Source organism: Podarcis muralis, chromosome 1 (assembly GCF_964188315.1).
Source record: "Podarcis muralis chromosome 1, rPodMur119.hap1.1, whole genome shotgun sequence".
Classification (NCBI taxonomy): Eukaryota; Metazoa; Chordata; class Lepidosauria; order Squamata; family Lacertidae; genus Podarcis; species Podarcis muralis.
The window spans coordinates 53603714-54757146 of NC_135655.1; the positions used below are offsets into that span (position 1 = coordinate 53603714).

The 1153433-nt window shown below is 41.7% G+C and overlaps 1 protein-coding gene and 1 pseudogene across 3 annotated transcripts; one reads left to right on the top strand and one right to left on the bottom strand.

Annotated features, from left to right (window-relative positions):
* Nucleotides 1-189596: 189596 nt before the first annotated feature.
* LOC144325719 (U2 spliceosomal RNA) lies at nt 189597-189738 on the bottom strand (annotated as a pseudogene).
* Nucleotides 189739-218984: 29246 nt separating this feature from the next.
* Nucleotides 218985-812278, top strand: LRRC4C (leucine rich repeat containing 4C). Of its 3 annotated transcripts, XM_028727775.2 has the most exons (6): nt 218985-219716; nt 446242-446331; nt 523196-523366; nt 661162-661248; nt 719310-719482; nt 809611-812278. In XM_028727775.2, exon 6 carries the CDS (start codon nt 809653-809655, stop codon nt 811561-811563), a length of 1911 nt encoding a protein of 636 aa, XP_028583608.1. In that variant the 5' UTR covers nt 218985-219716; nt 446242-446331; nt 523196-523366; nt 661162-661248; nt 719310-719482; nt 809611-809652; the 3' UTR covers nt 811564-812278. The 3 variants fall into 3 exon arrangements, with proteins under 3 accessions (XP_028583608.1, XP_028583598.1, XP_028583625.1); XM_028727765.2 differs by lacking the exons at nt 218985-219716; nt 446242-446331; nt 523196-523366; nt 661162-661248 and adding an exon at nt 678119-680253; XM_028727792.2 differs by lacking the exons at nt 218985-219716; nt 446242-446331; nt 523196-523366; nt 661162-661248; nt 719310-719482 and adding an exon at nt 678119-680253.
* The last annotated feature ends 341155 nt before the right edge of the window (nt 812279-1153433 follow it).

The window sequence follows — 1153433 nt, forward strand, 5'->3', positions numbered from 1 at the left end:
GTTATAAAGCTCACTGTATAACCTTGGGCCACTTGCTGTCTCTTAGCTTAACCTACTTCACACAGATGTTTTGAGCTCCTAGGAGCTCCTTGGAGAATACATGGATTAAAAAAATGTAATCATAAGTTTTATCAGCTTTACTATAGTAAAGAACTTGGGATGAATTCCACAGAACTAGAAGGTTACCCAATCACACTCTTTATTGCTGTAAGAAAGCTGGGTCCTCCCCAAGGTACAAACAATACAAACATGTAATAAATTGTGGGTTGAATGCCAACTTTGCTGCCACTCAAGGGATGCTCCTACTGTCCGAAGAGGTGAAATGACTTTTACCAATGCCACCTTCCCCCTCCAACATCTTGTGCCTCTCCAAATCTCAGTGTAAGTTTGGAGGACCTTCCCGGTGGAGGTGGGAATTGGCCACAGTCACCTCCCCACTTCCAGCAGCAGGATCCTCTAACGCAGCCTTTCTCAATGTTGGGTCCACAGATGTTGTTGAACTACAACTCCCATCATCCCTAGCTAGCAAGGCCAGAGCTCAGGGATGATGGGAGTTGTAGCCCAACAACATCTGGGGACCCAAGGTTGAGAAACACTGCTCTAATGGATCAAAAGCCTTTCATGGGCAGAAGAAGCTCTTCTGTTCTGGATCTGATGTTTGGTTACTCTGAATATCTAAGTGAAAATTGGTGGTTATGTATGAAATTGGGGTTAATTGTCATGGACTGGTTGGATGCAGAAGAATGGTGGGAGCAACCTGCTGGGGAATCACCAAGGGAAGAAGGCTCAAGGCCTGGGGAGTGGTGGTGGGACAATAATGAATGGTCACAGAAGGAAGAGGGAGCAGACCAGGAAGAGGAAGTGTTGGAAGAGTCTGTGGCAGAGAGAAGTCAAGAATCAGAGGCAAGCGAGTAGGACAAGGGAGGTCAAGAGGAAGAGATGAGTCAGGCTGATGAAGAATCATGAGTGTCTCCCAACAAGTTTCCATCCCCCTGACTCCCAGAACAAGAAGAAGCCTGAAATGGGAGGAACAAAGACAGGTGGCACACAGGAGTAGTCTCTGGTTGCTTGGAAGAAGCCCTGGAGAGGAGACATAGATGGCCATAGGGAGGTGGGGACCTTTAGTTTAAGCAACAGATTTCATGGAGTAAGCCCGTCAGGGAATGAACTGCTGTGCTCATGAGGCCTGAAACGCTGTGAGTTAACTCCAACTTTGAACCGTGTGATTTGCTGACTGGCTAACTCTGTGACATTATTGAGATGTCAGTTGTTTTATAATGTGGCTGGGTGGTGGATCTTCAAATACAGTGCCCGCAAGGAAAAAAAAAACAGAGGTTGTTTTTAGAGTGCTTCATTTGAGTCTAAAGAAACTATCTAACCTGGAATCACTGCAGAGGAAGAAGGAAGTGAAAGAACAGCATCTATTTAATTATTTATTTATACAGATCTGTAGACCGCTTAATGATTAAAACCTTGATGCAGTTTACAAAGAACATAAAATATACCTGAAAATTATCAACAGAAGGCAGAAGTTAAAAACAAGTTGACCTAAAAAAGCATGCCAAATGTAGATATCTGGGTAGGCTTGTCTAAAGTTATTTAGCAGGTGCCAATATCTATACAGTGAAGGTGCTTGCCTAATGTCCATAGACAGGGATTTCCAGAGTGTAGGAGTTGCTTCACTGAAAGATGGATTCCTTACCAGTGTGCAGTGGACATTATGTGTCACTTGCAAAATTACTAGTTCTGCAATACATTTACAATACAGCTGAGCATTACCAACTGGGATAAAATGCATAATGAACCAGTTTGGTTTTTCCTGTTTTTCTCTGAAATTTAGTCAATTTCCCATGAAAACATTGGTAGGCACAGAAAGTCCCAACCAAATGAACCATCAGTACTGTGGAAGCCTAAAGCCAGCTCTAAGTTTGCTATAATCACCGTAAGCATCACAATATCTGCACACCTATATTAAGTATCTGGCTTCTGCTTATTGAACTGGAAGTTCTGGAATGCTCGACTGCCACATTTGATTGGGAGATGAACACTTAAAAATAGTCATTCAGTGTGAAATGAATTGGGCTTGAGCTTGTCCTTGATAAACATACAACTGCTGAGAATACCCAGTGGGCAAAGGGAGGAGAAGAAAGAAAAGAAAGACATTTTTATTTTAAGATGGAAACTCATCAGTGTATCCATCAGTGCACTTGCATGCCTTTTGAGTATTTGCATAAATTATTTGGTAATTAGTAGCTTTAATTGCTTTCTGACACTAAAAATTAGTTTGGCTGCCCTGCTATGCATTCTCAGTCAGAACCATTACCATTCATGTCACTGGAGTTTAATTCAAGGCTATGTTTATCATTTGATTTCTCTTTCATTAAGTAGATTCAGATGATATACAGCACCACAGGACAGTGGCCTGCATTCTGAATGGCAGCCCCTCCCACAAGTGGAACCAGTTGTCTGATCACGTGGCATCACCTTCCACCCACCCTTTTCAGTCCAGTACTGAATGTGTAATTAACTCATTTGAAACAGTGCATTGCTATTCTTGACCCGTGATGGCCATTCACACATTCAAGTCATTATGTGATGTTGTTGTCTTCCAATAATGATTACACATGTATTGACCAGCCCAACTTTATTTCACTATCGTCATGAAAGGACAGATGGGGCTTGTCAACCTGGGAAGAGAACCCATCTAGGAGATGGAAAATTCTTATCCGAAACCTCCACTGCCTTGTGGGATATCTACAGGACAAGAAAATCCTAAGGAGTAAATCCTACAGAAATCCAGAGTGGTGTCCCTAAATGGTTGGATAGCACCTTATATGTCTACTTTGAGTGACTCCTGCAGCCAAGCTGGTGTCAGACATATTGCTCTGCTTTCCGTTGGACCACATCAGTGAGATGGGCAGCCCAGGACCTCCATACAGACTGCCAAGGTTTGCACCCCATGGAGGTTACTTCAGTGCTGCTAACAGTGGTTTGACTTCACCCCTGGAGGTACACTCCATTGTCTATCAAGACAGACGAATGCCAACAAATCATGAAACCAACTGAGCAGTGATCTCTCAATTACCATCTCCCCTGTGCTTCCCATGGTGATTGACCCCATGCTTCTATTAAGCTTTTCCCCATGGGATGGGAAGGGATTTCTGTCAAAATGGGGAGAGGGGTGGTTTAAAACTTTCCTCTCCCTGCAATCCCCTGACTGGGGAACATCTGAGAGTGGTGAAAAAGAGGCTGGACTACAGAAGGAAATTGATCTTCATTTTGAGTTTCCATCATTCTCCCCTGCTGCTTGGCTAATCAATGGGAGGGTATGCTATGGGTCATGAACTATTAGACAGTGAGCCACTAACGGTTCAGAAGCACAGATTGCAGACTTCTGAACAAGAAATAGAAAAAATGCATGTTTCTTGGAGTCTATGCATAATGACTGGAGAATGTAGAAAATTCAGTCGATATATGCATGTTAAAGGTAAAGGGACCCCTGACCATTAGGTCCAGTCGTGACCGACTCTGGGGTTGCGGTGCTCATCTCACTTTACTAGCTGAGGGAGCCGGCATACAGCTTCCGGGTCATGTGGCCAGCATGACTAAGCAGCACACAGAAATGCTGTTTACCTTCCCACCGGAGCGGTACCTATTTATCTACTTGCACTTCATGCTTTCGAACTGCTAGGTTGGCAGGAGCAAGGACCGAGCAACGGGAGCTCACCCCGTCACGGGGATTCAAACCACTGACCTTCTGATCGGCAAGCCCTGGGCTCTGTGGTTTAACCCACAGAGCCACCCGTGTTACACAACATTTATTGTGTATTACACATAATGGTTGGGAAATTACATAATGGTTGGAGAATGTACATAATTCAGCCCAGATATGCACATTCCATAAAGCCTGTTGGGGATTATACATAGTGGCCAAAGAATGTACAAAATTCAGTCAGTATATGGACTTTCCCCAAGGCCAGTTGGGGATTATATATATTGACTGGGGAATGTACGCAATTCATGGCAATCGTATGTTCACATTTTCCTTGAGGCCTGATGAATATGCATAATGGCTGGTTGTTAGGCACATTAACTGCTAAACTTATATCCCCTTAACACAGATAACTTAATTGTGCAGGTATAGAGATAAATTTGATGTAACAGCTTGAGTGCTATTAACAAAGCATTTTGACTTTGTTCTCCTGAGTTTATAATGCCATCAGAGCTGTGAGATACAATTGCAACGTTTTTTTTTTAAAAAAAATGTTCAATTGGCCGCATCATTCTCTTTGTTATTATTCTGATTGTTGTTATTATTATTCATGTCCCATTAGCTTCTTCACCTTGAACTAATATGACATTTCACTGCTATGGGAAATCAATGGGGCAAAAATTTCTCATGCTTCCACAAACAATTACTGTTGATTTAAGTACAAAGACTAAATACCACATAGACAATATAGATAAAGAGATTAGAAAGGGTAAGGAGAAGCCATCCATTATTGGGCAAGTTATTTTTAAAATGTGTGTCTTGTGCAGAAAAGAAAAGAAAAAGTTTCATTATTGAACGACCGTAACTTGACAGAAAGTTGCTTTCAACATAATTTGGTAAGGCCTTGCTCCTGGTAATGGTTGCAAACTTCAGATTTAATTAGAGAGTAATTGCTCTTTTAAATTATCCCAGTTTGCTGTCTCTGCACATTCTTCCCAATCTCTTTTTGAATTTATTTGTACAGAAACAATTATTTTCAATATAGATCTTAAGTCATTTACCCCCCCCCTCAATGTATGATGATTTACAAAATTGTATGATTTTACACTGATTGTCCAGAGTGTCTGTGACTAATTTGCAGCAGACACTTCAGCAGCTCTTGAATGATCATTGGGTTGGCCATGCTTTAGTTCCATTGAAATCAATGGTAATGAAGTTAGTCGTGACAAATTGTCCCCTTGATTTCAACAGGTGTAGAGCATGGATAAGAGGAGACTGAGAGGAGATATGATAGCCATCTTCAAAGTTGGGTGACCATTTTCCTTGGATTCTTTAGTTGAGATTCCCACATTGCAAGAAATTGGACTAGATGACCCTCCAGGGTACCTTCCAATTCTATTATTGTATGACCAACAGTCTGAAACCAAGCTACTGCATTCTGCACAACATTCTGCCTCAGCCTCCCTCAACCTGGTGCCCTCCCACCAGCTGCTCATTGGGCAGGCAGGCTGGGGCTGATGTGGATTGTAGTCCAAAACATCTGGAGAGCACTAGGTTGGGGAAGGCTGCTCAACACCAAATAGACCACCAAACATGTAATACGCTAATTAGGAGCAGATGTATCTATCAATTTTGCTTTCTCTCCGTTTTCCAGTCTTAAGTTCAGTTCTCCATATTTCAACATGAAAATGTCCACATGAAAATGTATCAGCGTTTTAGTGTGACATTTCTCCTAATATACAGATTTTTTTTTGGTATGCAGTTTTCTCTAATGAACACATTTTTACAAAGCACTTTAATGCATTTTTGCATGCTATTGGCACTGATATATGCATTTTAATGCGCACTTCAATGTCTCGTCATCCTTGGCCATTGTCTGGGCTCACTTGAGCTGGAGCTGATGGGAGTTGGAATCCAACAACATATGGAGAGCCACAGATTTCCTATCAGGGCAGATTTAGAGCTGTGTGAGCAGTGTGCTAGAATTCCTGCTCCATGATTGCATGCATGGGATTGCTGTCTTTCACATGACGGTGTATGTTTTGACTCCACAGAGTGGGAAGTAACAGAGACAGGATGTTTGTGTTACTGTGTTCCGTGAAGTGGGACTATTGTCCTTTGTTCTTTCTTTTTGCTGTCTGATGCTAGAGAGGGAACCATGTTGCAGTGCTCCGTGTGTGTTTATATGTAAATAAAGTAGATTAGCCAAAATGCTGAGTTGCTGAGGTCTGTTACGCAAGCTGCGAAGACTCTGCGGATCCCTAAGTGTGCTGATGTCTGTTGGCATCGGTCGCTGTGATGTTTGGGAAGAAGAAAGCTTTTGAAGCTCCTGAACGATCAACCAAGAGGGAGGGAACATGCCAGTTGGGCATGTGTCTCTGCCAGGGTCCTACTTGAGAGTGTTGGGTGTTGAGCTGAGGGGGCGCCATCACAAAGCCAGGTAAGTGAGTGAGTCGCTAGGCTTTGGGAAGGAGGCGTGAGGCTCTAACAGGGTCCTAGAGTCCTCCATCCTCCTTTCCAAAGCCTAGTTAGCACTTCCCCAGATTTGGGAAGAAGGAGGGAAGGCTCTATGATCCTGCCAGAGCCCTTGTGCCCCCTTCCCAAAGCCAGGCACCTCCTTACCCACCTTTGGGACGGCAGCCTGAAGACTGGTGGGGGAGGTGCTAAATTTTGGCCTCACACAAGGCACCATAAAACCCAAGTCTGTCACTGTTCCTATCCTTGTCTTAGATCAGGCATCCCCAACCTGCGGCCCTCCAGATATTTTGGCCTACAACTCCCATGATCCCTAGCTAACAGGACCAGTGGTCAGGGATGATGGGAATTGTAGTCCAAAACATCTGGAGGGCCGAAGGTTGGGGGTGCCTGCCTTAGATGTACAGGGCAGTCTTGTGTGTGCAAACAGGCTCACCCCTTGGTTGTGTGTGATAACTCTATCTCTTCCACAGCTATGTGGGCGGGCATTCACTATGGAAGAGAAAAGAATGAGCTGGATAAAGAGTTTCAGAGCTGTGCCCTAAGCACCAGCTGCTCATGAAAGGCAGGAGCTTTGTGATCTCTGGCTCAAATTAACCCCCAGATAGTAAGGCCCACTCTTTCTTCTGCAAAGTAATATTTCCAAATTGCTTTAAAGCCTGGCCGCATGTAGGATTAAGGGAGCAGGGCCAGATCTGTCAGTTTGTTTGTGGCTTGCTTTGGAACGCTGCTATTTCTTGAAGGGGAAAATACTTTGTGGCTTTTATAGCCCCCAGAGAAGCAGGCGAGATTCTGTCACCTTTTGATTTATAGAGTGCCTTTTGACTAAGTAATCAAAAAGGGCAAGAGATGTGTATCATGGGATAACAAGATTTATGAAACATGAAATCCGCCCGCCCCCTTTTTTTGTTGATCGTATCAGACTGAGCATTCAGGTGAGGAGGGAGACAGAAGAGCTGGAGGTGGGAATTAAAAGCCGGAACATGATTTACAACTTATCGGGGCTGAATACAGATGTATGTGTGCACAACTCTTTTGCTCTTAATATTGGAGACCTATCTGAGAGCCTGCTGGGAATGTCAGTAATTACCAGCTGGGAGTCTGACATACTGCAGATCTGCAATTACATGCACTGGAGACCAATAGGAGGTTCAAAACAATTAAATATTAAAGGGAAATGAAGGACAGCAAAGGAGGAGGCTGCAGGCTATTTTCATAGACCCTGCAGCTTTAATAAGGTAGATATTTAAATTGGGAAGCCGTCCCCAGGGTAGCAAGGGTGCTTTTCTGTCTCCTAGCTCTGTAAAAGTTTTGGGGAAAGCATTCGTCTTCAGAAATGCAACTTGACATATTTATTTCGAGCTGTTGACACCGTGGATTTCCAATCCTCCATCCCTGCATTTGAAAGTGAACCACTGGGTGATTGTGTTAGAATGTCTGTGTGCCTTATTTTAGAGAGGCCAGTTCTCTGTTTGAAGGTGCCCTCTGTTTGAGTAGGGCATGCTTAAGTACATTTCATGGAGATTAGCTCAGTGATTTAAAAAGATAATAATTAAAAAAAATAGGGGTAAAGTAGCCCAGTCCCTCCAGCTCAATGAGATCTTATCGTGTATGTGAAGAAACCCAGTGCAGTTGTAACATTGGAAGAGAAACAGGAGTAAATTGCCAACTGAAACAAGAATGAGGTAGTTGAAATATATACAAAAAATAAAAAAAATTGTCCAATAGCAGCTTAGAGACCAACTAAGTTTGTTCTTGGGATAAGTTTTCGTGCGCAGATCAGAAGAAGTGTGCATGCACACGAAAGCTCATCCCAAGAACAAACTTAGTTGGTCTCTAAGGTGCTACTGGACATTTTTTTTAAAAAAATTATATATATTTTGACTGCGTCAGACCAACATGACTACCTACCTGAATCAAGAATGAGGTAATTTTTGATCACTGAAAAAGCCAGTCTGCCAGTCAGAAAGATCATTGATGAAGAGAAATGAGAGAGTCCTGGGCTGGCTTATTTAGGGGTAAATCTTTGGGCTTATTTTACACTTCCTCCATACGTTCCAGGCATGACCTGCACTTTAAAGCTCCGTGTCCAAACATCCTTTTCTTTACCCCCTAACATTATTTGTCTCCTTAGTCTGGGATTTTTTTTTTTTATTTTTTTTTGCCTTTCCCTCAGTGACATAAAGCTGAAATTTGTTGGGCTTACGTATATTGGTGGAAATGGCATTGGGCAGGATCAATACAGTCAGTGATTTTTTTCTTAGAAAACTGTTTATGGGTACTCTCATTTTGACTCAAGAAAATCACCATTTTATAGTTCAAATCAGGAAAAATAAATATAGTAAATAGACAAAAGTACAAAAAACATGCATTACACCAGGAAAGGAGATGAAGCCGCCATCGGAGGTCATAACAATGAAACTGACCAGTCACCGTACTAGATTCCAACTGCTACTTCACACATTAAATGTCGTCTGAGACTCAGGAAACATCGTGACAGGAAATGGGGCTTCCATCAGGGGTAGCAACAGAACTGATGATTCACTGTGCTAGAGAAGAAACTATTCTTTTTTTTTTTAAAAAAAAGGTTCTTCTCTTGTTAGATTCACAAAACGTTTAGGGATATGCATACACCTGCGAATCCTGACAAAAAAAGCACTGAATATAGTAACCCCCCCAAAGGGGCCTAAGGGAGAATGATTGGCCATGGCATGCCCTAAGCTTATGCTAGGGGCCCTGCATAGCTGGAATATTTCACCCTGGTCAACTGTAAGACCAAGCTTGCCTGGCTTGCACCATGCTGGGGCACCATGCTGGGTGATTCCCATGGAGGGAGTTGTGGTGTTTCCAACACTAACAAAGGACCCTTCCATCAGCAAGGGCTGGTGAAAAGTAGAATGGGATCCTGGCCCTACTGCTATGTCAACCCCACTTCCTACTGTGGTCAATAAAGATTTGGCCTGATTTTACCCAACCCTGACTCCTGTCTAGTTATTTCACCACTGTCACAGGGACCCAATTTTTGCCTGCCAGGACAACGTCCACAGCCAAAAATATGGTGTGTTTGTGTGTCAGCAGAGAGTGCTCAGCTGCCCCTTTCAAATAAGCATAAGGGGCAGAAAAGAGAGGGAGGGAGAAAGGCAAAAGGGGGGGCAGTATTTCTCAAGTAACATTATAGTCACAACCAGTCTTAGAACGAGAACACTTGTCTATGGTTATAGAAATGATTTTGGTGCAAATAACACCAACTTTCCAGAGGGGCAAAAAAGCTGCTGTAAATATGTCCTAAGAAAATCAGTTTCAGTTAGCTTAGTATGTAAAGCCAGAAGTTCTAACCAGTTAATTGGTATGATTAATTCATTAATCAGATATCAAAAATATGGTATTTTAATTAGATTTTAATTGTAGCTGGCCCATGAGAGCAGGTTTCAGTGGTTATGATGATGTTCTGCATAATGCAATACTGGTGTCATGTAGATGAAATAACCATTTCTTAATTAAATATCTTCTTGGTTTCATCTGTGTTCAGATCATCCAAAGTATTTTTTACTCGCCTACGTAATCAGTTAAATGTACAATAGTTAAACAAAAACATTTAACCGGAAGCCTAATCCTTTAAAAAACCAACCCCAAAACATTTAGAGCAGCAGCCTAATTCAGACACAACCTCTCCTTCAGGCATCACTCCTAAGGAAAATAGTTATTGTAATTCCCCCCCCCCCCAAAATAACTAATCTTTGCACATTGCATAGAATAACAGTGCAATCCTAACTCAGAATCCCTCCGATTTCAATGGGGCTTACTCCCAGCAGGTAAGTGAGGTCAGGATTGCAGCCTAAGATTGTAGAATTATATATATCTGCAGGTGAGGAGGAAGATGTGGTTGCTCCCCCATGTAAAAATGCAAAACCATGTTATAAATTGGGGATGAGGTACCTGTGGCTCTGCAGAGCTGGTCCAACTACTACTTCCATCAGCCCTAGCTAACATAGCCAGTGGGAAGGGATGATGTGAGCATTAATCCAACATTATCAGAAGGGTATTAATGGGCTGATGAAGTGCAATAGATAACATCTCTTACTCAAATGTCAGCCTCACCTGCTGTCCACACCAGACTCAATATATGCTGTTTACACACACAAGGCTCTGACGACTGAAGTGCAGCAGGATAATAGCCCCATAACGATGTTGCTTGTAAAGAGCAAATTAGCAGCCCCATAAAGCTTCTTTGAAGTGCTGCATCACATCATGTTTTAAAATGTAAGAGAGGGCTACCTTTTATTTTTCTATGTGGGGGGAAATTCCACACTATCACCTCTCGCTCTCACCTACAGGCTGCTGCACTGCTATGTAGAGCTCAATCATCCAGTGCTACATAATGTGCAGATCAAGGGTATAAATGTCTCTGCAATGGACTCAAAAGGAAAGCGTAAGTGCTCAGCCCCATGGAAAATGAGTCTGCAATTGCACTGCTATATAAATGTGGAGAAATGCAGTTCCTCATTTCGCAGGGAATAGATGCTAGAAGCAATTTCAGGTCCTTCTTTTCTTGTGTCCTTTTAGCATTGTCCTTTCACTGATGTCACAATAATCACAGAGGCTCTGGAAACACTGAAAGGATGCATTGTTTTTCTTCACATTGCCTTCACGGCAAAGGAAATTTGTAACAACAGAAAGAGAGACCTTGTAAGGGAATTCCCCGATCCGCTCATTCCATGGCAGTGAAAGTTGCCCAAAGTGATATGAAGTAGCATCCGACTCCATTTTTGTGTGTGTGTGTGTTCTCAAACCTACTGCTCAAGCTGCAAATCTGAGCCATTCACTGCCATCCTAAGGGTACCCAATGGCAACACATCACTAAGGTGACATCTCTTAAATGGTGGCAGGTACAGTTGGAAGGCAAATAGTAAATGAGAGCTTTTAAAAAAATTATTGCTCTCTACAAGTAACATCATTGTGGGGCTATTTGATCCAGGAGCAAGTTGGTGCTTTGTCATGCAGCAGCACTCATCCAAAACATTCTTTAGTCCTGTGCTTTTGGAAGAGAAGCACATAAATGGGAGAAAGTATCGACTCGCTGCATCAGACCAAAGGCCCATTCTCTTTTAAGAGGTGCCAAGCAATATGTCAATAAACCCTGGAATTCACTGCTGCAAAATGTGGTGGCAGCAACCAACTGAGATTGGGTGTGTGTGTTAGATAAATTCATGGCAATTGGTAGCTACTAGTTATGATGAGTATACACTACCTCCAGGTTCAGAGGCAGCATTCTTCAGATTATCCATTGCTGAACCCTTTAAAAGTTCAGAGTCAGAGATGGTATGCCTCTGAATACCACTTGCCAGAAACTGCAGGAGATGAGAGTGCTCTTGTGCTCAGGTCCTGCCTCTGGGCTTCCCGTAGGCTTCTGGTTGGCCATTGTAAGAACAGGTTGCTGAACTAGATAGGCCACTGGTTCTTCTTTGGTTTGTAGAAATGGAATTTTCAGCAGGTACAGCTGTGCTTGTTGAAATCCCCTTTTCTCCACAGCTATTGGAACTCTGTACCCCTTTTGACCTGGCCACTCTACTAGCATGCAGTTACGATCTGTTCGTTGTGATTCCTCTCTCTAGGTCTCCTTAGGCATTCAGGGGGAAACATGTTTGGACTTAAAGTGGGAAGGGGAAGGAGATGTGCACGCAAATTGCATCCCAATGCTCCCATCAAGCTTGCTTCTCTCTCAAACCTTATGCATTCAGAACAGAGGAAATCCTGCACAATCCAAGGGATGATTCAAATTGTTTTCAGCAGAACATGGTAAGAAACTCCCTGAGTAACTTTGCACTGAACACATGGAAGTTGGGAGAGAAGGGATGTTGCATGCATGGTGATATTGGAAGTGTGGGGAGTGTGCACACTGTTGGGATACTGCCAGGGAGACAAAGGCCATCATGCCTCCACGTCGATTCCGGACGATCCATCGATCTCCCGTAGATACAGTATCAGTCAATTAGCGACACAAGCCTCAGAAATAGCTTGCCACATTCCAGGGCTTGTGCACGCTCTTTCAGCAGAGTTCGTACAACGAAAGATGCACTCAGCAGAGCATTATTTACAACTTTATTCAGCGTTGGTCAGAACAAAGAAAAAACATGACTGCCTGCTTCAATGTCCAGGTGCAGAGAGAGAAAACAGCTATAGACAAAACAGAAACATCCTGTGAACAGGAAATATGCAGGCTGCGACACAACAACCTGCTCCCTTCTTAAGGTGGAACGGAAATATCCTAACACACATCCCCTCTATGCCAAGAGTGGTGAACCTTTGGCCCTCCAAATGTTGCTGAACTACAGCTCGTAGCAGCCCCAGCTGGAATAGCCAGTGGCCGAGGATGATGCGAGTTGTAGTTCCACAATATCTGGAGAGACCAAAGTTCCATGCACCAGTTCTGTGCATGTCAAGCCCTGGTGTGTACTTTTGAATGCTTGAAGAAAGCTTCTAATTGATCATGAATTAGCATTCATTGTTGGAAGCACAATGTGCTACATGTGTGGTTGTATGTATGACAGAGACATCATAATTTTCTCCCCTTGTAAAATATAACTGTAGGAAATTACCAAAGAGAGCAGGATATCACTTGTCCTCATAACACTTATAGGTTAGAAGGATCCTATTAATGTCTGATTTTAAATAACTTTGCCCTGAGCTTCCTAGCCAAGCAGAGATTTATACCAGAAAGATCTGTAGACACTCCTTTGGGGTTGGCCGCTATGCTAAGGAGATTGATTAATGCTAGTGGATTTAAGCAAATAGATAAGGTATTTGACAGCATGGCTAATTCCAGGTAGCAGTGAAGAATGGGAATCTCGTCTAGGAGACACTTTCATGGAGATGAGAAATCCCTTAACCTGCTGTGCATCTATCTTAGTGATCAATTCCTTCCCTATATCCTGTCATGATCCCTGAAAGCCCTGTTTATGTTATCTGTGTGAAGAATTTGTTAGGGATATGCGGAGGCTAGAGAGACAAGCAGCAGCAGCAGCTAATTCACACTTACAGAATTCGTTGCTTCTGTAGGTTTGTGTTGGTTTCTGCTTTCCTTCACTGTGCAGCGAAAGGGCTTGTCACGAGACAGGTGTTTACATTCCACAGTCTGTACTGTTGGAGTTTCTCACGGGAAAGGGAGACTGGATGTGACGTACACTGGTTTCCTGTTTTTCACTGTTCTTTGCAGTTTCACTTGGTGATTCTCTCCGAGCTGTCGAGGAGAGAGGATGCATTTTCTGCTCCGGCAGAGGCAAGATGTCTTTCAGTAATATACCAGCTTTGAACTATAAATAAAGCAATATAGAGTATGCAGCACGTACTCCTCATCCTTCTGCTGGGCACGGGACTCTGCTTTACACCAACACGATGGTTATGGGCTCCAGAAGTCGAATCGGAGTGCCGGCAAAGGATCAGAATGCAGAGGGACAGATCGGATCGGAATCTGCTCTGCGCGTAAAGGTGATTGATGAGGTATGTGCTACTGCTCCGGGCAGCCTGCCAGCTTCTAGTTAATGGCTTTATGGCTGGACTTTGAACTTTTAAAGCCGTTTTGCCGGGAATAGGCAAAAGGCTCCCAGGCACAAGTTACTATGCTGGGGAAATCGAAAGTAACTTTTAAGTGCACTTTTGGAATAAGGCAGCTGCAGCAGTGACGCAGCAAGATTTAAAGCAGCATATATGACGCTGAAGGCTAATGCCAGAGTCATGATGGCCCTTCAGGATGCTTGTGGGATTCCTAAGCTCAACAAGAAAAATTATGTGGACTGGGTTCTGTATGCAGAGGCAATTCTGCGGAAAGAGGGTTTGTTTGAGGTGATTACAGAAACCCCCCCAGCTCCAGTTACAGATGCATGGGAAGCTAAGGATTCCAAAGCAAGGGGAACTCTTACATTGATAGTATCCCCGGAAGAGCTCTGTCTATTGCGTGATAAGACCTCAGCCAGAGAAATTTGGGACGCTTTGAGAGAGGCTCACTTAAGGACAGAAGCTGGATCCACTATGTTTTACTTTAACAAGCTGCATAATATGGCTCTTGCTGAAGGTGGAGATGTGCGTTTACATCTGATGGAGATGCAAAATCTGAGACATGAGCTGCAACAGAGAGGACTCAACTTTCCAGAGGCTGTGTATTCTTTCATGATACTACAATCTTTGGGTTCAGGTTGGGAGTCTGTTGCAACCCAGATTGCTGTGCAGCCAACTGCTCAGCTGACAGTGGACTATGTTACTGCCGTGATTTTAAATGAAGCAGATCGCCGGGGTGCTAGCTGCATGGGCAAGGGGGAGTCTTCACAGACGTCGTCCCATAGTGCAGTGGAACCACCAGATGGCGCCAAAGCTTTGAAGGCAGTGAAATGCTACTCGTGTGGACGTCTAGGCCATATGAAGAGGGAATGCAGATATCCCAGGGCCAAGACAGAGCAGCGCAGTGAAAGCTCATCGCGCGGAAAAGGCCGAGGCAAAGGCAAAGGTCCGGTGTCTAGGACAACGCAGCACAAGGCTATGGTTTCACGCTTCACTCCAAAGGTTGCAGAGGTCCAGAAGACGTCTAGATCTTTCTTCGTTGTTGATTCAGCGGCGACCCACCACATGTGCAACGACAAGAGACTGTTTGTGTCTTTTACACCGCAGGAAGGTGCGATTCACCAGGCGGATGACCACACTATTCCCAGTAAAGGCTACGGAACTGTTGTTCTTCACAGTTTGGACTTATCGATACAGAATGTGCTTTACGTGCCAGACGCCAAACATAATCTGCTCAGCGTTGGACAGCTGAATGAGCGGAACATTGACGTTTCCTTCAAGAACAGGAAGTGCATCATCACAAAGAAAAATGATTATGTATTGCATGCTGAATATGTTGATCGTTTGTTTGTTTTGTATTATGATGATGTTGTGCAGGATGACACTTGTTGCATTGCAGGTTCTAACAAAAGTTTGCATGCAGAATGTATTCACGATTTTCATAGAAAATTTGGTCATTTGCATTTTGAGGCAGTATCTAAAATGCCTGCCTTGGTTGAAGGTATGACTATTAAACCCTGCAGGTACCACATGAAGTGCAAAGCATGCGCAGCAAACAAGGTGAAAATGGCTGCGAAAGGTAAGGTGTCTAGTAGGCAAGCTACGGAACCATACCAGTTGTTCATGCAGATTTGGTTGGACCACTAGCGCCCTCTTTGGGTGGAAATAGGTACTTCATGGTTCTCGTTGATGCATTTTCCAGATATATTTTTGTCTACAATCTCAAGCAGAAATCAGAGGCTTTTCCTAGGTTCAAGGAATTCTGTGCTTGGTTGGAAAATGTGCATGGTAAGAAGATAAAGACTCTTTTCACTGATCGCGGGGGAGAATTCACTTCTCAGCAGTTTGAAGCTTTTCTGACTGAGAAAGGAATTCAACACGATTTGTCTAGTCCTCGCTCGCCATGGCAGAATGGACTTGCGGAACGGGCAAATCAAACATTGCTTCAAGGGTTAAAAACCTTGCTGCATGATGCCAATCTTCCAGAGAGTTATTGGGCCGAATCTCTCTCGTGTTTTGTTTACAGTTACAATCGCAGGTTATCTTCAGCAATTGGTTGTACCCCCTATGAGAAGATGTTTGGCAAGAAGCCATACATCAAACACATGAAAATTTTTGGTTCTGACATGTGGGTTCACTCACCACAAAATTCCAAGTTAGACAAGCGTGGATTGCATGGTATCTTTCTAGGTTATCAGAAAGGGTCTTACAGAATAATGACGACTGACTCTAAGACAATTAAGCTCACGAGAAGTGTTGAGTACAATGCAAAGTGGGGGGAGAATGTGGGAATTTTCCAATGTTATCCTGATGACGGTGATGAGACTGAGGATAGTCAAAAGCAACCACAACAACCCACACCCACTGATGAAGGTTCTGAGTCTGAATCTGAAACTGAATCGGGTGATTCAGAGGATTTCAAGAGTGCGAAAGCCTCTGTGCGACCCTCTGAAAGCTCTGATCAAGAATTGGAGGAACCATTGTTCACAGTAGGTCGTTTTTCTCCTAAGAAGGAAGAGGAGAGTGTTGAAGACTTAAGGCTAATTCGTAGGTCACAGAGAGCCACAAAAGGCAGACCTCCAAAGAGATTTGCTGATGAGTTTGCTACGATAGCAGTAACAGCTGTTAAAAGCTCCAAGAAGGTATTTGAACCTTCAAGTTTCCAAGAAATCCAGGGTTTGGATTCAAAGGAAGCTGAGCCATGGTTAAATGCCATGAAGGCTGAGCTTGATTCCTTAGAAAGGAACAAAACATGGGAGCTAGTTCCAGTAGTTCAAGGAATGAAACTGCTTGGAAGCAAATGGGTCTTCAAAGCGAAGACAGATCAAAATGGCAAGATAGTCAGACACAAAGCCAGATTGGTAGCCAGAGGTTTTGCACAGGTACCAGGTGAAGACTATCACGAGACCTACTCACCCACAGTGAGGTATGAAAGCATTAGGCTTATGCTCAAGCTAGCTGCAGAGGAAAATCTACACATTAGTCACCATGATATTAATACAGCTTTTCTGTACGGATCTCTAGATGAATCACTTTATATGCTTCCACCTGATGGCGTACAGGTAAAACAGGGATTTGTTTGTGCTCTGAAGAAATCCCTTTATGGTCTCAAACAAAGTGCACGGTGTTGGCACACAAAACTCACTGAAGTATTGTTTACTCTAGGTTTTCAGCAAGGGAAAGCTGATCCATGTGTATTTGTCAAAGAGGAGGAGCAAAAGAAACTGTACTGTTTGTTTTATGTTGATGATTTATTATTCTTTTGGAAAGATGTCGCAATGTACAATAACGCCCTAGCTCAACTGAAAGAGCACTTTGACATGAAAGATCTTGGCGAGGTAAACAACTACCTATCTCTGGAAATAGAGAGAGATCAAGATGGTAACATTCTAGTACACCAGTCACGGAAAATTGCTGATGTGTTAAGCAAACTAAATCTGATGGATGCTAACCCTGTAGACACACCGATGACAACAGGTTATCAGGTAGATGACACTGAAGAAGCATTTTCTGACACTACACTGTACAGAAGTGTGCTAGGCAAGCTAAACTTCATTGCCAGATGTTCAAGACCAGACATTGCTGTTAGCTGTAATTTGCTAAGCAGACAAGTCAACAATCCTAGTGTCAAGGATTGGAAAGCTCTGAAACGCATAGCGCGGTATTTGAAAGGCACTATGCATTACAGACTGAGATTTAACAATCAGAAGTCTGGTGGTCTTGAGATATTTGCAGATGCAAGTTTTGGAAGTGACACTACAGACAGGAAAAGTACGTCTGGAGTTTGCTACATGTACAATCAGGGTCTGTTTGATTGGTCATGCAAGAAGCAAACAACAGTTAGCTTAAGTACTTGTGAAGCCGAACTGAATGCACTGTCTTATTCACTTAAGGATTGTGAATAGTTGGTACAATTGTGCAAAGATATGAAAATTCCTGTCAAATGGCCAATCCAGGTTTACCAGGACAACAAAGCATGTTTGGCTTTGCTGAAGTCTGAAGGTTGTAAGCAAAGCACGAAGCACTTGCAATTAAAGTTGCAGCATGCTAGGGAATGTATTCAGAAGGGACTCGTAACGGTGTCCTATATGCCAGGTAATGAAATTCCTGCTGATGTATTGTCCAAGATTGTATCAAGGGATCAACACTGTACCTATGTGCAGAAGTTGGGTTTGTACTAATATTGTATGAACACGCTGCCCAGTGATGTTCACAGAAAGGGGGAGGATGTTGGTTTCTGCTTTCCTTCACTGTGCAGCGAAAGGGCTTGTCACGAGACAGGTGTTTACATTCCACAGTCTGTACTGTTGGAGTTTCTCACGGGAAAGGGAGACTGGATGTGACGTACACTGGTTTCCTGTTTTTCACTGTTCTTTGCAGTTTCACTTGGTGATTCTCTCCGAGCTGTCGAGGAGAGAGGATGCATTTTCTGCTCCGGCAGAGGCAAGATGTCTTTCAGTAATATACCAGCTTTGAACTATAAATAAAGCAATATAGAGTATGCAGCACGTACTCCTCATCCTTCTGCTGGGCACGGGACTCTGCTTTAAACTAACAGTTTGCTAGTATTCTAGCTTGAACATATTTCAAAGATGTTGGACCAATGATGTGACTTAGCACAATGCAGCTCTCTATGCTTTCTATTTGGGGTAGCCTTTGCTTCTCAGAGCATTTATTTATTTATTATTCTACAGTTAATTAAAATATTATGTCTGTGATGTAGCAACTATTGTGAGCCTTCAATGAAAGCAGGATGTTCAGAACATATTTTTGAATTCAATTATATAGCTTTAATTTCTGCCAAAAAAAGAAAGAATATTAATTAGAGGCAAATATAGGGAATATATTTCCTGGAACAACTTTCCCTCCACCAGAGGGTGTGTGTGTGTGTGTGTGTGTGTGTGTGTGTGTGTGTGTAAAATGATGCTACATGATGACTGAGGGTGGTTCTCAAGGAATAACATGATGGCTGCCCTTACATTTTTGAAACTCATCTCCATTTCAAAACTCATTTTGCCAAGAGGTGCTGCTGTTCAAGACAAGCAAGCCCCACTCGAATCCATAGAACTAGTTCCCCAGCAATTTGGAAACTTGCTATTTTCCTCCAGTACGGACATATCTTGCTAAAAACTAAATGTCTATTTTCTTTTACATTCCCTGTTTCACTCAGGCTTCAGCGACATGCTGAGAAGAAGGGAAACAGCTAGATTAGAAGAGTAGTATTAAAGTACTAAGGGACGCGGGTGGCGCTGTGGGTAAAAGCCTCAGCACCTAGGGCTTGCCGATCGAAAGGTCGGCGGTTCGAATCCCCGCGGCGGGGTGCGCTCCCGTTGCTCGGTCCCAGCGCCTGCCAACCTAGCAGTTCGAAAGCACCTCCGGGTGCAAGTAGATAAATAGGGGCCGCTTACTGGCGGGAAGGTAAACGGCGTTTCCGTGTGCTGCGCTGGCTCGCCAGATGCGGCTTTGTCACGCTGGCCATGTGACCCGGAAGTGTCTCCGGACAGAGCTGGCCCCCAGCCTCTTAAGTGAGATGGGCGCACAACCCTAGAGTCTGTCAAGACTGGCCTGTAACGGGCAGGGGTACCTTTACCTTTTATTAAAGTACTATCTTGACTCTTGGGAGGCTAAGGACATGCAGTGCAATTGTAGGTGGGCAGAACTAAGCCACAATGAATTCAATGGGAATCCCTCCCTGGTAAGTGTGTATAGGATTGCAGTCACAGGACTATATCAAGGTGTCTTCTATCATGTTAGATCATTGGCTCATATAACTCAGCATTACCTACACTGACTGACAGAAGTTCTCTGGGGTTTCCATCAGCAGTCTGTTCGAGTCATTATCGTGCAAAGGATGTGTTCTGCAGCTGAGCTACTCCCCTTCAAGTATCTTCTCATCACATTTGCATTGACTGAATACTGTCAACAGCCAAGCTGGGATATGTAGCAACAAAATTACAATTGCAACAAGCGACAGCAATGAATTTCGAAAACACCTTACAAATTAATTTAAAACATTTTTTTTTATAATAATATTTTATTAGAAATTCCAAAGAGTTAACAACCAAACAGAAAAAACCACAAAAAAGAACAGACAAACCTCAAAAATCCAAACAATAAATCATCAAAAAAAGGAAAAAATACCAAAAAGAATACAGAAAAAAGTATAGCATAAAAAAAAAACACTCTTTCATTTTGATAACTTTCAGAACCTTATTCTCTTTACTTCCACCCGCCTTCCCTTCTTGTATTCTATTTTAAAAATTAATTCAGCAAGATCATTAGTTATTCATTTTTAAGCCTTTGTCCATCTCTTTACAGTCTATTTAACTTAATCGCTAAAACCCCTTCATTTCATTTTCAGGGCCCTTAGCATTCATAAATTTTACAATATTTTTGAATTTAAAACATTTTATAGCAACAAGTGACAACTATAAAATAGGAACACATGTAGTAGTTTGTAGTATGTAGTATGTAGTAATAAAATTACAATTGCAACAAGCGATAGCAATGAATTTTGAAAACACCTTACAGATTAATTTAAAACATTTTATAGCAACAAGTAACAACTATAAAATAGGAACACAAGAGCCCTGCTGGACCAGCCCAATGGCTCACCTAGTCCAGCACATTGTTTTTACAGTAGCCAACCAGATGCCTATGGGACCTGAGCACAAGAGCACTCTCCCCTCTTGCAGCTAGTATTCTGACTGTGGAGGCAAAGCACAGGCTTCATGACTGCTTCCAAGGCTGGAGGCAGTGTGCTTCAGAATACCAGTTGCTGAAAATTTGCTATACGAATTTGTAAAGTGTTGGTGAGATTCTTCTTTAAAAAATACACGCCAACATGGCTGTTGATAGTCTGTGGTTTTTGTTGTTCAGTTTGATTTCCTTCTGGTTTTCTGCTAAATACTCATACCATGCCGTGTCTGAAATCCGTTCTGGATTAAATCCAGCCCAGCAAGAGACCTTTTCAAGGCCAATTTAGAAGCATGATTTGCTTGTTATCGATCTTATCTAAGCCACTCTCTGAGCCCTTTTTAGATAAAGAGCTGGCTTGAAATACTTTAAAAGAAATAATGCGTATTAGTTCTGCAACCCTATGGTCTTTGGCTGTGTCCCATGGACCAGTGGAAGCATTGGGTCTCTTTCTCTGAAAAAGAAAGGGTGATCCAATGTCAGATGCCCCTTTGCTGCCACCATGGAAACATTAGAATGGAAAAGAATGGGTGAAGCTGTGTCTGTGAAGGAATGCTTCTTTGCAGCTGTGGCCTGAATTTGGTACTGTATGATTTTGACACTTTGTCCTGTTGTGCCACTTTTGGCAAGGTTTGGATACCCGAGGGAGCAATCAGCAGTTCCCAAGTGCATCTGATTCCTGCCAAAAAATGGTGCAACAGGGAAAGGTGCCAAATATATGCATCACCAAATATTAAGCTGGGATTGCAAAGTAACCATTTCGTCACTGTTGGATCTGGCCCAGCAGCTGATAGTGATTGCCCAGTCCTGATCTAGGCCATCTTTGCCACCAGCCAAGCATTAGTCTGCTGCACATTTCCTATATTGTTACTGATTAATACATTTGGCAGTACTGCTGCAAAATCTCCCTGTCTGGTATGGGCAAGTGCTATGAAGAGGGACAAAAAAATTCAATGGCAGAGAACACACTTTGCATGCATAATTTCCTGGTTTCATCATCTGAATCCCTAATTAAAGAATATACGGTACATAGACAAAGAGAAATGTTTCATTGCTTATCTTGACGCTAGTACTGAAGTCACCCAATGGAAATGATCAGCAGTAGGTTCAGGAGAGTCAAAGAAAGTACTTATTCACACAACACATAATGAAATTCAGTGCCACAAGCTGAGGTTATGATCACTAGCTTAAGTGTTTTTTTTTTAAAAAAGTCAACTTCATAGCAAGTAGACTTATTATCAGCTATTAGCTTTGAAAGCTAAACAGGAACCTCAATGTTTTAGATGTATATAGAATATCAGATACTGGGCTTTGTGGAGGCATTTGGAAATAGAACTTTGGTTTGGTCCTAGCTGGGAGCTTCTTACATAGCAGTGAAAGGAAAGACCTCACTCTAAGACTTTGCCATGTTTTTCTCAATTAGGCAATATTGGGTTTGTTGCTCCAGCCAGTCTATCAAAGAGTAACATGGCAAGGAGAATGTGGATAGAGAATCTCTCCAGTGTTCTTACAACCCAACTCAAAGGCACACTGGCTATCTTTATTTCACAAACAGAAAATGGACAGTTGCCTTTGAAAAGGTAGCAACTGCAATAGCGCCGACATCGGACATATCTTAAAAAAAATATTGTAGACGTGCCAGAACGTCAGACCTACTTAATACCCCAATTCGCCTGGAGACACGGATACAAAAAAGTCCTGACAAAACTGCCTGAGCCTGATGTAAATGTTGCTGAGCCGTCCTGATCCTCACATGCCTGGAGGCTGCATTTGACAATAATCGGCTCGATGCTACGCATTAATGTCTGCACTCCATGAACCTGCCGTTGAAAGTGTTGAAAATCTTTGGGATCTGTATTATAGCACAGAAGGCTGTAATTTTCTGAGTTGGAGAATCTGGATCCTCGGGTGTCATTTCAAATAAGTCCAGCTGCAGCAATGCTGGTTTAAGCCCAGAAGAGAGATGCAGCTGGCTGTGAGGGATGAGCAATGTGAACCGTAAGTATTGCCCTACCGATGATGCCCAGGGGCGCTCTTCACATGATTCAGCCAGTCTTGCAGGTATAGCAAGGGCTTAGAGAAATCCCCTTCTTGGGTCCATTATGTACAAAGATTATCCTATCATTTCAGGCAATGCTTCCTTAGGTTGTACAGTGCACCCAAAGCTGGACTGAGATGATTATAGTCAGAGCAGGGAATGCAAGCAGCAGCACTAGTGGCATAACAAGGGAATGGGGGGGGGACCCCACATTTCATCATTATCTGTAATGCTAGGGACAGCTTTGTCTTTCTCCAGTTTGCTTTCAGTATGACTGGAATGATCAGAGTGAGAGAATTTTTGCAGCACCTAGCAGATGATTCTGCTAACCATTGAATCATTACTGTGAGGGAGGAGGGAGGGTTTGCAAAGAAATGTCATTTTAAATACTTGACTTTCCAAACGTTAGCCCATACTTTCTCTGGGAAGACTTGTTTGAGCCGGCATAAAGTGGTATAATAATAATAAAGTGGTGGCTTCCAACAAAATATTAAAATACAGTATTCCATCAAACATTAAAAGCTTCCCTAAACAGGGCTTCCTTCAGATGTTTTCTTAAAGTCTGGTAGTTGCTGTTCTCTTTGACATCTGGTGGGAGGGCGTTCCACAGGGTGGGTGCCACTACTGAGAAGGCCCTCTGCCTGGTTCCCTGTAACCTCACTTCTCACAATGAGGGAACCGCCAGAAGGCCCTCGGTGTCTGGGTGGAACCATGGGGGTGGAGACACTCCTTCAGGTATACTGGGCCGAGGCCGTTTAGGGCTTTAAAGTTCAGCACCAACACTTTGAATTGTGCTCAGAAACGTACTGGGATACAGTGTTCTACAAATCCACTCAGGAAGAAGGGTTCGTTTAGCATGGGTGGGGGTGATTTTGCTTAAGGAAAACAGTGATTCTGTCAAGAGCAACCACAGCAGAAAGAAAAAGAACAGCCAAAATGTTCAAGGGGATGGAGCAAGCCCACTTTGAGGAGAAGTTTCATCTTACACAACTTTTTAGTCTAGAGAAAAGGTGAGTTAGAGGGGATGTGATAGACGTCAGTAAATTTATGTGTGACGTGGAGAAAATGGAGAGAAAAGTTATTCTCCCTTATAACACTAGAACTCATGGGCATTCATTGAAGCGGGATAGTTGAAGATCCAGGAGAGGAAAAAATAAAGGACTCTTCATACAGCACACAGTTAAAGTAGGGAACATGCTCTTACAGAGACCACCAACTTGGCTTTAAAAGAGGATTAGACAAATTCACAAAGGATAAAGCTATCAGTGACTACTGTGCTCTTCCTCCATGGCATCAGTTCCAGGCCTAAAGGTGGCAGTCCTCTCAACATTACAATCTTGCCACCTGTGTAGATTCCTTCCATCTGTTGTGGCCTATCCCTTTTCATTCTTTTGTGATGATGCCTGGCTGCACACTGATTCAGTCAAAAGCTGTTCCATGTTGGTGTGGCTTGGGGTCACCAAGGCATCACTAGTTTCCACTTTCTGAGGGCTCTACCCAAGACAGATGCATTAGTGGTTGTGAATAACATCACACCAGCATGGCTGTTTTGTCAGCACAATCACTCCTGCTTGCCAAAAGAACAATCTTCCCTCCCTCATATGCTCTTTTGGGGGGTTCACCTGACTGCACAGAACCTATCTGGATGTGTTTGGGGAAGGAGAGGGGGAAAACTCCATTGAAATAGTGGCACTTACTGTGGTGGCTGCCACTAGCATACTGTTTAGTTGAATCCTGGTCTAGATCTGGAATGTTTTGGTTATGAAAGAGAAGGATTGTGTTGTGCTGTGTAGCCTCACAAGTTCCACCTTACCACTGTAAATCCTGAGCAAGATTTTGCCAGTATCTTCAGTAGGTGCTGAACTCGGAGTCATCCCTCTGAGGTTATCATTGTTGAGCGATGTAGAAAACACCTACATTACAGAGATGATACACCACTTTCACTAAATACACACCAGAAGCTAGCGTTATTGCTGGGTTTGATAGAATTCCTTTCAACTGTTGGTTTTCAAACAACTGATTAGGAAAGACATTTACTATTGCTGAAGGCTTTCCAACTGCTTCTATAAAGGTTAGTAGTAAAGCCATAATATTACTCCTGGCACTTGGGGGAAAAGGTCTTTTGGGGGACTATCGCAAGTATATAAATGTTTCATTCGGCTTGCATAAAGCATTATTATCTTGGTACACAAGACTTATTTATAGGGAAGAACTTGACAGCTGAATGCCCCCACCTCCTCATATTTCCCTGTGGCTATAAACTTTCAATACTTTGACAGTCACAGAATGTTTTTATCATATCCTTAACTGGTGTTTTCCCCCTCTCAGTTAGAGCAATTTCCCAGACTCTCCTTCAATAAAACCAGCCACAACCAAACAATTTTGCTTAGTTTTGAGGATGGGATGAAAGGTGGGGGTTGCTTTTCTGAGTCCATATAGCCTCAGAAAAGCCTTGTTACCCAGTGTGAGAGACATGGGTGTGCCAAGAAAATCAATGTGCCCTGTATAATCTCCCGGAAGCACCCTACAACAAACCAGGTTGATGCAGTTCCTCCCTCCGCTGTCTGTAATGTTCTGGTGGCTGCTAATAAGGTTCTTTCTAGTGCTGAAGGTGAGAGCACAGACACTGCGGTACTGCGTGCACTTAGAGGTGCTCAGCTGGAAGTCAATCTACTTGCTCTTCCGTCCTTGCTTCCCTCTGTTTCTCTGATGCTTACAGAAAACAAGCACTTAACAAGACCCTTCAGAGACTCTCAGCCTCTGACACGGTTAGAAGAGAGACTTTGAGAGTTCCTGCAGGAGGCCTCAAGCCCTGCCCTCTTCACCCCTGCTTCCCTCTGGGTCTGTCACGTACAGAAGGAAATAAAAACTTATTCTCTCTTATGATTCATTTCTGGAGTCTTTCAACTGTTTAGGAACTTTGTGATTGGTTATAAGTTGAATATGGAAGGCCATACTCTGTTTACTTTTTTTAAAAAAATCTTACTTTTCTTCTCAGATCAAGGTGGCTTGCAAAAACCAAGTAATGAATACACATCACATGCAAAAAGAAACCCCATCACACATGCATAATTAGAAGCAGTGCAAAAAAATTAGCCCATCTCCTTTTTTTTACGACTGGGCGGCAACTACCAGCAAGGTCATTGACTGTAAAGGGTAAAGGCAAAGATTAGCTGTTTCAACCACATAGATCATAGAGGTATATTTATCAGACAGCTTCTAAGAAAGCCAGTGGTGGTGTAGTGGTTGCAGTATCAGGCTAGGACCTGGGAGACCAGGGTTCAAACCCCCACTCGGCCATGAAGCTCCCTGGGTCACGTTGGGCCAGTCACTGCCTCTCAACCTAACCTACCTCACAGGGTTGTTGTGGGGATTAAATGAGGAGGGAAAGAACCATGTGTGCCACCTTGAGCTCCTCAGAGACGCTGATAGTCTTAGTGATAGCCAGAGTGGCTGAGGATCCTCACAGAGGATACTCAGTTAGGCTCCTCACAATCCCTAGTGCAATGGGTGATATCTCTCTTGGATTCCAGAAGCTATTTATGCCTAATATGTTGTACTTAGGGTTGCCAACCCCCCAGGACTGACCTGGTATCTAGGTTTGCCTGCTCCCTCCCTCCAGGTGGCAGGGAGGGGAATTGAAAGAGAGTACTACTCTTACTTAGGCTATCTAAGCAGAGGCAAAGGAATTATCTCCTCATTTCAGCTGGACCTGAGAACATCCCCTTTAGCTAATATTTCTATATTAATATCCAACCAATGATACATTTGGTCATTTGTTAGACACCTGACTGTATTTTCTTACAAGTTCCTGCAATTTTCACTAGCAATTTATCAAAGCATATTTTTCTTGCTGCACTTTGCTTTTTTTGATGAAAGATGGTCATGACTAGAAAAGGTTTTGAAACCAACATTCCAGTTTCCAAACTAACTGTAAATGGGCTGTTGACTATTATTATGCACACATTATGCTCAACATATGCTCAGCATATAGTCAAACATAATGCTGTTAATTGTTTCCTATCCAATACCAAATGTAGGTTGCCCTGTGTCTATTTTGATTTGGCAGCAAAACTGCCAAAAATACCTCAAAAATAACATAGTAGTTTCCGGGTACTAGGGAGTTAGTGCGTTACGAGAACAATAATTTTCAAAGAAAGGTTCAACCTACGAGGACTTATGGGATGTTAGATTCAATTAGCTAGAGAATACCGGTGATATCAGTGTTCATTTTTTTGAAGAAAGGAGAATGGTAATATGGAGGAGAGGTATTAAGCCCATGCAAATGCATTTTGTAAGGTTAAAAATCTCATGCTTACACACACTCACACACACACACACACACACTCAGACGGTGTTTTTTTCCTGAAAAAATGTTTAGGGGTACTCCAATTTTGACTCAAGAAAATCACCATTTTATAGTTAAAAGCGGGGAAAATAAAATGGACAAAAGAAAAAAGATTCACAAAATGTTTAGGGGTATGCGTACCCCTGTGTATCCCAAGAAAAAAACACTGTGTGTGTGTTTGTGTGTATCTATATCTATATCTATATCCACTTTTTCAGCAATTCATAGGAGCTATGTAAAACAGTGCCCAAATGTTTGTGGGGTGATGGGAAAAATTTATCTGAAATTCTCAAAGTGGAATGTTGCCTTTAAGATAAGTCTATGAGCTGGGTGGCAATTGTCCACTTTTTCTGCACTTAAAAAGAGTTGCATTTCTCTCCTTTACTTCTCAGAACCACCACATATTGGTGGGAACAAGTCTTTGTCAAAACTCTTCCTTCTGTGCAGTATACAGGGAGGTTTCAGGAGAAATGTAGATGAATGTTGGAAGATTCCGGACAGATAAAAAGTAGGGCTTCTTCACACAATGCAGAGTTAAACGATGCAATTCGCTCCCACCGAAGTCAGTAATGGCCACCAATTTGGATGGCTTTAAAGATAACTGGACAAATTCATGGAGACTAAGGTTATCAATGGCTACTAGCTATGATGACCAAGATCTGCATCCATGGTTAGAGGCAAACCAGGTGCTGCAAACCACAGGAAGGAAGAGTGCTCTTGTGCTCATTCCTGCTTGTGGACTTCCCATGGGTATTTGGTTGGCCACTGTGAGAACAGGATGCTAGACCAGGTGGCCTGTGGGCTTGATCCAGCAGGATGTTCTTATGAGAGGGGGAAAGGCAAATTCTCCTTTACCTTTTCTTGTTCTTCAGAAATCCCATAGGTACATTTGGCGCACATTTGGCCATAGGGTTGCTGATATCCCCAAACCTGAGACCTTTCCTCCACCCTCCTGAAGCCACACACACACACACACACACACACACACACACACACACACACACACACCTGTGTGCCACAAAGAGCAATACATATGTCTAATTCCATTCTTTTGGAACCCTAAAAGCAGACGGTTGTGATTTTCTACTTACTTTTATTAAAAGTAGCATACCACCTGATATTTTCAGGTGCCTTTCGGGATCCAGGAGAAAAAGAAAAGAAACCCCAGAAACCTCTCAGATAAAGGGTTTATATACTTAAGTCTCTCTCATGCATCTGCTCACATGGTTGCCCATCTTCCTGTTAAGTGAACACCACAACAGACTCCAAGAAAACAGCAGAGCAGTTGATTAATTGAACAGAGGATAAACAGGACTAGCTCTGAGGCCAGCTTACACAGATCTGAACTGATAGAGGGCTGAAGCACACACGTAAGCAAGCACACACATACACACAAAAATCAATCCTGCCCATTGAGTCATAGCAGAAGCAATTGTTGCTGTTCATTTTAACTATTTATATATCATATACCACAAAGGGGGACATGATACTTGAGTGTGGAGAGTTTGCAACCTTCTCTCCTTTGCTAAGGTCATAAAAGACTTTAGGTTTGTACTCCCCTATTAATAGCACACAGACATTACTCAAGGAGTCCTTTTTCATCACAATACCCTCTCCAAGATAGATAGTGCTTAATGAAAATGTATTGCACCTTTTAATGCAGCCTACATCTCAACAGAGAGTCACAAATTTTAATCATTTAAGGATGTCATTTAAATATTATCTATTCTCTATGAATATTTGATGTTCATGAAATATTCCTCAGAAAAGTAAAAATAACACTTGCATTTGCTAAGAGATTCAACAGTAGGAGTATCCAAAAGGTTATTTCACCTCTAGCGACGGAGTCCATTTCTTCTCTCTGCCCAATAAATTGCATTAGGCAGAAAGGAACAGTTGGTTGTAGAGATCAGATCCATTTTCCTTTAATTCTGTGCTGTGCTGCTTTTGTGTACTACACACAGGGCACAGAACTATAGAGTTCTTTGGGGATCCATTTCTATTTAGCGTTTCTGTGTCTTCATGCAGGAACATGTTGCTATTCATTGAGATGGATTTTCTAATGATTCTACCTATTCTAGATCTTACTTTTAATAGCTTGACATTAAATGGAGAACACTACTTACAACTGTGGGGAATGGCTTTGGGCAATCACAAGCTCCATCTTATACAAATCTATTAATGGGGAAACATGAAAATGGCATCCTGAAACAGCCCATTAGGTGGACCTACACTGATGATAGCTTTGTGATCTGTGGCTATCCAAAGAAAAGCTTTGGATAATTAACAGAGCAATCCACCAGCCCACATTTGCACACTGGAGGTGGGGTTGCATGGGGCAATGGTGACCCTCCATTTAGACCTGCCTGGCCTTGCTAACCACACCCATTGGGGAAGATCTGCCAGCGAGGAGTACTCTAATGCGCTTGCCACAATGACAGGCAGGTGAAAGAATCTGCTGGGAACATTCCTGGCAGTGGTAGCCAGCAGAATCCTTCAAAGCATGGCATTGTGGGGGATGCCACAAGTTGCACAGTTGCTGCTGCATCCAATCCTCTCCCCAGGTCCACTGTTCCAAATCCCACATGTCCAGCAAGGAGACAGGTGTTTTCTTTCTACTGCAGCCTCTGCACTACTAGAAGTAGGCTTTGGTGTTTGCCTGCAGCTCAAGGGTGAGCTTGCAAACCATCCAAAGGCAAGAGCTGGCTTAGAGAACCCAGCTCTCCTCATTCCCTTATTGGCCCAAATGGCCTCAAGTGTTCCTGTCACCCCATCCCCCCAGGATTGGCAAACTCTCCAGTCCTTCTTCTGAAGGGTGAGAGGGAAACACACACTCACTTTAAAGGTGGGAGTGATAGAATCATAACCCCGATACCTTCACCCAAATAAAAATAGATCAGCCAGTTGCAAAGCATTTCAATTCAGATAATCACAGCCTCTCTGATTTATCAGTCATTGCAACTGAGATGACATTTAATTCAGTGACCTACTGGAAACAAGAGAAAACATCTGGGTCTGTTGACTCAACAGCTTACAAATGCATGGCCTCAACCTTAGAGGAAGTATCTGAATTACTCAGCTGCAGCAAATGCAACACATCCGAATATTCCATCCTTGGTGTCATATAACTTCCACTGTGATGACACAATCCTTTAATTCACAGCTGAAGAAGGTGGAAGCTGAAAGGTTTTGTTTAAGACTTTAATATCTCAATTTTGTTAGTCACGGTAATACAGTGATTAACTACACCGTTCTAGGATCCAGAGCAAATTTGTCTGAAATGCTGTTTTTGAGAGACTGAAAGTGTGTGAGAGAGTTATAGAACAGCCCTGTGAATGTGTATCTCACAATACAAATGCAACCTGTGTGGGCTGCACATAAAGAGAGAGTCCCAATTACCTGCCAAGACACACTGTACTTGGGTGCTGCTTTGCAATTAGTTTGGTGGATCGTTATAAGCTATACAAACCTGCTATAGTAGAAGCAAAAAATAAAAATAAAAAATAAGTATGACTTGAACATCCTATATTGAAAGGCAGGATATTTAAATGCATGTAATAAATAAATAGAAATAATTAAGTTTTACTAGGTAAGCAAGTTTTAGCAGAGGTTCCAGTTCAGATTTCTGGTGGAGTATTGGGATTTGGGTGAGGTGGCAAAATTCACACACCTGTTCTTGGCCATATTGTCCAAAGATATTGTAATTCCCAGACCATGCTTTAATATCTCCTGCTGAAACCCTTTAATGGGTATTGTGCTTATTAGAGTTGAGTCAAAGCCTGTTCTACAAATTCTCAAAACTTCACTTGCAAAATAGGCTTCCATTTGACTGCCTCTTTCGTGGGACATTTTAGGATTCTGTTTTGTAACTGAGGGTGTGGGACTGAGCTTCTTTTATAATTGTGAGGGGTGTGTGTGTTTCTTTCTTCCCATCAAAATTTTATCCAGTGCTCTTCAGCCTTTCAGGGTGCCTGTGCTTCATGAACTGGAAAAGCCACATGGGATGAGTTATCTCATGATGTCTTCTCCTGGGCTTTAAATAAGTGCAAGAAACTGGGAAGGGCAGCTACCAAGCACCTTAGGTGACTGCAATTGGCAATTTTGTTTAAGAGAAAGCCTTCCTTTCTTTAAAAGTAAAAAAAGAAGCTTCATTTAAAACAACAACAATATCCTCAGGTAATTAGTTGAGAGGAGGAGAGTATCTAATGTATTGTTTTGTTATAGGAAGGCTAATCAGGATTCCAGTCCAGATTCACCCAGACTGCAGTTCTCCATTAGCTCAAGTGGCTCATTGATCTCAACTGAACTTACATATAGACTGCTATATAGAAGCTTGCTCCCACATGTCACTTATAGCAGGGATGGGGCTGATGGGAGTTTGGAGTCCGGCAACTTTTGGAGGGCCACAGGTTCGCCATTCATCCCTTAAAGTTTCAGCTGCCTATGTAGCTGTGAGGGAACAACAAAACACTACTTTTCAAGGGTTTCAATATGACCATGTTCAAAGGCATGTCTGAATTTGATGGTGATTTGTGGCAATTTATTAGATTTATCACTTGCTCTTCCTCCTAAAAGAGATTGATGAATTTGATTGACCAAGTAGTTGGTTTTTTAATTTATTTTTTACTGAAATAAATCAAACAAATCAGGAGAAAAAATAGAAGTACATATGATTGACCAAATAGGAATGTGCTTATATGTATTGGTTTAGTCCTTCAACACTGTCACATTAAAAAACAAGCAAGCAAGCAAAAATCAAACCTGCTTTTTAGCCATTCCTAACTCCACTCCACTAAACCCTTGGCCTCAGCCATATAGCACTGAGAATACTGTCAGAGCCATGGATTAATTTTGTCATAAAAAAATAATAATCTCCCTGAGTCACTCTTTTTTACTAGCTCTGTTTCCCCCCTGCATTGCTATAAAAGAGAATGGATAGGGACACAGTTTTTAAAAAAACTTCTCTTTGCTGTGTTGTTCACCCACCTCCCTTTGCCCACATCTAAAGATAAAAACCAGAAAGATAAGTCAGGCATTGGCTGTACAGCTTGCTAAGCTTTGTTTGCAGGTTTTTGCTTTGAAAATTGATAGCTGGTATAAGCCTAGTGGTCGATTGTAAGAGGTGAGCCAGGAAGTTAGCAGCTCATCACCAATTCTTTATGGGTTGTACCCAACACTGAGTGAGTGCCATCCCTCTCATTTCTTGTCCTTGCCCCGTGTAGGTCCCAAATCTGCTCCATGTCTCCCCACCCACCCTCTGGATCAAATTTTAAGGTTGTACAGGGAGTGTGTTGGATAGTAAGATGAAGTTCCATTGTACGGTGGAAGTCTGTTGTACAAGCAAAATAGCAGTGCTTGTAATTCTGTATGTTTGTCTATTTAATTTCTCTTTTTAAAAAAGTTTTATTTTTTATTTACACTTATCTTTGTAGTGTAAGTTATGGTTATTGTACACAGAAAAGTGAGGTATTATTATTATTATTATTATTATTATTATTATTATTATTATTATTATTATTATAGCTAAATAGGGTTAGAATCCTATTCACGTTACCTAGGAGTAAGTTCCACTGAAGTTGATGGGACTTGCTTCTCAGCAGACATGTATAGGGCTGCAATGTTAGTTTGCTCCACATTTTAGCAAACCTTCCATCAAACAAACAATTTGGGGGAAATCTGGAGACAGTATTGGCACTATAGGAATTTGGATATGGCACCGGGCACAAGGCCTATGAGATACAATTCCAGTTGCCCCCTAAAGCAGCCTGCGAGAAGTGAGGTTACAGGGAACCAGCAGAGGGCCTTCTCAGTAGTGGTGCCCGCCCTGTGGAACGCCCTCCCAGAAGATGTCAAGGCAATAAACAACTATCTGACTTTTAGAAGACATCTGAATGCAGCCCTGTTTAGGGAAGTTTTTAATGTTTTAATATTTGGTGCCCTGCAGATATTTTGGACTGCAGAGCTCATTAGTCCCAATCTGTGCAGCCATGCTGGCTGGGGCTGATATGAATTGTAGTGCCAAGTGCCAGAAGGACACCAGGTAGATAGATGAAAGCTGCCCTAAATGATGCAGATTGCCTAGCAAAAATACCTGGAGGTTCAAAAGGATTGAGTGATTAGGTATGTCTTAAGTAAATGGCAAATCTGAACTACTGACAATGCATGATGCACCTCCAGAGGTAGGGAGATGCATACACACAAAGGTTGCTACAACCATGAAGGCCCTGTTTGGGTCACTGTCCATTGGGCATTGCCTAACAGTCAAGCCACCAGAAAAGCCCCCTCTGCAGATCTCAGTAGCCGGGTTGGTACATACTGGGAGGGCTACTTCTTCCAAAAAAAAGGGCCATATAAGTCAGCACCAACCCCTTGATTTAAGCTCAATGCAACTAGGCCATCAGTACAGGTTACAAAGAACTCTGATTTAGTGTATAACTCAATAACTGAGCATTCTGCATTGATCATTCTGATGGTCATTGGTAAGAGGATATATTAATTACATTTCACCCTCTACAGACCCACATGTGTGAGTTAACTAACAGGTGAAAACACACACACACACACACACACACACACACACACACACACTTCGTTTATCCTATTTGGATGAAACATATTGCTGTACTTTAGGCTGGGGTCTAGACCGTGGTTTAGTTTCATTTCAGTCCTCAGGGCGCAAGTGATGATTCTACCATTTTTTTCTTGGTTTTCTGGTGACTCTGGAAGTATACTAGTTCCAGTCTCACCATGTCCTATCATTATTTATTTATTCAATCATTTTCTGTTCCACCCTTCATCATAAATATCATCAGGGCCATTTATACAAGGTTACTGTCCAATCAAGCTGCAGCTTCCAACCTTGCTTGTGTGTTCTGAGTGGGATTAGTACTGACATGTGGGATCTGCAATGAAATGTTGCAGTGCATCCCCCATCCAAAAGGAGGGCTCCTGTTCAGAGTTCCAGTCAGTGATTCTCTTTAATAAGGGGTTTCTATTTCTACGTCCCCCTTACCACCAAGTTCAAACTTTTATGTTACATTTTACAATACTCACTCAGCATTCCCCGACCACCAAATAATCCTTACTGGGTTATGTTTGGGTGGAGGTTGCTCCTTCCCTCTTTTATTTCTTTTTGTAAAGATTTTACTATTGCAGGATCCCCAAGAATGCTGATTCTTCCTGCTTTTCTACTGACCATAATTCTGACAGCATTTGAGACTTGAATTTGCTTGTAGAAAGAGTGGGGTAGTCAATACAGAGAGAGTTTATGCTGCTATGCTTCCTTCTTCGAGCTATTTTACCCCTTCAATAAATCAAAGTACTCTTCTGTTTGGGGCTACAGACCAACCCTTAATTTATGTTAAATTAAATGAAGAATATTCTATCTGCCAATAATTGCTAGCCATGAAGTTAAGAGCATTACCTCAAGGCCATCTCCAAACGACTTTTGAGTGTTAGTAAGATGGGAGTTCAGGACACAGTCGTAACAATAACAGAATTTGAAAACATTAACCCACAGCCAATAACAGACTGTCACTGCAACTCCGTTAAAGGCAATAATTGATAGGAGATCTCTGGTGCCTCAAAGCAAAGTATAAATATTTCAGGAAGCTCTTTGACTGGCTTGTAATGAGAGCCCTCCAGATTTAAAAGTAAAACAAGGGACAATGTGAGGATATATCTTTCTCAACAAGGACAAACATCTTAGAGGATCTACAGTATATCTTAAGGAATCTTTGTGGAGGGGGTAATTAAAAGAAATGAGAAACGGGACTAAAATATATGGAATAAAGATGAACTCAAACTAGAAAAAGGAAGGAAGTTTTATGAGTTTCAGTATAGACATTTCAAGAGTTTTAGTAAGAAAACAACAACTAAGAGAAGCACATTTTTAGGAATGAGTTAGGGATGATTTAAATGCTTGTAATGCACCCTTGACATCTCCCACCCCCACTCCTTGGGGGAAAAGGGGTAAGGGGAGGGGTAATATGAAGTGGCGAAGCAGCTTAAACCTTTCCAACCTTCTCATTCCAAAAGTCAAAATCAAACTTTTCCTCCCAGTCACAGGCAGGATTCCAAATGGTTACTATAGTGAACTAAGGGGCATTTCATACTGAAACATTTTTTTCTGCAATAACAATGTCTACACTATCATAAACATTACAGATTCTTACTAGGGAAATTGCCCTCAAATGTATCAGCCCTTCACAAGTACTATTCATTCCTCCTCCTCCTATATACTTTTCATCGTAACAACTGAGTTCCTATTCCAATCTTTGCTGTTGCCATCCCTCTGTCTCAAGAAACAATGGAGTGTTCTTCCAGAAATGAAGTCAAATCGCTGGAAAATCACAGTGCCTGCTGTGGCTGCAGAGAGCAGTAGCTTGTAACTGCTGCCTCCCATGTGTGTTAGTGGCACTGATATTAGCTCTGTGGCACACAAACCTGGATAATGTGTTTGGAGGTCCTGGACAGTGCAGATGACAGGACCCCACCCCCTCAGCCTCACTGGTATGGTCCAAAGGAAAGCAGAGCAATACATTTGGCCCCAGCTTGGCTGCAGGAGTTGATGGACGGAGGTGTACAAGATGTCATCTAACCATCTTAGGGACTCCACTCTGGATTTGTGTAGGGTTTACTCCTTAGCCTTTTCTTCTCCAAAGATATCGCACATGGCAGGTTTACTCCCAAAGCTTTTCTCATGAATGGGTATAGCTGCAAGGCAGCAGAGGTTTTGGTTCAGAGTTTTCCTTCTCCTAGATGGGCTACCTTCCCAAGTTGACGAGTCCTATCTGCCCCTCACTTCCCTCTGCAGCGCATGCAGAAACTGCTGTCTTCACCGTTGGATCCACTATCGGTCTTGTCTGCTCAATCCACTGGAGTTTGCCTTCACATGCAAGGGAAGTATTTAAGTCACTGAGGGTTTGAGATCCATCGGCTAATCTCACCTGATTTAGCTAACCAGATAAAGCCATTTCCTGGGGTGTGGCTGCTGTCACAAGCTTCTAGGAACCAGAGGTGAGCGCTGAGTGCAGAGTGGAGACCAAAGGTGGGCAAACTACTCCAGAAGCAGCACAACATGGGCCTACCAGAGGTACTACCCCTCCCCTAACATTCCGTACTCCCAAGTCTTTGTACACTCTATAACAGGCATAGACAAACTCCAACCCTCCAGATGTTTGGAACTACAATTCTCATCATCCCTGACCACTGGTCCTGTTAGCTAGGGATGATGGGAGTTGTAGTCCCAAACATCTGGAGGGCCAGAGTTTGCCTATGCCTGCTCTATAATTAAGCGCACAGACACCAATAGAGCAAGGAGAGGAAGATGGGAGCAAGATTAAACCATGGAAGTATATACATTTTGCTAAGTTACATGTATTTAGGCTTATTTTCAATAGGAGATTAAGACTGGTGTTTCATTAAAAAGCCAGGTTTTGATAAGGAATTTGAAGGGAAAGAGAGGCAGAGTCTTGGTCTTGTCTGACACAGGACATCTCTCCTACTGCCCACCCAAATTCACTAATAATTTAATTGATTTCTATACATTACATAAATGAAGCCGATCTCAGATGTCATTTGCTTGGGTATCTTTAAGATAGGCAGGGCTAAAAAGGGCATGCAGAAGAAAAATGACACTTCTGCCATCGCTCTCGGGAGCAAGGAGGGAGAAGTCACCGGTGCATTATTCCATCGTTTGTGATAAATTAACCCTGACATGCCGCCAAACTTATGTGTATTAATAAGTTTCTCCTACTGATCCCCAGTGGCAGTCAGATGGGTTCATTGGTAGATTGTGGTGGACACTTAAATGTCTGAGCTGGGCAAGTGGAGATGAGCTGTCATAAATTATTAGCTCTGCTGAAGGAACAGTGCCAGGAAGTATCTGGCTGATGACTTAAGAGACACCTAGTAAGCAAAATCAAAGCCCTGCTTGCTTGGCAAATTGTGGAGCCATGCTAAGAAGTGTCTAAACATGGGGAGTGACCGGTGTAAGATGCTACAGGATCTCTGCAACTGGGGATTAAAAAGCTCTTCATCATTAATGACTTTAGATTAAAGCTCATAAACAAGATGCTTCCAAATTACAAGACGAACATATTTCCTTCCAGGCAAGTGTGTGTGTGCCCCTCAAGGTAATTGACAGAGCTGATTAACTTCTGGTGGCTGTGAGAAAGACTTCATGATGCTGGCAACCTGCATCTCTTTCAACTGCTGTGTATCTCGGTTTAAAGGGAGGATTTCTATTGACAATCATCCAGTCCACTGCTTAACTGCTAAGGGACAGAGTGGAATGGGTGTAAGAAGAGACATTGAAGTGGAATGGGGCAATTGATTGATTGCTTTTGCATCTGAGCCCTCTGTTGCACACACAGAGTAATCAGCAGGGTGTTACCCTTGATCTGCCAGTAAATGGTAACAGAGGTGCTCTTGGTTCCACAAGGCCGTACTCCTTGTGTCTTAGGTCCCATCAGCACTATACATTTAAAGCAGTATTGTACTACTTTAAACAGTCACAGCTTCCCCCCAAGGAGTCCTGGGAACTGTAGTCTGTTAAGAGTACTGAGAATTGTTAGGAGACCTCTGTTCCCCTATTTCCAGAGAGGTTCAAAAATCAATCCTGCATCCCAGAAAATTCTTGTAGGGTAAACTGATATAGGAAGAGTATACTTATGTGCTAAGGAAAAGACACTAAGAGGGCAGCATGAAAAGGACACCATGAGTCCTTCAATCCCAACTTTGCCCTCCCTGAGCAGATTTGCCAGGCTGGAATCTGATCAGATCCCAGCTTCGCAAAGCAGCTAGGGATTGGTGTTGCTTCGGTAGCATTGGTGGCAAGGGCTGGGTTGACACGCGGTGGGCTCCTTTTGCCCTCTTCATCCTATGCCCCGCCCCAGCACATGTGCGCCCCATGCACCATGGGCATATGCTCTGCCACTGCTGTACAGTGAGGACTCAGGGCTTTCCTGATAATAGTAATAATAACAGCAACAGCAACAACAACTACAATGATAAAAAATAGTTTCAGTTTGATCACAACTATTTATTCCCGATCAGCCTTATGAAATTAAATAAGACTGTTTCAGAGGAAAGCACTTAAGCAATGCAGCCTTTCATTATGGAAAGTATTTTGTATGACAGTAGGCTGGGCATTTGGGAACAACTAAGTAATTTTGTTTTGATGTGTATGTTAATGTTTCTGCTTAAAATCAATAATTGCTTAGCACACTTTCTGGCTAAGATTTCCAAAATTGATTTCCAAGGTAAATTTGCATTTCATAATAAATGTGACGCTTTCCCTAACACTATCAGTCATTCTTTTCCCCGGGGGACATCCTACCTACAGTGCAAAGATCCTTTTGCTATTCTTGATGAGTGAAAGCTTAAATCATCAGTGCTTGGTATGTTGAATTGCTGGTGCATATATTTACAAAATATCAAAATAAGCTGCTGATAGTTTGTGCAGTTCTTGGTTAATATTATACTAGGCAAGTTCAACTAATGTTTTATAATGGCATGCAACGTAGCTGATTCCTAAACACATTTTACTGAGAAGTCAATTTTGTGACAGTGCATGACTGATACTGTACGTGACTGAGGTTTGCTCATAATTCCTTCTGTCCATGATCAATGAGTGTCTCTTTGTATGTGTTTGGGAGCGGGAGACTCTGAAGTAATTTCTGTCATTCTCATAGCCATTTCCAGTGTAAAACAGTTAAAGGACACTTCAAAACTTACATTCTTGTAAGAATCTAAGCATATAAAGTTTGAATATGACAAGTATGTTTGTAAACACTTGTCTCATGAAAATTCACATATCAGAGAGCTGGGGTTTGCTGCTAGCCCTTGAGGTGTGTAGACTCTGAGGCAATAGCAAACCTGATGTTTGGAATATGATCCCATGAATATGTACTTGCCCTTTATGCCTTGCATCCTGATCTTAAACATGTTTCTTCCATGGAAGCCCCAGCTGTGATTTATTGTTTTTACTATTGGTTATTTATTGTTTTTACTGCTCTTATTTTCTTGCTTAGAAATCACCTTTCTCTTCATATCCCCAAATAAATGTCTATAGTCACTAAACACACGCAGAGCATATTGAAAAGAGCTGGACAAATTGTAAGGCTGTGGTTGGCATCATAATTTTGTGTAGGCTCATCAGAGATTTTCCTTTCTTCCCTCTCTGCTTGAATTTAAATTCACACTGAATGTGCTTCCCTCTTTCTCTTTGACATGGGCTCTGCCAATGGTGAATTATGACTAAATACCAAAGCATTATTTAATGCAGCCTAGAAAGAAAGTAGTGAATGATAGCCTATTACCACTTTACACCAAAGATCATTCTCTAAGTTCCAAGGCTGTTCTCTTAGCCATGCCAGGAAAAAATTACACAGGCACTACTAGTTTTTATAACCCCCTTCGGCAATGTGGGAGCTATAAACATGATGGGAATGAAGTCTCACCATGTGTATCTAATAACACCAAGGAGAGGAACTAGAGTCAGTGCTGACACAGCGTTCGACTTGTATTAAAGATTTAACATATTACCTCCCTATCTTTTGGTGCGTCTTCTGTGGCCTTTATAAAGGAGAAGGAGACATGGCTAAACCAAGACACGTGTGTTCGTCTGTGCCTGGTTTTATCATGCATAACACAAACAGCATATTCATATCTTCCCACCACTACCATCTCAAAAGAATCAGAAGCAGGCAAAATAGTGGGGGGGAAACCAGAACGACAAAGAGAATTTGTAGAAGCTAAAAGTTAAGAAGTGTGTTTTCTGACTGAAGGTGGGGCATTGGGCTAAAAATGAGGCTACCATATTCTCCACAAATGTGTACTACTGCAGAAAACTCTAGCTCTCAGTTTGCCTCCAATTTGAAACACATTTGTTGTGCAAGGAAAAAAATAAATGGTTTAAGGACCAGTTTCTAAACCCTCCAACATTCCTTGGATGAAAATAGGGACATTTCTCACCCCCACAACTGATTCTCTTTGACACCCCTCCCCTGCAGACCATTTCCTATCAAAAGAAGAGCGAGCGCCACTCCCCCACTACAGGACACAACACACACACCCTCCACTGTCCTGAGAAAACCCCTCAATCCAAACTTTATTTTATTCTTTGGTAGATTTACAAAAAAAAGAAAAACACACACCAATAAATAAATTTTAGAAAGGGGAAAGATTAGATGTGGAAGGAAAAAGCATTTTAAATTTTATTTTATTTTTTTAAATCAAGAATCCTTGCACTCCACTCCCCCCTTTCTTCCCACCCAGGATGGCCCTGCCCTCTGCCTGCCTCTCAGAGCCAATGCATCTTGCAGGGCTGGGCTGAGCCTCAGTGGTAGCAGACTCTTCTCTTCCTCCTCACCCGCACTCCAGCAGCTGCTATGAGCTGCTCAAGGGAGGAGGCTGGCAGCAGCGGCCATGGAGAGGCCATGGAGAGGCAACAGGGGGCTCCCTCGCCACTGCTGCTTGGCAAGTGCCAGGTCCTCCTCCTCCCCCGAGCTTGGCAGCGGAAGTACTGTTGGGGAAAAGAGGGACATTCTGGGATCAAATCAGAAGCTGGGGTGGCTTTTGTGATTCTGGGACTGTCCCTGGAAAATCGAGACACTTGGAGCCTATGGGTTTCTGCTGTGTATGCCTGTAGCTGAATGCCATTTCCCTAGACAGAACATATATCCATATAGGAAAACTGTCTTGTGTGAAGAGGTCATTAGAGAGCAAGTTATGGGATTGTTGTTTCTTTATCAAACCTTCATAGATTGATATTTTATTTACTCTTCTAGGTATCTGAAACACTAAAGACAACTTAAAAGTGAGCTCTTATTTCCCTCCCATAATAGGCACCAAAAGAATATGTTCCTCAGATGCCTGAGCACATGATTTTATGCCTAATTTGAATGTTCAGTGACTGAAAATAAGTTGATCATATAATTACAAGTGAAAATGGTCCATTACCCTCATAATTTTCCATTATGGAAGCATACCGGCATGACTTGTCTGTACTGTTGGAGCAGCTTTTCAAACATAGTATGGCCACTCAGGCAGTTTTGAGAGGCTGAAATACACAAATGGATGCATACCACAAAACTCTGAAGTTCTTATTTATCATCATCAACAACAACAACAACAACAACAACAACAACAAAATAAACTAGCTGGTGCAAACTGTACCCCTTTGAAATCAATGCTGGAAAATGGCTATTGATTTCTGTGGATATGGAATTGATCCACTATTAACTTTTGTTTCAGCAATCAAGTTCTAGAGTAAATTCATTGATTTGTCATGTTTGTATTCTGGTCCTCCTCTCATCTCAGGTAGCATAGGTGCAGCTTTCTCATTTTATGTTCACAATAAACCTATTGTTGAGAGAGAGAGAAACAGACAAGATAAGACACTTGAAACACAAAAGAATTTAATGGATGAATGGAGCTTTGAGCCCACATTCTCCTACCTAGCAATCTAATGGTCTGACTCTATGCATGTTTTATGCATAAAGACATTCACAATGGGTGCCCTATTGGTCTATGGCACCAGCCCAATGCACAATCTTAACCAGTAGGGTACACAATGGCCCTAGTAAAGAGCAACAAGACATGGATGAATCTATCAATTGTTGTTACTCTTGTTTCTCATTTTTCCAATCTTTCCAAGTTCAACCACCTACAAATCCACCTAATAGTTACCCCATCAAGCCCACATTTTACAAGCTTATCTACAAGAATTTCATGGGGGACTTTGTCAAAAGCCACCTAACAGTTATCTCGTCCAGTCCTTCATTATACCAGAGTTGTGGACACTTTGCACCAACCTACCTGGAGGTGCAGTGTTTGCTAAACGGGTTCCTAGTAAGGACTGGGGAGACATGTGCTCACATTTTAATGCAAACATACCTGATACATACTTCCTGGATGCAGTTATACTTTAGAATGCATATAGCTCCAAATTTTGTAATGAGGTTCTCATACCAAAAATGTGCATATTAGAGGAAAGTTTGCACAAAATGCATATATTACTGAAAATGATGTAGAATGCATTATATTAAGGGAGATTGCTTGAACAATGTGTGTATTGAACAAAATGTGTTTTAAGTGTATCTATTGGGATAAATTAGTAAAAAGATAGGTATGAATTTTCATATGGACATCTTTAAAAATATAAACTGATGCAGAAATGGATCATTGTCGCTGAAGAGAGAATCAAGATTCAGTCACCACAATTTAAGGAGGATATTGACAAGCTATGTGTGCAAGGAATGTGTGAGAACAGGGCAACCAAGATGATCAAGGGTTTAGAAAGAAAGCCTTATGGGGAACAGTGAAACGGTTCAGGGAATTTGGCATGCTTAACCTAGTAAAGAGGAGCCTGCGAGGAGATATGATAGCCACCTTCAAATATCTAAAGGGCTGTCACATGGAGCAAGCTTGTTTTTTCTGCTCCAGAGGATAGGACCCAAAGCAATAGATTCAAGTTGCAAGAAAGGCAATGGAACGGACTCCCATGAGAGGTGATGGACTCTCCTTCCTTGGAAGCTTTTAAGCAGAGGTTGAATGGCCATCTGTCATGGATGCTTTAGTTGAGATTCCTGCATTGAAGGGAGCTCTGAAGGAGATGTGAAAGATGCATGGCATCCTCAACCCTCCTCTTGTCCTCCTAGGTTCTTTCAGCCTACTCCCACACAGGATGCAGTAGGGCAATGGTAATGCTGACTAAGTAGACTTCTAAATCATAGATGAGACGCTTTCTGTTGTTTTCTTTGAGACAACCTGCATTCCAAACTTAGCTTGTTCTATATTAATGGTAGTATATTAATTAGGTTGTTATCCAGTCAGCAAACTGAATCACCCTGCTATGAAATCTTAATTCCATGTAGTTGTTGTCTGTATTTATTAAGCCTCACTGCAAAGGGAAAAGAGCATGGGGAAATCAGTTTTACTGGTGACATGCTGCACCAAAAAGAGTCAAAGCTTGTAACCCGCTTCACATTCAGAATTACTGCAGGCTGCCTTATATTGTCAGTTCTTTCATCTATCTAGCTCAATGTTGCTGTGAGTGGCTGGCCAGGGTTTCAGAGGATAGTGTCTCTCTCTTGGCTCTCCCTGGAGCTTCTGGAGATCAACCCTGGGGCCTTGGGCACACAAAACATGTGTTCTCCACCTGAGTTATGGACCAATATCTGGATTTCATTGCAGTGGCGTAGCGTGGGGGGTGCAGGGGGGGCCGGCTGCACCGGGCGCAACATCTGGGGTTAGGGCAAATCCACAGGTTAGGGGGCGCAAATCCACCGGTTAGGGGGCGCAAATCCACGGGTTAGGGGGCGCAAATTACTTGCCTTGCCCCGGGTGCTGACAACCCACGCTACGCCACTGTTTCATTGTTCCACTTGTGGATTTGGTGAGGAAATTGAACTGAAACTCAGTGGTATGCTTTTGTTTTGGCAAGACTTGTACAACAATCTCTTGTACAACATCCAGGATGTAAAATGCACAACCTCTTGCATAAGACCTCATGAAATACCTTGCACATCTCAAGATTTGTGCTAACACAAGAGCTCAATATACTTGCTTGCACTAAGTCCCATTTTCTGTTGGATCTTCCAATAGCTCCTATTCAACAGTCTGTAGAACAGCACTATCAACAGAATTTCTTCCACTACCATATCACTGGTACCCACCCATAGTCTAGTTAACTGCCCAAAGTTTCCTAGATTGTATATCAATATTTTCCTGCTTAACAATCTTCCTCTTCATTGTTCTGTCAAGTCCATAGAGACCACAGTTTGTTCCCTCACTCTGGTCCTACTTGAAGTTGTCCAGGGTGGACTGGATGGACAATTTCTTCCCTTTAGCTGTCCTCAGCCATCAGAAGTAAAGCTGGGTAGGACCAGAAACTGGCCTTTTCAGTAGTGGCACCCTGTCTCTAAAGCTTCCCCCCTAGAGAGATTCCCCTGCTGCCGTCATGGTTCTCTGTTTGTTGCTCTTGGCTGTGAGTCCTGGAAGACCTGCTTCCTGCCTTGCAGGCCTTTTTCTACCTTGCCTGGGAGGCTGGGTCCCTGACTGACTCCAGCTACAAAAACTGAGGCTGCTGAACAGAATCTTGGGCTGAGGTATTGTGGGTTGTTATTTTTTGGTGGGCGGGTTGTTGCTGTTAATTTTTTGTACAGTGGTACCTCAAGTTACATACGCTTCAGGATACAGATGCTTCAGGTTACAGACTCTGCAAACCCAGAAATAGTACCTCAGGCTAAGAATTTTGCTTCATGAGAACAGAAATCGCATGGCAGCGGCGTGGCGGCAGTGGGAGGCCCCATTAGCTAAAGTGGTACCTCAGGTTAAGAACAGTTTCAGGTTAAGAACGGACCTCCAGAACAAATTAAGTTCTTAACCCGAGGTTCCACTGTATCTTCATTTTAGGTTTTATGATTTATGTGGATTTGTTCATTTTGGTTGTGCACTTTTTGATTTTTAGTTTACTGTTTATGACTACTTTTGTAATGTTTGTAGTTATGTAATTTTTTATATGTTGTAAGCCACCTTGAGCATGGTTTTAACTTGGGAGAGGTGGCATATAAATAAAATGAATGAATGAAAGAATGAAAGAAAGAAAGAAAAACTTTTGAATTTCTCCTCTTAGATCCATCTGTTTTAAATGAATTAAACTCTGAAATTTTTATCTACTCTATTGTGTCATATTTTAAATTTTAAACTATTGTGAGCATCCTTTGGAACCCTGTTGATGGAAAGTCAGGGTGTTATCTTGCAGACAGGAAGGAAAGAATCCCCACTCCACATGTTCAATGTGCAATGCAAGAATCTTGTGCCCAAAATGGGGCTCAAACCCATGACTCTGAAATTAAGAGTCTCATGCTCTATCAACTGAGCTATTATCAGATGCACTTCTTTCTAGTGCTGATTTCAGTTTTAATGGCAGAAACAGCAACCTTGTATTTTTAAGCCCTGAGAACGATTTACCACCATTCATATAGATACAGTAGATCATACATCAAGGAGAAAGGTTATATAAGTGACAATGTGCAATTTTCTATAACAATAATATACCTTAATGTATAAAAGGCAAGTAAACAGTAAAAACTCTCATTTCCCATAAGCTGAAACAAGTACAAAGGGGTTAATGTGTGGGTGTGTATGTGTGTGTTTGCACACACAGACATGTGCATGTGTTTATCCTGATGTGCCTGGAGACAATTTTTCAGTGTATTCATGTCAACTGTGCTTCAAGCAGAATCACTGATCAAAACCATCCATCTTGGGTCTTAATTAAATAGCCCTAGAGAATGGAGTACCACAGGGGGCAAAGTCATGGTGAAAACTGTAATTATTTCCTGGAGATATTGATTTTCCACTAATGATTTTAAATGGTGCATAGTTCTGCATCTAATCATCTTGCCTGGGATGTCAGGTGGTGATTTGAAACTTCTGGTCCAAGTGAGACAGGCCTGTTTGAACAATTTCCCATGTATATATTTCACCTATTAAAAAGTTCAGGGAAAAGTGGTCATCTTGTATTGAATAAAAAAGTTTGAATCCTCTTGGGTATCTTAAATGAGGAACCAAAGAAGCCACTCGGTGTGATTTCAGCTATTTTACTGGGGGAGGAATATTTGTACGGTGAATAGCACATTTGGCGCTAAATAAATCAGAGCCTTGATGCATTCATAACCCTCAACTGCCCCACATTTGCCAGGACCACTACAGAAACAATTAACCTATCACAGATTCTTCCTTTGCCCTGAGATATCCCAATTTAAGCTGTTCTAAAAGGGGTAATGGGCTTGTTGCTAGTTTGCAGTTTTAGCCTAGCTGCAATTTTGCCCATTGCCCCTTTAAGAATCACTTGGCTACCTGTCTTCTGTCCTCATCCATGGATAGATTATGCAGAAGGGAAGTCCCCAGGTGTTTGGAGCCTGCAACATCCAGTAGGATGCTGGGAGGCTGAAAGTATTGGTGCTTTCTTCCCTTCCCTCCCCTACATCTCCCCTACTCTCTCCAAATTCACCTCTTTCTGCTTTTTGTACCCAAACAATAAATAATAATAATAATAATAATAATAATAATAATAATAATAATAATAATAATAATAATAAACAGCTCCCCTCCCTTCCTAAACAATTCCCACTCACCACCAATTCAAAGCTGATGTCATATTTTCACAGGAATCATATAACAATGGGGATGAGAAACACTGAGATGTGTAAAACTTGGAGTAACATTTTCCTCAGGAACTTTTAGGAAGAAGAGAGAGAGAGAGCAATTAAAAATCCGCTTTATTGAACTTCTCCAGCCCTATGGAACAGGTCCCCATTTTAGCATGGTGGTTTGGAATTGGCATTCTGGTGGAACATGAACTTCCTCAGGAAATAGAAACATATTCTATTACTAACTCCATCTCTGCTGCCTAGTTACTAAAGAAAATTCCTATCTCATTATCAATCAATCTTTATTACGGTCCAGAGACCCAACAAATCGTTACAAAGCAATACACAATTCATAGAGCCTACCTCCAGGTTAAACAAGCATTTTGTTCAGAATATAGGGATCATTGGTTCTTGCAACCACCGATAGAAACTTTGCCACTGCTAATGTTCTAGCGTTTGTCCGGTCTTCCAATAGGAACCTGACATAGTGAGCCTCTGATTTTCCCGGGAAAGGTACCAGCAAGGGTAATATCAGTTCAGCCCTGGCTTGCTCATATTTTGCACAGTGCAACAAAATATGTTTTATGGAATTGATGTCTTGAGCACACGAGCAAAGTCTGTCCTGGTGGGGAACTCCTCTCAACCTGCCATCTAATACTGCGGAAGGAAGGATGTGAGGGCGATCTGGCTGTGACATCTGTCACCCCATTGATCGCCAGGGTTGATTTGGCTGATCTGGCTGGCTAGGCGAGTGTCCCTTCCTCCCTCACCGCTCCATGTGCGTCCCTCCCAAAGCTGTGCGGTCGGTGGAAGAGGACGACCATCCAAGATAGAAGGAGTGTACCATTCTTTGGTCAAGGGTATACGATAGCTACGCTCCCCTGCTAGAACCTCCAAATCAGCTCAAGGTCCATTTGTAGGAGAACGTAGGGTAGTCAAGCTATCTCATTATTTTCTCTGGATATTAGAAATAAGAAATTTTTCCATGTTCAGCTCAGATTCCTTGGAATTTCATTCTCTTTCTGTCTCTTGCTTCTCTCTCTCTTTTCCCCTGAAACTCTCTGCATTTAGCTCAAGTTAACACTCCTCTGCCATTCTCAGTAATCATCACTACAGATTACTAATGGCACAGCCTCCCTTTGTGCTTTGCCCTTTGTGGCTCGTTACTTTTAATTTTACCTGGAACATCTGCAAAAAAATGGCCAGTGGCAATTTCACTGCAAACTCGTGTTTCCTCACTTAGAAATGAACCTGATGCCTGTAAAGGTTCTTAAAAAGATGGGAAATGCAGTCAAATCTCAGGATCTGAATCCAAAGATTCTGAGTACATTTGGGTATCACACTGAATGGGTATATTGTTGCAGCAAAAACACAATGTATCTACTAGTTTATATGGTGCCAGAAGATTCCTTGGTTGCTCATAGATTATCTGTTTATTGAGCATTTACCCTGATTTGAAGTTTGTGGGTAGGTTGGAGGAACACAGAGAAAAGTGGATTTCCTTCTGTTCATGTGTTAGACGCCCCCCCCCCCCCCCACTGCAGCATGGCCTCTTACTGTGAAAGCTATTTGCCTTAGTTCTCTACAAGGAGTGTTGTTGATTTCTAACATAGACACATTATACATAAATAGAGACATATATTGCTTTACAATATGTACATTTACATATTTAATGCTGTATGAATAGAAGCACCTCTTCCCTTTTCTTGTTTCTGGAGTGTTGTATCTCTTTTGCTACCTGTGAATTTTATCTTTCATCCTTAACGTACTAATCTTTTTGTCAAATGAGAACCATCTGGATTTGACTGCCCATTTTTGATCACTCAAAACCCTCATTTAAAAGGGGGAAATTCCTAACCTTCCTTCACAAAAAAAAAGTTTCTTTGACTTATAGCTAAACTGTCCCTCCCTGAGTGAGGGACCTGAGACAGGATAACAAAGTTTTTAATGAATTGAGAAAACAATGTATCCAGAGGGGCAGCAACCCCGCTTGTTGTTGTTGTTTAGTCGTTTAGTCGTGTCCGACTCTTCATGACCCCATGGACCAGAGCACGCCCGGCACTTCTGTCCTCCACTGCCTCCCGCAGTTTGGTCAAACTCATGCTGGTAGCTTCGAGAACACCATCCAACCATCTCGTCCTCTGTCGTCCCCTTCTCCTTGTGCCCTCCATCTTTCCCAACATCAGGGTCTTTTCCAGGGAGTCTTGGGACTCTCAAGAGTCTCCTCCAGCACCATAATTCAAAAGCATCAATTCTTCAGCGATCAGCCTTCTTTATGGTCCAGCTCTCACTTCCATACAACACTACTGGGAAAACCATAGCTTTAACTATACAGACCTTTGTTGGCAAGGTGATGTCTCTGCTTTTTAAGATGCTGTCTAGGTTTGTCATTGCTTTTCTCCCTAGAAGCAGGCGACTTTTAATTTCGTGGCTGCTGTCACCATCTGCAGTGATCATGGAGCCCAATAAATTAAAACCTCTCACTGCCTCCATTTCTTCCCCTTCTATTTGCCAGGAGGTGATGGGCCCAGTGGCCATGATCTTCGTTTTTTTGATGTTGAGCTTCAGACCATATTTTGTGCTCTTCTCTTTCACCCTCAATAAAAGGTTCTTTAATTCCTCCTCACTTTCTGCCATCAAGGTTGTGTCATCTGCATATCTGAGGTTGTTGATATTTCTTCCGGCAATCTTAATTCCAGCTTGGAATTCATCCAGCCCAGCCTTTCACATGATGAATTCTGCATATAATTTAAATAAGCAGGGAGACAATATACAGCCTTGCCGTACTCCTTTCCCAATTTTGAACCAATCAGTTGTTCCATATCCACAACCCCGCTTACCTTGGAGCAAACCCCATTGAATTCAGTGGGATTTACTTCTGAGTATACATGGTTAGAGTTGCAACCATACATGTTTTTTTAATGGGCCACTAGCTACTTAATTTTGAAAGAGAACACAAAGAGAAGGTATCACAGAGAAGAGCTACAGGAGACATGAGGCTGAAAAGGAGTCCTCCAGCTGTGGTAAAGAAGGAGAAAAAACAACAACAGAGAAAAAGAGTGAGCATCAAGATCCAGACTCTGCAGTGAAGTCTGGGAAAAGTCATTAATGTGTATATGTGTATTTGGGGTGGCGCTGTGGTCTAAACCACAGAGCCTAGGGCTTGCCGATCAGAAGGTTGGAGGTTCAAATCCCCATGACGGGATGAGCTCCCATTGCTCAATCCCTGCTCCTGCCAACCTAGCAGCTTGAAAGCACATCAAAGTGTAAGTAGATAAATAGGTACCGCTCCAGCGGGAAGGTAAACAGCATTTCCATGCACTGCTCTGGTTCGCCAGGAGCAGCCTAGTCATGCTGGCCACATGACCCAGAAGCTGTCTGTGGAGAAACCCCAGCGCCCTCAGCCAGTAAAGCGAGATGAGTGCTGCAACCCCAGAGTCGTCTGCGACTCAACTTAACAGTCAGGGGTTCCTTTACCTTTACCTTACTCTTTGCTATATCCTAAGGAAATATAAAGAGTTCTCCTGGACCAGACCAAAGACCCATCTAGTCCAGCATCCTCTTTTCACAGTGGCCAACCTGATGCTTTTGGGGAAGCCCACAAACAGGACCAGAATGCTCACCCTGCTTGTGATTCCCAGTACTGGTATTCAGAGACTTGCTGCCTCTGACTAGTAATCACTAATAGTCTATCTTCCATGAATTTGTAAGTCGGTTGTTCCCCAGGTTGACATGACCAGGAGCCTGTGGGCTACTGACGCCATGTTCTGGCACTCCTGTGGCCTTAAACACAACATGCACTTGTTTTAATATTTGTGAATCCAATTTGATACTAGTAGCACACTGAAAAGTATTTCTAAGCATCCCATCCCAGAAATACCAATTTTGTCAACTGTCTTTTTTAAAAAGATTTCTGCTTGGGCTAACGTTTTTTTTTCCTTTGTCCAAGCTAGGGAATTGAAAGTTCTGAGGTGGGTCAAAAGAGATTGCACATATGAAAGGCAACATCATAGACCCCAAGGGCTAATTGTGCATGACACACAAAAGATAATTTCTTCTTTTCCTACTGTTAATGTTTTGAGCTTGTGCATGCGTGGCAGTTTCCTTTAAAAAACTAAAATCTCAGTAGACGCATATGAGACACTTCAATATTTCATGGACCATTAACCTTCTCTGTAGTTGCTGGCATAAAGCTGCTAAATACGAATTAGGATCACTGTGGTTTTAACCCATGAATTATTGATTCAAGCAACTCTGGGAGTTTTTGAACATTTAGAATGTAAGATACTCTGTGTGGATTGTAAGAGCACATCATACAACTATTTCAGTCTGTATAACTTGAATATATATATATAGTGTGTGTGTGTGTGTGTGTCTCAGTGTTGTTTGATGGAAGGAGTCTTCTTGTGATAGAACAAGTATTCGTCTGATCAAGGAAACCAAGAGAAGGAGTCTTCCTGCTTAAAAATTTGATAGATCAGCATGAGGTTATTCTTTGCTGTGCATTGATCTTCATAATCCTTGCAACAGTGGTAGTGAACTTGTATTACTAAGCTCTATAAGCCTGACGCAAGGTTTCTAAAGAACACAACTACAGCAGAACTCAAGGAGCTTCCTGTGGGGACATTACAGCAGCCTACGTAGCCTTGCCAACGTTTAGGAATTTTAAATTGCTTTTAAATGGCACAATAAGCTCTCTCAAACTTGAGCACTATTGTGGTGAAGTTCTCATCTTTACAGAAATGTAAAACCAAAATAATGTTAAGAGGATCATAAAAGGGTGATGTGGGGGCTTGAGCTGTGTTCCTCCCCAAAAGTGAAATTGCATACACTATCCGATAGTTTGGGGCCATCAAACTTTTTGCTCCCTTGGTCACATTTGCCAACTTGAGAAACTGTCATAGGCACCACGACATCACACAATGCAACCTAGTCTATTGGCTACAGTAGAATCCTCCATACAAGCCTAATTTCAGTGGGAGTCATGGTTCCTGTGGACATCAGAGAAGCTTCTGTGGATACATGGGCACTATCAGGGCCTTTCTTCTAGGAAAAAAAGGTGTCATGAAGTTGTTACAGTAAGTGCCAAACTTTTAGCTAGTGCTTTTCTGCAGAGCAGTTTATAAACATGAGGCCATTTCAGGTACCCTCAAATCTGACCTGGGGTACCCTCAAATCTGACCTGGGGAGAACCCAAAGGACAGATTTGGGAGGCACATGGTGGGAGAAAAGGTTATATGGTACAAGCAGAAGTCCTTGTGAGAATGAGACAACTTCATTGGCTATGCCGCATGATGAATAAATAAGACAACTGCCCATAGGAGAAGAAGAAACAGCAACGGAAAGTAGAACAGCCCCCAAAATCCTTGTGCAGAAGGGAAGCCTTAGCGAGCTGCTTTGAATGTCTTTTTACATTTATGCTCCAGCAGTTTAGTTCAGGAAGGTGATAGCTGACAGGAGTTCAATATCTCACAGTAATAGACAGACTATCCTATATTGAATGGATCAATGCCTTGATTAAATGCTGTAGATGCAAGCCAGTTGGGCTGATCAAACCTGTTTGCTACTATTGATGTTCTTCTGCAACCTGCTGAACCATTTGGTCAACAAAACAGAGTGGTGTGTTACAGCGCGACAATTACAGGCAGCTCATTTGGTAATAGATTCACCCAGAGAAGCTGGTGTTGCTGTTTTCAAACAGCACAATTGGAACGCTCCACTCCAGTGGCTTCACAGAATCACTTAGGGACTTCAGGACAATTTGGCTTAACATCTAACAGAAGAGACACATTTTCGAGCGCATCCACTTGACTGGTCTTGAAACAGCTTAGATGGAAAATCTGTAGCTTGGATTTTGAATTCTGGTGGGTTTTTTTTCCTTCCCCTATCAAAGCCCATGCAAGGGATTGAGATATAAGCTTTTTGCAGGGTGGGGTGGGGTGGGGTGGGGTGATTGAAGAAATGAGCCTTCAGTGAAATCCTAAAGAAGGCCTACTCAGAAGTAACCCTTATAGAGTAGGCGTCTAGAGAAGCATACATACGATTCCAGCCTTAGTCTCTCTGATCAGAGACGCACCCCCTCTTTAAAACAAACATTTTTGTTCTATCCATAAAACGGGTTGGCCTTAATGTTGTATTGGTTGTTTGGCCTTCTTTAACATTGAATTTAAAAGCAGGGAAGGTGCCAGGCATATCAGTGAGTTTTCACTCTTATCTAAACTGATCATTTCTTAAAATTGCTTTTCATTCCCATTTCCCCCTGCCCACTCCTATTTCAAAACACATTGGGTTGCTCAATACAGGCTGTCTGAAGCTGGTTGCAAAAGCGAAACATCATCTACATAGTTAGGAACAGCCAGATTAGCAGGCTGTGAGCATATTACCCCATCTTCAAACAGCAACTTTGGTTTCCCTTGTCTTCTGGGCTCAATGTTTAACATCATGAACTTTGATGATGCCTCTTGCTTGCCTGAATGAAACAGTGCGAGAGAGAGATTGTGTGAGAGAGAAACAGAAACCTCAGAATTTTGCATGACTGGAATGAAGTCTACTATACAAAAGGTCAGACCACACCTCTTTGGCCCTGCCAACCCCTGGCCCTTGGAAGGCTGCTGACAGGGGGATATGGCCTTTGGGTTGAAGAAAGTTCCTCATCCCTGATCTAGAGTGCTATTTGGTTTAGGCCCTCTATGTGAAGTCCCACTTTTGTTCAATTCTATCCTTCAAAAGAGAGAGATATTTTTTTTTTATTTTTTTAAAATGGGTTTAGGATGACCAAGTGAAAAAAAATGACCACCTCTTTCTGGAAAAAGAGGTGTCATAACTCACCATGAACACCTCCCTCGTTCTCTTAGAAGGGCAATGCTGCCCACCTGAGAGGTGCCAGAATTCAGTTCCAGCGAGTTCCAGCTGAACAGAAGCCCTGGGCTCCATTAATAGTTTGTATAGAAGAGAGGATTCCAGCAGCTTTTATTTTCATGACAAGTATTCAGCACAACTATATTAAGGGTGTTGGGATCCCTGTCCCCTTTTTCACCAAGGGTCCTTAACTGGGTTGCTGTTCACTTGGACCTCCAAATGGAGCCCTTGCTTCTCATAGTATGTTAAGGGCACGATGGAGGTGAAGTGCACATGGCTGCTTCTCTGCCATGTGAGTCGGTAAGGATCAGTGGTATTTAACTTAATTCTTATGCAAAGTAGGCCCACTGAAATTAATGAGCAAGACTTAGTTAAATCTATTAATTTCAATAGGTCTACTTTGAGTAAAGTTAGTTGAATAGCACCCTGTGTGTTGGATTCAACTAATGGAGTAAGTACAAGTGTTCCTGCTGGAAGAATGGGGCTTTCCCCTCCCTCTCCAGCCCCCTGCCAACTTGCTCCCCCAGAACAGCACCTAGTAACTTCAGCAATTCATTTTTAAACCTCGTTCTGGAATTCTGAGTTAGTTGTTGACAGAACTTTAGACAGCTTCACTGGCCTCCAAGTCAGAAACTGGCACCTCCTCCTTTCTCCAAACACTGTTGCTCATTTGTTCCAGGCTTCTGATTTCAGATCTAAATCCTAATTTGGACATCAAATTTTCAGATGACACTGAACTGGGAGAGGTAGCTAGCGCCTCAGAAGACAGAATCACGATTTAAGATGACCTTAACAGATTGGAGAAAAGGGCTAAAACTAACAAAACAAATTTCAATAGAGACAAATGTAAAGTTCTGCATTTAGGCAGGAAGAATCAAATGTAAGATGGAGATAACCGGCTTGCCTGTAGTACATGTGAAAAGGATCTAAAGGTCTTGGTGAACCACAAGGTTAACATGAGTCAACAATGTGATGAAGCAGCAAAAAAGGCTAATGCAGCATATACTTCTATGCAGTATATACTTCTAGGCTGCAGCAACAGAAGTATATACAGGAAGAACTTTCTGATGGTAACAGTGGAATGGACCACTTTGGAAGGTGGTGAACTCTTCTTACCTGGAGGTTTTTAAGCAGAGGTTGGACGACCACCTGTCATGGATGATTTAGTTGAAACCCCTGGATTGTAGAGGGTTGGGCTAGAGGACCCCTGGGGTCCCTTCCAATTCGCTGTGGGTTAAACCAAGGAGCCTAGGACTTGCCGATCAGGTCGGCGGTTCGAATCCCCGCGACGGGGTGAGCTGCCGTTGCTTGGTCCCTGCTCCTGCCAACCTAGCAGTTCGAAAGCACATCAAAGTGTAAGTAGATAAATAGGTACCACTCCGGTGGGAAGGTAAACGGTGTTTCCGTGCGCTGCTCTGGTTCGCCAGAAGTGGCTTAGTCATGCTGGCCACATGACCCGGAAGCTGTACGCCGGCTCCCTCGGCCAATAAAGCGAGATGAGCGCCACAACCCCAGAGTCAGCCACGACTGGACCTAATGGTCAGGGGTCCCTTTACCTTTACCTTATGATTCTATTGTTGCATTGTGGGATGCATAGTGAACCTTTGGAAACAAGCAAGGCAAAAAAAAAAAAAAAAAAGATCAAATATTTTTTCAAGATGTAGTGAGAAGATACTAAAATGGAAGGTTTTTTTAAAATATATATATATATATATATATATATATATTTACAGCACATTCCTATACAAGTTTAGGTAGAAATAAGTCCTATTACGTTCCCCCTTAGGAAGAGGGTTTAAGATTTTCATCAGAACGTTACTTGGAACTGAATTTTTAGATGTAAACCTGATCAAAGAGGCCAGCTGCTTCTTTAATTAAAAATATTGAAAGAAGTTTCATTCCATAAAACTCAAGAACTTGAGATTTGTTCTCATTTTTAAAATATAAAAATAAGAGAACAAATATGCTATTACATGGTTCATATCTCCATAGCTATAGGGATTGCATCCAGTCCTTCTGTTTTAACACAATTAATTAACTTCATTGCACATCTTTAGCTGTGAAGAACCATATCACAAATTAAATTGCTATAGGCAAATGTTTTTGTTTTGCATGTGGGAAGTTTTGTAAAGCATAAATTATTTGTTAAAAGGATCTTCCTCATTTTTTTAAAAAAAAACATTCTCAAGGTTTTCTTTTGTCTGCTGCTACAACAGTGAGTGGGTGATTGGTCCCCCCCCCCCCAACTGACAAAAAGCTTAAGAGGATTCTTCAGTCTTTGGGGGCAAATGGTTTAATCACTCTGTGTGACCACAGGTCCAAGGGAGCAGAGTCAACATGTTTTGTACAGCATTTTTATAACTCCATAGCTCTAGGCAACAAATGGCACTGAAGGAGCAGGTCAAGTCTATGAATCTTGTGAAAGCAGCTCTCAGGGACTATGAAACAAAAATAGAGAAGTCACTTATCTGACACAGATATTTTTTAAAGATCTCCACCAATTCCTGCAGTGTAAGGCTCGCTAACTTTCTCAAAAGACAAAAAGGAAGTGTCACCCCCCCACACCTAGTTTCCATACTGATAGATGTAAAAAAAAAAGCTTTGTGCGTCATAAACAAACACTTAAAATGGGGGGCCGGGCTTGTGTCAGGCACTTCTCTAAAGTAATTGGAAATAGCTAGTTAATTAAGAAGGGAATACACTTCATATCCTCATTACAGAAATCTGTAACTTCATAAAAATGAAGATTTCTCATTCCAATGTGACCTACACAGAACAAATGCCAGCGAAGAAATTTTTGTAGCTGCTATTCTCTTTCTTTTAGGGTTTTAATAGCACATATACAGTTTAGTGTATGGTAATTCCAATTTTTGATCCCACCCAAGTTTATTTCATGATGTCATCCTCTGCTAAATGTATTTCCATACCTTAACAAATGTCAAATAACTCGTTGGACTAACGTTGCCAAAGGATGTTGTAATGGCCATTATCATAATTGGCTTTAGAAAAATATTATATAAATTTGTCACAGGCTACTCTGATTATGAAAGAATCAAGCATTCCATATTTGGAGACTGCATACCTCTGCTTTCTGAATACTGGAAAGGAAGATCAGGGGATGCTTTCTGGCTTATGGTCCTTCCTGAGAACCTAGGAAATTGTGTTTCATAGAGGTAAATGCTATCTCTTCTATGGTTTGTTTTTCCCTTAAGAATATTCAAAGGTTATCAAAGGTAAGGTTAGAAGCATGCTCTTGAGGCAATAACTGGGGTAATAACTGGGGTATTTCGAATATCGTAGATAATAATCTCTGTTCAGCTGACAAATCAGTTCTTATCCTCTAAAACAAGAAATATCCAGACACAGTCTAGTTGACAAATTTAATTTTAAAGCATAGGAAGACAAAACTCAAATATGGTCAAATTCTCATACTCTTTATTTATGCTGAGAGCTCTTTGCTAAATGGGACTTTTCAGGAGGAAGAGGAAGAATTTATTCACCATGCCACCATTGCCCCATCAATCTTACCTCCTCTTGGGAAACAATCAATGAAGCAGTCATGTTGATTGTAAAAATGTATGTATAAACACATGCCCACTGGGAAGTATTAATTTGTTTGATGATAAGTCAGAAGCTAGACTGTCATTACATATACTTATCTTGGCTGCCATACCAAAGAGTGCTGGAATGTATTGAACATCAGTTACACACCATTGAGGTGTGAAGTTTTAAAAGGAATAAAGAAGCAATTCCATAAAACTGCAAAATGAAAGCTATAGGGTTAAACAAAGCAGTATTTACAATTTATTATTCATATATACCATGTCACAAGTGAAAACTCAGTACTGGCTCCAACATATGTCTATCATGATTACTAATAAGTCAATCACTTACGTAGTGCTTCACTACTGACAGCAGACTATGTGAGCAACTTTCATTGAAAAATATTGTGTTTCAAGGCAGGGGTGGAGAACTTGCAGCTCTTTGGATCTTGTTGGACTCCAGCTCTCAGAATCTCTGACCATTGTCGTGCTGGCTGGGGCTAATGGGACTGGGAGCCCAAAAGCATCTGGAGAGTCACAGATCTCTCCTCCCTGGTGTAAGGTGACATTGGACAATGTCTGTGATGAGATCTACAATGGCTTATTCACATATACAAGTCATGAGATGAACAAATTATGTGTAAATCAGTCCCAGTACAGTGGTACTTTGGGTTACAGACGCTTCAGGTTACAGACTCTGCTAACCCAGAAATAGTACCTCGGGTTAAGAACTTTACTTCAGAATGAGAACAGAAATTGCGTGGCGGCGGCAGCAGCAGCAGGAGACCCCATTAGCTAAAGTGATACCTCAGGTTAAGAACAGTTTCAGGTTAAGAACAAGCCTCCAGAATGAATTAAGTTCTTAACCCGAGGTACCACTGTACTAGCAACATGCTATGCAGTGCTGGTAACTGCTTCTTGGTAACTCATAGCTCGATTACTACACTTGCTTCTCTTGCGTCAGTGTCTTTGGTTTGTTTGGCAGGTCTCTCGGTGTGTACTGCTTTCCTTGGTGGTCATTGCATCTTTCTCCCTTGTCTGGAACCCTTTGATACCTCTTTGAAAATCTGTCAGCCCTTAGTCCTGCTCTTGGAATCTTTTGCTGAGTAATGCTTTCTCTCCCACTACTCCATAGCTGCCTACTGTTACATCAACTATGGGATACCTTTGGCCCTCCAGGTGTTTAGTTCCCATCAGGTTCTTACAGCATGGCCAATGACTAGGAGAAAGGGAGTTGTGGTTCAGCAACATCAGCACCATCAATCTGTACCTGCTTACAAGGGAGCAAGCACCATTGAATTCACTTGACCTTACTTCTGAGTTAAAATGGTGAGGATTGCAGCCTCAGTCATTAAGCTGGACAGATGAAAGGATGCTTCAGAGAATGAGAGAACAAGCAAATAAAAGACAGTGATAAAGGGACTTTTTAAAATAAAAAAGTCAATCAGAGGATAACAAAGGGACCAGAATATACAGGATCAGATGCTCCAAGTGTCCCTATTTTCCAGGGGCAGTCCTGGATTTACCTAAGTCACCCCAGTTTCTTATTTGATTCTATAATATTCTGCTTTTCCTTAGGTTGTCCCCATTTTCATTGGAAAAATGATGGAGAGTATGGAGTTATGCGTCTCCCGAGCCTAGGAGATAAGTAGCTATACAACCTTTAGAAGGCATCTGAAGGCAGCCCTGTATAGGCAAGAGTGACTGGGGAAACCCAGCCAGATGGGCAGGGTAGAAATACATTATTATTATTATTATTATTATTATTATTATTATTATTATTAATTTTACTTTGTTTTTATATATGTTGGAAGCCACCCAGAATGGCTGGGGCAACCCAGTCAGATGGGTGGGGTATAAATAAAAAAGTTGTTATTGTTATTGAATAGGATATCCCTATTTTCACTGGAGAAATGTTGGAGGGTATGCAGGATATACCTGCGAAGTAGGGGGAAATTAATATAATTGTTACTAGGTCTGACGTTACAATCGCTTCAGGTTATAAACTAACCTGAAAGAGTTACCTCAAGTTGAGAACTTTGCCTCAGGATGAGAATGGAAATCGTGTGCTGGTGGCGCAGTGGCAGCAAGAGGCCCCATTAGCAAAAGCATGCCTCTAGTTAAGAACAGTCTCAGGTTAAGAACGGACCTCCGGAATGAATTAAGTTTGTAACTAGAGGTACCACTGTACCAACATAGTTCGCCAAAAATGAAGATTTCTGGGGAGAAGATGGGCAAATATCCTGAGCCATTACAGAGTTTTAGAAACGTGGACTTTGGCTTTGTTGTGCTTTCTTCACGGTGTAAAGGAGTAATGCCCAGCAAATAACTTTATCAGAGGAAGTGTACGGGGTCTGGTTTTACTCTTTGTACTATTCAGGGAGCTGAAGGAATGATGTCCTGTTTACTATCAACCCAGCCTATGTTGTAATACAGACATGTGGAAATGTAAGTAGGATATGCCTCTGCAATTGGAGTTCCCAATGAAAGAAACAGATTTACAGGTTAATGTTCAGTGCAGCAGAGAATCAGGAGAATAGCACAGAAAAAGAGGTTAGGTCAGGCAATCAATGGTTGTATTGATTGTGTTGTGATTTAAAGGATTATAGAAATTTCACCTAATAGCCCATTCAGGCTATGTTTGAAAAGTTTTACAGCAAGTGCAGGATTATGTATCACACCATAATTACTTCCAGTTTTGCCTGTTTTGATTATAACCCCTTCTTAGTTCTTTGAGTAATTGTGTTTGCGTGAAATGAGGCAGAGACAAAGAAAGGATCAAGAAGACCAAGAAATTGTCACCAGTCAATCACAATGAGGGTACAACCTGAGGCAAAGTGTTAAGATCCTAATAGATAGCCAAGTTTATGAAAAGAGTATGTAGATACTTTGTGATAAAGCATATAATCAATGCCTTTCTTAAAGGGCCAAGAAAACTTTAATGCAATTCTAATCCTGTTTATTCAGAAGTAAGTTCTATTTAATTCAATAAGGATTACACCCAGGGGTTATGATTATAGTGGGGTTAAGATTACAGTTAAGGCAATCTTGAAGAAATTGCAATAGAAGGAGCCCAATATTTAAGAGCCAGGCAGCATTATAACTGAGTGTAAATTTACTATGTGAGGGTACAATGGGGACCAGCAGGCTAGCCTACTTGTGTAGGGTGACCTTGTGGAGCAGGGAGCCTCCTGCACTCATAGGGACCTCCTAAGTGCAGAAGTATAGAGGAGGAGCACTTTAGACAATTGCCTTCCATGAGTTGAAGGCTGCCTGGAATGGCAAAAGCAGGGTAGAGCTAACACACGTGTCCCCATTGTAGTTACCACTACTTCATGTGGTAACTTGACTGTAGCACCACAACAGATGAACAGGTTTGACAGTCAAGCAAGGAGGTCAAGGCACTCCATCCCTTCTTTCCTTGACCCATTAACCCAAACTCTTAATAAAGAAACTCAATAAACTACTTAAAGAAGTATGTAGGTAGAATGAAAGCAGGGATGTGGGGGCTTTCCAATGTTTTACACTGTCTGTCACAAGGACACAACTGAGACCAGGAGAAAAACTTAAATTAGGGCAACAAATAAATCAGGAGGAGGGTCTGTGTGATCTGTGTTCAGTGCTCTGACTTCCAAGTTTGATTTTCCATGGCCTAAACAGTCTCTCTGGCATTATATCAGGCCAGCTTAAGGAAACACAGCCATGTCCTTGTGGTCTTATGATCCAACCTGCATACAGCAAAGGTGAAATACTGACAGTAGAAATGAGAAAAGCTATCTGTTAAAGAGCAAAAAAAAAAAAAAAAAAAAAGAAAAGAAAAGAAAAGAAAAGAAAAGAAAAGAAAAGAAAAGAAAAAAGAAAAAAAGAAGTTCCCTGTTCACCAATCAAAGCCAGAATGTTTCTGCCACAGAAGGAGCTCTGTCAGGCGAGTTTCTAGGACATAGCTGCAATAAAACATAGCATCCTAGGTTTTCATCTTGAGTTGAGAATGATAAAGAATCCTATATAGAGTCATAAATCCTCAGCTTCTAGTCTCCATTTAATCTTCAGCAAGGACCTTTGTCTGACAGTGCAAAGAAAATTGAGTTGCCTAAGCACATATTGGTCAATAGTTTCTCACTCAAGAGCCTCATACTTCCCATTAGCAGATTCATTAAGCTGTAGTGTCATCAAAATGTTGGACATTAATTCTCACAGGGACAGGACAAGGAAATTATTGTTAGATCAGTTATGTCCTAAGGAAAGGGGAGCTTTCCACCTCCCTCTGTGTTCTCTTATCCCCAAATATAATCAGCAATATGGAGGAAAATCTAGTATATGCTGCAATGATGCCAGGAATCACAAAATAGGCTTTTGTAGCAAGTTGTGGCTGACCTACACAGACAAACCAATTGTGTTCACAAGCAATGGTCAAACCATGAAAATGAGTGACCAGTAAATGTGGCGTATTTGATTATGTGCATACTTAGGGGCATGCCCAGCATAACTTATTATGTATGGTGTTCCATCAAGCCCCTTTTAAGCCTCCAGATGTTGCTGCCTGATTGGCACTGCAAACAGCGGGAAGATTCTTATCATCCAGAATATCACTATCTTTTCAACCTATTTTAATTTTTATTTGTTTGCCAATTAAATGATTGTCTTGCTTTAAAGGAGCCCACTTCTTAGTTCAATTGAGGGCCATAGAGAAAGGCTGTCAAATTCCATGCCACTTTCAGTCTCCTTTTTGAGTTCTAGTGCTTCAGCCACTGAGAAAAGACATTGTGTTCTTTACTTAGGGCTCAAACATCATTGAGAGGGTAGGCAGAAAATGGAATGCTAGTAAACTTCAGACACTTTGAAGACTTTTATCAGTAAGGGACTTACATTTTTAGAAGTTAGAGTGGTGCTAGATCTCTGTTACCTAACAATGTAGCTTCCTTAATCAGCCATCTACCTGAAATCTGGTATATCATGCTCAATTTCTTTCTTTTTTGCTATGAAATGTCCCTTTCAGGTATCTATACTAAGTGCTTGTATCTGACCCCTGCTTTGTCTTTGGTTTGGGTTTTTTTTTTAAATGTGTCCTATACTTGGATTGCTGTTCTCCAAGTTTCAGTTTCCTCCTGAGTTTTGAGAAATTAAGCCCCTGAGAGGGAAAGTAGGAGATGCAGGATTGATTCTGCAGGAAGACTCTGCCTCCCTGCTTCATCTGGTAACACCCCCTCCCCCCAGCCATTCATAGATGCCAAATTGATTTTAATGTTTCTGCTTTAACTTACAGAATTATCAAACTCTCCAGAAAGCATTTTTAGTATTCTAGTCTGTGTATTTTAAACTTGCAGATTTTTACCTGTGTCCTAAACCCCAGTTACTTGGAAGCATTTTCTATTGATCTCAGTGTAAATTAATTCTAAAGGAAGTGTGATGTTAAGGTTGTGCCTTTTATAGCATATTTGCTGAAATCAATGCAACTTCAGCCAGGATCAGATGAGGTCTGCCCACCCACTAACCCACCCACATTAGCTGGATGCATCTGCTACAGTGATCAGCACTGACGCATGTAACAAGGCTAGTAAAATTTCAATAAGAAGCTGTTTTCATACCCCCTCTAAAACTGAGGCAGAAAAGTTGATAGAACTTTTTGGATTGTTGGATTTTTTTTGTTTTATTATTGATACAGAGATAATGATGCATCCTTGCCACATGACCCAGAAAGCTGTCTGTGTACAAACATCAGCTCCGTCGGCCTGAAAGTGAGATGAGTGCCACACCTCATAGTCACCTTTGATTGGACTTAACCACCCAGGGGTCCTTTACCTTTATCTTTTTACCTCAGCTAGCAGAGTGAACTTGGGAACTGTCCATGGTGCTGACTGCTAAACCATCCATGGTTCTTATTGCTGCTCACATGAACCTGCTGTGACACAGGCTGGATCTAGACACATCAAAGAAGCATTTCAGTTAAACACGTTGTAAACTTTGTAGGAGAAACTCCACAGCGCCATCTGGTGCCACACTGTTACAGTGCATATACAACACATATAAAGTACCTTTTCTTTGCCAATGTGGCTGAGCCCACAGTGTGACATAGCTGGTGGGGAATTGATTTGCCTTGGGCTGATGTCATGCCTAAACTACCTCAGCTTGACTGTCTTTCATATGACCTACTTAAATGAGCCTGATCTGCTTCCACCTGGATTTACCTAAATTGGCTGCTTCTTCACTTGCAGGCCCCAATTCCTCTCAAAATAGTGGCAGCCTTAAAGGTGGTGGCAGGTAACTTTGCGATGTGATGACATCACATCATAGTCCCCCCCCCCCATAGTACTATTATGTAAAGGAGAGGAGATGAGGGATTTCAACATCCAACCATCCTTTTTAGTTGCATACTGGAGGAAATATATGGATGTAATTAAGGGAACTCATGTAGGCAGGAAGCTGGAATTTGAGGTGGGATTCCTTCTTCTCTTTTCTAAATTCATATTTGATTCATACTCAATGAGTGGTAAAGTCACTAATATGAACCCCTATGAAAAATAGTGAGAATCAATAAGCATGATAAAATACTTCTAATTATTTGATTAATTACTATGGGGTTTCTTCCCTGCCCTTCCACTTTAAAAACTAAGTATTGAGGGTGGCTAACTTAAATTTATAAACTATCAGTTGGAGAAAGAGCAGTCATAAGGGATGTATTTAAATGGCTATGACACCACTCATGTAGATCATCACATTTTTGCCACATGGGATACCATGTAATTTTGCTTTAGCATCATGCGTGTGATTTTCAAGACACAAAAGAAAGATCCAGTGTTGATCCAGCTGTAATTGGTAGAACAAACGACTATTCAATACCTGATTTGCTTCATTCTTGATAAAGAAAGTGAGTTGTGATAAGGCAACTAGAAAATTGGCAAGAAGAATTGGCAAGAAGAAAGGGCACAGGTCAGGGTAATAAAGGAGTCTGCCAAGGAATACTTGGCAATGTGAACAAATTCAGGGCATCGGGGTCTACTCACATTCACTTGTGGATCCCAAAGGAACTGGCTGAGCAAATCTCAGAAACATTAACTGTAATATAGGCACACTCATGGAAAATTTAAGTGATCCCAGAAGGCTAGGAATGAGCAATTCTAGTGCCTACATTTTTTTTTTTTTTAAAAAGAACGCAGCATTCTTAAGTACACTTGCTTGGAAGTAAAAATTCTACTGAAATCAGTGGTACTTGTTTCCAAGATCTGCTGGCTGATTCTGGGTTGTTCATTTAAATAGGTGGACCAAAAGAAATTCTCATACATCCTTTGTCCAGACTTTAGATTGGACATTATTTAAAATGGACTTGTAAGATTCAGCCACATACCATTTCAAAATTCATACCCCTCGGTCAAGCTCCACACAATTACTGTTTTAAAACAAAAGTAAAAAGGACAGGTCTGCGCCCTGAGGCACTTACAACCAATTTCTACAATTGGGTAACAACAAAAGGAGAGAAGAAGAAGCAAGAATAAACAATGGATTGATGTGAGTAAATGAAGTTACTTGCATTTAAGCACTGCTCCAGTTGGGAGCGAGACTGATAGAACCTAACTGTTGAAAGAACCTAACCTGAAAATGTTTTGACCTAACACCAAATAGAGAGGTCACATGGTGAGCAAGATGGAAGTGTTATGGACCACAACAATCCCCACAACCCTCCAATCTGTGCTGATGGTGCACTGAGGACCTGGGCAGGCATAGCTGGGCAATAGTCTCACACTCTTGCTATTCCAGGCCAATTCTAGTCTCTCACCCTTGAAGTGGCCCAGAAACAAAAAAAGCATACAACAGCACTCCCCCAAGGGGAAAAAAACCAACACAAGTTTTCAACCACAAATAAAAACATTAAAAGGGTGTGAGCTCTTGTTCTGATTGTATCCTGAAGAAGCCCAAAGAGGTAACCACCTTTGTTGTCATCCACCACCAGCAAACTGGGTTGCCCGATTCTCTACATTTCTGCTGTCATTCAAAGATAAATGCATGAACATGAAGGGAGGTTGGTTGCAATCATTCATAGGATAAAGATCCAGCTCTGCACTTGAAGAGTTTCTCCATGATATATCCTGAGAAATCTAAACATTTCCCCCTTTTTCTTTTTTTGGAAACTTACAAAGCAAGGCTGGAGTTGAGAAGGAATGTATGAATAAGCTTAGCATTAAATCTTAGTCTCTACAGACTTGGAAAGTTCATAACATGATACATAACAAAAACAACTTGGAAGAATCTTTTCAAGAATTGTTTTACGAATACATTCTTGTGAATTACATTTTAACAACTGGAGCGTTGGGTGTAATCTTGTTGACGTCAGTGCAGGTTTTATGAAATGAAATTAATATTAGAGTGGGATGCTCTCATAATGGGTGCCAGGAAGGCAAATTCTATTTATGTTACCATGCAAGTCTTCACTTCCAATTACTCAGTACATGCTTCCCTGTGGTCCTTACCATCTATCTTGTGAAAAACAGCATCTCTCTGGGGGGAGGGAAATATATTGATCTGTCTCTTGGTAATCCTTGCTGGCAAGTTATTTAAATAAGCAGGGAAAGCTGAAGGGAGAATGGTTTATTCACTGCACACAAACCTCTCAGCTGTAAGGCAGGACAACCCAAGGCCTACATCCTACTTACATCTTCTTATCCACCTACCATCCTGTGCACTTATTGGGAAAATAAGTGGCTGTGCTGCTCTTAATCTGAACAGCCTTGAGTAAGGCACTAAATATCACGAGGCAACCAGCTATTATGACAATGAGAACACAACCATTTCCAGATAGTGGTGTGATAAAGTCTATTGGGAAATGCTCTTCTAATTTCTCATTCATGCAAACAAACCAGATAAGATATATTCTCTAGTAGAGGGAGGACCATAGCTCTGTGGTAAATAATTTGCTTGGTACATAGAATGTCTTAGATTTAATCCCTGGCATCCCCAGGTAGGGCTGGGTATGTTCTCATCCTGAAACCCTAGAGAGTCACTGGCAGTCAGTGTAGATAATATTGAGTTAGATGGGCCTATTGTCTGACTCAGTATCTTTATTTCTCACCCCCATACAGGCATTCACCTCTAACTCATGGATGTAGGCATACACACTAGGCAACCCCATTGGCTCCAGGCCTGCCCTTTCTGCCTTGGGTAGAAAGGCCTTCATGTTTCCCTGAAGGGAATCTTCATCTTTCCCTGAAGGTTCCCAGCATGTTCATTCAAGGCCCCTTCAGGCCGTATGCTCAGCAGGCTGCTTTATGCCCTGAAGTGTTTTTGCCTAGCTAGATTGTGTCCTTTAACAATGATCATATCTCTTCTTTGGATGCAAGGCAGAGGGATGTGGGTGCACACAGAAACCTTTGGCATGGCTGGAATGTATTCAACTGTACAACGGTAAAAGCAGCATCTTCTGCCTCACCCACCACTGGCAGGTGGCTCTCAGAAGGGAATGTGGACCTCAGACTAGAGCCTGCTATAGGCTCTAGGTAAAGGTAAAGGGACCCCTGACCATTAGGTCCAGTCGTGACCGACTCTGGGGTTGCGGCGCTCATCTCGCTCTATGGGCCGAGGGAGCTGGCGTTTGTCCGCAGACAGCTTCTGGATCATGTGGCCAGCATGACTAAGCCGCTTCTGGCGAACCAGAGCAGCACACGGAAACACCGTTTACCTTCCTGCCGGAGCGGCACCTATTTATCTACTTGCCCTTTGACGTGCTTTCGAACTGCTAGGTTGGCAGGAGCAGGGACCGAGCAACGGGAGCTCACCCCGTCACAGGGATTTGAACCGCCGACCTTCTGATCGGCAAGTCTTAGGCTCGGTGGTTTAACCCACAGCGCCACCTGCGTCCCTTGCTATAGGCTCTAGAAGTAGGCTATTCATTTACAAAACCCCATTCAACAATAGCAGAGCAATGCAGAAGCTGCTTTTGCACTCCCTAGATCTTCCAATATTCTCTGCCTACTGGAACAATGTAGCCGAGTGAATGATCTTCCCATGTGAACATTACACAGCTCACAGAATGTGTGACCAGACCACAGGGTAGCTGCTCCTATGCTACAACAGGAATATGTGAAGTGGATATGAGAGTGTGTAATTGTCTTTATCTCACTCCACTTGTGGGATACAAAAAGAGAGAAAGCAGTTTCCCGTTGGCCTGAACCCATAAAACAGGGTTTATGTATTGAACGGCAGAAGTTCATGTTTCAGATTCACAAGTATTATCCCTGCTGCCAAAGCCCTAGAGGTATAACTAGGCCTGCTATTATTACAGGTGAGAAGCTGAAAACTGACCTCTTCTTGCATCTTCTTACCTCCTTTTCACTCCAAGCCTGCTAGGAGCGTTAGAAACAAGTTTTGCCAAGGCTGATGTGGTGGCAGCTGCTGTCTCACACATTAATAAAGTCTGTTGTGATTACAGGGCAATGTAAATCATCAGCTTCTTTTTTCTCCAGCAGCAAAAATGATGTTGAGCAAACTAGCATTAACATCAGATTTATGCGAGCATTTATGTCAACAAGTCTGCTGGAATTTGTTAGATATTCAGCCACATACTTTGATTCTTGGCTGGCGCATGTTAGTGCATCGCTTACTGAATGAGATGCAAAGGTTGACTTTGTCACAAGCTCTATATGCAGCATATGCCATATATCTTAAAGAGTGCTTAGCCACACCAAACATGTGTGTCGTTTTATTACTGAAACAAGGGACATAAAGCAGACCAACTTTAGAGCCTCACTAAGTCTAAGCATTTTTTGAAGTCCAGATAGTTGCATTTTACAAGGGGTATTCACATGTTGCATTAAACAAGTGTACTCAAGTTTTATACTTGAACTGGAATTTTGAAGAATTCAAGGAACAACACAAACAGGAGCGGATGTCCCACATCCAGAACAGAAATCAATACAGATAATTTGAGTATTCCCCCCCCCCCCAAATTTATAATTGTTTACTAGAAACAATAACAGTTGCTCACACTGGTAAATAGATACACAAGTAAATTATACTTGAAAATGATTTTTTGTTGTTCCCAGTCACACACATATGCTATTAATGACATTGTGGGGCTGAGTAGGGCAGGCCCATTCTTTTTATAAAAATATATATTTTTATTTGCACTTTTAATACAGAAACAAAAAATACACATCCCACATCCCCTTTCCTCTACCCACCAATTATACAACTTTCATACCAATCACACCATACAACTAAATACCTAGTGACTCCCCTCCCACCCACTTCCTGGTTTCTTTTTCTACTCAATCACGTACAGTGGTACCTCGGGTTACATACACTTCAGGTTACATACGCTTCATGTTACAGACTCCGCTAACCCAGAAATAGGACATTGGGTTAAGAACTTTGCTTCAGGATGAGAACAGAAATCGTGCTCCGGTGGCGCAGCGGCAGCAGGAGGCCCCATTAGCTAAAGTGGTGCTTCAGGTTAAGAACAGTTTCAGGTTAAGAATGGACCTCCGGAACGAATTAAATACTTAACCCGAGGTACCACTGTATTCCAAATTTTTAGCTTTCAAATTTCTTCCTCTGTTAATTTTTGTTAGCTCCTATTCTGCTGGATTTACTCAAGACCTGCTAGGGTTCTTAAAATATTCAATAAACATTTTCCAATACTCCTTATATTCTTTATCATCCTCTTCTCTTATCCTATTCGTTATACCTGCCAATTCAGCATATTCAAGCATTTTAATCTGCCACTCTTCCTTAGTGGGTACCGTACTCGTTTTCCACCTTTGTGCCAATAAGATTCTAGCAGCAGAGGCGGCATATAATAATAAATTCTTTTCAGTCTGCAAATGATGCATAATTGATTGTATTTCCCCCCCACATTTGCACTAAGTTTCCTTTACATTGATTATTCCATTGTTAAGGTATAAACAAGGGAATCAGTTTCAGCAAATAATTTACATATATTCAAAGGGTGTGTGAGAGGGAGATTGTGTGTATGTATATGAATGTGTCTGTGTGTATATATGTGTATAACAGAGCCTGTGTGTGTGTGTGTGTGTGTGTGTGTGTATATATATATATATATATATATATATATATATATATATATGCAGGTTTTGGTGTCCTCGGGTGTCTTCCCGTGTAAAAGTTGGGGTGTCTAGGCGACGTTTCGACGAGGTCTCACTCGTCATCTTCAGGCTGGTGCTTTCGGCTTCTTGTTACTGGAACAGAGCAGGATCTCAGTGTTTGAGTTCCTATAAATACTGTTGAGGAGGTGTGGTGTATAGCCTCCAATGTTCTGGGCAGAGAGGAAGTTCCCAGGCTAGTGTGCCTTTTCTTCTTTTGTTCCTTAATTACTTGAGGGATATCTTGAGTGATTTCTTGAGTGATATCCTGAGTACCACTTAGGTGGGTCATTAGGTGTGGATTAGTTGCTAAAGCCTTTGTGTCTTGACCTCTTGAACTTTGTGAAGAGTTTTTCTGAGAAGATGGCTGTACTGCACTTAGTTGTGCTCTGGCTTGGCTTCATGTATAGGGGCGAGCTGTGGTTTTGTGGCCTGTGCCAGCCAGATCTGTGTAGGGATTGCAGGGGGGTGCAGCATCCGGAGGTGCCACCATGGTTTGGCTACTGGATGGTGTCTGTAATTTATCTGTGGAGAGGGTCTGGGTTTGGGTCTGGTGTGGTTGATTGGTGATGGCGTTCTGTGTGCCTCTGGATCTGGTGTCAGTTTTTGTGGGGAGGGCTAATTTCCAGATGTCTGGCAAGCGGGATGTGTCGTCACGCTTGTTCATGTTGTGAGGGTGTTTCTCTATCTCGATGGCTTCCATGATTATTCTCTTGTGGTGATGTTCCATGTTAAAGAGCAATTTGGAATCTGCAAAATTAATTTCGTGTCCTGTTTCTTTCATGTGTTGGAAAAGAGAGGAAGTTTTTTCTTCTTTTTTGACGGCATTCTTGTGTTCTGCGATACGTGCATTTATTCGTCTGTTTGTTTGTCCAATGTACGTGGCTGGGCAGACTTTGCAGGGTATTTCATAGACCCCTTGGTTTTCCAACTGGATTTTATCCTTGGGGTTTCTGAGGATATTGGCTATTTTTTGGTTGGTGCAAAAGGCTGTTTTGATATTGTGTTTATGGAGGATTTTGCTAATTTTATCTGTAGTGCCCTTGATATAAGGAAGGAGGGCCATGCCATTGTTTTCTTCTGTGTCTTGGTTTTTGGGGGGTGTTTCTTTTTGGATTAGCTTCGTAACCCTGTTTTGCTGGTATCCATTGGCAATTACCACATTTGAGAGATTCTGTAACTCAGTTGTCAAGTGGTCTTTGTCAGCCAGGCGTTTGGTTCTGGAGATGAGAGTCTTGGCTACGGAGTTTATTTGTGCAGGGTGGTGGTGTGATTGTGCATGTAAGTAGCGGTTGGTGTGTGTTTTTTTCCGGTAGATAGACCACCCTGCACAAATAAACTCCGTAGCCAAGACTCTCATCTCCAGAACCAAACGCCTGGCTGACAAAGACCACTTGACAACTGAGTTACAGAATCTCTCAAATGTGTTAATTGCCAATGGATACCAGCAAAACAGGGTTACGAAGCTAATCCAAAAAGAAACACCCCCCAAAAACCAAGACACAGAAGAAAACAATGGCATGGCCCTCCTTCCTTATATCAAGGGCACTACAGATAAAATTAGCAAAATCCTCCATAAACACAATATCAAAACAGCCTTTTGCACCAACCAAAAAATAGCCAATATCCTCAGAAACCCCAAGGATAAAATCCAGTTGGAAAACCAAGGGGTCTATGAAATACCCTGCAAAGTCTGCCCAGCCACGTACATTGGACAAACAAACAGACGAATAAATGCACGTATTGCAGAACACAAGAATGCCGTCAAAAAAGAAGAAAAAACTTCCTCTCTTTTCCAACACATGAAAGAAACAGGACACGAAATTAATTTTGCAGATTCCAAATTGCTCTTTAACATGGAACATCACCACAAGAGAATAATCATGGAAGCCATCGAGATAGAGAAACACCCTCACAACATGAACAAGCGTGACGACACATCCCGCTTGCCAGACATCTGGAAATTAGCCCTCCCCACAAAAACTGACACCAGATCCAGAGGCACACAGAACGCCATCACCAATCAACCACACCAGACCCAAACCCAGACCCTCTCCACAGATAAATTACAGACACCATCCAGTAGCCAAACCATGGTGGCACCTCCGGATGCTGCACCCCCCTGCAATCCCTACACAGATCTGGCTGGCACAGGCCACAAAACCACAGCTCGCCCCTATACACGAAGCCAAGCCAGAGCACAACTAAGTGCAGTACAGCCATCTTCTCAGAAAAACTCTTCACAAAGTTCAAGAGGTCAAGACACAAAGGCTTTAGCAACTAATCCACACCTAATGACCCACCTAAGTGGTACTCAGGATATCACTCAAGAAATCACTCAAGATATCCCTCAAGTAATTAAGGAACAAAAGAAGAAAAGGCACACTAGCCTGGGAACTTCCTCTCTGCCCAGAACATTGGAGGCTATACACCACACCTCCTCAACAGTATTTATAGGAACTCAAACACTGAGATCCTGCTCTGTTCCAGTAACAAGAAGCCGAAAGCACCAGCCTGAAGATGACGAGTGAGACCTCGTCGAAACGTCGCCTAGACACCCCAACTTTTACACGGGAAGACACCCGAGGACACCAAAACCTGCATTCCTGTACCCGTGAAAATCTACGAAAGCAAATATATATATATATATATATATATATATGGATGTATATGTATATATAGGCTCTGTTGTACCTGCCCTTCCTCTTTGAGACTGAACTCTGATCATAGGGCACCTTCCTATTTAGCCACAAAAGACCTTATCAGCTGTAAATGACCACACAATCCTTGCAAACTGCTCCAGTAAACAAACTCTTAAAATTAACAACTGTGCCCATGTGCTTATTGGCAACCACTCCTCATTCATCTGAGATTTACAGGCCCCCCCTCCCTTGAAAGTAAGCCTCACCAGGGCTTACACCTTAGTAATTTGTTCAGCAACAAGGACTGAACAGCAAAGGTGAGTGAGTTTAGAAAAGAGGCAAGGGGTACATGATAGAGGTGTATAAGATAATGGAAAGAGTGGACAGAGGTTTTTTCTCCCTCTCATAATACTAGATTCTGGGAACAGCCAATGGAACTGAATGTTGGGAGACTGAGGACACTCAAAAGGATGTACTTCTTCACACAGTTCATATGTATAGTGATGATTACCAACTTGGGTGGCTTTAAAGGAGCTCTGAGTGCTCACTGGGAGGACAGATCGTGAAGCTGAGGCTCCAATACTTTGGCCACCTCATGAGAAGAGAAGACTCCCTGGAAAAGACCCTGAAGTTGGGAAAGATTGAGGGTACAAGGAGAAGGGGATGACAGAGGATGAGATGGTTGGACAGTGTTATCGAAGCTACAAACATGAGTCTTACCAAACTGCGGAAGACAGTGGAAGACAGGAGTGCCTGGCGTGCTCTGGTCCATGGGGTCACGAAGAGTCAGACACGACTAAATGACTAAACAACAACAACAAGGCAAGTTTAATATTGCAGCCTTTGTTTAGAATGGTCTTACTTGCTTTTTTATAATTGCATAAACTACTTTACTTGCTTTAATTGTCTGATTATATTATATAACCATATCATATGCTTATATTACATAAGGACCAATGAACCTTATAGTGAAGGGCAGGTAATAGACCTTATTAATAATTTATTTATAAAAGTATTTATATATCACTGTCTCATAATACATGGAAGTGCTATACTGCAATAGATACAAATGCAGCAAAACATGAAACACCATAAAAGCAATACCAAACAACCATTAACATGGCTGTCTAAATAATAAACTCTGTTAAAGGCATTAAAACTTCAAACCAAGTGGCAATGTTAAGAAAGAAAAAAAAGTCGAAAGAAAGAGCTGCCATTACACCTGATTGGATTTTCTTCTTTGCAAATTAAAGTACACCTGCTTTGGGAGGAGATGTTTTGTGGAATCCTTCCAGTAATTAGGAAGGCAAGGCAGGGCTGTCAAAACCGTTTTCCTGCCTGCCACTCTGTTGGCAAGAAGCTTCTGGGGGCCCTCTTTAATGGCTTTGTGCCCAAACACCCCACTTATTGAGCCTTTTGCAATGCGACAAATGAACAAAAAAAATTCATTTTATAACGTCGCAATTAGAAAATTCAAATAATAAAAACAAAATGAGCAAACCCAACACAGACCATAAATACAGTGCCATTCAAAAAGGAGGTGGGGAAAGGAGGAGGGAAGGAGGAAACAGTCTCCTGCTGGGCCTTCTGATCATGTACTTTGCAAAAACAGCTCTATATATGAAGTCCGTATGTCCAAGCACCTAGCTACTTGTTGTTGCTTTGTACTGAATTTTGCTGTACATTAACAAGAGACAAAACTGATATTACTCTAAAACATTCCGAGTGTTTTATTTATGGATTTATCCACCCATCCCTGCAAGGACCCAGGGCAGTTTACAACGATAAAATATCCCATTGTGAAACAAATAACACAATTGCAAACACAGGAACATAGGCAGCTGTCATTGGTTCATCAAGCTCAGCATTTTCTACACTGATTGGCAGAGACTCTTCAGAATTTCGTATTAGCTGCTCCTCTTATCCTACCTGGAGATGCTGAAGAATGAACCCCAGACCTTCTGCAATGCAATGCAGGTGCTCTCCCGCTGCATTGCTGCCTTTCAGGGCTTCAGGGAATCCTTTTATTAAAAAAAAATAATATTTATTAATTTTCAACAATTTAAACACAACACTACAAAAAACCAAAAAAACAACAATACAACAATACAATACCATACAAAAAACACTACACAACACTAACACAAACAATTAACAAAACAAAACAAAAACCATTCAAAACAAAATCCAATTTCAATATCTTAACTTTCATTCTCTTGTTTCCATGACCTCCTCACACCTCCCTTTTTGTATTCCACTTCTATTAATTGTTTCAGCAATTCCTTTCCATCTTCCTCTGTTTTCTATCCTATAATTATCTTAACACATTCTAACCTTATTTTTCCCTTTAATGCCCTATTAATCTATCTATACCTAATTCCTTATAACATTTCTACTAAAGCCATATAACTTCATTCCAACTTTTTCTAGCATTCATTAATTTTACAGTATTTCTGTAAGTAGTCTTTAAACTTTTTCCAATCTTCTTCCACCGATTCTTCTCCCTGGTCTCGGATTCTGCCAGTCATTTCCACCAATTCCATGTAGTCCATCAACTTCATCTGCCATTCTTCCTGTGTGGGTAAATCTTGTGTCAGGGCTTCAGGGTATCCTAGTCCTCTCACGGTGGGATGCCAAGAAGCAGAAAAACAAGGGGTTCTTATCAAGTAGTTTATTCAGTATTCACAGAGAGAGACAAAGGAATGTGGCCTCTCTTAGATAATGGCACTGTAATATTGAATATATTATCCATTTGCTAAATTGACACTTTTGCCCTCATTTCAGTTTGTTGATATGTTTTGTAAACTGTCTTGTCTTCCCCATCCCCAGTGCTTTGGATTTTTGGTATCTTGAATGCTTGTTGTAGCCACATTTGGCACAGCTCACTGTGGAAAGGCAGTATATAAAATAAACTAAAATCAGTCAATCAATAGCTGTGATTACTGACAGACAAGGGGAGTGGCCTGTTAGGGCACAAGGTCCTCTGGTCAATAAAATATATCAAAGTGTACTTCTTTTCTGGTCTTCAGTCCAGGGGAGTCTGTTCTATAAAGAAATAAAGCACTGCCTTCTAAAGAATCCAGCCACTGGTACTAGCTGAGTACTTCCATCTTTCTTAGTAACAGATGATATTCATACTGATAATGGGCATGCTATAACAGACATCACTGATTGGTGGCACAATGAGGAGGTGTGGGCTTTCAGAGTTCAGCATGTCTTTGAAAATGATGTAAAACCTAACAGAGTAAATGAGATACACTCAACAGTGAAGGGCTTGTAATACTTGTCATGATGAATCTTTCACACAAAATTAATGCTTAGAGAGCACTTCGGAATATAAAACGTTTGGTAAAGCAAAACTAAAACCAGCCTAAAATAAATATCCACTAAAAAGAAAAACAAAGAGTGGCGATGTAATATAATAATATACAGCTGAAAACCAGTAACAATTCATGACCGGGTGAGAATATGATCTACATCCCAAAATAAATGTAAAGGATATTAGGAAGATTAGTGTATGAGACTCTTAACACAAATCAAAATATACAGTACCAAATTGGGTTGCTTGCTATACAAGAACAATGCTACAAATCTAATAGAGTGGATACGCTACATTATAAAACAGAAGCTGTGCACTTGTGTTTCCAAGAAGCAGATAAATACTCCGTAGTAGCACTATTGATAGCAAGGTACTGAAGGGTGATGAAGATAAATTAAGGAATGGCTGTGAGGATCAGTAAAGACTTTCATTAAATATCTCATTTATTTGTATTTCATCCCACATTATCATAAAGACTCAGGGTGAATACCAATATATTTCTAAATAACAACAAAGTAATAAGATCACATATAAACCATCAAGACGAGCCCATGCAATCCAGGTTGAATCCCAACACTGCCATATACTCTACGGCAGTTTATGTCTGGTCACTAAAATAAATTTTATGTAGGGCTTCAAGTGAAGCAAACTTAATAGAGAATAAATGCCACTGAACCCGATGGAATTGATTTCTGAGTAGATGTGCTTAGAATCCCACTGTAAAAAAAAAAAAAAAAAAAAAAAAAAAGCATCCTTTGGTGCAGTAACTAGGCGAAGGTAGTTCTGGAAGCAATTCAGTTCAATTAACATTTGGCACAATGGATGTTTGTAACCAAATTTAGGCTGATTCAGGTGAAGCGAGAGGGGTGGCAGATTTCAGTAGGTATTGCCTGCACTTGGGAGCTTGGGTTGGGAGCACCCAAGCAGTGGTGGAGGAAGGGGGGGCAGAGGGGGGGGCGGTCCGCTCCCGGGTGTAATCACTGAGGGGTGTGTGACAAAATGACAAAAATATGAGGTTTTTTTAATGGGCTCATGAAACTTTTTAGTTCCGTCAGCAAACGTAACGAAATGTGGCTGGCCCTGGGCGCCACACCGCGGGGCCCGACACTTACAGCGGGGCCTGCAGCGTGCCCAAGTCACGTGTCTCTGAAACGGCAGTGTGCTGCTTGCGTCTGCCCTCCGCCTCTCCCTCAGTTGTGCTACAGTCGAGGAGGAGGCGGCAGAGAGGCCAGTGTGGTGTAGAGGTTAAGAGTGGTGGACTCATAATCTGGTGAACCGGGTTCGCTTCCCTGCTCCTCCACATGCAGCTGCTGGGTGACCTTGGGCTAGTCACACTTCTCTGAAGTCTCTCAGCCTCACTCACCTCACAGAGTGTTTGTTGTGGGGGAAGAAGGGAAAGGAGACTGTTAGTCGCTTTGAGACTCCTTAGGGTAGTGATAAAGCGGGATATCAAATCCTTCTCCATGCAGCACGCCCTGCCCCCATGGACACAGTTGCAGGATGCACAGGCCGCACCCGAGCTATGTTGCTGCGCTCAAGGGGCATCAATCCCAGCTGGGCTTCTGTTTTGCACCAAATTTAAAAGGTGCCAAATGCAAGCCCCAGTTGTAAAATAACAATGGCTCCTGGTTGTTCCTTTGCAGCTGGACCTTCACCTGTTCCTCACCCATCACCACATACCATAGAATCATCAAGGTAGAAGGCACCCTGATGACCATCAAGTCCAACCCACTGCAATGCAGGAATATGCAGCTGTCTCATACAGGAATCAAACCTGCAACCTTGGCATTATCAGCACCACACTCTAACCAACTATGTCTGGTGCAGAGCAGATGAGCACAGTTTGTGGAAGACTCCCTCACAGACCAAATGAGGACCCCTTCTGGACCTAGTCTGGCTTGTGGGTGAGAGGCTTCCACATGGCTATCCTAAATGGATTGGCAGTGGGTTTCAGATACATCTCCTTACTTAGCAATGCCAGGGATTGGAGCCAAGGTCTTGTGCAGGCAAAACAGATGTTCTACCCCTTAGCAAACAACCTTACTCTTAAGAGGGGGAAGTTTTTTAATAAATGCCTCATACATTGCGAGCACCACATGAAGTAGGACCTAAGGCCCATGGGCAGCCACAATTCCATCGCTCATGATCATCGTGCAATGAGGACTGGTGACTTAAATATCAGGTGAGCTATCAGAAGTGCCACACCGCAGATATACATTCCACATAACCTCAACTGTTGTGTACTCAATTGCAAGCTTGTGTGAGCAACTCCTTATTTCACCACTTTCATATTGATAAATGCCAGCATTGTTTTATTTGTTTGTTTAACTATCTGCTCTGAAGCAGGCACCCAGGCTCAACAAAGACTTACCCTTATCAATTAGCCACTGTTCAAATCTAACTATTGTTGCATCAGCTGAGAGCCTTGTGTGTGCTCCCGTCAAAATATGGAACTTCACGAAGAGTCAGTGAGCCTCTCCTTTCAATTTGTTGGACAAGGCAACTCCTCATATACATCCCTACACAGAAAGTCTGCTCTGCTGCATGCTTCCATACTGCTTATACAGTATTATTCCTTTCCCTGCAGGCATGTTCTGCCCTTCTCAGCAACAAACAAGTGTCACAAAAGTATGCTTGATTGCATTATAAATGTTTCCGCAGAAGGCTTATTTGCTGCACTTTTTTTTAGGTCATGGCTGAAGGGAATAGCAAGTTGTTTTTATTTTGCAAGGTGAGACTAATTTCTAAATAAATAAAGCTGAAAAATATCTGTTGCGGCACTGGTGCGCTGTCCCACTCCTGGGTTGAGAGAGTTTTTTTTAAAAAAACTTCCAGTGTGAAATATGTAGCAATATCTTTTGTTTATAATCTCTCGTAAAAAATATTAGAACAAGCCTGAGCAGAATAATCATAAACTAAGTCATATGTAACAATTTCTCCTAGTAGCTCCATTTGCAAACAAGATATTAAAATTCCTTCTGCTAATCACCTTTCAACAAGCCAGTATGAGAGTAAATGAAGTATGAAAGTAGACTAGGGATGCTGATTTGCCCATTTAAGAGCTTCCATAAACAACTTTACCTCAAGGAGAGCTACCAAACTGCTGAGATGCTTTTTCAAATGTGGAAGTTTCTTTCTTTAATGATTTCTACCTTTACTTCTCTAAACAGCTTACAAGAGGACTGACAAACATGAAAGCAATAAATACAACTGTTAAAATAACCTTATAAGAGCAGGGGAAGACAATGTTTTAAAAGTAGATAGATAAAATCATTAAACCAAAGGGTGTTTTTTTTAATGGCACAATACAAAAGGTCATAATTGCATGCCTGAAGGGGTTAAAAGAGAAGAAACTAACCATACTTCTTGAGGGACAGAGCTCCATAATATGGGTGCCACAACAGAAAAGGCTCTGCTTCAATACCAATGAGCTGTATGTGTGGAACATAGGAAGCTGCCTTATACAAAGGCATCCCATTGGTCCCTCTAGCTCAGAACTGTCAACAAGGCCTACCAGTGGCTCTGCAAACAGGAGTCTTTCCAGGTGAACTCAGATCTTTTGCATCCAAAACATATGCTGTGCCCTGACCCACAAGTGGGAAACATATGTTGGAAAACTAGCCCCATCTGGAGAGGCTGTCCCCTCTCCCTGCTCCCGGAGCTGGTTTACCAGTGATCTGCCTCTGGCTGCGTTCCAAACAGACCAGGGAGATCTTGATATAGGCGACATTTCCCAGCGTGGAAAATGCACACCCACTTCTCCCCCTTTCGCAGGGGAAAGAAGAATAGTCAGAAAGTCTATTTACATATTGTTTATTTCTGACATTACAGCTCTACAGAAAACGTGTCCGATCACTTCAGTTTCCATCCAGCAAGTGACAAAGACTACCTTTACAAACGCAACAGGAAGGTCTCAAATTACACACTGGACACAGACTTCCAAAGCCTGTGAACTTCCGGGAATTTACTTTCCCACAGCTAGCCATATCACATGATGTCAACAAGCTGTCTGTCTGCAGCTGCGATGTTCTCATATTGTAACAACATGGTCTATGATTCTATAGCAGAGCCTCCAGTGCTGAACTCAGTCGTGGAGGGATCAAATGGTGGCACCTCAGTAGTAGGAAAAAGACCAAGTCACAGACACCCAAGTAAGAGTGATGTTGATATAAACATATGCACAAGATACAAGCCAGAATGACTAGCAAACACCATTATGTAAAGAACAACACAATTGTCCAATCAACACAGTACATAGAGGACAACACAACAATTCTCCAAACAATACAGATGATATCTCAAAGACTGAACCTCATTTTGTGCTTCTTCAGAAACCAGTTGAAGAATATGCATGGTTGGCAGCTATTAACCCCTAATTGCTTCAGTTTTTCTTTTGAGATTTTTCTCTCTTTCAGTAAATCCTGTAAATCCTGTTTAAGTTCTGTTCCATCCCCTTGTTTATCCAAGAAGGTTGTAACTCTGAACACTGTGGTCTGAAAATGAGGAATTTTCCATTCCCAGAGGAGGGGTGAATACGGTATATAAAAGCTACTTGAACTGAGTCTGGAAATAAACGAGTTGTCAGTGCAGATATAACAAAACTGGCATAATATTATCAGCAAAGGGTGTTCCAGAAATCTGGAGCCTGAATTGTCTGCCAGATGAAGTTTCCAAATGCTTTTTTGAAGAGAGCCCACTTTAGATTGTGCTGGTACTGAAGGATTTCAATGGCGAAAGGGTCAGACTTGATGTATCCTTGGCGTGGACATTTGAGGATACTGTCCAAAAGAAGTAGTTTGGCACTAAGGCAATCCTTGAACTAACATTAAGAAGTCATGTACTAGGAATACAGGACCAAACCAGTGGTCCATCTAGTTCAGTGTTTCCACATTGACTGCCAGTACCACTCCAAAATTTCAGACAGAGAATCTTCCCTAGCCCTCACTGAGCATGGAATTAAACCTGCAAACCAGACATTTTACTGCAGAGCTACCACCCATTCCCCAAACAACTGCAGAAACTGCTGACTAAATTTGTTCTACTGTGAAATAAATTCTTAGAAGTTAGCAGTGTTGGATAGTATGAGAGACTGTTTCATATCCTTGTAAAAGGCCCTGTATAAGATCTATCTAAGAAGCATGCAAACAGGACATGAGTGAAGTTGCATGCAGTTGTACTCAGAGGTGGTAGAAAATTAGAAGTAGCTTAAAAATTAGTCTACCTGCCCTCCTCCAAAATATATATTCACAGTAACTATTTAAGTGACTGCCATACAAAGAAAAGACGACATTTATAAAAGCCAAATTGGTTTGGGTTTAACTTGGTCCGAGGCCTTTTTATTCATGCCTAATTGGCATACCAATTATAACATCCAGCTTGCACATCTAATCACGCCAGGCGACAGTCCTAATTTAGACCATGGTGCTGTTTCCTTAGCCATGCCCTCCCAGCATATGCAATGTCAGGGGTGGGGTTGCAAAGGAACGGTTGTGGGAGTTAGGTATGTCTAGCCTGAAAAAGAGGAGATATGGGAGCCATCTTCAAATAGCTAAAGGGCTGTCACATGAAAGAGGGAGCAAGTTTGTTTTCGCCTGCTCCGGAGCGTAGGGCCCAAACCAATCACTTCAAGTTATAAGGAAGGAGATTCTGACTAAACATCAGGAAGAGCTTTTTGACAGCGTGAGCTGTTTGACAGTGGAACAGACTCCCTCCGGAGGTGATGGACTCTCCTTCATTGGAGGTGTTTAAGCAGAGGCTGGATGGCCATCTGTCATGGATGCTTTAGTTCAGATTCCTGCATTGCAGGGGGCTGGACTAGATGACCCTCAGGGTCCCTTCCAACTCTACAATTATATGATTCTATGAAGAAAAAATTGGGCTACCTGGTTTGATTGCTTCCCTCCCCTCCCCTCCTTTTCACAGTGTGGGCTTCAGCCCTTACAATCACACTTCTGAGGCACTTCATTGTTAAAGCTGGAAATTGTTTCACAAAAAAGATGTAGCAGTTGAACTCTTTTTTTTTTTTTTTTTGGCCTTACAGTGATAACTGCTGACACAGTAACCAAAGTATTATGTCAGATTTATTCTAAAAATAAAAGATAGATTTCACAAAGAGTGCAATGCATGTGCTTTATTTCTCACACTAACATCAATGGGACTCGTGCATAACTTTGGATTACACACACAGAGACACACACTATAGTTAATGAACCTTCCATCTTCTGAAGTTTTTCCTCTGGTTGTTTTCAGTGTCCACTGGGAATAAACCACCGGGAAAAGCCATCGCCTTCATGCCTTTGTGAGCTTCTGAAGCAACTGGCTAACCGCTATCGGAAGCAGAGTGTTGGCTTAGACAGACCTTTGTCTAATTCAGCAAAGCAATTCTCATATACTCCTTTCAGCCACAGAGAAATGGCAGTAACTCATAGGACTGGATAGCAGCGGGGCCTTGATGCTGTCAGAGGAGAAGCAGCCAAGCAGTGGGGAAAGGAAATAGTTTCACACATTACAACACAATCTATGTGAGCTTCCTTTCAAACTAAATCCAACTTCCTCTTCTTTTCTTTTACATTCCTGGTATTCTACCGAACACAATCTAATTGCTTAGTATCTGGAAGAAGAAAAATAGTACAAATTCTGTGCTTTATTTTTATTTTTAAGCACCTTGGCAGTTTGCAATCCCTACTCATTTTCTTCTTCTTAACCTCCTTGTCTCTTCAGCCTACGTGATATGCCAGTATTCCCCCACAACTACATTTAAGTCACTAGAAGCCAACTTACATTGTCTTGCTGGAAATAGGGGATTAATTGTTTTTACTTGGCTCTGTAGGTGTTTTAATGGAACCTGTTATATGCTTTATTGAGCCACTTACATCCATTTACTGTCAGAGATGTGCAAGGATGAGAAAAAGCCACTTTGCCAGCTCTCTGCTCTCCACTCAGGGAAGTATGACGGTACCCATTATTCACAGATACATGCTTTTTAGCATGTAATTACCTGCAGTGAATCAGGCATCAAGCATCTCTCTTAGGGAAATCTATTATTTAATCCTTACACCCACCTCCAGTGCCTCACTGGGGAGGAGTTTGGTTTTTGGAAAAGCAGAGTTTATTCAGCTTAACCACTCAAATTGTGTTACTTGGACTTAAGGCGATGTCCAGTTTTCATTTCACTGGTCTTAAGGAAAGGTTTTCATTTGCTTTTGTAATTGTATATGAAGGTGAAATGGCATCTAGGCTCATGTTCTTCCTGAAAGCTTCCTCTTAGTATCTGGTTAGCCACAGTAAGAATAAAGTGCTGGACTAGATAGACCACTGACCAGGACCAGAAGGATGTTCTAATGTTTTTTAAGCTATGCTGAGAGCCAGTGTGGTGTAGTGGTTAAGAGCGGTAGTCTCGTAATCTGGGGAACCGGGTTCGCGTCTCCGCTCCTCCACATGCAGCTGCTGGGTGACCTTGGGCCAGTCACACTTCTCTGAAGTCTCTCAGCCCCACTCACCCCACAGAGTGTTTGTTGTGGGGGAGGAAGGGAAAGGAGATTGTGAGCCGCTTTGAGACTCCTTCGGGTAGTGATAAAGCGGGATATCAAATCCAAACTCTTCTTCTTCTTCTTCTGTCTCTACCTACTCTCTATCTGTATATTTGTAACAGAAACATCATAATTCTCTGGTGATATTTACCTCTAAAGGAAAACCTGGTACAAATTACCTTGAATGTGATTAGCTGTTAATTCCCACATCAGAAAGGGCCATCAATTGTAACTGGAGACTGGGCTGCAAGAAGTGAAATTCTCAGGTAAATCTTTGGATAATTACTTGAACAGGAATGGATTGAATGGTTGCCTGATCAATTATCCATGTAAATGTACTGCCCCCCCTTTTAAAGCAAATAATGTATTAATTGTTCAAGCCATAAGGCTATAAAAATATCAAGCAGAAGGTGCCAGTGAAAACATCACAAGATACCAACAATAAGTATGCACACAAAACTATTTCAGCAACTACTAACCATACTATTTATACAGAACGGCTGTGGCGTTTTTGGGCAGCTATGCAAATCAAGGCACCATTTGCAGCTGACCACATATAGCATGATCGTTCAAAAATAGATTTTATATTATCATAGAGTTGTAAGGGACCCAGAGAGTCATCTAGTCCAACCCCCTGCAATGCTGGAATCTCAACTGAAGCATACATGACAGATGGATTGTAAAGGTCAGTAATATATATGCTTAAGAATTAATTATAGTGGGTTTAAACCTTAAGATAGAAACATTGGTAGCTGTAAACTGAGCCAGACCATTGGGTCCATCTAATGCAACATTGTCTACCCAGAATGGCAGTGGCTGTCCATGGTATCATGCAGGGTTCTCTCCCAGCCCCACATGGAGATTATTGGGGATTGGGCCTATCACATTCTGCATGCAAAACAGCCCCTCCCCAAATGATGGGGCAAATGATTGGCTATTATATGTTCCATACAGAAGCAAACAAGGAAGGGGAAATGGAAACTAAGCTAACAACTCAGGAAAACCACCAAGCCCCTGCTCCCAGATCCATTAACCCATTAGTGGACTTTTCTTCCCAAAACATTGAATATGAATTAAAGGCTGTTGCCTGTTCCAAAAGAAAAGTAAGTCTCACTGTGTTCAGCGTGTGTCAAGATTGCAGCAACCCAATTAGTTGATGTTGGGAAGCCAACCTGAAAGTTTCCCCCCATTCTGCTCTAGCAGCAGATGCTTTGCTTTCTGATTAGTCCATAAATTGGTGAAAAGATTTCTGTGCATCTGAGTTGAGCTCCTAGGGATCAGCTCAAAATGTGGCTGGGAGAACCACGACCTTCAAAAAAACACACAAGCTGACTAGCTGTGGGGACTCTGCTTGAAGTATGGGTCACCTTAACCTCAGCTGAGTGTGAAAACACCCTTACCTGCTAATGGATTTCTTTTATATTAAAATGAACTGTTCTTAAGAGAGGCAGAGGAAACAGCAGCTTGAGACTATGGACTCTGACAGCTTCTTAAAAGGCCAATCCTCTGGCCTTTTCCATTCCCTACTCTCCCACCTAGCCTGCTCTTGCTGCTGGACAAGTAAAGTCCTGTGGAAGGCATTTGCTTCAGGGCATTTGCTTGTAGGGCTCTGGCCCTACAGCTATTAGAGATTCTTCTGAGGGGCTCATGTCCATCAGACTTATTTGTCTCTCCAACAGCAGGCTCACAATCCTGCACTTGCTCTGGTTCTTTAGCTGGAGACTCTGCGGCTTCTGACTTGGAGCTCTGATCACTGCTAGACTCTGGCAGTCATGGCAGAGATTTTAATGAGTGAATGCTGAAGCACCCAAGGCAAACATAATACTGAACTTTCAAAAATTGAAAATGCATAATAATCCCTATTATCTGAAGTGGGAACCTCTTGCTCTGTGATCCTGCATACAATCTTCCTTTCTTCCCCCTAGATGTCTCAACCCTAGCATTCTTGCAGCCACCGCTCTTGCTGTGCTCAAGCAGTGTCCAGACATTTCTATCTTTCGACTGAGGTTTTGACAGGCCAGTGGGGGTATCTGACAGGCAAAGCAACAGGTCCTGGCTGGGCTTTAATAAGGAAGGAAGATGAATCATAAAAGTTTAAACCTGCCCTACCTTAAAATACTTGACACATTCAACAAACTACCTGTTACTGAACCAAAAGCAAAAACACAAAATAGCAATAATATGTTTGGCATTTGACAATCATGTAAGGCGATACCCAGTGTTAATTATACTGAAAGTCAACCTATTGAAAGAAATTAAATTAAGTAACCTGAGACCATTGCAATGGTCTACTATTCCTATAATTTGCTTGGATCTTACATAGAAAACAAACTTCATTAAAGAAAAAGGTTGTTGTGACTTGGGGTACAGTAGTTTTCAGCATACCAAGATTTAAAACAACAGCAACAACACCCTAAATTATACTGAACTACAATTAAAGGTTGATCCCATCCTAAACGCTTCAAGACTGGGGTCAAGACTGGGGTTTGATAATAGGCAAAAACTATATAGCCTGTTGGCGGGACGCGGGTGGCGCTGTGGGTAAAAGCCTCAGTGCCTAGGACTTGCTGATCGAAAGGTCGGCGGTTCGAATCCCCGCGGCGGGGTGCGCTCCCGTTGCTCGGTCCCAGCGCCTGCCAACCTAGCAGTTCGAAAGCACCCCTGGGTGCAAGTAGATAAATAGGGACCGCTTACTAGCGGGAAGGTAAACGGCTTTTCCGTGTGCAGCTCTGGCTCGCCAGAGCAGCGATGTCACGCTAGCCACGTGACCCGGAAGTGTCTCCGGACAGCGCTGGCCCCCGGCCTCTTAAGTGAGATGGCGCACAACCCTAGAGTCTGTCAAGACTGGCCTGTACGGGCAGGGGTACCTTATATAGCCTGTTATCAAACTACAAAGTTATCAGTGCCAACTTGTTTTTTGATATAGCCACAAACAAGCCAACCAACCCCAAACTCAAGTCTAATGTGGTGGGGGGGGGGGGGAGAGAGAGAGAGAGAGAGAGTGTGTGTGTTTAAATTTCATGCTTGCAAAATGTCAGCTTTAAATAAGCCATGCAAGAAGTCTGTCTAAATGAATGAGTCTATCACTGGATATGAGAAGTCAAATGGGAAATGCTATTTGATTGTTAGAATGAAATGCTCGGTGTGGTGAAGAATAGATTAGGGCTTCTCACAGTCACTGAGCAGAGATAATAGGAGATGATATGAATGTGGTAATAGCAATTTGTGATGGGCTTCATAACACTTGTAGCATGTGTGTGAACAGGGAGAGCATAGGGACATTATTTTCGTTTCTCTACTTTAATATATATACATAAAATGAGCCAAACATATTTACTTGAGATATGCAGTGCTACATGTTGCTCGCAATATGAAAACACCACAGAATTAACTGGAAAGTGTTACAGGTGCTGCAGCAAGGCAAGGCAAGGGGTTCTGCAACCAGCAGCCTTTCTGAAGCAGTATGCTTCTGGTCTTGACGGTGTGAAACCAAACACTTTCAAGATGGCAACACAAAGAGAATTTCCCTCTCTCTCCCCTTTTCAACTGAAATACCGCCCCGCCTCTCAATTTCAACCAAAAACCCAAGATGAAATGAAGTGAGACCAGCCCTGTTGTTCATATAATAGCGTTGCTAGAGAGAAAAGCTGACAAATAGTGAGAAACAACAAGCCTGTTTTGCTTCAGTAGTGCTGTGGCCACATATACAAGATTCTACAAGGTCAAACATTAATTTTCATAGTATACGAAAGGTGAAAATCAAAGGCACAACAACAGCCTGAAGTACGGAGAAGAGACACTACTGCCACTCACACACTCCACTACTGCTGCCACTGCCTCCTCTCTCCCCTCTTAGTCCTGCTAGTGGCTGGACCTCTCCCTTCCTCCTTTTTGCTGCCGGCCTCCTCCCCTTCCTCCTTGCTGCACATTGAGAAATGGCAGGGTGGAGGTCCTCCCTCTCAGCAATGCATTTTGGGCAAAGGAGCTGGGAAATTCCTTGTGCCACTGCCACTTTGTTGCACTAGGTAGGAGTTTTACCTTGATTTTTTTTTTTAAAAAAATATCCTATAGATACTTTGCTCTGAGGAAGGGCACCTGTCTCTTTCTCAGAGCAAGGCTAATGGGAAAGGGATAAGGAAGGCCAACAGAAACCTCACATAGGTGGTAGCAGGGTGTGGGTTTGAGCCAGCAGCAGGGCAAGCAAGCAGGAGGTCCAGAAAGGGAAGAAATTCACCATGTCGCATCCTCAAGCTGAGACAATTGTCTCACATAGCCTCAAGACTGGGTAGGCCCTGTTGAAAATGTGGCTGCAAATCACTGTTACTTGTCTTGTCCTATCTTTGTTAGATTTGGATTTCGGATTTACTTAAATGAATATTGATTTACAATGTGGAATCTGTGGAAAGCAACATACATTTTGGTTTTGTGTATTGTGGGGAAAGTCCTCCAAGGCTGCATAGAAACCCACTCCGCTTACATGGAAGTAAGTCCAATTGAACTTAATGGGACTTACTTCTGAGGAGACAAGCATAGGCATGCATTGTTGTAGTCTTATCTGCAATGGTTAATTACCAGTTCATATCATTGGTGTAGTGCTGCCAGGAAACCTAAATATTCCATGCATATCACCAAGATAATTTGCTTGTTACATGTTTCTTAGTCATCTAATTATCCCCTCGGTGTTTGCTAATATGGAGTTACAGTAAGCCCTATAAATAAAACATCCAGCATTTCAGTCCAATTGAACAGCAGTGGACCTCATGAATGTGAATGTTTTTAAAGGCATAGGGGCCAGGATGAAGAACTGCAGAATTCGGAAAGCAAAAAATGTTGTTTGCAGATAGATGATAGATAGATAATAATAATAATAATAATAATAATAATAATAATATTTTATTTATACCCCACCCTTCCAGGTTCAAAAACCAGGCTCAGGGCAGCTAACAACAAATTTAAAACACGTAATTGATGCAACAAAAAACAGCATAAAATATGGTATAAAACATGAATAACGATAAATTCAGAATTCAAAATCAATTTAGGGGAAAAATCCATCCAATAACATTAGATGATAACCAGGGCTAGCTGGCTAAATTAGTCCTATCTGGGCCAGCATGGAGACCAGGGGAGAATTAGCTGTGGGATCCCAGAGCGGGCAATCTTCATAAAAAAGGGAGGTGGGGGGAAGGAAGGGGAATACAAGATCAGGCTAAATTCAAGTGGAAAGCCAGGTGGAATATAAGAGAAGCTTGTCCTGCAGTTTCCCCAGTTTCTCTATAATGGGGGGCGGGGAGCAGAAGGTAGACTGAGATCTTACTGGTAGATCTCTGAGTGATTTGCAGTAGATCAGCAAGGATCTGACTCCCAACTGTTTCAAAGATCGCAAACCCAAAAAGTTGTTTTCCCTTCTAAATTAGATTGCCAAGAAGAAGAAAGCTTGTGGGGAACCCAGGAGTGGTTTGTATTTATGCGGAATGACATTTGCAAAGGAAGGCTTATACATCCTCAGCTGAACACAAATGGATTGTCCGGGGGGTGGGGTGGGGGTGGGAGTGGGAGGAGCTCGTTCCTGATTGCACATTCAACCATTTTGCAGATGTCACACTGAAGAGGCAGATGTTGAGGAAGTGGAGCCAGGAGGAGCACATTCCTCCTCCTCATTGGTATACGTCCCTTGTACACATGCAGAACATCTGGAAAAGCCATCTTCCATTGTTCAAATGCAAGTTTTGTAAAAGGAGTTACTTTCAAGAGCTGGCGTCGTTTTCTTTAGCAACGCAGCCTCTTGAGATCTGTCTGAAAAATGCCTAGCCGAAAAAGAGATATAAAAGAGTTTCCTGGATCCGTCCCCTGCTCACGCTCCCCTTTTGCAGTGCAATGGCTTGGAAGGAAGTTGGATACAAGGGGAGAAACAAGCCAGATTGCTTCCCCATAGTCTCCACTCCTCTGGAGAAGGAGCTGAAGAATGATCAGGCATAGTACTAGTCCGACACAGTGGACCCATTGGAATGAATGGATCCAGTCATGACCATTAACTTCAATGGGTCTACCCTGAATATTCTAGCATTGGTTGCAACCCTCACTGTTGAAAGGTCTGTATCCCCTCTTGTCTGTCTTTTTGATGGCGAGAGCAACACAGGTGGGAGCTCTGGAGGCAGTGGTGGTACAGCACACATTGCTGGCTTCTACTTGATTATGGGTGAAACAAAATAATTGAGCATGGGTGTAAATGGGGATTGTTGTGCATGCAAATATATAAAAGGGCTGGCGATAGCATCATATCTACAGGTCTCTACTCTGGCTGTTATCACCCTATTCTTCCTAGACAGGGTGATTGATGTATAAGAAACATACTTGTTGGCAGATATTGGTTAAAAAGTAATCACCTCTTTCTCTTAATAACAAGTGTTGAGAAGCTACCTCCCGTAGGATTACACATTATAGTTACAGTATAAGGGACATGTCAGAGAAATTTTCCTCATGATTAATGGTGTGTCAGTGACTAACAAAGCCAGTAATAATTGTTTGCCACTCGTTATCAGGTGTTTCAGCTTTCTTTGTGCAGAATGACAATTTGTCAGAGAGAATCTTGCACAACTCTTCATTACAGGGTTACGGTGCCTTACAAACAAAATTCAGTCAGGATGAAATTTTGCCACCATTTCTTTTTTTCATTTTATTTCTCCCAGAGAGTTTGTTCTTATTTTGCACAAAAACAATATTTCATGTTTTGGGACAGGTGTGCAGGATATGAATGCTGAAATCACAGACAAAAATGTCAGGAAAATTCAAAAATAAATATATATTTCCCCCCTCACTTTCCAGACATTAGCCAGTGAATTCTTACAATTGTGGTTACAGGAAAATCACAGGAACAAAGGAAGCTGCTTTATATCTAGTCAGACCACTGGCACATCTAGCATAGCATTGTCTAAACTGATGGGCAGTAGCTCTCCAGGGTTTCAGACAAAGGGGATATTTCCAGCCCTACCTGGAGATCCCAAGCATTGAATACCAAACCTTCTGCATGCAAAGCAGATGGTCTAGTACTGAACTATATCCATTCCCCTGTTACATCCCTTTTTTGTTATCAAAAATTAGAATTGCCCACATAGGATTAATAAAACTATTATTCACTGTTTATAATCATAGAATTGTAGAATTGGAGGGGACCCCAAGGGTCATCAAGTCCAACCACCTGCAATGCAGAAATCTCAGCTAAAGCATCCATGATAGATGGCCATCCAACCTCTGTGTAAAAACCTGCAAGGAAGGAGAGTCCACCACCTTCTAAAGGAGTTCATTCTATTTTCAGACATTTTTTATTGTCAGAAAGTTCTCCCTGATGTTTGGCAAGAATCTCCTTTCCTGTAGCTTGAAGCCATTGGTTTGGGTCCTATCTTCCAGAGCAGGAGAAAACTCCATCTTTTGCTCCATCTTCCATGTGACAGCACTTTAGATAGTTGAAGATGGCTACCATATCTCCTCTCAGTCTCCTCTTATCCAGGCTAAGCATACCCTCTTCCCTCTACCATTCCTCATAAGGCTTGTTATCATTCACGTGTTCTCTAAATTCATGGTGGGAGGAGTGGGACCGGGCCAGCTTGCTCCCATGACCCTGTCAATCAGTGGAAGTGGTCCCTACATGTATACCAATCTATACAGGTGCTTAGCAGCCCTGTCACATATTCAAGTGAAAACACAGATGTCAGGGACATGACCAGAAGAAATATGTGAAGGGGATGAATGAAAGGGGCTAAAGTGGATTCACAATGGTTTATCTCAGTGCTTCTTTTCAGCCAGAATTTGCCGGAACTCAGGTCTGGCACCTCTCAGGTGGACACCATTGCAAACCCTCCAAGTGTCCCTATTTTCCAGGTATGTCCCTGATTTAGAGAAGGTTTCTGATTTGATCCTGGAATGTCCCACTTTTCCTTAGGATGTCGCTATTTTCATTGGGGAAATGTTGGAGGGTTTGGAGTTATCCAACCCCCAAGCTGTGTGAAGGCAATCCTGTATAGGAAATTTTTGTTAATGTTTAATGTTTTATTATGTTTTCTATATGTTGGAAGCTGCCCAGAGTGGCTGGGGCAACCCAGTAAGATGTGTGGGGTATAAATTATCATTATGGAATGGGACTTCCCTATTTTCATCGAAGAAATGTTTGAAGGTATGCCATTGTCATTCTAAAATAATACAGGTGGCATTTAATCTACAGTACTTACATACTAGATGATCAATGATTGCTGAGAAATCTAGAGCCTTGACGTTAGGCAAAAAAGAAGGCAAAATAAGCCTAACCATGTCCACTCAGAAGGAAGTACTGTTGAATTCAGTGGGTCTTACTCCCAGGTAAGTGGGGTTAGGATTGCACCCTTAGTGAGGAAAGCATCGAGGGAATGGAAAGGGCAAAAACAATTGCCGTAAGATTGACGAAGAGTGTGTTCATTCATTTCTGGCATCATTTTAGCAAGAAGAGATCTAACAACAAGCGGAAATAAGGAAAATGCAATTCTCTTCTAACTCTTGGTCTCCCCCCCCCCACCCTTCTTTCACTCTGCTACAATTGCTCACCATTTGGTTACAATCTCTCCCCCCCCCCCACCCTTAGATCTTTAGAGCGGAAAAGTAGATGAACTGCCAGTCAGATGGTCTGCAGAGTCCAGCAGCAAATAAACAAGTGCTGTGGTTAATAAAATGAAATGCTGCTTTGCTAATACAAATTGCGTCCACCAGTAAGAGAGAGCAAATAACCTCTGTTTATCAGTGCCTGGAATGCACCCAAATGTTGTTCTTTTGGCTGAAACATTTATCACCCTGAAAGAATCATTCAAAATGAGGTCCCTAAACATGCATAGGTTGGACTTTTCATTGAACTTTCTGTTGTTTATTATTAGGCATGGTAATAAATTCTAATAGATTGGAATGTATTTGTGCTTGGGTGAGACACACACACACACACACACACACACACACACACACACACACTAAAAAACCCCTACAAGGTTATTAATAAACTATTGGCGCTCTCTCTCTCTCTCTCTCTCTCTCTCTCTCTGTGTGTGTGTGTGTGTGTGTGTATAGTCCATATATATAATATTGAATCTCATATGCAATAAATCACACAATTGTCTAGCTATGTGGTTGTTGAAGTCAACTGAAAATTACGCATTCTGAAAATTTAATGGTTGCTGACATTTCAACGGGGCTACGCTAATGAATCACCAGGTAATTGCAGCTGTGATTACCAGTTGTGATCATGATTAATAAGAGGTATTGATTAATCTCCCAATAACTCTGGCATAGTTTATGGCTAGAAGAATAAGCCACACTTCATGGGATGCAGGAAGCATGATTAACAAAAGCAATAATAAAAACACTTCACTCTCATTACAGAGCTGTCCTTGGGGGACAAGATTTGTGGAGGTGGAAAACATGGATAGATTCACTAGAGGTGGAAGCCAAGGTAAAACAACATTATGCCAAAGATTGCCTTAATAAAAGAGACTTATAGGGAAACCTAGGTGCATTTTTTATCATGATGAATCGTCCCTTGGTTTGCATTCATTACACATACCCCTCCCCTTCAAATCAGCTTTCATTATAATAGTGCATTACTTTCAGTCTGTCCCTGGCTGCTGCTGCTACTTTCTAAGTCCTTCAGAGAAAATTAATAAATCTGGCAATGTGCTCCATGACAAGCTGTTCACAATCAGTTTCTTCAGCAGAAAATCCTGAACATTTGGGGGAACAACATCAAATGGGAAACAATTTCCCCCTCATTTAAGTCAATGGACATGAAAAGCGCATTAGTGGCTGCCATTCTAAGCGCTGGTGAGCTTTGCCACCGCTTTAGATGTCGAGTGTGGTGGATATCTAAGTTAAGATATGCAGCAAAAAGTATAGCTTTTTTAAAAAAAGTTTTTAGTTTATCCAATTTTCAAGCATCCATCCAAAACTAAAACCAAAAAGCCAAGTCAACTGACATTTATTTAAATAGGGCTTGGTCCATGAAAAGCTAGCAGTGGATTATGCAAAAAGGCCTTTGTTTTTAACTCATCCTAAACACTAAAAAAAGTAGAATGAAAGCCATCCAGTGCGCCGTGTGTAGTTTTTCGTGGACACACCTGCACATATGGTTGGGATCCCAATAGGACACAATTTAGCCCTTTCCCTTTTCTCCACAACCATCAGTCAGACACAAGTACACACAGCTCCTGAATGTACGTTACCAGGAAATCATTCAAGTAAGGAAGTGGGATACGTGAATCAGCTGTTCATGTATCGATGTTTGGGTATAATTCTTTGTGCTCAGATAAGTGAAATTTCACATAACAAGTGTTGCAGCTGTGGGACCTGAATGTCGTTCTGAATGCACTGCAACACTCCTAGCCATTACTTCCATACAGGAGAGGCCCTTCACATGGGTAAAGTGGGGCATAGCCCTGCCGAGATTCTGAACCCCCCCTCAAGCCATGTTCCGTTTTTTTCCTGTCACCCACAATCACATTAACACATATTCAGTGACAGAGGCTTTCTAGAAGCTTCTGTCCTCTTCTTAGCTAGTCATAGAACTCATAAACAAGATACCCCACCCCTATCTCCAGGTAGGGGAAACACTTGAAAAAACAAAACAGACCAAGAAACTAGCTAACATAGAAAGGGTTTGGGGTAGGGTGGGGTCAGGGCTTGCCCTTCCCCCAGCTTTCATTTCTCTCAGAACCAAAGGTAAGACAAGCCCCCAAAACACAAAAAATAAGGAGGTGGAGCACAAGCACAACAACAACAGGCAGAAAGATATAGAGTGAGACATTCCCTTGGGTCTCAAGCAGTTTAGTCTTGAAAGGGAAGCACCAACACCTTGAACTGGGATCAGAAGTAAATAGGTAACCAATGCAACATTTTAGAATCTTTACTAGGATCCATCCAGGCTTTACCTGTCAAAATCTGGCAGCCACATTTTGTACTCCAAATAGCAGAGTAGCCCAGGCTAGTGATAATGTGCCTCCACATGCTGTTTTTTCAGGAAGTGCAACCAACACCATCTAGAATAGAAGGGATGAGAGCCACTCACCCCACATCAACTACCATCCTGGTCTCAAGATTCAGCTTTAGTTTATTTGCTATTGTTGTTGTTGTTTAGTCGTCTAGTCGTGTCCGACTCTTCGTGACCCCATGGACCAGAGCACGCCAGGCACTCCTGTCTTTCACTGCCTCCCGCAGTTTGGTCAAAATATTTGCTATTAATTATTTGCTATTAATCCAGCCCATTACTGAATCCAGGCACCAGTTAAACACCTGCAGTGTCACACTTGACTCAGGTAATATTGGGGGGGACAGGACTGAGTGTGATCAGCATATTGATGACAACTCACTCCAATTGTTCTGATGACCTCACCCAGATCTAGCTCAGAAGGTAGCTTCCTGTAGTCTTATGTATCCATTATCTGCTGACTGTAATTTACCAAACCTTACAGAGTTTTGCTGACTAATTAGTGTGACATCCAGCTTCCTTCTCTACAGGTCTGTTTCCCAGGTTGGTATGTGATTATTGCTTCTTCCTTTTTGGCAAATGGGCTATAACATGCTGTTTAGGGATTATTTATCACTATAGCGTATCTTTTATTTTGGAGAAGCTGTATTAAACTGTACCAATAGTTTGCCTAGTGCTGGGGAAAATCATGAATTGTGGTTAAAGCTATGATGTATTATCACCAGGCACTAAAATGGAAACAAGCACTCCAGGTGTTCAAATTTTCAGGAAGTGTTCTGCCTGAGTCCATTTAATGACAGTACCAGTTTGGTATTGATCTAGAAAGAATGAGTGCAAAAGACAAAGAACAACAGCATAACCCTCTGGGCATTGATCCAACCCAAGCTAAATACTTTTAAACCCTGTTAATTTCACTGGGGAAAATCTGATCACATTGTTTAATGCTTCCTTTGAAATAAATTGGATTTGAGTGTGCTTAATTTTGCCTGAATTCTGCCTTTTCATCATTAATTGGCAAGGGTGTGTGTGTGAATTCAGATGAAGTCAACAAGTAGTAGCCATTTATGTGAAAGCGATGATATCATCATAGCTGCCAAGTGGTGAGAACAATGCTGATACAGCCACCTTAAAGGAGTTGAGATCCTTATACAAAGCCACAGTCCAAGGATGTTTGAGAAAGTTGATATTTGTGGATCCTGATAGGAACTGACCCGGACTAAAGTATAGATTGCAATGTAGCTATGCATCAAATCTCATAGTTCTCCAAATGACATTGAAAATAAATGTTCTGACAAGGGCAAAGCATGCCTTTCAGCTCTGACTATAGTTTGACCCTCACTGACAGGGAATGAACCTTCCCAGTTCCCTTGCAACAGTGACAGGAGCTTTGCTAGTAAATTCCAAAAATACAAGGATGAAAAGTGACCAGGAAATGGTGGGACTGTTAGGTTTCTTTCCTGATCAATAAATGCAGAACACAATATTCACCGAGCACATGTTTGCCTGATGCACGTTTAGAATCATTCTCTTCAGTAGGCTCTGTTCCAAGTAACTGATTAGGTTTTGCTTTACTAATCTACCAGTTCTCTTGTTCTGACCCTGTCATTTGTGTGTCTCATATATCTGGCTTTCTGAGGTAGGCATGTATGCAGCAGCCAATGTCATGCTGCAGCATACCGAGACAGAGAAGGAGTGGGATCAGTGAGGTGCAAACACATCAATGGAGCCCATCGGGTGCTCCATATGGCACGCTTGCACTGATCATCTCTCTCTCTCTCTCTCTCTCTCTCTCTCTCTCTCTCTCTCTCTCACACACACACACACACACACACACACTGTGTCCTGGTACACTGCAGCAGCTCAGCTGCACAGTGGTCAGGTGAGTCCCATAGCCCCACTGTTGTGATGATCCCCAGCACCTGCCTCTGACAGTAGCAAGAAAACAAAGCCACCAGGCCATTGCTCAAGTAAGGCCTTTGGGGCCTCAGCTTTCACCACATTGTATTTGGTGTTGATGGTAGACTTACAATAAACCACCGCACTTCCTATGTTGTGAGAATAACCTTCAAATGCTTTCTGCTTAAACAGTGTGTCGCTTCACACAGCTGCTGTAAACACCACGGTGGGCCCTAGAACACACTGGTTTTACTTCCTGTAGACTTTTCCATTTTGCATTTTTATATGAACAATTTGGTTAATGATGACACCCAGCACTGTTAAGTCATTTCATTTTTAATTAGCTGTGGAATTAAAGTGGGTTACATTTAGACCTTATTTAATTAAAAATGGATAACCTATATTTCACAGGAAAAGTACAGATCTTCTCTGAACTTTCCCCCTTCTTTTGCCACACCACAGACATAATTAACAGGAAAGGTTCCAATAAATTCTTAACAAGAAAGGGCAGGAATTTTCTTTTCCTTAAAAAAAGAAAGAGAAAAAAAAGACAACAAGCAGCTTCAACACTGTAGACTTTATAAGGGGTTGGCAGGAATGTTTATTATTCAGCTCAATATACCACGCTGACATTTCTTATCATTTCAGCATAACGGGGGCCAGAGGGTCTGTAAATAGTATTTGCCTTCTGGCAATTTTACACAATGATAATGTCCTTTGATGTCTAGGCTGTACCCAACTGACAGAGACCCTGAGGCTATCTCTGTGCTTCCAAAAGTTGATAAACCCTTTCCCCCCCCAGTAGCTAAAATGTAGGGGGGGGGGATACCCACCAAGCCCCAAACATAAAGCAATAGAAATGTGTTCAATTATGGAATTCATTTTGCAAGAAGAAAGGCAGGCATGACTAGCTTGAAGGTTACAGGAGAAATCTTAAAAAGAAGAGGACCCCTAGAAATCTGCCTTGGGCGTGTTCATGCAGAACATCTAACATATTGCACACAGAAAAAGATTCTTCCATAATGTTGCAGTCAACATTCAAACAGCATATTCGTGCTATGAAATTTCTGTTACGCAAGAAACTTAAGCTATAAACATGGGCCCCATGCTTGACTGCTTGTGGGCACAGAGGTTTCCTGTCACTATCCAAAATCTTAAGTTTCCCACATTTCTATATCTGTTTGCAAGTTTGTTTTTTTAAAAAAGATCTCATGAAAATTCGTAAGCATTTTTGTGCTATTTTCTCCCATTATTATTATTATTATTAGAATTAGAATTTTTATATACCACCCAATACCTCAAGGTCTCAGGGCAGTTCACAGAACAAAATCAAAATACAAAACCACAAAATACATAATCAAAATAAAAACAACAACAACCCAATAACCCCCCATCCAACCCCCTCCCTCCCATTTTAAAAGGGTACAGGATGTCAAACAGATCAGCCAAAGGTCTGGTTTAAAAGGAATGTTTTTGCCAGCTGTGTAATGAAGGCACCAGGTGAACTTCCCTTGGGAGAGCATTCCACAGATGGGGAGCCACTGCAGAGAAGGCCCGTTCTCGTGCTGCTACCCTCTGAACCTCTTGAGGAGGAGGCACATGAAGGAGAGCCTCAAAAGATGATCTCAGGGTCCAGGTAGGTTTATATGGAAAGAGGCGGTCCTTGAGGTATTGCGGTCCTGAGCCATTTTTAAGACTTTATAGGTCAAAACCAGCACTTTGAATTGGGCCCAGAAACTAATTGGTAGCCAATGCAGTTGGACTAGGATTGGTGTAATATGCTCAGAAGGTCTTGCTCTGGTGAGCAATATGTTTCTATGCAATTTTGATTAAAATTTTACCCCATTATATTGTATTATATCCATGAAAATTCACTAGAAGTGCAAAACTGTTCGATGAAGATATTTCTCTTTCTTCTGGTATTTTAAGTATGCTCTGCTATGCCCATTTATTGAAATCATATTCGGTTTCCGTTAGTTTTAAACTTATTATTTGGATTGATGGATTGCCTTATCATTTGTTCTGTAAACTACTATCTGTGACCATCTGTGGTAAAAAGTGGTCTATGACTATTGGAAATAAATAAATATCTGTGATATACAGGCCTGTTCAGAACTGTGTTCCACAGAAGCAATGAGGAAGACTCAAATATACAGGATTTCCATGCACATTGTGATACGTATTTGCAGTACAGTGGTACCTCGGGTTAAGTACTTAATTCGTTCCGGAGGTCTGTTCTTAACCTGAAACTGTTCTGAACCTGAAGCACCACTTTAGCTAATGGGGCCTCCTGCTGCCGCTGCACCACCAGAGCACAGTTTCTGTTCTCATCCTGTAGCAAAGTTCTTAACCTGAGGTAATATTTCTGGGTTACCGGAGTCTGTAACCTGAAGCGTATGTAACCTGAAGCGTATGTAACCCGAGGTACCACTGTAATGGTTTTTAGAGATTTAAAAATATTAGCAAAAGGAATGCTATGATTTAATCACTTTTTGACTGACATATGAGTTCATGAGATATCATGTAAAATCTGGATAATTAAACTATGAATCATAATTGCACATACTTATTTGGGTATATAGCAGTTCTTACTTCAACCAGGTAAACTTAAACTTTGAAGTGCCCTGAAATACATATTTTCCATCTTCAATATTATCCCGTGTCTCCTAAACTATAATATATAAGCACTTTGGTTTAGTGATCTGTGAGGCTAGAACATAATATAAATGGATTTCCACATTGTAGCAGAATGATTTTGAACAATGATGCTTGAAGTGGTGGAAGAACTCTATAAAGGACATAATATGAATCATGTCTAAGAATCAGCATTATGCGCATGACTCAGACTCTAATTTGCATAGAACTTAAACCAGTGATTCTTTTGCCATTGACTTTAACTGTATTCAGCTTCCTTCAATACGTTACCAATATTATGATAAATAATTAAATAATAAGCTACATTCCCCAGCATTATTTAGGCCAACAAGGATGCTGCATGCAAACCCACCCTAAATTTTTTTTTGCATGATTCTGGCAATCATGATGCAGTTACGTTCTGGCATGAGAAGGGTGGTAAGGGGAATATATTAGAAGAGAGCTTACATCAGATTCTTGCCTAACGCAGGGGACTGCTAAGGGATGTTCTTTAGCAAGCATAGTTTTGATTTCTTAATTGCTGGGAGTTGGACTAGATGACCCTTGGGTTTGTTTCCAGTTTTATGATTCTATGACCTACTTCAAGAAAGCAGTAGCAATCTTTAAAGGGTTTCCTCCTTGGCTCCATAGGGAAGTGAAACCTTCTTAGAAATAAGAGAATCTGCATGATTCAGTTAAAACCAAGCATGGTGGCCTACATACCCAGAGTAGACCCACTGAAATGAATAGACATTACTAACTTAGCTCCATTCAGTCCACTGCGTCTGTTCAAAGTAATACTTTGGGTGCATTCAAATGTGTGCTTAAAACAATTAAAACAGATCCCTTGGCCAAATTGTGGCTATCAGAACAGATATGTGAGAGAACACCCTTTAAATCTTCTGCTCCTCAAATAATCACCCTTTTTTCTTTGATTTTGCATTGCAAAAATAGTAATGATGGGAAATAGCAGCTTCTGGCATATTCCATTGTAAATAATGTTCCCATCTGGCCAGGGGTGGGGAAAACTAACTGGACATACTTTTCTACCTTTCACAGAAGTTTAATACAGTTGCCAGTTGAAAAGTTAGCAACCCTAACCGCAAACAAAGCCATTCCTGTAAGCCTTAAAAAAAACCAGTTGGTTGCAAACATGAAACCGTTGTATTTCTTTTAAAAACAGCACTCGCATCTCCCCCGCCCTCATCTTTTGCTTCCTCCCCAATGCACATTAAGTGTCATAAAAACATGAACAAATCAATGCAGTGCCTTCATTTCTTGCCTTTACATTCAGGGCAATGGCAGGTTTGAAGGTGTCTTTTGGGGGCAGCTTCAATGCTTTCTTTCCACTCAGAGAAAAACTGTATGAGATGAAAAAGGGCCTCTGAGATTTAATTATCTTTCTATATTACCTCTTGCCAGAAAGAAAGAAAGAAAGTTAGTGTTTGACAGTGTTATTCCAACTTAAGAGTTCAGCTCTGGATGCTCCTTTTATTTTGGGGAGGCATCTATCATTTTAAATAAAGTACTCGTATCTCTTCCCTTTTCTGCCTTTGCCCTCGCTGTTTCTCTCTTGTGCACAGATGTATTCATTTAAAAGCAAAAATGGAACAATTATATTACCACAAGGAGGAACTCAGTGTTCTTATGTTGAAAGTTTCTCAGTTTATTATGGTTCACCCTGAACTCATAACTGAATATTGGGCGGGTGATTGGGTGGCACTTAACTCATTTAAGCAACTTTTTTTTATTGTAAGGAAAAATGTTTTTACTTTCTCTCTGCCATCTAGGCTTCTGCATTTCCACATAGGTCATATACTGTAACAGAAGAAGCTCTTATACTTGTCCATCTAGCCCAGTATTGTCTGACTGGTAGCATCTTTCCAAGGTCTCAGGTAGAGAGGTGTTCTCCATCACTTGCTCCCTGAACATTTAAAACAGGTGTGGGGGACCTTTGGCCCTACAGATGTAGCTGAACTACAACTTTCAGCATCCCAGGCCATTGACCATGCTTGCTAGCACTGATGGAATATAAATTGAAATAAATCTGATATAATTGTTTTACAGTGGTACCTTGGTTTTCGAACTAATAAGTTCCGGAAGACTGATCGAGTTCTGAAACGTTCGAAAACCAAGGAGCCAACAGTCACAAAAACAAATTGGTTGCAAGAGAGCTCCTGAGCTTAGCTGAACACAGATTGATCGCATGCAGAAGCCACGTGGCATGTTCGATTTCTGAGGCGTGTTCAAAAAATGAAGCATTTCCCTCCGGGTTTACAGCATTCGTAAACTGAAATGTTCATCAACAGAGACATTCAAAAACCGAGGTGCCACTGTATTTGTATGTATTTGGATAATTGGTGGTTTATGTAATAGATTAAAATATCTTAAGTGAACAACAGATGCAAAAAATACCAGAGAATTTCTATATTCTACAAGATACAATTAACAAATAGAGCAGCTTCTTTAGTATCAAAATAAACATTACATGTAAACATCAGTTACAAAAATACAAGGACAATTCATAGTAAACACCTAAACATACTATCATCTAAACATAAGGAATCTAAATGTTGTATTACATATGGAAATCAACTAAAGTATAAATTTCACCTTCTTAAATAAGATGGACATCTTATAAGATGGTAGTATAGATGGGCAAGCAGCCTTGTACTCATCCTGCAAAAATATTTAGGCCCCTGGTATTTCATTTGAATGTTCAAAGCACCTTGAGGGAGCCTGATTCAATCCAATGCCCTTTACTCTTCCCCTATGTAGAAAAAAATCACCTTGGGGGAAGGATGGGTAGCCTTTGAAAAGTGATGCTACCACAAGCACCTTCTTCTACCAAACACCATGGGAAGTGAACAGATCTAGTGTTGCCATTCTGAGGGGTGGAGAATGGCCTCTATTCAGCACCAAAAGGGGCTCTGCTGACATCACAGTCCGCAGCAAAAAGTGGAGGCAAAGCAGTTTAAGAGGCATTTATTCTGCTATAAGCCTATGTATTTGATATGTGATAGATAGTGGCCTATTGTAACAAGAGAGCTTGCTGGTCTTGCTTTTTGAATCAAGCAGAGGATACCCCTGTAGACATAGCAGGATATTCCATTATGTATGCTATTGCAGATGTTTATTTCTAAGACTAAGGTATTTGTGCTCCCTAGCTAACGGAATGCTGATGGTAGTCAGGTTGTTCAACTGTAGTGCAAAAATTATGACATCTTTTTTTTTTTTGAGGGGGGGGAAAGGAAATCCATAACCACTTTCCACTGGGCTTCGACCTCTTTTGTTTTAAAGACAAAAATGTCTTTTTCAGCTATAATCGCTCCCAAGGCATAGAGCCTCTCTCCTACTTAGCGATCCTTCCCTTTCCCAGCTAAGAGCCCATTTCAACAACGTGTAAAGTTAAATGCCACATTTGCAGTTCATATACTGCTATCTCAAGATGTGTCTCTGGATGGCAAAGCCTGAAAAGTATTGTCAGTTTGTGAAATGTGTTGACTGACTGTGGAGTCCTTCTCCCACCCCACTGAAAAAAGAAAAGAAAAGAAACAAAAAGATGAAGGAAGATATTGCCAGAAAAGTGGAAAAGTGGACATTTGTTTTGGACTTAAAGACAAATGTTGCAAGCTTGAGAGATTGAAGTGCAAAATAAATAAGGAGGAATAAGAAATTGTAAAATCTATCATCTATCATCTATCATCTATCTATCTATCTATCATCTATCTATCATCTATCTATCTATCTATCTATCTATCATCCATCTATCTATCTATCTATCTATCTATCTATCTATCTATCTATCTATCTATCATCTATACCTCTATCTATCTATCTATCTATCATCTATCATCTATCTATCATCTATCTATCTATCTATCTATCTATCTATCTATCTATCTATCTATCTATCATCTATCTATCTATCTATCATCATCTATTATGCAGGTTTTGGTGTCCTCGGGTGTCTTCCCGTGTAAAAGTTGGGGTGTCTAGGCGACGTTTCGACGAGGTCTCACTCGTCATCTTCAGGCTGGTGCTTTCGGCTTCTTGTTACTGGAACAGAGCAGGATCTCAGTGTTTGAGTTCCTATAAATACTGTTGAGGAGGTGTGGCCTCTAATGTTCTTGGGCAGAGAGGAAGTTCCCAGGCTAGTGTGCCTTTTCTTCTTTTGTTTCTTAATTACTTGAGGGATATCTTGAGTGATTTCTTGAGTTGTATCCTGAGTACCACTTAGGTGGGTCATTAGGTGTGGATTAGTTGCTAAAGCCTTTGTGTCTTGACCTCTTGAACTTTGTGAAGAGTTTTTCTGGGAAGATGGTTGTACTGCATTTTGTTGTGCTCTGGCTTGGCTTGTGCCCTGCAAAGTCTGCCCAGCCACGTACATTGGACAAACTAACAGACGAATAAATGCACGTATCGCAGAACACAAGAATGCCGTCAAAAAAGAAGAAAAAACTTCCTCTCTTTTCCAACACATGAAAGAAACAGGACACGAAATTAATTTTGCAGATTCCAAATTGCTCTTTAACATGGAACATCACCACAAGAGAATAATCATGGAAGCCATCGAGATAGAGAAACACCCTCACAACATGAACAAGCGTGACGACACATCCCGCTTGCCAGACATCTGGAAATTAGCCCTCCCCACAAAAACTGACACCAGAGCCAGAGGCACACAGAACGCCATCACCAATCAACCACACCAGACCCAAACCCAGACCCTCTCCACAGATGAATTACAGATACCATCCAGTAGCCAAACCATGGTGGCACCTCCGGATGCTGCACCCCCCTGCAATCCCTACACAGATCTGGCTGGCACAGACCACAAAACCACAGCTCGCCCCTATACACGAAGCCAAGCCAGAGCACAACAAAATGCAGTACAACCATCTTCCCAGAAAAACTCTTCACAAAGTTCAAGAGGTCAAGACACAAAGGCTTTAGCAACTAATCCACACCTAATGACCCACCTAAGTGGTACTCAGGATACAACTCAAGAAATCACTCAAGATATCCCTCAAGTAATTAAGAAACAAAAGAAGAAAAGGCACACTAGCCTGGGAACTTCCTCTCTGCCCAAGAACATTAGAGGCCACACCTCCTCAACAGTATTTATAGGAACTCAAACACTGAGATCCTGCTCTGTTCCAGTAACAAGAAGCCGAAAGCACCAGCCTGAAGATGACGAGTGAGACCTCGTCGAAACGTCGCCTAGACACCCCAACTTTTACACGGGAAGACACCCGAGGACACCAAAACCTGCATTCCTGTACCCGTGAAAATCTACGAAAGCAAACATCATCTATTATCTATCTATCATCTATCTATTCACATTCTCCTCACTGACCTCTTTCCATTTTTCTCAGTGTTAAAGAGAGAGGAGAAAGCTATCAGTGATTTTAAAGCTCTGTATACTGGGAATGGTATTTGAGGGATTGCTATGATGGACACAATTCAATCAAGGCTGAATGGGATGGATGGAGCAGATGAAAGTTTCAAGGCGAACCAATGCAGAGTCTTTTTTCAGACACAGCAGTTGGGTTTCACCAGAGTTTTGTGTTATCCAACTACCTACCTACCTACCTAATTATCAGGCAGCCCTGCTCACTTGACCTCTGGTCAGTCATGTTTCACCTGCTTACCGAGATGCAGAGGGGGTGGGTGACAGCAAGATCAGTGCACTGTAAACACTGGCAGAGCAAACCGAGTGCTGCTCAGTATGCCTTCACATTGCTGACCCTGCCGGCACCTCACATCTCCACCTCTGCCTACCAGTAAAGAGCAGCAATATAAACAACCAGAAGTTAGATGGGAGATGGGAGGTCTTACAGTAATGAATATACCTCTTGAGCAAAGGGGAACAAATAAGCACAGGCACAGGCAATGAGACTATACAAAACAATATCAGATGCCCTCAAGACAAACAGTATTTATATCCAATAGGAGCCCTCCTTTCTTTCATCCAGATGCTAACCCTAGACTCTTGTCACCCTACAACTACAAAGAAACTTCTCCTAGCCATCAAATATCTCCTAGTCCCTGAGCCAACAAAGGCAGCTAGCTCTAGATATCATTGACTGACCATAACTGTCAATAATCAGGGAATCAGGTTGTACAAAAGATCTCCCCCCCTTTCACTTGACACTAGAGCTGAGATGAACCAGAAATTACAGTTGGTTCACCTGATGACTACAATATCCAGTAATGCTTTGTTAAAGATAATGGTTTGATTTCCTGAAATGGGAATGTATGTGTATACAACCAGCAAGGAATCTGATCCTTGCATAGTTAATATCTATATTACAGTTGTGAGTTTATTTACTCCTGACTCAGGAATCCTGACTCTACTTTGGTGTACAAAAGATGTAATGCAAGAAGACAACCTAAAGTGAAAGAGTGGATACAGGATTAAAGCACACTTTACAAAAGTATTCCTCTGATTTAAAATCTGAGCATTGTTGATCATGGAAGCAAAATATCAGAATAATACTGTGATACTATTTTATTAGTTGATTCACTTCTGACTACCGCAGCACTTTGAAGTACACAGAGTATGCAGTACATAAAATACTTGAAAGCATTAAATTCTACAGAAACTGCCTAGCCCAAGTTAAACCTAATTTAAATAATTCTGGCTTTAGCATCACTTCATTTTTAAGTGACATAATTAAGCGCTCTTCAAAGGAAAATAGACTCTGATGCTTCCAATATTATTAAATATTTAAATAGCACATCAGTGCTGTAAATTTTCTGATGGATTTTTTTTTTAACCAAAGCAGATCAAATGAAAACATCACATTCTGTTGTAGTAAGTGTACCCAGTTCCTTGAATTATTCACCACTATATATTTATAGACATAAAATATACATGCAGTAACTCTACAAAGTAGTGCCTGGGTGAGTCTAAGAAAGCATGTTTGGAATATGTTTTGCAATATCCCAAATCTCAGATTAAGCATAAGGACTGTTTTTTGCTATGTACATCACAATGGGGATTTCACTGAAACATGAACCAGGTTGAAATTAAAACAAGCTGTAAGCTGAGAAGGAAGGCAATATGACTATATTGTTTAGGGTATTATTCTCTCTCCTCCATCTGAGCAAATAAAGAAAGGGCTAAGGAATTCCTTATTCTTAAACTTGAACTAGTGGCAAACGTTTCCCTTGAGATTTATGGGGTCAGCAGCAAAAAAGTGAAGCTGTAATTATTTGTGTCCTAGGTAACCTTTGCTTGCAAATTGCCTCTCCTGAATCCCACCGTTTAGCTCTTCATTTAGGCTTTAACCAGGGACTCTGTGGGGGGAGTTTCTTCTTCTTCTGGGTAACAGGGGCATCGCTTTAGTCATCTGAGGAAAAGGTTTTTATCCTGGGAACAAGATTTACAAGCTTCAAAGCCCCCTCAAACCCTGGATATTTTCAAGATTAAATGCATAAACAGAACCATAAACTTGTGACTTCATTGGCTTCACAACGAAAAGGAAGGGAGGCAAGCCAACCAGCTAAACTAGCCGCTCCTCCTTGTAATCTCCTCTGTTCTGTGACCAGGTGGGTATATAGCTAAAAAGTGGGCTGTTTTTCTACCAAGTCAACAATTTTCAGTTTCTAGGCTGGTTCTATCTTCATTTCTTCTATGGTGTTCTGCCTGTGCTTTCTAACTTCTAATGGGCGCTCTCTCAAAAAGTAGGCACCCCAGCTTGAGTCACAGATGTCATGATGGACACGGTGAGAAATATCGCCCAGTTCTAGCTTGCCACTTGAAAAAGCAAGTGGAGACTGCCCACCCCCAAGTAAAGACACTTCCAAACAATAACTTGGGATACAGAGTCATATGTACAATACTTTAATAAATGACTTTGTGTTTGCTTTTGTTCCTCATCAGTCTTCTAATGCTTTTTGAAGTGTAATGCGCTGCATTAGAGATTTACCGGCTGGAAGTCAAAAGTGGCAGTGGAAAGAGGAAAAGAAGAATGCAACACACACCCCATTTTTTGGGGTCTAGAAAATGTGATTTAGTATACTAAAACATAAGATGGGATGTATTGTGTATTTGCTTGTGAAAGTTGGGGCAGTGCAGTGGTTAAGAGTGGGTGCTCTGAACCAGAAATTCCCCAATCCCTGATTCAGATCTAGTACTGGCTTCAAACACACTAAGACAAGATCAGTCTGTCTTGCCACTACACTATGATGCTGTACTTCTAGGGTTGTTAGAAAAGGTCACTGTGATAATATACATGAAGCATTTTAAGCTCACAAAAAACTGCTCTAAAGTTATTAAGTCCTATGGATTGTCTGATTGACTTGGTGGTACTTGCATATATTAATGTAGTCTGCAATGTTGGCAGTTTAGATTATTCCAATTGTCACTTAAAAAAATAATAATCTTATTTTTTCCCTCCAGCAGCCTGTCAAGTTGTGGGAGATGAATGTGCATTGTGGTTTTAATCCATGTGCCAAATTAAAGAGAGAGAGATTCTGTATAGTCCATGGTGGCTTTAAATAAGGAAAGAACTCTCTGTGTATATAAAGAATATAGCCTGCGATCACCTCATTCTAGAAGTGGTGCCTGAGTAAAAACTCATAAATAGGGAACATGTGGCCATCTAGTTGTTGCTAAATTCCAACTCCCATAGTCCAACAATATCTGAAGGGCCAAAAGTTCCTCACCTCTGTGATAACACTTTACCAATGTTAAAAAGACAGGCCATGGGGCAGGGATGGCTCACCTGTGGACGTCCAGATGATCTGGGGACTTCAGCTCCCATGAATCCCAGCCAGCACAACCAATAGTCAGGAATGATTGGAGTTGAACTCCAGCAACATCTGGAAGGGCCACAGGTGAGCCATAAAGAATGACATATATTTATATATTTTAAAAGATGGTTTATTTATTTCCTTTGTTTGATAAACATTGTGAGGTAGGTGCAATGGCTTCTTTAGGCTCACACACTACAATGGAAGGTTCAGTATGTCACCTTCAGTTTCCCTAACAGAAGGAGACAATATCATGAGGAAAGTCAGTGAAGATTTATGGGCTGTTGAACACCCTATTCCCTCCCCACCGCCTTTCCCAACAACTAATGTGAGCAATAAAGAACCACAGAACACAAAACCACATAAGTCTTTATGTCAGTTTTGTCACTTGGATTCAATATATCCTGGTATGAGATGACAGTCTGCTATTGTGTGGGTGACTATCCTAAAAAAGGATGTGGCTTGCCCCCTTTACCTTCACCAAGAAAAAGAAAAAGAATACTTGTAGAATTTTGCAGATAAATTAATCCATTTGTCTTGTTTATCCCTCCTGATTTTTGAGCTTTGTACTCATTTGAGGTGGCTGTCACACTTACCTCTTCCATGTTCTTTCCTCTTCAGTGTTTTTTTCAGAGGTGGGGGCAGCAGAGTGGTATCAGATCATCAATAATTCCTGACAATTTACTCCCTTTTCGGTCAAAAACAACAAAATCTTACCATTGTGTTGAGTGGTTTCTCCCTCCCTCCATTTTCCAAATGTCATAGATAACGGTCCAGAAGAGATTTGTCACCTTCAGAAAATGAAAACTCACTCTGATGCATGTAACTCTAGTTTGAACTTATCACAGTACATTTTTTTTGTCAACACTATCAATAGTGAAAACAGCATTTCAAGCCCCCAGAATTGGATGGCAAGGCAGGGCATGTGAGTTCATTTAGTTTTGTTTTTTTAAGACTTAGAAGAAGTCCTGAAAAATATATAATTGTAACAGAAAGTTTTCTTTTGTCTGTCTGAGTTGGGTGAGATGTGGTCGGGTACCACATACATTCTGAGGAACATATAGTACATAAAAGTGGAATTCAATGTTGCACTATAACAACATCTGCATATGTATATCAGCTTGCCAGATGGAATGACCTCTTCCTTCCCCCCCACATGTTCTTCTGGGTCAGAGCCACTTCTCTTGTGCAGGGCTTCTGCTGACTGGGTTCATTAGGTAAATCCTACCCTATACAACTGCTGGTGGGACTCTCTTTCTCAAAATGTAGGCCAGTGTTCACATCTTTAACAACAACATCCATCCATTACCAAAAAGGATGGTGGGATTTACTCTACCAGCTTCTAAAAGCAACAAAAAGGCATAGAACAATTCACCTCAATCAGACTAGAGAGCATATAGTCTTCCATTCACCTCCTAATTTTGTGAGACACTCCATGTACAAACAGATGTACACAAATAGCCCTGTTATAAAAGTGATGATGCCATTCAGTCTGCTACTTGAGAGAAGGTGTAAGACAGTGATGGCCAAACTTGGCCCTCCAGCTGTTTTGGGACTACAACTCCCATTATCCCTAGCTAACAGGACCAGTGGTCAGGGATGATGGGAATTGCAGTCCCAAAACAGCTGGAGGGCCAAGTTTGGCCATCACTGGTGTGAGCGATAAAATTACCCCCCTTCTGCATACCCTCCAACATGTCCAGGCCAAATACTGGGCCGCAGTACTGGGCAAGTCACATGACCCATGTGAGATTGCTGCGCTTTTCCAGGCTGAGATTGCAGTGCCCAAAATAGATGCTGTGCTCTTGCATGAAAATGTGGGATGTCCCGGTTTTCCCGGGACAGTTGTGGGGGGACACATCAAATTTGTATGTTTGAATTTATATTTATAAATGCAAAATATAATTTTATACTTTAAATAGAAAGACAATATATCTCACCTAGTATAGTGCTAAAGGATGTCCTTCTAGCTGTCCTTTCTCAGCTTCTCAAAGAGGCTTCTATTTTTCTGCTTCATTCTTGGGGCTTTTTCAAATTGTAGAATTTCTTCAATTTTTGTGTGGGTGTGGGTTGAGCTTTGTTTATCATTGCAGTGTGACCCTGGGTGATGTGCATTTGCTTTCTTTCCATTAAACATTTCTCCAAGCTTTGCAAGATCCCTGACTGCACGAACGTCGTGATCTGGAGAAAGCCCATAGGAGGAGCTTTAATTGAAGTGAGAGAAGCTGGTCTGAAATCGGTGCATTCACTGTTTTTGCTTTTAAAATAAGTCCTTCGTTTTACATTTTGCAAACAAAACCTTCCTATTCTGTGTTCTTTAAAGGGACGCACGTGCGAAGGTTTTCCTTTGAAACGACAACAAACAACTGCCAGGTACACAATAGGCCACCTAAGGATGTTGTGGGGTTCTCAGGAGGGATTAGCACCCAGGGAGACTTCAGAGTACAAACTAAAGGAATTATATGAAAGAATGACACTTTCAAGCAGCCCTTGGACACAATGAAAGTACATTAAGCACAACAAAATCCTGCACCCCTCTCATGATAATGTTGCCAATATTTTCCATTCTCTTTGATAATTCTCAAATGGAGTTTATTGCACTATTAATTTTTCGGAGAATGGTAAAAATAAAAACAAGACAATTTCGGGCACAGCATTAATCTTGTTACAGCAGAGAAGAGTGCGGCGAGGTGACCTGTATGCTATGGGCAGTTTCAACGCCTTCCCTCCTTAGGATTTCTAATGTTTCAACCTTCATATAGAGAGGACCCCTTCAAATAGAGGACTGGCAGACTTGCAAGTAAAAATGTGCCTTCTGCAGTATCAGACATATGTTGACTTTACTTTCTGCTCAGCCAGTAGATGATATCTCTTTGTCTTAGCAGGGTTATATCACCTAGGTGGGCTACTGTGATACCTACTTATTATAAAATAACAATTAATAAGAATAATACTTCTTGCATTGAGGCCTAGTAGCTGCACTTTGGAGAAGTCTGCAGCTGAGGCCTACGCTCACGTCACTTTGAGGACTGTTTTACACATTGAAGGTGCACACTAAAGCTTTGCTCAGTCCACGACTTCTTGTAGCACAAGGCAGGGATATTGATGAAATGCCTGTACGCTTTGTTGCTAGCGGCTGAGACTTTAGGGGTGAGGAATGTGTATGAATTGGCTGCAATTGGAACATCCTGCCTTCCACCCTCAACAAACAGAATCTGATTGTCAGAGCCATTCCACTCCCCCCTTCTAATTTTGTTTATTCTCGGGTTCTTAGCTATGCCTCATTACTTCGCTTCCCCTGAGGCAAAAGTGACATTTTTACAAGGGCAAAATACATGATTGAGATAACAGAAATAGTTTAGTGTCCAAGAAACAACCTCAGACAAGTTAAAGCTGTAAGGGTTTAAATTACAAAAATTAATGTACTCTGTGCTTTTCTAATTATGTTTTGCTATTTCCCCGCTTTGCTGTTTTGCTGTCTAGCCAACGTGCCAGCTGAAAAGCTGTTCATTGCTACCTTATTTTGCTTTCTTTATTGAGCATTTGATGCAGAGAGGGAAAAGGGGGAGAAAATTACAGTTATAATAATATTGCTTTCATTCCATTGTTTTTGTTCCCATAATTAATACCATGTTCTGCACTGGAGAAGGATGAAATTATACCCTCATTACAGAAATAATTAAAGTCAGATTAAGCGAATTGATTCATTTTCCCCCTACTACTAAATTTTATTCTCCTTCTGGCACCAAGACAAAAGCCTAAGTCACAAATTGTACCAATAGCAGCAGGGTATTCAGCAGAGATGAAAAGTGGATTATATGTTTTCACCAAACTCCCATAATGTTAGTCTGGCCCCCAGAAGATTAGTGACAATAGTGGATGAAATATTTTGCTGTTGCTCCATCATGTTTTTACCAGCACTCCTCCTCCCTCTCATTTCCATCCCTTTTTCACTGTTGGCATTCAGAGTTAAAATAACAGCCATAGCTGAGTGGTAGAGCATCTGGTTTGCATGCAGGAAGCCCCAGGTTCAATGCTCAACTTCTCCAAGTAGGACTGGGACTGCAGTCTGAATTCTAGAGAGCCACTGTCAGTCAATATAGACAGTTCTGAGCCAGGTGAACCAATGGTCTGACTCAAGGACTTTGAGCTAGTCTGCTGACATCTTTGTCCTTTTTCTTTGAAACTTCAGTTAGTTTCAAAAGACGTCACTATGAGACATGGTAGAAATGGTGAGCTCATGGTACTAGTTGCAGTGTTCTTTGGATATTGCCTATCAATTTTGTGACTACGGGCAGAATTCAATGTCACACTAAGGCAGGGGTGCCAACTTGAATAAAATATTGGGGGAGCCCAGATAAGCCCCACCCCACATAATATCACAAGATGTGGCACATGCGAATCATTTGAATGGAAATGCTCATCAACTTTGGGGTGGTGGTGGTGGCAGCCCCCTCAAATAAATTATTGTGGGGGCCAAAGGGACCTTGGCCCCTAGGAGTTGGCTTCCTCCCAATCCTCCTATACTGTTCTCTTGACCGCTACCCCCAGGCAACTTCTGTTGGTGTGGGAGCACACAGGGGGAAGATGGACAAAGCTTCATTGTACAAGTGGAAGTCCTTGTGCAGAGCTTCCAGATGATCTTTAAGATGGAACCTGAGATGTAGAAATGTACAGATGGAGCCAGCCTAGAAGGCTGTTCATAAGATTCAGTTCTTTGTTTGATTTCCACCTCCGAAACTACAATGGATGGATATATTTTCCCAATCTAGGACAGAGTAAAAATGGCTTCCAAAATTCATCACTGCTTTCGCAGGGTTGGGATATACCAGCTATTCTCTGGGAGCAAGCAGAATTCTCTTGCTATTTGGGGATAATCCTAAAAGAAAATTCTGGGGAAATTCTCTTCTTTTATCTTGATTAAGTTTCTGAATGAAACTATATTGTTAATACATAGTGGTGGATAATAGAAGCAATAGAGTAAGAATCCCCTTTTTTTAGTTAGCATTGCTGGGTGATAAAACTTGCCCAGGAGTGGGGGTGGGAATCAGGGGAATTCAGATTGAACAGGTCTAGGCTAGTAAGGTAATGCAAGCCTACATTGCATTTAAAGGAGGGGGGGGGATGTTTCCACTTTAACAAGGACTAGAAGAGAGTTTCAGAAAGCAAGACTGAAGCAAACAAAGTATTGCTGATACGCTCAGGTGTATGCACATTTAGCTTTAATTAGAAGATGGCTATTTGCTGTTCCAGCAAAAACAAAATCTTAACAACAAAAATGTGCCACATGACTCCCTTGGCAAATGCAAAGAAGACTTACATTCCTATTAAGCAGAACAGAAAGATCAGCAGAAAGAAGAAAAACAAAGGAGGATGAGAAAGCCCATGAACTGCTTCCTCAACAAAGTTTGGGACAATGGCAGTTGCAAACAAAGAATTAAATGGGAATGGAAGAACTGAGGTGGCTGCACTTTGTACTACTTGGAAACTATGAAATTCTTCCTTAAGAAGGCAGTGGGCAATGATATTCCATCTTCAGACAGCCTATGCCTATTTCTTTCTGGAGTAGGGAAGAAGTCATAGGGAATGGCTGCTAGGTTATCCCCCAGACACTCAATCTAAACATTCAATGAGAAGGCACACAAGACTCTGAGGACCAAACTAGATATGATGTGGAAATCTCCGACATCCATATTGTATCTGTATTGACTCTTCCTTTCCCCCACATTTCTCAGCTAAAAGCAATTTTAGAAGACATCTTATATTAGAGGAACAGCGTGGGAAAATAATTACCCTCCCCACTTCAGCACCGAGGCCTCAATCAGGCCTCACATCTACTAAGAAAACAATGCAGGGAGATCTAGTCAAAGAAATCCCATAGCATGTCTTGGCTTGCTATAGGCAGAACAGCAATTTGAGGAAGCGTCCAAAGAGCAACTTGGGTTCCTTAACACACCAATACTGAAGCGGCAGGCTCAGAAGATGTTGAATCACCACCACCACCATTTATCAAAACAATTGGGGGGGAAGTGTCTATAAAGTTGACACTTTATTTTCAGACAACCCCACCCCTAAATCTTGTGTGTTCTTGATCCTTACATCTTATTTATGCTTCCCTGTATCTTGGTTAAAAATGATGTGTCAGAGAGGATGTTCTTATTTAACCTGTTTGCTTACACATGAGTACAATGAACACCTGAATAGGGCTTTTGCTGCCGCTTCTAAGACCTATTTGGAAGAAGGAATAACATATTAGTTGAAACAAAAAAAATTCCTTCCAGTAGCACCTTAAAGACCAACTAAGTTAGTTCTTGGTATAAGACTAACTTAGTTGGTCTTTAAGGTGCTACTGGAAGGAATTTTTTTTGTTTTGACTATGGCAGACCAACACGGCTGCCTATCTGTAACTGGAATATTAGTTGAAGAGTGTAATGCAGCCATCCTATAATTATTATTTATATTATTAGATGGCCCTTTAACCAGAGTTCCCATGGCAGTAAATGTACAATTTCAACAATAAAAATGTGAAATTTATCATAAAATACTACTGGTACATCATTTACAACAGAAAGAAAACAAACCAACAATCCTGCCAGTCTCCAAGGGCCATGCATAACAGATATGTCTTCAATAGACATCCATGTGGAAGAAAAGTGTTTACTCAATGGGAGGGAGTTCCACAACATGGGTGCCAAAACTGAGAAGGTCCTGCTAGGAATTACTGCAGAGTTTGCCACAGCTATAGGTGGAAATATCAGCAGGATCTCCCCAGAAGACCTCAAATCAATTATCAATCGCTTGATAGCACCCTATAATCATTAGTAGGATACAGCCAAACTTTCAACCTGCTGATTTTTTCCTTTTCAAAATAGACATAACTACTACAGTGGTACCCCAGGTTACATACACTTCAAGTTAAATACGCTTCAGGTTACAGACTCCGTTAATCCAGAAATAGTGCTTCAGGTTAAGAACTTTGCTTCAGGATGAGAACAGAAATCATGCTCCGGCGGCGCGGCAGCAGCAGGAAGCCCCATTAGCTAAAGTGGTGCTTCAGGTTAAGAACAGTTTCAGGTTAAGAACGGACCTCTGGAACGAATTAAGTACTTAACCAGAGGTACCACTGTACTACTTTACAATGTTCCAACAGTGCAGGTTATCTGGCCATGCAAACAAGCACCTGGTGCAAAGGATACATGTAACAACAACATTCCTCCAATAAAAACAACACAACTTTGTTTTCTTAGTTACATTTTAATAAAGTGTTATGTTCTCCAACTGATCCAAGCAGAGATCCTTCCAAACTTTTCTTATGTATCTTTTCGGGTAATATTGAAGAATGTAATTGTTTCACAGGTGATCTATTGCAGAATGCCTAATAAGCCTTCATGCAATCCCCTGGGGAAGCCATTGCCCTTCTAGTCTTTGAAAGGACACTGTAAAATGGAACTGTTGGGCTATTCTTTTGAGGTTCCTCACAGAAGATTGATAGCCAACAAAGCAACAGTCTAGGTACAATACCATATTTCACTAGGTGAAAGAAATATTAAAGTTCCCAGCAGGGATAGTATCAACCTGAGGGGTTGAAACAACCACCAACAGGGGTTTCTTGCGGTCTGTTTTCCTCATTACTGCAATGAACTCAAGTGTGGAGGGGGAGGAGGTAAGAAAAATATTTCTAGTGAGCCCTTCAGGAGAATATTTCTCTTACCAGAACAGACGGTCCATACAGTAGGGTTGCTGGCTTTTACACAATGCTGAGTGCCATTCAGGGACGTGGTCCTGCTTGTGTTCACTGGCATCTGTCAACATCAGTTTTCTGTATATTATTTGCTTGATTCAAAATGCAGCAAATGAATACACAATCGTTTATCCGTGGACAAGTCAAAATTACTATCAGGGATTCTTTGTTGTTACCTTGATTTAAAGGCAAGCTGGCATACACAAACTGTAAGAAGCCCCCTGTCACAATGCTGAAACTTTGCTTGATTGCATTATCACACACACACACACACAAACACAGGCACAAAGGTAGTTCAAGAAATAGGAGCTGTAATTCATCAAAGCAATTCAGTCTCAGCCAAGATAGGCATGAAAAGCCTAAGACACCACAGAGATACTGATGGGGAAAGACGCTATGTGCCACCTGCTGGTGGATTATCCTAATGTACCTATCTGTCATCAGAACTCTTGCAACAAAGACATTTTTTTTAAGAGTGACTAACTTCCAAATCCTAGCTTCAGCTCTCTTAGCAGAGAAAGAAATGGCAGCATAAAAAAAAAAGTTATAAACAACATGCATCCATCTATTTATTTTCCTTTCTTCCTGGTCTGGAATAGCTTGCTAATCACACTCTGAAGTTTATGTACCATCATATGCCACCATCATTATAGGGCCAGGCAGGTTAATTGATACGGTAAGTCAGCCACCGGGAAATGCTGCAATAAATAATGTTTCCTAAAGTGACTGTACTGGGTTAAGGAAAACAGTGTGGCAGTGGTGAACTTTGTGGATTCTCTCATTTGAAATATATATATGTGTGTGTGTGTGTAGTCATTCATATGTAAAACAAATGCTGGTGTGCATTGACATTGTAATTATCAGCTTTCCCCATTCTCTGTAATCAGACCTTAACATAAATAGCATGGGGTGATTTAAGGCTCCATACTTAAAAGCATATATAGGATTGCACTCTGAGGCTTCAGCCCTGTGCACACATACCATATTTAAAGTTAAGTAAGTAATATGGAAGTAAACCATATTTAACACAGCAGGGCTTACTTCTGAGTAAAAATGCATGAGATCAGTCTATAAGTGTATTTTTCACATTGTGCTGTTAAGGTTTGACTATTGTTCATGAGACTGAAAAGAGTGGGCAAGAGTAATTTGTGAGACAAATCAGCTTTCTGGCCAATGTATGTTTTACAATTTCAAAAACAGCTTTAAGCATTGTTTGAAAGCACTAGGAAACAAGCCCGGTTGAGTTCCATGGGTCATAGGCCACTTCACTATATGTACCTAGCACTGCAGGCCAAGATTGTTTTAATTCACCTGGGAGATGAATAGGAGATTCTTGTTCACTCATACAGTAAAAAGAATCATCAGAGGATTTTGCCTGACGTATATTTGAAAAGAAGTCTGTTTGTGTGAAACATCTGAAGGTGAGATGGAGGGGCGGGTAGCAGGAGTATCCCTTGGGTGACATTGTAGTGTTGTAGAGCAAAATGTTCCGGTTGGAAAACTACAACCTATCTCTCTCTCCCTCAGGGAACCCAAGAGTGTTTTTAAGGTGAGGGAGAAATATGACAATGCAATATTAAATCAAACAATATTGAATCAAACCCCACCCCCTTGGATTGAAAAGACAGCTCATGGACATTATAGAACAGCAGATGAATGAAAGGCTCACTGTTAAGAGTTTGGCCTCTTCACTCTCAACCTCAACTCTATATGATGCTGTCTCTTCTCTCTTCTCTCTTCTCACATTAGTGTTCCAATCCTCCATCCACAGCAAACTCTGCTCCCAAAACACCACAAGCAAGATGGTAGACTCAGTTGCTGGGTCTTATAAAACAGGCTTCACCTCTACTTCTTGACTTTTTATGAATTACATTTAAATGCAACAGCATTTAGTCTGTTAGGGTGTAGTCTGTTAGGATTCTTGCTCCGTGTTTGCAGTCATGAGATTGTTGTCGATCACATGACGGTGTATGCTTTTATTCCACAGTGTGGGAAGTGACGGAGACAGGATGTTTTGGTATCACTGTGTTCCGTGATGTAGGACTATTGTCCTTTGTTCTTTCTCTCTTTGCTGTCTGATGTGAAAGAGGAAGGAGCTGAGTCAGAATGCTCCGAGTGTATTATATGTAAATAAAGAGGATTAGGCAATATGCTGTGCTACTGCGTTTGTTACATGAACTGCTAACAATCTGCAGGATCCTAAAGCATGCCAATGCCTTTTGGTATCAGTCACTGTAATGTTTGGGCTGGAGAAAGCTTTTGAAGCTCCCCAACGATTGACCAGGAGGGAGAGCCGGGCATGTGTCTCTGCCGGGGTCCTACATGCGAGTAGGACGATCCTAACATAGCCCCCGGTCCCCTTCAAAAGCTCCTGTTCTCTGCAAGATGAAAAGAATAATTTACCAGGTGCAGTACTGGATAAGCTTAGCTGTGCTTGGGAGATGTCTTGGCTGGTGGTCCATGCCTGATGCCCTGGGTATCTCAGTGGGATTGGGATAACGCCTGCAATGGCATTGATAACTGGTTTACTATGCCATTTGTTTGCTAACGTTTCAAGCAGTTTGATTCCCTCTATAACCCTCTTTAATTCCTCCCCCCTGCAAGTGCAAGCAGCATGATACTGTGTGTGATGTTTAAGAGCTGATTCAAATGTTTAGCAAAGGCACATGGTACATTAGCTGATGAGGACCTTGCCACAAGCCTTTGAAAATATTTGAAACAACTTTTCCTGTCATTTATTCAGACTTGGTGGTGATTCTTCTTATTCCAAAACAAACCTCTTTTTTTGTCTGTGATGAAATCCGAGTATCAGTTCTTTCTTCCAGAAATTTTTATGTAATAAAATACTTAGCACCATCCATCAGTGAGCACCATTCTTTGCTAGACAAGATACTAAACGTTAGAGTTCTCTTCTGATCCCAAATTTATTCAGTAATGACTTGTGAGTTGTAAAGCTGCTTGTGTGTTGAATGCTTGAACAAATGTTCCCTCCATCCCATAGTATGATACCTTTTTCAGGCATTTTGCTTTTTTCCTTGGCTCAATTAGCCTTTATGGCAGTACGTGTTATGTAGCAAATGCAGCTAGCAACAAAGAAAATCCCTTGAGCTCTCGTCATGGGGCAAAACAAAACCTGCATCCAGGAGCTCACAACATGATCTCTTCCAGTAATGAGCAGTTTCAAACTTTATCTTAGAGCATCACAGACTCTCAGTACATTATGCGATTGAGAGCCCAGCACACTTTCATCAATTAAACACTGTCCCAGAATACACTGGGATGCCCAGAAACAGTTATATCCAGGCTTTGATTTCATATTGTTACAAGTTTCTGGGTGGCAGGCTCCCTCAAATTTCTGGAGCCAGTAAGTGTTAGAATTTAATCAAGGCTTGGGGTGTTAAACTGGGTGTCAGACACTGAACCCCAGGATTCAGCAAGTCTTTAAATATAAGCCAGGTTCATTTCCTGGTGAGGTAAGTGCCTTGAGGGATGAGCCATTAAGAAAACAATGGAGAGGGGATTCTGTGCCAGACTGCAAATGGGTGGGATCCCTCCTCTAGCTCTTAGATGGTGCAAAGGACAAAAGCCAGAGTTGAGAGTTAATGGTGATGTGACCTAGAAAAAGAAAAGGTTGCACACTGGAAAAGACAGAGGAAGCACAATGTTTGATTTCTGGTTGAATCCAAGGCTACAGCTATTGGAGAAACACAACCCTTTTGGGGTGTTAATTCTGGGAACCCCTCCATCATAGGCTCAGGTTGTGTATATAAATAAACCATATGTTTTAAAAACACCACAGCCTCTGCCTGAACCCTGGGTAAGGGCCAGGAACCCTTGAAACTTACACCACTTAGAAATTAGTGTGGCATGCAACAACATGAACCTGGATTATCAAAGCCAACGAACAGGCCTTCCCTCGTTTGTTACTTTAGTGCATCACACAGAACATGGTTTTGTTTGTTTTTTGTTTCTCTAAGGAAAAGAACCCCACAAATAACTCCAAATTATTTGAGGGACATAAGACTAATGTATTAATAATTTTCAGGGAGACAAATGCTACCTCTCATTTTGTCTCCATATGTGACTTGCCAACCTACCCTTTGTACGCCTGAAGCAAAACTGTGATATTATTCATACTTGTATCTGCCTTTCCTGGTACAACTCAGTTAATGCATACCAACCAGATGAAAGTTGAGCTGAAATCCTATACTTACTTCTCAGCAGGCATGAAACACATTGTAAGTTCACAGGCTCAATTGTGTTTGTCAGCAGCTTCAGAGAACAGTGTATCATGTAGTTCCTGAAATTTTGCATGAGTGGCATTCGCCATGTTACTACTAACACATAATAAGAATAATATAAGCTGAGGTGGTGAATGCATGTTTGATGGCATCTTCAAAGAGCCTTGGAATATTGGCAGATTTTCATTAGTTATCCAAGACAATCCATTAACAACATTCCATGTATATGGGAAGAGCTGCAGCTCAGTGGTATAGCACCTGCTTTGCATGCCAAAGGTCCTGGTTTCAAATCCGGACATCTCAAGATAAGGCTGGGAATGTCCGCTGTCTGAAACCCTAAAGAGCCTCTGTCAGTCAGTGCAGACAACACTTAGCTAGATAGACTAATGCCCGACTCAGTATAAGTCAACTGTCTTATGGTTTCGATCCATGGGCTACTTTTAAAATGAGGCTGCAGTTTAAATTGCATTTTAACCTGTTTTTTAAATTGGTTGGTTTTTTCCTATTATGTTTTTACTGTAATTTTACTGGTGTTTGCCACCCTGAGCCCGGGGAGGGCAGAGTATAAATAAAATTTATTATTATTATTATTATTATTATTATTATTATTATTATTATTCCAGAAATATCCAGTCCTCTTTTAAAATTAAAGAAGTGCATCTGGAAATCCAATGTACAGGACATATTCTCTTCTCAGGGTGAGAGAAATGATCAGCGGTACTTCTATTACAAAAGGTCTATTTGCCTTCATGGCATATAATGGGACTTATCCGTACCTCTCAAACTTTTCAAAGGAAGTAGTAGATTTAATTGTGGAACACCCTGGAAGCCATGTAAGTCATCCCCTTTGTTGTATGTGGAATAACTCCGAACTCTTAGGCAAGCATTGTTGTACACTTGTAATTTACTTACGTTCACTATCAGTGACAAATATGTCATCCTGGAGTCCTTTCAAGTCATTGCTCTAAAATAGCTAGGGCAATCTAAGTGCTGCATGCTGGCTGTGTCTAGTGAATTGCAAAGACCAACATTCAAATGTATCCCTTTCCTCAAGCAAGCACCTTGAGAGGTCAGTGTTCTCTGTAGCTGACTTGCAGTGTCGATTTTGCTCATTGTCATCTTGAAGCTTGTTTAGTTTTAGAAACATGAGGAGACCTGTCCGATCCACATCTGGCATGATAAAAAGATTCTGAGACACTGAATCAGATGGCTACTTGATGTATCAAGTTAAAGAAAAAGTGTTTAAACCAAGTGGTTTTGCCCATTTTGGGTTGGGGCCAAGGTGTGGAAGTGCCTTTATGAAACAAAAGCCTCAATTTTGTATCTCATTATAACAAAGTATCTCTTTATTCCTCAAAGAAAGGAAACATCTATGGAGGTGTCTCTTTACCTTCAGAACAATCCTATGAAATAGATTGGTTGGGATGGTGATTGGCCCAAGTTCACTCACCCAGGGAGCTTCACATATTTCTGCATATCTGAACCAGAGTTTCCCCAATCCAAGTTCCAAATCGTTCTCCGTTGACTTTCCAGTCTAGGTGACACTCATGTGTATTTTTGTTCATTCTGATGGAATATTGAAAGGGCCACATCTGTTGGAGATGTGAGCAAGAAAATACATGTTCAACGTAAGTTGAATTGCCAAAGCAAATGTAGGTTTACATTCAATTGCATCACTGTTTTAAAACAGAGTATTTCAGGTTTATGGTTTGGTGTTTTTTTCTTTAACTACATTGATCTCTGTTAAGACACCTGCTCTGTTTCTTATGAATTGGCTCATTTGTCATCATATTTTCTGAAAGAGGATTTCATTTGCTTCCTGAGTAAATGCTATCTGTGTTTCTAAGGTGTTCTGGCCTGCCATACAACTCTGAGAAACCATTACAAAATATACTACATTTGCCATAAGAGCTTTTCCCGTCATACCCACCATATCCAATTAAATTTTCATCCTAAAGCAAAACACTTACAGTTCATGTCTGAAACAAACACTTGTCATTTGTAAAAAGCTCATCCTGAATGTTAATCACAGCTTCCCACTAAATGATTGCAAAGAAAGTACATTTTATGTTGACATCTATGTGTCTTTTTCGTCTTTAAAAAAGAATAATAACACTGATTTGTTGAGCGCAATGTAATTACAGTTGAGAGAAGTTCTGAAGACTTCTGTAAAATATGTATATTTTAGTCTAAGAGAAGACAATATGCGTTAGTGATTCAGCTTACAAATGTACCGACCAATGATGCTATTCTTGTTTATTTCTTAAAGTTAAGAGGAGTGTTGTAAGAACATTAATCCTGCTGCTTTTTCGCACTTTTCAAGAATATTTGGAACAATCGATCAGAAACCTCTTCTTTATAAGCCCTGTTGAAGTGAAATCTGCAGGAACAGATTTGTGCTATTTTTGAAAAGCACCATTTGTGTAACTGGGATTGTGCAGGAGGCACTCCAGATTCCTTCTGTGCATAAGGAAGCTTTCACCTGTTAATGTAGCTAAAAGTGTTGAAATTTTATTCCCAATCCTGAATAAGCATGTTCAGTGAGGGGGCGACACTGCATCAGTGCACCATCCATTACAGCTAATGGAACTGCTTTAGTATCTAGGAGAGGGAGTTGCTTTCTTTGTACAGAAGAATATGACCAGAATGTGTAGCTTGTTAAGAAATGTTGCTCCACTCTCTTGAATAAAGCTTAACTACAGAGAGGTGCCAATAAGTCTGCAAAGTTATGGGTAACCGTACTGAGGGCTTTTTCTTATAAGAACATTTCTCAGACACTCCAATGTTCTGCCTGAATATATGTGAAAATATAAAAATGTAATAGGAAGAGCCAGAGTACTCATGGTTGTTGTTGTTGTTGTTGTTGTTGTTGTTGTTGTTGTTGCTGTTGCTGCTGCTGCTGCTGCTGTTGTTACCTTCCACATATATTTCTTTAAATGATGTACATAGCATAATGAAAGCAGCTGGGGAAACCCCCATACAGTTTAAAACAACTCAGGAAAAAACAGCATTTTTTCCCCCTGTGTATTTTTCTGTGTATAAGACTAGGCTCCCCCCCTAAAAATAATGTCAAAAATTAGGGGGCGTCTTATACACTGATATATCTCCCCCCATTTTCTTAAACCTGAGTCCCTCAAAATCAGGGGCGTCTTATATATGGAAAAATATGGTAACTGAAAAACAATAGGAGATGCCCATGACAGAGACCTGTTCATTCAGCTGTGAAAGCTTGTTTATGTCTTAAATAACATGTTTTAATGCTTTTTAATACCTATTAACGTATTACACAAATTCCATATGTAATTCTCAGGAGTGGAGACACTACCCTTGTTCAGTCATTCATTTATGTGTGTTCTCAGGATGTGTGAAGGAAGGATGTCTGCTAGATTCACTGCCAATGTCCCTGTTCCTGATGGTCTGCAGTCTCAGACCTTAGTCTGTTGAGCAGAACATCTGAAGCGGGGGATCTTTGTGTAGTCATCTGAATGCACATGGAATCCCCCAAATGTATGGGAATCTAGCATGATAGGGGTTCCCACTCACATGGCAGATTCCAACCACATGCAGAAGAATGCATGACAAGTCCCCCTTCAAATCGTCCCAGTTCATTGCAAGGCCAGGGATGAGGCCAGTAGGGATGGGGATGTTAGGGGCAGGGCTAGCACCTGCAAGCCTAAGAACATAAATAAAAGCTCTGCTGGTACATAAAGTCCAGCATTCTCTTCCCACAGGGGCCTAGTTGCCAATGGAAAGCCTACAGGAAGGATCTTGAATGCAGCAACCTACTTCTCCCTTCAAGCATCGTCAGGGAGCACTTGAAAAGAGCTTGAGTGCCCCCACTTAGGAGGGTGAGAAGACCACAAGAGGCAGAAAGGTTAAGAAGCCATCTGATAAGTCAAGTATTTCACCATCCCCTGTTCATCCTATGCTTGGAGAGATGCTTTGATCTGAGCATGGCTACTGGTTGAAGGAAACATTGGGAGGAATTCAACGGCACACCATGCCTATCATTTCAGCTTGCCGACAGAACAACTGACTTCCTCCTACCATGTGCTGCTCTGGGGGATCTCCTGACCCACTCAGATCCATTGGGAGGCATGGGGGAGGGGGGAAGCCTTGTTGTGCAATCAGAATCCACTGATGGGACTCATTAGTTGGGTCCAGCCCTTTATTGGCAACATGCTTCACATCTTGGCTGGTTGCAGCATAGGGGCCAACAATTTTTTTCAGTCTTACTTTCTCTCACCTTCTCATTTTTCCAGTCTTAAGTTTGCTTCTCTGCATTCCCACTTCAGTTTGCAATTTCCTCATGAAAGTTTATCAGTATTTTAATGTGCATTTCCCCCTTAATATACATGTTTGTATGCAATTTTGCTTAATACACAGATCTTTGCAAAGCAATTTTGCCTAATTTTTAATATCATATTTTCACTAATATGTGCATTATGGGCACTTTATCTCACTATGTGCATTTTGTACACATTACTTGGCTGGAAAACTGCACTGCAAAATTTGGAGAAGTGTGAATTTCAAAGCATGTGTGTTGTGTTTTGGTTCTTGTGTGTTTTTGAAAAGGGTGAATTAGATGTGCTTTTAAATGTGAACTGAAATGAATCCTCTCCCATATCACTTCAAGAGTAGCCATGGGTGCTTCCTCTGTGTGTGTTTCAAATATTGGCAGGTATGAAGAATGTGGGATATAGTCCCTGGATTTTCCACTGAAATTAGTATCCAGTGTGTTGGCAAGAGGGAGAAGCTGGCCCATCTTGAGTTATCATTGAAAATTACCTCATGCTCTTATTTTCTTGTTCAACTAACCGCTTCCATCACACTGGGGAATCTTTTGTGTGTGTTTGTTTTGTTAACTAGCTGCCACAATAAATGACCCACCTTGCAAATCTATTTTCATTAATACATCTATTGGCAAGGCAGGAGAAGGGTTTCTGCACAGACCATTTTCTTTGCTATTGTTGCATTTTTCATTCATCTTTTCCCCCCTTAAAGAAATCACGTCAGCATAATGCATTTTATTGTGACTGACAGACCTGTAATGGATTTTTTTGCTATTGTCATCAGATTTCTGAAGAAACTGGGGACAAGTTCACCAGTCTAGCCCCATATGGGTTAGACAGCTCTTAACTTATAAATTATTGTGTACCTTTTTTAGAAGTTGATTACCTTTTCACGGGGGTGGGACAGAGAGTTAGATATAAATAAAAGTAGACAAGACAAAGCACTAAGATGTCCTGCTTGAGCTGTTTCTGTTTCTGAAAAGAATGTATTCTCTTAACTTGGACCACATTTTCATGTTTGTGTGTGTGCCCACACAGATGTGCATGTGCTCGTTTTTACCTTCAACCCTGTATAGTATTTATATCCTTCCTGATTAAGAAAAGAAGATGTGCCTTCCTACTTAGCATGTTTTAAATAACACACACACACAGTTGTATACAATATGTATAATGCATAGTGGAGTGCCAGTGATTTCTGGTATTCTGTGTTGCCTGTCAGCGTAAGTGTGGGCTACATCTGGAAATCCCTCTGAGTCAGGATAATACTTGTGCTTGCACACTGGTATGATAGAGGGAAACAGCTTGCCTGAAGCTTCCTTGTCCTAAATGGCAAAGAGTGAATAGAAAGAAGAACCATGGCCTGTCAGGGCACAAGTGAATCTCATAAGGGCAATTCTGAAAGCAGATGAAACCAATCACTGTGAGAAAAAGGGTCCCTGACCATTGTGGCTAAACCAAACTAGAAGACAGGGAGGCAGTCTTATGAGGTCTCACATTTGTGGTGTTTAAGGCTTGTATGTGGTAAAATTGTGGAAGACCAGAGTTTTGGAACCAGGGTCTCATGAGGTTATTCAAAGGGAACTGGGAAGCAGGCCATCAAACTGTCAGGCCATCTGAAAGAGCAAGTAATCAACATGACCCACCTGCCCTCTTGGGAAACAGAGTACAATGGGCTTTTCTTTAGCACTAAGTGTGTGTAGAAGAAAATGTTGATGTTGGGTTCATGGTTAATGCATGTGTTACATTAAACCACCAGAGAAAACTGTTTGTCTAGTGATCTAACCATACCCCGCTGCTTGTAGTCTCTCTGATTTAGTTAAATTCGCCCCTAAAAGATGAACAATTTTGTTGATTGTTTGCTCACAACTTGCTGAGAAAAAATGGTGTTGTTTTCTCTTTCTCATCATTTATCTTGTAAATAGTTCCTGCATGAATAAAGCCTTTGAATGCCAGAAACTATAAGTGATTATTCCATGGTCAGACTCATGTTTGTAGCTTCGAGAACACGGTCCAACCATCTCGTCCTCTGTCATCCCCTTCTCCTTGTGCCCTCAATCTTTCTCAACATCAGGGTCTTTTCCAGGGAGTCTTCTCTTCTCATGAGGTGGCCAAAGTATTGGAGCCTCAGCTTCATGATCTGTCCTTCCAGTGAGCACTCAGGGCTGATTTCCTGAAGAATGGATACGTTTGATCTTCTTTCAGTCCATGGGACTCTCAATAGTCTCCTCCAGCACCAGAATTCAAAAGCATCAATTCTTTGGCGATCAGCCTTCTTTATGGTCCAGCTTTCACTTCCATACATCACTACTGGGAAAACCATGGCTTTAACTATACGGACCTTTGTTGGCAAGGTGATGTCTCTGCTTTTTAAGATACTGTCTAAGTTTGCCATCGCCTTTCTCCCAAGGAGCAGGTGTCTTTTAATTTCGTGGCTGCCCACATACCTGGGATAAATCACATGGAACTTAATCATTTTAATCTCTGTTAAAAATGAACTGTCAAAGATTTATTTTAATCTTTTGAAAAAGTTGGATTTTATTTTGGTTTACTTTTTTAAAAAAATGTTTCTCCTGTGAGTTATTCATAAACTAAATGACAGGGTGGTTTTAGTTATTGCTGTTTTAATCTATTGAATGTACTTACCTCCTCTAGCACTCTTTTGCCAAGATGGCTAATGGAGGGGGTCGCAGGTGGGGACAGAGAGAGAGAATCATAATAAATGAAACAGGAGTCTCAAGTACCCAGAGGATTCCTTGGAAAATCTTTAAAGTTTCAAACAAACACCACACTCATCCTATTTGCCGTAGCAAAATGCTGCATAACTGAGAAAATTGTCACTTATTATGTCCCTGGGGATGCACTTCAGCAGCAGTAACAACTTAATCCAAAACACCTTGAAATTAATGAAAAGACTTGGGTTGTAAGATTTATTATTTGTGCCAGAAGCTATCAGCCTTCTCATTCGCATCCACTATGACTAGTATACCTAAAGTATATTCATTCTTTGTCTCTGAATAGGTTTTTATTAATTTAGCTGAGCCTAACAATTGATATTTTCTCTCTCTCTCAAACGCAAGCACAATATCATTATAACTAAATTCCAAATGGACATAACTCCTATTAAGATTTAGAGGTGCTTCATCATGTCAGGAGGATTTGCATACAGAAAATAGATTTCCACATCTTTACTTAAGATAAAACCATGCAGGCTCCCCCCCCCCCACCTCTGCACTGCTGTGGCTGTGGTCATATACATAGGAAGATGCCTTAGTAAACTGAGTCAGGCCAGTGGTCCACATAGTTCTGTATTTTCTACATCAGTGGTGCAGAATCTGTGGCCCTCCAGATGACTCCAACTCCCACCAGTCCCAGACAGCATGATAAATGGTTGTGGATGATGGGCATTGTAGTCTAGCAACATCTGATAGGCCACATGTTCCCTGTCCCTTGTCTACAGTGTCTGGCAGTGGCTGTCCAGGATTTCAGGGGTCTTTCCCAGTCCTATCAGGGATTAAAACCTTATCCTAAATGTATAACGTAAGCTTGAGCAGATGCTATGGCTACGTTTTTCCACATTCCTGGGACCCAATCTGGCAGAGTTTCTATATCATTTTCTAGCCTTTTAAAAACCAGAGGAAATAAAGAGTTTAAACAGTGGATGGGGAGCACATGTTCACCATAAGCCCCACTATTGCAGGTTTGAAACAAAGTATTTTCTACATATCGTTCTTCCCCTGAAAGATGTGTTCATTTGCTATTTCTGTAGTCTTCCATTCCTCATGAATTGTGGATTTAGAATCGTTCTCGTTTTGCAAATGAATGCACAATGTCTGACTCCTATACCCTGATAACTTTTGTGGCTTGTTTATTATTGTGTTGTTGTTGTTGTTATAAAGAAGAAGAAGAAGAAGAAGAAGAAGAAGAAGAAGAAGAAGAAGAAGAAGAAGAAGAAGATAACAAAGAATATGAAGAAGAAATGGTAGCTGGATGGTGATTTAATAGTTAAAGACATGTATATGTATGCAATCAAATTTATTGTGCAACACTGAACATCTTCATAAAGGGAGAGCAGAAGGAACCAGAGACATCACAAACACTTCTCTGCTACCCATAAGGATACACTTCAGTAGTGCATTTTTATATGATCCTTATGTACATTCTAAAAAATCCCTCAAACTATTAAGGAGTAACTGGAGCAGGGCGTGTCTCAGGTCATATCTCTTTTTAAGATGTCACCAAACCCATACATTATGGTCTGACTTAGCAAATATCAAGTTAGCAAGGGAGGAGAGTTGCAGCAGAATGTTGCAGCATGGAGGGCCCCTGTGCAGGGTTCCAGCCCGCTTCTTTTCAAAGATGCTGTATTCCATTGCACTCTCCCTGTTTTTCCTTTCTCCCTTCTCCAGCTGTGTTGCATTTGGTGCATCAACTGCATCATCCTGGTGGTGGCAACTGCAAGGTCAGGGGAACCCCTGTTTGGTGGCTGCAGCCCCATAGCTGTGTACACCTGCAGGATAATAATAATTGATAATAATAATTTCTTATTTATACCCTGCTGGGTATCCATCTTGTTCTGCCCCATCTCTGTCTCAGTAAATACAGCACTGCCACCACCCCCTCACGAACCACTGTCGGTTCCATGCCACCAGCATCTCCTTCAAACTGGGACTTCAGAACTACTGCTATAATGAAGTGGGGTGAGAGAAAGAAATTCTGTGCTTTTTTTTTTTTTTTTTTTTTGAGCATTACACATAACTGTGGAATTAGGATTGGCAGTAATCAATTTACGTTGAAAATGCAAATGTGAAAATTGGGGACATTCAATGCCATCCAAATCAATTAATGACAGGTGATGAAGTGACATGTAAAACTTAGGTAAAAAGCTGTAAAAGTTGCCGTAACCTGAGCAGGGAAAAGACAAATGGAGAAGGTAGCTGAGTTTATGATCAAATATTTAAGAGAGTGATTACTTAACAGGGAAGAGTTGCTGATATAAATATGCCTGTGTTACTTTACTTTCATATATCCCATTGAGTAGATCTACTGTGTTCTGTGAGCTGTACCTAAAGTTACTTAAAAGCTTTTCACTGCTATGTGTTAAAGGAAAAGAGTAATAAATAACTTAGGAGAACAAAGTTTTGACCTTTCTTCCTCGCTATGTTCTTCTAAGCTTTTATTTTTAATTCGGCCCCTGGATTGGGTGAAAAGTTGAAACCAAAGCAAAACAAAGTAGTTTGTGGAAGCTACATATCCAGCTAGTAAAACACCTTTCACTTACTGTGGGGGAGGAGGATGGGGGATGTGTCTATAATGGTGGGCTTGTTACATTTCCCACCACATTCTTGTTCTATGATTAGCTAGAGCCAACATGCTAGAAATGAATCCTTGTACCTTCCCCACATCGCATAAAAATTGGTCACAGCAGTAATAATAATTTCTTTTGCCACTATAAGCCAGTTTTCATAAGATGTTAGAAAATAAAAATCAAGCTTAAAATATTAGTGACATCACTTAGAAACTTTTTTGGTTAAAGAAATCTTGGGATGATCAACTGCCTTTGAAAGTGGTAGTGGCATACCCAATTTCCTTTCTACCTCCATTACATCTAGTAAAGGAGGAGTCAAAATGGTGCCTTTCTGGCTGCCGTGGACTACAAGTTCCATCATGCTGAGTCAGCATTCTCTGGTTTGGTGGGCATCTGTCTGTCTCGGGAGACAATGGAGGAGTGCGCCTTTGGGGTGAAGTCAAACTGCTGAAAGGTTGCAGTGCCTGCTGTGGCTGTAGAGACCGATATGGGAGAGACAGGTTTTATTGCAGCTGGGGCAGACCAAGGTGTCCGATTGTGCTGCTGCAGATGCCCCTTGGCACTTCTTCTCTCTGCGCTCCCCCAGCGGTCATTCCTCCTCTGGTCACTGCTATGGATTCACAACCTGACTGATCGTCTCCAAGCACTGTGGTTGTCTGCAAGGGATCCCCACACGGCGGGTTTGATGTTGCCAGCCTTCATGTCACATATGCAGACATAATTCATCTGCCAACAGACCTGGTGCCTGAAGCCAGCTCCCCATGGTGCCTGACCTTGGGATCCTGCCATTTCCCATTCTGTGGATATGACCAAGCCTGCAAGAAGTTGTAGTCGAAAACATCTGGAGGGCACCACATTGACTATCTCTGTTCCAGCACTCATTAACTATGTTCTGATGTCATAACATTCTGAGCTTCCCTATTCCACACCCCCATCATTATCTGCTTATGACTAGTGGGGAAAATGCAGAAAAGTTTGACAGTAAGTTATGGAGGGATATGCGGCAACCAGATGTGTGGCTGCCATTTTTGAGAAAAGCATCACATTGTCTTAAGCAGGGCTTTTTTTCAGACGCAACTCACTGGAACTCAGTTCTGGCACCTCTCAGTTGGGCGGCATTGCCAAGGAAGGTGTTCATGGCGAGTTCCAGCACCTCTTTTTTCTAGAAAAATAGCATTGGTGTTAAGTAGTTTTGCCCTTAATGAGCATGGCCACAATAGACTGCACTGTGGGCTTTACACTGTTGCCTCTCCTCATCCTGAAACACCAAAAGAGGCTCTGCAGGATAGATATATGCAAATGAAACCTAAGGGGACAATCTCTCCTACCCCCCAAAAAATCCAGACCAATGAGAATTGAGCCTCTTCAGTGGGCACAGACTGCTGAGTGTTGAAAACAGAAAATCTGATAGGAGAATAGAATGGAGTATCCTAAAAGAAGGCATGTTTGGCTGGCTGGAACCCTAAACAAGAGCACTGCACACTGCAACATCTGTAGTTCCATCTGTAGACATGGGCCTCTCATAATGCACCTCACTTCCTTCTGTGTGAACCAAGACATAGGCAAAGGATTCTTTAGCCTATTTTCTCCCCAACCTGGTGAAATGTTCTTAGAGTTCTTCCCCTTCTGCACTCCTGTGCCTGCCACTTATCCATGGGCTAATAGGAAATTGGAGTGAACTTCTGAAGTGCATTAGGAGAGAGTTAGGCTGAAGCTTCTCTTGCCGTTCACATGGTGTGAGAGTTGGTATTAAAGGGACCTGTTGAGTGAACACTGTTCCAATAAGTGTTTCCCAAAGCCACTGTTACTGCTCCCACCAGAGTTGAAGGGCCTCAAGAGTAATTTGCCAGCGTTGCTGGCCTGCCATCCCCTGTTCTGTTTATGGAGCGAGTCAAGTTCCTGAAGTAGGAGTGAGTTTGAGTAAAAGCAGAAGAGATTGTTGGGACATAGGGTGGCAGAAGTGGTGAAACCATGTCTTTTAGTTTAGATGCAGATTTTGATGCTGGAGGTTAGCATTTCTGGCCGCTTCTGATGACCCAAGAACCTTCTCTGAAATGTTTTCCTCCTTATTCATTTAACAGTCGAACATCAGCAGCTGCCTGCAAATGCTACACATACTAGTTCATGCTATAGACAGATGAATTGTCCTCTGCCTGTGATTGGGAATCAATCATCATCACAAAATATTATAGATCATTTCATTTCAGGCACTCATATTAGGTTTGATATTAATGGTTTGCCCTTTAAATGAATGTGACGGCCTGCGTTTTGTAGCGCTTGAATAGTGGTTGCTTCACACTGTGTTTGTGGTTCTATCAATCCTGGGTAGGGGAAGTACAATGTGCTTGCTCACTTGCTGACAAGTTGATGTCAGTCAGCCGATTATTGATCTCTGGGGACTGTAGTGAGCTGTCCGTCTTCTGAATGTGTGGTTCAGATGAACACTGTGTAGAAAGGGCAAGTGGTATATTTAGTCAGCTTGAGAGCTGCAGAGCAGAACAGGAAATACTTCCTTTTAGTTGCTATGAAATCCCTCTCTATGTATTCACTTTGGCACATCCTTTCCCCCCATGATAAATGACAGAATAGCACATCAGCAGATGCCACCACTCTTAGCAGAAATTAGGTTGTTCTAACAACAGATACTTTGTGTCAAGCACTATCATTTGCAGTCCAATCATAGCATTTTAGCATTGGCAACGGCTGCTGCAGGAAACCTCTACTTACCCAAGCTCTGCTCTGTAAGATTGCTTGTGTGTTTCTAGGGGTATGGATGTTTTGATGTGCAAACTTCTAGTCTGAGAGACACACAATTATATCTGTCATTAGCCACATCTGATTGTAGCCTGGTGCCTTTATAACAAGGAGCCACCATACAAAAGAAGCTATCATCAATTTTTGCTGGGGTGGGAGAGAGAACTTCTTGAAAGATATGGTACACTCCAGTTCTAAAAGGGGGGGGGGAGACTCCATATTGAAAATAACTGTGTGGTATGGAAGGCACATATATTGACAGAGGTAATAAAGAGAATGGAACAGCTCAGCTTCAAACTAATTTCAGAGGAAAAATATTTCTGTCATCCTGAAGCAGCACTTGTGACCAAGGAGCACAGTAAAAGTTCACTGATGTTTTTGAAAAAGGCTATCCCAGCCTGTTCTCCTTTCCCTCTCCATTCTCATAGAATCATTGAATTGTAGAGTTAGAAGGAACCCACAAGAGTCATCTAGTCCAACCCCCTTCAATGCAGGAATCTCAGCCAAAGCACCCATGACAGATGGCCATCTAACCCCTGCTTAGAAACCTTCATGGAAAGAGAGTCCACCACCTCCTGAGGTTCCACTGTTGAACAGCTCTTACAGTCAGAATGTTTTTCCTAATGTTTACCCGGAATCATCAGGGTCCCTAAATCAGAGGGCCTAAAATACTGTAATTAAAAGACGCCTGCTCCTTGGGAGAAAGGCGATGGCAAATCTAGACAACATCTTAAAAAGTAGAGACATCACCTCACCAACAAAGGTCCGTATAGTTAAAGCCATGGTTTTCCCAGTAGTGATGTATGGAAGTGAGAGCTGGACCATAAAGAAGGCTGATCGCCGAAGAATTGATGCTTTTGAATTATGGTGCTGGAGGAGACTCTTGAGAGTCCCATGGAATGCAAGAAGATCAAACACATCGATTCTTAAGGAAATCAGACCTGAGTGCTCACTGGAAGGACAGATCGTGAAGCGGAGGCTCCAATACTTTGGCCACCTCATGAGAAGAGAAGACTCCCTGGAAAAGACCCTGATGTTGGGAAAGATTGAGGGCACAAGGAGAAGGGGATGACAGAGGATGAGATGGTTGGATAGTGTTCTCGAAGCTACAAACATGAGCCTGACCAAACTGCGGGAGGCGGTGGAAGACAGGAGTGCCTGGCGTGCTCTGGTCCATGGGGTCACGAAGAGTCGGACACGACTAAACGACTAAACAACAACAAAATACTGTATACCTGTATACCTACTGTATACCTCCATTTCGGAGGTGTGGTATTTCAATGAGAGCTCCAAGGGCAAATCTTAGCAGTTGTGTCACCTGGGGTGATGATACACACACTAGATAGGTGCATGGGGCCTGCAGGGAGTGGTGCTGGCCAGTCAATAGCAGCACACATGCACAATGTTGCTGTCCCTGCTGCAACATTACTTCAGTGTCACAGCCAGCTAGCCAGCCAGTCATGTCTTCTTTCAGGATAGTCTGTTCCATCCACCTGACAGACAATATGTTGCCACTATACATGCAGAACAGTGAAAAACTTTTAGTAGTTTTATTCCCCACCCCACCCCCTATTTCATGTAATTTATGAAAGGGGACCAGAATCTCAAAGTTCTTTCCTTTCCCTTCCTTCTCTTAATCACACAATTTCAGCAAGTTTCAACACTGTGGTAACATCATAATATAGTTTATTAAACCTCACGCCGTTTGAATGATGTGAGCACACCATTTAGCTGCCATCAACATTTTGGCTGCAGTTCACAAGGTTCCAATGGAATTATGGTGTCCCACCCACCCCTTTCCAGTCTTATTATATGAGAACTCAGGGTCATCCCATAAAACTATTGGCAGAAGATTGAGAAAAAGAAAAAGGGAGAAGTATAATTTAATAGAGTACAGTGCTATGATCCCTGGGAGTGTGTTCCAGAAGCCATAGGATTTTGAGAATCGCCTTTGCTGTGAGTGGAGATGGACATCTGCCATTGGAAGCCCCCCACAGCCCAGCCTGTGCGGAAAGGGCTACCCTGGCACTCCAATGGCAGAGAGAGCAAAATGGGGGCCTTCCAGAGTCATGTTGGATGCAGGCCGGAGGCCCTCCCCTCCGTTTGACATGTTCCCATGATGGAAGTAGGAGTTCACCAGCTGAGGAGCTGGTGTACTTTTCCCTCCAGCTGAGCCCCCACCTTCCCCCAGAGCAGGTGTGAGACTGACATGATTTGACAGTTCAGGGCTCATGATTTGACAGTTCCACCGCTGTCAATTCTCCCTCTTCCACCTTCATTTGATTGCTCTTCCCCTTATGCAATCCACAGACATAGGATGTGGTGCTGGTCACTACCATATATGGGTTGAAAAGAGGACTAAGCAAATGCAAGCAGGTCTATCAACAGCTCACCATGCTGGAGCCTCCATAAACAGAACCTCCATGTTTGAAGGCAGTGTATCTGTGACTAATAGCTGCTGGAAAGTACCTGTGCACTTAGAAGCATCTGACTGGCCACCGGGAAACAGGGTGCTGCCTTAAATGGATATTTCAGCGGTCCAGGAGGATTCTTCTTATAGTTTCATGTGTGAGATAGGGGAAGCGATCACACAGTTTTGAAGTCTGTTCCAGATCCCATGCATAAGGTATAGTTTAATGTGAGACAAACAAGTGACGTTTTCAATCTTTGCTGTTAAAATTAATTCTACTGCCTAAAAACAGAAACATGTCAATGTATACTGTAGCAGTGTCTCCTTTATATGTCATGGGATACAACTATGGTGATAATAGAAACTACAACATAAGGTGTAAAACCCACAGCTTGTCAGGCTACATAGAGGAAGGAGCAAGGAATGGGTTTGCAAAAGGAAAAGACAGGTATCCCAAGAGATTGTTCACCATTTCAGATGCCGGAGTTCAACTGTTTCCTGAGTCCAAGGGGAAGCTGTATGTCTCCAAGAAACTGTGTACAGTGGATCAGCCAGCCGCCTTTTACATATTGCTGAGAGCTGCAGGATTTAGTCACCGAGAGACTGAACCACACTGCCATCTACAGCCTGCTGCACTAGACAACAGTCATCACGAAGGGTTGCTCTGACAACAGCGATGCACCATTTCTATTTTGGGTGGCTATTGCTTTGCTGCTGCATGATTTCCAGCTTTTCTCACTGTGGCTGTGACAGCATGCTTCACTCGCTCACCAAATACGGAATGCTCTTCCGAATGAACTGGTTGCATTACTGACTGTTTGTACTCTGCGGTGGCAAGGAGAGCAATGCCGATAGAGCTGACACAGACTGCTTTCTCCCCAGCCTCCGTCAGAAACATTCTAAGTCAGTCTGCCAATGCCACTTTTCTCACTTCCCCCTTCTCAAAGAAACATAGTGAAGATACATGGAGAAGCTCACCTGATGCTGCTTCCTAGCTCTGAAATTCCCCTTTGGTTTAAAAGCTCATTGAAGGCTAAGCTTGGGCATGTATCACAAGCAATGTAAGACTCCCATCCCACATGACAACACATACAAATTCTTTACAAATAGATTTTAATGTTTGAGGATAGGTGCGGCAGTGTTGCTGTTTCCTTATTTCTCACATGGTCTGGGAGCATAAAAAAACCTTGAAGACAGACCTCCTGAATTTCTACTCTGCAAAACAATCTGCAAGCTGAAACACAGCCATCCTCTGACATTTCAGGTCTCTGAAATTTGTAGCGCCGTTCTCCAGCCCAGTAATGTGTACAAAAATGCACAAACTTGCATAAAGTGTGCATAGAATAGTGGAAATAACATACAAAACAACATTCTATTAGGGAAAACTGCATTGCAAAATGTGTATATTAGGATGAATGTGTGCTACAATGCTGCAGAATTCTCATGAGGTTGTTTAAAAATAAGTAACTAAATCAGAAACACTTGTGGCTATCTGGAGAGCTGACTAGGAAAAGTATGAGAGAAACCTGAGAGAAACTAAACTAAGATAAACCAAAATGGACAGATTTACCCATCCTTAACCAGGATCCAAAGAACAATAAATGTACTTACACTTGATTGGAAGCCACCCAGAGTGGCTGGGGAAACTCAGCCAGATGGGCGGGGTATAAATAAATTTATTATTATTATTATTATTATTATTATTATTATTATTAGCAAGTGCACTCCAAGAGTTGCCAACAGGATTCCCTATCTCTGGTAGACTGTATGTGAATTGGACTCTGCACTGACCACCCAATTGCCAGCAATCTCTTGTCGAGAACTGCTGCTTATATTCATATATTACCAATATGGGCACTTTGAATCCATAGTCTGGATTTGACATACATTCATTTAACAAATTTCTAACCTGCCTTTCAGAGTTTCTGCCCTCACAAGGCATTTTACAACAGTTATAAATAGTGCGAAACCATAATCATATAACAGATCATAATTTAATAACATTAATATAACATTAAAAAGATAGCAGCAGCTAACAGAAAGAAAAACCATCTCAAATGGGGAAAATAAACAGTTTGAGTACCATAATAATTAAAAAGCATTTCAACATTTAGAAAATTAAAAGATACTAGCAGATAAAAAGAATTCAAACAGAGAAATAAGCAGCCCAAGTTCTTTATGAATAAGATCAGAATTTAACAACACCCATGAAAAAAGAGCAATATCCACATGGCACAGTAGATCAAGTGGCATCAGAAAATGAACAAAATACCTGGAACATATTTTTCAGTACCATATTCTTGTTTTCATTCAGAAAGACTCTAATGATGACCTCTGAGAAATAAATTCAACACTCATCTGGCCTCCACTATTGTACCCTGCACTGTCCCCTCCCCAGTGCTGTCTAGGCATGAGAGGCAGGGGCGGAGGAAGGGGGGTGCGGTGGGTGCGGTCCTCCCCGGGTGTTGCCACTGAGGGGGGTGACAAAATGCAATAATCAATGTACTGTACTATAAAATAAATAAGACAGAATTGTAGATGATAAAAAATAAAACCAATTTTTTTTCTTACCTGCACTGATGATAGTCATTATTTGGATGGGGGGCTTTTATCCATTTCCGCAGTCACACATCAATCAATTAATCAGTAGCTGGACTGGGTTCCACACAGTCACAAAAACAAATTAATCAAAAAAGCCTCAAAAACAAGATAAATAGCAAAAATGAAAGCGCCAAACTTTATCAGTTCTGGAAGTCCATTTGACTTCTGAAATGTTTGAAAACCAAGGCACAGCTTCTGATTGATGCAGGTGCCCTGGAAACAATAGCTGAGAGCCGCATCGGATGTTCGGCTTCCAAAAAATGTTCAAAAACAGGAACACTTACTTCCGGGTTTTTGGAGTTTGAGAACCAAAGCATTTGAGAACCAAGGTACCACTTTATTATGGAGCATTAGGGTGGGTAGGGGATGTCCAGTGGCTTCCGGAGAGAAACAAAATGGTTGCTGCTAGGAGGGGCTGTTAATGTTTATTCTGCTGTTGCCACTACCACAGACAATGGTGAAAATTAGTACAAAATATTGATAAAATGGGCCGGGGAAACCCACAGCACCCGCAGATAACTGTGAGCTGTCAGATAAGCGGAGTGCTAATGACTTTAATCACAAAAACAAACAATATTTTAACAAATGACACATGAAACAAAGAAAGCTTTCAGTAATTAAGCCTTGTGCATGCAAGCCTAGGCCTGCAATGTTACATAGGTTACAGATAGTGATTCAGACACCAAGACAGAAACATTCTTAATGTGTGCAACTGCTACTTATCAAAGTAGAATAGGCTAAAGTCTGGCCACAAAAACAAAACAAAACAAAACAAAAACAAACCCAAGAATACCCACGACCCTTTTCTGTCATTGCATTTACGGCAAAGTCAAGACTTCAAGCAGAGAAAGAGGCTGTGTTCCCTTCTTGAAATACTTCACTGAGGAAGAAAGTGTATTGCATCCAGCCTCATCAGCAATGCTTAGCAGTTTCACAGGCTGAAGGGTCTCATCAGCACTCAAGACTTCTCTAAATATACTATAAAAGTACTCCACTTGTCATTCTTAATGAGTCTCTGCTGCCACTTAAAGTGATTGGAGCTCCATTTATAGGGTTGGTTCCCCCCCTCCCCCAACTGAAACCATTTAGATCTTGGAACAAATTTAACAAATCACAGTTTACATTTCAATGTGAGGAATAGGAATGTTAGCACGGGGAGGCTTTTAAACACATACGTTCCATTTGTAAGGCTTCCTCAACCTAGTGCCCTCCGCATGTGTTAGACTACAACTTCCTGAAGCCCAAGCAGCACAGCTGTAGTGGGTTGGGCTGATGGGAGTTGCAGTCCAGAACATCTGGAGAGCACTAGGGTCTGCAAAGCTGCCACAAGCCACGAAAAGCTATTTGCCTCCTTCAGGAGTATTTTTCACACATTGGATTAGGGTGTGAGGTAGAAGCGGGGCTATGCTGCATGCATAGAGGCCTCCTTCTCTTAGTGTTTGTATTCTACAGTGGTACCTTGGGATGCAAATGGGATCCGTTCCAGAGCCCCGTTCGCATCCTGAATAGAACATAAGACACGATGGCGCGTTTGCGCGTGCACAGGTCTCGTTTTGCCGCTTCTGCGCATGCGTGTGACGTCATTTTGAGCGTCTGCGCATGCGCGAGGGGAGAAACCCGGAAGTAACACGTTCCAGAGCGCAACCCGAAAGCGCTCAACCTGAAGCACATTCAACCTGAGGTATGACTGTACATTTGAATGGGATGGTGGTTGTGTTGGCTCAAACTGTAGAGCGCGACACCAGGGCAGTGTTTGCCTGCATGTGAGCAATAAAAAGAGGCTTATTGCATGGCTTCCTTTAAATAAAGGGGTGCCAGCTGGAGAATCCAGCATTTTCGCCTGTTTAAATGCTGTATCCGACAATAGAAAATAACAGCCCAATAAAAAGAGTCCCACAAAACCAATCTCCTTTTTGGCACAACATTAACAAGGAACGTTCACCCTTGACCTTCACAGCACAAAGGCATAATGGGATTTTGTATAAAATGAGTACGTTTCTTGAACACTGAGGATTCGGCGATAAGGAGAAAGAAGACAGAAGTTCATGAGAGGAGAGGATATGAAGATAAATGGTTCAAAGAAGGCCTTTTTAATTTTTTAGACTTTCAAAACCATCCATTGAAAAATTGTTCACGGGGTGGGGGATTTTCAGTGGGGGTGGGGGATATTTTTGTTCGTAGAAAACTTACTTCTTTTTCTAACGGTGTAGGCAAATAGCAACCAAAAATACTTTCAAACAAAATATTAAAGCTTCCTCAAATTTTGGTCTCTCTGTTGATGCTGCACGGCCTGATCGTACATATCTTTTACTCAGCAGTGAATCCCACTGACAGTCCAACTGCACATTATGGTATTCACACTTTTTTGCTGGGGGGGGGGAGTGAGCTTAAATGGGCCACTTTATTCTGAATAAAAAGCTGCTATGCAGATATGGATAGCAAAGAAATATGATTCAGTTTGCATTTATGACTGAGCCTACCTAGTTTACATTTTTCAACGCAACACATAAACTGAAATGCAGCCATGCTTTGATATTTGTCCATCTCTGAGTTTTGCAATGTGGTTAACTAGCAAAGTAACATGAACTAGAACAAAAGACCATCCAAGTGGTTTACAGGGCAGTCTAAAAGACTCATTTAAAATCCCAGAAAATCATTAAAAACAGACTTTTAAAAACCCCACTAAAACAAAATCAGTAATTTTAAAACATACTAAAATTACACGTCAAAATCAGAAGCTGATACAAAAAAGTTTTTAGCTGGGCTGATCAAGCAGAGTTTTTCTTATATTCTTAGACAATACTTTAGTCCTGATAGTCCACACAATTTCCAGGAATCAGCAGATTCTTCATAGTGGCTGTCAGCGGCTGCCTCCGGTCCCAGCTCACAAAGGACCAACGCCAGTTGCTCTTTATAAACAGAGTTCATTGTTGGTTTGACATCCGTGGCGCGCAGCGCTACGTCTGAGTCCTTAGACCGGCGAAGTTCCGTCTGAATCCGCCCCTCCTTTACACCAGTTCAAGACCCGAGCTTTGCTCTACCTCTTCCTTTCCTCCCTCTGCTCCTTTCGCCTCCGGGTCCTCCTGCCCTCTGGGATTTTCTGCTGTCCCGCGCGCCTCTACATTTGAACTTGGCGCGCGCGCCCAGCCGCCCACTTTCCTCCTAACGGCTACACTGCTCCCTTCACTGCTTTCTCCTTCAGGGAGGCTGGCCAGCCATGCTCTCTCCTCCGCCCCTCCACTCTCTGACGGAGGCGTGGTCAGTCCTGCCTCACTCTCTCCTCCTGCAGGAGGAGGCTTTTGTTCTAATCTGTGGGATTCTTCCCCCCCGCTGCGCTCTGGTGGGGAAGCTAGCCCTGATTTCCAGCTGCCGCTTGGCGACTCCCCACTGGCCCCCCTTGCCCTGACCCTGGGGGCCTCCTTCTGGGAATCTTCTGATTCGCTGGAGAGACTCAGGGAATCTCTCTGGTCACTGTCATACCCTCCTGCGCTCCCCTCCGATTGTTCCCCTTCGCTCTCCATCTCCTCCTTCTCCTGTGGCTCAGTCCCTGAGCCCCTGACAGTGGCCTTCTCATGTTTTATCAAGGTGTGTGTGTGTGTGTGTGTGTGTAGACACACCTTTCCTTGAGCTGCAACTGTACTTCTGTGTGTGCAGCATGGTGCAAACCAGGATGGAAACAGTTTTGTGGAAGACAAGTCCTGGGAGTCCAGCTGTAGAGCGGTCAGGATGTTAGGAAGCAATTCAGGTTAGCTTTACATAATTTATATATAAAGGGTGCTAAAAAGCTATTTCTCTCTGGGAATGCATACTAACTTACGTAACCTTAGATGGCATCATAAAGCCCATTCATGCAGTGCCTCATTCCCTTTGAAAATATGAAGGATGATGACAAAAAGAAAAGCCTGCTAGCTCTGAACGCTGGCTTGCTCTCCTTGGCTTTCTGTTTTTCTTCCCATCCCTAGCAACTTAATTCCTTAATAAGGGCAAGTACTGCACAGAGAGAGCCTCTTATGAAATGGATTTTCCCATTGAACATGCCCAAAGATGGCAAACCTTGAATGAAAAAGCTACACTTAACTCAGTGGGATCTTTTAGCTAAAATTGACTTGATCAGGCAACAGTCATTTCTATGCCAGCAAAGCTAAATTTTGTGAGAGCATTATGAATGTCTACCCAGGATAAAAATGAACCAGCAAGAAAAATTGTCTTCATTGGGAAGAATAACAACGTTGTAACCAGGTACTGGTGTGGACACTCTGTGAGAGTTTGATGACTTAATCTTAGCAGGATTGCATTTGGTTTGACTGTTTTTAAGGAAAGTGGCTAAACAAAAAGCAAGTGAAGAAAAGGATTGCAGTTCTGGATAAAACACATAGCATGGAAACAGTCTAACTAGTATAGAAAAGGTTGAAGACAGATGTGGGGGGAGTTGCTTGAAGAGCAAAACATAAATATAAGCAGTTAACCACATTGCCCAATGAAGTCAAAGCTGTGTCCCAAATCAGACACAGTTGAATAATGTTATTTTAATGAGTTCCTTTCGCTGAGTGGAGATTGTATATTTAGTTGGATTTGTTTATTAAATGTACATACTGACTTGGGTCAATAAAAGCTCACAAGGCAGATCAATGATATAATGGAAGAAGCAGAATATGTGGAACTTGTATATATCAAGGTTCACTCCAGCGTCAGAGCCGACCAATACCATCTGCCCTGTGGGAAGGGAAAATAGGTAAAAGAGGCAGGAAAAGGAACATCAAGGCCTGCTCCCCACTTCACCACAGAGTCCCCACTTCATCACAGGGTCAACTGACACCATTTGCCCTGTGATAAGCTACTGTGGGGCTGGTTCTTTTGTTTTGTATGTTCTTCTTGATGTATCTGTGTGTGTGTGTGTGTGTGTGTGTGTGTGTGTGTGTGTGTGTTGCTAGCTGCTTTGAAAACTCTAGATCTTACTACTACTACTACTACTGTTAATAATAATAATGTAATGGAGGTAGGCAGTATATTCAGTTACTGGTAATAAGCCTGTGACTGTAGTCATCACAAACTGGGAAGTAATTGAATCCACTGCTCCATAAAATAACATATTTCTGGATTAAAGCTTGATAACATCTTAGAAATGGCTCGAGATTGGTTAATTAAGAATAATTCACATTCTTATTTTTTTTAATTAGATGATGATGGTGATTTATGCTGCAAAGTAGTTGTGGGCTTTGGTTTCTGAAAAACCTCCAAGGCAGGCTACAGAGTTCTTTCTATACAGTAATATATGACGGTCTTACCTCGGGAGCTGGTGCATATGCCAGAGAAGGTGGCCAAGATATCCAATCTATACAGAAGGCAAGCTTTGTTTGCTTTCGGTAACCAGTAGTTATGATCAGCACTTTATATTAAGTGCCCTACTTCATACGGCACTTCATTTAGAGCTAATAAAATAGTGATTGGATGTTAAGTAAATACTGAGCAAGTATTAAGAACATCAATTTATTAAAGTATCACAATTATGCAACACAGCAGTCAGAGTAATTTGTAGCTAATTTGAAAAGTGATCCAAAATTCATGCAAAAACTCAGCACTTTTTTTGCTCTTTACTAATTTGGCTGAAGCTGCTTAAAAAAACCAAAAACAAAAAAACCCCTGGCACATCCACTTTCCTCATAAGGCTTCAAAAAGCAACTCTTGCTTTTGTCTTAATTCCCTTTTGAATTTATTACTTAATTTCGGTCGCCAAAGTGTTGCTGATTCTTGATAGTGACATTGTCACACAATGGATTGCCCATTCTTTTCACAGCACAAATCAAGGGCCTGGAAAGCGTAAGCCCTACATACCCTAGGGACTGCCAGCTTTCCTTTATACCAGCAAAAGCATTAAGACAAAGTTATATAGGAAACTACTCAGACTATCCAACGACTGGAAGAAGTGGCATATAAATTTAATAATAAATACATCTGTTTTCCTTTCAGGGCAAGAAAGGGCTCCTGTGAGATCAAGTACTGATTAAATTAATTTGGTGCCACTTCAGCCAGCCCTTCTCCTTCTCAGTCAGTTTTCAGACTGTTGCTATTTACTGGTAGGATTCAGTCCCAGAATGAAAATGCAGCTTGCACAATTAAGTTGGCCAGAAAGTATTGAGCAACAAACCCATTTGTCTCTCACAATTGTAGTATTCTGACTGTCTGTCATACTGGCTGTACCATTTAATGGTCAACACTGCAGAAACATGGTGCCATGCATCTTTGTGAAAACTAAATGTAGGCAAAAGGCCCAGAATGACAAGGAAAGAACTGGAGATTTCTTGGGGGTGTTCCATTCTGAGAAAGTGAGCCCACATCACAGAAATGAACTGCTGCTCTTGCTGGATAAGAACCAAGGGAAGCAGGTTCTGGAACAATGAAGAAACTGTAGTTTTCGATACTTGCAAAGGAAGAGATGAACTGAGACCTGTAGGCCAGAAGGCACTTTTTGTACCTCTTTCAGTCAGGAAAGTCACAACTTTGGCGGTATCAGGCCTTGGGTGGAATCCTTTAATCTATCTTCCCCAAACTGGGGGTGAGCGTGTAGCGTGACTCACACACCCCTTCTCTTTGTGGCGGCGATACCAGGGTTCCCCGTTAAAGGGGTTGTTTGAGGGGAGGCTTTGGCCATACGCTGAGAGGTTGTCATTGTTCTCCCTTGCGACAGCGGCGTAACGGGGGCGGGCTCTCTCTGCTTGAACATATGTTCTCCAGAGCCAGCCCATCCCCACACACACACTCTGAATAACCCTGATGTTCCCCAGATCCCTGGCGGGGACTAGGAGGAATAAACACCCAATGCCTGAGCCAAGGTCTACCCACATCTGAAACATAATAAAGTTGTGGCCAATTTTATTCCCATAGCACATTACCTTGAGTCTTTATTCCACACGGAGGCCACTCAGGGTTTTGGGGGACTTTGCCTGTCCACGCAAAGTGACATAGAGCAGTGGATTTGCTGCTTGTACAAATGCAAAGCTGTTTTTCTCCATTTTTACTCAACCGAAATGTTCTGAAACACCATTTGAGTTTTCATCAGCCTCTCATTCCAGATGAAGCCAAATGTGGATACTTTTGCCCCAGGAACTTCTCCCTGCTCAGGAGAGAGACAACCATAGATATGTTGCTATTTCACAGAGCAATTTTTTTTTGGGGGGGAGATGTTCCTGCAACCAGAAAAGTCAATGAGGTAGTACTATCATCATAGTAAAGAACGTTAGAAGTTTCATTCATTATCTGTGGCATCCAGGGATTGCACCTATGCTGTTTGGCCTCCTTTTTGATCAAATAAAGTTTGATCAGGCATTTCTAATATGACTTTGGCTTCCAATGCCTCTGCAGGATCTATTATTCATCCATTTTTCTGGCTTTCTTCCTAAAACATTATGACTCAAATCAATGCATCTTTGGCTATTTCTTGGGCTTTTTTGTTAATGTAAAATATGAAGACTCCTTTAAAAAATGTGCTTTTGGTTTATCTGTAAGAAGCAGTTCGGCATGCAATAGTACAGACAGCAAGGGATGGGGAGAAATTTCATGCATTTTAATGCAAAACCTAATTCTAATTTTCTGAAAAAAATACGTCAACAGAAACATTGCTGTCCTTTGAAATTTGCACTTCCCAATATTTTGTTATATTCTGCAAGTATTTCTGTGTACAAAAATGTATGCGTTAGGGGAATGTATGCATAAAAGGAGTATATTAGTGCAATTTTCTCCTACACATTTTTCTATGCAATTACGGTATGTCTAATGTACACATTCCTGAAAAGCAATTCCCTCAATATAATACATTTTATGCTATTTACCCTTATATGTACTTTGCTGCATACTTTGTCTCAGCATATGCATTTTGGTACGCATTACTTGGCTGGAGAACCACACTGCAGTATTCAAAGAAATATACATTTCGAACAAGGGCTATGTTTTGGGTTTGCGTATTTTTTCCAGAAAGTGTGGACTTGGTAGATTCACCTTTAAATGCAAACTGAATTGAATTTCTCCATACCTAGCTATGACAGAAGACAGAAAAAGAACTAGCACAATTCTTAAAGTACACTTTCACTGGACAGAGTGTGACAGATCTGCCTTTTTTCTCTCTCTTTCACTTATTACATTTCTGTCACTTCATCAACTTCTACATACCTGTGATGTACCATATCTCTGTGATAAACATTTGATTATGAACGCTCTATACTGACCTGAGCATCTGTATACAGTCCAAAGCTCAGTATTTTTATTTTATATTATTGTTAAATTTATATCTCACCTTTCTCACCTCCCTTTTATTCTCAGAACAGCCCTGTGAGATAGGTTAAGCTGAGAGAGACTGGGGCTGGTCCCAGGTCACACAGGAATGTCCATAGGTATTTGAACCCTATTCTTCCAGGTCACAGTCCAACACTCTAACCTCCACACTGTACTAGTATATGGTGTTTGTTCACCATAAAACACATACAAAACACATCTGAATGCAAACCTCCTGAGAAGACAAGAACTTCTCTAGCTCCCATTTGCAAGTTGCAGGGAGCTTAGACCACATAGCTGCTATTTACAGAAAGTAAAGGAGCTTAATGCACAACAGTGGGATGCAGAAGTTTGTGCATTAGTTTCTAATGGACCTGTGAGTGCATTTAGGCCCCTAAACTGCTGAGACAAAAGAAAAGCTATTGCCTGGACAGCACTATGGATTCCCTGTGGCTGGGCTGAGTGCAACAAGGGGGAGCCGCAGAGAGGAGCACCATTTTATTAAAGATGACTGTTTCGGTGAAGAAGGAAGAGAGCGCAGGGAGAGATTAGTGGAGCTGCTGACTGTGCAGAGAGGGAACAGATGTTGGAGGTTAATGGAGCATTAGGAAAAAGGAGGGGGAAATCAAAGTTTCCTAATACCTGCCATGGCTTTTCAAGTCACACAAAGTTCTCTGTGGAGAAGCACAAGGCCGACTCTCAGTTGGAAGTTTAGAATGAGGCACTCTAAGGCCCTAAGTTTCAGGAGTGAATCTCTTTTGAGCTTTGGTGTTGCTCAATGTGAACTTAACGGACCATAAACACTGACTGCTGTCATTTTACTGCCATGGTTTGTTGTTGGGTTTTTTTAATAGGCGTCTCCCAATGAACTGTAATAGATGACAAAATTGCTTTTGTGGAGTCAGGTATATGTGTACAGAGAGAGACAGAGAAATCCCCATAGGGCACAATAAAACATTCAAATAGTGGCAACTCCACTGGTTGGACTCTACCATGTTAAGCAGAAGTTCCATGTCAGCAACAGCCATTCAGAATGTGCAGTAGTGGTGTAGAGACTCTCTACATAAAGCAGCAAATATGCAACAGCTGAAAGCAGGAGTCATCAGTGTGCTGTCTTCCAGCTCTTGCTGAACTCCAGCAGCCATCAGCCTCAGCCAACCTACTGCATAGTACTATTTTGGAGCCATCCACCAGAGAAAGTGTTCCACATGGAACAGCCATTCTCCTTGAAAACAATGACAAAGTTTTTTTCATGCTGGCATTTAATGTTTCTCCAGGTTTTCACCCCATTTAGCATCACACGTCCATTTATTTCCATGGAGCCCTGCTATGGGCATTTACAACTCCCATGATTACCAATGAACCTTCAGATAGGTTGCCTTCAGATTGTTTTCAATGGGCATACTTGTAATCAGTATTTAAAGTGCCCCCTGCCTGTATTGCACACTTTTTGGAGGGGTGTGTGTGTGTGTGAAAGGGAAACACTGGGGAATGGGGGATTTTGAGTTTACTGAGAAGGGGCACAATGACGCTGCTCTTTAATATTGATGCAGCTCCCCAAAAAAAGAACCCTTAATGGGAGTGATCTCCCCTGAACTGGATGACATGATAGTATTAATTTATCTTCCTACACTTCTTCTAACCTTTCCCCCAATTTTAATATTTTTAGGAAAGGAACTTTATAGTGTGTAAGCACTTTGAGGGAACTGAAAAAAACACCACACAAAATAAGTGAAAAATATATTTCATGATAGTTGGCTAATCTGATCTGCCTGAAAAATGAATCCACAAAACAAGGCTTAAAATATGAACACCATGCTAAATGCCTTATGTTGCTGGAGAGCCAGTCTCATCAGTAAGGAAATTCCCAGATGTTCTCTCTTTTTCATTTTTGACATCCTCCTTCTGTTTCTTTCAGCCAGCAGTTTCTCATCCTGCTGTCTGAGGTGTGTTTTCTTAAAATGCTGTCATCTCTAGTTAATGATAAATAAAACACTTTTAAAAGAATGCAGAAGGCAAATGTTATTTTCCTTCAGAAATTATCTTCTGAAACAAAACCCTTTGTGTCCCCATGGTTAAGGCAGAGAGAAGCAAACAAAACCCTCCGACAACAAGATGAAAGAGTTTAATAAATTAGATGTTGATGTGAGGTGGAGTGGAGTGACACTCTACAAGTATTTTAAGGGTGAGTATAAATATGTAGGGAAAGAATGAATGACTGGCTGATCTCAGCAGGCCTCAGTAGGATTAATAAAAGAAACAAAACAATGGAAAATCTGTGTGCTAACTGACAGCAGCTTTTCACATTAATAGGCTGCTGAAATGGGATTTCTATAGAAGCAGGCATAACTTCTTCTCATATCCCATATAAACATAAGTTTATGTTCTAATACTCTTCCAGAACTGTACTGTCTTGGATTGCAGGTAGAAGATTTGATATTTGAATGCTTACTTTTCTGAGTGGGAGTTAGGATTAACATATTAGGAAGACACCGAATACAGGATACCTCTCTTACTAGAACATTTCCCCCTTTTTCTTTTGATACATAAATACCTATGGATAAAGTATTTGGTCATCCCCTACAAAAAGTCTGAACTCGTATAAGCCGGGGACATTTTGAAATTATTCTGCTGTTTTAAAATAAGCAGTTTTGGAATTGAATGCATATAAACCTTTCTATACACCAAAATGTTCTTTTTTTCCAATGAGAGATAACATTCATATTGTTGGGGGGGGGGGGAAATGTTTTCTTATATGTTTGCAGTTCCCTGAGAAAAGTCCTGTTGACTTGGAAGCATGCCAAATACATTGACATACATTTTTATATTTTCTACTTTATTTTGGACAATCTCTTTGGGGTTTTGTTGTATTTACAGAGCAATCTAAACTCTTCATTGTGCTAAACTGGTGAAGGTGGTGTTTGGACTAGGCGGATGTGTCCCTCCACAAAGCTCTCTCTGCTAAGACTCACTTGATCAATGCAGGACTCTCCCTTTTGCCAACCTGCTGAACATATGGGTGTGTAGGAGCACTACCGGTGGGATATCTAATGGCAGTACCCAGTGAAAAACCCAAAACAGTGAATTCCAGAGGTGGGAAGGGGCTGAGCTGGGCTGAGATTGGTTGGATCCCAAACCAGTCTCATGGTGCAATGACATGGAGACCAACTGCAGAGTCTGATCACTGCAACAGTTCCAGGCTGATACAACCATCTTACTACCTCCTGCTACCTGCCCTGGCCACTATGTACACCTGGACTGCAGATGGCCCTATTGCTCCACAAAGCCATCCACTGGGTGGGGATGTTTGGATTGCAGCCTTAGTCATGCCATTCCCACTCACAGTCTGACAACCAATATGGCCCAAGAAGACGTTATGGTATGAGAACCAACATAAAGCAAGCAGGCATCCACTTGCCTAATAGCACTTCTGCCTCTTCTTCCACGTCCTTCAGCTCTGCTCCAGAATGTTGGGGGACTCCTGAGAGCAAATTTTGGGAACGGAACCAGAAGTCCTATTGTTCAAGCAGATTTCCATTGTGCAACTGCATGGACATCTTTGGGTGACACTTATGATATAAACTGGGCTTTAAATCAGGCTATTGAGATTGAGTCTTTAGACAACATTTTTGTTACAGAATCCATTGTATTTACGCCAACCATTTGCACAAGCCTGTATTTTTTCAGGCCCTCAAGATTTGTTATTATTCCTTTTCATGTTGTTTCCAGGTTGTGTTTTTTTTTTAAAAAAAAGCTCAATACATGATGACGCACGATTATGCAACAAATTCCAGGAGCAAAAAACCAAGCTATTAATTGGGCTTGTGTAATTCACCTTAGAAAATCATGGGTTATATGTAATTAGTGAGTGAGAAAATGTATTTGTTGCAAGCGTTCTTTGGAAATCAAGCCAACATCATTATTTAACTAACAAACGATTTGCATATTCATAATTTTCTCCGTAAGGTTAAACATCTCTCAGAGGTAAATCTTAAGAAAGCAGCAGAAGCAATTTGGGATATTTTACCTTCTGCTTCTGTATAATCTCCCACATGCTTCTTTAACTTCTCTATTCTTCAGCTGCGTCTTTTCTTAAATTGTTGTGTGGCATTGTTGCAGTCTATTAAACCATTTTTGTTTCCCCCACGTAAACAGTTACACTTCTATAGCAGATAAAGTGATTTTTTCCCCTTGGTATACATTTGCAGCTCTATCAACAGCAAGTGAAAGCCTTGGATGTGCCACGACAAAAAGGGCTTTATAAATGGGTGGCCTTAATTTATAATTATTTTGCTTTTTTTTTAAAAAAAAGAAAATTGTTGGGTGTATTTGGGACACCAGAACCAGCTTTGCTAAAGGAAGCGTGGCAAGATTAAAAGATGTTATCTTTCTCCTCCTTGGTTGAAAATTACTTCTAGATAAAAACTGCAGATACAGGGGAAAAGTTTAAACTGTTGGTGAGTTTTCTCATATGAGGCCATACATCACCTTTGAAGGAATGGATCTGGCCTGGTAGAGTGTATCAGCCATCTCTCTCCCTTTGTCTCTCTTCACTACACACACTTTTGTCAGTGTGCAATGCCCCCCCCCCTCCAGTTGTTCTACATTTGCCATATAGGAGCCAATGTGGTACTTACATTCCAAGTAGGAGATAGGCAACTATCCTCAAGTCACTGATATTGAAATGGTCTCGTTAACTTCAATTAGATTACTGTTGAATAAGTGATGCGGGGATTATAGCCCAAGAGAGTGACATAGTATAAAGTGCATATATATGACTGACAGCCTCCCACGATCATTGGAGAATTTATAGCTGCCCAAGACCATTTCTAATTAAAGCAACTGGCCAAGGTAGTTAGCAATGCAAGCAAAATTAGGATCCGATCAGTTGCATATTTTAATACATGCATAAATTATATTATTTCACTTAAGGGAAGTTGGATGCAGCAGAGATAAATATCTTCCTTATCTTGGAATATTAAGAAGCAAGTGCTTAAAAACACACACCCAAAAACAGCTGTCTCCTAGACTGATGGTACTGCAACGTTTGCCAGTTTAGCTGGTCATTGTAAATGGTGTTTTCTCCTTAGTGAGCTTTATTTCAGAAACATGCATTTTTTCCCTTGGCAATGGACTATTATGCTAAGTGAAGCTGCCCTTGGTGATACTTTCAGATGCTGCAAAGTGCCGCAGCTCACCTTCTGACAGAGGTGTGCCATTGCAGGAGGGTTATGTCATGACTCACCTGTCCTATTATCTTCAATGTAAGCTTCCAGTAATGACTTTATGAACCACTCAATGACCACTTTGATCAAGTGCAACAGTAATCTACTCACTAGTTTAGCATCACTATGTCTCGTGAAGACTGTAAGGGCATTCAAAGAAGCATTATTCATATATGTTCTTCAGCTGTGGAATACCCAAAGGCTTGGTCTAGCATTCTGACCCCTAACCCTGAAAGCAGTATAAAATGTTTTAGTTGGCCATTGATAGGTTAGGATGAGCTGAGAGGATGATGATTTGAATAAGTATAATGGAGCTTTGTGGCTTTAACATTTTTTACTTGACCTGAACTTTTGGAATAAGCTATTCTATAAAGCAAATGCATCAATTTCAGTCTACAGCAGATAACGATGGCCAGCAAATCTTGTGATTGTGGAAAAGCAAAGATTCCCATTGTCACTGAGTCCAGCCTCACTTCTCTTAAAGCTCCAGGCTGTAGTGGCAACTAGCCCCAACATCGAAAAGTGGTCTGTGCAGGATTGGTCCTTGATAACTGTTCACTGCTACTGCTAAGCAGAGTATTGCATGAGTTGAATGGGCAGAACCACTGGTACTGTAGCATTTGCGCTGACTTTATCCAGCCTTGGGTCACATTTGAAGATGCTGCATTTGGCTGTTAAAGCAGATAATGGCCTGGAGCCAACATGCCAGAGAGACTGCTTGTCATATTTCGTGTGCAGGTATCTGTAGGATAGATATTTTCACAAGATGATATAGGGGGCAAAGGGTAATCATGTGGGAGGAGGATCTTCCTTAGAGTTGGCCATGCATGCAATCCAAGTCATGGGCAACTAGTCAGGCAGCAATTAAAGGCCCTGAATAGAATTCATACCATCAATACCAGTCATAGGCAACCTCAGTTCTCCAGATGTTTTGGGACTACAACTCCCATCATCCCTAGCGAACAGGACCAGTGGTCAGGGATGATGGGAGTTGTAGTCCCCAAACATCTGGAGAACCGAGGTTGCCTATGCCTGATCAATACAATGCTGATCTGCATCTAGCTATATAATTCTGGTCACCACATCTCAAAAAAGATATTGCTGAGTTGGAAAAGATTTAGGAAAGAGCAATCAAAATGATCAAGGAGGTAGAGGAATTCCCTTACAATGAAAGATTGCAATGTTTGGGCCTTTGGGCTTTAGAAAAAAAGGCAGAGTTGACTTGATAGAAGTTTATGAAATGATGCATGCTATGAAAAAGGGGATAATTTCCCCCCCTTCCTCTCTCAAAACACTAGAACTCATGGATAAATTTAGGCTCTCAGCCTTGACACATGAGATTAAAAAGTAAGTAAGGGGCTGGAGAGGTGTATGTGCTTCTGGCAGTTGCACATATTGAGTGTGAAGGTCTGAAATGGGCTTCTAAAAACATTCTGCTGAACACATTCTTAAACGCGTTGAACTGTCTTATCAGGATCTTGAACTGACTTTATTGTTGACTTGATTTTGTTTTAAGAGCTTGTGTTTTATTCTGTTTGGATTGTATACATCCCTTTGATAGCTTTATGCTGTGAAGTGGTCTATGAATCTGTTTAATGGTGAACAATACCATCATCCCCTCCAATTGTGAGGAGGCTTCTAAGAGCATTCAGGAAAGCCGACGTAGAAGTCCCTTTCAGTTTTTCTCACTCAACGTAGGAAGGCTGGTTGTGGAGTAGGCACATCCTGTGCACATGAGACGCTGAAAGCAGAGGAAGCATGGATTCCTCTTCCCAAACACTTATTTTTGTCCTTCAATGTTCAGTCTGAGCACCTGTTGAGCCTGTGGCCATATCCAATGCTCCTGTTCTGATAGCATGAAGCAATGGAATTTCCCCCTTCTCCCTTCCCCCTTCCCCCTATGTGCTCTCTAAATCAAAGCTGGAAATTTGGGAGGCTTTCGACAGAAGATTTTGGAGGAGCCCAGAGAGAGGCTGTTTTGCCAACTGGACTCTGCTGGCATGACCCTGTGTTGTTACTTTTATTATTGCAGTGGTTGATAGGATTCTGTGTGGCAATAAAAGTGTGGAACTATATTGGAATTAAAAGTGAATGGATTGTGGAATGAATTAAATGAATTGTAGTGAATCAATGAAGGTGAAGGAATTGTAGATGATTGTATATTTTTGAACATATTATTTCAGAAATTATTTAGTAGCAACACCCAGATTGCCTAAAAATAAGTTTACACAACTTGAGAATTATGCCAAGATGAAGCACTTGAGTATTTTATGCAAATAAAAACATTTTTTCCTGCTTCCAAATGTTGAAACTCACACTCTTCCTGGGGGGGGGGGGGAATCCAGCACATATTTTATCATTTTCACCCCACAGAGTATAGCAAACAAAATGATTTATCAGCAATTTGAAATAACTTTCACATTTAGAGACCAAAAGGATATTGCTTCAAACTGTTTTATCAGAGCTGATAGGAAGGACATTTCTGCTCAGGCAATTTTCAAAGCATTTTGAACATTTCTAACTCTCTGAATAGAAAATTGAAACAGTGACATTCAGTATCCTCTAAAAACTAGACGGGTGGGAATATTTAACAGCTGGAGGTATGAGTGAGTATAGATATGCAACATTATCTTGGTTGTACCTGCATCGTCTCCAGGTGTTTGATTACTGTGGCCACTTGTTCCATGAACCTCCTTTGGTGTTCATTTGGAATATATTTCAAGTAGATGGGTTTCCTCTTTACTGATAAACCAAACTATTTACAATATCAACTATTTGCAAGGCAAACTAAGATGTTCACTTCACAAAGGGGCAAAGCTCTTTAGACCGAATGTTGCACCAGTTAACAAAACAGAACACACTTTTTATATCACTTCAATGGCAGGTGGACAAGTATAGCTTTGAAGAACTCTACAACAGATGTGCTCTTCATTAGATTCAGGTAAATTCAGTGCTATTTTTCTAGAAAAACAGCTGCTGGAACTCACCATGAACACTTCCCTTGTTCTCTTATAATGGCAATGGCGCCCACCTGAGAGGTGCCAGAACTGAGTTCCAGTGAGTTATAGCTGGAAAAAAGCCCTGGGTAAATGCATGTTAAACTATTCACACCTTGTATTAAGAATCTACGTAACCTACGTGTTAGACTCTGAAATTCTCAGAGTCTAACAAAGGCATTAAATTGTTATGGCTAGATTGGCAGATTGAATCAACTCCCTTATCCCACAGAAAGGCTCTCAGGTTTCAAAAACCTCATTCGCATTATCTCTCCTCCCAAATTTGTCTTTCCCTTAGGCATTTCTTGGTGTTACAGTCAACATCTTACAAAGCCTGCCACTGGAGACACAAAGATTGTTCAGTTTTCTGTTTAACTAACACAGCATACATTTATTATGCTAAACACGTTGGTTAAGTAGATTCTTAATACAAGCTGTGAATAGTTTAACAGGCATTTTCTTGAACCATTGTCACCCTCCTCTGCACACATTCCAGCTTGTCAATATCCTTCTTAAATTGTGGCATCCAGAAATGAACACAGTATTCCAGGTGTGGTCTGACCAAGGCAAAATAGAAGAAGAAGAAGAAGAAGAGTTTGGATTTGATATCCCGCCTTTCACTCCCTTTAAGGAGTCTCAAAGCGGCTAACATTCTCCTTTCCCTTCCTCCCCCACAACAAACACTCTGTGTGGTAAGTGGGGCTGAGAGACTTCAGAGAAGTGTGACTAGCCCAAGGTCACCCAGCAGCTGCATGTGGAGGAGCGGGGAAGCAAACCCGGTTCCCCAGATTACGAGACTACCGCTCTTAACCACTACACCACACTGGTACTATTACCTTCCTGGATCTGAACACTATACTTACAGTACGTTAAAGCAGAACAATGAAGGATTTTTTTTTAATTAAAAAAAACAGCTTAAATTATACTTTTAACTTTTTTAAAAAAGAAAAATACCTTTACTGCTGTGATTTTTAATAATAATAATAATAATAATAATAATAATAATAATAATAATAATTCTTCCAGAGGTTTTCGGTCCTCTACAGGAAATGTTTGGGAGAACCTCTCCTCTATGAAAGCCCATGGACCTTGAGAAACAAATAACTAAGTTGTAGAAACAATTGTAAACCCAACCAGTTATGTTGGTTAAGGAAACCATCAGAGCAATTAAATGTTTTTAATTATCAGTGATGCTTAGAGAGAAATTTAGAGATGTTATTAATAGATGTAAAAGAGAAACTGCAGGTACAACCAAGATAATGTTGCATATGTAAAAAGAGAAACTGGAATTTCAGGACGAGGCATTGATTTTATGCTTGGACAAATAATAAGATAAAATAAATGTATCGAAAAAAGAAATGAAGAGACTAAATTGCACAGAGTAACAGAATGACGCAGGGCTTTGTGGAGACCCTGATGTGACTCAGAGAGGGCATTACTGCCATCACATTTTTATGTTTGTAGGGGAAAACTTTACTCCAGTTCACTGAGGTGCACCATTAGAATAGCCCATGAAGCTTCTAATTATATAAAGGAAGGGAATGTGTACCTGAGGTTGGATCCCTGGTCCATCCAGTCTATATCAGAGTGGAAAACCTTTATGTGTGCAATTTTGTTTCAACATTTACTAAGAGTCAGTGGTAGTGAAACATGAAATCCTGTACCAGGCATCCCTAAATTCCAACACAACTTTCCCAGGCGTGGATTCTCAAGTGCTTTTAGCTGTTCAGAAGCTGTAGAAGTATTTGAGCAGATGTGAAAGATGGCACATTATTTTTGCCCAACTGACAATGTTATTCTTTTTGTGTACGTTATGAGGACCAGGATTTTTGCTTAAAATGATAAGCGGCAAAGCTTTAGCTCTCACAGAGGAGTTCAAAGTTTTATTGAAGTTCCCACTGAAGTTTATTATGTGAAGGCTTTTTTATTTTATTTTAGTTTTAATCTGTATATCCACTTCAAATCTCCAGGTAACATTTTGCTGCTTTTATCATCACTTCATCCCTATGCCTCCTGGGTTTTGCTGAGACCCCAATCTCTTTCTTTCTCTCTCTTTGGAGATATTTTGTTATCACTGAGGCGATAGAATCAGAGACTCCAGTGCATTTTAGCTCCCCTGGAAATGCATTCCCCCCCCCCCCAGTCCCTTGAATATGTGACAGACAGGAAGAACAACACAACAGGCCTCATTCTATGAGAGGGAAAAATCCTCTGTTAACCTTCTCTGAAAAATATAAGCACCAAATAAATCTTTTTGAAATTGTTCATTAAAAGGAATCCTGGGAACAGCTTTTACAGCTGCAGGGTGTGTTGGAAGGTGCTCCTCAGAGATGGAGACTACCAACTATTAGCACTGATTCAAGACAGTATTTTATTTTCTTCTGCTTTCCCCTGAGTGTGATTTGTTTAGAAGAAACATGCAGGAGAAGATGAAAGAACACCACCTGTTTCTTAAACCTGGTAAGAGAAAAATGTATTGTGTTAACACATCACTGAGCATCGCTAATCAGCACAGTAGTACCTCAGGTTATGAGTTTAATTCGTTCCGGAGGGCCATTCTTAACCTGAAACTGTTCTTAACCTGAGGTACCACTTTAGCTAATGGGGCCTCCCGCTGCTGCTGTGCTGCTGCCGCACAATTTCTGTTCTCATCCTGAGGTAAAGTTCTTAACCTGAGGTACTACTTCCAGGTTAGCAGAGTCTGTAACCTGAAGTGTTTGTAACCTGAGGTGTTTGTAACCCGAGGTACCACTGTACATCATATACAGTAGATGCTCGGGTTGCGAACGTGATCCGTGCGGGAAGCACGTTCGCAACCCGCAGCGTCTGCAACCCGCAGCGTCACATCTGTGCACTCACAGGTCGTGATTCGGTGCTTCTGCGCATGCGCAAGCGCTGAAACCCAGAAGTAACCTGTTCTACTTCTGGGTTTGGCGCAGCGCGCAACCTGAAATCGCACAACCCGAAGCGTCTGTAATATGGTAAGCTTGAGTTTGTTTGAGAATCATGCTTAATTACTATATGGGGGAAAAGATGAGAATGAAGTATCTTCCTTAGGAGGAGATGGAAAGTTTTGTAGATACTGGATGCAGGACCTAGCTGAAACATATACCATTTTGTTGCCCAAATGTTGCCTGGCTCTTCATTTTTGAACATACCACATGCTGGAATGTGAGGAATGGAATGTGAGGAATTCAGAAACAGCTTCAGAAATTATTCCAGAGAGTAATGAACTTCTAAATACTGTTCATCCGGTCTTATCAGAGTACTGCACAGATAGTTCAAAATGTAGTGTGAATTTTACAGCTGCCAGTTCATGGAAGGCAATTGAATTGGCAACAGAGCAAAATGGAGCTAGGATGTGATTACTTGCACTGGATTGTAATACCTGCATAGAGTTGTACCCTGCCAAACTTTTGTTCCCGAACACTCCCCCACCCCTGCCCAATTCCAATCCAGGTTGTAAATGAGGATTTTAGTGCAGCCGGGACTGGATAAAAGCCTGCTCCTAACCCAATCCACCCCCCAAGTAGCATCAAAAACAGCATTTTTGGCATTCATTGTCAAACTAATAGATCCATCTACAGGGAGATGATCTAGTCTAGTTTTTTTCTTATTTTTATGTCCTCAAAGCTGGAAGCTCCCAAATTATTGTCTGTTCATTTTGGGATTTCATTTAATTTACAAGCCTCTATAGTTCTGCATACTCAGGAAGTTCCCCAAATAGAAACTACCACCACCTGAGTTCGTTATTAGAGAGGATTCTAGGTTTTAATATGCATGGTACTTGATCTGTAATAATGATGACCTTCTGCTGTTTTCCTTCCTTCCTTCCTTCCTTCCTTCCTTCCTTCCTTCCTTCCTTCCTTCTGGCACTCCAATTACTATTTTCTAAAACAGTCTTGGGATTATGTTGAAGACCATAACTCTTCATAAGGAAACATGGACAATTTAATATCTGCTTTGTCTTGTCTCCATTTCCAAAACATCATTTCTACACATATTTAGGGAACTACAGCACAAAATATTTTGTTGGGTAAACTATTTGATTTTAAAGTACATTTTAAAGTATTTGATTTCCCTCAATGTCCTATAGGCCTTCTTAGTGGTAGCCCCCAAAGTGTGGCACTCGCTTCGTATAGAGCACCAAAATTTCACCAGCTACTTAAAATCCACCTGTTTACCTGACCATTAAAGTATACATTTTTAGTTGCATTCCCTAGAAATAGTGCTATGAGTTGCATCACTTCAGTTGTACTTTTACAGTGTGTTGATTTTTCATTCTTTGTGACACCACTTTTCTTTCTCTTTCTTTGTTTATAAAAGCATACACACAAACACACATATACTGCCCTCTCACAAAATATCAGGGCAGTAGACAGCAATGTAAAGCACTTTAAAAAACAACAACAACCACAAGCAGTACAGAACAATAATTAAAATGACAGGCTACTCAGGAAAATTCTAAACAACTTCATAGGCCTGTTGGCATCAAAAAAGTCTTCAAAGAGACGCCTGAAAGTCAAAAGTGAGGCTCCCTGCCAAATCTCTGCTGGAAGAGTGTTCCACAGCATGGGACGAGTGACCCTAAATGCCCAGCCTATAGCTCTGTTAACTCACCCTGGGACCTTAGGATGAAGGATGTGTAAGAAATTCCAGAAATAAATAAGAATTGTAGATATGTAAGAGTACTCTGAATCCTGTGTCAGATATCCTTATTTTCCGCTCCTCACAGAACTACAATTCTTTATATTTCTTGGAGGAATGCCATGAGAGTCAAGCTATTTTCTTTCCCGGAAATTACTGCTCAGAAAGCCCTTACTACGTTTAACAGGAAAGCGATGATATAATGACTAGGTAGTTTAAAGAAGGTATATTAAAAAGAAGGCAGATTTTAAAGATATAAGAGACTTTTTTTACAGTGTTGTGTCATAACTGCAGTTACAGAAAGCTGAGGGAGTTAGAAGTGGGAGACTTAGTGGCACTTGCAATTGGCATCATGGTACCATGATCAGAGACAAAACGTATTATTGGAAAATGAACTCAGAATCAGCCAAAATTCTGAGGTGGGTGGAATACAATATTGCAATGCTGCAAGATAAGCTAGACCTAGTGGGCATGGAGAGGACAACGAGATCACAGGTGCTTAATGCAGTGCAGAGACTGCCTAGCCTCTTTTACATGGAACATGCCCCCTCAGAGATGTCCATGTCAGTGGATGCCAGGATTGAGCACCTTCCATTTTGAAGGGGGAGAGATGCAAAGAGTTTCTTCCTGTGAGCAAGCACAGTGGAGGCTAGTTTAAGTGCCTTTTTATATTGAAGGAGGGCAAGCCTGCACCTTTTTGAAGTTCAGTCTATCTTTCTGCTCTTTTAGATGTGGCAGCCATTTTGTGCTATTCCACATCTCCATGGCAGCCATTTCATAACCGGTGGCCACAGCACTCTCTTAAAATGCCAGATTTACTTGCTGCCACCCCGTCCCCGCCAAATGGCAACCCCTGCTTTACACAATGCTGATGACAGTATTCCTCATTGGAAAGATGTTAGTCCAAAATGAAGCAATTTTTTGCTAGAATCCAGGCAAATAATAAAAAATGGCAAATTAGATGCTGGGGCACAAGTTAATATCATACTTAAATTCATTCTTCGTGAAATGAAAATTAAGGGTGTGTATTCAGAGAATTAAAAAATCTAAGCTCTGAGAATGGAATGAGGATCTCATTCCAACTACGGGCATCTGTGAATTAAAAATTAGACACAAGGGAAATATTATAATAGCTTAGTCTGTAATTCTTCCAGGGGAAGAAAGTATCTGTTATTGGATGAAATGCCTGCAAAACCCAGAATTTAATTCAAACAGTATATGCTGTTGAGCAGCAAGTCGTAAGTACTATAGAGGGCCAATCCCCTGGTGTATTTCCTGGTATAGGGAAGCTGTCAACTGAAGGCTGATTGAATTTCATTCCCCCACCATTTAAATTCCACCTCTTGCCTTAAGAGAGAAATTGAAAGAGAAACTAAACATATTGGTTGCATCAGACTTCAGAGCGACAGCTTCCTGGGCAAATTTACAATTCAGTGTAGAGAAAAGAATTATTCCCTAAGGCTATGTGTAAATGCGAAATGTTTACATAATAATAAATAGATACACATATGTTTCAACAGTCCCCACTTCCCTGAGAAAGATATGGTTTCCCCAAATATGCTCCAGGAATCCAGGTGAATAAATTGCCCAACAATTGTCCTAATTTCTTTTTTTTCTTTTTTTTTTCTTTTGTGCAACTGAAATATGTGTGCACTGTGGTTCTATCAGGTAACATATCAGTGGGTTTGCCCCAGTTATTGTACACGTGGTTTGAATTCAGCAGTGTTGCTCAGGTCTCCCATCACTGAAGACGGGGTTATAGCTTTCCATGCTTCAAGGAATGCATGGACCTCCAGTGTAGCACTGCTGGGTCCCAGCCCCCTGCCTCACTACCATCCCAGCCTGAGTGGGGTGCTAACTTGTCTAGGGCACTTGACATGCAACTTTGGTGGCTTTTGAAGAGGTGGAAGATAAGTTATCAGTAGCCATGATATCTATGCTTTGCCTCCACAGTTGGAGGGAGCAAGGCTTCTGAATACCACTTGCTTGAAATCATAGAATTGGAGAGTGCTGTTGTGCTTGTCTTGTCAGCAGAGCTTTTTTATATTGCCAGGTATTTATGTCCAGGCAATTTAGATTCTTTCTCCCTCACCCGTTTATACCAGGTAGTGTAGCAAAGATACTTCATCAATATGAAAACCCAGCTGGAGGAAGTTTAATCAAACAGTCAGTCAATCTTAAATTAAAAAATAAGAATAAAACACCTCTCGTTTTAAAAATTACTCCCATTAATCAGCAGCAGGCATAGCCAAGAGAAATAAATGAAACAAGAGCACCTAATGCAAACTAAGGCATTTAGTTTTGGCCTAGAAACTTTTTGGCCAGGAACGTAAACAGGGCAGTGGAGTCTTCCTGAATGGAAGTACATTACTTTACAAGACAATTGCTGGCATCTTTAGTATAGTCTGACCTTGGTCACAAACAAATTGATTTGCACATGCACAACCCTATTAAGTAGAAAATTGTATAGCAGATGGAGATAATTAATTTGTAATTAAAGAATCAGCACAAACCATACAGACAGCATTTAACTTACGTTCTAGAAAGTGACCTATCAGTGCTCAGGCATCCCTGGAGAACTTGCATAGAGTGATAGATGTCAAAGGAGTCAGAGGAATGCCTTCACATTTACACAATAGTCCCCTTGGTAACTAGGATTTCCTGAACTGGATAGAAAACATTCCACCATAACAAGCACAATTCAGTATGACTTAGACAGAAACTTCATTAAAATTTTGAAACTTACTGAACATGGGGCTGCATTTTCTGTTGCCTTCATTGGTGTGCATGCACCAGAGCTTTGACTAGAATATGGATGTTAGGGTGAAGACAGAGAGTGAGAGTAATCTTCCAAATACTTCTAGTGTGTTTGAGAATATACAAAGACCTGAATAATGGGGTGCTAACTTGTCTAGGGCACTTGAATTCCAACTTTGGTGGCTTTTGAAGAGGTGGAAGATAAGTTATCAGTAGCTGCTAGCCATGGTGGTGGAGTCTCCTTCTTTGGAGGTCTTTAAGCAGAGACTTGACAACCATATGTCAGGAGTGCTCTGATGGTGTTTCCTGCTTGGCAGGGGGTTGGACTCGATGGCCCTTGTGGTCTATTCCAACTCTATGATTCTAATCTGCAAAAGACTTTCTTTTTCCCTAACTGTGTGTGTGAATATGAAAAATTGGGTTGAAATTAACGCTGGGTGCACTTTTCATTGTAGAATTTACACAGAAGTAGATCTGCAACATAATCCTTCTGAAAAATTGTCACCTGCACTGTACTAAGCAATGTCTCCAAATTTCAGTCACTTACCATTTTGTTTTATTTCTGTAAACAAAAAGCACCTAAGGCAAAAACCATCCCAATAAAACCAACTGATTCTAACAAATGGCTGTGGGATTCTTTTAACCTCAAGCAATGTTATCATATTGTAGCGAGAAAATGTCTCGTGTAATTTCTCAAGCAACATCTGGCCCACTGATATAGGCAAAGGGTCCTTTTTCTGACACTCCAAACCCGGGGGTGGGGGGGTGGGCATAGGGAGATCATGTCACACTAATCATGAGGCTGGACTCTGTACCTTGGCAAATAATTCTTTTGTTGCAGCAAAAGCCAAGTGTGGCCTGGGTTCTCTGCCACCAATAGAAGAAACTGTACCTTATAGTGCAGAGATGCCACTTTCCACCCTGGACACAACAGGTTGTCTTTAATCAAGGATGCAATTTTCTGTCTTTGCCTTTGCTGTGTTCATTTCATAACTATAGGCCTGGCGCATTTGCTGGATGTGACTAAAATGGGATATATGCAGGTGATGCCAAGGCCATAGTTGAAGCTGAAGCATAGTTGAAGCATATTTATTTTGCCAGGGCTGTGTTTGCACGTGATTTATTCATTGCTAATAACTTGATTTTAACACCTTGATTTAAAAGTATCTTTGTCAGCATACCATATCCAGAAAATGCATGATCTCTAAGCATTGTCCTCTGGAATTCTGACCTTACGAGACCAGCAAGCCATCTGGATAGCAATGCAGATGCTTAGTCAATGCAGTCATCCATTCTATAAAACTTTGTTCAACAGCAATGGTCTGTTAAACCCTCTTGACTTCAACACTTAATTTCTTCCTGCTTTAATTAATCAGCCCTTGTGCTGACATCCACAGCACTTAGGTAGTGAACACAAGCTGTCCTGGCAGCAGTTCAAGACTTAAATAATTCTGAAGGATTGTACATGTGGTAGGAGAATTTCAAAGCTAGAAAGTCACATGCATGGAACACTGTTTCAAAATAAGATATGATTTCTACACAACATCTTAATTTTGCCACACTAATTTGAAGGCAGACATGATGTCTAATATCATTACCATCCTCCAAGCAGTTGATTCTGCGCAACGGGGCTCCCGTTATTCTGTCTCAGCTTCTGCTAACCTAGCAGTTCAAAAGCACACCAGTGCAAGTAGATAAATAGATATCACTGTGGTTGGAAGGTAAACAGCATTTTTGTGTGCTGTGGCTTCCGTCATGGTGTTTAGTTGTGCCAGAAGCAGTTTAGTCATGATGGCCAATTAACCCAGAAAAGCTGTCTGTGACAAACACCAGCTCCTTCAGCCTGAAGCGAGCCCATAGTTGCCTTTGACTGGACTTAACCATCTATGGGTCCTTTACCTTTTTGCTGTCCTCCAGCTTCGCACTATCTGGCAGGAATTACTGGAAATCAATATGCTTAGGGGTGCTGTTTTCCTAAAACTTTTTTGCATACAATTGTACAAAAGTGCTGGATTATGCTATAGGTGAAGAATGCATTTGACCTCTGGGGAACATTCATGGTGGTGTAGATAATTAAGGGCTCCTTATGGAGATAATTCAAGGTTTTGTGAAATGGGATATCTGTTCCCATCTATGTAACAAATGTCTTCATCTTCAAGTGATACAATTCTCTCTTACTTATTTGACAGGCCTAGAAGCCCAGCCATTCCATATCCTACCAATGTACCTGTGAAGCCAGGCTTGTTTGCTCTTTGTTGTTATCGTATAATAGATTGTTTGGATTAAACGGATAGGCTGCAGTCCTAAGCCCACATTTTAACCAGCTTTGCTGAGAGGTAGAGCCACCAAGACATCTGCAGCCTGGCTGTTCATAATGACAATAACAGAAGGTGTGCAAGGGAAGTGGGGGATGAGTAGGACAATGGGTCCAAATTCCTGAACCATCTCCAAGCTGCCACAGGGATATGGTTTGGATCAGACCTGATGTAGCCAGCTGTAGCAGTGAGACCTGCTTGGGGTCCAAGGGATCTTGGGCCAGCTCAGTCCCACCCACAGAACATCCTTTTTCAGGGCTTCCTGCTGGTGGGGATGGCACCAGTGGGTCTCCCATCCAACTATACATTTAGCAGGTGGAATGGGGCATCAGTGGCAGTCAATAGGAGGCTAGCTTAGCTGGCAGTGGAGAGACATCATCTCTCAATCCAGCACCCTACCGCCAGAGCCTAGTCTAGGGGGGAATTGGATTGCTCTATTCCTTTCACATTTGGCATGTAAGTGACTGTTCATTCAGGGAAAGACATCCTCTTGGATTTTGCACTTTCACCATTACAAATATTTGGGAGCCTTCTACTTATGTGGCTACCTGACTGCAGAACTTGGTGAGGGAGGCTGGGCTTCAGCTTGGGCTATAAGAGACTAGCTGGTTAAATTATTCTTGGGTGAGCAGGGAACTGAACCCAAGTTGCATGACTGTCTAGTACACAACAATTTTAAAAGAAATGCTATAATGATATCCTTTTTCTTGTGTTATTTCAAGAAATGAGGGAGCCTGCAGAAACAGAGGAACCATGGTAACTTTTTGTAAATGAGTGAAAACCAATTGTGAAGGATGTCTGGCAAGCCCAACCTGATGAGTGCCATTATAAAATGGAACAAACTAGAGAGCAATCAATGAAAAGTGTCCTTCTCTTAAGCTATAAAAGGCCTTCTGACTTAGAGTGGTTGTCAGCTGTGTTCTGGGCACTTGGATGAAAATGTATCAAGTACCCTTAGCTGGTTTGTGACTTCAGGCAAACTCAAGGGTTCTTTGCCACAGAATAAATCTTAAACTACTTGTGACTTGTACCTCCCATCCTGGATTTTCCCTAAACACACACATCATTAATAAAATGAGACAAAAAGTAAAGGTAGCCAGGCTGCACCATAAGGGAAATTGCAAAATAGAACCATACTTTTATTAGCCCAACTTTTATTAGGAAACATTTTTTCAGATAAGAAAGGAGACAAATCTGAGTGACAGCTGGTTTTTGTATTTGCAGATATGGGGGATCAGCCACCAGGTGGTTTCTTTCTTCCTGGGATGTCTGGGCGCAACTTGAAACTGCCAAAGCATCTGAAAAGGCCTCATTTGAATGTCTGCTGCCTCCCCCTGCATTCCATCTTTAAGATTCTTACATGGCCAATGGCAGGAGCAGCCAGCAGGGAGGGGCACCACCATAGCCCTGGCCTCCTAACAGCTGCTGTGTACCAGGATTGTGAGTGAGCATGGGAGGGCGGAGATGAAAGCAGGAAAGCTTTGGTTCACCGGTCAGAGAGCCAGATTGGCTCTGCTAGTGAATTTGAATGGTCACAACCTTGCTATATTGTTTTTAACACTTGATTGGAAGCCTCTGAGAATGGCTGGGGAAACTCAGCCAGATAGGCGGGGTATAAATAATAAAATTATTATTATTATTATTATTATTATTATTATTATTATTATTATTATTATCCTAGTTTGCTTTCTACCTATTCTTCCTCTCAGTAATTGACAGTGACACTCAGTGTTACAAAACTAGGGGAGCAATGCTGTGCCCTGCCTGCGCTTCACTGCTGACAGCTACTGCCATTTTGTGACATTTTGATTGTGCAATGAAGCTATTTCCCCAATATTGATTTTGGAATTATTAACTTGCCCCATCACCATGCAACCCCCTCCCCCCAAAAACCCTCCTGTTATCTATTACCCATCGATTCCCAAAGCATCTGCTTTGTCCCTTTCCCAAAAGACTGAACAAATATTTGGCTTATATACCTTTGAACAACAGTAGAGGAGGTTTTGCTTCAATTGGGCTTCAATCAGTTCATCAAAAATGTTTGCTGAAGTGATTAAAATGTAGTATCTTATCCAGATAAGTTTCTTTATTTCCTCTTGTGGTTTCATATCTGGCCTCCAGCCAGGATTCACGATCTGGCATCCAGTCAGGAAATGATGAAAAAATTTGACATGGCAACATTTCTTTCGCCCATAACCCTTCATTTTCACTAATGAATATTTCTCGATAGGGGATGCAATGGAGTTGCAAGTACGATCAGACAGGTTTGATTTCTGATCTGGATATTTAGGTTCTGCTGCTGTGCCCTGTTACCTTCATCCCTCCTTAGGTATGATTCTATCAAATTTGCATTCTACTGGGGAAAAAGAAAGGATAAGCAGTTACAGGTGAAAATTCAATTAGCTGAGGGTTTAAGAGTCATTATGAAATATACATTCAAACTTGTTCCAGATATTCATCCAATTCAAAGCAACCCACAAAAAAGTGCAGCAACACTCTGCACCTCCTCATGCTTAAAAGCTGTGGTGTAATATACACAATCACTGCAAATATATCTGTACTTGTTATTTAAGAATTTAAGGCATTTACAGATTCATTGAACTAGGGTTGGTGATTTATTTATTTTTTTTAAAAAAACAGTCTGCTGGTGTGAGAGGTAATAAAAAATCCCAGCTTGTTCCACTGCACCCTCACAATTACACAGCTTCAGAAGTGCTATATACATATCATGTGTCTTTCAAATAATTGATACAGCTTTTCCCTCACCCCACCTCTACCAAAAAGAGAAATAAAAAGACAGATTAAGCAGATGACCTGGGATAATTTTTACTTTTATTTGTATCTTCCCTTAAGACCCATTAATGGCTGTTATTTTGAAGAAAATAAAATAAAAACCCTAAATCGTGCTAATGAGTAGCAACTCATCCTGCCAGGATAACATCAGTAAGTCAGTTCCTGAAGCTCTGAGGCACTTTCTTCTGGTGTTATTCAGAGTGCACTGAATTGCATCCACACTGGAAAACAGCCTTTCCCTCAATTCCACATGCCATTGACCAACTGCCCACTCCTTGGCAGGTCCAAGGGTAACCCAAGACTAACAAAACAACAGAAATTAGATGATTCGAGCAAATATCCACATATATATAGAAGACATACAATTTCTGATGCTCTATGGCCTTCTTTTTGTCACTCTTGATGTCAGTTAATGCCCTGATGAACATTGTACCCAGGTCCCAAGACTGGACAGGAAGGATTTCCCTGGGGCAAGTCTCTGGTTTCTGCTTACAAGTTTGGATTTTCTTTCCCAGAGAACTAGTTCTTTTCATCACCTATAAACTGCTCAATGACCATTTCCCCTCCAGAAAAGCTGTATTTGGGCTATTTTTCATGTCCATAATCATAGTTTGTTAAAAAAGAAGTCCAATATTATATCATAACACAGCATTTTTCCTGCGACAGATATATATGAAGAAGTGTTATTTTGGATGGTTTCATTTGGATAAAACTGCAGTACACATCGAGCCCTATGAGAAGGCATAAAAATTAAGATAAATCAGACAGCATGTTGAAGCAGCATGCCTTTTTGACTAAATAGCAGGTGTATTTTGCTACAGGGACTGTTTTATTCTATGCCATTTTGCCCAGGAGAACACATAACAGAGGAGGAAGTGCAAAGTCTGACTGCTGTAACTCTCATAAAAAATGTTTAATTAGCTACCCTTTTTTTTGTCAACCCCATAAAGAAATATTCTCTCTCTCATCCTTTCCTTCTTTAGCTCTTGGAGAAATGGAAGAGATTGCATCTCCTTTATTGCTGAAATAGATCTTCTTTAATGCCTTGGAATTTCTCCTTGGTGTCTCAAATCAGCAGAATTCAGGAGACATAATGAGAAATAGCGAGGTGAGATTTAAAGAGAAATGCATCAGATATCCGTACATGTAAGGCTGACAGAAGATCTCCCCCCCCTCCCCACACTACGGCACTGACAGAGTGAGCTTGTAACACCACTGTGGAGATGAACTCTGGGAGATTTTGAGTGATGCTTTAGGCTCTTGAAGAAAATGAGAAAAACCAAGGTTAAAAAAGTGCACAGAGCTAGATAAGGAAGCAGAAAGGGTAAGGAATTATTTTGCCTGAGTAGCAGGAGAGTGGAAGAGAAGCCTGCAGAAGTCAAGCAGAAGAGCTGAGGAAAATGTGCTTCATTTTATTTGTTTTAAAGAAAATAAAACAAAACCACCATCATGCATGAGTATCATGCATGAGTATATACCCAGGGGGATATCACTTTATCTCAAGGTAAGCAAACTGTTGTCCTCCAAATGTTGGTCTCAAACTCCCATCAGCTCCAGCCAAAGTGAAAAATGGTGAGAAGGCTGATGGAGTCCAGCAACATTTGGAGGGCAACACATTAGTTAGCCCCTGGATCGAGTGATCCCTTGAGCAGAACTTCTAGCCTCTGTGTACCTCAAAGATAGGCTCCAGATTTTTTGTGTGGCAGTGGGGATCCTTCAAAACAGCATAGGAGTGCTGTCAGGAGTGCAAGTAGATAGGGAAATTGGGGCGGGGGGAATCACTACTTCAGCTTCTTTCATTAGAAAGAGACTCTGCTTGATGAAAGACCTTTCTGGAGCTAAGCCAGGGACAGTGCCATAGTTAGTGTGTTAGATCAGGGCCTAAGAGACCAGGGTTCAAATCCCACTCAGCCATGAAGCTCACTGGGTTACCTCGGGCCAATCAGTGCCTCTCAGCCTAACCTACTCCACCCCACAGGGTTGCCGTAGAGATTAAATGAGGAAGGGGTGAACCTGCACACAACTTGAGCTCATTGCAGAAAAAGGTAGAATATAATTACTAGTAAGTAAGTAGGACATGGGTGGCACAGAGCCTAGGACTTGCCAACCAGAAGGTTGGCAGTTCGAATCCCCATGACGGGGTGAGCTCCTGTTGCTCGGTCCCTGCTCCTGCCAACCTAGGAGTTCGAAAGTGCAAGTAGATAAATAGGTACCGCTCTGACAGGAAGGTAAACGGCGTTTCCGTGTGTTGCTCTGGTTTGCCAGAAGCGGCTTAGTCATGCTGCCCACATGACCCGGAAGCTGTATGCTGGCTCCCTTGGCCAATAAAGCGAGATGAGCTCTGCAACCCCAGAGTCGGTCACAACTGGACCTAATGGTCAGGGGTCCCTTTACCTTTTTAAGTACATAAGTAATATACAAAGTGCGCCATATCACTATATTTATATTCCACTTTTCCAACTGGCCTTTAAGGAAGCTGACAATAAGCGAAAAGTGAAAGGTTACAAAGGCTTGGCGTGAAGGTGTTAGTGACAGCAAATGTCCTCTTCCTGTTTAGATTATGTCTGCACAATATTGTGCTGCTTGATCTTACAAATTCTTGCAGGAGTTCAAACCTACTTGTTAGGGGTAAGTGAAGGTGAAATTATATTGTGAGTTGTGCAGATGAGGCTTGAGAGTAAAATTATAGGAGATGGACTCTGAAAAGGAAAAGGAAATAGATTATAAGCCGGCACAGACATTTACAATGTGGCCAGACAAGAGGGGGACCTAGAGGTCAGCTTTCTGTTCTCTGAAGAAACAGGTTAGGTGCCCAAGACCTGCTTGCTTATTTTTCATTGGCCAAAAATGCACACACAGTGGGTTTGTTTTGTTTCTACCCAAAGTGGAGGGAGGAGGGGAGATTGAGGAGATCAGGACATGGCAAATGCAGGTTTGAGAGAAGTGTGAGACATGTATAAATTATGTCATAGGCTGCATTATGTGTAAGTTAGCATGTCCATGCATTATTTCATGACTCCAAAGCCATTTACAGTAAAGTTAGGATTTTAAACAGCTTCCGCTTTGATCACTTGGAATTTGTACCAGAAGACATTGCATTCTGCTGGGTTCTCAGAAAGACTGGCAGCGGAGGGTGGGGGAAGCTTTTGTTTCCATTATCTGTTGTACATGCAATGTTTCAGCCTGGTTTCAATATTTCATAGGAAGTTTGTCACTAGAAGCCCCTTGGCAGCTGATTGTTTCTGAACTGTTAGCTCATGGCTTTTAAATGCTGGCCATTTACCATTGCAATTGTTCCTTTAAGCTGCTGACCTCAGCAGGCAGCAAGCACTTTGGCGGGGCTAATCACACCTCCCACAGAGCACTCCTAAAAAGGTGTGGAGCTAGCACCTTGACAGTTGTGTGCACAGTGAAGGAAAACCAAAGGGGGACCTTTCCCCCTTATGCTCTCATTTTTATATACACTTGTTTTGACACACACGTCGATGTCGACACATCAGAGGCAAATGCTTGAAAGTCAAAGTGACTTATGCTTAATTAAAATGTTTTCTAAATTATGACTGAGCTTAAAAACAATTTGATATGCATAGGCCCTGGACAAGGATGGTGGGGGGAGTTCAGCAAACGGGGGTCAAAACAGCAAACAAGTTCAGCAGGGAAGGAAAATGACATAATATTCTTTAGTGATTCAAGTTCCAGTTTCACAGATAATTCATGAGACTACAGGTGCTGTGAAGGGTCTATGACTGCACGGTCAGATCCTTGTTTGAGGGAGCACTAGGCACAGTGCTCAAGGCATTTTGCCACTTGAGGCAAAACAGAAAATGGAGCATCTTCTCTGCCACCCACCCGTTGTTGCCTCCTCCTCCACTGCCACTTCCTGAGGTGACTGAAGATGGCCTGGGGAAAACTCTGGTGTGCTGAAGGTGGTGAGGGAGAAAAAAGGAGGGTGGAGAGGAGACCAGAAAGCAGTTTCTAACTAAACATCTGGAAGAACTTTATGATAGGAAATAGCTATTCAACAGTGGAATGGAGTCCCTCGGAAGGTGGTTTGCTGTCCTTCATTGGAGGTTTTTAAGGAGAGGCTGATTGGCCATCTGTCATGGATGCTTTAGTTGAGATTTCTGCATTGCAGGGCATTGGTCTAGATGACCCTTAGAGTTCCATCCAATTGTATGATTCTACGATTTGTTACTCACCCTTCACCGTAATGTCCTGGGATGGATTATAACAATAAAACATGTATTTATTTTTAATCAAACCATTACAATAATAGAACACACGAAACCATTCTGAGTGGGACATAACAGAGGAACACAATGAAGATGCTAGAAGCCCCTCTGTAGAAGTGGAGCTTCACAAGTTACAGGGCTGCCACAGAGAAAGCCTTCTCGCCAGCCGAGGATGGCAAAACTTTGCAGGTCTTAACACCTGAGAAGGTTGGTCAGCACGGAGATCATCACAAGGTCAGGGCATTTTGGAAAATTAAAAGGGTGGCTAGATCCAGCTACCTGGCACTGGTTGGAGTGCTAGGATTGTGAAGTCAGAATAAAGTTAAGGGATGCCCGGGGCAGTCATAAACAGTTGGTCTGGGACAGTTACCTGTCAGGCAACGGACTCATTGAGCCCAGAGCAGGAGCCATGGAACAAACGAGTAATCAGGGTCATAGGATCAGTCAGAGTCAAAGAAGTAAGCTGAGAAGCAAGCCAGAAGCCAGGACTGGAGATCAAGTCAACAGACCATTCTCGGACTCAGGCATGTTGCTTAAAGCAGACTCCAGGCTGAATTCTAGCCCTGTTAGGTAATAGCTCAGAACTCACTTGCCTCACTATCTCACTATCACTATCCCTGTCAGCTCAAAGCAGCTAAGGAATTGAAGATGGAGGAGGGTGTGCAGAGCTGGTAGACCTGATCAGCAGAACGAGCCATTCTGAGTTTTAGCCCTAGTGAGTGAATGTTTTCATAATTAATTCAAGCTCTACAAGAAAGCTACAAGACGGAACACTTTTAGTCAGATTTCATGGATGGGGGAGTTGAGCTTTCAAATAATTACTCTCAAACAGTTCACAGCTGAGATGGGATTTTAACCAAGACCTTAAACTACATACCCACTGGATTACATGGCCTCTCTTTATTCTGCGACCTGTTCTACATTCGCCAACTACCATGTTGCAGAACGCCATAGACTTGACTATGCCCACCCTTCTCCCTCCTACTAGCATATATTACATTTGTTGGCAATGCTCTTGAACTTTTGAATACACATTTAAAAGCTTTTTGTTCCTCTTTAAATAGAGCCCCATAAACTAAATCATAATATATTCATTTAAAAGAAATTTTGCTCCAAAGTAAAAATTAAAAGAAGAAGAAATTACTGGCACACATTGCATTTATTCTTTGAACAGGTTTATTATTACAAGACATTTGTCTAAATGGGCTTCAATGTATTATCGATTTTCTATCACATTGCATTTTCTAAAATATGGAATTATCATTTTTTCCATTTTCTCTCTCATCACCTTATCTTGTGTTATAGCGCTCTCATAAATTAATTCTACATTATACTGTATGTTTCCACACTCCTTTATAATGCTGTGCTAGCACATTGTTCCCCATGTACAGCAGGGTCTCCAACCTTTTGGCTATTACAGAGTCATATATAATTGCTCTGGTTCATTCAAAGAGCCAAGCAGCATGATCCAAAAAAGAAGCCAAGGCAAAAGACCAAAAAAGAGACAAAATTAGAAAAGGGAAAGTAAAGTATGGAGTAGAAAGAAAGAGAAGGATAGGCTGAGTGCTGTCGCCAGTGCTCTGGTAGCATCCAGACTTGATTGCTTTAATGCACTCTATGTGGGCTGACCCTGAATTAGGCCCAGAAGTTACAGCTAATGCAAAAAGTCAGATGATCCAGGGCAGTGATGGAGGAAGGGGAGTGCGGTGGGGCGGTCCACCCCGGGTGTCACCACTGAGGGAGGTGACAAACTGGAAAAAATAAGTTTTTTTTTTAAAAAAAACTTATTGAAGCTCCTCTCCTCTCTGGTGGGCGGGGCTTCCTGAGTCCCAGATGCCTTGCCTTGGAACCTTTGCCCCGCCCCCAACTCAGCTGGCCAATCGACTGCAGGCTGGGAGTGGGGTGAAGCCAAGGAAAGGGCTGATGCAGCCGAGGCTGACTTCCTTAGCACCCCACCAGCAGTGGTTGAGTTTTTGGGGCCGCTGCGGTGGCCTGCTGAGGAAGCAGCAGCCCACGGAGGCCAAGGCCACCCATGGAGGCCAGCGGATGTCACGGAGGCCGAGGGCGCCTGTGGATGCCAAGGCAGTCGCCAACAGCAGTTGGGTTCCAGGGCACGCGGGTGCCATGGATGACCTCTTAGGCTGCTGGGCGGCCTTAGCCCCTGTCAACAGCGGTTGGGCTCCAGAGTGCACAAGCACCACGGACGACCTCCGGGCCACTAAGCCAAAGCTGCTTATGCTCACAATGTTCAGTAAATAAACCAGAAAATAACACTTGTGACTGTATCTTATTTTTCCTTCTTTTAATAATTTCAATGGGGAGGGGGGTTTGAGAAGAAATTTTCCGCACCGGGTACCACCTGACCTTCTTACACCTCTCATCCAGGCCTCAAGAAGGCCAATGGCCCAAAGCCACAGGAAGCAAGAAGCAGCAAGGTCTGTCCAGGAACAACGAATGTTGTTTCCAGCAACTGACTGAGGCTGGAATCCCTGCTTAAGAAAGCTGGAGCCAGCTGGTTCTCATCAGGAGCAAGAAGGCTGATCAGAAACAGGTAGAATCACTTTGCCTTCTGCTCCTTCAGGCTGCTGCTCAGCAGGTGAAGCCGACTCCTGACCCATGACAGGCAGAATATCACCATCATGGTACACAATGGCTGAAATAATTGCACTGATTTCCGCTGACCATTTCACAGTGGGGTGGCAGGGAGGGAGGGAGAGATTGTACCCCAGGTACTCTGATCTTTCACTTTTTTAGAACCTTCCTTTCAAAAACAAAGTGGGAAGCAAAAAGACACACATTCTGTCATGTAAGCAAGAAGCAGGGAGTGTGAACAAATCTTGCACAAATTTGACTCACATTGACTTGACTGAATTTCCCCCTTCTCTTCTAAGAAGGTTGATAACAGTTATATAACAGTTGTATGACAATGCTGCTCAGCTAAGCTCTGGAGTCAGCTAGTGTCTCTTTAAAAAGAGGAAGAAAAAGAAGAAGAAAAAAGAGAGCTTCAGCTCTTCGTGCTACTTTGGACGCGGGCACTGAAATTCCTTTTTCTCCTTTGAGAGCAATAGTCAGTTGTTTTGGTGGCAGGCATTCTGAATATAGAGTTCAATAATAAAAAGCCAAGGATTTGTGGCTGATCAGCACATTGGATCCATCAGTATCGGATGAGAAAAAGGACTAAGAGGAAAGTGGATAACTTTATTCTTGGACATATTGAGCCTAATTTGCTAGTGAAGCATTTAAAACAGAAACATTAGATAGTTGGAGGTGCTGGCTTGGTTGGAAGGAAAAAGTTCACGGGTACAGCTGGGTGTGATCAGTACAAAGGTGGCACAGAAAGCCATGGAATCTGATTTCCTATTGTGTTCAATGGAGCTAACTCACCAGCAAGTGTGTCTAGGATTGCAGCTTTGTTGGGATTTCGATATGAGTGATCCATATTCATGGCCAATTTACCAATCGCGTTTCTTGAAATAGTATAGCTGATTCTCTGCTTTCCTGTTAAGATCCCCCCCCCCCCAATTACATATTGTGATATTTACTGTTAGCTCTATATTTCCTAGTGAGAAAGATTGAGGCAGTGGTTTGTCTTGAGCCCTGAATAATTGGTTTTAGCATTTGAAAGAGTTGGTAATTCATCAGAGTCACTTAAATAGAAACTATGCACCTTGAGCGGCAATAACTGCTTATGGCTTCTGAATCGTTCCAAGCCTGGAGGTGTTCCAGGAGAACTGTACTTTTAATTAGCAGACATATAGGTCTCCTTCAACGTACAATGAAACCAATTCTGATATCAGTCTAGTTATGAAGCATTTCCACTAAAACATTTGACTCTGTACAGTTGAATCAGGAGATCAATAAAGCGTTGAAGGAAAGACAATATCTATGGGGTATAATTTTGAGTAGCAATTGGTGGTAGTAAAAGAAGCTGAGGTCTGTGGCAGGGTCTATAAGCCATTCATTAATTGAACACTACAAATGGTTACATACAATTATGATTTTGAAATATATCATTTCTGTTCAATGTACAATTTCAGCATTACATGGTTTTTTATGGTTGATCAGACAGTGCCCACTTAATTTTGTAGAAGTCACATAGATGCACAGGAGTCTGCCTTATCCTGTGCCAGACTACTAGTCTATCTCACTCAGTATTGACTACAGGGATGGGTAGGGGTTTTCCAGGGTTTCAAGAAGGAGTCTTTTTAAGCTGTAATAGAAGATGCCAGGACTGAAACCAGTGCTCTACCACTGAACTATCTCCCATCCCTTTATTACATGTTGCAATAGCAAATAGTTAAAGGAGCAATATTAACTGGGAGTGGCGGGTCTGAACCAAGGAGCAGAACCACCTACATATCAGAAGCCCTACCATTCAGGCTGACCAGTGCATTTTCATCCCATGTTGGGGTGCCAGCTCCAAGCTCATGTAGCAGAGAGGCCCAGCAGCTGCATTAGCTTAGGATCCTGCAGACCCTTGGCTGGCCCAGCTCCACCTCTTCCTTGCCCCCACCCCACCCCAGAAGCACAGTCGTTTTTATTTGTATGCCGCCTTTGCATAGTTAAAACTATTCTCAAGGCAGCTTACAATATTGTTACAGGCCACCGCAATCCCTGCTGAGCCGTGCATGGGATTCCAGGGGGCTTGGCCTTCAACCAGGATCTGTGGTCCTTTAGAGAAATGTAGACGCAGCAGAGGCTGCTGTAATAATAATAATAATTTATTTATACCCTGCCCATCTGGCTGGGTTTCCCCAGCCACTCTGGGCGGCTTCCAACAAAACACTAAAATACAATAACCTATTAAACCTTAAAAGCTTCCCTAAACAGGGCTGCCTTTAGATGTCTTCTAAAAGTTTAGTAGTTATTTTTCTCTTTGACATCTGGTGGGAGGGCGTTCCACAGGGTGGGCGCCACTACCGAGAAGGGCCTCTGCCTGGTTCCCTGTAACTTGGCTTCTCGCAGTGAGGGAACTGCCAGAAGGACATCGGCACTGGACCTCAGTGTCCGGGCAGAACGATGGAGGTGGAGACGCTCCTTCAGGTACACTGGACGAAGGCCGTTTAGGGCTTTAAAGGTCAGCACCAACACTTTGTATTGTGCTCGGAAACGTACTGTAGTTTTAAGGAATATGATTTACAGTATTCACATATTTACACATGAATTTAGATGAAGTTACAGGATGCTCAACTCAAGAGGGGATTATTTCTCACTGCAGTATAGAACTGGAGCCCAAGGCATCTCTCCCAGCCTCCCTTCAGGTAGCCTGCTAAAGAAACATCTCTGTCTTTCTCTCTCTCTCTGCCTTGTTCAAGTCACCTTTTTCCTGTCACCACCACAGAGTTACCTTGGCAACCTTCCAAATCCCCAGTCTCTGCTCACACTTCAAGGCAGGGGGGAAGAATAGTTCTTTTGCATTGCCAATGGCCATCAATAGCCCTGTATTGTTTCTTAATGGCCCAAGCTTGGCCAGATCATTTTGCATAGGAATTCCTCTGCAGCTTGTATATTTCCTTCATATCCAAATAATCAAAATCCTACCATTTATTCATTTCTAGGGTTTGGGGAGATCCCCATAAAAACTTATAGCAACATGAAAAGATTTAGATAATTACAAAAGTAGTAATAAACAATAAATAAAACACGCCAAAAAGTACACAACGAAACTGAACCATTTCCACATAAATGATAAATAATAATAATAATAATAATAATAATAATAATAATAATATCAAAAAGATACAAAGATTAATATGAAGAAGAGCAAGAAAAAACTCCAACAACCCTTCCTAAATAATATTGTAGCCCAAGAGCACTGGTGGAGTAAGGCGGCTGTGGGGGGTGCGCTCTGCACTGGGTATCAGCCATGAGGGCGGGTGGCATTGCTGCACCACCACACACACCCTGGGGAGTGCCCCCACGACGCTCTCTGCATGGGCGGCGGTCCGCTAGGGACGATGCTGCCACGGGCGGCTAGTGGCTCCTCTCCCACGCTCACCACACGGGTGACTAGCAGCACCCCTCCTGATGCTCTCCGCGCAGGTGGCAGGCAGGCAGCTAGTCCCACCCCCACGGGCTGGCTACCCCCACCCCCGCCCCGCCCCGCTCCAGGGGCTGGGGCGGGTAGCTCCGCCCCTGCTCAAGAGAAAAAGAAGAAGAAGAGTTTGGATTTGATATCCTGCTTTATCACTATCCAAAGGAGTCTCAAAGCGGCTAACATTCTCCTTTCCCGTCCTCCCCCACAACAAACACCCTGTGAGGTGAGTGGGGCTGAGAGACTTCAAAGAAGTGTGACTGGCCCAAGGTCACCCAGCAGCTGCATGTGGAGGAGTGGGGAATCGAACCCGGTTCACCAGATTACGAGTCCACTGCTCTTAACCACTACACCACACTGTAGTGTGATAAGAACACTTAGAACAGTTTGATAATGGAAGCAATTCCCTTGCTTGAGGTCTTCAAGCAGCATCTGGGCAGCCTATGTTTGAGATGATGTAGCTGTGGATTTCAGGCCTGGAGCAGGAAACTAGTCTAGATAGCTCACAAGACCCTTTCCGACTCCGATTCTGTTGGTTGAGATGCCCTATCCCCTTCACTCTCCCCCAATTGCCACTCCATTTCTCCCACCTCCCATTTTCCTTTGTCACTCTTGCTCCCTTCCCATTGTCTGCCAGGGAATGCCTTATTTGGATATATTTGTCTGGTGTTGTCAACACAGCCCTCCCCATCTGTCCTTACCTAAAAGGGTAAATGAAAGGGTATGTCTTTCAACAAAGGTTTCTGTAAATTTCCAATTTAAAATTGGGAGGAACAGAAAAAGAGAAGAAGAGCTTGTTAGATTAGGCCACAGTCCATCTAGCCCACTATCCTGTTCTCACAGTTGCCAAACAGATGTCCATGGGGAGTCCATAAGGAGGACACAAGTGTGAAAGTGTTCTCCCCACCTGTGTTTCCTAGCAGCTGTCATTTAAAGGCATACTGTCTCTGAAAGAGAACATAATAATTGCAGCCAGTAGTCACTGATAGCCTTATCTTTCATGAATCTGTCTAATCATCTTTTGAAGCCAACTCATGGTATGCTACACGAATGCATAATGAACCTCATCATGACATTCCTCTCACTGTCTGGTGTGAGGAATTTGTTTTATTTTTTATTTTTTGCTGCCTCGTTAACATTGATTGGACTACGGTAGGTAATTTTTCAGAATGAATGTGCAGTGCTGTTAAGTCTGAGACCACTGGAGCTAAAAGTGTATTTCTGTCATCACCAGCAATTTCCCTATGAACACTTTTTCCCTCCACAGTGATTTGTGTTTGCATATGTCATGACAGCTGCTCAGCTGATGGTGACTCATAAATGCAGAGCCCAAATAAGGTTTATTTATTTATTTGCTTTGTATTTTGTCCGCTCGTCCAAAGTGATTTTGTTTTGCAAAAAAACAACAACAATAACAACAACCTGAGTGTTATTTTATAAATGCTCTTGCTATCTGTGATGCATAATGCATCATATTGTGCATTGTAGCCAGGGAGAAGTTCTGCATGGATGGGTTCTGTTTAATGAAAAACCCTGCCCTGGATTTGGAGAGCTGGAATGTGTTCCGTAATCAATCACTGTGTGTACACAACCTGTGGCTGTCAGTCATTAGTCAAGTGCAAGGCGTCACCAGGTATACACAGATGCAGGTATACACAGATGCAGCACATCTCAGGGGACATAATATCATGGGCTGTGAGCTTTGACAGGAATTTGTTCACATATTTAGTGCTTGGCTCAAATCATAGAATCATAGAATTATAGAGCTGGAAAAGACCATGTGGGCCATATAGTAAACCCCCCTGTAATTCAGAAATCTTTTTACCCAGTGTGGGGCTCAAAACCACAACCCTGGAATTAAGAATCTTATGTGCTACTAACTAAGCTATCAGGAAGATCTGGTGTGTCTGCAAGTACCCCTCAAATAGCCTGGAACAGTGCTGAATTCCATTAAATTGTGAGTGATTAGATTATATCTAGTGCTGTGCTACACCCTACCCACTGATTTCATGAAACTCTTTGCACCAGTAATTCTTCTTCCTTCTTCACAGCATTGGGAAAATTGTGGCGAATTTGAAGGTACCAAGTGGGTTGGCAAGTTGACCACTTACTCTGAGGATTAAAGTTATGTTTGTTGAGGCATGTGCAGAATCTTCTTCTCCTTCTCCTTCTTCCTTAAAAAGAGAGAGAGAATCCTCATTCCATTTGCTAGAACTGTCCCCACTTCCTAAAATGGCCATGGGAGGATGTTGCATTATGACATCCTCCTATGGGCATTCCAAGGAAGCCTTTGTCTGACTAAAGCTGGTCCACCATCTGCATATGTTTCTAGAGAAAGCCACTTTGTCCATGTTAATACCTAGAACACTGGGCAGATGTGTATAAAGGACACTAATGATGTTCTTTGGGCCCAGTCCAAATCTGCTTGCATGCAAGTAGGCACATGTAGCAAATAATGGCCCCAGATGGAGAAGCACTGTGTCGGAAATAGTAGCCAGCTGCCCAGATAGTTCAGTGAAACTCAGATGAGTATTGTGATGTGGTTATGGATGCACACTGAGACACGCATGAGCTGTTTGTATGGATCTCCCTTGATGGCTGGGGGACTTCATACACAAACATTCAAGAAACTCAAAATAAAGGCAAACCGTGCCAAGAAATCAAAAAGCTACCCACTGCAGGGGACATCATAAACTGTGACCATCAGCCATTGTATAAACAACAGCCGATCTGACCTAGTTGTGGTCATAATGCTATTTAAAGGTAGTCATAAGCTTTACCGGCCTTAATATGGCAATTTTAAAGAAACTGGCCTTACTGTTTCTGGTTACATCTATTCATTAATTGATGATAACTCCAACAAATGTAATTGGACAGCCATTTCCTAGTTGGAAAGAGAATTGTTGTTTTCAGCTACACTTTTTTTTTTTAACTTATTGAAGTATTGTAGGCAGCTCAACTGTGACTGTTAGTCTTATAACTATATAGTCCTATAGTTCTGATGGACATGGTGATGAATTAATATTCTGTTTTGCTTTAATGGTTGAACAAGCATATTTACTGCAGCTTAAAATCCTAATTATTTTTGGAACAGATGCATAAAGGGAATTTAAATTATTGGCAAGTGACAAATGTAGACAGTACTTTCAAACAGTAACATTTCTGCATTGTAGATCTGTGGGTTTTTCTACTTCTTCTAAAGCCAGTACTTTTTGCTTTAGTAGGATGTGAACAGCTGTTTGTGGCTTTCTCCAGAATGGGAGCTATGGACAAAAAGGAATTGCCACTGGAGAAGCCAGAAGGCAATTCTGGAAAGGCTGCTGCTCTGATCACATTAAGGCATACTGAAGAACAGTAGTGGCAGCGGCAGCAGCTGGGTAGCCATTCTGTTCCTTAATAGTCAGAAGCCCATGAAAAACAGCTTTCTACATACTTCCATAAATCTCCAGGACCTTGACTATGAAGCAGCCTGGGGCTGTGGAAAGAGAGTCAGCCTTGGATTGGAAACTCCAACTTTCAAGTCTTCATGTGGTTGGAAAGACTCATAGAGTGGCCAGCAGGGGTGGACAAATATGCCAATGACAGTTTCTCCCTCTTTCTCATTTCCCCCCAATATTAAATTCAGTTTGCCACATTTCCACATCAGATTGCATTTCTTTCTTTCTTTATGAAGTCCTCATGAAAACTTGTTAGCATTTTACTGAGTATTTCTCCCAGTATAAAGATTTTTGTATGATTTTTTTTGTCTAAAACACATTTCTGTAAGTATTCCCCCCCCCCCATTTAATGTGTGATAGTATAATATTTCCACTGATATATGGAGTTTTATGCATTCTTCAAATGCATGCACTTTCCTACACTTTTTGTAGTTGGAAAACTGCATCACAAAACTCAGAGAAGTGTGACTTGAAAAATGCAAACTAAAGTAGGTTTCTCTGCCACCCTTAGTGGCCAGGCAGCACCAAGGACTAAACACATGTGTTGGATAAATTCACCAAGCAGCACCTCTCCATTTAAGCAGTTACATAGTATAAAATGGCCTTTTCCTGTGTATAATAGCAAGTCATTTCAAAGCATTGGGTTAGGAACTACCCCAGCACTCTGAAAGCCTTGTTAAAGGTCACTATAGCACAAGGAGCTGTTGTTCGGAAGGAATAAGGTCAGAAAAGGCGAAGCCCTGCATTCTTGCAGATCCATTGAGTAAATTGTTTTTGGAATGCTATTGATGTAATGCAAACAAATAATAGATTCATTTCAGCATTTGGAGGATAAGGAGTCAAATAAGCTACAGCAGGCTAGCTTGCCTTGTATTCTTGGGCACTATCCTAGGATCTGTCAGGCAGATCAGGCTGGTGAACTAACTAAAAATGGAAAGGGAGCATTGTTATGCCTGTTTGGGCTGAAGTAGTGCTCTTTTCCTCTTCAGTCTCATGAGTTCTGTCCATTTCACTCACCATTTCACTCAGTTTCCTTGAATGCAGAAAGGAAATTTATCAAACTGAACAATGGAGCACCTGTACACTCCATTACTTGTGTCCATTTTTAAACAAAATCTCTCTACAACGGACCGCTTGTTAAAGTTTCCAAGGCATGGCTTTGAGGATGTTAATTCCAAGCATAGCTAGTTCTAACCCATATCCATCACTATTGTTATAAATAGTAGAACACTAAAGAAAATATGTATACATTAAACACTTTGGTCAGGAGAAATGCTCAACTAGAGCAAAATTAAAGGAGAAACAAGTTGACTTCATGCAGTGGTCCCAGTTACTTGGAAATGCAGGCTCCTCTGAGTCATATGAGCCATACAGATGTGCTGTCCAGGGTGCTGATACTGGAATATTTTCTGCATGCATACATGCAGACTGATATGGGCTCCTGGACAAATTGAGGCATAGCCTGAAGCAGAGCCCAAGAAAAGCCAGTTGAGGTCTCATGCTGGAATCAGATATGGAAGGAAGGTTCCATGATTTTCATCAATGTATGATTATGGGTGCTATCATAAGATCCCAGTTCACTGGTGTCTTAGGAACATGATATGATCTTTTTAAAGAAATAATGTAGGAACAGGAGTATGAATGTGCTCTCATTTTGTAGCCGAAAGAAAAATAAAACAATAGTACCCAATTCAATTTTATAATGAAAATGTATGGATAAACAAAGATGACTAGGAAAAGCAAAATAAAAATACCAATCCATTTCATTTTCCTTATTTTTGATAGTTTTGCATTATTGGTGCTTGTTTACATTCAGTATAGTCTGGACTAAGTGTACAGCTCACACAAAGATCACAGGGATAAGAAAGACAGAACAATGAAAGTGAAAGTGTAGAAAGCTTTATTTTGAACGAAACCTGAATAAGTTACAGAAAGATTCCAAGGAGTGTGGAAAGGGGAGCAATGAAAGCTTTATTAGTTTAAAAATGAGTCAGGCTGTGTCAAAGCCCTTTTAAAATTGCTACTTTGTCCAATCTTTCTGAAATTTGGAAAATGTAAAAAAAGTTGACTGAATAATTAAATAGCTCTAGTCTATTGCAATGACTGAGTAAAGTATATTAATTTGGTTTTTAAATTATTGCAAAATTGAAATGAATGAATTCTTTTGGGTACTTAATACATAGTTATGGCATTTTGATATTTATATTTGATTACATGTTAGAATGGATTAAGTAAGTCATTAAACAAAAAATAATTTAAAAAGATCCCGTCTTTCAAAAAACAAATGCTTTTAAGGTGGTTTGCAATAAACACTAGACTACATTTTTAAAAAAGGCAACAAAAAGCATAAGGAACTTTCTCATTGGGTAGCTGGTAGTAGAACTGACCAATAGGGGGAAAGGGAGAGTCCAGCTGGAGTGGGCTTCATATACTGGCTTGGAGAAATGCCAGAGCTCACTGGCAGAGTGTCTGCCCTCCCCACTGGCACCTCCAGGTGGGGTTGAAAGAAACTCCTTCCTGAATTCCTAGAGAGCTGCTGCCAGTGAGTATACACAATACTAAACGAGATGGACCAATGGTCTGACCTGTTCCTATGCAGGCTTCATCCGTGCCCCTCCGTTTTTATATACATTGCGCCATATATTGCTGTGGTTCTAATTTGGGGGATAATTTTTTGGATAAAATGTACAATTCATAGGACGTAGTGTCATGGACTGGCTGGATGGCAAGGAGGGGTAGGAGGCACAGCTAGCTAACCCCCTAGGGAAGCCTCAGAGGAGAAAGGTTCAGAGCCCGGGGAATGGTGGTAGAACACTGAAGACAGGTCAGAGGTTGAAGTGGGGAGAGGAATGGTTGGCTGCTGAAGGACATGAAGCGCTATGCATGTGGCAGAACAATGAGCAAGGGCTCCTTCCCACCATAGTTTATGCCTACGTGGGCAACCTTCAGAGGAGGGGACTTAAGGGGTAGTAGGAAACAAGAACTGTCAGTCCAGGCAACTGTGCTATGGAAGCTGGACCTGCCTTGAGGCTTCTCTGTGTTGTTTGCTGTTTTCTTGGATAAAGAATTAAACTTCCTGCCTGTCTCTGCATTTGAGTGCTGACCTGCATCTGACACCCACCTCAATGTTTTTTGCTGTCCCTTAATCAGGAGGCAAAAATAGGTAGGAACAGTTGGGTGATGGGAGCAAACACTTTGAATTGTGCTCGGATGTTTGAAAATCTACGTCAGTTGCATTTCCTCAACCAATACACAAACTGAAATGCAGGCATCCTTCAAAATTCGCAGCTCTCCAAATTTTGCAGTGCAGTTCTCAACCTATATGATGTATGCATATGAATGTATTAGTGGAAATAGCATACAAAGAGGCATTACATTAAGGAAAAATGCTTGTGAAAATGTGTATATTAGGCAAAATTGCATTAAAAATGTGTATATTAGGAGAGATGATGATGAATTTTCATGAGGACTTAAGAAAAGACCTTGTAAACTATGGGGGGAAATGTGGAGAACTGAATTTAAGAGTAGAGAAATGAGAAATGAGAAACTCAGACTAAACTGAAAGATTAATCCATGCCTACACAAGACTTGTTAAATTCTCTTGTAGTTAGGTATATAAAGGGATTAATCATAATTTTACACATTCTCCGTTCTCTATTGTAATGTATTTTTGCAGATTTGAATGCTTCCCGTTAGGAATGGATTAATCAGCTTCTTTGCTTTTCATCCCACCCCCCAATTTTAAGAGAAGTTCATCCCATCCCTGTAGTACTTTTCAGTTTTTTAAAAAGAAAAATTGCTTGAAAATTTGTGCATATTTTCATGCTCATTTTTCCTAATTTACACATTTTGTATGAAATTCTCTCTCTCACACACAGACACACACACACACACACACACACACACACACACACACACACACACGGCAAGCTCTTTTTGTCAATGCAATGCATTTTTGTTCATTGTTCTCACTAATATCTATGTTTTTAGGCACTTTTGCCTAACATATCCAGTTTGGGGTTGGAGAACTGCATCATAAAATTTGGACAAGTTTACATTTTGAAGGAGAACTTCACTTTGGTTTGAGCATTGGTTGGGGATGTTGGGCGAATCAGGTAGATTCACATTAAAATGCGAACTGGATGAATTTCTTCCCGTCCCCTATTCCCCATACCAAAATGGGATAGAGATGGTACAGGGCATTATTTTGATAACATGTTCTGGTAAATTAGTTTCCTGATCTTACTGATATATTTCTACTCAAAATATTTTACACAGTTAAAACAACAACAACAATTGTATTATAAACTCTATAAAAGATCTCCAGGGACAGACACGAGAAGCAGATGACCTTTTTCCTTATCCCCTCAATCTGTGAGTTTATAGCATTCATGAGGATGAGAGTAGGTTGTGATCAGCAATTTGTGAAATGTCATCTGCATAAACTAAATGACTCATGGGAAGAACCTTAATACTTACACATGGGGGGAGGGGGAGGAAGCATGCATGCAAGCCCAACATTCGATGTTGACAATAATTTCAGATGTTTTGGATCTGATTTTCTATACTAGGAATTATTCAGGACATTTCCCCCACTGTTTATTTGCAAAAGACTTCAAACTTTACAAATGCTATTATCTATCTATCATCTATCTATCTATCATCTATCTATTTATCATCTATCTATCATCTATCTATCTATCTATCTATCTATCTATCTATATCTATCTATCTATCTATCTATCTATCTATCTATCTATCTATCTATCATCTATCTATCATCTATCTATCATCTATCTATCTATATCTATCTATCATCTATCATCTATCTATCTCTCCCTATTTCAATTCAATGTGCTCATGCTAGTATTTAAAGCCCCAAACGACTCAGGACACAAATACCTGAAAGGCTATCTCCTCCCTAAAGTCCTTCTCAGGTGCTAAGATCAATTGCCTTTAGAAGCTCAGAGGGTTAGCAGTGGCCCAGATGAGGGCATTCTGTGGCAGCCCCTCAGCAAAGGGAAGTACACACATTTTTACCAAGGCTTTTGACATGTGAGATATATATTTTTAGCTAGCTAGGTGATCTCAAAGCTCTGGGAAGAGGTAGGCTTAGAACAAGTCAAAGTCTCATGCCTCATCAAGCCAAGATGGCAGGCAAATCAGCAGGCAAAGTATAAAAGGGCAGCATTGCTGAGGTGTTGTGTCTGCTCAACTGCCCATGTTGGTGGACCTCAGCTTGGATGTTCCAGGATCTCTGTGGGACTGCACAGTGGTACCTCGGGTTACATACGCTTCAGGTTACATACGCTTCAGGTTACAGACTCCGCTAATCCAGAAATATTACCTCGGGTTAAGAACTTTGCTTCAGGATGAGAACAGAAATCGTGATCCAGCGGCGCAGTGGCAGCAGGAGGCCCCATTAGCTAAAGTGGTGCTTCAGGTTAAGAACAGTTTCAGGTTAAGAACGGCCCTCCGGGACGAATTAAGTACTTAACCCGAGGTACCACTGTACTTCACTTTAGGCACATGGATTGACCCTGGACTGGGGACTTGACATACTGGTTTGCTGCCAGGTAGGCCAGGGGTTCGGGACACCTCTCAATCCCACAGTCCTAATCTAGGTTGCCAGCTAAACACTATTCTTTATTTAATGTCACTTTTGCATGTGAATATGAGCTGATCGTCCCACTAGCCCGGGTGATTTCCTTAAAGGTGGAGAAACTGTAGTCATCCAGATGTTTTTGTACTACGGGTCCCACACTTTAAGCATTGAGATCAACATATGCTGTCAATCTGTATGTTTTGCAGTATACGCCTGAAAACTTCTTTTCGGTGATCAGTCTCATCTTCAGAAAGACCTTTGCACTTTGCACCTGGAATGGTAAAAATAGTGTGCACCATACACAATATTTGGCCTAACTGGCCGAACTCACCTGCCTTAGGAAAATGGTGTTGGAAATAAGCCATTCACGTCAAAAGACTATTGCACCTGACAGGTGGAATGCATAGCTTATTAATAATTGAAAATGATTTCTGTGGTCTGTTACTGATGGAATATTTAATCACTTCTTCAGTCAATATCAGTGTCCCATTTATTATTCATTAAAGATAAATAATAAGTAATGCATCTGGACTGAAATGTGTTACACAAAGATTATTAAGAGCAACCGGAGTTGATATATTATTTAGAAATCGATTAAACTTTTGTACAGATTTTAAATAGTCCCTCGTCTCTTTCAAGCTGACAGAGTATCTCCCACCCTGCCCCACCCCCCGCCACTGCTTTGTTTTGTTTAAGCAGTAGTTGGGAAGCGATCTACAAGAAAGATTTGGTAAAGCAGCACTTGGAAAAGAGCAAGTCTCACAGAGCCGTTCTCGTAGAGACACATGCTGACAATATCAGCCAGACCTGGCTCACATAGCTTCAGCCTCTGATGTGAGAGTTAGTCTTCTGCTTTTAGCACCTGCTGTGCTATGTCAAGGTAACTTTGCCTTATTTTATTCTGGTGCTCTTGAAATCACAAGCCGGTTTTCCCCCCCTTCCATTTTCTTTCCAAGTTGTGTTTGCTGACTCTTTTGAAGGGCTTCATGTATCATTCATAGAGGCCACTCTTTTCCCCTTCTTTTTCTTTGGTTCTTGCATCTGTAGGTAGTGCCAAAGATCAAGAAAGTAGAACTGCACTGCTCCCCCTGTTCTGTTGTTGGTCTCTCAGCACTGGTGGAGTAGAAGAGGGAAGTTTCCTTCCTTCTTTCACTCTGCCTCTACTAAGCAGTCACCTGGTAGTAAAAATATTATTGTGTAACACAGGACAAGCCAACTTGGTGCCCTTCAGAAGTTTTGGACTCCCATTAGCCCCAACCAGTATGGCCAACAGCCAAGAATAATGGAAGCTGCACTTCAAAACATCCAGAAGGCACCACTTGGAATAACCATGGTGTAATAGGTTGACAGAAAGTTAACTAACCACAATTGCTCTTCTCCTAAGCATCTTGATTCTACCATCTTTTTTTTTTTATCACCTCAGCTTCTTTTGACTGACTTGTGGTTGAGTTTTGGAGGAAAGCCAGGATTTGGGGAGTGTTTGAAAGGCCTGAAGTATTATTACGAGTACATAGGTGGAGCTACATCCAAATATTTATTCTAGATTTAGCATTTAGGAATGGATGAAACTGCCTTGTATTGAGTTAGACCAGGCACTCCCAACCTGTGGCCCTCCAGAGGTTTTGGCCTACAACTCCCATGATCCCTAGCTAACAGGACCAGTGGTCAGGGATAATGGGAATTGTAGTCCAAAACATCTGGAGGGCCAAAGGTTGAGTTAATCTATTTCAGTACTGTCTACAATAATTGACAATGGCCTTCCAGGATTTCAGACATTCCCAGTCCTATTTGGAGATACTAAAGATTGAACCTGGGACGTTCTGCATGAAAACCAATGCTCTATGACTAAGCTATGGCCCTTATTATCTGATAAGGATCTCTGTACACCTGAATCTAAGCACTTTCAAGATAATGGCCCAAGCCCATCTGCAGTGCATCATGACTAAGACTGCAACTTTCAACACACTTGACAGAGAGTAAATCCCACTGAACTTGTTGAGCATTAACTGCTGACTGTTGATCATTAACTGCTGTTCACAGAGTTGCAGTGTTGAGTTCCATCGAAAGCAATAAGACTTAAGTTAATCATGGCTAGCATGCCTCATCAGTTTCATGGGACATTACTGATTTTGCCTGGCTTGCTACCAAATATTTCAGGCTGGTTTAGTTAAGCAGGCAGTTCAGAGGTAGAAGCAAATAAGTCAAATATGACAGTTTCCCATAAATCTGGAGCTGTCAGGACTAGGGAAGCAGAGGAGCTTTCATTTTACCAAAACACCAGGCAGAAGAGAAAATTTTAATACAGAAGAAAGTGTTGCCTTTGGCTGTATTCTAATAAACTAGACAATTTACAGCAGGTGCCCTGCTGTGTAAGTGAGTACCACCTTCTCACCTGTCATGCTGGAGACAGGTGAAAATAACTCCCACTCTGGATGTGTCCACAGAGAATTGTCACAGACTTTGCCCCAGAGCATCTTCTCATTAAAAGTGAAGGGAGAAGACAGAGTGTAAATATCCTCACCTTCATAAAGGATGGTTCACTGATGGTGGTTTTACTGTAACGGGTTACACATATTCAGGGACTGACAAGAAGGTGAGGAAGATGAGGCTGGAAGCTAACAGAGACACTTGTCTCCAAGGTACACCTAAGGGAGAACTCCCTTCAAACATGCCATAATCCCACAAGGAAATGGATTTTAATTATTATGCAAAGTACCTGAGGTTTTGTAAAGAGCTCTGATGCAGCAACTCAGAATTTACTGTGGTCCAAAGTGTGAGAGCTTGCTTAAGCAATGGGAAAGCATATTTGCATCATAGCTCTTCTGTGCAAGCTTGGTAGTTTTTCTTTTTTTTCTTTTACTGGAATAATGGTCCAGTTAGCTTCAGCTGTAAATTAATTTAGCATTAGTTTAGATACTTTCTCACCTCAAAATCCACCAAATCAGAAGCCCATACCTTCCTAGCATGTTTTCTGATGGGACTACACTGCATAGGTCTGGGCTCCCTAACTCACTGCAGGAGGATGATTTGCAACGGTGAAGCAGTGAATGGGAGGCAGTGCTTAGATCTTCCTCCACCTGTTCCACAAGCACCAGGGATCAATTTATGCAGAAAGATAGTATTTCATTCGTTGTGCCATACTGTGTTTACCAGATCTTATGGGGGGGGCGCATTTGGGGAGTGTTTCTGTTTCTCTTTCATCTCTCTCTCTCTCCCCAACTCCCAGTTGTAAAACACCATCCATTAACTGTGTGGGATTTGCAGTAAGGGGACTTCACATTTTTCTTACCTATAACTATATTGATTCTTGTGTAATTCACAGCCCTGCCTTTGACAGTTATAAATTCCACGCGAAAGGAGCAAGAGGCTACAGACCAAGCAAAGGCAGAGATGATCAATGTTGGCTTTTTAACCCCTCCCCTATGCCCTGAGACGAAGCTGCCATTAAATTTGACTGCACAGTGGAGGGAAGTGTAGATTAAGTGGCACAAAGAGGACTACTAGCTAAGACTATCCTAGGTGCTTTTGCCTCAGCCACAGTCGACTGTTTTGCACTTCTGAGCTCTCCAGATAGTAGAGAAAATCCCACAGGGAGCTTTACAAGGAAATGGGGTTTTTGTGTGTGAAAGGAAGGGAGCACTGGAGATTTCTGGTATCTTTGTAGCATCTATTCATTTGCACTTACGCAAGTAGAACATATGGAAAGCAAGCATGGACACCGGAAGCATAGGGGTAACATCTGCTGAGCCCTGAAATAGTGCTGCAAGGTGATGTGGGCTGAGCACTCCAGAGATGCCAGGACTCGATGCACAAATGTGTCAGGGAAATATATGTCCTTACCTATTGTTTTTTTTGCACTTTATCAAAGACAGAAACGAACAGGGAAATATATTAATCTGTCAGACAATTTTGTAACGATTGAAGGAGTCAAGTCTTTCTCTTCCTGAAACAACAGCAGCAAAAGCATCCGATCTGCAAGAAGGTTATGTTTCAAGGTTAGGTGTACATTAATTTAATAATCTTCAAGTGTCATGCCTGGGAATTAAAAATACATAACCCAATCCTACTTGGCTATGGTTGGTATGAGTATCAAAAATGCATAATACAAGGCCTGCTTCATACTGTACATATGCAGATAAGCATCCAAGGGCAGGCAGAGCTTTAAACCTGGAAATCCCTCATCTCCTCCTATGTGACACTGCTTAGATGACTAGATCAGTCATTCAGGCAGTTAACTGTGCACATTAGTCAATTTAGGAAATGTATAAACCAGATCTAAGCCTTAAGGCTTCAGACACTGAGTGAGGGCTTCAGAGCTCTTGGGAGTGGACCCAGGGGCTAGAAAGAGCAGCCCTCCCTCAGTTTCTTCTCCTCCTAGCCAGATGTCAGAATAGGAAGGCTGAAAGCTGGGCTCCTTTTTTTCTTTGTTATTGCACATACATCACAAGAGGGAAATGTCTTCTGGGATATGCAGTTTCCTTTCATGTTCATACCAAGGCAAACTCTAGATGAAGGGACTACAATTCCCAATAGGTCACAGAGCAGTGGCTGCTAGATTTCTAACAAGTTGGCATCTCTAGTTAGCAATCATTCAAACACACGTTCAAAAGGAAGGGTGGGTGGGCTGAATACAAATATTGTGCCAGGCCAAGAAAATCCAGGCAATGTCTCTAATTGCATGCACAAGATCAGAGTTCTTCCATTCTCTTAGGGGCTATCAGGGTCCTGGGACAAGAGGCAAAGCATGCTCAAAGACAACCCCTCACTTCAGACACACATTTTATACCCTCTCACATGTTTTGCACTCTCTCACTTCTACCAATTCACACTTAATATTGGTTAATATTGTGTTGAACATCGCAGAACCAATCTGACTGCTTTTGAGTTCAGCACTTTAGAAGACCTGTGGATTTCGGTATAGTATGAGTTGCAAGTTACCTTTGTGTTGGTTGTCAGAAAGCAAGGGTAAGTTATACACCTGGGAGCTGTTCTTTTCCAGCTGGTCATTGACAACATGATGCCAAATGACATTCAATTGTAACATACTCCCCCTCCCTCGAGCTAGAGGCAGTGGGGCTTTGTATTTGAGTTTTTACAAACTGATTTCTTTTATAAATAAAACAATTGGTACATTGAACTTTGCAAGCATATTTAATACTTTAACTTTCACTGAAAACTGCCATGTGGTTTTGCCAGCTAATGTCAACTTTCTCCATAGCACATAGTGAATATTCAGGCATAGTGAGTGTCAGGGCATAGGGTATATCCCTGGAAGAGATTCCGTTTTAAGTCTTGTTAGAGTTATATACCTGGATCGATTCTCTCTATTATTTTACAAACCATCACTAGGGGTGAGCTCAACTGCTGAACTCTGCTGCAGAATGATTTGATGGATCTGAAAGGTCTCCAACCACTTGGAATGGTAACAGTGATGCTTAGGGACATCTGCACGCTAAGCTAGTCCAGAAGTGGCAATGGACTAGTAATATTATTCCTCTGTGATGTCTGAGTATGCAACAAATAGCCTTATATGGCCAGTGATGCATTTGCACATGAATACATTAGGGTTAGAACCTGGTGCAGAATTTGGTCATCCTATCTAGATCTCATGCTGGAAAATGTTATTTATGGTGCCAAACGAAGCTAATAGACATAACTCAGAATTGATAAAGGGGATTGCCAAAGGAGGATAAAAGCCATGGAAGCTGGTGAAAGTTTTTTTGAAGTAACATGCACCCAATGTAACCCAAAGATGGCACACTGTATCTTACAACTCAGAGGAAGTTCTACAATACAAGCACACACTACACTTGATCTTAGCCAAAAGGCCGAGAAGCGATTTTCGATTTGATACCCCGGCACAGACTTTGGGAAAAATTAAATGCCACAAACATCGATAGACGTCTTTTGCTTCTTATCCGTAGACTACATGAAAATACTCGGATCCGTGTTAGATGCGACCGTTATGGGAACCTATTAAAGGAAATCCAAAGTTTCCATGGTGTCAAGCAAGGCTGTGTTCTTGCCCCTATTCTATTTAACTTCTATATAAACTCCTTAGTCGGAAAGATGGAGGAAGCAAGTACTCATTCCCCAAACCTAAATAATATACCAATCCCAGTCCTTCTGTACGCAGATGATGCGGCACTTATTTCCTTCTCTTGTGTGGGTCTAAGAAAACTTTTACGAGCTCTTACAGAGTATTGCGAAGCTGAACACCTAATAATAAATTACACTAAATCAAAAATTATGGTGTTCTCCAAGAGAAAACTCCGACATAAATGGAAAATTAATAACCAACTTATTGAGCAAGTAACATCTTTTAGATATCTTGGAATAATCTTTGATGAGAAGGGATCTTGGTGCCATCAGATTAAGAATTCCATTGTAAATGCGCAAAGATCTTTCAGAGCTATCATAAGATTCTTTTACAGAAAAGGAGGTCAATATGTTCCTGCTGCCTCCCAGGTCTTTGTTGCAAAAATACTTCCACAATTGATGTATGGCACCCAGATATTCAATTGTCAAAAACTCAAGTCCCTGGAATCTGTACAAACTAAATTTTACCGCTCCCTACTAGGGTTACCTACCTGTGTCTCCAACACTGCCATTAGGCTGGAGGTAGGTCAACTCCCTATTAATGCCAGGATATGGATCCTGAAGATTCACTTCTGGCTAAAACTCATATTTTTCCCAGTGGGAGTGGCTCCATTGACTCTACTAGACCCGTTCCAGTCTAAATGGAGATTGTCGCTTTATGAAAAATTGAAGGGCCTGGGGCTTTCCCCACAAGAACTTATAGCCTCAGGTTTTGAAAAGGCTAAAATGATGGTGAGCCAGCGAATAGGAGATGTAGAGCTTCAGGACCATATGAGCAAGATAGATAAATATCCAGCTATCCAAGATTATGGAAAAGGGTTTAATCTAACCCCATATTTGCTGGATCTACAAATCGCAAAATATAGGCGGGCGTTTACCCTTACCAGATTTGATGTACTGCCATCTGCCTTACTAAAGGGCAGATACAAGGGCAGAATTTGGTCATCCTATCTAGATCTCATGCTGGAAAATGTTATTTATGGTGCCAAACGAAGCTAATAGACATAACTCAGAATTGATAAAGGGGATTGCCAAAGGAGGATAAAAGCCATGGAAGCTGGTGAAAGTTTTTTTGAAGTAACATGCACCCAATGTAACCCAAAGATGGCACACTGTATCTTACAACTCAGAGGAAGTTCTACAATACAAGCAGCACTGAGCTCTTCCCCCACCCAGAGCATCTGCAGAGGCCCACAATCGCATAGTGAAATGGAGCTGTGTTCTTGTACGTGACCTACTATGACAAATGGTCATAGTAATGCCACACATAGAAATTGCTGCTAATGTAAGGCCTGGTGTATTATATATTTAACTTCTCCACAACAATCCAGTCACAGAGCTGGACTGACTGCATGTAGGAGAAAGTGCTGGTGTGCACAGGATTCTTCTCCCTCCCTCCAAACGCTGAAAACATTCCCCCACTTTAATCACAACCTGCTATTCTTATGGCATCTGCATTTATTTCTGTTTATTCTGCCATTCAGCTCCATTTGCATATACCACTTGATACCATTTCCTGAGGCGGCCCCTTTTTCATTGTCGAAATGCCGAGGTCCAGTGAATACCTTGGCAATGCACCAGTGGGCATGTTTGTTCCGCCAGGTGCGGCAGTGAATAGCAAAAATCCCTAATCAGCTCACTTCACAACTCATCAGCTTCATGCTCTTTAGTGCTTGTAATGCTAGTAGGGTGACTGGTGTAAACCGGACTTAGATGTTCTTTAAATGGCGTTGCCTGCCTCCACTAAGTGGGCACAACAAGGGAGAAGAGGTCACTGGAATCTGCCTCTTTAAGAATAGCCTGCTGATTTCTTTTCCTGCTAATAGCTTATTTAATGTTCCTTCCAGAAAAGGAGGTGCATACATCAGTGAAATTGCAATGCATAGACACAGGCAACTATGCCCATGTGGACAAAATAAGCCTGATTACAATCTAGATGCAATTATAAATGTTGAGGTGCTGTTGCCAAGTGTATTATGGCCCAAATACACTCTTGTAAATAAGGGATTTGAGGTTTCCTTCCTCCTACACCAGATGCAAGCTTCCACTTGTCAATGGATGCAGGATCCCATCAAATAGGGGAAGTAAAAGAGGAAGTGAAAGACATGAGCCTAATCTTGTTCCTTCTTGCTCCATTGGGGGGGAAGAGCTGGTAAGTCTTAAAAATATTAGCATAGAGAATCATTAATTAAGGGCAGACGGTTGGGTTTTTTTTTTATGATGTGACAATGATTAATTGCTGATCTTCTATTTTTGAACCAACAAAGGAACAGAATAAATTAACGATGATGCAAATATAGCTCGATATCCATAATTTTGTACCAAAAGTTAAGGCATTCTCTAAAATATGGTTTTCTCTACAAGCAAATATGGAGACCTCGGCTAATTCCCAGGCAGCCAGGGATGAAAGAGGAAAATGCTGGAGAGTCAGGTAGATAAATGGTGTATGAGGGGGAAAGAGGGGATGAATAGGCTGTACAAAGAAGCCTAAGGAATGGGGAAGGTATAAGGAGGGAGACTCTTAGTACCCTTGCATTTCTTTTGGCTCTTTTAGGGTGTTCTCACTAGTGCTGTGCCAATTTTATTTTATTTTAACCCCATTAAATTTACAAGAAAATGATTTGTGTTTGAACATTAAGAAGGAGAAGATAAAATGTAACTGAAATTCTGAAAAGTACAATGTTTTTGTTATGTGAAACTTCCATTCAAAGCAGGCAAGGGGTGTTGGTGAGTGCCCTTTCTTTCATTCCCCAAATCATCTCTCAAGATTCCCTCACACTGCAGTCTTCCTGGGTGCCCACATTTCCTGAAAACCCCATGATGTCCCTTAGCTGGGCTTTCTTGTAAGCACAGAAATGGGTTTCGAAGCTGCCTACCCTGTGCTTGACAGTTTTTTATTGCATTCTCAGGCGCTTGGTAGCCAGCTTCTTGTGCTTCAGTAAAAGTTCAGGGGAAGTTGTCAGCAACATTTTGCATGGGGATTTTTCAGATCAATAAATGCAAGCAGCTAGGGAGGCTGCAGAGTGCTGGCGGAATGTTTAGTGGGAAGACACACAGGCCATCCACAGCCCCCTTGCAACAAACTAAGCTGAATTTCACCCCCCGCCCTATCTACTGGAATTTTAAAGAGCCCCGAGAAACACGCAGAAAAATAGAACGCTTTTTCAGGATAAATCTTTCAAAAAATTGGAGAACAGGACTGTCTCTCACACATGGGAATGAACCAGTGGGTCCACTATGGCCAATATTAAATGTGCAGTTCTCCCACATGCTTTCTGCTCATGAGAGGACTGAGAAGACATTGGCAGGAGGGAAGTAATTCCCACATGTGGGGCAGTGCATATAGGAGGAGGATGTAGTGGGGAATTGATCATCCCCTATTTACTTCGAGAGCCAGTGTGGTGTAGTGGTTAAGAGCGGTAGATTCATAATCTGGGGAACCGGGTTCGCGTCTCCTCTCCTCCACAAGCAGCTGCTGGGTGACCTTGGGCCAGTCATGCTTCTTTGAAGTCTCTCAGCCCCACTCACCTCACAGAGTTGTGGGGGAGGAAGGGAAAGGAGATTGTTAGCCGCTTTGAGACTCCTTCGGGTAGCGATAAAGCAGGATATCAAATCCAAACTCTTCTTCTTATTTCCTCTTGTGTGTCATGCGATGCTTGTCCTTATTTCTAAACCTTGTTAAAGTGGGACAAAAGTAAGTGGGAAAGAGCCATTTTCAGATCACTTACATAATCTGGTCAATATAGGTTTTACATCACTTCGTAAGCAGATGTGGTGATAGTCACTGATGCTGATTTCCCCTAAACATGTCAGCCACATGGGAGTACAGGGGAAATGTTTTAGATCCAATTTCACTTGAGATGGAAGAGATTTGTGTTTTCTTCTTGAATGCTGCATTTCGAATAAGAATAATTCATGGATCCCTGTAATAAATGAAAGTAAAAAGGAAGAGGTGGGAGCATGCTTTGCTTCCGCATAACATGCTGTTTGGCCCTCAGAATATAAGATCCAGAACTGTTGTTGTTTTCGTGGTGTATTTTATTATGGGCTGTTATTTATATTTTATGATTTGGTTGGTTGTTTTTATTTTATAGCATGCCATGGAGTTATAAATGCTTTAAATAATAAATATCTAAATGCACAGTGTTCTGGCAGTTTCTTTATTTCATACCTTCCAAAATTCTAGTTTTGGTTTGAGACTCAACCCTTCCCCAACTGTCTGTCCCCTCTCTTATAGGAGGAAACTTAGTTGTGGTTTTCTAAGTAATTAATAGTCAATTAAGGTGTTTTAACAAAGTGATGGGCTGAAGTTGCTGAAAACAGCTCAGCTCTCTGTCAGGTCCTGCAAGCTTTGCAGCATGTTTATGGGTTTATTAAAAGAACTTACCCAGCTTTAAGCAATCCAGCTGCTGATGTTTAACAAAGTTTCTTAATTAGCTGATTTGCCAGCGTAAAAAGCTGAATATGCCTAGACGAGAATGCACAGAGTTGGGAAGGAGGGATGGGCGAATCTGTCAGTTCTGATTTCTCTTAGTTTCACATTTTTCAACTCACACATTTTTCAGTTCACGCATCAGTTTGTGATTTATTTATTTTTAGAGAAGTCACAATGAAAATTAACTTTAGTGTGAATTTATCCTAATACAGTGGTACCTCGGGTTAAGTACTTAATTCGTTCTGGAGGTCCGTACTTAACCTGAAACTGTTCTTAACCTGAAGCACCACTTTAGCTAATGGGGCCTCCTGCTGCTCTGCGCCACCGGAGTATGATTTCTGTTCTCATCCTGAAGCAAAGTTCTTAACCTGAGGTAATATTTCTGGGTTAGCGGAGTCTGTAACCTGAAGTGTATGTAACCTGAAGCGTATGTAACCCGAGGTACCACTGTATAGCAGTAGGGACAAAACCCCAGCTGAGGGGTTTGATCCAGCCCTTCTGAAACTACTTCTGATGGCTCTCCAACATTTTTTGGCAGTGACACATTTGAAGGGTGGTAAGCCCAGCACCAGCTTTTTAAACCACTTCACTGCAGTTTGGGGGAGTCTTTGGTGTGGTGACAAGAGCTCTTTTCCTCTTACCAATGCAAGGAGGGGCAAGCCTCCCAATTAGCAGCATGAAAAGAAACATCAAAAGAAGAAAGACGCCAGCAGCAGCTGCTGCTTCCCACTTTGCCTCTGCTGGGCAATTTCCACCATGCCGAGTGCTCTGGTCAATTTTGTATTGTTGTGTCCTTTGTCAGTATGTGTTCTGTATGTGAAATTGGCCACCCACTTTTGGTCACATCCACCACTGGATGTGGTATGGTTGGTGAAGGGTGATTGTTGGCCAAGGATAATGTGACCCTCAGTCAAATAAGGTTAGCCACCTCCAAAACAAACCTCTGCAGAGTATATGCTCATTCTACTGTCATTGTGCATGTATAGCAGAGTGAAAGAAACTGAGGGAGGGCAGGTGACTCTGTATTTTTATCCATCCATTCTATACATCTAATAGAACAGGCCTAGAGATCATGCTTGTCTTCTATATTTCCACAGAACCTTTTGGGATCCAGTAGAGTCCTGCCTGTCTCCCCAAAGGCTGCCTTCTTATGGATGACTCTTAACATGTTTTGGCCTTGCAACTTCCCAATACAGTGGTACCTCTAGTTATGAACTTAATTCGTTCCGGAGGTCCGTTCTTAACCTGAAACTGTTCTTAACTAGAGGCGTGCTTTCTCTCATGGGGCCTCTTGCTGCCCCAGCGCTGCTGGCACACGATTTCCATTCTCATCCTGGGGTAAAGTTCTCAACTCGAGGTAACTCTTCCAGGTTAGCGGAGTTTGTAACCTGAAGCGTTTGTAACCTGAGGTGTTTGTAACTCAAGGTACCACTGTATAAAATGGTCTTGAATGCCATTGCTTTTAGTACATGTCTTGAAATATCACTGGAATAAAAGCCTATATTTAAATAGCAAGCATGGTTTCCTTATAATTGTGTGTGTTGTGGATAAAATAAAACTGAGGATGGAGGCTTTCAGATCAGGGGAGGAGCCTCAGCCACTCTCTTCTGGATTGTTCAAAAGTTGGCATGCATAAGTATTTTCTCTTCATCACACCCTCCATACTCCCCAGCACAAATTAGAACCATTTGCAGCAGGCTGACATCAAGCCCTTACGCTGTTGTTCAAAACAATTTTCTAAAGGGCACTTTTAAGCCCGTCAGCATGTGCAGTGGGGGAGATGACAGTTTAATTTAAATACCACATCTGACAGGTTTGGATCTCAAAGGATGCGTTCCCTGGCTGTGCATATGCATTTTGATACTGTCAGTTTGCCTTTGCTGTCTCTCCGAGGTGATCTGCTGCTGTGCCCTATGTTTTCCTAGCCACTGCTTTCAGGAAAGAGCTGGGAGACAATCAATGGCAACTAATGCAGTGTTAGCTGTGTGATGTGGATCTGTAGGTCATACATGAGTGAGTCGCATTCTAACAGACAGCTTCATTATGGCAAGGCCATCCAGCATCTAACTCAAGCTTTTCTGTCATGGAGTAAAGGAATATAAATAGAAAGCCCAGTGTTGTCTCGAGTCCAGCTAAGAGATTTGCTTTCCCACTTGTGAACTATGCCATAATTATGTTGACCTGCATGGGAATCCTGTTGGTCTGGCCACTGAACATATGTCTAGTTCCATTTTGAACCCCTGAATCTATCTTGGATGGGGTCGGATGTCTGGCTTGAAAAGGCTTAAGGAATGCTTCAGTTACTCTGATACACCCTGTCCTCTAAACATATCTCCTCCGGGGAGGAAACCATTGGTCCCTTAGTGGAACTGTTTTGTTACAAAAGGGCACAGTCTGCATTGACCGGAACAAATTGTCAACAAATGAAATATTATCCCCCCTCCCTTTCTTTCGTTTTCAATGGCGGCTTGCAAAATGTGGAGACTCGACTCATTGGTCACTTTATACTGATTGGAGAAGCACCAGGATGCTTCAACCTAAACTGTATTCACTTCAGTTAACAACATTCCACTTGAGATTATTAATTGTTGAAGAAGAGCTCTAAACTGACTGGCTCCTGGAAATGCCTGCTATCATGTCTTCCTCTCCATATTTCTGGGAAGTTCTACATTATTGTTCTACATCTCCCATTGCTTCTGTCCATTGTCCATGCTGACTGTGGCTGATGGGGGTAGGAGTTCAACAAGGTAAGGAAGGCCACACATTTTAGATGAGCCAACTCAGGTTCCATCACTTTTTATATGCCAGATTATCCTCCACAAGAAGCAAGGCTTTCCCTGAAACTGCAGATTGCCCTGCCATGGCCTTCATGCCATGGTCCTTTCCTTTTGACATTTTGTAATCAGCTTAAGGCACCTTCTTTTTTCCTTTTACCCTGTGCTATGGTTGTTGTCCCCCACTCTCCACCTGGTATGCAAGCATCGGCATTATGGGGGTGAGATGCCTGTGTGGCCTGGTCTGGTCCACTGGGCGGGGTCAGGACATGTCACATGATGCATTACGGGCAAGTTGGCACCCCTGTTAGGATGGTTTAACTTTACATACCAAGTGGACTGCAAGAACACTTTAAAATGGAACCCGTGGGCTGCACACTGCCTTGTAACACAGGGAGGGAAGCAAACCCAAAATTTGGCACATGCACACCAGCCCTTGTGCTGCCTGCCTAAAGTCCACTAAGTGAGGCACTGGGCTTTGGAACGGAGGCACAAGGCTATGACAGGGTCCTAGAGCCCTCCCACCTCCTTCCCAAAGTTGGGAAAGCACTAACTAGGCTTTGGCAAGGAGAATGGTGGACTCTAGGACCCTGTCACACCTCCTTCCCAAAGCCCAGCACCTTGCTTATCCAGTTTCAGGAAAGCAGCATGAGGGCTGGGTGGTTGGTTGGATGGGTGTATCAAACGTTGCTGGGGGTTGCAAAAAAAGGCATAGAGGGTCGCATGTTGGACCACCCTGCTTTATGTGAATGATGAAATTGGACAATTCAGTAACTTTCAAATCTTTGCAAATATCTGGTTCAACTCTCTGGTTGATTATGCCCACTTTATAATCAATGTTCTTCCCAGCATGTCTTGCTTTTGATCAATTTATTCCAATTCTGCACCCAACTGTACAGGCCAACTTTGGCGAAAGCTGTGCAGGGTTTGAGACTTCAGTGCAAACAAGCTTCGCATATTCTGTTGCTGACTGCTCAGCCACCAGACTGGCCATTTCAGTGGCATGTTAGCTCAGGCTGATGTGATGACCTTTCTGGTTTCCGTGCCTTAATAAAAATCTAGGGCGTGTGTGTGTGTGTAGAATGACAGATGTAAGTAACACAGTTGATTATCAGCAAAGTTAATTTAGTGGAAAATTGTAGCGAGATAATTAATTTTTTAGTCTGAAACAATGATGTAATATATTTATGAGAAGGGTTCAAAAGAAATGATGTTGGCCTTGGTGTCAGAATTCTTTTAGCATATTTCAGTCAACATTCTGTTGACAGTTAGGTGCCCAGCATGACTTTAGTACCGTATGTTGGAAGAGTTCTTATTACAGTTTGGATGGGCTTGTTTTCTGAACACTGTACAGTCTTCTTCATGCTGAACTCATCCAGTGGGTTGAGCATCTGCTAATTAGATGAAGCCTTTCAAAAACGTGATCATGCTGACATATTTCCCACTGCTATTCTCACCCAGTGTTCATACCATCTGCTACATGTGGGGGTAATTTCTCAGAGAACCCAAGTACCTTCAGCTTGATTTGCACAACTAGCTTCCCCTGCAGAAACTTTCTGTAGTTTCCATGGAACATCACAGTGAAGCAGCCATACTTTCATTTAAAGAAATTAACTGCCTCTGATTGAAAGCCTGGCAGATGTGTAAGTACATCTACATGAGTTGGCTTCCCTCTTCAGTTCAGCAAACAGGGAGTCCTGAAGCTGCAGGGTTTTTATGTGACTGGTGCCATGGATCCTCTGGGTGGGTTACATGGACCCCTTGGAGTCCACCAACCACCATTTGGGAACCACTGGTCTAGATTGTTCATATTAACCTATACACATGGTGGCATTTTTGTATGTTGAGTTTTTTATTATAAAAAACCCTGTTATGATAAGCTGGTATTCATTTATTTATTTTCAAAAGAATCCTAAAACACCCACGGGTCATTCTGAACCACTTGCAGTATGATTAAGTAAATCTCTGGATTTTGATACATATATTTCATTTGAATAATGTACCTATAGAGCACTTATAGAGCAATACTAGGGGTGTCAAAATGTAAGTTCCATTGAGTGCAATGGGACTTGCTCCCGGGGCAGTATTTCTAAGTTAGTAAAACTGTTACAGAGGCTGCATCTCTTAGTGCATTGGACATTAATTAACTGAATTAATATTCAGTTAATGCAATTAACATGCATGGTTTTTATATGCAAGAATCAGTTCAAATTGGGTTCAAGCACCACTTTGAACATTTCTGTCCAAGTGCTTCCCATAATGTCTGAGGTCTCATGGTCAATCTCTGTCAAATCATACAGCAGGGCTGACCAAGACCTCCAAGAGAGAGAATTGAATAAGCAATTCAATGCTAGATTGACCATCTTAAGGATAAGGAAACTTGATATGTTCCAGTTTAGCACCGACATCTACTGCACTACTGCATTTTCCTGTAAAAACTTTCCCATTCCTCCTGTAGATATACTCTGAGAACCCAAAAAGCTGTATGTTATACTGGTGGTGCATGATAACATAAAAAAGAGCAGAGATCACCTTGTATGCATCCTCACCTTGTTTCTTCCAGCATAAGAAACTGGAAATAAAATAAGTGGCTTAAAAACAAGGAGCTGGAAAGGAAACATTCCATAATTGCAGTTGTGGCTGCCTTCAGGGCACCTGCTCTGATATATTTCTGTATCAATCCTACAGAAATTTCTTTCAATTCTTGCTCTGATTTATAAGCCATGGACATTTTAATAAATGCACTTGTCACTTTTGCAGGATGGATGGCTTGTTTGGAGCCGTTCCATGTAGTGCTGATCTGATGAAGACTTGCTGCTCTGTCAGTGTGGAAACCCAATCACCTTAACATTAAATTTTAATCAGGACCAAATTACTTTTTTTGTTCTCAGGACTCATACTACATATCCAGTATTTGAACAGAAAGCTGGTTTGTGACTGAACGACAGCAGTGATGAAGGGTCAATAACATCAGTTGAACTGATGCAGGAGGATGAAGTTGCTTGCAGAAAGTAGAGCTTGATTAAGTGACTCATTCAGCATAGAAATATGAAAAAAGTAATAGAATAGAGCAAAGTGTAAGGCAGCCTTTCCCAATCCAAGAACAAAAGACATCCCTGCCGGATTAGGCCAGTGGCCTATCTAGTCTATCATTTTGTTTTTACAGTGGCCAACTAAATGCTTATGGGAAGCTCACAAGAAGAACAGTACTTTCTCCTCCTATGTTTCCAGCAACTGATAAAAGCAGATCTCACAGCTGTGTTGGATGGAGCAGTAGTCTGAGACACCTGGAGATCACCAGGTTGTAGAAGACTGGTGTAAGCTGACTGATCATGTCGTCTATTATACAGAACAAAGTGAGACAACATCATTATGGTAAGTGTAAGATGAATGCGCATTTATCGTTCCAAGAAATTGTTCCCCGACTGCACATCATCAGCTTTCTTCTGAGAGTGAGGGTGTCATGCAAGAGGGATTGACTCTCTGTGCCATTACACAAACAGGCCTTGGTCATTATATTAACAAGAGATGTTCTCAGAGCCCCAAGTCCATTTGGGTTTATCAATACAATAACTGCAACTCGATTTGTTGTCCATGTGCATTGAGCTGTTAGATAATTGGGAAAAAATATAGAAGCATATAACTTGCAACTGTCCTCAGCAGTTAGCTATACAGTCTGTATGGCAGTGGAGCTCGTTTTCAGTGTCATTTCCAACAGGACGTATCATTAACAGATGCTGTAAACTAGGATCTCATAAGATGACTGTCAGACCCTCCAAATGTCCCTGTTTTCCAGGGGTAGTCCTAGACGAAGCTGTCTGTTTCAGATTTGATCCTGGAATGTCCCGCTTTTCCTTAGGATGTTGCTATTTTCATTGGAGAAATGTTGGAGGGTAATGGCTAAATCCATTGCAGAAATGTAATTATAACATTTTTTTTAAAGAAAAGGAGGGGCAAAGACATAGAAACCTGATGACTTGAAGGAATAAAGATGAAACTTGTATGAAGATGATTCAAATACTATTTGTGATCCAGCTGGCATTGTAGACAGTGAGAGATACACACACACACACACACACACACACACACACAGAGAGAGAGAGAGAGAGAGAGAGTCATCTCATATAAATCCATGAGTTTTTGGTGGTCTCCAGCTGTTGTTTCTCTTGTTCACAAAGTCAATAAAAGCATACCATGCACATCATATATTTCCTATCTAGCATTCTGCATCTGCAAGGTGATTTTCCTTAAAATACTCTAACTCTATGGACACATGTTAACTTGACATCCACTTGTTTGCCACTGCCAAGTGCCCTGCTTATCAGTAAGATAAGATAAGGGACGTGGGTGGTGCTGTGGTCTAAAACACTGAGCCTCTTGGGCTTTCCAATCGAGAGGTCGGCAGTTCAAATCCAACCTAGCAGTTCAAAAGCACACCAGTGCAAGTAGATAAATAGGTACTGCTGTGGTGGGATGGTAAATGGCATTTCTATACACTCTGGTTTCCGTCACAATGTTCTGTTGCAGTTTAGTCATGCTGGCCACATGATCTGGAAAGCTGTCTGTGGACAAACGCTGGCTCCCTTGGCCTGAGAGATGAGCGCCACAATCCCATAGTCTCCTTTGACTGGACTTAACCATCCAGGGGTCCTTTACCTTTACTAAATTCTTGATTTCTTCATCAAGTATTGATAACAATAATATTTGTTCTTTATCAATATTTTGGTTCCTTTGTTTCACATTCTTCTTTAACAATATACCAAAAAGTATTTACTATATTACACTCCCACCACATATGAAAATATGTTCCATTTATTTTATTACCACTCCAGCTGTTATAGTTTATAGGTGTGGCTTACCTTTGGTGCAGTAAGATATCAGCAAAACAATTTTAAAAAAATATTCTTATTTTTGTTGTCATTTTGCTAAACGTCTTCCATAACTTATCTTTTGATGACTTCAGATAAATTTAGATATCTATAAATCCTTCTCCCTCCAAAGTTTCTGTAGATTCTTCTACCAGTATATTACTTGTTTGTTTTTAACACCAAGGGTGGGACAGAATCTTCCATTAATGAATTAAAAATGTGTAAGAGGCCATATTGCCAGACTCTGGGCTACTGGTATATTAATAAAATGCCAAGTCCTCAATAAATATTGTACCTTTTCCATGACATCCTCTCATTTTAATTTCTCTACTCCCTTCTGCAGATCATGCAGTTTGTTTACTCCTCTTGCTTTCTAATTTCTATATTGTCTTCAAGTTTTGAAAATAGAAAATAATTCATGATACAGAAAATATTGATATTAAATCTGGATTCCTTTCCAGGCTTGCTATGGACTCAAAGCTCAGGCACTCTATCTACCCCTTTCTTCACCATCTGTAAGGGCATAGCAAGCTATGTAACATATTAATTGTGTGGCTTAAAATCATGTCAGGGAATTATTATTATTAAGTCCTTGGCTTTGGGGTGAGGGAATTCTGTTGGGACCACAGCACATAGGGTGAGTAGCTGTAAGCTTTTCCATTCATAATGTAATCCCAATGAAAATCACCGCCATGCCATTGCAAAAGTAGGGTAGAGGGAGCATTCATCGGTGCCGATTGCAGTAAGTGAATTTCGGTGGAAATGCTCACGCCAGGGATTACATTTTTTTTTTTTTTAAAGGTTGTGACTGAAATTACATTTAGTAGAATATGTAGCCAGGTCCTTAAAATATCCTTAACTTTGCAGAATCATGCTGATAAAATATATAGGTGATAAAATAACACTGTATGTGGGTATAAACATATTTTAGCATTTTGTTGTCCCTGGTTACTCTCAGAGATTTTCACACAGTTCTGACCTAAAATAGTATTTTGTGACATTGCAATGTTCTGTCAACCAAATGTCCTAAGGTCCTCTGACAGGGTCCAAGAGATGTGTGTTTTTAAAAGCCAAATATTTAAATGGATTTCAAGGAAATGGAAACTCCTTGCAGTGTTCTATGCTACAATCTAAGTGAACAAATTGGCATGGGGAAATATGGTGCAAACATAATGCTATAAGAATTATGACTGGTAATTAGTTGTGGGCACCTTCTTCTGCCTTATTTGTCTTTGTAAATTCATCAACTTGTAAAATACCTCAGTGTTGTGAAGATAATAAGGGTTTGTATAGCTGATACCTTCTGTTTACCACACAAGGTCCTGAATTTGCTAGTTAGAATGGCACTTTTTAGCAGAGAGGGAATTAGGTGATTGACTCATGAGGGTCCTTTGGGTGAACCCTGATAAAACCATCATATCAGTGTGACATGAGCAGCATTGTGTATGTTTTCTGTGATCACAAATCAGCTTTTGTGCATTACTGGCAATATATTATTTATTTCTCAAAGTCAAAGCATTTTTCTATTAAATAATTCAAATAGGGTTGCCATATTTCAAAAAGTAAAAACCAGGACACCCTGAAAATTGTTGAGCCTTTTTTTTAAGGAAACTCCCCAAAATTGTTGAGCTCTTTTATACAAAAATACAAAAATACAAATGATTGACTTGCCTAAGATCCAGGACAAAGCACCACCTTTCATAAATTCCCTCCGGAAGTCAATTCTGCCTTTGAAATCCCAGTAACGTCCAGGAAAATCTGGACATATGGCAGCCCTAATTAACACATCTCTCTAGCTAGATATCATCATGCTGTCCAACTGTAAAATATGGTGATGAAAAATATAGCTATAAATTGTGTCCAATGAAGTTATACTCAGAGTAAACCCTATGAAATTAATGGACCTAAGTTGGTGATGTTTATTATTTTCTATTCTGAATACAACTACCATTAACCCTGTGTGGGTATCAGAGAGTGTTGTTAATCCATCACAGCAGTTCTAGCGCAACTAAGTCAATCCAGCTGAGTGGATACAACTGCTCCCTTGGTTACAAAACCACAGGTGAACCATTAGGTGAAGGCTTGCCTCCAGCAAACAGTCCAATTCAGTTCAAGACATAAAGAGCCCATGGATGAAGAAATGGAAGCATGTGACAGTTGCAGAAGAGGATGCACTAACTCTTCCTCAAATCCTTCCCTTGCTTGTCAATCATGCCAAACAGTCAGAGGTGTGTGAGTGTGATAGATAGAGAGATGCATATATGTATTAGTAAAAAGGGAGAACATGTGCAACACACTAGCCCACAGCACCCTAATCACTATGGGGGACAGACCAAGATTATGCTTGAGAGGCACCATTACTTTCCAGTCTGTTTTAAGAGCTGCTTTGTCAAGTTTTGTGATTATGTTCACAGCCACAAGTTAGTGGAGAAAACAAATGCCTCCCATGAAATCACAATCTTGCTCTTGCAGTGGAGAGATTGTTAAAACACTTAAAGATTATCTGTAAGAGGATGATTAAGGACTTTATTGATCGGCACTATCGTGTTGAACTGAGCCAAGGGACTATGTAAACCTGGTGCATGGTGGGAAGAATTTGCCCAGCCTAGGGTGAATCTGAGGTAGCCCTGGCAGTGCTTGCCAAACATCCAGAAAAGGACACCCATGCTATTTTCCCCATACCTCCAGAAACCTCTGGGATCCACTATGCGGCCCACCCTCAAATTTATTTCTTATTCCTCACACATCTGACTGAGTTGCACCGGTCACTCTGGATGGCTTCTGACAAAAATACAAATAAAACAAAGCAAAAAGAAAAGAAAAATCAAACATTAAAAGTTTCCCTTCTTCCAAAGAATTATGGGAGCTGTAATTTGTTAAGGTTGCTGAGACTTATTAGAAAACCTCTATTCCCCTCACTGAGCTCCCTGGGAAGAGAGATTGTTAAGCAACTCTTAACAAACCATAGCTCCCAGAATTCTTTCCCCATGATTGTTTAAAGTGGTATCACAGTGCTTTAAATATATGGTGTGAATTCAGCCTTTGATACAGAATCCTTCTCCGGATCCAGCTGTCTGACTCTGTCCTTAATTCCTAAGCATGGTGTTTCTTTTGGCTTAAATATTTTAAATGGATCGCTAATTTGGGCAACGTATCATTTTATGGTCCATGCATTAGGAAGAGCAATTATCACACCAGGTGTCCATGAAGCAAGACAAGGAGCCACATTTGAAAGCACAATTAGTACATTAGGCTCAGTGTTTTTCTATCGGATATTTCTTTCCCCCTACCTCAAAGGGGCATGTATGCTGAGGGTAAATTCATTAAGGAGTTCAGACACCTCAGTAATGAATGCTACGTAAAGGCCAATAAATAAAATAAAATACCAGTCCCGCCAGGCTCTGGCAATGGATATCTGAGAGTGAGTGTGCCAAATAGCTTTGAGAAGTGGGTAATTTATTCAAGACTCACAGGTGATTCATTTTTATTACTAAGCTTTAATGTTCTCTCACCATTTCACAATGCACATATCACATCTCTAAGCTTGACCATGCATAGCCAGGCCTCTCCTGAGCTCGCTCTCGCTCTCTCTCTCTGCCAAGCCCATCTCGGTACATCAAAAATAAAACTATGCTTGTTCCCTTCCTTCTGACATGTGTTATTTCCCCCTCATCTGGAGAGTTCACTTGCCCATTCACAATTTAAAGCATGGAGTCTCATATGCAAATTGATCCCCACAGTGTAGTGTTTCTCCCCCTCTACTGGATATCTGCAGAACTGCAGGTGTTCCCCAGAGTAGTATTATATGGTAGAAAGGATTCAGTTTTGCCAATATTGCACCTGCAATTCTGTGCCAAGAAGTATGTTGAATGGGACTTACTGCATATGGGACGTAAGTGTGAACAGGATCATTCTGCCAAAAGACAAACAAACTTTTAAGTTCAGTCTCATCCCTCTCCCCCATAGTTGCTGTGCAGTAGTCATTCTGTCTCACTGATATGCCATCTCTCAAAATGTCAAGCTCCAAAAGGAAATGTTCATAGAATACAGTGGTGCCTCGCAAGACGAAATTAATTCGTTCCGCGAGTTTTTTCGTCTTGCGATTTTTTTCGTCTTGCGAAGCACGGTGTTGGAAAAGTTTTGGAAAAGCTTCAAAAATCACCAAAGTCTTCAAAAACCTCAAAAAAGACTACCACACCACATGCTATGAGTTGCTCCTCGAAGTCAAGTCGCAACTGTATTAACAGTGTTAAGAAAAAGGAAACAAACTTGCAAGACGTTTCCGTCTTGCGAAGCAAACCCATAGGGGAAATCGTCTTGCGAAGCAACTCAAAAAACCAAAAACCCTTTCGTCTTGCGAGTTTTTTGTCTTGCGAGGCATTCGTCTTGCGAGGTACCACTGTACAAATACTTCTCTGCCTTCAATGCCTTTTCATTCACACAACTGACTAGATTATGAACATATCACTAAATAATTAGAATTGTCCAATAAGCATGCAGACTAGAGCAAGAGTGGGGAACCTTAGGCTCATAGGTAGATTGTGGTCCCCAGTTTTCTCTATCTGGCCCTTGCAACTCTCCTCAGGCCCCACTGCTCACCAGCTCTGCTTCACACCCCAAGTATTTTTTTAGCTGGCTGGAATGTTTGCTTAGGGCTATCACATTTCAAAAAGTGAGGGGTTTTCTTTGGGGGGGGGGGGGAATTCACCAAAATCTACGTTTCCGACATGGGTTGCCATTTTCACAGACTTTTCTGCGATTTTCACCTGGACAGATTCCAACAGCCAAATGCTGAATTCCGGACATATGGCAACCCTAGGTTTTCTTGAACTCTGATCTTGCCTCTTGCTTTGCTGGATAAGGTATAGAGAGGGGTGTGGGAGCAAATGTAGAAACAAGCCTGATCTACAAAGGTAAAGTTAGTTGTTCCTTTCACTTTTCCCACCAGTAGCATGTGACCCTCAGAAGGTTACCCAGAAAGGAATCACAGAATTGTCGAGTTGAAAGGGACCCCAAGGGTCATCTAGTCCATTTGGCCCATGGCTGAAAAAAGTCCCTCGTTCCATGTGTAGGTAATGATGTATTTCACAATATACTGTAGTTATTTTAGAGCAGTCTAATTAAATTCTGTTTAGTTGCGAAATATTTTTTTTGAATGGAAATGAAACTTTGAATGAAGTATGGGACAATGTGAGGTGGAGATATATATTTCTGTTGTCTTATGCAGAAGACTGGCTGTGGAATCCTTCTGAAAGCTTTCCCACACGTTCACAAGATCAGCTCAAGCAGTCCTGAAAACTTAAAGATGTTTGGCACTTGCTCTTCTGACATTTTCTGTCTGAGATTCTAAATAACGATGACTGGATGATGATCATGTGGCACTGGGGTTATCAATGAGTATCTGGAAATAACAGACAACAGGGGCCTGATGGGACAAGGAGTCATGATCATACTGAGTGGGGGAAAATAAAGGTAAAGGTAAAGGGACCCCTGACCATTAGGTACAGTCGTAGCTGACTTTGGGGTTCTGGCGCTCATCTCGCTTTATTGGCCGAGGGAGCCGGCGTACAGCTTCCGGGTCATGTGGCCAGCATGACTAAGCCGCTTCTGGTAAACCAGAGCAGCGCATGGAAATGCCGTTTACCTTCCTGCTGGAGCGGTACCTATTTATCTACTTGCACTTTGAAGTGCTTTCGAACTGCTAGGTTGGCAGGAGCAGGGACCAAACAATGGGAGCTCACCCCGTCGCAGGGATTCAAACCACTGACCTTCTGATTGGCAAGCCCTAGGCTCTGTGGTTTAACCCACAGTGCCACCCGTGTCCCTATCAATGTCCCTATCAATGAGTATCTGCAAATAACAGACAACAGGGGGCTGATGGGACAAGGAATCATGATCATACTGAGTGGGGGGAAATAGAATGTGGCAAAAACTCTACTTAAGGCCCAGAAACTCTTAGGAGGAAGGAAATGGATTCATAATGGCAGAAGGGCCATATCTGAGTGGCACAGGATCAGCTTTCCCAGGTTCAGTTCCCAATATCTTCTGCATAGGAGTGGGAATCTCCTGTCTGAAACCCTGGAGAGCTACTGCCACTCCCAGTAGACAGTACTGAGCTAGATGGACCAAAATGTTCTTCACTACTGGATTTGCTTCCACAGGAGGCACTGATGCCACTAATTTTGATGGCTTTTGTTTTATTGTTGTTAGCTGCCCTGAGCCCGGCTTCGGCTGGGGTGGGCAGGATATAAATAAAAATGTATTATTATTATTGTTGTTGTTATTTTGAAAGGGGTTAGATATATTCATGAAAGATAAGGCTACAAATCTTGACCATGTTCTACCTCCAACCACTGGAAACAGTATGCTTCTGAATACCAGTTGCTGGGAAGCTGCAGGATGCTAGACCAGATGGGCCACAGGCCTGAGACAACACAGCTGCTCCTATGCTCTTATTCCAGGCAAGGCTGACTGGCTGGAACACTGAAAAGAAACTGCAATGTTTTGGGATCTCCAAGGATTATTGTAGGGAAACAGAACAGTTAAATCCATCTCGACCCTGCTGATGTCTGCGGTGGCTTGGTTTCTGGTTGCAGAAGAATGAACAGGTGCAACATTTCTCTCCGTGAGTGGCAACACGTCAGTGCTGAGTGAATTGCTCCCTACCGAAACTGTCATAGGTTAACACACAACTTGATTGGTGTTTAACACTTGTATGTCACTATGAAGGGCACGGTGCTATTATCTATGTCTGAAGAAGCAGCAAGATGAAATGTTTCTCTGGCACTGGAGGCAAAATTTCTTAAAATGACAAGGCTTTTCTTCTTCCTTAGAAGTGGAGAGGAGTATTTATGATATTGAACATTATCAGCTGACAGTACAGTTTATCCCACTATTAGCATACACCGACACTTGGCTCTTCCTTTCCTTTCTTGGTCTGTCACCATTACTAGGATACACCATTTCTTTGATCATAGAATGTCATGAGCCTTAATACTAACAGTGTGAGGTAGACATTTGTAATTGACACATATTGTCATGTAAAGTTAGATATATATGGTGGAACTGAACACCTCACTGTGGTGAACATTGCCTTTAAGTTGCACCTTGCCAGACAGAAAACCTCGTCCTCTTCCCTCCAACATTCTGTTCTGTCCTGACCCCCTTAGAGCTAATCTCGGGTGTTGTTGAGGGGTGGAAGAGGGGGAAAGCCCCTTTGTGCAAGTGGAAGCCCTTGAGCAAGGCTGCCAGGACCTACATATTAGGTAAACTCTACCCATAGATAGCCAACTAAGTCATATTCAGGGTAGAAGAAGAAGAAGAAGAGGAGTTTGGATTTGATATCCCGCTTTTCACTCCCTTTAAGGAGTTTCAAAGCGGCTAACATTCTCCTTTCCCTTCCTCCCCCACAACAAACACTCTGTGAGGTGAGTGGGGCTGAGAGACTTCAAAGAAGTGTGACTAGCCCAAGGTTACCCAGCAGCTGCATGTGGAGGAACAGAGACGTGAACCCGGTTCCCCAGATTACGAGACTACCGCTCTTAACCGCTACACCACACTGGCTCTCCACACTGGGTAGATGTACTCAAATCACTGGGCTTACTCTGGATATGACTAGCACTGGCTGTCATGTATATCAGGGATGTCCACCTTCCAAGAGACTGTGATCTACTCCCACTATAAAAACACTGGCAGTGATCTAAAGTTGTTGAGCCTTTTTGGGGGGCGGTGATATATAAGGATCACGAGATCGACCAGGGACGCTCCGTGGTCAGTTGGTTGATCGCGATCGACCAGCTGGACATCCCTGATGTATATGATATGATTCAGACATGGCATGCAGATAGCTCCAGAAGATTCAGGCAGTGAGCCAGGCCACATACTACAAATTAAGACAACTGCTAATGTCACTAACCAAACTTATATACCTGGCATTTATGTCTAGAATAGAAGTGTTACATCACTGGAGGAGGAATTGATTGTGTGACATTCTTTGTGCTGGTGCACCATTTGGCATATCCAACTGTATTATTTTCTGAAGCAGCAAGCCTTTCATCAGGCTGTTAAAGTCATGGAAAGTTCTGCCAGTTCTGAGTTACATTCATTCACTCCTGTTTGCTAGAGCAACAAGCCTTCTGTCAGACTGTTGAATCTTTGGAAGTTTTATGTTGCATTAATACAGGCCTATTTTGCCCAGGGAAATTCCATTGGCTTTTATTTCTGCTACAGCCACTTTATTTGAATTTTATTTGCATACACATCTCTCCAAACTGATGTCAGTGATCTCTCTGTGTCCCAACATTGTATAATAATAATAATAATAATAATAATAATAATAATAATAATAATAATAATAATTAATAATAATAAATTAATGTTATGACAGTTTCATTTTCCTTGCTATTTTTATTGGTTTTCTATGGGGTTTTATGACATATTTATGCAATATTTGATTGCAGGGTGTTTCTATGTCTTTCTGTTAATCATTCATTCATCCCACAATTTTCAGCATATTTCCCTGTCAGTTTACTAACCACAAGAAGTCTGGTGCTTTGTGGTGTTGTTTACTTTTTGAAGTGGATTTGTAGTGCTAAGCCAACAGGAAGCTGTAATCCACTTTAATTGCACAAGTCTAACTTTTCAGTATGTGCATTTCAATATTGCCTCCTGAAAAATAGTGACAGTCACCATCAGTTCTGAGACAGACATTGGCGCTGTGGGTAAAAGCCTCAGCGCCTAGGGCTTGCCGATCGAAAGGTCGGCGGTTCGAATCCCCACGGCGGGGTGCGCTCCCGCTGCTCGGTCCCAGCGCCTGCCAACCTAGCAGTTCGAATGCACCCTGGGTGCAAGTAGATAAATAGGGACCACTTTCTAGCGGGAAGGTAAATGGCGTTTCCGTGTGCTGCGCTGGCTCACCAGATGCAGCTTTGTCACGCTGGCCACGTGACCCGAAAGCGTCTCCGGACAGCGCTGGCCCCTGGCCTCTTGAGTGAGATGGGCGCACAACCCCAGAGTCTGTCAAGACTGGCCCGTACGGGCAGGGGTACCTTTACCTTTACCTTTATGTTTTACAAGCTTTTCTGATGGGTTAAAAAAGAAAGTGTTATCCCACACTTTCCAGTGCATTGCCTCATCATTTTCCTTATCACAAAGAGTCCTTTGCAGAAACGGCTTTTTTGCAGAAAAGCTCAAGAACCAACTGTAACCTGAATTTGCAAATTCGTGATTGAATCCTGCCCCAAAAGACCTAAAAATTTAAGATGTGCCCCTCAGATGCAATAGGGAATTGAAATTCAGTTCTGTAGCACAGTAAAGTTGGGGCTTAATTTGGGCATGTTCCTAAAATGGCTAAATATTTTGAAACTAATCCTTACAGCTTCCTTCAAGGAGCATCTGTTTGAATTGCAGAGAAATTAATAGCATCCATTTTAGAATAGCTTAATGGAACATATGCATTTCCTTTGATAGCATCACTCAATGTAGGCTGGGAGAGCAAAGTTCTAGTCTCCGTTTGGGAGCACAGTTAAACTATACAACTCACTCCTGCAGGAGGCAGTAACCGCCATCAACATGGATGGCTTTAAAAGAGGATTAGACAAATTCATGGAGGAGAAGGATATCAAAGGCTACTAGCCATGATGATCATACTCTTCCTCTGTGGTCAGAGACAGTATCCTTCTAAATATTAGCTGCATGGCAAAAGGCCAACTGAAGCATTAGAACTGTTATCTTTTGCTAACAGGGTCCCTTAAGGCAAGCAACTAGGCACAGAAGTTTCTGTCATAAATAATGGCTGCCACCCTAATAACCTTATTGTGCAATGTATGCTGGGATATCACTCATTCATGTGGCCCTATCTTAAAGTTGAAAAAGTGTAGGAGTGTCTTCACAATTGTGACTGTTAAAATGAGTGCCACTGGAGCACTGCGTGCAGCTAATAATAACAATAATAATAATAATATTTATACCCCACCCATCTGGCTGGGTTTTCCCAGCCACTCTGGGCAGCTGCCAACAGAATACTAAAAATACGATAAAATATCAAACATTAAAAACGTCCCTAAACAGGGCTGCCTTCAGATGTGAACCAGCCCTAAAAATAATATAATCAGTCAGGTCGTGTATCCATAGCAGTGACCATAGGAGGAATGATCGCTGGGAGAAGCGCGGAGAGAAGAAACCATGGTGCATCTGCACCAGCACAACCAGACACCTTCATCTGCCTCAGCTGCAACAAAACATGTCTCTCCTCTGTCTGTCTCTACAGCCACAGCAAATGCTGTAACTCTCCAACTCTTTGACTTTACCCCTCAGGTGCATTCTTCTGTTATCTCTTGAGACAGACAGATGCCAGCCAATAATTATTATTCATGTTTTATATCCAGTTTATCAATTCTCTTCATATGGGTGGAACCATCAGTTCTGTTGCCAAATGAAGTGCTCATTTCACACCTAATTTGGATTAACCTTAGAACTGTCAGGTGTTTTGCTTCCAACTTGTCTGAAGCCTAGTAACAAACAGAATATTTCTGTTTCAAAACATTTATTCCTAGGGACACAATCGTTAGACATAGCTCCTAATTATGTTTACTACACACCTCTCATTCTCTTTCTGCTGAATAAGGGGGAAAGGCTCCCCCCTTTTTCTGCTGACCCAAACGATTTTTCTTTTCGCCATGATGCCCAAAGACACTTAAAACACCATTGTTACGTGACAATAGGCTGTATGCATTTGCATTTTGAACATGAGCTGCAAATCCAAATATCCAAGGGGTGAAATAATGAGCTTCACTTCCTTTCTTAGGAAATGTACGACACTCTGTTCAAAATCAGGTTGTCAGCTGTCAACCCAGCAATTCCAAACAAGAAAAAGTACAGTATTCTAGGACCTTGTCCTCTGCCCAATTCTGCCACAGAACCCTTACCATAGTGGATATGCAGGACAATGTAAGAAGCATATTCTTTCACATAACCTGGTCTTAATTTGTGTAGGAGTTTGGAAACAAATAACAAAACCTTAAGCTGGACTCAGCAGCAAGTTTCTGCAGGTATTTGGTTGGTTACTGTGAGAAGAGGATGCTGGCCCATTGGCCTGGTTCCGCAGGGACTTCATATGTTATTGGAGAATGAAGGGGCAAGTATGGGAAAGGAGAGACGAAGGCTTGATTAATACTGGAAATTAATATAGCAAGTCAGTAGAGAGTCACTTTAACCAGTCACTTTAACTAGACTTATCCTATTTAATCACTGACATTTGGTATAACTAAAGTGACCAATGTGTCTGCAAGCAACATGAAAAACACACCAGTTTCTTTGTATTTAAACTTGCCTTTTCACATAATCACACTTGTATTTCATACTCTCATTTGACTTGACCACATCTTTCTGGAATTTTGTTGGATTGATCTAAGAATAAGTCTACATTGGGTCTAGGTCTTTTTGCATGTGTTCAACTCACAAATCCATTCTGTCCTGTTACTGCACAAGAATTTGTATTTATATTTCCATTTAAATGTCTTTTTTAAAAAATATGTTGTCTCAAAATATGCATGGCTGATGCTTCTTTGATTTGAGAATGGGGTTGGAAGACAAAGGAAAGTTGCAAAAGTTGGTAGAAATCTAAATTTCAATTTCCACATTATTCCAGAAGGTGCCAGACCAGGTCATAGCAGAATTCCCAAAAACTGATTTTCTCAAGCATCCCTCATGTCAGGGCGACCCAGGTCCTTGGCACTTCTACAGATTATGTCAAAAAAGAACATTTAGTCTTTTCTTTTTGCTACAGCTTTTGAAAACCTGCAGATATTAAGCTTCTTATATCTGGCAATTCATTAGAGTATTCAAGTGTGGCCAAAAAGCTCTGAGTCATTCATTTGCATTTATTATACACTCAACTTTTTATGCAATAATTATTTAAGGTAAATACACTTTTAAAATCTCTCCTGCATTATCTGTTACAGGATTTATTTTCACTCTCCTTCCCAAGACAGGGTAGTCTGACTTTAAGCTGAATAATGTACTCTGAGTGTCATTGGAAGTAGCCTGGAAGTGCAGGACAAATGAGCATGTTACCTGAAGAATAAAAATGTATTTTGTGGAGAAATGAAGACAGGTGTGGGAAACCTCTTTTCAGCCCACAGGCCGCATTCCCTTTATGCATTCTTCTGAGGGCCAGATGGGTTAGAGTCAAAAGTGGAGCAACAAATGTAAGTTTTAGCATTATGCACTTGGCTAGTTTCTACACACACTAACATGCTCCCCTCTATCCTCTATCCAGACAAGCAAAAGGCATTATCAGAGTAAAATAAAAATAGCCAGTTTAACATTATCACTTCCCAATAGTTTCCTCATTCCTGCAAGATACTGACCCTTGAAACGTTATCAGCCTACAAGCAGCCTTCTGAAGTTCTATAGCTTCAGCTTTGAGTTGTAATTTAGAGGCACTGGGGGGGGGGGTCTGCTGTTTTTGTGGCTATCCAGCAGTCCTCAATATGCCAGTGCTAGTTTTTACTCCTGCTGTTTCTGCTTGCAGAACCATGGAGGGCTTGGCTAAAATAGCCACTCCTGGAGTTCAAGGGGAACACCCTCCACCCAACTCCTGCCAACATTTGCTACTATGGTATCTGTTGTTGTTGTTTAGTTGTTTAGTCGTGTCCGACTCTTCGTGACCCCATGAACCAGAGCATGCCAGGCACTCCTGTCTTCCACTGCCTCCCGCAGTTTGGTCCAACTCATGTTAGTAGCTTCGAGAACACTGTCCAACCATCTCGTCCTCTGTCTTCCCCTTCTCCTTGTGCCCTCAATCTTTCCCAACATCAGGGTCTTTTCCAGGGAGAGCCAATGTTGTTTACTTGTAATATGGCCACTTGCCATTATACAAATCTGGCTGCAAATAACTAATAATAATTTTACATATGAATCAGATTTCAAAAATTGTTATGAAATCTATACTTCTATAGTGATAGGATCTCCATAGTAATCGTTAGTATGCACTAGTACATAAGGCTGGCGCAGACTGCCTAACTCTCCAGTGAATCATCTGCTCCATCCAACTTCCTCACTTTCTACACTGACAAACATTGTCCTCAGTATTATTCCAGCAGTTCTCAGTGCTGGCATTAACTTCCTCCTCCTTCAAGCTTACACTTGTTGACACTTCCAATGTCGCTTCAAATCAAAGTTGAATTTTTGGAAGCAATCCCCCATCATGGTACCCCAAGCGGGCCACAGGGGTGAACATACTTGTGGAGTACCTATAGAAAGAAAATGTTTACTTAAAGTGGCACCCTAATAGTGCAGATCAGCAAACCGATTTATGCTCTCAAGGGCACAAAATAAAATACTGGTAAACTGAGCTGAACAGGTCATTTTAATGGTGGGCGATTCTGTCAATTTCTCTTTCTCTCAGTTTTTCATTTTTCCAATCTTGAGTTCAATTCATATCACCTTGCACTTTTTTTTTAAGTCTTCATCAGGATTTTACTGTGATTTTCTCCTTACATCCATATTTTGTATGCAATTTTGCCGAATAACCACATTTTAGGGAAACAATTTCCCTAAATATAATGCACTTTTGTATGTCACCCGCATATGCATTTTTGTAGACACTACTTGGCTTGGGAATTGCACTGCAAAAATTCAGAGAAGTGCAAATTTCAAAGGATGACGGTTTTGGTGAATGTGTGGTTCCAGAAAGTGCAAATTAGGTAGGCTTGCCTTTAAATGTGCACTGAATCAATTTTCTTTCCCACCCCTGGTTCCTGTCTAATACAGTCAAACTTCGGTTCTCGAACGGCTCCGTTTTCAAACGTTTCAGCTCCCAACGCCGAAAACCCAGAAGTAAATGCTCCAGTTTTTTAAGATTCTTCGGAACTTGAATGTCTAATGTGGCCTCCGCTTGAGTGCAAGAAGCTCTTGCAAGCTGTGCCTTGGTTGTTGAATGTTTCGGAAGCTGAACGGTCTTCCAGAACAGAATACATTCGACAACCGAGGTTTAATCATACCAAATATGTCCATTAGCATGATTGGGCTTCTTTGTGAAGAAAAAAAAATGTCGGGAAGAATCAGATATATGTAGACCAAGAACAGGCCTACTCTACACATCATCTTATCTCAACTTAGTAGTAGCTTCCACTGCCTCAGAGGATGTAGCTTGGTACAGTCCATGTGAAATTTTTGTTAGAAAATATCTAAACTATTTTTCAATTTGGCAGGATTTGTATATTTAAGGCAGGGGTGGGGAACCTTTTTCAGCCATAGAGCTGCATTCCTTTCTGAAGTATGGCCAAAGGTAAATGTGGCTGGAGCAATCTTTGTACAGTCAGCTATTTTCTACACATGCTCACATACCCTACTCAGTCCTCCATCCAGGCAAGCGAGAAGCATTACTGTAGTTCAAGGAAACATTTCAGCTGGGCAAAAACACTCAGGGTGTAGAGCAGGGCCAGGGAGGAATGTGACAGGACTTTGGTCTTTCAAATTTCACCTTCCGTTCTGATCAATTCACTGCATGACAGTTGTGACACCCTGCAGCGCCCCTAGGCTTGAGGTGCAGAACCGGCTACACTGCCCCAAATCCACCTCTGGGTGAGACAGTGAGGGCTAGGGAGAGGTCTGAGGGCCAAACAGAGAAAGTCGCTGTAGACTCCTGGGCCTGGACTTCCTCAATCCTGATCTAGGAACTCGAGCTCTCTCATCCAAGGTACAGTGATACCATTTAAGCTATGTTGCACAACTGCCTGCCTTCAGAGTCTTGCTGTGTTCCTCCTGACCCAGAACATCTAACACTAGTTCCATTAGACACACCTTACAAAAAAGCCAGTATGGTGTGGCAGTGAGAGTATCAGATTGAAATTCCTATTAGGCCATGAAACATACCAGGGGACTTTAGACTAGTTGATATCTCTCAACCTAATCTGTGTCATAGGTTTGTTGGTGATCAAATGGGAGGAACTGGATAGGCCATCTTGAGCTGCCTCTTGAAATGTGGAGAGATAAATATATGATGTTAAACTGACAAAAAACAAGTGTCTTCTGGTCAATGTGTTGAACGTGTCACCTTTATACAATTAACTAACATTCAACTTTGGAAGGCCCATAGCTCCATGGTAGAGCCAGTTCTGGATTGAGGTTTGATGGGGCCCCAAGCTACTGAAGGTAATGGGGCCCTTCATATGTCCAGCTGTCCTTTGTCAACAACAAATTGTTGCTGTTTTTTGTGTTGAATATATGCTATATGGTAATTTATGGACCTAATAGGTATCTAAAGCCATTTGCACATAACAAAATATGTATTTTATCAAAGTACTTGTTGAACTGAAATACAATTAAGGATAAGTTTATCTTACATTTTGGAAATGTACATCCAAGTGTTTTTTTCCCTTTAAAAATTTTTGGGGCCCCCGAGAGAGTGGGGCCCTAAGCTATAGCTTGTTTAGCTTATACGAAAATCCAGCACTACCGTAGAGCATCTGCTTTGAATGCAGAAAGTCCCAGGTTCAGTCTCCAGCATCTCCAGGAATAGCTGGGAGAGAACTCTGCCTGAAATCCTGGAGAGCTCTTGCCAGTCCGTGAAGACAATACTGAGGCAGATGGACCAATGGTTCAATTCCATATAAGGCAGCTTTCTGTAACCTGTGCTCTTAACTTCTATGATTTACAAATAACTTACCTTAGATGTGAATCACTGACCTCCGTTGGGGTATCCTGTCCCACCTTATAGCCTTATAGCTAAACCAGTATGCAGAAACTTCCCTGAAGTATGTGTATGCTTGTTTGTCATAAGTTTCTCCTCTTGTGGCTCTTGACTGAGTCATATCTAGCAGCATCTGCTGGATAGATCTGGGATTGCAGCCAAGAATAATTTACCTGCTCAAATGCCGAGCAAAGCTTGGCACAAGCAGTAGTGCCTTCGATATTCTGAGGGAACAAATTCCGCTGAGTGCAGCTCTACACATGAATTTGTACATGGATGATCAAAGATGAATGCACTGGTGGGGACAGCCACTGCTCAGCCAACCTTTTACTCTCTCCTCTTGGCTCCAAGGCATCTCATTAAAGCCAAGGCATTGTATGAAGAACTTCACATTCACATTCCTGGTTTTCTTTTCTTTTATGGAATTGGGGGAGGAAAGAGTAGAAGCAAATATCCCATTGACACTGAGGGAAAACAGCTGAGAATGAAACTGGGCTGTGGAATGGAGGAAACTGCACCAAGTTTTGACTAGTCTTGGTGCAGTTTTTCACTCTTTCTCCAACCTCACACCCCCAGACACCTCCCCAAAAAACCCCAGGTGAGATTTCTAATTTCTTTCCTAAGGACATAGTCATCTGAAAAGGTAGATGATAGATAGATAGATGATAGATAGATAGATAGATAGATAGATAGATAGATAGATAGATGATGATGATAGATAGATAGATAGATGATAGATGATAGATAGAGATAGAGATAGAGATAGAGATAGAGATAGAGATAGAGATATGGTTTCAAGCACAGCACTGAATGGCCATTTCCACGTAGTGCTTCAGGTGTGGAGCCAGCAGACCTTAAAGATTGCCCCAGACTCTTCAGAGCCTTATTTACTTAATTCGTCTCTCTTTCAGTGAACATTTCTTTCTCTCTTAAACTGCCAAGGCATGGCTGTAGGCTTCCAGGGAATTGAGCACTCACTCTCCTTTATATCATCTATCAAATAAGATCCCTGCCTCTGATCTTCCTTAACAGAAGTAATCCAAATAAATTCTTCCTTTGCCAAATGTGGAAGCTGCCTTCATGGAGCAAGTGCAAATGAATTCACAGAGTGCTCCCCCCTCCCCTAGAAAACATGCAGGCACAGACCTGCTCTCTTCCTCACACACTTGTGCGCACACACACACACACACACACACACACAGAGAGAGAGAGAGAGAGAGGCACACAGACTACGTAGAATGCCTTGAAGAAACTGTAGCTAACCACCTTATTAGTATTCCTCTCTCCACTGTGTTTCACTTGCAGCAAGGGAGGGCTGAGCAAAATGCAGTAGAACAGGGACAGAGACAGAGCTGGCAATCATCTCAATGCAGGCTGCTGGATGTAGGGGGTGGAGGGGGGATGCAGCAAAGCAAGATTAATAACCTTGCCATAATCCCGTGCACCCTGGCAGGAGGTGCCTCTGGTGACCAATCCGTCCCTCTCTTGATTAATTAGACAGCGTGAGTGAGTGGCTGGCAGTCCACCTGGCTTTTTTGAGGGGGTGGGGGGCTGCCTGCATTTGCCGTTCTTTGAAACCTCTACCCATCTGGGAAGGTAACAGTGAGACGTACCATCTGCAGCATACACAGCCGCTATTGGAGGCTTACCACTGACAGTTTTGCTATACAGTTTTGGTGAGCAAGGAGCAAGGTGTATCGTGCAGAGGGGGGATTTCTATCATTGGGCCACTGATTCCTCCCCCCCAATAGTGTTTGAATTCTGGACTTACTTTTGGCAAAGTCTCTTGGACACCTTTTCTCTCCCTCCCCTCCCCAGGGTTGGATGATCAGGAAATGATGGACCATCTGAAAACTAATTTTTGTGCTCCTGTGTGACTTCGGGTACAGCTGGAGGAATTTTAATTGCCCTTGGAGAAGTTTTATTAACAGGGGGAACTACCAGAAAGGTAAGTCGAGAGGTGTTGCCACCTTTTCCTTCCTTCCTTTTTCTTTCTGTTCTATGAGATTTTTTCCATCGTTGAAAAAGAGATTTGGGTATATAGAGACAGTGCCTAATGCCATGCTGGAGTTGCCTCTAGGTTCAAGTGCTTGTCTTTTACAACTCCTTTGCTCTTTCTTTGCTGGGCAGGATAGCACCTTTCAAAGAATCTTGAATACTGCTGATGTACAATGTTTTGAAAATGCATTTTGAAAGCTTGTTTTAGAGTATTTCTGTGGCTTGTGGAAAAATTAGTGTATAGTATACACTAATAGCCTACCTTCCTATAGCCTACCTCTACTGAGGCATTAACTTGGATTTGAGTCCTTGTGTTCCCTTAGCTGGTACTGGGGTTGTTTTTTTACCCCTTCCTCCTCTGTGTATTTCTGCCTGCTCAGCTGAAATGATGGATATGTGGGTTCAGAAAGCTGCTCCTGCTACTCTTGGCTAGCGTAGATTGATAGCAAAATGGGAATTAGTCAGGGTTTGTGAGCTGCTGCTTCTTATATAAAGTTTCTCTGTGATGTCTGTGTCGCTGGTGGGACTTGGGTACACAGATTTATCCTCATAGGCTGTCTTTCTTTTTCTTGCCTGGTCAGTATGTTAGCCACATCTGATTTTCCTAGCCCCTTTCAATGTTTGTGCAAAGGTGAGATGCATATATACATCTAAAGCAACACTTGGACCACTGTGGTTTACTGTGACAGATTGTTTCCCTGAGTCTGGTGGTATAGCTTTCATGTTCATCCTTGCTTCATGTACAGGTGTTGAAGTGAAGGATCTGAGATTCTCTTAGCCTTTTCCACCTTGCAATTAGTCTTTCAGAGTGAAATGTGATTGCAGTGGAGTGACACGAAAGGACTCCTTCACCGGAGTATTTTGATTGCCACACTGACATCACATTGGTTTTTCAAGAGGCTGAGGAACCTTCTGTAAATACAGGAGTAACGGTTCCCAAGAGGGCTTGCTGGGAATATCTTGCTCCATCTTAGTGCATACATGTGAATTATTGGATGCAGTTTGAGACACTCATTGGATGTGAGATGTATACAGTTAGGATAAGGCAGAGGTTGCATCATGTCACGAGCGATCTTTTTATGCAAGTCTATATACATATAATGTTTAAATGGTGATATTTGATACTTAACCTATCAATAAAGGCAAAACTACTTGATTGCCTTTTTATTTAATATGTTCAATAAAGAGAGTTTTATTTCCTTAAAGGCTGTGGTACAGTTAAACTGAAAACTTAATAAAAAGGCTCTGTCACAGCACAAATCAAAGCGCCTAGTGATGCCGTGTGTGTGTGTGTGTGTGTGTGTGTGTGTGTGTGTGTGTGGCTTGCCTGTCACTTTCTCCTTGAAGGTTTAGTGATTGTTTTTTGCAGAAAATAGATTGAAGAGGGGGAGGTGTTTAAAGAAGGTAAGGTAAACCCAGATGCATTTTCCTTTTCATCTCCTGAAAGCAATATGCCAGTCTGCCATTCGCGTTGCTGCTCTGAAATATGACATTCCAATCTCTCTCTAGTTAAGATGACATTTACTTTAGATTTGTTTTGCTTTGGCATTTCTTCTACAAACTGCCTGTCCTTCCATTCAACACAAGGATTGCAAATGCTTCATGACGGTATTCATTTTCTGGGTTTGAAAACACTTTACATACATCTTCGAAACAGTGTCTTTTGAGATACAAAGATCTAAGGTGATGGAGGAAACTGATGTTGCATGGGATACCCTGAGGATATCAAATCTAAAGGTGCAGAGAGGTAACAAGAGACAGCCTTCTGCTTTTACTTACTGAGGTTTTACTTGCTGAGCTGTCCTCAGCAGGAGTTTGGAAAGACTTTCTACTTGACATGAGGCAATCATTGAGTTGCTAAATAGGTGAATAGATGATGCTGTCATTTGTAGTTGGACCAAATTGCATGAAATTATCATATGAAAGTGAGAAGCATTTCTGTCCTGCAATGCTGTCTGCCCATTAGTATTTGTTAGGTGCCTCTTAAAAAAACAATTTGTAACACTGCATTATTTCCATTTTCAACCTGGATTTCAAATCGGTGTAAGTTATCTGAAAGTCATACTGGATAGGATTTCAAATCTAGACATTCATAACTCACTGTCAGATAGCATCCATATTGACTTGGAAGCAGGGCTTGCTAAGTTCAATGAGACTTACTCCAGAGTAATGTGCCAATGAGAATGTAGCATTAAAACCCAACAAAACTGTGTTGGTACATTTAAACGTTGATGTCGTCCCCCCCACACCTACTCAATTATCCTTTAAAATCCAACAGAGCTAGACTGTATTGCAGAACTACACCTCAGCCAATAAAAAGGTGGTACTGACATATTCTGTGGCAAACTAGCTGATTTATGAAAATCCAGGAGCATTTTTGGAAGTAAAATAGAAACTTGTATATGGTCTCAGAGAGTGTTTCGCTTGGTTTATTATAGGTATGGATTTTCTTTTTCAAGTGTGTATGTTTTTCCCCCATTTCAACAGTGCAGAAGATTCCACAGTTCATTCTGTGGGTATATTGCTTCAAGTATTATGTAAAAGTACACCTTTCTATATTCTGGTACTTGTCATTGTGTTGCTATGGGAAAGTCTCTGAGATGGCACAAACCAAAGTAAAGTGATACTGCAGTGAACAGTCCTCAGCAAACATGTAGGCAAAATGGAAATCTGAAAACATATTATCCAAACATTTTAAGAAATGTGGTTAACATTTTTTAAAAAAAGTTTGCTTCTTCCTCCTTGAGTAAGGTATGATCACTCAGTTGTTCCTTTTGCTGCTGAAATCATTTAGCCCTCCAGGCCCTATGACTCTTGCTCCACATCCGAAAACCCTAGGCACTTTACACATGAATTCTTCCTTTCCTCTGAAACATGCTGGGATGACAACTGGCAAGGTCATCTTGGAATGCTAAATAGGAAACAAACAAACATTGATCTACCAAAAACACAAATTGTGTGGGCTGAGGATGATGCGTACAGCCAAGTGGTTAGTTATGCCTTCTTAGTATGGAATAGTATGTCCCATGGAAGTGGTGGTGGTGGAATTGATGACAAACTGAACAGCTGTGATAGTCGAAGGAGTGACACCTAAAGTCACTGTGCTCATCTTTTTTTTTGACAATAAAATTCCCTTGTAGTGAATCAAATTATGCAGATGGTGTGGTTGCCAATGGGAAAAAATGGGTGTTAAAATAAGAACCACTGGGAAATTGTTTTTATTGCATATAGCATTATTTAATTCCACTCATAACTTTCTGCTCATTTCAGAACAGCCAACTTATTCATGTTTCCTTCCTTCAGCAGATGCCTAGGATAAAGCTTATTAAAGAGCCTGAATGTAATCTTCCCACTCCTTGAAACAGCAGTCTCATAAGGACACCATCCCGGTGACCTAGGTACCTAGTTCGTTAAACCCCCTTTGAGCTCTCTGAACTTAGAGCACCTTTTTTGCTGTTTGTCCTTTATGAAGTGTATGTCCATTTTGCTCTAATTGGCTCCTGAAGAGACTTTTGGACCTATGCATTTACACCTTTTAAAACTTTTTCTGGTCAGTTTTACCAAGAAGCAGTTGCTTCAAGCATCAGATTCCAAAAGGAATCTGATTTTTTTCTTTCATCGGTTTTTTTTTTTTGTATTTCTTAAATCAGTGATGCCTAAGATCAGTACAGCTCCAATCATCCCGGACTATAGGTCAGGCTGGGTGAAGCTGAAGCAGTTGAAATCCCACAACATCTGAAGAGCCAAAAGTTAGCCACCCCCATCTGAATTTATTAGCTCCTGCCCAAAGCAAAGGGTGTGACCTGGACCTTTCACATCAGGTGTAAAATGCCTAACTCTAGCACTGTTTGTTTGCTCTGCTCTAAAACTGTCTCGTTGACTAGTCCAAGTCATCTTGTCAATGGTAACAATGGTTCTCTATGCTAGGGATGGCAGAATGTAAACCACATGAGATATCTAGCAATTTGTGGTCGCTGGGATTCTTGCAAGGGATGCAAGACAAATTGGACCATTGCCTGGTTCAGCAAGACACTTCCTTAAGAAATGTGCACATGAAGATCATGTAGCACATACCAGATAAGTTTTTTAAAAGTGAAAAGGGTCCCAAGTAAACACTGTTGCTTTATAAAATAGAAACAAAACCTTATTTATAATTTGGTGGTAGAATCATAGAATCATAGAGTTGGAATAGACCACAAGGGCCATCGAGTCCAACCCCCTGCCAAGCAGGAAACACCATCAGAGCACTCCTGACATATGGTTGTCAAGCCTCTGCTTAAAGACCTCCAAAGAAGGAGACACCACCACACTCCTGGGCAGCAAATTCCACTGTCGAACAGTTTCACCACTTTCTCATCTACTCATTCTTGGTGTTTTGGGTCATTGCAATATTAGTAGATGGGTTTGGTTGCAAGAATACTTTGAAACTCTAAGCTTCTAAAATGATGTACAGTGAGGAAAATTTATTGAATAGGCTAATAGCTATTCATCAAACAGTATTTCATGATTCTAATGAGTAATGGCAGGGAAGCTGAAACATGGGATGCTCTCATTGGAGTTGTACGCATTCAAATTATGGTTATTTTAAGGAAGTAAAAGCAATCATCCTTGCTCTTGCAGAATTCCATTTTAAGAAAATAATAAATAATGATCATTTAAAACTGATAAAGCACCTACAATTTTCTAACCACCGTACATGCATTAAAAATAAGTCAGACCTGCCTGAAGACTCACAGTCTAATAGATGAGCTACAAAATGAAAAGGGGATGGGGAGGAAAGAGAAAAGCAAACATTGGAAAAGCTGCTTCTTTTCTGGCTGATAGATGGGGGCAGACTGGTCTTTACTATGCCCTTATGTTCATTCAAACAATGTTGCTTTGCCAGCTTCTTGAAAAGTGTAGCACTACTGTCAAAGCAGAATGTGGGCCCATCCATGACCAATGAATCTGACTGTGATCAGATATGAGGAACAATGAAGAACCTCTGAGGTGTGGTTAAATTACTTAGAAATTACTTACTTAGGTTCTAGATACAGTATGCACAACAGCATTCTGGGTCACTGAGATTTTCAGAGGCCCTGCTGGTGTTGCCACACTCTCCTGAAATTAAACCCGAGGCCACTTGAAGTAGGGCCTTTATTGTGGTGGCATCTGTCTTGTGAAATTACTTCCCTTTAAAACTAAAGCATGCACTTACTACTATATGTTTTTGGCACACATCAAAGTATTTTCTGTTTGCTCAAGCATTCCCGGATCATTGCTATTGTTTGATGTGTTTTTTTTGTGGGTGACCCTGGAGGAATTTATATTACTACTATGTATTGTATCATTTTTATTTGTTTTTTTTTTATTATCATATGGGGTTTGGGACACTCCTTTGAAATTTTCAAATATTAAGCAGTATACAGGTGGCGACCATTTTGCATGGGGGTTCCATTCCTGGCCCCAGTGCGTGTCGGTGGAGTGTATATAAGTGCACCCCACCCCATTCTGCTCTCCCCCGCCTCCCTATTCCACCTTCTGGGTCCAAAAGGATCCTCACGTTAGCTATCACATGTCAATTGCACAAGCCTAAAATGATTGCCACCTGTATCAGTGTGATATATGCCTAAGGCTGCAATCCTAAACTTATTTGCTTACCTGGGAGTAAGCCCTATTAAATCCAACAGTCTAAAATAACAAGGATGAGTTGGTAATATCAGTAGTTCGTTTTACCCAAGTGAAAATAGAAATGTGTTCAATCATCTGTTAACAGTGTTTATGTAATTTGTAAATGTGCTGTAGTTGAGGTTGTTTAAACATAATTCCTTCTTGAACCCAGGATTTTTTTAAAAAAATGCTTTTCCATTGAAACATTTTAGAGAGTTCATTTCCAGAAAATTGCCTATGTGTTTAACTTCTTAGAGTACAGAAGTAGCAACAGTATAACAGTGACCAGAGCAAGCCAGTCTAGGACAGAACTCATGAACAACATTGCTATACTACATGCAATGATTCTATTCAGAGCAAATGGCATGTGATGTCCAAAGTGTCTATCTCTACACACATATAAAACGCAGTAGCAGAAGTTGTAATCCATGCTGGCAGAGGCTGCCCAATCCCTTCCCCATTGATGGTTATTTTGCTAACTCCATCTTCTTACAGCAGTTGCTACAGACTACTTATTTATATCCTAACCTTGGTTTTCTAGGCAAGAGGACCATTCAGTGCAGCCTACAATATCTTAAAATAAAGCAATATAACAAAATGAGAGGCATACTTAAATAAATCATCAAAAGCAACAAAAGCAATGTGAAATTGCAGAAGCTTCAGAACAAGACAGTCAGGCACAGGAAAATTAACTAAAAATGCAAGTACTAATGTGCTCCTGAGTGCAGAACAGGGATGGAGATCCTGTGATCTTCCAGATGTTGTTGTACTTCAAGTCCCATAATTCTCAGCCAGCATGGCCTATGGACAGAGATGATGGAAGTTGTAGTTCAACATTATCTGGAATGGCCACTGCTGTAGAATGGTGTGCACTTGCTACACATTAGTTACTGTTCTGCAGAACATGAACATTTATCCCCATCATGGAATTATTTTGGGAGCACCACCAAGTAAGTTGAGTGTAGGTTAAAGCCTTCTGGACAAATCTGCTATGTCCAGCTACAAAACAGACCTGCTGGCCTTAGCCTTTGATCACAATCAGTAAACATTCTATTTAGCATGCCATTAAACATCTTCCTCTGAACAAAATTCACCAAGGCTGCAATGCTATGCTGTATGGAAGTAAGCATCACTGTGATTCATAGGAATTGCTTGAAGTCACATACCTAAAATCAGGCTTCATACTCCTTCCCTCTTAATCTCTCCAGACCTCTGTATTTTGGAAAGACTTGTTCATTATTATGCAGTCAGCCAGAGGATGAAACTAAACAGTATAAAGTCTACTTAAGTCAGAAGCTGAAGGTAGCCCAGGAAAAGTTTTCTGTATTATTAAGCTGTGTTAGAAGAAGCTCAATATGAGGATAAACTGTACTAAATACAGACTTTGGAAACCAGATGGTGAATACTGTGTGTTCTTTGCCTCTTGTGCCAGCTTTTTGGAAGAGACTATTTTTGTGATGCTTGAATTTCAAGGCTACTTTGCAGGAATCTTTAACCATAATTGCCTCTTTTATACCAGTGTTCTTCTTTCACATATTACATTAACATGTATATTGGTGGCCGGTGATGGTGGCCGGCAGACGCTGGAAAGTTCAGCATAACTTTGAAGGCCCTGCACACATAAGCTCCATGAATGGAAGGCCCCCTCTGCTCACAGAGCAAAAATGTAGTATCCACACCATACAGTCTGGGCATGTATAGGCTGAGTCAATGTGGTCTGGAATGCCAGAAAAGGCAGAAACTCGGTGATGCATACCAACCCTACATATGCAAAGGTCAATCCATTACATTTTCATTTATATTCTGACATTCATATTCCATTTTTTTCCATCATGGAACCCAAGTCTGGTTCCCAAGGAGTCATCTATCCAGGTATTAACTAGATCCAGACTTGCTTAGATTCAGCACAGCAGTAGCTTCATGTATATCTAGGCCATGTCTTAGGATAGTGCCTGTATTCTTGGTAAGGTGATGTGAAGTACGACAACAAGCAAATCTATGGAAATACCAAAAGCCCAAATACCAATAGTAGGAAGTCAGCCATGACATCTTCACAGCCTTTCCTGGTCCTGCAATTGTCAGTCATATGGTTGGAGAATAGGGCAACAACTACTGAAGTCCCTAAGTTGGATATAATGCAGAAGTTCATCAAAGAACCTTACAACCAATCCAGTACAGAGGTGTGCATGCTTTTATTTTCTCCTTTGCCACTGACATTTATTGGATAACCTTGTGCCCTCATTCTGTAGGAGGTTAGTCCTCAGAAACCATAAAAGTACACACAAAACCAGGATTCCCTGGCAATCAGCTTTATAGAATAAGCAGCTTTTCCCAGTCCTGAGAACAGTGACAGAGGAGAAAGGTAACTACCCATCCCCTCCCTTGCTCATAAGAAGTTGGCATTTGCAAGTTGATTTTAAGAGACTTAAAAGTCTCCTTCACTTTGTAAAAAATACAAATTATTTTCTCCTTTTGGTTGGTTGAAGATATTGTAAAGTTCCAATGCACAACCCCTATTAAGGTTTATGAGACTTGTACCGCTATTTGCGAATTGGAAGGCAACCCAGTAGGATAGGGTTGTTGTTGTTGTTGCTGTTGTTGTTGTTACCAACACCACATAAATGCAAAGCAGTGCTGTGTTGCATTTGCCCTCTAGTTACTCCTGTTAAGTTTGTGACTAGGCCAGTAATATGGAGGGGGGACGACTGGTGGCCCTCCAGATGTTGCTGGATCAACTCCCATTTCTCCTTATCATTGCCCATGCTGGCTGGAGGTGATTGTCACATGTTCCCCATTATTGTTTTAGCCCTGTGCACTTTGTGAATGAATGAATGAAATGTCACTCACAGGCTAAAGCTGCATAAAAAGCATTGTGCCTCTTTTAACAAACTCTGAAACCACTTATTCTCAACCAGCAAAATATCTGCTGTTATGACAGGTGTGTGTGTATGTATGGAGGGAAGCCTTGTATTTGCAAGGAACATTAATAATGCTCTGTGCATGGGCACACATGTGTTACTGAAGCCATGCACACATAGCCACATCCTGGGTTCCTTGGCAGTGAAGATGGGGTCGTGATTTGGAGGTTGCTGATCTGTTCTTATCCTCAAAATTCCAGTGCACTTGATGCTTGAATTCTTCTCCATCTCTGCAAATGTCTAACTTTCACTTATGTGAGTTGAAGTATAGGGAATAACTTGAGGAAAGAACCTGCTTCCTAGTAATGGTAACTTAGCCATTGAGAACTAGGCCTTCAATTGTGCTTCTTATGCTGCAAATGTGTAACATCTTCCGGTATGTGAGTCACATTGAACTCAGTGAGGCTTACTTTTGAGTAGATGTGCATTTTGATGCCTAAAGCAGAAGAGCAAAAACAGTCAAGGTGCATTGTAACCCATGTTTAGTTCTGTCTGTGTATTCCTCAGGAAGAAAATGGAATGCAAAATCCTCTTTGGCAATGCCTTATTAGATCTCACCCCTTCATTCATCCACATTAGTCAAAGAGTGAAGAAGCGTCTTCTGTTTTCTCTGTTGGCTTTCCTCATACTTTGTTGGGGATTGAGCTCTCAGTTGAAATAGTGCTATGTATGGCGAAGCCTTTCTCATCAAGGAAACGTTGATGATCTTAACATGTTACTGGCAATATAGTAGCTGCATTTCCCCACCTGTCTGCCAGTGTAGTCTCTTCTATTCACAAAAGAGCCTCTGAGAAAACTGGCAGTGTTCAGCAGTACATTAATATGCAGCTCATGCAGCCTGTCATTGACATTGTGCTGGGGAGAGCATCTTTCTTCCAAGTGAAGCACTAAAAGTCCTGGATCGTCTAACCTGAATCCTGAAGACAAATCCTCTTCACTTATTGCATACCTGCAGTTATTCAGGATGGTGCCAAAGTAGAGTATCTAAGTGCATTGATGACTAATACTGCATGCTTCCCAGACACACTGAGAGTGTGAGATTCTGGTGTGTGTGTGTGTGTGTAGGAGAAGATCTCTTATGCAGGAGAATTTAACTATTAAATAGATTGCTTGATCTGAAGTTTGCCTTTTAGACGATTTAATTAAAACACAGAGGAGCCGTATGTTTCACTGCACAGTATTTATTGCAAAGTAAATGCAAATATCTTCCGATCAATACAAATAACTCACTACTGCTTTCTCTCTTTTGCCCCAAGTTCAAGGTTTTACTTATTGTTTCCCTTCAATGCACATAGTTTTTTAAAAAAGAAAAGGTAAGGAACCCTGGACCCCAGTCAAAGGTGACTATGTGGTGTGGCACTCATCTCGCTTTCAAGCCGATGGAGCATTTGTCCACACACAGATTTCCGGGTCATGTGGCCAGCATGACTAAACCACTTCTGGCGCAACAAAACACCGTGATGGAAGCCAGAGCACACGGAAACGCCGTTTACCTTCCTGCTGCAGCGGTACCTATTTATCTTCTTGCACTGGCATGCTTTCAAACTTCTAGGTTGGCAGAAGCTGGGACAGAGCAATGGAAGCTCACCATGCCATGTGGATTCGAACCACTGACCTTCTGATCAACAAGCCTGAGAGGCTCAGTGGTTTAGACCACAATGCCACCCGTGTCCCTGGGTGTAACATGATATTCCAAACCGCTACATAGAGGTGGATAGAATAAGTGGAGCCAGGCAGTCACATTGAGAACAATTCTCAATCTGTTGGAATCCTGTCACTTTAATAAGATGGAATAAGGAAGATATGTGATGATTCAATACAACAAAAAATTAACCATTTGGAAAACTCACAGTTGCTGCTTTTGACCCTAGCAACAGCTTCACCAGGTGTGATAGTTTCTATCTTTGAATGATTACCAGAAAACAGTGTGTCTCTCATATGTTGGTCCAGAGGGAATTTTCCAGACAATAATGTGATAGTCCTGAAGTGACAGCTTTAACTATCTAACTCTATGAGAACAAATAGATCTCTAGTTATTATGTGGCTCTGAATGCATTCCTTAAACTCCCCCCCCCCCATTCAGCAGCCTTAAACTGAGTCAGAACCTTGGTTGACTTATCTCAGTATTCAGGTAGGTAGCTGTGTTGGTCTGACGCAGTCGAAATATATAAAAATAAAATTTAAAAAATTGTCCAGTAGCACCTTAGAGACCAACTAAGTGTGTGCATCCACACTTCTTCAGATACACTGAAACAGAAGTCACCAGACCCTTATATATAGTGGGAGGGTGGGGTGGGGTTTTCCTCAGGAGGGTAGTAGGAGATGGGTGATTGACAGGTTTACCATAGCCATTGAGTCAATCACCCATCTCCTACCACCCTTATGGTGACTTCTGTTTCAGTGTATCTGAAGAAGTGTGCATGCACACAAAAGGAGCAGAGGATACAGGTGATAAATTGACACCTGGGGGCATCATAGTAAGTAGTGTGAGATATGCTCAACACTGGACTCACAGATACAAAATCTTTGGTGAGCTAGAATGCTGTTTGAATCTCGTCCAAATAGGCAGAGGACATACCCTGAAACCCTAAAGCTGTGAATGAGGGTTTTTGTTTTAAGGAGTTGCAGTAAGGCTTGTAAAGTATTGCTCCAAACCAAATGTTGTTTTATATAATGGATACTAGGTAGAATGTGACATTTGTGTGATTGAATAGATGTCCCACTGTTTGGAATAAAGATGGATTAAAAAAAACCCACACCTGTGTAAATCTGAGGAAAGAGAAGGTAGATGGAACTTCCATATTAATCCCATAAGTCTACAGAGTACAGTGGTACCTCTACTTACAGACATGATCCATTCCGTGGTGCCATTCACACCCAGAAAAGTCCGTAAGTAGAGCGCCGCTTCTGCGGGTGCGCGTGGCATGATAGAGTGCTCCTGCGCATGCGTGAAGCGTGCAGATCTCTCCTGCGCATGCACAAAGCCGGAAGTAAACATTTCCAGGTTTGCCATGTTCATAACCTGACAAAATGCAACGTGAAGCAAACGCAACTTGAGGTATGACTATACTTCTACCTGAATTTACACAAGAGCTTTCAGCTGAAGTTCACAGTTCTAGGAAGAATTGCGGGGGGGGGGGGGGTAGATGGTAATTTCAGTCAATACAGTGCAAGTGCAACATGAACGAAGGTTGCTATGGAAAGTAATCCTGTTTCTAAAAGAGACACAGGTGAGCCATTTTGTCCTGGCACCAACAGCACTTTTATCAAGCTATGAGTACCACCAGCACCTTGTACTTTACAAAAAGAAAGCACTGTCTGGGACATTGAACTCAATGGTCCTTGCTCTGAGTTGGTATGCCTGCCTAGGATTGCTATATTTGTTTATATGTTTGTTTCTTTAGAGATTTATATTCCATTCTTTTAATCCCTATGCACGATTGCGTCCAACGGTTGAAAATCAAAATCACATAAATTAAATATGCACTAAAAATACAATACTAAAAATACATTAAAATCACAAATGGTAATCACATCAAGATCATATAGGTTTGTCTATGTAACAATGTAACGGAGGGAAAACAAAGCACATTAAGACACAAGGAGGCAGAGCAAAATATGGTTGTATAAATGAATAGACGAACCTTTACATGGGTATTGTTCCAATTTGTTAAGCGGATGCTTTTGAACAGTGATGAAAGGTTTGCAGAATACATTATTTGTTAGGACCAAGAGAGGAGGCATACATCTTTAAAATAAATCAATTTAAAATGGGAAGCTGTTTTAGCTCAGCCTTAGCATTGATTTCTTAAGTTTACAAACAGCATTTTGGGCAAAATCTCATAGACATTTGCACAGCACATAAGATAATTCCTACGTGCATGAGTTCCCAAGTGCATGCTCTTCACTTGATGACCGTCTCATCAAATGATGCCTTGAATCTGACAAGGCTACTGAATCAGCACTGTTTGAGCCTTCCAACTGAGCACTGAAACACAACATTAAAACACTGCATTAAAAACAGTTCTGAACAACTTCCAATTACAGAAATAAGGTCACACACTTCTGTTTGTTGTGGGCTTCTTTGGCTCCTGGGAAAACACCCAATCACTGATCAAAGCACCAAGTAATGTGATTGTGAGGAGGAGGGGAGACAGGCTGGTTGCACATGAATGATGTTGCTTTACCATAACTCTGAGACTCCATAGGGCAGAATCAGCACTCTGGAGCAAGATGTAGGGGGAATGTGCTTTGGCCTGGACCTGTTGCAGCATGGGGGATGCAATGGCAATTAAACAAAAGAGAAGAGATGGAGAGTATAGGGCAGCAGGCAAATGGACCATCCCCTATGCCTAGCCCCAAGACACAGGTTGTACGGGGCTCCAGAACTCACAACCCTGAGCTCAAAGGAGGCTGCACTGAAAGACACACATAACTTATTTTATATTCAAAAGGAGTGGGACAGGCCCGGTTTAAAACCAAATGATCACCTGTAGGCCATAGCTCAGTGTCAGCATTATATGCAGAAGGTCCCTGGTTCAATCCCTGTTATCTGAAGATAGGGTTAGGGATGCTCCCTGTCTGTAACCCTGGAGAACTGCTTGCCCATCAGTGTAGACAATGCAGAGTTTAATTTCTTTGAGATTTTAATTGCAAAAGTTTGGAAAGGAGAAGCTATCCCATCCAAATTAGACTGGCAAAACAAATTGCGAGAATGTGCAGAACTAGCCAGAATATCAGCAAGGTTCCGAGATGGTACCAATGAAAAATTCAACAGAGAGTGGGATGTATACAGAGTTTATTTAAAAGAACATTGCAAAAATATAAATCCGTTGGCAGGTCTGGAATGACTTTCTGCATGTAATAGTAGGAGAACCTTGTAAAATTAATGTAATTGAAACAACCTAGAGGAGACAAAGTTTAGTGTGCAGATAAAGAATGTAATCTGGGAACCACAATGGGGGGACCGGAGGTCATGTTGAATCCAACTACAAAATGTTACATACAACAAGCACCAGCTATGGAATGAATGGATTTTTGTTTATTTTCATTTTCTGTACATTACTTATGTTACACAGTTTTTAAAACCAATAAAGCATATATATATCTTCTTCTTTCTTTTGCGATCACTCGTAGCTGAGTAAGATTGTCTTCCATAAACACAGTTTTAACAATGAGTCCATAAGTGACTGTGGAGGCAATTCTGGATCCACACGTCCTTCCACAGTGGGGACATTGGTTTCCAGGAGAGAGTTGATCACAATGTAGATTTGCCAAGCGTGCCTTCCTCTTCACACGATTCTCCCTTGCATCCTGAGTTTGAGTGTCTTCAAAGCCCATGAGACCTTCAGTAAAGGCTGTTCTCCAATTGGAGCACTCGCAGACAAGTGTTTCCCAATTGTTGGTGTTTATACTACATTTTTTAAAATTTGCCTTGAGACAGTCTTTAAACCTCTTTTGTTGACCATCAGCACTACACTTTCCATTTTTAAGTTCAGAATAGAGTAGCTGCTTTGGAAGACGATCGTCAGGCATCCACACTACATGACCAGTCCAAAGAAGTTAATGTTGAAGAATCATTGCTTCAACACTGGTGATCTCTGTTTCTTCCAGTACACTGGTATTAGTTTCGCCTGTCTTCCCAAGTGATGTGTAAAAATTTCGGAGACACCAGTGAAAATCTTTCGAGGAGTTGGAGATGGAATTTATGAGTGGTCCATGTTTCACAAACATACAGTAAGGTTGGTAGTACAATAACTTTGTAAACAAAATGCAGGCCCTTGTCGAAAGATAACTGCCCAGGTAGGAGAAGTAATCAACATTTTCCAACGTTACACCATGTTCATATATATAAAAAGACAATGCAGAGTTAGGTGGACCAACCTGATTCTGTAGAAGGCAACTTCCTAGGTCTCTAGGTGGGGCTGCTTCGTTGCTATTTGGTGGAAGCAAGGGATAAATAACAACCTTAGCCCAGCTTTCACAAAACTGGTTCCCTGCAATTATTTAGACTGCAACTCTAAGCAGCCACTGTCAGCATGGCCTTGGGACTTGCAAGGCCAAAACAGCAGGCAGGTATCTGCCCCACATTGTCATTTTTGGAGGGCAACATATAGGAGTGTACATGGGGGTTGGATAGCAAGGATCCTTAGAAGTTAACCAGTGTTCCTAAAAGAAAAGGGAGGACCCCTTTTTAATTTGAGGCATGGGTGCTGGTATGGCAGAAAGCTTGCCATTCCAATGAGCACCAGTAACTGTGGTACAGCTACTGGATGAGCTTGGTGAGGTGGCTAAGCCTGGTGCTGGTTTTTGAACGAACTAGTGAGCAGAAAGAAACAGCTTAGCTTTTAGCACATCTCTATCCATCTCCCCTGCCTCCGCCTGCAATATGGGAGAAAGGAGCATCTAAAAGGTGCAAAGGAGAAAGATGATTAAAGGACTGCAGCAATATATAAGAACTTGCTACTGTTCCTTTTTACTTCTCAAAGATCCAAGTGATTGCATGAGCTTTCAGTGTCCAATTATGTTGAAACTTGACTTTATTGCCACTATTTCAGCAAAGCTGCATGGCTTTGTAACAATTTTATTGGAAAAAGAAAACAGCAACCCACTTTATTTTTATCCCTCCATTATGTTCTGTGTTTAAATGGCATATAATTGCATTTAATAATCCTTATGATTTCATGTGAGCCACCTTGAGGGCATTTTTGAAGACCAAGGGTGGGCTGGAAATTGACAAAACATATAATGACAATTTAAACCAGGATATTTCACTGGATTCTTTATTACAAAAATGTGCATGTGTCTGATACAACCACCTCAAATTCTAAGGGTGCTTTTTTAGGGGCTGGGAGAATCAGAATGCCTGGAATCCTAAGGTAATGGTAGTGGGGATCCCAATGCCTTTTACCATCTTATCCAGAGCCTTGCTCAACTTGGCAGACCTATTTTTTTAAAAGCACTTTTGGTCTGTTTCTCCTCCCATTGAAAAATAAAGGGAGGGAAAGTGGTGAGAGAGCTTTAAACATTCTCAGAAGCACATCTGAACCTTTCCCAAGCGTGGCAGGGGTGTCATTGGACCAGGAGAACTTTGGATTAAACCAAACCTCAAAGATTTACAAAAAGATAACATAATTTAAAAAATCAAAATTACAACCGTGCTTCCAGAAGTTACAATACTAAAACAGATTAAGATTATCTCAACTTTCTAAATATTTGGGTAGGCTTGTCGAAACAAGAATGTAAATATGCCTTTACATTAAAATATATGCCAAATAATGATGAGCAAAAGGTAAAAAAGAAAAGAAAATTAAAATAGAAAAGATTGAAGGAACTAATATAGCAAAATCTTCCCGTTATATCTTTAAATTAAAGCATCTGATTCAATCTTTGCCATTTGCCATGTTAACCCTAAACAGGAGTTACATGAGTTCTAAATGCAACTCAAGCCAGTGGTGTGGCTGCTACATTTTGGATCAGATGAAGTTTCTCAGTCATCTTCAAGGGCAGCCCCACATAGAGCATATTGCAATAATCCAATCTGGAAGACGTCCTGGAGTGACTGAGAGGAAAGTGAAGATGATAAAGATGATAATAATCCAGTGGAAGACTGTGGTTTTATTGAGGATAAAACGGTAAAATCACAAAGTGAATTGCAAATAGTAGTAGTAATGAATGGATGGCAGTAGAAAATGCATGTGCTTAGTACAATCTGAATCACTGACGTGACTCATTAGAGCTGGCAACTGTGCCCCCTGCACAAGCAGATCTCCTAGGCCTTCAGATAGTTACCTCAAATGCAGAAGTGTTGCAGGGGATGCTAAATTATTCACTGTTACTTCATCTTTATGCCAGGGAAACACCATGTGCCATGTTTCTCCCTTTCAGGCAGATGTACAAAGCACAGGGACACTGCCAGAAAAAAATTGGCAACAATATGGTCTGGTAAATGACCCTGATGGCATTTAGCAACTCTCACTTTTCCTGTGTTCATCATGTCACCCAAGAAGAGCATTCTCTTCTCTCTTTTATTTCTGTAGGAGAGGAATGGAGTGGAACATTCCAAACCAGTAACAGCACCAGCCAGTAGAAATTCCAAGGTCTGACAAGTAAAAAAGATTAATTCAATGTGCAAAAGCACTCAAGGCATTATAATGAATTTTGAAATATCATTAAAGTCATTTGTAACAATAAAAGAGAAGAAAATAAATGAATCATAAGGCGTATGGCTTTTAGAAGGTTGGGAAAGTCTATGGTTTCGTTGAAAGATTATTCTTCATTCTGTTTTAAAAGGAGTGGGAAGCACATTCTTGACCAGTTCAAGTTCTTAAGTGTTCATGGTGGAATACATTAAGAAGGAAGGAAGAATGGTGAAAAACCCAGAGGTGGTGGTGGGTTTTTCAGTTATGCCTTTCTTTAAAATAATCCATTGTCCAGCAATACAGTCAACCAAATTGGTTTGATGTAGCTTTCAAGGATAAGTATCAGGATAAGAAGTGATGTATTTTACTATATTTGCTGTTCTAAGGCAGAAGACTGAAGTCTCTCCATCTTGAGGTACACCTGTTTTGGAAGATGTACCACATAGTAAACTAAATAGAAATGACATCACTTTCCAAGTGAAAACTGCACACCACTCCTGATGGGAGTCCAAATTTACGACTGTTAATATGCACTTACTTACACCCTGAAGGGTGCCGTTAAGAACTTCCACCCTGACTGCTTACAGCCTAACTAAACCTTCACAATTTATGCCTAGAAAACACCTGGTCTCTCACTCTTTCTGTCTTAACTGTGCTTGTGTCATTTCAGGAATCCTAAAATAGAATATAATCTAGAAAATTCATATGTCTCAACTTTGGGCCTTTTCTTGCAGTTATCATTTATAGTGATGCAACCAGTATAGTGGTGTAACTACTTTGAGGTTTTCTGCAATCAAGCATTATATAAATTTTATGACATAAATAAATATGGCAGCAATCATTAGCTGCATACAAAATTTCATCACAATAACCAGCTTCGCAATGGCTCGGGTAGATGTGTAGTTCCTCTTCTAATCTTATATACTCCCACAAAATGAAAAATCTGGAAAACTAGGCTTTAAATACCCTGCCCTCCAACAAGGCTGTAAAAGGGTAATTCCTGTGCGCATGTTCATCACACCAGAATTTCCTGGCAATAGGAGCATGGGGACAAGGTTTTATAAGCGTTGAGACTACAGCCATATAACTTTTTTTCAGTTCAGGCACATCCCACCATTAGTGTCTCACCAATTCAAAGTCCACACTTTCTGTTGTATTCTTTTCCATCTCGTGAGTAACCCTGATCTGCTATTTTATTCTCTGTTGTGAACTGTAGGTGACATGTTGCTTTTCCAAGGTTTCTTCTCTGTCTGTGCACATCACAAGACATTATAAATTTGGGATTACTAGTGCAACAGTAGCTCTTGAAGCACCAGCATCATGTCTCTTGCCTAATTTATACTTTCAAGCAGCACACATGCAGCAAGAGGCCCTTGGAGGGCTAGAGGGTGGGGACAATGAAGGAGGAGGCCACAGGTCACCGAGTGGCATTTCTAAGCAGCATGCCTGATGTGCTGTGTTCCATCGTGACCGCTAGGTGTTGCTCTAGATCTGCATTACATTGTGACTTGAAGCACGTCACCACAGCACAAGCAAATCGTGACTCTTAAAGGATGGTTCCTCCCAAATCAAAGTGCCTCACTTCATTAAATCAGATTTCTTCTGAGCAAACATAAGGCAGTTGTTCTAACAACTGATTACTTAATTAGCCGCATGTGCTAATGGGATTTAATTGGCTTGGAGTCGAGAACATCAATCCAATAAACATCAGGGAAACTTGATCTGTTACTTCAGAGGTGCTTTTCACTTTAATCTCTTGATGCTTGAAATACCTGGAAGTGTTATCTCCAACTGAAGAACATAATGTGAAATGTATAAGAATGCTGGCAAAGGGGCCCAGCTACATCTTGTTTTGCTTGGTTGTGTGCTTTGTCTCACTCTATTCTGTTCCTAGAAGGACCCCAGCAGTTCTGAGGTGGAACACTCAATAGCAGGGGTCGGCAAAGTTTTTGTGGCTTGGGCCGGTTCACAGTCCCGCAGATGCTGAGGTGAGCTGGTGTGCATGCTCACGCGCATGCACAAATGCTATTTCCATTGCTCCTTCCAGTGCAGAGGAGGCATGTGCAGCTTCCTATTGGCTGCAGGAGCTTCCTGCAACCAATGGGAAGCCGGGCAGTGTCACAGAAGGCAGTCCCCACTCTGCTCCATGCCGGTTTAGTGCAGTGCACGGGAGCCGACTGAGGGGGTCCATGGGCAGGTTAAATGGCCCATGGGCCTTAGGTTGCCAACCCCTGCTCAACAGGCAGATTAGTCCCTGTTTGATCAGAGTCTTAAACCTTAATTAAACATGTGATGAGGAGTCTACCCAGACTGCATCTCCTTCTCCCTGTCTCCCCAGCACTCGACTGCCACCCCTGTTGACAGCCCCAGATAGCTCCAGGTGGATAGACCAAACCTGGGGCAATTTGGAGCTGCCTCAACCTGCTTCAGCCAAGTCACCGATCTACCTGATTCAGCCTGATTCGGTTTGGGATCCAGGATTCAGTCAGAGCTGGTGCACAGGCCTAACATTAGCAGCTAAGCACTACAATTATAGATAAGTACTTTGAGCAGAGAACATGTAATGGCATATGAATATATGTTTGAATCAGGTTTAAGAGGGAGAACTTTTGTAAGGCAAATGGAACACACTTTTTTTTATCATCCCAAGCCTCCCCATTTATTGCAGATCACAAGCAATTCATGCTCAATTTTTGTGCTTGCTTGAATTTTTTTTTAAAAAACCCCTGCTAATTTTCACCCTTTAAAAAACCCCAAACCCTTTCCCTGTATTTTGCAAGGGAAAAGAGGCATTTTATTTTTCTTGTCACTCGAGAAATCTCACTCGACATTTAGTATGGGACATTTGTTAGAATGTCAGGTTGATAAGAGCTATTATTACACTGAACAGGTTGAAAAGGACAGTTGTCTTGCTATATTTTCCATAATGTACTTTCAGGCTGACAGCTCTGCAACAAGAAATTTTTTTTTTTTAATCAGACAGACTTTAATTCAATTAATTAGACAATATTTCTCTCTACTCTTTTTCTCTTCCTTTATTTCTGCAACATATTTCATGAGTATCAAGGTCCTCAGTAAACTGCGGCACAATACTATAAATGTAAATGAGCCCTAGCTAAGAAATATTTTAAAAATAAAGGGGATTTTAAAAATCCAAAAATGGAAAAGGATGACTATGTGCAAATGGTTAGGTACTGCTTTGACTTCAGCTGCCTACTATCCTTTTTGTTTGTGTGTTTATCTGTCTGTCTCTTTGTCTCTGTAATACATATATTGTTCTGATATGTGAATAACTTGAAATATAATATTTGTTTTGCTTCAGTGTCACAGAGGTAGTAAACCTGTATCTTTAGCTCACAGTTAGGGGATTGTGTTATAAATTGCAGCTCCATATGGATAAGATGGAGGTTGACCAGCGCAAGAGTATTTTGGGTGGCACCTTGCAACACTTCAGAACAGCCTTCTCAGGGATCCTTGCCTGGTGTCCATCTTGACGCCAGGTAAACATCATCTTATAATCTAATACAAGTTACTAATGAGTCATACTATTGGTTATTTTCATTGTTTTCATTTGCTGCTTGGTTGCTTTTTATATTGATATTGGGTATTGTTGTTATTAGTCATCGTCATGGTAAGCCCCTGCTGGGCCCACACCCTGAACAAGAACCTGCTTTCTAAGTCAAAGGGATCCAAACTTTGTGGTACTGGAGGCAGAGTTGCAGGGGTGGAAGCCAGCCCAAGTACCTAGGTCTGATCCAGAATCTCAGCCTATTGTATCATGGGCTCTTCAGCCAAGGACTCCTGAATCAGGACATCCAGAGTATCCATGGAGGCACCCAGTCCCTCCATGCCAGGGACCTGCACCCTAATGTTGACTGGTCAATGAAGACAGCACACCTAGAGGGAATTGTCAGAAAGGTGGAGGAGGCATTCCTGGCTCCAAGCTGGATGCTCAACCCATTAAGGCTTTCTACTCCTTAAGGAAAAGGGCAGAGTCACGAGAGAGGTTAGCCAGTTGTGTTTAAATGCACTACATGGGGTTGAAATGTGTTCCTTTAGCTCTGATCATACTTCTTGCTTGCCTGGATGGAGGAAGAAGAGCTTACGATATTTATTTGCAGTGCTGAAATGTAGCATGGTGAACAGAGAGAGGTAAGAGTCACATCCATTGCCTCACCCAGTTTTTGCCTCTGCCCCTGGCTCATCCATCACTGACATATGACACTCAGAAGGTTGCCCAGGATGGAGTGTGGGCCTGGGACCAGGGAAGGTTCTCCACATCTTCTCTAAACAGATTTGACTGATGGTGCTGGTGAGTGAGCATCTGTGAGTGAGAGAGAGAATTATTTTTACGCCACATTTCTGAGCACCTGTCTTTCTATTTTGCAAGGCTGATCACGTGAGCAATTCAGGAAGTGGACAGATGTCAGTGAGCAATTTATTTTGCATGCTAAAAGCACCTGCTGAATAACAGCATAGACATTACAATCACTAATATAAAGAAGTTCATTGAGGAGTGCCTGCTTTATTATTCTTTCCAGAGAATATAGTAAAACTTCCTGCTCTGTGTTTTTTTGTTTTGTTTTTATTAAAAATGTGTATACAATGATAGTGAAGTCAGGAAGTCTTGAAATAGCTATTTGTGTTATTTTACCTTGCTTTTATGGCTGAAAAGGAATCAAATGTCCAAACTGCCTTTTGTGCCACTTGTACATTAAGTTGACAGAACATGAAGAAAACGCCTTGAATTTCTCATTATTTTCTCTATAGCTATTTAGATGAGAATTTAAAAACATAAAAGCCTCCAAATTGCAGCTGAACATTTGAGGCGGGAGTGCACCAAATGTGGATTTTGCTTGATAAATAATACACATCTGGCTGGAACCCAACCCAGGTTGGGGGTGATAGACATAAATGGGGTGGGTGAGGAACGGCCGTTGAAGAAAAGTCAACTTGCTATGGTAACTTTTCATAAGAATAACAATAACCTGCTAGGACCACGTTATGTGCATTTAGATTTGCTTGTAATTTACAACTTCTCATATAAGTCTAGCTCCAGTTATAAGTCTACGCATTAATTTCTTGGGGAATAACAGAGATCTTTGGTAATTAGATAGATGGGAGATGTCTAATGTTTTTATAATGAAGTGTCTGCTTAATTGTATAACAGTCGGTTATATAAGAATTGGTCTGATAGGTTTGTTTGTTTAAATGTATTCTGCGGTTGTCAAAATTTTAGTATGCTTTAATGGGATGCAATTACATATTTTTTCTGCCTTTTTCTTGGAGACTTTTCAGGTGATAGATATTTCAATTGTTTTCTCCTCAGTTTCAGTCCAAGGACTTAATAAAACATCACTGTAGTTTTTATTATCTCTGTTGAATGATCTGGCCCTCTAAAACCATTTCCATTTTCACTGGCTGTTCAAGGCACTGAATTAAATTCCCCCACAAAAAATGACTTTCTAGATTTTGGGAGCTGGTGGTGGCATAAAGAACTGAAGGGGAACCATTTCAGTGGATATCACTTATCCTGGAGTGATAAATTAAAGATTTTTGGGAAGAGCATAAGATTACAGGAGAAATTTCTGCTCAAGGAGGGACTTAGCAGAACCTGTGTTAGGAAGTGTAAGGTGGTGGTGGAGGAAAATCAAAGTGGAACTTTGATTGCAGATGTTTGGTTTCTTACTGCCAGTGCCTAAAGTAAAAAGCTTTATTATTTGGAAGGGGATTGTATTGTTCTTGATTTAAAATATATGTCTGGATTAATTAGGGTGGCATATCCTATTTCACTGCTTGAGGCAAAAGGGGAAGTGCTGCTTTGCCCTGCTGTGGCCTGTACCCTGTTGCCTTCATTGTCAGTGTCAATTTCCAGTGAGATCTCATGTGTTCAGCATGATCTCATGTGATTTTGGTGAAATCTCACCAGAAATCAGCACTGATGCTGGCACTGCTTCTCTGCCAGCAACATAGTGGGCAGGGTGCTGCCTCAGAGGCTTCTGCTACCTGAGGCAGTGACGTCACCTCAGCTAATGATTGGACCAGCCTGGGGATTAATGCAATGTCCTGTAACCTCCATTCCAGTGGGTAGAGTTGCCAGGGCATACCCACAAGGCTGCCATCACCACTAGTTCTGAAGGCTGTACAATATCTCCAGGATCAAAGGCAATTTGCCTCCAAATACCAGGCACTCAGAAGGACTTTTACCATCGTGACCTATTGGTGGGCTTCACATAGGCATTCCCACAAGTTGGCCACTGTTGGAAACAGAATGTTGTCTGGACAAGATTGGCCTTTGGTCTGATCCAGCAGGGCTCTTCTGTAGGTTTGTCTCAAAATGTGCCATGTGAAAATATTTCTAATCTGTTTGACTTCAATGGGACTCAAGCAACCTAAGTCATATCCCCTAAGCACCCTTTGTTGTTGTTGTTGTTTAGTCGTTTAGTCGTGTCTGACTCTTCGTGACCCCATGGACCAGAGCACATCAGGCACTTCTGTCCTCTACTGCCTCCCGCAGTTTGGTCAAACTCATGCTGGTAGCTTCGAGAACACTGTCCAACCATCTCGTCCTCTGTCGCCCCCTTCTCCTTGTGCCCTCCATCTTTCCCAACATCAGGGTCTTTTCCAGGGAGTCTTCTCTTCTCATGAGGTGGCCAAAGTATTGGAGCCTCAGCTTCACGATCTGTCCTTCCAGTGAGCACTCAGGGCTGATTTCCTTAAGAATGGATACGTTTGATCTTCTTGCAGTCCATGGGACTCTCAAGAGTCTCCTCCAGCACCATAATTCAAAAGCATCAATTCTTTGGCGATCAGCCTTCTTTATGGTCCAGCTCTCACTTCCATACATCACTACTGGGAAAACCATAGCTTTAACTATATGGACCTTTGTTGGCAAGGTGATGTCTCTACTTTTTAAGATGCTGTCTAGGTTTGTCATTGCTTTTAGGAAGTAAATTCTACTGTAATCAGTGAGATTTAGTTCTGAGCAAACATGCGGAGATAAACATTGTCAGTCTTCAGTGACAAAAGATCTGCTAATTTTCCCCAGAGCTACACACAACTATCACACCTTCTCTGTCCCAAATACTGGATATATAAAACCCTAAAACCCCAAGTATTCTCCTTTGTACATTAGCCTGGTCTGCTTGGTTCATATTAGCATCTCTGTTGCACCATGCAACACTTTGATATCAATGCATGGGGGGAAAACGTGCACAATGAAATAACCTTGTTTGAAGAAAATGCCTGGCTTACTGCAAGTCCAATTTTCTGTCTCTGCAGAACACAGTGTGTGCTTTTTCATTATTATTTTTCCAGAAGGGCCTTCACCTAAATAGCCAATCCAACTAGATCAATGGCATGGTTATTTGTTCCAAAATTAAGTGGATATAGAGGATGTGGGAGACAAAGATGGAAGGGGGAAAATTGATTCAGTTCACATTTAAAAGGCAAATCTATCACATTTGTGCTTTACCAAACAATATGAGAAGCAAGCACAGCCATCTTTCAAAATTCACAGTTATCTGAATTTTTGTTATGCAGTTCCTGGACCAAATAATGTTTAATGCATATACTGGGGGGAAGTGTGCATACAAATGAATATGTTAGTGGAAAGTAACAGAAACACATGCATTATATTGAGGGGAATTGCTTGCAAAAATGGGAACATCAGTCAAAACTGCATACAAAAAAAATGTGTTTATTATGAGAAATGCACACTAAGATACTGATGGATTTTCTTGAGCATTTTTTGAGAGGGGGAGAATGTTGCAAATTGCTGCAGATATGTGGAGAACTGAATTTAAGATTGGAACAATGAAGAACTGAGAGGACCCAAATTCATAGAATCTTCCATCCCTTGTGGAAGATAAAAGCTGAATTCCCAGTGGCTCCTTGTCTTCTTGTTAATTAACTCCAACAAAATCATCCTGCTTGGTGTTCCCTCCCCACTCTAACTAGCACTCTTGATGCTGCATTGCACGACTTCTGAATGCCTCTTGCGGTTCCCCACCGACTCGCCCCACGCTGGCCTGCTGGCTGCCCTGTTGTAGCTGCTTCGTTTGCTCTGTGGCAGTCCTCTTTAACAGGGCCTTGTTTTCTCTGAGCCTGTCAAGTGTCAAGATGCTGAAGGGGGCTTGAAAAGAGCTCTGGAGTCCCTAGTGGTGACAGAGGAGGAAAACAAATGGCTCTTTCTTTTCCCCCTTTCATTTGCCGGGAAGTGTCTGGGAGCGAAGACAGCAGCTGCACCACAGTGAATGCTAACTAGCGGCTGGGAGGGCATCAAGAGCTTTTTGATGCTGTTTACTAATTCTGACATGGTGGTTTTGCCACTTTAGATTCCAAGCTGCTGTTTTGTGTCACATTTGCAATAAGTTTCCTCAGCAGGGCTCTTTTGTCCTTCAAGCGCCTTGTAAAAAAAAGTATAAAGAAATGTCTTTATATTAAAGGAAACAGTTTGACTCGAGAACAATGGGAGTAAACAGGTTGCTTCCCATGGTTTGTTTTCTTCTTGTCCCCCCTTTTTTTTTATCCCTTAACCTTAAGTCTGTTTTGAACTGAAAGGCACTGCAATGCTGGCCTCAGAGTTTGTAGGCTTCATATGCCGGGCAGGCTAATCCTTGGAAGGGAATGGTGTTGAGTTCAAGCGAGTTTTCTTTCAAGTAAACGTGCAGAGGAGGATTGCAGCCACAATTTTGGGATGTCTCAGGGTGTTGTTGTTTAAGTCGAAGGACGCCATCTGCACTATACAGTTTAAAGCACAATCATACTGCTGCAAACAGTCATGGCTTCTCTCCCAAAGAATCCTGGGAAGCAAAGTTTGTTAAGGGTGTTGAGAATTGTTAGGTGCCCCCTGTCCCCCTCATAGACCTTCAGATCCCCAAATGGCTTAACAATCTTCCCAGGGAACTCTAGCAGGGGAGCAGGGCTGGGGCGGGAGAGTGTTAGAGCTCTGTCTGGTCAAGTTGCATGGAATCAATTTCAATCCGTTACCCCCGAGGATGTGGACAGGCTGCTTGGACGCGTGAAACCAACCACCTGTCTCCTTGATCCTTGCCCATCCTGGCTAATAAAAGCAAGCCGGGAAGGGCTGGGCGATGGGCTCTGCGGGGTGGTGAATGCTTCCCTCTGTGAGGGAACATTCCCAGATCCACTGAAAGAGGCGGTCATTAAAAAACCATCTTTAGACCCGGCCAGTATGGCCAACTATCGCCCAGTCTCAAATCTTCCATTCTTGGGCAAGGTGATTGAGCGTGTGGTTGCTGAATAACTCCAGGCACGCCTGGAGGATGCGGACCATTTGGATCCCTTCCAATCGGGATTCAGGCCTCATCATGGGACTGAAACTGCCTTGGTCGCGCTGGTTGATGATCTCCGGCGAGCTAGGGACAAAGGTGAGAGTTGTTTCCTAGTTCTGCTGGATCTCTCAGCGGCCTTTGATACAATCAACCATAACATCCTTCTGGACCGTCTAGAGGGGCTGGGAGCTGGGGGCACTGTTATACAGTGGCTTCGCTCCTTCCTCCTGGGCCGTGTTCAGAAAGTGGTGGGGGGGGGATGAGTGTTCAGACCCCTGGGCCCTCACTTGTGGGGTGCCTCAGGGTTCTGTCCTCTCCCCCATGCTTTTTAACATCTATATGAAGCCGCTGGGAGAGATCATCAGGGGGTTTGGACTGGGTGTCCATCAATATGCAGATGATACCCAGCTCTACATCTCTTTCAAATCAGAACCAGTGAAGGCGATGAAGGTCCTGTGTGAGTGCCTGGAGGCGGTTGGAGGATGGATGGCGGCTAATGGATTGAAGTTGAATCCTGACAAGACAGAAGTACTGTTTTTGGGAGACAGGGGGCGGGCTGGTGTGGAGGACTCCCTGGTCCTGAACAGGGTAACTGTGCCCCTGAAGGACCAGGTGCGCAGCCTGGGAGTCATTTTGGACTCACAGCTGTCCAAGGAGGCGCAGGTCAATTCTGTATCCAGGGCAGCTGTCTACCAACTCCACCTGGTACGCAGGCTGAGACCCTACCTGCCCGCGGACTGTCTCGCCAGAGTGGTGCATGCTCTAGTTATCTCCTGCTTGGACTACTGCAATGCGCTCTACGTGGGGCTACCTTTGAAGGTGACTCAGAAACTACAACTAATCCAGAATGCGGCAGCTAGACTGGTGACTGGGGGCGGCCGCCGAGACCACATAACACCTGTCTTGAAAGACATACATTGGCTCCCAGTACGTTTCCGAGCACAATTCAAAGTGCTGGTGTTGACCTTTAAAGCCCTAAACGGCCTCGGCCCAGTATACCTGAAGGAGCGTCTCCACCCCCATTGTTCTGCCCGGACGCTGAGGTCCAGCGCCGAGGGCCTTCTGGCGGTTCCCTCATTGCGAGAAGCAAAGCTACAGGGAACCAGGCAGAGGGCCTTCTCGGTAGTGGCGCCTGCCCTGTGGAATGCCCTCCCATCAGATGTCAAAGCGATAAATAACTACCTGACATTCAGAAGATATCTTAAGGCAGCCCTGTTCAGGGAAGTTTTTAATGTGTGATATTTTAGTATATTTTTGGTTTCTATGGAAGCTGCCCAGAGTGGCTGGGGAAACCCAGCCAGATGGGCGGGATACAAATAATAAATTATTATTATTATTATTATTATTATTATTATTATTATTATTATTAATAGTAGGCTAATTGTGGTCAACTGACAACTCTCAGCACCCTTAACAAACTATAGTTTCTAGGAATCTTTGCGGGAAGCCATAACTGTTTAAAGTGTTGTGATACTGCTTTAAATTATCTGCAAGTGAGCTATGAGAGAGAAACTGCCATTAACTCATCTGCACAACTCAGAGGTGTGGAACGTTTGCAACTTGAGGGCAAGGAGCTTTCTACAGCAGAATCAGTGGTGGGTGCAGACCCTCCAATTGCCTCTATTTTTCAGGGACAGTCCCAGATTTACAGAAGCCATCCCAGTTTCTGATTCGATCCCAGAATGTCCTGCTTTTCCTTAGGACATCCCTATTTTCATCAGAGAAATGTTGGAGGGTATGGAATTATCTGACCCCCGGGCCATCTGTAAAGGGAAGTTTTTAAATGTTTAATGTTTTATTATATTTCTATATATGTTGGAGGTGGGGACGCGGGTGGCGCTGTGGGTAAAAGCCTCAGTGCCTAGGGCTTGCCGATCGCATGGTCGGCGGTTCGAATCCCCGCGGCGGGGTGCGCTCCCGTTGTTCGGTCCCAGCACCTGCCAACCTAGCAGTTTGAAAGCACTCCCAGGTGCAAGTAGATAAATAGGGACCGCTTACTAGCGGGAAGGTAAATGGCGTTTCCGTGTGCGGCTCTGGCTCGCCAGAGCAGCGATGTCACGCTGGCCACGTGACCTGGAGGTGTCTCCGGACAGCGCTGGCCCCCGGCCTCTTGAGTGAGATGGGCGCACAACCCTAGAGTCTGTCAAGACTGGCCCGTACGGGCAGGGGTACCTTTACCTTTACCTATATATGTTGGAAGCCACCAAGAGTGGCTGGGGCAACCCACTCAGAGGGGCAGGGTATAAATAGTAAAATTCTTATTATAGAATAGGATGTCCCTATTTTCATTGGAGAAATGTTGGAGGATATGTGGGTGTGACCTAGGAAATTGGCCATGCCTGGCCCAGCAGCGTAATTTTAAGCTGTGCAAATTCTTTGGAGGGCCAGATACTGTTCACATGTCTTACATTGCTGCCTACTGATATAGTCAATGTGGATGCATCATGATATGAAATAAGTACCCTTACCTTCTCTACTGTTCTGCAGTACGAGCTAATCTGTAGCCTGGAGTCTTCTTTGAAACTCTTAAATGTTTGCCGAAAGAAAAGAAAAGAAAACACAGTTGGGTTTGTCATGTCGTAACACATCCACAGATTTATTTATTCTTGCAGCTTTCCTTTGAGTAGAAAACAGCTGAAGTAATGGCAATGGAATTTTGCAGGCGTTAAAGAAAAGTGACATGACCCATCTATATGTATAATAGTTGAAAAAGCATTTTCTGAGCTGCCTCAGCACAAGGTGATTGGCCATCTGTGTCCCCTACTGAAATGACAAGGCAGTGAAGTTCAGTCTTTGGCATTTTCTGCATACAAATTTCCTTTCCTTTTCAAAGATTAAAGAGAACCTCATTGAAATCAGAAGTGAATGGTAAAAGTCTTAAAATAATGTAGGAGCAAGAACAGGGTTTGAAACTGGAGGAGCAGGAATGGCAGACGAGATGGAACAAACTCTCCATTTAGGTCCATCTCAGCTAGAAATAAAGAGATGGCACTTAAAATGCTTCACGAATTGGACTTAACACCTTGTAGGTTATCCTAGATAAATTCTATACTTTCACCATACTGTTGGAGGGGATGCCAGCAAGTGGGTAACTATAGACATCTCTGGTGGGATTGTGGAAATGTACAAAATTCACAAATTGTAGCATAATGACCACCTCATAACCAGAACGTCTAAATATATTTGAAGAAAATGATAAAGGGTCATGTTGTAAGGAATTGATGACCCACATGCTTTTTTAGTGGTGGCTCCTTGTTTGTGAAATGCTTTTCTCAGAGAGGGCCACCTGGTGTTTTTGCTGCCAGATAGAGACTTACCTCTTCCCCCTCCCAAAAGCTTTGGATGGACTACATTGATGCTATTTGCTTTTTTTGTTTTTCTGCCAAAGTCTTTCTGCTGTTTTTAGGGATCGCTTTATTTTTTTTATGAATTGCATGTGGTTTTCTGTGAATGTGTTTTCCATAAATGTTTAGATTATAATATATTTTTTACCTAAAGCTTTTAAATATGGTGTAAGTTACTTGGAGACCATTTTGTGTAACGAGTGACCGACAGCTTCAGTAATATGTTGCTGTTGTTGTTTATTTGAAACCAATGAGAGGGGAATTAATTTACTGCGGGAACAAGTAGATTTTGGATTCAGTGGACCTAAGGCCATCCCACACACTCCAGAATGCCTTAGATCAGGGCAAAAGACAACTATTGTGTACATGTATAAGCATGGAGCTTTCTGGGGGGTTTCTAAATCGGCAGAACATCCAGTTGGCAGATCTCCACCCTCCTATTCTAACCTCTCTTTCAACTGGACTTCAGCAGGGAGTGCTCTGTAGCAAATGTATTGTGGTATTGTTTTAAAATTTTTAATGCAACTGCTCCACTGTCCCTTTAAACTGGTGCAACTGTCCTTTGGATGTGTATCAAGTCAGGAGCATGAACTGTGCAGGGTGTTCAGCGTAGTTGATAGTAATATCTTTATGGGAGGATATCCTTAGATTATATAGCCTTTTGGTGTCTGTCTTATCTCTATAATTCTTGACTGTTAAGGAGGAGGCTTTCTAGATTATCCTTCCATTTAGTTCTATTAGTCAGCAAACGTTTTGCTCCAGGGTGGCGTGCACAAGGCCTCACTCTTTCTAGAAGTACGCATGTGTTGCTCGCAAATGAACAAGCTAAAGGTGTGAGTGATAGAAGTGCTCTCCTCTTCGATAACACTGTCAAGTTGTTTAAATTAATTAACATCTCATGCTGGATACGTCACCGGGACATGTCATCTGACAGGTTCAGCAATTTGCTTCTCAGCTCTGTATCATTTGTCATCTTCACTGCTGGGAGTCGAGTAATATGCATCCAGGTATGCTTAGGGAGTAATTCTTTAAAAAACAAAACAAAACCTTTTCAAAAAAGATTTTTTATTTTATTTTAAGGATCTGACAGGGGTCACCCATGAGTGTGTCTCTGCCCACTGAGGCTTCCCCTGGTGCCCCCATGGTCTTCCCCCACCACTAAAATTATGTTTGAAAGAAATGTTGTATTGCAACAGGGTATAATGTGGTCCCATGACTGGTTCTCCAGTTTGCAAGTAACATATGAACATGCGAAGAGCCTGCTGGATCAGGCCAATGGCCCACCTGGTCCAGCATCCTGTTCTCACAGTGACTGACCAGATGCCTGCAGGAAACCCACAAGCAGGAATAGAACAAAAGAGCACTCCCCCTCTTGTGGCTTATTCAGAAACATCACTGTATTCAGAGGATAGTTATTATGGCTGGTAGCCACTGATAACCCACTCCGTCACTGAATTTGTCTAATCCTCTTTTAATGACATCTAGAGGCCTGAACTGAGGCTCCAATACTTTGGCCACCTCATGAGAAGAGAAGACTCCCTGGAAAAGACCCTGATGTTGGGAAAGATGGAGGGCACAAGGAGAAGGGGACGACAGAGGATGAGATGGTTGGATGGTGTTCTTGAAGCTACCAGCATGAGTTTGATCAAACTGTGGGAGGCAGTGGAGGACAGAAGTGCCTGGCGTGCTCTGGTCCATGGGGTCACGAAGAGTCGGACACGACTAAACGACTAAACAACAACAACAAGAGGCCTGAACAAGGAGCAAGTTCCATAGTTTAACCATTTATTCTTTATTTACTTATTCCATATAATTTATACACTACTTGATTGTAAAACAACAACAAAATTCAAAGCAGTTTAGAAAGGGAATGAAAATAAAGTTATCAGTACAAGCAGTTAAACATAATTATTAAAAACATTCAAAAAAAATAACAACTCAGCAATCATCTAAGAACAAATGTAAACCTACATTTACATTCCACATGTCTGGATAGGCGTTATCTTTTTTTAAAAAAAATGTTTTTACTAGGTTCTGGAAAAAATACAGGGAATGCACCTGCCTGATGTTAATAGGCAGGGAGTACCAAGGTGTAAGTCATGGGTAGGCAAGCTAAGGCCCAGGGGCCGGATCTGGCCTAATCACCTTCTAAATCCAGCCCGCGGATGGTGCAGGAATCAGCGTGTTTTTACATGAGTAGAATGTGTACTTTTATTTAAAATGCATCTCTGGGTTATTTGTGGGGCATAGGAATTTGTTCATTCCCCCCCCCCCCCAAAAAAAATATAGCCCACCCACCACATGGTCTGAGGGATGGTGGACCAGGCCCCTGCTGAAAAAGTTTGCTGACCCCTGGTGTAGGTGCTGTCACACTAAAAGACCAATTTCTTAGAAATGCTGAACAGGTATTATGTGGTACCTGTAATAGTGCCTGATCCACTGATTGAAGTGGTAAAGTGGGCATATATGGGGAAGACAATCTCACAGATAAACTGGTCCCAAGATGTTAATGGCTTCTATACAAATAGTAGCCCCTTGAACTAGCCCGGGTAGCAAATGGGCAACCAGTGCAAATCTCTGAGAAGGTCTCACTCATACCAGTAATTGTGCAGAATTGTGCACTAACCACAGCTTCTGGATCAAGTGCAAGGGAAGTCTCACATCACATATTTGAGTATTCACTGAATATGGTTGACAAGTCAAGATATGCTCTTGACAACTGCCTGTGTTGATAACACCTCTGTTCTTTTAGATTAGAAATAATGGATTAGAACAGTTCTAATATGCTAATTATTTTGCAGGGAGTTCATATCAAATCCACCTATGGAACCTGATGTGGAGACTACAAATAATTTTGCAGGCTATAGATGCTTGCCACAGAAGTGTTAATATTAATTGCTTTGGTTAGGCTTCTTGACAATGACCACCTGGTGCTGTTAAACTATAGATAATCATGAAATGATAATTATGAAATTATCTAGCCACATAATATCCAGCATCCATATCCTACATAGAAAGCTTTTTGTGTCAAACGTAGCATCCGCACAACTCTGTTTCATATGTGGATTAGGCACATTTGCGCATAGCAACCCCATCAGTGCTAGTGATGTCACCAATACTCATAATTATTCCACCCTACAAATCTAGCCTGTTCAGAATTCCTGTATGCATAACAAGGCCTGACTCTGAGCCTCCTAAATTGTAATACATTAGCAATTAAACCTGAGACTGATTATGATTCATGTGATCTTTTTATGCACCTGTGTAGCCTGCGTGGTTGGCATGACTAAACAGCAAAACCCTGCCATCTTTCTGCATGTTCAGATGTTGCTTTCTCCAATATTCAAGGAAATGAAAAGGTCCACTCTTGACACAGAATAAATACGCTTAAACTCTTCAGTTACTGTTTCCGCAAAACCAAACTTCTTTAAAAGTTTGCATCTGATACTGTACAATAATTGACCATGTAGAAAGATTCAGATTGGCAATTTGTCCACCACATTACTTTGTATATTGAGCCATCAGGGAATGGCACATTGTGACACATTACAACAGTAACTGGAGACAGGAAGAAACTGTGGTGCATTTTGCAGACAGATGCAGCATTCTGGTCTGAACAAAGTCCAAAAATCTAAAATGAATGTGTTGAATTGTTAACACGTTGAGTGATGCTCCACAAACAAGATCAGAATGAAGCAGTTCTCTCTCTGTATCATGACTTCTCTCCATCCAAAGAAATAGCAGTAAACTGAGGAGAGATAAAAGAGAGTACATTTTCCTACAATGCATAATTAATAGTTGGGGAGCACTGCAAAGAGACATTGTGATAGGCAGTAGATTAGATTTCTTTGCAGCAGATTGGAAAATAATAACGGAAGATGGCTCTGTCAATGGCTATTAGTTAGCATGGCTCTATGTGACCTCCAGAGACAATTTGTATCTCATTAGCCATGGGGGGGGGGGATCTAGGATGGTGAACTAGATGGGCCTATGAGTCTGATCCAGCAAGGGACATCTTATTAACATACACAAATGGAATTCTAAAATCTGTAACAAAATTGGAATGGGGGGGGGGTTGCAATTATTTCTAGATACTTCACACTGAACTCAGTTTATATAATCTAGAAGAGCTTTGCTTGCTAAATCATGGTTTATGGTATCCCTGCAGGCATACATTCTTGGTTTTCTGTTCTCCGTGCAGGATAACCTGTCACTCTGAAAGCAGTTTTTTTTTCTTGTTTTCATGTACTGTAATCTCCATGCATTCATTTCAGTGCATCCACCCACATGCAGTATGTTGAGACTCAACTTACATTATTCTATCCCTCTTAACAAAGAATGAACCTGTGCTATATGCTGATATTGACTCACATGGGTCCACCTGGCCTGGGAAGTTGGGGCTGTGACTGACTCCAGCTACAAATGCTAAGGTGGCTGAACAGATTCTTGGGTTGGGGCATTGTTTAGATTGGTCAGGCCAGTGGCGTAGCGTGGGGGGTGCAGGGGGGGCTGGCCGCACCGGGCGCAACATCTGGGGTTAGGGCAAATCCATGGGTTAGGGGGCGCAAATCCACAGGTTAGGGGGCGCAAATTACTTGCCTTGCCCCGGGTGCTGACAACCCACGCTACGCCACTGGGTCAGGCTGAAAAAAGTCTAGGCACATGTTACAGTATATGTATTTTTTGCCCACAGGGGAGAGGTATTTGAAACTCTCCAAAATATGTTAGTTCATTACTGGCAAATATTCAGCCAAAGTAGCAGTAGATAAGCAACTGAATGTAACAACAAATGTTTCTGAGGAACTATGAGCTGTATCTTACTAAATCCTACTCAGAGTAGACCCATTGAAATTAATAGACCTAAGTTATGTCTGTTAATTTTAATGAGTCTTGTCTGAGTACAGCTAACATTCAATACAGTCCTATTATTGTCATGTAACAGGGAGATTGAATATATATAATAATAAAATTGAATTTTTGCATGCACATCAGAAGATTATTTGTTCATTATCAAAGCACATGCATATTAGCTCAGCAGTTCTCATCCTTATTAACATAATAAACACATTATAATTTCTTAAGTATGTTAATTATTGAATTTATTCCAATAACCTAAAACATTCATGTGTAGGGTTAGTGAGATATTGGTACTGCCGGTCAGTGTTAATTGCAGTAGCGTTGTAAAGCAATACTTGCAATTAGCTGGGTCTCCATCTCTGTAACATTTTTCATGTCTGATTAGTACCTAATGTCCTGACAGCAAATGAATTTCATCATGTGTAATTGGTTTGGAAAATTGGGAATTCATATTGCACAGATCTTCAGATGTGTGCGCCCCATCTATATTTTATTGTGCTCGTTGTTATGAAGTGTGTGACACAGATTGGCTGACCTGCTGTGATGTCATGGAATGTTGTGACTATCAGGGAACAAAACTGTCAGAATGTTTCCAGTTCAACTTCCAGTAAAGTTATCTGTTTGTCTGGGTTTACAATTTCACACAGGCACCAGCAACAGGAGTAGTTTTGTGGGGCAAGAAGATGAATACATGAAAGAGGACCTATACACAGGGAGTATAGGACCTAAATAATAGGGAGCTGAGAGACCAAGTGGCTGAACGAATAATGCAAACAGGCAATAAACTAAGGCACCTGACAAAATGTAGGTGAAGGAAAATGGGAGTTAAATACAGGGCAGCAGAAAGTACAGTGGTACCTCGGGTTAAGAACTTAATTCATTCTGGAGGTCCGTTCTTAACCTGAAACTGTTCTTAACCTGAAGTACCACTTTAGCTAATGGAGCCTCCTGCTGCCGCCGTGCCACCACCATGCAATTTCTGTTCTCATCCTGAAGCAAAGTTCTTAACCCGAGGTACTATTTCTGGGTTAGCGGCATCTGTAACCTGAAGCGTCTGTAACCCGAGGTACCACTGTATACATAAATGAGAGGTAGCCCAGAAGAAATGTTTGAAGTTGGGGTGGGCAGGAGTGAATGCAGGTGCAGTGAATAAAAAGGCATGAAACTATGACCAAGAAACAGATTTTCAAAAACGAACAGATTTGGCAATGGGCTGAAAAGCAGGGACTTGGGGAAACAAGAAGTGGCAGAAGCACAATTAAAATAGTCAAGGAGAGTGAAGGGTTCAGAGATGTGGGAAAGAAAGGTATACTTTTGACAGAGGCTGGGTAGGAATCCTGCTGGGCAGAGGATGGTGAAGTGTAGAGTCCTCTGGATGCAGGACTCTGTTCAGGCATTCTTATGAACATGCATATGTTGTAGAGTGGACCGCACCTCTCATTAGAGATGGAAAAACCTAGTGGGGGGATGATGAAAAAAACAAAACAGGGGAGGGGTTCCCCTGAAGCCATTTTTTAAAGAAAATTATTATCATTATCATTATTAAATATTTTCTTTTAGGTTGACCAAAATGTTTAAGACAAGGTGTCCATATAGTTATTAACTATATAGTTATATAACTATATAGTTATAGTTATTCCCCAAAATGATTTCTAAAACTGTGTAACAAGTACCAGTATCTGATCAATACAATTTTTGTACACTGAGGACAAGCAAGTCCTGAGTTGTACATGACAACATAACTCTCACATGCAAGAGCAAGATGCATTTCTGCTTCTTGGAGGACACTACCATTGTCACAGGAGAGAGAACACGGATTCAGTGCTTTGTTTGCTTGTGACCGTCCTCTTGTCAACATAGTTGGTGGGTTTGTTTGGGAGAAAGTACCGGTACATAATTTTGTTGCCATACAATTTGTGCTGCTGCAATTCTGTTGGGTCCAAGATTCAAAAGAAGAAATGTAAGTGATGACAACACTATTTCTGCATTTGCCTGGATTACAAATAAAATAGCACACTTAGGGCCTGATGTTGGAAATTAGATGAATCTAATTTGTAATTATTATCTGACTGTACTTTTAATATATCAGACATGAAAATTCTATGGTAAACCGAGTTATACATAATGCATTTCATGTTCCTAATATGACATATTGACATTTGAGACATGAATAATATTTTTTAAAAGAAATGTTACATTTTCCTGAAAATGCCCCCCCCCCAATAAATTATTGCTTTGTATGAAATAACAAAAACCTTTTCCCCATGAATGTTGGAATCTTATTTCGTATCTGTCATGAGAGCATTGTTTTTCTGAGCAAAGAGATGGTTCTCACTATGCACAGCAATGTTTTACTGAAATGTCACAACATTTTGCACCATTTGGACAAATCTGAGCTGTCACAGTGCCAAACCGAACACATCCTTGAGAAAATAAATACCCTTCTTCATGCTCTAAATGATAAAGGGAGATATATGTGTTTCTTAATCTCTTGGAAGGGGAGGCATTATCCTTTGGTGAAATTTTCTTGGACAAGTTGAATGAGAATCACAAAACCCACTGTGTTCTGTTAGTGACCATCTGTCATGGTAATGCACGCTTTGTTATGTTCATATTGGTTCTCTGGATTCTCTTTGGCTAAGTTTTTTTTTTTTTTTTTTTTGGTTTAAATCAATATGTGTCTGTCTAATATCATATAAGTTCTCAGCAGTCTTTTCATCACCGTGTAAGGACATAACTACACAGCAGGTGTCTTCCCCGTGGTACGCCAGTAGCACAGTATGCCCTGTTTACCTCAGTCACTCTCTATGTACATTCCGCAGTAGTCAAGAGCATTCATGCTGAGTGGTGTCTGTCAAGTGTGTGTAAAAGGAGTTGAACAGAGAACTGAACACCCCCTCCCGCTGAACTACAATTTTAGACTGAATCTTCTTGAAATGCCTGTCACAAAATGGTGCTCCCATCTGTTCACAAGTTCCCTAAATTCACACTCCTTTTTCAAATTTCCCAAATATCCTTGGGAAAGGAAAAGCTCTGAGAAAAGTCTCATCTCCACAGTGAGCTGAGTTGTTCCAAGGAGTATCTTAGCTCACAGACCATACCCTTGGGTATCACCAGACTGCCATTTTTGGGTGGTGGGGAAGGATGCTTTAAAACATGCCCTGGAAATCTAGGTATCTGCATATGAAGTGATCTGTTGCACAGATTTCCCTGTGAAGAGTGAATGACTGTTAAAGCACTCTGTAGTTCTGTGAGGGGAATAGAAATGGCCTCTTGGCACTCTTGACAAACTACAATCCTCATGATTCTTTGGGGGAAGCCATGACTGTCTAAAGTGGCATGAGACTGCTTTAAATGTATAGTGCAGATTGGTCCTTAGTCTAAGTCTGCATAAGCTTTGTGTAAGTAAATCTGGATCGATGCTCCAAACGAAAGTTATCTGGAGGAGCCGCTTCTCCTTGTTCATGTGAATGACAATCTTCTCCACATAGCTCCCATGCTGTGTTCCTTTACTAAAGTTATGCCTTGCTTTATCCCAATTGTTGGTGTGTTCCTTCTTCTCCCCACTGCCACCCATGCAACATATTTTTTGCAGTTAATGGAATAAATATTTTTCAATGACAAGCTCAAGCTTTTCAAACGAGAAAGCAAATGTCAGAGGGGCAATGGTAAAAACCAGCTACTTCATCTACCTTAGCAATTAATGTATTTATGAAAATCATATATTGATTTATGTTAATTAGATACAATTTAAGGGTAAACTTCTGGCTAGTGTTGCTAAAGGGCATCAGCTCACTTTTATTTTAAGTCTCCACACTGTTACTTTTTCTCAAAAGTCTCTGTTTTGTCAAATGACTTCATTGTGCTTTCCTCTAAAATGCCATAGAGGAGAAATTGACTATTTTGATCCCTAGGGTATCAATGTAAAATAATAACAACAACAATACAAGCTGGTATTCTTTCTGTATAAGTAGCTTTCTCCTTGGAGCTAAACATTTCTTACAAAAGCTAACATTAGGAACAGAAGTAGTGGATATGGTGTAAGGAAAACCAGGCAGTTTTGCCACAGACTTTCTGCCCTTTCGGGATCAAAACTAATGACAGTGCAATTCATTTTAATGGGGTGCACAGGATATGGGAAGCATTTAGTTACTGAGAACAAGAGTTAGTATATCTGCTTTCTTATTAATTAATTTATGGCTGTATGAGACAATGAAATGCAAAACTCTTCACTACACTCTCTCTGAAATCTCAAGTGGCATCCAAAAGTATATAGCACAAACAGGCAGATCACTTTCTAAGATACCTTGGAAGTCAAATGGAATCCGTTCCAGAAGTCTGTTCGACTTCCAAAATGTTCGGAAACCCAAGTGCGGCTTCTGATTTGCTGAAGGAAGCTCTCACAGCCAATTGGAAGCCGCAGAAGCCCCGTCGGACATTCAGCTTCCAAAAGAATGTTTGAAAACCAGAACACTCACTTCTGTGTTTTGATTGTTCAGGAGCTGATTTGTTCAGGAGCCAAGGTGTTCGAGATCAAAGGTACAACTGTATATGTTAGGTAGATTAGAGACAGAGAGACTAGCCTGACTCATTAGCACTGGAAACAAAATGGAACTCACATTGGGCAGACTTCTGTACATGTCCTTCCAGAATAGTTCACAAACATTACCACTGATGAGGTCAAGTGCAGACAGCTTTCTTTCCACCGCTTCCTCCCAGTTATACCCCCACACTGTTAAGAAATCACTGGCTTTAATGTCTAAATACCATCTACAGGATGGAAGAATGCAGCAGAACAATTTCATCCCCTGAGGAGAAAAAAGAATGTAGACAGTGGAAGAACATATATGGCAACCAGCCCAGAGAATCTCATGCCAGAAGAGTTGCAATTACTTACTAAATGTGTTCTGCTTATCCAGAGGAGATGGATTAGCTATCTAGCCATTTGAAATGCCATCACTACGCCACAGCAGATAGGAATTAAGACTGCCTGCTCATTTAAAGGTGCCTAAGATGATAAGCACCTGTGTGGCTGAGCAGCCATCTAAGAAACTGGACAGATTGGTCTCCTAACATGTTATATTGAGACCACTTAAGAAATAATAGTATCAAATTGAAGCATTATGGGAAGTAGATAGGAATGGCTGTCACAGTTAATATTCTTATTCTGGATAAATACGTATGGAAGGCAACATATTTACACACAAGGGTGCTTATTATACCTTATATTTTGTTATGCACAGTACATGGGCATGCTGTGAATTTTGATGGTAACTGATCAGATCTGGACCACCTGAACATGTATACACATCACTAGCTGTCCCCCTCTTTTCACATTTACTGTCCGAGAGATGGAGAGGAATTTCATTTAGTTCAATTTTTAAGCAAACCAACCTAATTTGCACCTCGGACTAATGCACAGATTGGAATGTAATTATCCTACTGATTTCACACTGCTCTGAATTTTATGGTACAGTTTTTAGCTTTAAAAAATTAACAAAATGCATTTTTTAAAAAATCTGTATCCCACTCCCACCCTCATCAAGGAGTTTCCCCTGTCAGCTGGGTATCATTTACCAGAAAAGAAAAAGTGGGATGTGTTGTTGTTGTTGTTGTTTGGGGGGAGGGGGGGAGAAACAATGACTGTTGTCATTCCATGACCAACTTCATGGAAAAACCTGGACAACAGAGCTACTTGGAAGTTTGGGCACTCTTTGATCCGCCTTAACATTGCCTTTTAATGGTGCAATCTGACTCAGAACAATATCTTTATCCTCACAAATTTGCCTCATTATTTGGAGTAAAGAAAGAGCCAATACACATCCTTACAGGATATCCGACTCAGTCTACTTTCCTTTTTTCAGTGCTTCCTTGTCAAGGCGCAAATATATTTGAACCTTAATATATTTTAGATCAGGGCAGCCCAACTTTTCATACCACGTGGGGTGCAAGAGTAGCTCAACACAGAACCTATGGGCCACACACTGCCTCGTTATGTGGCAGGGGGGATTGAGGCCAACATTTGATTCCCCCCCAGCCCTTGGCTCTGGCAGGGTCCTAGTACCCTCTTGCCTCCTTCCCAAGGCTTGGAAAGTGCTAACTTGGCTTTGGGAAGGAGGAGGGAGGACTCTAGGACCCTGTTTGAGCCCTCAGGCCTCCTTCCCAAAGCCTAGCACCTCACTTACCTGGCTTGGGGAAAGCAGCACAAGAGCCGGGGGCGTTTGCTTCAAATGCTGGAGAGGACTGCCCAAAAACACCTTGAGGACTGCAGCACCCTGTTTTAGATGATGCATTGATGTAGGTGGAGGAAGGAGGTGAGGCCCATGTCATCAGTGTTGGAATAGCCCCCTTAAGCAGGGAAACATGGCTGTGTACATGGTCATGTATGTTGAATCTATTGGGTCTTTGGTGTAACCATGTTCTTGTATGTGGAACTCCCAAAATGTATAGGACAGGCTGTTTTAGGCATGCAATATTGTTTATTAGAAGAGAGTGATATGAGAATTAATGAAACTGGGACTAAGTTTTGCTGACAGTGGACGGTGGTCATTAATTATGGGTTAGGCTTCTCTCTCCTGCCGCTTCTTATTGGGGATGATGGAAGAAGTATTCCAAATCACTAGAGGGCACTAGGTTGGGGAAGGCTGCTGTCATACTTTAATCCTGTGGCAGAAAATGAATATTCATTCATTGTTCATGTTGCTTTTGTCCTACAGAGCTTTGTAAAATGTCTGGTTGATCTTCCTCACTAGCTTGTGGAAACTGATATGCAGTCAATGATTTATGAATGGGACTAGAAAATAAACTTGAAGGAGGCAATGCTTTTATAGGAGACTTCATCCTCACAGTTCCTTCTCAATTCCATATTCACTTTTCACACATCTATTCTTTCTAAGTGCCCCAGTTCCATCTGAGACAGAAAAATGGAAGCCTGGTACTGGATTTATAAGGGCACAGTAAGTTTTTTATTGATAACATTCAGATTACCACAGACTGGCTGGAACAGCAGAGAGGTTTAGTTAGTGCCCATTCTATAGTAATACATCTCATTTGTTACTGGGCAACCTCAGCAAAGAGTGAACTAGAAAAGATATGTTATCTCTTTGTCCACTCACAGGCAAAAATATTGATGGTTTGCTGCAGGTTTTAAAAGAGCCAAAGTGCAATGAAAACATCAGAAAAGCAAGCAAGCGAATAGCAGGATAAACCCTCTGTTCATCGGAGGAGCCATTGCCAAGATCAGGCTGTAGGCAGTGCCCATGTGGTTGAAGAGGTTTCACTGTCTTTCCCCTGGCCTAGAAGTACAGTACCACTCTAACATCCACTTACTGCCGGATAAAGCTCTGTGAAGATCAGTTACAGTATAAGAACTTTTTCAATCAGTGTGTTCACTCTCGCTAATGCCCTGTGAATTTTCGTTCGTGAATGGGAAAGGAAGGCTAAAAGAGAGTGATGAGATGTAGGTCTTCCCGATTGAAATTTATTGCTATCTCCATGTTTAGGCAGCCCTTCATCAAGTTGCCCTCATTGAGTTTCCATCTTCCTCTTCAAGGCACTGTTGCCCACTTCCTTGTTCGCTCTTTCTCTGGGCCCAATCTATACAACCACCTAGAGGACTCTTGACATTGCTTGCATGCTTGGAGACAGCAAGTGAACACGGATGGAGTCCACAGGATGAAAGATTATCCAGAGAATGGTAGTCCACTCCCGCCCCCACCCAACAGTGATGTGGACCTTGACAATGCCTGGTCCTGGCACCAGCTCTGTTGCAAGTCAAGCTCTTTACTCACTAGACAATCCTAAAATACTTTTCAAAATACTGTTAGGGAGGGTATAATACCCTCCCTATTCCTGCATGCCTTTCAAAATATCTTTACCCATCTCCTGTAATTTCTTATTTCATTTTCCTTTTACACTCAGTATGTACCTTATCCCTCTTCTCACTGCCAGTTTCTTTCATCCCTCCTCCTCGGTCCTTTTGCGTTCACTTCTTCCTCCTATAAACAGTTTCCCACTTACCTTATCCTATCCATTCCCAATTTATTTTGTCTCCTCCTCCTCCTCCTCCTCCTTCTATCCGTCTCATTTTCTTCAGCACTTCCTCTAGCCCTTTCTCCTCAGATGAGGGCAAAAAAATTCCTTCCCGGCTGCCCATCTTGTGCTGAGCATCTCTGTTTTCCAACCACCTTTACTTAGCATCCCAGAAGTTGCTGATGCTGACATTGGTCCATCCAAAAGGCTATGGCATGTCAGAGGGAGGGGGCACAGAGGCACTGAACAGGCTGTGATAAGGAGCCACTCCCTGAAAGTAGCACAAGGCCCACAGGAGGGTCCCAGCCCACTTTATGACACTCATTGACTTATAAACTTCATTTTATCACTCTGCTGAGAAACCTTCACCTGCCTGTTCATGAGCATGTGTAAGCAGCCCTTGGCACTGCTCCCTGACACTGTAGAAGGACACCCCTCTGTTCAGTGAACCAGTGAATTGAATGAGAGATCAACGGTGGGGCGACTGCTCTCTTTGTGTTTTTCTCTGTTGGAATCTAGGAAGCCCAGCTGCTTTTAGATGCCAAGAACGGAGCAGAGAACCAGATTTCACACTGAGAATAATTAGGAAGAGATGGGACTCGTTTAATTATTTGAAGGCATCATTCAAACTATTGCATGGCAACTGCTGTGCCCTCTGGTTCTTCTGAATGCAAAGTGGCCTCCTTTCTTTTTTAAAGCCCCAATGCTGGAACAACCAGGGCAAAAAATACTGTGAGAAATTCATAAGAGTAAAAAACAAAGAGGGAAAGCTCTCCTCTCTGACTTTCTGGCTAGCCCAAATGATTTCCCACTTGGCAGCTTCAAACACCTTGAGTTAATCCATTAAACAAATCCTGTGAATCACCTCCTTGACCTCCTTTCTCAGCAGAGAGCTTTGATTGGAAGACTGATGGCAGAGGAGGTCCCTCTGCAGCCCTTTTCCGAAGCAGTGATGCAAACGCCTGCAAGTGGGGGGAAGAAGCGTGAGGAGGGATGGTGAGAAGAACCAAGATTCCTTTTCCACTCATGAAAAGAAATATATGAGGTTGGGCTTTCAGGGGGATGGGGGGAAGGTGTTGGTAACCATGGCAACTCAGGGTGCATTCTGCATAAATGTAAAAATCCCAGCTGTTTAGAGCCATATGCAAGCTATATATAACCACTGCAGAAGTGATGTTAGCTTGAAATTATTAACTCTCTTTTTAAGGAGGTAAGTGTGAGCCCAAATCTTCATATATTTTGCAACGTGGTAATTGCTTTAGCATTTTATCATTAATCCCCTTCTGGGAAAGGTAGAAGGGTGGCTTGTGTGTCTACGTGTACTGAGTGCAGGCACCATCTTTTTGTGCCAGCTCTACAAATCTCCAAGGCCTGGCCAGAAGCAACTCTCCAGGTGGGATGGAGCCATTATGCTATATTCCCAGGAGATGGAGAAGTGGGAAGTGTGTGGCAGTGGGAAGGTTGTTTTGGTCCTGCCAATGCAGCACATTGACCTTCATCCCACCCAGCGAGCCGCTTCTGGGATTGGCTACCCTGCATCAGGGTATATACAAGTTTCACAAGACATTATACCTAGCATACATACAGTGCCCATTCCAGAATATGCCTCTGGAAAGCACAGATTCTGCAAGAAATCGTGGAAACTGAGCTTGACGGGAGAAATGACTTATATGATACAATTTCAATTCTTTCCTATTTTTAAAAAACAATGCTGTCTTTTGTGGCTTCGTCAAGGGGGCCTGCATCCTAGTATCGTGAGAAATACTACGTGGAAGAAAATGAACATAGCAGACTTGTAAATAATAGCAAGTCTCCTGGCCATGTATGATAAATAAACATTGCCTCCAAGCAGTCAGGCAGGAAAGCTTTGGTAAACTGGAAAAAATAAGTTGATCTTGTTTCCTTCAGTGTTTCACAAATGGTTAATAGACATGATATGTGGAGAAGGATGCTAGTTTTTTTCACCTGGGGGAGTAACATTTTATGGACTGATTTCAATCAAGGTTGTTGTAGAGGAGCCATATCTATTATTACTTATTTTTATTCATTTATTAATTCATATACCACCCTTCATCCATAGATCTTGGGGCAGTTCACAATATATTAAAAATATATAATAAAATACAATATAATAAAAACAAGACCGAAAACCCCCCAATAACCCCCCTCCCTCTCCCACAATCTAATACCAGACCTTATTTTATTTTAAAGATGAAGCACATCTGAAAGAAACTTACAAGTCAATGGTCTGGTTTGCACATCATGCTAAGTAGTGGTTTAATAACCTTTAGTTTGTTTACAGCCAACAAACCATTGTTTGCTGTTGGTGAATAACATTGGTATGTTTTAACTTCAGCTTGGCATTACATGTTAACCCCACATGCTTCCTTAACCATGGTTTGCGGGGCTACCTCATCTGTGAAGCGGTGAGATGAGAGCAGCTAAAAAACAAACCAAATGTTAGAGAAGCAATCCATGATCTGTTTGACCATCTGTGGGGACAACTCATGGTTAACTCAGGATTTGCTAAACAAATCATAACTAAACAAACTGTAGCTTAGCATTATGTGTGGATCCGCGCCAATGGAAATATATATACAGGCTTTGCTTGCAAATGTTATTTGGATCCCACTTTGTCTCAGTCTCAGAGTGAAAGCCCCATATATTTTTATTTTCTTGGTACATGAGACCCTTTTACTCATCCAGATACAGTGTTGAGAAAGAACTATTTCATGGGGTTACATTCAATGCTTGTGGAAGCACAGACAGGATGCAGAAGCTCCCTGCCTCCATTTTCCTCCTATACCCTTTAGACCCTTGAACCTCCCAAAGGTTTCCCAGGTGGTTGGAACTGCTGAACATGCAGCAGTCACCAGAAATTGAGTAGACTCTTTCCTATAGCAGTACTCCAATGGCTCAAGATTCTTCCATCTAAATTCAGATATCCCTCTCATGCTGGAGTTTTATGCAACAATGCACATCCTCCTGGTACAAATAATAATAATAATAATAATAATAATAATAATAATAATAATAATAATAATAATAATAATGTGCATCTTGGGTGTATCCAAGGAAAGTCCTTCACTTTAATGTTATGCTTTCAAGAATGCAAAACTAACATTGTTGTTATTGTTGTTTAAAGTGTGGCTCTCACTCTCTCAAGGCAGGATCATGAAATGCCTGTAGTGTGAAAGCTGTGTGCTAAGGCCCAGCTAACCTCAGACAAATTTTCGATTTGAATCTTCCATGGCTTGCAAATTGTGAAACAGCTTCTGGCACTGCTGAGAAATGTTGGAAACAGTCACAACACTTCACAGCTAAGAGTTACAAGCTGATGGTGCCTGGTCTCTGGCTCGGAGCAATTGTCATTGTTTCAGCCATTTGCAAGAGTCCCAGCAGTTGTTTCATGGCTGCAGGGTATGCCTGGAAATTGCTAAATATTGCCTACTGTGGATAGTGCTGTGCTAAAAAATAATTGTGTGTGTTGTTGTTGTTTTTTACAGCTGTACTCCATTAATTAATGATAAAATAAACTGCATTTGATCATTATCAAAAGGGAGAGAAAATGCCCATGAATTTTCATGAATGGGGACTAGGATTTTTGTTGTGGTTACCTTAATTTCAAGGTGGCTGAAGGGTCTGCATTCTGTAGCCTTCAATTATTGCCCAAGTGAAGACATCAAAAAGTACATTCTTGTAACACTAAAACATGTTTTAGCATTGCATCCTAATGCAGCCCAATTTTATCCAACAAAGGCAATGTTGTTGCTCTTAAGGGTGAATGCTATATGGGGGTTGCAGGGGTGGGGGAGAGAGAGCCTACATGAGGTAAAATACTGCCACAAAATCTTATTAAACCTGAGTGCTTTGGGGGACTCATCTCTATATTGGCATCTGCCTGACACATGTATTTTCTTAAAAATAATAAGGTTTGAGTCATATATAAAAGTGCAGCTGTGAGAGCCTGTTCTGAAGAGGTACTTCGTCACTCTTCAGAGGAGATGTCCCTCCCAGCTAATCAAAGCTACAGCATGGTGCCAAGCAAAGTTCCAATGTTACTTGCAAGAATGACTCAGGCATTTTTATCACACACTTTCTGATAACAGGCCCATGGAGCAGCAATGCTGTGCATGGCTATGGATCATGTTATCTAATGAGTGAGGGATGAGGAGGCATTGCACAGCAATGTTGTGATATGTTACTGTGCCGAGCTCAGAGTATTTCCAGTGAAAAATTTCTACCGTGTCATTGTAATTTGAACAAAAAAAATCAGAGGCTCTAAACATTTGGCAGGAAAGCCCGGAGCGTCTGGCCCTTTTAATATTTATTTCTTGATAGAAACATGTGAAGATTTTTCACTACTCAGAGATAGATCTTGATTTATCACACGAACTTCATGCTGAGCAGGCTTTATTAATGTGTGTGTGTGTGTGTGTGTGTGTGTGAGAGAGAGAGAGAGAGAGAGAGAGAGAGAGAGAGAGAGAGAGAGTTAAGACACCAGCTCTACTAATATTTCCATCCCTCACACACTGCTTTTCCAGGGATTTGAGTTGTGCAGGTAGCTTATGTGAATAGAACAGGGTCCCTGGTTGAGTAATCCTTCCTCCTTGCAAGATAGGGGAAGTAGATACAGTGGTACGCTTCAGGTTACATACTCCGCTAACCCAGAAATAGTACCTCGGGTTAAGAACTTTGCTTCAGGATGAGAATAGAAATTGTGCTCCGGCGGTGTGGCAGCAGCAGGAGGCCCCAGTAGCTAAAGTGGTGCTTCAGGTTAAGAACAGTTTCAGGTTAAGTACGGACCTCCGGAACGAATTAAGTACTTAACCCGAGGTACCACTGTAGTATGATCATCTTCAGCTCCACCTCTTCTCCCCCTCCAGCAAAATGTTGGGAAATAGGCAATAAGTTTGGAGATGGTCTTCATATTGACTTTGACCAGGGATAGAAAAGGAATGTTCTATTGCTTTTCCTGAATCTGGCTTTTCCCTTTGGTTCGTCTTCATTTTCTCTTTTCTTCCCAACACACTTTTGGAGGAGATGAAACATTATTCAGATAATGTTAGCCTTTCGACACTTCTGCCTTTGCATAAGACTTAAAAAAAAATCAGCAAATATTGTATCCTTCAGAGAGATTCTTTTGCTAGAGACACAACTTGTATTAATGTTGTGAGGAGCAATGTGGCATAACTTAATGTTAATATATTGTAAGCAGCGGGCCTTGAGCTTGTCTAGCAGGGTCTTTGGAAAGGGTGCATGTCCTCACCTGCTCAGCTACATTTTGATATGCTTCTGCAGTTTATTTCCCCCCATAAATATTTATAGCTGTTCATGCTTCAGTGGTTTTGGGGGGAAAGCTTTCATAGCCATCATCTTTGACTTAACAATGCAACCTGAAGGGAATTGCTTTGCTAAAATACTAAAGAAGTTCAGAGAATTTCATAGAGTTGGTCCTTCATGAAACTGAGGCAGAATTTCTGCTCCTACGCAAAGCTCTCTGTCATTGCTTAATAATAATAATAATAATAATTTATTTATACCCTGTCCTTCTGGCTGGGTTTCCCCAGCCAAGAGGGGAGGAAGCGCCATCACCTGCCCCGCATATTGAAGGGTAGTCCGATAAAGGATTCTGGGGAGCGTGGCCCTGTCCGAAGCCTATGGAGCTGAGGGCCTAAGGCACGCCCCCAAGCGGTGACCCCGGGGGAATTCCTAGTTGATGTGCATCAGCAGGACTCCCCCTACTGATGGTTAACCCTTCCCGGACTTCAAGCAGACAGGCTGAAGCCGGATAGTCTGTTAGGACCAATGCCTAAGCCAATACTGCTCATCACCTGTAACCTATAAAGTTGTGGCCATATTTAGCCCACTAACCTTAAATAATTGTGTCATGTGTCTTTATTTCCACTGGGGGGGGGGACGGGAACTTGCCATGCATTAATAATAATAATAATAATAATAATAATAATAATAATAATAATAATTTATTATATATACCCCGCCCTTCTGGCTGGGTTTCCCCAGCCACTCTGAGCGGCTTCCAACAAAATATTAAAATACAATAGTCTGTTAAACATTAAAAGCTTCCCTGAACAGGGCTGCCTTCAGATGTCTTCTACAAGTCTGGTAGTTGTTTTTCTCTTTGACATCTGGTGGGAGGGCGTTCCACAGGGCGGGTGCCACTATTGAGAAGGCCCTCTGCCTCGTTCCGTGTAACCTGGCTTCTTGCAGTGAGGGAACTGCCAGAAGACCCTCGGAGGACGACCTCAGTGTCCAGGCAGAACAAAGGGGGTGGACACGTTTCTTCAGGTATACTGGGTGTAGAAACAAAGGTTAGGACAGGACCCATACCTGGGATCCATATAGCATTGTGCCAGTTTTTCCTTTTGGCTTTACCAAAGAGTTTCCAAGTATTTAGAAATGGGTTTTCAGGGGATAGAAGAGGCTGTGGAGAATAGGGTGGCCACTTCTGCATCACCCCATACAACAGAAACCCATCAGCCACCCATGGAAATGAAGAAAGGGGCAAAAAAAGGACACAGATTTGCATAAAATTTGCTAATGTTAATTTATAAACATTATTTCTAACCTGCGCTTCATTGTTCACAAATCCCAGAGTGAGAAAGAACATTAATATACAGGAAAAGCAATGTTTTATTTAAATTCTACGTAATGTAAAACCATCACTACAACAGCCTAACAAAGGGCACTGTAGCATCCTTCTTGTTCCAAAATCTACCCCAGATGAGTGTCCATGAGTTTACTTTAGCCCCAGAACCTTCTTGCTCTGAGGAGATTCAGAAGAATCAGCAACAGCTTTTTCTAAACAAAGAAGTTGTACTGTATTTTCTATTTTATTGTAACTTTTAAAAAATCAATGTCAACTGTTGTAATAATCTTCTGTAAACTGCTTTGTTAGGTCCATCTGAAAAGCAATATAGAAATAACAGTTTTTAAAAATGCTGAAGTTCATAATAATCAGCTTTATTAATGAACTCTGGGGACTATAATGTTTGGTCTGTGGCAGCTAGACTGGTGACTGGGAGCGGCCGCCAGGACCATAAAACACTGATCCTGAAAGACCAATATTGGCTCCCAGTATCTTTCTGAACACAATTCAGTGCTGGTGTTGGTGCTGACCTTTAAAGCCCTAAATAGCCTCAACCCAGTATACCTGAAGGAACGTCTCCACCTCTATCATTTAACCCTGAGACTGAGGTCCACCTCCAAGGGCCTTCTGGCAGTTCCCTCACTGCAAGAAGTGAAGCTACAGGGAACCAGGCAGAGGGCCTTCTCGGTAATGACACCCACCCTGTGGAACACCTTCCTATCAGATGTCAAGGCGATGAGTAACTATATAACTTTTAGAAGACATCTGAAGGCAGCCCTGTATAGGGAAGCCTTTTAATGTGTAATGTTTCATTATGTTTTTATATATGTTGGAAGCAGCCCAGAGTGGCTGAGGCTATCCAGTCAGATGGGCAGAGAATAATAATAATAATAATAATAATAATAATAATAATAATAATAATAATAATCCATTTCATTTCCCAGGTGTCCTGGTAGCAATGGACACTTCCAAAACTGCTCATTTAAAGTGCCCATTGTCCCTGGTTTATGTAGTGGCAAGTGCTTCTCAGTTGAATGGATTGGGCCACAACACATTTGGAACGGCACATCCCAGGCTCATTCGTTCTGCTGAGCTGCATATTCATTTGCTGTTTAGATATAAGATGAGTGTTTTCCTAGCCCATTTCTATTCTAAAGAAAGGACACCACCTTGGCTTTTAGAGAACCGCAAGGCAGGTTGCTGTAGAGTAAAGGACTATGATATACAGGTACTGGAGCACAGCCTTCTGCAATGTGTAATGATGAGTTGGGGAAATTTCAAGTGTGCACTTCTCTGACATGTTGGCAAGCATGGCTAAGTGAGGTTGGGAGAGCATCCTGGTGCCAGCCTCAAAAAGGCAGTGGCGGGGGGACGGGACACACTGGGAGGCCTCCAACCCTTTAAGTGCCATTGGGCTTTTGCTCAAAATGGGGCTGAGTGTAAATGAGTTCATTTGAGCCTGATGTGAATTGAGTCAAAATTAACTCAGCTGAGATGAGCCCAGCTGGGGGGAGCTTGCCAATTGCAAGTGGACAATGAAGCTTGCTAATATATATCTATACTGATTGCTTGTAGATATATTAAATGCACCATTTGTGAGAAATAAAATATATGCCACAATGCACAATATAAAATCTTTATTATGCTACAAAACAATGCTTTCTCTTACTGCTTGTGGAAAATATATTCTTAGCAGTAAAATTCAATGACCACTGCCTGGAGCTACCAAAGACAAACGAGGGAGAGACTTTCCTCAAAAACAAGCAAAAGAAACCCCAGCTTGAGTGCTGAAGATTTCATCCAGAATTAAAGTGAAATGAGAATAACTGTTCATGCCAGCTTCCATCTCTCTTCACTTCATTTTTTAAAAAAGAAGAGCAATAAAGCAACAAATTTTCTAACTCATAGACTACAGCCAGCTTCCGTAGGCTACACATTCAAGAGACTAGCCCAAGACATTTTGCTGCCTGAAGTCAAGCTACCCAAGGCCACTTAAGTCAAGGTACCCAGATCAAGGTATCCATGGCCACAACTTTTATTTTGGCACCTGCGGCAGAGCATTCCACAAGTGCCTCTTCTTCTTCCTGGCAATAATAGTAACAACAACCAAAAATTGAATACCTATTATTTCATGGCACACAAAATCAGCTGTCTAAGATAACTCCATCAACCTGCCTAATGGAAGGGCCAGCCCTGTGATATATTCACAAAGCTATATAGCACAATTGAAGAACTGAAGAATAAGTTCCTGTGTTGTTTATACTCTACATCCATATGGTAGGTTCTTACGTTGTGTTGCAGTGAGGGTACTGTTTTAACATAGCTAAGTCCTTTGCTACTCTGTGAATGTTTGAATTGGGGGTTCATATTGTACACAGACTTTGGAAGGCTTATCCTGATTGCTGATTGGTTTTTCTTCTGGTTTAGTGTTTTATTTAACTTTTGATAATTCAAGCAATTGATCCAAAAGTAGGGAATCAGAGATGAATAATCCATTTGCGTAATTCTAGGTTTTTACCAATGTGCAGAGAGAATATTACAGGTGAGAATGTGTGCACCTTTCGTTCTTTGGCACTTTGCCAGAATCAGTTTGGCAAGCCAGCTTTCTCTTATTAAAACGAAAGACACTGTCTCTAAGGAACCTTGTGGGACAATGATTTAAAAGGGAGATTCTCTTGAAGAATGATTCCTGCTTGAGTCATTGTAATTATGCATATAAAAATCAATGACACTAGACTTGACAAGGAAGAGTTCTTCGGTAATGGTTGTGTCATAGGACAGGTTTGCGGTTACAATGTACAGCCTTGAGAGCACATGCTTTGGCATCTCCTAATTATTATGAGGAGTACTGGAAAGCTTCATTTATATCTCTCTGGGGAAAAACACATTAATTTATATATCTCTTACTGTGTAGAGTTGTGTGTGATCACATGGGTGAGACAATTCACATGACAGTCACCACCAGTTGCAGCTGGCACAAGTCCAGTTTCCTAGCCATGCAGAGTCAAAAACATTCTCTGCACAAAGCCCCCACAAGGCCAAATTAAAATCATATTTAGAATTTTGAGATTTAGGATGCAAAGGTAAATTGTACTTGTATAAGAAACACAAGCGGGTGGTGCTGTGGTCTAAACCACTGAACCTAGGGCTTGCCAATCAGAAGGTTGGTGGTTTGAGGCCCCGTGACGGGGTGAGCTCCCGTTGCTTGGTCCCAGCTCCTCCCCACCTAGCAGTTTGAAAGCATGTCAAAGTGCAAGTAGATTAATAGGTACCGCTCTGGCGGGAAGGTAAATGGTGTTTCCGTGCGCTGCTCTGGTTCGCCAGAAGCGGCTTAGTCATACTGGCCACATAACCTGGAAAAACTGTCTGCCAACAAACGTCGGCTCCCTTGGCCAGTAAAGCAAGATGAGTGCCGCAACCCCAGAGTCATTCGCAACTGGACTTAACGGTCAGGGGTCCCTTTAACTTTACCTTTTAAGAAACACAAGAGCATAGGACCAGATATGAAAGAACCCAGGAAGGGATCAGTAAGGGCTAGTGTGTAATACACACATAATTATGGGGGAAACCATGGGAAATTTATGGGACCAGAGTTGCTACCTAACGCTGCCTGAAGCAAAAATGTAAAGGCAACTTGAGATATTCCTGCTCAGAATAAACAGGGCTTGGGAATCCAGTGGAGACCAAAAGGAGAGGTGCAAGGATGCTTGAAAAATGTACCCAGTGCTAATCATTTCAACACAGATCAGCATGGGGAAGGTTTGTCAAGATTCCCCCCATTCTTCCAAGTTCTGGTTGTGCATGGGCGACTTGGAAATCCCAAACCTGACTCATCCATTTAATCTCTTTTCTCCTCTGACTATAGAGAAATTGAAGCACTTTAGGCCTGGGTGCTGTGGGAGGGATCAGGTCCCTGGCTTCACTGGATCCATTCTCCCAAGTTGGGGTGGGGCACACACATCCACGCAAACACACACAGCAGCAGGCACATTAGCAAGCCTGTAATTTTGCCCCTCTTCAGCCAGGGCCACATGCCTTCTTTTGCTCCTTAGATCCAGCACTCTTTTCCTGATAAAAATTCTGTCCCCAGGTTATGTGTCTTGTTGCGGGTGGAAGATACACAGATCCTTCCCGTTTCTGTTAGCAATTTTCTTAAGAAAAGTTGAAAGGTTTCAGGGAAAGTGTTAATAACCCACACTCTGGTGCTGTTCTTGATTGAGTTTGAAGCCTCTCATCAAAGGTTGTAATGAAGCAAAAACAAAATCACCAGGTGATGCTCCACATGTCTCCTGCAGGCACCAGGTCTTGCTCTGCTTTTCATTCTCACCTGGAGTGATTGCAAAGCATTGGGGGACTGGCTGAAGTCTCCTTCTAGCAAAATGCTCTCATCTGACTGTTGCTGCAATAAGTGTTCTATGCAGGACTGCTTGAGAGCTATGGCTTCAGACTCTGCTGCAGAGGGGATTACTAAATGAGGTTTTTGAATATGGCACAAAATATTATAATTCAGGGAATAAACTGAGTGCTGCTTTTGATTTATTTGCAGTTGTGGGAGCTCTTCACCTGGTCAAGAAACATAACCTTGCATTTCCTTTGCCAAAGTTTGCATAAAGGAAAAAAAAAACATCAATTTTATCATGTTTTAAGGGAGGAGAAAATAACTTTAAGAGTTTTTTCTCAGGTGGCATGAAATTATGCATCATCTCAGTAAATTTGCCAAAAAAAACCCCCCACCCCTACAATCTTGAAATCTTATTACAGATTTGTAATTCTTTCTCACCTTCATATCATTCCATTCCTAGCCTGAGGCTCAGTCTTCAGCTGCCATAGATTGACTTTCTAGTCCCCCACTCCTTCAACTGATTCATGATATTTTGGCTTCTGATCCATATATTTTGAAATTCAAAGCTTTGGTTGCTTATAGGCCTGTTTCTAATAAGTGACAGAAAATTATTCTCTACTCATGGGTACATAGACCGTTTAGGGAAACATTGGCCTTGATGTTAGTTTCTTCAGAGTGTTTTGACAATCCAGGTTGCAGGAGCCTTCACTAGCAAATCACAGGTACTGATAATCATGCTTGAGCAACGAGATATTTCACATGCTGGTTATGACATATAAAGTCCTATATGGGTTGGGATCTCAGTACTTTACAGAGCACTGCCTCTCATATATACTTACCCATACCTAAGGTCACCTACAGAGGACCTTCTCTGTGTGCTCCCTCAAACTAAAGCTTAGAGGGTGAGCATGAGAAAGATGGTGTTCTTAATGGTGCCTCCTGCATATTTCCAGCTATGGACTGCAGGTCTGGTGTGCATGTCGGTATTTTTCCCCAGTGCCGGTTAAATACTTTTTGGTTCTCCAGACAGAGGCAGAGTTAGGGGAGCACAACTGGTTTGGTTGCACTGGGCATGCAGCCTCAGGGGTCCCACTGGGAACACTGCAACCATGATTTAGAATGAGGCAGAGGGATGCTGAATTCTGCCCACTGAAATTTGAGACCCCAAGATCCGCCACTGCTCCAGCTCTTTTAAAATTTGGTTTTAAGTTCCTCATGCATTTGACGTGTCTTTTGGCTCCATGCTATATATAGATTTTATTCTTTTGGTTTTATTTTGCCACTTTGTACCCGAGTCTTTATGCTGGTTGTCGCCTTAGGGGTGAGATACAACGCGGCGTGAAAGGGGGTGCACCTGTGCAACAAGTCTTCTCCTTCCTCTCTTCCTACCAGCTACTCACACACATTGGGGACCCCATGGAACAGATTTTAGGGGTGCACGAGGGACTGGGTGAAGATTTCCATTGCACAATTTCATTTAATTTATATATTTAAAGGCACTTCTAAACCACTTAATACTTAAGAAGCTCCAAGCAGTATAGAAAAATACAACATAAAAGCAATGAAACAACCATCATAAAACAGAGCTAGAACATAAAACTCAGTAAAAACGGCATTTTAAAAACAGGAATTCAGTAACAACAGGTCCATTCTTATGGATCGGCAAAAGCCTGCCATATCATCAATGGATGTCACCCTTAGTTTATTGTTGTTTCATTACGTTTTTTTCTTCTCTTTTTATTTGTATGGCACCCAGAGAATTGATTTTATGAGTCTTGTGAATATAATAATAACATATGTTACAATAGTGATATTTAAGGAGCTGGGAGTAGTATCTCCATGTTTCAGATGCGATTATTTAGGAGCACCTGTATGGTTTCCGTGCTGAGCCACAAATACAGCTAAATGGGCCTGTTTAATACATTTAGTTAATACATTTAGTTTAATACAACTAAATAGACCTGTGCAGACTTTTGGATTCAAAACTGAAACATAGCTAACCTAAATTCACATTTCTCTGAATTTTGTGGTGCAGTTCTCCCATTATTATTATTATTATTATTATTATTATTATTATTTCCTTGCCTAAGGGCCAACCAAAACATATGTCCACAAACACATGTATTGGGGGACACTGTGCATACAAATGCATTCATTAGTGAAAATAACAGACAAGAAAACATTATATTGGCGGAAATGTGCTTTCAAAACGGCTATACTGTGCAAATTTGGTGATAAATTTTCATAAGGACTTAAAAGCAACAACAAGAACAACATAGACTGATGTGGAAATGTGGCAAACTGAGCTTAAGATTGGGAAAATGAGAAACTGAAAGATCCCTACATAGAAACAAGATTCCCCTCCCCAATCCTTTGAGAGCAATAGTTCTAAAGTATAGAGGAAAAGACGGGAATAAATGAAAGCTGGTGATGTATGTTGTAAAACTCTTAAATTGTGAGCTATGGGAATAGGTACTCGCTGGAGATATCTCTCTGGAGAGAAATATGGTGGAAGCAGGCAGGCAGCAAAGCATCGCAAACATTAGCATTCAGCCTGCATTTGCTGAACTCAGCCAAGAAATATGAATAATGCAGAAAAATGAGGTGATTCAAGGCACTGGATTAGGCCGTTCATCTTCACCTTATAATTATCTCTCTCTTTCTGACTCCAATAATTTTTTTGGGCAAAGAGAGAAAGCTATGAATAAATGCACTGAGCTCCACAGGGACCCCTGATCTGTGATGACACAGGTCTGCTTGTGAGCACCAGTGGATGAAATCTGTATTTGTGATGGGGAAATTCCAAGTTTATCAGTTTAACACCATTGTCTTGACCAAACTTGTCAAAATAAGTTTTATGTCCAAATCAAGTGAATCTGCACATTGCACTATAGGTTCATTGAGTTAAAATGAATGTTCCAAAAGTGTCAGCTTAAAGGCTACTCTGTCGCCATTTGTTCAACCTATGTCTGTTTGATCATCTGAATTGTTTGAAGCGTCCTTTGAATGCAGAGGTGGGCTTTTTCACCAGGGGCACCAAATGTACTCCCTGCTGAAATTCCAGAGGCCCTATCCTTATTGGCATTCTGCCAGCTCTTGATGGTCGACTTGTTCACACAGGCATTCCCTTGATCTCTCAACCTGAGCCTCCTGTTTTAATTGCTTTATGGTTTTAATGGGATTGTTTTATTCTAAATTGTAGAACACACACATATACGTACAGGCAGTTTTTATACATTGTAAATCGCTTAGAAGGCTATTTCTGCATTAAGCGATCTATAAGCAAACAAACAAGAAGATAAACAATGCTAAACTCTGTGTATTAATCAAAATGGAGTGAAATCAGTCTCCTAGTTGGGTAGGATATAAATTTTATTGCTCTTATTAATAGCAGCAAAACAGGATGCAGCTGTCACTGATTCAAGCTCTTGGAAGATGGAATGAACTGTGGCATATGTTTACTTCATGCTCTTAGGAATATGCTCTTGGTGGGCTTCTTCCCCCCACCCTCCTAGCAGTGTTCCAAAACACTTCTCATTTTCCTCAAATGATTATGAGTTTGTGACACACCAGCGTTATGTGGGCCTTGATTCATTTGCTGCCCTTTCCCCACTGGCCATGATGATAAGCATTTTGTCTACAGCACATTAAACATTAAAAACCTTCTTTGCCGTATCTCTCTTTTTAATGTGCTTTATTTTGGTACCAGTCCAGACTGTGGAGACAAAAATCCCCTTGGGACTCAAAGTAGAATACAATTTGCTTGGCAGTTTTGGCTGTAAACATGATAATAAATGAGAAGATGAATATTCATTAATACACATACAAGTCCCCATGCCCACCTTCATTTCCTTTCCCCTATCTTCACTTGATAACGCCTTTTTAAAAAAATCCTGTAGTAAATGTTAGTTTTCAAGGCTGGAAATGTTCACTCAGTTGCCTCACTGTTTAAGAGGCCAGCCTACTTGCTTAAAACCCAACAGAGTCCTTTTTACTTGACCTCCAATTTGATATCCTATGCTCTTTTAAAATGTGGTCTTTGGGGGAGGGGACTTATTGGGTTTTTGTTTTTATTTTGATTATATATTTTGTGGTTTTATATTTTGATTTTGTTCTGTGAACTGCCCTGAGACCTCTGGGTATAAGCCACTTTAATAATAATAATAATAATAATAATAATAATAATAATAATAATAAAAATAAAAATAATATTGTTGTGGCAAAATCTGTCTTCCATTTTTGCAAGTGTTCTTCCTTAATGAAAGAGGCTTCCATTTTCCATTCTCAGTAGTGCTGTGCCAGATTTAGCTGAATCCCAGACCACAGAATCAGGCCAATTCTGGGGAAGGGGAATACAGGCTTTGCCCAACTCAGGTGGAGACAGCCCGAGATTACTGTGGGTTGGGCTGAGCCAGACTGGGCAAGGAAGCAGAGGCAGGCATCGAACAGAAAGAAGGAGAAGTCAGACAGGAAAAAGGTCTAGGAGGATCCCTAGGAGGGATCTACTGGGCCTGGTGCATCTTCCCAGAGAAAAGCAAAAATGTTGGGGATGCCTTCAGAAGCAGGTGCAGGGGGCTCGCCCTTGGATGTGGGGTTCAGGGTGTTCCTGTGCAAGCAGCTTTCCCACTCAATTTTTCCTTCTTCCTGCCTTATGCCTGCCTACATCCTGCCCAGTACCCCAACATCTAAATCAGGATGTCACAGGACCTAATCCTCTGCTCACCTGCTGTTGATTCAGTTCTGCAGGGTACAGGGAGCTGCTTCACGAGCACCTTATCTGTAGGGAAGCCACTTGCAAAGCAGCACCCCACAGAATTTAACACCGCTGCTCTTGGTTGGGACAGGAGGATGGAGACACTGTACCTCCCCCCCACCCCCCAACATTTAATTCAGTGTTGTTGCTATTAGTTTTTTTATCATTAAACATTAACCCCAGACCAAAATGGATTTGGGGCCATGTCTAGGGGAGGTTGGGTTGGTCTCATCTGGTGCCCCAATTCTCAGGGCATTCTCAGGGCATACCTGTAATATCTAAACCTTTGCACAATGGGGAAAAAAGACATACAGAAATTTCTATGGCAAAAACAACAACCAAGGATCAAATATCAAATAATAGATGACAAACAAAGGAGGGGAGGTTGCTCTCCTGGATTTGAAACTTTATTATGAAACATCTTGCTTAAACTGGATGAAGGAATGGATAGAACTGAAAGATGCAAATGTTTTGGATTTAGAGTGGGCTGATCTGATTCACGGGTGGCATGCGCATGCATGGTATGAAAAAAAACAGGCTTCACAAGGGTTTCTTTAACCATGTGCTTAGAAGAAGTTTATTTAAGGTTTGGACACAAAGACATTTTAGAAAGGAACCAGTTGTAGTAAAAAGGTGAACTATGGATAGGATTTGGGGAAAGTATAAAGATCTCCTTGAATACCGAGAGGATAATATAAGACTAAGAGACAGGCAGGAGATTTCTAATTGGATACCTGATTGGTTTCAATATTTCCAAACAAAGGAGAAGTTCAAAAAAGATAAAGAGGATTTATTCAAGAAAGTTCAGAATTTGAAAAAGTGATTCTGGGGCCTAATAAAAAACTAATCACTAATCTATGTAAGCTATTGCTAGAATGGGAAACTAAAGATGAACTTATAAAGGAGGCAATGATTTAGTGGGCCATTGACATTGGGCATAATGTTGAAATTGACAAGTTGGGAAAATTATGGAGCCACACAATGAACTTCTCTGCATGTTTCCAAATAAGAGAAAATATGCAAAAAATGCAATACAGATTAGCCAAAATGTATTTAAAAAGATGCAAAACTCTGTTGGAAATGTCTAGAAGCTGAGGGTACATTTATTCACTTATGGCGGAAATGCAATTGGGCAAAGGAATTTTGGGAAACGTATATAAAAAATATATACGTTTCCTAAGAAACTGGAAGTGTTCCTTCTTGCCATAATTGGGAATGAGATACGAAGAAGGAGAAGAAGAAGAAGAAGAAGAAGAAGAAGAAGAAGAAGAAGAAGAAGAAGCCCATAACTTATTCTTATATGCAACAGCAGCTGCAAGGATAGTATACACTAGGTGCTGGAAACAAAGAGAGATCCTAGGGAAAGAACAGTGGTTAAATATATTGATTGAATATGCTGAGCTTACAAGTATGACATCCAAAATAAGAAATGTAGATGATAAACAGACGAGGAGTGAGTGGGAGTATTTAGGGGAATATTTACAAACGTTTGATCTTAAATACAAATTCCAGGTAGGGGATACCTTCTGACCAGCAGTGACACTATAAAGGACATGAAAAGGTTGAAAATAAAGTGAAGGTATTATTGCAGGCATAGGCAAACTCGGCCCTCCAGATGTTTTGGGACTACAACTCCCATCATCCCTAGCGAACAGGACCAGTGGTCAGGGATGATGGGAATTGTAGTCCCAAAACATCTGGAGGGCCGAGTTTGCCTATGCCTGTATTAGTGTATAGGCAGCTAATTAAGATGTACAAGGAACTGTCATGGAATGTTGGGTTGGAAGTCCAAAAGAATTGCTGTATAAGAACAGAAAATGAAATGAGTATACAGTGGTACCTTGGGTTACATATGCTTCAGGTTACATACGCTTCAGGTTACACACTCCGTTAACCCAGAAATAGTGCTTCAGGTTAAGAACTTTGCTTCAAGATAAGAACAGAAATCATGCTCCGGTGGCGCGGTAGCAGTGGGAGGCCCCATTAGCTAAAGTGGTGCTTCAGGTTAAGAACAGTTTCTGGTTAAGAACGGACCTCCAGAACAAATTAAGTACTTAACTCCGAGGTATCACTGTATAACTGAAAACTAACAGCAACAGCAACAACAACAACGATAGAATTCCAGGAAACAATTCCTGTAGGGACTTTTCTTAGCATTCCATATAAGAGTTTGTCCTGGAGTTTTCATTCTTTCCTCAGTAGCAAATCCTAACTTAAATGTCTGTAATCATGTGGTTTTGATATTTTGAAGAACCCCCTATTTCCTTCTTCACTAACTTAAATATTATTAATATCATCTTTGAGAGAAGAAAAGGCTAAGCAGTAAACACTAAACAAATCCAGAGTGGAGTCCCTAAGATGGTTGGATGGCATTGTCTCCTTCCGGCAACTCTGGCAGCCAAGCTGTTGCCAAATGTATTGCTCTGCTTTCCTTTGGACCACATCAGCGAGGCCAAGTGTGGGGGGGTGAGACTTGTCTTCTGGCCACCCCAAAATCTCAATACACACTGTCCAGGCTTGTGCCCTGGGGAGGTCACTTTGATACTGCTAACATAGCAAAAACAATGTGGGAGGCAGCAGTTCCGAGTTACTTTTCTCTGCAGCCACAGCAGGTGCTGTGATTCTCCAGTGGTTTTCACCCTCAGGCATGCACTCCATTACCTCTCATGACAGATGGATGCCAACAACAACATTTCTGGCATGGGGGTCTCAGAGTATTACATTGCCCCCTGAAGGAGCGTCTCCACCCCCATTGTTCCGCCTGGACACTGAGATCCAGCTCTGAGGGCCTTTTGGCGGTTCCCTCTCTGCAAGAAGCCAAGTTACAGGGAACTAGGCAGAGGGCCTTCTTGGTAGTGGCACCTGCCCTGTGGATCGCCCTCCCACCAGATGTCAAAGAGAAGAACAACTACCAGACTCTTAGAAGACATCTGAAGGCAGCCCTTTTTAGGGAAGCTTTTAATGTTTAACAGACTATTTTTTTAAAATATTTTGTTGGAAACTGCCCAGATGGGCGGAGAATAATAATAATAATAATAATAATAATAATAATAATAATAATAATTCCCATGTGGATTTTGCTATCTTTCCATGACTGCAACATCTCTCATATGGAAAAGCTGCATAGTTACGATGAGCTGTTAAGCCATAGCAAAAATATTCAGTATCAGAACCAAAACCTGATTTTAACCCAAAGTACATGTAACATGGAGTCCACTTTTATTTTATTTTATTTCACCATATATTTTGATCCTTGTCCCCTGCTGCCTTTCCCCCCCTCTCCCTACTATCTCTTCTGTCTCCCTTTTCTCCCACTCAATCTCCTGCTATAAGCAAACATCCCAAATAGAATGCAGAGTGATGACCTTATCTCAGGTAAACGTATGGACCAGTAGTGGATTTCTTCCCCTGAAAAACAATGAATTGTGGGAGCCAGCTCATCAGAATGGCTTCCCTTCCTGCAGCTTTAATGCCACTTTTAAACAGCTCCATGTGCTTTCAAAAATTGAAATCTGTTTCTCGCCTTGTGTATTTTTACATACAGATGATAACAAAGGCACTCAAGGCAGTGTGGTTATCATGAAGGTAAATTCACCTCCAAGGGATTAGATATACTTGGTTGGTTCTCATTTCTTATCATTCCTTTATCCCTCTAGAGGTATAATAATCTTAGTGTGCCTTTATGTCTTTAGTAAAGCAACGATTTCCCCTTGGAACATGTCCTGTGCCAAGGACTGAGGAACAGAATGGAAGAGATTCCTCTTTTTTTTTCTGGTAAACAGCATTCCGGTAAAAGGACAATGAAAACAAATAGGAACAACAACACAAACCCAGAAGAACAATGATGAATTCTACAACCAACTGCCACCCCGCCAGAAATATTTTCTAGCTTGCTCATTGTCACACACTGACAAATGAAGCACACATTTCCAATTAGCATTTGCAACTGGTTGCATACCATCAGCTAACAGATAGTAGATTAATGTAGCTCTGGGAAAACAAATTATACAGTAAAGTACAGAATGTAAATTGCAGCCTTTCATTTCTGTAAAAGTCAGGAGCAGGGTCAATTCATACTGTGAAATGTCATGAAAACACCTTTTATCATTCCCTTTAACTACTTCACGGCTTTATGTTAGCAAACACAGAGATACAGAATTCTCAATTTATGTCTTGCAGTCAGATGCCTCACCCAGGAAATGTCAGTTTCATATCTCAAAGTTGGTTCTTTGGTTGGTTCCATATCTGAAAGTTGATTTACTGAGAAAAGAACTATTAGTGTGTACCAAAAGTAAGGTGCTGGGACTGTGGGACTATTTAAGCTCATGCTCTGTCAACCTTTCCAACCGAATTTCCAAAACCCAGTTAAACTTCAGGTGCAGTACACATTTTTACAAATTGCTTGGGGGCTGTGTATATATTTTTTTTCTGGGGAGGGGGTCAGGTTCTTTTTCACCTAATCTATCCTGGGTGCTATTGGCTGCCGTTAGGAGGAGGTTGCAGTTAAATAGGTCAAACTCATCATATCTTGGCTGAAATATGTGAGAAATGGTGCTGGTAAGGCTAAGAACAGTTCATCAACTTTCTGGGTGATCAGTCTGCCCAGAGGCCAGCTGCTCAGGGCCGTGGTATTCTGTGGGCTGTATTGTTGTTGTTTAGTCATTTAGTCGTGTCCGACTCTTCGTGACCCCATGGACCAGAGCATGACAGGCACTTCTGTCTTCCACTGCCTTCCGCAGTTTGGTCAAACTCATGCTGGTAGCTTCGAGAACACTATCCAACCATCTCGTCCTCTGTCGTCCCCTTCTCCTTGTGCCCTCCATCTTTCCCAACATCAGGGTCTTTTCCAGGGAGTCTTCTCTTCTCATGAGGAGGCCAAAGTATTGGAGCCTCAGCTTCATGATCTGTCCTTCCAGTGAGCACTCAGGGCTGATTTCCTTAAGGAAATGTATACTGTATACTGTATACTGTGGGCTGTATACTGAACATCTTTGAGGTTGACCTGCCTAACCCAGGGCATCAGGAGCTGTTGAGGCAGGAAAGGCTTCCTACTGACCTTAATAGTATAGCTCAGGTGCAGGAGACATGGCTAGTCCTGCTTCTTGCCAGAATACAGTTGTCCAAGGTAGTTCAAATTTGGTGAGATTCCTGCACTGCTATTTTCCCTCTGAAAACACCCATGTTAATAATAAAATGTAGTTCAACCCATACTTTGTACTACAAGGTAGCTGGGTCTTGCCTCTTCATTACGTGGTAGAGAATGGTAGATGTAGAGTGCCAAAGAAATTTTCGGCACAGCGTTAAGCTGAATATCACAAAGATTCAAAACAGTACTACTGGCTTGATCCAGATTTCAGATGTTTCTAGGAAGCATCTATTCATGATATTATCATGCATCAGAAATTAGTCAGAGAGACAGTCACCGAACAATCAGAAAGATCGCTTGCTGGTTCTTCTACCTGCCCACCTCATTCCACCAATAAATCAAAGAGAAAGTAAAGGATTACCTTGGTGCTTGTGTTGAGATTTCAAGACATTTAGAAGAATTGTTATTCTTGATCATGCAAATTGTGCATTGTTTTACAAAACCACCTGATGCTAACTTAAAGCATTTGGCATGTTTTATTCAAGGCTGGCAGGTTTTCCTTTGCAACCCTCTCATTATTTCAAACCCACACAAAGGGAATTAACATTTCATAGGCAAGGTTGTGGGATACATGCACTAGAATTACCAGTATCTCAGCCTAAGACGTATTTCTTATACCACATTTCAGGTTAGAAAACGTAAGAATTTCTAATAAGATATAATTAGTCCCATGTGTCTCTGCCATACCAGCAAAGCTATTCATATGCCACTCTTGTCTTAAGGAGCACTGAATATAACTGACTTGACCACAGGTCCTGCCCAGCTGATCCCAGAAAGCTGAAAGAGTGAGGTGGTGGTACACAGCCACATGTATTATTTATGTTTGGATATGCTTCTGGTGTGTGCATATTACATGAAAACAGTCTTCTTTTAGCTATGTGGGGCAGGACATGAGCCCTGCGGTTTCATTATCCATGCATATGCAAGACGAGTCTGTATAGAAATAAATCAGTTTGATGATCTGGGCCATTCCTGTTGTTGTTGCTCCGTGTAAATTCCTCATTTATTCATTGTTTACTAATAATATAATAGTAACTCTCTGGAGTACTGATTGCCATTCTTTTCAGCCTACTGTGAAATTGTACTGTATCAGCTCTGATACAGAATATCTGGTATAATTTAAGAGCCCCATGGTTTAATCTCAGAGGGTAGCCCAAAGCAGGGGCACCTAACCTCCAGATCAGGGGCCTCATCCAGGTCCCCAAACATATTTATCATTTACTTACTTACTTACTTACTTACTTACTTACTTACTTACTTACTATACCGCCCTATACCCAAAGGTCTCAGGGCGGTTCACATAAAATATCAAATACATAAAATCAAAACAAAACCAACAACCCAATAACCCCCCCAAATATTCCTACCCCCCCAAAAAAGGTTGACAAATGGCAAAGAGGCAATAACTTCCCTCCTCAGCTGACTTCCAATAATTACTTGATGAGGGGAGAACTGTGTGTTTGTCTTCTGTGAGCCCACTTGCACACAAGAGTGTGAAGTGGCCTCCAGATGATTGGCAAAGGGTTCTGTGTTGCTCAGGACAAAAAAGGTTAGCCACCCTTAGTGTAAAAGCATATGCTACATTCTTCTGTTGAAGTGAGGTACAGTGGTACCTCAGGTTACATACGCTTCAGGTTACATGTGCTTCAGGTTACAGACTCCACTAAGCCATAAATATTACCTCGGGTTAAGTACTTTGCTTCAGGATGAGAACAGAAATCGTGCTTTGGCGGCGTGGCAGCAACAGCAGGCCCCATTAGCTAAAGTGGTCCTTTAGGTTAAGAACAGTTTCAGGTTAAGTACGGACCTCTGGAATGAATTAAGTACTTAACCTGAGGTACCACTGTAGTTTGGACATGTCTGGATCCAAGCTGTCTGGATGAGGGATCATTTTTGAACAGTGCTGTTTGGTACAAAACCAGGATAATCCAATCTGGAAATTTGCTGAGCAGAGTCATTAGGGTTTAGCCCTGCCCAGACCTGGAACCCAATCCATTGCTGCCAGTGATGTAGAAAAGCCATTGAATCAAAACATCCCTTGGGGCCACAGGAGCAGAGTGGATGGTCAAGCATGAAGGAGATTCAGAGCCACTGCAAAGCAGGAGCGAAAACATGGGAAACCTTCTGAAGCTTCTACTCTCTCATGGACTGACAGTATGGTGGAGGCAGGGGGCAAAAGAGGTGGTCAGCAATTTATGGTGGTTGATGCTGCCTACAAGGCAGGAGCCAGGCCAGGGGGAGGAGGGAGAGTCAGGGCAGTCCGAGACGTAAGAAGGTGTCAGGATGTGCCAAAAGAAGAATATGCTGTTCAGGCAACAAATGGGTCAATAGACTCCCCACCATCACCTGCTCCACTTTCTCCTACAACCAGGTAGGGTTTGAAGCAGGATAAGCAACTTACAACTTCCATGCAGGCGTCTCGTGTTGCAAGCACACGACCCATCAAGGAAGAGTATATAAGCTGACAGAGGGGTGGCAGTCTCATTGTTGTGGCAACTGCTCTGCAGGGCACAGATCTGTGAGGGACAGTTGCTTAGTGGCTAGAGCGGGTGTGTGTGTGTCCAGAGCAGTGAGTGAGCTTCTGTAAGTGCTTCTTTGGTCAATAAAGACTTAACTATCAGATATGTGCCTTCCTTAGTTGGGGTGGGCCAGGACATATTGCAGGCCAATATTCTAGTTTTTTATTTTTTTTATTTTTTTTTAAATGGTGACACTATTTTTAAAAGTGTTTTCATTTGGAAACCTAAAGTAATAACTCATAATTCAGGTGACCACCTTCCCACTTTGAAGCTTATTTGAAAATGAAGTCACTATCTGAATTTATATTTGCTTGTTCTTCAGACTGAACAGGGGTGCAAATTGGTAAAACAAAAACTAATTGTGGCTACATGACCCTAGCTCTTTCTTTCCCTTTCTTTGCTTTTCATTTGCCCGCTGTCTTGTAAGGACAGCAGTTTTTGAGAGAAGTAATTTTAAATGACTGAAATAAGTAATTAAAAATTTATTGTGTTTTTAAGCAGTTTGAGCAAATGGGGCGGCGGGGGTGGGGGCAAGGCATACTTGCCTCCTCATTTCTTCACTTTGTAGCAATAAACCAGAAGCCATCTAATGAACAATTGTGAATGTTTGTTTGTGGGGAGAGAAGAAAATTAGCCTGTGGAGAAGAAAACAAAAACTGAAGATCAGCTTTAATATGCCATGAATATTTCACAAGAAACAAAAATAAAGCCTACTTGTTAAAGCAGTGGATGGATTTTTCCATGGCATCCAGATCTTCTTATTCATTATATTTTGAGAGAAAGAAAAAAAATGCCCCTCTTATTAACCCCCACTTCTCTTTCTGCTTCTGAGTGACATGTAGCTTGCTCAGTTCACTTTGTCCTCGAGAGAATTTGGAGGTCATTCTTCTTCTTTAATTCTGTTCTCTGCTTGTGGCATACCATGGGTCATATACATAATGTTGGTGAAAGATTCCTGTTTGTGCAACAGAATTTGCTTCTGCTCCCCCCCCCCCCACGCTCCCCAAGTCTACGCTCCCTGGGTGGAGGGGAAACCCCTCCAGACTTAGAGGTTGAGTGAGCATGAGGAGAGGGTGTGAAAGTTTCATTGCACAGCCAGAAGTCAAACAACTTTTTTGGGTGCTATCCCATGGCTTGAATTATCCAGATAAAACCTGCAAAAATTGGTGTATGAAAAATTCCGTCTTGAGATGTGTGTGAGTTAATGCCATTTTGGTCCTTCCATTTCATTGATTTTTATGTAAGAATTTCATGTGGTTGCATGAACTGTCATAGAAAAGCAATTCTCCTCCACCATGTTCAGATGTAGGTGTGAGAGAGGATAATGTACATGGTTTAATCTGTATTAGAAAAGGTTTGAAATACAGTATCATGAGAATGCTTGGTGAGAATGAATGAAATACCTTGCTTGCATGGTAGAGATGGGCAAATTCTACCCAGTTCACTTTACAAAAATGAAAAATGATATGAGTTCCTCTAAAAGAATAAATGGAAGATGGGTTTTTTTCTGTGTCAACTCAAAACTCAGGAAAATGAACCATCTTTTCAATTCCCGTTATGTGCCATGTTGTAAGGGAAAGTTGTAGCAGAGGACTGTTTGTTTCAGTCAAAACAGTAGGAACAGCAACAAAGCGTTTCAATGTAGAGTTCGCCTCTTTGAGATTCCATCCAGATATGTCCATTCTTCCAGAATAGTACACTCCATTCCTTCTCCCCTCCCAATTTTCTGTTTCCCTACAACAGACATTCAGCCTTCCATGGCTACTGAGGATTCTCACCTATCATGAGGCTGTGGGGTTGGAGGTGGGATGCCCACTTACTCCCCCCCCCCCCATACTTGCTGGACTTCTGCATGCCTTGGGGTTCCCCTAAGGATGCAAATGAATCTGTTTTGTTTATTAGCTATCCTGTTTTGGCTGCAATCATTTGCCACCCAAGTTCACTATTAGAGGGAGTGATTCTTGACCTCTTCTATCCTAGATGCTGGAATCCCTCCAGCCAGCTAGTTAAACATTGAGTGTGATGCAACCTCTAACCAGGTAAATTGGAGTAAGTGAGAGGTGTAACTGGGATGGGTGTATAGCCTGGGAAGAGTTCCATGACCAAGACAGAGAAGGCTAGCGGGCCACATACCAGCACCCTTACAACCCAAGCTTGAGCGTCTCAATCTCTGTCTTAAGCAATGGCAAGTCTATGGGATGAGAAACCTACAACTATCCCTAACTTTTATTAATGGTATTAATAATAAAGACACACTTTTTAATTAAGAAGACACCCTGAGTCTCTCCCACTCACCCCCAGAATGCATTCTCTTGCAAGTAAAAGCAGGGGAGAAAGATTTAATGAGGTCTTTTGCTTTTGACCTGATTAAGTACTTGCTCTATTTTATCTTCTTCTGCTCTTGGCCTCTGCAGCTCATAAATAGTCCTTGGGATCAGTACACTGACAAGGCCACTGTAGGCAATAGGTTTCCTGCCCTTCTTAGATATGATGATTGACAATGTAATCTGAGAGAATGTTATGGTGCCATGTCTGCTGTGATATATTATGAACATTCTCGATTGGCTACCAGGCTTTTTCTTAATTGTGATGGAGCGCAGCGTTAGATTTATTGATATGCAAAATACAGCCACACTAACCAGATTCCCAGCATCACCTTCATACATCTTTTTGTTTTACTTAGGGCTGAGTCAAAGGGATATTTTTTTGGGGGGTGGGGAGGTGGAAAACAGAGAATGATTTAGGAAGGACATCCCCCTTAAAAAGTTGATGGTCCAAATGGGTTTCTGTCAACTCCATTATTTTTCCAGGAGGCCAGCCCTCAGCCCCTAAAACGAGTGTCATCACTGAAGTGTGGGGAAATGAAGTTTTCCCTTGCTTGTACTTGAATACTTTTATCTTTTTATTGGTTTTATTCATGGTATGTAATGAAGTGGTTCTTTTTTTTTTAGCAGTTTTTTGCAACTGATGTGTTTATATGAATTTTATGTTGTAGATAGCTTTACTTAATTTTTCTAAAGAAAAGTGGAATACAAATTTATAAATGAAAGAATGAACACTTCAAAAATAAGAGTGGGTGTGAAGGTGCTGTTGCAATTACCCTGACCCCCCCCCATTACCCCACCCCCCTAAAGAATTTTGAATCACTTCAAACTCTCCCTCCTCATATTGATGATTTTCAGGGTTCTATATTATGTGAGGAGATTCCATGGACTTCCGTGAGATAGAAGGAGACAAACAGCAATAGTGGGTGGTGGAACTAGCATACTTTTAGGAACCCGGCTTCCAAACTGTTTGGTTTCATATGGATGAGCCTTGCCTCAAACTGGTGCAGGGGATGGTAAGAGAGACAAAACATGACTGTGAACATGCTTTCCATTGCTGCAGCAGATGCAAGAGAGGAAATGTTCTGAAATCCTCACAGTAGCACTCAAAAGCAGTTCAGGGGATAGGTGGTGAATGCAAGGAATGAACCTGAGCTCTGCTCTGCTCCTTCGTCGGACTAATTCACTGTGGAGCTTTTGTAGTACAACTGCTTAGATGTCTATCGACTGGTAAACACGCTATGAGATGCAGCTAGACTATTCCCCTTTTAATATTTCAGTTGCCTCGAGGCAGCAAAAAAAATGTCCGAGAACAGGAAACTAACGAAAGCCTTTTCAGTAATTTCCTCCTACAGCTTTGAGCCAACTCTAGGGTCAAACCATTTGGTCTAACCTTTTCACCTTTCCAAGCTCAAATGTAATTCAAATGGAGAGAGGAAAAGCTAAGGTAAACAAAAATGGAACCAATATATAGGGATGAGGAAAAATATTAGCTCCTGCTTAACTCTGAATTCTCTTGGACAGAAACAGAATTGGTGCTAGAAATCAAAGCAACTTTATCTAGTTGCCAGAATCTATTTATTAAATGTTCAGAAATTTAGCTCCTGATATGGATGGGTCCTTCCACACAAACCATTTGTAGTGATGCAGCTGCTGTTCATTTTTGGAGTGAAATTGTAGCAGACCATTCACACCAGTGGTTGCAGGTCACTGGTTTTTGGGAGGGTGGTTGCACGGGATATGTTCAGATTGAGAAATCTTCTCTGGTTGTAGCCACATCACTTCTGTTCCTCCAACCAAGTAAATGACAAAGTTATGAGCAGGCACACAGGGTACTGATACCAGCACAGGTCACGAGACATGCATGAAACTGCAAATGGTGCAGTAGAGTAATGATTCCAAATTGTGCAGGAACAGGTCCAAAGACATAGTTCTGTTCCGAATCATAAGTAGTTTTTACATTGCTGAATGCAAACCCTGTAGTGCTAAAATGTAATAAATTGGATCTCTGTCGCCGCTTTCCCCTTAAGAGTAGTGGGGGGAGAGACATGGATCTGCCCCCACCAACATAAGGGTGGTGGGAAAAGGAAAAGGCCTTGCAAGTATGGCAACCTGTAAAGTTAATGATGCAAAATGTCTGCCAGAACTGTCTGACTCACTTAGCAGAAGATGCTGATGGGTGCTGCTTGCATTTTCAAGCTCTAGAGAAGCTTGTTACTTCAGCTGGAATGATTGTTATTGTCTCACTTTATTTGTCGTCAAGGACAAATTCTGGAATAATATGATTCCAGGCAAAAGGGGAAATATGGTTGGTTGAAATCTGATATTTTATGCCAATTTATTACTCAGTAACGGAACTAGCTTTATTCCCTATGAATAACAGGAGTCCTTACTAAAAGATGCACTGACAGATTATGGATTATAACAACGTTTAAGGGGGAACTTGGATAAATACAGCCTCCCTTTCTCTGCCTAATCCTGAAGAAACTTTACTGAGCCCCCTAACAAATGCTACCTTAATATAACATTATCTGTTGTTGTTTCTTATTTTACTTTTCCTTATTGTGAGCATCTCTAGATATTTATGGAATAGAGCATTTTTCTTGCTGTGTGCTTAATAGTCCATGGCTGTTTATTCACAGTCACTTGGGAATAATTTAACAAATTTATTACAGCATAAGCTTTCATGGACTAGAGCTCAATCTGTCAGTTGTGTCTGGTGAATTGGACTCTAGCCTGCAGAAACTTACATCAGAATAAACGTGTTATTCTATGTTGTTAACAGAGAGCGCCATTTCGTGTCCATTTTGAGTCCCTTCATGATCAGCTTGGCAGTTCCACTTATGCAACCTATTGAAAAGGGGCTTACTCAATGGCCCAGTCATAATATTTTTTTTAATTATTAAATTTATATATCTCCCTTACTATTAGGGTCACAGGGCAGTTTACAGTATAAAATCGCAAAAATATATAACAAAATAGGAAGCAAAACAACAACTCCTCCCCCCAGTTTAAAAGGCCTGAGGCTGATTAATTCGCCAAAGGTCGAGGAGAGAGGAATGTTTTTGCCTGGCACCTAAATATATGTAATGAAGGTACCAGGCAAGCCTCCCTGGGGAGAGCATTCCACAAACAGGCAATCACCAGGGCAAAGATCCATTCCCAGACCTCTTGTGAAGGAGGCACACAAAGAAGGGCCTCCGAGGATGATCACAGCTCTGAGTTGGATGAGAGGCAGTCCTTGGAGTATTGCTGTCCTGAGCTGTTGAAGACTTTATAGATCAAAACAAGCACTGATGATATCAGAAGCTGCTAAGAAGTGAAGAAGAATTAACAGGAATGCATTTTCTGTCTCTTTTGTGACAGAGGTCATAATGCAGGGTGACCAAAGCAGTTTCTGTGCCAAAAGCCTGATTGAAATGAATCTAGAAATCAGTTTCCTCAAAGAGCACCTGGATCTGGTCCATGATAACCACCCAATAACTTTGCCCTAGATGGGGCGATTGTTCACCTTCTGGTAATTACTTTCATATTCTGAATCCATGGAGGGTTTCTTAAGAAGTGGTCTTACTACTGCCTACTTAAAGCAGGCATGGAACACTCATTATCACAAGGAATCATTAATCACCTCCCTGGCCCAGTCAGCTGTATCTTTCCTGCTAGTTTTTATCAGCCAAGAGGGGCAGGGCTCCAGAGTTCAAGTGGTTGCCCTGATCAATCCAAACACCTTGTTCACAACATCTAGCCTCACCAACTGAAATGCATCCAACAAAACAGGACTGGACACCCCTTGAGATTAATCTGCTATAACAGCAGAGTCAAGATCCCAGTGGATGCAAGCAATTTTACCCTCAACAAAACTTCCCCATTGCTTTTATGGATCATGCCATCTGATGAAATTCAAGGCCTAGAATTTCAAGTTCTTTCCCCACCATTTTTATGGGTGAACCATGAGGGAACAAAGGTTTGCATAAATGGTGATAGCATGTCCAATTATGGTCACTGTTGTGTCATGCAATGCCCACTGATGTGAATGAAATTCAGGGAGACATGGCAGTATATTATTCAGAAAACTACAGTTCCACAATGCATCAGGTAATTCAGTGTGAAAGGAACATTAGGAACTAGGAAAGAAGTGCTGGCATTATAACCAGGAAAACGAATGCAATAATCCCCACATCTTAATGCACCCATAAAATACAATGGTGTATGGATAGGCCAATATAAATCCACCACTAACACACTATTGTTATTGCATCAGTGACATACTGCAGAATACACCTGAGGGAAGAAAAACATGAGTTTGATAAGGCTAAAGATAGAATATGTTTTTTCCTCACTAGACAAGTAGATGCTGTGTGTCTGTCTTAAAAGGTTGAAACAAGAGGACAGTTACTGCTTTGAAAAGCATATCACAAAAGTACTTTGTGGGGTTAAAGCACAGGAGACAGCAGGTAGCAAATGTTACAAATGGCAACAAAACCTTCAGCTGAAAGTGCTGCCTAGTGAATTAATCAGTGCATTCAGTCATAAGGCCAGAAGCAGCAGGACAGAGGAAACAAGGAGGGTAGGCAAGAAAGAGGTTTGGAGAGGAGATATGAAAAAGATTGTCAGTGAGGCACATGAAAGCACAATGGTCATGCTGCCGCCACCGCGAAAAATAAAGGAAGAGAACAGAATATTATTGTTTATGGAGCCATCACTTCTGAAAGAGAAATTCGGCTCCAGTGATACTGTTGAGACATCAGCAGCCGTTTTCTTCTTGTTTGATTATTAGTTTGGTTTGTGATGTTCTGCAGCTTTTCATTGCCCAACAAAAGAAAAACTGACAATATTTCCCAGTAGCTGTCATAGGAGGGACCACTCACTTAAGGCGAATATTTGTGTTCTCTACCTTGGCTGCTTCCCCAAGATGCAGTCTGAACGCCAAGGAATGCCTGTGCAGATACATGTGCACCCATAGATGCCCAGTTGATAGCACATGGTCGACAGGCTAGCTTGTCACTGTGTTTGCATTCCCGTGGCTGCCCACATGTTGGGGAATCTGGTTCTCTGAACAGACTATGACTACAATTCTCAATTTAGGGTGGTAAGATGGAAAAGAGAATGCCATTAATATCTGTGTAGAAAGGGGAATTTCAGCAGGCATAACTTGCATGGCAATTTACATTGGCAATGAGTCCTGATTTGCAGATGACAGTCCTCAATTTGATGGGCTGCTGGAGGTCAGTCCTGTTTTTAAGGGGCTCTCTGGCCAAGTCTGGCTTAAAGATGATAAACCTGAAGAAGGAAAGAATATGAGCCTTGAACTTTCCCATCAACACTTGGCACCTAGGCAGGCAAACTGGTCACCTAGTATGGTGAGATGTTTTTGGATTTAATTATTTGAAAAGTCACACCTATACATATAAATTAGCATATACACATTTTATACAATTGTGTGTTCTTTCAAGTTCTTTGGGTGAGGCATTCCTTCCCCCACCCACAGCCCCAATCTGGCTCTTATTGTCTGTTATTCTGGCTTCAGGCCTGTTCTGGACCATTGGTATTGGCTTAAGTGGAACTGCTCCAAAATGAATTAGCTCTTCCATAACACCGCTTCACACCCTAAGAGGAAAATCCGGCCTTCATCCAAAGTATCATACTTCAGCAACTACAATGCATTTTTAGTTCTTTCAGCAGTTCTGCTGTTACAGATTTTTATGTTTGAAAATAGAAGGAAAGCTCATCTTATGTTGGGTCCTTGCTTTCCTCCTAAACCTCATTAAAGCTACACACAGAGTCCATCAATAATGAGATTGTCCCTCTCAGCAACCCTCATTGTCCATTCATTTTTCTTTCCCACCTGCGCCCACAATGGTGGCTGTTTGCTCCCACATATATTCAACAAGGCATCACTTGTAAGCTGGCCCCCATTCATTTCATTCCATTCCTGTTTGAAAAGCCTGACAAAAAGCCCAGTGAAAAGCCTTTCAATGCAAATGTCACTTTAATGACTTGGTTCATTCACTGGAGGGGAATCCATGATAACTTGACTTCTCCCTCCTGCAAATAGAAGAAAATGTTTTCATAAAGCCCCCAACGTGTCCTGTTTGTTAATGAAAATGCCCTGGTTTGAAAACCAAAATCAGCAGCTCCGAGAGTCTTGATAATGCATTCCCCCCCCCCTTCACCAAGCCTCTAGCCTTCTCTCTGTGTGTATCTGACTTTAGAAATTCATCTGTTTTCCATGCCTTTCATTTGATTCATTTTCTCCACAGAGAATTTTCCCTTGAGGATTAGAAAGCCTGATAGGTTTGGTTCCTTCTGAACATGTTTAAATATCAAATTATGGGAGAATTACATGTGTAGTTACCCTTGTTAAAGCCAAAGGACAAACAAGCTCAGTCTAATTTTGACAATCTGGGTTTGAGGTTGGTTTTAGAGTCATAAGTTCTTATTTTTTGTTTACTGTCTTGAGAGAGCAGCGATAATAAAAACCACAAGGATTTAACATTAGAAATCTGTTCTCTAGTCAGTCTTTGTGCACAAACCCAGCACAATGCTATTAAGCAATGGAGATGTGGCATATTGGCATACTTCAGCCATTAGAGTTCATTTCAAAATGCAATTTAAGAACATGAGATTTGCCTTGTGTGTTTGGTAACCTCTCTAGCAGGGATGGGGAACCTGTGACCCTCCAGCTGTTATTGGACTCCAATTCCCATCAGCTCCAGCGGAGAGGACAAATGCTTGGGGGTGATAAGAGTTGTAATAAACAACAACTGAAGTGTGGCAGGTTTCCAATCCTTGATCATAGAATCATATATTTGTAGAGCTGGAAAGGACCCTAAGGGTCGTCTAGTCCAACATCCTACAATGTAGGAGTCTCGGCTAACGCATCCAAGACATATGGCTATCCAACCTCCATTTAAAAATTTCCAAATGGAGGAGATTCCACCTTCCAAGGGTGTCCACTGTCAAACAGCCCCCATTTGTTCATTCATTTTTATTTGAATAAATAAAAACAAAATTGTGTTCATTCACTCATTTTTAACTGTTTTGGTCCTGTTTGCTAGTTTCTCATAAGCATCTGATTAGTCGGAATATATGACTAGATGGGTTTTCAGCCTGATCCACCAGAGCTCTGCTTATGAAGTCATTGTTTTGCATTGAAGAAATAGACAAGAAGTCAGGGAAAGGTCACAGGAAGAGTGAAAGCAAGAGAGCAGTGGAACTAATAGAGTGGAAACCTTTATGCAATTCAGTTAGACTGCACATTTGAAAATTCCTCTTTTTAAAAGAAATTGTCCTTGGAAGGTTGGAATGTGTGTAAATATTAAGTTGTTGGGATGGAAATAATCAAACATAGCATAAGACTGGCTTGATCATTTATTGAAATGAAGGGTGGGAAACAGAAATTAATGAATCAATAAAAATGACTGTAAAATGGGACAAAATATGATTTAAATGCAAATATAAATGGGGAAATGGGGGGGGGGGAGTTCTGCATGCCCCTGGTTTGAATAGATGGGATGCAGCACTGAAGTTTCTAGAGCCTTATCCAAAGAGATGAGGCTAATGAAAATGGCTCCTAATATAAAGTCACATGTAGTTTGGGCCTCACATCCTTTCCTCATATTTTTCTCCCAATTTTCCTCCCAATTTTTCTCACAGGCCCATATAAGTTCAGCACAAACAGTTGGGCCTGGTGAGCATTTAAGGTCCCCAACCCTAATCTGCGGGTTGCCATCTGATTGGATTTTATTCTGATCCTGATCTGATTTGAGGATGTATTTTAATTGATTGTCTGATTTTATGTTAATGTGTTATACATTTGATGTTAGCTGCTCTGAGCCCGGCTTTGGCTGGGGAGGGTGGGATATAAATAAGAAATATTATCATTATCATTATTATTATTATTTAATCCCCTCTAATATAATGAATGTGTTGTTTTGCAGTAATAGTGCTAAAGAGCCCTAAGCATCTCTTCCCATTTCAATTTAAGGAACAGCAAGTCCAAGCTGTATGGGGCGCAGGTGGCGCTGTGGGTAAAACCTCAGCGCCTAGGACTTGCCGATTGCATGGTCAGAGGTTCGAATCCCCACGGCGGGGTGAGCTCCCGTCATTCGGTCCCAGCTCCTGCCCACCTAGCAGTTCGAAAGCACCCTTAAGTGCAAGTAGATAAATAGGTACCGCTTTATAGTGGGAAGGTAAATGGTGTTTCCGTGTGCTGCTCTGGTGCCGGTTTGCCGGAGCAGCTTCGTCACGCTGGCCACGTGACCCGGAAATGTCTGCGGACAGCGCTGGCTCCCGGCCTATTAAGTGAGATGAGCGCACAACCCTAGAGTCTGTCAAGACTGGCCCGTACGGGCAGGGGTACCTTTACCTTTACCTTTTAAGTCCATGCTGAGTTTTCTGCCTTATCTCAAAGCAATGCCGGCACATTTGCTTCCTTACTTTTGTGACTACCACTTGTTTGCACCATTTTGGAAGTGTGTTGCATTTGTAAATGTAAACATTTACACTCTGTAGGCATTTTCGCTGTAAGCATTTTCAGCATTCAAGTACTCTGTGTTTGCCTGTGCCTTAAGTATAATGTTTTGCACAGAAGCTAATACAGTGGTGCCTCGCAAGACGAAATTAATCCATTCCGTGAGTCTCTTTGTCTTGCAGTTTTTTTGTCTTGTGAAGCACGGCTATTAGCGGCTTAGCGGCTATTAATAGCTTAGCGGCTTAGCGGCTTTAAGAAAAAGGAAACAAACTCGCAAGAACTCGCAAGACGAAACGTCTTGCGAAGCAAGCCCATAGGGAAATTCGTCTTGCGGAACGACTCAAAAAACGGAAAACCCTTTCGTCTAGCGAGTTTTTCGTCTTGCGAGGCATTCGTCTTGCGGGGCACCACTGTACTTTGGTATGTGTCTCTACTATTTCTATGTAGGCATCAAAAAACAACAAAAAGTAGGGGAACTGTCCTCAAAGTGCTGTTTTCTTCCATTGCCCCTTCTGTTCCTTATATCAGTCAATTGCCTCTGTTAACATTCTTCCCACCTCCAAGAACATAAGAAGAGCCTGGTGGATCAGGCCAATCACCCATCTAATCCAGCATCATTTTCTCACAAGGGCCAAGCAGGACCTGAGCACCTCTGATTCAGAGTTTTGTAAATTGTACATGCTGGTAAATTGTACAGCAATGAAAACAGGTTTTTCTTCTAGAACATGGCTGTAGCCATAGCAGCCTTGCGAGGAGAACTAGGAGAGTCAGATCTGAGAACCAACATGAACTGGTCTGCATTGGGTCCTTTTCTAACGTGCATAGATGGAATTGTCTAATGCGGTTTGTGTTTTGCTGTACAGTGGTACCTCGGGTTACATACGCTTCAAGTTACAGACGCTTCAGGTTACAGACTCCGCTAACCCAGAAATAGTACCTCGGGTTAAGAACTTTGCTTCAGGATGAGAACAGAAATCCTGCTCCAGCAGCGCGGCGACAGCAGCAGGAGGCCCCATTAGCTAAAGTTAAGAATGGACCTCCGGAACGAATTAAGTACTTAACCCGAGGTACCACTGTATTTTAAATCATTGGAAATTGGTGGAAAGGGGGGTGCAAGAATAAGCAGGGGAATGTACAGGTGATTTGGTTTACCAGCTCTGAGCTTGCAGCTGGAAATGATGCATCACCATGGCACTAGAACTGACTATACCAAAGAGGTAACTGGAGAAATGCTTTAATAACAAATAACAGCCCTGTAGTAGTAATGGTGGTGGTGGTGGCAAAAAAAAAATTGTACCCTGTCCATCTGACTGGGTCAACCCAGCCACTCTGGGTTTTCCAACAGGGTATACAAAAACACAACAACAATACAACAGAACATCACACATTAAAAACATCCCAAAACAGGGTTGCCTTCAGATGAGTGGTAGCCAGATAGCAGGGTGGTGCAGTTGCTGCCATAGTCAGGATAGAGGCAAGGCCTCTTCCTGCACCAGAGATTTTTTGGGGCTTCCGCATCTCACAGGGCTAGGCAGCATAGCAGGTCCAGGCAGCATAGTGAGCCCTTTAAATGGGCTGGCAGTCTCCACCATCAGCCTCTGCCTTGCTTTGTGGACTTCAGGGCAGTACATGAGGGCCCCTTTGGACTTGTTAGTGGTGCACCTGGACTAGAATGACTTGGGCAGCAGAAAAGACCTGACCCGGAGCTGTCAGTGAAAGTGGATCTCACCCAAACTGTCAATGTGTTTCCAAAAATAAATAAATGTCCAGACAACCAGATTTGAGGGAACAAAGTTTATTTTGATTGGTATCCTACTGTAATACCCTGAGGTCTCGTGGCAAATAAGAACTGGCAATCAGTTAAATAGCTAAAGCGTGTGAAAGGATCCCTTCACTAGGGGATAACTTTCTGTCTTTCAAAGTAATTGCAGTGGGGAAAACACTGGTGCAAAGTGATCATTGATTTCTGAGAGCAGAGCCAACCTCCACATCATTGTACTTCAAGGGTCAGAACTGCATCTAGGGCCATCCTAAGGCAAAACAAAGGCAAGCCATAAGTGGGAGTTGGAGTATTTGAATTTCCCAGCAGGAGTTTAAAAACAGAAAACAACAACAGAGAAGAACCCTTGAGCTCAGGCTGCTTGGTACACTTCAGCAGCCTGTTGCTGCACCTGCTGCTGATCCTCCACAAGCTGCCAAGGCTGACAGACGACAGCTCTCTGCAAGGGCAGGAAGCCTGGCAGTCAGACTGCGCCAGTGCCTACTTATGATATAGCTGCTGCTCTGTCCTTCTGTGCCCCCACCACCTCTGAAAGAAATAGTAGGACATCCTATGATGCTATGTCATCAGCTGGAAAATGTTCTGTGTTTAGAGTTCAGAGGAACCACGATTTTGCATTCTTGATGTTACATTTTGTTATGTGATGCTATGCATTTTCTTGGAATATTTGGAGGAAAGATGCAAAATTGGAAACAACAACTTCCCCTTTCTCTCTCTCTTTTAAAACTTCTACAGTGGTACCTTGGGTTAAGAACTTAATATGTTCTGGAGGTCTGTTCTTAACCTGAAACTGTCCTTAACCTGAGGTACCACTTTAGCTAATGGGGCCTCCCGCTGTCACCACGCCACCGGAGCACGATTTCTGTTCTCATGAAGCAAAGTTCTTAACCCGAGGTACTATTTCTGGGTTAGCGGAGTGTGTAACCTGAAGCATCTGTAACCCGAGGTACCATTGTACTTAATTATCCTAAGAGTGAATTTCACAGGATGTTTAGAAAGCAACGTGGAGTTTCTTCTGTTATATTTGATTGGATGTCTGTATACTACTAAGAAATTGACTACATTGTCAGGGCATTGATAGATTCTTAATGCAGAAATTCTTTCCCAAGAATTTCCAGTTTGTGAGGCAGAGATTTGTTGGTACCGTTTTTAGTCTACAGCCGAATGAAAAGCTGGGGGGGGGGGGGCGGGAGGAGAACAAAAAACCTGTGCCTTTTCTTGTCAAGTGTTGTCATCTATGCTCCCAGTTCACCTACTCTAAGCAACACTAGTCCAGGTGCCACCTTTCCAATCTGAGGTATGGATGAGTACCCCAGGTATAAGAGAATTGGGAAATTCTGACAAAAATGGAAATGGGAGTGAAAATTGCCATTGTTCGCTTATTCATCCCATGTCTGAAATGGAAATCAATCAAGTGAATGTGATTGATATTTGCAGTTGTTATTTCTTCCAAATTGGAATTTATTACCCCCCCCAAAAAAAAAATGCATTGTGTTTCATTTGCAGTTAAATGAGTGGGGCAGAATAATGTAATGACAACATTATTTACATAATTAACAACCAAAGTTGTGTAATTTCACAGACAGCAGAAAGTGAGAAAAAATAACATAGTTTTGGGTGCAGGGGAATGGAAGCAATGCTGCATGCGACATAGCATGGAAGGGAAACTGTTGAATAGTGGGTAGACATGGCAGACGACATGGCGATTTCTCCAAAGCAGCTCTTTATTTTGTAAGCTGGAACAGAAACTGAACAGCAAACAGCTTAGCCGGCCTGCTTTTATAGGCAGCTGTCAGGGAACTGCCATCGGAGGAACCGGTGGTGGAAGGGCTCACGCAGGCTGGGAGAGACTCAGCAGCTGAAGCAGGAACCAGCAGGGGGAGAGGTGGGTCTCTGGTGGAGGGGCTCACGCAGGCTGGGAGAGACTCAGCAGCTGAAGCAGGAACCAGCAGGGGGAGAGGTGGATCTCTGAGGGAAAGCGAGCAGGAGGGAGGGCTCAGGGACACGTCCAGCGAGAACAGTGGGGAGGTATCTGAAGCTCCCATAGGGAGACCCACTCCTCGCCGGAAACTGTCACGCCGTGAGTCCAGAAGACGTGTTTCCGTTAAGGAGCTTTTATGCTGGAAACGATTCCGAAAGCAACCACTGTCGGAATCTGCAAGTGACTAGAGCAGCCATGTCTGAGGGGCTCTGTCACAGACAGAAGTTTGTGGGCTTGAACAAACTCTGAGGGACTACGACACTTGTGAGGGACTCACAAGACACTGGATAAAGTTTATTCGAATGTAAATCACGGCTATAGGGCTTTACAGCTGCCACACTTGGGCCAGTCCGACCATATGTCTCTGTTCCTGGTACCAGCATATATCCCACTCAGGAAACGGGCTCCCACAATATTAAAATCTGTTAAAATCTGGCCTGAAGGTGCTATTCACCAGCTGCAGGACTGTTTTGAGAGAACCAATTGGGATATTTTCAATCGTTCAGACCTGGAGGAGCACACGGCGGCAGTTCTGTGCTATATCAATCACTGCACAGACACTGTCACAGTAAATAAATCCATCCGGTTTTACCCCAATCAGAAACCCTGGATGAATAGAGAGGTCCAGTGCCTGTTGCGGGAAAGGAACAGGGCTTTCAGGTCAGGCGAGGTGCAGCTTTACAGTGTGGCAAGAGCAAACTTGAAGAGGGGTATTCGACGGGCAAAACTGGATTATAGGCTGAGGATTGAGGATAATTTAAGGAGCAACAACACAAGACAGATGTGGCAGGGGATTCAGCATATTACCAACTACAAACCTAACCTTGGTGCTGTCGACGGTGACCCTTTGCTGGCGGAGGAGCTTAACCTCTTCTTTGCTCGCTTCGAGAAGGAGCCACCTGAGACGCCGGTATTACAGCCACCAGCCCATAGGGGCCCCTCATTCACGGTAGAGGAGCATGAGGTGAGACAGGTATTGAGGATGGCGAATCCGAGGAAGGCGGCTGGACCTGATGGCATCACTGGAAAGGTGTTGAAGGGCTGTGCGGATCAGCTGGCGAGGGTCTTTACTAAGATCTTCAACAAGTCCTTACACCAGTCTATTGTCCCACCCTGCCTGAAGTCGTCAACTATTGTCCCTCTGCCTAAAAAATCCACAATCAGTAGTTTGAATGACTACAGACCAGTTGCACTGACTCCAATCATCATGAAGTGTTTTGAGAAACTGGTGCGCCGTCACATTATTTCCTGTCTTCCATCAACTTTTGACAACTACCAGTTTGCATACAGGGCAAATAGATCCACAGAAGACGCTATCACCACCACTCTCCATGCTGCTCTGTCCCATCTGGAGCAGCCGGGGAGTTATGTGAGGCTGCTGTTTGTGGATTTTAGCTCTGCTTTTAACACTATCCTCCCCCATAGACTGGTGTCCAAGCTAGAGGCGATTGGACTCTCCAACTCCACCTGTCTCTGGGTTTTGGATTTTTTGTCAGAACGTTCTCAGAGGGTTAGAGTAGGGTCACATATGTCCACAGCCCTTAGCCTTAACACCGGCTCACCACAGGGTTGTGTGTTGAGTCCCCTGCTCTATGCTCTCTATACGTATGACTGTACAGCCATCTATTCCAGCAACAAAATCATCAAGTTTGCTGATGACACTACGGTGGTAGGGCTCATTTCAGGAGGGGATGAGTCCGCCTATCGGGACGAGGTGGAGCGGCTCTGTGTTTGGTGTGGAGAGAACAATCTGGCTCTTAATACGGCTAAGACCAAGGAATTGGTGGTGGATTACAGGGGGGAAAAGGCGGACATTCAGCCCTTGTATATCAATGGGGAACGGGTGGAGAGGGTGGCGGAATTCAGGTTTTTGGGAGTAACTATCGATCAGGGCATGACTTGGAGCGCAAATACCACTGCTCTGGTGAAGAAGGCCCAGCAGAGAATTTATTTCCTCAGACTTTTAAAGAAGAACAATCTGAGTGAGAGACTGCTGGTGTCCTTCTACCGAGGCTCCATAGAGAGCATTCTTACATACTGTATTTGTGCTTGGTTCTCCAGTTGTACAGCTAGGGAGAGGAAGGTGCTCCAGAAGGTCATAACCACAGCCCAAAGGATTATTGGTCATCCTCTCCCATCTTTGGAAGAACTGTACGGTTCCCGTTGTCTTAGGAAAGCAAACAACATCCTGCAGGATTCATCTCACCCGGGACACAGTCTGTTTGCACTACTGCCTTCTGGCAGGAGATATAGAAACATCAAGTCAAGGACAAATAGACTGAAAAACAGTTTCTATCCAAGAGCTGTGGCCTTTTTGAATGCTGTAACTCGATAGTGTGACCTGGGAGTTTGATGGGTGTTGGTGTGGGTGTGGCTGGAATGTGGTTTGTTTGGTTGTTGTTGTTGTTTTGTTTTTGTTGTTTTTAAGGGATGGCATCCAATTTCGTTGCACTTGTGCAATGTTGCACTTGTGTAATGACAATAAAGAATCTAATCTAATCTAATCTAATTTTACGCACAAGCAGCTCATCATCCCATCACAGCATTCCGACAGTCTTTGTAAGCTGTTTGTGCAGGAGAAGGCATCATGAGCGAACCAGCCGGAACCGGGCAAGCAGGAGTTGGAGCAGGGCCAAGCCTGGAGGAAAGCTACCAGGCGTTGGAGATCCAGCTAGCGCTGCAGACGGCAAGGCTTGAGGAGAGAAGGGCTCAGGATGCAGACAAAAGGGGAAAAGCCACCCAGTTCCCCAGAAAGGTACCAGGATTGGTGCAGAAGTTTGGGGGGGACCCCAAGGACTACCATGCCTTTAGAACAGAGATGCAATATGCCCTCAATCTGCAGTTTGATGAATTCCCTGACGAGGAATCGCGAGTGGCTTTCGTGATTGGGCATCTTGAAAAGGGAGCGCGGGATTGGGTGAGACCCATGATGGCAACGAATAGTGCCGTCCTAAAGGACACAATGAAGTTCTTTCGTGCCATGGATCTGATGTTTTCCAGCGATATTGAGCAGGGAGTGGTGCGCAGGCAGCTAATGGCTTGCAAACAGGGGAGCCGATCTGTCCGTGAGTACTGGACTGAGTTCACCATGCTGGTTCACAGATTGGGATGGGACTTATCGGCGGAACCCATTCAGATGCTATTTGAAGAAGGTCTGGCTTCGGTTGTGAAAGATGAACTGGCCCGGGGTCCCAGGGCGGATTCTATGGATCAGCTGAGCAAATCTGCGCTGACCATAGGAGCGCGCCAGGAGGCGAGAGCTTTGGAGAGGCGGGAAGGGAAGGGGGAACGTTGGAAGGAGTTCCACATTCCAGACATTCCAGAGACAACTTTCCCGCCGGCAGAGCCGATGGAAATCGGAACAGCGCGCGCGCAGTTTCAAAGCCCAGTGAAGGGGGAAAGAAGGAGGGAAAAGGCGCCCGGAAATGCTATCTCTGCCAACAGCCAGGTCACTTTGCCAGAGTCTGCCCCCAGAGGAAGGAATGGCAAGGGATGGTGGGAGCTGTTGAGGGTAGAGAGGAGGAAAAACCGGAGCAAGTAAAAGCCAACGCCTGGTTGCCACCGTCGGGGCACAGCAGCCAGGCCAAAGAGCAGTGAAAGTGCCCACGCCGGAACCTCCTAAACCTGCCCTAGTGATTGAAGTGTCGCTAGAGCTGCAAAATGGATACCCCCTAAAGATAAAGGCGCTGTTGGACTCAGGCAGCTCCTGCAATTTCATAAGCAAGGAGTTTGCAGCTGAACACCAGATACAGACTATCCCTTTAAGCAACCCCCTGCAGGTGACCACGATCGATGGCAGGGAGTTGTTGGGAGGAGAAGTCAGCTTGCAGACAGTCCCAATGATAATGAAGGTGGCAAGGCACACCGAACTGATAGCTTTTAATGTGGCCACCTTGGGAGGAGCCCCTATTATTTTGGGGATGAGCTGGCTAGCATTACATGATCCGCTGGTGGGCTGGCATCAGAGAGTGGTTTCCTTTAGTTCAGCACATTGCTTAGAACACTGCAAAGGGGGGAAGGGTTCAGCAGGGGCCCAAGCCACCCTAGCAGGGACGGAAGTAATGGAGAAAGTGAAGGTACCACGACAATACGCAGATCTCAGCGACGTGTTCAGCGAGAAGGAAGCTGACCAACTACCCCCGCATAGACCCTTTGACTGTCAAATCAATTTACTCCCTGGGGCACAGCTTCCTGTAGGCAAGTTGTACGCCATGTCAGACAGAGAAATGCAGGAGCTAAGGGAGTTAATTGACAAGAACCTGAAGAGAGGTTTCATCAGAGAGTCCAGAGCGGTGGGAGGTAGCCCAGTGTTTTTTGTGGATAAAAAAAACACGGACAAGCCGAGACTTGTGTGTGACTTCAGGGGATTAAACGCAGTGTCAGAACCAGTGGCCTTCCCAATGCCCAGGATTGACGACATTTTGACCAGGGTGCGGAAGGGAAAGATTTTTACAAAGCTGGACCTAAGGGGGGCGTACAACCTGATACGTATAAGGAAAGGGGATGAATGGAAAACCACCATGTTCACCCCTTTGGGGGCATTTGAATATTTAGTTATGCCATTTGGATTACAAGCAGGGTCGGCGTGCTTCCAAGCTTTTATGAACCACGTACTGGGGCCTTTGCTTTACAAGAATTGTGTGGCCTTCCTAGATGACGTGTTGGTGTATTCTGAGAATGAGGAGCAGCATGTGAGAGACGTCAGAGAAGTGTTGAGCAGGCTGCAGGCCAACCGGCTGTGGGTGAAACTGGAGAAGTGTCAGTTTCATGCCAAGGAGGTGGAGTTCCTGGGGTACCGCCTGTCAGACAAGGGATTGGCCATGGATCCCGGCAAGGTCCAGGCAGTGCTGGAATGGAAAACACCCAAAACAAAGAAGGATGTGCAGAGGTTCCTAGGGTTTGGGAACTTTTATCGTAAGTTCATCTGAAACTTTGCCCACCTGACGGCGCCCATTACGGACTGTCTCAGCAGTAAGAAGAAATTCGTTTGGACTGAGGAGGCGGAGCGAGCTTTTGAGGAACTGAAAAGGGCCTTCGCCTTGGAAGAACAACTTCTGCATGTGGACTTACAAAAAAAAGATGAGGGTCGAAACAGACGCATCAGACAGAGCCATAGGGGCGGTGCTTCTTCTGCAGCCGGGGAAGGAGGAGTCAGAGTGGAGACCGTGTGCCTTTTTTTCGCGAAAACTGAACAAATCCGAGAGGAATTACACGGTGTATGACCGAGAACTTCTTGCTATTCATGAGGCTTTCCGGAGATGGAGGCACCTGCTAATTGGCGCACAACATAAGGTGCAAGTGTGCACTGACCACAAGAACCTAGAGTATTGGAGAACGGCACGAGTGCTCAACCAACGGCAGTTGAGATGGGCCCAGGAGTTCTCCAAATTTAACTTTGAGATTTGTTACGTGCCAGGCCCAGAGAACGTTAGGGCGGACGCTCTCTCACGCAAACCTGAATATTTGGAGGGGGAGGGAGCACCCGAAGAAAGACATGTCATTCCAGAGGACCGCTGGGTGTGTGGGGCGGCATTGGTGGGGCAAAGAGAACTGGTAGAGGAAACAGAGAATGATGAATACGCCCAGGACAAACTTAGGGGTCTCAGGAGGGAGGGAGATAATCCCGGAGGTTTTGAGGAGAAAAACGGGGCGTTGTATTACAAGGGAGCGTTATATATACCTGAAGGTGATTTGAGAGAGAAGGTACTCAAGCAGCTGCACAATAGCCCCACAGCAGGGCATTTTGGGCAACACAAAACCATGTGGCTGGTTACCAGGGAATTTTGGTGGCCCAAGGTCAGGGAAGATGTGCGGGAGTATGTGAGAGGGTGTGACCAATGCCAGCGAGCCAAAGGGGAGAGGCGGGCGTCGGCAGGGTTATTAGAACCGCTACCCACACCTGAAAGACCATGGGAAGCAGTGGCAATAGATTTTATGACTGATCTGCCAAAGTCCAGAGGGAAAACAGCCATCATGGTTGTGGTAGACCTGTTAACCAAAATGGCCCACTTTATAGCCTGCTCACATGCTGTCACGGCAGAAGAAACAGCTAAATTGTTTGTAGAAAATGTGTTTAGGTTGCATGGCGCCCCCTTGAGGGTGGTTTCAGACCGAGGGAAACAATTTACTTCCAGGTTCTGGAGGAAGCTCATGAGCTTACTGCATGTAGAGGTCAATTTTTCGACTGCCCGGCATCCTGAAACCAACGGGCAGGCAGAAAGAGCCAATGGCATCCTCCAGCAATATTTGAGGTGTTATGTCAATGACAGAGAGAATGATTGGGTGGAGAAGCTGGCGTTGGCGGAATTTGCCTACAACAATGCGGAGAACGTGTCCACGGGGATGAGCCCCTTTTTGGCTAATTACGGGTGCCATCCCAGGGCTTTCCCAGGAGGGGAGGGGGAGAGATGGAGCGTTCCAGCTGCCGAACAGTTCGTAGAAGAAATGGAAGCGATCCATCGCCAGCTCCAACTAAATTTAGACAGGGCCAAGGAGGAATATAAGAGGCAGGCAGACAAAAACAGAAGAGAAGGTGAAACCATTAGGGTGGGGGACCAGGTGTGGCTGTCAACCAAAGGGTTACCCTTCAAAGGGGGTTGTAAGAAGTTAAGACCCAAAAGACTGGGCCCATTTGAAGTCACGCAACAGGTCAACCCAGTGGCTTTCAGACTCCGGTTACCGAACCACATGAAGCTGCACCCAGTTTTCCACAGGTCGTTGCTGTCATCGTATAAAGGGGACAGAGAAGGGAGGGTCACTCGGGGACCAGCAATGGAGGAAAGGGAACAAAGCTACCATGTAGCAGAGATCCTCGATTCCAGGTGGAAGGGAGATCAAGTAGAGTATTTGGTAATGTGGGAAGGGGAACCGGAGTCGGAAAACACCTGGGTCATGGCAGAGGATGTCAATGACGAGGTTTTAATAGAAACTTTTCATCAGAGGTTCCCACGTAAACCTCAGCCTGTAGCGAGGTTCCGGAGGGAATACTTTGCCACCACCGACGAAGAGGAGGAGTTGGAGGGGTTCACAGATTCCGAGGAGGAGTCGGAGTCAGCGAGCCGGAACGGAGACCGATGGAGGGAAATGTTCGAGACGTCTGAAGATGAAGAGGATTCTTTTCAGGGTTTTACCTCCTCACCACCCAGAGGAGAGGGAACGGGAGGGGGTGAAGGGGGCCCTGGAGGGGAGGTGGATGTCAGGGAACTTCCATCGGAGGAACCGGTGGTGGAAGGGCTCACGCAGGCTGGGAGAGACTCAGCAGCTGAAGCAGGAACCAGCAGGGGGAGAGGTGGATCTCTGAGGGAAAGCGAGCAGGAGGGAGGGCTCAGGGACACGTCCAGCGAGAACAGTGGGGAGGTATCTGAAGCTCCCATAGGGAGACCCACTCCTCGCCGGAAACTGTCACGCCGTGAGTCCAGAAGACGTGTTTCCGTTAAGGAGCTTTTATGCTGGAAACGATTCCGAAAGCAACCACTGTCGGAATCTGCAAGTGACTAGAGCAGCCATGTCTGAGGGGCTCTGTCACAGACAGAAGTTTGTGGGCTTGAACAAACTCTGAGGGACTACGATTTTACGCACAAGCAGCTCATCATCCCATCACAGCAGCCAGCTGTCAACATTGTAGCAACAACAACCCAGGGTTTCCCGCCTAAAATAACTGACGTGGACCTGATTACAGATAGGTAGCCGTGTTGGTCTGCCATAGTCAAAAAAATTCCTTCCAGTAGCATCTTAAAGACCAACTAAGTTAGTTCTTGGTATGAGCTTTCGTGTGCATGCACACTTCTTCAGATACCTGAGTGGATCTGAGTGAAAACTATCTACAGTATCCCCCTGCTGGCCCAGGGTGAAAACTTCAGTACATAACAGAAACAGTGTCTTCTTATATGCCTACCTCGGTATATAGTATAGTTGGTGGGGGAGGGATGTTTGAAAGGAAGAGAGATGGATAACAGGACCAACCAAAGAATAACGTACATCTGCCTGACCTCCCAGTTAGGCAGCAGCATGATTCTCCAAGTAACTTAGTATTCAACCATCATTTTCCTGGATAGGCAAACTCATGTGTAAAGGTAAAGTGATGCTATGTCCTGGGGAAAACAAATTAATCTAGTACAGAGCAGCAAGCTAGTCTAGCCTTAATTCTTCTAACAAGATAAGCCTTTTCTCAAACCATAGGTTTCCTCCTCAACAAAATGGGGAAAATATCTACAGAGAACCTTGAAAAGGCCATGATACTGATGATGATTAAAAACACATTTTAGCTTCATACACTGTGTGTATTACAGCTCAATTACCCTCGGCCTTGTTAAGTTGCTTCTGTGCTATAGTAATTTTATTAGGATACATTATGAAACATGTCCTACCACAAATAGCCATGGATCATGTCTCATTTTTGTGTCGTGTTGGTTGTTCCTGGAAGATAAAAGCAAATGCAAGTGAAATGTTCCACATCCTTTCATATTAAAGGAAAATACAAGGGGGAGTATGTCACTTACTTGTGAAAATTTATAATAATAGCCATAATATTTCAAGTTGCAGATGGCAAAAAGAAAATAACAGTCTTATCTTAAACTGATTATTAATCTCTATTTACGTTTCAATTACTCCCAGGTAAGTAGGGTTAGGACTGCAGCTTGATTCAGGTACTCTGCCCAACTATTTTCTCTTTCTTTATTCACTCTTTTACTGCCACACTACTTTTTCATTGTCTTATATATTTATCTTCAAATACAGCTCTTTTTCATTTGTCAGGAGGCTAATGCCTATTGTCATTTTTAATATTCCACATAGGTCAGGATGCTAATGTTTATTAACGTAGTACTCACAGCTGCAGTCGCAATATTATCCCAGTTGGAATAGGTGTGGTGGAAATTCAGTGAGACGTAGTTCACAATTTTGGTTATCTTTCATTCCTAAGATAAATTCTAAAATGACTTGGGCTGACAGACTAACCGAAAGTCAAACCTTTTTATGGAAAGATTCTTCACAATACATATTACAATACATATCCAGCTTAAATACATATTAAAACATACCGAATAAACTATAATTTAATATGAACTTAGAGAAACCAAAGCACAACACAATCTATACAATTCTATTTACAATCAGCCACTGACAGTCATGATGAAAATGTGAGTCTTCAAGGGATTAAAAGTGTTGAGAGATGAAGCTGCTGTTACATATGATTAAATTTCATAACTGCTCAATTACCTCTGTCAGTTTTACTGCTCCGCCCCCCCCCCCCCTTGAACTGCACACTGTAGTCCAGGCTTAAGGTTGTATTCTGAACTTTCCATTAATAGCATGGAAAGCTTTGGATGCACCTGAAATATTCTCAGGTGAAAGTGGGGAGAAGAGAGAATATTCACTAGTTCCCCTCTTTCTTGCAGCCCACCCCTAAGTCCCAGAGGGTCTTCAATTTCTCTGGAACAGATTTTAAGAAGGTGCCAGTGACTGTGGAGGGAAGGGGGAAGCAGTGGAATACCATCCCTTTTGCTGTCAGGATTAGAGTTGGGATCCAAGCCAATGTACTCAATTCAAAATGGTGCCTCCAGTACAAAGCAATTGAAAGTGAATGGGAATATGAAACAATTGGGTTTTGTTTGCCTTTACCCTTAATTTTCATTATAAAAACAAATGGCCTCATTTGTTTTCTTTTAGCTTTAAAAAGAATAACTGCCTATTACAGGGAACATATGGACCCTAAGCTGCATGAATCCACGTGTAAGATTCATGAAGGATGATAAAGGGAGAATGGTCTTCTTGAATATATATATATGTTCTGGGCAGAGAGGAAGTTCCCAGGCTAGTGTGTCTTTTCTTCTTTTGTTCCTTAATTAATTGAGGGATATCTTGAGTGATTTCTTGAGTGATATCCTGAGTACCACTTAGGTGGGTCATTAGGTGTGGATTAGTTGCTAAAGCCTTTGTATCTTGACCTCTTGAACTTTGTGAAGAGTTTTTCTGAGAAGATGGCTGTACTGCACTTAGTTGTGCTCTGGCTTGGCTTCGTGTATAGGGGCGAGCTGTGGTTTTGTGGCCTGTGCCCGCCAGATCTGTGTAGGGATTGCAGGGGGGTGCAGCAATCAGGATATCACTCAAGAAATCACTCAAGATATCCCTCAATTAATTAAGGAACAAAAGAAGAAAAGACACACTAACCTGGGAACTTCCTCTCTGCCCAGAACATTGGAGGCTATACACCACACCTCCTCAACAGTATTTATAGGAACTCAAACACTGAGATCCCGCTCTGTTCCAGTAACAAGAAGCCGAAAGCACCAGCCTGAAGATGACGAGTGAGACCTCGTCGAAACGTCGCCTAGACACCCCAACTTTTACACGGGAAGACACCCGAGGACACCAAAACCTGCATTCCTGTACCCGTGAAAATCTACGAAAGCATATATATATATATATATATACACATTTCTTTGTGGTGGTTTTTCAAAATTTGTATGTTTTGGTTCTCTCTGTACAAGGTGTGAATGGTTAAAATATGATGTATAACTTGAAAATCAAAATGAGCAATACTTCCTTGTATTTTTTTTTACAAACTGGCAAAACTAGATCCTACATCTTTTTCACTTTTCCATTAGCAGAGAATAATAGCTGTAATAACAATTTCAGTGTCACTTTTTGTTGTTGTTGTAAAGGACCAGCAAGGCCCATAGAGTGGCCATGTTTAGACAGACTGTCCAAGACAGCTATTCAAGCAATGCCTGAAATGCTTATTGTGGATCAATTATTGCTGATGAAGGTTGTGCAAACATAAGCTGCCTTATTCAGTCACAAGCTCATCAGCTTGATAACCAGGTCCTTGGCCAGTGAAAGAGTTCTAGTTTCCAGTGACAAGCTGGTTGGAGACCTCTGTGAAAAATAATTGGCCTAATAAGTGATTAAAAACCCCAAAACAGGCAGTTGTTCATACTGCTTTTCTGGCAAGCCCAAAATTCCTACTTGACCCACAGTGACCAGTAACAAACTGGTACTGCATCCAAGTGAGAGGAGATGGATGCCAAATAATGAAGAGGACAGGGATGGAGGAGCAGCCTTAACTTGCCCTGCAGCCCTCACCCTCACTGGCACCAGCATGGAGTGCAAAGGTCCATGTAGCCATCTCCTGTTTCTTTCTCTCCTTGCTCCCAAAGTATGTTGTCGCTTTTGGGCCTTTGGAGCAATGGGGAAATTTGTCAGGTTTTGTTTTCTCATTTTTCCCTGAATCTCCAGTTCTCCACATTTCCTCAACAATTTGGTAGGGTGTTTTTTGTTTTTAAGTCCTCAAGAAAATTGATCATTAGTCTAATGTGATTTTTTCCTGTTGTACACATTTTGTATGTACTTTTGCCTGATCTAATATACTTTTGTATAATATATTTTTATATGTTAGTTTCAGTAATATATGCACATTTTACTCTAGTTTGTGCATTTTTGTGCATATTAGTTGGTTGAAGAACTGCAAAATTCAGAGTAGTGCGAATTTTGAAGGATGACTGTTTCTGTTTGTGTATTGTTTCAGAAAGTTCATATTAGGTAGTTCCACCTTTAAATGCAAACTGGATCAAATTTCTATACCATTCCAGGGATCTTGGGACAAGATTCTCTCCCTCCTCCTCCTCCTCCTCCTCCTCCTCCTCCTCCTCCTTCTTCAAGATACACTGATTTTTCCCGTCCCTAAAAATCCATTTAAAACATAATTGTGCTTTAGTTTTATGTTCTTGGACCAAATTGAACTCACGTCACTGAAAAAGCAACATATATGTTGTTCTCACAAACTCTTTAAAATGTCACAGTCTACGGTTTCAAATACAATCCAGCTGTCTCCCTGAATTCTCAATGAGATGGGAAACATGTATTGACTCTTTTGATTACACTGTGAAATTCTTCTTACCTACAACAATGAGGGTGGTGGATGTGGTGGGGGGGTGTCAAAAGGGAGTAAAATGCAGAATGTGTTTTCCACTACACATTGCTAATGTAGCCTGTCCTCCCACACCATAGAATGGATTTAAGACCAGGCATTTGGAGGGAAAGGTTTTTTTGGGGGGGGACATAGACCTTCAGAGAGGGAGGGCCATGGAAAAAGGAGGTCTTCCCTTGCAAGCGTCCCCATTGAGGGTATGGCAATCTCTGCCACACTTATTCTTTGACCATTGGAGAACCAATGGTGGTAATAGAAAAATGGGGCACACTAGGGAAGATTGTGGAAGGTGTTGTATCTATTGGATCCAGCATTTTTCCACCCTCCCATTCCCCCCAAACTCCTCTGAAAGCAAACAGGGAGCATTTCAGCCCTGAAGTACTTGGAGGGAAAATTGTGTTGGGGCAGCAAGCACCAGCCTAAAGAGGAAAAACTTGAGAAATGTTGCCTCCCCCCATGTTCTGCCCTTCTGGGAGGGGTACTAGTTAGGCAGTTTCTCTGCCTCAGTTTCTTTCTCCTGCCCCAACTTGCTAGGACTGCTCTGCCCAGATGTCCTTTAGCATCTTAAAGCTAAACAGATTTATTGCAATCTAAAACTTTTTGGCACTCCATTTGGCTTCATGGCTCTAGTCCATGAAAATGTGTACTATAATAAATCTGTTCATATTTAAACTACCACACGACACTCGTTTGGGTTTGCTTTTACAGTGAAAGAGGGCTCTCTCTCTCAAGAATTTAGCAAATCAAGCAATGTCTCCTGAACATTGGTTAAAGGGGTTAAAGAAGACAGATGCACTGGAATGAACAGTGTAACTCCCAGAACTCTGAATTCCCAGACAATATTCTTCTGCTCTCTGTCCATTTTGAAAAATTCCTTCCCCACTGGAAGCATTAGGTCAACTCCGGAATCTCACATTTCAAAAATGGCTCCTTGTGTGAGACAACTCTCTTTTCTAGTGTGAGAACTGGAGTGAGTGCCAGGAGTTTTGACAAAATTCTACTCAGTCCAGTCATGTGGGATTCACACACACACTTTCCACCCTGTAGATGCTCATTTCTTCATACACAAGGTGAGGTGAGGTGAGGTGATCAGGGCTGACCAAAGACATTTTGCTACCTGAGATGAAGGATGAGCTGGCAGCTCCCCACTCCCGCTATTCCATACACATTAGCCAACTAGACTGGATGATGGGATAGCATCCTTCACCTCACTGAAGAGCAGCAAGCTTGTTTAGGAGGTACACAATAAGTCATGTGGCATACACAGGTCTTTGTCCTTTATCTCACCACCATCTCCTTCATCACCTGCCTGAGGTGGCCACCTCTCTCCACCTAGCAGTAGAGAAGTGATACAAATTCACACACAACCAGCAGAATGACATTCACATGTGAAGTAGGATGCCCCAGCACATAGACTGTTGTGCTTTCAAACTCTTCCCACGTCTTCCATTCATAGTGTACTCGTAAAACAATTTCCTACCTGTGAATATTCTGCTTTGGTATATTCCAGTAACGTTGCATTAACAGATCTATTGATCTGGGAGAATATGTTTTACTACTCTAACTACTTCAACACAGTACGAATAATCTTGATTGATATGTCAAATATGACACCTTGACCTTAGAGATTACAGCAAAAATAATTTAATATCATTTCTTCTTCTAATGTGCATAATCATAAAATCATCCAGTTAAAGTTTTAGCTATTCATATCCTTAGTCACACGGCTTAAGAGATCATACTCCTCATTAGTCTTGCTAAACTTTTCCCCTCAGCAAGTTTTACCAGGTTTCCTCTGAGACTTCTTTCTGCTTAATGACTATGTGCTTTAAGAAAAGGCCAAAAGTCTGGGGTGGAAAGAAAATGTTTCTTTATCTTCTTCCAAAAGGGAAACAATATAAGCATATAGCTTTATATTTAATGCTTAGCAGTTGTATTCATGTTTGGAGGTTAGGGAAATTTATCCTTCATGTTTGTGACACCAAGGAATAGTCTATTTACTATATATCAGTTCAGTGATTATTTGGGTTTTTATATCTGCACATGCTGTGAATGTAAGACTATCCTCAGACCATATGCCTGAAATGAACTTCATCCAGCTGTGACCAAACCATCCTTCACATAGTTTGACGGCTGTAGAATTAGCATAGTTCAGGGATGGGAACTCTCTAGATGTTGTTTGGCTACACTTTCTGCCATCTCAGACCATTAGCCATGTTGGCTGAGGCTGATGGAAGTTGGAGCCCAACAACACCTGGTTAGCCACAGTTTCTCCAATTCAGGCATAGATGGTTGAATACACACTTCCTAAGGAAAGTAAAGGAAAGGATTTGTTGCTTGTTTATATTGTTTTAATGTGTCTTGTGTACAGTGCTCAGATTTCCCTATGGACAAAGATGAGCATGCAGAGAAGAACATATGTCGGCATGTGTCCAATCATTTTCAGAAGGAATAGTTTAAACATGGAATAATTTCAGTGCCAATCAAGTGGCAACCGTAGTAAAGTTTAATTTCTTGAGTTATGGACCTCTATATGGCAGCAAGTGTAAAACAATAGGCCCACTGCTTTTGAATATTCTTTTACAATATGAATAGGATGAGGCTTGCATCTACTGTCAAGCCTGAGATTCTTACTTGGACATCAGAAAGCTTGAGTAAGAGTTCCAATAAGGTATTCAATCTTTGCTTTGTTCTTCACCTCTCGGCACTGTTTGCTAAAGCTTACACCAGTCCTGGGATTAATTTGCAGGGCAGGGTCTCAATTACCCCATCCCTTTCTTTCTCCTTGAGGGATGGCTGATGTGTATCATTTCCCAGAGTTGCCCGTAACCCTATTTCATGTTGTGTTTATTCCTAGCACAAAGAGGGAAAGCTGTATGGTCTATTTTCAGACCTGCCATGAATATTTATATGTTGCCTACATCTTTACAAATTAGAGAGCAGCAAGATGAATGAGGGCACTGAATCAAAGAAGACGTACAGTGTAATGCTGGCAGAAGTTTACTATCTCATTACTATTTAAAACCTGATGACTTGGAGAAGGGAGGCAGTCTGCATCTATTTCAATATATGTCGCTAATGCTCTCAAACATGGAGGGTAAGATTTTTATCATTTAGTCGGAAGGGTGAAAGGTGGGAAAGAGCTGAATACTTCATTTTCAGAAAGAATTCGTTTTCAAAGTGCCAATAACACTTTGTTTTGCTAATCTCTAATTTACCACCAGTTTAGTTTCTTAAATAATATTCCCTCTGCCAGAGTGATGTGCTCATAATTGTTTTCAGGATTATATATTTTACCGTGCAAATAAAATATACAACATTTTGCCTTAGGTGTTCTGCTAATAACTATTTTGTATTTATTTAAGTTTTTTTGTAGATCCACTACATGTACTATCCACCTTGAAGCACTTTACCAATATTGCCAAATGGCTATTGCAGTATATCAGGCATGGGGAACTCACTGCAGTCTGAGGGCCAAATTGCCTTCTGAGCAAGCTTCTGAGGGCCACATGCTCATGGTGGGTTAGGGTCAGAGGCAAAGGTGGGCAGAGCAATGCATGCAGATTTGATCTTTGTACAGAAGTGTAATTCACACACACACACACACACACACACACACACACACACACACTTCTATGTTCTCCTTCCAGGCAAGCAAGCAAAAAGCATGATTAGGGTTCAAGTAGCATTATCAGGGTTTCTAAAAAGAAATGTCATTTTACTCTCATATGGTAAAAAGACTGCCCAACTGTCATAGAATTGTAGAGTTGGAAGTCCAGATGTTGCTGGACTACAGCTCCCATCAGCCTCAGCCAGCATAGTTAATGGCCAGGAGTTGTCGGAGCTGTAGTCCAACAGTGTCTGGAGGGCCACGGGTTCCCATCCCTGATTTAGACTTTGTTTTAGAGGGTATAGTGTCTGTTTCAAAATGGCATGTTCATTTTGTTTTTAAAATTTTATAGCTCTTCCTATTTCAGTTCACTCTTCTGCCTAGTTCTTCAATATTTATATTTTTTTTCAATGTTGGCACATTACACCCAAGTTGCTGTAAGAACTGTGGACTATGTGTAGAATGTAGACACTGACGTTTTTTGAGTACCAGACTGCATCAGGCTGTCAACATGGATACAAAAAGCCTGCAAATATGTACAAACATGTACAAATCACAACTCAAATATTATATAATGCTACCCCTTTTGTGCATGTTTTCAAAACCACCTTTCACCTTGTGCATCCCCACATAGTTATCACATTCCAAAAGATATACCAAATTTAGTATAATATACACCATCTAGTAGAGCGACACAACTAATTTTGTGTAGTATTATTGCATTGTCAATGCCAGGAATTTGGTGGGCTGCTTGTAGTATTCTCTGCTCCAGTTACCAAAATAAGGCCCCAGCTGTACTATGCATTTTAAAGCAGTATCATACCACTTTAAACAGTCATGGCTTCCCCCAAAGAATCTAGGAACTATAGTTAATTGAGGGTGCTGTGGGCTGTTGGGAGACCTTTATTCCTCTCAGAAAGCTACAAGTCCCAGAGCTCCCTGTAGAGAAGGATTTATTGTTAAGCCACTCTGCAAATTGCAGTTCTTTGGGAGGAATAGTGGTATCCTAATAACTCTCAGCACCCAGAACAAACTACATAATCCCAAAATTCTTTGGAGGTAAGCCATTCTTGTTTAAAGTTATACGATAGCACAGATGGGGCCATGATTTTGAGGGAGTAAGGGCTTGCTTCTGAGTAGGCATGCATAGTATTTCACTATAAATTTTGGAAAATACTTGGAACTTCAATACGGGTATATATGTCTACAGTTATAGATGACAAAGTAAAATAAATAGAGCTTAATTTCCATCAGGAACTAAAACTTAATAGGCAACACTTTTCTTCCATTCTTCACTCTAATAGCAGCAGCACTGAGGAAAACAGTAACACTCCATCCTCATTTAAAAATCAGCATCAGGTAGTTTTAATCCTTCACTGTCTGACACATCCATAGCACACAAAAACTTCTTGCCTTTTTAATATATACATTCCCATAGCAACCAGGCACAGTGTATTACAAGTCACTCTATTTCCCACTCTCCTCCTATTAATGTAGAACACAGCAGCTGAATCTTCTCTAGAACCATTCTTGTTTTGCTTTTGCAGTGAAAACCTGCATGTTTCTAAGGTTGCAATCCTATATCCAATGAACCCAATAGAACTTGCTTCTGAATAGGCAAGTACACAGTTGTTCTGTGAGTTGGATTACAGCAGCCTTCTCCAACCTGGTGCCCTCCATATGTTGTTGGACTACAACTCCCATCAGCTCCAGCTATTGTCAGTGTTGATGGTTGATGTTCCAAACATATGGAGGGCTCCAGGTTGAGGAAGCCTGGTTTAAAACGTGTTTTCCTCATCTCTTATAAACCTGAAAACACCCCCACTTCCATGAATGTAGAACTGTGGACAGAAAGCAATTGGACAGCTTATATCTATCTTTGGAAAGCTATAAAAATGTCATTTGGTTCACAGCCTGTGAGTTCTGGTCATAACTTTGTTCATTGGTATTATTTAAAAATCTCAGTTTGCCACCATTTACATGGGGGGGGGCAACTTGGCGCAATGGGGCTCCATGGTTGACAATAACTTGGCATCACAGCCCAGATCACAGCTTGATCTAGCGAGAATCAATTGGTTTTCTTCAAGAGCAGCCCCACAAATGTTTCATTGCAGTAGTCTAACTTGGCAGGTGACCAGAGTATAGATAACTGGCTAGGCTCTCTCTGTCCAGGAAGGGTCAAAGCTAGTGTGGACATTTTGTTTTACTGATACCCAGTTATGATGCATATCCTTTTATTCTTTCATTGGGAATATGACATGAGCCACTTGCAGATATTTGCTATGAGGTGAAATGCCCTCCATGCCTGTATCACTCTTTGTCTTGGGCTGTAGGTAACAGAAGACTAGAAAACATCTTTATTAAAGCTCACTATCAATATGCTTGGCCGTATCAACATTATGATAAAATTACAGTGGGTCTCTAACCTTGACTATTATGCAGTAGTAGCTTTGTATTAACCACTATCTATAAATTAACACTGCTTGGAAACATATTAGGCATATGAAGCGTGGAGCTGTCTTATGTTATTACCCAACCAATCTCCTGTAATAGTGCCTGATTCACCTCTGCTTTAGTCAGGTCATTTCAATTCTTCCCTAGTTAGAATACAAGGGTTTTGTTTTTTTTTTAAAAAATAACTTAATCAGATGTTGGGTGATACAGATGTTGGCAATAAACAGAACACTGAAATAGTTTAATGGTGTAGAAAAAAATGTATGTGAATATGTGATCTTGGCGCTGTGGTCTAAACCACTGAGCCTTTTGGGCTTGCTGATCAGAGGCCGGCAGTTCAAATTTGTGTAATAGGTTGAGCTCCTGTTGCTCTGTCCCAGATTCTGCCAACCTAGCAGTTCAGATAAATAGGTACCACAGCAGCGGGAGGATAAATGGCATTCCCATGTGCTCTGGCTTCCATCACGGTATTCAGTTGCACCAGAAGTGGTTTAGTCATGGCCATGGCCACTTGACATGGAAAGCTGTCTGTGGACAAACGCCGGCTCCCTTGGCCTGAAAGCGAGATGAGCACCACACCCCATAGTCACCTTTGACTGGAGTTAACCGTCCAGGGGTCCTTTACCTTTCTACCTTGTGACTTATTCCCATTTTCTTTAACGTGGTGAAAATGTCACTATATATCTGCACTGGTACTCCAACCACCCAGTGAACTTCATAGCTGAATAAGGATTCAAACCATGATTTTGTGTATCCAAACCCCAACCTTTAGCCACTGAACAAGCCTAGAAAGGTTCGTGCTCATAATGGATCCAGACTAAGTTAGCTGAACTTAGATGCCATTGAAATCAATGGGATAAGTTAGTCATTACCTAATTTAAGTCCCATTGATTTCAGTGGTAACTAAGTGAAACTAATTTAGTTTGGGTCCAAGCCCAGAGCTTTTAAATAATTGCTTCCTTTTTCTTTATTTGCTGGTGTTGTTATTGACTAAAGTATCTCATGATATGCATTAAAATAAATCATTTCTAAAAAATTATGTCCCTGTTTCTTACTGGACTTCTCCCTCTGCCACACCAGCACATGCACACATGGACAATTAATTTAGAGATAATTGTTAACTGAGGATACATTCTTAAGCATTCTGGATAACTTTTCATGTAAGCCTAGTATTTTGAAGTTCCACAAGCTCTCCTGCATCTTTGGTTCAGGTCAGGCATGGGGAACCCCAGGGCCCAAATGTGGCCCTCCAAGCCTCTTTATCTGGCCCTTTGGACTCTCTCCAGGCCACACTCTCTCTCTTCAGGCAATGGCCCTCAACAGCCCCACTTCACATTCTTCTTAAGTGTTGTTGCCAGGTTGGAATGTGCCATTGAACCCTTGTAATGCTTCTTGAATGGCTGGACAGAGGATAGAGAAGGGTGTGAGAGTGTGCCAACTGTGTAAACCTAACATTTACATTTGTTCCTCCACCCACTTTGGCCCACAGCTAGTATGTGCCCTGCAGGAGGGTGCCCAGAAGAGAGCGAAGCCCTCCTGATAGGACTGGTAACAAGGATTGGGTACCCCAGACAGGGGGTTCTTACCATCCAGTCTTTTGGAAGTTAGTTGTGAAAAGGTGCTTCACTGAAGGTATTATGATGCTTTTATGCTGCTTTTCACCCCTCTGGGAGGGTACAGATCCAATGCAAAAAGTAAGTCAACTCATGTGCAAGAACTCCAGTATGAAAGTGATCAAGGCAAACAGTTTTCCTGCAGGCTGGGAGGTTTGTATATGACTAAGCAAACATAATAGACATTTTCTGCACACAGGTTAAGAGGAGATGCCCAGAAAGTGTACCCTATTTTATATTATATCTGTATGTTGTGTTCTTTCAGTTAAATTATGATACATTTAATCCCAGCTGTTGGCATTCCTCTCCTTCTTCACCTCATCTAGAAAGAGATATTTATCAGTCAGGATGGGACATTCTAAAAATCCTGATGGTGAGCAAATTTGCATGGATTTCCCTCCCCCCCTAATTCCAGTCTTGCTCCTTGAACTTGGTTTAACACAACTTAACACAAGGTGCTCTCCCCACCCCAATTGGTTCCAATTAAATGCAAACTATTGGAACAATGTGCTCAATTATTGTACATATGCAGAAGTGGGGAGGGGTTAAAATGGTCAACCACTTTCCACTTTCTTTGTAAAGTAAGTGGAGTTAGCAAAAACTGCTATGTATCTCTAGTGGGCCAAGTAGGCGACTGGTTGCCATAGAAACTAATGGCTAGAAAGAGAGCAGGAGATGGCATGACTCCCCAATGCCTTCTCTGGATTCCTTGCAGATACATCCACTTCATTTCTACTTCTCACCCAGTCCCCCCTCAATCTCTCCCACTGCATTTAGGATGGAAGGGTTGGTTTTGGATGTTCATGCTCAGTAAGAGAGCAAAACTGAGTAGAAATTTATATACTTATTTATTCCAAAATTTATATACTTATTCATTGTTTGCATGAGAGAGAGAATGTTTTGAGTATGGAGATCCTCCTCTGTGATTAGCCCACCACTGCCTTCCCTTGTTTGTCCCCAGGCAAAATTATCTCTCAGGCAATGTGTGTAAAATATGTACAATTACAAAAGGTAGGAAAAATACAGTTGCCATTAATGTAATACAGCATTCCTGAAGGGCTTTATAGGTGAAAACTGGCAACACCAACACAGTAAACAATATTTGTTGTGGCCACCATTATCCCTAGTCTGTGCTGCAACAATACTAGTTTTGAGAATTTTCAGCTCGCACTAAAAAGTAATAGGAGGGAAAGGGATGAAGGTGCTGCTGAGAGTACTTATAAATTATTTGAATGAGGCCTTTGCCAAAGATGTTTTAAAACTCAACAATAGTGATCAGCACGTTTCTAGTTTAGTGAAATACCTTGTTAGTATACTAGGAATAATAGAAAGTGTCTGACCCTTGAGACTTCCATGTGCCATAGTATAGAAAGTAAATGCAATTCATTAGCAACTATATGTTTAAAATGTGACATTAAAGAGTGGTGCTGCATGTTAAGATAATGGGATTTGGAAAGCAATCAGGCAAGTAAGCCAGTGATGGAATGTGGGTTTATATGTAGGGAAGGCTTATTAAGTTCTACAAAATAAATAGGTGGCTTTCTATGAAAGTGAGTTCTGAAAAGCTATGAAGACCCATGACAGTTACCAGAACATGCTTGAACTCTGTTGATCAAGGTCACTTCCAATATTTATATGCAAGAAAGGGCTAGTGAAAAGGGTTGATATACTACTGGGCAGTCAGAGGCTTAATACAACTGGTCAACTATGAACTATAGTACATTTCAGATATAGTGTGCTGCTCAGAAATGAACATGTCTATCCAGCCTTTGATACACAAACTTTGAAAATATAATCAAACTTGACTTCAGGTTGATTCTTTTGTTAGAAGAGGTGGCCATCCCAAGCTTCAGTACCAGATTTAGGGGTATAATGTTCCTGTAGAGCTGGATCCCAGATAGCCAGCATATACAAATACCAGAACCACACTTGCTGCAGAAGCTTATTTTAGCAGTTTCTTATACTTTTAGAGCAGAATGGAATGGAGTCACAAGAAAGTAGGATCTGTGCTACTCCTTCAATAAAGGAATCAGTTCTTTCTTTGCTACATTTGTCTCAACCATTCCAAATGCTAAAAAGACAAGATTCTGTTCACATTAAATAGCAGTTTATTTCATTAGCAATGGAAGCTGCCACACCCAGAGTCACCAAAGTTCCAGATTCTTGAACTCTTGCCCAGGCTAAATCTTTTACTGAGTAACTCAAGTAATTCAAGTATGGGTTTTGAGCAGAACCCTTAGTTTATATATCCAGACTTTCTATATACAAGCTGTAGATTCCAGATTCCAGGAATGTGACCCTCAAAAGAACAAGAAAAAAGTTTTGATTGAGATAGAATGCTACAGCGCAAGGTCATTTTTGTTTTGTATCATGGACTATGGGGCTAATTTGTGGATTAGTTTTCAACTGTGTCTGCATCTTGTTCTAACCTTAACAACACAAAAGGGTTCAATAGTTGCCAGTATATCTCTGATAGAAAAGTATTTGTTAATGGCTTCCATCCAGTTTTGTTAACACAGACTGCTTTCCAGAGCAAGCCCTTGTTAGCTCTCAAACACAAAGTTACATACCTTCAGTGCAGATTTGTGCTAGGTTACAATTGAAAATAATGGTGTGAGTTTCAAGTGCTTGGCTGCACTTGTAGTTGGATAAGTTGTTTGAGGCACATATTTTATCATAGCACAGGAAATGTAAAACACAATGTTGTAAGCAGAGACAGTGTGTACCTAGGAAAACAACAGGAGATGTACTAGCTTTTAAAATTAGAGCTGTGTCAAAACATGACTTCTCAAAGTATTCTTCCATTTTTTCCACCTCTTTGCAGGGTGCTTTAGAATTTATTTTAAAATTCAGTGGATGTGGGATTGTGCTCTCTTTATCATTGTGAGGTAGCCATGGGTGGTGGGTGAGTATGATCTGAAAACCCCCTACAGAAAGAACTACCACATAATGTCTTTTCCAGGGTTTCATTTAAGGTATGGGAAGCTGAGGAGGATGTCTATTAATTTTCTGAGATTGACATGTGTGGCAATTTTGGTTTTAATAATTTTTAAATATATTATATACGGTAAATAACAATGGCCAACAGTCATGCAGATGTTAGGCGGAATCCCTGCCTTCTTCATTTACAGGAAAGCCCTGACAATATCCTGGATATTTTAGCTAGCATGGGCACCTGTGAAGGCTGCAGAGTGCAAACCACCAGAAATATGATTTTCAGAATGAAAGGAGGGACACGTTTGCCACCTTTAAAGTAAGCAAAGGCACCACAAAAAACCTGCACCCCACTTATGCGCATTTCTCCAAAATCTTCTGTCCCTTTTGATCTTTTTCAAATGAAAGTTGTTTTCTCATTCATTGGTGGAGAATGGTTGGGAAAAGATGCAGATTACATTTTTTTTTGGAATTTCACTGTTTAAAATGGAAGGAAAAGAGGCGGAATACACTTTATAAAGAAATCTTGGACTTCCTTCTGGCATCCTATGTAATGCTTGTTATTTGATTCTCTGTGACTTAGACCTTCATGAATTAATATCGCCAGTGCAGTACTATGCTCACGAAGAAAAATCACATAGCCTCCCTCTCTGTCACACACACGCTGCCACAATTCCAGTCTCAGCTTTGGACTAGAAAAGTGAAGTGAATGTAGCTGAAATAGAAAAATCCCTTACATCTCCATGTTGAAAGCTGCTAGGGATTCCCATGGCATTTTTAAAAAGCATTTTGGCTTCCTTGATGCTAGTATTCAGTGCTTGGAATACATTTTTCTCCAATGCACTGAATGTGCTTGTTAGGGCCTTTAATACTCTTACCAGGCTCAGTGTGTCTGAAAGTTTGGAAAGGTATGGAAAGAAAGCAGCCCACTGACAAATATGTAGACAACCACTTGCAAGTGTCTTGTGTTTTCAGTTGCTGCTTCTATGAAAACTCCAAGTAGATAATTTTATATTAGTCTTATTAACTGCATGCATTTTATTTTCAGGAAATAATTTGTTATCTTGGCAATTTTGACATTCCCAGTTATGTGTCTGCAGATGTTTCTGCAGGATTCACATCTTGGGGCTTCAAGCCACATTTTGCAGGGGATATAGATATATTTCCTCGAGGTCATACTTGCAGGGCAGCCTTCACTGACCTGATGCTCTCTGCATATCTTGCATAACAACTCACATCTGTCCAGGTCAGCATATTTGTCTTAGGGAGAGCAGCACCCAAACCAGGGCCAGATTTAGGTTTGATGAGGCCCTCAGCTACTGAAGGTAATGGGGCCCTTTATATGTCCAGCTGTCCTTTGTCAACAACAAATTGTCACTGGTTTTTGTGTTGAATATATGCTATATAGTAATTTATGGACCTAATATGTATCTAAAGCCATTTGCACATAACAAAATATGTATTTTATCAAAGTAATTGTTGAACTTATCTTATATTTTGGAAATGTACCGCCAGTTTTTTTTTCCTTTAATTTTTTTGGGGGGGCCCAAGAGAGTGGGGCCCTAAGCTATAGCCTGTTTAGCTTATACATAAATCCAGCACTGATCCAAACCACAATCTATTGTTCATCATATGCGTCCGGTGTCAATGTTTATATCATCTTTGCTGAAAGAAGATGTCTGAGTATGGATGTCAAATTACCCTTTTTGTAGGACTATCCACCCACAAAAGTAGGGAGGGAATTTTGACTTGTTTCATAGGGAAGAATCGGATTCCTAGGATGTTGGGGACAGATGTCGTACCTTACATTACAGATGAAGTGTTGAGGGTAGGGTTTTTATTTGAGTAACCTTTTTTCAAAATCTTGCAACCACTGTTTGCAGCTGGCAGGATGCTATGTCTCCACAGCCTTCTGAGTTCCTTCAGTCATGTTTCTCTTCCTGTGCCAGTCAGATTCCCATGGAAAACGTCCTCAATAGTACTGCTTCCTTAGTGATTGCCAAAGAAAAAGGAACACAGCCTCAGAAGTGTCTCAGAAGGCTGTAGAGATGGGGAGTCCCACTTCATGGTGGGCAAGACTCTTTTTACACAGCCTTCTAAATTCCTTCTGGCTGTGTTCCTCATTCTGTGCCAGATCACCATGGAAATAACACTATATACCATTGTTACCATGGGGATCTGATTGGCACAGAAAGAGGAACACAGCCAGAAGGATTTCAGAAAACTGCAGAGTCTCATTGTCCACAATCAGCAGCCAGTGAGGCCTTTGCTTTTAATGTGAAAAATGGGGGGGGGGGTAGCTTTCTGTTACCTTGTCTGTGAAGCTGAAATCCTCATTTCAATCCTCATAAATTACTTCTGCCCCATTCTAATTTTAGGGAAATTTTCTTTTCACCACTCCTTTTTCCTATGAATGCTCTGAACCAGTTCATCCAAAAATAGGGGTGGAAGTTCTAAGCAAGACACAATCTCTCTAACTTTTTATTTAAGTTCTGTAAAGGAGAATAACATCAGAATAAACACACCTTGTTTCCTCCATTGCAGTTGTATAGTGTTAGTGTATCAAGATTTGTGCTAGTGGAAATGTTACCAATATTGCTAGTTTTATTGCAGTATGCATTATCTTTCAATGGGTCTTAATCATAGGAATTTATGCCTAGGATTGAAACCTTAATGTGGGAGACAAAGATTTAAAGATTTTCCATAGAATCTAATAGAACATTGGGGTGAGAGTAGAACTCTGAAACAGTGAAATTACCACTATTAAAACTTGTTTGGGGGGCTACTTTCATAAACCTGGGATAGGAAACCTTTAACCCTCCATATATTGTTAGATTACATTCCCAACAATTCCTGACCTTTGGCCATGGTGGCTAGGGCTGATGGGAGTCCACTGACATCTGAAGGGCCACACCTTTCCAATACTTGTGTAACGGCTGCATTCTTGTACTTTCTGTTCTATCCTGTAGACCTCAGTCCTGCTCCAGCATGTAAAAATTTCAACCTCTTAATTTACCCTGTTTGTGCTATCTGAGGTGATAGGTTCTCCTACTTAGCAAGTTATCAGAGAAACCTAAAGCCTGGAAATACTTGAAAGTCAGAGATAATTCATGGTAATTTGAAGATTCGGGTGCTCTCTTTGTGTGATAACAGTCTGATCACATGGCATGTGAGTTTCCTTTACTGGCTAGCTTTATAGTCTATTATGGGGCAGAGAGCTAACTTCAAATGGAGAAAATCCTGTGTAATAAGTGCAATGTAGTCGGAAATTCTATCAGATTTTCAGTCTATCAGATAGTAAGTGGTGAGCAGGGGAAGAATATTTCGTAATAATTGTTGACAGTCTCCTTCCCCTTGCAGTTTCGCAATGGTCTGACCTGTCCTAAGCAAGAACCTTTGAGGCAGAGTCTCAGCACCTTGGACAGCTCCATGTGCACAGCTCCTTTTGACAACAGCTGAAGGATTGCCGATGGTCTTAAATTCCTCCAGCTAGATTACCAGTTCTTAGTTCAAGCCCATGCCTGAAGAGTGTGACCTTTTAAAAGGGCAAGCCAATTCACTTCTGTGGCTTTTTGCCTGTTACTTGGAGCTCAGGGGAAGTCTTCGGTGGTGGCCCACATCTGAAGCCCACAGGTTCATGACCATCCTTTCAGAATGGAGAACCTGGTCCAATTTCTCAGACAATTTCTCACGGGCTGATCCACCTCTGTCTCTGAGCATTGGCTGTTGTTTGAGGCTAGGGCCATGACAAGGCACAATTTCAAATTTGCTGAAAGTGTGTGTGTGGAGGCGAATAATAATTAAGTAAAAATGGCATTTAGATCATAAATTAAATTAAATTAAATTACAATCTATGTCAGTGAACAAATTTTTAGCAGGGTAGTGACCTAGGGAGTAGGTAGTGACTGCATTTCTTTCATAAGCAATTACAATAGAACATAAGGAGCCGCCTTATACTGTGTCGCACCAATGTTCCATCAACTTCAGCATTGCCTCCCAGCCCTACCTGCGACCTTCTGCATACATAACAGTTGCTCCACCACTGAGCTATGACCGTTCCCTATAAATTTGTATGCAGCTGTGTGTGTACACTCACAAACACACACACATTACTAGATTGGTAAAACATTCACAAGCCTTGATTGCATATAGATAGCTATCTGTAGTGGCTTTAATATTATTAAGTTTGTTAACAAATGTAGCTATCACAATTGAAACATTACTCAGCATGTCATCCACATTTATCTTTTTATTGCAAGGGATTACTAATACATTTCATTCAAAAATGTAACAAAGGAAGTCTATTTTTAATATAAAAATGTATATTTGCTTCATCTATCTTCTTTTAAGTATATGCAAGTCAATTTGAGTGTGCTTGCTGCTTTATATAGCTAAAAATATCTTTTCTTTTTAATATTGCTCATATTACTTTTTTCTGGAGTGTACGGGGTGTTAGGGGAGGGGTAGTACCTCTGGTGGGGTACATATAATGCTCCTTCTGGGGTTATACCCCAGGAAACAGCTAAACCAAGTGAGGGTCTCAAATCTTTGGTGAGTTAGCGACTTCCCCTGCGTACAAAGACAGGCTCTGGTGGATTGAGCAGACAATTCCAATAGTGGATCATGAAGGTGGTTTCTGCACGTACTGTAGAGGGAAGTGAGGGGAAGATGGGGCTCATCAACCTGGGAAGGTAGTCCATCTAAGAGAATGAAAACTTTGATCCTTAACCTCTGCTGCCTTGCGGGAGAATAAAAGGCTAAGGAGTAAACCTTACACAAATCCAGAGTAGAGTCCCTAAGAGGGTTGGATGGCATCTTGTACACCTCTTTCCTGCAACTCCTGAAGCCAAGCTGGTGACAAACGTATTACTCTGCTTTCCTTGGACAACATCAGCAAGGCCGTGTGTGTGTGTGTCTTGTCTTGTGGGCAGCCCATGACCCCCATACACACTACCCTGGTTTGCGCCCTGGGAGGTCACTTTGGTGCTGATAACACAGTAGTTTCACTTCACTCCTGGAGGCTCACTCCATTGTCTTTCAAGACAGGGGGATACCAACTATTTTTTACCCAATATATAGCAGTTAGACCTCTTGGCATGTCAGTTTCTTTCTGCCCAGTGAATATGTCTCCTCTAGAATGCCAGAAAGAGTGGTATAAATTCCTACAATGATTTCATCCTGAGGACTGGTATTCAGGGGAAGCCAGTGACAACTGTGACAGCCCAAACTCATACTACTATATTGAAGACCTAGGATACCTTAAGAGCTGGTGTGGGGTAGTAGAACTGCCTTCCTGATGCCAGCATTATTGCATATTACCTAGAAAAGGCAGGGCTGGGAGGTGATGAGGTCAGATCCATGCAGATAGTTGCACCTGTGGAGCCAGCCTCAGGCTCCTGCCAGTGCATCTACACAACCTTGGCCTTGTTGCAGGTAATTTGCAGCAACACCAATGTTGGGAAAGCAGGTTTGCTCCACCTGCCCGCCATTACTGGCTATGAGACAGGCTTGTAACATGTTTGTAACTTGCCCAAGGCACTTCTGGCAGGATGGCAAGTCAGTGATTGTCTAAGACTACCCATTTCTTTGTTTCAGAGGAAAGAAGTTTAAAAATGGGAAGTGGCAAGGCTCTAAACTGGCTGACACCCCCAGATCTCTGTTCGTTGGAATTAACTAACACTAGGTTCACTTTTATGCTTGGTGACTGACTGCTCAAAGACCCAGGGTACTAAAATCATTAAACCAGAAATCTGTAGCATGTTGAACCCATTAGATTAGGATCACATCATACAGATGGCTGCATCACTCCTGCACTTACTTCAACAGGCCTACTCATACTAAGGTTTGCAGCAACCTTAGTCATGCATCATGTAACTGATGCAAGGAAGGCTGTTGAATAATCTGTTTTGAAGGATTACAACAGATGCACCCCAGCCGCATCTCCCTAAATTAATATAATTGTATCAGACTATGTTAAGTATCCTAGCAGATTATTATGGGGTTATTGACACAAAAGTGATTGCTAATTGAGTTCTATACAGAACAGGGACGCGGGTGGCGCAGGGACGCAGGTGACACTTTGGGTTAAATCACAGAGCCTAGGACTTGCCGATTAGAAGGTTGGCGGTTTGAATCCTCGCAACGGGGTGAGCTCCTGTTGCTCGGTCCCTGCTCCTGCCAACCTAGCAGTTCAAAAGCACGTCAAAGTAAAAGTAGATAAATAGGTACCACTCTGGCGGGAAGGTAAATGCCGTTTCCGTGCGCTGCTCTGGTTCACCAGAAGCGGCTTAGTCATGCTGGCCACATGACCTGTATGCTGGCTCCCTCGGCCAATAAAGCGAGATGAGCGGCGCAACCCCAGAGTCGGCCATGACTGAACCTAATGGTCAGGGGTCCCTTTACCTTTACTTTTACAGAACATTTGCTACTTTCTTTCTCTAAGTTATTTATACACTGCTTTATTACCAAAGTTCCATACACCTTTGAGGTTTTTGTTTTTGTTTTAAAGTAAACTTTCCAGTAAAATATTGTGCTTGTGCTGATCTGAAATTCATTTCAGGCTTTGGACAAATGTGTTAGTTCTGATAACAGCACTGCTGGAAGACGACTCCACAGCTGATGTCCTCTGTGTCATATAAAACAATATAAAAATTGTCCCATCTGTGTCCTTTTCTATGGCTCACAAGCTTAGTTGGGGAAAGCTGTTGGAAGTAAACAAAGTGAGCTGTTTCAATAGGCTGACTAATGATCCCCACTCCACAATGACCCAGTATCTCAACATTTGGAGTATGCCTTTGCTCTGAACAGGAAAATGAATGCATACAGAAGTCCAGGAGTTCAAAGGCCAATGGATTAGCCTAATCTCAATACGCCTCAATTTGTCTAAACCCTTGATTTATTGCCTTTCATGAAAAGGTCAGAATCAGCTAGGCTTCTCATTGTGGTCCAGCTCTCTGTTCCTGAGCACTTTCAAGCTTTTTTGGTGTAAGCTCCAGCCACAGTGGGCTTATTTTATCAAATGACTGTGACTATTTAAAAACGAGTTATACTCTGTGGAGTGCTCTGACAATGTGGGTAATAAGTAGAGGAAGCTTTTGAAGGTTAAAGGGAAATGTTTGGGGAAAGTTAATCTGGTTAGCAGGGGACAAAGAGCCATCTGCAGCATGCTCTGTTCATAGGAAAGATAGCCAAATATTTCTTCCCCATCAGAGCCTTTCTAGAGGATCATTTTATAGCACAATTAATGCGCACTTTCTGCACACTGTTGGGGGAGATCAAGTTATCTTTTCAGAAGGTAGAAGTGCTTCTGTTTATTGTCTTTCTCAGCACTCACAGTACTTTATCTTTCCTGAGCTGGGAAACCGTCAAAAGCAATTGTTAGTGCTGTATAGAATAAGCTTGTGCAAACGTAATGAACAGTATGTCCAGTAAGTAGTCTTTGACACCACAAATGATGAGTGGCACAACCACCATTACTATGTTTCTTTTTTGCTTCCTTTTTTTACTACTTAGAGAGTGACATTTCCCCCTATTGTATCTTGACAGCTTTTTTAAAAACAAAGCTGTGAAACTGAGCAAGGCTGTCTCCCAATCTGTGGAAGTACCCTACCAGCTGGTGAACTGTTCCTGCATCCCATTTCTCCATTTTATACATTCTTCAAAGTCTACTTGCTCCTCTGCTTCAGTTCTGAAGCACACAGTAGCCACAGTCCAACACATGTGCTTGGCATCTGAAGCCTGTTGAAATCAGCTGTTTTAAACATGCCCAATGTTATTTTGGATCGTAACTCAAAAACGTCAGCTACAGCTATGGTTCACCTTCACAACACACAGCCATCCCTACTTTCTCTTTCTCCATATCACCATATCTATGCCTTGCCCAGCACAGTTATGCACATCCAATATGAGGGGTACACAGTAACACACCACTTATTTGAAATAGGGTTATTTTGAATGTAGCTCTAAAGAAAGAAGCCTCAATCCAAAACAGAGTTATATTTATGATTTAAGCATGCCTAACTGTTGCGGTGGATTTTGCTCAAAATGTGAGATTTTGAATTATTTGAATTCTTTGATAATCATATTTGTGGCTGGAGTTATTTTCAAGGTAACTCGCACAGTTAAACCAATAGCAATGGGAAGGTTGTTGGTTAGGAGGACGAATTTGTGAACTTTGGTTTTCCAAGTTTCTCATATTTACAGTCTTGTTCATTCTCCACTTCTACACATCAATTTGTGATTTCTTTTTTTAAAAAAAAATCATCGTGAAAATTCATTGTCGTTTTAGTATGAATTCCTCCTAATATATACCATTTTGATCAGTTTTCTGAATAAATAAACATACACACCACTGCCACGACTACCACAACCCACATTTTTGCACATATTCACTAATGCACTGTTGCCTAATAATAATAATAATAATAATAATAATAATAATAATGTGTGTCCTTTTCTTGAATATACACATTATGCATGGTTTCTGGTTATGGAAGGTTGGCTTTCAAACCACTTCTATTCTTTGGTCCATATATTCTTTCAGGTTGTATGGAATGGTTAAGTTCTCATTAAAATGATAGCAGACTGGATTTCTGCCTCATCCCTACTGGCAAAAACAAATGTATAGAGGGAGAGTCTAACAGCTCAGTATTTTTCTAATTCTGTCGCCCCAACTTCAGCTATTGCCTCAGTATTCTTCAATACTTCCATCCTTTGGGAAGCTGGACAAATTTGCTATCACTGAGCGGTGAGTCAGCCAAAGTTAAGTATTCCCTAACATTTTCTAAAACACTTCAGGTTCCAAAATTTGGAGCCCGAAACCCTTAAGGGGCTGGTACCAATGTTAGGCATATTTCAAATAGGATGAAACAGTAATTCTAAATGAATAACATAAATTAATAAAAAATTGTACTGCAGCAGAAGCTTTCTATACTATTTGGGGTAGCTTTCTTATTCTACAAAGCCATTTAAAAATTTCATTGCCTCCCTATGTGACTAATTATTTTTTATTTCCCTGGCTGAAGCCCAGTGTAGTGTACCCATTCAAAGTCTATGTGAAGTAACTAAAATATGCTATGCAAACTTCTTTGTAATGCTAAACTTCTGGCAAAGGGACTTTAAAATACCTTTTGGGTGCTCTGCAGGTGCCTGTTTAATATGCAAAAATGTTGACTTGCTTAGGTCTGTATATATTTATTTAGAGCATCATTCTGCCAATGTAAGCCCCTTTGCTTTGGCATGCGCTTTGTTATCTCTTATCAAAGTTAAGAGGATTTAATGGTGCTTTCTCTAGATCACACCTCCATTCATTCATGTGATTTCAAACCACATGGGCAAAATATCATTGTGACATACATCTGTTTCTTGACAGTGGGTCTAGGGCCATACATCCTGGTTTTCCTAGACATATATGGGATTCCACTCCTGAAAATGGCATCCAGAAGGAATTTTTGGAACTTGGCAAAATGTCAATGGAAACCTGGGCACATTGTAACGGGGGTGATTTCTTGCTGAAATCATTATTTCTTTCATAGCCGCCTCGCTCCCCAGTGCCCTCCATTGTTGCACGCTTTCTCTCTCTCTCTCTCTCTCTCTCTCTCTCTCTCTCTCTCTCTCTCTCTCTCCCCCTCCCTCCCTCCCTTCTATTCTCCCTCCCTCCCTTCTCCTCTCTCTTTCTCAGTGCAGGGCTTCTCACACAGCCCCTTCACCACCTTCCCAGGCGCCAGCAACCCTAAGGGAAGTGGTGAGCGACAGAGGTGAGCGATGGTAACGGTGGTGTGTCCGGGTTTTTGCTCTTTGGAATATTATGACCCTACAGTCAGTCACCCCATCCACCTTTCACATTTGACCCTCAGTGTGTGGGGAGATAGATTGATGTTTCCTCTCTTGGTATAAGCCATCCTGACTAGTAGCCATTGATATCCCTCCATCTAAATTGGGGGCAATCACCACATATTGTGGAAGTACCACCACATCCCATAGAAGCAAATATAATACTGCATAACTGTGCACTTTGTGAAGAAGTACTTCTTTTCTGTGGTGAACATCTCACCCTTCTGCTTTATAGGATGACTCTAAGGTTATTATTAGCCACATAGCAATTGGAAATAAGTACCTAAAGCAACCTGCCGTGTATACAGCTGAAACGAGATGTGAACTAAGGACTGTCTGTGTACATGCTCTTTCCCTCTTTAAGACAAAGCTCAAGTTAATATGTGATCTGAAAGATAGAAGGAGATCTGCCCACTTTCTCCATTCTCCTCAGCAAAAGAAAGTTTACAAGCATAAGGTGTGGGGGGTGTCAGCGTGGGTAGGAGCATCATAAGCATATGTCTGAGGGGAGGAATTACTCAATGGCAATTTATTTGTTTTGATTCGTGGGGGCGTGGTTGGGGAACATGCAGTAGAATTAGGAAATGGCTTTATATGAAGTCAGGCCATTGGTTCATTTAGTTCAGAGAGCCAGTGTGGTGTAGTGGTTATGAGTGGTAGTCACGTAATCTGGGGAACCGGGTTTGCGTCTCCCCTCCTCCACATGCAGCTGCTGGGTGACCTTGGGCCAGTCACACTTCTTTGAAGTCTCTCAGCCCCACTCACCTCACAGGGTGTTTGTTGTGGGGGAGGAAGGGAAAGGAGAATGTTAGCCGCTTTGAGACTCCTGAAGGGGAGTGAAAGGCGGGATATCAAATCCAAACTCTTCTTCAGTATTGTTGACACTAGGGGTAGAGAGCATTAGGTCTAGGAGCCACATGCCGCCCCTCTGGCCTCTCTATGTACCCTCAGACCTCTCCCCAGGCCACATTCATCGTTGGCCCCGTACTGCACCCACTTCAAATGCTTTTACCAGGCTGGAATGTTTCATTGGACTCTGATAATACTTCTTGGTTGGATGGAGGATGGAGGGGTGTGTGTGTGTACAGAAACCTTTGGCTTTTGTGTGTCTAGAACATAGCCTACTGTACAATCATCCGTTGCTCCACCCACCTGTCTCTGGCACCACCCACCACTTGCATGTTATTCCAGGGAGGTTCCCCATCAAGAAATGCATCCCTTAGGCTGAAAATGGTTTCCTATCCTTGGTCTACACCATCAGTAACTCTTTTGGGGTTTCAGATGGTGGAGGAGCCTATCTCAGTGTTTCCAGGAGACACTGGTGATTGAACCTCAGCCTACAACAGTTTAAATTTGCATTAGGTTTCACTCATATCATTTCCAGGGATGAAAGTTCCTTCTCAATGGTCGTGCCAGGGCCGGATTTAGGTTTGATGAGGCCCTAAGCTACTGAAGGTAACGCGGCCCTTTATATGTCCAGCTGTCCTTTGTCAACAACAAATTGTCACTGTTTTTTGTGTTGAATATATGCTATATGGTAATTTATGGACCTAATAGGTATCTAAAGCCATTTGTACATAACAAATAGGAGCCTACACAACACAAAACACTGTTGCTGTATGTAGGTTTCATTTTATTTGCTTTTTATCTTAAATTTTGGAAATGTACATCTAGGTTTTTTCCCTTTACATTTTTGGGGGGCCCCCAAGAGAGTGGGGCCCTCAGCTATAGCTTGTTTAGCTTATACATAAATCCAGCACTGGTTCGTGCTGCAGTATGCATCCCTAAAGCTGTTGTGGTAGTATGTCAGACCTTGCTGTAAGAAAATTCTGAAGCAGAGAAGCTTGATCTTTGATACTATTTTCTGATCTGAAAGGAAGGAGGTGAAGGCACATGGCAGCATGTTGTAGAAAATTGGGATTTCCTAATGAAAAAAGCATCAAAGGAAAATATCCATCACTGTTGACTAGGGTAATATAGGTAAGTCATATAACATTTAAAGAAACCTGCTGAATTGTGAGCAGTGACATTTCAGTCATAATAACAGACTTCCTTAAATTAATATATATATTAAGCTTGTTCTGTCTTGAGACTTAATAAAACCAGGGTACTGAGTGATTGCCCAATTGTAAACAGATTGGTTCACGTTTTAAACAATGTCAGGTTTAATTTAGCTGCTATATTAATTTGTGTGTTTTTTTAAGGAAAGAAAACAAAATAGGAATTGTTATGTAAGACGTTTTTTCAGCAATCTTGCAACTGCTGTATTGATGTTCACAAGCACTGCACAGGTTCATAGACATATGAGATGTCAGGCAATTTGCACTGTGTTTGGTTTGCTTTCAGGTCTATAAAAAGGTAAAGGTACCCCTGCCCGTACGGGCCAGTCTTGACAGACTCTGGGGTTGTGCGCCCATCTCACTTAAGAGGCCAGGGGCCAGCGCTGTCTGGAGACACTTCCGGGTCACGTGGCCAGCGTGACAAAGCTGCATCTGGCGAGCCAGCGCAGCACACGGAAACGCCGTTTACCTTCCCGCCAGTAAGCGGTCCCTATTTATCTACTTGCACCTGGGGGTGCTAGGTTGGCAGGCGCTGGGACTGAGCAACAGGAGCGCACCCCGCCGCGGGGATTCGAACTGCCGACCTTTCGATCGGCAAGCCCTAGGCGCTGAGGCTTTTACCCACAGCGCCACCCACTATTGTGTATTGTTGTGGGAAGTCTTGCATTGCTAGGCCTCCTTTAATCAACAGGCCCTCTTGGTTGCCCACATGCTAGCTCCACCCCCCACCCTGTTATCCAGTTAATTTCAGCAAGTGACTTCACATGACATTGGCCATGGCAATAATCAGATGTGATATTTTACAGACAGCTGAGCATTCAGGTACATTTTGACTAGGCTGTTCAGTTTTGTGGTACCTTCCCCATCACAATATCTCTGCTGGTATCCTTTCATTTGATGGTCCCAGGTTTACTTTTCCCAACATCTGAAATGAAGGCACAAGGCAATAAGTATGGCTAAATGATGGCAACAATATTATCTATCTTCTTAGAGAACCTGCAGCATTTAAAGAGTAATTTAATCATAGCTACCAGCAGACATATTTAAGAAGACTTTCCCTGAGCCATTATCTAGTCATTTATCAAATATTAACTGGACATCCGTAAAAATGTTTTTTTTGTATTTTATATAAAATGTGTTCAATTGCTTTCGTTGCACACCACTATGATGGCTCAAGACTGTGAGGTGGTTTATAAATTTGTAAAATAAATAATAAAATCAGCCCTGAGGAGGAAAAATTTCCAAAATGAGCAACACCATCCTGACTCAAGCCTCCGACACCCATATTTTGCCTATCACCACCAATAAGACGGCTTACTCATTGCTAGGGGCCTACCCTACCGGACTGGCACAAGAGATATGTGTCACTGTTGTTGTTATTATTATTATCAATAATAATGTTTATACCAGCTGGTGAGATCTAGCCTGGCATATTCCATTGCTAGCCAAACTTCAAGTGATATGTTGCTTCTTGGTGCCAAATCTTTATTGAATTGTTCTGAATAGTAAGAATAATCAGAGAAGTGGGCAGATGAACCCCTCTCAACAAAGGTAGGTTGTAATCCAGTTCTGTATCTAAAAGAAAAGGAGTCTGAGGAAGGAAACTGCAGTTTGAGGTAGTTTGAAGCAGAGACTGAAAACTGAAGTTTTTGGACTCTAGATGCATCTTAGGAAGCTACCTGTCTTCCTAGAAATCTAATGGGGGATCAATGGATTTTGACCTATCTGTTGGAGTGCTTAAACTCCATCTATGCACAATCTGCACTCAGAGAATTGGGACGTGTGTAGCTATATCTATCTAACATCTATCTAGTTTAATTGGCCATTCCCCTGCAAGACCTCTCTTTTGGGGGCCTTTCCTGACACAGCCATGCACAAACCTTAACATCTAGCAGTTCTTCTCTTCACTTTTCAAATTTGCATCCACGCACATCATCCAGGTCACAGCCTTTGCTAGTGGTGGATAAGGAAGCTGTTGAGGTTCCTCTCAGTTGGGGCATATTCTGTGTTTCTCCTTTAATTTTTTTCTAATGCTAGATACTTGTGTTTCCCATCCCTCTCTTCATTAGTTTCCTCCCCTTCAGGGTCCATGCCAAATTGGCAAAGTGCAGACTTCCTCTGAATGTGATGCTATGGTTGTTCCCTGTCTACTGAACAGGGAGTTCTTATGCAAGGAAGTGCAGCTGGAATCCAACCCCCACTGTCCCCTCTAGGAGTGGAGAGTGGTCTCTCTCTGATACATTTGCATGCTGAAGAACCATGGAGTGCAATGAGAACACTGGCTCTTGCCAACAGAAAAGTCCTCTGTGTTCCAATAGTGTACCACAGCCAACCTCAATAGCCTGTATATAGCATTAGTGCTTGATTAACTGAAATTCCTCCCCGCTGCACATTTTCTGTAAAGCAGTTACTCACCTCCTTTAGCTGAAAGGCTGTGTGACATACCACAGTGGCATGGTTTCACTGTTCCCGTTTGATTTACTTCAGCACTTAATTGAAATGAAACCTAGTGAAAACCCTGGGTTTTTTTTAAATAGTAAGTTTATTATTTCCCCTCCCTTTCCTTTAAAGAAACAAAAGCACAACTTTTACTGTTGCTTCTGAGGCAATTAAGATAATTAAGCCATTTGAGAACTAACAACCAAGTGACCATAGAACCTCTAATTTTTTTTAGGGGGAAATGCAATAAAATGGCACACTTGGTAATTGGAATTTTAACGTCCCTTCCCTGCATTTGGAGAATGAAAGAATGTGTTGCTATTAAATCTGCGCCTTTTAAAAGATGTTTTTCTAAGCAAAAGAGAAAATTAAGCAAATGGATTATAATTTGCCCCCAGATGGATTAGTCTTTTTAACATTTTCAAAGAGTTAGTGCCTTTCACTTGGAAATACCCAAGCATATGCACTGCACTCTTATATTTATCATTTGGAAACAAATCCCGTTGATTTCAGTGGGATTTGCGTAGGCCTTGCATTTGGGGTGCTAGCTGTATAAACTGATGAGACCCTTGCTGTTGATGAACAGATTCATCGACATTGTTTCCATGTTTTTAGTGAAAGCTGTTTATTCCTCTCACATGTGAAAGATTCCATATTTCAAAAAGCCTACAGAAATGTGGGCATGACAATTTTGCCATAAACACACACTAGAATTGGAGGGGGGGGATACCTGCACTTGAAGTGTAGCAGAAGTGTGCTGAGTTCTGAGGAGTTCTGGGGAAGGGAGGGGCTTTGAAATAAACAAATCCTGCCCTTTTCTCACCTTGCCCATCCTAGTGAGTAAATGAATGAAAATTGGTCATCCTTTTTGCTTCTCACTCTGTGTGTGTTTCGCTTAACGAAAGAGTGAAATAACTGTGATAATGAGGCATTAACTGAACCTGGCCATCTCTTTATCTGCCTCCTGTACCACCATTAGCTTGAAGGCTTCCATTCAGGAATTTGAACAGCAACTTTATTTGCATGTGTTGAACTTTACATGATGTGAAGTATTTCCTGAGATGAGGCCAGTATGAGGTTTGCGCCAGGGTCAGGCAAGATTCAAGATGGAGAATCTCATGTCATATTTAAGTTATGTCAATCTTATACTCGTGCCAAGATCTACAGAGATAAACCATATCATAAGTTCAGATTCAAACAGGCAATTAGGAATACACCTATCCACAATTGTTTAACTTTTATTATGACAGCCCTTTAAATTCCCTGGTCAAAGAACAGTCATAAAATTACATACCGCAAAGAAAAACACCTTAGTATTTGTACTAGAAACTTGTATCATTTTCAGAACTTACCGTTAATGATTCTGGATAGCAATGGGTCCATGGTGAGGATCCATACTCTTCACATAGTCTGCTAATAATAGTTGATGCGGGTAGAATCCCAATTGGATCATTGAGAGGAATCTAGTATGTTTTTAATATACATACAAATGTCCAACATCAAGAGGATATTGTAGCAGACATTGCATTTAACTTCAAAAAAATTATTTCATATTGAGAACATGGAAATTGCATTAAGAGTTGAGACATTTATCTATACCATGAAACATCATTTTCCCACTCTTGTTGCTAACAGTTTCAAAAAGAGATCCTTGCTCCTCTTATTCAACAGATGTGGAATAATATAGCAATGGATATCCTCTTTTTCATTAGCAAGTGAAGAAAGGCTTTGCTCTTGAAAGTTTGTTATAATGACATTTCCTGAAACAGAAATGCTATTTCATCTCCACTAAATACATTGAAAACTTTTGTGATGCCAAATACTTATAAGATTCAACTAACATAACCTTCAATGGACACCACATATCTGAAGTGTTAATTGTTGCATCTTGTTGGAAGTCAGAAATAGACACTGCTGGGAACAGAGGTCAAATGTGATCATGTTTTATTTCATTCCCATTGTAAGTTTCTTTACTAATTGTGAGTTGTCCTAAAATAGGCTATTTTTGTTATTCTGTCTCTTAAAGATGCTTGATTGTCCCCTTATGCTGCCAGTACAAACTCCTTCCATTTATTTGAATGGAAGTGTCATTTATGAAACTACTAAGGCTTGTCAGAAGATGTACAGGTCCTAAGGGAGCAGAATATATGTCAGTTATTACTTACACCGGTATAAAATTTTGAACTGAGTGAGATTAAATCTCCTTGAGGAACAACTGTCATTCACTTCTGAGGTATATATTGGATGAAGCTTTGGATATTAGTTCAAGTGTTGATATATCATTTTCAGTTGAGATGCTGGTTCTTTCAGTAATTGCTACCAGTTACATTTACTAGGGGTCTGCATTGACTCCTAGTCAATCACTGGGGTCAAATCACTGGGGTGATTTGGGTTGTAATATTATGTTCTAGAGTTGGATTGTGCTATTAATAAGCTATCGCAGGATGGATCAGGGACTTCCTAAGCTTTGGAGTTGTTTTGCGGGCTTCAATTTTGCAAAAGGTCAAATGAATAAGAATGAGTGAATATTTCAATTCTGGTTTCTCCTTTTTTTATTTTATTCGTCCCAGGCAAAGAGAATAAACACTGAGCTGATGGGAGAACCACTCCAACTATCTTTCTGAAATGTTGCAGGTTTTGGCCCATCAGAAGGAGTGACCATGCTTAAAATTTGCATCCAGTTCTGGCCAACTCCCCTCCCAGACTTTTCTGCTTAATTCATTTTGCAGAGTTTCTTTGCCTGCAAATTTAATCCACATATGTGAAAAGGAAGTGTGGAGATATAGCCATTCTATCATGAATGGGGACAAAACAGAGTTTTTATTTAACAGGTAAGATGTGAACCAAAATAAGGAATTAAACTGGAGCAACACAGAGCAGTTCTGAAACAGACTGGGATGCTTCCAAATGCTGCAGATGCAAGGGGACTTTTGTGGCCACTGCACAATATTTCATGTATTTTCTGTCACTTGAATGCAGCTACTTCTATTTGTTAACCTGAGTTTTCTGAAGACTGATTGTGAATGGGGAACAAAAAGTTTATTTTATACCAAGTGACTCAGAACTCAAATTACAGATTAATGCAAAGGGAGTGCAGTGTGACTCAGAAACAGATTATTAGGTTTTTAAAAAATGCACAGATACAAGATGAATGTTGGTGTCCACACACATCCCAAGTAATAGTGATGGCCTTTGACCTAAACTATCTTACTTCCAACTTTCCCCCCTCATGTGGCAGAAATCCCCATTGTCTTATTTGCAAAACTAGCATTTTTCACCCCCTGTTTGACTTATTTACTTTATATTTTCACAGGGTTGAGTCTATTGCATTGCCTTTTTAATACAGCTTTCTTTGGCATCTCTGTAATCCTGCCCTCCTTATCAAACAACTTTTATCATTACCATATAGTACTTTTAAAAACAGGATCTTATATATTTTGGAAACTTTTTTAGTTTCATTTTCTCTCAGTAAGTCCATCTTCTCATTCCTTCATTCTTGTCTTTAAGTCCCACTCAAGTAACTCCTTATTTGAAGATCACATAGGATAGTAGGAAGTATACAGATTAAACCTCCTGTCTGCTCAAAAGCTTTTAGCTACCCCCACTATTGGTATATTCCTAACTCCATTTCCCCCTAAATGTCTGCTTAAATTGAAACTTTCTTCATCAAACACAGATGTGATACATGATGGTTCACTGGCTAATATTTGCATATGCTCACCCCATATTGCTGGATAGATATTTGTTAGATAGCTCTGTCCACAATGGGTAATTTCACCAAAGGTGCACTCCTCCATTGTCTCCCAAGACAGACAGATACCAATCCAGCAACAATGGACATCCATAGGACGTTTTGAAAATTTGGTTTAACTGAAGATTCCTCCATAAGTCTTAAAAGTTTTTCTTTCTCCTAAATCCAATGTACCACCAACAATAAAACATCCACTCTGTAGTAACTTTCTATATCCAGAATACCGAATTTTCCCTACTTCCTTAGCCACCCTTGCTGTTTTACCTCAGTCTATTAGCCTTTGCCAGTCCTGTAGAAAATAAATACCCTACCTAGAATTACATTTGAATGCAACAATATCATCAGGTGGTCCTAAGACTGCTAGCTTAAGGTCACAATAGTTCCTCTTTCTGAGGATGTAATTCCACAGGTGAAATTGCAAAATCTTAAGGGGAAATATATCATGCTTACTGATAAAAGTGAACACTATCAACCTATAAAAGTGCTGGGATGAGCAAGCCATGTGTGAATGCTCAGTGGAGCAGAGTCTAAGTTGGTGAACTAAAATCCCTCCTTGTACTCTTCTTGTCTTTCCACCTGGCTTGGCTGACCATTGCTAGATACAAATCTCACCAAGAGCTTCTGATGAGATCACTGCCCACCCTGAAAACTGATATTTTCACTGTGTTAGTTTTGTTACCATAGAAACATATTTTTCTGACATAACTGACTAACTAAACATGGTTAGTTAATTCTGAAGGGATTGGAATTGGAACGACTGGTCCAGTTTTTAAAGATATTTTTTTTTCCAAGCCCTGAAATCAAGGTAAAACAGAACTCAGATCAAGATACAGATAATATATTTGAATAATCAAAGAAGGTTGTTTGTTACTTGCCAATTTTACCTGGCATTTATTTCAAGGATGGAAAAAAATGGATGTATTGCAAGAATGAATGGAGACAGCTGATTATGATGGGCACTGTATATTGGTAATACATTATATAGAATGTTGTTGTATGGAACATCGAGACATATAACTAAATATGTTTCTCTTCACTGATTTGCAATGGCTTTCCTGAAACATCATTTCCTAATTCACATGCTTTTTGTTGTCTTTTGTATGTACTGAAAAAGCTCTGCAAATAAGCATTCACAAAGAAATGAGGTTATAGCAGAGTTAATGAAAAATACAACATATCTGATCAATCTAACTCTTCTTAGCAAGATTTTGATTAGAGCATATTTTAACAAGTATGACAGAGAAAAGATTGTGGAAGGATTAAATTAATTTAATAAATGAAATATGAGACTTGTAAGGAGGGGAGAGTGCTTACTATTTAATCTCATATCATAGCTATTAAATGCCACAGTAAGATTCCCCATCCTTACAGCCCAAGACTATGTACATAGACTTGGAAATACATTCCACTGATCTTTATTGGGAGCATGGGAATCTCTTTAATTACTCTTGCATTCCTCTAGTATGCTGATGTTGTAACAACTCTATTTCTCCATAATATCTGAATCAGGAGAGGCTGTGAAAGCTCCAAATTGGTGTCTGATTGCAGTGGTGGACTGGATGAGAGTCAATAAACCCTCTGAATCCTAGGAAGATGGAGGCTCTTGGGGTGGGTGGTTCTGAGAGAATGACAAGTTACCAATTTGGATGAGGTTACACTCCCTCTGAAGACGCAAGTCTATTTAGCCCAAAAATGGAAACAAGAAGAAATACCAACGAAAGAAGAGTGGCAGATGAAGATGATGGACTTTGCAGAATTGGCGAAGCTGACCAGAAAAATCCGAAACCAATGTGATCAAGCTTTCCAAAAAGACTGGAGTAAATTTATATAATATTTGAAGGACTATTGTAAGCAATTAACAACACTAGCAGGGTTGTAATAAGACTTGTAATGATAATTGTCACTACCCTTTTATTTTTATTTTAAAATTGTGATATTCTGAATGAGTGAAACGTAGAATGGAAAATGTATAAATGCTATGATATACAAATGAATTTTGAAAACCATGAGGTGGGAGGGAGGGAAGTCGACAGGCTCATATGAACAAAAGAAGTAAAGTGGTTAACAAAGATGTGTTTAAATATTATAAAATGTGGAATTATTTTTAAAAAATATAAAAAAGTAGAAGACACACGTTTATAGCTTGAGGGTATTACTATGTGTACTAGATTAAGTTCTGTCACTTTGCTAGCTGTAGCCATTCCTAGACAGGGATAGCCTGACCACTGTCATCCATGCATTGATAACCTTGAGGCTGCCAAATTTCAGAAGAATATCCTCAGTAACTTTTCTGCATGGACAACCTTTACAGTTCTGGGGTGCTTGATAAAGATTCACTTAATCACCCCTATTGCTTTATATAGAGACTTTTTATGAAAACAGGCATGTGTGAGAGAGAGATACATGAGTAAGACACCTGCCAAATTAAGTCTGGTGTCACCTTTAGTGTTGTAAGTGAAAGAAATTTTCCCCCATCCCTGTGCATTTCTGGGCAACAACTTTATCATTAAAATGGCGTACATTGCCCCTAGAAAAATAACCTGCGACTTGCTAGAAGAATGGGGAGGGGAGGTAGAGAATTATGAGGAGAGGAGGTGGAGAGTTATGGTTTATGGCTTGTGCTCTGCTCAGTTGGCACAAAAACTCACAGAAATAAGTGCAGTGTGGCACAGAGGCAGAAGGAACTGGATGTTCAGCATGATCCAAGCAAACACCACTAGCAGAACTAGCAAAGACCACAGAACACTCAAGAACAATGTGACACATCATCTCAACATCCCTTCCCAAAGCACTGTGGTTACAGAACTCTGATAAAATCATTGCCTCTGATTAGAAGCTCAACCTATCACCAAAAGCCCCTCTCCCTACACAGCATCATACACCAAGCTTGAGAACAATTCCTCTTCCTCCTCTTTTTGCTCCTCCTCCTCCACCATTTTACAAACATTGCAAGCGCAAAGTTTTTGGAAAAAGCAGGAGGCCCACCTGATTCTGATGTAGAAGGTCTGTAGCACAGTAGTAGTGGAACATGTGCTTTTTTATGCAGAAGGTCCCAGATGTGGTGTAGTGGTTAAGAGCGGTAGACTCGTAATCTGGTGAACCAGGTTCGCTTCTCCGTTCCTCCACATGCAGCTGCTGGGTGACCTTGGGCTAGTCACACTTCTCTGAAGTCTCTCAGCCTCACTCACCTCACAGAGTGTTTGTTATGGGGGAGGAAGGGAAAGGAGAATGTTAGAAGAAGAAGAAGAAGAAGAAGAAGAAGAAGAAGAAGAAGAAGAAGAAGAAGAAGAAGAAGAGTTTGGATTTGATATCCCGCCTTTCACTCCCTTTAAGGAGTCTCAAAGCGGCTAACATTCTCCTTTCCCTTCCTCCCCCACAGCAAACATTCTGTGAGGTGAGTGGGGCTGAGAGACTTCAAAGAAGTGTGACTGGCCCAAGGTCACCCAGCAGCTGCATGTGGAGGAGCGGAGATGCGAACCCGGTTCCCCAGATTACGAGACTACCGCTCTTAACCACTACACCACACTGGCTCTCTGTTAGCCGCTTTGAGACTCCTTCGGGTAGTGATAAAGCGGGATATCAAATCCAAACTCTTCTTCTAACTTCTCCAGGTAGAACTTAGAATGTCTCCTGCCTGAAACCCTGAAGAGCCAGTGCCGGTTAGTGTAGTAGACAATGCTGAGCTCAATGGACCAATGGCCTAAGCTGTATATGCAGCTTCCTATGTTCTTATGTTTTATATTCTTATGATTGCTAAGGGTGCTGAGCCAAAACCGAGACAAAAATAATTTCCAAGTTAAAGGTAACTGACCTTTGAAGACCACATTGATAAGAGGGCTGCCCATATTTTATAGACCGGAACTTGAACAGAAAAGTGCAAGTGGCTTTTGCCTCCATCAGTTCAACTGCCCTTCCCTGGTGAAAAGCGTCACGAATCTTTTGGCATGCAAAAATGATTTGTACTCTTATGGAGGGTTAACTTGGTAACTGCCACTAGGTGTCACACTGACATCATTTATTGAGGGTCAGGCCAAGGAATTTCAGAAATACTGAGTGGGGGATGCGATCTGTGTTGGAAGGTTCATTTCTCACTATTTTTCTTTGTTTCCATTGCAATTCATCCAAACAGGCTGACTTTGCAGGCTGTCATCACAGCGGGATAGGTGCCGCAGGTCCAGATTTCTGTTTGTTTTGCTTCTTGTGATCAGCTGTATTTAATACTGTATGGCAACTTGTGAAAGTTCAGAATATTTGGGTTCATATGCAGGGCTCAGTGGTTGTCCTCTAGAAATTGCCTTTTTTCCATTTAGAAAAAGAGACAGATTCCAAAGGAAAATGTTGCTACTCCCTAAGGTGAAGCTGTGCTCGAAATATATGGGGGGATAAAAATGAATGATGTCTTTATTTGCTTAAGAGGCATATATCTGAAAATATTTAAAGCACAGCAGACTCTGGAGCTTGTCAAGCTGGAAAACAATGTAAACAGGTTAGAAAAACACACCTGTTTTGTATAGTATTTCAGAAGCTGAACATTAGGGTGTGTGTGTGTGTGCGCGCGCACGCTCGTGTCTGTGTCTGTGTGTGTATTCCTTCCTCTATCTTAGGTATAGCAATTGCATTTTCTCTGTCTATTGGGTCAAGATGCTTAGTTTTCCTCAGTTAAATTATAGCCCATTAAAATAACCTAAAACTACTGGCTGCATCTAAATTTTTCTATGGTCTTTTTTTCATTTTCATTTTTTTTGCCAAATGGGCTGCTTCTGAAGAAACAAAAGAGTTTTCTCAACCATCCACTATTTTTATTTTATTCTTACTCTGATTGCATTTTGCTTTCTCAGCACCATTATTTCCTTGAATGGTTGGGATTTTCATGTGCTTAATCAGGGGTTGTGGGGTGAATGGGATCATCTTAATCTGCTGTGCAGCCAATCAAGTCTTGCTGTTGGCCAATATCAAGCAAAACAAGCAATGCCATTTTAATCAAATTCCCCTTCAGCTTCCTGCACTACCTCCTATGTTGTTCTAGAAGGTTCTCCAGCCCCCTGGAGCAGCTTTTTGGGGAGAGTATAGAGTATTTTATAGTGCAGTTGATGTGCAAAGAGGCTGAGCCATATTGCTTGAGAGCATTTCAACTAGAAATACCAATATGTGAAAGAAGAAGAAGAAGAGTTTGGATTTGATATCCCGCCTTTCACTCCCTTTAAGGAGTCTCAAAACGGCTAACATTCTCCTTTCCTTTCCTCCCCCACAACAAACACTCTGTGAGGTGAGTGAGGCTGAGAGACTTCAGAGAAGTGTGACTAGCCCAAGGTCACCCAGCAGCTGCAGGTGGAGGAGCGGAGACGCGAACCTGGTTCCCCAGATTACGAGACTACCGCTCTTAACCACTACACCATGAAAGGGCTTAGCTCAGGGATAGAACAGTTGCTTTGCATGCAAAATAAATAAATAAATAAATAAATAAATAAATAATACCCAAGGTCCTCAATCAATCTCTGGCATCTTCGGGTCAGACATCTGCTTGTCATTGTAGATGACATTGCAGTACTGGGCAAGATGGACCCAATGATAAGATTGTTTCGTTGTAACTTTGGCATGCCAAGCATGTGCTCTGTTGCAAAACCATGATCTTCCCTTCCTTATACCTTCACTGTGAAGTACTGAACTCACAGCACTTGCCAAAATTAATAGGTAGATTAATTTATTGTGAAAGGAACTCCATGTGACTAAAGTGGATCAGCCCTGTGTGCCTCTTCCTTGTTCCACCCTCAAGACCACTATGCACCAGACAAAGATCTGAAGGAAGCCTCAGCGTATTTATGGGTTCTGATTGTGTGGACAAGTTTCCAGGAGTGAAGTTGACTTTCCAATCAGCCCTTCACTCAACATATGGAGGTTGGGAAGAAGAACACACACAAGCCATTCCAATTCCTCAACCATCTCTACTTCTGCTAACTGTAGGTAGCCATGAATTTGCCCTACCTAAATCATTTATATTATATTATTTTACAGTCATACCTTGGATCCTGAATGCCTTGGTACTCGGATGTTTCGGCTCCCGAATGCCGCAAACCTAGAAGTGAGTGTTCTGGTTTGTGAACGTTCTTTGTAACCCGGACGTCTGACGGGGCTTCTGATTGGCTGCAGGAGCTTCCTGCGGCCAATCAGAAGCCGCACTTTGGTTTCCAAACGTTTTGGAAGTCAAACGGACTTCTGGAACAGATTCCGTTCGACTTCCAAAGTATGACTGTATTTGTAAACTCCGAACTGTATTGAGCTAAAATTAAAACTTAAAAAAACCCCTAAATAACATACTCTAGCTCCATTTTGTAATTCTCTGCAGCTGGATTTTAAAAAATTATTTATTTATTAGTCAGTATCCAAATAGATTAAATCCGTCAAAAAAAAGTATGAGAAAAAAGGGGAGGCTGGAGGAAAACCATACTGTCCTTTCATTCTCCTTGTGCCACTGTAAGGTATAGGAGCAGTTTGTCCATCCTAATAACATTTGATATTAGAAGCATGCTGAAGAGACTTATTTGAAATGTTTAAAAGTCAGGTCTCTCTGCCAGGATTCAAATGGTCAGCAACAACAATTGCAACTCTGAACCTAAGTGTGGGAATGCGGGAGAAGGGATTTCAGAGAGACGGCTGTCAAATGAGATTATATTATTAAAAATGCAACTCTCTGCCTGTCAATTACAGCACATTTTATGGTCTGTAGGAAATGCAGCTGATTATTAACGAGAATGCTAGGTTAATAGTGTTTGCTGAGACTTATTAATCAGGAAACCTGGGAATGCGCAGATAAGGAAACTGAGCATGGGCGGGGGGGGGGGGGGACACACTGATTTAATAGACAAGGGGAAACACTGCTGTTATAATACATCAAGGCTAGAAAGGGTTTAGTCTTATAGAGCAATCCTATGCATGTCTGCTTAAAAGTAAGCTCCGCTGAATTTCATGGGACTTGGTGTGTATAAGATTGCAGCCTAAAGAACCTGAGGAAATGTTGGCTACAAAAATTTAGCAAAATATGGGTATCCAGTGGCTTAAAAATATCCAAAGCAATGAAGTGAATCATTATAAGATATGATACAAGTATCCCTTGACATATGGCAGAGGTCAGTGCTGAATATTGTTATTCTGAACACTGTCATTAATTTATTCTCAAGAATAGCAAACCTTCTTTTTAAAGGTATATATCAGTTTCATTCTCAGTTCTCTTTTTCCACGTAATGATGAGAAGATAACTAACCTTTGAGAGCTCTACTGTTTCAAAAACGTTTGCTTCCTTCTCCAATTCCTTTGGAGAATAATGGTTCATTGGTCTTTGGTTTGACATTAATAATACCTTGCTTACATTTTTTTCTTTACTTGTCCAGCCCAGAGACTGAAAGTTATAGATCATAATGACTTAGCAGCTAAAAGAAAGAAGCAAGTGATCTATAAATTTGAGATACCACCTAGCAACGTGTGCAACTCTCTGAATAAATGTTGTTAGCATTGTACCAGCAATATTTTGCCTTTCCTTGATGTTCTTTCATTGTCACTCTTCTGAAGGCCCCTGGCAAGCACTACCAAATATTTTTAGCAACCTTCAGTTGCCCACCCCTATTGTAATAGGACATCATCAGTGCCCCTGTGGTTTTCTGTGTCTTTACTTTCACTGCCTCCATAAGACACTTCCAAGAAAAGGTTTAACTAAAGAATATACCCAGGTAGCTAAATGAGCAAGTTTGTTCCATGGCCTGCTGATCCAGGCACCATCTATATCTACTGTAGGACTGTGCTTGCAAAAAATCACAATCTTGGTCTTAGACTAATTTATAAATAGTTCAGTCCCCCCACCAAGTAAAGTAAAAATTAGTATCATGAACCAGCCAAACTTTCCATGCAAAAAAACCCCCTATATGCATGGCTATAGATGCTCATGTTATAATGTTTATTTTAAATATGTGTTTTCCTAAGCAATTTAAAAGGGTTGTCATTGTTGATTCTGCCAACTGAAGTGAAGTGCAACTCATTGCAATCTAAAGGGAGCAGGAAAAGCTTCCAAGACCTTTAACTTCAGCATCCAAAATTGCTTAATGGCACCTGTCAGAGACGGCCCCCCGGTCTCAGCTCACAGAAGACCAACGCTAGCCAGCGGAACTGTACAAAGTCTTTATTGAAGTTTAGTTCCCATTTTCAAACCCTAGCGTGCGTCTCTACGTCTAGACCCTAGACCAGCGAAGCCTCGTCTGAGTCTCCGCCCCCTGTACACCAGTTTAAGACTCTAGCCTTGCTCCACCTTCTACGTTTCTCCTTCCTCCTCTGGGTCCTACTACCCCCCTGGGTGCCTTCCTTCCTGGACGCCTCGGAAGCGGACCCTTCGGACTCCTCCCCCTCTCTTCGCCGGGCTTTAGGACCCGGCTCCCTCTCCGGGCTGCTCACTGCGCCCCCCTCTTGTACATTTGAACTTGGCGCGCGCGCGCTGCCCCTGACCTTCCTTTTGACCGTTTCCTCGCTCTCTGATGCAGGCGTGGCTAACCCTGACTCATGTCCTTCCGCTGACGGAAAGCTGCCTGCTGCCGATGCTTGGGACTCCTCCCCCTTACTGCTCCCCGGTGGGGAAGCTGGTCCCGATTTCCAGCTGCTGCTCTCTGAGTCCCCTCTGGCCCCTCCTTCCTGGGGTGTTCCCTCTGGCAACCCCCTAGCTCTGACCACGGGAGCCCCTTTCTGTGAATCCTCTGATTCGCTGGAGAGACTTAGAGACCTCGGATGGCTATCATCGCTGACCTCTCCCTCGGATTCCTCTCCCTCGGTCTCCAATCCCTCCCTTTCCTGTCCCTCTGCTCCTGAACCCCTGACAGCACCATTGTGTTAGAATTCCTGCTCCATGATTGCAGTCATGGGATTGTTGTCTATCACATGGTGGTGTATGTTTTGACTCCACAAAGTAGGAAGTGATGGAGACAGGATATTTGTGTTACTGTGTTCCGTGATGTGGGACTATTGTCCTTTGTTCTTTCTCTTTGCTGTCTGATGCTAGAGAGAGGGGGAGCCATGTTGCAGTGCTCCGTGTGTGTTTATATGTAAATAAAGTAGATTAGCCAAAATGCCGAGTTGCTGAGTTCTGTTACGCAAGCTGCGAAGACTCTGCGGATTCCTAAGTGTGACGATGTCTGTTGGCATCAGTCGCTGTGATGTTTGGGCTGAAGAAAGCTTTTGAAGCTCCCGAACTATCGACCAGGAGGGAGAGAACATGCCAGTCCTGACACATTAGACCTGTTCCACCTGTACACTTATAAGTGATAATAGCATGAGTTTCTAAAGGAGAATTAGCTTGAAAGGCAGACCTGAAAAACCATGTTACTGGGGAAGAATAAAAACCATGTTACTGGGGAAGAATGCAAAAAGTGAGTGCAGTCACCAACCCAACATTCCTTCCACAGTCCCCCACGTCCATTGTATGCTGCCGCCGCCACCCCCAACCCTTGCTGCAATGCAGGGGCTGAAGCCAGCCATTCGAGTTTCAGACTTGGGACTCAGCTACACAGGTCAATTCATAACATTAAAATGTGTAATTAAAAATGTGACACCAGATGGCGCTGTAGAGCAGAATCCAAAGTCCATGGCAGATCCCCCCCCCCCGTAGCATTTTTTCCATAGCATTTTTTATATCTGTATAGATCCAGCCTTGGATTCATTGTGCAAAGTAACTGTATAAAGGTAAATGGGTAAAGGGACCCCTGACCATTAGGTCCAGTCGTGACCGACTCTGGGGTTGCGGCGCTCATCTCACTTTATTGGCCGAGGGAGCTGGCGTACAGCATGACTAAGCCGCTTCTGGCAAACCAGAGCAGTGCACGCAAACACCATTTACCTTCCCACTGGAGTGGTACCTATTTATCTACTTGCACTTTGACGTGCTTTCGAACTGCTAGGTTGGCAGGAGCAGGGACTGAGCAACGGGAGCTCACCCCGTTGCGGGGATTCGAACCGCTGACCTTCTGATTGGCAAGTCCTAGGCTCTGTGGTTTAACCCACAGCACCACCCGCCCTGGGGACATTGACACACAAATATTGTCGCCCATTCACAAAATGTAGCACACAGGAGAAGAGAAATGAAACCTCCTGCCATTTTAACATGATTGTGCTTCATTCTTTTTTTAAATGCAGTTTTTCCATCTCCTGCACTGATCTCACAAAGTGGGAGGGTTGCTTACATTGACAGCGTGCAGCAAGGTCATAAAAGGAGTGGGCGGGGGTTACTTACTCCTCAACACTTCATTTCTGTGCTAAATAGACCACCCCCCCAACCCTCTGAATGAGGCAGCCATGTGTTTAACAAACATGAGAGGGACCTGAATATCTGGTTTGGCTGAAGATCCTTGCTTTTAGTTTTTATAGGCCATTTCCAAACACAGCCTTCACCTGATAGTCAGATCTAATATCAGACAAATGCTTTCAGTATTAAAAGTTTGTTTGATTGTTCAGCTGTAAAATGGGGAAGACGCTAGAAGCTTTATATTATCACTGAGCTGTAAAATGAAAATATTGCACCAATTTACAGATCAGCTAACAAAGGTCATGTGTATGAAGTTGCTTTATTCCCCCCTCCCCCTAAAATCCATTATTCCATTTGTTGTTTTCTTCTTACATAGATCCTGAACTTGAAAAGAGCAGGGAGAGAAATGTTGGCAGCCAAATTGAGCACCAGTTCGTTGACTCTCTTTAAAATCTTACTTTAATACGCTTGACCGAAGTGTAACCTCTATTCCCTTCCATTTTAATGTGAGTTCCTGCTATTGTAAGCAACCCAGAATTAAATGTTTAATCTAAAAACACTGTTTCTTTTACATAATAAATGTCGCTGTATAATGTTAGACTACTCATTAGCAAATGTGCTGCATGCCTGACATCACAGAATCAGTTGAGAAGCAGGGATGAAACCATTTTAAATTATTTAAAGCTTCCCATTTATGGATAGAAGGACAACTTCAATTACAAAAATAATGCTTCTTAAAATAGAATTTATTTCTCTTTACAACAATCTGAGATTGCACAGTGATGTGCTGTGATACAAACGCTTTTATCAAAACAAAACAAAAATCATTGAAGCCAATGAAGCGTTTACAAAACTCCATTGAGATGGATTCCAACTTAGAATTAGAATTTGGAGCCTGATTACAAGGTTACATTAGAAGCCTTCAGAAAACAGTATATTAATGATGACATTAAAGTCATTACTTGAATGTTCTCAAGCTCTTTTAGGATAAAACTGAACATTGAGTTTTCATCCATAGGTTAAAGATGGGGGGATCTATAGCATAGATTTAAGGGAGGCTCCAATCCCATGGTCCCTGAGAATGTATTTCATTAGATAATTTACAAAACAGGACACCTTCATTTGCCCCAACCGCAGCAAAACATGTCTCTCCTGTACTGATCTCTAAAGCACAGCAGGCACTGTAACTCTCCAACAGTTTGTCTTTACTCCCAGTGGCGCACTCTTCCACTGTCTCTCAAGACATACAGATGCCAACAACAAGCAGATGTTTATATGGTTCCCACCTAGTGGCCTAAAGGCAAAATTGTTTATTTAGAAAAGCTAAAATTGTATTTTCACTAGATTTGTGCTTTTGGGAGAGTTTCCAAGATGGATGCCAGACTGAGAACAATATAAAGAGAAACCAAGAACTGAAACCAGTTATTGTTTCGTGTCACTGGGGTAGCATACATATATTATGGTGCATTTCCTTCTCCATGGGTGGGTGGGAGAAACCTCTGCCCTTAGAGAGGGAGGTCTAGTCAAAGAGGTCTCCCTGGAGCAATAGCAGCAGAAAGGTTTGCTGTTACAGCTTCTTTGCTGTTGCTGCTCTGGTAACAGAGAGGGCAAAAAGAGGGATATTCTGTGGGCATGCCAAGGACAAATCAGAGGAAGTATTGGCTCCACTGGTGACAAAACCTTCCTATCATACCCACCAACATGCCTCAGAGGAAAAGTGGGACATGTGTCTTTTCGGGCTGTGTGCCCACAGGAGACAGGTGACTCATATGAGAGCACAGCCTCCCCCCCCCCCCCATTCTCATTAAAGCCAAAATGGGACAACCCGGGATTCAGACAGAAGCCAGGATGGACTCTGGAATTTGTGGTGTCCTGCTTAGTTTGGGCAGTTGACAGCCACGTCGTATTCCCTTATCAAACTCTGGAAGCTAGGATAAAAATATTGCAAAAGGAGGCTTAAAATAGGGTTGCCATATGTCCAGAATTTCCCGAACATAGCTGGGATTCGGCTGTCAGAAACAGTGTCCGGGCGGAAATAACTGAAACGTTCAGGCAACCCATGTCAGAAGTGTAGATTTTGGTGAATTTCATTAAAAATAGCTCAAAAACTTCTTTGGGGAAAAAAAAACTCAACAACTTGTGTCCAGATTTTCACTAATTAAAATTGATGTTTCTCCCTCCCTCCCACATTCTAACCTGCTGGTTTTGGATTTGGCAGCTCATTTGACATTATTGTTTTATTTGTTCATTTATCTGTTGCTTACTGCATAAAATCTCAAAGCAATTACCAATGGGGGGAAAGACACAGTACAAAATTTAAAACAACAAAAAGATAATAGAATGTTATTTGCGAAATGTGCTCATCCTGCAACATCATAAAAAGAATGAATCCTCTCCCACTCTGCTAAAATGTGAATGCCAATGCAGAGTTGGCTATCATCATACCAGGTGACCCCAGTTAAGAATCAAATGCTAAGGTACATATGGACATTTTTAGCTGGTGCCTAAAAGTTGCTATTGGTGGTGCCAGTCACCTCACTCTGGGAAGAGCATTCCATAGTTGGGAGCCAACAACAAAAGGCCTCTGCATCTTCCTTGGTGCGTGGGTGAGGGCAAAGCAGAGCCTCAGTTGGCACTGGATACTGAGGTTCTGAGCCACATAAAGCACAGGTGGCGCTGTGGTCTAAACCAATGAGCCTCTTGGGCTTGTCAATCGGAAGGTTGGCAGTTCGAATCCATGTGGCGGGGTGAGCTCCTGTTGCTCTGTCCTAACTTCTGCCAACCTAGCAGTTCAAAAGCATGCCATTACAAATAGATATATACATTCCGCTGTGGCGGGAAGGTAAACAGCCTTTCTCTGAGCTCTGGTTTCCATCACGGTGTCCCGTTGTGCCAGAAGTGGTTTAGTCATGCTGGCCACATGACCCAGAAAGCTGTCTGTGGACAAATGCTGGCTCCCTCGGGCTGAAAGCGAGATGAGTACCACACCCCATAGTGACCTTTGACTGAACTTCACCGTCCAGGGGGCCTTTGCCTTTATAGGTAAAAAAAGAGAATACTATAGCCAATGGCATCAAAAACTGTGAAGAGGTCGAGGAGAATCTGCTTTCTGATGAAGGGGAGATATGGTTTCCATGTCAAAACCAGGCTTAAACTTCAATTGAAATGGATCTGGAAAATTGGTCTGGGCCAGGAGAGCTTGGATCTGGTTAGCAACCACTTGTGTCCAAGAAGGGAACATTAGTAACTGATCAGTAGATGTTTTAGTTTTCTGGATCTATGGTGGGCTTCTAAAGTAGTTTTACCACCTCCTCTGGCAGGGATCATTCCCTCTTTTATAGAGGCGCTGATCACCTCTCTGACCCAACCAGCTGTCTCCTCTGTACTAGTTTTTATCAGGCATCCTGGAGCCATGCCACTACACCCTCTTCCCCCACCAGGCAGGATTGGTCCATCCAATGAATAGATGGAAAGGGTGATTTTTCTCTGCAGTATGGACAAGTCCATAAGAATTAACAATTTAATAGGGTTTTCTGATTTTCAGCATATAATGGAACTTGGCACCTGAGAAAAGTAATTGAAGTTCAAGTGCAGAAGAAAATCATTGGGGTCTTTTTCTTTTTTAAAAGCCATTTGTGAGAATTGAAGTAAAGTGTTTCGCAGCAGTGCAAAAAAGTCCTGTCATTTGCCCCTCTTCTGTGTTGCTTAATTTTTTTTACTAAAACTGTCAGTGTTAAACTCTGATGGAGCAGTAGAACAAAGGTGAAAGAAGCATACTTTTATAAGGATATATCTTTTTCTTTAAAAAATGCATATGCACAAACAGGTAAAACAAATAAAAATTTAAAAAAATTGTCCATTAGCACCTTAGAGACCAACTAAGTTTGTTCTTGGTACAGTGGTACCTCGGGTTACATACACTTCAGGTTACAGACTCCGCTAACCCAGAAATAGTGCTTCAGGTTAAGAATTTTGCTTCAGTTTGAGAACAGAAATCGTGCTCTGGCAGCGTGGCGGCAGTGGGAGGCCCCATTAGCTAAAGTGGTGCTTCAGGTTAAGAACAGTTTCAGGTTAAGAACGGACCTCCAGAGCGAATTAAGTTCTTAACCCGAGGTACCACTGTATACGAAAGCTTATACCAAGAACAAACTTAGTTGGTCTCTAAGGTGCTACTGGACAATTTTTTATTTTTATTTTTTATATATATTTCGACTGCGTCAGACCAGCACGGCTACCTACCTGAAGGTAAAACAAAGAATAGTTCTGAACAAAGAAATCACTTTCCCTGGTTAATAGTCTGTGTAGTTAAGGTCATAAACCAAGCATGTAGCTAGTAACTATCTTGTTTGTGCATGGCAACTGACACTCAGGTTGCTCTGCATATTTCATATAATCTCAGAGTTGGAAGGGACCCAAGGGTCATCTAGTCCAAGTTCCATCTTTAGTACAGTGTGGTGTAGTGGTTAAGAGCGGTAGACTCCTAATCTGGGGAACCGGGTTCGCGTCTCCGCTCCTCCACATGCAGCTGCTGGGTGACCTTGGGCCAGTCACACTTCTCTGAAGTCTCTCAGCCCCACTCACCTCACAGAGTGTTTGTTGTGGGGGAGGAAGGGAAAGGAGAATGTTAGCCGCTTTGAGACTCCTTAAAGGGAGTGAAAGGCGGGATATCAAATCCAAACTCTTCTTCTTCTTCTTCTTCTTAGTTGTCATGGCTAATATACAATGATAGCAGGAGGATCCATGAACTACATTGGTGTATCTAAGAACTGTCCATCACCACATATTTAGCTAGGGCATTCCAAAGTTAATTATGCATTGTGCAAAACTAAATACTTATATAAATAATTTTGTATTCATCAGTCAAAATAAAAGTATTATTTTCAGGACCTATTTTTAGGCTCATTTAAGCTTTGGATGACAGTTTACGAATTTCTTTGTTATATTTATATTCAGCCCTTACACCAAACGTTAATGGGGCTCACAATAAAAGAGAAAATAAAATAGAATTGCCGTAAAGTTTAATGCAAAACCAACCAAACAAGTAGGCAGGTAAAACATCAACAGAATCAACTGGTTAAAACAACTTGTGATTTAAGTATTTATTTTAGTGGCGTATCTCATGGTGTTTGCTCCTGGCTCCATAGGGTGCAAAGAGTGTTGCACTGAGACCAATATAAGGGGCATTTCTTCTAAAAGCGGGAATGTCCTTATATGATTCTTATCAGACTACTTCAAGAACAAAAGACCTGCCTAAATAATATGCCTTTGCCTGCCAGTGGAAGTTCAATTGTGTCATGGCAAGGAATTTCAGAGCTTCAGAGCAATCAATGAGAAGTCTTCCCCTTGAATACCCATTAAAGATGTTTCAGGTGTTGGCAGGACAGAAAGAAGAAAGAGATCTCTTGAGGGTCTTTAGAATCTGGCCGAGCTCATATAGTATAGTCGTATCTGGATTTGTCCAGGCTACCTTGAAAGAAAATATCAAGATCTGATGTCAGTAATATTTAAGTATCATATTTCAGAAAGTGTGGTCAGATTCCAGCCGTATTTAGACTGCTGTCTCAAAGCTGCAGCTGTCTTTCTTTATGAGGGAAAAAAATCCTAAGAAAGTACAAGAGGAAAAGGAAACAGCTAGAACCTTCCACCATGCATTGTTCTCCACTATCAACAACAAGGATCAGTTGAAGTCATATTTCCTAAAGAGGTGCAGCGGCTCAGGAAGCATAGCTCAAGTCCACTTTCTGGTCGGCTTGTCCATCAGTGGGTGTTGACCTTGACATGTATAACAAGAGGGCCAGAGTATCACAACTAATATCTACTACCAGGTATCATTACAGAAACGTTCCATTTCTTAAACATCCCGGAGGCCAATGGAAGTATTCATTGCATTTTCCATATTCTTGTCTTCTCCTGTTCCTTCCTTACAGGAATATTCGGATTCATTATTCATTACTGACTTTGCAGCTAAGCTATAGTGCTGGAGAATTCTCTCTTCTTCCCCTTAGAAACTCACTGGCTCTGCCACCTTTGTAGATATCCTGCTGAATATTGATATGGCATACTAAATGGTGCATTATGAGCTGCATTCTGATACTGTATTCATAATCCATTGAATTAACTATCTAAAGGTCCCCTCACCAGCATTTCATTCTAATCTACCTGTACTAGCCAATGCACCCATTGGTGACCTTCAGAAATGTGAATTCCTACATAAAGGAGTTTTTTCTCACTCCATGCCAATATGTTACTTTATGGGGGTTTTTAAAGTACAATGGTTTCACAAATGTGGGCATTCTTATCTATGAGGTATTTCTGAGTGAATGACTGTTGACTTGGGGGGGAAAGGCATTTGTTTTGTGTAAGAAGTAAATGGATATATAATGCATTTCCCAACTTGCAGGCAGGAAAGCAGGACAGAAAGAATTGTGTTAAGTTCTCATTCCGCCTGATGAGTGACAAGTGTGACCCATATTCTTGTGCGTGTATGGAAATGCCCACTTCCTACCACTAAACAATTGTTGTGTGCCTGCTTAGTTAGCGGACCTTTATATCACTGAGAACTCCAAAGCTAAGTTCAGTTCCCAGTAGCTGCCCATTTGTGTCCCTTTGATAAATTGGTATAATACAATATATGAAGGCTAATTCTCCTCCCACCCCAGTCCTAAATGTTCTGAATAAGAAAAGCATCATCACATCAGTGAATGCGCTTGATTTGGCTGCTCATTTATTATTTAAAATAAATGAGAAGCTATATTGCCAATGAAGATGCACTGAAATAATCAAGTTCTGCTTTGTGCAGCCCTTCATAATACTGCAGACCGGGAAAGAGTGATTTGAACGGTTGATTGAAGAAATAGATTCATTGTTTGGCTAGTTTGCATTTCATAACTGAATGTGAAAATGCTAAGTGTGTTCCTCTTGAGCTCCCCAAAGGAGAAAGTTGCATAGCTCAGTCAAGAGGAATAGCACTTCTTTGATCATTACAGACTCATGGATATTTGAACTGAGGTCTGACTATCATTATTTCTTTCAGCCAATCTGGTTATTAAGCTGGAAACAGATCATTGCTTCATTTTGCAACACTTTTGCCATTTATAGCAATAAATGTTTTCTAATGGCAGCCAAAAATGTAGGGCCATCATAATAAAGTGGCGATATAATGAATTTGGGTAGCCTTCCTTGCAGAGAGCCTGACTTTGCACACGTCATGTGATAAAAGGAAAGAGGAAAATTTATAAGTATTTCATGTTCTTTCCTTTTGCGAGCTCCAGAGAAGAATATATTGGGTGTCTTAGGTATTTCTCAAAACTTCTTGTTTCCTTCATTTATTGTCAACACATTCAGACTAAAGTGATTGGCCAGTCATGGTACGGTACGGTGCAACAGCACAGGAACTAGGAAGATTTTTGTGTTGATGGAACTTAAGATTTTATCGAAACACATTTCCCATAATGAATGATTACCTTATTTGTTGGTCACCAAAAAAGGTATATTCACTTTGCATTGATGCCAGATTAGTCCCCACCACTCATTCCTGGTCATGAGGAAAGTCCATGTTTTCATCCTTGTACTATCTTTCAGAACCCGGTGGTGTTGGATAAAAGCTTTAACTGTTAACAATGCTGAAAAGTTGCACCACTTGTTCAAGACGTCCAAACTGTATCTAATAAAGATAAATGGTAGTGGTGTTTTTTTAATATAAAAAATATCTAAATTGTATTTGTTTATTTAAAACATGTTTACTCTTCTCCTCAAGCGAGAAGTCTCCCACAGCAGCTTACAGAATAAGGTAAAGGTAAAAAGGTAAAGGACCCCTAGACAGTAAAGTCCAGTTGAATTTGACTATGGGGTGTGGCACGCACCACCACTTTCAGGCCAAGGGAGCCAACGTTTGTCCGCAGATAGCTTTCCGGGTCATGACTAAACAGCTTCTGGCACATGGAGGACTGTGACAAGCGCCAGAGTGCACAGAAATGCTGTTTACCTTCTCGCTGAAGTGGTACTTATTTATCTACTTGCACTGGTGTGCTTTCCAACTGCTAGGTTGGCAGGAGCAAGGATAGAGCAATGGGAGCTCTGTCACACAGATCTGAACTGTCGACCTTACGATCAGCAAGCCCAAGAGCCTCGGTGGTTTAGACCACAGCACCTGCTTCCCACACAATAAGACTAATAGCAGACAAGATGCTCCCTTGGTACTCTGGCCAATTCTTCTCTGCAGATGTGGCAGGGGAAAGTGAGAAAGTGTGTGTGTGTGTGTGTGTGTGTGTGTGTGTGTGTGTGTGTGTTGAGCTTAACTTATTAATAATATAAATTGGCTAAGGGTCTTCACTGCTCTTTAAACTTTTCTCAGATGCACTTGAGAAGGCAGGACTTTCTGAAATGCCCATGGGCCAATGCAGTATCATCTTCCAGGATAGTCTTCTGGGCTGGCTTTATTTCTTTTATTTCTTTTTCTTTTTAAAGAGCAACAGAGACTCACTGACCAGTTTATACCATTTATAAGGTAAACACAACCACCTGGCTCTAACATCTTGAATGTTCTATCCATGTTCTTATACTCTTTCAATGAGTTTGGCTTCTCCTCCCCTTGATAATGGTTGAAAAAAGCTTTGATGAAAAGCTTGGTTCAGCATTTTGTCTGCTCACTTGCTTGCTTAGAGGGAAATGAGCAGGTGGCAATGAGCAGGGAACAAAACCTTATGAAAATGTATACCAAATCATGCCAAAGGACTGTTATTTTGGTGGTGAAAAGAAGGTGGGAGAGTATGGTTTTGGAGTGAGTGATCTTATTAGACACATACATAATTTTGTTGTTGTTTAGTCGTTTAGTCGTGTCCAACTCTTTGTAACCCCATGGACCAGAGCATGCCAGGCACTCCTGTCTTCTACTGCCTCCCGCACTGTGGTCAAACTCATGTTAGTAGCTTCGAGAACACTATCCAACCATCTCATCCTCTGCCGTCCCCTTCTCCTTGTGCCCTCAATCTTTCCCAACATCAGGGCGTCTTCTTCTCATACATAATAGACATTAATATATCAACAACATTCTCTTTCAGGAACTGAAGCAACACATGCAGGGTATTTATTTGAGATTTCTGGGATTATTATTTTTAAAAAATACTGTTCATGTTCTCTGGATATGTCTATCAAAACAATCAACTTTTGTCCTAGGTGATCTTCAGGGACAAGTGAGGTAAGCTACCTTGCTGAGGCACTGCAACCCACTTAACCTTTTCTCATTAAGATCACCATCTACCAGAATGATGGCCTTTCAAGCATGCTGCCAGCTTGTTATGCTGTGCTAGTTGCCATGGTAACTGATCACCTCCAAGGTATGACAACGTGGGAGCTCAAGGTATAGACAACACTTGTTTTCAGAACAATTAATGTGGGCGATTATCAATGTTTGAATCTGCAGAGTCAAATGACCTGATCTGGATCATCTGAGCAGACCTATTTTATTCTCATACAGCACTCATCCAGGCAGAAAACTACTTTTTCTAATTTGTGCAGCAAGTAAATAAATAAATAAATAAAATAAAATAAAGAAGTTAGCTTTTATTTTCTCCGCCATATATTTTAGATGCTGTTTTCTTGGAAATAACTTGGTCTTTCTTGTAAGTATCACATGAGGACATCAGCATCAAGCACCTACCACATCATATTACTCATATGAATGTATAAGTAAATTGATCATACTGAAAAATATGCTACATAAACAAATGAGCCTGAATGAATATGGTGGCACTGTTTTCCCAAGTGATGGAAAGAGCATATTTTTATCCTTAGTGTGGGCTTTGAATATGATGGATATGCTATGTTAGGTGAGGAAAACAACTAGTTCTCCATTCACATAATTGTCTCTGGAAATTCAGGTAATTAAAATTATGGTGGGTGATCATTCTCTTGAGTACCTACATACCACTACTTTATCATACATTATGATAAAATGAAACAGATATGTGGAGAAGTGCTACTTTCCACTTGACAGGCTGGCATAATAGCTGTTCACAAGTATGTCCACCACATGTATACTCTACTCATGGGAGGAGGTAGAGGACCATGTGCACTGGCCACACCCAGTGTCCACCAGCCTTCCACCTTCACACACACTAAGGCCCATCCATTCAACAGAACCTTCAAGTGTAGGTAGACATGCTCTCCACTTCCTTGGAAATCCTGTGCTCTTGGGGATCCCGATCAAACGGAAAGTCAATGTGAATATATACACTTGATGGTGTTCCTCTAATGACGCTGATTTGGGAGGCAGGTAAGTGTGGATGTCAGGGACAAAGCTGTCATGTGGTCTACTACATGTACTGTATACACCATACACATTTAATACTATACACATTGAGGCTTACTAGTCCTGCAGAAAACATAGTTATGATAGGGTTAGAGAGCTTTGGGTCTTAAAGATATGCATGAACAGTCACCTGTTGCCATACGTGAAACAAGGAAATGCAATATCTTGAGAAAATGAGTTCTCCCAAAACAGAAAATTTTAGAGTAGCATAAGAACACAAATAAAAAATTCTTGCATTTGATGGTGAACATCAGAAATGCCAGATGGAGCAATATCATCACAGAGATGTGTCAGTTTCTTTCTTTTTTTAATGTATATGTGACTTGGGAAATCACAAAGGTCTTCCTTCACATGACTGTTTTCTTATTATTCTTCCATGTTGTTTTCTGTGCTTCGGCTTTTGATTCACATTCTGGTGAGTCAATAAATGGATAGTTGCCACCGAAACTAAAGCTAAAATTTGTTAACCCTATGCACAATTTAAGAAGCACAGAGGGAAGTAGGCAGATGATAAGCAACAACACAGAGATGCCGTTGTAACACGTGAAGAGTCAGGCGTCATGTTCAGCAGGCCACTTGCCAGGTCTGCTCCTGTCAAACCGAGTGGGGCAAGCCTTAACAATGCATACTAGGAGGTAAGAATCCATGGTGACTTTTGAAAGCACTTATTTATACATTTTTGAAGGAGTTGTTGTAAACAATTACAAGATGTGTCCTTGACAAATGGAATTCTAATACTTTCCAGGGATTGATAGATCAACCTAGTTTAAATTTGTTGTGGTTTTTTTAAGCCTGAAAATTATGATCAAATTATGCATCCTGTTATGAGGTGATCTGAGGACATTTAAATGCCCCCAACTCCACTTCTTGTTTAACAGGTAATGGTTGCTTGAAGTGGCATAACCTGTAATGCAAGAATTTCTTTAAAAGGCAATCCTTGAATCACCTCATAATAGTATAAGTTAGTCCTTGCCCTGATTTGCAGAAATGTAAAAACCAACTGATAAGTATGTTCCAGTACACGCAGTTCAGAGTTGCAGGTTGGGTTAGATGGTGTTAGAATATAAACTGATCCAATTTATTGAACATGCCTAATGTTTTCACAATCTCTCTCTCTCTCTCTTTCTCTCTCTCTCTCTCTCTCTCTCTCTCTCACACACACACACACACACGAACATTTAAATAGTTTCAGAATGGGTCTTGAAAGTAATTATATTTCACCACATTTTAACCCCTCATGGATGAAAGTCAAGAAGGGTTGAGATCATAAAACTGTTAATTAGGCTTAGTTGCTTGTGTATGCTTTGAAGTTGCACACGGATGAACAGATGGCAAGCCATCCTAAACCCTCTGTGTTAGTGAAGTGCTGTCATTTCAGATCAAGGCGACAGTTCATTAGTACAAAGAGACAAAATCCATTTTCTCTATAGTAGGACATTTCAGCAACAGACTTGATCATAATGATTAATGGCAAAGGGAAAAGTTGTAAAAGCTGCTTTGGTTAATCTATGTGCAAATGTGTGTATAATTTAGAAGGCTGGTCTTTGAACTTAGTTGGGCCTAATTATGGACATGACCCAGCCAAAGTTAAGCAGTTTCCAGTTCCATTGATCTAAAAGGAAGAGGGTTAAGCGTATGCGTAACTGCCTCACTGAAATAAAGGTAGCTTAGGCATGCTTTACTTTGGCTGGTTTCCCATGTTTGTTCTATCCTGGTTTTACAAGGAATTAAGGCCCATTTAATTCTGTTATGTGGAATTGATTCAAAATAACTGAGATTTTATGAATTCTTAAAAGGTGTTTGGAGATCCTCAGGGCGGCTGTTGCAAAACTGAATAATAGAACGAGTATTTCTGTGGTTATGCATCCATAAGCTGATTCCGTGACTAACCTATTATAGGCCATCTATCAGGCATTTTGTAAAGTATTTGGCAATCAATGACAACTCTCTGACCAAGCAGAATATTGAACTCATTCCTTATGGCTAATGACAATGAAGATGCTGCTCTTCATGTGTACTCCTCATGTGAGAAATCATGTTCCCTCCAACTATTTGTTGACTGTTGTCTTAAGTAAATTGTGAAACTCTTTGATTGGGTCCTGACCAGTCCCATGAGGAGAAGTCCTGCACAAGAACTTTCACTTGTACAATGCAACTTCCCCATCTGCCACCTCTGCAGGCCCAAAATTTCTGGGGTTGAGAAAATCCCCAGGGCAATGGATTGAGGAGGAGGGGGGGATTGTTCCATCTGGCAAGCTGCAATGCTTGTGCAAACATAATGTGTGGAAGAGCACAACAATGAATTCTAGCCTTTAATTTCTTAATAAACCAGTTCAGGAAACCTTTAGCATTGTCAGAGATTTCAAAGTGCAATCCTATGCATACTTACTCAGAAGTAAGTCCACCATTTTCAAATCGGCTTACTTTCTAGTATGTGCGTGTAGAAACCCAACCTTAAATTCATATTTATTAAAACATTCTAAATATGGTGTGTTTTTTGTGGTCGCCTCCTCTTTATGTTTAATTGATGTATAGCCAGTGAATGCATAATGTAAGCTTGAGGGTTTGTTCTTCCTCCACTACACATAGAGAGTATAACCTATGGTAATCTACAGGCCAAAGTGTGCACACCTGTAATCACAACCCATGAGAACTGTTCGCCCCCTTTTTGTGGGAATGAGTCCTATGAGTGGGTATATGTGCATGTGACGAGGAACATGGCCTCTTGTATTGTGCAGTCTACAAATGATGTGTTGGTAGTCTATAAATGATGAAGGAGAAGAATAGGCATCTTAGTTTCACAAATACCATAAAAGAAAGGCAAGGCTTTGGTCCCCACTTTCACCCTCAAGTCTTATAATCTATATTAATAGTGACTTCATTTTTGCAAGTTTGGGGGAACCCAAACAACAACAACAACAACAACAACAACAACAACAACAACAACAACAACAACAACAACAACAACATACTTTACAAAGAACCCTAAAGGGGGTAGAGGCACAAAACAGCCCAACAAGGACTGAGCATGCTCAGTGGCTACAAAATGTGGGCTGACAACTGGAAGAGCAAACAGGAAATTGGGGAGTGGGGAATAGAATTGAACATCCTAGGAGAGGGCATGGCTAGTTGTCTCTCTGTCTGAAACCCTAAACACTTTGCAATCTTTTGTTGCTGGGTCTACTTCCACTGAGACATTATTATTCTTTGGATGCATCAGTTATACTTCTGTTCACTATGAAATATTTCAAAAAGACAAAATAAATAGATCTCATCATTGCCGTCATCACCATCCTGTGGACATATACCCAATTAGCTTTCTGCAACATGTCCTCACCAAGCACACACTGACACACGTACTTTACATTCACTGAAGTCGTTGGCCAGTTATCCTGATTAAAATAGGATACTAAGCTTTTGGTGTCTTAACAAGGATAAAATGGTGACAATTTCCAATCCTTCTGTTCAGAGAATGATCAGATCACCATCTGCGGTCTGGAGTGGGGAAGTGGCATGAGTCATTGTTGTGGTTTACAGATTCCTTTGAGCATCTGGTGTTGGCCTCAGACTTGTAGAATATATTTGACTAGAGGAATCTAGGATACTTGGTATAGCAAGGGACAAAGGTCTGCAAACTGAATCCTTTTTATGATTCTCCGGCAATTGTAAAAATAAGAAAAATCAACATTAATTTTTAAAATAATATCTTACAATTCTTAATGCTCTTGGTAATTGGTGCTTCCATCTCCATCACAGAATGGTTCCGGCTCTAGATAATTTATGTAATGGTTGCTATTGGGCATATATTTTATCTACAACTGTTTGTATAATCCTATCCACAGAGTCTCATGCAGAGTGATTCCCCCCCCCCCCCCAGTGACTATCTAGATTTGTTCCCTCATCTCTCCTCTTGCACATTAGTTTCTAAGCCCTGGTCACTTTATTAGCTTCTGGAAAGGTTTTTTTAAAAAATAAATAAATAAATAAATAAATAAATAAATAAATAAATAAATAAATCCCAATGCCCACTGGAAAGTTGTTAGATCAGTTTAAAAGTTGCATTGATTTTGAGCAAATAATTAAACTTCGTTTTGTAACAAATTGATTCGAGCTGAAGAGCCCCTAAACTGCTAAGAATTCAATAAGCAAAAGTGAAGACGCAAATGAGTTTGGAGTTATCAAGTCTTTGTCATTCATCAGCATGCTAATCTGACTCATAATCACTCACAGGATCACAGAGTAATAAATAATTATTCTGTTTCATCATTTGTACTAGTGTACTGTTGTTTTTCTGTTTGCTTTTCTGTAAATCAATTTCATCGAGAAAGATGGGTGGGTGCTTTTGTGCCTTTAAAATGTGCCTTAGAGCAGCTTACAAATAATGCTGTGAGATGTCAAATGATGAAGGCATTGCTGCTGTGGAGTGCTGTGTGTAATAATGTTCAGGAAAATGAGACATTAAGCATACATTGTTTCTAGACGATTTAGACTTTTCTTCATTTGGGCTTGGGGGCAATATTCGATATCATTCACTTCAACCCTCCTTTTCATTATGATATTCTTCTTAAGGCTCAATACAAGAAAAGAAATATTACAATGTTGCTAATTTAGGCTACCAGCATACTTTCACATATCTCCATGGAGATGCACAGGAAAGCATACAATATTTACAGAAAATTCCTCTTGGATCCATTTGCCATACTTGTTCCTCAGTACAGATCAAGTTTATCAACTTTGGAAAATGTGGCAGTAGAAAATTGCTTACGAGAATGTACAGCCTGATTCTCAAACTAATTGTTCTAATTTGAGCTTTTTTATTTTTAATATTACTATAACTTCTGCAAAGGTGATGGTAAAACCACTTCAGTTTGGAGCTTGTGCATATTGAATCATAGTATGAACATCTCAGGCATGTGTCAAATTTTTAGATATCGCTGACCTTTTAAATTAATTACACAAGTTGCTTTCATTGTTTTCAAATACTTAATCTTTCCCACTTTGTGATCCAAATCAGACAGGTGTTACTAAGAACAACATGGACTCCCTAGCTAACTTGGGTTACATATTGTAAAAGTCTGGTGTTTTATAGCCTCTGAAGGCTGCAGCAACCTGATAGGATCCCGTCAGAGCAGTGGTGGAGCTTCATGCTGTCACCGGGGGGCGGAGAGCAGGTGGGGTGGGGCTGGCACGCATCCTGGGGGCGGGGTGTGCAGTCCAAAGTGACGGGGCGCGTGTTCTGGGGGCAGGTGGGGGGGCAGCTACGATGGAACCCCACCGGGATCGTGCTGCCAGGGGCGGTGCGCTGCCCCCACATTCATCTTCCTCCGCCAGTGCGTCAGAGTAGGGGTGTTGGAGAAGTCCATCAGAAATGGAAACTGGAATGGAAATTGCTGGTGTTTGCTTTTTTGTCCCATATCACAAATGGAAATTCATCCAGTGAATATGCGGGAATTTGCTGTTGTTGCGTTCACTCCACAAACAATATGTAACTGATTACTCTCTGCCCCAGTCCCCCAAATTTACATTGCTTTTCATTTCCACTGAAATGAATGGGGTGGAATAACATAATGTCATTTATGGAATTTTACCACATCAGATAGCAAGAATATACCGTGTTTTTTGAGGGAAGTCGTGTACTTTTATTTTTTGTTGTATGCAGCAAGCATTTAGCATTTTTTTAGAGGGTGGGTTAAAAAGCAGAGACATCACCTTACCAACAAAGGTCCGTATAGTTAAAGCCATGGTCTTCCCAGTAGTGATGTATGGAAGTGAGAGCTGGACCATAAAGAAGGCTGATCGCCGAAGAATTAATGCTTTTGAGTTATGGTGCTGGAGGAGATTCTTGAGAGTCCCATGGGATTGCAAGAAGATCAAACGCATCCATTCTTAAGGAAATCAGCCCTGAGTGCTCACTGGAAGGACAGATCGTGAAGCTGAGGCTCCAGTACTTTGGCCACCTCATGAGAAGAGAAGACTCCCTGGAAAAGACCCTGATGTTGGGAAAGATGGAGGGCACAAGGAGAAGGGGACGACAGAGGACAAGATGGTTGGACAGTGTTCTCGAAGCTACCAGCATGAGTTTGACCAAACTGCGGGAGGCAGTGGAAGACAGAAGTGCCTGGCATGCTCGGGTCCATGGAGTCACGAAGAGTCGGAGACGACTAAACGACTAAACAACAGAGGGTGGGTTGGGTTGCACATATTTAAGGTTGTATATTTTCTGACTGAAATTTAGTTCAAAGTTAGCTCTTCAGCTTCCTGATCTCATTGTATTTGCTATGCTTTCCATGCCTGTTTGGAGAGAAAAAAGTGTTCTCAGAGCCTTAGAAGTCTCTCATGAAAAGTCCTTCCTTTGTTTCAATTTCAAAGGAAGTTTAATTACAAAGTATAACTTGAATTCTCTCAGGAAAGGATTGAGGATAGCATTTCCTAGCCATAATACTCCCCCACCTCATGTAGCAATCCTCTTAAAAATTAAAAAAATTCTTCTCTTTATGAATTAAAAAAAATATGGACAGTTTAAAAGGAGCTGCAAGACACATGACAGGGATTTCAAGTTCCCTAGACAGTAATGTTCATGAATACAAGGGGAAATGTTTGCCATGTGCACCTTCTCACATCATTGTCACACAGTGACAGAAGCTCAGCTGGCCAGTTTTCACTCTTTATTTTTAAAAGAGTATGATTTTATACTTAACCCAGCACTAACCTTTGCTGAACCATGTCAGAATCTTCCCTTATCAATGTTCTTTGAGGAACAAGATATATTCAGACAAGGCATGTGAATTAGGTTTGGAACCTGCGTGTTTCCTCCTTCTTTCCAACATATGCTACAACTAGCTCATTACCTTCCTTGTTAGCGGCAAACCATACTGCCTTGTGTCCTCTGAACTGGTATATACTATGGTTTGTGCTTGCCTGTGTGAAGAATTAAACTGCTTTATTCCTCCTCCAAGTCACTGTAATCTCCTTTAGAAAAGGAGAGGGGTATCACAGAAGCAGGGCCTCAGGTGTTCTCAGGTAGCATCTGGCTCATAAGTAGGGGAGAAGATTGGCAACTATGCCACTAGGTCGTGACCCTGTTATTGTCCTTGTATGTATGACTACCCATTGCCTGTTAAACTTGCTAGGTTAGAAATAGTTGCCTATTGCTCTGGTCAGATCTTAGAACTCTTAATTTTATGATCAATATAGACATAAAGTTAGGATTTCCTGATAGTGTTTACATGAATATTTCCTCAATGGTTTCCAGTATATGTTCATTTTATGATCATACACAACCCTGGTTATAAACCCATACTGATTAGACTGTTTAAGACTGCCTGTAATTTAAGAATCATGAACAGAATGATGTTAGGAAAAATAGCCAGCTAGAGTGTTGACAGACATGGTTTCTGTAAGATGCAGGGAGAAGCAATTTAGGATAGTAATCAATTATCTTTGCATTCATTTAACAGCTACAATCTACCGTAGTCATTGCAGGGGGAAATGTATTGGCTTGATTTGAGCTTCTTCCATATAGTATCAGTAAAGGTAAAGGTAAAGGACCAAATGACAGTTAAGTCCAGTCAAAGGCATCTATGGGGTGTGGCGCTCATCTCGCTTCAGGCCGAGGGAACCGTTGTTTGTCCACAGATAGCTTTCTGGGTCATGTGGCCAGCATGACTAAACCGCTTCTGGCATAACGGAACACTGTGACAGAAGCCAGAGTGCAAGGAAATGCCATTTATGGTACCTGATGCTGTTACATATAGGAGTTGAAGGAGAGCTAGAAGTAATATGCTTTGGGCACAAGGGTGATGAAGCATATACTTTACACATACAGTGTTACCTCGGGTTAAGTACTTAATTCGTTCCAGAGGTCCGTTCTTAACCTGAAACTGTTCTTAACCTGAAGCACCACTTTAGCTAATGGGGCCTCCTGCTGCCGCCACGCTGCTGGAGCACGATTTCTGTTCTCATCCTGAAGCAAAGTTCTTAACCCGAGGTACTATTTCTGGGTTAGAGGAGTCTGTAACCTGAAGCGTATGTAACCTGAAGCGTATGTAACCCTAGGTACCACTGCATAAGGTGTATGTGCTAGCAGTGTGCATTGGCTTTGTACATTGACCATATGATGAGGTGACTTGAGGTGATCTGCAGGTCTTCACTTCCTTCCTGAGTTGAAGCATGATGCCTGTCAATCCCCCAAGCCAGATCAGCCTAAAGCCTTGTGTTGTTCTATCACTCTGATGTTTCTGTACTTTTCTGTTCCTTATAACTCCCTGTTTTGCTAGGCCAATGGGCTAGCCAATTAGGCTGTCCAAAATGTTGCTTGTGGAGCACTGACAATTTCTGGCAGATTTGATCCACTCTGGAAGGACTCCTTTGTAACTTTCATTGAAAAGGAGTAAATGAAGTTTTTCATTTTTAAATTCCCCATTATAGTGAATGGGAAGAAAAAGAGGGCTTTGGATTTAACAGATCAGATTCATACTTGATTAATGAATTAAATCAAAACAACACAGATCATATCTGAAACAAATTGGACTGCAGATCGTATTGAGAATAGTTTCTCTCTATTTTTTGTAGTAGAGGATGTGGTAATAACTAGATTTCATTAGTCGTTGGCTTGATACATTCTTTCCAGTTTTCTCATACCTCTGATTTTATTTCCTTTCTATTTGTCTTGCATATAACTCCTTGATAATTTGATGAACCTAAGAGAATCAGAGAAGGGTGTACATACATAAACAAGCACCACAGAAGTTATGAGAAACAATTATTTCCACAATTTAAGGTTCTCAGATACGTCTAACAATAAGGGAATAGCAGATAGTGCCCAACCAAAATGCATTCATTTATTCATTCCTACAAAGCAGTATGCCCTCAGTTTGTCATTTCCACTCTAGCAATATATATTAGGAATTAGCTATTAGGAACAAAATAGAAGGTTTGTATGGAGATGCTTTAACCTGCTCCCATTAAAGACATCCTAATTTAAAGGAAGTGGAGATTTGTGGCTACAGAAAGTGGAAGCAGAAGCTTGTCAGGCACCTTACAAGTTCAAGGTGTTTGCTTCTGTGACTCCAGCTCTTTGAATTATCTCCTTTTAGCAGCTTCTTGATGCTACCAATTTAGGCCATGTCACACTCCCCATGTGCTTTTGGGAGGCCCTGCTAGACTCTAAATTATAGCAATGTATTTCAGAAAAGGAAGCTATTTTTGCCATTCCTGTAATTCTATAATGGGGAAAGAAGGAATCTGTTTCAGGAATTCATAACATTTTGTGTGAGGGTTGGGGGTTGAGACAAAAGTTGGTTTCTTCAAAGAACATAGTATATCTCATCAGAAGTGAACATGACAATGAATGGCAGCATTAAAATAAAGGCACCCTTTGAATTGTTGTTCAAAGGCAGAAATGTTTCACACTGGACAGTGTTGAATGTAGACCAGGAAGGATGGTTTTGTTTAAAATTATGGCTTTCTGTAGAAAATGCAAAAGATCCCAATTATTTCATTGGGGTTGGGCAGCTGGAATTTTGAATGATTTAGGTGGCATAGAATTACAATATATGTAATTAAAGAACCTTCACACTGGCGAACTTAATTGCTTTATATAATGGTATTGTGTAAGCAAAAAAGGAATTTATTGATCAGAATATTCAATGCAAGAGCAATAAAAGGGAATGTACAAAGTCAATGCCAGCCTTAGACAACTTGCTACCTAAATTGGAGAGATACCTCTTTCTCCTATACACACACACATACTGCCAAGGCCAATCCTTTTAATAGTTGCACAATTCAGACATCATTTCCTGCTCTTAGTTATCTTCCTTCTATATAGTTACTCTAGGGGAGGGTCACATCACCCTATTGTATGAGGAGCCAGCCCTGTACATGGTGGTAGAGTGTCTTTAAGTTAGAAGAAAACTAGAAGCGGATACTGATTTTCACCTTTCAAGTGAATGTCAAAAACCCCTGCTTAGGTCAAATGCTTGTTCACATTACCACTTATTCTGAATCCAGTGCACTTCCTCTGCTGATTTTTGAAGACAAATTGACATGACATTAGCCACAATCTGCATAGATCCTGTTATTTCAAATGTTTATTTTTGCGTGGCGAGTTTCTGCCCCCCCCCCAGTGGAAATAATGACACACGACACAATTATTAAGGTTAATGGGCTAAATAAGGCCACAACTTTTATTGGTTACAGGTGATGAGTGGTATTGGCTTAGGCATTGGTCCTAACTGTTTATATCCAACTTCAGCCCTTCTGCTAGAAGTCCGGGAAGGGTTAACCACCAGTAGGAGGAGTCCCGCTGATGCACATCAACTAGGAACTCCCCCGGGGTCACGGGTAGGGGGCGTGCCTTAGGCCCTCACCTCATTAGGCTTCAGACAGGGCCACACACCCCAGAATCCTTTACCAGACTACCCTTCAATATGCAGGGCAGGTGATGGCGTAACCTCCCCTCTTCCATCTACAGGGCAATACCAATGCCTAACCGCCAAGAAAGTTGTGACAATTTGCTACGAGGTAGGCGAAAACCAAGTGGCTGGTGCCAATTTGCCAAGTGGAAAAATTCCTACCAGGCCCTTCAATTGTGACCAACCAAGGTCCATAGGAAGGTCAAAGAATGAAAACCTTATAGGGCGGGAGGGTGGGAAAAGCAGGAACAGCTAGTAAGTGGCAAAGAGGGAGATCTACAGCCATGTCCTGCTTTAAATAAAGCAGGCCACAACCCCAGAGCCAGCCGATTGGCTGGCCAGGAGGTGACATGGCCAGGAATCCCCCCCAGTCGTACGGGGGCTGGGGCGATGAAACCCGCAACTCCACCTCCTCTGAAGGGCAGAAGTAGCTTTCTCAAACTGGTTGGCTTCAAACTGACTAGAAAACTTAAACCACATTCACTCTATACTTATGAATGGTGTGGTTATTTGAGGCAGCTTTTGGGCGTGCACTAATGAGTGCACACACGCAGATGACATGCGTAGGTGCTCTGGAGTGGTAGAGGGGTGGATAAAAGGGTTGTGTGCTTTTTGTGAAGACATCACATCTCCTCTCTGGTGTAAACAGTATCATGTTAACTGTCTTGAAATGCAGCAGGGGGAAATGGCCTTCCTGCATTTTAAACTGCTAATTCAAAAATACCCTATATTGTGGTCATAGTGATGAATTTATAAAGAAAATGGGTGTTATGAAACAAAGGAAACAAGCAAACAGAAAGCAACATAGCATTAAGGAGGGAGAATGATTCCCCCCTCAGCACACTTTCTGACTTACTCATGCTCTCCTAACTGTCCTGAGGCATATAAACCTGTTACTCAGATACAGCCATTCATCATTACACTGCTGATGTTGTTGTAGCTTCAGTTCTGGGAAATTCCGTCCTTTACTGCAGGGCTTGGAATGATTCTGAACTCACATGCCAAGATACCCAGAGCATTTCTGCCTTTCCTACATGATAGCTATTAGTGGTTGATATTGCTTTGATTAAAAGTTGCATATTTCCCTCTCCAACATCAAATGCATATGCTTGATGCCTCTTCTTCAGCTTACATTCAGGAGAAGCAAACACAAAGCTCTGCCTTACAGAGTGTAACAATGGCCTTCCTCCTGCCCCACCTCATCATTAACTTCATTTCAATCAGCAGCAATCGGTACCCTTTAACCCGCATAAACCAAGCATAGCAGGTTGTTATCAATTAAGTGACACATGCTGAGACATGCTGGCTAAGGTTTGATGATAATGTTACTTTCACAAAGGACAAAGTGGAAGATACATTTCCCTTGTAGTTACCTGAGCTAATTTTAATTTGTCTCAGTGAATGCAGTCAACACAGAATTAAATATTCTTAAACCTCTTGATTTCAGTGGCAGGTCTAATTCTGATTTGTATCGAAAAGATAAGCATTTGAAAATATAATATTTGACCTGTTATCTGGAAAATATGCAATCTTCTTTCAGAATTAGGTACATTTTTATCCACTTAATTAATTTTCATGTTATGGGTAACTTTCCCTCTGGGAGAAAAATCACTGATCTGGTCCCACACACAAAAAGAAAGTTGGCCCTTTCCTTGTCCCACTGGTTTTTCTTTCATATCTAGACTTCTGCAAAGACTACCCCCCCACACACACAAAAAAGCAATCATGGGACTCAGGGGTGCCAACTCAATAAAGTATTTGGGAAGCAGGTAAGCCCGCCCCACATAATTGATCACACATAGCATTTGAATGACAATTGCCCATCAACTTGGGGGAGCCTCCTCAAATATTTTATGGGGGGGGGGTGAAGGGACCTTTGCCCCCTAGGAGTTGACTTCTAAAATGGGACTATATCACAGAGCTATATCAATATTCTACCTACCAAGCCACTGTTATAAGAATTTTAAGGTATATATAAATGTCCATAACTGTATATATAAACCACATGTCTGAAACCCCACAGATTAGGTCCTGAACAAATTGATCTCCAATATTTCTCTGCAAGGTCAAAGTGGGAAACCTCCCCCTTGTCTGTTTCCTCACAAATCCTGTCCTCACAAATCCTGTCTTAAGGGCACATTCAAGATATGAATAGGGTGTGATCCTGTGACCTGTGACCTAGATTCAGGAATTAAGTAGTTGTAATAACAAAAGATAATGCCAAAACCCAGATAATGCAATCAGGTAACTTACCAGACAGGAGATAAACAACGCACTCAGATTTCTGTTGTAGACTGGCTTTTCTGTGATGTAGGTATGATATATCTGGGGGGTGGTCTTGGGCTACACCTCTTCTGTGATGTATGTATGATGTTTCTGGGGGTGGTCTTGGACTCCAGGGCGGGCAATTTAAAATGTCTATATAAGGGCTTGCACACATGGCTCTGGGTCCTCCTCCTCTCTCCTGCATGTGGGGGAGCACCTTATTAACAGTTAATAAATATCAGACTTACTAGCTGCTTTGCTTCTCAATATTCTCTGGTTGGTCTCTGTTATTTTCTCCTACCGACAGAGAACCTACAAAAGGACTCTATGTGAGCTCTTAGGTACCCAATAAGGGAAAAGGAGCAGGGGTTTTTTATTTATATCACCACACTGACAATACAGTGTTCCTGCGGTGCACATACTTTAACAAGAAATTATTAAACCCATTTTACAGAAACCAATCTTACAGGGATGATCCTATAACCCACTAATCCCAAGGGATCTGGATTCCTCAGGTCAATTCATTGTAATTTCATCACAATGAAAGTACTTTTTTTAAAAAAGCTAACAGATTTTTAACTGTTGCCAAGAAGGTTTGAAAAACAGGTTTAAGATCAAAATTATGGGATGTCATCTTCTATGTACCATTAGCAATGCCCCCTTCAAATAGCAAAAAAGGAAAGTGAGAGCTTATTTTTTAAAAAAACCAGGCATTTGTGGGAGTGATCCATGGCAGAGGGGTTGTTGTTTTTTCTTTGTGAAGGTCACATTGTTTTTTAGATTACATATGGATTAGATTGAACTGGATTGCCACTAAGTGAGCCAAGGAATGGAATACAAAAAAATGTCAATTGCACGAGGAAGCTTTGAACAATGCAAAGTCATCTGATAAATATGAATGAGCCTATTTTCTTTACTTATTTTTTATTTCCTCGCCAAGGCCATAACTGATGCCTTTGCTTCTGCTGGAAAAGATGACAGACTAATTGTGTCTGCCTAGCACTGGGTTGTAAGTTTACATTATGATGCATGTGTTCTGTCATTATTGTACTGTATGGGAGGATAATGGCTTTGACTGCACTATGCCCCAGGCAAAGCTGCTTCTAAAAGTCACTTAGGAATCAACATAGCAGAAGATTAATCTGCATTTTTTTATTTACTGTGCATCTAACTCAAGCTGATTATTATTCACGGGAGGTGCTGCATCTTGCATATTTCCCAGCAGACTCTCATAGCACTGCTCCAGTCCAGGAGTATTTTGGTAATGGATCAGTGGAACAAGCCTCCCGCTTCAAGAATATAGCACATCAGTGCTTTCAGAAGGCATTAAAGTTAAGGGAAATTCACAAATACAGTCACAGCCAATGCCTGCTATTAACAGCTGTGATAGAGATTACTCCTCAGGCACTGTGGCAAAACCTATCCAGAGTGAAGATTGGAGGCTTGTGCAAAATTAGTTCTGACATGGTGACCAGATCAATCTGCATGAAGCTAGGCTTCATTTGAAGTAGCACAGGCACTAGATCCTGACTTGCCTTCAGTGAGGAATTGTGCCGGGACCTTGGCCACTGGCCTTTTTTGTTTTCTCAATCGCTTTACAGTGATAGTGAACAGAATAGAACAGCTATGCCGCAGGACAGTAAAGTTCAAGCATAGGTGTGAATGCTCCTGGAGTCAGTGAGGCATGGGTATCATTAACATTAAAAGAAAGTGACTTTGTGGCACTGTGAAGCCTTTGAGGCAGAGAGAGGGATAGCTGTACTGGGGTTGCTAGCACTCTGAGCAGCCGTTCAGTCTGGTTTTCTAGTTTCAGATATTTATGCATTTGGGCAATCAGTTGGGCAGAATGTCATCAAAAACAGCAATAGGTCTCTCTCCCCCCACCCTCCTTTCTCTATGGTTGCCTGCTACAGCAAACATTTATGAAGATATGGATGGTGGGCTTGAGGGGGGGGGGAAAGCCCAATTCCAATTAAAACCCACAATCAAGCCTTTTGATTCCTTGCAAAGTGGATTCCTCTGTTGCCCAAATGGTGTGCTTCCTGTGCATAAAGATGGACGGCATAAAGATGGGATCAGGATTGCACCTGCAGACTCTGTCTCATTATTGTAGCCAGCCTCCAGATATCCATGGCCCCACCTGCACAGGTTCGTATTTGTATATATGCCAATATGAATGTAGGCACTGTACACACAAATCTGTAGCCTCCATTTTCCAGAAAAGGTATTTGGTATCCGCGGCCTATGTGCATTGAATTCTACACATGCAGTTCCTGTGCAGATGTGCATGGAAATTTGGTGTCAGGCCATTAAGTACGATCCTACCCTCTGTATGTATATTTATTCACATGTAGAATATCTGCACAGGGCATCATGCACTTCTCTAGTAATGCATGAAATGCTAAAACAACATAGAAATGACATATGACTTGTTTGTGGTGACAGGCACCCCAGAAAGTCATTGGTATCATGGGGTGAAGCATATGTACTGCCTCTCATATGTTTTCCCCTAATATTGGAGTACTGTGGAAAGTATGAGTACACAGGAATTATAATCACACTGCTTCATTAACATACATATTTACTGGACATTATTTAGTCCAAACATTCAAAATTCCAGCTCTCCAAACCTGTAAAGAAGATTTTGGATATGTATTATATCTACATTGCCTTTCCCTTTGATGAATTCAGTAAAGTACATTAAGTTCTTGAGAGATTCTCTCACTTGGGCATTGCTTGACCAGAGCTAGACTTCCTTAGCATATAGAACATGTAGAACATAGACCTGTTCAGAGCTGGCTTTCAGAATGAGCGCATTAGTGGTGCCGAAATGCTGCTTTTGTGCAATGTTTCTCTTAAATAGCAGTCTTCCAGGATACGTTTTCTATGACTGTTTACCACAAGGTGCCACTGTTGGCTTTACTACTAAGTGTCACATTTAGATAACGCATTGAGTCTCCTGCTTTTTGAATTAATGCCATGACCCTGCCACAGAACAATTGTGGGCAGCAGCATGGCAATAAGTGCCTGAAAAACTACTGCTCTTGAATGAACTTGGCGAACTTGATCTCTTGGAAACCCGGCTCCAAATTTTTGCATTTAATGTTGGAGCAAACAGCCCTTTGGTAGGGCTAGTAGGAACCTTCTGCACTCCTTTGCCTTACATACACAAGGGGTGAAATTTATTTGTCTTACAGTTAAGATCAGTGGTAGAGCATTTGGTTTGTATGTAGAAAGTCACAGGTTTGATTCTCAGCATCTCCAGGTAGGAACCCTCTGCCTGAAACCCTAGAATGCCTCCGCTAGCCTGTGTTACTATTTGTGTATTAGTTACAACATTTATAGGCTGCTCTCCCTTGAATATTTCCTATCCCAGAACAGGGAAGAAAGTAATAAAAATAAACAGAAGGAAACAATTACAAAAAAAATACAAAATCATATAGAGGTCCAGTAAACAGCAAATTACCTTATGACAGCATTGTTAAACAAGCAAAACTACAGTGAGATTTATCCAAATATCTAGGTAGAGGACAAGACAGTCAAAGAAAAAGAGCCCTGTTCTGTGCCAACAGACTCTCACTCAGCAGTTTCTGAGCAACTTAACACCTTTCTCTCCATACTCTTAAACCCTGAGCGGTATGAATTGTTGCCCACAAGCATCCATAACAAGAAAGTTGCCTCTTGTCCATAGAAGGCACAGAGCGAAAAACAAGCACAAAAGAAATGGATAAGCCACAGCCAGAGTTTCTCTCCTCTTCCTACTTCTAAGAAAATGCAGGGCCTGAACATCAGTATGGCTGCTTGTGAGGCACATTAACCCTCTGATTTGGTGGTGCAATTATTGGATGTCTGGTCACTCCATAATAAGACCATGCTCATCCACAACTTGATCATGGATCAAGTTTTACAGAAACTTGGATGTTTGGGGGCAATTCTATTTCTTCTTAACAGAAACTCAGAAAGGCTTAGGGGGAGAGGAGGATGCATGTCCCTACCTCCTATCCTAATTTATCTTACCTATTCAGAATAGTCCAGTGTAGCAATTGCTAACCATTATTTCTCAGTAAATTACATCACTTCAATGTCCCAGGCTCAGGTGCTTCTGCTGGATGGGGCTGATGGGAGATGGAGTCTTACAACATATGGGGGGGCATGGGTTCCCAGCTCTCCCTTGAAATAAAAGCTACAGTGACAGTACTATTCACTTTTACTTTGAGATGCCTCTGGGCAAATCACAATGGTGGGAACTTTTCAGTGTGGTCAGTCACTCAAAGCAATGCTTATGTATATTCTGTTATTCCAACAAAACTGATAACAAACCCATAGCAATATCATAGTTGTTCTTTGGAAGCCGGGAATAGCCCACCTGTGAGCTAGCAATTGTGTGTGTATATATATATATATGCATGTAAATTTAATAGGTTTTGCAAAGTAACAAGGTGCCAAAGTACGGAATGCTTTGTAGCAGCTTCATGCAAGACCTGCTAGGCAACATTGTCTTAACTTTGTTTCTTTTACTTTGCAGTTTTATTGTAGCAAGGAAGAAATTCTCTCTCTCTCTCTCTTTCTCACTCTCTGGTCTAACAGGGAAAGCTAAAGATAAACAAGGTTGAGGAATGGCTCAATTGTCCTGTAATGAAACAAATGCTCTCTGCGGACGCTTTCATTTTAAAGCTATTACCCCTAGAATCCTCCTTATTCTCTGAACTGGCTTTTTGTGATGATTAAAGTCTTGACTGATGATTATTCCCTGTGTTGCTTTCATAGAATTTATGTCTTTCTCGCCACCATTATATACGTTCCTTGGTCCTCTCTTCAAAACCCCTCCTGTCACCAAAAGGGGTGGGCTGGACCAGAATGTTATTGGCATTTGAATCATCATAGCTGCTTTACTAGTCGAAATGTCTAGAGACTCAATTTAAAACAGAAGCAAGTAGCAGAAACCCAGGATTGCAAGGTTTTAGATTATCATTCCTGGGCCAGGTTTAATAGTCCCATTTGTGAAAGTCATTTTCCATGTTTTACATTATTGTTCAAGTGACTGGGAGCTTAGAACAAATTTACAATGGTGGTTATATTTCTGTTTTATAGGAGCACAAGAAAGTAAAGATTTTTCACTAGGCAATTGGCTCCCCCCCCCCCCCAAGGATAAAAAATGAACTGCATATCAAACACCTTGCAATTATTATTTTTTAACATTTTCTGATTTGGGGGAAATGAATCTCCTCCAGCAGGTATAGACAGCTCCTGACCTACAGACCCAGAATGCAATGCACTTTTATATCTGGCTCACCAGTGGTCTTGCAAATTTTCACAAGGTGTAGTAAAAAAATAAAAAAATAAAATAAAAATCACTCCATTTCCCTCTGTATACATTTCATATAAATTTTCACTGTATTGCTCTATCATGTGCACTCAGAAAAACCAAGCTCTGCCAATCTGCCAGAGCAAACACCTGCAAAATCAAAAATACAAAAGTTGGCCAGCCTTGCATTGAGGCTTGTATTCAATGGTGCCCTTCTGATTCAGCTCAAAATTGTAACCTAGCTAAGGAGTCATACATTAAGATCAACAAAGGAGGGCAGTACTCAAGGATGCTAGATGGCAGCATCAAATAAAGATGGCAGTCACAAGGTCAAGATTCTGGTTTCACCCAGAACCTGCTAGAACTTTTGCTGTACAACCCTTTATGTGTCTGTTCATATATATGTCCTCTCAAGTTCAATAGGACTCACTTCAATGGGACTCCAACCTTTTAAGACTATTTGCATATTAGTGTTTTCAGGCAATGGAAGCAGCAGCATTTTTTTCCCTTTGATGATAGCTAACACTGAATTTGTTCTTGAGTACCGGTTGTGGTATTGTTCTCCAGATATGTCTAAAGCTGACACCAGATTTGTCTAACATTTCAAGGCAAAACAAATTTGAGGGAGATAAAATGCTTCAAAAAGAAGCATCTTCGGGGTGTACCATGCATCCCTAGATTGCAATTGGTTTTGCCAAAAGGTGACATTTACCAGCAGATTTGACGGTATCTGTCCCAAGCATAATACTACCAGCATGCAGACTTTTTGTGGAAAGGAAGAGAGCATGCTTTCACATCCTTCCTAAGGCTGTAAATAGTGAGACATTCTGTCTCCTAACTTGTGTATCATTTTGATCCCAGCTGCAAAACATCTTTCTCACTAGAGGACGCTTGCAGGTCAGCGTGCTCCCTTTGATGCAGGAGCAGCAGAATCTTGAGTGGCCCTGTGGTTTGCTTTTTTGTCAAGTTGTTAAATGTGTAACACATTTCACAAGACCCAATTGACTGAAATCAGAGAGGGGAAAGTCTTAGAGAACCGCCATGCTTGACCTCAAAACTGATTGCTTCTGTGACTCAGATGGCTTGACTAAAGCACCAGCTCAGCATCTTGCCCTGGCATGAAAGGCTTGCAAATGCTTTGGATTGACCCTGCGATGTGTTTTCCTCCTGATCCAGTATCTGTGGTTAATATTTTGATAGTTAAAGTGGCAGGGTTCAAGGACAGCGGAGCTGCAGTGAGTGCGAGCTATGAATTTCAATCCAGTGTGTTTACCCTGTGCCCTTGGAGAGATTAGTTTTCTGCTATTGTTTGACAAACACTGAGTACAGAGACACTAAAAAAAAGAAAAAAAGAAATAATTGGCATGATCTCTCTCTTTCTCTCTCTGTCTCTTACTTTCTCTTTCTCTCTCCCAAACAACCAATGTTAACATTCTTATTTATTTTATTTAAATAATTTCATGGCTAGCATTTTCTCTTGTCACAGCTCTTTCAAGCCTCTCTGAAAGCTTTCCTGGCAGAGATGCTGTTGCCGTTTCGACATGCCGCATTACTGGAAAGAATAAAACAAGCTGCAGCATATGTAGGGAAAGTGAATGACACAGAACCCAGAATGGCAAACTGCCTGTCCATTCACAGGCGGGGAGGAAATGAGTCTGCATTTGGATGTACTCTATAATCCATCTCCCCAGCACATACAACTTGTTGTTTTGTAATGAAATAAAAAAATATACATGTTGCTCTTGACCAAACAACAGAAACTGCTGCAGAACTAAGGCCTGCAGAAAATGTGGCCCTTATCTTACCTCCATTTTAAGATCTGGATTTTGCTTTAATACTTCAGTACAAAGCAGAACACATTTATGTTCAAACTCAGCAGCCATTCTTTATGGCAATGGTTGATTCTGGGATAAATAATCTCAGATAGCAGCAGTCTTCGTCATGTGTGTGTGTTTTGTTGGAAGTGAAATAGCGCCACACAGACAAGCCACATTTGGGTGTTTGAAACATGAAACCAATTCATTTGCTGTGATGAATGGAAAACAGGCCCACTGTCCAAGTTGGGCACTGCCCCATCAACCTCCATTTGCCCTCTGCCAGCTCTCTTCAACCTGCCGTCTTACTTGCAACCAATCTAGAGTTGGTTATCTCTAGACTGGTTATCCATTTCCTTCTCCTTTATCATAGTATTGCAACTTGTAGGAAGGAGGGGACAAAACCACAGCAAGTTGATTCTATTCATTGTTGGCTCTGCCTCCACCTACCATTGGACTCCTGCCCTACCAGCCCTAAGGCACACTAGTCACCACTGCCCACTGTGCTGTGACTTAGCCATACTAGGTAGCCTAGTTCACAGGAAGCCTCAAAAGTTCTTACATATGGTCAGAAATTTCTGGGTAGCTGCAGCAGCTATTGGTGGTGGTATGGTCAGACAGAAAGGGACATTCTGGCCATGTCTCCATGCATTCTTTTGCTCACATCATCCAGCACTTCTTTTTGTGTCTCTGGAAAGGAACTAGATTATCAAAGCATTCTGGGAACTCACTTCTTCTGGTACTGACAGAAGAAACTTCACACTATTAGAAGTTGTGCAGGAGGACCAGCAGTGGTACCAAGTGAATGCTGAGAAGGTGCTTTTCAACTGAGTGTGGTACTTGCCAGGAAATATTTGCTACTGCCAGATGGAAGCTCTAGATAAATAGTCCCCGTGTGAACCAGGAACACATTGCTTTTGGGGGGCGATCAGATGGCGGACATGAAGCTGTCAAGTTCTGTAGCCTAAACTCTGAAGCCAAGATCTGTTCTGGGGGAAATTAGGCAGCTGCTTGTGGGCTTTCTGTGGGCACATGGCTTGGGTGCCCACTTACACTTTGCCAAAAAGGAGGAAATGCATTGCACACACACCCTGCCAAGAGGACAAAAAAGGGCATGTAATATGCACATCCTAGTTGATGTGTGTAGGTCATCTAGAAACTATTCCTTTAGTTTAAATAACAATACAATGCATCTTGCTGTAGTGGGAAAAACTGATCAGTTGACTCGTGTGCCAGCTCAGTTGGCTGTCCAGTGTTTTTGATGGCCAACTTCAAGGCTCTTAATCTCCCTTTTTATAATGTTCTTTATATTTAAAATGCACTTGGATTCAATAATCCCCCAAACAGAGGACACCTTCAAACTGAAGATTCTCTAATTAGAGGGCTGCCATTTGTATTGCAGGATACATGACCACCATACATAGAATAACAGAATAGTAGAATTGGAAGGGATGCCGAGGGTCATCTAGTCTAATCCCCTACAATGCAGGAATTTCAAGTAAAGTATTCATGGGAGATGACCATCCAACCCCTGCTTCCAAACCTCCAAGAAATGAGAGTTCACCACCTTCCTAGAGAGTCCTCTCCATCCCCCAACCATTCCTCATAAGGCTTGGTCTCCAGACTCTTGATCATATTGGTTGCCCTCCTCTGCACACATTCCAGCTTGTCAATGTCCTTCTTAAATTGTACTGCACAGAATTTGACACATTGTTCTAGGTGTGGTCTGACCAAGGAAGAACAGAACAAGTACTATGACTTCCCTTGATCTGGACACTATACTTCTGTTGATGCAGCCTAAAATAGCATTATTTTTGTTGCTGCTGCATCACACTATTTTCTCATGTTAAGCTTGTGGCCTACTAAGACCCCTAGATCCTTTTCACCTGTACTACTGGCAAGCCAGGTGTCCTCCATCTTATATTTGTGCAGCTGGTTCTTCCTGACAAAGTGTAGAACCTTACATTTGTTCCTGTTGAAATTCAATTTGTTTGATTCCATATAATTGGCTACTGTGGGAATAGAATGCTGGTCTATACTTGGGTCTGATCTAACTAGGTTCTTACATTTTTAAAAAAATGAAATAATAGAGTTTAGAGGCACTCTGGACATCTGGTCTGTTCCAGACCCCTATTTAAAGAGGACCAGACATTTCCTCCCTGTGAAAGAAGGAACTCATTATAGAATAATAACCAAACATTGTTAAATCCAATCAGACCTTTGCAGAATAGTCAAAGATGACCATAAGCAGAATAAAAATAGAGAAGGTCCATCCAATTCAGCATTTTGCCTATTGATTGTGCTCAAGAAGAAAAAAGCTGTTTCACCAGGAAGAATTGATGGTGATATATCAACATTCTGTAAATTCCGGAAATAGTCACATTTTGAGAAATGGCATATACTATGCCATAGATTGGTTGTTGTTGTTTTTAACTCTCCTGTCTCTTTATAGTATTTCCCCCCAATGCTAAGCATCCCCAATTGTTCAAGTCCTTTTATGTGGAAAGAAATCTCCTCCTAGATCATTCTAGCTGCATTCCCTGCTCACTGGGTGAGAGACAAAATGAGCTGAATTGCATACAGTACTCTAAATGTGCATGCATTGTCCACTTAGGTGATGCTAGGATTTGAAAATCATCTTGCAGTTTTGTACCCTATAGTAAATGAAAGTGTCCAGGGATCACATAAACTGGATACCTGCTTTGATTTCCTAAAGACTCTTTCCTTCTTTCCCCTGCCTCCTGGTCACGGTAATTTGTATAACATATTTTATATTCTGACACCTTTCTATTTGGATTCCTCCTTAAAATGCTTTGCACTAAAGCATCTATGCCAGTCAGATTTGAAGGATTAATGCTACATCTGCTCTGATGCAAATCTTGAGCCATTCAACTCAAATCTGCAATGCTGTAGTGGCTTTTCATTGGGACATTTAATTACAGACTCTTGAGCCAAGTGTTGCACTTGATTTAGATAAGGAAATGGGTAAACTGAAGCTGCAGACAATTAAATATGCTTGCCCCAACACAGGGACAAAAGTCCCTAATGAGCCAAGGAGAAATGATGGTTTCTTGCATATTGCATAGTTGAACTGAGAGTCGGCATAAGACAGCGTGTGCTGCTCCAAAATATGGCCAATCAATGACATGCTTGTGTAGGATAAACTCTTTTGATGTCACAAGTTTGGCAGCACTTGAACTTAACCCTGCAGGAAACAATGTCCCCAGGAAGCGTGTCGAGTATGATCTGCTTCCAGGATTTCAAAGGAGCTCGCTTGCATTGCTTCTGAACAATATGACAGGATGAATAATAACTGAGATGGGATAGCTCCCTCCACTCATTTTAGTATCTCAATTTGCCCAAGTCTCCAATTATTCAAAAGTGTCGACGCTTGGCACAAAGATATGGAAACAGAGCTATAAAGCAGAATTTGTCGCTGCTGCCTCAATGAGGGTGAGAGGTGGCAGCCTTGGTGAAAGAATTTCACAGTGGCTTGTCAGCAGAGGCTGTTCTCTAGCAATTTTATTCGAGAATTAAAGTGAAACTTCCTTTGAAATAAGCTTGGGAAAAAATAAAACCTGTCCACATTCCTGGAAAGGCTTAGAAACATGGACCTAAAAATAGAAAGCACCCAGAGATGCTGAAATGGGTATATATTTCCTCTTCAGTGATCCTCTCAGCACATTTTTGTGTGCCTTGGCTGGACTAGGTCTATTCTCTCACAATAATTTCAGGGTGCATAGCTATACCCTTATAGAGCAATCTGACATGTGTTGTATTTCTGATATGGTCATTGATGCAAACTCATTTCATATTATGACATTTTACTCAGGGCATTGTATCAGACCAGTCAGGATATTAGATCAACCACTACTAATGAAAACCTCCACCTAGGATGAACTATATACTGTAAATATACATTAAAATACAAGGAACTCACCCCCCCCCCCCCAAAAAGACCTTAATCCAATCTTAAATTGAGGTATTCTGGTCCTGAGTCATTTAAGGTTTTAGAGGTCAAAACTAGCACTTTGAATTGGATCTGGAAACTAATTGGCAGGCAGTGCAGTTGGGCCAGGATTGGTGTAATATGCTCAAACCGTCTTGCCCCAGTGAGCAACTTAATTGCATTAGTTTCTCCCAGGTGCTGCAGGCTGCACCTAGATTTCTGTGATAAAGAAGCACTTGCTGATCTCTGTTTTTGATAACCATAAAGGCTAGCAGTTGTGGACGCAAATGCAGTGGTCCTGAGGCCACCAGGGGGAAGGGGGATGGAAGTATAAAGGCAGTAAAGAAAGAAAGACAAGATCTGTTATCATGGGCCAGGAGTCAGCTTCACCTGCTGAACAGCAGCCTGAAGGGGGATTGACTCCACCTGTAACTGATCAGCCTTCAAGGACATGGAGGAGAAGGCGCTGATGAGAATCAGCTGGCTTCAGCCTTCTTAAGAAGAGTTTCCAGCCATAATCAGATTCCACCTTGCTGCTTCCTGTTTGTCTTGACACCTGGCCTCATGATCATCGCATTCCCTGACTTTTGGGTTTGTTTGGCTTGGAAGAGCTGCTGTTGTGAGTAAGACCATTTCCTACTTCTCAGTGTCCAGGTATGAGTCCACCTCAGAGAAATCATAGTGAGCCATGAAAAGATTTGTGGTGTGAGGCAGAAAGTAAGTTGGGCAGTGGGAATAACCTTTTGCTTGGGAAGAGAAGACATGGATTGGAGGTGCACAGAAGGCAGAAACACCACCCTCTCACAACTTTTTGTTGTGGGCCTCACTTCCTGTACAACTGATGCTGTGGGTCAGGATGGAGATAGAATCTCCTCCAGTAGAAGATGAAAGTCTGTGGTATCAGGCCAACAATAGTCCTGCATCCTGTTCTCACACCTGGCCAACTAGATGCCTGTGAGCAACTGGTAAACGGGACCCAAGCACAAGAGCATCCCCTCCTGTTGCTTCCAGAAGCATTGCTACCTCCATGTCCATCACAACAAGGAGCCATTGACAGCTTTTCCCTCCAGGAATTTGTCCAACCTTTTCTTAAAGCCATCCAAGTTGGTGGACATCACTGCCTCTTGTCTATCCTGAATCTTCTAACGTTGGGCTCCGTTGGATGTCCTCACATTCTGGCATTATGAGAGGGGGAGACAAACTTTTCTCTATCTACTTTCTCCAGGCCATACATAATTTTATACAAAAAGATGACATCCTTGTGGTACATACTTTCTCTAACAACGTGTAGCAACACCTCACTTACCCGATGCTGTGACATGATTGCCTTTTGTTTTTCACTCTTCCTGCCAAAGGCAAGACAAGTGTGAAAGAATTCAGATGGTATGAATAACATAAGCAGCACTGCATGTTACAAATAGCATGACTTGGTGGGACAATCTTGGGAGTTAGCACTAGGCCTTTTGAAACATTTAGTTTCCTCCCTGTGTGTTTGGTGAAGTCTTCTAACTTGCAATTTTTTAAAAAAGCATTTCTGCCGCTTTTCTATTTCTACACATTATCCATACGTTTGATCTTTGTAACAATATGTTCTACATCGGTAGCAGCTTCAGGTCTCCTTTGTGTCCTTGAACAGGACCAGTTTCACACAGCTCACTATCATGCTTTCAAAAGCATGTTTTTGAGAGAATAAAGTGGGGTGGTAAAGTAGCCCTCTTACAAGAAGTCTAGAAATACAGTATGTATAAATAAATATTGCACCAAACAGTCATAAATAAACTTCTTCGTCTTTAATGCATAATTGATGCTGAGTAATAGCTGCTAACACATCTGAATAATAATGCTACATTTTAAAGCTATTTTCACCCCCTTTTTTTCCTGCCTGCCTCAGCCACATAGTCAGACAGTTAAAATATGGTCAAATCTTCCGAGTCTGGCACAGTAATTTTTAGTTAGAATTCCCAGTGGGCTCTTTAAAAAACTAATTAGTAACAACCATTAGTGTTGGCTTATTCCTCAGCATTAGACAGTAAATAAGCAGCATGGATTGCAAAGTAAACACCCCTCAGCACACTCAGAATACTAACCAGGTTGGTTCTTTGCTTTTATATTTCTGGTTGCCTACTAGAAAGAACAGTGTAATATGCTGTTCCGCAGAGACATGCTTCTTAAAGATCTGCACTGGCTGCCTATATGTTTCTGGGCCAAATTCAAGGTTTACAGATGATTTCTAGAGCCCAGAGTGACTTGGGACCTAAATTCCAGAGGTTGCACTTCTCCCTATTTGTTGCTGCCTAGGAGTGAAGATTGTCCAGGAGAGTAGTCCTTAGGAACCACCAGGAATGGTATGTCTGTCTAGGGGTGACACAAAGGCGGCCTTTTTGTGTTCTGAAATCTTTGGAACTTCTTCCTTCTTAAAATCCAGCTGGCTCACTGATAGCTTTCAGATGCCTGGTTAAAACCTGGCTGTTTACTCAGGCCCTTTGAGCAATAGTGCTGCTGTTATTGGAGATTGTTTTCACTGTTGTTTCTATTGTACTTTTTATTGTGTTGCTGTGTTTTAGTAGTTTTAGTTTCATTGACTTGGATTAGACAAATCCATGGAAAGCAAGGCTATCAGCGCCTACTAGCCCTCAGAGCTATATTCTACCTCTACTTTCTAAGGCAGTTTGCTTTTGAGTATCAATTGCTGGGAACTGCAAGTGGGATGAAGACTCGGGTAGTAATGCACAAAGACGTTGCCTTGCATATTCCTCCAAAAAACATGTTAGTTGTCTCACTGTCCACTGCAGCAAACTGCGGTTTGTTAAGGGTGCTGAGAGTTATTAGGAGACTCCTATTCCTCTCACAGAGCTATAATTTCCAGAGTAGCTTAATAGTCAATCCCTCTTCCCAGGAAACTCTTGAGAATTGTAGCTCTGTGAGGTGAATAGGAGTTATTAAAGACAACTCCTGTCTCAACTGCCTCCCTCCCACCTATATAAATAGTAACTGTTGACATTTTTTTTTGTTGCAGCCATTTTACAACCTGTACAACCAGATCTACCATGAGATTAAATATTCTGTGTAGCATGCTTAAGATTTTTAAAACAGTAAACTGTTAAGAGTTGGATTGTGGCTGCGCTAGCGTGAAAAGCTATGTGTAAGAGCTGTTGCAGAGTGAAGGAAAACAATTTACAGTATTGTATAAAAGCCTTCCAGTTATTTAATGTTAATATTTATACCTGACAATATTCTAGGCATTGTATCAAGTAAAATAAAAAGCATCATCCCTGTCTAGCATTCTCAGGAAGGTCAAGAAAGACAAATGCTCACTCTCAAACTTATTTGTCTGAATTAAAGGTTACTAGTGACAACACACCTGAAGGAAGAATAGAGTGAGTAAGGTTTAGAGGTGTTTCGCTTGTATTGCTTAAGAATTAGACTAGATTCTTTTTTGTATGTGGAAGTACTTGGGAAATCTTGCTTTTTTTCTACATTTCTCTGATTTACAATGAACTAAACCCATGCCACTGTAGACAGGCTACTTCTTCTCCATTCTATTGAATGCACTCTATTGAATCTTTCAGAGACACCTTGCAGAACTAGTACTTGGCTATTTTTAGTATCCCTAATTAAAAGGGGGGAGCAACAAACAGCTCACTTTTCATGCTAATGCATCACACACATTTTAAAACAACAACAAAAGTGTGTAATGGTAATCAGCTACTCTGTTGTCATTCAAGTTCAACTTGCTTGCTTGACAAAGTTTCTTTCTAGACAGTACAGTCTGAAATGTGCTGAATACTACAGGGATAGGAAGCATTTTAGAGCCACCTATCTGAATCAGAAAAGAAAAGGGGGGTCAGATAGAAAAAGATGAGACCTTTTGAGACAGAGAGCTCCTTTCCAAGGCTTACTTTTCCTCTGAGAACTCAAATTATTTCATTGATACTAATTTATCTTCTCCACTACCTCCCACCATATCTGTAATGTGCTTGTAAACCATGCTGGCTGGAATCCTTGCCCTTTTTGCCAAGTGAGACCTTGCCAGCTTGGCTTGCACCACGAAAAGGGCTCAGCACTGGGTGACTCCCATGGAATGGGACTGGTGTGTTCCAATGCCAGCAGATCCCATTCCACCAGTAGGGGGTGAGTGGAATAACCCTACTGGCATAGAAACCCATACCCTGCTTACTGCAGTCTTTTGGTATAATTTCATCCCAGCACCTGGTGCCCTGATGGTTCATTTGCTGCACTTCTGGGATTCAGAATGTGCTTGCCAGGGCAAAATTGTCCAAACTCAAACACACAAATAAGACTCATTCGCAAACCCCATGTGATGGGGTATAGCTAGCCCTCCAGAATATCTAATTAAGGGCATGCTTGAAGGGCAAGCCTGGCATGTGTTGTGAAACTGGAGATAGTTCTGTGAACTCTTAACTGTAATTGTAAAGTGACTCCATCTGTATGGTAGAAACAACAAAATAGCCTATTTCCACAGCTTATAGCAATTCACCTTGGGGGTTGGTTATATTTCATGCTGTCTCAACTTAAATTGGGGTTCACATCAGGGGTTTTATCTATACATAAGAGGGGAGAAGCAAAAGCCATGAAAGGTTTTGAAACTAAGGATTTGGATTCAAGATTCAAGTAGTAGATTCAAGAGCACATGGGAAATCACCTTAGTAATTTTTGAGGGCTATCCAAAAAAGCAAAAAGAGAGGAGCTCTTCCAACTAGTTAAAAGCATCAGTTGATTTCATTCTTTGAACCCTCTAGCACTGATCAGTGGATTCATTCAGCCACGGACTTAACATTCCAGAGTTTTAGTAAAAAGTAATCTAAGAACCAGGGCCTAATCCAGGATTCCAATATCCAGAGAAGTTGCAGATAAGCTTCTAGATGCAAGGTGCTCTTCAGCTAAAAGTGGCTTGTCCCTTATGGCTCTTGGAGCTGCTATAGCCATAAATAAATAACTCAGACAGCCCCAGCCTCTTGTATGGTTCACTTCTCACTCATAGGCATATGATAGATTCTTTGGATCACAGCCCAGGTCTTGATCATCACAAAAAATGGGCAATGTTTCAACTCTTCAAAACATCCAGTTCTGAGCTGAAGTTGCAATCTGGCTAACTTTTTAAACAGCTTTCCTCTTTAGGATTAATAGAACACTCCACAATTTAGCATTAATCTCCTTAATTTGAATGGCATTCCATAAACATAACATGTATCAGAAGAATGCCAAATTGACAGGTCAATGCATTAGTGCCTTATCATTAATGTTCCAATCATTTAATTCTTTCTTCTACACATACTTTGTGACATACACAACTCTTAGGAGCCTGTGCAAAGGGTACTTGACGACCTGCAAATGCCTTCAGGATTCCAGGAAAGAGTGAAGCTCATTGGTAGAGTACATGCTTTGCATCCAAAAGGTTCCAGGTTCAATAACTTGCATTCCAGTCTGAAACCATAGATAACCATGGCCAGTCAGAATAGGTCAGAGGTAGCCAATGTAGTGTACTCTGGATGTGCCCTCCACATAGTCTTCTCTTTACATCCCTGAACACTGGGAAGCAGACTGGGGCTGATGGAGTCAAACAGCATCTGGAGGGTTTTTGGTTGTCTACCTTTGAACAAGGTGGACCAATGAACAGACTTGGTAATTGTTTAGAAATTCCTGGATATGAGCATTTAAGGGAAGGAATCCACCTTTATATTTAGGCATCTGCTGGTAAACTTCCTTCTTATTAAGAAGTAGTTAGCTCAGTGCATTGAATAGGGATTCTGGGTGTATTTTACTTTTTGCGTGTTTGAAGCTGGGTTGTAATTTTTTCTTGGTTTTACAGTTTTATATTTTGTAAATTGCTTTGAGGTTATGTTATGTTATGTTATGGGTGTTTTTACAATCAAGCGGTGAATGAATTTTATGAACTAAATACATAATAACAAAAGCAACCAAACTCGAGTGCTAGTTGGCAAACTGCAACTAAATTTTGAATCCATCTCAGAATTGGCCTCTGGTGAAAGAGCTACTGTTGGGGAGCAGGGGAACAAAAAACCAAACTTAATTTATGGTTGGGTATTAAGGCTACGTTCCCATTGGCACTTACTCTGGAGGAAGTCCCATTGAACTTAGCTAGCTTTGCTTCCAGGTAAACATGGATTCCCATCCCTGGTTTGCTGGAGGTTATCAAGCACTTGGCATTACGAAGAAATAATGATTTCAGCTGGAATAATATCCATTCTTACCTGAGTGAACTCGATGAAACTTACTTCTGAGTTTCCATAGGATCTGTCACTTATCTCTTCAACAGAATTAAGTCCTTAAGCAATGGCATTTCTCATCATAGCTTGCATGCAACACAGTCAAAGGGGGGAGGTTAGCTTGACTCCCATGGTGACTATCCAAATGCACCAACATGGGGAGTGGGATTGTTCAAACAGTCTTCACATTATTACTGACCAGCCTAAATGGTGAGTGGAAGTGAGCATACCTTGGGCGTTGGCAGGAGCATCTGCTAGACAGTGGGGGTTGGGGAGTCTTTTGGCATGCTTCCATGCTTTGTTTAAGCAAGCAGGCTATGGAGGGGAATGAACAGCTCACAACCTGATCTGTGCCTCTGAGCCCAGGTTGTGCCACACAGGTGAAGGGATTTGAGATTTTTTTTCATCCTTCATTATCCCCCCCCGCCCCCTGCTTTGCAAGTTCCTGATTTTAATAATGTTTTGGCTCTTAATTCAAAATATGTTTTGTGTCCTCATTTCTGTTGCAATCTAAATTTTCTGTATTAGTTAATCTAAAATTTCTGTATTAGTTATGTAAAGAACTCACTCTCTCTCTCTCTCTCTCTCTCTGTGTGTGTGTGTGTGTGTGTGTGTGTGTGTTTGTTTGTGTGTGTGTGTGTGTGTGTGTGTGTGTGTGTACACACATAAAATCTTACCAACTGCAATACTGGTCTTAAAAACAAGCAAAGAGCTATATGTGATTTGGAGCGTCTTTGTAAATGAAGTAGATGCATGTTTCAACTATACAAAGTGGCTCAGTGTTATTAGCTGGTTCTACACTAAGAATTGCACATTGTCTGAGCCTGTAATATAGGGTGATATATAGTAAGTAGTACCTTTCAGTTTGGGAAAGTGGGAGCCATTCCAAAATGTGTTTTATTGTCAAATAAATATTCTGGATGGAGCATTTATATGTATAAAGGTATATAGTTTAAATTGAACATAAGAACTGTTGAGCATTTAATGAAATATTTGAAGGTCTCATTTCCTCACAATGGTTATGCAGAGTATGCCTTCAAAGTCTTCTGTTTTGTGAAGTGGGCTTTTATAACTAGAGAATTTGGCATCTTGAAATTCCTGTCCCTCCTTTCCTCTCTCTCTCTCTTTTGAAAGGCATGCTGATTCAAACAGTGTTGATTACCTTACTGTCCTTATTGATTAGATGCCTGCACATAGTGAGTAAGGGGTTCTTTTCAACAGAATAAAGTGGTATTTTGTTGAACTGTTATCATCATATTAACATTAAATATGTATTTACTAACAGTGTGGGTTTCCGTCTTGGCTTTTCTGTATGCTATCCATGCACATCCTCCAAAGATGCCAGGCATGCACTATGTGTTACAGAACAAATGCAGGAATACCCAACTAATTGTAATATTGCAATTAACCAGGCGTAGGGCCTTCTTGGTAGTGGCGCCCACCCTGTGGAATGCCCTCCCATCACATGTTAAGGAAATAAACAACTATCTGATTTTTAGAAGACATCTGATGGCAGCCCTGTTTAGAGAAGTTTTAAATGTCTGATGTTTTGTCGCATGCTGCTGCTGCTGCTGGGAGCCGCCCAGAGTGGCTGGGGAAACCCAGCCAAATGGGCAGGGTATAAATAATACATTATTATTAGTCATTATTCTAATATGGCTTGAAGGGGGTATATGCATGGGGGAAAGTGTTTAAACCATGAATGGGGAACCTCTGTATCTAGCCACACAACTTTCCCTGTCCATAGATTCTCCGCAGCAATTGTACTCTACCTAGTTTTTCCTATCTCCTTCCATTTCTCTGACACAAGGAATAAGTCCACTGTGAGGAAAAGAATATAGGGAGTGTCATGAAGTAGTGATCCTGTGAGCAAGTACCACTGGGTGGGGTCCCTCAGGCCAGGTGGTAACAATTAGTCCTCCAAGTGGGAGCATGTGATGGCATTGGCTGGTGGCAAGCTTTCCCCAGTCACTATAAATCTTCAAGTTCACCTGCATGGGGAGAGGGAGGACACACCGTGTTTTAGACTTGCTGCTGATGTTCTGTAGTTGATGCCAGAGAAGAAGCCAATAAAGCCTGGTAACCCATTCGGTGCCTGCGTGTGATTGATTAGTAGCTTGGAGGGAGGACTCAGGAAAGCGACCCCCTCCTTGAGTACATGCAGGAGCACCTACTGATTCTCAGCTTTGCCCTCCACATGCATCAGGAAATATTTTTGGAGCATGTGTTTGCTAAAGAAACATGTGCTTCCACCTAGAATGTCTAATGAAATTATGATTAATGCTATTTTCCACACACAAAAATGTTTTTCATTAATTGATGGGTTGTCATCAAACTGTGCTAAATGTTGTATTATTATTTACCCTTCACTCCACGGCCCCAGGGTGGGTTTTAACAATTAAAACACAATACAAAAAAACTGCTTAAACAACTTAAAATCTTAGAGATAAGTAGCTCTTTGTGTGTGTTTAACTACTTAGGCTTGGAGCAACAGGGCTTCCCCTCATCTCCTCTTCTACCCCCATGCACCCCTTAAATCTGTTCTGGGTTCCCCTCCACACCTGCAGAGCAGATGTGGGGACTGTATGGGGCAGATTCAGGGACAAGGGAAGGGAAGTCAAACTGCACAAACTGCACTATTTAGTTGAATACCGCCCATGCTATTTAATATTGTATACCACTCTTTATACAACTATATTACAGGGTGGTTCATGATAACAAGTTACAATGAAACCAGGGGCATAATTAAACACTACTAAAGAACTCCCAGGGGACGGGGGTGGCGCTGTGGGTAAAAGCCTCAGCGCCTAGGGCTTGCCGATCGAAAGGTCGGCGGTTCGAATCCCCGCGGCGGGGTGCGCTCCCGTTGCTCGGTCCCAGCGCCTGCCAACCTAGCAGTTCGAAAGCATCCCCGGGTGCAAGTAGATAAATAGGGACCGCTTACTAGCGGGAAGGTAAACGGCATTTCCGTGTGTGGCTCTGGCTCGCCAGAGCAGCGATGTCACGCTGGCCACGTGACCCGGAAGTGTCTCCGGACAGCGCTGGCCCCCGGCCTCTTGAGTGAGATGGGCGCACAACCCTAGAGTCTGTCAAGACTGGCCCGTACGGGCAGGGGTACCTTTACCTTTACCTTTAAAGAACTCCCACATAATTAAAACAAATACACTGTCCAAATTCACGTTAACATCAAAACCAATTTAAGCAGCAAAATAAATGACTCAGCTACAGTCTTTAAAACGTAGCTTCCTGTTTTAGTGATATTTTTTATTTTTAAAAAAATAACTAAAAATTCCTGAAGATAATAAAAATGTCTCAAACCTCCTAGTATCTGAAAGACAACAGAGAAATCAGATGAGCTTCCTTATGGAAGGAATTCCATACATAGGAGACTGTCAATGACAGCCTTTTGCTGCTACTTTATTTTTGATAGTGGTATTCTGATAAGGGATTTCATGGAATATTTTAACTCCTGTGTAGGTTGGTATGAGAGAAATTGGTCCTTAAGGGATGTGAGTCTTCCAAAACACGTTGAATTCCACTTTCCGTATTGAGGAATTATCCATCTAATATTGCTTCTGTCTTGTCATGATTGAGATTCAGTTTTCCAACCCTCCTCCTCTTGACCATTGCCAAACTCAGGAAACATTTCAATTATTCCACCACCTCACCTTCATCAGATGAAGCCAACTCCTAGGGGCTAAGTTCCCTTTGCCACCCCCTAAAATATTTGAGGGGGCTGGGCCCCCACAAAGTTGATGGGCATTGCAGTTCAAATGGTGTGCATGTGCCGTGTCTTGTGATTGATTATGTGGGGTGAGGCTTACCTGGGCTCCCCCAATATTTTATTCAGGTTGACACCCCATATGACATGGAGAGAAATGGAGCTGGTTGTCACCTGCCTATTGATGGCACTTCACTTCAAATTCCCAGATGGCCTTTCTTAGCGGTTCCATATGGATGTTAAATAGTATGACGAACAAGATGTAATACTGTGGAACCCCATACTACCAGAAACAGGAATTTGAGTAATCTACCCCAAGCCACTAAATAGGATTAGAACTGCATGACTGCCCTGACTGACTTTATGGTTACCCTCACAGTTCACGGTGTTACCATGGTGAATGGTATCAACAGCCATTCAGAAGCCCAGGAGAATCAACAGGGTCATGGTTCCCCAGTTTTTCTCCTGATACAAGTTATGCATTAGGGTGAACAAGGCAGAAACCAAGCCTGAAAGCTGACTGAATGGGATCTAGTAAAACAGTTTCACTCAAGACCACATGGTAAACCAGCCATCACATTCGCTCTATTACTTTCCCCCCCCCCCAAGGGGGATGCTTGCTGATAATTATTATAACTTTCTGGGTCCACATCTCTCAAAAAAGTTAAGGTACATGAAACTCAGGATGCAATGGCTGCAGTGATGTACTGTTTGTTCACTGTCATTACTGCCAGCAAGAAGGCTTCATGGTGGGCTTTCACATTACTCTAAGTTCTCGGCCTCTATCCCTGCTTCATTGCACTGTGCTCCTTGGTGCTCCATGGAGCTTAAAGAGCTCTGGGAATTCAGAAGAAGTTGCTTCAGAGCGATTGTGCTCAATTCAGAGTGACCAGAGCTTTGACAGCATCACCAGCCCTGAGGGTCCTGAGATATAACACATTTATAAAATCTATACAAAGAAATAGAATTTAGTGTGGGGATTTAACTTCTAACTTACCAGTATTAATAAGACGAATTGCATGACCATATCTAAGTGTGTGCTGGAACACTTACATTAAAAGCAAAGCAGTATGTGTGTTCACACAAAGCTAGAGACATGTATGAAGTTGACTGCTATAGGCTAGGTTAAATTTTACTATAATGGCTGGATTCATGGAGGAACAAAGATGCACAGGGGTTTAACCAGTGCTGTTTTTCTAGAAAAAGAGGTGCAGGAACTCACCATGAACCCCTCCCTTGTTTCCTTAGAATGGCAATGGCACCCACAGGACCAGAGAGGTGCCAGAACTGAGTTCCGGCAGCTTCTGGTTGGTGGGGGGGGGGAAGCACCCTGGGTCTAACACTATTGAAAATGGTAGAGGTATCAAAGCAATCTATGGCTCGTTTGTATTTATAGGAGGGGGTGCAACATGCTAAAGGTTTTTTGTATCAGATGTTGGCTTTCCATGATGCCATAGTGCATCCTCTTTCATTGTGATACAAAGTCCAAGACTCATGTGCAAAACTGTGATAAGTTAGCGATGTGTGGCCATTAAACAAGATGGTTGCCATTATGCCCTATTATGTCACTTACTTTATGTAGGAAAGTTGCATTTACCTCTCATAACTGAAGTACGCTTGTAGAACAATGTGTTATCTCCACAGCAACTAGCTTTCCCCAAGAAGTCCAGTAAACTGTTTCTGTGCAGTTAACATCGACCATTTCCCCCTGACAAGCCCATTAAACTGTTTCATTTTGCTAGCTACATAATTCAAATTAAATGTATAATTTTGATCAATTTTTAAGAGATGTTACAAATGAAAGCTTAATGTTGTGCTCAGTTAATTTCCCCCTCCCCCACACCCCGACACAATCACCATTCAAATAACAATTAGTAAATTGTAAAAATGGATGGAGTGTTTCCATGGGAAACGAGAATTACAGGAAAAAAATATAAACATGAGTGAATTTCCATTCTTCTCCATAATTTTTGTTTGTGTGGGCTGACACATCCTTAATTGTAGTCAGAAGATAAGTACTTTATGCACTGCAAATTCATTCTGGCAAATTCAAAGTATTATTCCTTTATCATTATAGTTACTTGTCTTCGTCTCACCTGGCAATCTGGTGGCTCGACAAAAGAAGCTGCATGAGATCTGTAAGAGGATCTTCCATAGGTTTTTTGTGGGTTTTCTTAATTCAAAGCACCCCTTGGGGGCTGTTCATTTTATCAGGAAAGTATAGAGGGGCAGGGGTATGTTTAACCTTTTCTTGCCAAGATTCAACTATATAAATCACCTTCTTTAAGTCACTCTTTACCTTGCAAGGGAGTACGTGTTGTGTGTGAAGCATAAGCATACAGCTATAGTAACTGTCTATTTTTTGCACTCTTTTTAGATGGCATCTATGATTTTGTGTAAAACTCAAGGCTATGCTCCCACCTGGGAGTATGCTACCCACTTCTTGTTAGGACTCATTACATGGCCATTTGTCAGTCTCTCACTTCCTCCACTGTTTATCTTCTTAACAAGTATGGTTGTCACTGCACATCCAGCCAGCTGAGGGGCAAAAGCCATCTGTCAGTCTGAATTATTGCCCAAGCAACTTGTTTCCCAATCGTCCACATGACTATTTTGACCCCCGCCCCCAATCTCTTAATCCCATCTCTTTGTGTCTTTACTGTGCATTTTGACCATTTTCTGAATCTTTTTGTTCAGGCAGGTGATGGGAATCCCTCTAGAAGAGCTGCCTCGTAACTGCTGCATTGTTTTTGCTGTGTTTTCAGCACTGGAGTGATGTTGCTGGGGAAAAGGCCTAGGAAGTGTGTATGGAGGTCCTGGGCTTCCCAGACAACAAGACCTCCCCCTTGGCTGCACTGACATGGTCCAAAAGAAAGGAAAGCAATACATTTGGCACCAGCTTGGCTGCAGGAGTTGTCGGAAGGTGGTGTACAAGGCACCAGCCAACCGCTCAGTGGCAGAGGAAGAGTGTGGGGGGAGCGTCCTGCCCCTGTCAGCGTGATCCCGGTGGGGGGCCATCGTGGCTGCCCTCCCTGACCGTACTGGGCACCATGCCCCCAGGATGCACGCCAGCCCCACCCCTGCCAGGTCTCCCCTCGGTGCTGGAGCATGAAGCTCCACCACTGACTCCACTCTGGATTTGTGTAGGCTTTACTCCTTTGTCTTGTCTTCTCTCAAAGATGTCCCACAAGGCAGTGGGTAAGAAGAGGTACTACAGCTGTATGTGGAATTCATGACAGAGACAAGCTGTGCCTTTGAAAAGCTTTTACTCTACTTCTGTTCCATATAGGCTATTTTTGTAGATACCTTTGCTCTCCATCCATGGTGCGTCCTATTACTCTTTTGTTTCTTTTTCTGTTCAAGCAAATCGTGAACAAATTAATTATAAAGGGGCATACTCCACACACACACACACACACACACACACACACACTGTTCAGCACACAATTGCTAGGATTATTTTCTTGTCCATTAGCAACAGGGTGCTTCATTTATACACTGCACCTTTTAAAGAACACTCCAAGACAGATTATGTGGGTGATTTGCACAGAAATATTAGAGTGAAGTGATGGAAGGGAGTGTCTGGGAGGTGCAATGAGGAGATATGCATTAGGCAATAAATGATGTCTCAGTTTTAATCTTTCTACCTACACTCCTTATGGTGCTGCCATGTGGCTCTTTTTATCATTTCTTACTTGTCTGTCTTCAGAGATTGAACCATGATTACAGCTTCAAAGTTTCATAATAATCTACAGAAGAGGGACTTTGGATAAACTGGGATTGCTCCTAGGGATTGATTTCATTTTTAAAAAATGGCTTTTATTTTTAAAAATTCTTATGTTACAAAGCAAATAAACAAGGAAAAATACATATAGCCTCTCCCCTTTAAATTCGTAGAGTCTTTTTCACAGTTCATTTACATTTGTTTGGTTTTCTTCTGGAGAATGTAGTTACAGGGAAACAGCAGTTTATGATCCTAAATTTGCTTAGTTGGAAATAATTATTATTATTATTATTATTATTATTATTATTATTATTATTATTATTTTATTAAATTTGTATACCACTCTTCGTCCAAAGAATCTATTCCAATTGGTCTTAGCTCTTTAATACAGTTTCGTCACAGGTGATTCTGTTTTACTTAAGGCAAAGCCACTTTCACCTAGACAATGCAATCTGAGTGTCTGATAGGAGAGGCAACTATTTCAAGCTGGAATTATAGGGAGTTGGGGAGGAGAAATGAAGTAAGAGTGAGCCGAAATGGTACACAAGGAAATACTTTTCCTGGAATGGCCAGAACCTGTAGGAAAAATTAGCATGCAGAATGCAAATGAATCTAGCGGAAGGAAGCTAGATTAGCAGGCTTAAGGGGTTTTAGAAAGAAATAAAAGTGAAGACGCTGACATCTCAGAAGAGGAATTTAAAACACTAATTACAGCAGTGATTCTTTTAACATTTCTGCTGATACTTATTCATTTAAATATTTCCCCCCAAAAATATTGCACAGAATATAGGACATGATCCACTGGGAAGCTCTGCATGGGCCCTGTCCTCTTTTAATGGGGTTTGAGAAGGAGAACATGCCACCAGTTTTTAATATTGTTCACTCGAGTCCCTCCTATGGTTGCAGGTGATAGCCAGATGAAATCAATTGCAATGTTTGTTTGCAATATTAATTTATTTTGGTTGGGTCATTTGCAATGATTTTGCTTGGAATGTCTAGTCCTGAAATGGTGATTAAAGTTTGGCAGTTTTCAACTCAAAACAGCTTGACTGCTTGTGTGTGTAGTGGTAGAGAGCTTGTCTCTTGCTACAGGCATATAAGTTGTGGTTCTCCAGTTAATTTTGAATGGAAAAAGAGGTGCATGAGTGTGTGTGTGTGTGTGGGGGGGGGGGTGTTAGAAAAGAGGAGAAAAAATTAATTGTGGAGGGGGGAGGGGGGAGGGCAGCTAGTTAAGCATAGTGATACAGTAACAAAATGAAATAGAATGACCTCCAATAAATTATAAAAAATAAAATAAATTATGGAGGCACAGCTGCTCTCCTTAACACCTTCCTACTCCATCTGCATTCTGACCTCCTTATCGGTTCCAATTGTGGCAAATGTATAAGAGCTTATTATTTCGTAACCTTCTGAGCACAGGGTTTTGGATTGTTTTTTTAATTAGCATTTTAATTGCTCATCAAAGTAATTGAAGACAGTGTAGGAAAAATGGAGCGGTTGCTAATCCCTTTGGTGCCACCAGTCAACACTAAGCTTTTTCCCAAGGTCAAGCGGTGTGAAGTTGTGATAGGAGGGGTTTTCTTTGCTGGCTCCTTGGTGACTCACTACAGCCTGACCTAATACCCATTGAAAAAGGTGAGATGAGAGAGAAGTGATACTTGTATGTACCAAATATATGGAGATGATATATCCCCCCTGCCAATTCCTCACGGACAATTTTGCCATAGAACAGAGGAAATCTACAGAGCTATGTGCTAAGGCAATGTTTCTCTTGATAACACACATGAGTCCCAGACTATTAGAAAAATACAGCATGCACATTTTTGATGATGAAAGGTGAGTGTGGAGCTGTTGTCCTTGCTTCTGGTTTAGTATTAGTAAGCCAGTTCAAAATACATAGGAAGGAATCCTTCATATACACCCTATGTATGACTGACAGCTCTATAAATGACAACCATGATGAGTGTGATCTGTGGCAAATAGTGGAGCATTTCTGTTCAGAATGCCAGACGGCCACAATTTCTTTCAGAAGACTCCATTACATTTGGTGCTTCCAAGTTTTCTGTCCCTCCTCTCCTTAACAGAGCAGCATTCTGTGCCCACTGATCCTACTCTGTGCTTATTGGACTCTTGTGGGGCTCTCCCCTTTTAATTGCACTTCTGCAAAGCATACAGTTCCCCCAGACCTGTTGTTACTTCCCTGGGTGTTTTTCTCAATCCAGAATTGTTCATTCTTGTCCTCAATGTGCCACCTTCAATCTAGATTGATGCTGGATCCTGCCATCTATAAGGGTTGGGTTGGTTACTTGATCCACATTTGAAAAACCTCCCTTGATTAGATTATCCCTGCCTTTTCTTCTCTGCACATGCTCTGGCTGAATGAAGAAGGAAGGGGTGATTGCAATCTTGTTATATGTTCACCCGCAAAGTCATTGGAGAGATGTGGGGTAATATAGAATCAATCCACAATGAGCTTTGATTTTCGAGGGTTGAAGAGAAAATCCAAAGTAGATTTTCTTTTTTTTGGGGGGGGGGCAGAGGTGCAGTAGCACATGAAGGGAAGAGGAGGAAAGTTCTGTTGAATCAGTACTATTCTTTCCAGTTCTGCAATGATAAGTGATACGACCCTTTGTTTTCCAGATTAGGCAGGTGACTCAGGAGGTGTAGTTGCTTGAACTGTAACTTCACATGTACTTGCTGTGGTCACTGTCCATAACTTGGGACTTTCTCTCTTGGTACGCAGCTGTCAAAGGGTCATGGAGGTGCATGAATTGAGAACCTGTGTCTTGTGGGTGTTAGGAACACTTAATATGCACACCTGAGCCTCTGGATGCAAGTTCTGTTCAGAAGCAGTCCAATAAGCAATGGGAACCTGGTAATTAATGGCACGGCTCTTGAATGGCCACAGTTCAGGTCCACAGGGAGTCTGTTCAACCTGCATTCCAAAGTGGCTGAGCCTTGACATGAGCAGAAATCGGTATCATCAATAAATTATAGGGCCAAGGTGTGCACAATGCCAAATATATGTCTTTGTGGCAGATCTATAGACATATGGCCCAGTTAGGATACTCCAGAGACAAGTGTATAAACAAATATATAGCAGCTGCTGTTGCCAAAGCCACAAGTTTATCAAGCTTCTAGTAGAATACTTGAGAGTCTCTGCCTCAAACTCGGTCAGAATTGTAAAAACAAAAAGAAAAAACAGGTGTCCAAGAATAGTTTATCCGATCACCCAGCTGCTTTACTTAAAAGGCCGTTGCAATTTGAAGCACATGAGGGAAATCAATTGGACTGGCTCCTGAGAACTTCTGGCAGTGTTCCACAAACTCTAATGACCAATGAAAATATATTTGTTTCTGAAAAACAATTTGGGGGAAAAAACTTTCCTTTTAAGATTAATTTAAGATGAGTTGATATCAAATGCAGATATTTCTTCCTCTGAGTTGAAATTTTGATGAAAGTCACTCAGTAGACTTAATAAGCTGCTTTTTCCAAAAGTTGCACAGTTGTGGGTGTGTACATTCGACTGTATTTGAGATAACAGCACAAGCATCCAGATTCCTCAGAGGTTTCTGGTGTGGGAGAAGCCCACTTCATTGTAACAGAGAAAGCAGCAGGGGAAAAAGCAGAATGGAGGCAGAGGAAATATAATTACTGCCTAGACACAAAATTTGTTTCTTTGCTTTTGTTCAAATGCAAACTGTAATTTGGCATGGAAAGCTTTTAAAAGTTCTAAATGTGTGCTGGGGCATATTTGCATAGCTTAACTGTGGTGCACGATTTCTGTTCGCATCCTGAAACAAAGTTCTTAACCTGAAGCACTATTTCTGGGTTAGTGGAGTCTGTAACCTGAAGCATATGTAACCTGAAGCATATGTAACCTGAGGTACCAATCTACAGTACTTTTTATTGTGGTTTCATCACTTGGATGCTGTTAGACCTCTTTAGGTTAAATGAAATTAATGCTGTTGTTCACTAAATCCATTTTTGTTTTATTTCCCCATACTAACACCTTTTAAAGGCCACTATTTCTTTGTAATTAATTTGCGTTACTTGAAAAAACAATTTAATGCCTATAAGGGAAATCAGAGTCCACCATTTCCTCAACTGTAACTTAAGAAACATCAAAGGTAGCACCTGAAGTTCTTTTAAAAAATAAATAAATCATTCTTTATTGAGATATTTGTTTGGTGCCTATTCTGTAATATCTTCATGGTGACATTTTGTGGCATTTTGATGCAGGGTGGGATAAAGGGCTTTCTCCTTTTCAGTGCAATCTTAGGTTACTTCCAAATGTCAACTTTCCCAGGTTATTACAATGCTTGTGAGAGATCAACACACCTGACACCCACAGTCTAAACATATTAGCAGGATCAGTATAGCTGGTATTGCAACCATTCATCATGTAAACCCAGTGGTGGTATTTCTGAAGTCCTGTGATCAGGTACCTCTTCTTTGAGGTACCACCTCTCTTACTTTCTACCTGAGCTCTAGCATTGTTGTTGTTGTTGTTGTTGTTTAGTCGTGTCCGACTCTTCGTGACCCCATGGACCAGAGCACGCCAGAGCTCTAGCATTACATTAACTCAAAAAGCTGGCATCTGGAAGCAGCTACAGTTGATACTGATTTTCATTTGCAGAAATCTTTTTAGAACAATTTGTAAATTTGTAGTCAGGCAAACTGTCCAAAGAATTTCAGGGGTGGGTCGGGACATGGACAGGCACATTTTTCTAGGGTTAGCAAAAAATTACTACTGAGCTTTTATGCACTCCTGCCTGGAAGGTGCAGAAGTTTAGTAGTATTAGTATTAGTATCAGTATTAGTATTAGTATCAGTATTAGTATTAGTATTAGTATTAGTATTAGTATTAGTATTAGTATTAGTATTAGTATGATTAGTATTAGCTGCTAGGTTGTGCTGCATCTTTCATCAGCAAAGATTGTCCTACTGGTTGTTTGGTGGGAATAGCAGGGAAAGTTCTCACAAGCTGGGCCCTGATCTATTCTGTCATCTCAGATCTCCTACACCTACTTTGGTACTTTGAGAACCCCCCCCCCCCAAAATAATAATAATAATAATAATAATAATAATAATAATAATGCACAATTGTAACTTTCTATCCACGAATACATACATGGATGTCTGGTGCTGAAGGATATCATTAGGTAACAATGGCACTTTCTTTTTCAGTCTCAGATTTTACAACCCGTGTTGAAAAATCATGCTGATTTCCTAGGTTTTGCATTCAGCCATGGGATTCTAAACAGAAACTGGAGGAGGTGCAGCAATCCATATTCAGCAGGAGGGAAAATCCCTGTTAAGTCTTCCCCATTTGACCCTAAAGCACTATTCTGTTTAGCAGTGCAAGTGTAAGTCATCTTTCCTCACTTTTCTGACCCTGATCTGTTGGGAAACATATCATAGACTCTAATCTGATATAGCTGTCTGTTGTAGGTATGTCAGAAGTCAGACTTCTAAAAGTAAACATGATTTGGTGTTGCTTCAAGGTGAAAGTACTGTTCAGAAATCCGTTCCATTTGGTATCCCTGAAGGTGCCTGCATCAGAGCTCTGGATCCAGTTGCCTATAGCAACAGATGACTGCAGTAAGAACCCACCAGTAAACAACCATGTTATGTACTCTGTTATTGTATGAAGAACTGGTAGCAAAGAGGGATTCCCAAACAGCACTTAAAATAAATAACATAATTAAATTTAATAGGAATACTTCAGTTACAAACAAAATGCAGAAATAGTGTGACTTGTGAACTGGGCTAATAACTTATGCACAGATGCTAAGAAAATAACAAGTGTTGTTTTTTTTTTTTTAATATACATCATTATTTCCTATCTTTCCCCCCTTTGGTATGTAGGATCTGACTCATATTTTTAAATGAAATCAGTGAAAAGGTTGCTGTTTACTTAAGAGGAGGGGTAAGGGGATGTTGTCTGCCATAGCGATGGAAGACTTGTACTTATAACTAATGCCAAGACACACAAAAAAGCCTCTTTACTTCAATGGCTCGTTTTTTGGCTCCAGCAAGAGTGGGGGTCAGGGACTGGCTGAATGAAGAAGAATGGTGGGAGCTTGCCTCCCAAGAGTCCCCAAGGGAGGAGTCCAAAGAGGACATTTTAGGGCCCGGAACCTGGTGGTGGGACACTGAGGTGCAGTCAGCAGAAGGGACAACCTGGGAGCTGATAGAAGCAAGAGACTTGAGCGATCAGGGGGGAGGGGTCTGAACAAGGAGGGCATTCTAGGACAGGATTAGAAGCTGAGAGTCACAGTGTGCATGCAGACAGTTCCAGTCCTGCTGGCTGTCCTTCCCCCTCTCTCCCCATTGGAGGAGGGTCCTGCACATTGCTGAGCAATGAGCCAGACAGGCCCAGAGGAGGAGCTCACCCCCTCAACACAGCTTTCGTCTGCTTAGGAGGGATCCAGAGTGAGAGGCTAGAGGGGGAAGGGTGTGCTTAGAGCTTAGTTTCAGCAATGCCTTCATTAAGATGTACCAGGGACATTGCTGTGTTCCATGCCTTCCATGCATGTGCCTTCCCTGGCTTGTTGATAGCTCCTTGACAGTGAGGAAGTATTTTGGGTGATATTCTTGAGAGCAGAATAAATTCTTGAAAATTGTTGTTCCTAGAGGTGTGGGGACCCAGGGAAGGATCCCAGGCCCTGGAACACATGCCTCTCCTAAAGCCATGCTCTACCCACTTCTTGTTTTTGCCTGACTAGAATGAGTCCTTGGATGCTGTTACTGCCACTTGCTTGCCTAGATGGTGTGGGAAGAAACTTCTGGCTGAAACCTGGCTTTTGTGTGACTAGAATGTACCCTACTGTACAAAGGTATAAGTTACATCCAATGTTTCACCCACTTTTGCCTCTGGCCGCATTTGCCACTCACATGCAGCCCCTGGAGGCTCCACCATGAGGGAATGTCGCTTTCGAGTGGAAAAAGTTTCTCCATCCTAGGACTTTTTAAAAAAAATGTCACTATCATTTAAACCTCCCCAGCTCCACAAAAATCTCAGTGTGACATTTTGCTTACATGTGTGCTGTCTTGCCTTGTCCTGGAGAATTGCATGTCCCCTGGTAAACACAATCCTTCCCTTGGTCCCAGGACTCTAGTTGTGAAGAGTAGCCTTCAAGTTGTCCGAAGGTACTAAACCGGACTTGTATTGTGTGGAGCTCAGAGCCTTCTTTGCGGAGTGAGGGGGAATGTGAGCTCTGTGAGCTGATTAATCTGAAGTAATTAACTTTCCTTCCATGTGAGACCATACCACACTATTTAAAATATGCATAAGGCAAACGAACAGCCCAAGGAGAAATGGGGGGGGGGGGGAATCAAAAATGGAACTCCAACTTAATGGAGTCGTAACATGCCTATTTCCCTACCAGAAGGCAGTCAGGTATTTCATTCATCTCATTTGGTAGAAATGCTGTCTGCTCAGGTGCAATTATAGCCCAAATACCAGTCCAATAAAATTGGCTGTTATGCCTTCTGTGTGAGCATTGCATCCCTTTACAAGCAAAAATAAATTTTCTGCTTTTCCTAGTTGCCCAGGTCTGCAAACTTCATTAGACAGTTGATTCGAAAACTATACTTTTGTGCTTGTATATATATATATCTGCTGAGCCTGAAGCATTGTATTTTTTTTTAATTAGCTCCTCTCTTTTTTTGGGATAACACCTGAAGAGTTTTGTTTCCCCTTCAATGGTAAGAATTACTAATTTATACAGATTAATGTTCCATATTATTTCCATTTGCTTGGTGACTTCTGGACCTCAGCATAAAACAAGATATTTAACAAGGGAAAAAGTAGCAGGTCATTGCAAAATAAATGCAATAAAGCATTCAGCAGGTTGCCTAATATGTTTTGAGTTACTGGATGAACGTGTGCAACAATATTTAGGAATTTGTAATCTCTCGTTGGGCCTCCTTATAAATTATGTTATTTCTATAGAGAATTGGTCACCCTGGTGGCTGCAGTTTTCGATCTATGCTGAAGTTAGTTGCTGCACCAATAGTTGTTTCCTTCTGCAGGTGTTTGTATAAGTTTAGGCTTAAATATAATGGCGCTAGTTCAACTCAATCTGTGCTTATGTCTCTGTTATTCAACCTGATGGCTGAATAAAATCAGCATAAGGTTCCAGGGATGTGCTACTACAATTACCAGGATTTCTCAGATGTACAAATTTAGCAGTGAGTTGAATGTTGTGTGCTGCCTATGAGCTCTTTCCAATAATGGCAATAGTAAGAACAGCAATAATAACAGACCTATAAAACTATTACTCAAGTATTTTGCATGTTGTTCTGTCTGTAAAAGAATTACATCATTTCCCAGAACATGCCTTGCTGTTTCCTGCAATGGGTTTTGAAACCAAGGTTAATGAGTGGATACATCCTGCGGTTTACCTGATGACATTAAATGAGAAGAGAGAATTAAGAGTTCTCCCTCTTAATAAATGCCTTGGGAATCAATGTTTTGGTTCAAAAAGCTTCACAGCAGCCTATGTTGTATGTAGCGATGCAATTATTTCTATGTGCTTTGAGATACTGATGACAACATATTTTGGAAATGGGAGAGGATCAGGAATAAAGCCTCTCAGGGAAGAAATTCCTTCCTGAGCATAGATTATGGTATGAGGTAAGTCAACAGGTGTAGGGTCAGCCAAAGTGGTTGCTATGGCAATGGCTCAGTGCTGCCTATATAAGTGATTAAGGCAGGTCAGCTCATTAATCAGTCAGTGAGTCTCATTAATCAGTCACCATTGCTGCACCATGCTACCACTGGGCTTGGCTAAGGCACATTCCCATTGGGAGACTGCAAAATCTGAGGAAACATTTTGGACACCTGGAATTAAGGAAGCACGATTTTCCGTGAGGGAATGCCCCAGATCTGCATCATAGTTCCAGCTGGTTAGCTGTGCAATTTTTCCCTTCACAGAATGATCTTCAAAACCCTATTCCTCTCTGCAAAAAGAAAACCCAGTCTGGACAAATGTTCAACAGATTGGGGGTGTTACATCTGCACCATTCTGCAGAAAATAAACAACTTGGAAGCATGGTGGATTAATGACAGCTGGTGCCTAGAGCCAGCTCAAATATACTTATTTGTAAGAATTCATTTCATTGTCATCATTTGGTAGCATTTGGTTTTCTTTCTTGCATATGCTGTACTATTTAATGCAGAAACGTGCAAACGGTTGACTACTGGAACTTGTGCTCTTAAAATTGATCATTTGTATATAATCCAAGCTTTGCCACTGCCTTTCCCACAATACATCTGTTTCTTAGTTCAGCACAATCTTTTCTTCTTTTTTTTCCTTTTGGAGAAGTAAGATAATCAGAATCTCAAAGTAGGCCATTTTACTGCTGAAGGACAAACACAACAGTGGGAATTTCAAACACTGTGCAGCATGCTTGCTGGAAGGGGTTTAACGATTTAGGCAAATTCAACATTTATATAGCACAGAGAAGTGCAAATAGCAATATTCACCCAAGATAGAGTTACACCGATGTTTTAAGATTTAGTTGCTCGATGGCAAGTTCTTTCTTATTCATGCCTTTCTTTCCTTTGTAAGATTTATGTTGCACACTTTTTCAAAAGCTGCAAGTGTATAAATGAGCAGGAAGGGAAGATCAGGATGTGCCCAATAATTTATAGTGGACAGAAAAGGAGCATACATAATTGACACAACAAGCTGCAAAACACTGGGACAATTACATTTTACACTTAGTATAGTATGTTTCAAAAGGTTTGCTTAATAATTGATCAGCTGTGATGCCTTAAAAGTAAGGGAGGGGAAAAAAAATCTATTATACTTAATAGTTAACTAAAGGGAGATTTGCAAGGCAAAATTTGCAAAGTGCTTTGGTAATCGTGGCCTGATGGATGAGTAAAGAATCGGACACATTGGCTGGGTGGAACTTGGACCACTTTATTACATTTAAGTCAATAAACAGCTGCAGAGGGGAAACAACCATCAGTGCAGAAATTAACTCCAAAATATCAGGTGAAGCCTCCATCCACTAGAGTGGCAAACCTGTTTTGGTAGTAAATATGGGTATGTGGTACAGCTGTACCCCTTTCTCCTGGCCATACCATGAAGTTAACCAACTTCCATTTTGCACCTTTCCTCCTTATTTCCTTTTAATAGGAGGTCTGTCACTGTAGTCTAAAGTGAAGTGGATTGCACAGACTGGCAATATCCTACAGGATCAGAATTGCGTGTCGAGCTCCCCAGGCCACCCCAAATAACTCACACAACACACATAATTTTTGTTTAAAGTTTTTGGCATAATTTTGGCCACAACTTTATACAAAAAAATGTAAGTGCTTGCTTAGGCATGGGTTGCGACTATCTGCCCCCCAGTGGGGGACAGACTGACATTTCGCAAGCCTGCGAAAGTCAGAAAAGGGGGGAATACATTTGGGGGTAGCGGCGGAGCAGGGAACCTGCCCTCAGCCTTCCCCAAATGCAACCAGGGGCTCTTGCGTGGCCCTAGCCCCTTGACAAGGTTCGGACAAAAGCAATAGTGAGCCCCTGTATTCCTTTAATGGAATCCCTTGCAGCAGCAGCATTAGAGGGGCAGGCACAGCCAATCCATGCCCCTCAACCAACCAAACCATAAACCACTGCCTAACCGCAACCTTACAAGTTGTGACGATTTGCTATGCAGTAGGCAAAAACCAAATGGCCCCAGCCAATCAGCCAGATGGACAAAATTCCTACCAGGCCCCCGCTCCAAAGCAGACAACCCCATGACAGGCATAGCAAGGTCAAAGCGAAGAACCCTAAATATAGGGAGGGGGGACGGGCAATCCGATGCACAGAGTGAAAAGAGGAAGCTCTACGCCTCGTGCAGGGAGTTTTAACATTTCTGGTTGTCAATCATCAAATGGCAACATTAACATCTTCCCACCAACAAGGGAAGCCCAATCACAACAGTGGCCAATGATCAATTCGCCCGCTCCACAGCTTTGGAGCGTCCTGTCGGCCCCCACCGCAACATGTGCTCTCTATGAAGGAGAACACGCTTTCTGCAAAACTAGGTGTCATGTGGGGGGGGGGGGCTCTCAGTATCCTGCATCATAACACTGACTGTTTACTGGATGGCAGACAAGAAAATGGAAGGGGTGTGACTACAGGTACAGAACTTTTCTCAGTTGAAACACATCCCATCAGGTTGATGGTGGGTGCAGTTCACTACAGTTCCAAAAGCCATCAGAACAAGCAACAAGTGATAGCAGTATAAACAGTATGGAAGGGTCTTTGCATTGGATGGGGAGAATGCTACACACACACACACACACACACACACACACACACACACACACACCAGCAGTAGCAGCAAGTAAGCACAGCTCATGTTAGTAATTTCACTCCTCTGATGCTGCATTTGTGATTGGTGTAAATCACATGCCTGTCTGAGAAGAGTGCGGGAAATGGAAGTCTTATCTTTTCTGCTGTATGTACTTTGTAATGTACTTTCACTTTTACTTGGGGGTTTTTTCCTGTTCTCTCTGGAGCTGGAGAGAACGGACGCCATTATGCTTTTGTCTGTACATAGTGTGTAAATAAATAGTAGATTAGCTCTACGATGTCTCACGCTTCTTTCTGTGTTGTGCCAGAAGTGTAGTGTGCATATACCATCTGGTATATGTCGCTGAGCGCACTGGAAGAGAAGGGAGATGCCTTTTCCAGAGCTGTGCGTACCGGAGGATGCTCAGAGTCAGGAGCAATCATGGAGCAGGAATTCTAACACAGAGTTCCGGGGGCTTGCAGCCTGCCCCCAGGGCGTTTTCCAACAGCTCCCTCCACACATTCCAGCTTGCCCCTTTGTACATTCAAACTGAACATCTGAAGCAAGACTGAGTACCTTGGAAAACATTGATTCTACAGTGGTGCTGAGACCATGAAAGAAGAACCCCGTTCGTGAATATTTGCATTATTGGACTTCTTTTTCTTTTCATTAAATGCTTCATTTTTAAAGATGACATTTGGTGGACCATGCTGCTATGTTGTTGTTTTACCTACTGTTGTTCCAAATTTGTTGGGAGTCAGGTAGATTTTATTTTATATATATTTATTGTAAATTATATAGGGCAGTAGGGTGTAATAGAAGGCTTGTAGATACCATTAAGCCTCTCTCTTCTTCCCCCATAATTTGAAAACTGGCTGAGTGGTCCCTTGAATAGCTTCTCAGTTCTGAAAACTGGCATGTTCCACTGCAGAAATAAGGATTTGAGCCTTTGGGACTAACTCTTAAAAGATAAGAACAAATTAGGCTAATATAAATCTGCATTTTCATATAGCCAAGGTGAAGTTATGTCTTCAAGAAGGAAGATGTTTTCCTGCTTTCTCCTCTGGTTTTGTTTTGCTACTCATCAGATGGTGTTCTTACATTTTCTTTAGGGAGAAAAGTTCATTTGGATGTTATTGTTTATTGTGCACCAGAAATATTCTTTATTCCATAGTATAAATTATGAAAGATAATGCAACCTCTAGCGGAGTCTCACAGGTGAATATAATTCTATCCTCAAAGCCAATAAGGAGCAAAAAGATTTAGAACAATAGATTACACTGGGCTGCATAAGCACGCCAGTGGGCCAGCGGTTCATGTTAATACTGTTGTTGTGGTTCCTACTAATATTTGTTAGATTTATGGTCCTTGCTGTGCCTAAAGCTGAAGGAGGATAACAAGATTGCCTGCTCGCATTCCTCCTTATGAATAGTCTGTGAAATACGTAACTTTTGAAAGTGTTATTTGTACTTCTCATGCACATGCTGAAATTCTGTTCTGGATACGTCCCAAAATCTGCACCCAAAATTTGAGGCCCAAAGTAAGTGAATCTACAGGAAATGTTTTATTTTCTAACACAATTGGGTTGATTTTGCCTTCCCTCTCCCCAGGAATACAATCCTTTTTGTGAGAACCGAATAGTCAGTAAATTTAAAAAAAGGTGGCACTGAAACATAATCGAAATGAACATTGGTTTATGAGGTCATGAGGAAATATCTGTGTGGCTTGTTGCTAGGGAGAACACAAAAAGCTACCCAAGACTGGAATTTCATTGCATTCTCAGAGTTTGGCAGGTGCAATGTTTCGGGTATTTTACTTATTTAACCATGAGATATAGGAACTTTCTTTTTCCCCAGAAGCCAAAATAGTTTCAATGAACAGAATGTGCTATATCAGTACATGCACACTTGAATCAGCCCTGGCTGCTATTCCAGTTAACAATTGGGAAAATGTTCCTAAAAAAATAAAATAGTATCTTTCTGAAAATCATCCTGGTACTTCAAGGCAGAGCTATTTTCTCTGACTGATAACAACTTTAGTTTTTGAAGGCAGATGGGTGATCACCCTGTGGTCCAGGACATTATCTGGGGAAACTGGATTCATGGTCTCAGTAAACCTATTGAATACTGGGAGCCAAATTACTTTCCCTTTTTTAAGTATTACTTGCCTACTCCATCCAAAAACCTAAAATGATGGGCTTCTACCTCACAACAAGCTTGTAAGATAAAAGACCATCATTTCAGGTTTTTGGATGACCCACAACTGATACTAAAACTGATACCAAAAAAATTAATAATTTAGTTAACACTATTCAATACACAACAAAATTATTATTATTTTGTTTTTAAGAAAAAAACTTCAAAGTGGTTTATGACCTACATCAAATAGAATAATCCTGAATAAAACATTACGGAAGAAAATAAAAAATAAAGTGTACATTTAAAGCAACATAATTAAATAGGAAACAAAAATATTACCTTAAAGGTTTCAAAATAAATACAAAAGAGGTCAAGTACATAATGCAAATTCAACACAGCAAACTTAAAAAAAAATACAAAAGGAAGTCAAATATAAAATGCATATTTAAAACAGCTTAATTTGCAAAATATTAAAATATTAAGCTTACCTTTTGTGGTTGCTGCCATTGCAAAGATAAATAACTGTAAAATGTTGCGTACATTAGAATTGTGTAATGTAAGTCATAAATCATATTATGTTGACTGTTTTCTATTACTGAAAATCCTTCCTATATATGCAATACCTGTTTTTCTTTTAATTATAATGAACAGTGTGAAAAGATGGCTTTAAACACCAGCTGTACACCTGTGCTTAATGTGTTGGTTCGGCTCTATTTCTCAGACAATGACATATGTTTCATGAAGCAGGCAACAGAGAAGAATTCATACTGTTCTTTCTGCTAACTGTCCAGAACCGCAGCCTTGTATTTATGAGACTGGCGTCCCTCGGGGTTTTTTCCTAAATTTAACAGGAGCTGCTCACTTGAAGCTGACAAAGTTCAGGCAGAGATACAATAGCAAGATGGATAATATGTAATCAAAGAGCAGCACTTTAGGGAGAACCTGTGGTGTCCTCATGCCAGCATAACGACCTTGCGTTTATTTAAATAAATATCCCCAAGCAGAGCACTGTCGAGGAGTTCAATAGCACATATATTTCTTCCATCATTCCCACTGGTGAGGAAGCTTGCTCTGAAAGCGCCGTCCCTAATTGAAAGGAGTCTTTGCACTCATAACGGTTAAGGCTATTTCATTTGTTTATGGCAAGTAACTGAAATACATGGGAAAGGGGTTGGCTGAAGTCAAAATTGAGATAAATGCCCCTTCTGGGCTTGGTGTAAAGCCCAGTCAGATCTCCTGTGATATTTCTGTATGTGATGATAATGCAAAGATAATACAAAGTATCTTGTCCTCACAGTAGCCAACAATATGCCCATAGGAAGTCTGAAGGCAAGCAGGACATGAGCATAACAGCACTCTTCCTACAAATACTTTTTTTTTTTTTTTTTTTTTTTACATACATACATCATACCACCCCCCCCCCTTCATTTGGGACATCCCAGAATTACAGAAGTCATCCAGGCTTCTGATTGGATCCAGGGATGTCCTGTTTTGGCTCCCACAAGTGTGTGGCTCCCAAAGATGCCCATTTTGGGGGAGCATGCTCTGGCACAAATCACCTGGTTCCTGTGGGAGTGCAGCCTCAAAAGCTGCATATTTGGGGGGCCCTGACTCATGCCAGAAGAAGAAGTTTGGATTTGATATCCCGCCTTTCACTCCCCTTCAGGAATCTCAAAGTGGCTAACATTCTTCTTTCCCTTCCTCCCCCACAACAAACACTCTGTGAGGTGAGCGAGGCTGAGAGACTTCAAAGAAGTGTGACTAGCCCAAAGTCACCGAGCAGCTGCATGTGGAGGAGCAGGGAAGCGAACCCGGTTCACCAGATTACGAGTCTACTGCTCTTAACCACTACACCACAGAGCATGGCCCTGAAAGATGCGCATCCTGATTTTCCTCTGCTGCATGTTGGAGGGTAATACACACACACACTGGTTCTGGGTTTACTGGTTGGTTACTGTTCCCTGCTGGCAGAAAGGCACGGGAAACCAGATCAACAGGAAGGCAAAAGTTTAAGAAGTTAACAGAAAGAAGGACTAGGCAGCAAAGGAGCTTTAACAATGTAATGGAAGAAACTCAATACAATTAGAAGCAGGTACTAGAGATAAAGGCATCCTTCAACCTCCAGCACCCCAGCACCTGTCTTTGACAACCTGGTACCCTCCACTCTCATGAACCCCAGCCACAACAATGAGGAGCTGTAGTCAAAAACATCTGGAGGTACTCAGGATGGCAAAGGTGGATTTGGGGAACTAGGGAGTCTGCAGTCTTTCTGGATGATGGCTCTAGTCCTATTATTGTCCTCTTCAAAGGACAGAAATATTTTGAAGGCCTTTTCATGGACCATGCTGAAATAAAAACACAACTCTGTCTGGAAAATAGACAAACTCCTTCAATATATCACTTCTGCTGGGTTGGATTCAGACTTGGAGAGCAGTCCTATGCACAAGCAGCTGACATACAGCAATCTGGCATCAATAAAATACACCAGATCCAACACTCAACAGGGGGACTACAGCTGGTTGAACTGGCCGAAGGCTGGAAGAGGGACAACAAGCCTTTAAAATAGTATTTAAATGTTTGAGTTACACTACCCTTTTTGCTGACTTAACCTTTACTGGTTGTGAGGTCACAAGACCAACCCGAACACTCTTAGGAGCCTGCCTAAGTCCCCCACCCTTCTGTCGTGCATCCGGAATGCCCCATTTTCCAGGCTTAGTGCTGGCTCATGATCCACTGGGCAAGGATGAAGAGTATCTCTGGTGCATCTCTGACTGAGTGACAGAATGGGAGTTATGCCAATGCACCTTGGCTGTGCCAATAACCTCCCAGCTCAGCCAGATATCTACTTGATCCTAACCCTGCTCCTCCTGGCAGAACTTGCAATAGGATTGCTTTCTTAGGCTCAAAGCAGACCCATTCAGTCCTGACAAATTTATGTCCCGTTATATTTCAATGGATGTATTCTGAGTATGATTACTGGGTCAAACCAATAGTTTTTGAAAGGAGTACGATACAACGTTTTTCTGGCAAAAATTCTTAGGCAGCCAAAAATGCATTCTCCCCTTCCCCATGATGATGATGATGATGATGATGATGATGATGGTTTAGCTGCCAATGAAATGGAATTCCTATTTATCATTACGGGAATTTTCAATAGGCAGAAATACAGTTTCAAAAATCCCGCAACCTCTCCTCCCCCTCCCCCCTTAGGTAAGTACAGTATGAACAAGTGGATGGGAAGGAGTGACATGCTAATTGGTTGCTACAGAAATCAAAGAAGCCCTAAGTGTGTTGCTGAATAAATTTGATGCTATGCAGAGCACAAAAAGAGTGAACTGGCATAGAAGTTGGCTGGGAGTCAAATATGTGCATTTTCTCTGAGCAACCAGTCAATCACTTTAAGTGGACAATTCTTCCCTGATCTTAAAAGCATTTCTACATACGTTGCCAATATTTACCTGCATCTGCTTACAATCTTGCTTGATTTCAGTTACTCTTACAGCTATTGAGGGACTGCCAACTATACAGACTCTGATGATGTTGGGATTTCTGGATAATGAATTGAAGTTGGCAATGAATCCAAGTTGGCAAGTGTGAGCCATTGTTGTAGAACCATTTTTTCCCCTCAAACAAAATTCACTTCCTCTCCATTGCAGGAGCAGGAGCAGGAGCTGCAGCCATTGAGGCTGCGCCACATTCGGCTCCGTGCTTGGCTTCCTCGGGAGGAGCCTGAGAGGAGCCGAGCACAGCTGTAGGCAGCACAGTGGAAATGGCCATGACTTCACTTCCTTCTGCCACTACCACTGACCTGGGCTGCTTCCAGCCTCCTCCCCCTCTGTGGCAGGAGGAGAAGGAGCCATGGCAGCCTTGGCAGCCATGCCATGCTCAGCTCCTTGCTTGTCCTCCTCAGGAGGCCTTGGGACTTGGGGGGGGGGGTTGGCCCCCTCCCCAAAATACTGGGGGAGCCCTAAAGGGCTCAGTCCCTAGGAGATGGTCTCCTGAACCTGAACAATGCAGCATGGGGTGCAATGGCCTGGTGTGGGGTGTGTGCAAAAGGTGAGAATGGGAAACTTGCCTTCCTTCTCCCCAGAGACCCCCACAGCCCACCTTACATTTTCTTTTGAGGAGGTGAATGTGACCAAAAGAGAGAGAAGGGGATGGAAAATGTTGTTCTATGAACTTCCCTAAGTTAATTTATTTTAGGGTCCAACACTGTACATATTTTATTTTATCTAAGGGTGAGATCCAATGTAGTGCAACTAGACATCTGCTCCTTCCTCTGTTTCCCCTGCAGCCTCTTGTATCCCTGAAATCTTCTGTGGGTTAAGGCACACCCCCACCTGCCATTGCACAAGTGAATTTCTATTGTGTAAGTGGATGCAGATCATTAGATGTCGCCCATAATTTAATGGGGAGTTTTTCTCATAAACAGGCACCACTTCTCAAGGGTGATGATCCCATTTAAAGACCTTAACTATGCTTGCCTGTTGCACCGAATGTGTGTTATCCGTTAAAGACTGACAAATCTACTGTTGTTACAGGAATGCTTGTAAGAAACCCTGAGCAGTGCCCTTAATCCCTGTGAGTACTCTTGCTTGTAGCCCTTTCATTCGCCAGAGATGCAACTGTTTGAAACATTGAGCTTTTAATCAAAAGCAAACCTTCAGTAAAACTAAATTAGAGTGACTGATAACACTGTGGGATTTATAGTTTGTAGAAAAGTCCAGGTGCCCAGACAGTTGTATCGATGTGTTGTCATGATGTGCAGGGCAGCAGGGACATCTCTTTGTTTATTGATCTGCAGTCTTCTATGGAAAATACTACACCTCTGAATTTTTTGAGTGGTTTTATATCGATAACGGCTTCTGCCAGAATGAAATCTGCCAAAATGAAAGCTGCCAAACTGATTGGGTTTGTCAGATGGGCAAACCCCTAACCCTTTCTCAAAATACCTCTCTTGTCTCAAAAGAAATAAATAAAAGTGCATATGACTTTACAGTTGCAAGGAGCCAATGGAAGAATGTTTTTGCTGCAGTAACTGTCAGAATAAATACTGCATACTAACACAGCATTGTGCATGATGTATACCAGGCATAGTAAGAATCATAGGACTTCACATAAATTCTGAGGTACGCCATTTGTACTATTTGGTGCCTGTTCTTAATAGTGTTGTGAGTTTAAGGGGGGAGAAAGTAAGCTGCATGCAGGTCCTTCTAACCCCTGGATCCAGTAAATGTTAAAATATATGCCAGGCTAGCTTCTTGTATTAATGCGATTGCCTGGGTGACGGGCCATTAAGAGAACAAATGAAAGGGGGCTCTGTGTGAGATAGCAAATTGGTGGCGCCCCTCCATCAACTTAGTTGCTGAAATGTGAAAGAGTGCATAAGGCCTTCCAACCACCTTAATTTTGTTTTGGCTCTATTTAGATGACGAATAGATTGATTAGAACTGACCTTTCACAGGCACACACACTCTCTACAATGAGCTTTACAAGCAAACAAGCTGACCATGCATTTCCAACACACTGCAAATGTTGCCACCACAAAGGCAATGCAAAGGCCAGGAGCACCATATTGCACAAGAGAGACGCAAGCTATTGAGTTCTGCCCCACAAGAGCTCTTTTGAAAAGAGTGAAATTCTGTTGAGGCAGGATCTGCAGTACGGTGATCCCTTCATATATGGACCAATACAGAAGAAACACCTAACCAACCCATGGTGCTTACACAAGATATAGCTGTGTACAATTTTCTATTTTATTTTTTGCCTTTTGATGCACTAAGGAAGTAAAGTGTGGAGTGGAAGAACAGGTCCAAGCCTGCATCTACACTCAGCATATAGCTGGTCAGTAAAGCATTCCATACAGAGACCTGTGTATGAATAAGACCCCATCCCCTGCTTTCCTTCCTAAGAGGAAAACAACTGTGCAGTTGGGCATCTACATGCATATGTTCACCCTTTGCATCATGTCATGTGTTGGGATGTGACATACAACTGATCCTTCACCATGGCAAAAGGATTACCAACCTTCTAAGGACACAAACTGGGCTTTAATTTGTGATTTCTAACATCCCTTCTTTCGTCCAAGAAGCTCAAGGTGTCATGCCTGATTTCCCCCCGTTTTCCCCATTTCATCCCCCCCTCTCTCTTTTTTAAAAATAATAGCTATTTTTGCCTTGACACTGAGATTTCTCTAACCCTTGCTATGTTTTTATCTGTTAATTTGCTAGACGAATCAGAGAGTATCTTCGGCAGCAGTTTTCTTCCTTCTTCTGTACACAATTTAAAATGTCATTTTAGAATAATTTAAATGATAATATAGCAACTTATTAAGAGAGGACTGGGAAGCCAAATAAATAGGACACAAGTATGTTTTCACTTGGAATTGATCTACGCATTGCCTGGCAATCTACACGATACATGCAAATGTTTGCAACTATACCTGGATGGCCTATTTTTATTGTTTTAAAAGTCACTTGGGGGAAGAGAGAGAGTGCTTAATGCAAACCTCATCCATCATTTCTTCCCTTGCAGGGTTTAAAAATTGTTTTTGCTAAAATTAGGCAGGGGCATACTTTCCACCAAGGAAGCTTAAGAAATAGAATAGCTGAAAAGATTCCTGTTGGGATAGAACCATTGGTTAGATACAGTTCCTGGAGAAACATTCAATTTGTCTATCAAATCAAGCCCTCAGTACCCTTTACAACAATCTACGGTAACCATGATACTAATTCAGTAGCTTTGTAGATTACTCTATATTCTTCTGTCCCATTATGCATGCTTGCTTCTTCCTTCTTCCTTCTTTTTTTTTTTAACATTACTGACCTTAGAGCAATGACACAAATTCCACTTAGGCTAGGTACACCTTGTAATGGCAAATTGCTTATATCTGTAAAAAGCAGTCCATTCATCTCTGCGCTATTGCTCATAAGGTCCGCTTCTTATACTACACAATAGAAGGACTGCTGTGTATCAAATAGACAGGGTTGAAACCATTTGTGTAGGGATCTTCATCCTACATTCTGGGATACTGTTTGAAATGTGAAATTTTGCGATTAATTTAGTAATGCTAAACCACAATGCAGCACCCACCAGTGCAAGCTTTGCTTTGCTTTTAGACTGTATATTTTTTTTTCTAGAGAATAACCATATGGAATTTTAAAAGTGATTATGACCATTAAGCACCAGAGATCTCTTTAGGTATTGCAATTGGTGTGAACATTTTTTTTTGGGGGGGGGGGTGAGTGTTGCAGTGGGCGCGTTCGGCATTTGGGGAGCCACCCGATGTGCTTTAGAACTTGGGGAAAAGGATTACTAAATTACTAAAATATGCAGAGGGTCTCCCAAAGTGCAGAAGCCAGTGGTGTAGCCATCCCTACCGGCCCCTGGGGTGGAGCTTTTTTTGGATGATCACCCAAAGTTGTTCAGCTTTTGTTAGGAGAGCGCCTGAAGCTGTTGAGCTGTTTTAAGGAACATCAACTTTCTGTGGGATGGACAGTGACTAAGCCACCATGAAGCACATGTGCAGCCCTATAGCCCCCCAGGATGAACAGCAGCCCCCTGGCCACCCTACAGCCCCCCCTCACTACCTGGTGCATCCCACCCCCGACCCTCCCTTGCTACGGCACTGGCATAATCCTCTCCACTGTAGACAGTTACTCTCCAGGACTTGGAGGACAACTGGAACACAATCCTGTGTTTACTCCACTCACTGTGAAATCTTGTGATGAGACCTGATGATGGAGAAGAAAAGAATATTAATCTCAGTCCTCATAATGTACTTTATGGTAAGCGTATGAAAGAGGTCACAGGTGTTATTCTCCCTGTCCACCATCCTAGGCTTTTCTAGCTGCCTTTTCAGGTTTAACATCAGTAATGAACATACCGTATTTAGATTTCAGCATATATGCCCCCAAAACGTAATCTTGTACAAAGGCACATTAGACGAGTACATTGGCTGCATATACTTTTGTCAACAAATGTGGAATTACATTTATATATATAAACACACCCTGATTTTAAACGTCCAAAAGGAAATATCTGTTAAAGTGACTTGATTAAAAATTGAAGTGAAGTACCAAGTAGACAGAACTGAAACCAGAATACTTATGTCAGCAAATATTTGCAGCCAGGCCCTCTGCAGAAAAAGGGTAAGGCATTTCCATCATTCCACACCGATGATTTTTCAGAATCATTTAGTGTAAACAAGTGGATATTTTTCCCTCTGAGCAGTTCCACTTAAACCTCGTTCCTAGCTTGATGGTTTTAACATGAAAGAGATGATTGACAATGAACTGGAAGACTGTTATTTGCATAGGGAAGTTCTACACATGAATCACTTGCATTTTAAAATGGCACAGAATTTCTAATTTCATACACATATATATTTTTAGATCAGCTCTCCCAGGTATCCTGAATCTCAACAATAAATTCTTCAAACCCAGGAAGGCACAGACTTTAGATGCAGGGTGCAAGAGAGTCTAATGCATTATGATCTATAACATGCTGCCACTCAGATTCAGGTCAATTGGTACTGTTATAAATTATAAATTATTATAAGAATAGGTGGCAATGGTGATGATGATGATAAAATATGTATGGCACTGATAATCGTAAATGACACAGCTGATTATGTGTGGTCATCTGCATGGATCTTTGCTGCAATACCAACCTGGAGCAGTGGAAATTATGTTGCAAAGATCCATATGACTGACCCCAACCTAATTGGCTAGATCATGCAAGCCACATGATTGGTCCCATCCCAGAGACCTCATCAATGAAAGACACCCTGATGATTCATTGAGGGGAAGATTAGAAACATGCCAAATGAATGAATGTGGTGTAGTGGTTAAGAGCGGTAGTCTCGTAATCTGGGGAACCGGGTTCGCGTCTCCACTCCTCCACATGCAGCTGCTGGGTGACCTTGGGCTAGTCACACTTCTCTCTAAAGTCTCTCAGCCCCACTCACCTCACAGAGTGTTTGTTGTGGGGGAGGAAGGGAAAGGAGAATGTTAGCCGCTTTGAGACTCCTTAAAGGGAGTGAAAGGCGGGATATCAAATCCAAACTCTTCTTCTTCTCCTTCTCCGTGTTGCAGCTGCTTATGGATAAACAGATCTCATGAGGCTGGAGAGGAGCGAGGAAAACATAGCATAGGAGTACAGGAAGCTGCCTTATACTGAGTCAGACCATTGGCCCATCTTGCTCAGTACTGTCTACACTGACTGGCAGCAGCTCTCCAGGGTTTCAAGCAAGGAGTCTCTCCCAACCCTACCTGGAGATGCTGGGGATCAAACTTAGGATCTTCTGCATCCTAGGCAGATGCTGAACCATGGAGCTATGACCATTACCCCAAGGCACCCTGGCTGCCTTTAATCCATCCAATGTGCACATTAGGACAAAGAGCGCTGCAAAAACAGGTGCCACAGGCTTCCAGGGCTCTAGGCCAGCTACCAGGGAGAACAGCTAGAGTCCAAATTGCATGGGAAATCAGATTATGATTAAATGTGATAATGCTCTGGCAAAGGAGACAATTGCCAATTATTTTCAAAACTGTAATGGCTAAGTAGTTTATTTATAATTTCCCCCCATTCCACTTCCAACTTCCTTTGATTCAATATTAATTTCTACTGGGACCTGTTGCTTTTCGTTAAGGGGTTGAGAGTTATTGGAGGAAAGGACTGACTTGGCAGTTTGCCTCCTCACAGCAGGATTGATCGTCTTTCATTAATGGAAATGCAAGGAGGAGTCCAAGGCAGCAAAAATAACTGATCTATAGTAGAAATGCTCTGCGTTCCTATATTGCCTGTGTGAAGGACTATTTGAGCAGCAATCTTTATTCACTTAAGAACTCTGCTATGATCACACATGACACATACATAGGAAGCTGCATTATACTGTGCCAGAATATTTGTCCATCTAGTGCAGTATGGCCTCCTCCAAACTTTTGGAGTGTTTGCAAACCCAATAAACCATTGTGGGCATCAATCACACCTCACAGCTAAGTGCACATTGCACCCTATTACGTTGGCTACAATAGAAAGCTTTTTTCATCCCCAATCTCAAACCCTTTGGGGGCACATGTGGACCTTTGGTCACCTTATTGCTCTTCTTTGACAGTCAACAGCTCACCAGGATCTCCATATTGCTCATCAGTTGCAACCTGATCCTTTGAAATGCAGATGCCAAGGATGGAATCTCAAAAATGGTGCAGAAGAGACACACATCCTGTCACTTGATGGATTGTACAGCGTACAGTTGCCATATAGAAATAGTATCCCTTGAAGTACCTGTGAAACAAGTGTGACTTTTATTCTAGGATACCATGTTGGCTTCCTTTTCTTTTGTCATGGATGCTGTTTTCTGGGATAGATTTTCAGTATCTATTCAAAGCTGAAAACCTGTGTACAGAACTCCACAAAGAAAGAAACCCGAAAATAAGCTACCTTGATTACCATAACAAGGCAACCTTTCTACTTTCCTCTCTCTCTCTCTCTCTCTCTCTCTCTCTCTCTCTCTCTCTATATATATATATATATATATATACACACATACACTTTCCCACCACCTTATTGTTAGTGATTAGAGTGAATGCATAGTTCTCAGAGCCCATTTGAAATGAAATGAATAAATGTTATCAATACATAAAGAGAGCTGAAAAGATCAGCTATTAATAAATCTGTGCATTGTTATAACTGGGGTATTCAATAGAACAAACCACTACATTTTCTAAAAACCTCAAATATGCCTTTTTACTCTTTTGTGCCTGACCTATAAACAAAAATCCAAAACAAGTGAACAAGCAAGCCCCTTGCACAGCTAGAGCAGTGTTAATGAGTGTCAGTTTCCGATCAGAGGCTTGCTTCATTGCCTGCCAAGAAACATCAGTTGTCATGGTGATTAGATGCTCTTCTTTATTAGACCAGTTGCCTTTAAATACAGCAGTATATTGCTGGAGGTGGCTTGGATGTGCTCATCTTTCTGCTGCTGGGGAGCAAGAGGTGGAGGCTGCAACATGCTGAATCCTCTAAAGATTATCCCAGGTAATGCTCATTAGCACCACAATGTTCTTGGTCAGCATGTAAAGAGTCCTTTACTTGTGTGCCTCTTTTCAGAGGTCACATTCATACCATACATTTAAAGCATTACGATACCACTTTAATTGGCCATAGCTTCCCCCAAAGAATTCTGGGAGTTTTAATTTGTTAAGGGCACTGAGAATTGTTAGGAGACCCATGGGGCTTGTCAACCTGAGAAGGTAGCCCTGAGAAGGAAAACTCTGATCCTAAACCTCCACTGCCTTGTGAGATATATTTGGGAGGAAGTAAAATGCTAAGGAGTAAACTCTACACAAATCTGGAGTCCCGAAGACCTTGTATGTATCCTTCCAGCAATGAGTGCTCTTACAACATGCCAGTGATGTGATGACAAGGACCTTGTGCCAATCTGTCTTTGGCAGTTGCAGTCAGCAAGAGTCTTAGTGGAAGTGTTGCTGGTTAGAATAAAAACAATATTTCAGATTCAGTAAGAGTGAATTCCTGAAAGAGATGAGCAAATTTTTATTTTATTTTATCTTGCTGGAAGAATATATATTTTGCTAGATTGATTTATTCCAGTCAGAGCCACATGTCTGCTGCAAACACTGGGGCTTTATTAGACTACAGTATAACCACATGTTCCCCTTCAATGTAACATAATCAGAACTCTCCCCTGTGTCTTTTTCTATTGCTCCAGAATTTGACTTGTGTTCCACATCCCCTTTGGGAACCTCTAGTGCTTTCTGTGGAAATGAAGTCTGCAATCGCATAGGAACAATATGGCCTTTACTGCAAGTCGTCGTAATAAGAGCCAATTTCATATTTCATATTAAAGCTTATAAATGAAAAGCATGATTAAAAAGGACACATAGAAAAAAATGTGCATGGAAATATACTCCCTTGCTAAAGTTTGCCAGGGCATGAAAATGCTGCAAATTGGCCATGCTGCTTTAACAAAATGCTATAATTTCTGAGCATTTTAAGAAATGAAGGACATAGAAAGGCAAAGCTAGGATTTGCTAGCTTAACCTCAAGAGAATCTTAAACAATACCAGTGATAATGTACCTGCTGCCAAGGTTATCAGCAATAAGATCTGGGCAGAGAATAGATGAAAAATGCTATTTTGCACTGCTATCCTATGTATGTTTACTCGGTCTAACTGTGTTCAGTGGAGCTTATTTTGAGGAAAGTGTTCATGGGTTTGCAGCCTTTATCTAAAAGATTCAGCCCCAGTGTTGATGGACATGTGACTAAGGACATAACCCAGGGGTCTATTACTATATCCCCACCTCTCTACAGTGGTATCCCTTGCTTTTAACCCCACATTGCAGGTTAGTCTGAGAGAGTAGGACACAGCAACCATGCAGTACACTTTGTGTTATGCTCCTCTTACTGGTGGAGTGGCTGTTCTGAGAAAAAGCCCTGAAGTGTGGTCCATTATTAACATAGTTATCGTGATGCAGCAAAAATCAGTCTACTTAAATTGTCCTCTCGGATTTCATTCATGATAAATCTAGCAGTGATCTAGTGAACCGGGTTCGCATCTCTGCTCCTCCACATGCAGCTGCTGGGTGACCCTGGGCTAGTCACACTTCTCTGAAGTCTCTCAGTCTCACTCACCTCACAGAGTGTTTGTTGTGGGGGAGGAAGGGAAAAGGGGATTGTTAGCTGCTTTGAGACTCCTGGGGTAGTGATAAGCGGGATATCAAATCCAAACTCCTCCTCCTCCTCCTCCTCTTCTTCTTCTTCCACCTCCTGTTCCACTGCTTTGCATACAGACTGATTGCACATCTGAAAGTCTCTCTCTCTCTCTCTCTCTCTCTCTCTGAATGATGTATTCAGCCAAGCCATTCTGTTTCTACTAGGACTTCTGTTTTTGCAGTAGAACTTCTCTCCTTCTCTCCTCTTTCAGCACATATCTGTTTTGGGGTTCCTCTGACAGCAACCCTCGAGCAGATTTGAGGGGGGCATAGGGTGTATGTGAAGAGGAGAAGGAATAGAATTTTCATTGCACAAGTCTTTGACCGATACAACCCTTTCCAAATTTTGCACAGGACGTAAGACCCAAGTTAGAGCAGGAATTTGTCTTGACCTTTACTTTCTAGGCATGGGTCTGAGTGGTTTTTTTCCTTGCCTTGCTCCTTTGCCAGGGAAAACCTGCTCTTTAGAGAAAACCTGCACATTCCTGTAGTTGAATTGTTCCCCCCAAAGTACCTAGGAGTGGGGAATTATCACTGTGAATTAAAAGAGAGTTTCTGCCAAAAATATCATTTCTGAACCAAAATGTCAAAGAAAATTAGGAGGTTCCATCCCAGACAAAACATCTGAGGAATTGGGAGGAAAGGAAAAGAGTTATTGGATGGGCCCAAAGCAAAATTTCAAGGTGGATTTTCAGGTTCTAAGACATTTCAAGGGACGTTGATAAAAGTTTTTGGTTTTTTTTAAAAAAAAGAGGGGTGATCTCTGTATGTCTCAGTGTTCCTTGAACTAAGAAGTCTAGGTAGAGCAAAATAAATAAATCATGCCCCATCTCTTTTCTCTCCTTAATAGTACTTCAAGTAATTATCAGGAAGCCATGCAGTCACTGAGCAGATTCTTTCAAATCAGACAGGGAAAGCCACTCAGTGACACAGCTGTCATTTCTTGCATTAATAAAACCTCTTGCTGTTTGCTCAAGAGTGACTGTGCTGGTGTGCATCATAGACACAGTGTGTTGTCATCTACTGCTGCTTCCTTTTTTTGACCAGTGTTACATTGTCCTTGAGTAAGAATGCTTTGCTAGCTGGAAATCCTGAATAGATTCCTAAATTCTACTTCAGGTTTGAATGCTGCATTCCCATCCGCTAGACACCCATTCCCCTTTTGAACCTGCCTGGGTAGTTTTCAAAGGAAAATAGGCAGCTGTAAGAACCATGGGTTTTCAAAATTACACCCACTGATTTAACGATTTTTTTTTCGTGTTTCTATTCTGCCATGGAATCCAAAGCAATATATATGTAGTTCCCAAGACGCAAAAGAGAAGCAATGCAGAAGACAGTAAAGACCAACATTATTTCAAAATGGAATGCTCACACTCTGCAAACAGGAGATGTTACAGATGACACAAGCAAATTAACCTTGTACAGTGGTGCCTCGCAAGGTGAAATTAATTCATTCCGCCAGTTTTTTCGTCTAGCGAATTTTTCGTCTTGCGAAGCACGGTTTCCCATAGGAATGCATTGAAAATCAATTAATGCGTTCCTATGGTCAAAAAAAGTCCAAACAAAGCCAAATTTGGTACAACAAGAGTTTATTAACTGCTCTTTAAAGTCACACATACTGTAAAGAGCATTTCAAAATTCAAACCCAGAATTTTTTTTAAAAAACAGCAGAGTGGCCCAATGGTCACAGAAAATCATAAAAATGCAGAAAAAAACCACACAAGCTTCCAGATTCTTGCAAACCCCTCCCCAACTGTTCCCCCAGCCACCCACCACACAGAAATTCAAATCCAGATTTTTTAAAAAAAACAGCAGAGTGGCCCAATGGTCACAGAAAATCATAAAAATGCAGGAAAAAACACACAAGCTTCCAGATTCTTGCAAACCGCTCCCCAACTGTTCCCCCAGCCACCCACCACACAGAAATTCAAACCCAGAATTTTTTTCGTCTTGCGAAGCAAGCCCATAGGGAAATTCGTCTTGCGAAGCAGCTCGAAAAACGGAAAACCCTTTCGTCTAGTGAGTTTTTCGTCTTGCGAGGCATTCGTCTTGCGGGGCACCACTGTAATGTTAAAGGGGATTGGCATTAGCTAAGCTAAAAAAAATTATCATACATATTTTTTTTGGTGATATTTCTGAATCTGCCATTTGAACTCTGAGACCTTTGAACATACAGCCGGAATGTGCAATTTTCACTTCAATATTTGAATGCTCAATTTTTACTTCAAAATCTGAATGACTTTTTGACATCTTGTGATTGCTTTGATTTCAGGAGGTTTCACATATGAAATCTCATACATTTTCACTTATGAAATCTCCCAAGTTGTCACTGTCAAACACTAATTACCATTGCTTATTATTTATCAGATCAGATGCTGTCAGATACTAAATATGATTGCATGTTATCTGTTGTGGAATATGCATGGGGGGTTAATCTGGGAAACATTCCATGAAGATTGAACACATGGGGGGACCCCAAATATATAATTTTGTATTAGATATAAGTGCTCCCTGACACTAACCACAATTGTATTCAATATTGTTCAATATCAACTCCGATATCAAACATGGAAAGGAAATCCTTCAGTGCTAAATTCATATATCAAATATCTATTGACTATTCACCAAATATTTATGCTATCAATCAATCAATCAATCAATCTTTATTACGGTCCAGAGACCCAACAAATCAATACAAATCAATACACAATTCATACAGCCTACCTCCAGGTTAATCAAGCATGTTGTTTAGAATATAGGGCTCATTTGTTCTTGCAACCACCGATAAAAACTTTGCCACTGCTAACGTTCTAGCATTTGTCCGGTCTTCCAGTAGGAACCTGACATAGTGAGTCTCTGATTTTCCCTGGAAAGATACCAGCAAGGGTAGTATCAGTTCAGCCCTGGCCTGCTCATATTTTGCACAATGCAACAAAATATGCTTTATGGAATCAATGTCTTGAGCACACGAGCAAAGTCTGTCCTGGTAGGGAAATCCTCTCAACCTGCCATCCAACACTGCAGAGGGAAAGACATTTAGTCTGGCTTTGGTGAAAAGCCTTTGGTAGTTTGGTACTATCAGGTTTTTGATGTAAGATGTTAACTTAAAGACATTACCCATATTGAACTCCTACTGCCAGCGGACTACAGACTGCGTGTGATCGAGTTCGCAAGTCACTGTGTGCATTATCCCATTTATGCTATCAGAGAAGATCGGATATCAAAAGATCAGAAACCAGGCCATATTTTAATGAGATCAACAAAAGCAGAAGACTGGGAAGAGAAAGACACTCCCCCCCCCCCAAAAAAGTTCATTTTTTAGTTTACTATTCAACACACTTTTGCTGGTGGAGAGAGGACATTTAGCCTCAAGCAACAACATTCAGGAGGAGTCCTTTCTGACCGTTGAGTATCTTCAACCTGTCTATGGCAATTTACCATTCCCTCTAAAATCAAAACTGTACATGCTGACATGAGGATTCTATGATCAGGTATCTCTATATTATTAGCTTTGACTTAAAAGCAGCTATGTGGATGTTGGCACTCTGAATTGGACTGGAGCAGTGGCGCATGTTGGGGGGAAATAAAGTTACCCGTCCTGTTATTGTGTTTTCTGCTGCAAGACATATAGCAGCAGGGATCAATTTAATTTGGGACCATGGCATAGATGAGGAAGAGGAAGAAAAAGAAGAAAAGGATTAAGCACCCCTCTCCCAGCACTGCTGCTCTCATCCAGTTCAGAGCTCACAACTTGGAAGATATGTGCTTGATTGAGAAGCTGCTGTTAGGGCAGAATGCTGCGGCACAACTGCTGACAGGAGTGAGACCTTATCAGCATGTAGCACCTCTGCTCAGAAAGCTGCCCTGGTTGCCAATCAACTACTGGGCCAAGGTCAAGGTGTTACTCTTAGTAGATAAACTCCAGAACAGCTTGGGACCAGTTTACTTGTGAAATGCCTTGCCCCGTATATGCCATTGTTAGTTAAAGTTCTTTACATTTGTTTCTTCTATGCATGTACCAAATGCGACAGGCAGGAAATAGGATTGGCTGGCCTTGCCTCCAGCCTCCACTTGTTCAAGAGTAAAAGGGGATCACAGGGGTTGAGGGCAGAGCTAGTGAGTGCAAGCCTGCTTCCTTTTCTGCATGGAGTCATATAAAGAGGGCTTAAGGATTGTAAGTGGCTAGAAGATCCATCCCTATGATTCAGTTGCCTGACCTTGAGCCATTTTGCATATTTTACCCTTCCCAGCCTAATGACCTCAAATATCTCATTCGATGTGGTGAGTCTGATGACCTCAAATAGAGATGCTTCAAAGTTGTGTGTGTGTGTGTGTGTGTGTGTGTGTGTGGTGTTTTGTTGTGTTTGAAAGGCAACCGGAGAGCAAGCGTTGCCCACACCTTCTGCCACGATGCTGGATCTAATGGTCAATCAGCTTGGTAAATCCTTCCTCAAGGACCAGTCCTTGCATTTAAAAGACAACGCCAAGTCTTACTGCATTGTACAGAAGTTTTCTTTTTGCAGAAGTTAAGGGACAAACTTGAATGGTATTACCTACGAGTTAGTCGCTCTGGCATTCCTGCTGCTTAACACAAATAAACTGCTTACATGAGCACTGAAAGGGTGCAGCCAGGGTCAAGAAGCAGTCTGCTGAGGTCCATGGGGTCAATGCAATAAACTGAGACTGCAAAATAATTCAATAGCTTACATGCTAGTCCTCTTTCAACATGCTGCTAGCCATTCCCTTAAGGCATTCCAGTACTATGGCCTACATTTTTTGAGCTGGAGAATCTGAATTCCAGCTTTGTGTTGCAGTTCCAGGGTATGCAGCAATTACCTATTTACTGTGAACATGTCTGTTGGACTTCGTTTTACCACTTTCTTCTGCTGTGTTATTTCCCCCCACCTACCAACACTAAATATACTAGCAGCATGTGACTTGATGGTTACATCATTGGCCGTGAGCAAACAGTTTTTTAAGCATCTGCTCCTCTATTTTATGGATCAGAGTTCTCTTATTGTCTTTGACAAACTCCAGATGTAAAATGGCATGTGATTTTTTTGTTTTAATTATGTTTTTATCATTCCTATGGATTTCTGCCAGGCTGCAGCCGTCTGCTATCTTTAGCCTGGACCCTCAGGCCAACTTTGGCTCTTGGCCAGATAACATTGGCCCAGTAATGTTTTGCCTAGAGATGTGGAGAATTTGTCCCATCTATTTCTCCAGAGTTTTCCGTTGTTCCATTACAAAGTACTGAATTTTCATGGCAACTTTGTAGCGTGTCTCAGATATCCACTGAGTTTCCAAACAACTTCCAGACTTCAGCACTTACCCAGGTCTGCTTCCTTACCTATCTTGTGCAGACACTTTCAAAGCATAGCAATAAATATAGTTAGTAATGGAGAGCTTTTCCATTATGCTAGATGCACCCCCCCAAAAAAAAATCTATCATTTTTCTTTTGGGGATATATACATCGCAATCCGGTTTTCCCCAACATGCAGGCCACTTCCATTATAACCATGACGTAGGGTTGTGTGAAAACATTCCCCCTTATCCCATTCACTTTGTTTAACACTGCATTGCATGTTTGGTCAATTTTCACAGAGTTCTGGTATTTGCTATTGCTCATTGTTCATGATTCAAAGCACTGACTGGCTATTTTGCTTCATGCTGAGCTTATTACTCATCACTTCCCCAATTATAGGAGACAGAGATTCATCTAGCTTTTCTGTGTAATCTGAGCTATTGTCATCAGTTCCTCATTCAAAGCCTAGATCCAGTTAGCTATTGTGCAGTGTCAGGTTATTTCTCATGGTGTCAGGCTATTACTCATCAGTTCCCTATTTAAATGACAGACCCAAATAGCTATTTCATCCCATTCCAGGTTATTGCTTTTCGTTTCTGGTGTCAGCAAAGAATTGACTAGCCAATGTGGGACAGTTTTCCACTGGCAAAGGAATGAGAAATGGGAAGCTGATTTGTTCAGGAGCACCAAGCATGCACCAACACACACAAAGAGAAATCTTTATCAGGGAAAATGCAGTCCATAGTACCCTTGATATTGAAATGCATTACTTTTGCTATGTGAATCCTGTTGAAAATAATTTTGCTGTGGTGTCTGATACCTTCTTTACAGTAGCTTGTAAAACCACCACCATGTGGATGGGGGGAAGGGGGGTCATCCCAGTGATAGTTTTAATGCCTCATTCCTTATTCTCAGCTCTGTCAATGACAGGAATGGGATTTTCAATTATCCATATGGGATTTCCAAATGTGAAAGCTATAAATGGAGCTGTCAATAAGTGAAAACAATTTCCAGCAGTATCATGTATTCTGATGCATGTTGAATGTTGCACACATTATCTGATTATTTTTAAATTAAATGTTGCCACTTCCTACCCCAGTGAACCCACCCATCGGGGGGGGGGGCAGTTAAGCAATGGCAGCAATTGAAGCAGTATATTAAAAATGGTTCATCTGTACATATGTGTGATGAATATGCTGGATTTAGTTTTAAGAAGGACTGAAGCCATTTAGGAAGGAGAGCAGCCATTTTGCGTGTAGAAGGATCCAGGTCCACCTCTGGACTCTTATAGTGCTGGCAAATATCTATATCTGAAATACTGCAGTCTTTGCTGGTCAGTGTAGATAGTTGTGAGTTAGATGGACCCATGCTCTGATTTACAATAGGCACCTTCTTCTGTCAATAATAATAATAATAATAATAATAATAATAATAATAATAATGGCAGCTAAATATGTTCCTGAATCATTTAATCATTATTCTAAAAGACTAGTTTATAGCCAGATAGTGAAAGAAAATGATGAAAATGAAACCTGATATATTACAGGCACACTTGTCAATTTCTAGAATCACTGTGGCTATGATATGCTTGCTACAATATAATTCATCTATAATTAAGCAATATGAGTCTACTTTCTTGACATGTTTAATGGTACTGGAGGAGGCAATGCACTGCACATGCATTTTGCAAATTGTTTGGGTTGAATTTTTACACAAAGACATTTTGGCAGATACTGGAAATGCCTTCAACAGCACTGATAGGCATTAGATTGTTGAACAGTCACTTAAGGCAAGTGATGTTCTACAATGTGGATTAAAGACCAGGACAAAACACTGGAGGGATGAGGGAAGAAAAGCTGTGAGCTGGCACAATGAGAGCATGTCCACATCATGAACTAATAGCTTTTCCCTGTTATAGGAAACTTATGCATGATTGCCAACTTCTCTGATTCCCTTCTGAGTCCTGAAAGTTCTTAAAGCACCAGTTGCTGAATCTGCAAGTTGAGAAGGAACACTTTCAGAAAGTTCAGGTCCCAACACTGATGTTGTAATGTGACAGCCTAGTTGCTGCTGCTTACCTGGAAGGAGAGGGGGAGGGGGAAGCAAAGGGGAGATTAGTCCAGTACAAACACAGCAGCAGCAGCACTGGCTTGGGTCTGCAGGTGCATTTGCACTGCACTGACCTGATTGCCACCTTGATCTCTTCCTCTCTTCCTCCCAGCAAGCAGCCAACAGTGACTCAGCTGCTAGGAGATGCCACACCAACTGCTACTGGATATGAACATTAAGTGGATTTCTTTTCTTTTATAACATAGTTATCAGTTTACCCCTACTTACATTAAATCTCATTTTCATTTTGTTGCCAATTCACCCACTTGACAACAATCATAATTTGAATGTCTCTCAAAACTGAATAAGCAACAAATTGACACTTTTTACAAGGTGTGGAATTTTCAGTATCCTGATTAACTGGGCCCACCTACTTGGTTAACTCACTGCTTAACCCTTAGCCCAGCTAACTTATGAACAAGTTACATAGTACTGGTTTCATAGCAGAGCCATAGGGAGCTCTACAGTGCTCCTACCCTCTGCTTACTGTTGTTAAACAAATTAACAAACCAAAAAACCAGATGGGGCCCTTATAAATGGTGCTGAATTCCAAATCCCATCAATCTCCACCAGAATGGTCAATAGTCATGGATGATGGGAGTTGCAGAACAACATCTCAAGAGCCACATATCGCCTGTCCAATGCATTATAGGACAATGCAGTCACTGCAACATTTCCATAAGTGCCTTTGGAGAAAAGTTTTTTTCTGAAAAGGTGGAGAGGAGTTCAAGAATATATGTGATATGAATAGATAATTGTACAAGTCATTTTCCAGCTTTCCAGTGGGTGTCAATTTTCCTGGTTCCCATCCTCCATCAGCTTTGGTCCAACATTATATTCTAAAGGCATTAAAAATCCAAACAATTTCTCTCCCTCAAAAAGACTGTGCTATGATGGGTATTTCAAGGCACGTACAAATTCACAGCTATGTTTCTAGGCATGCTAAGGAGAAAGCTGTCCTGTTAGGTTCCTCAGCTAACAGCTTCAGCTGGGACTTTGCAAGGCTCATCCTCTCTACTGCAAGCTGTGTAGCAGCAAGATGCCAGTGGCAATGTGTGCTATGTACAAAGGGGGTCAATGGGATTAGCAGAAGCAAACAAGGAAGGCTGCGGTGTACAACAGAGAGGGAAAGGGACAATCTGGCTTCTCTGTCACAGCTGCCCTGGTTGGACTGAACTAACTTTCAGGGCGGGGGGGGGGGGGGGGGGATAGGACTACCAACATTACTCACAGTGTAGATAGGTATTTGCCTTACACTAAGTCCGGCCCTTGGTTCATCTGTCATCCTGGAGAGAATCAGGATTGAAATTGGGACTTTTTGTATGCAAAGCATGTACTTTGGGGAGAAAGACATTTAAATATGGACAAACCTCCAAGAGAAGGGTGTGTGGAGTGGAGGTTAAAAGGCAAATACTGTGGAAATATGGCCAATTGAACTGCAGACTGGAAAGAAAATGAAATTGACAGATTCATCAATCCCTGGCAAGGGGGAGAGGGATCTGGGTCTTGTTCTGTTATAACATCCATATTTTTAAAATGCAGCAATTCAAGTTTTAGGGTAGAGGATGTTTTTTGCTCCGAGAATAAATGGGGTTCTAAAAACCGAACAGTTTTCCTCAAGCTAGAAAATATGCTCAGCTCTATTGAACCCAGTTTCAAGCCTGCTTGAATTGTCGAAAAGCGGTACTAGAAAATAACATTTCCCACCACTCCTTACATTTGGCATGTGCCAATGCCAGAGCAGCAGCAAGAAAGAAAGAAAGAAAGAAAGAAAGAAAGAAAGAAAGAAAGAAAGAAAGAAAGAAAGAAAGAGCTGGGAAAGGATTTGGTATGTACCTGTGTGTTTGCGTGTGGATCAGCAGGAGGGTGGAAAGAAGGGTGAAGGGAAAGCTCACTTTTGCTATGGCTTGGACTTTAATTTGAGTTAGAGAAGAACTTTCAGAGTTTTAATGCTTGCATTACAAACCTGCTTGGATTTGCAATTTCTGAATTAGGCTCAGCTAATGTTCAAATCCAGCGCTCGCTCCTCCTAGTGCATGTATATTATGTTTGGGACTCAAATCCATCTGGTTCTTTGACAGATCCTCCTCCTCTTTCTTTCTCTATCATCATTTATCTTTCATTTTCAAACCAAGGTATTACAGGTTAAATATAGTGGATAGTTTTTTTGTTTTGTTTCACCAACACCACTTCCCCTCTCAATCCCCAAATGTGTAATTGCATTTAAATATCAAGTACCTGCTTAGATAATATGCCTTGTCTGTATTGTCTGGTAAGGACAGCATCTTTTACATTCCTGTTTGTTTTTTTATTTTGTACAGAAAGGAGTTAGATTTATGGGGTGGTAATTGCTGTCATAATGGAGTATTGCAGAGAGGAATGCCCGGAGAAGGCATTTGCATTTGTAATGCTGATCCAGCAAGAGGGTGTTTTGTTTTGTTTTTCAGTTCAAGGGCTCAGCCTGAAGGCAACACAGAACAGCTGAGGGTGGGGTTGGGGGAAACAAACCAAACCAGAGGTTAGATAAGTTCAGAGTGAAGGCATGGCACAAGAAAGATAACCTCAACGTCAGACAAAGGAATGTGTTAAGTGGATTGATCATGAACAATGAGTGAACCATGAAATAGCCATACCTTTCTGTAAAGGTGACAATGAACTACATTCACAACGTCCAATTTTATTATTATTATTATTATGAGACATAATTTTAACAATGGAAGGAAGCAAATGGCCATCTTTTGTTGCAAACCCTTTGATTTCCATACAGTTGTGTTATTGCCTTTGACAGTAGTCTGACTGACAGACCCAAAGTTTGCAAGCACGATAAACGGGAGGAGTGTTTGGGGGCAAGGGTTTCAATTCTGTGTCAGAAAATCTTTCCTCAAGCTGTAAGTCAGGCTGTTGTTAAAAAACAGAGGGCCAGGGGAAAAAATAACCCAAACTCCCCCATGGTGACCTGTCCAACAACGGTCCCCACCCAGCTAGAATTGTCTGTGTTAGACGTCTTAGGTCTAGAATCTGAGCTTTTGTAGTGCTGGTGCAGAGCTATTACCGTATTGGCCCGAATATAAGCAGCACCTTTAAAATTCAAGAGGGGGGGGGGGAGAGAGAAAACCCGAATATAAGCCGATCCCTTAAAATTATGCAGGCACTCACACCTGTTCCGTTTTACAATATGTCTGTTTCAGCAGCGATAAGGTAAAAAAAGCCCCAATTTTGTAAGGTTGCAAATTTAAGCCACACTTTAGGCCATGGTCAGAATTTGGAAAAAAGGTATGGCTTATATTCAGGCCAATACTGTTGGAAAAATGCCCTGGGGGTGCCTGCAAGCCCCCGAATCTCTGAGCATCCTCCGGTATGCACAGCTCTGGAAAAGGCATCTCCCTTCTCTTCCAGTGCGCTTCCTAGCAACATATACCAGCTGGTATATGCACACTAATCTTCTGGCATACAACAGCAAGAAGACTGAGACATGGTAGAGCTAATCTACTATTTATTTACACACTATGTACATACAAAAGCATAATGGCATCCATTCTCTCCAGCTCCAAGAGAACAAACAGAAAGAAATAAAAGTGAAAGTAAAGTGTAACAGTAACCTCAGCGGAAGAGATAAGACAGTCTTCATTTCCCAGATTCATCCCAGACAGGCATGTGATTTACAACAATCTCACCTGCAACAGCGGAGGAGTGAAATTGAAAACAAATACGGTATTACTGATGCTTTGAAGAGTGGTAGAGCCACCAGTACATCCACATTCAAGCCACTCATGACAGCAGCCATGGAGGTGGAGGGCAGGCAGACTGGACCCAGGGATGGAGCCTGACACCAGCTGGAGCTCACTGTGAAAGCGGCTCAGCATCTGTCAGTCCTGTCTTACCATCAGAACACTCCATTTTGAGACATCAGGAAAGACCAGGCTCAATCCAGGGCATCTCCAGGATTGATGCCCTGGACTGGGAGATAACCCTCTCTAAAATCCCAAAGAGCTGTTGCCAGTTAGTGTAGGCAACACTGTGCTAGATGAGTCAAAGGCACTGGTGGAGGAAGAGGAGTGGGGGGGGAGCGCAGCGCCCCTGGCAGCGCGATCCTGGTGGGGTGCCATCGCGGCTGCCCCTCCCCACCTGCGGTGGGTGGCACGCCCCTGCAGGCTGCGCGCCACGCCCCAGGATGTACAACATGCCCCTGCGGGCAGCACACCCTGCCCTGCCCCCAGGATGTGTGCCCCACCCCCGGGACGTGCGCCAGCCCTGCCCCCGCCTGCTCTCCACCCTCCGATGTTGGAGCATGAAGCGCCACCACTGGTCAAATGCAGCTTCCTCACTAAAATCCCACCCATGAGAATTTGTCAAAAATTCCTCACCCCTTTGACAATGTTCACCACGTTTTCATTCCTTATTATGTAATGGAGAATGGACCAAAAAAAATCATTGTTTGGTGGAAGGGGGAATCAACACAACATTGCTGAAAATGTCCTGCTTGTCTTCTACAAACTGCCCCCTCTTTTCCTCCCTGAATTTTCATTAAAATCTCATCTTTTTTCAAGGACTTTCGCCTGTAATTGTTCTGTCAATGTCTTACATTTGTGTAATAAAATATCCTGATTAAAATGCAAGCAAGCAAGCAAGCAAACAAACAAAACCCGCCACCCTGTTCTATAACTTGATGGACATCTGAAATGCTTTTTTAAAAAGATCATGGTGACATAGAACGATGGGACGTTTCCCCATAGAACATCTTGTAATCTTAAAATGTTCCTCTATTCATGTTATCTTTCTAAATTAGATTATACATTATTTAGGCGAAAGCCCACATCTTTTTCTGATGGCCTGTGCTTTTCTCACAATGCTTCTTCATTAACATCTTCGTTGCACTCTGCTTCTGGAAAGGGTGGCTGAGTAAATAATACTTACTGCTTGCATATTTAGTCTGGGACTTTGAAGTTATTTTTCACATTAAAAAGACATACAGGATGAAATCAACCAAGTTATTTAAAATGATGAATGTCTATTTGATCAAGAATGACTAATCATCCTTAATCACTCAATTATTAATGATTCGTGATTTTAGTCATTCCTAATCAAACCATTAATTATGTTTCATTTTCCCCCATTGTGTTGGGTGGTTGTGCGTGTTTTCTTTGATGTATGTAGCGCATTTATTTATTTGATTGATAGACAACTTGCTCATCCCAAGTGCTTACAGAACTATGTAAGATTTTGCATTGAGAACCGGGGGGGGGGGGGGGATACCCTTCCATTTGCTTTTCTTGGGCAGAGTATGTGGCCAGAGTATCCTTCCTTTCTTCTACAACCACCTGCCTCGTCCTTGCAATCTTAATTGAGGACTCTTCCCTAGGTCCCCCCTACCTAATGAAGTGAGATGCATGGTTTCTATGGGGAGGGCCTTTTTGGTGGTGGCACCCCATGTGTGGAATGCCCTCCCCAAAAGTCTCACTTGGAGCCTATTGGATGTCCTTTAAGTGCCAGGTAAATACTTTTGTTATTGTTCCCTGAGTCATAGTGGGTACATCTAAATGGTGTGTTAGAGTTTAGTTTGAATCCTTTCTCATTCTTTGTTGGTTTTATGTTGCGTTTAAATTGTTTTAGCTGCTATTGCTTTAAATGCTTACGCTGGTTTGTTGCTGCTGTGATTTTTATGGCTGTTTTAATGCTTTTACTGTGCGAGATTTTGAACAACATTTGTGTGTGTGTGTGTGTGTGTGTGTGTGTGTGTGTGTATATATATATATATAATGTTTCTGTAAACTGCCCAGAAAACTAAGCTGTATGGGGAGCATACAAATAGAATAACTAACTAACCCTGCAATCTTATGGCTCTGGAAGGCTGCCCCAGGGGCTGTAGGAAGCATCTGATCTCACTTGCTGAAGAAGACAGAGATCTGACCTCAGAAAGGTTGATCCAGCTTCAGAGAGGTTTATCTGCCCACATGAAAGCCTCCATGGCCCTTTGCCCTGCTGAAATTAGCCCTTTGCCTGTGGATGTTAGAGCCAAAATCAGGCATGCTAGAGGTGGATTAATCAGGAGGAGTCATAGCTCTCCCAGTTCCTTGGCATGCCTCCAAGCCAGGGAGGAAACTGTGTGAGCCTTGTATGGAATATGCTGAATTTCCTTTCCAGTGTTCCCAATGGCAGGGGAATAGTTGTGGGGGGGATGACCTTTTTAAAAAAAATATATGGAGGAGAGTGGTGGTGCCTATCTACCCTTTACTTCAGAACTTTGGCTATTACAGTTCAGTGTAGAATCACAGACATGTACAGTCAGAAGGGATCCCAAGGGCAACCTAGTCCAATCTCCTGCAATGCAGGAATCACAGCTAAATCACAACAGTTTTTGTGATGTTGTGATTTTGTGACTTCCAACCCTGCTTCTATCTTCCGGACGGTACCTTTGGGACTGCACCCCAAATGAATCTGTGAAAAAAAGAGAAAAAAGATTTAGATGGTTTATGGAATCTCGTGCCATGTTCCAGGTCAGAATGATGTATACATGGATCAGGCATCCATATGTATATCTCTTGTTGGACTGTCCTGTGCAGGCACAAAAGACTGGTGCCAAAGGACCTTCCCACTTCCTACAGCTACAGAGCTGTGTGTGCCATTTCATTTGATTACACAGTAGTCCCAATTAGATGTTCAGGGCTTTTGACATCAATGATCAATATATCCTGCCCCCTTTCCTTCCTTCAGTCATGGTGTCCTGCTTTACATATAACATTCATACCTTTCAGTCCTATATTTAGCATTCATACCATATCCAAAAGAGGGACGCGGGTGGCGCTGTGGGTTAAACCACAGAGCCTAGGGCTTGCCGATAAAAGGTCGGCGGTTGGAATCCCTGCGACGGGTTGAGCTCCCATTGTCCCAGCTCCTGCCAACCTAGCAGTTCGAAAGCACAAAGTGCAAGTAGATAAATAGGTACCACTCCAGCGGGAAGGTAAACAGCGTTTCCATGTGCTGGTCTGGTTTGCCAGAAGCGGCTTAGTCATGCTGGCCACATGACTTGGAAGCTGTACGCCGGCTCCCTCAGCCAATAAAGCGAGATGAGCGCCGCAACCCCAGAGTCATCCACGACTGGACCTAATGGTCAGGGGTCCCTTTACCTTTTACCATATCCAAAAATATTTTGATATTTCTAATTGATAGTGTTAACGTTTATTTTATTTTATTTTCAGGAAACTACTTCAAGGTTTTGTTTACAATCAAGTGGTTTATAAATGTTGTTAAATAAATGAATTAAAACACCTTCCTTTCCCCTTTAATTTTTAGCATTTTATCACATTGGGGTGCGATTATGGATGTAAAAATACAGACAATACATTTGTTATAATACTTTTCTTCATATTATAGCTGGCAGATAGTTCAAATAAAGGTTTCTACTGATGCAAAAATTTAATACATTAAATTAGATCAAAAGTATGTTTGCTTGACTAAGACAAGGTATGTTGAATACATCCAGCGAGATAAAGAAGATGCAAGAGATGAGAATTTCATCAAAACAAATTTGCCTGATTCAAATGAGTATTTGCTTAAGCTTTGTGGTACTCCTAAGGCAGCAGTTTTGCCTGCCTTATACTTGGAAGTACAGCAAGCTAAATCCGTGCCATTATTCCTAGTAGCACCTTTTGCATCTAAGGTGTCAAGCTAGGCAAATTGTCCTTCAGCTGAGATGCTTTCTAGAGCTGGGATTTAGTAACAGAAATCCTGGCTGTCTGGAGCTTCATGCTGGGTTGCTCCCATGTTTAAAAGAAGGTTGAAAATATTTGTATAACAAACAACGGAGACATGGGCTGTGTGAACAATCAATCATGCATATGTCAAAGCCACCGGCAGGGTCTTCTGAAAACAATCTGCACTTTTTTATTGAAGGGTTTAAGAAAGATTACACAGCAACCAACACACCATCAAAGCTTCAAGAACAAATCAATGTATGGCTTACCTCCCAAGGTCTGTCCCCAGGTTTTATTGTAACTGACAATGGAAGTGATGCCGTAAAATACCATGCATTGTTGCTTCCTTGCTGTTCCCACATGACGTTCTTTATCCTTGACATGCTGCATCACTCAAATCAATGGAGGGTGACATTGAGGCCCCTCAGATCACTCCTTCCACGAGTCTAAGCTCCCTCACCCACCCATTGCTGTCACAGAGCTTGCACCCATGAATCATTTTTGTGACTTAATTTTAAAACAGCGATTTGCTTTATTTTCTCAAGGATATCAAAAGCGGTGTAGCCTCATTTATCTGATTCACACAGGGAACATCCATAACATTAGAGGTTATGCAAGTATGAAGGCTATTTGCATACAGCTCGTCCTTCCCTTCTCCAGCCACTAATACAGCTAGAGACTGAGAGCAGCCTATCTTACATATTCCAATGTAACTTTGAAGGCATGTATGAAACTCCTGGGACTTTTCCCCCTTACAGGCTTAAGGCAGCCTGGGCCTTATCCCTCAACAAGTACCAGGTGTTTAACTGGAAGGAGGAAATTAAATTTACTGGGCTAGATTTGTCATAGTTTTGTCTCTTGACATAAACAATGACTAAGTTAAATTATTTCCGCAGGACTAAAGCACAACTTACTTAGGCTAGAATTCTAGCCCCCTTGATGGCTGGGCATGGGTTAGTATGCTGCTCAATCCCCTGCCTAGTAGCACCTTAGAGACCAACTAAGTTTGTTCTTGGTATGAGCTTTTGTGTGCATGCACACAAGTGAAGAAGTGTCCATGCACATGAAAGCTCATACCAAGAACAAACTTAGCTGGTCTCAAAGGTTCTACAGGACAAATTTTTTTATTTATTTATATATATTTCTATTGCGTCAGACCAACACGGCTACCTACCTGAATCTAGTCCCCTGTCTGTTGGCAGAGAAAAGCACTGCTGGTGTGCTGTGATGGGTGGAACGGGTGGGGGTCTCCAGTATAGCTTAAGGTTACCAGATGTCCCTGTTGCCTGGGGAGAGTCCCCGGATTTACACATACAAAATTCATTGAAGTTGAAAACTGTCCCCAGATTCATTGAAAAAAATCTGGTAACCTTACTGTAGCTCAACCGCCACCCATCTGGGCAGGAAGTTACCATTGGCAGGTCTCCCACTGGTAGTAACCAGCGTAAAGCCACAGAATTTCTGAGGGCCTTTTGACAGTTCACTCACTGTGAGAAGTGAAGTTACAGGAAACCAGGCAGAGGACCTTCTTGGTTGTGGCACCTGCCCTGTGGAACGCACTCCCATCAGATGTCAAACAGATAAACAACTATACAACTTTCTGAAGACATCTGAAGGCCGCCCTGTATCGGGAGGTATTTACTGTTTGACAGTTTGCTGTGCATTTGTTATGCTGGAAGCCGCGTAGATTGGCTGGGACAAATATTACAAGTAATATTTTTTATTATATTATTATTATTATTTAGGGCAGAGGAAAATGGTAAACAAGAAAGCTGTCTCCTAGCAGCCGGAGCCAGTAGGGGGATTCGGATATGACAGGAGCACTGCTGCTCTGCTATTCTCCAGCTAGGATTGCTGTGCCCATCTGTATTCAATATTTTACTTTCTGCTATGTTATGGGTTGTTATGTACAATGAGACAATGAGCTGGTAATATGGCTTGCTATGAACTCAAATAAAAAGGGCATAGTAAAGCTTTAATTATCTCAGCATAGGAGATAGCAAAATATATTCATCACTTGGAAATCTCATTTTTTATATCTACCTACCTACCTCTCTCATTTGCTGCAGGAAGCTCAAGATGGGCAAACACTGGAGCTTCATCATGTTGTCTTCACATGACTAAATTGGGTCTATTGGTTCAAGTCGACTATTAGATAGCCAAACAGACAGACACAAATAGAATTTAGTTTCAGTTGCTAAAGGTGTCACTTAAAATGCTTTATTCAAAAAGCATTACCAAGGCAAATGCAGCTTCTAATATTTGAACCCAGTCCCCAGTTTTGATTATTTAATTTCTTTTCTTTTCACTTGATTTGTGATCTTTGGCTTGTGTCTGAGAACAAAAAAGAAAAAGAAAGAAATACAGCCTTGTTAGTCTAAGCAAAGCTTTTACAAGTTCCCTATTTGCCAAAAAAAGAATTGCAGAATCATGTTTTCAGTGACAGCTCAAATCAAAGCCCACAAAGTATATTTCCCAAGATGCACCTGATTCTGCTGTTCTGATGTATTTCAATCACTTATCTCTGGAGAACTGTCTTTTTTCCTCTTGACAAATTAGGTAACTTGACAAAATTGATTTAAGATCTCTGCTGAGTACTTCCCATGAGACATTCCTGTTAAATTTAGGAGACTCTTGGCTGATCCAGGCCCAGGAATTGTCCGTAAATGAGCTGGTTTGTTTTCAAGTGTGCATACTGAGACTCTCCCTCACACAGGAATTTGTGCTTTTTAAAATACTGAAGAAAAATAGATACTGAAGAAGGAGAATGCTCAGTATTTTGCTGATAGATGAATGACATAGTGTGTGTGGCATTTTTAGCCCCCAATGCTAGGTGGAGGATATTGTGGAGGATACAAAATGTTGTCCAGACTTCCAACACTCGTGTGTGTGTGTGTGTGTGTGTGAATCTCTTAAGAAAGAATCCCCATCTCTGAGAAATTGTTGAAAAAAGTTTGTACCCTGCATCTGTTTGGTCACATGGCCCTCCATATGTCTTAACCTACAAATAGGATGGAGTATTTTGAGAGGCGGCACACACCTCTAGGTCGAATTGATATATTTATATTTTATAGGTGCTAAATTTCACTGATTTAAGAGAAGGTTTCTGTTTATTGTTGCTGTTGTTGTTGTTGTTGTTGTTGCTGCTGCTGTTGTTGTTACATCAGTGTGCAGGGTACTTTGCAGAGTAAAGAAGGCTGGATTGTAGGCCCCTAAAGTGGAAGTGGAGACAGGTGTAAACAGCTTTGAGGAAAAGGTCAGCTTTGAGGGGATTTGAAGTAAAAGAGGTGGCATCACACATTGTGGAGGGTACTACAGCAGGGGGGGGCGTATATCTTGCAGTATAATGTTGTTGTCGTTGTTGTTGTTGAAGACATATTTACCTCACTTTTGGTTGGAATCCAGGGCCCAAGTTTGGGGCAAGTAGTCTTTGGTGAGAGAACCCCAGCAGAGATATAACATTAACAAAAGACATGGTGAACAATTTTCCTCCTGACTTATTTGGAAGGCATTTGGATTGAATTGATGTGGAAAAGCTGAAGGTTCAATGTTATATGGTTCAGTTTAGCATGGTGAGCTAGTATGCTAAAGTGCTAGTGAATCTCTCTGTCTGCTTGTATTTTCACAAGGTTTACTTCTAAAACCAGAATAACGATATTATAATAGAGTAGATCATGGTGTACCGGCATCTCTTCAAGTTTATGTAGCTAGTGTGTCTGTGCTTGTCTTGTGTCATGAGACAATAAACACTTTAGATTCTAAACTGAACTGAATGGGTAAGGAGTTTTCTTAACCAGGAACTCTGGAGAAAGCTGACTATTGGAAAGCAGAAAAACTCTGGTGTTCTGCTGAAGACACTGCTGGAGCTGTGCATGCTTTTCTGATCACACTGACTGAAATGTAGAGTAGCACCAACAACAGAGGATGGGCCCAAGTCTCAGGTTATGGGCCAACTGACGTCTACAACTCAAAACAAGGTGGTCACCAGGCTTCATTTTTCACATCTGAGGCAACACTTATCCACATCGTTTACAAAATGTGCTTGGGAGCCACAGTGTAGCTTAGTCTTCTGGATGAGATGTAAAACCAGACTAATTGTGGTAGTTACAAACCTCATTAGTCATTATGTTCTTCATGAAACAGCAGAGGGCTTTGCCATTGTGTTCTGACCAAATGTCAACATTAGCACTTGTGTTCCGACTCCATAAATAACTGCTTAATGTTTAATTTGAAAAAGTGTTCTTTGCTTCACTGCTTAGACCATAGAGCAAGGTTGATAGATTAAGTTAAACTTCATCTATCTAAAAATGGCTGTACTTCAAGCTTGGATGACATTCTTAATGTAGATGAAGCAGGGATGGGCAGGGGACAATGGGAATTTCAACTGACCAACAGACCTTGCCCAGAATAAGTTTGGCTGCTATTTTGCCCAAGATCATTCCATTTCAGCTTCTCATTAAAGCCTGGGTCCCATTTGGCCAGTCTCCTTTTCTTTTACAAGCTTCCTAGCCTCACAGGACAAAGCCCCAGTTATGGTTTCTGGGTTCCTGAAATACTGATTTCTATGAAGGGTGCCTTCCTCACTATTGGCTCTCTGAGCCATTACCAGCCCCTCAATCATCAGTATATCTGTCACTTTGCACAATGGATGCCCCACATTACTTGCAACTAGGTGTTCCTTCTGTCAATTTAGGAATAGGAGAGACTGGCTGGGTTCTCATTGTGGCCACATTCACACCATACATTCACCCCAACTCAAAGTTCCTTGTGAAGAGGGATTGATAGTGAAACAGTGTTGAGAATTGTAGCTCTGTGAGAAAAATGTTGGTCTCCCAACAACTCTCAACATCCTTATTCCCATTGAAATTACAGTGGTACCTCAGTTTTTGGACATCTCCATTCCCAAATGTTTTGGTTTTCAAACGCCAAAAACCTGGAAGTAAATGCTTCCATTTTCGAACATGCCTTGGACGTTGAATGGCTTCCACTGCATGTTATCTGTTGTTTTTCACAATTTTCTCTATTGAATTGGCAGGCCACCCTTTGCTTATCAGTTTTCGAATGTTTCGGAAGTCGAAAGGTCTTCCGGAATGGATTACGTTCGAAAACTGAGGTAGTTACTAACTTGTCCCATTGATATCATTGTGAGACCAAAGCTCCATACTTTATCTGCTTAGAGTAGACACAGCCTACTAATTTACTAAGTCTGAAGTGAGTTCAGTGGGATCATTATTACTATTATTATCATATGCACATACTACTTAATGCAAAAATATGTAAACATTAAAATATGAACAACATACTTAAAACTAAAAACAAAATACTAAAACATTTATAAACATCTATAAATAAAACATGTGATAAACAAGCTAGTTAAAATAGTACAAGAATTAAAACAGGACACGTAGGCCAAAAGATCAAGGGATGCTATCAGAATGCCAATACAGGTGGGGCCTCACTTATTTCAGCAGGGAGTCTAAGAATGACAAAGTATGAATCCAACCCATTATTCCTTGCTGCCTGCAAAAATGCAGGAGATTATGCCTTCACAAATACACAGATATAGAATGTCATATGCATTGCTCCATGAAAAGCAGGAAAATAGCAATGCTGTATCATATCAGCTCCTCTCACTTCATGAAGATATACATGTTGACACCAGTATCTTTTCAAGTACTCAAGTCTTTGTGCAAAAAGAGGGACTTTATTCAATTACCTATCATACTATCTTTCTGTTCATAGTTATTCTTATTAGTATTCTTGATGAGCTTTGAATCACTGAAGCAATTAAAATATATTAATATATCCCACTTTCTTAGGGAAATGATCAGATTTTAGTACTGGTCTTTTTTTAAAAAAAGTATTAAATAACCTGAAGTTTTTCACCGATGACACTAGACTATTTCCTTGATTTTCTTTATGAAAGCACTTAGTCATTCACAGTATGACTTGAGTTAACAGAAGGGTTTTGGTCTGTGCCCTACGAGGGAAGGCAATTTTTGCCCATTTCCCTCCGCAACCCCCATGCCGTCTTTCACCCTCTTCTGGAAAGTTCCCCAGCTCTCAGGTGCTCATGCTGGGTGGGGCCACTGGGAGTGCAGTGGGGAGAGTATTTGGCAAAAGTTCCCTCTTCTCTTTTCCCATTTGTGGACACATCCATTGGATCAAAAGCCCTTCCATGAATATTAGGGTACCAGTTGAAGCCCACTCATTTTTTGTAACTTTGGTGTCTTAAGAATTCTGTTTTTGTTTGCTTGTTTGCTTACCTTTTAGTTCTTGGGGTGCCATGTAATGAACATTCAGGCCCCACAGAAATTAGTGAAGCATGCAAAGATCTTTTGTAAGACAATTTAAGTCTATTTAACTTTTGGCTTTTCTTCTTCTCTTCAGAAATGAATTTCTCTCATACAAAAGATCATGATGGCTTAAAGATATGGAGGCCAAAGAAGATGTCATTTGACTGGATATGCTGAATATTGTGTGAGTGTACTGCTTAATTGCTTTATAGTGGAACTTCTGCTGTCAATGTTGGTTAGCAAATGCATTTTGGTTTTCATCAGAAAGATACCCTACTGTGCATTCCTAGTTGATGTCAGCTATCAAATTAACATGAGACCCAGCCATATATAGCAAGGCTAGGACCACATGCTCATTTTCCCTCAACTGTGATTTGCGAAAGTACTTCCTAGAAGTCACAAGCTGCTCTTCAAACTCATAAGTTCCAAAAGCCATTCACTGGCAAATGAGAAGTGTAACCTTTTTCTTCTATGCCTAGCATCTTATGGTGTCAAATCTCCAAATTGCTTTTCAAAATCAGTGGAGAGTAAAGAGATGTTTTGGAATTCCGGAGGCTTCTGAAAAGGTGTTGGGAAGATTTTCCAGAGACTTTTGTACATCTCCACCCATATATTTCCATTGTGCTTTATTCTGTAGCTTCGTAAGATAGGTGTTTTGTGCTGGGCTAGGTCACTGCAGTGCTTTGAGAGAGCACTTAACAACAGAAAGCCACAAATCTCCTTTAGTACGTAATTAAAATGTCCACCTTCAGAGAAGATAAATAACTGACAATTCCAAAGAAAGACTTTTGTACTTCCATAAGAAGGGTGTTTATTATTTCTCAAATCTCCGAGTATACCAGCTAAACTGTTTTGTACTTCTTGAAATATTGGTTTTTAATACAATCTAACATTGTAATTTTATGTATATAGTGTAGCTTGCTTCTTTGAGAGGACTTTGTCTAGAAATGTGGTCTATAAATATATAAAGAAAAATAGAAAAAAAAGAGAAATGAAATGCAGGCTACCAGAGAAATTATGGAGGCAGAATGTCTGGATGCTTGTATTACTTTGTTTTCTCTCTGGGGGTTTTCCCCTATGGAATTAGTTTGGATATAAACTGAGAATGCCACTCCACTGAGCCTTGAATGTGCCATCTGCTTTGGGTAGTAGGAGAGACTTCTGGGTGGCTTTACTTGGCCTGTGTCAGTATCACAGGACAGCCAATGATACGTAGTGTCAAGTGTGACTTTTAATCCCTGCTCTCTTAATCCCTGGCACAGCCCCCCTTTCACCCGTCCCTTTGCACAGTGGGCTTCATTGCTCCCTGCCTTTTGGGGAGCCAAGGGGTAAGTTTTTGTTGGTTTTGAGATTGGTTGTCCCTGTTCTCCTTTTTTACCTACTTCACACTATATGATTGACTAGGATGTGGTATTCCTTGCTGCCTAGGCTTTCTGTGGTCTCTCCTTTTGTCACAGCTGCCAGGTTGGGCTAAACAGAGTAGGGTTTAGAGCTACTTTTGATGAGCACTTGAAGGTGAAGAGCTGCCTTGCAACACTGAATCTTAATGCTGCCTGGCTTAGTGTGGTTAAGGAGAGTAACCTCACTTGAATCCCAGATGCTTCTTCCCTGTGAACACTGTCCAGTGGGGAACAGCCAAAGATTCCATCTGCTTGCTTTTAAAGCTGGCTAACAATGAAAGCTGCACATCAGCCACTTTATGAATCTGTGGACTGGAGCCCAGTGGTGTTGTCCATCTGAGAAAGTAAAGTCTGGGGCACCTAGAGTTAGTCAGCCTCACAGGGGGATAAAGGTAAAGTGACCCCTGACCATTAGGTCCAGTCGTGACCGACTCTGGGGTTGCAGTGCTCATCTCACTTTATTAGCCAAGGGAGCCGGCATACAGCTTCCGGGTCATGTGGCCAGCATGACTAAGCCACTTCTGGCGAACCAGAGCAGTGCACGGAAATGCCGTTTACCTTCCCACTGGAGTGGTACCTATTTATCTACTTGCACTTTGACGTGCTTTCGAACTGCTAGGTTGGCAGGAGCAGGGACCGAGCAACGGGAGCTCACCCCGTCACAGGGATTCGAACCACCGACCTTCTGATTGACAAGTCCTAGGCTCTGTGGTTTAACCCACAGTGCCACCCGCGTCCCTACAGGGGGATAATTAGTAAGCAGATTCATGCTTACTTATTAGTAAATCTCTGGTTTTATACCCCCCAAACAGTTGTCAGCATCTTATTCATTGGCATGTGGCAAAGATCTAGGATTCTCACATGTTTCAGTGTGATGTCTGCCTTTGTTGCAGGCACCTTAGGGTTTTGTGGTTTTGGTTTTTGTTTAAAAAAATCTCCTAACCTCGAAGCATTAGTCTCTATCACAGAACTGTTTCTCAGTAGACATCCATACATCTAGGAAAACTCAAGCCCTTTACTTTTTAAAGGGCATCGCAGACCAAGATTGATGATAATTAATAAAGCTTAGCAAAGAAAATTATAAAGGCCCCAGATAATCAGTGGAGTGACCTGGTGTCTGATCAGTTCTTCTCCCCAGAAATAGCATCATGGTGACCTTTATGCTGCAGGGATGCCACATATTAAACTACAGAGCCAAAGACAGGTTTAATCAAAGTGTACATCTCTTTTAGCACTGAGAACGTACTAAGTAATATTAATGATGTGTACAGGGGTACTGCACTAATACACAAGAGAAGGACAAGAGGCTTTTTGCTCTAGCTTCTACTGTAGCAGCATCCCAAGTGATGCTGTCCTGACGTTGCAAAAGCATGTCTCACATTGCAGATCCTGTTACAGATAGGTAGCCGTGTTGGTCTGCCATAGTCAAAACAAAAAAAATTCCTTCCAGTAGCACCTAAAAGACCAACTAAGTTAGTTCTTGGTATGAGCTTTCGTGTGCATGCACACAATGAATATTACAATTTTGGTGTCTCACTTACCATGTTTGGATTTTGAATGAATGCCTAATTCAGTCATTTTGGTGTCCTTTGAAGAGTGGCTATTTGTCTATTCCCAAACAAGCTAGAAAATGTGCTGCAGAGGCCTGTGCACATTGTTTGTTGCTTATCATTATCTGTTTCCTGCAACTTTTAAAGGGTAGTTGTGTTAGTTGGTTTGCAGCAAAAATAACAAAGAGTCTTCTGGTGCCTTAAAGACTAACAAATTTATTGTGGCATGAACTAGAGCCTACTTCATCAGATGCTTGAAGTGTTATCCTCGGTTATCAGAAACACAAAGAGAAAAAACATAAACAGTGGGGCCAAAATCCCATGAAATACAAGAAAAAGGTTTCATAGTTTTGCTTAGAAGTCTCACGGACTGTATCTCTTGAATTGTATGGTCATTTGGCACCACTATTTCAAATTCTTTCTTTAAAACTATGTATTGTCTAAGCAACACTAAATTAAAGTTGGGAATGGGAAACGGTATTCCTAAACCATGGTGAATCATTATGTATGCACCATAATGTTGCTGACTCTGGGGCAACTGAAATGTCCTTAGTATGGTGCACAAGAAATTGACCTAGGATACCCTAGTTTTTGCATCCCATGTTCTCACCCATGTTCCTTTCCATTCCTATACAAGGTTTCGTATCGTTGCAGCAGCACACAGGAGGTGTTGGTTCTTGTTCGTAGAGTAACAGCAACCCATTTGACTGTGTTAGTGGGGTTTTCTGAATCTGCCTGTGTCAACAGCATAGTGACACAGGCGGTGGTGATGTGATGGCATAGCAGACCTTGTGTCTCTTCCTATATGCCTGTTTGCAGATACAGTGACAAGCAGGATCGGGCTATTAGCTATTCAGTCTCCATATCAATAGCTAAATGCCCTTACTGCATGTGGCTGGATGGATGTCACATACCTCACAAAGTGCCCAAAAGAGAAAGTTTGCCCACACCTGATTTCATAATAAGGCCTTAAGGGAATGAAGTACCAAAATGCATTTATTTATTTTTTTTAATATATATTTATTAAGGTTTTCCATACCAAACATACTAAAAAAAAAATACAAATCATCATTATCCATTTAACATCTTTCCATTGTTACATTGGACTCCCCCACACCTCCCGCATGCACTTGCATCGTTATAAAGTTAATTCCAGACAAATTATCGTTTTGCTCATAATCTTAAATTTGATTAGCATATAATTCACACTTAAATCTAATTTGGTGATAGACAATTGTTTTCTGCTCTGACATCCCAATCAACACTCAATCAAATTACAATACTTTTGTAAATAAATCTTAAATTTTCTCCAGTCTTCTTCCATTCTTTCTTCTCCCAGGTCTCGAATTCTGCCGGTCATCTCAGCTAGCTGCATATAGTCGATCAGCTGCATCTGCCATTCTTCCAAAGTGGGTAGCTCCTGAGTTTTCCAGTTCTTAGCAATCAGTATTCTTGCTGCTGTTGTTGCATACATAAAGAATGTTCTATCCTTCTTTTACACACTCTGGCCGACGATACCCAAGAGAAAGGCCTCTGGTTTCTTAGTAAAGGTGTATTTAAACACCTTTTTTAGCTCGTTATATATCATCTCCCAAAAGGCCTTCACTCTAGGGCAGGTCCACCAGAGGTGAAAAAATGTTCCTTCATTTTCCTTACATTTCCAACATTTGTTATCAGACGAATGGTATATTTTAGCTAATTTGACTGGGGTCATGTACCATCTATACATCATTTTCATTACATTTTCCTTCAAAGCATTACATGCAGTGAAGTTCAGCCCAGAGGTCCACAACCTTTCCCAATCTTCAAACATAATATTATGCCCAATGTCCTGTGCCCATTTTATCATTGCCGATTTAACCATTTCGTCTTGTGTATTCCATTTCAGCAGCAAATTATACATTTTTGAAAGTACTTTAGTCTTGGGTTCTAACAGTTCAGTTTCTAACTTTGACTTTTCCATTTGGAATCCTAACTTTTTGTCATTTTTAAACACTTCTTTAATCTGAGCATAGTGTAGCCAGTCTCACACTTTATCTCTCATCTTCTCTAAACTCTGCAATTTCCAACTGTCACCATCCTTTTCTATTATCTCCCAATATTTTGGCCAATTGGCCTCCATATTGGCTCTTTTTCGGGCCTTAGCCTCTAGGGGTGACAGCCACCTCGGAGTTTTATTCTCCAATAAGTCTTTGTATCTTGTCCAGACATTAAAAACTGATTTTCTGACAATATGGTTCTTAAAAGCCTTGTTTATCTTAACCTTGTCATACCATAAGTATGCATGCCATCCAAATGCATTATTAAAACCTTCCAGATCCAATACATCCGTATCTTCAAGAAGTAACCAATCTTTTAGCCAGCAGAAAGCTGCAGCTTCATAGTACAACTTTAAGTCTGGCAGGGCAAAGCCCCCTCTTTCTTTCGCATCTGTTAGTATTTTAAATTTAATTCTGGGCTTTTTGCCCTGCCAGACAAATTTGGAAATATCTTTCTGCCACCTCCGAAAACACTTGTCTTATCTACAATCTGTAGTGTCTGAAACAAAAATAGCATTTTTGGCAGTACATTCATCTTGATGGCAGCTATTCGGCCTAACAAGGAAAGTTTTAATCTTGACCAACTATCCAAGTCTCTCTTAATTTCTGACCAACATTTTTCATAATTGTCTTTAAATAAACTCAGATTTTTTGCTGTTATGTTAACCCCTAGGTATTTAACTTTTTTGACCACAGTTACTTCTGTCTCTTTCTGAAACCGCTCCAACTCAGTGTCTGTCAAATTTTTCCCCAAAACCTTAGTTTTTTGCTTGTTTAATTTAAATCCCGCCACTCAACCAAAGTTTTGAATCAGTTGTAATACTCTTTTCGTACTAGATTCCGGCTCCTGTAATGTCAAAACTAGGTCATCTGCAAAAGCTTTAAGTTTATATTGTTTCGCTCCGACCTGGATCCCTTCCACCAACCGATCCCCCCTAATCATGTTCAGGAGCACTTCCAGAACCGAAATAAATAGTAATGGGGAAATCGGGCAGCCTTGTCGTGTACCTTTTTCAATTTTGAACTCTTCTGTAACCACATTGTTGACTATCAGTTTGGCCTTTTGTTCTGAGTATATTGCCTCAATCCCTTCTCGCTTCTCGGCCTTTTGGCTAAGATCAAGTGAAGTACCAAAATGCATTTATACACACTTTCCATAGAATGAAATGCATAATGTCCACACACTTGAAATGAGAGACCTGTCCAGAATTTTGTCATATGTGATACAAATTCTGCCTGATGCCATGTAAAGATCATATTGATTACCAATACAAAGAGATAGCATTTCATTTACAGGATATACAACATTCAGCAACTTTTTTTTCTATATCAATAGGCAAGTTTTGATTTGTGAACGAGTGGTGTGGGTGCTGTCTGACACAGCTCTTCCTACTTCCCCAGATCAGCAGCCGCAGCCCCCTGAAAGACATTAAGTACACACAAACACTGCTTTTCCAAGGGATGTGAATAAAGGTTGCACCCTGTAGAATTAATCTGAGCCTTGAAAAGTATATAGAGCTGAAAGGAGAAGTGGGAAACAGTGTCACTTCCAACTTCCTTCTTGAATTCTATCTACTTTTCAAGAGGTGAAAAGGTAACCATCTCACCACATCATGACCAAGAGGGCAGCTAGTGTGAGCTCAGAGTTTTTGCGAGTAATGATGGAAGACCTCATGGGTATCATTGTGCCCATGGGCACTCTATTGGCAACCCATGCCATAGTAGAACATAACCAGATCTGCAGAAGGGAATGGATTTCCCCCTTTCCATGATGGAAATACAATGGGCACAAATGTGAATGGCATGTCGTTGATTTTGCTATTTTACATTGTTTCCATTGATTTATTTTACTTTTATTGTATTTTTCTTTTGTATTAACATGCTGTTCAATACCCTGAGAGCTTTTGACCAAAGAACAGTATATAAATATACTTCAACAACCTATTGAAGATTTAAATATAAATCTTCAACATTCAACATACTTCAATGAGCTCAAAATTCAATGTATTCAATTAGCTCAAGTGTGCCTATATTTATAAAGTGGTGGCTTTGTATGCCCCTTATTTTACACATCACCGGTCCATAGTACATTTGATATGGCAGTCTAATTGATATCTAATTGATATCAAGTCTAATTGCATCTGGGATTTATAAAGTCATTAATTACACTGATGTTGAGAAGAGACATGATCCAGAAAACATATTATATGTTACTTTTTTGTCTTCAAAATCATATGCACCATATGAGAAGCAGTCACTCTGAGCCTGCACGTTCATCTTGTAAGAGCCATTTTCTAATTAAAATAAGGTTACCAGATTTTTTTCAAAGAATCCGGGGACACTTTTTTTTCTTGAAAAGAGAAAAAAGTTTTTTTTTACAAAAATTAAGAAGTAATATATTCTCTTTTGTGGTCTCCTCTGTTGCACAGCCTTCCTCTGGGCCCCAACTTGCTCTCTTGGAGTGCTAGCCACCGTGGAGTAGGCTCAGGTCAGGCCTAGGCTTGACCATGTGTCCTTGTCCTCCCAGTGCTCTCCTACCTCTTCTCCTCAGTGGCACGGCAAGGTCGGGCTTCCCTCTTTTTTCTCCTTCCTCTTTCTCTCTCTTCTCCTCCTCTCCTCCTTCTTCCTGCTTTGGCCCTGGAGTGCCGCTGGGCAGTCGGCTGGGTGGCTGAGTGCTCTCACTCCCGGCTTGATTTGGGTCATGGTGGGGGAACGGTTCCCCCAGTTGATGTAGCGGGCATCCCCAGTCCCCCCTTGGCAGTGGCAGCAGCAGCAGAAGTCTCAGCAGCCCGGAGCCAGCCTGGTAGTGCAGTTGGCTCTGGCTGGCTTCAGGAGCTGCTCGCTGCTGTTGCATCTGCCATTTTGCCTTGCCAGAAGTCCCCATATGATGTGTCTTGTGCCGTTGAACCAATCATGCAACATTCATTCCCTACTAATAAATCTACAACACTTAAAATATAAATCCAGGGACATTAAATGAAATCCAGGGACATTCCAGGGATGGATTTTGTCTGGGTACAAATTTGGAAATCCGGGGACTGTCCCCAGGAAACGGGGACGTCTGGTAACCATAAATTAAAAGGCAGCAAATTCTGCACTTGAACATTGTGAACTATTATTTACCATTTTGTATAAATGGGCAAAAACATAGCATAGAAATGTGCAACAATGTGTTATAGCAACATGCACAAAAGCTTTGTTTAATGAAACTCCAACTTGCATGCAAAAACACCTTTTAGCAGTGGTAATAGAAATTACATTTCAATCAATATGCTCTTTGCTATTAATCTGTTTTTTCTTTCATCTGAAGAGACCACAATAATACATTCAGCAAATCATACTGTTTAAAAAAGTAATTTGAAATAAAAGTGATTTTGAATCCTTGCATTCCAAGCACATATTTTTGGCAGGAGTAATTATATGTTCTCTTGCTACTAATGTATGGATTTATGCTTGCCTCCTGGATTCATAAGTGTTGGGGGGGTGTCTTTTCTAACAAATAAAAGTATTTTTCTCCCCAGGAGAAAGGCATGATCCAGATCTGCTTTCTTCATTTGTAAGTGTGTACAGAATTTCAGCCTTCTACACTTGACTAGCACTGAAATGTTTGACTGAAGTTAAAAGTAGCTTTATTTGATTTATCTGAGGAATCAGTTAAACATTTCAGCCCTAGTTAAGCCACAGGGGGGCTGTGGATCCGGGTGCAGATTTCTGAGAGGGCACAAAACAGGTGACCTCAGGCAAGTGCCTCCCCTGTGGCGCAGCCCCGCACTCCTCTCCTAGCTTTGCAGGAAGCAACACTCATGGAGAGGAGCACGAGGGCAGGCCGGGCTGTGCTGAGGGTGATAGCGTTGGGATGCCTGTTTCACACTCAAGTTCTGCCTCAGCTGGGTGGACAAAGACTCTCCTCCTGAAGAGAGGGGAGTGGTTGTGGGTGGGAGCCCGAGCCCCGCCTCTAGCAGGGGGCATTAGCCCCCTGCCTCCCACTTACCTGGCTGGCGCCCACGCCCATCGGCAGGCAACCAACCAGGTGCCTCCGAGGGGGCGTGTATAGCAGCCTTAATACGGCAGTGCCAGCCCCTCCTCAGCCTCACTCTTCATCGTCCCGTCGCGATTCACCCACCCTCCACTCCCTTTGAGCTCAGGGCTTAGTTTCCCTTGGCCTTGCTATGGACCTTAGGTTGGTCGCCCTGGTTGTCCGGGGGACCTGGTAGGAATTTTTCCATTTGGCATTAGGCTTTTTGGTTTTTTCGCCTACCTCGTAGCAATCGTCACAACTTTTGTGGTATTGGTGGGTAGGTTAGGCATTGGAATAATGTGTCGTGGTGTCGAAGGGCTAGGTGTGGCCATCGCCAATGCCTTCAATTTTTGGGTATTCCGCTAAAGGAATCTGGCGGTCGTGTATTCTGTCCGATGCCTGCTTGGTGGGAGGCCATGGCACGACCCTCGGTGACATCAGGGGAGAGCCTATAGTTGGATTAGCATCAACAGGCTCCACCTACTGATGAATAAACCCACCTTGTTTCAGACTCACCCCTCTCTGAGGGGGTGTAGTCAGCTGACGTAGTCCAATGCCTAAGCCAATACCTTTTCATTTGCTGTAATTAATAAAGTTGTGGCCTTTTCTTGCCCATTAACCTTACATCACGTGTCCTTGTGTATTCATTCCACTTTGGGGGGGGGGGGAATCGGGTCCTCGAACCACAAGTAGAACTTGTACATGGAATTTAAAAATAGACAGTGAATGCATTTACTAGTGGGGTGAGCATTCCTTAAAAAAAAAAAAAAAAAAAAACAACTGCCACTCTTGGATCCTGGAATTTTTCTGATCCTGGTGCCTTTGAGGGGGGGGGGGCACCACAGACAGCATGTGATTGTTGCATCTTTCTTGCACCATCACCGCCCTCCCCGGATCCCAGCCTTGCAAGGCTGCTGCGGGTTGCTGGTGTGGGAACACGATAGGCCTTTCATTGCCTTGCCACTGCCTTCAGGGGTCCATCAGAAGCACCCACCTTGCTGGGCGCCAAGGCCACATGGGAGCTTTGGCAGCCACTGAGGTGCTGCTTGATGGGCTCTTGGTTTGACTTCCACTGGAGCTTCAGGATGCTGCTGAGCTACTTGAGGCACAGGTGCCCCCAGCACTCCCCGTCGCCAGCCAGCTGCAGCTTCCTCATAGTAGGAGCCTGTTGAGGAGTGAGCCTCTCAGCTCCAGCCCAGGCGCCTTCCCTCACGGGGCTCTGTCAAAGGCAACGAGGGCAGAGCAGCAGCTGGATCCGGATCAGAGCATTATCTAGTCCCCAGCGCACCACCAGCAGAATCCACGTCAGGGAGAGACCCACCCTCCATTGATACAGGGGCCCCTCAGACGGGATCAGTCAGCTCACCAGTGGCCCATTGCCAGGAGGATGCCCACCCGCCTCCCTCATTGCTGAAACTTCCCTGCCGGTACCCAGGAGTGGCTCAGATGCACGGTTGCTGCATCCCTACACCGCCCTTCCCAAGCAGCTTTGCAAGGCTCAGATCTGAGGTGTGTGGTACAAGAAAGGTGCAACAACCATGCCACTTGGGCTGCTGTTGCTCCAACAGCAGTGGGCTCCATTTGTCCTCCACAGCTTTCCCCACCCCCTGCATGGGCATGTGCACCCCACTCCACCCAGCATGGAGACATGCTCCGCTGCTGCAAAGAAGCATACAAGGGGCCAGCCAGTCATCTTAGGGACTCCACTTCAGATCTGTGTAGGGTTTGCTCCTTAGCCTTTTCTTTTCCCGAAGATATCACACAAGGCAGTGGACATTTAGGATTAGAGTTTTCCTTCTCCTAGATGGACTGTCTTCCCAGGTTCATGAGCCCCATCTGCCCCTCACTACCCTGTACAGCCCATGCAGAAACCACCTTCTTGACCATGGTATACAATAATGCATAAAATATTCAGGAGTCATTTTACTTTTAGAAGATCCTAGAAGAAGAAGGAAAAAGTCAAGATCAAGGAGGGAGACACGAATTAGCAAGAATCTTTGTTAACAAGCTCAACATTGAGATTTTAAGAAAGTTTGATCCCTATTTTCCACCTTGGTAGGATTGTGGAATAATCTGAATGCTGAACACAGTAAACTGTGGCTCTGACAGCCATGTTGTCTCCTTGTAGAGTCTTGCCTGTTAATCAAACTGGCAGAATTGCTTCATATATATATTCAGTTGCATACAATGAAGCGGACACTGGATCACTTCACTTCTTTGTGGAACAACTTGGACAGGCTTTGCCACTAGCTTTCTCAAGGCAACATAAGTGAAATATCTGAAATACCATGTTAAGCTTGGAAGTAGCAGACCTCAGCATAGTTCCTCCGCTAATCATCAGCGAGTGCCCTCAATCATGCCGACATGCTTTGCTTTCCATGAACTGTATATCAAAGCAATGACAGAGGGCATTTTTTCCTTGTGGAAAGTGTGCTTTTCAAAGCACAGGGTTGGATGAACCTTATGAGATGTATAAAGGAATGATATCTTTAGAAGTCATGAGGATCTAGGCAACGAAGCCTAGAAGCTGGAGCAGACAAGTTGGTTTTCACCTGGAGGCCACTTTCCGTCTCTCCTTGTTCTTGCTGTTAGCTTGCTACACAGATCAAATATTTCTTCCTCTCTGATATAGTCTTCATTCTGTGTGTGTTCATGCAGAGAAAATGTATTGATCAAGTGGCATATTGGCTGACAGGATTGGCTTCTTTCATGCAAGCGATACCTGTAAGAAATTACTAGAAACATCGCCCATGTGAACATAGAAGACAGAAACATAGAAAGCTGCCTTATACCGACTCAGACCATTGGTCGGTCCTATTGTTTTGTCTCCACTGACTGACAGAGACTCTCCAGGGTCTCAGATAGATTGATGCTTCTTGTTTGCCTGGATGGAGAACAAAGAGGGGTGCTTAAAGGCAAGGAAACTTGAATATGGTTACAATGATTCATATTCATTGCTCTGATTTGGTCTCTAAATGTGGCCACTTTTGCCTCTGGCCCCACCCACCAGTGGCATGTAGCCCTGGAAGGTTGACCAGAAGGGAACATGACCCTCAAGTTGAAAACGTTTCCCCACCCCTCCTCTGTCATAAAGATTCTAGATTCAAAATATTGAAAAGAGCTTGTGCAAAGCTCTTGCTTGAGAAGTTGTGCAACTGGAAGAAACGCTTCAGGATTGTAATCACTTTTCTCATGCAATGCTCATCAAAAATTGCAGTTCGCGAACAGAAGAGGCCATCTTCTAGCTGAAGGACACTGCTGGATTGAAGTAAATAGCAGCTCACACAATAGGATATTCTTACTTTTCCTTTCCACTGCAGTCTCCTGTGGCTCCCAAAAACTGTTCCACAAGGCTAGAGGGCCATCCAGCATGGTGTAGGATGTGTGTGCCACATCTGGTTGGCGTAGGAGAGGGGAATTGACAGGAATTGAGTGAGTTACCTTGTCCAAACAGGTTTCCCAACTCTTCCAACAGATATTAACGGCATTCTAAGGGTCTGCAGTGAAGAGGAGAGGGTACAAAGTGACATTGCATCAGTCAATTTCTCACATAATTTGAATCTAACTTATTGTATTTGATCTTCAGTGTCTAGGCTACTATGATTTTCAATTGTCTAAATCTGTGAGTAACATAACACGTTCCTAGATAAGTAAGAAGCTGCCTTATACTGAGTCAGGTCATTGGACCATTTAGCTCAGTATTGTCTATTTTGATTGGCAGAGGCTTTCCAGGGTTTCAAACAGGAGATATTCCCAGTCTTACCTTCTTATGTCCATGTGGTCATTTCTCTCTCTCTCTCTCTCTCTCTCTCTTGCAAATTCCACACTAGACTTTTTTTTCTCATCAAAATTTTGTGTTTTAACATTTTTTTCTGACCGGAGTGGAATATTGCGTGTTTTTCATCATCTTCAATATTCTGGGAAATTGTCATAATTGCATTTACCATTTTAGTCACCTTTCCCTCCCCTTCTTTCTCTTTGTGCAGTGACGTTTTCAGTGAAACGCAATGGCTATTTTTAGTTGAGAAGATGAACATTCCAGGAAACTTCATTGACATTTCTTTTTAGGTCATTAAAGAAATGAAAAATGTTGATGCTGGTAAACTACTCACTCCAGAAAGGTCATGGAAAACAAGAGAACATGACCTGCACGCTCAATAATATATTTTTTAAAAAAAGTCTTGCTCATCAAAGGGGGTTTTAAGAAGCTCCATTTAATAGTAGAATATGAACCACAGTCCAACAAATTTAAGCATGTTTAAATCTATTTAAATCCAGTAGCATTTAGAAGCAGTCAGACCAAGCTTAGTTGTGCATCATTCACCATCTGAAAACACTTAATTGTGCATTCTTCCCCATGTAAAAATGCACAGATCTGGCTTAGTGATCTTACAGGTCTATACATGGGCAGATAACAGATCATCTGGGGAGATTCTACCCACTGTGCTACAGAATATCACATGATGGGCATGCAAAAATGGGCATTTTCTACCATTGTATATGTACTGTGGAATGCCCTTGCTTCTGCCACATGCAGAGCAGCAACTATCAGTTCCTTCAGACATCTTTTTGCCCAGGTTTTCCCTGAACCATAAAACTGGATGTTCTTTTACACATTTCAATATTTTGAATTTCTGTTTTATTTTATATGCTTGCATATAATTTTAGATTGCTGTTTTACTGGGTTTTTTGGTTATTAAAAAATAAGGCAGTATATAAAATTGTTCTGGTAAGGAGAGTAGCTGTATATTTTTAGGATCCCCTTTATTTCTGCAATAGTTAGTTATTTTAAACTGTTTTTAATGCTGTGTTGGAATGTTGTGTTTTAATGTTGTTACCTGCCCTGGGACCTTAGGGTGAAGGATAGGAATAATAATAATAATAATAATAATAATAATAATAATACTGTAGTAGTAGTAGTAGTAATAATAATAGTAATAATAATAATACAGTGGTACCTCAGGTTAAGTACTTAATTCATTCCGGAGGACTGTACTTAACCTGAAACTGTTCTTAACCTGAAGCACCACTTTAGCTAATGGGGCCTTCTGCTGCTGCCGCGCCGCCGGAGCACAATTTCTGTTCTCATCCTGAAGCAAAGTTCTTAACCTGAAGCACTATTTCTGGGTTAGCGGAGTCTGTAACCTGAAGCGTATGTAACCTGAAGCGTATGTAACCTGAGGTACCACTGTAGTAGGCTAAGAGCCTTTTGCTGAAAGCAGGTTGATGAAATGTTCAACTTATATACGTTGATAATGGTTTCTATAGACTGGATTTCTTATCTCCACTGCATGTTACAGAATGTAGTGCATAAGCATTTTAGACAAGATGTGACTTTTTCAGCTCACTCAATATCTCTCTGTGTTTGTGGGAACCTTAAGGCAGGCTTCTGTTCACTCTTAACTGTTGGATGAGTCTGAATATGGTGACAATGTATTGTTAATATGCATAATTTAGTAGGCATTTTGCAACTCTTCTCAGCTCCGGATTGTTTCCGACACTCACTCGATATGTCTATGTAGTTACTGTAACTCATTAGCAAATGATGTTGCTAACAAGCATATTAACATTTCTAATACTCAATAGCCTTTTCGAAAGCAAGCCAGCTGCAGCCCGCCCCTTCCCCCAAATGAATCAAATTGTCTGGCATTCTGGCAACCTGTTATGCACAAAATAATCTGAGCAAGGTAAAGAGCTGGATCTGTTTCAGAAATGAATGGATGCTGGAAAAAAGCAAATATTCCCAAGGGGAGGTGGATGGCAGATGGTAGGACATGCAAATAAATTGGAAGCACTGTAAGTGTTAATCTGAAGGATTTTAATTATTTTTACAATTAAAGATAGGTATGGGTGATGGTGTTTTCTACAGCTCCTGCTGCCTTCACTTTCTCAATAGGTCATAATAAATAGTTGCTCACATTTTTTTCTACATTGAAGAACCATAGATTATTGTAAGGTAAAAGGTAAAGGATCCCTGGACTGTTAAGTCCAGTCAAAGGCGACTATGGGGTTGCGGCACTCATCTCGCTTTCAGGCCGAGGGAGCCGGTGTTTGTCCACAGACAGCTTTCTGGGTCATGTGACCAGCATGACTAAACCACTTCTGGCACATGGAACACCGTGATGGAAGCCAACGTGTACAGAACCACCATTTACCTTCCCACCATAGTGGTATTTATTTATCTACTTGCACTGACATGCTTTCCAACTGCTAGATCAGCAAGAGCTGGGACAGAGCACCGGGAGCTCACTCCATCACTTGGATTCAAACCGCTGACCTTGCAAGCGGCAAGCCCAAGAGGCTCAGTGGTTTAGACCACAGTGCCATCCGCGTCCCTTATAGATCTATTGTACAAATTAAATGGAAGTGTGATTGTTGCATCTTAGCAGTTCTAGGATGCTACACAACTATTTCAACATAAGATCAAACAGATCAACATAAGAAAGTGTGTGTGTGTGTGTGTGTGTGTGTGTGTGTGTGCTTGGAGTGTGTTGAAAATTCAAAACATATAAGTGAATATTTACAGATATTCAATTTTTAATGAGCCCACACAGCTGATTTTGCATTTGTACCAAAAGACAGTCTGGGGATCAAAATGTTCTGTGCCATTGAACAAAACTGCTATGTGGCATGAAGAATAAAGACCATAATGTGGAGAGGAGTTGGTACTGATTATAGATTAAGTTTCCTTTTAATTCTTCCAAGCTATGTAATGATACTGTTTCAGGACTGGGTGCTGGAAAAACACATGGGTAAATGGTAACTGGCAAACAGAGACAGGGTTAACATATTTGTCCCTTTATCAAACTATCCTTTTCAACGGCTATCATTTGTCATTCCGGGAAGATGTTGTGTATCTTGGCTGACCACTGCAGCTTGCTGCATATTGCCTTCATTTGTTTTTATTTTAGAAAAGTTCAGGAGGCAGAAATGTGATTTAAGTGACCCTTTTCATCCTTCACTTTGAAGAAGAATGAAACTGACAAACTTCTGACACTTGCAAAGCTCCCTGTACATTCCTCTTTTTTTCCTCTCCTTTCTGCCCCATCTTAAAATAATAATAATAATAATAATAATTTATTATTTATACCCCGCCCATCTGGCTGAGTTTCCCCAGCCACTCTGGGCGGCTCCCAATCAGTGTTAAAAACAGTACAGCATTACATATTAAAAACTTCCCTGAACAGGGCTGCCTTAAGATGTTAAAACCCTGTCATTTGAAGGTTTGCCGGTTTGTTTGTTTGCCCAAGTCTCATAGTAATGGTTTTTATGGTATTATTTATTTAGATACACAGATAAATGTATTTCAGATTGATTTACTGAAATGTAATGCATATGGAAACAAAGCAGCATGCAAGAATATTGACGATTCAATACCACAGATACTTTACCTTCCGTGAGCATTGCTGCTCAGGGAAATATTTCAAAATCCCTAGGAATGTATAAATACTCCTCACCTGTTGGGAGTGAGATCACATCTGTCAACCGTACAATCCATGCAGCCACCATGCACTGGCCACAGCCTCTACTGGCTGCATGTTAGATGCACATGGTCCTTATATGTGTAGAAGACCTATGTGTTGCATAGCACTCCTCCACATAAGGAGAAATTCTAGCCAATCAGGATTCTTCTATGTGCATATATCAACGTTTGGTGGAGAGCAAGGCTGCAGGGTGGCGATTCTAGAGATAGTCCAAGTGACCCTATGACCCCAACACACATTTTTTGAACAGGTGATGCTCACAGTGGTACAACTGCTGGCATCCTGGGAAGGACTGCTCTAAGGAAGGGACGGTGATATTACCCTTTATGTGCCCATTTGACTGCTTTGATCTGTGGAACTGGTACTGTTAGAAGTGCTACATAATACTCATTCCACACTTGTAAGAAACAACAACCCATGGACATCAGGCAGCTGTCTTTTCAGTGCCTGCTTAATTTTGTTTGTTTAAGCAAACCTAACCAGATTTTAAATGATCTTTCAAATGTTTTCAATAGCTTAAAATGTTAAAAACATTTTATTGATAATTTTTTTCTTGTAAACTGCTTAGTGGTTTATTCATCCTCCTGATATGGAGAATGTCAAGGACAATGGGGGCAGCCACATAAAAAGAGGTGGGTATTGGGACAAGAAGGCTTTACATTTCTAATGATGAATGTACACAGCACACCCATGAGATTTAGATATGGAGATTCCATCACCAGACCTTTAGTGGACATGTCCAGGCTATCTCACTTGTGTTTTGTGTTTAAGATTTGCTCAGTTTTTTTCTGCAGAAAAAGTAATGCAAAAACACACACCCATTTGTGCTTCCTCAGTTACAGTGAAGGACTTAATAGATTAACTGAAGCATTGACATGTTTGTTATATTAATTAGTTGCAACCTGTAATTTTCATTCTCTCCACAAGCTTAATTTTCTAATCTGTTCTCCACCCTCAAAACACACATAGGCAATCAAAGCAGGAAAGGGGAACAGACGGGCTTGTTATGTTCAGATGGTGCAGTCTAATTGTGGAGTTGTCCTTATAGCAGAAACTCGTACTTTCCCTTTGATAAGAGAAGCCTCCTGGATGTGATAATTTTCTGAGTAAGCTAAAGAATGGGGCAATTTGAAGAGCTGTTGGTTGACCTGGGATGCTGTGAAAGGCTTCTTCTTCCCTCCAAGCAGTAGGTTGCCTGTGGCAAAGGCTATTTCAGAAAACCATAGAACCATAGAACTGTAGAGGGTCCCTGCAATTGTCGTTGTTGGCATCCATCTGTCTTGGGAGATAATGGAGGAGTGCGCCATTGGAAGAGAAGTCAAACTCTTGGAAGGTTACAGTGCCTGCTGTCGCTGTAGAGACTGAAGCGGGAGAGACATGTTTTGTTGTAGCTGGGCAGATGAAGGCATCAAGTAGATACACCATGGCGTTGCTTCTCTCTGCATAGTCCTCTTTTAAAGGCATTCAAGTTGGTGGCCATCACTGCTTCCTGTGGGAGGAAGTTCCATGGCTGTACCTATGCACTCCATGAATGAGTACTTTCATTTATCTGTCTTGAATCTCTCAGCAACCAGCTTCATTTGATGCCCACAAATTCTAGTGTTATTACAAAGAAGCTGAAATTGATGGATCTGCCTGTTCCTACTCTCAAGCTATATTTATATTTCTTCTTGATGCATGAAGCTCATATGACTAAGTACAGGTGAGCCTAAATATATATGGAATCCCCCTCCCCGAGACATTAAGTTTGATTTTCTGGGTTGCTGTTGCTTGATTTTTTAACTGGAGGTGGGAGGGTGGGGAATATGTGGAAGTTTCTCCTAAGCATGTGGAAGCTTAAAATGGATGTCAGGTTCTTCCATCCTTCCCAAAGAGGAATTTAGAAATGTGTGTGGGAGAACAAGACAACCATCTCCCTTTGTGAATTTCAACCTGTGGAGCTAGGTTGATTAACTGTGACTGCTCTTGGCTCAGTCTGAAAAATTTACTACCTAGTTTACTGAGTCATTGGACAAGCATTAAACTCCATTGATTTCAGCAAAGCCTGACCACAAGTCTACACTAATATTGATGACAGCAGTTTTAAATTAAGCTTCTGGATGCTTTCCCTCTGTTTTCATTCATGGTTTCTAATATTTATTTAATAACTCTTTCTTGTATCATGTGTTCTTTTGGCAGCTCACAACACCCCCCCCCCAGCACTTGCTTAAATTGAAATCCGCTTCTCAAACTAGTGCTGTGTTGAACACAGGTCCTGCTTTGGCAAAACTCCTTTCTCTCTATGGAAGAGCCATTTGGCTTTCCTGCTTCTTTCAAGAAATCAGGAAAACTTTCATTGGTTACATGAGTGAAGATTGTGCTTTCTATATTAACTGGTTTCTTTTTTGTTCTCCATGTAAGCTAAACAAAACCACCACAACACACTCACTGAGGTGCACCAATTTTTTTCCAGCAAGGAAGCACTCCCTTACAGTGGCCACACAATGTTTTGTGGTCACTGTGAGCCTTTGTGAGATGTCTAACACAATGAGCATGTAGGGGAAGAGTTAAAGAATGGAGCACAAAAAAGTCCACCTGGCACCTTGTACACTTACTATGGTAAGTGCAGTTGTTCTGTCCACCCCACCCCCTGTGAAAATTCTCCAGGTTTCTGCCTGCCATGGGAATTTCAGAGGCCACTTTGATTTGCCCTCTGGTCTCCAATTTTTTATTTTTTTAAAATTTTTGTGAAACCTTCAGCACAGTACTATATCAATGAGAATGTGCTTTTGGCACACAGTTCCGTTCTCTGGTCGATATGACGGGGCACAAAAGTGTCAAGAAAATATTTTGTTTTATTCTCAACTTGGTGCTGGAGGCCTATTATTATGCTATAGAACAGCATGACGAAGGACTGATAACCTCACACCACAAGCCTGCCATTATTCTGTGTACAAGACATCATCAACTAAACAAAGACCTTAATAAGACTTTGGATAATCATGTAGGCTTTCAGTTAAAAAAGAAGAAGAAAAGCACTTCACATTCTGCTCCCATCTTCATAAATATAGAGAACCGTTCAGCTTGCTGCTAAGTCCACAAGCTGTGTTGCTGCCTTCCTGCTTAGCAGTGGAATTGCTGTGAAATGTTAGGGGTTTGCCTTTTAATTTATTTTATTTTTTGGGCAACTATCACCATGGTAACATGAGTATCCTTCATGGTTTGAACTGATAACTGCCTGAGACTTCATTTAAAAAGAACAAAGTTAACAGCTCTTGCGGTGAGTCAGAGTATAACTTGAATAAATGCAGTAGTATTGTTTCCCAGGACAAAACATGGTCAGTTTAATGATTTATTGTGTCTCTGAAACAAATAACAGAGAGCTGCTTTGTTTCTTTTGCCTTAGAAGAAGCAAGATGTCGCTTCCCCTAACCTAACCTACACTAAATCAGGCTAATTCTACCCTGGGCTCTTTCAAAATATAATAAGATACATAAATGTAAATATGGTTGCATCTGGCTAATGTACCATGTGTATCTGGTGGAAGTATGCATGGGGCCCCATTGATGTAGAGGCTGGCATCATGAATGACTGACCAAAAAGAGAGGCCACAAGGTGTGAATATTGATGGTAAAGGTAAAGGGAACCCTGACCATTAGGTCCAGTCGTGACCGACTCTGGGGTTGCGGCGCTCATCTCGCTTTATTGGCCGAGGGAGCCGGCGTACAGCTTCCGGGTCATGTGGCCAGCATGACTAAGCTGCTTCTGGCGAACCAGAGCAGTGCACGGAAACGCCGTTTACCTTCCCGCCGGAGCGGTACCTATTTATCTACTTGCACTTTGACGTGCTTTCGGACTGCTAGGTTGGCAGGAGCTGGGACCAAGCAACGGGAGCTCACCCCATCGCGGGGATTTGAACCGCCGACCTTTTGATCGGCAAGTCCTAGACTCTGTGGTTTAACCCACAGTGCCACCTGCGTCCTGAATATTGATGGGAAGGCACGCAAAGCAGGTCTTGGTTTAGGATGATGAGTCTGGTGAATTTTTACAGTCTCCTGCTTATTAAGTATAAATCCATTCAAGCCCTACTATTGAGATGCATAACAATTTGTGGAATCAAATCTTCACATTCAATTAAATAAGCAATTTTAAGCTTGTGAAATGGACTGTACAAATCAATCAATACAGAATGATTTCTCCATAGCATCACATTTGTTTACCTTGGGCAACCACACAGGGGAACAAAATGAACTTGCAGACGATTTCAACTGTTTGAACTTGATCTGAAAACCACAGTGGCAGATTTTATTAGTCCATGCCCCACCCCAGTATGCATGGATATATTTTTATTTGCTGGTGGCCAAAAGAACACTGTTTTGCACCGCAGCGGACTATAAGACACAGAACTGGGTTGAAGGGCCACATTTTATTAACTATCTATGCAGGATGTTCAGTGGGATAAATACAAATCTCCTCTGTATGTTGTCTCCCACTCCCACCTCTGTTATAGGTGAATCCCATGCTGTTTCCAAGCATGTGAGCAGTTGCCATAAATCTTCTTAGTTCTTCAGTGCCCCACAGCTGTGAATGTGTTGATAGAGGAATACTTTAGGCATGGTCCCTGGGCCCAATACTTTTGGGTGGGTGAGGCAAGGGTTCTGGTCTCTGTCTCCTGAGCCCAATGGGCACCTACAGAGCAGAGGCTCCTCTTCTGGTTCCCTTGCCATCTGAAGTGCCATGGACACAGCAGTGAGAAATTCTTCTCAGTGGCAAGGCCTGGTGTTCTCCCCAGAAAGACTCACTTGGGGCCCATTGTGACATCTTCAAAAAACAACATCTTTCAATAACAAAATACTTCTTTTTTTTTTAGTTTTTTTTTCAAGTTGTGAAACTTCTCTTCATCTCTTTTTACTCTAGTTATTTTGGTGTTATTTTTATGCTGTTTGTATCCATTTGCTTCTTTCAGCTTGCTTTGATGTATTTTTGTTTTATTTTATAGTGCTTTTAATAGTTTATTGTAAGGCCCTCTGATAATATGCTTGAAGGGCAGAGTGTAAATCTCAATAATAAACAAAGCAGCAGATTTTGTGAATCCTTTATATTGCATCCTCAACAGCCACTGGCTGGTAATTGATGCAAAAATGTATAGCACTCTTTGCATATTCTTTCTTTGCACTAACAGGAAGATTGTTAGGTAAAAATGTCCCCTAACATGGCATTTTGCCCAGGAAACAGGTCACTGTACATTTTCCTGATGTTCAGCAGGATGCATCATTAATCCTCTTTTAAAAAAATACAGAGTAGGAAAATGTCTTTTGAGCAGATATATGGTGCACTTATCTGTCACTGTGTTGAATAAAAGGCAGCAAAATAATTCAGGTATTAGACACAATTAGTACAATAATGCTAACCTCACTACAAGACTTTGACCTCATAGAAAACCTTGTTGAAAGAATAGCACAATCTACACACATATGGAGTGTTTCCAATAGGGTACTGTGTGTGTGTGTGTGTGTGTGTGTGTGTGTGTTTAGCTGGCCTGGTTTTATCAGTATGTACTGGTATTCTGATGCACACAGGATTGATCATTTGTGCAAAGCATGTTCTCCTTCATGGAGTTGCGGTGGGGGCCACCAGGACACTCCAAAGTTGGGGGGCGGGCTAATTGATCGTTGGCCACTGATGCGATTGGGGCTTCCCTTGTTGTTGGGAAAAAGTTAATGTTGCCATTTATTGATTGACAGCCAGAAATAGTAAAACTCCTTGCACGAGGCTAGGACTTCTCTTTTCGCCCGTTCCTCCCTCCCTAGAATAGAGTTGTCCGCTTTGATCTTGCTATGCCTGTCATGGGGTCGTCTGCTTTGGAGCGGGGACCTGGTAGGAATTTTGTCCATTTGGCTGATTGGCTGGGGCCATTTGGTTTTTGCCTACTGCGTAGCAAATCGTCACAACTTGTAAGGTTCGCGGTTAGGCATTGGTTTATGGTTTGGTTGGTTGAGGGGCATGGATTGGCTGTGCCTGCCCCTCTAATGCTGCTGCTGCAAGGGATACCGTTAAAGGAATTGGGAGCTAACTATTGCTTGTCCACTCTGTCAAAGGGGCTCGGTCCATAGCAATGAGCTCCTGGTTGCATTTGGGGTGAGGGCAGGTTCCCTGCTCCGCGTTACCCCCAAGTGTATTCCCCTATTCTGACTTTCGCATCGTGCGGAATGTCAGTCTGTCCCCCATGGTGGGGGCAGATAGTCGCAACCAATGCCTAAGCAACCACTCACAAATGTGTATTTTAATAAAGTTGTGGCCAAAATTATGCCAAAAATCTTAAACAAAAAATTCTGTGTGATGTGTGAGTTATTGGGGTGGACCTGGGGACCTCAACACGCAACAGTCAATTTGTAGAATGGCTGGATGTGGTTACAACTGAAGCTCATTTTTATATTCAAAGGAATAAGACTAGCCTTACATTTCATAATATGCATAACATGTCAAGGAAATTATGGATTTTAGGATGCTTTGCAACTACACATTTTAAATGTGTGGTGTGTGTTTTTTAAGTAGTTGGACATATGCAGTAGCTTCTGAATTGTAGATATACTTGCACAAACTTTCTTTGAAATGTCTCATTATATAATGTGTCTTGATGAGAAATACAGATTGGTTGCCGTTACTTATAATCCTTTCCTAGCAAAATGACAGTCAGGTATATTGGAATAAGCCTGCTCCTAAATACTTCATCTTGGGTGGATGTGTTCAATTTCATAATGCCAACCTTCAGTTTTGGAATTTAAATGCTTCATAGCAAGATGGAATTATCAATCCTTCTTTTAACATTGAAATCCTATTCATGTCTACTCAGAAGTAAGTCCCAATTCTCCCAGGTAAGTGTGTAGAACATTGCAGTCTCAGATGTCTTTAAAATAATAATTAAGGACAGCTTCGGTAAGTGTTCAGTTTTTAGTATAGTTAACCCATAATTCATGCTATTAGCAGTGCTAGAGTCAGAACTTAACCCCATTTTAACAAGTAGTATTAACTGAAGAATTTAGTTCTCTGGTATTAACACTCTTCAGAATATTAATTCAGGTAGTGTATAACATAAAATAACTTCTGTTACAACTGAGTGAAAAGAGAACTGGGAATGATAAATTGGGAGAGGGTATGGAAGTTCATCAGTCTCCTCCTGTGTAAGCATTCATGACCTTTACTACAAAATTACAACTTGGAAAAGAATTGAATATTGAAGGGAAGGGAGTGGGAATAATGCTTGTTGGATGTGCTCAACAAGGTACATATAAAATGGTGTGTGCTGCGCATGTGAAAAAATACAAATATATTGGAAAGTATTGAACGGCAAGGGATAGTAAACCCACCTGATAGAAGTTATACCAGAAGGAAATTGTTTCTTTATTGTCCGTATGGTGTAGTAATTGGAGTGCAGGACTATAAAATACATACTTTAAAATATTTTTCTGTGTCTTTAAGGATTTTACATCTCCATTCTTCTGGGGCAGAATTTACCTGTGTATACCTATGTCTAAACCCATCTGTCTAGGTTCCAGATCTGCCGTTCAGATGCCCAGGCATCCCCTCCTGCCCCCTGCTCTCTTTCTCTCCAACACACACACACACACACACACACACACACACACACAAACACACACACGTGCTCACAGAGTGAATATTCTTCTCCCTTAGGAAAAAGTTCCTTTTGCACAAGGCTGCATATTTATTTATTACACCATTACATATTTAATTAAAAAATGCAAGGCAGTGTGGTTGTTCTCCTTTGACCTCACTTCCCCCACCTCAAAATGTTGTAAGGTGTTGTTTCTGACATACCATCACAGCTCCCTTCTTTCTTTTCAGAGAGTAGAAATAGAAGACTTATCCATCATGCAATATGCAGCGAATGGGAAAAGGGATATTATGCAAGCAATGCTAGATTGGGTATTCATTTGCATGAATCAAATCCCTATGGTAGGTGGGAGGTTCCCCCCTCCTGTTTGTTTGTTTTTTCAGTCAGAGGGCCTTCTTGGTAGTGGCACCTGCCCTGTGGAATGCCCTCCCACAAGTTGTCAAAGAGAAAAACAACTACCAGACTTTTAGAAGACATCTGAAGGCAGCCCTGTTTAAGGAAGCTTTTAATGTTTGACAGACTATTGTATTTTAAGCTGCCCAGACTGGCTGGGGAAACCCAACCAGATGGGTGGGGTATAAAAAATAAATTTATGATTATTATTATTTCATAATCTTAAAGAAGCCCATGTCTAATGGAATAATGCACACTTGTCAACACATTCCATTTTAACACTGTTTTCTCTGACTAGCATAATACTGCTAGCTCTTGAGTCTAAGCTGCCCCGGGCATTGCATGCACAACTGACTGACTACTTTGGACAGAGAGCACAGCAGCAGCAGAAGCCACCTCCTGTTATTAGGCACAGATTGTTGCTTTCTTCCCTTTGTGCCTGCTACCTTTCGCTGTTGAAGTCAGCCATACTCTTTGAATTATTGCCATGGCTCATTTGGCTGACAATAGAGGTGTCCTTTAAATACTTGGCAGGGAGTTGGTGCTTTGCCATCACTTACCTTGAAGAAGCTGACAATAGGATAAGACAAAGAAAGAGCAATTTACTGAAACCGGACAAGGGAATAGAAATGAAACAAAGAAAAAAAGAGAGTTTGTCTAAATCAGACCACCTCTTACTATGAGCGCTGCTTATATCTCAAGCACTCGTGCACTGTCCTGCAAGCACAGAAATGTGGGGCACTGCCAACTGTGCATGGGACGCAGCTGTCAGATTTTATTTTATTTATTTTTAAGAAAGTCTTCTCCTTTTAAGAAAAAGTTACAGATATTTTGTTGTTGTTATGGTAAAAAAAAAAAAAGGAGTTCTCTCAAACAAAATCAGAAACAACACCAAGCTCAGACACTCAGTTGCCAGCCTCCCTGGCTTCCCAAGCTTCAGTGAAAGCTCAGGGGAAGATGCCATGAAGATGCTACATGTGCGTTTTTCAGAGCAGGAAGTGGAGGCAGCTGGAGTGGCTGCAGAATGCTCGTAAAATGTATAACGGAAAGAGAAAAACACACACTATTTGTGGCCACCTTGCAACAAACATGTAAGATTGGCAGATCTGTTGTAGTATTCTGAGCATAAAATCTTTGCTTGATTCCATTTTTAAAAGAAGGTTGGAGATCTCGCATTTATAGAACATTGCTTTAATTTCACCATATAAAATATTGTACATTTTAAGTTAGTGTAGCTTTTCACCCATTTCTCTTTGATATTTGTTATGAAAGACTTTGGCCCCAGTCCAGAAAGAGACACCTTGTGTACAACTGTGGGCTGTATGCTTGCTCCCATTATTGGGTGCCATCCCTGCTGAAGCAATGGAAAGGTCTCTGAGCTTCAGCATCAATTGAAAATCTGGCAGAAGAAGGGGAGAGATGGAGTTGACTGTAATCAGTTAACCTTCCCTTCAAGCAGGTGATTGGGTCTATTAAAAGATACTGCCCATCATGTGTTTAGCGGGATGTGTGCCATGCAGGGGCATAACTCATAAATCTTATTATTATGATGGATATATGAATGCAAACCTTCAAATTTTTTTGTTCTATTGTTCACAGTTCCATTAATAATTTAAAAGCTAACCAAATAAGAACAAAAATGTGTTGAATGTTTACGGCCCTTCCCATTTCCTTCTAAACTATGGTAGGTAGGCAGTTCATATCAGCACTCCTCTTTATTTCCTCCGCCCAAGATGCCATTCCCTTCTATATTGCCTAATGGAATGTATACAACACTTTGGGAAAGCAGCAAAAAGGCTCATTTGCACAGCTGATCCAGAAATTATGATTCATGTTCATGGCAAGCAAAAGTTGCATCAGGGTCTAAAAAGAGAGGCAGCACCAGGTGTGCTTGAATAAATAGAATCCAGGTGGTATCATTTCAGAATATTGGATTCAACAGGGAACATAAATTTTTCATGATCTGGAAAAGAGACTAAGCGGGGAAACATTTTCATCAAGGTTGCAAATATTGAACGGAGTAAAATGCCAGGCAAATGTTCAATAGTCATTTCAGTATGGGGGTGTTGTCTGAAAACCTCCTCCATACCAGGGGTAAACTAGGGGTGACAACAAAAATTGAAACTAGGTGTGGGTTGGGGGTTAGGAAAAAACTCCTCCAGTTTATACAATGAGTCATTATGAGCTCAGTTCAGGCTTGGCTTATTATGACCCACACGATGTTGACACTCTCTGCTGCCAGGAAGCCTTTATTGTCATGAGTCCAACCATTTATCAGAGCTCACTCTTACAAAAATAGTTTGGGGAGATGCAATGGATTGTTCACAGAAGGATCTAGACTGCCATCAATGGGAGCAGGGATGCTGGTGTGAATGGATGCAGTAGACACAGCCTATTTTTAATTCCAGCCTGTGGAACTTCTGTAGATACTAACTACAGTGGTGCATCGCAAGACGAAATTAATTCGTTCCACAAGTTTTTTCTTCTTGCGAGTTTTTCGTCTTGCGAAAGACGGTTTCCCATAGGAATGCATTGAAAATCAATTAATACGTTCCTATGGAAACCGCCTTCAAACCAGGTCCGGGGACAATCTGTCCCCCGACCTCTTCTGAAGGCTGGGGGGGGGACAAGGGCTTTTCTTCCCACCCCCAGCATTTTAAAAAACCCTGGGACAGCGGAGGACTTCTCCGCTGTCCGGGGCGATCTTAAAATGCTGGTGGGCGGCATTTTAAAATCGCCCGGGACAGCGGAGGACTTCTCCGCTGTCCGGGGTGATTTAAAAGCCCCTGGGAAGGCAGGCAGGGGGGACAAAGACTTTTGCCCCCCGCCAGCCTTCAGAAGAGGTCCAGGACCTCTTCTGAAGGCGGGCGGAGGGCAAAAGTCTTTGCTCCCCCCCGCCTGCCTTCAAAAGCCGTCCGCGATAGCGGGAAGCGCTTCCCTGCTATCCCAGACTGCTTTTAAAATGCTGGCGGTGGGGAGCAAAGCCTTTCGGCCCCCGCTGGCCTTCCTGGACCTCTTCTGAAGGCCGGAGGGGGGGGAAAAGGCTTTGCTCCCCACCGCCAGCATTTAAAAGAGGTCCCCGGAGATTTCCCTATCGGCTTTCTTCTTGCGAAGCAAGCCCATAGGGAAATTCGTCTTGCGAAGCAACTCGCAAACGGAAAACCCTTTCGTCTTGCGGGTTTTCCGTCTTGCGAGGCATTCGTCTTGCGGGGCACCACTGTATATCTAGCATGTTGTATTATCACTCATTACCTTTTTGACAAACACATCAAGAAAAAAACACCACATGCAGAGTTGAGCCTGAGACATGTCCCAAACTCAGTACCTTTGAAAGGTTAGTGACTCACTTCTGCACCCTTTCTAGAAGAAGATCAATTGGATCTTGTCGTCATTTTTCTTACTACAATAATGCCAGAAGGAACCAAAGTGTCCTGTTACAGATGCATGGAAAGAAGTAGTTATGGGAAAGACTAGCAGGGAATAGACGCCTAGGATAGCTGCTATTATGAGATCAGTTGTTGTAAGATTTGTGCACTGTTAAGAAAGTTTGTTCCACACTTGAGTCTGACTAATGAATGAATTGCATTTATAATTTTCCAAAGTTTTGCTGCAGCAAATATTACTGTAGGGACAGATAGCAGCTGACTACTGATCTGTGCTGGTGCCTTCCTTTGCTGGTACCCATGTGCAAAAGGTGAGTCTTTTGATAGACTCTTGAGTTTTTTCTGTGTTCAACCATTATTTATTGTAGGTTTGAATGAATGGAACAGAATAAATGGAACAGCTGTTCCATGTGTTCAAAATCCCTGCCACAAATGCAATCAGATTGCTGAATGAGGGAGGCTGACTTTCTGATATAGGACTGGGCAGTCCTTTCTGCACCGAGGTCTGCACTGGAAATGTGCCATTCACATGAGGAATGCAGTTCATTCACTCTCTTTAATTACTTCAAACTAAGCATGGCATCCAATGAAATGGTTCTGTTAGTACAAGGATTTCCATTTTGCAGTGGAACATCCCTCCTTATCTTCTCCCCATGCAGCCCCTCTCCATATCTGCTCCAGAGACTTACAGTACCCCCAGAATAGATTTAGGGGGCATGTAGGGAGTGCAGGGAGGGGAGAGGGTCGAGAAGTATTTTGCATACCCAGAAGTCCTTGAGCTAATGGAAATACTTAATTGGATAATGCCCTAACAATATTGCATATGCTTTTATATGGCTTAATGAAACCATAGCTAGGGAAAAGATCACCCTTTTAAAAATGCACTTAATCTAGAATTGTTAATGTGAACTGTGTTTTGCTATGTTGAAAGTTTAATTTAGCAATGCAACAGAAGAATCCTATATGTAATCACATGAAGTAATATCTGTGTATCCCTAGTATCACTTGGTCATGCCCTCATCTCATTGTTCTGTACTTCATTGTAGCTTTAAGGCCTAAAGAATCTGCCTCAAACTTGAGTATTTTTAGATGAATAGGCTTTACCAGGTAATTTTGATCTACAAGTCAACTTAAAACACAATAACTAAACAGTGTTAAAAATGCATACTGCTGCTGTCATGGCTTTTGGGGTTTTCAATGCAAAAAAATAAAAAAATAAAAATAAAAAAGCCTTCTTCTTCTTGCACTGAAAACCTCAAAGGCCATGACATGGCTCACTTTGCAGGTATGCTGAAAGATGAAAGAGAAGAGTGAAAATTTGACCCATATTTGCTGCATATCAAACGTACAGTGATTTAGGAAGGTCCCTTTATAGTTCTAAGCATTATTTAGATGTGATAAGTCTCTTGGTGTCATAAAGTGGTGCTTTGTTCTTCCCAGCAGGGCTTGTAGCTAGGTCACATACATCCTAAGCTATGACAAAAGGTTTACCTAGGAAAAACTTTTTATTTTTTAAAGACAGGTATAATATTAACAACATTTAACTTGAAAAGTGCTGTTAAATGCTTTCACATTACATGCATTCTATAAGCCTCAATGGGAGGCATTCTGTACGCTATGCTTGGGCTGCAGAGAACCCTGCTCACCATGCTGGGAGCCGGCGGAGCCTACTTGCAGTCTTTGGTCCTTGGACGAACAGGCTGCACTATGACAAGGGGATCTTGGGTGGTGCTGTGCAGCACTGTGTGTCCAATACTCTGCTGGTGTGAGGGCAGTTGTAGAGGATAAGGAGAGGATGGAGGGTCAAGAAAAAGCTGTGAGTGGCGGGAGGCCCTTTCCCCATCTTCTGGACCTCCTGGGGAACTCAACAAACCTGCTGCACCTGGAACTGGGTGTGGTGAGTGCATCTGAATGGGACATGGGTGTGGGCAGCCTGAGTATGTACCATCCACCCTGGGCCTGCTCATGAAAAGCAAACCTAAAGTAAGCTGAGGCCGTCTGTTTCCAGGAACTCTTCTTGTTCTGAGACTTTTGTGGGTGGGCTGAGAGTTTCTTTGGACCCTGGGTGAGAACCTGGAGGCTGAAAGTGAGGATGTGTCAGAAGGAAAATGAATTGATATTGGTTTATACATATTAATAACTTTGAATTAATGTAACATTTTTATATGTAACTGGGTTTTTGTAATATTTTAAATATATTAAGCAGTAAAGGTAAAGGGGTAAAGGAGACCCCTGACCATTAGGTCCAGTCGTAACTGACTCTGGGGTTGCGGCACTCATCTCGTTTTATTGGCCGAGGGAGTCGGCATACAGCTTCTGGGTCATGTGGCCAGCATGACTAAGCTGCTTCTGGCGAACCAGACCAGCGCACGGAAACACCGTTTACCTTCCCGCCAGAGCGGTACCTATTTATCTACTTGCACTTTGATGTGCTTTCGAACTGCTAGGTTGGCAGGAGCAGGGACCGAACAACGGGAGCTCACCCCGTCTCAGGGATTTGAACCATCGACCTTATGATTGGCAAGTCCTAGGCCTAGGTTTAACCCACAGTGCCATCCACGTCCCTTATATTAAGCAGTATAGAAATTAAATAATCAATTAATCATCATCTCAGTAATTCTTATAACAACCTTACCAGGTAAATCTATATTATTAATGCGAGTGGGAGGCTGAGTGGCTTAACCAAGGCTATGACTGACGTTCATGGAAGAGGCAATATTTCAACCAATGACTTCCTTTTTACTGTAATTCTTAACACCCTTAGTAGTTGAGATATGACAGGTGCCCACTGGTTGCACTTTTCTGGAAACAACTGAAGACATTTCTGTTCCGATGGGTTTTCCTGGCTGGATAAATGGGTCTTTGCCATGAGTGTCAGATTTGTTTTAAATGTATTTATTGGAAGGGTGGGGGTTTGTGTTTTTAGCTGTGCAATGAGAACAGTTAAAAACATCACCTTAAATTGGTTTTATAGAAGGCAATTAATAAATTGATGATGATTATAGTAGTAATAATAAAGGGGAAGCATCATTGAACACAGAGGGACCTACTGCATAGGATTGTGCTGACAGTCACTATTCAACACTAACCTTTTAATTATAATGTCTACCCTTAATCTAGGAATAAAGATGACCTCATCCCTGCTTCAGGGGGGTGCACATGCAGTTCCAGTGTAAAATATCTCCCTGTCATTGCTTTACAAAGACCTGAGGAACTCAAAGCCCAAACCTAGAGTTGATATTGCTTTCCCCCCATATCAAAACGTTGAGGTAGACTTGGATGTTCCCGTGCAGGTGAACAAGTAGAAGAATTTCAGAGAGTCTAATGAAGTTGGATAAGAGTGGTTGGGGGAACCCAGCCAGATGGGTGGAGTATAAATAATAAATTATTTTAATATATTATTATAAGACTATTGATGTTTCTTTGGACTCTTTGAACATGTGTGTGTCTGTTTGAGGGGTGGGTTGGGAAGTCCTCTACATCCTTAGCCAAGGCTTCCCTTACTCCTGTGTGAGGAGAAATAAGGATGTACCAAAGAGCCTAGTTGGGTGAGATCAAACATATATGTAGTCCTAGTCCAATATCCTGTCTCCCATCATGACTAATCTCATGCCTCTTGAGAAGCCCTCAAGCAGGACATGAGTACAGTAGCCCTCTCTCACCATTGTTCCATTTGTGTTTAGACGCATATGGCCTCTGACACTGGAGTTAGTCTTCTTCCTTCTTTGGTTATCACTCGTAGCTGAGTAAGATTGTCTTCCATAAACACGGTTTTAAAAGTGAGTCCCTAAGTGACTGTGGAGGCCAATTCTGGTTCCACATGTCCTTCCCCATTGGGGACATAGGTTTCAGGATGCGAGTTGATCAAGGTGTCGATTTGCCAAGCGTGCCTTCCGCTTAGTGCATTTCTCCATTTCATCCTGAGTTCAAGTGTCTTCAAAACCCATGACATCTTTGGTAAAGGCTGTTCTCCAATTGCAGCGCTCACAGGCCATTGCTCCCCAGTTGTCGGTGTTTATGCTACATTTTTTTAAGATTTGCCTTGAGAGAGTCTTTGAACCTCTTTTGTTGACCACCAGCATTACGCTTTCCATTTTAAAGTTCAGAATAGAGTAGTTGCTTTGGAAGATGATAATCAGCATCTGCACAACATGACCAGTCCAATGAAGCTGATGTTGAAGAATCATCACTTTGACACTGGTGATCTTTGCTTCTTCCAGTACACTAGCATGAGTTTGCCTTCTCTTCCCAAGTGATGTGTAAAATTTTTCGGAGACACAGTTGATAGAATCTTTCAAGGAGTTGGAGAGGCGTTTATAAGTGGTCCATGTTTCACAAGCATGCAGTAAAGTTGGTAGTGCAATAGCTTTGTAAACAAGTATTTTGGTTTCCCTATGAATGTCCTGGTCCTCAAACACTTTGCAATTCAATCGGGAGTTAGTGCAGCCATCATGAACATAAGGCTGTTCTGCATTAATTTGTCTAATCCCCTTTTAAAGCCAGTCCAGCTGGTGGCTGCAGGGCCACCTTTACCCGGGGGTGCAAGGAGTACGGGGCACCTGGGTGCCGAATTCTGGGGGGCGCCAAATGTATACCTACTGTATCCCGATGGCTATCAATCGGTGGCAGTGAGAAGCAATGGAACGAAAGGGCCCCCCCCCCCGTCGCTCTGTTAAATATTCTTGACGAGTCAGGAAATAAAAGCAGTTATTTCCACTGTGTTGTTGTAACAGGTGAGTGATTTTCCTCCCCCCCAAAAGGTCAACAACTTCGGCTTTCCCCCTCCCCCAATAAGCTAAACAACTTTGGGTTGTCCTCCCAAAAGATTTGGAGGCGTCTAAACTAAATTTGGGGGCGCTGGGTGGATCTTTGCACCTGGGCGGCGCATATGCTAAAGATGGCCCTGGGTGGCTGCCACCACATTTTTTCAGCAGTGAGTCCTGCAAGTGAGATGCTCATGCTTCCAGATGTTCCTTCCAGAGGCAACTTCTAGGATGGAATATTTTACAGCTCAGAGAAACAGTAAACACCCAGCCATCAGAAAAGAAACAGCTCTTAAACAATCGTCTGGGCAATGGTTAGAGTGATGGAAAGCTGCTGTGTTTCAGAAATGAAGAGTTGCGTGATATGTTAATAGTAGAGCCACTTTTAAACGAGATGCATTTCACAGCCTTCAGCAGCTGAATCTTTAATAATTTGCACACAATGAAAAATGAAACATTAGAAATCTTGATGTAAATGCCTTTAACCCAATAGTTTTGCTGCCTTGAAAGGCTCTGCTTCTTTTCTTTTTTCTCTCCATCATTCCAAAATAATACCAAGGGCTTTTATTGAAGTAGCAGCAGGGGTTCCACTTCAAAACAAATCTACATTCATAATGCTTTTTGGTGTGCTCAGGAATTTGCATGCTGCTATCTGAATGCCCAGATGGCAAAGCCTGGGCAACTTGAGTGGATCGAGTATTTTGTTATAAATGTATTCGGAACCTTTAGTGTTTCACCTATTTTCAACTGGAGAGAGGTGGTGGATTTTTAAAGCACGGGGCTTATTCTCCAGTTGGACCTGACTGACAAATGCCTTCCATGAATGTCTTCTCTCTACCTAGCTATTAAAGTATTATTAGGCAGTTTGTGGAGAAATCAATGGTTTCCCAGCGGCACATACATATTCAGCTGCTCAAATTGTTTGAAAGTTGATATTCAGTAAGTCAGCACAGATTAAGTATATAATATGTTTATTAAAACCATCTGCATGCAAGAGACACTGTTGAACTATCAGTGTTATCAGCGGCATTTTATTTTTTATGTCCAGGTGCACAAAGCCAAGTGCAGATTATAATTTCTTTAAAGAGTAGAACACAGGTGTGAGATAGCAGCAATTCCCAACCTTTTTGGTATGGAAACCCAGAAGTCCAGATTTACTTGGTATGACAATCCATCAATTTATTGACACATGAATGTTGGATCTTTGCTGCCAGGCATGAGAGAGTGGCTCCAAGTGTTAAAATATAAGAACTAAGCCTTTCAGATATTCAGTTACCAGTATTACAAGTGCATGGTACTTTGAAGTGCACAGAGCCCCTGTTATTTTCCAAAAGCCTGATAGGAGCTTTCAGTTCAGCCTTATATAGATACTATTCTAGTATATCCAAACAGTTCCACCAGGTAGCCTGACAGTAGAAGCATCTTACTTAATTATGAGTGGCACCAAAAGCATGATGAGAACAAAAGTTGGGATGGTTTCTACTCTTCAGACATTTGAAACCGAAAACTGTCCTGCCAGATGAGAACCTGAGGTGGGCAATATGCATGCTAGCACATCGTTAAGGTCATTTGTGTTGACTGAAAACAGAAATCTCTCTCTGCCCAGTATTTAAGTGTAACGCATAGGTAGGCAAACTAAGGCCCGGGGGCCAGATCCGGCCCAATTGCCTTCTAAATCCGGCCCACAGATGGTCTGTGAATCAACGTGTTTTTACATGAGTAGAATGTGTCCTTTTATTTAAAATGCATCTCTGGCTTATTTGTGGGGCATAGGAATTTGTTCATATTTCCCCCCCAAAATATAGTCCGGCCCCCCACAAGGTCTGAAGGACAGTGGACCGGCCCCCTGCTGAAAAAGTTTGCTGACCCCTGGTGTAAGGTGTGTGCTTCTGATGGGATGTTGTGGTAGCTAGTAATATACATTAAAGGGGCATTGTTTTTCTTTCATCTTGTCCTTGAAATCACCAGGGGAGCTTGGCATTCTTGGAAAGTGGGGAACATCAGGTCTGGCAGGGGAAAGTGCCTCCAGTCACATCTTGTTTCCATTTCATGTGATGGCTGCATGCAGAGGCTTGCTTTAGTGATCGTGTCGGGTTGAGGTAAATATGGATTGCTTCATAGGCCTAGCATAGGTAGGAATTGTAGCCCTGTTGAAACTGGGGCATTGCATTCTCCGATCTGTTGTATCATATACCACAGATCTCTGGACCATGAAATCCTAATGGCATTTGCAGCTGACTCTTTTTATTGAGAGAAGACAAGACTGGAGGGAGTAGGGAAAAGACAACTGAAAGAATACCAGTCCCCCTCCTTCCCTTTTTGTAGCTAATATGACAAAAATAACAATAGATTGTGCTGCCAGCATGGTTTCCCCCATGCATGGAGACACCCTGGGGCAACTCGTGGCATTCCTCAGAAATAGTGAATTGCTGAACAAGGCAAGGAAACTACTAATATTATTATCTGACATGCACTTCGGAAGTCCTCCTGCTGTGGGAAGAGATCTCCTGAGGCTGTGGTGTAAAGGAGGGGTCTCATAGAAAGGAAGTAATTTATCATAAAAGAAGAAATACAGAATGGATTTCTCATGCAGATTAGTCAGTAATTGTGCTTCTGTGATGCATTTAAAATAAGACTTAGTAAGTAATGAACTACAAAATTAACTTGAACTTTACATCGTTGTACACATCAGACCAGTACATAAGACAGTTACCTAAACTGAAATATCTTTTCAGGGGCAAACTTATTTTTGTTCTTGATTAATAGTCCCTGAAAATGAAAGGTGCATAGATTTTTGAGAAAAGGAGCTGGCAGTTGCCTGCTTTTAAAAAAGACACATTTTTAATCAGACACATTTAGGGAAACAATAACTGCCTTCTGTAAGAATCTAAACAATGAATTGGACATAATGAAGGTGGTGCTGTGGGTTAAACCACAGAGCCTGGGGATGTCCGATCAGAAGGTCGGCGATTGGAATCCCCACGATGGGATGAGCTCCCGCTGCTCAGTCCCTGCCTAGCAGTTCGAAAGCACGTCAAAGTGCAAGTAGATAAATAGGTACCGCGCTGGCGGGAAGGTAAACGGCATTTCCGTGTGCTGCTCTGGTTCGCCAGAAGCAACTTAGTCATGCTGGCCACATGACCTGTAAGCTGTAAGCCAGCTCCCTTGGCCAGTAAAGCGAGATGAGTGCTGCAACCCCAGAGTTGTCTGTGACTGGACCTAATGGTCAGGAGTCCCTTTTTCCTTTACCTTGCTGCTTACAGTTTATCATCTTCAGACTGAAACAAGTTTCCTGCATCATTGCCTTGGAACTTCAAACAAACATTTGTGAATCTTGATGGATGGGTATAGTATAGTACACGTGAAGTCCGGTGGGGGGGGGGGGTAAAGGGCAAGCAAAATTTGCTTGTGATATCCTCTCTGTAGCATTCCATCCCAAAAGATACCCACCTGAAACTAACCTTACAACCAGAGGTGGGGAAAGTTTTTGTCCTGGCTGGTCCCCTGCCCTGTGGGTGGCTGGGAAGGAAGGTAGATAGCGACCAAGGACTGAACACAACGTTCATCAACTAATGCCTAGGTAATTTATTCTTGCTTTGTGCAGGATTTGGGTGCATGTGGGAAGTTCTTTGCAGGTGAAAATGGGGAGACTTGCTGGGCCAAATTAGGCCCACAAGCCAAAGGCTCTCGACCCTTGATTTAGGAAAAGGACAAACCATTTTAAAAAGCATTTTAAGGGTAATCAAAAGTGCAGGGGGCTTCCTTGATGCTTTGTAACTTATCCCAAAATTGAAGCCTGATTTGGGGCAATTTCCCCCTCCACAAGCTGTCTCCTATGTCTCATCCCACGTTGTTCAGAAAGGTCCCCAAACCTCTAGGGAGTCACAGATGGCTATAGGGTGAAGGAAGGGAAAGGAATATGTCCTTCCCTGATCTTCTTTATATTACCTTACGATCTAAGTCATATTTTCATTTATGGTTTTCCCATACTTTTGCCTTTCCATCATGAAAAGTAGTCCACTTATATGTTTAGAAATATTATTTGACTATGAAGAGGGTATTGGAATAAGAATCATCTGTGTTTTTAAAATCAACTGGAACCTTGTATGTGTATCTTTGGAGACTGGAAATGAGCAATACTATACTGTATGTCACTCCATAAATAGCAAATTCAATTAGGAATGGAATGCAGTACAACATGCACTTTAAACATATCTTCCTTTTTTGTCTGTGTATTCAATTAGTGGTGACCTACAAGGAGACTTGACCTCATTCATTCTGTTAAAATAACTTCACACAATGTAGCTCTGTATGCAAGTGTTTTCTGGGAATCTGCTGCTAGTATTGGATAAAGCAGCTGGTTGTTGTTTTTTATTTGCCTTCCTGCCTATGGGCATTTTGTAACATGTTCTTGTCTTTTGCGGTTGGGTTCACTCCATCAATGCAACTTCTGCACTGTGTTGAGGAACAGATGCAGAGTGGGCACATCTTATTTTGAAATTCCATTGGCCTTTTCACCTCCTTTAGTGTGTTGTCATAAGAACCAAGTTATTACTGGCTGGAAAGGTAATGACAGATGGAAGGAGACGTTAAGCAGTAATGTGCTGTGTGTGTGTGTGTGTGTGTGTGTGTGTGTGTGTGTGTGGTGTGCCTTGACTTCAGTGGCATGTTCCATATATTGAACTGCAGGAAATGTCCCTAGGCAGATATGCTGCTTGTTGGATTAGAAAGAGATAAATAATGGAATCTTGCTGTTCAATGCACCTTAGCAGCTTTGGAGAATACAATACATGTCTGCAATACACCAGGACTGGGATTAAACAAAGGCCTACTTGTGATATTAATATTAATATAGGTTAGCAATCATGATATGGTTTTCTAAAAAATAAATAAAGAGAAGGAGCATCCTTGGGAATGCAGGACATGGAAAGGTATAAGTTCTCTCTCCCCAGTTAGGTAGAACTCTCTATACATGCTAATCACCATTAGGAAATCATCCCATTGGTGCCACCCTACTTTCTCTACATCGTGCATAATTGTATAAGCCTCTATCATGTTCCCAGTTACTCACATCCCTAGATTGTAACCTTTCCTCATAGGGGAGTTGCTACAGACTCTTTGTCAATGTCGTTGCCTTTTCTGCCCCTTTTCCAGCTCTATGCTGTTCTTTTTGCAATGTGGTGACCAAAGCTTTTGTTAGCATTATTACTGAGCAACCTCATAGCCACCAAGAGCTGTGTATTCAGTGCTGTGGGTCCAGTTTTCTGGAACTTCCTCCCAGTTGAGGTCAGACAGGCCCTCCCTGTTAAACATCTGGTGCCTATTGGATACTTTTAAAATTCCAACTCAGAGTTTGATTAAATTTTGATTTTATATTTTTAACCGATTTTCTGTATTGCGTTGTTTTTTTGTACACACTTTAGAGACCATAGTAGTTAAGGGATATATAAATTGTTTAAATAAATAAAAGATAGCTTTTCCTGAGCTGGCACTGGCTTTTCAAATCCCTTCACTGTATGTATCAGGCATAGGCAAACTCGGCCCTCCAGAGGTTTTGGAACTACAACTCCCATCATGCCTAGCTAACAGGACCAGTGGTCAGGGATGTTGGGAGTTGTAGTCCCAAGACTCATCTCGAGGGCTGAGTTTGCCTATGCCTGGTATATATGAAGTTAGGAATCCTCCCCTACCAAAGTGTGCATCACTTTATACTTACTATTTAAGCAAAGGTTGGGAGGCCATCTTTCAGGAATGCTTTAGTAGTGGATTTCATCCATTAGTAGAGAGCTGAACTGGATAATTTTGGGGGCCTTCCAACCATGATTCTACTTTCATTAAACCACATTTGCCATTTCGTTGCCCATTTGCTCAGGTTGGACAGATCCTTTTGTTTTCAACAACAGGACTAATTTGGCATCATCAGAGAACTTGTCCAACTAGTTACTCACCTCACCACATTTATTTCTAAACAAAGTCAAAAACCACCAGTCAAAAATGCAGATCCTTGACAGACACCACTTTTTACAACCTTCTATTCTAAGAACTGTTCTTTAAGTACCGTATTTTTTGCACCACAACACTCACTTTTTTCCTCCTAAAAAATAAGAGGAAATGCCTGTGCGTGTTATGGAGGGAATGCCTACGGGTGGCATGCCTACGGATTTTCCTCCTCTGAAAACTACATGTGTGTTATGGTCGGGTGTGTGTTATAGAGCGAAAAATACGGTAATTACCAATCCATAAGTGGACCTATTGTGCATTACTATTTTATTTTGAAGCATGTGCTTCATCCAAAACCTAAATTCCAAGGTTTTGTACATAAAGGGAAATACCAGTATTCGTACATTATTAAAACAATTGGAAAAAAATATCAAAATAATGAAGTCTGAGAAAAGAAGGTATACTCTTATTCCATTTTGAATGTTCAGGTATATACTATGCCACCCCTATGCACATGTTTGCTGGCACTCTTAGATAAATCTAAAAAGTTACTGGGACAGATTTGTCTTTGGAAAAGCCATGTTGATTATTCTACAGTAAGACTTGTTCTCTGTACTTGATGTCATGTTCAGCAACCTACTGTGTTTGCCAACTGACCACTATAGTTGAATTAAATGTTGTTCCAAAACAGATTTTCATTTGTTCTGAGCTATTATTAGAACAAACATTAACAGGCGTGGATAACAACAATTTGTTAAAGCTTTTTGGATTCTGCTCATTGTGAATATAGGACTGTTTACCATTCAACATTTCACAGCTAGAAATTGGTGGGGTGGGGGAACTGTAACTTCACCGATTTAGACCAATGATAGGCATTCTGAAAATGTGATGCTTGGGAGCAGAACTCATTCAAAAATGCATAGAAATGGAAAATATGGCAGATAACGTTGTTTGAAAATCCAAGCAGCCATCTTGAAATCAGCCGCTACTTTCATTGAATCCTGTGTGTTTACTCCATGTAGTCTTTGCAGGAAAACATTCATTTGAATTGCATCAAGTTATTTTTAAAAGCAGAAAGATGCCTATGTTCTATTAAGTAGGTCCTTTAATTATTATACACAGGGAAAGTTATAATGTAGGTTATATTGCTGTTTAAAATACTCTATTCAAATTATGTAGATAAAAGTGTCTTCCCCCTTTCCTTTTTACAATACATTCACTTTCTTGATAATCTCATTTATGTAGAAATAAGTAATAAGATGCAGGAATCAGCTGAGGGAGACCATAAGGGTACTCTTCACATGGAAGCTGGGTGCAGCCAAAGCCATGGGAGCCAAATTTAATGAGACAGGTACTGTCAGGGAAGCACATAAGCCATAAATTAGCATCATAAGAAAGAAGACATATAAAAGGACCACAGAGGAAATAAAACATGTTTGACTGGTAAAATACAGTGGTCTCCAACTGAGGGCAATCACAGACTCCTCACAATGAAAAGCAGAAGACAGAAGAGCATTTACTTATCACCCAAATGAGCTCATGATGTTGCAGATATAAACTTAGAACCTAAAAGCTTGCTATCTGTGCAAAAGGGGAGAACTGCAAGCTGCCTCCTGTTAGGAAATGCTGGGGAAGGCAGTGCTGGTTAAATCCTCTTCCTCAGTCTCCTAGCTCTTCCAGCTGCGAGTGCCGCTCTTACTACAGAAACCTGAAGAGGACATCAGTTCTGCTGCATTTTATCCGTCTGGGCAACCTGTTGCAGAGAGGAGGCTACCAGCACCTTTCTTTGCCATTCCACATGACTAGTCTTTGATCTAGGACAGGTATAGGCAAACTTGGCCCTCCAGATGTTTTGGGACTACAATTCCCATCATCCCTGACCACTGGTCCTGTTAGCTAGGGATCATGGGAGTTGTAGGCCAAAAACATCTGGAGGGTCGAGTATGCCTATGCCTGATCTAGGATGTTCAAATGTAATCACTTGTGCATTGAGGGATGTGGATGAGCTTGGCCACATTTACTTACTTACTTACTTACTTGCCTTTCTCTCAAGTTGAGATTCAGGGCATCTTAGAAAACCAACATTACAAAACTAGTTTCAAGCAACGATTAAAGTGCATTAAAACACAAGACCTGTCTGAATAAAAGGGTCTTAGCTTAGTCTGCTAGCCTCTATGGCTCGCCACACTCCTGGTTGACAGTGGGTCTCTCAGCCATGTCCCCATTCATCCACCATTCATGCATCTGGTAAACACATAACAAGGTATGCACATATACATCCTCCAAGCAAGCAGGGCAGTGGTGGTTCCTTCACATACACATACACTGAATGTGTAACTGGTGGGAACAGGGGCAGGGTAGCCATTCAGCCTCATAGCCCTCTCACACAGGCTTTCAATGTAGGGGTTTTTTTTGGGGGGGGGGTGGCCTATAAGCCTCCCTTCTGCCTATCACCCACGGTGCTGACTTGCTCTGACTGCCTGACAGGTGGTCTTAGGGTACTGGCATCTTGTGTAAGTAGATAAATCTCTTTTTCTCTCTCCAAAGTGTGGGTTCATCCTAAGAATTTGACTGTGATTGATTCAAAGCCCATAAAATGAAGCACTTCTGAATCCTCTACCTCATTAGCTTAGACAGTCTTAGAGCAGAGCTAGACAAAAAGTGGCAATATTCAACTAACGTTTTGTGTGAGCCTAGGATTAGCAGGGCAGAATATTACATTGCAGAAGGAGAAACCCTTGAGCCAATGGAACGTTCACCTTAGTGCTACACTGGATTCAATTCAGTATCCACAGTTATTAGCCATAACAGCAAAATGGAATCTCTATGTTCTGAAACAGGCCTGGTATAGTTTTTTCCTGCTTCTACGCTTCCCTGTAGCATCTGAGTGCTCCTCATTAGAAGTGTGATGTGCTGGACTAGATAAATCCAACATGGCTCTTTGTATGGCCATACTGCAAAGCCCACTTGCAGAAAGGAGAAAGTAAACCCTGAAAATATTCAAGAGGCGATTGAAATGTTGCTGAAAACAACTATCTATTTTTGTTTTCATCCAAGCAACAAAATGAAATCAGAATGGTTGGTGGCTTAGCACTAGTTGACATCTGAAAGACCTTGGATTATATCAATGTTTGACCACAAGGACCTCATCAATAGAGAATGCAGAGAAGTGTGCCTCTTGGAAATTTGGAGATTTCGATTCCTGACTGAGAAGCTTCAATTGTAATATATGTAATTAAATAATGAGCACCTGAATACAGCTGCATTTAGGAGAAATTGGCTTCTTTACTTCCTTCCCTCGACTCTTCCTTCTTCTGTTTTGTCTCTTTCTTTGATGTGTAATCTTTCATCAAGAAGTATTTATATACAGAAGGGGTCTGTACATGTGCTGCAAAATAAATAGGTAATTGAAATCTCCCATTGCCCTTTGGTTCCTTAATCTTTGATTATTCTAATGTCTGCAATTATGGTTTCTCATTATCCACAGAAGTTGCTTTTATGATGAGAGAAAATTAAATTGTGTGCTGGGATGTTTGCTGTTAGTGCCTGTTATTTTTACCAATGTGCAACCACATCGATGACATGCCTTTGACATTTACACAAACAGTGGTGGTAGAAGTCCCCCCCCCCCCATTCTTTTTTCCCTTTGCTTCCTTTACCCTTCTTTGCAGTATACTTTCTGCTGTAAAAGGACAGATGTTTGTAGAATATTTCTTGTATGTAGAGGCATACATCATAGAACTGCATCATATAATTTGGGGATGTGTGAACTTGAAGGAATAGCAGCATTTCAGTTTGCATATCATTTTGGGAAATGTCAATTAGGATTGTTTCACATTAAAATGTGAACCAAAACAAACTCCCCCCCAATCCTGATTTATTATCCATGCCTGCTCCAAAATGTCCTTTACATTTCTGTTTGCTTTAGAATAATATTCCAGAACTCTCCCAGATATTTAATGATGCCTTGAGGCAACAAGTCTAGTTTGGGTTCAGTATGTCTGTAATCTTGGCGATATTAAAGTATCATCATGTATCCATTTCCTGGAAAAACACTATTTATTGGGTAATTAGAGGTCTACCCCCACCCAATGTGCTTACCACCTGTCATCTGTTGAATTTCTTTCTACAGCAATAATAATAATCCTATTGCAAACTGAACTTAATGCTGCAACTCCTCCTTCTCCGGCTTAGCTGGTAAGCTTAGTTGAAGATAGTCTATACAATGAATTGGCTACTTTGCAATAGAGTGAACTATCCACAAAAGAGTGAAGGGAGCATTCAAGCTTGCTATTTTACTCAGGTATTTCTACTCACTCTCTAGGACCAACAATCAGAAGCCAATGAAAAGGCTGGCACTTACTTTATTTTTTTACAAGCCAGCTCTGTGTCATGATTCCCAGCAGCAAATATTACACTCGTAATGCAAAGAAGGCTTTTGAGTGTACATATCTCATTGCTACCTACTTCCTCCCACATATACCAATTATTAGCTATATTATCTGCTTTGTGAGCTCTTTCTCTGAAACTAAAAGAAACCTTTCCCGAATTTTCAAAGCAAATAACATAGCTAGATGGCTGAGAAATTTCACACCACAGTGCCTTTCTTTCTAGCTGCAATTGGTGAGTGACCTTATCATTGTATAAGCTAAACAACAGGTTTGAAAACCTATAAATGCTGTTCAGTAGCTAAATTGGCAGTGGTTCTCCACTAATTAACTAACTTGGAAATTTATACACAGCTGAATATTAGTAAATAATATGCTGGTGTACAACAATATAAATATAATATGACAGATAAACACAGGTTTCCAAAATAATTTATTGTTTTTGAAAATGTTAATAAGGTTGTTCATTTTAAAATGTGAACTGAATATATATATTTTTTCCTCCATCCTTACGGGAAGAATAGGTTTAGTGATGGCCATGGTATCTAAACAAAAGCTACATGAATATCCGTTGCTGGAAGGCAATCAACAGAGAAGAGCTTTTGCCCTCATGCAAAGGAAGCAGCATCTGGCTGGTCAAGGCAGGATGCTGGTCAAATTTTCCTCTGATCTGATTAATCTCACCAGTTCAATCTAGTGGGTCCAATGATCAAGAAGGTGGTTTCTCCATATGTTGTAGAGGAAAGTGAGGGGCAGATGGGGCTTATCACTCTGGGAAGGTATCCCATGCAGGAGAAGGAAAACTCTGGTCCCAAATGTCCATTGCCTTGAAGGATATATTTGGGAGAAGAAAATGCTAATGAGTAAATTCTACAGAAATCAGGAGTGTAGTCCCTAAGATGGTTGGATGGCCCCTTTATGCCTCCTTCCGGCAACTCCTGCAGCCAAGCTTGTAATAAACAACAACAACAACTTATTTATACCCCAACCATCTGGCTGGGTTTCTATAGCCACTCTGGGTGGCTCCCAATAGAATATTAAAAACACTATAAAACATCAAACATTAAAAACTTCCCTAAACAGGGCTGTCTTCAGATGTTTTCTAAAAGTCATGTAGTTGTTTATTTCCTTGACATCTGATGGGAGGGCATTCCACAGGGCTTTCCTTTGGACCACATCAGCCAGACTGAGAGGGGGGGGGGTCTTGTCGTCTAGACAGCCCAGGAGCTCCATTCACTCTGCTCAGGCTTGTGCACCTTGGAAGGTCACTTTGGTGCTTGCTAACACAGCAGTTTGAATTCCCCCACCCCCGGAGGTGCACTCCATTGTCTCTCAAAATGTATGGATGTCAACAACTGAGTGAGGCAGTGGACAGGAGTAAGAGAGAGAGGAGGAGAGGGAGGGAGGGATGTGGTTATATACAGTGGTGTCTATGCACAAGTACACCCGACTTTCCCTTTCTCTCCTCCCCCCATGCACAGTCCCCTGTACCAGTGTCCTCCAAATCTTTTCTTGTGGGTACAGTGAGAAAGAGTAGAAGAGGAAATTCCATTGGATGATGTTCTGTTGCACAAGCAAAGTCTTCCTGTGTGGTGTTGACTGATACCAGTGGTTTTGTATGCCTTTTGGAATATTACAAATTCCTCTGTGTGTGTGTGCAAGCTGAAAATGTTACATGTTAAATACAGCACTACCCTAAGGATTATTAAACACAGACTTAAAACAAATTTCAGCTATTCCGGTGCATTTAACCAAAACGAGCATGGAGGAGGGGAAGCATTGCTTAAGAGGTAACTAATCTATGTGAAATCATCTCCTGAAAAATCTCTTCAAAATTTACTGCCCAGTGGTGGTAAATGTATTTCAATAATAGAAGCATATTCCTGCCAAGACAGTGTGAAAGACATTTGAAAGGCATAAAAATAGCAGAATGGTCTCATAATAAAACAGAGGGAGGGTGGTGGAATACTGGATTTCCTAACAAGCAATTCTGACACTCTGTGTATCAATCATGCTCCTTTGCTGATGTCTATAAAACAGAGCAAGTAAGATCTTGACAGCCAAAGCATGTGTTGTAATTGTTTTAAGCTTCTGGCTGGTAAATTAGTCAGAGGTTGGTCAACAGAAGCAAAGCCAATCTGCAGAGGGTTTGAACCCACTTTGAACTGCAAGAATATAGTCTTCCTGAAAGGAGAAGGATGATGTTGAGGCTTCCACAGCAATTTGGGAGGTAAGAGGTACAACAATTTTGCTACTACTACACACATCCTTTGTTGAATCAAGCTAGACAAATGGAACTCTTACTCATTCTATGGAGGGGGCAGGGAAGCACCAAGCAGGAAACATTTTCCAGTGTCCATAATATCTTTAACTAACTTTAGCATTCTGAGATGTACAGCATGGTACCTGTTCTATTGTGGAAGAGGAAGAGGTGTCTCAGATCTGCAACGTTTAAAAGTCCCTTCCTTATTCTTGCTCTGTGCTCACTGTGAAATGAGAGGTTTCTCATTGTTCCACTCCCAAATCCCCAGTGGTTGGTTCCTCAATGTCTGGGTGCTATAAATCCCATCCTGTTTGTTACTGCTCAGCCTAGCACGCCTGCTTACCTTATTCCAACTCTGCCAGGATTACCGTATTTCACCCTTTCTCTATAACCTTGTTTCTCAAATCTCCCATTGGTGTAGTGCCATGAGGAAAAATGCTTGGTTTAGAAGGTGAGCAAATTGTACTGAATGGCTTGTCATACTGAGACAGCTGCTGTAAATCCTATTTAAATGTTGTTGCATGTAGGGCATTGCCCTGTTGAAAGCAGAGCTACACTGTTAACCTCATCCCTATCACTGGGTCTTGTTCCTTCACTCACCACATGATGTGCACGATTGTCGGCAGAGAAATTCAAATGTGCAAGCTTCGATTTGGCCATTCAGCCATTGGAGAAACCCTGTTGTACAGTAGTCCTGATTGTGCAGTGTCCCCACACATGAGAGAACCGCACAAAATGTGCACTTGTTGCAGGAAGAAGGTCTTATGGTTAAGGATGTCAGAGAATTCCAACCAAAACAGAAACAGTATATACCTAAAGGTATACATTGAAGGTGTTAGGGGAGCCTCCCTGGGGAGGGCATTCCATAAATGGGGAGCCACCATTCACCTTTCCTTGGCATTGAAATAAATAGGGTAGAATAATGTAATGACAACATAATGTGCATAACTAACTGCATATGCTACATAATTTCACAATAGCAGACAATGAGACAAATAATGTAGCTTTTGGCAGAATACGCACTGTAGCAGAACAGAAACAGAACAGAACAGAACATAGAATGATGCCTTCTTGGATTCTACTAGGGGTAGGAGTAAAGACAGGTGTGCCCTATCTATGGGCTACAGAAAGTGAGGAAAAGTGGTGAAGTAAGGATTCACCAAGCTCACATGACTGTTTTTGGTTTTTGTGTCAACAGGAATCGCTGCTTCTGATAGATATCATCCAAAGGCTCAGCATCACACAGCCAGGTGTTTCTGTGAATTTCCCCCCACCCATCCAGCATTCCTAAATATAAGATAGTAGATTTGACAAAGTTCTATGCAGCTATAAACAGTCACACTCTTCAGTTAAAGCAATGAAATCATTCAATTCAGATTATTCCCCACCCTTAAAATATGCAGCTATTGACAAGGGCTTCATTACAAATGAATTAAAATGCCGTCCCTGTGCTGACTTTGAAAAATATGAGCTACAAGTGCAGTCTGCGGAACTGACAAGAATCCAATCCCACTGCTGAGTGTAATGGGACTGGAAAATTGGCTGTAATTAATAACTTAATCTACACATTCCATCTGTGAAGCAGCAAGATGGCATCTTACAGCAGCACTGTGGCAAAGCATGCTACATTGTATTTAAATGGATGCAAAAAGGATGCAATCCTTCTTCCTCTGATCCTGTAGAGCAAAGTGCAGAGGGGAGTGGGTTCCCTACACGGCTGCGGACTAATGTTCCCTTTCCCCATCATGTTGCTCACTCATAGGGCATGGGAGGGTTCTTCTGGGTCAACTGCAACATTGCCAGGCCATTTACAACAAATTTAAGGCCCCTACCTTGCCTTGAATCATTCAATAACTTTTCTTCCAGTGCATAGACTACTCAAAGTGGAAGGAGTTAGCCAGTGGACGCTTAAGAGGTGAAAGGGGATGGCCTCCCTTAGCTCACCATCAATGGACTTTGGATCTTATACAGCAGAACAAAAGCACGTCCAGCGTGGGAGAACGTGGGATCAGATATAGTGCTCAGCAGTGGCGTAGCGTGGGTTGTCAGCACCCGGGGCAAGGCAAGTAATTTGCGCCCCCTAACCCGTGGATTTGCGCCCCCTAACCCGTGGATTTGCCCTAACCCCAGATGTTGCGCCCGGTGCGGCCGGCCCCCCCCTGCACCCCCCCACGCTACGCCACTGGTGCTCAGGCCCACCCCACTTGGAGGGATTTTCTTTTACAACGAACTCTGGTCAGTTATGCAAGTCAGCTTCGTAACTCATTGCTTTTAACTGACTTGTTTCGAAACTTACCTGAATTACATGGAAATGCAGCCATGATGCAGAAATAGGGAGAAAGAATTTTGTGGAAGGGATTGAATCATTATAGACATTGAAATCTGTTCAATAGATTGCATGACGCTGCTGAGTGTGCAGTGGGGATAAAATGGCAATCACTCTTTAATTTCTGGCTTATTTTTTAGCAAAACAAAATAAGCCTCCTGCTTTTCCCTATGTACTCCCTCTATTTAGGAAATATGAAGTCTAACATCTATAAATTATAGCAGAATGCTGTTATTTCTTTGACACAATAAGAGCTGCAATAATTTCTTTTAATGATGTCACTTAAAGCAAAATTTAAATATAATTATACTTTATGATGGTTCCAATTAACATGTCAAATAACTGTAAAGCTAAGAGTTTAAAAGTCCAAAGCTCTATTATGATGATAGTCTGTCATGTTACTCTTGTGCCTAGGGGTCTTGGTCTATGATCAACGTCCTGCTGAGTTAGCTGATGGATAGAGTTGTACTTGGGAGGAAGAAATGGGCACTTACATTTGTGTTTAATGGAGAACAGAAGTGGGAGGAATAGATAACTAGTAAAATGATAAATAATGTGTGGCATTATTCTGAAATCAACATGATAATATTAGCTGGCTTCTTCAGAAAATCAAAGGAAATTAGACATTAGGTTAGATAGTGCTCTACAAAATTCTACATGATGTATTATATCTGTAGAGTAAAATTAGAAAAGTCAGTTAATTGATATACATTTGAACTTGTATGAAAACAGCATTAATATCTTGAAGAAATGGTTGAATCCCAGCTGTTCATATGTGCTGCTGATTATTATTATAATTTTACTGTGCTGTCAATGACAAACAAAGGGAACACAGGTGGCAAAAGAAAATTGTCCAGACTGTCTAGGAGGTGTTCTGTTTTTCGAAATGTGCAATGTGTTTCCAAAATTCTCTGACTCAGATTTTATAGCTGCTGTATGGATAATTCTTGGGAACCCATCTTCTTTCCAGCTCACTTTCCATGGGTTGGGGGCAGGCACAGGTGGCTGAATTCACAAACTCTTGGGTTCACTTAGACAGACATTTTAAAACTGGAAGTCTCCCTATGATTTAAATATGGAGGTGAACATGTAGACGTATATCACATTGAAAGCAATAGACAGTGCATCTTTTGGTGTTCATTCAGGGCAGTCCCAAAATAGTACTAACCACATCCCGAAATAACTGTGTGGTCTTCGATGGATCTAATGTAGATGTGACATTAAAAATTGTCTTTTTTAGTAATTGGGTTAAAAAGTAACCCAAAGTAGAATTGGGGGTGGGGGTGGGGATAAAAGTTCTATGGATATTTCTTTCTTATTACCTTTTAGCACGGAAAAGCAGTACTAATAATGTAGTGGATTTTTATGTGTGTGTTTTTTTAAATAAAGTGCTTTAAATCTTTAGACCTGAATACTGCCATGTTACACCTTGGGATAAATCACATTTCATTGGTACTGCAGTGTTTTAGTTGCAGGTAAAAGCACTATATCAAGAGAAATAATGCATTGATTTACATAGTTCTGTGTAAGTTGGGGAAACTATGTAAAGCTGATTTTTGCAGACAGAAATCAATGAATTTCTAATATGTTGAAAATTATGTTGCCAAGAGGAATCCCTGTACCCTATTCATTTTCTGTGAGAACAGAACTGTGATTATTAGTGGTGAACAAATCACTATTAGGCTTGCAACTAAGTTAGGTGTATGCTAGGTGTATTTTGATGGAAATGTGTATTTATATTGATTTATTTCAACAATTTCTACACTGCTGAACACCGTAGGCTTTATAAGATAAGATTACAAAAAGATACACTCGAGATGAAAGCAGTTAAAATGAGCCATAAAATGGCTTATTACCTGCCACCTAGCGGGGAGAGGCAGTTGTGGTCCAGTGCAGCTGTGACAGCGGAGCGATCTTCCAGCTTCATCCAGTCATGGACGAGCTTGGGGGCATGGTTTAAGAAGTGGACCAGACCCAAGTTTGGGAAACACTTGGCTACCTCATAGCAATTGCCACAACTTGATGGTGGATAAGGCACTGGGTTGGATCCTTAGTCTAGGTAAAAGTGAGGTGGGAGACCTCCCCTCAGTCCAAGGAATCAGGGTAACCCATCCAGGGGGAAGGTGCTTCTGTCCGGACACCCAGACAGGGACTGATGGCCATAGCACCCCAAATATGGTGAGGGGGTCACCCTGATGTACGCCTTTAACCTTGGCCAAATCTGCCAAATAATCAACCAGCAGACTTCAAAAGAAGTGGTGGTGTAACACTGGACAATAATGATTGAGTGGACCATTTTATGAACAACTATGTACCGTAATTGTATTTAAGATTATGTCTCCCCCACATGCTCCCAACCCCACCCATTGTTACACTGCTGTAACATTATGCTAATCGAGTTGTGTTGTGAAAATACGCTACACCATCACATCTTTGCAACACAGAGAAAACTAGTATGTCAGGGAGAAGGGCTCCAGCGAAACCTTTTGGTGGATATCTAAGTTTTCTATGTGCAGGCATTTTATTTATTTATTTATGGAGGAGTATGCTCTTATATGAATCAGTCTCCCTGATTCTGTAATGTGTATTGGCAAAGCACTGTTATGTTCCAAAATTCTGGAGGGGAAAAAAATTAAAAGGAAAGGAAGGAAAGCTTTGACCAGTTTTCTAAACAGTCACCAAGGAATTAGCCCTCTAGACTTCCTGAGAGAGGATTACAGGACAAGGAATAATTGCTCCTCTGTGTTGTTTAAACAAGGGGACATTGCAAAATGTAATTGTGGTGCAGTGAAATGGGGATGAAAGCAGCTCTGCCAAAAACATAAGCCAACTGGAAGTACTTATGAACCAAGCCTATTAAGATGTTGATGAGAGAGAAGAAAAGTGGTTGGAGCAAAATTGGGAGCATGCATTTTGAGGAAAACAATATATATTCAGTTAATTAACATGCGCGCGCACACACACACTGCTTACTCAACAGAAGACCTCTAAGCGCTTTAGAAAGTATTCAGTCACTGAGAACTACAGAGCTACAGTATTTTAGACATATCCAAGTGTTTAATATTTGAGGCTCCCACCCTTTCACCAGAAGATTCAGTCATTCAGTTTAGTTACAGGTGCATTTTCTGTGGATTAAAGCAGACTGCCCTTCCCTAGGTTCACTCAGAAACAGGCAAGCTACTTTCACAAACATGAAGAAACAGTTTGTTTCAGACCTGCTCCAAACTCTATCCACTATCCACAGCACCCATCTAGCCACCACCTCCAGTGCTTTCATTCGCAGCCAGTGATCATGGGCAGTTGCAAGACCCCACAATCCTCAATTGGAGATGACTGCTCCACAGAGAGAACTTGCTACTTGGACAAGCATCATTTTGAACCTCAAGTAATGGGCCGATGATCACAGAATGCAAAGATATGGCAGACTGCTAAGGCTCCCTAGGGGAAGTTCTTCCCCTGAGCTGTGTGGAGTTATTCTTTTCAGCTGAGATCATGGTCACTTCAAAGCACTCAAAATCTGGGAGTGCAAGGATGTTATATGCTACTCACTGCACTCTAGAGTAGGGATGTTGGACAATTCCAACAGAAGCAGGAGCAGAAATTGCTACAATTCTCATGTTCATCTGAAGTCGGGAACACAATTCAGGCAAGCAAATGCAAGTGGTTATTTCCTGCTTAAAGAAAAAAGAAAAAAGTTTCGCTTCCATTGAAATGCATTTAAATTCTGTATGCCCCCCCCCCCCAATATTGGATAGTGAGGTGAATAATGGAGGTTTTATGTAACAGAAGTTGAACTGTAATGGAATGGGAACAGCACTGATTTTGACAAACCCAGGATGAGATGGAAATCGCTGTCTTCTAACATCCCTACTTCACGGGAGTAAGAATTCTGCCATCCCAATAAAATTCTAGTAGGGCAGGAACACTGCCCCCACCCACTTAGAGAATTCTCTTGCCTGAAGGGGGTGTTTCACCTCCTCCAGAGGTATTAAGGAGAGCCATGTGCTTCTGTCCTACGCAATCTAATGGAGTGGTGTCAACAGAGAATTCAGGCAGGAGTTGTATCATTTGCAATCGCAATGATTGAAAAGCCAAGGATCTTCAGTGCTGTCTGTCTGTCTGTCTGTCTGTCTCCTCCCCACCAGGCATTTTAGTGTCTTCCAGGTATAGGCAGCAGGGTGTTTTTCAAGCACACTGAACTCTAGCCACAGAGAATTTTCTTTCAGGCCTCTGTGGAGGGCACTCCTGAGCTGTGAAAAGCTGGCTCTCCTCCCTGGGGTGTTGGGAATTTGACTGTGGCTAGAGAGAATGTAGAAAGAGGTCACATTTGCCTCTTATTTTTTGAGAGATTTGCAAGCTAGCCAAGCTTGTAAAGGGACCAGGCCCTTCACTAGCATATTCTTATTTGATTTGTTATGTGCACGTTGTGGTGTGTGTGACTGCTGTTTGAGAAACAGAAGCTCAAAGCTCCCTTGTTCCAAACTCGTTGTGCAGTTCTTTCAGTCCTGGCCACAGTCAGCTTAATATTGAGTGCTGTGAATCAGTCATGCAGTAAAAGGTGGGCTGTGCTAATGGATCCTTTGCTTTAAATTATAAATGACATTTGTGGATTCCTGTGCAAACCTTTAAGTGATGGCTCTCTTAATTACAGTATTGAAGATCTGCCGTTTCCCTCCCTTGCTGAACTGAACTGACCACGACTTTGATCTGTGACTTTATTAGCCATGCCTTTCAGGAGTGTGGAAGTGAGAACTCATTATGGAAAGTCACTTCAGTGATTTCAGAATTAGATTTTCAGTGTCACTGATTGATCCCTGAGGCTCCAAAGAACTATGCCAAACAAGCGGGCCTAAAATAAGAGGATGCTGTATGTATTTGTGAATACAGATATCAGTTGGTGGAATAGGTGTAATAAATGTAACTGCTTTGGTTGGAGACCCTTCAGGGCAGGTTATCGAGTGCAACAGAAGGACCAGACACATGTATCTTCCATCGCAGTGAAGAAGATGCAGGTGCACTCTCAAGCCATAGTGTGATATGAGTGGCAAGGGTTTCATCTGTCATGTTTCCCTCTTCTGAGGGCTATTAATAGTGCAAGCCTATTTCTATTGCATATGGCCACTTAACCAGCATGGGTGAAGAATGCCCTCAGGCTTAGTTATCTTTATAAAAAGGTAAAGGGACCCCTGACAGTTAGGTCCAGTTGCGGACGACTCTGAGGTGGCAGCGCTCATCTCGCTTTACTGGCTGAGGGAGCCGGAATTTGTCTGCAGACAGCTTCTGGGTCATGTGGCCAGCATGACTAAGCCACTTCTGGTGAACCAGAGCAGCACACGGAAATGCCGTGTACCTTCCTTTTGGAGCAGTACCTACTTATCTACTTGCACTGTGTGCTTTCGAACTGCTAGGTTGGCAGGAGCAGGGACCGAGCAACGGGAGCTCACCCCATTGCCGGTATTTGAACCGCTGACCTTCTGACTGGCAAGGCCTAGGCTCCGTGGTTTAGACCACAGCACCACCCCTGTCACTCGAATAGAATTAATGCATCCTTATCTGAGGGATAAGGGACGCGGGTGGCGCTGTGGGTAAAACCTCAGTGCCTAGGACTTGCCGATCATATGGTCAGCGGTTCGAATCCCCGTGGCGGGGTGAGCTCCCGTCGTTCGGTCCCAGTTCCTGCCCACCTAGCAGTTCGAAAGCACCCCTAAGTGCAAGTAGATAAATAGGTACCGCTTTATAGCGGGAAGGTAAACAGCGTTTCCGTGTGCTGCACTGGTGCTGGCTCGCCAGAGCAGCTTCATCACGCTGGCCACGTGACCCAGAAGTGTCTTCGGGCAGCGCTGGCTCTTGGCCTCTTAAGTGACATGAGCGCACAACCCTTTGCGTGAGTTGACTTTTACAAGGTGTGAGGAGCTCAGGATAACTTCACTGAATGCCTTCAGGACACATTTTTGAGATGAGGCTGGTATCAGGTTTGTACCAATGTTCATGATGGAGAATATCATGTCATATTTAAGTTATGTCAACCTTCACATGCTACAATCTACAAAGACAAACCATAGAATTCAGATTCACACACTCCTGTTCGCAAGCAAGACCTTTTACAAGTATACAGGCTATAGACTTGGTTTAGATCCTATTGACAGTGGTTTTTGGTGAATTTCTTTATTTATTAAAAGTATTTATTAAATCTTTATCCCATTGCTCTACAGTTTTAACATTTCAGACTAAGTTTTCAATCTGCAAAACACAAGTATGCCCCGTCAAACACAGCTGGAGATACTTCCAATCAAGCACACATAGGATTGCACTATAAATCCAATAAGCCTTGTGTTTAACAAGCATTCCAATTAATTTCAACCAAAGTCCCAGGTTCCCTTTCACTTGAACTACAGCTGTTCATCAAGAGGGGTTAGATAACAAGTCAGCAAGGCAATTTCTTGCAAAAATCAAAAGAACTGGTGGAACAATTAATCTATCTACTGTGACCACAATTTTTAGTTCTACAAAATGTGCAAAGAAACCATTTATACGACTGGGAATTAATGGTTTCTGTTTATTTACCTCACAAATTAAATGTCAGGACAATTTTTTATTATTATTATAATTGCATTGGAACTGAGTTTGGTGGGGAATCTGGAAAACGAAAATCATTATTGCCTTCCTGTTTGTCTGATAAATCAGACTAGAGAGATTTGTATCCATAATGACATCCAAACGTAATAAAGAGATCAGCACCTTAGTTTACTGGTCCGTGATAATTACCCTATTTGAAAATGGTTCATCATTGGTAACAGACTGCATATAGAACAGTTATCTGAAAGTATTAACTGTGACAGGTAGCAACCGTCTTTTAAAAGACACTATAAGAGGATACAGAGAAGATTTGTGTTTGCATTTGTTCTGGAAGCTGAAACCAATTGCATTTTAGGTTTGGCAGGGCTTCTAATCTAGTCTTCAAATCTTGTACTACTTTAGTCTGTGGCTCTTTCACTCAATTACTCAAAGTTCTTTCGGAGCAAATTGTTTTGACTGTGTGTGGATTTGTTTTGCATTCCTTTGCCAAAAAGGGGAAAAAATGTTTGAGGGCAAGTCCTTTCATTTCAGATAGTTTGCATCAGCTCTTAAGCACCGTGGATTTCCAGTGTTCACTTTTTGGTATTTGCTTTCAGGTGAGGATTTCCCCTCCCCTTTACAAGCACAGAGAATTCAATTCTCTGCTCACTTATATTTTGTGCTGATGGTCATTTTAATCTGCTTTCAGCAGAAACCACATGTTTGCAAGGTGCCTGATTGATTTTAAGAGATGGTTACATAAAGGCTTGTGTGCGTAAGCGTTGGCAAACATCTAACAATATTTAATGGTGTGATGTGCTTCATAATAGAAAGGATCTTTCAAAATGCAATGTGGGCCTTTTAGTTCAATAAAAGGAAACAGTTTATTTTAGTTAAGTATAGCCCATTAAAGCGACTTCATTTTCTTTGCCAGTACCCTTGCTTCTTATGACCCACATTGATTCCATTCTTTTCTTTCTTACGAGGATCCTTTTGTGCTAAGAGCATCATTAACAATGAAAGGCAATTTTGATAGCAACCAATGGGATTTTGTTTTATTTTTGTAGGAAAGAGACAACTCGTTTTGCCAAAGCTTAAAGTCGCTGAAATACTGTAGGTTTGACACAGGATCAGATATGTTTTTTGACTATTCTACTAATATTTGTGTGTGTGTGTGTGTGGCAAAGGAGTGGAATGGTATAAAAATGGGTGAAAAGGTTTAACCTGAGAGCAGAGAAAATAAAATCAATAACCTGCTGGCATTGGTATTGTTTGCCATTATCTCTGTTTTACTATTAGGAAAAACACGTATAAAATAAAGCCGAGAACACTAAAAATGCAGATTGCAGTTTCATAGGAAGCCACATTTTTATTTTGTTCTTATTCCCATTTACTAGTGTTCAAAATAAGATTCAGGGTCTAACTTTAGACAGCTAAATGAGATATGAAATATATGCACATTCTCCAAGTACCCCCCAAAATTTGAGGGAGCCAAGGGAGTGGGCAAAAGCTGGCTTCTGCTAGCACTTCAGGATGGTTGAATCAGGGTTCAAGGTCATCAGTGGGAATTTTGGAGGGGAGTGGAATGGGGAGCAGTAAAATCAAACACTGAAGCTGGCTAGTGTTTCACAAAAATTGAGAATTACTTTATTTCACAATGTCACAAGTTTTGTAAGAGGAGAGTATCAATAATATCAAGTAAGTATTCATGCAACAGTACAATTATTGACACATTTGCTTATATGCAAGCCCAATTGTAGCCATATCGGGGTGTTAATGTTGTCAAGAGCATTCATCAACACAGAAGCAGGGAAGCAGCAAGTAGCTTTGCCCCTAGTGCTTTCTTGAAGAGTATAACAGCCTGTAACAAGAGTTGCATGTTTGAAGGCTCTATTGCTGGATGACCCTTAATGATGTGAGCACCTTAAATTGGTCCCTGAAATGCAAAACATAATATTTGTTGTAATAAGACCCATGCAAAAAATTCAAATCTTTATGTGTGTGTATTATCAGATTACCATTGTAACATTAACTGGTTGTAGTTAGGGGAAACAAATGTGGAAAATGGAGTAAAAGGAAACTGACTTACAGCAGACCTTAGATGTGGTGTTTCCAAAATTAGTTATATTACTCATTTTTTCTGTCTTCTCTTTCAAAGAGAGGAGGTGAGGGAGAGAAGTCCTTAAACCTGGAAACAGGACAGTAAGATAAGTTGTAATGATACTGGAAAGATTTTATGGTACGGTTCCTAGTGAGTAGTTTAGTTCAGTCTCACATCCAAGCATGACCCGTTTGATACTACAGCAGTGCCTTTTTTTCTAATATGCTGACTCCAGCATTCAGCAGAGCAGGGAAATGATATCCATTGGAATCCGCCCAGGTTTTCTTTCCCCTTATCTTCTAAGACACACAGAGATGTACAGAGAGGGTGATGAAATCAACGTGTGTTCTGAGCTCTGGTGTTATTTTAGAATTATTTGTTTTATTTATTGAATGTATTTATAAAGACTGAAGTTGGTGTTTTCCCAGTGGCTGGGCAAAGGGGATACAGCAGTTTCTCATTTCCTTGATAGTCAAGAGGCTAGTCTTAAATGCATATGTTCATACTAGAATTCATAAGATGTGTGCATACACATGAAATACATGTTCCAATGTGTGAAATCTGGTCTCGTTAGCACTTTTGTGGTGATAATGGCAACACTGCATTTACTAACTCTTGTTTTATTACATTGTAAAGCAAGGGGATGCGGGTGGCGCTGTGGGTAAAACCTCAGCGCCTAGGGCTTGCCGATCGCATGGTCGGCGGTTCGAATCCCCGCGGCGGTGTGAGCTCCCGTCTTTCGGTCCCAGCTCCTGCCCACCTAGCAGTTCGAAAGCACCCCTAAGTGCAAGTAGATAAATATGTACCACTTTATAGCGGGAAGGTAAACAGCGTTTCCGTGTGCTGCGCTGGTGCCGGCTTGCCAGAGCAGCTTCTGTTAGGATATTTCCGTTCCACCTTAAAAGGGAGCAGGCTTTGTGAGTCACAGAGTCTGCGTATTTCCTGCTCACAGGAAGTTTATATTTTGTCTATTGCTTTCGTTTTCTCTCTGTGTCTGAGACACTGAAGCAGCAGTCATGTTTTTTTCTTTGTTCTGACCAACGCTGAATAAACTTGTAAATATGCTCTCCTGAGTGCATCTTTCGCTGTACGAACTCTGCTGATAGAGCGTGCACGAGCTCTGGAATGTGGCAAGCTATTTCTGGGGCTTCGTGTCGCTAATTGACTGATACTGCGTTATCTACGGGAGATCGATGGATCACAACGGAGACAGCTTGGGGGCATGATGGCCTTTGTCTCCCTGGCAGTATCCCAACAACTTCGTCACGCTGGCCACGTGACCCGGAAGTGTCTCCGGACAGCGCTGGCCCCCGGCCTCTTAAGTGAGATGGGCGCACAACCCTAGAGTTGGACACGACTGGCCCGTACGAGCAGGGGTACCTTTACCTTTAAAGCAAGTTAGGGTCAAGTCAAGAAGATAACTTCGTCAATATGAGTCTTTTACAATTCACCAAATGGCACACTTTCCCCTGATTTCCTGCTATAAAACAATGAGTGAATTGTCTGTTATATATTCATTTGTATGCTGTTGAATAAAATATTTATGTCTCTCCAGAGACCCCATAAAGCAGGGACTTCTAACCTCTTGTGATCCTTTAAATATTCAGCAGGACTTATATCTAAAATACCTTGTCTTTGTCCCCATGACAACAATATAAAATCTTTTCACATTTTATATCTATCTATTCTCTATCTATCATCTATCTATCTATCTATCTATCTATCTATCTATCATCTATCTATCTATCATCTATCTATCTATCATCTATCTATCTATCATCTATCATCTATCTATCATCATCTATGGATCTTCTGCCTAATGTTACCTTTAGAAAATAAATTACTTATTAACCTACATATCTTATTTTTAAATCACCTTGAAAACGCTGTGTAAGGTGACCTGTGCAAAGTTCTCTATGAACTGTGAGCCAGCAAAACAGTATTAACTGATCTAGCATATTATGCAGATATTGTAAATGCTCAGCTCTTGGTATATGAAAGTAGAATTGTTACTGAAATCTATGGTTGTGATTCGAGGGCCCGATCCCCGCTTGGTGGAATAAAGCCATGTGGACACAGTGTATAAGGTTAATGGGCAAGAAAAGGCCATTGTGAGAAGGTATTGGCTTAGGCACTGGACCACAGAAGATTTGACTCCACCCACTCGGAGAGGGGTGAGTCTGAAGAGGGGTTAACCACCAGTCGGGGGAGCCTGTTGATGCTAATACAACTATAAGCTCTCCCCTGATGTCACCGAGGGTCATGCCATGGCCCCCGCCACACAGGCATTGGACAGGATCCACGACCGCCGGATTCCTTTAACGGAATACCCAAAATTGAAGGGGTAGACGATGGCCACACCTTGCCCTTCCACATACCAACAACACATTCCAATGCCTAACCGCCAAATGACTCGATGCGAAAAGGTGAGCGCAATGGGCAGAATGGCTGGCGCGGCTGCATTTGAGCAGCAAACCATGCCCCCACAAGCCCCCCGGTTGGGTGCTCAACCGGGGGCGTGGAGCACCAGCCATGTGAATGGGGCAGGGGGCAGAACGCCCCCTGCGTGACGCGGGAATCGTCTCCTGCTCACAACACCTCCCCTCCAGAAGGAGGAGAGGCCTTCCTTGGCTCAGGCTACAGACATTGGCAACTTGTAATACTTGTTTAAAACACAAGGTGTTTTCCATTGTCCACATTTTTCTTTGGCTTTGATTTTTTTTTTTTTTAAATAAAATTATCAGCCTCATACCTGGCACTGCTTGGCAATTCTGCAAACCTAAAACTCAGTGCAGTTTTGAAATCATTGATTAAAATCACTGCAGTTTTGAGAGGTGCAGTCCTCTATCTTGATTCAAAATGTCCAATTGCTTGGATGTCTCATCCAACTATGCCTTTGTAGTAGACAGCAAGTCTGTGATGTATTGTGACTTAAATCATAGATGGTAGCAATTTTATCTAAGCCTTCCTTGGTCCCAGACCTTCCAGCATTTTTCTGAGGGCATAGTTTCTTGCCATCCTGTGACATGTTGTGGAGGTGATCCATTAGGTTGGCTGCAGAATACACTCTGCACAATTTACTCCTACTGTATCTGTACCTTATTCGCCATAGTCTTGTTGGTGTCCTTAGTTCCTCACCTCTCTGCTCGTTTTCTATTGGCCTGCCTGCTATCATTAGTGACACATTCCTTAGGGCCAGAAATCCACAACAACCAGCAAACCCCAGGAGGTGAAAGAAAGAAAGAAAGAAAGAAAGAAAGCTAGAGATAGACCCAATTTTTGTTCAGCTGCATTGAAAAGGAACATGCTCTTTCCGAAATTCGTACTGAAAAATTGAAGCCATACATCCAAGGATAAAGAAGCAATTTAACACTTTTCTATTCATGCTCCTGTGGCCTGCTCCATACTTCCTCCATCACACCTGCACCTGTGTGTGAGGCAGCAGAGGGTTGTGAGAAATTGTTTTTACGTGAGCTTCAAATGAATGCCTGAAGAACGAGAGTGGCAATAAATAAATAAATGAGGCAAGCCTTTATTTATTTATTTTCCCTTGCAGGTTTCCCCCCATCATTCACACTATCATATTTTGTCATTACTTATGTAGTTTTACTGATTCGGTGGTCATTTTTTCCTGGGGAGCCATCTTTCATGTTGAGCTGCTTACTAGGTTTTTAATTATCTTTTTTGCCTGCCTGACAGACTACTTCTCAATGCTGTCTGCCACCGCAGAACAAATTGAATTGAATAGGGCAGACTAGTGAAGGATTTTGAAGACTAGGACACAAATCCTAGCATGATTTCCTTCAAGGAAATTCATGTTTTTCGGGTTTATTGCAATGAAGTATGAGGCTCGTACTTCAGATGTGTACCAGAATATTCTCTAGTTCTTGATTTATCATGTGCTACTTTCCTAGAGCAAGTTGCGGCCATTAACTTCTCTGTCCATGAATAAAGTGACACAGCTGTGGATCCAGTTGCAATTATTGTTTAATATTGTTGAAGGAAGCATTGGGTTTGGCCTCTGTCCTCCCCCTCTATCTTCTTAGCTCAGTGTTCACCAGCATGAACTAGCAATATAGTTTAATACCATTTTAACTGACCTTAAATGTATCAGAAGATAATTCTCTGAAAACATTTTCTGAGAATGTTCTTTTCAAGCGTTCTGAAAAATGTTAAAGATTCCATCCCATTTTACCACTACCCCCTTCAAAGGTTCCAAGAGGGTGGCTCAGATAGGAGGGAAGTTAAGGGACAGTCTGAGGTCAAGATAAATAGAGGTTCAAACGGGGGCTCAGGCAATAGGCAAGCTGAGGAGCTGTCCAAGACCCAGACCCAGACACCAGGTACATGAAACCATGCTGGTAGTAAGACACAGTTCTAGCAACTCTTACAGCCTCACATTGAAGCTTTTGAACCAGAATCTTACCCTGAGGTGAGCTGTAGCCTCCTAGAAGTTTCTGCAGAAAGTTCTCGTCATGAGGAAGACCCTACTCCTGAGCAGCCCTTTACTCACATGGAGGCATCTTCTGCACCAGAGCACTCCCCCTGATAGTGAGGGTCTCTGCCTCTTGAGATGCTATTGCTCCTAGGGTCTTGGAGGTTGTTCTACCTCTGCTTCAGATGCCAAACTCCCTTTCTGTGGGGATTGACCTCTGCCAGTCTGCCCTGAGGGTCCTGGTTCTTTCTCACCTGTTCTGGGCTCATCCTGAATTTCTGGGGGCTCCAGATCATCATTGGCCAGATCCTCCTGGGGGGGGGGGCATGACATTGCACCTATAAAAATTTAGCCTGCCAAATAATCAGTTGAAATTTTACTCAGGTTACAATGCTTGCATCTCTGGGTATGGAATCTTTACACCGTAATTTTCTTACTACTGCATCTCTATAAATTCAACCAAATAGGTAAATGTAAAGGTAAAGGACCCCTGCACAGTTAAGTCCAGTCAAAGGCGACTATGGGGTTGAAGCGCTCATCTCGCTTTCAGGCCAAGGAAGCTGGCGTTTATCCACAGACAACTTTCCAGGTCATGTAGCCAGCATGACTAAACCGCTTCTGGTGCACGGAAGACCGTGACAAGTGCCAGAGCGCACGAAAAATTTGTTTACCTTCGCACCGCAGCGGGGTGGGAAGGTAAACTACTTGCACTGGCATGCTTTTGAACTGCTAGGTTGGCAGGAGATGGGACCGAGCAACGGGAGCTCACCCTGTCGCGGGGATTCGAACCTCCAACCTTCTGATTGGCAAGCCCAAGAGGCTCAGTGGTTTAGACCACAGCTCAGCTAAATAAACAAAATAGGACCACACAAATGTGAAATGACTGGTATGCAAACATGAACTTTGCAACAGCAGCTACAGCACATTATCACTCCTCCTTTTTTCCTTGACACAAAGGACATGTCACAACACTTTCTTGCATGAATATTTCTCTTTCAGAATAAGTGTCGAAAGATATGGGGAAAGGTAAATGGATCTTTCAACCTCTCTTCTGAGCTTTTCTTTTACATAGTGTGCCGTATAAATGCTACCCTACTGGGAAATAATCAAAGAATGTTAATATAATACTGTGGTTCAGGAAAGAAACATGACAGCAATACATTCCTGCAAATTGAATTTAATGAGCTTCTTAGCACTACACGAGTGACTCTTTGAAACACAAGCTATTCAATTTAGATCATTTTGATTATAATTAAATCATTTCACATTTATCACGGGGGCAAGTTGAATCTTAATTAATTAGACACTTGTATTGAAAGGTGATATCATTTCACTTTTGTGTGTCTCTGGTGTGTATGTGTGTATGTGTTGATCCCCACCCCACCCTGAGTAGCAGCCGATGCTCTGACGCAGATGGATAAGGCATGGCCAGAACTGCCAAACCATTAACACTTAAAGAAGTTGCCCAACCTATTTCCAACCATCATGACTGAGCTGAAGCCAGAAGCCATTGGATGGGGATAGTAGTGGGGAGGTGCTTGAGCAAGGGAATCATGCATTGGGACCTCTAGAGTCTCAACCAACAGATTATGCACACCCAAGAAAACAACTCCCTCCATACTAGGAGGAAATTGTGTGACAAGAAGTCAGGTACTAGGCTTCAAGTGAGAGGACTGCTCCTTCAAGGCCTTCTCAAGGAAAGGGAAAAGCTTTGTTGGAGCAAGCAGCTCCACATGGTTCTCCCTTGTCCCCTTGTTCTTCTTGTCAGGGACAGCTCAGGAAATTTTATGTGATAACAATGCATGCATATCCCCCAAACTTCATTTTCTTTCTTTATAGCTGACAAGGACTTAGCAGCATAGAAATGGAAATGAGTGTCCTAGCACCTGAATGCCTGAGAGCAATAGAGCTTCTAGAAGATGAGTCAAGCCAGTCTCCCTTGCATCTCCCAAATGCGATCAGAGCAATAACCTGACACCTGTTTATTTGACAATACTAAGAGACATGTGATTCTTTTTGACTGTCTGATCTGGTATTGGCTCACCCATCAAATGTCTATACAACCCCCTTGTCAGAAATTCTGGCACCTCTGCCCTTATTTGTTTCGTGTGGAACATATTTTGCAGTCGAGACGCCTGGCATTTGTTTTCTGACTTTGGTTTCCTAAATTTAGTTTGCTTGTGAGCGCACTCTTGACAGTTTATTTGCCCCAGTTCTTCTTGGAGTTGAGTGCATGGTTTTGTGTCCTATTACTCCATATTCCTGCCCAAAGGAAGCCAGACAAGGAAGCCTGTTGTAACCCCAGGCTGGGCATCTGTCTTTGCATCCGATTACTATGTGCTTCTCAAAGGCTATGTTATTGCCTGGGAACACTTGACCTTCCAGCATTTTCAATTTTATTTTAATCTGTCCTATTGAGGATTGACCCTGCTCTTTTTCAATTTCCCCTTTCTATTTTAATTAACAACTTGAACAGTATTTTTGTAAGTGCCATGTAATGTTTATTTTGCAAGGACAGTTCCTTGAGCATCATTCAGTATGGCAGCACCTACACTTTGGACCAGCCTGGCCATTGATATTTATGCAGGTACCTTCGCTGTATTGTTTTTACTATATATAAATAAAAATCTGTTTAGGCAAACCTATCAAAACACGCAAATTTAACATATGTTTAATATGTAATTTTATAATGTATCTTTCATGATGAAAATATTTAAGCTATTTTTTATTTTTTGAAATGTAAGATTTTACTGGTAATTTAATGTATGTTTTATATTTTATGCACTCTAGGAGGTTTTTATAATTAATCACATATAAATCCTGTTAACTAAATTAGTAGAAACATAGGAGTTCTAACCCAAAGTAAGTGTTGGGGTTTGGAAAAACCAAAAAAGGTGAGCAGAGGGTGAACAGGGTATAAGTTAAGGCTAGGCAAGGGTTTCAGGATTCATTTTTTATTTTAATTTTTTTTTAATGCAAAATTACAACAAAACTACAAACATAAAATCCAAAAAACCCCAAAGCAAAACAAACAAAACTCCACGCCTACAAAGAAAACCATGCCATCATAATGATCTTTACGTACATATACACATATTGAGTTCCTTCCTCTGTTTTGAGACCTCAAAGTTTTTAATTTTTCTGAATTGTGTCTAATGTAAATTACCTCTATCTTTATACCTTTTGCACCGTTTTCTTTAAAAGGGTTTCAGGATTCAGTAGCACCCTGGACAGCTCAGTGCAGGGCTCAGGTTGCCGTTTCCATGAGAGCAGAGCTCACATGCCACTTTAGCAGCAAGTCAACCTCATACTGAGCCTCAAGTGGCAGCAGCAGTTCTATCTGCCTTCTGTGACAGGAGTCTCTTCATTTTGTGGAACCCAGCTGGCATTAGCAATTGTCAGCTCTGGCAGAGCAGAGGAGAGTGTGTTTCCATCGGGGCTTCTGAGCAGGAGGTGGGCCAGAGAGATAGCACAATGGGCTCCCCTTGCCTAAATCCTTCTGAGTTAGTAGGGGCATTGGGGGCTGAAGGCCATTCTCTCTCCTGCTCTCAATTCCTTGCCTCATCTCCTAAAGATGGAAAGTCCAGCTTCAGATTCATGACAGAAAAATTAACAAATCCTCCCTTTCTCGCTCTTCCCCATGTTTATCCTCTTCTTTCTTTTCTCCCATCTCATGGTCTGCATCCTGATTTCATTTCATCATCTCTTTTGGAACTGCCTTCAAACTCTCATCTTGGAGTGAACTGTTCCTAATTGGATGCTTCTTTTGTCTTTCTATTAATAAACATGTTTTACGTAGTGAAGGGCCAAAACTTAAGAAAATAACTATTCCCTTCCCAGAAACTTTATGACGACACTCTGCTATCTAGGCAGCACCAATACTTCGGAACTTCCTTCCCTTGAGCTCAAGCAGGCATCTTCACTGTACTGTTTTCGGTGCCTACTAAAAACATTCCTGTTTAGACTAGCCTATCCAGATGTTTAGAAAGTTGAGGTAATGCTAACCTGTTTCGGTATTTTAACTTTTGTATGCTTTAATTTTTTTGTAATTTTTTCTTTATTTTACTATTTTGTGTTTTATAAATCGCTTTGAGGTGGTTGAGGTGGTTGTTGTTGTTTTTACCATCAAGCAGTGTACAAATTTTATGAAATAAATAAATAATATATAAGAAAATCCAAACCCAGGGGTCCTAAGCTTTGCGTGTGAACTCCTGCTCATTTAGCTAATGTACTGCCAGCAAGCTGTTGTTAATTTAGGTTAATGTACTACTTTCTGAGTCAGCTTTACCAGACGCATAACAATCAGTCCTTTGCAAGGAATAAATCCAGGGGCTGTGGAGTAAAGTACTTCTTCTGATGCCAGATTAATTCCCCAATCACTCATATTTAGAAATAAAAGAATAAGAATCAGGTTCAGATGTATGTCAGATACAACTGCCTCTGAGCAAGATGGTAACAACTGTGACCTCTTCTATTGCTTCAATGGGATTGGAAGCTATTCTGCACATTATACTTGAAATGGGAAATATCCCCTTCTTAATTTCCAGTGAGTACACATATATATTCTGGACCAATTCTGAATCTAGCCAGGAATAGTTTGCCTGTTACTTGTACTAGTTGGTTGTTGGACTCTACTACTTCAAACTAAAGTGTGGGGGTAGGGGTAAAATTTTACAGCAAAAAACAAGCGCTTCCCTGCATATAGTAATAAGTGTATTACTGTAAATAAAACTAGTACATAAGAGAGTAGTCTAGCATGTCAGAATTTAATCCATCACCCACCATTTCAAATTTCAGTCCAGAACTCTACAATTTTCAGATGATAGCCAATATTGTGCAGGCTATTCTCCATAGCTCCTTCCTCTCCTACAGACTGTTACCCCACACCAGACCTGCCCCAGAAGGTCTCCCAAGTGTTCAAAGCAGATTTGGTGAATGTACAAGAGGCTGCAGGAAGAGTAAGTCATGACTTACAGGAAGAGTAAGTCATGTTGCACAAGCAGAAGTCTGTTCTGCTAGCAGACAGGTACAGTTGGAACTCAGCCTCTGTCTGCTATCTCATTCTGCACAATGTGTTGCCCTCAATCCAACACAAATGTAAGGTTACTTGAATCCATTCATTTTGTTGGGTTTAAGCCTGTTTAATTTTGTTTTGGGTGCCTCATTATGTTTAAAGATGTTAAGATTTCCCTTAAAGCAACTTTGTTCTATATCAGTTTACTGGAAAGATGATGGTATGCAAGGCTGAGTAGTGGAAAGACATTTCAGTTAATACTTCAACCAGCAAAGGTAATTGTGTAGATTCCCCCAACCCCAGTCATAAAATGCGTAGATATCAGCAATTTACCCTGCACAGTACAGATTTGGAAGAAGCTCAAAGTGTTTGGAATTGCTACATTGGCACTAACTACAGAAATGTAATCATATAACCAGTCATGACACAGTGGGCTTTTTGGCGCTAACATCTCACTTTTTCTGCAGCAGAATGCAAAGTCTGTCATCCTGTCATTCTATTTCACCATCTCATATTTTTCCTCTTGCCTCCCTTGACCTGGAGAAATTGCTCTTCACCCTTCTCTTTTCCCCTCCCCTACTGACACACAGTGTTGAGATTCAGCAACTGACTGAACTGGCTCTCTCGAGAGTCAGCCTAGGATAATGCCTTCTAAGAATCTCATTCCAAATCTTTTTTGAGGGGGAGAGAGAGTGAGTTGATTTAATAGTCTAGTGCACACCTGTTTGCTGAAACATCATCACAGCAACTGAGTTTATATATTTAATCAACAAAGTAAGCACACGTACTACATGAAGAAGGCCGGCAGGGAGAACAGATATATGAGAGCATAATCCATTGGTGTGTGCTTTATTCCTGCGCTTGGTTTTCCCCAGAAGCTAACTGCGTGAAAGATTGTTATTTCTTTATTCTAGAAGCATCTAAAAACGGAACCCACATTTTAAGGAAGGAATGAAGCTAACTCTATACTAAAAAGCAAGGCAGAAATACTCGGAAATGATTACAAGCTGTGCTTTGGGAGTCAATCACAAAAATGTAGCATTTATCTGAGATCTTAGATATGAGTTTGTTTGCCTCATGTGTGTTTTGCTGGAATTAGGATGGACACTTTTCACATGCCCCAACATCAACAAAGTCTACGTTCAGGAAATAAGGTAACAATGCCAATCCACATTTTAAAAGCTTGATTAGGATAGGAATGCTCTTGAAATTGCACTGTGCTTCAGGTTTGCATTTCAATGAAATTCAGTTCTTTCTCCAACAAAGTGGTCCAACAGATCAGGAGCTCTAAGACCAAATGCCTTTGTAGGTAAATGGCATCATGTAGACCCACTGGATCCCCCCAAATAGGAAATAATCCAGAAAATGGGCCATGTAGACTGAATACCTGACTACCAGCAGGGACATGAAGGCTGCAAACCACAATGTGAACCCATAGAATAGGGTTGAACCTGGGCCCAATCAGATAGTGTTGCACCAAAGCTCTCTTAATCCTTGACCATTACTGGCTGTGGCTAAAGGAGGGTCACTAGCTGTCAAAGGCTGCCAAAAGGAGTGCTTAGCTCATGTAATCTTGTCCCTTTGAAGCAAGTCAGCAGTTCCTAAGGTGAACATTGATTTTTGATCTCTCATTTTCCCATTTGTTCTGAGCTCAGTGAGAGACATGGCGGTTTTCACTACTCACAAAAGTATTTGTGAGCATCACATCTTCCCCATTCTACATGGCATGGATACACAGACCACATAATATCTTTCTACGTTCCATTTTAGCAGTTTGTCATGTAACCAGTGACAAGGAAAAAAATGCATGAAGTTTAACAGCGCCCACACAATGTGCATGTTCATCGTTATTTCCATCTCTAACAGCTCCCATTAGTAATGCTAAGGGTGATGAAGAATGACTTGCTGTGGGAGTTACTCAAGTAAATAAAAGTACTAGCTGGAGTAATGGCATATGGCAAGATTCCATCTTTGCATCTATTTTGAGAATCTTTTAAGAATATTTACATTTTAATGTGTTTGGAGTAGGAATCTCCAGTCATATTTCTTCATTATATTTCTGCACCAAATATTCTAAACTGAATCCCTTTCATTACAATTTTTACTATTATTTTTCTTTTTTAAGAAGGAGCTGTGAGGCTCAAAATGAAAGTTGTTCCTTTAGTTCTGTTATTTTGTAAAAGCTCTCCTTTTTAGCACACACACATACACAACCAATATGTTTAGGCTTTATTCTTTCTGTGTGATATACCCCTACACCACACAGAGGAAATGTAGATTGTCAATGACAGTACTGGTATTCCCAATTTAATGTTTGCTGCCAACTTGCAAAGTAACAGTGCAAGAGGTGGTTACAGGGGGAAATGCAGTAGGTCAGTACAGTCTGCAAGAAAGCATCTCTTGCAACCACTGTAGATATCAGTAACTTGGACCAGGCCTTTCAGTGGGGCTTCTCCTTCTCTGTGGAACAGCATACCTGTCAAGATACAACAGGCACCCACTATCTGTACTTTCCAGAAACAATGGAAGACATTTTTGTTCTGACATTCTTTCTCAGCTGAGAAAAATGGTCTCTGTCATGGACGTCCATTGTGGTGTTTGCATTTAACTGCTATTTATTTATTTTTTCCAATAGTTTTTTTCTTTGTTTTTTCATCAGAAAATAGCACAAAGAGAAAGAGAGAATGAGTTGTTCTCATGAAAATTCACCAGCATTTTACTGCTAATTTCTCCTAATATACACAAGTTTGTATGCAATTTCGTATGCAATTTTGGCAAAGCAGCTTTCCCAAATATATGCAGTTTTACATATATGTGTACACATAATTGGACTACATAACTATATTGCAAAGTACAGAGCAATGGGTGGCTGTGTTTTGGTTCTCATATTGTGCAAATTAGGTTCACCTTTAAATGCAAACTGAATCAAATTCCTCTCCCATTCCTAGTAGGGCTTTTGTTTTCTTCACCTTGCAGAAGATAAGGACTTGCTAAGTATAGATTCCACCCCATGCAGGGAGAAGGAATTGGAGAAATTAACCCAAAGCAGTGGGAAATGGGGGGGGGGGGCATTAACCCCAATAAACTAGGGAAAGTAAGGATCTGCAGTTTGGCAAAATATCTCAGATCTAAACCAACAGTGACACAGTCCATAAACTACTGATTCCCTCTTCCCTAGCCAACATCCCCTCCTGACTTAAATGCATCTAGAAGCCCTACAGGATTGTGCCTTATTTCCCAGGAGGTGGTATTTCAATTACTGTTTTTAATTAATGGGAATTTGTAAGCACAACTGAGTTCGGGCAAACAGAAAGGAGTACTCAAAGCACTGCAATTAGATACCGAGGCATCCTGTTGGGACTATTTTATCAGTTGGTGATTCTTAGTCTGATGGGTTGGGGTTGGGAATAATGGCCAGAGGAACTAGCGAGAACCAGTGCTATTCTCTATCCCATATTCAAAGGACAGTGGCCATGGTGAATGGAAGAGAGCAGATGATTCATTTTCTTTCCAACTCCACTGCTCTGCCCACTTGGTGTAGAGATTGAATGTCTCCTATGAGCTTGTCAACAAAGCTATTATTCCACTCATTGGTCAATATATGTTCATTTTCTGCTGACTGCCCTGGGAATCGATGCATTGTATGCTGATCTTTTCCTTGAGTTCATTTTCCTCGAGACGCTAATGTCTAATCCTCTGTTCATCTGCATCATGCAAACGTCCTGATTATGTGGCTTTCCAACTGCTGAAATAATAATTCTCTTCAGTGGAGACTCAAGGACAAAAGGAGGTGATAAAAATTTATCTGTGTCTTTGTGAACCTCTTAATTGAAGCAAGCAACACTGCAGTTTCATCTCGCCCATCTCTAGTTCACCATTTCCTTCTTTCTCCCCCTTTCTAACTTGAATTTTACAGGGGTGTGTGGAATTGTTCTGGATACAACAGCGTAAAACATAAACAAAGATGTGATTAAAAAGATGCCAAATAGAATTTAGAAGCTAAATATTCCTTTTAAAAAGGCATTAGGCAAATGCTTGCATCTTGATTACCCCACTTCCTCCAAGAATACAATTTATATACTAGTACAGTCAAGTCAGAAACAAAGCAGTGAAAACAGATCATTTTACAGTGGATAAATGACCCTGTATATCTCTGGCTTGGAGTGTTAACATTGATATAGAAGATAAATGGGAATTTTTTTTTCAAAAAAAAGTAATTTTTCTACTTCATTACTCAAGTCATCCAATCTTGTTTCTTTAACTTGCTTGTGATTGTAAGATCCCAAGATCTTTGATGCTATGAGCAACAGACAGTTGGTAAATTGGACTTTCTTAGAAACTGAATAATCTTTGATTTATCAGCAGCAAGCTAGTGCCTAACTTAGACCATCCAAAGCTGCAAAGGGAACCTCTTTCCACCTCCACTGAGAAGAATTAGCAAAGAGGCAAACAGAAGATCATGACAAAGAATTCACTGAATGTTGTCAAATACAGAGTTCTACAAACCTTGAATAGAGAGAGATCAGTTGTTTTCACAGCCATGCAAACAATTACCAGATAACATTTTATACATTTTTAGTTTTGATTTCTATTTATTAAAATGCAAAATCAAACATAGAACAAAATCATATAAGAAAACAGGTTTGAAATAGTTTAACAGATACAAAAAGGGGGGGGGGCAGAGACATCAGTAATACATTCCTGACTTTGGATATAATTCTAACAAGTCTATAAAAACAGAAATACAACAGACATGGATATCCCTTATTTTCCAGGGGCATCAGTTGGATTTCCGATAGACCATAGTTTCTGAAGCTCTGCACATATTTCTTTTTTATTGTATTAGCCACAGCCATTTATAGGAGATGGGGGGATTGGTTATTGTTTTTATTGGGTTTTATAAACAAGAATAATGTTATACAAATAAGTATACTAAGTTTTCTCATGTCATTTGTATATTACAAAAATAACATAATAAATGTGGGAAAATATCTACAACATATGTTTCATTATTAGTGGTCAATGTATAAGTTCTTGGTTGTGGGGATTGCTTATATTCTGAATTATTAACATAAACAGAAAGATTTCTGTGAAGTCTGAAGCTGTGTTTTGCCCTCATTGACTATAATGGAGAATCTTAAAAAAAGAAAAAAGTACTGTATCTGTTTCCTTTTTGTGTAAGTGGATGAAGTTTGCAGGCAGAGTTGACCAACCCTGCTGAGTTCCAGGCAGATCCATCCAGAAGTTTTCATCTGGAATGAAGACAGGTAGAATGAAGTATTATTCATAGATCTTTAATCTCCTCTTAGGAAACCAAACAATTGGTGGAAATATGCCTTGCCCTCATGGCCAAAACGTAGAGAAAAGTGACAACCCATGAGGAGAGCAATTCTATTTATTTATTTCATCATCTCTCCCCTAAATCACTGTGATTGGATTGCATTGGCTGGGGGACAATTCACTTTGATTAGACTGTCATAACCTCCCACTTCTCAATCAGCTCTCCCCCCCCCCCGCCGCCTTTTCCCCTTTTCTATCCCAAGTTCCCCCATCAGCTTGGTTTCATTTCTTGGAAAAGATGGGAAGTGTTTCTGCATTTAAATTACTTGGAAAAACAGAGGCAACAGAGCTACTCAGAAGATGTTGGCATTCCTGACCTTTCCTCAAATACCTTGCTAACAGCAAGATACCGTTCAGGAATTTGAGTCTGTCCCAAATCACCCTAATTTTGCCTTTTTATTTGGGGTACAAACAGATCCAATGCACATCCCTACTAAATCGCAGAATTATAGAATTGTAGAGTTGGAGGGGACTCTGAGAGTCATCTATTCCCACCCTCTGCTATGCAGGAAAATCTGTTCTATGGAAGCACAATTGCTGGATTGGAACCAAATCTATTTTCATTTCTTATGTAGATAAGCCATTTGTTGAGGATGCTATATAGGCATCATAACAACATCTGGTTGAAGCAGCACTAGGTGGCTGCCTTATGTTCCAGAAAATATGCAAACTAAGTTTGGTTCATCTAACAGACATTTACTGACAAGAGTTATTTGCAGCTAAACAGCAGGATTATGAGGATGGTAAAAGTAATAGTGGTGCTGTTGCATGTTTCTTGTCCAAATCTATTTTATACAATTTCAGTTGCTTGTTCTTTATACTCCTGGGAATCATCTGTAGAGCTAACTCCATATTTCTGTGGATCTGCAGGTCCCTGAGGGAGTTCCCCTTTGTCTTGAACTTGCCTCTAGGTGGGTGCAAGTGTCCTCCACTTGGGTCACACTTCCATCTCCCCTCATTAAAAGACCTGTCCCACCCCTGTCCTCAGCAGCACTTCAGGCAATTCTGTCCATTCAAGCTGTGCAGTTGTGATGAAATCTGACATGGCAGCCACAGGAGAAGATGAAGCCAACAGAACGAGGAAGGGAGCAAGCAGTGTGGTGAGCAGTGGCAGCTCCCTGAGTATTTAAAACACCACCATCCTCCTGACTGTTCCTATCCATTACTCTATCAGCAGGCCAAATGAAGAAAGGTGGTCCTGTTTGAGCATCAGAAAGAGTGCACAAACCTCCTAGAATGGTGGGGGGAAGGAATAATTGGGGAGTCACCATCACTCAGTGGTAGAGCATCTGCTTTGCATGCAGAAGGCCCCAGGTTCAGTCCTAGTCCTCTCCAAGTAGGGCTGTGAATGATCCCTGCCTGAAACTCTGGAGAGCTGCTGCCAATCAGTGTAGGCAATACTGAATTAGATGGACCGAAAGTCTAACTTGATATAAGGCAGCTTCCTGTTCTGCAATAGATTTGTGTGGTCAAATGAACATCTGGAAAGGAGTACAGAGAAACACCTAAGGAAATACGTCTGTTCAGGTGTAGACAAGTTTGTTGTATGTGACAATTGGTTTTGTAGGATATGCTCCTTCGTGTATATGTGTTTAAAAACAATGTGTTCTACAACACTGCTGTTAAATTGTAGTAATAAAGCAAAAACACAAAGCCCAAAAACACTTTCATATTTTCTCTTGGTACAATAAAATAAAGCAAATGTAAAAAACAGTAGCACTTGTATAAGTAATATCCATAGCAATGGCATAAACTACACAGAAGAAGAACTGAGCAATGAGTGGTACACAGATATCTAATATGTACGTATTTCTAGACATTTTCTAGGCAATAGAAAAATATGCATATGAATCCAGGCAATAACTATTGGGACTTGACGTCTATTATGTACTATAAATTTAACAGAGGTTGGGGGGAGTTTCTTTTCTTTTCAAAAATATGTATTTTGCAGTGCTTAGACTCTTATGACTGCCTGTGGCATTGTAGACTGTTGTGGCCATATATTTCTGACATTAAGAAATAGGGGTAGGGCTATTTAGTTTTTGTGTAATGTAGTAAAATCATTGCCATAATTGTGCTTCTTCCTTTGTTGCTTCAAGTCATTATGGAACACAAAGAATAGGAGGTGTATATAAAAATAAAAATACGTTATTAAATTAAAAGGAGTATTTTATTTTATTCACAGAAACTGAGAGTCCCAGGTGGAGACTTTGAAAGGGTTAGGCAGAAATGTCGAGATTTCTTATATATTCCTGGTCTCCCAGCAATGTATTGGGTCACATTCAGTTTAGCCTTCATTCTATTAGAAAAAGGATGTTTGAAATTAGATTACCAATAGTTACCTGAGGTTATCCCAATCAGCAGTTTGAAGTTGTTGTGCTCAGCATTTGAGAGGAAAGAATGTGCAGTTTTGTTTCCTGAAACATGGTAATAATCGCAGTTGTTAGAGCAGGCAAAAAGACGCGTCTTGGCAAAATTCATTTTGAGGCATCAAAATTTATAAAGCAGAAAATAGAAGCTGGTGATGGATGACATCCTTTCGTCAACCTGACAAGAAATGCAGCCCAATCAGAATCTAAAATGTGAGGGCCACAAAACAAGCTGAAATGATTGGGTGGGGGCAAGCACACCTGATTGAAACATAATGGAGGATGAGGTTTTGTTTTGTTGTTTTTCAAATGAACAAACATGTATGTGATGCAGATGGATCCCACCTCCTTTAAAAGGTTGCTATACCAGAAAGAAGGGACGCGGGTGGCGCTGTGGGTAAAAGCCTCAGTGCCTAGGGCTTGCCGATCGAAAGGTCGGCAGTTCGAATCCCCGCGGCGGGGTGCGCTCCTGTCGTTCGGTCCCAGCGCCTGCCAACCTAGCAGTTCGAAAGCACCCCCGGGTGCAAGTAGATAAATAGGGAACGCTTACAAGTGGAAAGGTAAACGGCGTTTCCGTGTGTGGCTCTGGCTCGCTAGAGCAGCGATGTCACGCTGGCCACGTGACCCGGAAGTGTCTCCGGACAGCGCTGGCCCCCGGCCTCTTGAGTGAGATGGGCGCACAACCCTAGAGTCTGGCAAGACTGGCCCGTACGGGCAGGGGTACCTTTACCTTTACCTATACCAGAAAGCTGGGAACATCATAACCAGGATCAGTGCTCACAGAAAGTTGGGACGGGAGGATCTGACTATCAAACATCTGTATTCAGTGAGGGATTTTTTCTCTCCCCATCTACATATGAATCAAAATACTTTAACCTGCTAAAAAATATTTTTCCTTTCCTTTCGAGACTGAATATGTGTTTAATCAAAGCAAACAAAACCTGCATAACCTGCCACATTTCATTGTCCAAATGTTCATCTTTTAAACTATCACTTTCATGGAAGTGATGTTGCATGTAGGGTTGGGGAGGAATCCAGTTTTCTCTATATTTTGGAGCAAACCTTCCAATTTTGCCCCTCATGCATGGATCTGATAATATGCAGACCCTTCATATGGGAAGAAAGATGCCTGCTCCCATATAACTATGTGGGCCACCATCTTTTTTTCTGTAGAATGTCCCTGGTAGCCTTACAAGGATAGAATTTGTTCACGTGTATGCACTTCCATGAGGACTTGCTAATATATCTTCAGTCTAGATAAGTATCTGAAATGATCCACTGATGGACTACAGTCTTCCCAACAAACATTTCACCCCTGCTATTAAGTGGGGAGTCCAAAATATGGTCATTTTTACTCAGCCACTTATTCTGGTTCCCTATTGGTCAGAAAAAAAGATTTGGGAGCACTGTGTTTTGATCCAAATAGCGTACCACCCTGTCCTATCATATTGTCATCTTGAAAATGAAAGACAAGGACAAATATCATCTGGGTAGTAGTTTTTAATAGCTTTCTGAAGAATAGAAATATCTGATCTTGCCTGGGAATGGATCATTTCTTGTCCTCCGTTGTGTGCATTTCCAGAGACAATATGTAACCTCCTTGCAGAAAATGAAATATAGTGATGGCTGGTACAAGTAATAAAAGATATGAAATTCATTTGAGATTTAATAAAACAATATTGAGAGATTGAAAATACTGTCCTGAACTCTTCTGACATACTGACTTCCATAGCTTCCATTAAACATAATATATGCTTGAGGATTATTTTCTAATACCATTCAATGTATTTACTTTTTAAAAAAGAAGAAAAAAGGATTTGAAATATATTGGAAATTACTGAAAGTTTTGGAATTTTTAATTATCAGTGCAGTTGTCTTTTAAATTAATCCCTACAGAAAGAAACTGGCTTTGGTGATTCTTTTTTCTGTCCACAGTTTGAGAAGGATGGTAGCTCAGATTTACCATAGGTTTAACGTGATAAAATCAATTTATGAAACTGCTACGTTCATCAGATAGACTGTCTACTCAGAAGATTGACAAACATTGATGGTTTGTGACTGAAAAAGAAAAAGGTGGATACAGCTAGATTACATAAATTTGAAGGAGATATGCCTGCCCATACCTTCAATATGAGATAGGTTGCAAAAATATACGAGGGTGGTATCAAATATGCTATTCATGATCCAACCTTCTGTGCATTCATGGGAAGGTCTGAACAGATCCCTTCATATGTAAATGCACTTCCATATGGCCAGGATCCTTGCAGAAAGCAAGCTGTAAACCAGGCATAGGCAAACTCGGCCCTCCAGATGTTTTGAGACTACAATTCCCATCATCTCTGACCATGGGTCCTGTTAGCTAGGGATGATGGGAGTTGTAGTCCCAAAACATCTGGAGGGCCAAGTTTGCCTATGCCTGCTGTAAACAGAGTCCTTTTTGCATAGTTTTATGTACACCAGGCTCTGTTCAAAGTCTTGGGATGTGAGTGTACTACAGGGTGTGCAAAGGTTTTGAAAGAATAAATCATGCCTCAAGAACTAAAGCAAGGCCTCTTCTGGCAGATTCAGGGCTTGTCTGAGTTTAAGTGGTATCTCTTCACAATACCCCTGAACTGAAATGGAAGCTCCAAAGTGGCTCGCAGCACTTCAGAAATTCAGATTGTTTAAAATGAAAAATGTGCAGAATATTTCTCCCCCAAACTTGTCATATAAGATAAACACCAACGTGGAGAGATGAGGGAGAGAAAAAGCTCTTGTGGGACTGACTGACAGATCTAGCTTCCAGTGAGAAGGAAGGGTTTTACCAGGGCTCTCCAATCACAGTACTTTGGGGGCAGGGATGTTGATATAATGTTATCACTTGGTTATTGTTGGTTGTATATTCACCACTAGTTCTGCTAGTGCTGCTTGCTTGGAAAATGCTGAACATTCAAATCCATTTGCCTCTTTGTCACATATCCACTCCTATCAATACATTTTTACACTTAGTTTCTGTGACCTTTGGTGCCAATTAAGCAGAATACAAGCCTGAAGCATCTCCCCCGTTCACCATAACTTCTTAGCCACTGCTTCTATCCTTCTGAGGTTTTTTTCCAGGTTATTTTCCCAGCGCAGCAAATTTACTCCCCAAAATTCAGTTTTAAAGGTACATAGTAAAAACAACAACCCGAGACTGATTTGCCTGCAGTTTTATAGTAGGTGTGCCTTTATAAGCATAAAATTGTAGAGCTGGTCTAATTATGCAAGGTGGTTACATATTGTCTCTGGAAATGCACACAACAGAGGACAAGAAATTTTGCCTGCATCTACAGGCACTGTTGTGCACTCATAGATAACAGTGAGAAATAATTTTTTGCTCCCACTCAGTTGCACTCATGACCAGTTACTGGCAGGTTGTGCCTAACAAACTGCTTCACTGATTGCTGCTGAATATTCTGTTTTCGATATTGCTTTTCATCATTGAACAGAAATACGTGCAGTTCCGCCAGAAAACCCCATCATCACCTCTTCTTAAATTTAAGAAGAGTTTATGTTTTTGGCAACTGTACCAATCTATTATTGTTTTGCGGCTATTTTTGTGGAGAAAATGTGAAGCATTTGAAACGTTTTAGTATTTTTAAAGAATGTTTATATAGAATGAATTAATTATTTCAATGTCAATATTTTCCTACCCAGGTCCAAGTGAAAAGAAAAACAGTAGGGAAGGGTCAGAGGGAAGAACAAAAGCAAATTGCCCTATTCAATCTGTTGATGAGGAGACATACAGAGTAAGAGAAAACAAACAAACCAGCAAATGGACTCCATTTTGGAAATTTGGGATGTTTTCCAATGAAGAATCCTGCACAGGTAATCAGTTATTTATTTATTTGTTTCCATTTCAAGTTCCGTGACATTTCTCTCTTTCAAGAATGTGTGCATAGCTGCACTGTGAGTGCCATTTCTATTTCATCCATGTCATTTGTTTTTAGTAGTCTGTTACAAAGAGGAGGAAAACAACCATGTAAAAATATTACTGCTGATGGTGATTTATTTTTTTGGAATTGATGTTAAGCTGACCTTAAAATTAATGAAGTTGGACACTTCAGTGAAGTTGAAATAGCAGTAGGACAGTCTCTTCTGCATGAGTCTTATGGATGTGTCTGACTTTGTTGACAGCGTTCCATGTTGTGAATGTGGGTGCAAATTGTGACATTATCACAGAACATAGTGTTTTGGGAAGTTGATTATTTCCCCCCTTTGTGAGCTCTAAAGTTGGCTCTGGTAGCTTGATGATGTAATCAAATGAAGTTATTTTGTATTTAGCTTGGAAGAGAACTTGCTGCATTCCTTTCAGTGCCATGATAGCTTTCAAAGTCATTCTTCCATATGTGAATTCAAACTGGTGTGTCCAGATGCAACCCATTTACACATCCTAAAGCTGCCTTCCCCAAGCTGTTGTCATCCTGAAGTTTTGGACCAGATCCTGTAGGCATGGTGAACAGTCACATGCATAGGATGTGTATTTCAAACCCTCGGGAGAATGTAAGATGCTCTTCTAAAGGACTACAGGAACATCCTAATATCATTTTAAATCTTTTGATCAAAGTTCAAAACCATGCCAGGATAGCTGAGGCTGGAAGACTATATAAATCTAAAATAAGCCTGCTAAATTACATTGTCATTATCTCAGCAGAGTAGATTTCCATTCTAGCATGTTGCATTAAAGAAGAATGTACAGTGGTACCTCGGGTTACAGACACTTCGGGTTACAGACGCTTCAGCTTACAGACTCTGCTAACCCAGAACTAGTACCTCAGGTTAAGAACTTTACCTCAGGATGAGAACAGAAATCGTGTGCCAGCAGCGCGGAGGCAGCAGGAGGCCACATTAGTTAAGTGGTACCTCAGATTAAGAACAGTTTCAGGTTAAGAATGGACCTCCGGAACGAATTAAGTTCTTAACCCGAGGTACCACTGTAGCTCATCCCCCCCCCCCCTGCAAAGATACAACAAATCTTTTCCCCAAGTTCCCAAGCTATGGAAGAAGAGACACAAAAGGCTTTCAGTCCATTGGCTTCTTCCACCTGCTGTTGGACAAACCCCAAAATAAATTTGGGTCGATACAGGTGATCATGATAGAAAACTAGGACCTTAAGAATCTACTCCCTAAATATGATGAAAAGCCAACTCTCTAGTGTTCACCAGCAAGTGACAACTACCCATTAATATGACAGAAACAGCTTCAGTGGCCCTAGTGGATTACTGGGGGTGAGGAAGAATTCAAAGCAGCCATTCACCCCTGCTGATTATTCAGGACTCCTCGCTGGCACTTTATGCTGTGCAGTACAAATCCGTATTGATCTTCTTATATGAACTGAGAAGTTGGAAGGCCTTGTTGGCACCAGGTAGGAAGCCTACTGATTTCTTTTCTTTTCTTGGAGAAGACATCCAAAGGGTAGCCCTCCTCAGAAATGCTTCTTCACTAGCTCAGAAGCTTATGTGCAGTTATGTATGGTTTTGTTTTGGCACATATTTTTTTCATTGTCTACATGAAGCCACCAAAAGAATTTGACTATAAATTTGAAATTAGGGTTTATCAGTATGCTTATTACACACTGTTCTGCAATTCATTATCTATGGTAATCAGTTCCTAACAAGCATATTGTTCTCTTCTGAGACACTATCTGGGAGTGATGGTTGTACAGAATCAGGTCATTCTTAACTGTCATTTGGACCAGCCAGAAGTGATGTCAGTGGGAAAATCAGGGAATAGGTTTACCTTTTACCATTGGGACGTTGGTTGCCTTCTTGGATAAGGTGCACAATGTGGGAATATTCCAGGCTTTTTGTTGTCCTCCAATTGTATTGCTGACCTTTTGATTGATTTTTATTGTAATTCTTTTATTTGTTGTATTGATTACTTTTTTCTTTTTAGTAATACTGATTATTTTATTTTCATGTTTTTAATGGTATCTGGATTTTCATGTTTTAATGTTATCAGGATTTTATTATGATACGTTCTTACCTGCTTGTAGTTGCTTCAAACTTTGCTGACACAATGGATCACAAATGCTTGAATACCTCTCGTAATTAACAATATATGATGAGCCTTATTGAGCCTACAGTGACTATTGTTGCTCTAATGGGACATGACAATTTGAAGTAAAATAATTTGTTGACAGAAGACTTAAACAATAAGATACATCTGACAAACCTATGTGAGTTGAACATTTTGTGCTCTAATTTATGTGATGATCTAAAAAAGAAAAACATTTAAAGAATACCTTGTGAAAAAGAAGGAACAAAAAGGTCCAGAATGTGTTTATTATTATTATTATTATTCTTTCTAAAGACCACAGATTACAGAAAATTGTGTAACCAGCATGATGCAGCCTTGTGAGCAAGTCAGACATATGGGCCAGGCGATATCCCGTAGGATAATGCATGGTGCAAAACAATAATAATAACCATACCTGGAAAATAAAGGTCACCAATCATAGTTAATGCCAAGAAATAATCAAGGATTTGGTAGGACCTAGTAGTACAAAGTGAGAGTATATGTATATATTTATTTCAACCTGAGAACATCTATTCATTGTGGGCAAGAAAAAGGAGGAAATTATAGGAAAGGCTGAAAAGATATTTTTGTTTGAGGGAAAAAAAAATTCCTTCCAGTAGCACCTTAAAGACCAACTAAGTTAGTTCTAGGTATGAGCTTTCGTGTGCATGCACACTTCTTCAGATACACTCTTTTTTTGACTATGGCAGACCAACACGGCTACCCATCTGTTGTTTGAGGGAGGCATTCTTATTATCCTTATACAATTTATGTGGCTCACACAGGATAAAAGTGTAGTCTATAAAGTAAAGCTTCCCACAATTTCTCCTCCACTGTACAGCACTTTGCTCAAATTCGATTACAGGTGAAATGGACCCCTCAGACGCATGACTATTGTAAGAGGAGGGGAGGAGATTTTCTCTGATTGCCCTGTCCTATGATAGCTCCCTCCTCTCCCCAAAATATGTTCCAGAGGGTTGGAGGAACTTACAAAACAGTGTAGATGGGCTGATTCAAAAGATGAATTTGAATAAATTCTCTCTCCTCCATTTACATTAGCTGATATGCTTGCTGGGTTTAAAAAAAAAATGTTGCATGAGTGGAATGCCTGTAACATTAGTCTAAGAGCTCCTAAATGGATCAGATGCATTATTTCATTTATTTGGAGAAAGGCGGTCTAAACATGGATTTGACTATGCACGTGGCTTAAATACCTTAACTGAAATGAACAGAGACCCCACAAGTGTGCATTCCTGCAACTGTTGTCTTGTTCTGTCTTTTGTGGGGTAGATAATAAATATATCTACCAACTTTGAAAAATCAGATTTTACTCCTCCAACTGACCTTGAAGAACTTGTTATGTGTAGCTACAAATCTCATCAACCTTAGCGCATCAGAATCTGGGCTGGGAAGCAATTGGGCAAAATAAATTCTGGAACAGGTTTATATGCTCATGACTGCCAGGTAGAATCTGCCATATGGAAACACACTGAGATTTTCTGGCTCATCCCAAGGTAATATTTGCTGTGGCAAACGTAGGGAAATGATTCAAGAAACTGGGGGGGGGGGGGGGCATTATTACTTATTACTGAAAGTCTTAGTACAATTAACTGTCAAAATAGCTGCTGTTTTAGGCTTCATCTTGATTGATGGTTCCCAGAACTGCTTTCCGCCATGCACACACAGGCAAGGACAACTTCAGTACTGTACATTCTATCATTACAACTTCTCCATTTAAGGAAAATATTACATCTTGTGTGTGTGTGTGTGTGTGTGTGTGTGTGTGTGTGTGTGTGTGTTAAAAAAGATGTATGAACTACTTGTGATACCTGTGTAGCATTGCACCCCCGCCCCACACACAAAGGAATGGTCTGTTAACTACCTAGGCCCTGAAAAATAATTTTGTGGTCTGTATCATAATCCAATCTAGCTTCTAGGTCTCCTTCTTTTCAATTATATATATTTGTATCACATTTGAATGAGACACAGTCATTAGATCCAGTACAGCTTGTGCATAAGAGATCCTGAATTTCAACTGAGAAGCCTCGTCTTTAAACATTCACTTCAGATAACATTTTCCAAAAGCCTGCAACTAGAATATTAAAAGTGGTTCTGACTTCGAACATCTACAAGACTTCTTTTTTTTTAATATATATATATATATGCATTGGCTTATTCCCCATGTCAATTTAAACATTCACTAGTTGTGGGATCATTATGAGAAGATCCAGACTTCACTCATCTCCTGGAAATGAAGAACTTTCTACCAACGCAAACATATATTTGCCTTTATATTTTCTTTCTTTAATTTAACCAGCACTGAGGCAATATTCCCCCCCCCCCCAATTTCTTGTCCATTTCACTAGTGGTAGTCAGGGCTTTTTTTCAGCTGGAACTTGCCAGAACTCAGTTCTGGTACCTCTCAGGTGGGCACCATTGCCAAGGGAAGTGTTCATGGTGAGTCCCAGCACCTCTTTTTATAGAAAATAGCAGTGGTGGTGGTGTTCCATGTAGGCTTTGCAGGCATGACCTGACTAAGCTCTTTTGTCTGTTTTGTGACATATTTTGCCATCACCATTTCTTCCCCATACAATGTCCTTCTTGGGATGATGGTGTGTCATGATATAACAGCATCTTATGCCCATTGTGAGGAACATGACAGCTCTTCAACTAGTAGAGGCCTCCCCCCACAAAGCCACCAGAATTTTGGGTTTTAAACTGATGTGCCTTCATACAATTACTCTGTGCAACTTCTCGACAATCAAGAATAATCTTCGGGGGGGGGGGGAATCAGCCATTTGTTTATGTGAACCACTTGATAGACTTGTTCCTCAAATACTGATCAGGTAGCAAAAGTGGAAGACAGCTATAGCGAGAGCTTTCATCAGTTCTAAAGTGACTCTGTGGTTTAGACCACAGTGCCACCTGGGATCTGTCCCAGCTCCTGCAAGTAGATAAATAGGTACTTCTGTGGCAGGAAGGTAAAAGGTGTTTCCATGCAATCTGGTTTCTGCCACGGTGTTCCGTTGTGCCAGAAGTGGTTTAGTCATGCTGGCCACATGACCCTGTGGACAAACGCCAGCTCCCTCAGCCTGAAAGTGAGATGAGTGCCACACCCCTTAGTTGCCTTTGACTGGACTTAACTTTCCAGGGGGACGCGGGTGGCGCTGTGGGTTAAACCACAGAGCCTGGGGCTTGCTGATCAGAAGGTCAGTGGTTCGAATCCCCGCGATGGGGTGAGCTCCCGTTGCTTGGTCCCTGCTCCTGCCAACCTAGCAGTTTAAAAGTCTGTGCACTGCTCTGGTTCACCAGAAGTGGCTTAGTCATGCTGGCCACATGACCCGGAAGAAGAAGAAGAAGAGAAGAGTTTGGATTTGATATCCCGCCTTTCACTCCCTTTAAGGAGTCTCAAAGTGGCTAACATTCTCCTTTCCCTTCCTCCCCCACAACAAACACTCTGTGAGGTGAGTGGGGCTGAGAGACTTCAAAGAAGTGTGACTGGCCGAAGGTCACCCAGCAGCTGCATGTGGAGGAGCGGAGACGCGAACCCGGTTCCCAGATTATGAGACTACCGCTCTTAACCACTACACCACACTGGCTCTCGCCAGTGAAGCTGTACGCCAATAAAGTGAGATGAGCTCCGCAACCCCAGAGTCATCTGCGACTGGACCTAACGGTCAGGGGTCCTTTTACCTTTATGTTTAGCTTTCCAGGGGTCCTTTACCTTTAGCTTTTACCAATGTTCTAAAATATGTAGGAGAAAATTATAAAGTGACCTTTGTGAAGTTTTGTTGGATTTGAGAAATATCTTTACTTTTATCCAAAGATAATAACTTTGAATTTTATACAGAGTATTATGGGGAAATTTTAAGTGCTTGTATGATTTCTCTAACATTGTGAGATGACATTTTAAACAGATAAGATGACACCATTAGGAGATGGTTATACATCTCTCTGGCAGTTATTTTGATCACACTCTGACTGTGTGAAATTGCCCAATAGCTGATAACAAGCAATCTCTGAACATGTGTTGTCACTGCATGGAACCCATTATGATGAGTCTCTAAATTACATAACCCAGGGGAAGTTGAGCAGTAATATTGCAAATAAGAGTTCTTATTTGAAGGGTTTTGTATTCTTAATCCAACTTTGGATTTATTACACTTGTTCCTGGAAAGCACTGATAAACTAAAAACCCTGACAAATGCTCAGTCCTTGGGAAACTTCCACTCTAGAGTTGAAAATGACTTTGTGTATCAGACTGGAGAGTGGGGTGTTTTCGAATTGCAGAGCAAATTATTCCAGCAGATAAATTCTGCACAGCTGATATATACATTAGTGAAAAATTACTGCATACTCAACAAATACTTCTTATGTGGGACAGGACAGCACAGCACAGCACAGCACAGCACAGTACAGTCTGCAATGGTCTTAGCTTGTTGAAAGCAAATCTAGCCATATATCTCATGTTTTGTTTGATGGCCAGTCTTCTTCCTTGAGGTACCTAAAGTGAGAGGCACAACTGTTCACTGAAGGCAAAGAAAGGATGTGTATTCTTCACAAAAACTGTGTAGATAAGCAAAAAAATAATGGTAAATGGAGCAAATATCTGGACTTTAAGTAAACACTTATGGAGCATGGATAAACTCTTGGGATTGTGCAATGACAATGATGTTCCAAAAAGGCAAATTTCATGATGGGGAATCTTAGGAAGGTGATTTGGAAAAAAAAGGGAGGGTGTATTGTAATTCATTTATACATATCTATGGGACAGACCATACAGAAGGCTGATTGCCGAAGAATTGATGATTTTGAATTATGGTGCTGGAGGAGACTTTTGAGAGTCCCATGGACTACAAGAAGATCAAACCTATCCACTCTGGAGGAAATCAACCCTGAGTGCTCACTGGAAGGACAGATCCTGAAGCTGAGGCTCCAATACTTTGGCCACCTCATGAGAAGAGGACTCCCTGGAAAAGACCCTGATGTTGGGAAAGATTGAGGGCACAAGGAGAAGGGGATGACAGAGGACGAGATGGTTGGACAGTGTTCTTAAAGCTACGAACATGAGTTTGACCAAACTACGGGAGGCAGTGGAAGACAGGAGTACCTGGCATGCTCTGGTCCAGGGGGCATGAAGAGTTGGACATGACTAAATGGCTGAACAACAACAACAACATGGGACAGCTACATCTGGACTACTGTGTATAGTGCTGGATATTATAGAGTTGAACATGGAATGGACAAATGAAATACTGTGCTAGAGTCAGTGGGGGCTGGTAGGATGCAGGGCAGGGCAGCTAATAGTGTGCAGAACCAGAGGTAGGTACAGCCACAGATAACAGTAGGTGGATCAAGAAACTGAGTACAGGCTTTCCAATCCATTGAACACAATGGGACTTCTAAGTAGACCTACATAGGATTTGTTCTATATATTCTACCCCCATCTCTTAGATGGCCAGATACAAAAAAGGACAGGACTCCTGCCCCTAGTTATGTAGAAGAGGGCAAGCTATTGATGACATCTATCTGTCTCAGGAGTCAATGGAGGAGTGCGCCTTAGGGGGTGAGGTCAAACTCTTGGAAGGTTACAGAACCTGCTGTGGCTGTAGAACAGAGCTTTCCAAACTGTGCGTCACAACACGTCGGTGTGTCGGCTGCAGTGTGTAGGTGTGTCGCGTTAACACTCTTTGTGCTCCTCCCGGGGCCGGAAAGAGGTTAGTTTAACCTCCAGTTTGCTAGTAAAACTAAATTACTGTTTCGTGAAATGATGCATATCTAAAAAATGTATCACCAACATGAAAAGTTTGGAAGGCTCTGCTGTAGAGACTGATGTGGGAGAGACATGCCTTGTTGCAGCTGGGGCAGATGAAGGCATCTGGTCATGCTGCTGCAGATGCACCATGACATTTCTTCTCTCTGCACTCCTCCCAGCAGTCATTCCTCCTCTGGCCATTGCTATGGGTACACGGCCTAACTGTCTCCAGGCACTGTAGTCATCTGCAAGGGATTCCCACACAACAGGATTGAAGTTTCCAACCTTCACATTTGCATTGCATCACATCTTTGTAATGCAGAGTTGGTTTGCCAAGGGGCCTGGGGCCTGAAGCCAGCTCCCCATAGAGCACGTCCTTGGGGACCTTGCCATCTTCCATTCTGTGGACATGACCAAGCCAGCATAGATGTTTCTAAGACAGGAGTGTGAACATACTGGGAATGTGGACTTGGGAGAGCACATCCTTGTTTGAAACTCTGTCCTGCCATGTGACACTCAAAGTCCTCCTGACACATGTGGAAGGGCAAGCTATATCTTCCAGAAGTCTCTGTTCTACACAGGCATTAAAGTTTCAGGGTCCCTTTCCTCTTTTACATCTGGCCTCTCTCTCGCTCTTTCTCTCATCCTCCTGCATCTGTGCACCATGCTTTCCTAAGCACAGAGTGCCATGAATGCTTGCATGGGGGTATTTTTTGCTGTTGTTGTTGTTGTTGTTAAATTACCAAAAGCAGCATCTTGTTCTGTCTTCTGTTAGTGCAGCAACTTAGTGCGCTGTCAGTTAAACTACTTTGACAACCGAGGTAAAGAATTCCACAAGCACTCACTACTGGGAGTAAAAACAAGCAAACAATCAACCCAATAACAACAAATTAAGTAATAGTTTGATGCCCTTTTATTATAACCCCAAACTGCTGCCTGAGGCTGCCCCCTCTCTTTCCATAATGTCAGGGCCGCCTCTGCAAGACAGGGATAGTTGCATAGTTTTACGCATCCTTTCAGGTACTTTAAAGCACAATGCAGACTAAGGGGAAAAAGTCATTTCAAGCCCTTTCAATTTTGGCTTCTCTTTCTGTCATTCAAAAAAATAGCCCCCTTTTTATGGAGGTCACCTTCCATCTCACTGGGTGTGAATTTGATGGCAAGAGGGAGAAATGCCTTCTCTCCTTGTTTGTATAACAGAAAGCTTTCAAGCTGATCTCATCACTCTCTGCCTGCATTTTGTAGGCACTGACATCAAGTCAGAAACATTTTCCTTCTTCAGTAAGAGACAGGGAGGAGCTGAGTGCCCATGCTATGTGCTGCATAGAATGACAGGTTGGTGAATGGGAGTAAGGGTACATAGGGCAAATATCAAATAGTAAATGGGGTTGTCTGCATTCGCCTTACATTTAGTTCCAGGCTGACAGGATAACACCTAGAGGTTATTCTCATGGTGGGCATCAAAGAGTCAGATGTGAATGGTTTTCCTTGATGCTTTGACTTTTATTTGGTCTCATCAGCAAGCGCTGTAGAGGAACAATGCCTGTTGCAATTTCTCTTGTGCAGTGTTCAAAACTCAACCCAACTCAAACCCTAACAGAATCGCTCCAAGGACAATCAGCTGAAGGTGGCTTCTCAAGTTCCCTGGCAGTTCTGAAGGAAGAATAGTGTGTGAAGGAGCAACAAGCACATATCCATTGTGGCTCATTGGGAGCAAATTCAAACCTGTTGGAGAGTTAGTGTCTGCTGTGGCTGTAGACACCAATACAGGAGAGACATGTTTTATCACAGGTGGAGCAGATGAAGGCATCAAGTTTTGCTGCTGCAGAAGAACCATGCCATTTCTTCTCTCTGCGTTCCTCCCAGCAGTCATTCATTTTCTGGTTACTGCTGTGGATACACAACCTGTCTGTCTCCAGGCACTGGGTCATCTGCAAGAGATTCCCATACAGCGGGGTTAATGTTGCTAGCCTTCACGTCATGTTTGCAGACATCTTTGGAATGTAGAGTTGGTCTGTCAACAGGCCTAGTGCCTGAAACCAGCTTCTCACAACCTATCCAGGAAGTAGTTCGATGGAGGTGTTGTAAACGTGTAAATGTGCTGTCTCTTTGCACATTACTAAGAAATGTGAAAAGAGAAGTTCTTTTGGAATTTCTCAGTAACATCCTTAAGATAAAATGCTTGAGCTCAACTCTGTCTAATTTCAAATAGGGGACGACTACTAATGATTATTCAAAGGTGATGGAAAGTATCTGTGTATATGCTCAAACTTGCCTCTTTGTTGTCATAGATCTCTTCTTTTTCTGGACCAAGCTGCACCTCAGTTTAATCTATCATTGCATATAAATAAACAAGAGGAGCTATATGATTCACATTGATGAATGGTTACAATCACCATTAAACTTAAAAGTTTGTAAAGTCCACTGGAAATATTATAACATTTTAACATTTTCAGTAAATGTTACAACCAAATGAGTGCCTTCAATACATGTTCAAAGGTCTATCTGTTCCAGACAAAACTATTTACAATGTCACTGGTGTGTCATTACTCTGCTTTTTGACACAGAGATTTCCTGTATTTCCTATTGGGCCTCATGTAGCTTTTTTGATTATTGGCAAATGCCAACAGTCACCTACTTGCTAACATGTACATAAACAGGGAACTTCCGATTTGTGTGCGACTGCTGACACACACACCATTTCCAGAACTGGAAGGGGGTGGAACGGGGTGGGCTGACTTGCACGATGCCTCAGAACGCAACCCCCCAGGTAAATACTTGCAGCTCAGGCAAAAATCAAAGAAGGCCGTGAGTTCCTTTTAAAACACTATAATGTACCCCACTGCAACATGTAAATCAAGTCCTCCGTCAGAAGACAATACGTGTGAAAGTAGTCCTGACTCCTGAAGGCCTCCAAATTCAAACAAAACTTAGGTGAGACAGAGACAGGGTGGAAATGAATTTGTGTTTATGTGTGTTTGACTTTTCATCTGCCGCTGGAATTGTACATGAGTGTCACTTGTTGCATTTTTGAGTGTTTCCTTTTTTAAAAAAATAATAATGTGAGAACTGCGGAGTGGAGTGGAGTGATGTCGGGTGTGTGTGAAGGGTGTGGCCATTGAGTCTTGACAGCTTGCTTCCTGAATTCCTGATTTGTGTGTGCTCTTACATGTGAGGATGTTGTTTGTGCATGTGACATTTTTGAGATTCTCAAGACATATATTGTAATTACTGTACGTTGAGCTCTGAAGCTATATCTTGATGTATTCTTTATTTTGTATTCTATTCACTCTTGTTTCATTTTCATTTTTACTTATGTCTACCGTTTAGAGATATTTATTGCTTAATTGTGTTACTTAAAATGTGGATTGTTGTTAATTAATTATTAGTATTGGCTGCAGAGAACATGGAAATTATATATATTTATATAATACTGATTTTTGTTGTTGGAGGAGTTATACTATTCATAGATTTGTTGGAATATGGAGCAGTATATAAGTTCAAGAAACAAATGGCAAGCCAGTTTTAATACTGGCCTACAGATGCTCTGCTGGTAGTGGATCCAGGAATGGGGCATGTCTAGTGAAGCCATGGATCCAAGGGATCCTGTTCTTCTTTATTCTCCTGAGAATCCTAACATAGGCCCTTAAAGTACCCCAGCCCTGGAGCTGGCACTGTTAATTCTCTCCTGTTGACTGTAATGAGATTGGCTGCAGCTCCCCGTTATGGCTGCTGTAAACTAGCAGGGATTTGGATGTTGCAGTGGTTCAGCTGCTGACTTTCCTCCCCTTGTAGGGAGAATTGCTCAGAACATTTTCATCTGAATGCATTCAATTATTGTATTTCCACAACTGCTGTGGGGATGAGGGGCAGGATTGCCATCAATGTGGTATGCTTTTGCTATCATTAGCGCTTGGTTCCAAGTATGGGCCCAGAGCATCTTTGCCCATTCAAGCATACATTAATGTACAAGAGCCTGCCATCAATCCACCTCGCAAAAGCATCACTAATGACGAACGCAAGGCTGTGAGTGAAAAAAACAGGAGGTTTTACCGTGAACAAGTTGCAGTGATGAAGCTCAGTGCTATTGCATTTCCCAAATGTTCTAATAAGTTATTTATTCATGCATTTATTCCCCGGGAGAAATGTTTTTCATGAGGATGATTTCCTTCTCTTTGCAAGGAAGAGGTGTTTTTCACACAAGCGATGTTAGCTCTATTGATTTTTCTAGTGATTAACATGGGGAAATGAGTGATATGCCAACAATATGTTGCAAGTCCACTGTGTTGGACACATAGAGAACTAAGAAGCTTATGCAGGGCAGAAGTCAAGGACTTGAAATAATGTAAACTTCTGTTGCACTTGACATTTTGAGCTCCCTCCTCATTTTCTTTTATTTATTTATTTATTATTTATTTATTTATTTTTGCTGAAGAGTTCTTTGTGTAAAAGTCCATTCTTGGGCATTACTGTCACTTCTGCTTTGACTATGGAACATTAACTCTGTTTTTGTTGCTCACATCTAGCAATGATGAGATGAAACGTGGCATATCCAGGCTGATAACCTAACATTTTCATACTTTTAAATGCATGTGTGCGCACATGCACGCACACACACACACACACACACACACACACTTAAAACTCTCCTTTTCCTGCTGGCTTCTTTGGTTGACTATTCCCTCTGTTTAGAGCAGAGCAGTAAGGAAGGTAAAGGGAAATAAATACATCCATATCTTTATGAATGATTTCTTTTTCTTTCTCTTGATTCAATGAGGATACATGGTTATGCTAAAAATGAAAATGTTTCAGGATTCTATATTGCAACAAATATCCCTAATGCATCTCATTAGATTGTGTAAGATAAAATGGGGTTTCATGCACTGCAAACCCTGAAGTGGAATGCCTTAAAACAGTGGACATGAACTTGTTGATGAATTTCCACATAGATCATAGGAAGATCTCTTGTACTGGGTTAGAACTATTTGTCTATCTAATCTTATAGGGTCTACTCTGATTGACGGCGACTCATCAAGATCTCAGGCAGTTGTCTTTCACATCATCTGAAACCTGGTCCTTTTAAACTTCATGTATCAGAGCATGAACCTAAGACTCTCTATATACAAAACACACACTGTACTACTGTGCTTTGGTCCCTCCCATAACTTTGTAGGGGAGTACCTGATTGCTAATGACAGTCGAAACAAAACAAAAAAATTCCTTCCAGTAGCACCTTAGAGACCAAATAATTTTGTTATTGGTATGAGCTTTTGTGTGCAGGCACACTTCTTCAGATACCAATGATAATGCTAATGATAGTGTTAGAAGCAACTGACATTCAGATCAGTTCACACTATGAAGAAGAAGACGAAAAATCTAGTGCGGAATTATTTTCAGGGTTGGGTTGAAATACAAGCCAGAAAAGAAAACCCCCAACATGTATTTTGTATAGTTAAATTTTCACCTCTATCTTCAATACATTTATTTTATTTTATTGATATGGCTAGTGGCTGATGCAAATAAAGATACCGGCACTTCTGATTCTGAATTTGAGGCTTATAATGGTCATCTCTTTTTAGAGGTGAGTACTCTGAGTACCTGAGACTTGTATCCATGACCTTGGAAACAGAAGTGTTGGTCTCGGTCTCAAGGGACTAAAGTTCCCAGATTTCCTTGGCAAAGGGAATGATTTGAAGCAGTTTAAGTCCCGTATCTCAATATACCATTACAAGGAAAACAAACAGTAGGTCTTTCAGATCAGGGTTAACTAGCCAATGATATTGATGAAGTAAATCAGATAAAGGCAATGATTAAGGGAGTTGTCTGATGGTCTCCTTGTGCCAGCCTTCCCTATATGGTGGCCTCTAGGTGTTTTGTACTACAGTTCCCATCAGTCCCAGCCAGCATAGCTAATGATCAGGAATAATTGGAGTCCAAAACATCTGAAGGACGCTATGGAGAGGGATGTTGTTTTGTACTGTCAGTCTGGTTATTCAGCTACCTGCTCCATTATTCTAACTCGGGCAGTATTCATCAGTACTGAATTAAGTAATTAAAAGGAAGTGAATGAACCAGCAGTGTAAAGTCTGGTATTCTGCAACTGCAGAGCAAACTTGCCAGAGTTTAGCTTCTGCTCTCTTTAGAGCACTGGGTATTGCTTGGCAAGGAAGAGAAAAGTCTCAGGTTTGCAATAAATCTGTGCATGCTGTCTTCTGCCTGGAATCACTAATTCACTAGGACTTTCTTACGTCCACCGGAGGGTCATTCATTTTCTGAATTGCTCAAACCTTCACACAGAGACATGCACACTCTGATTTTGGGAAGCAGCCGAGTGAATGTGTGCATCATTAATTTCCATGGCCTGTGCTGAAAATTATCCAGAATGTTTTCCATTAAAATTCAAGGTTCATATCTTCACACCTTCCATGTAGCACTGCTCCAAATTAAACTCACTTATAAATTAGGAAAGGTGCCAATGCAATCATAGTATATAGCTTAAGTGCTAGAATGATTTCCTCGGTTTAAGCTAACTAATTCTCTTCCTGCTTTGGTATGTTTTCAGCCCTCCCCACTCCTACTCATACAGCCCTCCTCAAATTTGTTAAGACCCATGAGATCATACTGCTAACGTGATTTGTAGGGTAAGAAGAAGAATATGAGACTGAGTGGAATGTGAATGGAAAGGTAGCTTAATGTTATACTGATAGACGTTAAGATGATCTGTTCTTATGCAAGTGCATTGAACAATACAGATCACAACTTAGTGGCTTTCTTTTTGAAGCTGTCATAGGGGCATGTTCCATATTTGGTTGGGCATCTGTTGTGAGCATACCAATCACTTCCCCACCCTTTAGTCTAATACAATGGTCATATCACATGTGTTTTGTAGGCATATTTTTGACATATACTTGGCACACACCCTCTGTTTAAAATCAAATAGGCCAGTAGGAGCTTTTGTTACAAAATGTATGCGCCCACGGGTGAACCAGTAAAAGCAGTATTGGCAAACAAAATATATGTTCTGGGTTGTTGTTTTATTCAAAGCTAGTGGCAGATTTTGCTAAAGCAATGGGACTTTTGTGATATGGGAAAACCTTGCACTATTAATACTACTTGTGTCTTGCTGATAATGAAGCTTGAACAACCTTACCATGATTTCGGGGCTTTATTTTGCTATGCAAATAACAGGGATTGATGGCAGTTGAAGTCATGACTTGTGCAGAACGTTCAATTGAAATACACCAGGAGACCCTTAAGGTAAAGGTAAAGGTACCCCTGCTCGTATGGGCCAGTCTTGACAGACTCTAGGGTTGTGCGCCCATCTCACTTAAGAGGCCGGGGGCCAGCGCTGTCCGGAGACACTTTCCGGGTCACGTGCCCAGCGTGACAAAGCTGCAGCTGGCGAGCCAGCGCAGCACACAGAAACGAAGTTTACCTTCCCGCCAGTAAGCGGTCCCTATTTATCTACTTGCACCCGGAGGTGCTTTCGAACTGCTAGGTTGGCAGGTGCTGGGACCGAACAACGGGAGCGCACCCCGCCACGGGGATTCGAACCACCGACCTTTCGATCGGCAAGCCCTAGGCGCTGAGGCTTTTACCCACAGCGCCACCCGCGTCCCATAGGAGACCCTTACAACCCCTCTAAAAAACAACAACTCTTGTGGAGCATGGAGCATATGTCATGGTCAGGTTATAGCTCTCCTGACATATTTATCTGCTTTCTTCAATAGAGGCAACATTTCTGTGTGCCTAGAGTCCAAAAGTTGTATTCTCCACTGGGGTGAATTAGGAAGCCTATATGTGTAAGTTCTGAATGCACATCATAGTGCACACAGAGTGCAGTACTGGATATTATATATGGAAATGCCTTAAAAAACTAAAGGCATACCTTGCATAAGCTTTACAAAATGTGATTGTGATCCCAAGTCTGTTAGCAGAATTACAGTTCTGAAGACAAATGAACTACCCTGAACTGTTTAAACTTGAGCCTATCACTCGGTCACCTTTCCTTAGTTAGTCCTACACTAGGGATCCTTGACAATGCAGAGTTTTACATGATTCTAAGTTCAATAGAATAAAATTGGGCTTACTGCAATGGAGTATGTCTGCTAAGGATTACAGCCTTAGGCTGTAGGCATAAAGGTAAAGGACCCCTGAACAGTTAAGTCCAGTCAAAGACGACTATGCAGTGTGGCACTCATCTCACTTCAGGCCAAGGGAGCCAACATTTATCCACAGACAGCTTTCCAGGTCATGTGGCCAGCATGACTAAACCGTTTCTGGCACAATGGGTCACTGTGATGAGTGCCAGAGTGCATGGAAATGCCGTTTACCTTCCTGACACAGCGGTACCTATTTATCTACTCATGCTGGTATGCTCTTGAACTGCTAGGTTGGCAGAAGCTGGGACAGAGCAACAGGAGCTCACCCCATCACAAAGATTCGAACCACCAACCTTCTGATCAGGAAGCCCAAGAGGCGCAGTGGTTTAGACCATAGCACCACCCATGAACTCAATGGGACTTACTTGCAAGCAAGATTGTGCTGTGCCAATTGACTCTTACTATAGGGTTTGAAATGCCACATGACTGTGCAGAACTACTGAGAAATTGAAAATGTTTTCTTTCTTCTTTTTCTGTTTGGAACAGGAACCTCCACATTCAATAGGGGAAACACTTGGTGGAAATTTTCTAAATTTGTGCAACAGTAGGGACAACTAATGTGGCTTTTGCATCTCTCGTTGCCTCCTGTGAAGCTTCTACCATCCCATACCTCTATCCCTTTAAAAGGGTAAGAATATCCTGCTGTGGTATGCTGGAAAAGAGGCACATCTTGGTCATAGTTGCTGGCAGCTAGCTGACAAAATGCTGACAGCAGCATAATAGCTTTTTTGCAAATGAAATCCATCACCTTGGGCTGTGTTCTCTTCATGTCTCATAACCTAGTAAACAGCATCTGGCCTCTTCTTGACTTTACCCAGGCAAATCAAAGCAAAGGCGCATGAGTGGAGAGGGTGTGCTCTAGGGGAAGAAAACGCACTTCCACTGAAAGTGCTTTTCCACTCTTTGCAAGCAAGGGAATGGCTGGGTAGAAATACCCAACTTTTCCATGTAATAACAGCGTAACGTAGCACCTTTTGTTACTACTCTTCCTTGAAGGAAAAAAAAGGAGGGAGGGATAGCTAATGGCTTTAGAGATTTCGCTCTGTGTAACAGAGGTACGTGCAGAATCTCCTCGTGGGACTCAGGCCATAAAGGTATTATAAAGTAGCAAAGATCTCAGTTTGAACTCTGCTCTCTCAAGAGACATTGATGAGCTCACATTGCACAAGGCAGTCAGACAAGCCATCAGCGCTCTAAAAGTGTGGGGAGTGCTTTATACAAATGAAGACTCGGGAGACTGACCCGAGGCCCATGCGATCACCCTTTCCAACCCACTCCTTTTGGGAATTGATCAGGTGGGGTGGCAGGGTCTGGAGACCCCCACAAGCCCTTTGCCCTTTTGCCGCTCCCACTCTCCTTCCTTAATGCATTATGGGCTTTGGCTAGTTGCCTGTTTCAGGGGTTGAGTAGAGATTTTTGGAGGGATTCCTTGACCAGCCTTTAGGATCCCTTCCCGTCTATATGTTCTTACCTGGGAGTCAGTCTCATTGAATTCAATGAGATTTCTAAATGGATGCATGAGGATTGGGCTGTTGTATTAGGGGTTTGTAGCAGTGGTGCAGAGGTTGAACCGCAAAAGAGCAACACTTGACAAACAAAGGAAAATTACTAAAGGTTCTCAGTACACTTTCCATTGTTCTTCTAAAGGTACCTTGCACAAGTTGTGACACCTGAATGTTGAATGCAGGTTGGCAGCATTATATTGTTACATGTTTTTAAAACCTCTAGCAAGCCCTAGTGTATGGTTACCAGATTTTATTTATTTTATTTTATTTGAAGCTGAGTAGCAACAGGAAGTCAGTAGTGGGGATGGTGAGGCAAAAGACCCTGGACCCAAGCACACATGTAAAGCCCTTCTTTCGCACCCTGTGAAACATAAATGTGCAGAGGTTTTTTTTTAAAAAAAACTGGGCAACGGCTGTCTGCCCGTGACTCCCGAGCCTTCCCAATCTCCTGCCCCCTTTGTTTTGACTGATCGAGTGAGGCTCGGGAGTTGTGGGCGGGTGGCCATTGCCCAGTTTTTTAAAAACTCTGCGCATTCATGTTTCACAGGGTGCGAAAGAAGGGCTTTGCACCTTGCCTGGCAGAGAAACTGCGCACCTTGCGCCCCTCCTGGGCAACGGCTACCTGCCCACGACTCCCGAGCCTCCTCCGATCTGTCAAAACAAAGGGGGAAGGGGGCAAGAGATCTGCACCACTGGACGTCCTGGTTCCTCTTCAGCAGTGACGGCAGCAGTGAGCAGCGAGCAGCGGGCAGCTCCTGAAGCCAGCCAGAGCCAACTGCGCTACCAGGCTGGTTCTGGGCTGCTGAGACTGCCGCTGCCACATTTCCCGGGGACAGATTTGCAAATCTGGGGACATTCTGGGGACGGAATTTGTCCAGGGACAGATTTGTCCAGGGACAGATCCGGGGACTGTCCCCAGGAACTGGAGACGTCTGGTAACCCTACAGCCTAGTGGGTGGTGTTTGTCCTCAGTGACCTTACGTTGTGCCTGTCTAAGTTGCTCCTGTCCAAATTCCAGGACTATTGTCAGAATAAAAATTTCACAATAATATTATGTTATTATAGGCATATAAGTGTTATTTTCTCATGCTCCTTGTGATTTAATTAATATTAACTGGGATGTATTTAAAGCTTGGAAGAATGCTCGTTTAAGCTTGCTAGGTCTAGTAGCTCATTAATCTCTTGAAAGATGCCATCTCAGATAAAATGCTTCATCAAACAATAGTGCTTCAGTCATAAAAGAATATAATAGCAAAAGCATTCAAAACTGAGTTCCTAATGTTCCATTTCCTAAATGAGGCAGCCTATTAGCTTGATCTCTGCCTTACAGATGAATGGGAAGATTGCATGCTTCACACAGAACTTTTTATAGTTGAAACAATTGTTCCCGTCTCCCTCTGTTCATGTGTCTTCTTGCTTTATATATCATATTGAAATCGTTTTTCTCTCCCAGCATGACACAAGCCCTTTTCAGATATTCAGTGGATGTGTATAGGAGAAAAGGAGGGAAATCACAATTGCACACATTGTCCCTGCTGACTCTTGCCACCACTTCAAATAGGTTTTCTCAGCTTCTCATATAAATCCTGAAGTACAACAGAACATTTAAGCATGGATGCTTATAAAGAGCTTAATTCTATAATGCTGCAGTCCTAATCCCCTTGATGTTGATGGCTGGGGGGTAGGGTTAGGATAGCACATAGTGTCCCCTCCACTGGTAGCAGAAGCTCCATCTCTAACCAACTGGGCAATAAATGACCACCAGGAATAACCAGCAGAAAGCCCACAAAACAGCCTAAATGCACTCACATATCTTGAATACTTATTAGATCAACCAATTTTCTTACTTAAATATAACTTGATTCAAAAATGGATATGCATTTTCACGTAAATTTTAAAAAAGGTTTCAAATTCGAAACAAGGTATTAAGTACTAAATATAACATTTTTTGATATTAAGCCGATGTTAAGCCTTGAATATAATAGCTCTACAGTTTCCCATCATGCTACTGAATGCTGGCTTTAAAAAATCAATTCTATTTCTTTAATCAAGTGGGATGGAACCCAAGAAGTTCACTTCCTTTATTCATGCTCAAACAACAGATATTAATTAAGTGATTAAACAAACTCATCAGATGTGATGCCATCATCCATCACTTCCTTTTCTACCTACTCCTGGATCAAATTTCCTTTCCCAAACTAGAAAACTATGTTTTCTATAAACCATCTCTTGCTTTTATTTTCATACTTCACTTATTTCTTTGCCCTCTTTCCCCCTCCTATTTTGTTCCATGCCACTCATGCAGATTTATAGATCCCAGAGGAAGCTGACTGTTCCTTTTCACTGAGTTCCTCCAGCTCAATTTCAAATCCCAGCCTCAATGGGCATCATGTGATTTATACACAGTCACTGGAGGATCAATTCAACTGCAGAGCCTATTGAGACACATGGAAAACCCACTTTAATGTAAAAATTTATGTCACTTGTGACAGTTAAACAGCTGATAATTTCCCCAAAACTAGACGAGCCACATTTTTACTCCAGTGAAGGACTGGCAGTTCCAAGATTTATTCCCCTTTCTACCCCCTTTTCTCCTTTTTATTTGAAATGTCTGGTTTTGCTGCTCACAGCAGGAGATCTCCTGTCTCCTATATATCATATTGAGGCCACATGAAAGATTGTACACACTACTGCTCCCAGCATGAGTTATGACTGTCTTTATTACAGCATATTATATAAGCACAGGGAACATGCAACTTAGTTGTTATTTTCCAGAGGACGGAAACATTGCAGAACTTATCTTTATATTTATATTCCATTCATTATTGGCTCTAAATCTGCTCCTCTGCCTTCCTAATGTCGCTGGCATATCAAGTGTTGCTTGATTCTTGTGTCTGCTTGGGAGGCAAGAGGAAGCATTAATGGAAAATATTTGTGCTGTTGTATTTCCCCCCTCCTTATGGGCTGTCCTTCAGCCTAGGGCAAGCCAAATCTATTGCTCAGCAAAGAATAAAAGATTTGGATGTACTAGAGTTACTTACATCAGGCAATGCACCACGTACACCACACCCACTTGGTCTGCCTAACCTATATTTTCCACACCTATATTTTCTAAAAATAACCATGTACAGAACGGCTGCTTACCGCCCTTCCCGGTGGTTGCGGCCCGATGCAGAACCTCCTCTACACTTGGGCATGCCATGCCATCTTTGCCTGTCTCCCTGTCCCCCTCGGCTGCCACAGAGGCTCACAGGTTCCCGCCAAAACCTGTCTATTCAAACAAGCCAATCCATGGCTGCCACGGTGGTGAGTGGGTGGGGCATGGCGAGCGGACCTAAGGGAGGCAGGCTTCGCTCAGGTCCGTCCACCATCTACTTAGCCTGGCCGACTCCCAAACACAGCACCCAGTCGGCCGGGAGCGTCACCCACCCTTCCCTTCCCTTCCCTTCCCTTCATTAATAGTTTTTACTGTTCTAATCATTTCCTTTTCAGCTAGGAGACCTTTGCTGTGGTCTTTGGACTGTTGCCAGGTTTCTCTTTCCCCATAGCACTGGTCCCAACTTTGGCAGTTTGGCCTTTGGCGGACTCCTATAGTCTTTCATCCAATCGGGGTGTGGTGAAATGGTGACTCACCCACCCCCTGTTCCCTGCTGTGGGACCCATTAGAGGGGTCTCTGTCCAAAGAGCCAGTTGCGTAGGGCTAGCGGGCCAAGAGCTTCCCTCAGTGTTTGGGAGGCATCCACATACACCTGTGTTTTGCAATGGATCCACCCCTGAACAGACCCCTGAATAAACCCTGTCATGCTTCAGTCCCCCAGTGGGGGGGGGAGCTGAGAGGGATACAAGCCCAGTGCCTATGCAAAGACTTCCCACATCTGAAATCAATAAAGTTGTGGCTATTCCAAATCTCAGATAGTTGTGTTCATTCATTTACCACTCAGTAGTTGGGCGCACCGGGACACTGCGGCTGGGCACGCAAGTGTCGTTTTGTTGGCACGTATTAACATTTTACCCTCCAATATCTGAGATGGAAGGTTTACTAAAACTCCCTTCAAGGCCAGGTGCTGTCCTTACAGTCATTTAGAGCTTGAAATGGTCTCAGATGTGTTTTTTTCTACCTTAGAATCTAGCAACCACCCAAAAAATGCATAATAATGAGGCAGCTTTCTGTTCAATCATTAGAGAGCTTTTTGAGTTGCATCATTGAGGGGTCTAATAAATTCATTACCTTATATATTTGAATGCTGTAATATCTGCTAGCTTCCAACTTGTCACAATTGTTCTTCTGAGGTTATGGTTGATTTTTTAAATATATAGAGTGCTTTTTTTCTAGGGGTACACAGCACCAGCACCTCTTTTCCCTCAAATATTAGAAGTGTACCAGCACCATGTTGTTATTGTTGTTATTTTTTGAAAAAGCAGTGTGTGGGTGTGGGCGCGCATATCTTTCTATATATAGATATATCTGGATACAGATATAGATATATAATGGTTTGTTTACTATCATAAATATTTGCTTGATATCTGAGGTCTAGTATGCACATCTTATTATCATTAGTAAAGTCTTCTCACAGAACAAAAGTCTATCAATTGTTATTGCATTTGGGTGGGTGAAAGTTGCAATAAGCATTGGTGGTGAATTCCATTTCATATGCATAACATAAAATGCTATGTATACATTAACACCTCTGCCAGATGTATATAGACAGGGAAACACCATTCCCCCCCATATCCTTTAAGACTGCATTTGGACCTTGTTAAACGCACTGAACTTGTGAATTTCAGATTCATAACATGAGAGCTATCCTGATTGTAACCCAGTTCAATCAAAACTGTAGAAGCCAGCTCTGTTATTTTCAAAGGCATCCCATAAATTTTTAATTCATAAAAATGTCATCTTCTATGACTGCAGAGTTATAACATTCACAGGCATAATGCTAAGCACGCTTATTAGTAACCAGATGCTGAAGTATGTGTGTGGCAGGAGGAGAGTCCCATGCCTTTCACTGAGGCTGAACCTGCAGATATGAGGAGGATCAGCTTTGCCTTTAAATATCTCACTTTGTCCCAGACTCAAACTGTATAGCCTACGTATAGCCTGTGGCCAAGTACAGCCTAAGCTGCAGGGGTCAGCAAACATTTTCAGCAGAGGGCCAATCCACTGTCCCTCAGACCTTGTGGGGGACTGAACTATACTTTTTGGAGGTGAAATGAACTAATTCCTGTGCCCCACAAATAACCCAGAGATGCATTTTAAATAAAAGCACACATTCTACTCATGTAAAAACTTGCTGATTCCCGGACCATCTGTGGGCTGGATTTAGAAGGCGATTGGGCCGCATCCAGCCCCCGGGCCTTAGTTTGCCTACCCATGGCCTAAGGGCTTCTGTATAGTTCAGTATTCTGTTCTCATAGTGGTCAACAAATGCCTTTGGAAGCCACAAGCTAGACCTGAGGTACAACAATATTCTCCCCACTTCTGCTTCCCAATAGCTGGTATCCAGAGGCAGAACTTAGCCATCATGGCTAGTGGTCATTAATAACCTTAGTCTCCATGAATGTTAAAGCCAGCCAAGTTGGTGACCACTGTTATTTCAGTATGTTCATTTGCCTGTCCTGAATCTTCTAGTATTATTGGTGAGAGAGAGAAACTTCTCCCTATCTGCTGTCATGTGCATCTTTATCACCCTTTCTTTTTTAAAAAAGCCCTATATATTTTAACATTTCCTCAATAGGAAGTTGCTCCAACCCCTTGTTCATTTTTGTCACTCTTTTCTGAACCCTTTCCAGTTCCACAATATCTTTTTTTGAGAAGAGTAGACCAGCAGCTGGATCCTCACACAGCATTTATACAGCAGCAGCTCTTTCATCAGGTTGTGTCAAAATGTCTGAGAAAAGAATTTTTGGACAATTTTGTTTTCTCCTTTTCAAAGCTCCTCCTGAGTTGCTGGAGAACCCGAGTGTTGCTGCAGAATTGTCATGGGGGAAAACTTCCCATCCATGCATCCAGTTTTAGTACTGTTTATATTATTTTATTATTGTTGAATCAAGCAGTGGTCTTGCCCCCTATTTCTTCCAGTTCTCAACTCTCAGCTTACTGCTTGTTTCCTTCACCAATGCGAACTAATAACATTTCATTCAGCATTAAGTGATTCAAAATTTCACTTCTCCTCCAATAATATTAAGTGAACTCTCCTGCTGCATTTCACCACCCACAAATAGCGTGGGGAATTTTGGAAGGTTATTTTTTCTTAGTCCTAGTTTTGCCTCTCCCAGAAATGTAGAAAGCATCTCTCTCTCTTTGTATTTGTGTGCTTATATTACACCTAAAAAGAAGCGACTCCTGCATGTTGTGGATGGGTAATAACCTGAAATTGGATTTGTGTAGTCAAGAGCAACATTAGCTAAATGAGTTGTTCCTTTTTTAATGAATCAGCTGGTATACTCTATCCAAGCTAGTATAGTTTATTCGCATCACAGCTTCCCTCTACAGATTTACACTCAAGGCTGTGAAGCCTGACTTCATTACTCTGGCTTCAGCTCTGAATCCAGAGGACCTTTTACTTAGCACTTGCTTTGCATTAAGAAATATCAAAAGGCACTTTATATTTACAGCTCTTGACAATGCTTTAAACCTCACAGGTCGTTCTTGCTAAATTAAATAAAATCTGCAGCACAAACTATGCAAATATATTTTGTCATTCTCCTCTCCAAAGTGCCTTTAAGCATTCCATCACAGGAAGCATGATTAGGTTAGGATATTTGCTTTCCCATAAGCACCTGTTGAGGGGTTTTTTTTTTAAGTGCATTGTTCTTTGCTGAAGGCAATAAAGTTAAATATTTCCTTCTCTAATGAAATGACATTAACATTAATGATAATAAATAACGTATCTATGTGACCAGGGTTAGAACAATGGCTTACAGTCAATTGATGTACTCTTTAGTGTTCCTTACCACAGTGTATAGAATACTAAAAAGTGGATAATGTAGAATTTTAAGGATCAAATGATTATCAATACTTTAAGATGTCTGAAAACCAGAACCTTCTGCTAAAACCAACTCCCCACCCTCAAATCATCTGCTGTAAGTTTCTGTTACTTTCCCCCTCTGCTAGGGATGAATGAATTTATCAATTCATCTTCTCCCAGCAATCTTTTCTGCAGCAATTTGTAATTTTTTGGGTGGTGCGTGTGTTGTTGTTAAGGAATCCCCATGAAAATCATTAGCATTTTAGTGAGAATTTATTCTAATAAAACCATTTTGTTATAAACATTTGAGAAATATACACATTTTTTTTCAAAATACTTCCCCCTAATAATATATACTTCTGTACAGAGCAATTTCCCCTAATATAATGTATTCTGTATGTTATTTTCAACAATATATGCAATATATTCATATTTTAGCCTAGTAGCTGCATTTTTGAAACTGGGCTGGAGAATGGAATTGCAAGATTCAGAGAAGTGCCAGTTTTGAAGACTGGCTGTGTTTCAGTTCATGTATTGTATCAGAAAGTATGGATTTGGTAAATTCATCTTTAAATGCAAACCGAATCAAGTTTATCTGCCTTCCCTCCCTTGTTTATAGAATACAGTTACATTTTCAATCTCCCAAGTCCCGTCAGAGGCTCACTTCTCTAACACCTTTCTAAACCACTGAAATCTTTACTATTTAGGGAAGGGTGAGGCTTTAGTTTTGAATTCTTTTTGGCAGACCACAATTCCCCCCCCCCCCAAATCTGGACCAGGAGTTACCTCCTTTCCAATTAATACGCTGGAAATATCAAAGTGACATTATTTGTCTAATCAGAGTCTAGCTCACTCTTCACACTTCCATGCATTGTGGATGGAAAGAACCAGTTGTAAATCACAGCATCTGCTGCAAAAGATGTGATATCTGGCTATTTCCACCAGACCCATCAGGTAGATAAGAACAATTTTCTCTGGCTCAGCCGGTAGAGTTACTATTTACTGCTTTCTTCTGTTAGCCATGCCTTTTTGAATAGATTTATTTACAGCATTTGTATTACCCTTGGAAGTCAGGGTGTGATTTAATGATTTACTCTCTCAGCACTAGATTAAATGGGAAGTATTGTCAGTTGATCAAAGTATAAGATATATTGGATTTTTTTCTTTCGTAGCATCTTTGCTAAGTCAGGCATAAAAAAGTGAACCAGTTCAGTGAACTGAGCAACCAAGTGATGTTAGTAAATGCATAGCCCTAGGCGGCATCCGTGATGGAATTTTAATCTATTTTTAAAGATCAGTTGCATTTTTGGTGTGCGTCTGTGATGTGACAAGAGGCCTTAAGAAAATCCTGACTGTGAAATGTGTCAGTGGTACAGGATTTGAGTAAGTTTGGTGCAGACCAGCACAATAGGTGCTTCATAAAGTTGAACAGCATGCACCATGCATGTTGATATGCATTTGGCGTTACAGTGACATGTTTTGCATCCCAGTCTGTATGTTACTTTAAAGTAAGGCTTGTGTTCTCCACAGGCCTTTAAAGTATTTCAAGAAAAGCTGTGAGTAGGACCAGATGAGAGCACACATGTGCAGCAAGATGTTTTAAACAAGCTATAGCTTAGGGCCCCACTCTATTGGGCCCCCCAAAAAAAAACTAAAGGAAAAAAAACCTGGATGTACATTTCCAAAATCTAAGGATAAAAAACAAATAAAATAAAGCCTACATACAGCAACAGCAACAGTGTTTTGTGTTGTTTAGGCTCCTATTTGTTATGTGTTAATGGCTTTAGATACATATTAGGTTCATAAATTACCATATAGCATATATTCAACACAAAAAACAGCGACAATTTGTTGTTGACAAAGGACAACTGGACATATAAAGGGCCCCATTACCTTCAGTAGCTTAGGGCCTCATCAAACCTAAATCCGGCCCTGGGCCTAGGAGGGAGGATGTTTGGGCTCTGCTACAGGAACCAATATGTTTTGACCCAGTACTCATTGTGGCAACATTGAAGGCCATTTCTTTGTAGCACAGGGCTACGTTGTACAGCCTAGCAGCCTCCCACATTCATTTTTTCAGTATGTGGGACATTGGCTGAAAACTGCTTACCGTATTTATCATCATGTTTATTAGGATTACCGTCAGCTGAATTCCATTCATTTCTGTTCTATAAATAGCACCCCCTAAACCTGTTTGAGAATAGAGCCAGTTTAGCAACCCAGAAACTTACTTGCTTTTATTCCAGGTCTGAAGAAAAGAATGTATGAATGAAAACTACCATTTGGTTGAATTCAATTTTTGTATGTGTTTTTTAATCCTGTGTTAGGGATCAGGGATAAATATGATTCAATTTGCATTTAAAGTCAAAACTATCAAAGCTGGAATTTCCAAACAATGTGAGAATCAAATCATAGCCATCCTTCAAAATTCACACTAATTCAAATATTGTGATCCAATTTTACAACCAATGTTTACAATATGCATATATATGGGGGGGGAGTGTGTCTAAAAATTGATTGAAATAATATATAAAAATGCATAATATTATGTGATGTTGATTGAAAAATTGTGTACATTAGTCAAAACTGCATAATAATATGTTAAGTGAAATTCATATTGAAATGCTGAATTTTCTTCATTTTAAAAAAATGCTAATTGATGCAGAAATGTGAACTGAATTTAAGGTTGGAAAAAAGAGAAACCGAGAGAACCAAAATTGCTTTCATTGCTACCCTCTGTATGATCATCACAGAGATGAAGATTGGCATGAATGCCACCTGTGACTGCTTGCATGGCTACAAACTTCTCTCCCATTGTCTAACCTTATTCTTGCGTTTCTAAGCTGGAGGCCTGACTACATAAATGTGCTTTGTGAAGACTGTTCAGAAATGGCAGTCTAAACAAAATGAGTTGGTCTCCTCTAGGCTCGTCTCAAGAACCATATCCTACCAGTGCCTCCAATACTTTGCTAATTCCCACCAGAATCTGAGAGGCAATTCACGTTTTTCTCCTATAATTGTTTTGCTTCCTCCATTGTCTCTCCCATAACAGATCAACTGAGAATGTCCTCTTAATCAGACCATCCATACACTGAGAGGGACTGTCTGTTCCTGCCTCACAGTTTTGGAACTTGGGATGAAGACATAAATTGAGACTGTATGTCTTGTATTTGGCTACCTTCATATTCTTTTTCAGCACAAAGAAAATACAATGTGTTATATCACAATACATTTCATTTCATTCTTCTGTCTTTTTTCTGTCTCTTCTCCAAATGCCCTACTTTTTATCTTATTGTCTCCTTCCCTGTCATCAGCTTTTGTACACATCTCCACAGACTGGCATATCTGTAAATTGCCTCAATTCCATCTTCATGAACCTCTCTGAAATTTTTATTTCTCTGTTACTCTTTAGGGTAAGGGTGGGGAAACCTCTTGTCTAGCGGCAAGTTATATCTCTTTTATCTTTCCAACTGATTCTTATAACTATTTGGGCTCTGTAAGCCATGTCTGTGTTTACTGAAGAATGTACTTTCTGAATGCATTTTCCTTCAGAGAAGTAAAAGCGGCAAAGCTGAAGGAAATCTGTGCTTTTCATTCATTCTAATAGTATATTTTTTCATTGGACTCGGCTAATCTGTTGCTCATGGAGGAAGGGAGGGTCTGTACAATTGAAAGAGAATGTGCATTATTGAAATAATATCTGTGGATCTTAAATGAAAATGGGGACTGTTTTGCTCTAGGCCTAATGAGGATGCTCAAGGCATCCATCCTAGTTCCAGCAATGTAGATCAAGGCCAAGGCCATATAGCTATCCTGAATTGGACTAGTTTGACCACGGTGGTCCAGGCACTGGTATGTTGAGGACTGGAGACTGTATCCAAAATGACTCTAAGTGACTCATTCCATCAATGCAAGGAGTTCTGTTTGAGCAATGGAACCTCCCCCTCCTTCCCTCCCCCTAGGTAAAGGTAAAGGGACCCCTGACCATTAGGTCCAGTTGTGGCCGACTTTGGGGTTGCAGCGCTCATCTCGCTTTATTGGCCGAGGGAGCTGGCGTACAGCTTCCGGGTCATGTGGCCAGCATGAGTAAGCCGCTTCTGGCAAACCAGAGCAGTGCACAGAAACACTGTTTACCTTCCCACCAGATACCTATTTATCTACTTGCACTTTGGCGTGCTTTAGAACTGCTAGGTTGGCAGGAGCAGGGACCGAGCAATGGGAGCTCACCCCATCGCGGGGATCTGAACCGCCAACCTTCTGATCGGCAAGTCCTAGTCTCTGTGGCTTAACCCACAGCGCCACCTGTGTCCCTCCCCCTGCATACCATCTAAATCTGTTCTAGGGGCTCTGCCAAACCTCTGTAGCAGATCTGGGGTGGGTGCGGGGTGCGCACATTGGAGGAGAGAGAAAGGAAAGTTCCATTGCCCAAGTGGAAATACTTGCACTGATGTGAAACATTAATAATACTACTAATAATAATAATCATTTATTATTTATACGCCACCCATCTGGCTGCGTTTCCCCAGCCACTCTGGGCAGCTCCCAACAGAATATTAAAAACACGATAAAATGTCAAACATTAAAAACTTCCCTAAACAGGGCTGCCTTCAGAAGTCTTCTAAAAGTGAGAGAGTTGTTTATTTCCTTGGCATCTGATGGGAGGGCATTCCAGAGGGCGGGCACCACTACCGAGAAGACCCTCTGCCTGGTTCTCTGTAACCTCACTTCTCTCAGGGAAAAAACCGTCAGAAGGCCCTTGGCGCTGGACCACAGTGTCTGGGCTGAACAATGGGGGTGGAGACACTCCTTCCAGTATATATTATTTAGATACTGCCCTGGATTACTGTAATGCAGGTGCTGGCACAGCATGTTATTCTTACTCTGACACTCCTGTGGTAACAAGAACATAGTAGGCTGGTTCTGAGGGCAATTTCATCTCTAATTCTGATCCATGGCTTCATTTCCTGTAAGTGGAGTGTCATAACCTGGGGTCATGAGAGGAAACATCCATGGTTGTTTAAACTAGGTATAGACAGTGTGCAATCTGTGTTCCTTTTGCATGAGTTCACTCAATAAGACAGTCCCTTCCATTATACATATTAATCGTTTATAAATAAATATGCATTACATTTTTAACTTAGTTTCTTTAAATGCTCATTTCTAAATATATATATTTCTCTCAAAACTAGATATTTACCACTTTTTCCTTAAAAAAGAAGAAGAAGAAGAACTGTGCCAAAAACATTCAGGAAATGCAAAAGCTTGTGGCTAACCATTTTATAATTCACACATAAGCTCAGGAGGTGCAGATGAAGTCAATTCATATTGGAAATCACAGCGATCAAATTCCTCAAGCATCCCTAATTTTAACAGAAGCCCATAGCTTTATTGATTATGCTGGCAGAAATCAATCCATTGATTCAATCAGACAGTCTGGCAAAACTCTCTTGAGTAAAATGAAGCACCTAATCAGGTCAGGCAGAACAGCGCTTCTCCCAATTGTGGGATATTTTTGCTTGAGGCTCATTAAGCCAGATTGTCCACTTTTGGATTAGGCGATAGCTGTCCACTGGGTGATGTGTTCCACCGGCTAATTTAAAATTGGCAAGTTCTCATCAATGTAGTTATTTCTGTGCTCCTATCGCTTTCTTTATTTCATTTTAAGGGTTGGTTGCTTGGCATTCAGCATCAATTTGTTCTTTGTATGAGTACTCATTTTGTTTGTTTTTTTGCTTGAAGTGGTTCTCTATGTAGAATCACTTGTGCAGTGTGATATGATATTATGATGGCTTTTGCAGGAACAGCTGGCAGAATCTACATAGAAGATACTTTAGGCTTAATAGTTTGTCAAAGTCTTTGCACGCAGGAAAGGACAGTGCATACAAGTTCTGCATCTTCCCTTCCCTTCCCTTCCTTCTTTTCTCTGTTTACCAACATGGCAGCTTCTGGCCCAGAGGCTTTAGGCCCTCATGAAACGCTGTCAATTTTCCTTTAAAAATATGCAGATCACTCTGGGTGTGTGTGCAAAGAGCATACAGAAAAGAACCTTATTTGATCCCTCCAATTCTAACACACTATTCTTCTTAATGGCCTTCTCTCTCTCCCTCTCCCTCTCTCTTCCTCTCTCTCCCTTTGCCAGAAGCAGTGAAGCCTCAACCGCTGCAAACAGCTGATACTAGCTGTCATCTTTGCAAACCTTGCAAGATTGGGCAGGGCTCTGCAACAAGCACTAAATCACTAATTCCTCTGGCATGCTTTGCAACATCAATCATGAGGTGTCCTCCAGAATTCCCTTGCAGTTTAGCATCAGCATCCAATCTGCGCAAAGTGGTTTTGACAGTTTTTTAATGTGGTGAAAAGAGCCCTTCCAATATGCAGCCTGAACAAATATTCATTAAATAATCTAGTGAGTTTATTTATTTTTAAAAGATTTCTCTGTGCGGGTCCCCCAATGAAATGTATTTTAATATATAAAGCTGTAGCATAGACATGCCAAGCATTTCTGAGAAAAGATTATCTTTATACTGAACCCAAAACACACAAGCCCTATCATCTACATCCCTAAAAGCCTAGTGACTGAGAAGAAAAAGGGGTAGAATAGGGGGTAGCCCCTTGCCCCATCCTGCAGCTGAAATGCCTACTTTTGGATTAATTATGCTGACTAAGATGAGTTACGCCAGTGTATCGCCAGCAGGACCAGGATAAGGGACAGCCTCATCCAGGACAGCCCAAGATTCACCTATTCCCAACTCGCTCATCTTGGCTTATTTGGATAATAATAATAATAATAATAATAATAATAATAATAATTTATTTGTATCCCGCCCTCCCTGGTGAAAGCCGGGCTCAGAGTGGCTAACAACAAGTAAAAATAGCACAGTGTACATAAAATCACACAGTCAATTAATTAAAATACATTCTAAAATCAATTCAAAATCAAATTAATGGCATACATTGGGTTAGAGTTCTATGAGGATTACAGAAGGAGAGAGGGGGGTAAGACTGTGCCTTGGCCAAAGGCCTGGAGGAACAGCTCCATCTTGCAGGCCCTGTGGAATGATGTCAAGTCCCGCAGGGCTCTAGTCTCTTGTGACAGAGCATTCCACCAGATCGGGGCCATGGCCGAAAAAGCCCTGGCTCTGGTTGAGGCCAGCCTAACCTCCCTGTGGCCTGGGATCTCCAAGATGTTTTTATTTGAAGACCATAAGGTCCTCTGTAGGACATACCAGGAGAGGTGGTAGATACAAGGGTCCTAGGCTGTATAGGGCTTTAAAGGTTAAAACCAGCACCTTAAACCTGATCCTGTTCTCCAGGTCAGTGCAGCTGGTATAGCACCGAGTGAATGTGATCCTGCGGCGAGCACCCCGTAAGAAGTCTCGCCACGGCATTCTGCACCTGCTGGAGTTTCTGGGTCAGTCTCAAGGGCAGCCCCACGTAGAGTGAGTTACAATAATCAAACCTGGAGGTGACTGTTGCATGGATCACAGTGGCTAGGTCAGGGTGAGAGAGGTAAGGAGCTAACTGCTTAGCTTGGCGGAGATGGAAAAATGCCGTCTTTGTTATAGCTGCAATCTGCGCCTCCATAGAAAGGGAGGTGTCAAAGATTACACCCAAACTCTTAACAGACAGCACTGGCACTAATTGTGCCCCCGCAAGAGATGGGAGTTGGTCCCCCAATCCCATATCGTCCCGACCCATCCAAAGGATTTAAGTTCAACCGGCTCCCACGCAACCATCCAGCCACAGCTTCCAAGCATCTTGTCAGTGTGACTGGGGCCACCCTCCGTCCCCGACCAGAGAGAAATGAGCGCAGCCATTGAAGGGCTGTGCCCTGGATCCCCATGTCGGCAAAGCGGTGGTCCAGAAGTTCATGTCAAAGGCTGCTGACAGGTCTAAAAGAATCAGAAGCTCCAACCCGCCTCAATACAGCTGCCTACGCAGATCATCTGTTAGGGTGACCAGAGCCGTCTCGGTCCCATGACCAGAGCGGAAGCTGGGCTAGAATGGATCCAGAGCCGATGTTTTATCCAGAAATCCACTAAATTGTTCAGCAACCGCTTCAAGTATGGGTTTGGATTATGCTGTAAATCTCCATCCTGGCTTGTATCATCACCAAGATCTAAGCTTGTGCTATATACTCAGCATTTAGGACTTAGTAGTACCACTAACCATGGTTTCTCCTGGGTAGACTGTCCAGGTTAGATGTGGAAGGCACTATTTGGTGATAACTCTGTTCCTTAGATGGAAGTTTCCAGAAACTGATGCTAAGAGGTTATGCTACTCATTGGCTGTCATGATTTGGGGTTCTATTTTTTTACTTCCATGCTGTTTAACAACTACATGAAACCCCTTGAAAGAGGTTATCTTGAAATTTGGTCTGAAGTGTTGCCACTATGTGGATAACACCCATCTTTATCTTTCTTTTTCATCCGATGCTTGTGTGGCTGTCCTGACCAAGCGTTTGGTTACAATAATTGACCAGATGAGGGTAGACAAACTGATACTCAGGGCTCACTCACATTTTCACTTGTCCCATACCTAAAAACCGTGAATCCCAATGGTTTTCCCCTTGCCCCACTCCTAAGGAAAACCCACTCTTTAGTATGAAATCAGAGCAAACATCAATCCTGAGAAAACCTGAATTGTTGTTTGGTCCAATTGAGCACTAAAGAGCAGTTTCCCCATAGGAAAGCAGCAGGACTAGAGGAAGTGAGGTGCAATCAAATATCGCTTCGTGTCGAATACAGATATCCCATATTCACAGAGACTGTTTGGAACATTTTCAAACCCTCAGATAAGATCTGGTGAACATTCAATGGCAACATTTACATAGGAAAATTTTCCCAATTATTTCATGCAAAATCGTTTCGGCTCAGAACTTTATTGGCTCATATACTTGATATCACATTGGGTTTTGACTAGGTGGAACACTGCTCTTCCTGGCCTGAAATAGAGCGATGATTAGTAACATAAAATCAACACTGTTCCGCTCAAACAGTAAAAATAAATCACCCCCTGCCACAACCCCACTGTTTAGCATTCTAATATGATCCTACATGGAGAAGAATTGTATCTCCAGCAGTTATAAACTCTGAAGAATCCCTGCATGCTATTTGAATCCAGTGAGTCTTCTGTACCCATAGGAGCTCAAATAACTGCAAATGACTCAGAGAAAATGGAGTCTAGCTCTTACCAGTGTTGAGAAATTCATTATATGTTCTTATGGGTGGTGATAATGGATCCCGACAGTAGTAGCAGCAGCCAGAGAGTAGTGTGGGTGTGGCTCATGGGCATAGCCAGCATTTTTGTTAGGGGGGCAGAACCTCATTTTGCGATGTATTATTATTGAATTTTATTGATTGGGGTCAGCTGCCCCTCCCTGCCTCCACTTGGCTACATCCATGGTGAGGCTCCATTATTCTCTCAGCTTACCTACATAGGGGTTCGCTGCTGCTTACCAAGAGGGGGAGGGTGCTGTGCTAGGAGCTCAGTGTGGCGTGTGGCTGGAGAGCCAATATGTTGCTCTAGCTACCATGTGCTGCATTGAACTGAATTCCCCATGCCTCAGACCTCTCTGGTGCCAGCAACCCTATGGCTGGGAAGCTGGGAGAACAATGAGCCCCCCCCCCCCCATTTCATAATTGCTACTGGCTGCCAATCCCTATTGCCACAGAGAACCATATGTAAACTTGGGAACTTGCAGAATTATGGATATTTATATTCTTCTTTTTTGGCAATCACTCGTAGCCGAGTAAGATTGTCTTCCATAAACACGGTTTTAACAATGACTCTGTAAGTGACTGTGGAGGCCAATTCTGGATCCACACGTCCTTCCACAGTGCCACAGTGGGGACATTGGTTTCCGGGCGGGCGCTGATCACGGTGTGGATTTGCCAAGCGTGCCTTCCTCTTAGCACGTTTCTCCCTTGTGTCCTGAGTTCAAGTGTCTTCAAAGCCCATGACACCTTTGGTAAAGGCTGTTCTCCAACTGGAGCGCTCGCAGGCCAATGTTTCCCAGTTGTCAGTGTTTATACTACATTTTTTTTAGATTTGCCTTGAGACAGTTTTTAAATCTCTTTTGTTGACCACCAGCATTACGCTTTCCATTTTTAAGTTCGGAATAGAGTAGTTGCTTTGGAAGACGATCATCAGGCATCCACACACTAGTCCAGCGAAGTTGATGTTGAAGAATCATTTCTTCAACACTGGTGATCTTTGCTTATGGATATTTATGTTCAATTGTCCCTTATAACAGTAGACCAGGTGTGGAGAAATTTTGGTCCTCCATCATCCTTGGCCCCTGTCAAATATGAACCTAGAGCTGTGTCAAAACTTCTCTATCAACTTTTCTGTCTGTGAACTTTCAGCCCTCCCCTCACTCAATTTTGTCAATACTTTGATAGGGGAACAACGTTCACCCTCATCCAAGTGCTCCTCTTAACTTCAAGTTCATTTTGTCAGTTACTGTTCACAGCCGTGATCATAACAGCCATTTTCTTGTTACTGTGCCAGAAGAGGAAACAGGATAGAGTTGCCTCGTTACCTAGGCAACTTGTTGATGCTTTCCCCCTTGTTATCTTGTACTGTGTTGTAAAGCACAACACTAGAGGGGGGAAGCAGTAAGGATTTATCCAGCTTTTTGACATAAAACTGGAGATAAGTTGGGTTTTTTTCAAAGGGAATTTCATACTACTCATACACCCCAAACTTCCTTTAGAAGTTTCTTCTGGCCAGAAATTTGGATCGGCCTTAAATGCAATATTTTATAATTTGCTCTTGAGTGATTTGCAGCTATTCCTGTGTATATAGTCCTAATCCCAAAATGGGTTTTAAGCCTCTCAGTTTCTCCACCTCCTCACTTCTTGCCCCATCCCCACACTATACTATGCTTTACTAGTGAATATGATATTTCTTTTCTTGAAGAAAAGGAATGAAAACTTTTTTATTTAAAATGTCATCTTTCACAGGTAAGTACAAATAAAAAGCAGGAGAGAATGTAAAGAGCAACAATTCCATTCTGACATACTAATTAAATCCTACAAGGCAAGCCTGAGCACTGCAGGACTCAGATAAAACAAAATACCACATTGATAGTAATGGCAGTTTTGTTTTCAGTATATAAAATATTAATGCACTAAGCTAGAAGTGCATCCTAAGGTGTTATGGACCCCATAAAATTTTTAATCAGATCCATCGTAAGCACCAAGCCTCCTTTGAGGCCTATTTACAAGAAGGAATCTGTAGAGTGGTGTTTTGTTTTTATTAAAAAAAGGTTTTAGTTCTGAGAGAAATTGCATTTCCACGGAGAAAGGAATAACTGTCAGGTTTGCAGAATTTCAGGTCTACAAATTTCTCTCTGAGTTAAATAGATTTTCTCATTTTAATCAGGCACAATGGATTAGCCCTAGCATTAAGTCCTTGGGTTTTTTTGTGAAAGGACAATGGACATTTTTTTTTTCATTTATAGGTAAGATCTAGCATTACTTTGGAATGGATTTTCTTTCAGCTCAAAGGATTTGTCACCTACATTCTGCATGGTTCACATATCCAAACCAGTTAATTAAAAAATAATAATGAAATATTTCCCCTACTATCGTCTCTTGTTATGCACATCTTGTCACTCCCAGTTTTCTTGGCCCTGCTTACTCTAAAAATCACTACTGTATGATCTAGGCTACTGAAGGGTCCCATCCTTATATTTATGCATCTATATAGCTTTTGCTGCTTATCTATATCAGAGATTCAAACAGGCAATAGTACTGGAATAAGAAGACGAAGAAATTGCACAGTAAAGTATCTACAACACCATTAAATGCTATAAAGTCAAGTTACACATATGCCATTGGCCAATAAATGTCTGCTCAAATAAGAAGGTCCTGCAACATCCCCAAATAAATTTTCAGGTTAGAGCATGGCTAGCCTCCTGGGAAGTGACTTTTGCTTTGGCAGACACACCATTAGCAATGTAAGCCTATGCACACTTAAGAGGAAGGATCACCAAAGGCAGCAGAAGGTATTTGTAAGTAAACACGCATAGGCTGACTGCAAGAATGCCTTTCTCTATGCCTTCATTAAATGGACTCAGTTCCCAGATGATGTAGCCCAGAAGTTACTGTCAGTTGATATTAGAGATCAAAACGGACTATAGCAAAGGAAGCTAGGTCTGTAGGATGCCTGCCACCTTATCTTTACACATGAAAACCAGCAACTTATATTGAACTTGACAAACTATAGGAAGCCACTGCATCCTTTTGAATGCTAGTGAGAGATGCTCCCCATGAATGACTTCTGTCGGGAAGTAGCAGCTTTCTGGCCCAGCTGCAGTTCCGTGCAGAACAATTTACAGCAGTCTAGTAGTCTAGCCTTGCGGCAATGGACAGAAGTGGAGGAAGAGAAACTGGGAGTGCAGATGATGCCAGACAGTGAGAATAATAGACTGAAGTTTCTGATACAGCTTTATTTTGCCACTATATTGGCAATTATTTATAGAATTATGTAGCACCCATGGTATACTAGGCACTATTCAGTGTGACACTGTTCTACATGGCACTTTGCAGGCAGAAATCACAATAATCTTTGAATATGAATAAAAAATAGAACCTCTTTAAGTAGGGCTGCCATACGACTGGAATTTCCCGGACATCGCTGGGATTTGGCATTCGGAAGTTGTGTCCCGGCAGAAATTGCTAAAATGTCCAGGAAAATCCAGCCATATGGCAACCCATGTTGAGACTTTGCCAAAAAAGCTCAGCGACTTTGGACCAAACTAGAAAAAGCTCACCAACTGCTGTATCCAGATTTTCACCTTTTGAAATATGGCAACTCTAGGTAATTTGGTGAGCTGAAAATGTGGGGATCTTTAATAAAAAATAAATGATGAGTCAAGATGTTTAAAAGCAAATTATAGCCAAGGCTGCAACCCTATGCATTTACCTGGATATACCTGCCCCCCCCCCAGTGGTTAAGATTGAAATAATGAATATGTTAATGATTTAATGGCAAAAGTCGGGTGGGGTGGCAATGTTGCTCTGCCCTCAACACCACCCACCCCATTTGCTCATGGTAAAGTAAACATAAATGAAGAAAGCAAATGTTTGAATAGTCTAGAGAAGATTCTTTTTTATATAAACTTGACAAGAAGGAGATTTAAAGAATTGGGCTTTTCAGAACACATCAAACATTAGGGTAGAACATGGATGGCTGGGCATTCTGTCCCCTTCTTATTAAATCTCACTAATGAAGAAGTAGTCTTTTACTCCTGTTCATACCATTCACAGAACAGAGAAAGAGAACTCAAGTTCACATCTGTGGCACATTTAACAGTTCTGTTGGCTCATAAATGTAAACGTATCGTGCAAAATCAAAGCCAACAAATAGTACTAGAGCAAATCAGCAGGTTTGGTGGTTTTTGCTTCTTCTTCTTTTTTAAGCTTTGCAACTATCTGGCTTCTATATATATGTTCTTTATTGAGCTGCCTTATTAATCACAGAGCAGAAAGAAATCACACTGACAGACAAGCTTGAAAGTGTGTGTTTGTATTGAGTGCTTTACCATAATAAGATGGGCTCGAAAAGTTTCTGTGCAATACTTCTGCAGCTCAAATAAGTTTGAAGATTATATAATTACAAGTGGAACAAATAGTATGCAGTTGCCCATATATCAGTGGTGGCTGGAGGATTTTGAGGCTGACGGGATGGAAGGAGAGACAGCACAGAGCAGCCTTGAACTCTGCAGGCAGCAAATCAGGCCTGATCACTGGGATCTTGATTTCCGCCTAACAGGAAATCCCATATTTTGGAGGTGATAATGATACATTTGCAGTTTTATGTTTGAGTGTGCCTGGGTTTTAAAAGATTAAGACCCAGCTGGAAAGATGTTTTGTCCTCCATCTTTTCCCTATGCATAAGGGAAGCAAGATCACACCTTTCCATCCTGCTCAGTGGTTGCACCACTGCATGACATACCATACTCTCAAGCTGCCCCGAAAATGCCAGGACCACCACAAAGAGCCTTAACTTAAGCCATCACAGTTATCCCTTTGTCATGCAGAGACCGGAATTCCCAAATACAGGCCTTTCCCCCCCTCTTCAAAAACAAACAAACAAACCTCAAACCTTTCTCCACCTTTTCATTCATTGCTCCTTCCATCTCCTGGCCAGGCAAAGAGAGAAGCAGCAACTATTTTGGGTTCTCATTTGCACACTCTTACCATTTCCTCAGTGACATCACACACAATGGGGAGGGTCCGCTCTGTGTCCAAACCTCTTAGGTCCCTGCCCAGTTTCTCTCCATTACTGCCTCACTTTTCATTGCCAGTTTTGTTTAGGAAGTGTCGCTGAGTCCCTACCACCTGTGTGTGTAACGGGCAATTCCTCTTTGGCTCCTGCTTTGAGAGATGCAGCGAGATCTTATCCTACCACTTGGCTTAAAATGAACCAGAATAGATTACTAGAGAGGAAGGGGATTTGGGAAGATGGGGAGGGGTCCTCTGGAGCAAAAACACCTCCCTCCAAAGCACCTTCCTGCCTGGCTTCTCATATGGATGGGGAAAAGACAGTAATCTCTCCCACTAGCTGAATTTGTGGCTCCTTCTGAAATCCGTGCATTTGGATGAAGGGGAATCCCAGAGCAGCTATGGAAGGGGATCCCTGGGGGTGAGTGTCTGTGCAACTGATCCATCCAGGATTCACCACTGCAGTTGCTTACGCATTCCTAATTTGCTCAGAAGTTTGAAACACTAAAAAAGGAAAGTTTATGTATCCCCAAACTCAAGTTTGTATGTCCCTGGACCCAGGGCTGGATTTAGGTTTGATGAGGCCCTAAGCTACTGGAGGTAATGGGGCCCTTTATATGTCCAGCTGTCCATTGTCAATGACAATTTGTCACTGTTTTTTGTGTTGAATATATGCTATATGGTAATTTATGGACCTACTAGGTATCTAACCAGTGATATTTTAGGGGGCAGGCTAGCAGGCGGGGTCCATTACTTACATCATAGGAGCCTACAAAACACAAAACACTGTTGCTCTATGTAGGTTTTATTTTATTTGTTTTTTATCTTATATTTTGAAAATGTACATCCAGTTTTCCCCCCTTTAAATTTTTGGGGGCCCCCAAGAGAGTGAGGGCCTAAACTATAGATTGTTTAGCTCATACATAAATCTGGCACTGCCTGGATCCCCAAATCAACATTGGGATATCCCATATCATAACCTGCACAATCAGAACAATAATGGTTTTTCAGTTATCATGCTTTCAATATACTCATAAATGCATGACATTACATACTCTTAACACACACGCACACATAGTCATTTGTATTTATTAATCTGGGGTTTTCTTTTTCCCTCAGGCGTTCCTAAATGCATTACATAAATCCAAAGATTTCTGTGCTTAATATACTATAAGGTAAAGGTAAAGGTCCCCCTGCCCGTACGGGCCAGTCTTGCCAGACTCTAGGGTTGTGCGCTCATCTCACTCTGTAGACCGGGAGCCAGCGCTGTCCGCAGACACTTCTGGGTCACGTGGCCAGTGTGACAAGCTGCATCTGGCGAACCAGCGCAGCACACGGAGCGCCGTTTAACATCCCACTGGTAAGCGGTCCCTATTTATCTACTTGCACCCGGGGGTGCTTTCGAACTGCTAGGTTGGCAGGCGCTGGGACCGAATGACGGGAGCGCACCCCGCCGCGGGGATTCGAACCACTGACCATGCGATCGGCAAGTCCTAGGCGCTGAGGTTTTACCCACAGCGCCACCCGCGTCCCTAATATACTATAGTTTCCTCTAATAACTTTTATACTTGACCAGGAGGAAAAGCTCAAGCAGTGATACTGATGTAGAATAGAATGTCCCTATTTTCATCTGAGAAATGTTGGAGGTTATAAAATATTCAATGCACAGTGAGGGAAGTCAATTGCACTTTTCAGGGCTCCTAACTGGATATTTACGAGTGTATGTCCTGTTCAAATGTTACAGCTAGGCAACCAACTAGGTCAGGGTGGGGAGGTGGATTCTTGCTCCCTGGCTGTGTTTGTGGGAGAAGATACAACTCAGTCCAATTTTACATGATTGGATCCAAGTTTCATGTTAGCAATTGAGCCAGAAGTCACAAAGTTTTGATTTCCATGAAGAATGAAAATTATTAGTATGAAGTGAAACATTTCTTAGCATCAGCCAATTAACTAGCATTTGATTAGAATTCTCTGCATGTTTACGAACTAAATCCTCTCTCTTTCTAAATATAAGGTATATATTAAGTCAGGGGAATTCATGAGCATTTCAGTGTTTCTCAGCTGACAGAGCTCAACAAATTGTTTTGTTAGGTCAGTATTTAAACATTGCTCTTTGCAACTGGATGCGGATTAAAGCATAATTATAAGTTCCGTTTGTAGCCTATAGTCCTGAAGTCTTTTGGTGACTAAAACACACTAATAGATAATATAACCTTATGGAACAAATAAAACCTGATCAGTATTGCAGTCTCAATTCTGTATTATCTTAATTCAAAACTCACAGTTTAACTTAAATAAAAAGCAACCGCTAAAAATATGTCTGTGTGCTACATGTCATACAGGTACACAGATAGCACTGTTGAGATGGGGTGGTCCCAGAAACTCACAGGTATTTTTTAAAAAAGTAATTTGAAAAAAAAATGCAAAACTGAATAATCATCCTCTCATATCATAAGACTGGGAAATGCTGGATTCCCCCCCCCCTTCTCAACAATTGGGGGGGGGATGAGCAAATCAAGCATTCACATTGCAACTGTATTCTTTTTTTAAAACTACAACAAAAAACAACAACACCTAATTTAAACCACACATTTTGATTCACAGATTATCAAAACTCAGGGCTTTTCTTCAGCTGGAACTCACCGGAACTGAGTTCCAGCACCTCTTTTTCTAGAAAAATAGCACTGCCAAAATTACTAGCAATCCAAATCTAGGCTGTAGTAACAATGCCCACATCATCTTCATTAGCAAATGCTTTGGATACTAGGAGAAATTTACATGCAACAAAACATGATAATTAAATTACAAAAAAACACACCCTGTAAATTCCCTTTCCCTTTATCCCTGCCTGCTTCTTTTAACTTTGACTCAGAGAGAAGGCAAACAACTCACATAATCTTCATGTTAATGACTTCTGAATCTCATTGTAAGCCTATAGTTTAAAAGAAATTGTACTGTGCTGCTTCAACCAAATGTTGTAATTCAGCAGAAATAGACTGGATATATTTGTTATTCAGAGCTCTGTATTTGTAAAGGACTCCCATTGACGTCTGTGAAATTGCAAAGTCTTTGTATTCACAACTTTCTATAATTTGACAATGGAAAAATCACGTTTGTTTTCTTAGAGTGCCATTTTTGCTGCAGTAAGGATGGGCTGATTCAAACATCATGTTAATCACATTGCTTTGGGTTTTAAATCTTAATTCTTTTCTAAAAATGGCCAGATACTCAGTATTTTAAGTGCTGAAAGGGACAGGTTACATTTAGCACTGTGGGCAGAAAAAACTGTGGTTTTCATGACCGTTTTTCAGGAACGAAAAGAAAAGATGGTGTCACATATCCAGCAGGCATTGTCCAGAAAATGTGTCATTTGCCTGTGTGATGTTATTGGATCATTATCTCACCCTGATTAGCTAGAATCACATCTAGGGAACCATTACTTTTACCTAAACCAGCTTTATTTGCCCCAGTTGGCTTGGACCACCCATTTAACATGACTTGTCTTTGCTTGAATCTAGTGACAGAGCATGTAGCCAAATCTGGGTGTGCTGCATCATAATAAATAAAGTAAAGGCAAAGGACCCCCTAGATGGTTAAGTCAAGTCAAAGGTTATATGGGGTGTGGCACTCATCTCACTTCAGGCCAAGGGAGCCAGTGTTGGTCCACAGACAGTTTTCCGGGTTATGTGGCCAGCATGACTAAAATGCTTCTGACACAACAGAACACTGTGACGGAAGCCAGAGTGCACAGAAATGCTGTTTAACCTCCCACTGCAGCAGTACCTATTTACCTACTTGCACCAGTGTGCTTTCAAACTGCTAGGTTGGAGGAGCTGGGACAGAGCAATGGGAGCTTGCCCCAATGCATGGATTCAAACCGCTGACCTTCTGATCGGCAAGCCCAAGAGGCCCAGTGGTTTAGACCACAGTGCCACCTACATCCCTATGCTGCATCATAATAATACAACTGTCACTATATGTTCTATAGGAGAAAAAGAAACCATATCAAAGCATTGCCAGTGAACATGGATGAAAAGACTATTCTGTCATTTATTAACAGTGAAGGGAGTTTGTGTTGGATAAAAAAGAAAAGGAGAATTCATATATGCCAAGATCCAAGTTTGGGACAAGTGCTCTTTGGTGAGAGAACATCAGCAGAGATTTAAAATCATACAGCACGCAGCAAGGTAAAGCATAGAAATATAGGCTGTTAGACCTTTAAAATATGCCCTTGTGAATTCCAGAAGTTCCCTCTTCCCCTAGCATAAAAAAGACCACATGTTTGGAAAGTTAAAAATTGGTTATTTACAAACTCCCCAAAGGTCAGATTCATGTGCTTTCCCATACAGCATTCAGAAAATGTTGCACAGGCAGTAAAACGTGGTTTAGTTACAAAGTGGTTAAAATTCCTATATTATTGTTACAGGAACTCAATAATGGCTTGTGGTATGAACTTGGACCAACCAGCTCAGACCTCTTCGTTGAGCTTCTCAGGTATACTGAAGAGGAACAAAGACTTGATTACCTAGTTCAGGCATAGGCAACCTTCGGCCCTCCAGATATTTTGGACTACAATTCCCATCATCCCTGACCACTAGTCCTGTTAGCTAAGGGATCATGGGAGTTGTAGGCCAAGACATCTGGAGGGCCGAAGGTTGCTTATGCCTGACCTAGTTCCTCCCAAGGTGAGGAAAGCCTGACAGGACAACCTACTCTTTATGAATTAATTAGAGTTAAGCATGGTTATCCTACAGTTTGCTCCACCCCATCTACAGGAGGAAGGCTTGTGTGGCTACCTCTGGCAGAGAAGGGGACTAAACTACTCATCACACCACCTTAGGTAGCCAACAGGAGGGAGGGAGCTGTCTTCCATAACATGAGATTCCTCCCTCTTAGAGATCAAGCACAGCAGGAAACGTTGAGTGTGAACAAGTTGATATTTCTCACAATGACCAGGTGTAAGTAGTGGGATCCCCAAGAACCAGTATTTGGACCTGTCTTTTTAAACTTATTCATAAATTGCCTGGAGTTATGGGTGAGCAGTGAGATGGTCAGATTTGCTAATGACACAAAATTGTTCAGGGAAGTAAGAGCAAAAATGCATTGTGAAGCCTTTTGAAAGGATCTCTCCAAAGTACTGTAGATGAATGTTCCAACATAGGTTTCTAAAAGTAGTAATTATGAAGAATGCTGGGGGGTATTCAAGGGGGGAAGGAAGTCATTTTTCTGTCCTATATCTCCTCCATCCCTCCATGCATTGAAAGGTGTCTCCAACATACATTTCGACTTCTGTATTTCCCTTCCTTACTCCCTCCTTTCCCTTCTGCCCTTCATCTGTCCCTTGGCACGTCTCCATTTTGCATCAGAACTGGCTGGATCTACAGTGCTATTACAGAACTTCTCAGAAATAATATGTGAACTTTTTGCCTTCCCTCAGAGGCATGTTCTTATATATTTTTTTATACTTCAGTGCCAGGCATTAGAGACATGTGGATGAAGTGCAGCAGTGCCAAAGCCAATGAACTGAATCAAGTTGCACAAGACAAACACTGATTTCTTGGCATATACAGTAACCTGGCTACAAAATGTTCTTTAGTTTCCAGAGCGTTTAAATAAATGTGTTTTATTCCAGGAGAGGGGCTTGAACCCATGGAATGTGAAGCAGTTATTTGAAGTTTATATAGAAACCTGGTACACATGAATTACCTGGCAGACAAATCTGCTTCAATACATTTTTAACAAATCACTCTGTTTAGATGCCACCCAACAATTGTGGCTCTGCAAGAGGAAGAGGGATCTCCTAACAAGTCTCATCAAAGGACGTGGGTGGCGTTGTGGGTTAAACCACAGAGCCTAGGACTTGCCAATCAGAAGGTCGGTGGTTTGAATCCCCGTGATGGGGTGAGCTCCCATTGCTCGGTCCCTGCTCCTGCCAACCTAGCAGTTCAAAAGAACATCAAAGTGCAAGTAGATAAATAGGTACCGCTCTGGCGGGAAGGTAAATGGCATTTCCGTGCGCTGCTCTGGTTCGCCAGAAGCGGCTTAGTCATGCTGGCCACATGACCTGGAAGCTGTACGCCGGCTCCCTCGGCCAGTAAAGCAAGATGAGCGCCGCAACCCCAGAGTTGGCCACGACTGGACCTAATGGTCAGGGGTCCCTTCACCTTTACTTTAACAAGTCTCATCACCCTTAACAACTACAGTTCCCAGGAATCTTAAGGGGAAGCCATCGCTCTTTAAAGTACTACGATACTGCTTTAAATGTATAGTGCAGATGGGTCGTATAAGTATAAGTCACATACTGAAATCCACCAGTAATAAAGGAAACTGAAAGGGAATCCTTATCACCATCTTTCCTGTTGGAAGTGCTCAGCATAATGTTGTGGGTCTTCGGTTCTGAGGGGCCAAGCAAAAATACTTGAGATACTTTCTTCTTTTTTTACTTTTCCAGCCCGACCAGGGTACCTATATATTGCATAGCTGTCCTTCAGTGGGTGGTGATTGCAGGTTTCAGGGACTTACTGGTACTGATTGTACTCTTCAGCTATTTATAAGGTGCAAGGCCAGCCTTATGAGTTGCTCTTCCAGCACAATGGTTCATTACATGCACCTTTCCAAACTTTTATATCAGAAACAATGATAGCTAGAAACTTGCTTTAAAATAATGAAAGCTGGCTGCCTTGGGGTGTCAAGTTCTCCTCAAGAGACTGCATAGTGATTATTACTGATTATTTGCAGATCCGTTGTTAAGGCTGACTTGATTGAAGAGGATATACTCCAAAGTGCAGCATCTTCTTCTTTTTACTACTGTGCAGAATGGTGTTCTAGTGACATTTTCCTAGTGTCCAGAGGCCATATCGAGAAGTTCTTCCAAATGCATCAAGAGTCTTGACAATCTTTTCTTTGGACAGCAGAGCCAGGAGCTTCACTTGACCACTGTCAGATTCTGTATTATTGTACTAACTCTGCCAGATCCTGACACCTCATTTCCCCATAATCCTCCAGAAGAGAGTCTCCAGTGCCAAGCCGACTTAAAATAGCCTGAAGTATGAACTCATTGCATCTTAACTCATTGATGACAGTTCTAGTCAAGTGAATAAACTGAAACCATACTTTTCATAACCTGTTCATACTGTTTGTTTCTTTATGGAGGTTTATTGATGTGCCAGTGAATTCAGATGCAGGCTATGTTGCTGAGTGTTCATTCATGCCAAATTTGCTATATTAATTTTTGCCTGCATTGGTTTACTTTATCTGAAATGGGTCACGAAATCCCAAGCCCCTGCGGTGCAGAAATCACAGCTAAAGAATCTCTGAATCATGAACAGAATGAATTTTCTGAACAAAAGGCAGAGTACCATTTTTGATCCACTGTTATTCCAAACAGTTGATTTGCAGAATTTTTAGAAGGGCATCGGGTGTAGAGTAGCACTCTTGGATCAAAGATGGAGTCATACATATTGGCTCCTAATGTATCTTGGATGTGCACTTTGAGATTGTAACTGTAGCTGTATGGAAGTGAGTTTAATTCTCCAGTGTTTTTAATATTACAAAAAATAACAACCCTCTTGATCCAACACACTCAAAATTAAAAAAACATTATTGGTTCTGCGAAAATAGTTCTGCCTCAGCGGAATCCTCTTCCATCACTTTTGTTTAATAGGTATTTGTATAATAAAAGATTTGTTTGATTTTAGCAATTCATCTATTCAGCTCCTTTCCTAACTCCCAGGTTTTAATGTTAAAGCCAAACATTATCCCTGATGCAAAAATGTTTTGCATATTCTTACATTCCTGTTTTAAAGCATCATTCCCCCCCCCCTTCTGTTAAATTGAAGTAGCTGCAGTCCAACTCAGATGGTGCCCTTGGACTTTTTTGGTTTTAATTCTCTAAATTTGTATAACACTTTTCCGCAAGGCAGTGTGATTTATTATGAGAATCAGTAAAACATTATAAAAATACAAAACCATAACCATGCATTATTAAAAAACAATGCAATAAAACTAGTAAGTCAAGATAATAATCTGCTCGGCATTCATTTGTAATCCTCAAGCCCAGGAATCAAATGTTGCCCTCTAGGTGCCACAATGTGGCCTTGAGGACTCTCTCCAGGTGATGCCTCTTCCCAGGAACACACACACACACACACACACACACACACACACACACACACACCCCTACCTTCATTGAGTTCTTTTTTTACAGTCCATGAACGGTGATGAGGCCTCTTGCTTCCTTAAATGAAGGACTTGTGGTAGGTGTAGAAGCCTATGACTTTTGTGGAGCTGGAATGTAGCCCACTGTACAAAGGAAAGAGTTATATACATTACTCCACCCATTTTTTTCCTGACACCACTGGCATGCATAGGGCCGTCCCACTCATGAGGCAAGGTGAGGCAACCGCCTTAAGCAACAGGATCCACAGGGGCAGCAGATCTGGTCTCTAAAGGAATGCATCACCCACTGTTGCTGCCATGGTGGCACTGACGGCTGTGGTGTGCTCCTTCGAGGCCAGATCTGCCAGTTGTTCCCATTGTAGATCTTTATTCTCTCCTTGTTCCCACCATTGATCTTTATTCCCTGCTTGTTCCTGGTGCAGATATTCACTCACCCCTTCTCCCCTGGCAGGTCCCCTGCCCTCCAACATGTTGTGGTTTGCTTCAGGTGTCAAAATGTATTGAGCTGGCCCTGGGCACGCAGCCCCCAGAAAGTGATACATGAGAAAATGTGGCTCTCAGGCTGAAAAGGTTTCTCCACCCTTGGTTTATGAAGGTTGCCTGGTTGCAGCAAACAAGTTCCAAATTCATTGTCTGCAACAGAAACTTCTGTTTATACAACACTGAAGAGGGTTGTGTAGGCTGAAATCTTTAGTTATTTAGTTATTGTTTATTTATTAATTTTGTACACCACTCTTCATCCAAAGATCACAGGGTGCATGGTGACTGAATATGATGATATTTTTTCCAAGCAAGGAGCAACCTCCCCCAACACAAAAGAGCAGCTGCCAAAGGCTTAAACCAGGGAAGCTGTGGCCCCCCAGATGATGTTGAATTACAACTTCTATAATTCCTGACCATTAGCTATGTTGGTTGGAGCTGGTGGTAGATGAGATCCAATAACATCTGGAGGGTCACAGGCTCTCCACTCCAGGCATAAGAGCAGAGGGCTACATCCAGCCCATAAAGTTACTCCCAATGGTCCACCCGCGCTCTCCCAAAATTGAGTGCTCTGCTGCTTGCCCACAATTCACTTGCAAATATACCTCTTCTCCCTTTGGCTCAGCACCATTGCTAAAAGATATTAGCATACAGGAAACAGGAAGGATAACTCTGGTTTCCTGCTTGCTAAGATTGTCTAGAAATGGTTCATCTTCAAACATTGTACTATGTTGGCGTATCTTGGAGTCTCTAATTTCAGTGGTGTTCAGTGCAACGTCAAAATTCTGCCTCCCCAACCTTTTGCCTTCCATTTTACATCATGGTTTTGGTGTCCCCCAAGGCTCCGCACCCAGTGCAACTGAATCAGTAGTGCTCCCTTAGGTTCACTTATGCTATAATGGGGAGGAGAGAAATCACTGTCTCTTGCTCTTCAGAGATCATTAATTTAAAATGAAGTGGGGTGTTATTCACCACTGAAAGGATGCAATGGGGAAGTGGGGCTCAGCTCAGAAGCTCTTGATTTTTAGGGAAGGATCTCAGAACAGCTGTGTGTGTGTGTGTGTGTGTGTGTGTGTGTGTGTGTGAGAGAGAGAGAGAGAGAGAGAGAGAGAGAGAGAGAGAGAGATGGTTTGTGATGAGTGTGTTGCATGTGTGTTGTGGGTTTGGCAGATGCATGTGCTTTTGGTCATATCCACTACCGACATGCAGGCTCCAGAGGGGTGGCTGTCAGTGTCCTCCCCCCTTCCAAAAAAGGATAGTCACATCTACCTTAAGGCCTCAGGGACTTTAAATAACCAAACAAAATGCTATCCACATAGTTGCAACATCCATTTAAATTCCAATAGCATGCGGCAGAGCATCCTGTAGGTGTGTTACTGTCACACCTGAGACTCCACAAAGTCTTCTGTCTAATATGGCATGGAAGCCAGGAAATAAGATGGTGGATCAAATTAATTTGGATGAGGTGGTGTGGGGAATGTATCGGTCCTACTGGAACGGAATGTCTTGAGTCGGTAGTGCAGGGAAGAGACAGAAAAGGGGGGGGGCGGATATGTGGCTCAAATACATCAGAGGGAAGGTCATGCTACAGGTTGTCCCACAGACAATTGCAATTGCATTAGTACTTTCGAGCTTGACATTAAATGTCATGTTCAATTGCAGTGTATTTAAGGTGATGCCTGTGGCTGGTAGGAGTGGTGAAAAGGCAGACCGAATGTTTTATCTAATAATAACCCAGAGATTAATGGGAATTTGGCCAAACACTGCTGAAAGAGAAAGAGGGGAAAATGTATCTTTAACTTCATGTTTCTAAACTGCATTTTCTCAGCTTCAATGTATTGTGTTCTTCATTTCACTGCCACTTTATCTCTTAAAACAATGAGAACTATAGTAGTGTATTATTATTATTATTATTATTATTATTATTATTATTATTAGCAGCAGCAGCAGCAGCAGCAGCAGCAGCATCCCCTTTCTCTCTCTCTCTCCTGGTCCCAATTCCTTGAGGTGGCACTAGATTTTCCTTGAGGTGGCACTAGACTTATTTACTAATTCATTTTTTTTTTTGTTAAATTTCTTCAAATCACAATATTTCTAATACACATGAAGAAACCCATACTCAACCAATTTATCAACTCCTTTTATTTGTACTTCTGGACATAACAGCAGCCTGTGGAAATGAATTCCATGGGTTAGTTTCACAAATCCCATGTGTGATGAAGAACGTCATGTTTTTGTGACATTGTGTAGTGCTTAAGGTTTCAGACTAGGACCTGGGAGGCCAGGGTTAAAATCCACACTCAGCTCACTGACTAACTTTGGACCAATCACTGCCTCTGAGCCTAACCTACCTCACAAAATTGCTGTGGGGATTAATTGAGAAGGGAGGACCATATATTGTATACTACCCTGAGCTACAAGTAAGTAAGTAAGTAAGCAATTTTTTTTAACAAAAGCATTCTTTCGTTTTTGCTTCTTCTGCATTTTACTCATCAGACTCCTTAGTCGCCAGGACAAACATTGTTTTCCCAAGGTGGTGGACTTCTTTCTTTCTTTTCCTTCCTTCCTTCCTTCCTTCCTTCCTTCCTTCCTTCCTTCCTTCCTTCCTTCCTTCCTCCCTCCCTCCCTCCCTCCCTCCCTCCCTCCCTTCCTCCCTCCCTCCCTCTTCATTTCTCCATTCTTCTTCTTTTTTAAGATGAGCATTCAGGATTGCACTTGAATGCCTGTGCAAATCATTTGCTATCCATAAGCAACCATTTAGCCATATTAACTAAAAAGGAGAAGCACCAGTATATAGTAAGCCATAAACAGCAGCAGCTCATACACACATCAGCACCAGACAAGGGAGTTAGATATTGATCAGGACTCAGTACAGAAGCCCATGGTATGCTGTCAGCAAAGTAATCTCAGAATTTACATCCCTAAAATATATATTCCTCTTCAGAAATTACAGAATAGGTAGAATGATACTTAATCCCATCTCTATTAAGGCAATATAGACAGCTCCATTTATTTAACCCAGGGTGGCACATGGCATAGGTCTCCATATGACCATTGCTTTCAGAATAGAGAAGTTGAATTGCTTCTTTGAAAACACCAAATACATAGAAAACATTTAACATGATATTTAAACGTTCTGAATAAGATTCTGATCCCAGGGTGCTTTCGGGCAAGTGATTCTTCCATATATGTTCAAACCCAAACGTTTGTTTTGGGTCTTAGGCCCAACATGAACAGTCTCTATCACATTGTTGCTTTTGTGCTTCCCCTGCCTACTTGAAGCTTCTGCCCCTGTTGATTAGGATGGTGGTAATGGTTATGAACATATAATGCACATTATCCCCACTGCACAGATGACATTCAAATAATGTCTTACAAAGGGACTCAGAAGTCACCAACACTTTCTCCTCTTTGTTTTATAGCAGAATTCTACATTAAAAGGAACATGTCACCAAAATAGGTCCCTCAGTTTCCATGTTGAGCTTTCCTGTCCCTCTTCATTACCTGTAGGACATCTTACATTATGTCCTGACATTGTTATACTGTGTATTTATTGAACTGCACCATGATCCACATCATTGGCTGTAGCCAGTGGGGACAGAGAAATACTTAACACAATGACATCAGGATTTGGATTGAGTTGTACAACACACCTGTAGGGAAAGGAGAACTCAACATGAGGCAGCCATTATTGGCAGCAGCGCAGCGTTTCTTGTAACGTGCAGTTCTATTCTTATAAATTAATGAGGCCCTGCTACATCTCCCTGCAAAGACTCAGCTGGGACTGATTTTGTGATTCCAGTAGGGGGTTTATTTCTCATGTGTGTGTAGCTGAAGGCTACAAAGGACTAGTTCTCCATAAAGTATGCTTTTCACTTAACTAATGACATGCGTTTTCTGCCTCTATGATTCCACCCATTGTGTTAATGGAGAATGCTTTGATTCAGCTCTTTAATCATGTGGCTATCTTTCTGGTATTGTTTGTGCCTTTTAACCATTCTAAATTTAAAATGGCACTTGAATGTCGATTTTCGAATAACTCCTAACCAGTTAAAGTGACTCGATTGACCAAGGAGGATGTTGGATCCTATTTTACTCCTTTTTTGGAGTGATTATCCCTGCTGAATTTTTGTATGATGGACAAAACAATCTGCCATGCTGGAGCGGGGCTGGATGAAGTGAAAGTATCCCTCTACCAAGCTGTGCCTGGACCCATCAGTCTCTGCTGGTGGTGGAGGTCCAGTCCCAGTGGAGGAGCCCCATCAGCAAGAGGCATACAAATGCAGCTACTCAAACAGCAGGGAAGCAGAAGCTACCACCAGTGGTAGCCAGTGGAAAACAGTTAAATGTGTTATTGAGGAGTGGGGTCCTCTGGCCAGAGCAGTCTTTCCTGTTGGGCTTACTGGCATGTTGCGCCAGGGCACTGGTCTCTCAGGGGTGCCCCAGTGAGTGGGGGAGCTGCGCGGCCTCCCCTTTCCCTGCACGCCTGCCAGCTGTGCCCATCAACCATATGGCTGGCGGGCTGCAGCTTCCTTCCCAAGCCTCTGCATGAGGAGAGCGATCCCTGCAGAGGCTTGGGAAAAGGTCTACAAGTCGACAACTCTGGGGATAAGGGGGGGGGCGCCCAAGGGATCTTTGCACCACAGCGCCGGATATGCCTAAAATGGCCCTGCCTGAGGCCACCCTGCTGCTGTCACATGTTGGCAACAGTCATCATCCAAGTCTCTTTGCTGCACCAGCCCAGGAACTGGCATTACAAAGAGGCATTTATTCTGTGTTCCCACCCCCCATTCCACATGGGCCGGCAAGAGTGGCAGGGTTAGCCTGCTCTGTTAAGTACTGTTGGCCAGGGCTTTAGAATGCTCCCAGAGTGTGATTTGGGCAGGCATTTTCCCACCCAGATACAGGCTTGATTTAACAGTACAACAGCCTTGAGCTTGTTGTAGTGACAAACTGGGAGTTATGTGAACTGAGATAACACCTGTACAACGCTGGTCTGTTTACCTACAGAACTAGGCATCCTGATGTACAAAAGGTAAATGCAGTTTTATTGTACTTCTAATGAAATACTGATTTGGTCTGTGCAGATAAAGTCAACATTTCCACGCTGCTATATCCCACGACCGTTTTAGCAATCACCAGCATTCCCATTTATGAAAGCAGGTTGCAGAGTATGGTTCTTTGTATTCCAAGTGTAAACTAGCTCGCCTGCTGTTTTAAGAGGAGCTTAATGAGAGTGCCAGCACTTCATGATGAAGAACAGTTGCCAGATTGCATATGCTGAAAACTACTTAGCCATGATTACAGGTTGTATAAGACATACTGTTACTTAGCCAGATGTATATAGTGAAACCTATTTAGCCATGGAAACAGGGTGTTTCAGACACATGAGAAGCAGATCTTCCAAAATGATAGTAACTCCTCCCCCCCTTGTCTAGAAAAATACATGCTAAATTTATTGACAGATAATCTTATTTTATTTGGATACTTAGCACAGTGTGCGCACTAAGTCTATTTTCACCCCATGCCTCCATATGCAAGCAAGCCTGTTCCATCCCATTTCTGTGTGGATTTCTTAGGGGGGAAATCTAATATATTTAAAACCAACTTTTCATTTTGGAAAAATACTGTGTTTTGAATAGCTTGAGGCTGCTTGGAGAAGCTGCAGAGTACATCACCTATTTCACAAAGTAAGTAAGTAAGTAAGTAAGTAAGTAAATACTCCAAAATATGTCTGCATATTATGACACTCTGTCCCTTTTTCAATAATTCTCTGGGATAAGAATGACTGTTTCTCATGTTCTTCTGGAGACAGCCACCTTCTTTTCTGTACAGTGTTCCTGGTAGTGTTATAGGAGCACTGTATGGGGGAAAGATGGCTGCACCTGCTGGTACATGGGGAGCAGCCATATTTTCCCATACAATTAATTACCCAACAAGTGATGGCATATCCAAATGTGCTGCCTCTTCCTAGAATATATTCAGAAGCACTTTTACTCGGTGGGGAAGGCATTCTGAATTGTAGCCTTAAATTGCATTGTAAATACATACATACAAGCACACATTGAAAGTGTGCTTGTATGACTTGACTTGTGCAAGTCAGGCTACCCCATCAAAACATAAGTAAACAAATGTGTAAAGAAAAGGTCTGTGTATCTGCACAGTCCCATATCCCATTTTGAGTGCTGGTTCCAGAGGTGCAAGCAGGAGAAGGTTTCTCCAAATGCAAGCCAATGGAGGTGATCTGTTGCTACACTGGTCTTCCCTCCCCCGTTAGACATTTCTTCAGATCAATGGGAAGGCATGCCCAAGCATCATACTGTATATCTGAAGCAATGCTTCCATTTGGACCTAAGCTGAAGCAGGTTGTGCCCAAAGGGACCCAAGGTGAAGCAAGCCATTGTCTTCCTGTTCACAACCCTAGGTCTTAATCAATACTTTGGGAGGCTGGGGTTTACATTGTCTAAAGATATAAAATAAGTGATCCTGGCTGAACTGAAGTGTGGAACTGAGCACATCTGATTAACCTCTTAGTCTGGCTGGGACTAAGATGCTCTTTTATTCCCCAGCCGTTTCATAAGCTTTCTGCCTTGGCCTTGTTCTGATCAAGCAGATGTGCATGAACTATTCTGCTAGCTTCTTTCCCTCCCACAAACATCCTGTTTATTTATCTTGATTACACTGTAATGCTTTCAAGTCACAGCCCTGACAGTGTCATGTTTAATTTACCTAATGAATATAGGATAATTTATGTGCTCATATCCTGCCCTTCTGCTTGATGATGCATTAACGTTCAGCTAGATTCCTATCGGCTTCAATTTACTTTTCAGGGGAGGGAGGGGGAGAGAAACAGCCTTCAGTTTTTGAAGGAATTCATATAAGGTTCATGAAATCAACCTTGCTAAAATTTGCAGTTATTTCTTCTTTTTCCCGTGGTTCCCAAATCGGTTAGAATCAGTGGCTTTGCTCCCAAAGGGAATCCTGTCATATCCTTGCACTTTTTGAAATGATGAATTGTGTAACAAGGAAGTATTGAAATATGACAGGGCAGGCTGTGGAAGCAAGACGTCTTTGGTAGACATCGCATCATTTATTTCTAATACTTTGAGAATCTGAATGGCCTCTCTTAAGCACAGTACTGCAATTGTATCTATGTATACCTTTGGTCCTCCTTACAACTTTTGAATACTTGAATAACATGGACAAATGAATGAATGGGGACTTGCGGAGTGCACCAAAAGATGCTAAAGGTAACAGGAAGTTTTGCTATCCCCCCAGTACTGGAAGGAGGGGTTGTAGCTCAGTGTTAGAGCATAAGCATTTCATACAAAAGGTTCATTCACCAAATAAGTCTGGGGAAACCCTGAAACTCTGGTGAGCCATTTCAAGGCAACACAGACAATACTAGTCCAGAAGGGCTGGTAGGTTGGAGTGGCAGGTTGACTCTGCTTAAGGCAGCCAGCAATCTGTGTTGCTTTCCTCAGCTTTTAACTGAATCGGGGTTTCTTCCTAATACATTACTTGTTGTGAAGATCTTTAGTTCTTGTATGCATTTAAGTTACCAGCCCAGGGTTAAATTGCTTACTATCTTATCTCTCCATTTAAAAAAGATAAAGAAAATGAAATTCTTAATGTAATGGGAATAGTGTGTTTTGACTAAATTCTGGCTAGCATTTTTTCCACAGGGCACATTTTATTTCCGCTTGCATTCTTTTCTCCTTTTTTGAAGAGGGGGCCCTAAATTCGTATGTGCTATACTTATGTGAAACAGTTGTGGCATTTATTCATAGAATAGAATAGAATAGAATAGAATAGAATAGAATAGAATAGAATAGAATAGAATAGAATAGAAGGGACCCTGAAGTTCATTCCAGTACAAACTGGTTGAAAATCACCAGCACTAATTTTCTTACCCAATGGCATACGAAGATACTTGAAAAACTACAGGCAGACATTACATTTTATTTTTAAATGATTTTCAGATATAGATTAGGGCAAGAAGCCATTTACAGTGTTGCTTAATGAGGCATAATGCTTCCTTTTGTCACTTTCTAATGGAGCCTAGGACACAGAGGAAGACTGACAGATTTCTGAGAACTGGAAATTGGTGCTTGTGCTGCAAATAAAAATGAATTGGATTATTCTGCAATCCTGTGCCAATGAAAATGGGGGCTATTTAAAATAAATTGTATGACATTTCTAAGAGAAATGTAATTGAGTGTTTAAATGCAATCAATTATTTGATCTCTGAGTTAACAGAAGCAAATGGAGAACAAAAGGAAGATATTTTACATTTTTATTTTATGTACTAGAGTACAAAATGTGTGATGATGGATGGCGACCTCACAAAGTCAGCACAGTTTCTATCAGTGGTCACAGCACCTTTCTTGTTCCCAGTTCTTGCCCACTGCCGCATATTCAAAAAAGTGGCACTTTAGGAACTTAATATTTTTTTTCTTATACACTGATACCTTGGTTCTCAAACATAATCCATTCCAGAAGTCCGTTCGACTTCCGAAAACGTTCGAAAACCAAAGTGTGGCTTCCGATTGGCTGCAGGAGCTTCCTGCACTCAATCAGAAACTGCAGGAGCCGTGTCAGACATTTGGGTTCCAATGAACGTTCGCAAACCAGGTTTTCAGTGTTCAGGAGCCAAAACGTACAAGTACCAAGGCATTCAAGAACCAAGGCATGACTGTACTAATGATACTGTTATAATACTTTTGAAAATAAGACTTTCTTCAACAGCTTCAAGATAAACCTCAGTAAACTTAAGGGCATAACAATTCTCATTTTATTAACATGTGGGAGGGATTTATTGTTTAGAAGTACCACTGTGTCAAACAGAGTGGCTGGAAAATTCTGATTCAAGCAGATTTTTAAATTGGATATGGAGGAAATGATATCTGGGATGCTTTTTCCACCATCCATTTGAAATGGAAGAGTCCGAAGGCATTTGGGCAGGTGTGCATGTGGACGGGGGCTTTGGAATATAAGAAGAGCCCTGTTGGATCAGGCTAAGAATCCATCTGGTCCAATACCTTGTTCTCACAGTTACCAACTAGATGCCTATGGGAAGCCTGCAGTTCCCAAAAACTGGCATTCAGAGGTATACTGTATGTGACAGTGGGTATAGAACATCGTCGTTGTGACTAGTAACCAATGCTAGTCTTGTCATTCATGAATTTGTCTAATCATCTTTTAAAGGCATCCAAGTTGGTGGTGTGTCTATCATTACTTCTTGTGGGAGCAAATTCCATAGTTTTACTGTCCACTGAAGTATTTTCTTTTGTCTGACCTGAAATTTCCAACATTCAACTTTATTCGATGTAGGGGTTATTAAGAAATGTCTGTGCCTGATGTGCTCTTCTTGGTATGCCCACCTCTTGCTTCTTGGACCTTTATTGAAAAGTCATCGCTTTCAGGCCAAAGCCCATGTCTAACATACCATGTTAGGTATGTTAGCATCTTGTGTACAGAGAGCTTTTCCAGTTTGGAAAAGTTCAAGCAAGTGTTTCACCAAAGGCACGCTGAGTGTCAAGAGCCCAGGCTGCCGTCTTGATAACACAGCACACAAGTTGTAATTAGCTTGAAGATTTATGGCAAAGCAAACAATTAGCCTCTGATGCTCTAGCCGACCGTCTGTGTCTTACGATTCAGTTGACCCTTCTGAAGAGTGCTTCCTGCTTCTGCAGAATATCCTGAACCTATGACCCGTACGTTTCTGGGTTTGTTTTCTGTCTAATACCTTCCTCATTCGTCTACTCCTTGGGCTCATGGGGTTAACTACCTCCTCTTCCAGTGAGGAAATGCTTCCCCTCCTGCCTTCCGAGCCTGCCTGTGCTTCTTTCTGCATTCCTTTCATTGTCAAGAAGGGGAGCAGTTGACGGCCGACTGCTTCCAGCTGTCTGAGAGAAATGCAAGCCTCTTTGTGGCTGACTGCATTCTACCTCATGCTGTACTTCTCTACTTTGGGCAGACGTGTTCATGACACTGAGCTACTACTGGTCTGAGAAAGGGTAGCATTGCATAATTTGATCAGCTTTGTGTTCCTCAGCCTACACGGCAGATAGTACTGTTCAGGGCCATCTTACCCATAGGCACTAGGGGTGCGGGACACCTGGGCACCAGGCTCTCAGGGATGCCAGGACAAAAGTCAGGGGCCCGAGAGTTGAGTCTGGGGAAGAGCCCGCCCATCAGTTGGAGCTCCATGGCGGGCTCTTCTGCTGCAGGCAGCTCTGCACCACAAGTTCGGGGGCAAGCGAGACACTGAGGCGGCCGGCCAGCTGCACCCTCCTGTGTGCCTGGGATGGGACTGGGCAACCTGGGGGAGGCGGGCAGATCTTTGCACCCTGGTGCCGCGTATGCTTAAGACAGCCCTGGTACTGCTATCTGGATGCAGACTGTTTTTAATTGTGTATTTTTTGTTTTTGTTTGAGCATGCTTTTCTTGTTAGAGTAAGTGAGAAAGAACCATCTGTTTCCAGAAACTGAGAGAAGATTCTTGAAGATTTTTGAAGCATTGAGGTGCAAGATTGTTTAGTCCACAGCAACTATAAATAGCTGGGGAGCACATATCTGTGGACTTGCATGATTCCTGCAGAGGAGAGACTGCTGAGCTGAGTGCTGGTGGCATGTAGGACTGAAGTGTGCCTTACTATCTGTGTGGTAGTAAAGCTGTAAATAGTCTTCTAGTGTCAAGTTGGATATTGCTTTTCAAGTAAACAATGCTGGACTGAGGTTTACCACTTCCATGCGAGTTTTATTGCCATTGGCCATGTGCAACTTGATTCTTTCAATGCGAAGCTGTGCAATCATCACTCTGCTATGCAAGGGAGCTAGCATGCACACAAGGAAGTGTTGCTGGACCACCCTCAAGATTTATGGTTGGAGATCATAAAATCTTCATTTCTTCCTTCATGAAACACAAGGTGTCACACATATGATTTCCAGGTGGCCACCCACTGACCAGATGCAGATATGCTTAGCTTCAGAAAGGTGGTTGTCTCGTGTACTTTCAGATCACAGCTTGGGCCACAATAAGTGTCCATGTGGCACTTTATGGCAAAAAGTCCTCCAACCGAAGGGCAATCTGAACAGGCAGATTGAAAGAGACTTCTACTGAAAGGACTGCCTAGCTCAAGTCCTCTTTAAGGATAAGTTTTTAAAAAAAAAAAATCGCAAGGGAGAGGAAGACCTTGAAACTGCCCATAAATATCACCTGAGCAGTAGACTGAGCAGCAACACAGGTCACCTAGTCAAAGTCTTCCTCATTTGGATGAGATAAATTGTGTTTCTGTTTCAATTATAATTTGTACCTATCCAGATGAATTATCATATACACATTTTATGCAAATCTAGGTCCCATCTCCCCCCCCCCTGTTTGGTACTAAATTTAGTATTATGGAATCTATGGCAATGAAGAGAGCATAGGAATGGATAGTGTTGTAGACAATTCTGTACCATTTCAAGATTTAATATGGAAGCAAAGGGAGAGTCTAGGTGTTCAGAGAATAGAATTAACAAATAGATGGACTCTCTCTTCTTCTATATTCTGTGCATTTAGCCATGCATCAATACCAATGCCACCTTTACATACTAATAGTGCCATTAATATTCATCACTATGCAGCTTTAAATTTGCAGCTAAAATGAATTGGCCAGCAGAGAGACACACAAAAAATACACCCCAAGTACAGTTCTGCACTATTTATTTCAATTATATGCCAGGGAAAGAGCAGAGGCATCACAAAGAGAAAAGGCTTCACAGGGAAATGTTTGAAAGAACAGCTAGAAAGTTCATATGGACAGTATGTGTGGCAGTAGATTTTATAATTGGGATGTGTGGGCCACCTTGCCTTCTTGCTCCTTCACTGAGGCCATAGACAGGGGTAATACAATGTCCCTAGGTGATACCATGCAGCTGTTTCTACAAATTATAAGGGTAAGCATTTATGAAGTAAATGGTGCACATCTGCACTGTTTTACCAAACCTGATTTGCAATAGAATATTATATTGACATCCGTTTTGCATCGCAGCAACTCATGAGGAAGAATTGGGGAATAAGTAAAGAGAAAAAGGGATATATGAGGTAAGCACACTATGATATCTCTGAGAATATTAAGAATGTTAAGAACACATCTCTCACACTACTGAATAAGCACATCTATCCCTCATATCTGGCACTAAGGAGAAGGAAGTACAGCTCCGAGACACACATTAACTTTTGCACTTTCTTTTTAGAAATGAAGCATTGGCCTAAGGTAGCTATTAAAAGAATGGCAGCATTGATTTTATCTCACTGACCTCTTGGTGCAAAATGCCTGGCGGTAAACAGTATCTGTAGATCTCTAGGAACGTGTGCATGATTCATAAGCACTATATTGGTATGACATGATGATTTATTGCTTGACCAGAGTGCCGTGCTCTCTGGATCCTGAAGGATTTCCCTAAATAGCCATTTGCTTCATTTCTTTTCTTGTATGGAAAGTTCTGCTGACAGTAATGTGAATTTAGTAGATCGGCTGAAGGTAATGTGGATTCAGTGTTGGAAACAATGAGTTATGGGGAGGGTATCATTAGGGATCCTGCCCTCTGACTGCCACAAAATCCTTAAAAATTAAACTATTTCACTTTATGGTATATAAGAAATTTTATTGACATTGCATGGAAGATTTCATTTTTGTATGATTTCATTTTAACCTTTACTGATGTGTCAAAAGGCTTGCTTGTATTTGTATACAGAAAAGTCCTAACTGCTGTAAGACTATAATAGTTGGCATATGCAGCCCTTAAAGGTTATTGATGATTAAGTGGTGTAGATAGATAGATGATAGATAGATGGATAAGTTTTTTTTCTGTTTTAGTTTTAGGCTGGCTTTAATGTATGTTTTATTTATCAATTGATTTATGTGTAATAAATAAATAATATGAATTCTATTAAATAAAATAAAATAAGAGTGTTAATGTGCATCCAATTATGAGCCTCTGAAGCAGTGTTTCTTAAGCTTTTTAAACCCCATGTCCTTTTTTGGTGAATATAAATATCCTACACCCCCCTTCAAACCTTGCTCCCTTTATTATTTTATTTGTATTTTCAAAATGATTGAAATACCATAACTTTTAATTATAAATAATATTTGGGGGCCTTTAATAAAACCAAATCAAAGAGCACATTTTAGTTTATTTTCAACATCCAGTCTTTTGCACTACTTTGTTTTAATAGCCATTATAGCAGGAAAAAGCAGCTTCTTAAAGGCATGCAGATGAAAATGGACAATGTGTAGAACCTGCTCTCCTGCTTTGGGGTGTAAAAGTTGTTAATTCAAACAAAACTTTTCCAAAGTGAATTGTTTTAATTCATCTTTGGCAACTGAATTACACCGAGTTCCAAAAAGTCCTCTTGGGAGATGCTCTGGCAGGGACTGAGCATCAATGACAAAAGGGTTCCTCACGTTGAGCTCTGCAATCTGCAGGATGGTCTGCTCAATTCCCTCTGGCAGCGCATTTTGTATTGTCTGCAGAATCAAATTGCCAACCAATGAAGCTTTTTCAGAGAGTTTCTGGATGGTTTATTTCAAACTCAGTCCTGGCTAAAGCTGATCTGGTCAATTTGGAAGTCCTGACTAGGAGATTGAAGAGATTAGTGAGTAAAAGAATCTCAAATTACACTAATATTCAGCTTTTTTATTTTAAAAAAAGTGATTTTAGAAATACGAAATTATTGAATCAGTTAGCAGTTCTCTGGATTGGCTCACTAACTGGATTTCCTCAGCCTCTCATTCAGCCAGTGTGGTGTAGTGGTTAAGAGCAGTAATCTCGTAATCTGGGGAACCGGGTTCGCGTCTCCGCTCCTCCACATGCAGCTGCTGGGTGACCTTGGGCCAGTCACACTTCTTTGAAGTCTCTCAGCTCCACTCACCTCATGGAGTGTTTGTTGTGGGGGTGGAAGGGAAAGGAGAATGTTAGCTGCTTTGAGACTCCTTAAAGGGAGTGAAAGGCGGGATATCAAATCCAAACTCTTCTTCTTCTTAGTACTGGAAAGTGAAAAAAGCATATGTTTTTATTGGAGGGTCATACATCTCTAAGTGAAATTCAAAGTTACATATCTTTTCATTAAAAGTCTGTGCTCAATCCACAGGAGAAAATCCACTGTGTACTGCTCTTATATAACCTTCATTCATTGCAATGTGAAATTTCCAGGAGTGGTGTTCTTGTGGCTTAGGCCTCTGATGAAACATTCCTAATTCACTTTCCTTTCACTGTATATTTTGCACTCATTTAAATAGTTTAATTAACTACAGTGAGATGAATGAATGTTCATTGTAGTCTGCTATTCCTCTGGAGATATTGTCATCATAATTCTTGTTGGCTCCTTTCAGCTCCAAGTTTGCTGAAAGTGACCAGAATGAATTATTTCATGCAGCCGTCAAACCCATAAATAGGTTCTTTCAAGTCATCACTGAGTCACTGGCAAGAACTTAGTTGTCATTTTCAGTACTCTCATGGTGGTTAACCACAGAAAGCTACAGAGCTGTTAACTTTATCTTTTGTTTTTATTATTATAAATGGAGTATGTCAACTGAATGGGTGTTGCAGTTTGTTTTTAAATAAAATGTTACTAGCACAGCAGTGCATAGCTTAACATTAAAATGTGGAAAACAAGTTGGCTATTTTTGTACCAGTGCTAAAAATTACTCTCACAGAGTTCCCTTACATGTTTTCTGTGCATGTGCCCGATTATGATACCTGCTGGACAATTGCTGATGTTCTTCTTTCCTTTCCTAATATGCCCTGGGATCATTTTCTTTGTTGTCCCTCTTCTCTCCCCCCCCCCTCCATAGTTTTGTATAACTCTAAAGATTATGAGAGAGGTGTGTAAGAAGCTGTGTCTGTCTAGATAAGCATCCATATAGAAAAACAAAATGAGAAATGGAGTTCTAGCCAGGAAACTTGTTGAATTGTGAATCATACCATTATTGCTGTGTGCCACTGCTGTAGGAGTGAAAGCAAGGAGCCACTTTCTCACTCAGCGTCCTGCCCCCACCCCCTTTGTCCTGACAGCTCTGCATAAATGTTGGCTTTCTTTGTTTGCCGTGTTTAGCATCCAAGCTGACCTAAGAAAAGCAGTATAGGATTGGTTCTGCTCTACTTTCCCTTGTTGGAGAAATAAACAGTAATTTGGCTGATGCTGTCTGAGGTCAGCAGAGAAAATAAAACCCTCAGAAATAAAGCAATGCTCAATCCATAGAAAGGTCCTCAGACCTTTATTCATCACTCTCTCCAGCAGATGCCCTCATGGGCAGAGCAAGATGGAAGCATCAGCAGTCTTCAATTTGCACTCTGTTTCTTTCTAACCACATCTATACCTGCCCCACACATGAAACCGTGTTCCATGTTTTGAATAAACAGTGCACAGCAGTTTTCCCATTACACACGCTGATCTGTTTGAATCCAGTTATAGCAGGGATGACTAATATAATACATATCGATTTAAGAGTATCTTCTGCCTGGTTTAAGATGGATAACATTTCCACTTTGCTGTATGTATGTATGTATGTATGTATGTTGTTGTGATGGCCTTATTTTTCTTCCAAGTTGCTCAGAACAGCTTCTTCATGTCGCTTCCAAGTGCTCTCCCAGGCACTGCTCATGACTAGATCCCCTTAACTTCAGCTGTTTAACCATATTGTGTACCTTCAGACCATTCTCTGGGTGAGCATAATCATAGAATCATAGAATCATAGAGTTGGAATAGACCACAAGGGCCATCGAGTCCAACCCCCTGCCAAGCAGGAAACACCATCAGAGCACTCCTGACATATGGTTGTCAAGCCTCTGCTTAAAGACCTCCAAAGAAGGAGACTCCACCACACTCCTTGGCAGCAAATTCCACTGTCGAACAGCTCTTACTGTCAGGAAGTTCTTCCTAATGTTTAGGTGGAATCTTCTTTCTTGTAGTTTGGATCCATTGCTCCGTGTCCGCTTCTCTGGAGCAGCAGAAAACAACCTTTCTCCCTCCTCTATATGACATCCTTTTATATATTTGAACATGGCTATCATATCACCCCTTAACCTCCTCTTCTCCAGGCTAAACATGCCCAGTTCCCTTAGCCGTTCCTCATAAGGCATCGTTTCCAGGCCTTTGACCATTTTGGTTGCCCTCCTCTGGACCACTTTGGTTGCCCTCCTTTGTCAGTGTCCTTCTTGAACTGTGGTGCCCAGAACTGGACACAATCCCTAACTTCTGTATGGTGCTGCAGCATGCTGGTCATCAAATCCCGTTTCCCTGGGCCTCATCGAGCAGAGTATAGATTAATAAAAATGTGAAGCTCACTGTTAAATTAGGAGGAAAGCTTCTCTCTGCCCTAAAGCATTTGTGTAACTTCCCTTCAACAGTAATGGGATTTTTGCAAGCATGCCCACGGGACAATACACCTGAGACTGTTTCATCTAAGGCTTCTGTGATGCTGAGTAGGTAAGATAAAAGGAAGCTATCCTTTTCAAGCAATTTCTTCCTTATACATATTTCTGGAGAAGCCAGTAAGAAGAGACAAACACAGACTAGCTTAGCCACCACTGTCCTTATCTACTTTATTCTGCTAATACGGCATGCCCTTAACAGAAGGGGAAGGAATGAATAAAAAAGATTAAAATGCTATCATCCAGCTGCCTCTAGTTATCCCAGTTCATGAAAAATAATAGGTAACATAATATCTAATCAGAACATCTGGCAATACATAGGGTAGTTAAGCAACAGGATGGCTACAAACTGCCTTAGGAGTACATCAGGTGGCTTGTAACATAGACCATGGTATTACATTCAGTTTACTGTCCTTATGAAAGGTTGACAGAGCCTCACAACTGTGCAAACTTGCTGGATAAGACAAAACAAGGCTGCATGCTTACCTTATGTAAACGTTTATGTGGGGCTACCTTTTATGACTACTTGGGAACTGCAGTTTTAGAAAATATTAGTAGAAAGTCTTCTCTTACACCAATCTTCCATTATCTAGTTCAGTTCCCAGTGTGTTTCTGGACTCACTTTAAGACACTCATTTGGACTTTTAAATGGTTCAAGACTGGGTCATCTGAAAGGCTACCTGCAGCCTTATGAATCTGCCAAGTCCATAAAGAATCCCAAGATCCACAGGGTTGGTCAACATGATGCCTTCGAAATGTGCAACAAAACTCCTATCATCCTTAAGGGTTGACCATGCTGGTTGAGACTGATGGCAGGTGTAGTGCAAAAACAACTGGTGGACACTGCATTGGTTACCCCTGCACTATTGGGAAGGATTAGGCAATCCTTGCAAGAATGTGTCACTCAGTATAATATTAGTTTTTTAAAAATAAATTGGCCATGCTTCACTGCAAGATCCCAGAGCAAGGCACATATATTCAATAAAGTATCTTAAATAATATTAACAATTACTTAAAACCATCTGTCTATCTCATATCCTGGGCAAAGCCCATGTCAGAAAGATGTAGTGTGAGTTTTTCTTGCAACTGTAGCCTTTCCCATTGCTTATATGGTTATCATGTCCCCTCACAACAGTCCTATGAAGTAGTTCAGACTGAGGCTGAGAGAATGTTCAAAGGGTGAGCTTAATAGAAACATAGAACTGAAAGGGACCACAGAAGTTATCTAATCTAACCCTCTGACAGTGCAGGGAATGTATTGCTACACCAAAATCCATAAGAGGTAGCCATCCAGCCATTGCTTAAAAACCACTAATGGAGAAGAATCCTTCAGCAGCATTCCTGAAATAATACCTAATGAGAACAGTGTTGTGACATAACATTATTTCCATGAAGCATTCGGTTCAGTAATGTTGCTAGGCTACTAGAAAGAAAAGAAAAGGATGAAAGGAAAGAAAGGCAGGGGGTGGAGTACCTCTCTACTACACTTAATGGTATGATTCCCCTATGCCAGGCATAGGCAAACTCGGCCCTCCAGATGTTTTGAGACTACAATTCTCAACATTCCTGACCACTGGCCCTGTTAGCTGAAAGCCAGTGTGGTGTAGTGGTTAAGAGCGGTAGTCTGGTAATCTGGGGAACCGGGTTCGCGTCTCCGCTCCTCCACATGCAGCTGCTGGGTGACCTTGGGCCAGTCACACTTCTTTGAAGTCTCTCAGCCCCACTCACCTCACAGAGTGTTTGTTGTGGGGAGGAAGGGAAAGGAGAATGTCAACCGCTTTGAGACTCCTTAAAGGGAGTGAAAGGTGGGATATCAAATCCAAACTCTTCTTCTTCTTCTTAGCTAGGGATGGTGGGAGTTGTAGTCCTAAAACATCTGGAGGGCCAAGTTTACCTATGCCTGCCCTACACACACTCCACAAAGTTGTAAAGGTCTAATAGCCCGGGACTATCTAAAACCATGTCTGCACAATTTCTGGTCCATGAAGCAAAACACAAAACATCAGGAGTGGCTCAATTCTTTGCTAAATTGCTTTGAGACGTTTTGAGAAATTTCATAATAATAATGGCTCCTGTTTTGCTGCATGCATATAAGTACAACAACAGGAGAATTGTCAATACTTGAAAGTCTGGAATAGAATAATAGAATTGTAGAGTTGGAAGGGACCCTGAGGGTCATCTAGTTCACCCCCCTGCAATCCTGGAATATCAACTAAAGCATCCATGACAGATGGCCATCTCACCTTTGCTTCAAAACCTGCAATGAAGGAGAGTCCACCATCTTCCAAGGGAGACCATTCCACTCTTGAACAGCTCTTATTGTCAGAAAGTTCTTCCTGATGTTTATTCAGAATCCCCTTTCTCGTAACTTGAAGACATTTGTTCCTAACCTCTGAAGCAGGAGAAAACAAGCTTGTTCCATCTTCCATGTGACAGCCCTTTAGATATTGGAAGATGGCTATCATATCTCCTCTCAAGTCTCCTCTTCTCCAGGCTAAACATACCCAATTCCCTCAACCATTCCTCGTAAGGCTTGGTTTCCAGACCCTTGATTATCTTGGTTGTTCTGCTCTGCACACTGTCCAGCTTGTCAATATCCTTCTTAAATTGTGGTGCCCAGAACTAGACATAGTACTCTAGGAATGGTCCAGCTTGTCAATATCCTTCTTAAATTGTGGTGCCCAGAACTAGACATAGTACTCTAGGAATGGTCTGACCAAGGCAGAATAGAGAGGCACTATTACTTTGCTTGATCGGGACACTACTTCTGTTGATGCAGAATATCATGGGGGACTTTTTGTCAGAAGCCTTACTGAAATCAAGATACACTATGTCCCTAGCATTCCTCAAGCTTATAACTCTATCTGAGAGAGAGAGAGAGATTTGTCTGGTATGACTTCTTTTTGAGAAGCCCATGTTTAGTGAACTACACATTGACATTTGGGTGGCTCACTTGTGCAGGCTTTTTCTAAACTGAGGAGCAGACTATCTTGCAATAGCCCGTATAACTTGATAACCTTCTTGCCAAGAATACTGGAAGTCTGAAGAAATGTATGAAGTTGAAACCCAGGGGTTGACTGAAAACTGAAAAACTGAAAAATATCACTCTAACAGACTGAAAGAGAATCCTGTGGCTTTTAATCTTTAATCAGCTTCCTTTTGTTGTCCAGCACACACCTTCAATATTTCAATTAGCATATTTTGGTCTTTTTAATGTCAAAAAATGCTGCATATGCAGCAATGTACCATACACAAGTCAGCACTTCAATGCATTTGTGAACTCCAAAGCATTTCTATACAAGATTCCTCTACCAATCAAAGATTGTCAAGGGTCAATGTAATTGAGGTTGCCAGCTCCAATTAGCATGTTTGTATTGGGGCGGACTTGGAAGGCAATTTTGACCAGGTGGGTACTGTTCACTTTCTCTGTTCTATCATGATTTCATGTAATGGGTTTACATTCTATGAAATCATAATTATTTCCATCTCTGAAATACTTATGACACAGATCAATGCATCTCAATGTATTTTTAAAGGCATTAGCAAAATTAGACACTGACAGCTAGATAGATATCTTAATTGTTCCAATGACAGAAAACATGACTTTTTGAAGACTCATTCCTCCCCCACTCCCCGTGACCTTGAATTTGAAGTGTTAAAGTTTCATTTGAGTTGAGAGCAATTCAGATTGTCAGAAAGAGAGGTGGTAATAGGCTTGTTCTAGTACTTGAGATGGAAACAATTAGAGCTAGATATTGTTCAGTTTCAATTTCGAGAGAAAAATTTCAATGGAGTAGAGATTAAGCCTTTCCACAAATATTCACCTTTCTTATTCCTGTTTTGCATCTTTACCCTGACTTGATTGCTGCCCTTTCCTTCTATCTGAATTAAACATTAATTTAATTAAATCCATACAACTGGGTTTCATGTAGTTAATAGTACAACATATTGCAGTTACAACCAATCTGATTTTGTTGTGCTATTTCATCATGTTAGGACAATGTAAATATATATTTCAATATATCTGATCCTTGCAACATACTGGAAAATTGTCACAAACAGGAAATATTTTTCAATACTACATTATTATTATTATTATTATTATTATTATTATTAGTCATCTTAGTAGTCATAATCATCATCACAGTAATCGATTAGACTCAGCTTTAGGAATAATGGCTTAGTTACTGTTTCCATTCTTTCAAGTACCTGAAATCCCCCTTTTTCCAGTTCCCAGCCTTCACTAACAGAAAAGGGAAGGGAAATTTGTTGATTTCTCCCTTCCTGTAGCTTGTATGCCTTGCCCCAGATCTGCTCCAGAAGAGTGAATGACCATTTACAACTGTATGGGAAGCAACATAGGATGTGCCATCATACGTTTCTTGTATATAGAATTTCTCTGATATTTAGGCTTTGGTGGTTTCTGTAGTCATGCCCCTTTATACTAGGCTGCTAGCCATCTTATTATCCCTATTCATTAAAAAATTAAACTGCAACAGGAAGGAAAAAGGAAAATTCACAAGATGAAGCAGTGATGGTTATAAATTACCATGTTACTTCTGCCTTCATGCAGGACAGGCTTCAATTGTTTTAAGTCATCATTAGTAATAATATGGTAGTGCTGTACCCAAACTTTCTCCCACATTTTTGGACCTTTCTCCATGAATTAATGAGAAAAGAAATTCCAAAATTATCAAATGAGAGAGAAAATGTTGGTGAAATTCTCAAGCGTTGGGTGCAGGATTTTTGGAACAGATACCTAACTTTCAAGGTGACCAAGGAGTGTTTGTGAGTGCCTATTATTTAATTCTACAAGTCATTTTCCCAGTAGACTGCACCTTCACAGCCTTCCTTGGTACCTGGGCATCCTGATAACCCCATGACATCCTTGGCTTGGATTTTCTGCAAACATGAGGGTGTGGGCAAGCTCCCTTCTGTGCACCTGACAGCTCTTCATTTTTATTTTTAACAGTGAAGTCATTTTGCATTTAAAGAAATAGTTTTTGATTTCTTTTTTTAAGGGAAAAGGAAGAGCTTCTCTAAAAACAAAACCAGTGAACACTGATCTCAGGCATTCCATAGTCAGTTTTGCTGGCTTCTCGTTCTGCAGTTAAAGCTTAGAGGAAGGTGTTATGAAGTAAATGCTCCCATTGAGTGAGCGCTCTCTTGCTCTCTCTCTCATATAGAAAACTTTGGTAGCTGGGGAGGCTGCACAACTGTAGAAAAAAAATGTTTAATGGAAAGAAACACAGACATACCTCCACTGTTGTCTACCTCATGGTGGTAAGGTAATTGCAACTCTCCAGTAACCAAAGATGTTCTGAAGTACGGTACCTTGAGAGTAAGGCATCATAATAGAAGTCTTATTTTACAGGGAAATAAAAAGTTTTGAAAAGTTGGAGAAAAGGTTTTGGCACAGGGCTAAAATGTTGCTATAAGAAAAGAGTGATAATATTTTGAGTTGTCTGGAGTTGTAAGAAAATGGTCAGTACAAGGAGCAGAAATTGACACAATCTTGTAGACCACTTTCTGATCATTGCAGCAGAAATTGGTCCCCAGTGGCTGGCCTTCATGTAGCATAATTAGTGAAACTGCAGCCGTCTCTATATCATACATGTATATTTATAGACATGTGAACCATCTGCATTACCCAGTTTTTAAAAGAAAAAAAAATTCTCTGAATATATTTCTTCTAAAGACTTAATTCACTGAACGAAAGAAAAAACCTCAGCAATGGTAGACTACAAATCAGTGAACGAAGTAATAGCCAGCTCATTCAGGCTGAAGATATACATATAAAAAAGCAGTGTAAGAACCAGTGAGGTGAGAAGAGACAGTACCACATAGTAGTTAGAGCAGCCTCACTCAACCTTGGGTCCCCAGGAAATCTTGAACTACAACTCCCATCATTCCCAACATTGACTATGCTCACTAGAAATGATGGGAGTTATAATCCAACAATGTATGGGGGTCAACAGTTGAGAAAGGCTGGGTTAGAGTGCTGCCTGTGTCCTGGGAGATCAGGGTTCCAGTCTCCACTCAGCCACAAAGCACATAGGGTGACCTTGGAACCATCACTATTTTTCACAGAGGGTAAAATGCCTCCATCTCACTCCAATTTGAGATTGAAGGTCCCTTACAGCTTGCTCCAACTGTGTAGCTGTGTCTCTCCCCTCACTGGAGCGTATGATTGCCACCTGCCCTGAACTCAATGAAGCTGAGTGACCACAAACCTCCTCCTGGACCTAACGAGTCCCATGATCTTCATCTGATCAACTTGTAAGCTGGGGTGTGTTCTCTTGCCTGTCTCAGTCTCTTAAAGTGTACTTCCTGCTGTTCACGATGCCTCAGAGCCTGACCTGTTCATGGATAAGTGGGCACCTCTGGTTCTGGTGATGTGTCTACTTCCCCTGGCTCTTGTGAACTGTTGGCTGCCCTGCTGACATCCTCTGTTCTCCGTTGAGTTCCTCCTAAGTCCCCAACCTCCCCTTCCCCATCCTCAGCTTGTCCCAGTGTGCACCAATTGTGGCTGCACCATTCACTGGGATCCTCTTTCCCTTTCTCGGTGTCCTGCCAGTTCACAACACCATATTACATCTGTAAACAATAAAGTTGTGGCCTATTTGATCCCAGTTGATGGCTTGCCATATGTTTATTTCCTTTTGTGGGTCTCCCCTGGCACCCATGGGCTCACTGTGTCTGGGCCCACAAGAACCCACTCTGCTGCCATGCCCTACGTGGTGGGCAAATTACATTTTCTCCAAACTGACCCCATGGTACTCTTCATCTGCAATACAGTCAAGCTGGGTTTCAACATAGTGCCCCCACTCCACTGCTTTTGTGTTCCAGTTGAGGATCAGTTGCATTAAACAGAGCATTAAAAATGTTCCTTGCAGATGGTGCCCTGAGAAGTAAGATTACAGGTCTTGAGCAGAGGATGTTTTTCACAGCTGTCTGTGCCTGGGAAAGCCTCAGAGAGTGAGTCACCCAAGCGATATTAACATTGCCTATGCAAATGTTGTTGTTTTGTTCTTGGGATGACTCCTTTGGCAGTTTGAGCAGAAGGAAAATATATTGGAATCACTGTAGAGGGCAAATCATTGGCGTAACAACCTCACTTTTGTCAGCACATTTTCAAAACTCCATAGCATTCTCTGATACCTTGTTGTGATGGATGGATGTATCTTGGGTTTCAGTTGCTTTCTTTGTGTTATGTCTTGGTTGTGGTGATGGGTCTAAATAAAACACCCCACATGTTCCAAAATAGTCAGAATCCTTTTGAGTTTAAGCACTGTTTTTCCAGCATGTTGAGGGAGAAGTGGCATAATGCAAGCTGTTTCGCCTATTCAGTGAACATGTAGAAGACGGAGGGAATTGGGAGCATACTGTTAGAGATAGTGAGACGGTCGTGTCAGGTGACAGATGCTAGGAGTAAGGGAGCAGGGTGAGGTGCTGGAGGTTAGTGCTGCTTACTTAACCCATATGTCCCACACTGCACCCCTAAGCTAGCCTGCTGCCTCAAGTGCTGTCGGTTCCATAGATTCAACTGACAGCCTGCCTGCCTTCTGTATGTAGAATGGGAGACATCAGGCAGCATGTCCAGAGCCTACAGACATATGCCTATGTTTATCCACAGGTCCTGCTACTACTTTGAAATGAGCACATGGAGGCCAAGAGAGATGTGGGGACCAGCAGCGATGATACCACTTCTTCCTCCACCTGCAACATGCTCACAATTTGTGTAGAAACAGCAACAGTGGCGGTCGATTAATGATATTGATTCTCTCATATCAGGTCATATCAGCCCACATTTTGTGCAAGAATGTAAGAAAACACCCTAGCCAAGGATCACTGCCCATGCCCCCATTCAATAATTATTATAATGCTGAAGGCTCTATAGTGGACTAAATCATAGAATCATAGAATAGTAGAGTTGGAAGGTATCCTAAGGGTCATATGGTCCAACACCCTGCAATGCAAGGCTCTCACCTAAAGCATCCATGACAGATGGCCATCTGACCTCTGTTTAAAAACCTCCAGTGAAGGAAAGTCCACCACCTTCTGAGGGAGTCCATTCCACTGACAAACAGGTCTTACTGTCATAAAGTTCTTCCTGATGTTTAGATATAATCTCCTTTCTTGTAACTTGAAGCCCTTGGTTTAGGTCCTAGCCTCTGGAGCAGGAGAAAACAGGTTTGCACCACCTTCCTTGTGAAAGCCCTTTAGATATTTGAAGGTGGCTATCATATCTCCTCTCAGTCTTCTCTTATCCAGGCTAAACATACCCAAGTCCCTCAACCATTCCTCATAAGGCTTGGTTTCCAGGCCCTTGATCGTCTTGATTGTCCTCCTTCAACCAAGGAGTTGGTTACCAGTTTGTTCAACCAAGTCATTTATAAAGTTATCAAACAACAATGGGTCCAGGACAGAACCCTGTGGCACCCTACTTGCCACTTTTCCCCAGGATGATGAGGAACCATTAGTGAGCACTCTGGATTTGGTCAGTCAACTAGTTACAAATTCACCTAACAGTTACCTCATCCTGTCCACATTTTACTAACTTCACCACAAGAATATCATGGTTTTGTCAAAAGCCTTACTGAAATCAAGGTACCATACGTCCACAGTATTTCCCTGATCCACCAAGTTTGTAACTTTATCAAGAACAGAAATGAGATCTGTCTGGCATGATTGTTTTTTGTTTTGTTTTGTTTGAGAAACTCATGCTTGCCTTAGCAATCACAGTATCCTTTTCTAAGTGTTCACAGGCCAACTGTCTAATTATGTGCTTTATTATCTTTCTTGATATCAACGTCAAGCTGATCGATCAGTAGTTACCTGGAATAAGTTGTATTAATTCGCTCTGCAAAAGATTATCCTTTGCTGATTAAACAGCCAGGAAGAATTTTCATTATAGTAAAGGTTTAGTAGGAAAACAAATTTCGGGGGAATCCACACACATATAAAAACTGTTCTGAAAATGCTTTTTAAAAGCGTTTTTAAAAAGACATTGAATTTTCCATAAGGCTCGCCATTGCCATCTAATGTCACATTGTATATTGCACTTTAAACACACTTGAAACGTTTTATTTGCAGCTCAGTCCTTTGAATAGTTGTTTCCATCTTTGAGTTTTTCTTAACAAAAGGACCAACTTTGTGTGCACATCCTCTGAACATGCAGCATTTCCAGACATGGTGTCTACTGCCTTCTCATCTCACCCCTTCTTATGTGTTTTGAGATGCAACACAGAAGTTGGCCTAATAGTTGACTCCTTAAGGAAATAATAGGTGTGACTGTACAATGGTAGTCTTTTGACTATATATCGTATTATTGCATTTTGTGAAGGCGTCTCTCTGATTTACTGCATAAAGCAGCATTGTATCTGTAGCCATGGGCAACAAGGAACTGCATGAAGGTGAGTGGATGGAATTCTGTAATGGAAAATGTGTGGGCTTTGGCAGAAGGGATGGAGTACTCTGTTTACTACCAGTGAAAACAATTGAGTTGCCAGAGGAACCATAGAGGGTTGATGAAGGACAGGCAGAACCAGGGCTTTTTTTCAGCTGGAACTCACTGGAACACAGTTCTGGCATCTCTCAGGTGGGCACCATTCCCATTATAAGAGAACAAGGGAGACACTCATGGTGAGTTCCGGCACCTCTTTTTCTAGAAAAATAGCATTGAGTAGAACTGCATATCTTTCCCCTGCAGACTAATGGGAAAATCCCCCTCCCCAGGCTAGTAACATTCATGGGCTTGTTTACAAGGCTGGTGTATAGTTTTCATTTTTACATTTGGTGAAATCCAAATGAATTTCTTATGTGCCACAAGCTCAGAGAGAACAACCCCCACACTGCTCCCCATTCTGAAATGCATTGCTGACACAGAATGAGAGAAACAAGCAGAACATCTAATTAATAATGGGGTCCCCCCCCCCCACCATCTCTCAGCATCCAAAATGGAATGTTTCTCCTGTTTTATTTTATTAGTCACACAACACACAATAATGCTTCATTTAACTATGTCAAAACCAATCTTAACTCTCTGCTATTTACTTTCCTTTGTATAAATTTTAATGCATTTTTAATTCCACCCCACTGGTTGGTAAACCAACCATTCAAGTTATTGCTGCCCTGTAATGTATTTCAGTCATTTCTAATAAACCTGGACCTTAAGATGATTTATTATTATCTCTTTAAGCTATGAAAATGCATTTGCTTCCTCCAACAAAGTGGGCACTGCAGACATTTCATTAACAAGGATGGATTTTAGTGATACAGGACCAACAATGTACAAGATTATTTTTAGTAAAGTTCTTAGATGCTGGCTCATGCTTTCGAAAGGTTATTGAAAATAAAAGGGAAATGCCCCATAACAGAGAATCATGTGATCCATAGAAAAATATTCACACCTTGGTGTTCTTCTCACAGGTCCAAAGAGGGCAGAGTGTAAGAACCAAAATGGCTTTTATATCTAGATTTGTATGCATTTGCCCATATCTAGATTTAGTCATGTCTTACCCATTTAGCATCCAGTAGCACGCCGAGTCCAGTTAACCAACCAGATCCTTCAGATTGACTTTTCTAGTAGGGAGCTACACAGAAATTGCTGTTGCTTGATTGGGGTTTTGAAAATCAGCATTACAGTGGTACCTCGGGTTAAGTACTTAATTTGTTCTGGAGGTCCGTTCTTAACCTGAAACTCTTCTTAACCTGAAGCACCACTTTAGTTAATGGGGCCTCCTGCTGCTGCCGCGCCGCTGGAGCACAATTTCTGTTCTCATTCTGAAGCAAAGTTCTTAACCCGAGGTACTATTTCTGGGTTAGTGGAGTCTGTAACCTGAAGCGTATGTACCCGAGGTACCACTGCACTGCAAATTAATAACATTTCTGTGTTTCTTTTGTGGGAGGGAATGGCTGTTGTTGTTTTTATTTGGTTATTTATTTGACTTATTTTTATTAATCCTGTGCTGCAAAGGGATTAATGACAATTGGGCTCCCTTCCGGTTCCACACTCATATCATTCTATGTCTTTTTAGTCACTTATTACAACGTCTGTAAGGAACTTTCAAAAAAGTGAAGAGCCAAAAAGGCATAGCAGAGAACCAAAACAATACATTTCAATATCCATAAACAGAGGCAGCAGCAACAAAGCTTTCAAACGTTTTATCAAATAGGCCATTACCCAAATAGGTATAATCTGTCAAATGCCTGGGGGAAGAGGTTGGTTTTAACCTGGTGCCAGTAATACGTTAATGATGGCACCAGGTGTATCTCACCAGGGAGAACATTCCATAGATGGGGAGCTACAACTAAAAGCCCCTCTCCCTGAACCTCCCTGAGAGCGGGCATCTAGCAGAGGGCTTCAGATGAAGATCAAAGCTTCTGGGTATGTTCATACCCGGAGAGGTGCTACTAGAGAAATTGTGGCCCCGAACCATAAAGGGTTTTTATAGGTTAAAACCAGCACTTTGAATTGGGTTCAGAAACATTCAAGCAGCCAGACTGAGCCAGTGCAGCTGTGCAACGTGATCAGCTCGCCATGAGCCTGTCAGTGATTGACCCATTTTGAACTAGCTGCAGTTTCTGAACTCTCTTCATATGAGAGTGAAGACAGAGCTGATCATAAGGACATTTCACTGAATGTCTGCACAGTGCTCTAGTTTGTCTGGCATGTGGCCCTTTTCAGAGACACAGCTATGACCCAAGAGGCCAACTCTGGGAGAGCTGACTCAGAGGTATGGCCATTCGAGAAGTGTTATTAGCATGCTTTGCTGGTTCCGAAGCCACATCAAGAATGAAGTTTCATTCTACCATTACCTCAGTGTGTAGTGAGTTTCTACAAAAAGACAACAGAAAGGGTAATACATTAAAAATGTGTTTCACAATGTCAAAAGTTATTTGGGATGATTTATTCAGCTGTAAATAGAATCAAGGGAAAGCTAAGGCCTGGACTTTAGTATATTAAGAGGAGGGTCGAAAAACAAAGATAATCAAGTTCAAGGGTGATGTTATATGTGATCCCCCAGCTTGGGTGCAAATTTAATTTTCATCAACTGGCTCTTTCACAGAGCTAACAATACATAAAATTATTAGTTCCCTTAAGCCAATGAGACTGTGATGCAGTCCTGGTTGGTTCAGTTTTCTACTTCGTAAAATATTCTATTTCACCTATGGCAATGTTTCCCAATTAGCTAAGTACTGTGGACACCCTATTTTTCAAAAGCCAAGCCATGGACCCCTACTTTTAAAAATGTTGATTTCTCTTTTTTATTGTGTGAATGTTGCGACAGACCCCTAGGTTCCACTGACCACCAGTTGAGAACCACTGAACTACAGTATTCTAAATCTTGACCCTGACCCTGGATGAGTGAGTGGTGGGCAGGCCTCATCTAGCATAAAAGTGGGGCTTTTGGTAGAACATTCTGTTGGCTTTGTATATGGAGATATGACATGATTGACTTTGACTGAAGGCTCAACACAGTGCCCCTGGGTGTACATGTGCCCACAGAGGCCTTTCCTGGCACCCATAAGGTCTCCCCACACCCTGAAATTAGGGTTGAAATTATAGGTTGTGTTGTGTGCTTGGTTGAGGTGTCTGTGTGCTCAGAACAGTTTCTTCAGTGTGCAGACGTATCCATTTGAGTACATCAGTCTCCATGCCTCAGACGTTTAGCCTCAGCACATTAAGGTGGGGTGTAGGAACAAATATGAGAGGCAGGGTCAAGAGACCCATTCCCTCTCTCTTGTGTGATTATAATTGGTATGGGAGGGACAGCAACTGGATAGGGCTTATGAGTCTATACAGTAAAGATTTGCCATGTTCCGTATCTTTATATTTTATGGGTACAAAATGATTGGTGGTAGAGAGTAGGGGCAGTTGAATAGGGAAAAACTGTGTCCAAGGCTTTGTGGGCTTTAAATTAGTTCCCTGACACAAACTGAAATTACTTTACAATCCATATTGACATATGTCAGTTATAGCCACTTAATTCTTCTGGGCAGAGATAAAAAAAAATGAATAACTGTTTATTATTATTTTCTTCAGCAACTCTCAGGAATGTGTATTGACTCCTTTGTTCATCTTTGATGTTTATCTCTAACTGAATTAATACTTTTTCTTGTCATCTTTCATATTGGTTTTCACTGTTGTATTAACAGCTATGATGGAACATCAGTGACATTTTGCTTCTTAGATTGTGAGCATGCTTATTTTCATTCTAGTGCATGTGTCTAGGCATATTCAGGTTAAGGAGGTTCCACTTCTTTCAACTTACACCTAAGATCTTTCTCCCTTACCCTCTTCTCAGAAGTGAGTCAGGGACTGGTTTTTTTTTTTTGTTTTTTTAAAGGCATATGTTTCAGTGATTAGCCCTTCTGCTTTATATGGATGTGTTTTGTTTGTTAACTGGGCATTGATCATTGATCATTGTGGCTGTAATTAACCCTACATGAGCCTGTAGTGGGGTCAAATGCCCCTGTTTCTGGGGTGACCCAAAAACCAAGAAAATCACTGCCAGGGGTGGAAAGATATATAGTTTAAAAATCATACCTAATTGAGGTTCGGCTGATTGAGGCTTGGAATATAGCAGGGATAGGCCATGTGGTGCCTGTCAGTTCCAGACTACAGACCTCATCAGACCCGGCCAGCAGGGTCAATAGTAAGGTATGGTGAAAATTATTTTGTAGTCCACCACATCTACAGGGCACCACATGGACTGCTCCTTGGTACCATTTTCTCCATAGTGGACCTCTACACAATTCCTAGAATTTTAATTCATCAGTCAATTAATTTCTATATCACCGTTCCGAGGATCACAGGGTGATTTACAGTATTAAACCATGAAAGATATACCGTAAATTTATTTCTAGTCTCTTAGACAAGGTATAAATACATTTTAATGTAAGTTTATTTTAAGGTTAGTTGACATTTGCTATATAACTATATATAGCTATTTTTTAAGATTATCCCCAAAATGAGGACGAGGAGCATATACCATCTGAAGATAGGACTTCTTACTCTCCCCAACCACTAGGTAAAGTTACCCAATTTGGCTTCCATTGGTTTTCAAAATACCTACTTTGATACCTAAAATTAATCTCTAGAAGTATTTACATAAGGATTACCTAGTTTCTCTTTATTCCCATCCTCTACGTACTAAAGGATCTGAGTTAAATAATTTGGCCCAATATTTTTTCAGCTTTTTGAATTTATTTAATTGTCTGAAATCCATAGTTCAATGTTAAATATGATTTATTAATTAAATTCATAATTAATGAGATTGTTGGTTAATGTTATAGCTAACTTGTTTTTGTACCAGATACCAATTAATTTCATTTACCATCCAGTCATTTCCTGTGTTTTTCCCTGTTTGATAACAAATCTATAGCACTTGTGCTTCCCCCCTTTCTTTTTTTATAGGAGATGAAGAAAACTCATAAAAATGAATGACCAGTCCTCATTAAATTGATGAGCTGTAGAGGCCTCCTTTGATCCCAGTACATTGAAATATTACATTCTGAAGAATCAGTTTAGCTAGAAGAAATCCAGAAATAAATGCAATGGCTCTAAATCAATCAAAGGAACTTAAATATCCCAAGGGCAAGTGGAAGTAAAAATGGAGAGCTTTTCTTTCTTTTCTTTTTCCTAAAATGATGACAAACAGGAAAATCAATATGACAGGCTTAGACTTTGCTTGTACTCAGAGTCCAGATCCTACCCAGATAATATTAGTTTTCCACATTGCATAAATCTAAATACCTGCAGTCTTAGAACAGTCTGACTTCCAGGGTGACTATTTATTTATATTTTTACCTTGTCTGGAATTTGAAACCCAAAGCATTTTTTCCCTCCTGTTTCTGTAGTGGATGTCTCTTGTGAATGTAACTGTATAAAAGGAACCCACAAATCATTAAGACATAGAAGAAGACCCTTAGGTGGAGAGTGGGATAAATAATCCTTGGTAAACAAGCAATGAGGGAATAAAGGTGTCCCACATCCAGCCATCCATTTTCAGTGTATCACACACAAACACATGCTTTGCTTTTCCTTGCCTGCAGGGAGAAAGAAACAACTGAAATTGATCATTTGTGTTTCTCTTGGGACACCAGTCAAAAGCTTCACAATTATAATATATTTCATGTCTCGTTGTGGCTTGCATCTGCCAACAATCAGATTAACTCATATCAAGAACAAAGGGAGAATTCTGTGGGTCATGTATTGCACAATATCGAAAACAGGATTTTGTCATCCTTTCTAAGTTCTGGGCTATAAGATGAGAGTTTTCTTGGGTAGTTGGTTATGACTTGAGGCTGTACCCAGAATAATTAGCTTCAAACAAGATTTTGATAAACAACCCTGGGCATGAGGATAATTGCTGGAACAAGGAAGAATAGGAGGGTGGTGGCAGGATCAGGATTTACCAGACCTCTGTCGTTTTAATATCAAGGATCAGCCTTGGAGCATATGGTACTAAAGTGTTTTTGAGTATATTTTCTTCTATGATGATCAGACATTTTAATTTTCCATTCATCTAGATTTAGGAAGAACCATACTTTTAAACAATCTCCCCACTGTGCTGCTCTAAATCATAGGTGGAACCATTTCCAATCTGACCATGGCTTTTTCCTCCCAAAACAATTTCCTGGAAGGTGCATACTAGTAGTGGGCTGGGCCAGAGGCAAAAAGTGGGTGGAGCAAAGGATGAGACTTATATTTGTACAGTAGGCCACATTCCAGCCATGTAAAAGCAAGAAGCTCTCTCTCTCTCTCTCTCTCTCTCTCTCTCTCACACACACACACACACACACACACACCCATCCATCATCATCATAGTTCAAGGACAATTCCAGTCAGGCAGAAGACCCTGAAGAGGACATGCAGCAGGGGCATGGATGATTGTGCTATGGTAAAAGAGGGTTTGGCCAAGGAAAATTCCCAAGGGCTGGCTAGAGAGTCCAGATGGTAACATTTAGCACTGACACCTCATGCTCCCCAGTGGTGCAGGAATTGGGGTGCGGTGGATGCGGGCCACCCCGGATGTCACCACTGAGGGGGGTGACAAAAAGCTGGGTGGTGGCTTGGGCGCAGGCTCCACGCTGGCCAAAATGGCAGAGTGGGGCTTGCACCTAGCCACTGCCTCCCCCTCAGCTGCCTCCCCCTCAGTGGGTGGACTCCATGGAGGCTCCGCTGCTGCACAAGTGGATTGCAAGGGCAGGGCTGCTGTGGAGTGGCACGCGTGAGGGTGATCCAGCGCTGCGGGCACTACTGGGGACCTTCGCTGGGGACCTCTTCGCTGAGCCTCAGCCACACAAGGAGCGGGAGGCAGAGGAGGCGAGGGCGCAACTGGATCCTCCCAGGGCACGCAGGGTCCGTGCGCATGTAGGTGGCAGAGGCTCAGTGCACTCGTGCCCGCTGAGCACATTGCTCTTCTGCGTGGGATCACTTGCTCGTGCCACCGCTGTGTGGGCCGGGAGCGGCTCTGCGTGAGCGAGATCCTCCGCAACGTGTGAGGCTCAATGCAGTGTGCCCATCCCTGGCTCGCCACATCCCCAGCTCGCCCCGCCCCTGGGTGCAGGGCATGTGCGCCGCACCGGGCGCCTGAGCAGCTAACTCCACCACTGATGCTTCCAACCCTGTTCTAAATGATATTTAGATAGATAGCCACTTTTCTATTATATACAGTACAGTGGTGCCTCGCAAGACGAAATTAATTCGTTCTGCAAGTTTTTTCATCTTGCGAATTTTTCATCTTGCGAAGCACGGTTTCCCATAGGAATGCATTGAAAACAAACTCTTGCAAGACATTTTCGTCTTGCGAAGCAAGCCCATAGGGAAATTCGTCTTGTGAAGCAACTAAAAAAACCAAAAACCCTTTCGTCTTGCGAGTTTTTCATCTTGTGAGGCATTCGTCTTGCGAGGTACCACTGTATATTCCTACTTCCCAGGCATGCATATATCATGTGGAATCACTGTCTTCTTTGTTTCATGACTCAGAAGTGTTAAAGAAAGAGGATGGCATTTTGTGGAACGTCAGTCTGGATTCAGGCTGAGTTTTCTCAGCTGCAAATTGATGAAATCCAGCTTATTGGCTTTCTGATTGATTTTAACCAGGTTAAGGCTCCTGGCCAATGAATTTGCTCGTGTACCTGTTGGAAAATTTTCTTTGCTGCAAATAAGCACTAATTTCTAGCCTGTTTAAGTGTAAGCTAGGAAAGATACATAGAAGATCTAATTATAATTCAGATGCTTTCAAAAGCAAATCCAGGCTTTGTGCTTCTATAATCACTTCAAGCAGTTATTTGTCAGCAAAGTAAAGCAATTACACTTGTCCCAGCACATGGATGTATGCACAGCAAGGGCACTGGCTCCTGGGGGGCCAAGGCTCTGTGGGCACCCTCAATCTCTTTTTTTTTTTTTGAGGGAATTGGGCCCCCTCAATGTTCAGAGGGCCCTGCGCACAATGTCCTGATGTCAGGCAACATCAGGGCAGGCCCCTTCAATCCTCCAGAGAAGGTGGCACCTCTGGTGAATACATAGTACCCCCTCCTAGATTAGGGCAATAAAATGGTTTGCACCACAAATGCAAACAAATGTTTGAGGGCGGGATAAGAATTCCATTCATTTTATCCTTGCCGCCTTCTCTGACAGCGGACAAGCACTAATAATTTTAGTTGGGAGATAGTTGCATGTAGCAATGTATGTTTACTTAATTGCTAAAATGAGGAGATATGGATCAGAAGGAGCGTGTTTATCTTGGAGTAGAAGAAAAAACCTGCACTCTAGGAACAGCTATAATGTACACTTCATTGATAACTACATTTAAAAAACCCAACAAACACATTTTTCATATTTGAACTACCTCCTGGGCAAAATTTATTTGCCTAAATGTAGATGCAGCAATTACATTTTGGTACCACAAAACAATATGTGTATAATTTGCTTCTCTCTATCAAAACTCCAATATTATTAAATCCAGCTCTCACAGTAATGACTCACATTTTGGGGAACTGAATGACTCAGGTTTTGGTGAACTGAACTAAACTAAATTTAATAATTTATTATTGAATGTGTTTATTAAACATATATCCTGCCCTATCTCCAATGGAGCCCAGAGTGGCAAGCAACAAGTAATAAAACAATTTTTTGAAAAATCCTTATTGCATCTTTAAAACCATTCCAGTATTGATGCAGACTGTTTTGTTCTCTATGTTCAGTGGATCATAAGAAATCCATGCACATTTTCAGCTGGTGGTCAGGCAGCATGCATGGTAACTGTGACATCCTTGTTTCCCATGCTCCTTCCATCTTCAATGAATGATAAGCCAGTATGTGCAATGCTGGGCAATGAATGATAAGCCAGTATGTGCAATGCTGGGTGTGTACACCCCTGAACCAAGGTGCACGTGAAATCCCTCAATTTATCCATGTGAGAATCAGGCCTAATTTTCTTTATAATGCAATGAGATTTATGCTGCAGTATGATTTGCTCTGGAAGGAGGATGGGCACAACAATGGTTTGTTTGTTTCCTTCCTTGGGGACTGGTTCTGCTGAACTTGAAGCAATTGGGGTAGAGGCACTTAAGTAGTTAATGGAACATGACCACTTAAGCAACGTGGTAAATATTCGATTCAGCTGAGGCTCATTGAAGCAAATAAAAAACCCAAAGCCCCGTAGAGATTTTGTCAAATGAAAAAAGAAAAGAAAAACATGCCAAGGTCCTTTTGTGGGATGAATAACATTTCATATAAATAACTGGCGCAATTGATTGCTCTGCATTTAGTTAGCCTATTATTCAATTTATTAAGGGTGGAAGAACAACAGCTAACGATAATAAATCCCTGGAGAAGAGAATGGAGTGGGCAACTTTCAGAATATTTAAGTTCTCTTTTGGCTCTCAGTTCACACTTCCCAATATGTACTCCATTCTGTTTAATGACAATATTCATTTCTCTCCCAGTGTTAATGGTGTTGCATTTCATTGCTCTGCAACAAGGTCAATCATTGTCTGACTTTGTATGGAAAGCAAATGGAAGAAATGTCCTGGTCCCCCAAAACAAATTGTATTCATGCCAACAAGGTTTGTTTTTGTCAAAAACAGCACCCTGAGAATCTTGTTACCTGGTTTAACTATGCACAAGTTGTGTAGAAAGGTGAGTTGGAGCCATATGAGTTTCTGCTACTGCAAATAATGCATCAGGAGGTCAAGGTTTTGTTTAGAAATAGATGACTCCATCTAGATTTGGTCTCTTTCCCTGGAGCACGTTTTAATCCATAATTCTATTCCATTTCCACTTTTATCTGTGCATTTTCTCCATAAAAAACATACTGGAAGACATATTTTGATATATTTGTAGAACTGTGTCAAAACGTTTAGAAACTTGTGAAATCTGCATGCTAGTCCAAGAGGTATAGATTAGTGCTAAGACACAATTCACCTCAGATCTTTTCTCAAAGAACTATTCACTACAGTACTGTCCAAACTGACCCCAGTGCACCATTGATTGTGCACTGCATCCAATTCAAACAGGCAAATCTGCATGTGGATGCCTGCCTCTGTGGGTGATGGCATGCTGTAGTTGAAGTCTGTAGGGAAGGATGTAGGGTTTTCCCCAAGAGCAAAACTCTTCTTATAATATTGTTAAAATGCCGCTCATCATTCTGAATCAGTAAGGAGTCGAACCTGTAGGGTCACGTTAGAGAAGGAAGTTTGAGATACCATATGATAAAATTTCTTGCTATCTCTGCTTACTGAACATTAGCTCTATATGTGCCTATATGTATCAAAGTGTTTTTGGTATATATAGATATTGCTGGTTTGCATGCATTAGAGGGGCTTTAACACATAAATAGTACGGTTTATGTGTTAAAGCCCCTCTAATGAATGCAAACTGGCAAAGTCTATATGTACCAAAAACACCTTCCAGCAAAATAAATGGATTGGTATAAGCACATTTATATTCAAATTAAGAGAGAACCCCCAAATGCTTCCTCACTTTCTTATCTTATTGCCCTAGCACAGAGATTTTGGGAAGAGGCTAAACCTATCAAGGTTGAATGGAAACTTGAATGTGAGCAGGTCAGCTTGAAAAAGGGCTGTCCATCTCCCTTCAAATTTTATGAGCTGCATGTTTTTGATAGTTTCATTTATATTTCATTACTGAGCAAACCAAATGAATCGACAGAGAAAGCAATCAACACACAATGCGCCCGCTGGAACCTCTAATGTAAAACGGTGGCTGCTTTTGTAAACATTGCCAATTACCCAAGGAGGTACTCAAAAGAGAAGCAATCGCCTTTTTTGAAATAAGAAAAAGGGCACTCTGGACTACATCCATATACCTGTTAGCAGAGGTAGACTGGGTCCTTTCTCTTTTACAGATATTAGAAAACACTAATACTGGGCACAGGTTATATTTATACCAAATAAGAACCTTAGTATGCATTACAGTATAGTGTAACTTACTACAGTCATCTCACTGTTTTCTGATGTGCATATGTTTGTTCTCATATTTGCTCCATCTAAAATATGGTGATTTCCGGAGGCTCGGTTGTGTTACTTTGTTGCAGCAGAAAGGACAAAGGGTTTTATGGAACCCTAGAAGTTAACAAATATATTGTGGTATAAGCTATTGTGGAGGACAGCCCATTTCATCAGCTACGTGGAGTATTACACACAGTGGGGTTTTCCCTGGGGAGACAAAAAACAGTGTGTTCAGTGAGAGGTGACGTACAGAAAAGTGCAGTGTTAATTATGTAATTAACAGTGGTAAGTCACAAATATTAATTGTGCTTCCCTGGCTATTTTTCTTGGTATGGTAGATCACTTTAATTTGGTGAGTGCATGGATACAGGAACACACAACTAGAATTATTTTAAAGCAGTTCGTGCACATTTGTGTGATTCTGCAATCACTATCAACATTGCTGTGGTTTAATCAAGGCTACCAAACTGAATCTTTAGTTCGGGGTTGGGGACTTGATTTGGCTGCTGGTCCAGATCCTTATGGGCTGAATTTGACAGCTGGGTGGGGTCATTCACCTGACATAAGGGGGAAAGCACCACACAAAGCTTGTAAAAAGCCTATTCAGTGCCATGAAGCTCCACTGATCAGCAGGCTTGAAGTTGTTGCCTCTCGGCTTGCAGGTGGTGACTTTCAAGTCCCCTTTCTGAAGGAGTTGGCTGCAGATTCAGTTCCTATGAATAAGTTCCTTATCTGGTTTCATCTGTATCTGCCCCACACCTGACAGCGTTTTCCAGTTTTTTGGGAAAACGGCTTTCTGGGACAAATTGGGACTCATGCCGGGCCAAGCTTGGCCTGAAAGTCAGAGGCCCCCCTCTCCTGCTTTAGATGAACCTGAACACCAACTGTTAACAACATTTTAGAACAATATTGACTAACTGGAAGGGACTACACAGAGAACCACAATAATAATAACTGGAAGGGACTACCAGAGAACCACAACAACAGAAAGGATGAAGGACTTTGATATATTGCACACACAATTAAAATTCTTGGAAAGGAGAGGTCTTAACAAGTTTCAGATATGGTGTTGGATTTTGGGGTACAGAGGGGAACTCTTGTTCCCCCTAACCCCTGAGGCTGGGATATAAATCTCTGTCTCCTACCCAGCAAATTTAAAAAAAAACCATTGCTTTAAGTTAAATGTTAAGAAACACTTCCAAGCATATAAGACCAGTTCAACAATTGGATCAGTTGTCCAGAGAAACTGTAAAATCTCTTTCTCCCAGCTTTTTAGTACAGGTTTAGACAGTTATTGCTCCAGGATGCTTTAGATAGATGATGCCTTGTTTTAGAAGAGGTGATTGGCCTACAAGATCCATTGGGTCCCTTCCAGCTTCATGACTCATTAGACAAAACCATGCTACCTAACATTTTTGTACAGCACAATCCCAGCATTGCATTGCAGGGTCCTGTCTTGTTGTCTGGATTAATGCACATGTCTGCTGTCATGCTTTGAAATGACTGATGGAAGATGTTCTTTTTTAATAGCTCCTTTGTATCTTTGGCACCCCCTTCATCTTTATAACTTCCTCTATCTCAAACCATTTAGTATATAATGGGTATTATTCATTTATAGATTTACAGCAGAGATCTTTCATCCTGAATGGTTCCACAGCCCTTACAGTCCAGCGTACATGCATGGGAAATTCACTGAACCAGAACTGAACTCTCTGGCATTCGGGAAGTTTGTGTTGTCAATAGCCCTAAATCTGAACCTCTTTCCCCCTTGGCTAACAGCCAAGATATCACAAGAATCAACATTCTGGGATGTAAGGCCTCATAGCTATAATTTGTATTCGGTCACTGATTTTGAACAATTTAAATAAGGTTATATTTTTGAATAATTTTCATCATAAAAGAAATCTAACTTCATCTCTAAAGCAGAGACCAAAGGAGAAATTAGATTCCAGTACAAGCTTAGGGTGCTTGAAAGAGGCAAAACTACTTAAAACTGCTTTGAACGAAATGTACATGGAATGGAGAATTGGCTGTAAATGCCTTGGGCTTAAACCCAAAGTCAAGATTAAAGGATCTGGTGGTTTCATGCAGAGTTTTGGGGGGCCTTGTATCTTAGACAGTTGTTTCCACTGCATACTCTTCCATATGGATCACAAGCTTACAACCCTTTCTAGATCAGGTTGCATTTGCCTCCATTATCATTCTGGTATAAGTGCACCTATTGGCTAATAATAATAATAATGTTATTAATTATACCATGCCTGTCTGGCTGGGTTTCCCTAGCCACTCTGGGCAGCTTACAGCAAATCTAAAAGCATAATAAAAACATCAAGCGTCAAAACCTCCCGATACAGGGCTGCCTTCAGATGTCTTCTAAAAGTTGTGTAATTCTTTATCTCCTTTACATCTGAAAGGAGGACATTCCACAGGGAGGGCACCACTAACAAGAAGGCCCTTTGCCTGGTTCCCTGTAACTTCAGTTCTCACAGTGAGGAAAGTAGCAGAAGACCCTTGGAGGAGGACCTCAATGTCCAGGCTGAGCGATAGGGATGGAGACAACCAAGGCCATTTAGAGCTTTAAAGGTCAGCACCAACACTTTGAATGTTGCATGTGCTGTGGGGTGGACATTTTTCATTGTGAAACTAAAGTAATCTCTGATGCCTGCTGTGATTCATTTGTGGAGCACCTAGTAGATAAAAGGGCACATAACTGATTTGATTAATATGCCACACTAGATGTGGAAGACGAAGAAGAGGAGGAGGAGTTTGGATTTGATATCCCACTTTATCACTACCCGAACCTTTTAATGAGGGTGAAAGAGGAGAGCGCAAAATATGGTCTGAAGCTCAACATAAAAAAAACGAAGATCATGGCCACTGGTCCCATCACCTCCTGGCAAATAGAAGGGGAAGAAATGGAGGCAGTGAGAGATTTTACTTTCTTGGGCTCCATGATCACTGCAGATGGTGACAGCAGCCACGAAATTAAAAGACGCCTGCTTCTTGGGAGAAGGGCAATGACAGGCCTGGACAGCATCTTGAGAAGTAGAGACGTCACCTTGCCAACAAAGGTCCGTATAGTTAAAGCCATGGTTTTCCCAGTAGTGATGTATGGAAGTGAGAGCTGGACCATAAAGAAAGCTGATCGCCGAAGAATTGATGCTTTTGAATTATGGTGCTGGAGAAGACTCTTGAGAGTCCCATGGACTGCAAGAAGATCAAACGCATCCATTCTTAAGGAAATCAGCCCTGAGTGCTCACTGGAAGGACAGATCGTGAAGCTGAGGCTCCAGTACTTTGGCCACCTCATGAGAAGGGAAGACTCCCTGGAGAAGACACTGATGCTGGGAAAGATGGAGGGCACAAGGAGAAGGGGGCGACAGAGGACGAGATGGTTGGATAGTGTTTTCGAGGTTACCAGCATGAGTTTGACCAAACTGCGGGAGGTAGTGGAGGACAGAGGTGGCTAGCGTGCTCTGGTCCATGGGGTCATGAAGAGTCGGACACGACTAAACGACTAAGCAACAACAACAACCCGAAGGAGTCTCAAAGCGGCTAACATTCTCCTTTCCCTTCCTCCTCCACAACAAACACTCTGCAAGGTGAGTGGGGCTGAGAGACTTCAGAGAAGTGTGACTAGCCCAAGGTCACCCAGCAGCTGCATGTGGAGGAGCGGAAACGCAAACCCTGTTCACCAGATTACGAGTCTACCACTCTTAACTGCTCCTCCACACTGGCTCTGGGGTTTGCACGGCAAGCGTGCTTGGCCTTCCCTGAGCAGAAGGACAAATGTCAGTTATTGAATTTGAGGTTGCACGGGCAAGCTGCTTAGAAAGGTTCTGCCAACCAATTGACTGCTCAATCCCTGCTTTCATAGTTAAAGCCAGCTGTGAGTTGAGTAGGGTCTCATCAGAAGATCTTAAGTGTTTGGGGGTTAACAGAGGAGAATCAGCAGCCAAGCCACTTAGGCATTTAAAGTAAGAGCAAACATTTTGAAAAGGCCCTAGCAAGTGTGGATGCTTCAAAAGAAATGATTTCTGTAAAAAGAAGAAATTTTAGATCATGCATATTAACTTGTGGATTACTACATTGTTTACGAGCTGACCTTTTCAAACCTCCTTCAAAGACAGCTCTATCTAGAGCACATTACACCAATTTAAAACAGAAGTCATCAGAGCATAAATGATAGTGCCACAATCTCTTCTAGCAGTGATGTAGCTTGCATATTAGACAGAATTCATAAAAGGCACTCTGGGCCACAGCTGCCACCGGGAAATCCAGGAAGAAGGCAAGGTTTAACAGCACCTTCCATGTGGATCTAACAGTGGACTGCAAGCCATCCCGATAGTCAAATCCAGCCAATCAGTCCACACTATCTAGACTGGTTTATTTACCCTTATTCCGTCAACTCCTGATCCAAACACATATCCAAACTCCACTGCCTTACATGGTCTGATTAAAAACAAATAGACCTGGGCATCGCCAGCATGCTGATGACACCAAACCCCATGTCCTCTGATGACTTCTCCTAGTAGATGTTGAACAGGATAGATGGCAGTTTGCAGCTGAGGAAGTGTGAAAATACTATTTCTTCTGTCCTCTGTACACTGATGATGCCATATTCTGCAGAACTTGGAGGCACCAGGTTTCAGTGTTTCTGTTCATGACTCACTGGCAGAAGACAGATGGTGGTACTGGGAGACCAGTGTTCTTCCCAACAGGATTTGCCCTGTAGAGTTCTGCAGAGTTAATTTCTCAAGTTTTGTAACATTAAGCTGTTGGGGTATAGTCATCAGAGATTTGGGATGAGCTTCCCTCAGCATGATGGTGCTACAAGCTCTGCTCTCCCCTTCCTTTCATCTGATCAATGTAATGTAGGGGATCCCCATAACATGTGCCTGGAAACAGTGATGGACTTAACGAGGTCAAATAAACTGAAGCTCAGTCAAACATAAGAGCTAGTACAGCCAGGAAAGGCTCTTTGGTCTGTTCTGGATGGTTCACATTTGCCTTTAAGGAGCAGAAATACAATTTAGGGCTGCCCCTGATCTCTCAGTGCTCCTTGACACTCAGGTGGCAGGTTGGCATCAGTATTGCCTCCCCCTCCCCCTGCCAAAAAATAAAGTGTTCGGAGTGAATGAATATAGCCTAGATGCATAGTATATTATCTGGAGAAGCACAGCAAAAATTACAAGGAATTCTGCATGACTGCAAATGATGACAAATGTTTATGCCACTTTGCATCCTGAAGCTATCAAAGCAGTGTGCAAGACAATAAAGCAATGGGCAAAACAAACAAATAAAAAACAGTTTTTAAAAGCAATCAAACCATTCTTACAAGTTCAGTGAGGGTGACATTCCATCTTATTACTAAGCGTAAAATTCAAGCAAATAAAAGGGAGATGCCTGCAGCAAAATGAAAAGATGTTGGAACCAAACACACACACCACACAAAAGCAACAGCTTAATTAACAGTGTTGATTTTTGGCAGCAGAAGCTTTAACCGTTCCTGCTCTCCACAATTCCCATGCTTGAGGAGCCACAGCAGCCACTTTTTGTATGGCAGGGACACCACTGCATTTTAATAGCTGGAGTTGGCTCTTGTGGGATTGGAAGCTATTTCTACAGTGTCTACCTCATGTTATTTAAAATGGAAATTGCTTTATTAAAAACGGGTCTCTTTCAGTGCATCTGTTCCTATGCAACAGCAAAGGTAATACTTGCAATATATGGCATATTTGGAAATGTTATAACTCTGGTGGAATACCCTCCTGGGAGCCTTATGTAAGTCTCCTGCTGCAGCTCTTTGTTCTCTGTGCATGTCAAGTTGTTAAACCAGCTTTGGCTAACCCCAGAGTGTCTGTATCCCAAATCCTTTTTCTTTTTTCTTTGGATTAGTCAAGCATGCAAAAATATTTGATTTTATCAGTCTGAAGGTGTTGCTCAGGTTGCTATTAAAAATGGACTTTGTTTCACTCTGATATTTTTTGCATCACTGAGATTTCAAATCTCAAGGTGAAAAGGGAGCAAAATGATTCATTCTCACTTAGCCGATACATAAAGAGCCTAGTCCATTGTTATGCAGTGGTGTTTTACTTATAACCATCACTTGCAAAAAGGGCCCAAATGCTATTACACAAGTTCTGAGAGCTGGCATAGCTGAAAGCAGGAAATGCCACACAAGATGCCTTCTTGGGATATGAAAGAGGCAATAAGGGACAGGGTTGTGGGCTAAGACCTGAAGACAGGCCTCACAGTTCCTAATGCCAGCACATTTTTCATTTGCTAAAAACACATAGCAAGCAGCAATGTGTCAGGTCAGAATAGACTCATAGAACTCTAGAGTTGGAAGGGACCCTGAGGGTCATCTGGTTCAACCCTCTGCACTGCAGGAATCTTTTCCAAAGCATCCATGACAGATGGCCATCCAGCCTCCAAACCATTCCACTGTCGAATAGCTCTTACTGTCAGAAAGTTTTTCCTGATGTTTAACTGGAATCTCCTTTCTTGTAACTTGCAACTATTGGCTTGAGTCCTACCCTCAAGAGCAGGAGAAAACAAGCTTGTTCCTTCTTCCAAGTGACAGCCCTTAAGATATTTGAAGATGGCTATCATATCTCCTTTCTGTCTCCTCTTTTCCAGGCTGACAGATGATCACCTATTTGCCTTGAAATCTCAGTTTCAATGTATAGGGAGAAATAATTAAATCAACATGCACTGTGGTTCCAATCCTGACTCGCAACACCCCGCCCAAGTTGCTGCTCAACATCAACAAAAAGTAAAACATTGTGTGTGAAATGTGATCATGCAGTTTATTACATGACCTAGTTTGGCCCTAAAGCAACGTACAAGCAATAAAACAACCTTTACATATAAACACATGCTGGAAAAGAATATTATATTTTAAAATGTGGAGTCCTAGAACTCCTTCACAGAACTGAGCATACATGTCTAGCATTGTACTGTGAGCTAGCTACCCCTACTGACTGTTTCTCTGCTATGGATTTCCACCATGACCAATTGATCAGAGTCATGTCTACTGGCAGATTCATGAAGCTAGATGGTAACAATTCAGTCAACATATACATTAGTGAGTCAAAACTATCCATTAAAGAGATACAGTTATAACTTGGACAGGGGATTTTAGCATGGCTGCCCCTGTTCTGTGGAACAGCATTCCTGTCAATATATAACAGGCACCCATTATTTGCACTTTCTGGAAACAATGGAAGACATTTGAGCCATGAAGCTTTCCTAACTGGATGAATAGGTCTCCATTTTGTATTGTTTTAAAACTTAACTTCTACTATTTCAATAACTGTTTTTTTAGCTGTTTTATTACATTTTATATATACATTGTCTCTGGGCATACTGTATATGAAAGGCAATTAATAAATAACAATAGCAATAATAACATCTCTACGGTATATCCAATATACAGAAGAATACTACAAAACAATCAAATAGCAGCTACAATACAATATTAATTCACCAAACCTTCCTTGTTAAGAGATGTCTTCAACTAATGACTAAACATGAGTGAAGAGACAGTTTGATTTCCATAGGGAGGAAGTTCAACAAGTGTGGTTGGTGCTACCAAGAAAGCCTTGTCGCGTGCCACCACATCATGAGTTCTGCTTGCTGAGGAGATCAAAAAACAGACCTCTCCTGCAGTCTGTAGGACCTGTACTGGCCAATATGGAGAGAGCCTTTCCACCAAGTATGTATGACAGCTTCAGGGTGAAATTCACTAAAGTCCATGCTATATTGTCAACTTAATTATATCATCATAGTACATGCCCCTATTCCAATTCTTGGAATAATTGTCACCACTTTAATAAGATTCTGATCTTATTAAAGTGGCGACAATTATTCTAAGAATTCACACAAACACAAAAATGATATTTTCCACAGGGCCCCTAAGAAATTGGTATGAAGCAGTTGGTTCTTCGGGGTGAGGTGTCTGTTGTGCTTGTAACCAGTGAATAGACTAATGTTGGGAAGGATATTCTATTAACTGAGTTGCTGAGATTTTATTTTTAAATTCTACCTTTCACTGGATGTCACGTTCATTCAGATATGTTTTCAGAAAAGCAGTGCGTGTTGAGTACATTCTCTATGAAGCTAGTTGTATAGATAATTAATTAGTGAGGTTGGCAAGGACTGCTCTAATTGCTATCTGAGAGGCTAGCTTATATTTGCCAACATTCCCTACCTTCTAACAACCAGCCTCCAATTGGAATGTTAGCATTAAATAGATAAAACAGCCGGTGCAGCTTTTTTACTCCATCTAAAGAGTTTCTTGTCGTTACTAGATATCCAGTGGCTTCACTGAGATCAGTTGTCATTTCCATATACATCAATCCTAAGTGGAAATGAAGTAGGCATTCAACAAAGGTGGGCACTCAACTATGTGAGCATCACTGATTGAATTGCTACAGGCAGAACCCAGGGAGGCCCTGTCCCCCTTAAACAGGGCTCCTGCTTGATTTCTTCTTGCACCCAGGCACCCTGGTCTACCCGCTACCTGTTCCCATCTTACAAAGACCTTGAATGTTAGGAGAATAGGAGGATAGGGAGGAAAGTCTAGTGATCGTAGGAGAGCCTCATCTGGTCTCCTTTCTGGTGAAAAACGACATTTTCTGATTGTGAGTAATGGTGTTAGACTACAAGTCTCATCATCCTTTGCAGGAAATGATGTTCAGCATCATTCCCAGGCAATAGAAGACCTAATTCTGGTCTAATAAACACAAAGTGTGTTGTGAAGTATGTTGAGTGATGCTTATGTTGCTCTCATGGGTCTGGACCAATAATCCTTAGATACAGGGGTTTCACACACCAGTAGACTCTGGGGGACACAGAACACTGTGGAGGCATTTTTTCCACCAGATTCCAATGATTGGCCTATGGACATTTTGTAGGTTCTGGAGAGATCTGAGGCACTTTCTCCCAAAGAAGACCCTGCAATTTGAAACCCTTGTTCCTGAAAGAAAACAATGGCTTCAGGAAAAGTAAAACAGGCCTTTTACCTAGCCAAATACAATGCTCAGGAGAGGGAGGCTGAGTCTTGACTACGTAGCCAAGAGTATAAACACTTGGGCAGTTTTTCGAGGTCAGTACTGAGACAACTTGCTGCTTCTGCTTCAGAACTCTTCTGATGGTGCTGAACTCTGAATAAGTACCGTAGCCCTTGCCCAGGGTCTTACCTTTGCCTTACTTTGCATTCTATTTTGCAGCCCCAGGACTACCAATCTCCATCTACTTGGGCTCTTGCCTCTTTTCATTGGTAGAAATTGTAAATTATCTCCAATCTGATGAGTTCAATCTGTGCTATCTCCAACCTAGTGGGTTGGGTTTTTCCTGTACTGTGGAGCACTAACAACACAGATATACAAACACAGACACATTTTACATTGTCATATAGTTTGCAGAGGTATTACTATAATGCCCTGAATGATCATCTCATTCCGCAGCACACCAATTTTTTTCTGCCACTGAAATCCAGTTTTATCTAACTCTGTTTAATCTTGCTGTAAACTTCTGCTTGATCATTGCACACAATGCCAAAGCAACATACAGATTATCCTACTTGTTGAAACAGCTCGAGGCATGAACCATTGTCATCTGTGATTGTGTGGCATAGCAGAAGGTCAGTTATTGGAAGAGTGTTACTTTGAGTCAGTTGCATGAAAAATATCCCAAGGACTGAGTTGTATATCAGGCTGAGCAGCTGTGTGGGTTTAGCTAAAAGATTAAAGTAGCAGAGCTCAAATATTCAGAGTTAAATAGTAACTTCACAGGGCCCAGATGGTAATTATTGCTGTGTAAATTTAGCTGAAAATATTTTATAATGCAATCTTAATGCCTCTCAATTGTTACATGGAATTAAGAAACATTGGGATCTATAGGATCTATTTCCACTTGATGGCTGTGATCCAGGATCTATTTCCACTTGATGGCTGTGATCTACACAAACACAGCTTCCTGATTGCCATGGAATCTCTCTCTGCCATAACCCACAGAGAGAATCCTGTGCACCAGAGGGGTTATGGATCATGGTTTATGCCCTTGGCTTAGGATGCTAGTATACTCTGCCATGTTTAACTTTGTTCCAGTGATTCATCTTCCTGCTTGATTCCTAAACAATGATATTGGCAAGGCTACTTGACCAGGAATTGAGCTTCCTAGATCAGAGTGGAATACATATACCCTAGTCCAGCATAGGGCTGGAGTTTAGTGGTACAGCATACAAAAGGCCCCAGGTTCAGTCCCTCACATCTCCAGGTTGGATTCGGAAAGAGACTCCTATCTGAGACCAACTGCTGGTCAATGAGCCAGTACTGAGCCAAATGGACTAATGGTTTGACTCAGTATAATGAAGCTTCCTATAAGACCTGCATTCACAACCAAGCTTCCATTTGCATATCAGTGTCACTTGCTATAATCTCTGTGCATATCAGCAAATATGGGTTCTGAATATGAATGCTGTCTATCAATGGCTAGTACTAGTGATGGCTAATATATACCACATCCACAATCAAAGGCTACCAGTTGCTGGGGGAAAGAGCAGGTTGTTGCCCTCCTGACCTGCTTTGAGGCTTTCCACATGGATCAGGTTAGCCATGGTGGGACACTGAAGAACTTGCTGGATCAGGCCAATGCCTGTCCTATTTTTCACAGTGGCCAACCACATACCCATGAGAAGCACATTAACTGGACCTGAGCACACAGCACTCCCATCTCCTGTGGTGTCCAACAACTGGCATTCAGAAACATACCACCTCTGATAGTAGAGGTAGAACATAGTCATCAGGTTTAGCAGCCATATTGTGGGAGGTGTATGAAGAAGAAAGCTTTTTGGCTTCCCAAATAATATTATTTTGCAGAGCAATTCTATGGTAGGTGTGGATGGAGTAAGTCCATAGCAAAGCAATCCTTACATCCAATATCCTGATGACATGCTGCAGCCAGGGTGAAAGGTGTTTGTTTACTATATTTTTGTTTTTAATGATTACTACAATACAGTCGTACCTTGGTTCTCAGGCTTAATCCATTCTGGGAGTCCATTCGACTCCCAAAACCATTCGAAAACCAAGGCACAGCTTCCATTTGGCTGCAGGAGCTTCCTGCACTCAAGCAGAAGCTGCATCGGACATTCGGCTTCTGAAAAACATTCGCAAACCAGAACACTTACTTCCACGTTCGAAGTGTTCAGGAGCCAATTTGTTTGACAACTAAGCCACTCAGGAACCAAGGTACCACTGTACAAGCAATATAAAAATACAGCATTAAAAGCAGTTAAAACCATAGAGATAACCTGTCCTCTTAGCATGGAAAATGATGATAATGATGACTCCAAAGCCAAAAATTCCTTTTTAAATCTGGACCAAACATATTTTCCACATTCAGACACCTTTACATGTCAAATTGATTCCCTGCAACACACACACATCACTGCCTGCTGGTGTCATGTGCCCTGAGAAGCTGAATGCCTGGTTGGGAGGTGAAGTCAGGAGGACTGATTGAAACCAAGATCTAATCTGATTTTTTGACTCCTTAACCTTTGTGGTAAGTTCTGTCCCTGAATTTCAACAAGTCTAAAGAAATCTAGTAATTGCTTTGTGATAAGAAGGGCTGCGCTAAAGGATTTTCCTGAGGCTCAGACTATTGAAGGTCCAATAAACCTGACAAAGTCCATGAGCCCCAAAAGGCCACTGAGGTTGGATCAGCTGGAGGCTAATGTACACTGGGGAAAGGTCAGATGGCTATAGAAAAGCCAAACAGCCGCTGTCTATTCAGAATCAGAGAGTGCTGGAGCCAACTGGGAAGAAGAGCATGCTTGGTATAAATCAGTTTGCTTGTATATTTTTGCCTCTTTTTTTACCCTCACCATTCCATTTCTGCCTTTCTCAGCTGCAAGCCACAAGTGTCTAAGATGAAGTTTCCCCACAACATGTCTAAAAATGAGAGGGAATGGCCCACTGACTTTCCCTTTCAGCCACTATGCTCCCCTCCCCCTCTCTCTCAAGAGAAGACAAGATCAGAATGTAGAACACAACATGGTTTTAAGGTGTTTGTGATGGACAATGCATTTTTCCATGAATGGGCAATCAAAGATCTCTCTCTCCCCACTTGCTTTTCATAACTAGGCTAGGTCTGTAATAAAGGTATTAACAAATGGAAGTGCCCAAGGATTAAGAAACTCTGCACCATATTGTAGTTTTCTGGGAGTTCTAGAATGGACCTGTACTGTTGGAAGTTAGTTTCACTTCTGTATGTGTCAAAGTTTTCTGTACTGGTGTTCAAAGAGCACAGATGTGCTGATGGAGTCTCTGTATTATAAGACTGTAAATAAAGTAGTTTAGGAACTACGATAGAGTCTTTCTTCTGCTATGATATGCCAGAAGATTGGCGTGCTCTTCTCAGGAGAGAAGGGTCGCTTATCATCGGCCTCTCTGGACTGAGGCAGATTTACAGCCAGGGACATAGCTGTCAAATTTTCCCTTTCCTTGCGAGGAATCCTATTCGGAATAAGGGAATTTCCCTTTAAAAAAAAGGGAAACGTTGACAGCTGGAGGACCACTGGAGAGACGCTCCAAAGACTTGGGAAGTTGGTAGCCTTCCCGGGGGCGTGTTTTCAACACACTCCATGAGAAAAAGCATTTCAGCTTGCCAGACAGAACAATCCTGCTTCTCCTCCCACTGTGTGCTGTTCTGGGGGTTCTCCAGAACTTATTTCAGAGCCAATTCCATGAGGGTGAAGAGGGGTGAAAGCCTCGTAGCAGAAGTGGAAGTCCTTGGGTAGGCTTCTACAGATGGGACTCATTTGTTAAATATAGCCCACAGTTCCCAGGATTCTGTCAGAAGCATCATGACTGTTGAAACAGTACAGCAGGGCTTTAAACGTATGATATGGATATGACCTACCTCTCTGTACACACTGAAGAATTATCACAACATGCAAAGGCTTTTGACACAGTACACAAAGTGAGGGATTGCAACAGTTCTTTAAAATAGCAGTCTGTCTGACAGAATGAAGGTGTGAGAACAGCCCGTGGCACTTTTGTCAGCAGGATTCTTTCTGCTGAATAGAGCCCGACAAGCATTGAAATTTTCAGATCACAGGACATCCAGGGGAGGTGAATGTGCAGGCCATCAGAAGCTTACCAGAATTTTCTGAACATATGACAAAATTAATTAGCATTAATTAATTAGCCATCAGCTGAAGGATTGTTTACAGGGGGAAATAATTTATATCAAAAGGTAGCAAAGATTTGCTATAAAATAATTTATAAAATAATTTGCTACAAATAATTTATATCAAAAGGTGGGGAATATTTGGTGTAAAAGCTATTTTATCGGCACCATTTCTCTGAAGTATATGGTAGAAATTAAATATGTCAATTTGTCCATCTCCTGTATTTTTTAAAGGGCTTTGCGAAAATGTCTCAAGAAGTAATTTTTCAGGAGAGAGACAGGGGGAGTGTGACTCTTTTGGTTCTTCTTGATCTCTCAGCTGCTTTTGACATCATTGACTGAGTTATCCTTCTGGGACTACTCAGAGGGAGGGAACAGTTTTGTTCCTACTGCAGGGCTGTCACCAGAAGTAATTGCTCAGCCCCAGGGCTTTTGAATTGTGGGGGTCCCACAAGGGTGCATTCTATCTCCTTTGCTATTTAACATCTATCTGAAACTGTTGTGAGCTGTTGTCCAAGGATTTGAAGCATACTGCTATGATCATTATGCTGATGACACATAGCTCTCTCTCTCTCTCCCCCCTCCGTCTGAAGCAGGAGAAGCTGTGAAAATGTTGGACTGGTGTTTGGAAGCAGTGAAGTGCTAGATGGGAGCTAATAAACTGAGGCTGAACCCTAACAAGAAAGAGGAGCTGTGGATAGTTGGTTCCCATGTCGAAAAATTAGGTGTATGCCCTGTCCTTGGAAGTGTTGAATTCCCCCAAATGAACAGGTTCATAATCTCAAGTGGCTTCTGTGTCTTGGGGTATTTGTACCCAGCTTAGGCTATTCACCAGTTATAGCCGTTCCTGGCCAGGGATAGTCTGTCCTCAGTTGTCCATGCTCTAGTAATCTCCCACTCATGTCACAGGGCTTCCAACAGCTGCTGGTACTGCAGAATGCAGCTGATAGTTTGGTAGGTGGGATCATGTATTGCTGGTCATGAAAGCTCTGTGAAAGCTGCCAGTAAGCTCCTGCGCCCAGTTCAAGGTCCTAGTGCTATCTCAAAAAGCCCTAAAGAGCTTGGGACCCAAATATCTAAAAGAGCCATTTCCCCAGTATCAATCACCTTGGGCCATACAATCAGTAGGAAGGGCCCTCTTGGTGCTGAGGCTGGTTGACATTGACCCATCACAAGGTCTTCTGGGTGGTGGCTCCTCATTTGTGGAATGCCTTCGTGAATGGGGTGCATCTATCTTCCTCATTAAGGACGCGGGTGGCGCTGTGGGTTAAAGCCTCAGCGCCTAGGACTTGCCGATCGAAAGGTCGGCGGTTCGAATCCCCGCGGCGGGGTGCGCTCCCATTGCTCGGTCCCAGCGCCTGCCAACCTAGCAGTTCGAAAGCACCCCCAGGTGCAAGTAGATAAATAGGGACCGCTTACTAGCGGGAAGGTAAACGGCGTTCCGTTTGCTGCGCTGGCTCGCCAGAGTAGCGATGTCACGCTGGCCACGTGACCCGGAAGTGTCTGCGGACAGCGCTGGCCCCCGGCCTATAGGGTGAGATGGGCGCACAACCCTAGAGTCTGTCAAGACTGGCCCGTACGGGCAGGGGTACCTTTACCTTTACCTTTATCTTCCTCATTATTGGCTTTCAGAAATAACTTAGAAACATTCCAGTTTCCCCTGGAATTTGATGGCAGATACTGGCCATGGCAACCATGAAATTAATAACTCTGCTTTTAAATGTGTTTAGATGTTTTTTTTTGTTTTTTTTGATGTGTTTTTTATGGTTTTGTTCTTAAGTGTTATAAATATATTTATATTCCAATTTAAATTGTACTGGTTTAATATTTTGATGTTTGCTGCCCTTGGTTCCTTTTGGCGGAAGGGTGGGATAGAAGTTTAACGATGATGATATAAAAACATTTCTAAACTGATTTCTTTGTAACTGAATGGAAGTAACAAGTTAAACCAGTATGAGGAAGTGAGAATTGAAAAAGAAGGCATGACTCTTATTCTCATTGTTTTAATGCAGTCAAGGCTATATACACAAGCTCTTGTTCAAATGTCAGAACAAAGTTTATTGTGGTTCTTTTAGAGGTGTGTTGTTGTGCCAGAAGACTAAAATCTGATGTGCAAAATTCAATCTGTGAACCTTATTGAAGTATCCTCTGTCTCTTATACCACTCTTAAAAAGTCCTCTGTTGAAAGCAATGGATCATGGGTCAACGGAACAATTCATTTTTTTTTTTTTTTTAATATTTTTTATTGCTTTGTTTTCCAGGGTCAAAGTACAACATTAATACATCGTCAATAACACAACAAGAGCTTTTTTTTTTTTTTTTTTTTACAAAGTAAAAAAAGAAAAAAGAAAAAGATTCACTTTTTCAGATCCTTTTTCAACATCAACTGGACTTCCCCACATCCTCCATCCCTGCTTTCTTTACAATAAAAATCAACAGCAAATTAAAACCTTGTTTCATGTGTATTTGTATTTTCATCTACTTATTTACTATAAAAGTTAAACTTTTCTCAAACATAACTTAGTTTCAATCATTTCCGAATCTCAATACTGAAGCTTGTTTTTCTCAAAACTTAGCAAATTCTCAACATTCATATAACTTAAAATGTTTTTGTAAATAGTCCTTAAATTTTTTCCAGTCCTCTTCCACTGCTTCTTCTCCCTGGTCTCGGATTCTGCCGGTCATTTCAGCCAGTTCCATGTAGTCCATCAGTTGCGTGTGCCATTCTTCCAGTGTGGGTAACTCCTGTGCTTTCCAGTATTTGGCTATAAGGATTCTTGCTGCTGTAGTTGCATATAGAAAGAAAGTTCTATCTTTCTTTAGCACTCTCTGGCCCACAATGCCCAGGAGGAAGGCTTCTGGTTTCTTATGAAAGGTATACTTAAATACCTTTTTCAACTCGTTATAAATCATTTCCCAAAAAGCCTTCACCTTCGGGCATGTCCACCAGAGGTGAAAGAATGTTCCTTCAGCCTCCTTACATTTCCAACATTTATTATCAGACAAATGATATATCTTTGCAAGTTTGACTGGGGTCATGTACCACCTGTACATCATTTTCATAATATTTTCTTTTAAGGCACTACATGCCGTAAATTTCATACCGGTGGTCCATAACCTTTCCCAGTCTTCAAACATAATGTTGTGTCCAATATCTTGTGCCCATTTTATCATGGCTGATTTAACTGTCTCATCTTGAGTATTCCATTTAAGCAACAAGTTATACATTCTTGAAAGCACTTTCGTCTTAGGTTCAAGTAGTTCTGACTCTAATTTTGATTTTTCCTCCTGGAAACCAATTTTTTTGTCCTTTTTAAAAATCTCTAAAATTTGGGCATAATGAAACCAGTCTCGCACCTTTCCTTTCAATGTTTCAAAGCTCTGCAACCTCCAAGTGTCCCCTACTTTTTCTATTATTTCACAATATTTTGCCCAGCCACCCCCCATATTAAGTATTTTTGTGGCCTTAGCCTCTATTGGTGACAGCCACCTCGGAGTTTTGTTTTCGAGTAAGTCCTTGTATTTAGTCCAGACAATAAACAAAGATTTCCTGACAATATGGTTTTTAAATAACTTATGAGACTTTACCTTGTCGTACCACAGATATGCATGCCATCCAAAAGCATTGTTGAACCCTTCCAGATCTAGGACATCAGTGTTTTCTAACAAAAACCAATCTTCAAGGACCACAACTCTTAGTTGATTGAAACAGATTTCTACTTGCCTTACCTACAAACTTAAATTTGAGAATTCCCATTTTTGATTGTGGTAGCTGGAACATTTGCAATCCTTTCTGTTCACTTTGAAATTGGTAACTTTATCAGCTCCACATATGCCAAATACCAATCTGCTGCATCTGGCTGTTAAGCTGTTTAATCTCTCTGGGGGGATGTTGGTTCAAATCCATGACGAACTATCATATAAAAATATGTCCATGCCAGATGTCTTTTAACTTCTGTAGCTTTCGAAGCTGGGACATATACTCTAGTTTCTCGACGTTTCAGCAAACACCTCAAGCTTGCCTAGTTCGTTTATCTCTTTCTTTTTGCTGATTGAAACTTCCACAGGTAAAGTGGAGTAGAGATTGTAATAAAATATGGCCTGAGAATGCGATGCTTTCTCTGTCCCCACTGAGTTCGTAAGACAATTTATATGTAACCATCTGTGGGATGCCTGAAAGCACAGCCATATGTGGCCCATAGGACTGTCTTTAGAGTCCGGAAAAGTTCTCTCTGTGAAGATTGGGGGGAGAACTCTGGTGATATTTTGAGAGTTGTTTGAAGAGATTGGGAGAGGAAAGAGAGACTGGTAACACGGCAGAGTAACTATGGAAATATAAACGGTAACCCAGGAGAATAAAAAAATCCCTGATTATGGATTTTCCAGGATTTCAAAGTGTGTGGGGCGCTGTATGGATACAAGAGGCTGCCTGCTGCCAACATTCATTTTCCACTTCCGATAAAATGGGCATGGGGGACAGAAGTAGTGTGCTCACTGTTGGTGGTAATTTAAGCATTAACTTATACCTTTTAATAGCTCCTAAATAGGGCTAGAGTGATGGAGACCATAGGAGCCAACTCCAGAGGGCTGAAGAGAACCCCAATAAAATATTTGAGGGGGCTGGCCCCCAAGTTGATTGGCATTGTCATTAAAATAGTGTGTGTGTGTGTGTGTGTGTGTGTGTGTGTGTGTGCGCTGTGCCTTGTGATCAGTTATGTGGGGTGGGGCTTACTTGCCCCCCTCAATATTTTATTCAAGTTGGTACCCCAGACAGAGACTGAGATCTACAAATGATCCCAGCTCAGGGCTGTCATTGCTCAGGGCTGTCATTGTCTGAATATTCACTCACCTGTGGACCACTCATTTAATTTATTCCATCTCTCTCTCTCTCTCTCTCTCTCTCTCTCTCTCTCTCTCTCTCTCCTACCTTGAACTACAAACCCTTCTAAATTATTCACCTTGCTTCTTCCCCTCTCCTCCCCCTTCAATAAATTCTTCTTCTTTCTTCCTCTTAGTTTTAAGTCACCCGCTGTTTCTTTCATTGTTTCCTTTCAGAAAATATGAATGGTTGAAATTTTAGTGATCTTCTGCTATTTTTGTGCTCTCTCATTTTTTTCAGATATGTTTTATATCATATAACTGCTGTTGGCATATAGTTTTTGGTGTTTTATTGGTTTTTTAAAAACAACAACAACAGCAACAACAAAGTTTAGAATGCTTTAGAAAAGATCAGAAAAGAGCAACCAAAATGATCAGGGGGATAGAGTTACTCTGTGAGGGGAGGTTGTCATGTTTGGGGCTTTCTAGTTTACAGAAAATGTAAGAGATGACATACAGAAGTTTATAAAATTCTGTACACATTGGCAGAACTACATTTTTTGGACCCTGAAGCATGAACTGTTATAGGAACCCCTTCTCAACCAACCACCAAGTCTGGGTAACCACTGTCATCTTCTCCAGTGGGGTTGTTAAGACCATCTTCACATCTGTGCTACTGTCTCTCAAACTTTGGGATTGTTGAAATATATACAACAACAACAACAAAAATCAATTTGATCCATACAACTCCAATTAGGTCTACTGAACCCATTGATGATGATGATGCAATGTGGACCAAGGTCACTTCTGGGGCCCCTCCTGGATTAGGGGCCCTTAAACTTAAGCTTCATTAGTTTCGCAGTAGATACGCCTCTGTCTGAATGGTATGGAGAAAGTGGATAGCGAAAAGCTTCTGTCCCTCTCTTACAACACTCAAATACTTCCAATGAAGCTGAATGTTGGATAAAAACAGGTACTTTTTGATCAATATATAATAAAACTGTGGAATTCACCCCACAGGTAGTGATGGTTGCCTACTTGGATGGCTTTAAAAAAGGATTAGAAAAATTCATGTGAGATAAGACTACCAGTGATTGCTAATCCTGATAGCTTTCTTCCACTGTCAGAAAGAATATGTTTCCAAATTTCATTTGCTGGTAAGCACAGAAGGGGGAAGTGCTTACCTATGGTAAGTGACTGGCCAGTCTTGCATGCTTCCTATGGTATGTGACTGGCCAATGTAAGAACAAGGTGCTGGACTAGTTGGGCCACTGACTCTTCTTAACATTATTATGTCTCAAAGCTCACCAGACATGAATTTGGATCTTACCTCAACACTGGTGATGAGGCAGTGTAATTCACTGCATGTAAACACAAACAAGCTAGCAATGGACAAGCTGTGTGATACATAAACTGTTTTCCTGAGTCCCTGCTAGGGAAAGTGCCAGGATATAAATAAATATATAATAAGAATAGTTACCCAATGTCCTATCACCAATCTGCATTCCACTGTACCTGCCACCTGAGGTAGTCTCCTTACTTTGTCAAATGGTAGAGTCTTCCGACATGTTTTTTACCATTACAGATTTATTTGTTTTTTCAACAATAGTGGTGTCTTTTGTTTTAATCATTAAATGACACCGGACTTTGTTGTATCAGGTATTTCCTGTATCTGTTATTTTCAAGTTGGAGACATGCAATTCCTGACTGGTGTATCCCTTAAGCCTTCCAAAACACCCTCTAAACAAACACAGTTCACTGGGTTCTCTAGGAGCCGGAATTACTATTAAACTGGTTTAAGTTGGTGGTGCAGGTGTGTGTTATATTTTAGCCAGAGAGAGCATAGTAAAAAAACCAGAAAAAACCCACTCCTTGCGTTCGTGGAAAATGCCTATTTCTTTGTCTTTTGACAACAAGGTTCCTACTGTTTGCATTAATCACATTCAGTGCTTTATAATTAAATATGCAGTGCTAATTCAAATAATTAAAATTAAATACAGCAAATCATCTCAAACAATGTAAGGGAAAGCAGAAGTGGAAAAGCTGTGTTCCAAGGTCTTTTAATAAGTTTAGATTTGTTTTAATATAAAAAGGCATAATAACAGGGTTTCTAGGTATTTCTTTCATTATTTAAAGATTCTTTTCATAAAATGAACATGCTGGCACCCTTGTTCTGTTTTCACAGTGTGTTCATAATTACAATTTTTTAAAAATAAAACTCAACAGAGCAAACTTATAATAAGGTAAAATTACATCCATGAAATAATATAATTTTCCTAACAGCTAACTATTTTTCCATCAGCGATAAAATTCAATAGTCACCTATTTCCATAAGAGAATTGTAGGTGTTTTGAACAGGAAAATGTCATGGTGGTATGTAACCTTTTCCTAAAACCACAAAAAACCTATATGAAAATTATCTCACCACCCATGGAATTCAGGTTGCAATCCTATATATTCTTAGCTGGGGGAAAGTCCCATTCAACTCTTGAACTATATTTACAGACAGTGGGCTCTGGCTTCCATCACAGTGTTCCATTGCTGCAGAAGTGGTTTAGTCATGCTGGCCACATGACCCAGAAAGCTGTCTGTGGACCAACGCCAGCTCTCTCAGCCTGAAGTGAGATGAGCGCCACATCCCACTGTCACCTTTGACTGGACTTAACAGTTCAGTGGTCCTTTACCTTCCCCTTTACCTTTTACCCTCCAGATCTTGTTGAACAACAACAACTATCTAGCTCCATAACTAGCTGTTATGAAAATTATATTATTTCATAAGATGTAATTTTACCTTATTATAAGTTTGCTCTGTTGAGTTTTACTTTTTAAAAAAATTGTAATTATGAACACACTGTGAAAACAGAACAAGGGTGCCAGCATGTTCATTTTATGAAAATAATCTTTAAGTAATGAAAGAAATACCTGGTCCATTGGCCATACTAGTTGGGGCTGGTGGGAAGCAATGTCTGGTGGGCCACAAGCTTTAAAAGGATGGAGTTTTAGAAATAATATACGGAGTGTTGAAGGCTGGAAATCTGTGCACACTTTAGTGGGAGTATTCTCTATTAAATATAGATAGTTTTGCTTCTGGAGAGCCAGTGTGGTGTAGTGGTTAAGAGCGGTAGTCTGGTACTCTGGGGAACCGGGTTCACGTCTCCGCTCCTCCACATGCAGCTGCTGGGTGACCTTGGGCCAGTCAAACTTCTCTGAAGTCTCTCAGCCTTACGCACCTCACAGAGTGTTTGTTGTGGGGGAGGAAGGGAAAGGAGAATGTTAGCCGCTTTGAGACTCCTTAAAGGGAGTGAAAGGCGGGATATCAAATCCAAACTCTTCTTCTGGAAAGATGGGTCAACAACTGCACTACAAAATACTTGCTAAAACTAATAAAACTAGAAACAAGTATTGTGCTGCGAAATCTTATTTTAACTGGATTTTCAGATATATATTATTGTGTGTCAGTCTCTTTTTCAGGTTTAAATTTTAAATATATAAGAGCTGACTAACTAAGAGTAAATACGATAGGTTACCGTTGTGGGATGAGATTGAGATGTTCATGGGTTGGCAAAAAAAGTCACTCACCTTCAGGGTACTGTCTCCATGTTAACCGTTTTAACTTGGGATTTGATTTTGTTTTCTTGGTCCACAAGCATGGAAACTGATCTTATTTATTTACTTAATATATCCATACAATGCACAATACAGTCTATAAGCAGTTTACAAAATAAACACTATATACATACAGATATGAAAGAAACAGCGAAACTGAGGAACTGCAATGTAAGGCAATGCAATGCCGTATTAAATAAAACTACAATACAATAGAACAAGCAAATAATATCCCCACAAACTTCTATCTGATCAATTTCTCCATACCATGCATATTTTATAAAACATCATGTCACCTCTAACTAGCCTTTTCCCTAAACAAAAAAGTCCCAAACCTTTCCTCAGAGAGGAGTTGTTCATCCCCTTGATCATTTTGGTAGCCTTTTTCTGAACCATATTCAACTCTACAATATACTTTTTGAGATGAAGCAACTAGACCTGTTCACAGTACTCCAAATGTGGTCCCACCATAAATTTGTATGACGAAATGATGATATTGACAGTTTTGCTTTCAAACCCTTTCCTAATGATCCACAGCATGGAATTGGCATTCTTCACAGCTGCCCCACACTGGCGAGCCCTTCCTTCTCCTGCCTCCCTCTTACCAAGGCGCATACTGACTCACAAAACGTTACACGCCACACTCTGATTTACATCTACACAAATCATACACTATCAGCTACTCACTCACTATTGCTCATCACATTCCACTCACTCACAACCGCCAATACTTGCAAATGCACCACCCACTCAATCACTCCAACACCTCCCACACTCAAGTCACCAACTGCTCTTGCCAGTCACTCCTTCTACTGAAGAAAAACCTCCTTAGAAAACACCAAGGAGAAAATGAAACCATTTGCTGACAGAATTGTATTGTCAGGCTTCGAGGAATTGGCTTCCTCCCCGCATGGCAGTGGATAAGACATCAAACAAAAGGAACACCTCACCAGTTAGAATCTTTAATAATCACAGCGAGAGAACAAAGAACACATCTCCTAGAAATGGTGGTGCTCTCAATTAAGGGACACTCTCCCCTCCATCCCTATTAATCTGCGTCACTCCTATGATTTGTAATCTGAGTTTGTACCCTCTGTGCTTCGGTTCTGACACTTTCTGAGCTCTTCATGACTTTGGAGAAGGGGGGGATGGATGCTATCCAGATATTTCTAGTGTTTCTTCTGCTAGCTGTTTGCCATCCAGTATTTCCCAGCTTCTGCCTTCTGAACTATGCCCCTCTGCAAACCACTGTTCCAAATCTATGTTGTCCTCCTGCTCCTGGGAAGATTCAGGATCAGGGGGAGGGGGCGCTTCCCACCATTCTTCTTCAGTGCAGCACTCCTCGGCACGGTGGTCCCTGTCATGTATAAATAATGATACAAATTGCAGCCGCTCAGACACACAGGTAGACTGTTTCTGACAGCTATCTGGCTCTCATTCAGATTATAGAGATGAGCTGAAAACCCCCTTCTGCTTTTAGGAGACCCTGAGCAGGTGGACAATTTTCAACTTCTTTTAAGGAGCAAGAAAAGTTTGTGGAAGTGTTTTCGGGGGTCAGTGTGTATGTGTGTCTTCCATAGCTTACTTAATGTTATGAGATGGTGAGCATTTCCCCTCTTCTCTGCACTAAGTCCAAACTGAATTGCAAAGACATGGGTTCTGCAGGGCAGCCCATCTTTCACTGCAAGGACAACAGCTGATATGTGTACAGATGCTTAAAAGTATATTAAAAGGGACGTAAAATATACTGACATTTTTTGTATTTAGTTACAGAGAATAGTCTTCCATAGTTCACCATTTTGTTTTTCTCCTAGCATTGGTTAGCAAGCAAGAAAACAAATCTTTATATATATTTGAATTCATGCCATATGTTTCATATAAAGAAGACTTCTTGAAATAATCACGAATTATGCATCCATTATATGGAATTTTAGAATCACTTCTCAGAAATTCAGTGCTCAAGTTCCCTTGAACTGTTTCTTTAGTAAGCATTATGATTTATTTATTCTGTTTTTAGTTTCATGTTAGTTTTTCCATTTGTGACTCAAAGGCAAAGAGAATGAATACAGACCACTATAGTTAACAGCAAACAGTTGCATTAATAGTCTCCCATTTCAGCCACTTATTCTCCACAATGGTTTTTTTGTTTTTGTTTTGTTTTTTGTATATTTTATATAGGCATTGCTCACAGAATTAGGATTTCTGATCATCCCAAGTGAAGTGAGGCTTTTGGTTTAATAACAGGCACATTTGCTTTGATTGCTTGGTCAGTTTGTTTGTAATGCAATAACTCCACTGAACATTAAAATACAATAATGAAATTCGGTATATGTGTTCAGGGCACAATTATATGTTTCAATACTGAATAGCTGTGTGACTCACTTTTCTGCATTACATTAGCAAAGTGGAGGTGGAAACGCAAAAAAAGTGACTTTTTGATCACATATCCCTTGAACATGAAGACTTTGAATTAAAAGCTAACACACATAATCATGAACTAAGTTGCATTTTAAGTAAAAAAGAAACAAACAAAAGCACCATTTTGATCCTAGCACTTATTTTCAAGAGAGCCAGACATGAGTGTGTGTTACTTGTTCAACTGGAAATGCTAATCTTTCTCTTGAACTATGCAGGTTTCACTTCCTCCTTCCTAAAAAATTAAAATGGAGCTCAATGACTGTTGCCCCATTACAATGTTCTCACCTCTGCCCTGGCCACACTGAGTGCCAAAACACCATACTGCCATATAAGATGTGACATGTTCAACCAGCAGCAGCTGTCAAAGTGGCAGCATCCTTGTCCTTCTGTAACATTAGTCTGCACATGAAAAAGGAGGAAATGTAAGGATACTAGAGGAATTTGATCTTTCTGAACTCCAGTATGAAATGACTAGATACTGTCAGGTGGCTGCAAGCAACTCCCATGGCCAGTTGCCCAGGAACGTACAAAGACAAGGAAAAGTTTTTTACCATCTGCTTTTTATTCAGCATTTAGAGAGAAAGGCTTTGGAACACAGCCTCTTGGATAATGGTGTTGTCCCAAGTGAATCTCCACCCCTTCCGTCTCTCCCACTCTCTCATGTGTAATCCCTAAGCACCCTCTGCCTTTGAGCTCTTTGCTCTCCTACTTTCAAGGCTCACTGGGTTCTGGGAGCGGGGGGTCTGGAATGCTTTCTAAAAACACTGTGTCCATCAGTTGTCACCCCCATGGTGCTTTCTCTTCTTCCTCCTACTCTCCCATTATTTCCCAACCTTTCTGCTCATCTGCCTCTGAGCTGTGACCTCCCTCAAAGCTCTGTTGTAATTCTGAACTGTCTTCCTCTTCTCAGGAAGGGCCTACACATGTCTAGGACTCAAGTGATGATTGAAACAGAATTTACCACTGGATTTCTCCCATTAAAAAAATAATAATAACAGTTTTCAAAAGTATAAACATATAAAGATTAAAGCACCCATAAAATTACATATTTGAAATGTATACTTCAGCACCTTTTTTATTCTCATTGTCACAGATTAATTTGGACAGGGAAGGGAACAGAATTAAAGTGAAAAAACAGACAAGAATTAGATTCACTTATCCCTTGGGATAGCTGATGAAAATGACAGACAGATAGATTCCATTTAAAAAATGAATGAATAGATGTCCTGACATGCCTTTACTTGAATAGAGATGCACAAACTGGATATGTTGACATGCATATCGTTGTATAGCACCTAACATATGCAGACAAAGCCTTCTATATCTTCGTAACAATGAACTAAATGTATAACATGTATACAATGCCTACAAAAATCAAATGCTATGATGTAAACAGTTTCATTATTCAAACATAATCCATTAATCTACTGCTGCTATTGACAGAGCCTGCCAACAGTGTTGAATTTACGCAAATAGCTTTTCTTGGCTCAAATCACTCCACTTCTAAATTGCTTGACTCAACAGGATGCCTGTCCATACTCCCATTTTGACTGACTGAATTGTGAGTCTACCTTGCCCAGCATTTGCTTCTTGTGCCTTCACCCAGATGCCAGAAATGAAACAAACAAGCACACATGCACATGATAAATCAGCAGCATACTTTAATTATGCTTTATTAAGAAACTCACAGACCACCATATGAAAATTCTCTTATTAAGGAGAACAGAATCTGTGCAAGATCTAAGTAGGAATCCCCGAATTGCACTGCGGCATCTCAGCAATCTCAGCGACTTCTAAAAAACAGCAGATAAACATCTAACTAAAAGCAAAACTATGACTCTAAACTTACCATATAAGGTCAGTATGTAAGAGTAGAAGAGAGGGAGACATCAGCTTTGTAAAACTGAAATTTATATCTCTAGTTTAAGAAAACACCAGGTTCAGGATTGGCCTAGTTTATAATTGGAGGGAATGATGTTATCTGAAAATGAATTCCTTTCAGTTCCTCCTACCTCAAAATCAATTTTAAAGGTGCCTTGCACAAAATACCTATTTGGCTTTTGAGAGGGTGACTCTCTTATGTCTGCAATTTTCAAACCACTTACCGTCAAAACACTTACGGAGATTAATTCATTCCTTTCTTACACACATAGAAACAGTAACAGCTGCCCTTGCAGGAAAACTGGTGCACCTATTCTCCTGAAATTTGGTAGGATTGATGCCCTCAAAAAAATTGGATGCAATTCTGACCAGAAATAATTTTCAATAAATTATACCCGATTCCTTTAAAAAAAAACAAAAAACAACCCCCAAAATATCAACTCTAATCCAGTGGAATCTAGACCACCTAATCCTCTGACGTCCATTTTAGAGAGACTCCTTGGTTTGACACCAGTTAGTCAGAATCTTTGTATGTTGGATTTGAGTTTACCATTCTAGACACTTGTATTGCAGCCTGGTACCAATATGGGATGTGGGTGGCGCTGTGGTCTAAACCACTGAGCCTAGGGCTTGCTGATCCAAAGGTCGTTAGTTCAAATCCCCACAACGGGGGTGAGCTCCCGTTGCTCGATCCCAGCTCCTGCCACCCTAGCAGTTTGAAAGCATGTCAAAGTGCACGTAGATAAATAGATACCGCTCCAGCGGGAAGGTAAACGGCATTTCTGTGTGTTGCTCTGGTTTGCCAGAAGCAGTTTAGTCATGCTGGCCACATGACCCGGAAGCTGTCTGCAGACAAATGCCGGCTCCTTCTTTTCTTTTTTTTAATAAATTTTTATTGGTTTTCCAGACACAAAATAAAAACAAACAATACACAATACACAGACATACAAACATATAAACATGTATAACTTCATAATCTTATTTTCATACACCTTACTTCCCGGACTTCCCCATACCTCCCCTTTTCTGCATCCTTGTTTTGCATTTCTTTAGCAACTCCTCCAATTAACTGATTATTCAATTCAATTTCTTTTAAGTTCTTCTTTAACTTATTGATTACAGCTGCAATTCTCTATTCAACTCCTTGACATCTTAACACTCCTCAATTTTACAACAATTTTTAAGATATATTTTAAATTTCTTCCAGTCTTCTTCCACTGTCTCTTTCCCCTGGTCACGGATTCTGCCAGTCATCTCCGCCAGTCCCATATAGTCAATCACCTTCGTCTGCCATTCTTCCAGCGTGGGTAGTTCTTGTGTCTTCCAATACTTTGCTAAAAGGATCCTTGCTGCTGTAGTGGCATACATAAAAAACGTCCTATCCTTCTTTAACACCAATTGGCCCACCATGCCCAAGAGAAAAGCCTCAGGTTTCTTAGGAAAGGTCCTTTTAAGGACTTTCTTAATTTCATTATAGATCATTTCCCAAAAGGCTTTAATCTTCGGGCAGGTCCACCAAAGATGGTAAAAGGTACCTTCAGCCTCATTACATTTCCAGCATTTGTTATTGGGCAAATGATAAATTTTTGCAAGTTTGACTGGGGTCATGTACCACCTATAAATCATTTTCATAATATTTTCTCTTAAGGCATTACATGCCGTGAACTTAACACCAGTGGTCCATAACTGTTCCCAGTGAACAAACATGATGTCATGACCGATGTCTTGTGCCCATTTAATCGTGGCTGATTTCACCGTTTCATCCTGTGTATTCCATTTCAACAGCAAATTATACATTCTTAGTATTGGGTTCTAACAGTTCTGTTTCTAGTTTTGACCTCTCCATCTGGAAGCCAATTTTCCTGTCCTGTTTAAACACCTCCATTATTTGATAATAATGAAGCCAGTCTCGTACCTTAGACTTCAATTTTTCATAGCTCTGTAGTTTGATTTTACCCTCATCTTGCTCTAAAATTTCCCAATATTTTGGCCATTTAGACTCCATATTAAGTTTTTGCTCTGGTTTGCCGGAAGCAGTTTAGTCATGCTGGCCACATGACCCGGAAGCTGTCTGCAGACAAATGCCGGCTCCCTCGGCCAGTAAAGCGACATGAGTGCCACAACCCCAGAGTCATCCGCGAGTGGACTTGGTCAGGGTCCCTTTACCAATGGCATTGGTCAGGGTCCCTTTACCTTTACCTTTTTACAATAATGTTTCTCATTCATAATGTACTTTATAATGTTTAACAAGTGGAAGGATAGCAGTCTGAATTATTATGAAACCACAACCCCGGGGGTGTGGGGAGGTTGTGACCATTAATGCAGTGATTCATTCAGAACATGTCCTACGTTGTGCTCCTTGGATGAAAGGTGAGATATAAATGTAATAAATATAAATATGTACGTAAGTCTCCCAAAGCCACTTTCCCCTTTAAGCCCTGTTCTGTCCCCAATAAGCAGGGGACGCCTTTGCCCAGCAGTGCTGTGGCCCATAGATTGCAGCAGAATACTGGGCAAGGTTTTGCCCAGTATCTTCTCTGTGTGATGGGCTCGTGGGGAAAAGCTGTCCCATGAACCCTTGCTGCAGAGGGAAGGAGAAGCCTATATAAGGCTGCTTTCCCTCAAGCTCACAGCCATTCTGCTTTGAGAGCATCCTGCCCACCCACCCTCAGGTTAGAGCCTTCACTGAGCAATTTGGAGGCACTGGTTGACAGGGCCAGAAAGGGCTCAGAGCAGTGGCTTTCCTTTGTTAGGCGGAAGAACATTGTTTGTACGAGGGCAGAAATGGCATTGGTTAGGATCAGCATAGTATAGGGCAGCCCCCATAAGGGACCTGCAGATTGACCATGGCAAACCCAAGGGTGGGTTAGCTATCTGCCTGGTTGGAATCTGCCCCCTGGTCACCAAGTGAGACTTTGCTTGCTTGGCTTGCACCATGGGAAGTTTTAACACCAGCCAACTCCTATCATACAGGTTGGGAGTGATCCAAACCCAGCACATCCATTCCATCAACATGGGGCTTGTGGAATGATGAACTGATCCTGGGACCCAATGCCATGCCAACCCTTGCCCCGCCTGCTGCTGTCAATCAAGATTTGTCCTGATTTTATCTCATCACCCTTGTAGAAGCTGGTTATTTTGCTGCTCTCACGGGTCACATAATGCTCCTGCCTGGGCAAATGCAAGGCTGCGTGTTCAAGAGCAAAATGGTAAAATGGAAGCTTGAAAATTTCAGTCTGGATTCCAGAGTTGTTTGGGTTGTGTAATTGCAATTAATTAATTGATGTATTAAAAGATGTACACCACACCTTTCAGGGTAAGAACATGCTTGCAGATAAATGATTCCAGCTCCCCACACCCTGATCATTATATTTTGAAAGATTGCGTTGGTATGGAATTATTTCTACTATTGCTTTTCTGAAGCAGAGGCAGGCCTGGAGTGTTCATATATTAGTATCTCACTGTGTAAAGATTGTATTTGGACTAGTGTCGGTTTTTTAAAAATGTGAATGTACAGTTGCAATTAAATATGACTCACACAGCAGCAAAATCTGCCAAGGACTAGCTTAATTGAATTCAAGATGAGTGGCAAGGTAAAATGAAGAATAAGTTTCTCAGAGCAGGAAAAATAACTTCTCTTTATCTCTCTCTCACACATAAACACAAAATAAAATTGTACTTTGATTGCAGCCCAGCTTGACTGTTCTACACTCCATCCCTCTAATTGCAAGATATTAAAAGAAAGCCAGAAAACATTTTGAAGAATTGGCATTGCATTTTCTTTTTGAAAATCATCTTTCTACATCAGCACATGTATCTCAGACTAAGGCAATCTTGTACTTAACCTGTAAGGATGGAATTCTCTGAGAATCTCATTGTAAGCCTCTTGATGCTGCGCAGATTTTTCCAATTCCCATCTCATTCTTTGATTTTTGGAAGTACTTTTTTTTACCTATTCCACTAAGAATACTGTAGCATGCACCCCAGTCTCAAAGAGCTGAGAGACATCTGGGGTTCTGGCTAATTAAAATCTCCCACCAGTCTACTGTTACTTCTGCCAAAGCTCTGACAACAGACCTGCAAGGGCAGCAGAAATGTCTGTGCTCACAGCTAGGAGGCCTGAAAGAGCAGACCTCTTCCTTCATTGCAGTGCCCCCACCCTCCATGAGATGGGAGAGATCAACTCTATCCTTTGACCCCCTAGGATGTGATTCCAGGGACCATAGGACTGTGTACTTAATTGTGCAGGATTCCATTGTCACAATTTTAAAATGATTTGTCTTGGTTTTGTTAAGTTTTCCCTGCTTCATAATCATAGTATAAAGTATGTCACTGTAATGTCTTTTGCATTGTGTGTGTTTTACTTGTTATGCCAAGCAAAGAACTGTTGTCCTAGGGCACTCTGTAAACTGAAATGAGAAGTAAATAAATACACGGGACTTCTGTTATCGTGCCTTCCTCCCAAAGTTTGTACGAGGAGCAAAACAGACACTTTCTGGAATGATAACATTTTGAAGACTTTCCTAAAGCAGACTTATTAATGCAGGGGTACATTAATAGAGTGTTGGGATTTGCAGTTTTAGATGTGACAATTCGGCTCATTTAGAGTACTGGATAACTGTCCTCATGCATGACATGTTCAGTCAAGTAGACGAAGAGCTTGTTAGCAAAGAAAAGAAAAGAAAGCAATGTCATATTCACAAAGACACAAGTAAATACTTCTGTTCCTGTAAATACTTTTTAGGCCTCACTGGCATGGGATGCAAAACAAAGTGCATCTATTTCTTAATAGAAATATTAAGAAATAAATGCTATTTCTTAATAGCATACTTTTTCTCCCCTTTCCATGAGTTAATTGTGGTCTGCAATACATGAATCCTGGTTTCACCTGAAGACTTCCAAAAAGTTAAGGTCCCTTCAGAGTGGTATGTTTTTGTAAGTATATTCTGCAACAGTTCATTGACACAACAATTGTGCATTGGTGAATTTATATGGGACCACCCATGAATCATTCTGTTTTATTAATTTTTCTCCAGTTCGTCACTGCTGTTAGTGCATTATTGTTTTCTGGACAGACACTCATAACAATAACAATAAGAATTTTATTAAGGTAAAGGATCCCTGGATTGTTAAGTCCAGTCAAAGGTAACTATGGGGATGCGATGCTCATCTCACTTTCAGGCCAAGGGAGCCAGTGTTTGTCCACAGACAGCTTTCCGGGTCATTTGGCCAGCATGACTAAACCGCTTCTGGTGCAATGTAATACTGTGATGGAAACCAGAGCACACGGAAACTCCATTTATCTTCCTGCCACAGCAGTACCTATTTATCTACTTGCACTGGTGTGCTTTTAAACTGCTAGGTTAGCAGGAGCTGGGGCAGAGCAACAGGAGCTCACTCCATTGCGGGTATTTGAACCGCCGACCTTCCAACTGGCAAGCCCAAGATGCTCAGTGGTTTAGACCACAGCACCACCCTATGTCACCCATCTGGCTGAGTTGCCCCAGCCATTCTTCCAATATAGTGCAACAAAAATGGCACACACAAAGCAGCAATGTCCTGGATCATTTGTGTTATAAAAAGTTACAGGATTTCAGCAGGAATTTATGGAACATCCCCTGACTGGAAATGAAGCAGTATATGTGCCGGCACAAATAGTATTGAGAGCAGGGTTGCATATAACCACCCTGTATCATGACAAGTACAAATCATCAATGCACAATAAAAAGGACATCTTGAGGGGTCCTTAGTTCTGGAACTGGAGAATTTGCAGTTTACTTCACCTTTTGATTTCTTTAGTTCACTTGCAACTTTACGTGGCCTCCCATTTTTGATGCACATTTGTATTGAAATAAAATGCTGCCAATAAACCTGTTTAGGAGGATGTGCCAGGGACTAACAGTAGGAGGGGGGAGAGAAAAAATTGACACCCCTTCCACCAGCAGGTGGACAACATTCAATACAACCTTGTGGTCTAATGTGTTGGCATTATATGTACACTTTCAGGTCTTTGTACAAAGCAACAGCCTCTTTTTTTGAATTAAAGGACCTTTCCAGTACAATTAAGAGCTTATTTTATTGCTAAGAACTCTCTTAGTCTTGCCTGCAGTGATCCATAGTGGTCAGACTGACATTTCTTATATGCATATAAAATAAAGCACAGAAATACAATGATTTAATTTTGTTCAGCAAAAGCTTCACAATTCTCATATAATGGAATGGTTTGTTATAGCTGAACGTCATAATGGTCAATTGAGTTTGTCATAAACATTAACAATTTATTTACCTCTGGCAAATCATTCCTGCAAGTGATCATGGGTATAAGTAACTACTTTTATTAATTTATTCTCTGATGACTTTTGTTGTACAAAAACAGGAGAGGCTGTTAAGATTTAGGAGAAAACAGTTGGGATGGTGAGAATCTATCACGCGCTGCAGAAATAGAAGCATGTATTATTACTAAATTTTTTTAAGTGACATGTTGAGAATCATGAATTCTGATGAGTATAAATAAGTCTGTTCACATTTTCTTTAAAGGAAATCCAACAGATTTACAATGTATCATGAAAAGCTAGGGAAATGTGAAAGCTAGAAAAATAATAATAGCATATTCAAAGATTGCACTTTTCCGTTCCCTCTCTTAATTCCTGAACCAAGTTGTGAAATTTTGTACAGAATTTTGAGAATTGCTTTTCCTAATTTTTTGTTCTTATGGGAAAAAAGGATATTCAGGCTTCAATCTTTCAATTATACTGAAGAAATCACATTTAAGCCAATGAGAAATAAACAGCCCTGATTACAGGTTTTGTGTATACAGTTACACAGATTTCTGATTTCATAGATGAATGAGGAAAGATGAATTTTAAGTTTCAATGTGAGGCACATTTTTTTGTAAAGTGAACTCAGTTAAGACAATGGGACAGATTTCTGATGTCCTGATTCAGAAGTTAGGAAAAGGTAAAGGGACCCCTGACCATTAGGTCCAGTCGTGGCCGACTCTGGGGTTGCACGCTCATCTCACTCTATAGGCCGAGGGAGCCAGCGTTTGTCCGCAGACAGCTTCTGGGTCATGTGGCCAGCATGACTAAGCCGCTTCTGGTGAACCAGAACAGCGCACGGAAACGCCGTTTACCTTCTACTTGCACTTTGACATGCTTTTGAACTGCTAGGTTGGCAGGAGCTAGGACTGGACAACGGGAGCTCACCCCTTTGCGGGAATTCGAACCACTGACATTCTGATCGGCAAGCCCTAGGCTCAGTGGTTTAGACCACAGTGCCATCCGCATCTAGAAGTTAGTTATGCCTAAATCCCATTAGAATCAGTTATGCCTAACCCATTGATCTGAACTGGAGTTACGCATGATTCACTTTATCTGAACTGACATCTTTTCCTCAGGTTAATAGGTGGTACGTGAGACCTGACAATAACAGTTACATGCTAAGCTCCTGTCAGAAGCTGCTGGGATTTGAGGATGACTGCCCTGTGAAGTAAGCCACTGAACTTCAGGTGGAAGTGTTTCAGGGTAGTACTCCCTCTGGCCCTGGACATCTGCTCACCAAGCTGGTCATGATGATCTTTCAGGGACAGGAAGCAGTATAATAAGGCTTCCTGTCCCAATCTTGCTTAAGCAGCATGGTACTTCCAAACTTCAGCATGTCATTGAATCCTTTTTTAGTCTTCTGACCTGACTACTACTTTGTTCCTTTCTCTTTATTTCTCCCCTGGTTCTGACTTCTTCTTTCCAGTCCTAGTAACTTGCTTGCCCCATGGATTCTGACTCCCAGCAGACCTCAGACTTCTGCCCCTGTCCCAGTCATGACAACTCCATCCCTCCTCCAGTTTCATACTTCCTAGTGCAGTTCATTGCATGAGGTGATGTTATAAATTTTTGTATTTCATTTGCCTGTTCCACCTTCATTGGCTGCTGCTGGATGGGGAGGGGGATGGAACAGGAAGAGCGAAGGAGGATGCAAAACATTGGAATGCTAGGCATAAGTAGATTGTATCAGATGCTATGGAAGGGAAAGAGGAACTAGATGTGTAGTTACCCTATTCGGTGGTATAATTAGGCATTATATCAAGTTTGCTCCTTTGATTTCTTGTATATGCAGCTTCCATTGCAATCATTGATGCATTACGTAATGACATGTGCCATGACTCACACCTCATTTTGATGTCTGCTGATCCTCCTTTCTATTAGTTCATACAGCCATTTCATGCAGAAATAAATGGCACAAAGTATTTGAGTCAAGTTGTTGTTGATCCTCAGTCTGGTGGACTGTCTTGCCAGAGTGGTGCATGCTCTGGTTATCTCTCGCGTGGACTACTGCAATGTGCTCTATGTGGGGCTACCTTTGAAGGTGACCTGGAAACTACAACTAATCCAGAATATGGCAGATAGACTGGTGATTGGGAGCGGCCGCCGAGACCACATAATACTGGTCTTAAAAGACCTACATTGGCTCCCAGTACATTTCCAAGCACAATTCAAAGTGTTGGTGCTGACCTTTAAAGCCCTAAACGGCCTCGGTCCAGTATACTTGAAGGAGCGTCTCCACCCCCATCATTCTACCCAGACACTGAGGTTCAGCGCTGAGGGCCTTCTGGCGGTTCCCTCACTGCGAGAAGCAAAACTACAGGGAACCAGGCAGAGGGCCTTCTCGGTAGTGGCACCCGCCCTGTAGAATGCCCTCCCACCAGATGTCAAAGAGAACAACAATTACCAGACATCTGAAGGCAGGCCTGTTTAGGGAAGCTTTTAATATTTCATGAATTAGTGCATTTTAATGTTTTGTTGGAAGCTGACCAGAGTGGCTGAGGAAACCCAGCCAGATGGTCAGGGTATAAATAATATATTATTATTATTATTATTATTATTATTATTATTATTATTATTATTATTATTATTATTTAGAACAAGGTGAAATACACTATTTATTACTTATATAGCACCATCAATATATATCATTCATGTCACTCTAAATTATATGTGTAGGTATGGCCAGACAAACACATTCACACATACACCTGGTCTCTATTTTATAACAGTCCATATGTCCTGTGTTTTAATGGAGTAAGATTTTTTAAAAAATATTATTTACTGCCACCTTAATCCAGCTGTGTTGACTTTAGCTGCACACCAAATTTCACATTTCTGTGTATTGGGAAAATATGTGTTTCCTTAATACTTAATCTAATACCCAAGGTAAAACATCTTTAGATGTGATTCCTGTTGATCAATTTTAAAACACTCAGCAATATGTCCATTGATTCTACTGATTCACTGTCCTGACTTTAAGAACATTTTCTTTCTAATATTTCCTTTGCTACGTTTGATCATACCCCCCATCCAGAATTTGACCATTTGAGGAGTAGAAAAGTGCTATGTGACATATCAGGCTATCACGATGTAGCTTAACACCCTCTGCTTTTGAAAGACACATTATTCTATTCAGCCCTTCTTATATCAACTCATTTTATGGTTAGAATTTGGAAATGAGGTGGGAGGGCAGGAGTGAAATATGAGCAATTTCTATAGCAAGAAGTGAAGACGAGAGAGAAAATGTCAGTGTGTATGACTCACAACTGATGGCTGTCAGTTGTTAATTCTATATTTGAAAGTGCCGAGATGAAGGCATAGTGGGGTACAAATAACCATCTTTCACTGCATATTCCTTCTTTGTTTTTCCTTGTAAGTTATTCTTCAGGCTTTATAAGGAAGAAAGTAAATCTTTCTGAATCTATATCCGTATAGCACTGGTAGAACAAAAAGCAAACAAGCAAAAAATAACAATCTACATATCAGTTATTTGCTCAATAACCATTTCCATAGGGCAACGGCCAAAGGAGGGGAGGAGTTTGCCACTTGGGGTGAAATATGTTTCTTGGCAAGCGACCTTATTTTTTATTCTTTTTTACTCTCATGTGCTTGTACAAGACTTCATAGGAGGAGCAATGCTCTAGGGTGAGGTGGTTCTAAAAAACAACAACTCCCTATTGTGCCTGCCAACCCTTCATTTCCATGTGTTGTCTTCTGTTGTTGAAGTCAGAGTGAGCTTTTTCATTTGCTTATTTTCGTGGTAATCCACATGTACCTTCTGTTAAGGGGAACCCACCTGAAAACATTATGAACTACGAGTGTCACATTTGTAAACAGGTAGCATCACCTTGCTGACAAAGGTCCGTTTAGTTAAAGCTATGGTTTTCCCAGTAGTGATGTATGGAAGTGAGAGCTGGACCATAAAGAAGGCTAATCGCTGAAGAATTGATGCTTTTGAATTATGGTGCTGAAGGAGACTCCTGAGAGTCCCATAGACTGCTAGAAGATCACACCTATCCATTCTTAAGGAAATCAGCCCTGAGTTCTCACTGGAAGGACAGATCCTGAAGCTGAGGCTCCAATACTTTGGCCCCCTCATGAGAAGAGAAGACTCCCTGGAAAAGACCCTGATGTTGGGAAAGATTGAGGGCACAAGGAGAAGGGGATGACAGAGGACGAGATGGTTGGACAGTGTTCTCAAAGCTACCAACAAGAGTTTGACCAAACTGTTAGAGGCAATGAAAGACAGGAGTGCCTTGCTCTTGTCCATGGGGTCACAAAGAGTTGGACACGACTAAACAACAGCAGCACTCTCCTCAGCTTCCTAGTTCCTCATGCACTGGTGCAAAGGGGCAGGCTGTGGATGAGACCAGTGAAAATTCTTCATGCTTTGATGTGCACTGGCCACCCTACTTAGCAAAGTATCATTCCCTGATACCAAATCAGTATTCTGTTTTAATTCAATTTATAATCCATCCAAGTAAAAATGTTGTTGTTGTTTTTAATTAAAAAAAAGAAATTCCCAGGAGCATGTGGGAGGGAAATGTTGAGGGCTTTGCTCCAGAGCACAACTTGTAAATAAGCCCACAAAGGTACTAGCCAGAAAAACATCACCTTTGGTTACCCGGCTGGTAGGAATGGAGGAGGAATCTGATTTAAACAGATAAATACACAGAATTTGGTGGGTCTGGCCAGATTGTGCTTTGCTGGTATCAACTATCTTATGTCTGAACCACCTGAGCCTTGCCAGGTTTATGGCTTGTTGTTTTTTAAAAAGAAGTCTGACTAATTATATGCAAAATGATAGGGAAAAAACCATAAGTGTTTGCAGTGCTTTTCCCCCTAAAAAAATGTTTAGTGGTACTCTACTCATATTGAAATACTGCCCCTCAATGAGGCCAGACTTAGAATCACAAAATATTTCGGGGTATGTGTACCCCTGTGTCTCCCCAGAAAAAAGCACTGAGCATTTGTATGCAGTTCTATGGATCATTCAATGTGTCTGTTTATGTGCTGTAACTTTAGGAAATCTGGAATGTCTATAGCAGGCATAGGCAAACTCGGCCCTCCAGATGTTTTGGGACTACAACTCCCATCATCCCTAGCTAACAGGACCAGTGGTCAGGGATGATGGGAGTTGTAGTCCCAAAACATCTGGAGGGCCGAGTTTGCCTATGCCTGGTCTATAGGTATAATCTGTGTATATTTTTCTTCCCATTGGAACCCAATTTGTACCCTTAAATGACATTCAATGACTTGCTATTTTGTTTTCTTCTCTGATAATTTGTAACATTCAACTTACTGTTGAGAGTTGACAGAACACACTGTGTAGGTGAGCTGTTTGTTTTGGCTTTAATATCTCTTTCAAGGATAATTTAATATAGTTGCTGTGTATCTGGGATGTGACTAGTCTCCCCCGCCCCAGCTCTCTCTTACAAATCTATTCATCTCTCTCCCAGTTCAAGACAGCTTTCAACATAGTTTAAAACTAACAAACTATTAAACATTATTAAGTCAGAACTAATTAAAATAAATTAATCAACTAAAACAGCAGCCAGACTGTGGCCATAAGACTATCAAAACCTCTGCAGAGCAATTAGTAGCTAAACAGCTTCATAGGAAGCAGATTAACAGAGAGCGTTAAGCGAATGTCAATCTTTTGTTCCAATCTGCATCATTTTTCACTTAGGCTGTATCTCATCTACACTTGTGTTGCCCATTTCCCCAGTTTGGAGAGATCTTTTTGAAGCTCTTCACAGCCTGCTTGGGATTTTACTGTCAAATAATCATTTCATGAGTGCCATGCTCCAACTTCTTCACCTCTGCCCCAGTAGCAACACAGATCCTTGAGGAACACTATTGTTTATTCCACTCTGCTATATGCTTTTTATTCCTACCTGGTTCTAGTGTTTGGAATACTGGTGGTGACCCAGTTTCTGTGAGTCATGACAACCTTTCCTAAGTTTTACCCGAGTTCTCCTTTTCTTGCACATGACTGTCAGCTAGACACTATCCAGTATCTTCTTGACCATGTGAACTGCTTCCCATCAGAAATTGATATTTGATGGGTTCCTGCATCGATGCAAGGCCTAGGCCCACAATAATGTGAATAACTAACAAATGTATAGACTAGAAAATTGTGTCACCATTTCCAATTACAGTGGTACCGCGGGTTAAGAACTTAATTCATTCTGGAGGTCCGTTCTTAACCCGAAACTGTTCTTAACCTGAGGTACTACTTTAGCTAATGGGGCATACCGCTGCTGCTGCGCCGCCGGAGCACGATTTCTGTTCTCATCCTGAAGCAAAGTTCTTAACCCGAGGTACTATTTCTGGAGTCTGTAACCTGAAGCGTCTGTAACCCGAGGTACCATTGTACACTTTTCATTCATGTAAAAAGGAAATTATAACGTAAAGCAATGTGTAATTTGAGGAAGCAAAGCTAATATGGTAGTCATGTTATCTCATGCTTTTGTATAGTTAAGGATGTATGTGCTGAAAGATGGATTTATTTCACAGAAAAACATTGGTTTGCTGTTATGTTAGCAATCTAGCAAGTTCTGCTTTGAAGCTTCATATTTTCACAAAGATTCAAAATTTGACTTTTCCCTATGCCATTTTCTTAAAAATAAATCTTAGGAGAACATATATGTGTTATGGTGACAGTTATATTCTATCTGCTTGTGTTTCTCTTTGATTTAATGAGTGTAAGGTATTCTGTGTTTTACTCCAAGGTGTTGTATAATGTTCTGAGAGTAATCAAAAGATGAGGAACCATTGGCCAAGGTTAGAAAACACATTGATTATTTTTTTTAGTATTCAAAAGTATTAATGTAGCTTATTGATATTTCAGGTTGCCTTTAGGGAATAGTTGCTTTTTTTATTTTCTCCCAATCAATTCTGACTTCTTTGGTTGGATAGCATAAAGTAGTAATAGGTTTTCTCCCTTCTTTGGGGAGGAGAAACTATGCAAACTACAGTGCTTTCAACATTTTGGCAATCTTTAAATATAATAATCCAGTTTCAGAGTTAAAGTCCGTGGAGTTCCATTGGCACTCCATGAGGAGGCAACAAAGGTGCCTCTTTGCTTCCAGGCTGAATGTAAGGCGTTAATGCTGACATACAATGTCTAAACAACTCAGGGTCCAGGTATCTAAAACAACACTTCTTCCTGTATCAGCCTGCCTGAGTCTTTAGATCTAGAGGAAGTCTTCCCATTGTCTCACCGCTGGGAAAATTTGGGGTTATTCTAGCCACCACTGTCAGTGAATTTGGTGGAGGCTTTGTGACTGTTTTATGGTTTATATTAGGGTTGTATTTATGTACACATTACTGAGAATTGTTGTTTTAATAATGTCATAAGCCATCGGATGGGCATCATGCCATCCAGTATAGACAAACTCCCTTCTCAGGTCGCGACAATAAGAAAAGGGAGTATTATGTAGCTGTTCTCAGTTTCGTAGTTCTAATCTCTTTTGGTTTCTTTTTTGGTTTCTAATAATGCATGGATTAATTTTAAGGCAGCCCAACCTTTTCATTATTCCTGATCTTACCACTAGATTCTCTAGGACTCTTGCAAAAAATAAAATAAAATGAATTCTTTCTAATTTTAACATTGTAAAACAGAACTAACACATTTCACTATCAGCACTATATAATGCAGTCCTGCTATCTTAAACGTGTGCTGTGTCATTTCCTTAGAGCCAAAAGCATCTTGTTATTTCTGACATTTCATTTGGATTGCATTTGGAATTTTTCTTTAATAAAAAGAGATTCACTTTCAGTATTACCTACCAATATATGAGACCTTTAAGATATCTGCATCAACTGAAAAGAAATTACAACACTTCTTTCTGAAGTCTACTTTTAACATACGCTATATCTATCTTTGTTTTTGGCATGACCTTAAATGTCATTCAAGAAAATCTCTTGTGTCTAATAACAATGCATATTTATGGGTTCACTTTAATCCAGAAGGATCCAAAAGCTTTTGCATACAAAATAGGGATGGTGTAAAAATTCACAAGTTTCAAGTCCTGATGCAAATTCAGTTGTTTCACAGGAATTTCCATTAGGATGGGAAATTAGACTTGCCTCTACTGCATTCAATTTCAGAACTTTGCAAGAGATAAAAGGAAATAAGGGAACTTGGACTGAACCATTGCCAAGAGCATATATATTACTTCACAGAGGATAGGTAGACAAATACTTAAAGAGCTTCAAGGAATCCTGATCACTGTTGGGGGAAAAACTGAAGAATGGACATTTCTACAACTCTTTATGACAACAGAAAGAACCAAAATATAACTCCAATGGTTAAGGCATATCCAGTGCAACACAGAAAGGTGACATTTGGCATACAGGTAATATGCAGCTCAATACACAATAACCATCTTCAGGAGTTAAAAAGTTCTAAGCTTATGGAAGGTGTGGGGCATTGAGCACTCAGTTCTAAAGGGGCTTATAAGCTTGTCTCTTTGCCTTGCAATGAACACATGAAAGTTGGGGTGGATGGGATGAGGCCAGCACACATGCCCTGACACATCTTATCCTTGGGATACTAAAAGAGCACTAATTGTAAATAATAATAAAAAATGAGTCCATTTTGCACAGCTTTTCCCCTATAGCAGGCTTCCTCAACCTTGGTCCTCCAGATGTTTGGAGAACTACAGTTCCCATCATCCCTGACCACTGGTTCTGCTAGCTAGGGATCATGGGAGCTGTAGGCCAAAAACATCTGGAGGGCTGAGGTTGAGGATGCCTGCCCTATAGCAACAGTTGAAAAACATGGAATTTCTACTTGTTCTTGCCTAACGGGTTAGCTATCAAGTCTAGAGAGGAAAGAGTCTACAGTGGTACCTCGGGTTACGTACTTACCGTATTTTTCGCACCATAACACTCACTTTTTTCCTCCTAGAAAGTAAGGGGAAATGTCTGTGCGTGTTATGGAGCGAATGCCTACGGATGGCGGGGGGATCTGCTGCAGTCGTGAGCAGAGGATCCATGGTTCCCTTTCCTTCCCTCCTCCTTGGCTCGCTTTGAAACAGCAAAGCGGGAGAAGAGCCGCTGAGTGAGGAGGAGAGAGAGACAGAGAGCCTGCTTGCTTTAAAGGAGCAAAGCAGGAGAGGAGAGGAGAGGAGCTGCTTACACGAGTGTAAGCGGCTCCTGTCCGGTTGGCTCCTTTAAAGCAAGCAGGCTCTCTGTCCCTCTCTCCTCACTACTCGCTAAATAGCAGCAAAGTTTTTCGCAAGCAGGCTCTCTGTCTCTCTCTCCTCCCCACTCGCTAAATAACAGCAAAGTTTTTTCAAGCAGGCTCTCTGTCTCTCTCTCCTCCCCACTCGCTAAATAGCAGCAAAGTTTTTCGCAAGCAGGCTCTCTGTCTCTCTCTCCTCCCCACTCGCTAAATAACAGCAAAGATTTTTCAAGCAGGCTCTCTGTCTCTCTCTCCTCCCCACTCCTCTTATAAGAGCCTTCTCCTCTTATACCCCTCTTCTGCATTATTAACAGCATCCTTCTCCAACCACCCCACGCATGTCCCTTGTCCCTTGAGTGCTTTTCCTTCTCTCCCCACTTAAAACATGGTTACAAAGCACGGATCCACACGGATCCTCAGGATTTTTGCACTGGGTCACCCCAAATTCACCATCAGATCACATAGCATGTCCAGGGCTACAGCTTGCACCAAAAAAATCATGCACCCACTGTTGCCTGGGGCCGCAGTGGTGCAAAAATGTGGTTACAAAGCACAGATCCATATGGATCCTCAGGATTTTTGCATTGGGCTACCCCAAACTCACCTTCAGATCACATGTCTGTGGCCACAGCATGAACCACAAAAATCATACATCAACTGTTTCGTTTAGAATATTTTTTTTCTTGTTTTCCTCCTCTAAAAACTATGTGCGTGTTATGGTTGGGAGCGTGTTATAGAGCGAAAAATACGGTAATTCGTTCCGGAGGTCCGTACTTAACCTGAAACTGTTCTTAACCTGAAGCACCACTTTAGCTAATGGGGCCTCCTGCTGCCGCCGCGCCGCCGGAGCATGATTTCTGTTCTCATCCTGAAGCAAAGTTCTTAACCTGAAGCTCTATTTCTGGGTTAGCGGAGTCTGTAACCTGAAGCGTATGTAACCCAAGGTACCACTGTATCTAGATTCCGGTATAACTGTTCTGCTTATGTGCAATGTAGGCAGCAAGTGGCAATGGTGATCCTGGTGGTGATTTATGGGAGCCATAGGCCAGGTTTTCTTTCTCCTCCAGGTTAGACAAAACTAGCAGCAGTGGAAAAGAAGCGGTATTAACAAAATTCTTAACGATCAAGTTATAGAGTGTTGTTGTTTTTCAGTTGTACTGTATCTCATATTAAGATAGTTGGACCTATTATTAAAATATCCTTCATTTTGTCTGTACTAAAATACCAATTTTCCCTTATTAAAATACCATTCAGATTGCACTTGAACAAGTCAATTCTTAAAATAACCAATACAGTAACATAGAAAAATGATGGGTTAGGGATAGATAAATACATACTGAATGGTGAAATCAATACTTTGTCATTATACATTGCCAGAAAGGTCAGCATTCATGCTAATCAGGGAAGGTGCAGAGCCTCCAGAAGGCAGTCATGGAGTGGCGCCTTGTGCAGAGATATCAAAGGGACTTGATGTCCAGTTTTGCAGCATCCCTAAATGTAACTCACATCATAGTTGGAATGCAAAAGCAGAAGATATAATGTACCAGCTGTGCTACACCACATAACTTAACTAGCATAAATTGACAGGGAAATTTACACTTCACAAGATGTGGTTTTTGAAAGTATGATATTATCGAAGCTGGAATGTGGCTAGGGCAGCAGTACACTGCCTGCACCTGCAGAATTTCAGAAACATCCTCACACCTGGCTAATAATTTCTGAGATATCTTCACTGCTGTCAGTAAGCATTGTGTTAACAGATGTTATTTCCTCCTATTAGAATCAAGAATTCATGTTGCTCCTTTCTCTTCTGTATTCAAAATTCCTATCTGTGGCATCCCCCACCCACACTGTAGATAAAAGAATGGTAAGCGTCTTCCTCATAAAACATCCTTGGTATATGGATTAGTGCAAATGTCATTGTTCCCCCCCCCACCGCAAACTGTGTTACATTCCCCACACAGAGCTTCAGCCCAAAGCTTTGCAACAGTAAATTCAGTACCAAGGACAGCAAAGAACATCTGCCACAAACCTGAGCTTTTCCACAGTAGTAGCCCTATTTTCAGTGAGTTCTCACCTTTATGCTTTTAAGCCCTTCATAAAGTTTAAGAAGAATGAATAAATCAGGATCCTGTCATTATAGCATTACATACTCTGATAGCAATTCCCCTCCCCCCCAAGCTTCAGACTGTTGCCCTATAGCTCAGCCTTTCCAAATCTGGTTCCTTGCAGATGTTTTGCATCCCTGACTCCTTGACCACTCTGTCTGACTTAAGAGGGTTGGAGTGTAGCCATGTCTGGAAACCACCAGGTTGGGCACAGTTACCACACTCATGTAGCATGGACGTTCCACACTCAAACTGAAACAGTGTTTCCCCAAAATAATTATTTGAACTGCTTTCAAAACGTATGAAAGTGCTCTGGTCTGGGTGATTCTAGGTTACCCGGTTTCACTTTACATGCTGGTACTGAATTACACAACCAAATAAAAAGAGGGTCCTACTTCTCACCGTTAATCAGCAGGTGGTGGTAGTAGGTTCTTCTGTGGAGGATTGAGGAAAATCTGGACTTTCCAGCTCCCTGATTAATGCAGAGACCCGTAGGGGCCATAGCCCTGTAAGAAACTCCTGGAATGTCACGTTGCATAATGCTCAGGTTTAGAAGAAGAAGAAGAAGAAGAAGAAGAAGAAGAAGAAGAAGAATTAGAATTTATATACCCCCTATACCTAATGTGTCTTAGGGCGGTTCACAGAATAAAATCAAGATGTAAAACCACAAAATACCTAATAAAACAACAACAACAACCTAATAGCCCCCCAAAAAAAACATTTTAAAAGGATGTCAATCAAATCAACCAAAGGCCTGGTTAAAAAGGAATGTTTTTGTCTGGTGCCTAAAGATGTATAATGGAGGCACCAGGTGAACTTCCCTGGGGAGAGCATTCTACAGACAGGGAGCCACTGCAGAGAAGGCCCATTCTCGTGTTGCCACCCTCCGGACCTCTCGGGGAGGAGGCACATGAAGGAAATCCAGCCATGGTCTTTCTTTCTACTAGGTCCAGGTACATTAATTCATAAGTGACTGTTGGACTCTGTAAAAACACTTCAGTAAATGTAATAATAAGTATATATATAACCATGAGTACAACTGGATAACTTGCTTCAAGCCCCATGTTGGACAAAAGGTGATCCTCATTGTCACTTCCCCCCTCTACAATTCTATGATTCTATGAACATGTGCCTTAGAATCATAGAACTGTAGAGTTGGAGGGTACCCTGAGGGTCATCTAGTCCAACCCCCTGCAATACAGGAATCTCAACCTGCCATTTGAAACCATACTGGACCCTGCTTAGCTTTGCAAATGCTCTAGCACTTTTATTGCTGCACCACTAGGAGGTCTCATTCTGCCATATTTGTGAACGCTTTAAACTCACAGATTTTTCCATGCTGACCTTTTACAAAGTTTATAGTTGGAACAATAAGGATTCATTTTAGCAAGATGGGTTGTTGGCATTTCATTCTTTCAAAATGTCTGTTGTTTCCAGTCAAGCTCCCCATGCTTAGTGAAGCAATCTGGAACCTGGAGCAATACTGTCTCATTACCATTGCCAGTACTTACACATGAAATAGGTTTGTGCTTGGAGACACCTACCAGGAAAAAGAGAGATGTTGTAGAAATGGCAATTGTGATGTGATATGTTTTTTTTTTTTTTGGGGGGGGGGGTTGCAAAGGAGAAATCATACACATTGGAACTTCTGCCTCAAGTTTAACCTAATTTGATGGTACTGTATTGGTATGTAATGGGAAATGATGAAATGCTTACACATCTAAAATATATGCTTATATTTTGGTATTCTGTTTGTGACATGAGGAAGTAAAAAGCTGAAAGTTGTACAACATTGCTGGAAGACAGCAACTTAAAACAGCCACGAGAAACAGAAATGTGAAAATAGTATGTTTACTGAGTTAATTTACTTGTGGGCATGACCCTCCCTTCCTTGATTCTCTCTCTCTCTCTCTCTCTCTCTCTCTCTCTCCTCCATCTCCACCCTCATGATTTATCAGCTGTTTGTGAGAGCCAAGAATCATGCAAACAGGACATGTAAAAATAGATGTACGTCTCTAGATCTCAAATCACACAACAAATTCAACTAAGTTATATTCAGAGTGGACCCATTAAAATTAAAGAACCTAATTTACACTTTTTTTAATTTCAGTAGGTCTTTTCTGAGTAAGACTGAATTAAATATCACCCTATAGTTCCCCTAAGTTTGAGACACAGACTCACTCCAGCACCCCATTATATGTCGATTTAGCCCAGGCTGGAAGCTTGAACTAGTGTCTGAAAAACTGAAATTGAGAGACTGGGGGTTCTTTGTGTTCTTAATATATATATATTATCATAAATATATATCATGAATCTATAGCTAAATGCTTGAATGATGGAGAGATGAATAAAGAAGAGTTGTCTGCTAGAGCATTTCTTCTGATGGAGAAGGGAAGAATAACTGGGTAATTTTCACATATTATGCAAAATAGAACCATAAAACCAAATTAGGACAGCTTGAACTATAGATGTGAACAGGAAGCTCTGACATCAGATGCTGGGGACCAGAGAACTTCACTTAGGGCAAGCTAAATTATTTGACAAAAGCATGTCTTGTTGACCTGCTGATTATATTTTTGAATCATTTTCTCTTAATGCTGTTGAACTATGACTCCCCACCCCATGTACATGCACTTCTTTATTGGAAGCACGGAAATATTAGGCAAGGAGTGTAGATAACAAAAAAGAATTGACTTGCATCCTAAATGAAATCCTTGGGGTTCTTATGAACATATTCTATGCATTGCACTGCTCAGAAATTAGGGCAATACAACCATTCAGGGGATTCTTCCAGCTAGACCCATTGTAGCAGCCTACATCTGCTGCAAAAAATGCAAAAGGTCAGGAAATGGATGGAGCATCCAAATGGACCAAACAGGAGCCAGGATTGTACGGGAAAGTGCTGCTGAATAATTTCACTATTTATTGTCAGGGAGTTGCATGGCAAATGGGGAGGGCAAAACTGAATGGTGATCATGCCAGGCTTGGAAAATTATTTCAGATCCATAGGGATTTACATAATACCACCTTCCTTTTTGCCAACAGCCTTGCACAGAGCTAATCATGATTTCAATGTCCTATGTGTCTCCAGATAACCATAGGCTTTCCCCTCCCCCTCCCCCTCCCCGCCTGTACCGAGTAGAGCATAATGCTATTTGCACTGGCACAGCTCAGGGAGTTTCATATATTTGGGAAGCCACACTGTAAATTTATTAGTGCCAGACTTAGCAGCTCATACCTTTTACCACTAAAAGCAATTGCATGGAGGTGCTTGAATGGAAAGAAAGCTCCAGTATGTACAAAGCACGGGATTCTTTCTAGAACCCATTCCAAGTTGGAGATGAATTGTGAATATTTACTTATTAATGTTGCGCTTTGTGTGTCTCCATAATTAAACATTACCTTAAAACTTGGAAGATTGAGTTGATTATTGGACCATTTCAAGCCTGCACAACAAACTCAGGCAGTATGTTCCCCCAACATCCAACATCCTTTTCTATATCTCACATTAACACAGTACCAGTCCCTTATCCTCTTCTTTGTAACCTCCTTCCATAGTACTTGACTTCTTGACAATGGTTTTTAACCTCTGCTTTTACAGTTCCTAGTCATTACCCTTTCTCCTTTTTATGCCTATCCCATCTACTGATCTGTTGTGTGTTGACTCTTCCCCTTTTTCATCTTGACCTTGAATACTCATTTTTGCTTTTCCTTCAGCTAATTCCATGGAGCCTCTGGGCCTTAAAATTCTGCAGTCATGTCTTCTAGCAGGAACAGGGACAAGGGCTCACTTTCTCACTTGACTCATTTGACAGCTCACCTTGAAGCTTAATCCTCCACTCTCAGACCTGGCTACTATCAGAAGCTATGGGGAGCATAGCTGTCAACGTTTCCCTTTTGTAAAGGGAAATTCCCTTATTCCGAATAGGATTCCTCGCAAGAAAAGGGAAAAGTTGGCAGCTATGATGGGGAGTAATAAAATTGATTTAAAAGCATGTTGGGAGGATTCCATTTTGCTTATAGGTTCCTTGCCGCCATTGCTTGATATTTAAGTAATGAATTGTCAGAGTTTATAGAAGCCTCAAATCTGACACCATTAAAAATGTGTGATGAAACATGGTTGTGACATAGCTTCTGAGGCCTTCCACTGAAGGGATCCCAGATAAGAGTTTGAGCATTGGTACAATGGAGAAACTTATTCTTGCCTCGAACTAGTACTGGTCTCCAATTCCAGCCCCAGAAAGTTCCATTGCCATTGTTGCACTATTGTCCTGCTGCAGCATGGCTCTTCTGGGATGGGCACATGGTCCCCTCCAGCCTACTTGGAGAGCATCCTTGAGTTCTTTTGGGGCCATAGGAGCAACAGCCATGATTGACAGAAAGAGAACAAGTGGGAGCTTCTTGCTGAGTGTGATTCTACCCTGCTTATTCTTGCTTAATGTTAGGCTGCAGTGCAATTTACGTGTTCTCTGCCTTCCTTCCCTCTTCTGTGTTGCTTTGTTGTGTGTGCACAAGGTGTTGTTTTGACAGTTACTGATGAATGTCAGATCATGGAATGAATTATTCTTGCGGTACTGTCTCCCCCTCACTCCTCACTCTCTGCTTTGCAATCATTTATACTCCCACACTGTTCTGTAGGAAAGGACCAGAATGTGCTTATATCCTTAGGACCACTTAACCTCCTTTACCTACTTCTTGTCACTCACTAGTCTCATCATCCAGAGTTATCAACTTCTTGGAGTTTTCCTCACTGCTCAAGGCCTTGTTCTCTGACCTTTCTGCCCTCACATATTCATATCCACTGTAATGCACAGGGGGGGAAGGCGAATTTCTCTTTTGTCTCTCCCCGCTGTCATCAGCTACACATTGAATCTTAACTTTCTACCATAGAATCCGCCCCCTGTGCCTTTACATTTCTTATTAGTGTTTATTATTTATTAAATTTGTATACCGCCCATCATTCGAAGACCGCAGAGTGGTTTACAACAGATGAAAGAACACAAATAACAATACAAAACCAATAACCCCTCCTCCTACAAACATATATAATTATTATTGCATTTAATTCCCTCAGTAGTGAGGAATATTGTGTGCACTTCTGGTAAACAAAAAACTCTATGAGGAAAACACTATAACCTTTGTTGAGTTTCAAGCTTTTAAAAAAGGCAAATGAGGGACATGAGAGAGGTGTGTAAAATTATATATGGCGTGTAGAAAGTGAAGTTTTCCCCTTTCATGATACTAGAATCTGAGGTCATCCAGAGAAACACAATGGTGGGAGTTAAAGGCAGATGAAACTATGGAATTTGCTACCACAAGGTGTAAAGATAGTCCCAACGTGGACTAAGAATACCCCTTAATGGCAGTTGGTGAGGAATATCAGTGGCACTCCTGTGTAGCTTGTGGGCTTCTGATAGGTATCTGGTTGGCCGCTATGAGAATAGAATGCTGGATTAAATCAGCCTTTGTGGTCTGAATCAGCAGGACTCCTGTTCTTATGAGTGGTAAGCCTTGGTGCAGTCATCAGGGTGTATACCATGACATAAAGCTTCAATTTGGCTCTGAAAGTTGTCAGAGCAAGGTGTCTGCCTTGGAGCTATTTGTGGTCCTGCAGACTGTGTCCAGGGAATGCTTCCTCTCTTATCTTTATTATCTCCAGATGGCCTTTACCCATTCTCCTACAGTCGACTAGCTGCTGGTTTCTGCTGCCTGCCAAACCGTGTGATTCCAACTGGTGCCAGTACATTTTGTCCCATCTCTGCAGGCCTCAAACAACCAAGCAGGAAACTGCTTGTCTAGTAATCTAACTACTGCAGAAAACAGGAGACACGTAGCTGCTCCAGCAGCATATCTCTATTTCCTCACATCCAGAAACCTAAGAAGGGCTTTTACTCTTGCTAGAAGCGCGGCCTTGCCCTCACCGGTTCTGGAAGGCTCCTATAGAAGGGTCCCATACACACAGAGATTTTGCGCCTGCCCATTAGGGGAAATAGGTAACCTCAAACATATATATTTTTAGATGTCCTTTTTATGTTGAGATACGTAGAGGCACCATTGATCCTTTGCTGAAGAGGCTCGCTGATCTTTCAGACAAGTCTAAACTTAATTCTCTCCTCTTAGGCAAAGATCATAAGATGACCTGGCTGGTAGCCAGATTCTGCACCCAGATTTGTAGGCACAGACCATCCTCTAGAATAAAATAGCTTACTAGGGAAATACTGAAGTCGCCCTTTGGGGCGCCACAGGGTCAATTTTTTATGGTAGTCCAAATCTCAGTTGTACAGGTGTATGTATATATCTCAATTTTAACTCATGAGCTATTGCTGCAATCTGCTCCAATTGTATATTTTATCTTTATGAATGCTATTTTTATTGTGTTATGTTATGTGAGCTGGTCTCTTACCGTAATAAATTAACTGTCAACTGCAGAAAACAGAATCCATGACCACAATAGCTTACGACACAAATTTCCTTACATTATACATTGCTTGTTGGTGGTGATTCTTGTCGTAATGAATAGGATTTGAGGTCTTTCAATAATGAATAGGATATGAGGTACTTTGGTGTAGAATCTGAGTGTTCTCTCTCTTCTTTGAAGGCATATATGGGAACAATCTAGCCCCACAGGACAGAACACATGACATAGTTGTTAATTAATCTGACTACAGTCAGAAAGCACAGTGATAATAGTGCTTGTAAAAAAAAATCCATGCAGGTAAGGGGGCATTTAGTATCTGACCTTCTTTCCATCTTCAAATCGCTCCAGGCTCTTTGAATTAAATTTGAATCTTCCAAGACAGTATCAAAGAAAAGGTTCTGCTACATGTCTGACATGCCAAGTCCTTTTGCTCACCCCCAGTGGTAAAACTACTGAATCACAATCTCATTGTACATGGACTCCCACTTATCCTGGCATGATAGCAGCTTGTTTAGTTGGATATCCTCACAGAATGAGAACTTACCTTGACAGGACTGGTGTCATTAGGGTGATATGGTTTGTATTGACATTCATTCAGAAACACTCAGGTAGTGTTCAGCATGCGCAGCATGAGACCTGTATCTCCCATTGTGTTTTGAATGCATTCAGAAACACAGTAGTGACAAGGATTTCACAGGACCAGCATATTTCACACTTGGCTAATTCTACCATGGAGTAAAGTGAAGCAATCTGCTTCAGGTGGTGCCATGAGAGAGGATGGATGAATGCAAGGATGGAGTCTTGTTGGCGCACCAAGACTTTTCAAAATGTTGGGTTCAGCAGGAAGAAGGCACCTGGGCTCCATTTTCAACAGTAAAATGTTTTGGTCTGGCACTGACTTCACATTACTTGTCAGGTCTTCCTGGCTGCCCTCACCTTCAGCCTGTGTTTTGGTTTCTAAAATGTGTTACCCATTCACTATAACCAGGAAATCTAAAAATGGCTGTACATCACCCCACTTTGGGTAAAAATTACAGGTGCAGAAACCCTTCCAGGCTGAATTAAGCCTTCCAAATTGCTGGTGCAGTGGCTTTTGTGAGAGAACATTCCTCCACTATCAATAATAGGGCAATATTTTTTATTAGGCCAGCTAAAACACCAAAATCCATTTTGGTTTCATATTTTTGAGGGGTGGGCTGGGGCCTTGTCTCTTGCTCTTTCTTACCTTAAAAAAAGAAGAAGAGGTAGACAATGTATATATTCTTACTCATGCATCTTTAAACCTTCCTTGTGGTTGTTTGTGTCAATAATGTTTACATATTGAAAAGGAGATAATCTGTGTTTCAGAAGTACGAGCTACAGCCAGCACTAAAATATGGAGGTGAGGAATCTTTGCTCTGCCTGTGAAATGAAACAAAATGAAACAAAATGAAACCTTTCATTTAGTAGTACCCGAGATTAAATCACATAAATTAGGCTACTGAAACCAAACCTATTGCATGAGAAAGTCTGCTTAAACGTTTGCTTCTCCAGAGTTTTCCAAGGAAGTCCTTGATGCCCTGACCTCAGGCACACATTTTTTGTGAGTGGACTAATGAGCCTCTGTCATGTCAGTAGCAGAGAGCACAGAGTTAAAAGATGTCTTACAAGTTTAATTACATATATAGTATGCATGCTTTGCATTATTTTCACTGTGCTGCCTTGTTTCATGTTTCTTTTTCTTTTCCAAAAAAATAAATATTTTTCATTTTATTGGGGAAAATCTCTTTGCCTTCTCCTATAGTCTCAACAGCTGACTATCAAAGGAGTGCAGCATCTCTTACTCTACACATTGCACCCCCTTGCTGTCAGATGCTATGGCACTTGGTTTGGGTGGAGAAATTGTCAAGGGCATTCTTCCTTTTTACATCTGATCAGTGACAAACCCATTTTGACAGGGTGAAGTCAACCCAAGTGGATTTCATCGTGTGGGTGGGGTGGTGCAACTGTCTCAATAGTTCTCCAAACAATGATTCATCACATATTTTTAAAAATTTCCAGAAGTTGTCTGAGCCTAGCCTGTGGTAGTAAATTGACATATGGAGATATTCTGGAATATTCATGTCTCTTTAACCATGTGCTGAAGTCAACTCTGAATGAAAAATGAGAATGTAGATTTGGTTTGCGAGAGGCTCACTGCAAGGCAGAACTCGTAAACAAGTTGCATCTTACAACCCGAGCTATTAAAAATTGGAGTGGTGAGGCAGTTTGCTGGGCAAATTTCCGGCCACTGCTATGCATCAAGAAAAAAGCACACCAATAACTCAGGCCAATGTAAGTTTCAATAGTGGGAGTGGTCCCTACTCGCAAATCAGTGGTCAATAGTAACAAAAGCTAATCCATTCAAAAGTATGTATTCTGACAAGGATTACAAATTCAAATAGAGATTACAAACTCAAACTCATAAAGATATGTATAACACAATAATTCGTTACAGAATTAGAGATAAGAGTTTATGAATAGTGATAAGTTTATGTTAGTCCGTAGTCAGATTCGGCGTGGAGGTCTTAGTTTCAATCATTGAGCAGAAGTCAGAAACCAGGACAGGGCCCTTTTTCGATGTATTCACCTTCATCAGCTGGAAGTATAACATATTACATGAAAATACATTTAAATTCTAAATTATCATAAACTACAAAACAGTCATAAATTATAAAACAGTATTATATATCATTTATATAACATTTGGTTCCTTACCTAATTTTTAAAGGGTCGTGTAAGTTTGAAAACTTTCAGATAAATATATCCTGTTATTTTCTACGTTTCTCAGGGATAACAACTGAAAATAATCAATATTAATAATAATTACATGTGTTGAATCAAATTAAAAACTCTAAGGCAGCAAATAATTATATGATTCCTCACCTACGTGTGGGTAGATCAACGTGTATCTTGTATGTAGGTCCATATTTCTACCACACTGAGCAATGACTGTGTTTTGCCACTATTGGCACCTGTCTGTCTTGAGAAACAGTGGCGTGTGCCTCCAGGGGGTAAAGTCAGACTGCTGTGTTAGCAGCACCAAAATGACCTCCTTGGGGTGCAAGCTTGGGCAGTGTGTATGCCACTGGCTAGCTTCACCTGGTTTAGTTGCCAGTCGAAGCTGTTTCCTGGGGTGTGGCTGCTGTCTCACGCCGATGGCTTCTAGGAGCCACAGGTGAGAGCGGAGTGCAGGGTGGGGACCAATGGTGGACAAACTATGGCAGAAAAAGCATGGCACGTCCTCCACCAGTGGTACTGCCACTGCCCTAACACCCCATAGACCCTACTACATCATTGCCTCCAACCCACAATTTCTGCCTCGACTAAACTGACATACCTTCATATAACAGATGAATCTATCTTCCCTGATTTCCATTTAACTACCCAAGACACATACATTTTTGATAATCTGTAATATCCATGTCTCTTTTCCTGCAGGACCAATGTCACCTTCATCACCAGCCGTCATATTTTTTATCGTGCTGACTGTCACTTCAATGCAAGCATCCAAAATGATTTCTTAAGGTAAGGCTGATCTAAATTTGAAAATAAACCAACAGGGGAGGATATAAAGGTGAGCTCACATTTTCCACATAAAATCTCAGCTCCATTCTCGGAGATATGTGAGGGCGCAACTTTATTTTGAACAGCCTCTGATGGTACCCACATAACTTTTTGAGATCTTATTCTCAAAAATCTTCTGGGTGTGGAAGATCTCTGTGTTCCCTCTTTATATTAATGATGGTGATACATGATGATGGCTTTTCTTTTTGTGCAAACATTTTAAACTGGCACTTCTGCATTTTTATTTGGCATCACAACAATTACGTCCTGAAGGTGTATCTGAAAGTTTGTCACATTGAGAAAGAAATAGCAGCATGCACACCATAATGTGAGAAGATGAATTAAGAGAAGATGAATTCATGAATTCTGGGAGAGTAACTGTGTTCATCTGTTGCATACTGAGATAACCTAGTGCTGCAGTCCTGTACATCTAGGAGCAAGTCCCATTGAACTGGATGGGTCTCATTTCTGAGTACACATGTACAACGATGGCACTTTTAAAGTGTTAATACATTTGTTGCAGTATGCTCTATATGTAAGCCAGAACTTTCTTCACTAGATGCATGGAATAAATAGCAAATATCCTGTAAACACATTGAACAAAGGGGAAGGAAAACGTTGTCTGTTGTCTGAATAAGTGTTGTTGTTGTTCCTTTCATGAGATCAGTGCATTTAAAGATGGACACAACATGAGGCTTCTGGAGTTAATTGACAGATGTGGCACAATGTTATCAAGCCTGACTCAGTGACAATGGAGAATAAGAAGACTGGCTGAAGAGCAGGAGACTTGTGTTGTGTTGTGTTGTTGAGGGTGGTAGTGTTGGCGGAGCAAAGATGAACAACAGTTGTGCTTTGTAGGATGAGACAGAGAGAAGAAAGCAAGCCTGGGGAGATGGCATTCTTTGGATTGGGGGAATTATGTGCAGACTGAGAGGAAAATAACTGTACAGTATCTGGACAATTTGCCTAGGAATGATTTCAGTAACACACTAAATTTGAACTGTGATGTGGTTGCATAGGTAGTTCTTATTCCCGCCCCCCACCCCCACAGCTAAATACCTGAGTTGTCATTGCGTTCCTTTGCTTGTGATGGTCTAGTAACATTGTGAATAACAAGGAATCATTCAGGTATGCCTAAGGAAATGAAAAAAAAAATAATGGATCATCATGATTCTTCCTGCTCAGTCAGATATTGACAACCACTCCCCTCTCTCACACACATACAGCAGCATGAGAAGCAGCTCCCCATTAAGAGACGCCATGCCATGTTAAATACATGTGAATATTAAAACCAGATGGATAGGGCCAACTTCGAGATCTTTCCAAGCTAATAGACACCTTTTGCCTGTAAACCATGTGCTCTATCACTGGATTACAACTCTTCCTCATCCTGGAGATCCATAGCTGAGAACTGACTTTGTGCCTGCTGTCATAGTCATTCCTTGAAAAGCAGCCCACATGCCTACTCTACTGATTTGAGCATGAAGCTATTTATGACAAACCAAGTTGTTTCCCAGGTTTGTGTTGGCACTTGATGAGGATGAAACATGTGCCAAGTATCGCAGTTCAAAAAGGGACACAATTTTTGTTTGTTCACTTTTTTCTTACACGAGAAGAAAGAGAGAAAAGGCTCCCAAATATCTGACATGCTGAGAAAACAGTATTATCCCCTTTCTCTACCCTCATATCAGAGCCTCTGAAAAAAAAATGCCAAATGGAATTTTGTCAGCTCTCCTGAAACTGTTACCACCTTTGGGGCTTAGAAGAAGAGGAAGAAAGTTCAAGCCTAGAGGGTAATTTATTTCAAAATCTATAAGCACCCGAAAATAGAGAACTGAAATGAAAGTGTCTTTAAAACTACTGTGAAACGGCACCAACTTTCATCTGTGAATACTTGAAAAGAATACAGGAAACTGCACCTACAGCATATGTGGAAGAAGAAGTTATTATCTAGTTGTGCCATGAACCTTTTTCTCTTGATAGGGTTCTTCTGTATTTTTGTCAGGTTTCCCCAGACACATATTCACAGAGGTTTTCCCTCCACCTTTCTTCCCATTTCTTTGTCTCTCATTCTGTCTGGTGTAGTTCACACAAACAGCAAATGAAGTGGTAGAACTGCTTGCAGTAGATTCTAGGCAGCATAACTGAATGCTCCTCCATATATATCTATAAGCAAATAGATTCCTTCATTGCAGGGGGGTTGGAGTAAATGACCCTTGCAGTCCCTTACACACATACACACACACACACACACAAACGTAAAAGGAAATAAAGGGGGAAAGTCCCAGTGAACTCAGCAAGACTTGCTTTTGAGTAGACTTGTATAGGTTGGCACAGTTCCTTTTTATTCTGCGAGCTGACAACAGTTTATTGAAAGCATTTGAGACACTTATTGTTGAAATAATAGGCAAGGAAACATCAATATTTCTAAACCTAACCCATAATATGTGCACATGAAAGAGCCCTCACTCACACAACCCTGCTTTTGTAGTCTGAAGTAATACAGTTCAGGAATGACTTTAATGATTTCACTGGTTGGAAGTAGTCACTTTTCTGAGGTGTTTTCATTCATGTCACTTTTCTGAGGTGTTCCATTGCCAAAAATCAGGTATTGTCTTTCTAACATATATAAATAACCCTCCAGATCTAGTTGTTTACTCATTTGTAGTATGTAGTGTTTCTAGCGGAAGAGTCCTTGTCCTTGGAGAGCGCTGTATCCATTTTCTTCAGTCTGGAGCAAGAACTTGCAGCTGTGCATTTAGGTTGTGTGCTGCAAAGTGAATGCAGGATTGCATCCTGAAACTGATTGGCTTGGTTTATATTAAAATTCAGGCTGAAGAGGGAGGAAATAAAGGAATAAAGTGAGTATAAATAAATAGCTGAGATTCCACACTTTCCCAACACCCCCTTTAAAAAAATACATTCCTAATTCTTTTGCAGATGGGTAGCCGTGTTGGTCTGCCATAGTCAAAACAAAACAAAATCCTTCCAGTAGCACCTTAAAGACCAACTAAGTTAGTTCTTGGTATGAGCTTTCGTATCTGAAGAAGTGTGCATGCACACGAAAGCTCATACCAAGAACTAACTTAGTTGGTCTTTAAGCTGCTACTGGAAGGAATTTTTTTTGTTTTGACTAATTCTTTTGCTTTACTTCTTTTCAATCTTTTTTCATGAATTTAAAGTTGTGCCTGATATATCACTTCCCCCTTTTTTAATTAACATTTTACTTTTGAAAAATAATTTACCTGAAGGCTTCTAATGAATTAATGGTTTAAAAAAGATTACAGAGGAGATTATGTTGAGGAGGGGAAGAACCATTAGTAGAGGAACTGTAGTATCTGTTGTGCTGCTGTTTTGCTGTTGGATGGGAGGGAAACCAGGCAACATGTCCAGTTTTACCTCCCATTTGCTGCAGTGGCAAGGAAAAGTAATCAACTATGCTAGCTTTAGGACAGATGTAGAATCATACTGGTTCCTGGGGAATGTCAGTGGGGAAGAGAGGCTTGGGGGCAGAGAGAATGTAGTATCTCCATATTCATTCCCAGTATGCCCCATTTTCTATTGCTTTGTCAGTGGCACATGGTCAGTTGGCAGCTATGTGATTGGAGCTTCCCATCAGCTTGTTGGAAGACTGGGGGTGTAAGCATCATCCTACTGGCATACTTTCATCTCTGCTTATGGGGCTGTATGTTCCCTGCACTAGTGGAGGTTAGACCATTAGTGCAAACAGGGTGCTGCCCTGCCAACCGCTGGCTGCCCTCAGCCAGCCTCCACCTGGCTGGCTGCTTATTTCCATCCAGGACAGGAGGTGCCCCTGTCTGTTACCTTCCTCATCTACCTTTATCTCTGTGTTGCCTCAGGAGGGAACGGGATGGAGACAAAACTAGGCTTAGTTGGCTCTGCCTGTCACCTGCTCTCTGTAAGAACAAAGGAGGCTGTATATGGCATGAAGGGCTGTGACAGCAAGAACAACCAAACAACTACTGATTTCTTGAGTTGCCACAATAGAGTTTGCTGGTGAGGAGGGGATTGCTACAGAAAGCCGCCATTCGCTCTGGATCCACCTAGTGTTGGCCTTTCTGCCTTCGACCCTACCAGTCCCAATGAGCACCAGCCACAACTGCACCGCACTCAGAAGCCCCTAAGGCAGGCATAGGCAAAGACAGCCCTCCAGATGTTTTGGGACTACAATTCCCATCATGCCTGACCACTGGTCCTGTTAGCTAGGGATGATGGGAGTTGTAGTCCCAAAACATCTGGAGGGCTGAGTTTGCCTATGCCTGCCCTAAGGCCTTACAGTAAGCATAGGATTGTGCCTTTGAAATGCAATCTTTCAAAATAGTCATGCTATCTCTTTTTTAAACCAAATTCTCACTTTTGTCTTTATTCCATTATAACTTCTGCCTTACTTTTCAAGTTCTTGTTGAGTTCTTCCTGAGTGTCTACTGTGCTTTTACTAGTTTCAGCCATCTTCAAATTCAAGACAACAGATCATTACTTTTTTTAGAGTGATCATCACTTTTGCAGCTCTCTTCTGAACTTTCAACTAAGTTCTATTTTGACTGTATTCCTTCATCCAACCTCTCCAAAACTACTATTTCTGATATCTTTGTGTGTGTTTGTCTTACACACACAAAATCTTCAGTACTTACTGGACTAAATTTCCTGGTGCTAGACACATTTTATTTTTATTTTTGCCTTTCTGTTCTGGAGTCCTCATTTTCTACATTTTTCTTACCACCTCGGTTTAATTTCTGTCGAATCTTGTAGTTCTTGCACTTCTGTATAAAATTTACATTTTGTATGCATCTTTTACATAAAATACGCATTTATATGTGCACCTTTTGAACACCAAGACTGCATTGTAAAATCCAGAGAAGTGTGAAATCTAACTTGGAGTTGCATTTTGATCTGCAAGCAAGTTCAGGAATGTCTGATGGGGTATGTACATATGTTGCAAAAAACCAGAACAAGGCAAAGAAAAGCATTCCCTTCCCATTCTTAGTGGAGGTTTCCCTAACTGTCTAGGGAAAGTACAACTGTGTGACTTTATAATATACCACAATGCTGGGTATATGGGTGAACCTGCCTCCTATACAACAGTACTTTTGTATGTCATGTGGTTCAAAGATGGCTGCTTTCTCTCCACTTTGCAGAGTCCTGGAATACCTCAGTGGTGGAGGAAGGGGGGGTGCAGTGGGTGCCCAGGTGTCATCACAAAATGACAAAAATATGAGTTGTTTGTTTGTTTTTTTGTTGGTTGTTTTTGTTTTTTTAATGGGCTCATGAAACGTTTTAGTTCAGTCAACAAACACAACAAAACGTGGCTGGCACTTACAGCGGGGCCTACAGTGTGCCTGAGCTACACATCTCTCCTGGGAGTGACGTGGTGGCTTGGGCGCCTGCAGGCTCTGTGCTGCCTGAAATGGCAGTGTGGGGCTTGCCTCTGCCCTAAAGCTGAGAGAGTGGCTCCACACAGAGTGCCCCACCCCCATGGGTGGCTCACCCCGCCCCCGGCTGCAGGACGTGTGTGCCACTCGAACGGCTAGCTACACCACTGGAATACCCCTTCAATAGCTTCATGGTAAAACTTATGGAATATCCTCTGGAGTAGTCTGCAAAATTGCCCAAACACCTAAACATTTCTGAACATAGGTTTATTTCTTGGATCAACAAGCCTAGAGTTGGAATCACTGCTTGTTGATTTCTCAAATACTATATGGCGCTTCCAATGTGTCTGTAGGCTCACATTAATTGCCCTTCAGGATACATATTTGTTTTTATCATACAGCTTCCTGTATCTACAAACATTATACCCTGTAGTCTTGATAGATTTTTTCTTCTTCTAAAAAAGCAAGCAAGCAAGCAAGCAAACAAACAAACTGGCTGCAGTTCATCAAAACAAAAGAAAGTGTGCAACTATTCTGGAGAGTGTTAGCTAGCAAATGCTGTGAAAGCAGTTTGGTTACCAGAATTTACAAACGTCTCGGGCACTCTGCTAAGGAAACTGTAAGCTTGCAGATGGCAAGGAAGCTGTGGAAATATATACTGGGAAGAAGCCAGAATCAGAGTTAATAAATTATGTTGTAACCTTTATTTTACATACAGTTACAGCAAACTGAGCTAGAGGTGTTAGAATATGCGTGCGTGTTTTCTGCTCTCCAGTTACCCAATGAATTTGTTTGCCAATCCATGCCACAATTGTCTCTCAGATGCTCACACTTTAGCCTAACCACCTGTCATGAAACCTGCAGTTTAGCCATATGGTGAGGCTGAGAGTGGTCCCATCATCGGCTATTGCTCCGGTCAGTTCACTGGTCCTTGCCCCCATTGGGCAGGATGGCTGAGAAGAGGCATCCCTCTCCAGTCTAAGTGGAGACACTCCCATGTTAAAAGGGTTAGAACAGGGGCACCTGCCTAACTGTAGACCTCCCTTCTCTTCATCTTCTGTTCCCATCTCCTACTGGTGTAAAGTAAGCTGTTATCTAAGAACACAAAGTTTCCTACAGGGGAGGTGAAACAGTAACCAATTGAATCCTGGAGTGAACTTGTTATTGAGGTTGGGTTCTGTGGTTTGCTGGCCAGGAATGCAAGGCATTCACGGATGGCATTGGGGCATATCAATAGCAGTGGGCTTGACTCTGCCTTTCACCCCTTAATATTTCACCAGCATATGGGTTAGGTTATTGCCTCAATTCAGGCTATTGGGGATCTGAATCTTTGCTCTCTGCAATGCCAACACCGCATAAGCTTCAACCATTTTTCACTCTCAGTCTCTGTTCTTCTACTCTGCCCTCACTCCGACACTGCGTCGAGAAAGGGAATAATCAATAGATTGCTTGCTGTCAGCTGGAAAATTTCAAAATTAACAAAACTTAAGTTTTCAAAAGCCGTCTGACAATGCATCGCACTCCTGTGACATATCAAAACATGGATAATCTTTTGTGTGCACCAAAGAGAACACACCAAAACAATTTTCAGACCATCCCTGTAGCTCAGTGAATAGTGAAGATGGCAAGACTGATGAAGGGTGGGGAACATCTTTATTATTATATTAGATTGTTATGCTTCAGCTCAGAGGATACAAGGATAGTAGGAAGAAATGCTTATGTAGTTTGAAAACTACTTCCCGCCCTCTCTAGTCAGGTGACACCAAATGTTTATCCATACGATTCCTGCAGCAGGAATATGTTGTGTTGCCATAAAACTTGTGTAGATATGCTGTGGAGCCAAGCAGTATTATCGTATTCAATAATAATTTGATTTTTTTTCCCTTTCCTTTTTATTTCCCTTCACTATTCAGAAGATTATAGATAGATAGATGATAGAGATAGATAGACAGATATATTGTAGATAGATGATATAGTGTGTGGGTGATTCCATTTTACATCTCTCTCTCTCTCTCTCTCTCTCTCTCTCACACACACACACACACACACACACACACACACTTATATATATGAGAGAAAGAGAGAAGACAGACAGTTGTATAAGAGGCATCTGGTTAAACTACCAGTTGGGCTGTGGGTGTGTTTATGAAGAGATCCATGGAGTCACAGATGTCACAGTTACAGATCTTATTAGGACTGTATTATTAGGGTTTGGGGAGTCCCCCCCAATGCTGTACAGAAACTGTGGTGCACTTTGCTTCCAATCAATGCAATGAATTGCTATGGCATTCTGTTGAATTACCATAATCCAGCCACTGACAACTTTTCCTTCATGGGATAAGTGTTGCTTGGTTTATTGCTGTTCCAGGGCATGCAAATCCTTCCTTAGCTACAGTTGTGATAATATTTTATCAGACAATTCATTGCTACTGTTAGATAAACATATTTTTGAAATAAACTCTGGATATTATTTATATTGATTTGTTCTTCACTTTAAGTTTCAGTTAATAGGAAGATAATTGCAACTGCATTTGTAAAAAAGAAAAAAGAATATAAGTGAATCCAGTGTTGAGCACATTCTGCTGGATTATTTTTTTATGATGAATTTTTCATTAAAGTTTTCAACATAAAATACAATAAAAATCACACTAATCTAGAGAAGAAAAATAAAAAAGCAAAAATAAAGAAAAGAAGGAAATGAAGAAGAGAAATAAGAATAAAAGGAAATGGCAAAGGCCTCTGTCAAATATAAATCTTAACCCTTATTTCACACATGGAAGAGTGAACCCTCCCAACTTTCACCTGGGAGCTTTGCCCTTTTCCCTCAGCCTGAGAGATCCTCTTTACCCTGCCTCTTGCACAGGGCCTTCATCTTCAACCCATCACTTCCCAGTCCTTTCACGTTCATCTTTCCCCCCAAAAAGGCCAAAAGAAGCTCTTCAATGTTTATTATCATTAAATGTCAATCATTGTCCTTCTCTGATCCAGTATGGTGAAGTTTTCTCCAAGGGTTAGATCTTTGTTGCTTTATACCCAATTCCACATATTTCAGTCCCATTTCCTGTTGGCCATGATTCTGTATCCTTGAAGAAGAAAGAAAAAAACATTTCCCCCCATTTCCAAACCAATTTCCAAAATCTTGAGAAACATTCAGTATTTGGACCCCAAGCCATTTAGGGCTTTGCATACTTAAATCAATTGATCCCAGCAACTACCCAGTACAGACGGCTGCAGTGTTTTCAACATAGGCATTGTATGGCCTCACCTCACTCCGCCTCATGGCAGTGGCATTCTGTGATACCAGAACTTCTGGATCATTTTCAAGAGTAGTCTCTTGGAGAGCACATTGCAATAATGCAATTATAAGGTTATCAGAGCATGGATTACTGAGACCAGGATATCTCTATTCAGGAACGGCCACAGCTGGTGAATCAGATGTGAATCACAAAATCCTGTGATGCAGTTCACCAACCAATTCAATCTAGGGAGTGCATTTTCCCAGTGGCCTAGCATTTTATGTAACACTTAACTTAGCCCTTATTTACAGCACCCATAACACAGAGAGATTTTTGATGACAGGGTGAACCTGGATCTCTGGGGTTTTGTACACACTCCCATTTTCTCTTCATTCAGTGCTCTCCCACAACTGGCTTGTGAAGCTGTGTACATGATGTTAACTACTATCCACATCCCTCCCTGTAGTTTCTGTGTCCAGGGCAGCTGTCTACCAGCTCCATCTGCTACACAGGCTGAGACCCTATCTGCCTGCAGACTGTCTCGCCAGAGTGGTGCATGCTCTGGTTATCTCCCGCTTGGACTACTGCAATGCACTCTACGTGAGGCTACCTTTGAAGGTGACCCGGAAACTGCAAATAATCCAGAATGCGGCACTGGTGACTGCGAGTGGTCACTGAGACCGTATCACACCAGTCCTGAAAGACCTACATTGGCTCCCAGTACTTTTCCGAGCACAGTTCAAAGTGTTGGTGATGACCTTTAAAGCCCTAAATGGCCTCGGCCCAGAATATATGAAGAAGCATCTCCACCCCCATCATTCAGCCCGGACACTGAGGTGCAACTCTGATGGCCTTCTGGTGGTTCCCTCACTGCGAGAAGTGAGGTTACAGGGAACCAGGCAGAGGGCCTTCTCAGCAGTGGCACCTGCCCTATGGAATGCTCTCCCACCAGATGTCAAGGAAATAAACAACTATTTGACTTTTAGAAGACATCTGAAGGCAGCCCTGTTTAGGGAAGTTTTTAATGTTTGATGTTTTATTGTGTTTTAATATTCTTTTGGAAGCTGCTCAGAGTGAGCGGGGTATAAGTAAATGATGATGATGATGATGATGATGATGATGATGATGAAATACTGCATTTGGAGGCAGTTCCCCCCAAATGAGCTCCAATCCATTTTGTAAATGTTAACCATATATGAAGACCTCTATGCTCCCTCTCTGCCCCGGTGTAGACAGACAGCAGACAATCCAATCATACTGGTGTGTACAATGACAAATGGATGTGATTTGAAACAAGCAAAATAAATAATCCCAACCTCAGTGTGTTTTAAGATGCTAATGTGAGCACAGCCATGGTTACTTCCCACAGCAGTGGCCTTGAAGGAAGAAATTAGGGCAGAATAATTTAGGAGAGGATCACAATCCAAACATCTATACAGTACCAGCATGACATGAAGTGAGACAACGGTAATTTCACTCTTTCAATCACCAGCTATACTCCTTTTCATTATTAAAAAATAAAGCAACTAGTAAGGAATACTGTATAAATGTGATATTCCCCATATATGACTGGTGAGATTATTCCCATGTAGAGGGGGAATGTGACCATTGTCATATATGAAGAATGAACTTGGAATGTAATGTTCACAGCTTCTTATTGTTCTCCACTGTGAGATGCTCCATCAACCACAGTTTCAAAAGATGCACAGATGCCACTAGCTTCTTTTCCAATGATCATCAGACATTTCAATGAAGCAATCTGCCTCCTATTGAAAAGAATGCATGTAAAATGCAGGCATCTTCTATCACAAATTGTTGCTCTTGATTGAGACTTGCGCTGTTAACCCAGCTGGACGGCTGCAAAAGCAAACAAACAGAAAAAGGCTCTGTGGGGATTGGAATCAAGTTAACAAGGAGCATCTGCAGCATTTTAATATTTTCCTTCCCAGGAAATAGTTCTCTGTTCCTAACCAGACGAAACCTGAAATGGGGGCTTAATAGCTTAATTCAAGGTTAGATGAAATACAAGTCACATGCAACTTCCCAGGCACTTCTGCACAGAGCTCTGGAACTAGCAAATTTATTCTAAAATGAACTTCTCATCCTCATTATTCTACATTCATTTGGGAAGCAGTGGCAATGCCATGATCCAGAGAAGGGAAAGGGAAGGAGAATTTTGCACAAACACTGCCACAATCACATGATAACGGAATTGATTGGAGCTAGAGCTTTTCACGGAGCAGAGCATTTGTTAGGAAGAAGCTACTTATAGAGCTTAGCAGGCACAAATCGGGACCGGGGAGATGAATCCTTTAACTGAGCTTATCAGTTGTAAAGCCAGGTATATATATGGAGAGAGGGAGAGAGGAAGTCACTGAGAGTTATTGGAAAGAGCAAGTTTCTGTCCTACAGCAGCTGTCTTAGGCACGGAGATCCATTGCTGGACTTGCTTGGTTCCTTCCCGAAAAGCTATCCAGTAAGCCTGATCCTTGGCAATCAGTTTCTGTCATGTTCTAAAGGCAGAATTCCATGCAAATAGATGCCCTTTGTGGTGTTTTCTTCCATTCCCAGTTCCTCAACTCATTCTCTGATTGTTCGAGAAGTTGACATCACAGAGAAATTGCATCTGCCATATGAAGACTGGCATTTGCAATATACTTACAGTTTTCATAGGCCAGTAATGTATAATAAAAGCTGAAGCCCTCTGGTTCATGATAGATTTCCACAATGTGTGTGAGTTCTGAACATTTGCCCATCCCCAGTGCAGCTTCCTAGGAAAGTAGCTCCTTTACTTGCCTCTTGTCTTGAGGGAAGAAAAAATAGGATACAGCCTGGGTGGCCCAGATCCAAAATCCTTTGATTTGATGGGCAAAACCTCCTAGTGACACTATATGATGCTATGGAAGTATTTGGCAAGTTTAACATCAGAATGCTTTATATGACAATTATCTGCTACATGCCAGCAGTTGGAGACCCCAAAGTTGTTTCCTTCTTCCCAAGGCTTCTAGGAAGAAAAACCAGACAAATAAACCATAGATTTTACCTGCAGTAAACTAGGGGTTCCCAGACTGCAGTATGTCTGTAAACATGTAATAGAAGTCTAACACAGTATGTTGTGGTAGCTATAGCAGGCAGCAATTTTCAAGTTGCCTAGAAGAGGAAAAAATTGGGAAGTTCTGACCTAAGTAATAGTAACCCCCCACACCCCGTTGTTTTGCCAAATGCAAGATGGTTCTTTTAAAGTTAGATTCAGAAGCAATACAAATGCAAGTGGATGAGAAGATTAAAGATTTTATTCTCAAATACAAGCAAAATATACATTACCAAGCAGCGCTTCAATCTGCCACTGAGAAGCACTGTGGCCACTGCTGAGCTTCTGACTGACATGCCCCCAAACCAGATATTTTATAGACCTGTGTCCTGTTGGGTTAATACAGGCTCAACCAGAGCTAAAGGTCAAGGGACCCCTGACCATTAGGTCCAGTCATGGCCGACTCTGGGGTTGCGGCGCTCATCTCACTTTACTGGCCGAGGGAGCCGGCATACAGCTTCCGGGTCATGTGGCCAGCATGACTAAGCTGCTTCTGGCGAACCAGAGCAGCGCACGGAAACGCCGTTTACCTTCCCACCGAAGCGGTACCTATTTATCTACTTGCACTTTGACATGCTTTTGAACTGCTAGGTTGGCAGGAGCAGGGACCGAGCAACGGGAGCTCAGCTACTTTACTTCAAAAGACAAAAATGCCAGGCTATACATCAAAGGCTTTGCTGACCAGTGCCATCAAAGACCTTTTCACAAGGGATATTGAAAATAATAAAACACAGATAGGAGAGTTAGGAAGAGACCAAAGACGGAAGGGTTGACCATATTAGATCATTATCTCCTCGAGATTACAATAATCTTCCGTGATAATTATCCCCTACACCTGTATGCCACCAGTATTAACATTTCCTTGATTATTTGTGAGGAAGCCATGGCACTTAAATCCAATTCAGTTTTAAATGTGGATTTTCCCCATTGGGGGGGGGGGACTATAATATTTGAATAACTTTATAAATCTCTGACCAAGGGATGTGTGTGATGACCACAAGATTGAAATCATGCCCCAGTTTCACACTTTGTAAAAATGACTCAGCTCAGAGCCTTCAGAGGCAGCTTGACTGGACTCAGAGGTCTGAGATTGCTTCATTCCACCCAACCCATTCACTACACAGAAATAAAAAAAAATCTGGCCATAACTTCACTTCCTTTTGACAGAAGTGGATGAAAGTTTCAGCTAAATCGGTTGTCTAAGTGGAGAAAGCCTGCCAAATTACAGGCAAATAGGTTTTTGCATGTGTGTGCTGGCCACATCTAAAATGTTTATTTCCAAAACGAAATGGCTATTTGGGGGCAGAATTGGATGAATACTGCCAAAGTTCAAGATAAATGCTACAGTTTTCTCCCCACTTGTATTCCCAGCAACTTTTATTTTTTTAAAGGGAGTCACAGCTTTTAGGAGTCTCATTTAAATCTCAAATTGTAGCTACAGCACAGCTCCGAATACAGTCTAATATTCCTTTTAACTTTGCCAAAAATATACATTTTAGGAACCCTTAATATTGCTGCAATTTACTTTAGAGTGTGAATTTCTAACTAGTTCTGGAATATATACACTGAAAAATAGAGATAATATAGTCAACGAAATAGATATGATTAAACACATATCAGAGCTCTAATATGCTGAGACTAAGGCTTTAATTTCCACTTTTAAATTTTATTATTTTTAATATGGCTATTATAATTTATCAACTAATAAACCAGAGAAAGTTAAATGACTAGCCCCTCAGATCATAGCTTCAAAGCAATTCCACTTGAAAGTGTTTAAACTAACTGCAACTTGAAAAATGGCAAAATATATTTTTCTTTAATAAAATATTCCAAATTAAATGCTGTTATCTTGTTTTCAAGAGAAATGGACATGCATGTGGAATTCTTTCCCTCAATCCTTTTTTCTTTTTATAATGCCATACAAATGCGTTTTGACAGCAATCAAACAAATTCCGGTCTCCAATCCTAACCCCACTTACATGGGTGCAAGAAACATTGCATTCAGTGGAACTTACTTCTAAGGAGATATGGTTAGGATTGCAGCCCAAGCATGATTAAGCAAGATTTAACATTTTAAAGTCCCATTTATTTCAATGGTTTGTGCATAAATCTGTGATCTAATCTGGATTGGAGTATGACAATGACTACTCCCTTGATGATGTCTTATTAATTCATTCTATCCATTAATTTCATATTCACCTCAACACTAGTTGCTTTCAAATACTAGGAAAAACATGGAATATTATAGCCGGGAAGAATTCAAACAGCAAAGGAAGCTGAAATCCAATAACTACTTAACCTTGGAGTAAATCCCCTTTAAATTCAATGCACCTAGCGGGCATAGATCCAGTGACTCTTATAGCAATATCAGTATCTATCAACCATATTTACATATCTACCTATATCTATCTATCTAAAGGGGAGCTGAAAGAGAATGATATATAGCATATAATATTTTTTTCATTGGTGGAAACTCCAGGGAATAACAGGAGTTGGGAAGAAAGAGAAAACTTGGCTGCTTAATTTTGAGAGGAAAGCATGCAGGAGTGGAATGAATCATATTCGGATATGCTTGGCTTTCAGCAGCAGCTTTTGATTCTGAAGACTTCCCCTATGCATGAGTCAACTGGGAGATTGCCCAGTCCCTGTCCACCCTTGAAAACTTTAACGATGTGTGAAACGTCATCAAGTTTGGATACTCAGTCTTCAATTGTTTCTGCATGCTGAATGTTAAACATAAAAAAACCAAAACCAAGTTCTGATGCTTGCGGCTCTGGAACTTCCTGCTATGATGAACAATTTATGCTTAGGGCAAGCTATGTTCTGTGGAACAGCTCCCTACCTCTTCAGACCCCTCTTCAGTAGACTTCAGCTGAACAGTAACCCACACACTCCTGAAAAAGTAACACAGATGTGGGGGTGTTTGAATTTTTTTTCTGCTCCAAGTTGGGGTAAGTAAGATGAAGCCCAACAGCCATGTGTGTTGTGTCAGGAGAAGGAAGCTGACATGTGCCTCCTGGGATCAGTTTTTGCCTGATCCCAACTGGCTGGGAGAAAGGGGGGGGGGGAGGACCCAATATATTTGTTTGGTTATCATTCACTTGGTTCTCTCATGTGTAAATTGAGTGTTTGATGTGCATAAAACTGGCCACTATGCACATTCATCTGCTTTCATGGATTATGTGTAAATTATTCTTCCACGAACAGGGAATTGTGCACATTTCCCAGTCAAAATATATAATCTCCAATTTTTTGACTGAATTTTGTCCATTTTCTGAACATTATGCACCATCCCCCAACAGGCTATGGGGAAAGTGCATATCTCGACTGCATTTTATATACTCATTGGGCAGTATGTTCATTCTCCAGTCATTATACGTAGTCTCTAATAATCATGCTTTTTTTCTATTTCTTGTTCAGTGCAATCTACACTTTCCAGGCTGCTTCTGACCCACTGCTTAAATTTACACTACCCACAACATACCATCCCAATGATCAGCAGGAAGAAGGGTGGGGCTACAGATAAATATGTTTATTTTTTATTTTTTAAATTCAATAAATAATTCAGAGAACAGTTGAAAGTGGTGAAAGGGGGACTGAGCTGCAAAAAAGGCTCTTTTGGAAGAAGAGGGATATAATTTGAATAAATAATAATTAAATATATGTGCCCAGAGCATGTACAAAAAGCATTTAAGACATGTGCATTGCCCAAGCCCTGTTGGGGATTATGCAAAATAGCCAGAGAATGGGCAAAATTCATCAATATATGCACATTCCTCAAAGCCTTTTGGGGATTGTGTTATGGTGACTGGAAAATGTGCAACATTCGCTCATCATGGAAAAATTATATGCACGTTTTCAGTGAGGCCCGGTGAATATTTATATTTACCATTCAATGTATATTTCCTGTAATATATTCAGAAAGAAAATTTTAAATGTTAACTGGGAACCTCGGGAGATGTGCTACTCTGATAGTGCATGTCCTGGAATAGGGATAAGAAAACTGTAGCTCTCCAGATGTTGATGGATTATACAGCTTCCAGTATTGCTGCCTATTGACCATGCTGTCTGAGGCTGATGGGAGTTCGTTGCGCAAACATCGGGGTGGGAACAAGTCCACCAGTTCTGTAGAAGGAAGGACTGTGTTGAAGGTCTCCTCCTTTGTAACAACTGCAGTGAAACATGCAGGACCATGTCATCTTACTCCCAGAAGTCTGGGTTAGAGCAAGTCCCTTCTCTCCTTCCTCATATCTGGATCCCAAGCGGAGAACCTGTTGCCCACCAGATGTTGGACTCCAATTCCCATCAGCCCCAACCAGTATATCCAATTGTCAGGGATAATGGGAGTTGCAGTCCCTGGGGCGGGGCATACATGCAATCTCACCTTTATCGTTAGCCTTCCCTACTGAACCTTCCACTGATCTCCATGATCTGAAGGCCTTTAAAGAGATTTTGGTGGTTGTGTTGTTTTTTTGTTTTTTTTGTTACATTGGGTAGAGGTGGGTGTGAAACTACTGAGCCCTAATGAGACTATTGCTGCAATCCTATGTGCATTTACTTGAAACTCCTGTCGAAGAAAGTGAGGCTGGCTTCTGAGTAAACATGCACGGTATGGGGCTGTAAATAAAGTGTGTGTGTGTGTGTGTGTGTGTGTGTGTGAGAGAGAGAGAGAGAGAGAGAGAGAGAGAGAGAGAGAGAGAGAGATCTAGCAGGAAAGCATCAACATGCCTTGTGCACTCTCATTTTCCTTGGCTAATTCCCCTGCCCCCCCCCCCTTCCGTGGCTAGGCGTGCACCTGTGAACACTGCAGGCAGGCTTTTAAGAAAATGAGTTTTGACATTCCTTTCCTCAAGATGAGCCCTTGTTTTTCAATTACTCCTTCCCCACTTTCGGAAGTTTCCTTGAGGTTAACAGACCCAAGGCTGTTTCCCAGCTCTCCGCCGGGTGGCAGCAGTGCCCTATCGCAGGAGCGCCTTTTGTCCTGACATCAAGTGCTAATGCAATTGACCAATCAGTGCTAAGATGATGGGAGGTAATTGGGTAATTGTATTTTACTGATCACAAGGGGGGGGGGGCGATGTAGAGAGATGAAGGTAAAGGGGGGGGGGGGGAGAGATCGACGGAGAGCAGGAAAGCTTGTAAGCAATAAGGCTGGCCCGGGGCCCTCTCTCCAAATCTCGGGGTGTCATTGCCTAGCGCAAAAGGCGAAAGAGCGCGAGCGCGCTGCCTGCAACTGGATCTCCGGCTTCTTCCTTTCCTTCCCCGAGGCGGGAGGGAGAGATCAAGGCGGAGCTGCTGGCAGGGCGGAGAGCGAGCCGCCCAATTGTGTGACCGAGTGATGGAAGGGCTGCAAAGAGCCGCGTCCGATCTCCTCCTAGGAATGTGCCAGCGGGACTGACATGTGCCGGAAGGCGGGGAGAACCGCCCAGCGCCGCTGCGCGGGCGCGGAGTCCAACTTGTGGAGCTGAACTAGAGAGCCGGGCGCCAGATCGCCTTCCTCGCTTGGCTTGCCGCGAAATTGCAAGAGGAGGAGGAGGAGGAGGAGGAAGGCGGCGGTGGGGGGCGGGGAGCGGAGGGGGTGCCAGGGAACACAGCCCCCTCCCATCATGGCCATCATCATCGCCGCCCCCACTTTACATTTATTTTAAGGGTGTTTGGTGTGTGCGCGCGCGCCTCTCTCTCTCTCTCTCCCACTCACCCCCCCCCCCCACCAGCCACCCCATATTCCCAAAGAACAACTTGATCACGGGCATCGTCGGTCCTGGAAAGGCTGGCTGTGCAAAGATGGAGAGGGAGGCGAAATGAAGAGGAAGGGAAGCCCCGGGCTGGTGAAATCCAGCGCGGAGGAGAAGAGGACGCCTCCCGCAGGGGGAGTTTGCACGCCGGGAAGGATCGGGAAGCAATAGCAGGACGTGCGGAGAGAGAGGGGCTTTCGAAGCCACCCACCTTGGGAGCGGACTCTCCTTTAAAAAAAATAAATGATGATGATGGATTCTTAACAGCTGGTGGGAATTTTATTTTCTCTCTCTCCCTGCTTTCTCCTCCTCCCGCCACCAAGCTCGCCGCCACCATCAGCATCTCTTTGCATTTGATGTGCGATTCTGGGAGGGGGGATTGCAGAGGAGTTGGAGGCAAGGCGAACGGATATAATAACGCGGAGAGTTTGGCGAGGAGAAGACGCGGATGCTCCGGATTGCTGGCTTGCTCCTGGCTGAAATCAGAAATCCGATTGCGCACTGGGTTGTGATTGGAAATCTAATCAGATCCTGGGATCGGCGAGGGGGGAGAGCGTGAGAGCAGCGGAGGGGGGGCAGAGAGGGAGAGAAGAAAAGAAGAGCCCCAAAGTTGGCGTTTCTGAGAAAATAATTTCAGATGTTGCAAGGGGACGCGCCTCGGTGGAGGGCGGAGGGGGAGACACGGGAAGCGCGGCCGTGGGAACCCCCGATGTAACGTGGACGCACATGGATCCGCTCGCAGAGAAGGAGCCGCTTGGCCGGAGCTGAGCAGACATAACAAAATCGTGTTATTAAACCAAACAGCGGCCGTTTGAGACAGACGGGGCTGCCTCTGCCGCTGCTGGTGGTGGCGGCGGCAAAGGAAACCTTCCGCAGAAGCCAAAAACGCTTCTCTCCCACCGAGAGGGATTCCAAGGTGGCTGAGGATTGGAAGAAAAGAGGAGTTTGGGGGGCGGGCGGGGAGGATCCAGCATCCCCGGAGAAGATCCAAGGCTGGAATAAAAAAGTTTCTCCGAGGAGAAAGACTCCCCCTCCGCGGCGCGGAGAGACCTGACCTTCCGCTTGCTCTTTTTGAGCAGCGAGCGGGAGAGAGAAGCCAGCTGCCCGCCTCGCTTCGGCCCCCGACGACGAAGGCGCAAGCTGAGAGACGCGGGGACATTTGAAGCAGCAGCCACGTCCTTAAGAGCAACGGGGGGAGGCGAGCAGGGAGCCGCACCATGTAAAGGAAGGTGCCGCGGAAGCAGCCCACTCGCGGTGGATTGGAGCCCGAGCCCGCCTGGACTGAACTCTAGATGGAAAATTGCAGATGGATATTGAATTTCCTTTCTTTTTTCCTTTCCGTCAAATTGGATTTGCTGCCGAAATGATGTAGTTTTGCCCTCCGTGGTCTTTTTCTGTTTCCCCCCCTTTGTTTTCCCCCCACACCTTTCTTTTCTTTTTTCTTTTTCCCCCCTTTTCCCCATCGGAATTTCATTCTGGATATTTCCCTCCTTCTGGGCGATTTCTCAAAGACAGTGAGTGCCATTTTTCTTCTCCTCTCTTTCTGCTTCCCGTGTCTTGTTGCCTGCCATTAGACACATGTGATGGAGTTTGAACTGGGGTTTTTTTCCTTCCCCTTGGGGTTGGGGGTGGTTGCCTGGGCTGGGAGGGAGAACCGCGAAACTCCATCCTAGCTTAATGTTTTCTCTCTTTGCGGGGGGGGGGGCGGCGGCGGTTGTGCCAGAGAGCTTTGCTCCGACGTTGCGGCTCTCTGGGTGATGCCTGTGCCTTGAGAGGGATTCTGCCTTCGGAAAGCCCCTGCAGTGTGTGACGGTGCGTTGCTTGATTCGCTCACTGGCCGAAGGCTGCCAGGTCTCTCATGACAGCCGGAGGAATTTGATGTACACACACACACACACACAGAGAGAGAGAGAGAGAGAGAGAGAGAGAGAGAGAGAGAGAGAGAGAGAGAGACTTGGGGAAGACGGAGATTGGAAATCGAAGGGATCCTATGTAAAGGGCACCATCCTGGCAGACCTTGCGGGGCAGACATGGTGTATGAACGTGGGAATATGGTAATAAGGCGAGCAGGTGGGAAAAGGGAGGCTGTGCCTTTGGCATCCCATGGCTTACAAGAGGCGATTGAGGGAAGAGAATTTAGGGAGCTGCCCCCCAAATACACACACACACACACACCACAAGCGCACTCCGGTTCTCTACTTCTTAGCTCCTTTTGGCCGTGGTTTGCTGGGTAAATCCTTCCTGCTCCCCCAGGACATGCCTTTGGCAGCGAGATTATGGGTCCATCAGCAGAGACGTCACTATCTGATCTCAGCTACTATTAGTAATTCTGTGATTGTTTGCAGCTCATTCAGCTTTCCGACTTCTAGCCGGAAGAGAGGCCCATTGGATTCAGCCGGTCCTTTAGGACTGGGGGGCAGGGGGCAATGGCTTGATCCCCAGCATGTTTACCCCAGAAATAAGTCCTACTGTGTTCAAGGAGACTTGCACCCAAGTAAGTGTGCATCGGATCACAGCCTCACCCCTCACTGTGCCAATGCCAACAGCGCATTGGTGTTGACTGGTCCTCACCTAACTTGGTGGGGGAGCCAATAATTGTGGCCTATTTCTTTGATGGGGAAATGGAAGCTGGGAAGCACAGGCTGGATAACCTGTCCACTTAAGAATACTAACTCTCTGTTCACCAAAGGATAAGATCTCATCTGTATGTGGATGTAGAGTGCGGAAGCAAAATCAGAAAGGAGCCAGGATTTAGCTTGACTTTACAGTGGAATGGCAAGAAAAGTTGGGGGCTATTTCTTCCATAAAGGGATCTGTCTCTTTTGCTTTGCCTTCCTTGCCTGTGTGCAACACCACCTACTTGCTAAATGTGACTCCTTTTTTCACATGTGACTCATACTACCATGTTTGCCTCCATGTGCAGAGAATAACCCTGAAAGACTTCAGGTGAAAACATAAAGCAAATCAAAATGGATGTAGGGGGCAATGGGAAAATATTGTACTTCAGTGAACTTTTCACCCTCCCTCCAATCCCAGTCCTTTGTTTCTTTCTTACTGGAAGATGGAAGTCTTCATTATTATTTGTCTTCATTATTATTTTTCCTCCTCTTTCCATTTGGACAATCACTTCTGAAGTTGCTTCACCAACTGCCTACCCTCCTACCCAGCAACATAAGCATTAGACATAATTCTGAGATATACTTCGAATCACCTGCTAGAAAGAAGGGGGTGGAAATCAGAGCATCTCTTTTTCAAAGGCACCCCCCCTGCTTTGGCCCTTGATTTGAGTGTTAGTTACTTGGAAAGCAGCAAACCTTTGACCCAGCTTCCAAGTGTGTCCATCAGATATTTTTTAACGCAAACACACATATACACATGGAGGGAATTGTGAATCGGGTCCTAATCCTGCAATGACTTTAACAAGACACCCAGTAAAGAGTCACTTCCATTCTTTACATATTTCCCTTAATTGAGCAAGTTGAATTGTGTTTTCAGGCAATTATTTATTGTTGGTGCCCATGGGGGGGATATATTAGTCAGTCTAGGAAACTGGTTGATTCCCCCTTATCCTGCTTGTGCAAATTCTGTCATAAATTGCTGTCCTGCTATGGACAGTTCTTGCAGCAGCAGTGATGGAGCATGAATGGATATTATGCTGGTGCCAAACAAGTCCCGAAAGGAGATGGAGAAGGCAAAGATAGTGTGGAAAAATCAATCCTTTTGCCACAGGATCACTCTGCTGTTATCCCATAAATCAGAGATCATTAGGCAAAGCCACCCTGCCATTTGACAGTAGGGTACTGCCATCACTATTTCATGCTGGGCCAGAGAACCTACAAGGATACTACCTAAGCCCTGAAATGTCACTAAGTATGTGTGTGGGAATGGTCACAACCTGGGGATGCAACAGGAACAAACCTCACTGCTGTGTAGGAGTGACTGCGCGCTTGCAGAGATGCTAAATCCAGTTAGTATGGGAGCTAAAAGCATGTGGCTCAGACTGGAGTTTAGTACTCTCCATCTTGTAATGGGAGGGACTTTGACATTCAGGTGTGCATTCCAGTATTGCTCAGGGAAAATGTTGGAAGCACCTAAAACATGCTCAAAAACCTTGGTTTGCCCCTTCCTTATGTTGGATGAGCAACACTGATTCCATAGTCGCCTGAGTGGAAATTTTATGTGGCTGACTCTGTTTTCTATTGCCCGTGTCAGAATATAAGTGCAACATTCATCAGCATCTGATAATTAGCCAAGATGCCTTCCTATTTTTTCAGGATAAAGGGGTAAGCAATTCTGCAATTACATCAGGCAGCTAGGAAAGTGACAGCCTGGAGTGTGTGAATAGGGAACAATTTTGTGTATAAAAAAAGAAATGCATGAATTGCCAGTGAAAAGGAACAAGCACTGGCTCTAAAAGGCTTGTTTCATTTGCTGTGCTTGGTCTTGGATGATCCAAGATTAGCTAATCTAAAAATGAAAATGATTCTTAGCCGCCTGATAGTTAATGATGCAAAATATTTACCATCAAAATCTTGGAAGCAATGGTTTCACACTTCTGAGGTGTATGTAGTTTCTGTTGGGTAGAAGGTTAGTACTTTGCTTTGCCTTTTCAGAAAGCCAGTGAAAGATCCAACATCATAACAGTATATGTTTATCTTATGAATATATCTTAGAAAGTTTCCTTTTCTCCCTTCTCTCTCTCTCTCTGTGTCCTATATATGTATAGCATTTACATATCTCTGTCCTGATACTTTTGAGTTATGGGGAAATGTGGACAGTTTATGATGTGATAGCTCTACATTCCATAAAAATTGGCAGTATAAAAACAGTGTGTGCATACAATATATGCTGATATGTACATGTATTATCAGGGACTTGAAGGCTATAACTTGAATTTTGCAAAGGTTTCTCCTCTTGTTCCTTTAGAATAAGGAATGAGTTGCTGTAAGGCATTAAATATGCATTTTGGGGGAGTTAAAATTATCTACAGGGCATTTTGAATGAGAAAGTATAGTGTGCAGAACTGCAGTGTAAGAATATATCTTTCTACTAATGTGTCTTCACATTAAAGAGGCTTTTGGTCCATTAATAAGAATAACCAGCGATGCAAAATCCTGTAAGCAGAATTTAATGTGGATCCTTTTCTCAAGATGTGGGTACCTATTTAAAGACCAACTCAATTAATTTTTAGAGAAACAACATTGCTAATTGATAATGGCCGTGCTTTACTAGCCATGGGGATCTTGATCCTGCAAGCCATTATTTATAGCAATAGACCCTTTAGTGTGGACAGCCCATTTTCTCTTTAAGCAGGATTTATTTCACTTTGCAAAAAGCTGAGAGATGTGATGTTGGGCTGTGATTTATCTTAAGCTTACAAAAAGGAAGCAACTTTTCTCCCTGAAAAGGTAATTGTTGACTTTCCTAGACTGATCAAAGGACTGGCAACATATTTTATGCACTGACTGGTAAATTTTCATAGTGTTGCATAACCCTCATGCAACAGCAAGAAAGGATACACATGTTACTAGAAAATCTCTAAGCTGTTCATTGCACTTTCCTGCAGTGATGGCTGTGTGTTTGCTTAGCTAATATGTGGTTGATTATTAATGTGGCAGAAGTATGTATATGATCCATTTGTACTGATTAAAGGAGAGGGGATGGGAAATAATGTTGTTGCAGACTAAAGAAAGGCTTAAAGACACACACGCACCAAGAGAGGGGGCATTTGCATTTGGTATCCAAGGAAGCAAATACAGAAAGCTACAGTTTTTTCTGTGCATTGTATAAATGTTGCCATAGTGATATTTCAGGGCATGTTGTGTGTGTTTTGTGTGTGTGTTTGTGTGTGTGTCCCACTCTCTAGAAGAGCTTGTCTCCCTTCTTCCTGTCTTTTTTAATCTGGTTCACAACAACAAATATTTATACAGAACTCACTACAAAAAGAAGAAAGAGAAAAGCTTGCCTGTTTCCTGTTCCTATCCCAAACTGTTAATGTTCTAGACTAGAGCCCTAACTGGGAGCTCAAGTTCCACAGCAGAAGAGGAGTATGAGACACTTTCCTCATGCTGAGACACTGAAAATATTACAATATTTTCCGTAGTGGTGGTATGTTAATTGGATCGCTCCAGGCGAGTGAAGTGTAGCTTTTGTTGACAATTAGAAACAACAGCAAACCTGCGTGGGTTGAATCTTTATCCCTGTAACTTCTGGGCAGACTACAATGCCTATCAGGCTTAATGCAGATTCAGAAACACGTATAAAAAGATCCTTCACTTGTGAGTTTGCAAGCCAGGGAACAAAACCATCACTGTGGCTTGGGGGAATGGGAAAGTGTACTGGCAAATGGAAGGAAAGTCCGTTTATCATTTGCTGCAATATGTTTGACTGGTTTTTGTTTCATTTTTTAAAAATTAGAATTAAAATTAATGTGGTTTTTTGCATTGTTTGTTCCTGGTTTACTCTGATAACCCCTAATCTATAATCATAGCTATGAAAAACAGGAAACCATTAATGCACCTTTGTCTTGAAAAGCCACAGAGATTCAGAGCCTGGACATAGCTGTTGAACAAATGGATCTTTCAGTATTTATCCTGCAGCAGCAGGATTCATGCAGCTTGGTGTAAGCTTAACTTTCAGAAGCCAGGAAGCATTTTAATGATGCAGCACTTGCAATTTATGGGATTTTCACCCCATAAAGCCTAAAGACGACAGGCAGGTTTTTCCTCTCAGTTTTTATTTTATTATGCATAAGAAGTGTTCTGGGCCATCCCCAAATTCATTTTGCATCTTCTTCCTTACACATTTCAGAAATAACTGTCTGAAAAGTTCATGTTGCATATTTGAGATGCTACATGGGAAACCAGAGGACCCCTCAACAAGAGGAGCTTATTGCTTAAGCAAAGGCAGTTCTGTCCTTTTCGCTTTGCCTACATCCACAGGTGTCAAGCCTTGACCCAGCACACAAGGCTCCCTCATGTGCGATGCAATCAGCAGGGTCATCACCTCCAGATGCGAGGCAGTGGCTCATTAATTCCCTTGTCAGGTCTGAGAGTGAGGAAGCTGATATCAGGTGGTCTGGGAGATTTCAGTTGGCTTTCTGCATGCTAGACTGGAAAACATTCAAATGTCATTGACCTGAATGCAATCTGCTAAAGTGATAATATTAAGCAAAGAGGCTTTCTGCAGCCGAAACCAAGAGGATTCTCCCGGTGTTTATCTTAATAGATATCTTAATGGGGCACTACTACTACTTTTGCAGTAGCAATTGAGGCTCTCCTGTTGCCCTGGCGTGCTATAGGACTGTAATCAAATAGTTATGGTTAGTTTGTGGATTTATTCCTGCCCCCCCCTTCCATATCATGCTATCCTGCTTTCCTTTCCCTGTTATCCTGTTGTTAAGAAGGATTCAATTCTCTTTCCAATTGACTCCTTTCTGGGAAGCACATTTTCCATATACGAAGACCGTCTAGTTCATTTTGTGTTCAGTTTTTGTGGGGAAGGGCTTATTTTATAATGCAATTAGCAGATTAGTACCATAGAGTGTGTGTATTCATCTTGCCTGGGCTTAAAGGGATATCAAAGACTCGATACAATCTTGATAGGTGATTGTTCTTCATACTTCTATGAGGAGTCTAATGTATAGTGCTGCAGTTTGGTAATGCCTCAACCATGCACCCATCGGAAACAAACATCTCAGACCCTTGATTTATTAGAAATTAGAACATGACAGTGTATAGCAGACTTGCCCAACATGGTGCCCTCCAAATGTTTGGGACTTCAGCTCCCATTAAACCCATCTAGAGTCCCATCATGCTGGTGGGAGCTGTACGGGAGTCCACCAAGTCGGGAGAAGCAGGTGTATAGGACTCTTAGCCATAGAAGCCAACTGGGTCTTTGGCCCCCAATAAAATATTTGAGGGGGCTGCCTCCCTCAAAGTTGATGGGCATTGCCATTCAAATGGTCTGCATGCGCCTTGTCACATGATTGATTATGTGGGTGGGACCTGTCCCCCCTCCCCCAATATTTTATTTTGTGCTCTTAGATCTTAAATAGCTATGCAGTAGAAGAAGTTTGGGCAGGTGCATTTTGTCAAGCAGAATTAGGGGAAAGAAAGAAAGCTGCATCCATGGAAATCACTTCTCTGCACACAAAATATAGAAGATCTGTTGTTCTTTGTGTCTGGCAGTTGCTTCTGATATTGTTTATCAAGCATCTTTCATTTTTTGAAGTCTTAAGGCAATAGCCCTAAGCATACTAGGCAGTAAATTCTACTGACATCAATATAAATGATATGCATAGGATCATACTGTAAGTTTAAATTCTTTGAGCACAGTTTGCTTAATATTTCAGTCATCTTTTACAAGGTTTCCATTAAACGTCTGTTATTTTACTGAGTTATTGTGAGGGGGAAAAGAAGATTAAGCTGTGAGGTCTGGAATAAAGATGGTATAAACAATAAAATACTTATTGCATAGGCTGAAATATGATACATGTTTTTGTGCAGTGACATGTTGGGTTGAAATACAAGCCAACAGTAAAGGTAAAGGGACCCCTGACCATTAGGTCCAGTTGTGACCGACTCTGGGGTTGTGGCGCTCATCTCGCTTTATTGGCCGAGGGAGCCAGTGTACAGCTTCCGGGTCATGTGGCCAGCATGACTAAGCCGCTTCTGGCGAACCAGAGCAATGCACGGAAACGCTGTTTACCTTCCTGCCAGAACGGTACCTATTTATCTACTTGCACTTTGATGTGCTTTCGAACTGCTAGGTTGGCAGGAGCAGGGACCGAGCAACCAGCATACAGTACCCTTAAGAGGAATAAAACCATCCAATCAGCTAAAATACTATCCTCCAAAATAGCTGGGCAAATTAAAAGGTTTTTAACTAGAGCATAAAGAAAAAAGAAAAGATTATATTGTCAGTGCCAGGAGGACATTTCACAGAGTGGTGCCACCACAGAGAAGGTTCTCTCTATATAATACACTCCTCTTAAAGGTGGAACAAAGAAAAGGAACACTGCCTGCAATCTTAGGCTATGAGAAGCTTATGTAATATAGCTGCATTTAGGTAAACTAATAAAAATCTCACTGATGCTTGCTTTCCCTTGCTTTTGATTTTGCCTTGAGAGAAGGCCATGAAACAAGATATGGGTTTAAAGGGCCACAACTTTATTGCTAATACTCCAGAATGTAGAAAGAGGTAGGAATGAAACACCATCTATCATAAATAATGATGATGTCTGAGTGACACCACTCTGGCACAACCTTACCTGATCCTTGCTGTTCCTGGCCTGCTCACCAAAAGACAGGCTGAGGAAGCACCTTTTTGCTTCCAGGGTGAAAAGGCAACCCTTCTCCATCCTTTGAGCTGGCTGGCACTGAGAGGTAAGAGTGCCCCAGCAGCATGTTGATGCCATACAATGCTCAGAAGGACAGTCAATTCCAGTATCCCTCCCTGCTTGTTGTACTTGCCTGTTGATGCCAAGACAAGCACCAATCACCTGAAATGGAAGGAAAGAACCACTTGGGGGACAGTCAAAATATTATTTATCACTTGATTTTCTTGTAGTCGAATGTGAGAAGCTGGTTATTGGGTGAAATACAGATACTGTTAAAAAATAACTGAAATAAATTACAGTGGTACCTCGGGTTAAGTACTTAATTCGTTCCGGAGGTCCGTTCTCAACCTGAAACTGTTCTTAACCTGAAGCACCACTTTAGCTAATGGGGCCTCCCGCTGCCGCCGCGCCACCAGAGCCCGATTTCTGTACTTATCCTGAAGCAAAGTTCTTAACCTGAAGCACTATTTCTGGTTTAGCAGAGTGTGTAACCTGAAGCATATGTAACCTGAAGCGTATGTAACCTGAGGTACCACTGTATTCCTTTAAAAAAAAAAAAGACACTGCATTGACTGTGCGGTTCTCTAGGGTTTCAGATGGGAGTTTTTCATGTCCTACTTAGAGATGCTCAGGACTGAACATGGGATTATGTGCTCTACCACAGAACTACTATAAAGGCTCATTAACATTTGAAGCTTCCATTACTGAACATAAGCAGTGAGCTTACATGTATGAAGCATCTTTGGTTTTGGGGAAAGTAACATGACAGATGTCATTCCTTCTTGTTGGTAGTCACAGATCAGAACTGGGGCAGACCACAATTGTTGCCAAACCTTCAGCTGCTATCCATACTTCCTTCTAAAGGTTCCCTTTCCATTTCAAATGCTATGCTTAACATCAGGGGTCAGCAAACTTTTCCAGCAGGGGACCAGTCCACTGTCCCTCAGAACTTGAGGGGGGTCGGACTATATTTTGAAGGGGGGGGGGGATGAACGAATTTCTATGCCCCACAAATAACCCAGAGATGCATTTTAAATAAAAGCACACATGTAAAATAAAAGCTCATGTAAAAACTGTAAAACCACGCTGATTCCTGGACCGTCCGCAGGCTGGATCCAGCCTCCGGGCCTTAGTTTGCCAACTCATGCTTTACATCTTTGCATAGTTCTTTCCCTAACTCCTAACTGATGGAACTAGCTTATTGTTATTACATGCTGTCCAAAACTTTGGATTACCTCTTGAGCTTCTTAAGCTGTTTGGAGCACTAGCTCAGAGTTCTGTGCATTTGGCAATGTATCTGATGAACAATGTGGTAGGGATAACAATTTATATTTCTTCATTATTCTAATGAATGTGTGTGATTTTCAGTACTAGGAGAAATATGAGTTGTTGCTCTCATCCTTTATCTTCCTTATCCGATTGCTATCTACTTATTTGCTATCCAATCGCATCACCCCAAAATAACAACTATCCATAAAACATGCTAGGCACAATCCAGAGAACAATCTGAAGTCCCGTGGGTTTCAGTGTAAGAGAAACTACTTCATTAGGCCCAATTTCCCTATTGACATCAATATGGCTTAAAAGTGCTTCCTTGGCTGGCTTAGCCCTACTGTTTATGTGAAAGTAGAATGGAATTGTATCTCTTTAAATACTGCAGCAAGCAAGACAAATGGGCTGCAGGCTGTACTCTAAGTCTCTTTATCTGAAGCATTCTGGTATCAACAGGACAATGGAACCTTAGTGGGTCTAATTTTCCATTGCCTTTGCAGCTGCAGAGTGTTTACATTTTGCATTACATAATGCAAAGTAAATGCAAACTACGGAGAGCATCATTGCAAACATGTGTGTCTTCCTTAAATCTAAACAGTGCCAAGGGAAAGCTGGTGAACAATTTAAGCTCTAGTATCTTCTGTATGGTTGTCAGATTTCCTTGCTTGCTTTCTTCTCATGGGCTGTCTCCACAGTAAGGCTGTTAAAGCATTCTTTAAATAGTGTGGTGCACTTTAGCAGTAGCAAGCCTTTACATGCACTATTATATTAAAGCACTTTACAGGCAATGAAGTAATTGCTTTAAGTAGAGTGTGATCAATTAGGGCTGTGCAGGAATATTTAAGTAAGCAAGCCCTGGGTATGGTTTGAATGGACCTTGTGTGTCAACTGTCTCTTTAAGAGCCATGCCTGATCTCCCCTCCCTTCTCCATGTGGTTTCATCTTTAACTCAATGGGAACTAGTTGGAATTTTATGCTGTGTACACATTACCATTAACTCCACCTCGGACTGCTGGTATTTGAAGCTGAGTACACATGATGGTAGCCACAATCCTTGGGTATCTTGTAGCTTCTTGCAAAGTAGTCCTGTTTGATGAGCTATACCTCAGACCAGCTTTCATCTGATTAGACAACTTAAGCTGAGGTGTGTAGATTTCAGGCAGCAGTTGCACATGAGCAAGTGACAGATAGCAGCTCCAGTGAACTGGAGTTCAGCATGTGGAAGCAAATCAGGTAATGGGCACTGGGTGGAGACATCTCTGTCCGCTCTCTGGTCTTTTCAGCAGTATAAGAATGTGACTTGAAACCCAGCAAAGGGGGTGCCTGTATAGTAAGTTCTGTTGCTCAGCAATATATGCAACTATTCAAGTTCTCCTGATTAGGACTGACCTGTGGCATGGTTTCCTCACCCAGCAAATACTGTTTTCAATGGAAAGTAGCTTACAACTAAAACAGAAACAGCTAAAAAGCAATAATTAAAAAAACAATTTTACACACACAAACATGCAGTGGTGGCTGCATGCTAGTACTTTGGCTCATCTTCATTGATCCCTTGATGTCTCTTAGTACAAATCCCAGGAGAACTGCTCCACACTTCTCATATTTATTGACTCAGTTACTCTGTGGCATGGATTTCAGAGCTGTTAGACTGTGGAAGAATTTGTGGCTCTGATATCCCACTCCATGTATTGGTATAACATTATGGGAGTATCGAAAAACATATAATCCACTTAATTACTCTGAACATGTGTGCATGAGAGAGCTTGTCTGCCTATATTTCAGTCCTGTAAATTGTTTAGGCAGGACATTTCAGCACCTGTGTGTGGTTCTGAGTGTCTGCCAAAACTTATTTTTCCTCTAACCGAGGATTTGGAAGAACTTGTTTCCCTCTTCTGTGCATAATAGCCTTCCAAATTCTGATAAAAAGTAATATGGTTTGTTTCTGTGTGTGTCTGTCAGGGGCTGGCTGGCTGCTGAGAGCAGTCAATATTGGCTAATGACACTACTGTATCAACCAGCTTACTTTCAGTAGTCATGATGCTTTTTTTTTTGGAAAATTGCAGATTGATATGGGAATAGATTGATCTCCTCATCCCTGCTTGTGGCACAGGGACTAAAGAGCTGGAGTTTGGCACACAGACCTGGTTTAGCCCTTCACAGAACTCTTTCAATGTCTGCTAAAAATGTTGTTTAGACCAGCCTACCCAGATGCTTAGAAACTTCAGGCAATTTTAATCCGTTTCAGTATTTTTAATTTTGCATGTTTTGAAAAGTATGTTTGTGGATTTTTCTTGATTTTACTGTTTTATCTTTTTTAAAAAAGTTACCTTCAAGTAACAAAACATACCTATATTAGGAAAACAGGGCTTAGTAGTTGTACAGAAAAAAAAGAAAAGTAGTGGCTGATGGTTGTAGTTTGAGACGTTCCAAGAAAGGCAATCAAATGAAAGTGTCTCTCCATAAGGTTTCAGGAGTTGATGGAGGGTGAAAGCCATGTTTGATTGTCTTAACAAAGTCAATAAAAGGATACCATGTTGTATAGAAGTCATGAGTCTTTCCCCTCCCAGATCGATATTCCTTTTGTGAAATGGTTAATTAGTCCTTAAGCACAATGTCCCATACTTGTGAAATCCAGGCTTCAAAAGAACAACAACATTTAATTTTTAATAAAAAAAATTGCAACCACTACTCAGGCTGCAGTTAGTAAGTGGAGAACAATGTATTTATTGGTTATGTTCTTAATCTGAAGAGTAAAATAAGATAGCAGGGCTAATTTTCGGTCTGGTTGTAGCAATTGTTCAATCATTTGATTAATTGTTTGAAAAACGGTTTCCCAAAAGGGAATAATTTTGGGGCAAAGCCACCACGTGTGTACTAGATAAATTGCATTCCCGCAAGCAAAGGTTGAATGTGTTATTACTAATTCTATATAATCCACCTGGGCACATGTACCAGCAATGTGCTATCTTTAAAGTATTTTCTTGAGTTCTGATTGAGATTGATCCAAGTGGTAGTTTATTCCAGGCTTGTTCCCAGAGTTGTTCCTCTAATTCTTCTCAAAAAAATATTTTCCCCATTTTAGTTTTAATGAAGTGAGATGAAGGGTAGCCAATTTTGTGAGGATTTTATATAGTTGGGAGATGATTTCCTTTCCCAGTGGGTTGGTTCTGTTGAGCAACTCAAAACTAAGTTGCATAATGCTTGAGTCTTTATATTTGGCTGATATAGAAAATGTACAATCTGGTGTATCTATAACCAGAGAAGTGGTATATCTCCCAATATAAAATTTATTTTTGGAGCTGCAAGGGGCTTTTGTTCAGTGCAAAAGTTGTTGAGTTTATATAATCCTACCATTTCCCACCTAGCAAATGAGGCTGATTTGGCTGCTGTGTGAAAGAAAGAGTTATTGAAACCAAAGGGGAATCAAAAGGTAAACGTTTCAGTCTCCATTGCTTCCATATGGTCAAATCTGATTTTAGAAAGGGGTTAATAATGTCTTCTGGTGTCTTGTTGTCCATTTTCTGATAAGAGAATAAAAGCATAATGTCGTGACCTCTATCATCCTCCAGTTTTAACCATGGGAGCTGGCGTAAGCCTTGGAAAATCAAAAGGTTATTGTGCAAGTGAGCAGAGTATTTATACCATTTTAGGATAGGTATCACTATACCTCCTCCTTTTGTGACCCTTCTTTCTTGACCAGGGGTTGGCAAAGTTTTTGCGGCTTGGGCCAGTTCACAGTCTCGCAGATGCTGTGGTGGGCCAGAATGTGTGTGTGTGTGCACGCAAGCATGCATGCATGCGCAAACACTATTTCTGGCACTCCTTCCAGCGCAGAGGAAGCATGCATAGCTTCCCATTGGCTACAGGAGCTTCCTGCAGCCAATGGGAAGCTGGCCAGCATCACGGAAGGCGTCCCTGCTCTGCTCCACGCTGGTTTAGCACGGCACACGGGAGCCAACCGTGTGGGCGGCAGGGGTCCATGGGCCAGTTAAACGACCCCCATGGGCTGCTTGTGGCCTATGGGCCTTAGGTTGTCAACCCCTGTTCTTGACCCTATATTTTTTGGCAGCTATTAACATGAAATATGGGTATGCTTATTGGTGAGACTTGGAATAAGTAAAGATGGCTGCAGTAATAGCATCATTTTTTGCTATAGAAGCTTTGCCCAACCATGAGAATGTTAGCATTAACCAGTTTTTTTTTAGCTTAGTTGTTAATTTTTTTTATCAAGGGCATAAAGTTCAATTTTTATAGTTTAGATAAATTCTTAGGTATGTTCACTCCCTGGTATTTAAAGTAGGTAGTAAAGGTAAAAGCTAAAGGACCCCTGGACAGTTAAGTCCAGTCAAAGGCGACTATGGGGTGTAGTGCTCATCTCGCTTCAGGGGAGTGGGTGGCGTTGTGGTCTAAACCACTGAGCCTCTTGGGCTTGCTGATCGGAAGGTTGGTGGGTAGGTAGTACAGAGTTTCAGGCTAGTTGTTTTCTGACTTTGCAGTTGTAGGTTTGACAATGTGCATATACACTCACTCAAATTAGATGAAGTTAACAGTGAAAGATATCTTGCTATATATAGCAAGTTGAGGCATGACAGCAGGTAATGAGGTTTCAGGAACAGAAAGGAATAGCACAACATCATCTGTGATCATATTGATAAGATGGGTTTTTCCAGAAAAATCAAAACCTTTTACAATTATCATTTGCTTCCAGTGCCAAAGCTCAGGGTTCTATGGCCAGGCAAACAGCAGGGGAGACAGTTGGCAGCTCTGCTTCATGCTCTGGCCAATGGGAAATGTCAAAGAGCATTCCCCATTCACAAAAACCAGGGTCACTGACGCATAGTATACATAATCTTTTGTAAGCCACTTTCAGGGGGCTTTTAATAATCAAGTGTATTGATTTTAAGAAATAAATAAACAAAACAAAGTTTTGAACATCTCCTGTAGAGAGGTGCATGGCTAAATGGGATTTTCAGATTGCAGATGACAGTGTTGGATTATCAATTGGAATGACAGAAAGAGAAAGTGTGATCAAGCCTTTACCCTCTTTCGACAGTTTCAGTGTAACATCTGAAACAGCAGCTTGGTAAACCCCCCCCCAGCAGAGATGCTTGTCTACTTTATTCATCCCACACGGCAGAGATGCATAAGTCAATATATTGGGCATTACATCAGAAGCGTAGCTGGGAAAGTGTAGGAATCGCTTGAGAATCCTGTTTCTGACTGCTCCCTTTTATGTCCAAGGCCAGCCTCAATTGCACTGTTCGGGATATTTGATTATAGGTTCTATTTACTGTGCACTCTGCTTTTGCTGTGGATGTGTATTGTAGGCAGTTCTTTGCAAACCTACTTGCCACAGGTGACAGGAATCAGGCTGCTGATCACAAGCTTCTTTTCATGTTGAACCAAATAAATGTGTACTATTTGGATTCCACGCACATAGAGCGTGCTTTCAGCAAACCCACTAACTTGACTAGTTCAGGATTCATATACCTTGACGTGAATGGAACACCCTATACTATTGAATATGTGCTTTTTAAAAAAGAGAGGATTGTATCCACTACTCAGAATTACCTGAAATGTGAACATAACCATTTGGGGTCAACAATCACATAGTTATTCTTAAATGTGGATAAGATTGTCTTATGGGTAGCAAGACAAGCAGAGTATATTTAAGGTTTGGTGCTCAGTTATTGCAAGAAATGCCTAAAGCCCTTTCAATAATAAATAATAGTTTAAAGTATAGTAATTAACGTATTTCAGCATATTCAGTTTCTGTGGGAATGAAAGAGCTCTGAATTAGGTTTCCCAGTAAGATGTTCACTTGCAACACCATATTTGCAGAGAACTCAAGGCTGATGTTAGTCTAAGCTCATTAAATAATGCTACTGGCATGTGCAGATATAGCAAGAACTCCTGCTGATTCTGCCATAGTTTCTCAATGGAGGAGTGATTACAGCTGATTAAAAGCAATGAGAAGGGTTTCCTACATTGTGGCCTTCATTAGGAAATCTATTGTTTTGCCGGTTCAGAATCGGACTGTAGGACATGAATGGGTAAAATGGCAGAATCCCGTAACACACCTGCCTTTCCAGAAATGATTGCCAAGGATAGAAGAGGTCAAATCCAATCACATTAATAATATTGATTGAGAAAGTTTTGTGCTGCACCTTCTTGTATGCTAGTACTGTTTGAGGTCATGTGTACATTCCTATGCTGCCCGCTGGGTGCATAATGCATTTTGGGGAGGTATAGGTGGAATGCATTTGAGTCTCATTTAATGATAGAGGTTATCTCAGGCCTTGTGAAGCTACATAGCAATTGCAATGCAAGATGAAAAACTACATGTTGTCCAAACAAGCACTTGATAACCATAGACCCTACAACTGCATCACTGCTTCTCACTACTGGAAGATATTATAGATCCACCCCCCTGCAGTTTATACCTCCAGCACAGATTTACATATCTTTGAACAAGTATTGTAATGCAATGGAGAGATTCCCTGCCCCCATATCACACATATTATTCTAAAAATGAATAAGTGTCATATGATTTCTTTTATATATCTCCTGTAATAATAAATAAGAGTTCTTGTAAGTTCATCTGTATTCAGATGGGCAGGGGGGAGGGTGGTGTTGGGTCCAGATCTCACACTGGCTTCACAAAGATTTTTTGCACAATTCCAAAAAATGTATCAACCCACCACCAACTCCCATGAGCTGTCTCAACCCCCCACTATGAGTTCCTGAATATTCTGTTCCACAACTGCCAATCTTTCCCCCCATTTTCTGATGGTGGCTGTAGCGAGATTTTGCTGGAGGGTCTCTCCTTCCTTCCCTCTAGCCCCGAATGATTCATTTGCAGCCCAGGTGCCAGGACCCTGAGACGTGAACTTTTCTCAGGGTATCTGAGCAATTTGGATGCTAGATGTTGTTGGTGCAAGAAGCTTTGGGACTTGTAGTTTCGGCAGCCCCTCCTTCCTGCAGCCTGTTTTCCAGGAACCAGCTTTTCAAAGCAGATGCTTCACTGAGATTTTTCTGTTGCTTTCCTTGGCCCTGAGGCATAATTCCATTAGAAATGAGAGGGTCCCCCATGAGATGTGGGCTTTTACTGCAAAGCAGCAGAGTTTTATTTCTTCAAGGAAAGATTTTGAAAGCAGGGTGTGAGCAATATTTTCTGAGCCTCAGATTGGGTCAGGAGATAAATTTCCATTAAAAAAAAAGTCGGGGGCAGGTACACAGTTTGGGGGGCTCTGGAATCTAGTGCTTTCCCCTGATACCTGGGTGGTGATGTTTGCTAGTCATACCTTTCTTCCAGCTTTGCTCAGTTGTAGCCTTTCCTAGAGAGGATGGTCTTGGCCTCCGTTATCTGTGCATTAATTGACCACCCTTCCTCAGACTGGACTACTGCAGTGGTCCCTACTAGATATGTGTGAAAATGGCAACTTGAAATTTTCCAAAGAGAAACAGGGGAAGCCATTTTATGTGAATTATCCAAGGGGAGGAGAGATTATCTGGCACTTTCTTGGGGTTGGAAAAGCTCAAATACACAGACAGACAGACAGACAGAGGAAATGATGGAGGAGGAGACGGCCTTATTTGTCCCCCCTGTAAGTTACCAAGGAAGGTAAGGGACGCAGGTGGCACTGTGGGTAAAACCACAGAGCCTAGGACTTGCTGATCAGAAGGTCGGCGGTTCAAATCCCCGCGACGGGGTGAGCTCCCGTTGCTTGGTCCCAGCTCCTGCCAACCTAGCAGTTCAAAAGCACGTCAGAGTGCAAGTAGATAAATAGGTACCGCTCCGGCGGGAAGGTAGACAGCGTTTCTGTGCACTGCTCTGGTTCACCAGAAGCGGCTTAGTCATGCTGGCCACATGATCCGTAAGCTGTCTGCGGACAAACGCCGGCTCCCTCGGCCCATAGAGCGAGATGAGCGCCGCAACCCCAGAGTCGGTCACGACTGCACCTAATGGTCAGGGGTCCCTTTACCTTTACCTTTAAGTTACCAAAATGTTCCCCACCAAGAACTGACAACAAAATTGAGGAAAACAATTTGGCCCACTCCTAAATTAGAAACATTTTATACCCTTTATAATGTCACGTGTAATGGGATTTTTTCAGCATCCTGTATTACCTTGGCCATGTCACCTTTGGTTTCTATACACTTTATTATTTCACAATTTTGATTGTTATGTAGTATCTTCCATTTGTTTTGTGATGATTTCAAGGTCCTTTTGAAAGCATTTTAGACTTGCTTAATTGCTTGCACTCTTAAGTATTCAGTAGTCTGTCTCTTCACATTTCTCTTTTTGTGTTTTAAAAGCCCAGGGTGTGATTCATGTTAGCTTGCAAGTCTTGATGTGAGCTTTTTAGACTCAGGGTTAGAATTTAAGTCCTTCCCTGCAGTTAGAGAACTAAAAATAAAGGAGCATTATTTTGCATGCCCTGGCTGGATCACATGTTCCAGGCAGATGATGTTTGTGGTGAGGTTTGCAATCTGCTACTCCCACTGGGGCCTTTTCTATTGAATGGACTAACTGAGTGAGTCAGTTCCATGGCTCTCCAGGAATTTTCAGCAGAATAATTGACAAATGATCTGCAAAACATTTCCCCCCCCCCAGCGTGCATTAGATCAAGAAATATCAATGAACAGTATATGATCCACAAACCAATTGAAATGATGTACTTAATTTTGTTTGTGTGGAAGCATGTGATGAAACAAGCATAGGTGAGTTGTGGACTGCAGCCCTAAAGTTTAATGGTGTATGGGGGGGATGTAATATTTATTTACTTAGTTGTGATTATTTTATAATTGAGTTATGCTTGCTGCATGGGGATGACTTCACTAGTAATTTTCTTTGCACTGATGCAACACAGTGGATTTGTAATAATTTAGTACAGGATGGTTCTTGGCCATGCTTGCTGGAGCTGGTAGCAGTTACAGCCCAACAACACCCGGTAGTCTTGTGGCACGCAATGGCAGAAACGGCTAGTATGGTGGGGGAATGTTAGGGCTGTGGCAAACTCAGTTGGCAGCTTATATTCACTTCATTGTCAGTCCCAGTCTGACAAGAGCATTACTGTGATGCACTAAGTAGAAACAATTTGTTGTAGTCAATGGAGAGCTCAACACTTCCACTCACATTTTTCCCTCCAACCACCTTCTTCATTAATCCTCTTCAGGCACACAGGTTCATGGTCAATGTAACAAACAAGGGGACAAGGAGACTAGTGTGTTAGCTCTGGTCCCATTGCCCATCTTGTGGCCCTCCATGTGTTCAAGAGTGACTGTGTGAAGCAGAGAGCCTTCTCCATCTACTTAGGTTCCCTGTGCATTTTAGAATCCTGTTTTGTTCCAGAGTTGTAAAATGTGTTATGAGTCTTCATGGGTATAGAACAGGCTTCCTCAAACTCAGCCCTCCAGATGTTTTTGGCCTACAACTCCCATGATCCCTAGCTAGCAGGACCAGTGGTCAGGGATGATGGGAATTCTAATCTCAAAACATGTAGAAGGCCAAGTTTGAGGAAGTCTGATATAGAAGGTTCCTTGCTTTATACAGTTTCCCTCAGGAATTGTGGAGAAAGCAAAGATTGCTGGTGGTGGACTGGACACACTCACCCCTGCAGCCCTCCCTCATGTGTTAACGCAGAATCTCAACACATGCAGAGGGTTGTTGAAGGTGGGATTCTGACTAACTCCATCATGGCACAGATCTGGGACTATATAAGGACCCACAAAGGAGCACAGTTCTTATGTCAAGATGTGAAGTGCATTTCTACACCAGTCAATCCTCTTGTCTAGAAAGCTGCAGCATACAACAGAGAATTCTTGTAACAGGGAACCTGAACAATTTGCTGAAAGGGATCACTTTGTACAAATAACAAACAGCCAGATCTAAGAACAAAGAGGTGGGAGCAGGTGAATAACATTCCTCTCAGAATACTTACAGAGGCTGTACTGTGAGACCAGCAAGAGGCAGGAATGCCAGCTTCACCACTGCAACCAGGACTACCCAAAGGAGATACCACACACAGGTAAGCAAAAAAGGGCTTAGCAGGGTTGGGGGAGGCCTATGCCCCAGAACTGACCCCTGGACACCTTCCATTCCTTCCCCTGGCTCCAAGTGGTGCTTAGAGCACTCACGCATGCATGGTCATTCTGTCCTCCTACAATGTGGAAAGTATCTCCCATATTGGGCAAATAACTACTGTGCAGAAAAGACAATGCTGTTGGAGAATGCCAGGCTTGACCCATGAGGCAGGGTGAAGTAGCTGCCTCAGGCAGCAGAAGTCCCCAAGTTAGCGCCCTGCCTTGCTGGCACCTCTGCCATTGGGGAGAAAGCAGCACCAGCATTGGTACCAATTTCTGGGGACATCTTGCCAGAAATTGGTGCCAATGCCAGCACCTCTTCTGCAGTGGTGGTGGCAGGACGGTGCAGAAGTGACAGGGTGGGATGGTACTTCCCAACTTGCCTCATATGGCAAAACGGGGCATGTCGACCTTGGGGAATGCAGAACTCACATACACCCAGGTAAGTTTTCATCACACATTAGGGAAGGTTCTGGGTAGCCTTGCTTAGGGGGACTATCAAGCACATCTTCACTGCTTGCTACCATTGGTCAAGAACACATGATTACTATTTTCCCCCCTTGCAGGCTCAGAATCAGGAGATAATGGAGCAGAACAAACAGTTGCTGAAGACCATTCCAGTGGAACTTCCTACATTGAACTGGAGGAGGAAGTATTGCCTGGGTACGTTATTTTGACACACCGATTGGGGCTGGAAGAACATGCAAAATGGGAAAGCACTTGGGCTGCAGCATTCTTAAGCACACACTTGTGAACCTCACTCACATGAAGCTGCTAGCCATTCTTCAGGACTCTCCTTATCTTCTTCTTTTCTCTCTACAGGCAACCTGCCGAGGCAAGGATGTTCTTTCCCTTGGTGCTGGGCACACCACACAAGCAAGACCTACAGCAGCAGTGACCAACGGGAAGCCAGCTGATCCTATCAGGGTTTCCTTCTTTTACCTCCCTTAGTTCCTGCTAGTTGCAGAAGTACATAGCAGACAAGAAAGGAACTGATGGAGTACAGCATTGCCTAGCTTATGGATGTGATGATGGGGAAAGCTGCTTTGTTTCAGAGGCATAAAGGCCAAGCAAGAGCAAAAAGTTTGGCAATCCCCCCCCCCCCCGCTTTTTTAAGTGATGCTGTCAGTACTTACTGTGCCTACAATTAACAGTGTGCAATAAAAACTGAGTAACTGAGTGTCCCATTTGTGCTTCTATATTCCTAATGGCGAATTGATAAGGAAAATGCCTCCCATTGTTACTTGTCAGATGTTTTCAGGATAGGGCAGATACTGCTACATGGAAACAGGTTCTTCACCACCACACCAGGACAGAAGAGAGTGAGATAGCCATCTCAGGGGCCTATGCTGGGAGGGTAGGTGGCATTGAATTAAGAAACAATTAAGAAACAATTAAGAATTAAGAAACAATTGTCAGTCTAGTCCATGGGTAGGCAAACTAAGGCCTGGGGGCTGGATCCGGCCCAATCGCCTTCTAAATCTGGCCTGCGGACAGTCCAGGAATCAGTGTGTTTTTACATTCGTAGAATGTGTCCTTTTATTTAAAATGCATCTCTGGGTTATTTGTGGGGCATAGGAATTTGTTCATTCCCCCCAAAAAATATAGACCGGCCCCCCACAAGGTCTGGGAGACAGTGGACCAGCCCCCTGCTGAAAAAGTTTGCTGACCCCAGGTCTATTCAGCTTCTATGAGAGGAATTGGCGGTGGCAGTGGGGACAAACTTTGTCCAAACAAAATTCAGAAATACAAAATCCATACATCAAAACTGGATTCAGAAATCAAAAGTGGATTAATGGAGAATTGCTATTGCCATTGGTTTCTCTTTGGCAACAAGATAAGGTATTTTGGAATTCCAAAACCCGAGGAGACATTTCATGGGGCAAAGCTGTAAGTTTCTAGTCCGCACTTTCTTGAACTGAATCATCCGCCATTGGATCAAACATATAGCTTGTGATTAAATTTGTCTCCAGAAAAATGGAGTTTTACACTTTGATGGCATCTGCCATGGAATTTCTTTATGTGCTGTTTCTGCCCGGATGTTGTGCACAGTTATTCAGCATCACCATGAGATACAAGGGGTCAGCTGATTCCTTGGGGATAATAATAAGAGCTTCTTGTTCTTCTATAGATACCCATCTCAAATTTCTTAATTTATGTAACTTTAATTTTCATTAGCATATTGAGTTTTCAACATTCCATAACACAATAAAAGTATATTGTACCAAAGAACCAGAACAACAAACCATGCAGTCATTAAGAAGAAAGAAAAATGGTAAAAATAAGCCAACAAATAGGGATTAATTACTCTCAGTTCATGAATCAGGACAATGCTAGTTGGATCCACTGTGACCCATTGGCAAATAGAAGTGCCTGAGATTTCGCTGAGGCTTACACTGGAGAAAGGGGTGGTGGAAGGTGATTTTGGCTGATTGCCCCTTTCCCTTTTATTCACAAACACTGCTCCAGAGAGTGCACCACCCTTCCAAAGTAGGAGGGGGTTGGGGGGGCTGCAGAGGGTGAATAATTGGTAAAAATGACCTCCATCCTTGTTCCTCAGCAGAAATGCTTAGTGAGCAGATTAACAGGAATTGGGAAGGGCAGTAGCTCACTGGCAGAAGACTGCTTTGCATGCAAAAGGTCCCAGATTCAATTCATGGCATCTTGGAAAAGTCTCAGTGAAACTGCCAGTAAGTAAAAACAAAATTGCTCTAGGTGGACCAATGATCTTTGGGTATAAGGCAGCTTTCTGTGCCCTTTTATAACCAAACCCAGGAAAATAAGTTACACAATGTAAGACAGTGTTCTGCTGGTTCTTATCAGTAAATAATAATGTATAATAGGGTGAGATTTAGAATGCTTTAATTTTAACACCGCCGGTATAGAAGTGCATTTTTCTGTCTTGGCATGATTCGAAAGAAATGGTTAATTTGTACTTAAATTAATTTGTCTTTTATTTTCAAGATTAGCAGTCTCTCTCTAAATTCTCCAGTACGACATGTTTTCTTTGGCATTTGTTTCCCATCTGTTAGGTTTTAAAGTTGACTAGCTTGATTTGTTTTGCAACCTGGCTTGTGCTTGTTTGTTTGATTGTTTAAGGAATTAATTAGGTTGAAGAATAAGAACTTTGAAATCTGCACAAGTTTAAAAGAAAGACAATGTGATGCCGGGGGTCGGCAGTTGGGCTCAGACTGGGGTGATCAGGCTTCAAAACCCGACTCCATCATGAAGCTCTCTTCATGGACCAGTCTCTCTTAGCTTAACCTACCTCACAAACTCCTTGTGGGGAGAAAATAAGGAGAGTCATGTATGGTCCCTAGAGCTTATTGGAGGAAATGTGGAGATTATATATATCTGTATATCTATATATATATCTATATATATATCTATCTATATCTATAGATATAGATATAGATGATATAGATATAGATATAGATATAGATATAGATATAGATATAGATATAGATATAGATATAGATATAGATATCTGAACACACTTACTACCTGCAGATGAAAAAGAGGAAAAAGCATGTCTCCATATTTCCTCCATGTCATCCTTCACACATCTCCAAAGCAGTGTCTAGATTTAATACAGCCAGACAAGAAACATGAGTTTTCACCCATGTGGTATACATAACTCAGATTTACACCACCTGTGTTCTAGCTGCCAGCCCCCTGTTTCATTGCATGTAGGTCACTGGAGTACCATGGGGAGCTACGTGATCCACATTACTCAGTGGGAGTTCTGATATGGAGCTTCTATGCCAGGGGTTTTGGTGCAGGGCCCACTGCTTTACCACTTTTAGTATACACACATTCTGGCAAACCCTTAAAAATTGTCATTTATAGTCTTTCAACCATCAGGGCATCACTTCTAACCATTTCCTTTAATGTAGTATGTGAGAAAAATTATACTGTGCGTATGTAGGAAGCCTCTGTATTTTACTTAAATATTAGTGTCTTGTCACCTGCTAGAGCTAAGAAGATATGCTTGTTTGCTGACACTAGATTTTTGCTAGAGCTGAAGAGAGCCAACTAGCCCTGTCTCCTTCCCTAAAGCAATATATATGGCATGCCTGGAGCGTTCCTACAATCTTTGTAGTCAGTTTATTGCCAGAATCTTCAACTTCTTTTTATGGTTGCTCCTCTACATATTTTATCATCCTTGAAACTTCTCATTCAGTGATCCCTCTCTAATTGTGGCTCTACAAAATGAAAATAGTATGTGAGATTTTCCTTTCCTTTTGTATTTTTTTGGCTTTTCATTTTTGTTATCACAAATTCTTTTTCCTCCCTCTGCATAAACAAAGTTTGATTATGGGTTTATACATAAGCCTTCCCCTTACAAATTTCTGTGAAAGGCTTATAAAATAAAATCAAGAGCAAGTAAAAATAATTGCAAATAAAAATGTAAGAATACAAGAAATACAAAAGTCAAAACTTCACCAGGGACTGATTTGATCAGAACAGTGGGACATGCTTCTTGCTAGACATATATAGATATGTTTGGTTAAGCCTTTGGCTCAAATAGGAATCCCTAACTGTAATTTGTAATTATCAATGTGCTTGAAAATTTTTCATAACAATTGACTTTTGGGGTGGTGTGCGGCTTATGTGAGAGAGAGCCATCTATTTGCTTTGTGTTGTCTGGCACACCTGCTCTCTATTTGTGGTATATGGTAATTTGGCTTAGCTAAACTGATTGAGAGACCAGGAACTGAATGGAAAATCCTCCCTTGGTTGAACTTAATGTGTAGTTGGACATTACAACTCTAGGGCGTTTTCAATTAATGTTGAAGGAAGCTGGAAAATCTAGCAGAATATGGAGAAGGCTAGGTTAGAACATAATGCGCTAGCATCTCAGGCACAACAAATCTTCAACCTGGGTAGAACATTCAGTCACTTTCTGAATGGACACAGTCCTAGCAGGACTGGTCGCATTTTTCTCTCCTAAATATCTGAACTTCCTCTAATATTCTTTTGCTGGATTAGTTCTGCTCATGTAAATTCATCCCAGCTCAGCTGAATGAGTCAATGAAAGCTGGAGGGAGGGAGGGAACCCAATCAGAAACATGTTTCTGTTCATCAGTCCTAAGAGGAAGTCTGAAAAGGAAGAGGAAGAGAACAGAGGAAGAGCAGAGATGTGCTGAAATAGAGATGAATCCTTTTCTAGCCTGTATCAGAGTTGTTGATTAACTTCCTATTTTCCTAGATCAGAGAGAACACCACATCTGGTGTTCTGAATGTACCCTGCTCAAAGTAAAGGGCATAGTGCTTAGCAATCCTTCTGCCTGGATGCCAGAAATAGCATCTGAACTTTTAAGCAAAAAGATAATATATAGATGCGTCCTATGAGGTCATAAGTAAAAGATGGCTAATCTCTTTGAGGTACATAGCAACTGAAATACAAAAAGAAAGAGGGAAGAGATATCTTATCATGACATTACTATGAAGCCTGAAGGGACAGGTAGATGGTGTGATTAGGAATAACAAGAATCCCAACTGACGAGTGAAATGTTAAGGTCCCAAGGTATTCTACAGAACTGCATGCTGTTAATCAGTGTATTTCCATCTTAGTCCTTGCAACAGTTCAGGTTATTAGAAGCCAGAGGCAAGTCAGGCAAACCAGCCTCAGAAGGACATTTAATGTGCTAGCATATTTCTTCACAAGCCTTTAACCTAAGTGATAATTAAGAGGTGAAAAATGTGCTTTGAATGATCTCTACAGAAGTGTGCTTGTGATATATGTTGGGCGTAATAATAATCTACACTCCGGTGAAAATGCCTCCTTCGTATTACTTTCAAGATGTGACCAATACCTTTGTTTTCTAAGCAGAGTAAATAGTTGGCCTGGGAGAACCAAAATCTTATTTTCACTTGCCTAATGGAGTGCTGGTTGAAATGGAGTGACCCCAGATACACTCCTCTGAGATCCTTGGGGTTGGGTGGAATACAAATGTTATAAATAGGCATTGCTTGTTGGCTGTAACTTGTGCTGGGGGTTAAAAGAACTTTTTAACATCATAATTATGTTTTCGGATCTTCAGTGCAGGGGACCCTGTGTATTTCACAAGACGAAAGGAATAAGTTTCTAGGAAAGCCTAAGTAGCTGCAAACAGCTGTACCGAATCTTAAGCAGCCCATTTCCAATATTGGCCATTACCTGATGCTATGGAGCACAGAACAATTATGTGGTACTCTGCCCCCTGTTTCTGACGGATTTAGGTCCAGATCCTTTGACTTCCAGTCTTGATTTCTAACACCCCTTATAGTTTTCTCAGCTCATTTTTTAATTTGTAATTTTAATTGATTTTTTTGGCAATGTAACAATGTAACAATCATATATCCAGTTTACCCTACCAGCTGTCCTTCCCTAGTTCACCCCAGTCTCAGGGCACCCCTACAAAAATGGGGAAAGTATCAGAGCGGTTAGTAGTTCATTTAAAAAATAAGAATTACCCAGTCTTCACTGCTAAGGCATTTTACATCCCTTGTGTAGTTGCTTTTGCATTTTAAAATCAGTCCATAAAAATTACCTTTATAACATCTATGCAGCCAGAGTTAATCACTTTTTAAAAAACCCATTAATTTTGGTGGGAGAGACTTAAGCATGTGTTTAATTCCACCACTGAAATCAATGGGACTTATTACGAGCATTATTCCTTGGCTGGATGGATCACACTTACCATAAGGACAGTTGCTTGTTGCATTCAGTACTGTATAGTTCGGGTGTGTGTGCGTTAATTTCTGGGTCCTAGTGCCAACAGTTCCTGGATTAACTATTTATTGTTCTTTAGAAAAATGTACATATTTCAAAGAGTTCTGTCCCACTTTCCCCATATACATTGTTGCACAAGCCTCTGTGCCACAAAAGCCCGTGGAAATGGTAGGATTAGCCTGTAACCACCTGTTAGTTTACAGTTTGTTATAATATAGTATTCAAAGAAATTTGGTTTGCAGAAGAGAGGGAGAAAGACAGAACACTGGTTTTAACACTTGTGTACTTTATGTATAGGGGACGCAGGTGGCGCTGTGGGTTAAAGCCTCAGCACCTAGGACTTGCCGATCGAAAGGTCGGCGGTTCGAATCCCTGCGGCGGGGTGCGCTCCTGTCGTTCGGTCCCAGCGCCTGCCAACCTAGCAGTTCGAAAGCACCTTCGGGTGCAAGTAGATAAATAGGGACCGCTTACTAGCGGGAAGGTAAACGGTGTTCCGTGTGCTGCGCTGGCTTGCCAGAGCAGCGATGTCACGCTGGCCACGTGACCCGGAAGTGTCTGTGGACAGCACTGGCTCCCGGCCTATAGAGTGAGATGAGCGCACAACCCTAGAGTCTGGCAAGACTGGCCCGTACGGGCAAGGGTACCTTTACCTTTACTTTATGTATTGTTATTGTTTCTGTTCATTCATGTCTGATATAGAGGATCATCTCCTGAGAGTCCATACTAGGTGTCATGCAAGAGGCTTAGGCCTCTTACCGTATGTGAGATGAATCAATGGGGTGGCATACTGTAGTGATGTTTAGAGAGAGAGGGGGAGGGAATGAAATGGATAACTGGGCTTTCTAGAATTGTTGGATTGGCTATATCCAATCAAATCCAACTGAAATTCAGGCACATAGGAACCCTAAGACTTTGAAAAAATGCTGATTATTACTCTTTAGCTTTTCCGTGAGACTTGGTTCTTACATATACAGCAAAGCAGATAATTTATAAAACCATTTCCAGAGGAATATAGTACTTTTACACTATATTTAGACGCTTGCATGTATGCTTGTCCATTTACAAATCATCTCCACCCTCAGCAACAAACATAACTAGCATGTCAGAGAGAAGGCAACTTTATATGCAGGGGATTGCTTTATGGTATTTAAGAGCATTTAGACAAGTGAATCCCTCACACACAACCTGAAGTAGTGCAGTCCAAAACTAGGTTTAGCTTCTGACTTTGAGACCCAAGCAATGTGCCAAAAATAAATTTTAAAAATGGAGTTTTCTGTTTTTTGTTTGTTTGTTTGGAAATGCTCTTAACCAGGCAGTCTCCTTACATTTTGCTTACTGTGTAAGCATCACAGATACCTAGAAGTTGTTTCAAACATGCCATAATGGTTTTCTCCTATGAAATGAAAGCTGACTGGGGGGGGGGTGAAATTACCAATGCAGCAGCAGCAGAATCAATCCGGTGCTTCACATTTGCGTGGGGGTCTTACACCTGAGATGGAGCTGGGATAATTTGTCTGGAAGGAAAAAGAAGGTTGATCAGTGGAATACGCTGGGATTTAAATCTAGGTCATTACTCAGCCCTTAGTCAGAAAACAAAACAAAACGGTAACTTTCAACAGTGCTGCAGTTGCCATCATGTGTGCTAGAGCTTACAAGTCCTAAATCCAGGTGTTGCTTATACGGTATTTCTCCAGAAAGCAGGGTAGGAAACTCAAAGCTGAAATTTTCAGAAGGGTTTGGCTGCCAAAATCAGTCAAGCTAAGGTGAATTATTAATACAGAAGAAATTCTATTATATCTAGGTGATGAAACTGGGGTGAATTCCAAAGGCGCAGACTTAATAGCATTGCACTCAAGGTCAGTGGTTAATGACTGTAAATCTGGAGTGGCTTGATTAGTAATTTCTTACTTCAAATACTCATCATGCATAATGGAATTGGGGTCTAATGCCGTCAATTGTTGGAGATCTGGAACTAGGGTGAGATGTTCACATTTCAGAGAATTAAAATTTGCTGACTGAATCCTCCTTAAAATAGCTAAATAAAAAGTTATTTTAAGAAGCTTCAGCCCCACTCCCCAGTTCCTGTGGCTGCAGTTATTTTGCTTGACTTCACATACACACATGCCTTTTTGTGTGTGGTTTAAAATATTAAACCTAGATTATTCGGTCTGCTTGGACAGATTTCACTATGGAGGATATCTGCATAGCCTTCTGATACAAGAGGCGACACACATTCCCTTCCAATCAATAAATGTGATTTAGCTTAGCATGCATGGCTAGATCTGTTTTATATAAAGGCAACAGTTTTGCTGCCTCCCAATCCAGTCCTGATAACATTAGGGACGCTTTCACAAGGTTTGGGTGCAGAATTTCTTATTTCTAGTCACCTAGCTTGTGTGTTTTTTTAATGTTTCATTTCCTCAAATGCAAACTATATGTAAGTTGATATGTAAGGGCCACTGATTTGTCCATTCTGATATCTGCCTAAGTCAAAGAAACTGGAAAATTGGGGATAGGTTAACAAGAAGGGAGCAATGTTTTATTTATTAGTAAATTTCTATCCTGCCTTTCCTTTCAAAGGCGAACAGAGCAGCCATACACAGTTAAAAACATTGAACATTTTTAAACTTTTGAAAATACATCTAAGCACAGCAAGGAAGTTCTAAGATGCCCAAAACCATCACATCTGAGCACTAAATACCTGGATGAACAGGAATGTCTTTAGATTTAGACTGAGACAATGTACACACCATACATTTAAATCACATTTCTCCCAGCCCTGCGAAGCTGTGGTTTATGCCTCACAGAGAAGAACCCTTAACAAAATACAGTTTCCAGGATTCTTGGTAGGGAATGCTCTAAATGTATAGTGTGTATGTATGTGGGGACAATGCATGTTGCCAAAGGGGGAGTCCCATAATTGGGGCATAACCATGGAGAAATATAGGCAATTTCTACTCTGCTCTCTAGCCCTTAAAGTGGCTTTCAGATTAAAATCACAATATAAGAATAAGAACAATGAGATTCACTTGATTACTGAAACACAGGGGAATTTAAAAAGTCATCCACCTTGAGAGAGGGGAATTGAACCTCTTTTAGGAGTCAATTCTGCAATCTGGGTGCTGCGACCAAGAAGGACTGCTCTTGTGTCTCTGCCAAGCACGTTTCTGAATGTAGTGGAACACAGAGCACGGCCTCAGATGCATTGCCTGGGCAAGTTCACTCTGAATTGTGCCCAGAAATTAACTGGAAGCCAGCACAAATGGGGGGGGGGGAGTGATATACCAGGAACCACTCGGATTGCTGCTTTTTGCAGGATCTGAAGACTCCAAACAATCTTCAAATGTAGACCCACATACAGTAGTCCAATCTGGATGTGACCAGAGCATAAGTGACAATGACCAGATCTGCAAGAAAGGAAGGAAGGGGAAAGGAAGGAGCTGATAAATATCTCCAGGACATCCACCAGGACTTCCAGGAGCAAACACAAGGTCCAGGCATAAACCATCCAGCACAAACCATAGCTCCAAAGCTAGGTAATCTCTCCTACGTTGAAGTGATGAACAGCACCAATGAATTGATTGGATGAAGTCAACATGCAATCCATCAATGTGCCCAGGCAACAGTTCAGGACCTAGGAAAGGAAGCAAGCTAAGATCTTCAACATACAGAATACCTGTTATGAACATACCATATGTTTTATGTAAGAAACAGCTCTCCCCATATGAAGTGCAATGGACCCTGTGATCATCAACAGAGCCCTGCTTTGGGTGCCTCCTCTATGGGAGGTCTGGAGGGTGGCAACACAATAACAGGCTTTTCTGTGGTGGCTCCCTGCTTATGGAATGCCCTCCCCAGGGAGGCTCACCTGGTGCCTTGTTACATATCTTGTTACGTTCCACTTCTCCCAGGCCTTTGGCTAATTAAACAATCTATGGGCGTTTAAACGGTGTGTGTGTGTATGGTGGGTGTTCTTTTGGTTTGTTGCCTTGCTATGTGGTTATGTATGTTTATATTATAAATCACCCTGTGATTCTCAGATGAAGGGTGGTATAGCGATTTAATAAATAAAATTAAAATAATAATTGTATCCTTTTTGTGAAGAATTGCATTGACCACCACTTCTGAAGAGTGAATCAGTGCTTAAGAGAGGGTCTCTCCATTTACTGAAACTCATTGCTGGACTCTAACACAAAGATGGGAAAATATAAACTCCAGCATGGATTAGTACTTTGACAAAACCTGCCCTCTAGTTTCTTGGAACTTTTCTTGCTCCACAAAAGAGATGTATTCTGCTTCATTCCTGGCACTTCCAAATCTATTCCAAATTTCAGTGCGTGCAGGATTTTGAGTTTCACATAATATTAGTTTATGCTACTTGTGCATATTGTTGGCTACATTCAAGTAAGAATTTCCAAAACAACCACCATTCATTCATACTAATAAACTGAAATGAGATGCTAAAATGCTTCTATTTTACTTTATATGGAAAGTGTTGGGTGATTCTCCCTCTCCTTCCCCATTCCCTGCAAGCTAAAGTAGTTCAAGATCCTGTTTGCAGTTTTTAAATCACTGAAGTCAATAAACTTTTGCCTGCTGTTCACAATAAATAGGCTTGCCCATACGCTGAGTTCTGTAATGAATCATTGCTTACAGTACTAAATGCTTCTGTCAAAGAAGTATGCCCATCATTGCTGATACTGTATGGAATCTTGAGCAACAAAAGCTTGTGCTGTGCAGCTAATGGAAATTATTCATAAGTGTCCCCTGTTGATCAGATGTTTGGAAGTGTAGGACTTCTTGTTTAGTCTCTCTGCCACTGTGAAATCCAGATGGCTATACTCTCTGCAGCATTGCTTTAGCTATGAAGTTGCAGCTGTCCATGAATGTGTAGCAATATAAATGTTTTAGTGATGAGCTGATTGCTGTGAATTCACTCTTGGTAACTCCAAATGTCCTAAAACTCTGTCAGAATGCATTTTATTTTGGAGAATAAATATGTTGCTGCACTATTTGCTGGCTGGTAATAGTGCCCTTAGAGTTTGTGATTGTTGCCAGTCTCCCAAGATGGGGAAAGATGGAAGGGGAAGCAAAACACAGTAGTAAGTGGACAGCACAAGCAAGTGTATAAAAGAAGTTGTCATCAGTAGGAGACCTGGAGGGGGTGCATTACATACAGTGGTACCTTGGTTTTCAAACTTAATTAATTCATTCCTGGAGTCCGTTCGACTCCCAAAACCGTTCGAAAACCAAGGTGCGGCTTTCAATTGGCTGTTGGAGCTTCCTGCACTCACGCGGAAGCCGCATTGGATGTTCAGCTTCTGAAAAACATTCACAAACCGGAACACTTACTTCTGGGTTTGCAGCGTTTGGGAGCCGATTTGTTTGGAAGCCAAGCAGTGGCAAAGCTGCATGCTCCACTACTGGGGGCAGAGAGCAGATGGAGGCATGGTGCGCACCCCAGGGGCGTGGTATGCCACCCGTGGGGGTGTGGCACCTGGCACTTGGGGGGGCATGGCGCGTGTCGGGGGAGGGGAGCCGCAATGGCATCCTACAGTGGTGCTGGGGGCGGTCCACTCGCTCTGCACTCCTGTTCCTCCACCAGTGGAGCCAAACCGTTCGAGTACCAAGGTACCACTGTATTTGTTTGGGTCAAAGAATGACAAAGGGCACTCTAAGATCTTTGCTCAACTCGGGAGAAAAGGCATTTACACAGATTTGAGCAAATGCTTAGTTTTATAAGGCTGCACTGCTGAGGGAGCATCAAAAAAGAACAGGCATAACTGTCACAAAGAAAAAAGAAGCTGATATCACATGTTGGGTAAACAATATGCCCAGTGACATGGGCCAGATGGTATTTTTCAGGGAATATTAGTTCTCGGCTTCCATATCACTCTGGGCTTTACTGAACACATAGCCTATAGGCCCTGGAGCATTCAATAAATAATAAATTCAAATGTGTAAGCATCTAGGAAAAATGTGAATGAACAGCATAATTTTTAAAGGAGAAATCAGGCTAGATCATTTTGAAAATGTGCAGCTGGAAAGTACTGCTGGCACGTGTGGATTTAAGTGCTGTCTAGCCCAGTCCTGTGCACTAGTTTCTTGCTTTATTTATTCACAGAAGTTGCATTGCTCTTTACAAAGTGGTTTATAATGTAATGAGTACAAAAGTAATAATCAGTAAAAGCCAATAAAATAGCAAAACCACAACAATGCAGCTGAATATATCTGAGCTCTGAAAGATTCACAGATAGGCCAGAAATTATCATATGAAATAATTTTTACAATACAGAATAAAATGTTCACATAAAAAGGGTAACCACAATGATTGTTTATGGGATTTCCCCCCCACCCATAATGCCATATATATTTAACTCGTGCTTTAGGTTTAACAAATGTACATTGGGGGATGGGAAATATGACATCTGACATTTTATCCCCTACACGTATCTTTAGTCTTTATTTACCTCCTGCTTAGATTTTTATAAGGTCACCCAGATGCCAGTGTGATGTGTGACCTTATAAATTATTATTATATACATATTTAATAAAAAAACTTCAACTATATTAAATGCCAAAGCCATGTATCACAGAATAGTTCTATTAGAGATTTCCCACCACCACCCTAAAAAGAATGATTGAGTGTGAAAATTGTGAACATGAGTAAGATAAACAGCATAGTCATGCAAAGTTTATTAAAAGGGGAAGGAGGGGTTGGAGCAAGAAAGCAATATTTCAAAAACATCTCTATTTTGAGAGCATGGGCAAACCCCCTTCTGTTCCTCCCCCCCAGCTCTCCTTAGAAGAAAAGGGGGTATTCTTTTCCAAAGCCATCTTTTGGAGTATTATAGAGCATGGTCAAAGTCACATATGCATTTATGTCACTTGGTCACTTATATCTCCATGACTTCTACTGCAGAGAGGAGCCCAAAATTTAATTCCCTATTTTTCTCCAGTGTGATTGTGGTGATGTTGTTCCTTGTAAATTCCTCATCTTTTGGCTCTTTCCGCAGTTGGGTTTGGCAAAATAACAGCTCAGTCAGAGTCAGTGCAGTGGCGGTGTCACATTTCGTGTGCTTTCTGTGTGACTCCAAACAGCACACTGCTCGTAAACAATTGGCACAAGAGGGCATTGATACTTGTTCCTGATATACTGATCTTTATTTACTGCTTGCAAAAAAAAAAAGGGGGGGGGTTACATGTATCTCTGCCTGTAGTCTGAAGTGCAACAGTTGATTGTACTGCCTAAGTCTGCATATGCTGGTGAGGCCTCAGATGTCAAAGTTAAAACAAGATTTCATTTTTTGCCCCTTTATTTGTTCAGCTGCGTACATTATGACCTATATACCCACTATAATCTGCATCCTGATTTTATGCATCTTTATATTATTTCCTTTTCTGAAGGAAAGAGATACCTGTTTCTTTTCCCTCAAAAAATATGTTGCTCAATCTCAGGCTTCTTAATGAAAGGATGTTGCTATTTTTGCTGGAGGTTTTAATTTAGATCAGCACCCTTCCCTTGGATTTAGTTACACTTGCAAAGTGTAACACTTGCAAAGGCTTTGTCCATGTGAGAGGTTGCCACACCTATGATGACTACCTTTGTTTATTGGCTCTCTGATATGGCCCAGTTTCCAGCAATTGTCATGACGCTCATATAGTCAACTACTCCCTGATAATAACATATGTTATTGGCATTCCGTGTCTGGGCATAGGGCTTCTCCTTGATCTGAGCACTTGGCTCATTTACTTCCGCTTTGCAAGGTTTTGAGTTCTCTGTCATAGACGGATTGCCTTTCTAGACCATGACCCTCTTAGCCCCCCCAGTATCTTCCATCTGTAAAATAGTTTTCTAGAGCATCTTCTAATGCTGAATTCAAGTGTTATATAAATAGGTTATACAGATGACAACGAATGGTCTGTCTCTGAGATCATCTGATTGAGTCAAGTGGTTTTTAGTTTTTGCATATTGCGGTCTGGATTGTGGGAGGTTGGTCTTTGTCAGCCTTGTATTGTATAGGTTTTTTTCCATGGTGGTGGTAGACTTGTGAGTACTTGTAGTTGCATTTTCTGTTGGCTCCTCCAGTGTATGGCTGGATTCCATTGTGGTTTTGCACACACACCCTTGATGCAAACTACAAATCAGCTCCTACCTAACTCAACAGAAGCTTTCTGTGTATATCAGTTAATGTGGTCAATGACAAAATGCATTATTGCAATGTTGTGGCAGAAGAGAATTTTTCATTTCAGGTGGCTCAGCAACCATATGCATGAATTGAGTCAAATGGGACTTACTCCCTGGCAAGTTGTTATAGAATTGGAGCCTTAGTTAGTTTACTTTTTAACAGGTAAATAATTGAGATAACCAGTGTTTTTTTTCTTTAAAAAAATGTTTAGGGGTACTCTCATTTTGACTCAAGAAAATCACCATTTTATAGTTCAAACTGGGGAAAATAAATACAGCAAATGGACATAGGTACAAAGATTCACAAAATGTTTAGGGGTATGCGTACCCCTGCATACCCCCAGAAAAACAACAACTGGAGATAACCATTAAAAGAATTATCTTCTGGATATCGCAGGTGGGCCAAGTGTTGTCGTGTTCAGAACAGGTCCATGTTACAGGCTTCCTACAGACATGTGTTTGGTCTCTGTGATAGATGGGCCATGGACCTAATCCTGCAGGCTCTATGTTCTTATATTTTTATTCAGAGGCATGCTTTATGACAGGTGTGGGCAGACTTCAAGTTTGACAGATCTACTTTATTATTTTGCTAAAACCAGCTAGAGCCAGGTGCAAAAGCCATAGTTAGGATTAAAGAATGGGGTGCCTCTGAGAACACTCTGAGCATATGATTTGGTTTACAATGCAAAAACTGAACTGATCTCACAGTCCTTTCACCCCAAAATCAACTCCTGGGTGTTAATTTTGGTTTATTATAATTAATACCATGAAAGTCTTAGAATCATAGTATTAATTTTGTAGACCCCTCTTTAATGTTACTTATTGCTAGTGTAGTGCACATTCTCTGTGACTGTGCAATAAACACTCTGATGCTCTTCATGAAAAGCAAGCGTATCATTGGTGCCTGAACTGCCTATTTACATGTAACCCAGTCCAGAACCCATGGAATTCTGTATGTAACCTATGGAATTTCAGCCTCTGTAGTTTGTTACTTTATTGTTTTATTATTAGCTTATATAGAGGTCAGTTTGCCACAATATACACATAGAAAACAATGTGCTACCCAGTTGCTTCATTTTATTTCTTCTCTGCGAAGGCTTGAATTCCTGTGGTCTGTGAAGGATATTTGATGCTGTATGAATGTTTTTGCAATCCTCATTCTGGTAATCAATGAGATGTAAAATTGCAGCAGTTCCATGCTGCCTAGAGCCTATGCTGACAAACCTCATTTGGTTTGTCAGAAGGCATAAACCACTCATTAGACCACATCATTAGCTCAGTTTCCTTCTAATGTGAAGGAAAAGTGAACCAGGCCAGCTCTTAAGGTGATGATTTTTTCCCCCTTGCTTTTGTAACTTTAGAATAGCTGCAGTGATAGTGTAACCTGAATCTCAACATGGTCAGGAGCATCTGAATTAAAAACTGTCCCTTTGAGGAAAGAGTAATGTCCTGAATTTGGAAGCTATTGACTGGAACTTGAATAGTTTACACCTAAAATGCTTTAGGATTATACCCTATTCTCAAAGTTTGGAATGCTTTTTAACCCATTTTGTAACTTTACAACACATTTCAAGGTTGAAGCTTGCCATGGCTCCAGCCCAGACCACCACAACAGATGCTTTTACTTGTGAGTAAGGAAGAGATCTTTATTGAGACAGAGAAGAGATACAAGTTCAGCCATGGGTATCAAGTCACAGCTAGGCTAGAGGCAGTGATGAAAGTGTAGTCCAAGATCAGGACAAGGTGCTTAAAACTGCACAGAAGCAATGGAGCTCTCCCAACAAGTTGGCACATCCACTCACCAAGCTTCTAAAGATGGAGCAAGGCAAGATTACTCATTACACTCTGATGTATCGCAGGACAGTTAAACATGTAGATGTTCACTGTTTTGGGGGGACATATCTGTTGCAGTGGGTCCTGGGTGAACAGGATGTCCCCTCTTCTTCTGACTACAGTTCCTCTACCCCTAAAAGTTGGTGGCTCCTAGGGTGCTATAAACAGTAGCTCTGTGAAGTCAGGACCATTAATGAACTACAGTTCGCAGGATTGTCCGTGACTGTTAAAGTGGTACAATGGTGCTTTAAATGTACATTGTGGGTGTGACCTAGAAGGTTAAAAAATGGCATGAGGTAAAACTGAGCTCCTCCCACATGGCTGGTGCTTCTCAAGTTATGCGCATGGCTCCCATGACACAAATGTAACATATGCCATATTCCTACCCCCCTCACTGCATCTCCGAAAAGTATCTAGTGTGCCCTGTCGAAAGCCTGGTTGTGACTAACCATGCACAATGAATAATTGTACTAAGAAATGCCAGCATAGCCTCCATAAGTTGTAATTTTTGGTCAAATGATTCATAAGTCATTACAAATGAAGAATAATATTTGGATATTATAACTGATCATTTCATGAAAACACATCAACCGGGACAAATGGCTGAATTCATTGCATAAATACTTTGATTACTTTGCTCAGACTACTGAAGCAAAATGACACAGAAAGATGTTCAGGCATATGGAGATGCTGGGTGGGATTCAGCTGTCACAAGGGCTTCCCCTTGCACAATGGGGATCCCCCCCCCCATCTTTACACCTCCTGAATTGGCTCTAGAGGGGCCATGAGATCCCCTGAAATAGTTTGAAGGGGAGAAGAGGGGAAATTGGTTGGTCTGGCAAGCCAAAATGCTTGCCCTGATGCACCGTTCACCTTAGTGTGGTATTAAATTCCATTGAAGTTAATGGTCATAGGTAACTTAGGCTCATTAATTTTAATGGGTTTACACTGAGCAAGACTTAGTTGAATACAACCTTTTTAGCTCTTAAGCACCCTGCAAATTTTTATAGTATTTATAGACCATTTCTCAAACCATTTTTATTTCTTCCAGCCCCTAGCCTGTCATTTCTTTTGTATAAGAGCAGTATTCTGTGCTGTTTGTAGTGCAACATTGCAGTGACCAAGATCTATCTAAGTTTTGTTTTCTTAATGGCTTCTGCTTCACCTCTCCCTTGCACTAAAAGAGGAAAGTTCATCATGTATATTTCCAAATGAAACCTTGATGTTACTGTTGTTGAAGACTACTGAAATTGACCTAGTGATGTTTGGTGATGCTTTATTTTTAGGAGGTGTTAAAAGGCCACAGTCCTTTATACACATCCATAAACTGCTCATCTGACCACATTATTAGCTCAGTTTCTTCCAAAAGTTAAATGGAACCAGGCTAGCGGTTAAGGTGATGTTTAATTTGGTTTAGGATCTTCAGACACAACATGAGAATGGTGGGGGAAAGTATTTTTTATAGCAATATGTTTGTATTTTACCACCACTAAAATACCTATTTTACTCTTATATAGATGTGCACTGTGCTCCACAGTAAAGCAGTTACTGTGTATATAGTGTGAGGGGAAAGCCTAAGTGTATTACAGATCAGTCCTATGGATCTTCACCAACTGCACTGATGTAAAGAAGCAGTTTTTGTTACAGCCTGTGGTATATAAAGCATCCCCATATTAATTTCTATAAAATACCGAAACCACTTTAATTTCCTCAAAGTTTAATGACAATACCTCACCTTTGTCTCACACCATTGGAATCAAGTAATACTCTTGTGTGGGACAACTGGTAAAGCAGTAGTAATCCAGTCCTACTGCCAACATGAAGGGACCAGTTGGGACCATGCCCCAGCATTGCAACTCCCATAAGATGCTGTGTGTAAAACAAAAAATACAATACCTTCAGCATTGTTGTATTTCTACTCATAGACTGGTGGAATTTTCAGAATTATGTGTCTACTGTTGCCCTCTATTGGACAAGCTGTTAAAAAACTGTATTACTTGTCTTGAGAAAATTATGCTGTGACATTTGTTCTACAGACTTTAATGGGAGTAGGTGCTGGTCATATCCATTTGGATTCTATAGACACAGAGAATTCAGAAGTCATATTAATGAAAGTCATATTTCTTCCACTATTGGTGTTGGTTTAACATTACCCCAAAACCACTAGAGTTTTTTGAGACCCAGTGAAGAGTCTATGTTAGAGAATCCCATGTATGAAACTAGCTCAGCTCAGATTAGATGGGCACCAGTGATCTGCCATGACAACTTTTCTCCTTTGAAAATAATAAAGCAGTTCCCAATAAGGATGGAGGAGGAATTTGGTAGGCTTTTTACAGCAGATTGACTCAGTCCAATGGGCCAGAATTTGCTTGCAGTTGGAAGTGCAACTCCCAGTCAGAGATTGCAATGCCATTTTGGTGTGTAAAAATTGCTGTCAAAATTATGGGTTGCATCTGACAAAGTCATTGTTCCCTCTGGACAACTTGCAATCACGCAATGGAACTTTCCCTCCCTCTCTCCCCTCCAGGGGCACACGGGGAGAGGAGAGGGAAGGGAAGTTCCATGGGGGGAACAGAAGTCATTCTCCATTGAACAATCTGAATTTGGGGTGAAATGTGTACAATTATGCAGTTAATAATGCATGCAGTTTAAATGCAAACTTTCCAAAATCAGTTCCAAGCTTCAAACACAGAGCAGGCCTATTTGTTAGTGCCAGCAAAAATGAAACAGGACAAACCTAAGCTGATCTGTCCATCTCGAGTTTTCAGTAAGACGACAGCAAGCTGGGTTTAATGAGACAAAAATTGCAGTCATTTTGCACCCCCATTTTTTTCTCAGAAGCTCCATGGCCTCTATATTTCTCATACTCAGACGACAGGTTTCTCCTGGTAAACCATGAGTTGCAGACCATTGAGTTCAGTTTGACTCCCACCTCCTTTCAGTAGGTTTTACTTGTGAAGAGCTATCTCATTGATTGAAAGGCCACCACAGCTATTGAGGTCGCTTGTCACGAGGGGGCTCTGCTATGGGTTCCATAGCAGCTTCCTCTTTTCTTGAATGAATGCAGCAGTCATTCAGTGTCCCTGCTGCCCACGTAATACTGAATGAAATATTCTCTTCATATTTTAAACAGATTGAGACTATGAAGAAAGACTGGCAGTTTGTAACAAGAGGGTTGGCTTCTGTTTTGCTGGCCCCAAGAAAGAAGTCCTTTGTCTGTGTAACTCAAGCAGATAGACTAATCACTAGAGCACCTGCATTATTGGCCAGGAACGGAGAAGGGCAGAAGATGGACTAGGTATTCTGGTAGGTTTATTTTCCATCTCTTAACTATTTATGTGAAACCCATTTTTGCTTTGCAAAAAATGCAGTGTCTAGGAATGTTCTTTGTGAAGGAATGTTTATGATCATACATTGAATCCTTGAGCGAGATTTTTTGGCTTCAGAGCCTTTTACCACAACTTCAGAAGAAGATAGCGGAAGTCCAGTTTTGCAGACAAATCCTGTGTGTGAACAGAATTGGAAGTAAGCCCCCATGGAGTTTCTGGCTGGACAGGAATATGGCACATTTTGAAATGGCACAAGAAGATGAAGCAGCTATTTCATTTTGCTTCATAGTTGTGCGACTCTTCAGCAATTGAAGTTCTGGTGGTGGTAACAGCACCAGCCTCATCTCTGCTAGGAATGCACAATCTGCTTCTTTTTTAAAAAAAGAAGTCCTACATTTTTATCCAACTGTGTTTAGCAGTTGGGGTGGGGGGAACACTCAGTGCAGGCTTAAATGAACCCTCTTGTTTATGACTTATTTTCAAATGAAGGCTAATTTTTTATGATAACACTTATGTTTAAATTATAAGGAAGTGTAGTACTGTATATAAAGAGGGTTTTAGGATCATGGTGGTTAAAAAATGTAACACAACAACCTCTTAATTCGTGCAGTTTCCACCAACTGAATTATCATTCTTGGTGATTTTAGCTCTTGGGATAGTGATTCTTTGTGGTTGTCAATGTGAGCTCAGTTTTTGAGTTTCTAGGATTGGAGATCCTGTTGGAATGCAGAAAGCTGCTGAAAGAAGGCAAAAACAATAAAAATAAAATGGAGGCATATATGATGATGATGATGATGATGATGATGATGATGATAGGATGGATTTCTCTAAAGATCCTGTTATAAGTGAAACAAAGAATACATAAATATTGCCATACTGTATTAGAAAATCCGACATTTTATTTTGTGAAATTATTTTTCTCTGTTTCTTCCTCTTACTTGTTTTCAAATCAGCCAGTCAGAACTGAGGAGTTAGTAAGACAGGTGCAAAGCTGTCCCATAAATTCACTAGGTTAAACATGCTGGACCACAAACCACTCCTTAATACTCCTCACTCATTGCTCCCCCTTTCACTAGTGAACTTCACAGTGTTGTACAAAGACAAGCATAGCAGGAGTGAGAAAACCCCAAGAAGCAAAAAAAAGTTGTGTCTTCTCTCCAACCTATTAATGTGAATTTTAGCAGTCCATCCCAGAAACCCATTGTGAATGTCCAGGTCTTTTAATAGCATAGATGTGCCTCAATTCTTAAAGTAACCATTAATTGTGATAATAGCCAAAATCCAACAGAAAAACACACTGGCATGCAACACCATCCCAAGTCAGTAGAGACCCATCTTTCCCTACATGCCACCTTTGTACCAGGCTGTTTTTCTGATGGGGAACCTCATTGACTAGTGATTCAGGGCAGAGCTTTCTTGGTGGTGGCAACCCATCTGTGGATTTTCCTCTTCCTTGGGGCTTTTGGAAGAGGTGGATGTGTTTTCGGCCATGGGTGTTGCCTTCTGCTGTAGCGCTGTGATGACATGAATTTAAAACCATTATTTTAAATAATGGTTAAGATTGTAAACGTTTTTTATTATTATTGAACCCATTGAATGGTATTTTGTAAACCTCTCACGTCCTAACCAGTGAAGGGTAGTTTGTCTAGTCTAGTCCTGTCACTGAATGTGAATTCAGATGACAGAAACCTCAGTCTGTGTGTTTACGGGCAGGGAAGTCCTCTGAAGCCTATGATCATTCAGATGTACACAACATTACTAATTCTCTGTGTCAACCATGGAGGAAATGTGGCAATTTCAAACTTCTGAGCAGGTACCATGTAGTTAGTAAATCTGAGTACCAGCCCTTGAAGAAAAAGAAAAAGTGTGTGTGTGTAATTTTCTGCTCAAGGAAACACACATCTGGGATTCTTCTGTTATTGTTGGAAGTAGCAAATGTGGGCAGAACTGAGGTGAAAGGGCTATTTGAGATGAACTGTGACTGCCTCAGTTCTCCTTTCAGCAACTCAAGCAGAGGTAATGGCACAGTCAAGCATTCCTGTGCTGAACACCTGCACTATCCCAGCAACCACTCTGTGACTTACCAATTTGCCTTTCAACATCTAATCTCAGTTTATGCACTTTCCCTTCACTCCCATCAGCCACCTGTGCTGCCCAATACTCTGGCCAATATTGATGACCTATTTGGTCTTGCGGTGGGGGGGAGGGGCACAAAAACGGAGCCCAAATCACTAGTGCTCCCCCCCCCATTCCTAACTTTCTTAATAGGAGAACAGTGCTTCTGTGCACAATCCCCCCCCCCCCACGTATCTCCCAGCTCGTGCACTGGACTTGTCTCCAAGCCCTTGTCTTTGTGTGGAAACACATTTGCATATGCTAATAAACTTCTCTTGCTGAAGACTCAAAATACAAGTCTACTTCCATTGCCATTGCTTTTCTTTTGCACTGGATTTATTATGGTTGCTGCTGCTGCTGTTAATCAGTAACTACGTAGAAAGGCATTGCTAGGCTAGGCTTCGTTGTAAGGAGAAGAAACAGACAGACAGATAGGGGGAAAGGGATGGTCCCTGACCCTGGGACACAGAAGTATGGACTCAATTAGTTAATTGAGTTAAAGCGCCCACCACACGTTCTATACATGAAAGTTAACACCATGAACTCTGAACAATTGTGCAGCTTATCTCCTAAGCCCCAGAAAGCAGACAAACCTCTTTGAATTTGCTCAGCAGCGCTGTAGCTGAGCTCTTATATAAGCCAAAACCAGCTGGGAGAACTGCAGAATGGCAAGACTTAAATTTCAAACCATCAGAAAACCTATAGTTATGGGAAAGATGCAGGGGCGGGGGAGAACCCCCACCAGTCACGGTTTGTTCACAGATGAAACTCAGAGCGGTTTCATCAATAAAGCATCTGCCACCAATCGTAATGAACAGATGGCAGCAGAGGGAGGGGAGAAGGTCCATACACCTGTATAGATAAAGGTTTCCTCCTTATTTACATGTGATATTAGCTGCATCCATTGTGGGGATTACGTTATGTGCTTACAGTATTGATTTCCTTGCTCTTAGCAGCCATAGGTTAATGTTTTCCTGAACCAACCTCTAGTGTAGAACAGGTCTGGCAAATGTGCTGAGTCCAGCAGGAATTTTTAATGGGGGGAAATGCGCAATCCTAACAGCAGGAAGAGAAATGGGGAGCTGGTATGCTCCACTGCTGTGGTAACCTCCAAGGATGAAAAAGGCTGTATAATAATAATAAAATGATGTCATTGTCACTGTACATCTTAGTTTGGATTTAAATGTGAATGTCGCTTTGATCATGGTTCCCCTCCCCAAACATATATTCCACATTTCAGTTTCTATGCATTGCATGGTGTTCAGAGCAGGAATACTTCAGGAGAGCATAGAGAGTACAGTGTTTACTTCATAGATGTTCATTGTGTATCTGAAAGGAGTTTCCAACTCCTTTAATCAAGGGTAGGATAATGGGCAGTACCCTTGTATATACAGAGCTACTGCCATTCTGAGTCTCGAAATTCTAGATTTCTCCCCAAAACCTCATTCTGTTCTGTGAACTGCCTTGAGACCTTTAGTTATAGGGTGATATATAAATTCTAATAATAATAATAAATAATAATAATTAATAAATAAATAAATAAATAAATAAATAAATACATACATACATACATACATACATACATACATACATACATATTTTCTCCATGTGAGAAAACTGAGAAACAATAGAGGAGGAAGGAATAGCAGATCTCTTTCCCACTGCTGCTATGAGTGCTGCTCCGGCTGCAGTGGAGAGCAGGAGAAGGGGAAGACAGTACCTGAATTCTCCTTTCCCTGTTTTGGGGGCAACAGCAGCAGTAAAAGGAAACACCCTCTTGTTTGGGGCTTTCCATAGGTTTGATCCAAAAGATGCAGCTGGTTATATATTGCTGTGGCCTGGTTGTTGAGTGGAGCACCTGAACACACAAACATTGCACTTGTGCTGAGGGAACTGCATTGCCTTATGGTCAGTCACCAAGCCATACTCAAGGTCTTCATAACCTAAAGTCATGAGAAATTTGAGACAGGGTTACCTGAAAGATCACCTGCCCCTGTGTAGATCTGTAAGCTCACATAGATAATCTGTGGAAATTCTACTTGTGGCTCTGTACCCTACAGAAAATCATAGGTCAGTGACCCCAAATCTGGTATTTTCTGCTGTTGACCTCATACTGCGGAATGCCGTTCCCTCTGTCATGCATCAAGCACCAATTGTCATTTACTTCAAATGTCTTGGGAAGACTTATCTTTTTGCCCAGGCTTTCCCTGACCCCAGAAGATCAGCCTTGTTTCATGCATCTTAATTTCAGCTATTGTATCAGCTAATATTCTAATTTGACTCTTGCTTTCTTCCATTTTATTTTAAATATCTGGCTTGGTACTAACCCCATTTTCTGCATTATGCAATGAAGCACATTAATAACCATATGTGGTAAAAACAAAACAACTAAACCTGTTCATGCATGCTTAGCTTTCAATTTATTCAGCAGCATTATCCCAGATTGATCATAAAGCTCACCTCTCTCACGTGTGAATTGGGTAATATATTATCATATGCCTTTACATACAGTGGGGAAAGCCTCCCTGTTCCTTTGTTCTTCAAAATGAATACTAATCTATTGTGGAAAGTTGAGATAAACAAGAAATGATTTTCTAGTTAGTTGCTTCATTATGACTAACACACACTGTTAGCCTTAATGTGAAGTACTAAGTAGGATTTGGACCATTGAATTAAATACTGTACAGCCACATAATGCAGCCAGCACATCCTGCCAATGCACACCAAAGCAAGAGATCACTCACATTTCTCTAATTCAGAATCTTCGATGAACCATAATTCCCCAACTCCCAGCTTTCATTAAAAAGGAGTGTTTCTACCATTTGTAGAACCTAAGATATGAGGCCAAATTCCTTTTTTGTGTGTGAGAGAAACTAGCCTACTCCCACCTTTCAGTGGTTTTGAACCAACGAATGAAGCCATAGCGGTGACTAACATTTAGGAAAGCAGAGCTAACCAATTAGACAAAGAGAAAGCTCAAGTGGAACTTCCATTATCTAGACTCTTGGCTTGTTGCTAATCCTTTTCTGCTGGTCTTTCCTAGTGGAGAAGTGATTGCTGCCCCATTGAAACCAAAGCAGGTATCCAGCATTTTAGTGTAGCAGTGATTGTGGAATAGTGTGTCAACTCAACAACAGGTAGTAGCAAAGGTAGGGGCTTGTGATCTTTTAAACTTGGGATTAGAAACAAAAACAAACAAAAAAGGTTTTCTTCTGAGTTTGTAAATCTTTTGAAAATCATTCTCTTAATGCCAATGCAAATAAAGTTCATCATTATCACATCCATACTGCAGGGTGCAGGATTGTGGCTAAACAACTGTGGATCATATAAACCCTGCAAAATAACATAGTGTTGATATACCCATTTTGGTGAAGGGAGATGGAAAGTAATATATGACAACGCTGAAGTCCAGTACTGTTAACCTGGCTTTTGGGGGGGTGAGGGATGAGGTGAGGAAGGTGCTGTAAAGTTGCTTGTAGAAGTAATGAAATTAATTAAGGGCTGGATGAGGTGAAAGGAGCCGGGGAAAGGACTGAGAGTCTCCAAAGTGAGTGGAAAGGTGTTTTCTGGACATAGCTCCACCAGTAGATGGACACTAGGTCTACCAATTTAGATCTGCCAGAGAGGTGACTCTGCAATACTTTTACACACAGTGTGCAGTGTGTGAGTGAGTGTACAAGGTAGGGCACTCCTACCTTGTTACGTTATAAAACAACCTCCCTGAGGGAGACTAGTCAGTTTTCTTCATTGCTGGAATACTGCCAGTGACTGAGAAAGCATTTCTAGTTTGGTTTTCAATTATATTTTTTAAATGGGTTTTGTTCTGTTTTTCTGGGTTTTATTATGAAATAGCTTGTTTCTTCCAGTATTTTATGGCCTTGGATTTGTATACTTAGCATTTGAATTGAGCATGTTAATTGTTTTCAATTAAATGTTGTAAGCTGCCTTGAGCATTTTGTATGAAAAAGCATCTGATACACAAAGCAAATCATCATCTTCTTCTTTGGTGATCACTCGTAGCCAAGTAAGATTGTCTACCATGAACACAATCTTAACCACAGTGGGGACATAGGTTTCTGGACGGGAGTTGATCACAGTGAGGGTTTGCCAAGCGTGACGTCCTCTTAGCACATTTCTCCCTTTTGTTTTCAAGCGTCTTCAAAGTCCATGACACCTTTGATAAAGGCTGTTCTCTGACTGGAGCGTTCACAGGCCAGTGTTTCCCAGTTGTTGGTGTTTGTACTATATTTTTAAATATTTGTCTTGAGAGAGTCTTTGAACCTCTTTTGTTGATCACCAGCATTACGCTTTCCATTTCTTAAAGTTCAGAGTAGAGTAGTTGGAAGACAATAATCAGGCATCCTCACAAATGACCAGTCCAACGAAGTTGATGTTGAAGAATCATTGCTTTGACACGGGCGATCTTTGCTTCTTCCAGTACACTGGCATTAGTTCTCCTGTCTTCCCAAGTGATGTGTAAGTCCAACTCACCATGACAAGGTGATGATCCAGTGAGTGAGACAGAGCAAATAAATAAACAGTGTCTCCACTTACGCTCCCAGTGGCAGGGCTCTCTGACATTTGGAGTTACAACTCTGGTTTCAAGATCACATAATGATCCTTTTAAGTGGACAGGAGTTCATGTAGAGTTATCAGGTTCTTACCCTGCCTTTCCATGTCTTCCATTCCCCCATATCTTATGATGATAGAGCAATAGCTGTGCTGTCCTGGTGCCCATCCTATAAATCAGGGGTTGTCAACCTGGTCCCTACCGCCCACTAGTGGGCATTTCAGGATTCTAGGGGGGGCAGTAGGGGGTTCTACAGCACAAGCTGAATCCTCCTTCTATTGAGCACTGGTGGGCAGTAAGAAATGTTACCATCAAGAAAGATCCATTAGTGGGCAGTAGGTATAAAAAGGTTGACTATCCCTGCTATAAATAAAGACTGGGCAAAGTTATATAGAGAAAAATGCATGAAAAAGAGTGTGGAAACAAAGAGACACTCGGATTGTGTACTTTCCCCACACTCAATATATATGGTTTTTTTTTGCCATGTGCCATCTTCCTAGTTTCCCCCCAGGTCAGTGAAGCAAGAGAAATTCCTCTCATTTCAATTTGCCTCTACCACTGTGTTCCCCCTCCCTTCAAAAAAACAAAACAACAAACCACAAACCTATTGAAAAACCTGTGCCTTTTGTTGCGTAGACAGAGTGAAAACTGGTCTCTGAATATCATTTCTCTCCACTCTGCATGATGCAAGATCTGCCGGTGAGTCAGTGATGCGGCACAATCTCTCCCCCTCTCTCCTCCAATGCCAACTACTCAGAAACTGCACGACTACTTGAAAGCGTTAGTGAAGTAGAGCACAGGATATTCCCCAAGACAATGAAAAGATTTCTTCAGGAGCTATCTGTTCAAACAGAGAGTTTGACAAAAGACCCATGTCCATTTCCACAAGGGACTGTGATTTGTAGATAGGGAATTCAAAGCCCAAGCACACTTCTGATATGGGTACCAAAGGCTGGAGGGGGTGTGTGAGATGTGGTTCTAATCCCAAGTAAATAGAAGATGCCCAGCACTTCTTTTATTGGCCAAGCACAATCTGATTGTATTTATTTTATTACAAAAAGAGGACATTGGGATGTCCAGTTAAAAGATGAAAAACAAGCCTTTTTTCCTTTTCTTTGAAAAAAATAAAAATATCCGTTATAGACTTTCACAAAGAAAAAGAAGTGGAGGGGGGGGATGAAATCCCTCTAGAATAAATATAGACTATGAAAGCACTGTTGAGGTTGCTAAGCAGCAGTGGCCAGAGGAACAGAAAGCAAGTGAGGCTTTGAAACAGAACCAGTGACTTGTGGGTTAACTGGAGTCATTGCTTACTCTGTTGTCTTTTGTTGCTAGTAATAGATGAAGGATGCAGCTTTCTTCAGCTGGTCGGGAGGGTATTTTAGGCAACTAACATTGAAAGGCAGGTTTTTGTACCTCTTTTCTTGTTCAACACAGAGAAATCTGATCTTATAAATATGATAGTTTACTTTCCCCATTGATGTGTGTTTTGGCTTTGTTATTTTACACCTGTCAACTGAACAGCATTAACTGCCAACATACCATAATGCACGTTTGCACTTTGGGGTAGAATCCTTTAATGAAATAATTATTTTTTTTCTGGTTGATTGGGAACACCTTTGTCATAGGGAAAATCAGCTGCTTACCAGCCCTTGCACACATTCCAGTCCCCAGATCTCGCCTGGGCAAATGAAGCCTAGTCGTTTTCTTGCCTGCTGAATGTTGGTGCCATGGAACACAATCCAAAAGATAAGAATTGTTCATTTGACCTTCCCTGATGTAATAAAATGTATACATTGTCATCAGTAAGGTTGAGCCTCCAAATTTGCAGTTCAGTCTCTGAAAACTCTAGGGATCCTATATGGTTTCCCTGGCCCCTTAAGTACTCTGTTCTTGGATACATTTGCTATTTGTATTGTGATGTTATAATGAGGGCTGTCTAGCACCTTTTCAAGATGAGTACAGCCCAAACACACCTTATATAAATGTTCCTGTCTGGAAAAAATAAGTGGAAAACAACCCAAGAAGCCTTGAAGACCACCAGTGTATCACCATCCAAGTATCTTGTGGCTTTTGAAAGAGGACATGATAGAGATTTGTAAAATTAGTCAAAGAGTACTGAAAGTAGCATAATATTCGCATAATATTAGAACACAGTCTTCCAATGAAGGTCAATTCAGGACTGATGAAAGGAAGTATTTCTTCACACCAGAACATAGTTAAATTATGGGATTCAGCATCACAAGATGTAGTGATGGCCACCAGCTTGGACAGCTTTAAAAGGGGATTAGAGAAATTAATGAGAGATAAGGCTATCAGTGGTTACTAGGCAGCAGGCCTCTGAATATCGCTTGCTGGAGAACATGAGTGGGAGAGAGCTACTGCACTCAAGTCCAGCCTGAAGCCTACCCATAGGCATCTGGTTGGTCACTGGGAACAGAATGCCAGACTAGATGGATCTTTAGACTGGTCCAACCATAATTTGTAAATGTTATTTAAAGTACTGTGGGGATGGAGTGTGTGGGAGAGGTACAAAGATTTAATAGAACAACAAACACCCTGGTGGCTATCACCAATCGAAGCTTCGATATTCAAAGTGGCTGGGAAAAGGGGGAAGTGGCCTGCATACAGAGATTTACTGAGAGACCAAGAAGGGAAATGGAAATTAAAAGATTATGAAGAAATTAAAGACCATTTTCAGAGTTGGCTACATAATAGACAATTATATGATATGTACAAGGAAGATAATAAAAAAGGGTTTAGCTACACGACCTCCAGATTTCAAAAGGAGGTTATAGAAGAAGTGAAGCTGCTGAAGAAAGCATATACTGTAGTTTTCTTCTAGAATAGGAAACAAAAGATGAGGAGGTCAAATCAGTTATGATCAAATGGGCACAAGATATAGGACATATTATACAATTTGAGGATTGGGAAAAGTTGTGGAAGGTGGATTTGAAATTTACTGATTGTTCTCTTGAAAGAAAATTCTATGAAAATGATGTATAGATGGTATATTACACCAGTACAAATGGCAAAAATGTACAAAACCGGGTCAAATATATATTGGAAATCTAAAGAAGAAGGTACTTTTATCATATGTGGTGGGAATGTAGAGAAGTTAAATAATTTTGGGAGGTGATATATGATGAATTGAAAAAAATGTTTAAAATGACATTTGTAAAGAAGCCAGAAGCATTTTTGCTAGGGGTTTTAGGACAAGACCTGCCAAGAAAAACAAAGAATTTTTTTTTTTTTGTATGCAACAACAGCGGCAGGAGTCTTGTTAGCACAAGGATGGAAGAATGAGGAAACCCCAACGAAAGAACAATGGCAAGAAAAACTGATGAGTTATGCGGAGTTGGCAAAGTTGACATATAAATTATGTGAGAAGGACAACCGTGACTTCAAGGAAGAATGGGAACTTTTTACAAACTATCTAAAAAAAACCCACCAAAATGATTTGGGCTCCTTGGCAGGTTTTGAATAAACACCCACAAATTTATTAGCAGAATATATGACAGAGAAGGCAATGATATGTACAATTTTTAACATGCAGAGAATAAAATGTGCAAACAAATCAGAGAGGGGAGCTGAGGGAAGGCCTTAGGGGGTGGGAGAGGGAGGGAAGGGTGGGGAAAGGAGGGGAATATAATGGGTTATTTTGATCTGTTTTGTTAAAATGGTTTAATAAAAATATATTTTTTAAAAAAATAAAGTACCGTGGGTGTTTTCACTTGAAGCTAGGTAATATTCAGCTAGTCCTAGCACTAACTTCAATGGGACTTACTCCCATGTAAGTGCATATAGCAGGGGTAACCAACCCAGTACCCTACACAGGTTGCTGCACTCAGGCTCCCAGTCAACACTATGCTAGCTACGCCAGCATATAGAATTTCAATTTTAGACAAAGTTATTTCTCAGGGTGCTTTTGGAAACATTTGACAAACTGGCTTGCCTTCTTCATATTTCATTAATGTGACTTTTAATACCTGCTAAAGGAGAAGCATTACAGGCTGTGGGGGAAGGAGAGGAAAGGAAAGCTACTATCAAGATGGTGGTGGTGGTGGGGACCCTAAAGTAGAATATTAGAAGAGAAAGTTACTGTAAGTTTTGTGTGTGTTTTTTTTTTTTTTGCCTTCCATGGTTAGAAGTACAAAAAACAGAGGATAAAATATGTTATCACAGAAAATAGGAGCCTTTGATTCTCTCTCACCTCCGTTCCCACAGCCTGCTAAGAGACCCAGGAAGATAGTTATATCTATTTCCCCACCCAAAGTGAAAAGTGGGACAAAAATGCTGAACTTCATACAAATGATGATGGGGTGCAAATTGGCTGCAGCAACTCAGGAAAGAGAGCTTGAAGTCACCTTAGAATATCAGCTCAGTGTGTGGCATCAGGGGGGGAAAGGCGACTTTATTAGGAGAGGGACTGATTTTTTTTTAAAAAAGGAAGTAAGTTAATACTCCCATATAAATCTAGGACCACTTTAGAATACTGTGTGCAGTTCTTGCAGCTCAATTTCTTATTTTGTTTTGTTAAAGATACTGTAGATTTGGACAAAGAAAATGCATTAATCTATGGAACTCATTGCCACAAGCTGTGATCATAGTTGTTTGCTTTGAAATGTCTATTAACGGCTGCTAACTTCACAAGCTAAAAGTGAATCCTCCCTGTTCTGAGGAAGTGTACCTTGTACATATTACCAGATCCTAGAGACTAGAGCAGGAAATGTCTGCCTCCCTCTTTCATACCTGTGTGACTTTCTTTGATCTCTGCTTGCTGTAGAGTGCCAGCTGGCCTCTTGATCTGATGCAGCAAGGCAGTTCTTATCCCAGCAATAGCAACCTGCCTGTTAATTTGAAAAGTATGTATCACGCTGTATTTCATGCAATGAGAAGGACCATAAAAGATGCATGCAAACTGTCTGGGATGATGGAATCGAATGGCTCAAGCTGCACGTCACATGAGAAGGCACAGGACTGTGGTGGGGAATCTGAGGCCCTGCAGGTGTTGTTGGACTCCGGTTCCTAAAGTCAGTGTAGCCAATTGAAAGGAACAATGGGAGTTGTAGTCCAGTAACATCTGGGTGGAAACCTCCCCCACCCCCATGTCCTAGGATATGGCTGATGCTTCAGCAAAGCTCTTTCCTGTACCAGTAAGTCAACAGTGTGCAGGAGGAGGAGTGGAGGGTGGCTAGCTGAAATGCTTGCATAGATAGAAGGACTGGAAGGACTGAATCCCACCCTATATATTCAGTGTGATTTTCAGCAAGTCAGTTACTGCCTGCCCTCCTGGAGCTGTCATCATCACCTCATAATGAATAGCTGGGACTCCCAGTTGTAGTTAAAGCTGGAGGAGAGATAATTACAGTGCCGTGGCATTTCTCCAAGACTGCATGAGGCAGAAGGATCAAGGACCATCGGCCTCTACTGTGTCTGTGGACTAGTATGGCTTGTAGCTCTTTGTTTCACTCTCCCTTTAGTGTGCATTTTCTTTGATATTTTTAATGTTTGGGGGCTTATTTATTTTTTATGTCCTCCATTTTGAGAATGCCTTTGAGTTGAGAGGTCTGAGCAGTCGTCAGTGAAAAGGCCCAGTGTTCAGTCCTATGTTTTAATGGTGAGGTGCTCAAAGCAAGGCCTCCATTTACAAGCAATTGATAGGGAGAAAATATATGTCATCATCTTGAATCATCATCACCGTCATCATTTGTTACATTTGTAGACTCCCCCACCCTTCTATAAAAGTTCTCAGAGCAGTGAGAACTTGGCAATAAAATACAAAATAAAACATCAGCAATGAAAAAACATGAAAACAACAGTATCTTCTTCAACCAAGCCTCCTGCTGATTAATATTCTATGACCTTTAAATGTGCTTGTGGGGGTATTGTTTTTAACTATTTATTTTGTGCTTTTATCCTGTATTTTTATCTTGTGAATTGCCCTGTATATAAATCTAATAAAAAAATAAGAATAACCAGTGGCAGCAGAATGCATAGACACAAAACAACAAACAAAAGCACTGTCAGCACAACAGGTCAAATGGAACAGATGTATTTTCAGTAGGGGACAAAGGATGCCAGCAAGTAGAATAAACATACCTCCAACTGGGGGAAATTTCATCATTGGGGAGCCATGAACCCTTTCTGGGCCTCCAACATTTCTGCATGGCTAGAAATGGCTTCTTCGTGGCCCAACTCCATCTTGCCACATTTGGGGAAAAAATGTCATGCTGTCTTCATGTAAAAACAGGCCATAAAGTCCCCTGCTATTTCAATGAGCGCTAAGGATTGCAGTCTTAATTTTATTTGAGAAATTTCATTTTAGAGTTCATTTCTGTGCTGTTCTTTGTATTAGGAAGCAGGGCTGGAAACTGTTGTATGCTAACAATACACACTTTATTTGTGCTTTAATACAAGTACGGGTCATTTTACTTAACCTTCCAGCTTGTTCTCTCCCACACACTCTCTTTGTGCCCAGATTGGTGCCCAGAAAGAAGTGAATGCTGACGTAGGTTTCAAAGTACTGGAATAAAACATTCATTGTGGCTTCAGCTAAGAGTCTGACTGCTACATTCTGAACCAGTTGCAGTTTCCAGATGAGCCTGCCATGCAGCCTTACATCAAACTCATTGCAGGAACCTAACCTTGACATTTTTGTAGGATAGTTAATGGTGACTAGGTTGTGCGTGCCTAAAGGATGACTTGGTTAGCACACTACCAGAGGTTTTTATATATCAAACAATATGGGAGACAAGACAGAAGCATGCAGCTCCCCATGAGGAAAGGAGCAGAAATGCCCAAGACCATCACTTGAATCATCTCATCAGGTTGACTGAGCCATCTCAAAGTGGTGTCCCCAGTTACCAACCCTGGGAGGAGATCCAAAATAATACCATGCTTTATGGCGTGAAAAACCATACAGGGTGATTCAAACAATAGTTGCCCAAGGCAGGTTCATTCCCCAAAGCAGGCTAAAAGCTTAACTGGAAGAGTTCCAGATCATCAGCGTCATCCAAGAATCCCTGGTGTTGAGCTGCCATGGTACACTTAAGGACCTTGCTTACAAATGAGTGTTGATAATTATGTAACATGTCGGGATTAGAGAACGTTTTTCAGAAGCAGTCTTACAACTGCAATTCCTAAGCCACCTGGAGACTATTTCTTCTCTTAAATAGGCAGACATGCTGGCTGGGACTGGTGGGAGTTGTGGTCAACAGAGGTAGGGGAAGGCTCTTTGAGCCAGGAATGGCATAGATAAAGCATGCAAGGGAGTTGCCACAGTTCTATAACTTAAAATTCTTCAGCCAAGCCACTGTCACTGTTTGCTAGAAATCCCTTCAGAACCATCAGTTTCTGGGGGTGAACCAAACCAGTTGTCCAACACCCAAGTAGAGGCTTATTGACATTCTGATTCTAAAACTCGCAAGATAGTGAGTCGCCTAGAATATGGCAAGGAGGTTGTTAGCATATCCCCCATTTAGTCATCAGTATCATTCTACTCAACAGAAAACACCAAATGAGGAATATGACCTACCACATGCATTGGATCTAAAACAGAGTTCTTCAACCTTGGGTACCAGAGGTTGTTGGACTGCAAGTCCCATCTTGTTTCGTGGTCAGGAATGATGGAAGTTGCAGTCCAACAACATATGGAGACCCAAGGTTGAAGCAGGCTGGTTTAAAACAGCCTGGCACAACCCCCAGGTTGACATGGCAACAGCAGCAACTTATGAGGCAATTCACTGGTGAACTAACAGCTTCTGCCACTAAATCGGGGACCCGATTTCTCATTGCAAATCTATGTTCAGGAGCTTGCTTTCAAGTATGGATTATTGGATAAGGACATTAGTGCAGAAACAGAGCTTCATTATGCACATTGTAGTTCTCTGTATTTTCTAACATGCCCCACACGTGAGATTCACTCAGCCCTGTTAAATTCAAGATGGGAAACTACAGTTGGATAGATTTTTGTTGCTTTGATCCCAAAATAACCTCTTTCTACCTCAATCCTTTATTATAGGTAACCATGCTATGATTGATTTCTTAAAAACAAATTAAACATACATGGAAGCTACTCCTAAAATGAATACCTTGTGTAACTTTTTGAGATAAATGATATATTTAAATGTCCTGTTTATTTATTAGGGGAAAATATATTATAGGATGCATCCCTTCTGTTTGTTAACTACTTTGTGTTCATTTGGAAATGCATAGATTGGTGTCTTGATTTAATTCAGTGTATTGCTTTCTGTATTTTTCATCACAAGCCTATCTAAGCACACATAGATTAAATATGCATTAAATATTTACTATCTAAAAAAATCCTTAAAATAAAATATATCAAAGCAGAATAATAATCTCCTATGTCATCCAGGGACACTGAAACTTTATTGATCTACAAAATTAAATGAACACCCCAACCTTAAGTATACAGCTTGAAAGAAAATGGGATGGAAATAACCGTGATCTACTTTCAAGTGGGCTAAATATAATAATTAGCATAAGCGATGAAGTAGAGAGCTGGTGCTGACATAACATTTTGATGGATTTTCTCCTTGGTTTTCTGTGTGTCTGAAGCAGGGACACACAGCTGATTGCAGCAGCTACTTCTGTGACTAGAACAAAGGCATCTTGACATTTTTCTAGTCACGGAAAAAGGCAAGTAATATAGATTTGTCTGCATCACCCTATGAGGTGGGGAGCATGTTGACTGTGATGATACTCCCCCAAAACAACAACGTGCTATTGACCAAGTGAAAAAACAAAACAAATGTTTTTAAAAAATTCTTTCTAGAGAAATAAAATGAAAAAACGAACGAACGATAGATTACAAATAAGTAGAATGGAAAGTTCACCATTTTTAAAAGTCAACTGCTCACTCATTCTTCTGCTACATGTTGCAACAAATGTACAGAGTACCTCAACTATTAAAAAAGAAAAGAAAAAAAGTTACACCAGTGGTAGACAACATGGTGCCCTCCAGATGTTACTGGACTACAACTCCCATCATCCCCCAACAATGTTTAGAGTTAAAGGAGTTGTCCAACAACATCTGGAGAGCAGAATCTTGGCTGCCCCTGCCTTATACCAGGTGGAAAACAATATTAAATTCAATTGGCATGTTTCAATATAACAGTTTAAGGCTGCAATCCAATACACAATGGAGCTCATGTTTGAGTAGGTGTGTATACGATTATGCAGATAGAGATAGAGATATGAATATGAATGCTACAGGCTGCTTATAATACATTCTATATTTGTGTTCTATGGAGTTCTATAGAGTTATTCAGGCAGCCCAGATATATCCCAAACAGAAAATACCACAGATTAAAGACAGAAGCCTTATTTCTCTTTACATTTCTCACATTCTGCTTCCAAGGCATTACAGAGCTTAATGTTAGCCTGAAATAAAATGGAGCTTTTGTAAGGGAAAAAGCTTGCAACAACCCAGAGCTGTTTTATTCTTTATGGAATTCCCCTATGGAGAACTTGTGAAAAACCTCTCCTATTTCCTGAGCCAATATTCATCAGATTGCTTGGAACATTTTGTAGATTTGTTACTTCTTTCTTTCTTTCTTTCTTTCTTTCTTTCTTTCTTTCTTTCTTTCTTCTAAAATTATACAGTACCAAATGGACTTTTAAAACATATGTGCTTCAAACTGTCCTGTTTAAAATGTTTTGAGCTGGGTTTTTAAACTGCTGCTGTTTTTAGTTACTTTATTGTGTGTGTTTTTGTTTTGTTTTGTTTTTTAAAGGTTTTAATGATCTTTTGTAGACTGCCTCAGGAGGGCTTTGCCCTGAAAGGCAGCAGCACATAAGCAGTTTAAATAAATAAATAACCAACTTTCTGAAACATTTTACATCAATTGAAACATCTGAACTGCCATCAGTATATCAAATGCGGTTGGAATAGGTTTAGAATTTAAGGAGAAATAACCTCTAGCTGACTTTTGATGATATCCTGGGACTAGTGGTATAACAGATATTGACCCAAAAGTTCAAAATATGACTATTTAAGGACAATCAAGAGTAGAATAAACACATACATACACCATACTGGCCCAGGTACATTCTTAATTTTTGGCAACCAAAACCAACCTAACATCAAAGAGCAAGTACAGTCCAGAATATTCATCTCCTGAAAGACAGAAGTGCATCGCCTTGGAAATAAAACTTATTGCACAGACTAGGCAAAGTGGGTTTTTTGTTTGTTTGTTTGTTTGTTTGTTTGTTTAGGATAGAATAAAAGACCAGACAAACTGAGCTCTATGATTGTGAATCTAACTGCAGGGATGGTGGTACTGTGCTGCACCAGTTCTTTATGATCAAATAGGCAAGACCACCAGGGCTATAGGTGAGAAAAATGGCATATCTGGTTAGACCCTTAGGGCAGTGTTTCCCAACCACTGTTCCGCGGCACACTAGTGTGCCGCGAGATGTTGCCTGGTGTGCCGTGGGGAAAATTCGAAAGATTATTTTTTTTTTTTGTAAAAGTCAAATTAGGTCCTAATCTATCCCTCGAGCGCCTCTTGTCCGTTATTGTGACGCATGAAGCGTGTTCCCGCCCACTCCCCGCCCTCCCTTGCTTCTCTCTCTCTCTCTGTGGCGTTCTCCGCCGCTTCCTGCTGGGCATGCGCAGCTCGCCTCGCGCTTCCATTCCGGCCCCTCCTTCCCCCGACTACCCCGCCGCTCCGTTCCTTTCTCTTTCTCACGTGTCAGAGAGCGGCGGCGCGAGCGCGGCAGTTCCCTCAGGGCTGACGGAGGGCTCGAGGAGGAGGAGGCAGGACGTGGAGGCGGAGAAAGCGGCGGCGGCCACCCCCCACCTCCGGCTCAAGGCCCGCGTAGAAAGCTGAGGGGGAGAGATAGATAGAGGTGGGTGGCGGCGGCGGCGGCAACCACGACCAACCGCCACAGTAGTTGTAGCGGTGGCGACGGCGAGCAGGGACTCCCGCTCTCTCTCCGTCGTGTCTCTCTCTCTCTCTCTCCCGGGCCCGTCCGTTGAGTCTCCCGCGCGCCTCGGCTACAAGATGAGCATCGAGATCCCGCCGGGTCTGACTGAGCTGCTGCAGGGCTACACGGTGGAGGTGCTGCGGCACCGGCCGCCGGACCTGCTGGCCTTCGCCACCGAGTACTTCGCCAAGCCGCGCTCTCCTTCCTGCCTCGCTTTGCTGCCTCCTCCCCCCCACCCCCAAAGCTTGGAGGTTCCCCGGCGCCGACCCACAGGTTTGACCCCCTTCTCACACCTGTTCGCGCTCCTTGCACAGAATGGGGCGGATGGGGAGGAACGGGGCTCGCTGCTGCCTCCGCTCGCCCTCCCCCCCTCCGCCGGCGGTCCCGCGATTCTTGGCTTTTTGGCGGTTGGCACAGAAGGAAGGCAAGGGGGAGGGAAAAAAATTGAATCTTACACTTTCGTGCGTCCCTCCCGGCGTGACGCTGCACGCTGACGTCACGGGGCTGTAATGGTGGTGTGCCTCGAGATTTTTTTCATGAAACAAGTGTGCCTTTGCCCAAAAAAGGTTGGGAAACACTGCCTTAGGGTATATCAGTACTATGTACAGTTTGCATCAGTGCTATGCAGAGAGTACAAATTGCCACCAGTAGAACTGGTGGGATTCACCTAATGAACCCAGTCAGTAGAAGCTCTTCACAAGAGTTTTCACTTGCACAATGAAGCTTTCCCCCCTCTCCCCGCATCCCTGAAATTGGCTGGGGGTGGGTGGGATAACCCCTACAACAGCTGAGGAGCAGAGGGTTTTTATTTTCCATCTGGCAAGCTGATATGCTTGTGCAGACAGAACATTTGTAATAGTTCACGGTTGAATTCCACCCTAAGAATCTTGTGTGGAAACAGTGAATTTATTTGATTTGTCTACAAAGCTCAGACATTTTATACAAAATGCTCCAAAAACAAAACAGTGGTTGTACTATTTTGTTATCATGTAATCCAGAAAAGTAGGGCAGCTTTTGAATATACCAGGGGGAGGGGGGGAATCTTTTGTGGCAGTTATTATGTGGACACGTTGGAAATGCTTGTTTGCATGTTGTTTTAAATAAGGATGAATTTGATGCTGCTTAGATCAATGAGGTAATAGCTCTTGTCAGCTATATAGAAGATATATGATGCTGTGAAGTTTGTCCCTAAACCTCTGCCAATACATTATGACCTAAAACTTTCCCTCCTATTGTGTATATAAGATTCTAAGCAAACAGTGCCATTAACACTAATTGAATGATTGGATATGTGATGTTGGCAGGAATCCACAAGCAACTGTGCTGAGACCCCAAATTCATTTTATTTGCTGATCTTTATTAAGCCATAAAATGGGCCAAATCTCCAGAGCTGAAAAGGTTTAAACTGTACATTTAGAGCAGGCAGAACAATTTTGAGCTCGGCTGGCTTCTTGTAAATGAGATTTCTGACACAGATCACAGTGGACAGAAGTATCCCTATAAAAAGTGGGTTTAAAAAAGAAAAGCGGGGGGTGGAGGTGGGGAAGCCAGATGACCCTGAACTCTGTTAGCAATAATGAATGCAAAGTACATGAAAGCTGTGCTCTCCTTCAAGGTCACAAAGTGAAAACACCAATTACTTATTTAAATCTTGTTGCTAATGAGTACGATTAGAGTGCTTTTTTTAACAGGGGAAAATGGTTGGGGCTCATATAACCCTGCATGTTAAGAGAAAAATCTCTTGTTTAGCTATCTCTTCTTTTTTAAAGTATAAATGATTTGCAGAATGCTGCCAAAGTACTCAGTTGCAATTAACCTTATAAACTCATGTTTCTGTAGAAATATGTTATGTTCCCAGCAATACAATTGCTTGACATACAAGAGAGAGGATGTTCATGGGCATTTCCCCTGTTTTCTTTGAATGGGTTTTGGGAGATTTTCATTTTTCATATACTTTGGAATCAGATAGGCAAACATCCCCAGGGCACTGTGATGCTGTTTGTTAAGTGTGAGCTGTATTAACTTTGTTGGGACTGATATATCCCTAATGCAGTGTTTCCCAACCTTGGGCCTCCAGCTGTTTTTGAACTACAATTCCCATCATCCCTGACCACTGGTCTTGCTAGCTAGGGATGATGGGAGTTGTAGTCCAAAAACAGCTGGAGGCCCAAGGTTGGGAAACACTGCCCTAATGCACTGATAGACTAATGAGTTAGTTGGAATCACATTCAGCAGTGTGGCTGGGAAGTAAAGTGTTTGGCACAAAGACTCTCACCTGACTTTAGTGGATGGGTGTTTTTAGCTAAGCTAATTTTACCTATGCTAATTTCATACCAGTAAAGATTCTGACTCTGTTGACTACTTTGTAGCATCATTAATTGTTTTCCCAGCGCCACTATCCCACTTTTGGTCCTGCTAGTGTTCAGCTTTTGCTGGGTCAGGATTGCTCTGACACAATGATATTGTTGTGCATGACTTTATGAACGTTTACTATCAATTTGGTTGTGATCCTATAGCTCTGTCCAGCAGGCATAACTCAGGCTAGCATTGCATTGTTTGCCTCATTGATTTTTCTCAAACTAGCTGACAAGCAGCCTAATACAAAATGCCAAAAGAAAAGAATTGCACACATATATATGTAGGGTTTGTTGTGTTGTTGTTGTTGTTGTTGTTGTTTTTGGTGTGTGTGTATTAAACTCCCATCCTCTAGAACGCTATATAATCTATGCAGGTGTTGTGTAAATCATTCATCCAAAGTTGAAGTATGCTACTGAATACAGTACTTATTGTACAGTAGTATTGCACAAAATGAATGCTGAAGTAGCAGTCATTGTGCCAGGATTTTGGCATGGTGGCTGGTTTGGGGTGTCTAGAAATGGGGTCAGTTTTGTTTGTTTCGTTAATTATTCTCCCCCCCCCCTTTTTTGATTTTGGTTGATTGATTAATTTATCCAGGGTAAATATGCTAGTCATGGTGGTTTACAGCATATATATTTTTTAAAATACAGTGGTACTTCAGGTTAAGTACTTAATTCATTCCGGAGCTCCGTACTTAACTTGAAACTGTTCTTAACCTGAAGCACCACTTAAGCTAATGGGGCTGCTGCGGTGCCATCAGAGCACGATTTTCTCATCCTGAAGCAAAGTTCTTAACCTGAACCACTATTTCTGGGTTAGCGGAGTCTGTAACCTGAAGCGTATGTAACCTGAAGTACCACTGTATAATGTAATTAGAGCACCACAAAACAAAACAAAACAGACTCTCAGCAGCTGAAAAATAATAAAAATCTAGTCTTTTAATCCAAAAATAAAAGCAGGAGTGGATAAGATGTTATGGAAAGGGACCATCCCTAAGGTATTCTGGACCTAAGCCATTTAGGACTTTAAAGCCATTTACAGCCTGATGCTGCCACAGTCAGATTCTGACAAATGCAGGACATTCTCCAATTTTAGTACAGTACAGCATTTAAAATCAAATGATGCTTATAGTCCTCGTAGCAATATTGCTAATACTGGTTTTGCTGGTGCCTGGCAAATGGACACATGAGCTTTTAGCCTAATAAAATTATATATCATACTCTTTCCCCATGATTCTGATTTTGACATCGTTCTAAGGATATATCATTCAAAAGTTAATTGGAATCTTTCATAGTTATGTGAGTTCTTTATAAAAAAGCAATATAGTATAATGCCTGTGCTGAAATCAGCAATAGCATGCATTCATTTCATTTTATAAGCTTGCCTCTTTTCCTGGATTACTTGAAACTGACTTTCCCATGCATGAAACAGGCATTACATCTGTCTATATGTGGATCTTTCCAAAGTTACATATAGAGGTGAGTCGGGGAGAGACTTATGCCTGTACCAGTAGCTGCTTAATAACTTAGGAGGCAGGATGATGGCACTGTCTTGTCTAGTTACCTTCACTTCCCAATCCCCATATGAAGGCAAAGTGAAAAGAATGACACAAGATAATTAAGCATTTCAGTTTTCAAATGCTCTTTACTAGAAAAGCTAATTGCTTATTTCATAACCTTCAGTCCACCTCCCCCCACCCGCCAAATGCCATTCACATATGGTCTTCTCCATAAGCTCATTTTCTATTTAAATGTGATCTTATTTATGAAAGTTAAAAGGAGAATTGATTAACCTTCTGTTGGCTTTCTCTGCCATCTCTGAGGTTTATACCCTTGATCTTCTTTGAAATATTCTAATAGCTCCCCCTCCCCAACAGTTTAGATCTGTCCTTCCTTGACTTGGGAATGCCATCATATTTGTGTCCAATTAAAAAGCTATCCGAGAACAGAGAAACACTTTGCTTAGATTTTATTGGTTTTCAGCAAAGCATTACAGTATATATATATCTATCTATCCATCCATCCATCCAGCCATAATTGCTGAGTGACCCCCATCATTTGACATTCCCCCATTTCTACTGAAAAAACTGCATTTTTGTATCTGAGACTGCTATCCTATTCATGTTTATATACCTTTTCCTTCACATAGTACTCAATATTCTACCTTCCCCATCCATTGTATACTCTTATCTCAGATCCTTCTAAGTCCGTCTCATAGAAATAGTCCACTACATTTTCTTACCTAGTGATTCCTTCTACATCTTGTTATTTTAAAGAGAAACTGAGCTATCTTTGGAGGGTTTTATCTTCAAAAAAGGAGAGCTTCCCTGTAAAACCACAGGGAGATTGTGCAGTTCCTTTCTTGCTGATCCAAATGAAAGCTAGACAAGGATTAGTAGGTTCATGATTTTGGCCCCTACAAATATCACAAGCAAAATATTGGCAGTTGAGAAGAGGAGCTAAATGGGCTGGCAGAGGAGTTTGCAATTTTGCACTGGAAAGGGAAACCTCAGGAGACACATTGACCAGAGGGTCAAACCTTCAGGAAAAAGCCCCTGTCCCCCAAGAGTCTGAAATCTTGTCTCATGGTCTCATTACCATCCTAGGAGTTTATCTCAGTGAAGACCTTACTTGGAAAATCAATACAACCCAGGTGGTTAAGAAAGCCCAACAGAGACTCCATCTCCTCAGAGTATTGCGAAAGAATGATGTCAATCAACATTTGATGATCTCCTTCTACCAGTCCACAATAGAAAGTGTCCTTTCATACTGCATCACAGTGTGGTACGCTGGTTTGACATCAACTGATAGGAAGTACCTACAGAGGGTGGTGAATACAGTACAAGATATTATGGGCTGTCCTGTGAATCCACTGGATGACATTGCGGAAGAACGTTGCCTCAGGAGAGTGAGGAAAATTCTCAGGGATGATTCACACCCTGGCTGGCACTTTCTTGATCTCCTGCCCTCAGGCAGAAGGTATAGAAACATGATTAGTCCCACCAACAGGGTAAAGAACAGCTTCTATCTGTGGGCTGTTAGGCTGCTGAATGAAAAGATAACAACAGGGCAACTGACTTTTGGATTTGGTGGGTGTGCGTCAGTAAACGAGGGGAATTACGACTAAGAGAGCTGAGTGTGGGGTGCTCATGTAATCTCACTGTATACAAGTGACAATAAAGTATTTAAATTTAAATTCAGTTTAATGGTGGAGACAGAAGTTGTGCTTGCTATGGATGTCACAGAATGCAGGAATTGGGGTAACTCCACACAGAAGGGAGACACTAGCACATTTCCTATGTGCACCACTTATATCCTCTTGTGAGTCCTTGCCCCTCTTCCAATGTACAGCACTAAATGAGTTGTGAAGGATGCTGCCATCTGAATCCATCCTTTATTTGCTGAATGCATCATTAATTCCAAATGCACATCCCTTGCAGAATTAAGTGGTGCATGTGGTTCATTGGGAGACTCATCCTCCAGAAACTTGGTCTCTTCTTTTAAATTTCATTTATTTCATTTCAGCTTTTTTTCTGATTAACACCAAAGTTATGGTACCTCAGGAAGGAAAAAAAACAACAACAACAAGCTTGTTTGCTTGGCCATTTTTCAAGTCCTAACCCTTTTGAGTTTTGTTTTGTTTTGTTTTTAACTTAATTGGCTAAAGGTGTTCTTGCAATTTGCCTCAAAAAGATTTGTGCTGCAATTTACTATGGTAGTGGTACAAGGATCATTTGCAGTTGATTGCTCTGGTGTATTAGCCCTTTCCATTCATTGAAATAGCATAATAGCCAATACATAAAGCTTTTTAGCCCATTGCCTTCTCCCCAGACTTGGGTGGCCCCACCATCCCAGAGCAGTTGTAATTCACAGAAATATGACCACTACTTCACTGATGGAGCAAGAATTCAACCACTGTGCATCTCCTGGACACCATTGATGTGCCTGGAGACCCTGACACACACATTGCCCTGAGAACTGATCTTTCATTACATAGCATCTGCTGGCCCTTCTCTTTGACCTTGAATTTTAAGCCTGATTCTGATGGAACTACCACAGAGTTTAGCAAGTTGCCCTGAAATGCCAGGGGTTCCTTCTCCAACACCAAGGCACACTAGATTGTTCAAAGCTATTGATAAGGGTGACTCCAACCCTTTGGCTTCAACCTTTTGGGTTGGTGCATAATTTAGATGCATACTGTAACAATAAGGATGAAGGCATGCAAAAGTTTATTGTATCTCCTCTGATTTTACTTGAGCATATAAAGTATTTCCTGTCACCTATAAGATCATTTTAAGTCATTTTAGGAATTGTCAGTACCCTTTCAACACATGACATGGACAAGTGGCTTGATTTTCAGATCAAAGTTAAAATCTGCTGTAAATTCAATAAGAAACAAATTAGAGCATTTTGTTTAAGCCTTGAAAGTTTGATGCATAGTGCACTGAGAAAACCAGTATAATGACTGCAGTTACATTTTACAGTGTATATCTATACCACACACATGTAGCAAGCAAAGGGAACATCTTTTTTCTTCTGTCATCTCCCTAAAAACACATTGGAGTCCTCTGCAGTGTTTTGTGCTTCATCCTGTGGCATGAAGGAATAAGGATATATTCTTTGTGATGTTTGAAGAGGACAGCATGGGGAGGTACGCTCATATATTTGAAGTGTGCCAAAGCTTTCCTCTTTCCTCCTCCTCACAGCATCAGTTCTGATCCAACAGTGATGTGACTCCTCCTCAGTCATTCTCTTGGTATTTAGCTGCTGAGATCAAGATTTGGGCTATAGATGCAAAGAACTGAAATGTTCATTGTAGATTGTATGAAAGAAGAAGTTGAATTGTACTGACTCTCTTTCTTCAGGCAGTCAGGTGATGAAGATCCATGTTTGCATCTTCTTTAAAGAAGTGAGTTCCCTGTTTGGGTTGGGGGAAGGCAGCCTTTATTCACATATATAGATAGAAACATTTAGAATGAGCCAATTGAGTGGTTGGTCATTAAATATACAGTGGTACCTCGGGTTATATATGCTTCAGGTTACATCCGCTTCAGGTTACAGACTCCACTAACCCAGAAATAGTACCTCAGGTTAAGAACTTTGCTTCAGGATGAGAACAGAAATCATGCTCCAGTGGCGTGGTGGCAGCAGGAGGCCCCATTAGCTAAAGTGGTGCTTCAAGTTAAGAACAGTTTCAGGTTAAGAACGGACCTCTGGAATGAATTAAGTAGTTAACCTGAGGTACCACTGTATGTCAGGTTCAGAAGGGGCAGAAGTCCAGATGACATTATCACAGACTGCAGTAGACACTGGCTGATTTAGGGCAATGGATGCAAGTTAAATTTTGGGATGTTATTAGAAGGTTCACACAGAATTCATACAGAAATAAATTATAATCTATTTTCTTATTTCAGAGGTAGCTTTTAACAGGTGTGGGAATTTCATGTCAGAGGAAAAGGCTTATTTTTATTTTTGCTTTCAATAGTCACCTTTGTCTAGTAGCATCCATTTGGCTCCAACCTACATGTTGGCAGGAATCTGAATAGTCCTTCCACAGGTGTTTCTCTTCCTTTTCAGTTGATAATCTACTCTTTATTCTTCACTCATTTCTGAATGGAGAAAAAAACCAAACAATAATTGAGCTATTTCAGAGTGTCACTATCTTCATTATGGATGTTAGATCATTTTCCTCAATATTTTCAGTAATAGGGCTGAGGACGTATTTCAATGAAACAGGTTTCTAGACCACACAGAGTGCATAGCTGTCAAGCGTCCCTTATTTGGCGGGACAGTCCCTTATCCCATTGCCATGTCCCGCTGCTGTCCCTTATTGATGAGGCTTTGTTTGGCTGCTGGCTGGGCTTTCTGCCTTTGGCTCGGAGGGGCTCAGAAGTTGAACATACCTGTGCCCGGAAAATCCCTTATTTTGGCTGCTGATCCCTTATTTGTGAGGCTGCTGGTCCCTTATTTTCAAATCTGTAAGTTGACAGGTATGCACAGAGTGGGGCAGAGAGGAGGAAGGATTTTTATTTGAAAATCATACTTAAAATCATGGAACGGCTCTGAATTTTGCCTGTGAACACATTTGAACAAAAGTACAGCATTTTAGGTTATGTTTGAAAATATGACATACACCCTACCAAAAATGTTTTATTTTGTTTCTGTTAGCTGTTGTTCAGTCATCACTCCATCTGTCTTCTATAGCTCTTCTAAAACCTTTAACTTCTTTCTCCATTCCACACATAATTCTTTAAATTACTATCATATCATCTCTTACTTGCCTTTTTTCTAAATTAAAAGTCCCAAATGCCACAACCTTTATTCATAGGGGAGCCCCTGTATCCCCTTGATCATTTTGGTTGTCTGCTCCATAATCCAAAATTTTAAGGGGAGAATAGCTTCTCATCTGGCCAGTGCAAGGGGCTTTGCTAATAGCGCTTTCAGATTCATTCACACAGTTTATAAGTACTCCCAAGCTTAGAAGAAAAGAAGCCAACTGGAATATGGCCGTAAACTGTTAATGAATTTATGAAAGGTGTGCCTGTTTACCTCATTAGAGAGGTGTGAATTCTCCTTTCTTTCAGGGGCATTTTCCAGTTCCCATCTTCTGCAAAAATCTTCAGGAAAAACAACACCCTCCCCCTTTTGAACCAGCCCTGTAGAAGCCATAGCCGCTGAAATGACTAAAGCACGACTTTTTTCTTTCGCTGGGATTTTTGTACAATTGGGTTGGCAGCCCTGTATATCTTTAATGGCCATGCTACCTAGAGCTGCCGTTGTTGCTTTTAGCAGCAGGTATTCTGCTCTCATACCAGTTACCGGTTTTATTCTTTTGTTTTTCACCTCAGATGGTGCCTTTCTTTTGGCTGTTTAATGGCAACTTTGCTACAGAACTCTATGGGGCAACCTATCCCCGAACACTTCTTTAGCCCTGTGCAGAGACATCTAAGAGCTTTTCTCCCTGAGTTCCCAGCAGGAGTTTCCTACTTGCTTTGTATGTTCCAGCTAACACAAATGTACTTAGGTCCTGACTCCATTGCTAGGAGCCAGTCTAATGAGCTGTCACATGGAGACGCTAATGGCAAGGCAGACTGATGTCCTTTGCCTGTTTGCATGATCCCACCTTTACAGTCCACATAATGTTGCAGGTTTTAGACTCTAGTACATTTGTTATATTTTAAAGTATATTATATATGTTGTTTGCATGCAAAGGTACCGTATCTTTCCGTGTATAACACACCCTTGTGTATAAGATGCCCCCTCTTTTTGGGGACTAAAAATTGAGAAAATGGGGGGAAATTGCACAGACTCATTGAGCTTTTGGGGGGGGGGGAGTTGCCGAAAATCGCTTACCCACAAAGCTACCAAATGTCTGAACACTTGCTGAGAGCAAGCACCAATCCCCTGCCCTATTGCCGCAGCTGCCAATAGCTAGGGGACCTTGCTACACCCACCAATAACCCACAAAAAGACCACTGACAATCTCCTACTCGCTGCAGCCACCAATCGCCCATCCCAACTCTCCACTATCCGTGTATAAGACAAGCCCCAATTTTTAGCATAATTTTTAAATAAAACAACAATGTCTTATACAGTGGTACCTCGGGTTACATACGCTTCAGGTTACATATGCTTCAGGTTACAGACTCCGCTAACCCAGAAATAGTGCTTCAGGTTAAGAACTTTGCTTCAGGATGAGAACAGAAATTGTGCTCTGGCGGTGCAGCAGCAGCAGGAGGCCCCATTGGCTTAAGTGGTGCTTCAGGTTAAGAACAGTTTCAGGTTAAGTACGGACCTCCGGAATGAATTAAGTACTTAACCCGAGGTACCACTGTACACGGAAAGATACGGTATCTTCTTGCATGTGCTATCAGATCCATTGTGATGTAGCTCCGTGACCACAACTTAATGAGCTCAAGGCTGCCATTTTTCAAATGCTCATGAGATCTGAATAGGTTTTGTTACTTCCAAGCTGTGCATACACTGGTTTTTCTCCTCCTCTAATTGCCCTTTATTCATGTTACATTTAGCAAGTCGCTATGTGCTCAGACTGCTTCAGTCTGTGATTTGGGTTCCACCCTGCTATGTTTTCCCTATTCACTCATATGGCAAGTTTTCGGTGGGGAGGGAGAAACTATAACTTTTTTACCATTTGGAAAATCTGCAGGAAAAGCTTTGCCATGCTTCTTGGTAACACTGGAAGCCTGTGGTAAGGTGTGTTTGTGTCATATGTGTTTTGGGTGTGTATCCATCCATGTCACATCAGATGTACATTTCCTCAAACTGGCACAAAGCAGATGTGGGAAGAAATGTGACATGAATGGCCTTACATTTCACCACAAACTTCCAATGCTAATTAATGGCAATAAATGAACTCGTGCTACATTTGAGTGCAGCTTCTGGCTGTATAGAATATGCTCAATATTATTAATATTATCATTTATTAAATGTGTATACCATCCTTCTGTTCTGCCCCTGAAGTATAGATTTAGACACTTCACTTTAATAGATGCAAACATCTCTTGTGGGATTCAAGTGTGTTTGGCATAAAATAGTTAAAATAATTTGGAATAAGGATGGTTGGCTATGAAAACAATCAGGACATGTGGATATTGCGATATTACATAATGCATCTTCATCTAAGCATGACACATTGAAAACTGACTGAATTTCAGAAAGGCTTCCAGAATTTTCAGATCAGGATGTGGATTTGACAGATCTACATGAATGAGTAGAATTCTGAACCACTCTCAACTGACCGTTTCATCTGCTAACTGTCTCAAAAGAGTTGTGCTCCTTTCCCATTATATAGGTAAAGCTCATGTAGTGGAATCATAAGTATTGTGTAGGAAACCAGAAATATAATAAACACCCATTTTATCTACCTTGATAGCAGATATTCCAATGTACTAGGGGTATGCAGTGACCACCAGATTCAACTTCTGTCTGTATTTGTAGTGTTTAGAAACAAAATGACCTGTTTCAGAGCTGCTGTGTGTCATTCCAATTCAATTTGTTATTCTGGTCCTAAATTGATGTGTTAAACCCAAAAAAGAGAACAGTAGCATGTGCCTCCTCATTTCTTACTACAGCTGGTTAGCCATCTCATAGTGGTTAGCCAACTGTGGAATGAGTCATTCAACCATTTTTTTGAAGTGATGGAGACATCACAAAGTGACTCTCAACCTCAATATGCAAGTAGTCAAATAGCCTTGTAAAAAGGATATTCCACATGACCAAATCACTACTTTGATAAATTGCTGAACACATTTCAGAACTTAAAATCCAAACCCTTTTTGTGTTTAAACAATCAGGTTGCCTATTCCAGGGCTGCTGAAAAACTGCACTTTGGGCATCTGTTGGATTTTCATATCAGGCAATCTATGCAGCCAAAGGCGTAGAAGTGGAATGCTCATATATCCAGGAATTGGGCAACAGTTTCCTCTCTTTGTGCCAAATCACTGATATGTGAAAAATAAGCCCTGAGGTCCAATTCAGAATCCTTTTCTGTTCAGCCTGCAGTAGGAACTCTGGAAGAAAGCTCATTTGAGATGAGTCATTTGACATCCAAATGGGAATTCTGCAAGACAGATGAATTTTCCTTGAAAATTTCACACCATCCCTGGTTCCATGTCACATTTAGTGCTCAGGTTTCTGATTGCAGATGAGTCTCGTTTAAATCTTACACTGCTCCTTATGCTACACGACAACATCAGCACTGTGGTTTCAACATACAATTGTCTATGCTGAATAGATGTTTTAATGGTGAAACTAAAATCTGATATTATCACGATCATATTGTGATCATGGTGTTTGCTTTTATTAGTCTGGTTTAGCATTTTCTTTCACTATTGTTACGAATTTTGAAGTCTTTTCATTTCTTTCATTTTGGTGAAGCAGCACCCTCTCTGCATCTGTTGAATTGTGAAGAATGTGGATACGTTAACTTAGAAAAGGTCTACCTTTCTAACATTATGACAAGCATTTGTAAATGCTTCAAATTCCCAAATGCCAGCACTTTTCAGATCTACTGAAATTCAAACTTTTAGGCTTCTGCACTACCAAGAATTTGGAAATTCTCTTGTCAAACAGCTCAATCTCCTATTTCCTATTTCTGCCTTTCCTTTAAATTCATTTCATGTGTTGCATGAATAGGCTAGTCTTTCCAATGATCAAGACGTATGACAGCTGTAGTCCGAAACATCTAGAGGCAACAGTTTAGGGAAATCTGGAATAAAGTGTTTACACGTGTGTTTCCTGAGCTCTGTACTAATAATAGGAATCCTCCATTTAAAGTAACAGCTCTACCAAGATTCATGCAGTTTTTATGTGGTCAAAAATGAGTTCCATATATGCAAATAAACAGCTTTTCATTGATCCACATTGAGACCAAGGTGACTATAGCAGCTAGGAGGGTGTATTTCCAGCTCCAGCACTTCACCAGCTAAAGCTTTTCCTGCATAGGGATCCATACTTTGGCAACTTCCATATTAGACTGCTGCAATACTTTTTAGGTGGGGATTGCCTTTGAATATCATTCAGAACCTGCAAATAGTACAGAATGCTAGTCACAAAGTTTTAAGGACGTAGTTGAAGGGAAAATAAGCTATGATCTTCAAAAGACAATCTACTAGTGGTTGTAACTTTGTAAACCATGTTAATATTTATGACAATTTCATGTCACTTTCCAGCACTTGCAAAAAAATTTTTAAAAATCAAAATATAATGCAGGTTATCAAGTGATAAGTAGAATTGTCAAGTAGATAACCAAGCATGTGGGCATTCTGCAGGTTTAATTGCATCCATTTTACTTTATAATAAATAGGCTGAATTCGGATGGATGGATCCTTCAACTCTGACTGCAGCCTGCATTGCAATCCCAAGATTATCCACTCTCTCATCTATCACTGTGCCAACAGATTTAACATTTGCTTGGTTACACTGATTCCATTATACCAATATTAGTGGCTTTCCACTAATCACTGTTTTTGATCAAGTATTTTCTTTCTCATCACTGTTTTATTTTTATAGTGATTCTTACATATTTGAATATGGACTTAATTTTTGCCTGACAACTCAGTCATTAAGATATTGTCCATTCAATAATACTGGCTCCAGGAGCAACTACATTGCATAAGTAAAAGTCATTATGGTATCTGTGTTTTCTGTCTCAAAAGTACTGTGCATTTCTTTAGGGCTATTTTTATGCCTTCAGAGCTGTATATATAACTGGTTTTGGCTACTCTATATGAAAACGTTTGCCCTATTGTTATACAACATTTGGAGAGGACATAAACTCTGTGTGAACATTTTATTGACAGGAAGATGTGCTAAGTTATGCACTACAGAACTATGTGTCTGAAGGCCACCTAAGGCATATTTGTACTTCCTGTTGTTGCTTTGTGTCAGAAAGTGGAAGGAGGAAATAGAAATTACTTAGGACTGCTTGGCATGTTTTGGAAAAAACGAGTTCTTGTTTCCCTACCATGTGAACCTATGGGAAACACTTTGCTGTATGGAAGGTGGTCATGTGTCTAAGCATAAACCTTTTCATTTTTGTTGGATTGTGACCCCAATTGATGCAAACCCTTGGCTAACTTTGTAAAGGAGGCTCAAACCATACTGAAAAAGGGCTGAAAGTGCCTCTTTTACCTCTCTAAATCAGTCTTTGAAAAACATGAGAACTCATTCTCAGGAATATTGAGTCTCAATCTTAATTATTTGAAAATGACTTTAAAGTGTTCATTCGAAAGGTGCTGTACCTAATAATAATAACCTCCTGCAATTTTAGGAGCTGCATATCTTGGATGCCTCTTTTCCTCCCACATATGCACATTTATTCATTTTAGGCCATATTTTACTTATTTCATGTTTTAGTTTTACCACTAAATAACGATTCAGTATTGTGTATACATATATCAAAGAAGATTTATAAGATACATTATTCATGTTCCACATGAAGCACTTGAGTCTTTAATTATAAAATAAGCCTTTTGAAAAACATAGCCTATTTGCCCTTCAGCTATGTCTACCGTGCGGAGGCATACAGGGAAAGCAGCAACATTGGAAAGTAGGTTGTAAAAACACTTCAGTAGCTGGGGAACCTAGATGTATACTGTGGGTCACATGGTGTTTGTTTCTACAATTTTAAATCATTCAGAATTGGCATCCCCATTTGTACTTTTCTAAGGGCATGTTTGCAGAGCACCAGCCATGTCTTCTTGGAAGTGTCTATGTGATTACAGCTTTGCCTCTTGTACCGCCACAGCCAGTTTGGTATGAAAGGTGTGCCTTGCATCTTAGCTGTCTGAAGGATGAAGGCAAAGGGAGTCAATTCTGGGAAGAAAGAACACATAGCAAAATATGGATTGTAGCTATGGCAACAACTTTAAAGTTATTCGACACGGAAAAGTAAAAATGTACTGATGTGTGCATAAGAAGAGCCCTGTTGGAATGGTTTGAAGGACTGTCTAGTCCAGCATTCTGTTCTCACAGTAGCCAACCAAATCCCTATGGGAGTCTGCAGGCAGGATGTGAATGCAACAGTACTCTATTCCCAGTAAATGGTAGACAGTGACACAGTGCTGCTGACAAAACAAGAACAACAGTTCTAAACTTCAAAGACTGACAATTATCCAAAATCCTGACAGGACTAATACTATACAGAAAACAGTCCTTGATTTTGTATTCCCCAAAGAGGTTTCTGTTTTCCTGCCTTGTTTGCAGGGCACTATATAATTTCCGCCTGCCAACCTAGCAGTTCGAAAGCACCCCCGGGTGCAAGTAGATAAATAGGGACCGCTTACTAGCGGGAAGGTAAACGGCGTTTCCATGTGCTGCGCTGGCTCGCCAGAGCAACTTCGTCACGCTGGCCACGTGACCCGGAAGTGTCTTCGGACAGCGCTGGCTCCCGGCCTCTAGAGTGAGATGAGCGCACAACCCTAGAGTCTGTCAAGACTGGCCCTTACCGGCAGGGGTACCTTTACCTTTACCTTTACCTTTATATAATTTCCATGTGTTGGGATTACCTTATTGTTTCAAGGTGGCCAAGGGCCCAATTTCATTCATTAAAACAGTTCTCTATTAAGTATTTATCATTCTGCAGTCTCTCCAACTACCTGTGCTTCCTGGTCTAAAAAAGACCCATAGGAAGAGGATGCCTTTCCCTTTGATGAAGAAAGGTGAGGAGGGTGGATATCAAGTGCTTGAAACTGGCGCACTCCCTGATTTTGTTTGGAAGAAAAGTCATTTAAAAAAACTCAGTCTCCTTAGCTTTCTGACATTACAAGAAAGTCTATCAGAAGACAACTAGAATTTTCCAGAAAAGGAGACACTTAGGAAAGCGTAGACCACCAGAGAGGAGAATTGTAGAATGAAAAGGAGACACTTAAACATCACACAAAAAAATCCCAGCCACTTCAAAAGTATTCCTTCAGAATTTCAGTGAAATGTTCTAGACCCATTGATAATTTGCAAATACAATTCATTTTCTCTTTAAATGGTGGTTTTAAAAATCAGATTTTATTGACACGGCACTAGTAATGAGATTACCAATGCTGTGCTTAAGAGCTGGACTATGCAAGGAACAGAATAAGTGTAAAATCCGCATATGAAAAAGAGGACCGCACCACTTCGAACCATAGGTGCTCTTCTGCCGACTGTACTGAAATTGCCCGGCAGACCAGAGTGGAAGCTTCTGACTCCAGGTCCGACCACAAGACTCCACCTACTAGTGACCCACTGATTGAATAGTTCAAAAACTAGGCTTTTGGCAGGCAATCCCACCCTGCAATGTAACCAGTCGGAGTGGCCCCACACATCCTGGCTGCCCGGGTGATTGTGACTGACCTTTGAGAGGCCACAATCACCACCCAGCCAGTATGGGATTAGAGGCCAATTTGCCATGAAAAGTGAGGAACCTCACTGCAAGAGAGGAGAGAGAGAGAGAGAGAGAGAGAGAGAGAGAGAGAGAGAGAGAGAGAAGGAATACATTCAAACCCATGGTCCATATTAAGAAGCTCTGTTGATATTATAAATGAGAAAGAAAACAGGTAGGTTACATAAAAATAAAGTAAAATGGTTTATTCTCTAATTAAACTGGAGAGGAATCTCAAAGAGGATTCCCCATTCCAGTGTGGCCATGTGGTCCTTAGGTCCCCTTCTAGCATAGGTGCCGGGGCTAAGGGGCTCTGGGTGCCATAGCTCCCTCAACATTTTAAAGGAGGGGCCAGGTACACACAAGGTGCAGCACAGCTACATGTGCATGGCGTGGGGTATGCATGTGCTACATCATCATGCCCCCCTGGTATACACACACTATGTCACCATGCCCCGCTATGTGAGCAAGTGACATGAGCATGCTGGCGGCATGATGCCGCAGCACACACATGCTGGGGGACGTGATGACATAGTGCGCACCTCCCCCAGTGTGTGCGTATGACCTGGTGATGGCGCGCGGCCCTGGGTCACACTTCAAAGGCAGTGTTTTGACAATCGTAACACATTCTGTACAACAGCACATCATATCCAACATGTACACAGAGGGAAATGGCCTGCTGTTACCTTTCAACCACCCAGAAAGTAAAAGAGTCTTCCAAACTATTTCTGGAAAAACAGAGCCATGAGGAGAGAATTACTGCTCAGCACACAGAGGATGTTTGAAATACGACAGCTAGGTTTCTATTTAATGAGGAGGCTAGGACGTTGCATCAGGTAATTGTGAAAAGGGGCATTTTGTTCTACACAACAGTATCTTCCATGCTTTCTCCTTATCAAACTATATGGAGGGCTTAGTATGACAAACACACAAGAAATGGGTTAATTGTGTCAAGCATGCTGAGATCACAAAGAACACTAAACAAAAGAATTGCTTAAAAAAAAGTTGGGATTTTGCTTTAATGGCAAAGTGGACATACTATATGAGAAAAATAAAAGACAGCAACAAGATACCTTTATGTTAAGTTGGGAACCATTTTTTGGACATTGCATAAAAGCATATTGCTTTTCCAATCAAAAGGTGGCCTTGGAATATTTTAAGATTTTATATGGTACAGATGCTTTAGAGTAAATAGCATAAATAATTGACTTTATTTATACTTTTGATTTTTGTATGTCTGTGGTTTTTGTGTTTCCCCCTTTTAGTCTGGTATTGTCAAAATAATATTTGAGAAAACGAAACAACAGGTGGAAACAAACCAGAATCAATAAGCAGTAACTAGAACATCTGCAATATATACACACACACAAAACAGCAGAGGAGCAATGAGAAAGACAAAGTGATGGTGGATAAATGAAAACGACTTGTTTATCTTTAGGACAAGGACAAGCACCATGCATACTAGAAAGTGGCTTCAGACATAGTTATGTGAAGGTAAAAACAACAAAGAGACTTGCCGCTTCATAACGACTAACAGATTAATTGTTGCATTACAGTATATGCCACAATAAATCTGTTAAAGTGCTACCAGACTCTTTGCTATTTCTGGTGCAACACACGCAATTATCCACCCTGAATTATGCACTCAAGTGTTCTGAAAGCAGCTTCAAACATTGTGCATCAGTCTGAAGCTTCCCACAGAGCACAGGCAGCAAGCATGGAACACACACCCTGCAATATATGAAAGGTCACAAACTTCCACTATTCAGGACAGGAGAAACTGCATATGGTTGGCTGCAAGAGAGAAATAAAACAAAGCAACTTTGGAGGGAAAAAGAAAGTAGAGGTCTGAGAAAAGGTGGGTGGAATCTTGGTGGAAATGGAGTGGAAGCCAGGGAGTTCCTAGCAAGTGTCCTCCTGTGCTTTTAAACAGGTCCATTAAAGGATGAAATTGTACCACCAATGTACCAAAACCTGTTCTCTATTCCATCACAAAAGAGGTTTCTGTTTTTCTTTGTCATTTGTGGGGCACTTTAGGATTTTTTTTTTTTTTTAAAAAAAGAGAATTTCTTTAACATTTTGATGGGTGTGGGATTCAACTTAGTTTACCTCAGTGTGTTTGTGGGCTTTTCTTATTCTTCCCATAAAACATCCCCCCCCCCCCCATAAAACACTTCTTCATAATTTGAAAAACCCTGCGGGATTTCTTCTATATGTATTTTTTGTTTAAATGTTGTTATTTTTTAAAAATCCCTCTCTTCAACCAAAAAGGCTCCCATAGCATAGCATTTTACACATCACTACAAAAAAGCAGACATTACTTCACAACACCTTCCCATGTGCTTTAATTGAAGTGAAGGAAGCCAGAGAGGGTGGCTACCGAAGATCTGAGATCGATGCACTCATCAATTTTGTTTTAAAGGAAAGTATTTCCTTTCACCATTTTTAAAAAAATATAAATAAATAAAAAGACAAAGCCTTTCTGCAGTGAATTCTTTAAAAGAGTTGAAGAAGAAGAAGAAGAAGAAGAATTAAAAAAAACCAGAGTGCTAGTAAAAATACGAGTCAAGATAGTCAAGGGGAGAATGGCAGAGCCAAAGGCAAAAGGTACCAGCCATTTGCCCATGCAGTTTGGAAGTGAAAGGAAAGGGTGGTGTAGAATAGAAGATACCAAGAGACAGCTAAGCAGGAGAAAAGTTAAGCAAGCTTGAAAGTGGAAGCTAAATAGCCTGTGTTTCTCCAGTCTCTGCAATGCAGGAGATCTGTCTCTGCACTAAAACAGGTAAGTTGCAGCAACACAAAAGAATAGGCCTGAATAGTTCCACACAACACTTTCCAGGATATATGAGAACGCCTCTCCCTCACTGGTTTTTTTCCATATGCTTGCACATACATAGATATGACTCTTTGAAACATGGAAAAAATTATTCTTTAACAAAGGGTTGCAAAGACTAAAAATGGCAAGAGCATCATTAGCAGCATTGTTGGGCTACTCGGAACACATCATATTAAGGAGTAAAACTTGTATATCTTTTATTAAAAAATCTGCATAAATAATTAAACATGGCTTCTGGTATAAGTTGGCCTAAATAAAGGATTTGAATGTGTTTCACCACTTACTAATCAAGCTGAGTCTTCATTCCCCTTGATGAATACAATCTCATGCACCCAGCTAAATGATACACTGTGCTTATGTAGCCATGTTTTGATTAGGCACAGATGCATTTAATTAGCAGTTTGTTTGATCAATTAGAAAATGAACCCTAAAGTCACCTACTTGCGTAGATCTGCTTTGAACAAGAATTTTAATCTTAGTGATGACTCCTAAAGAAATGAAGGGGAAAGAATATAATTAAACCATTAGCACATGGGGGGAAAGCCTTTGCTAGGTGTGAAGCAAGGAAAGCAAAAAAGCTTTAAATGCTAAACATATAGATTTCCAAACAAAGCAGAGAGTCAAGTGGCTCATGGGGTGCGCAATGGGATATGAAGCTCTAAACTGAACCCCCATCATTAGTTCTTTGAATATTCTCTCAATCAGTAATGACCGACTGTGAAATTTTCACAAGTGCTGGGAATTGATTTTCTCTCCTCCTACTGAAATCAATGGTGAAATTCCCATTGACTTCACCACTGGAGCAGAGTTAGATCAATATTTGAGTGCTCTTGAAAATACCATCTGACGTAAACATCATTATTATGTGGCTACAGAATTTATGGTGTTGCACCTCCACTTTTCATAGGCATTTGAAATTATAAAGAAGTTCCAGATTACACCAAATTGTTGTGATATTTATGTATGTAGGACTTTACATAGTACCAGTATGACAGGTGCCAGTCCTAAGATGCACACAATATAAAATAGACTCACTGAAACGAGACGTAGGAGAGACTTGGAGGCATGGGTAGACAGGAGAAGAATGAGTGATTACTTAATTTCCAAGTACTTTAACTTAGTTACAATAGAAACTAAGAGACCCCCTATTCTCATCACAGAGCTACAATTTCCAGAATGGTTTAACACTCAAACCTGCTTCCCAGGCGATTCTGGAGATTGTAGCTCTACAATCATGCCGACAACTCTCAACACCCTTAAAAAGTACAGTTCCCAGAATTCTTTAGGGGAAGCCATGACTGTTTACAGTGATACGATACTGCTTTAAATATATAGTGCACATGGCGCCTTAGTTTGTACCAGAATTCACCATGATCAAGTTCCTTAAGTATCCTTAGTCACTTATTGGAATTCTCACCTCAGGGAGGCTCACCTGGTACTACTAACTTCATTAATATATTTTCAGCACTAGGCAAAAAACATTTTACTCAAGTTCCCATACCTATTAACATCTGAGGAGATTATTATTTTTTTACCCCATAATTTTGTAATTGTTTGTATAGAGTTGTATTACTGTTCTGCCATTTTAGCATTCAAGACAATGTGTAGTGAATTATTGTATTAAATGACAAAATATTTATCCTACAGTATACAGGATTTAACTATAGAAGGAATTCCCCCCCCCCCTCTGTAGTGCCTTTCATGAGTTAAGTCCTCTTATTTTCTTCTTCTTCTTTCCTCTGTAATTTGGGCTCGGGTGTGATTATCAATTTATAACAGTAAAACCAAAGTGTGGCAAGATTAAATCAGCTGTGCAGATCCACACAAGTATTTTGTTGCAAAGCTGAGAATGAACCAGCTGGGCCCCGTCAGAAAACCATTAAAAAATCATTCCTACCTGGACACTATTTTCTGAGGTGATGCTCACTTTTTCTTTGATAGCATTTAAGACCAGCATAGCTCCTCTTTCTCAACAAACTTTCTGCAACCCTGAAACCTTGATGCTACTGAGTTTTTTGTTGGGCTTTTTTTTCCCTTGAGGAGGACAAATGTAATATTCCATACTGTTTGCCTGCACTGTTGGAGCATTTTATTAAACTGGTGTTTTTATTTTCCCTGAACGTCAAACTGGCAGCCTCTAAAATTCCCTACTCACAGGCTGTCTGCAAAAAGTGCCCTTTACTGTCGACGAAGGTGTGTCTAGAATAAGCACTTTTTCACCCTCTGTTGGGAATGGTTTCCTGCTGCCAAGTTGAGGGAGCAGATGTACTTGGATCACAGATAAAAATGTGGACAGAAGAGGAAATTCTATTTTAATGGAGGAATGTACAGTAGTTAAGGTAAAGAATATTATGTATTTATTGATTCAGTTTATATCCACTGTTCATCCTGAAGGAGCCCTTGGTAGAAAATGCAACAACAACAACAACAATTCAAAACATTCTAGAAATAGTTTGAAACATTCTTTCAGGGTTGCCAAGAACAGCATCTTTCGGCCATCAAATGTCTGGTTAAACAGGAATGTTCTTACCTTCTCCTGAAAGTCAATAATGAGGGAATTCCACAAACTTGGAAGCACCTTTGAAAAGGTCCTGTTATGGGTCAGTTATTGGTAGGGGCACCAAAAAGGTCTCGCCTGATTATTTTAGGGTTCAAGATGGTTGATACAGAGGAAGGTCCTAATTTGATGTATTTGTGTCATAAGCCATTGGGTGTTTTATATGGTAATACTACCACCTTGAATTAGGCCTAGTAGCTCACTGGCAACCAGCGCAGTGCTTTAAAGACCAGCAAAACAAGGTCCCATTGGGCTGCCCCACTTGCTAGCCTAGCATCCACATTTCTAGTGGCAGTCTTCAAGGGCAGCCCCCCATATAGCAAATTGCAGTAGTCCAGGACTGTTATGGAAGGGTTATTTTACTAATAGGTTTGAATGATATTGTAAATGGCTCCAGGGCTGAGGCTGGTGAGCACCCATAAAATGCATGTGCTCAGCCTTTGGGTCCTTTTCAGAAGATAACAGAGTTGTTCTGCCTAAGTTTCTGTAATTGCAGATAGTATTAATTTTCTGGCCAGGCCTAGTATAAAAACTTTCTGTCCATGCTCCAGGTTCTGAAGTGTTGTAAACCAAGATTTTGGCACAGCTACCCATGACCCCAGCCTTGTAGACCACTACTATTAATTAGAAAGACAGAGTACATTGTATTGCAGCGCCCTTTACCTTTAAGCTAGAGCATTAATATTGGCTACAATCCAGTGCACTCCAATCGCACAGAGCACAATAGAACTTATTTATAAGCAGACATGTATAGGATATTAAGATTTCACTGTTAGTCGAGCTCAAGTCCCATGCAGCCTGTCATCATTTATTCTGGGACAAAATTACTAGACTGATTTCAGAGCCTGGTCTCCTAGGCCATCAATGCAGATGCTGCAAAATGCCCAGATATGAACCAAATATATTTGTCCATGAACCAAATATATTTGGAAGGGTTTTTATAAGTAGAAATGTTTATCTATGGGAGAGATATTGGGGGACTTGGCTATAAATAGATGCCATGATTCCTACTGCATTTTGCTCTTATAAATTTGCTCTGTCATCTCAATGACAATCCAAAGATGTACCCTCAGGTCTGAGGAATTATTATGGATTTGGACTGAATGCAAAGGAGGATGCAGGATAAATCGACATGTTAAATTGTTTCTGAAAGCTGCAACCACTAAATCAAATACTAGGTTGCTAAGGGAGATATGTTTTTCTATTGTTCACTAACCTGTAGCAAGTAAATAAGATAATAAAGAGGAAAGGGAAGCCTTAGCCACAGATGGCCTAACAATTAAGTAGAGTGAGGTGGCTGCCTTGGACAGCTGATTTTGGGTGTCATGAAAGGGAACGATTTACGATTATTAAATTTTTACTGCCAGGAAGTGGTAGAGACAAGAGATTTTCTTTATCGGGTGTCAAAATAAGTTGACTGGTCTTAGTAACAGGGAATTTGATGTGGAGGGGGCATTTTCTGTTCTGTCTCAGACAGCAACTTTTACTGGGCCAGACTTCATCTTAGCAGATGTGTAACGTGATTAGAGTGGTGAATGTTTAATGCAAATAAAATATGTACATAAAAAGTAGCCTTTGCACATATCAAAACAACCCAAAAGAATTTCTTCCTTTATAGTTGGAAACTTTATTGTTAGAAATTTACAATATAGTCTTAGAAGGTTACTGGCTGTTCAACAGCATAAAAATAAAATTGCATTTCTTTGTATGGCATTGTTGTAGATGGAGCGTGTTGCTTTTGTTGCTTAAATGAGTCAGTGAAATTATTGTGGTGGACAGGGGTTTGAGAAGTGGCTTTTCATTGCTGGATTCTTTTTCAGTTTCTCTTTCAATTTCAGATATACAATTCAACTGATTATTTTTTCCCCTCATCTGCTAATGAAAAAAAGATCTGCACTGATCAAAATTTGCCTCTTTATATCTCTTTGATGTGCAAGCACGTGGCATGTTTGCTCATCTTAGCATTTGTAGAGGCACAGTTGAGAGTTGTTGTTACTATTTTGAAGGAGGGAAAACCTGGAACCAAACTTCTTACCTGCATATAACTGTCTAGCGGTGTTTTATCTGCGCATTCCATAGCCAGCCTGCAGCTGTTGATCCTGTTGGAAGTAGGTCAGAGGAGTAACCCTTTGACTCAAAAATGCCAGTCATGTTCATTCCCCAGATATGACTCATGATCCCTGGAAGCAAATTTGACAAGCAAACTGAAGTAGAAGATGTTAGAGTTACAGGATGATTTTGGGGAATGAACATTTTAACTGAATAAACACTGTGATAAATTGGGGCATCATTTGATTGCAGATTAATCATCTTAATTAGTCAAAGCTAGCCATCTTGAGATGCATATGGAGTAGACAGCAGGAGAAAGAGCATATGTCCTGTGTGGGTTGCTGTAGCAAGTAAGGGTAGAACAAAAGGGGAACCAACACAAGGTTTTGTGCCTAATGATGTTCTCTTGCAGAGTGACCCCAAGTAATGCAAAGTATTCTTTTTGCCTGTGTTTTTGCTGACCATGCTCTCCCCAGCATATCAACTCCAAAAAGTCCTGGGATATGTATATTCCTAGGAACCTGAAATCTCTATGAACAGACAAGCACCCTGCAAAACTACACATTCACAGGCATGCTGACAAGTTTGATTTACGTTCTGAGGGCAAGCAGAATCTCTCGGGGAAATGATAATTCATAATTCACCCTAGCATTAAGGGCCAGATAATTATGAAATTTAAGAAGATCACTACTTTCTCCACAACCTTAGATTATTTGATAGCCCCCTTTTCAGGATATTTTCAGGATATAGTGAAAGATTGACCCCTGACTTGGAACAGCTCCAGCCAAACTCCACATAGGCGTAATGTAAAGATAAGAGTGTTATAATTCCAGTCTCAAGCTGCTTCTTAGATTCTGACTCAGCTGAGGTCTTAATGACACCCTTAAAAAAGTAAAGGTAAAGGACCCCTGACCATTAAGTCCAGTCGTGAATGACTCTGGCCTTGCGGCGCTCATCTCACTTTACAAGCCGAGGGAGCTGGCGTTTGTCCGCAGACAGTTTTTCTGGGTCATGTGGCCAGCATGACTAAGCCGCTTCTGGTGAAACCAGAGCAGCGCACAGAAACACCATTTATCTTCCCTCTGGAGTGGTACCTATTTAACTATTTGCACTTTGACGTGCTTTCGAACAGCTAGGTTGGCAAGAGATGGGGCCGAGCAACAGGAGCTCACCCCATCACGGGGATTCGAACTGCCAGCCTTCTGATCGGCAAGCCCAAGAGGCTCAGTGGTTTAGACCACAGCACCACCCGTGTCCCTTTAATGACACCCTTAGCCACTGTTAAACAGACTGACTGAAGATCCACCTACATCAAAGCCACCAAACATGAAATCTCTTGAAGAATTGCCATGCAATGTACACAAATCTCCACAGTCTTCTGGCACAGCTCCACTAGTCCTGCCAGGAAAATATTGAAGAATGATGAAGTGCCAGACTGCAGGCTAAGATGCTATTTCTTTACATTGATCAGGGAAGACATAAAACTGCATAATGTATATGACAACAGTGTCTCATACCGAATGCAAACGAACTGTGAAAAAGACTGTGAATTAAAAGTGGAGACACCATATGTACTTTTCTTTGTTTATTTGTTTGTTACACAAGAAAATCATTGGTAAAAACTAATTAAAAAGAAAATAACCCAATATAGGCAGGAGACCTGGTAAGAAGATAAAAATGATTCATTCCATGCCTGGAACTTGTTAGTCCAAGTTGGCTGTTACTTAGAAGTTCTTTATCATTCAAAACACCCTGTCTCTGGGCCTGCTTCCTAACTTTCCTTGGGAACTTTGATTCATGAGCATCTTCCTACTTATAAACCAGGGTTGCCATATTTCAGAAAGTGAAAATCTGGACGCAAAAGTTGTTGAGCTTTCTTTGCAAAATCTTAAAATATTTACGTTTTTGAGCTAGTTTTAAAGGAAATTTGCCAAAATCTAGACTTCTAACATGGGTTGCCATACGTCTGGATTTTCCTGGACATTTCGATACAATAAAGGAACTGGAGGCCCCTCGACTGTCCTCGGGTCCAGTATTGGACCACTTTGACCGGATATCCCCAGCCGATGTGGACAGACTCCTCCGAGCTGGAAAGCCCACCACTTGTCCTCTCGACCCGTGCCCGTCCTGGCTGATTAGAGCGTGTCCAGACGAGGTGCGGGCCCCCCTGGGGGATATCATCAATTTGTCCCTTGGCACCGGGACATTCCCAGGGGAACTGAAGGAGGCAGTGGTGCGCCCGCTTTTAAAGAAAACATCATTAGATCCCTTAGATCTATCCAATTACCGCCCGGTTTCGAATCTTCCATTCCTGGGTAAGGTGATTGAGAGAGCGATTGCGGAACAGCTTGGTAGGTTTCTGGATGAAACATCGGCTCTGGATCCATTCCAGTCCGGCTTCCGCGCTGGTCATGGGACCGAGACGGCTCTGGTCGCCTTAACAGATGATCTCCGTAGGCATCTGGATCGAGGCGGGTCGGGGCTGCTGATTCTTCTAGACCTGTCAGCAGCCTTCGACATGGTCGATCACGAACTCCTGGACCACCGCCTTGCCGACGTGGGGATCCAGGGCACAGCCCTTCAATGGCTGCGCTCGTTTCTCTCTGGTCGGGGACAGAGGGTGGCGCTTGGGGGGGAATTGTCATCCCGCCACTCCTTGGTGTGTGGAGTGCCTCAGGGTGCGATTCTCTCCCCGATGCTTTTTAACATCTTTATGCGCCCCCTTGCCCAGCGTGTCCGGAGTTTTGGGCTGGGCTGCCATCAGTATGCTGATGACACCCAACTCTATCTGTTGATGGATGGCCATCCTGACTTGGCCCCAGACACACTGATCAGATGCTTGGAAGCTGTGGCTGGATGGTTACGTGGGAGCCGGTTGAAGTTAAATCCTTCAAAGACAGAGGTCCTCTGGCTGGGACGGGACGATATGAGATTGAGGGGGCAACTCCCTTCTCTTGCGGGGGTGCAATTAATGCCAGCACCGTCCGTTAAGAGTTTGGGTGTAATCTTTGATACCTCCCTCTCCATGGAGGCGCAGATTGCAGCTATAACAAAGGCGGCATTTTTTCATCTCCGCCAGGCTAAGCAGTTGGCTCCTTACCTCTCTCGCCCTGACCTAGCCACTGTGATCCACGCGACGGTCACCTCCAGACTGGATTATTGTAACTCGCTCTACGTGGGGCTGCCCTTGAGACTGACCCAGAAACTCCAGCGGGTGCAGAATGCCGCAGCGAGACTCCTTACGGGGTCTTCGCTGCGAGACCACATTCATCCGGTGCTATACCAGCTGCACTGGCTCCCGGTGGAGTACAGGATCAGGTTTAAGGTGCTGGTTTTAACCTTCAAAGCCCTATACGGCCTAGGACCCTCGTACCTACGGGACCGCCTCTCCTGGTATGCCCCACAGAGGAACTTACGGTCTTCAAATAAAAACATCTTGAAGGTCCCAGGCCACAGAGAGGTTAGGCTGGCCTCAACTAGAGCCAGAGCTTTTTCGGCTGCGGCTCCAACCTGGTGGAACGCCCTGTCGCAAGAGACAAGGGCCCTGCAGGACTTGACATCTTTTCGCAGGGCCTGTAAGACAGAGCTGTTCCACCAGGCCTTTGGTCAGGGCGCAGCCTGACTCCCTCCTTTGGCAATCTCTACAAAGCTTTAGTCTATGGTTGCCATCAATTTGTATTTTAATTAATTTTTAGAATGTATTTATAATGTTGTACTGTTTTAGTGTTGTTAGCCGCCCTGAGCCCAGCTTCGGCTGGGGAGGGCGGGATATAAATAAAATTTATTATTATTATTATTATTATTTCAGCGATTTCTGCCCAGACACTGTTTCCAACTGCCGTATTCCATCTACGTCTGGGAAATTCAGGACATATGTTTGCCCTGTAAACTACATTTACCTTGTGCCTCCTGGTCAACTGTTAGCTGAGCTCATCTTCACTCTTTAGCCCTTGTGAGTTTTATGTTATGACCTGTTAGGACAGGGCAAAGAACAAGAAAGGGTAGAAGGAAGAGAGCATGCAAAAATTGCTGTTGCAAACTACAATTGATGCTACAGGAAATGGAGATGCTGTGCAATTCTTCTTACAACTGATCTGAAAATGACTCATGCTCTAGGTTTCAATTCCCATAACCTCTTTTGGGGCTTTTTGGGTTGCTAATATTGTTACAGACCTGACTCTCCCAGGAAACTCAAGCCCCACTATTTTATTGACAAAATATTTGAGGGTTGGGGGTTGGGGTTCTGCTCGCTCACCCCTTGTGATGTTATTTTCTCCAGAACAGATGATAAGATTGATTTTAACATGTTATTCTAGGTTCATCAACATGACACCCACAATATATCTCAATAAATATCCCTTCAAAAATCCACAGTGAATTAGAGACCGTTGGCTCACCCTCTCCTATGATGGACAAGGCTCCTTAAACATAGCCACATTTCATTGGATGCTAGAAGTGGGCACACACTCTTCTGTTTTGAGTGGTGCAATGCCCATACTGTGTTATGCCACAGTCCCACATAACAACAGCAACAATGTAGTGCTATGCCATGCCCCATGACACTCAGTTTGTGACTGGAGCCTACAGCACTCTTTCCACATTCCAAATATGCCTCTTGCCCAAAATGTTTGATGACTCTGGTGTATATTATATCCAGTACTATATTTTTTAGAAAAAGAGGTGCCAGAACTCATTATGAACACCTCCCTTGTTCTCTTAGAATGGCAATGGCGCTCACCTGAGAGGTACCAGAACTGAGTTCTGGTGAGTCCAGCTTGGGGGAAAGCCCTGATTATATCCCATATTCTGTGATTTTGGTAACATTCTGTGGCTTTGGTAAATAATACCCATTTGTAAATAATACCCATTGCCAGCTTTGAATCTGAAAACAATTCATATTGTCTTATAGCTTGTAATATTTCCTCATAAACCATGCAAAATATCACCCAACTGCTTTTCTTTTTCTTTTTGCATATATTGGTATGTGGAAAGGGAAGCCCTTACCCCAGCAGTGCACCTTCTGGTATTTAAAACAATCTCTCACAGCAGGATGCAATAGCACTTGAAATGATTAAAACAAGCACTAAAATGTCATTATAGATTAATGAAATCCTGTCATCAAGCAACACAGGCAGGGCACTTCTGTCAGACTCTAGAAGTTGTAATAAAAATGAAGAAAGTGAAGTTGAAGTTTTGGATAAGGGAAGGGAACTAGGGGAACTAAGATCAACAATGTTTCCGCTTCCCTTCCTCCTACCCCCACCCCCACCTACTAACACAGAATGTGCTGTTTTGTCTGAAAGAATATGTTGCCCAGTGTAGTGCCCCTGAAGCAACATATTTATGGGATCCTGTTCTATCTGTTCTGGAGGAAGTTTCACTCATCTTAAAGGTACTCTGCTTGGGGAATACTTATGGATCCATTACTGACCCTTGCTTAGTTTCCCTGTCTGGACAGAAATAACATGGTTTTAGTCGCCTATGCCCTGGAAATCTCTAGGTTGCCAGATTACTAACTGGGACCAGGAGATCTGAGCATTTTACACAGATTCTGGCCCAAGTGCACTGGCTGCCAATTACTTTCTGGGCTCAATTCAAAGTGCTAGTTGTGACCTCTGAAGCCACAGGACCCCAGGACCCAAAATACTGCCTTTCCACACATGAATCGGCCTAGACACTGCAGTCATCATCAAAGGCTTCTACTTTATGCTTCTGCTGAAGCATAAAGATGGCAATAGCTCAAGAATGAAATCATAGGTTTCATGTTTTAGTTATTGGATTGTTCCTGGAAAAAAAAATATCCTCATGAGCATATGTGTGAGCATATTGCACAAGTGAATGACTTCCATTTCAAACCTGTAATCTGCAGAACCAGACAGCTTCTACTCTCTTGTTAAAAAAGCAAGCAGTTCAGTTGCATAACATATCCTTGCAGCTTCATAGAATACAGCATATAACTCACATGAGCAATCTTTTGCCTGGAAAATGTGCAATGAATAGGGATGGAAGGAGCTGTCCATTTTGGTTCCCTCAGTTTCTCATTTTTTTCTATATTAAGTTCAGTTTTCCACATTTCTGCAGCAATTTGCACTTTTTTATTTTTTAAAAAACATGAAAATCTTTCAGCATTTGAGAAATGTACATATTTTTGCAAGTGATTTCTCCTACCATAATGCACGTTTTGAGTTATTTTCAACTAATATACTCATTTTTATGCATACTTTCCCCTAACAGATGCATTTGTGCTGACACTGGTTCATTAGGGAGCTATAACTCAAAATTCAGATATGTGTGCATTTCAAAGGATGGTGGTGTTTTGGTTCTCATGTGGTTTTGGAAAGTGTAAATTTTACGGATTCACCTTTAACTGCAAACTGCATCTAATTTCTCTCCCATTTCTAACTATGAGCAAGCCTGATGAATTCTGCTTGCTTCCCTGTTATGGCAGATAAAATGAATTTGCCACGGCACAACTGCAATTAGTGAAATGCATGTGTCTGTGTTATTTCTGGAGGGGTAATAATTCCGTGTTGAACTCTGAGCTCATAAATTGCTTGTCACTGTCACATAATGACAGGAAACTTTGGCGTCCCTAATTCTGCCCACCGCAAAATCTCCCTCCTTCCTTCTTTCTCAGCTGTTCTGCCAGAACATATGAGAATTCAAACAATGATGATTGGTTTCCATTGGTACAGAGCTATCCTCTGGAACAGTGAGGGAAGTGATAGTTCAAGGCTGCTCCTTTTCCTCTTTTCATCATTGCCTAGTGTTGTTTTACTTTGCTCATTGCAGAGAGAAACAGATTATCTAGTGTGTGGGCTGGCAGCAGCCAGCAGGCTTTCTCATTTTTCCTGCAGTACAACCCAGTGGGGATTTCCAGCAATTTGAAACGTGTATGCATTCTGGCTGATCTGTCGTCATCGCCACCATTGCCCGCAGTGCATACCCATAAATTCCCAAGGCAGACATGCCATTACACACAATATGATTTGTACTGCAGCAGCAGCTGGTGAGATAGAGAGATCTCACAGGATGCTCCACAGGAGGAGAAATATTCCCGCACTGGATCAGTCCATTGGGCCATTAAACCTCATGCATTGCCTCTGGCACTGGCCACTAGTGGAGGCTTCAAATGAAAACACCACAGAAAGTACTGGGCACATTGAAGAAGGTAAGAAAGGGCAGCGCTTGCTTGAACATGCCATTAACTATCAGCTTCCAAATTGCCATCCATTCACACATATGAACACATAAACACATATAGAGGACACCTGGTGTCTGTTTGAATGTTGCACTCTTAGGAATGCTGGTTCGTACTATGCTTGAAGGTGCCCCTGCAGTTTAAACTTGGTATACAGATTGTACATAATAGGGCAATTTCACAGTACAGTAACATGTTCTAGAGCAGCCTTTCTCAACCTGTGGGTCCCCAGATGTTGTTGAACTACAACTCCCATCACCCCTAGCTAGCAAGGCCAGAGCTCAGGGATGATGGGAGTTGTAGTCCAACAACATCTGGGGACCCACAGGTTGAGAACCGCTGGTCTAGAGGATCACTCTCTGAAGTATGTTACACCACACCCATTTTACTCTATTCCTCATATTGTGTGCAACACATCAGCCGTATATCACAGCCAACCAGATGATCACATGGTGGACTATAAAAGAGGAAACGCATCAAGCAAAGCACTGAGAGACAATGCATGGCTAGAGAACTGAGTACAGTCTGGGTGTATTAGATTGATCGGGCTACTTCAGTGTTTCGTAGGTCAGCTTAAATTGAAGCCACCAGACAAGGGAGCTTGAACTTCACCAACAAAGACCAACTGCCTTCTTTTTACACCCTCGAGGTTATATAAAGTGTTGGGCACATTATAATTGGATGCTACTTGCTGAGCAAAGTGTTTATTTTCTTAGTAGGTGGGAGACAGTGGATTGCACCTTTTACGAGGCCTTTATGGTAATATTATTATAGATAATCGTGCAGGAGAAACCACTCAAATGCAGCAATTAATGTCCAATTTGCTTTTCAGCAGCCCAAGGCTGAACTGCTGTGGTTGTAATCCAGTTTAATGACTGCTTTAGGGGGGAAAAATGTCATCTGATAGATGTTTTGCTTTTATAATGGGCATCTTTGCAATCTTCCCAGTTGCCATCACTTAGCGCAACTAAATGAGCACATTAAAGGGAGGCAGAATGATGCACAACTATGGAAAACTGTAGCGGAGCTGAGGAGTTATATTTAGCAAGAAGATACTGATGACTAGTGGTGAGAGCAAGAGTTGCCTTCAGGAAAGTTAGGATTTAGAATTCATTATTGCCTGTGAATTATAGACAACATCTTTAGCCCTTCAGAACTGAGAGATTATTTTCTGCATGTTGCCTTGATTTCTAAGGCTAGTAAAGGAGGATTACTTCGTTGGGACATTGGCCTACTAATCAACAGCAGTGAGCGCTCTCATTAAAGTGTACTGCTTCATAGCTAATTCCTTTCCTCCACTGATTTGATATTTTTGTGCATCCTTTATGCAGACAAAGGTTTAGACCAGAGACAAGCATGCTGATGAATGAATAGCCTTTTGCCAATAGTTTATGTGAGCACAGCTCAACTATTTTAGGTGGCACAAGCTCAAGCTTGCTTATACTGATAGCTCATATACCTGGTGGGCTACAAAACTGCAACACTACAAAGCTCCAAATAATCTGGGTTGTTCTGTGCTGGGCTGAGCAACAGTAAGGCTCAGCAAGAAGTTATTATCAGGACAGAACTATCTGAAGCAGATTATCAAGCAGCAAAGGTAAACAAAGTAGAGTGGTACCTCAGGTTACAGATGCTTCAGGTTACAGACTCCACTAACCCAGAAATAGTACCTCGGGTTAAGAACTTTGCTTCAGGATGAGAACAGAAATCACGCAGCGGCAGCAGTGGGAGTCCCCATTAGCTAAAGTGGTACCTCAGGTTAAGAACAGTTTCAGGTTAAGAACGGAGCTCCAGAACGAATTAAGTACTTAACCCGAGGTACCACTGAATCCATATCTACTACTACAGTGTTCAAAAATACAGTATGTTGCTACCACAGCTAACCCACAAATTGTTACCGACTATGTTGCCATCTTACCAATGAAACAAGATGAATGCATATATCAACAGGAAACATATTGTTGCACAGGGACACTTGAAGATCCAAGAAGAATATCATTGTTCTGTTGATTGTGACTGTTGCCTAGCCAATCCAACAATGTTGAACTCTCTGTCCATCAGCTGATGGTAGTTAGGTGACTCCACCTCTGCATTCTGCAGGGATTGGCTGCGTAACCACATTCCCCATGGCAACTGCCAATCCAGCCAGATCTCTACCTGCCCCACACCTGTCCAGGACAGGAGGTTAAGGTAAACAGTCTCATGGGCCAAACTGGAATCTGTGCTGTGCTGGATTTGGCCTATAGGCCAGAGCTACCCCACCCCTAGCATATAGAGAAGAGTTTGCATGACTCCTATATTTATCACATAACACCAGAAGGCTAATGAAAGTGGACTAAAGAATATATTTGCCAATGTGGGTTGAGTTAAATGCATGGCAATAGTTCCACAACTTGGAATATACTTATAAACAGGATTCCATGGCATATAAAGCCTCTACTTTGCTAAAGCCAAGCAGGTATAGGTCTGGTCAGTGCCTAGATAGGAGGTTGCTGGGAAGCACATGAATACTGCTTTGGGTCCAAGAGAGATTAAACAGTGACATGTAAATGTGAGAAATAAAAACTATTTCAGTAAATATGAAAGTCTATAGATCTGCTGTCTGGGTTCTTCTCATATTGCTGCTTTGGTTGTGAACAATGACCTTAGCTGAAGCCTCTTTGTTAATGGAAAGTTCCAACCAGCATTCCCTCTCCCAGTTCCCATGGGAAAGCTATTTTGCTCCTACATATAACAAGCAGTAGATGTTAGCATATGTGCACAAGTGTTTGGCATTAAGGAGAAGCTCTTCTGTAATTAAGATCTTAGATAATTACATGATTACTTTATTTTGCAGCTTCAACAACACTCCCCTCAAAATATTTTAAATCAAACCTTAGTTTGTAGAAATTAATTACAGTACTTGGTTAAAGCTTTCTGAGAAATCACAGAATTAGGACAGCCTGCCATCATATTAGGATATTTGTCTCTTTGCTCAGATCCAAAAGGTAAAAAGTCTGTTGCCTTTTAGAGCAATACAAAGTTTTCCTTCCCGTATCAGAGAAACTTGTGCGTATGTCATTAGCAGTTATCCACCCAGGCTACTTTGCTTGCTTAAGAAGACCTGCTTTCCTTCCTGTCTTTTTCTCTATCTTCACTGGTAACTTCCTTATAGGCTGAGCAGTCAGTCCTCAGCTTTCTTTTTGTGTTCCTCAACTTCTTAATGAGCATCTGAAATGCATGTGTTGGTAGATGTCTCACTTTGATCTGCATATAGACTGATTGCTACAAGGACTCTTTCCTCTAGCATTTCAAATATTTTAGATATGAGTTATCCATGTAAATCTTAATAAATATTTATTTCCTCCACGGATAACTCTGGCAACAGTACAGCTTGTTCTTTTTAGCTTTATTATAAAGGGGTGATCTTGTAGTTGTCAATGTTGATTTAGATTGGTGGGAAACCTCAAATCTGTGGGCCAAAATCAGAATCTCTCTTCATTTCAATGGTAGTTTTATATTGACATTTCAATTAACAAATGTCTTTCTCTGACTCCATCTATCAACCCATTTTTTTTTTGTTTAACTCCAGTCCTATTTTATTGCTTTTCTGGATTCCAGGAAAGAGATCCTAAATGATATCAAGTGTTGTCTTTTAAGAACCAAAGAATTTGATCATTCTCATACTGAGATGGTTTGGTCATGGTTGTCCTGACTATTCAAAATGTATTATTTCTGTTTAGTTTCCATTCAAGAATGTGCTTCACGAATTGTTAGTGTCCAGAGAGAAAGAGAGATGATACCTATCCTTAATGCATCACCTTGGAATCTGGAGGAGAGACTTGAGCTTGATAAGAGAACATGGGACAGGTGTCCACTAGGAAGGCAGGCTTGGGGAAAGCTGTCTCTAGCATGGAGACACCTGTCTTGGTGCTTCCAGCTCTAGCATAATGCACCCCCCCCGCCTTTATATTTCCAGCCACTTGCTCACGAAAAAAGCGTGACTTTTATGTATAAGGATCTGAAAGCTTTGTCTGGTTACCCCTCGTTTCCTGCCCACTCTTAAGCCAACCACCAACTGCTGCTTTCTGTTTGTTTTACGTTGCGGAATGATTATGGTCCCAGAAACCATGGCTAATAAAGAGCTCTGCTTTAAGCAGCACTGTGATTGGCCTGGTAAGTCACTGCACTACCCAGTTATTAAAGGTACAGGAGCCTTTCCCTCTTTTCCATCTGGCCACCTTGCCAAGAACTGCTGTTGCTATAGCTGAAAATACTGAGTGGGGAATGTGTGATTAAAGCAGGCTTCATTTATGGTGAATTTCAGAACATTTCCAAGATAAAGGCTATCATTTTGAATTTGTGCACTTGGGAGACTGGGGAGATTCAGTTTGCCCTATAAGCTTGAAAAAGGGACCTAAATGACCTCCCTAATGATGATGTGGAGGAGGGGGTTGTTTTGGAAAGTCTCACCAGTAGATTATTAGTTTAAACTCTTTGGCTTCAGATTGACTAAAAGTAGGAATTGGGCAGTATGATTTGACGTGTATTAACCCCAAAAGTTGAAAGCTGAGATAAAGACAGTACCAGTAATGGGAGTGGCATTGACCCTAGGCAACCTACTGAATTTTATTATGAGGTATAATTTTAAGGCAGGAACACTGAGCTATTAATATAGATTCATTATAAATGGTTGCTGATTGCAAGCCCGGTAGTATGGGACATTGGTTCTTCAGATAAATCATTTCTGAACCAATTTATGGAAACTGCAAAACCTTGATAAGGACGTACAAGTTTAAGATAGTGTAATGGGTTATAAAAACACTGTCCACCCTGAGGCAGCTCATGGAAACTGATAGCAAATTGTGTGTTCTGATGCCTATGGTTATTCACAAAATGGCGATTTTCATGGCCATTTTCAGCTTTACTAATTTTGGTTGAGAAGTGTATGCTAATGAAGATTTCCTAACCAGGCAACGCCGGCTATTATAAATTGTACATAGTGCAATGCCCTTCTGCTTCAGACCTTCTGTGGTCTTTTGTAGTGGGGGGAGAAAGGGGGGGATCCAAGAAGACAGAAGTTACACCTTTGTGGGAAAATTGCTATTTGAGGATCTTTTGCATGAACATTTGTATTATATTAATAACAATATAATAACATACATTGCTAAAAATGTGCTGTATACTCAGAAGTCAATTCTATTGAATTCAGTTGAGCCTACTCTCTGGTAATTGAGGTTAGGATTGTAGCCTATATATCATGTAGAAACTTGAGGATCAAACTTTTTCTGTTTCAGCCATCAATTTGTTATCTTTCCCCTTTTCCTCTTTTCTTTTAATTAAGCAGCATACATAAGTACATTGATTCTTAAGACAACAGCAGGTTTCCCCTTTGGAATAAGATATGCATGCCATAGTATAATCTGATCAGACAATTCAGAACACTGACTAGTTGTAAATATTATACTATGATTTTACTGTCATATAGATTGCATCAATTAATAGTCTCGGAGGAGGCTGGGAAGTCCCCATTGTTAAATAAGAAAGAAGCATGTAGATTCCAAATCAATTTGGCTCCTGTTTATATCAGCCAGGTACTTACGTAAATACTTGGAGATTAATAGGGTGAGGTGAGTGAGATGTCAGTGTGAAAGCCAAATCACATTCCATGAATGTGAAAAGCCACACATAACTGAGTCTGAACATCAAATGCACATTGGTATTATACAGTTAAAATCTGTAGCTGTACTTTTAGGCAAGCTTCACTTAACTGAAGACATCAAGTCCAGGAAATTGGGGGAGCACAGGAAAAGAGAAGAAACCTGTTGGGATTGTAAATTATTCTTAGTAAATATGATATTCTAGTTAAGACATCTTGCTGTCTCTTTCCAGCAGAGAGTACAAAATGTTGAACATTGCATTCCCCTTCCCATTGGTTAAGAGCTCATCGTTGGCTCTATTTTCCTATTTCTTTTTACTACAGGCAGCTTTGCAGCTGATTCCACATGTTTAATAGTATCTGGGTTAGATTCCATTCTGTATTTCCAGGTTCCTTGCAGTATTGTTTGGCAGTCATCTGGGTATTTCCTGTAGCACTACTCTGATGCTTTCTCTAAAGGTCAGCCCGTCTTCTTCTTTTAAGCAAGAAGCTGTTGTGAAAACAGTGGTAATCTGTAGGCCAACTGACTCTGCCCTTTAAGTAGTTCCTGAGCATCAAGATCCATGCCAAGGTGATGGAATTTTTAATGTTGCCCAGGCATCTTCCCACTTTCCTCCCATTCCCTCAATGCATACACCATTCTATGGTGTATATATATAAAAGAGATGAACCACAGCAGCTACAGTATGGTCCACAGCAGCTACAGTATGGTCCACAGCAGCTACAGTAACTAAAGCTTTGGACTAATTGGCTCATTTTCTTGAAACATCCATTTGTCAATCACTCACAGCAAACATTAGACACGTCTGTTGGAGATTTGGATTCTACCTTGGGACTTGAATGGAATTCTCTTTCTTTCCTTATGCAGCACTACTAATTAGAAATATGCTCTTTTGGTTCAGTGTGCCGAGATTAGCTTAATTTCAGTGAAGACATAATGCTAGGTCCTCGGTTTAAAAATAGGTACTGCAGATGTTTCTGCAGAGGAGAAAGCTTTGAAAATATCTCCTTGGCTGTGTAAGGTTCTGTGCATATGTACTTAGTAGCGGAGCATGATTATATTTTAAATTAATGGGTTACATATGACTACCCTGGAACAATGCTGGACTGTGGTGACTCAGTAGGTAAGTGATTCCTCTCCTCTCCCGAGGCCCTAATTCCAATCTCTGCTGCATTGTATGTATGGCTTTGCATATGTATATATGTAAAATATGTGAATATATTAACTCACTAAATCAGTCGTGCAAGATCAAATTGATTGTGCTGTTGTCTTCAGCAGGAAGATAGCCTGTTTCAAAGGGCTTGGTGCTGCATTCCTCTAGAAAGGAGTGGGCTGCATAGAAATCACTCTTTCATGGAATTACTTCTTCATGAAACCTTTATTTCATCTAATTCTGGCTAATGGAATACATTCAGTAAAAGCAGTGTCGTTTTTTTATCAGACTGGGCAAGACTGGTCATCTCTGACCATTGGCCATGTTGGCTGGGGCTGATGGGATGTGTATCCTACAACATCTGCTATAGAGTATCACAGAGTAGCTTTGAGGAATAGTTTGTCTTCACTGTTTTTGGCCCCAAGTTTTCATATTTTAAGTTTCAAATGTCATATTTATATTCTAAGTGTTGGTCTATATATTTTGAAAGAGTTAAATATTGGCAGTTTTGTGGGGTATTTTATAAGCCATCTCAAATAATTGCTTGGGTTTTGAATGGGAATCTTAAAATGCATATAATACCCACTTTATTTGTAGGCTATCTATGGACAAGAAACAGAGAGAGAATGGTGTAGGGGGATGACAAAGACAACTAAAGGTAGAATCTGTCCATAGAGCAGTACCCTCCAGATATTGCTGGACTTCAACTCCCATCATCCCTGACCATTGGCCATGCTGACTGGTAATGATGGGTATTGTAGCCCAACAACATTTGGAATAATAATAATAATAATAATAATAATAATAATAATAATAATAATAATTTATTTCTACCCCACCCATCTGGCTGGGTTTCCCCAGCCACTCTGGGCAGCTTTCAACAGAACATTAAAAACAGAATAAAACTGCAAGCATTAAAAACTTCCCTAGACAGGGCTGCCTTCAAATGTCGGATACTTGTTTATTTCCTTGACATCTGATGGGAGGGCGTTCCACAGGGCGGGCACCACTACTGAGAAGGCCCTCTGCCAGGAAGGAACAGTGTTCTAGATGACGATGACAGGTTCTAAATTTAACCTCATGATGTTCATATTATAATACATTGGTACCTCGGGTTACAGACGCTTCAGGTTACAGACTCCAGAAATAGTACCTCGGGTTAAAAACTGCTTCAGGATGAGAACAGAAATCACGTGGCGCTGCCGCCGCCGCAGCAGCAGCAGCAGGAGGCCCCATTAGCTAAAGTGGTACCTCAGGTTAAGAACAGTTTCAGGTTAAGAACGGACCTCCAGAACGAATTAAGTACTTAACCTGAGGTACCACTCTACTGGCATTGAGGGATTTATTTTAAAGCAGAGATTGTAGTCATATCTCTGAGGTTATAGTTCTGAGCAATCTGTGTGATGAAGGAGCTGTGTTGGGTTCACATATATATGACTAATCTTAATTTCAAGGTGTGAAATTGCACACAATAGATGGATTTTCAGGCTTTAAAACTGAAGCTTAAAAGCCGCATAATGGAGGAATTCTCAGGCAAAAAAGCAATGTAATCTTCTTTTTAAAGAGTCAGGCATTTGTCCTAGGAGAGAGAGAAAGGGGGGGAAAACTCAAAGAAGAGGAGGAGGAGATTGTTGACATTGTTTTTCTCAGCCCCTTTGAAACAATAGCATTATAGTTTGAATAAACTTTTAAGATTATGTGACAATATTAACCAACTCCTTTCTTGAACAAACAGGGTGTAGCAACAAAATATTAGTGTATGAGAAACAGTTCTTCACTTCATAGGTAACAAGGAGTAGAACAACAGAAACCATAAAATACTTGGGGTGTGAGGCCTGCTTCCAGCACGTCCACTTGGCTACACCTCTGTGAGCTGTATGGTTGGCAGCCATGAGAAAGGGCCCTACACACATACCAACAAACATGTTAGCCCAGGATTCCCCCTACAGTGGAGGCGCTTTGCACAATACATTAGTGCACATGTACACCTCCTTTTCATCATTGCCAAATGTTCAGCCAGTAGGGGCAGGTGTGAAGGAATGAAGGAATGAAGCTGATCCTTCACATTTCCTTTTAACACAGGCATGAGCATATTTGCAAGTAAGGGACTGGGCACTGTGTGTATGCATACACATACACAACCAAACACACAGCAGAATGTCTTCTACTGACTACAATAGAGCACTTCATGCAACCTTAATTTCCACAGCAGGAGGGGACCCTGTGGCTGCCAGAGAAGGCCAATATGGGTGCACGGGCACTCATGGACACCACATTGGTGATCCCTGCTTTAACACATGGGAGGTTGTGTGAACTTCCATTGAGCATCTGTGTTCATCCTATCTTTAATCTTTTGCCCATCATATATATGCTAGACCTCTGATAGCTCTTCAAACTGATTTTTATTTTATTTTTTGCTTTCCTTGGGGCTTTAATTATTTACCTCTTCAAAGCTGCCTGGCAGTATATAAGCTTCTCCCAGTCCTTTATTAGACTCTTTCACCTTTTGCATCCCTGTAAAACCATGCAGTGTTGAATAAAAGTGACATCTTAGGTTCTCTAGAGAGTTTGTCCTAAACACTTGGCATTTGTTTAACACTTGCATCATTTCAGTAGCATATTGCAAACCATCTTCTAGAGGTCAGTAATATGGGTACAATTAACTATTAAAACCCTTATATTAACTGGAATACAAGGATAGCCATAACATTTTAAAATCCTGTACAACATGGTATAAAAGAGTGGCATGCACATTATGGTATTTTCCATTCTATAACCCTGTACTATGAAAACCATCAGTACTTAAAGTCAGTGCTTTTCTTCTTTAAAAAATATTTAGGGGTACTCTCATTTTGACTCAAGAAAATCACCATTTTATAGTTCAGATTGGGAAAAATGAATACAGTAAATGGACAAAAGTACAAAGATTCACAAAATGTTTAGGGGTATGTGTACCCCTGCGTACCCCATCCCCCCAAAAAGCACTGCTTATAGTACTGAGGACTGCATCTGTCTGTCTGTTAAGAAGAAAACATCATCAATCTTTCTGGCAGGCATTTAGGACTCTCCAGTTGTTACCTGCCATGCTGTTAAATTGCAGATAATTCTGGTGGGTCAAACAGGTAATTAACGGTGAATCAAAGATTGTACTTCATTCACGATTATTAAAGAGCATTTTGTTCAGTGTTCTCAGATGGTTTATGGAAGCTTTTCCAACAGTGTTTCCACACCACATGAGTCAACTGAGTTGGGTTTGGCTGTAAGATTAACTCTTGAGTGGCCTTTTGGAGCTAGAATACCTTCTAATCAGTCTGTGCAGTGATTCTAAACAGAGTTAGGGTTGAATCTATGACACCAAAACCACAAATGACATGCTAAGTGTTTCTGACTTGTGCAATTTTTAAAAAACTTACAAAGTAGTGGAAAAATTATTGTTATTATGTATTTATTTATACCTTGTCTTTTTCCCTGAGAGGGGCCTAAGGTGGCTTCCCCACCAGCCATCATGAATTCCCCATCAATTAACTGAAACACTCTCTACACCACAAAGTGCCCCTTTTAGTTCATTCAGCTTTCATCTTCAACATAAGGACATGTGTGGGGTGAGAGTGGGGACAGGGGGGCTGCTCCTGTGTCCTATCCTGTGCACCTTCTCTGTAAATCCCAATGTGCCCTGTGGGAGGATTAATTGCAGTGGAAGATGTGGTCGATATAGGGAGAACTTGATTGCTGAGATATTTGTTGCATTTTCATTTTTCAGACATCCATTTTGGGAAAATTGATCCTTTGCAAAAATTGCTATGTTAAAAGAAAATAAAATTGGGCCATCAGGCCAGGCCAAGAAAGTGAAAGAAACTGGTAGATCACACTATTCTGATTCTGCTTTGATCCAGCCAAATGGTGACAAAAGTACTTATGTGATGATCATGCCTAAAATTGTATAAAGCACTGTGGAATAATAATAACAGGATTGTAGGGGGGCAGGGTGAAGAAAACTTGGATAGGACTTCATATATGTGCAGAATCTTTAGGGATTGGACTCTGTGCTCTTATAGCAGGGTGCAGTACACCAGTGTTTCATATACAGCGGTTTCTCCTCTTGTCAAAATCTTCGCAGAAGACTCAAGTATCACTGTGTTCGCTTTTATTATGCTCCAGTTTGCCCTCCCTCCCTCCCCCCCTTTTTTAATTGTTCAACATATATTGGCATAATTATGATGCATAATTATCCATAAACTGCCAGCCCTTCAGAAGTCATTTTCCTGCCCTGAATATAAATTTAATAAATAAAATATTGTAGGTTGGGGGTGTTGTATTTGTTTATGCAATTTTGTGATCCTTGGATGAAGGGCAGTATAGAAATTTAATGAACTAACTAACTAACTAACTAGAGAGCTTTCTCAGAGATGAGAATGACGCACAGTGCACAAATAATATGAGGGAAATCTCTCTGTCAGGAGTTCAGCCTACACTCGAGTAGGACCCTGGCAGAGACACATGCCTGACTGGCATGTTCCCTCCCTCCTCGTTGATAGTTCAACCCAACCCACAGCGACCGTGCCAACCGACACTGGTACACTTTCACAGAGTTTGCGCATCTGCGTGACAGACCTCAGCAACTCAGCGTTTTGGCTAATCTACTTTCTTTACATATAAACACACACTGAGCACTGCAACACGGCTCCCTCCCTCTCTAACATCAGACAGCAAAGAGAAAAAAGAACAAAGGACAATAGTCCCACATCACAGAACACAGTAACACAAACATCCTGTCTCCGGCACTTCCCACTCTGTGGAGTCAAAACATACACCATCATGTGTATGATAGACAAAAATCCCATGATTGCAATCATGGAGCAGGAATTCTAACACTCTCATGCTATCCATGGGTGGCTAAATATGTGGATGTCATTAATAGATGCTGTAGAGTGGTGGAAGACACAAATTTCTGTGAATAATAAGAAGGGAAACCTAAACTGTTAAATTTTCTCATACTGTTACATTACTTCAGTCAAATTAACTATCTTTCATTTACTTTATTTCCTAATTAATTTACTAAAATTAATGTCTCAATGTAATTTAAATTTTCAAGGGTATAACTTCCACCTAAATCACAGGCAATTCATTACTTCAAAAATCAACTTTACAATATTTCCTATATCAAGGGAATAATACGTTAACCAATGAATACCTTCTCACATTCGATAGATCTTATTTAAAGCTGATTTAAAAAGGCCTATTTTAACCTGAGTTATACATGGATCAATTAATTTCACTGACTGATATGTTTAAATGTAAGACTTTGGTTTATATTCATTTTTTAACTACAGTTATTTGATCCTGCAAAATCACATATTCTTTCTCAATTAACATATTCCCAATGCACATAATATGAATGACATTTTATTTATGAGGTTCAATAAAATACATTTTTATTTATTAAAGAAAGCAAAAAAATGTAGGCCTACTGTGATGGCAAAGACTGCAGCCTGCCCTTTAAGACGGATGTTCCACTTCTAGGGTTGGAGGCAGTGTGTCTCCGAATTCCAGTTGCATGGAATTAAAGGGGAGGACAGTGCTGCTGTGCTCAGCTTCTGGTTGTGGCTTCCTATGGGCATCTTGTTGCTACTGTGATAACACAGTGTTAGACCAGATGGGCCTTTGCCCTTAGCCATCAGGCTCTTTTTATATTCTTAAGGCAGACAAGCAGACCAGCTATTCCTGTGCCACCTTGTTTAATTCACCAGAGCCACGGTAGTTTGTTTTGTTTTATTTATTCATTTTATTTATATCCCGCCCTCCCCAGCCAAGAGCAGGCTCAGGGCAGCTAACATCAGGTATAAAAACAATTGATTAAAATACAACTTAGAAACAAGATTAAAATACTACTTAAAATGCAGGCTCATTTCAGTGGAAGCTCAGATCAAAAACTGTGGTTTTTTTTGGGGGGGGGACATAAAATCTTCACCAAGGTCAATTATCCAGACTGGTCCTACGTGGGCCAGAAAAGTCCCCAAATAGGGGTTCCATCACAGAAGGAAAAGGAAAGAGGGGGAGGGGATCAGGCGGGTTCCAAGCCAAAGGCCATGTGGAAGAACTCTGTCTTACAGGCCCTGCGGAACGAAATCAGATCCCGCAGGGCCCTAGTCTCATGAGACAGAGCATTCCACCAGGCTGGAGCCAGTGTTGAAAAGGCCCTGGCCCTGGTTGAGGCTAATCTGACTTCCTTAGGGCCCAGGCACTTGAAAAACCCACTGGCTCAGCCAATTTTCTATCCTCGGTAGAGTATGAAAGCAATTAGGTATGGAATGAGTAATAAAATGACAAATTTAACAACAACAACAAAACTTTTAAAAAACTTAACCTTTTCCAGTTTTGGAAATCTGTTCTTAAAAAGGAAAAAGTTAAGAACACTTTGAATGTTGATACCTAGGAGCAAAATCAAAATGACAGAAGAAATTGTATCCACCTCAAGCTAGACTAGATTACTTTTCTCACCTGCTCAATACTTTCTCAGAGCTGAGCTTCCAGTTCCATTTGCAGCCTCCTTTCCTGGCTTCTTGTGCAGTGCTTCCACTGTGCTTCCTTACTTTGTCATTGAAATCCTGCTCAATATTGATCCAGAGCAGAACTCCAATGTATAGATAGCAGAGTAAAAATTTAAACACATTGCAGGATTCCCACAAAATAGACCAGAGGCAAGTGTACTTCATCCAGTGGAGCTTTACTGCTACTGAAGGCAAATGAGCATAATAGTCACAGATCTAATACATTCAGGATTGGCATTGTCCTTAAGAAATCCAGTTGCAGCAGACTTAACTTAAACGTACGATAACTTATAATAAGTCTAAAACTTTAACAATAGGCATACTATATACAGAACACCACACCAGAAGGAAAGAGAGACAGAAAGGGAAAGGGAAACCCAGGCTCCTTCTTGCCTATATTTATAGTCAGCATGACCTTGACAGAAAAGATAACAGAACCAGTTTAAATCAGCTGTACTCAGCTTCTCTGAAGGAGCAACCTAAACATCATGAACCTTCTGCTTGTTTCTTTCACACAGAGAAGCTTCTCTTGAATTAAGTAGAATGGGAAAGATACATTGGATCAATACTTTATGTAGTAAGAAATGCAAACTGACATACTTCCACAATGTTTCAATTTGTTTCCCCACCACCATCATTTCAGCATTCACACAAATACTCCCCTTTTCTCTCTCTTCCACTATGATCATACTATGTTTCAACTGTCTCCTTATACACATTATTTCCACTCTCCCCCTGAACCTCATGGTCAGTTAGAAGGGGAGTACACTTGTGGATAAGTTTTCATCCTTTCAGCCTGCTCAATTTCTCTCCCTTAAATCTTGAGGATACATGTTTCCTAAACTACCAAGTTGCTGGGCTGCATATTTTTTTCTTCAGTTAACTTAGAACAGACACATTTTTTTTTAACAAAAAGGAAAGAAGGGAAAAGAAAAAAAATGTTCTTGTAATAAAGGAGAGAAAATGAAATGGTTGGAGCGGTTTCATTCCTTCACACCTACAATCAGTCATATACCTAAGATATAGTTGGGTAAAACGCTTCCTTAACTTTCCAGACAGATTTTGCAGTCTGTCACTCTATGTAAAATGGAGGAAAATATTCTGTTCACTTATTCTTCCCTTTATATGAATAAAAAAGGAATCAAAACATCAAGGATTGCAGTTTCCATATTTTAATACAGTACTGATAGCTTTATGCATATTGTTATAACTCATATGATGTGTAAAGGGATCCCTGACCATTAAGTCCAGTCGTGGCCAACTCTGGGGTTGCAGCGCTCATCTCGCTTTATTGGCCGAGGGAGCCAGTGTACAGCTTCCGTGTCATGTGGCCAGCATGAGTAAGCCGCTTCTGGCGAACCAGAGCAGCACACAGAAAAGCCGTTTACTTTCCTGCCAGAGTGGTACCTATTTATCTACTTGCACTTTGAACTGCTAGGTTGGCAGGAGCAGGGACCGAGCAACGGGAGCTCAACCCATCACAGGGATTTGAACTGCGACCTTCTGATTTGGCAAGTCCTAGGCTCTGTGGTTTAACCCACAGTGCCACCTGCGTCCCACATTTGATGTGTAGTCAGACCCTATTAAGATTAAGCTTTGAGCATAATGCGTAACTCTTTCACCCCTGCTTTTCTACTACGTATTGCTAATTCATGTTTGAGTTAAATCTATGAAGTTGAACTAGACTAAAGTTTTCTGCCCATTGCATATCAGGGTGAGGGGAGGATGTTAGTATTTTTTTTTGTTATTAATGTGTTGAAAGACTTAATCATTACTTTTTCAGAAGTACCACTATCATATACCTGAACAAAGAGTACATAATTGCCTTGTTTAGAGTAGGGAAATTGGAGGAGGTAAATATTTGTTGTTGTTGTTTAGTCATTTAGTCGTGTCCGACTCTTCATGACCCCATGGACCAGAGCACCCCAGGCACGCCTGTCTTCCATTGCCTCCCGCAGTTTGGTCAAACTCATGTTAGTAGCTTTGAAAACACTGTCCAACCATCTTGTCCTCTGTCGTCCCCTTCTCCTTGTGCCATCAATCTTTCCCAACATCAGGGTCTTTTCCAGGAAGTCTTCTCTTCTCATGACGTGGCCAAAGTATTGGAGCCTCAGCTTCAGGATCTGTCCTTCCAGTGAGCACTCAGGGCTGATTTCCTTCAGAATGGATAGGTTTGATCTTCTTGCAGTCCATGGGACTCTCAAGAGTCTCCTCCAGCACCATAATTCAAAAGCATCAATTCTTCGGTGATCAGCCTTCTTTATGGTCCAGCTCTCACTACCATACATCACTACTGGGAAAACCATGGCTTTAACTATACCTTTGTCAGCAAGGTGGTGTCTCTGCTTTTTAAGATGCTGTCTAGGTTTGTCATTGCTTTTTCTCTCAAGAAGCAGGCGTCTTTTAATTTTGTGACTGTTGTCACCATCTGCAGTGGTCATGGAGCCCAAGAAAGTAAAATCTCTTCATAAATGTCACTTTATAAATGCAAAGTTATAAAAATTTCCCTGTGAAGGCTTTACCTGGCTATATATCATAGAGTCAGTGAATTGCAGAGTTGGAAGGGACCCTAAGGATCATCTAGTCCAACCCCTGCAATGTAGGAATATGCAGCTGTCCTATATGGGGATCATTGACATCATTTTTAGTTGAGATCATGGGTTCTTTTCATTTTTCATTTGCCATCATTTATCCAAGCCTTGAGAAAGAATTAAGAATGGAGGACATTTATTTCTTTTGCATTAATGTAATTAGTCATAAAGAACAGAGAGAGGGGGAGAAGCAATTTGATGTAGGGATATCTTAGGCATTTTTGATGTTGCATTGACTAAATAATAATAATAATAATAATAATAATAATAATAATAATAATAATAATAATAATATAATTATTTATATCTCGCCCTCCCCAGCTGAAGCCGGGCTCAGGGCGGCTAACAACACTAAAATAGTGCAACATTCTAAAAACATTATAAAAATTAATTAAAATCAAAATTGATGGCAACCATAAACTAAAGTTCTGTAAAGATTGCCAAAGGAGGGAGTCAGGCTGCGCCCTGACCAAAGGCCTGGTGGAACAGCTCTGTCTTGCAGGCCCTGCGGAAAGATGTCAAGTCCCACAGGGCCCTAGTCTCTTGTGACACAGCATTCCACCAAGTTGGAGCCGCAGCCGAAAAAGCCCTGGCTCTAGTTGAGGCCAGCCTAACCTCTCTGTGGCTTGGGACCTTCAATATGTTTTTATTTGAAGACCGTAAGTTCCTCTGTGGAGCATACCAGGAGAGGCGGTCCCGTAGGTACGAGGGTCCTAGGCCGTATAGGGCTTTGAAGGTTAAAACCAGCACCTTAAACCTGATCCTGTACTCCACCAGGAGCCAGTGCAGCTGGTATAGCACCGGGTGAATGTGATCTCGCAGCGAAGACCCCGTAAGGAGTCTCGCCGTGGCATTCTACACCCGCTGGAGTTTCTGGGTCAGTCTCAAGGGCAGCCCCACGTAGAGCGAGTTACAATAATCCACTCTGGAGGTGACCGTCGCGTGGATCACAGTGGCTAGGTCAGGGCGAGAGAGGTAAGGAGCCAACTGCTTAGCTTGGCGGAGATGAAAAAATGCCGCCTTTGTTATAGCTGCAATCTGCGCCTCCATAGAGAGGGAGGTATCGAAGATTACACCCAAACTCTTAACGGACGGTGCTGGCACTAATTGCACCCCCGCAAGAGATGGGAGTTGCCCCCTCAATCCCATATCGTCCCGTCCCAGCCAGAGGACCTCTGTCTTCAAAGGATTTAACTTCAACCGGCTCCCACGTAACCATCCAGCCACAGCTTCCAAGCATCTGATCAGTGTGTCTGGGGCTGAGTCAGGATGGCCATCCATCAACAGATAGAGTTGGGTGTCATCAGCATTCTGATGGCAGCCCAGCCCAAAACTCCGGACAAGCTGGGCGAGGGGGCGCATAAAGTTGTTAAAAAGCATCGGGGAGAGTATCGCACCCTGGGGCACTCCACACACCACACACCAAGGAGTGGCACGATGACAATTCCCCCCCAAGCGCCACCCTCTGTCCCCGACCAGAGAGAAACGAGCACAGCCATTGAAGGACTGTGCCCTGGATCCCCACGTCGGCAAGGCAGTGGTCCAGGAGTTCGTGATCGACCATGTCGAAGGCTGCTGACAGGTCTAGAAGAATCAGCAGCCCCAAACCGCCTTGATCCAGCTGCCTACGGAGATCATCTGTTAGGGCAACCAGAGCCGTCTCGGTCCCATGACCAGCACGGAAACCGGACTGGAATGGATCCAGAGCCGATGTTTCATCCAGAAACCTACCAAGCTGTTCAGCAACCGCTCTCTCAATCACCTTACCCAGGAATGGAAGATTCGAAACTGGGCGGTAATTGGATAGATCTAAGGGATCTAATGATGTTTTCTTTAAGAGCAGGCGCACCACTGCCTCCTTCAGTTCCCCTGGGAATGTCCCGGTGCCAAGGGACAAATTGATGATATCCCCCAGGGGGGCCCGCACCTCGTCTGGACACGCTCTAATCAGCCAAGACGGGCACGGGTTGAGAGGACAAATGGTGGGCTTTCCAGCTTGGAGGAGTCTGTACACATAAAGAGAGACACTTGTGACAAACCTATACTGTGTCACATTTATAAGTTGTACATCAAGCATGGATTTAGGGAAATATTGGTGGTGGGTTAAAAAAAACACACCAAAGCATGATTATCCTCAACATTCACGTAACTTGTGTGATAGCGGAGGTCCAACATTAACTGAGGAGAGCACCACATGTACTTGAATGTATGTATCTCTCTATTAATACTGCAAGAAAAGCAACTAGTGAAGAAAACAGAATAGCTTGTAGAAATCATGATGTTGATGGAAAAGAAATACTAGCACATGCCATGAAATTAATATCACACACCTCAAAGAACTTGTGTTTTTCTTTAACCTCACAAACAGACTTTTATTGCTATCCCAAGCACCATTGAGATACAGCATTGGCAAGTTTTAAACTAGAGCATGCAGGCATTTAGTCAGCCCTCTTGGGATTGGATCGACTTTCCCAATCCCCACAGTTGTTTTTCACACTTTGCCTTTCCTTCTTTCCTCGCCTCTAAGTAGAAAAGAAAAAAGGAGAGCGAAGTGTGATCAAGTTTAGTCTAGCGAGCATTTTTCTCACTCTTAAGTGTTGCTTGTTAAATTTCATTTTTGAAAAATGTAGTTGTTTTTAGTGTACCTGTAAGTGAGCTTGAAATAAAGCACCCTGAATCATTAAAAAAGAAAAAACCCAGCAACTTTGCTTCCTGCTGCTATATAATTTTAAAATGGCTAGGTAATTTGTACAGTGTTTAAGGAAAAAAATAAATCGTTCCAGAGCTGACAACTTGGACACCAAACTGCAGGTAAATGCAATTTAAAACAGCGGATTTAATATCCCTTTGGGGAGAAAAATGAGGTTTTAGATTAGAAATGCTTGACATACCATTAATTAAACTGAAAGGTACATTCCTGTACTGCTTTGATACCTTATAGGGAAGCCACCAAATTTATGTGGCTATAGTAAATGATAATCTTTCAGTTCTGCTGCAATGATATCTGGCAAGTTCTAGCATAGAACTTCAAGAAAGCTTGGCTAGTGGTCAAAAGAGGTAAAGAATAGCTGCTTTGGTTATCAGGTTATTTGGTTATTCCTGTAGACTACATCAATGGAATGTTGTTTAAAAGGACACATAGGAGGAGCCCTTGAAAGCATTTATTCATTTACTAAAATGAAGCTGGTATGTTAGGGCCAAATCTCCTTGTAACTGCATGTGGATGTGGTCAGCTGTGGTTGTCAAAGGAGTAGGCTTGCCAGCCTTCCTAAAGGCATAGGTAAAGGTAAAGGGACCCCTGGCCATTAGGTCCAGTCGTGACCGACTCTGGGGTTCTGGCGCTCATCTTGCTTTATTGGCCAAGGGAGCTGGCATACAGCTTCTGGGTCATGTGGCCAGCATGACTAATCCGCTTCTGGCGAACCAGAACAGCACACGGAAACACCGTTTACCTTTCCGCCGGAGTGGTACCTATTTATCTACTTGCACTTTGATGTGCTTTCGAACTGCTAGGTTGGCAGGAGCAGGGACCAAACAATGGGAGCTCACTCCATCGCGGGGATTCGAACCGCCGACCTTCTGATCTGCAAGTCCTAGGCTCTATGGTTTAACCCACAGTGCCACCCACGTCCCACAAAGGCATAGAGGTACCCTCAAAAATGTTACTGTAAGGGTTTGAACAGAACCTGCAATACATATAGTACACAATGGCTGACTTGCCGCACAATTTATCTTAACACAATTGTGATAAGAGACGGGATAACTCACAGCCAAGCCACTTTCAGCTAATCCTTTGTCTCTGGGCTCATGAAGACAAATGCCATAATAGCAAAGGCCAGCTGTCAAGAATCATTGCAGATACTGATGGATAGATTAGGTAACATGGTGTGTGCATGTTGCTCCTGCTCTCATGTAATGGAATTGTGGTCACAAAGCCTTGAATCCTGCAGTTGCTATTTGTCATGTGCTGAACAGCAGCATTGTGCCTGGTCAGCACTTGGAGGGGAAGGTGTCCAGGGAAATGCAGACAGTTGCAGGAAATGACTTTGTTGATTCATTAAGTGCAGCTTTCCCATTTTCTATTAGTTAGCCAACACTGTAGCTCCATGCCAGAGGGCACTGTGCCATCGGAAGGGCTACTTATTTGAACGAGACCCAAAGACAGTGCCTTAGACGCTTTAAGTTGTTAACACATTTGTGACAAATTATCTTATGGATGATAGTCAACTGCATTTAACTCAGAGTAGACCTACTGAGATTATTGAGCATGACCAAGTGAGGTCCATTAGCTTCAATGAGACTTTTCTGATTAAAACTTAGTTGAATACCACCCTATATTTTTAATCAAGCCCTGCCATGCTCCTGTAAGTTGTATGGGTGTGATAGAAATAAATTATTATTATTATTATTATTATTATTATTATTAGTTTCAGGTAGCACATCTCAGAGCATTTTGAGCAGTCGATAGATGATATTCATGCTGTGTCTATGTCCCACATGCTTGTTAACTGCAAGTCCACTGGGAAGAGTCCAGATTCAGAAGGCTCTATAAATGAAAGTCATTATTATCAATTAGTCCACTCAGGCTGCAATGCTATATATATGTTTACTGGGAGTAAACTCAATGGGACTATCTTTTGAATTGCCATGTTTAGAACTGCACTGTAAATGTCCATGCTTGACAGACAAGATCCTATGAAGTACATGTAAAGATCTACACATGATCCATGGAAATGTGTACTCTGCTACACTTTAACTTGCAGGTGTCTTGTTAAACATATTGTGACAAAAGCAAGTGGGGGAATTACAGCTTACTTATTTAGGTAGCAAAATGCTTTTAAATGTATATGGCTTTAATATATTGTTTTATTCCCTCACCCCCAGTTTTGTAGTCATTGTAGTTCCACCTGCGGACACACACATACACACACATACACACACACACACACACACACACACTTAAATATGACTAAAATAACAGCAGAATAGTTGCTTTATATTAGTAATCTTCAAACAAGTAAACAGATTTCCCTTTTAAAAAATCAATATTGCATGGATTGGTTGTGCACTGTTGTTCCACCCTTTCATGGTTCTGAATTTCTTTCAAAAAAATTGTAATTTTCAATTTCTGCATAAACTGTTCTTTCAACTTGTCTATACTATTTTTTGGGTCCATCCAGGTAGGCCATGCACGTGAATGACTCTGCACATTAAATTACCCATTTCCTCCTTTTCTTTTTATCGTTAATGGAAAAGTAGCAGTTACATTTCAGCTTTTTACTATTCTTAAAGATTCACTGTTGAGAAATTCATAAAGGAGAAAAGAGATAATGTGGACAGCAGTGTAATTTGTGCTGGTAAATGCCAGGCCAGTTTCATAGATTATTTCCATATTTATGAAGGACTGAACTGGTCCAGCTTGCTGATTTCCAGCATGAAATGAACTTCATAGTCAACAGTTCATTCACCAAGCTACTGATTGTGGCTTTCCTAAGTGTAGTAGCTGTAAACTTGCCACTTATTGACTTCTTTAGGTATATTCCGAGTTTTATAACCTCACTATGTATGGTCTGTTAACATCACCATGAGGTTTTTGTTTGTTTGTTTGTGAGATATTTAATCCCCATTTTACAGATGTAATATATAGATATGGATATTAATAATGCAATATGTGGACAAAATGCCTAATGTCTACATACCTAAAAACAATCTAAAGGCAACTACTGCCATCACAGTGCCTTCCCTCCCCAGCCTAATACTATGTCAGGTGCAACAGAACAAACACAAGCAGACAACAATCTGGATAAAAATTGGCCACAACTTTATTTATTACAGATATAGGTGGAACTTTGGCTCAGGCATTGGGTGTATATCCATGTCAACCTCCTGCCAGAGGGCTGGAACTGCTTCAGGGTTGTGCTATGGATTAGGGCCTCCCCAATATGTTGATCTACTGAGTTGGCCATCCTAAGGCTACCGCTGGAAGCCCTATGGCTCATCTGCCCTATGTTTGGCTTCTGTATAGGAACTTGTACCAAGACCCCTCCAATGGGGTACCCTGACAACAATACTAAAAGAGTATGGGGCGATGCACCACTTCAGCTAATGTTTGACAACTAGGATTCCACCCAGTGCCTTAACCTTTTACAGATGTGATCTATAGATAGAGATATCAATGTAATATGTGGACAAAATGCCTAATTTGGACAGCAACAATCTAAAGGTGACTATTTCACAACAAATAAGAACAAGGAAATCATTTTAAACAAACAAACAAATACCCTGCAGATTTAAACAGCAAAATAGAGGCACATGATATAAAATATCACTTATAAACAATGGAAATAAATCACTCAATGTATGAAGAAAACAAAAACACACATTGCAAATATCTGAATCAATTAAAAGGTTTTGACCTGAAGGCTGAAACTTGAGAGTGAAGGCAGCAGGTGAGGGTCTCTGCCACAGTATTCTGTAAATAGGACACTAACAGCAACTGGGCATCTCCGATGTGTGGTGAGGAGCTTGGCCAAGGGACTTTGATGATGATATCAACTCTTGTGCAAGTTCAGAAGGCAGTACTACTTCTAGATACCCGGGACTGTAGCCCCATAAGAACTTCAAGGTTAACAGCAGCACTATGAATTGTGCTTGGAAACAAACAGAAAGCCAGTGGAGCTGTTTTAGCATTGGTAAGATATGCCACTGGTGCCACTATTTTGCAACTGTAAAGTTCATAAGCAGCCAACAAAGATAACCCCATGTAACACACTACAGTAGTTACCAGACTATTTTTGTGCACATGAGCATTTAATTTTATTGACAGTGATCCATGAAATTTAGGATTCCGTATTTTAATTATGTGTTCCAAAGGAGAAAGTACATGGGACATGTTGTACTTTACTTCTGTTTCTATTATCATTGTGGATAGTGTCGGATTTAGCCGACTATTTAAGCATTTCTTTTCCTGCCATTGATTACTCAAAATTACCACAAAATGTTTTCTCTAGATAGAAAGATAGACCTCACCACCAATCCTTACCCTCCACCAACCAATTTTTTAACCAATGCCTAACCGCAACCTTACAAGTTGTGACGATTTGCTACGCAGTAGGCAAAAACCAAATGGCATCAGCCAAATGGACAAAATTCATACCAGGCCCCTGCCCCAAAAGCAGATGACCCCATGACAGGCATAGCAAGGTCAACGCAATAGCCCTAGATTAGGGAGGGTGGATGGTTGAACCGATGCACACAGCAAAAGAGCCCAGTCAGTGCTGCGTGACTTGCTTTTATAACCTTTGGTCCATCCCCCTAAATGGCAACACCAAAATTTGCCCAGTAACCCAACCACCCAATCACATGGTCATCCATACTAACCCACCAGCAACAGAGGGGTGGCCTGTCAGACCCTACCGCAAGGAGAACACGCTTTAGTAATAGAAGTAACTATTTTCAATGATAAATTGATTACATTCCCAGCTCCTTCAAGCGCTCCTCATAAGGCTTGGTTTCCAGACCCTTGATCATCTTGATTGCTCTTCTCTACACACATTCCAGCTTGTCAATATCTTTCTTAAATTGTGGTGCCCAGAACTGGACATAGTATTTCAGGTGTGGTCTGACCAAGGCAGTATAGAGTAGTACTATTACCCCCTTTGATCTTGACACTATACTTCTGTTGATGCAGCCTAGAACACCATTTGCTCTCTCTTTTTTGCTGCTGCATCACACTGTTGACTCATGTTAAACTTGTGGTCCACCAAGACCTCTAGATCCTTTTCACATATACTGCTAGTTAGCCAGGTGTCCCCCATCTTATGTTTGTGCATCTGGTTCTTCCTGCATGAGTCCAGAACTTATTTGTCCCTATTGGAATTCATTTCAGTTAATTGTAAATGTGTTCCCATTGCTTCCATGCCTACACACAGCTTCTCTAAAGCTGCCTCTTAATTATGACACCATGATTCTTAATTTATTTGCTTCATAATATTTATGGACACTTAGTTCTTCTCATCCCCATTGATCTAATTGCTTTTGCCTCAGATTCTTTGCAAGTGCTGGTCTTTTCCCTTGATAAATGAACTTTGTGACTTTTTTTTGCCATCGTGCCAAATCTTTTGAATCAATTGTTATGGTGAATGTTTGAAAGAAGTGGTTTTAATTTTGGCAAAGCTAACAGTTTTATAGCACCAGTTCTTTCCATAATTGTTAACTATAACAGAGACCATTCTTTAATATCTTTTCTTTATTTGTCTAATCACTGGATTTGAGAGTGAATATGACACGCGTAGGGACGCGGGTGGCGCTGTGGGTAAAAGCCTCAGCGCCTAGGGCTTGCCGATCGAAAGGTCGGCGGTTCGAATCCCCGCAGCGGGGTGCGCTCCCGTTGTTTGGTCCCAGCGCCTGCCAACCTAGCAGTTCGAAAGCACCCCCGGGTGCAAGTAGATAAATAGGGACCGCTTACTAGCGGGAAGGTAAACGGCGTTTCCGTGTGCGGCTCTGGCTCGCCAGAGCAGCGATGTCACGCTGGCCACGTGACCTGGAAGTGTCTCTGGACAGCGCTGGCCCCCGGCCTCTTGAGTGAGATGGGCGCACAACCCTAGAGTCTGTCAAGACTGGCCCGTACGGGCAGGGGTACCTTTACCTTACCTTTATGACACTTCAAAATCCCCCCCCCCCATGATTTATATTTAGATATGATTGATTATATCTCTAAAAATGAGCACATATTGAAGCCCAAATGATAGACTTCACTGATGTTGCAGCCATACAATCTATGCTGAAGAATCTATATTAAGAATGTTAAGTTTTTCAGTTGATTTTAGTCACATGAATGATAAAATAATTTAAAATGGAAATGCATAATAGGAATACTTAAGACCTACAATTCTGTGTTTTTTATGTGTTTCTTCTTCTTTTTTTTACATCATTCAAGGAAAGGTGGTCATGTGTCCTACTTAGGCTGTGTTTACAGCATTCATTTAAAACAGGCTTCCTCAACCATGGCCCTCCAGATGTTTTGAGACTACAATTCCCAGCATCCCTGACAACTGGTGATGCCAGCTTGCGATCATGGGAGTTGTGGCCCAAAAACATCTGGAGGGCCGAGGTTGAGGAAGCCTGATTTAAAGCATATTTAAACATGTAACTTGGAAAGAATCCCAGGAGTTGCAGTTTGTTAGGAGTGCTGGGAAATGCAGCTCTCTGATGGGTATACTACAGTTCCTGGGATTATGTGGAGAAGCTATGTGCCTTAGCTTGAAGGTGCCCTTGGCTTGAAGGGCAATCTGGTCCAAGTTCTGTTTCGTGATGAAGAACCATGGTCATCTCCAGGCTGTCAGTAACTGGCAGAAGGGATTCAAGTTTGTGGGTGATTCTGGATCTGGCTGTGTCACTGGAAGCTCAGGTTAGAGGTGCTGGAAGTGCCTTTTACCAATTGCATCTGATTCCACAGCTATGGCAATTCCTGGACCCAAGAGGCCTTGCCACAGTAGTTCATGCATCGGTTACTTCAAGAGCAGATTACTGCAATGTAATGCTCTGTGTGGGTCTTCCCTCATGCTTGATCTGGAAGCTGCAGTTAGTGCAGAATGCTACAGCGCAATATGCCTGTCAGCACATAACATCTGTGGTCAGAGATCTGCACTGGTTGCCAATTTGTTACTGGGCCAAGTTCAAGGTGTTACTTTTAGTATATAAAACCTTTAACAACTTGAGACCAGTTTACCCATAAGATCTGCTTACCTTACATATCCCCACTCAATTTCGGTAGTCAGTGGAACTGGCTTATTACAGGTGCCACGTGATACCTGTTCTGCATTTGTAAGAACTTGGTTGTTTAGTATGGCAACACCTACACATTGGAGCTCCCTGCCTATTGAGATCAAACAGGTGCCTTCACTGTATACTCTTTTTGGTGCCTGCTGAAAAACATTCTTGTTTAGGCAAGCCTACCCAGATGCTTAGAAAGTTGTTTTAGTATTTTAATTTTTCTATGGTTTAAAGTAGGATTGTGAATCTTTCTTGATTTTACTTTTATATATATTTGGTGACTTTTTACATTCAAGCGGTGTATACATCTTATTAAATAAATAAACACTAGAAAATTAGGTTCAGACCGTTAAATAACTTTTTTAAACAACAACAAAAATAAATAAATCAGACTTTTTGTGGTTAGGAAAATTTGAAGTTAAGACGTAATTAATGGGTGGGAAGGTGTGTAAACACCACACTCTCCATCTATGGACCTTCCAAATCTGTTCTGGGCTTTTCCTCAACCCTCCAGAACAGATGGGGTGGATGCTTGGAGACCACAGAGAGAAGACAGCAGGAGTTTCATTTCTCAACTGGAAGTCATTGTGCAAAAAGGCTTTGTTGGATGCAACCCTTTGTTTTCCCCTTTCTTGTAAGAGGGAAGCATAATGGGGTAATTTGAGATTGCTCAAATGCCCTTGTATTTTCCTTGGTTCTTCTCTTGCTACTACCTGCCCAGGTCCCTACTTTCCACAATCTTAGTAGCTTCCTCTCATCCTTTAGCCTTGCATTCCTATTTAGCTCTGCAGTTGAATCAGTCTAGTAACATGCTCATCTGCTTTTTAATGATTTAAAGCTTCTGCTCATTTTTGTCATATCAGAATTTGCTGCTCCAGCAAACAGTTGGCTCCAGTGAAAATTTTCTTATTGTCTCTGTCCTGAGAGTCAAGGCCTAGTAACTGCACTTGATGTGAATGATGTGATTAGCAATCATGTTGTGTTGCTTAAAACATCAAATACCAGACACAGGGCCAGGATTGTCCTCAGGAGTACAATTGTCCTCAGGCTAGGAGAGTTTTGCATTTCCCCTTCCCAGTCACATTCTCAGTGAAAATTCCCCCGAAGCAATTTGCATTAGGAAAAAAATTCCCATTGGTGCTAATGGAAACTTTTCTCCTAATGTAAATTGCCACAGGGGACAGATTTTCGTCAATATTGTGGCTAGGGAGAGAAGCCTTAGCAAAACCCTCATGGGTCATTTCCCCCTTCCCCAAGCCTGGTATTTAACTTAAAAGCCACAATGTAATTGATAACCATGCCATTCATATAGCCTTTGGTTAGGTCCTCAGGACTGAATTTAGCTTCCATGTTGCTGTAACTTATCCACTTCACTTGAGAAATGGCAAACAATAGCTGAGCTCCGTTTTTTTCATTCAACCTTTGTACAGCCAAGCTTCTTACTGGCTTCAGTGGCTAATACTGTTTCTTGTGCAACTCCTTAAGACCGTGTCCATGGCTCTTCAACTTTTAACTCACAAAATCCATGTTGAGTGCTGCTAGTTTCCCCCCCTGAGTCATCACACAGCTTTCTTAATTTTATGTCATTTGCCACCTCTAAAATCAACTTGAGCTGTTTTCCCTGTTGCAATATTGAAACAGATACAAATATTGTACGCAGGAGTGCCTGTGACCTATTCATTGCTCAGCAGTGATAGATCTGGTAATAATGTGCTTGAAATTCTGGCTGTGCTGTACTTCGTAACACCCGGAGTTTAATTGAAAATACACTCTGACCTTGGTTTTGTTCACTGGGCATAGAAAGGACATAATTGCCGTGAAGCTGCTGAGAGACATTATTTCAAAATGTCATATTGCTAATTTTGGATTTACAAGTCCCTCCTACAGAAAGAAAATCCCCAAATCCCAATATAAAAACCAACAACAATGTGTCGCTGTTACATAAAACGTCAATAAAACAAGTAATTTTCCAAAAAATTAACTTCTTGGTTCTCCATACCTATTTTTTGTCTCCAAAATGCCATAGCAGTATAATAATTTTATTCCTCCTAACAGTCGAATGCTCATTCATAATTACATAAACAGCTTGTAAACTGTAGACCACAAAATGTCTATGTTCCAATCTTACATTCAGAACGTTTCCATAGTTACCAAGGACAAGAGGTATAGTCAATGTTTGCTGGACAGCAGCTTTTTAAGCATTCCCATCCATGGCCTTTCATGCAATATAGGGTCGTCACCCCTAAGTAGATGTGCCCTACGATGAGTTTCCAGGCTGGGTGCTTCGATAATGCGACATTATGTAATAGAATGGAATGGAATGGAATGGAATGGTGACTGCTTCAGATCTGAAGTATTTTGCTATGTTAGTTCACTCTAGTATGTACCAGAATTTCATAACCTGGGTGACTTAACTTTATCCATCCCATCATTCTTTGCTGGGTGATCCTCGTGTAAATTCCAAAATGCACTTAGCAAGTACAGTTCTCTCACAGAGTAAACCTATGCATGTATACTTGGAAGCAAATTCCATTCATTTCCCCAAATATGTGTATATAGCAGGTGCTCTCCAAATGTGGTTGGGATAAAGGTACCCCTGCCCGAACGGGCCAGTCGTGTCCGACTCTAGGGTTGTGCGCCCATCTCACTTAAGAGGCCGGGGGCCAGCGCTGTCCGGAGACACTTCCGGGTCACGTGACCAGCGTGACGAAGCTGCTCTGGCGAGCCAGCGCCAGCGCAGCGCATGGAAACGCCGTATAGCTTCCCGCTATAAAGCGGTACCTATTTATCTACTTGCACTTAGGGGTGCTTTCGAACTGCTAGGTGGGCAGGAGCTGGGACCGAATGACGGGAGCTCACCCCGCCGTGGGGATTCAAACCACCGACCATGTGATCGGCAAGTCCTAGGCGCTGAGGTTTTACCCACAGCGCCACCCGCGTCCCTCCTGTGGTTGGGATATCAACTCCCATTTTGACCCTAACTAGCAAAGCCAGTAGGCAGGGAGGGCCACAGGTTAGCCATCCTAGTTTATAAGATTGAACCCTAAAAATATTCTCCTCCTTTATTCTTTTCATGACACTATTGCCACACACAGCTTAATATGCAGCCCTACCAGCCTCCCAAGACTGTAAAGCAGGGAAGCAGTGGCATGGGAGTTTGCTTCCATCCAGCAGTGCCTCTCAGTTAAACATGCTAAACTTTTGTCCTCCTGCTTAATGTTGCTCCCAACTTTTTGTTTACTGATAAAGGAATGGGTTGCAGTTTACTAAAGAATTGTTTGTTACTCAGTTTTACTGTTGCATACCCTCCAAGTGTCCCTATTTTCCAGGAACATCCCTGATTTAGAGAAGCCATCCTCTGGGTTTCTGATTTGATCCTGGAATGTCTTGTTTTTCCTTAGGATATCCCTATTTTTTAATGTTTAATGTTTTATTATTTTTTAAATATATGTTGGAAGCTGCCCAGATTGCTGGGCCAATAAGATGTGTGAGGTATAAATAGAATGGAATTGGACATCACTATTTTCATCAGAGAAATGTTGGAGGGTATGTAGTTGCTCCCATCCATGCTCTGGTCTGCCCACTGTGTGCTACAATCCTCTCTAGGAAGCGCTTCAGGGTTCAGAAGTGCTCTGACACAGTAAGGCCCCACTTAGGTATTCTTCTCTACTTTGTTGCCAGTATGTTTCCAGGCCCAGTTCATGGCGCTCACATTAATGTTTTAAACGCCAAATGACTCACACACCAAATATCTGAAAAATGGCCTCCTTTGCTACAGATCCTCTCACAGGTGCTAAGATGGGTGAAGAGGGCCCTTGTGGTAGTTCCACTCCCTCAGAGGCTCAAGAGGAGACAGGTGACCTGGGAGAGGGTATTCTTTGTGGCAGCCCCTACGTTGTGGAACTCCCTACCTACAGAGGTGTGTCTGGCATCTTCATTATACAATTCTTTATAAGTACTGAAGAGACACCTCTCTACCTTGACCTTGCACTCACCCTAGTTTTTGAGATAAGATTCTTAAGTGTTCATTTTTAAACAAACCCTGGGACCCTGGGTAATAATTTACTACTACTACTACTACTACTACTACTACAACAACAACAACAACAACAACAACAACAACAACAACAACAACAACAACAACAACAACATATACTTTTGGAAGTATTCCTGTGCTCCACTCACGTTCCCCCTTCTTATGAGACTATTGTTGCTCAAACTGTGGGGGAAATTCTGCTCTGCTATGAAGTCAGCATAAAGAGTCATTGGGGAGAAATATCTGGGGCTACCGTGGGAAAGGTGGCTCACAATGAGTGAAAGGGACTTGAAGAAGTGGGCAAAGAGAGGGTATACCTGTATAGAAGCATACCCTCTATACAGGGACTGGTTCTAGAGTTGCTAAATTGGTAGTAAGAGTAGTATTCAAATGTCAAGTGAGAATGCAGGATAAATAATGGCTCAAAAGAATGGGGATATGCCGGTTTCCCCCCATGGGAGTATGCAATTGGAGACTGCCTGGATGGGTGTTCAAGCAGCAGCAGGAGAAATGCAGCTCCCCAGCCAAGGCAGAATCTGATTTATTGGGAGAACACACAGACGGCCCCCTTCTTTCCTTCTACCCACACATTTCTTGTACTTTCTGGCTTTGCTCACTTGCTCAGCCTCATCCCAGCTGCAGCAGCATTAGCCCAGTTTCTGGTGCATAAGAACACAACAACAACAGCCCTGCTGGATCAGCTCAGTGACCCATCCAGTCCAACATCCTGTGCTCACAATGGCCAACCATATGCCTGTAAGCAGGACCGGAGTGCAACAGTGCTCTCCCTTCCTGTGGTTTCCAGCCACTAGTATTCAGAAGCCTCTGATCATCAACGAAGAGTACAGCCACTGTGGCTAGTAGCCTTTGACAGCTTTAACCTGCAACCTGGAGAGAGTCTCCTCCAGTGAGTTGAGAACAGGCCTCGTGTATGTTCTGCAAGACTCCACACGCGACCGGGCACACATGACAGACTCCAGTCCACTTGCATATGCTTTCCTGGGAGTATTGTTTAATTCAATGAAATAGTTAAGGCTAGTGTGGAGCTAACTGTGTGCATTTTAAGACTGATAACTTATTACAAGCTAACCATTGAGCACATTGAGACTTGCTTTTGATTTTTGAGTAAATGCAGAACATGTGTGGATGATCCATTTGTTCAGAAAATGCTGACAAAGCACCTATTTGTTCTGACCTTTGACACCAGATATATATTTAGGACCAACCCTATTCTTCTGTAAATTGTTTTAGCTGGCTTTAATATTGTATTTTATAGCACTGTAAGCAGCCTTGGAACCTCGCAGTGAATGTCAGATATGAAAATGAAGATGATGATAAAAATAAATAGTGGAAATGCATGGACACTGATGGAGTTACTTGGCAGTGATAGGACTTTTTTCATGTCCATGGACACTTTCTCTGTGGGATGGGGTGTGTGTGTGTGTGTGTGTGTGTGTGTAGCCCTGTCCACTTTTGGGATGTGGCCCCAGACGACTTGCCAGAGGGATATTGCTGCCCTCTGCCTGAAATGTTTCCCTCTCCTGCTATGAAGGCTACTCATCATCTGAGTGCAGAAAATGAACTTTAGACTCCTGAGTTCAAAGCTTTGGGGGCTTCACTGAAGTTATGTTGTACATATATTTTTAGCTCAGCATTGATTTCTCAACAGCATACTCTTAAAACAACCCTTTTGACCCACCTCTGTTACTTAAGTATCTTAGTTTGAAATCAAATTCAGATAACTTTCGCAACTCCTTAAATATTCAAGACTGGCTGCACATGAAGAGCCAACACAAAGGGGTCATTTTAAACTGCACTCCAAGATGAACAAGCTATTTGTCAAGTAACAGAGACTCAGTGTATTGTGTTGAGTAGAATGTCATATTAGGGCTGGAGAGTCCAAAACTCAAGCATCCATTCAGCAATGAAGCCCACTGGGCCAGTCACTATATATGACTATCCTGCCTCATAAGAATTTGTGAAAATAAAAAGGGGGAACCATATATGCTGCTGTTTTGAGCTGCTTGTAGAAAAGGAAAGGCATAAGTGAACAAAAATACCCAATCATTTCTGAAAACTTTTGCTATTTGAGAACCTAGGCCAAATCAGTCCCCTGCAGGATGCTTTCTTACCAGCCTAGAAGCAAAAGTACAAAAGGAAGGGACTAACTCCTGGAGCATTAATGACTTGGATAGATTTGGTTCAAATGTGCGAAAACTGTTTCCCACTGCGACCCTAGGTCTGTTCTGCCAGAAGATAGGCCTTTGTCAGTCTAGAATTGCTGGCCCTCAAAGGAGCACTCTTTCCAAGTACAAAGGAACACTATGTGAATTACTTTGGACCATTTAATCAAAATAACAGAGTGCCCTCATAAGGTACTAAGGGAAGCGGCAGTGACAAAAATTACAGCTATTACAGAAATGAAGTTCTACTGTGAAAGGAAACAAAATGGCCATTTACTAATTGACTTTGAAGGCAGAAGTGGGAGGGGTTTCAGGGTTGCCACTCACAGATGCTACATGGTGATTCCTTGGAGGCTGAGAAAGGGAAGGGAGGGGTGCTGCCGTATGAACTGAAATGCTGGAGAGCTTTAACTTTATTTCCTTACTCTTTGTCAGAACACAGGTGAGGACAGCAAGATCCTTTGTGCTGTGTGTATTTTGGTAAATCCAATTCCATTGGTGATTTCCTCAACCATGCCAGGGCTTTACCAAAGAGATTACACTGAGAAACTAGTTGAGTTCATAGATCAAAAACTAGTTATAGCCCTGGATAAGTAAAGTCTTCTGTTCTTGCTTAACAGAAGACTGGTTCTATGCTTTAGGTGGACTTTAAAGAACTTCTTGTAAAGGGCATCCAAAATAGCAGCATTCTCTATTGCCAGTCAAAAGGCTTTGATTAAATTAGGAACTGGAGTAAGATTGAGCACAAACGATTTTAGGAAGTTCCACGCTACTGTCCATTTTAATAGAGGGTTTGGCAGGAAACTTTCCAGTTCACATTGTCCTGGTTTGCTAGATCCTTGCCAACCAACCTTTCAGAAAAAAACAACATCTTGAGCCAAGGTGTTCATGATGGGACTCACAAATGGAGACAGAATAGTGCTCTCCAGCAACACTAACTATTTGTGGAGTGGGATGGCTGTCTTTATGTGCTACCTCATGCATATGTGTTCAAACCTTTCTGAACATTGGTTTAATGAGTAAAAAAAAAGAAAGAAATTCAGAATTAGACATTGCTTCTTGTTGATATGTACTTAATTTAATGCTCGTGTGAGGTTACCTTGACAGTACTTTTGAGGGCTGATTCAGTGAGATATGGTAGATAATAGATAGATGGACACGTACACTGTCATTTACTTTTTCAGAATACACTCATTGGATAGAGAGGTAGATGAGATAGTATACCTATTTGCTTATGCTATTTTTTAGGCTATTTTTATTTTTCTCAGATTCAAATGAACCTGCAGTTATGTTAGTAATATGTTGATAATTGTTTACAAAGCAAATCTGTATCTGAAGTTCCCTTTAATTACAGAGGTGTTGCTATTTAATCATTACAAGGTGAAATATTCCTTGTCATGAAACCACTGCATTCAGAATACACTGGTGCGATTTTGATATATTCTCTTCAGTGTGCACACGTGGTTTATAAACTTGGTGGTCAGAATATTTATGAGGTTTCTGTTTCCTGAGTTACTTTGGATTTTTCTTTGATTAGCTGTCTGGTCTTCCTTTATTTCCCTCTTGTTTGTTCCTTATGATGTAGTCCTTGAGAATAAGGAAACTCAAAAACAGCAGAAAGCCTTCAGAAGATCAATTTCCCTTCAGGAGTTACTGAAGTGAGGCTCAGATAGCTCAAGGATTAACAATCCATTAGAAAACCTTGTGTCATTAAACCACTGATTTGTATCTTAAAGTGGTCAGTAGAAATTTCAAGTTAGAAACTCTTGATTTAAAGTAACTTGGCTAGATTGTTATGAGTTGGAATGATAGATAATTTATCAGCAGTCAAACTCTAAGGACTTGTCCCATGCCTAGAATGCATGAGTCCAAGCAGTGTTGTTCCACTTGACCCATGCTTTCTAGACATGGGTATCAGCATAGCTGTCAACTTTTCCCTTTTCTTGTGAGGAATCCTATTTGGAATAAGGGAATTTCCCCTTTTAAAAAAGGGAAACATTGACAGCTATGAGTATCAGCTGTTTTCCCCTTGCCTTGCTCCTTTTCCAGGGAAAACCCACTCTTTAGCTTTAAATCAGAACAAATGGCAGTCCATGGAAAACCTGATTGCTATCTACTCTGGCAGATTTCCTCTGAGGGAAGCAGCAAGACAAGAAGTGTGGATAAGCCCTAAATAGTATTCAATTAGCAAATAACGTTCCCATTGAACATGTTCTGTTAAAGGTGTTCTGTGTACACTCAAACTCCAAAATGCTGGGAGGGGAGAATATTTATTTTAGTGTGGTGTAGTTTAGTTTAGAATTTATAAACGACTCTACATTCAGAGAATATACAAGTGGTGTACAGAAACAGAATAAAATGCAGGTAATAAAACAGTGTTAAAACCTAAACTCCTTTGGCACAACTCTGTCTGATGATTATTCTCATTTCCCTTTAGGGAAGTATGTAAGTTAGTAGACCTTAGCACATGAGTGGGCAAACTAAGGTCCGGGGGATGGATCTGGCCCAATCGCCTTCTAAATCTGGCCCACGGATGGTCTGAGAATCGGCGTGTTTTTACATGAGTAGAATGTGTGCTTTTATTTAAAACACATCTCTGGTTTATTTGTGGGGCATAGGAATTTGTTCACCCCCCAAAAAAAATTATAGTCCAGCCCCCAACAAGGTCTGAGGGACAGTGGACCAGCCCCCTGCTGAAAAAGTTTGCTGACCCCTGTTTTAGCACAACCTAAATACAAATACATTTCCCCATTTTATGTTCACCATCTTTAAAGTGTTGTTATATCTTCTGTTATAGGTAAAGGTAAAGGGACCCCTGAGCATTAGGTCCAGTCGTGACCGACTCTGGGGTTGCGGCGCTCATCTCGCTTTATTGGCTGAGGGAGCCAGCGTACAGCTTCCAGGTCATGTGGCCAGCGTGACCAAGCTGCTTCTGGTGAACCAGAGCAGCACACGGAAACGCCGTTTACCTTCCCACTGAAGCAGTACCTATTTATCTACTTGCACTTTGACGTGCTTTCGAACTGCTAGGTTGGCAGGAGCAGGGATTGAGCAACTGGAGCTCACCCCGTCGCGGGGATTCGAACCGCCAACCTTCTGATCGGCAAGTCCTAGGCTCTGTGGTTTAACCCACAGTGCCACCCGCGTCCCTATCTTCTGTTATAGATATTCTTATAACTGGAATAAACAGTGCTATGGCTTCTTCAGTGAAGGTCCTCACCATTCTGCATTCCTCGCTTACTATAGTTTTAGATAAATAAGCATCTTTGGTAGTTACAAAAGTGAATGTCACACCAATATTTAGTTTACCATGTGCTAACTACTTGAAACTCCTGGGGCCAGATGCAACTAACCCATTCCACAAGCAGAAGCCCTCATAATGACTTCTGCAAGTGTGATGGGGATTACCTCTCCTCTTCCTCCCCCTTGACTCCCACAAATCCACTCTGGGAAATCCACTCTGCGTGGGAAGAGAGGAAGGGAGGTTACTGCATCAGGCACGAATATAGGTCAGTGGAAGCATAACAATCTCCTTACTGCTATGTTGAATTCCATCATTGCCTGGCAGCCAAGCACTACTCATATTGTGGAACCTATTCATTTAAAGACTCCCAATTCACTAGGAAAACAAGTATCCTCTGCATCTTCCATAATTTCCCCCCCCCACACACACACAATCTGGTATCCAGTCTTGATATGATGCATCTTATGATTTGGACAGGGCTGTTGTTCAGTACAGTAATGTACTTTACATGTCAAAAGTTGAACTTGAGACCTTTTACATGTAAAGTACATTACTGAGTAACAGCCCCGTCCAAATGATAAGATGTATCATATCAAGATTGCTAGTTCCAGGCTCTGATATGAACTGTAGCAAGCTGGGTTTGGTTACATTATTGTTTTTATGGAAACAATATAGAATAATTGAGAGAGGACTTTGGTCCCATGTTTCCTTTATCTGTTTTATCACTAGCTAATGTGATTCATTATTCAAGCATAGCCCTTTAGGGGAAAAGAGTAGGCAAGACAAAACAAAAAGACAAATGAGCAACATTCTTTTTAGTTGCTTCTCTGCTAGTCTTTCAAAATAAAAGTTGTGCAGCACAAATGTATGTGTGTATGTGTGTTTGCGTTTACTTGGAAATAGGTCCATTCTGTTAGAAGCAGGGTGTTTACAACTGTAGCCTTAATGTGTCATCCTGTGCCAAAATCCACTCAAGGATTGCACTTTATACAACCATAGCTCTCCTACTCTTCCCAGCACCTAACTATAGATGATGCTAATTGTGTGACTTGCAATCACATTATTAGTTTGTCTGTAGTTAATTTCAGGCATGGAGCTCAACTTTTATTAAATTGCAGTGTGTGGGGAGGCTGGACCTTTCTTTCCCCTCTTGCAATTTTGATGAACATTTCTGTGCTGCAGACACAGAAAACACGAAAAACTCTGGTTGACAATAATGGGAGGTTTCCCCCCTTAAACCTAACTGCAGCACCCGGGGGGTGGGGTGGATTTTCATCAAGATCATGAAAGAGGAGGGAAGTGTTAAATCTCTACCTCCATGCCAACAACAACAACACTCCCTTCTTTTCCCAGGGACACAACAACACACCATGTATGTGTGCCCCAGCAACCATGACTATGGGCCCAGAACAATTATCATTATTTCAGCAACCTTGCAAGGGAGGTGGAGGATGCTACTGCAGCCATGAAAATTGGTGTTGAGTATGTACATGTTAATGGTGATGTCAAAGCAAAGAACACATCAAACAAAAACACTTTGCACAGAGACACCTGATAATTTTCAGTGTTCTGGTCTACCTCAGGAGGTTCTGGACTCTCTTGGAGGTTTTTAAGCAGATGGTCATTTGTCGTGGATGCTTTAGTTGGGATTTCTGCATTGCAGGGGGTTGGACTAGATAGGTATGGCCATCCAGACAGTTTCTGGGATTTAGCAAGCACAACCTTTATCTCATTTCAAGTGTTGCAAATTAAGAAATAGTTCACTTATCTCAATTTTGCTCAGAGAGGCACTCTGATTTGGAGCTTGGCCACTACTTTGTAGTAGGGATGGAAGGAAAGTTTAATTCAAAACACATTTAAAGGCCAATCTACCTAATTTGCACTTTCTGAAATATTATGAGGACTGAAACACAGCCATCCTTCAAAATTCATACTTCTTTGAATTTGGAATGCAGTTCTCCAGCCAAAGCACAAAAATGCATAAACTGGGGTAAATATTGCATACAAAATCATATATTGGTGGAAATGCATTAATACTATGAATGTGTATATTGGGGAAAATGTATTAAAAATGTGTATAATAGGAGAAATTTGCACACAAACACAAAAAGAATTATGATGATGTCTGAGGAACTTAAGACTGAAAATGTGGGAAACTAAAAGAAACAAAATGAACAGTTTCACCATCTTTCCTCTGTAGACAGGACTGCAGCTGAGAAATTGGAATGAGCTGCTTGGGTTTTAGAAAGATCATATGAAATATTGGTTTTTAATTATTAGCGGTTGACCCTAGGATGGGTTTGGGCCCTGGTAAGGATGTTCCTTTTTTATATGAGGAAGTTGCTGTATTACAGGTCAGACCACTGCTCCCTCTTCCTCAGTATTGTCTAGGGGTAGTGGTTTACAAGTTTGCAGATTAGAGCATTTCTCAGCCCTGCCTGAAGACACTGGTGTTTGAACCTGAGAACTTTTTCATACAAAGTGCTGCAGTCTCTTCCCTGAGGCATGGTATAAAAGTTAACAGAAAATGGACATATTTCTGGTGGGTTCAGCAGGTACCTTTATTAATAATTTGCATATGCATGTTCATCTTTTGGTGGCTTGCTTGCAACAGATCAAAAACCACAAATCATTTTCCTGATCTCCTAATACTGTTTTTCAAATAGTAGTTTTCAACAGAAGCGGTTCAAATATTTAGCAGAAATGATTGAGGGATTTACTGTTGAATGATGACCTATCAAATGCCATGCATATACAGGTGAGCCAGACATTAGATTGGTGTCATGGTTAGAAACAGCTCTCACATAACCCTGTTAAAATTATTTATTTATTATTTATTTATTTATTTATTTATTTATTTATTTATTTATTTCTACCCTGCCCATCTGGCTGGGCCTCCCCAGCCACTCTGGGCAGCTTCCAACAGAACGTTAAAAATACAATAAAACATCAATCATTAAAAACTTCCCTAAACAGGGCTGCCTTCAGATGTCTTCTAAATGTCATATAGTTGCTTATTTCTTTGACATCTGATGGAAGGATGTTCCACAGGGTGAGCGCCACTACCCAAAAGGCCCTCTGCCTGGTTCCCTGTAACTTCGCTTCTCACAGTGAGGGAACCACCAGAAGGCCCTCAGTGCTGGACCTCAGTGTCTGGGCAGAATGATGGAGGTGGAGATGCTCCTTCAGGAATACAGGACTGAGACCATTTAGGGCTTTAAAGGTCAGCACCAACACTTTGAATTGTGCTCAGAAATGCACTAGGAACCAAAGTAGGTCTTTCAAAACCAGTGTTATGTGAGCTTGGCGGTCGCTCCCAGTCATCAGTCTAGCTGCCGCATTCTGGATTAGTTGTAGTTTCCAGGTCACCTTCAAAGGTAGCCCCACGTAGAGCGCATTGCAGTAGTCCAAGTGGGAGATAACTAGAGCATGCACCACTATGGCGAAACAGTCTGCAGGCAGGTAGGGACTCAGCCTGCATTCCAGATGGAGCTGGTAGACAGCTGCTCTGGGCACAGAATTGACCTGCACGTCCATGGACAGTCCAAAATGACTCCCAGGGTACGCACCTGGTACTTCAGGGGCACAGTTGCCCCTTTCAGGATTAGGGAGTCCCCCCCCCCCACCTGCTCACCCCCTGTTCCCCCATATAAAAAATACAGTTGGTTGAAAACAAATTGAACTAAGTTTATTGATGATTAAACCTGTGCTTTAAGACAAAATAATAAACTGGGGTACATCAACAGACACTAAGAGAGTGTTCTTGAACACACATACCAGAACACATTTACAATACTCCTGGGACAGTGTCGAATCTGGGGGACTCAAATTTCAGTGCCCCCCTAGGCAGTGCTAACCCTCCCCTCCTGCCTCTCGCCTTCCATTCTACCTCATAGTTGTGGAATGCTCTGTGTCACCCCTGAGGTTCTGCATCTGGTTTGGTTGTGCTCCCCTAAATCCACCTCTGCCTGAGAGTAAGCCCTATTGGACACTGAGAGCTGGTTCCCATGTAACACTAAGCCAAACCATGGCTTGGCGTGACCACACAAACCTGAGGTTTCCTGCAGAGGAGATCGCAACTGCTGCTGATGTACTGTTGTGGAGTAAGGTTTGTCTTGCTCAGAACAAACCATGAGTGGTAAACCCAGGGGCAAACCTTGGTTTGCTGAAGCAGTATAAACCATAAGCCTGGGTTTGGGCAACACACTGAACCAAATTGAGACTTAACTCACAGCAGCAGAGGCAGAGGAGGAGAAAAGTGGTCATTCTCTCCTCTCTGCTAAGCCTGCACACTCCTGCATTTGTACAAAGCCATAGTTTGGCTCTGCAAACCAGCTCATTGTAAACATGTTTAGGACTGCAGTGTCAGAAATGGCAAAACACACCAGATTCTTTTCACTAGACAGTGTCCTAGCACCTGCTGAGGTTCCTTCTTTCTGCTCTTTTCTCTTGCCCTTCGTGCTGCTTTCCATTTTTTCATTCTAACCTGGTGCTTTTAACCTCTTGTCTCTGAGGAAACATATGGAATACAGTCTTCACAGTACTGCACAAAAGCTTTAATAGTTTTCTGTTACTGCAAGAAGCTAGTGTCAAACATGCATAAGTAAATTCATAAATATATATTATCTGATTATAAAAATCACCTTTTACTAAATAGACTACTATGTGAATAATAATATATTTTCACCCTGTTTTTCAAAGTATACCATTTCCACCTCCACCTCCTTACTACAAAATGAAACAATTTGAAGCTTAAAATGGAAAACCTTTGGCTGATAGTATTTTTGTTCAACTAAATGCATGTATTATGCATCTGTGTGCTTTGGGTTATAAATGTGCTTGGCGCTTGCTGTAATTTATAAGACTTCACTTTTGGCTGATTTATAGGAAATTTCATTAATCTCTACAGCACAGGGACCTTGCAGTGAGTAGCAGATTGAAAATGAAGCCAGGGCTGGGTTTTTTAGAAGCTACCACAAATGAATCAGCACTGAGAGACTTTGAATAGTAATGATCATTTGCAGAGTCGAAAGGTCTTTTTTCACTTACACTAAGATCCGAAAGAAACATTTTTGGAGGTAACACTGAAATTGCTAACCCTGCAGCTATGGGAGATATATTTTTTTCTGTCGTTTAAATAGCCATTCTTTATTCCTGTGTTCAGCACACATTTACTAATGAGACTTTCTCTGCTGCTATGGCCAAATATGAGGATAGTGGAGAGTGTATCAGGAAATCAGATGAGTCTGCTTAATGGTGGGAGAGAGCTGATGCTCAGCTCAGCAGTTCACAGTAACTCCTTTTTATCTGCTTTCCTGAAAGAAGCAAACAATAAGCATTTGGTGAGCATTTCTATTCAAGTAGTAAAAGCTTTACTTGCACCATTCCTCAGTTCTATGTTGTGTACACCATGGCGACTGTCCGTTAGGGGAAATAGCACAAGAAGTAAAGGCATCAGGAGTCTGCAGATTTGACTGTGTCATATAGACCATACACGCATGTCAATCCTATACTCATGCTTGCCTTTTAATCACTGCTCTTGGTAAACTAGAGGCAAACTACATTGGCCGCCATTTTTGGTTTTGCATTCAAACAATTGTCTCGACTTCTTTCCATGTTTTTAAGCAGCAATGAAGTTTCAAAATGTACCATTCTTGGTTCTTGTTCTGAACTTATTCCCTGACATGTTGGGTCCCCATCTTAATTGTTAGAATTTCTGTATCAATTGAAAAACAAACATGGGCTATGAAATTCCAGTTCCATTCTATGCATGGTTTCATGGAAGTTCTTCTTAATAAAAAAACAAAAACAAGACAAGCATATATCACAACAATGATAGTGTTGCATTTTCATTTATTATTATTATTATTATTATTATTATTATTATTATTATTATTATTCATTTGCAGATTTTTTTTCATGATTTCCAGTATTGTATTCAAACGTGTCCCTTTGCTGCCAGAAACAGCAGGGGCTTCCATCAGCAGAATGGGGAGGAAGGCAGGTCTTGCCAATTCTCCCTCTCCCCTCCTTGTGGCCCCCGCAAATCTGTTCCAGTAGATTGAATGGCCCTTCAGAATAGTGTTTGAAGGGGTGCAGAGCGCTGCAAAAGGGAGGAAGAATTGGCACCACCAGAAACGATCTTATATTTCAGTTAGAATTGTATGCCATTTTATGTGTTATCTTCTTTTGGTGACTAGACTGGATAGTTCAACAGAGAGTTCAAAGGCTCAAGTAGCAATTTTAATCCTCCATTAGTATATTAAGATGCATTCCCCAGAAATTTGTAGGCAGGTGAATGGGAAATTATGTCTATCAAGTATTTCATAAAATTGCCATTTAAAAAATATATAAAGTTGAGGAAATTGTAGTGAAAATTAACAATTGGAGCTAACATGATCCTTCTTTATTTGTTTCTTTCAGACTATTGGAACTCCTGAAGGACCAACACCAAATAAATTATGAATGTTGAACAAGATGACCTTACATCCACAGCAGATAATGATAGGTCCTAGGTTTAACAGGGCCCTATTTGACCCCTTGCTTGTGGTGCTACTGGCTCTTCAACTTCTTGTGGTGGCTGGTTTGGTCAGAGCTCAGACTTGCCCGTCTGTCTGTTCCTGCAGCAATCAGTTTAGCAAAGTAATTTGTGTGAGGAAGAACCTGAGAGAGGTCCCTGACGCCATCTCCACAAACACACGGTTATTGAATCTCCATGAGAACCAGATCCAAATCATTAAGGTGAATAGCTTCAAACACCTGAGACATCTAGAAGTCTTGCAGCTGAGCAGAAATCACATTAGAACAATTGAAATAGGGGCCTTCAATGGTCTGGCTAATCTCAATACTTTGGAACTTTTTGACAATCGTCTTAGCACCATCCCGAATGGGGCTTTTGTGTACTTGTCAAAACTGAAGGAGCTTTGGTTGCGAAACAACCCCATTGAGAGTATTCCTTCTTATGCTTTTAATAGAATCCCTTCCCTGCGAAGGTTGGACTTGGGGGAATTGAAAAGGCTTTCATATATCTCAGAAGGTGCCTTTGAAGGTCTGTCCAATTTGAGGTATTTGAACCTTGCTATGTGCAACCTTCGGGAGATCCCTAACCTCACGCCACTTGTAAAACTGGATGAGCTAGACCTTTCTGGGAATCACTTAACTGCTATCAAGCCTGGGTCCTTTCAAGGATTAATGCACCTTCAGAAATTGTGGCTGATCCAATCCCAGATTCAAGTGATTGAAAGGAATGCCTTTGATAACCTTCAGTCGCTAGTGGAGATCAACCTGGCCCACAACAATCTAACACTACTGCCTCACGACCTCTTTACACCTCTCCGTCTAGAAAGGATCCACCTACATCACAACCCTTGGAACTGCAACTGTGACATCTTGTGGCTCAGCTGGTGGATTAAAGACAAAGCGCCCTCGAACACTGCATGCTGTGCCCGTTGCAACACTCCTCCTAGCTTGAAAGGGAGGTACATTGGTGAGCTGGACCTGAATTACTTCACGTGCTACGCTCCTGTGATTGTGGAGCCACCAACAGACCTCAACGTCACTGAAGGCATGGCTGCAGAGCTGAAATGCCGAGCATCGACGTCCCTGACCTCTATATCTTGGATTACTCCAAATGGGTCTGTTATAACACATGGGGCTTATAGGGTTCGGATTTCTGTGCTTAGCGATGGCACGTTAAATTTTACGAGGGTGACTGCGCAAGACACGGGCTTGTATACATGCTTGGTGAGTAACTCTGTTGGGAATACCACAGCTTCTGCAACACTCAATGTAACTGCACAGGAGTGTATTACTTATTTTTCAACCATCACAGTAGAAACTGTGGAACCTTCTCAGGATGAGGCGCGGACAACAGAGCAGGTTTGGCCCACACCGGTCATTGAATGGGACACCACCAATGTGACAACCTCTCTCACACCACAGAGCACAAGGTCAACGGAAAAAACGTTCACCATTGCTGTGACAGATTTGAGCAATGGGATTCCAGGAATAGATGAGGTTATGAAGACTACCAAAATCATAATTGGTTGTTTTGTGGCAATCACTCTTATGGCAGCGGTGATGTTGGTCATTTTCTACAAAATGAGAAAGCAACATCACCGGCAAAACCACCATGCTCCAACACGAACTGTAGAGATCATTAATGTGGATGATGAGCTTACAGGTGACACGCCTATAGAAAGTCATTTGCCCATGCCAGCAATAGAGCATGAGCACCTAAATCACTATAACTCTTATAAGTCTCCTTTCAACCACACAACAACAGTTAACACAATAAATTCAATACACAGTTCAGTGCATGAACCATTATTGATCCGAATGAACTCGAAAGACAATGTGCAAGAGACTCAGATCTAAAACATTTACAGATTTAAAACACAAGACAGTTTATTAAAAAAAATGACACAAATGACTGGGCTAAATCTACTGTTTCAAAAAAAGTGTCTTTACAAAAAAAAGAAATTTATTTATTAAAAATTCTATTGTGAGAGAAAGCAGACAAAATTATGTGTATTCCTCAGAACCTCTTTTTGCTGCACTTATTTACCCTACTTCTTTCCTCCCCTTTCTTCTTCCCCCATCCCAAGCCCATTTGCCATATTTTTCATAGAACAACTTGATTCTCTAAAAAAAAAAGATTAAAAAAAAACTGGTCTAGGGATTTTTGTAAGAATTCTGTTAACGCTTTGGGAATTTTTATGGTGAATTCTAGTGGTGAGATTCGGTCTATTTTGTCTTTCTTCATTTCATTTTCTTCTCATGCCCTTTTTGAAATGGTTCAACAGGGAAATGGATGTTAGTGGTAGATTCATAAGAACAATCAAGGAACAACAACAGCAAAAATAACAAAATATTTTATTTTTATTTTTATTTTTCACATAATGACCTGTTCTGTATTTCCTGAAGGGACCATTCTGTGGAAGAAGAAAACAAAAACAAAAACAATCCAAGAAATTAATTTTCATGTGAGCATCTATAAAACCCATGATCTTTTAAACAATTCTAGAACCAGGATTTGTAGTTCAAACACTAAAATAAGATTATAAATAAAATATTGTTGGTTTTTTCTGTATTTGGACAGAAATCATTTTTAGTGTGGCTTCTGATGTCAAAAGGTGGTTAAAAACTCTACATTCCCCTCTCTTGCATTTTCCTAAAAAAAGAAAACTTTATAACTTACAACAGTTTGGATTTTAACTCATCATTAGTAATATATTTACTTTTAGCCTATGTAAACATTAGCATACCATGTGTGAAGAATAGAGGCCAAAATCAACTCGGTTCATATTGTATTGGTGGTTTGCGACCTGCTGCAGCATAATTCCATCCCACCCTGTTCAGATAATGTGAAAAGTCCTGGACCACAGGGAAGGAGCCCATGTTGTGGTCCCTTCATACACCTACACTGTCAAGGGGGAAAGGCTTGCAGAATGGGCTTCTTCCCACATATGGGTTTTTAAAAAAATGTTACTTAAACAGTTCAGGAAGAAGCCATGCAACAGTTGCCATAACACCAGCCTATCATGGAAAGGGGTCTTAACTCAAGCTGAGCCAGAGATCTCCATGCTCCATATTCATGGGACCATTAATCCCCCACAAAAAAGGCTGGGTATCAGTGGCTTTCAGGTGACAGACAAAATGAAGAATGCTTGGGTGGTGGCTGGGCTTAACCTTAAAGTTGAGGTGGCTGAGGGTTTTCTTCACAAACAAACAAACAAACAAACAAACAAACAAACAAACAAACAGGCTTTATCGCCATTTCCATTGGAAGCTTGGATGGCTTCAGCAGCCTGGAAGCCTTCCCTTTGGAATTTGGAACAGAGTTGTTCTGGTAGAGCAAAATTATTTCTTAATGTAGCATCATTCACAAGTGGATTCTTGGGGGCTTCCCATTGGTATCCCCCCCCCCCACATGTCAAATAAAAGAGAGCAAACCCCTAGTCCACCTTGACTTAAATGCAAGCCAACCCCCAACCAAAAGTGTGTAAATTTCATCCCCCAAAGATTCATCCATACTTCTGGATGCCTTCTGCAACAAATAAAGATAATTAACCATAGAATACATTTTAAATTCTTTCTGGTTTTTGGGACATCTTCCAGAATGGGAAGAGGACATGTGGCGGCAGCAGCAAGGGTGGGAGGAGTTAGATTTGACAGGGCTGGTTGTATAATCCTTTTTTAAAATGGTCCTAGGCCATGGTTTTACTTACTATTGCTGATCTAGAACTAAACATCCACTCAGGTCATTACTTTGGTTGAATGAAAACACTCACGGATGCAAATATGAATGTTGTTTAACTAGCCAGCACAATCAAAAGATGTCTGAGCATGATGAGCTAAAATGCAATCGAGGTACTGATAACTTTTAGGAAGCAACTTGCAACATCAAGGGGTTAACAAAGAAATTAAGATGTTCTAACAAATTGTTTTGGTTAGTGTCAGACGAATGGAAAAAGTAAAAGCCATAAGTACTACAGTTCCCAAATGAGAAGGCAGATGTGGAGTCCTTGTGGAACATTTTTGGAAGACGTGTCTTCCCACCCAGCTTTACAGCAGTGATACAATCAACGTGTTGGTGGAAATGTGTGGATCTCTTTTTTTGTGATGTGGGAAGCAGATCTTAGTGGAAATCTTCTGGTGAAATAATATTCCTGCATTAAAAATGGGGAAACGGGAAGCAGCTTAGATGACTCAGTGTACCAAGAGCAGAAGTAAGAAGTTTTTTTGCATATCTCCCCACCCACCAACTACTCACCACAGCCAGTGTCCTAGAGCCCAACCATGCAGGCATGCTATGTACTACAATTGCAGCAGTAGCTCTTGGGAGAACTCCATCTCCCATGGGTTACAGGGCACAATGATATGCTGATCCACAGTTCATTGATGAGCTCAGACTCCAGGATGCCTTGGGTGGTGGGGAGTGGAAAGAATGTATCTCTTCCACATTCCATGTAAGTCTTTGAATGAAAGGGAAAGGGGGTATTTTGGGAAGTGAGAGTATACTGGAAGATGTTTGGGAGGATGGAAAGCTGGTGGAGAGTGGAGGTTATGTTTTGAGCCTCTGAAAATAAAGTTATTTTTAAATACATAATTTGGTAGTAAACCAAGCCAGTCTGAGGTGACTCAGGACACACTCTGCCATGTCTAACACCAACTCCAGCTGCCATTAACATACCTCTTACCAGCGCATGTCTCTGAGTTTATCCTAGTGGCAAAGCACTACACAGGGTTGTTCTGTTAGGATCCCGTTCTGGTACTTGTACATGACATCTGTTAAGGGTTTCTAGCCCTTTGAAACCCTTTTACCCCCATGGTGCCTTTAATGGGAGAAAAGCTTCTCAGCCTGCCCAGTGCTTATGCAAGTGGCAAGGACTATTTTTCAACAGTTTAGAGATCTTTCAGGGCGTTCCAAACAATGAAGGGAAAGGAACACAAGCCACGAGGTAGGAATGTTTGGTCCTCCTTGTTTGTCTGGGCAAGCAACTCCTTTTAAGAAAAGTATGGGTAGCCAAATGATAGGCAGACTCCTTCGTTAAGAAGGTGGGTGCCAACAGACAATTTCTTATCAAAACAAAAGAGAGTTGTTACAGAAAAGGAGCAGTTGGGAGTAGCATTAAAAGAGTACAACAAAAGGTTACGTGTGCAAATGCATTTCTACACAGGCTGGCAAAGCTGAAATACCAGAGTCCTCAAAAGTGGTAGTCTTAGAAGCATCATTCGGTTTCAAGCCATTTCAGAATGGATGTATACAATCTGGGATGTGGGCAACTCCAGGAAAACTCTGTACAGTGGTACCTCAGGTTACATACGCTTCAGGTTACAGACTCCGCTAACCCAGAAATAGTGCTTCAGGTTAAGAACTTTGCTTCAGGATGAGAACAGAAATCGTGCTCTGGCGGCGCAGTGGCAGCAGGAGGCCCCATTAGCTAAAGTGGTGCTTCAGGTTAAGAACAGTTTCAGGTTAAGCACGGACCTCCAGAACGAATTAAGTACTTAACCCGAGGTACCACTATACTTCACTAGGAGTGAATTCTCTCAGGAAGACAGCAGCTAGGGAGAAAGGAAATGCAACTTCCATGAAGACTTGTGTCCCACCAACTGTTTTGCAGAGCAAACAGTCACTACTGGTAGACCACATCCAGACCCTTTTGTCACAGTCTAATGGGTAGCTGAGAGGTCCTCAAACAGAGTATAAAAGAGGGGCATGTGACCAGCCAATTAAGAGTAGGACAGCTTCCATCTACCTAAGGATTAGCCCTTTTCTCTATGCAAGAGAAGAAATCCAGAAGGCAGGCAGGTAGAGTGGCTGACTCCATAGCATACTCCCCGTGATAGGATTCAGACACAAGAAATGTTGGACCATTTCAGCTGGACCATTAGTTGCATATGTTGACTGAGTTAAACAAAATTGGTGGCCTGTTTAAGAATAGGAACTGGAGGATCAAGCTGGTGACTAAAACAACAAAAATGTCACAGGTCTGCAGCAGAGTCCAGTCCACTCATAAGTTTTAAAATGAAAGGTTTTGAGACCCAATATGGGAGCCATAAAGTGGCTTGTGAATGACCCGTTTAAGTGATACATTTTTATTAACTTGATCTGGGGTTGAGATGCTAATAAAATAGTCAACATTACTATTGCTGAAATAAATATCCTTGCAGTCTGGTTTTTTATGTATTGTACTGTTAACTGAATTAATAGTGTCAAAGGTTACTGGCATTACTGTGAGTTGATTGCAACCAGACAAAATGAATATGTGTTGACATTGTTTCCTGTTGGGTATTTGCACATTTGTCTAAAGAACGCCACATATTAGGGGCTGAAAACTTGAAATCTTGGAGAAGGGGAGTTCCAGCTGAGAGGGGAAAGGGATAGGTAAAAGGAGGAGACACTCCCATATGCATTTCCTATAGGCTTCCCACATTCTTGTCTCTATTACATCTTTTCCTGGAGAGTTTCTGTCGCATTCCCTTTCTCAACAGCTGGTGGGGATGGATTTGGAGAAGTAAGCCTGGCTTTTGTGCTACTCTGGTAAAGTTAACTGAAGACAAACAGCATATGTTAATGTTGTCTATTTTTTGCATGCCTGCAGAAGTATGCTAATCTTATTTATCCCCCATGCCACTGCAAAATATTTTATTCTGGACCAGATTTTAAAGATTTGGAGCTCTGGCTGAAGAATGGAATCCAAAACTACGGCATGAAAGAAGTAAAAGGATCTCATTCCTACTTTCAACTGGACCACTATATTCTTATAAGAAAGTTGAATTCACATCTTCATCCCTTTGAGGGGCTAAATCAAAGTTGTCTCAAAAGATATTTGAAAACCAAATTCATGTATATTCAGTCCAGTGTACAGTGGTACCTCAGGTTACATACGCTTCAGGTTACATACGCTTCAGGTTACATACGCTTCAGGTTACAGACTCCGCTAACCCAGAAATATTACCTCGGGTTAAGAACTTTGCTTCAGGATGAGAACAGAAATATGCAGCAGCAGCGCAGCAGCAGCAGGAGGCCCCATTAGCTAAAGTGGTGCTTAAGGTTAAGAACAATTTCAGGTTAAGAACAGACCTCCGGAAGGAATTAAGTTCTTAACCCGAGGTACCACTGTAATACAAGTATACCATCCACTAGTTGGCGGAGGATACCCATGAAGAACAAAATTTGAGAAGTGGCTTTGCCATTCACAAGTCTTCTGTTTGGGGGCCAAAGTAGATGCTATTTTGATGGTGTAGCTAACATCCACGTCAGATTTCAAAACATTTAATCCTAGGCACAGATTAGGGTGACCTTCATTGGGACCATAGCACACAGGGAAAACAGGCTTAACCAATCATTACTCTCCCCTTCTGTGTTGCAGTTAACCTTAAGAAGAAAAACTCCTATTGGCACAAATTGGGGGGTTTTTATGTGCTTTTTTCTTTTAAGGATAATTGACTTATTGAGAGTTTTTTCTTTCTTTCCAGGATCATGGCTGTTTTGGGGAAGATTTAACCTCCCATCCCTGTGCACTGCAGTCCTTACGAAAATTAGTTCCCATTTAGGATTAAATTTTAAATAAAGAAACTGAGGTTGTTGCTGATGAAGCCATGTAATTAATATAGGTTTAGTTTGAACTTTGTTTGTTTGTTTGTTTGTTTTACATTTACAAATTATAGAGCCATGAGTTTGGTCACAAGAGGTTGATATATTAAAAACAGAACTTGAGGAAGACTGCAGAGGTCCAAAATGTATAAATGAAGCTCAGTTACAAACATGAGTCTGATGCATTTCTAATTGAAATCAAATGCTTTTGATGGGGTTTACGTAGAGTTTAATTGAATCAATGCTGAGACCCAATGTTGCCTGTCAACGATGTAAGATTATCTACATATGATGGGCTCACTTCCTCATGCGGTAAATTATTGCAACAAAATCTAATAATCTAATTGAGGATAATGATTTGTATGTCAAATCAGAATTTATTTATCTAAGTATTTTTCCTTCTCCTCAATCTAGTCTATAATTTATGACCTTTTTTTTGTTTGTTTGCTAAAGAGTTTTAATTCATACTACTCAGTCTTAAGAGTGAGCAAGATCAACAGTCTGTAGAAGAGCTGACCTGCTTGTTATGTGGAAGGTCTCTTGAGCAAACTGAAACGCTTAACACAGCTGTGATGGGGGCTGCATTTGCTCCTAAGACTGCCAAGTGACTGTTACAGGCAGATGGGCAAACCTGTAAAAAGGACCCTGAGTGTGGATTACCATGAAGCATCCTCTGTGTGGGACACAAGAAATATAATTTGTAATACTCTCCCAGGAACATTTTGCAAAATGTCGTTGTTTTCTCTTTTTCCTGAAATAGCATTAAAGACTAAGGGAATTTAAGAAAGAGAGAGAGTGTGTATACACACACACACAGAGAGAGAGAGAGAGAGACATATGAATCAATGTACTTAATTCCTCAGTAGAGAGATTTCCTATGACCTGTCTATTTGCTGGTTCACCATTAAAAATGAACTGCTAACATTTTTCCTGCAGCCCCAGTCAAAATCAATAGAACATTGTGATGTAGTCTACTCAGCAAGTGCAGATGTAGTTTGTTCAACATATCTGGTTCATCCCAGGGCTGCTGTTTGTCCAAATAACTGGATTTATACCAAAGGACAGGCTGTGTACTTTGAGCTGCATCATCCAACACCGGGGAGATTTCCAGGAAAAAAATACCATCACTGCTCCCTTTTAAACCCTTTTCCTAGTTCATGGGTAGGCAAACGAAGGCCCGGGGGTTGGATCCGGACGAATCGCCTTCTAAACCTGGCCTGTGGATGGTCCGGGAATCAGCGTGTTTTTACATGAGTAGAATGTGTCCTTTTATTTAAAATGCATCTCTGGGTTATTTGTGGGGCATAGGAATTTGTTCATTTTCTCCCCGCAAAAAATATAGTCCGGCCCCCCACAAGGTCTGAGGGACAGTGAACCGGCCCCCTGCTGAAAATGTTTGTTGACCCCTGTCCTACTTCAACCATTTTCTGTTTAAATTGCCATTACTTCCTTAATTTTCCTATTATTCATGTGAGAATGAAATGTTTCTTAATAATCAGGAAAATATTTAATGCTTGGATTCTGTCAGGCACCTTTGAGTTTGTGGGTGCTCTTAAGCATCCCAGACTTTTCTACATATATACAAGCTCGCACCGAATTGAGAAAATGCAGAAAATTCTAATGTGTACAATGTGCCCATGTTGTGGAGAAAGATCTTTAGGGGGCATTTTGGAGAGACACAATGAATGCATTTAGAGCCACTTACAGAAGAATCCAACTGCAACTCTTGAGGGGAAAGAGTACCTGCAAATATTCTTCTCAGACACCATCTTAAAACAGCAACCCAAAGGGCAGTGAGGGTCCAAGCATTTAGCTCAACCACTAGGAAGAGATGGTGGTCCTGTGAAGTCATTTAAGACCTAGGACTCAATGTGCTCTTTTTCGATAGTAATGTGTATTAGGTCCTGCCCACACCATCTATTTGATGCACATTTAAAGCACATGGCCTCACATTTATCAAACATTTCTGAGAATTCTTTGGGGAAGGCCATGTGCTTTAAATGTGTATGAGTTGTGCATTAATTATATTGTGTGGTTGTTACCTTACTTAAACTTGTAAGAGCTGGAGGGGACCTCAAAGTCCAGCCCCCTGTCGATGCAGAAAATCCACTTCACTTACTTCAAAATGCAGTACACCAGCCCTGCTGCATCTGGGGGTTCCCCTGCTCATTTTTGTGAGTGTGACCCTGAGCTTCTACAGCAAAGTCCTAACCTAATGGCACCACTAGAAGAAAGCAAAGTGCAAAGTTCGGTAGAGGTGGCCCAGGATTAGTTCAGCTACAATTATGCAGTGTCTGCCCAGAGGTTCTAGCAGCCAGTATATGGCAAATGATGTTACTGGTTTATCCAAGTGCAAGTGAGCAGATGCCTCTGACAGGTTCAGCTGAATGAGTTCAGACTCATTCCCTATCTCTTAGCGGCTGTACTAAGGTAGAAAAAAATGTAATAACTTATAATAAATTTCTGTAGCTCGAATTGAATTGTATATTCTCTGGTCTCATTAAGATGAAAATGAAAGGGAAATCTTCAGTGTTTTATCTCCCAATTTATTATTAATTCTTGATTATCATTATAATTAATTAAAGATTCCTGCTTTTTATTTTCATCAGACTGTCTTATGTGACAGAAGGAACAGCATAATAAAGTAGCCCTGAAACTTCATTTTCAAATAACATCACTAATATACAAATTCATGTTTAACATCAATTGATGTTCAGTGTGCAAATGGGAATGGGAACATCAATTCACCTTTGAGATGGACCTTAAAATGAATTTCTGGAACTTGATAGGGTGCTGTGAAGATCAAACTAGATGAAATGTCAAGGGCACATGAAGTATAGCTTCTGGTTCCCCACCACCACACACACACACACACACACACACACACACACACATGTTAATGGTGTGGTGTGGTCCAAATTTGATTGGACCAGCAGTAGATGAAGTATTTAATGCATACTAAGAATTCTCTTTCCCAAGTTCTTTTTGACCTACTGTGGAAAAGATACCTTCACCCAGTATTGCATCCACCTCGTATGGGAAAGCATTTTGGTAGGTAATGCTTTGGCATCATAGGATTAGAAAGAATGGAGAGATGTACTACTAGTATCTTTATATGGTCCTAAGAGAAGCTCCTCATGGTGTCCCATGAAAAATGTTCTCTCTACAAAAATGAAGAGTGAAATATTATTTTTAGAAATATTGTGCTCAATTAACTACTCCATGGTGGAGAAGTGCACTAAAATGAGGGGCTTTCACTATGGTCTGTGGAACAGTGAAAGCTTGGTGCACAGATCAACTATTTTGAGCAAAGGGAAAATCTGACAATGCTGTTGCTGTTTACACATTTCAATTGGAGCTATTTCCAGTCAACAAACCCTGAATTTTCTTCAGTTTGGGGATGTGGAAGGAATCTGCCAAACTCAAGAGGACTCACCTGACTCCATCTGGTCAGACCACAAAATTACAACAGGTAATAAATCTGCTTCTGAATCCCAGTCCTCTGGATCCTTTTATGGGGTGGTCTGACAGGTGTAGCACTGCCAGCCATGTTTTCCGCATACGTTTCCCAGCTCATTATCAAACCCCATAACTTCTAAAGGGACTTGGAGCATTTCTTACATACCTTATGCAAGGAGATGAGTGCACTAACCTTTTGGAGTTCTAAAGAGCTGGATTGTCTTTTTTAAAAATGAAAAGGAATGGAAACAGCACTACACATCATAAGTACTGTATTTTTACCCATTATGTGCTGTGTAGATTTCTATGGATCTTTCCTTTTTTTAAAAAAAAACAACCTTAGAAAACTGGAGCAGATCAGACTTCAATGGATCTGTATATCCCAATTTCAGGTAGATGAACCATATTACCTTTTGAGATTCACTCCAGTTCATCAGTTCTTAACTAATTAGCCATTTCAGAAAGTTCTTTCTTTTAATATGACTAAACTCTATATTTTCTAAAAGTTTTCTTATGCCTTTTTGTGCATGTGAAGAAGGGATGGAAGAGAAATCGGAATTAGTTCACATTTAAAGATAAATCTACCTGATCTTTCCTAAACAGTCTGAGAATCAAAGTGTATCCATGCTTCAAAATACATTTTCTGAAGGGCCAAACCTCTAATTTCTAGGACAAAAAAACCTTTAAGAGATGCAACCCCCCCTCCATTACAAGCTCATGCCTTTCTGTCATGATGTAGTACTCAGAACAAAGACATTGGAGACAGAGTAGACAACGTTAACTTGAAAATGAGACTGCTATATCCTTGCCTCATAGACATATATATATGAAAGTGAGATAAGACTTCCTCTGTTTGCTTTATTTTATTTTCACCTTGAATTTCCCATAGGCTCAACAAAGTTCTGTTTTTATAGAAGCATCAAAGAATACCGGTAAAAGTGAATAGACATATTGACACAAGGAGTTGCTTAGGCTGAATCAGATTACTAGTTCATCTAGTCCAGTATTATGTACTGTTACTGGCAGCTAATCCCTAAGGATCAGCTGCTCAGTATCCTTTTAACTACACATGCTGAAGAATGAACCTGGGATTATCTTTATGCACATATGTATTTACAATTGAGATACTATGATTCCCCAGAATGGGTTTTATTTATTGGACCTGGGGACCATTTCTGTAGCCAGGTGTGCACTGGCTAAGAGCTGACTCTCAGTTAGCATATTGCAGTAGAACCTAATTTGTCAGTTGAGAGGAAGCAATTTGCAGTGAGAAGATCAACACATTTCTCTGCCCCACTTGGGGCCTTTCTGGAGCAGTGGCGCAAAATGGACCATTCTTGAATGTCAATCTCATTTTTACAACATAAGAACATGAGAAAGAGCTGCATTAGATCAGATCAAAATCTAACCTATTCTCACAGTGACCAATCAGGGGGAGATATGCAAGTAGGACATGAGTATGGTAGGACTCACCCTAACCATGTCCACCAGAAACTGATACTGGATGTAGTAGACAACCCTCATGATAGTCCCCATTGATAACCATCATTTTCCATGGATATTTTTGAACCATCCGAGTTGGTGATTATCTCTTTAGCTTGTGGTAGTGAATTCCATTGTTCATAGCTACGTGCTGTGTGAAGAATTACTATCCTGAATATTCCAAAACTCAGCTTCATTGGACGACACCAAGTTCTATTATTATGAGAGAGGCCGAAAAACCTCCATGCCATACAAAATTTTATATATGTCGATGATGTCCTATGTTATTAAACTAGAAAGCCTCAAATGTTGCAACCTTTCATCAGAGGGGAGTTGCTCCAGCCTCTTGATGATCTTGGTTGTCCTTTTCTGATCTTTCCCAACTGTTCAATCTCTTTTTTGATGTGTAGCAGCCAGATCTGTAGAGTTTTCCAAATGTGGAAAACAGATTTGTTTTAAAGTGGTGGCTTTATTTTCAGTCCCTTTCATAATGACCACTAACACAGAATTGGCTTTTCTTCACAGCTGCCACTCACTGGGTTAGCTACCCATTCAGACCCCATTAGCATATATGTGACGTTAGGGGTGGGTTCCCCCCCTCCATTGTGCATCACTTTACACCTGTTTATATTGAACTGCACTTGTCATCTTAATTTCAATTCATCCTTGGGCATTTCTTCACACCCCCTTTTTATTTTGGCAATTCTATGTTGAATAATACTTTCCACCAATTTTCTTGGAACAGATGTTAAGCTAACTAGTATCTAATTTCCGAGATCACCCCAGATCTCTCTTTTAAAAATGGTGTTTACATAAGCCACTTTACAGTTCTCCGGTTTAGAGTCTAGATCTTTGGGACAGCCTACCTAATTTTATTAGAATATCAGCAAATTCACATTTGAGTTATTTAAGAACTCTCAAGTTAATGCCAATTGGATTTGGTGATTTATTTTTCTTTATGAAACCAGAGCAGTGTAGTAGTTGTACTAGAACCTGGGAGACCAGGGTAATCATGGTATTTCAAGACTGATGAGGTGTTAAGAACTGTGGGACCCATCTGCTGCAGACAGCCTGTTCCACATGTGACAAACCCATTTTTCCTGCCTATGTAACATCTACATAAAAAAGAAACCCAAAACCCAATGGAAGTTTCACACTTCCACTTTTACCCATGCTTGCCAATATATGCTGATATTTCCAAAATTGCCAAAATCAAATGTGAAATTTGTTGCAGCATCTGCTTCCAGTGATGATTAGACTCATCACAATCACAGACCAATGACAGCCAAAATAGTTTGGGCTATCCTTTTTTCAGTTTATTGCATGGACAATTTAGTGTAGCATTGCGATGGACTGATCCTGCAATTGGCACTGAGTTTTTGGGATGAATGGTTTTGCAGGTGCTTGGCAGGGGTATATTACATCACCAAACATATGCTGCTTTATGTCAATCTTAAATGAAGGCCCTATAATGATATTATATTATAATTATGTTTTGGAAGTCATGTCACAAGATGGAAGAGATCAAATAATTATGAGGCACATCTTCTGCAGCAAAATATTTGGCATGTGTAATAATCCATTGTTTCCTGACTTTGAAACAGGAAGGCAAAACCCAGCATGACGCTCTATTCTTTTTTTTCTGATCAAATGTATTTTGTCATGGAAAGATATATATCAGAGAGGCATTTTTATATTGCTATTTACTATGGCATCCGCATGACATAGATTTAGGGAAAGCTACAAAGTGCAAACTTCACTGTAGTATTTCTACAACTGCAGCATTAAATTATAAATTTGTTTTATTGTAAAAAGAGAGAGAGAGGAAGAAGAAGTGTTATAGTGGTAGTAGAACAACGTGAACATGTGATTTAGCAGTCTCAAGTCTCTCTCCTCTACATTCATAGGGCTGGTTGTAATTTAACAGGCATGCAGACTATCTATGAAGTCATATTTATCCCTCAGAATAGCTGCACACTGCACTTCCTAGATTTGAATAACCAAATCACATTTGGCTTATGGGCAGGGCTTTGTTCCAGCCGGAACTCACTCAAACTCAGTTCTGGCACCTCTCAGGTGAGAACCATTGCCATTATAAGAGAACAAGGAAGGTGTTCCACCACCTCTTTTTCTAGAAAAACAGCACTGCTTAAGAGCATAAGAAGAGCCTGCTGGATCAGACCAATGTCCCATGTAATCCAGCATCCTTTTCTTGCAGTGGCCAACCAGATGCTATGGGAAGCCCATAAGCACTCTCCTCTATTATTAACTGGTATTCAGAAGCATACTTTCTCTGACCATGTGTGGGGAGCATAGCTATTGTAACTAGAAGGTCCTTCCTCTCGATTTACAACTAACAGTTCAAAAAGTGTCCCTAGCAATTTGTTTGTTTCATTGTGTTTTGACCAGTTGCTTGAAAAGCAAATGGCTATATAGTTCCCCTCTTAAAAGTGTTTGCCTCCAAGAAACCTTTGCATTAAAGCTCTGGCTGAAATCACTGGGCTCCTCCTCAAGCTAAACTATGCTGCTGGATCTATGAATAAATCTTTGAACCTGCCACCTTTCAATCCACTTTGGGCTCTTTTCTCAGGCAGCACCAAGTACTTAATTTCAAGATTTGACAACACTATTCAAACAATTTTTGTCTGAAACAGCTGTATTATCAAACACACACAGGGGTGGATGAATCTCATAATTTTGGTTTCCCTTGATTTCTCATTTCCCCAGTATTAGGTTTGCTTCATTTTTACATTAGTTTTCTTTCTTTCTTTCTTTCTTTCTTTCTTTCTTTCTTTCTTTCTTTCTTTCTTTCTTTCTCTTCTTTCTTTTTTAAATGCAATTCTGCATGAAATCTGTCTATATTCATTTTACCTAATTCAACCATTCTTATATACAATCTTGCCCAACGTGTCCTTTTTGGCAAGCAAATTTCCCTAGTATTTTTTTTTTCTAAATTACCGGTATTTTCACTAATATGAGCACAGCATTAGTGAAAGTGCCCCTTTTCTATTTGCTTGTGATGTTCAGTACAACACATTTATGGTTAGGCCACGTTATCCCCATGATTCAGTATTTAGCCATCTCATAAACGAGGGGAAAGCAAATGGGTAAAGTTTTGTACCAGTTGAGGTTTATAATACATAATTAACTCAGGTAAACAAGTTCCTTTGCTTCAGTGTGAGATGGCTTCTTGTCAACCATCCACCAGTTATATTCATATACAGTGGTACCTCGGGTTACATACACTTCAGGTTACATACGCTTCAGGTTACAGACTCCGTTCACCCAGAAATAGTGCTTCAGGTTAAGAACTTTGCTTCAGGATGAGAACAGAAATCGTGCTCCGGCGGCGCGGCGGCAGCAGGAGGCCCCATTAGCTAAAGTGGTGCTTCAGGTTAAGAACAGTTTCAAGTTAAGTACTTAACCCGAGGTACCGCTGTATAATCCTTTCTGTGTCATGTTTCTTAATCTGTTTAGTTGAGGAATCTCATAATACCACATAAGGACCTTGTCCAAAATGATTTACCAATTTATTTAGTGCAGATTGGTGGTATAATAATTTGTCCACCTAATTCCATTTTTGCATTTGAAATGGTTCCCTTTCATCTGTTTTGTTCACATTTCCCTGAGAACCTGAGAAACTGGGTTTTCTGAGGTGTTTCAGGTGGATACCAGTGGTGTTGCAGCTTGGAATACTCTCTTAAACTTTTCTTGATCTGTTTTATTCAAATTATTTTGACACATTTCTTTTCCTACTGTGTTTATAGATTCACTGTCTCAGATTCAACTAACCTGGCATGCTAATGGAAGGCAGTGCAAGGGCTCCTGCTAGTACTGTGGGGCTTTCCTTTTCTCCTTCCCCATCATGTGCCCTAAATCTGCACAAGAGTTTCCTTCCCATGTGGTTTAAATATTGCATAGATTGCTGGGGAGGTTTGGGATGAAGCTGTGAGGAAGTGAACCTCTGTGGGTATGCTATGTCTCAGTCTGATGAAGTATAAAGCAGCTCTATATCTTTCTATGTCCATATGCTGTGTTAGGATTGTTTCCATAACAACACAGATGTCTCCCTTGACAACATGCCCTCCCCTCCTACACGTGTAACCTTGTTTTCTGCATTTCTAACATACATACCCAGGAAACTGGTACATCGCACTTTGCATTCCCTTTGAAGTCCACACTGGTGAACAAAAAATTCCCCATCATCTGACTTCTAAAACATACATCGCTAAATCTAATTATTTTGGAAAAGAAATGAGCAGTTATCCCCTCAAAGCCTGGCTACTTTAATATTAAAAGTGAAGGATTATGTGGCCAAATATATATTTACTCAGAAATATGTTCCACTGAGAAAAGGGGCCTTACTCCCAAGTAAATGTGTATGAATTGCAACCTAAGATAAACAGTTGATGCCCTTGATGCGGTTTCAACTCTTGCTGTCCTGAAAAATAAGATCACTCTTTCCTGGGATCATTCCCACCCTCTTCCCCCATGAGAGAGCAGAGTGATTTCTGCTACTATGGGGACCTGGGGGTGCGGGATTTCAGGGTGGCAGGGATTTTTTAAAAAAATATTATTATTTCATTTGCATACCACCCTTCATCTGTAGATCTCAAGGTGATTCACAACATAAAATTACAATGTAAAAACACAAAATACGTAATAAAAACAATCACATAAACAAAGCAATAGCCCCCTCCCACAAACACATTTAAAAGGACATTGAATTTTAATCAACCAATGACATGGCTGATTAATGCCCCCCATCCCCTCACCCCTTCCCACAAATATTTAAAAGGGGTAAAAGATGAATCAGCAAAAGGCCTAGCTGAAGAGAAATGTTTTTGCCCAGCCCCTAAAGGTGTATAATGAAGGCACCAGCTGCAACCTCCTGGGGAGACCATTCCACAAACAGGGCTCCAACTCCAGGGGGTCCTGGGGGCCAGCGACATCCATAAAACAATTTGTGTGGGTGCCTGGCCTCCATCCCCCCACTGTTGCTGTGTGCCAATCATTGGCCACTGCCTTACCTCTGGTGCCCTGCAACTGGGCCGGGGCCTGCACCAGGGGTCTCTTTGCCATTATGGCCTGGTTGGCTGCAACAGAGGATCAGGGTAGGGCTGCTTTACTATTAAATGAGGTAGCCATATTTTCTTCTCCCCACCTCAACTTAAAAACCTGTGATAGGATTAGGGCCTGACAGAAACAGGATGAAGCAGAACATGCTGCCAAGGAGGTGAAGGAAACAGACAGGCACTCATCCCATTTAGTCACTTCAATGAAGTCAACCGCAAGGAAGGAAGGAAGGAAGGAAGGGAATGCTGAGGCAACTCTACAGCTGCCATGAAGTTTTTGTTTCTTCAAAAAGAACTCCTTGGTGAATAAGACTTCAACTTGACACCAGAACTGGGGCAGTATCTTGAGAGGTACCCAGTCAGGCTTCTTGATATTCAGTTTCACTTGTTTAGGCATGAGGAACTAGACAAGATGCTGGAATCCATCCACACACTTGACTCTTCACAGCTGAGAAGAGCTAGCAGGTGGATCAACTGACTGGGTGAATTCAGGGTGTGATTAATGCCTCATTGTCCCAAATGTGGTATATGCTGCCTTCAAAGAGGTGGAGCAGAACAGATAAATAGTCTGGGAGTGCTCCTAGGCTCAACCTTATTATCCCTTGAAGCTCAAGGGATTAGTGGCTTTAGTGGCTTAGAGCACATTAGGTCAGCTAGGACTTTTCCTAGACAGAGACAGCCTGACTACAACAGTCCATGCTCTGGTAACCAGCCAAATAGATTACTGCAGTGCACTCTATATGGGGCTACCTTTAAAGACACCATAGAAGCTGCAGCTAGCACAGAATACAATACATGTTAGGAATGGCATATCCCTCTCAACCCGACAGCAATCACCAAAATTAGATTTAGCATAAACATCAGCGCAATGTACACGTCATCAAATATGTGTTTTTGCTGAGAAAGAGTCAGTCTTTCAATTGAGAAAGATTCAGTCTTGACTGTTATTTTTGATTAACCCATTGGTCTTTGTTTACTTTCAACACCTCAGATGTCAGAGACACCCTCAGAATCGCTCCATGGGCAAGTACATCTCAAGGAAGGCAGTCTTCCATTGCCTTGATCCATTATATTTGTTATAATGTGAATGTTAAGTATACCACTGCAGACTTAAGTTTATTTTTCTCCAATAAAGGTTAGAAAGCTTGTTAGTTATTTGCAGTTTTTGAAATTCAGCTTTAGGTGTGTAAGCAACCAACAATTACATGATATTGATATGCATTTTTAACTGCTCATCTGAAAATTGTTTAATGTGCAAAGGATTGGCTACATCTCTCCTTTAAATACCAGTTGCTATAGTGAATTCAGTGTGACCTGGATTCAGGACTTCTTCTGCTATGCCATTCTTCTCTCATAATATTGTATCCCAGCTCATTCACTGATCATCTGCAGGAACATCACTGGCCATTTCCTGAGTTGGTGATGTTCATTTGACAACAAAAAACTGAGCCTTTGTCATTGTCCTCAGTATTCTGGAATACTGTGTCAATAAAGATTCAGCAGGAATCTTCTGTTTCAGCTTCTAAACTGATTAAATCTTTTCTCAATTTTTACATATATATATATATTATTTATATATATATATAGAGAGAGAGAGTATACTTTTAAGTAGATTTGTTGTCAATAACTCTATTTTTATTTTTTTAAAAAAATGAATACTTGTATATAAATATTTTTGTAAATAAATATATAAGTAAGCAAATATTACTGAGGGACTAGAATGATATAAGGACATCTTGAAAACCATGCTAAGCAATTTGAGGTTTAATGCGGAAGGAACTTAATTTTTTTTTATTTTATTGTCATCTATTCCTCCATGTGCCAACACTTTACACTTCACATTATGGGAAATGGTGCAACTGTTTATTCCCATGAGGACAAGAGTTCATTAGCATGTTATGTTTGAAAATAATAGCTATGTCATACTCAAACTCATGTTAATAAAAAGAGGGTCTCTCCTTAGGTTTAGGCTTGAATTAATTCAAGCCTAAGCCTAACCATAGAATGTAAATGTTAGACTGACTTGCAAAATGGGATAATATAGTATTATAGTGCAATAATATTATGGCCATGCAATGACTAAACTCTGCCACCCTGATCAGAGGCAGCATGTTTCTGAATGCTGGAGACTGTAGGAGAGGAGGATGCCCTTGTTCTCAGATGCTGCTTGCATACTCCCCAGGGGGTGCCCTGGCCACTATGTCAACAGGATTCTGGATTAGATGGGGAATGGTCTGATCCATGATCCATGATTATTGCATTATTGCGATCCAATGATTGTCATTTATACAAAAATAGTGGGAGCTCTCTTTGAAACTTTTTCAAAAGGAGCTCCTACTCCTTAAAGCGAGTTGGAAAAAAAAGCTTTCAATAATAATAATAATAATAATAATAATAATAATAATAATAATAAATAAATAATTGAATGGGACCTACTGCAGGGGAAATGTTCACAGGAAGCTCAGGCTGTTTGCAACATTATTTGGCTAATGTTTATGGGTTGTATCCAATGTAGCATTAAGGCTAACATTCTGTCAGCCCAAGGATTTCTTCTTGCACAATGGAACAATCTCTGCTCCTTCCCTTGTGTACCCCATAAATCTGTTCTGGCAGCTCTACAACCCCTCTGGAGCAGATTTGGGGATGGCAGAGGGCACACATGGGGGGGGGATGGGAAAATCCCACAGTGCTAGCCAGTGCTTTTTTCTAAAAAAAAATGTTTAGGGGTACTCTCATTTTGACTCAAGAAAATCACCATTTTATAGTTTAAATTGGGAAAAGGAAATGCAGTAAATTGACAAAAGTACAAAGATTCACAAAATGTTTAGGGGTTTGCGTACCCCTGCGTACCCCCAGGAAGAAAAAAAAACTGGTGCTAGCACTAATCATTGTGATAGTGCAACTATTTGGTTGAATACTTCTCCATGATTCGCTGGATTACACCAACACAGTCCCACAATCCCACTTTCACAATCCCCCTTTCCTCAATCCCTGGCAGACTAGTATAATACCTTAAGGCAGCAAACCTTGAGAATACATAATTAAAAGTAAATTGTATTGAATTGGCATATGGAAAATAACATGGGAGGACTCAAGCTATGAGGCAATACCATGCATGCACCAGTCCCACTCCTAACATCCCCATACATGCTGACTCTATGTTCCTGATCTTCATGCACTGATGTCTGAATGGGGATTCTTTTAACTGAATGTGGTTAGAATTCTCTCTGCCACTAGGAGCCTGTGCAATAAAGATTCCCAATCAAAAGGAGGGTTCAAGCCAAGTTCAGGTAAAAGCTCAACATCTGAAGTTTAGAATAGGGGGCAGGGCTGACCTACACAGGAATACTGAAGTCAAGTTCTTTTGGGAACTATAGAACAAAATACTGACTCCTCAAGTTCTTTTGGGAACCATGTTTGGGACTGCTGAGTATTTCGGACTGATCTGCAAGTCTGTTTTCTCTCTCCCCCTCTCTTTTTCTACAGAACATTAGTTATTTCAAACAATGTCATTTCCACCATTTCCCACGGAACATTGTTCCAGTCTTAGCTCTAACTTTTAGAAAGGTTCTCCAAACATACAGCATATATTGTCCATTTCTTAATTTCACCCTACATTGGAGGGGGAATGACGTAGATGATCTAATAGACATTTCCTATCTCTTATTTTTATGATTCACCGATTTTGCAAATTGGTCAAAAAAGCAATCTAGTTAGTCTTTCATGTGCTTTATTGCTAAATGGTACATTATACTTCAGGAATATTCTGATTTTGCTCTCAGGAAATTGCACTTCCTATGCTTTTCTCCATTTTATTTCCCTACTCCTCTTCCCTACCCTGTCTTACCTCCTTACCATGTCCATCTTAGGCCACAAAATATCCTTTTCTACTAAAGACCACACCTTCAAGATAGAAACTGCAGGGACAATCAACATTTTCTAGACCTCTGTATCTATTCCTATGATAGGATTAATTTTTGAAAATGGGTGCCTGCTATCAGCACATGTATAAAAGTTTCTGATTTCAGAGTTTGGGTCTCCTTTTAATATTGTCAGTCTTGTTCCACCGATGGCAAGAGCACCATACCTGACATTTTACCTAGAAGCAGTTTCTAAAAAGAAAATGGTTCTCTGGTTAGGGCCGCACTCAGGCACCATCAGTACTTGAATGCCCATTATCTCCTCTGTTACATCTATTTTCTTTAATTCTCTGTTCAGAATACCCAATCTCATATCAGTTCATTAGTCAACATGCAATGAAGAAAGAAGCAGTTGCCCAGTCTCTTAATAGCAAAATAACCATTTGCTACAATGTGTGATTGGAAGCGCCTGTTTTCTTATTACAAACCAGAAGAAAACCCTTGATAGATATTGTAAAACTAAGTGTGTTGCTTTGCAGTCCAGACTGTCTCCCCTTTGACCACTTATCACTGCCAAAAACATATGAAGCTCATTCACCATCAATTTCCTTTCCCATAGCTATTACTTCTCATGAAATGATGCCCCATACTTCCTGTATGCCCTTCCTCAAAGTGAGATCCACTTTTCCAGCAAAGCTTTTCTTCTCAGGTATGGCCTCAATTTCCTACACTTCCACTGTCATATGACTTCCTCCTGTCATTTGTCAATATCAGAGCTCTCATCCCCTTCCCTATTTTGTTCACTTAATGTAGATTATAAACTAGTGGACAACAGGATCACTATTCTTTTGGTGCCTAAAACATTGGTATTAAATAAATGTCTAGGTGTACAAGTAGCAGTAGCGACACTTCACATAGAGCAAAATAGCTTTTAGTCAATACCAGCAGGTTTACAAAAAAATTTTTTTGTAAAAAAACAAAACAGGTAAGCACATATACTTGAAGTTCAATCTTATCCTGATCCATATTTACTTGTCATGCCAGAATTTGTCACACCAGCATTTCACTTAGCAGTTTTTATGTTGTTGTTGTTTGTTGTTGTTGTTCTATATCCAATAAGACTAGAATACCGTATAGCAATCAGGTCAATACACTTTCTTAATCTACCTGTTCTCCCCTTGGTATTTCAAAAGTAAGGTTTACAGCTTTCACAGATTAGTAGAGATGTTTGATGAATGTTGTTTATTCAAAGGTTTCCATAAGTCACCTGATTAACCAGATATAGGTAGGTAGCCGTGTTGGTCTGCCGTAGTCGAAACAAAATTTTAAAAATTCCTTCCAGTATTGGTTATTGTTATTGGTATGAGCTTTCATGTGCATGCACACTTCTTCAGATACCTATTCAGATATCATATCTGAAGAAGTGTGCATGCACACGAAAGCTCATACCAATAACATACTTAGTTGGTCTGTAAGGTGCTACTGGAAGGATTTTTTTTATTTTGTTCTGATAAACCAGGTTTTATATACCTCCCCCTGGCAGGGCTGTATATCACTAGCCTATGGCAGGGTTTCTCTAACTTAGTCGAAGGAAAGAACCAGTAGAAATAGGTAGAGTCTGGAAGCTGGTCTGGTCTTCTCCTAATAGGACAGTGCACTATTAATTCACTGTGTGTGAATACACCACAAGCAACAACCTGCAAACCTTCAAATTTACATACCGTAATAATCCATCCATTACATTAGGCTAGGCCATATGCCAGTTACTACTGATTTCACTGATTCATTCCCAAATAAATAGGTGCAGTATTTTATCCTTATAGAGATATTACCTGGCAAGAAAATGCAAATACTTAAGTTAATACAACTTCTATGCTTGTTAGCTGTATGTCCTGATTATAATCTAAAGGCAATACATAAGGCAATAATCTGAATGGTTTTTTTTTATCACAACTTCAGTCACTCTCATTTCAGCATCTGTGCTTTTGCAACATTTGATTTCTTTGTGCTTTGATAATATTCTCCCCCTTTCTGTTTACTAAGGGCCGGATTCAACTGAATCATGCAACTTGGCTCCCACGCCCACAACACATTTCCACTGACAGAACGATCTCCTTAGAGCAATGTTAAATTCCACCCTTAATATCTTGGTAGTTAACAAATACACACCAATTGAAATGAAATCAGCACACCATACCGTATTTGTTGTGATAGATTGAGATCCATAACCAAGACCTTCTTTAATTTATTATGGCCAATGATTTTGATGTCTGGGTGGATTCTAGGACTGCAGGATGGCAGCAGTAAAATAATAATAATAATAATAATAATAATAATAATAATAATAATAATAATAATAATTTATTTATTATTTATACCCTGCCCATCTGGCTGGGCTTCCCCAGCCACTCTGGGCGGCTTCCAACAAAATATTAAAATACAGTAATGTATCAAACATTTAAAGCTTCCCTAAAAAGGGCTGCCTTCAGATGTCATCTAAAAGTCTGGTAGTTGTTCTTCTCTTTGACATCTGGTGGGAGGGCGTTCCACAGGGTGGGTGCTACTACCAAGAAGGCCCTCTGCCTGGTTCCCTGTAACTTGGCTTCTCACAGTGAGGGAACTGTCAGAAGGCCCTCGGCGCTGGACCTCAGTGACCGGGTAGAACAATGGGGGTGGAGATGCTCCTTCAGCTTATTACTTATTTTTTAAAAAAAGTGATGTAGTGGTTTGATTGTTGGACATGCAACCAAAGAGTGTGATTGGAATTACTGATCAGACAAGAAACTCATGAAGTGAGTTTTGGGCCAGTCACTACCAGGATTATTGTAAGGATAAAACGAAAAACAAGAAAAAACACAACTGTACACCACCTTAAGGATATAACTGTGATAGACAGTGATGTTTATATGGAATGTAACTAGCTGCCAACCAAAGATGACTGATGTGTTTGATGGGCACCAAAGAAATTTTTTTTTGTTTAACCTGAAGAAAGCACCTGTAGGGGAGAGAGGAATTCAGTCTCCATTCCTTCTCTGCTTTGACCTTGTGCAACTGAGGGGATGAGGTGATTAATGGCAAACGTGTTGATGACTCTTGAGTGGGTCTATTAGACATGAAATTGGATGGCTAAATTAATTATGAATAGGCTACTACATGCCCAGCAGATATAGTAACAGCAGTCACTATTTAATTTTGCCATAGGTAGTTCTTCCACAAACAGTAAATTCCAAGATATTACTTCCAGGTGTATAAATTAGATTGTCAGCCTGCTTCTTCATGGCTACTAGCATTTGATGAACTGGGAAAGGGGGAAATTTTCCTCCACTATCCCCTTTTAACTGATCCAGGATTGGTCTTAATTAATACATGGATATCAACTTATTGTTTATTGAATTGTTTGTTCTTGGGTTCTTGTTTTTTGTTTTACTGATATGATATGGTGTTGTTGTTCTGTAACAATTTGATTTCAGGGACGCGGGTGGCGCTGTGGGTAAACCCTCAGCGCCTAGGACTTGCCGATCGAAAGGTCGGCGGTTCGAATCCCCGCGGCGGGGTGCGCTCCCGTTGCTCGGTCCCAGCGCCTGCCAACCTAGCAGTTCGAAAGCACCCTCGGGTGCAAGTAGATAAATAGGGACCGCTTACTAGCGGGAAGGTAAACGGTGTTTCTGTGTGCTGCTCTGGCTCGCCAGATGCAGCTTGTCACGCTGGCCACGTGACCCGGAAGTGTCTGCGGACAGTGCTGGCTCCCAGCCTATAGAAGTGAGATGAGCACACAACCCTAGAGTCTGTCAAGACTGGCCCGTACGGGCAGGGGTACCTTTACCTTTACCTTTAACAATTTGATTACTGATCATTTCAATGATTTTTTAAAAATGCCTTTCTTTTGTTGAGACCTGCTTTTAGCTCATATGCGTTGCTGGGGAATGGACACATAAATGTTCTTGGTCTACAGCTCTCAAGTGCAAGGGGGAAAGATTTGAAGTATGCAAAAGTGCAATCTAACTATATGCCAATCTAATCACCACAATTGCTGTTTTTCATCTGCAGCCTTAATGACTATCACCAGAGCAAGCTGAAAAGTGGATCTTGCTAGAATTTAGACAAGAGAGTAATGGATGGAGTTATGGAGGCAGATCCCTAGGAGCTTCAATAAAGGTCACGGTCTGAAATCCAGCAAAAAATGGTGGAGCAATAATTCAGGAAGACAAGGACATACAAGAGAAACAGACAGACAGATAGACCAATCAGACACAAAACTAGGAAGCCACAAGAGGGCCAGAGATTGGCTGCTGTCAAAACAAAGTTTCAAACCTGACCTGGAAGTATTTATAGTCATGTGAGGTCAAAGAACCATTGGGTTGTCTTATGGGCAGAACTGTGCCATGACCTTGGCAAAATATATGCACCTTTCAGAGGTACCAGTCACAACCTGTCATGCTACAGAACAGCTTTGTACTTTCATAACCCCAGTCCTGAGTTTTCTTCTATGTGAAAACTTTATTGCTGATTGTTGTTGCTCAAGGGGGCCCAATGTGGTGCCTCCCCAGATGATGCTGGACTCCAACCTCCATCCACCCTGATCAGCTCAGCCTATGGTCAAAGACGATGGGAACTGGAGTACAACAATATCTGGAGGGCACTGCCTTGGCTACATTCCTAGACCAAAAAACCTTCAGTGAAGGCCTTTGTATGGTCAAGTTGGCAATCACTTCACCTCTCTTTCCATTTCCCTCTCCCTCTCCCCCACTCAATCCCAAACATGAAAAAAAAACTCTTTTTATTGAAGTGCAAATGAATAAGAATTAGGATCGAAACCCTCAGCCCTAAGAGTTTAGGATGAATTTGGATGTGGATCGTAACTTCACAGCTGACCTTATGTAGACTGAATCAAATTGATCTGACCTCATTGCCTTGGGCTTTTCAAAATAATATAAATAGGTTGCCACACTGCACACTACTCTGTGATATAATCATCATCTGTCTTCCAGCCTCCTACAGCTCCTCTTTTGTCTGTGGGATTTATAACAGCTTTCCTTGCTTCTTAAAGTATCACAGTAAATTAACAAGAGAGCCCACAGTATGAAATTCTTGGACAAAGAAAAGGGAAAGCAAGGAGAGGGGAGGCAGGGAAGCTCAATCTGTTCCTCCTAAAAGTTTCATAAGGAACTTCCTCCCACCTCCACCTTCTGTGTTCCTTCCAATTCTTTCATATAACCATACATGCACAATTCAATTCACCAATATCCTTACAGGCGGCAAACCTACGTATATTGCTTACTTGCAAATGAATCCAAGTAGGACTGGCTTCCAAATATGCATAGAATTACACTGTAAATTGATAAAAATACATGCACAGGGCAGAAAAAATATCTTCCCTCCCACAGAAAACAAATATATATAATTATGTGAAGCCTCTTTTTCCCACACCTCTTTAGATATATTTCACAATTGAAAGGGAAAATACAGTAGGATCTATTTAAAACATAAAAAACCAGCTTCAAAATCCAGGTGCCTAATCAGCCATTTGAAATTGCATGATCACTTCTCTGCGGTGGATGATTTGTTTTATTGCCTGAAATAACACAATTATGTCACATCCTCTTCAATCTATGGATAGAAAATGGGGGGGAGTGATAAGAATCCATTATTGCTTGTTTCATATATGTAATCTTTGCCCCAGAGGGTACAAGAAAATTGTGAGTTGCCATGCAGGAAAAAGTTGTTCTCTCTCCCTGGGCATCTAATAGGAAAGTATAATAGTATAATTTGCAACTGAGTTATACACAGTGCTTTTTTTCCTTAAAAAAGTGTTTAGGGGTACTCTCATTTTCCTACTCATATTGAAATACTGCCCCTCCATAAGGCCAAACTTAGATACACAAAATGTTTAGGGGTATGCGTACCCCCACATCCCCCCAGAAAAAAGCACTGGTTATACAATTTCACCTGATTTGTAAATCTGAGAACTTGTGGCTCTCCAGATGTTACTGGACTACAACTCCCATCATGCTTGACCACTTGCTGGCTGGGACTCATTGCTGCAGTACAGCAAAGGTTAACTACTAACCGCTGATAATTCTCCTAGGGGTGACTGGATAGCGATAGTGAGAGCATTATATAACTGGTCATTTCCTACTTGTTATGTTAGTTCACAGAATAATTTTATCATTTCTCATATTTCCTTCTATGTTTAGGCTGTGAGTTCTGTCACTTTACTGCAGTAGGAGAGCTGAAAAGAATGCCAATATATTTCACATCTGGCAACCAATGTGCCCCTTTGATTTCAGATAGTACATGGGTAGAAGAGTCTAAAAAGCCCAGGATGCAAATTTTCACGGCCCTCTAGCAGCTATTGTGATTCATTTACCAGAAGTCATGTATTTGGTGTTAACCCTGGAAGTGTAAACTTGACCCTGACCAAACGAAGCTTCCTAGAGCCTCTGAAGGAGCTTGGTCTTGCTGTCTCCTTTCCTTTCTCTTTTCCTGACACGTCTTCTCTACATGTCTTCCTCCTGTTTCACAAAACAGTGCCAACTATACAGAAGACACTAAATGCCCAAGTCGCCTGGACACTGAAGCGGAATGGATGGTGCCCTGCCTAACCATTAGAAGAATCTTGCATACAGCCTGCTCCCCCTCCTCCAAACCCATAACAATATATATGGCTTGTGTCTGCTACTGCTAGAACAAGAAGAGGAAGAAACAAGATGAGTGGCAGAGTATCTGCTTTGCATGCAGGAGTTCCCAGGATCAGTCCATGGCATCTCCAAGTAGGGCTGAGAAAGGTCTCTGACTGAAACCTTGGAAATCCACCATCAGTATTGATAGCACTGGGCTAAATAGACCAAGAGACTCACTATTCTCCTCTGTTGTGTTAGTTTGTTTGGCTTGAATGGCTATTGTTATGTGTGCCGGCGTGGTTGCTCCCCGTTGGTCTTTTCAAGGCTTTATTATCTGTCCAAAACGTTCCCAATGCAGATCGACTCAATTCCATGTCTGCTCAGTCGCTAGCAGAATCTGGGAGTGGGAGGCCCTTAAACTTTTTTTGACCCCCATCCTCCGCCTCCCCTCTCTGCGTGTAAGCCTTCTGCACAGAGAGGGCATGGGCAAAGGGGGACCTGCTCCCCCCCCCCCGCTTTGCTCAGGTTCAGTGTTGCGGCTCTCCCTTGCATCTTCTGAGCCTTGCATCCCTTCCCCACTGGAGGCGTGGCTTCACTCCTCCCTGGAGGACAAGCCGCTTCTCATGATCTTTGGCGGCTCCCTGTAAGCCAACTGCCCTTCCACCTCCCGCCTCTGAGCTGATGGCAGTTCCCTGACAGCTATCTATGTTCTCTTGGTTGTCCTTTTGTAAGCATTTTGCTTTTTCATTTTAAGACACCTAGAATATTTTTGTAGTGCAATATGTGAATAGTTATATTTAAAAACAACAAAATAAGTTGCCCGAAGTGTAGGAGAGCAGAGAAATTGCGTTGGCTTCACTGCCCTTGATACCGTCTCTCTATGCCTGTCAGTGATACACTCTGACACCTTCATTTCATTCTCACCTTATATTCTAGCATGAAGCTTCCTAGCATATACTGTGACATCAGGACTGTTGAGGCGGAATGATTTGGAAGCTGTGGCTGAAGAAAAGATAGGAGAGATGTGTTGGTCTCTTTTTACCAGTACATTGTTGAATGTGAATGTTAACTTAACGTGAATGTTAACTTAATTGCCTGTTAACATTCTTTTTTGCTCTGTACCTACTGTATATAGTTAAATATAGATAGTTTTCTTTTGTGATATTCAATTTCTTTTATGTTTTCTGAATAGTTGATTTTGCCCTATTTGAATTTATTACTATGTTTTGTAAACTGATTTTTCTCCCTAATAATAATAATAATAATAATAATAATGTATGTTGATAAATATATGTTTGTTGCAAGTCACTTTGGTCATAGGTCACTGTGAAAAGGTGGTACAGAAATAAATGAAATCAATTATATCACACATTTTATGAAGCTAAATTGATACAGTCATACCTCGGGTTAAAGATGCTTCAGGTTAAATCTTTTCAGGTTGTGTCCCGCGGTGACCCGGAAGTACCAGAAAGGGTTACTTCTGGGTTTCGCCGCTTGAGTATGGGCAGATGCCCAAAATGACATCATGCACATACGCAGAAGTGGCGAATCATGACCCTCACACACGCGGGTTGCGTTCTGCTCATGTTGCGAATGGGGCTCCGGAACGGATCCTGTTCGCAACCAGAGGTACCACTATAATTGGTTTTCTATATGTCTCCTATAAATGTGATATTATACTTCCTACAGGATAAGGCTATTGATGCCTACTAGTCATGGACAAAACAAAACAAAATCCTTCCAGTAGCACCTTAAAGACCAACTAAGTTAGTTCTTGGTATGAGCTTTCGTGTGCATGCACACTTCTTCAGATACACAGGCAGACCAACACGGCTACCTATCTGTAACTGGTACTAGTCATGGAGACTGTGTTCTTCCTCTACCCTATGCCTTTGTATACCGGTTTCTGGTACTTACAAATGGGATGAGTGAGGTTGAGCTTTGGTCCTGCTTGCAAGCTGCCCATAGTCATCTGGCTGACTACTGTAAGAACACAATGGTGGACTAGATGGGCCTTTGGCCTGATCCAGCAGGCCCTTACATTCTTATATGATACTGAAGCCTGCCACAGTCTCTCACTGAAGGTAGCATGCAGGTTGGAAGAAAAGAGGCAATAAGTAAACTGTCTTTGAATGTATTGTATTGTATTGTATTGTATTGTATTGTATTGTATTGTATTGTATTGTACTGTACTATATTGTATTGTGTTGTATTGTTGTATATTATATATTATAATATAGCTATAGCTACCCAATCTTTTTAAGGTTCTTCCAGATGGGAGCTTATTGTGTAATCAATACTGCTCACTCTCACAAGTTTCTTGTGGCATTCACACAGCGAGTGGAATCCAATGTAGCACTCAATGAACCTTCTGTCAGAAGAAGGATTTCCCCTTGGGCAATGGAATATTCACCTCTCCTCCTTCCCCACTTACTCCTAAATCTGTTCTAGGGGTTTGCTCTACCATTTGGAGCAGATTTGTGAGGGGTGTAGGGGGGAGAGGGTGTCTCATTGTGCAAGTGAAAATTCATGTGCTGATGGGATGAATACTACCCTTTGTCACTGCCATTAAAATGATAATCCTTAATTTTAAAAATGTTTAATCTACATTTCCCCTTAATGTGGAAACTTGAGTAGAAAATAATACATTTTACATCTGCAGTCACTGCTGGAGTGGAAACTTGTTACCTACAGTATTTCCGTTGATTGCTACATGCCAAGTTGGGAAGAGACGAGATACTCTCTCAAGATCGCTACACAGCAAATGTAGGAGGTTACTTGGAAAGTATAATCACAGTACATGTGGATTTGAATACTGCACAAGACCTCAGTATTAAAAAATGCAAATGGCTATTCCCTGCCCCCCCCCCCGAAAAAGAACCCAAGCTTCTACTGTGTACATTGTGGAGAAGGCTAGTAGTTAGGTATTGTGCACTTGGACAATGAAATTCCAGAGTGGAAGAAGGTAGTGGAGGCCAGGGGAGGAGTCTGAGGCAAAGGATAGGAAAATGCATCTCAGATACATTTGGTCAAGCTCCGCCCACTGGTTTGAAGAGCAAGCAACAGAGTAGCAATAAATATTACATCTCAGGAAAGGGGAATGTATTGGAAGCTCATAGGCCAGACGCGCACACAGGAAAAATCAGATCTGAATGACCAACTTGCAATAGAAGAGCCCATCTGGAAACACCCTTAAACTTTAGTATGCTTATATTGTTTTATGCTGGCATTTTATTCTGCCCTATTACAATTTGATTTTACTGGGCATTTTGGGTCATACTTTGTTTTGAAAGCTTCTGAATCTTGGCTGAAGAACAGTTATCACAGAACTGCTGTTTTAATACACATAGTGCTATTTAGCAAGAGCTTTCAGGACAAGGTGGGTTATGGCAGCCAGCAAATGAATGCTACAAATCAAGAAGCGAGGAGGAATTATCCAAATGAGGAAAGGAAAGAATTTCTCCCTCCGCAAGTTTATGAGCCAGCTGGGACGAAATCCTTTCCAAAGCCACTCTACTAAAGTTGCTCCTATTGAGAGTGTATGACCAGTTCTGCCTAAGGAACATAATAGGTTTATTCCGAAGTCAAATTATTCTAGGTATGTGTTTTCATAACTTTAATACGCCTCACGACGAGGTCAGGAACAAAGCCAGCTAAGATGGCGAAATGGGACCAGGTCAAGCCACGAAGGCGTCATAATGCCACACAGTAAAGACACCGTGGCCCACCTCTTTGCATGAAGAACGTAGCCCTGCATAATGGAAATCATAGACGCTTAACATGGCAAAATCTTTTTTAAAAAAACTTTTATTTTGCTTTAAACAGGTACATATAAATATAGACAACCAAAATTACAAAGGAAAATTCCTTAATAGTAATGCAAGAAAAAAATCTTTAAAAAAAATCGAAGTACATAGAATCATAGAATCATAGAGTTGGAAGAGACCACAAGGGCCATCGAGTCCAACCCCCTGCCAAGCAGGAAACACCATCAGAGCACTCCTGACATAGGGTTGTCAAGCCTCTGCTTAAAGATCTCCAAAGAAGGAGACTCTACCACACTCCTTGGCAGCAAATTCCACTTTACATGACCCAGAACATAAGCAACTATGGGAAAGATAAAAGAAAAGAAAAGAAAAAAGGGGGGGGGGGAGAGAAAAAGAAAAAGGAAGATGAGCCAAAGCAGGAAAGCTCATCTATTGTACACTTCCATCAAGCTCACAACAGATCATTATTCTTATCAATTATCTCTATCTGCATTCCAAAGGAATCCCTCATCTTGGTATCAGGGAACATTTCTCTATGCGGTATCATTCTAAACATAGCCAGATCTTTCTTGTTGAGCCCTTGTCCCCTAAATAATTATTTAAACATTCCCATTCTTCTTTCACCAATTTTTTAGGTTTATCTCTTATTGCATGTGTCATGGCGAAATCTGAGTGCTCACAGGCATTGTGAATTGACCAGACACCCACCTTTCAGGCCAGGGCATAATTGCTATCATCAGTAAACAGGGGCTGCTGTCACCATGCCATGGGTGGGGCTGTGTTGCTATATAACAAGCTGCATGTCACTGCCAGTTAATGAGGGGGGAAGGGACAAGGCAGTGGGGAGCTGAGCACAGGATCAGGAGCATTGGATTGGATCTGCCACCGTGCCTGCAGAGCCTCACTTCCCCTCTTGGTAACCAGCAACGAAGCATGGCGGTGGGAAGCTGGGACAGCAAAACCACCTCAGCCATGCTATTCCACCCTCTGCTGCAGTTTATTTTATTTTAATAATGAATGTTATATTAGCCTAGAATCATACAGTTGGAAGGGACCCTAAGGATCATCCAGTACAACCCTCTGCAAAGCTGGACCAGGAAACTGTCCCAAACGGTATCAAACCTGCAACTTTGGCATTATCAGCACCATGCTCTAACCAACTGAGCTATCCAGGTGTTTATTATTACACTTCAGAGCCAAGGCCCTTATACATCAAACAACCTTGCTTGTCAAGAAAAAAGGAAACAAGTGAAGTAGAATGGGAGGGAAGGAGAGGAAAAGGACATATGAAGAAGGAAAGGGGCAGTGTAGCAAAATAAAATAAAATAACCACCTCTATAGTATGGTGAAGAGACTGAAAGGGAAAATTTCAAATAAGGTAATTTATAACCAGGTTTTATGAACAAAGCAAGATATATTCAGTAGCTTATCAGCTTTTTCTTTTCTTTTCTTTTCCAAATCTAGGGCATATATGCTCTTTCCTTCAAATGACATTTCCCACCAGATAGGCCTTAAAATGGGTGGTATGCATTCACAGATCTCAAAAAGACCCACACAGAGACAATGTACCTCTCAATTGAAACAGGCTTTTCTTCTATTTCTTCTTCTGTGTACTAAACAATGCTTTAAGAAATAGCTGCATATTATAAAGCAGTTATGATACCATTTTCACCAGTAACAGTTACATAGAGTTCGCTTATACTAGCTTGCTATTTAGTTAAAACATGAATATTTGCTTTTCAATACAAATTAAGAATGAGACATAGAAGAAGAAGAGTTTGGATTTGATACCCCGCTTTATCACTACCCTAAGGAGTCTCAAAGCGACTAACATTCTCCTTTCCCTTCTTCCCCCACAAGAAACACTCTGTGAGGTGAGTGAGGCTGAGAGACTTCAGAGAAGTGTGACTAGCCCAAGGTCACCCAGCAGCTGCATGTGGAGGAGCAGGGAAGCGAACCCGGTTGACCAGATTACGAGTCCACTGCTCTTAACCACTACACCACACTGGTGGTAGCATCATATATTACTATCCTCCACACATCAGCTTTAGCTAACATAGTATATTAGTGTATACTAATAGAAAATGCGGGATGCGGGTGGCGCTGTGGGTAAAAAGCCTCAGCGCCTAGGGCTTGCCGATCGAAAGGTCGGCGGTTCGAATCCCCGCGGCGGGGTGCGCTCCCGTTGTTCGGTCCCAGCGCCTGCCAACCTAGCAGTTCGAAAGCACTCCCGGGTGCAAGTAGATAAATAGGGACCGCTTACTAGCGGGAAGGTAAACGACGTTTCCGTGTGCGGCTCTGGCTCGCCAGAGCAGCGATGTCACGCTGGCCACATGACCCGGAAGTGTCTCCGGACAGCGCTGGCCCCCGGCCTCTTGAGTGAGATGGGCGCACAACCCTAGAGTCTGTCAAGACTGGCCCGTACGGGCAGGGGTACCTTTACCTTTAATAGAAAATGCAGAGTGACATTCAACTAAAAAATTGCATAACTGGAATGACCTCTCCTTGCACAATGATATCCTCTCTCCTCCCCTTAGCTACCCTCTAAATCTGTTATGGATCTCCCCCCCAACCCACTAAGCAGATTTGGGGATGGTATGAGGTATGCATGAGGGAAACTTTGTATTAATTTTTTTCACAATATCATAACAGCTACAAAAACTTCCAACAGCACAAGTAGAAAATGGAGTCCTCTCCTAGAGGTGATTCTCAGCCCCTCCCACCTCTAACCTGATATCCCTCCTGGACCTGAGGATAGCTCAGTCAGGAGAGCATAAGACTCTTCATCTCAGGGTTGTGGGTTTGAGCCCCACATTGGGCAAAGGATTCCTGCATTGTAGAGAGTTGATGGCCCTCGTGGTCCCTTCCAGCTCTACGCTTCTATGCTTCTATGACTTTTCTTCCCTGTCTCCCTCCCAGGGTCTTCCATCAATAATAATAATAATAATAATAATAATAATAATAATAATAATAATAATACATTTTATTTATTATCCACCACAAGGGGGGGCTCCTGTTGGAGAAGTCGAAATCATGCTGCTTGCACAATTATTTAATTGAATACTTCCCTCATTATCTGAGTGTTGATTCTTATGTAGCGACACTGATAGCATCTGCACACAAAAGGGAAGCATTGGTAGACATTGGGGAAATCCCAAGGTTTGCAGAAGTTGTTGTTGTTAGCATTGGTATATTCATTTGTACCTTGACTTTTTCCCTGAAATGGACTCAAAGTGGCTTACAGATAAAAATATAGAAAAATAAATAATGAAAAAGAAGTAAACAGTGATAGAATTAAATACAGGGGACGCGGGTGGTGCTGTGGTCTAAACCACTGAGCCTAGGGCTTGCTGATTTAAAGGTTGGTGGTTTGAATCCCCGTGACGTGGTGCGCTCTCGTTGCTTGATCCCAGCTCCTGCCAACTTAGCAGTTTGAAAGCACGCCAAAAAGTGCAAGTAGATTAATAGGTACCACTCCGGTGGGAAGGTAAATGGCGTTTCCATGCGCTGCTCTGGTGTCGGTGTTCCATTGCGCCAGAAGCGGCTTAGTCATGCTGACCACATGCTGGGCCAGAAAAACTGTCTGCGGAGCAAACGCCGGCTCCCTCGGCCTGTAAAGTGAGATGAGCTCCGCAACCCAGAGTCATTCACGACTGGACTTAACTGTCAGGGGTCCCTTTACCCTTTACTAGAATTAAATACACACACAAACAAAATCAATTCAATGCATACAGTTAATTGCAATAAAAACAGAATCGCACCAGCCCTTTCATTAAAAACTGAAAGCTACAGCTCACTGAAGACCAAGCATGTTGAGTTGGCATGGAATGTTAATTGGTTTGGCTTGGGATGTGTGTGGATTGGAGTGTGCTGGAAAAGGTGGCTGAGTGGATAGAACCCTGAACAGCAGTACTCCACATTGAAATATTTTGTTCCAGGCCCCACTTGTTCTGTTAGTAACCATGTAACTAAGCCAGTCAAGTTGTGCTTTATTCTGCACCATTTTTATTTTAAATTAAAAGCTAAATTAATTTGGATTAACATTGTAGCCTCAGAAGAAGAAAAGAGTTTAGCCATTGTACCTTACTAGGAATGGGTAAATCTATCAATTTAGATCTCTCTAAGATTATCATTTTTCAAATCCTAGGTTCTGTTACCCATATTTCTACATCAGTCTATGTTGTTTTCATAATTAAAATCCCCATGAAAACTTGTCAGCATTTTAGCATCACTTTATCTTAATAGATGTCTTTTTTCAGAGCAATTTCCCCTGGAATACATTTTTGTAAGTTACATTCATGCACATCTTACTTTAGTAGATACATTTTTGTACACAATACTTGGCTGGAGAACGGCACTGCAAAATTCAGAGAAGTGCAAATTTTGAAGAATAGCTTTGTATCACATTGTTTTGGAAAGTGTAAATTAGATAATTTTGCCTTTAAATGTGAACTGCATTGAATCTATTCCCCATTCTCATTCCTCACGCAGCTTTCCTGATCTCTGTTGCCCTCTGTGTAGCTCCAATTTGCCTCATGGGAAACACATGGTAAATAGATTCATTCCATTGTACATCTTTAGGCCAATTCAAACACTGAGTTTTTGTAGTGCGAACAGTTGTCTGCCATTGGCACTGCACATGGCTATGATCAAATGGGAGGAAAAGTTAGCATGAGCTTTGCCAGAAGCAATGCCCATGCTAGGGAACACTTTGTTGTGAAATCACTCTTCAGTGTATCCTTATTCAACCTGGTTCCCGAGAACATTTCCCCATGCTATTGCACACATATGGCTTCTGGGATGTAGGGAGAAAGTGACAGTATGAGCAGACCCTTTGAATTCCCCCAGAGACGTAACACATTTGCAATATGTTTGGGATGTGACCGGATGGTTCTGCACGTTGGCCCTGCCATGTCACCCCACCCGCTTTGAATTTCAATTTTTTTTTATCTTCCTACTTTTGTCTCCAAAGAAAGTGGTGGGTTGCTGAGCACCACTGAAAGTAGGATAAGGATTTATATCTATTCTGAGTACCTGCAATTATACACCTCCAAGAGAAGAAAGGCCTGCATCACGATTCCCTTGGCAACTGCAGTCATCCGTACAATGCTTGCTTTACATCATACCCAGCCACGCGAGTCCTATTCAGCCAGATATGAAGCACAGAAACAATGAATTGTTTTCCTTAAAGGAAACTCTGATGAAATTTGTTTTTTGGGGGGAATCATATAACCAATTTAAATTTAATTTATTCTGTTAAAAAGGCCTGCATAATGGCACCAGCTAATTCTTAGCAGGGTTTAAGACGGAAATACGTTTAAGATATATTTATAGCCTTGTTTACCTGTTCCTTTTGTTAGTTTTCTGCCTTCCTACTTACTTATCTATAGAGCAGGGCTGAGGATCCTGTGGGCTTCTGAGAACCAGTTGCTGGAAACCACAGGAAGGGAAATCGCTTGGACGTTTCCCATAGGTATTTGGTTGGCCACTGTGAGAACAGGATGAGCTATTGGCCTAATCCTGCAGGCTCTTCTTATGTTCAGATGTTTGCTTTGTGAAATATACTCGGAGTCCTGCAGTAATTTCATGCTCTTTATTGTAGCTTGTAAAACAGTAATTGAATTCCCCCCCAAACCTCAGGCTTTTATATACATTATTTACACAATGAGTTATTTACACAATGAGTCCTGTCTGATTGGCTGATTCTGCTTCCCTCCTGGAGCCTGATTGGTCTTCTCCTGCAGGCCAATCAGTTGTTGCATTCTACAGTCCTACCTGCCTATTGTTCTAGGATGTACATAACACTTTGACTAGTCAGCTAAACCAGGTGAGGATAGCTGATGGGTCTCATACCCTCTACTAGTTAGGGATGTCCCCTGCAGGCAGAGACAGGCTCTGGCAGATTGAGTGGACAATATCAATTGCGGTTCCAAAGTTTGAGAAGGCAGTTTCTGCATATGCTATTGAGGGAAGTGAGGAGCAGATGGGGCTCATCAACCTGGGAATATAGCCCATCTAGGAGAAGGAAAACTCTTATCCTCCATACACACTGCCCAGTTTTGCTCCCCAGGGAGGTCACTTTGGTGCTCATGACACAGCGGTTTGGCTTCACCCTCGGAGGCGCACTCTGTTTTCTCTTGAGACAGGCAAATGCCAACAACAATGCTATTCTTTATCATGAATTTCCCTGGAAGCTTTAACTCTGCTCATTCCGACGGTGGCAGCAGGGAATTGGCATACATGGTGAAGATGTTCGTCACAGAGAACTACAATATGAAATGGAAGCAAACTCTGAACAAAAAAAATAAAAATGAACAAACTCTGGCTCATGATTTAAGAATGCCTGGATGTCTGCTTTAAGGGCAAAAGCGTCTCTTGTCTGCCTGGACCCTGCTGGAACATGAGAAAAAGAAGGCTTGGCAATGCTTTAGTGAAGCTGAGATCATGTACCAGAATGAAAAGGGAACAAGACTTCTTAGCAGCTCTGAATGACCTTTAAGAGACTCCTTGTACGCTGATAAGGCTTGGGAATATGTCAATCCATCCTAATAATTAATTAAAAAGGAAAGAAAACCTCTGTTTTTACAGGTGTGTGCTCCTGACTGCTCTCTTCTTTGCTTAATGTTTCTAAAAGGTTTTTGGTTACCCTCTGAGAGAAGAAAGCATTTCTAATTTTAAGCATGTCCCTCCTTCAGTTTTTGAAGTCATTTTTACTGAGCCAGCCTTTTTGGACCTGAATATCTGGCTCATGAACAGTTTTGAACAGATGTAGAATCCTGCCTTTTAACTTTCCCCAAATACTTTTAATCTTAATTTTACTTTCTGTTTATTCCCTTGTGAGGCTCTTATTTCACTATTCCAACTTGAAACAATTTCCCCTCTACAGTGGTACCTCGGGTTAAGAACTTAATTCGTTCTGGAGGTCTGTTCTTAACCTGAAACTGTTCTTAACCTGAAGCACCACTTTGGCTAATGGGGCCTCCTGCTGCCGCTGTGCCACCGCTGCACGATTTCTGTTCTCATCCTGAAGTAAAGTTATTAACCCAAGGTACTATTTTTGGGTTAGTGGAGTCTGTAACCCGAAGTGTATGTAACCTGAAGCGTATGTAACCCGAAGCGTATGTAACCCGAGGTACCACTGTACTTTTACCTAAACCTATTTCCCATTTGAACCAGTCTGGATCCTATACACTAGATCTTGGAATCATTTCCCCACTTTGGGCACAGAAGTCAATTCCTTGGATCAGTATTGCCTACCCCAGCACAAAATTAATCATTAGTATAAACTGCTATAAGGCTGGGAATTTAGTAAGCTTTGAACTAGTTTAAGCTTAAGAAAATACAATTTAGAGCTTAGAAATAGTATGCGTTATCAGTATCTATTTGGTTACCTATTTTTATTTGCCAGTTGAATATCATATTACATTTATGAAATGCTCTGTTATAGTTCATTTGTACATTCTTTTTATTCTTATCTTTTAGATATTGGAGAATTTTGATATTTTCATCATTTTTTGCTTTGATTTAAACAAATCATTTCAATTTTTTAATTATATTTGGTCTGACTCATGTCTCTTTCTGATTACCTCCACTAGTTCACTGGACCAAGACCATGAATAAAAATTTAAGCACTTAGTAATATGGAACATTTGGAACTTATTCCCAGGTTGCCTTGCTGCAAGCTCAATGTTAGCTGCATTCAATTTCCCCTCCATAAGGGATGAGTTGGGGGGAAAAAATTAGAATGCTGGATAAAATGATCTACTGTACCATGCCTCCTTTAGCTGCCGTGACAGACTGGCCTTACTCTTTTCCCAGAAGGCCAACAGGGAACAGGTAAGACAGAAGGCAGATAGAACAGAACAGGCCAGAAGGCTGTAAAAAAAAAATCTCAAAAGACTAAAAAAAAAACCAACAAAAAAATTTGGCTTCCTCAAGCAGTAGTTTAGACAATGGTAGCCCCCTCCACATATAACTTTCCTGTAAACTTGGTCTGTGGAGACCTGCCCCTCTGATTCCACTCCTGGCTAGGGATGGACAAAACTGTCAGTTTTGGTTTGTCTCAGTTTCTCAAATGTCAGTTCCCCACATTTTCAAATCAGTTTGAATTTTCCTCCTCTAAAAAAATTATTTGCAATTCAGCGGTAAACTTCTCCGAATATACACATTTTTGTAAAAGACCACCCCCAATGCAACACAGCTTTGAATGTTATTGTTCACTAACATATGCATTTTAGTGTACATTTTACACTAATGTGCACTTTTGTACAAATACAGGGGATGGTGAGCAGCACTACAAAATTCAGAGATGTGTGAATTTCAAAGGAAAGCTGTGCTTTTATTTCACTTCAGAAAGTGTAAATGCCTTTAAATGGAAATGGAATCAAGTTTCTCTCCACTCCCTACCACTAGCACATGACTTCCCTTGCCATCCATGTGTCAGAATGAATGTCAGAAGCAAGGAGGCCTTAATGCATTGACTTCTAACATGCGTAGGCTTTCCCATATCCTGCAAACCTGATCACAGAGAATTTCAGGACCCGGGAAAATCTACAGATAGATCCGTGTAGAAAGACTCCACTTCCTCAAATGTTGAGAGGGAATAGGAGAAGCTGTGCATTGTTATGGGTGATGTGAAACACATGATGAAGATGATGATGATAAATTACTTACACCCCACCCATCTGACTGGGTTGCCCTAGTTACTCTGGGGGGCTTCCAACAGAATATAAAAAACCTAACAAAACATGTGCTACAGCCTCTCTTTGCATACTTTCCTTCTTTACATGTGTAATGCCTGAAGGAAGCAGGTGTTTAGAGAACCACCCTGTTTCCTGTTTGTTCAGACATCAAAATATCTGAAAACTGTCAACAACTTGTGTGCTGTGGCTATTTTCCCCCACCTAAAACTGAACATATTAACAGGCTAGTCTCACAGCCAGCACTGTATGGCCATAACAGTAGACCTCCTATGTGCTTTCAGAAGCTAAACAGAATAGCTAGTAATTTACAGCAGAAACAAGTCACCATAGTAACTTTGACAACCGTCCTTCAAAATTCCTTCAAAATTCCAGCACCATCCACCAGGCACAACCATGCTTGCTGATAATTCCCCCGTGCATGGAATGCATTAATCAACATGCAGTGATCATCAAGAATCCACAGCATTGTCACAGAAATTATACCACACACACACACCACATATATAGTGGGTTGGAGCCATTAATCCACAGTTTATCACCCACTATCTTGAAATCCTAAGGAAGTGGTAGAAATCTGAAGGAAATTTGACCACCTTATCCTATCAGGCTGGCCGGGTAGAAGAACAAGGCTCCATTCCTCTTTTTTTTTCCTATTGTTATTTTTTGATGTTTTCCTTCCCTTTGGAAGCAATGTTAGAGAAAGGGGAAGAGCAGGTTTAGACAACATAGAGAAGCAAGCCTAGAATTCCCCCTGGTTTGGGGTACATGGTGTGCTTAGGATCCTTTGGATCCCAATCACTTTCTGGAACATCTGCCCTGTGGCCATTCCATTGTTGGAGCCCTGCCACTAGTTGTGCCAAAACTTTGGAGGAAAGGCATGCAGTGGAAAAGATACACAAATGTATCCTAACCCTGACGTATAACTTTGATTTATTCCCTGATGTGCCTGTGTAGTGTAGTAGTTAAGAGCGGTAGACTCGTAATCTGGGGAACCGGGTTCGCGTCTCCGCTCCTCCACATGCAGCTGCTGGGTGACCTTGGGCTAGTCACACTTCTCTGAAGTCTCTCAGCCCCACTCACCTCACAGAGTGTTTGTTGTGGGAGAGGAAGGGGAAGGAGAATGTTAGCCGCTTTGAGACTCCTTCAGGTAGTGATAAAGCGGGATAGCAAATCCAAACTCCTCCTCCTCCTCCTCCTCCTCCTCCTCCTCCTCTTCTTCTTCTTCTTCTTCTTCTTCTTCTTCTTCTTCTTCTTCTCCGTCTTCCTCTTCCTCTTCCTCTTCCTCTTCCTCTTCTCTCACCACTGCTTACTTGTGTTTGCCTTGTCCTTGCAGCCCAATAACAACAGTGGATTTGAGCATCTTGCTATGTGTCTCAGGGATAAAGCAGAGGGCAACAAAGCGCTCTGAAAAAGCAGTCATTATTTGTTGGCTCTTCATGGTCTTGCTATTAGCCTCATCTATTTGCTATTTGTGCAAGCCTCTCTTTCTCCAAGCCCTCCATTATCAAAGGCCTCACATTAGCATTGATAGTTCTAAAGACAGTGATGTGGACCCACATTTTGAGATTTGTGATATAAGCTGTGTTTCTAGTGGTGTCTCATAGGTCTTTTGTCACAGCACTAATTTGGTCATTCTGTCATTGCAAGCATTTCTGTTTGCCTGGTGGAACAACCTTCCCTTTCCTCCTCCCACACACTGGTATATGGGTTTGCTTGACCCAAAAGAGCAGGTCCGGGGGCGAGGAGGGGGTGCACAGGGAGGGGGGATCCTGCTGCACTAGTGGGAATCCTTGCACTGACTTCTGCTAGTGCACTTGGTTACCGGTAGTTGAGTCTGGGCCACAGTTACCATGAGCTCTGAGGTGCAAAACTTTCTACCTCCCACATCTTGCTATTTTAAATGTCTGAGTCACCTCCCTTGAAATAAGGTAGAAGAACAGTCTGATGGAAAGACTGTGGAATATTGTGTTAACTGGTGGTAATATCCTTAGTCTCTTTAGTGAATAAACACACAATTCGCAAATTCAGGCAGTGACGATAATAACAATACTTAATTCTTCCAGAGTGCTATGGATTAATATTATTAGCAGCATAATGTGTTAGTCCCTGCAAAGATGCCATTTAACTTAGACCTAATCATTATGCCTGCGAAAGTAAACTTGAACAGAACACTGCATGGACCAGTGTGTTACATATGGGTGATGTTTGTTTTAAGCAAACAGTGCCATACGTTCTTACCTGCACTTAACCTTTTGTCACTTTCTAAGAACTGGTACTAAATATAAATATACAGTCTATGCACTTGTAATAATGGCCACTGGGTGCAAAGGAAACATGAGAGTATCCTTTAAAAGAGGATTTTCAGTGAAAGTGGCTTCAAAACGTGATGACAAGAGTAAAAACTGGGGAAAGCCCTGGGTTAGCTTCAGTTCCCCATTGCCGCAAATTTCATTATGCCAGTCTAGAAGAAACAACAGCATTTGGTCCATAGTTTGACAGTCTCTGTGACCAGTAGCATTAGAGCAAATTAACTACATAGCTATCCATTAGTACCTTGTTTTGCCACAGTAGCAACTGATTATGAATGGATTCTTCATATGATTGTCCCTCAGTTTCCACATGCACAACTCCCACCCCCACCTCCAATGTGCCTGAAATCTGTTCTGGTTTTTCCCCAACCCTTTGGAACAGATTTGGGGGGCAGTGCAGGATACACACAGGGGTGGATCCTCCCTCTCTCATTTTTTTTTAGTTGAATACCACCCATGAGTTTGTCTGGCTCTTCCTTTCCTGAACAGTGGAAATCTCTTCACTGCACAGATTTTGCCATATGCTGGAAAGCGCACTATTTTACCTTGGCCTTTGACAGGCAAGATATTTTGTTTTATGGTACCCACCTCTTTTGCTGAATTTATACTGTTCTGCCCCATTTGGAACCAGTTGTAGAAATGGAATTTTTTTATCTGATTTTATAATTTTATATTCTATCATGTTAACCCACCCTGAAATGTTATTGTGAAAAGCAACAACAACAACAACAAAATCATATGCATAGAACATTTATAGCAGGGGTCGGCAAACTAAGGCCTGCGGGCCGGGCCAAGCCCAATTGCCTTCAGGATCTAGCCCATGGACTGTCTGTGGATCGGCATGGGGATTCTGTTCATTCGGGCTGTGCCATTTCCCCCCTTGCACCATTCCATTCCCCCCCCCTCTCCCTCACAGACACTGCAGTGGCGCCTTCTCCCTCCCTCCTCCTAGCTTCTCCCCACCCTGCCTAGAGGAGGAAGGGAGCTGGACGAGCATCATTTTAAGCAGCCCCTCTCTGGAGCCAGCCCTTTTGCGCCACTCATCTTCCCTCTGCCACCGCTTCCCTGGTGCTCCTGTGGGCCAGAGAGCGGAGCGGACAAGCTTGCTCTGCCTACCCACGAGAAGCAGCAGCAGCAGTGGTGGTAGTGGGAAGGTAAGCACAGCAGCTGGGGCTGGGGCTGGGGGGTGAGAAGGAGGACTACTTGCCCCCCTTGCCTCTCCTTCCAGCCCCCCCCCATGCCACTTCTGCGGCCTGCCACAAGGTCTGAGGGACAGTAGACCAGCCCACGGCTAAGCATTTCTGCCGACCCCTGATTTAGAGGGTTGATTTCCTTTGGAAGAAATACCTCTGGAAACTTTTGGTGGTTTGAAAAAAGTCTGCCTTTTACAAATAGAGTTTGTATTGGTACCACATCGGGCACAAAGAGTGTAACTTCCAAGGCAAGCAACTTTCATTAGGCTCAAGGCTTAACCACTTTCGAGCAACCTACTATTCAATCCTGTCTCGTCACATCAATAGTCAGGTTCAGTACATTCTGTTCTTTTGCGAGTAGATGTTATTCTCAAGCTAACCCTAAATACTTTTTGGGAACTGCTTGTCTGAGTGCTGATTCCTAGAAAAGCAGAATGGCACCGTCTACACAGAAGAGGGGGTAGAAGCAGGCTTGGGAAAACCTCAGATTTTGCTGAAGTACAAACACACACATGCACACACACAAGCCCAATATAGAATGTGCATGCTTAGTCATGACAAAATGCTAGCTGACTGTTGTAGGGAAAGGAAAACAGAAAATAGGGGGGGGGGGGGATAGAATGGAGCATCATGGAAGCCAGTATGGCTGGTGCCCCAGTCAGGAGCATCGCACACTGCAACATTTTCTTACAGGTCTCTCTTGCTCTGCCTATTCCAGGTAAATTCTGTATGACTGGTAATTAAACCAGGTTCTGGGTTTCCTATTCATAGAGAACTACTCATTTCATCAACGGAATTGTTGCTGCTCACCTGAGAGTATTCCAGACAAGTCCCCTTCTTATATTCACTGACTGACTGGATGAAGGAGGGGGGAAAGAGGAATCACAGTAGCAGAGGCAGCCCTCACCCTTACTTCTGTATGTTCTGCAAGCGCTATGAGCTTGTGAGCATAGACCAGGGACAAGAACATAAGAAAAGCCTGCTGTATCAGACCAGTGGCTCATCTAGTTCAATATCCTGTTCTCAGAGTAGCTAGTCAAATGCCTATGGGAAGGGTAAAAACAGGCCCTGAATGCAACAGTTCTCCTGTCACCTGTGATTCCGCAGCAACTGGCATTCAGAGGCATGCTGCTTCTGACAGTTGAAGTAAAGCATAGCTATCATGGCTAGTAGCCATTGATTGCCTTTTCATCCATTCTTTTATCTGGGGAGGTTGCCTAGAGAGGACTGGGACCCTTGGCTTCAAAACATTTTCCCAGCTTTCTCCACTACTGTTAAGTTGAGGTGGGTAGGAAGTACCAAAATGACCACACATTCCCCTCGTGCAGTTGACAAATGTATGTCCTTCATATGAACAATACTACAAGTGTAGGCACAATGAACTTCTAACCCCCAACACAAACTTTAAGAAGAAACCTCATAGCTATTTCCCTAGCCATTATAACACAAGAGGCCCCCTTATGCAATGTGACACTTGGATCATTCACTGAACTAAAAAATCACAGGGGAATTATGGGAGGGAGCTAGTGGAGATAAATTAGATTAATTCTACCTAATAAATATTGCACAAATAGGCATAAATGCTCTTTCTCTAGTTGTGTGCATTGTTTTGTACCTATAAGGGAATTATATTTTTCGTTCTTCCAGTCATTAAAAATAAATATGCACAAATACACACATACCCCACAAACACATTCCAGTAGTGTGGTTTGCCCAAAAGCAATCAAATGCTTAATTTAACAAAAGTTTAAAAGTTACATCTTGGAATTGGAATGCCAGCTCCGGGCTACCTTTGCAAGATTGTTTTGGTTACCAGGCAACCAACAGGAAGCTTGTCATAGACCAAGCTGGGTCTGAATCAATAAGGATGTGTCAACAACTATGATATTAGTTTAGGCAAAATAGATGGGAGTGGAAGGTAAATGTCCCCACTCTGCATGCTTTCTTGACATACGCCAGCTGACTGAGGGCTGTTCATCGAATGAAGCTTGGGGTGTCAGCATGTCAGGACTGATACAGTGATGAGACACTCTCCCTCCGCTCCTTTTCAATTCTGTTAAAAATAGCAGAGTAAATCAAATCTATTCCTTTTATGAAAGCAACACTGCCCTGGGGCCTTCAAGGCTCTTATTGAGAGATGAGTTCTATGCCTCTCTGTGATATGAGTACTCGTACTGTTATTGAAATGGAACAATGGCAGGCATTCTGTGGACAGCTAGTAGCAGCTGTTGATCAGAGCTCTATGGCTCAGTAACTTCAAAGGATGGAGGGGAAAGACTGTTTTTCTACCCCTCTGCTGATATTGAAGAGTACAGCACGTTTAGGTGAAGAAGCTGGTTTCACTTTTGTTTTTAAGATTTACTTTTCATTATCTTTGAAGCTCTGTTCTCATCTGCTTCCTTTTCTGTCTCCACTAACATTGGTTCTCTGAGTCCCCTATTCTGGGCAATCTTGCATTCTGTATGGCCTTTGATCTCCTTCTCTTGCTCCTGCTTCTGAGCCATTTTGTCTGAGATAGGTTCCCCCTGTCCATCAGACCACTTCCTTGTCCTCATTCAAATCCCTTTAACAAAGTCTTATTCATCCAAGACTCTGCTTTGGTGCTCCTCTCTGCAAGCTGGTGTCAATGTATCCTTAAGCACCATCTCAAATAGGATCTGAACTGAAACCCAGACAGGACCAAAACCTAGCATCTTATATTTACCTTCAACCTGAACTAGAACCCAACCAGTCTAAGCAGAAAACTGAAAGGGTAACCAGATACTTTCAATAACCAGGTTTTTGGTTCTTTTTTCTATAGATGGTAAACAAGGGCTCTGGTATAACCTGAGAGACAGAGAAAGAGAAAAAAAGGGGGAGTAGAAATTTGGCTCCCATCACACAATACATACTTGCCATCCCACCCATAATAAAACTGCCCATGCAAGAGGTAGAATGTGCCAACAAACAACAGGTGACTGTATCCTTTTTTTATTCATGTGTGAGTTGTTTGCATATTTGACTGCTGATACTTGTGTGATACCAGTTATTTTTGGAAGTGGCACAACAAGGATCTACACACAGACTACATTTCCAGGAAGAGGAGAGGAGAAGAGAAAGGGTTTGGTAATATCCTCCCAATATCCTACTGTTATTATCACTCCATGTAGAAACTACTCATCTTAGAAGAAGAAAAATAATTGCACAAACTTTTGCTTATGTATATCAGTAGTTCAAAGGAAGAGATGGACCCACAACCATCATGAGTAGACCCGCAAGCACAACTACAATTAGCCTGAACCTGAGGGTGCACCTCTAACTATGGGCCCTGAGGAATGGATGATACCAACTTCTCTGGTGGTCAGTGAAGTCTTACTATGCTTCCACAGCTGCCATTTAGAAGGAGCAAACTGCTCCCCAAAAGGGCATAGCATTTTAACTGGCATTTTGTAGTATTCAGGCAGGGGTTTGGTCTTGATAAATCTAGGCCACACTATAAAATTCTAGCAGTTGCAACAAACCTGCTATAAGGCAGCTTCTTCACTCAGTAGCAGGATTGCTGTCCATGGTCCTGAGGCTCCTGTCCCTGCATTGCTGACCTAAAACTCTTATTCCTGTCCACCACAAACTCAATCCAGCATCTGGGAAATCGTAAACCTGCTTCTCATTCTCTTGTTTGAGGCATTGCTTCTTCCTGGTGACAGAGCAGAACATGAACTAAAAGATGGTTCAAATGTGAATGTCAGACACCTGCATGAGTGAACAAATTTCATAGTGTTGGAGGAATTGTGAGGTAATGTTCCATGATGACCTGTGATGTTCATTCACATATGCAGGTCAATATCCTGATGTGAGGCCAAGTAACTAACATGCATGTTTAAACCATCCATGAGATGCCTTTTCCAGGAAAACTTCTCACTGGTTCAGATGACACTGACACTGAGCTTTTTCAAGAGTGAAAAGTCTAAGAAGAGGCACTTGGTGAAAATCATAATCCAGGCACATTGCTTTTCTCTATAGTTTTGTTTTTCAATGAACATTACCTTCATAAAGCTAAAGTATTGTGCACTATTTGGAAAACAATTAAAGCTGAAGTGTATCAATATTTTTGAAAATACTTTTGACTCCTCCTATACAAGTGGCCACAGACAAAGAAGGGGTCACGTTGCTCATTGGTAAAGCATCTGCTTTGCATGCAGAAGGTTTCATTCCTGACATCTCCTGGTAGAGCTAGTTATGTGCTCTGTCTGAAAGCCTGGAGAATCATTGCTAGTCAATGTAGACACTCCTGAGCTAGAGGAACCAAGGGGTCTGGCTCAGTCTAAGTCAACTTCCTATGTTTCAGAGCATTCAGGAGCAGAGGTGGTGGTGAAATTCCAAATACAGGGATATTTGATGTGACTTGTTCACTAGTCAGTATTCCCATGTCAGGACAGAGACTTTGACTCAAGAGTGCTTTCAGGCACAAGTGCATCCACATACTGAGGTGCCCCTTAAACATTAAAGGAGTGAATGTGCTTTTCCATCTATATTCTGTACCTTTTAAAGACTACATGAGGTTGTGGATTTTTCAGCAGTGCAGTAATTATGTGGGACAAAACCCCAGAGAAAACACATCCCATAGTTGCTAATGTAACATTTAAAAAGCACCACAGTCCTGAGAGAGGACTATGCCCACAGCTCCTCACCTCCCAACATCTGCATGGATTGGATTACGCTTTTAGCCCTTTGTGTTTCTAATGCAGCACTCAAAATTTGTCAACATAATGAAGTAGCATCTTCATTACTAATGCTGCTGATTAATAACAGTCAATATGCTGCCAGGTACTAACATAGTCAAGCTCGTTTTCCATCCAAGAGGTTTAAGACCTTGAGGTTCCTGCCAGAACACAGCGCTTTTCAAAGGAATGAGAAAGAACAATTAGCTGCCCAGTTCCTATTAGACTGAGTTGGTCACTTTGCCACTAACTTCAGCCACTTTGGTACTTTTTTTTTTTTTAAATCATTTCTCTCTCCAGAGCTTGACACTCAGATAACCTCTTTATTCATATCCACATTGAAGTACAACAACCTTGTGTACTCTTTTGTCACTTGCTGTGGTGCCAGTGATATAGATATAGATATAGATATAGATATAGATATAGATATAGATATAGATATAGATATAGATATAGATATAGATATAGATATAGATATAGATATAGATATAGATATAGATAGATATAGATATAGATATAGATATAGATAGATATAGATATAGATACAAATATAGATATATCTCACTGGCACCACAGCAAGTGACAAAACAGTACACAAGAGTACACAATATGTGTACACAAGAGTACGTACACACACACACACACACACACACAGTTAGACCTTGCAGCTCACAAATTCTAAGCAAGATTTAGTCCAGAATCCCTTCCCTCTTAGAAAGCTGCAGCCTAAAGCTAGTTTTATTTTTATCACACTACAAAGTCTGTTGAAAAAACAACAATAGTTCATGTTGAGACACAGATTGAATTGGGACCAGCAGATACAGCTCCCCAACCATTGCATGGAATCACATTTGGAAGAGATGAACACTACTGAAGTGAGTGTTCTGTTATAAGGCTGGATGCTGCATGCATTTGTCCATATCGACCCATAAGTAAATATGTATTTTGTTAAAATGTACTTGAGATGCTCAAAATAAAACATGTTTGACAAATCTCAGGATTGTTGGTATGTGGTATTTTGGCAATATAAAACACTGTAGATTTCTATGTGCCCCAGTTCCATACGTGGCTCACCAGGAGTTGAAGAACACATAAAACTATGACAATTGCTCACACTGAGCCCCATTCCCACACACATGCTCACAACTACTGGCTGATTATTTTTCCAAATTATTTTTATTAATTTTACAAATTATCACAAACCAAACCAATTTAATTTAATTTGATTTCTTAAAATCAGCCTTCCCACTCCGGTTCCAAACATATGATCATAATCATTTCCTCACATAGCCGCATCCTTTCTTAACTACTGGCTGATTCTTGACCATTTAAGGCCATTATATGTTAGGTATCTTGCAAGGAAAGAAAGTCCCACAGTTGTGTAACAACCATTGGAAATATTCTCAACATCTGAGTCTAGCTATCTAAATTTGTGTAATATCACATATTGGGATGAGTGCTACCCTTTCCACCTTGGTAAAAATCACTAAGAAATATTAGTTCCCACACATCTTTCAAAATGGAGTCGCGGCACCCCATTAACCCAGAATCCTGTATGCTGAGCTGCAGTCATCACGTTTTACTGCAATCCCTCCTACATCTTTCCACTCCTGAATAGCAGCTGTGACTATGTGTTCTCCTCTCTTTAACTCCCTTGCAATAGGTTCTGCAGCTTTAAACACTTGCAATTTCCAAAGTACAAAAGATTTGGCAGATATAATATATTATTTAATGAGACGTTTCAAACTAAAGAAATAGGTGATCCACTCTAATCCTGCTCCACAGCATTCTCCTTTCTCTGTTGGTGTAAAACATTAAAAGCCTTCTTTACCATGTGTTAATTGGTATAAATGGGGTTAATCTTTATAAAGTAGAGATTATCTTGCTTTAGGCTGACATACAAGGAAAGACTTAATTAGGCACAAAAAGAGTGAGAAAGACAGAGAGATTTGCATAATGAGAAAGTAACAGCATAGCCAGTCTGCCTGCCCATCTCAGGAAGGTTTGGGTGGGGTTCAAGCCAGGCTGAATCTGGAAGGAACTGGGTGCGGCACACTTGGCACTAGCATGCAAATGTATGCCACGCTGGCACTGGGCAGGATCAGAGCCTACAAGGCTGCATAAGTCCACTCTGTCCTGACCCACTCTTTTTTTCATTTTGCAGCACCCACCCAGCTACCTTTTCATCCTAGTGTAGGGCTAAAGGTAAAGGGACCCCTGACCATTAGGTCCAGTCATGGCCGACTCTGGGGTTGCTGCGCTCATGTCACTTTATTGGTACAGCTTCCGGGTCATGTGGCCAGCATGACTAAGCTGCTTCTGGTGAACACACAACTGCTGTTTACCTTCCCGCTGGAACAGTACCTATTTATCTACTTGCACTTTGACGTGCTTTCAAACTGCTAGGTTGGCAGGAGCAGTGACTGAGCAACGGGAGCTCACCCCGACACGGGGATTCGAACCGCCAACCCCCTTAATTTTTGGAGGGGGAAAAGTGCATCCTATAGAGCAAAAAATACAGCACATCTCTTGCCCTATGCTGTGTGGTGACACTGCTTTACCCTTCTGGAGAATGGGCTAATAGCTAACATAGCCATAGCTTATTCTTCTGTATGTATTTATTAAATTGATATCTTGCCCTTTTTACAAGGGTGCCAGGGTAATATTTGGCCCTGCATCCGGTCTGTGATGTTGGTTTGGCCTAGAAAAAGACCAGTGTGTTTTGCCATTTAGTGAGGAACTGAACTTTGGGTTTCCCCACACACACAAAGCCAACATCCTAATAAGGGCATCCCTGGCTTACAGTGGCAGGATTTTTTGTGTATTTCTCATTGATGGGTGAGACATTCATAATACACAGCTCAAGGAATGAGTGGGTAGATGCTAAACAAGGACAAGCTGCAGTGTAAGTTCATTGAATCAAGCAACCTTGGAGAGCGTAAATATATTCAAAATGTTTGCATGCATTAAAAAGGAGGGCTGAGGGTGGAATAAATGTATACTATGAAGAGCTGCTTGGATTTTAGGTCTCTGAAGGAAGGGATTCCCATATCTGCAGGAACTGAACCAAGAATCCATCTTTGTGCACCTTATTGTCATGTATAACATTTGGGGGAAGGACCATTGGTTAGTGGTAGAGCATCTGCTTTGCATGCAGAAGGTCTCTGGTTCAATCCCTGGTGTTTACAGAAAGCGCTGGAAATGTCTCCCCTCTGAAATGCTGAGAATCTCTCCCAATCAGTGTGGACAATACTGATCTAGATGGGCAAAGCTTCCATTGTTCCTGTTGTTAAAAAGAAGACGCACTGTGGTGGAGGGTGGTGGTACTGGAGGTGTGAAAAGGATGGACGGGGGTTTATAGGGATATAAGAGTGGAAGACATGGCTGTGGGAGCCATAAAGAATGCTGAAGGACAAGTTGCTTGTTCTGGATTTGGTAGCAGGCAGGGAGCTTGCATAGGAATTTAAGCATCATATGAGCAAATAGCAATACTGCATGCCTGATGATCCACAGCAACGTGGAAGAATTAAACATGCCTAGAGATGGGAGTGTGCTTACTTGTGCTCTATGCAAGTGCAGCCCATACACATATATGGCATAAATTATGGAAGAATCTATGTCCCCATGTGACTGGGGACCTTGCCAAAATTTGGGGGCTGGTTTCACCTAACCAGCCCTGTCAGTGGAAGACTACTGCTTGCACAATAGGGCTTTCACCTTCTCCTTCTGTCACATGTCCCCTGCACCTTTTATAAGTTTTTCCAGATACATGAAGGAACAGAACCCATCAGGCACATTCCGGCTGGGTTTTTCTCTCTGACGCCTTTAAAGGGCATTGTATTTGAAGGGTCATGCCACACTTCATATGTACTGTAGTTCCATCCTCTCTTATCACTACTTAATGCTTGTCAGTCACACTGGGATATAATAGTGGTTCCAATTTCTTGGGTGTGTTTGGGGCTTAATTAATTAAAGCAAGCATCTTGAATTGTGCCCAGAAGACAAATGTGAAGCCAGGTCACATGCAGATCAGAAAAGGAGGAGGAGTTTGGATTTGATATTCCGCTTTATCACTACCCTAAGGAGTCTCAAAGTGGCTAACATTCTCCTTTCTCTTCCTCCCCCACAACAAACACTCTGTGAGGTGAGTGGGGCTGAGAGACTTTAGAGAAGTGTGACTGGCCCAAGGTCACCCAGCAGCTGCATGTGGAGGAGCGGGGAAGCGAACCCGGTTCCCCAGATTACGACTCTACCGCTCTTAACCACTACACCACACTGGCTCTAGGAACAATGATGCTGCTTGAAAAAGATCACCTCTACATAATCCTACAAAGGAATGTGATTTGTCTGTTAAGAATACCTGAGTGCCAGTCATTCTATCTATAATATTAAACAACATTCACACAAATTCTTGCTGTGCCCAGGCTTCAGGCCAATCTGCAATTGCTTTAAAAAGTACAATTACCTTTCATTTGGAGACTCAGGATGGCATTCTCAAAGTGTTGTGGTCTGATCTCGCCATTGTTTTTGCTTCGGAAAGTTTGTTTTTAAAAGAGGAATATAGGGCTTTACAGCTGCCACACTTGGGCCAGTCCGACCATATGTCTCTGTTCCTGGTACCAGCATATATCCCACTCAGGAAACGGGCTCCCACAATATTAAAATCTGTTAAAATCTGGCCTGAAGGTGCTATTCACCAGCTGCAGGACTGTTTTGAGAGAACCAATTGGGATATTTTCGATCGTACAGACCTGGAGGAACACACGGCGGCAGTTCTGTGCTATATCAATCACTGCACAGACACTGTCACAGTAAATAAATCCATCCGGTTTTACCCCAATCAGAAACCCTGGGTGAATAGAGAGGTCCAGTGCCTGTTGCGGGAAAGGAACAGGGCTTTCAGGTCAGGCGAGGTGCAGCTTTACAGTGTGGCAAGAGCAAACTTGAAGAGGGGTATTCGACGGGCAAAATTGGATTATAGGCTGAGGATTGAGGATAATTTAAGGAGCAACAACACAAGACAGATGTGGCAGGGGATTCAGCATATTACCAACTACAAACCTAACCTTGGTGCTGTCGACGGTGACCCTTTGCTGGCGGAGGAGCTTAACCTCTTCTTTGCTCGCTTCGAGAGGGAGCCACCTGAGACGCCGGTATTACAGCCACCAGCCCATAGGGGCCCCTCATTCACGGTAGAGGAGCATGAGGTGAGACAGGTATTGAGGATGGCGAATCCGAGGAAGGCGGCTGGACCTGATGGCATCACTGGAAAGGTGTTGAAGGGCTGTGCGGATCAGCTGGCGAGGGTCTTTACTAAGATCTTCAATAAGTCCTTACACCAGTCTATTGTCCCACCCTGCCTGAAGTCGTCAACTATTGTCCCTCTGCCTAAAAAATCCACAATCAGTAGTTTGAATGACTACAGACCAGTTGCACTGACTCCAATCATCATGAAGTGTTTTGAGAAACTGGTGCGCCGTCACATTATTTCCTGTCTTCCATCAACTTTTGACAACTACCAGTTTGCATACAGGGCAAATAGATCCACAGAAGACGCTATCACCACCACTCTCCATGCTGCTCTGTCCCATCTGGAGCAGCCGGGGAGTTATGTGAGGCTGCTGTTTGTGGATTTTAGCTCTGCTTTTAACACTATCCTCCCCCATAGACTGGTGTCCAAGCTAGAGGCGATTGGACTCTCCAACTCCACCTGTCTCTGGGTTTTGGATTTTTTGTCAGAACGTTCTCAGAGGGTTAGAGTAGGGTCACATATGTCCACAGCCCTTAGCCTTAACACCGGCTCACCACAGGGTTGTGTGTTGAGTCCCCTGCTCTATGCTCTCTATACGTATGACTGTACAGCCATCTATTCTAGCAACAAAATCATCAAGTTTGCTGATGACACTACGGTGGTAGGGCTCATTTCAGGAGGGGATGAGTCCGCCTATCGGGACGAGGTGGAGCGGCTCTGTGTTTGGTGTGGAGAGAACAATCTGGCTCTTAATACGGCTAAGACCAAGGAATTGGTGGTGGATTACAGGAAAAAAAAGGCGGACATTCAGCCCTTGTATATCAACGGGGAACGGGTGGAGAGGGTGGCGGAATTCAGGTTTTTGGGAGTAACTATCGATCAGGGCATGACTTGGAGCGCAAATACCACTGCTCTGGTGAAGAAGGCCCAGCAGAGAATTTATTTCCTCAGACTTTTAAAGAAGAACAATCTGAGTGAGAGACTGCTGGTGTCCTTCTACCGAGGCTCCATAGAGAGCATTCTTACATACTGTATTTGTGCTTGGTTCTCCAGTTGTACAGCTAGGGAGAGGAAGGTGCTCCAGAAGGTCATAACCACAGCCCAAAGGATTATTGGTCATCCTCTCCCATCTTTGGAAGAACTGTACGGTTCCTGTTGTCTTAGGAAAGCAAACAACATCCTGCAGGATTCATCTCACCCGGGACACAGTCTGTTTGCACTACTGCCTTCTGGCAGGAGATATAGAAACATCAAGTCAAGGACAAATAGACTGAAAAACAGTTTCTATCCAAGAGCTGTGGCCTTTTTGAATGCTGTAACTCGATAGTGTGACCTGGGAGTTTGATGGGTGTTGGTGTGGGTGTGGCTGGAATGTGGTTTGTTTGGTTGTTGTTGTTGTTTTGCTTTTGTTGTTTTTAAGGGATGGCATCCAATTTCGTTGCACTTGTGCAATGTTGCACTTGTGTAATGACAATAAAGAATCTATTCTATTCTATTCTATTCTGATCTCGCCATTGTTTTTGCTTCGGAAAGTTTGTTTTTAAAAGAGGAATTATTGTTGTTTGGGGCATTCATATCGCAGATTCATTCAGAAACCTCTGCAAATATTACTTTGAAATAAATAAATGCAGAAGTTACACTGTAACAATCTGGTCTTGAATAAAAAATAAAGTGAACTGCAAGGGGGGGGGGGGGGATCTACTGTGGGAGTTGCCAACAGAGCAGCTACTAATACTGTTCTGATTTCCCGTGGGATTTTATTTACACAACACACTTCCTAATTGGGCTCTTTAATTCTGCTATTGGTATGCAATTGCCTTGTTGGCAGATTCTCAAATGCCAATAATCAAAGGGTTAAGCAAGATGATTCATTTCCATTCAACTTTCATCAGTATTTTGTGGTTTACCTTTTGAACAAAAACCCTTTCAAAGGCATGTTAACACTCGTGTAAGTATATAGTGTTTCTACCCAGACAGGCAATAATCTTACATTAACAGTATGGAGTCAGTTGCTGCTTCTTTCTTTCCTTTCTTCAGATAATAATTTTCACACAAATGTACAACATTTTCAAATTACTATGATAGCTATATTCTACCTCCATTGTAGGAGACAGCATGCCTCTGAATACCAGGTGCTGGGAATCACAAGGGGCAAGAATACTGCTGCACCCAGGTTCTTATTGTGGGCTTCTCCTTGGCACATTGTTGGCACTGTAAGAACAGGATGCTGGATTAGGTAAGGTAAAGGACCCCTGGATGGTTAAGTCCAGTCAAAGGTGACTATGGGGTTGTGGCGCTCATCTGGCTTTCAGGCCAAGGAAGCCAGCGTTTGTCTGCAGACAGCTTTCTGGGTCATGTGACCAGCATGACTAAACCGCTTCTGGTACAATGGAACACCGTGATGGAAACCAGAGTGCATGGAAGTGCTGTTTACCTTCCTGCCAGAGCGGTGCCTATTTATCTACTTGCACTGGCATGCTTTCAAACTGCTAGGTTGGCAGGAGATGGGACAGAGCAACTGGATCTCACTCTGTTGCAGGGATTTGAACCGCTGACCTTTTGATCAGCAAGCCCAAGAGGCTCAGTAGTTTAGACTACAGCACCACCCACATCCCAGGCTGGATTATATGGCCAGTGGCTGGAGGCAGTAGGCTGTTTTCTGTTCTTACATGGGCCACATTTACCGTATTTTTCGCACCGGACCATAGGAGGGGGAGAACAGGAAAAAATAATAATCTTCTCCTCTCTGCTCAGTGCCCCTTCAGCGAAGCAGCAGGAGAAATGGAGCCCCTTCCATTTCTCCTCCCGCTTCACTGAAGGGGTGCTGTGCAGAGAGGGAAAACTGTGCAGTGCCTCTCCAGCAAAGCGAAGCCTGGAGAGCAAGAGTGATCGGTGTGCACCGACCCCTCTCGCTCTCCAGGCTTCAGGCGGCTATCCGCAAGCCTTCGGAGTGCAGTGGGAAGTCCTGCTGCGCTCCAAAGGCTTGCAGATAGCTGCCTGAAGCCCCCAGAGCGCAGCAGGAGTTCCCCGCGCTCCGAGGGCTTCAGGCGGCTTCAGTGAAAGCAACATGAAGCCTCCGGCGTGCGGAGGGAGATCTCCCTCTGCGCTTCGGAGGCTTTGCGTTGCTATTGCTGAAGCCAAGGAGCCTGCATTCGCTCCATAGGACGCACACACATTTCCCCTTCATTTTTGGAGGGGGGGGGAAATGTGTCCTATAGAGCGAAAAATACAGTACTTCATGCACTGATAGCACTTTAAACAGCCGAGGCTTCCCCAAAGAATTCTGGGTACTGTAGTTTGTAAAGGGTGCTGAGAGTTGTCAGGAACATCCTATTCATCTCTCAGGGCTAATTCCCAGACTGAGGTTAACAATCAATCCCTCTTCACAGGGAACTCTGGGAACTGTTAACTCTGAGGGGAATAGGGGTTTCCTAACAAGTCTCTGCAGCAGCTCGCTCTCATATATGTGTGTTTTAAGCCCCTACAAAAAGGTAACAGAAGACTTTTCGGCATTCACTTCTGGACAACCTGCCAGGAGCCAGATGCCAGAAGTGGATGGGGCCAGGCACAAAAATGGGCAGAGCAATCGATGTGATTTCTTCAGCGAACTGGTACTCGTATCCCCCCCCCCCTCTATCCTTCACCCAGGCAAACAAGAAGCATTATCAGAATTCATAGATACTTCAAGCCAGGTAAAAGTCCTGAAGGAGACTGCAAAGCAGGGATAGTCATTGTGTCATCTGAGGAAAGGATGTCTGTGAGGGTATGGCCTGGGAGGAGTCCCAAGGGTCAAACAGAGATGCACCATGGGCTGTGTTTGGCCTCTGGGCTCATGGTTATTGCTATCATTTAATTATTTATTAAATTTGTTAGTCGCTTTAGCTTGCCCAAGGCAAAGCAAAGGGACTTGCAACCAGGAAAACCTCTCTGTCCTGTAACATCTGAAAAGTACTTAAGCAAACCACTCATCATTATTGCACTCTGAGGACTCAATTCTTCATTGATTCAAAAGTAGTTGTGAGGGTACTGCTGCAGTCGTCTTTTTATATGGTTGTCCCTGTTGTGCCTCACAGCCTACCAGAGCCCTGCCAGTTCCTTTTGAATTGCCCACCAGGCAGCTATCAGCCAGAAATTACTTTTGATGACTGCTCACCTGTGCCACTGGCAAGATCATCCTAGAAGTGAAAGGCTCCAAATCCTATTACCAATCCCCTAAGATTACCCCAGCAAAATCCATTTGTGATTCAAGAAATTATTTACCTTGAGAGATGTGCTTTCTTTGGATGGGTCTGCAAACAAAGAAAAGATTTATCTGTTTGCTCTCCATTGAGTGAACCTCTAAAGGAAGATAAATTCTCCCAAATTGCTGAAAGCCCAACTTTAAAAGCAAAAAAATACCCCCGAAAAAAAACAAAAGCCGAATCCACTTGTTATTTACCGAAACCAAACATCAAGTAAAATGATCACGTCCTTCCCACCCCCTCCCAAATCAGCATTACAATAAAAGCTTAATTTGAAGTTCCATTGGTGAAACCCTGTTGACACCTATCTGATCGCCTTGGGTGTTATTCAGGCTTCTGAGAATGTTAAGAAAAGAGCTGCTAAGTCTTTGAAATGATTTCCACTCTCAGAATATGACTGCAAAGCTCAGTCTGACCTGAATTTGTTATGAGCCTTTTAGAGTCTAGCTTATCAATGTTAGCATTAATTTTCTCAAGCAAAACATAAGCAGCAAGAAATAGCACAGGATAATGTTCCCAGTGGTGTTTCTCCGTGCTCTGCTACTGCTTAATATTAACGTGCCTACGGTATTATTTTAATTACTAACATTGAACACAGAGGCTTTTCAAACCTATCATTCCAAATGGCTTTGCTTCTTTTCTTTTCTTTTTCCAGATTAATGTTCTAGTATCTACGGTTTTGCAAATAAGCGCATACTGAAATATTTGGAAGAATTTCTCTTGCTGTTGCCACTGCCAACCTGACCGGTTTGAAATTTTTAAATTGATGGTGAAATGATGAGGCTAGTTAAAAATGAGAAAATTTTGCATTTGCTGTCCGTCTGATCCTCTGTCAAAAGACCCATGACATCAACCATAGAGAGATAAGGGAAACAATTATGGATTCCATGAGTCTTCTTCAGAGGAATGTCACACACCTTCTCTCAACATGTGCTACTCTACCCCCACATGGTGCCCTTGGTCTAGAACAGTGGTGGCCAAACTTGGCCCGCCAGCTGTTTTTGGACTACAACTCCCACCATCCCTAGCTAACAGGACCAGTTGTCAGGGATGATGGGAATTGTAGTCCCAAAACAGCTGGAGGGCCAAGTTTGGCCACCACTGGTTTAGAAGCTGTAGCTAGTGCAAAAAGTGGTAGCTCGACTGCTCACTGGGATATGATGTCATTGCTGTGGAAAAGAATTGCAGGGGCTGCCAGTTAGTTACTGGGTTAAGGTACTGATTTGGATGTATAGAGCCCTACTTCTCATATAACAAGTCAACCTTACTTCTCTCTGCAGATGAGGGCCTCCCGAGGATACCATCTTATCAGGAGGTCCATTCCATACTTTATAGAAATTGGGCCTTTAGTGTCCTGTCACTTACCCTTTGGAATTTTCTTCCATTAAATATTAAACAGGCACCATATCTGGTCACTATTAGGCCACACTAGTTTGTCAGTGTGGTGGGCTGCTGCAGAACTTCACTCTTCCACAAATTATATTTGCAAATCCAAATATCTGGTTATTTTGAGATTACCTGACAGTTCTCCTTTGTCTCCTTTGCCCACATTCACATTCTGGCAAACTGAGCTGTTATATCCTTAACATTCTGGCTCATGGCCCCTGGCAGTAAGACAGTTCTTGCGGCCTTGTCAATGATTTTCAACTAGAAATCAACAGGGGGATTTTGGGTCTCTATTGATCTCATAGATATTTCCGTGTCTTTTGATACTGTAAATTATGAGAAAAGCTGGAAATTACAACAGTAGGACCTGAGTGGCATTTGTGGGGTTGCTATCTCAAATGAATCCACTCAGTTTCTTAGAAAATGTTCCCAAGAGGGAGGGTGAGTGATTTCCCTCATATTTCCTATGAGGCTCACCTGTCCTAGGTTGATGCATATGTAAAGTAACTGTGAGGCAATGGAGTTATTTTGGAGTTAACCTTTTAAAATGTGTCTTGGTCTATTTAAATCTGTGATAGCCAGACACATTTTGTATTCACCACTGTTTGAGTCCTAATGGTGCATATGATTTATTGTTTTACTGTGGTGGGCCTTGCATTTTAAAACATTTATTTATCTTTGTGTTGTAAGCTGCCCAGATAACTGTGGTTGTTGTTAAGGGTGGCATATAAATGCTGTGAATAAATAAATGTTCAGAGATATTTATAGTGCTTTCCTATGCTTGCCTGCTCAGAAGTATGTCCTATTCAGTTTAGTGGGACTTACTCAAAGGTAAGTATGTATGGAATCAGAACCTGGAATGAGGTTTCAAACTGATCATCCCACCTAGATATATTTATTTTCTTCATCAGATCCAGTCAGATGGGAGAGGTACAAATAATATAATCATCACTATAATCTCACATACACATTCATCAGTTTTAGAAGCAGCATTAAATGATGTTTTGTGCGGGTGGAACATCTCAGATATAATTCCACAAATAAAACTTTCACTTTGCCAAATATCTCTTCAAGTGAAGTATGTTCTAAAGGATCCAGAACAAGAAGTAGGATTGTCCTTGATGGGTCCTTTTGTACATGTGTATAGTGGGTGGCGCTGTGGTCTAAACCACACAGAGCCTAGGGCTTGCCGATCAGAAGGTTGGTGGTTTGAATCCCTGCAACAGGGTGAGCTCCCGTTGCTTGGTCCCAGCTCCTGCCAACCTAGCAGTTTGAAAGCACGTCAAAGTGCAAGCAGATAAATAGGTACCGCTCTGGCGGGAAGGTAAACAGCGTTTCCATGCACTGCTCTGGTTTCGTCAGAAGTGGCTTAGTCATGCTGGCCACATGTCCCGGAAGCTGTCTGCAGACAAATGCCAGCTCCCTCGGCCTATAAAGCGAGATGAGTGCACAACCCCAGAGGCGTCCGCGACTGGACCTAATGGTCAGGGGTACCTTTACCTTTATAGTATAACTTGAAAAAGCGTGTGAGATTTTGGCAAGGTCATTTATTACATGAACAGCACCTATGCACACAGACTCCTTCATAATTAATGCCATATGTGTACATGGAAGACATGTGCTCAGGTCTCACAATTGGTGTTGCCTTGTATCTGTGAGGTTTTAGACTTTTTAAAAAACAAATCTGTCTGTGAGTTGCTCTGTTCTATCTTTGCTTTAATCTGCAATTTGGCTTCTAAGCTGCTCTGAATATAATGAAGATCTGCCTCCCTCATTTATTATAACGGGGAATCTAAAAATGGCCATAACTTCCATGTTCATCAAAGCAGCAGTGGCGTAGCAAGGTCAGGTTGTGCCCAGTGTGGAAAATTTCTTGTCACGCCCCCCACTGAAAGAAGGAAAAATAAGATACTTACAGTTCCAAGTGTTATTTTCTGGTTTATTTACTTAACATTGTGAACATAAGCACTTAAAACCTTTTTTCGCGATGGAAATTTCTTATTTTAAAAACACATATTTTTGCCATTTTGTCACCCCCTTAGTGGTGACACTCAGAGTGGGCTACACCCACTGCACCCCCATTCCTATGCCACTGCAAAGTAGATGACACAAACCCAGCTACCTATGTCCATAATGATAAAATCACCAAGAACCCTCTACCCCTCAGATGAGCATCCTTAGCATGAGAGGATAACTGCCTCTCTTTCAAGGAATGGGTCACTATTGAGATAGCATTTCCCTCCCTTCCAGAGACTCTTATTTTCAACGGCAGTGTGGAAACTGCCCTCTCAAAGTGTGACACAGCTTTCACGTCCCCAAAGGCCTTATCCGTCAACCTCTTTTCCTCTCCCAGCTTCTCCAAGTCAGCCACTTTGGTCTCAAGGGAATGAACTCATTTCCTGGGAGTCAGGAGCTCATTACACCATGTCCAGTAGTCACATGGGACAGTCTGGATAATAAATTAGGTAGCCTCCACACCTCACTGTCTCTACCTACATATCTTTTATGGCACCACAGCTATCATTATCAATGCTGTTGTTGTTACTTAATTTACTTGGAAGTCTGAAATCTGTCAGGTCAGAAAGGAGTAATCTGCCCTGGTCTCCCTTCCACACTGCCAAAACCTGCTCAGCTGCTTAACTCACTTCTTACCGTGGCTTTATACTTTGCCAGTGGGGTTTATATACTGAGTCTGCTGGGGTTCCTTTTTTGTTTTTTTCCTCCATTTCTTCTACTTAACCCCCAGCCTGTCTCACTCACTCACTCACTCACTCACTCACTCACTCACTCTTTGTGTGTGTGTGTGTGTGCTTTTGTGTTAGTAAATACACATGGTAAGTTATAAAAGTCAAAAAAAGAGCGAGCCTTTGCTTTTGAATTTGGATATAGGCCGTGCTATGAATATTGACTTATTTATTTACAGAATGACTTGGTTTTCCCATCAACTCTTTCTAAACAGAAGATTTATAAATTCTACGTGATCACTATTTTTTTTTTTAAAAAAACAACAACAGCACAACAACGTAGGCTTTCTGACAATATAGCTACCACCATTTCATGAGTTTTAAAAAAACCAAATGCAAGGAGGTAGAACGTCATTATCGGGAACCAGCAGTCGGAGCATTAAAAGAGGAAAATAGGACTTTAAAATGTGGCGCTGATCTTGTTGCTTTAGCCGCAGGGTTATCTGCTCGCTTTTGCCATCCTAGCATTTGCATCCCAAATGTTTTCCATCCAAATAATCCAAGCTAATGAAAGGCAAGGTGAATCTGGTTTCTTCAAAATGACTCATTTGCTGCTGCTCAGTAAATGGCCAGGAGGCAAGGGGGCTAAAACTCGACAGTCAGAAGTCACTTCCCTTTAAAGCTATGGTATCAAAAGATATTTCAGTTCCGTTTTGTTGGAACTGTAACAAATGTGGCTCATTATATAACGAGGTTCAGTTCACTATCCTAGGCAAGCAGGAGTAAAAAAACACACAAAAACCCTTAAGACCTTTTGCTTAATTCTAGCAGACAGTTTCTAGAGATTGTGAAGATATTGCATGCCATTGAAAGACATGCAGTGTGAGAATAGGTGAGAGCTTCAAGATTTAATGGCATCTAGTCATAATTCACTGGTTTTCTTTTTCTTCTTTAAGATAGGGAGACACTGGGTATAAAGAGCTATGCCAAGGATTGAGTCTAGCAGAATCTGACTGGCCTTGTCCAAATGGAACTCTGAAGCAATTGCTGAGGGTATGAACCCTTTTCAATCCCATGGTCCTCACTTTCCAACAAACCATCATCACGTGAAACAATGACAGAGTTGAAAAGCAGCAGATAAAGCTCCCCAGCACATACCAGGCAAAGGCTTTCCAAAGTTGTCATTGAAACATACATGAATGAAAGGGCCACAACACGGAAGTCCCTGCTTTTCATTCTAACTACATGGAAGAATGGAGAATCAACACAGCGGAACTTAATGAGCAAGGAGACAAATAAGTAAGGTATTCTTAATTGCATGCAGGTATTCATGGCTTTGGGATGCGGGTGGCACTGTGGGTTAAACCACAGAGCCTAGGACTTGCCGATCAGAAGGTCAGCGGTTCAAATCCCCACGACAGGGTGAGCTCCCATTGCTCAGTCCCTGCTCCTGCCAACCTAGCAGTTCGAAAGCATGAAGTGCAAGTAGATAAATAGGTACCGCTCCGGTGGTAAGGTAAACGGCGTTTCCGTGTGCTGCTCTGGTTCGCCAGAAGCGGCTTAGTCATGCTGGCCACATGACCTGGAAGCTGTACACCGGCTCCCTCGGCCAGTAAAGCGAGATGAGCGCCGCAACCCCAGAGTCGGCCACAACTGGACCTAACGGTCGTGGTCCCTTTACCTTTACCTATTCATGGCTTTGAAAAAATGCACCCAACATGTTCCATCATAGTGGGTATGTGCAATTGTATCACATTGGCTTGCCATCTAAGGTTCAGCTCTAGGGAATCCTATAATACACAGTCTTCAATACCAATTTCAGCTCTGTGAACCATATGAACCGACCCGGACCCTGCCATCATAATCCGAGGTCCTTCTTCATGAGCCCCTTCCATGAGAGATCCAGAGGGCAGCAACATGAGAACGGGCCTTTTCTGCAGTGGCTCCCTGTTTGTGGAATGCTCTCCCCAGGAAGGTTCGCCTGGTGCGTTCATTGCATATCTTTAGGCATCAAGCAAAAACATTTCTCTTCAACCATGTCATTGGCTGATTAAAATTCAATGTCCTTTTAAATGTGTTTGGGGGAGGGGGCTATTGCTTTGTTTATGTGATTGTTTTTATTATGTATTTTGTGTTTTTATTTTGTACTTTTATGCTATGAACCACCTTGAAATCTCCGGATGAAGTGTGGTATACAAATTTTAATCATCATCATCATTTGTATTTCCAGTTTAAAAACATTTGCTAGACCTGAGCTAGTTATTGCACAGAGTCTTGGGTTACATTAGATGCACAAGTAGAGTTTCCTTCCATTTTCAGCAATTGCAAACCTGAATGGTGATTGCTCATAGCAGTGTGTGTGTCAATGCTTACACATAGAAAGTGCTGACTGAGAGAACCACTTTTCAAGCCCCTTCACATTTTTCCAACGCTTGTGTAATTTAAATCTTGAAGCAGCAGACAACAAGAGTTATCAGCTTTTCAAAAAGAAACAATCACCCTTCCGTTATCTGTTTTAGGAACATAAAAGCCACTAAGACCCTTGTTCTCTCTGTAGTGGGCTACAACTCCTTAGTCTGAAGCTGTGCAGTCAAGATAGTGATTTGCCACCTCAAAACTACATTAGTATTATTATTGTTATCCTCATTAGAATTGTTATTAACTAATTAAAAATGTATGGAAGTGAGAGCTTCCATAAAGAAGGCTGATCGCCGAAGAATTGATGCTTTTGAATTATGGTGCTGGAGGAGACTCTTGAGAGTCCCATGGACTGCAAGAAAATCAAACCTATCCATTCTTAAGGAAATCAGCCCTGAGTGCTCACTGGAAGGACAGATCCTGAAGCTGAGGCTCCAATACTTTGGCCACCTCATGAGAAGAGAAGACTCCCTGGAAAAGACCCTGATGTTGAGAAAGATGGAGGGCACAAGAAGAAGGGGACGACAGAGGACGAGATGGTTGGACAGTGTTCTCGAAGCTACCAGCATGAGTTTGAACAAGCTGCGGGAGGCAGTGGAAGACAGGAGTGCCTGGTGTGCTCTGGTCCACGGGGTCACGAAGAGTTGGACACGACTAAACGACAACAAATTAAAAATCAACAAAACAGGTGGTACAGGATAATAGTGTAGCAGCAGGTGGGGAAATATCCACTGATGGAGGAAGAAGTGTATTTTGACCAATTAAAATAAGACAACTCCACATAACTCCACACCAATTAAAATAAGACAACTCCACATAATGATGATCTGAGGCACACCTTGGAGAGGAGTCATTCCACAACCTGAGGACTACCATAGTGAAGACACTTTAATGTACTATAGAGGGAATCAGTTCTGCTGAACATAACACCTAGGCAGGTTGATATGAAAGGAGGCAGTCCTCCATGTCAAACTAGGCCTAAATAATATATCCAGGTTCTAGCACATCATTTTTCTCTGAGTTAATCTGAGAATTGCTCATGGAGGAGAGTCCTTAAATGGATTCTCAAAAGATTTATATAGCTGCAGAATTTCTCCCACCATTTCTAGTTCCACTTAAATGAGTACAAACCAGTCTGCAGAAGATCAATGAACAGTTCATTTTCTAGAGGCCATTTACTTAAATAGCCTTCTGAATGTGGGGAAAGAGAATATTGGCTTCCTTGTTTAAACAACAGGAATTGCCCTATCCTTCAACCACCAAGGTTCAATTCATGATCCCAAAATAGTGAAATGAGTATTTGATTTTCCCCACCCTTGCATTTTGATCCTAAATTTGTGTATCTTACTGAACCAAACTTTTCCTATTTTTCTCTCTGTGTGTACAGAAATTTTAAAGGGCAGTATAGTCTAACAGTTCCTGAAGGTAATTTATTGGTGCCTTCATTAGAGTAGCTCATGATATATATCCCGCATATTATATTGATTATCAAATGAGTTGTCAGATAATGTTTTGCTTTGGACTTCCTTTTGGAGGGTGCTGCACGATGTTTTGCACTTGATAATACTTATTTTATTTATCTAAAATATTTATGATCCACTTAATATTTTATAAATCTCTAAGTGATGTACAACATAAAAACAGTAAACAATGTCATTAAAAAAATATATCACATAAAGCCAGTAATATGGTAGTACAAAGGCATATAAAAACAAATAAGTACAGAAATTCAAGGAATTCATACCGAAAACAACAACAACAACAACAACAACAGCAACAACAAGAACAGAGCATAATATTATGGGTCAGGAGATGCCTTTGTATTCTAAGTTTTGCGTTACCAAATGAAGTCTCTTCACTTTCCTGAGTGCCAGTGCATAATAATGAAATTCTCTCTCTCTAGTTAGTGCACATTTTACTCAAATACAACCTTTGTCTTCTGTTGGTTTTAGATTTCCCTTATCACCAGCAAACCTGCTGTAGCTAAAAGGAAGGATGAGTTATGTCTTTCCAGAGAGCCAGTGTGGTGTAGTGGTTAAGAGTGATAAACTCGTAATCTGGGGAACCAGGTTCGTGTCTCCGCTCCTCCACATGCAGCTGCTGGGTGACCTTGGGCCAGTCACACTTCTTTGAAGTCTCTCAGCCCCACTCACTTCACAGAGTGTTTGTTGTGGGGGAGGAAGGGAAAGGAGAATGTTAGCCGCTTTGAGACTCCTGAAGGGGAGTGATAAAGCGGGATATCAAATCCAAACTCTTCTTCTTCTTCTTCTTCTTTCCATAAAAACTAAGGTGTCACATGTTCTCCACCATGCACTGTATCTGAAGTACCGTTTCTCATATAGACATCCTTGTCCCTTTTAAACCCGACTGCCCAACCCAACATGTAGAAGCTGCTGGTGATTTATGTGAGGTCTTGCTTTACTTTTGAGCAGCCAGGCAAGGGGTTGTGTTCTGCTCCTTTCTGTAGCCAAAAAGGTGCTCTCCGGATTTTGGACTCCCAAAACCCATCAGCCCCAGTCAGGATAGTCAATTTTCATGGATAATGGAAGTTGCAGTCCAATATTTGGAGAGCACAACATATTTATCTGACAATTCAGGATCGTTTCTTTTCTGTTCATCATCTGAAGTAGACTTCTGAAGGACTCATTCAAGTTTAGCCTGGTTCTGCATCTAAATGCAAATTCCATGAGGCTGCTGGAGTCCACTTAGCATTTTTAAAAGGGCTTGACTCATGTGCAGAGCAAGCCAAACTATAGGAAGCCAGCAGTGGCGTAGCGTGGGTTGTCAGCACCCGGGGCAAGGCAAGTAATTTGTGCCCCCTAACCCGTGGATTTTGCGCCCCCTAACCCGTGGAGCGCGGCCCCCCAGATGTTGCGCCCGGTGTGGCCGGCCCAGCCTGCACCCCCCACGCTACGCCACTGTAGCACAGAACACCATCCCTAATCCTGCAACTGCAAAAAGTTCTGCAACACAGCACAACAGACCGTGCAAAAGGATCGTTGTTGATGCTTTTATTAAAAAAATGTAAACAACAGCCATCTTTATTTACACTATGAGCTAACTGTCTGAGATGGGTAAAACCAATCCCAAAGGGCCCTTACAAACAGTAGATTATGCTACATTTTCCTTGTTTAAATCCACAATGTTTTGGTTTTTTTAAATGCACTCTACCTCCCCACCCTTATACCCTTTCTACCCAATACAGTAGACATACACCTGATGCCTTTGTCACACATTACATGCACCCAACCCCTTCCCTGCAGTCAGCTAGATTTCCCTCACAATAAACGTGGGTGGGTAGGTACTGGAGAAGGGAAACCTGAAAAGAGGAAGTGGCTGCTTTCCTGCATTCTGCCTCAGGGTCTTACTGCCCACCCTCCTCTGTTTCGTTGCTGTGTTTGCTCAAACGGAACAAAGAGCAGGGAAAGCCCCTCCCCTCCAGGCAGAGAGAGAGAGAGAGAGAGAGAGAGAGAGAGAGAGGCGCCCTCCATGAGTTGTCGAGCTTGGGCAACGGCTGCGCGGCCGACGGCGAGGCGCTAAGGCGCCGGCTCCCCAGGCTGCAGCGCTTGGCCAGGCGCCGCGCTTGCATGCCTGGCCGCGCCCAGCTCGTCTCAGCGCAGCGCGCGGAAAACAGAAGCAGTGGCGGAGACGACGACCCCCCACCCCAACCAAGTCTCGATTGCTTGTCCCTTCCCTCTGGACTCGCGACCCCCCCCCCAGGTGTTGCGCCCGGTGCGGCCGGCACCCCTGGCACCCCCCACGCTACACCACTGGAAGCCAGTTAAATTTATGCTGTGAGAGCTTACACCAATTCCAAACTCTCTTCAGGAGTAGGGCTATTGCTGGACTGAGCTAGCCCAAGTCTAGCAGAGGGAGCACGTCTTTAAAATAGTTTGACTTAAACCATATTTTGTGCCAATAGCTGGGTTCCTAGGTCATGTGAGCAAGCTGACCAAACTGAGATGGCAAAAATGACTGCATCAGTCAGGGGCTGCTCCAATCAAAAATTCTATACAGAATGGGAATGCATAGGGGAATACAGGAAGAAACATGGTGTTAAAGCAGAACTCTTATTAGGCAATTGTTAAGCGTGTAAGGACAAAAGAAGTAATTACAATTTAACAGTTTTCATGTTATTCTATTTTATTAAAGCAACTAGAAAAAAAATATTATGATGGGAAGATCTCACACACGTGAAGGGAAGCAGTGGGGAGGAGGGGAGGGTTAGGTTGAATTTGGGAAATAAAATAATATATGGGACAGCAAAAGATATAATAGATTCTTATAGAATAGTAATATATTGTAACCAGAATAGAAGTTCAAAAGGGGAAGTAAATGTATTTTTAGTATTTTCATTAATAATAATAATAATAATAATAATAATAATAATAATAATAATAATAATAATAATAATTTTATTTATATCCCGCCCTCCCCAGCTCAGGGCAGCTAACAACTATTGTAATAGTTATTATTATTTCTTATCGGTAGAAGGCAATGTTAATTCAGGCTTCTTCATTTTGCTGTCTGTATAATTCTCTTAAGTCAAAAAATAAATAAAATAAAATAAAATAGTTTGTCTTAAACCATATTTTGTGCCAATAGCTGGGTTCCTAGGTCATGTGAGCAAGCTGACCAAATTGATATTGTGTTTGGTTTACTCCCTAATTCTTTGATTTGCAGTGCAGGACAAGCAACCAAAACTGGGAAGTGAACTATTTCTGCAGTACTACATTCCTGCTGTGATGGGACGCGGGTGGCGCTGTGGGTAAAGCTGTGGGTGGCGCTGTGGGTGCAAGTAGATAAATAGGGACCGCTTTCTAGCGGGAAGGTAAACGGCGTTTCCGTGTGCGGCTCTGGCTCGCCAGAGCAGCAATGTCACGCTGGCCATGTGACCCGGAAGTGTCTCCGGACAGCGCTGGCCCCCGGCCTATAGAGTGAGATGGGCGCACAACCCCAGAGTCTGGCAAGACTGGCCCATACGGGCAGGGGTACCTTTACCTTTACCTTTACCTTTACATTCCTGCTGTGATGCATTTGGGTAGAGCAGAGCCCAGTAATCAACTAAACTCAACTGAAAAGAATTGATTGGCTCTAACATCGTCCGACTGTCCAGACTAGATTATTGTAACATGGTCTGTTGGGGGCTGCCTTTGAAGATAGTTGTTCAAAGAAAGGAACTCCAGCTGTTTCAGAATATGACTGAAAGAATGATTATGGACTCCAGGATACATTACAACGGTAGCTACATAAAGCAAGAAGCATCAAAACAAAATACAGTATCAGCAATACAATAACGTACATATGTTATCGTAGACATGAGGGTAGTGAGAGAAAGTTCAGTTTATGTTCATACATCTTTCTGCTATTTCCAGCATATTTAAAGCTATAATGGAAAAAGTTAAGAGGCCATTACACATCTGTTTTCTCAGTGTGTCTATGATTTTCCTAAAGTATATCATTCAAGATACTATCTTGGGTACAAATTCTGTCAATAAGCATTTGCTCATCTGTAGTTGCATCAGCAGAATTATAGTTACGTGCCTTTTCTTCAGTTCATCTCATTTGGAGTAATGGTCAAATGCAGCATCCTAAAAATTGGTTCCCTTCCTCCATTTCAATTTTGGTAGACTTTTAATACATTGATTAGTTTATCAGGAGAAAACATTGTTTTTGTCCACGAGAACCCTTGAGGTGATAAACAATATAAAAATATCCAATATTAAGCAACAGTACAGATTAAAAACACCAATTTAAAAATTGAACATTATGAAAAGAACCCCCACCCCAAACCCAGAGCGCGGAAATAAACAGCTGCAAGCTGTGGGAAGAGTCAAAATGAGGAAAGGATAGAAAGGGCTGTTAGAAGCAGAACAGCAGGCTTGTTCTGGTCTCTGACTAAGCAAACCTCCTGCTGATCATGTGCCCTGCACATCTCTTATTTAGTTTATGTGGCTCATCGTGAAAAATGAAGGGGGGTGGATCATGTAACACCTATTGGCACTTCTGGGATGAAAGCCTTTATTTTCTTTATAAATGCAGTGACCTTGTGGGCTGTAAAATGAAGCCTAAGTGCTCATATTTACTGGTACAGATAGAGCTGGAGCTTGTGGCTAAAGTCTACTGCCGCACAGCCTAATACACCCCCACAATGCCCACTGTGAGTTGCAGATGAGCGGGGGCAGTAGGAAACAGGTCCAACAACTGCATCTGGTTCCACCCTCTGGGGCAGATTCTGAGCACTGTATCATCTCTTCTTCTTCTTCTTCTTCTTCTTCTTCTTCTTCTTCTTCTTCTTCTTCTTCTTCTTCTTCAATTTAATTATATTATAATGTTGCACAGCATCCTAATTTCCAAGCAGTGCAAGTTTCCAGAATTTTCAGACACTTGCTCAGGGTTCAATTTCCTTGGAATGAGGGACATTGGAGACTGTGGTGTCTTTAGGATGTATGGTTTATTTACATATATAAACAACCTGAACCTACAATGGAGGGTCTCGCAGCACTAACACACTTAGGTCTTGCTTCTCCCATAGCCACAGCCTTGGATTCTGGCATGCATGGCCCTGTCTCTCAGCTACCCAGCCTACAGCCTGCTTCTAGCTTCCAGCTCCCTCACACAACTCAACTCTGGCTTTTGTCCTCCTAACTACCAGACAGCTGAGGGAATGGGGCCCACCCATTTGCCTTTTGGTATGGAGCCACTTCATTTTTTACCTTAACATACTTTAGGGGGCTATTATGCCCCTTGCCTGGTTAATTCAATAATTGAATATTTGCTGGGTCCAGGAATTAGAAGGGACTCAGGCATACAGCCTAAATCCCCTCCCCCCAAAAAACCCCTCACAACACTAATTTAATTTACAAAAAATATACAATGAGGAGGCAGGTGGCTGGTTTACATATACATTTTTTATTTTTACTTTTAAAAAGCACTCTTCTTTTCCACAGCAAAATCCCAAAGGAATTGTGCTGAGCATCAGCGCAAAAGAAGGCAATTCTCTCCGCACCAAGGCTTTTCAACTCTTATCATTTCTGTATCGGACAGATGTCATTAATTTGGGGGATTGTGGAGGAAATGTTCTTATATGGGCTATGTGAATGGATGCTACTTTTATAAACTGTTATGTATTATAAAACAATCTAATATTTTGCATGTTTGTTGGTTGGGGGTTATGGGATTAACTTGTTATCTGCAACAAAAACAAACTGGAAGATGGTGGATTTCATTGAGGACTGGATAGACAGGGGGCTGGCTATCTGGAGTTGTGAATGGAAAACCTCTATCTCCCTTGTTGTTGTTTTTTGTGTGTGTATGTATTGAAAGTCACATACCAGAAGCTATTTCTGGGAGTAGCTGCCTTTGAGAGTTTAGATTAAGGTGGATCTCAGATGAGCACAAAGGTTTTATATGCCTGGGAGAAAAGTGTCAAGGAACCCATACTGAGTTCTTATAGAGAAGAACAGTCGCAACGCAGCGGGGAGTTTTGCCCACAAGGAAAGAGGATTTGTGCTTAACCCTTATTCTGTTCTTTTGCTAAAATGGGATGCTGCTTGCATGCTAGCAAACTATCCTTTTTATATCTATATTCGAAGAATCTTTATTTTTCCTTGATTCTTTAAAACCTTGTGGACTCAATGTACATACCAATGTATATACCAACAGCGGAGCTGCTACGGCCAGGCTGCAGCCTTTGTATTCTAAGTTTTGCATTACCAAGTGAAGCCTCTTCACTTTCCTGAGTGCCAGTGCATAATAATGAAATTCTCTCTGTTTAGTTAGTGCACATTTTACTCAAATACAACCAATGTCTTCTGTTGGTTTTAGATTCCCCTTATCAGCAGCAAACCTGACGGGGGGGAGAGCTGCACCAGGCACAAGTGCCGCAGCCAAGGCACAGCTCCTTCTGGTGCGAAACCAGGCTCCGATGAAGGAGCCTGCTGTGGGGACGACTGTTTACATCCACCTCTCAAAATTGTGCCCGGGCCACAACACCCTCCATTCTGCGCCTCTCAGCACAGGGATCATACCAAACATTGTGTAAATAAGCCACAAATTGTGGCTAAGGCGAGACAGAAGATTCACGTTTTCGCATAAAACAAAATTCAAATGGCAGTGCCATGGGAAGTTGCCAATAAGTAAGGACAGAATAAATCCTAAACGCTCACTGCCACATCTTTAAGCCCTTCACACCATGATGAGCATTACAGCTACCAGTCCATCCTATGGCACACTTCCAGAACTCCACAAATAGTATTCAAACATTTTTAGTACAGTACTAAGAATCTGATGTCTGTGGCTGAGGAGAGCCGTAGTCAAAAACACCAGGAAGGCACCGGGCTGGAGACGTTTGACTTAGAGGCTCATGTGAGGGAGTAGTCTGGCCTCTTTGTATAAAAAGTAGGTCATAAAAAAGCAGATGCAAAGGAAAATAAGACATTTCTACCTTTGATAGTATAACTAGAGCTGGGCTGAAGCTTTAGTCCCAGTTTTTTCAGCCATTCATTCTAAGATGACACTGCCTCCCCTTGCCCCAAACATTGGAGGCAGGAAAATTCTCTTTCTCTCTCTTTCTCATAATTTTCTTGGAGCAGACATTTTGTTGCTTGCCTTACGTAGCTTTACAATATGATGTAGTGTTTTTTCTCATGGGCATTCCAGGAAGTGCTGAGTAGGTGAGGAAGTCTCATGTCGCTTTAAGGGGTTGTGATACTTTTTTTTTTTTTTAAGTTTAAAAAGCTGGAGTGCAGGAAAGTAGTCTTGCACTTTTTGACTCTATCAATGTTTAATTGATTTTTAATGATGGCTTTTTCTGTGTTTTTCTTATTTTTAATTTGTAAGCCACCTTGAGACCCTGTCAGGGAAAAATGTGTAATAATAATAATAATAATAATAATAATAATAATAATAATAATAATAATATTTATTCCCCAGCCACTCTGGGCGGCTTCCAACATAATATTAAAATACAATAGTCTGTTAAACATTAAAAGCTTCCCTAAACAGTGCTGCCTTCAGATGTCTTCAAAGTCTGGTAGTTGTTTTTCTCTTTGACATCTGGTGGGAGGGTGGGAACTAGATGATAGATGATAGATAGATTAGATAGATAGATAGATAGATGATAGATGATAGATAGATAGATAGATGATAGATAGATAGATAGATAGATAGATGATAGATAGATAGATGATAGATAGATGATAGATAGATAGATGATAGATATAGATGATAGATAAAGGTCACTTCATAATGTTAGTAGGTAAGCAGCTACTTTCCTCATCTCAAGAATATGCAGGGGAAATGTCTCACAAACAGCTCTGAAAGCAGCAGAGAACCACTCTTTCTTTTCATGGGTGTAGGTGTGAAGGTATTGGTGTAGGCAGTGCTTTTTTCTAAAAAAAATGTTTAGGGGTACTCTCATTTTCCTACTCATATTGAAATACTGCCCCTTAACGAGGCCAAACTTAGATTCACCATATGTTTAGGAGTATGCATCCCTCTGCACCCCCCCATTAAAAAAGCACTGGGTGTAGGTGTCAGTTTGGGCTCATCTTTAAAGGATATGAAATATAATTTCAGTACATACAGATGTTCTGACACCTGCAACCCAAGCTGCACTGGCCAAAATGCCTTCTCTTCTATGCAATTATTAAATGCATACTTTGATCAACTTTGCATATGGTCACCAAAAGCTGGGACTTCAGTTTGTAGAAGTGGGCATTTTTATCTTTCTCTAGTAGCTATGGATGGGATCTCTTGCCACAAAGCTCATTGATTATGGGCAGGATTCAACTAAATTTTTGCATGTGCAACATGACTTCCCTCTGTTCCTTCCTCTGCATCCCTATATCTTCTTTGAATGGTTGGGGGAAAACACAGAACAGGTTTAGGAGGTGTGGAGGTGGCATGCTGGGGGAGGAGTGGAAGTCCCTTTGAGTGAACGGAACTTGTTCCGCAGACACTTATCCCACTTAGTGCTACATTGACTTCCACCCTGTATAACTAAGACAAAACTGGAAAAAAAAAGATGCTGCTTTAGTTGTCTTTCTACAGCAGTAGGCCAGAATAGATGCTGGTTTATTGGCAGTCAAAACAGCTGATATAAATATTCTCATGCCAAATATAACAAACTTGGGAAATGGAAGAATACCTCCAAATAGAATGACAAAGATACAGATGGATGCCAGCAACAACAGTTTCAGATAGTTCTTTGCTCTCACTTGAATAAAAGAAATTTGGAATACTGCAGTTGCAGAAACACTTTCCCCCACACACTGTTCACATGCCCTAAATTCTTTTCAGAAAGATATGCTGAAGTTATCACAGATGGTATATTGAATATCACATTGAAATAAAAAAAATTATGTAGAACTTGGCTCCCCAAAATTACCGCAGATATTAAGAGATAATTGGAGTCTAAAAGTAGATTATCTCATTTGCAGACTAAAATATCTTGCTGGGAATTAATGATAAAACTACTAAAGGGACAATAGACTAAATCATGGAAGCTTATATGGATGTCTACATATGCAGGTGACTTGCTAAAAGTTTTTTTTTCTCTTAAGAGGTTGATAGAATAAAAGAAGCTGGCTTGCTATTATCATGAAAGCTAGAACTTTGATTACATACTAGTATGGAATTTCATTTTCCTCACCATGAAAACAGTGCTTGGGGACTCTTTCCCATCCTTCACCATGGAGTTCAAAGAAAGTGACATTTAGCTCAGTACAAGTAAACTATGTAACACAGAGACATTAGTAGCCTATAAAAGAAACTGAACTGCAATCAGAAATAGAAACGGCACTACAATGGTAGGGATATTCTGATCTCCTCCAACCCTACAAGCCTGAGCAAAAATGTATGTTATGACCTGATGCCAAAAGGAATACAATGATGAAACCAGATGTACCTCAGAAAAGAGGGCATTCTACAACCCAGGGGCCACCAGAGAGAAGGTCTTCTCCATCTCACTCACCACCACAAACTGCACAGCAACATACCCTCCAACATTTTGGGAAGGCAAAGTGGGACATCCCTCCCCACACCATCCCGTCTGCCTTTCTCTCACTCTTTCCCCCACTCACACACCTGATCTCTGTGTTCCTTCTCCAACCAAGCTGCTCAATCTCCATGCTCTTTTGTCCTGCCCACCTGCTGGAACTCTGTGCTCCTATCACCACCATCGGCACCCCAATCTCCACACTCCTTCTCCCACCCATCCACCCACATGATAGCCACTCTTTTTCATCTACCCAACGTGCTAAACTAGGGCACTCTGGGATGAAGGCAGAGCCCAGGGTGTCTTTAAAGAAAGCAGAGCCATCCCACTTAAAATGGGGCTTTTGGCAGGTATGCAGCAACTGCCGAGAAGGTCTCCCTTGCATATGCGAACCCCTGGACAGCTCTGAATAGAAGGAAATCCTCCTACATATATATAGAAAGCCCTAGTTATTTAGGCCTTTGCATGTCAATATGTAGATATCTGAAATCAAAGTCTTGACAGTTTATGAGTACTGCAAAATTTAAAATATGAAGTAACAATCACTTGCTATTGGACATCAAACAAGCGGCAATCAAGGATATTACACACACACACACTCACCCCAACCAACTACCAATACTTTAAAGACAAGATCTGACCTATATGGTACATTGGGTTGTATTCAATGTAGTGCTATGATGAACATTCTGCAATAATACCTCCTCATGGAGCGGAATGTTCTCCCACCCTGTGCACCCTCTAAATCCTTTATGAGTTTCCCCACAACCAGATTTGAGGGTGGGAGGAGTGGAGTGGGGAGCAGAGGGAGAATTCCTCTTGCACTAGTGATAATCATGAAGTTGCAAACCTTTCTAGTGTTTCCAACCCAGCAGCAAGATATACTCTAAGTATGTCCCCCACTTCTCCCTGGCTATTTAGACTCTATCTCACCCCCCCTTTTTTTCCTCCTTTGGAGCTTTGACCAGCTTAGGTATCCTAATTAAGTTCTTGACACAGCAGGAATACAGCTATGGGTAATTTTATAGCAGTAAACAACATTGATATAGAAATCTCTGTTGGGATTTTTGCATCTGATCTTCCAGGCTCGCTTTGACTTTGCTATGGTTCCAATCCACTCTTAATTTGCCTCAGTGACATGCACCCTCCCTTAGCATAGGTATTATTTCATCTCTGGACTCCTAGCTTCTTATTTGATGTTTTCAGACTCCTCTTTCCAATTTTCTTTCATTACCCTTTCCTTGAAAGGAAACAACAGCCCTTGGGATATCTTGTTACTGTACCTGCACTCCTTTGTTATACACCAGCATGTCCAGTTGCCTATGAATAGTTCTGCCTGCTTATCTGGAAATGTACGACATTGGTGAGATACAGGAGTCATTCATAAACACCAGCTCCTAATGGAAGAGGCAGAGAATCATTAAGTGTTAGAAAAAAGGTTACGTTGTCTAGAGAGGCAACTTTTACTAAAGGACACAAAGTCAGTGATAAAACATGTACATGTAAATGGAAGAATGAAACACCAAACCTACTGAAAGTATCTCTTGCTGCTTCTTATTAGTATTGAGGTCTTATTGTATGACATTTTATTTCCCCCTTATGGTACAGATCCCTCAGCAGTTAGGGGAATTAATGCAACTTGCAATTTAACACCGCTCTCTCCATATAAGCAATTTAACCAAGCTCCTGGTATCAAGAAGCACTTAAGCAATAGGAAACCTAGAGGGGATTTTAAAATCCACAGGTTTGGGGTTTTTTTAAGTGATACACTGGGCCTGCCCTAAAACCATTCAAATGATTATTAATTCCGTGGGTACTATTCAAAATGATGGAATGATGCAGTTGGCAGCAGCATGGTATTTCTGCAGCTGCATCATCATGATTTCTACAGTACGCTATGAACTCACAAATTTCTGCAGGTACCTGGAATGTGGAATACCGAGTCCTTAATGAAGACAGTCCTAGGATGTGTTTGCCAGGGCACACACATGTGCTATTAGAGATCTGCCCCTGAACACCAGGAGAAGCAAATACTTTAATAACTAGTGACTGCCAGCAGCCCAAAGGGGAGGCAGCTGACTGTTTCTTTGCAGGCCCTGCAGCTCTGGGTAAATTTGCTGTTTCTCTGCACTGGAAGTCCTGAAACGTTCAGTCCCTCCTAATGCAGTGGTGGAACAGAGTGATGTGATCCTACATCACAGGGTTGTTGTGGGGATTAAACAAAGCAGGGGAAGACCATATTCCCCACGGTTAGCTCATTGGAGCTAAATTTTCCACAACACAAGGGAGGAAACCCAGAACAAATAAACTGATTTGGCCTTTTCATTTGATTCCAACCAGATGTGAAAAGTGGGAATGAGAGCAACAGGGAAAGGGGGGAAAGAACCATGTAAAACAAAAAGCATACATGAATGGCCTCTTTCTACCACAAACACACTTCTACCATAAACACATTTCATAAAATACACCATCTTTTTTATCATTACCATCAGAGCTGATCAATAGCCTGCAGCCTAGAACACCTGGAATTGGAAAGCACTTCTCTTGGAAGAATATATATGAGGCCTTGGGGCCTATCCTGTTGGCAGCTTATGATTTTCCTAATTGGGTTTCTGTTGTACACAGCCAGAAGCAGAGGAAGTGTCCTAGGGGGAAAGCAAATTCCGCTTATTCTCGAGTACCTTTTGAGGCAAGGCATGAGCTATGCCTGTGCTGAACTCCTATCCTATGTTGGTTCAATGCATGTTTCTGTCAACTGTGTTATCTTACAATAGGACTGAACCATCCTGTACGTCTGCACTCCGAAAATGGAAAGCACTAAAACAATGCACTATAATTAGCACCATCTCAGTATGACTTCCCTCCCCCCCCCCCCCGATTGAATATTCACTTGTGTGATTTGGGTATGCATTCATATTTGTGGAGCTAGCACCGTTCCCCTCCCCCATAAGAGTCTCCTCTAAAGGTCAAATTTTACCGGTAATTTCATGCAGCCATCTCAGCCATATTTCACTAGCTGTGGCTTCTAGACCAAGCTCAAGAGCAGCTCCACATATAGTGCATTGAAGTAATTCAGCCTGGAGGTTACCAATGCATGAATGACAGTGGTCAGATTATCCTGATCCAGATACGGTCAAAGCTGTCTAACACACTCCACTGTCTTTGGGAAAAGGTGATAGTTCAGTAGGACACATGTTTCATTTGCAGAAAGTCACAGGTTCAACTCCAGTCTTCTTCAGGTGAAAACGGGGAATACTTCTGCTAGAAAGCCTAGTAAGCCACTGCCAGTCATTTCTGTCATTTCTGCACAGTCATTTGTGCTATTGCAGGGCTCTTCCACCTTGTTCTTCCATGCCATTCTTACCATATTTCTGCATACGTAGATCCTGAAGTTCAGTTCTGAGTGGTTCAAAGCAGGAAAAAAATGTAGCTGTTATCATACAAGAATCCTTACATGTCTGCCAAGGACAGAAGTGAAGTCTTCTGGTCATGCTTTAATGGGGACTTTTGGAAGTGTTCCAGTGGTTGAAGAACATCTGCAATGGGGGATTTAAAAACAAAAGTCCCAGTTCATTGGGCCCAGATGCTGCCAAATGTATTTTGGCTGGAAAAGTCACAAGCTGAGTGGGAAATTGCAACTATTACACAGCCAAGGAGATTTCAATACAGATACAACAAGCATGGAAGAACCCAGAGGAAATAACTCTGAGGGAACACAACTATTCATTACCATAAGTAATTAACGCTGACTGAGCTTGATAGTGTGAGAACCAATGGTGGCTGAGCAGCCTGCTGCTAAGGGTAGTGACCATGAAAAGCCTGAAGAAAAAAGAATGCAGATAGCTATAGTTTTGGGTGTCTGAAAGCCTTTAATTAATACCTTAAGAGTTGGTGATAAGGTAAATATCGGGCAAGTTTAACGGAAACTCCCGGCTGTGTTGGAAACTGTTCTAGAACAAGTCAAATATCCTATCCGAGTTAAAACACCACTCTCATTCCTTCCTGGAAATTTATACATTGGCATGTCCTGAGGCCTTGCTAAGTTTGCTTTTCCACATTATGTTTAACTAATGGGCCATAACCTTTAGCTGGCTTTGCACTCTAAGTGCAATGTTGCAAGGCTAAATTTGTAATCCTGTTCTTCTCCTTTGTACCTGACCACATGGTGCATCTCCATGTGAAGACGGGATACTCTCCTGTTCCCATTCCACTGTTCCAAGGTTGGAACTAGCAAATATCCTAGAGATCGCTGATGCAGTTGCACTAGACTTCAAAAGTGCTAGAACATCACAAGCTCAGCAGAAATGTGAGATGATTTCCACGCCCTCTGCACCTCCAATTTTAGACCTTAATGGGGGGGAGAGAAGGTGCTAGATTGCCAATTGCTTTGTTTTAGATGACACAACAACCAGCTCCAACCTTCCTTTCTGAAGTCAGTAGAGAAAACACAGTCTTGTTTAGGGAAGCTTTTAATGTTAAATAGACTATTGTATTTTAATATTCTGTTGGAAGCCGCCCAGAGTGGCTGGAGAAACCCAGTCAGATGGGCAGTGTATAAATAAATAAATTATTATTATTATTATTATTATTATTATTATTATTATTATTATTATTGGCATTGGACAGCTGAAGTGCTCCATGCACCTCAATGTTGTTGTTGTTGTTTAGTCGTTTAGTCGTGTCCGACTCTTCGTGACCCCATGGACCAGAGCATGCCAGGCACTCCTGTCTTCCACTGCCTCCTGCAGTTTGGTCAGACTCATGTTTGTAGCTTCGAGAACACTGTCCAACCATCTCGTCCTCTGTCGTCCCCTTCTCCTTGTCTTTTCCAAGGAGTCTTCTCTTCTCATGAGGTGGCCAAAGTATTGGAGCCTCAGCTTCACGATTTGTCCTTCCAGTGAGCACTCAGGGCTGATTTCCTTAAGAATGGATACGTTTGATCTTCTTGCAGGTCATGGGACTCTCAAGAGTCTCCTCCAGCACCATAACTCAAAAGCATCAATTCTTCGGTGATCAGTCTTCTTTATGGTCCAGCTCTCACTTCCATACATCACTACTGGGAAAACCATGGCTTTAACTATATGGACCTTTGTTGGTAAGGTGATGTCCCTGCTTTTTAAGAGGCTGTCTAGGTTTGCCATTGCCTTTCTCCCAAGGAGCAGGCGTCTTTTAATTTTGTGACTGTTGTCACCATCTGCAGTGATCATGGAGCCCAAGAAAGTAAAATCTCTCACTGCCTCCATTTCTTCCCCTTCTATTTGCCAGGAGGTGATGGGACCAGTGGCCATGATCTTCGTTTTTTTGATGTTGAGCTTCAGACCATATTTTGCGCTCTCCTCTTTCACCCTCATTAAAAGGTTCTTTAATTCCTCCTCACTTTCTGCCATCAAGGTTGTGTCATCTGCATATCTGAGGTTGTTGATATTTCTTCCGGCGATCTTAATTCCGGCTTGGGATTCATCCAGTCCAGCCTTTCGCATGATGAATTCTGCATATAAGTTAAATAAGCAGGGGGACAATATACAGCCTTGCCGTACTCCTTTCCCAATTCTCCTTTCCCATGCACCTCAATAGCTTTGTATTAAAATAGCAAGCCCAGGGCTCTTCTCCAACTCGGTTTTAGAGAAGGAAATAAGGCTCTTCTTCTATGTGGTTATGCTGAATTATCTGAAGTTCAGCCAAGCTTCAGGGACAGTCCCTGCCCTTTCATCAGCTCTAACCTGGAGGGAAATGCTTGGGTTTCTCATCACTGTTATTAAAGGGTGAAAGAACACTTATCAAGGTGAGAGTGGTGAACAGAATTGTGGACACCTGTGTTTAACTAAAATGATAAGAACATTTACCTGATGACAAGTTGTATTGCTTGTTGCCTGAACATAGTTATATATGATGTCAGAGCTTGTATCATCGCCACAATCAAATGGATGGTGAGTGTGGAGAAACTTCTGCAGGTGAATATGATGTCAATGGTCATCATGGAGAAGAAAGAACTCTGGTAAGCTATTGCATATTTTATGGAGTGCTAATTTGTTCAGAGAGACTCAGAAGGTGGGAATGGGATGACTGAAGCACAGAATACTCTGTGAAGAATTTCAAGCAATTAAAGAGAAGTAAAGTAACCCATGCAAAATTGTCAAATTACCGTAGCTGTAAATGTCCCATTAGTGAAACTCTGAATTACAACCTCAGCAAGTGCAGAACTTCTTTCAGAAATGTCAGTAGGGTTACCAAACCCTTTTATCTTTCCTTGAAATTTCTCAGAGGTTTTGCCTGAGGAGGAACCCACACTTGCCCAAAGACACAACCTACAATAATTCTGTACACTTTAATTTGGGTGAAGCTTTGGTGGCAATCCTAGCACAAATTATTATTATTATTATTAATTTCATTTCTATACTACTTTATATTTTTAAGAAAAATCTCAAAGCAGTTTACAGAATATTAAAACATCAATAAAACATCAATAAAACAATCTGAAGAAAGTCAAATATAGAGTATACAGTCAAAGCAATATAATTAACAGAAAACTAAAATATTATCTTAAAGATTTCAAAATAAAACATTACAAAGGAGGTCAACTACAGAATACATATTTAACATAATTGTAAAGTGAAGTCAAATATAAAATGCACATTTAAAACAGCATAATTAACAACAGAATAAAATATTATCATAAGCATGGCATGGCTGCATGGCATTTTGTCTATTTGTGTTATCATAGTTTCACATCAGGTTGTCAAAATAATAACACATTTGTTTAAACGTCACATCTAGCCTTTGGAAGCATCTGCCAAACCTGAAAGCTTCGCTGTGCAATCCTGGGCATGTTTCCTCAGAAGCAAGTCTCAATAGGTTCAAGGGGACTTACAGTGCAAGTGTACCCATATACAGTGGTACCTCGGGTTAAGAACTTAATTTGTTCCGGAGGTCCGTTCTTAACCTGAAACTGTTCTTAACCTGAGGTCAGTGGCGTAGCATGGGGGGTGCAGGGGGGGGAGCGGCCGCACCGGGCGCAACGTCTGGGGTTAGGGCAAATCCATGGGTTAGGGGGCGCAAATCCACGGGTTAGGGGGCGCAAATTACTTGCCTTGCCCCGGGTGCTGACAACCCACGCTACGCCGCTGCCTGAGGTACCACTTTAGCTAATGGGGCCTCCCACTGCTGCCGCACTGCCAGAGCACGATTTCTGTTCTCATCCTGATGCAAAGTTCTTAACTCGAGGTAATATTTCTGGGTTAGCAGAGTCTGTAACCTGAAGCGTCTGTAACCCGAGGTACCACTGTAAGTCTGTTTGGAAGGAAGTCCAGTCATTAATGCAATGGGTCTTATTGTCAGGCATGATAGAATTGGAGTCTAAGTTATACAAACTGCAAAACAACTATGATTAAATGAAAGCACAAGGATGATATTGGGCATCTTTACATTTTAATGCAGATATAAACAACTTTATAAAAACTCTGCATTGCTTCTGAATCTTCAAGTTCTTTTGGATACTCCATGGCAGTAGCCTGATTCACATGACACCAAGCTAAACCTTGACTTAGCACAACCATGTGAAGCTTCCTGGAGAGGAACCCGCAACTGCTTTGCTCCTCCCTGGTCCTTCCATCTGAACATGCCTGGAATGTCCTGAGCATATGCCTACAAGTGTGAGGGGCTCTCTCTCACTGCACTCAGGAACCTTGAGAAAGTATCACTGTGAGCCTTCTGTATGCATGGGCATTCTGTGCACACAAATGGGCATGTGTAGATTGGAAATGTTAGGAATATAAGAAGAGCCTGCTGGGTGAGGCAGTGGCCCAGCTTCCTGTTCTTTCAGTGGCCAACCAGATGCAGGACCAGAGCACAACAGCACTCCTGTGGTTCCAACAACTGGTATTCAAAAGCAGACTTCCTCTGACAGGTGAGGTAGAACACAGGCATAGAGATTAGTAGCCTTTGATAGCCTTAGCCTCCATGAATTTTCCCAATCCTCTTTTGAGGCCATCCAGGATGTTGTCTGCTGCCATATGCCAAACCCCATAAGCACTTTTCTTTAAATTTTGATAGCAGGCCTTCTCCCCCTTCCCAGTTCAAAAGGTTGTTTATGGCTTTCTTCAGCATGCACAACAACTAATCTACACAAAACCTACCATACTATTTCTTGAGCGCAGCTGATTTCTTTTGCAAAATGTATTTAGAAGGGATTCTTTGTTTAACTTTATTTTTCTGAAAATACTTATAACAGACACCCTCCATATGGACTCCCGAAAAGCATTCCATGCACATACCATGTAAATGATACAGTCAAACATGAAGTATTAACATTTAGAAGGGATTCTTGAACGTTTCCATCAGTTCAAGGAAATAATTTTACAGAAGGATGGAGCACAATTTTTGTTGTTTTTTGTTCTTTCCATGTGACGAGTTCTGTAAGGGAAGGATGCTTTTACAGAGCCTGACTCATTGCTACCAAGGAACCCTACATTGTACGTTTAAACTAATATGCAGCGTTGAAGTGAAAGTTAAACTTAAAAAAAGAAAACGGTGAAATGTACCTTGGAGTGACAATTGTAATTTAGCATTTGGATATAATAGGAGCTGGGTGAGTAACACTATGTGGGGGGTGGGTGGGGATCTTCCAAATCTACTCATCTCTTCCAAAAGAATATACTGATTCACTACAGATTTGGTTATAATAACCTTATTCCTGGCATTACTGTGATTAAACTTGGTATATTTAACTAAGCAATGATAAATTAAAAGCTGTGGAAATCTGGGTGGGTGTGAACAGATGAGTAATCTTAATTAGAAATATAATGTGCCCATTATTCAGTGCAGCAAATGAACTTTTATATTATGAAGTGCGTAGATAAAGGCTTGATGTGGGGTGCATTACCATGTTAGCTGGAGACAAAACTTCAGTGAACAGAGTAAAGTCTCTTTTTAAGCTATTGTGGAATAACTGATCTGGAAATGCAGCAACCAATTTCCTGCTTTGGTGAATATTTGCTGAATATTAGAGAAAGACCCGTCGTATCACACTACACAAGGCACAAGAATATATGGAATTGTGTTCACATTTTGAAGTTGCCGGTCACCAGGGCTAGAAATAATTCTTAGCCAAATGGTTTTTATGTCCAGAATCACAAACGGACAGCATACTTCTGAGGCTGACACTCTAAGACCACTAAAGAGTTGTTAACTGAGATTAGGGGGAATTATTATTAATATTATTGCTATTACTAGTTGCTATGTAACAGCTGCCAAGCAGAGGATTCAAACCTGTGTGGTGCTACTTCACAAGTAACTGGGTAGTCACCCATGAACTGTTACAGTTCTTCATGTGACCATGTTAGATTTTCTTGACAATTGGCCATTTATGTGTATATTTATTATATGTGTATATTAAATTAACAGCACTATGGCCACTGCTCCCAGTTGGTTCAACAACATTTACATCTTATACCAGGTCCCAGACACCACTCATGAACAAGTTCAGAGCTGCTGTTTCTCTGGTCATTTTTATGACTTGCTGTTCTGGGGCACTGTCATTTTAGGTGTTTCAATACATTTTACTTGTTTGTCAAGACTGGAATGTAGTCAGTTTACATGAAGGTACCTAGTTCACCCATTTCTACAACATTTCCTCTGTGTAGCCCTAGTAAAAGGTCTAAGCTACTTTTGAAACATAAAGCATAACATAAAACCAATCAGGAAGATAAACAATAACACATTACAATGGAAATATACAATAAACTAGGGAAACAGCAGCAAAAGCTTGGACAACAAAACAAATTCATCTAACCAACAAATCGTCATAAGCCGTCACATGCATGTTAGAATAGATAACCCATGAACTTCTTTTACCTAACAAGTTCATAAAGTTACTAAGACTTTCCATGTGTGCTATTGCTATTGCTATTGTTAAAGCAACTTGCACTCCTCTTTTTGGATATTGGGATCTAAGCAAATATTTAAATAAAAAAGAAACAAAGAACATCACCAATAGTTTATGTCCACAACTAATGGACATTTACACTCTTAGCTTGTAAATGGCGAACAAATTATGTTTAGATCCATCCAATTCTTCTCAGGTTATTAAATACTTAGGACTGCATTGCAGGTTAGATGTGATGCACCTACTGGCTATACAGCGATACCTCGGGATGCGAACGGGATCTGTTCCGGAGCCCCGTTCGCATCCTGAAATGAATGCAACCTGTGTCTGAGCGCTTCGCCGCTTCCATGCATGCGTGTGACGTCATTTTGACTGTGCATTGCCGTAGAGAGCAACCTGAAAATACTTAACTTGCAGCACATTTATCCCGAGGTATGACTGTATGAGGGTATGAGGTATGAGGTATGAGGGACGCGGGTGGCACTGTGGGTAAAAGCCTCAGCGCCTAGGGCTTGCCGATCGAAAGGTCGGCGGTTCAAATCCCCGCAGCGGGGTGCGCTCCCGTTGCTCGGTCCCAGCACCTGCCAACCTAGCAGTTCGAAAGCACCCCCAGGTGCAAGTAGATAAATAGGGGCCGCTTACTGGCGGGAAGGTAAACGGCGTTTCCGTGTGCTGCGCTGGCTCACCAGATGCAGCTTTGTCACGCTGGCCACGTGACCTGGAAGTGTCTCCGGACAGCGCTGGCCCCCGGCCTCTTGAGTGAGATGGGCGCACAACCCCAGAGTCTGTCAAGACTGGCCTGTACGGGCAGGGGTACCTTTACCTTTACCTTTAATGACTGTATAGTTATATCCAGAAAACCTTGAAGATCTTGAATCTTCACCACTAAATTGAGAAGACCATTCCAGAATATGTGCATGAGGAAACTCTTTTTTTGTGTGCCTCTTTTTCTCCTCTTTCTTCACCCTCCAGCTAATTGCATTTTTTAAAGAGACCAGACAGAATACAACTACTTGGCAGGGGGCTGTCAGCCTTTCTCCCATTTCCCAACAAAGGCTGTGATGTGGATAAGTAAAGTTCAACCTGCATTTCTTTTGAGCTTAAAAAATCCATGCGGCCTCTCCACCGACAGTGCCTTCTCCTCCACGTCTGCCATGCCCTCTGCTTTATGCACACCTGCCAACTAATTACTATGCTGTTAACCTCAGCAGCACTGATGTCAGACCTCTGCACTGTTGCTATTAACAGTCTGCCAACAGAACAATTGCAAAAGAGGAGGGCTTGCAAACACGGAAAAATTCTCATATGCTTTTTGCTAATGAGTCCCTACTGCTCCAGACCAATTCTGGCTAGGATAGGGAGGTGATGCTGCCACTACCTCTATGCTGATTTATTTATTTCTAAACTGCACTTTTATGAAAACACACACACGCAAGACAAAGTGGTGTTGACTAATAGTTCCCAATCACCGTATCTTTCGCTCCATAAGACGCACCTAGTTTTTAGAAGAGGAAAACAAGAAAAAAATAATTCTGAACTAAACAGTGAATGTATGATTTTTGTGGTTCATGCTGTGACCACAGACATAATATGTGATTTGACAGTGAGTTTGGGGTAGCCCAATGTAAAAATCCTGAGAATCCATGTGGATCCGTGCTTTGTAACTAGGTTTTTGCGGCATTGCAGCCCCACGAAACAGTGGATGTGTGATTTTTTTTGGTGCAGGCTGTAGCCATGGGCATGCTATGTGATCTGATTGTGAATTTGGGGTGATCCAATGTAAAAATCCTGAGGATCCATGTGAATCCGTGCTTTGTAACAACATTTTTGTGCCATCGGCCTGGGCATACCATCGGGTCTTCCTGTTATATACCTGATGGGATTGACATCTGACCCTCACCTGAATCTCATTTAACTCTTTGGGGGGGAATTAGCACCACACGTCATGTGCATGGAAGTTGCCAAATAAATTAACCAACTAGGGTTACCGTTAATAGCACCAGTTTTCCTATAACTTGCTATTGCTGGATAGTTCTGATGAACTGCAAAAGCATTTTTAGTTAGCTTTCTGTTGCCACCCTGGAATTTTTCTTTATTAGTGCCACTTTGTTTTGTACGATTCCTTGCAAATGAAGGAAAACATCTGTTCTCCTTGTATATGTTGATAATATGTGTTTGGTTACTGAGAGCAAACAAGAGTGTACAGAAACAAGATTGGGTGCAGGCCTGGCCAGGACATATGTGTGACACACCTGTGACAAAGGTGAGCTTTGTGCTTGATCGCTTGTTTGCTTAACAGCTGTTGGGAACTTCAAGGTCCCTGCTCTCCCTTTTTATGGTCTTTATATTGGACGTGGAGACTCCAATAGAGAGCTTTCCATGTCAAGAAGGAGGGCAAGTGGGCACCCTATCGAATGACAAGGCAGGAGGTACACGGAGCAGGGCCTTTTCACTGGTGGTGCCCATTGTATGGCTCGCTCTTTCCAGACCTGCTCTCTTTTGGCCTGTATTTTGGAGCTTTATAATCTAGGAAGACTTTGGAATAACAGGTTGACAAGTCTTATCAGTCGCTGACGTATCAGCGGATTTTATTTGCTGTTATTCTGGGTTCCTGGTGCACCAGGGTTTACACCAGCGTAATAGAGTTGGCCAGGATGAAAGAATGGATACAATTTATGATCTTTCTCCATTATCATCAGGGGTTTTGGGGTGGGTGTTCATCAGTATGCAGATGATACTCAGCTGTACCTCTCTTTTAAGTCAGAACCAGTGAAGGCAGTGAAGGTCCTGTGTGAGTGCCTGGAAGCAGTTGGAGGATGGACGGCGGCTAACAGATTGAGGGTGAATTCTGACAAGACAGAAGTACTGTTTTGGGGGGACAGGGGGAGGGCGGGTGTGGGGGACTCCCTGGTAACTGTGCCTCCGAAAGACCAGGTGCGCAGCCTGGGAATCCTTTTGGACTCACAGCTGTCCATGGAGGCGCAGGTGAATTCTGTGTCCAGAGCAGCTGTCTACCAGCTCCACTTGGTACACAGGCTGAGACCCTATCTGCCCGTGGACTGTCTTGCCAGAGTGGTGCATGCTCTGGTTATCTCCCGCTTGGACTACTGCAATGCGCTCTACGTGGGGCTACCTTTGAAGGTGACCCGGAAACTACAACTAATCCAGAATGTGGCAGCTAGACTGGTGACTGGGAGCGGCCGCCGAGACCACATAACACTGGTCCTGAAAGACTTACATTGGCTCCCAGTACGTTTCCGAACACAATTCAAAGTGTTGGTGCTGACCTTTAAAACTTGGCCCAGTATACCTGAAGGAGCGTCTCCACCCCCATCGTTCAGCCCGGACACTGAGGTCCAGCGCTGAGGGCCTTCTGGCGATTCCCTCACTGCAAGAAGCCAAGTTACAGGGAACCAGGCAGAGGGTCTTCTCAGTAGTGGTGCCCTCCCTGTGGAACGCCCTCCCATCAGATGCCAAAGAAATAAACAACTATCTGACTTTTAGAAGACATCTGAAGGCAGCCCTGTTTAGGGAAGCTTTTAATATTTGATTAATTATTGTATTTTAATATTCTGCTGGAAGCCGCCAAGAGTGGCTGGAGAAGCCCAGCCAGATGGGCGGGGTATAAATAAAATAAAATAAAATAACTAAAATAATAAAATAAATAAAATAAAATAAAATAAAAGGAATAGGACATCCCTATTTTCATTGGAGAAATGTTTGAGGGTATGAGATCACTAATTGGGAACCACTGGTGTGGACTATACAAAAGCTATACAGTGATAAAGAAAACATCGATAAAAGCATCATTTTAAAAATCCATAAACACTGCTTGATTAAAAGACAATTCTCAGTCTGGCCTCTGTTTTCTGTGTTAGCTGCAGCTGTTGCACCATGTACAAGGGTAGCCCCACTTAAATCATGTTACAGTAATCAAACCTTGGGGTTACCAATTGGGTCAGGCCATTGTGGTGCAGGAACAAATGAAGGTGGCATACCAACCACAGCTGGCAGTTAAATAGAAGTAATAAATCATGGGATTTATTTTTAAAAGATGCAGATATTGAAGCTTGCAGTGGATAAGGAATCAGTACAAGAAGGGACAAGTTCTTACACATTAGCAGCTCAGTCCTATGCACATATATATGGAAGCAGATCCTACGTATTTCATCGGGAGTTATTCCATAGTATGTGATCAATTTATCATGCTTGTGGCTTTGAATTTGTTTTATTGTCAAGTTATTGGCTGTTTTCTTATTTACTATCGTTCTTTAAAAGGAAAAATCTGAGCCACCTTGGGTGTTTATTTGGAAATGGAAATAAATATATAAATGTTTTTAATAATCAAAATAAATAAAACCAGTTTTCATTTTTGCTGCCCGTTTGGCCGTTTGTCTCCTTACTATAGGTCAGACCTGTTAAGCTAATGCTGTTAATTGCATATTGACGTTTTCATTAACCTTATACAAATATTGTATCCTGCAGTTTTGAATAGACTTGGTCTAACTGCAAACAGCAATCCAAAGTGCAACAATTATTGCATTTCACTGATGGGTAAGGCAATCAAAAAACAGAGAGAGCTGAAGGTTGAAAGATACCTTTGCAATAATCTCCTGGTTTTGTATTTAAAGGAGGGAAGGCTTGTTTGTTTTCGTTTTCTCTTCCCATTCAGATTTCTTTCCACTGGAACCAACGGGATTCCTCTCTGACACGAGAGAGGAATAACTGCAGGCCTCTTTGTAGCCTTACAGAGGAAGCACCTGAGGCTGGATTTCCCTTTCTGAGGGCAGGCTTGTTCTAACCGATCCTATGACATTTGGGACATCCTTCCAGGTACCATAGGATTAAAACATTATAGATTCATGCTGGAGATTCAGAAACGGATTTAGTCATCTAGTACCAGCTGCAGTGATTGCCTATTTATTTCTGGGCTCAATTTGAAATGCAGTTTGGGATTAGGGCACTTCATGAACTGCCTTTGCTCATACATCCTCATCAGTGATTTTACAGGCAACTGTAATGAAGTAGTAATAGAAGTAGCAGTAGGAATAATAACAATAAATTAGCCGGCCCCCCAGCAAGAAAGGTGAGCTTAAGATAAACATCAAACACAAGTATATGAACAAACTAAAATGCTTACCAACTCAATTTCACTGCACTAAGGGGCAGGGGTGGAGCAAGGTGGGTGTGGTGGGTGTGGTCCGCCCCAGGTGTCTGAGGGGGGTGACAAAATGCAGTGTGGCATTCAACGTCTGTGAGAGATGCTGTGGGTGGGTATGGAACGCACAGGCTTCTCACTGTCAAAACTGTCCACCCGCCACCTGCCCCTCAGCTGTAGGGTGGCAGGCAGACTCCTCATCGCAATAATAATAATAATAATAATAATAATAATAATAATAATAATATATTTATTTATACCCTGCCCATCTGACTGAGTTTCCCCAGCCACTCTGGGCAGCTCCCAATCAAATGTTAAAAACAGTACAGCATTAAATATTAAAAACTTCCCTGAAGAGGGCTGCCTTCAGATGTCTTTTAAAGATAGGATAGCTGCTTATTTCCTTCACATCTGAAGGGGGGGGGCGTTCCACAAGGCGGGCACCACTACCGAGAAGGCCCTCTGCCTGGTTCCCTGTAACCTCACTTCTTGCAATGAGGGAACCGCCAGAAGGCCCTCGGCGCTGGACCTCAGTGTCCGGGTAGAACGATGGGGGTGGAGACGCTCCTTCAGATATATTGGACCGAGGCCGTTTAGAGCTTTAAAGGTCAGCACCAACACTTTGAATTGTGCTCGGAAACGTACTGGGAGCCAATGCAGATCTCTCAGGACTGGTGTTATGTGGTCCCGATGGCCAGTCCCAGTCACCAGTCTAGCTGCCGCATTCTGGATTAATTGCAGTTTCTGGGTCACCTTCCAAGGTAGCCCCACGTAGAGCGCATTGCAGTAGTCCAAGGCACGTGATCTCCCCAAAAGAAGCTCAACAACTTTGGCTCCCCCCCAAAATATGAAATAAAGTCAACCCATATTCAATGGGGGGTGGGGGTGACAAGAAATTTTCCGCACCGGGTACCACCTGACCTTGCTTTGCCACTGCTAATGGGGAAATTAAGGTCCAAAGGTCTAGGGGAATAAGATAGGGATGGAACCAAGTGTGCCTCCCTGAGGAGAGCATTCAATTCTGTAATCAATAAAGTTGTGGCCATTTACGCCCATTAACCTTAACAAATGTGTCCTGTGTCTTTATTTCATTTGGGGGAGGGAACTTGCCACGCAAAGCCATTTCCGAGCCTCGGGAGGAGAGGGTGTTGCGGGCTGGCCCCTCCCACAAGCACGGGGGCTGGAACTTAGCCCCCGCGAGAGCTAGGGAATCCCTGGGGGCGTGCCTCTCCGCCTTCCCCCTGTCCGCCAATCGGCGGGCTGGGGGTGTGTGGCCTGCGCTATTTAAGGCCAGGCACGCCCCGGGATCGCCCTCTTCACTCCTCGGCAGCAGAGAAGTTTTCCCAGCCCACCCACCCTTAGGTTAGGCAGTCTGACCTTGCTATGGACTTCGGTTGGTCGCCGCAAGGGGCCTGGTAGGAATTTTTCCAAGTTGGCGGATTTTCAGCCTTTTGGTTTTTTCGCCTACCTCGTAGCAAATCGTCACAACTTTCGCGGTTTTGGCGGTTAGGCATTGGCAGGGGTCTATTGTTATGCAAATGGATGGGGGGGAAGGACACGCCATCACCTTCCCCCGAGAAAAAGGGTAGTCCGGTAGAGGACTCCGGGGGCGTTGCCTTGTCCGAGACCTAGTAAGGTGAGGGCCACCGGCACGCCCACGAGCGGTGACACCCATGGGGGTCCTAGTTGGCGTACTCCAACGGGACACCCACGGTTCGTGTTCAACCCATCCCGGTTACCATGCCGGGTAGTGATAGGAGCCAATGCCTAAGGCCAATACCTTCAATTCTGTAATCAATAAAGTTGTGGCCATTTACGCCCATTAACCTTAACAAATGTGTCCTGTGTCTTTATTTCATTTGGGGGAGGGAACTTGCCACGCAAACTATTAGCCATACTTTTCATTCATTCATTCATTCATTCATTCATCACACAATGCATTTCCTCAATCCCTTTCCTAACCTCAAAAGATCTGTTTCTTTTTCCCCGAGTGAATTTCCTGCACTATGCTAACAAGCACTTTTTCGCTTTAAATGTACCAACCTAATTTTTCCAGTATGTGCTCGGATCTTTCCCACACTGTACTGCCCATTTGGAGACACCCCTGGGCATTTTCATTCTGGCTTTATTTTCATACACACAAACCTTACGCTGAAATGTTTCATTTGTGCATATTTCTCATTTAGTAAAAAAAAAAAAAAAAGTACCACAAACCAGGTTTTCAGGTGCTGATTAACCTATTAAAACAAGGGTCACCAATTTTCCCTTATAGCACAGCTGAAATGTGAATAGAAATAAGAGCATGTAGGCAATGGATCTGCGGTCATTAACTAATCACACTTGAGCACTGGATATGACTGGAGAGAGAGTCTGTGTGTTATTTTAAAGGAATTGAACCCTTATTCTAATTGACAGTGTTCTAGTGTTTTCCATCAGGGAATAGCGCCTCAGGATTTCTGCCCTGTATGCCCTAGCCTTGCATTTATATTGAAAGACACCATAAATTAGCTGTGGTTCTGCACTCCTTTGTGGCTGTTACTTGCACACACCATCCCCAATCCATTAAATCAGAATAATTTGATTTAAGTCAATTTAAACAGATTAATGCCAACGCGGTTAAATCATCTTAAATCTCCCTACTTCAACTTAACAAGGCTGTGGTTTGGGATATACTTTCACAAGCTTTTTTACATAGAAATGCATGCCCTTTTTGACCTCAGAAAAAAATCCAATTGATCTTTCAGCAGCTATGTTATTAGAATAAAAATAGTCCAGAAGTTGCATTTAATATCAATGTGATTTTGTGATTTTTCTCCATCAATTTTAAGTTTCAGAGGACTGGATGCTCTGTGTGACAGGAAGTGACTGGTGTACAGGGTTCCAGTTTGAGTGTAAGAGAAGCAACTTGTTCCAACTGAGCACGATGCACTAGCTGTCTCTGATATGAAAAAGAAAGCCACATTCACTTCATTGTTAAGCTGAGGTGTGTACATTCAAGATACCCATTGCACATGTGCAGATGGCGACTCATGGGCAGATAACAGCTTCATAAATAGGAGTTAGGGTGTGAGGGTCAGGCATGAAGAAACAAAACAGGTAATATGCATTGGGTGAAGACATCCCTGCCCTCTCTCCGGTGTGTAAAGCAACATGGAAATGCAACTTGAAATCAGTGTGTGTGGTGGTGGGGATCTCATTGCATTTTAAGTTGCTAATATGTACATAGCCACAGTTCCTTTGGTGCTTCCTTTTTACCTTCTGGCTTGAAAAAGGCAGAGGCAAACACTGGGGCAGACAAAACTGCAGATGATCCAGGTGTGGAATCTTGTTATTGTAAGGTAGACTTCTGAGTCCCTCTGCCCCAGCTATCCTCCTTGCCTCCAGATGAGGTGCAGCAGATGTGACAAGGGGCATCGGAAAATGCACACCAATAAGCTCCACTGACTTCAATAAAAAGATTTATGCCAATATATCTGAGGAAGGCAACTCGGCCTTCAGGGCTTTCCTAGCAATGAAGATGATGTGGAGCTTTGATGGAAATAAAAGATGCTGAATAGTTCTGCAGACTTGGATGGGCTTTTAATGAATCTCTGTAGCAGATATCTGATTCAGGATGAATGGAAATAATTAACAGATTGGATATCTGCAAGCAACAGGCAATTGGATTATCTGGAGATAATTTGTTTCCATAGACTTTTTTTTTTATACTATCTGCCCATCTGCAATATTTCATTCTTGTCTTTTAATTCTGTGGAAGATTGTCCTCAAAGCTTGGTTTACCCATAGTACAATCTCAGTGATTAGATCATCGCTTGAAGAAAGCTACCACTTTTTTTCCTGTTAGAATTGTATATAGCCAGGCTTCCCACTTTTACATCCACTCCAACATGGGGATCTTTAGTTGGCAAGATAAGGGAGTGAATTCCATCATAAAAAATGTAGGAGGAATTTTAGAGGGAGCTGAAAACAGGAGAACACTATGAAGCATTCTGCATATAAACAGAGACTGGTGCTGTACTGAAACCTGTCCTCCGATTTCTCAAATGTGTTGTGAAAAGAGCTTACGTTTTCCTGCCTCTTTTGCACAGCACTTTAGTGCTTCTTTCTAATTCAATAGGTGCATGATTCTGTCATGTAACAAAGACACGTGAGAGCAGAAGCAGCAAAGCATTGTCCGAGGCAGATGAATGCCAACCAAGCAAGCAAGCAAGCAAGCAAGGACAGAGGAAATATTTCACATTTCACATATTTATTTACTTAGCTATCTATACAGTGCTATTTTTCTAGAAAAAGAGGTGCTGGAACTCACCATGAATACCTACCTCATTCTCTTAGAATGGCAATGGTGCCTACCAGAGAGGTGCTGGAACTGAGGTCCTGTAAATTCCCCCTGTATCTAGAGAGCTTATATCCTGCTGTATTTGCACTGTCTATAGTCCCCAATACTTAATGGAACATGTGCAGGATGGTACCTTGTGACATCATTTCTTTTCTGCTATGCTTGATCTGAAATAAGCAACAACAACAACAACAACAACAACAACCCCACCCATCCGGCTGGTTTCCCCCAGCCACAAAATATTACAATATTACAATAGTAAGTCCAACATTAAAAGCTTCCCTAAACAGGGCTGCCTTCAGATGTCTTCTAAAAGTCTGGTAGTTATTTTTCTCTTTGACATATGGTAGGAGGGCATTCCACAGGGTGGGTGCCACTACCGAGAAGGTCCTCTGCCTGGTTCCCTGTAACTTGGCTTCTCGCAAAGAGGGAACCGCCAGAAGGCCCTCGGCACTGGACCTCAGTGTCCGGGCAGAATGAGGGTGGTGGTGGTGGAGATGCTCCTTCAAGTATACTGGACTGAGGCCGTTTAGGGCTTTAAACCAGGGGTCAGCAAGCTTTTCAGCCATGGGCTGGCCCATCGTCCCTCAGACCATGTTGCGGGCAGGGCCTTTATTTATTATTTTTTTGGGGGGGGGGGGGAAATGAACGAATTCCTATGCCCCACAAATAACCCAGAGATGCATTTTAAATAAAAGGACACATTCTACTCATGTAAAAACATGCTGATTCCCGGGCGGTCTGCGGGCCGGATTGAGAAGGCGATTGGGCCGCATCTGGCCCACGGGCCTTAGGTTGCCTACCCCTGCTTTAAACCATCACAACACCTATCTTCCTTGTCTGCAGTTATCTTCCTTGCATGCATAAAAACAGGCAAGCATGCGAACGGAATTACTATTGCAAAACATGGGCTTCCCCCAGCTACAATTATGTTTCCTCATCCTTCCCGCAGCCATGACAGTTTATCGCTAATGCGTCCATTGTCCCTTGCAGGCTTAAACAATTCAGGACTTGTTCCTAATGACTTGTAAAAATAGGAGAAGGCAGTGCCTATGGCCAAATTATTATTTTTAAAAAATCTTTTGGAGATTAATGCTAATGTAAGGTATATTTTCTTCCTTTCTCCTTAGGAACTGTTTTAATGACCCTGTCGCTTGGTAATCCATGTCCACTGACTGCCGAGCAATGCGCATTGCAAATGTCCTTGCCCGTTCCATCTGAATAGTTAAATTAGCACAGAGAATATTTGCACTGTGTTTCACTGATGGTATTTCAAGTGGTTGCATGAGAGGGAGTGATTTTGAAGTGTGTCCTTGCATGCATATGTATACACTAGGGGCCTGTGGATATGCATAGATTCACACAAATCCTTCATTTCCATTACACAGATCCTTCATTTCCAGTCAGTGCATATCCTATAACTTCTGGCTTAAATCACATAACATTTATGCTACAGATGTTCTGGTTTATTTTTGCCCTGCTTTGGACAGAAAAAGTGGAGTAGTATTGGAGAAGCATTGCAGAAAAAACTAAAGCAGACTACATCCACCACTAATGCACTATTATTATGCTAAGAATATGTTTCAGAAAATGTACACAATAAAACACCAATCTGGAGGGGCCCTTTATCTCAACCCATTTTCCCAAATTTCATATTGTCAGCTGGCTTTGATGCCCTTCCAGCCACTGAGAATAGCTTTGGGTCTAAGAACAAGCATAGAACGTGGCTATTGACACATGAAAGTCTTGTTCATCTCTTGCAAGGATACTTGAATAATTTATCCATAATGAATTCCAATCCAAAATGACCCAATCTCTACTTCTCAAACTAATATGTGGATCAGAACTTGGCTACTAGATTCCACACTTCTCCAAATGTTGTGATGCAGCTCTCAGCAGTATAAATGTATCAAGACAGGCATCTAGAGATCTTTGAAAAGGTTTGTTAAATAAATGAATAAATAACAAAACATGATGTTATTTTTTGGTTACTTATTCAGAAATGAAGAACAATAGAAAGTGCAGAACAATTGTATTCTCCTCTCATATTTTCAAATATGAAGTCATTGACAGGTAAAGAAAACTTTGACATTTGGAGATCGAATGTGTCATATATAAATTTTATTCATTTAGTTAACAAAATTTATAGACTGTTTAATGGAGTCTCCATAAAAACTTTCTAAACAGTTTGCATAAAATAGTGTTTATAGAAAAGTGCCACAAAAGTTAACAAAATTTAAATACAAGTATATATAATGACATTATCAAAAAAAATATATAGATGAAACAATTTTAAACAAGAATTCTTAATAAAATTACATGGCTTGGTAGACTTGCCAAAATAAAACAAAAACAAAACCCTTTTGAAGTATGTTGAAAACTGTGCCATGACTCCTATCTAATGTTAATAGGCAAGGAGTTATAGAGAATGGGTGCTGTCACACTAAAAAAGATCATTTTCTCACAAGTGCAAAACAAACATTATATGGCACATTATATGCCTATTGAGATCAAGGTGGTGCTGTGGGTTAAATCCTCTCCTCCTCACGGAGGGGAGGTGTTGTGATCGGGAGCCGTTCCGACCCCTGCTGGATGTCACCGCTGATGTGCCACGCCCCCACTAAGCCTGCCTATCAGCAGAGAGCTCGGGGGCGGGGTTTAGCCGCTTAAACGCGGCCGCGGCAGCCCCGTCCCTCATTGCGCTTCCGGGTTCTTGGAAGGGCAGGGTGTGGCCATCGCCTACCCCTTCACTTATGGGTATTCCGTTAAAGGAATCCGGCGGTCATGGATCCTGTCCGATGCCCTGCTGGGCTGGTGGCCATGGCACGACCCCCGGTGACATCAGGGGAGAGCTTACAGTTGTATTTGCATCAACAGGCTCCCCCTACTGGTAATTAACCCCCACTAGACTCACCCCTCTCTGAGTGGGTGGAGTCAACTTTGCTGTTATTCCAATGCCTAAGCCAATACCTCTCACATGCTGTAATCAATAAAGTTGTGGCATTTTTTAGCCCATAAACCTAGAATACTGTGTCCATGTGTCTTTCTTGTCCCAAGCAAAGGGGGCAGGTCCTCGAATCACAAACCACAGAGCCTAGGACTTAACGATCAGAAGGTCGGTGGTTCGAATCCCCGCAACGGGGTGAGCTCTGTTGCTCGGTCCCTTCTCCTGCCAACCTAGCAGTTCGAAAGCACATCAAAAGTGCAAGTAGATTAATAGGTACCGCTCTGGCGGGAAGGTAAATGGCATTTCCGTGTGCTGCTCTGGTTCGCCAGAAGCGGCTTAGTCATGCTGGCCACATGACCTGGAAGCTGTACGTGGGCTCCCTCAGCCAATAAAGCGAGATGAGCACCACAACCCCAGAGTCAGCCATGACTGGACCTAATGGTCAGGGGTCCCCTTTACCTTTACTCAAATGCTTAGAAAGTTGAGGTGATTTTAATCTGTCACAGCATTTTAACTTTTGTACGTTTTAGAATAGGGTTGTGATTTTTTTCTTGATTTTCTTTTTTAACTTTTTGTCAGAAGCTTTGAGGGTATTGTTTTTTTCTTCTTTTTTTCAGTCAAACAGTGTGTAAATTTTATAAATTACAAAACAAACAAATAAACTTCCACAGATATGGGCACATATGGGCTAAGGTGATCCTTCAACAGAAGACTTTGCACACTAATAGTAACACCTTGAACTTGGCCTAGTAAAAAAAAAAAAAAAAGCAGCCATTACAGCTCTTTGGGTAGATGTGAAATATGGTAACTGAATTTTGATCCTGTCAGTAATTATGCTGCAATATTCTGCATCAACCACAGTTTCCCGACCAAGTGCAAGGGAAGCCCCACACAGAGTTTTAAAGATGGCTCTAATCCTTTTGATAATACTAAGAGACACTGCCCATGGCACAGCTGGCATATCTAGTGTTGGTGTGGCACAAAATACAGTAATGCTTGATCACTAAAGGTCAGAAGAGAGTAGTGATACCTCCAAAATTCAATATATCACAAAACAGGAAACCTAAAAAAAATTCCTTCCAGTAGCACCTTAAAGACCAACTAAGTTAGTTCTTGGTATGAGCTTTCGTGTGCATGCACACTTCTTCAGATACACTGCATGCACACGAAAGCTCATACCAAGAACTAACTTAGTTGGTCTTTAAGGTGCTACTGGAAGGAAATTTTTTTTGTTTTGACTATGGCAGACCAACACGGCTACCCATCTGTAACAGGAAACCTAATGCATTGATGAAGTGAGAGGCAGTAATTCATCAGGGAATGTTTAGTTCTGAAGAAGCTCCTGCTCAAAGTATCGTTTTGCAGATTTTGCAAAAAGCTCTCCCATGAGAGCTGAATACACTTCACCATTCTGGCTAGTTTAGGGAGGATCTTTGAAGGGAGTAGGATCTATGCTGGCCATAGCAACAAGATAGAGGTTTCCTGGGAAACTGGAAAGGCTGGGAAAACACAAGAGGCACCTGTAGGAGTAAAAGGGGAAAAATTCTGTTTGGTTTGCATGTCAGTGCAAACCTACAGTGGTACCTCAGGTTACAGACTCTTCAGGTTACAGACTCTGCTAACCCAGAAATAGCACCTCGGGTTAAGAACTTTACCTCAGGATGAAACCAGAAATCGCACACCAGCAGTGCGGCAGCAACAAGAAGCCCCATTAATTAAAGTGGTACCTCAGGTTAAGAACAGTTTCAGGTTAAGAACGGACCTTCAGTACGAATTAAGTTCTTAACCCAAAGTACCACTGTAATTTGTATTTCCCCAAACAATATGAGAGCTGAAGCGCAGCTATCCTTCTAAATCCACACTTCTTTTAATTTTGTGGTATCATTCCCTGACCAAATAATGTGCACAAACATGAGTATATTAGGGGAAAGTGTGCATTTAAAAATGCATTATGTTAATTCTTTTATTACATTTATTGACATCTCTCTCAGAACCAGGACTCAAGGTGGTTCACAAAAATTAAAACAATTATAAATAAATAAAAACTTAGCTAAAAATGTATAAAAGGTTATGGTTAAAAAATACATAAGCAATCTATAGAATGAAAGCAACGTAAACAAAATCTATTAATATGCAGATAATTTTTGGGAGATGGGGAAAACAGTACAATACCCCATTCAGAACCATTTCTTTAAAAGCAGTCAGTTCCCCAAAGTCTGCTGGAATGAAACAGTTTCCACTTACTGGAGGAAGAACAACAAGCAGGGAGCCAATCTAGCCTCTCAAGGAACGGAGTTTCAAAGCCCAGGAGCAGCGACTGAGAAGGCCCTAACCCGTGTTCCCACTCCAGTGTCTGTGAGTTGGTGGGACTAAGCAAAGGGCCTCCTCTAACCAACTCAAAGCCCATGTAGGTTCATATGGGAGAATAGGGTCCTGCAGATAGCATTAAAAATCCATTATGTTAAGGGAAATTGCATACAAAAATATGAATATTAGGATAATTTCACATTAAAATGTTGACAATTTTTCATGAGGACAGGGGGTTTTTTATGGGAAAGTAAAGAACTGAAGATCGGGAAAATGATAGAAACCAACATTGACAGATTGTCCATTTCTATGTAGGAGTCACTAATTAGTCTACCATCGCATGAGACAACTGACAGAACCGAGGTGCCTCAAGGTTAATCTCTAAAATGTATTAAAATTCCTGGAGATAAATGAAACCTAAGCCCAAATGCTTTGTTGTCTATTTTCTAGCAATAGCAGCAGCCTCACATTGTTGCAAAACAGCAGGGAACTAAGCAAAAAGCAGGGAGATGCTATTTTTAAACTAAAAGAACAATGTTCACACAGTAGAGGGGGGGAACCCTAAACATGCGGAAGGTGCAAGGAACAATTATTAGACAGGTGGTAAAAGAGAAGTTTCCCTTTGTTCGTCAAAGTGTGCTGCTGTTACTGAACTGCTTCATCATATCTGATGCTGAAGGGTGGAGGGAAATCTCTTTTCAAAGGCATATGACAGGAATAAGCTCCGTAACATCTAAAGAATGGCAAATAGCAATGAATAATGAGGAAGTGTTTGGTTGTTCCTCAAAATCAAAGTGAAATTTGAAAGTATTAATAAAATAGGAGGCACAGTCGGAAGCTAAACCTTTATTAACAACAGCAGAATGACAGATTAATTTAGAACACAATTCCTTTTCATCTGACAATGTTTTTTTTCTTTCTGGGGGGGATAACCTTTTAAGAGGTAGAGCAATCCTGGCTCAACCTTTCTATCCTTTTAAACATGATGTGAAGCTTTCAGGTTTATAACACATCCTCTCCTCAAAACAGGAGTGATTAGTAGAATACATTCATCTGCCGAATCACTTTTGCAAACCAAGAGTTATTATTTGAACATAGGGACATAAAAATACTGCCTTATACCAAGCCAGACCATTTTTCTGCCTAGGCAGAAGCTCTCTAAGGTTTCAGGAGAAACCTTACCCTACCAGCAGACACCGGGGATTGACTCTAAAACCTTTTGCATGCAAATTGTGTGCTCTGCCACAAAGCTAAGACCTTTCCCTTGCCTGTTGCTGAACACAATATGTAGTGGGTGACGGGTTGGGAAGGCAATGCTTACCTGTCCTCCTGACAATGGAGTCACTGCTGTTTACTAGAAGGTAGAGTGGAAGGGGCAAGGTGGTGGGGAGGTGGTGGGGAGGTCTGTGCTGTGCAAATGCACCAGCAAAGCCATTCCCACCATTCATGACTGATACAAACTTGATACTTTCAGTTGTTCTCAAACCCATTTTGGCAATGGGTCTTTAGATAATGTTGGTCTTTGTTCAGCTGAAGACCCTGTTCAAAACATGCTATTATTCAGCCAGTAGCAGTGGGACTGTGTTTAAAGGCTTTGCCAAGCATTATCCTGTACAGTAGAGTGTGTTAAATAGCTTTGAAACCTACTCTGTCTACTCAGCCAAGTGGGTATCTTCCAGGGAGGTAAGTGATTCAATTGCAGTAAACAAAGGATCCTTTCTTTATCAATGTCTGCTCCCAAAATCTAGACCTCTTGCTGTATCTCTTTCTTCATAAAACCTCTCCTCGGGGCAACTCCTCCCACCACATAAAGATGCAGACTTTAAGGACTGCCTCTCCACATGTGCCTCTCCACTAAGCCCTATGGACTACATTTAAAGATGTATAACTGATGTTAAACAAATTTTGTTATATTAGAAATGAATTTAATATCTGTTTTGTTATTTAGGTATATTTTCATGTAGATGGTTATAACTGACTCCGTTTGCAAACAAGAAATATTGAGGCTGTTGCGTAGCTATTTTTGGACAGGTGTTGATTCATGTTTCCACACACAGATCCGGGGCTCAAATCACTTTAGGGACCCAGGTCAAACTTGTAATATGGACCTCCTGCCACCCCTGTGTCACAAGTTCTTCCTACAGTACCAATTCATGGGTCATCTCCTGAATAATTTAATTCTGAAATTACCCTCTCTATATTTCTGAAATTATACTTTCACCCACACTGGGGCTTTATTGCCATGACCTAATGCTGTTGCTGCTGCTGCCGCCGCCACCACAGAAACATTTATTTTTATTTTTGTTTAACATAACATCTAGCCTGAAGCCAAGTCGAACAAAACTTGCTGACTATTGGGTGATTTTGTTGTTGTTGTTGTTGTTTCCAATAAAAGCATTATCCTGTTGATGTTTTGATATATATATGTACAGTGGTACCTCGGGTTACAAATGCTTCAGGTTACATGCGCTTCAGGTTACAGACTCAGAAATAGTACCTTGAGTTAAGAACTTTGCTTCAGGATGAGAACAGAAATCATGCAGCGGTGGTGCAGCGGCAGCAGGAGGCCCCATTAGCTAAAGTGGTACCTCAGGTTAAGAAGTTACAGGTTAAGAATGGACCTCCGGAACGAATTAAGTTCTTAACCCGAGGTACCACTGTATGTGTTTTCACACTCTGGTCTTCAACTGGTGGATTGGGACCCATTGGTGGGTTGTGGTCTGCTTCAAGGTGGGTTAGAACAGAGGCACCACCATGCAAATTAATGGAAAAGATTAAAAAATGGCATTATGTGTTTGTGGGGGGGAGGGACTTTAATAAAAAATCTTACAAAGGAAAGAAACAAGTCACCAAATGCATATTTGGGTTGAAAGTGGATCCTGGATCTGAACAGTTTGAAAATATCTGTTCTAGTAGACCATCCTGGTGGTATATATTCTATTGTCAGGCTTTGGGGAATCGGCTTCCTCCCCCATGACAGTAAATAAGAAGTTCAGTCAAAAGGAACATCTTACCAGTTAGATTCTTTAATAATCACAGTGAGAGAGAAAAGAGCACATCTACCAAGAAATGGTGGTGCTCCCAATTAAGGCTCACACCCCCCTCGTCCCTATTAATCTATGTCACTCCTACACGTTCTCACACCTTCTGACCTCTCTGTGTCTTTGGGGAAGAGTGTGTGTGAATGCTGTCCAGAGACTGTGACTCTCTCTCTTCTAGAGTTTCTTTTGCTAGCTGTTCCCCATCCAGTATTTCCCAGCTTCTGCCTTCTGAACTATGCCCCTCTGCAAACCACTCTTCCAAATCTATACTGTCCTCCTGCTCCTGAGAAGATTCAGGATCAGGGTGAGGAGGTGGCTCCCTCAGTGCAGCCCTCCTCAGCACAATCCCTGAAATCTATAAACAGACAAATTCACCTTTAAAGCAGTGTGGCCCTCTGGATGATGTTTGACTAAAATTCCCACCAGCCCAGGCAACATTTCCAATCGCCAGGGTTGATAATTGTTGTTCTCTAACAATATCTAGGCGAACAGTTAGTCATATCTTTATATAAAGCTTTAGTTTAGCAAAATGTTTTTCATTGCAAAATAATTCATTTTTACAAAGTCAGCTGACTGATTTCAATGGGATGCATGGTCAGTTATGCAGTCTTCTTTTCTATCTTCTCATATGCTTCTATGCAGATGGTGAGCCAGTTCTTGAAAGAGGAATCACAATTCTGCATATTCCTCACTTCCAGCACTCCCAACAAAGTCATCCCAGTTGTATGAAATGGGGCGGAACAAGAATGAAACCTGGTTGGAGTGAAGCTATTCCAAAATATGGTGCTCAGGAAATGGAGCCACCCGAAATGCCTTGGAAAGTAATTTTAGTTTGATTCCAAAGCAGCCTTTGAAATGTTCAGTTGTGTCGCTGAAATATGAATCTGTTGCTTTTCCAAATTCAGGGCAATATCAAGATGCAGTCTACCTGGGCACTGTTTCATCTTTATGATCTAAATATAGCCATACATCAATCACTGTATCAAGCCAGCCTATGAATAATCACTCACATATTTTGTCAGAGCCATTGATCAAATATCAATAGAAAATGCAAGGTTGGCTTTTATATAGATTGCTGCAGAACATCAACAAATTCAGAGAGTTAGTAAGCAGTGTCCTGTGAAGATATAAGCAAAATCAAACAGGAGATGGGTGGGGGGGGGTAGAGAAAACTCAAGAGAAACTGGCAGTTTCAGAAACAAGTTATACAAGAAGCAAAATGGGAAATCTTACAAACAAAAAGAGAGAGGGAGGGAGAGAAATATAGGAAAAACCCAGTTTCTGTGGAGAAATCTTTATTGTCTGAGTATGAAAAGATGGAGAAATGATGAACCTTATAATAAATAGATGCCTGTCTGAATTATTAAGGATTAATATTCTGAAATAGCAAGAATATTGCTGGAAGAAGCCAGTGTGGTATATCGACGAAAGTACAGTGGTACCTCAGGTTACAGACACTTCAGGTTACAGACTCCTCTAACCCAGAAATAGTACCTCGGGTTAAGAACTTTGCTTCAGGATGAGAACATAAATCGTGTGGTGGCAGCGGGAGGCCCCATTAGCTAAAGTGGTACCTCAGGTTAAGAACAGTTTCAGGTTAAGAACGGACCTCTGGAACGAATTAAGTTCTTAACCTGAGGTACCACTGTACAGTATAGGGCAAGGACCTGGGAGACCAGCATTCAATCTCCACTCACTGATGAAACTCACTGAATAATCTTGAGCCAATTGCTGTCTCTTAGCCTTATTTATTTATTCCTTAAATTTATTAAACTTACCTCACGAAGCTGCTTCGCAGTGTTGATGTGATGAAAAAATGCAGAAGCGAAGAACCATGTATGTTTTCTTGAGCTCATTGGAGGAAAAGCAAGGTATAAATGTAGAAGTCATACTGATTCTACTACTACTACTACTACTACTACTACTACTACTACTACTACTACTATTTTACTTGTTTATTTATTTTATTTAATATGTAAAATACCTCCAATAAATGTATAGTAAATAAAAACATACACACTTTCCAAAAAAAAAAATACAATTAAACTACCAATACAAATGAATACAATACAATAGTGTTATTCCCAGGGGCATTTTGAGGGAAGATTAAGGATCTGAAAGGATCTAGCAGGAGGAATTTGAGAAAACCTGGATGCTATCTTGTAAAAAAACAAAACCTAGAAAGACTAGAGTGGTTCCAAAAGACTAGAAATGGCGGAAAGGAACAATGGAATAAGTTGGTCCCAAAGACTGTAGTATATTTCTTTCATTGTTTTCAGAAATTGTACTAGTTTAAACAGGCATTTGCTGGCAGATTTGACCTGCTGTTGTAATCTATCCTGTACTGCATTTATATGTGTTACCACTGGAGAACACAAGGAAAAAATATCTAGATCAATCAGTTTATCTCCAGTTTTCCTCTCTCATTTCAAATACTGAAATGTTATCTTTTGGCCTTCTAAGGAATGCAGCTAATCATCAATTTACAAAACTCAACATAAAAATTTATTTCACATCCAAGCGGACACATTTCACACTGGCATTTACTATTATGTTTTTTCCAAGCAATTCCATATATATATATATATATATATATATATATATATATATATATATATTTGTGATGACATACATCAATACCAAATGGGTAAACCAGAACAATTAATATTAAACAAATGCTGAACAGTAATACACAGATTGAAACATTGACTAAGATCACAGTGAAAGCCCATATTTGATACTGAAATATTTTGGCAACTTCCGTATCAAATGGTGGGGAAAAAAATATCATTGGTTTAGGGCACAGGTACAGAAGAACAAATATTTGTAAACTTAAAAACAATTTTCTGGAGTGCAGAATGCCTGCATATTCAATTCATTTGGTACCAAATTTTGTAACTATGTGGACAACTTAATTTAGAATCTTCTGCTTGGTGACTGGAAGGTCTATCTTTTGATTATTTCTTATGAGGACTGCAACCCAAAGTCTATCAAAGAAGTACATAATGCTCACATCCATTTTGGTTGATACCCTTCCCCACCCACAATATACACAGACACACTGTAGTTCTGCATTGTTGAAGTTCTGCATTCAGTTTGCAAAGCCTACCTTTGATAAAGTTTTTAGTGTTATAAACATTGTCAAAATACTATTCAACCTATGAATTGTTCACATTTTCTGTCTCATTGCCTGCTCTCTACCTGTGCATACCAAAGACTAGGCATTGTCTCACTACTTGATTAGTTTCATGCATTAAAAAAGATTATTATAATTATAATACGTTAAGCACTTAGTGTTCTGCTAAGCTTCATGCAAATAATGAAATAGGCAAGCCCCTTCCAGAAGGGCTCACAATCTGAACAGGAACACAGTGAATTATGAATTCCGTTTGCCTGGTGTGATGTTTAGAGGCCATAATATTTGCACGAACACTTTCATGTAGTATGTGGATCTGTTTGGAAGAATGCATTCCATCCACTGAGACAAAATAAAGACAAAAGATAGTCGAAGTTCCAGATCATTTTCTGGATCATTTCTCACAAATTATTCCCATTATTTGGGTGCATAACATTGGAAAAATGGTTCAACTTTTATCCTTTGAAATGGATTATCATATGAAAAGGAGGAAAGCATGATGTTCACTGCATTTAAGAGATGTGCACCCTTGTGATAGGAACCCAAGTAGCCTCAATTTCTTACAGCAATGCATTCTACACACTACTTTATATATGCAACCATATTTTCCATACATTTTCCCCAACAAACAAACAAACAAACAAATGCTGTGATATCTTGTAGGCATACAAACTATAATAGATTCATGCAGATTCCCCATTGACTTTAACAGCATAATGGCACCATGTATACATTTCCCTTCATTGACATAAATGGTTATGCCGAGGTCATGCACATGAGAATCAGAATGCACAATGGCTGGGCAGCAACTAAGAACCCAGCACCATTTAATTGCTGCTCCATCTGTCTTCTCCATCGGTGATGTCTCCGCTGCTTCCAAGTCCTCCCTCAGAAATGGTGCCGTATCCTTCTCATTTCTCTCCCTGGGGTTTACAAGGAAGACCTACCCACCTGGCCTAAGGTGCTAGTGTCCTACTTCACATATGAAGGGCTTTCAGAGAAGAGCTCTTCATTTGAAGAAGATCTCTGTTTGAAGATCTGCTTAAAAGAGAAGTCCTCTGTTTTAAGTCTGCTTAAAAGAAAAATAACCTTAATAAAAGGAGAACAGGGACCTTGAACTGGACCATCAACAGTCAGTACCTGGACAGTAGACTAAGCAGGCACACAGTCCACCATTGTACCCACCAAGGTGAAGCATAATCAATTTTCATTCAAATTATAGTCATTGTTATTGCTGACATCCATTGGTCTATATGTATAATGTGGGTATATATGTTCATTTCCTAGTTCATAAAGCAATATACTGTACAGGGAGGAGAGCAAGAAAATGTTAGAATCTGGGGGTGCTCATCACTCATGGCCTGAAGGAGATGGTCAGGGTCCACAGAAATCTGGCCTTGGACCAGCATTTTTGATGTCCTGATGTCAGTTTCAAGGTCCCAGGGATTAAGGAACAGTGAAACTGTTTGATGGAATACAGTGGTACCTCGGGTTACAGACGCTTCAGGTTACAGACTCCGCTAACCCAGAAATAGTACCTTGGGTTAAGAACTTTGCTTCAGGATGAGAACAGAAATTGTGTGGTGGCAGTGGGAGGCCCCATTAGCTAAAGTGGTACCTCAGGTTAAGAACAGTTTCAGGTTAAGAACGGACATCCAGAATGAATTAAGTTCTTAAACTGAGGTGCCACTGTACTTTAAAGAATGTTTACTTCTTCAAAAAACTGAGAAGCAGGCATTTTTGCTGTTTTTATTGATATTACACTGGCATATAAGCATGTGCATTTCTGCAAGTATGCATAAAAGCAGTCTTCAGAGTGACTCTTTGAACAAATTCAATCATTCTATTAGGGTGATCCCCCCCCCCCCAAAAAAAGATATTTCATTTCATGTCATTTAATTTCCTCAGACAATATGACATTGCATTGAAATGGCTAAACTGTCCCTTTGGAGCAAAAATGCTCAACGATCTAAATAATTGAAGTGCGGGACCTCGATAATAATAAATTTAAGGGGTGAAATGGTGATTGGCATTTGCATGATTGTTGATTCCTTTGTAGTGAGAACTTCTCCAGCACCTTTCTCAGTTGGCAATAAGCCCTCGAGGAGCAAAGAATTATGCAGCAAAGAATCATAATAATGTAAGAACCCTACTGAATCAGACAAAAGCCCATTTAGCCCAGCACCTTGTTCTCGTGGTGGCTAACGAAATACAATGGGAAGCCCGCCAGCAGGGCATGAATCCAACAAAACTCTCCCTAATTCTGATCCCAGTGACTAATATTCAACATTCATTCTCACTGCTTTTGATTCCAAATAACTGGTATTCAGAGACACCCTGTTTCCAGCAGTGTGCCTGCATGTGTATCAGTTTTTGTATCTGCACAGGGAATTAAAGTTGTATACCATGGCAAAAGGTCTGCTGGATCATACTTGAGTTCCATCTTCTTCAACATCCTGTTTTTATCAAATGCTTCTGGAATAGCTGCAAGAAGGGCCTGAAGGAGAGACCTCTGCCATTGCTTCTTCCCGTGCAATTAGTAATCAGTGACATGCAAGGAGCTCCCACAGTTATGATGGCTAGCAGTCATCCATGGACCTTATTCCATGAAAGTGCCCATATTTATATACAGTGGTACCTCAGGTTAAGTACTTAATTCATTCTGGAGGTCCATTCTTAACCTGAAACTGTTCTTAACCTGAAGCACCACTTTAGCTAATGGGGCCTCCCGCTGCTGCCGTGCCGCTGGAGCACGATTTCTGTTCTCATCCTGAAGCAAAGTTCTTAACCCGAGGTAATATTTCTGGGTTAGCGGAGTCTGTAACCTGAAGCATATGTAACCTGAAGCGTATGTAACCCGAGGTACCACTGTACTGTGTATATTTATATAGCACCTTTGTTAGTGTACACACTGTACACTCACACTGTACATGTAAAACACATATAAAGTGCACCCAAGTAATCTTGGGAACTGTAGCTTTTGCAGAGTGCTGGAAATTATAGATTGGTGACTGTGAGGTGTAAAGTACAGTTCCCGGGGTTCTTTGGGATGCTTTAAATGTGCTTTAAATGCATGGTGTATACACGGGGCACATCTGCACAGTTGTTTGTTGTGGACCCGGTGATGCTCATGCCTGAAAGTTTTGCCTAGCATTGACGTGATGTCATCCTCATCAAAATGCTATCTCATATTTCTTAAATCTGGATTTAGCATTTCCACAGAAAATCCAATAATTTTTTTAAAAAACAAACAAACAAACAAACAGAAATGATAAAATGGGATAAAATGGATAAAAGAATATGGGATGGCATTTTGATGAGAATGACTGTGCAGATGTTGCAGGAAAACTTGCATGTGTACTGAGTTCACATTGACGCGTCCGCTCTCACTGGGTACTAATTTGCCTCGCCCCTTTGAAAGAAGCTCAAGTTGGTCTCTCCCAGGACCACCAGAAGGTATATTGCTGGCCCTCCCACCTACCTGTGCACTCCTTCTGGGATGCTCCATGTCACAGCACATGGAGGGAGCAAGCAAGCGGGTAAAGAGGGGGACAAGCAGCCAGGCAGGCAATGGACACACACGCCCGCTGCCACTGCTGTGCCCCCCTTGTTCCTCCTGGAAGTAAGTCGGAATCAGAGGGCTGAGAAGGAGGAAGGTGGGAAAGCTGGGGGATGGGGGGGGGAAGAAAATGTTGAGGGGGCTGTGAATAAGAAAATTATTAGGAGGGGCAAGGGACCCTGGCATCCTAGAACTGGTGCCTATGATCCTCTCTAATGTTCACTGACCTCAAACTGAAGGAAGACCCTTTACGCTTAACAAAAGAAGAGTTTGGATTTGATATCCTGCTTTATCACTACCCGAAGGAGTCTCAAAGCGGCTAACATTCTCCTTTCCTTTCCTCCCCCACAACAAACACTCTGTGAGGTGAGTGGGGCTGAGAGACTTCAGAGAAGTGTGACTAGTCCAAGGTCACCCAGCAGCTGCATGTGGAGGAGCGAAGACGCGAACCCGGTTCACCAGATTACGAGTCTACCGCTCTTAACCACTACACCACACTGGCTCTCGAAAACTTGGTTGTCTCCCCCCTGCACACACTTTTTCTTTTTTTTAAAAAAAGGATGATGGCTGTGTTGTTCTTCAAATTAGGCTTGTTAATTAAGTGTTACAGGTCTGCTGTGAAGCAAGTCACTGCAGGAAAAAAAGAGAGAAAAATAAGTGGTTACATTTGCAAGATGTACTGTGATCTGTGCCAAAAGAACAGCTTGCTCTGAGAAGACACGGGAGCTGATGAGATCCAAAACTTTTAACAGTGAAGAATAGACCACGGACACACATTTTTTACATAACACTAATAACCATATTGCATTTTGCTCTCAGTGCTATGCATCTGCATATATAAACCTTTGAGAGTGGCACAGCATATAGAACATTTTAAATTGCTAAAGTTCAGGGGTGTGCATCAGATTTGGATAAATCCTAGTCCCGGTGCTTTTTTTCCTGGGGGGACACAGGAGTACACATACCCCCAAACATTTTGTGAATCTAAGTTTGGCCTCATTGAGGGGTAGTATTTCAATAGGAGTAGAAAAAAGCACTGCCTATACCAAAGTGGTTCGGACAGCGCTGGCCCCCGGCCTCTTAAGTGAGATGGGCGCACAACCCTAGAGTCTGGCAAGACTGGCCCGTACGGGCAGGGGTACCTTTACCTTACTATACCTAAGGGACGCGGGTGGCGCTGTGGGTAAAAGCCTCAGTGCCTAGGACTTGTCGATCGCATGGTCGGCGGTTCGAATCCCCGCGGCGGGGTGCGCTCCCGTCTTTCGGTCCCAGCGCCTGCCAACCTAGCAGTTCGAAAGCACCTCCGGGCGCAAGTAGATAAATAGGGACCGCTTACCAGCGGGAAGGTAAACGGCGTTTTCGTGTGCTGCGCTGGCTCGCCAGATGCAGCTTGTCACGCTGGCCACGTGACCTGGAAGTGTCTTCGGACAGCGCTGGCCCCCGGCCTCTTAAGTGAGATGGGCGCACAACCCTAGAGTCTGGCAAGACTGGCCCGTACGGGCAGGGGTACCTTTACCTTACTATACCTAAGTGGGCAGCTTTGGACAGATTGAGGGTTAGTGTCTCTCTGAAGCCACTGACAGTGGAAGAGGAGTCGGGGGGGGGAGCACACTGCCTCTGACAACATGATCCTGGTGGGGTGCCATCACGGCTGCCCCCCCATCCTGGGCTCCACGCCCCTGCGGGCAGCAACCCCCTCCCACACACTTCATTAAGCAAGTGCCTAATCGCCAAACCTTACAAAGTTGTGATGATTGCTAAGGGGGTAGGCGAAAACCAAGTGGCCACTGCCAATTTGCCAAATGGAAAAATTCCTATCCGGCCCCTGTTCCAAAACAGGCGACCAACCAATATCCAAAGCAAGGCCAAAGCAGCAACACCTACAAATAGGGACAGGAGGGCGGGTGTTCAGCAGCATGAAGCAAGTGCCTCAGTCACGTCACACTGCCACTTTTATAGGCCCTGCCAATCACGCCACCTGCATTGATTGGCTCAAACGGCCTGGTGTGATTGTGGGGCCACACAGACAAGGCCTGGGCCACGCCCAGCACCTTCAACCTGGCGGGGGTTGTCTCAGGGGCCCGTGCGCAACCAGGACCCTCGTTAAAGAGGATCTCATCTATTTTCACTTTTTCTAAAAATGGGAATTATTTACATCCAGTGTCAGCCAAATGCGTTTTGCAAAGTCTTGCTATTCCAATAGCTCCTGCCTTCCTCTGTCCTCCCTCAGGCTGTGGCCCAAAGCAGAGCGCTTTACCCTGCAGGATAGCAAGTGTTGACACTTTTTTTCCTGTCTCAGGAAATAAATGGCAAAGCATCTCCCACACATACACCCTGCATTGCCAATGACTTTTAAAAACAAGTATCATGAGAGAGAAATATGATGAAGCAAATAAATCTAAACACAACCCCCAGTGTCACCACAAGATTTAAATCTGTGTGGTGGTGTGTATGACATTTCTATTAGGAATTAAGAGCATGTGAAAGACGCAAAGATTTGATGTGCAAAATGATATAGCAGAAACAGCATTCCAAAGGGTAACAGAGATATTTAAAAATGAACACATTTCATAAGAAGGCAAATTTCATAAGGAGGTTATTGCTTTGTCTTATTTCTGTTCTTATTTTTATTGTGTATTTGTGTTTTTAACTTCTATTTTTATGCCGTGAACTGCCCTGAGATTTGAAGAGCGAAAAACAAATTTAATAAATAAAAAATAAAATACTAAATAAAAATAATCTCATAGGTATGCTGGTATGTTGAAAATAATGCTGTGCTCGACATTTCCACTGTCTTTCCCCCCAATCATTCTATCAGTTATGAGAAAATATATTGCATTAAAATATTAAAGGGGAAATAACATTCTAGGTAGATTCTCATAGGTGGTGTGTATGGTTTTTCTTGCACTCATGTTAATTCCAAGATGGCCAAGGGGTGTTTTTGATTGTTTTGACTGTGGTGCCTTTCTGATATACAATGAATGTAAATTTCACCTGTGGACAATAGGCTACTTTCTACACACATTTGCACACCCTCCTCTATCTTCCAATACAGACAAGTAAGAGGCTCAAGGACACCAGAGTCCAAGGACACATTCTGGTGGCCTGGTGAGGAAAAGTGTGTGAATTGGATGAGTTCCAAAGGGGAGCTGGAAGAGGCTGGAGGGCCACATTCTGCCCCTGCTTCTTTGGTTTCTCATACCTGTGTCAGCAGGAGCCTTATACTTAGTGTGGTGTCTTGTGCTTTCAAGAGATGTGTTGCAGCTTCTAACACAACCATTAATACTACAGTGGTACCTCAGGTTACATACGCTTCAGGTTACATACGCTTCAGGTTACAGACTCCGCTAACCCAGAAATAGTGCTTCAGGTTAAGAACTTTGCTTCAGGATGAGAACAGAAATCATGCTCCGGCAGTACGGCAGCAGCAGGAGGCCCCATTAGCTAAAGTGGTGCTTCAGGTTAAGAACAGTTTCAGGTTAAGTACGGACCTCCGGAATGAATTAAGTACTTAATCCGAGGTACCACTGTATTGTACTTGGTGGCAGCAACAATGCTTTCCAGCTAATTACACCAACATTATTTTGGATCTCATCCTTTCCCTTTTGTCCTTATCTTCATGTAGGTAGACACATTATCTCAATTTAATGATAGGGGCTATGTAACACACTTCATTCATTCATTATTTTCTAGCAGAAGTGCTAGATTGTAGCCATTTAGTAATTATATACTACTGCTTAGCGGCTCTAAGTTCTCATTTTTTATTATTTCTTTCAGAAACCCAAATTAGACTGTACAAAGGATAAACGGAGACAGAGTGTCCAGTCACACTATCTGTTCTACAACATTCTTCTAAAAGTTGCTCTCTTTTTTAAAAGAGGACTACCATATGTGAATGGAGTCAGCATCCTTTCCAACAGCTATTATTAACATCAAGGTATATCTTTACCTGTTATCTTGTTTTGTTTTGTTTTGTTTTGTTTTAGTTTACCAATGATATACGAACAGTGCAAGACCTCAGAAAAGTTTTATTTTAAATGGCCCATTATAAAAATGTAATTCTATTTCTCTTCTGAAATCATTATGCTTAGTATGAGTCATCTTTTCAGCTATCTTCAACCCCTGCTCTTACTTTAATTAACAATCTCTTACATAGATGCCTTACCAGCTACCTTTCTCAAGGTTGTTCACCATTTAGAAGTATACAAAATATTGTACCAAAAATACTTAATTGTAACATGAAGCAAGGTGATTTGGCTACCCCCATCTATCAAGATGAAATGTAAGGTCAATAAAGTGCCCTGAGATGGAGCAGCATTCCCAGAAGTCCTGTTCTTTCTGTCTTTCAGTAGTTTATAGCTCTATCTCCACCCCACACCCCACTCTCATCTCTTTGTTTCTGTAGGTCCATGGACTCTGCAAAAAGCCAAAATGAAAAAATGGGGAACATAGAGCTTCATTTTACATAGACTGTGCTTAGAACCTGTATTGCAGATCATAGCCAACCAACTTGGCTTTAGAAGTGGATTGCACAAATGGGAAAATAAGGCTACTAACTCTAATGGATATATTCCACTTCCACTGTTGGAAGCAGTTGCTTCTGAACACCGGTTGCTGGAAACGGCAGAAGCAGGGAGCGCTATTGAGCTCAAGTCTTGCTTATGTGCTTTCCATAAGCATCTGGCTAGCCGCTGTAAAAACAGGGTGCTGGATTAAATTGGCCTTTGGTCTGATCCAGCAGGATCTTCTTGTGTTCTTAAAGTAAGGAAGGATGGGTTTGTTCAGAAATAGTATTAGAATCTGAAAGTATAGCATACTGCTCAGCCGCAGATTTTATTTAAGAATGGCTTGATAAAGTATAATTAGACTATTTTGTTATGAATTCGGGTGTTTTATGACACCTCTAACCCCTGGATCCAGCAAATGTTAAAATATAATCCAGGCTGGCTTCTTGATTAGGTGATCGCCTGGGTGACGGTTCATTTGTATTCAGGGGCTTCGTGTGAGATGGAAAATGGGTGGCAGCTCCTCCCTCAACAGACAAAGTCAGGAGTAGAGTTTTTGGGCTGTGATGTGAACTAAAGGAAAAGCAGCAATCTAGAGAGAGAGTCAGAGCATAATGGTTGATTTCTGTTTGAATCCAAGGCTGTGGCTGTGGGAGAAGCAAGACCTGCTTGGGGTGGTAGTGCTCTGAACCCATCCATCGTAGTTATATATATGAGTAAATAAACCATATAACATAAAGACAACACAGTCTCCACTGCGCCTCATTCTGAAGGGAAACATGGACCTTGGGTAAGTGCCTGGAACCCCTGGAATCTCACACCACTCAGAGATTGGGGTGGTATGCTACAGTATTTACTGATATATATTTATTAGTAAATCTGTGCATTAGGAGTGTGCTCATTTATGCATATTTTAGTATTACACACTTTCTTTATAATGTTGAAAATAAAATTATTCTTTTAAAAAAAATTAGCAGAAAGAAAATGTATGTGATGGAAACAAATAAAATAACAGAATAAATGTAATTTGTATAAATGAGTAAATGAAAATCTAAATAATGGAAACAAATCACATTGCAGGGCACATCCTTAATAAGCACTTGCCAAAAGCTTTTACTCACTTAAAAACCCCATGATTGGTATCATTGGGAAATACTGCTTTATTTTTGAAAAGCAAGCCTCAGACATAGGATAGGAAGCCTTAAAATGGTTCACATACCTTATTCTTACTGTGTGAGTTCTGCATTCACTTTTGCATGTTGTACAAGAAAGAGATGAACTAGTCACTCTGACTTTTATTTCCTATTTATGATTATTTAATGAACAGTTTGAGCAAACACATTTCAGCCCCTGGGCTATCTGCGAAGTGTTCACAAAAGCTGTTTCTTTGTATGTTATTTACAGTGCTGGATTGGCCTCTTAAATCACATGGTGTTGTTTCTTCTGCTTGGAACATTTAAAAAACAACAGAAAGCTCATGAATGAATAGCAGTAGACAAATCTATTTGTTCTTTTGCAGAACCCTCAACTCCCTTTGATATTATATTTCATGCAACGATATTAGAAGGAAACATATACACACACGGTATCTATTTGCATACACTTCAGCAAATGGCAAATGGCAGAGGAATTGAACAGTTAAGCAGTCAGCGTGATGAATCTCCACTGACACTCTCCTAAAGCACTCGGCTAGTTCCAGTTGCTTAATGAAACTAGGTTCGCCCATCAGAATCATCCTGGTGAAAAATGTTACAATTTCTGTCTCACTGCACATAACACCAGCTTAACAGATCTAGAGATGTACTTTGGTGCTCCCTAGCCACAACTCTAAGTATGAGCCAGTGATCTTGCTGCAAACTTCCCAGAAAATTGATAATAACAGACATGCATGATTCATTGAACAATTCTGAAAAAAAGGCAAATGAAGAACTTTTACAGAAATATTACTGACAGTGTCTATTTCACTCCTTAGTTTATTTGGTGCTCTCACTCTTTCTCCTTTTCTAGCTGCTGACTGTTGCTGCTATAGGCACACCTCTTTCTGCACTTTCCTGGAAAGAATCAGTGATATGTTTGAATTTAATTAATCTTGTGCAGTACCAAAGGTGACCTGATTTCCCCCGTTTGTCAAAGAAGAGTGAGAGTGCTCTCCAGATTGCTTATGGGTCCACACAGCTACCATTACTTTTTGTGTTACTTAGAAAATACCAGTTTAAACCATGGGATCCTACACTGGAGGAAGATCTTATGCCACTTGAAGATTTTATCTAAGGGAACATTCCACCCAAACACTAGATAAAGCTACCCAGTTTGATTCCTATTGTTTTTTCTTTTCTTTTTTTGACCTGACACACCACCTAAAATTCATTTCCACCTCTGCTATAAAGGTTGCTTAAAAAGGTAAAGGTACCCCTGCCCATCAGGGCCAGTTGTGACCGACTCTAGGGTTGCGTGCTCATCTCGCTCAAGAGGCCAGGAGCTGGTGCTGTCCGAAGACACTTCCGGGTCACGTAGCCAGCGTGACTAAGCTGCATCTGGTGAGCCAGCACCAGCGCCGCACACGGAAACGCCGTTTACCTTCCCACTAGAAAGCGGTCCCTATTTACCTACTTGCACTTAGGGGTGCTTTCAAACTGCTAGGTAGGCAGGAGCTGGGACCGAACGACGGGCGCTCACCCCGCCGCGGGGATTCAAACCACCGACCTTTCGATCGGCAGGTCCTAGGCTCGGTAGTTTAACCCACAGCGCCACCCGCGTCCCACCTATAAAGGTTGCTTAGTTTCTATTTATTCCTGTTTCCTACATATCAAAGAACCTCTGTGTTTTGCCTTAAAGGTAAGTGCTGGGGGGCGGGGCGGTTGTATTTACAAAGATGAGGAATCAGTCACTGTTATGCTTCTTCATCATGGGACTTGATACCACCCAGCACCAGAAAGGACTTCATTTGCATGTCTGCAGTCTGCAGTATAAAGCAGTCTTCGTGTACATTGTCAGTTGATATAAATTAACATATTTGTGTCCCCTATCAAATCAAAATTCAGTTGTCTATGGATCAAACATTAGAGGATAATGTATATACTGTATGTAGATGTAGATAGTAAAAAAGCTAAAGGACCCCTTGATGATTAAGTCCAGTCAAAGGCAACTATTGGGTTGTGGCACTCATCTCACTTTCAGGCGTTTGTCCACAGACAGATTTCCGGGTCATGTGGCCAGCATGACTAAACCGCTTCTGGCACAATGGAACACCGTGACGGAAGCAAGAGCACACAGAAACAATGTTTACCTTCCCACTGCAGCGGTACCTATTTATCTACTTGCATTGGCATGCTTTTGAACTGCTAGGTTGGCAGGAACTGGGGCAGAGCAACGGGAGCTCACCCCATCACAGGGATTCGTACTGCCCACCTTCCAATTGGCAAGCCTAAGAGGCTCAGTGGTTTAGACCACAGCGCCACCTGCCACACTACAGTTCAGCAGAAAGTTACAAGGGTGTCCTCTGGGATACGCCAGAGAAGCGTGGATTTTGAAAGATGACTGTGTTTTGATTCACAAACTGTTTCAGAAAGTGCTGATAAGGTAAGTTGACATTTAAATACAAACTGAATTTCTCCTCCATCCCTACTATGAGCTCATAATAAACCAACTGAGTTTCTGAATTCTCTAGTAAAAATATGTAACCTAATTAAACGTCATTGTAGTAACAATGAACTTCGGCTTGCACACTTAATCCAAGCTGTGTACAGGAAGGGTTTCCCCTACCTCTCCCCACACTCTCAAGAGGCTTGGATTCCTTTCAGATGGCAGCACTGTATTAAGAATCAAAATTAACCTTCTGGTTAAAGCCCAAATCAAAATTTGAAATCATCTCATTGCCTCATCTGATGTCCAATTTCCTTGCCGCTGCTGTGTATGTTATTTGGTTGACAGTATGCATTGCTCAAGTTTGCCAGACTCGGATAAAAAAACCACACACCACCCTTCTATTCAATTACTTTAATTGCTTGAAGTGCTGAGGTCTGACAGAACATGTTAATTACAGTCTCTTGCTCAATAATCTCCATTATCTGCTTTCAACTTAATATTGCAGAAATGTAAAACACTCAGAGAAGAAAGGCTCCTTGCATCTCATGCAAACTCAGACAGCGGAATTGTATCCTTGTGTTATGATGCAGTGCTAGCTGTCCTCAACTTTAGTCAACCTAGATAACATACTGCACACCTTATATTCTAGAAAAGAGAATGCTTCTTTTAAGGATATTGCTTTTAAGATAATACCACAATTAATCCACTAAGCATGATTCCCCTCCCATAGGCTGACTGGCATATGTCTGTCTTGGGGTACAATGGAGGAGTGTGCCTTGGGGTTGAGGTCAAAATGTTGGGAGGTTGCAGTGCCTGCTGTGGCTGTAGAGACAGTTACGGGAGAGACATGTTTTGTTGCAGCTAGGGCAGATGAAGGTGTCCAGTTGTGCTGCTGCAGATGCACCATGGCATTTCTTCTGCACTCCTCCCAGCGGTCATTCCTCAGTGCTACGGATACATGACCTGACTGTCTCCAGGCACTGCAGTCATCTGCAAGGGATTCCCACATGACAGGGTTGATGTTTCCAGCTTTCACGTCAAGTTTCCAGAAATCTTTGTAACACAGAATTTTTAAAAAAGAAAAGGGATTGGGAGAGGAGAATGCGGCAGCAGCAGGGAACCAAGCTCAGAAACTCATTCTTAGTCATGAAATTCTTGTATTGACCAGCTAGAATTTAAGGATTTGGGGGAGAAGGAGCCAAAACTTGCTTGTCTTTTATAATAATAATAATAATAATAATAATAATAATAATAATAATAATAATAATTTATTATTTATACCCCGCCCATCTGGCTGGGTTTCCCCAGCCACTCTGGGCGGCTTCCAAAAGAATATTAAAATACTGTGATACATCAAACATTAAAAGCTTCCCTAAACAGGGCTGCCTTCAGATGTCTTCTAAAAGTCTGGTAGTTGTTGTTCTCTTTGACATCTGGTGGGAGGGCGTTCCACAGGGAGGGCGCCACTACCGAGAAGGCCCTCTGCCTGGTTCCCTGTAACTTGGCTTCTCGCAGTGAGGGAACCGCCAGAAGGCCCTCGGTGCTGGACCTCAGTGTCCGGGTAGAACAATGGAGGTGGAGACGCTCCTTCAGGTATACTGGACCGAGGCCGTTTAGGGCTTTAAAGGTCAGCACCAACACTTTGAATTGTGCTCGGAAACGTACTGGGAGCCAATGTAGGTCTTTCAAGACCGGTGTTATATGGTCTCGGCGGCCGTTCCCAGTCACCAGTCTGGCTGCTGCATTCTGGATTAGTTGTAGTTTCCGGGTCACCTTCAAAGGTAGCCCCACGTAGAGCGCATTGCAGTAGTCCAAGCGGGAGATAACCAGAGCATGCACCACTCTGGCGAGGCAGTCCGCGGGCAGATAGGGTCTCAGCCTACGTACCAGATGGAGCTGGTACACAGCTGCCCTGGACACGGATTTAACCTGTGCCTCCATGGACAGCTGTGAGTCCAAAATGACTCCCAGGCTGCGCACCTGGTCCTTCAGGGGCACGGTTACCCCATTCAGGACCAGGGAATCCTCCACACCTGCCCGCCTCCTGTCCCCCAGAAACAGTACTTCTGTCTTGTCAGGATTCAATCTCAATCTGTTTGCCGCCATCCATCCTCCAACCGCCTCCAGACACTCACACAGGACCGTCACCGCCTTCACTGGTTCTGATTTGAAAGAAAGGTAGAGCTGGGTATCATCTGCATACTGATGAACACCCAGCCCAAACCCCCTGATGATCTCTCCCAGCGGCTGCATGTAGATGTTGAAAAGCATAGGGGAGAGGACAGAACCCTGAGGCACCCCACAAGTGAGAGCCCAGGGGTCTGAACACTCATCCCCCACCACCACTTTCTGAACACGGCCCAGGAGGAAGGAGCGGAACCACTGTATGACAGTACCCCCAGCTCCCAGCCCCTCAAGACGGTCCAGAAGGATGTTATGGTCGATGGTATCAAATGCCGCTGAGAGATCCAGCAGAACTAGGAAACAGCTCTCACCTTTGTCCCTAGCCCGCCGGAGATCATCAACCAGTGCGACCAAGGCAGTTTCAGTCCCGTGATGAGGCCTGAATCCCGACTGGAAGGGATCCAAATGGTCCGCTTCTTCCAGGCGTGCCTGGAGTTGTTCAGCAACCACTCGCTCAATCACCTTGCCCAAGAATGGAAGATTTGAGACTGGGCGATAGTTGGCCATCGTGGCCGCATCTAAAGATGGTTTTTTAAGAAGCGGTTTAATAACCGCCTCTTTCAACGGGTCTGGGAAGGTTCCCTCACGGAGGGAAGCATTCACCACCCCACGAAGCCCATCGCCCAGCCTTTCCCGGCTAGCTTTTATAAGCCAGGATGGGCAAGGATCCAGGAGACAGGTGGTTGGTTTCACTCGTCCAAGCAGCCTGTCCACATCCTCGGAGGTAACAGATTGGAATTGATCCCACACAATTTGACTAGACAGGACTCTAGCACTCTCCCGCCCTGGCCCTGCTCCCACGGTGGCGTCTACCTCTTCCCGAATCTGAGCGACTTTATCTGCAAAAAACTTTGCAAAATCATTGCAGGAGATCATGTGGCCCGTACTGGGCCCCGATGTAGCAGGTGGTTCCGCTAAATTGCGGACCACCTGAAAAAGTCTCCTGCTGCTGTTTTCTGCAGATGCAATAGAGGCGGCGAAGAAGGCCTTCTTCGCCGTCGCTACCGCCACTTGGTAGGCTCGACACTGAGCTCTAACCTGTGTCCGGTCAGCTTCAGAATGGGTCATCCGCCACCGGCGCTCTAGCCGTCTCAACGATTGTTTCATTGCCCTCAGATCCGTGGAAAACCACGGGGCTGTCCGGGCTCCATGCAATCGGAGAGGGCGCTTCGGAGCCAAACAGTCAATAGCCCTGGTTAACTCCACATTCCAGCGGGCCACCAGGGAATCAGCTGAAAGGCCATCAACATGGGATAAAGCATCCCCTACCACTCTCTGGAAGCCATTTGGATCCATTAAGTGGCGGGGGCGGACCATCCGAATCGGTCCCACCTCCCTGCAGAGGGGAAGGGTCGCGGAGAAGTCAAGTTGCACCAGGAAGTGGTCTGACCATGGCACTTCTTTTGTTTCGCTTTTATTTAGTGTCAGAACACCAACATCCATGGAGGTAAACACCAGGTCCAAGGCATGTCCGCGGCTATGGGTTGGGCCAAAGTTATTCAGGGACAGCCCCATGGAGGCCATGCTTTCCACGAAGTCCCGAGCGGCCCCTTGTAAGGTCGTGTCGGCATGGATATTAAAATCCCCTAGGACAACCAAACTAGGTGTCTCCAGGAGAACATCCGCCACGACCTGAAGCAGCTCGGGCAGGGAATCCTTGGTGCAGCGGGGAGGTCGGTACACCAAAAGGAATCCTGTACTGCCCCTATTGCCCAACTTCCAGAACATGCACTCAGAGAACTGGGTCTTCCTAACAGGACGCCTGGTGCAAACTAATGACTTCCTAAAAATCACTGCAACCCCCCCTCCCCGCCCACAAGGCCTGGGTTGCTGTGCGTAAGAGAAACCCGGTGGACAAGCAGCGGCAAGAACAGGCCCATCTGCTTCATCCAACCAAGTCTCTGTTACACAAGCCAGGTCAAATCCTCCATCCATGATCAAGTCATGGATGGCAGTGGTCTTATGAATCATTGACCTGGCATTGCACAGCAGCACCTTCAGGCTATGTGGGTATCCCTTGCTGATTCTAGTATCCGTCCGGACAGGACCAGACCCGGAGGCAGGGATAGTCCTCAGACAACGACTAAACCTGCCTCCTCTGTAATGACATGGTCTGGTCTTAGCGTAACTCCTCCTCCTACCCGTGATCACTGAGATCGGTTGTCCCAGCGCATCCCCCTCTGTGGAACATACCCCAGCCATTTTGTTGGCTGGGACCCACTCCTCGGCAGCCCTGACCCTTCCCCTTAAGAACAAAATAAGACCTTAAAACAATAAAAACAAAAACAAACAAACAAACAAACAAAATTCAGAAAACAAAAAGCAATACAAATGAAAAACTATAAAAATTACAAATCCATTAAAATCAAACAAATTCCCAACTAAACATCCATCCACCCCCATCCCCGTCCCCACATATACAAAAAAATAAAAGGAAAAGGAAAAGGAAAATTTTAAAACATTTTAAAAGGAACTCTGCGCCCCACCGGATCCCCCTGGGCCGCAGCAGCAGTGACAGCAACCGTCCCTGTGAGTCCTGCCAGGCCCTGCCCTGGGCCAGATGGTGAGTGGCAGGAAGGAGCAGGGCCCTCGGACACTCACACAGGAGAGTCCTCCTGGGCAGCAGAACACAGCAGTCCCTGTGAGTCCTTCAGGCCCCGCCCTGGGCCAGATGGTGAGTGGCAGGAAGGAGCAGGGCCCTCAGACACTCACACAGGAGAGTCCTCCTGGGCAGCAGAACGCAGCAGTCCCTGTGAGTCCTTCAGGCCCCGCCCTGGGCCAGATGGTGAGTGGCAGGAAGGAGCAGGGCCCTCAGACACTCACACAGGAGAGTCCTCCTGGGCAGCAGAACGCAGCAGTCCTTATGAGGCCTCAGGCCCCGCCCTGGGCCAGATGGTGAGTGGCAGGAAGGAGCAGGGCCCTCAGACACTCACACAGGAGAGTCCTCCTGGGCAGCAGAACGCAGCAGTCCCTGTGAGTCCTTCAGGCCCCGCCCTGGGCCAGATGGTGAGTGGCAGGAAGGAGCAGGGCCCTCAGACACTCACACAGGAGAGTCCTCCTGGGCAGCAGAAGGCAGCAGTCCCTGTGAGTCCTTCAGGCCCCGCCCTGGGCCAGATGGTGAGTGGCAGGAAGGAGCAGGGCCCTCAGACACTCACACAGGAGAGTCCTCCTGGGCAGCAGAACGCAGCAGTCCCTGTGAGTCCTTCAGGCCCCGCCCTGGGCCAGATGGTGAGTGGCAGGAAGGAGCAGGGCCCTCAGACACTCACACAGGAGAGTCCTCCTGGGCAGCAGAACGCAGCAGTCCCTGTGAGTCCTTCAGGCCCCGCCCTGGGCCAGATGGTGAGTGGCAGGAAGGAGCAGGGCCCTCAGACACTCACACAGGAGAGTCCTCCTGGGCAGCAGAACGCAGCAGTCCCTGTGAGTCCTTCAGGCCCCGCCCTGGGCCAGATGGTGAGTGGCAGGAAGGAGCAGGGCCCTCAGACACTCACACAGGAGAGTCCTCCTGGGCAGCAGAACGCAGCAGTCCCTGTGAGTCCTTCAGGCCCCGCCCTGGGCCAGATGGTGAGTGGCAGGAAGGAGCAGGGCCCTCAGACACTCACACAGGAGAGTCCTCCTGGGCAGCAGAACGCAGCAGTCCCTGTGAGTCCTTCAGGCCCCGCCCTGGGCCAGATGGTGAGTGGCAGGAAGGAGCAGGGCCCTCAGACACTCACACAGAGTTTTACCAGAGTGAATGGAGATGTGCTACAATCCAATGGAACAACTGCTACTAGACAACATTTCAGGGAGAAGCCTGATGGAGCTTTTCTTTAAGAAGAATTTATTGAGAGGCATTGACAGTCCTATCTCTCCCTAGTGAAAAAACTGGTGCTAGATTACAGTTGAGAGAAAAGTCTAACATAGCTGGTATCTTGGCAGAGCTGATAGAGTAGCCCTGAAGTCCCATCTCACTCTATATCCTGTAGTCTGATGGAATATGCAATGGGTATCAAAGTAAACTAAACTAAAATTTAAAAAGGTTGTTTTCTGCTGCTCCAGAGAAGCGGACACGGAGCAATGGATCCAAACTACAAGAAAGAAGATTCCACCTAAACATTAGGAAGAACTTCCTGACAGTAAGAACTGTTCGATAGTGGAATTTGCTGCCAAGGAGTGTGGTGGAGTCTCCTTCTTTGGAGGTCTTTAAGCAGAGGCTTGACAACCATATGTCAGGAGTGCTCTGATGGTGTTTCCTGCTTGGCAGGGGGTTGGACTCGATGGCCCTTGTGGTCTATTCCAACTCTATGATTCTATTCTATTCTAAAATAAACTACAGTCAAGCCCTTGGATGAGTCTGAAATTTTATCTTACCCCTTATATACCCAATTCAACATTGCACTCTGCAGGTGAGAGCCTCCTGCAGATATCATCTTATCAGAAGGTCTATTTGGCGCAAGGTAGGAATTGGGCCTTCAGCATTGTCAGACTTACCCTTTGAAATGCACTCCCCTTGAAATTAGACAGGTAACATTTGTGTTGCTTTGGGCACGTAGTGAAGATCCATTCTCTCACAATGAGCCTTTTAAATTAAGATTTTCCACAGTCTGCATCTATATTGGATTTTTATTAAAGATATTTCTAATGTTTTTTTCACTTGTTGTTTGCTACCCTGGGCTCCTTTGGGAGGAAGAGTGGGCTATACATTAAATAAACCAATCAATCTTGAACCCTGGCCCAAAGATACACTATTGATCCACAGGTGTCACATTTGTATCCTTATTGGTATTTTTTTTTGTTGGTCTGAAATAGACTTGCAGACAGGAGCTTGAAGTTTATGAAGCCCCAGCTCTCCATCAGTTAACTTTGCTGTAATAAATCTAAAACTGTTCTTTGTGGGATATGTTTAACCTCTGCTTCGGTCTGTTTGCGCCTACATTTTGGTTTACCGTTTTCTCAAACAGTTTTATTTTCACTGATTCAGCCTAGAAACACCAAAGAGAACACAAAGCTAAGCCTGAGGATCCAATGATGGAGCCATGTGGGAATAAAGATTTTGGTTCTTTATCCCAACTCCCAGAATGCTCAGGTCCAAAATCCCAAATAAGACACACTTAGACTCAGTCAGGGATTGAGCTTTATATTGTAGCACAACAGATGAATTACACAGAATATAAAAAGAGTAAAAGAAGTTTCTGTGTAGAGCTCTGGTGGTTTCTTCTTTTCCTGTTAGGCAATAAAGAGATCCATATATTTTTTTTTTGTAGATAAAAAAGAAAGAAAAGAAAAAGGGTTGGCTCATGCCATTATTTAGACCTCAGCACGACTTAGACTGTTCAGTGACCATTGTGATAAGGCTCCAAATCCATCTCAATGCAAGTAACTGGGTGCACAGAGTAGTGGTAGTTGTTTTTAAAGAAAACTAAGTCTGTATGACACAATTTTAAGGGTACAGCTACACCTTTTAAAAGACAGTTCTATGATAAGAATTATTGTGTAGCTTCAAACAACCAAGGTCCATAAACTGATCACTTATGTTCTGCATGAGGGATGGCAACATTTTATGAATTCTGGCTTTAAATTATATTTGTTTGTTTGCTGTGACCCACTGTAAGATTGCATGTAATGAATGGCAGGGTATAAACCTTGTATATAAATGAAATAAATAAATAAATAAATAATGTGACTATTTATGCTGGCATGGGAAAGTGGTAAACTGCATTACTAGTCCCCATCACCAAGCAGATAAATAGGGTTGGTGGCACTGGGTTTAACTCTGTGGTCCTATATCTGCTTAAAGGTAAAGGGACCCCTGACCGTTAAATCCAGTCACAAATGACTCTGGGGTTGTGGCGCTCATCTCACTTTACTGGCCGAGGGAGCCAACGTTTGTCCACGGACAGTTTTTCCGGGTCATGTGGCCAGCATGACAAAGCCACTTCTGGCGAACCAGAGCAGTGCACAGAAATGTGCTGTTTACCTTCCCGCCGGAGTGGTACCTATTTATCTACTTGCACTTTGACGTGCTTTCGAACTGCTAGGTTGGCAAGAGCAGGGACCGAGCAAGGGGAGCTCACCCTGTCATGGGGATTCGAACTGCTGACCTTCTGATCAGCAAGCCCTAGGCTCTGTGGTTTAGACCACAGTGCAACCTGCATTCCTATATATCTGTTTAGTCACTGCTAATGCATACCCATAGTTCAGATATGATATACTTTAACTGGTGATTACACTTGGGATGAGCATATGGCTTAGCCCTTCCCAGCATATAGAACATTGTATGGGAAAGGGCCAAAGATGCAGGGGGTCTGGAGTGGACACATGATATGGGGTAGTGGAGATGAGGGTGCTAGATGTTTGCCTGTGTTGCTGTTCCAATCACCCTCTCCACATTTCCCTCTCACTCATAGTATGGCTACACCTTCTAAAAGACAGTTCTATGATAAGTATCATTGTGTAGCTTCAAACAAGCAAGGTCCATAAACTGATCACTTATGTGATTCTATAAAACCTTTAGCCAATGCCTTGTTTTCTTCACTTTTTGACTAGTCCTCTGAATATTGCAAAGACCAGTTGGGGTTGGATTGCTTTCTTTCAGTTCTTTCCCACCCTTCCCAATCCATTCTGTTCCCTTCTTTCTTCCATCTTAGACATCATTTGTTGCCTCTTGTTGGTATCTTAGTAACTGTTACTCTTTAGCAATAATAGTTAGGTAGAGCCACTTCACTCCTCCCTGATGCCGATTTTCCTGCCTATAACCCCTGCATCTGGACTACCCTGCCCTACCTGCAAGAATCTGAGGCTGTCCCAATGCAAATGAAGTGACACCCAAATCTCTCTGAATCTGCCTGATTCAATTTGGGACTTCAGACCTGGCTGAGTCCATTGCACATTCCCAAAGCAAACTCAGTAAGTTTGCACTTAATAGCATGATGGAGTCTCTATGAAGCAACCATGGTGTAACCACAGGCAGAGTTGGTAGAACTGCTACTAGTAGCACCAGCACCACCACCTGTGGATCTACCTGTCTGAAATTCAGCAGGGTTAACCCCTTCTTTGCAGGCTATCACATCTGCACGTTCCATGCACCTATGTGGAAGCACCGACATAGCCATTTGGGTTTCCTAGTGCTGCTCATTGGGAGGATCTAAGATTCAATTTTTGGAATATTGCTTCATATTCAAGGACAAAGGCGACCCCCCTCCCCCCTTGAAGCAATCTGAACTCAATAGGGGTCCAATCCAAAGTGCTGAGTTGGGCCCTGAAGTGAAGCAGGATGACCTTGCACACCTCTAATTTTTGCATGTAATTTTCACTAATTTATGCATTTTGATGCGCACATAACCCTCATATATCCATTTTTATACACATTACTTGCTGGACAACTGCAATGCAACATTCGGAGAAGTATACATTTCAAAGGACAGCTGTGTTTTGGTTCGTGAATTGTTTTAGAAAGTGAAGATTCACCTTTACATTCACCTTCAAATACAAACTGAATTGAATTCCCCCCCTTCCCTACCCATCACTATGCATGATACTTTACTAGGATCTTCTCCATATGCGTGGCCATAAGATTACAGCTTTAGCTGCTTTTCGTTTCACTGTGGGGACTTTCTATTGCTCTTTGGCTTTCAGTGCCTTTTGACACAGGTGTGTTGGCAACATGTTTACTGGAAAACAGAAGCTCTCTAGGACCCTATTTCTGTGAGCACAGTTTGCTCAAGTGCTGTTGCCAGAATACTGCTGGAAATACTTGAGTAGTTCATTAATTGCAGTTCCTGTTTAATCTGTTGCTGAAATTCTTCTTCTTTCTTCATAGATGCTCTCACCATTTATCACAACATTTGGAAAAAGAATGCTGCCAATTGCAGTGAGAGTTTCTCAGATACACATCAAGGTGTGAGAGACTTTAATGAAGCACCTGTAGAGTTGGACTTGACTAATAAAATGATCCTGTAGAACAGAAGCTGGAATCTTTCTGAAACTCTCCCCACTTGCTTCTTGGAAGGTTGCTTGTTTTCTACTGGCAAAACTAGCCAGGCTTTGCCATTTTCTCATTACTAAACAAGGAGAACAGAGTGATCCCTACCTACTAAGTAGGCTCTTGGAAATTCATGAAGTCATTTTGGCCTTGTTACTGTTGTTTTAGACCTTTGTCTTTCCTGTTGTTTGTGCTTCCAAGATCCCTTTGAGAATGAAAGCTAAATCCTCATTAAAAATAAGGATCACTTTATTCCTGCATTGCACCAAAACAGAAGTACAACTTAAGTTTGTTTCCTTACACACCTTCCCTTTCATTAGGAAGGAAAGAATGCAAATAGTTGGGCCCAACCTAGATGCTACACGCAGAGGGGAATTACATTCTTCCTGGCACATTATTATTTTTAACTTAAAGAAGTCTTGAGTCCTGTGAGTAGTAGTAGATAAATAAATTGCAAGAGAGGATGAGGCAGGAGGAGGAGCGGGAGCTGTGGCCATTGAGGCCATGCCGTACTCAGCTCCATGTTTGGCCTCCTCAGGAGGCCTTTGGGCTTGGGGGTGTTTTGGGACTACAACTCCCATCATCCCTAGCTAACAGGACCAGTGGTCAGGGATGATGGGAATTGTAGTCCCAAAACATCTGGAGGGCCGAGTTTGCCTATGTCTGCCCTAGGGGATGGTGTCCCTGCTTCTTTTTCTCCTATATAGAGAAGGGGACAATAGCCAACTAATGCGCCCCATCAATGCAAGGACTTCAGCTTGTACAAGAGTACTCTCCCCACATGTGGCCCCTGCAATGAAGACTTTCCACAATCCTAGATGTCGGATTTGGGGAGGGCACCAGGTGCACATTAATGGAGGGGAAAATTCATTGTGCTGATGGGACACAACTGGAAACCACCTAGGGTTTGTTTTTGTTTTTTTTCCTTTTTAGCATCATCTGTTCCTTGATTTCACACTTTTGTTATGTAGACAACACTTGTTCCAGCGGGTGACAGACAAATGGAACGTTCACCCAAGTGTGCACCATCAAGGCTTTCCATTGCCTGTCTCATATATTTCTTTTGTAAGTAAGCACTGCCTAGAACTCTCTCTTTTAGAGTTTTATTCACTCTACCTGTGTCAACATTGCTAGGGATGTCCCTGACAACTAAATGCTTCTCTGAAGCTTATATAAAAGCATTAGATTCACAGTCTGTAAGAGACTAAGCCTACTTGGAAATTGTCAAGAGCCACCCACTTGCAATCATTCTTCTTTCTTGAATGCAGAACAAATGATGGAGAGGGGAAAAACGCGCCTTCCTACGCAGTATTAGGTGACAATACAATTAAAGGGGGGGGGGAGAGAAAGAGAGTTGTGTGGTCTCTTTTTTAACCAATGCAATCTCCTTAAGGACAGAATAATTATACCATATGACTCAAAGAGAACCGCAGTGCTGGAGTCAAATCAAATCAATAGTTCTGAACCTACTTTGAACACATTTAAATTGTTACACCCTGATCTCCTTTGGTTTAGGCTATTGATTATCAAAATGGCTTCAGCACTTTCTGTTCTGAATAATTATACCCTATCCTTGATGTTTTTCTTTTTCATAGCAATGACCCCCCCCCCCAAAAAAAAACCCCAACCCCTGAACAACAACACTACATGCAGTTTAATAAATTATTGAATTTGAGAAGGTAGAAATTTGAAGATATACAACTTTAATTTTTTTAGATGATCAAAAGGGTTATAGATGTCCATAGACTCCATTATAATCAAGTTGGCAGCTCTCCGACTCCTCTAAGCAGTCATTTCTCTTCTGGTCATTCTTGTGGATACATGACCTGACTGTCTATCTCCAGGTACTGTGGTTGTCACAGTCAATATTATTATTATTTGTTAAGCTGCAAATCTTCTTCTTCTTCTTCTTCTTCTTCTTCTTCTTCTTCTTCTTCTTCTTCTTCTTCTTCTTTGTTAAGCTGCTTTTTCTTTATCTAAGTTGGTGATGGTGTTTTATATGTTTGGTATGGTATTGTTAAAACCTTTAATAATTTTTTTTTAAAAAAAAATAAGCAGCAAATCTTACACTGACTCATGCACACAGCGGAAAGCTCCTTTAGGTGCTATTAGCTGAATCTATAAGATAGTGATACCATCTGCCACTGCTTCTGTTCATGACCAGTGGTTGAAAGTTGCCTTGTCAGACATATGAAACTTCCCACTCCATCTAGTTGTCACACATAACAGAACAGGGAGGTTATAAAAACACTAATCTTATATAATTTATATTATAATGCAAGCCTGGTGTCTTGCAACAGAACCATAGGGATCTGTCTAATACCAAGTCAGAACATTCACCCAGATATATTTGTATTGTCAACACCAGCCTTCCTCCAAGCTGGTGACTTCTAGATGTTTTGGATTATAGCTCTGCTCATTCCTAACAATTGACTATGCTGGCTGGGAGTGATGGGAGTTGTGCTCCAAAACATGAGACTGAGGAAGGCCTACCAGCTTCGGCACTCCAATATTTCAGATAGGGTCTCCCCCAGTCCTACATGGAAATCCTTTTGCATACAAAGCACCTACTCTACCACTGAGCCACAGTGCTTCAATGTGTTTTCTGAGGCTACCTTTCTGCTTTTTCAGAGCCTCACCCTTGCTTCCTAGAACTTGATTAGAGGAAAAGCAAAAGCCCTTGCTACCCCAGTATATTGCAACAGCTCACATCCTCCCATTTGGCTTTACAGAAGTTGAGAAGAGCTGCTAACTACAGCCTATATGTTACACTACTCTCTTTTTAATACAACCAGTATAATCAATGATAGTCAGCATAGAAAAAAACCACACAATTAAACTTCTGCATAAAAGGAAAGCAGAGAGAATAGGGACATAAATCTGCCTTCCAGTAAGAATATAGATTTTGTCACTAGTTATCCCTTTAAAAGTGTCCACTAATGGCCCCATCACATTTTGACTGTATTCCTAGGGTCGCATAGAGAACTTCTGATCACACAGTGATACTGTGAAAGACCTTGTTGCAATTACATCTTTCACATAGCTAGCAATACATTCCTGAAACTCCAACAGTCTTTGTAAGTTATAAATTGTGATATACCAGAAGGATCTGTGAACAGTGAAGCCACAGTGTGAGCATGGAAGTGATTATTATCAGAATATCCACAATAGTGACTTCTGTTGCTTGAATCTCTGAGACAGACCCTGCATCAAATACAGTGAGATTCTGAGAAATGGGAGTTATCCATCTTAGCGTAACTACATGCACTACATCTTTCCGCAGGGCTGCAAGACAAAGCTGTTCCACCTGGCCTTTGGTTTGGACTTATTTTTCCCTCCCCTTATGGTTTTAATCTATGGGCTACTATTAAAATGAGGCTGCATTTTAAATTGTATTTTAACCCGTATTTTAATTTTTCTCTCTCCCCCCCCTTATGTTTTTATTGTAATTTTACTGGTGTTAGCCACCCTGAGCCCGACTCTGGCTGGGGAGGGCGGGATATAAATAAAAAATATATATTATTATTTATTTATTATTACCCCTCACTGCACTGGTAAGATGCATGTCACTTCTCACTTGCTTCCCAGAGTAATTGGAACATAATATTTGGCTACTCTGTTGAGTTTAATTAGATGTAGTGCTTGTTTTTAAATTTTATTTTATTTTTTAAAGTGCAGAATCCACAGGTATAATTCACTTCATAGATCGGGAACCTGTGGTCCACCAGATGTTGCCTGACTCAAACTTCCATCATCATCAGCCAGCATGACCAGTACTCAGGGATTATGGGAACTGTAGTTCAGAAACAATCTGGTGGGCCAACGTTTCCCCATCACTGTTGTGGATGAACAGAGGAAACATCTAAGATAGTCGGCATCCTTAATTTTTATCATCTTTAAACAGAGCATGCAGTTTTAATGCTGCAGTGTTTTGTGAAACCTACAGGAAGCATCATGATAAGCCATATGGCACAGTTGTTGTTGTTTTTCTCCTTGGCTTGCTCTCAGCACATGAAATGGTGTAATTTTCTCCTGTGATTAAATGTTACTATTGTATTAATTGGCTCAAGTGCTTTCAGTAGCAATAGGAAACTGTTTGCTTTGCGTTTAGCCAGCATAATTATAACACTCAGATCTACTGACTGTCAATTCTGCCACCATTAAAAGAAATGCACATATTACATATCATAATATGTGCATGAGAGAGTTCAGATGTGATATACTTTAACAAGTGGGATGAGCATATGGATAACCAACATATAGAAAGAAGATTCCCTTCCACTCTAATACATGTGCATATAATTTGACATTGTGTACTGATCTTTTAAGACTCATTCTCTTAACATAATATTTACAGCAAGCTTTCTTGATTTCAGGGGCTCTGGTGACTATGGGGCTCCTCAGCTCATATAAAAGGATTTGCCTATTCAATAATGCCCACAGACTATTGACTTTTTACTGTTGATTGCCTCTTTACACAATTGATGAGCTCAATTAAAATCTTGTAGAACTGGTTGAAATACGTTGTCTGATTATTCTTCATTTTTAAATGATCATATCTTCAAACTTTATTTGAATGGCAACCTATTTTAGTACACCACATTCACTCTTCTGAGGAATCTAAAAATAAGTAAGGTATAACTTTTTTCCCCTATTTGGCAGAAGCAGATTAAATTTGCAGGCACATGAGCCCCTCAAGAGTGGATTAAACCTGCCAAATTGCAGGCCCAGGGATTTTGAGAAGAATATAATGGATTATTGCTATCTCTGTTGTCTTTTTGGTGCCTAATGAACTTCTTCCTCTTCCAACAAGCCTTACAACTAGAGCTCTTTCCCAGTCTGCATCTGTATTGGGATTTCTTTTAAAGATTTTAAAAATGGTTTTATGCTGATATGGTTGCTGTCTTAGGTTACTTTGGGATGAAGGGTGAATTATTAATGCAATAAATAAATAAAAATACAGTAAAACAGCACAATTTAACCAACTTAGACTTGGAACCCTTTAAATCCACTGATTTCAGTGAGTCTACTCTGAGCACCACTTATTTGCCTATCACCCACAAGATGCAATTGCAATGATGTTTCTAAACATAGAACAGGTTCTGCAATTGTCTGCTGCCAGCCCCCCCCCCCTCTGCTGTTATATTGCTTGCTCAGCTGAAAGGCAATAAGAATGTATTGGAGAATATTTGGCTTTGTCTATGTGTGCAAGAGAAGAATGCCTGGGAGATGTTAGATTTAATAGAAGAGATAGCATATCTCTGAGACAGCTAATAATGCCATCATGGGACAAAATGACTTAAAATCTATATTCTAAAACAAGAAGCATATGCTTAAGCAGAGGGAAATGGAACAGATAAGAGAGAAAAAGCCCCTGTGTCAAGCTGCACTTTTGGTTGTTGTTAACCCTGAGGATTACAAAGGTGAAACTCCCAGATAACAAAAATTGTGATGCCAGCAATGAAGCAGAGAACACTAGGCAGAGATGAAATAGGAAAACAAGGTGCCTTTTCACATAGCATTTGCCTGGTGAGTGGATGGAAAGCAATGTTTTTGTTTCTTCATTTCTTTACTCTTAAAGATTGCTACTTTACACAACTGATGAGCTCAATCAAAATCTTGCAGAACTGGTTGAAATGTGTTGTCTGATTATTCTTCATTTTTAAATGATCCGGTCTTCAAACTTTACTTTGTTGAGTTAGAAGCAGATGGCTTTGCTTGAAAAGCTAACACACAAGTTAAGAGTTTGCTTGTGGGCAGAAAAGAAAAAGAAACTTTTAAATCTGTTTGGTACATGCTTGTTAGCATAGCAGATCATGGATTGTCATCTCCACCAACACCTACTTGACTCTGGACACAATTAGCTGGTTTTCACAATTTCTCTTTCACTCTGGAAAGAACATTCATTTACATTGATTTAACTGAGACTGTTACTCTCAGGTGCGCTCAGTTTTTGGTACTGAAAAAACAATGATGGATCTGACAGAGAATTTGTGATTTCTTTCAACCATGTAAGCTGATGTGGGAGGTAAGTAAGTTGTTTAAATTGTACACGTTTGAAAAATCTAATAAAATTTAAATCAAAAACAATTTGCTTTATAATTTTTAATATACCGGTATGTGCAGATTTCCACTGCCATTTGAAAACATTGGAGGAAACAGTGTGTTGCCTAGACAACCTATGCTTATTAAATTGTTCATAAATTATCTAGAGCTAGGTTTGAAATTCAGGAAACCCAATTTTCCAATGATACCGAATTGTTCAGGGTGAATAAAACAAAAGGGATTGTGAAGAGCTCTCCAAAGTAGGCGGATGGGCAGTAGAATGGCAGGTGTAAATCAATGTAAGCAAGATGGTACAACTCCCTAGGAGGCAAGGTTATATATAACATTTGTGGCACTTTAGTTTAGAAAAAAAAATACATTTCCAGTCTGGAAAAGACCTTTCTCGTTGGTTTTGCTACACAAAATGAGACATCAATTCCCTGAATAAAGCCCTCCCCCATTGGCTTCTCTTATTGAGGTAAATTTTCTGCCACTTGGAGAGCGGAGAAAACAGTTGTGTCCACAGGAAAAAGACAAGAAGGGCTCTGTTGTCCTTGATCCTCCTTGGAAGTATAGGAACAAGGTTGCCTATAAGCACCCTTGTTTGAAAATGATCAAAGGATAGAGTGACTTCCCAATGAAGAAAGGTTGCATCATTTAAGGTGAGTATGAGGAGACATTATAGAAGTTATTTTAAAAAAATGCAGGACACGGAGAAAGTAGATAGAGAAAAGGTTCAACAAAGCTGAACATTGGAAGATTCAGGGCAGATAAAAGAATGCTTTTTTACACAGCACATACTTAAACTATGGAACTTGCTCCCACAGGAGGCAGTGACTGGGTGGCTTTGAAAGAGGACTGGGCAAATTCATGGAGGAGAGGGCTGTAAATGGCTACTATTCATGATGGCTATGCCTTGTGTCCACAGTCAGAGGCAGTATGCTTCTGAATGCCAGTTGCTGGAAACCAAAGCAGGAGAGACTGCTCTTATGTTCAGGTCCTGTTTGTAGGTTTCCCACAAGTATCTGGGTGGCTAATATGAGAAAAGAGTGCTAGGCTATATTGGTCCTTGACTTGATTCATCAGGCTCTTCATATGGTCTTATGAATGCTGCCAGTGTCCTTTGGCAATTTCCAGGGGAAACTGGCATGCAGGGGGAAGTTTATCTAGTTGCTCCCATGCCCACCACTTTCCCCCAAAGTGTGATTTCTCATAGAGGCTTACATTGCATATACAGAACCCTCACAGGGTGGCAAAGTGGGAAGGGAAAGCAGCAGGCAGGCTGAGTGATAAGAATATTTCCAGCTCTCACATCCCCCACCCCCGAAATCAATCCTTTCTGATGTTGCTTTGCAGTGTAAAGGTAAAGGGACCCCTGACCGTTAGGTCCAGTCGCGAACGACTCTGGGGTTGCGGCGCTCATCTCGCTTTACTGGCCGAGGGAGCCAGTGTACAGCTTTTGGGTCATGTGGCCAGCATGACTAAGCCACTTCTGGCGAACCAGAGCAGCACACAGAAACGCTGTTTACCTTCCCATCAGAGCAGTACCTATTTATCTACTTGCACTTTGAGGTGCTTTCGAACTGCTAGGTTGGCAGGAGCTGAGACAGAGCAACGGGAGCTCTCCCCATTGCGGGGATTCAAACTGCCGACCTTCTGATCGGCAAGCCCAAGAGGCTCAGTGGTTTAGACCACAGTGCCACCCGTGTCCTTCTTTGCAGTGTAGCTTTGGAAATATAACATGTTGCATGGTATGTCACTCCAACCTCATGGGCTGCAACATTTGGCACAGAGAACTTTATCCCAGGACACATTTTAGTTCTGCCTTTTCTAGAAATTTGGCACTGCTGCTCTGAAGGTGTGTTATGTTTCTTGAACTAGACTGACCTCCTAGGGAGAAGTGACTCTCAAATTCAAAAGGAGGAGGGAAAGAAAAGCAGAATAGGAAAACCTCCCATCCAGTTTTATTGACCACAGCCTAGAGCATGGCTATGGGTTTATTGAACATTCTCAGCTTGTTTTCCATTGCATTCTCTCTGCTGTTGTGTTCTATTGATGTTCTACTGAAGCAGTAATGGAGCATGACATACCTGCAACAGCAAGCAACACGGGAGGTGCATTTTGTTCAGCAAACTGAATTGTTTAGAGTTTTGTCTTTTGCTTTATGAATGTTGCCAAGACATTCACAATATGCTCAGTACTGGGAATTCTCTGCACACAGCATCAACAACATGGCTTACAAACAGTGTAGGCTTTTTGAAAGTGCTCGGGTGATATTATGGCTCAAATCCAACTGATTTTCCAAAGGCATTTTCTGATGCTTTGGAAATTAAATTTTATTATTCTTCTTGCATGTTTTGGCCATATGAAAGCAGTTGCCAAACAGCCATAGGCCATGTAAGGCTCTAGCCACCTAAATCAGTCAAAGTGTGGTGTGAGATGGCAACAAAGAAGGGGGAAATGAAATACCTTCAAGCATGGCAACATATTATCTAACAAACCTTAGAAAAAAAGAGAAAATGTTGAAAAAGATTATGTTAATATTAAATTATTAGTAGAAGTAGTTCTATGTTACACTTCACAATGGAAGAGTCTCCCCTCTAACCTTGAGGTTCCTAAGAATGCCATGCCACTCTTGCTTCAGAATTGATATGGTGGGTTCTTTGTTCTTAGAACTTGGAAATCAGGTTCCCCAGAGAACCCTGTTATGGACTCCTCCTAGCTTCCTGTTCTTAGGTTCACCCCCATGCCAACTTACTATTTCAGAAATTATTACTGTTCCTTCCCTCAATGCCACCCTTCAATATGCACCCAGTGTTCCTTTTTTAGGAATTTATGTTGCTACCCTCAGCACTTAGCTTTGCAACATTTGGTCTTCTGCAGCATTGAGATAGAAGGGACCACCTTAATCCTTGCCTGTCCGTACCTGACTTGGCTCCTGTAGTAAGCTCCAAATGTTTTTGGGGATTTTCCTGCAGTTGTCTCTCCCTCTACTCTCTCCCTCAAGCTCACTGGTGCCAACCATAGGGGGCCCTGGGGGGCCAGGCACATACAAAATTTTGTTGTGGGTGCTCGGTACCTCGACCTCCAACACAACTTCTGGGGCCTCACGAAGCACCAAAAGTCATGTCCAGGGCCTCACAGGGCCTCACAGATGGTGTCCAAGGCCTTGTGGGGTCTCTGACGTGACTTCCAGGTCCTCTCAAAGCACTGGAAGTTGCATCTGAGGCCTTGCAGGGCTGCAGGAGGCCTCACGGGGCCTCCGATGTGGCTTCCGGGACTCCCAGGTGGTGCTTTGTTGCATGCGACGTAACATGATGTCATGACGTCACGACACAATGTGATATCATGATGTCACATTACCGCACACACACCACTGGGCACCCATCTGGGGCCTAAGTCAGTGTTCCTGCTCAAGATGCTACACCCCTCTTGGTGTTTGTGCCTTCCAGCCTTGCCTTGGTGTGTGTGTTTTGTCAGTGGAGTCTCCTGTGGGGACCCATGGAGGCACATCTTTGCCTCTTCACACTATTATTATTTATAACACTCACAAATTACTGCTGCTGTACCTTTTCTCATATTTCTGTGATCATGTATATGAGAGGATGTAGTGGAAAGTGTGAGTGTTCAGGGCAATAACTTTAAGGTTGCTGCAGCTTCCTTTCCTAATCAGTAGGGCATTTAGGATGGTTTTTTTTTTTTTTTTTTGTTAAGAGTCAAGTCACGAAAATGAACACTTTTATGAGGAGTTGGGTTTTGTTTGTTTGTTTGGTAATTTTCTGCCTACAAACTGATCTGAGCAGGACTGATGCCCTGTTGGTTCTTTATTTTTTTTTCAAGTTTAGTTGTTTTAGTGACATATCCCAAGCATTGCAAGATTCCCTTGAATGGGAGTTCTGTATGAATTACAGTAACCCTTGGTGACACCTATAGAAGGAAGAAGAGAAGAAAAGAGGCAAGTGAGTGTGCCTAGCTTTATCTTTGAATTATGGGGGTTATGGAACACAGAACATTAAACACTGGCAATCCAAGAAGGACCTTGGCTGACATGATGGATAATGTTTTGACCAAGTCAAGACTTATTTTGCATTGTTATTATCATCCTTTTTAAATCCTGAAAGGTCAGCTGTCAGAAGGAGTCAAAGTTTATCATCTTTTTTCTTTCCCCTCAGGTTTTTATTTAGCAGAAAATGATGATGAATTTCAAGAGGAAGTGCTATTTCAAATCTTTCAGAAGAGTGGAAGTCGGCATAGAGGATATTTCAGTTCATGTCAGCAGAGAGCTTGGCGAGTTTATAGAAAATGTTAGTAATGGAGAAATATATCACAATACACACCCTTGATCTGTACCTGTTGTCTTCTAATTCAAAGACATGAGAAATGCTCTTCAATGCTCAGCTTCCAAGTATCAATATCATTGGTATGAAGGCACAGTCATTATTATGTAGGGAATCTATGAGAACATTGTTATTCTCTGAGATCCTGCTACATAGATTAAGATGTAGCTGCCTTGAACATACCTCCTGATATTAGAGGTCAAGAGCACTGATAGGACAAGAACAAACATGTAGGGAGGATCAGATGGTACTAACAATCAGGAGCCCTGTATGGTCAGGATTCTAACTGCTGGAAGGGTTATAAGTACAGTCAGTCAAACTTCATAACATTTCTCCTTTAGACCTTACTCAATGCAGAAATGTAAGGTGTGAGTGAGCAAAGATAGTGGGTATGTCTTTGTGCCCCTACATGGATAAAAATTAATAATACCTGGAGACAGTCATGTTACAGAAGTGGTTTTTAAACAAAACCCCACCCAAGCTTACCATTTCCCTCTTTATTCTCTCAAACTGCCTATATCCAAATCATCTGTAATAGTTCCCTGCATTATCCCATTTCTGGGGTAAATTTTACAGCATATTATATTAACATATAATTTTTCTGTTAGCAGGTTACACAGAGTGTATACTGGTGATGGTTTTGAAGATACTGATTCTATAATCAGAATTGGGGCCTGAAATGTCATTTTTTGACCAAGTCTTTGTTTGATGTTCATCAAACATGACTCATTCTTGGCAAAAACAGGCAGACGCTTATGTGCATACAAATGATAGCCTCCTCAGAATGCCTGCATTTCACTAAATGATTTATATATTAACAAAGAGTCAATGACAGGCAGCTTCAGAACTGGAGCTCTGGATTGAATTCATTTCATTCTCTTGTCGTTGACATTTCTTGATTGTCCTGGTGTATAATGGGAGCATCAGTAAAACACTGAATAAAATCTCATTTCTATTAGGCTGATTCAAAAGGAAGCAAAATGGCTGCCTGGGCTGTGCTTCAACATTTGTACCCCCAAAGAGGCTTGCATATTCTAAAACCAGTAGTGGGGAGCCCTTTTAGGGCAAAGGATTGAATTCCCCTCTGGGCAACATTTGAGGGGCCACATACAAGTGATAGTCAAAGCCTGAGGCAAAAGTGAGCAGCTTAATAGATGTGACTGAACAAATGCAAAATCAGAGGATTACATGTGCCCTTCTACCTCTTCATCCAGGCAAGTAAGAGGAATTACTACAGCGCACATTCCTGCTAAGAAAAAGCCCACAAAGAGGCTGAATAGCAGGCCTGGTGAGAGTCTTGAGGGCCTGACAGAAATGTATTGAGGGCCAACTTTGGGTTCCAAGCCTGAGGCTCCCCATCCATTCTCAACCATGTTGTGCCTTTTATCTCATATCCCTGAAGACTATATGTGAATAGTTTGCCAGAAATAGGAGTGGGGTAGGTCTGTTTGCCCTTCCTGGGTGGGAGGCTTCATGGGCGGGCACCGTGTCTTCCCTATGAACCAGCCTATGGCTGGCCGGATTGTACCCCTGCCACCAAATTGGCCAATGGCGGCAGGTATGTAGGAGATGTCACCTGGGCATGGTGCCTACTGACCAGTAGCAGTGCTTGGCACCGCGCCCAGGGGAAGGATAAATAACCGGCCGGTAGGGCCTTTCGGCCTGTCTCTCACCATGCCGGTTTACCTAAAAGCAATTATTCATTATTATTTTTTAAGGGAAAAAAAAACATTACAACAATCACACGTGTGTCCAGGCAACAAAGGAATGGCATGAGCTTTGCTGAGACACAACTGACATTTTCTACAAAAAAAGTCCCAAGTGAACACTGCTGCGAAGACAATACCCAGTGATTTTCGTAGTGAAAGTAGCAACTGTAGCCAGACCCTCCAAGTGTGCCTATTTTCCAGGGACAGTCCCAGATTTACAGAAGCCGTTACAGTTCCTAATTTGATCCCAGAATGTCCCACTTTTCCTTAGGCCATCCCTATTTTCATTGGAGAAATGTTGGAGGGTATAGAGTTATGTAATCTCCAAGCCAAGGAGATAAGTAACTATACAACCTTTAGAAGACATCTGAAGGCAGCCATGTATAGGAAGGTTTTTAATGTTAAATTTTTTATTCGGTTTTTATACATGTTAAAAGCTGCCCAGAGTGGCTGGAGCAACCCAGTCAGATGGGCAGGGTATAAATATTACTTTTGTTATTATTATTACGGAATAGGATGTCCCTAATTTCATTGGAGAAATGTTGGAAGGTATGACTATAGCTGTACTGCTATATTGTTGCTTCTATGGCATGAAACAGATTAGGGAAAGAAGATTTGATGTATTTTACCAGACCAGCTCTCGTTTCCTTGACATGCATGAATTTTCAAGACCTATGGAATATTACTGAAGCATAGCGCAAAACAGAAGCAGATGAATTGTATTAGGTTACATATCCTGGCTTGGGATCTCTATTCCTATGTTGGCACACTTTAAAGACATAAACTCTCTCAAAAGGCACATAATTCTTCAGATCTGCAGGCACTGTCATTGTAGTGCAACCACTTTAAAAAAATAATAATTATATAGCTGTGATATGGAACTACTGATGTGAGCATGCTCAATGGGTCTATACACTGACCAGAATGCTATTAGTTCTGGGACAGCCCAGACTACACCATAATGTCTTGATATATTCAGATTCAAGAAGCAAGCCAGAGTTTAGTAGTGGACTGTAGGTAATACACTACGGTAGGTAGTAGTAAACAGCAAAATCAGTACTGGAGGAAATACTGGAATTCAAGATATTCCATCAACGGAATAAAACTAAGTGCTGGAACTTGTTCCACACCATTATTACAGGCCAGTGATACAAAAGTTGATAACTTGACTTTATTAAGGAAGCGTTGGATGTTGCACAATGTTTGATGCTTTAACACCTCAAATGGGACCTTGCACATCTTTGTAACTTAAAATCCCTTTTTGTTGCAGGTGGGTGGGTTTATATCAGAAGCAAAAAATTGAATGCACAAGTAACTCAAGCAACCTAGTGTCCTTGCTTCTAAAAGCATCTAAAGCTGCCTTCAGTCTTCATGCTCTCCTTATGGTTTCCCAAAATGTTACCTAGTGTTCAGATTAATACCGAGATATATTCATTACACTGCTTCTGTGTATTTGAAGCTTGCAGCCAAAGAATAATTTTTAAAGTCAGATTAGGTATGAAGTTCAGCTTCTACTCCATGCGTTTTGGCCCTTCATATGTCTTTAGGATTGACAAGTCACAATGCCACAGTAACAGTGCCTGAGAGCTGTTCATTTATTTTAAATTATTTTTACTGTTAAAGAAGTACAAGTGAAAAAATATATTTTTTTATTTTAAAAAAGTAAAATGGAGAACTTCCCTTAAAAACAAATCAGTTAGTGCACCGTTCTCTAGTACAGGCTTCCTCAACCTTGGCCCTCCAGATGTTTTTGGCCTACAACTCCCATGATCCCTAGCTAGCAGGACCAGTGGTCAGGGATGATGGGAATTGTAGTCTCAAAACTTCTGGAGGGCTGAGGTTGAGGAAGCTTAGGGGTCAGTATTCCTAGGTTCCTGGTGTCTCATGGGAAGACATCATGAGGTAACATCTCCTGGCTCCTTTCTGCTGCAGTGACCAACTGTACTCTTCCAACTGTACTTTCCCCTTCTTCTACTTTTCAAGTCTCCCGGACTCTACAAAATTTTCTACTCAAGTAGCAGGATTAAAGCATTTGGTCTACTCATCAGGTGTCAAACTGTAGTTAGAATATAATCATCTTTGTTTGTTACCGAGCTGGTGCATTTAAAAACTGGTGACTAAGGTGGCTGAATACAGAGATGACTTAGCAGAAATTAAAAGCAACAGCAGAGCAAGAGGCTGTGTTTGCCTCACAAAAAAACCAGAGCTGCTCAATCACTACTTGACTGAAAGGGGATTTTTTTTCCCCCAAAGCACTGCAGGAAATTATACTATGATTTTTTCCCCAGCTGTCAACATTACTGTATTAATGGACCACTTGAAAAGCAGTGCCCATATGCAAAATTTGCCTATATAGTTTTGTACCTCTGGCAGCAAAAACCTCTGTAATGGAAAAGCTCAGCTGGTGGTGGGATAGAATATGCAGTTGCTCAAGAAACTTAACAGATTGCAAACAACTTTCTGTATGGAAGTTAAAAATGGCAAAACAGGGCTAGATTGCATGTGCTATATGTGAAGAGTAGGTTGGCTTTGAAAGGTTCTTCTCCCTCCCAGCTTTCATTGCCCTTAAAGCACACTTAAAGTGCATTATTTCCCTCAAAGAATTTGGGCAGTGTGGTTTAGTCCTCAGAGTTACAATTCCCAGCAATCCTTAACAAACTATAATGCCTAGAATTCTTTGAAGGAAAGAGTGTGATTTAAAGGTATAATGTGCATACACAGCCTAGGCTAGATAAAGTGGACCTGAAACAAAATAGGGCATTTTATCCCTAATGCCTAACAGAAGCACTCCTATTCAGACTTCCAGCTAGCTATGCTTTCCTTCATGATATTCTAAGCTGTAAGGGGATCAAACAGGCCAGTTTACTCCACCCCATCCCATTTTTCTTGTCCAGTTTAGCATTATCAGTCCTCTTGTGTTGGGGTGGTTGAAATTTAAATTTGAAGATTTTTATTTGAGTAAATAACCTGAACATGATGATACCACCCTCTTGTTTCCCAGAGGCTCTATTTTGGCCGCAATCTTGCCATCATCCAATCACCTGAGTTTGCTGTTTAGAGAATAATAATCTATTTTGTGCATTTCCTTCTAGTGTGGAAATGGAGCATTACACAGCGTCACGAAACAGCCTTCCATGTGATTTAGTAGTCAGACTTCCTCCTGCACTGGATACAGCCAGCCAGCAAATCTGAGTTAAGGTTTTGGATTCTGTTCTATCAAATGCACACTTGGAAACAGAAGTCAAATTTTGAGTGGTGTCACCCTTGTTGGTCCCTTCTCACCCCACAGTCATGAGAATTTCCACAGAACACTCTTTTCCATGTTGCAAAACTGTGTTAGGAGATATTGGCCACACAGGAGAATTCTATGCTGTCGTTTCTCCCAATCCAAGAATTGTCCCAGTTGTTTGGAACTACAAGTCAATCTAGGAAGAACCTGAGCTCCTCCATTGGAAACATAAAGTGAGAAACATAATTGTTGCTCCGTTTGACTAACATTCCCTGAGGCAACAGTGGGGAACCCAGAGGTCTAGACCTGGCAAGGAGCCTAATTTGGCACATCAGGCCATTTTCTCCAGGCCATTCCCACTTGACACTATGTATTGCATCAAGTGTGTGGCAGGTAAAGAAACCTGTCAGAAGCGGGGTCTGCCAGCACCCCTTATCATCTTATCAGCAATGCCTGCACAGTTCTATGTTTCTGCAAGCACTACCATGAACATCAATGGTTGCAAACATACAGTCCCACCTATATGTCAGATTTGTTCACAGAGGTTGGGGGGACATTAGTATCTGATCAACCAGCTGCAAACAGTGTCCCACCCCTAGCTCTAGGGACTGCAAACAACTGCTTTTAGAAAAGCTGTTAAGTTTACTACTAATTTTAAAAGGACAGCCATGTTGTTGTTTTTAAAAAAACACATTTTCAACACACTGAAAAAAACAACAATACAGCTACTGTCTGGGTGGCTAATTGTTAATTACAGCTGAAAAAGAAAGACAATTGCTAGGGGACAGCTTCAAAACAACTTCAGTTAAAAGACATTTGCTGAAGTCTCTAAGTAGTAATCAACATTACATGCTTGCTGGTGTTCTAATAGGAGCCTAGTTTTGCTAGGGAAAAAATGATTTAATTTCCTCTCACTGCAAGCAATAGCATTATAAATGTTTGGATTATATCAGTATTCTTTTAAGGTTTTCAAGAGTACTTGCTATGCTTCATGCAGATTAGCTTTGGAATGCCAAGAGTAAAGCATAAAGGAGAGAGAAGAGCAGCAAGGCACAAAGAGAAACTAAAAGTTGAAAAGGAAGTTTCCTTTGGGATCAGCACATTTGCGAAATTCAAGGATGGTTAAACATTAACAGCAACCTGCTTAGCTAATCTTTCCAAAAGAAATCCTTGCACTAAATACGCGTTATGAAGGCTGATACAGTAATAACTACCTCAATCTCTTGATATATTGCTTCTTTATCACATTTGCACCCTACCCCTTCCTCCAAGGAGCTCAAACCACTGCTGAACCAGAATTTCTCTTGTAAAATTGTATTTGGAAAATTATGAAAGGGGAGTGGGGGTGGGATCTGTTTGGATGGGACATGGTGGTGTGTGGTTGTTGTTGTTTTGTACTTATCTTGCTTTCCAGGCAGCCAAGAGCCACATGTGAGTTTCCTTCCTTTCATTCTTCAACTTACCTGTTTAGTTGTCTGCCAGCAGGAGCCTTCCTGGGTGCCCACGTTTCCTGGAAAGATACCTATGGCATCATCATCTGGGCTTTCCCCTAAACATGCGGTAACATTGGTGTTTATAATTTAGAGACACTCTCTTAGTATAAAGAAGTTGGTAATTTGAATACTTGCCCTAAGTTCACATCACCCAGGTAGACCCAAGTCCTAGAAATTTGTCTTAGAGGCTCTGGAGAATAAAGTTGTTTCAAGCCATTCCTCATTCCAAAATCATTACAGATGGGAAAGCTAAAATAATATGTGCTTAATAGCTGTTCATTGTTTTTTTTAACCTTTACAGACTTAAAAAAAGACATTACCTTTTAAAAAGTACAAATACATCAGCATTCACTCACACACAAACACACACACACACACACACACACACACACACACACAAGCCATGGAACTGCTCTGAAACAAAATCAGAGGCTACACTAATCTCAGGGCTCAGTATCCAACCTCTCTGGCTGAGTGTTAATTAAAGCTCTGTGGGAAATGTCACCAGGATAACTTGGCACTAGCATGGGCTGTTTCAGATCAAGAAGCTGGGGAGGCTGCAGTGTTCTAGAAATAAAAAGCAACACAGACACCACCCGTCACCATCTCACAACAATGAGCTCAGTCCTGCACCTGCTGAAATGATATAGAAACTCCCCGAGAAAGGGGAAGAGAACTCGAAGCTTCTTTCATAAGAGAAGAAAACTTTTGGGAAGTTAAGGACAGGTGGCAGCATAGTGCTCTGGCTGTCATAAACAAGAGGCAATTCTATCTTCACAAAGTCCCTGGGAAGTTAGCGATAGTGTCAAGTTTATCCAGTGAGCATAATGCCAGGTGGCTCCCCCAGGGGGAAATGATCCACTGAACTATTGTAACTACATGAAGCAGAGTGAAGCAGCTGCCTGAGGCAGCAAAAGCCCCTGAGGGAGAACCCCTTCAGGTACCCCACCTGCCCTGCCACTGCTGGCAGAGAAGCAGCACCAGGATTAGTGATGAGATCTCACCCAAATCTCATGAACTGTGAGAAATCATCACTGACGCTGGTGCCCCTTCTCCACCAGCAGCAGAAGTGGCAGCAGAGGTGGTGTGGCAAGTAGTACAGCAGAGCCTCAAGTGTCAAAACGGGATGCATCACCCCGACTACAACCTTACGCATGTCTATTTTGCCTGCACCAGTTTGTTTGTGCTGATAGATATCTGCCTGCAAGCAAGAGAGTATTTGTGCTTGATTGCAATGATTCGTATTGGCCAAGTATATACAGCTGGGATGCCTGTGTGGTCCAGAGCTTGCCTTCCTACAGTAGCAGATACTGATCCATGCGGTGGAGGGTTGCTGTCTCTTTGGAGCAGTACAGGTGGAACATGCCATCAGTCAAAGTATGTAATTGTAGGCCTGTGATCCTTATTCAAGACTAGAGGCTTGGGGAAGGGGGAGTTTGATTTTCTGGGTTCTCCTAGTGTGAGGTAGGTGTAGGAGAGTTGTAGTGAAATTACTGTCTTCCACCTGGCAGCATGGGATCTTCTTTCTCCTTGACCTTTTTAATTTCCTATGGCACCAAACTCCCAACTCTATAGTGTGACATTGGATGATGGTACAAGGGTGTGTCTGGGTGGACATGTAAAAGGGAGATTTGGTGGTGGGTTGGGGAATGTATATTTGGAGTGAAGTGGCTTCCAACTGGGGTGGAGGCCTAGAAGTTTGGTCCCTGTCCTCCATTTCAGCCCTACTACTACTCCACTGGTAGCTTATCCATTAAGCTCACTGGTTTGGTGGTCCTGTTATTGAATGCAATATGCTCATCCCTGAAATGATTGTGGATGAAGGGGCTGACCTGGCATGTAATAATGAGTCGTATAAGTGACTGGGTGGCCTTGGTCTACCTCAGCTCTGTCCTTCAGGTTACTTGGTGCAGCACCAGTGACGATTGTGGGGTCAACAAGGATGTTGCTACTGTCCATAGAAGCAACATTTCCTTTGCCAGGAAAATCTATTTATCTTGGGATGGGCTTAGAAGGTCTGCATCTGGTATTTAATTGAGTCAAATACAAAAAAATAGTCATGACCAATTAAATTGCTTTCAATGGGACAGAAGTTATGGCTAACAGCTGGATCAGGGCCTTTATATTTGAGAGAAATTAATGTGTAATGGATCTTAGAATTTTCAGGCATTTGTAGACTGATTAGATCTTGATCTTTGTACGACTTAACATCCTCCATATTGTAATTCGGGATTGGGTTAGAGATTTCCTGCCATCTTTTTATCCATTTATGAAAAAACCCTTTATAAGACATAGTAGTGTTCCATGCAGGTCAGATGGTTTTCTTCTATCCAGCAGGCGCAAAATAATATTCTGCCAAAAATGCAGGGTTTATTAAATGCTAATTAATAAAATCTTAGTTAGTGAAAAAAGTTGCTGTTTGGTCCTCCTCCCCTTACTTGACAACATGCATATTTATCTGGAGGAATTTTGAAAACCCCCGGAAAAGGGGGCTGTAAAATCAGCTCAAATGTTGTTTTGCCTGGTTGAGCAAGAACAAGTGTCTGCTTTTGATAACTGTGTAGGCATCAGACTCAGAATATTAAAGAGTGTTGGCAGCTACAACAAACTGGGGCAGTTGCCATCACTGGACAAACCATGTTCTTACTGGACAATTGGTTGCTAAATGTTTCTCTCATTTCTTTGGGGAGGGTGTAGAATGAAATGAAGTAGAATGGGAATTAACTAGAGTATTTATGATTATTATTTTCTGCAAATGATGTTTCTCAAACTTAGCCTTAAATATACTATCACTTAGAGAAATGCCAGTCCTGAGAGGGGAGCTGAGTTGTCAGTAGCTCAGTGTAAGTATCATGAAATGGAAAATAAATCTCAGATAATGGAAAGAAAGCCTCTTTTCATTGTTGTAAAGCTTCTTAGTTAGTGAAGTGAGCTGAGAGGCAAATTCTTCCTGCCCCCCCCCTCTCCTCGCCACTATCAACACAATCATTAGTTTACTACGACAGCTATGGATTTTAGGGCTTCTATAGACAACCACAAGAGAGCTACATGGGATAGTTCAGAGTACCAAAGACAAGGAAACTACGTATGCATTCCCCAAAATTTAAAGGGGAGGGATCTGCATGAACTGCTCATCAGTCTAACTTTGTCCACTTCACTTGTTATGGTGTTGATCCAGCAATTTGCCTCTGATGAAGTGGTAATTGCATAACTATGACTGAAGAAAGATGGGGAAATATTCAATTTCTTTCCATTTCTCAATTTTTCCCAACTTAAGTTTACCTTACCACATTTCTGCATTGCTTTGTGATTATTATTTTTTTAATGCCCTCATGGAAATTTACCAGCAGTTAGTGCACACTTCCCATTTTAACAAGCATCTTCCCCCAATACGCAGTTTTGTACTGTATGTTACTTTCATTGATATATGCATTTTAAAGCACGCTTTCCCTTAATAGTACAGATTTTTATACACTGCATCACACAATTAAGAGAAGTGTGAGTTTCATAGTGTAGCTGTGTTTCATATACGTAATGAAACATATGCTCATTCATACTACTGCTATACTGAAAATGAACCTCCAATTTTTTCAAGTTTTCTTTCCCTGCAAAAGAGGCTTCCATTTTTTCTGCCTCTTTCTCAGAGTGCTTTAGCATTTCAAGGTGCTGAACCTAGCTATGAATGGTGTCTGTGTGTATTTTCCGTTAAATATTTCATCAATCCTCTGTGGCCTGTGAAGAAGCTACCTGCTTTTTCTGATCTGAAAAATCCTCATGAGAAAAGATACTTTATGACATCTGCCCCTGAACTTTAATTGAAGAGCATGGAGAGGCTGTCTACTGAATTTCTGTGATAGGTGCGGTCGCTGATTTTTGTGTTTCTGCCCTGATTTATTTAAAAGCAAGGTTTCACTTAAACAACAACAACAATGAATAGTTGCCAGGTGCACAACAGGGAGGCTGCCCACCTCCAGGTGCTTATAGGAAAGCTCAGCTGAGGATGCCAAGGGGTTTTTCAGGAAATGTAGGCATCCAAGAAAGCAGAATTCAGAAGAGTGGATAGGTGATGTGTAGAATGAATGAAAGAACATTCACAAGTACCCCTTGGCCACTGTGAAAGTAAGTTATGCACAACAAAAAAGGCAATGAGAATTTGACACACAATAAGTCCCTTCATAATTTTCAAATGCAATTTCCTTTCTCATAAACTGATGGAGGATGTTTTGAAAAAAAATCACAGGAGAACCTGACACTAATTAATACCCATTTGTTATCCCATGCTTTCATTTCAGAATGCATGATATTGAACCAAAATAACGAATGGCAAAGACCAACATCCCGGGTCAGAACATCATCAGCATCAAAAGCTTGAGGTGGTAGAAGATTTTGCCTATCTGGGTTCGAGCATAACCAGCAACCTCTCCAATGATGCTGAACTGGAGAAGTGTAAAGTGGTACCTCCGGTTATGAACAGGATCCGTTCCGGAGGCCCGACCATATCCTGAAAACTTCATAACCAGAGGCGCCCTTCTGCGCATGCATGTGGTGCGCAGAGCACTTCTGCACATGCACACGTGGCAAAACCCGGAAGTATACACTTCCAGGTTTGCCACGGCTGTAACTCGAAGATTCTGTAACCTGGAGGTTACGCAACACGAGGTACCACTGTATTGGCAAGGCAGCTATAGCAATGGCACACCTCTCCAAAAGGGTATGGGAGAGTGTGGTGCTAACATCCAACACCAAGATGAAGGTCTGCCAGGCTTGCTTGTTGAGCACCCTGCTTTATGGAAGTGAGTCGTGGGCAATTGACAACTGTCAGGAGCGAAGCCTCAATGCCTTCCACGTGTGCTGCATTAGGAAGATTTGGGGTATCACATGGCAAGACAGAGTTTCAAACGAAGATGTGCTCTCCCAAGCCCACATTCCCAGCATGTTCACACTCCTGTCCCAGCGATGTCTATGCTGGCTTGGTCATGTCCGCAGAATGGAAGAAGGCAGGCTCCCCAAGGATGTGCTCTGCAGGGAGTTGGCTTCAGGCCCCGGGCTTTTTGGCAGCCCAACTCTGTTTTACAAGGATGTTATCAAATGTGAAATGAAGGCTGGCAACACCCCTTGCAGATGACTGCAGGGCCCAGAGACAAATGGTCAGGTTGTGTATCCATAGGAGTGACAAGAGAAGGAATGACTGCTGGGAGGAGTGAAGAAGAAAAAATGGCATGGTGCATCTGCAACAGCACAACTGGATGCCTTCATCTTCCCCAGCTGCAAACAAAACATTTTTCTCTCATATTGATCTCTACAAGCATAGCAGGCACTGCAACCTTCCAACAGTTTGACTTCACCCACAAAGGAGCACTCCTCCATTGTTTCCGGAGACAGATGGATGCCAACAAAAAGAAGAACAGAGATACAGATAATAAATTGCAGTTATCATATAGCATAATGGCTACTGTGAAATTCATCAAGGGATAATAGTTCTTCTAAGTCACACTCTACAGTAGTGATGATACTGCTTTGCTTCCTTGCTTGATGTTAGAATAGTCTGAAAACATGAAAAAAATATTAATTATCATTGGTTATGTTCTAGCTTTGTGAGCATCACACATTCAGTCTGTTACATGCATTGCCTAAATCAATGAAATTCATCAATAGTCATCCTGTTGGTTTTCCATGGCGGAGTGGTAATTTTTCAGATATATTATGTGTGATCACTTGACTAAAAACTGATTTGCAGTAGAACTACATAATATGCAAATTCTTTCAATTAGAGGAAGAGAGTTGGTTGAGCAAAATGCATACAAAGCTTGAACTTGTTTTTCTGCCAGGGTTTTGGTTTGAAATTGATCTGATCAGATAAGGTTTATAGACAGATAACATCAACTCAAATGCCAAGGAAGGAGACAATGCATAGTAATTAGCTTTGCTGCTTTACTTGAAGCAGTCAGATAATGGGCTGTGCCTTGGAAGGTACTCAGTATCTGAACATTGCTCAATACTTTTTATTCCCTATTGAAAGTAGAAAACACTTGGGGCGAGGGGAGGGGAGAGAGAAACAATCAGGTTCTTACTAATGACCATTGTAGCAAATGTATCCAATATTCTTAATTTTATTACCCCTACCCATAAATAGGAAGTCCATCAGAAAGATTCTCTGTCATTTTTGCACAACAGCCAGCAATTAAATGCTGCCATAAGGATGAAACTGTTATTGTTCTGCATTCTCATCCCCATTTGAGAATAGCCATTTGGGAATTGGCAACTGTGTTTCTGCTACACTTCCTCATTAATTAAGCACATAGGTTTTAACTGGCAAGGTTTTCATTGATACCAAGGTTGCACTAATGCTTTTCTCAATATTAGCAAATACCTAAGCTTTTCTCAAAACTTTATGGCTAGAGATACTGATTGTAGTTGTTCAGTTATTAGACCTGAGTTTCAGCTAACCTTACATATAATAAAAATGAAAGTGCATCATGCTGTACTTCCTCTGGATACAACAGAAAGAAAACTCTAGAGGAAGTACTATATGCACAAATGTTAATTGTAGTTTGATGTCTCTCTAATCTTCTCAAGGCTGGGTGTATTGTACTCTCTGTGACAGGTGTGAGGGAAACTTTGGAGTTCCAGTTGTTGCTGAACTACAACTCCCCACATCTCCGGCCATTGCTCATGCATGCTGGGGCTGAAGGAGTTGTCATTCAGCAATAGCTGAAGGGCCAAAGTTACCCACATCTGCCCTATGATAAATGGAAACATGCATACTTGCTCACACATACGTACATCATTTGATTACAGAACTGGAAATTATTGGCACTGCACAGGGGGAAAAACATTTTGTATAAGTATCTATTTTTATAGTTGTTGTTTTTTTAAAAAAAGTGGGGTCCTTTCCATTAATTACCCACAGCAAGTAATTTTGCTCTTTCCAAATACAAGTGGTTGCAAAAATAGATATGGCTTCTGTGTAGTGGTTTACTAAGATAATTATTATACTTGTTGCCTTTTGGGGAGTTTTCTACCATAAAATGTTGTAAGCACTATGTTTATGATGTGCTTAAAGATTCTGTAGTGTTCAATGTTTTATATTTACTGTGTTGAAGACCCTGGAGAATTCCAAACCTGCGAGGAGTAACAAAATGCTTGATTTTAAGAGCAATTTCTGTCTTTATTTTCCTTTCATTTCCATGGAATTCCACATGGTAGATTTGACTTGGTTATGCAGTTGTTGCTGTTTTTAAAAAGACAACTTCTCTTTCCTTCAGATATTTTTGTATTTTCTCAAGGTAGCTACTGGGGAAGGAAAAATGTTGATATAGTTAGCTGGCACCAAGCAGAGGCTTGTACCTGCTGTAGCTTTATGATTATAAAGGAGATAGGCAGAGAGTTTGTGTGGCTGCAGAGAGTGCGGCTAAATGTGAAAAGAAGCAAGAAACAAGTCAACAATTGCCAGACTCAAAAGTTATATCTGATGTAAAATTTATTTTTGCTTTGATAAATATCACCCTCATCTTCCTTCAGAACAGCAACAACACCTAATACCCTCTTGTGAATACATCTAATTCAGCGAAGAGACATATATTAGTTTCCCTTCATAAACTATGCTCTAGAATGACTTCCAAGGCTGATTTGGAATGCTCTCTTGAGCTTACCATGAGTGTGCCAAGTAGGATGGCTGCTCTAAAGTGGTGAATTCACTTCTTCATACTTAGCCAGCGCAGGTACAAACCTTGGTGCGCAGTCACATTTGCCTTACAGTGCTAACCCAGATCCAATAGAGTTAACCTTAAATATTTATTCAAGCATTCTACTCATGGTTAACATGAATGCAGGGCTGGGCTGAGTAGCCCCTTCTCTAGCATCCACGTGTACAGCACGTGTCTGAAGGACAGATTCTTCTCATGTACAGGTTGCAACATGATCTGGAACCATAAGCGATCAGAGTTCCAGTTTGCATGGGGACCTATATACATGAAGCCTCCCTTCCTTCCCACCAGAGAAAGTGTACTCCTTTTTCCTTCTTGTGTGTTCCAACAGTGAGTTGTTGTTGTTGTTGTTATTTTGTCGTTTAGTCGTGTCTGACTCTTTGTGATCCCATGGACCAGAGCACGCCAGACACTCCTGTCTTCCACTGCCTCCCACAGTTTGGTCAAACTCATGTTAGTAGCTGCAATAACGCTGTTCAACCATCTGGTCCTCTGTCGTCCCCTTCTCCTTGTGCCCTCAATCTTTCCCAACATCAGGGTCTTTTCCAGGGAATCTTCTCTTCTCATGAGATGGCCAAAGTATTGGAGCCCCAGCTTCAGGATCTGTCCTTCCAGTGAACACTCAGGGCTGATTTCCTTAAGAATGAATAGGTTTGATCTTGCAGTCCATGGGACTCTCGAGAGTTTCCTCCACCACCATAATTCAAAAGCATCAATTCTTCAGCGATCAGCCTTATTTATGGTCCAGCTCTCACTTCCATACATCACTACTAGGGAAACCATAGCTTTAACTATAGGGACCTTTGTTGGCAAGGTAGTATCTCTGCTTTTTAAGATGCTGTCTAGGTTTGTCATTGCTTTTCTCCCAAGAAGCAGGCGTCTTTTAATTTCATGGCTGCTGTCACCATCTGCAATGGTCATGGAACCCAAGAAAGTAAAATCTCTCACTGCCTCCATTTCTTCCCCTTCTGTTTGCCAGGAGGTGATGGGACCAGTGACCATGATCTTCGTTTTTTTGATGTTGAGCTTCAGACCATATTTTGCGCTCTCCTCTTTTACACTCAATAAAAGGTTCTTTAATTCCTCCTCACTTTCTGCCATCAAAGTTGTGTCACCTGCATATCTGAGGTTGTTGATATTTCTTCTGGCAATCTTAATTCCGGTTTGGGATTCATCCAGTCCAGCCTTTCACATGATGAATTGGAAGACAATATACAGCCTTGTCGTACTCCTTTCCCAATTTTGGACCAATCAGTTCTAACAGTGAGTAGAATATCCAGATAGAGCTAGTATGTCTTTCTGAATGGGAATGCACTCTCACACACCCCAGTTTGGAGGAACCTTTTTTGGATTGAGGAACAAACATATCCCCCACCTGGGCTCCCAGCCTGTCTCTGTTTGTGTATGCAAATGTGCATGGGAGGTACAAAACTGGATCTTTGACCCGGGTGAAATAAAGCCTAGTTTTGCTCCAGCTTGGGAAAATACATTCCTGAGGCTTTTGATTTGAACAACTGGTGTTCTTTAGTGCCTCCAACTATGGAGAAGTTATTGCAATGCAAGGACACGTTTCAGCTAGGCAAAAACTCTCACTGTGGTTATGTGGTAGAGCTAGTAGTATGGAGTATAGTAACTCAACTTTTTTAAAAAAAAGTGAAACAGTCCTACTTTGAACACTACAAGATGATTTCCTCAGGAAAGCCATAGATAAGCTAAGATATGCTAACATGAGCTTTACAACTAAATAGTTCCACAGCATATTGACGTGCTCAAGACATGTTGTATAAGAAAAGGAGGACTGTTTCACTAAAAAAAAAAAAGTTGAGTTGCATTCTAGATCAACTGACCTCAAAAGTAAGTTAGTAGTTTTATAGTTTTATACAGAAAGAGATAAATAATCATAACAGGAGGAAAGAAATTGGGACTTCTATAGTTTGCCGTCTATATGGAGGTCAAGCAATTCTGCTTTCGCTCTTGCATGAGAGAGAGAGAGAGAGAGAGAGAGAGAGAGAGAGAGAGAGAGAATGAATATCCCTCTTGGTATTTAAGGAGGTAGGTTTGCTGATTCATGTGGCGCAATGAGTGGAAATGTCCTAAATTTGTGTGGAGAGAAAACCTCAGCAATTTTTTAGCTCGAGTACGCAGGAGGCTTGACTAAAAATATATAAAAGCAAAACTGGAAGAGTAAAAGGGAAATAAACACTTACATAAGCAAAATCTATTCAGGTTCATAAAGCCGCTGGCAGATTAAGTGGTCCAAGATTGCCATAGTGTTCATTAGGCTTGCCATTAAGACTCTCTTTCTTTGCCTTAGAGTGGCTGACACTGGCTATATAGAGAGAGATTATGGGGTTGAAGCACACTTCCATGTTCCTCCTCCTCTTGCTGTAATGCACTTGTCATGTGAATGAAGCTTCTGTACTGATTTCAGGCCTGATAAATTTCCAGCTCTGGACTGCAAGCTGAGGTAACTAGTGGTGGCATATTGCATGAGCCCAATCCTGTACTTTGTACATGTATGGAATGTGGAGTTTCAAATCCAATATGAAATCTGAAAAAAGTAAAATGTTCAAGCACCAGGGAGAAACATAGGAATTTCAGTATTGTTCCACACTAGGAATCAGACTCACAAAGGTGCATAGATGCAAAGGACACTGAGCTAAGTTTGTATCCCTTGATCCTGTTTTTGGCAATGCTATAATTTCTTCATCAGGGCTAGGACAATACAATGGGGTCATCTTCAGCTGACTCAAAGCATTTTTCAGTCATACACTACAACTTCTTTTTTGCAATTTCTTCACAGCCCATTCCTTCCTAAACCTATTGATTAAGTGAGGGATGGGAAATGTGTGCCCCTCCCCATGCTGGGAGGCTCTGATGAAAGTTGAAGTCCAATGACACCCAGAGAGTCATAGGTCTCCATCTCTGATATGTCCTTATACCAACTCTGCTATTTAAGATTTCTTACCCTCTATTCCTGGTTTGCTTCGATTCTTCTAAAGTCATTGTTCCATTCTGTTATCTTCTCACCTGCTCTTTACATCTTATGCTTGCTCCTGCACTATCCTGCACAAATTTTTGGTCCTTGGATTTTAACCTATCTAAATCTCTGCACCTCTGTTTCTCTTCACTAATCACTCAAAAACTCTTCTCAGTCCTTTCATTGCGCATTTATATGTTTGGTCCACATATCTTTCTCCCATTGGCACTATAAGGTAAAAAGATAAATGTAAAGGACCCCTGGACAGTTAAATCCAGTCAAAAGTGACTACAGGATGCGGTATTCTACTCATCTCACTTTCAGGCCGAGGGAGCCGGCGTTTGTCCACAGACAGCTTTCCGGGTCATGTGGCCAGCATGACTAAACAGCTTCTGGAAAAACAGAACACCGTGATGGAAACCAGAGTGCACGTAAACACCGTTTACCTTCCCATCGCAGCAGCACCTATTTATCTACTTGCACTGGTATGCTTTCGAACTGCTAGGTTGGCAGGAGCTGGGACAGAGCAACTGGATCTCACTCTGTTGCAGGGATTTGAACCGCTGACCTTCTGATTGGCAAGCTCAAGAGGCTCAGTGGTTTAGACCACAGCGCCATCTGTGTCCTATACATTTAAAGCAGTAGCATACCACTGCCATGGCTTCCCTCAAATAATCCTGAAACCTGAAGTTTGTTAAGGGTGCTCAGTTTTTAGGAGACCCCATTCCCAACACAGAGCTACCATTTCCAGAATGACCTTCAGAAGAGGGATTAACTGATAAACCACTCTGAGAACTGTAGCCCTGTGAGCACCCTTAAATAACTGCAGCTTCCTGGATTCCTTCAGGTAAAGGTAAAGGGACCTCTGACCATTAGGTCCAGTCGCAAACGACTCTGGGGTTGCGGCACTCATCTCGCTTTATTTCCCGAGGGAGCCAGCATACAGCTTCTGGATCATGTGGCCAGCATGACTAAGCCGCATCCCAAGCCCAGGGCTTTTCTCAGGGGGAACTCTCTGGAACTCAGTTCTGGCATCCTCTCAGGTGGGTGCCATTGCCATTCTAAGAGAAAGAAGGAGGCATTCATGGTGAGTTCCAGAAGCTATTTTTCTAGAAAAATAGCACAGGGTAAGCCATATCTGTTTGAAGTGTTATAACATGGAAATGATAGCCTGTTCTAAACGAATTGAGAATTATGATGGGAAAAGGCAATATACACTTAAAGCAATTTTCTCATATCCTTTTAAACCTTCTCTCAGGACCCACACTTTTCCATGTATTTTTATTACACTATATATAAAAATCAAAAAATAATACTTACTATAAAGGAACATTGTTGACAAAAAGGTAACATTACCAAAGTTAGAAATATAGTATTAGGGGGGAAAGTGATTGTACTGTACTGTCCAAATTAGAACAAATGCTTCAAAAGTAAAACAAACAAATAAAAATAAGTGACTATTGTCCTGTGAATCTGCTCAAGTTCTGTAAAAAAATTTGCATAAAGTAGATCAGTTTAGATGGGACGCGAGTGGCACTGTGGGTTAAACCACAGAGCCTAGGACCTGCCGATCAGAAGGTCAGCGGTTCGAATCCCCACAAAGGGGTGAGCTCCCGTTGCTCAGTCCCTGCTCCTGCCAACCTAGCAGTTCAAAAGCACGTCAAAGTGCAAGTAGATAAATAGGTACCGCTTCAGTCTGAAGGTAAACGGCGTTTCCATGCACTGCTCTGGTTCTCCAGAAGTGGCTTAGTCATGCTGGCCACATGACCTGGAAGCTGTACACCGGCTCCCTCAGCCAATAAAGCGAGATGAGCACCGCAACCCCAGAGTCGGCCACGACTGGACCTAATGGTCAGGGGTCCCTTTACCTTTAGATCAGTTTAGTTAATAGAACAAATTGCAATATTCTGTAAGACCAGTCTGAGATCTGTGGTATATTTTTTGTTTACTTATTCTACTTATTCTGAGCTATGCATATCATTGAAACTGTTAAACTGATTCCCAGATGCATGTCAAAGATGCTTTTCACTAGTACAGAATCAATCCTGCTTCAGCCACCCCTGTTTCTCCATTGGCATCTTATTGTCCTTTCTCCATGAGTCATGTCAGTCCATGGATATATTCCTGTCTTATCTGGCTACATAAGTATCTATCCATGCAAAGAATTGCATCATTATTTGGAATGGTACCTAAGGCAATCATGGGCAACAGTAGTTTCTGTATTAGTAACTTTAGATTCAACAGTATGTATTTCAGAGAACATTGCTTCCGTTGATTATTAGAGTTGATGTAAGGTTCACAGAATTTACATTATGCTGGCAGCATAGCCAGTTGCCTCTCTGTGGGGTTACCTGCTTGCATTAATAGGGTTTCCAAGGCATTGCTACATAATTGACACAAACAACTTATTTCTCAGGGCTTCCCAGGAGTAGTTATAATAAGCCCAAACAACTTGAGTGCCTGTCTACGTATCAACAGATTGTCATGCATACTGACATGTGCATTGGGATCCTGGTGGTAGCCACTCTGCCAGCATAATGTAAACTTGGCCTAAGAAAATGTCAAGCGGATGCAACAAGTTGATACCATTCCAAAGTCAGAAGAGCAAGGTTGTATCAATCCCTTGCTTCAGTCTTTAAACCAGTTTCATTTAAATGAGTTCCCTCTCAAAATAGGAGATAAATGAGAATGACAGAATGAATAGATTGATAGGCAGTTTAACAACAGAAGAGAGTCTTGGTATAGCCTCTTGAAATGTAAAATAACTTCATCTTTTTTGTGTGTGTGCGTGTCATCTCATCTCCACAGACTGAACTTTAGACAGTATATTGACATAAAATCAATACAACAGCATGAAAGGGTGCAATTCAAAGAAAGACCTGAAAAGCATAAAGTAGAACCAAGTTCTCCTTGGGCTTGACTAGGTTTCATTCTTTATCTCAATATAGCAAACTTCCATTCATGCAAATTCTATGCTAATTAGACCATTTTACACTGCAGATTTCCATTTGGAAAATTCTGGATAATGGTAGGTAAAGATGGAGTTTCTGTTCTCACCCTGGACAGTTCCTCTTTCCCACAGCAATGCATGTTTTGAAAGAGGATGGTTTTGTTTTGTTTTTTAAGGCAGCTAATAATTGAAAGGGGCTTATGAATAAGAATTGATGAAATAAGCTAGGCTTACTTATTTCATCTCCCTTCAGGCTCTATAAATCCTTCTTGGAAGGGATATCATATTTTATTTGCTAAACCCCTCAGGGACAGGAAATAAATAAAAATTAGTATTTGAAGGAAAAAGGATCGATAGGAGATCTGCATTAAATGTTCAGTATTCAGGAGATGATGGATATACTATGTCTCTCCCGCACACATGGCCTCAGTTATTTAACAGAAATGATAAAAAGAATAAATTGCTATATGCTACACCTCTTAACGGTATGTGTTTCTGTGAGCTTGCAAGTGGCAACAACTAAATGAAAAATACATTTTTAATGTGTGTCAGGACAGCACGGGAAAATCTTTTTTTGGGAGGTACAGATCGGGTAAAGGTAATAGAAGGGGTGGGGTAAGTGAGCCGTGATCCACATGCTAGATTTCTGAAGTGAAATAATGGTATATTTAACTTTAAAACTGTTATACTGAACATATTTGTCTGAAGTGATCCTATTGATTTTGGAGGAGTTAATTTTCAAGGAAGCATGCTTAAGATTGCAGCCTTATTTGAATTCCCAGCTGGTTATTAACCAATAATTTATATACTTTTCCTTCAGGTAGCTGTAGGGTTCCAGCAATGTGATGAGGGTGAGGAAAGTAAGCTAGTTTTCCAAGGGGTGGGGAAGCATGTATCTCTCCCACCAAAAACAGAAGCAAACAAAAAACCACCAACTTTTCTGGTACTCTGAGCTCCAAGCACTGATTGAAGCAAGTGGACAGTGGCAGGTCAAAATGATATTGACTGTGGGCTGCCCAGCTTAAGACAGGCGGTAGCTGACCAGTGAGACACAATTATTTTTCCCACTGACAAAGGCAACCTGTAGCAGTCATACCTTATGCCAAGATTTTGGGTATCCCACAGCAGGTAAAGGTAAAGGGACCCCTGATCATTAGGTCCAGTTGTGGATGACTCTGGGGTTGCGGTGCTCATCTCGCTTTACTGGCCGAGGGAGCCAACGTTTGTCCACAGACAGTTTTTCCGGGTCATGTGGCCAGCATGACTAAGCCGCTTCTGGTGAACCAAAGCAGCACACGGAAATGCCGTTTACCTTCCCGTCGGAGCGGTACCTATTTATCTACTTGCACTTTGACGTGCTTTCGAACTGCTAGGTGGGCAGGCGCTGGGGCAGCTCACCCCTTTGCTGGGATTCGAACCGCCGACCTTCTGATTGGCAAGCCCTAGGCTCTGTGGTTTAACCCACAGCGCCACCCGCGTCCAGCAGGACAGAGTCTCAAACAAAGATGTGCTCTCCCAAGCCCACATTCCCAGCATGTTTGCGATTTATGTGACTACAGCAGTAGCCAGAGGAGGAATGACCACTAGGAGGACTGCAGACAGAAGAAAGGCCATGGTACACCCGCATCAGTACAACCAGATGCCTTCATCTCCCCCACCTGCAACAAAACATGTCTCTGCTGCATCAGTCTCTATAGCCACAGGAGGTACTGTAAGTCTCCGACAGTTTGGCTTCATCATCAAAGGTGCACTGCTCCATCGTCTCCCAAGATAGATGGATGCCAACCAACCCTTAGCAGAGATACATTCTTAGTCATACTTGGCCTATGGCTGTCCTTCATCACTGCAGTCATTCCAAAGTGCTAAAGTTGCATCATTTGAGTCTGCAAGATAGATGGGAATTTATTTATTTATTTATTTTGCTTTCCAATCCAATTAAACAGAAATCTTTACTTGGCAGAAATATTATGGAACAGGAGATAAAGACGCAAAGAGGTTCATGAATTTACGTACAATTCTATTCAACACTTAGGGGATGTATCATCACTGAAGCAGTCATCATTTTCCTGTTGCCTAGAATGGACACACAGGGGAATGTGGCTCCACACAGGGAGGACTTCCTGGCATACCTGCTCTGAAGCCTCTTCCCCTTGTGTGTGACCAGGTAGATGGGCATCACCCTAGCTGGCCATATAAAAGGGCTAGCCATGCAGCCATCTCCCCTCCTTCTCTTTTCGGACTTCTTTCTTGGATCTCCTCTTCTGGCTCTTAGCTAGCAGATGGCTCATCCTTACAGTGGATGGAAGCCACATTTCCCCATGGGCAGAGGACACTAGAAGTGCAAAGAGGGATTTAGTCTGCAGCCTAAAGATTTAACAGAATAGTGAATTTCCTGTCATTATAACTGGATAACACACTCTACTCACTTTGGAAATGTTCAGATTGTAAATGCACAAAAACTATGTTTTAAACAGATGTGTCATTTTTAATTGGTTAATTAGTGAATATTTATGCAACTAGCAGCCTGATTCTATGAGTCACTCTCCTTCCACAGCAGCACATAGGACCAAAATCCCTGTAACTTTGCAAGCACAGAGGAGAATGGCCCTGTACTAGAAAGTGATCGAGACCTATTATGGCGGTTCTTGCCCTCACGTGGCATTTTAAGTAAGATGACTTACATAGGCTTGTGTCGCTAGCAGGGGACAGCTGTGCATCCAGCTGCTGCTGGTATGCCCCACTCCCCCATTCACAGGGCCATCTGCTTCAAACTTCTCTGTGATGAGAAACAGGAGCACAAGAAACCGAGGCCAAAAAAGGACACCAGAGCCTGCATCAGCAGGACTACATAGGAACATAGGGAGGTGCCTTCTTCTTGAGTCAGACCATCCAACTCAACATGGTCTCTGGAATTTCAGTGGTTTTCCTGAGCCCCAAATGAAGGTGCCAAGGATTGAAAATGTATGCAAAGCAGGTACTCTGTGACTAGGTCACACTCACACCGTACATCTAAATAACATTTATATATTGGGAACTGTAGTTTGTTAAGGGTTCTGGGAATTTTAGCTCTGTGAAGGGTAAACTACACCCGCCTCCAGGAGTCTTGGGAACAGACAAGAGGTGGTGGATTCTCCTTCCTTGGAGGTTTTTAAGCAGAGGTTGGATGGATGCTTTAGTTGAGATTCCTGCATTGCGGGGGGTTAAACCAGATGACCCTTGGAGTCCCTTTCAACTCTGCAATTCGATGCTTCTGCTGTTCATTAGGAGAAAGCCACTTGCTTTAAATGTATGGTTTGGCTGTGACCTAAGTTACAGCTGTCAACTGATGCAGACTTCCCTGAGGAGCTCCTATGTTGTCTTATGTGGCTTTGTTATTGAATTTGGCCTTAATGCTAAGTTGCCTCAAAAGGACTTGTATCTTCAGGCTGCAGTCCCATGCCTACCTACCTGGCAGTAAACCACTTTGAAACATTGGGACTTGCTTCTGGCTAAATATGTATAAGATTGTGCTGCAAAGGCAGACAATAAATCATCATTCCCCTTCCTAGGGGTAACTATTTGAGTGACCCAGGAAGCGATTCATCATCTCTGACCTCTCTTTTATATGTAGCTATTCACATTACATCACGTCAAGTTTTCTCTTTCTGTGTAAGCTCTGTGATGCCTAGTTTAAACCTTGTAGAATATTTCAGATGCAAGTGATTTAATACATTTTACACTGGAACTCTTTCTGCGGTAAAAGGGAACGTTACATGTGATAAGTGATTTATATACTGCGAATTGTCATTAGCGAGCTTGGTTTCCCTTTCTGATGGATTTTTTTTTTATCAGTCATAGTGGCATAGTGGCATCAGAAGAGCTCGGATGCTGCTGGCTTTGGATATTTCAACGTAGGAATTCATTTAAATTTTTAATATAGCAAGGTGAGAGCTGATGCTAAGTAGCACTTACAAGAACACAACCAGCAAAAAAATACTTTATGTGCTAAAATCTCTACCTCACAATAATCCAGGGGCTCTCTAGACTGGCATTATTCTGCAGGAAGGGTTGAAGTGCATACTGGAACAAGGTTTATGCAACTGCGGTCAATTAAAGTGCTGTGCTGCCCTTGTGCAACAAGTTCACTTTTTAAAAGAAACTGCTTTTGTGGTTAAGGAAAGCAATAGAAAAATGTATTGATGAGTGTGGACAGAACAAGTGGGACAGTGTACAAACACCCTACAAGCAAATCCAAAATCCAATTTAGTTAGTGTATTAGATAATCAAGGAAACAAAAGAGAAACTTGAGGCTGCATGAAGGGCTAATGCAATCTCTTAAAGAATTTTTATAAGCAAAATATGGCATGCCCTTCACAAATGAGGACGAATGCTTATATAACTGCCCTACAAACAATTCAGAACAAATTCTCCATAAACTCCAGCTATAACCTCACCTCTGCGTAAGCTTAGTGCAAGCAAATCAGAATGAATAGGTCATTTCACAGCAAACAGTTAAATCACAGCTAATTATAGAACAAGACCAAAACAAAAACCCATATTAAATGATAGTTGATCAAGGGTTACAAGCCTATCTCTTACTTTCCCAATTTGCTTTATTGCTCTACATATATTTATTTTAAAAATCATTTTGAAATAAACATATAAATTGGTTTCACCCAGCTGTGCCTTAAATTCTCCAGGTAAGGGAAGCCATTCAAATAGCAACGTCAGCTAAGAAAGAGGTCGAGGAAGTTAAAGCAGAAGTCAAGCCTCTGCATAAACAGATTGGGGACCAGCAAACCTATCTTTCTTTGGTGGAATTGAAAAATCGGGAGACCAACCTCAGATTGAGGGCTATTCCAGAAATTGAACAAGAAGATCTGATCGGATTTTTGACAACAGAATTCTCAAAGTTCTGGGCTATAAAAGAAGAAACTGATTTTAAAATAGTATCGGCTTTTCGACTGGGAAGATTGGTAAGAAAGGACAGATCCAGAGACTGTTTAATAGCTTTGAGAACAAGGGATGAGAGAGACAAGATACTAGGCCTTCACTTTAAAAACTCACTTGAGATACAAGACAAAAGGGTGGAAATTTATAGAGATATACCTAAACAGTTATTGGACTTGAGAACCACCTACTCAGAATTGGCAAAGTTGTTGAGACTCAACTCAATTCCTTATAGGTGGGAGTTTCCACAAGGATTATCATTTTCCTACAAACAGAAGAAGGTCAAAATAAGGACACCAGAGGACCTACAAAAGTTCCTGCACGACCACGGAGAAGATCTCCAAAAAGAAGCAGCAGCTTATTGGCCCCTACCTCAACCTGGGCCTTTACCGCCTGGTGGCGGAGGAACGCCTATACCCTCAGGACCAGAGGACAAAGAAGACACACCACTCTAGGTGGAACAAAATAATACAGGATGTCTCTGCAGCTATTTAGTTGGAACATAAATGGCGGAAATTCCCCGGAAAAAAGAAGGAAGATATTTCACATATTGAAGAAAGAACAATTGGACATTATTTGTCTACAAGAAACTCATGTGACCAGGCTCCACAGAAAAGTTTTGGTTAACAAAAGACTAGGCCAAGAATTTATTTCATCAGATAAGGTTAAGAAAAGAGGAGTGGTGATTTATGCTAAGGAGAGCCTGATGCCCAAATTCTTATTTAAGGATGAACAAGGAAGAATCTTGGCGATTGAAATTCAGACACAAGGAGAAAAAATCTTGATATTAGGAATATATGCTCCAAACGACGGGAAATCAGAATTTTTCAAGAAGCTGCATGAGATTTTGCTGGATTATTTGGACTATGCTAATATTATAATGATGGGAGATATGAATGGAGTGGTGTCTACACACATGGATAAGTCTCAAAGTCAAAATTTAACATCAGATGGTAGACTGCCTAAAACTTTTTTCGAATTGACTGACAATTTGGATTTGATTGACATATGGAGGACAAAGAACCCCCTAAGTAAAGAAGGAACTTTTTTCTCTGAGTGTGATGGCCTGGGATTCCGATTCGGAGGATGAAACAGAGGAATCCCAGCCTGCACAGGAGTCCCCGCCTCCAGGGCCGGCTGAACTGGGGCAAGGCCTAGATGCTGAAGAGCCTGCACCTGTGGCAGTGCATCAGGAGCTGGCCCCAGGTGAAGCCCTTCTGGCCCCAGAGAGGCTTGACGACTCAGTGGCCACAGGTGAGCCTCCTCCAGGGCCCAGTAACCCTTCGGCCTCTCCTGATCTGCAGAGGCTTAGAGCAGAGAGACGAAGGGAACTGGTTGCCCCCAGGAGGAGTGCTCGCCTTAAGGCCAGAGGAGGCGGGGCTCCTGGGGGCTGGGACCGCCCCTGGCCTTAGAAGAGGATAAAAGCCCAGTCAGCCCAGCCCCAGGTTGCGGGAGCAACGTTGTTGTTGGCTTCGGACCTTCCTGTGTTCCTGATCCCTGCTCGGTCTCCTGTTCCTGACTATCCGGTACTCCTGTTCCCTGCTCGGCTTCCTGTTCCCGACCATCCGGTGTTCCTGTTCCCTGCACAGCCTCCTGTTCCAGCGTTCCTGTTCCCCGCCCGGCTCTCTGCCTCGGACCTCGCCCCTCTTCGTGTGGACTCTGCTACACCCAAGGTACCTTACCCCCGGGACCAGCACACTGAGGCCCACCTGTCCTGGACAAGGATCGACCAAATCTGGACGTCTAGAGGGCTGGCACCTAAGACCAGAAAGGTGGAAATCTGCCCAAAAACATGCTCCGACCACAACGCTCTGAAATTAGAATTCAGACTAACTCAATCCGGTTCCTTCAGATGGAGAATGAATGACACACTATTAAGAGATCAAGAGATTGTGAAAAAGGCCCAAAAAACGCTAAAGGACTATTTTGAGATAAATCTGAATACTACAGTAGAAAAAAGAACGATCTGGGACGCAAGCAAAGCTGTTATGAGAGGGTTTCTGATACAACAGAATACAATTAAGAAAAAGCTCTGGAATGGAAAGAAGGATAAAATACTGGAGAAAATACATCAAGGAGAGAAAAAATTGAGAACTAAACCAAAGTCAAAGGAGGTGCTGAGAGAAATCAAATTCCATCAAGCAGAATATTCTAAGTTGATAAATCAGGAGATTGAATGGAAAATTAAACAGATGAAGCAAAGATCGTTTGAATCAGCAAATAAATGTGGAAAGCTGCTAGCTTGGCAGCTGAAAAAAAGACAAAAGCTAAACACAGTTACAAATCTAGAGACTGAAGGAAGAATGGTACAGAAACCAGAAGAAATTAGGAAGTGCTTCCACAGATATTTTAAAGAACTTTATGCACAGGGGCCTCAGAAAGAATCAGAGATAGATCAATTCTTAATGACAAATGGACTATCAAAAATAACTCAAGATAAAAGATCAATCTTGAACTCTACAATAACTTCACAGGAAATCGAAGGTGCCATTCAGAATATGCAACTAGGCAAATCTCCAGGCCCGGATGGGCTTACCTCCAAATACTATAAGACTTTGAAGGATTATCTGACACAACCTCTGTTGGAGGTATGCAACCAGATTATGGAAGGGAAGAGGGCACCAGAAACGTGGAAAGAAGCTTTCATCACATTGATACCTAAGACAGAATCTGAAAAGACCCAGCTTAAGAACTACCGTCCCATCTCACTCCTGAATGTGGATTACAAAATATTTGCAGACATTTTGGCAAGTAGACTTAAAAAGGTCTTAAATGAAGTAATTCACAAAGACCAAGCAGGCTTCCTCCCTGGTAGACATTTATATGAGAATACCAGAAACATCATTGACATTTTGGAACTTCTGCAAACCAATAGGAACACAAGGGCGGTGTTAATTTTTATTGATGCGGAGAAAGCATTTGACAACATATCTTGGATGTTTATGAAGAAAAACTTGGAAGGGATGGGAGTGGGACGGGGGTTTGAAAATGGAATACAAGCAATTTATTCAGAACAGAAAGCTAAACTAATAGTGAACAATGTGGTGACGGAGGAATTTAAAATTGAAAAAGGGACACGACAAGGGTGCCCTCTATCCCCTCTTTTATTTATTTCAGTCCTGGAGGTGCTACTGAATATGATAAGGGAGGACCGGTCGGTACAAGGGATAGAGGTCGGAGTGAAACAATATAAACTGAAAGCTTTTGCAGACGATCTAGTTTTGACACTGCAGGAGCCAGAGTCCAGTACAAAAAGAGTTCTGGAACTTATAACTGAGTTTGGTCGGGTGGCGGGATTTAAGTTGAACAAACAAAAAACCAAGGTTCTGACCAAGAATTTGACACTTACAGAAACAGAGGAGTTTCAGAGAGAAACAGAATTAAGTGTGGTCAAAAAGGTGAAATACTTAGGGATCTATTTGTCTTCCAAAAATCTGAATTTATTTAAAGACAATTATGAGAAATGCTGGTTGGAAGTTAAAAAGGACTTAGAAATTTGGTCAAGATTGAAACTTTCCTTGTTGGGAAGAATTGCAGCCATAAAAATGAATGTATTGCCGAAAATGTTGTTTCTGTTTCAAACCTTACAGATCGTGGACAGAATGGAATGTTTTGGAAAATGGCAGAAGGATATATCCAGGTTTGTTTGGCAGGGCAAAAAGCCCCGAATAAAGTTTAAAATATTAACTGATTCGAAAGAAAGAGGGGGGTTTGCCCTGCCGGACTTGAAGTTGTACTATGAAGCTGCAGCCTTCTGCTGGCTGAAAGATTGGTTCTTGTTGGAAAATACTGATGTTCTAGATCTGGAAGGTTTTGACAATGCTTTTGGTTGGCATGCATACCTATGGTATGACAAGGTTAAAGTTCATAAATTGTTCAGAAACCATATTGTCAGAAAAGCAATTTTTGCAGTCTGGTTGAAATACAAAGACTTATTAGAGAGCAAAACACCGAGGTGGTTATCACCGGTGGAGGCCAAGGCTCGAAAAAGACCCAATAAGGAGGCCTATTGGCCGAAATATTGGGAATTAATTGAAAAAATTGGAGATAATTGGAAGTTGCAGAGTCAGGACAAACTGAAAAATAAGGTGCGAGATTGGTTACACTATGCTCAAATTCAAGAGGTTTTTAAAATGGACAAAAAAGTGGGTTTCCAGGTGGAAAAATCGAAATTAGAGACGGAATTGTTAGAATCAAAAACTAAGACACTTTCGAAAATGTATAACTTGCTGCTTAAATGGAACACACAGGATGAGACAGTTAAATCTGCCATGATAAAATGGGCACAGGATGTTGGACATAACATTATGTTTGAAGACTGGGAAAGGTTATGGAACACCGGAATGAAATTCACGGCATGTAGTGCCTTGAAGGAAAACATTATGAAAATGATATACCGGTGGTACATGACCCCAGTCAAGTTAGCTAAGATTCACCACCTGTCTGACAACAAATGTTGGAAGTGTAAGGAGGCAGAGGGGACCTTCTTTCATCTCTGGTGGACCTGCCCAAAAGTGAGGGCTTTCTGGGAAATGATTTATAATGAATTGAAAAAGGTATTTAGGTATACCTTTCCCAAGAAACCAGAGGCCTTCCTGCTGGGTATGGTGGACCAGAAAATGTCAAAGAAGGACAGAACTTTGTTTATGTACGCTAGCACAGCAGCAAGAATACTCATCGCAAAGAGTTGGAAGACACAAGATTTGCCCACGCTGGAGGAATGGCAGACGCAGTTGATGGACTACATGGAGATAGCTGAACTGACCGGCAGAATCCGAGATTTGGATCAAGAAACAATTGAGGAGGACTGGAAAAAATTTAAAGACTATTTGCAAAAATATTACAAACTGTATGAATCTTAAGATAGTGCACGATCAGGAAATGTTATGCTTTAGCAATTATGATTAAGTAAATGGTAAAATAAGTGATAAAAGAGAAAAGGAGACAAATTGAATTGAATATGTTATGTTTATTTTAAAGGTATTAAAACTGAGATATAATACATTGAATCTGGATACATAACAATTGAAAGTTACAGTGAGGTATGAAATAAGGTAACAAATTGCTGACATTGTCAATTTAAAGAACGCAGATCCGGAAGGGGTGGGGAAGTCCAAATAGGGATGTATTCTTTTTTTTCTTTTCTTTTTCTGTGTGTGTTGTTTTTTGTCTTGCTAAAAAAGAAAAAATTGTTTCTTGTATCTATTGTATGTGTTTGCAATGTACAAAACTATGGAAAGAAACGCAATAAAAAATTTAAAAAAAATAAAAATAAATTCTCCAGGTAATTTCTCTTTCCCACCACTAGGTGGCTATAATTTTAAAACATACCATTTTCTAAAAGTTGCACTGCAGACCCGTTTATCAACCAATTTAGGACATGCAATATCTATATCAAAAGAGGATGAGTTTTCAGTCTACCATTTTAACTCCAAAACATAGCTCTGTAGTCCTAAGCATGTTTCATTGAAAGTAGGTTATATTGCTATCTCAGAGTCTTACTTCCAAGGAAATGTTTCAGCATTGAGTGGCCAGCATTCTTATAGGTATCTTTCTGGAACAGCAGGCATGCATTTTTATTTTTTATTTTTTGCATTGCTCCAGCGCCAGCTCTGGCAGGCCTGGTTGCCAGCATCCTCATTCCTTGCACGTCCTGACCTTGCTTTGTTCTGCTAATTTTATCAGATTTCTTTAGCTCCAAGCCTAAGGTGATATGACTACACATAAATCAGCGGGTGAAGTTAGTCCTTTATTTTTAGTGAAATTAAACAGGATGTAGCCAAACGAACAGAAATCGAAGAGGGGGGTGGAGATAAGGAAAGGAAAGAGGTTTACATATTATTATTTTTAAAAATACACCTCATCTGCTTGTTGAACCTGCATCGGAGATGTAAATGACAGATTAGAGAAAGATAAATCTCATTTCAAGATTAGCTCTTTAATTTCTGCATTATAGACAACTGGGCACAATTACATTTCAAATCCTTTTTCTTACTCCCCACCCTCCACCCCCGTTGACGCCAGGGAAAAAATGCTGCTGTTTATTTCTTAAAATTGGGAAGGTAATAGGCAAATATGGCTAATTATTTGAAAATTTCAGTCTGAGGTCTCAGCTTGGGCTTTCTGGAGAATGCAAAAAGGTAAAGGTAAAGGACCCCTGGATGGTCAAGTCCAGTCAAAGGTGACTATGGGGTGTAGCACTCATCTCGCTTTCAGGCTGAGGGAACCAGTGTTTGTTCGCAGACAGCTTTCCTAGTCATGTGACCAGCATGACTAAACCGCTTCTGGTGCAACGGGACACCGTGACAGAAACCAGAGTGCATGGAAATGCCATTTACCTTCCCGCCGCAGCAGTACCTATTTATCTGCTTGCACTGGCGTGTTTTTGAACTACTAAGTTGGTAAGAGCTGGGACAGAGCAATGGGAGCTCACCCCATTGCAGGGATTCGAACCGCCGACCTTCTAATCGGCAAGCCCAAGAGGCTCAGTGGTTTAGACCACATGCAATTGGTTGCTGAGTTCTGTGCAACTTTTTCGTTTTGTCATCAGGGCACTCCACCTGTTTCAGGGATCATGAATGCATCATGGAAGAAGACTATTAAACAGATCCCCAAAAAAGATGCACATACATGGTTTCCAAGACTGAAAACTCCAATCAAGGGATCACTCATTTGGCAGGGGAGAAGATCCAGGCTCCTCAACCAGACATTTCAGACTTGGGAAAACCTAACTCTTTGCATGCACAATTTCTCCTGTTCATTGGAGACATGTGAGAGTATAGCAGGGTGTTAAGTGCCTTCCAACTCTGCAATTCTATGAGTTCATGAAATGCCCACAACCAGGTACGGGGACGAAAAAATCTATGTGCACCATACCCTCCAACATTTCTTCAGTGAAAATAGGGACATGCTTTTCTACATTAGGAAGCTTCTCCCGTGTTTGATCTTGCTGCACACTCAGACATCATATACATTGGTCTCCTTTAGCCAATTACAACCTCTCTGCTAAACTTACCTCACAGGATTGTTTTAAAGGAGGGGGGGGTAAACAAGTGAGGGAAGGGATCATGTATAACACCTTCCACAGATCAAGGGAATGAAACAAAAAATTAGCTGTAAGCTGCTTTGGGTCCCTGTCAGGGGGAAAGGCAGGATAAAACAAAACAAAACAAAACAAAACAAAACAAGAAATAGAAACTGAGAGAATGATTAGGAACATGCCAGACAGTAAATCATATTGAACTCTGTGGGACCTAGTTCTGAGTAAAAATGCTACCCGGGCTATACCCAGTTACCTGTGAGTAAGCTCCATTGAATATAGTGGGACTTACTTTTGACTAGAGCTCCATTTACAAAAAAGGAACAAAAGCTCCACACGTTTGCAGTGCTGAAGCACTGCAGTCAGTGCTTATTAATCTACTTTAAATATATACTCTTATAAAACTGCAGGTTATTACAATAATCCTGCCAATGTTGTTATTGGTTTACAGTTTATTTGTAAATATTTAATAAACCAAAAGAAAGTAAAGTGGGATGGTGACCTTTTCCTTTGAAATTATAGGAAGGGCTTCATATGCCAGCTTTACCATTTCCTTCATTTGTTGCAGGGATTTTCCGTGTAAACAGGATTCTGTTTTTGCATCTATGCACACACCACTTTTAATTGTTCTCTGAAATGTGGAGAGGAGAAAAAAGGAAAAAAAACACGACATTTCAGGATCAAATCAGAAACCGGGATTTGAGTGCAGCAGCAGGACTGTTACTTGCCCAAAAATGGAGAGAGAAAGAAGTCTCACCGAAAGAAGAATGGGTACAAAAAATTATGGAATATTCAGAAATGGCGAAACTTACTGGAAAAATAAGAAACCAAAATAGCAAACTTCTTATAAAAGAATGGAAATGGTTTATTGAATATTAACAAATAAACTGTAAACAGATAAGAACATTGGCAGGATTTTAATAACCTGCAGTTTTATAAGAGTATGTATTTAAAGTAGATTAATAAATGAGCAAATTAAGTTAATTTGGCTATGCAGAAAATATTAAGAATAAATTTAAGGAACTGCAGAAAGAGGGGGAAGGAAGTTGAGTTTAGAAATGTTAAAATGATTGTAAAATTATTGAACTTTATAAAACTGAAAATAATAATAATAATAAACAAATCAGAAAGCGGGATGGCTTCTGTAATCCCAGAACTGTCCCTGGAAATTTGAGTGATTTTCAATTGCCATGTAACGAAAAAGCATGGGACACAGTCATATGAATTTCAGACAGTGCTTATCGTTTTCTGTATTTCACGAATCTGGCAAGTATCTTTTATGCTGGGGTATATTTGTCTGAAGATCTGTGTATGTCTTATTTTTGCATCAAACAGATGCTTGTAATGTAAGAATCTCCTTTATACCTGTCAGACTATTCCTCCCCCTGGTTCAGTGTTGCCTGCATTGACTGGCAGTGGCTGGTGAAGCTTTTAGACAGCAGCCTCTCCCTCCCCTAACTGGAGGTGCCAGGGATGGAACCTGGGGCCTTCTGCATGCAGAGCATCTGTTCTACCACATAGCTGAAGCCCTTTCCTTGCAGCTTTGAGCGTGTACACCTGATATCAAAGCAGCCTAAACACATGGCCCATGTCACAACGGGCAATTACGTATCTATTATGTACAAATAAAAGAATGCATTCATTCCGTGGGATACAAATACATACAGTATTTTTTTTTTTTTGCTTCCCCTCATCTATAGAGCTGCCATTGATCAAAGGCATTTTTAAAAGAAGGGCGATAGAGAGGCAACATGATGAATCAAGTCTTATTTCTCCCATTAGAAATGGTTGGAAAGATGAATCGTTTCACATCAATACGCACCTAAGCTAAGCTTGATTTCTCACGGCTCATCAGGACCTTTCCATTCAGTACCCCTCTTCAATTACTGAGGAAGTGAAGATGAAGGAAGAACAAACAAGCACGGTGGCTGCATATGCTAGCCCGAGGCTGAAATAAATGCATTTTAAAATGGTGCTAAACCACTGTGACAGGAGCAGTGTGCTGGGAGGAAGCAGCAAGAGAGTCCAGCTGGAGAAATTAAATCTTTTTGTGTGGCAAACACTTAATAACCTCTTTGCTGTGTTGATGGAAATGATTAATGCAGTTCCCAGCGCAAGACGCACATTTCAAGCGAGGTTGCAGTTAGAAGCTCTCTCGCTCTCTCTTTTGGGGTGTGTGCGCCTTTTCTTTTAAATGCCTCTACTACTGGTTAGATGCAGCATAGCTGGAGACAGAGTGAGTGGAAAGCAACTATTTCAAGCAACCCAACTCTACCTTTAACCAAACCTACAAGTGATTGATGTCTCCTTTTGCCGTTTGTGCCCTTGTACGTGGCGTTGATGTTCCTTGACTGCCAGTGTACTCTGATCAGACCTCGCTTTTATCTCGCTACCTCATGGACACATCTGTCATGAAGCTTTCATGGCCGGCACTCATTCAAATTCTTTTGTTGTTCCCACCATGATGCTCAACATCCATTTAAGAACAGTTTAATTCGGGCCTGTTCAGGCTGCTCTCAAGCAAACAATTCAAAGTTATGGCCCATGGAAGGGACATCTGCTTAGCAAGGGGCTGCCAACATGGGGGACTTTCAGATGCTGGACTTCAGCTCCCATCAGCCCTCATCAGCATGACCAATGATTGGGAATTATGGGGGTTGCAGTCTAACCCTGTAGTTGTAGTCTTCCCACAAGAGGCAATCATGGCCACCAAATTCGATGACTTCCAAAGAGGATTAGACAAATTTGTGGAAGGTATGGCTATCCATGATCCCTAACCCTAGTGATTATGTTCCTCCTCGCCTGTCAGAAGCATTCTGCCTCTGAAGACCAGTCGCTGAGAATCACAAGCAGTGAGCATGCTGTTTCCCCCCAAGTCTAGCATGCAGATTTCCCCATAGGCTTCTCGTTAGCCACTGTGAGAACAGAATACTGGGCTAGATGGGCCACTGGACTGATCCAGCAGGCTCTGCTTATGTTCTTAACATGTGGAGGGCACCATTTTGGCTGTCCTTGCTGTTCTATCAATATGATAGAACTTGGGTCAATAGACTCACCTATTTTACTTCATGCTTAGGTATTTGGTAGGGATGCAGCAGAGGCCTGTTGGTGGTTGTTCCCAAACTTTGGCACTCCCTCCTTCAAGAAGTTAGACTGACTACCTCCTTGTCCTTCTGCCCGCAGAAGAAGACTTTCTTGTCACATCAGGCTTTTGGGAACTGACTGTTTTTAATGAAAGAGCTGGTCCCATGCTAGGTTTTTAGTTTAGTTTTGTTTTGGTGGTGTTGGGGTAATTACGTGAATGGTTTTAATAGTTGTCTTTAATGTGTATATGATTGGCTTTTTCTATGTTTTTAGCTGTCCTTATTTTTATCTTGAAGCTGCCTAGAGTAGAAATAAATATTAAATAATATAAATAATATAAGCTCTAAGGTGGCATTGAGTCTAGACCTGTGGTAATACCTGCACCCTGCTACCACATGCAATGTCTGGCAGGATTAAGTTCAAGAAGGTTTCCTGAAGGGTTCAGAGCAGCATGAGCAGAGAGCACTAAAATACACACACATTCAGTCTACTAGGACACTGTGGATTATCTGTAGTTTAGGTTGCTAGGATCAGTGTCTTTTGTATCAGGTCTAGATTTATTTATTGAGAAGTTCAGAGTCTGCAAATATCTAAGCTGCTTATAGGAACCTTGTGGCTTTCTTATGCTGCAGGCATGTATTTAAAATTTAAGCTGTGCACATTTGATTTTTCTCCCCTATTAGAGCCATGGGAGCCTGGGAAAGCTAGCCCGGTGAGTAGGTTAGGTTTTATTATATAGATAAATACATTAATGAATTTCATTAAATAAGGCTTACAATCCCTAGGAACAGCTTAATTAGAACCACCAGATTAATTACAAGTGGTTTTAAAATGAGGGCAATGAGAAGCCAAATGGGAAAGAAGGCACTAAAGTAGAAATAAGTTGGGTTTTTCTCCCCCTTTTAAGTCAAAGCCATGTGTGATGAGCCAAACTTTCTGTTCATTAGAATTATATCAGATGGCAAGGATGCTTAACCTTTGATTTGTAACCATTTCTGAACTTCTCCCAGGGGCCAGGCAATCGCTGATCTACATTATGTTGATGAGACCCAAATACAAAGGTTATGCTGAACAATTCAAGAAGTCCATTTAAGTCATTGGTTATAGTAGGTGGGTGCTTACCCATTACTAGCCAAAAAGAATTTTAAAAATCAGCACCCCTATAGTAAATGTGAGTAATATAGCAAAGAATAAACTTCTTGCTATTCCCATGTTTAATTTTTGGGAAGGGTACTTTACTGGGTTTTGTTTTATCCGCTAGCAGTTAAAAATAATTGATTTGTTCACACATTACAATGAACACAAAGGCACAAGAAATCTCTACACACCATAGAAGTGTTTGCTTTGTATACATAGATACACTCACTGAATGTTGCGCATGAATCACTGCACAAATTTGCAGCCGAACCGATTATCACACTCTCTGAATGTAATGTGTGAAACATGCAATGGTTTACTGGTAAATTTTGAACCGCAGGAGTTCATCATGGCAGCCCTGAAAGCTTCTCTCACAAGTTCAAAAATGAAAGGTGTTGTGTTGAGCCATTATTACACACACCTAAACACAAAAGAAAAGCAAAGTATAACATGGCATAAGGATCAGCAGGACTGTGATGTTGCGCCTCCTGTTTACTTCTGACTGCTTAGATTCAACTTTTAAAGCACTTTGAGCTCCAACAAAAGCCAACTGAAATGTAACATTTACCTTTTAATTAAAAATGCAAGCAATCTTGCAAAGAAACATTACCCTTTAAAATGCTGGTGTGAAACGGGAACCTCGTCAAATAAAAGGAAAGAAGTATACAACCTCTGCTTGATTATTTCCCTCATTCTTTGACTCCCTTTATGCCAATCTGTCACAAACTTGAAAGCCTCATTATCATCTCATTCACTTGCCAGAGCAAAGCTAACCCATCAATTAATTCAGAACACCTGCTGATAAGTGACACCTTAGTTACATCCGTACAACCCTCTCTTCCTTAAAAAAGTGCCCAGGGTAGCTAACAATAGTTATGATGTCATCAATCCTGCTTCAAAAACAATCCTGGAGGCATGTTGTACCACAGTTCCAGCACCCACTTCTTCTGCTTTCTTCCCCAACACAACCTCCAGGGCTTTCTCTGCCACATGCTTAATAGATTGATGCATTTGCACCATTCCTCCCTTCTTTTGCACACCGAAATTCCGATACATGTGCCTTCTTTTGAGTCTTTTAGCTTGAAAATGTGACTTTCCCTAGGAAGTGCTCTGATGGGGAGGGGATCTGGGTATATGAAATTACCTTATATGGAATCAGACCATTGGCCTGATAATCCCACTATATGTCTTCTCTGACTGGCAGATCTCCTGGATCTCTGCCAGGGATCTTTCGCTGCCCTGCTACCCAACTGGAAATCCCAGTCACTTTATGCTTGCAAAGCACATGCTGTTTCTGTCACCTTTGCCCTCCTCCCTTTGAAAAAAACAGGACCCATATGATCTTCTCATTATGGATTGAGAGCCAACCCATAAAGGGTTATGTCACACAATTCCAGTATGTGTCTAATTTCTGAATGACTAGGCCAGAAGTCTTGACAAAAAGGGAGGGGGAGAAACAGAATGATGGAGGTCGAGCGGGTTGTGGAACTGAGTAAATGGACAACTGCTAGAGTTGGCACATGGCAGCCATAATCATATCATTTTTGGCACAAGTCCTCTACGAAGGCTCTTTATCACAGCCCATAGGCACAAATTGCCCAGCTGTGACACATTACCAGTTCAATAAAAATAATAATATAATGCATCTGTGATCATTTAATATAGTATTCAGCACTGATGAGGTATTTGCCAAAAAGGGCATATGGGTGTTAATGATAACTCTTCCATCCTTCCCGTCTCAATATATTACACACACACACACACACACACACACACACACACACACACACTACCTATCTAAATGCTGGATCATCTAATAAAGCAACTTCTCTGCATTTGTAAGGCATGACTCATGCTAGAAGCTGAAGCCCTGGCTTTTCAGACCAGGAGTATTCTAAAGTGTGTGGAAGTGGAATCACATTGCTGGTCCCTTCCCTGACATTTGTGCATTTGTGACCATGCCCCTTCATATGTTTCACAGCACATTATCTTGCAAAGAGGCACTTGCCCATGTACAACTGTGTGCATGTAGGTGCACCATTCAATGACAACCAACAATCATTCAAGTGTCTGGATTGTGTGAGATGCCTACCCATGTACAGCTGTAGACATGTGCATGGGTATGTACTGTATGCTGGACACAAAACAGCAAGAATTAGAGGCATGTGCAATGTTGTAGGTGAGGACTAACAATGTGGCCCTAGAAGCATTTAACATATTCCTGGAGAAGGTTTGCATAAAATTGTAATTCCAGACAGTGGTAGACTACCTGTTTAAGACTGTTTTCTTTAGTTCAGCATATGTTCATAGAATAATAGACTTCTAGGGTTGACCTACTCATCTAGTCCAGCTCCCTACAATGCAGGAATCTCAACTAAAGCATCCATGACAGATGACCATCTAAGCTCTGCTTAAAAACCTCCAAGGAAGGAGAGTCTACTACCTTCCAAGGGAGTCCATTCCACTAATGAATAGGTCTTACTGTCAGAATGTTTTTCCTGATGTAACTTGTAACTTGAATCCATTTGTTTGGGTTCTACCCTATGGAGCAGGAGAACACAACCTTGCTCCATCTTCCATGTGACAACTCTTAAGATATTTGAAGATGACTCATATCTCATCTCACTCTCCTCTTTTCCAGGTGCATGTTACTGACAAAACAAGTAGTTAGTAATAGAAGTAGCCACTTTCAATTATCAAATGAACACAGAAAGAGAGATACATAGATTGGATCCCCAAGTCTTTTTTTGCTGGCATCAAAATGCTTAGGATGGATTGAGTTGGATTGTAGCAACAGATATGCCAATGCACTTACATTTACCGTGGCACCTCGGTTTAAGAACAGTGTGGTTTAAGAACAATTTGGTTTACGAACTCTGCAAAACCAGAAATAGTGTCTTGGTTTGAGAACTTTACCTCAATCTACAAATGGAAGCCAAATGGTGGAAGGGCACTGGTGATGGGAGGCCTCATTAGGGAAAACGTGCCTCGGTTTAAGAACAGTTTTGGTTTAAGAACAGACTTCTGGAATGGATTAAGTTACTAAACCAAGGTACCACTGTATATTCATCAGGTGTTTGGAGACTAAACCATAGGCTGAAATAATTGCAAAACGTTGTTCTTACAATGGGACCTAACTAATTAGGCTGCCTTGGGATTCAAATAGCATTGTGGCAGAGTTCAGCTATGTATATCTTTTCTTCTTCGTCTTCCCCTCCTCCTCCTCCTCCTCCTCCATTACAAAGCTTTGGTAATGAAGCTGAATGAATGCAGACGGGGAAATAATAACAGATGACTTGTTTGTGCAAGCTGAGAATTGCAAGGTTTTGTATTTGCTTTTTTAAAATGCTATTTACTATATGACCTAATCACAATTTCATACTGAGTGACTTGAAATGCAATGAGAATAATTCTGAAAATATCTCAGTTCTTTCATTTTGTTTAGAACTAGCTAAGCGAAACTCTTAGTTAATATCTTTGGTATTTAAATCTACTCAGTCTCAATAAAAATGGGACCTGGCATGTATAAAATGTGCTAGTAAGATTTATGTTAGATGTTTAAAAAGAATTAGGAGCAATGAAGCCTTTGATGACTTTTCTGCTACATTTTTACTGCATACTTATGAGGAAACAACATAGATAAACATGAGAACATCTTAGTGATTTCAATTCAAACTAGAGGTTTATTTTCCTCAGCTACTTCTTAACTCATCTTTTTTTTCAAATCTGGTGCCCTCCAGAAGTTTTGGACTTCAATTCCCATCAGCTCCAGCCAACTCAGATTGCAGAAGTCTGTCTTAGCAATAATTCCTTTCCCTAAAACAGCTTGCAATGGAATCTTACATGTTTGAGATAAAATCTGATTTTGCTACAGAAAATTCCATATTCAACATATCAAATTCCATACCCAGCGTGCACCTAATATCTGATAGTAGTAATTTGATTTTTTAAAATCCGCATATAAACAAAAAGGCTGCCAGACAATACTCAAAAGCGATTTTTAAATCAAAGTCTCAGACTATATTTCCCCTACTAGGCTTTTTGCAAGAAGTTTGCACCATGTTTTAGAATTGCCTCACTTTTTCTATCTCATTTCAAAGTTCCTTTTAAAAAGTACTGTTGGTGTTCCATCATGGACTGCCTTTGTTGAGTATAGATTAAATGATTCCTGTACACAATCTACTAAATTTAATGAAACCCTGTTATCTAAATCTTGATTATCCAAATCCTCCTGTTAATCTAAATCACAGAGTGTCCTCACTATGAACCTCTTCACCCATATAAACAGCCCCTTTAGTTATCTAGAGCTCTGAGCATCCAGATGTTTGAAATATTCCCTGGCTATTTACTTAAGTAGGCATGTTCTTGATTAGAAATCCACCTAGGATCTTTCTGTATTGAATGCTTGGTATTTTGTGTGCCAATATGACAGGATGTATATTTTCCCCAACTAGTATCATTACATCAAGCTATATCATTACGGCTTGATGTAATGACACTAGTTGGGAAAAATCACAGAAAACTTTACAGAACTGCCTTGTTGAAATATGATTTACAGTCATGTCTATCCTAGCCTTCATTTACCTTAGTAAATTCTCTAGCAGCAATTGTGTTCTTTTTCAGCTCTTACCACTTTGATTGCTGCTGTCAATATAGCAATTATAATAATGAATGTTGTCAGTCAAGGTTTCCTGCCCTCCAGACACTTAGTTAAAGCCACTGTGGTTACTGGTCTGGAAAAATGTCAAGCACTTGGCACCTGTAAATTTGAAGATAGTACCAGGAATTTGAAATCTAGTCCAACTTGAACTGCTTTTTTAACCTGTTCTCTTTCTTTATCCTGTTACTTAACCTTGCTCTTCTTGCTTAGCAATGCTTTACTTGTTTAACCTGTTTTCTTGACACTTCAAAAAATATATATTTATATTTCACCTTTCCTCCTAGGAATACAAGGCAGTATATATGGTTCATAATAATAATAGTAATAATAATAAGACCCCGCCCATCTGGACGGGCCTCCCCAGCCACTCTGGGCAGCTCCCAACAGAATATTAAAAACACGATAAAAGATCAAACATTAAAAACTTCCCTAAACCGGGCTGCCTTCAGATGTCTTCTAAAAGTTAGATAGTTGTTTATTTCCTTGACACCTGGTGGGAGGGCGGTCCACAGAGTGGGCACCACTACTGAGAAGGCCCTCTGCCTGATTCCCTGTAACTTCACTTCTCACAGTGAGGGAACCGCCAGAAGGCCCTCGGAGGAGGACCTCAGTGTCTGGGCTGAACAATGGGGTGGAAACGCTTCTTCAGGTATACTGGGCTGAGGCCGTTTAGGGCTTTAAAGGTCAGCACCTCACTCTGTGAGGTAGATCAGACTGAGTGATAGTGACTGTCCCAAAGACATCACACTGGCTATTGTGTCGGTTGAAATCCAGTGTTCTCTTTCCAACTGTGAATGTATTTTTTATTTTTTTGATACAGTAAACGTGCTCACTTAAAGACAAAGAAAGGGAGGCGATTCTCACCCATTTGTCCCTCTTGCCACTACAACCACCCACATGCCCCAAAATCTCATCCAGAGTGTTGTGAGCATGGGAAAGTGAACAGCACATTGGAGAAAATCACCTACTCTTCTTTTTACATCAGCAGACTGCTTTGCTGGATCCAGAGCCATTATGTGAGCAGAATGATAGCACTGGGTTTCACCCCAACTACCACACCACTCAGTAACTTGTTAACAAGTTGTTACAAGTAGATTAAGGCTAACAAAACCCTCTTAAAATGAAGGTGCTCTGTGGTGTTATTTGCGTCAGTGAACAGAAAGCACAATGCACCTCTCTGGTGTGTGTTCTGTCGAAAAGGCTTTCAGGAATTAATGGGAGTCCATAAAATGTTTTCAAAAGGTTAGTATTTATGTTTACATAAGCTGTTAGGGAAAGCCATTAAAAAGAATTAGATGGAATAAGAGAAACAAATTGGAATGCACAAGTTGGAAATCAGATCATTCTTTATATGTGGTGTTGTTTACACCAGAAAAGACCAGTTATGGCTAATAACCACACAGGGAAACCTAGAGGGAAATGGTATATATGCAACCGAATGAGTCTTTAATAAGCTGGATGTAAGTAATTCTCTTCCAAATAATGGCCCTTGCATTATATAAATGGCATCGGACAAATTAGATAGCATTCAAATAACAGCACTTTGAATGAGAACAGAATTAGAAAACATGGCATGCAAAGACAATTTAATCAGGCTATAAAGGAGATATAGAAGCTGATCTCACAAGGTTCTGGGCCCTCCTGAGAAATTCTAAATCTGTGCAAGTGAACAACCAAAACAAATAGCAATTTTCAAGAGTACATTAGATGCAGAAATCCTGCTAGAGGGCTATTAGGGCCATTGGGCTACAAGGAAATAAAAGACCCAATCAGAAATTACTCCATAGGAATGAACTGCATTCTTTGCATGATTCTGCTGTAAAGTGCTTGTGTGTTGCATCTTTGGCAACCTGGAAGAAGTCATATAAAATGAGATTATTACACAGCATCTCTCTATGGGTTGTGTGTCCAGTGGTGTCATCCCACTCACAGAAAGCTCTTTGATCCATAAAAGGGTTCTGTAAATGGCAGGAGAGGGATGGTTCTGCTCTTCTCCAATCTGCTCCAGAGGATTTGGAGATCCTCTGGAATTTTTAGGGAAGTGGCATGAGCCTGGGGTGAGTGGGGATGCTGCAGGAGAAAGGAAGGATTTGCAAAAAGTCACTTCCATCTCCCTTTCATTTGTGAAAGCTCCTACTGGCACAATGAGCATTCCATTAATTATGACGTGCAATTGGATACAACTGTGCAGGACCAGATTCCCTCTATTTTTATTCCTTAAATTTGCATGAATATTTGCATTTACATGTTTTTAAGCATTTCCTGTAAAATAAAAATAAAAATCTAGACTTCTTTTGGTGTAAAAAATACTCATTTCCAAACTTCTTTTCTCCTAAAAGAAAGGAGGAAGGTAGTGTAGGGGCTCTACCCAGCAAGTCACTTCTGACTCCTTACATGTAAGGTAGATTTGTTGATGTGACATCATTAACTCCTAAAGATTTACAGAGTCTCCCTAACTTTTTAATACTAGGAGGGCTTCCAGTCCCCCCTCCATCCCCATAGCCTGCTTTCTTTGGTGTTTTAAAGGAAAAAGGACTGGTGGCTCCCTCATTTGTTGCAGAGATGACACCATTGTGTTTCCCACCACCTCTACTTTAGTTAGACACTTGAAAGGCAGTTTAAAACTGTCAGCTCCTTCAAGAGATGCTTACAGAAACCAAATCCAACAAGAAAAACAATCCTGTGCTCCTACAGAGAAGTTGGAAGGAAGTAGATGTCAGGCTTATTCCCTGAAACATGCAGTGCATAGCTAATTCAGTCGGCAAGTTATTTACTACAGCAGAAGACACCTAATGAGTTGCCTTTGTGTGTGTAATTCTGAAATTTGACAACTCGTTCAATAACTACATTGTGATTGTTGAGTTTCTGGTTTTGCACTTTGTTAGAGTAGAGAAAGCAAAAAGCTGCAGGATACCGTGGCAGATGAGTCAACATTAGCTGGCTCTCTTTTCTGTCAGAATAACCTATTTAATTAGCACCCACCAAAAAGAAGGAAAAGGTAAATGAGATTTTTTGCCATTTAAACAGTAAGAAAGGCATGCTTCTGTGAACTGGTGTCCAAGTGTTAGTAAACTTTGAGCTTGCTGTGGAGGGATCCAGCTGGTATCTGAATAGCATATTCCCCAAACCTGTGAGCTCATTAGTCTGTTTTACAAGTTCCCATTAAGTTTTACTATAGGCCTTTTCTCTAGGAAGTAGGTGTGCAAAAAAATGTAGTAAAACAGTCCGTGCATAAAAATGTCACTAGAACAAAATTAGAAGTTTGTAAGGCAAGGATAATAGATATGCCTTTCTTATCATTTGCTGACATTCCACACTTCTGATGATGGATTCTATGTTTTTAACTGAACACCAGAAAATAAAGCATTGTGTTCCTCTGTAATGTAAACTATTTCAGGTGCATATATCTTTCCACTCCCCTCAGCAATTAACATAAGAAGAGTCTGCTGGATCCGGCCAATGACCCATCTAGTCCTGCATCCCACATCAAGCCAGTGACTCACCAGATGCCTTTGGGAAGCCCACAAACAAGACCTGAGCAGAACAACACTCTCCCATCTTACAGTTTCCAGACGCTGGTATTCAGAAGTATGACTGCTTCTGATCATGGAGGCAGAGAACAGCCATCATGTCTAGCAGCCATTGCTAACTCTGTCATCCTTGAATTTGTCTAATCCTCTTTTAGCAGCACCCAAGCTGGCAGTTATCATAGTCTCAGGCTGAGCAACAACGTGCAGAGCTCAGTGGACTGGGAGGCCAGCGAGCCTGAAAAGTCTCTAGGGCGTACTTGCCTAGACACAGAGTCAACATCTGAAGTCAGGCCCAGTCCTAGGATTGGATGAACAGCAATCCACATGGTCATATGGTCCAGGGGTCAAGGAATCCAATGATTATGGGGTCAAGGGTCAAGACGAGCAGGAAGCAACAAGGTGGGGCCAGAATCTACAAGCGTTGTTACCTGCAACTGACTGCTGCTGGAAGCTCTGCTTAAGAAGGCTGAAGCTAGCTGGTTCTCATCAGTGCCTTCTCCTCTGAGTCCTTGAAGGTTGATCAGCTGCACATGGAGTCACTCCACCTTCTCCCCCTTCAGGCTGCTGTTCAGCAGGCAAAGCTGACTCTATGACAGTGGCCACTGCTTCCTCCAGGAGCAAATTCCGCAGCTTAAATGTGTGCTCTGTGAAGAGGTAATTTTTATCTTGCTTGAATCTACCAAATAAAAGCCCTTTTGATGCCCATGAGTTCTAGCGTTATGAGAGAGAGGTAAAAACATTTATTTATCCACTTTTCCATGCCAAACATGATATTATATACTTTTATATTGTCACCTCTTAACCTATTCAGCAAACTAAAAAGTCTGAAATGCGGCAACCTTTCCAAAGAGGGGAGCTGCTTCATCCCCTGGATCATTTGGGTTGCCCTCTTCAATTTCCATGGGCCAAGCTTTCCTTCGTGACGTTCCTTTCCATTAAAATAACATTTATTGATCTCACTTAATTTTATGAGCGGAAGGGGCAGTAAAACACCTCACATTGCAACCTTCCAGTTAATTCCATTTCAATTTGTAGAAAAATGTGACTGCCAACTTGTGAGCTTTGGCTCCTGAGCTCTTCCACCCTATGAGCAACATTAGCAACCTATTGCTCCTTTTTTTGCACTAGCAATCTCTTCCAAGAACTTTTTGCAAATGGAGAAGCCAGCCTTTCTCCTTATTCCTTAGGTACTTTCAAAGGTCACAAAATGCCATTTATCTGCCAGCTAAATAGAAAGCTTTGTTGTGCTGGTTCCATGCCACCTCAAAGCACTTTGCCCCTTGTGAAATAAAGTTGAGCTAATTCAGAAAAAGCACTCCAGGAAAAAAAATGTATGTACTACTGGATTTCCTTGACTCTTAACTATACATTATCCAGATCTGTCCTAAATTCACATCTTCTTGTACCTGAGTACACCAGCTAGATATTGCTAAGAGCGAAATCTATTTTTTTTACCCAGTACTGCATACAAAGTGCTTCCTGAGACTAGTTGTAAGGTCAGTCCTGTGCCAGTGTCCATACAGAAAAGGAATATAATAAGATTTTCTGCAAAGACATAACTCCTCCCTTCTTCAATTTCTGTTTTCAATATTATTATTCTATTCTTCCCTGTTCAGTTAGTAGAAATAAACTGATTGGATTCTCACCCTGCAGAAATTAATCCATAGCGACCGCCCCCCCCCCACTGTGTGTATCAGTTTAATCCACTCTGTCATTCATTCATATATATATAAATCATCTACGAAAGCATATATATATATATATATATATATATATATATATATATATATTCTTTTATATACAATCCAGTTGGATCAACAAGTTAGAACAAGTTAGAACCACTTCTTATATAAAGTAAAATGCAAATATAACAACATTTTCATGTGGAAGGTGACATAAAAATAAGCAAATTATATTCTACTCCCCACCCCAACACATAATCTAAGTATTCTGGGGGAAAAAACATTTGAATCAGGGATGCCAATGAGCTGAACCACTGTGGTTTTCTCTGCCCTTTACAGCTGCAAAATCAGGAAGTGTTCATGCTCTCCTCTTCTCACACTGCCCAGGAACAGGAGAAGCCACACAAGCTGAACCTTTCTCTGAAAGGCTTCTATTAATAGCAAAAGAGCAGATTTCCCCATCAGGTGTTGCCAAACTTTATGTAAATGGTGGCAAAATAATAAACAATGAGCTGAACCAATCCACTGTAAAGAGTATGTATGTGGGCTGCTACCCCTACCAATCCTTTACAGATCCTGGAGCAGATTAATGCTGAGAAGGCAAGAAATGCCATTGCTCTGTATGCGCTCTGTACCAGTTCACAACCTCAGAGCTGATTTGTAGCCATGGGAATCACAGGGGCAGGCATAAATGCTCTGCTGCTAGACGTTTCAAAGACATTTGACTGACAAGTATCCATCATTCAAGTACTCTGAGCAAGTGATAGTGGAGGCATGATACATTGGGATATATTCTTTTGCCCTGGGAAAGCCTGTATCTAGATTGCAAATGCATTCAACTGAAGGCGCTTGAAGGGCGATGATTTGGAACAGGCTAGTATGGCATAAATCAAATGGGCTTTTCTACACTTTCTCCGGAGACAGTGATAAAATGCCTCTCCCCACCCCAACTAATATCATCGCCCTGTGTGTCTGAGGGATGTACTTAGGGGAGAGAATACCCAAGCTTTAGAATTCCCTTTTTTACTCTTTCCAGTTCTGTGTCAATCATGTATTCCTCACAGAAACCCAAGCTATGGTGTTTGTGAAGTGAATCCAAAGAGCGAGCGGGGGGGGGGGGGGTGGGTTGCTTTATGGCTGCTAAATCTTTGACAGTTACTCAAGACCCTCCTCTCCCTTGGAATAATAATCAAAGGGAGAGAAGGGAAATGCTGTTTAAAATCGCTTGCATTGTTTACCAGGAGAGGTTACTGAGGTGGAAAAAGCTATTAGGGCCCAAAGAGGGAGGTCTAGTGCTGGTTACTTTTACTGTCTGAAGCCTTGACTATATCTGATTCATATTCTAGAGGAATGCCCTTTTGTGGCCTGTTGAAAAGCCATAAAGGTTGCTGAAAGCAAGAATGACTGCCTTGCAAGTGCACCCTTTTCTCATTTCCATCCCTTCTGTCTGACTTTATTGGGAAAGCATAGGCAGCGGCTGTAAGGTGTTTTATCCCTCCGGTTTTTATGGTGTATTATCTGCCCAGCACACTCCCATTGCCAGGCTCGCTTCCCTGATGGGCTCACATTAGCATCAGAGCAGAACTCTTATTTGGCTGTCCGGCTGACATGTCACCGGGGCTGGATGCTCAGGAACATGATTTCTATTTTTAAAAAATCCACAAAATTAAGATGGAATTTACAGATAGGATGGTGAATTTTGTCCTGTCCATATTTTAGAGCAATCTGACCTAATTTGTTCCTTTTGGATACGTGGATCAGAATGCCACTGCCTTTTTCCTGTATTTTGCAATGCAGTTCTCAGCTATATATAAAAAACACAGAATGCATGGAAAATGAGTATATTAGAATAAAATGGGCTGGATTCAACAAATGGGTCTCATTAGCAGAAGCCTGAAGAAAGATTTCTGCTAGTGCAATAGTGCTTTCCTCCTTTCATCCCCCTGTGCCCCCCAAGCCACCCCAAAATGGCCCGGGGGAGGGGTAAAGACTACCCCAGAACACCATGGGGGGAAATAGACATGAGGTTGTTCCATCCAGCAAACAGAAACGTTTTTATTTCACACGTCAATGCACTTCTTAGTAATGAACACACTCAATATCGAATAGCTTAAGCTTTGGCTTCTGAAAGCTTCATTCTTACTTATTGGAGAATAACAGGAGTAATGTCTCCATCACAGACCAACACAGAGAATCACAACTGATATGCACCAAAGCATTGGTCTGTGGAAATGGGTTTTCCTTATTGTAGGTAAATGTCTTTTTCTTCATGTCTGACAAACATTTTGGTACCCTGACAATATTTCAAATAAAACATCAAGAGCCACCCAGATCTCAAATTTCTAACACCTTTTGATAGCATATGGGAAGAACCCTGTCTGAAACCTTGGAGAGCTAACAGCAGTCAGTGGAGACCAGAAGTTGAAGCCACCAGATACTGGACTTCGCTCATCAGGCCCAGCCAGGATGGCCAATGGTCAGAGATGATGGAGGAGCAAAATCTGGAGGACCACTGCTTCCTCACCCAAATATTGTGAGATAGATGGACCTGTGGTATAAAGCAGTTTAATTTATTCCTATATTGGGGGGTGGGGGGGTCGAATGGGTAAGCAGATTTATGGAGCTGGTGTGTAGAGCATGGACTTTCAATAACAGATTGTTTGCTCCTGTGTCCATTAATGAGAAATGTCATAAAAATGAGGTTTAAAATGCCTTTTAGTGCTAGTTTGCTTTGTGATTTCCATGGGGTAGGAGGAACTGTGGTGAGGCAAATTTTTATTTCCACCACCCAATGTGCAGACCATGAGGCAGTGCGGACCATGAGGTAATGCAGTGATATAAATTCATGTTTATCATCCTGGCAGACATGTTGACATTTGAAAAAACTTGTGAGCCAAGCTTTCTGTTTTAAAGTCAACACAGTTATAAACTGTAATAAATCACTGCAAGTGTCTAGGGCATATTTCAGAGACTTAGGGAACATTTATATAAATGATCAATGAACCGTTGGGTCTTCTCATGTTGTGATTCTCCTCGCCATGTGCCAGATTAGTATGTGGTGAGCTTTTTAGGAAGCAGTTAATATAGATGAAATTGTTCTTCAGTTACAATAAGTTTCTACAGGTAAGTTTGTTGGCTCCAGAAAGAACTTGGGCTTGACAGAACCAGGAGATCAAATGGAACTGTCAAATGGGTAATGTCACAGACAAAAGCCATTTTCCAGAATTACAGCATTGCTGTTACTCTGGAGACAGAAATGGATGTGGTAGTGGTAGATTTATGGGATAAAATAGGGGAATTTGATGCCTGTCATGTATGCGCAGGAGATACTTTGTTCTATGCTGTGAAGCAGTTTCTACATTTCTCAGTACAGTGGTGCCCCGCAAGACGAATGCCTCGCAAGACGGAAAACCCGCTAGACGAAAGGGTTTTCCGTTTTTGAGTTGCTTCGCAAGACGATTTTCCCTATGGGCTTGCTTCGCAAGACGAAAACGTCTTGCAAGTCTTGCGATTTCCCCCCCCCCTTTTTCTAAGCTGCTAAGCTGCTAATAGCCTTTTAGCAGCTAAGCCGCTAAGCCTTTAATAGCCGCTAAGCCGCTAAACCGCTAATAGCGCTAATCCGCTAAGCTGCTAATAGGGTTGCTTCGCAAGACGAAAAAACCGCTAGATGAAGAGAATCGCGGAACGGATTCTTTTCGTCTTGCGAGGCACCACTGTACAAAGTAGCAATAGGTTTTCAGGCAATAGTTTTGTGCTAAACGTTGAACACTTTTTGCCCATGTTTCTCACCCAGTATTATTATTATTATTATTATTATTATTATTATTATTATTATTATTATTATTATTAATATTATTATTATTACTACTACTACTACACTGCCCTTCATCTGAGGATCACAGGATGGTTTACTAACACAAATAGCACAAAAATACATAATTTTCTCTCTCTCTTGATATGAAACAGGAAGGAATTTCCTGAGGTTTTTTATGAAGGGGGAGGGAAGAGGGGGCTGGAACATTAGAGCACCTTTAGAAATTCAAATTGTAACCAAATTGTGGGTCACAGTTTAATTGGTTGTTGGTCCAGTTAAGCTTCTGCCCTTTTAATACTGCTCATTGGCACAATTTATCAGCCATGTATGTGGTATTTGTAATCTGTTTAAAATAAAAAAAAACTTCAAAATATTGGTTGTTAAGCCAAACAAGGTGTCACTTTGAAATTCATCTTTTAATTTTATTCTCAGAATTCCCCATCTCTTTTTTTTTCTTTTTAACTAAACACAAGCATCCACAATTACCATGAAGATCAGATTAAGGACTAGAAATGGAGGAGAAATTTGGAACAGTCAACATTTAAAGGTGAACCTGCCCAATTTTTGCTTCCTGATACAATTCACAATACTCCGCAATTCTCCAGCCAAGGAATGTGAACAAAAATGCATATACTAGGGGTAAAGTGTGCCTCAAAACATAACAAATAGCAATCCATTATATTAGGCCAAATCTCTTGCAGAAAGATGTATATTAAGCAAATGTACACAATAATGTGATACTTGAGCACTAAAATGTTGATAAATTTTCATGAGAACTAAATCATCATCATCATCATCATCATCATCACAAACTGATTTGGAAATGAGGAGAACTGCACTAAGGACTGGAAGAAATGAGAAGCAAACAGAAACCAAAACCAACAGATTTACCCATCCTTAGTTAGGAACATGATCCCCATATCCCCTGCATCATTTTCCTACCGACAAACTCTTTTTTTTCTCCCACAACTGCAATGCCTTTCTTTTTCATTTATTGTTTTTCTTCCACATCAGATTTCTATCTTTTGTGTTATGCTCACAGAGATGTTAATTTGTGCTCTTAGAAATACCACATTTGTCATCTGGCGGCTGGGCAGTCACACTCCTTCGGCAAGAGTCCAGCTGCTATGTCCCTCGATTGCAAAGCTATTGTGCAAGTTAAGGCAGGAAAGTTAACTTGCTGCCTCCATGATTTTTGAACAGTGTTTGTAGATAGCATCAGCTCATCTTTTAAAGATTTTCAGATCCTAGGCTACCCATTAAGAAAGAGATAATTGTTTTGATTTAATTTTATATGACATTTTTTCTTTCTTTTATCCCATACTTTCTCATTCCTATACCTGCTTCCCATTGTAAATTTGAGAACAATCTCTTAAACAGAATTAGTTCTAATAATATAGTCTATCCTCACCCCACTGCACAATAAAGATGGCAGTGCTAACCCCACTTACCTTGGGATAAACCCCACTGAATTCAATAGCACTTCTGAGTAGACAATATTAGGACTGCACTGTAAGCCCTGCAGAATTATCTTAAAGATGCTATAGGTATGAGCAATGAAGAATTAAAAATATTATCTATTCTATTCCATTTTGGTTTATCATCACTCCCTGCCTCTGCACATTTACAATAGCACCCAGAAAACCTTTCTTCCAAACATTAACTGGGTTTTCTACTGTTTGTTTGTATTTTATAGCATTATTTTACTGTATGTTGCCCTGATCTCATTAGGGAGGAACAGTGAGTTGCAAATAATTTTAAATAAATCAATCTTACCTGTTTGTTTTTATGTGACTCTCTCTGGCTCTGTCCTAACTCCTTGCTATATCTACTAAGCCATCTCTCCAGGCAAATCTCTGCCAAATTATTTTCTGCTGCTTTTCTATATTCACAGTTGCTGTTGCTTTTATTCTATGCCACATTTTTGAAACTTGTTATTCCATGTTTATGTAAGCTGCCCTGGGAATCTGATTGAAGGTCATGAATAGATACAAGTTGTTGTTGTTGTCGTCGTCGGTATTTTAATTGAATAAGTAGATTTTCAGGTTTTAACAGAAAATGTAACATGACCACTGTAGAACCATCCCAGCCGTTCTAAAATTAAGAAACCTGCTACTGTCACTTTTACTACCAACAGCTTATAGTCAATGAATAGCAAAGAATTAGAAGTGCTTCTGACAGAAAATAAGTTTGTGTCATTAATACTGAAACACTCCAGCTTTTCCCCTCATGGAGTGTTTGTCAATAAAAATACAGTTTTCATTTTCCGTCATGTCTCAGCTTTCATTGATACTGAGTTCAGGGAATACCGTATTTTCCCGTGTATAAGACTAGGTTTATTTCTTAAAAAATAATGTCAAATATTAGGGGGCGTCTTATACACGGATACATCTCCTCCCATTTTCTTAAATCTGAGTCCCCCCCCCAAAAAAATAGGGGGTGTTTTATACATGGGGACATCTTATAGACTGAAAAATACGGTAAGTTGTCACAGGAACCCCCAATATCAAGTGTCCTTGCTGAGGATTCATAATATATGCTACCACATACAGTGGTACCTCAGGTTACAGACGCTTCAGGTTACAGACTCCGCTAATCCAGAAATGGTACCTCAGGTTAAGAACTTTGCTTCAGGATGAGAACAGAAATCGTGTGGCTATGGCGTGGCAGCAGCGGGAGGCCCCATTAGCTAAAGTGGTACCTCAGGTTAAGAACAGTTTCAGGTTTAGAACAGACCTCCAGAACAAATTAAGTTCTCAACCCAAGGTACCACTGTATAGAGAAACTCAGAACTTTCATTTGTTGTAGACAGGGAGTGACTAAGGTTAAAAAACTCCCACACAGATTCAGTCATGTTGCCCCACTAGTCATTTCAGTGGTGGAGTTTGTCACAACAGATTCTCTCCTTGTCTCTTCAGTCTGAGCCAAGTGATTTGGCTATCTTCAGCTAATCCTCAGCCACCAAACTACTCAACCTTCTTCTTTCATATACCCAATTCCACTTCTGTCTGGCTCCTTTTTCCCTGCTTAATCACAATGATCAAACTCCTTGAATGCTCCTGTTGGCCAGCATCTTACCCTATCTGTCTGTCTGTCTGCCTCCACTAGTCCAGCCCCAGCCATTCATGCTGTCTGTCTGAAAATTCCACATCTACATCCACCAATCAAAATATGCATAGTTTCAACCCCTCTTTTGCATGCTGAGTATCCCACCACCAACTTGTCCTCAGAGCTGTCTGTTAAGGCCCCAGTCCTACTTAAATCACCCTTTCATTGAGCTAGCATGAAAACTTCCAAATGTATAAAGTACATTGCTTTATACCATATAAATTAAAACTTCATTCCCATCAACATGATATCTTCACAAGGTCCTACACTCTTTAATGACACCTTGAGGAAGTGGTGCTATACCTTAGGGAAATAGAATCACACCTCCCCAAATCCCTCACTTCAATAAGGAAATGTGGATATTTTTGCAGCAAAAACGTATGATCAAGCACAATAAAACTGGCCTTGCTCAGAGACAGAGCCTCTCACCATGGCAGCTAGCTTTTTCTTACTAGCTTCTTAAAATATGGTAAATATGCAAGGATTGAAGAATTCAGTCTCTGTGTATAAAAATAAAATTGTATAGATGATTATGGAAGTCCAATATATGTGCCAATAAACAGCATCATGGACAGATCCAGGACTGATGTCATTTATTGGATTCTGAGCTGGCTCTAAAGGTCATGAAACCTTATTTATACAATATATAACATTGTTACAGTCTAATAGTAAAAAGGTAGCTGGTTCACTTCCAGGGTTGCTGTTTGGTTTGTTTCAACACCCCTGCTAATTAAAAGTAACATCACTTTTTTTTTATTGGCTGTCTGATTCCCACCCCCACCCTCCAAGCGCAAGCTAACAAAATGAATTTCAATAGGGACAAATGTAAGGTTCTGCACTTAGACAGGAAGAACCAGATGCACAAATATAGGATGGGGGACACCTGGATGGGGTACAAGTGGAAAGGATCTAGGGTATTGGTAGACCACAAGCTTAACATGAGTCAACAGTATGATGCAGCAGCAAAAAAAACTAACGCTATTCTAGGCTGCATCAACAGAAGTATAGTGTCCAGATTAAAGGAAGTAATAGTCCTACTCTATTCTGCCTTGGTCAGACCACACCTGTAGTACTGTGTCCAATTCTGGGAGCCACAAATTAAGGATATTGACAGGCTGGAAGGTGTGAAGAAGAGTACCAAGATGATCATAGGTCAGGAAACCAAGCCTAATAAAAACAGTTGAGGGAATTGGTTATGTTTAGCCTGGTAAAGAGGAGACTGAGAGGAGATATGATAGCCATCTTCAAATATCTAAAGGGTTGTCACCTGGGGGATGGAGCAAGCTTGTTTTCTCCTGCTGTAGAGGGTAGGGCATGAACCAATGGCTTCAAGTTACAAGAAAGGTGATTCCAACTAAACATCAGGAAGAACTTTCTGACAGTAAGAGCTGTTTAGCAGTGGAACATACTCCCACAAGAGGAGGTGGGCTCTCCTTCCTTGGATGTTTTTCAACAGAGGTTGAATGGCCAATTGTCAAGGATGCTTTAGCTGAGATTCCTGTGTTGCAGGGGGTTGGACTAGATCAGTGTTTCCCAACCGGTGTTCCGCGGCACACTAGTGTGCCACGAGACGTTGCCTGGTGTGCCGCGAGATGTTGCCTGGAGGGAGGCGGGCGAGTTGGGCGTCGAGAGGCGGGGTGGCGACGGCGAGGAGAGGCCGCCCAGCGCGGGGCTCTCGCCGTCTGCCTGCCTGGCTGCCTGCGTGGCGCTGACGTCACGGGGCTGTAACGTGCCCCACATAGGCACACGCGGGGCGGCGAGCGAGCTCCCTCCCACATCCCATCGCCGCTCGCTTCGGCCGGCCTACTGGGCTGTCGCAGGCGGAAGGCCTGCGCATGCGCGAGGTTTTCGCGCCTTCGGGATTCCCTTCACGCCTTCCTCCTCCCGGGTCCTTGAGAGCGCGGGAAGCGGCAGCGCGAGACCGGCGTTGAGCCTGGTAGGTATTGCGCTTGCCAAGGCAGTCATTTGGGAAATGAAAACTTGCAAAGCAAGCAACCAGTTCAATCTGAAGTACGTGTATGCTTAATATCCTGTATCTGAAACCTGTTCTGCCCCCTCCCCCACACTTGGTGCCATTTTCATCTACACATGCAGCAGAGTAAGTTGACCCAGAATAGTACCAATTCAGATGGCAGATGGGAGAATGACAGTGCTGAATGCTTTCCCATGTAGAACAGTCCCTGCAAATAAAAACCTAGCATATTTGGAAGAGGGATGCTAGCCTAACCATTACCTTCTATGCTGTTACTATTTTTTTTTTTTTTTTTACATAAGTAAAAAGTGACCTTTCCCCATCTGGCATGGTGGTGTGCCTCGAGATTTTTTTCATGAAACAAGTGTGCCTTTGCCCAAAAAAGGTTGGGAAACACTGGACTAGATGACCCTTGTGGTCACTTCCAACTATGATTCTATGCCCCAGGTGAATGAAGAAGGAAGTGATTACAGTGGTACCTCGGGTTACATATGCTTCAGGTTACATACGCTTCAGGCTACACACTCCACTAACCCAGAAATAGTGCTTCAGGTTAAGAACTTTGCTTCAGGATAAGAACAGAAATTGGGCTCCGGCGGCGCAGCAGCAGCAGGAGGCCCCATTAGCTAAAGTGGTGCTTCAGGTTAAGAACAGTTTCAGGTTAAGAACGGACCTCTGGAACGAATTAAGTACTTAACCTGAGGTACCACTGTATTGTGATTTTGGTATACACAATGTCATTGGGCAAGTGTGGCTGCATTGCCCATTGCCAGGACCACTCACCCAAATCTGTTTTCATCTGTTTTCAAATGGACACACTGTGAAGAAGTGCAGAAACAAACTTGAAGGAAGAAAGATAGAAAATCATAGCTGAGATGTGTATAATCTTGACCATTCCGCGTATAATAAAAATGAAACAATAATCCCAAAAGAATTATGAAAGTCCCACATTTCAAGACAGTGCAAGGTCTTCTCAATGGATTTTGTTCTGAATCGTGTTTACCTCACAAGAAAAGAGCAGAGGACATTCAAAAACTCCACCTTTGCTATCAGACATCTCCAGTATAACCATGGTAAATTTGCACTAGACTTGCAATATATTTCATGCGAGCCGTCTTTGAACTTGTCCTACCACCTGCGTCCTGTCTCCTAGTGTTGCCATCTCTGCCACTGTGTGGTAACAAAGTAAGCCTACAACAGGAATGATTTATGTGCATTTCTTTATTTAAAGCATTTTACCTTGCTTTTCTCAGAGATTTGAAGCTGTTTATAATACATAATTCATCAAACTGCAAATAAAACGTTTCTGCTTTAAATATATACTCAAGCTCTTTCAGGTGTTCTCTTGATGCCGCAATGTAGTTTTCTTTTGCACTTCTTTTTTCACATCCTCTGCTGCAGGTTTTGTGAACTGTTGCTGTAGGGGTACCTGTCAATTAGGTAGAAGCCTTGGACATGACAAGGTGTGCAAGGTGCAAGGTGGTTAATGTCCAATCCATGAGGTGGAGATAACCAATGGCCAATGTTAGTATGTCGCCCTCCTCCACTGCCCAGTAAGGGCATTAAGATCAGCAAATGAAACCCAGTTAGCCTTGCCACAATCTGATGATTATTGGCTTCTGAAAATGCAGAGGCAGGCTTTTCCACTGGTTGTTTAGTCATTTAGTTGTGTCCAACTCTTCATGACCCCATGGACCAGAGCACTCCAGGCATTCCTGTCTTCCACTGCCTCCACTGGTAGCAGTAGTATTATGGAATACACTCCCTGATGAAATACAACCCTATCTGTACTGGCATTCCACCAGCTTCTGAAGACACACATGGTCATACAGGCATTCTCTTGATCTCTCAGCTCGAATCTTCTATTTCATTATTATATTGTTTTAATGAGATTTGTATTGTTAACAATCAAACAACGCCAACTGTGAAGCTCTTGAGGAAATGGAAATGTTTTAACACAATATGTTAAACTGAAGGGTGTTTCAACAATTGAATTTGATTACATTTTGAAAAGGCTACACTGACAACTCTCTCATCAAGAAAACGTGAAATTCAAAATGAGATCCTCAGTGAAAAAAAGCGGGAAAGGTGAGAAGCAGGGCTAATTCCATCAGCTCTATCAGGCATCATCTGCACCTGAGCAGCTGGTCATTATAAGAGCAATTATTTAGTTTTAAGCTTGTGTCTGGGCTTTCTGTCCCCACCCTTTTCTCTCTCAGTCCCCCTTTACTTGTGCCACTGCCTCCACCAGTAGCTATTGCAGGGGTGCATTGCCTGGCAGTCACTAGCTGGCAATCCAGTAGTGGTGGTACTTTTTGCAGACCTTCTGAGCTGCCCTTGTTTCTCAGTTCATCACCTTCTCCCATCACAACACCAACTGTGAACAGGCAGAGAGAAGGAGCCCAGGCAACGCTCTCAGGCAGGAATCATGCACACAACATTTGTCCAAGTGGCAACAAAGTGGGCAGCAGTGGAAGATGTTCTCCAGTCATCAGTGTTGTATTAAGATTCAACCACCATTCCAGTTACCTTCTGTGCATAAAATACAGAGGAATAAAATAAAATACCCCACCCCACAATGCAGGAATCTCAGCTAAAGCATCCATGACAGATGGACATCCAGCCGCTGCTTAAAAACCTCCAAGGAAGGAAAATCTACCACCTTCCAAGCCAGTGCAGCCCACTGTCAAACAGCTCTTACTACCAGAAAGTTCTGTATATATCTCCTTTCATGTAGCAGCAATATATCCTGGGGTGGCCCTAGGGAGAGTTTATGTAGCAATTTGCATTAGACAGTATATTAGTCTCCATAGATTTAGCAGTTCCAATTTCCCTGTTTGAGTTCTGCAGCAACATTGATGCAGTTGCTTATTTCAAATGTTTTACTTTGGAATTACCAGTAAGAACTCTGCAAACTGAATGTGCTACAATTTATGTTAAGGTTAATCTAGGCTCAAGTGTACTGTTATTCATAGAGCTACCTCTTTAACACTGGCTTAAATAGGATCAGTCATTGACCCAATAAATTTCTTGCGTCTCTGGCTCTGTATGATCTGTCAGATATTTTATTTTTTATACGACCACAATTTAGGTTGTCTTAACTGATTTCCAGCCTCCTGTCATCTTAAGATATGCTGCTTTTCTATAGACAATACATATATTGTGCTTACCAGCTTCCAGTTTTCCACGCACTGCATAATACAATGCAAAACAAAAACAGAACAGCTCATTTGTTCCATCCTTGTAAAGTGTAAAGGTGTAGCACCCTGTCAACATTGCTTGAATGCATCAGCGCTAAGAAAATTGTTCTGAGGGAAGCACCTCTGTACACAGTGACCTGGACTTCATACATGCAAATCCACAAACCCGCTTTACTTCTAGCTGATTCTTAACAAAATTGAAGGTTTGTTGCATAGTAACTCAATAAATAAATATGGATTTCTTGATATACTCCCTAGCAATCTCTTTTATGAATGTTTCAGGAAACTTCCTCTTTTGCAGTATAATCCACAACAGGTATTGATCTCTGTACACATCACGTCCTGGACAATTCCTATATTTGGGCCCCCCACAAATGAGCACATGGGCCTTATTTATTCCCAAGCTATATCAGAGCAAAGGCCCATCTAGTCCAGTATCGTGTTCTCACAGTGGCCAACCATGGGGAATCTGTAAATAGGATCAGAGTCATCACTTTCCCCACTAGTAATTTTCAGCAATTGGTATTCAGAGGCATATTGCCTCAGGCAGTGTAAGTAGAACATAGTGTTCTGGATTTTTTTTGTGGCGGGGGCAAACCCTATAAATTACTAAATGGTAGGATTTTGATTAATTGGGACATGGATGAAAGTACAAGCTGCAGAACTGTGCCAGACAAGGAACCCCTGGCTGGTTTATGCAATCCAGCCGGGCTGGTCCAACAAAGAGCAAATCTGTTAACATGACAAAAGGGGTTGATAGGCCACCTGAGAGGAATCCTTTGGACTGGGTAGACAGATGTTGCCAATTTGATAGGGTGTGTGTTTGACAGACAAGTTTTGAGCAAGATGTTCTGGGAAGAAAAAGAGGGAAGAACAAAGACTGGGATTCATCTTGGGCAGGCTGGCTGAAGGATGGCTGGGAGAGATGTCTTGGGTTCTACGGCTGCACTGCTGTGGGGCACAAGCCCCTTTTGAAATGACCATGCTGTAAGATCTGGACTCCCGCCATGCGGGCTGAAGGTGTAAATAGGTGAATAAACCATATTTCTTAAAGCTACAATAATCTCCACTCTTGCTATAACTTGGCAAAGAGTGGAGGCGGCTTCCAACTTTTGTAGTGATCTTCCATCAATTTGTCAAATCCTCTTGTAAAGCCGTTTAACTTGGAGACCAACACAACATATTGCAGGAGTGAATTCCACAGTTTAATGGTGTGATGTGTGAAGGTCTTTTATATATATATCCTTAAACTTCCAACATTCAGCTTCATTGGATGGCCCTGGGTTCCAGTATTAAAAGAGACAGAGAAAATCTTCTTCCTATTCACCCTTTCCACACATTTATAATCCTATAACCTTTACAATGTCTCCCTCCTTACCTTTTTTTAATTATAAATCTTTACTTGGCATTGTTCTATTTCTTTATTTCTTATCATTGTACAAACAGATTTTTCTTCTTTTATTTGTTTTGAATTGTATGTTTTTATTATTTTCACCCTCACTGGATTATATTAACTATATTTACATATATTTATAAAGACCACCCGTCCAGGGGGACGTGGGTGGTGTTGTGGGTAAAAGCCTCAGCGCCTAGGGCTTGCCGATCGAAAGGTCAGCGGTTTGAATCCCCGTGGCGGGGTGCGCTCCCGTTGCTCAGTCCCAGCGCCTGCCAACCTAGCAGTTTGAAAGCACCCCCGGGTGCAAGTAGATAAATAAGGACCGCTTACTGGCGGGAAGGTAAACGGTGTTTCCGTGTGCGGCTCTGGCTCGCCAGATGCAGCTTCGTCACGCTGGCCACATGACCCGGAAGTGTCTCCGGACAGCGCTGGCCCCCGGCCTCTTAAGTGAGATGGGCGCACAACCCTAGAGTCTGTCAAGACTGGCCCGTACAGGCAGGGGTACCTTTACCTTTACCTATAAAGCCCACCTTCCTGAATCTCCCTGCCCCTGCCCTGGTAGAAATCAATTCTTGTGCCTCTCTTAGATGTATTCCAGTACTTGGGGAAACCATCATGATTCATATCCTACTTTCACCCTACCTGCATTGCATTATAAATTATCAAACAACCTATTTGTACCTACCCAAATGACCCACTAAATCTTAGGAGGCAAAGTGATAACGTGAAAGACGCATAAATCCATAGGATACAATATCAGATTGGGCCATTGATCCATGAAGTTTTGTATTCTGTCTCCCAAAGTGATCAATACCTAACACTTCAGCAAAGAAAAACGGAAGAAAGAAAACAAACCACTCCCATCATAAAATCAGTCAATCTGCAGTTCTGTATGTGAGGAGTAGGGTGGAAATTTACTTTTTGCTTCTTGGAGAAAATACAAGAAATCTCTGAAGTATGAGGTTTAGTGTTCCCCATCCTATATCATACATTTTGGTATAAACAGTATTGGCAGCATTATTTGTTCCTTTGAGAAATCTGGCAGCAGCATTTAAATCATTTTCTTCAGTGAACTGAAAAAGCGCCATGCACTTCTACCTTTTGTGCTTTTGATTGAGAAACTGGTCCTAAAAGCATAAACAGTTGGCCAGCTGCTGTGCTTATTGATGTCTTATTCTGGCACTTGTTTCAATGACTAAACTGTTATCTGATGTTATTCTCAAACTGACACCATTTTGAATGTGTCTGAGAAACGTCTGAGAAATGTCTAGGCAAATACACAACCTGAGGGCTCCATGCGACCCTCAAGGCCTTTTTTGGCAGCCCTCAGCAACATTTGATGCCCTTATCCTCCAGCCTTCATGTTGTCTTCCCAAAGCTGGGTAAGTAAAGCGCTGGGCTTTGGGAAGGAGGCACGAGGGCTTTGACAGGGTCCTAGTGTACCCCTGCTTCCTTCTCAAAGCCTAGTTAGCACCTTCCCAGCTGTCAGAGGGCAGTGTGAGGTTGGGGGTGGAGGCATCAATTTTTGGCTTCACTCCCCCACAACATGTCAAGGCAGTGTGAGGCCCATGGGTTCCATGTCAAAGTATTTTTGTGGCCCACTTGGTATGAAAAGTTGGACCACCCTGGTCTAGTGCATGGTGACCGTAAGGTGCAATCTAAGGTATTGTCTCCCCAGTCTCTTTTAATGAAAATGTAATGCATCACTTGCACTAAGGTATTCACTATTGCATAAAGGCATCTTGATCCAGTGATTCATTGAAGACACTGGAACCTCTGTGTGCATGTAGGTTTCTTCATTCATTTCAATGAAGTCAAACCTTGTTTGCAGAAGATGCCCTTCAGAAAGTTATAATCAAATAGACTTGCCCTTATGGGAATGGATGGGCTTCCATTTGTGGAAGGGACTGAGATTCAGCACAGGCCTCTGGTGGAGGAAAGATGGCAGAGGAGGCTACTTTTAACCATTTCCCTCAGCTTCCAGTGCCACCTCCCACATTGTCCCAATGGAACTCGCAAATCTCTGGAGTAGATTTTTAGGAGGTTCAGGAAATCATAGGGGAAAGGAGGGAGTGGTAAAAACCACCACCTCCCTGCCTTTAGTGAGAGTGTCCCATGAAAAGAAGTTTCTTCCTATTAAATCAGGTTCCCATTTTGAGAATATTGTTTTCCTAAATTTCTGTGCATAATGCTCAAAATATAGTTGCTTTCTTAGTATATAAGATTAGTTCAACAAGTTTCTGTCTAATAATCCTACCAAGCAGGATTGGGAAACCTGTGGCCCCCCCACGGGAACTGTTGGACTCCAGTTCCCATTAGCCTCAGTCAGCATGGCCAACAGTACGTGATGATAGGAGATGTAGTCCAGCAGCACCTGAAAGGCCACTGGTTCCCTGCTCCTGCTAGGGGGGCAGGGACCAAGTTATCTTTTAACAAACACTTACCCTGAATCTTTAGCTAAGAAGTATACCACTACCTCCTGATTCATTATTTTGTGTACATTTATGAAATGCTCTCCTTAAAGCCATCATAATGCAACAATTGGTTTCCTTGATTGCATTTATATTTTGTGTGAGTGGATGTAACATGTATTAGCAGGATGTATCACAATAGAAGATTGATAGATGAGAGATAGAGAGATAGATGAGAGATGGATAGATGATGATAGATGATAGATGATATAGATAGATGATAGATGATAGATAGATATAGACAAACACAAACATATTCTGTTTTGATCTCACAAATGTAGGGCAGTTGGGTGAAGGAGTAAAGGGGGAGGAAAGCTCAAGAGATGTAGAAACCAACTGATAACATGCCTAGAGGCATCACAGCAGGGAAAAATGAGGGCTGTATAGATGGAAGAGACCAAATGTTGCAGGAACTGACCCAATGAAGTAAGGGTTAGTGTAAAGCAAGGAGAAACAGCTTGAATTTCACATGTTGATTTGGAATATATCTCTCTGGTTACAGATAGCTACCTGAGCATTAAGCATCTATAGCGGTGTGGTGGTGGTGGTGGTGATGATGATGATTTTCTATGAAAAAGTATATTTAACATCCCTTTTAGAGCAACATGTTATTTGGATCACTTTTTCAACAACAACAACACCCTTATTATCATTATTAAAAGGCAGAATGTTTGGAGTTTTGTTTGGTAAAGTGTAACTGATTAGCTGTTATCCTAGTTGCTGTTAAATCAGGAAAGTGTTACAGAGTAAATAAGTCAGAAGAAGCAATCGTACATTTCTACTTAAAAAAAGATCCATTGCCCCCAAAGCCAATTATATTTTTCTTGACATTTTTCTGCCTAGGTAACTCATGCAGTAATCATATACCATATTGGCATTCACTTTCCCAGGAGGACTGCCCTATTGTTTAAGGTTGTAAAACAGCTGAGATAAAGCAGCATATTTTTTGGAGACCGTTAGGCAGAGCCTTTTCGGTATAGTTGAAGAACGGTGGTTATATATTTTATAGCCAGTGGGACACAGCAGTGCAGATGGTGTGCTCTTTACTGATGTATCAGGGCTTCCTTTGGCCTCTAATTCAGTTTCTTTTTCAAAAGCATCCTTCTTTAGCCAAGCATTTCCTGTTGTAATGAATTAGTTTTGCTACAAGAAGAGAAAATGAGCAAATATAAATAAAACCCTTGGCAAGGAAGACTATATTAAAGCTGAGATATTATTCAACCCTAAAGCAAAAAGTTTAAAAGTTATTAAATAATTTGGCATTGACTGTGCAATGACCAACATGTCAATTCAACACAAATATTTTCAAGAAAGCACTTACAACCCAAGGCTAAACTTTATTGTTATTGGGAAAGAAATCCCAGGATCTGATACCGTTGCTGTGATTTGGTTCTACGTCAGTCTACTACATCTATTAGAGTTGTCTTTAGAGTTGAAATTTGGTGTGGGTGTGGGTGTGTGCATTTGTGTGTGTGTGTGTGTGTGTGTGTATCCCACGTTACAGGATGCAGCTAAAAAAGGGAATTAACCAAATTCCAAAATGACAAAAAGGGTTAGGGTCAGGGCTAGATTTAGGGCACAATTGAATCACTTAGCCGCCCATGCTGGTGATGCTTGTTGGGGCAACCACCACATCCGCAGACCAGCCACTCATGGAGACTAAGGCAGAAGGCAAGAGTGGGACAGGAGGATTGGGTGGCTGGCTGAGCCAGTGGAGGTAAGCAGAAGGATACTTCTACTTAATCCATCTTCACCTGGTCCTGTGTTATATCAACTAGTTGCAGTTAGTTCTCATGGAAATCAATGTGACATGTTCCACTGATTTCCATGGGAACTAACTGCAACTTGCAGGGCCATGCAGAGCTTGTCTGCGGCTTGATCCAGGAGTCTTGTTACCATAAAGTTATGAACTCAAACAAAAAGCAGCTGGTCCCTGGGAGGCTCCCCCCATGCCAGCTAAGCTCTCCAGGGCCCAGGACAAATGTACCCACCTGGCGCCACCCCTGCAGGGGCCTGGCAACTTGCTTGGTCTGGACACCACAAAAAGGGTATTGGATTTGTAGCATATGAAACCTTAATGGATAAAGTTTCTCCACACTTTTTATGATAGAGGACCACTGTAGTCACCCCCAACGACACGTTCCCAAGATGGAGGGTGAGGGAACAGCTGCAGTCGCCTGTGGTTCCTGCGCAATGTTTGCCATCTTGCCAAAGGTTGCAGGCAGCTTTACCTGCAGCAATTGCATGTTGATTGCCCTCTTAAAAGACAAAGTCCAGCAACTGGAGGAACGTGTAGCTACGCTCCAAAGAATTAGAGAGCTGGAACTCTTCTTGGAAGCAACAGAGCACACCGTCTCCACCAAGGAAGAGACAGGGGACTCCCCTGAGAAGGTGGCTAGTTCACCAACACAGGAGCCAGATATATGGAGAAACGTGACTCAAAGAAGTAGGAGGCCCAGGGTTCGCTCTGATTGTTTAGAAATACGCAATCGCTTTGAGGTCCTTTCCCCTAGCATGGAAGACGAAGAGCAGACTCCATTTGAGGATCTCTCCCTCATTACAGTCGATCAGGTATATGAAGACGAGGAGCAAAGGCAGTCCTCTGGGAATGTCCAGGCGACCTTGGAACCGACAGCTCACAGAAGAACCCCGACCAGACCTAAGAGGAGGCGTGTAGTGGTGATAGGGGATTCCCTACTGAGGGGAACAGAAGCAGTGATCTGTGGGCCTGACAAGATGTCTCGGGAAGTGTGCTGTCTCCCCGGGGCTAAGATCCAAGATGTAACTGAACGACTGCAAGGAATCATAAAACCCACTGACAAATACCCCTTCCTCTTGGTTCATGTGGGAACCAATGACACTGCAAGCAATAGCCTCCAGAAGATCAAAAGAGATTACGAGGCTCTGGGCAGGAAATTGAAGCAATTAAATGCACAAATTGTCATCTCATCTGTCCTCCCAGTTGAACGACGTGGCCCAGGGAGAGAGGGAAAAATAGTGGAAGTGAACAACTGGCTTCGCAAATGGTGCAAACAGGAACGGTTTGGATTCTTAGATCACGGAATGCAGTTTCTTGAAGATGGACTTCTGGCAAGCGATGGGCTGCACCTCACAACGGTTGGGAGGAATGTTTTTGCAAAAAATCTCAGAAACCTCATCAGGAGGGCTTTAAACTGACTAATGTGGGGGAGGGAGACAGTGCTCCTGAAGGTAGGAGTCTATCAATTGATGAAGATGATCATCCAAATGTCATAGACCGAATGGAGCAAAGAGCACGCAGACCTAGTGGTGGGAGGAGAAAATCCTTAAATAAGAGACACGGGGGAATGATTAATGGACTTCAATGTCTGTACACTAATGCGCAAAGCATGGGAAATAAACAAGATGAGCTTGAGCTCCTGGTACAGCAAACTAAATATGACATAATAGGAATCACTGAAACCTGGTGGGATAAATCCCACGATTGGAATGTAATAATGGAGGGATACAATCTATTTCAAAGAAACAGACCAGACAAGAAAGGAGGAGGAGTGGCGTTATATGTCAGGGATGTGTATACCTGTGAAGAGATCCAAGATTTAGAACCTCAAAGCCAAAGTGAGAGCATTTGGGTCAAAATTAAGGGAGAGAAGAATAACAGTGACCTCATTGTGGGAGTTTACTATAGATCCCCAAGCCAAACGGAGGACATAGATGATGCCTTCCTGGAACAGATGGCCAAGCATGCAAAAGGAAGGGAGATAGTAGTAATGGGGGACTTCAATTACCCGGATATTTGTTGGATGTCAAACTCAGCCAAGAGCATAAGGTCAAACAGATTCCTCACTGCCCTTGCAGACAACTTCATTGTCCAGAAAGTGGGAGAAGCAACAAGAGGAACAGCCATTTTAGATCTGGTCCTAACCAATGTTGATGACCTGGTTAGTGGGGTAGAAGTGGAAGGATCATTAGGCGCGAGTGATCATGCTCTTCTGAAGTTTACTATACAGCGGAAAGGAGCAGCCAAGCATACTAGGACTCAATTTCTCGACTTTAAGAAAGCCGACTTCATAAAGCTTAGGGAAGTGCTGGGTGAGATCCCATGGACAGTAATACTAAAAGGAAAGGGAGTTCAAGATGGCTGGGAGTTTGTTAAGAGGGAGATAGTAAAAGCACAACTTCAGGCAATACCAATGAGACGGAAACATGGAAGGTGCCTAAAGAAGCCAGGGTGGCTATCTAAAGAACTTTTAACTGAGTTAAGATTAAAAAAGGATGTGTACAAAAAATGGAAAAGGGGGAAAACCACCAAAGAGGAATTCAAACAAATAGCCAGCACATGTAGACACAAAGTCAGAAAAGCTAAAGCACAAAATGAACTCAGGCTTGCTAGAGAGGTTAAAAGCAACAAAAAAGGCTTTTATGGGTATGTTCGTAGCAAAAGGAAGAACAAAGAAACCGTGGGGTCACTCAGAGGAGAAGATGGTGAAATGCAAACAGGGGACACAGAAAGGGCTGAACTCCTCAATGCCTTCTTTGCCTCAGTCTTCTCCGATAAAGAAAACAATGCCCGACCTGAAGAATTTGGAGCAAATGATTCAGCAGAGGAAACACAGCCCAGAATAACTAAGGAGATAGTACAAGAATACTTGGCTAGTCTAGATGTATTCAAGTCTCCAGGGCCAGATGAACTGCATCCAAGAGTATTAAAAGAACTGGCAGATGTGATTTCAGAACCACTGGCAGTCATCTTTGAGAATTCCTGGAGAACAGGCGAAGTCCCGGCAGACTGGAGGAGGGCAAATGTTGTCCCTATTTTCAAAAAGGGGAAAAGAGAGGACCCAAATAATTACCGCCCAGTCAGTCTGACATCAATACCAGGGAAGATTCTGGAGCAGATCATTAAGCAAACAGTCTGTGAGCACCTAGAAAGGAATGCTGTGATCACCAATAGTCAGCATGGATTTCTGAAAAATAAGTCATGTCAGACTAACCTGATCTCGTTTTTTGACAGAATTACAAGCCTGGTAGATGAAGGGAACGAAGTGGATGTAGTCTACCTTGATTTCAGCAAGGCATTTGACAAGGTGCCCCATGATATTCTTGTAAAGAAGCTGGTAAAATGCGGTCTTGACTATGCTACCACTCAGTGGATTTGTAACTGGCTGACTGACCGAACCCAAAGGGTGCTCATCAATGGTTCCTCTTCATCCTGGAGAAGAGTGACTAGTGGGGTGCCACAGGGTTCTGTCTTGGGCCCGGTCTTATTCAACATCTTTATCAACGACTTGGATGATGGACTCAAGGGCATCCTGATCAAATTTGCAGATGACACCAAACTGGGAGGGGTGGCTAACACCACAGAGGACAGGATCACACTTCAAAACGACCTTGACAGATTAGAGAACTGGGCCAAAACAAACAAGATGAATTTTAACAGGGAGAAATGTAAAGTATTGCACTTGGGCAAAAAAAATGAGAGGCACAAATACAAGATGGGTGACACCTGGCTTGAGAGCAGTACATGTGAAAAGGATCTAGGAGTCTTGGTTGACCACAAACTTGACATGAGCCAACAGTGTGACGCGGCAGCTAAAAAAGCCAATGCAATTCTGGGCCTCATCAATAGGAGTATAGCATCTAGATCAAGGGAAGTAATAGTGCCACTGTATTCTGCTCTGGTCAGACCTCACCTGGAGTACTGTGTCCAGTTCTGGGCACCACAGTTCAAGAAGGACACTGACAAACTGGAACGTGTCCAGAGGAGGGCAACCAAAATGGTCAAAGGCCTGGAAATGATGCCTTATGAGGAACGGCTAAGGGAGCTGGGCATGTTTAGCCTGGAGAAGAGGAGGTTAAGGGGTGATATGATAGCCATGTTCAAATATATAAAAGGATGTCACATAGAGGAGGGAGAAAGGCTGTTTTCTGCTGCTCCAGAGAAGCGGACACGGAGCAATGGATCCAAACTACAAGAAAGAAGATTCCACCTAAACATTAGGAAGAACTTCCTGACAGTAAGAGCTGTTCAACAGTGGAATTTGCTGCCAAGGAGTGTGGTGGAGTCTCCTTCTTTGGAGGTCTTTAAGCAGAGGCTTGACAACCATATGTCAGGAGTGCTCTGATGGTGTTTCCTGCTTGGCAGGGGGTTGGACTCGATGGCCCTTGTGGTCTCTTCCAACTCTATGATTCTATGATTCTATGATTCTATGAAAGTAACTGCCCTGTGATCCTCAGATAAAAAGTGGTTTAGAATTTTAATAAATAAATAAATAAATAAAATAAACATGGTAACCTCTCGATGCAAGTTACAAGTCTGTTTCATTATGAGGAAGGATGGATCAATACTAGTCCCTTTCATTCTATAGAGGCTTTGCTTCTCCGTGGGATTAAACTGATGGTTCCACACAACATTTAACCTGTAGCTATATTTGCCCAAGAATCTGTAAATGCTCATCCCTAGGTAACTGTTCTGTTAATAATTCACTTCTACCTTATTTGGTTTCCCTTAAAGCAGCTTATGCTTAACTTGTGCCATTTCCTGTATCCATTTGTAGACAAAACAATGGTGATGATGATATTTTGCTACATATACCAATACAAACATTTGACAAAAATGAACAATGGCTTGCCTGTTTGACATCATATGGTCCACAACTTAAGAAAGAAAATTGCACAGAGTGGGAAAATGGTTATTGCAGAGCATTGGTGCCAACCTGAATAAAATATTGGGGGTGGGGCATAGCTAAGTCCTGCCCTGAAGAATCAATCACAAGATGCAGCACAACACACCATTTGATTGACAATGCCCGGGGGGGGGGGCAAAGGAACCCTAGGAGTTGGCTCCTATGTTGCAGAGAGATAATAACAATGGTATCAATAATATGGTCATGATTCCATGGGAGCACAATGGAGCAGCAATAATAAGTCATGGAATACAGGCAAACCTATACTTTGCAAGAACTCATCAGCCATAAGCTTGTCTTTGGAATGACCACCATATAGCTGCATAATCCATAGGTTTGGCTTTGCTCCTGGAAACTGGAAAATAATGAGTGAGTTTTTCAGATACTGCAATTAGTAATAGTTTTTCTGATATTTCAATAAATAAATAAGACCTTCTTGAACCAGGTATCAAGAGAAAAGGCCAAATTAATCCTCCATCCCTTGGCAATGGTTAGTTGAGTGGCTACAAGCAAATCCATTTGTGAAAATGGACAGCAGACAAAGTTATGGATCTGAATAGATCAGTATGCCCACTATATCCTTGATTTCCTGTAAAACATGGCCCCAAAATTTACAAACAAGCACAAGTATTGTTGTTGTTGCTGCTGCTGCTGCTGCTGTTATCTTTAAAATAATAAAATAAACCTGTCTTCATATCGTTTCGTTGTTGTACATGTTGTACTCAGAAGTAAGTTACATTTAATTCAGTAGGGCTAACACCCAGCTTAAATTGCTGTAAAACTGTAGCCTTAATCACTGGATCCCTGTCCCAGTTAATTTTATCTGTGTGTGGTGGTAACAAGAAGGAAATAAAAGGAACTCAATTAAGAGAAAGATAACAAGGTAGAATAGATAGTAAGATGTTTACAAATTGGTAGCAATTGTTTTGGCTGAATTATTATTATTATTATTATTATTATTATTATTCAGTACCAATTAATATTTAAAATACATGCTTGTGGGAACCTGGGTAAATTTATAAATGATGGGCGAGGGTCTAGGGATCTAAGGTACCTAGGAGAGTATTACAGCAGAGAACTAGCAGGGTTTGGACATTAATAATTTGAAAATTTATTATAAAGATGCTCAGTTATTGGCCATTATTTATTGTATCATTTGAGATACCCTGGGTGTGTTTGGAACAACAGAGGGGTGGGGTGGAATCTCAATTCTCCTTTATGGAAGCGAAAGAGCAATTACATTGTGCTTTGTTTATTAAGTGTGTGGAATAAAATGAAGGTGAATATTTATATATCCCCAACCACAGAAACATTTTACAACAGCATTTCTGTGTTTAAGGGCAAAAGTGGTTGCTCTGTTTATATGGAGCAACCATAGATTTTGTTCTCATGAGAAAACCTCAAGTGATTTTGTAAGGTGCTGTGAGGAAGTAGAGTCGCTTTTCCACAGTGCAGCACAAAAACCAATACAGATGGGGGAGAAACTCAGTTTGGTTTGCATTTTCATATGCACCTATCTAGCTAACACAAATTAACTAATCCAGACCACCTGAGAAAATATTGGTAGAAGGAAAGGACATTCTCACAGTCCCTTGGCCGCCCCCAAAGAAAAGTGAGTGCAACCACAACAATGAAAATCCTGCATCCCATCCACAATGATGCACCAAAATGATCTTTCATTTGATAACTTTTGTTTGCAATCTCTTTTCTCATTAATTGTTATTATTAATTGAATTTATATACTGCCCTATACCCAGAGGTCTCAGGGCAGTAGCAGGTAAAAAAAATGTGAAAGAAACTTTTGGCACAGCACTAGTATTTAACAATTTGCCCCAGGATGAAATTTTAGCTTCCATCTAGCACTCTCTCTGTTTAATGAGTAAATTCTACCTATTAATAAAATCCATACTAAAATATGGGGGGGGGGGGGGAATGGAAAATCAGACTGCAGCTGACCTCCCGCAGGGACTTTTATACCACATAATGACCCCAGGATATAGCTGCTTACAAGTTTCTGTGCTTTGGTGCACGAAGATATCTTGATCTCCAGTCTTAAACACTTTTTCTTTTGAACAGATTTCATGCTTTTCAGTGCCAGTTCTAAATAATGTGGATTGGGTCGGGATTAAGATGGCAATACTTTGCCCATAGTGGAACATCAATTCATGTTCTCCCATCTGTTTGTGTTTGCTTCTGAAAACATAGGTAGATATTTAGAGGCTCCAAAATTGTGCACATATTAAATATTGGAGGTTTTAACTCATTACCATGGCAACTGTTCTCATCAGAATGCTATTTTTCCCTTAAGCTATTTTAGTATCATTAAATCCTGGGTAATGCTTTATTATTTGCTATATTTTAAGCCCATATGCATTTCAGCTTCTAATTTACTTAACAAATTGTGTCTGACAAAAAGAGAAAAATTATAGCACAATAAACAACACTATTAATTACTCCATGGAGCAGAGAGTCACCCTGTTTGTCTACAGCACTATGCTTTCAAAATAACAGCAGTGAGTAATTAAGTATAAGCATATTCTATTATTAGGGTATAGATCTTTTCCTTAAATGTGTTTATTCCATGTATTAAATGGCAAAGGGAACCCACGTTCCTTACATCTGTGATCTTTACTCTTCTAAAACAAAGCAAAAAAGAAGAAAGGGGGGAAAATGCAGGCAGCTTGATCACATGTAAGAAAAAGTATGTTACCATGGTAATGAAACTGTCATTTGTTATACTTTACCTATTAAAGGTAAGCTGATTGGCGCGGGGAGGGTAATGGGAAAAAAGACAACGTCCTCAAAATATAGGAAGGACATATGTTTCCAGGAACCTGGTATTCCTGGTTAACATTGAAGGGATAGGCTCAACAATTAGTGAAATGATATTGGTTCTTTTCTTCAAAAGTTTCAATCACTCATCCAGAATACCTGCATAAGTAAAAGGCCACCTGTAGCAGCAAAGCCAGGAGCTAATTTTATTAAAATCAATGTAATTCTGGCATAACTCTACTGATTCCAAATATTGCATGCCTGTACATGCGTACGTGAGAAAAATTCTGAACATTAATGCAAAGGCATGCCCAATTTTCCTTCAGCTGAAGTGAAATGCATTGAAAACTCTTATCACAGTGAAATCAATAGGAGCAATAAAAACTGATTCGTTTCCTTGCTGAATGACAAATTAGTTAATGGGCAAATTTGTACAATTTGCAAATTGAATTGAGGCTCTCTGGATTCTTCCTTTCGATAGAGAAAAGAAGAGACACCAAAGTGAAATAAGATTCATTGTGGAGGCCAAGAGAAAAATCACCACAGCATTCAATTCACCTTGCAGAGCCGCCAAGGTCTCATAAGCTTAATGTTCCATGCCTTTGGTGAGCCATGTCATCCAAAAGCTTTATTCTCTTTCTGATATACATAAATCCAAAGCAAGGCACCATAGGCAAGTTATGAATATTTGGTTATTCATACAGTGCCAACTGAAATGTCCTGTACGTTCTTAATCTCACCTGTAGTTGCATATTCTTTTTCATGACGATAGTTTGATTCTTATCAGAAGTTGGAAGAACACTATATATAAAAACTATATCTAGCTTAAAAATGCTTTGGGGTAGAGGAAATGCTACTTAGTGTTTGGGAATCTGAATGGGAGAGGGTCAATGAAGCCAGAGCAACTTATTGAGACTTTTTAAATGCACACTGGCAACACATGTCTGTCACATTTTTGGCAGGGAAATTACAGGTACATGGCCAACTAGGAAATAGCTGGAAACACTGCTGGAAAGTGAAAGCTGGTTTGCTTCTCTCCTTTCCCCCTAGTAAAAGATGAAGGAAGCAATACAGTTTTTGAGTGAGACTGAGGGGAAAAAAGGAAAGCTTTATGTGGGGTTTTCAGCTCAGTGGTTATGGTGGGATGGAGCTGCCCTCCATAGGGATGAATGCTAGAGCATTCATTTCTTACAGAAATCAGGAGGAATTCATCAGGAAAAGCATTGCCCTCTTCTCTCCCCTTGTTTCTGGTGATTCTCCTGACCCCCCTGAGCAAAATTTTGGAGGGGCAAGGAGCATAAGGAAAGAGGGGAGGAGTCTCATTGAACAAGTGGCAGTCCTTGTGCAGGGTTTCCCCTAATGTGACCCATTAGTTGAATCCCACCCATCATTTATTTATTGCAGAATACTTGCAGCCTACTCTGCCTCAACAACAAAACTGGGAGGTGGGTACAATAAAAGAACACAGAGGAAGCCAAAGGAGGGGGAAAAATTGTAAAGAGAAAGAAAAAGAGAGAAACAATGTCATAATGAATCCCCAGTTCAGCTCTGAAAGAAAGTTTGGAGATTACCCACTCATATTGCTTGAGCTTTATGATTCATTAATATACTATCTCTTAATAGTATATTATATGCTCATTTTTGACAAGTACTATCATACCTCGCTTTCGTGCGTCTTTGCCTTCATATTTTTGACTCATGATGCCAGGAAAATTTGAAGCAGAAAGCATTTGTCCCCTGAGAAATTTACAAGAGTTATTTTGATATTTTAAACTAGGTATTGTTAAAAAACACCAAAAAACCACAGGTGTTATCTACACCTATCTTTCCACTGAGTTTGATGCTCTCAAAGCCTTTTCTGTGGTATATTAAAAAGCTGAGTTCCTGCTGATGCAGTGTGTTTGCATACTCATGAAATGGTTATAAATGGAGCTGCTTCTCAATTTGTATGCAATTGACTATATGGCAGAGTTGCTAAACACATTCAATTTATGATAAGCAGTAAAAAAAATCTTTGTTTCAGTCCAGTGGCTAATAAAATTGCAGCATTTCAGAAAATAGAAAAGAACTCAGAAAATACATGACTGCTAGAAAAATGTGTCCAATCTATCTGCCATAAAGTAGCTACTGAAATTTTTACTGCAAGTGAAATTTGAAATCAAACTAGGAGTTCCTTTGAAGGCAGAACATTTGAGGAATTTCAAGTGAGAAAAAGAGGTTGATGACATTAGGAGAATGTATGTACATGTGTGGTGACCAACTATACATCCCTATATTCTACTTACCTAAAGGTAAAGGTAAAGGACCCCATGACGCTTAAGTTCAGTTAAAGGCGACTATGGGGTGCGGCACTCATCTCACTTTCAGGCTGAGGGAGCTGGCGTTTGTCCACAGACAGCCTTCCTGGTCATGTGACCAGCATGACTAAACCGCTTCTGATGCAAAAGGACACAGTGACAGAAACCACAGTGCACAGAAATGCCATTTACATTCCTGCCATAGCAGTACCTATTTATCTACTTACACGGGCATGCATTCAAACTGCTAGGTTGGCAGGAGCTGGGACAGAGCAACAGGAGCTCACCCTGTTGTGCGGATTCAAACTGCCAACCTTCTGATCGGGAAGCCCAAGAGGCTCAGTGGTTTAGACCACAACGCCACCCGCATCCCTATTACTTATCTAAAACCAAAATTTGAAGTGAAAAAAATGGGAGGTCCTCCTCATAATAAAAGTTTCAGGTATCTAGAAGAATTTTAGAAATTAATTATGTGCTTGCCAGAACTGCTGTGGTGTGAATCTACACTGCCCCTACTCTACCATGATCTCTCTGAGGGCAATAGGAACAGAAGCAGGTTCTGTCAGAGACTGATTGAAGCAGACATTGGATCCACTGGATCAAAATACCCCTTATTCCCATGACAGTCCCCTGGAAAGGATTAAAAAGTACACCACCCCTGTAGTCAGCATTTAGAATAGTACAAGTCCTTCTATTTAAGTACTGTATAGGGACCACAAATAAACATTGGCCACACACATGCATAAGAGCAATAAAACTGCTAGCACATTCTTAAAGCTAAGCAGGATCCAGAATCATTGCAAATGGGATGGGCGACTGCATGTTGAGATTCCTGCATTGCATGGGGTTGGGCTAAGTGATCCTCGAAGGCCCTTCCAACTCTACAGTCCTGTAATTATATTATTCTATGTCTGACACAGACAGAATGTCAGCAGGTGAAGTTTCCCCCATTATTGCACTTCCATATTAGAAAAGGCTTAACCTGATTACTTTGTACCTGCCACATGCCTTTGTACCATGCAGAAGGCATAATTTGTTTTGTGTACTGTTGGGGGGGGAGTGAATCTTTTCATTGGGGAAGAGACAAGATATGTTTCACATTATTTCCTTCTAGTTGCTTAGTATCAGTGATTAAATGACTAAGTGTCCTTTGCAACAGCAGCACCTTCATATCTCCCTAATATGCTTTAGAAGATTGCCCCCACATATTGCTTTCTAACTTTCTTGATAGATGTCTGATTGACTTGCTTTTTATTTTTAAAGAAAGCTGAGAATCTGGACCTCCTAATGCAGTGGGGATGGAACATGAAGGTGTTCTAGGAATTGTTCAGAGTTCTACCCCAAAATTAACTTAATTCACCTTTAGTTAACCCAGAAATTATGAGAACTACTTTAAGATAGAGAACTACTTCAGATATTTTTCTATTAGTTCAGTGATCTTCATTCAACTGAACTAGTTCCTTCCAAGAACAAGCATCATATTATACTGTAAGTCGTGTTCCGTGGCCAGTAAGTGGGGCCCACAGATTGGAGCAATATACTGGACAAAGTTTTGCCATCTTGCTCATGCAATGGGTTCACAGGAAAAAGCTGTCCCATGAGCCTTTGCAAAGGGGATGGAAAAGCCTATATAAAGTTGCTTCCTCTGGAGCTCAGGGCGATTTCAAATTAAGAGCTTCTCACCTGCCCACCCTTGAGTTAGAGCCTTCACTGAGCAATTTTGCATCACTCATGGACAAGCTGGAAATTATTTTTTTCCCTCTCTCAACCTGATTGGCACTTGGCTGAGCTTTCTTCACTTTTCCCTCAGTGAAATTATGGCCTTCCTTTGTTAGGTGGAAGAACATGGTTTGTTGAGGGAAATGACATAGGAAATTGGCAGGATCAACATAGTAATGGGGGGCCCTCATAAGCGTCCTGTGGGGAGGATTGGTTTGATTCGGTACCCTGGTTGCCCAGTGAGGCCTTGCTTGCTTGGCTTGCCCCACAATAAGGTTCAACACTGGCCAATTCCCATGGAATGGGTTTGGGGTGGTCTAAACCCAGCAGATCTATTCCATCCATCAATCTGGGGTTTGTGGAATGATGAATGCCATGCCAATGCTTGCCCTGCCTGCCGCTGTCAATAAAGAATTGGTCTGATTTTATCCCATCACTATTGTAGAGTCAGGTTATTTCCTGCTCTCATGGGTCACATAATGCAATTTTTTCATTGTTTGTTATGTATATGTATTGTTACTTTGGAAACCATTTAGAGACTGTCTTCGTATCAGGGCCAGCTTGTCCATGCGGCAGACTGAAGGAGCTGCCTCAGGTGGCAAAATCCAAGAGGTGTCTCCATGGGTGCCCTCCACCCACCTGCCGAAGGAAGGAGAAGAGTATATAAATATATGAAGTAAATAGTTAACATGTATAGGAAGGAACCAAACTGGGAGCATTAGCTCAGCTTCAAGTGTCTTTCATTTTTAATTGTATACTTGATTATGAAAAAGAAAAATAAAACAGAAAAAGAAGAGCAATAGATGTTCCTGGCTGCAAGAAAAAATGTTCTATGCTTGGGAGATTTTTTTATGAGATGTGAATGTGTGTGTGCGTGAATTCCATTTGCTCTTTTCTCGTGCTTGTATGGAAATATCTTCAGATTTACTGCCCACATTGAGCAACAGACACACGTGGGAGCAATGACAAGTGTGAATGTGTGCATTTGTGCAGCTTGCATCACCTTCCCTATACTCAGCTTTCAGTAATGTGGAGGAGGCTGCAAGATTAAACTGATTAACCCATTGTATTTTTTCCCCCTGTGCTGATCTTCCTATGCCCAAAATACCAAGACTAAGGAATACCTCCATATACTTAAGGCAGCAGAAACTGCCATGGAGATGTACAAAACTCTAGTTTTCCTAAGAGCTTATTTCAGCCTGTTCTCTTAGAAGTATAGGGCAGATAAAGCATGAACTGTACTTCATTGCTCCTGACTGATATCAGCTTTCAACATCCATAAGAAATGTTGGAATGGCATAAATACAGGGACAGTCTTTCATATCATTTCACTAAAACTCTTCAAGTAGAAGCCCAGGGCCACAACTGAAATTGAGTTGCATTTCAGGGGCCTTTCCAAAGTGGGAAAAGAGTGATCCCTCCCCATATGTCCCTTGTATTTACTAAAAATGAAGACAAAATAGGGAACATATTTGCATATGTTATTTTTTACATAAACACACATTTAAATAGAATTATAATAATTTAGTTGGAAGTGCAACTTACCATAGTGGAAAAGACTGGGATCAGGCAACCTGTGTGCCTCCTCAGTGTGTGCTGTCCAAGCGCTAACTGTTGATAGACATCTTCAAGGCCCCTCCTCTTTTTCTTTCTTTTTTTGCCATTCTTCATCTTTCAATCACAATGACTGGAGAGTCTTTCAAATAGAGGTCCCTTTCAATTGTGCCAAGGTGCACTCTGAAGGCAATGAGCCCACCACCTTGTTGAAGTTAAGTAGGTCTACTTGATTAGATGACCACCTGGGAACCACATGTATGTCACCTTGGGTTCCATGGTAGAAGGTAGGCAGGATATATAAGTAAGTAAAAAAAAAGAAATAAAAGAGAGTGTCCTGTCAAGTAAGAAGCATGGCTACCATACCAGTGGTGCAATGGAAGGACAATTCAGTGTACAGCTCTTAGACTTTTTGGACAGCAGCAACAGTAAAGTCATCTGCTAAAGTGGCGGGATAACTGACACCTTCTTGCTGTTGCCCCAGAAATGTGATGATAATGAGGCTTTTGCTTTTGTTTGTGACAGATTAGCATAGAGGAAGAAAGAAAATAATCAAGCAAAGGCTGTCTTCATCTTCCTTTTCTTCCCACTTCATATTCATGGTTTAAATGCCAGAAGTAACAATTCTGTGTGAGATTTTTTGCACTCATAATTAAAAAGTAAAGGTTGCCTTTCAGCTGGCTGAAGATCTTTTTTTGAAAACAGAAGCTCAATGTCTTTTACAAGTTGAAGCGATATATTTATAAGTGTGTAAGTCCCACATTGTTCAGTAAAGCTTACTTCCAGGAAACCATGCACAGGATCACAGTTGTTCTGAGCCAAATAAAATAAAATAAAACCACAGAATTGTAGAGTTGGACCCTGAGGGTCATCTATTCCAACACTCTGCAAGACAGGAATCTTAACTAAGGCATCAATGACAAATGACCACATAACCTCTGCTTAAAAATGGCCACCTTCTCTCCAAGGAAAGAGAGTCCACACTCTGCTGAGGGAGTCTGTTCCACTGTTGAACAGCTCTAACCGTCAGAAAGTTTTTCCTGATGTTTAGTTGGAATCTCCTTTCTTGTAACTTGGTCATTGGTTTGGGTCCTAGCTTCCAGAGCATGAAGAAACAAGCTTGCTTCATCTTCCATGTAGCAGTCCTTTTGATATCTAAACTTGACTCTCATATCTCCTTTCAGTCTCCTCTTGCCAGGCTAAGCATGCCCAGCTCCCTCAACCATTCCTCATATGGCTTGATTTCCTCTGCACATGTTTCATATTGTGCTATATGTAATGCTGCTCTTTCATTATGTGTGAATGTACAATAATGGATCAACATAGCTGCCTGAATTTTGGAGTCTCCTTGTGGGTGTAGCGATGGGAAAATATCATGATGAGCTTCTGCTACATCACTGTACTCTACCTATGTCAGTAGATTATCAGCTGGGTTCTCCATAACTTCCTGGGGTTGACTATTCTATCCTTACTTTCCCATCAGGCTTATGTATAGTGCTGGGTCTCATTATATGCTTTGCAAAGCTCATTTCATAGCATTGTAATAGATTCCAGTCACAGGGAAGCAGCCATGATCATGTTTAAATGAACTCAACAAATCCATGGCTATGGAAAAGGGGCAGGCTAGGAGGACTAGAGCCAGGACCTCCAACTTCTGAGGACAAATTCCTAAACTTATAGCCACAGGAACATAAGCTTGAAGCCCTGGCTGTCATGTACTGTGACTGGCAAGTATATATAACTCTACTGGTTCTATTAATAACAGCATCTGCTGCTCTAGGGCTTTCACCCACTTTGTGGGTGTGCTGATTTCACAATATTGACTCATCCTGTGAGATGGCAAATTACGAAAATAGATTGTATCATTTTAGAAAGAGAAAGACGCAGCATCTTAACGGTGGAAGATGAATTATATGTGGCCTGGCAGTTTAGGAGCTTGTGAATTGTACTTCAAATGGAACTTAAATCTCATAATGACCAAACAGTAAAATCTTGATGACTAATTGTAGAAAAATAGGATGTTATTTGAATTGGTGCAAAACAGCATCCACAGGAAATAGTCTAGTGTCAGAAGCTGAGCCCACAGAAAGCTGTGAAATGGCGGCCTGAGGGATGTCTGGCAGGAATTCAGCATATGCATCACCAACCAATTTTGTCCTCCATCCTTTGGACCCAAATTATGCATCTCAACATGTAGAAGGAGGAACTTGGGGATAGTAACTGAGGATGCATTGCTCTAGATCAGCCATATTGTGAGCATTGTGTTTATTATATCTACTGAAGTTCATCTGTTTAATTTTCTATATACCTGGGGATATATATTTACATTGTTGATGTCAGTGGAAAAATAATACGGGGAATTCAACATAACACTCTTCCTATTGCTTTTTTCAGCACAGATATTTCAGCTTGCACAGTTGAATGATCTGCCCTCACTATGTTCTAGGACTTCTCCAGACCCCCAACAGCTGATTGGGGACAGGAGGAGGAGAGAAGGGGATGTCTTGTTGCACTAGGGGGATTCATTGCCCTGACTCAAGCTAGCACACCTACTTAGTTGAATCCAGCTCAATATATCTTGAACTGTGAAATTCCCAAATCCATTTACTTGTGTCTTTTCATTTTGGAAGGATAATGGTGAAGATAAAACAAACATGGTTTTATCTCCACAATTAACCTTCACATTTAATCTTATAACTGGGATATATATCTCTTTTGGGAATTATTTTGTCACAGTAGGACTTGACTTTTATAGTAGGATGTCAATCAGTTTAAATACCAGTACTTAATTTAGGTGGATTGAGTCTCACAGTTCTAGGAATCGGGGATGCTTGCGGAATTCAATCTTTCTGAATTCTGAAGCAAAACGACCCGATTCCATGCTAAAGTTTGCAAATCAAAACTTAACTGTCCCGCACTTCTTCAGATGTGCATTGTACTCAGATTGGCCAGGGTTCTGAATCACATGGGAATGTTCTAGTCACAGAGGTGAATCCCTGATTCAGACGTTTGCCTTCCCTGAGACAGAATATTGGCCCATCTAGCTCAGTACTCAGGACGTAGGTGGCGCTGTGGGTTAAACCACAGAGCCTAGGAATTGCCGATCAGAAGGTCAGTGGTTCGAATCCCTGCAACGGGGTGAGCTCCCATTGCTCGGTCCCTGCTCCTGCCAACCTAGCAGTTCGAAAGCATGTCAAAGTGCAAGTAGATAAATAGGTACCACTCCGGTGGGAAGGTAAACGGCATTTCCGTGTTCTGCTCTTTTTCGCCAGAAGCAGCTTAGTCATGCTGGCCACATGACCCGGAAGCTGTACGCCGGCTCCCTCAGCCAATAAAGCAAAACAAAAAAGACACTGAGTTAAGACATGCCAGCTTCAAATATGAAAGTGGTGAAAACCAAGTCACCAGTAGAAACAGAAGATATGGTCGCAGAAGCACACTCTGCAAAGAGTTTACATTTCTCTCCCTCCACCTTTGTGCGCAACTTCATGTGTACATTAGCAAATTGGTGCTCACCTTTCAAGTCAGTCATATGAGGATGGACAGGGACTTGTGCATGTACAAAACACACCCAAAGTTCAGGTATGTTCAGAACTGACTTGTATTCAAAGCCCAACTAAACTGAGGGCAGTGGATGAAAATCACATATATGTTCTTTTCATCTGCTGTCCTCAATTGTGTGTATACATACATATGTACATGCCCACACCCACCATGATGCATGTTGTTTTAAAGAAAAGAACTTGCCAAAAAGAATCAAAACAAGGAAAGGAAGACACAGGGCAAAAATAATGGTACAGAGCAATTTCATGTATGCTATTTTCTTCTCTTGCTTTCTGCACAGCAGTGTGGGTTCACTGAACCTTCCCTTGCCTTTAGACAGCAATCTACTTGAAGTAGGGACATGTTGCTTGTTATGGTTCGCCCTTTGTACAGCACTCAGCAATATGCCGAGATGCCTTAACAGCAATAGAGCAAGCTTTGTGCTGGTAAAACTCAAAAGCTTATTTAGCACCACAATGCTTTTGGATACAGTATATATTTTCCCTTGAAAAACGTAACTAATTGGGGGGAAGATTAATAAGTCCTAAGGCCCAGTGCGTCATTGCTTTCTTAAGTCTTGATGCAAGATGTGGGCTAGTTTCAAATGTAGTATTTGTACATAACAGGATACAGGTAGGAGCTTTATGTCTGAATGAAATGAAAAGAAAAAACACCTATGAGGACCTTGCAAGAAAAATGTATACTGGAAAGGGAGAGCATATTCTTCTTTGTCTGCTCTCTGATGTTTTTGTTTTGCTGGAATTTGTTCAAGGAGGAAAAGCAGAAATACTATTTTTGTACTTCTTGCACTTCCTCACTAAATGTACACTTTTTCAGGGGATGGACATAAATGTGTCTCAGTCACTGGAAGTTTGAGAAACACTCATTCAGCAGTACAAGAAAGACAAACTGAAATACAACTTGCCCACTAATTATCCTCATAATGTTTCCACACTGCGTACTGGATAGGTTTTCTACTGGGTGATGCTACAAGCACAAATCATAATCCAAATGTGAGTCGTGCCTCTTTATTTGGATTTAAGGACTGTTGAACTTTGATCCTGAACACATTATGTAGAAGTACGTTTCATTTAAATCGAGGACTTGCTTCCATTAAAATAAATAAATAAATAAATAAATAAATAAATAAATAAATAAATAAATAAATGTGCCCACTGTTGGTGTGGCTGCTGCAGTTCTATTGAATTCCATGATAAAGAGTAAGGCTTCTTTCCTAAGCACACTTATTTTACAGCAAGTTCCACTAAAACCCAACTTTATATCATCCTTTTCAGATGTTCAGCGTAGGTAGAACGATCATTTGTGGTGGTGGGGATACAACCCTGTATTAGCAAGCTCCAGACCTACATGCAAGCTAGAGGCAGGCTTCTCCTCAAGATCTACATATGTGTAGGAAGCCCACACACACCCAGCTAGCTCACCAATGTTGCTTACACAACCACTCTTTTGTCCAACATCCTTATCCTTCAGTCACTTTTCATGGAGATTCCAGACAACACTAGCAGGGCTATTGGCCTAGCTCAGTTGGTAGAAAATGAGACACCTAATCTCAGGCTTGTGGGTTAGAGCCACACATTGAGTGAAAAATTCCTGCACTGAAGACGTTAGATTAGAATGATCTCCATAGTCCTTTCCAATTCTGTGATAACTGCCTGATCCAGCAGGCTCTTTTTATGTTCTGATTGTTGGCAAATCATTGCAGTCCACTGTTGTCTGTGCTGTTCCTTCAGATTTCTTGTTTCCAGGTTCTCTGCTGGCTTTCTTGTGTCCTGTTGATCATCATTTGAGCATTAATCTTGAATAGTCACTTAAATGTCCAGCTGAATAGCCTCACTTAATTGCCCTAGTGTCTGTTTCTGTGTCTGTGGAGAAAGAGGCTTTAATTACTTCTTTCCTCTAACTTTTTCTTTGAGAATGAAAGAAATACTTCTTTCTTTGTCGGGAAAGGGGGGTGGGGGAGAATCAGTATTCTCCATTTACGGAAAAAGAAAGTTAACAGTAGCATAATTCATCCTAATACTCTAATTTCGATCAACTGGAACCCTACCCCACCCCAAATGGGTAGAACCTGTAAACAGGAAACATTTGATTAAGACTGAAGATGACCTTTGATGGACAGCCCTTCCACATGAGAAACTTTATTTATTTATTACTGTTGTGCCCCATTCTTCCTCCAAAGGAACCCAGGGCAGGGAATAAAAAGCAATAAAGCAATACTTTTTAAAAAAAATGCAGACTGGTGAAGTTCTCTACTTGGTCATGCTTGTTATAGAAAGGTCATGGCACGGGGAGGACATTTCTGGATAATATAACATTATCTTAACCTCTTGTGTGGAACCTCTGCTTTAATTGCACTTGCAGGTAACTGAGGAAAAGCAGCACTTTAATTCTAAAGGACTGCAATGTGCAAACAACCTAAATGGCAAGGCTGATCACCAGTCACATATCATTGAGAAGAAGTAAGCCAGGTACAACAAACGGGTTATTTTAAGAGATTCAAAATTGCTCTTTTTATTTTCCTTTCCTGCTCTCTGACAGGACTTTTCTCTCCTTTCTCCAGATAATGTTCTCTTTGTTCTCTCCTATTCTTACCAAGATGGACTATTATCTCTCTCTCAGTACAGTATGAAAGACATAGTCTTACAGCAGCATTGCAGCTGCACAGCCCCATAGATCTGGCTAAAGTATCCCTGTGCATGAAACTCCAGCCCCCTTGGAAATTGTAATATCCAGAATTATTCCATTTGAGTCACACTGTTATTATTTTTGTAGACCTCAACTTGAAGAGTCAGCCTTCTTATTTTTGTAGACTTCCTCTTGAAGAGGCAGTCTTCCAGACAGAAAGTCCATATATCTCACTACATATGAAAGACTCAGCTTTTTCAATCCACTTGTTTGCTAAGATACGGTACATAAGTATGTGTCTGTAGTGCCTCCTTTATGGAGTGGGACCTTTATCAATGACTAGGGATGGCATGGGCCTTCAACCAGGGGTGCTTCCATAAGTGATTTATTGCAAGTTGAATCAAAGTGGACACAGTTGATTATGCTCAAACCTTTCTGCTGATGCTCCCTCATCTTCTACCTGCCACCAGGTAAGTTCTGGGGCAGAGATAGGTGGTGGAAGAGATAGTGCCTGTGAATATGCACAAATCCTAGTGTAGCTCCTTTTGGGGAACAGGAGGGTGATCATCCTTCACTAAAGGCTACAGTGGCAGTTGACATCAGCTCACTGGAAATATATCCATGGAGTGAAACCAATTCTCCAACATGTTCTAAGAAGCAACTTAAAATGACCAACTGACACCTAAATCTTTCAAACACCTTATTTTCAATAAGCCATTGTAAACATTTCAAGTCTGCCTGGACATTTTGTTGCAATAAGTAGCACCACACAAGTTTAAGTGATCTGTAAACTGAGGTCATGCACATTTGGTTATGTTCAGTTTGTTGGGGCATTTGCCTCCAGCAGTAGCATTTTCAGGGATACAACAACTCCAGTTCTTGTGTCCTTGATTCAGTATAAAGTTATTTCTATATTCTGCCACAGCACAAAGAGGATGTGGCAAAGTTATCTGAAAACTCAGATTCATTGGCCTGTTCACAACAATAGCAGATGAGGAAGTAATGCTCTTTCTAGACTGTATTGTGCCTGCCTTTAGGGGGCATGTCACATGTCCCAATACTCCTATGTCTAGAACATTGAAAATTAGATGTTGGGTAGAAGGGTTCTAGGTTTCTCCCTGAGATACTGGTTTTCTAATTGTTGGAGATATTTGTTAAATGGAGGAACATTCAACCACGTCAGTGTCCAGTTGCTGCTCATATTGGTACCAAACCCAGAATCAGTTAACTGCTCACCTGCTCTTTATGGGAACTAGACATTAGAACCCTTTGTGCTTAATTATTGTTTCTTGATGTAATAGAAGTTTTCATTTCCTTCCCCCCTTCCCCATCCAGTTATATGTTAGCAAAATCTTATTTGAATTAGGGGGGGGGGGATGCAATTTGAAAAGTTTGATCAAGCTGTCATGCTCTAAAAGGCAGAGACGACCCTGGGGACAGAGATAATATTGCTGAGTAGAACAGGACTGGTTTGTGAAGAACAAATTCGTTCTTTTAGAGAAGTTGGCGAGGGATGAAAAGTCTTTTAAATGAATTTCTGATGGCATTAGGTTAGTGACGGTTCTCCTCCCCCTCTCTTGTCATCTCTCTTTTCTTGCTAAGACAGAAGGGATCAGGACATCAACATGACACTTTTATAATGAACCTTTCAGCCGTGTCTTGTTTTCTACTAAAAGGGCAAACTTTTTTTGCATTAATGTACACTGAACAGTTCAACATGGGCTTTTTCACATTTGGACTCTTCTCTAAGTCACAACTGTATCCCTGCATGGCCTTCAATTACCAAACAATGTGTGATTTTTTTAGAAGTTATTTTAATATCTCTTCTGACCCAGTGGAGCCATATGGCAATGTACTAAACCACAAGGAGCAAATTATGTATCCCAGTACATGATAGTCTGAAAATAATATTTTTGGAACCGTATTGTGGCTTATCAAAAGTGTATGCAAAGTTTGTTGATACCATAAACTAGAACAGGCCTGTGGTTCTCTAGCTGAGGACTCCCAGGTTCCTTTTTACTGTTTTCGTCATTCATTGTCAGGGAGTCATTGTTACTCATGAAAGTGGCCTCCTCCCAGGAGATGTCAGCTGTAGAAAAGTTTGTGGTCTCTTAATTGTCCAAATGTAACTTCCAGGATTTGTAGATGACCTGTGAACTTCCAGAACACGTATTATACTTTTCATGCAGGTAGGTCATTCCTAAAGCAGGGGTGGGCAATGCAGTTAGGACTGCTTCCTAAGGAACAATCAGAAATCACTTGAAACTCCCAATTCTTCATTTGTAGTTGTTTCAATATGTACCCAACAACTGACATCACACCTGACATATGATGTCAGGTAAGGGGCAGGTGACTGTGGCTTGTGGGGGAACAGCCTGCAGGCCAGACTTGGCCTAATTTTAATGAGGATGGATATATATATATATATATATATATATATATATATATATATATGGAGTAGTTTAATAATGTTACATCCCACAAAGTGTTAGTAATGAAAACATGAATAAAGTAGATTAAATATTAAGTGTGTGACAGAATATGGGAACAAATTGTGATCATTCAAATGTAGTCCTGATCACATTTTTGAGCAGTGAGCAGATGGTGTTTTCACTACTTCTTGGCTGTGCTAAAGGCTCTGAGCATGTATGAAAGCCTCATTGTTGTTGTTGTTGTTGTTGTTGTTGTTGTTGTTGTTGTTGTTTAGTCGTTTAGTCGTGTCTGACTCTTTGTGACCCCATGGACCAGAGCACGCCAGGCACTCCTGTCTTCCACTGCCTCCCACAGTTTAGTCAAACTTATGTTAGTAGCTTTGAGAACACTGTCCAACCATCTCGTCCTCTGTCGTCCCCTTCTCCTTGTGCCCTCCATCTTTCCCAACATCAGAGTCTTTTCCAGGGAGTCTTCTCTTCTCATGAGGTGGCCAAAGTACTGGAACCTCAGCTTCAGGATCTGTCCTTCCAGTGAGCAGTCAGGGCTGATTTCCTTCAGAATGGATAGATTTGATCTTCTTGCAGTCCATGGGACTCTCAAGAGTCTCCTCAAGCCTTGTAGAGCACCCCAAATATATCCCATGATACTCTAGAACACTACTCACTACTTTGTTTATACATGCTTCAGTTAGGACTGCCTTGGCCAATGGCCACCAGCTCATTATGCCAGACACACATAACATTTCCAACAGGGTCCAAAATATAACTCTTCAGGGATTTGAGAATATCTTGATCCATCCATCTATCTATCTATCATCTATCTATCATCTATCTATCATCTATCTATCATCTATCTATCATCTATCTATCATCTATCTATCTTCAGGCCATTTTTCAATGTGGAATCTAGGTGCATCTTTAACTCACATATGCAGTAAAGCAAGTCATGTTGTTCATTCCATTTCATTATGATCTTGACCTTGAAGAATTGATTGTCATGGAAAAGAAAAACCTCTTTGAAAAGAGCCCCACAGAATGCCCTTTCCTAGGCCCAAGCTGACAGAATTTGCCACATGTGTGATGTTTCCCAGTATTCTAAACACTGTGGTATAAAAGCTATAAATATTTATTAGCAAATAAAGCTCTTGTCAGTGGTTTTGCTGTCCAAGAAGCTGAAGTCTCTGATATATGTCAAGAAACATATTGCTTTTGTATTTTACAGAAGGCAAGAAAGAACAGCTGGCCAGATAAGATAGCCACAGCTGCTGTGAAGTTCTGATAATGCAACCTCATCTTTTATGCTTTTCCATAACATGCTTAGTTATTCAGAATGTATACTAATATATTGGACCTCCTGCTGGTACATTTAATGTGACTGCAGAAGCAAATAATCTATTATAATTAAATTGATACATAAAATTTACTGATTGAATTTAAGAGACTAGATAGTGGCTTGAGGTTCCAAATCTCAAACTACCCTACTGTCATTAGAGTCAGTGGAGTTTCAGGTTGAAATAACACTTTTAAGAAGTGGGCTGCTATGCTATTTAAGGGATGTACAACACACCCCTCCAATTTGAGGAAGGCCTGTTGCCTAGACAACTGTTAGAGCAACAGTAATTTGGACAATGGTGTCTATTTTAAAGCAGGATTGGTAAGAACTGCTTCCTACATTCATACTTAATGTATGAAAATATTTGTTTTGGTTTAAGTAAGACAACACTTTCAGAAATAGAATTTCAAGTGACGATTTAATACAAGGATAAATCTTTTTGATGGTAGGTTGCAACTGGTTTGAGGAGCTAGTTGTGTCTGTATCAAAATCCTCCAGTGGTATTATCTTTAACAGGCCTTGCATTGACTAAGTAACAATTTTATTTGAATGTTATTTTCAAAGTTATTCTAGCCTTGCAAATAACTTGTAATAGTTCCTAGCTGACAAACATTTTAATGCACCAACCTTCTCACATATATCAACAGAAGTTACTAGAAGCCTGCAGCCAAATGCTAGTTTGGTTAGTTCAAATCAGGCCACAATCACACATTTAAAGCACTATGATAACACTTTAAACAGTTATGGTTTCTCCCAAAGAATCCTGTTAGCTGCAGTTTGTTAAAGGGGTTGAGAGCTGCTACGAAGCCCCTATTCCCCTTGTAAAGCTACAGTTTTAAGAGTTCCTTTAGAAGGGGGATTGATTGTTAAACCACTCTGGAAATGGTAGTTCTGTGAGAAGCATATGGGTCTCCTAATAACTCTCATCACTCTTCAAACTACAGTTCCCAGGATTTCTTTCATGACTGTTTGAAGTAGTATAGTGCTTTCTATGTTTTGTGTGAATATGACCTTAATATATGACATTGATCGTCTCCCCCATGTCCATTATCTGCCTTTTCCCAGAAATCTTCTCTTTCACCTACCTGCTTCTTACTGTTGCCTATTCTGAACCATTCCTTCAGCAGCCTGCTGACTTCCTGCTCCTTAGTTCCGCTCTCATCCATGCTCAGTTTTCATCTTCAGAATGCCCCACAAAAGTACTTTTGTTCTTAGGCCCTAGGTGGGGTTTTAATTCCAGCCAAATGACAACCTCTCTTCCCTCACAGGTACACAGGGCAGTCAACAGCCTGATTCCATGAGCACTTGGGAAGTTTGTAAACAATCCATGCCATCCCTCCAGCATAACCAATCCATCTCAGAGGCTTCATTGCCACCAGTGCAATGCTGAAGAACAAAAAGGATCAAATTATCTACAACCCACGCCCACTCTCTTTAGGCTTCTGGAGGCATTTGTTTCTGATGCTTTGCACATGCAATTAATCCTTTATATCATTGATGTCCAGAATCCTGCACTATGTGGTTTGGCATATGACTGCAGAAATATCATTTGCAAATGGCCAATAATGATCTTTTATCATTTCCTTTGTACTGAATTGTAGCAGCACAATGTTGATGTTGAGCAGTTTCCAATAAAAGGCCGTGATTTAGGCTTTTATTAATACATTTCTTATAAATTGCTTCATAGGTGACAGACAAGCTACTCATTATTAATTTAGCTCTTTTCAAGCTGTGTTTAAATGGAAACTTGATTGCGATGCTCCGACCTGTCATCTTCACTCTGCCATAAAATTATGCTCTGAACATGAACACAAGAGGACATCAGAGCCTTTCAGTTTCTTTGTCTATGTAGCTTGAGCTGGCCAGCAGAAAAGGGGCAGGAACAGATGGTGGCAAAGAAGAGGGGTTAGTAGATACGCTTTGACAAGTTGCAGTCTGAGATTCATGGCCTTTCAAAAGCAGGTGTATGAACACACACGTCACTAACTTCACGTGCAAATCTTTGTTGGTGAACCTGCCAAATGGTTTTAGGCAGCCAGTGAGGGATGGAGAACATGGCAATGGGATAGGAGATCTTTGGATCTAGTGGATTGCCTACAGAACCCTGCCCCTGTGCCATCAGAGCGTCACCAATGGCAAAAGTCCTTTCTATGGCAGCAGGAGAGGACTTCCAAAGATAGACCTCCCTCTATCCCTCAGAGCAGGCAAACAGTCAATAAAGAGGGAGATTCCTGCTCAGTCAATAAAGAGGGAGATTCACAAAATCAAATGGTCCTTGAGATGTCCTCCCAGGGATCAAAGGATTGCACAATAAGATTGCTTCAACTTTGTGTCTATAGTGGCGGCTTTATTCTATGTAAATACTGTCTTAAATGAAGAGAAAATGCAACAGTCACTTCAGGATTTCCTTCATCTCAGGCCAGCGCCAGAGTGCAATCTCTCCCAAATGCTAAGCAGACCACCAGCATGAATCCCTTGAACAATATTATTATGGCAAGCTTCAGCTGCAGAACGCATCTCCAACTGTTTTCAGTTAAGGGTCATTTGATCAACTCAAATTACCCCACACTGGATAGCTCCAGGGAACAGCAGAACCCCAAGGCTATACCTCGGGTCATTAACAAAAAAACCTGAAGTCCAAAGTGTTAAAATACCAAAAAGCTTCTAACATCTGTGAGTTGCAATCACTGCATTCAGCTCACTTGAGCAATCCAGGTGTTATCTCTGAGGCTAGTGCTTCCCACCCACACAGACTGTGAAAGAACAGGAACACGGCGGAGGAAAAGAGAACATTCTTTTGGAAAGATGCCCTACAATGAGTCCATGAAAAGTGAGGAACGGTGTGGTTAGGAATGCAAACATCACATTCTCCCAGCTTCAAGTCCTGACTGCTAAAATCCCTGCTAATGTGTGTGCGAATCTATATCTATGTACCCCAGAACTTACTAAATGAATTTTCAGGCACTAGAAGAACTTGAAGAACTATTTATGTGTTTGCCACATTCCTACTTATGGAGCTCAAAGAACTATGGTATAATAACCATCCTTACAAAGTAAAGTAGTTGCTGAGAAGGACAAAACAGACTCTAGGCACACTCTGTGAGATGCTACCATTCCTCCAAAACCAGCAGCAACATGATTGTGTGTGTGTGTGTGTGTGTGTGTGTAAGGAGTTCCTGTTCCTTTGTCCTATTCCTTTGACAAGGGTCAGCAAGTGCTTACTGAAAAAATTGCCTGCTCACCTTCAGCAACCTACAATACCAGGTGAAGAAAGCATGGAAGTAGTGACCTAGCACGCCATGTGTTTGGCCCCCCAGTTTTGCTTGTAAAAATGCTTGGTTTAAGTAGCCAAATTCCCACCTAAAATGTTGTTTCCTAACCTGGTGCCATCCAGATGTTTTGAGCTACAACTCCCATCAGCCCCAGCCAGCACAGCCAATACTTAGGGAAGATGAGAGTTGTAGTTCAAAACATCCAGATGACACTAGGTTGAGGAAAGGCTGTGCTAGGTGTTAATTCCTTAGGGAATCTAGGCTGTGGCATACAGTGGGAGACATACAGTGTTGTGACAGGCTGGAGGAATGTGTGAAGGAGATGTACATATAAAACATGTACCAGAATACATGTTTTGCATGAAGAATACTCCTGGTTCAATGCCTCGCCTTTGCATTTTGAAATGTCCTAGGTAAGAGGGCTAAGAAATAGCCTTGAAGGGTTACTGTAGTGGCCTATATTGGTTCAAAATTGGGAAAGGAGTACGACAAGGCTGTATTTTGTCTCCCTGCTTATTTAATTTATATGCAGAATACATCATGCGAAAGGCTGGGCTGGATGAATCCCAAGCTGGAATTAAGATTGCCGGAAGAAATATCAACAACCTCAGATATGCAGATGACACAACCTTGATGGCAGAAAGTGAGGAGGAATGAAAGAACCTTTTAATGAGGGTGAAAGAGGAGAGCGCAAAATATGGTCTGAAGCTCAACATCAAAAAAACGAAGATCATGGCCACTGGTCCCATCACCTCCTGGCAAATAGAAGGGGAAGAAATGGAGGCAGTGAGAGATTTTACTTACTTGGGCGCCATGATCACTGCAGATGGTGACAGCAGCCACGAAATTAAAAGACGCCTGCTTCTTGGGAGAAGGGCAATGACAGGCCTAGACAGCATCTTGAGAAGTAGAGATGTCACCTTGCCAACAAAGGTCCGTATAGTTAAAGCCATGGTCTTCCCAGTAGTGATGTATGGAAGTGAGAGCTGGACCATAAAGAAGGCTGATCGCCGAAGAATTGATGCTTTTGAATTATGGTGCTGGAGAAGACTCTTGAGAGTCCCATGGACGGCAAGAAGATCAAATGCATCCATTCTTAAGGAAATCAGACCTGAGTGCTCACTGGAAGGACAGATCGTGAAGCTGAGGCTCCAGTACTTTGGCCACCTCATGAGAAGAGAAGACTCCCTGGAGAAGACACTGATGCTGGGAAAGATGGAGGGCACAAGGAGAAGGGGGCGACAGAGGACGAGATGGTTGGATAGCGTTTTTGAGGTTACCAGCATGAGTTTGACCAAACTGCGGGAGGTAGTGGAGGACAGAGGTGCCTGTCGTGCTCTGGTCCATGGGGTCACGAAGAGTCGGACACGACTAAACGACTAAACAACAACAAGTGGCCTATATGGCCTGACTCCTCTCTCTCTCTCTCTCTCTCTCTCTCTCTCTCTCTCTCTCTCACACACACACACACACACACACACACACACATACATTTAATCAATGATAAAAATGTATACCATTATTCAAATCAGAAAGATCCAAGTGTATCACAGCAGCCAATACCCCTCATTGTACAGGGCAGACAGCTTCATATATTCATGCGGTATCAGCCCAACAAAGATCTGCCACAGTGCTATTTGGGAAGGCACTGGCAAGCTCCTGTCTCCCCTGCCCTTGAACATGATGTAGGAGGATGTGCAATAAATGCAAAGCTCTATTCCCATGTTGAGGGTCTAAGGCAAATGGCATTGCGTGGCAAAGAAACTCCCGTGCCCATGACCAATGCTACAATCACAAAAATACCAATTTAACTGATATATGACTAGAATCAACCTTCCTCTCAGATTGTTTTCAATAAATATGAAGGAATTTATGTCATCTGCAGTGAGCAAGGCTGCTGCACAAACCTTTTTTCCTCTCTTTTTTCCTTTTCTTTGAAGAGTTATCACTTCTAGGACAGATAATCTTTCAATGCTACTAGCTCAATTGTGCAATGTGCACACAGCCCTCTGTAAGGATGAGTGCAGTGATATGACAGGCACCAGAGGGCAGGAGGAACAGTCTTTCTTGAGACTGCTGGTTGGTGTGTGTGTGAGAGAGAGGGGGGGGAGAGGGAGAGGGAGAGGGAGAGAGGCAGGCATTTAGCAGTACAAACATAAACAGCCTACCAAGTATGCTAGTGCCATTCAGGGATCAAAGTGGATAAGAGACTGGATCAAAAGCTTTTTCAACCTCACTCACCTCAATTAAGTAGACTGCTATCACCTGAACATATATTATGGAGCATGCAAGTGATGTCCAAGGACTTCATTATCTACATTCATTGCAGAATAGGGAATTTTAACCGTGTGTATGTTGGAGATTGCTGTGCTAAGATACTATGAGGAGAGCAGTGTACATATTACCATTTGGCCCTAGGCTACTATGCAGATCTTATACCTGCCAAAGCTATATTAGATGTATCTAATGCTTGGCTAATTCCTGAAACATCACTACAACAGTGGCAAGTCCAAGGGGGCGCAAATTAAATTGCACCAAGTCAAAAAGAGAATTGGAATGTATGTGTATTTTAATATTTCAGCTGAGCAGAAGACAACCGAAAATAAATTAAATATGGGTTTACTAATTAGGGGTAGGGGATCAAGCTGAAATTGACCCCCACTTCAAAAATCAGTTCAGAAAGTTCTTCCTGCCCCTCAAATAAATCTGAACAGAATGTGAACTTAAAATAGGGTTGCCATATTTCAAAAGGTAAAATCCCTGACACATGCAAAGTGTTGAGCTCCCCTCAAAAAAGCTTTTGGAGCTGTTTCCACTTCTGTTTCCATCACATTGCCATACATTGGGTTTTCCCAGACATTTTGCCAATTCGGCAAAATTCCCCCCATGCATTTTCACCAGGACATGTTAGGAATTTTCCAGACGTATGGCAAGCCTAACTTAAAATAAATTTATCTGCCTTGCACTCAGACTAGATTCCTGCACCCCAAGCCATTAACTAGTGGCCAAGGCAAGACTGAATATGTGATTCAATAACAAGAAACTCAGGAGGCGATCTTAATGGTTTCTCTTTTCAATCCCATTTGTCATAGTTTAACTTATATACAACTTTAAATTTCACTCCCACTATTCCCCTCCGACTATGTAGGTGGGGAAGGCATCGAGATAATAATCACATTAAGCATTCAGTATATGAGTGGATGCAAGAATGAATGTGCCATCTCTGTCTCCTTTTGTCATTCCCAGTCATCACCCAAAATTTGGGGGGAATGGGCAAGCATCTGAGCTGATGGCATCTTGTACTCTTGGCTACTCACCACATGATTTAGAATTCTGGAAGACTGGGTTCTACATCATGCAGAATGCCTCCACAAGCTCCCTGCTTAATACAGTCATCCCTCCAAATTGGCCGTGATGAACAGGAACAGTGATAGTCATGCACATCCCCCCACCCCCGCATATTTGCTGAACCAATTATGTGAACATCTGAAGAGGTCTAAGGACACTGAAAGTGAGAGTCCTTTCCTGGGTAATTATATAGAGGAAAAAGATGGCTATCTCCATGTACCTATGAGGACAATCCTCTCTTTTTCCATATAATAGGAACTGTAGTAAACTCACCCTTAAAAAAATACTTTGGAGAAATTCCACAAACATCCAGTCTTTGGGGGCATTTCCCCCCCCCCCTCACATTTCCCAAAAATGCACTCCCACAAAAAAAGTTTTTGAAACTATTGGCTCACTTCAGTTGGATTAAATAACCACACCTACCTTGTCCTGATTTCAATAGACCCCAAGTACTCTACTGAAACACATAAGCAACAATCCAGTATACAGTTTTGGCAATCTTAAACTCTTATTAGTTTTAAATATGGCTAACTTTTTGCTAAATCACGGCCATTGGCTTCCGTTCAAAAATATGGGCATGTAAGATCATAGTGACCAGGGATGCTAGTGAATGATGTAGGCCACTTGCAACACACCAGGCAGAGTTTTTGGTGTGGGCAGGTTCACTGGTTCTGGACACAGCACAGCAGGGCAAGCTTGCCTGTAACTGAAGAAAGGCATTTCCTGACTTAAGACAGCACCCACACAGTTTTAAATAATGCAGATCTTCATGCTAGGTTGAATAATGTTGAGGCCCTAGTTAACCTCACACAAACGCCTCACCTCTTTATTTCCAGCTCGATACTTGAACTCTGCTGGTTATATAATCCGAACCCGGTGTCCTCTGAATCACAGCAATTATGCAAAAGTAAGTTCAATTTGCAATCAACAGGACTTACTTGCTTGTGCCTCGGATCCAAGAAATAATGGATGCTTTCTATCAGTGCATTAAAACCAACCAGATTAGCATGAAACACTTGATTCTTCCTGTAGTGCAAAATGGCAGCTTTAAAGAATGGGTGTGTCGAGTGATTATTCATGCAGACTTTCCCTACAATAAAGAGTGAGACCATCTCTTCATCAAATGAATCAAGAATGCCAGAGGCTCATAAGGTCGCCATTTTAAAAGTCCATTCTGCTGGCATATATAAAGCCTTCTTTGTTGGTGCAGGCGCAGAATCTGTGCTCCTGTGATATAGTGAAGAAATCTGCCTGTTTGTCTCGGTGTTATATTTATACAGTTGTTGCTCAGCCCTAAAGCTGTTCTTTGAGCTCGTTTGAGATCTATGGCTGGAATAAACGTCACATGCTGCTGAATTATTATAAAAATAATTCTCTTTATTTACAAATATGACAACAAGCTGGCAACTTATACAGACTCTCCAAAGAATTCTCAGACTTTTCCCAGAGATGCAGTCCAATCAGAATGCATCTTCTCCCCCCACCCCCACCCCATTTCAGGCTTGAAGCTGGATCCAGCTATTAAATGCTTGTTGACACATTTATCCAGTCTTGTTGTATATTCCCAGGTCATATAGGAAATAAATATTAGGATAATGCTCTCTATTTAAAATCCAAAGGGGCCCCCTCTTTGTTTTCTATTTCTTCCTAACTGCTTGATCCTAAGGGACTGTTAAGCTGCAGCACATTGTACACATCTGGGCCTTTCCTGATAATGTACAGATTATGTATCAGTCTCCCGGCATGCTGTCTCTGCCAGGCCTGACCACCACATTCTTCTGCTACTGACAGTCACTATTATAGATGGCTGCTGCTTCCAGCCAATTGTCAGAGTGCCATGCAATGTTAATTCAGGTTTTGTATACAAAACTCTCAGTATTGGGAGCGGGGTTTCCATGTTTTCTTTCTGCACTGCTTCTGTCCTGATCTTTCTTCACTGGGTATTCTTCAGTCATGGCCAGCGGCTTGTTGCAAGTTGCCAGGATGAATAAAATAGCAGTTTCCTGGTGCCTGAAACATAACTTGGGTCTCATTCATACCATATATTTAAAATGCTATGATTCCATTCTAAGCAGTCATGGCTTTCGCCAAAGAATTCTGGGAGCTGTAGTGCGTTGTGGCTGCTGAGAGTTGATAGGAGCTCCCTATGCCCCTCATCTTGCCTGTGTGGGTAATAGGGGTTGCCTAAGAACTTTCAGCAGGGATGCAGGTGGTGCTGTGGGTTAAACCACAGAGCCTAGTACTTGCTGATCAGAAGGTCAGTGGTTCGAATCCCTGTGACGGGGTGAGCTCCCGTTGCTTGGTCCCAGCTGCTGCCAACCTAGCAGTTCGAAAGCATCTCAAAGTGCAAGTAGATAAATAGGTACCACTCAGGCAGGAAGGTAAACGGCGTTTCCGTGCTCTGCTCTGATTCGCCAGAAGTGGCTTAGTCATGCTGTCCACATGACTGTACGCCGGCTCCCTCGGCCAATAAAGCGAGATGAGTGCCGCAACCCCAGAGTCGGTCATGACTGGACATAATGGTCAGGGGTCCCTTTACCTTTACCTTTACCTAAGAACTTTCAGCACTCTTAACACACTTAATGAATCTTTATTCCTAAAAGCTATAAGCCGTCAAAATTGGTCACAATGTCTAAAATACAAATAATTAATTTAAAACTGAACAGCAACAACAGCAAAGCAAGTATACAGAAATGCAAAAATCACAAACTACATTTCCCAGGATTGTTTTGGGGAAGCCATGCTTGTTCAAAGAAGTATCACATTGCTTTAAATGTATGGTGCGAATGTGGCCATAGCTGGCACCAGGACAATCCACAAATTGGGCAGGACACCTGGAGAAGCCCATATTGAGGAACAGCACACCTCGCACAGAGATGGTCATTGGAGCAGGGCATTGTACCTTGAGCTTATCATGCGGGCAGGTTGGTATGTGAAGTGTTGGTCCCTCAACTACTTGGATCCAAAACTTTTTAGGGCTTGCAATGTAAGCATCAGCACTTTGAATTGAGCCTGCAAAAGCAAATAAGGAAGTGTCAGAGACAGGGCTCCCCAGAGAGACAGAGAGTTAGAGGAGGAAGGAGTAGTTCTCCTTCCTTCTCAGCCATTTGAAGACAGCTTCCCACAACCCCCCTTCTCCTCTGCCGGAGAAGAGGAGATAAGTTCTCAGGAAGAGAGAGAGGGCTGGAGAGAGGCCAAGGCACTGATCAGCGGTCTCTAGCAACAACACAAGAGAGGGATGATTCATCAGAGGAAGGAGTAGAATGCCAGCCAGAATCCCCCTGTGCTTGTAGGTTAATGAGGGTCAGGGAAAGCTGTCAATCAAATACACGAAAGGGGGGCTTCTGGAGGACTTCCTGTTAGCGGTGAAATGCCCAGACGCCTCAATGTCTTGAAAGGAGTCGGTAGCTGTGGGTAGCTCTGAGTGTAATCACTGTACCGTATTGGCCCGAATATAAGCTGCACCTGAATATAAGCCACACCTCTAAAATCAGAGGAGGGAAAGAAAAAATACCTGAATATAAACCACTCCCTTCCTCGCTGCTCCTGGCTGCATACTGGGAGGGGGTGGAGCCACACTGCATTTCTGGCAGCCTTTCCCCTTCCTTGAGAGCCAGTGTGGTGTAGTGGTTAAGAGCGGTAGTCTCATAATCTGGGGAACCGGGTTCGCATCTCCGCTCCTCCACATGCAGCTGCTGGGTGACCTTGGGCTAGTCACACTTCTCTGAAGTCTCTCAGCCCCACTCACCTCATAGGGTGTTTGTTTCCCTCATAGGGAAAGGAGAATGTTAGCCACTTTGAGACTCCTTAAAGGGAGTGAAAGGCGGGATATCAAATCCAAACTCTTCTTCTTCTTGCTCTCTCCCTTCCTGGCCTTAGGGGAGAGGACGGGGGGCTACGAGTGGGGCGGGCGCCACTTTGCCACACTCCTGGCACTGTTTGCCAGCTCTTGGCTGCATACCGTAAGGTCGTGAATATAAGCCGTACTTTAACTTTTCACAGTCAGAATTTGGGTGGGGGGGGATGAGGCTTATATCCAGGCCAATACGGTATATAATAAAACTGCTTGAAAACTGACGGAGCTTGCTTGCTGCCTAATTAAGCCAAGGAGCCAACTAGATCGTGACAGGAAGGCAGTTGTGTTATCTCTGGATTGGCAATATATGGTCAGACACAGCACTCCTAATCAAAACTATGAATGTCACATTTTGCACCAACTAAAATATATGTCATAAGTTATCTAAATGGAAAGTTACCAGAGCATGGAGAACTGTGGCTAGGCTCGGCTCTATTTACAGAAGTTCACCATCAGTAAGGATGGGGGAGAAATTCAATTCAGTTCACATTCAGTTCTCTTTCTACAACGGTATACGACCCGAAAGAGTAATCCTTCAAGATTCACATTTCTCCGTGTGTTGCAGTGGAGTTCTCCAGCCACATAATGTATAAAAAAATGCATATATTAGGGTAAAGTGCATCTATTAATGAAAATAGCACAGACATAGATTGTATTAAAGGTAGCCGTTTTGCAAAAAGAAAAGAGAAAAAAGAAAGTATATTAGAAGAAACACCAAAATGCTGATGAATTTTCATGAAGACTTTTTTTTTTTAAGAGTAAACTGATGTGAAAATGTCACAGAGTGGAAAAACGAGAAAAAAGAAAACTAACAAGGAACACGTTTCTTGATGTGAAGTGAGTGAGTTAATGAGTATCATATTGACCTTGTGAGCATGGTTGTGCAGAATTGTTAAGCCCATGCATTTTTGCAGCTTTTGAACTAATGGACAGTAAAAGAGAGGAAAAGAAGTGAAACCATCTACCTGAATAATATTTTAAACTTTTGTTCATGGTCAGAAGGAGGAAGGGAAGGCATAATGGAGCTTTAAAAAGAAAATCATATACAAGTCTTCCGTATCTTCTATACTAATAAATATATAAAAGATCCAGTAACACAATTACACTCAAATGTGCCCAAACAAAGCCCAAAGCCTCTTTGAAGGCAACAAGATTTTCTCCTTTAAGAGGATTTAAGCTCTCTAATTGAATATCTCTGGCCTCATTTAGATCAACATTTTTACTCTGTTTTGCTAAGGAGCTTTAAGTGCTTTGTCTGGGTTACTCTCTTCTGCTAATTTATAACTAAACTGCACAATGTCCACTGATAATTGGTAGTACTTTAAATGGAGAAAGGAGATGGCATGTCATAAATATCCCTTTTTCTTTCAAGAAAATGAAACCTAGAAAACTGAGAGCAGCTTGCTGCTCTTTCTCCTGCAATTATAAGAAGTCGTGCTCTTTATTCTCCTGCACTGCTTCAGAAATAATGGTGTTTGATGCAAAATACCTAATATATGACATAGACTAATGGGCTTGATGCACTTCAGTGTGGCATTTCTTCCACTATTGTTGAGCAAATGGATCTCTCGGCTTGGCTATTTATGTGTTCTTTATACTCTACTGGGAATAACCAAGGAAAACATGCAGCCACACACCAGTAGATTAAGCTTTGATCCACACATACAACAGAATAGGTCCTGAGGTGGTAGAGCAAATTGTTCCACTTCAGACTTCTGGCCCCGATTGTGGAAAGTTTCCAAAGCTCCTGCAGCTAAAAAAAGAAGCACATTGGGGAGGGAGATTCTAGTTTACCCTCTCCCAGCTTGCTAGTTTTATACACATTTAAAACATATTTCTTTCTTTTTTAAGCTCACGGGGAAAATTCAACATTGGGATCCCAACCATGCATTTCAAACTGGTACAGTCCATTCTAACCCTTTATTTTACTGCATGTGTAGTACCAACCCTTTGTAACACCAAGGCAAGGAAATGAGCATCATGGGCTTTGCATTAAAGGCATGTCAGAAGGCTGTGAAAACATCAAACTGTCCAGCACCACAGATTACAGATAATCTTTACACCAAAGGGATGCATCTGTATCTAATCCTTTTTAGTAAGGCAGAAGGAAAACTCATTAGCAAAACCCATCACACGTAAAATGTCAGGGTTATTATTATTTTGCCTCACTCCTTTATTAAAAGCAGTCTGAAGTCACCACATCATCTCTCACCTCCTTCACTAAGGTACATTGAGCCAGCAGATAATTGGATATTCTTTTGGTTGCTTATTGGGGGGGGGGGGGGGGAGAGGAACAGGCCACACACACCAGGAGGAGATTCACCTCTACAGTTTCAACCTAGTATGTCTGATCATTTTGACTTGCAATGAATGAGTAAAAACGTAGATGGCGCATTGTGTGGCAACAAGTTCACAGAAACCTGCCCTGAAATTTTAATTAGTTAGCTGTTTTTGAAATTTAAGCATCCTGGATAGCTTAACCTATCCCCTCCCACCCAGTCAGTATGGTAGAGTGAATTTGAGCCAGGGAAATTTCAGAAACTACTTTGATGGAGCAGGTAGTTCAACCTTAGAATATGTGAAGGAGCCAGACAGACAGTTGCCAGCTCGCCCTGTATCGTTCCCTCACAACAGCCAGGCTGCACTACACCTGCACCATCGCCCAGTCGCGCATGCACAGGTCGCATCCACCCCGCAACCCACCCCTGCACCCCAGGCTTATTCTTTACCCTCCCTCCACACCGACTGAAAGCTTTAGGCCCCACCCAGAGGCAGCTAAAGGGTGGGAAGGCAGTGTGTGTGTGTGTGTGTGTGTGTGTGTGCATCTGCCATGGGCATCTCTGAAGATGTGCTGGCATCACAAGATTTGAAAAAAAGAAGAAAAAAGAATGGTGCCAGTACTGTGTTCTGTTGTATACCACCAGAGAAAAAGCACTGACTCTAAGGACCCTTAACAAACTACAGTTCCTATGATTCTCTGAGAGAAGTGATGACTGTTAAAGTGGTTTAATACCCTTTATTTTAAATGTATTTAAATGTATGGTTTATATTTAAATGTATGGTACATATGAGACCACAGCAAACCAGATTATGCTATCCAAACCTCGTTTCATGGTTAAGGTCTGTAATCATAGAACAAACCTTGGCTACATATTGTGGTTAAGGAGGATCTTAACCACAATCCTAAATTCAGATAATATACTAAGCCAAACCTCAATTTTATTGCCATCTATCCTAAAAAGCCTTGGGAGCAGCAAAGTGGTTGTAATTTCTTTTCCCATTGCGGTATGTAAACTGTTCTATAGAAATAGATATGCTTTATTGTCACTGTACCACTTGTTTACAGTGAGATTAAATGAGCCCCCCACAATCTCTCAATCCTTGTTACCTTCTGTGTGCTGTCGTACGACCACCAACCCTGAACGTCAGCTGCAGTGTTGCTGTCTTCCATTCAACAGCCGCACGGCCCATGGGTAGAAACTGTTATTTAACCTGTTGGTGCGGCTTATCATGCTTCTATATCTCCTGCCCGAGGGCAGGAGATTAAAAAGGTGCTGGCCAGTGTGTGAGTCATCCCTGAGAATGTTCCTCGCTCTTCTGAGGCAACTGTCTCCTGCAATGACATCTAGCGGACTCAGGGGACAGCCCATTATATTGTGTGCTGTCTTCACCACCCTCTGTAGGGACTTTCTGTCCATGGCTGTCAAACCAGCATACCACACCGTAATACAGTATGAGAGAACACTTTCTATTGTGGACCGATAGAAGGAAATCATCAGTTGCTGTATAACATTGTTCTTTTGCAAGACCCTAAGGAAATGAAGTCTTCCTAACCACTTTCCTAACCACCTGGGCTGTATTGACCTTCCAAGTAAGGTCTTCACTAAGATGGACTCCCAGGAATTTAAAGGAAGAGACTCTCTTCACACAGCCCCCCACCCCGATATACAGCGGGGCTAGTTCCCCTCTCTTCCTCTGAAAGTCCAACACCACCTCCTTTGTCTTGCCAATGTTTAGGTACTGTTGGCCTTTCTCCTTTGAAGCAGCAACCCCACACATATTTCTGTTCTGTGATTGAATGCTTCTAAGAAACTCACCAGGTCTGCTCTAGTGCCATTAAAAAGTAAAGGTACCCCTGACCATTAGGTCCAGTCGCAGATGACTCTAGGGTTCTGTGCTCATCTCCCTCTATAGGCCGAGGGAGCTGGCGTTTGTCCGCAGACAGCTTCCGGGTTATGTGGCCAGCATGACTAAGCTGCTTCTGGCAAACCAGAGCAGCGCATGGAAACACCATTTACCTTTCCGCTGGAGCTGTACCTATTTATCTACTTGCACTTGACATGCTTTTGAACTGCTAGGTTGGCAGGAGCAGGGACTGAACAATGGGAGCTCACCCCGTAGCGGGGATTCGAACTGCCGACCTTTCAATCAGCAAGCCCTAGGCTCTGTGGTTTACTGTTGCTCATTTGGCTGATTCATCATGTTTTGTCCACCAGGGAATTAGGAAAGGAATGGAAGTGGGAGGAAAGGAGAGGAACAAGTATAAATGATATCTTTGAATATACCTGATAATACTCCATTCGGTAACCCAAGCAAATGTTCTATGTGGAGGTGATTGGGGTAGAACATGTAAAATAGTCTGTCAAATAGACTTTATAGCTACATGTCCAGGCTACTATGTTTTTAAAATGAATATGAACTTATTCATTTACAGCCCCTATAAGCTCATCATTGCATTAATACACAGTACCATTAATACACAGTCCTTAATACAACACGTCTCAAATGATTTTAAAATAAGCATTTGAGTTAACGTATTGAAGGAACAACAGTGAGGTGACAGCTACTTTTTTAAAAGCCAAAATGCAGTCAGGAAGCAGCTGAAACCCAGCAGAAGCCTGCACAGTGGGAGGTTTGTACTAGCAAATAGAAATTCACACCTGTTAATTACTGCAAACAGGCCTGCAGACTGAATTTGTCATGACATTTGTCCATTGTTTATAGGCAATTGTGATCGCCTAAGATCTTCCACTTGTGATGTAAGACCATCGCCCTCCTTCAAGCAAATTAGTTCCCTTGTACAAGTCAATAAAGCCTGAGTGACATTTATCAGACAGACCATTAGGAAATGAACTCTGCCTTCGTTCCATGGCACATCTCCCACTCAGTTAGCACTCAGTTAGCAGGAGTGTGGGCACATGGTAAATGCATGGAAGAGTTGCGCAGGCTAATTTAAATTGGCCAGATGAGAAAATATTCCATATTAGCCCAATCATGTCCTTCTTATATCCCTATTGGTGCTGTACCAAATATTTGAACTCCATCAAATGCTCCCACTATTTTTGCATAGATGAGAAAAGCTTCACTTTCAGAACTGATCCAATTTAAAAAAACAAAAGACTATCACTCACCTATGTGTTGTATTCAAGTAGCATACTGTCTACTTCTAGAGAGCTCTTCACCTCCATTAAATAGTGTAGGCAACCTAGAGCATGGAGTTCCTTTTTAATTTTAAATTATTCTCCTCATTTGTGTCTACATAAAAATGGCTCATTGTCCACCAGCTTGGTCCTCCAGCATCTAAAGGTGGAACTATCTTCTTGCTTGCCCACAACCTTTGTCACTAGACCCTAGGAGGCAATTTTAAGATAAAAAGCTGTTTGTGGGATAAGGTGCACTTTATCCTTTATTGAAAGAGGAAATGACTGAGGTAGTTGCAAGGAGAAAGTGGTCACTGAGTGGAGGGTTCATCCACTTTTTTTTTTTTTTTTGCCTGTTTTCCATGGGCAAATTGATCCATTTTGGTCTCTCTTCGTTTCTCATTTTCAGATCTTAGGTTCAAGTCTCCACATTCCACATCCGTTTGCAATTAAAAAGTAAAAATGTTCTCACCATTCACCAGCATTTTACTGCAAATTTCTCCTATGTATACACGTTGAATTTTTGCCAAACAGACTCATGTTTGCAAACCAGTAGAATACATTTTTGTATGCTATGTTCACTAATATATGCACACTTTATATGCAATTTTTGCGCACATTACTTGTCTGGAGAACTGCATTGCAAAAATTCGTAAAAGTGCAAATTTCAAAGGATGGTTGTCTTATTGTATTATTTCAGAAACTGCAAATTTGGTAGGTTCACATTTGACTGTAAACTAAACTGAACGCTTTCCCACTCCCTACTGTCATGTCTCACTTGCAAATTACTCACTCCAGATGGTGTTTTCCAGCTGAGAATGAGGAGTCAGGTTGTAACAGTACAAGCTGCAATTCTTTTGCACTATCAAAGCATGAGAGAATGGTCAGCACTATGGAAAGCGATGGTAGGGGTGGGGTTTTCTGATAACATCAATGTTGAATTTATCTGCAGAGATTCCTCCCCATTCCAATCTTGCTCCTTCATGTGGATAAGAAGTGAGTTATTTTCTACCAGTTCTGATGAAAATAAGCCTGTGACCTCTATGTATATCTGCACAAAAACAGATACAAACAACAATTCCCCTTCAACCAGTCTGGTTAGTATTCTACAGCCTTTTAATGTGTGCCTGGGGGAAGAGGCCAGTTATTGTTTTGCTGTTTTAATTATTTATTTTTCTTTCTCTCTTGTATTTTATCCTGTGAACCACCCTGAGATCTTATGATGAAGGGTGGTATATAAATTTAATAAATAAAAAATAAACATTCCTTTATCTGTTTAAAAACATTTATCTATTAATATTTATAAAATCGTCATGCAGAAATTAAGGTACCACACGGAGCTTGACTTTTTTATATGGATGATGCATATCCGTATTTCTGTGTATACATATAAATGTGTATACATATACATTTTTACTGTTTAATTTTGAATACAATTAGTTGTGGAGTCATGCACAGTTTGGACATAAGCAGGTGCTCAGTTTGGACACAGGAGGTGGTCTGCTGCCAGCAAAACCCAACTGACTTGGCGCAACCAAATTATGTTTAAATTATTTCCTCCTCCTTTCCTAGGTGAGAGAATGTTCGTATATCACCAGATTTGGTAAGTACCAGGAGACAGTGACGTGAACCCTGACTCAATAGTTGAATCAACTTACTAGGGGAAGGGTTGTGGCTCAAGGGGGAAAGCACACGCTTTGCATACAAAGGGTTAATCACCGATATTTCCAGGCAGGACTGAGATAGACTCCTGGCTGAAACCTGGGAAAACTACTGCCAGTCAGCATAGGCAATAGTGAGCTGGAAGTACCAATGGCTTGACTCTGTATAAGGCGTCTCCCTACATTCTTATCTAATTATATTTATTGCATTTACTTATAGGGTTTTTTGTTTGTTGGTTTGGTATCCCAAGCAGTTCACCCCTGTTTTATTTGGAATTTCATTACACTTAATTGTCAAGGTTATCCAAGGCAACCCATGTTCAGATATATCCTCCTCCTCTACACTTCAAAAGAAAGAAAGAAAGAAAGAAATCTATTGAATTAAACTATGGATTTACAAAGTTCCTCCGTTCAATTTGTCTTGCTATATTTGAGGTCAAAAAGTGGTTGAGTCATACCTAGTCTTCCATGTGCCATTGTCAGCAATGAATATTGTTCTTGGGATACATCAGCTTTTAAGTAGATTCTGTTGTACCAACATCATGTTGATAAATTAGGATTGAAATACTTTTGTCTCTTACATGGGGCAATCGTACCAAAGCAACTCAGTGGGATGTCAACTAATCTGTCCTCCTGCCTCTGGCGCAGATGCTTGAGAGGAATGTAAAATCCCAACACACCTCATTGTACAATTCCCCAGCAAGGGGTCGGAAAGAGAAGCATATTCCTGATCCAAATTGATGGCCAATTTCTACCTTGTATTATGAAGACAGATGACTTGTCATTTTATCCAAGATCCTGTCAAATCATCGCAGACGCAATTCCTTCTCATTTAAATGTCAAATTTCAATTTCACATCTTCATTTTCTACCTAGCACTAATTTCCATCTGTCTAAGAAAATCTATTTCATTTGACTTATTTCTATGAAATCATGATGCCAATCTCTGCGGTTACCTATGCCTCCTGAACACAAGTTGAAAAGTAAAATCTCTGCTTCCCTGCAAACAAAATCAACCCATAGACTGCTCTTTCTCCATGCCTTGTATGATAGAAATATTTGCTGCATCAAATGACAAAGCTCAAATATTACTGAGACCGATTGCAATGTAATGCATTGGACTTCAGTTGACAACTTGGGGCCCTTGAGTAGATTATGTTTTGACCTAATGTGGATCACTCACATGACAGCCATTAATTTGTGGTCTAGGTTCTTTTTTAGGGGTGCTAGTGGGAAAGGAAATGGAGAGACATAGACATTAAGAGGAGTATAGCTTGCACCATCCCCACAAAAGGCATCCTTCACCTGACCACATGTGGCAGAACAGTCAATGCATCCTTGTGTCTTTCCAGTCTCTTGGGGTGCAAACAAAGACACTTCCTGCATCAGGCAGGCAGAACGCGAAAGTGTTTCCAATATATAGTTGTCAGAGGCATCGAGTCACTTCTTGTCTCTTGAAGCAACTGAATCTTGATGGCTTGCCCCTAGTATTTCCTGGATTCCATCATGTGATGAGGATGGTGATGATGATAGTCTTCTACCCCACTTCAATTCAAATGAATATTCAGCAGCATGAAAAAGAAACTGTAGTCCAATATACAACCGTGTACCAACAATTAATACAATAATTATTAAAAGCAACAATTATTAACAGCAGGAGGGGGACAAGTTTGAACTAATGTATCTGTAATGTAGCTCTGAAGAATACAGATTCACACCTGTAGACTGGGTTTTTTAAAGTGTGATTCCTCCTTCTTACACCTGGAGATTTGTTTCTTCCCTTTCTCTTGGGTGGGTGTGGCTCTCCTATTTCCCTTCACTACCCACCCAAACTGTTTCAGTTTTGCTAGCTGTTCTTCAGAATTCCTGAGATTGTTCATATAAGCAGGAACCTCCAAATTTGCTTAAATGAAATTTCAATAGCAATCTGCTGCTGAACCTTCAGATCCAGGAAAGCTTTCTATTCAAGCACCCCAATGAAACTCTTAGGACCTTTTCATCTCATACTGGCTCTCAAACCACAGTTGACTTTCACTACAAATACAAGCTTCTTTGAAGCTTGACATTGAAAAACCCTCTTGTTTTATCTTATAGGATTGTATAGAAATTTCTGGAGGTTTCTAGAACTTCCCCCAGAAGGTTGATTTTTTTTGTAAAAGTATGTGAGAAACAACAAAGATTTAAAGAAAAAAATCCTGACCTGACAGGTCCCCCCCCCCCACTTAAGTGTTCCATAATTCATTCTGTGGTACAATTGCAAGTATTTTATCCAGTGCCACTTTTCTGTTCCAGTTCTTGCCTAATTGCTTCCTAGAATGGGGAAATACCAACCTGAGCTATCACTTTGCTAAAATCTGTTTCCCCAGGCACTGTGTGTGAGGTGGAGAAAGGTTTGAAAGCCCAGCTCTGTGAAGAAACTCTGGTGCTTTTCTTCTACAGTGTATTTCAGAAGAGGCTTCTTCTATACTGCCACCTCCAGGCCAGTGCAACTGAAGTAGGGCTCCCATAGGAGAAGTAAGAGCAGATGTTGCAAGCTAAATTCTGAATCCATGAGAGAGGGGGTGCACAATATTTTGGCACAATTAGTCGGGGGGGGAACCTTTATGCCCAGCCTGAGGGCCTCATTCCCTTCTAGACTGTTTAAGGGGCACATGCTAGTAGTGTTTGGGGCCAGAAGCAAATGTGGGTGGAGCAACAGGTGTTAATTTAATCACACATCCACCTCTGTCTTCCATCTGGGCAAGAAAGATGCATTAATAGAGGGCAAGGGCACATTCTAGTCAGACGAAACATAAAGGGTGTGTGAAGCAGGTTCTAGTCAGACGAAACATAAAGGGTGTGTGAAGCAGGTCTGGTGGGTGATGGTGGCTTGGGGAGAGTCCCAGAGGCTAGGCAGAGAGGCCTGGAGGGATGCATTAACACACCCCGGAGCCTAAGGTATCCTATTCCTGCCATAGATATTTGAACAGGTCTCTTCCTGTTAGTATTTGTTTTTATTTTTAACTAAGTATGTATGTATGTGGCAATTTGCCCTTCAATGATACTCCAGAATTTGCCTGCTGAGGTGGCCTGTCTCACTTCCCCTTGTGTTAAAGCTGGTCATGCAAATGTCCCTGGCATATCACCAGCAAGTGTTCTTGCTTCTGAGTGTCACGGAGACTAAGAGCTGGATTCAACTAAATAGTGGGAGCCACCGCGTTGAGTTTTGCTAGCACACTGTGGCTTTTCCTCCTTGCTCCCCTGCATGCCCTAACTTCCCTCACCACCAGCTCTGTGGGATTGGGAGAACCCCCATAACAGCTGCTGCTGCTGCTGGTGGTGGTGGTGGAAAATCATTCTGTCTGGAAAGCAAAAATACTTGCACTGTCAGTGACACATTGTATTAGTGACACATTGAGAGTCTTCTATTTAAATCATTATGGGAGATAGGGAGGGGAGTGAAATGAAGGGGAGATATAGTGTCAGCACCACTACCTTACCAGCAGTGGAGCTTGGGCCTGTATATGGGACTTGTGTGTATTAATGGCAATGCATTTGTCCAAGTGTTTTTCTGGATCACAGGGAGGGTGCTAAAAGACTGAGACTGATAAGAGAAAGTAACTATCTGTAGTTCAGTGTTATGTCCTTGTTCCTCTTGACTTTTCATGTCATCAATGGCTCTTGTTGAGTGATCACTCCCCACTCTCGTTCTACACTTTCAGTGATAACAAGAGAGATTGAAAAATCCTCACAGACTTCTTGTTTTACAAGGTAGCTGCTTCTTTGCGCTATGTTCTCAAGGAGAAGCTTTTATTTTATTTTCTTCTCTCTGTCAGAATGCATTTCCTTATGAGGCAAAAAAAACCCAACAACTTCTGAAACAAAAATAAAATTAAGGTAGTAGAGGGAAGAAGTTGTTCTAGCAAAGGTCTGGAGGCAAAACATGACGAAAACCAAATCTTCTCTGGCAAAACAGCGGAAATAAAGCCCTGTACACTAATCAAGAAACACCCACATCTTTGGTGTTGTCCCCTGAGAATGTTTTCCCCCTTGAAGACAAATGTGATATGATAGAAGCAAGGCTGGTTCCAGTTCTGTGGGTGTCCTTGGCACTGGGTGCCCTCCTACTGTAGAGCTGGAAACGGTTCAGAAAAGAACAACCAAAATGATCAAGGAGATGAGCAACTTCCCTATCAGGAAATGTTACAAGCTTTGGGGCTCTTTAATTTATAGGAAAGGCTAGTAAGAGGAGACATGAGACAGCTGTATGAAACTATGCATGGTGGGCAGGAGCCCCCCTCCTTTTCAATAATAATAATAAGAATAAGAATAAGAATATATACCCCACCCATCTGGCTGGGTTTCCCCAGCCACACTGGGCGGCTTCCAGCCGAATATTAAAAACAAAACAGTGTCAGACATTAAAAGACATAATACTAGAATGTTGGAAGATTCAGGATGGAGAAAACTAAGTGCTCCTTTGCACAGCACATATAGAATCATCGAATCTGAGAGCTGGAAGGGACCCCAAGGGTCATCTAGTCCAACCCCCTGCAATGCAGGAATCTTAGCTAAGGCATCCATGACAGATGGCCCTCCAACCTCTACTTAAAAACCCCCAAGGAAGGAAAGTCCACCACCTTCCGAGGTGGTGGAATTCACTCCTACAAGAAGTAATGAAGTCCACCAACTTGGCTGGCTTTAAAAGAGGATTAGGCAAGTTCATGGAGGAGAAGGCTGTCAGTGGCTACTAGCCTGGATGGCTGTGTTCTGCTTCCATTATCAGTGGCAGTGTGCTCTTGAATGGCAGTTGCTGAGTAGCAGAAGTAGGGAGGGTGCTGTTGCACTCTGGTCCTGCTGGTGGGTTTCCCATAGATATCTGGTGGGCCACTGTGAGAACAGGATGTTGGACTGGAGGGGCCTTTGGCCTGATGCACCACAGCTCTTTTTTATGTTACTATATTTTTCTGCCGTTCCTCCCACCTCCACTGTGAGCCTACTGGGTGTAGTGTTTGTCCAGTGGAGCTCATTTGATCAGCTCAAGGCAACCACTGTCACAGTTCATTGTAACAATGCTACTTCAAGGACAGTGTTGGGGAAAGTAAAATGGTGCCCACCTGCAATGAGCACCAGAAAAGAAATTAAACAGTGTCCCTGGGATTGTTTCAACTGCTGGGAAACCAGCAGCTGCCCAGGGGTGCCATGTGGTGATGTTGGGTGTGGATAAAAGAATCATTGCCTTTCCAGCACACAAATATTTCTTTATCCAACTGGTATGTATGATCAAATAGGTTTTGAAGCAATTCAGAAGCCTGCAAAATATGGTTCCTCAGATGGTAGTGGGAAGACTGTAATGGATATTCAAGAAAGTGTTTGGGGGAAATTAGTAGAATACAAAGCTATTCATGGTTAGGCTTGCAAAAAGAAAGAAAGAAAGAAAGAAAAAGAGTGGATAGCAAAGAAAAAAGAAAAAGAAAACGCTCAACCATGACCTAAGCCACGTACCTTGATTTAATTTTGAAGATCTATAGTTTGGGAGATGCTGGGAGATAAAGATTATTCTAGATCATAGCTTAGAATGTTGGTAAAATTAATGGCCTATTTCAGCATTGCTAAAACTGGAAGAGATCTGGAAATGGGATCCTCATAACAGAGGGTCCTGGTTGCGAGCGGGACCCAAGAGCTCACCTGATAGGGTTAAAATGGGGGGGGGAGCAAGAAGTCCTGGCCATTCCCCTGGGATCACACCAGACAATTTTAGCCAATAGCCAGTGGGTGGCGTGATCCCAGGGGCTTTAAAAACAGCAGTGTGATGCAAGGAGGGGCACTTGCTTCGCACTGTTGAACACCTGCCCACCCTCCCTAGTTTAGGTAGAGTCGCCTGTTTTGGAACAGGGGCTGGGTAGGAATTTTTCCATTTGGCAGATTGGCTTTAGCCATTTGGTTTTCGCCTACCCCTTAGCAAATCGTCACAACTTGTAAGGTGGCGGTTAGGCATTGGCTCAGTTGGATTGTGGGGAGGGGAGGTGCGGCTATCACCTGCCCCTCCAGAAACTGGGTATTCCGTTAAAGGAATCTGGGGGTCCTGGATCTCGTCCGAAGTCCACTTGAGGGGCTAGGGCCATACCAGGACCACAGGAACCCCGGGATGAGCTTAGGTTGGTCCTCATCAAACTAGCTCCCTCGTTTGGTTTACCCCATTTGACGATCACCCTGAGAGGTGGAGCCAGTTATGGTGGGGAGTCAATGCCTAAGCCAATACTGCTCACGTGATTGTATTTCAATAAAGTTGTGGCCAAAAATTTTGCCCAAAAACTTAAACTAATATAAGTGTCTGTGTGTATTTATTTTGGGGGTGGGTCTTGGGGCCTCGAGATGCAACATGAATGGTGGAAGAAAGCTGTAAGAGATAGCGGCATGTTGCTCTTATGGAAAAACCGACAGCCCAAGTTAGGGTGAGCATATATTAAATGGACTGATGTGTTACATCCACCACTGAATATACATGTAATATTGAGGAGGATATTAAAATTGAATCAATATTTCATAGTCCCATTTATTGTGCTGTTGTCAGAAGTGGAGACATTTATTATTTTGGATTTGTATGTATCAAAAATGAAAAATAAATGTTTTTATATTTATATAAGTGAGATCTTCTGACTTTCAAGACAGGCAAAAAGTGGACCATGTGCTTTACCTCAATCAGCCATTTATTTTTCCCTGCTGAGATTTTTTTCTCATGGGATTTGCTCTCATGCCTCAGATGAATGACTTTTTCAGAACCATTTCACAATATTGTCATTGAGTATTACTTCTTCAGTAATACTCCTTCTTCAACTCCTACTTCTACAGTTGCCCTATTGCCTATTTAGCACGCTCAACTTATGTATATAAGTGTTTTTACCTTATGCTGACCTATGGTCATAATAAATATGTTGTAATAATAATAATAATAATAATAATAATAATAATAATAATAATTCTTTTTTCAGAAGTACTCATATTATTGAAAAACATTCCAGAGTTTGTGGAACATGTTCATCATCAGCTGTTGCATGGTACCGTATTTTTCGCCCTATAGGACGCACCGGCCCATAGGACACACCTAGATTTTTTGGGGGGTGAAATAAAGGGGGGGATTTTTTTTTCCCGGCGCGGGGCTGGGGCGGAGGAAGCCCGAGCTTCCCCCGACCCCACCTCCCAGAACGGGACCTAGAGCGATGCTGAAGCTGCGTGCAGCTTTGGCATCGCTCTGGGAGCTTGCAGGGCTTGGGGAGGGGGAAGCCCTCCGCCAGCCTCCAAACCAGGTCGGGAGACAGCGGGATGGCGCGCCGCACCTCCCCGCTGTCCCCCGAGTTTGCGGGGCTGGCGACGGGGAGAAGCAGGCTCCCCCCGCCATCCTTCTAACCAAGTCGGGGGACAGCGGAATGGCAGGGTTCCACCTCCCTGCTGTCCCCCGAGCTTGTGGGGCTGGCGGTGGGGCTCTCCTGAAGCCTGGAGAGCGAGAGGGGTCGGTGCACCCCGACCCCTCTCACTCTCCAGGCTTCAGCGAAAGCCTGCATTCACCCCATAGGACACACACACATATTTCCCCTTCATTTTTGGAGGGGAAAAAGTGTGTCCTATAGTGTGAAAAATACGGTAAATCCTCTCTCTCTCTCTCTCTCTCTCTCTCTCTCTCTTTTACATGATTATCTGTCCGGTAGCCTTAAATGATGGCAGATCCAGCAATCACTCAGGGATCAAATAAAATCAATGTAGCGTCAGGAAAAATACCTGTATTTGCAATACAGTATGAACCAGGACTGAGAAACCTTTGGCTTTATAGGTGCTGCTGAACTACAGCTCCCACCATGAATAGTCACTGGTCACGGATGATGGGAGTTGTAGTTCTGCAACATCTGCGGGCAAGCAAAGGTCTCTCACACCTGGTGTACATGAACTTTCTTTCTTCTTCTTCTTCTATCAAATAATGGGCAAACGTTATCTCCCACACAACTTTTTATGAACTGGCACAATATTCCAACCAGCCATGAAAATATACAAGCAAAATTTCCAAGGATGAATGGAGGAAAAGACCTCAGAAAAGGAAAGGAGAGAAAAAGAGGAATGAAGGAAACACACAAAAGGAACGGGAAAGAAAAGAGAAATAAATAAGATTATCTTACTTCTTAAATCACACTGAATAGATTCTCATAAGCATTATGCTGAAGGACCTTATAGGTAACTGTGCAAGAATCTGAAAAATCTATTTACACAACCAAAGATTACTGCATCTTAAGAAGAAAAATCATTTCTTTGATGGTATTAAAAAGGGAGAAGATTATAAAGGCGGAAGATTATCATCATGCAACTGAATAATTCTGAAGTGCTGTTTATATAAACTAGATGCCCACGTTCTGCTGCCAGCAATTTGTCTTTTGGCAGAAATGTCTCAATACACAGACTGAACATTAAAAGGCAGAAGTACATATTATGGGTCATTCTGGGATTTTTCTTCTTCTGCCTTTTAAAATATGAATCAGCTGCCAAGTTTGCAATCTGAAGTGGAATACTAGAGATGGGGAGAGAGGCTTTGTCTTATTCCTTTTTTTTTTTATTCCTTTATTTGCAGTTTTATAAACTGTTTCACACACAAAGCTACCAAAGTAATGGATGGTAAGACAATATAACAAAAAGTAGAGACTCACTAAACTAAAGGCAATCAACCCATTTCTACAATTGTACAATTAATATCCTATAAAATGTTCCTGTATCCTGGCTCAGATTCAACATGTAATTTAATTCTGAACAGAAGTAAGCCTGTGAAAAAAGCTTTAAAAAATAAATAAAAGGATGGATAAATGTTTCCTAACATGGAAGTCAAGTATCTGTAAATGCATACTATGGGACACTTACCATGAAATCCTATGTCCCCCCCTGCCCCCCCCAAAGTAATTACCAATGAGTTAAATGGGATTTTCTCCAAGGTAAGTGGATATAGTAGTGTTGGTCAATGTGGTGCCCTCCATCTTAAACAGTCTCATTTCTGCATTATTTGTGACTTTAAAAAAATCTGTATGAAAATTCACATGGCCATAGTATGCACATGACGGAGTGAGAATCCAAGATGGAGGAAACAAAGACTCCAAAGCCATGAGCGTCTCACACTGGTCAAGGTAGAAAAAGAAAGTGGGCCAGCATCAGATCTGGCATACTTTTCAACTCTGCTGTGAGCGTACTCATTTCCCACCCAGAAGAATGGGGGAATAAGTATACCAATTCTAGGTCTGCTGTTTGGGGGGCATGTCAGGTAAATGGAAAAGCCCCCCCCCCCATAATGCTGCTAGCATTAGAATGCTGACAGCAGAGTGGCAAAGGTGACAGATGTTTTCATGCAAACAATAGGGAGCTTTGCAAAGGTGGACCTCCTTTTCCTCTATGGGAAGAGAGAGTGAGCTTATCTATCCCATGTCCCCTGTAATCCCCCACAGAGTGCATGGCATTGTGTCCTTAAACACTGATATAAATACATTATGTAAAGCCTATATTTCCCCTGAAAATATGCATTTCCCCCACACCTGGACTTGATGAATCAAGTATTTAGTAAAAGTTTATATATATATATATACAGTGGCACCTTGGGTTACATACACTTCAGGTTACATATGCTTCAGGTTACAGACTCCTAACCCAGAAGTATTACCTCGGGTTAAGAACTTTGCTTCAGGATGAGAACAGAAATCGTGCTCTGGCGGCATGGCGGCAGCAGGAGGCCCCATTAGCTAAAGTGGTGCTTGAGGTTAAGAACAGTTTCAGGTTAAGAACAGACCTCCAGAACGAATTAAGTACTTAACTCGAGGTACCACTGTAATGACAACTTTCAGGAAATCTCCTGCCTGCTTCGGTGAGCCAAGCTATGCCAGATGAACTTTATCACCAACACAGGCATGGTGATGGTAGGTCAACAGTATTTTTCCTGAAAGGGAAGTCATGGGGGTGCGACCTGACCTGTGTTAGTCACCCCTGCTGTTCAGTGTCCAACAGGTGACATGTGCCAGGTCCTGAAAGCTCAAAGCCCATGCTGCCCCCCAAGTCAGTCAACGATAAGAGGGGGGTTGTGATATACCAATCACTAAACATGCCACAGGGTGCTGCCCCATGTTAAAATCCACTTTCTGCCTCCTCTACATGCCAGCAGACAACAGCCAGATTAAAACTAAGCTTCTGAAAGCCAATGAAATTAAGAGCAGGGTATAGGAGATAAAAAGGACCCCCCCCAAAAAAAAAGGCCAATGAAAGAACATCTCCAAAAAAAAAACTCTACTCAGCCCCACATGGTGAAAGGCAAAAGAGGGTGGAAGAGTAGGATGCTGAAAAGAGACAAAGAAGAAAGTGAGGGGCCTTATTTTATAAAAGGTCTGCTTCCCCAAAACCAGTTGGTCAGAAGAGGCTACGGGGGTATCCCTCACCCCTCCTTTTGGGAGCCTTCCTCCTTCAGATGATGGGTGTAAATTGACTGGGAATTCCCATTGACTGGGAATGGCATTCTCTCTTTAAAAATGTAAGTATATAATGATTTGAGATGAGATTTATGTTGGAATATTTGGGAAGTGTGAAACCCTAACAGATTGTTAAGTTCCGATCCACAAGTTAGTCCCTGAGGTGCAGATTCCTCAAGCACCCAGCAAATATCACAGACAGGTGTATTGTATAGCATTTACCTATGTTCCACTGTCTCACTTTACTGCCTACCTGTTGCAGTTACCAGGAAATGATGCCAACTGCAGCCTCCACAAGATGCAGATGACACTTTACAATAAGTATTAGAATATCTGGATTTAGCAATCTCCTGGAATTTCTACTTTAGAAATGTATTTGCTGCTCCCACATCATATAGGCTCAATTTATTACACACAAAACCCCCTCAGCTTCAGTCCCTCCCTGCTCCCTTCTTCAGTTGCTAGACTACTGTGGCTTAAAGAAATCACTTTTGTCCTTGTGTCCTTTTAGCTCATCCATCATTCATTACCAGTTTAAAATCTGCACATGTTTTCTTACTCGTTGACTATTCTGCTGGCGTTGCAGCGTAGGACAGAGAGAGGAGACAGTTTGATTTTCATATGCCACAACAGCAAAAGTAAAATAAATAAATTATTCTGTTACTGTAAAATAGATTGCTTCAAGTAAACACAAGACACAAGATGATAATTCATAAAGCATATGTGCAATGCCAACTTATGTTTCCACCAAATGTTTTTCTTTCTTTTTTCTTTTGATCAAAAATAAATGAGCCTGATTTTCTTAATCATGGTGAAAGCTAACCATGAACCAAATATTTCTGTGGCAATCTTTTTGAGCATTGTACAGCAATGCACAAGTGAATTCCCCTTGAGTGAGGGCAAGGAATCTTCACAGACAGTTTCAAAGGGGAGCAGAATTGACTTAGTTATGAGGCAGCCACAGGGTTTATTATTATTATTATTATTATTATTATTATTATTATTATTATTATTAGCTGGGGGGGGGGTGCAGCATTGCTTTCCATAGTTCTTCTGCAGCCTACCAGCTGCATTTATGGGTCTAGAAGGCATCTAGGAATGGGATGCTATGCCAGCTAGGGATAGGCAGGTTAGTTGCTCATTCTTTCAATCCTAAATTCAGTTTTCAACATGTCTCTTACACAGTGGCGTAGCGTGGGGGGTGCAGGGGGGGCCGGCTGCACCGGGCGCAACATCTGGGGTTAGGGCAAATCCACAGGTTAGGGGGCACAAATCCACGGGTTAGGGGGCGCAAATCCACGGGTTAGAGGGCGCAAATTACTTGCCTTGCCCCGGGTGCTGACAACCCACGCTACGCCACTGCTCTTACATATAGAATCATAGAATTGTAGAGTTGGATGGGTCCCTGGGGATGATCTAGTGTCCACAGTTTGAAAATTTTATTTTTTAAAAAATTCTCTTCCAAATTCACCAGCATTGTGTTACACATTTCTCCTTATATACATGTTTGTATGGATTTTCCCCTAATTTACACACATTTGCAAAGCAATTTCCCATAATATAACCCATTTTTATTTACACTTCATCTCATTATATGCATTTCTGAACACATTACACGGCTGGAGCACTGCACTGAAAATTCAGAAGAGGGAGAATTTCAAAGAATGGTTGCATTTCAGTTCTCATATTGTTTCAAAAACTGCAAATTGGGTAGATTGGCCTTTAAATGTGAACTGAATTGATGAGGAACCATTAGTGAGCATTCGTTTGGTTCAGTCAGTCAACCAGCTACACAGTCATCTGTCATGGGCCAGGAGTCAGCTTCACCTGCTGAGCAGCAGCCTGAAAGAGCAGAAGGCAAAGTGACTCTACCTGCTGCTGATCAGCCTTCTTGCTCCTGATGAGAACCAGCTGGCTCCAGCTTTCTTAAGCAGGGTCTCCAGCCTCAGTCAGTTGCTGGAAACAGCATTTGTTGTTCCTGACCAGACCTTGCTGCTTCTTATGACCTTGGACCCTCAGCTTTCTTGACCCTTGTATCGCCTGACTATGTGAACTGAGATACTCCTGAACCTTGTGTATTGACTCTGTCTCCAGGCAAGTACCCCACTGAGACTCGACTGATTGGCTGGCTTCTCCCTCCACTGAGCTCTGCCATGGCTGGCAGCGCAGGACTACTACATCACCTAACAGTAACCTCGTCCAGCCCAAATTTTACCAGCTTATCCACAGGAATATCAGGCGGGACTTTGTCAAAAGCGTTAATGGAATTAAGATACACTACATCGAAAGCATTCCCCTGAACCACCAATTTTGTAATTCTTTCAAAAAGAGAAAAAAATGAGATTTGTCCGACATAACTTGCTTTTAGGGACGCAGGTGGCGCTGTGAGTAAAACCTCAGTGCCTAGGACCTGCCGATCATATGGTTGGCGGTTCGAATCCCCGCAGCGGGGTGAGCTCCCATCCTTCGAAAGCACCCCTAAGTGCAAGTAGATAAATAGGTACCGCTTTATCGCGGGAAGGTAAACGGCGTTTCCGTGTGCTGTGCTGGTGCTGGCTCGCCAGAGCAGCTTTGTCACGCTGGCCACGTGACCCGGAAGTGTCTCCGGACAGCACTGGCCCCCGGCCTCTTAAGTGAGATGGGCGCACAACCCTAGAGTCAGACACGATTGGCCCGTACGGGCAGGGGTACCTTTACCTTTAACTTGCTTTTAAGAAACTCATCCTGGTTCTTAGTTATCACAGCATCCTTTTCTAAGCGCTCACAGACTGACAATTTAATGATCATTTATTACAGCAAATCACCATTTATTATTTAATTTAATAATAATTTGTTGTTGTTGTTGTTTGTTATCTGTTTTAGGTATCAAGCTGACCATTCAGTAGTTACCTGCATTCTTTCCAATACATGTATCTCCCATAACTTACAGTACGTCTCAAATCCTGTTCCAGTTGTTTGTTTGGTCCTGATATGTTGCACAAAGTGCAAGAGTGCCCCTTCAGATGGCAGTATTGGGATGATACTGGGGAAATGTTGCAAAAGGACTGTTGAGTGGGATGATAGGATGGTCCAGCGGAAATCCACCAATAGTGGCATGTTGCGGGATACACTTGTAAAAAATAATACAAAACAGCAATCTGAAAGGGGCCCTCAGTAAAACAGTTTTGAAATGGTTTTCGATTTGTTGTGTCGGCACATAGCCATATAACACATATCCGTTCATCTAGCAGTCACACTCACGAAAAGACGGTGAGGTGCTCTATTTGAGCAGATCCATGGGATTAACGTGCCTATTTCTTTCAGCGAGCATCATTCAGCTCCCAATTTGCAACACTGAAAAAAGTTCAGCTTGACACAAGTCATTTTTATTTCATTTCACATAGTTCCACCATAAATGAAATTTTCAAAGTCAAATTATAACTTTGTTAAGCAAATCAAGTGAGTGACTCATGCAAAGCAGGAATAGATATTCATCCCACTGCTCTAACATTCCAAAAGAAACAACAGCTTCTCAAGTATGCTAACGCTGTTATACTGTAATCCTAGATCCTGCTACCTGAACTCTGAGGCTTACTTCTGAGTAGACACATACAGGATTGCATTATAAGAGCGTATACTACAAAAAACAGCTGACTATCGGTCCCTGCTCCTGCCAACCTAGCAGTCCGAAAGCACGAAGTGAAAGTACGCCGGCTCCCTCGGCCAGTAAAGCGAGATGAACGCCACAACCCCAAAGTCATCCTAATGGCCAGGGGTCTCTTTACCTTTATCACCAATTAAAATTTAGTTCATATAATATGTTTTTTTATTCAAAAAAAGTGTGTACACTGTTGTTCACTTCATACTTGAGATGTATATTTCTAGGGCCCATCTTATTTCTATGATTGTAAGTTGTATTAAAGTTGTATTATTTAATATGGTGTTTTAATTGTTGTAACCCATCCAGGGACCTTAGGATGAAGGTTGGGTAATAAATTAAAATAATACATAAAAATGGTTTTTCAAAATGGTTTACAGAAACCATGCAAATATACAATAAAAACCATGTAAAAAAAATTAAAACCAGAGATCACCTATTACAGAAATATATTTTCTTAATTGCCTGCATAAACTTGGCGGCAACTTATATTTATGATAAAAATAAACTGTGTTTATTAAAAGTTATCATTTCAACCATTTGGAATCTAGCTGTCTTTTGAACCAGCACACCAGTTGTTTTTGCTCCTGAACTTAAGCTGGTGCAATGGACCTTGTATGATAAAGCCCCTACTCATTATAGGCATGAGTCAAAACGGGATGGGAAGAACTCTGCTTTAATATGAAATGGGGAAAGGGCAAATATAAAAGGGAAAGAAAATATCCCAGCCATTTCCTAATACCTAACCGCCCTAAGCTAGATTCCTGTCCTCCATGTATCAGGATGGAAGCAAACTCTGCAGAAATCATCGGTCGGAGGGAGGAAGCATTTTTCAGCGAAAAGATTGTGACAAGATATTTATTCCTCTCTAGTGAAGCTGCTGATTCTTTCATTCACCCCTTCCACTTCCTGCCCACCTGCTTTTCTGCCACTTGGCCATTCCATCCCAGAAGCTTTCCACAAATTTTCTCACTGGTGGTTCGCAAGCCTGGATCTACTATGGAATAAATGATAAGCCCATTCATCTTGTTATCTTTAATAAATGATATATTTACAGAGTGCAAAGCATCTGTTTCTATGCTGACATAAGGTTAGTGCACTAGATCATTGCTAATCATTATATCTGATTTGCTGCTTTACCCAGACTGCTATTTGACAGTACTAGAAAGACAATGTAGGTCTTGATTATGATAAACTTTTTTTTCCTTTTCACACATTCAGTGAACAAATGGATTGGGGTGAGTGGGTTGAGCTACAACTGGGGATTGTGTTTCCTGACCCACATGCCAAAGTTTCACACATTTCCCAGCTCCACCAATGTTTGGAATAGTGACTGCACATGAACAATGTATGAGTTGTATGCAAGTGATGGACAAGTTATATGCATGATGGTGAACTATGCAATAGTCAGGGACCCTGATAATATGCATGTAGTGCGCATATATATATATATATATATATATATGCTTTCGTAGATTTTCACGGGTACAGGAATGCAGGTTTTGGTGTCCTCGGGTAACTTTTACACGGGAAGATACCCGAGGACACCAAAACCTGCATATATATATATATATATATATATATATATATATAGTGTATGTAAGCCTGTTCAGAGGCCTGCACTGAGAAAAGTCAGTCCTAAGTGCTCCCTCAAAAGGGGAAAACTACTTAAGAGTAGACACCATATGGGTTTGATGACAGTAAGGAAACTGATATATCTCACATGAGGAGATCTTAGATGCATCAGACCCTGTTCAATCTAATGGTCAAAATACAACAGGTAATCAGATTTGGGACAGTATGTAAACAATTATGTGTTTTAGAGAATCAGATGAAAGCAACAATACTATTTATTCCACATGCACATAAATGGTTTTTTAAAATGCTTTTTGCTAAGGGGCTAGCTCGGTGCTTTTCTTAAAAAAAAATTCTTTCTTTTTTAAGTTGCAGAGTGGTTTTCAAACTTGAATATTCAATGAATCCTTCTACATCAACTTCATTGCTTCCACATTAGCCAATTTTCTCTGAAACTATAATCCTATATTCAGTCACTGTCCGTAGAGCATACAGACAAATATGAGCAACTTGTATTCAGATGTATACTGCCTCTGATTTGGGAGGCAAAATGATTAATCCAGTCTAAGGTCCCTTTAAAGCCACCCAAGTTGGTGGCCATTATATCCCGTGGAAGTGAACTTCATAATTTAGCTATGTGCTTGTGAAAAAGAGCTTTCTTTTGTCTGTCCTGAATTACCCAACATTCAGAGTTTCACACATAGTATAGGCATACGCCCTTACCCACATTTCACAGTTTTGGACTGCAAAATTGGGGGTGAGCATATTACCCAGCTCTTAAATAGAAACTGCAATGTAAAAAGTTTAGACTCCTTAGAAATGGGCTGGTCCCCTAACCTCAGTATCTACAAATACTCTAAAAATACACCACACTATTAGTTAACATAACTCTGGAGTAAATCACTTTGCTATAAAAAGTTCTATTATAGAGTGTCAATGGGTGCGATAACATGCATAATTTAACTTAGGGAGTATGTAATTAGAAAATTAACCTTTTGCATTTCTCACTTTAACAAGCTATCACAAATGATTGGAGCGCTGCACATCTGCAGCTGCATTTTATTTTAGCTGGAACACGAAACAAGAAATTCAAAATTCTACAGGAAAGAAAAGTCTATGCTGTGTTCTGTTGTAGAATATTGCAGGTGTTGTAAGGTTTTTGTAGACAGCCACAGGTTTTTCATTTGTTTTGGTTTTTTCACTTTCAAAAATTATGTCATGAGACAATGAATGTGGAAGAAACAACAGAACTACAGACATACGGTATCACATTTTCATTACTAGCAGTTGTGTCTGCTCAGAAGAAAGTCCCATTGCAGGCTGACTCCCAGGTAACTGAGTGAAGGATTGCAGCCAAAGTTTGCCTTCACTTCAGTATAGTGTTGATGTAAGCTATGTTTGGGGAATTCATATTTATATCAGTGAGAGTTTTTACCGGTCATTAAGAAACTGTGGTGAATATATTTACAGCAAGAGTGAGAAATAAGCCATCTGCATCATAGTCCTTTCAAGAAAAAGCTCAGTGTAACTCCTACCTATGGTATGTGGAAGCTGGACAGAATAGCCCTAAGCTCCCATAGATAATCTTATGTGACTATCATTAGCCCTGTGGTTCTCAATGAAGTGATCAATAAAGCCCCTTACAAATATTTATAGTCACATGTTCCCCATCACATGAGGGTCAGAGTGAGGCCTTACTTGCTGGCACCAGGTGTGCCTTCAGGACCCCACTGCCCACATGTTGGCAAGGCATTTTCTCTACATGCACAGGGTCTCCATATGGCCAGTGAGGATGGAACAGGAGAGGTAGAGCTAATAAGCGTAGCCTCTTCATGTGATGGATGGCGTGTGAATATGAATGGTTATACAGTGTACCTTGGGTTAAGTACTTAATTCGTTCTGCAGGTCCGTTTTTAACCTGAAACTGTTCTTAACCTGAAGCAGCACTTTAGCTAATGGGGCCTCCTGCTGCCGCTGTGCCACCAGAGCACGATTTCTGTTCTCATCCTGAAGCAAAGTTCTGAACCCGAGGTACTATTTCTGGGTTAGCGGAGTCTGTAACCTGAAGCGTATGTAACCTGAAGCGTATGTAACCCGAGGAATCACTGTACTGAGGCATCCGGCTTTGCAGTCATCGAAACAATAATTTATGAATCATCCCTGATGAGGGTATCCAATAACATTTTTAATCAGAAGCAGCAATATTACAGTTTCAAAATACTAAAAGATAAAACGGCAGATATAACACACTTTTTTAAAAAAGCAAGGGATTTCCCCTCCTTTTTTTTAAAAAAAAGAAAGATTCCTTTGAGAGCTGATCAAGCCAAATAAAAAAGCTGAAATGAAATAGTCTTTACTCGGCTTCTAAATGCAACCAAGGCACTGGATTTCCCCAAGCAAAGAATTTCATAGCCTCTTTGTTACAATGAAGTTCTTCTCCCTCCTGCCCATCAACTGTGCCTCTACTAGCAGTGGAAGGTATGTAAAAACCAGCCAGGGACATTCCCGTCTCCTTGTGAAACAATAGTTACTTTACTTAAATAAAAAGAAGGGAAAGGCAGTTTAAGTGACAGCTGGAGTGGGAGTCTGTAGAACGGGAACTCGTTAGAAATGTAGCTGACTACATTTTTCAGGATTTGAGAAAGAGGGTTTCTGACTACTATAAAAATATTGTTACCTTTGGGTTTGGGGATTGTATATATATTTAGCATCCCAACCTTTTTTTTAGTATTCTTGTTGGATGAGGTAGCAAATAGTTTACTACATCAATAGTTTATCTAATTTTAAGAATTGTAATTTATTTTTATAAAGTAAGTGTGCGTGTGTGTGTGTGTGTGTGTGTGTGTGTGTTGTTTAAAAATGCAAGTAGCTGTTCAAGTTTATTAGATTCTTATTTCCTTTTGGATTCTTTCCCTTTTTAAAAAATATGTTGATGATATATCATTTATACCATTGGGTGACGCTGTGGGTTAAACCACAGAGCCTAGGACTTGCTGATCAGAAAGTCAGTGGTTCGAATCCCCGTGATGGGGTGAGCTCCCGTTGCTCGGTCCCTGCTCCTGCCAACCTAGCAGGTCGAAAGCATGTCAAAGTGCAAGTAGATAAATAGGTACCGCTCCGACAGGCGTTTCCATGCACTGCTCTGGTTCGCCAGAAGCGGCTTAGTCATACTGGCCACATGACCTGGAAGCTGTACGCCGGCTCCCTCGGCCAATAAAGTGAGATGAGCACCGCAACCCCAGAGTCGGCCACGACTGAACCTAATGGTCCTTTTAAGTCTCATTGAGCAGTTTTCTTTTTCAATAAAAAAAGATGCTGATTACAGTATTATTTTAATAATGGGGTACCCTGCCCCCAGGGCTTTTTTTTAGTTGGAAACTATCAGAACTCAGTTCTGGCACCTTTTAGGTGGGCACCATTGCCATTATAAGAAAGCAAGGGAGATGTTCATCGTGAGTTCCAGAACCCCCTTTTCCAGAAAAATTGCACTGGTCCCCCCCCCCCTTCCTTCTCCTGTACACTGCTACTCTGGACCTTTGGAAGAAAATCAGAATAAGTTTTCACCATTAATGAACCACCTTGACACTGTCTTGCACTGACAACCATACTAAGTATTTAGCAACCCTTTGCACACGTTCCTTGCATGTAGGGCAATGCTGAGTTAAATGAGAAGCAGGACCGTGCTTATAGCCCCAGAGTCAATGCTACATCTGCATTATCCAACAACTGCATGTTGGACAAGGCTGCAAAACCAAACCAAACTTGACCTGCTTGGGGTCTGGTCTCATGGAAACCCTACACACAAGCAGGAACTCACACACACTGGGGCTCTACTGACAGCTGTGCATTGTGGGTAGCCTTGATTCCAGTTCAAAACAGCGTTACCCTCCCCATGAGTAATATCATATATCTAGCGGCAGAAGCTGCTTCTAGTAATATCTGATCAGTGACAATCTGCTGTACCATTAAATGTCTGTCTTTCTCTAAATCCCCAAGTGCATGTCTGCAAAAGGGTTTTTGTGCTTCCTTTGCTAACTGGGCTTTGTGTAGTTCCAGCTCATTCTGTAGGTCTACTACCATCTGTGATTCATTGAGCTCTGAAGACCAAATGCCATGTACAGTAAGCTGGTGTTACATACAGCAGTGAATGTCAAAAATGCCTATAATAAATCCACACATCTGTAGACAATTGGTTGCCAAGTTCTGGGATAGCTGATGTAAGAAATGTCACACACTGCTTTAATACCCGCAAGCTCATGATATTCAAATTAGAACCAATCAACTCCTCCTGCTGTACTTCCTGCAGATATAAGATGGATATGTTGTCAATCTTCCAAGACCAGTTTATCTAACACACTCTCTTTCTCAGATTCTTGTTAGCATATATCTTCTCTCTCCACCCATCACCCGGTAGAAAGTGACTGTCCTCTATAATGTGAGGAGGGAGAATCATGCAGTTGTAAATTCTTATCTTTGATTTGTGCACCGGCATGTTCCCTTATTCAATTATTGAATTAAAATCAATCATGTCTAGAGTACATGGGTGTAGAGAAATTCACACTGAATTGCATAAATATTTGGATGGATGGATGGAGATAAATCAGTCTGTTGATGTGGAGAAAACAGAGGCTGCTGGGATTGATAGAGAGTATTTCATCCCAACACTTCTGCTGACTTAAGTGGGAAAGATGGAAAGCACAGGCTTTGGCACGGAGCGACTGTGTTGACACTGCTGGTTAGATGCTTTTAAAGATCAGAAGCAAAGATTTCTGTTGAATATTTCTTCTTGGGGGTATCTATTTTTAAGGAGTGTGAAGAAGTGTTGTGCATCAGTAGGATATGGGCTATGCTGTGATGAGATGAGAGGTTGACAGCCAATATGGAATTATGCAGCTTTGGGGGGGGCTGGGGGGGGGACTATAATGAAAAGCCAGAACAGGGGCTGTTGAAAATTCCATTGTTGTGGCAACAGTCGGGGCAAACCCTGCTCCATGGGGTTTTAGAACCAAAGTAGGGGACCTCAGGCTCAGGGCCTGAATACAGTCATACATGCTTCTCTAACTGGCCCTCAGAACTGTCCCCAGACCACACATGCCACTTTCCCTGCTTCACATCCTGTGTTTTTGATATGGAACATAGGAAGCTGCGTACTGCATCAGTACTGTCCATATTGGCTGGGAATAGCTCTCCAGGGTTTCAAACAAGGTTCTCTTCAAGCCCCACCTGGAGATGCCAGGGATTGAAGCAGGGGCCCTCTGCATACAATGCAGAGCTGTGGCCCTTCCCCTGAATGTGCTAGAATCTTCTGGAATGTGTTCTTAAACACTAATGATGCCTCTTGTTTGTCTGGATGGGGGATAAAGAAAGGTATGAGGGTGGTCAGGATTTCCCACACTGTACCTGTTCTTCTCCTTTAGGACAGATCTACGTATATGCAACTGTATGTAGGAAACCCTACTTTGTAATGGTTCCTCCAAAAGTGTTGTCAGGAGCTGGAGTCAGAAACAGGTCACAAATTAAACACCCAAACACTCAAAAGAAACCAAAACAGTGCAGGCCTACTGATCACAGCATCTCTTCTCAATAGGTCTTTCTGCAATGAGGTGGTTGCAAGGAATGAAGGTCTCAGCCTTCCCACCTCCAATACTCCTCCCCCAGGTTATTCCCTTCATCTTGCCTTTCTTTTCTCTGCACTCTTCATTCCTTCCTGTGTTCTGGGAGACCGGGGGGAGGGGAGCTAGTCACAGCAGGAGGGGCAGACTCCCTGGCCTCTTCAGCAAACTGCCCCCACTTCTAACCAGCCTCTGCTTTGGCTTCTGATTCTGTACTGCCCTTCACCACGGCCTCTTCCTGCTTCTGATACCTCCTCATCCCAGTCTGCTCCCTCTGACCACTCATTGGCATCCCACCAGCAATACCCTGGCTCTGAGCCTTCTTTCCCTGGGGGTTCCCTTGGGGGTTCCCCAGCTGGTGCCTACCATTACTCCTCTGTATCCAGCCCAACCATGACAAGTGTGGAGATAGGTACACCTGCATTGCTGAGTGATTTGCAGACTGCGTTCCAGTCTTCAAATAAACACATGGAAGTCAGAAGTGCGGACAGCTCATGAAATCCCCACTTCCTTCCATTCAATGAATATCTGAAAGAAACTTTTCTCAGCCTCATTTGCTTAAACTTGTGCTGAGTGACATTTAATTTTTGCCTTCTTATGCCAATCACCCGACACAGTGGGAGGGCTTGTGCATCTATCAATCATGGCATGTGTTCTGACAAGCAGTTGGACGAGACTTGGGCTATGGAAGTGGGGTAATTGTAATACAGCTCACCCAACTGGCTGATCAAACAGAAATAGCATCACCTCAAAATCTCTTTCATTGTACATTTGTGTGTCACTCCTCACACTACAGCAGCAGATAATCGCCATGGTAAAAGCTTTAGAGACAGACTAAGGATAGAGTAACTCTTGGAAGATAAATTAAGAAAAGTAAAATCCCATTATTATGGGTAATACTATGCAGATTGCCATGTCAGGAAGGCTGAATAAATTAAAATAGTTGGAACTTGCTAAAACTTCAGCAGCCACTTCGTTCAAGCTAAGATTTACAAAGCATCACTAATAATGCTAAGCCAAAAGAGCTTGTGAGCTTGTTTGTTTCATCTTTGAATTTACATACTCCCACAGATGTACAGGTTCATTCCCAGATAACTAGTATGCAGTGCTATTTTTCTAGAAAAAGAGGTGCCAGAATTCACTATGAACATGTCCCTCATTCTCTTAGAATGGCAAAGGCACCTGCCTGAGAGGTGCAGGGCTGACTTCCCCAAGTTCCTGCTGAATAAACACTCTGCTACTATGTAAGATTCTCATGTTTGGTTTCAGAGAAGGTCAGACCAGTGAACCATTGACCTCCAGGCCTTTTCCAGTCTCCTAAGTCTTTCCTTTGTTCAGCCTGCCAACTCCAAGCCAGCACCAATCCAGAGCTCTACACACATATAAAATTGTTGAGCTTTCTTTGGGAAACCCCGAAAGTTGTTAAGCTTTTTCCCATTGACTTGTCTAACATCCAGGACTAAGTTTGACTCCCAAATACCATCGTGCACAGCCATTTTTCAGTGACTAATGTTTAGCTTCCACAGCACACCAGAATCTTTCAATAACCTCTGGTTAATCACAGGTGAGATTTGAAGAAACAGCTATTGTGTCAATGAAAAAGCTGTGAGATCAAATACATCATTTTCAGTGAGACTGCTCTAGAGAATATGATTTTCGTTTTACAGCTCAGGATTTTTTTGCCATTGACTTACAGCATTTCTTTAAAAAATGAGTACAGTATTATTACTTAGAACCTTGGATTTATTATTTCTAAAGTGAGGGAAACTGAGGATTTCCCCCCTCCTGAAACTACAAGCACCATGCAGATGCTAAATAACATTGTTTAGGGAAGGATGACTGGTATAGAACTACAGTACAGTGATTATTAAAAAGCATTACAACTGTGGTGTTACAGTAATTGCAACAACCTGCCTAAATGTCATCTGAGATTAATTATACCCTGGCCTACTTACAACATTCTATAGTTTCTAGCTGAGCAGCTGCATTTTGTTTAATGGTGTAGTTGAAGCAGACGTCAAGCTCCACACTAGAGTGAGCTGCAACCGTATAATCACATACTCCATACAGCATATTCTCTAACAATACCTGTCTTCTCAATACATGTGTAAAAACTGTTGTGCCTGCTGAACACTGACTAGTGTGTATTAAATGATGACTACTACAGCTTACTTGATATCTGTATCTGAGTTTCTGGCATGTTTCTGTCTATCCTGACCTGCAATTGAATCTCTTCACTGTAGGAACTGAGCACCAGGGAAAGAACTCTCTACGTATATAGGATAATTAAACTCCTGGGTCGTGAACCTACATCAAGGCGAGGCTTTTACTTCACATGATCAACAAGTTGTGTTGGACATAGCATATTGTACATAGTAAATTGATTCACTTGGCTTAGGTATGGGGACTTGGCAAGATGTGGTTCAACATTCAAAAACAAAAACGCTATATTCAGGCATAGAACTTGCAGTAAGAGTTTATTCTGTTGCAGTTTTGTGACTCTAATCCTTGGGGAGAGCACTTTTCTGCTGTCCTTTGTAGAAAGCTTCAGTTATGTCACATCAGACAGAAGTGAAGGACCAACAAAAACTTCAGTCTGAAACTATATTTGAACATGGTGATATGATAGCCATGTTCAAATATATAAAAGGATGTCACATAGAGGAGGGAGAAAGGTTGTTTTCTGCTGCTCCAGAGAAGCGGACGCGGAGCAATGGATCCAAACTACAAGAAAGAAGATTCCACCTAAACATTAGGAAGAACTTCCTGACAGTAAGCGCTGTTCGACAATGGAATTTGCTGCCAAGGAGTGTGGTGGAGTCTCCGTCTTTGGAGGTCTTTAAGCAGAGGCTTGACAACCATATGTCAGGAGTGCTCTGATGGTGTTTCCTGCTTGGCAGGGGGTTGGACTCGATGGCCCTTGTGGTCTCTTCCAACTCTATGATTCTATGATTCTATATTCTATGCTTTTTTGGCAAGGAAAGACATTGCTGCTCTGGAGACCAGGACCCAAATAAATGGATTCAAATTATATGAAGGGAGATTCCTCCCAGAGGCATACCTATGATCACTTGCACCCTTGGCAAAGAGGTCCCCCTTTCTGGAAAAAAAATCAGTTTACCGCAATAGCCACATTAGAAATTACAACATTTTACACCCACTCACAGTCAAGTACTTGAAATCCTGGCAAGCCGTATAGACAGGAGCACAGGCCGGGTCCTTTGTTAACTGAACTATTTTGGGTTGTGGTTTATTTATTTTTTAAAAGTAAATGCTCCAAAAGTCTCAGCCCAAAATACTTAGAAAGTAATATCCCCCCACCTCGATCTATATATTGGGCATGTTGTCAATATACAATACAAGGCAAGGCTTGTAAAGGGTTCCACTGAGAATGCCAAATAAATCAACTGACAGTGCAATTTTCTGCACTACTCAGAAAGAAGCTCTACAGTGGGTGCGGATAATTGGGAGCTGCTGTTAATCACAGTTTTTGGGGTGGTTTCCCCCCCCCCTTTTTCTGTTAATCACAGTTGACCGTACTACTGTAGATGGACCACTGATCTAACTTAGCGTTAGACAGTTTCATATACTTATATGCCATTTATCATAAAGCACGTTAGTCTAATATGATAAAACCTATCTGCAAACGGCAAGAAATGAGATCACACAACCTCATTTCATTCTGAAAAAACGAGGTGTGATGCTTCCATTATTTCCCTCTCTTTGTCCCACATCCCTGGTTCGTTTTCCAGCCATCGAGCTCACCTTTGTTCAGCATGAAAAACAGAATGACAAGCAGGCAACATTTTATTCTTGCAAGTAGCAAAACATTAGAGAATAAGAACCCATCTGTTACGATCATGTAAACAGGCCAAAAGTACTAAAGCAAGGCTGGCACTCGGGCTGCCTCAGCTGGACTAGGTCTCTGCCAACCCTTTGCCCCAGAGTCTCTGTTCACTGTGGAGAACTCGCCGCTGGCAGCTCATTTTCTAGCCTCTCAAAAAATCTGCAGAACAACAACGAACAGATGTAAGGAACAGGGGTGGTAAAACAGGTTGCGGAATGAGTGATAGAGTGATGTAAGGGTCATTAGGTCTTTCTGATAAATGGGCTGTAAATTAATAGGCTGTCCCAGTAATTAATTTATTTTCCTCTGGTTGCTGGAAAGATCATGCCTTCCAGCTTCCATTGGTAGAACACGCGGAGGGTATGCTTTTTTAAAATGGAAACAGAATAGTAAGCGGCCGTGCAGCCAAGCTTGCTTAATTGTCATGGTTCAAGTCTTTCCACATTCATCAGAATAGTTGATAGTGGCCTGTATAGCCACCCCCCCCACACACACACAAGGAAAGAGCAGAAGGAGAAACAAGCCACATTCTGAATGGAAATGCTACTGGCATTAGATATTCAACAGGTGTGCATGCATTCCTAAGATCAAGTGGGCTCTGCAACTGAAGTCAATTACGGGTTTTATTCCACCCACTCTTGGCAGAAATCCTATCTGCAGTGTGTGCCACAATTGTAGCACATTTTGGTGTGGGTGGGCTATCACTTGGCTTGCGCATAGCTGCTATTTCTATTATTTTTTCTTAATTTTCCCTATGACCACGAACACCCTGTGCCTCCAGACTAGAGATGAGGAGAGATTTAATTCAGTTTGCATTGAAATACAGACTTACACAATTCACACTTTCTTTCTTTTTTAAAATATTTTTTCTTAAAGATTTTCATGAATTACAAAAAAAGTGGGATCTCTCTCTCTCTCTCTCGGTTCAGATTATAAAGTATTTTGGTTACGTTCAATGTAAGGTAGGGGGAGAGAATAGAGGGGAGAGGGATAAACTTACACACTATTTTTTCATTTTTCCAACTTGATATATGTGTGAGGTTTTTATGTCAGTGTCATTTTCGTAGGTTCTCTTCCTATACATCTGTTAGTTTACATGGGCAGTGAGAGAAGGTTGATGGGGACCCAGGACATAGCTGTTTGCCTTTGATTGACTGAAGTGAAATTCATTTGCTTGTGTGGGAAGGGGAATTCACACTTTCTGAAACAACACACAAGCCAAAACACACTCATCCTTCAGAATTCACACTTCTCCAAATTTTTCAATGAAGTTCTCCTGCCATGTAACATGTATAAAAATGTACATATAAGGGTAAATAAAAATGCATGCATTAGTGAAAATACCATGCAAAAGGGCCTTATATGTGGGAAATTGCATTGCATCAATATGCTTATTAATTAGGCAAAATTGCATATAAATATGGAACTTAGGAGAAATTGTATTAATATGTTGGTGAATTTTCATTAGGACGTTTATTTAAAAAATTGCAAACTAATGTGGAAATGTGGCACAGATTTAATGATTGAAAAAATGAGAATCTGAATCTGACAGATTCCCTGGCCCCCTACTCTTTTTGTAGCTGTCCCAAAACTACCAATTTAAACTAAGTAGGAAACTAAAATTAATTCATAAGTGAGGTTCCATTTTAATCAGAGACTGAGAGTGAAGGCAGAAGAAAGAAGGAGAGGTAGCAGGAAGAAAGGAAAGGAAGAGGCGGCCTCAAAAGGTGTCATTGAAACTGTTCATTGGGCCCAATGCATGTCAGCTAACCCTCTTCCTTTAGGGATCAACTGAATTGGTTTCATCAAGACACCCAAGGAATTCCTCTGTGATTCCTATTTTGATTGTGCAAAAGCAAGAGAGAAAGAACCAATCTCAATATGATGAAAGGTTGCACTTTTAATTAACAATCAATATTTCTCCACGGAATGGGAGAAGAGAGAATAAACCCTCATTATCACAGAAATCCATTGTCAATAGCTCTTGACATTTTTTCATGTAAAAACTTTAATGGTCATGAGAGTGTTACAAATATGTGACTTGAGACTGTATTTTAAGGTTTTTATATTTCTTTAGTTTTTCTTCTTCATGCATTACCCTGAGTATGTTGTCCCTATAATGCAGGCATATTCAAACTCGGCCCTCCAGATGTTTTGGGACTACAACTCCCATCATCCCTGATCACGGGTCCTGTTAGCTAGGGATGATGGGAGTTGTAGTCCCAAAACCTCTGGAGGGTCAAGTTTGCCTATGCCTGCTATAATGTGTATAATCTCTATGTATAGGAACATGTTGACTCCAAATTATTCTAGAGGTTTCCCGACTGCGTCTTAGGACAACCAATATAATTTATGAAAAACAAGTTCACACATAATTCCAATAGAGTACAAAGTTAAAACAAGAGTTAAAACATTTCAAAAGCTCACTCGAATATTCATTTGAACAGCTAAATTTAAAACTAATATCCCTGCATTATTCTGCCTCGGTATGGTTTCATTTGTATATGCAGCTATACACTGATTTGTATCTACATAGCCAGTTGAAGAATTAAGGCCCATTATCAGTTTTGGTTTATGGAGAAAAACCTCCTGACATTTCCTATTTCCCTTTTATCAGCGTAAATGATACATTTTGTTCTAGACAGATTATGAATATAAGTTATAAATAGCAGCCATAATCAAAAAGCTCAAACTTTCCAAATAGTATTTTGAATAACACAGTGATTGTCAAGTCAGCAATAGTATTTTCATCAGAGTACTTCCATTCTCTCATTATATTTGATAAAGTTCCTCTGTTTAAATACCAACTGTCTAAAAAATGGAACCAGATAAATAAATGAATGCATTTCCTTGGTGCTCTCACAATAACAGACCACCAGTGCAATAATAAATGGAGAGGGGAAAAATATATTCACTGGTGCACCTCTCTCTCTTAAATAGGGCTAAGTTTGTCCAATCCCAAAGCAGAAGAAGCTCTGAGAGACTTCATTCCAGTTAGAATGAGCGGTGAGAGCAATTTGACTGATGAGCTTTCAAAAATCATGAAAGGGCAGACATCCCCTGTATAAAGGTCGCTTCCTCTTTCATCTAGTGTAGCATAGGTGTTGAACTTCTGCCATGCTATAATGTCTCCTAGCTCATGCCAAGGTCTGAATGAGTTCAGGCAGCAGATAGGATAAGTGTAATGGACTTAGAAGCCTTACACAATTTCCTATAATATAAAGTTTCTTTGTATGTTACTTTTCACTCATATGTGCATTCTTAAGCACATTAATTGGTTGACAAACTGCATCATAATATTTGGAAAAGTGTGATTTTGAAGGATAGCTGTGTTTTGGTTTGTTCATCGTCTTGGAAAGAGCAAATTAGGTAGTTTTGTATTAACATGCAAAACTGTATGCATTATCTCTTCAGTTTTCCATGAGACCAATTGTTGAAGCATCTTGGTGAGAATGACGCCACCCTGGAACTGAAGAATATTGCATCTTTTTCTGGTATGACTTCAGAAGTTTGAAAGAATTCCAGGGGAAGGTGTTGAACCCTAATTAAGTGGAACGAGTCAGATAGATGGTTAATTTGCATATTAAGAAGGATTTTGACTGATGGCAGAACATACATCCCTCATCCACATATTCAGTACCATCTTCTTCATCTGTTCTCCATTATTCTTCTGCAGGATATGACACATTCAAAGAGGATCTGCAGTGAGTCTCATTCAACCTGTTGGCCAGTAAGTGGCCTCCATTTGCCAAAATTAAACTGGCTCCTTCTGGTGGTGTATAGTGCTGGGTCGGGAAGAAGACTAGTTTAGGATGTTCAGAGGCACCGTTGAATGAAGAGCACTTGACAGCCCCTTCCTGTTGCTGACTGGCTCATGGGGATTGTGTTGATTAGAGACTCTTGAGCCCTGGAGGATTTAGCCTTCTGAAAGCTGACTATCAAAAGTTGGAGTGGGTTGCCTTTCTGGCAACGGGAAACGTGTACCAGTCAAATTACAGGTACTGAGCCTCAAGACAGGATGGTTTCCCCCAACTGAGGCAACAGAGGAACATTAAATCACCACATTTGTCTTTGTGAATTGGCTATGCCTCCAAGCAGTAAAATAATTTATTCTTGCAATAGCTGCAGATCCTTAATAACAGGTTAATAGCATTGTTGCCTTTCATATCACCGCTTGTGTACACATGTCTTGTGGGAATTTACTGGACTAGTGCATTTAACTGAGTGTTACTGTATTGATATTAATGAATATTTATCTGTGGGTGGTTTGGGTGTGATCTTAGCAAACTCCAAGCACTTGTCTTGTGTCTCAGCAAATAAGGCATGTCAAACTGTGTTGTAAGAAGGCAAGTGCATATTCATTCATGTGGGCTGAAAAAGAGGTGTTTTTGCACTCTGACCAGAAGTTCATTTTTATGTAGATTAAACCAGTGGTCCCCCACCCCAATGTATTTACTAAAAAAGTAAGCTAGTTCTTTGTTTTTCTCACTCTCTCCTAACAGTCAAATTCGGGGACATCCAATGAAGCTGAATGTTGGAAGACTCAAGCTCCTCCCCCGTGTACCGTATTTTTCGCTCTGTAGGACACACTTTTTCCCCTCCAAAAATTAAGGGGAAATGTGTGTGTGTCTTATGGAGCGAATGCAGGCTCCTTGGCTTCAGCAATAGCAACGCGAAGCCTCCAAAGCACAGAGGGAGCACTCCCTCCGTGCTCCGGAGGCTTCGCGTTGCTTTTGCTGAAGCCTGGAGAGCGAGAGGGGTCAGTGTGCACTGACACCTCTCGCTCTCCAGGCTTCAGGGATAGCTGCCTGAAGCCTGTGGAGCGCAGCGTGAGTTCCCGCTGCGCTCCGCAGGCTTCGGGTTCCTTTCGCTGAAGCCAGGAGAGCAAGACTCTCCTGGCTTCAGCAGAGAGGGAGAGCTGCGCAGCGCCCCTTCAGCCAAGCAGGAGGAGAAATGGAAGGGGCTCCGTTTCTCCTGCCAATTTGCTGAAGGGGCGCTGAGCAGAGAGGGGGAGATTTTTTTTCTTGTTCTCCCCCTCTAAAACAAGGTGCGTCCTTATGGTACGGTGCGTCCTATAGAGCGCAAAATACCGGTATTTCTTCACACAACTCTAGGGATCTTACATTGTCCTTGTGTATTTTAGTGCCTTTTCCTCAAAATGCTGCAACAGCTGAAGAAGACAGGCAATGCAATAACACTGTTTCTGTCTTTCTCTATATGAAACCGCCAGAAAGACTTTAGGGTATGGGTTATATTTTTCTTTATGGGTCAAAACTAGCACCTTGAATTGTGCCCAGAGCATAGTAGCTGCCAACGCAATGGTCACAAAATCAGCTGAATATACTTGTATCTACCGACACCACTAAGGAAATGAGCTTTGGCACATTTTGCAGTAGTTCTATTTTCCCAACAGCCTTCAAGGGCAGCTTTATGTAGAACACATTGGAATCATTTACCCTTCATGTAGAGAGCATTGCAATAATTCCGCCTTGCAGTTACAAAGCGACAAATGCTAGTAGTGGTTAGGTTCTCTGCTCCAGGGGGGGAAAATGCATTTTAAGATTTTACTCCACAAAATGGACATGGATTAGCAACAATGGGAGGTGGATCTTAAAAGATTATAAGAAACCAATGGCCCTAATTAGGCTATCACCATAACATTTTTTTAATGAAATGCTTCATTAAGCAACTTTTAGGTTTGTCTCACTCTGTTTGTTTTGGATTTTATTTCCTATTCAAGAAATACCCCAAGACTCCAAGATCTGTGCCATGACTCCAGCTGGACTAGGGGTATTTTTAGGCTTACAAAGAAGAAATGGAGGTGGCGTATGAACTGATGCATGATGTTGATGGCATTTTACCATTGTACCATTGAGAGTGTATTAACTTGTGTGGTTTGGGAGTTGCACAGTCAGGGAAAAACAATGCTGTCCAGGGTTGTAAAGACTGTAGAGAGAATAATTGGGTGCATTCTTCCCACCTTGGATCAAATCTATGCTTCCAGGTGCCATAAGAAAACTGCAGAGATAGTGCAGGATAGTGCGCACTCCAGAAATGATCTCTTTCAGCTTCTGCCTTCTGGAAGAAGGTACAGGGTTATAAAGACTAGGACTAGCCGTCTGAGAAACAGTTTCTATCCAAATGCAATTTTGGTTTTAAACGCAGTGTAAGGTAGTCTCTATTGTATTTAATTATGGGGTATCAGAGTTTTTAGGGGGCCAACCAGGCTGAGATAGCTGGGATAGCAGGCTTGTTGGTTTTTGAATGTCTGATGTAGATTTTTTCAATTTCATTGTTCTGTATGGGACAATGACAATAAAGATTATCATATTGTATAAGAGGCCAACAACAGACAACAGTGTACTTGAACATAATAATAGGCAGGTTTTCCTTGGTTCTCAGCTAAGAGGTTAACTACTTCCCCAAGCTTCTTTTGTTTAACTAGTGTTTGGGTTACAATGAAATATTAATAAATTCTGTTTCTGAAAGTTATAAATATCTAAAGTGGCAGAGAATGAAGAGCTTTCACATACAAGAGTGCTAGAGTTATGTGCCTTTAAAGTCTCCATTACATATTTAAAAGGTGAATTATTTATAGAATTTTGACTGCTTGGTGCAGGGGAATTTGCTTTCTGTTACATAGTTTTACTTAGTTACACATAGGCATATTTTTAACATTAACTTCCAAGTACAGTTTCACATCCATTCTCTGGGTGGCATTTACATGAATCTAGAATGATGGAGTCAATGTTGATTTCAGTTACATGGCACTACACTAAAACATGGCACAACACTTGAAGTTATTTTTAGCACTCTATAAACTGGGAGTGGGATGCTGTGGACATCACCTGTTTTTTCAACTGTCTACACCCATACAATGCTGCCCACAGCTTAAGTTCTGCTTCGTAGGGCCTCCTGGTGTGCCTACCAACTAAGACAATAAGGATGCTTTGTGGTGTCCCTACAGCTCTGAAACTCCCACCCATTGGAGCTGTGCAATATCTCTAAATTGCAAACTGTTTGGCAGGTCCTGAAGAATTGGTGCATCGTCCCCCTTCCAACTGGCCTTTCAGGCATGCTGTTCATCAGCTGAGTGATAGTTTCACTCAGTTATGTTCTCTCTGCAGTTCTGCAAACATTTTTCTATATAAAATGTTGACGTTCAATTTTAAAAGTTATTTTTACATAAATTGTTGTAAATGTGTTGCAGAAAAAATAGTGTGCAAGTTGCAAACAAGAAATATTCTGAGCAAAATATAACAACTCCTATTGTTCTTTGGTAAAAGTTCAAAATCTAGTAAATCACAACTTTCATATGAGAATGTAGAGAATCCTAAACAAATTTGGGTATTTCACTGGAATAGGTTTTTTGGGAGTACATTGTTGCTTGTCCAGCTAACACTGGAGAATGCTCACAATTTTATTTAGGTGAATGTTAACCATCACTGGTGGTATCTCCGAGCTTTTGCACATTCACAATATTCATTTGGATCATCAACATTCACATGTGAAGGTAAAGTCAGCATTCAGCCCATTTTAAAGATTTGTGTCAATACTTTCATACTTTTATCTGGTCCAAGCATTTTCCTTTTAAGGATGATTCTTTCTTACAAGTAGAGAATATAAAATTTTGGTGTATGTTGTCATTATATCGATAGTTTTATGGCAGGGCTGGTGAATTTGTGCCTACTAGATGCTGTTGGGTCTACAATTCCCATCATCTCTGTTGGATGGGTTGATGAGAGCTGGAATTCAACTGTATCTGGAGCACCAAAAGTTCCCCGCACCTGTTTTATGGCATTCAGCTGTGTTCCACAGAGTACTTTATGCTATTTTTACTCATCTTACCTCACTGTCCGGTTCATTAAAACACACACACACACACACACACACACACACACACACACGAGTTCCCAATAGACTTTTTGTAGTTCCTCAGATTAGCTCTATTTCCTAAAATAATCAAACAGGCATTAGGCTTATGTAGTTTACATAAACTACAGGTTCTTCTCCAGCCATTTCAGTGCCTGTAGTTTAAATATATCTCATTGGACCTTGGGGAGAGCATCTGAAGGTGGTAAGTAAGGAAGGAATTCAATACAACTCTATGGAAAGTTCTTTTATGTAGACATGTATAGGATTCTTCTGAGTCTTGCTTCCAAGTCCCTCCAGGACAACTAAAGCACACAGATTCAGAACCATAAGCAGAAGTATTTAAAAGTCCACAAGGAAAACTACAAGGCTCTAATTGCTGAGAACAGATCCATAGAGACTTACTGAAGTTGACATTTGCTTTCAAGGAAACAGGTATAGGATCATGGTGAATGGGTCATTGATTTAAATGTTATGAATGTGTCCTCACAGGAGCAGCTTTATAAATAAATCGTATATAATATCCCATATAAAAATCATCAGGTACATGTTATCTCTGGGGCAAATGTACTTAATTAATATTTGGATTCTTATCAGAACTGAATTTTTTGTGGATTAAGTTAACTGTTATTTATTTAGATTGATATGAAAGAATGTTTACACCTACATGCAAATATAGTGACTTGAATCCTGCATTCACAGAAGGGACTCTTATCAGGCCAAGACTTCTGCTGGCAAACACAGTTGCAGAGTGGTTGTAGTTTTTTGGCCATTTTCTCTTTTCCATCTAGTCTATCATATGAGCTCATGTTGTTTCAGCAGATTGCTAAAACCCACTGGAGCAATTTTTTGGGGGGTGGGGGTGGAGGAGCGAATGGGACTGGGGAAAAAAGGGAGAATCAGCAAAAAAATTCCACAGGTTGAGCAGCCTGTTAGTGGAGGTCTGTTCATGGGAACTTCCTCTCTTGATACTTGCTCATATTGGTTTTTAATAGCTAACTGGAAGGAATGAGTGGGTACCTCACTGTGGGAGGGGGTTCTTCATTGAAATAGTTAGTATTGTACTTCTTTAATTGTCCTCTTTGGACCCTTAGATCTGCGATACCTGCCACCCAATTGCTAATATCCCCTTCTTTGGCAAGGCTCTCAAAAGAGAGGTCATGCAACTCCAGACATTCTTGCATTTTATCTTGACCCATATCATGTGACAATAAGAAGAGCCTGCTGGATCAAGTCAATAGCCCACTCGATTTCAGCATCCTGTTCTCACAGTGGCCAGAGATGTCTGAGGGAAACATGCATTTCAATCTGGTTTCAGGCCAAGGTCTGTACTAAGATGTCTTGGTTCATCCTGGTTGAATTGTATTGGAAAAGAGATGGGAACTGCAACCACATTGCTACTTCTGGATCTCTCAGCAGCTTTTGGTACCATCAGCTATGGTATCCTGGATTGGCTCTGAAGGGAATTGGGAGTTATATGGTTTGTTGTGGTGCTATCTGCAAGAAAAAGAGACTGTTGGGAGACTATGCTATCTGCATAGAAACAGAGACTGTTGGGAGACTTCTACATTGGCCCTTGACAACTATGCTATCTGTCTATATGAATGAAAACTTTGGGTGTGGTCATCAGGGGGTTTGGAACTCAAGGTCATCAGTATTTGGATGACATCCATCTCAACCTCTCAATACCATCTGAACCAGATGAAACAGTTAAGGTGTTGACATGGTGGAGGCAGCAAAGGGTTGGATGAGGGTCAATGAACTTCAGCTGAATCCTGACAAGATGGAGGCACTGTTGATGGGTGCTTCTTGTTTCTGGGAATTTGGTACATAGCTAGATGGTATCACATTCACTTTGAAAGAACAGATGTGTAGCCCTGGATGAGCATGTGTCTGTCAGCTGCTGCTGACTCACCAACTATAGCGACTTTTCGACCGGGATAGCATTGGCACAGTGATCCAAACTTTAGTAACCATGCCTTTAGATTACTATAATGCAAGCTGTAGGGGTTCTCTTAGAAATGGTCCAGAAGCACCAGCTAATGTACCATGCTGTTGATAGCATACATATGTCTGCATAGAATCCTATAACGTCTATTTCATAAAGTCTGCACTGGCTGCTTATATTTTACCAAGCTCAGTTTATGGTGTTAATACTGACTTATAAAATCTGGGATCCTGATACTTTTTGGAGTGCTTCTCCCCATATCAAGTGAAAAGGGCTCTAAGTTTGAGGGGATGGGTGAAGATAGAATGTCTAGGATACAGCCTTGTCTGGAGTGGCACCCAAGGCTGACCCAATACATTTTGGCACCTGAGGTGAACTACAAAATGGTGTTCCTCTTCCCACCAGGGAAGGAGATCTGCATTGGGATCTGCTGTCTCTGTGGCTATTGCCAACTGAGGTGGTCACATCACCTTGTCTCATGGATGGGCTGGCCCTGATGGCACACAAATTGTGGAGCCTTCTCCCAATGGAGGTGTGGCTGGATACAACCTGTCTGGAATTCTGACATCGGGTTTCTTTCTTTCATGCCTTTCAAGAAAATTACCGGTAATTGAGATTATTTCAATATGTTACAGTTCTATTATTTCTTATGGCTTAATTGGTTTTAACTGATTTTTTTGGTGGCTATTTAGTGCACTGTACAATATGTTGTTTTATGTATTATGTTTGAAAACAGCTCTGTGATTGCCATATGATGAAGAGTGGTCGATTTGGTTGATAACAAACAAACAAACCTTCCTTATTTTCTTGATCTGTCTTCAATAATTTAAAAGATTTTTTTTTAAAAATCAACAGACCTTTCTGTATCACTCTTGATTTTTGATTGCTTTCATCTGTGATTTGTGCAGAATCTCCCTTAAACACTGCTTAAGGTTCTGCAGTGTTGTGGCATGTCCAAAAGCATTCAGATTGCTGATGGTACATATTATATAAAATTGGAAAATATCTGCAGCCTCTGTGAGGATGATGAAAGTTCAGTATGGAGCATAGCTGTCAAGTGTCCCTTATTTGAAGGGACAGTCCCTTATTCCAGTGCCATGTCCCGCTGCTGTCCCTTATTGATAGATGATGTCCCTTAAATGATGTCCCTTAAATTTCAAAGGAAGCAGCTCCTCTCCCTCCCTCCCTGCCGGCCAGGGAGGAGGGAGGCTCCAACTGTGTTGCTTGGCTGTGTTGCTCACCCAATAAGAAGTCTAAGAACGACTGGGGGTGGAGCTTGCATGCCTTGTGTGTGGCTAGTTAATGCAAACTGAGGGGTTTTTTGAATGCTGGATGCCATTTTGTTGCACGTACTGCTGCAAACTTTGCAGTGTAAAGCCAGGCCGGGGAGTCATCTTAAGTTGAGGCTGCATAGGCCTTGTGGTGCATGTGATTCAGATTCTATTCAGTTGAACCTCTGGTTACAAAGTTGGTTGGACAGTGTTCTCGAAGCTACCAGCATGAGTTTGACCAGACTGCAGGAGGACAGGAAGACTGGAGTGCCTGGAACAGGTGAGGCTGCAGGTCCCTTATTTTGGCTGCAGGTCCCTTATTTTCAAGGCTGCTGGTCCCTTATTTTCAAATCTGTAAATTGACAGCTATGGTATGGAGACAAAGACTGCACGCGACATTTTTGTGAGACAAATAAATAATGAACAAATAGCTGCTAAGGTTCTGAGGAATAAGAGCTCAAGAATAGGACAAACAAAGTAGATAGGATAAACATGTAAAGAAGGTAGAGGAATGAAGATTTTAAGTCAGCAGGTACCAAAGACTGGTAACCTCAGTACTGTAATGTTTTAGTGATAGAACGGCACATAAAAATAACCATGTTGGATGAGACAATATGTCTATCTAGTTCAACACCAGTGGCCATCAGATGCCTACAGGAAGCCTACAATCAGGACATGAGTGTGATGTTTCCCTCTCCAGGGCTGGCCCTCCCATGAGATGAGATGAGGCAGCCACTTCAGGTGGTGGAAAGACAAGAGGAGGTGCCACACAGCCATCCCACTCACCTTGCTGCCCCTGCCATTGACAGAGAAGCAGGAATGGCAATGGCAGCTTCCAGGAAGATCTCACGAGATCTTGCTGGAATATCACAAGATCTCACCCAAATCTCAGGAGATCTCATGTACTCTATGAGATCTCACAAGAGCTCCATGAGTTCCAGCGAGAGCGCCACAAGAACTCACTGGAACCCATTTTTGCTCTGCAGCCCCCAGTACTCAGATGGAAAAAATAAAAATAATGTATCTAACAATAACACAGTCCCTGCCCCTCAGGCTTTTTCTCTCTCTCCCAGCAATTGGTATTTTAGAGGGATATGACTTCTGATACTACCAATAGTATATAACACCATCATGACTTGTATCCATAGATAACCTTATCTGCCCTGAGTTTGTCTGTTTCCTTTTTTAAAGCTGTCCAAGTTGGCAGCCATCGCAACATTATCTAAGGTGAACTCCATAGTTTAACTCCTTGCTTTTGGCAGGAAGATCTCATCTGCTCCCCTCCACCACTTATTGCAGAATTCTCCCGCCCTGAATAATATGGCTTGGCTAATCTGATTAATTCCTTTTGCAGATCCTATAATTTTTTATATTTTAATAACTATAACCTGTTTTCACCATGCTTATTGTGTCTTGTGTCTCTTCTTTGGGTGTGATGGCAAAGTTTTAATTATCTGGTAGCAGAATAATGCAGGCCTGAAGAGTGAATATATTTGTGTGTCATCAAATTACCCCTTCCTCTAATATTTCCCCCCTGAGACACATCCTGAATATTTATAATAATAGTGCTTGTGTTCAAGTTTCATGTTAAAATACTAGTGCCGCCTCCAGTGGTTAAACAATCCAGTTTGAAATTCACATTGCAGTTTACATTATTTGTGGGTTTTGTTTCATTTTCTGACTCTCTTTCGTTAGAAATGTTGGATCTAATACATGAAACAGCCATTTTAATATCCTTTGTCCCATATTGATTTCCTATGTAGCATTAATTTCAACAAAGTCAGGACTGTTTATTTCTTCAATTTGTACAATTCATATTTGGGTACATTTCTTATAGTTAATGCTACCATTTTGCTTAACTGTGTTTCCATATCTGCACTCTGTTTTTCTGCTATGCATCTCCCCCTCCCCTTTTCTTTTCTTTTCTTTTCTTTTCTTTTATTTTCTTGGGGACTGGCATAAAAAGCAGAATCTTTAGGACCATGCAGAAGTAACCCATACAGCTTACCACAGTCCTGTTACCTACAGGCTTTGGAGCACAGGTAATTTACAATGCAGCATAGACTTTAGGTTCTAGTATATACTATTTAATTCTGCAAAGGTTCCAAGGAATTGCCACTTCATTTATTGCTGGCAAATAATAACTGAAGGAACAATCCATGGGGTATATCACCTATGTGAGTCTCATTGAAAAGAACAGAATTGATACAACAATACTGAAAGAATGCCTCAGTGGATTGTTTGTCTGGTATACAGGTCAAATATACCATCCACAACCTTAATTCTGTATTCTCAGATGTCTTTGCTCAATTTTGTCAAGCAACAGCATAATCCAAGTTTTCTCACAATAACCTTGAAACCATAGGACATCGCTCCTTGCATGGTTTTCCATTACGTTACAAGGGGAGAAAGGAAAATACTGCCTGCTAAACTCTGTAACAATAAGGTACAACACTTTTTTCTTTTCACTGTTGGATACCTATTGTAGTGTGTACATTATGTGTCTCTCAGAGTTTTTCCCCACTTTCTGTATTAAATGAAAGAATTCAATTTCTTGCTGTATCCCATTTCTCGCTATATTTTCTTTCAATTACTTATATAAACTTTCACCAAGGACTAATTTATCCTCCCTTCCTTTGAGGACGGATATGCTTTGTGAATAGATGTGCTTATTTCAAGTTAACTTTCATCACTATAATTCAAATCACACACACACACACACACACACACTCTTTTTGGGCAACGGTTATGTTGCATGTGTACTAGAAATGACTCCCTCTTTCTGTGAACTTTGGCAGTCATTGATTATATAAAGCCCATTGACATGTAATGGCACTTGTAATGTGGATTTTATTAGGGTAACTATGGATATAAAATAGATTGATAATGGTAAAAGATGCAGAAATTTTAATCTTAAATATAGAAACCATGGAGGGAGGGGAGGAGGTCTGAAGGTTCAAAAGAACTTTTTATTTTAATGTTTGAAATGGTTAAAGTTAAAATGTATAAAATTGTGAAAAACCAATAAATGTGTGTGTGTGTATAAAGATTATATAAAGCCCAAGTTAAGCATGATGGGTGCATTTAATTCCCCTCACCAATGCAGAAAAGAAGGGGACGCTTGCCTCAGGCTATTATCTGAGTGTTGTTGTTTTTTCCTGCCTTGTTTCTCTTTCTTCAGCAGCAGGACTGTTTTAATTGAGGGCTGCTTCGGCTTCTGAGCCTGAAAAATGAAAAGATGCCACAGCTGGAGACAAATGAAAAGATCAAGGGGATCTTTCCCTTCACAATGGTGGTAAAGAGAGATGAGTGCCGCAACCCCAGAGTCAGTCACGACTGGACCCAATGGTCAGGGGTCCCTTTGCCTTAACCATTGCCCAACTCAGGTTCCCTGTCAGAGCCTGTAGCTTCCTGACTTTGAGGTTAGCATTGCTATGGGTTGTGCAGAATAGTAGCTAAATCAACCTACATGAAAGACAATTCTGATAGGATGTCTTCCTTCTTCCCATTCCGTTCTTCCTATTCCCAACAATGGCAGTCTTCCACTGCTGTGGGATAAAATAAGCAGCAGCTTTTGCTATTGGACAGTGAACAAGCTTGTGGTTGGCGGGTGGCGCTGTGGTCTAAACCACTGAGCCTCTTGGGCTTACCAATCAAAAAGTCATTGGTTTAAATCCACACAATGGGGTGAGCTCCTGTTGCTCTGTCCAGGCTCCTGCCCACCTACCAGTTCAAAAGCACACCAGTGCAAGTAGATAAATAGGTATCACTGTGGCAGGAAGCCACAGTGGCAGTAAACAGCATTTCCATGTGCTCTGGGTTCCGTCACGGTGTTCCATTGCGCCAGAAGCAGTTTAGTCATGCTGGCTACATGACCCAGAAAGCTGTAAAGCTGTCTGTGGACAAATGCCAGCTCCCTTGGCCTGAAGCGAGTTGAGTACCGCAACCCCATAGTCACCTTTCATTGGACTTAACTGTTCAGGGGTCCTTTCTCTTTTAACTTTTTCTTTTGTGGTCACTAGGACAAGATGCAGACAGAATACCCATAGATGGGGTGCACCTCCCAAAGAATCCCTGTGATAGCCTCAACATTTTCCCTCTGATCCCCATCACCACTACCATCATTTTGCTTGTCTGCAGAATCAGCTCACAGACTCATAAAATTACTAGCACCCTTCCCAACTAAATGTCTTTCCAGGAGAGAAGTTTTCAACAGGACTAGATTTCTAGTTCACAGGGGGTGGGAAAACCCTCATATTTCATGCATCTTTATCCCCCTTACCTTTTCAAACTTAATAAAAGACTACACAAACTGTGCTAAAAGGTACCACCGATGTCACTCCCATGACAAAGAATGGATAGAAGGAGGTTGGGGGAATAAACTTGACACACTTTAAGTAGATTAGCCTGCCAAGATCATATTGTGTGCACACAAGAATAAGGTGCATAAAGATGCTCTGAAGGCAGCTTTATACTTTGGACTACAGGAGCTAAAACCCAGGGCTCAGAAGAAGAAGAAAATCATAGGTTTCCCTATTCTTCTTAATAGGTTTATCTAGGGGTTTGACTGAAGTGCTCTATTATGAAATCTAAGCTGGAATTTTCAATACCCAATTAGCTTTGAATATTACACAGGAAGAAAAAAGAAAGCCACAAAGTCTCAGGAAGGAGGGCCCCTGTGTACGCCTTGCCAAATGAGCAGCAACGTTTTTTGCTCTAATGTCCAATGGTCTGGGAACGCTATTGTTGCAGGCATAATAGAGGCTTTGCTTGCCTACATTGACAGCATAGTTCCAGCAGATAGATAGATATAATACAATAAAAATCCCCATGCTTTGTTGAGTGCTTAAAAAAAAAAATCATTATGAAAAGCACTCTAGGATACCATAATCCTCTACTTTTCTGAATACTTTTTTGGGGAAAAGAGATCAATAATTAAGGCATTGTTTTCTTTTAGCAACACCAAGCTGCTGTGATAGTTGCATGTTGTCAGATATTTTTTAAAAAGTGACTTATTTTAGTTATGTTTGTGAGAGTACCAAGGTGAGAGCTTGATACCAGCCTTTGTTACTGCATTCAGACACAGTGCATGGAACAACTATGGGTTGGGGAAGGAGCATAGTACAGTGGTAAAGGATCTGCCTTGCATGAAGGTTCAACCCCTGGCATCTCCAGGTAGGGGTGGAAATATCACCTGCCTGAAAACCTGCAGAGCTGCTTCCAGGCAGTGTAGACAGTACTGAACTAGAAGGATCAATGCTCTGACTCAGTACTATTAGGCAACTTCCTATGTATCTAAGCTGTTCCATTCACAGAAGGACTTCTGCTTGCATTGGCATACTACTAAAAGAATGACTGGAATAAAGCAAGCCCCTAGAGATATATCCTTCTACTTAATGAAAGATTGTCTTCACGTGTTTGCCTACATAGTCTTTTATTTTATTTGCTGCTAAGGAATTATCATTTTTTGGATTTATACATTATGCTATTTACTCTAGACAGATCTATTAGCCTGTGAATTAAATAAGGAGCCTTTTTATTACACTATTTTGTTTTAATTCCAGAAATCTATATAATTTTTAGCTGCTTACCATTAGCTGGATTGAATGTTCTTGTGATGAAAGGCCCATTTAGACAGTACAATGAACATCAACTGGTATCAAAGAACTGATTCACATACAACATCTGTATGCATTGTTTAGAAAAGCCCTTGGGAATGGCTCCTTGACCAGAAACTGACAGCTTTTGAGGGAGATTTTCTTATATCACCTAGTGCTTGATATGAGAGAATAGTCTTGATGACAGCAGCTTAGTTGTTTATAAAATCAGAACCAGCGTCTATTGAGAAACGAAGCCTTATTTGGCAAATATACGCAGCTAAATAAATGGCAGCATCATTTTAATTTCCTGTCACCCCGTCGCAAAGGCAAGTCTTATTAGCAATGATTCTAAAGTTCTTTTAAAGACTCAGCATGTGGCAATATTGTTGTCTGCAGAAAATCACAGATCAAATGATAAAACAGATGGATCAAATCACACAAATGCTCCGTTTCAAGAAAAACTATTTTGGATTCTCTCACAAACACTGTTTCATCCTGGAAGTCACTAAGATCCGTGTGACAGATTGAACAAAGCATCTTCTATTACTACATCAAATAGCTGCATGTTTGTTTCTTAAAGGGCTTATCGGCATAGAGGCCAATATGAATGACAAATACTTTAATTTACTTAACTGATGTTGTTACAAATCATTACAGCTTTTTAAAGATGTTTTAAATAAATGCATCTAAAACCACAGTTCTTATGGGTGGGATCCAAACTTATACATGCTTAGAATAAACTCATTGAAATAAATGGTACTTAAGTTTGTCAAGTGTGACAAAAGTCCCATTGATTTCAGTGGGTCTTCTCTTACCACGTCTAAGTTTGGATCCAACCTCACAGAGGTGGGGAATGAAGGCATCTGAAGATTATCTAGCCCCCTACATTAGTTTATTTTAAACATTCTTTTCTCATGGAATCCTATTCACTTCAGCTTGTCTATCAAGGGATATCTGCAAGTTGCAGATGATTAGGGGGACTGTACAATGACACACCATCAGTTTGAACATGACTCTGACCATAATGGGGATAGTATACATCCTATCATACAGTGAACAAGTCCCTGTGGTCACACATTGCAGGGGATGGCAGAAGTGGACAAGTTGTCTTTCCTGGAAGCTTGTCTGTCATTTTTATATTATATATGAAGGTTGAAAATGTATGGGGTTGGTGGGTGGCAGAAGCAAAAACAGGAGGGAAAGGAGAGAGAGAGAGAGAGAGAGAGAGAGAGAGAGAGAGAGAGAGAGACTTAGAAATGCTCAGGAGTCTTATACCCCTTACTTCTCTTCTTGAAAAGTCCCTTCGCAAGGCTTTGATAGTCTACCTCAAGCAGAGAGCAAAAGTGATCAGTTAAAACCAGAGGGACCCGGAAAAGAACAAATACGTTTTATGGAGCATCCGTAGCTGGCTTAGGCAAGCTTCCAAGCCATGCATCATGCTGCATGGAAGACGTGATTGCTGTCAATCAATAAAGGGAAAGTCCTTCCTAACTAAACATGTAGCTATCAATTAAACTCCTAGGAAGGAATTCAACATAGCACTAAGCAGATTGCTTTGTCAGCACAAGCTTTTCTCCTTCCTGATCGAATTATCTTCTCTCTCCTCTCCCTGCATCCTGTCCTGGGGGTTCTCAATTCATTTTTTTTGGGGGGGTAAACAATGGGGAAAGCCCTGTTACTCTACCATAAGTCCTTGCATGGGCTTCTGCTATTGGGACTGGTTGGTTGAATATGTTTTCCTCAGGCTCCAGAATGTAGATGTTTTGCCGCAATCAGGAACAATATGGATCAGGGGGCCATGCGTTGATGGGATCCAGTTAGCTGTCCTTCTTTTTCATTTGACCATACAATGTTACTTCTTACCCTTTTCTAGCTGTGATGGGGAAGTGAAGCCAGACAAGAAGGTCAAAATGTTTAAGTGGTAAGAATAGTCATAGAAACAGTATTCATCATCCGCTGCTCTTTTGAAGCCTTGGAATGCTTATGAAGCCTCATCCATCATAGCAATTACTGTCTTCAGAACTGCTACCATCTATTGATTCTGTGAATGCTCACAGGTTTGGAGGAAACTTCTTGATGACCAGAAAATATTCTGGGACATACTGGATTGGATCCAGACTGGGTCAACTGAAATGAATGAGATTTAGGTGAGCCATAACCAAAGCTATGACCACAGTAGGCCATTCATGAAAAAGCAGGTCACTCTTTCCAGGTGTGTGTTTGTGTGCCTTCCACCCACACATGATAGATTTCTGGAGCCATAAAATAGCTATCTCAGTGTTTCCCACCGACTTTTGTAGGTGGTGCTTGATAGGATATATTCGAGTGCATTGTTGTCCCCTCCCCTCAGTGTGTACTGCCCTACCCAGTGCTTTTTTTCTTTAAAAAAACATGTTTAGGGGTACTCTCATTTTCCTACTCATATTGAGATACTGCCCCTCAATGAGGCCCAACTTAGATTCACAAAATGTTTAGGGGTATGCGTACCTCCAGAAAAAAAACCACTGGCCCCACCCACCAAATTTCCTGAAACCTGGGACCCATTGAGAGCATGCATGCTACTTCTGAATGCATATGTCAGCTGCATTCTGGGGCAGTGAGGTGGGCAGTGCTGGCACATGCATGAGGGAAGGTGAAGTGATCACCACAGGGTGGCTGTATTCAAAGGGGCAGCAGATCCTTGTTCCAAGGAATGTGCTACCCACTGGGGCTGCTGCGGCAGCCACAGTGTCAACAATGGCTGTGGCTCACCCCTTAGAGGTTAGATCAGCCTTCTCCTTGGCAGGCCCCACCAATGCCATCTCTAAGTGGTCTCTTGTCATATGGGAGGCATTGCTGGTTGCCTTCTACCCTTATTCCCAATGTAGATATTAATGCCCCCTTCTTTCTGATGCAGCTTATCACTCACCCTTCCTTCTCTGGCTGGGAGGCCGGCATTTTGTGGTTTGCATCAGGTGCCAAAATGTCTTAGGCCAGCCCTGGTGGTATGTCCATATAACTCAGATCCTCAAACCACTGCACTGGTGTGTCTGTATACTACCCAATTCTAGATGCAAATACTAATGTATAACACTCAAAACAGCTTAGGGTTCAAGTATTTAAAGTACCAACTCTCCCTTTTCTTGCCAGCCTATGCTAGGATTGCCATACATCCAGAATTTCCCAGACAAATCCGGAACACTGCAGTTGGCAGTGTCTGGGCAGAAATCGGCAAAAATGTCTGGGAAAATCCAGAAGTATGGCAAACCATGTTGACAGTGGCAACAACTTTGGCCAAAAATAAATAAATAAATAAATAAATAAATCAATATCATCTGTGGGATACTGTTGCATGCCAGTAGTATCTCTACACGGTTACCCTGCAAGAGAAAAAACCTCAATGGGTAAGCTCAATTATTACCCTCCTTGACTTTTAACCATCATTATGATGCTGGAGGAGACTCTTGAGAGTCCCATGGACTGCAAGAAGATCAAACCTATCCATTCTTAAGGAAATCAGCCCTGAGTGCTCACTGGAAGGACAGATCATGAAGCTGAGGCTCCAATACTTTGGCCACCTCATGAGAAGAGAAGACTCCCTGGAAAAGACTCTGATGTTGGGAAAGACTGAGGGCACAAGGAGAAGAGGATGACAAAGGAGGAGATGGTTGGACAATGTTCTCAAAGCTACGAACATGAGTTTGACCAAACTGCAGGAGGCAGTGGAAGACAGGAGTGCCTGGCGTGCTCTGGTCTATGGGGTCACAAAGAGTCGGACATGACTAAACGACTAAACAACAACAGGGTTTACATATTTCAAACAGTGAAAATCCAGGTAGAAATTGTTATTTTTTTTGCCAACTTGTTGCTTCTCTTTATTCAAACCTTGGGCACATAGTTTGAGCAACTCATCCACCTAAAACTAACTGATAATTGCTCCATTTACAATGTTACGCCAGAACCTACAGACGTTTATTCAGTACTGAGTTCCACCATTTTGTTATGACTCACATGCAACCAAGTCTATTTAAGGGTGAAACTTCAGATTTATGCATAAGTATCATAGTTGAAACCCACTATTTCCAGCATTGCATTTTGAAATTCTAAACATTTTTTGCTTACACTCAGCACATATTCATATCAGGTTCTGCTTGCTGTTACAGGAATCAGTATGTGCCTTACCAGCACTGGTGAAAAGCAGAGCCTAAAATAACATCTTGAGGTTCCAAATTTGTTCTGTGAAAGTGCTATTTGCTCCTGTCAGTTTAATGGTGGTGCTAATTCAAGACAGCCTATAAACAGACAGGGTGTGTCTTTCACCATATATCATATGTTGGAATGGGGGCTTGTTCTGAAATGATATTGTTGTATTACTTAAGCGATTTTTAGCATTTTGGATGCACCCCACGAACTGTAGGTCATGGACCCATCTTTAATGGGTACAAAAAGAGTATGAATTAGTCACCCTTCTAAACTTTGAGATGCCTGCAAGGTTGGATGATGCTGGTGTTACAAGTGCGTACCTGGACTCACATGTGTGCAACCAACAGTCATGTATGTTCATCTATACACTGTTGAGAAGCTCTCACAAAGAGGAATAAAAACAGCTTGGTTTATTACATGAAATAAATGTGACAGTGTGTAAATGCTGCTTCAGACAGCAAATTACATTTTAAGCTGGCAACAATTCCTACAACACACACACACACACACACACACACACACACACACACACCCCTTGATCAGAAGAGTGAAAGATTTCCTAACTATTTTTAAAAGCCTACAAAAATGTGAGTGTTGCAATTCAGCCAGCAGGACCAGTATAGTGGTACCTCAGGTTATGGTCTTATTTCATTCCGGAGGTCCGTTCTTAACCTGAAACTGTTCTTAACCTGAGGCGCACTTTTGCTAATGGGGCCTCCTGCTGCTGACACGGCGTCAGCACATGATTTCCGTTCTCATCCTGGGGCAAAGTTCTCAACCCAAGGTACTACTTTCAGGTTAGCAAAGTTTGTAACCCAAAGCTTTTGTAACCTGAGGTACCACTGTACTAAAAGCAGAAAAATTGAAGGGAAGACTATAAGCTGCCCAGAGTGGCTGGGGAAACTCAGCCAGATGGACAGGATATAAAAATTATTGTTGTTGTTGTTGTTGTTGTTGTTGTTGTTGTTGTTGTTGTTGTTGTTGTTATTATTATTATTATTATTATTATTATTATTATACCTGTCCTTAAACCTAAGTGAGCATGTGCTGTTACTTGAGAACACTGAGAAAGAGAGTTCCTTGTGTTAAGATCATCCTACTCCCTTGTAGGACCCTGGTAGAGACACATGCCCGACTGGCATGTTCTCTCCCTCCTGGTTGATTGTTCGGGAGCTTCAAAAGCTTTCTTCAGTCCAAACATCACAGCGACGGGTACCAAGAAGCATCAGCACACTTAGAGATCTGCAGAGTATTCGCAGTTTGTGTAACAGAACTCAGTAGCACAGCATTTTGGCTAATCTATTTTTATTTACATATAATACACTCAGCATTCTGACTTAGCTCCTTCCTCTTTCTCATCAGACAGAAAAGAGAGAAAGAACAAAGGACAATAGTCCCACATTCCGGAACACAGTAACATAAACATCCTGTCTCCGTCACTTCCCACACTGTGGATTGAAAACATACTGTATACCGTCATGTGATAGACAACATTCTCATGACTGCAAACACGGAGCAAGAATCTTAACAACTTGTTGTAGCTGGGATAGGTGGCTATGGGCTGTGTACTGAGTGATTTCTACTATTTCCATAGTTCCATACTATTCCCAAGAATTTTCTGCCCAGTTCTCACCTCGCCCATCTTGCTTAACAAAGGTGAAAGACTGTAATCCTAGCAAACCCATCAAGCCATCAAATGGACGAGGCCATCTTTTTGTCTGCTATCTGCCTTCAAATTACCTAATCATTTTGTGGATGGGTCCCATTGAGGTGTTGAGTATTCCGTATTTGGCAACCCAATTTGCATGTGTTAATCTTTAGGTCAGGTGTGCCACACTATGGGGGAACTCAGGATATGCCTGAATGCCTTTCAGGAGGTGAGGCTGGAATCAGGCTTGTACCAGGGTCACCAAAGTTCATCAGGGAGGGTCTCCTGTCATATTAGAGTTATGTCAACCATATTATTAATGCCATGATCTACAGTGTTAAACCATGGAAATAAGTTCAGATTTACACACACATATCACAGTGGGAAGCAGCTCCCCAATATGATCAATGGGTGAATTAGCCCCATGTCTCTGATTTCAGCTGCATTCTATTTCTTAATGGAATGAGAATGATAGAGTTGTTTTAAAAGCACAGTGATAGTCAAACACAGTATCTAGAGCTCAACAGTCTCTCAAATAAGTTTAATTCCAATGCTCTGTCCCTATTTTTAACGGTGTTATTACTGACAATTTTCAAGCTGTCAGTAAAACACTTGCTAAACCAAAATAATTGTTGTGCATAGCTTTTTTATCGTTGAATCAAGTAGTGATGTTCTAATTAACAAATGGAAATATGCAGAACTGACACATGTTAATTATCATCCTGTGCTTGCTATAGATAGTTTAACAGGGCATTTACTATTTCAGTAACAAGCTTGTATTTAGAGAAAGAGATGAGGAAAGTAGAAGAGAACAGAAGATAAACAGCATAACATACCAAGCAAAACAATTTCAAATTTGTAGTAAGGGTCTTTCTTATGTTGCTAGTCAGCCCTGAAATACAGTGATGGGTAAGGAAGAGAGAGGACATGACAGACACGTATAAAATTATCAATAGCATGGAGATACTGAGTTTTTAATACTAGAATCAGACATTATCTAAGAAAGCTGAACTTTGGAAGGAAAACTCAATGCAGACAAAAGGAAGTACATACTCATATAACACAGAAGGGAGGGGAAAATATATTTCTCTAGTGGGTCAGATCTGTATCTGACCTACCACTCACAGGCCAAATTTGTCTGCCCACCTGTCAATCACCTGATGTCACAATGACATCATCCTGAGCCTCTTGGAAGCTGTGCTCCCTGTGCTCTTGGGCTGGAAAGGGCTTGCTTCAAATGTCCACAAACAGTTATCAGGAATAAGAATGGAAGAATCAATCGTCTACTCTTTAATTTATCTCTAATTTCCAAGCGGGATGGAAAGCTGAACACTCCTGCTGGAGAACCTACATACAAGTTGGAATATATTTTTCATTAAAAACAAACAAACAGAAACAAGTTAAACATTTATGCTCTCAACGAGAAGCCAGTTCCCAGCCAGCAATCTCCTTCACTGCCATATTTTTCATTTTTTTTTATTCCTTTACTACAATGATATCTATCTTAATATTGTGATTTTTTTTAATACAGAAAGAATATTTTTTTTCTTGATAACACAGCAGGCTAATGGATTTCGCAAGAAAAATGTGTATAAAATGTCAACAATAGATAAATACTGGAAATATTCAAAGAGACAGTCTCAGCAGAGTCCCTGATATACATCTGTTAATATCTTGCACTGGATATGAAAGGCTGTTACTTTTAGGAAATCAGGTTATATGTGTGCTCAGTTGACAACACCACCCTGGCAGCTGGTTCTCTTTCTTTAAATAGGTTTGTGCCACCTCCACTCCCATTGCAAATACAAAATCTGAATCTCTTATTTTAGCAAATAATATATTTTTACACGGCTACAGGATTAATTTCTGTTGGGAGCCACCCAGAGTGGCTCGGGCAACCCAGTCAGATGGGCAACATATACATTTGTTGTTTGTTTAGTCGTTTAGTCGTATCTGACTCTTCGTGACCCCATGGACCAGAGCACTCCAGGCACTCCTGTCTTCTACTACCTCTCACAGTTTGGTCAAACTCATGTTGGTAGCTTTGAGAACACTGTCCATCCAATTGGTCCTCTGTCGTCCCTTTCTCCTTGTGCCTCAATCTTTCCCAACATCAGGGTTTTTTCCAGGGAGTCTTCTCTTCTCATGAGGTGGCCAAAGTATTGGAGCCTCAGCTTCAGGATCTGTCCTTCCAGTGACCACTCAGGGCTGATTTCCTTAAGAATGGATAGGTTTGATCTTCTTGCTCTCAAGAGTCTCTTCCAGAACCATAATTCAAAAGCATCAATTCTTCGGCGTTCAGCCTTCTTTATGGTCCAGCTCTCACTTCCATACATCACTGCTGGGAAAACCATGGCTTTAACTATACGGACCTTTGTTGGCAAGGTGATGTCTTTGGTTTTTAAGATGCTGTCTAGGTTTGTCATCGCTTTTCTGCGAAGAAGCAGGCGTCTTTTAATTTCGTGACTGCTGTCACCATCTGCAGTGATCATGGAGCCCAAGAAAGTACAATCTCTCACTGCCTCTATTTCTTCCCCTTCTATTTGCCAGGAGGTGATGGGACCAATGGCCATGATGTTGAGCTTCAGACCATATTTTTCACACTCATTAAGAGGTTCTTTAATTCCTCTTCCTCCTCAGTTTCTGCCATCAAAGTTATGTCATCTGCATATCTGAGGTTGTTGATATTTCTTCCGTCAATCTTAATTATGTACTTAATAATAATAATGACAATATTAATGATAATAAATTATATTAGATTGAACATCACTGCTCTTTCCTGTATCATGTCTGCCTTGGGGGTTAGGGCAGAGGAAGGCACTGAAATTGTTAGGATGGATAGTGTATGTACAGACACATAAACAATCTTTGAATAAACAACAACAAAAACTTATACCCCACCTATCTGACTGGGTTGCCCCAACCACTCTGGGCAGCTTCCTACAGAACATAAAAACACAATGAAACATCATATATTAAAAACTTCCACTCTTCATTTCTTCTACTCCCCCATTAAAGTCAGTGGAGACAACCAGGTAGCTTTATCAAATGAAATGTCAAGTTTTTTAAAAAAAGAAAAAGAAAAAAGTTTTCCTATAGCACTCAAAGCCACACTCTGTTCCACACATATTTCACAATGTATTTGAACTTAGAGAGCCTCAGGAACAGGTCAAGTTCTATAACACCACCTAGTATTAACAGAAGTAGAACCCCATTTGTCTAAGTGGCCCCTTGCCTGGATCTCCCCATTTCACCCCAGCCTGCAGGTCAGGGCTCACATACAAACACAATGCCCTGTAGGCTGATCACAAAAAGCACAACAGAGAGAGCTCAGAACCCTTTCCCAGGTGGGCAAGTTTTCTCACTCCAGGAAGGTTGGCTTCCATTGGTGATCCCCAACCTATACAGAGTAGCTATGACTTATGATTCCCACTCTATCTAGTCTGCAGCTGGCCAGTCTCAATCTAGGAAGGCTTCCCTGGTCTCATTGTGCTCTCTTTGTGTGAGGCTATAGGACTGCATGGAGCAAACCCTATAAGGCAGCAAGACTTGCACTCAATGAAATCACCGGCTGCTGGCTGGACTGACCCTACCTGAGTGGAGCACCTTAAGAAGAAAACGCTTGAGAAAATGGAGGATTTATTTATAAGCTAAACAAGCTATAGTTTAGGGCCCCACCCTCCTGGGGCCCCCAAAATAATTTAAAAGAAAAAAACCCTGGATGTACATTTACAAATATAAGATAAAAAACAATTGTACAATCAATTGTATTTCAGTTCAGCAATTACTTTGATAAAATACATATTTTGTGATGTGCAAATTGCTTTAGATAACGGTCCATAAATTACCATATAGCATATATTCAACACAAAAACCAGCGACAATTTGTTGACAAAGGACAGCTGGACATATAAAGGGTCCCATGTCAGTAGCTTAGGGCCTCATCAAACCTAAATCCTGTTCCTGAGGACAGGTGTCAGCACAGCATTACTAGTCAAATTTTCCTTCCTCCGTTGTTGTAATACAGGGGTCAGCAACCTTTTTCAGCTTTGGGGCGGTCCACCGTCCCTCAGACCATGTGGTGGGCCGAACTATATATATATATATATATATATATATATATATATATATATATATATATGCTTTCGTAGATTTTCACGGGTACAGGAATGCAGGTTTTGGTGTCCTCGGGTGTCTTCCCGTGTAAAAGTTGGGGTGTCTAGGCGACGTTTCGACGAGGTCTCACTCGTCATCTTCAGGCTGGTGCTTTCGGCTTCTTGTTACTGGAACAGAGCAGGATCTCAGTGTTTGAGTTCCTATAAATACTGTTGAGGAGGTGTGGCCTCTAATGTTCTGGGCAGAGAGGAAGTTCCCAGGCTAGTGTGCCTTTTCTTCTTTTGTTTCTTAATTACTTGAGGGATATCTTGAGTGATTTCTTGAGTTGTATCCTGAGTACCACTTAGGTGGGTCATTAGGTGTGGATTAGTTGCTAAAGCCTTTGTGTCTTGACCTCTTGAACTTTGTGAAGAGTTTTTCTGAGAAGATGGTTGTACTGCATTTTGTTGTGCTCTGGCTTGGCTTCGTGTATAGGGGCGAGCTGTGGTTTTGTGGTCTGTGCCAGCCAGATCTGTGTAGGGATTGCAGGGGGGTGCAGCATCCGGAGGTGCCACCATGGTTTGGCTACTGGATGGTATCTGTAATTCATCTGTGGAGAGGGTCTGGGTTTGGGTCTGGTGTGGTTGATTGGTGATGGCGTTCTGTGTGCCTCTGGCTCTGGTGTCAGTTTTTGTGGGGAGGGCTAATTTCCAGATGTCTGGCAAGCGGGATGTGTCGTCACGCTTGTTCATGTTGTGAGGGTGTTTCTCTATCTCTATGGCTTCCATGATTATTCTCTTGTGGTGATGTTCCATGTTAAAGAGCAATTTGGAATCTGCAAAATTAATTTCGTGTCCTGTTTCTTTCATGTGTTGGAAAAGAGAGGAAGTTTTTTCTTCTTTTTTGACGGCATTCTTGTGTTCTGCGATACGTGCATTTATTCGTCTGTTAGTTTGTCCAATGTACGTGGCTGGGCAGACTTTGCAGGGTATTTCATAGACCCCTTGGTTTTCCAACTGGATTTTATCCTTGGGGTTTCTGAGGATATTGGCTATTTTTTGGTTGGTGCAAAAGGCTGTTTTGATATTGTGTTTATGGAGGATTTTGCTAATTTTATCTGTAGTGCCCTTGATATAAGGAAGGAGGGCCATGCCATTGTTTTCTTCTGTGTCTTGGTTTTTGGGGGGTGTTTCTTTTTGGATTAGCTTCGTAACCCTGTTTTGCTGGTATCCATTGGCAATTAACACATTTGAGAGATTCTGTAACTCAGTTGTCAAGTGGTTTTTGTCAGCCAGGCGTTTGGTTCTGGAGATGAGAGTCTTGGCTACGGAGTTTATTTGTGCAGGGTGGTGGTGTGATTGTGCATGTAAGTAGCGGTTGGTGTGTGTTTTTTTCCGGTAGATAGTGTGTCCTAGGGAGCCATCAGGTTTTTTGTAGATTAGGACGTCAAGGAAGGGAAGTTGGTTGTTGGCTTCTATTTCCATAGTGAATTGTATTTTGGGGTGTAGGCTGTTGAGATGTGTGAGGAAGCTATCCAGTTTTTCCTTCCCGTGTGGCCGGATGCTGCACCCCCCTGCAATCCCTACACAGATCTGGCTGGCACAGACCACAAAACCACAGCTCGCCCCTATACACGAAGCCAAGCCAGAGCACAACAAAATGCAGTACAACCATCTTCTCAGAAAAACTCTTCACAAAGTTCAAGAGGTCAAGACACAAAGGCTTTAGCAACTAATCCACACCTAATGACCCACCTAAGTGGTACTCAGGATACAACTCAAGAAATCACTCAAGATATCCCTCAAGTAATTAAGAAACAAAAGAAGAAAAGGCACACTAGCCTGGGAACTTCCTCTCTGCCCAGAACATTAGAGGCCACACCTCCTCAACAGTATTTATAGGAACTCAAACACTGAGATCCTGCTCTGTTCCAGTAACAAGAAGCCGAAAGCACCAGCCTGAAGATGACGAGTGAGACCTCGTCGAAACGTCGCCTAGACACCCCAACTTTTACACGGGAAGACACCCGAGGACACCAAAACCTGCATATATATATATATATATATATATATATATATATATATATTGGGGGGGATGAACAAATTCCTGTGCCCACAAATAACCCAGAGATGCATTTTAAATAAAAGGTCAAATTCTACTCATGTAAAAACATGCTGATTTGCAGACCGTCCGTGGGCCGGATTAAGAAGGTGACTGTGCTGCATCCGGCCCCCAGGCCTTAGGTTGCCTACCCCTGTTGTAATAGATAGGCTGCTAAGTAAGATCCAGAAGGCTGAATGAATTTCAGCATCGAATACTTGTCTCCTTTTCTTTGACAGATATATGACTATTACCCAAGGCAGTTAGCTCATATTTTAAAAAGTAAAAAAATAAAAGAAACATCCAAACGTTTCAAATAGTATTTTTAATACCATTACTCCTGTTGTCTTGGTTAACAAATTGTGTGGGCATTTTAGATGCCAGAGGAGATATGTCTACTTTCACTTTTCTGATTACTCAAGCCAAAGATTACAATTGAGTTGAGGGCTAAGGTTAATGAAGGCAACCATTAGTAGAGTACTAAGGTTAAGAGTTGAGTATGAAGGCAGTACTAAGGTTAATGGGGGCAGTATACAGACATTAAAATATGTGGGAGATTTGCCATTCAGTGGGATATGTATTGCTCCCTAAAACAGCTTGGTTCCACTTTAACTTATCAAAACTCCCGCCTACTCCCTGCCCAATATCAACAATAATTTTTTTATTAAAAAAAATCTGTAAAAATATTGAATATTATTGATTTAGATGAGAATTTCCACCCGTTCCATGCACATCTCTGAAAGTGACTTACAACAATTAAAACCCAATACCATCATAAAACCACAGTATTAAGCAAAATAAAATAGGTAATATCCAACTATTTCCTACTGACAATAGACCCATTAAAACAATTAGTTTAAGTTGCTTAACCCATTGATTTCAATGTGTCTACCTGTTTGAGCTTTAATGAAGAGCAAACATAAGCATCATTTATATACATTTTCAAAGCTCAGCAACTGTTTGCAATAATATGAGTTCATTATAGGCTTTGGTTATAAATTCAAGATAGACATGAAGCACAAGCTACTGATGCTGTTTGGATGTTATTTTAGATAATGAATTCACCCACAAATTTAAATCCCAGGTATTTATTCTTTAAATATCTTATGGGGATGCCTTCACCAAGAACCACTTCCCATACAAAAATCCTGAGCCACCTGAGTTGAAACTCCTACATTTAAAATTTTATTGCCAGAAAAATTAATATAAAAGCCCATTTTATATGTGGAGTTGACAGTGGTGTGCAGAACTATCATTAGATTCTTGGATGTTTGTGCCCAGCATACAAATGGATATATCTATAGATCATTCTTATGTTATACTGTGAAAGTACAAATACTGTGATATGAACCAAACAGGTATCTGGAGAAAGGGGAATATCTTCTGTCCATGAATGGTTTAGGGAGATATGTAATGTTGAGATACAGTGGACTCTCGGGTTGCAAATGTGATCCGTGCGGGATGCATGTTCGCAACCCGCGGCGTTTGCAACCCGCGTCTGCGCGTCTGTGCACGTGCAGGTTGTGATTTGGCACTTCTGCGCATGCGCAACCACCAAAACCTGGAAGTAACCCGTTCCAGTACTTCCGGGTTTCGGCGGTCCACAACCCGAAAAGACGCAACCTGAAGCAGCTGTAACCCGAAGTATGACTGTACATGTAGATGCTTAAAACCCAATCTGGAGGGAATTGCCTGAAAATGTCATGCACTTCTGTGAAAAAGGGAGGGAGTCATAGCCATTTTTAGATTCCTCATTATAGTGAATGGAGGAAGGACTGAATGTTGTTTTTAACACATCAAATTTGATTCCCAGATAACACGCTGAACAGAAAAAACCAGAACAGCTGCAAAACAAATCAGGCTGCTCCCAAAAGCTGCAGATAGGTCAGCAACAAAAAAAGAATAAATCTTATTCTTTCTTATTCAAGGAAACAAACCACAGCTCATGCCTAGTGATCTCAGCAAATCTTCTTCTTAGGAGGTCTTGCCCCGAAGACACAGTTGCAAGGACTGAAGGTCTCTGTCTTCCCACCCCTTTCTAAAGCTTCTACTCTCCCAGGTTTTTCTCAGAGTGTGTTTGCACACAACTAATCTCTTTTCTGCTCTTTTCATTTCTCTGTGTATTCTTGGAGACTGGGAGGGGGGTTAGTTGCAGCAGGAGGGGAAGACTCCCTGGATTCTTCAGCAGCCTCTTGACCCCCACTCTGCTTCAGCTGCAGATTCTGAGCTGCACTCTGCCACAGGCTCTTCCTGCTCACTAAACCCTGTTGCCCCTCCAGCTTCCAACACCGCCTCCCCTCAGTCTTCTCCCTCTGACCACTCCTTGTCATCCCACCACCAATCCCCTGGCTCTGAGCCTTCTTTTCCTGGGGATTCTCTAGGGTCCCCTGGCTGTTGTCTCCCACCACTCCTCTTCACCTAGCCAGTTCATGACAGATACATATAGAAGTCAAATCCTGTGTGTAGTCATTACCACCACCAGACGGTGGCCCCAATGGTAGAAGTGTTGACAGCAGCCTTGACAATTTGAATTCTCCCTCCACCAAACTCAAATTCACCTTCACTGTTTCCATTGGAAAAGTTATGACCCGAAGCAGTTGCGGTTTGGAAGAGGGGGTCAGGGAAGACGTTCAAGAGGCGCACAAGGCAGAGACAGCAAAAGTGAGAAGTCCTCTTCTCAGTCTCAGGCTCAATCCCTACCCTGACAAGATGCAATAGCAGCTCAGGCAGGCCAATATGGAGGATTTGGGGTGGGGGATAGTAAGGGTCCACAAGGTGGAAGTTCTCAAAGCTCAAGCCTGCTCAGTCCTCAAGCCAAACCACTTAGCTTGCTGCTCTGCATCCGATCCCACCAGGACCATTCCATTGAATTGATACCCACAACAAAAGGCATGCAGATAGAAGCTGAGTCCTTTAAATTGAATCAGACAGTCTACAAGGCACCTTGGATCAAGAAAGGTTGCTTTTCAAAGCACTGAACTAGGGTCCAAATCTTGCAGTCAATGCACAACCCTAGTAGAATCATAGAATTGTAGAGCTGGATGGTACCCAGACAGTTATCTAGACCAACCCAGTATAATGCACAAATCACAGCTAAATGCAGAAATCACAAGTACAAACCTCTAGGTAAGTGAATGTGTAATTGTACCCTCAGTGATGAAAAGAAATACATGTGAGAGAAAGAGACCTGTATGCACATTTAAGAGTGAACAGATGCAACAGAAGAAAGGATTCCTGCATGTTTAATTATTGGATAAAAATATTTTTATATATCAGGCTACACTACAAACTTACAGTTAGGTGAATCATTTTATGCATTACTAATATTGATTTAACTTTTAAAAGAACAGAGTACTTATTCCAAGCTTTGTTTGTTGCTCTCTTTTATTTCATATATAAATATGCTGCTTGTAAACTAGATAAACCAAGAGAGAAAGGCAGCAATGCTCATTCTAATTTTCCTCAGTTTGGATCAGCTGGGCAAAGTGAAGAGTCAGCCTTGAGCAGAATTTGGTACTCAGAGGTGCAAGGTTAACTGCAACAAACAGAGGCCAGTGCTAAAGGATACTTTATAAATGGAGTGAATTTCATTTTGACACAAAATATTTCTGACACAGGCTGTCATAAAAGGGGTTTATGGGAGGGCATGTGTGGGGAAAGTAAAGTTGTCAAACGGAGTTTGCCTGATATAAACACTGAGTCCAGAGGACAATCTATAAAGAATATGGAGTACTTGTGTTTCAGGACAGCTAAAAATTTAGTGAATTTTGGAAGGTCACTTCTGCAGGCAAATATGGAACAACATCAGCTTTCTAATGCCAGTCAAGGATTTTCCCTGAATATTAGAATGTTTAATTTAGATTCTTTCTAGAACAAGATGGATTTGTTTTTCATTCCGTATATAACCGTCTATGAGATTATACTATCTGCCCAGATAACCTGTTTAAAAGTTTCAAACTTAAATAAGGGTAAACATAAATCCAGAATCCAAGTCCAGTACAGTGATACTTTGGAAGTCGAACAGAATCTGTTCCAGAAGTCTATTTGACTACCAAAACATTCGGAAACTAAGACACAGCTTGTGATTGGACGTTCGGGTTCCAAAGAAGGTTCGCAAACCAGAACACTCACTTCCGGGTTTGCGGCATTTGGGAGCCAAAACGTTTGACTGCTAAGGAGTTTGGGATCTGTATATCTTAATTTCAAAAGGTGGTGGTTTAACCTATATGATCTGAATGAGCACTTGAGAAAAAGTGTTCACTCTTTCACACAAACACTTAGGCATCTGTAGAAACAGCTTGCACCTCTGTTTGGTGTAAATGTGCAAACAACCCTAAAATTGTGCTTTCACTAGCACAAATGTACATGCACAGACCAGCGGTGTAGCTAGCTGCTTGGGTGCCCGGTGCGGCGCATGCGTCCTGCAGCCGGGGGCAGGGTGAGCCGCCCATGGGGGCATGGCAAGCTGGCCATGGGGGCGGGGTGCACTGCACGGAGTCTCTCCGCTGTCTCTCCCTCAGCTGTAGGGAGGCAGAGGGAGAGGCAGAGGCAGAGGGCAGACGCAAGCCCCACGCTGCCATTTCAGGCAGAGTGGAGCCTGCAGGTGCCCTAGCCACCACGTCACTCCCTGGAGATAGCACGCTGCAGGCCCCGCAGTAAGTGCTGGCCCCTGCAGTGTGGCTCCCAGTGCCAGCCGCGCTTCGTTACATTTGTTGACCGAACTAAAAAGTTTCGTGAGCCCATTTTTTTAAAAAAAAAACCCCCTCATATTTTTGTCATTTTGTCACACACACCCCTCAGTGATGATACCTGGGGCGGCCCACACCCCCTGCACCCCCTTCTTCTTCTTCTTCTTCTTCTTCTTCTTCTTCTTCTTCTTCTTCTTCTTCTCCACTGCAGAAAGCTAAGCACATCTCTCTCACATCCATATATTTGCTGGGTGATTTGTGCAATCAAAAGCATTTGAACGGAATGTAAGATTATTTGCCTTGTTAGATTAGACCGAGCTCCATCTTGAAGGCATGGCATAAAAGTGCAGAAATTGAGTCATCTCATTGCTGTGCCAGTTCGAGCTATTTTGCTGTCTTCCTTGCTAAAGTGCCCTGCCATTATTCCGGCTGAGGTGAGTGTATGCGGAGTTGGGAGGAGGGCTATATATTGCAGAGGTAGCTGAGGAGTCAGAAGGATTTTCTGCACAGTAACAGGGCAGCAGATAATCCTTGTCCCACCAGCATTCATTTTATGTGTAAATTTTTAATCTCACATTTAGGGGTAGGATATGGTTACCAGATTTTTTTCGATGAATCCGGGGACCCTTTTTTTTTTTTTTTTTTTTTTTTTTTGAAGCTGAGTAGCAACAGGGAGTCAGTAGTGGGGATGGTGAGGCAAAAGACCCTGGGCCCAAGCACACCTGCATATTGTATAAAGGTGCAAAGCCCTTCTTTCGCACCCTGCGAAACATAAATGTGCAGAGTTTTTGAAAAACTGGGCAACGGCCCACCCGCAACTCCCAAGCTTCCCCCGATCTGTCAAAACAGGTGGAAGGGGGCAGGAGATTGAGGAAGGCTTGGGAGTCATGGGTGGGTGGCGTGCCATTGCCCAGGAGGGGCGCAAGTTGCACAGTTTCTCTGCCGGGTAAGGTGCAAAGCCCTTCTTTCGCACCCTGTGAAACATAAATGTGCAGACTTTTTGAAAAACTGGGCAACTATGTGCCACCCACACGTGACTCCCAAGCCTCCCCCAAACTCCTGCCTGCTTCCCCCTTTGTTTTGACTGAAGGGCTTTGCACCTTGCCTGACAGAGAAACCGCTCACCTTGTGCCCCTCCTGGGCAACGGCCACCCACATGCAACTCCTGAGCCTCCACCGATCTGTCAAAACAAAGGGGGCAGGGGGCAGGAGATCTGTAGCGCTGGACGTCCCCAGTTCCCCTTTGGCAGTGGCGCCAGCAGCAAGCAGCTCTTGCAGCCAGTCAGAGACAACTGCGCTACCAGGCTGGCTCCGGGCTGCTGAGGCTGCTGCTGCCACATTTGCCAGGGACAGATTTGCAAATCCGGGGATGTCTGGTAACCCTAGGCTAGGAGGAGCTCTCATTTTCTGTTTCTTTCAGTTTCTCATTTTTTCCAGTCTTAAGGCTCCAAGTACCCTATCCAAGGTTTGATTTATTGATTTACTTGCAATGAGAAAAAAAACAGTGTGCCTAAAACAGATGTTAAACCTAATGAACCATACTTGGGTGGCAGAGCTAAAGAAAATATATTGTGTGGATTTAATGCTTTTTTTAAAGGTGTCAAGGTATTAAAAATTGGATATTTTATTAACGAACCCTGCAGCACAAACCAACTCTCTTCCCCTAAGAGCTGCCTTCTCTTTGGGGCAGGAAATGCAATAGGTCTCTCCCCCCCCCCACACACACTTATGTAGAAATCTAAGGGAAAGACCCTTTCAAGGCTTCAAAGGAAGGCAGCTAAGTCTTTTGAGATAATATACAGCAGAGGGTGGTGGAAAATGGACTGGAGCTGGCTGAACCCTCTTGAATATTTTCTATCTGCAAACTTTCATTCTGCAAATGAAGCCAGTGATGCTCAGGAGCATGGGAAATGGATTTCTTCAGTAGTTAAAGTGGCCTATTTTGAACCATTAGGATAAAATGTGTGACTTTCTGGCAGGCATCACATCTGCGAGACATAAGACTCTCCTCCACTCTAGAGGGTGATACTTTGTCTTCCTCTGCAGGGCCAAACTAGATGTGACATTAAATGGACAATTGCATTTAACAAGTCTAGTTTTCTTCTTCTAAATAACAGATATGAAGGGGTAGGGTTATTTCAAGCTCAAGTTGAGGGGATGTGGGGAGGGAAGGTTACACACCCAGAAGCTGTTATTCGCCTTAGAAGTGAACTTTCACTTGGTAGCCTATACAGTTGTGCCTTGGAAGCAGAATGGAAGCTATCCTGGAAGTCCATTCGACTTCCAAAATGTTCAGAAACCAAAGCAAGGCTTCCGATTGGCTGCAGAAAGCTCCTGCAGCCAATCGGAAGCTGCAAAAGCCGCACCAGCTTTTCGGCTTCTGAAAATCATTCAAAATCAGAACACTCACTTGCAGGTTTTGTTCGGGAGCCGATTTGTTCAGGAGTCAGGGCGTTTGAGATCCAAGGTACAACTGTAGAAGCTTCTCTCCTAAAAATAGGAGAAGAGGACAGAAGGTCCCACCTCAAAAAACAAAAAAAACCCGGGAGAAAATTCTGCCTGAAATCCTGGACAGCTGTTGCCAGTCTCTGGAAATTGTGGTTCTGTGATGTGGATAAGGGTTTCCTGTCAACTCTCAACATTCTCAACAAACTACAGCTCTCTGAATTCTTTTGGGAGTCTGTGATTGTTTAAAGTGGTATAATAATATTTTAAACTTATGGTGTGAATGTACTGCATTGCTCTTTTTCCATTGTGTGAGTTGGTGGGTGAGCATCCTTTACCTTTTAACTAGTAAAACTGATCTTCTAAACACAATCAATCCAGACGCATCTTTGTATCTGCAGGGTATAGAATAATGTCATATAATATACATGCAATCATCAAGATCCTTCACCAACTGTTCATGCAAGTTATGAATTATGTACTTGTGTAAGAAAGCCAAATGAATCAGACTTTAAGATACCACAGGATTCTGTTTCTTCCATTCCACTTCAGTATTTGGCTTTTCAAGTTGCTGCTACATCAGTAATGGTCAAAAAAATAAAGTAAATGAATCAAAATGTGCATAAAATCCCAATATAATTCTCAAGAGGAGAGCAGAATTTCCAAGCGAAGTAAATAAATTACCAAAGTGGTAAATATTTCAGTATTCATGCTGCAAGTACCTTTCTTTTTCAAATCAATTACTGAATTCGTTTTGAATTCCCAACCCTAAAGAAATAAAAAAATAAGAATGGATAGTAAGGCTTCAAAAGGCAAAGCCTTACTTTGTGTAATTGAATTCAAGGCTACTTATCATAGAAAATAATACAATGTAGTTCATACTCTCACAAGATTCAAGTTCCCACATCTGAGATTTTAGTTTCAGATCAATTGCTGAATTCATTAGACATAATATTAGACATACAAGAGTTCTCAAGGATGATGTCCTATGGTGGGTCCAAACTCACAGTTGACTTCACATCTGGGAATGTATTATTGTTGATGTACATCCACAACGATTGGAATCACAAAGAGTGGGATTCAACTATCCAGTCCCATTAGAAGAAGCCAACACAGGAAAATTCACTTGCACAACAAGACTCCTCGTGCTTCTCCTCTGGATTTTTGATCTTCTACTGATAAATGTGTCTTTTTAACTTTTTAATGCAATCTTCCTATATGTCTGTAGCATGTTGCTTAGCTTTCTTAAGAAGAACAATGCCTGAGCTCTTAAAAGCCAATGATTCTCTGTGTAATTATAGATTTATCTCAGTGAAGTGTCCATCTATCATCTTCTGAAGCAGCTTCCGGTATGTATTTAGAATACGAGATTGGATTATATACAAATTTACCACTTGATCCAATTTGGTGATGTAACTTTTTTTCTTATGTTATTATGTCTACTGAGGCAAAATGGATTTGGAAAGTTTTGGGCATCCTGCAATTATGTGATTTAGCCTGAAACTTGATTGCGTCTTCAACATTTGTCATTGATGTGCATTTTCGTTTGTTCATTTGTTTCAGTTGAAGGTCACTTTATAAGAGCCATTTAAGTAACATTACTGCATTGTTCATATTATTATTAGTAGTACCACATTACTTACCTTTTCATTAATAATAATAATAATAATAATAATAATAATAATAATAATAATAATAATTTATCCCATGGCTGTTCAAGCAAAATACATCTTGCACAATCAATCTGACACAAGAACTCTCTGCCCAATTTCAAGTGATTCCTTTGCTGTGCAGGTGCCCCACTCTCTCTGAAGTGGCTTTTCAGGGGTACAGAGAACTGCCAAGCAAAAGGCAAATATTAGCTGCACAAAATACCTCTTGCTTGAGCAACAGTGGCATATTAACCCATTATTACATTTTTGCTATTCTGTTCATAAATAAGGACAGGTAATGTAAGGGCTGCAGTACATCACGTATTTAAGAATGCTTGTTCTCCAGCAATTTCAATGGGAATTAATCATAGTTAATAGTGAATTGAATTCAGCTAGAATGTCTTTTCCTTTTTATTTCTTTAGATTTTATTCTACATTGCCCAACCTAAGAGGCTTTGGCTAGGCTACAAAGCATTTAATACACTTAAAATGGCCAAATTCAAATTGATAAAAGCAGGTGAGAAGACTAATGTTGCTCTCCTCCCTCCTATCAACATGTGCTATTGCAATCAAATGCCTGTCATGGTATTCATGTGTGGGTTCCATTCACTTTAATGAGGCTTCTGCAGAAGAAATTATACAGATTATGCTTTTGGCTCACCAGGCACCCCCAGTTCCTAGATCCACCATCATGCACACTGGAGGACAATCCCTTTTTAGGATTGCTCCACACCACACACAGGAAAGGGAAAGCCTCAGCAAATTGCTATTCTCATTTTTCAAAGTGATCAGATCATTTCCCTTCCTGGGCAGTAACACCGGTAAGTGAAAATCATTCCCAAATCCAGGATTCACTTTGGTACCCCTGAGTTTGTTCCATGCTCTGTCTACTGGGTCAGTGAAGGCCTGGGCAGCAGTGGTGGGTGGGCAGCCAGGTACACTTGCCCCCTGTCTAAGAGGGCTAAGCCAGCTGCTGAACTTATGCTCTCATGCCAAGGCAAGGCTCCCACCCCTGGCCTCATACGAGCTCTGCACAGGCCTGGGTCAGTGACTTTAATGGAGAAATCTTCCCTTACTGTTCTGCTGTTTGATCTGCAAATCAATCAAAATATAGTCTGTTAAATGATTTTATTTTCCTCTCCACACACCCCAAGCAGCTCAGCAAATAGCTTGTCTAAGCAACAGTCAATCCAGACAATGGCAGTAAAGAAAATTTCCCAGTTCAGGTCAAATTTCTGCTAGGCAATGTTGCCAAAATGACAAAACAACAGCAACCCCAGCTCCAGCATCCCAATAACATGAGATTTAGAACCTACTAAACAATGTGAACAAACCCAGTCTGCATTATGTGGTGGTAATGCCCCCCGACATGAATTAATTTATTTAAATACAACTTAGAAACACAACCAGAAGATAATGACTATACACCACCAATTAAATGGAATTAACTAGAGCTATATTATCACAATAGAAACAGTCATTTGTTCACTCTCTTCTTTCTCTGCCTTTGCGGCAATAATTCAGGTGGGTAGGCCAGAGAGTCTTATCATTACACAATCAACTTGGGTATCAATTACTTCTGGCAGATTTGGGGGCCCTGTTTAGGTTCATAAAAGCTGCCTCCACTTGTGGGTCCAAGATTAGTCCAATATTATTGCAACAGCTTCCAAACCTATTAAGAAATCTCCCCACTACTCAGTGTCAGAAATACGATTGCATTTTCAACATACAACTTGACAGGCATTTCTTGCACTGAATGTCCACAAAACCATAAATTTTAGTGGGGAAACCACAGAGTTTTCAAAAACAATGTTGAGATGGGAATATATGATCCCCATATTCAGAGTCAGGGAGGAAGGCTGATGGTTCAAATCTGCATGAAGGAGTGAGCACCCATTACTCTGTCCCAGCTTCTGCCAACCTAGCACTTTGAAAGCATGCCAGTGCAAGTAGATAAATAGGTACCACTGCGGAGGGAAGGTAAATGGCATTTCTGTGTGCTGTGGCACTCGTCACGGTGTTCTGTTGCACCAGAAGTCATGCTGGCCACATGATGTGGAAAGCTGTTTGTGGACAATCACCGGCTCCCTCAGCCTGAAAGGGAGAGGAGCGCCGCACCCCATGGTCAACTTTGACTGGACTTAACCATCTAGGGGTCCTTTACCTTTTACCTTTACCTTATACAGACACATTGTTCTGTTTTTAGGTTTTCGCCTACCTCATAGCAATCATCACAACTTTTGGCAGATTAGGCATTGGGTTGGATCTGTAGTGCATCGGGTACCCCGCTAAAAGCGTCTAGAAGAGGTGTCTGTCCAGGGGCCCACTTTCATGCCACAGTGCAGAACCCCAAAACATGTGTATTTTGGTCCTGTGCTCTAGCATGGCCAGAGCATGGGAGCCAAAACAGGACATCTGGGGGGATCAAAAACCAGGAATAGAAACTTCTGTTAATCTGAGATGTCCTACTTAAAATAGGACAGCTTTACAGTATGAGTTAAGGAAGGGAAAATATCTACGTAAAAATAAAAAAAAAAAGTCAAGTAGAATCTCATCCATGTATTTTAGTCAGGTATTAGGCATTTATTTGCAGTGATACCTTGATTCTTGAACGGCTTTGTTGTGGAACAAATCGGCTCCCGAAGTAAGTGTTCTGGTTTGTGGATGTTTTTCGGAAGCTGTATGTCCAACATGGCTTTGCTTGAGTGCAGGAAGTTCCTGCAGCCAATCGGAAACCGCACCTCGGTTTTTGAATGGTTTTGGTAGTTGAATGGACTGCCGGAACGGATTAAATTTGAGAACCAAGGTACCACTGTATTTATTTATTTATTTTGCCTCAGAACTCTCTAAACTATTGTTTCAATGTGAAAGCTTTAAAGTAGTCGCTGCACATGTTTGATTTGTTAGGTTTATTTTGTTGCAATGTCACCAGAAGACCGGCAGGGAGGTTGTGCGGGAAGAAATCTAATGAGGAGCCAAGCAACACATTATATTTGCATGGAGTAATAAGATGAACAATTTTATTTTTTGTATGTTATCTACTGCTTGCAATAACCCCACATACTTTACTGCCTTTGAATGACAGTCACGGTTTGTATTCTGAGTTCATCTTTTTATGAAAAAAAATCTCATAGGAACAGCCACAAGTAAAACCTACAACATTTTGTTGTTGTTGTTCTGAGCAGGAAATCAAAATTTTGAGTTGACAGTTTTTAATCCGCTGCTCCTGCAGCACTGCATTAATTTGAGCGGTAATCCTAGCTGGATGGGAGGAAAACTTAATCCTCTCTCATTTACACCATTCCCTATAACCATGACACTGGAATAAAGCTTTCTAAGCATGAAACACTTTCCTGACAAATGCTACACATGAAGGAGACACACACAATGGGCCGAATCCAACAAAATCATAACCAGAATAGACCCATTGGAATCAATGGACTTCCTTTGAAAAGTTGTGCTCTGACTTTTAAAAAGGTGTGACTTAGTTTATTGCAGCTCATATATGCAATATTTATTTAATACATCAATTGGTTTGTTTTATTTAGGTTAGAGATTTCTGAACCACCCTTCATTCAAAATGATGAATGGCTATGATGGTAACAAATATAACAAAAACAAATCCCATAATACATAAAGAGTAAAAGCTAAAAGACATAAGCTAAAAACCAAAACACAAATGAAGATAAATAAAAATGCCTGGGTGAACTAGAATTCCTTAGCCACATGCAAAAGACCTCAATCCTGACACCAGTCAAACCTTTCTATGAAGGGCATTGCAAGGTCAATAAGCCACTAGAGCAAAAGCCTTTTCTGAGATGCAAGCAGCAGCAATTGACTGCAGACTTTTAAGGCTGTTTCCCTAATGCAAGTGAAGACATAGTGCAGATTGGCAAGAAAGTAGCTCACTTAGGACTCAGCTATACAGATGCAAAGAAAACGTTTTAAGTGTGTTTTAAAGTGCAATATACAAATCTGACACTAGATGGAGATTGTGAGCTATGGCAAATACAATATATTTTTTAAAAACTTTTTAAAAAGCATTTTCACAGTGTTTTTATATGTGCGTAGATTCCACCTTAGAGAGGCCTTCTTATTTCACCATCAGGAGGAAAAATCCTTCAGGTATTTTTGTCCCAAACCATCTAGGGCTTTTAAATCTAAGCACTGGAACCTTGGATTGGGCCTGTAAGAAGGTAGGCAGCCTGTGTAGCTCTTTAATAATTGGTGTAATATAGCTTTGCCTACCGACAGCAGACAGAATTCTTACAGCTGAGTTCTAGACTAATTGAAGCTTCTGCGTCATATTTCAGGACTCCCCCGCATATAATGTATCACAGTAGTTCAAACTAGGATATTACCAGACCACAAATCACTATAGCTAAACTTGCCTTATCCTGGAGTAGCTATAGTTGGTGAGCTGCTTAAAATGAAGAAAACTGCTTCTATATTGTTTTCAGATATAGAATTATTTATATATATATGGCTGTAGAAGCCTATATGTGAACAGCTGCTTTCTCATCAGCTTTCTTGATGCAAACATTGTGGGTGGGCGGGTGTGTGAACAAGGAATTATCTAAGTGGATCTTCTCTGGCTAGGAGATGAATGGTTCGTCCAAAAAGACCCTCTACCAACCAAGCACATTTCTGAGACATTTAAAACATAGAATAAGTTCTCACATTCTGATCTGAGGAGGAACAGTGTGCTGGCTTAGTGTGCAGGCCAAATTTCTAAAGGTTTTTAAACAGGCTGCTCCTGCCTTTAAATGATTCTTTACGACTTGAAATGTTATGACCAGCACTTGAAATGGATTCAAAGAAATCAACAGATACATTCATGGCTTTTTGTAAAGTAGAATAAGTAACCTAAGCCACTGTTGCATGCTTTAAAGTTTTATTTTAGCGTGTTGCTTTGTCTTAAAACATAGCCAGAGTTCACACAGAAGCTTGTGAATAAGGCTTCACGTGGTGATAAGCCTCTGGGAGACTGTAGCAGTTCCAAGTGCTGCTGCTACCTACTGAGAGATTCTTTCCAGCCCTCCCTTAGCACTGCTGCTGCCACTGACCACCCACCTCCTTACTCCCTATTCTTCTCACAACGCCTGGCAGATTCCAGTTTTTGGAACTGTTGCAGTCAATTGGAGGCTTCTCATCATGCTGAGTCTTCTAAATGGGCTCCTGTGTGGCAAGGAGAGCTAAATGGATCTAGCCAAAACAAAATAAGATTGTCCGTTGACATTGAAGCCTAGCACTGGTGGTCATTTGTTGAGGTTTCCCTCAATAAGAAAACAGAACTCATGCATAGTAGTCATGTTCAGAGTAGATTGTGCAAAATAGCAGGGCAACATTCTGAAGTCAAAGTTGGCTTATGACACTTTGTTTGCTTGTTCCTTGCCTTTCAGTTGTGACTTCCACTACAGCCCCGTCCCTGCTAATGGATTCAGCAAAATGTCACAATGTATGGCAGTTAATTTATGGTGGGGGTGTGAAACTTTCTATTTGTGGGATTTACTCTCCTGGAGTCCATGCACTCCTTGGTTGATTTACATTTGTGAAGGCTACATGCTAGACAAATGGGGCCCATGAAAATGATTCAGAGGACAGAAAAGAAATACACAATGAATAAAACAAATGACAGGCATCTCATAAAATTACTTCTCAGAAATAATCACCAGGGTGAAAACAGGGAGGGAAATACTAACTTTTTATCTCCTAGACAATATGCACTACTTCACCTTCTATGCATCCCCTTTCTTTAGTCATCATTAATCTTATCAAAACATCAAGTACTTCAAACCAGACCTGAATATGAAAATAAAAAAGAATAAATGAATTGGTTTGCCCAGCTACTAGCAGTAAGGATGATTCAGTCTATGTTCTTGTCTTTACTTTTTTACTTGTACCATAATATATCAACCACACACAACCTTGCAACAGGATTTATCAGTTCAGACTGAGTTCAAAAGTGTTATTTGCTGCTTCTTACATAATTTAGCACATAATTTAACAATTATAAGTTGAAATTTATACGAATGCCTTTGGATCACACAGTGACCTAGATTGCACAGTTGAGCTACAGAGATGGTATTGTATTTATTTTTTCTTTTAGTGATGGGTGGAAAGAGTGTCAACATCACATTATGCTGCTGCTGCAAGAATTGTTCTGGCTTTCAATCAGTTACCAGGCCAGGTTCAAGGTGTCCTGTATGGTTTGGGACCAGGATACCTAAAATACCATCTTAGTTCCTACATACTCTATCCATCACTGCATATTGTAGGAGAAGGCTTCCTGCAGATATGCTATCAGAACATCTGTTCTACCCAGTGTCCCATTGCAGCAGTTTGAGTCAGCTGGCCCTTGTGAGCCTTCCAATGACAGTGACCAGTAAAAGAGGGCCTGGGTCATGCCTTTAATAGTGGTATAGGAGAGGGTAATTTGGGCAGATACATCCCACATAACAAACTGTGCCTGCCAAAATAGTCTCTCCTTCACATCTCTTACAAGAGGAGAATCGGCATATCTCCAGGAATTCTTTCAGCTTTCTGACATTATGAATATAACATGATGTCTTTCATGAATGCACCAGTTTATACAATTTCTTCATTGTCACTGATTAATCAGGAATAATTTGTCTGGCAAATTATTGGTTCAGATGCTCAGTCGCTTTAGTTTCTGTTATTCTCAGGGTATGTTTCTGTTCAGAATAACAATTGGAATTACATAACAAAAAGGCTAACTAAAAATGCACCCATTTGAATTATCCCTTTTATTTTGCTTTTAAAGATCAGCTTCTCGTTTTCTGTTTTTGTGCTTCTTCTTACCATCATTTCCATCATGTGGAAACAGGAAGATGAACCAATAGGCAACAGCAAATGATGCCCACCCATTTGCACAAGAGAAAACTGATTGAGCAACAGTTTATCATACACCCCTTCCCAAGTAGCCTCTAGGAAAAGGTAAAGGGACCCCTGACCATTAGGTCCAGTCGCGGACGACTCTGGGGTTGCGGTGTTCATCTCGCTTTACTGGCCGAGGGAGCTGGCGTACAGCTTCCGGGTCATGTGGCCAGCATGACTAAGCCGCTTCTGGCGAACCAGAGCAGCGCATGGAAATGCCGTTTACCTTCCTGCCAGAGCGGTACCTACCGGTATTTATCTGCTTGCACTGCGTGCTTTTGAACTGCTAGGTTGGAAGGAGCAGGGACCGAGCAACGGGAGCTCACCCTGTCACGGGGATTCGAACTGCCAACCTTCTGATCGGCAAGCCCTAGGCTCAGTGGTTTAGACCACAGCGCCACCTGTGCCCCAAACCCTCTGGAGGAGTTCACTGTGGGCCATACTCCTTACTCTACATCAGTATTTGGCTTACCACTAGCCTCATATCTATTTGTCCATGCATTAGTGTGATCATTTGCAACCTATCAATGAGCAACTGAAATTGGCTGACCTGTACCAGGGGCTGAACATTGCCAACAATGGTTCAGCAGGAGTAAGCGCTGCTCATTTTTAGATGTCTTCCATAAACTGCATTATTCAGACAGGCCTTCCAAACCTGAGATTCTTTGCTAACCGGCTTTTACCAATGTGTTTGATGTTGTTTAATTGTTTCGCTGTGGCATTTTTATTTTTATTTAGGTTGTATGTCACCTTGTGATGTTTTCTGGGAAAGTATGGTTTATATGTGCCTAAATAAATAAATAAATAATAAACAAGATGTCCCTGTGCACAAGAAATAATGTTGGTGTCCCAGTCACACGGAAGCTTACACATGAGCAGCTGCTTCACTGTATACAAACACACAACTCATGTGCGGATATCCATCCAGAGGCAGGGTCAGCAGCATTCACAGTGCCAGAGTTGGAGCTAGGAGCATGGCCCCATTCTGCAATAACAGTGCAATGCCCCCGTTACATGAGTAACACTATGGGGAGGGGGTTTAAGTATGCTTGAACCAACTAAAATCAGTGGCTCAGGCTGCTTTTATTCTATTAACTCTACAGAGCACACAATCCAGCAAAAGTATGCTTATGTTCTCTGGAAGACAATGGAATATGTGAATGTAACTGATACTTTCCTGCTTCCTATGATGGTCCCCAACTCTATGGGCAGCAGCCCAAGGCTTGGGCTGGTCCTAATGGCAGGAGCAGTGTACTACTAATGACTCCACACTGGCTTCTCTAAAGTCCCCCTTCTCACATGGGTACTGTGAGTTCTTTGAACTCAGCACATCAGCTCATATGACTGAGCTTAAATCAGCATAAGTCCTATTACATCAGTTAAATAGCACTAGCTTAAAATTGTCCATCTAGCTATTAAATATGGATTAGCTATACCATCTTCAGCTAAATACAAGTCATATAATATGGATTAATTCTTTCCTTGGAAAAACTAGGGCTGTGCTGACTGAAAAAAATTCTACTTTGAGTGGGTAGGTGTGAGAAAGATTCTTCTGCCCCACCTCAAGAACAGTTTGAGAGGATAGTCACATTTTGTTTGCTGCTGTTTCTGCACCATTTATCATTCCTGGCTAGACCCCCCCCCCCCAATTTGGTAAAGTGATTCCATCTAATTAAGGATCATGCTAGCATCATTTTGTGTTGGTCAGCTTTTATTTTATCAACTTTCCCTTATTGCTTTTTTCTTATTACTAAAAAAATAAGTAATAAGCAATTAAGGAACCCGTAATAAGGAAATAATAAGATAGAGTTTATAAATTAAACAAGACCAATACAAAATGATGCTCACATGATCCCTAATTGGATAGGATCACTCTACAAAGTATCCTGGAAAGATAAATGAAGACAGAGTGCATGTATGCTGCATTAATCAAACAGGGGCATAGTTCATAGAACTTTAAGATAGTTCCAGAAATGGTGAGCACCCTTTTCCTCCAGCAATAGTTATTGTGAGCTTTTTTCCCCCTCACTGGAAAAGAAAAGAAAAGAAAGATCTGTAAGGGCTGTAAAATCTCCCTCTCAAGTCAAGGAGAACACATCTCCCTGTAATAGAATAAATTAACCTACCCATACTTTTCTTGCCTAAAATGTTTCACACTGTGATTTTCCTGAAATCAAGAGAACTGTTTGTGAGTTAAAGGGGACAGCCTGATGCTTTCTGGGCATGAGGTACACCTAGGATGAGGATGAAGCTATATAAAAAGGATTGCAAAATGGACATTGTAGGGAGATCTAGAAAAAGAAGTGGGATCAGCCTTAGCCATTTTGTTGCCAGAAGCAGGGAGCATTGACATTTACCACCAATCCTCAATAGGGGCAACACTTTAAAAAGTATTATTGCACAAATTAGACACCAATTATTGTCTACACACAACAACAACAGCAAAAGTGTGGTGCTGTCTGAAGCATATTATTTCACCCTACAACACAGCAGGGCAGACAATGAAATAAAGCACACTGTACTGTCTCTGAAATAAAGTTTTATTTATTTTTCTACAGTAGCTTAGTTGCCCCCGGTGCTCTTCCGCACTTGTAGATCCCACACTTGCTATCCAGAAAAATCCCCCGGTCTTGCACTGAGCTTGATCTGATGAAGAAGAGCTGGATGTCGGGGGCTGCTGCAGGCTGCTTTAAATCCTCTGGGAGCAGATCTGAAGGAAGCCTGATGGTTCCCTCAGGCTCGCGCCCAGACCATTGTGGCAGCCTGCCATTGGCCAATTTGGCAGGCTGACATAGAGCAGGATTTCAAGCTGGGAGCTCATGATCCGGCAAAGAGAGACTCGGACACAAAGCTACTGCACCTCTAAAAGGGGGTAAGCGGATTTGGTGAGCATGTTATTCCTGCACTGCAAGCCACTCTCCAGTATTGCATGGATATGGGATAGAATAAGCCATATTTAGTCATTCAAATGTATGTGAGAATAATAATAATAGTAATAATAATAATAATAATAATAATAATAATAATAATAATAGAGGGGAAGAGTGGGGCTTTGAGTGCCTGAACCGCACATTGGCCCATCCCCAATGTTCATGGTTCCAGCTCACGGAAATAGCCTACATCTGTTTGACAGGCTGCCCTAAAGCAGACATTTGTTCAACCTATTTGCAATCTCAGTGAGGGGCTGGGCTGAAATGCAAGCGCAGAAGTGTGGCGTGGCCCCTCTCCTTTTGGAATGACAGTTTCTTGTTTCTGAGTAATTGAATAGGGTTATAATCACATTTATATCCCTCCCTTCAAGTTCCTGTTTTACTCTCACAACAACCTTGTGTGGCAGGCCAGGCTGAGAGGTTGAGAGGTAAGTGAAATTATGTTTCCCACTAAACTACAGGAATGAAAAGTAATTTGAACTTGGCCTTTTCCCCTCTTGAAGTCAGTCAGTCACATGACACCTTCTATTCAAATAGTTGCACATACTTGCAAATAGTATTCAGTAAAAACCTTGCGTAGAATACTTTATAGCCCTGACTCACATATTTGAACATGCATGCATTCTTTAAACTCAATGGGCATAAAACAAGGTAAAGGTAAAGGACCCCTGGATGGTTAAGTCCAGTCGAATTCAACCATGGGGTGCAGCACTCATCTCTGCTTTCAGGCCGAGGGAGCCAGCGTTCGTCTGCAGGCAGCTTTCTGGGTCATGTGGCCAGCATAACTAAATGGCTTGTGGTGCATGGAACACCATGACGAGTGCCAGAACACATGGAAATGCTATTTACCTTCCTGCCACATTGGTACCTATTTATCTACTTGCGCTGGTATGCTTTCAAACTGCTAGGTTGGCAGAAGCTGGGAGAAAGCAACTGAAGCTCACCCTGTATCACAGATTCGAAATGCTGATTTTACAATCAGAGAGCCCAAGAGGCTTGGCGGTTTAGACCACAGCGCCACCCGCATCCCTTGGCCATAAAGAAACTAATTCATCCTCAAAGAAGATCTAATTATTTTCTAGGTGAGGTACAGAATTTTCTGGTTGCATTTACAAATTCTACCTGGGATAAACTTAATTATGAAATAATGTCTGTATTTCACAAATGCAGAATTCCTTGGGGGAAACCAGCAGGTTGGTTTATGCATCAACATGTTCTGAATATCTGTTTGGAAGCACATTTAGTGGATGTGCTTCTTGATAGGCTGGAGTTTGGCAAGCTTTTTCCCCCCTGTTGAGGGCCACATGTCCAATATAAATTGATATCACTGCAGAATACATTCATGGCTCATTAGCTGTTGCTCTTCTTTTTATTAGGCTTCATTTATGAAACTATCAGTAACACCTTCTTTTTGACAGTATCCTTAAAACACAAGCCCTAAAACTTTGCTCTTAGCAGCTACATCTGTCTTTGTAATGCAAAATGACCTGGCTGTGTTTTATGAAGTTTGGAGATGGGATTCTCATTTTGCTCTTGTGTATAAATCACTTTATAAATCCAGTTTACATAGCCTGCCCAATTTCTTTCTTGCCACTCAGTGACTGAACATCCTGTAATATCACTAAAAATATGTTGTGGTTCTGAGCAGAAAATGATTTATTCAGTAACATTAAACTCAATCCTGATTTAACAGTAGATGGTGGCAAAGTGACTCATGATAGTATCTCAATTTAGCAAGCTCCTTGTCCTGAACAGAGGTCCCAATGGACAAATCAAGGAGCTGAAAATAATCCACTCTCATCCATGAAAAACATACCTGCCTTCTCTTCCACATTCTAAGCAGGCTTTGAAGAGTCCCTTTCAACATTAGTCATGTTTTAAGCTCTGAACATAGAAATGTTCCTTTGGATTTCATTAAGGAATAGTTTAGATGTTGAGTCCACATGAAGACAGACATTTTTAAATACTCATGATAAACGTTCTATACCAGGGGCATAAATTCCAGGATTCCTTAGTTGTGAGCACATTTTCACTTTCTGAAGCTTTCTGCAAATTTAGAGAGAAAAAGCTCAGATGTGAATTTGGGTATTTTGGTATTCAACATTTTCACATTCTGAGCCAGGCATGGGGCACCAGATGTTATTGGACTCCAGATTCCAATACATTTGACCATGTTGGCTGGGGCTGATGGGAGTTGGAGTCCAACAACATCTGGAAAGCCAAGGATTCCCCATCCATGCTCTGAATTGTTAGTGTGCCTTGGTAGTTCATTTCATGCTTTGGTATGTATGAGTCAAAAATTGGAACCATTACTCAAATCTGTAAGCCCTGGCTGATATAATGGCTAAGAGTTTCTGCTGTGTGTCCTCTGGGGTTGCTCAATTAGAAATTCCTTATCCCAGTTGGTGCAGAATTCATGTCTCAGGCTTTCTAATTTATTTGATAAACACAGCTCTTGGCATTCCACTGATGTTATCAGTTATCAGCACACACAGCAACTGAGGGGTTTTATACAAAAACACTTATTTCAGGAGGATATCAATGTCTCCCAAACTGCGGAAAGACTGTAAATAGAATCTGGCTGCAGCAACTGTTGTGTATAAAATTAGCATAGATTAAAATTCACATCCAAACATAGAGATGGTATGTTTATTTATTACACAGGGCTTTTTGTGTATCTGCAATATGTGAAATGAAAAGAACAGAATATTTGAAGGACCTGCCAGCCATTCCTCTCTCTTTTTGTACTTTGCAAACAAACTGTTTAAGATGCATGAGCAATCAGAACATTTACCAAGGCACTGAAGCATTTTTTGAAAGTAAAATATCTATAGCTATTAAGACTACAGGCCTTTTTTCCAGAAAGAACTCCTTGGACAAAGGATACAAAATAAAATCAGGGAGCCTAGGAAGTATATAGGACAAGAAGAAAACAAAGCAAAACAAAGGATATAAGTACAAATGTGCCAACTCCACCTGCAAATCTAACACATCAATCTATCTCTGACAGTGGCTAGTCAAATGCTCCAGGGAAGTCTGCAAGAAGATAAGATAGTGACAGCTGTTCTTGTTGTCTATATGCAGTATCTGCAATCAGAGGTACATTGCCACTGATTGAGATGTTTCTATTTCTAGGTATCACGCTAATAGACATTAGAATTTTAAATAAACTGTGCATGACTGTGGCCATCACAACCTGTAGCAATGATCCATTTTCTGAAGGACTTTGTAAGAGCTTCCAAACCCTTATGATCTCATAGAATCATAGAATCATAGAGTTGGAAGAGACCACAAGGGCCATCGAGTCCAACCCCCTGCCAAGCTTTATCTGCAACTGGGGAGAAAGCCCAGAACAATCCCAGTCGTTTAGTCTCCCAATATATATATAATCCATATTTCCAAAATTTGGGGTTATCCCTCTGACTTCAAAGTTCCTATCCCTTGTTTCATTATGATTAAAAAAAGTATTGCAAACTATAGTTTTTTGAAATATACATCTATTCAGTTTGTCTTCCTAGAATGAGAAACGAAAAGGCGTTAAGGGCAAGTTCAGCAATCCAGAAATCTGTATCTTAAACACATCCTGGCATATGCTGTCTAATGTGTGGGGTGGGGAGGAGAGGCAGCAAATATAGACATCCCCAGTGTTTCAAGTGAAATTCTTTTTTTTTCAAGGGAAATGGACTTTGCAAGCTCAATGCCAAATGGCTAAAAACATTATCTTTTGAAATCCAAACCATTTCAGAAATAGGCACGGAAAACAGACTATTCTATTTCAGATGCTCACTATTTTTAAATTGGCTTTGAGCAGAGCTGCCGCCATATTTTAAGCATCATTTTTTAGAAGTTCTTGGCCATGAGCATTGAGAAAGTACAGAAAGACCACTACCCTTGGGGGGGGGGGGAGTTATTTGAAGTCTTGGGAATGCATTCCTACTTCCTTCCACATCTGCTCTTGTTGCTTTCTTACATATGCTTTTCTGTATTTTAATTTGGACCAAGAACCTATATAATATATAGCGCTTAAAAATTTGTCATGTTCCGCTTTCCAACATGTGATAGTTTAAAAATCCATACCCAGAGACTGAACCCCCCCCACAGTGTTTACTTTTTAAATTATATTGTACAAATTATTATCTGACCACATGCCTTGGTCTACATATAAGCTACAGGGTAGGCTCTAGAGATATGCCAGCTGAAGGAATTCTAATGATATTGTGAAATATTCTGCACAATATTGTGAAAAGGCTATTGGATATCATCACACAAAAGGGATGGGAGATGTCAGGAACTTGGGTGAAATTAGGAGGAGAACCTTCTGTCCACCTACTGAAGGACACCTCTAGATCCATCCATGACATTTAAAATGTTTATAATTGTTGCCATACATAACAAAACTTAAGGTTTTATCCAATTTTGTGTACTCCACTTATTTAACAGACTTTCACTGATGCAATGGGGCTTCCCCTTCCTCTCCCCTGTAGCCCACAGCACACCCTCAAAATCTGCTCCAGGGGATCCAGGTGTACAGAGAGAGGGAAAGGAAATTCCTATTGCTTTAGTGGTATGCCACTCATGCAACCCCTTAGTCTTTGAACTGGCTACTTAGCACTACCTTTGCTACATTACTGTTACAAATGGTTGGTCATTCTGTATCCAACAAGAGTCCTTGTGCTTCTTCAAGGATGCACAGCCAAACCCCACAAAATTATAGTACAGTGGCACTTCAAGTTACAAATGCCTCAGGTTAGAAGCGCTTCAGGTTACAAACTCCGCTAACCTGGAAGAGTTACCTCGAGTTGAGAACTTTGTCCCAGGATGAGAACGGAAATCATGTACCGGTGGTGCAGTGGCAGCAAGAGGCCCTATTAGCGAAAGCACGCCTCTAGTTAAGAACAGTTTCAGGTTAAGAATGGACCTCCCGAACGAATTAAGTTCGTAATTACAGGTACCACTGTACTTCAAGTTGCTGAGTTTCCACAGGGAGAAACTCATATTGTAACTAACTTAGGGATGGGGGACCTCTAGATGTTGTTTGACCACAACTCTCATCACCACTGACCATGCTGGGAGTTAGGAATTAGGAATGCTGTAAACATTAGGGCTGTACACAACCCACCTACCTAATTTAAGCCCCTACCCAACCCATCATGGCCCAGAGAACACATGACCCGCATAATTTGGATGAGGAACTAATATTTACTTTGTGTTTTTATGGCTGGGAGGGAGTTGGGTGGGGGAAGAAGAAGATCCTGTGCTTCCTCACCTCTTCCCCCGCCTCTTGACTGCACTCTGAGCAGGAGGATACAATCCTGCTGTGTTGCTTTGCAAGAGCCTTCCCTGAAGAGAAGCTGGCAGAATTGAATCTTCTGCTCACCAGTGCATTCCCCACAAATGGGATTTGGTGTACAGGCATCATAGCCAGGAGCCTACTGATTATCTCCCTCTTGTGAGTGGTGGCTACTGGCTACATAAGAACCCACAGTAAAAAAAACCGAGTTTGCTATTAGTATATGGCTTCTGTCTATTAATTTGGATTGACAGTACAATATTCTAGTGTATACATGAAAGCAGGCAATGCTGCGTTTTGTTCAAAATGAAATGGCAATCCTTTGAACCATGGCAAACCTCATTGTCACTTTACAATGATAATGATTGCATTTTCCCCTCAATGAAAACTTTCGTTAATAAAAACTTTATTTTTGTTTATTGGTATAGCTTTCTCTTCTATAATCAAAGCCTAGCGTGTTGCCTTTATGCATATAATATTTCCTTTTCCATCATTGTCCTGCTTTAGTTCTCTTTATTCTTGGGGAAAGGAGGGAGACTCTTTGAAGTGTCCTTTTGATGACTGTTCATAATCGACACCCCAAACTCCACACCTGTGCCTTTGAACATGGATACAAAAGAAAAACAAAATTATGGCTATAGCAATCATTAAAATACTGGAATATTTGTATTATCATATGAAACTTTTTGAATTTGGGTGCAGTTTTCAGTGGTTCATGTTTCACAAAATAAACAGATGATTGCGGTTCATCTGACTGTTCATATGCCCTTGAATATATATTTCAAATAAAGAAGAGCTTGATCTCGTGCTTGGTTACTCAAAAGTACTCAGTTCAATAGGATTAAGGTCTGCTTCATATATGTATATTCTTTGCTTTGTGACTACAGCTTATGTAACACACAGGCACTGGCACAAACATGTGTGTGTTTTGATGTATCTTAGGCTGCAACACAAGGCATCTTACAGATTAAGAAAATTACATAAGATACATTAAAGCATTAGATTCAAACAAATATAGTTCAGTGGAATAAAATTAATACATATGCAATATAATTTCCTACATTATTAAAAACCAGGTGTGTACATCAATGTATCCCTCTGCATGGGAGGGGGGATAATGAGATAAATTGGAGTATTTGAGGAGCCTTTCCTTCCCCCCTAAGTCAAAGTGTATTGTTAAAAACCTAGCAAATTGACTCAGGTCTCCACAAAGCCTTGTGTCACTCTGTTGCTCTGTTTCTGTGTCATATATTTCAAGGTCTATGGCATTTCCAAGAAGTGTGTGTGTCCCCGTTGTATGGTAATGTCTGGAAAAAGAAATGTTGCTGTTAAAGCACAACAGTGAAGTGTTCTCTTTTTTCAAAAATTAAAAGCTGTTGGGTTGTTGTTGTTTTGTACAAAAACCTTGCACTGTTCTGCTTAAAGAATAAACAAATAAATCTAGAGCTCTTCAGAACTCATATAGGATTCTAGCTAGCCTCACAAGGCAAGGCCTTTTGAAAGACAAAAACAAGCATCATGAGAGCCCAGGTGAAGCTGCAAAGTTTTCTAAAAATGCATAAGCACAAATACACACCACTAAGCTAGGTAAAGGTACCCCTGCCCTTATGGGCCAGTCTTGACAGACTCTAGGGTTGTGCGCTCATCTCACTCTAGAGGCCGGGAGCCAGCGCTGTCCACAGACACTTCCGGGTCACGTGGCCAGCGTGACAAAGCTACTCTGGCGAGCCAGAGCCGCACACGGAAATGCCGTTTACTTTCCCACTAGTAAGCGGTCCCTATTTATCTACTTGCACCCGGGGGTGCTTTTGAACTGCTAGGTTGGCAGGCGCTGGGACCGAGCAGCGGGAGCGCACCCCGCCGCGGGGATTCGAACCGCCAACCATGCGATTGGCAAGTCCTAGGCGCTGAGGTTTAACCCACAGCGCCACCCGCGTCCCTACCACTAAGCTACTTTTTACTTATTATAAGGCAATAAACAATCCTTCACTCATGCCACCAAGGAGAAAAATGAATCCGTATTACTTTTCCCAGCCTTAATTTAGTCTGGGAGTTTGCATGAACCTGCAAATTTCATCCTCTCTGGCTGAAAGGGGACAAGTTATAGCTTGTTTTACATTCCCTGTTATACTGAATGAAGGGCATGGAGCTTTGCTTTATTTAGAGTGGCTTAGAACTGCAGCACATATTGAACCCGAGAGAGCACAGAGCTACACAGAATGAGAATCTTGGGATCTATGTAATGAATCTTGGGATCTATGCAAAACAGTTTTGCAAAACCAGTTAATAAAAACAGCCATTTAATCTCCTAAAGATGTGTCATATCACACACAGAGACACACACACACAAATTAAACTACTCAACAATGTTAAACCAGCAGCACAAAGAGACCTGAAGAGAAAGAAGTAACAGAATCTTAGAACTGTAGAACTGGAAGGGACTTTGAAGGCCATCTGGTCTAGCACCCTACAATGCAGGAACCCAACCAAAGCATCTGTGACAGATGGTCACCCAACCTCTGCGTAAATCCCTCCAATGAAGAAGAATCCTCCACCTTCCAAGGGAGTCCATTCCACTGTCTAACAGCTCTATCTTGTAACCTGAAGTCATGGGTTCAAGCTTGCTCCATCTTTCTTGTGACAGCCCTTTAGATATTTGAAGACTGCTATCATATCCCCTCTTGGTCTCCTCTTATCCTGACAGTAAGAGCTGTTCAACAGTGGAATTTGCTGCCAAGGAGTGTGGTGGAGTCTCCTTCTTTGGAGGTCTTTAAGCAGAGGCTTGACAACCATATGTCAGGAGTGCTCTGATGGTGTTTCCTGCTTGGCAGGGGGTTGGACTCGATGGCCCTTGTGGTCTCTTCCAACTCTATGATTCTATCCAGGATAACATACCCAACTACCTCAACCATTCCTTATAAGGCTCTGTTTCCAGTCAACTCAAAACTGATAAGTTTTAAGAGGCAAAAATCAAAAGTCATGGGGTGGGACAGAAATCCGACAGCAGCACTTTTACAGAACTATGCTGTAGTAAGGACTGGATCCATTAAAATGCCATGCCCCATATGCCCAACTTGGCAAGTTATCCCATAAGGATATCAATAGTATCTAAAACCACGGAGAAGTGGCTAGAACTGATTGGGTTGTATTTCCCATACAGCCCAATCCATATTTCAGCCTAAGTCATCTGCAGGAGCAACCAAGGCTGTTTCAGTTTCGAAATTAAGCCAGAATCCAGATTGGAACATATCCAAATAATCAGGACCCTCCAAAATCACATGTTCCACTGTTAGATCCTGAAAGTGACTCAAAGAAAACATCAGTAAAACACAACTTAAAGAACCCCAAACCTTAAATCCAATGACCAGTGCATAATTAGAATATTGCTACAAACTAAGGCTTCCAAGAGCACCAGCAAGACTCCTGTTGAGTGAGGCCTTTAAAATGCTGTATTGAAGATGAAGAGGTGAGGAGTAAGGTAGGGATGCTTGGTGTTCTGGTTGATGCTTCAGGGGTTGGGGAAGTAGGGAGAAGCTCCCTGCCACTGCCATAACAAGTGCTCCCCATTACCCTTAAATCTTTTTGGGGTCAAAACCATAGCCTTCAAAATGTCATCCAAACATTTGCCTACAATTTTATGCACATGACTATTTCTGTTCAACTCCCACAATGGAAGGGGGGGGGGTTGTTTTGCAGAAATGGCCACAAATGCACCACGCTTACAATATATTTGTCTTAAACTAAAGTACGGCAAATGAGAAGAAGGGTTAGCGAAATCAAGAAAAATGAAATGTGGATCCAATTAATGGGGTACGGTAATTTGTTTTGATTATAGATTTAAAAAACAGTGAATACTCCAGAGGGAAAAAATGTATTATATATTAAAGTAGATTGAAAATTATATTAAACAAAATATTATTCATCCTGTTTGTATACTATATTGTGGTTGTTTTTTTAAAAAAACACGTTATGTGAATCCTTGAATACTCTTCAATGCAGGGGGTCAATTTCTATTTACAGCTTAATCAATATTATTTTTGTTGCATGGTGTGGTGTGGAAGTAAAAACAGATTAAAAAAGGAAACACATTGAAGATATATCTTCACTTTAACAGCAGTTTAATGTTTTTGTCAGTGACACCTCAACCTCCTCTCTTTTTATGGAAACTTGTATTGCTCCCAACTGGGCATCCAATCTATTTCTATGGCATCTAGATTTGCAACGCTGCTGCCACAGACTCAACTAGGGCACGGTTTTTATCAGGCAGTGCCCAGACATTTAAATGCCTTGATATGCACTAAAGGTTGTTTCCTTCAGAGTGTACAGGTCATAGAATTGTAGAGATGGAAGGGACCCTTAAAGGTAATCTAATCCATTCTTCTGTAATGCAAGAATCTCATCTAAAGCATCCATGACAGATGGCCATTCAACCTTAAAACCCTCCAGTGAAGGAGAGTCCACTACTTCCTGAAAGAGTCCATTCCAGTGTCGAACAGTTCTTGCCATGATAAAGTTCTTTCTGATGTTTAGTTGTAATATCTGTTACAAGTGTGTACCTGGACACTACTTTGGTACATGTGCTATTTCTCTTTCCTTGTAACTTGAAGTCATTGGTTTGGGTCCTGCCCTCTGGAACAGGAGAAAACAAGCTGGCTCCATCTTCCCTTGTAGATATGTGAAGATGTCTATCATATTTCCTCTCAGTTTGCTCTTATCCAGGCTAAATATCTTCAACTGTTCCTCATAAAGATTGATTGCCAGACTCTTTAATATCTTTATTACTTCCCTTGGCTGGGACACAATACTTCTCTTGATCCAGCCTAGGATAGCATTAGCTTTTTTTTGCTACTGGATCACACTGTTGGCTCATGTTAAGCTTGTGGTCCACTAAGACCCCTAGATCCTTTTCACATGTACTAATGGCAAGCCACGTATCCTCCATCTTTTATTTGTGCAGCTGGTTCTTCCTACCTAAGTGCAGAACCTCGTATTTGTCCCTATAGAAATTCATTTTGTTAATTTGGGTGCAGTTCTCCAACTTTCTAAGGTCATATGAATCCCGATTCTATCTTCTACAGCATTCACTACCCCACCCTGTTTGGCGTTATCTGAAAATTGGCTGAGCATCCCCTTAATTCCTCCTTCTAAGTTGTTCATAAAGACACTGAACAACAACACCCTACTTGTCACTTTTTTCAAGGATGGCAAGGAACCATTAGTGAGCACTCTTTGGGTTTGGTCAGTCAACCAGCTTCAAATCCACCTAACAGTTACTTAACTGTTTTACCATCTTCTCCACAAGAATATCATGAGGGGCTTTGTCCAAAGCCTTACTGAGATCAAGATGCTCTACTTCAACAGCATACCCCTTGTAACTCTATCAAAAAAGTAATGAGATTCTCCTGGCATGACTTGTTTTTGAGAAACTTATGCTGGGTCTTAGTACTCACAGCATCCTTTTCTAAGTGCGCCCAGACGAACTGCTTAATAATCTGTTCTAGGACCTTTCCTGGTTTTACGTCAAGCTGACTGGTCAGTAGTTACCTGGGTCTTCTCCACCCCCACCCCCCACATACACGCTTTCGAAGATGGAGATAACATTTGCCTGCCTCCAGTCTGAAGGATACCGTATTTTTCGCTCTATAGGACACACCCGACCATAGGACGCACCTTGTTTTAGAGGGGGAGAAAAAGGAAAAAAAAATCTCCCCCTCTCTGCCCACCATCCCTTCAGCGAAGTGGCAGGAGGCGTGTGCAGAGAGGGGGAGAATTTTTTTTCCTTGTTCTCCCCCTCTAAAACAAGGTGCCACTCAAGGTGCATTCAGTTGCCTTCAGGCGGCTACCTTGGAAGCCTGGAGAATGAGAGGGGTTGGTGCGCACCGACCCCTCTCACTCTCCAGGCTTCAGTGGAGGCAACCCGAAGCCTCCGGAACGCTGTGGGAGTTGCCGCTGCCCTCTGGAGGCTTCGGGTTCCTTTTGACCTGCTCCCATAGCCCCCCTCCAGCCCCAAAGAGCAGGTCGGGGAGCAGCGGAAAGGCGTGCAGCCTTGTGGGGCTGGTGGTGGGGGGAAGTGTTGCCCCCCAGCCCCAAAGAGCAAAGAAGCCAAGGCAGCGAGTGGGATGCATCCAGCCGGGAGAGGCTGCGCGGGGCTATGGCTTCTTTATGCGGAACTGCAGGGCTGTTTCAACAGGATTGACTGTTTTGTTCACAGACGGAGCACAAAAAATCAGTCTGTGGTGTGGCTAACGTGTTTTTCTCTCCTTTACAGGAGGAGCCAGAGGTCTGCGTTGTGCCGGGACTGAATTGTTGTCGGTTATCTGTATCTGCTCTAACGAAGCAGGGGTTCAAAAAATGTGCTTTGAAAATGACACCTGTTCCATTTTCAGAGAGGGGCGACAACGGGTCAACATGGCGAAGAGCGAGAACAATTTCCTTGTTCTGGAGACACCTCTGGAGGGTGGTGGGAATGCTGGGAAAGCACAGGTGCAGTGTGCTAAGGTTCCCAAAGATGTGCAAAAGATGCACAGGTGCACAAAAGGGTGTAAACTCCGGAAATGTGGGAGGTCCCAAGGGTGCAGGGCATGCAAAGGTGCAAAGGTACATGGTTTTCCCGGGTTTGGGAGGGTAGCCAAAGAAGCCCTTTGAGCTTGTTCACACACAGATCTGTCAGGACCCATGAGGTGTGAGAGTCTGGGTGGGGCCAGGTATGTGCCATCGCTGACAGATGACCACAGCCAGGTTGGCTGGTGTCTCTCTCTCAAATCACAGGGGGAGGCGGCGCAACTGATCAAGGATTGGGTTGCGGAGGTGGAACTAAGGTTTTCCACCAAGGTGCAAGGGTTCAAGAGCGACCGAGGGTCACAGTTTACTGGGTCTGCTCTGGAGGAATTTTTCAAGGAAAAGGGAATACGTCATCAGGTGACGGGTGCAAAGTCTTCTCAAGGGAGAAGGGAGGCTGTGGCTGAACCCGGTGACGGGGGATCAGGTCCAGAATCAGGGTTCAAGACCCGGTGATGGGGACCAAGTCCAGGGTCAGGGTTCAGGGCAGGTTTGGGCATCTCCAGGGGTTGTGAAAGGAGAGTCCAGGTGTGAGGCTTCATCTCCGGTAATGGAGAAAGCTCACGGAAGGGGTGTCGAGTCAGAGGGGGAAGGTTCTGACGGAGAAGACACAACTGCTGGCCCTAATGGGTCAGTAGGGTATCAGGTCACAGGTGCGTGGAAAGGTGTCGCACAGTGTGATTCTGGGAGTGTTGAAGGGGTTCAACAGGTGCCTGGGAAAGATGCCGGGAAGGGGCACAAGGCAAAGGGGAAGGTGTTGAACTCAGAAGGTCTCGTCAGAATGGTTTCGGCATAGAGGGGGTGTCAGGTTTGGAACTTAACTGGTTAAGAAGTTCCCATGATGCCTCAACATTCAGATGTCAGCTGTAGAAGCTGGGAGGAGCCTGGGAGGAGTTTCTGTCTCTTCCCCTCTGGTCTTTGAGGGGGAAAGTCGCAGTTTTTCCTCATGGAGGCGGTGAGCCCAGGAGATCCCTGGGGAATGTCGGAATAAAGAACTGAAATGGACAAACCTGGACTCTGTGTGTGTTTGTCTGGAAGCTAAGTGAAGGACGTGACAGTTTTATCACCGCTGTGTTTATCTCTGCTAAGGTGTGACTGGAGTTACGGGACGACGGAGCTGAGTGGCGCAGCTGAGGGAAGCGCGCCGGACCGGGCTGCCATAAATAGCTAATTGAGGACCAATAAATCAATTAGCGGGGTCCCAAAATACCAATTTGCCACATAGGAATACCCCCACCTCCCGCAAAAGCCCACAGGAGCCGTGCACCCTTTAAGGAGTGCATGGTTTCTGCGGGCTTTTCTACAAGGAGGGAGAAGGGATTGACTGGCCCCGTCAGTCCCTTCTCCCTCCTAAGAAAAAGACCACAAGAGCCACACGTAGCTTGTGTGCGGCTTTGGGGGGCTTTTCCTGCCTGCCTCCCCCTGCATTTGCTCCATAAGATACACACACATTTCCCCTTATTTTTTAGGAGGGGGAAAGTGTGTCTTATGGAGTGAAAAATACGGTAATTCAGTCTGCAGGATAAGTCTCCAAGAGTTTTCAAAAATTATAGACAGAGGCCCTGAGATTGCATCCACAAGCTCCTCTAGGACCACTGGGTGCAGCTCATCAGATCCTGGGGATTTGAGTTCATTTAAAGTAGCTAGGTGTTCCTTTCTTTTAAAAAGAAAGGAACAAGAGTAAAAAACTCCTTTACCTTTTCATTCCTAAATCCTGTTCATTGCAGGAAGAATGCACGCATGCCCAGAATGTTTTTTACTGTCTCCCAGAGCCATCAGAAATGCATGTCCATGCTCCATACATATAGATTTTGCAACTCTCTGCGAAATGCCGAAAGAATATTTTTAAAGAGGGGATGGGGTGCATACAAAAATGTGGCTGTTCAAAATTCTGTATTTCTTCAGAACAAAAGAGGTATACATTTCTTCCCCAGGGAGAAAAAATAATAATAATTCTTTACTAAGGGAGGGTGGGGGAATTCCTATCATTCTGTTACAGGAATTCAGCATTATCCTCTCCAACTTCCTTGTCAGGGTTGTAGGAGTTGGTAAAGAACCTTGTGATTAGGCAGTAGAGCTCCATTTAGGACAAGGATCTTCAGAAGTTCTTGGACTACAACACCTGATGGCTGGGGCTGACGGGAACTGTAGTCCCAGAGGGCATCAGGCGATTTGAGAGCCAGTGTGGTGTAGTGGTTAAGAGCGGTAGTCTCGTAATTTGGGGAACCAGGTTCGCGTCTCCGCTCCTCCACATGCAGCTGCTGGGTGACCTTGGGCCAGTCACACGTCTTTGAAGTCTCTCAGCCCCACTCACCTCACAGAGTGTTTGTTGTGGTGAAGGAAGGGAAAGGAGAATGTTAGCCGCTTTGAGACTCCTGAAGGGGAGTGAAAGGCGGGATATCAAATCCAAACTCTTCTTCTTCTTCTTCTTCTTCCTGCATGCCAAGATTCTAGATGTAAGCAAATGTCCCTTTAAATCAGGGGTCAGCAAACTTTTTCAGGAGGGGGCCGGTCCTATATTTTGAAGAAGAAAAAAATGAACAAATTCCTATGCCCCACAAATAACTCAGAAATGCATTTTAAACAAAAGCACACATTCTACTCATGTAAAAAACACGCTGATTCCCAGACTGTCTGCGGGCCGAATTTAGAAGGTGATTCCAGCCCCCTGGCCTTAGTTTGCCTACCCATGCTTTAAATGCTCCTTCTGGTTCTAAAATTTGAAAGAGATCAGAATGTGGGGTTTTTTTTTGCAACCAGGTATCCATATTTTCTGCAAACAAAATGGGCATTCAAAGGAAATAGAACCTCTCCAGGCTATACCATGGTTTATGCGACTGTAATCCTCTGCACATTTACTTGGGCCTAATCCCCACCGAAGTCAGTGGGATTTACCTCCAAATAAACATTTTCCTGCTTGCACTTTGAATCCAAAATATGAGGCTTTGTGTACAGGCACATTTGTGATTATTCACTGGGAATCCATTCACTTCCATTTGCAGTGTTGAGAAGATAATGCACCTAAATCAGGTTTGTTGTTGTTTTTAAATAATTCATAGTGTGAGATTGGGTTCCTGACCCTTATAAAAGGCATAATTAAGTTTGTACAGGGAACAGCTATTTACTTTGCCATTGCAATTTCTGATTAATTGTTTACATTAATAATTGCCAATGGTTATATATTTGTGATTTTATTTTATTTTTTAATGCTATTTTATTTACTTCAAGTAGAAAAAAAGGTGTCACTGCTGCAATTACCGGCTCCATAATTACTTTATGGTGTGTCACTAATAAAGTGAAATTACTTGCAAAATTTTAACATAAATCCCCATTTTATGGAATCATTACTTGGATCAAAATAACTAATTTAAGTGATTCGTTGTTAGACAGTTGGGTAGACTTTGAGTAATGCTTCAAATTGCAGAATTAGTGCAGTAATAAATTTGTCATTCCTGTGAGTACATTTTTATATTTAGAGAGCACAAGAAAAAAAATTAATAGTTTATTTAAAATGTGCCTTATGAGTGAAATGAATGAGTCATACTGGGCTGTATGTCTGATGCAACTTAATCTTTGTATTTCATTTTCTGGATTAGTAGGATTTTTACCTTAAAACAGACTGGACAAATCCATTCTTGGATGGATTTGCACCAAATGATAAAACTTGCACTCATGCATCCCCTCAGTGGGAAAAAGGGGGTGGGGGTCAGATGATAATATAATGGTTCCTTTTGTTCCTCAGTTTAGCCTTCCTGAAAGTTCATTTCAACATTATAGTCTACAGAGAAAATTTAAACTATTTTAGGTTTGATTTCAGTTGTTACATAAAAAGAAAGAAATGCAGATACAGTAGAAAATATAGTGATGTCACCTGAAATTTACTCTATTGTACTCTGAAAGAAAACTATATGAAAATGATGTACCGGTGGTATGTGACTCCTACTAAGCAGGCAAAAATGTATAGGACAAGTAGAAATATCTGCTGGAATTGTAAAAAAATAAATAAAAATAAGATGGTACCTTTTGTCATATGTGATAGACTAGTAAGGTGATAAAAGCTTTCTGGGAAATGGTATGAGGTATTCATTTTCATTTCAAAATGAAAAAATGTTTAAAATAACTTTTGTTTAAAAAAGCTTTTTTTTATTAGGAATTACAGGTACCGACATCCAAAAGGAGCAGAAAAGACCTTTTTTGTATGGAACAACAGCCGCCCAGATGCTACTAGCCCAGAGATGGAAAGAAGACAATGTCCCTACCAGAGAGGAATGGCAAACCAAGCTGATGGACTATGATGAAATGGCAAAACTGACTGAAAAACTCAGAAACCAAGAGGTTTCTGAGGACAAAAACTTTATAAAAGAATGGGAAAAACTTTCAAGTTATTTAGGAGACCACTGTAAGCAGATGAAAACACTGGCAGGATTATGATTGTACTTGTAGTGTAACAATTACAATGGACAATATGGATTGATATAAAAGAGTATGAAAGAATATGCAGTTTAAAATGTTTAAAATGGGATCCCATGGGGGGGGGGGAGTCCCAAGATTCAGAGAAATCTCTGCATATGGGTATATATATATATATAGTTGGATTTTTGTAACTTTGTATTTGTAAAACCAAATAAAAATATTACACACACACACTGATATTACGAGGCCAGAATGCACACATCCTGTTCCTCTACCCATGCTTACATTCCCCATTAAGGCAAAAGACTACAGATTCTCAAGTACTGAGAATGAAAAGTAGCCTATTGCCCAGTCCCAGTGTCCTTCAAAGAAATCCTTCAACACAATGGGGTATACTGTGGCAAATGGAAAAGGAAATTTAAACACAGCAAAATGTCGACCTATGTGCCAGCTTCAGTCATATTCTGCTTCATTGTATGGTGGCTGTGTACTGCCAAATACAGCAGTTCTTTCCAAGAATATCAGGACAAAAGGAATGAGGAGGTGGAAGGGGAACCAAAACAGTTTTATTAACAAATAAACAGCAGGCATACAAAGCATAACATAAAACATACCCAACATGGCCTACCCATTTCCCCCTTCAGCTGCCCAAAGCCCCAGGTAGAGCAGCAGAAGAAAGACCCCAACCGTCGGTCCCCCAGCATCAGATCCTTTGATCTGGGCAGAAGCTCACTGGGCCCCTTCCCACCTATGGCTTTTATAGCCTGCCTTGATGTAATCAAGTGTACATGGCATTACTCATGATTAATACAGAGCAGCTGAGAGTCTCCCACTACCTCCAGCCGGCATCCAGCCAGCACTTGCAACACAGAAGAACCCAATAAACTCCCAACAGGTGTTTGAAACACAAGAATCCAGCAGACCTCAAACTGGGGATGCTAAAGGGAAAGGGACATGCCACCTAACTCCTTGAAATACAATTGTCTTCCGCATTTTCACTACAGGCTGGCAGAGAAGGGGCAGCTCTGCACACCTGACCTCCCTGCAGCCATGTCATTTTGCTTACCAGGAAGGAGAGGAGTAAGGTGGTTGGGAGGTTGATGCAGTGCAGGCACAGTGGTGGGAACGCTCTATTGGCTGCATCACTTCATGAACACCATGCCAACCTCCTTACTGTCTCCCCTGTCTTCCCCTGTCCATCCTGGTAAGCACTGTAATAGTGCCACCCTTCCCTTTGGTAACCCCAGGTTAGAGGGTTGGATGGCAAATGGGGAGATTCAGGTTCAAAGTCCCATTCATCCATGAAGCTCACAGGATGAAATAGTTCACTCGTATCAGGGATGGCCATGTTCCTTACACCGTGCATGAAGCTTTGGGAGAGATAAACATGGGGTGAGGTGGGAGGGAGGGGACATCTGTGTGGCCAGTCCATCGGCTTGGAAAGCTCTGGCAGTCAATGGGGTGACACATCTCATTACTTGACCCTGGGCTGGTCACTCCATCTCAGTCTAACGTTCATCACAGCACAACCTTCATCTTTGCTTTCAGGACAAATTGACTAGGACGGAACTATGCACATCATCACCTTAAGTTCCTTGGAGGAAAGGGAAAATATCAAAATAAAAAATAAGCAACAGCACAATCCTAACAGTGTCTAATAGCTAAGTCTTACTGAAGTCAATGGGGCTTACTCCCTGGTAAATGGAGTTAAGTCTGCTGCCTAAGTAAGTAAATTTGGATTTTTAAATTTGATTGGTATAAGATCCCTTGTGGGCTGTTGTAGCAGGAAAGAAGCATAGTAGTTTAAGAGCTGGACTAAAGATCTGAAAGACCAGGGTACATATCCCCACTTAGCCAAGAAGCTCACGCGGTGATTTAGGGCCAGTTATAGTGTTTCAGCCTAACCATCGTTCAGCCAGGATGCTGAGGTCCAGCTCTGAGGGCCTTCTGGCAGTTCCCTCACTGCGAGAAGTGAGGATACAGGGAACCAGGCAGAGGGCCTTCTTGGTAGTGGCACCCACCCTGTGGAATACCCTTCCATCAGATGTCAAGGAAATAAACAATTATCTGACTTTTAGAGGACATCTGGTTAGGGAAGTTTTAAATGTTTGATGTTTTGTTGTGTTTTTAATATTTTGTGGGGAGCTGCAAAGAGTGGCTGGGGAAACCCAGCCAGAGGGGCGGGGTATTATTATTATTAATAATAATAATAATAATAATAATAATAATAATAATTACCTACTTGAAGGGCTTTTGTGAGGATAGAAGGGGGGAGGATCATGTAGCTCCTGCAGGCTAATCCATCCCAGAAACTTACTCGACGCAATGGATATACAATACAGTGGTACCTCGGGTTAAGTACTTAATTTGTTCTGGAGGTCCGTTCTTAACCTGAAACTGTTCTTAACCTGAAGCACCACTTTAGCTAATGGGGCCTCTTGCTGGTGCGCCGCCGCCGCAGCAAGATTTCTGTTCTCATCCTGAAGCAAAGTTCTTAACCTGAAGCACTATTTCTGGGTTAGCGGAGTCTGTAACCTGAAGCGTATGTAACCTGAAGCATATGTAACCCGAGGTACCACTGTACATTCCAACTACATTCACATACAGATCCACAGAAAGTAAGTCTCAAGTTTTTCTCATTGTTATTTGTGAGAGTCCTGAGGCACAATATTAGATGACTTGGGATTTTGCATAGGTATAACTTGTTCCTAGAGCTTTGTTTTGTTTCTAACGTGTGCTGCTGTGTGCTCTCATACAATCTTGCTCCCGAGTTAGATGCTAAGGAGCCAGATAAGTATAGCTGAGTTCTGCTTTATAAATCTTGTCAGTAAATCTTAAAAATTAAGTTTTGATTTACACACCACTGCGTTCAGGATCAGATTTGGCTACCCGATTGCTGGAACACTCCTCTGATTTATAAGGACTTTATATTTGCTGTGAATGTGCTTTGCTCTTTCCTTCTCCCAGCGGTGTGCACAATTGCTTGCCACTTTTTTGTAATATTGCTGATTTGTTGGAAATGTTGTTGGCTCACAAAAGCTCCTACCACCACCCACAAGCCAATAAAGAAAAAGACTAAGGACCTATGAATTGCCTTGGAAGAGCCTACTAAAATCCGAGCCACTGATCTATTTAGTAGTCAGCCAGTTGACAATAGGCATTCACAACAACACAGGAAGCAAATTGTCTTCTGCCATTTGTTTCTAACAACTGGCACTTAGAATCTTTGTTGTTGCATGTGTGAAATATGGGGGATTATTGCAGGCCTGATAGTTAAGGAAACTATATGGCTACAACACGTAGCTTGCATTCAGATAGCACTTCATTCCATCGTCATCACATTTCCTTGAATGTTCATTTTCACATTTTTTGGCGATCTTTTACATGACATAAAAGCGATGTCTGGAGCATCTAATGGAAGTTCTGTGCTAATGTCCATGTTAATTGTGTCCAGAAAAAGTCTAAGTTTTGTCTTGATGAAATTGGAACCATACGGTTCTTTCCCAGTGTTTAAAATGTAGTGTGATATGGCAATATATTGATCAGTGATTAAACCTGGTCAGAAACTTGTTTACAGTACCTCAATAAGCACCCCAAAAGCCATTTATAACATCCAAGTAAGGCCTCTACACCACTACTGATCATTTAATGCAATATTTTCATTTCCCTTCTTTTCTGGAAAATCTCCCATGAATATGGAAAGCAAAAAACCAACAAACTAAGTAGAAAGTAGAAATGTACTTCTATGACACTCAGATCATAACATGCCATTAAAAATTAAACTGGATTGCTTGTAGAGTAAGCTGTTTCTGTGCTTTTGCATGCCTTCCAACCTAAACAGAATATGTGCAATCTATCCCTTTTATATTCCATTCACTTTCCCAGACTTTCCCAGCTAATGTGACTTGGTTATTACAGGCATACCACTTTTTTCTTCATCACAAAAGTCCCCCCCCCTTTCTATTTCCTCTCATTTGTGATCTTTAATAACTCCAGTGGATAATGGCCCGAAGAATTCATTAATGCTCCTAGAGATGTCTTTAAAATATCTTCCTGGTTCTTTGTGTTGTTTATTCAAATAAATTGTGCATTTCATGTCTATTGTTCATTGAAATACTCAGTCATCAAGATGATGGAAACAAAGCATACTTTAAAGAACAATATTTATTGCTTTCAATCTGTGTTGCTTAACCACTACAGTGGGTTTAAGTTCAGGGGTAAATCCTTAGCTCCCCTACCTCTCACTGGCCAAATTGAACAGGTGGGCAGGGCCACCAGCCTGTCAATCACCTGACATCAAAATGACATCATTGGGACTTGCAAAGAGCCCCCTGTGGTGCTTTGAAAAACAGCTGGTCAACAGGAAGTCATTGCCTATGATGGCAGTGACTTCAATCCTGCTTTCTGCAGGAATTGGCTGTGCTATCAATTTCCCCATAGGGAATTTAATCATATAGCCGAGCCAGCTATGTCTCTACCTGCCCCACATCTGATGTCACATGTGATGACTGGTGTAGGGCAAGTGAGCATGGTTTGGAGAAAATGGCCTTGTGGGTCAAATTGAGACCATTCCTTAGTTGATCATCTTCAGCTTTAGCAAAATAGTTTTAAAGTTGCCACCAAATTTTTGCCAAGGCGAGGTTTTAAGGTGCGGGCTCTTATTTAGACCATGCCACACCCTCCATTTATTTACTTACCATTCCTACTACTGCTACTACTACTGGATTCACCAGAGGCTTGTTGCAAAAAATAAAAATAAAAATACAGCAGTCAATTCTAGTTTGATGGAAATGAACTCATGCAATATGCTTTTGGCCATTTGGGAATGGGTGGTCAGTTTGCCCCACCCTAACAGTGGAAGCCCCTTGAGAGATTTCCTCCCATTGCTGAAGATGCTAAATCTGGTGAGTGTGCCCTGCAGATTGAGAGACAGTGTTGGTGGGGTGCAGATGTCAGATTCCCCATCCCTGCTGCTCTAAAATATGGGGAGATGAAATTCATTTGTAGTCATCACTCCTGGTCTGACTGCAATGGCTACCAATTAGTTTCCGGGCCCAATTCAAAGTGCTGGTTTTGACCTATAAAGCCTTAAGGACCACAATACCTCAAGGACTGCCTGTTTCCATATGAACCTACCCGGACCCTGAGTTCAGCTTCTGAGGCCCTTCTTCATTTGCCTCCTCCTCGAGAGGTCCGGAGGGTGGCAACATGAGAACGGGCCTTCTCTGCAATGGCTCCCCATCTGTAGAAGTTTCCTGATGCCTCCATTATACACCTTTAGGAACCAGGCAAAACCATTCCTTTTTAACCATGCCTTTGGTTGACCTGATTGACATCTTATACCTTTTAAAATGTGGCTCTTTTGGGATCGGGGGCGGGGTATTGTTCTTATTTTGATTTTATATACAGTGGTACCTCAGGTTACATACGTGTCAGAGCTGGCTCCAGGTCCCAGCTCACAGAGGACCAACGCTAGCCGGTAGTAATGTACAAAAGTCTTTATTGAAGTACAGTTTCGATTTTCAAGCCGCAGCGCCCCAGCTCTACGTCTTAGAGGCTAGACCGGTGAAGCTCCATCTGAGTCTCCACCCCCTGTACACCAGCTTAAGACTCTAACCTTACTCCACCTCTTCCGTCTCTCCTTTCTCCTCTGGGTCCTTCTGCCCCCCGGGGTCTCCTCCTTTCTGGACTCTTCTGACGCTGACGCTGACCCCCCTGACTCCTCCCCCTCCTTTCGGCGGGCTTTGGGACCTGGCTCCCTATCCGGGCTGCCAACTGCGCCGCCCTCCTGTACATTTGAACTTGGCGCGCGCGCCCAGCTTCCAACTTTCCTCTTGACCGTTTCCTCACTCTCCGATGGAGGCGTGGCCAATCCTGACTCCTCTCCTCCCGCTGGCGGTGAGCCTCCTGATCCCGATACCTGGGACTCCTCCCCCCTACTGCGCTCTGGTGGGGAAGCTGGTCCTGATTTCCAACTGCTGCTCTCTGAGTCCCCTCTGGCCCCTTCTTCCTGGGGTGTCCCCCTAGGCCCCCCCCTTGCTCTGACCATGGGAGCCCCTTTCTGTGAATCTTCCGATTCGCTGGAAAGACTCAGAGACCTCGGACCGCTGTCATCGCTAACATTTCCTTCGGATTCCTCCCCCTCGCTCTCTATTTCCTCCCTTTCCTGTGCCTCTGCTCCTGAGCCCCTGACAATACGCTTCAGGTTACAGACTCCGCTAACCCAGAAATAGTGCTTCAGGTTAAGAACTTTGCTTCAGGATGAGAACAGAAATCGTACGGTGGCAGCTTGGCGGCAGCAGGAGGCCCCATTAGCTAAAGTGGTGCTTCAGGTTAAGAACAGTTTCAGGTTAAGAATGGACCTCCGGAACGAATTAAGTACTGAACCTGAGATACCACTGTATTGTGAACTTTTCTGTGAACCGCCCTGAGACCTCTGGGTATAGGGTGGTATATAAATTTAATAAGTAAGTAAGTAAGTAAGTAAGTAAGTAAGTAAGTAAATGGTGATTTAGCTAGCTGGGGTGATCTTGCCCAGGGTGGCATTCAGTGTATGCATGGTTGCCTCTTGCCAACTCTTTATTGATGCAGATCATCAAGGTATAATAATAATGCTAACTTCTATGCCATTAACTTGTCTCTCAGCTCTTTACCTCAGGGTTTGCAGGCAATGTGAGCAGGTGAGATCCTGAGTGGGACATGTGTCAGGCAGGGTGGGATCAGAGATGTAGGAAATATGCAGATCTTCTCAAATGGTGGCACAAATTATTAGGCCCATGGAATTCATACAGATATGACTTTTTATATGAATAGGATTATTCAGTATTCATTTACATGTTGCTTATGTGCACTATCATATTGCTGGAGGGGCTGGCATTGATGCCTGGTTTAAAAAGAAAGGAAAAGAGCAACCTGGATAAGAAAACAGAAGTTGATGAAAAAGCAAGGAAAGCACTTGTAAGGGAGAGGTAGAACATACAACATCACATGGTTTGTTAAGTGCTGGTGTAATGTGCACAGATTAACCAGGATAATTTGCCAAGAATTATACAAATAGCAGACATGAATAGGGATGGACCAATTAATCTGTTTGCAGTACATGTTAATTTCACAGCTGTTCATTCATAAATCTCTTCTGTTCCAATTTCTACCAAAATCTGAGAATTAAATAACCATTGCACAAAACTTTGCTTTAGATATTTTGAGATAGACTTTTGAGCAGATTTTGTCACAAAATGCAGTTGTCTAAATGTATTTTCTCTCAAGATACATTTTTAAACACATAGTATTTCTTTTGAGACAAGAACTCCATGGCAATATTAGGAGAAATGCAAAAAATGAAACATAACTAGGCTGATAGTAATATTAGTTTTGGAGACGCGGTTCAGGTCAGTTTTTAGAATTCACAATCTTCAAGTCTTATAGCACCCCATACGAGAAAAATAGCTTCCTCTCCAAAAAAGAGGGGGAAGAATATTGAATAATTGAACAGTTTCACTGTTCATAATGAAAGCTTATTTCTAAAACTACTAAGCTATCGTTATATAACAACCAGGAAAGTTAAAACCATGTGGCATGATTCATGTAATTGCTAATATTACAGCAGAGCTATTTAGAAACAAAAGTCCCTTGTGAGAAAGAGAAGAAAAATAACCGTACATTATGCATTCTTCATTTCTCCCACCCAGCCCACATGCTCCTACTATTTGTAAAGGTTATGTATGGGAGAATTTATGTGTGCTGAAGATAAAAGATAGCTTTGTGATTCACTTAGCTGCTCAACATCTAGGCCAAGCAGTGGTTACAGTGACTAATGCTAAGGAAAGATGAGATAGGGATTTCCCCCCCACCAAGTCAGGTCCCACTAGTGCCAAGGTCAGGTCCTCAGGGTAGCAGTACATGAACATTAATCACTTCCTATATTCTGTGGTGGCTTACTTCATGGACAAAAGTCTGGAATTCAGGGAACTATAGCCATGGCTTGAGGGCTCACAGAAAATCAAAGACTATAAACACTTGGCATCATCCCAGTGCACCTTGTATTGAAATGTTTGACAAACACACACATCCCTCAGAAAGCCACATACACAAGAAAATATATAGCAGGAAGAAAATCTAAAGATTCTAGGCCATCTCACTACAAAGGTAATAACACACACACACACACACACACACACACACACACAGGTAATAATATATGGTAATACATGCACAGTAGACTTCTTGCATTTAGAGATTTGCTCTAGGCTTTCAGGACTGGGAACAGCTCCGATATGTTCCACGAGAATGTCTAAATTGTGGGTGCCTTCACTCACTGCAGGTAAAGAAAGGGACAATCACACATTCCTTTGTGCAAATAGACCTGCTTCCCCATCAATACAACTATGGGAGCCTATATAGGATAGGCTAAGAACTGAGGCAGATGGCATTCTGCTCATCCATTTATTTTAGGGTTGAGAGAAAATGGTCTCCCAAAATTATTCATGCTATTCGTGAGTCGCAAGAGAGAGTATTTGCAGGAGTATTTTATCAACTGTTCTTGGGATTGGGGTGGCAGTAGAATTCAACATTTTGAGTGGGGACAGAAAAGAAAATTCTCAGAAAAATAACTCCTAATATATTTTGACCCGCTCTTGAAATGCCTATGTACCTTTATTTAATTCTGTGTCGTCTTTAGTTTTTTCCCCCAGCCACAGTGAACAGAGGAACGAGTTGCTTTGTTGCATAGGCGGTGTGGAGTCTTTCCTACCTTCCCACACTGTGCTGCTGAACAGAAGACAGGAAGGAGTTGCCTAGGCAATGCAGGGAGACTTTCCCAGACTACTCGCACTATAAGAAGAAAGAGGCGGGTGGGTGTGTGTGTCTCTGAGGATCACTAAGGCTGCCAACTGCAACATAAGATATAGGTGAAGGGGTGAGCAGCATACGCGACAAACTTTATCCCCCTTCCAGAAGCTGAGACAAAATGGGGGCTGCAACTTAGCAACCTGCAAATAGGCCTGTTAAGCTTAATAGGCAAATTTTGGCTTAATTCAAAGTATCACCACATGCCATGTTTCTGAGAGTCAGCTCCACAGTTGAAGACAGATCTGGATTAGATGGTCCAGCAAATCAATTCCTATGTTCTTGTTCTACCTCAAATAAATCCCTTACAAAAGAAGGTGTTCCTGTTCTTTTTCATTGGCACACCACAATAGACACTATTCTTCAATTACTATGGATACACAAGCATCACTTAAATGGGTTGAATTTTCTGAGCACTTGATCTGATTTGAGTGCTTGCAAGAGCTCAGACCTTTTCTGAGTGCTCTCTTCAAGCACTTACTCAAGGCTTACCTCTTCCCTGCAAGTGGAGTTGCAGCAGGTGTTCCCATACCCATTCTGAGCATCCATTCTCACTGGTGATGGGACTTGCACTATCATTTCCAGCCCTAGTTGGAAAAGATGCTCTGTTAGGACCTCCAAAGCAGCCCTTTGGAGTGTCTGCTGTTACCCAACTCTTTCTCCTGCCCAAGTACTCCAAAGTAAGCAACTGGAGCATGGGGTAGTGACTGGCACTTGATGCTTTAGTCTAGCAAGGATCTACTGGATAATGAGCTGGCCTTCTGCTGTCATGTGATGGAATTGGTGGCAGCATATTGGTCCCAATTTGGACCAATATGCTGCCACCCCTTAACCTTCCACCCTGGCTGCCACCTGCAGCCACACCATCCTGCGGAGCCCTGCTGGGCTGGAGAAGTTTATAATTGCAGCCTAGTACCCTAGTAAACAGAGCAGGCTCAGGCACTAATAGGCAGGAAAAGCCTGAGTGAACAGGTGAACATTCAGCTGCCCGAGAGGTTCATAAACCTCAAGGAGTGATAAGAGGATCGGGAAGGAGGAGGGAGACAAGGAGGTTGCAAGCTTGACAACGTGATGGGCAGGAGGCACTCAGAGAGAAGGAGCCATGACCAAGAACAAGGCTTTCATAAGTTCTCTTGTGAAAACTGTTATGGTACAGACCTATGAGAACACTTACTAGATTGTGCAAATGTTAATGGGCTTTTATTTTGCATTAATAGTGGAAGGGTTGATTAGAAAGCCCTCAGGTGTACAGGTCTGGAGTTGCCAACCAACCAGGGGGGAAATGAAGCCTATCCCTAGGTTTAGACTGCCTCCTCTGCTGTAGATGTTTCATTAGCTGTGAATGAAACTAGATGCAGGTTCTGCTGAATAAATGAGTTCATTACATTGCCTTTCCCAATATGTTATTTTACTCCTTTATGACCTTTAGAAATGTAAGGATTAAACTCAAGTGAACTTAATAGGCTGAAATATTTCTGTACAAAGTGTTTTCCAAATAATTACCATTAAACTTACATTTAAAAAGCACACTGGGGGAAGAAACAAGTTAATCAGATAAATTATCCATTACAGTTAGTTTGCCCAATCCAATACAGAAGCCTGACTCAATTTCCTGCTGCAATCATTTGACTACAATGTCTTCGCTAATGTGAGTATGTCACCCTTATGCACTGAAAGGTAATGAAACTGAAATATGCAGATGCCCCGTCCAGAAAAGTCCATTGCTGTATTTTCCACACAACCTAAGTACTCAAATTGCCCAGGGATGTACTGTAATGCAATACAGATAATGATAAAAAAGCAAAACGATCCATGATTATCTCATTTCCAGTGACAAATTGTATTTTTATTTCCAAGAAGGAGGTACCACGAGAAAAAAAAGAAAATAAAACTTACGTGAAACGTGCTGGAAATCATCAACATAACAGGAGAAAACTATCTGTACAAGGAAGGGATAATGAGATTATCCTGTATCCCTGATGTATGGTGGATGACCAGAACCTATGTAACAATATTAGACTCTTTCCGATTGCTAAGCTTCCTGTCACAACTTGGAGTCATTAAAAAACAAACTATTTTACAAGCTGTAATCTGATTACCATGCACAGAAAATGATGACAGAAGATGATATAAATATATAGAAATAGTTGTCTCTTCCTCCTCCTCCCCCATGATTTTTGGAATGGTTGCTTTCTGGTGGCTTGAGGCACTGATAGTTGCCTTATCATTCTAAAACTGTATTTGATTCCCAGCACTATAGGTAACTGCATTCAGCTTTGCAGCTTTGTCTGTATCCATTTGTACACACAACCTTTACATAGAAAGCAGCTCTTCCTTTCTCCCCCTGTTAAGTCTGTTTCTTTTGAATAAGTTATTATTATTCCTTTCATTTCTATACCGCTTTATATTTTTAGGAGAAAAAAATCTCAAAAGGGTTTACAACACGTTAAAACATCAAACAACCCAGAATAAAACATTACTGAAGAAAGTCAACATAAAATGCACATTTAAAACAGCACAATTGGCAAGAGAATAAAATATTATCCAAATCATAGAACATATCTGCTGCTGCCAAACCTATCAGTGGTGTTTCATGGCGGGCGGTGACTGTGAAAGCTGAGGCACAATGACTTGGACCTGCACTAAAATCCAGCCAAGACTGTTATACCCTTCAGCTTTACTCTCCATTCAAGGTTTCAATCATGCCTGTTATATCCTATTTGCCTTCCTCTATTGAGATTTTGTATTTATCCTGCCTATCTGCTGTACTCAGTGCAGTGGGAAAGGCACTGGAAACAACGGCCTAAACACCCTGTAATGTGTTTTATGTGGGGTCCCCTTGAAACTGG

Coding starts and splice junctions, on each gene's coding strand:
- LRRC4C (XM_028727775.2), top strand. CDS start 809,653: ATGTTGAACAAGATGACCTTACATCCACAGCAGATAATGATAGGTCCT.